The sequence below is a fragment of the Globicephala melas genome, chromosome 4 (genome assembly GCF_963455315.2).
Source record: "Globicephala melas chromosome 4, mGloMel1.2, whole genome shotgun sequence".
Classification (NCBI taxonomy): Eukaryota; Metazoa; Chordata; class Mammalia; order Artiodactyla; family Delphinidae; genus Globicephala; species Globicephala melas.
This window is the reverse complement of record NC_083317.1, coordinates 132,869,596-133,961,228: the sequence shown is the minus strand read 5'-3', so window position 1 is coordinate 133,961,228 and position 1,091,633 is coordinate 132,869,596. Positions and strand designations below refer to the sequence as shown.

Below are 1,091,633 nucleotides of genomic sequence, written 5' to 3'. Positions count from 1 at the left end.
AAAGAGAGGGAAGCAGTTCATGACTCTGAGGGGCAGGGCTGGGAACGTGAGACCTTGAAGTCCTGTAGGGCCGCTGACAAGTGTCAGGAACATCATAGGCACTCAGTGAACATTCTTTGAGTGAATGAATGTGTGGATGAATGACATGTTGTCTCGACCTCTGAGAAGCAGATGCCAAGACGGGACTAGAAGTACAAGGATATTATTAGGGGAAATGTCTGCATAAAAGGAATTAGGAAAGGAGCTAGGAAAGGCTGAGAGAACTGTCAGACCGCAATTCGAGTCTCATTCCAAGTGAAGAGAGAGGTTCGCTGGATGAGCCCTAGTTTGTGAGGCAGTCAGAGGCAGCCAGGACGTCAGGAAGTGCTTCAGGAGACTCAGCTGTCGGAGGCTGCATGTCTCTGCTGCGGTGGGCCTGGGGTGGGGATGGCGGAGGGGTGTGGTAGCCTCACTCTCCTTGTGGATGAATGTCTTGAGGTGCATCCTCATGGCTGGAATTCTCTTTGGCAGCAGCTGAGTTCTCTTTCCAAAGAACGGAGGTAGTGAAACTTGGATTTGGCTGGTCATCTCAGCCTAAATTTGCTTTCGATGTCTTCCTGATGGAGCTGTTAGAGCTCATGCTGCCTTGTTCAGCTGTGAGGAGACTAGGACCTGATGCTCTTCAGGTTGCCATTTGCCAACTTTTGAAATAGTGTTTTGGAAGCCATCTGGTAACGGGTGTTACTGGCAGACAAATATGTGTATCAGATGGATTTGCATTTAGACTCTTTTCAGGTATTTCTTTTATTTATTTATTTATTTGTCTGCATTGGATCTTAGTTGCAGCACGTAGGATCTTAGTTGTGGCATGCAGAACCTTTTCGTTGAGGCACGTGGGCTCTTCATTGCAGGGCGCAGGCTTCTCTCTAGTTGTGGTGCTTGGCCTCTAGAACACACAGGCTCAGTAGTTGTGGTACGTGGGCCCAGTTTCCCCATGGCATGTGGTATCCTAGTTCCCTGACCAGGGATGGAACCTGCATCCCCTGCATTGGAAGGTGGACTCCCAACCACTGGACCACCAGGGAAGTCCCCAGGTATTTCTTTAATACATTATTTGTTATTTTCCAAAGGTAAAATTTGGAAATGTAGAACTGTCCCCTGGGTCTTTCTTTCCAAGGCTATAAAACCAAGGGCTCGGCAGGCCTTTGAGTAGCACCGATATGGACGGCCTGTGCACTGCTGGAGGGCCATCGCCATCTAGAAAGAGGAAGCCCTAGGACAGGGCATTTAGTGGGTGGCCTAGGATCAAGAGGCCTGGGCCCAGCCTCCAGATTTCAGATAGGAAATGGTACTTATTTCACAGATGAGAAGCCAAAGACAGTAGGTAATTTGCTCAAGGACTCCAAAGTTCCTGCTTTCTAGTGCAAGTTACTCCTAAGCTATCTCTGACCACAGAACTGCCGGGATTCTCAGGCTGGCATCCTCCTTACCTTGCCCTTTGTCTTCTGTCAGGAGGTTTTGGTATGACAGACCATGTGTTGAGTTACCAGCCAAACTGGAAGTGGGCCAATCCACTCCTTTGCCCACCTTGTTCACACTGTAAGGAAACTACTTAGACGCCCATTATAAGCTGTGAGAGCCAAAAACACATAGTAGTTTTAGGTGGGCCAAATGCCTTGTAAAATACTTTAAACATTTCCCTTATTTTTTCCTCTCTGTAAATTCATATTTTCTAATTTCTATTCTTTCTTAAATATTAAATTGAAAAGGGAGACTATGAAGAACTATGAAATGTAGCCTTTGGGTTGATGATTGGTTAGATGGTGGGTAATTGCAAGATGGTTAGTGACCTCATAGCTTAATCATGAAACTTTGAGACGGGAAACTTTAATTTGTTGATGAACTCTGAAGTGGTTAATTATTACCCCCATTTGCTTTGCCTTATACAAGATTTGACTCCAAATTTTCAGCACCCAGAGGAGGTTGTAATTTATTTTTTATCTAGCTTGTATATGTAAAATAAAATTACACAATCATTTTTTTTAAGCTCCTGCAGCAAATGTTTAATCAGTTTTAGATGCTGAATTGGGAAATTCCCTCTGGGATTGAGGAGTTAGTTGCAGAGAAACAAGACAGGGTGAGGCATTATTTACATCTACATCTGATATGCATTTAGTTGACAACAGCTGATTTAATCTAGCTGAAGTCATGGATAACCATTATAATCAAATGAGAAAGCATGACTGGAATGTTGAAGAAATTATTCCTATTTAACTCCTTATAGGTAATGTTGATGATTACTTGCACATTAATTTTTGCCAGGAGCTTCATTACACTCTAGCCTTATTTTTAGCAGCTCACAGCTGAGTTTCAGAATAGCATTTCTTGCAAAGCTGGAAGAATAGCCTGGGACTCAGAGGCCCCAGACCCACCCAGAGCATGGCTCTCATAACGCAGAGGTTGCACTGGTGTCGGTCTTGGCTGCCCACCCAGATCCTGGCCAGCTGTCACTTAATTTCCTTTTAAGCCACTCCTTGAGCAAGTCCTGAGCCCCTCACTGTGCTCAGAGAAAGCTTAGACCTCAAGAGGGTCGTAATTTGCTTGCTCGTAGGAAGCCCACATGCCCTTTTTTAGTTGTAGGCTAGCCTATGACTTATGGTGCCATCTCTTCCCTTTAAATGTTAAGGTGATTTGAACTCTGTCAGACAATGATATATTTTTATTGTTTTAATTTAAAAAAAGAAAATGTTTACTTACTGCAATTCCACTTCTAGATAGTCACCAAGAGAAATGAAAACATGTCTACAAGAAGATCTGAACACAAATGTTCTTAGCAGTTGTATTTATAGTACCAAAAAGTATAAACAAGTCGTGTCAATCAGCAGGTGAGCAGATAAACAAACTTGTAGTTTATCCATACAGTGTAATACTGAGCAATGAAAAGAAGCAAACTATCAATACACACAAGTGTGGGTACATATCAAAACACTGTGCTGAGAGACAGAAACCACAAACAAAAGAATTCCTATGGAATATGTTTACATATAAATATCGTACAAGAGAGGATGCATGGGAATATTTTTATATATGTGGATATGTGTTTATCTATGTATTTCTATGAAGTTCTAGAACTAGCAGCACTTATCTCTAGTGATAGAAATGAGGCCAATAGTTGCCTGGGGATCGTGGTGTTGGAAATCGACTCCAAAAGTGCACAAGGAGCCTCTTGTGGTGCTGGTTACCCAGATGTATATATTTGTCAAAACTTATTGAACTCTATACTTTAAATGAGTACATTTTATTTTCCATAAATTATACCTCAGTAAGGTTGATGAATTAAAAAAATATATTGATAAAATATCCAGAAAAAAAAAAAGGAAAAAGGAAGCATGAGTAATGCCTATTAGCCTACATTTTAGCTAATGAATGGCTGAGAGAGACTGGCCTGAAGTTGTGGAGCTAGAAGGCAATCAGGAGGATCTCTAGATGTTATCTGGGACACAGAGTCCTTAGTCCAGAAAATGATCATGGGTTTTCTTCTAATGTCAACCGAGCAGCATTGTCTTCCACAAGGAGTGTTAATAGAGTTTGGGGTCTTCTCTCAGGAAGTGAGAAGATGAGGGGCTGGAATCCCTTGGCTACTCTCTCAGTCTTTTTGGTTGGAGGGCCCATGTTGGTGTGGTTGGAGACCCATACCAATAGGTCTAAGAGGACCTAGGACCCACAAAAGCAGCCTGAGATAACAGAACAAAACATAACAGCCCAGACTCCAAACCCACCCAAGACAGAGACGCTGCTGGGTCTGCTTGCCTTGTCAGCCCTTGGAAAAGACGACCACGTGCTGGAGGCCATGTCCATGTTTCCAGATGTCCCATCACTTCCAGAGCTCTAACCATCTTAGAGACTTGATTGATGAATATAAATTGATGGTGGTTTGTTTCATATTTGTCATGTATTCCACTGAGTTACATTTATGTTTCCTACTGACTCTCACATTTACTCCCAGGAATAGGCCCTTGCAGTCACTCCCTAATTTTCTGAGCTCTAGAGGATAATTAGAATGAAGCTAATATCGAATGAAGGTGTGCTGATTCCCCACCCTGAGGCATATTTAATAATTCAGAGTGCTTCTTCTGCATGATAAGCTGGGTAGGTACCTCTGGTTGAAATTTGAATGATTATATACCAATTGAAAAATTGAAGTGGATGCAGAATAACACCTGCCCAATCAGCTACTTCACTGTTGTGTCCTAAGCAGGCATAACAGAAATAAGAGGAAAATCAGTCCCCACAACATGGACCTCTCAAAAGAACATTCTCAAAATAATGTTCTCACCTGGAAAAGCTGTATGTGGATTCCATGATCCACCCCTTAGCTAAACATAAATTAGACAGTAGTTATTAACCTAAGGGTTCTGCTGGTAGAGCATAGAGCATCTGTTTTTGTTTTTTTTTGCCCTGCCCTATCATGGTTCAGGTTTGGAATGAATCAATTAAGCAGAAAATTAAATAAGCATCCATCATGGCTTTAAGGTAAGATAGGCACAAAATATAATAGGCCAAAATCTCCTATAATATGTGCTTCAGACAGCATTTTGGACATACCATGGTGTGGTTTTCCTTTAGTCATTGAAATTGTTTTTCATGCATGCAATTAACACAGTTGTGCTCAGGGCTCCTGCACATCACCCTGGAGAGTATTGTCATAATGCCCAAGGGAAGCTAAGAGGCCATAGGAAACGAACACAGCAATACTGGACAGTGCCTACTTCCAGTCACATGAGTGTCTTTGACTCATATGCTAAGTTTTTGTTTAAGTGACTGAAATATTCTGCTTTGGTGTTAAGGCCAGACTTTAATTTAGCTATTTGTAATAGGCATTTAAATTTGTCCTCTCCGATCTTTGTAAAGGGGCTTTCTGTTCTGTTTTGTGGCACTGAGGGCCTCCTCACTATCAGCTCTAGATTCGCTTGTCAAACTTTCATTTTTTTCAAATGAAATAACATATATCCAGAAAAAAAAAACAATAACAAAACCTTTCTGGCAAGGAACTACAGCAGTATCTAATTCCTTTTGTCACTCATGACTAGCAGCATTTTCCATTGACTTCTCTTTTTCTCTTGCTTCTAAAAAAGAAATTTCAAAATAGAAAAATAGGAAACCTACAAAAATATCCAAAATGATTGTCATGTTTCAAAGTAGTATGTCTGTGTGTGAGCAGTAATATGAATTTGACTTACTCTTAAAAAACCCATTTTTCCATGTTTGTCTTCAGAATGTTTGTGATGTTGTCAGCATTTAGAGCTCCCCAGCTGGACTCGTTTCGTTTCTGAGGTTGCAGGATGGGGTCTTTGTAAATTCCCCTTGCTGTTCTGTGCATTGGCATCCACGTGTCAGAATGCATGTCATACGAATCATGAATGTGTAGTGTGACCCTACACACCCCACTTCACAGCTGACCTTGACCATCCTTTCCTGCTAACTCTGGACTTGTTTGGGTTACTTTTTCTGGCATGGCTCCTTTTAATTATTAATGGGAGTGTCCTCTTACTATTAAAGATGAGCCGGCTAAGTACAGAGTTGTAGATGAGTTTAAGATGCCTGCTATCTTTCACTACATTTGGCACCTGGACGTTTGGGGTTGTAGAGATCAAAGTGACTTTACTCTTTTTATATCTCAGATTAATTTTCTCTTTTGAATCTAGGAAAAATGAGCAAACCCAGCTCCTCTCCCAGCTTAACTCCATGTGGCCTGTTTTCCTGGCTTCAAACAGCTTGGAATTAAATTAACTCCCCTCTTTCCCTCTACCTTCCACCTTCCCACAACCCCATTTTAAGATATAATTTGACAGTTTGCACAAGCAGTTGCTTATGACATGTGGCCTCTATACATTTGGCCTCCTTTTATTTGTGAGATTACACATTTTGAACAAGGCTAAGCTTTGTGTGTTTATGGTGTCCTGGATGAGAAATTTTAGTGGTGTACTTGAGAGGGCTAGAAAGTGACTACTGGTTAAGAAAAAGCAGGTTTGGGGAAAAAATTTAAATGCTTTAAATTGAGCTTTGTGTTGTTGATGAAGAACATGGGCCAGTGCCCTGGCTGTGCCGTCGTGTTCATAGGCCATGTTCACACCTGCTCCTGGGAATGCCAGTGTTCTTTGGCACCATCCTGATGTCATTCCATACCTTGCCTCCTACTTTTTATTCAGTAAATCATACACCTACATTTTGTTGATCTCAGCTCAAAATTCCACCCAGTAGGCATCCTGGTGAGAATATATGTTTTCTATTGTATTGACAATATTCATTGATTCACATTTGATGATACTCCTGAAAGGCATTCACATACAGGCGTGTGTCACAGCCCCGCAGCTGAGAGCTAGTAAGCCGGTCCCTCGCTACTTAAAGCATGGTCTCTGCACTCATATCACTGCCGTCCTGAGGACCTGTAAGAAATGCAGAATCTTAGACCACATCCTAGACTTGCTGGATCAGAAGATGCAAAATCCCAGTAATTTGTCTGCACATTAAAGTTTGAAGAGCACTGGGCTAGGCTGTAAGTTCAGTGAGCATGTGGACCATGGCTTCTGGTTCATCTTTCAGTTTTTTTTGTATTTCCATGACTTTTAAAAAAATTGTAGTTGATTTACAATGTTTCAGGTATACAGCAAAGTGATGCAGTTACAAATGTGTGTGAGTGTGTGTGTGTGTATGTATACATATATACTCTTTCTCAGATTCATTTCCATTATAGTTTGTTACAAGATATTGAATATAGTTCCCTGTGCTATATGGTTTATCTTTTTATTCTCACTTGCAGACATGCTGACTGGCTCTGAGATGATGCTTGGTAAATATTTGTTGAATGAATGACTAAATCTAGGGGGAAAATCCTATAAGAACACTAATGCTTTTTGTCATAAACAGCATACATTTCTTGCACAGATTAATTCAGTTGGGCAAACAGTAGAATAACAAGTTACCAGAAGAGGCTAATTTGTGTGCATTGGTGTTCACCTATAATTTTTGTCTCCTTCTTCTTAAGGGAGATTGCAGTCTAATTTTCCCAGATGGATACTGGAAAGATGAAAAATAAAGGAGGCGTTTTGGAGACCTGGGAATAGAAATCCTCCATGTCTGCTTTTTAAGTAGCCTAGCCTTTTCCTCTTTCTTTATAGATACTCCTACATTTAAATAATCTCCCACGGAAGCCATCAAAGTGCCAAAAATATGTTTTCTTCTTCTGCAATAATAATAGATCAGTATTTCGTTTAATAAAAGTGGTCACATCACCATAAGGTAATCCTCCCAGACTCCTTAACATATTTGCTGAGTGTATTCCCATTAACGGGCATGACGGGGATTTGGGAAGCATAGTCTGTGTCACAGGGGCACACATCTCGTTTGCATCCACTTAGTCTCTCCATGGAATCCATGGCAAACTTTATGTGTGACAGTGTGAGCAGACATTTGTTGGTGGATTATTCTTTCTTTTTTAATAGCAGGTTTGGTCGGGCCCCCATACGAAAATACTTTTCATGGTTGGTGGGTTGGGTCCTCTGGGAAACAGACCCCAAGACTGAGGTAGAAGTACAAGAGATGTATTGAGGGTAACGTCTGCTGGAAGAAAAATGGAAGGGGATCAGGAGTAGGCAGAGAGAGTCTGTGATGCAGGTCTGACACCTGGGAAAGGTAAGCAGGAAGGAGTGAGAGGGGTAGAAAGAGCTTCAGACTTCATTAAAGTTCTGAGACAGCCTCCATCAGCCAGATGGGGAGCTTCTAGATCAAAGATTTCCCATAGAGGAATCTTGTGTTGGGCAGAAATGTTGTGCCTTACCATTGCCACTAGCTCCAGCACTCAGCAGGACCCCAAGATGCTGCAGGTGGAGTCTGGCAGCCCACTGCATGTGCTGCAGCTAAGCAGCAAGTTTGTGGGAGGAGAACTGAGAGACACTCTCCGTAGATGCCACAGCAGTAGTTCATCTGAGTCATCCATATGCCTGAGATGACAAAAAATAGTATTTGGATAAACAGCCTATAATTCAATACTTTTCTCTAACTTCAAGTAACCTTACCTCCAATATGTTCAAAGTAAGAGTGACTGAAACTTCTGGAATAACCACAGATATTTCACAAAACTCCACTGGACTGGAAGCCATGAGTGTATTGAAAGAGGTTTGGAGCCAGACTTTATCTTTTCCCAGCTTGTGTCATTTACCAGCTGTATGAACTTGGGCAAAAAATTTATATTTCCAAGCCTCAGTTTTCTCATCCATATAATGGGAGTAATAGTAATACCCAATCTTTGGGGGTTAAGTGAGGAATAAATTAGATGATACATAAAGAACTTAGCATAGTACATGAAACATAGAAAGCGCACAACAATCTCTTACTGAAAACATACCACGTCAAAGCACGTTGCAGTATTTTCTCAAGTTCCACATAAAACCTTTGCAATTGGTGATGAGATAATTCAGTTTTTAACCACCCAGGAGACCTTCTGATTATAGTTTATAAGCACCTTCACTCTATGAATTAAGTATGATTTGGAATACAATACTTTTTTTGCTCTAGTTTTTGCATATGGGAAATGTAAAATGACTCAGGCCCATTAGTTCCCCCTGTCAAATTATGGCCTTAATTATGTCCATCTGGACCAGTTAGTTTAGCACCAAGAAAAATTAGCTTCTTTGTCAAGACCATAGGCAGCCCTCAGAGCCAAAGCTGAGTCTCTACAGATATGTATGTTCTTCTGTTCACGGGTCAGGAGTGCCGTTGTTATACCAGGAAAGAGAACCTAGGACAAAGTTACTGCTTTAAAAGATGCTCCTTTACCAGCCATCTTGAGCCTGTAAACTGGCAGCTAAAATTTCTAGCTATTTTCTCTAAAAACATTATAAATGTAAAAATATTTTGTGCTAAGGAGCATAATAAGGACAAGAATATACATTCTTTTTTCCACTGTAGTCTCATTTGGGATTTAGGCCAAACTCAGTAGATCAAAATAAAGAGCTTGGTAGGCATAACTATATGACTTTTACAATGAAATATTCAAGTAACGCATGCAGTTATTTTTTAATTTAATTTTACTTTTTTGTGGTACGCGGGCCTCTCACTGTTGTGGCCTCTCCCGTTGCAGAGCACAGGCTCCAGACGTGCAGGCTCAGCAGCCATGGCTCACGGGCCCAGCCGCTCTGCGGCATGTGGGATCCTCCCGGACCGGGGCACGAACCTGTGTCCCCTGCATCGGCAGGCGGACTCTCAACCACTGCGCCACCGGGGAAGCCCACATGCAGTTATTTTAATGGAACTCTCTGCTCTGGGTTTGTAATGAAATGAGGGAGCTTTTCTGAATCACAGGGATTTGTTCTATACTCTACCACGGAGGTTGTATGTATGAGTGACCTCCTGGTTTTAGACAAGTTGCTCTGAATTCTTTCTATTATTTTCTCCTTTAGTTAGAATATAAAGGAATTTCAGCAGTCTGCTTTTCCATAGCATAGATTGCTAAACTAGGGAAGAGCCTGTGCTCATTTCTAATGAATGTATGATTTTCCCTCCCTAGGGCTGGCTGCACATGGAATTAGAATATTCCAGATATGATTTTATGTGCATAGTTAAATCATTTAATTCTTACCACAAATCTGGTGAGATAGGCAGGCCATATTTATTTTAAAGAAGGGCATGTATGTCCTAGACGTGACATAGTAGCTTGTTCAAAACAGTGTTTTTGGATATTTTATGTCCAAACAACTATAAGGTATCTTCAGATATGTAAACAACTATAAGTTATCTTCAGATATTTTCTGAAATTTGTAAGATATTTTCTTAAAGTAATAATTCTAGATTATCCTAGTAATAATATGATTCTCAATTCTCAATCCTCTTTTTAAGTGGGAGAGTAAAGCAGAAGCTGTGGTTAGAGGCCAGGGTTGCTTACACCTTGGGTCTGCCCCTAGAGTGGGCTATGCCTGTGATGTCGCTCATCATATCAGAAGGTGGGGGGTTTGGAATGGCTGCTTGAAGGGAAGGGAAGGCAGGCTGGCTGTGACCCTCCATGTGAGAGGCCGAGGCTCAGGCTTCTCCACGCTCAGAAGGGAGCAGGTCTTAATAGTCTGTGTCAGGCTGCCTCACGCACAGGAGGCTGAGGAGGCCACCTGGCTCCTTAAGTCAAGTGCCCTTGCTCGTATGTATTCTGAGTCAGGCTTTTCAAACAGGCTGCTCACTGAAATCCCTCATGAAAAATGTAAAACACAAACGCCATGGTCTCTGTCTTCTTAGGCTCTGGTTTACATCAGTGGTTCTCAACCGAACATCAGAACCACCTGGAGAGCTTGCTAAAATGCAGATTGCTAGCTTGGTGGCATGCAGGAGCTAGCCTGCGTGGGCTCTCAGAGCTCATGGGTACCTCTCCAGCCAATCTCGTGTCCAGTGATCGCCTGAAATCTGCTATGCTGAATATTTACACCAGGAGCATTGGCAAATGCTACTAATCAGTGCTTCTCTTTCATTAAACCCTCACCAGCACACCAGGGTGGGACCCCACCCCCGAGCTTCTGATTCAGCAGGTCTGGGACAGGGCCCAAGAGTCTGCATTTCTAACAAGTTCCCTGGTGACACGGCTGCTGCTGGTTTGAGGAGTGCACACTCAGAAGAATTTGTCTAAAACTATGCTGTCCAGTTTGATAACCACTAGCCCATGTGGTTATTTAAATTTTGATAATTAGAAGTAAATAAAAATTTAAAATCTGTTCCTCAATCACATTAGTCACACTTCAACTGCTTAAACTAATATAATATTATATGTCTTTTATATCTCAATAAAACGGGGGGGGGTGGTGCTTTAAGAGTCCCATGAGGTTAGTGGCTCCTGTGCTGGACCACACATTTCTAGACTGTTTCGTCATTACAGAAAGCCCCATTGGACAGCACTGCCAAAGGATAAAAGCTGTGCACCTAAATTGTTTTTAAAGTTCCACAGGTAATTCTGGTGAGAAGCCTGGTTCAGTGATCACTACAGTTATTAAATGTTGATCTTATATTTCAGTTCTCTAAAAATCAAACTCACAAAAAATTCTCTATTGCCCATTTTCTAGTTCTTACTAGGGAGGAAGGATCAGTTTGCTGAAATTCTTAAATACTGACAACACCTATTAATGACCCTTTTTTATAGCTGAGGACACTGAAATGCAAAGAGGTAAAGATAGAAGAAGTTTTGAACTTGAACTGGGATCCAGCCCCAAGCCCATAACTCTTTCACTCCAGAGGTTTCTCCTCTGTGTTGTGACAGCTTTCCACTAAGGAGACAATGTTATTACAGGTGTTTGGTGATGGTATCATCTCCAGATCACATCAGGGCCCAGGTCTGAGAGACTGTTATCTTGCCTCAGATGAAATGTATGGCAATCGAAGGCCCCGGATGTCTTTCAGATTTTATCTAATAATTCCCTCCCAACCAGTGGGTCATATCAATGAATCAGGAGTGTTCCAACAGCAGATTACACAAGACTAAAGAGGAAATAGGATTTAATTAGAGATGAAGGGTCAGGTGAAATCGTTAAGAGTCATTAGTAACATCTGTGGAGCAAGTCACCAAAACCTGAGTTCATGAGGCCTCGATAGGCAGGTAGAGACTTGATGGTGCGGCCAGCAGAGAGCTGGCCTGGGATGCCACCACGGTAGGTGTGTTTCTTATGTGTTGCTCGGTGATGATCTGTTTGTTATTGATACATAGCCTGGAATGTAGAAGTGTGCTTTGTGAGTTACTGTCTCCAAGGTGCTTGTGTGGCCTAAACAATATCCATTTTATTTCAGTTCCTATGTGACTGAGATTTTGTTTTTTACAGTGATCAAAAAACTAGCCAGCAGTGCTTCTTTTCCCCTGAAAGATTTATTATAATAGACTTTATTTTCTTAAGTGGCAGTTTGCTTCCCTGAGCTTCAAAAGCTGTTGCCTTATCTATTCTGAAAAAATAACTTCAAAACTACTTTTCCTCCCTTCTTTCTGGGCTTTCTTTTAGGAATTCTGGAATTCCTCCTTTTAGGAATTTCCTATTGCCATTATCTTTGTACCTTCATAGGTACCATTATATTCTGGCCTTTGTGGAACCTATATGCAATGGGGTGTGTGTGGCATGGACAGTAAATAAGATAAATATGTAAAACAGATAGCACGTGGGAAAGTGATGAGTACTCAAGAGGACAAATGATGCAAGAAGGGGGAAAGGAAGCTTCAGGGAGGGGTTGACATTTTAGATGGGCCACAATGTTGAGTTTTGAATAAAGACTTGAAGAAAGTGGGTGAGTGGGCCATTCGGCGTCTTGGGCATGAGTGTTTCCGGTAGAGGAGGCATCAAGTGCAAAGTCCAAGGCAAGGGTCTGCCAGGCGTCTTCAAGGAGCAGCAGGGCCAGTGGGCTGGAGGGAGGTTGTGAGGAGTGGGGCAGAGGGGGATGAAGTCAGATTATGGGATACACGGTCATACAGGGTTAGACATGCTAAGTAAATGAGCCAGACACAAAAGGACAAAAATTGCATGATTCCACTTATATGAGTGACTTAGAGCAGTCAAATTCATAGAGAAAGTAGATGGTGGTTGCCAAGGGCTGGGGTAGAGGGGGATAGGGAGTTATTGTTTAAAGCATAGAGAGTTTCAGTTTGGGAAGATTAAAAAGCTCTGGAGGTAGATGGTGGTGATGGTTTGCACAACAGCGTGAATGTACTTCATACCATAAAGTTTACCAAATGTAAACTTTATGTTAGTTTACCACAATAAAAAGCTAGTTAAAATTATAAATATAATTTGGAGTCAGGCTATGTCGAATCTTGAGTATGTTAGTCTAAGAAATAGAAACTTTTCTTACAAAAGGATGGAAGTCCACTGAAAGGTTTTGAGCAGAAGAATGAAAATAAATACACAAAAAGCTCATGCAGCTCAATATCAGAAAAACAATCAAAAAATGGGCAGAAGACCTAAATAGACATTTCTCCAAATGTCTCCAAGACATCCAGATGGCCAAAGATCACGTGAAAAAATGCTCAACATTGCTAATTATTAGAGAAATGCAAATCAAAACTACAATGAGGCATCACCTCACTCCAGTCAGAATGGCCACCATCAAAAAGTCTACGAACAATAAATGTTGTGGAGAAAAGGGAACCCTTCTACACTGTTGGTGAGAATGTAAATTGGTGCAGCCACTATGGAGAATAGTGTGGAAGTTCCTTAAAAAACTAAAAGTAGAGCTACCATATGATCCAGCAGTCCCACTCCTGGGCATATATCCAGAGAAAACCATACTTTGAAGAGATATGTGCACCCCAATGTTCATTGCAGCACTCATTATTCACAATAGCCAAGATATGGAAGCAACCTAAATATCTATCAACAGATGAATGGATAAAGAAGATGTGGTACATATATATGATGGAACATTACTCAGCCATGAAAAAGAATGAAATGATGCCATTTGCAGCAACATGGATGGACCTAGAGATTATCATACTAAGTAAAGTAAGTCAGAAAGAGATAGATAAATACCATTTGATATCACTTATATGTGGAATCTAAAAAAATGATACAAATGAACTTATTTACAAAACAGAAACAGACTCACAGACTTAGAAAACAAACTTCTGCTTACCAAAGTGGAAGGGTGGGGGGGGAGGGGTAAATTAGGAGGTTGGGATTAATGTATACACACTACTATATATAAAAGAGATAATCAACAAGGACCTACTGTAGAGCACAGAGAACTCTACTCAATACTCTGTAATAACCTATATGGGAAAAGAATCTGAAAAATAATTGATATGTGCATATGTATAACTAAATCACTTTGCTGTACACCTGAAACTAACACAACATTGTAAATTAACTATACTCAATATAAAATAAAAATTTAAAAAGTAAAGGGGATTAGCTCAAGATGGCAGAGTGGAAGGACTTGAGCTCACCCCTTCTTAGGTAGACACCAAAATCACAACCAACTGCTGGACAGCCTCGACGAAAAAACACTGGAACCTACCAAAAAAGATACCCTACATCCAAAGGCAAGAAGAAGCCACAAGACAGTAGGAGGGTCGCAATCGTGATAAAATCAAATCCCACACCTGCTGGGTGGGTAACCCACAAACTGGAAAACAATTATACCACAAAAGTTCCAACACTTTTCAGGAGTGAAAGTCCTGAGCCCCACGTCAACCTTCCCAGCCTGGGGGTATGGCAATGGGAGGAGGAGCCCCCAGAGAATCTGGCTTTGAAAGCTGGGGGAAGCAGAAGCTCCATTCTTCTAGGGCACACACAAGGTTCCATGCACACCAGGACCCAGGGGATAAAAGCAGTGACCTCATAAGAGACTGGGTCAGACCTACCTGTTAGTATTTGAGGGTCTCCTGCAGAGGCAAGGAGGCAGCTGTGGCTTATGGCAGGAACAGACACTGGCAGCGGCAGGTATGGGGAGTACTCATTGGTGTGAGCCCTCCCAGAGGCTGCCGTTAGCCCCAGCCTATAACCTGTAGGCTACAGTCCTGGGATGCCTCAGGCCAGAAAACCAACAAGGCTGGAACACAGCCCCACCCATTAGCAGACAAGCCGGTAAAAGTCTTCCTGAGCACAGCCCTGCCCATCAGAGGGACAAGACTCAGCTTTACCCACCAGTGGGCAGGAACCAGTCCCTCCCATCAGGAAACTTGCACAAGCCTCTTAGACAGCCTCATCCACTAGAAGTCAGACAGCAGAAGCAAGAAGAACTACAGTCCTGCAGCCTGCAGAATGGAAACCACGATCACAGAAAGTTAGACAAAATGATATGGCAGAGGAATATGTCTCAGATGAAGGAACAAGGTAAAACTCCAGAAGAACAACTAAGTAATGTGGAGATAGGCAACCTACTGGAAAAAGAATTTAGAATAATGACTGTGAAGATGATCCCGAAGATCTCAGAAAAAGTATAGAGGCAAGGATTGAGAAGACACAAGAAATGTTTAACAAAGACCTAGAAGAACTAAAGAACAAACAAACAGAGATGAACAGTACAATAACTGAAATGAAAAATACACTAGAAGGAAGCAGTAGCAGAATAACTGAGGCATATGAACAAATAATTGACCTGGAAGAGAGAAGAGTGGAAATCACTGCCACGGAACAGAATAAAGAAAAAAGAATGAAAAGAAATAAAGGCAGTCTAAGAGATATCTGGGACAACATTGCATTATAGGGGTCCCAGAAGGAGAAGAGAGAGAGAAAGGACCTGAGAAAATATGTGAAGAGGTGATAGCTGAAAACTTCCCTAACATGGGAAAGGAAACAGTCACCCATATCCAGGAAGTGCAGAAAGTCCCAGGCAGGATAAACCCAAAGAAGATCATGCCAAGACACATAGTAATCAAATTGACAAAAATTAAAGATAGGGTTTCCCTGGTGGCACAGTGGTTAAGAATCCACCTGCCAATGCAGGGGACATGGGTTCAAGCCCTGGTCTGGGAAGATACCTGTGCTGCAGAGCAAATAAGCCCATGAGCCACAACTACTGAGCCTGTGCTCTACAGCCTGTGAGCCACAACTATTGAAGCCCGCATGCCTAGAGCCCATGCTCCGCAACGAGAGAAGCCACTGAAATGAGAAGCCCGCGCACCACAACAAAGAGTAGCCCCCACTTGCCGCAGGTAGCGAAAGCCTGTACATGGCAATGAAGACCCAGCACAGCCAAAAAAACAAAAATAAATAAATTAAAAATTATATAAAGGCAAAGAAAAAATATTAAAAGCAGCAAGGGAAAAACAACAAATAACATATAAGGGAACTCCCATAAGGCTATCAGCTGATTTTTCAGCAGAAACTCTGCAGGCTAGAAGGGAGTGGCATGTTATATTAAAAGTGATGAAAGGGAAGAACCTACAACCAAGAATACTCAACCCAGCAAGGCTCTCATTCAGAGTTGACAGAGAAATCAAAAGCTTTACAGACAAGCAAAAGCTAAGAGAATTCAGTACCACCAGACCAGCTTTGCAACAAATGCTAAAAACATAAAATAAAGATGAATTGTCACAGGGGAAAAAAATAAAGCATATCACTACTGAACAAAAAAGAAGAATGAAAATAAAAACCTCCATTTGTAGGCAAGGTGCGGTGGAAAACATTTTACACTGGTTACCTCTAAACCCATACAGTGCTATATGGAAGACATGATTACTTCCGTTTGATTACTTTACTTTTTAACTGTTTATTCTGAAATAATTTTAGACATACAGAAAACTTGCAAAAAATAGTACAGTGAGTTTCTGTATCCCCTTCACTCAGCTCCCCTAAAGTTAACATCTTACTTAGCCAAAGTACAGTAATAAAAACCCGGAAAAGTAACAATACTGTTAACTAAATACTAATCTTATTCCAGTTTTACCAGTCCCCCCCTCCCCAAAGGTATTTATTGTTGTGTCTCCTTCAACTCCCTCAATCTGTGACAGCCCTCAGTTTATCAGCCTCTTTCCTGACCTTGGTACTTTTGATAAGTAATGGTCACTTACTTTGTAGCATATCTCTTACTGTGGGTTTGTCTGACGTTTTCTCAGTTAGATTGAGGTTGCACATTCTGGACAAGACTAACATAGAAGTGACATGTCCTCAGTGTATCATGTCAGGTAGAGTATGTGATGTTGATGTGTCACCCTTGATCACTTGGATGAGGTGGCGTCTTCCTTGCAGAAGGTGGTGTCTCCTGTAAACGTACCTTTTTTTTTTTCTTTTGTAATTGGCAAATTTCTTGTGGGAAATGGTTTGATAATATCACCTCTGTTTTAGATGAAGTGACTATGGTTCAGAGAGGTTAAATGATTCGCATGAAGTCAGCCAGTAATACCAAAACCAGAATTTGACATTAGTTTTACCTGACGCAGAAGCCTAGTTTCTTCCCACCACCTGTTTTGGGAATTTGTTCTCAGTGATGATGAACAAAATAACAGACGCAGCCCAGAGCCAGCTATTTTAATAAATCCTAGGCTAGCAGTTTTCAAAGTTTTTGATCTCAAGACACATTTACACTCTTAAAAATTATTCAGGACACCAAAGAGCTTTTGTTTATGTGGTTATACCTATGAGAATTTAAACAATAGCCATTTAAAAATAGCAATAATAAACCTGTTGCGTGTTAACAAAAATAGTGTATTTATTCTTAAAATTATTTTTGCTTGATAAGTGATTATTTCTCCACATATAATTGAAATATACACCAGTTTTGTACACCAAATTCCTGCTTGTATATTTACATTAATACGGGGCTTGATTCCCTCACTAAAAATCTGTTATGATTGTAGTGTCATGATATGTTTAAATATTTGGTAGGACCTACACTCCTTAATTGCTTTTAGTTATTAATTTGTTTGTTTATTAGTGTTTATTCTATTTTTATCTTAATTATTTAAATTTTATTTTATTATGGGAAGAACAATTAACAGGAGATCTAGCGTCTTAACACAGTTTTCAGTGTACAGTATATGAATGTAGATCATAGATAGTGTCATACAACAGATCTCTAGAACTTATTCATCTTGCTGAACTAAAACTCTGGACGCATTTATTAGTAGCTCCCCATATCCTCCTGTCCCCAGCCTTTGGCAATCACCATTTCTTTCTTTGATTCTATGAATTTGAGTATTTTAGAAACCTCAAATAAGTGGAGTCATATGGTATTCATCCTTCTGTGACTGGCTTATTTCACCTAGCGTAATGTCCTCAAGGTTTATCCATGTTGTCACATATTATGAAAATTAACTATAATTTCCAAAAAGAATTATTGAGAAGGGCAACATTGGTTTACATTTTCATAATTTTAAAAAAGTAACTGGCTTAATAGAAGGCAGCTGGATTCTCATATCTGCTTTGCATTTAGACTATCGTGATATTACATGTCACATAGTGTCTGGAAAACTCCACTGTGTACACCTGAGCGGATGAGTGTGAAAAAGGAAAATAACGTCTTGGTATTGTTATGAAGTTAGCTTTGGAATCCCTTGAAAGGGTGTCAGGGACTCCCAGTGTCGCTGGACCACATTTGTGAGAATTGTTCCTCTGGGCATAAAGGGAGACACTGAAAGAGTGAGCATTAAATATTCCTGGATCTCATGAATAATTTCTCCATTTGTACTGCCCTGTTAAATAAATTTTTAATAAACTAGAAAAAAGACAATGAAGCAGCAGGGGCCCTTTTCATGAATAGGGTGCTCTAAGGTAAAAACCCTACTCTATTTGAATTTCATGGGTGTGAAATCATTAAAAAGCAGAACTAATGTTGCCAGTGTTATTGTAATGGTCATAAAAATCTGCAGTCTTACTGAGATGATGCACCTTTATGCTTTAATCGACATCATTTTATGTGCTAACTGGATGCAAGATCTTGAAACTGTCTGCGGGGCCTCCTGCAGGGTTAATTGTGCGCTGCAGCACACTCACATACTACATATTTCCTCCAAAGAGTCTGGGAGATTCTAAACCAATCACCCAAACTCTGGGCTCCAGCATTTGCTCGGTGAGCAGTTTTTCATTACTGAGGAATCCCAAATACAATGCAAATTGTCTAATAAATTATTTTGTGTTACTCTTCAACTTTCTGGAAAAATTGTCCTTGGAGAGCTGTAGCATCAGCACATGCAATCAATGCTTTAGAACAGGTTGATTTCTAGCTCTCATTGTCATGGAGATAAAACCTTCAGATACTGGGAGTTATGGTGACAGTGAAATGTGCTCTTTCTCTAGTGGCATGGGATTTTACAGCATGTCTTTTGTTGGATTTTTCTATGTCATCATTGGTAAAGTATACATATAGCTATCTCTGTTTTAGTTTATCTAGCTATATTCTTAAATGAATATATTCCTATTTTGTTTTATTTTCTCTCAGGAAGATATAAATTTATTTTTAGTTGAATGGCCTGTGAAAAATTAGGTGCATTTGCCAAAGGTACCTAATGTACTGATGGAATAAATACAATTTTAGTTTTCTAGTTGAATACACAGCAAAATCACTGTTGGGTCCAAATTTGTATTTCCATGTATGCACCTCAACCATTGACAAGATTTATTAGATCCTATAAGTTTCCTTGGGGCTTTTCAGTAGGAAAAGCCCTGTTAATTCATATCTAAGTCAGAAATGTATAACATTTTTTTCACTTTAACACTGATCATTTTCCCCTTCCCCATTGTTTAAAATAATCATTTTCATTTTATTGAGTGAAGCAATATAATACTCATGCTATTTGCATTTGTAAAACTTGTATAAATTGTCTTTTCTAGTTAAAGATTTTGGTAATAATTATCGTACAATTTTAAGTGTGAATTTTGCTTATGATTTAAATGTACCTTTACAACTGATTACATAGGAGAGACCACAATGATTTACAAAATACATTTTCCCTTTTTATTTCTCTAAGAAAATTTCATCCTACCTAGGACCATTCAATTGGATGCACCCTCTCAACTTTGTTTTTATGTGATAAACACAAAGAATAGAATATATGGATTGATTTCTGCCCTGATTTCTGGCACAGAGCTCCTAAAACCCTTGTAATTTCCTAAGTGAAAGAGCACTAGGAGCATCTTTTGTTCTAATATTTGTTCTTTGACTCTAGTTCTTGACACAGAGCTTCTAAATCCCTTGGAATTTCTTGGCAGATAGGAATGTCTTTTGTTCTAATTATGTGACTCTTGGTGGTCTCCTGCATGGGGGCTGATCACAAGAAAGACCAAGCCATGATTAGTAGCTTAGAACTTTCAGCCCCACCCTTCATTGTCCAGAGGGGGAAAGGGGGCTTGAAGTAGAGTTATTCCCCCCTCCACTGAAAGTCCCAAAAGTATGGGGTTCAGAGAGCTTCTGAGTTGGTGAACACACAGAGGTTCTTGGAGAGTGGGGTTCCCAGAGAGGGCATGGAAGCTCCATGTCCCTTCCTATGAGACTGCCCTACAATCTCTTCCATCTGGATGTTCATCTCTGTCATTTTTCATATCCTTTTACAGTAAACTGATAAATGTAAGTAAGTGTTTCCCTGCATGCGTAAAGTGTGCTTAGTAAACATTTTCTTAATGAATGAATGGAAACACATGTTTCATATGGTGACTATTATGTGTGGTAATATATTGAAGGCCCTTTGTAAGTTGAAATTATGTGAATTTAGTATATGAAAATGGCATTGCTTTATTTAGTGAAGAAAAATATATTTAAATAAGTGGTCTTGAAACAATTGCATGTTTGATAACAAAATTAGATTCCTGCCTTATACAACACAAAAATAAATTATAATGGATTAAAATTTTAAAAGTATAAAACATTAATCAAAGAAGAAAATATTGGAGAATAATTTCGTAATATTAGAGTAAGAAATTTCTGATAATTATGAAATAAACCCAGAAAGCATAAAAGACATACAGATTTGCCTATATAAAAACACAAAAACGTCTATATAGCAAAAGCCATAATAAACAAAATTAAAAGACAAATGAGAAATAAATTAAGAAATATTTATAATTCTTATAAAATTTACAATCTATAGTAATAAAATATACATGATATCTATCTATATTTTAATTCATAAATCACTAAGAAAAGGAAAAATAACCCAGTAGAAAAATGAGCAAGGTAGGAGCACCTAATATATAAAAAAATACTAACAGACAAAAAGGGAGTAATTGACAGGAATACAATAATAGTAGGAGACTTTCACACTACACTGACATCAATGGACAGATATTCCAGACAGAAAATCAATAAGGTAACAAAGATCCTAAATGACACATTAAAACAGTTGGACTTAATATCTATAGGACACCATGTCCAAAAAACCAGCATACACGTTCTTTTCAAGCATGCATGGAACATTCTCTAGGATAGACCACATATTAGGACACAAAACAATCCTCAGCAAATTTAAGAGGATACAAATTATTTCAAGCATCTTTTCTGACCATAACAGTATGAAACTAGAAATCAACCACAGAAAGAAAAACGGGAAATAAAAGATCACATGGAGACTAAATAACATGTTACTGAAAAACCAATGGGTCAACAGTGAAATCAAAGAGGAAAGCAGAAAATACTCAGAGACAAATGACAAAGAAAACACAACCTTACAAAATCTATGGAATGCAGCAAAAGCGGTTCTAAGAGGGAAGTTCATAGCAAGACAGGCCCTCCTCAAGAAGCAAGAAAAGATCCTCAAATAAACAACCTAACCTACTACCTAAAAGAATTAGAAAAAGAAGAACAAAGTCAGCAGAAGGAAGGAAATAATAAAGATCAAAGAGAAAATAAATAAAATAGAGATAAAAAATAGAAAGGATCAATAAAACCAAGAGCTGGTTTTTGAAAGGATAAACAAAATCAACAAATCTCTACCAAGGTGCACCAAGAAGAAAAGACAAATAAACAAAATCAGAAATGAAAGAAGAGAAATAACAACTGATACCACAGAAATTTTAAAAATCATAAGAAAATACTCTGAACAGTTATATGCCAACAAATTGGACAATCTAGAAGGAGTGGACAAGTTTCAAGAAACATACAGCCCACCAAAATTGAGTCAAGAAGAAAAAGATCATTTGAATAGACCTATCACTAGAAGTAAAATAGAAACTGTAATAATAATAATAATAAAACTCCCTGCAAGGGAGTTCACTGGTGGCCTAGTAGTTAGGATTCTGAGCTTTCACTACCATGACCCAGGTTCAGCCCCTGGTCAGGGAACTGAGAACCCATCCTGCAAGTAATGTGGCACTGCTGACAAAAAACGAAGCAAAACCCAACTCCCTGCAAAAAAAGTCCAGGACTGGATGGCTTCACTGGGGAATTCTACCAAACATACAAAGAACTTATACCTATCCTTCCCAAACTATTGCAAAAGATTGAAGAGGAAGGAAACACTCCCAAAGTCATTCTATGAAGCCACTATCACCCTGATATCAAATCCAGACAAAGACATTACAAAAAAGAGAACATTACAGGCCAATATATTTGATGGATATAAATGCAAAATCCTCAGTAAAATATTAATAAACCAAATCCAACAATACATAAAAAGGATCATACACCACATCATGATCAAGTTGAATTCATTCCAGGATTGCAAGAATGGCTCAACAGATGCAAATCAATCAATGTGATACACCACATCAACAAAAGAAAAGACAGAAACCACATGATCATCTCAATAGATGCAGAAAAAGCATTTGATAAAATTCAACATCCATTCATGATAAAATCTCTTCACCAAACTGGGCATAGAGAGAACATATCTCAACATAATAAAGGCTATTTATGACAAACCCACAGCCAACATTATACTCAATGGTAAAAAGCTAAAAGCCCTCCCACCAAATTCTGGGACAAGACAAGGATGCCCGCTCTCACCACTTCTATTCAATGTAATACTGGGTATCCTAGTCACAGCAATCAGACAAGAAAAAGAAAAGTTATCTAAATCAGAAGGGAAGAGGTAAAATTGTCATTATATGCAGGTGACATGATCCTCTATATAGAAAACCCTAAAGACTCCACACAAAAACTATTAGAACTAATAAATGAATTCAGCAAGGTAGCAGGATACAAGATTAATATACAGAAATCTGTTACATTTCTTTACATTAACAATGAAAAATCAGAAATAGAAATTAAAAAAAAATTCCCATTTAAAATTGTGTCAAAAAATAACTAGGAATAAACATAACCAAGGAGCTGAAAGAACGATACACTGAAAACTATAAAGTGTTGATAAAGGAAATTGAAAATGATGCAAAGAAATGGAAATATATCCCATGCTCTTGGACTGGAAGAATTAATATTGTTAAAATAGCCATACTACTCAAAGCAATCTGCAAATTTAATGCAATCCCTATCAAATTACCCATGACATTTTTCACAAAACTAGAATAAATAATCCTAAAATATATATGGAACCAGAAAAGACCCAGAATTATCAAAGCAATCCTGAGGAAAAAGAACAAAGCTGGAGGCATAACACTCCCAATTGTAGTATTGTCTGGAGAACAGTATGGAGGTTCCTTAAAAAACTAAAAAGAGCTACTGTATGATCCAGCAATCCCACTCCTAGGCATATATCCAGAAAAGACAAAAACTCTAACTTGAAACAATGCATGCACCCCAATTTTCATAGCAGCACCATTTATAATAGCTAAGACATGGAAACAACCCAAATGCCAATCAACAGATGACTGGTTTAAGAAGATGTGGTGTATATATACAATGGAATCTTAACCCAGCCATAAAAAAGAATGAAATATTGCCATTTGCAGCAACATGGATGGACCTAGAGAATATCATACTAATTGAAGTATGTCAGAGAAAGATAAATATTATATGATATCACTTATATGTGGAATCTAAAATATGATACAAATGAATCTATATACAAAACAGAAACAAACTCATAGACATAGAAAACAAACTTATGATTACCAAAGGGAACAGGAGGGGGTATAAATTAGGGATCTGGAATTAACAAACTGCTGTATATAAAATAGATAAGCAACAAGAATTTACTGTATAACAAAGGGAACAATATTTAGTATCTTGTAATAACCTATAATGGAAAATAATCTGAAAAAATATATATGTAATGTATAACCGAATCACTTTGCTGCACATCTGAAACTAACGCAATATTGTAAATCAACTATACTTCAATAAAAAAAGAAAAATGAGCAAGGGAAATTACCAATTTCATGAAGTCCTTCCACAAATGGCTAATAAGAGGGATTCCACCTCATTAACTATTAAATAAATAAAAATTAAAACAATAATGTCACTGTGAAACAGGCAAAGATTTACAAGACTGAGAATATACAGTGTTAGTAAAAGTGTGAGAAAAAAACAGGATTTTTAAAATACATTGTTAGTAACATAGCATAACAGTTCTGAAGAAATATTATATTATATATATATATATTTTTTTTTTTTTGTGGTACACGGGCCTCTCACTGTTGTGTCCTCTCCCGTTGTGGAGCACAGGCTCTGGACGTGCAGGCTCAGTGGCCATGGCTCGCGGGCCTAGCCGCTCCATGGCATGTGAGATTTTCTCGGACCAGGGCACGAACCCGTGTCCCCTGCATTGGCAGGCGGACTCTCAACCACTGCACCACCAGGGATGCCCTATATAGTATTTTTAAAGAATTAATATTTTTATTTAACAATTTAAAAATTATGTGCAAAGTAATATTCTAGATGTTTAGGATACAGTGGTTTAAAAAATGTAAGTCACAGAATGTAACATTCTAGAACAGAAGTTAGAAAATGAATTTTAAAACACAAATAAAAATAAAATATGAATATAAAACACAATGGAGTTCTGCTACTGATGATGCAGGATTGGTAGTACCAACAAGTGTTCACTAGACTAGACATATATATATATATATATATATATATATATATATATATATATATGATATACCCCAAAAGACTTAAGATACTGGAATTATCTGACATAGTCTATAAAATAATGATGCTTCCTATGTATAAATAACCTTGAACATATTTGCAGGAAATAAGAAACGATAGAGGGGTGGGATAGGGAGGGTGGGAAGGAGGGAGATGCAAGAAGGAAGAGATACGGGAACATATGTATATGTACAACTGATTCACTTTGTTATAAAGCAGAAACTAACACACCATTGTAAAGCAATTATACTCCAAAAAATATGTAAAAAAATAATAATAATAAAAAAGAAACTATAAACACCATATAGCCTTTTGGTAAAGGAACCAAATAGAACTTATAAAAATGAAAACTACAATACACTGAGATTAAGAACTCAATGAATGAGTTTGCAACTAAAGCAATTAGAGAAAGAAGAAAAAGACCCCAAAGTTAGCAGAAGGAGAGAAATCATTAAGATCAGATCAGAAATCAATGAAAAAGAAATGAAGGAAATGATAGCAGAGATCAATAAAACTAAAAGCTGGTGCTTTGAGAAGATAAACAAAATTGACAAACCATTAGCCAGACTCATCAAGAAAAAAAGGGAGAAGACTGAAATCAATAGAATTAGAAATGAAAATGGAGAAGTAACAACTGACACTGCAGAAATACAAAAGTTCATGAGAGATTACTACAAACAACTCTATGCCAATAAAATGGACAGCCTGGAAGAAATGGACAAATTCTTGGAAATGCACAACCTGCCAAGACTGAACCAGGAAGAAATAGAAAATAAGAACAGACAAATCACAAGCACTGAAATTAAAACTGTGATTAAAAATCTTCCAACAAACAAAGCCCAGGACAACATGGCTTCACAGGCGAATTCTATCAAACATTTAGAGAAGAGCTAACACCTGTCCTCAAACTCTTCCAAAATATAGCAGAGGGAGGAACACTCCCAAACTCATTCTACGAGGCCACCATCACCCTGATACCAAAAGCAGACAAAGATATCACAAAGAAAGAAAACTACAGGCCAGTATCACTGAAGAAAATAGATGCAAAATCCTCAACAAAATACTAGCAAACAGAATCCAACAGCACATTAAAAGGATCATACACCATGATCAAGTTGGGTTTATTCCAGGAATTCAAGGATTCTTCAATATATGCAAATCAATCAACGTGATACACCATATTAACAAATTGAAGGAGAAAAACCATATGATCATCTCAAAAGATGCAGAGAAAGCTTTCAACAAAATTCAACACCAATTTATGATAAAAACCCTGCAGAAAGTAGTCATAAAGGGTTATTTCCTCAAAATAATAAAGACCATATATGACAAACCTACAGCCAATATCATCTTCAATGGTGAAAAACTGAAAACATTTCCACTAAGATCAGGAGCAAGAGAAGGTTGCCCACTGTCACCACTCTTATTCAACATAGTTTTGGAAGTTTTAGCCACAGCAATCAGAGAAGAAAAAGAAATAAAAGGAATCCAGATTGGTAAAGAAATAGTAAAGCTGTCACTGTTTGCAGATGACATGATACTATACATAGAGAATCCTAAAGATGCTACCAGAAAACTACGAGAACTAATCAATGAATATGGTAAAGTAGCAGGATACAAAATTAATGCACAGAAATCTCTGGCATACCTATACACTAATGATGAAGAATCTGAAAGTGAAATTAAGAAAACACTCCCATTTACCATTGCAATAAACAGAATAAAATATCTAGGAATAAATGTAACTAAGGAGAAAAAAGACCTGTATGCAGAAAATTATAAGACAATGATGAAAGAAATTAGAGATGATACAAATAGATGGAGAGATATACCATGTTCTTGGATTGGAAGAATCAACATTGTGAAAATGACTCTACTACCCAAAGCAATCTACAAATTCAATGCAATCCCTATCAAACTACCACTGGAAGTTTTCACAGAATTAGAACAAAAAATTTCACAATTTGTATGGAAACAAAAAAGACCCTGAATAGCCAAAGCAATCTTGAGAATGAAAAATGGAGCTGGAGGAATCAGGCTCCCTGACTTCAGACTATACTACAAACCTACAGTAATCAAGGCAATATTGTAGTGGCACAAAAAGAAAAATATAGATCAATGGAATAAGATAGAAAGCCCAGAGATAAACCCAATCACACATGGTCACCTTATCTTTGATAAAGGAGGCAGGAATATACAGTGGAGAAAGGACAGCCTCTTCAATAAATGGTGCTGGGAAAACTGGACAGGTACATGTAAAAGTATGAGATTAGAACAAACCCTAACACCATAGACAAAAATAAGCTCAAAATGGATTAAAGACCCAAATGTAAGGCCAGAAACTATCAAATTCTTAAAGGAAAACGTAGGCAGAACACTCTATAACATAAATCACAGCAAGATCCTTTTTGACCCACCTCCTAGAGAAATGGAAATAAAAACAAAAATAAACAAATGGGACCTAATGAAACTTAAAAGCTTTTACATAGCAAGGGAAACCATAAAGAAGACCAAAAGACAACCCTCAGAATGGGAGAAAATATTTACAAATGAAGCAACTGACAAAGGATTAATCTCCAAAATTTACAAGCAGCACATGCAGCTCAATAACAAAAAACAAACAAACAACCCAGTCCAAAAATGGGCAGAAGACCTAAATAGACATTTCTCCAAAGAAGATATACAGATTGCCAAAAAACACATGAAAGAATGCTCAACATCATTAATCATTAGAGAAATGCAACTCAAAACTACAATGAGATATCCTCTCACACCAGTCAGAATGGCCATCATCAAACAATCTAGAAACAATAAATGCTGGAGAGGGTGTGGAGAAAAGAGAACACTCTTGCTCTGCTTGTGGGAATGTAAATTGATACAGCCACTATGGAAAACAGTATGGAGGTTCCTTAAAAAACTACAAATAGAACTACCATACGACCCAGCAATCCCACTACTGGGCATATATCCTGAGAAAACCATAATTCAAAAAGAGTCATGTACCAAAATGTTTATTGAAGCTCTATTTACAATAGCCAGGATATGGAAGCAACATAAGTGTCCATCATCGGATGAATGGATAAAGAAGATGTGGCACATATATACAATGGAATATTACTCAGCCATAAAAATAAAAATTGAGTTATTTGTAGTGAGGTTGATGGACCTAGAGTCTGTCATACAGAGTGAAGTAAGTCAGCAAGAGAAAAAGAAATAGCATGTGCTAACACATACATATGGAATGTAAGGAAAAAAAGTGTCATGAAGCACCTAGCGGTAAGACGGGAATAAAGACACAGACCTACCAGAGAATGGACTTGTGGATATGGGGAGGGGGAAGGGTAAGCTGTGACAAAGTGAGAGAGTGACATGGGCATATATACACTTCCAAACGTAAAATAGATAGCTAGTGGGAAGCAGCTGTATGGCACAGGGAGATCAGCTCAGTGCTTTGTGACCGCCTGGAGGGGTGGGATAGGGAGGGTGGGAGGGAGGGAGACGCAAGAGGGAAGAGATATGGGAACATATGTATATGTATAACTGATTCACTTTGTTATAAAGCAGAAACTAACACACCTTTGTAAAGCAATTATACTCCAATAAAGGTGTTAAATAAATAGTAGATTAGACACAGCTAAAGCAGAAATTAAAGAATAGAAAGAGAAGTTGGAGACCTTATAACATGGAGAGACAAAACATGGAAATTACAGAAGAAAGGGTGAAAGACATGGAGTATACAGTGAGATCTCAAATCATTTAATTGAAGTTTCAGAAAGAAATGTAAACAAAGATAATAGGTGAGAATTTCCCAGAATTCATGATAGAAATTATTCAATAGATTCAAGAGATCCACTAATGCCAAGTAGGAAAACAAAAAGAAATCTACAGCTTGATACATTATATTAAAATCTCAGACAACTAAAGGTTCAGATATTCAGAGTCCAGAGGGAAATAAAAAGGAATTATCTTCAAGGGAGTGACAGTTAACTAACTGCTGATTTAATAGCAATAAAGGAAAGCATAAGTCATTGGCATCTTCAGTGTACTGAAAGAAAATAATTTCCAACTTACAATTCCATACAGAGTAAATCAGGAAATGAAAACTCAAATCCACTCTGAGATACCACTACATACTGCTCAGATGGACAAAAATTTAAAGTTTGACAATACCAAGTGTTCTCAAGGATGTGAAACTGCAAGGACAAATAACACTTCCATTACTGGAGTGTCAATTGGTGCTTCTTCTTTGAAAAATAGCTCTGCATCATCTAATAAAGATGAAAATGTGCACACTGTATGGCTCAGCAATTTCATTCCTGGGGCTCTTACTTGGAAATCTATATACATTTGTACACTGGGACATTCACAAGAATGCTGTAATAGCCCCAAATTAGAAACAATGCAAATGTTTATTAATAGTATAACAAATAAAATTGTAGTATATTGTGTACAATAGGATCCTATACAACAATAAAAGTAAACGGACTTCAACTGTTTGGAACAACACACATAAATCTTGTAAACATAAAAGGAGCAAAACCCAAGGGAATCCCTGAACTATAATTCTTTTTTCATAACCATCAAAACCAGACACATCAGACTATATCATTTAAGAATTATGTAAAGTTTAGAAACTAAAGGAAATCAAGGAAGTGTTTACCATAAAAGTAAAGATATTTGGTTATTTCTAAGGTAAAGAGCAGTGTTATAACCAGGAAGGGATATGGAATATATGAATGTGAGTGGTATTTCGGGGGCACTGATTAATTCTAAATTTCTTGAGCTAGATAGTATTTTTTTTTGACATCTAATTAAAACATTTATTTAAAAATTCAGTGTAGAAGTAGACACAATTCTTTCTTTTTTTAAAACATCTTTATTGGAGTACAATTGCTTTACAATGTTGTGTTAGTTTCTCCTGTATAACAAAGTGAATCAGCTGTACGTATACATATATCCCCATATCGCCTCCCTCTTGCATCTCCCTCCCACCCTACCTATCCCACCCCTCTAGGTGGTCACAAAGCATGGAGCTGATGCTATGTGGCTGCTTCCCACTAGCTATCTATTTTACATTTGGTAGTGTATATAGGTCAATGCCACTCTCTTACTTTGTGCCAGCTTACGCTTCCCCCTCCCTGTGTCCTGAAGTCCATACTCTATGTCTGCGTCTTTATTCCTGTCCTGCCCCTAGTTTCTTGAGAACGTTCTTTCTTTCTTTCTTTTTTTTTAGATTCCATATATATGTGTTAGAATATGGTATTTGTTTTTCTCTTTCTGACTTACTTCACTCTGTATGACAGACCACCTCACTACAAATAACTCAATTTTGTTTCTTTTTATGGCTGAGTAATATTCCATTGTATATATGTGCCACATCTTCTTTATCCATTCATCTGTAGATGGACGCTTAGGTTGCTTCCATGTCTTGGCTATTGTAAGTAGTTCGGGAATGAAAACTGTGGTACATGACTCTTTTTGAATTATGGTTTTCTCAGGGTATATGCCCAGTAGCGGGATTCCTGGGTTGTATGGTAGTTCTATGTTTAGTTTTTTAAGAAACCTCCATACTGTTCTCCATAGTGGCTGGCTCAATTTACATTCCCACCAACAGTGCAGGAGGGTTCCCTTTTCTCCACGCCCTCTCCAGCATTTACTGTTTGTAGAGTTTTTGATGATGGACATTCATACTGGTGTGAGGTGATACCTCATTGTAGTTTTGATTTGCATTTCTCTAATGATTAGTGATGTTGAGCATCCTTTCATGTTTTTGTTGGCAATCTGTATATCTTCTTTGGAGAAATGTCTGTTTAGGTCTTCTGCCCATTTTTGGATTGGGTTGTTTGTTTTTTTGATATTGAGCTACATGAGCTGCTTGTAAATTTTGGAGACTAATCCTTTGTCAGTTGCTTCGTTTGCAATATTATCTCCCATTTTGAGTGTTGTCCTTTCATCCTGTTTATGCTTTCCTTTGTTGTGCAAAGACTTTTAAGTTTCATTAGGTCCCACTTGATTATTTTTGTTTTTATTTCCATTTCTCTAGGAGGTGGGTCAAAAGGATCTTGCTGTGATTTATGTTATAGAGTGTTCTGCCTATGTTTTTCTCTAAGAGTTTTATAGTGTCTGTCTTCATATTTAGGTCTTTAATCCATTTTGAGTTTATATTTGTGTATGGTGTTAGGCAGTGTCCTAATTTCATTCTTTTACAGGTAGCTGTCCAGTTTTCCCAGCATCAATTGTTGAATAGGCTGTCTTCTCTCCATTGTATATTCTTGCCTCCTTTAGCTAAGATAAGGTGACCATATGTGCATGGGTTGATCTCTGGGCTTTCTAACCTGTTCCATTGGTCTATATTTCTGTTCTTGCGCCAGTATCATACTGTCTTGATTACCATAGCTGTGTAATATAGGCTGAAGTCAGGGAGCCTGTTCCTTCAGCTCCATTTTTCTTTCTCAAAATTGCATTGGCTATTTGTGGTCTTTTGTGTTTCCATACAAATTGTGCAATTTTTTGTTCTAATTCTGTGAAAAATGCCAGAAGTAGTTTGATAGGGATTGTATTGAATCTGTAGATTGCTTTGGATAGTATAGTAATTTTCACAATATTGATTCTTCCAATCCAAGAACGTGGTATACCTCTCCATGTGTATGTATCATCTTTAATTTCTTTCATCAGTGTCTTATAGTTTTCTGCATACAGATCTTTTGTCTCCTTACGTAGGTTTATACCTAAGCATTTTATTCTTTTTATTGCAATGGCAAATGGGAGTGTTTCCTTAATTTCACTTTCAGATTTTTCATCATTAGAGTATAGGAATGCAAGAGATGTCTGTGCATTAATTTTGTATCCTGCTACTTTACCAAATTCATTGATTAGCTCTGTAATTTTATGGTAGCGTATTAGGATTCTCTATGTATAGTACCATGTCATCTGCAAAGAGTGACAGCTTTACCTCTTCTTTTCCAATTTGGATTCCTTTTATTTATTTTTCTTCTCTGATTGCTGTGGCTAAACTTCCAAAACAATGTGAATAATAGTGGTGACAGTGGGCAACCTTGTCTTGTTCCTGATCTTAGTGGAAACGGTTTCAGTTTTTCACCATTGAGGATGGTGTTGGCTGTGGGTTTGTCATATATGGCCTTTATTATGTTTAGCTAAGGTCCCTCTATGCCTACTTTCTGCAGGATTTTTGTCATAAATGGGTGTTGAATTGTGTCAAAAGCTTTTTCTGCATCTATTGAGATGATCATATGGTTTTTATTCTTCAATTTGTTAATATGGTGTATCAGATTGATTGATTTGCATATATTGAAGAATCCTTGCATTCCTGGGATAAACCCCACTTGGTCACGGTGAACGATCCTTTTAATGTGCTTTTGGATTCTGTTTTCTAGTATTTTGTTGAGGATTTTTGCATCTATGTTCATCAGTGATATTGGCCTGTAGTTTTCTTTCTTTGTGATATCTTTGTCTGCTTTTGGTATCAGGGTGATGGTGGCCTCGTAGAATGAGTTTGGGAGTGTTCCTCCCTCTGCTATATTTTGGAAGAGTTTGAGAAGGACAGGTGTTAGCTCTTCTCTAAATGTTTGATAGAATTCGCCTGTGAAGCCATGTGGTCCTGGGCTTTTTTTTGTTGGAAGATTATTATTTTTTTTTTTTGCAGTCCATGGGCCTCTCACTGTCGTGGCCTCTCCCGTTGCGGAGCAACAGGCTCCGGACGTGCAGGCTCAGTGGCCGTGGCTCATGGGTGCAGCCGCTCCGTGGCATGTGGGATCTTCCCGGACTGGGGCACGAACCCGTGTCCCCTGTATCGGCAAGCGGACTCTCAACCACTGCACCACCAGGGAAGCCCTGTTGGAAGATTTTTAATCACAGTTTCAATTTCATTGCTTATAATTGGTCTGTTCATATTTTCTATTTCTTCCTGGTTGAGTCTTGGCAGGTTGTGCATTTCCAAGAATTTGTCCATTTCTTCCTGGTTGTCCATTTTATTGGCACAGAGTTGCTTGTAGTAATCTCTAATGATACTTTGTATTTCCACAGTGTCAGTTGTTACTTCTCCTTTTTCATTCCTAATTCTACTGATTTGAGTCTTCTCCCTTTTTATCTTGATCAGTCTGGCTAATGGTTTATCAACTTTGTTATCTTCTCAACAAATCAGCTTTTAGTTTTATTGATCTTTGCTATTATTTCCTTCATTTCTTTTTCGTTTATTTCTGGTCTGATCTCTATGATTTCTTTCCTTCTGCTAACTTTGGGATATTTTTGTTCTTCTTTCTCTAATTGCTTTAGATGTGAGTTTAGTTTGTTTATTTGAGTTGTTTCTTGTTTCTTAAGGTAGCATTGTGTTGCTATAAACTTCCCTCTTAGAAGTGTTTTTACTGCATCCCATAGGTTTTGGGTTGTCATGTTTTCATTGTCATTTGCTTCTAGGTATTTTTTGATTTCCTCTTTGATTTCTTCAGTGATCTCTTGGTTATTAAGTAGTGTATTGTTTAGCCTCCATGTGTTTGTATTTTTTACAGATTTTTTCCTGTAATTGATATCTAGTCTCATAGCGTTGTGGTCAGAAAAGATACTTGATACGATTTCAATTTTCTAAATTTACCTAGGCTTGATTTGTGACCCAAGGTATGATCTATCCTGGAGAATGTTCCATGAGCACTTGAAAGGAAAGTGTATTCTGTTGTTTTTGGATGGAATGTCCTATAAATATCAATTAAGTCCATCTTGTTTAATGTATCATTTAAAGCTTGTGTTTTCTTAATTATTTTCATTTTGGATGATCTGTCCATTGGTGAAAGTAGGGTGTTAGAGTCCCCTACTATGAATGTGTTACTGTCGATTTCCCCTTTTATGGCTGTTAGTATTTGCCTTATGAATTGAGGTGCTCCTATGTTGGTTCCATAAATATTTATAATTGTTATATCTTCTTGGATTGATCCCTTGATCATTATGTAGTGCCCTTCTTTGTCTCTTGTATAGTCTTTATTTAAAGTCTATTTTGTCTGATATGAGAATTGCCACTCCAGCTTTGTTTGGATTTCCGTTTGCAAGGAATATCTTTTTCCATCCCCTCATTTTCAGTGTGTATGTGTCCCTAGGTCTGAAGTGGGTCTCTTATAGACAGCATATATACAGGGCTTGTTTTTGTATCCATTCAGCCAGTCTGTTTTTGGTTGGAGCATTTAATCCATTTACATTTAAGGTAATTATCGATATGTATGTTCCTATTACCATTTCTTAATTGGTCTGTGTTTGTTATTGTAGGTCTTTTCCTTCTCTTGTGTTTCCTGCCTAGAGAAGTTCCTTTACCATTTGTTTTAAACTGGTTTGGTGGTGCTGAGTTCTCTTAGATTTTGCTTGTCTGTAAGGGTTTTAATTTCTCTGGTGAATCTGAATGAGATCCTTGCTGGGTAGAGTAATCTTGGTTGTAGGTTTTTCCCTCTCATCACTTTAAATATGTCCTGCCACTCCCATCTGGCTTACAGAGTTTCTGCGGTAAGATCAGCTGTTAATCTTAATGGGATTCCCTTGTATGTTATTTGTTGCTTTTCCCTTGCTGCTTTTAATTTTTTTTTTGTATTTAATTTTTGATAGTTTGTTTAATATGTGTCCTGGCATGTTTCTCCTTGGATTTATCCTGTGTGGGATTTTCTGTGCTTCCTGGACTTGATTAACTATTTCCTTTCTCATATTAGGGAAGTTTTCAACTATAATCTCTTCAAATATTTTCTCAGTCCCTTTCTTTTTCTCTTCTTCTTCTGGGACCTCTATAATTCGAATGTTGGTGCATTTAATGTTGTCCCAGAGGTCTCTGAGACTGTCCTCAGTTCTTTTCATTCTTTTTTCTTTATTCTGCTCTGCAGTAGTTATTTCCACTATTTTATCTTCCAGGTCACTTATCCATTCTTCTGCCTCAGTTATTTTGCTACTGATCCCTTCTAAACAATTTTTAATTTCATTTATTGTGTTGTTCATCATTGTTTGTTTCATCTTTAGTTCTTCTACATCCTTGTTAAACGTTTCTTGTATTTTCTCCATTCTATTTCCATGATTTTGGATCATCTTTACTATCATCACTCTGAATTCTTTTTCAGGTAGAGTGCCTATTTCCTCTTCAATTGTTTGGTCTGGTGGGTTTTTACCTTAGTCCTTCATCTGCTGTGTGTTTCTCTGTCTTTTCATTTTGCTTAACTTACTATGTTTGGGGTCTCATTTTTGCAGGCTACTGATTTGTAGTTCCCGTTGGTTTTGATGTCTTCCCCAAGTGGTTAAGGTTGGTTCAGTGGGTTGTGTAGTCTTCCTGATAGAGGGGACTGGTGCCTGTGTTCTGGCGGATGAGGCTGGTTCTTGTCTTTCTGGTGGGCTGGATTGCATCTGGTGGTGTGTTTTGGGGTGTCTGTGACCTTATTATGATTTTAGGCAGCCTCTCTGCTAATGGGCGGGGTTGTGTTCCTGTCTTGCTAGTTGTTTGGCATGGGGTATCCAGCACTGGAGCTTGCTGGTCATTGAGTGGAGCTGAGTCTTAGCATTGAGATGGAGATCTCTGGGAGAGATCTCGCAGATTGATGTAGACACCATTCTTGAGTTAGTTCTTCTCTCCCAGCCACAGCGCTCTCCTGGCCCTGGTCCAGGCATCATGAGCTTTAGCTCTGAAGACTACCTGTGCGCTGCCTCCTCCTATTGCAAGGTGTTCAGAGACAGCTTGCGCCTGTACTTGGGCCTCTCTGGGGCCTCCGGCGTGAGTACCTTCCACTCGCAGTCACTGTCCTGCTGCAATGTGGCCTCCTCAGCTGCATGCTTCTCGGCCTCCTAGCTCTGCCTGGGCCTGGCCTACTGCCCGTCCCCGGCATTCGATGTGCTGGACCTGAGTCAGGTGGTGGTGCACATGTAAGAGTACAGGTTCTTCCACACTAACTAGAAGGAGCAATTGCAGGGCCTCAACAACCTCTCCGCCGTGCAGCAGCTGGAAACGCAGAACTGTGCACTCAAGGTCAAGCTGGCTGCGCTGTGGCAGCGCCAAGCCCAGCAGTCATGCCTCCGTCTAGATAGTAGTTTTATAAGTATTTGCTTTATGTTTATTCCTTATATTGCTTTCTTATTGTTTAGTTTGGGAGGAAGCATTTTATAGAGACTTGAATGAAATGAGAGAGCAAACCATCCACATGTCTGGGAGGATTCTCTCTTACAGGAATGCTCTTGACCCAGCATTTTCATGTGTAATAGTTTATCCTCTAGAAATACCCCTACAAGTTTGCAAAATTATATGTTCATTGCAACATTGTTTGGAACATGCAAGTAATTTTGGATTGAGGGCTTATCTTCAGTGGGGATTTTTCTCCAAGAAAACGCTAAACGTCAGATTGTAGAAATGTCTCTTCAGAGTTGTTTCTTTTTTTTCTGGCAGGCATCTTGTATATTTGCTCCATACCAATTTAGTGTTAATGTCTTAGGAAATCCTACAGCACATGAGGAGTGTGAATTTAGATTCTCATAAGTCTACTTGTTGCCCCCAAAGCCCTGCAAAACTCTCTTGCATTTCCCCAAGCTGCTCAGTGAGAGCCAGAGTGTCTGGGAATCCACATCCCACTCCCACCCCCCAGTTCCCTGGAGGCAGCATTTTTAAAGTGGCTACTGTGTGCAAGCGTATAAACACTCCAGTGCCCCCCGCCAGTTGTCTCAGTTGTCTCTTGAGATCTATGGGATTGAGCCAAGGTCACCTTTCGTGGGACTCTGCTCCATCCTGCCCCTTTGTGTGGCCTCCTGCTCCTCCCTTTCCCCCTCCCCACCCCTGCCAGTTTCTCCTGGGAACCTTTCTAACAAAAATCTTTGATGAAAACTGGCATCTGTTTCTGGGGAATCCAACCTAAGAATTGGATTGACTGGTCCCCAAGTGAGCATTTAGGTGTTCAGATGTCCCTCAGTATTGGAAGTAGCCTGGAATCCTACTCTCTGGGACTTTTGCAGCCTGAGTGGGAGATCTGAGTTCTCTTTGCCAACTTCATTCACCCTCTCTGTCAGATCCAAATTGGAAAAGAATACTCGTATTAGATCCTGTGATGGTTAATTCTATGTACCAGTTTGGCTAAGCTGTTGTGCACAGATGTTTGGTATAACACCTGTCTAGATGTTGGCTGCAACAGTATTTTTCACATGTGATCAATGTTAAATCATCAGTAGACTTTGAGTAAAAGCAGAGCACCCTCAATAGTGTGGGCAAGCCTCATCCAGCCAGTCTAAGGACTTAAGAGAAAAGACTGAGGCCTCCAGAGGAGGAAGGAATTCTATCTCCAGACAGCCTTTAGACTCAAGACTGCAATATTAACTCTTGCCTGGGTCTCCAACCTGCTGACCTGCCCTGCAGATTTTGGATTTGCCAGCCCCTAGAATTGCAAGAGCCAATTACTTAAAATAAATATGTCTCTCTGTCTCTGTCTCTGTGTCTCTCCATCTCTCTGCTTCTCTCTGTGTCTCTCCAATCCCCTCCTCTCTCTCTCTCTACACACACACACACACACACACACACACACACACACACACACACACATCCTATTGGTTCTGTTTCCCTGGAATACTGTGACTAATACAGATCACATTAAATGTCCCTGATCAGCTTCCCTTGTTCTGGACATTTCTCTGTTTAATTAGTCCATATTCACTTTCATGTAGGTTACAGTACATCTTAGTTTGGTGTTATTTTCTCCCCATAATTATGTGAATACTTAGTGTTCTAGCAATATGATATGATGCTGAAAATAATTATATACTTACTCCCCTAAATATGATTTTGACCACTTGGGGAACCATGTGAAATTTCAATAGTATCTGTCTGTTCAAGTCCATATTTGTCCTAATTATGAACCAAATCTTGTTACATATATGTTTTTCTATTTACAGTCTTTTAAAGGTAGAGGTTTCACCAACTTGGATATTGGGAGAAAGTTCTAGTGTAAAGTCTGTCACTGATTCATTATGTAACCTCAATGTAACAACCCAACTATTTATACATGAAGATAAAATGAATATTTTTCTCAAAATAAAAAAGAAAGAAAAGCTAAACTTTTAGGTTATTTTTTGTGGCCAGCTTCTAAGATGGCCGTCAGTGATTCATGCCCCTGTATGGTTCCCCACACACACATTAAATTGGCTGACCCGTGACACCAATAGGATGGTGTAGAAATTTCAGTGTGTCTTCCAAGGCTAAGTGGCAAAGATAGCACAGCTTCTGCCTTGCTCTTTAGGGTCACTCCCTCTGGGGGAAGTCAGCTGCCATGTTGCAAGGACACTCAAGCTGCCCTCGGAGGGGAGTGGGTCTGTGTGCCGGGAACTGAGGTTTCCTGTGAGGAGCCATGTGGGTGAGCTTAGGGTTGGATCTTCCTGTACCCATTAAGCCTGCAGATGACTATCGCCCCAGATGACTTCTTAACCAAAACCTCATGACAATCCCTGAGCCAGGACCTCCTGACCAAGCCACTCCTGGATTCCTGACTCACAGAAAATGTGGAGAAAATAAACATTTTTTATTGTTTTAAGCCATGGTTTGGGGGTAATTTGTTACACAACAATAGATAACTAATGCAAGTAATTTTTATCGAAGGCTCTTTCTAGTGACTTCACATTTTAAAAAGTCACATTTTAACCTCTGGCCAGGGTTCTAGACATTACTTGAAGGTGCTCTGTAGTAGTTAGTGGCGTGTGTGTGGCATGGATAGTGGTTGAGAAGAGGGTAAAGCTGGCATGTGGAAAAGAGGTAGAGGTTGCAATGAATTTTTTTTGTATTTTTGGTATGTGGGTCTCTCGTTGTGGCCTCTCCTGTTGCGGAGCACAGGCTCTGGACGCGCAGGCTCAGCGGCCATGGCTTACGGGCCCAGCCGCTCTGCGGCATGTGGGATCTTCCCGGACCGGGACATGAACCCGTGTCCCCTGCATTGGCAGGCGGACTCTCAACCACTGCGCCACCAGGAAAGCCCGCAATGAATTTTTAATGTCACATTCTGCAGATGTGGTTGCATTTGTGACTATGTGACCAAATTGAGTGGTTACCTTCGGAGAGTAGCCAAGCAGAATTATGTAATCAATATGATTTGATACAAATGAGCACTAGATCTAGAATTTGAAGACATGGTTTGGGGTCTGCCACTTCAAACTAAGTTGAAGAGGTCAAGGAACCCTAACTTTTATGTTCCTTGTGTGGACACAAGGGGATAACACCACCCATCTCACACCATGTAGTAAGGGAGCCTTGGGTGAGAGAATATATTTGAAATCAGTTTGTGAATCATGGAGGGTCATACAAAGGGAAGTAATTATTATTATTACTTACAATACTTGGGGACATGTAAATGGAAGCTTTTCTAGATTTTACAGGCCAGGAAACAGTTCCTTTTAAACTTGAGTTTACCTTGCTCTCCAAGACCATATCACATTCAACAGGAAGTACCCGGTCACACAGGAATGTCCAACGTTGCGATAGAAGCTTTTCCTGAGTAGGACCATGAAGATTTTTCTAAACCGATGTGTATGATATGCACTTTCTTTAATTAAAAACATTTAAATGAAGACACGTCCACTGTATCAATGTAGTAGATTTCCTTTGTGTTTTGTGATCATTGGCCCATGTTGCTGTATTCAGTTTGCCTGTTCACATTGGCAAGCCCAGAGCATCTTAGAACAAGCAGACATCTTCTGGCAGTTTCCTGACTACTTACAGCTGAACAGTTAACAGAGGGATGCTGCCAGTGGGAAACAAATATTTTCCAGGAGAAATGAGGTGGAAAAGAGAAATTATAACTCCAGGATTTCATCACAGGAGAAATTCTATTTGGCTCACAAGGTGTTCTCTCTGTCAATAAACCAATCACTAAATGCATTCTGAGGTACTCAAGCCTCTTGTTAATGAGGAAACACGGCCAAAGGAAAATCAGAGAAAAGGCAAAGGCTTCATTTTGACAGAACTTTAAATTCTTCAGCTTCGTGAAAGTCTTAGTTGTCATCTCACTTCTTGACAAACATTTGGTGGCTCCTCAAAGTGTGGTTTGAGGACCATGTCAGCAATGTGGACTCTCAGGCCCCACACAGACCTGCCAATCAGAATCCACATTTCATCAAGTTCCCCACACAATTCATATACACACTGGTCTGGTCTGTTACTCCATGTCATACTTTTGCAACCCTTAGAGCAGGAAAACAAGCTGGAATCATCTAGTTCGGGCTCCTGCTCTTAGACTGGTGAGTTATTACTATCTGCATATTACAGATGAGACACCTAAGACTCAGGGAACTTAAGCCAGTTGCCTAAAGTCACAGAACTTGATGTCTTCTGCCAAAACCACAGTATCAAGCCATACATACCAGCTTTTTTAGGGTCTGTTCAATCTCCCTATATTTCCCTTTGAAAGAGTGGATCTCCTGGCTTATTCATTTCTGGAGAAAAGACAGACTTTATCTACTTATTTTGGCTTTTGCTCTCCAAACCAGAAAAAATGCTTCAGAGAAATGTTATAGTTTTGCCTAAGGGAGAATCATTTTGGCACATAGAAATTAGAACACTACCTAACACCATACACAAAAATAAACTCCAAATGGATTAAAGACTTAAATATAAGACCAGACACTATAAAACTCTTAGAGGAAAACAGGAAAAAACATCCTTTGACATAAACCACAGCAAGATCTTTTTTGACCCACCTCCTAGAGTAACAGAAATAAAAACAAAAATAAACAAATGGGACTTAATTAAACTTAAAAACTTTTGCATAGCAAAGGAAACCATAAACAAGACAAAAAGAAAACCCTCAGAATGGGAGAAAATATTTGCAAATGAAACAACAGACAAAGGATTAATCTCCAAAATATACAAACAGCTCATGGAGCTCAATATCAAAAAACAAACAATCCAGTTAAAAAATGGGCAGAAGACCTAAATAGACACTTCACCAAGGAAGACATACAGATGGCCAAGAGGCACAAGAAAAGATGCTCAACATCACTAATTATTAGAGAAATGCAAATCAAAACTGTAATGAGGTATCACCTCACGCCAGTCAGAATGGCCGTCATCAAAAAATCTAGAAACAGTAAATGCTGGAAAGGGTGGGATGAAAAGGGAACCATCCTGAACTTTTGGTGGGAATGTAAATTGATACAACCACTATGGAAAACAGTATGGAGGTTCCTTAAAAAACTAAAAATACAACTACCATATGACCCAGCAATTCCACTACTGGGCATATACCCTGAGAAAACTATAGTTCAAAAAGAGACATGTACCACAATGTTCATTGCAGCAATGTTTACAGTAGCCAGGACATGGAACCAACCTAAATGTCCATCGACAGATGAATGGATAAAGAAGACGTGGCACATATATACAGTGGAATATTACTCAGCCATAAAAAGAAACGAAATTGAGTTATTTGTAGTGAGGTGCTTTGTCATACCTAGTGAAGTAAGTCAGAAAGAGAAAAACAAATAATGTACGCTAACGCGTATAATATGGAATATTAAAAAAAGAAAAAAATGGTACTGATGAACTAATTGCGTGTTAGGAATAAAGAGGTAGATATATAGAGAATGGACTTGAGGACATGGAGTGGAAGGGGGAAGCTGGGGTGGAGTGAGAGTAGCATCGACATATATACACTACCGAATGTAAAAGAGTTGGCTGGTAGGAAGCAGCAGCATAGCACAGGGAGATTGGCTCAGTGCTTTGCGATGACCTAGAGGGGTAGGATAGGGAGAGTGGGCGGGAGGCTCAAGAGGGAGGGGATATGGGGACATGTGTATGCATATGGCTGATTCGCTTTGTTGTGCAACAGAAACTAATACAGTATTGTGAAGCAATTACACTCCAATAAAGATCTATTATAAAAAAATAAAAGCATAGACTTGAGAGCTTGAGGGAGACCTGCTTCCAAATGCATCATGGAGCTTCTTTCTGTCATGGTTTGTGTGTGTGTGTGTGTGTGTGTGTGTGTGTGTGTGTGTAGCCCTTTTGGTGCACTTGATCATATAGAGGGGTGTCTCTCAAAGAAAAACTTACAGCAGAACCTGCTGTTGTATATATTTATACATGGCACTGTACTGTATTTAATTTAGCCCTCCATGCAGAAAGGGTCATGAATATGTATTTTGCCTAAGAAAATTATTTATTTTCACAGCCTCATGTGTGATGCTGCAGGCTAAGCTAATGAGCATGGATAATTTTAGCCTTAGTTTTGAGGGTTTATTTTAGAAAAGGTCACGGTACTGGTACTAACCTATAGCTTATTGTGTGAGAGAAGAAAGCATCAAAAAGATATAAAACCAAGCAACTGCTGCACATCTGCCTCCAGGAATATAAATGTATTGTTTGTATTTGAGATTTAGTTCCACTTAGAGTTAGTGATATAATTAGTAAAGTGAACTTAATCCCTGCTGTGCCATGAAAGACAGTGTCTGCTGTGGGGAGCTGGGAGGTCCATGAGCTGCCTTTCTCTGGGGTGAAGGGTGGGGGCTGGACATCTATTAAAGCCCCACTTGTAGACACTGTGTTAAAGAAGATTGGCACAGATGAGAAGGCTCGGTCTGACATGGTTCCAAGGGCAGGCGAAGGAGGCTGAGGCTAGATGGGATGGAGCCACTGCCTGGCCCTGCTGAGCCCAGGACTGTGAGAGCTGGAGGCCCTCACGGGCCTGTGGTTCCACCTTCCCTTTCGCAGGGTGGGGCTGGTAGTGGTAGAGGGCATGCTGGTCAGGGGAGGGATGGAGTGTCTGAGAGGTGAAGGGACCCACATCCTAGGGCTTCAAAGCAATCTGGCCAAATTCCAACTGGAGGCTGCCGCCCAGCAGGGGAGGAACCTCTAGAACAGTGCCGTCCTGCGGATGTCTTACGAGGATAGAAATGTTCTATAATCTTGTCACAGGAGGCATTCAAGCACTTGAGATGTGGCCAGTGTGAATAAGGAACTGATTTGTCATTTTGTTTCCTTTTAATTAATTGTAATTTAAATAGCCACATGTGTCTAATGGGTACCATATTGGACAAGGCAATTCTAGGAGGAGAGAGCGCTCTTAAAAGTACAGAAGTTGGGGGCTTCCCTGGTGGCGCAGTGGTTGAGAGTCTGCCTGCTGATGCAGGGGACACGGGTTCGTGCCCCGGTCCGGGAAGATCCCACATGCCGCGGAGCGGCTAGGCCCATGAGCCATGGCCACTGAGCCTGCGTGTCCGGAGCCTGTGCTCTGCAAAGGGAGAGGCCACAACAGTGAGAGGCCTGCATACCACAAAAAAAAAATACAGAAGTTGGGGGCTTCCCTGGTGGCTCAGTAGTTGAGAATCTGCCTGCCAATGCAGGGGACACGGGTTCGAGCCCTGGTCTGGGAAGATCCCACATGCCGCGTAGCAACTGGGCCTGTGAGCCACAACTAATGAGCCTGCGCATCTGGAGCCTGTGCTCCACAATAAGAGAGGCCACAATAGTGAGAGGCCCGCGCACCACGATGAAGAGTGGCCCCCGCTCGCCGCAACTAGAGAAAGCCCTCGCACAGAAACGAAGACCCAACACAGCTGAAAATAAATAAGTAAATTAATTAATAAAAAAATACAGTCATGGGCCACCTGAGTCAGAATCTCATATAGACACACTGCTTAAAAAAAAAAAAAAAGTACAGAAGTTGGAAAGTAAGAGCAAGTTCAGGGGAAAATGTAGAGTCCAGGTTACAAAAGCCAAGGTCCTGATCTAAAGGTACATATGAGAACCATCTGGAAAGCACCAGAAAAATGAAGTTGCCTAGACTTAGCCCAGGGTCACCCAATCAGAATCCCTTTTGGTTCCCACCTTTAACTGAGAGCTACCACATCCATCAGTAGGAGAAGGCAGGTCTGGGAAAGCAGGTTGCAACCAGATGATAAAAGGCCTTGGCTGCCAAGCTGAAGATTTTGTACTCAATTTTATTGGCAGTGAGGGAGTCCTTGGTGGGGAAGAGTGACGTGGTAAGTGTTTTAGGCAAGATTTGTGACAGACTGGGTGAGACTGGAAGTAGTCACAGAGCTGAGTGTTCATTTCTCCCTTGAACTCTGGAGTGCTCGTTTCACCAGGGGCTGTCTACATGCTTCCCTGGACTGAACATTGGTTCAAAATACTCCCTAGCAAATATGCTGCTGTAAGCCTCCAGCCCCACTAAATAGTGACTGAAAATTACAGTTGCTTCCCATGGACCAAGAAGGGGGCTGTGTAATGAAATAGAGATGCAACAGCCCTTTGGCATATGGAGTAATGGCTTCCCCAGGACCTCCAGCAGGGGCCCCTGGTACCTGCAGAAGGGATGACTCACCGTGAGAAGTAGTGATCACTGGTTTTAGGGTGCGCCCTTCTCCCCTATGACTTCCAAGCTCCCGTGAGCAATCTTAGTGGCTGCCAATGGGAAGGGTATTCTAGGCCCAGCTGATGAGTCACTACATAACCCTGATAAACCATGTCATCATTCACTGTGGGGGGAGAGATGGCTTTTAAAAATTGGAAAGGAAAAATAAAATCCAATGTAAGTTCAAGTTTAGAAATTGACACAATACCTTTTCCAAAACAGCAAAGTTTCAGGGTCAGTTCTTTCCTTCTAATGGTGTAGGGGAAGATATGTCCAGAGGTGAGAGACTGTGGTACCTTTATTAGCTCCCAGGAGGACAGAAGCCTGGGGTTTAGGAATGATCCTTTTCTACATGGTGGAGTTCAACTGCCTCAGCCCAAGGAGTGTTTTCTCTAGCTCTGCAGTTGGCCATTTTTGTATAAATGCTGTTTTTACACACCAATAATGATGTACCCTAGATGTCAGCTTAGATCCCATCCCTGGGAGATTTGGGAAGCTTGGCTCAAACTGAAGCTTGTCTAGAGCTCTCCTCATAATCACTATGCAGGCTTCCCTCTGCTTGTAGCTCATTCATGGAAGCCGGTGGCCTCCACATAGCACTTACGGGTTCAGACAGCAAACCCAGCTTTCTCACCTGTACACGTGTTTGATGAGCTCAACATCTCACAGAGCACATGACCATCCACCGTCTAGCTGGCTCTGAATCTCCCACCCTCCTTCTGCATCCCTTTTCTGGAGTAAGGCCAAAGCTCACCTCTTATTTCTGGTGGAAGGGATCCTATTTTCTCCCCCTGCACTCTTGTCAGCTATAAGAAAACTCACACTTTCTACCTGCTAAGGTAATAATAATGGTCATTTATTAAGCACTTACTAGGTGCAGGACACTATGCTATGTAGAACATTTTAAGAAGACCTTAGGGCTTCCCTGGTGGCGCAGTGGTTGAGAGTCCGCCTGCTGATGCAGGGGACATGCGTTTGTGCCCCAGTCCGCGGAGTGGCTAGGCCCATGAGCCATGGCCGCTGAGCCTGTGTGTCTGGAGCCTGTGCTCCTCAACGGGAGCGGCCACAGCAGTGAGAGGCCTGTGTACCGCAAAAAAAAAAAAAAAAAAAAAAAAAAAGAAGACCTTAAGCAGGTAGACTAGACCTCAAGAGATTAAAAAATTTAGCTGTCAGAGATATAATTGATAGCCGACAAAGGATTCCCTTTAGAAGTATCCATGGGAATGGGCTCTATTGTTTTCTAGAAAGTCTGAGGATTAAATGTGTAATATAAAAGAATATAATCTTGCTGGCATCTGGCTATTTTCCTTTAAGGGGTGTTTACATTACTGTATAGCCTCGTGTAGCTTTTGTAAAATTGTATGTTGTAGCTATGAGTTAAGATATTATTATTATAATACCCCAAGTCTTTGGTTGGGTTGCTTAGAAGCAGAGGCTGAGATGGTCACTCTGTCGTATGTGTCTTTTGGGTGGGGTGGGATGGGTGGGGAGTATGTCTGCACAGGTCAGAGGAATTTGCTGAGCAAGGATGTGGTCCAGCTGCAGACTAGCCTCTGTAGTAGCTCGCGGCATGAATGACACCACAGAGTTGGTTCCACCTTGAGTCAGTCAGTCATTGGCCAGAACTGCACCTGGGGTGGAGGTGAGACAGAACCTCTTTGGTAAGGAAATTCTTTGATCTGAGAGCAGTTGTCTGGAGAAGGGGGCATCTGTACTCCATTAGCAGTTGGTATGGACCAAGCTGTTTTCCCCTAAAATTTATATGTTGAAGTCCTAACCCTCAGGACCTCAGAATGTGACAGTATTTGGAGATAGGGCCTTTAAAGAGGCGATTAAGTTGATTGAAATGAGGCTGTTAGGGCAGGGCCCAAATCCATTCTGACTAGTGTCCTTATAAGAGGGGGCGATTAGGACACAAGAGAGACACCAGTGCACAGAGGGCCAACCACTTGCAAGTCAAGGAGAAACCAAACTTGCCAGCACCTTGATCTTGGACTTCCAGCCTCCAGAACTATGAGATAATACATTTCGGTTGTTTAAGCCACCCAGTCTGTGGCATTCTGTCGTGGCAAACCTAGAAGACTAGCACAGCAGTCGGTGCTCATAGCAGCTGGAGGATGAGCAGGGCAACACTCGTGGATGGAGTGTATTTGGTAAGGAGCTTTGGGTGGGACATCAATAGCATTCACTACACCCACTTATAAATCAGAAAACTGTGACCAGAAAGGTGAAGTACCTTGCCCAAGGTCACACAGTCAATGAGCAACGATTTGAACCTCAGTCTAACTCTATAGTTGACCTTCCTAGTCAGTATTCTGCAGTCTTTCTTAGAAGCTGCAGACATCACCAGTTAATGGGCTCCATTTCTGTCTTTTTACCCTAATTTGTCTGCACCTTACACAAGATGGAGCTCCTTGGGGAAACCAAGCCAGCTCAGCAAAGACAATGTCTGCATCTAAGTGCCTTCTCAAGGCATTGTCTTTTACCCTGTTGTTTGAGAATGTTGTATCATATTAATCACAGGTTTTCCCTGCATGTGAGACGATGTATTTGTTTTAAATGTTTTTATTAAAAAACGAACTAGGTCAATCTTTTTCACATCCACAAATGCCATTTTGGGGAAAATAAGAAATTATGAGATCTGCCTTGTCAGTGTAATAATGACTGTTGTCATTCTGAGAACTGTCACTGAACATGGTCTTTGGAGTGGCCACATCAAGATCTAACGATAAATCAGTTTGTTTTTATTATAACTTTGCTCAGTATTTTCTGGTTCAGTGTAATAAAGCCATTGCCTCCTTCAGAAAACTCGGAAAGAAATAAAAAATAAAGAAGGGCATCTCTGGGCAGCTGCCTGCTACCAAGGTCCCATACTCATCCCCAGCTTGCCTCACCATAGCTCAAATACAGAGCATCCTGTCTTTATGAAGCGATTCTCACCCCCACCCTCGCTGTATAGAGGATATAGTGAGAACCATTTTTAAAAGTATTTTGTGGATATTGTTGACTTCCTCGGAGAAGAGGCAGAAACGTGCAAGTGAGTCTGTTGGATTTCCTAAATCACAAGTCATTTGGTCATGAAACATTAATCAATTCTGACAGTATTGTTAGATATACAGAGACAGGCAGGGTGTTCTTGCAGCTGGAGCAGAGTCTGAGGCACCTGGAGAAAGCCACTGTCCAACTCGAGTGCCGTCACAGGCTGGGCAATCTTAAACTGAGGCCTCAAACTTGGTGGGTCTGTGGGATGTAGCTGGAGATGGTAGTATGAGGAAGACATATTTTACTGTTTGGAGTTATGACTCCATCTGAGATATAAGATCAGAGGATGTGAGAGAGAGGGAGAGAGTAGGGCTCTTGGGAAAAAAAATCCATATCTCCTCCCGATCTTCTCCTCCCCTCTCCTGCACCTCCCAAAAATAAACATTAGGAAATTCTTTCCATGAGATACTATGTGGTAGTTTGAAAGTTCTCTCTCTTAGATATGTAGGCATTCATTTACTCAACAAGAAGTTTGTCTGCTTTGAGCCGTGGGTTGGAGATACCATGATGAACAGGATGATGACTCCTGCCCTCCAGGAGCTTACTATTTACGTTGTGCTAAACTAGTGGTTCTCAAATTTAAGTGTGTATCAGGATCCCCTGGAGGACTTGTTAAAATGTGGATTGTTGGACTCTCAGCCCAGTTTCTGATTCAGTAGGTCTGGGAGGCCCAAGAATTTGCATTTTTAATAAGATCCGGGTGATGCTCTTACTGCCCTTCTGGGGACCACCCTTTTAGAACCATTCTGCTAAGCTTGTTACCTGCATTTGCTCAAGGCATATAGATGGCTAGAATCATTTAGGGTGATGGTGGGCTCACAGGCTGAGAAATTCCTCCCACCTGACTAAGTTCCTTTAAAGGAAATTTGGTTTCGCCTTTAGGCAAAGTTCTTATCTTATTGGCTCTTAAAAAAACTAGTTAATGCATTTCCTGATCATTTTAGAAGTTTAAAGAGCAGGTGCAATAATAGACGAAGTATTGGGGAATTTATCGTTAAACAATTGCACTTGTATGTCATTTTCTCCTTGAAGGTCCAAAAGATAGAGTGGTAGTTCTCAAAATATGTTGCAGCATCATTGAGTAGAATTTCAGGCCCCACCTCAGATTAACTGAATCTGAAACAGTGGACTTTGGGGCCAGGAATCTGTTTTACAAAGGCCTCCAGGTGATCCTGACCCACAGTCCGACCATGGTGTTTGTTCTTGGTAAGATGAAGAGCTGTAGAGGCCCATTTCCCAGCTAATTCTGAAGTTTTTAATACATTTTCACCAAATCCTCCAGTGATTCTGAAATTCTCTCTGCACAGTGAAGCATTAGAAAAAGCAAGAATGACCTTGGAATGGTGCCACAGGGGCAGAGAGATGGGTACAGGCTAAGCAAAGCCTAAGATTCCACTGAGGACTCTTGGACCAGATTGTCACGGAAGTAGGTAACTCTAAGGGCATCTTCTGCTAGTGGAGTCATTCGTTTAATCAAGTCATAATTATTATAACAATAAGAGCTAACATTTCCAGAACCTTCATTCTATGCCCAGTACTTTATGTGCTATGTCAGTTTAGGTCCTATGGGAAGCAGGTGACAAGATGGAACTAGAATTGAGAGAAAAGCCTGCGAGATGGGCAGGAAGAGCCTCAAGCCGTGATGCTGGTCTGCATCTTTGAGGACAAGGGGGAGGGGAGAACAAAGGATGGGGTGAGAGCCTTGGCCTACCATGCAATTGTGAAAAAACCCTTGGCTGCACCGAGAGGGTGCCCCAGGGCAGAGACTGCCCATTAGAGGAGCTCAAAATGGGCAGACATGGCCTGGCTCTGGTGTGTCCGCCGTGCTTGCAGTGGCTGGGAGCTGCCCAGGAAGAGCATGGCCTTGGCATGAACGTGCAATGACTCTGAAGCGGCAGCAGCTGGGGGCTATCAACTCTCTGCACAACCGGTAGCAGGCTTGCCCTCAAAGAGACAGGTCAGGGGCCCTTCCGTGGCTGCAACAGACTCATTGTTTCATTCAGTTCTTTCGACGACCCTTCGATGCAAGTGTATGTGATGATGTGTCTTCTGGTTGAAGTCAATCAAACTAGAATTTCACTGGCTGGAATTCAAATAAGGGAGAACGTGAGGGTGATGAAGAAGCTGAAGTAGGAGGAAGTTAGGGATTCCATGAAATTCTGCCTGACAATTCTGTCAAAAAGCGAATGTCCCGGATTGAGAGCTATAAATCCAGAGTCTCCAGTGCCCCTCAGATGCTGCGTGTCTCTCCGATTGTGAACCTCTTGTTGCTTTGAATTATTACCCAAGACTTATAATATTTAAGGACACATGTTTTTCATACAACGCACTCCCTAAGTGCAAGCTAGCTATTTCACTTGGTGCTCAAAAAAGAAACAGAGTATTTTGTCTATAATTGATTATTGTATGAAGCACTGACTTTAAAACTCAGGTCCCTTGAAAGATGAGACTGTTGTGCTATCCTAACTTTGCGTAAGAGGAAACTGAGGCTTGGTGAGGTCCAGGAGCTTCTCTAAGGTGGCACAGCCAGTATGTAGCAGAGCCGGACTCTCTGCCCCCAGTTGCAGCCTCTCCTTTACACAGCCTTCTCCTGCACAGCAATTACAATCCCTGCTTCTGCATGATGAGAAAATGCACTTTACTCAATCGTCTGAAGGACTAGCTAAGGGACTATTGCATTATCTGGTCCTCTGCTGAGACCTGTTTTACTGAAGAGAATTACTGACCTGTGTAAAAGGCAACGTTGGTGCCAGTTCTAGGAAAAGTGCTGAGTTATGAAAATTAGAAATAAAATGAGCCTGCCTCCCATGTCTGTTATGGGATACAGATTTCATTCCTCCTGCTGGTTTTTGTTTTTTTTTTTAATTTTTATAGAAGGTGCCAGAACTCTTGAGTCCAAATAGTAGGATTGATTTACCTCCTATTTTGCATAATCAGACCTAATTAATTTAGCTTTATGCATGGGAGGAAACACTTTTTGTCTTGAATTACCTCAGTCTTCATCACTTCTAAGAAGCAGCCAGCCCTGCTGCTGAATCATTTCCCCATCAATATCCCCTGGCCTGTGGCCCAGGCAATACAGCAGCCATCCCTGTTGAAGGGTTAGTGAACTCACAGTTTAGGTGTCATTCCTTCCAGGTAACAGGCGTCTGTAGACCCAATGTGTGTTGCTGAAGGAGTGACCCTGATGTGACAGTTTCTGCCCCTGCCCCTATTCCAGCCCTCATATCCATCATGGTCATTCCCCCTTCTCCTTCTACCATTTCTGGTCCAGGCTGAAGCACAGCTCATTGCTTGTCAGAGGGGGCCAGCAAAACCTTGCTCTTGTCTGGGACACAGCACAGGGAGCATGTAGAAGACCGTAGTCCCAACATCTTTTAAATTAGATCCACTGTTGTGCTCAGGATCACACCTACACTTTTCACCCTGACACCAAAGCACAGAGGAAAGGGAGGCGATAGGTGGATAAAGACAAAGCACACTGAGCGGGAGGGCAGGGTCTGTGAGATCCTTCCAGGGTATGGGCCAGAGCTCACCCCCTCTGCCACCTCCTTGTCGATGGGTGACTGAGGCGCACAGGCAGATGGGGAGCGAGGGACAACGGCCTGCACGGTGCTCGGCCGCGCTGCTCCTGGAGCTGGGGTCAGAGGTGCAAAGGTTTGCGCAGGTTTTCTCAGAGACGACTGACTTGCAGTGGCACCTTCGGGGCTTTTCTCTCCAACCTCCCCCTCTCCACATACACAAACCAATTCCTGTCCCTCTCTGTCATCAGAGCTGGGGTGCCCTGACCACACGGGTGTAAGAGAGCCTGCAAAGAATATGAAAATCCTCCTAAACAGCCCTTGCAAACAAAAGGCCCAGCCCACTGTTTTGTGATTCAGTTACACAGAGAAATTTAATTTTATTTTCTGAATATTTTCTACATCTGGAGAGAGAATTTTGGTGTTCAGTCTGGGAGGAAAGGGGTGTGACACACCTGGGACATTGTTGGAGGTGCTGTCCTTCCATTAACCTGCTGATCTGGGAGCACATGGGTCCACATCGTACCAGAGAAAGTGACCGCTGTGGTGAATAAACAGCCACCTTGCAGCGCGCTCGGTGCCGTGATAAGTCCTTTATGTGCCTTGCCCCATGGTGTGCTCACCAGCAGTTTCTGGGAGTAACATCTTTCATCCCATTTTCCAAATGAGGAAACTTGAAGCAGAAAAAATAACCAATTTCCTAGGCCACTCAGTGCATTGCCAGAGCTGGAATTCAAACCAGTAAACACTCCTGTGTCCACTGGTATGAGCTCTGGGTGAGTATAGCACTTACTGGGGAATTTGGTAAAGGAGATGATAAGGAGATGCTTGGGACCTAAGGGACGGCCCCAGGATGTGTGAAAATGGAACATCTGTTGATTTAAAATTATGTTCAAAACACAGGGCCAAGTTCCCGCTTACTCTGTGGGATTTATATGGGAAGAAAGCTAGAACTGGAGTCAGAAATAGGAATCTGCAGTAAGGGAGTGTGTGTCGCGAGGGCTGCCTTTCAGAACATGACCTTCTTTCTCTCTCTGTTGCAGTCAACCTTCCTTCAACTGCAGGACTTTCTCCTTGGGACTGTTGAGCTGTGGTGAGAGAAGCAGTTCATTAAGAGCTTGTGAGCTTTTGGGAGGGAGGGGAGTGATGGAGGCAGGCTCCCCTCCAGCTGCTGGAACTCTAGGAATGGGGCGGGGACAGCAAGGGGAGGACCCTCCTCACCAACTCCTGAAAACCCCGCTGCCCATGGTCTCGGGTAGGTGTCGTGGCGCCACTCCATCAGCCCTGCTTTCTTGTTTCTTCTCTCCATCCTTTACATTCCCGACTGTAACCCAGAATGTCTTGAGAATTCTGTAGTGGATGCCCATGAGTGTCTGTGAAACCCTACAGCAACCCGTGGATGCCGACTTGCCGTGAACCTGGCATTGACAAGCAACACTGCAGTTAGGAGGCTTTGATAATGCGGAGGGAACAGGCATTAGTGGTGAAATATGGACACACTGACAGTCACATCCAGCGGTCCCCAATGCAGTGACAGAGGCATGTTCAGTGTTACAGGAGCTGGGGTGGGACTTGTTTGCACTTTGAGTTTTGCAGATGTGGCTCTGTTCCCATTAATACACACTCTTTAAGGCCTTTCTCCTGGGCAGAAGGTGGTCATTGGCAGTGAGGTAGGAGTTAGGACATCAGCATCCTGATTTCTGGGCAGCCTCCACAAAGTTGCCATCAGCTCTGGCCTATGGCTTTGTGCTGAACGGCATCCACTGTCTTCCTATGTATTACGAATGCAGATGAGCAAGGACTTGGCTTCTAATGAGATCAAACTCAGATGTAAAGGTTCATCTGAGTGTGCAGAAAATGGATAAGGTCACCTTGGTGTTTTGGTTTCTGTAACTTAGTGACATTTTTCAGGGCTGTTTGTGGATATGGTTTGAAGGAGATGGACAATAGCTTAATAAAGCAACATGCAGAAAAGAAAGTGGGTGGGGTTTTGCTCGGATCATTCCTTTATACATCACCTATTTGAGTGTTCTGGGCACTGGATGTATGGTGGTGAACCAAACAGACACAGCTCCACCTTCATGGGCATCTCACGCCCCCTCATTATTTAAGTCCTATCCACAGACTGTCACCTCCCCCTTTTGTATTCTTCTTCAGTTCTGTCTCCCTGGAACCCTAGACTCACATCTCCAGTTTGCCCTGGAGTGGGGTTAGAAGTCATGTGGACTTCTAGTGGACGTCCTGAACTAAGAGTATCCCAAAGTAGAGTAATAAAACCCAGCCTCAGTCCCAATCAGCGCCTCTTGGGCCAGCCATGATTCACACCCTTTCATTCACATTCCACATCCAGTCCACAGGCAGAACCTCTTGGCTGGACCTTTGAGGTGTGTTTAGAATATTATCACTACTTAGCACCTCTACCCCACTGCCAGAGCCACTGTCACCTCCCCAGTGGATCATTGAGGTAAATTCTAACTGGTCTCCCAGAGCTTTCCCCATCTCACTCAGAATAAGAGGCAGAGTCTGGTCAGAGGCCTTCTAGCTCCCCATCCTTCCATTACTATGAAAATTGCCCTTGCTTGCCCCACTCCAGCCATTCTAGCCGTCTTCCTGTTTCTGGAACACACCAGGCATGTTCCTGCCTTTGGAAGCCTGGAATACCCTCCCCTCCAGATACACAAATGATTTGCTGCTTCTATGCCTCCAAGTCCGCTCATGCCATCGTACTGGGGAGGACTCTGACTAATTTATGTAAAATAGCACTTGCTGACCTGAGAATGCCCTTTTCCCTTCCCTGCTTTATTTTTCTCTCAAATCCTTATCCCCATCTGAGTTACCACTGTTGGTTTGCTTATTTATTTATGGTCTGTCTCCCCCACTAGAATGTGAGCTAGTAGGGCAGAGATTCTGGTTGGGTACTCTTTTCACTGCTATATTCCTGGCATCATGAACAGTGTTTAGTTTAGTGCTTAGAAAGCACAGAGCAAATACTCTGTAGATACTGAGGAATAAATGAATGAATGAGTGCCTATTGGTACAGGTAGCTCATAAGCCCGTCCACAAACAGATGAGCGTGACTAGGAAAGGAAGAAATTGAAGTAATAGAGGAACTGGGCACTGGGGGCGTGGGGAGACCTAGAAGGGGGTCAGGAAAGTTTCTAGAAGAGGACTTTTCAGCCATGACCTGAAGGATGGGAAAAGGCAGCCCTCCATGTATGGAAAGGGGGTTGGGAAAGGAGCACCCCAGAGAGGGGAGGAGGACGTGGGAGGGCCCTGGGCGTGAAAGGGCTCAGCAAGTTGGAGGAACTGCAGGGTGAGCAAGAAGGTGGCTGAGATTGGAGATGTCAGGCCAGCCGTAGCTACATCGTGAAGGCCCGATAAGGAGAGTGAAAGGTCAAGCCAGTGAAGGGCAACTGAAATAAAGTCTTAAAGTGAATCTATGGTGATAGAAACCAGAACAACTGTGGTTACAGAGGGTAGGGATTAGCTGGAAAGGGGCAGGAAGGAACTTTCAGGATGAGAGAGGTGTCCTTTATCTTGTTTCGGGTTGTGGCTACCTGGGTATATACAGTTTTTAAATTGTACTCTTAAGATCTGGACATTTTACTGAATGCAGATTTTACTTCAGTAAAAATAACACGTTGCTTCTACATTTTCTTTTGTAGAAGAAAAACTACAAAAGAACTACAATAGATTTGTGATATTCATATACACATAATGAGATGTGTGAGACCTTAGCCTGCATCAAGGCCATTTCTTTGGCTGCTTGTAGCCCAAGAGTGACTTTTCAGCTTGGAGGAGGTCCTGTGTGCCCTCAAATGAGATCTCTCAGGAAGAAAGCGGGTCCAGAATGACTGAGGGTGTGTAGGGAAGAGGGTTCCGTATGGTTTGGTATCACCTTGTGGGATGGCTCTCAGAAGGGAGGTGACCAGGAGGTGAAGGAGATCAGCCCCTTTGCCCCTCACCCCTGCGGACATAGGGACCCTTAAACAAGAAGACATGCCTGGGGGTCTGAGTGAGATGGACTTGGCTGTGCTTTTCTCAATGGCTGAAATGGAGCTGAAATGGAAGGTTACATCCATCTTGTACATATGTTTATACATCTCTGCTGCTTGGGATTGTTCAGCAGACGGAGGCTGTGGTCTCAGGCCTGGCAGCACGTGAAGGCATGTGTTTCCACTAGCTTGGAGCAGCTTTCAGCCTCTGGAAACAGGACACTTTGTATCTGTGAAACTGTCTGTGTCTGTGCTGGTTAGAGCACACCTCCTAGGACACATCTTTGGGAGTCAGCTTGGCTGCCTGCCCAGAGAGCGTGGAGGGCACTGGATGGAGACAGAAGCCTCAAGGTGTGGAAGCAGGAAGCAGAAGCCTCAAGAGGCTCTTGAGAATGTCCGAAAATAGATGTACAATCACTCAGGGGCTATTGGTGCCCAAACTGCTCCCAAACTAAGGTCATATGGCAGCTGGTTGCCTGTCATTCATTCATTCATTCATTCGTTCACAGCTCACTCCTCGAGGGGCAGGTATACTAGTTACCATTTTACTGATATCAGTGCTTTCTCTCTTTATCCATATATTCAGCCTCAAAGAGACCTGTGTAAATTGTTTTCATCCACCCAACTTTATAACTAAAGCCTCTCCCATTGGTTTATTTCCAACTCGTTAAGTTTCAGAGTTGCTCAAAATTTCTCAAACAGATGCTTTGTTTGTTTTTAGCCAACTTACAGTACTTCTTCTCTCATTTAACAAGAGGAATGCATTCATTAGGGCAAGTGGAAGAGTGAGGGATGCAGCATCTGACGTCCCCCGCCTGGCCTCTCTTTGGCTCGTCCCTCGGCCATCTCCTCTTCATCCACACGAAGGCCAACTGTCCTGACACTCAGAACAGACATGCCTCATGGGACTAGACTTCTCTGTGTAGGTTCTCATTGCTTTGTTCCCTAAGGGGATGGCAGAGCCTCTTTTCCGCCCTTGTTTCACCTTTCTCCTCTGAAACTGGGTTTCAGCTTGACCTGCACACCATGACCGGGGTCTCTTGGATACATGACCATCAGCAGCAGCTTGAGAGACAAACCTCTTCAGAAAGAAATGTCTTCAACTGCCGTGATCCATTCCAACAGTTTGAGCAGAAAATTAAACCAGATTCATGCCAAGATGCTGTGCATATTGGTTGTGCACCCAACACACATTCTTGAGCATTTTGTTTCACAAACACATATTACAGTTAATATGTACCAGGCACATATCTATATACTTTAAAGATGCTAACATATTTAATTCTCCCAACAACCCATCACACAGATGGGGAAATAGAGGCACCTATAGGTTAAATAATTTATTCAAGACACATGCTGGCAAGTGGCAGGGCTGGATTTAAACTCAGGCAGTCTTGCTCCAAAGTCCAGGCTCTGAACCACTAGGCTGTGGCCCCTCTCCTTTGGTCCATTCATTCAGAGTCTCAGCTCTGTGCCAGTGGCCACCCTTCCCTCATGATTTAGGTAAATCCTGATCCATTCTAGAAGTCTGGCCATTGGGCTCCATTTGCCAACAATTGGTTTAAGATGAACACGCAATTGATTCTGGCCATAAAGTATGAGGATATACTTTCTTGGGAAAGAGAGGGCTCTGAGAATACTTGAAAAGTAACATACTAGGACTCTTTGTTTAAGCTATTTTATGTAAGTTTTCAGTTACTTGTAGCTGAAACTGTCCTAGGTAATTTAGATGCTAAATACGTTTTTTTTTTCTAGCAAGAATATTGATATAGAACTATGGTTGAATAATTGTTTGATTATATTTTCAAAACAGCATCTTATCAACTTTCAGATCAATGGTTGAAACTTCAAGGAGCAAAACGATGCTTGTGATATGTACAAATGACAGTATTTGGGGCTTGCCTCTAAGAACTAAAGATAAAAATGTAAGATGCTGTGTAGCTCTGATTTGGTATAAACGTTTTAACTATTTACATGTTTACTCTCATGTTCTGTTACAGATCATCCAGATGAGAATTTTTTTTGAGAATTTGGTCCATTGTGTCTATCCAGGTGTCAGATTCCAACAAAAGACTGCTCATAGAAAATCTTCCTGGATTGCTTGTTTACACCACTGAATCTTTATGAGATTTTTATGTTTTCCAGGAATCAGAATCCTCTAATTATATGTACGCATACATATATGGTTGAGGCCAAGGTGGATAAATCTGTGATCCAGACAATGAGGGGTCCAGTTCCTGGGTCTGTAGGGATCTGTAGGATCACAGGATTTATAGAAAAATAACATGGGGTCTACTAGATTGTGGAAGTGGGAAGATTAGTGAACCTGCTCCAGGGAGGATGAGCCATGAAGCCAGGAAAGCCTGGGAGACCAGTGAGCACAAAGCTGAATTGGGCTGAGAACTCTTGAGCCTGCTGTTCGCACACCCCACACGTGGCTCTTACTCCCCAAAATCTGTGCGTCCCACAGTGCCTGAGGGTGTATGCCCTGTGGTGGCCACAGGGGAGGAAAGTTTGTAGCAATGGCTGCAACCCACAGAGGGGCTATCTTCTGAAAGGCAAATTTCCTCATTGGGGACCATTTGGGAGGTTGCAACAGAAAGTTTCCCAGAAGGCTCATGACAAGGATTCCACCAGAGGAAGCTGTAGTTTGTGGGGAGCCTGTGAGGTCATATCTGCCTCTGGGGTCACCTCAGAAGCAGACAGAAAATAGCCTTATAATAGAACAACTGGGAACCAAGAAGAAAGGGCAGATGGAAGCAGAAGATACACAGTCAGCTGGCTTGGAATGAAGCTTTGCAAATAAACGCCTCTGAAAGAATTCAGTGGGAGAAATGTATCCAAAGTTTTCGCAGGGAGTGGAAGATTCAAGATGGTGGAGGAGTAGGTGGACGTGGAGTTCATCTCTTGCCATGGATGCATCAGGAATACAACTATAGATGCAACAATTCTCAGAGAACACCAGCTGAAAACTACCAGAAGACCTTGGACACCGGAAAGGACTACAAAGATCCCTGCATAACTGGGTAGGATGGAAAATAAGAAGGGAGAAGGAGGAGGAGAGGAAGTGAGATGGGACCTGCACCCCAGGGCGGGAGAGCTGAAACAGAGGAGAGATTCCTGAATTCAGAGAGACCCCCTCTCCACTGGGGAAACCCCCTCTCTGATGGGGAAATCGATTGGGACAGAAGGGAAGCATTTGAGGCTGTCAGAAGATGCTGAAGCGGCTGATCTGTGGCAGATGGGGACAGAGTGAGACACAGACGATCTGTACCGGGGCCCTAAGTGTCCCGACTGGGACGTGTGTTCACAGGTGTGCAAGCGAGCTGGGAGCTGGTGCATGGGAACTGGAGAACAGGCCCAGAGTGAGAACTGCTGTTGGCTGTGGGGAGACAGACTGAGGGGACGGGAGGGAGGAAAGCCGCAGCAGGGAATGCCTACAGAGGAAGACAGGACTGCCATGGAAGCAGGCGCTATTGCTGAGTCACACACGGGGGAGGAGCCACTATTGTAGCCTCTCTCTCCCCACACGCAGGCACCTGCCAATGACAATAAAAGAAGCCTGCTCAGGGCTGGCTCTTGCACGCTGGCTGCCGGACAATAAAAAAAAGCTCCCTCAGAGCTGGCCCTCACGTGCTGGCTGCAGGGCAATTAAAAGAATAAGCCCTCTCAGGGCTGGTGCTTGCACGCCTGCTGCTGGGTGCCAGGAAAACCCCAGCTAGGACTGGCCCTCACGGGCCTTATGCTGGGCACCAGAAAAGGCCTCACTTGGGCCACATCTCTTGCGCCCATGGCCACCGACTTCCCTGCGCATTTGGCACTGCCCGGGCTCCCACGATCCAAGCACTCACACCACCTCTGTGCCCTGTCCTCACTGGGACAGGCCCAAGAGCTCCAAGGCAGCCTCTGGACCAGACTCCTGTGGGTGGACCACACGTAGAGGTGGGGATAAACCAAAGCTGAACCCCTGGGACAGGGTGACTGAGGAAGAGAATTGAAAATCTTTTCATCAGCTGTACAACCTGCAGGTTAAATCCCTGCAATCAGCTAGGTAGACCCTGCGTCTATGGAATATCTGAGTAGACAATGGGTGTTCCCATGACAGAAGATGGTCTAGCTCTGACAGCTGTGGACTTCAGGGGCAGCACATGCAGGAACTGGGCCAGATCAGAGTCTGAGAGGTCCCCAGAGGTACCACAGCAGGTCCAGAGACCAACCCAGAGGCAGGACAGCCTCTTGGGGAGACAGAGGTGGGCTGTGACTCACGGCATGTGCAAGGACACTTACAGCGGAGATCCCAGGGAAACATAATTATTATTATAAATTTTATTATGTTTTGATTCATTCTGTTGTTGGGTTGGGCTTTTTTCTTTTTTTGCTTGCTTTTTCTATCTTTTTTTGCTTGTTGTTATTTTAGTTCTTTTATTTTTTTTAGTCTTTTGGGATCTCCGTGTTTTATAACATAATTTTTGTTTTTTACTTTTTTTTTTTATGCAGTTTAACTTTGCTTTTCTGCTGTTCTGTGTTATTTTCCCTAATTAAAGACTATTACAAGTACAAGGAAGGACACTATATTATGTTCAAGGGATCAATCCAAGAAGATATAACAATTGTAAATATCTATGTATCCAACATAGGAGCACCTCAATACATAAAGCAAGTGCTAACAGCCATAAAAGGAGAAATCGACAGTAACATAATAATAGTAGGTGATTTTAACACCCCACTTACACCAATGGACAGATCACCAAACAGAAAATAAATAAGGAAACACAAGCTTTAAATGACACATTAGACCAGATGGACTTAATAGATATTTATAGGACATTCCATCCCAAAACAACAGAATACACTTTATTCTCAAGTACACATGGAACATTCTGCAGGATAGATCACATCCTGAGTCACAAACCAAGCCTCAGTAAATTTAAGGAAGTTGAATTCATATCAAACATCTTTTCCAACCACAATCCTATGACACTAGATATCAATTTCAGGAAAAAATTCAAACACATGGAGGCTAAATAATATGTTATGAAACAACCAAGAGATTACCGAAGAAATCAAAGAGGAAATGAAAAAATACCTAGAAACACATGACAATGAAAACATGATGACCCAAAACTTATGAGATACAGCAAAAGCAGTTCTAAGAGGGAAGTTTATAGCAATATAAAACTACCTCAAGAAACAAGAAAAATCTCAAATAAACCACCTAACCTTACACCTAAATCAATTAGAGAAAGAAGAACAACAAAACCCCCCACAAAGTTAGCAGAAAGAAAGAAATCATAAAGAGTCAGAGTAGAAATAAATGAAACAGAAACAAAGAAAGCAATAGCAAAGATCAATAAAACTAAAGCTGGTTTTTGAGAAGATAAACAAAATTCATAAACCATTAACCAGACTCATCAAGAAAAACAGGGAGAGGACTCAAATCAATAAAATTAGAAATGAAAAAGGAGAAGTTACAACAGACACCACAGAAATACAAAGCATCCTAAGAGACTACTACAAGCAACTTTATGCCAATAAAATGTACAACCTGGAAGAAATGGACAAATTCTTAGAAAGGTATAACCTTCCAATACTGAACCAGGAAGAAATAGAAAATATGAACAGACCAATCACAAGTAATGAAATTGAAACTGTGATTAAAAATCTTCCAACAAACAAAAGTCCAGGACCAGATGGCTTCACAGGTGAATTCTATTAAACCTTTAGAGAATAACTAACATCCATCCTTCTCAAACTCTTCCAAAAAATTGCGGAGCAAGGAACACTCCCAAACTCATTCTATGAGGCCACCATCACCCTCATACCAAAACCAAAAAAGACACTACAAAAAAACAAAATTACAGATGAATATCACTGATGAATATAGATGCAAAAATCCGCAACAAAATACTAGCAAACAGAATCCAGCAACACATTAAAAGGATCATACACCATAATCAAGTGGGATTTAACCCAGGGATGCAAGGATTCTTCAATATATGCAAATGAATCAATGTGATACACCATATTAACAAATTGAGGAATAAAGACCATATGATGATCTCAATAGATGCAGAAAAAGCTTTTGACAAAATTCAACACCATTTATGATAAAAACTCTCCAGAGAGTGGGCACAGAGGGAACGTACCTCAGTATAATAAAGGCCATATACGACAAACCCACAGCAAACATCATTCTCATTGGTGAAAAACTGAAAGCATGGGCTTCCCTGGTGGCACAGAGGTTGAGAGTCCACCTGCCGATGCAGGGGACATGGGTTCATGTCCTGGTCCAGGAGGATCCCACATGCCACGGAGCGGCTGGGCCCATGAGCCATGGCCGCTGAGCCTGCGCATCCGGACCATGTGCTCCACAATGGGAGAGGCCACAACAGTGAGAGCCTTGCGTACCTCAAAAAGAAAAAAACAAAAAAAACAAAAAAACCTGAAAGCATTTCCTCTAAGATCAGGAAAAAGACAAGAATGTCCACTCTCACCACGATTATTCAACATAATTTTGGAAGTCCTAGCCACGGCAATCAGAGAAGAAAAAGAAATAGAAGGAATGCAAATTGGAAAAGAAGAAGTAAAACTGTCACTGTTTGCAGATGACATGATACTATACATAGAGAATCCTAAAGATGCCACCAGAAAACTACTAGAGCTAATCAATGAATTTGGTAAAGAAGCAGGATACAAAATAAATGCACAGAAATATCTTGCATTTCTATACACTAATGATGACAAATCTGAAAGAGAAATTAAGGAAACACTCCCATTTACCATTGCAACAAAATGAATAAAATACCTAGGAATAAACCTACCTAAGGAGCCAAAAGACGTGTATGCAGAAAACGATAAAACACTGATGGAAGAAATTAAAGATGATACAAATAGATGGAGAGATATACCATGTTTTTGGAATGGAAGAATCAATATTGTGAAAATGACTACACTACCCAAAGCAATCTACAGATTCAATGCAATCCCTATCAAATTACCAATGGCATTTTTTACAGAACTAGAGCAAAAAAATCTTAAAATTTGTATGGAGACACAAAAGAACCTGAATAGCCAAAGCAGTTTTGAGGGAAAAAAATGGAGCTGGAGGAATCAGGCTCCCTGACTTCAGAATATACTACAAAGCTACAATAATCAAGGCAATATGGTACTGGCACAAAAACAGAAACATAGATCAATGGAACAAGATAGAAAGCCCAGAGATAAACCCACGCACCTATGTCAACTAATCTATGACAATGGAGGCAAGGTTATACAATGGAGAAAAGACAGTCTCTTCAATAAGTGGTGCTGGGAAAACTGGACAGCTACATGTAAAAGAATGAAATTAGAAAACTCCCTAACACCATACACAAAAATAAACTCAAAATGTATTAGAGACCTAAATGTAAGACTGGACACTGTAAAACTCTTAGAGGAAAACATAGAAAGAACACTCTATGACATAAATCACAGCAAGATCCTTTTTGACCCACCTCCTAGAGAAATGGAAACAAAAATAAACAAATGGGACCTAATGAAACTTCAAAGCTTTTGCACAGCAAAGGAAACCATAAACAATATGAAAAGACAACCCTCGAAATGGGAGAAAATATTTGCAAATGAAGCAACTGACAAAATATTAATCTCTAAAATTTACAAGCAGCTCATGTAGCTTAATATCGAAAAAACAAAAAACCCAATCCAAAACGGGCAGAAGACCTAAACAGACATTTCTCCAAAGAAGATATACAGATTGCCAACAAAAACATGAAAGGATGCTCAAAATCACTAACCATTAGAGAAATGCAAATCAAAACTACAATGAGATATCATCTCACACCATTCAGAATGACCATCATTAAAAAAATTTAAAAACAATAAATGCTAGAGAGGGTGTGGAGGAAAGGGATACCTCTTGCACTGTTGGTGGGAATGTAAATTGATACAGCCACTATGGAGAACAGTATGGAGGTTCCTTAAAAAACTAAAAATAGAACTACCATACAATCCAGCAATCCCACCACTGGGCATATACCCAGAGAAAACCATAATTCAAAAAGAGTCATGTACCAAAATGTTCATTACAGCTCTACTTACAATAGCTAGGACATGGAAGCAACCTAAGTGTCCATCAACAGATGAATGGATAAAGAAGATGTGGCACATATATACAATGGACTATTACTCAGCCATAAAAAGAAACAAAATTGAGTGATTTGTGGTGAGGTGGATGGACCTAGAGTCTGTCATACAGAGTGAACTAAGTCAGAAAGAGATAAACAAATATCCTATATTAACGCATATATGTGGAACCTAGAAAAATGGTACAGATGAACTGGTTTGCAGGGCAGAAATTGAGACACAGATGTAGAGAACAAATGTATGGACACCAAGGGAGGAAAGCAGTGGCGGGGTTGGGGTGGGGGTGTGATGAATTAGGTAATTGGGATTGACATATATACACTGATGTATATAAAATTGTTGACTGATAAGAGCCTACTGTATAAAAAATAAATTAAATAAAATTCAAAAATTAAAAAAAAGAACACTTCCTAACACCATACACAGAAATAAACTCAAAATGGTTTGCAGACCTGAATGTAATGCCAGACACTATAAAACTCTTAGAGGAAAACATAGACAGAACACTCTATGACATAAATCACATCAAGATATTTTTTGACCCACCTCCTAGAGTAATGGAAATAAAATAAAAAATAAACAAGTTTGACATAATGAAACTTAAAAGCTTTTGCACAGCAAAGGAAACCATAAACAAGACAAAAAGACAACCCTCAGAATAGGGAAAATATTTGCAAATGAAGCACCTGATAAAGGATTAATCTCCAAAATATACAAGCAGGACATGCAGCTCAATTTTAAAAAAACAAGGAACCCAATCCAGAAATGGGCAAAAGACCTAAATAGACATGTCTCCAAAGAAGACATACAGGTTGCTAACAAACACATGAAAAGATGTTCAACATCACTAATCATTAGAGAAATGCAAATCAAAACTACAATGAGGTATCACCTCGCACCAGTCAGAATGGCCATCATCAAAAAAATCTACAAACAATAAATGCTGGAGAGTGTGTGGAGAAAAGGGAACCCTCTTGCACTGTTGGTGGAAATGTAAATGATACAGCCATTATGGAGGTTCCTTAAAAAACTAAAAATAGAAATACCATATGACAGAGCAATCCCACTACTGGGCATATACCCTGAGAAAACCATAATTCAAAAAGAGACATGTATCCCACTGTTCACTGCAGCACTGTCTACAATAGCCAGGACATGGAAGCAACCTAAATGTCCATTGGCAGATGAGTGGATAAAGAAGATGTGGCACATATATACAATGGAATATTACTCAATCATAAAAAGGAGTGAAATTGAGTTATTTGTAATGAGGTGGATGGACCTAGAGTCTGTCATACAGAGTGAAGTAAGTCAGAAAGAGAAAAACAAATAGATATATATAAACAAATACATTATATTCTTAACTCACATATTTGGAGTCTAAGAAAATGGTACTGATGAACCTAGGGGCAGGGTAGGAATAAAGACGCAGACGTAGAGAATGGACTTGAGGACATGGTGGGGAAGGGGAAGCTGGGACGAAGTGAGAGAGTAGCACTGACGTATATACACTACCAAATATAAAATGGACAGCTAGTGGGAAGCTGTTGCATAGCACAGGGAGATCAGCTCAACGCTTTGTGACACCAAGAGGGGTGGGATAGGGAGGGTGGGAGGGAGGCTCAAGAGGGAGGGCCTATGGGGATATATGTATACATATAGTTGATTCACTTTGTTGTACAGCAGACACTAACACAATATTGTAAAGAAATTATACTCCAATAAAGATATTAAAAAAGAAGTTTTCACAGGGTTGAGAAGCTATGAATTTAGGTAAAATCTGCTGGTGAGGTAGAAACAGAGGAATATTTTATTTGACTTTGTTGCCCCGATGTTTGCTTTTCTTTCATCAACATATTCAGAAAGGGTTTATTGGTTGTCAGCTCTGAGTTAATAATGACTCAACAGGCATTGTCCCTGCCCTCATGGAGCAAATACTAACAAACAAAACTTTTAAGTATATCTTTGGCTGTGTCTCAAAAGAAAGAAATAAACACTATGATATGTCGGCCAGAGTGGTGGTAGAAACAAACCTAATTCAATAGGGGAACTCTCTGAGCAGGTGACCTACAGTTGAGATCTGAAGGATGAGAAAGACAGTCATGTAACATTGTGAGGCAAGAGCACTGTCAACCAGTGAGAAGGCCCCAAGATGGGAGAGATCTTACTATGTTTGAAGGAAAGAGACCAGCGTGGCTGGAGCACAGTTGGTCAGAGAAGTGGAAATAGATGATGTTGGAAAGATCAGCAGGAGGTAGGGCATGCAAGGTGTGGCCAGCTGTGATGGTACTTTAATCTGTAAGGGAGGGGGTGTCTGGAGTTTATTCTGTACATAGTGACAAAGTCGTGACTATTGTGAAGGAAATGGACTAAAGCGAGGCCACAGAAGAGGCAGAAAGAGAAATAAGGAGGCTGATGTGTGGTCCAGGCAAGAAATGGCCTTGAGTTAGGGTAGCTGTTGGGTTTATATTTGTTTGATTTTAATGGGTTTCTCAACCTGGCTTGTGTAATCCTACCAGCATGGAGGACATGCATCAAAGGAGGATTTGATGGGGTAATTTACTGCCGAAAGAGCAGTGAGTCACTAGGGTACTGGCAGAAATACCCCAGGGATATGGAATGGATTATCTGTCCCGAAATGGTGGGCTGTGGCCATATTGTCTCCCTCAACTTTGTATACATTTGGAGCATAATTGGTATTTAACACACTTTAACTGAATTGAATAAAACTGAGTAATGAAGTGGCTTTGTGTGTGTGTGCATGGTACGCACATGTGTATAAACTAAATCTTTCACCACGACTAGGGTGAAAGCTCTAACGTGAGGAGATAATCTGGATTATTTAGTCAGACAGAACTGGCTGATAACTAAACGGAAAAATGTGATTTTTCCAGCTCTGTGAACACACCACCTGACTTCCTCCTCTGACATGCCTGCTTGCTACTGCCTACACTCCTGCTATTAGAAATTAATTCCTCTGATGTGAGGCTATATCCCTTACTGAAACACAAGTATCCTGAGATAACATATAAGCTTTATCAATCATCTTTGCGATAATGAATCTATCATATATTTTCTTGAAGGAAAGCACATTTTATAAAGGTTGAAAAAAGTATGAAGGCATCGAAGCTCATTGTGGAGAAAATAAGCTACTTGGGATGGGTGGAAATGTGAAGAAAAGGGCCAGAGCAGAGAAAGAGGGTGGCTTCTAAACGTTCACACTCTTTGACTCAATAATTTCATTTCTGAATGGCTAACCTAAAGAAATAACTGTAAACATGGGGCAAAGATTAGGTGCAAAGGTAGTCATTGCAATGTTGTTCACAAAAAACTGAAGCAATCTAGATGTCCAATGACAGGGACACAGATAAATAAATTCATATAGCTTTACAGAACAATGTTGTGTAACTATTAAAATTATGTTTCTAAAGAACTTTTAATAGCATAGGATGGAAATCCAAACAAAAGTGTATATGTCTGTGTATTCTATGTATACCATACATATATAGTATAATCTCAAATATATAAAAGATAGATCTACCTAGAAAAGACTGTGTATGTATTTTTGTGGGTGTATATGTTAATGGTAATGGAATTTGGGGCAATATTTATTTTCTTTTGATAATTTTCTATATTTTCCAGGTTAAAAAATAAATATGAGTTATTAGAGAATTAATTAGCCAAATTACTAATTAATTAGCCAAATTACTGCAACTGTTTCTGAAACAAATCTGGATGTTTGACTGAACTTGAATCTGTGGGACAGTTTTTCAGAGCTGGGTCTTAAAAAGATATTCCTCGAGCCTCTAAGGCACATTCCTGTTAGAGAGGTTGATGGTTAGGAGGGAAGGAAAATTGAAGAACATCTAAGTTCATCAGCCAAGGAACCATTAGGTTATTTTCACAACATTTGAAAATGAGCTTCCTGGCATTTGGCTGGAATGACTGAAGGCTGGCGACACTGTAATGTGGCCCCAAGGGAGACATGGGTGTTCCACAGGCCACTGAGCTCGGGCAGAGGCCAATTTAAACTGTGAAGCAAGGAGAAAATGCAAAAATTCCAATCAGCAGCATAATCCCCGCATTGCACTTGCCTTGATACACTCCCGAAAGGTCTTTTCCATGACTGAACTTCTTGCTAAGCGCAAACATGGTGCAGACCCAGGAAACATCTTTAGAAAGGCATGCAGTTCATTTCCATTTTCCCCCTTTACTCATGGGGGTGAATGTATTTCTATTGAGGTCATTTGTATTCATTAAATGATAATTTCTGGAACACTAGGAATGAGCTGGTTGCCACATTAAGTAGTAACACAGTAAAACAAGCTCCTTAACTCCTTTCCTAAATTGTTATTTAATGTGAAAAGTGTAGAACCTGATCTTTGTTCTAAATTGTCTCTTTGTCAAAATAGACAAAATTTCATTCAAATGTTAAAAAATACAATTGGCATCCTATTTTAATCCTATATTTTGATCCTCAAGCTGTTACAGATTTAACCAGTAGAGAAAATATGTATGTGGAGATAGAGATGTATGTAGATCAGTGGGTCTCAACAAGGGGAGATTTTTTTCCTGATGGGACATTTGGCAGTGTCTGGGGACATTTTTGGTTTTCCAGTTTCAGGGCCAAAGGAAGGGCTGATGGGAGTGTCTGGCATCTGGTTGTTGAGGGGAGGGATGCTGCTAAACATCTTCCAGCACACTAGCCAGAATTATCCGGCCCAAACGTCAGTAGTGCCAGGTTGAGAAACTTTGGTGTGTTTGCATAGATGGGGGATGATAACATAAATATGGCATAGCAATGACATCAGGGAGGAAGGTAAGTGGGAGTTTTCACATTATTTTTGCAAGTTTTCTGTAAGTCTGAAATTATTTCAAAATTTTACAAAGTCTTCAATGGGTGTAGTTGGCAGTTTAAATTGTAATACCCTGTTCTGCAGCCTAGAGATAGAAAATGACTTGTCCCTTGTTGGGAATGAAGATTCAGCTCAGTCATTGCCCATGACCTCTGGGGTTACAGTCTTCAGGGGCAGGAAGGGAAGTCAGCAAAAGTCCCAAATGCCCACATGGATCACAGCTGGATTTGCTTGCTCCACCGTGAGAAGACACACCCCTTGGGTCAAAGCCATATTTAGAGAATCGCTGTTCTGCTTAAACTGCTCTTTTAACATGAAGTCAGAATCTGTTGATGAAGAACCCACCCCTCCCACCTTCCCTTCTTTAGCTGCATCTTGTTTCCAGGCTGCACTCTATTTTATATATATCTCCCAAGGAATTGTTCTTAGGTCTTCTCTTGGGTCTATACCCTAGTTCCTCCAACAATATTGTGGGCTGCTCTGGGTTTGGAGCCCTGATTTCTACTCTGTGTACGTGTAGTGGAGTAGCTAAGAGGTCAGGCCCTGGAGACATTGCCCCTTGCACCTCTAACTAGTTGCGTGAACTTGGTCTATTATGGAAACTGTTTGTGCCTCAGTTTTCTCAACTGTTAAATGGGAAGAAAAATAGCAAACCTGGTAGAGTTTAAATGAATTAATAGATGTAAGCTGGTACAACAATAGCACATATTAAGACCTTAATAAAAGTTAGTATTCATTCATTCATTCTATAGTATTAGAATTATTTCTGCCCTTCCCACACCCATGGACAGTGATCCTAACCTCTGTGTTGGGAAGATGTGATTGATGTATCACAGCCATTTGGGTGCTTCCTTCATCCCTGTCTCTGGTTATTTTGTTTCTGTTGCATTGGTTCAACTCAGTTGCTTCCTGAGACTTTTCATGCTGTGTGGCCAGCACAGTGAGTGGAACCTCTTTATATTTCATGTCTCTGTCCCTTGCCCATCCCATCCTCTTCTATTGAACTCTCTTTTTCCATTGACTGGATATTTCCAGTGAGCCATACACTCTAGTAAAGGCTTTGTATTATTTCATTTGCATCTCATAAGAGCCCTGTGTGAGATGGAGACTTATACTCATCACTTTATAATTAAAGAAACTGAGGCTTAGAGAGGTTAACTGACTTGACCAGGACGCAGAATTAAGAAGCAGTGTGCTTTTTCCTCCACTTTCCCAGGAATAAAGTACAATACTTTGAGTAGGGGAGAACCCAGAGTTCCTGCCATTTTTCTGTTTTCCTTCCTTGCAAATCACAGAAGCTGGAGGAGACCCGAACAGATGAGACTTAGCATTTGTTGCATGGCAGGATCTGTGCTGGTGCTGGGACATAAAAGCAGAAAATACTTGAGTATTTGATTTGAGTGAACTCAAAATCATGCCTCAGTTATCTTTTACTGTACAACAAAACATCCCAAAACTTAGTGGCTTAAAATGACGATTTCTTGTTTTTCATGACTCTGTGCATTGCCAGAGCTCACAAGACAGCTGTTCTGCTCCACATGATACTGTGTAGAGTCTCTCTTGAGGCTGCATTTGGCTGAGAGGTTGGCTTGGGTGTCCACAGTGGCCTCACTCGTGTGTCCGACGGTAGTGCTGGTTGTTGGCTGGGGGTCTCTCTTTTCCTCCCATGGCCTCTCATGCTCCAGGGACTCTCCCCACATGATCTCTCTAGGAGGACAGCCTGGACTTCTTTATGTGGTTGTTGGCTTCCAAGAGAGTAAAACAATGGAAGCTACATGCCTCTTAAGGCCTAGTTATAGAAGTCACAGCATTACTTCTGCATTGTGCTGTGGCCCAAAGCAAGCTACAGGGCCAGCTCCAGGGATGACAGAAGATCGCCACCTCTTGATGTGAGGAATGGCATAAGAGCACGAGGATGGGACTTTGCAAGCAATTTACCACACTCTCTGTGCATCTGGCACTTTAGCCAGAAAAGTAGGGTTTGAGCACTGGAAGCTTCCTTAACCATCATCTGACTTAACCACTAGTTTCACAGATGCAGAAACTAAGACCTGAGAAGTCAAGCCACTTGGCCTTGACCAGTACAGTCAGTGGAGAAGCCAGGTTTAGGTCCACCTTGTCTGGTTGGCATCATCACCTGCATATGCAGATGTGTGCTTAGCTTTTCTTTCTGCCAAGTTCTTGTCTGACTCAAGGCTGCCCCTGTTAAGTTTGGAGACCACAAGAGTATAGAAGAAGGGAGGGACCTGTTTTTCCTTCTTCGGTTTCTATGCTTGGTGCCTGCCCTCTATTCCTGGGCTGGGCACTGGAGTCTCCCATTAGTGCTTTGGCCTAATTGACCAGTACTGACCAGGGATGCCTTCCTCATCACTCCTCTTCTATACGTTGGAAAATGAAGTGATGCTGGGTTTTACCACATGCATAAAAAGTGGCTGCCCAAACCCCACCAGATGTTATAAAGTAAAACCCAACACATTTATGTAACGTTTTAGGGAAGTCTATCATTTTTCTAAAATCCACAGTTACTACAATATGAAATGTGTTGCTTGTTTTGAAATAGAGCAGGTGAGCCATAAATTATTAATTTCTCTCAATATAACCACAAACCTGAAAATAATTAAGAGCTTACATTTCCCCCGATTGTTATGAAGCTGTTTTGGATATTTCCAGCCTCCTGGGAAGAGGACAGATATTTATTTTGCACTAAAGATAATATTTGTTATCAAATACAGTTGTGGGATCACCCCCCTTCAAATCCTCATGTGGGTGCCTGACTTTTATTGAGGGTTAAAGTAAATAAGAAGTATGATTCTTAGATTTATGACTCCTTGAAGACCATAAATTTCCAAAGAAGAGCAGTAGAGATGCTCTCTAAGAAAATATGTTTACTTGATTCCCGTTGTATTGATTATAGATTGAATAGAACATTTTCCTCTTCATTCTAATATTATTTACCATTTTTATAGTTTAAATAAGTAATATTTATTTATTATAAAAATTTACAAAAGACATAAGCACAAAAAGAAGAAAATAAAGATACCCCCTTAATCCCACCTGGCAGTCAAACTGTGGTTAACATTTTTAGTGTATGCTCTTCCCATCAGAGAGATAGAGCAATAGAAATATAGATTGATATGAGGGAAGAGATGTACCAGTAGATATACATATAAATATAGAGTTTTCTTTTAAAAAGTAGGGTCATATTGTACAATGAGTTTGCAACTGGATTTTTTTGTGTTTTGTCTTGCCTACGTGTGGCGAGAACATTTTTCCATGTCTACCACCCACAGAAGTAAATCTCTCTTGTTCTGACAGGACAGTGATATTGAAGCACTGGCCAGATGTTTGGAGTACGTGCTGGGCTGCAGCACTCTAGGTGAGTAAGTCTCTTCAGATTCCAATATATACTGATACCTACTGATTCTAATGGAATATTCAACAAGGAGAAAGCTTGGAAAGAATTTTATACATATTTTAATCCAACCTCATTTGACAGATGAGGAGACTGAGGCCAACAGAGGTTGAATGTCTGACCCATGGGCCAGGAAATGCAAAGAAGAATTGTTTATCCTGGGTCTCCAAGGATGAAACGACCCTGGGTCTCCAAGGATGAAATCATTAAATTCAGTGGTCCACTGTGATCCAATGGTGGCCTGGCAGGGCACAATAATAGGTTTTACAGGTTTCCTGGGAGAGGAATTTTTCTACCTCATTGGTCCTATTGAAACACTATATTCATTCAAGCTGAAAGGACCATCACTTTGAAGGTCAGCCAGTTACTAGAAGAGATTTGGTCTGAAAAACAAAGCCGAAATTTCTTTAGCATTGTTGGTCTCTATAAATGGGATTGCTGTGCTTCAAGGATAAAATGCTATTTTTTATTTTCTTCTTTTTTTAACCCAACAAACCCAACTGTGATAACTTCTAGCATTGGATGATAAATTGTCACCTGACACAGATGGAATAGCAGAGGATACAGTCTGTTATCTGCGGGTTTCACTTCCCCAGATTCAACCAGCCCTGGACAGAAGCTCCTTCAGCTCTGAGGGCCATCTGTATTCACTGTACTAGGCCTCTGTGTACAGGGGACTTGAGCAGCCACAGGTTTTGGTATTCATAAGGGTTCAATGCCTCAGGGATACCAAGGGATAGATGACTCTATTCTTATAGGTCCTGGGTGAAAAGGGGTGAGATTTTTTTTTTCTTTGAAATTTGATGGTGAATTTTTATTTTAATTTTTTATATTATTGGTGTATAGTTGTTTTACAATGTTGTGTTAGTTTCTACTGTACAGCGAAGTGGAGTTCCCTGTGCTGTACAGCAGGTTCTCATTAGTTATCTATTTTATACATATTAGCATATATATGTCAATTCCAAGCTCCCAATTCATCCCACCTCCCCCTTCCCCCATTGGTGTCCATACGTTTGTTCTCTGTGTCCATATCTTTATTTCTGCCTTGCAGACTGGTTCATCTGCACCATATTTCTAGATTCCACATATATGCGTTAATATACGATATTTGTTTTTCTCTTTCTGACTTACTTCAGTCTGTATGACAGTCTCTAGGTCCATCCATGTCTCTACAAATGACCCAGTTTCGTTCCTTTTATTCCTGAGTAACATTCCATTGTATATATGTCCCACAGTCGTGTGACCACAAGCAGTCCCTTCAAAGGGAATGGCAGGTATATTTAAAATGGAAAACCAACAAGGACCTACTGTATAGCAAAGGGAACTCTGCTCAATGTTATATGGCAGCCTGGATAGGAGGGGTGTTTCTGGGAGAATGGATACATGTGTATGTATGGCTGAGTCTCTTTACCATGTACCTGAAACTGTCACAACATTGTTAATCAGCTATATACTCCAATATAAAATAAAAAGTAAAAAAAAAAAAAAAGGGAATGGCAGGAATAAAGATGAAATTTTCAGGAGTGCCAGCATTCACCACTATTTTGTTAGGAGTTTATGCACAATTTATAACCTTTTTCTAGCATATTCCACATCTCTGTGTGAGAAGCCTCACTTATAACACAGCTCCCCAATTTTTTCTCCTGGCCATCACCCTGTGACTTGTTTAATTGTACATCAGTAACACTTATGAGGTACAGTTATCCCAAGTTTGAATTTGCAGACCAGGAGGGCTGTCCTTTGGCCAAGCACTCACTCTCTCTCTGGACCTCAGTTAGACTAGCTCAGTAATTTTCAAACTGGGTTCCTTGGGGACCTCCAGGAGCTAGCAAGTGGGGAGGGGGACCCTGAGCAGCACAGGGACAGAAGCCCTGTCTAACATGGTGCCTGGTGCAGAAGAGGCCCTTAACAAATATTTTTAAATATTTTAAGAGAAATTAGATGCAGACTCTCCTCCTTTCCCAGCTTCAACCAAAATAGTTTCACTCTTACCTGTTTTATAAATTAGACTTCTACATAAGATTGTGTTAAAAAAGATTTCACTGCCAAAAAAAAAAAGTGCTGGATTGAATAGACAATATCTAAATTCCCTTCTAGACTGTATGGTTTTATAAAAATGAGCTTTAGGAACATGGAATAAAAATACACATTCATCCCTGCCTGGAGTGCCACTAAAGTGACAGCAAAGGAATGAAGCTGATATAAACCTGCAGAAACAAAGGGAACAGGAGAGGAGCTGGGAGCCAGGTGAGTGCTGTTAGTGAGTTTGGGAAAGCAGAAACCTGATGGGTGAGTGGTGAGTGATTCAGGGACAGAGAAAGGTAACAGCTAAACTCCTAAGTGTGTGGGGGAAGGCAGAGAGGGAGGGGTGGACTGGCGGACACTGACATGAGGGGCAGCAAGCTTTTGAAACACCTGTCTGGGGAGGTACTCATTACAGATGAGAGTATGATGGCTTTCTGGATTCCAGGTGCTTCTCTGTCTTTGCATAGGAGCTGTGAAGAAATGCCCTCACGTAGTCTCATCGGACATGAGATTGCTCAAGTAGACAGTAGCTGCTTTGCTCTTACATTTGGGGAGATTCACCAGCTGAAATAATAGTTAGAGCTTATTAACCATCATGGCTGTTGACATACATCCAAATGTTAACAGGATCCAAGGGACAATTGAAACTTCAATATGTCAGAGTATAAGCCTTGTCACTTAAGCAGGAACCCTCCACGACTGAGCCATGCTTCACTTACAGGCAGCATCAGCCTATGCATCTTGGAAATATCCAGTTGCCCATTGAGCATGACAGGTTTGTAATTATCTTCCACAAACATTTTCAAGAGCTTCTTCCAACCCTCAACAAGAGAGGAGAGAACAACAGATGCAAATGTCCTTCTGGTTCTTTGAACCAAGAAAGACGTAACTTTGTAGCCCTGAAAATGCTGCTGGTGGCCGGTTTACCCCAGACTCAGTTTTATTTTCATTTGAAACAGGGGCAGTGATGCCTCCCCTTCCTGTGTCACTGGGGAGTGGAGAGGGTGAATGAGGTAGCATTTGTGGAGCTTCAAGAGATCCCGAATTAGAAATGGCTTTTTGAATTACAGGTTCAGTATCTGAGTCTCCTCTGTACATCAAGGTCAGGTTAAAGCCTTTACACCAGTGGTTCTCACACTTGAGCAGGCATCTGGATCACTTAGGGCACTTGGGAAGACGCAGGTGTTCTGTATGCCCCAGAATTTGTTTCTAACAAGTTCCCAACTGATGCTTGTGTTCTGGGTCCAGACCACACTTTGAGAGCCATGGCTTTAATGCCCTTAAGCCCTGAGATTCTTATCATGCACACCCACCCTAATTTATAACTCAAACAAAATGTTGCTAAAGTATAAAATAAAAAAATTATTTCTTAAAATTACAGAGAACTTGCTTATAAGCCAAAATGAAAACAGCTTCTAGAATTTTTTTTCTCTCTTTTTGTGGTGATGTCAGTGTGTGCTGGGCTATCTGGCACTATATACAAGAGTTACTGAGCTTCCTTGGAACCAATATTGTATTTTTTCTTCATCCTCAGCATCTGTGCCAGACATTTAGGTGGGTTCAAGACACTGTATCAAGACTCAGATGTTGAAACTTATTTGGAACATGGTCCCAGCCACCAAGTGGGGTCCTGGACAAATCAGTGCAAAGCTTTGTAACAATATCACCCACTAGGTGCTTCTTTTACACATGGAGGACATAGCCTCCCAAATGGAGGCACCTCATTTCTGAAGCCCTAAATTCCCCTCAACATTTCCTATGGGGTATAAGAAGAAAGGCCAGTCATGAACAGGATGCTAAGGAATCCCAGGTAGAATTAGGAGAGGAAAGGAGAACAAAACATTTTTTTAACAGAACAGGGAAGGCCAGAATGGGGGCTCTGGGGGACAACCAAGAATGCAGGCAGCAGCCATTTCACTGAGGGCAGATACTTCAAAACATGAAATTTCCATGGTTGAAACGTGCAGTCTCTCTTCCCCCCCCTTTCTTCCCTACAAATGTTTATAAAGCACATATCATAAGCCAGATATCACAGAGTGATGGAGAAAACAAGATCCCTGCCTTGATGAGCTTCCAGTCTAGTCAGGGAGGCAGGTAATTACAGGGCACTGTGATGAGGACAATGCATACTGGGAACAAGGGAAGTGGAGGGGAGGGGTCCACTGTGGGTGTGCTGCTGGGGCAAGGCTCCACAGAGGAGGAGGAAGCTTGTGATTGCCTGGGTCCATGAGGGCAGGACAAGGTCTTATTCATGGCAGTGTTCTCAGAGTCTAACACATAGCCTGGCACACAGTAATTTTCAATAATCATTAGATGAATGAATGGAAAGGTGAGTAGAGCGGCCAAGTGGTCAGGAAGAGGGAGTGTCCTCTAGAAAGGATCGAGCAGTGGAGGGTGCAGAAGTATGAAACAACTGGATGTATTCATGGAATTATCAAGAAGACTGGCGCTCCTGGAATGTAAGATGTGAGGAAGGGACCAGAAAATCTGAATACACAGGGCCAGGGCTATGGGGAACCTTGGTGCCAGGTTAAGGAGCTTGAACTTTATCTAGTGGACTAGGATACCACTTGTTCTTAAGCATGATCAGAAAAGATCAGCTTTAACAAACAATAAGGAGGATGCTTTGAAAGAAGTGACTTGAGTTGGGGAACTGGCAATGGGCCTTCATTCTACAGACAACAGATGGTGTTGCTATAGTAACTGTTCAGGTCCATCACTAGCCAGTAGGGGCAGAAGATGACCTTTGTTTTCCCTTAAAAAGGAAAATTCTGTCTCTGTGTTTCTTAGTAATCAGATTATGAACCAAGGCAACATATGAAGTTTAGCACTTTTTAACGATTGGGAAATTAGCTGTACTTCTAGAGAGAAGTCATCAGTAGAATGATACAAGTTGGGTGAACGATTTGTAAAAAGGCTTGTTTTGTACATCCAAGCAGGATGTTGTCACAGAAGTTATTAGAATACAAGAGATTCTTCCAAACCTCTCTGCCCATTATGATTTCTTTAGTGTGTTGACACGTTTGATCAGTTTGGCTTTTTGAAAATTGTTACCCTTCAAATCTTCCATCGAACCTTGGTAATTACTGTTTAATCTCTACTAAACAATGTGACTGATACAGACCAGAGACGACATCAGGGTTTCTGAATCCCTTTGAAACTTCCTTTGCTTAAGCTCTTCAAACTCTAAGCTGTTAAATGTAGGGATGACTGACAGCCATTTAACCGTGCACTATTGTGCTTTTCACCTTGACAGAAAAGAATTTCTCATAATAATTAGAGTGATTTCAACATAGTGTCTTATCTTTGGTTACAGACACATTAAAACCACTGCATTTGGGGGAGAGGGAGGATATTTTGGATCAAAAACCACTTGGATCATTTTGACGTGAATGCACCAAATTTGCCACTATCCCTTCTGTTTATGTCTTACAGAAATTTAATAGTTTCTAGAAGTTCTTTACAACTTGAAAGGCTGCAATAGATTCAGGATTAGTGGCAATTTACAGAGAACCTGCTATGTGTCTGCTACCATGCCAGACACATTCATTTGGCAGATGTGTAGTGATGGGAAGGAGGTAGAGAAAGGCTTTGTAATTTAAATAAATTCCTAAAACAATATTATTAATCATTCTTAGTAGCACACTCTTAGCAAAGAACGTTCTGTATATTCCTATTACCTAGAAGAAAGCTTCAGGAATCAAGTTTACCTAGCTAAGAGGGAAACTCAGCAATCGTGCATTCCTTCCTTACTCACACGTTAGGATTTCATCAAAGTTAATGTACTTTGTAGAGGAATGGTATTAGGTGGCAATGATGTGTTAGGCCTGGATCCTGCTGTTAAAGTTTTATGATTTCAGAATAGAACCAAGACAAGGGCCTAAATAGCCATACAACAAGAGAGTAAGGATTCAGAAAGTGGGGAGATTGTCTTTAGTTGGGGGATGGAAGTCATCAAGGACATTTCAAGGAGAAGGCAGCATCCGAGATCATTCCTGATAGGAGAATAGGTTTGGCCATGAGAAGGTGGGGAGGAAGGCCCTGAAGATGGAATGGACAGGACAGGGAGAAACACAGAGACAGGAACAGGCAGCAGCAACAGGCTGACCGGGAATGGTGAGCAGTTCAAATCCTCACACTGTGAATACAGCATGAAAAATCTTGGTAGCTAATTTTTATTATTTTTCCTAAACAAAGTGTTTTCCTTGTAAAAGGTGTTTATTAGAATCTTTAATATCCCATACCGATTTGTGTGGAAAGAAATAATCACTGCCATTGGACTTGATTTAATGTTCAATGAATTAAGCTGAATTATTATAAAGACATTACTACTCCCTTTTCTATCATATGTGTAGCAAATTTTTTCCCAGTCTGTTTTATGCCTATTAATTTCGTTTATTGTTTCTTTGGGATTTTTGGTGGAGGAAATTTTTTTTTTTTTTTTTTTTGTGGTATGCGGGCTTCTCACTGTTGTGGCCTCTCCCAGACTCCGGACGCACAGGCTCAGCGGCTCTGCGTCATGTGGGATCCTCCCGGACCGGGGCACGAACCCGTGTCCCCTGCATTAGCAGGCGGACTCTCAACCACTGTGCCACCAGGGAAGCCCTGGAGGAAATTTTAAATTTTTTAAGTAGGTAAATGTGACTCAACTTTTATAAATTCCAGCTTTTCTCTTTATTTTTAACAGTTTTTTCAGATTCGTTTTTTCAAATATTATTGGTGTACAACTGACCAAAACAATGTAAGTATAATCTAAATGCTATCAAAATAAAAGTACATTCTTTTTCAGGCACACAACATAGTAATTCGATATTTTTTCTACTTTCTTATTGAAGTATAGTTGATTTACAATCTTGTGTTAGTTTCAGGTGTAAAGCACAGTGATTCAGTTATGTGCGTGTGTGTGTGTGTGTGTGTGTGTGTGTGTGTGTATTTTGTTTCTTTTTCAGATTCTTTTCCATTATAGGTTATTATAAGATACTGAGTATAGTTCCTTGTGATATACAGTAGGTCCTTGTTGGTTATCTATTTTATATATAGTACTGTGTATATGTTAATCCCAAATTCCTAATTTATCCGTCCCCCACTTTTTTTAAAGACTTTTTTTTTATATCAAGTATTTTATTTTATTTTTAACATCTTTATTGGAGTATAATTGCTTTACAATGGTGTGTTAGTTTCTGCTTTATAACAAAGTGAATCAGTTATACATATACATATATTCCCATATCTCTTCCCTCTTGCGTCTCCCTCCCTCCCACCCTCCCTATCCCACCCCTCTAGGTGGTAACAAAGCACCGAGCTGATCTCCCTGTGCTATGTGGCTGCTTCCCACTAGATATCTATTTTACGTTGGGTAGTGTATATATGTCCATGCCACTCTCTCACTTCGTCCCAGCTTACCCTTCCCCCTCCCCATATCCTCAAGTCCATTCTCTAATAGGTCTGTGTCTTTATTGCAGTCTTACCCCTAGGTTCTTCATGACATTTTTTTTCTTAGATTCCATATATATTTGTTAGCATACGGTATTTTTCTTTCTCTTTCTGGCTTACTTCACTCTGTATGAAAGACTGCAGGTCCATCCACTTCAGCACAAATAACTAAATTTCGTTTCTTTTTATGGCTGAGTAATATTCCATTGTATATATGTGCCACATCTTCTTTATCCATTCATCTGATGATGGACACTTAGGTTGTTTCCATCTCCTGGCTATTGTAAATAGAGCTGCAATGAACATTTTGGTACATGACTCTTTTTGAATTTTGGTTTTCGCAGGGTATATGCCCAGTAGTGGGATTGCTGGGTCATATGGTAGTTCTATTTGTAGTTTATAAAGGAACCTCCATACTGTTCTCCATAGTGGCTGTACCAATTCACATTCCCACCAGCAGTGCAAGAGTGTCCCCTTTTCTCCACACCCTCTCCAGCATTTATTGTTTGTAGATTTTTTGAAGATGGCCATTCTGACTGGTGTGACATGATATCTCATTGTAGTTTTCATTTGCATTTCTGTAATGATTAATGTTGTTGAGCATTCCTTCATGAGTTTGTTGGCAATCTGTATATATTCTTGGGAGAAATGTCTGCCCATTTTTGGATTGGGTTGTTTGTTTTTTTGATACTGAGCTGCACGAGCTGCTTGTAAATGTTGGAGATTAATCCTTTGTCAGTTGCTTCATTTGCAAATATTTTCTCCCATTCTGAGGGTTGTCTTTTCGTCTTGTTTATGGTTTCCTTTGCTGTGCAAAAGTTTTGAAGTTTCATTAGGTCCCATTTGTTTATTTTTGTTTTTATTTCCATTTCTCTAGGAGGTGGGTCAAAAAAGATCTTTCTGTGATTTATGTCATAGAGTGTTCTGCCTATGTTTTCCTCTAAGAGTTTAATAGTTTCTGGTCTTACATTTAAGTCTCTAATCCATTTTGAGCTTATTTTTGTGTATGGTGTTGGGGAGTGTTCTAATCTCATACTTTTACATGTACCTGTCCAGTTTACCCAGTACCACTTATTGAAGAGGTGTCCTTTCTCCACTGTACATGCCTGCCTCCTTTATCAAAGATAAGGTGACCATATGTGCGTCGATTTATCTCTGGGCTTTCTATCCTGTTCCATTGATCTATCTTTCTGTTTTTGTGCCAGTACCATACTGTCTTGATTACTGTAGCTTTGTAGTATAGTCTGAAGTCAAGGAGCCTGATTCCTTCAGCTCCGTTTTTTGTTCTCAATATTGCTTTGGGTATTCAGGGTCTTTTGTGTTTCCGTACAAATTGTGAAATTTTTTGTTCTAGTTCTGTGAAAAATGCCAGGGGTAGTTTGGTAGGGATTGCATTGAATCTGCAGATTGTTTTGAGTAGTAGAGTCATTTTCACAATGTTGATTCTTCCAATCCAAGAACATGGTATATCTCTCCATCTATTTGTATCATCCTTAATTTCTTTCATCAGTGTCTTATAATTTTCTGCATACAGGTCTTTTGTCTCCTTAGGGAGGTTTATTCCTAGATATTTTATTCTTTCTGTTGCAATGGGAAATGGGAGTGTTTTCTTAATTTCCCTTTCAGATTTTTCATCATTAGGGTATTGGAATGCCAGAGATTTCTGTGCATTAATTTTGTATCCTACTAGTTTACCAAATTCATTGATTAACTCTATTAGTTTTCTGGTGGCATATTTAGGATTCTCTATGTATAGTATCTTGTCATCTGCAAAGAGTGACAGCTTTTCTTCTTCTTTTGTGATTTGGATTCCTTTTATTTCCTTTACTTCTCTGCTTGTTGTGGCTAAAACTTCCAAAACTATGTTGAATAAGAGTGGTGAGAGTGTTCAACCTTGTCTTGCTCCTGATCTTAGTGGAAATGCTTTCAGTTTTTCACCATAGAGGATGATGTTTGCTGTGGGTTTGTCATATACAGCCTTTATTATGTTGACGAAAGTTCCCTCTAGCCTATTTTCTACATGGTTTTTATCATAAATGGGTGTTGAATTTTGTCAAAACCTTTCTCTGCATCTATTGAGATGATCATATGGTTTTTCTCCTTCAATTTGTTAATATGGTGTATCACGTTGATTGGTTTGCCTATATTGAAGAATCCTTGCATTCCTGGAATAAACCCCACTTGATCATGGTGTATGATCCTTTTAATGTGCTGTTGTATTCTGTTTGCTAGTATTTTGTTGAGGATTTTTGTATCTATGTTCATCAGTGATACTGGCCTGTAATTTTCTTTCCTTGTGACATATTGGTCTGGTTTTGGTATCAGGGTGATGGTGGCCTCATAGAATGAGTTTGGGAGTGTTCCTCCCTCTGCTCTATTTTGGAAGAGTTAGAGAAGGATAGGTATTAGCTCTTCTTTAAATGTTTGATAGGATTCACCTGTGAAGCCATCTGGTCCTGAACTTTTGTTTGTTGGAAGATTTTTAATCATAGTTTCAATTTCAGTGCTTGTGATTGGTCTCTTCATATTTTCTATTCCTTCCTGATTCATTCTTGGCAGGTTGTGCATTTCTAAGAATTTGTCCATTTCTTCCAGGTTGTCCATTTTATTGGCATAGAGTTGCTTGTAATAATCTCTCATGATCTTTTGTATTTCTGCAGTGTCACTTGTTATTTCTCCTTTTTCATTTCTAATTCTATTGATTTGATTCTTCTCCCTTTTTTTCTTGATGAGTCTGGCTAATGGTTTATCAATATTGTTTATCTTCTCAAACAACCAGCTTTTTGTTTTATTGATCTTGGCTATAGTTTCCTTCATTTCTTTTTCATTTATTTCTTATCTGATTTTTATGATTTCTTTCCTTCTACTAACTTTGAGGGTTTTTTGTTCTTCTTTATCTAATTGCTCTAGGTGCAAGGTTAGGTTGTTTATTTGGGATGTTTCCTGTTTCTTAAGGTAGGATTGTATTGCTATAAACTTCCCTCTTAAAACTGCTTTTGCTGCATCCCATAGGTTTTGTGTCATTGTGTCACCATTGTCATTAGTTTCTAGGTATTTTTTGATTTCCTCTTTGATATCTTCAGTGATCACTTCGTTATTAAGTAGTGTATTGTTTAGCCTCCATTCATTTGTTTATTTTACAGATCTTTTCCTGTAATTGATATCTAGCCTCATAGCGTTGTGGTCGGAAAAGATACTTGATACAATTTCAATTTACTTAAATTTACCAAGACTTGATCTCTGTCCCCAGATATGATCTATCCTGGAGAATGTTCCATGAGCACTTGAGAAAATGTGTATTCATTTGTTTTTAGATGGAATGTCCTATAAATATCAATTAAGTCCATCTTATTTAATGTATCATTTAAAGCTTGTGTTTCCTTATTTATTTTCATTTTGGATGATCTGTCCATTGTTGAAAGTGGGGCATTAAAGTCCCCTACTATGATTGTGTTACTGTCAATTTCCCCTTTTATGGCTGTTAGTATTTACCTTATGTATTGAGGTGCATATGGTGCTATGTTGGGTGCATAAATATTTACAATTGTTATATCTTCTTCTTGGATCTATCCCTTGATCATTATGTAGTGTCCTTCTTTGTCTCTTGTAATAGCCTTTATTTTAAAGTCTACTTCATCTGATATGAGAATTGCTACTCCAGCTTTCTTTTGATTTCCATTTGCATGGAATATCTTTTTCCATCCCCTCACTTTCAGTCTGTATGTGTCTCTAGGTCTGAAGTTGGTCTCTTGTAGGCAGAATATATATGGGTCTTGTTTTTGTATCCATTCAGCTAATCTGTGTCTTTTGGTGGTAGCATTTAATCCATTTACATTTAAGGTAATTATCGATATGTATGTTCCAATTACCATTTTCTTAATTGTTTTGGGTTTGTCATTGTAGATCTTTTCCTTCTCTTGTGTTTCCTGCCTATAGAAGTTCCTTTAGCATTTGTTGTAAAGCTGGTTTGGTGGTGATGAACTCTCTCAGCTTTTGCTTGTCTGTAAATGTTTTAATTTCTCCATCAAATTTGAATGAGATCCTTTCTGGGTAGAGTAATCTTAGTTGTAGGTTTTTCTCCTTCATCACTTTAAATATGTTCTGCCACTCCCTCTGGCTTGCAGAGTTGCTGCTGAAACGTCAGCTGTTAACCTTATGGAGATTCCCTTGTGTGTTATTTGTTGTTTTACCCTTGCTGTTTTTAATATTTTTTCTTTGTATTTAATTTTTGGTAGTTTGATTAATATGTGTCTTGGTGTGTTTCTTCTTGGATTTATCCTGTATGGGACTCTCTGTGCTTCCTGGACTTGATTGACTATTTCCTTTCCCATATGAGGGAAGTTTTCAACTATAATCTCTTCAAATATTTTCTCAGTCCTTTTCTTTTTCTCTTCTTCTTCTGGGACCCCTATAATTCGAATGTGGGTACATTTAATGTTGTCCCAGAGGTCTCTGTGACTGTCCTCAGTTCTTTTCATTCTTTTTTCTTTATTCAGCTCTGCAGTAGTTATTTCCACTCTTTTATCTTCCAGGTCACTTATTCGTTCTTCTGCCTCAGTTATTCTGCTATTGATCCCATCTAGAGTATTTTTAATTTCATTTATTGTGTTGTTCATCATTGCTTATTTCCCCTTTAGTTCTTCTAGGACCTTGTTAAATGTTTCTTGCATTTTGTCTGTTCTATTTCCAAGATTTTGGATCATCTTTACTATCATTATTCTGAATTCTTTTTCAGGTAGACTGCCTATTTCCTCTTCATTTGTTAGGTCTGGTGGGTTTTTATCTTGCTCCCTCATCTGCGGTGTGTTTTTCTGTCTTCTCATTTTGCTTATCTTATTGTGTTTGGGGTCACCTTTTTGCAGGCTGCAGGTTCGTAGTTCCTGTTGTTTTTGATGTCTGTCTCCAGTGGCTAAGTTTGGTTCAGTGGGTTGTGTAGGCTTCCTGGTGGAGGGGACTAGTGCCTGTGCTCTGGTGGATGAGGCTGGATCTTGTCTTTCTGGTGGGCAGGTCCACGTCTGGTGGTGTGTTTTGGGGTGTCTGTGGCCTTACTATGATTTTAGGCAGCCTCTCTGCTAATGGGTGGGTTTGTGTTCCTGTCTTGCTAGTTGTTTGGCATAGGGTGTCCTGCACCGTAGCTTGCTGGTTGTTGAATGAAGGTGGGTGTTGGTGTTGAGATGGAGATCTCTGGGAGATTTTCGCTGTTTGATATTATGTGGAGCCAGAAGGTTTCTTGTTGACCAGTGTCCTAAAGTTGGCTCTCCCACCTCAGAGGCACAGCACTGACTCCTGGCTGGAACACCAAGAGCCTGTCCTCCACACGGCTCAGAATGAAAGGGAGAAAAAGTAGAAAGAAAGAAAGAAAGAAAGAAAGAAAGAAAGAAAGAAAGAAAGAAAGAAAGAAAGAAAGAAAGAAAGAAAGAAAGAAAGAAAGAAAGAAAGAAAGAAAGAAAGAAAGAAAGAAAGAAAGAAAGAAAGAAAATAAAATAAAATAAAGATAAAATAAAGTTATTAAAATAAAAAATAATTATTAAGAAAAAAATGATTTTTTAAGTAAAAACAAACAAATGGAAGGACAGAACCCTAGGAAAAATCATGAAAACAAAACTATAGAGACAAAATCTCACACAGAAACATACACATACACACTCACAAAAATAAGAAAAGGGGAAAAAATAATATATCTTGCTCTCAAAGTCCACTTCCTCAATTTGGGATGATTCTTTGTCTCTTCAGGTATTCCACTGATGCAATGTACATCAAGTTGACTGTGGAGATTTAATCTCCTGCTCTTGAGGCTGCTGGGAGAAATTTCCCTTTCTCTTCCTTGTTCACACATCTCCCGGGTTTCAGCTTTGGATTTGGCCCTCCTCTGTGTGTAGGTCACCAGAGGGCGTCTGTTCTTCGTTCAGACAAGACGGGGTTAAAGGAGCAGTTGATTTAGGGGCTCTATCTCACTCAGGCTGGGGGGAGGGGGGCGTACGGAGTGTGGGGCAAGCCTGCTTCGGCAGAGGTCAGAGTAACGTTGCACCAGCCTGAGGCGTGCCATGCGTTCTCCCAGGGAAGTTGTCCCTGGATCCCAGGACCCTGGCAGTGGCGGGTTGCACAGGCTCCCAGGAGGGGCGATGGAGATAGTGACCTGTGCTCGCACACAAGCTTGTTAGTGGCGGCAGCAGCAGCCTTAGCATCTCATGCCCATCTCTGGGGTCCACGTTGATAGCCATGGCTCGCGCCCATCTCTGGAGATCCTTTAAGCAGCGCCCTTAATCCCCCTCTCCTCGCACACCAGGAAACAAAGAGGGAAGAAAAAGTCTCTTGCCTCTTAGGCAGCTCCAGACTTTTTCCCGGACTCCCTTGCAGCTAGCCATGGTGCACTAACCCCTTCACGCTGTGTTCCCGCTGCCAACCCCAGTCCTCTCCCTGTGCTCCGACCAAATCCCAAGCCTCAGCTCCCAGCCCCCGCCCACCCCGGCAGGTGAGCAGACGAGCCTCTTGTGCTGGTGAGTGCCGGTTGGCACCGATCCTCTGTGCGGGAATCTTTCTGCTTTGCCCTCCGCACCCCTGTGGCTGCACTCTCCTCTGCAGGTCCGAAGCTTCCCCCTCCGCCATCCGCAGTCTCTGCCCGTGAAGGGGCTTCCTAGTGTGTGGAAACCTTTCCTGTTCACAGCTCCCTCCCACTGGTGCACGTCCCATCTCTATTCTTTTGTCTCTGTTTATTCTTTTCCCTTTTGCCCTACCCAGGTACGTGGGGAGTTTCTTGCCTTTTGGGAGGTCTGAGGTCTTCTGCCAGTGTTCAGTAGGTGTTCTGTATGAGTTGTTCCACGTGTAGATGTATTTCTGATGTATCTGTGGGGAAGAAGGTGATCTCCACGTCTTACTCTTCCACCATCTTCCCCCTCATCCGTAAAGAGTGTTTTATATATAGCCTCCTAAATTTTCTTCTAGAATTTTTATTGTCTTATTTTTCACACTTGATGTTATTAAACGAGTAAAATCTACTTCTTTCCATTTAATTTAAATTCTTTTTTGTTATATTCTAACTCCTGGATAGTATTTATTCCTGACTCTATTTTTGGCCTACTGATCTAGCTTCTTAATCCTCTGTCAATACCACAGTGTTCTCATTACACTGCCTCTATGAAATGTTTTAATGTCTGATAAGACAGTTATCTTCTAATTTTCTTATTTTTTCAAATATTCTTATCCTCTGTCATTCATTTTCCCACGTGAATTTTAAGATTCTTTATCCATCTTCAAAGGACACCTACTTTTTCCTATTAAGGTCTTTACAAACACTTAGCAACACTGTACTCTTCTACGGTGACCATGAAGCAACACAACAAATAATGATTTCAAAACTGATTCAAAACTGGTGGCGTAGTGGTTAAGAGTCTGCCTGCCAATGCAGGGGATATGGGTTTGAGCCCTGGTCCAGGAGGATCCCACATGCTGTGGAGTGGCTAAGCCTGTGTGTCACAACTACTAAGCCTGCACTCTAGGGCCCGTGAGCCACAACTGCTGAGCCCTCGTGCCACAGCTGCTGAAGCCCACGTACCTAGAGCCTGTGCTCTGCAGCAGGAGAGGCCACCACAGTGAGAAGGCAGCCACACCACAGCAAAGAGTGACCTATACTCGCTGCAACTAGAGAAAGCCCGCACACAGCAACAAAGACCCAATGCAGCCAAAAATAAAAATATTAATTAATTTTAAAAAAAGAAACAAAAAACTTGTTTTAAGGTAAAAGCAGAAACATTTTTCATATATTAGTCTCTTATCCTGACCCTCTGTAAAAGCTTGGTGCCTAAACTATGGCTGCATTAATAACTACTCAGAAACACACTAGCTGAAAACAACAGTAGTCCTCTATTACCTCTCGTGGCTTCTGCAGGTCATGAATCCAGGGGTGGCTTGGCTGTGGGGTGCTGTCTCAGGTTCTCCTGTGAGGTTGTAGTCAGATATTGTCAGGACCGTGATCATGGAAAGACTTGACAGGAGCCGGAGGATGCCTTTCCCAGGCAACTCACTCACTCACACAGCGAGTTGGCTGGAGTCTCAGCTCCCCTCCACATGGAGCTCCTCACAGGGTGGCTTAAGCATCCTCAAGGCCACTAGCGATGGACGTGGGGTGTGGCTACTAGGCTGTCCCTGGCTGGGGCCCCATCCCTGCCTGGACAGCCTCCTCGAGCTCCACTCTTCCTCAATACAAGCTTCTGATAGTAAGTCTGGGGAGGACATCAGAGGCTGGCCGCATGACTGCACCCTGACAACACGGAGGCTGGGAAGTGACTGTCAGGCATCTATAGCTGCTTTAGTGGGAGCTGGCCTCTGCCTCACGAAGGAGAAGATTCTCCTAAACAGGAAAGGGGAATGTGAAGCCCAAAATAATAATGACTATCTACTATGGTAATGAACTTTCTTGTGATAAGGATAGACCTTAAAAATGCCTAGAGATATGGAGAGATGGCCCTGGCAGTGTCCTATGGAAACAGCTCCTCTTTTGGTTTTCACAGGAGTAGATGATCCAGGTAGTTATTCTTCAGTTTATCTTCTGTGCTGCTGACTGCAGAGGGAGCCGTTTGCTTCAGCAGCAGTTGTCAGGATTGACACTCTAAGGAAAGGTGAGAAGCTGTCCTGTGCTCTCACCTGAAAAGAGAACCACAGCAGTGCCAGCTGGCGATGGGTGCTATGGAATGCCTGCCTGCAGAAGCAAAAAGCCTGGTCCTGAATCTGCTTGGCTGAGTCCTCAGCTGAGACTCAAATTCCACACCATCAGCTTAGAAGAGGAGAAAGGGACGAGGTCCTCTGTCATCAATCTCAACTCCAGAAGAGGCTCAGTAATGTTCCTCAGTGTGTCTGATTGCATGCAGCACAGACGGCCATTGGCGTGCCTTCCTGGGTGAGGTGGCTGTTAGTGACCTTAGTAAATGACAAGTCAACCTGATCGTTTGAACTTTAGACAACTCATTCTCCAAGGAGCAACATCAAGCTATTCTATCAGCAGTGATTATACACCAGACCAATTGCTTTTTGAGGCCACTTCTGGTTGGGTCAGTAAAAGTGTTGGGTCAGTAAAAGTCTCACTGGCTGGAGACTGTCCACTCATTTGTTAGGGCAGAGGGTTTCTTATGCAGTTCATTTAAAAGTTCTATTAGGGAGGACGAGGGGAAGATGGCGGAAGAGTAAGACACGGAGATCACCTTCCTCCCCACAGATACATCAGAAATACATCTACACGTGGAACAACTCCTACAGAACACCTACTGAACGCTGACAGAAGACCTCAGACCTCCCAAAAGGCAAGAAACTCCCTACGTACCTGGGTAGGGCAAAAGAAAAAATGAAAAAACAGAGACAAAAGAATAGGGACGGGACCTGCACCAGTGGGAGGGAGCTGTGAAGGAGGAAAGGTTTCCACACACTAGACAGCCCGTTCGTGGGCGGAGACTGCAGGTGGCAGAGTGGGGGAGCTTCGGAGCCACAGAGGAGAGCACAGCAACAGGGGTGCAGAGGGCAAAGCGGGGAGATTGCCGCACAGAGGATCAGTGCCGACCGGCACTCACCAGCCCAAGAAGCTCATCTGCTCACCCGCCGGGGCGGGCGGGGCTGCGAGCTGAGGCTCGGGCTTCGGTCGGAGCGCAGGAAGAGGACTGGTGGTGGTGGTGTGAACACAGCCTGAAGGGGTTAGTGCACCATGGCTAGCCGGGAGGGAGTCCAGGAAAAGGTCTGGAGCTGCCGAAGAGGCAAGAGACGTTTTTCTTCCCTTTTTGTTTCCTGGTGCGCGAAGAGAGGGGATTAAGAGCGCTGCTTAAAGGAGCTCCAGAGACGGGTGCAAGTCCTGGCTAAAAGCACGGAAACCCGGAGACGGGCAGGAGACACTAAGGCTGCTGCTGCCGCCACCAAGAAGCCTGTGTGCGAGCACAGGTCACGCTCCACACCCCCCTTCCGGGGGGCCTGTGCAGCCTGCCACTGCCAGGTTCCCAGGATCCAGGGACAACTTCCCCGGGAGAACGCACGGCACGCCTCAGGCTGGTGCAATGTCACGCCTGCCTCTGCCGCCGCAGGCTCGGCCCGCACACCATGGCCCTCGCTCCCCCCGGCCTCAGTGAGCCAGAGCCCCCAAATCAGCATCTCCTTTAACCCTGTCCTGTCTGAGAGAAAAACAGACGCCCTCCGGCGACATACACGCAGAGGCAGGGCCAAATCCAAACTGAGCCCCTGGGAGCTGTGAGAACAAAGAAGAGAAAGGAAAATCTCTCCCAGCAGCCTAAGAAGCAGCGGATTAAATCTCCACAATCAATTTGATGTACCCTGCATCTGTGGAATACATGAATAGACAACAAATCATCGCAAATTGAGGAGGTGGACTTTGAGAGCAATATTTATGATTTTTCCCCCTTTTTCTCTTTTTGTGAGTGTGTATGTGTATGCTTCTGTGTGAGATATTGTCTGTATAGTTTTGCTTCCACCATTTGTCCTAGGGTTCTATCCATCTGTTGTCTTTTTTTTTTAATTTTTAATCTCAATAATTATTTTTTTAATTTAATAACTTTATTATATTTTACTTTATTTATCTTCTTTCTTTTTTCCTTCCTTCCCTCCTTCCTTCCTTCCTTCCTCTCTCCGTCCCTCCCTTCTTTCTTTCTTTCTTTCCTTCTTTCCTTCATTTCTTTCTTTCTTTCTTTCTTTCTTTCTTTCTTTCTTTCTTTCTTTCTTTCTTTCTTTCTTTCTTTCTTTCTTTCTTTCCTTCTTTCCTTCATTTCTTTCTTTCTTTCTTTCTTTCTTACTTTCTTTCTTTCTGTCTTTCTTTCTTTCTTTCTTTCTTTCTTTCTTTCTTTCTTTCTTTCTTTCTTTCTTTCTTTCTTCCTACTTCTTCTAATTCTTTCCCTCTACTTTTTCTCCCTTTTATTCTGAGCTGTGTGGATGAAAGGCTCTTGGTGCTGCAGCCAAGAGTCATTGCTCTGCCTCTGAGGTGGGAGAGCCAACTTCAGGACACTGATCAACAAGAGACCTTCCAGCTCCACATAATATCAAATGGCGAAGATCTCCCAGAGATCTCCATCTCAACGCCAGCACCTAGCTTCACTTAACGACCAGCAAGCTACAGTGCTGGACACCCTATGCCAAACTACTAGCAAGACAGGAACACAACCCCACCCATTAGCAGAGAGGCTGCCTAAATTCAGAATAAGTCCACAGACACCCCAAAACACACCACCAGACCTGGACCTGCCCATCAGAAAGACAAGATCCAGCCTCATCTACCAGAGCACAGGCACTAGTACCCTCGGCCAGGAAGCCTAGACAACCCACTGAACCAACATTAGCCACTGGGGACAGACACCAGAAACAATGGTAACTATGAACCTGCAGCCTGCAAATAGGAGACCCCAAACACAGTAAGATAAGCAAAATGAGAAGACAGAAAAACACACAGCAGATGAGGGAGCAAGGTAAAAACCCATCAGACCTAACAAATGAAGAGGAAATAGGCAGTCTACCTGAACAAGAATTCAGAATAATGATAGTAAAGATGATCCAAAATCTTGGAAATAGAATAGAAGAAATGCAAGAAACATTTAACAAGGACCTAGAAGAACTAAAGATGAAACAAACAACAATAAACAACGCAATAAATGAAATTAAAAATACTCTAGAAGGGATCAATAGCAGAATAACTGAGGCAGAAGAACGAATAAGTGACCTGGAAGATAAAAGAGTGGAAATAACTACTGCAGAGCTGAATAAAGAAAAAAGAATGAAAAGAACTGAGGACAGTCTCAGAGACTTCTGGGACAACATTAAATGCACCAACATTCGAATTATAGGGGTTCCAGAAGAAGAAGAGAAAAAGAAAGGGACTGAGAAAATATTTGAAGAGATTATAGTTGAAAACTTCCCTAACATGAAAAAGGAAATGTTAATCAAGTTCAGGAAGCACAGAGAGTCCCATACAGGATAAATCCAAGGAGAAGTACGCCAAGACACATATTAATCAAACTGTCAAAAATTAAATACAAAGAAAGCATATTAAAAGCAGCAAGGGAAAAACAACAAATAACACACAAGGGAATCCCCATAAGGTTCACAGCTGATGTATCAGCAGAAACTCTGCAAGCCAGAGGGAGTGGCAGGACATATTTAAAGTGATGAAGGAGAAAAAGCTGCAACCAAAATTACTCTACCCAGCAAGGATCTCATTCAGATTTGATGGAGAAATTAAAAACTTTACAGACAAGCAAAAGCTGAGAGAGTTCAGCACCACCAAACCAGCTTTACAACAAATGCTAAAGGAACTTCTCTAGGCAAGAAACACAAGAGAAGGAAAAGACCTACAATAACGAACCCAAAACAATTAAGAAAATGATAATAGGAACATACATATTGATAATTACCTTAAATGTAAATGGACTAAATGCTACCACCAAAAGACACAGACTGGCTGAATAGATACAAAAACAAGACCCATATGTATTCTGCCTACAAGAGACCAACTTCAGACCTAGAGACACATACAGACTGAAAGTAAGGGGATGGAAAAAGATATTCCATGCAAATGGAAACCAAAAGAAAGCTGGAGTATCAATTCTCATATCAGACAAAATAGACTTTAAAATAAAGGCTATTACAAGAGACAAAGAAGGACACTACATAATGATCAAGGGATCGATCCAAGAAGAAAATATAACAATTGTAAATGTTTATGCACCCAACATAGGAGCACCTCAATACATAAGGCAAATACTAACAGCTACAAAAGGGGAAATGGACAGTAACACTATCATAGTAGGGGACTTTAATACCCCACTTTCACCAATGTACAGATCATCCAAAATGAAAATAAATAAGGAAACACAAGCTTTAAATGATACATTAAATGAGATGGACTTAATTGATATTTATAGGACACTCCATCCAAAACCAACAGAATATACATTTTTCTCAACTTTCATGGAATATTCTCCAGGATAGATCATATCTTAGGTCACAAATCAAGCCTTGGTAAATTTAAGAAATTGAAATTGTATGAAGTGTCTTTTCTGACAACGCTATGAGGCTAGATATCAATTACAGGAAAAGATCTGTAAAAAATACAAACACATGGAGGCTAAACAATACCCTACTTAATAACAAAGTGTTCACTGAAGAAATCAAAGAGTAAATCAAAAAATACCTAGAAACAAATGACAATGGAGACACGACGACCCAAAACCTATGGGATGCAGCAAAAGCAGTTCTAAGACGGAAATTTATAGCAATACAAGCCCACCTTAAGAAACAGAAAACATCCCGAATAAACAACCTAACCTTACACCTAAAGCAATTAGAGACAGAAGAACAAAAAAACTCCAAAGTTAGTAGATGGAAAGAAATCATAAAAATCAGATCAGAAATAAATGAAAAAGAAATGAAGGAAACGATAGCAAAGATCAATAAAACAAAAAGCTGGTTCTTTGAGAAGATAAGCAAAACAGATAAACCATTAGCCAGACTCATCAAGAAAAAAAAAGGAGAAGACTCAAATCAATAGAATTAGAAATGAAAATGGAGAAGTAACAATTGACACTGCAGAAATACAAAAGATCATGAGAGATTACTACAAGCAACTCTATGCCAATAAAATGGACAACCTGGAAGAAATGGACAAATTCTTAGAAATGCACAACCTGCCAAGAATGAATCACGAAGAAACAGAAATTATGAACAGACCAATCACAAGCACTGGAATTGAAACTGTGATTAAAAATCTTCCAACAAACAAAAGCTCAGGACCAGATGGCTTCACAGGTGAATTCTATCAAACATTTAGAGAAGAGCTACCACCTATCCTTCTCAAACTCTTCCAAAATATAGCAGAGGGAAGAACACTCCCAAATTCATTCTACGAGGCCACCATCACCTTGATACCAAAACCAGACAAAGATGTCACAAAGAAAAAAAACTACAGGCCAATATCACTGATGAACATAGATGCAAAAATCCTCAACAAAATACTAGCAAACAGAATCCAACAGCACATTAAAAGGATCATACACCATTATAAAGTGGGGTTTATCCCAGGAATGCAGGGATTCTTCAATATATGCAAATCAATCAATGTGATACACCATATTAACAAATTGAAGGAGAAAAACCATATGATCATCTCAATAGATGCAGAGAAAGCTTTCAACAAAATTCAGCACCCATTTATAATAAAAACCCTCTAGAAATTATGCATAGAGGAAACTTTCCTCAACATAATAAAGGTCATATATGACAAACCCACAGCCAACATCGTCCTCAATGGTGAAAAACTGAAAGCATTTCCACTAACACCAGGAGCAAGACAAGGTTGCCCACTCTCACCACTCTTATTCAACATAGTTTTGGAAATTTTAGCCACAGCAATCAGAGAAGAAAAGGAAATAAAAGGAATCCAAATTGGAAAAGAAGAAGTAAAGCTGTCACTGTTTGCAGAGGACATGATACTATACATAGAGCATCCTAAAGATGCTACCAGAAAACTACTAGAGCTAATCAATGAATTTGGTAAAGTAGCAGGATACAGAATTAATGCACAGAAATCTCTGGCATTCCTATACACTAATGATGAAAAATCTGCGAGTGAAATCAAGAAAACACTCCCATTTACCATTGCAACAAAAAGAATAAAATATCTAGGAATAAACCTACCTAAGGAGACAAAAGACCTGTATGCAGAAAATTATAAGACATGGATGAAAGTAATTAAAGATGATACAAATAGATGGAGAGATATACCATGTTCTTGGATTGGAAGAATCAACATTGTGAAAATGACTCTACTACCCAAAGCAATCTACAGATTCAATGCAATCCCTATCAAACTACCACTGGCATTTTTCACAGAACTAGAACAAAAAATTTCACAATTTGTTTGGAAACACAAAAGACCCCAAATGGCCAAAGCAATCTTGAGAACGAAAAATGGAGCTGGAGGAATCAGGCTCCCTGACTTCAGACTATACTACAAAGCTACAGTAATTTAGACAGTATGGTACTGGCACAAAAACAGAAAGATAGGTCATGGAACATGATAGAAAGCTCAGAGGTAAACCCATGCCCATATGGTCACCTTATCTTTGATAAAGGAGGCAGGAATGTACAGTGGAGAAAGGACAGCCTCTTCAATAAATGGTGCTGGGAAAACTGGACAAGTACATGTAAATGTATGAGATTAGATCACTCCCTAACACCATACACAAAAATAAGCTCAAAATGGATTAAAGACCTAAATGTAAGGCCAGAAACTATCAAACTCTTAGAGGAAAACATAGGCAGAACACTCTATGACATAAATCACAGCAAGATCCTTTTGACCCACCTCCTAGAGAAATGGAAATAAAAACAAAAATAAACAAATGGGACCTAATGAAACTTCAAAGCTTTTGCACAGCAAAGTAAACCATAAACAAGACCAAAAGACAACCCTCAGAATGGGAGAAAATATTTGCAAATGAAACAACTGTCAAAGGATTAGTCTCCTAAATTTACAAGCAGCTCATGCAGCTCAATATCAAAAACCAAACAACCCAATCCAAAAATGGGCAGAAGACCTAAATAGACATTTCTCCAAAGAAATATACAGACTGCCAACAAACACATGAAAGAATGCTCAACAACATTAATCATTAGAGAAATGCAATTCGAAACTACATTAGATATCATGTCACACCTGTCAGAATGACCATCATCAAAAAATCTACAAACAATAAATGCTGGAGTGGGTGTGGAGAAAACGAACACTTTTGCACTGCTGGTGGGAATGTGAATTGGTACAGCCACTATGGAGAACAGTATGGAGGTTCCTTAAAAAACTAAAAATAGAACTACCATATGACCCAGCAATCCCACTCTTGGGCGTATACCCTGAGAAAACCATAATTCAAAAAGAGTCATGTACCAAAATGTTCATTGCAGCTCTATTTACAATAGCCAGGAGATGGAAGCAACCTAAGTGTCCATCATGGGATGAATGGATAAAGAAGATGTGGCACATATATACAATGGAATATTACTCAGCCATAAAAAGAAACGAAATTGAGCTATTTGTAACGAGGTGGATAGACCAAGAGTCTGTCATACAGAGTGAAGTCAGAAAGAGAAAGACAAATACCGCATGCTAACACATATATATGGAATTTAAGAAAAAAAAATGTCATGAAGAACCTAGGGGTAAGACAGGAATAAAGACACAGACCTACTACAGAATGGACTTGAGGATATGGGGATGGAGAAGGGTGAACTGTGACAAAGAGAGAGAGAGGCATGGACATATATACACTACCAAACTTAAGGCAGATACCTAATGGGAAGCAGCCGCATAGCACAGGGAGATCAGCTCGTTGGTTTGTAACCGCCTGGAGGGGTGGGATAGGGAGTGTGGGAGGGTAGGGAGATGCAAGAGGGAAGAGATATGGGAACATATATATATGTATAAATGATTCACTTTGTTATAAAGCAGGAACTAAGACACCATTGTAAAGCAATTATACCCCAATAAAGATGTTAAAAAAAAAGATATGTAAGTACTAGGGATGTAATATACAACATGATTACTGAAATTAACAGCTGTATGTTATATGTTAAAATTGTTAAGAGAGTAAATCTTAAGTGTTCTCATCACAAGAAAAAAAAAGTTTTTAGGTTATTTACGCAAAAGTTGGAAATGTAAGGCTGCATCGCAAACGAGGATACATATATCGAGCGTTTCCTGGCATAAAGCCATCATAGGACTCAGAACAGTATCAGACATAGTTCATGTTTTCGGGGAACTTCCAGGTTATTAGGGGTATCACCATCTCTAGACCAAATGACTAGGACTCCAGGCAAGAAGTGATGAACTCCAGGTCGTGGGGCAGCATAAGAATCACCAGATTGCTGGGCACCACCCCTAGAGATTCTGATTCAATAGATTTGGGTGGGGCACAGAAATCTGCATCTCTAAGAATTTCCCACATGATGCTGATGCTGCTGGTCCAGGGACTTTGAGAACCACTGGGCTCTCACATCCAGCCAAGGCTTTATAAAGACAATGCTTATATTGGACATTTTCATAAATTGAATCAAGTTTTTAATAAAGATGCCTCACATTCCATCTTTAATATATTTATGACCCCATTGAAGAGAGTGTTACTTACAACTTAGAAAAAGGTTTGCTTTCAACATTTAGGTTAAACTAACCTGAAAGAATAAAATATTTTTTGACTCAGCAAGTCTATGTCTAGGAATTTATCTTAAAGAAATAATCAGATTTGTGTGAAAGAAGAAATATATACAAGGATTCTCATGGCAGTGTGGTTTACAATAGTAAAAATTGAGAATCAAAATAAATGTCTAGCAATGGGGACTGGTATATCTTCTAGAACAAAGAAGTTCTTCTCAGTTTATTAAAAATGATGATGTAGTTACATATTCATTGGCATGAAAGGTGTTATAAATAAACTATAGTTGATAGACACACACACACTGGAAATACCAAAGTGATAATAATGGTTCTCAGAGGAGCTTTCCCCTTCCATGTTTTCTAATTTATCTGCAATGACCATGGATGACTTCTGTGATTCTCTTCTACTGAAAGAAGAGGGGAGTGCTGATGTACTTACCTTAAGTATTTGAGTCAGTTTGAAGCCAGCCCAATCTGCTGTTACAGAAAAGCAGGTTTTGTTTCTAAAGCCAAGATTCTCCACCAGTGGCAGCCCAGAATAATGAAACTCCCAAACACTGGCTACAGCGTAAGCACAATTGAAATAGTTAGGGTCTGGCCTCCCCACACCTCTTACCCTGAATGCACATTTAATTGCTGTGCCTCAATCCTAAAATAGACAGCCCCCCCTTTTTTTAATTGATAGGTACTATTCTTAGAGGTGTCTTCTGGTGTATTCAAAAGGAAATGAATATTTGCGAATCCCTGAACTCCTGTTGTTTTTAATTTTCCATGCAATTCACTTGAATATTTGTGGCAACGTGCCGTTGCAATTCAGTTGAATATTTGTTGTGTGAAATAACCATGGAGTAAAAATGGAAAATTTATTTCTTATCTTCTGGTATTTATCGTCTCCCCATGAGCAGCAGGTTTCCTTTTCCGAGCTGACCCACCTTTTTTCCAACTGATTAATTCTGGTAGAGGCAGTGAGTGCTGTTCACTCATTGAAAAGCTACCCTGTGCAGAGCAGTGGGGTGGGTGCCCTGGGGACAAGGGAGACAGTGTCCTCGTACACCTAGGCCTTTACTGACAGCAACATACCTTCACAGAGATCATTGCTTTTAACCTTTGCTAGAGCCCTAAAAAGCAGATTTTGTTTCTGTACAGGTGAGGAAACTGAGTCATAGAAGTTTTGTAACTGACCAAATATCACAGAGTCAGGATTCAGACCACAATCCCCTAAGGCAGCTCACGCACTTATCCTTATGTGCCCTAGCTCCCTTCCTACTGGAAGCATCTGGAGGTTATTCTCTCCTGGGCCGTCTTCTTCCCTTTCCTCCTGTCTGCTTTCTTCTCCAGCCTCCTCCTGGGGTTTGGCTGGGACTCAGCTGCTGCTGCAGGGTTAGCAACAACTTCCTTAGGTAGTGACTTCTGCCCTGTTCCTACAGAAACAATTCTCTGAAAGAGCTGGGGCTGGCGGGGGGTGAGGGGAGGGTAAGGATGGTTACATTGTCATTTTCGTTATCACTCTTATCAAGTACTCAGCTTGTTAAAGGCTCCAAGACAACCATCTCCATGCCCCCGCTCCCCCAAGCCCCAGTCCCCATGTGTCATGGCTTGGGTTCTTCAGGAAGCAGCCTCTGACATGGAGCTGAGTGGGCAGGACATTTATGCAGGATTGGCCCCTGTGGACAGGAGAGGAGGAAAGCAGGATGAGGCAGAGGAGAAGTCACAGAGCAGTGGGGCCTGACAAGCCTTACCTGAAATCATGGGGAGCTCAGGACTCAGGATTGTTTGCACAGGACAAAATGACTAGGGCTTCTACCTCGACTGTGACCAGTTGTTAAGTGTGGGCCACATGGGAAGGGTGTGATCTTGGGCAAGGCAGCTCTGCAGCTGAGGCAGCTTCTGCAGGGACCACAGCTGCAGGCTGTTGTCCCCCACTCCTGGCAGCTGGGCAACATGTCCTTCCTTGAAAGGAGATCTGGGTGGTACAACTCCATCTCTGGGTGTTGGGGTAACACAGTGAAGATGGAGACCAGCCTGCTTCAAAGATTCTTAGCCAATTGTATTGACATCCTGAGGTCCATTATCATCATAGGAGATGCTTGAGGAAAGTCTTCACAAAGACATGGGTCAGCTAAGCCTCTCAGTAAGTAGAACTGCTCTCATAGTGTCCTGCTGGTTCACAGCCTCTCCTATAATAAGCCACGGGGCCATCATCGGAGAGGTGGAGACATGACGTGACAGATGTAATGTTCTCTCCAAATCTGAGCCTTTGGAGGAGGGGTTTTGTCTGCTGATCTCCTGACTTTTCAAAATCAGCACATGAAAATCCTTATCTGGATGTGGCGCTTCTGTGGGGGATTAGAAAGAGCACTCACCTGGGAGTCAGGAAACCACGGCTCTAATCCTGCCTTTGCCCCTCCCCTTACAGCTCTGTGACATTGGCCTCTCTGGGCCTCGGTTTACTCATCCGTAAGATGAGGGAATTTGGTTTGAAGAGGTCTGTGGTCACCTCCAGCTTAGAATCATGATGATTCTCCATTATCTAGACCAGGGGTTGGTAAACTATGGCTCACAGGCCACATCTGCTTCACTACCAGTTTCCGTAAATACAATTTTACTAGAACACAGTCATGCTCATTCATTTACCTGTTGCCAGTGGCTGTCTTCAGTTGAGTCATTGCAAGAGAGATTCTTTGGCCTGCAAATTCTAAAATATTTACTACTTGACCATTTACAGAAAAAGTTTGCCAACCCCTAGGCAAATCTTTGGTCACGCGCCATTCTAACTAGTAGGAGGAGAAAGAATGAGGGCCATGAAGACGTGCTGTTGCAATAATCTGGGCAAATAGGGTTGTCTGTCAAGGAATTGCTATTCCCTGAGTATTCTGTAGGCAATTGAGAGAAAGAGGAGGGTTGAAAGAGATTAGGTGAGAAGCATTCTGAATGTGCTGTGCACCAAGGAAGTGTCTGCAAGGATTCCTGACTAAGCAATGTGCTGGGAGCTTAAGGGAGAGCTCATTTGCCAAAATATCCACCCCTGCACTGCCTGCATCAGCGCTTCATTACCCACATGGTAGGATGTTTAGCAGGGAGGATAAACACAGGTTTTTGTTTTACAATCAAGGTCATTTGTCCAGCATCTGGAATGAGTAAGGGAAATTTTGGAAGAAATGAGAGAAGAATTTCTCTCTGCTGGTGAAATGTCAGGATCATCAAGCTGTCACATCTTCAGGGAAAATAGCTCTGCTGTAAGAGACCACAGAAGTAGGAGGGATCCTGACAATATTACTATCATGAGCTGTACTTTACATTCTTAAGAAACACAGCTTCTATTGCTTAACGTCTCTTTATATCATTTTGTTTTCATCTCATTGTCAAAACACTCCCATGGGTGATATCAAGTGTTATAAGCCTCACCAGCCAATATTTCACAGTTGTTCCTATTTCCACAGGAACAACTTCAGGATGGTGGTGCCTGATGTTCTATAATGCCTGTAACATTTATTGTTGGTCCCAGCCATTTGCCTTTTAACATTTGGTCCCTTTGATAGCTCTTTATCTTTGTTAGTGTAAGTGTTACCTTTGCAAGTAAAGTCTGTGACCCTGGAGGTCCAGGGATATGTCTTATACCAGATCATAGAATGTTTGAAATGAAAGAAGGCCCTTAGTCTAGTGAAACACTTAGATATACAGTGAGGAAACTGAGGCCCAGAGAGGTGACTGGAGGGCCATGCAGCTGGTGATGTTAGAAATAGAATGATAATTGTGGTCCCCTAACCTGAAGGCTGGTGCTTTTTCCATAGATCCTCATTATACCTCTTTGTAGTCCCCGTACCAGGGTACATCTCCTCAGTACTACTTCTGCTGATTATCTAGATAGATATCCTGCCTTCCCCAATTGATTGCAAGCCCTTTACAGGTTAAGGACCACAGCTACTATTTACATTACCTTTGACTTTAATTCCTACCTATTGAACATCTAAAATATATGGTTTACCTTAAGAAACTTGAAAATTTGATCGAATTAAACCTAAAGCTAGCAGAAGGGAGAAAATAATAAAGGCTGAAGTGGAAATAAATGAAATAAACAATAGAGAACATCAATGTGACCACAAATTGTTTCTTTGAAAAGATTTTAAAAATTGATCAATATTTAGCTATACTGACCAAGAAAATAAGAAAGAAGACTCAAATTAAGAAATCAGGAATGAAAGGGGAGACATTGCTACCACCTTTTAAGAAATTAAAAGGATTATAAGGGCCAAAAAATTAGATAATTTAGATGAAAGAACAAATTTCTGGAAAGATACAAATTACTGAAACTGACTCAAGAAGAAAAAAGTCTGAACAGGCCTGTAACAAATAGGTCAAATTAGTAATTTTAAAAGTTCCAACAAAGAAAAGACCAGGCCCAGATTGTTTCACTGGTGAATTCCACTAAACATTCAAAGAGGAATTAATATCAGTTTCACAAACTCTTCCAAAAAATAGAATATGATAGAACATTTCTCAACTCATTCTGTGAGGCTGTTCTTTGATACTAAAACCAAAGACATCACAAGAAAAACTAAAAACAACAAACTATGGACCAATATTCATTGTAGATATATACGCAAAAATCATCAAAAAAATACTAGTAAAGTAAACACAGCAATAGAAAAAGAATTATAAGGATTATATAGAAAGACCAAGTAAGATTTATCAGAAGAATGTGAGGATAGTTTTACATCAGAAAATAAATTAATGTGATACACCATGTTCATAGACTAAAGGACAAAAACTATATGACCATCTCAATAGATGCAGAAAAGCATTTGACAAAATCCAACACCATTTCTTGATAAAAACACTCAACAAACTAGGAATACAAAGGAACTTCCTAAACCTGACAAAGAACCTCTGTGAAAATACGTACAGCAGCAATACCCATAACACTCATTTTGTCTGTCCATTCGTCTGTTGTTGTAGAAATAGCCCAAGTGTCCATCAACAGATGAATGGATAAACAAATAGTGATATATACATACAATGGAATATTATTCATCCATAAAAAGGAGGTCCTGACACAGACTACAATGTGGGTGAACTTGAAAACATGATGCTCAGTGAAATAAGCCAGACACAAAAGGACACATATTGTATGATCCCACTTACATGCGATATCTGGAACAGTAAAACTCACAGACACAGAAGCCTATTAGACATCACCAGGGGGTTGGGGAGGGGAGAATGGTGAGTTATTGTTTAATGGTTACAGAGTTTCCGTTTGGAGTGATGAAAAAGTTTTGGAGATAGACACATCATGAATGTACTAATGCCATTGAATTGTACCCTTAAAAATGGATTAAGTTCAAAAAAAGATGAACAGGACATAATCTCTGTGGTCAAGGAGTTACTAACTAGTTGAAAAAGGTAGGGGAGTGGAGAGGGAGTGAAGAGTATTGGGAAACAAAACCTGGCGAGGAACACCTTGGCTGACACCCAGAGCAGTGGTCGCCATGGAGTGGGTATTCCCTCTAGGACGATTAAACATGGGCGGCCAGCATCTAGGACTGGTGTCAGGTTCCAGGTGCGTAGGCTATCAATTGTGTGAAATGAACATCTCAAAACTCTTTCCTCATTGAAAAATGAACCTACTTCCTAGGAACCTTCCATGAGAGCAGGTAAGATGCTTAGCCCAGGGCCTGGCACTTATTCACCAAAAACTGTTTAGCCGTTATTGTTGTTGATGCTGCTGTTCATGATGATTTGGAATGTATTTGTATAGAAATGACACTTCAAAAAGGCCATAGAAATATGAGTCACACCCCTGGGACAGGAGGGTGGAGGAACCCAGGATGGAAAGGTGGGGGGGACAGTTGACACATGGGACCAAGGAAAGGTCAGAACAGAGGGAGCCGACCATGGTGGTGAACAGATTGGAGTAGAACGTGAAGGGGATGGGCCCCAGGCTGAGGGACACAGGAGAGGAGAGCGGAGTTGGTTTTCGAGAAAACTCATCATGAACCACCAAGTCCTGACATCTGCCTGCAGGTACGTTTTCCTAGAGCAGAAGGTCCTCTTGCTCCAGTGAAGCACGATGGGGAGGGAAAAGGGAGCAAATGCTCAAATCGTCCATGTAACACTTCCTGTCACCGCCTTCTTTTCCGAACATCTGGCCCTCTGTTTTGATGCTGACCTATGGTGAGCTGTGAGCGCAGTGCCCTCCTCTGCTCAGGCAGCGTGATTGGTCACTCTCTGTATTTTAATGGGGTTGTAGTTCCTCCTAAGGAGCCGATAGCCCAGGCAGGGAGTGGGTGGAAGAGGCAGGACGTGGCAGGACTTAGCTGCTGACTGATCCCCTGCTGCCCTCTGGCTGGAGTCACAGCCAGCGAAGACCCGCTGGGTCCCAACCACACAGCATGCACTGCAGGACTTTTCTCAGAGGTGCACAGAGCCAAGTATCTTCAGAACTTCCCACAGGCAGGATAGAGTGGTCAGAGTTTTCTCTAAAATCTACCCCCTGCCGTGCACACATCCACCTTTAAAAATCACCATAGGTATAACCTGTTTGATGACTGGCTGGTGGACATTCTTCAGTCTTAGAAACCCTGAAAGGAGGAGACTGCTGTCTAAACAATGCTTCTTGTCAGGATTCACTGTTCTTAAAAAGAGCTGGAGGTGAAGCAAAGGTGAGGATCAATCAAAGGTAGTCAGAAAGGGACAGACTCAGTAGAGAGGCTGGGTCCCCAGCCTGTGGCTCAGAGAGCCCTGCGAGAGGTGACAGTATAGCGCCATCAGTGCCCCTGACATTGTGTGGGCATCTCACATGTACATGCTGTTTCCAAGTGCATGAAAATGCTGTTGAAATTAACAAAGAGAAAATTAATTGTAAAAAAATCAACATAGGGATTGAGGATTCATTGATTTTTTAAAAACATCTAAGACAGCAGAGCTCTGGAATCAGAGCTTCACGTGTGTGCAACGACTGTAGGGCCCCAGGCTCAGGAGTGGGGCCTGCACTTAGGGTTTACTGAAATTCCTAATAATTTTAATTTTGAATTTGTATTTTATAAATGAAGTCTGATGGGACAGTGGAATACATAGCAGGGCCTTGGAGCCTTGCTCAGGAGCTGACTCCCTGGAGAGAGTCCTCCGACAAGCACCTACTCCCTGATACTACCCTCCCCTCCCCCCTCCCCCCACTGCTGCCCTCTACTCCCTGGGCAGGGGTTGGCTAGGCATGACTTCTGGAAGGATGGGATCAGGGAGGCCCCTGGGTCCTTGTGAGGGTCTCCACTCCTTGAGAGCGTCTAGCCCAGTTCCCGAGGGAAGATGATATGAAGTAAATATCCTGTAAGAAACACCATGGCAGGTTCCAAGATAGATGCAGAAAAAGAAACCAGCTTTTCTCTTGCTTTTTGAACAACGGACCGTGCATTGTCATTTAGCACTGGATCCCGCGGATTACTAGCTAGCCTGTCACATTTGCTACTCAAAATGTGGTCCCAGGTCCAGCAGCACTGGTATCACCTGGGAGCATTTAGAAATTCAGAATCCCAGGCCTGACCCACACCTACTAAGTCAGAATCTGCATTTTAACAGAATCCCTAGCTGATTCATAACACATTTTAGCAGGATCTCTAGCAGTGGCCTAGAATGTACTCTGGGACTCAGTGACCTCCTATTAGATGAAGCCTGTGACTTCATCTTTATTGTGGTTGCTGAATGTGTTGTCCTTTTCTTTGACAATAAAGCAAGTGCTATTCATGTTGTAAGGTGGGATAGAAGGAGAAAGGCTGGTCAGTAAGAAACACTGAAAGAGGAATTGCTCTGAGCACCAAGCTTCGCCAGCCCTGTTGCTTGAAATTCTCTTTGCCCCATCCTCTACCCTTGCTTGGGCTCAAGGCTCAGCATCTTTCCCCATGATGCTGAGAGCCTTACTGAGGGGAAGAGTAGCCAGATTAAAATAAACTGCAGCTCCGGGGAAATTGCTCTGACCTTTATTTGCATAAGCCCTAAGGATTGCCAGCTCTCTCTGGGAGAGATGGGGAAACATCACCTTCCTTTCCTTCTTGGCAGAACTGATTTTTGAGCTTGCATGTTATTTGGCATGGTATGCTTGTTGTTTTAGTAACTTTTCAGGTTCTAGGAAAGATGGTTATAAAAAGCAACCAACATGAATATGAAATGAACCTCTCTGCCTCCCAGTCACCCCCCTCACAAGACCCTTCCCTGGAGAAAAGCAACCATCGGGCCAGAGCTGTTGGAAGAGGACGCTGCCATGGAGCCATCTCTGGTGACAGAGGCTGAGGCAGGTTTCTCTCAGAGTCAGGGGCGGGGGCGGGGGGGGGGTGGTCTCCCGATTGAGAGCAAGGGGAGCTGTCAGGCGCCAGGACCTACCTGTGATATACCAGGAAGGACGTGTTGTTTACGTAGCTAATTGTAACGTGCCCTTTACAAAATTCACACCAGTGATTCTGCATCTAGAGATGGAGCCTGAGGAAAGACCAGAGATTCTGACGAAGTGAAGCAAGACAGTATTCATCTTGAGGGCATCTGTAAGAACAGGAAGTTCAAAGTGGGGTGCATGCCCCCAAGGGGGTGTACAAAGAAGGGCAGTGTAAGAAATAATAGAATTTGCATTTAATCTTTTCAATTTACAAATATAGGGAAAAGGCTTTATTAATAAACAAAATGCGAGTTGGCCCTCACTTCCTCATTTGGTCCCCAAAGCAGACAGTCACATGTTATATGAGGGAAAAGCTGGAGTTTCACAACATGGGTACCTTCTCTGACAAAGCAACTATGTGGATATACAGTAGTTTATAAATGAATCTTAGGGCTCAAAGTTTTCTCCTGATGGGATGAGGCACCTTGTGGGAGGTCTAAGGGATGGAGACACAGGACTCTGCCCACCTCCCTCAGCCCACATGAAGATCCAGCTCTGATGATCCAGCCCCTCACTTGGGGGCAGCCTTAGCTTCTTAGTGGGAAAGGAATGCTGTTTCAGTTGGTGGAGTATTTATTTCCCATCAGTTCCAACATGTTCTGTAAGAGCTTCCAGGGTATCTTGGTAAAAATTGTGGCTCTCTCAGCAGATTTCCTAACTCTGCAGCTTTCATTAACAACTCTACTTTCTGAACTCAGCTTTAGCCTTCTGCTCCATTCTGCTGAAGTTCAAGGCTGCAGATGACCCCCTGGTCAGCATCTTGCCTTCCACTGCAAAAAAGCTAGTGCTCAGCTGTGAGGTTAAGATAAAGGGAAAACTAAGCTTATCAGAAAAAATTCATCAGTCATCAGAACAAACCTGCTGAAAGATACTGGCCAAGGGGTCCCCAAGGATGTTTTCTTTTTTATAGATGCATATTCCCCTGCGTATAAAAAGCCCATCTTTTAAAGAATGGTGTTTGTTTAAATAATACTTTTTGAGAGAGGCTTTGTCCTGGAATTCCTTGTACATATTAAAACTGTAAATCATCTTGTCATTAGGAATAAATCTCTTTATTATGCATGTCATAATTGAATTTATCTCTAATTAATGTGGCATTACCTTGTGGCCAAGGTGGATTAGCTTCTGTCTTTTATTTTTTTCAAACGTCTTTATTGGAGTATAATTGCTTTACAATGGTGTGTTAGTTTCTGCTTTATAACAAAGTGAATCCGTTATACATATACATATGTGCCCATATCTCTTCCCTCTTGCATCTCCCTCCCTCCCACCCTCCCTATCCCATCCCTCTAGGTGGTCACAAACCACCTAGCTGATCTCCCTGTGCTATGGGGCTGCTTCCCACTAGCTATCTATTTTATGTTTGGTAGTGTATATATGTCCATGACACTCTCTCACTTTGTCCCAGCTTACCCTTCCCCTCCCCGTATCCTCAAGTCCATTCTCCAATAGGTCTGTGTCTTTATTCCGATCTTGCCTCTAGGTTCTTCATGACCCTTTTCTTTCTTTTTCTTTTTTTTTTAGATTCCATATATATGTGTTAGCATACAGTATTTGTTTTTCTCTTTCTGGCTTACTTCACTCTGTATGACAGACTCTAGGTCCATCCACCTCACTACAAAAAACTCAATTTCGTTTCTTTTTATGGCTGAGTAATAGTCCATTGTATATATGTGCTACATCTTTTTTATCCATTCATCTGTTGATGGACACTTAGGTTGCTTCCATGTCCTGGCTATTGTAAATAGAGCTGCAATGAACATTGTGGTGCATGACTCTTTTTGAATTATGGTTTTCTCAGGGTATATGCCCAGTAGTGGGATTGCTGGGTCGTATGGTAGTTCTATTTTTAGTTTTTTAAAGAACCTCCATACTGTTCTCCATAATGGCTGTATCAATTTACATTCCACCAACAGGGCAAGAGGGTTCCCTTTTCTCTACACCCTCTCCAGCATTTACTGTTTGTAGATTTTTGGATGTTGGCCATTCTGACTGGTGTGACATGATATTCATTGTAGCTTTGATTTGCATTTTTCTAATGATTAATGACGTTGAGCATTCTTCTCTCTGTTTGTTGGCAATCTGTATATCTTCTTTGGAGAAATGTCTATTTAGGTCTTCTGCACATTTTAGGATTGGGTTGTTTGTTTTCTTTGATATTGAGCTGCATGTAAATTTTGGAGATTAATCCTTTGTCAGTTGCTTCATTTGCAAATATTTTCTCCCATTCTGAGGGTTATCTTTGAGTCTTGTTTATGGTTTCTTTTACTGTGCAAAAGCTTTTAAGTTTCATTAGGTCCCATTTGTTTATTTTTGTTTTTATTTCCATTACTCTAGGAGGTGGGTCAAAAAGGATCTTGCTGTGATTTATGTCATAGAGTGTTCTGCCTATGTTATACTCTAAGAGTTTGATAGTGTCTGGCCTTACATTTAGGTCTTTAATCCATTTTGAGCTTATTTTTGTGTATGGTGTTAGGGAGTGTTCTAATCTCATACTTTTACATGTAGCTGTCCTGTTTTCCCAGCACCACTTATTGAAGAGGCTGTCCTTTCTCCACTGTACATGCCTGCCTCCTTTATCAAAGATAAGGTGACCATATGTGTGTGGGTTTATCTCTGGGCTTTCTATCCTGTTCCATTGATCTATCTTCTGTTTTTCTGCCAGTACCATACTGTCTTGATTACTGTAGCTTTGTAGTATAGTCTGAAGTCAGGGAGCCTGATTCCTCCAGCTCCATTTTTCATTCTCAAAATTGCTTTGGCTATTCGGGGTCTTTTGTGTTTCCATACAAATTGTGAAATTTTTTGTTCTAGTTCTGTGAAAAATGCCAGTGGTAGTTTGATAGGGATTGCATTGAATCTGTAGATTGCTTTGGGTTGTAGAGTCATTTTCACAATGTTAATTCTTCCAATCCAAGAACATGGTATATCTCTCCATCTATTTGTATCATCTTTAATTTCTTTCATCAGTGTCTTATAGTTATCTGTGTACAGGTCTTTTGTCTCCTTAGGTAGGTTTATTCCTAGATATTTTATTCTTTTTGTTGCAATGATAAGTGGGAGTGTTTTCTTAATTTCACTTTCCGATTTTTCATCATTAGTGTATAAGAATGCCAGAGATTTCTGTGCATTAATTTTGTATCCTGCTACTTTACCAAATTCATTGATTAGCTCTAGTAGTTTTCTGGTGGCATCTTTAGGATTCTCTATGTATAGTAGCATGTCATCTGCAAACCGTGACAGCTTTACTTCTTTTCCGATTTGGATTCCTTTCATTTCTTTTTCTTCTCTGATTGCTATAGCTAAAACTTCCAAAACTATGTTGAATAATAGTGGTGAGAGTGGGTAGCCTTGTCTTATTCCTGATCTTAGTGGAAATGGTGTCAGTTTTTCACCATTGAGGACGATGTTGGCTGTAGATTTGTCATACATGGCCTTTATTATGTTGAGGTAAGTTCGCTCTATGCCTACTTTCTGGAGGGTTTTTATCATAAATGGTAGTTGAATTTTGTCAAAAGCTTTCTCTGCATCTATTGAGATGATCATATGGTTTTTCTCCTTCAATTTGTTAATATGGTGTGTCACATTGATTGGTTTGTGTATATTGAAGAATCCTTGCATTCCTGGGATAAACTCCACTTGTTAATGGTGTATGATCCTGTTAATGTGCTGTTGGATTCTGTTTGCTAGTATTTTGCTGAGGATTTTTGCATCTATGTTCATCAGTGATATTGGCCTGTAGTTTTCTTTCTTTGTGACGTCTTTGTCTGGTTTTGGTATCAGGGTGATGGTGGCCTTGTAGAATGAGTTTGGGAGTGCTCCTCCCTCTGCTATATTTTGGAAAAGTTTGAGAAGGATAGGTGTTAGCTCATCTATAGGTGTTTGATAGAATTCGCCTGTGATAGCTTCTGTCTTCTGATTGCCCTTGACTGTTGCCTTGAAGTTGCTGAAGTGCTGATGAAGTCAGTAAGTGCTGTGCATTGATTTTCAGGCACAAGGAGTGTCACCAGCTCAGCTCCAGACACACTAGCAGGACCACCAGTTTTCAACAATTCAGCAGCCAGGGCCAAGGTGAAATGCATGTGAGAGTAAGTAGCCTGTGGCCTAACCCCTTGGAGAGTGCAGCGGTAGAAAGCATGGACCGAATGTGGTCAGTCATGTGGTGCCATTCTGTTTGTTCACCACAAAAATCACAGCTTTGCTTTTCTAGAAACAGCAGTGAATGGGATGTGCACAGCTCAGTTGAAGAGGTCTGAATCTACATGCAAGGTGCTGGCTGTGGTTTAAACATTTTACCCCCAAACTCACATGTTGAAATCCTAACCCCCAAAGAAGATGGTATTAGTAGGTGGGGCCTTTGGGAGATACTTAAATCATGAGGGTGGGGCTCTCAGGAGTGGGATTAGTGCCTTATAAAAGAGGCTTCAGATTGATCCCCGCCCCTTCTGCCATATGACAAGGCCTTAGCCATTACCCAGGAAGAGGGCCTCACTGGAAGGTGGCCATGCTGGTGCCTTGACATAGGACTTCCCAGACTCCAGAACTGTGAGCAAAAAAATGTCTGTTGTTTATAAGCCACCCAGCCTGTGCTGCTTTGCTGTAGCAACCCAAACAGACTGTTATAAATTTCTTGGCAGGGAAGAGACCCCAACCTCCTAGGCTAACTTCTCCATGTCTCCAGATCAGGGGTGGGAAACTCTCTCTGTGAAGAGCTAGATGGTGAATATTTTAGGTTCCATGGGCCATATGATTTCTGTTACCATTACAACTCTGCTCCTATAACACAGAAGCAGCCATGGACAATGTGAATTAATGAGTATAGCTGTGATTTAGTAAAACATAATTTTCAAACTGCAAATGAATTTCATATAATTTTCAGGTGGCACAAAATATTATTCTTTCTTTGATTTTTTTCAATCATTTAAAAATTTCAAGCAATTCTTAATTCACAAGATGTATAGAAACAAATAGCAGGTCAGATTTGGCCTGTGGGCTATATGGTTTGTGGACCTCTCCTGTAGATGTTCCAACTCAGAAGCTTCTCTCTAAAATCTACTTCCTCTGTTGGTGCTGGTTGAATAGTTAGGAAGTTTGGCAAAAAATATTTTTCAGTCGATGTGCATTTATATTGTTCTTGCAATGCAACACATCATCATATAGGCTGATATTTGGAAACAAAGGAGGAAAAAAGTGCTGAAAATTATTTCCAAACCTCAAGCTGATAATGTGTTTAGATGCCAATTGTTTTCAAGTCTTGCCTGTACCTGAGTGGTAACCTAGTAACACAGTTACCATGGCAACAAGAGATTCCCAGGATCTGGAAGTGAGGGAGTTTGAACTAAACTTTCCCACCCCTTCCTCATTCCACTCGTCCTTGATGGGAGGAGATTATGGAGAAGGTTTTTGCTAAGCTCCCAGTCGATAATTTTCAAAGACAAGAAAAGCAAGTCACTTATTTCGCCCTTAAAATTTAATTATGTGGTGTTGTCAGATTTTTGATCTAAGACTTCATTACTTTTGCAAAGTATACAACATCTCACTTCCTAGCACATTACAAAATGCTTTAAATAATTAAAATGAAAGCAGTTTTGCCAAAATAAGTGACCAAGATGCATTCCAGTGAATTTATTGCCCTTTTGCTGTTTTCTTCCTTACTGCTTGACTGAATTTGACGAAATGTTTTCTGGCTCACGGATACAGTTTGGGCTACTCCCCCATGGATGGTACTGCTCCTCTGGCAGAATAACGTGCCATCCCTCCTTATATTCCATGTCATGAAGCCCCGCACCATTCCAGAAAAGGCGAAGAGGAAGCTGAGGTTGCAGGGCTGAGGATCTTCTGAGAATGTTGTGTTTCTTCAGGTTCTAAGACTTAGAGGACAGCCAGAAGAGGTGGAATCTTGCGTTCTTTCCTGACATGGTAATGTACTGACCACAGCCTCAGCATGTGGACAGCAACTGTTGAGATGCAAAGAACAATAAATGACATTTGTCCCCAAGGAGATTATAATGCAGGGCAAGCACCAAACTTCAAACTGAAAAACTAAATAACAACACAGTGGTTATGTAATCTGAGGTGATGGTTAAAAAATGTACCCAAGTGGGACCGTAGCCATGTGCCAAACAGAGCAGATGGTGAGAGCGTCAAGGTGAGAAAAGGAAGTCGAGGATGCCTCTGGGGGAAGAGGGAACTTGGCCTCGGCCTTAACAGAGATGTAGGATTTGAAGGGTAAAGAGAAGGGGGGAACTGGAGGCCAGCACATTGGGAGTCCGAGACTTATTTTCACCAGTAGATGGCTTTCTGAGCTTAGGCAAGTGGTTTTTTCTGAGGTTCAGTTTTCTCATCGGCAAAATGGTCATCATATTATTGCCACAGCTGAGTACCTGGGAAGTGGACTTGGGGTTGGGGATTTCTGTGCAGGAGGTCTGTGAGAGGGTGTCCTTGAGGCCAACATCTGCAGAAAGGAGGGCAAAGTATGCAGACTGGGCACAGGGACACGCCAAGCTGTGATGTGGTCTCAGTGGAGGCCTCTGCTGATTCTGCAGAGAGCTGTAAAGCTGGACCAGCCCTGCAGGGCTCCCCTGAGTTGGGGGTGAGAGGGCCAGGCCTATATGATCCCAGGTCAACCAAGCACTGGATGTGGGCTATCCCAGAAAGGGACGGTGACAAGGAATTACTCAGCCAGGTCAATCCCCACAGGGGCTGACGATGGAGGGCCGACCCCCAGGGGCACCCCCCCAGCAGCTGGGGAGTATGTGCAGGGCCTGTTGAGATGAGTCAGTGACTTAATGCATGTAAAACTGATATATAAGAGAGGCATTCTTAAAGAAGAATCAAATATTTGGTATCCATCTCTAAAGAGTAAAGAAGATAGCTTTTTATTCAAAAGGCTGTAAGGAAGGGAACACAAGGGATGTATTATAGGGATACTAATTGCATCAGGTAAATCAAATTAATTTTTTTTTGAAAAATGTCAAGTCTAAGAAAAGTTGTAAGAATAGCACAATGAACACCTATGTCTGCTTCATCTAGATTCACCGATTATTATTTTGCCACATTTGCATAATCTCTCTATATCTATCTATATAATATATAAAAATTTTTGTAATTATTTTTATAGTGTAATTTGAGAATAAATTTCATTCACCATGATTCTTTACTTCTAAATATTTAAATGTGCAGTTCCTAAGAACAAAGAGATTCATTTATATAATCATAGTAAATGATTAAATTTAAGAAATTTCACATTGATATACTATTTGATATACCAATCCATATCCAAATTTTACCAATTGCCCCAATAATGGCCTTTATAGCAATTGTTTTTTCTGATCCAGGATACAAACCAGGATCACACACTTCGTTTCATTGTTACACCTCTTTGGTGTGGTTTATTCTGGAACAGATCTTCAGTTACTTGCCATCTTTCATGATACTGACATTTTTGAAGAGTACAGGCCAGTTGTGTAGAATGTCCCTCAATTTGGATTTGTCTGGTATTTCCTCATGATCAGATCCAAGTTATACATTTTTTATGGTATCCTGTATGTGATGCTGTGTCCTTCTGAATTTTTAAAAACTTCATTTTTGGGGCTTCCCTGGTGGCGCAGTGGTTGAGAATCTGCCTGCCAGTGCGGGCGACACGGGTTCGAGCCCCGGTCTGGGAAGATCCCATATGCCGCGGAGCAACTGGGCCCATGACCCACAACTACTGAGCCTGCGCGTCTGGAGCCTGTGCTCCGCAACAGGAGAGGCTGCGATAGTGAGAGGCCCGCGCACCGCGATGAAGAGTGGCCCCTGCTTGCTGTAACTGGAGAAAGCCCTCGCACAGAAACGCAGACCCCACACAGCCAAAAATAAATAAATAAATTAATTTAAAAAAAAAAAAAAAAAAAACTTCATTTTTGGAAGTTGCAGCCATATACAGGAGTAGTCAGAGTAGTGTAATCAATCCCAACGGACTCATCAGCCTGTTCAACAATCAACTCATGGCAAACCTTGTTTTGTCTCCACTCCTATCTATTCTCCCATGTTGCTTTTAAGAACGTACCATCCATCACAACTTTTTTTTTTTAACATCTTTATTGGAGTATAATTGCTTTACAATGGTGTGTTAGTTTCTGCTTTATAACAAAGTGAATCAGTTATACATATTCATATGTCCCCATATCTCTTCCCTCTTGCATCTCCCTCCCTCCCATCTTCCCTATCGCACCCCTCTAGTTGGTCACAGAGCACCGAGCTGACCTCCCTGTGCTATGCAGCTGCTTCCCACTAGCTATCTATTTTATGTTTGGTAGTATATATATGTCCATGCCATTCTCTCACTTTGTCCCAGCTTACCCTTCCCCCTCCCCGTATCCTCAAGTCCATTCCCTAGTAGGTCTGCATCTTTATTTCCATCTTGCCCCTAGGATCTTCATGACCATTTTTTTTTTTTAGATTCCATATATATGTGTTAGCATACAGTATTTGTTTTTCTCTTTCTGACTTACTTCACTCTGTATGACAGCACATCTTTTCATCCATTATTCTTTCAGTAATATGTGAATTTTAACCTGCTCTTACTTCCCGTGGATGTTAATGAAGCATTTCGAACTCAGGATGTTCAAAACTGAACTCCTGTTTTCCTGAACCAAGTTTACTTCCTCTACAGCTTTCCCCATCTTTACATAAGAAAGGTAGGACCTAGCTAAGAACAAACCTTCCAGTGTGTGTGGCTTCAGGGTACCAGGCAAATGGCTTCATCCTCCCTTGTGTGAGAGTGAGGCTCTGTAAGGAAGTGGGGAGGAACAGGTGATGATTGTATTGCAGTGTTCCTTCATGATTCCTCAGCTGGGAGCCCCGGGGCTTAGTGAGCATAAATACATGCAGTGTCAGGCAAAGGGTGACCCTAGCAGAGCGATCAGGAGGGAAGGCCAGGGCAGGGGACAGTAGCTGCTGGGATTTATGTCCCTGTTTCTCATTACTAGTTTGTGTCCTTAGACAAGGTACACAACCTCCTCGTGCCTGAGAATTCTCATCTATAAAATGTGTTGGCTCCTACCTCGTGAGGTTGTTCTGAGCGTTAGTTGGCATTATGAATGTATGAAATGCACTTAGGATACTTCACGGCACATAGTAAGTACTCAATAAATGTTAACGACTTAAAATAGACTCTGGATATACATGTGGTTGTTTCCTTTTGAAAAGCCTTAAGCAAATATCTGAAGGTGTTGTAATGTGTTAGCCTGCTAAGTGATGTTTCATACCTTTCATACTCATACAGATGAGCGCATCTGTAGGCAAAGAAGCTGTCTGTGAAGCCATTTATAGAGCATTATTTTTAGCATGCAAAAAGAAGTGCCAGTTTGCTGGGAAAATGTCATGAAGTTGTTGAATATAAAAGCCAGCCATTTACCATCCTCCAACACTTGGCTTCCTGTCAGGGCCACTTCTTACTCCTGCTGAGAGACTGTCCACAAATGGAACGCCCCTGCTGGGGCCCAGGCAGCACTCACTTTGAGCAGTTGTTAGGTGGGGGGCCAATCAAAGTCATTCGAATATCTGCAGAATTGCAAGAAATAAGTATGGACTTCCTTTCTGGCTGAGTAATTTCCATGGACGTTTGAAGAGATGTTGCTATTCATATGTAGATGGATGGATGGATGGATGGATGGGTGGCTGGAAGGATGGGTGGCTGGCTGGCTGAGCCTCTGTACTACAATCTGGGTCTCCCCTTCATGGACCTCCTGAAGCCTCTACCTTCAGGGCAGGAGTTTCTGGATTTCTCTTAAGAAGAGCTTTCTTCACCACTGTCAACTGCATTCAGTTCCAGGCCTGGCCCCAGGCTTCCACTGGAGGCTAAAGAGGAGGACCTATGGAATGACAACAAGTCAGCTTTCAGCAGTGAGTGTGTAAGTGACACACTGTTGTCGAGGGACCAATCCTGTAACTCACACAGGCCAAGGCAGTGAGTCACGCATAAAGGGCTTGTTCAATCTGAGTGAATGATTCTCTTGGCCTTTATATATCAGGTGATCTCACTGGTGTCCTCAGCCTTGCTACTTAAAGTGTGGCCCACAGACCAGCAGCATTGACATCACTGGGAAGCTTGTGAGAAATGCAGAATCAGAATCTGTGTTTTAATAAACTCTCTGGAGATTCATGTACATGTTAAAGTTTGAGAAGCACTGATTCAAGAGGATTTCACCCTGGGAGAGTTTATTACCAGAATATGAGTTGGGCTCAATCTTAACGAAAGCCAAGTATTATATAAAAATATATTTATATATGTATGTTTTTAAGGTCTCAATTTTTTAGACTTTTTTGTTTACTTGTTTTCCATTTATTTTATTAAGGAAGAGATCATTTATATCTAGTAAAACTCACCCTTTTTAGAGTATGGTTCTATGAGGTTTGACAAATTCATCACTCTTTTATTTGCATACAATAAAATTCACTTTTTAAATTATACAGTTCTATCAATTTTGATAAGTATCTATAGTTATATAACCATCAGCACCGTCGAGACTGAAAGATGGTTTTCTCACTGCCAAAACTTCCCTTGTGCTCCCCCTTTGCAGTCCATGTCTCCTGTCATCCCTGCCCCTGGCAACCATGTATCTGTTTTCTGTCCTTATAGTGTTGCCTGTTGCAGAAAATCACATAAGTGGACTCATCACTTACATCATAGGCCTCAAATGTAACTGATAGTAGTTGTGGACATGGATGCAGATCTATGAATAGTCATGTGTTAGACCCTTGTAGTTCTGAATCCCTTTATTCTCCACAGAATTGTCACAAAGAGAGCCAGGTTTGGGGTTAAGTCTCAGGCCCCTCAGAGCAGTTATCCCTAAGGTTTCTGGACCCAAGAAGCCAAATGTCAGAGACTCACTACCCAGGAAATTCTGAGGCTGAACTTTGCTGTGAGGGGCCTCTCAGGCTCTTGCCTTAGTGCCTGGGGACAATGGGGGTAGGAGTGACCTCCACCATCTTACTCAGTGGGACCAAGTTCTAGGGCTAGGACTCACTTCACTAAGACCAGCCTGAGAAGGAAAAACCATGGAGAAGGCCTGAATGTCTCGGGGGGGCTTCTGAGCCCATTTCTCCTGTTGGATGCTGATGCCCTGAAAAATATCTGGGCCCTGGAGAGGTAGGATCCTTTTGCGGGGACCACAACACTGAATCACCTCTACATTGCAAGTTCATGCAGAGAGCACAAGAAAAACAAACTATTGTCTGCATGCATTGTGTGTCCCCAATCTGGGAACTACAATGACACAGATATCAGGCTTCTTGACATTGTCCCACAGCTCACTGATGCTCTGGTCTTTTTTTTTAGGCTTTTTCCCCCAACTGTTTCATTTTGCACCGTTTCTATTGCTATGTATTCAATTTAATGTTTTCTTCTGCAATGTCTAAACTGCTATTAATCCCATCCAGTGTATTTTTTTCTCAGACATTGTAGTTTTCATCTCAGGAAGTTCGATTTGGGTCTTTTTGAAAAATATGTTCTATGTCTCTGATTAACATGTTTAATATTTCCTCTATTTGAACAAGTAGAATACAGTTATAATAATTATTTTATGTCCTTGTCTGCTAATTTTAACATTGGTGTCCTATCTGGGTTGGTTTTGATTAGTTTATTTCTCTCCTTATTATAGATCATATTTTTCTACTTCTCAGTATGCCTGGTAATTTTTATTGAATGTCAGGCATTGTGAATTTTTCCTTGTTGGGTCCTGGATATTTTTGTATTCCAGTAAACAGTCTTGACCTTTGTTTTAGGTTTCAGTTAAGTGACTTAGAAAACAGTTTGATTCAGCTCGGTTATGTGGGACCAGAGCAGCAATTAAACTATCCCTGATTATTGCCCATGACTGAGGAAAGACCCTTCTGTGTATTCCACCCAGTGGCCAGTGAATTATCAGGTTGGCTTGGTGGGTATGAAGACACACTGGCCTGGCTCTGTGTGAGCTCCGAACACTATTCTCTCTAACTCACACTGTTATTTCCTTCCCCTCAGTGATTCCCTCACGCACATGTACTGATCTCTACTGAGCCGAATCATTAGTTTCTGTATGGGTATACAGAGGATTATTTGTTTTAAAGTTTTAGAAACTGCTTTTATTTTATTACTTTTGTTTCTTGATTATGTAAAGTGTTTCCATGAGTCCAAAGTCAAATTCATAATATGGCCTATTTAATGAAGACTAGTCTCTGTCCTTACCCTAATGGCTCCCTTTCCCAAAAAAGTATAATTAAAAAAAACTTTTATGGCTCATTCTTTCATTTTTAAAATATATTCAAATATTTTTATTCTGAAGAAATTGGTAGCACACTTTTGTCGGCTTCCCTTAGGAGTGTATCCTGGAGATTACTTCGTAGTAGTATATAGAAGTATATTTCATTCCTTTTCATAGCTTTCAACGTTTCCTTTGTGCAGATGGACTGCTGTCTATTCACCCTGTCCCCTAGATGGACATATGGGTTTCCCAGTCCTTCGCTGTTACAAATGGTTCTATAGTGAATAATCTTGTGCATTGAGCTTTTTTGTTTTGTTGCCAGTTTCTCTTTGAGAGAGATTTCTGTAAGTGGGATTGCTTGGTCAAAAGAAAAATGCTTAGTATTATTTTGGTAGACATTTCCAAATGTCATTTTGCATTCCTACCAGTAATGTATGAGAATGTCTTCTCTTCAGTTTCCCCACAGAGTACATCAAACTTTTGTATTTTATATTTTATATTATCTTTTGATGTCTGTCTGTCTATCTTTTTTGTAAATGTAGTCTTTCACTGTGGGGTCTATTTTACTTGCTTTTGGTATATTTTTTGGAATTTAGGAAGCTCTACAGTAAGCCCCCTACGTACGAATGAGTTCCCTTCTGAGACGTGTTCGTAAGTCCAATTTGTTCCTAAGTCCAACAATGTTAACCTAGGTACACAACTAACACAATCGGCCATATAGTACTGTACTGTAATAGGCTTATAATACTTTTCACACAAATAATACATAAAAAGCCAACAAACACAAAAAGTAAAGAAAACATTTTTAATCTTACAGTACAGTACCTTGAAAAGTACAGTAGTACAGTACTGGCATACAGGGGCTGGCACCGAGTGAACAGGCAAGAAGAGTTACTGGCTGGAGGAGGGAGAGGAGGTGGGAGATGATAGAGCTGAAGGAATGGTGGGTGTTTGTATTTTGACAGCATCTTATTTCCTGAGCTCAGGCTTCTTGTCAAATAAATGTAGGTATTTAACACAAAGAACTTACTATTTGAGGCTTTCCAAGTGCTTTATGAATAAAGCTCATTCTGTCTGACTGATTGAAATAATCCTTCAGTAGAGAAATAGATGAAGCAATGGTTCTTTTCTCCTCCACTTTTCAAATCTCATTGAAGAGGTGTTATTTATGCCTCCAACATTCCATTTCTTTAATAAAAGGTCGGTGTCAGGCAGCACTTCTGAAGGAACTGCTGATTGAAACCAACATTTCAATTTCAAAACAACAAACAAAAGCTTGTGTGTAAGGAAGGCTTGATGACTGGCAAACAAGGGCTCCTTCCTCAAAGAGCAGCCTTTCCAAATATATATGTAAGGTATAAGAGATCCTGTAAAAAGCCAGCCAAGCTTCCTCCTACTCAGTTGTCCCAAGGTCTGCAATCGATTAATTGTGCTTTTCTTGAGAGTCTGTGAGATGGAACGTTCTAAGTGTCGTGAGGTACATAAGGGGGAAACCTTACACCCTGCCTAGGGAGATTGGACACCCTGAGTGTGATGCACAAGACTAGGGTGAATGCCAAGTGCTGCTCAAGTGGAGCCAACACCCAGGAAGTTCAGAGTAGGGGCCCATCTCCTCCAAAGGGATGGACAGGCCCTCGCACTGCCCAGCTGATGTCTTCTCCCTCAAGTGGACCTGTTGTGCCTGTTGCCTGCCCTAGGAATGACTTTCCCCTTTCTATGAAGGCAAGGTTCAGCCCCATAGTTGTAACCCAGGTGTCAGCCGGCTTGTCTTGCCCATCCAGGGCCTGGGCAGCTTAGGCTCAAGTCCTAAGTCTGTGTCTTGTGGTAGTTCACAGCCCTTCCCGAGACATCTGCAAGTCCTTGGATATCATGAGTATCTTCTCTCTGTTGCCTCCATTCTGTGCCATACTGGCTTAGACTGAAAATCTAGCCTCTTTATTCATTTTCCTTAACATCCTTACTCACCCAAGTCATCCACGAAGGCACTGGACATTTTTTGATGATTTGGAAGCTAGTGGTAAAGGCTTCATGTCACAAGGACTTAAGCAACTTCAAATAATCATTAGGCATCCCTGTTCTTAAGAATGTTCTTTCGCCTCCTGTTACAGGTAGACTCACTGGAAAGCAAGCTCTGAGATGATTTTCCTGCAGAAAGTTTTCCTAGGGGGGCCGGCTCCCTGCATCCACACGTGACGGGGAGGGGAGGAAGCAGGACTGGACAGAGGTATAAGCTGAGCTGGGGTCAGCAAGGCCTTGTCCGTTGTATGGGGTGCACTGAAGCTGGGATGGCCCTGCCTGCAAAGTTGTCCCACATTGGCTTGAGGGGACTCAGCTCAAGAGCCCTGTACACACCAGTCACTGGCTGCAGGAACACAGGGAGGGTGTGAACCCTGACGAGGCAGCTCTTGAGCTCAGCTGAGGGCAATTCCCCAAGAGGGCTGACTGCCGGGGTGCTCCCGGCTACTGGGGAACCAGACTTCCCTCCTGATGAGGGATCTTGAGGTACAGACCAGCGTCCACTGTACCCCCCAGGGGTCTCCAATCCCCATTTTTCTGGCATCTATTGCTTTCCTCCCTTTCTTGGGAGCAAAATGAAATGTTCTCAGGCTAGCACCTTAGCCTTTCCTTCTGCTTTTGGGCTTTTGCTCATTTCTGTGTCCTCAGGATCTCATCTTCCCCAAAAAAGTCTTCTGTACCTGTTTTTTCTAGACACGTGTGTGTGTGTGTGTGTGTGTGTGTGTACCAGTTGAAGTTTAACACACTTGTACCCTAATTCCATCTGTCCTATTTCAGTAACAGGGGGAGTTATCAGAGGTTGCCTCCAAGCCCCAGTTTCTTCACCTGTGAAATGGAAGCATCATTAGCATGGGTATCAAATAGTGCTCTACTGAGTACTCAGTGGACACCCTGCCTCCCTGCTCAAACCTCTTTCCTGACCTTCCAGTTGCCACTCTACAGCCCCGAGTTATGAGCTGGTGTTTGACTTGTGAAAGTGCTTGTTCTGTTAGATTTTTTCACAAATTTTTTTTCACGCATTTGAAATCCTGCTTCCAAGCAAACAATCCTAAAGAGGCCCTGTAGCTGTTGGCAACCTCAGAACAGATATCCAGCATTGGGGGGCGGGGGGGCACAAGTTGAAGGACTTCTGAGGCCATGTTGGTGTTCATGGACCAAGGCTTCTTCAGTCTTCCCGGTGTCTCCTGGTTACCCTCCCTTGTTCAAGTTTTCTTCTTCTTAGGTCCATAAATCAAATATGTTCCATGTCTTTGATTCCCATTAAGACCATGCCTGAATTATAGTTAACTTGTACTTCTCCTAGCTGGAGGCAATAGGCATTATTTTGAAACAACTAAGCATGTTTGTGATAAAATTAGAATGAATTAACACAGCTGTTTCTATATTATTTTGAAATATCTACAGCCTGTTCAGTGCTGAAAACCCTAAACACCACCAGGAACCACAGGTTAAGGAGAAAGTCTCATGTTTATTGCTGTATTTGTTGAGTTTTGACTCTCATCATTTTTTTTTTCATTCAAAAGACCCAGTTTATTTCAGTTGGCTAGATATCAATTTAAAAAATTTGAGTAGACACTGTATTACTAGTTACACTCTTGAGTACCTTCAAAACACTGCACATTTATATAATCAAATTCTTTTAAAAATTGTTTTTCTTCCAGTTTTATTGAGCTATAATTGACATACAGCACTGTATAAGTTTAAGGTGTATAGCATAACAATTTGAATTACATACAATTTGACCACAATGTTTAGTGAACATCCATCACCTCTTACAGATACAAAATAAAAGAAAAAGAAAATTTTTGACTCCTGTGATAACTCTTAACAACTTTCATATACAACATACAGTAGTATTAATCACATTCATCATGTTCTACATTACATCCCAGTACTTATTTATCTTATAACTGAAAGTTTGTACCTTTTGACTGCCTTCATCCAGTTCCCCCTCCCCCCACCTCGGATAATCACAAATCTGAACTCTTTTTCTAGGAGTTTGTTGAAGTATAAATGACCCACAACACTCTGTTAGTTCCAGTGCACAACATAGTGATTCGATATTTCTCTATGTTACAGAATAATCACCATGATAAGTCTAGTTACCATTTGTAGCCATACAAAGATATTACAGAGTTATTGACTACATTCCCAGTGCTGTACATTTCATCCCTGTGACTCATCTATTTTGTAACTGGAAGTTCATACCTCTTAATCTCCCTCACCTATTTCACTCATCCCTCCCACCCCCTCCAATCTGGCAACCATTTGCTTGTGCTCTGTATCTATGAGTCTGTTTCTATTTTGTTTCATTTGTTTTGTTTTTTAGATTCCACATATAAGTAAAATCACATGGTATTTGTCTTTCTTCATCTGATTTATTTCACGTAGCATGACATCCTCAAGGAAGGTCCATCCATGTTTTCGCAAATGGCAAGATTTCATTCTTTTCTATGGCTGAGTAATATTCCATTGTATATGTGTATAAAATGTATATATACAGTGTATATATATAATATTTATATATATATAGTGTGTATATATATATGTGTGTGTGTATATATATATGCATGTGTGTATATATATATGTGTGTGTGTATATATATATATATATATATACACAAACATCTTCTTTATCCATTCATCTATCAATGGACACTTAGGTTGCTTCCATATCTTGGCTGTTGTAAACAATGCTGCAGTAAACATAGGTGCATATATCTATTCAAATTAGTGTTTTGTTTTCTTCAGGTAAATACCCAGTAGTGAAAGTGCTGGATCATATGGTAGTTCTATTTTCAATTTTTTGAGGAACCTTCATACTGTTATCCATAGTGGCTACACCAATTTACATTCCCACCAACAGTGTACGAGGGGTCCCTTTTCTCCACATCCTCACCAACACTTGTTATTTCTTGTCTTTTTTTTTAACAACTTTATTGAATGTAATTGCTTTACAATGGTGTGTTAGTTTCTGCTTTATAACAAAGTGAATCAGCAATACATATACATATATCCCCATATCTCTTCCCTCTTGCGTCTCCCTCCCACCCTCCCTATCCCACCACTCTAGGTGGTCACAAAACACCGAGCTGATCTCCCTGTACTATGCAGCTGTTTCCCACTACCTATTTATTTTATTTTTGGTAGTGTATATATGTCCATGCCACTCTCTCACTTCGTCTCAACTTACCCTTCCCTCTCCCCGTGTCCTAAAGTCCATTCTCTAGTAGGTCTGCATCTTTATTCCCATATTGCCCCTAGGTTCTTCATGACCTTTTTTTTTTTTTTAGATTCCATATATATATGTGTTAGCATATGGTATTTGTTTTTCTCTTTCTGACTTACTTCACTCTGTATGACAGACTCTAGGTCCATCCACCTCACTACAAAAAACTCAGTTTCGTTTCTTTTTATGGGTGAGTAATGTTCCATTGTATATATGGGCCACATCTTCTTTATCCATTCATTTACCGATGGACACTTAGGTTGCTTCCATGTCCTGGCTATTGTAAATAGAGCTGCAAGGAACATTGTGATACATGACTCTTCTTGAATTATGGATTTCTAAGGGTATATGCCCAGTAGTGGTACTGCTAGGTCATATGGTAGTTCTATTTTTAGCTTTTTAAGGAACCTCCATACTGTTCTCCATAGTAGCAGTATCAATTTACTTTCCTACCAACAGTGCAAGAGAGTTCCCTTTTCTACACACCCTCTACAGCATTTATTGTTTCTAGATTTTTTGATGATGTCTATTCTGACTGGTGTGAGTTGATACCTCATTGTAGTTTTGATTTGCATTTCTCTAATGATTAGTGATGTTGAGCATCCTTTCATGTGTTTGTTGGCAATCTGTATATCTTCTTTGGACAAATGTCTGTTTAGGTCTTGTGCCCATTTTTGGACTGGGTGGTCTGTTTATTTGATATTGAGCTGCATGAGCTGCATGTAAATTTTGGAGTTTAATCCTTTGTCAGTTGCTTCATTTGCAAATATTTTCTCCCATTCTGAGGGTTGTCTTTTCATCTTGTTTATGGTTTCCTTTGCTGTGCAAAAGCTTTGAAGTTTCAATAGGTCCCATTTGTTTATTTTTGTTTTTATTTCAGTTTCTCTAGGAGATGGGTCAAAAAGGATCTTGCTGTGATTTATGTCATAGAGTGTTCTGCCTATGTTTTCCTCTAAGAGTTTGATAGTGTCTAGCCTTACATTTGGGTCTTTAATCCATTTTGAGTTTATTTTTGTGTATGCTGTTAGGGAGTGTTCTAATTTCATTCTTTTACATGTACCTGTCCAGTTTTCCCAGCACCATTTATTGAAGAGGCTGTCTTTTCTCCACTGTACATTCTTGCCTCCTTTATCAAAGATAAGGTGACCATATGTGTGTGGGTTTATCTCTGGGCTTTCTATCGTGTTCCCTTGATTTATATTTCTGTTTTTGTGCCATACCATACTGTCTTGATTACTGTAGCTTTGTAGAATAGTCTGAAGTCAGGGAGTCTGATTCCTCCAGCTCCATTTTTCCTTCTCACTATTGCTTTGGCTTCGGGGTCTTTTGTGTTTCCATACAAATTGTGAAATTTTTTGTTCTAGCTCTGTGGGAAATGTCATTGGTAGTTTGATAGAGAGTGCATTGAATCCGTGGATTGCTTTGGGTAGTATAGTCATTTTCACAATGTTGATTCTTCCAATCCAAGAACATGGTATATCTCTCCATCTATTTGTATCATCTTTAATTTTTTTCATCAGTGTTTTATAATTTTCTGCATACAGGTCTTTTGTCTCCTTAGGTAGGTTTATTCCTAGGTATTTTATTCTTTTTGTTGTAGTGGTAAATGGGAGTGTTTCCTTAATTTCACTTTCAGATTTTTCATCATTAGTGTATAGAAATGCAAGAGATTTCTGTGCATTAGTTTTGTGTCCTGCAAATTTACCAAATTCATTGATTAGCTTTAGTAGTTTTCTGGTAACATCTTTAGGATTCTCTATGTGTAGTATCATGTCAACTGCAAACAGTGACAGCTTTACTTCTTCTTTTCTGATTTGGATTCCTTTCATTTCTTTTTCTTCTCTGATTGCTGTAACTAAAACTTCCAAAACTATGTTGAATAATAGAGGTGACAGTGGGCAATCTTGTCTTGTTCCTGATCTTAGTGGAAATGCTTTCACTTTTTCACCATTGAGAACGTTGTTAGCTGTGGGTTTGTCATATATGGCCTTTATTATGTCGAGGTAAGTTCGACTATGCCCACTTTCTGGAGGGTTCTTATCATAAATGGGTGTTAAATTTTGTCTAAAGCTTTCTCTGCATCTATTGAGATGATCATATGGTTTTTCTCCTTCAATTTGTTAATAAGGTGTATCACATTGATTTGCCTATATTGAAGAATCCTTGCATTCCTGGAATAAACCCAACTTGATCATGGTGTATGATCCTTTTAATGCGCTGTTGGATTCTGTTTGCTAGTATTTTGTTGAGGAGTTTTGCATCTATGTTCATCAGTGATATTAGCCTGTAGTGTTCTTTGTGACATCTTTGTCTGGTTTTGGTATCAGGGTGATGGTGGTCTCGTAGAATGAGTTTTGTTCCTCCCTCTTCTATATTTTGGAATAGTTTGAGAAGGAAAGGTTGTAGCTCTTCTCTAAATATTTGATAGAATTCTTCTGTGAAGCCATCTGGTCCTGGGTTTTTTTGTCGGAAGATTTCTAACCACAGTTTCAATTTCAGTGCTTGTGATTGGCCTGTTCATATTTTCTATTTCTTCCTGGTTCAATCTCAGAACGTTGTGCATTTCTAAGAATTTGTCCATTTCTTCCATGTTGTCTGTTTTATTGGCATATAGTTGCTTGTAGTATTCTCTCATGATCCTTTGTATTTCTGCAATGTCAGTTGGTACTTCTTCTTTTTCGTTTCTAATTCTATTTATTTGAGTCTTCTCCCTCTTTTTCTTGTTGAGTCTGGCTAATGGTTTGTAAATTTTGTTTATCTTCTCAAAGAACCAGCTTTTAGTTTTATTGATCTTTGCTATCATTTCCTTCATTTCTTTTTCATTTATTTCTGATCTGATATTTATGATTTCTTCTGCTAAATTCAGGATTTTTTTGTTCTCCTTTCTCTAATTGCTTTAGGTCTAAGGTTAGGTTGTTTATTTGAGATGTTTCTTTTTTCTTAAGGTAGCATTGTGTTGCTATAAACTTCCCTCTTAAAACTGCTTTTGCTGCATCCCATAGGTTTTGCATCATCGTGTTTTCATTGTCATTTGTTTCTAGATATTTTTTGATTTCCTCTTTGATATCTTCAGTGATCTCTTGGTTATTAAGTAGAGTATTGTTTAGCCTCCATGAGTTTGTATCTTTTACAGATCTTTTCCTGTATTGATATCTACTCTCATAGCATTGTGGTCAGAAAAGATACTTGATATGATTTCAATTTTCCTAAATTTACCAAGGCTAGATTTGTGACCCAAGATATGATCTATCCTAGTGAATGTTCCATGAGTACTTGAGCAAAATGTGTATTCTGTTGTTTTGGATGGAATGTCCTATAAATATCAATTAAGTCCATCTTGTTTAATGTATCATTTAAGGCTTGTGTTTCCTTATTTATTTTCATTTTGGATGATCTGTCCATTGTTGAAAGTGGAGTGTTAAAGTCCCCTACTATGATTGTGTTACTGTTGCTTTCTCCTTTTATGGCTGTTAGTATTTGCCTAATGTATTGAAGTGCTCCTATGTTGGGTGCATAAATATTTACAATTATTATATCTTCTTCTTGGATTGATCCCTTGATCATTATGTAATGTCCTTCTTTGTCTCTTTTAACAGTCTTTGTTTGTTTGTTTGTTTGTTTGCATTATGCAGGCCTCTTACTCTGTGGCCTCTCCCGTTGCAGAGCACAGGCTCTGGACGCACAGGCTCAGCGGCCATGGCCCACAGGCCTAGCCGCTCTGTGGCACGTGGGATCTTCTTGGACCAGGGCATGAACCCATGTCCCCTGAATCAGCAGGCGGACCCTCATCCACTGCACCACCAGGGAAGCCCTAGTCTTTGTTTTAAAGTCCCTTTTGGCTGATATGACAATTGCTACTCCAGCTTTCTTTTGATTTCCATTTGCATGGAATACTTTTTCCATCTCCTCATTTCCAGTCTTTATGGGTCCCTAGGTCCGAAGTGGGTCTCTTGTAGACAGCATATATATGGGTCTTGTTTTTGTATCCTTTCAGCCAGTCTATGTCTTTTGGTTGGAACATTTCATCCATTTACATTTAAGGTAATTATCGATATGTATGTTCCTATTACCATTTTCTTAATTGTTTTGGGTTTGTTATTGTAGGTATTTCCTTCTCTTGTGTTCCCTGCCTAGAGAAGTTCCTTTAGCATTTGTTGTAAAGCTGGTTTGGTGGTACTGAATTCTCTTAGCTTTGCTTGTCTTTAAGGTTTTAATTTCTCCATCTAATCTGAATGAGATCCTTGCTGGGTACAGTAATCTTGGTTGTAGCTTTTTCCCTTTCATCACTTTAAATATGTCCTGCCACTCCCTTCTGGCTTGCAGAGTTGCTGCTGAAACATCAGCTCTTAACCTTATGGGGATTACCTTATATGTTATTTGTTGTTTTTCCCTTGCTGTTTTTAATATTTTTTCTTTGTATTTAATTTTTGATAGTTTGATTAATATGTGTCTTGGCATATTTCTCCTTGGATTTATCCTGTATGGGACTCTCTGTGCTTCCTGGACTTGATTAACTATTTCCTTTCCCATATTAGGGAAGTTTTCAACTATAATGTCTTCAAATATTTCCTCAGTCCCTTTCTTTTTCTGTTCTTCTTCTGGAACTCTTATAATTCGAATGTTGGTGTGTTTAATGTTGTCCCAGTGATCTCTGAGACTGTTCTCAATTCTTTTCATTTTTTTTTTTCCTTATTGTGCTCTGCAGTAGTTATTTCCACTATTTTATCTTCCAGGTCACTTATCTGTTCTTCTGCCTCCATTATTCTGCTACTGATTCCTTCTAGAGAATTTTTAATTTCATTTATTGTGTTGTTCATAATTGTTTGTTTGCTCTTTAGTTCTTCTACATCCTTGTTAAACGTTTCTTGTATTTTCTCCATTCTATTTCCAAGATTTTGGATCATGTTTACCATCATTATTCTGAATTCTTTTTCAGGTAGACTGCCTATTTCCTCTTCATTTGTTAGGTCTGGTGGGTTTTTACCTTGGTCCTTCATCTGCTGTGTGTTTCTCTGTTTTCTCATTTTGTTTATCTTACTGTGTTTGGAGTCTCCTTTTTGCAGGCTGCAGTTTCATAGTTCCTGTTGTTTTTGGTGTCTGCCCCCAGTGGCTAAGGTTGATTCAGTGGGCTGTGTAGGCTTCCTGTTGTAGGGCACTAGTGCCTGTGTTCTGGTGGATGAGGCTGGATCTTGTCTTTCTGTTGGGCAGGTCCATGTCTGGTGGTGTGTTTTGGGGTGTCTGTGACATTTTTATGATTTTAGGCAACCTCTCTGCTAATCGGTGGGGTTGTATTCCTGTCTTGCTAGTTGTTTGTCATAGGGTGTCTAGCACTATAGCTTGCTGGTTGTTGAGTGGAGCTGGGCCTTGGTGTTGAGTTGGAGATCTCTGGGAGATTTTCACCATTTGATATTATGTGGAGCTGGGAGGTCTCTGGTGGACCAATGGCCTGAACTTGGCTCTCCCACCTCAGAGGCACAGCCCTAATACCTGGGCAGAGCACTAAGAGCCTGTCATCCACATGGCTCAGAATAAAAGGGAGAGTAAAAGAAAGAAAAAAGGAAAAGATAAAATAAAATAAAATAATTATTAAAAAAAATTTTAAGTAATTAAAAATAAAGAAAGGAAGAAAGAAGAGAGCAACCACCCCAAAAAACAAATCCCCCAATGATAATGAGTGCTAAAAACTCTCCAAAAAAAAGAAAACAAACAAACAAAATGGGCAGACAGAACCCTAGGACAAATGGTGAAAGCAAAGCTATACAAAAAAAATCAGACACAGCAGCATACACATACACACTGAGAAAAAAAAGAAATAGGGAAAATATATATATTTTGTTGCTCTCAAAGTCCACCGCCTCGATTTGGGATGATTCGTTGTCTATTCAGGTATTCCACAGATGCAGGATACATCAAGTTGATTGTGGAGATTTAATCCACTGCTGCTGTGGCTGCTGGGGGAGATTTCCCTTTCTCTTCTTTGTTCGCACAGCTCCTGGGGTTCAGCTTCGGATTTGGCCATGCTGCTGCGTGTAGGTTGCCTGAGGGCGTCTCTTTTTCTCTCAGACAGGACGGGGTTAAAGGAGCACCTGATTTGGGGGCTCTGGCTCACTCAGGCCGGGGGGAAGGAGGGGTACGGAATGCGGGGCCAGCCTGCGGTGGCAGAGGTCAATGTGGCTTTGCAACAGCCTAAGGCATGCCGTGTGTTCTCCCGGGGAAGTTGTCCCTGGATCACGGGACCCTGACAGTGGCGGGCTGCACAGGGTTCCAGGAGAGGAGGTATGGATAGTGACCTGTGCTTGCACACAGGCTTTTTGGTGGCTGCAGCAGCAGCAGCCTTAGTATCTCATGCCCGTCTCTTGGGTCCGTGCTGATAGCCGCAGCTCACGCCCGTCTCTGAAGCGCCTTTAAGTGGTGTACTTAATCCCCTCTCCTCGTGCTCCTCGAAACAAAGAGGCAAGAAAAAAGTCTCTTGCCTCTTCAGCAGCTCCAGAAAATTTTCCAGACTCCCTCCCAGTTAGCTGTGGCGCAGTAGCCACCGCAGGCTGTGTTTACACAGCCAACCCCAGTCCTCTCCCTGGGATCTGACCTTCGAAGCCCGAGCTCAACTCCCAGCCCCCACCAGTCCTGGAGGGTGAGCAGACAAGCCTCTCGGGCTGGTGAGTGCGGGTCAGCACCCATCCTCTGTGTGGGAATCTCTCTGCTTTTCCCTCCACACCCCGGTTGCTGTGCTCTCCCCCATGGCTCCAAAGCTTCCCCCCTCCACCACCCACAGTCTCTGCCCACAAAGGGGCTTCCTAGTGTGTGGAAACGTTTTCTCCTTCACAGCTCCCTCCCACTGGTGCAGGTCCCGTCCCTATTCTTTTGTCTCTGTTTTTTCTGTTTTCTTTTGCCCTAACCAGGTACATGGAGAGTTTCTTGCCTTTTGGGAGGTCTGAGGTCTTCTGTCAGCATTCAGTAGGTGTTCTGTAGGGGTTGATCCACATGTAGATGTATTTCTAATGTATTTGTGGGGAGGAAGGTGATCTCCACGTCTTACTCTTCTGCCATCTTGAAGCTCCTTTCTTCTTTTCTTTTTGATAATAGCCATTCTGACAGATGTGAGGTGATATCTCATTGTGGTTTGGAATTGCACTTCCCTGATGATTAGTGATGTTGAGCATCTTTTCATGTGTCTGTTGGCCATCTGTATGTCTTTTTTAGAAAAAATGTCTATTCAGGTTCTCTGCCTATTTCTTAATTAGGTTATTTGCTTTTTGATATTGAGGTGTATGAATTCTTTGTATATTTTGGGTATTAACCTCTTACTGGATATGTGATTTATACATATCTTCTCCCATTCAGTAGATGGTCTTTTGGTTTTGTCGATGGTTTCCTTCCTTCACTGTGCATTTTAGTTTGATGTAATCCCATTTGTCTATTTGTGCTTTTGCTTCCCTTGCCTGAGAGAAGATCTAAATATATATATATATATATTGCTAAGATCAATGTCAAAGAAAATCTGCCTATGTTTCTTCCAGAAGTTTTATGGTTTCAGGTCTCATGTTTAAGTCTTTAATCCATTTTGAGCTTATTTTTGTATATAGTATGAGAAAGCAGTCCAATTTGACTCTTTTGCATGTAGATGTTCAGTTTTCCCAGAATCATCAACTGAAGATGATGTCTTTTCTCCATTGTGTATTCTTGCCTCTGTTGTAGATTAGTTGACCACATAAGTGTAGGTTCATTTCTAGGCTCTCCGTTCTATTTCATCGATCAATGTGTCTGTTTTCATGCCAGTACCATAGTGTTTTGATTATTGCAGCTTTGTGGTATAGTTTGAAATCACAGAGTATGATGCCTCCAGCTTTGTTCTTTTTTCTCAAGATTGTTTTGGCTATTTGGGATCTTTTGTGTTTCTATACAAGTTTTTAAATTATTTGCTCTAGTTCTTTGAAAAATGCTGTTGGTATTATAATAGGGATTGCATTGAATCTGTAAATTGCCTTGGGTAGTGTGATTATTTTAACAATAGTAATTAATCCATGGGTACAGTTATCTTTTCAACTCATCAACCAGGTCTCTCCACAGACTAATCATGCTAGACACAGGAATAGATTTTCTCAAGCATGTCAGAGGTGTCTCAGCCTCTCTGTTTTGCAGTGCTGATTATGCCATGGCTTTGGAGTCCTGCTCTAGTGCTCGGTTACAGAACCAGCCTGGACAGCAACATGGGCAGGAAGCTGAGCTCATGTGGTCCTGTCTTACTCTTGTCAAACTGCACAGCTTCATCAATGTCAGGGCAGAAATGAGACTGACAAAAGGAATTTCAGACAAGGCAGGGCACCTCCGCCTTTGCATTATCTCACAAGAGGAAAGAAGAAAGGATTATTTTCTAGTGTATTTTTTCAATAGCAGTGTTCCAATCCCAGAAAATTATGATGTACATCATGGAGAAAAGCAGAGAACTGGCTGAGATTTGAGGGGAGCAGGGCAGGTGAGAGAATGCAGCTTACAGAGGTGTAGGCTGCTGCTCAGGCACAGGGCTCTGTCTCTCTTGTCTCTTGCTCTAGTCATTGGTCCTGGATGATTTTCCATTAGAGTTCTGGGCCCAGGGTTGTCCCCTGCTGCTGCAATGCTGCCAAACTCTCTGGAACTCCACCAGGCCCTTGATGCAGAAGCCTCAGGACAGCTTGTAATCATGCACCCAGATTTCCACAAGTCTGCCCAACTCTATGAGATCAGAGGACTCCTCAGAAGGGAAATTAAAATCTTCTCCACTTATCTTCTAATCCTACACCTCCTATTTTGGAATCAAGTTCCAGTCCCAGTCCACATAAAATTCCAAGAAGTATGGACTCAACCCTCAATAAGCAATGTTAGTCCTTACTGCCTTCAGTAGCATTTACTGAGCCCCTGCTCTTTGCAGAGAATGATGGAGTGAAGAGAGAAATAGGAGAAACATGCTTTGCTGCTGAGAGACTGAAATGTTACTTAAAACTTTATTTATTCTCTAACTCTTTGTCAAAAGGATCTGAAAATCGAGTTACCAGTTGATACATGTGAATAGCATGTTTTGCTGATCAGAGCTTACCTCTTGCACCCGAGAGAAGTTTATTTAATTCATTATTACATCAAATGAAATATACAATAAGCCTCTAATAAAATAATATGTATAGAAAATGAAGATCAGAGAGAAGTGAGGGGTAGTCAATGTATGACCATAGTTGCTGTGGCTGAGTGTACGGTATGGCTCTGAGCTTCCGGGAAGCCAAGTGAAAACAGAGAAAGATGATAGAGTTATTAGTTCTCATTATCAAGAATGTGACTGTTACTGGTTCCTCAGGGAAGACAGAGCTTTTGTCTCCATATAGAGCATACTGAGTGAAGACACATCCTCAACAATCCTGCAGGATTATGAAGTTCATAAATGTGGCTTCTTTGGTGATAAAAAGCTGTCCTATGATGAACTAGACCACATAGTCTTCCAGGGGGTCTAATTGTATTAAAAAGTAAGACTAGGAGTACCTAGAGAATTTACAATCTGTCGATTTTAATTAGAATTAAATGTTTCCTTCTTACTTTTTTTATTAAAAATACGTGACCCTTGAAGAAGGGTTAAGAGCAAAACTGAAGGCAGATTTTGATTTGAAGTCTCTGAGGAATAAATGACAGGGATGCCCTTGGCTGATTTGATGGGTATGTTTCCCTACTGCCATGCATTAATTAACTAACTGTGTTTTGACTTTCTATTTTTATGATCAATTCCTAATCAAGGAGTGCTAAAGTACAATCACTATTATAGATGTTCTAAGATAAGCAGGACACAGAATAACATCCATAAGTAACTCAATGTGGAGCCTCATCAGTCTTCAGGAAGGGGTTCTGCTGTGTTGGTTTGCCAATGTTCAGGCCTTATCCACGTAAGACTTAACATACATATACATATACACGTATACATATGTGTATACATATACATACATATAGGTACATATACATATACACGTATATATATATACGTGTATATGTATGTGTATATACATACATATATATATATATATATATATATTATCCATAATAGCCAAGAAAGTCTTGATATATTAAAGCATGGAGGGGTTTCTTAACTCAGAACTGTCTAAAGACATCTCACGTATTTGCGGAACGTGATCAACTTTACCTTTACCTTTGGCATGTGAACAATTTATGAATGCAGAAATCTGATGGCTAAATGAAAGGGTGCAGAGGACAAGATGGAGTGAGCACAGTAATTTCCACCTCCTTCCCTAGGACTTGGCGATTACCCTTTTACAGCATTACTTGTCCAGTCTGGTCTAGATTTTTCTCCTCCTTGTATGGTACATGTTTTGCTGGTGGTCTTCTGCATGTCCCACTCTATTCTGGACTGAGATGATCTATTCTTTGTATTAAGGCCCTTTTGTAATTTGTAAAAGTTTATATTTTCACCTAAGGATTGGTAAGATTCCATTTAAGTGCAGCCACTATTGGCTAGTTTTTGTAACTCTGCCCTCTCTAATGTACTCTGTAAAATGCTAGGTGCTACTTAATTCCTCCAGAATGCTTTCTGCTATTTGCTTGACCTGTATCTCTCCAGAATATCAGGACTCTTGGTCTCTGTGTGAATATTTTGCCTGCCATGGTACTGGGAAAAACATATGAAAATTCACTGGTATACATTCTTTCCCAATTGAGTCTTTGGGAAAACCAAAGCAACACAAAGTTGGTCTCTGAAGCTGTTACTTGGATTACTTTAAAAAGTCATAAATGAGTTATTTCCTAGTTGAGATGCAGGCTAACATTGATCTCCCACAATCATGGACACCATGATGCTGGCTGTGAGATCCCATTAAACAAGGGAGGAAGACCAGGAAAGTGTTCTCATTAAACACACCTCCCAGACAATGAGGTTTCATTACCCCCCCCAAATCATACTAAGATTCTTTTAGACTAGGTTATTTGGGTACAAGACAAGTGCTGTGTAATTTGTGTGTGTGTGTGTGTGTGAGACACAATTATCTGCCTAAGTGGAAGGATAGGTGGTGAGTAAATTAACTTAGGAAGTGAGTCTTTTGCCAGACAGCCTAAAGAGCATTATAAAGAAAACTCCCCTCATGTTCAGAAATGTGAGGGTGAAACAGTATATTTTGAAAGGCAGATATGATTATATGACTTCCTTATTGCATTTTGTCCATGGAAAAAAGATACAGAGATGATTTAGACAGGATTCTTTGGTTCTTCGGCACAAAGATTAGGTATTCGATAAGTAACTAAAGGATGAGTGGATGAATGAATGAAATAAGGAGGCATCAAACAAATGGGTTTCTTCCTTATGGCATCCCCAAGTCTCCAAAAGATTGCTCACTCATCTCTAATAATCCCCTAGATGGACTGTGATTACATGTAAGGAAAATGGGCTTTAAGGGCAGTTTTCAGACAACCAGAGGTTTGTTTTCTCTGGATAATACTTAGGGCTGCAGTAAGGAGCAGGGCTTTCATGTGAGGCTTGATGGGGGGTGTTCACAGGAGAGAGTGGGGCCTCAAAGATGAATTCTCAGGACTAGATGGGGAGAGATTTCATAGACGAATTCACTGATGAACAATTTAGCTATTACTTTCTAAAGATTGTATTGTCTTTATTCTCTTCCATCTCAGTGTTTTTTTTTTTTTAATTTTTAACTTTTACTTTGTACATGACAACTACCTTTTCAAACTTAAGAGTGAAAAGCAATGTCAGAGGCTCTGGCATTTGCACGTTTTGAGTGTCAGCTGCAGAGGGATGTTTCTTGGCTGCTTCTGAACATCAGTAGAAGGAAGTACAGTCTGTATCTGTGCAGAAAAAATTGACAAATACAGAAAATACAGGAGTTGTGTAACAACATAATGGGGCCTCTCAAGCAGTTTATATCTTCCAAACTGTCGGAGAAACCAGAAGTGGATTCACCAGCTGCTGGCGGGGAGCGGCGTCAGCCTGCCATTCACAGGGATGGGAGGTAAGTTCTCCCACTCACCTGTCTCCCTCTGGCACCCCCTGCAGGCGGAGCCTAGTAGGGAGCAGCTGGCAAAGCGAAAATATGGTCAGCAGAGTCGGGCTTAGCATCCTAATGCAGAGTAGGGAGGAGTGGGTTTGGAGCTGAGGCAGTAGCTTTGTAACTGCACAGCTTGCCAGCCCACCACGTCAGAGGCGTCCTTGGAGCAGACCTGGGTTATGTGCTTCTTGGTGCTCCATGAAACCTGAGCAGTTCCTTCAGCATCCTTGGTGGAAAAGAGCCTTGACATTCAGTGGTCCTGGGACAGGCGTTTCTCTAAGCTCCCCCTTCATATTTCTTTTAAGTCATCCATATAAATGTGTAAAGACCTATATGGTTTTCTATGTGTGTATATGTAAAGATAACTCTCAAAAAGCTGTTTGTTTTTCACACTGAGGTAAGAGGTTGCCAGTTTCTCTGGTATTGCTCATGTTCCTTATAGAAATATTTTGCAATAATAATGGTAAAACTTTTTATTTTTTTGGTCAAGAAATGACTAATATGTGTGTACACATGTATATATTTATCACCATTTCTTTCATTTTTTTCTTATATTTAGGGTAGAAAAGGATGTTGAGCACTATAAAAACCTCATTAAGAAAATCATAGTAGGGACTTCTCTGGTGGTCCAGTGGTTAAGACTTCGCCTTCCAATGCAGGGGGTGCTGGTGCAGGGGATCCCTGGTTGGGGAGCTAAGATCCCACATGCCTCATGGCCAAAAAACCAAAACATAAGACAGAAGCAATATTGCAACAAATTCAATAAAGACTTAAAAGTAAAGTGGTCCACATTAAAAAAAAAACAAGAAAATCATAGATCATAGTAAATGTTGAACACATATCAACATTTTAAATGTTGTATTCGGTGTCATGAAATGATAGAAAAATAAGAGTTTCAATTATCTGTAAAATGCGCCTATATTGATATATTTATTTGCATCTGGGTTTTGGCAACATCAGATATGCTACTTCTCTCAGAAGTCTGGAAAATTTACCTTTGGGAATTTGAAACGATAACAGGAATTTAGAGAGAGATTTTCTTATAAATGCTATCTCCCGTGGACTAATACTGTTGATACTGTGGTCTGCTCTGTGAGTGAGGAGCTAAATTAAACTAATGAAATCCTAAGTGTCACACACACACACACACACACACACACACACACACACAAGCTGTTTGTTTTCTTTCTTACACCAGGTAGACAATCGTTTTGTGGTTATTATAAACATAGAATTCAAACATCCTAATTTCTTGAAAAAGGAAGAAACATTATGCCTCTCTGATTTTCTACTCAAATAGAACTTTTTAATGCAAATGAAAGCATGAATCAAGCATAAAACAACCTAACTGCTAACCATCATATATTTTAATGATCCCTAATTAGAGCAAAATTTAAAGTGAATACAAACACATTAGAAATTTTTCTCATGGATCCTTAATTTGTATCTATCACTCAAAAACCTGGCTCTGCATATCCCCAGGGCTTTAGAGGAATACAACACTCACTCACATCAAACCTATTTCTTAAATGCAAACACCTTTCTAGGTATAAACACAGAGGATACATTGAAGAGCTTTATCAGGTGACAGAATTCTTAAGACCTGTGCTTGTCTGAGTCTTGTCATCTTGATTATGTTTTGAAAAGGAGAACAAGCATCAACTAGTTTTCCTAAGGCTTCATTCCGGAGCTCTTGTTTGTATAGTGATTGTGTGTGTGTGTGTGTGTGTGTGTGTGTGTTTGAGTGTGTGTGTGTGTGTGTGTGTGTGTGTGTGTGTGTGTGTATTCTTGGGTATCATCTGGGCTCCCTATCCTTGGGCAGGAGCTGAGAGAGGGAACAGCTAGCCTGCCAGCATCATGCACTTGTCTGGCTTGGATCAGAGAGGTGAAAAATGTTCCTGTCAACTGCAGCTTGTGAATTTTTGTAGCGTTTAAACTTCTCTTGATTTGCAAGGACTGATGGTAGAGAAATGATCACACAGGAAGAATTAAATGTAAAAGCATCCTGGTTCCTAAACATACATTAACAACCTTAGCTTTGCCGGATGTAACGCTTCAGAAAATATCTCGGTGGAACAGGGGGAGGTTGTAGAGGAGCTTTCAAGTGGTTTAATCCCAAGGGAAGTTGCAGTGCTGTAAAGCCCAACTGAAATTACACACGTTAATGCTGGGCCTTCTGACAGTAGCTCAATTTTGTTCTTCTCATCTGGTAAAGAAAGTAATGGGCGGGCCCTCTATATCTCCAACTGCAGGCTATGGGCACCCTGGACTGAACCAAAGGCAGGTAATTGTCACTTAAACCTGGGACAGTGTCAGCGATACCAGGTATTACATGAATCAAGGAAATATTGAAGGACTCTGTGTGTCAGAAGTTATTATTGACTTTTGGAGACGAAGCAAATAAAATATGATCTGATTTAAAAGTAAGGGTTCCTGTAAGAGTGGGGAAAGTAAGCATAGGTTTTAATGCAACATTGTTTGGTCCTTGTGCTGCTGTGGGCCAGGCTGGATCTGGTGGATGAAGCAAGCAGTGACAGGCTGAGCCAGCTTGTTATTTTATCACCTTGTAACATTTGCAGGGGGCGCTCCTGGCTCTAAACAGTAATGCTCACCTGCTCCCCACTGATTGCTGATGCTTCTGCTTGTTGTTTCTGGCAGGGAGCTTTGTCAACTAAGTCCTGTTCCTCAAAGTGTAGGCCCAGACCAGTAGCATCAGTGTCACCTGGAAGCCCATTAGAAATGCAGAATCTCAGGCCCCACTCTAGTACTACGGAATCAGAATCTGCATCTTAAACAAGGATCCTCCACAAATCCTTTCTATGCCCATGAAAATTAGAGACACATCCAAATTGTCCTCACCCATGTCCGACTTGCCCACACTGCATATTTCTGTGCACTGTATTCCCCTCAACAGTCTGCTTCCGACTTTTGCTCCTGCTTTCTCAAGATATATTTGACATGTAACGTTGTGTAAGGTTAAGGTGTACACTAAGAGAATTAAACTAATAGGTCATTAGTCTGTGGTGGCTCTGATGCTGATGCAGCCAACATCAGCAAACCAAAATCTAATCCTATAAATGCCTCGAGGTTACGGAATTGAAACCTAGGGACAACCGAGCACAAACTGCCAATCAGGCTTGAAGCTGCAGCCAGTCAATGATTTCCTCACTGTGCTTCCACCTTTTCTCTGTAAAGGATCTCCCTGAGCTCCTGTCAGTGGAGGCTCCTCACCACTTCTGATTTAACGCCACTCCATTCAAATCTATTTTTGCTCAATAAACTCTTAAATTGTTCAATATGCCTTAGTTTATCTTTTACCATGTACAAGGTGATGATTTGATACATGTACATCATGATTTGATACACTTACCACAATAAGGTTAGTGAGCACACGCTCACCTCACAGTTACCGTAAAATATGGAACACGTCACAGAATTGCACGTCATCCTTAGGCAGGGGCCATGCTGCCCTCCTCTGTGTGGGTCCAGTTTCAGCCTATGTCCTCCCAGAGGGAGCACCCTACCTCCAGCTAAGCCCATTTCCTGTTCTCTTCTAATTCTCTAACTGCCACACGAATTCTTCACTGGCCTTCACTCTAATGTTCCCCGTCTCTCCTCCCATTAGATCAAATAACAAGGTGGGAAGGAAGAAAGGAAGGGAGGGAGGGAAGGGAGGAACGTGGAGGAAAGGAAGGGAAGGAGAAGGAAGGATGGAAGAAAAGAAAAAAGGCAGGAAGGAGGGAAGGAAGACAGAGTGAGAAGCGCTTAGGGAAGGAGGGAGGGAGACCCAGTTTTCATGGCTCCATGTGTTGCAGGAGCTCATGAGCTCTGTTTCAAATACACTCATGCAAATATATCCCATCCCCTATTTCCATTTTAAAATGAAGCAGTGCCTTCATACAGTGTTCATTGGGGCAACAATTTGGAGGACACTTTTCCAAAGTTTATTCAAGTTCTTAAAGTGAACATTCTCTTTGATCCAGCAATTTCAGAATTTATCCCACAAATGTACTTGCATAGATGCACAGAAATGTTTGTCTAAAGTATCTATCACAGGATTGTTTAATAGAAAAAAGCTATAAATAGCTGAAAGTATCAATACAAGTTGTTTTGAAAAATCAATGCATGTCTCTGCAATGGAATAGTATCCCGGCACGAAAATGAACTGAGGAAGGTTTGTGTGTGCTTCTGTGGTGAGCTGTCTAGATTATGTTGTTACCTGAGAAAAAGAAAGTGCCAGACAATATGCATATTACCCCATGCATGTTATTTTTAGTGTGTGTACATGTGTATGTTTATAAAACATAGTTACTAACTTACTGTATTTGTATCCAATAGAATTCTACAGCCATTACAAACACTACTTTGGCAGAATTTTGAATACTTGGGACATCTTTGTGATATGATGCTAAGTTTAAAAAAAAAAAGCAGGACATTAGTGTCATGTTTTTTCTCCCCCTCCTTACTTGAGCATTTTCCAATGTTATTAAATATTCCCCCAAATATCATTTATTTATCTATAATATTATATCCTACTCTTGGGTTTTTAAGTTGTTTTCAGTTTTTCCAACTCATATATAATGTTGACAAACATTTTTTTTTACCTAATGTTGTTTTTGAATTTTAGACTCTCTCCTAAGATAAATGTCTTGTAATTACTGGTTCATAGGGTATGTGATTTTATTATAATTATTTGTTCATAGGATGTGACCCTTGATATTTAATGCCAACTTGGTTTCTGTAATCCACAAAGATTTTTAATGTAATATTTTCAATTTTTGTTAATGTGATTAGTTATTAAAAGTCATCATTTGTTCCACAAATTTTAAAATTTGGCATAAAACAGTTATTGATGCCTACTGTGTGCCAAGCTGCCTTGAAGCCACTGGGCACATCATCACGAATAAGACATGGTCTCCACCTTCAACTCAAAGTGTGATCCCAGGACAGCACACATAATTAGAATGTGATGCAATTTGGCCAATCATAGAATTATGCCCAGTGTGCCATGGAACACAGCAGGCCTATAGTGTAACTGTGACAATTAACCCAGAAAGGGATGAGATTCTTACACTTCACTTTGATGCTTCTTCTCTCACGTTCCAGCTAAAGACTGATGCTAACGTAGAGAGGGGGGAGTTTTCTTTTCATACTCCTGTCAGAGTTCAAGTATTAACTACACCTGACATAAAAAGGAAGTAGAAAATAAACTTACCTTAGTTTGTGTGTCAACTATCTATATTTCTGTGTCATCATTTATATATTTCACAGATGCAGAGGATTATAAGCCTCCTTCTAGGACACATACATTCATCCTGAATCTATAACCAAACTTGACCTTCTCACAGCCCACGTGTCCCTGCCTGCTTAGAATAGAAAGATGGTTGTCTAGTGTTCAAAGCATTTGCCCCAACTTCCAAAAAGTATCTCCAAATAAAAGAGACAACCCAGCCTCCACAAATAGCACTGTCAACCCTCTTAATATTTCTTAGGTCAAGAAATTCTTAACTGAAACATTCTAACTAGGTTGACTAAATGAAATTGCCAATATTGACTTTTTTAACTTGTAAAAGTAGCAGTTTCATGTAGTTCAACTAAAACCTGCAATTTAATTCTTCCTGTTTCTTCCCAAGACTACCCATATATTAGAACTAATTGAAACTTCATTTCACACCAAATGATTTCTGCAGTATCTGCCCCAGATACAAAGAAAAGGTGGGAAAATTATTAACACAGGTTTATGCTTGTTTTTCACTCCTTAGTCAGATGATCAGTAAGATAAAATTAGAATACAATATTTCCTAAATTGAAGGGAAAGAGGTTTCCTGCTTATTTAAGCAGAGAGACTTCTAGCTGATGCAGAATTAGGAGTCAGGGGCAAACATGGGCAAGCAAACCCAGCAAACTGCCAAACAAACTATAATTCATAATCTCCAACCCAAACAAGGCTGGCGTCCTCCTCTTAAGACAAACACAATGCTGAGAGTGTGCTATGAATCCAAGATTATTACTAATGCGAAGCTGTGCATCAGAGATTTAGGGAGAAGGAAAGAGAAGAGAGAGTGAGAGAGAGAGAGAGAGAGAGCACACGCTTCAGCCCAAAATTCATGAAGGCCCCTTTTCTATTGCTCTTATCAGATTTAAATTCATATTGTAAAAATTTAAGTTTAATAATTCTGTAGAGGGTGCTGGTATGGGAAGTGATGCCTTGGAGCTTGGAAAGCTGGCCTGATCCCATAAAAGCATCAGCATTTTCTTCAAAAGCTATTTCATAGCTTGAAATGCTTTTTGGAGTCCTGCTATTCAAAGTGTAATCCACAGCTCCAGCCAGTGTTTCTCAGACTCTAAAGTGCATACGAATCACTTGGAGTCTTGTTAAACGGAGATTCTGATCCAGCGGGTCTGGGTGGGGCCTGAGAGCCTGCATTTCCAACCAGTTCCTGTGAGGGGTGATGCTGTGGGCAGGATCGTACTTTGAGTAGCACGGGTAAAACACCCTTCTGACGGCCTTTGTTCCTCTTTCTAAACTGGCGATCTTGTCCTGCAGGTCACATACTGAACACTGAAGTCAAGAGGCCCCGCGCAGTGACCTTGCTCTCTCCCCACTTAAATCTTCCTGCCTGTAAAATGGGGCGAACAAACCTAGCGGAGGGGAGAATCTTAGACTTTCCTGGTAGGAGGAAATTTGGAGATTACCCTAATCCAATCCTTTCCCCTCCATCCCCCAGCCCATCTGTACCCTAAAGCCAGAGCCTGAGATCTTGCCTACAGGGTTTGCAGCTCTCAGCCCATCCCATCAGACGTGGGAGAGCTCTGCGGGATAAGGGTCTCTTGCAGATATTTTCAAACAAGTGGAAGTAACTAAAAAAAAACATTGCTCAAAATTTCTCACAAACCTCACCTTAATGAGGGGTCTCCTCCTTTGGTGTTAGGAAAGAAGACAAGAAACGCAGCGTTTCCATGTGGGAGGTGGTAGGGGATTCCTTCCTGCCTGGCCCTCTTTCCACAGCAGTAAAAGCACAGCTCAATCTTGATCTGCTCCCACCTGTCAAGAGCAGGTGTCAGCTTCAGTTATTGTTTTGCAAATTCATTTCAGTCCTTTAATGATACTCAGTGGAGAATGAGGTAGTGCTTCCCTTAACTCCACTGTTTTTCCTAAGGCCTGTGCCTCATGGGCTTTCCCAGGCTCTATCTCCTCCCTCCCACCCTCTTACTCTGGAATGCATGTCTCGTAAACTGTACTGTGATAAACCCATCTGCAGTCATCAAGGGAGAGGTATAATAAAGGCAATGGGTGAACATGTTCGAAATACGAAGTGAGGAAAATCATTTTTTATTTATGGAGAAACATTTTAATTTGGGACATAAAATCAAATGTAACTATGCCTAGGGAGTCAGGACTAAAGGAATGTCCTCATTTAAAGAGTCGGCTCTCTTGTGTCCTTTGTAGTTGCTGTAACACCGTTTTTAAGTCCAACAGGTTCTCTTGTCATTAAGGTCCTCAGTGACAGTTTAGCCAGTAAATTTCACATCACATGTGGGTGGCCATAAAATTTATTGTCTAAACCAGGACCCTTTTGACAATGGAACGGGCACCATTGGTGATAGTGCTTCTGTGTCAGGCAGGCACTGAGACCATCTCAGGTTAACCAAGAGGTTCTGGAGGTTGAATTAATCACCAGTGCCTAGGGATTTAATCAACCATGCTGTGTAGTGAAGCCACAATTAAAATCCAAAGGGAGGGGTTTCAGAGAACTTCCAGGTTGGTGAAGCAGAATGCCTCCATGTGCCACCGTGCTGGGCTCCAAACTCCAAGAGGACTGAAGTTTCTTTGTTCTCGATCTCACCCTATGAATCTCTTCATCTGGCTGTTGGTTCCTGTGTTTTAATATCCTTGGTAAAAAACCACTCATCTGCCATGTGGCTGACAGGGTCTTGGTGCTCTGGCCGGGTGTCAGGCCTGAGCCTCTGAGGTGGGAGAGCCGAGTTCAGGACATTCATCCACCAGAGACCTCCTGGCCCCACGTAATGTCAATTGGTGAGAGCTCTCCCAGAGATCTCCGTCTCAACACTAACACCGAGCTCCACTCAACAACCAGTAATCTACAGTGCTGGACACCCTATGCCAAACAACTAGCAAGACAGGAACACAACCCCACACATTAGCAGAGAGGCTGCCTAAGATCATACTAAGTTCACAGACACCCCAAAACACACCACTGGACGCAGCCCTGCCCACCAGAAAGACAAGATCATGCCCCACCCACCAGAACACAGGCACCAGTCCCTTCCACCAGGAAGCCTACACAAGCCACTGAACCAACCTTATCCACTGGGGGCAGACACCAAAAACAACGGGAACTACAAACCTGCAGCCTGCAAGAAGGAGACCCCAAACACAGTAAAGTAAGCAAAATGAGAAGACAGAGAAATATACAGCAGATGAAGGAGAAAGGTAAAAACCCACCAGACCAAACAATTGAAGAGGAAATAGGCAGTCTACTTGAAAAAGAATTCAGAGTAATGATAGTAAAGATGATCCAAAATCTTGGAAACAGAATGGAGAAAAGACAAGAAACGTTTAACAAGGACCTAGAAGAACTAAAGAGCAAACAAACAATGATGAACAGCACAATACATGAAATTAAAAATTCTCTAGAAGGGATCAACAGCAGAATAGCTGAGGCAGAAGAATGGATAAGTGACCTGGAAGATAAAATAGTGGAAATAACTACTGCAGAGCAGAATAAAGAAAAAAGAATGAAAACAATCGAGGACAGTCTCGGAGACCGCTGGGACAACATTAAACACACCAACATTCAAATTATAGGGGTCCCAGAAGAAGAAGAGAAAAAGAAAGGGTCAGAGAAAATGTTTGAAGAGATTATAGTTGAAAACTTCCCTAACATGGGAAAGGAAATAGTTAATCAAGTCCAGGAAGCACAGAGAGTCCCATACAGGATAAATCCAAGGAGCAACATGCCAAGACACATATTAATCAAACTATCAAAAATTAAATACAAAGAAAAAGTATTAAAAGCAGCAAGGGAAAGCAACAAATAACATACAAGGCAATCCCCATAAGGTTAAGAGCTGATCTTTCAGCAGCAACTCTGCAAGCCAGAAGGGAGTGGCAGGACATATTTAAAGTGATGAAAGGGAAAAAGCTACAACCAAGATTACTGTACCCAGCAAGGATCTCATTCAGATTTGACAGAGAAATTAAAATCTTTTCAGGTTAACCAAGACACGGTCCTCCTAATCATGGGCAGTTTGTATTCTGGGACCCAGTGACATTCTGGCATTTAGACATGAATCTGTCCAAGAAAAATTGCAGCAGACAGAAATCAAGCAGGGAAGGAAGAGTTTACTCAAGACTACTGCAATAGGGGAGAGAGATTGACCTCCACGCTGAATACAACAGGGTCAGCTGGGGATGTGTAGCCAGTGGGCAGGGAGGGGTCAGTGGATGGAAGATTACTAAGGGGAATTGGTTAGGTATGAAGGGCATGGGAATACTTGCTGAGCTGGGCTCAGTGGGACAGAGACTGCAACCAAGGATGAGGCCTGTTGAGGAGAGGATGAACTCAGAGGAGCCTGACTAAAGTTTAGTCAAAGAGGGAATTCTTACGGAATCTCATCAAATGACAGGCAGCTTTTAAAATTCATTCTTCTCCAAGGAAACCCATAGTTTCCCAAATGTAATAACTCACTCTTGTTCTGAGAAATTCTTCCAAACATATTTATGTTCTAATTTCTTTTCCTTTATGATTTTATTTCCCTTTGCAAATCCAATTATTCTTGTGTTTGATTAGAAAATCTATTTTATCTTCTGATGTTTGCTTTGACTCCAGCAAAGCTAGGGTGGAATTGACTTTTGAAAAATTAAGAATGTGGTTTGAATTGACCAAGGGAAGCACAGTCATAATTCAGCAAGGGAGGACTTATGAGTGGTCCACGTCTCATGGTGCATTGTTTAGTGGGTCTTAGTGAACAGAAGAAAAAGCAAAGGATTTATTTATATTATATTTATTTCATACATATGTCCATCATGGTGGAGACCAGTATAGGATTCACTCTGAAGCCCAGTGCTCACCACTGGGGAGGTCCCTTCCCCATCCTGGAATCACTTTCCTCGTCTATAAAATGAAGGTGTTCGATTAGATGACTCCTTGGTACTTTGCAGGGCTTTTCAAAAGTTCCATAATTCTGATTTTTAAATCATTCTATCCCTCTGTGGATTGCATCTTTTTATAAAATATCCACCTTGGAGCCATTATAAAGGATCAAATATGAGTGATGGTAAATCACTCTGAAAATAATGACTTTATGTAGGAACAGTGTCTGAAAGGCTTAGTTTTTCATGCATGTGTATATTTTGTAGTTATATAATGGTATAATGAATCCAAGGAGGGTATGCAAGAATGTTCCCAGCAAATGTAAAATAGATAGCTAGTGGGAAGCAGCTGCACAGCACAGAGATCACTTCGGTGCTTTGTGACCACCTAGAGGGGTGGGATAGGGAAGGTGGGTGGGAGATACAAGAGGGAGGAGATATGGGGATATATGTATATGTATAGTTGATTCGCTTTTTGTAAAGCAGAAACTAACACACCATTGTAAAGCAATTATACTCCAATAAAGATGTTAAAAAAAAAAAAAAAAGGATGTTCCCAGCAGATTTGTTAGTAAAAATGATAGTGAGGTGGGGGAGGGGTAGAAACAACGTGAAAGGTACTTCATCAGGAGAACAAATGCAGAATAGTGATGGAATGGGACACAGATAATCAGTGAGCTCCAGCATCAAAGGGGATAAATATCAACAACTTTGAGCAAAAAAGGCAAGAATAAAAACAAGTATTATACCACTTGAAGTGTAAAAACACACTGAAGAGTGCTACTTGTTTTGAGGGTTGCATATTTACATATATAATAAAAGTATTTTTTAAATGCTTGGTGATGATAAAACACCAGATTCAGAATAGTGGGGATTGGGAAGGGGTTATAATTAGGGAGAGAATTCAGAGCTTCAGCTGCATTTGCTAATTCTTGAATCCTTAAACTGGGAGATAGATATGTGACTGTTCATTGTATTATACTTTACACTTTTTTTATATCTTAAAATATTTTATGACATCCTTGTAATAAATTTGGGAGAGTTATGAAAAGCCATGGCATTCATTTGTTTGTAAAGATTAGAAACTGAGTCTCAACAAGTCGCTATAATTTTTTAGTAGCAAAGGGTAACGTGCATTTAAAAGCTCCATGCTACCTGTCCCTCAATTACAATATACCAAACAATCAAAACAAAACAAACAAACAACTTCCAGTGTACACACTGTCAAAAGAACTACTGGTCAGGTATCAGTGTTCTGAGTTGCAACTTCTTATGTTTCTTTTTTAACATCTTTATTGGAGTATAATTGCTTTACAATGGTGTGTTAATTTCTGCTTTATAACAAACTGAATCAGTTATACATACACATATGTTCCCATATCTCTTCCTTCTTGTGTCTCCCTCCCACCCACCCTCCCTATCCCACCACTCTAGGTGGTCATAAACCACCTAGCTGATCTCCCTGTGCTATGGGGCTGCTTCCCACTAGCTATCTAATTTATGTTTGGTAGTGTATATATGTCCATGCCACTCTCTCACTTTGTCACAGCTTACCCTTGCCCTCCCCATACCTCAAGTCCATTCTCTAGTAGGTCTGTGTCTTTATTCTCGTCTTACACCTAGGTGCTTCATGGCCCTTTTTTTTTTTTTCTTATATTCCATATATATGTGTTAGCATACGGTAATTGTTTTTCTCTTTCTGGCTTACTTCACTCTGTATGACAGACTCTAGGTCCATCCACCTCACTACAAATAACTCAATTTTGTTTCATTTGATGGCTGAGTAATATTCCATTGTATATATGTGCCACATTTTCTTTATCCATTCATCTGTTGATGGACACTTAGGTTGCTTCCATGTCCTGGTTATTGTAAATAGAGCTGCAATGAACATTTTGGTACATGACTCTTTTTAAATTATGGTTTTCTCAGGGTATATGCCAACTAGTGGGATTGCTGTGTCCTATGGTAGTTCTAATTTTAGTTTTTTAAGGAACCTCCATACTGTTCTCCATAGTGGCTGTATCAATTTACATTCCCACCAACAGTGCAAGAGAGTTCACTTTTCTCCACACCCTCTCCAGCATTTATTGTTTCTAGATTGTTTGATGATGGCCATTCTGACTGGTGTGAGATGATATCTCACTGTAGTTTTAATTTGCATTTCTCTAGTGATTAATGATGTTGAGCATTCTTTCAACCTGTACATCTTCTTTGGAGAAATGTCTATTTAGGTCTTCTGCCCATTTTTGGATTGGGTTGTTTGTTTTCTGTTATTCAGCTGCATGAGCTGCTTGTAAATTTTGGAGATTAATCCTTTGTCAGTTGCTTCATTTACAAATATTTTCTCCCATTCTGAGGGTTGTCTTTTCGTCTTGTTTATGGTTTCCTTTGCTGTGCAAAAGCTTTGAAGTTTAATAGGTCCCATTTGCTTATTTTTGTTTTTATTTCCATTTCTTTAGGAGGTGGGTCAAAAAGGATCTTGCTGTGATTTATGTCATAGAGTGTTCTGCCTATGTTTTCCTCTAAGAGTTTGATAGTGACTGGCCTTACATTAGGTCTTTAATCAATTTTTAGTTTATTTTTGTGTATGGTGTTAAGGAGTGTTCTAATTTCATACTCTTACATGTACCTGTCCAGTTTTTCCAGCACCATTTATTGAAGAGGCTGTCTTTTCTCCACTGAATATTCTTGCCTCCTTTATCAAAGATAAGGTGACTATATGTGCATGGGTTTATCTCTGGGCTTTCTATCCTGTTCCATTGATCTATCTTTCTGTTTTTGTGCCAGTACCATACTGTCTAAATTACTGTAGCTTTGTAGTATAGTCTGAACTCAGGGAGACTGATTCCTCCAGCTCCATTTTTCATTCTCAAGATTGCTTTGGCTATTCGGGGTCTTTTGTGTTTCCATACAAATTGTGAAATTTTTTGTTCTAATTCTGTGAAAAATGCCAGTGGTAGCTTGATAGGGATTGCATTGACTCTGTAGATTGCTTTGGGTAGTAGAGTCATTTTCACAATGTTGATTCTTCCAATCCAAGAACATGGTGTATCTCTCCATCTATTTGTATCAACTTTAATTTCTTTCATCAGTGTCTTATAATTTTCTGCATACAGGTGTTTTGTCTCCTTGGGTAGGTTTATTCCTAGATATTTTGTTGCAATGGTAAATGGGAGTGTTTTCTTAATTTCACTTTCAGATTTTTCATCATAAGTGTATAAAAATGCTAGAGATTTCTGTGCATTAATTCTGTATCCTGCTACTTTACCAAATTCATTGATTAGCTCTAGTAGTTTTCTGGTAGCATCTTTAGGATGCTCTATGTATAGTATCATGTCATCTGCAAACAGTGACAGCTTTACTTCTTCTTTTCCGACTTGGATTCCTTTTATTTCCTTTTCTTCTCTGATTGCTGTGGCTAAAATTTCCAAAACTATGTTGAATAAGGGTGGTGAGAGTGGGCAACCTTGTCTTGTTCCTGATCTTAGTGGAAATGGTTTCAGTTTTTCACCATCGAGGATGATGTTGGCTGTGGGTTTTTCATATATGGCCTTTATTATGTTGAGGAAAGTTCCCTCTATGCCTACTTTCTGGAGGGTTTTTATCATAAATGGGTGTTGAATTTTGTCAAAAGCTTTCTCTGAATCTATTGGGATGATCATATGGCTTTTCTCCTTCAATTTGTTAGTATGGTGTATCACATTGATTGATTTGCATATATTGCAGAATCCTTGCATTCCTGGAATAATCCCCACTTGATCATGGTGTATGATCCTTTTAATGTGCTGTTGGATTCTGTTTGCTAGTATTTTGTTGAGGATTTTTGCATCTATGTTCATCAGTGATATTGGCGTTTAGTTTTCTTTCTTTGTGACATCTTTGTCTGGTTTTGGTGTCAGGGTGATGGTGGTCTCGTAGAATGAGTTTGGGAGTGTTCCTCCCTCTGCTATATTTTGGAAGAGTTTGAGAAGGATAGGTGTTAGCTCTTCTCTAAATGTTTGATAGAATTCGCCTGTGAAGCCATCTGGTCCTGGGCTTTTGTTTGTTGGAAGATTTTTAACCACAGTGTCAATTTCAGTGCTTGTGATTGGTCTCTTCATATTTTCTATCTCTTCCTGATTCAGTCTTGGCAGGTTGTGCATTTCTAAGAATTTGTCCATTTCTTCCAGGTTGTCTATTTTATTGGCATAGAGCTGCTTGTAGTAATCTCTCATGATGTTTTCTATTTCTGCAGTGTCAGTTGGTCTCCTTTTTCTTTTCTAATTCTATTGATTTGAGTCTTCTCCCTTTTTTTCTTGATGCGTCTGTCTGGCTAATGGTTTATCAATTTTGCTTACCTTCTCAAAGAACCAGCTTTTAGTTTTATTGATCTTTGCTATTGTTTCCTTCATTTCTTCTTCATTTATTTCTGATCTGATCTTTATGATTTCTTTCCTTCTGCTAACTTTGGGGTTTCTTTTTTGTTCTTCTTTCTCTAATTGCTTTAGGTGCAAGGTTAGGTTGTTTATAAGTGATGTTTCCTGATTCTTAAGGTAGGATTGTACTGCTATAAACTTCCCTCTTAGAACTGCTTTTGCTGCATCCCATAGATTTGGGTCGTTGTGTCTCCATTTTCATTTGTTTCTAGGTATTTTTTGATTTCCTCTTTGATTTCTTCAGTGATCACTTTGTTGTTAAGTAGTGTATTGTTTAGCCTCCATGTGTTTGTATCTTTTACAAATCTTTTCCTGTAATTGATATCTAGTCTCATAGTGTTGTGGTCGGAAAAGATACTTGATACGATTTCAATTTTCCTAAATTTACCAAGGCTAGATTTGTAACCCAAGATATGATCTATCCTGGAGAATGTTCCAGGAGCACTTGAGAAAAATGTGTATTCTGTTTTTTCGGATGGAATGTCCTATAAATATCAATTAAGTCCATCTTGTTTAATGTATCATTTAAAGCTTGTGTTTCCTTATTTGTTTTCATTTTGGATGATCTGTCCATTGGTGAAAGTGGGGTGTTAAAGTCCCCTACTATGAATGTGTTACTGTTGATTTCCCTTTTTATGGCTGTTAGTATTTGCCTTATGTATTGAGGTGCTCTTATGTTGGGTGCATAAATATTTACAATTGTTATATCTTCTTCTTGGATTGATCCCTTGATCATTATGTAGTGTCCTTCTTTTTGTCTTGTAATAGTCTTTATTTTAAAGTCTGTTTTGTCTGATATGAGAATTGCTACTCCAGCTTTCTTCTGATTTCCATTTCCCTGGAATATCTTTTTCCATCCCCTCACTTTCAATCTGTATGTGTCCCTGTTTCTGAAGTGGGTCTCTTGTAGACAGCATGTATACGGGTCTTATTTTTGTATCCATTCAGCCAGTCTGTGTCTTTTAATGGGAGCATTTAATCCATTTACATTTAAGGTAATTATCGATATGTATGTTCCTCTTACCATTATCGTAATTGTTTTGGGTTTTTTATTGTAGGTCTTTTCCTTCTCTTGTGTTTCCTGCCTATAGAAGTTCTTTTAGCATTTGTTGTAAAGCTGGTTTGGTGGTGATAAACTCTCTCAGCTTTTGCTTGTCTGTAAAGGTTTTAATTTCTCCATCAAATCTGAATGAGATCCTTGCTGGGTACAGTAATCTTGGTTGTAGGTTTTTCTCCTTCATCACTTTAAATATGTCCTGCCACTCCCTTCTGGCTTGCAGAGTTGCTGCTGAAAGATCAACTGTTAACCTTATGGGGATTTGCTTGTGTGTTATTTGTTGTTTTTCCCTTGCTGCTTTTAATATGTTTTCTTTGTATTTAATTTTTGATAGTTTGATTAGCATGTGTCCAAGCATGTTTCTCATTAGATTTATCCTGTATGGGACTCTCTGTGCTTCCTGGACTTGGTTAACTATTTCCTTTCCCATATTAGAGAAGTTTTCAACTATAATCTTTTCAAATATTTTCTCAGTCCCTTTCTTTTTCTCTTCTTCTTCTGGGACCCCTATAATTCGAATGTTGGTGTGTTTAATGTTGTCCCAGAGGTCTCTGAGACTGTCCTCAGTTCTTTTCATTCTTTTTTCTTTATTCTGCTCTGCAGTAGTTATTTCCACTATTTTATCTTCCAGGTCACTTATCCGTTCTTCTGCCTCAGTTACTCTTCTATTGATCCCTTCTAGAGTATTTTTAATTTCATTTATTGTGTTTTTCATCATTGCTTATTTCCTCTTTAGTTCCTCTAGGTCCTTGTTAAATGGTTCTTGCATTTTCTCTATTCTATTTCCAAGATTTTGGATCATCTTTACTATCATTATTCTGAATTCTTTTTTAGGTAGACTGCCTATTTCCCCCTCATTTGTTAGGTGGTGGGTTTTTGCCTTGCTCTTTCATCTGCTGTGTGTTTCTCTGTCTTCTCATTTTGCTTAACTTACTGTGTTTGAGATCTCCCTTTTGTAGGCTGCAGGTTTGTAATTTCTGTTGTTTTTCGTGTCTGTCCCCAGTGGCTAAGGTTGGATCAGTGGGTTGTGTAATCTTCCTGTTGGAGGGGACTAGTGCCTGTGTTCTGGTGGATGAGGCTGGATCTTGTCTTTCTGTTGGGCAGGTCCAGGTCTGGTGGTGTGTTTTGGGGTGTCTGTGGCCTTATTATAATTTTAGGCAGCCTCTCTGCTAATGGATAGGGCTGTGTTCCTGTCTTGCTAGTTGTTTGGCATAGGGTGTCCTGCACTGTAGCTTGCTGGTCGTTGAGTGAAGCTGGGTGTTGGTGTTGAGATGGAGATCTCTGGGAGATTTTCACCATTTGATATTACGTGGAGCTGGAAGGTCTCTTTTGGACCAGTGTCCTGAAGTTGGCTCTCCCACCTCAGAGGCACAGCACTGACTCCTGGCTGGAGCACCAAGAGCCTATCCTCCACATGGCTCAGAATAAAAGGGAGAAAAAATAGAAAGAAAGAATGAAAAAGGATAAAATAAAATAAGGTAAGATAAAATAAAATAAGGTTATTAAAATAAAAAATAATTATTATGAAAAAAAGTTTTTTAAAGTAAAAAAGAAAAAGAAAAAAAAAAAAAACCAGGCAGACAGGGCTTCTTTGTGGAGCAGTGGTTGAGAGTCCACCCACCGGTGTAGGGGACACTAGTTCGTGCCCGGTCCGGGAAGTTCCCACATGCTGCAGAGCGGTTACGCCCATGAGCCATGGCTGCTGAGCCTGCGCGTCCGGAGCCTGTGCTCCGCAACGGGAGAAGCCACAACAGTGAGAGGCCCGCGTACCGGAAAAAGAAAAAAACACTGACGGACAGAACTGTAGGACAAATGGTGAAAGCAAAGCTATACAGACAAAATCTCCCACAGAAGCATACACATACACACTCACAAAAAGAGGAAAAGGGGAAAAAATACTGTATCTTGCTCCCAAAGTCCACCTCCTCAATTTGGGATGATTCGTTGTCTATTCATGTATTCCACAGATGCAGGGTACATCAAGTTGATTGTGGAGCTTTAATCCGCTGCTTCTGAGGCTGATGGGACAAATTTCCCTTTCTCTTCTTTGTTCGCACAGCTCCCGGGGTTCAGCTTTGCATTTGGTCCTGCCTCTTCGTGTAGGTTGCCTGAGGGCGTGCGTTCTTTGCTCAGACAGGACGGAGTTAAAGGAGCAGCTGACTTGGGGACTCTGGCTCACTCAGACCGGGGGCAGGGAGGGGTCCAGATGCGAGACGAGCCTGCGGCTGCAGAGGCCGGTGTGACGTTGCACCAGCCTGAGGCGCTCCGTGCGTTCTCCCGGGGAAGTTGTCCCTGGATCACGGGACCCTGGCAGTGGCGGGCTGCACAGGCTCCGGGAGAGGAGATGTGGAGAGTGACCTGTGCTCGCACACAGGCTTCTTGGTGGCAGCGGCAGCAGCAGCCTTAGCGTCTCAGGCCCGTCTCTGGGGTCCACGCTGATAGCCGCGGCTCGCGGCTGTCTCTGGAGCTCCTTTAAGCGACGCTCTTAATCCCCTCTCCTCGCGCACCAGGAAACAAAGAGGGAAGAAAAAGTCCCTTGCCTCTTCGTCAGCTCCAGACTTTTTCCTGGACACCCTCCCGGCTAGCCGTGGCGCACTAACCGCCTCAGGCTGTGTTTATGCAGCCAACCCCAGTCCTCTCCCTGGGACCCAACCAAAGCCGAGCCTCAGCTCCCAGCCCCCGCCCGGCAGGTGAGAAGACAAGCCCCTTGGGCTGGTGAGTGCGGGTCGGCACTGATCCTCTGTGCGGGAATCTCTCCACTTTGCCCCCCGCACCCCTGTTGCTGTGCTCTCCTCCGCCGCTCCAAAACTTTCCCCTCCGCCACTCGCAGTCTCTGCCCGCGAAGGGGCTTCTAGTGTGTGGAAACCTTTCCTCCTTCACGGCTCCCTCCCACTCGTGCAGGTCCCGTACCTACTCTTTGTCTCTGTTTTTTCTTTTTTCTTTTGCCCTACCCAGGTACCTGGGGAGTTCCTTGCCTTTTGGGAGGTCTGAGGTCTTCTGCCAGCGTTCAGTAGGTGTTCTGTAGGAGTTGTTCCACGTGTAGATGTATTTCTGACGTATCTGTGTGGAGGAAGGTGATCTCCACGTCTTACTCTTCCGTCGTCTTCTCAAATCTCCCTATGTTTCTAACTACTATTTTTTTTTACTTATAATTTTTGCTGTTCTGAGAAAAGTTTGTGTAAACATGTATACGGGTAGGAGATATAAAATTGAGACTGGATGCCAGATTGATAAATGAACAGTTTACCCTGCAAATAAGCACCAACTTAGCTCTGAGCTTGCAGGCAGCCTAGACAAGAAGAGAAACCCTCTGAGTCAACAGCAGCCAGCTTAGTAGGAGAGTTTTCTTGGTTTGAAAATTTGGGGAAGAATTAATCACAAGGATCCTTACATCAAAGGCACTGAAGCATTTTGCGTGGTGCTCAAATCTGTTGATTTGCCCTTGACAGTGGCTCCTTGTGACTTCATCCACTTCACGCAGCACCAGAGTGATCTGGTTATAACAGGGCTCAGATTGTGTCAGCTCTTCAGAAGCTCCCGTGCACCCAGGTCAAGGCAGGACTCCTTACCTCAGCCTCCAAGGTCGTTGCCCCTGCCTGATCATCTGCCCTCATCTCCTGTCACTCTTCTCTCCTGAGTTAGGCTTCAGCGACCCCAGTCTTCTTCTGTACAGAGCTTCACCTGCCTGGCCACTTCTTTTTCCCTCAGTTGGGAATGCCCTGCTCCCAGATACTGGCCTGGATGACTCATCCTACCTTTCAAGTCTCCATTCAAATGTCGTTCCTACGCCTTCCCCCCAGAGAGGCCTTCCTTAATTACATTGGCAAAGGTAACCTCCCTCCTAGTACCATCCCTAGGCCCTGGGCCTGGCTGTCGAGGGCGCCACTGTGGTCATCCTCCAACCTCATCCCTCCCCATGGAGCAAGGAGCCCATGGGGCCAAGGAGACCTGCATACTCAGGGCCTGTGTCTCCTCTTCTAGACCATGCCCTGGTCACCTGGAACCCTGCAATTCTCTTAGACCAAAATGACCTAAGCTCATTTCCAGACTCCACTAGCCTCTGCCACAGGGCCCTCCTCCCGGGGTGGTCTGTGCTGCCGGTTTGCACACCCCGACGTCTGAGGTGGCTGGCTATCTGCAGAAGACATCAATGGCTCTTGGATGTAGGGGCTGAGGTGTCATATGTGTGTGCAGAGACCCCTCACAGTGGGAGATGGAGCCAGGCTGGGGAGAGATGGGGGCAGGGTCAGGATGTACATCTAGGGATGAGGGTCCGGGGGCTGGCATACCTAGCTCTGTCATATTTCATTGCAGAATTTGGAGGAGTCTGAGAATACTGAAGCTGGCCTTCCAGGTCTCTATGAAGTTAATTTGTCAGGGTAAGAAGGTAGGTCATATTTTATTTAACAGTTTGTTATCTTGGTTCATAACTTGTAAATATTTAGACGTGGGGGCCTCCACTGGTCCTCTTGCTGTATCCCCACAAATGTTCGCAGTGGGCCTTGCCTCCTCTGCATGAGGGTCAGTCAAGAAGATGGGGGAGCTGGTTCAAAATGACAGGGCCTGGCGGTTACCAAGCGGCCTGTACCAGGCCCCCTAGAAGCACCTTTTCTGCCGCCACCTTGCTGGGGGGCTCAAACCCTATTCTAGGCAGCCCTGCTCTCACTCTTCCATTTCCCTGCTTTATTTCCTTTGCAGCAATGACAAAAATCTGAAATTACCTTATTTGTTTGTTTAATATCTGTCATCTTCCCACTAAAATATGAGTTATGTGAGGTCACAGGCTTATGGCTGCTTCTTAGAACTTGGCATGCGCTAGGCACTCATTAAAAATCTGCTGAATGAATAAATAACGTAGGGACAGGTTTGTGCCAGGACCATGCTGGGTACAAGGATGACTAAGAAAGGCCTTCTGTCCCCAGGGGGCCCCAAGCCCAGTGGGGGAGCAGACCAGAAAACAGACAAAAGTACTTTGCTTTCAGTTTTACACTCCTCAAGTGGTTAATTAATCTGGAAACAAAAATGTAAATGTAGCCATTATTGGGAAACTTCTACTGGGCAGAGGAAAGGTTTGCAAAGCAAATAAACCCCAAGGTAAGAGAGAGACTTTCCTGTTAGTCCTTACTAAGGGACAGGGCTAAGGGAGCTTTGATGTTGCTGCGGAATGGGTGGAAACTCATTCCTTCTCCCTGAACAGAAACTGCTTGTGATTTTTCTAGGAGGGGGTATGGTGTCAAACATTTTCTGCTGCAAAGCTAAAATGTCGTTTAGAACAGGAGGCTACAACGCCCTCGGCTGCTGCTCTCTGCCGTATTTTTTTTTTTTTAACATCTTTATTGGGGCATAATTGCTTTACAATGGTGTGTTAGTCTCTGCTCCATAACAAAGCGAATCAGTCACACATAAACATATGTTCCCATATGTCTTCCCTCTTGCGTCTCCCTCCCTCCCACCCTCCCTATCCCACCCCTCCAGGCTGTCACAAAGCACCGAGCCAATCTCCCTGTGCCATGCGGCTGCTTCCCACTAGCTATCTACCTTACTACGTTTGTTAGTGTGTATATTTAACTCTCACCGCAGAGGGTGACGGCTGTAGAAGGGCATCGCCTCGGCTGCTCACTCCCTCCATCCTTCTCCAAGGCCTCATACGTGCGGCAGGGCAGCCAGCTAAGCAGCTCTCCAGATGCCCCAGTGTGCAAGTGTGAAAGAGGACGGCAGGGACACAGCCCTTCCACACAGAATTATTTTAAGAAAACAATGGATAGTTTCTGGCCTTACATTTAGGTCTTTAATCCATTTTGAGCTTATTTTTGTGTATGGTGTTAGGGAGTGATCTAATCTCATACTTTTACATGTACCTGTCCAGTTTTCCCAGCACCACTTATTGAAGAGGCTGTCCTTTCTCCACTGTACATTCCTGCCTCCTTTATCAAAGATAAGGTGACCATAAGTGCGTGGGTTTATTTCTGGGCTTTCTATCCTGTTCCATTGATCTATTTTTCTGTTTTTGTGCCAATACCACACTATCTTGATTACTGTAGCTTTGTAGTATAGTCTGAAGTCAGGGAGCCTGATTCCTCCAGCTCCATTTTTCATTCTCAAGATTGCTTTGGCTATTCGGGGTCTTTTGTGTTTCCATACAAATTGTGAAATTTTTTGCTCTAGTTCTGTGAAAAATGCCAGTGGTAGTTTGATAGGGATTGCATTGAATCTGTAGATTGCTTTGGGTAGTAGAGTCATTTTCACAATGTTAATTCTTCCAATCCAAGAACATAGTATATTTCTCCATCTATTTGTATCATCTTTAATTTCTTTCATCAGTGTCTTATAATTTTTTGCATACAGGTCTTTTGTCTCCTTAGGTAGGTTTATTCCTAGATATTTTATTCTTTTTGTTCCAATGGTAAATGGGAGGGTTTTCTTGATTTCACTTTCAGATTTTTCATCAGAAACTATCAAAATCTTAGAGGAAAACATAGGCAGGACACTCTATGACATAAATCACAGCAAGATCCTTTCTGACCCACCTCCTAGAGAAACGGAAATAAAAACAAAAATAAACAAATGGGACCTAATGAAACTTCAAAGCTTTTGCACAGCAAAGGAAACCATAAACAAGACCAAAAGACAACCCTCAGAATGGGAGAAAATATTTGCAAATGAAGCAACTGACAAAGGATTAATCTCCAAAATTTATAAGCAGCTCATGCAGCTCAATAACAAAAAGCCAAACAACCCAATCCAAAAATGGGCAGAAGATCTAAATAGACATTTCTCCAAAGAAGATATACAGACTGCCAACAAACACATGAAAGAATGCTCAACGTCATTAATCATTAGAAAAATTCAAATCGAAACTACAATGAGATATCATCTCACACCAGTCAGAATGCCATCATCAAAAAATATAGAAACAATAAATGCTGGAGAGGGTGTGGAGAAAAGGGAACACTCTTGCACTGCTGGTGGGAATGTGAATTGGTACAGCCACTATGGAGAACAGTATGGAGGTTCCTTAAAAATCTACAAATAGATCTACCATATGACCCACCAATCCCACTACTGGGCATATACCCTGAGAAAACCATAATTCAGAAAGAGTCATGTATCAAAATGTTCATTGCAGCTCTATTTACAATAGCCAGGAGATGGAAGCAACCTAAGTGTCCATCGACAGATGAATGGATAAAGAAGATGTGGCACATATATACAATGGAATATTACTCAGCCATAAAAAGAAATGAAATTGAGCTATTTGTAGTGAGGTGGATAGACCTAGAGTCTGTCATACAGAGTGAAGTAAGTCAGAAAGAGAAAGACAAATACTGTATGCTAACACATATATATGGAATTTAGGGGAAAAAAATGTCATGAAGAACCTAGGGGTAAGACAGGAATAAAGACACAGTCCTACTAGAGAATGGACTTGAGGATATGGGGAGGGGGAAGGGTAAGCTGTGACAAAGTGAGAGAGAGGCATGGACATATATACACTACCAAACGTAAGGTAGATAGCTAGTGGGAAGTAGCCGCATAGCACAGGGAGATCAGCTTTGTGCTTTGTGACCGCCTGGATGGGTGGGATAGGGAGGGTAGAAGGGAGACGCAAGAGGGAAGAGATATGGGAAGATATGTATATGTATAACTGATTCACTTTGTTATAAAGCAGAAACTAACACACCATTGTAAAGCTATTATACTCCAATAAAGATGTAAAAAAAAAAAAAAGAAAGAAAACAATGGACATATATACACTACCAAATGTAAAATAGAAAGCTAGTGGGAAGCAGCCGCATAGCACAGGGTGATCAGCTCTGTACTGTGTGACCACCTAGAGGAGTGGGATAGGGAGGGAGGGAGGGGGACGCAAGAGGGAGGGGATATGAGGATATATGTATACATATAGCTGATTCACTTTATTATAAAGCAGAAACTAACACAACATTGTAAAGCAATTATACTCCAATAAAGATGTTAAAAATAAGTTAATTAATTAAAAAAATAAATTAAAAAACAAAGCTTGTTCCTTTCCACTCAGGGAAATATGAGGTCATTTTTATCCACAGATGATTGCACAGGCCTCATAAAGCCAATCCACTTGAAATACGATGAAAGTAACATAAGAAATAGTGAAAACTACACTTGATCAGAGTTTTATCTTAAAAAACAATTTGGAAAACAAGTAAAAATCACAGAAGTGATATTACACTTGACAAAATTAGGTTGTAATTTCACTATGTGTTAATTCTTAGAGCAAATACTAGGGATGCATATATTTTTATTTTTATCTTTTATTTTAATGTAGTTGATGTACAATATTATGTTAGTCTCAAGTATAAAACTTAGTGATTCGCCATTTAAATACATTGCAAAATGTTGGCGCCAATAAGTCTAGTAAACATCTGTCCCCAAACAAAGCTATTAGAGCACCATTGATGATATTCACTGTGCTGTACAACACCTCCCTGAGACTTTTTAATTTTATAACTGGAAGTTTGTACCTCTTAATTCCCCTCACCTATTTCACTCCACCCCACCTCTCTGGGAACCACGTGTTTGTTCTCTGTATCTATGAGTCTGTTTTCTTTTTGTTTGTTCATTTGTTTTGTTTTTAGATTCCACACGTAAGTGAAATCATATGGTATTTGTCTTTCTCTGTCTGACTTGTTTCACGTAGCATAATACCCTCTAGATTTATCCAAGTTATCAAAAATGGCAAGATTTCATTCTTTTCAGTGGCTATTCCATCGTGTGTGTATGTGTGTGTGTATATATATATATAAATGGCACATATTCTTCTGTCTCCTCATTTCCCCTACTTCTCTGTGTTTATTTCTACATATCAGGCAGGTCCATTATGTCTTCTGATCTTGGAAAAGTGGAGACGTCCTTACAGGAGACGTCCTGTGAGGCCCAGCAGCACACCCCCCTCGGACCTATGTGCTCTAGGTGTGCTCCTTGCGTCAGCCGCATGTGCACTTCTGATGTGGTGGGACCGACCACTGTGGTCATGCTCATAAGCAGGCTGACCCCCTGCTGTCTGTGCAGCTCAGTGGCTTGTGGCTGCCAGTGGGTCACCGACCAGGGGATATGGCTGGACCCGTTTTTGCCTCTCTTAACCAGCTCATTGTGGTTCCTTCTTTACGTCTTTAATTGTGGGAAATTTTTCCTGCTAATCTTCAGGTTGTTCTCAGTGGTAGTTGCTCTGTGAGTAGCTGTAACTTTGGTGTGTCCACACGAGGAGGGGAGCTCAGAGTCTTCCTACTTCACCACCTTGACCCCCACCTCAGATGCAAATATTTTAAAATAAAACTGTATAACATCACCTTATTCCTTCCTTACTTGGCTTTCAAGGTATATATTCATTCATCGGACAAGTATTTATTGTGTACTTGTTCTGTGCCAGGCACTATTCCAAGCAGTGGGATCAGTGAACAAAAAAGGTGAAAATAATCCCTGCCCTATGGACCTTATTTTCAAATGGGGTGATTGACAAATCATAAAGGGAAAGCAGAGTACAGTAGAAAGTAACAATGTTAAGAAGAACATACAAAGCAGAGAGGGTGGACTGGCAGTGCAGAATGGGGGTAAAGTTTACAGTTTTAAAGAAGGTGGTCAGGGTAGGTCTCTGAAAAGATGACACCAGGGCAAAGACTTGAAGAGGATGAAGAAAAGAGATATGAATATCTGGAGAAAGAGCATTCTGGTCAGAGGGACCAGCAAGTGCAAAGACCCTGGCATGGGATGTGCCCAGTGTGTTCAGGGAAGGTCAAGGGGGTCAGTGTAGCTGGAATGGAGTGAGTGAGGGGAGGGAGGGAGGAGATGTGTTTGCAGAGGTATGGCGGGAAGATCGTTCAGGATCGTTCAGGATCATTCAGGATATTGCAGAGGTATGGCGGGAAGATCGTTCAGGATATATCTCTGGGTGAGATGTGTAGCCCAAAAGAGGGTTTTGAGCAGAGGAGGAAGGCATCAGGGTCACTCTGGCTGCTGAGTTGACAACAGACTATAGGGGAGTGAGGGTAGAATCAGGAGACCAATTGAGAAACTATTGAAGCAGTCAGGTGAGAGAGCATGGCAGCTTGGACCAGGGTGGTAGTGATGGAAATGGTGAGAGCCAATAGGATTTAACTGGTCTGATTATGAGAGACAGTGGACCATTGGAGTGTGACAGAAAGAGACAAATCAAGGGTGACCTAAAGGTTTGTGGCCTGAGAAATTGGAAGGCAGGAACTGACATGAACAGACATGGGGAAGGCTGCAGCACTAGGATGATATGGAGGGAAGATCAGCAATTCAACTGGGCGTGATAACTGTAAGATGCCTACCAGACATTCAAGTGGAGATATCAAGTGGGTAGAATGTTCAGGGCATTCTTTCCTGAATGTCTGGAAACTTACTTCACAAGCTGCTTGCTTTCCCTTAGGAGATCCCTTATTTCTTACAGGACACTGGGAACAAAGCTGTAGGGAAGAATCATGAACTAGGCACCAAGATACTATTACCACCAGGGCATTTTTTGGACTCTAGAGAAGAGAGAACTTTCTTGAAGGGGTGCAGGTGGAGCTCTCAAAGAATGCCCTGAAGTAATAGAGGGCTCTACTCCTGTCTTTCAGGCCAATATGTAAAAGGAGGGATAGCTAGACTTGATAAGTCCCATGGGCAAGGACAACGCGAATTGACGGACAGTCTACAAAACAACTTGCTTCAAACCTTTGAAAGTGTCAAGGTCATTAAAGGAGATTTAAGAGACTTGACAAATAAATGCAACGTAATTATTTTGACCCAGATCCTTTTATTATAAGGGGCATTACTGGACAACTGGGGAAACCTGAATGGATTAGAGAATTAGATGACAGTAATATATCAGTGGTAATTTCGTGATTTTGATGGCTGGTCTGTGATTATGTAAGAGAGTATCTTTATTTGTAAAGAATACACACAAAGTATGGGAGAAAGGGGCATCAGTTCAGCAACTTATTCTCAAAAGGCTTAAGTCAAAAAAGTGTTCCTTGGGGCTTCCCTGGTGGCGCAGTCATTGAGAGTCCGCCTGCCGAGACAGGGGACACGGGTTCGTGCCCCGGTCCAGGAAGATCCCACATGCCGCGGAGCGGCTGGGCCCGTGAGCCATGGCCGCTGAGCCTGCGCGTCCGGAGCCTGTGCTCCGCAACGGGAGAGGCCACAATAGTGAGAGGCCCGCGAACCGCAAAAAAAAAAAAGTGTTCTTTGAACTATACCTGTAACTCTTCTCTAAGTGTGAGATGGCTTCCAAACTAAAATAATATTTAAAATGTGAGGACATTTTTGTTTGCCGTCCTTATAGAACCATACAGACACAGACCTCTTCTTTAGAGCCCCTGAGAGATAGAGGGCACACAGAGCAATCAATAGCTGATGGGAAAATAAATAGATATGATAAATATATTGCTTACAAAGAACAAGTAAACATGAGAAGAGGTCAGTAAAGGAGTTTGGAGGATGAGAGATTGAGTTTGGAGGAGCTAGGCAGAGGAGGGCGGAAGTGCTCCCCTGCGGTTTAATGGAGTTTTTCAGCTGGAGAATCAGCCAAATATATATACTGGGGGTTTCTCCAGGCAGCTGGAACTTCTTTAGAACCGTGGGAGGCTTCCTTCAGCTCCCCTGTGTCTGCCACTGGCCTGGGCAGGGTGGTGATCCAGCCCAAAGAGCACCAGCCTGTAAATGAACCATCTGGACTAAGATGATATTTAGGATCTCTTAAACACTTAAAATACTTTGAACAAGAGGATAAAATTGATCAAGGATATGAAGCCTAGGACAAAATAGGTGAAAAAGGATTAAAATATACTTTTTTTCATTTGAAAATGTAAGTTCTTTTTATTTGAGATATCCACCTAACTAAAGAGTTGGTTCCTGTCCCCCTCCCTTTGAAAAAACAAACCTAGAACCCCCTTTTTCCCCTTAAACAGCACAGGGAACACTCCCCTCTCTTTCCAAATCTTAGATAACAGCAAGAGAGTCCCCTTAAATAGAATTCTCTATTTTATGATTCCTAAAATACTGGAACACATCATTGCAGAAATATTACAGCCTATTTTCCAAGTGTCAAAGTAAATTTACGCTGCAATCTTACAATGCTAGCACACCTGTCACTTTTCTTTTGGCTTAAAATAAGTTTGTTTAATGGCATGCCTAATTTCTTGATTGACCCACAACTTATTTAGAATAAATAAATTTACAAACACAGAACTGTTTACTCCATATTTTTGTTATAGGTTTTGTTATAGGTTTTGTTATAGGTTTCTAACAATTGGTCAGATAACTAGATCTTGTATAAAATCAATTATTTGAAATGTGTGGAGACTTGAATTGTTGTCTAGTATATGGTCAGTTTTTGTAAATGTTACATAAGAGTCTGGGAAGAGTGTAGGTTCTCTAATCATCAGGAGGGAGAGGGTCCTATATATATCTATTAAATTTAGCTTATTAAGTATATCCAGATATTCTATTACTAATTTTTCAAATGCTTTCCATCAATAACTGAGCAAGGTATATTGAAATCCTACATTATGAGGATGTAACTGACAGTTTCTCCCTGTAGTGCTTGATGTGTTTTGATTCTACTTTATTAGATGCATGTGAGTTTAGAATTTTTATTTCTTCCTGGTGAGTTGAATGGTTTTCATTTCTAGTGTCATTCTTTATTCTAATAATGCTTTTTTTCCCTTAAAATCTATTTTGTCTCATATTAATATAGCTACCCCAGATTTCTTTTGGTTATTATTTGCCTGGCATGTCCTTTTTTTTTAGATTTGTTTACTCTCAACCTTTCAATGCCCTATATATTACATGTGTCTCATAAATTATACCTAGATGGATTTTGCTTTTTAGACAGTTTATTCATCTACATTTACTAGCAGATGTTTAGATCACAAATAAAATAACCCTTCCAGGAATGATTAGCTATAGCAGGGTACCCAACAAACAAGAATCTGTGCCCAGGGCACAGAACAGAAGGCAACACCATTTTCACAAAGGGCCTGAAAGTCACACCTCCCATCTGGGGGTGCCACATGTCACCCAAGCATGGAAAATGCAGTCGTCTGTCTCTGTGCAGAGATCTGTCCTGTCTCTGCCCACCAGATTCAGAGACAGCCATTTGAAATACTAGACATGGAGAGAAGGGGTACAAAATCCATCTTTCAAAAAGTTTCCTGGTACTTGTTAGCACCAGTGATCATTAAGATAGAGGTGTTAAAGGGAAAGCTCATGGCGCCATTCTATTCCTGCAGTACCTCATACATATGTGATGTGCAGGAATTTTTTATATTCTGTAAAACCATTTTCAAGTTTCCTTAAACTGTGTCTGAAGAATAATCTGTGTTTCTTAATGCTTTCTGCTAAACTCGGTTTTCATGATTACTTCTACAAAATTACTTCTTTTTTAAACTCCCACTGTGCCACCAGACTTTTTATGTCATTTTTTTCAAATTCAGTTAGAAAAGATAAAAAATATTTAAGATAGTATCTTTTTTTGTTTTAATTTAGTTCGTTGCGCCAGGTCTTGGTTGCAGTAGACGGGCTCCTTAGTTGTGGCAGGTGGGATCCTTAGTTGTGGCACATAGGCTCCTTAGTTGTGGCATGCATGTGGGATCTAGTTCCCTGACCAGGGGTCAAACTCCCACCCCATGCATTGGGAGTGCGGAGGCTTAACCACTGTGCCACCAGGGAAGTTCCCTAAAATAGTGTCTTAACTGGCAGTAGAATTACAAAATTACTTGAAGCTTCCAGTTAAACTGAAATAGGATTACCGTGCAATTCACCATTGGGAAAGCAACAGTAATGTACATGATAGTAAAAACAATGGCTATCGGGTTCCTGGTAGGTGACAGGTACTCTGCTAAAATGTGTGTGTGTTTGTGTGTGTCTGTGTGTGTGTGTGTGTCTGTAACCTCCACTTAAATATGAAAAACCCAAGGCTCAGAGAGGTCAAGTAACTGGCCCAAGATCACACAGCCAGTGAAAGGGAGAGCCAGGATCCAACTGTGTTCTCTCTGAATCCAAAGTCCATAACATAGTGATGAAAAGAATGAGTTCTGGAGTGAAAATACTAGGACTCACATTCCAGCTCCACCACTTCAAAGCTAGGTGGCAGTGGGCAAGTTATTTAATACCCTCCTCTATCCCATCTGTAAAATGGGAATAATGATAATGTCTATCCATACTGTTGTTATGAGGATTTAAAAGGATGATCTGAGACAATGCTCAGAATGGAACCTGGCACACAGAGAAAACTCAAGAACTGTTAGTTATTTTTTATGTTTTCAGGGAACATTTTGGGGCTTCTTTATCATCAATGGTTAATATTAATAATTACATTCTAAGGTTCTTTAATGTTGTGTTCATGTGGTTCTCACCCTCTTCTTCGCGCATCCTCCGTACCTGCCAGGCCGCCTCACTGGTCTCCCGCTGCTCCCACGGTTGGCTCCCACCCACAGTCCTCCAGTTGTTACAGTGCCCCTTTCTCCTCCACTAGGTGTTCCCTGATTTTCCCAACAGTAAACTTTCATGAGACACTATTTGACGATAATTATTGGCTGTCTGGGTTGTTCCTTCATTCCCCAAGTATTTCCTGAACACCTACTGCATGCCTGGTCCTGTTCTAGGTACTGAGTCCCTCCTTTATGGAATCTGTATGCTAATTAGGGGAGTAGGGTAATTAGGGGAGTAACAGTAAACAAATATACGCAAAAAGATAGAAGAAAAATACCAGAGAGTGATAAGTGCTGTGCAAATGGTTCAGGTAATGTGATCCTGTGGAATAACTGGATGGATCCATTAGACTCAGTGGTCAAGGATGGTTTCTCCAAGAAGGAGATATGTAAGCTGAGATCTGAATGGCAGTTATATGAAGATCAAAGGGAAAGGCATTTCAGGGAAGAGGGTACAGCTAGTGCAAAGGCCTGGAGGTGGGAATAAGACTTGGGTTGTATTTAAGGAACAGAAAGGAGGTAGGTGTGATTGGAGCCTAGTGGCTAGGACAGACTGTGGACAAGACAGAGCAGGTTGGTGGAAGAAAGCAGGAGACAGATTATACACGACTTGATAAATGAGAGTAGAGAAGATATCAGACCCTAATGTTATATGAGTCTGTGAGGCAGGGAAGTGGTAGGATCTGACCATGATTTGGTACATGTCAGCAAGGAAAGCTTGGATTTCTGCAAGTGGCTGAGACTAGGGATGTGAGGCATCCTGGGATTGGTTCTGATAATCTCTTGGCAGAGTTAGAAACCTACACAAGCTGGAGGATGTGGGGCCCTAGGGCTGCTTATCTCTCCAGCACTTGTAGTTCCAAGACCTGTGTTTGAGTTCAAGTTCTATCAACCTAGTGGTTGTGTTAGTTTGTGAAAGTCAGCCTACTTATTCTCATCTGTAAAACGGAGATAAATGTTCAATGTATTGTCTAGTTCACAAAGGTCATTTGTGATAATAAATGTAAAGGCATTTTGCAAGTTCTGAAGTACTATAACAATGATAGTTAAGGGCTTCCCTGGTGGCGCAGTAGTTGAGAGTCCGCCTGCTGATGCAGGGGACACGGGTTCGTGCCCCGGTCTGGGAAGATCCCACATGCCATGGAGTGGCTGGGCCTGTGACCCATGGCCGCTGAGCGTGTGCGTCCAGAGCCTGTGCTCCGCAATGGGAGAGGCCACAACAGTGAGAGGCCCGTGTACCGAAAAAAAAAAATGTTAGTTAAAATTTAAGATGCATATATCTTGCATTATAATTACAAACCTCTAAACTAGAGCAGGATCAATTACTTCTTCTTTTTATCTGCCACAATACCTAACCCAGATCCTTGTGTTCTAGGGATTACAAGGTTGAATATTACTGTACAACAAAAGCATAAAAAATGAATGAAACCGTCTGTGATTAATGCCTTCAATGTTATTGTCAACATTACCATCATTACTGTCTAGCAGTAATGCTTTAAAAATTTTGGAAAACAAAAAACAACCTGATTTTTCTTTTCACCAAATCCATTGAAATGAAGCATAAAGAAACATTTATTCACAGTTAAAGTTATAAAAATATTTATACTTGGCCCTCAGTATGCATGGGTTCTGCAACCGTGACTTCAACTGGGGATCAAAAATATTTGAAAAAAAAATTCCAGAAAGTTCCAAAAAGCAAAACTTGAATTTGCTGCAAACCAGCAACAATTTACATAGCATTTACATTGTATTTACATCTATTTACATAGCATTTACATTGTATTAGGTATTGTAACTAATCTAGAGATGATGTGTGGGTAGGTTATATGCAAATACTATGCCATTTTATATAAGGGGCTTGAGCATCCATGGGTTTTGTTATCTGCAGGGAGTCCTGGAACCAATCCCCTGCCAATACTGAGGGATGACTCCATACACATCAACCTAATCTGTTCTCACAAAATATTTTATTTTTTAATCAAACTCAATACATATACAGAAAAAGGCATGAATCATAATTGTATATATGAGTTTTCACAGGGTGGACACACTTATGTAATTAGCTCCACTTCTAGAAGTTTGATGCCAGAAAAGATTCCCCTAAATGAAAAAGCTATGCTCCTAAGGGTGTCCATACGGTGTTATTGTGAAAAGAAACTAAATGAATGGTGGAGGAGTGATTAGGAAAGTGTCGGCACACAGATTTGGTGGAACAGTATGGAGCCATTAACAATTGTGAACTGTAAAACAAAATTCTCGACACTCGAGTGCCCTTGAGTCAGGCAGGTGGATGCAGCCTAGGATAAAATGGTCAGGAGTGAGGGAGGTGAGTGAAGAAGAGGCAGAAAATAGAGAGTGTGGAGGGCAGGCCCAGCCTGAAGACTTTCACATTCAAGTGTAAAAAATACGAATAAAACAGGAGAAAATAGAACATGGTGCTGATGGAAAAAAACATGTCCCGTGCCAAGCTTAGCCCATAAGCCTTTAGTTTGCAACCCTGGCTAGAGATGAGGGGAAACAGAGGCAAAATAAACATTCCAGGTGTGGCAATATGATTATAACACAGATTGTGGCTCCACATGGACCAGGACTGGGGCAAGTATGGAAGTGAGCACTGGTCGCCATGGGAACTTGGCCAAATTACCTTTAAGCCTTTAAGCCTCAGTCTCTTCATCTGTAAAATAGGGATTTTTAAAAATGCCTCCCTTACAGAGCTGTGGTAAAGGGTAAGTGAGTAGAAAAGTGCCTAGCGGGTGGGTAATAGGACTATTCTTCTCCCCTCCTCTGCCTCTCTCTTCTCATTATCATTTGATTGTTCTCATTATCATTATTTCTGATTTCCTATCTCAACCATCCTCTTCCCTTTGTTTGCTTGACTCCGGACACACTCGCCTTCTGGGTATTTCTCCTGCAAGTTTTAGCCTCAAGGTCCCCTCACCTCTTCTCCCCAATACTAGCTCACTTCCTGTGGGTCTCTCTCAACAACCCCTCCTCAGAGGGGACTGCCCTGTCCACCCACCTTCTCCATCTCTCACACTGCTTTCTTCTTCATTGCACTTAGCACCACCTATTTTATTATGTATGCATCTTATTAGTTACCTGTTTATTCTTTACCCTAGAACAGGGGTCCCCAACCCCTGGGCTGCAGCCTGTTAGGAACCGGGCCGCACAGCAGGAGGTGAGCGGCGGGCAGGCGAGCAAGCGAAGCTTCATCTGCCGCTCCCCATCGCTCGCATTACTGCCTGGACCATCCCCACCCACCCCCGTCTGTGGAAAAATTGTCTTCCAAGAAACCGGTGCCTGGTGCCAAAAAGGTTGGGGGCCACTGCCCTAGAAGGTAAGCTCCATGAAGGCCGGAATTTGCCTCACTTGTTGAATGCTGTATTCATAGTTCTTAGAAGGGTAATTGTCATGTAATAAACATTCAAGAAGTATTTGTTGAATATCGTTGAATGTTCAAGGTCTTGTTTTTCTCTAAATCCCAGGGTTACCATGTTATTTGTGTATTAAATGCTTTTAAAATGCAGTTGTTCCTCGGTATCCACAGAGGATTGGTTTCAGGAAACTCTCCTCACCCCCGCCCTCACAGATAACAAAATCCACGGATGCTCAATTCCCTCGTATAAAATGGCAGCGCAGTCGGCCGTCAGTGTCCTCGGGTTCCGCACCCCCAGATTCAACCATCCGCGACACGGAGGGCTGACAATACATTTTCTCTAAAGTGATCTCAATATGTAACACTTCTTACTCTTTCCTAACTTGCTTGGCAGATCAGCTGTGCAGAAGCTGGGGGCAGAGGTGTTTGAGGAGGTCTACAGTTACCTCAAGAGAGCAAGGCAGCAGAGAGCCAGCAAGGCAGAGGTCTGGGCAGCTCTGGAAACAGTCGTGCCTCGAGCCAGTGACTGTTCTGAGGTTGAACAGCGGCTCTACTTTGAGGAGCAGTTTGCTGATCACAAGCGGAGAAGGGGCCACTCTTCTCCAGAACCATCGCAAAGCAAATGTCAGAAACAAGCAACTTCAAGTGGACAAATGCCTGTGAGCATCCGTCAGCACGTATGCTGGAATCTGTTCTGGGAACTGGGTACAGAGCTGGAGCTATTGTCTCTACTCTCAATCCCTTGTCAAATGTAATGACTCCTTTAGGGAGTAGTAAACCTGGGCTAATTAGTGTTGTTGGGTCTATACTGTGAGATGGGTCAAGTTTGGCTTCCTGAAAAGCATTCCCACTTGTGTGCCCTTGAGGTTTCCAGGGGTTGGACCACCCTGACCTTGGCCTGGGAGAAGCATCTGCTCTTCACTGTTTCCACTTGGAGGACAGGCTCAGCGCCCGACTGCTCTTGGTCTCCACGGTCTGTGGGCACCTGCCCCTAAAGGGTGTTGGATCCCAGCCTCGGCCATGCTGGGCTGCTGCCCATGGGTCAGATGTACCTGTCTCAGGTGACCTGCTTTTGACCCACTTTTGCCCTTGAATGCTTAAAAAGCAAGAAGGGCATATGTGTAAGGATAAAGTGATTCCTTTCTGTGAATTATTCCCCAGACTCATCCATGGAGTATTGAAGACTTTTATTCATAATAAATATACTTTCCGTGGTTACAAAACAAATCACCTATTTTACCCTGTCCTTATCCAGAAGTATCCTATCGAATGTAGCACATCCATCTAAGGATAATTATTACTTAAAGCAGCTAAGACTTGGTTTGTTTATTGCCTATTATGGACCAGTGCTGTGCTTACTACTGTAAGGACCTTACTTCATTTGATCTTTTCACCAGAGAGAGAGAGAGGGAGAGAGAAATTGCCCACTCTGCAGCTGACGATGCTCAGGTTAGGTAACCAGTCAGGTCATGCAGTCCCAAGAAGCTGAGCTTAGGTTTCACCCAGGTCTGACTCCAGTGCCCATGCTTGTAACCACAGTGCATGTGGGTTTCTGACCAGGGAGCTATATCAGACCTGCTTGAGCAGCTTCTTACACATGCACACGTTTAAGAAAATGTGTTAGAGGAAAAGTTACTCTGACATTAGTTACACCCATAGGGAAGACATTATTCAGGACCAGGTGCCAAGACTATTGCAGTAGGGAGACAGGTGAGACTCACCTCCTCATGCGGCAAAGACAGCAGGGCATTTACAGCCAAGGAGGGGTGGGGGCACTGGTGGGGATCCAGGGTAGAAGGTTACTAAGAGAAGACATCCAAGGCAGGGGGGATTGTTGCTAAACTGACCTAACAGGGTTCCTGCTGGAGGCAGACCAGGTAATCAGACATCAGGGATGGGGGGTTCTCCCTAAACTGACTTACCAGGCTGAAGACAGGGCCCAAGGTTGAGAAGTAGTCAAAAGAGGGCTCCTAGGGACCTCCCTGGTGGCACACGGGGTAAGACTCTGCGCTCCCAATTCAGGGGGCCTGGGTTCGATCTCTGGTCAGGGAACTAGATCCCACATGCATGCCGCAACTAAGAGTTCGCATGCCACAACTAAGGAGCCCGCCTGCTGCAACCACGTGTTGCAACTAAGGAGCCTACATGCCACAGCTAAGACCCAGCACAACCAAATAAATAAATATTTAAAAAAAAAGAAGAGGGCTTCCAGGATTGGTCAAGGAGAGAATCTTTATCAATACCCAGTCCCAATCTCCTCCCTTTCTCTGGGGAGATAAGGGACCAAAGCCTGTCTTTTGTTACCAAGCTGCCTGGGTGAATCTGGTGCAAGGAAGCACTGAGATTCACTATTCTGCTCCTGCCTCAGATTGAGGACACTGAGACAGAAGGGCTGGTTGCCTTATTGGCCCATTACGGATGGGGCTGTGCCCACAGTTCAATGCACGGTCTTTTAGGCAAGTGTTTCTCAAATCTGAGCATCAGAATCACCTGGAAGGCTTATTAAAAAAGATTACCAGCCCATCCCCAGCAATTCTGATTAAAAAGATCTGGTCAAAGCCCAAGAATTTGCGATTCTAACAAGTGCCTGGTGATGTTGACGCTGCCTGCGTGAGGACCACAATCAGAACCATTGTTCCAGACCCTTCCTTCTGTTGCCCTCTTCCCCACCTCCCTTCACTGGAGCAGTAACTTTGTCTCCTCTTAGTTGGGGCATAATTCATCTGCTTACATCTCTGAAGGTGGTTTGAGGATTGGGAGGAAGAACCCAAAGACTCCAGATGTCTCACTGTGAATACTCTCAAAATGTACTGATCGAGAGGAAAAAGGTGAGTGTGACTAACTTGAGGGAACTTGGTGGGGTCAGTTTAAGGACAAGGGTGCTTAGTGGCTGTGCTCTGAGCCTCATTCCCACCTCTGCCCAGCAACCCAAGGAATCACGGACACCCAAGTGAGCCATGACTTCAATGATCAAGGGCTTGTGAACATCACCGTTCTGTGTTCCCTCCAACTCCAGTGCCCTATGAAGAGGTGTTGGGGCTGAAACCGAGTAGAACCCTGTGGGGCTCCTGGGCATGAAAGCCTTTCTGTGTCCTCGTATCTTGATTACAGGAAATAGGCTTCATTCAGCCTCCCTGGCCTTCCCTGGGTTCCAAAGGGCAGGTTCAAACAGTTGCTAATCAGGGAAGGGAGGGGGTACAGAGACAAGGGAGGGGCAGCCAAGAAACAACAGTGCAACCTTGGGGCAGGGTCCTGGTTCTCCCTCAAGAGATACAAGTAACAATATCTTTGAGCTGTTTTGCAGACACTGAAGCCCCCACCATGTAGGAGAAGTTAACTGTATGCTGCCCATAAGCACACAGACCCCAGACTGGTTGGAACCAGAAGGCTGATGATGCTGACTCCCACTTACCTCCCCACCAACCAATCAGAAAAATGTCCATGAGATGATCACGCCCTCTTTGAACCATTACTGTAAAACTCTTCACTACCCCCTCCAGGTCAGGACACAGAATTTTGAGGGCATTAGCCTGCTGTGGCCCCCTTTGCCTGGCAAAGCAATAAAGCTATTTTTTTCTATTCCACCCAAAACTCCATCTCTGAGATTCAGCCTCTGTACCCCAGGACAAGGGCCACCATAGATCTTCATGCTGCCTCTTCCCAAAGCCAAAGATGCCCGTTCTGCCCTCTTTCCCTGCAGGTGGGATCTGAGACTTAGCAGAATTCTGAACTTGAGCACATTGCTCACCTCAAAATCCAGAAACTGTGGCTGTTGCCAGGGGGGAACACTGAAAGCCAGGTCTGCCCTGGGAAGCCCAGGCTGGATGGAGCACGTGACCACTCTGCTGAGGGGAACAGATGTGGACATGCCCCTTGTGCGAACAAGGAAGAGCCCTCACCACCAGGAGGAGCTCCCTGTAGCTCCCATGCCCTTTTATGATCAAACAGATTCAACTACATCTGGAAGAGGGGTAGCACCCAAGTTAATAAAAGTTTCTGAATCTCCTTGCTGATGGTTTTCATGTTAGAACAGAATATTTGTGTCGGGGCTCAGGGTGGGCAGCCCCAAATTATGCCACCACGACAGATTGATGAATTTGAATTAAAGTTGCTTGAGAAGCAGCTGATGCAAGAAGGAAACTGACCCTCCTGCGTCTCCCTGAAAAGCAGGAAATAAATCTCATATGACAGGTTCCCTCCCTGCATCTGGAAGAAGGACACCTTTATCACCAGAGGTAGGGAACATGGTAGAGAAGCCTGTATAAACAAACCTTACCACTTCTTTTAGTTTACTACACAAGCCCAAGCTCTGTTTAGATTCTTCACTAATTGGGCACCCAAAACGAAGTTTCTTTCTCCTGTCAGTTCCTCACAAATGTATTGTTTCTTTGTCTAAAAAGTATAAAAGCTGCCCCACTCCTTAAGTCCCATTTCTATGGGACCTTCAGGCACATGAATTAAAATGTGTTTCTTTTTCTCCTGTTAATCTGTCTGGTGTTAATTTTATTACTAGTCTAGCCACGAAAACTCAAGAGGGTGGAGGGGAAATTTCTTCCTCCCTGACACTTGGGTGAGTTTCTGGGTCAAAAGAGGAAATAGCTAGATTCTCAAATATTTCACAAACAAATAAACATGTCCAGGGAACAACACCCTTGGTTTAAGAACATGTTGGAGGGAAGAAAAGACTTCCTCTACCCTCTTAGGTGCTGTAGCTGGGGCCTACAAAATAAACTGACGACAGCAGGAGAAAAAGGATACACGTTTTATTTGATCTTAATGTTTTTACATGGCATGTGACAGGGTTGGGGAGGTGAGGGGGATGCTTTCTAGAAAGAAGTGAAAACACCAGAGAAACAAGCCAGACAGCTTATGTACTGTTTTGATGAAAGAGCAGTAATCAATTTGTGGAGATGTGACAAAACAAAGGAAAAGAGATTTGAGCTCTGAGGAGGGGTAAATTGTGGGGCAGTGACTAGGAGACACACAGGGAAGCTAATGGAAGATAAGGGTTGAGTTAGTAGGTCTGTTTGTACAGATTCATCTCAGCATTGGTGCCCCATCTCCAGCGATCAAAACGTTCTCCTCTCCCTGGTCTAGGGAGAGCGCTTTCCTCATGGGAAATGTATGATTTAGGCAGAATGTGGGAAGGCAGAGGGCTCTTCCTGCAACTACTGTTTAACTACTTTCAGCTCAAAATAATCCTCATGCCAAAGTGGCATATTTGGAGGTGGCCTATTCTGGTCCCCTACAATGGCTAGGACGACAGGTGCAGAAGGAAAACACCTTATCCTCCAGGATTTGTGCTGTGCACTGTATCAGGCATCAAAGAAAGGAAAGCTAGGAAGAAACACCATCTTGGATCAGAGCTCCATGTCTTATAAAAGAAACTCACTGTGTTTACCTTCTAGTTGGTTAATGGGAGCAGCAGAACAGGATTTAAGATAACTGGAAAATTCCTTTTTGATTTTACCATTGGGAAAATGCTTTATCCCACAGCCATACTCAGTGTGGGTATTAATCACTGACCAAATTTCTAGATGGTGAGTGGAAACTGGCTGAGGAATTGGAGAGCTAGGAAGTTGCTTGTTATGAATCCGGCACAGGAATGAGGGAATAAAGAAGCACTGCTAGCTTTCGGCTTTGTAAAAAATATACATATATTTCACAAATGGCAACTGACCTTTCTGCTTTCTATTTATGCAGAGGAAATGCCACGAGCTATTTTGGGTGATGCAGAGATAAGGCACACAAAGGACAGTGATGGAGTTAATTATTTAATGTATTTGGGGCTGAGGCCAGAGTGAAAGCTCTAGGTCCCTTATATGGGATCGGGATAAAGAAGGCAGACAAATCAGACAGTAACTCAAGGGGAGGGGGGTGGAAATACCCCGCTCCTCTTTCAAGATGATGGGTAACTCATGTGTGAGTAACTACTGTGTCAGAAGGGAAGGGGGCCAGGCCACCAAGATGATAAAGGAGAAACAATGAAAAATGAGGAAGAGAAGGAAAAGGGGTGAGACAGAGACAGAGAGAGGGGACCGGGAGAGGGGCAGGGGTGGACACACAGCAAAGAGTGTTTTAAAATGACCTTCCATAGGACATTCCATCCAAAAACAACAGAATACGTATTTTTCTCAAGTGTTCATGGAACATTCTCCAGGATAGATCATATCTTGGGTCACAAATCAAGCCTTGGTAAATTTAAAAAAATTGAAATTGTATCAAGTATCTTTTCCGACCACAATGCCATGAAACTAGATATCAATTACAGGAAAAGATTTGTAAAAAATACAAACACATGGAGGCTAAACAATACACTACTTAATAACGAAGTGATCACTGAAGAAATCAAAGAGGAAATTTAAAAATACCTGGAAACAAATGACAATGGAGACATGACAACCCAAAACCTACGGGATGCAGTAAAAGCAGTTCTAAGAGGGAAGTTTATAGCAATACAATCCTACCTTAAGAATCAGGAAACATCACGAAGAAACAACCTAACCTTGCACCTAAAGCAATTAGAGAAGGAAGAACAAAAAAAACCCAAAGTTAGCAGAAGGAAAGAAATCATAAAAATCAGATCAGAAATAAATGAAAAAGAAATAAAGGAAACAATAGCAAAGATCAATAAAAATAAACAGTGATTCTTTGAGAAGATAAACAAAATTGATAAACCATTAGCCAGACTCATCAAGAAAAAAGGGAGAAGACTCAAATCAATAGAATTAGAAAAGAAAAAGGAGAGTACCAACTGACACTGCAGAAATACAAAGGATCATGAGAGATTACTACAAGCAACTCTATGCCAATAAAATGGACAACCTGGAAGAAATGAACAATTCTTAGAAATGCACAACCTGCCAAGACTAAATCAGGAAGAAATAGAAAATATGAAGAGACCAATCACAAGCACTGAAATTGAAACTGTGATTAAAAATCTTCCAACAAACAAAAGCCAAGGACCAGATGGCTTCACAGATGAATTCTATCAAACATTTAGAGAAGAGCTACCACCTTTCCTTCTCAAACTATCCCAAAATATAGCAGAGGGAGGAACAAAACTCATTCTACGAGGTTACCATCACCCTGATACCAAAACCAGACAAAGATGTCACAAAGAACACTACAGGCTAATATCACTGATGAATATAGATGCAAAAATCCTCAACAAAATACTAGCAAACAGAATCCAACAGCACATTAAAAGGATCATACACCATGATCAAGTGGGGTTTATTCCAGGAATGCAAAGATTCTTCAATATATACAAATCAATCAACGTGATACACCATATCAACAAACTGAAGGAGAAAAACCATATGCTCATCTCAATAGATGCAGAGAAAGCTTTCAACAAAATTAAATACCCATTTATGATAAAAACCCTCCAGAAAGTAGGCATAGAGGGAATTTTCCTCAACATAATAAAGGCCATTTATGACAAACCCACAGCCAACATCGTCCTCAATGGTGAAAAACTGAAAGCATTTCCACTAAGATGAGGAACAAGACAAGGTTGCCCACTCTCACCACTCTTATTCAACATAGTTTTGGAAGTTTTAGCCACAGCAATCAGAAAAGAAAAGGAAATAAAAGGAATCCAAATTGGAAAAGAAGAAGTAAAGCTGTCACTGTTTGCAGAGGACATGATACTATACACAGAGAATCCTAAAGATGCTACCAGAAAACTACTAGAGCTAATCAATGAATTTGGTAAAGTAGCAGGATACAGAATTAATGCACAGAAATCTCTGGCATTCCTATACACTAATGATGAAAAATCTGAAAGTGAAATCAAGAAAACACTCCCATTTACCATTGCAACAAAAAGAATAAAATATCTAGGAATAAACCTACCCAAGGAGACAAAAGACTTGTATGCAGAAAATTATAAGACATGGATGAAAGAAATTAAAGATGATACAAATAGATGGAGAGATATACCATGTTCTTGGATTGGAAGAATCAACATTGTGAAAATGACTCTACTACCCAAAGCAATCTACAGATTCAATGCAATCCCTATCAAACTACCACTGGCATTTTTCACAGAACTAGAACAAAAAATTTCACAATTTGTATGGAAACACAAAAGACCCTGAATGGCCAAAGCAATCTTGAGAATGAAAAATGGAGCTGGAGGAATCATGCTCCCTGACTTCAGACTATACTACAAAGCTACAGTAATCAAGACAGTATGGTACTGGCACAAAAACAGATAGATCAATGGAACAGGATAGAAAGCCCAGAGATAAACCCATGCACATATGGTCACCTTATTTTTGATAAAGGAGGCAGGCATGTACAGTGGAGAAAGGACAGCCTCTTCAATAAGTGGTGCTGGGAAAACTGGACAGGTACATATAAAATTATGAGATTAGATCACTCCCTAACACCATACACAAAAATAAGCTCAAAATGGATTAAAGACCTAAATGTAAGACCAGAAACTATCAAACTCTTAGAGGAAAACATAGGCAGAACACTCTATGACATAAATCACAGCAAGATCCTTTCTGACCCACCTCCTAGAGAAATGGAAATAAAAACAAAAATAAACAAATGGGACCTAATGAAACTTCAAAGCTTTTGCACAGCAAAGGAAACCATAAACAAGACCAAAAGACAACCCTCAGAATGGGAGAAAATATTTGCAAATGAAGCAGCTAACAAAGGATTAATCTCCAAAATTTATAAGCAGCTCATGCAGCTGAATAACAAAAAAAACAAACAACCCAATCCAAAAATGGGCAGAAGACCTAAATAGACATTTCTCCAAAGAAGATATACAGACTGCTAACAAACACATGAAAGAATGCTCAACATCGTTAATAATTAGAGAAAGGCAAATCAAAACTACAATGAGATATCATCTCACACCAGTCAGAATGGCCATCATCAAAAAATCTAGAAACAATAAATACTGGAGAGGGTATGGAGAATAGGGAACACTCTTGCACTGCTGGTGGGAATGTGAATTGGTACAGCCACTATGGAGAACAGTATGGAGGTTCCTTAAAAAACTACAAATAGAACTACCATATGACCCAGCAATCCCACTACTGGGCATATACCCTGAGAAAACCATAATTCAAAAAGAGTCATGTACCAAAATGTTCATTGCAGCTCTATTTACAATAGCCCAGAGATGGAAACACCCTAAGTGTCCATCATCGGATGAATGGATAAAGAAGATGTGGCACATATATACAATGGAATATTACTCAGCTATAAAAAGAAATGAAATTGAGCTATTTGTAATGAGGTGGATAGACCTAGAGTCTGTCCTAGAGAGTGAAGTAAGTCACAAAAAGAAAGACAAATCCCGTATGCTAACACATATATATGGAATTTAAGAAAAAAAAATGTCATGAAGAATCTAGGGGTAAGACAGGAATAAAGACACACTCCTACTAGAGAATGGACTTGAGGATATGGGGAGGGGGAAGGGCAAGCTGTGACAAAGCGAGAGAGAGAGGCATGGACATATATACACTACCAAACGTAAGGTAGATAGCTAGTGGGAAGCAGCTGCATAGTAAAGGGAGATCAGCTCGGTGCTTTGTGGCCGCCTGGAGGGGTGGGATAGGGAGGGTGGGAGGGAGGGAGACGCAAGAGGGAAGAGATATGGGAACATGTGTATATGTATAACTGATTCACTTTGTTATAAAGCAGAAACTAAGACATCATTGTAAAGCAATTATACTCCAATAAAGATGTAAAAATAAATAAATAAATAAATAAAATATTAATCATATTACAATTATGAAGGAGATTGTTCAAAAATAAATAAATAAAATGATCTTCCTTCGTGTAAGGAAAACAAACTGAACTTGCTCCCAGATGACTTGGATTCTGGCCCCACTGTTGTCATTTACTGTGTGATCTAGGGCAAGTCATTTCCTCTGAGTCTCAGTTACCTGCCTTTGTCTGAAGATAGCCATAAAAAATAAGCAAATTATCTCATATGTTGAATCTCAGGAAATTTCTCATGGGTTCGGCGTAATGTGTGGGTATGCTTTAAACGCTGTTAAGATGCTCTCAACTTTGGAGGAGGAATTATTTATTGTCAGGCTGCCTGATCTCCCATCAATGGAGATTCATCCCTGAAGACTTCCTTAGGCGGCTAAGATTCTAGTAGTAACATGCAAACACACCCCAAAAGTAAACACTTTTAGCCATTTTCAGCCAGCATCTGATTAAAAATTTGCTCACAGTCGGCTGAGAGGCCATGAAGAAAGCAGCGCTGAAAAGGCAACCGAGCTGTGCTGAGGACCAGCTGCGTCCCCCAACCAGGCCTCAACCCACTTCACATTCATGAACCCACCTGTGTGATCCCGGAGTAAGCAGCATCCCCAGTGCCCTCAGGACGCTCAGTTCTCCCCTAACTCCAGAAGGAAATTCAGTCCAACAAATATACATTATGAAATAATATATTCATAAATACTCATTAGGAGTACCAGAATTGTTAACATTTATGCAGAACCGAGAGCTTGACTCCTACAGAGTATTTGCAAAGTAGATTTGTAAGTTTAGTTGGGAGACAAACTTTCAACAGCTAGAACATTTTTTTCCAAAATATTATGCTTTTTCCTTCTCTGAAAGATTGAATTTTTGGTTCCAATTCACCCCTCCCTGGACACTGACTGCTCCCTTTTAACTTCGTAGCTCTTCCCAATATCATGGGAAGAGAGTATTTCCTTACCCTCAGACTCTGAGTTTGGCCATTGAACTTGTTCTGGCTGAGTGATCACTCAGGAGCAGGAAACTTACAGGGACAGTTGGTTAAAGGGTACAGTGCTTCAATTATATGGAATGAATAAGTTCTGGAGATTTTATGTACATAGTGACTATAGTTAATAATACTGTATTATTGTATACTTGAAATTTGCTAAGAAAGTAAAGCTTAAGTGTTCTCACCACACACATAAAATGTGTGGTGATAGATATGTTAATTAGCTTGATTGTGGTAATTTCACAATGTATATGTATATCAATTAAATATATACAGTTTTTATTTGTCAATTATACCTCAATAATGCTGGGGAAAATATTTCAGGCAAGAAAGAAGGAGACAAAGATCTTACAGACATGAAGAACGCAAAGCCTTGTGGGTTCCAGGAATGTGCCATCTTTTTGTGCTGGTGGTTCAAGTGTAAGGGTGACCACGGCAGGTTTGAGAGGAAGGTGTGTGGCCGGCTTCTGAGATGGCCCCAGTGGTCCTCACCTCTGGTAGGTATCCTGCTCTGTGCAACTCCCTCTCACGTGGCATCAGGGGTGGCCTTATGGCCAGGAGAATCCTGTAGCAGTCATGTATGACTTTTGAAAACTAGGTCATAAAAGACATGGATCCCATCTTGCTTTCCCTTGGGCCCCTCACTCTGAAAGAAGCCGGCCACTGTGTCATGAGGACACTCAAGCAACCCCATGGAGAGATCTATATGGCATGAAACTGAGGCTTCTGCCACCAGCACTAACTTCCTGTCATGACAGTGAGCCACCCGGGAAGCAAATTCTCCAGCCCTAGTCAGGCCTTCATTTGACTGCAGCCCTTGCTGATCCCTGTCCCTGACCCTCAGCCACTGTGAGATATGAAGTGTTTATTAAGTCACTACATTTTACAGTATGTTTCAGCAACAGATCACTAATACAGAAGGTGAAGTTCACATGTGAGCTGTTGAGTTTGCTCTGCAAGAATCCCTTAGAAATGCGAAGCACCTGAAGAGGGCGTGACTTTAAGCTGTAACTTGAGACCTTGTGAAGGGCAGGTTTGAAAAGGGTGAGACAGGCAGGACAGCAAGGCAGTTAGGAGGTTAGTCCAGGTGAGCAAAGATGAAGCCTGACCTTCATCTGATGAGTCAGGGCATGGAGCGTGGAGACGATGAGAGGGAACTGAGGGGCGAGGGCTGCCTGGGGTGGGTAAAGGAGGAGGGTGTTGGTGAGGCTCCTAGGTTTCCAGCCAGGGGCCGCTGGGCAGGCGGTGGGCATACAGAGGTGGGGTTACAGTAGACGCAGGTGGGGGAGAAATACTGAGCTCATTCCTGGGTGTGCTGGACTTGAGGCATTTGTGGGGTATTCAGGGGGAGAGGTCCAGGTATGGACTGGAGGTGTCTGAAAAGTTCTGTCTTCCTAGTGAAATGGATCCACCTGATGAGCTCCAGACAACACAGCCATGGATATTTTTGATGCTGCACCTGCAAATAACCAAGAAGAGGGCTGACTTCTGTAGAATGCCACCTCCTTGAAGGCTGCTGGATGTGATTGCAGGTATGCGAACGCCTGAAAAATAATAGTAACAGCAGCATCTAACACTTTCAGTAGGTCCTTTTGGATAAACACCAACAGGCTCTAGCTGGCAGCTCTCTGAGGGTAGCACCTCCTCTCCCTCCCTCCCTCCCCCATTTCTATACTCTTCAAAATCAGTGGTTCTTAATCTTGGCTCTGCATTTGAAACACCTGGGAAATTTTATGAGCATTAAGTGGGATGATGTAAAATTTCCTGACAGATGGGAGATGCTGGTTGCAGTCCTCTTTTGCCTAAAAAGTGAGACCAGACCTTCACCTCTCTCTCCCTCTCCTGGACCAAAAGGGATCCTATCTATGAAAGGGTTTTGTGAAATGCAAAGCTTTATTCAACTGTAAATTATAACCTTTACCTTTAACTTCATGAGAAGTCAAAGTGCTTTTTATTTTTAACGTTTTACTATGAAAAACATCAAATTATATTAAAGAGAATAATATAATAAACTCTTGTTAGGGAACTGTCACTCAGCTTCAGAAATGATCAGTTCGTAGCCAATTTTATTTATAGTATCACCCATTACCCCCTCACTGGCTAATTTTTTATCATTCATAAATATTTCAGCATGTATCTATAAAACATAAAGACTCTTTTTTGTAAAAAGCCACAATACTACTATCACATTTTAAGCATGATCAATAATTCCTATATATCAAATATCCGCTCAGTATTCACATCTCCCCCACTTTCTTTGTTTCTTCAGATTAGGATACAAGTAATCCCTTCACTAGATGTCTCCTCAATCTCTTTTAATGTATAGATTCTACCCCCATCTCCTTTCCCCATGTAATTCATTTATTGAAGAAACCAGTTCATTTCTTTCGTAAAGTTTCCTTCAGTCTAGACAGCATCGTCCTGATTTTTTTAAAAATAAACTTTATTTTTTAGAAGTATTAGATTTACAGAAAAATTGTGAAGACAGTACAGAGACCCCAGACAGTTCACACAGTCACCCCTATAATTACCATCATAGCACGAGTGCATACCACCCACAGGACTTACCACTGTTGATGCTGCCCTGGATCACCTGGCAGAGGCCCCACCCCTACCCCCTTCCATTATGCCTCCTTTGGAAAGAAGTGGCTGTTCCCAGCAGCCCACGCTGAAGGAGTCGACAGTTACACTTCACCATCTTCAGGGGCAGCTCTCCTATATCAATTATTTCAACTACTTCCGCATGGGAGATCTTCTTTTCCCCCATTTATGTACTTATTCATGATTTAGATCAGTATAGACCCATAGAGATTTATTTCATCCTTTAGGTTATAATCTAATACTGCTTTATTTTCTTGCCCAGACTGTTTCAGTTTTAGCTGTAGGGAGCTCTTTAGCTCTTGAGTTGGTTCCTGTGTCCTTATCCCTTTGACAAACTCCCATCGATATGGGTGGTTTTTTCCATTATTGATTTTTGGATTTTCGGTGCACTTCCTTATTTTCTGGCATCACAAGATGCTCCAGGCTCATCATGTACCCACTGTGTATATTTCCTGCCCCAGTGCCTGAATCAGCACTTCTCCAAGGAGTCTTGGTTCCTTTTATTGGGAAATGGTAACAGAAACCAAGATCTGGGCACTGGGTGTGCTTGTTGCTCCTGGGGAATCGCTGCTTCTAGGCCCTCCCAGATGACAGAGCAATGAAATTTATATGTGTACGAAATAACCCTTGAATATAAACTTATCCAAAAATGTTTCTGTTTGTAACCATCTGTATCTAAACTAAAATTCTTACTGATGTCTCCAACTCTAATCCACTACCACCTGGAACATTCTAGCTTCTTCCTGCTATTTGAAAAAGATGTTCTTTTGTATTTCTTATAATATGGTGGTTAGATTCAAATTCAATTTTTTGGCAAGAATATTTCATAGGTGGTGCATTCTTCCATCATTTTAGTGATGTTAGCAGCCATTGATGATCATTTCCTAGGATCTCTTAATTCTTTAAAGTTTTTTAAAAAAGGAAAGTTTTGATTGGCTCCATCTTTCTTCTCTGAATAACTGGAATTCTCTGTAGAAAGAAAAACCTCCCCTCATCAACTATTTGGTTACCCTGAAGTAGAGCCCATATAAAAAGGATAAATGCTTAAATCCTTGCCTCATTAGCTTATAAATAATATGTTCCCTAGCAACCTCTGAGGCTGAACACTGAGCTATTTTTGATTTTGAACTTGCAGCATCTCTGGAGGCACATGGCTCAGCTCTCTACCTTCAGCCCCGACTGCTAGGCACTCTGTCTCAGGAGGTGGAATAGCAGAGGGTAAGAGGCTGGGCTCCCCCGGCAGAGGCAGAGAGCAGTTTGGAAGGGGAGGCAAGATTGGAGGGTCTTGAGGGCTTCCATATTCATTCATCCTGAAAAAGCTCTGGTCTCCAGTCATTTTCTTGTAGAGCTGTTGCCTTGCTTTCATAGTTTTTCACATTGCCTTAGCTGAATCCATCTTTAAAAGTCTCCTCAAGCAACCATAAAAGAAAAATACAACAGCCAGAAGCTCTGGAAAGTGCATGTTTGACTCTAAATCCTTCAAGGAAACCCTTCTAGGAGAGAAATCAAGAAACCCTTTGGAGTGTTAGGGGTAAGGGTTAGGGCACTGTTCTCAGCCCTGGTTCCTTATTAGAGTCACCTGAAACACATATAAAAACCACTTACAGTTAAGCACCACTGCCAGAGATTCTGATTCGATTGGTCTGGGGTGGAACCCTGGAAGTGGCAGGTCTTTTTTCTTTTATTATTTTTTTATTGAGGTATAGTTGATATATAATATTATATAAATTACAGGTGTACAATGTAGTGATTCATAATTTTTAAAGGTTGTACTCCATTTATAGTTATTATAAAATATTTGCTATATCCCCCGTGTTGTTCAATGTTATCCTTGTAGGTATTTTGTACCTAATATTTTGTACCTCTTAATCCCCTGCCCCTATACTGCCCCTCCCCCGTTCCCTCTCTCCACTGGTAACCACAAGTTTGTTCTCTATACCTGCTTCTTTTTTGTTATATTCACTAGTTTGTTGTATCTTTTAGATTCCACATGTAAGTGATATCATACAGTATTTGTCTTTTGCTGTCTGACTTATTTCACTTAACACAGTATCCTCGAAGTCCATCCAGGTTGCTGCAAATGGCTAAATTTCATTCTTTTTTATGGCTGAATAGTATCGCATTGTATACCACACCCATTTGCCAATGGACATTCAGGTTGCTTCCATGTCTTGGCAATTGTAATGCTGCCACAAACATTAGGGTGCATGTACCTTTTTGAATTAGTGTTTCTGTTTTTTGTTGTTTTATTTTTTGTTTGTTTTTCGGATATATACCCAGGAGTGGAATTGCTGGGTCATATGGCAGCTCTATTTTTAGTTTTTTGAGAAACCTCCATACTGTTTTCCACAGTGGCTGCACCAATTTACATTCTGGAATTGGCAGTTTTTATGAGCTTTTTGCAAGGTTTAATCGTTTAACCAGGGCCATTTCGAGGCCTCCTAGAACTCTAAAAGGGGAATGAGTGTGTCGCACCTACAGGCTCATCACCTCGATCCAGTTGCCTGATGTCAGTAGATACCATCTCTGCCACGTTACTCAGAAGACTAAGCTAGGAAAGATGATGCCAGGAACGTCTCACTCCACCCACCTCCCCTCCCTGCCCCATTCTGAGGCCTGGTGAGTGTGGCTCAGTTCCAGCCAGGGGGCCTTTAACATAAGACTCTACCCCACCCTTGGCTCCACAGATAGCTACATTTGCTGTGCCTGGCACTGTTCTAAGTGCTTTAAATCTCTAACATCCTTAATAGGTTGGAATACTCTGCACTTAACAGATGAGAGACTGGGATCTGAGAGAACTGACTGCCTTGCTAAGGTCGCCAGCCTGTGTCTGGGTGGGTACTTGGGCTCTTTCGCATCACGTGCTGTTACTAACAGGCTGTGACTCCAAGCCCAGCCCCTCTCGAGAAGCTGCCTCCTCCCTTCTTCTGTGTAATAAATACTGACTCTTGAGGAGAGATGCCCTGCACAGAGTGCAGGGCCTGAGAAAAGGTGGGAGGCCTGGGGCGAGGGATTCTGAACCCCTGTTCCTCATTCAGCATCAGGTCCTGAGGAGCCCCCTGCCCTGGGGGTGCGCGGTTCCCCACCTTCCTTCACAGCTCAGTGGTCTGAGCGTATGTGAGAGTAAAGTCTAGAAAGCCTTGGGCACTTGCTCTCCTTCCTGTGCCTACAGGGTTTCACCCACAGCCCTTTCCTCCCTTACTCTTTCCTGGAAAATCTCGTGGGTCTGTCCATCCTATCCACCACCTATTGCCACCCCCAATTTCAGAACTACACTATTGTTGCTCACCCCCCTCCTATAATCCCCATCCCAGAAAGTGACAGCGCCATCCACCCTGATGTCATCCTGGCAAAGTCCCCCCGACACTCAATCAGCTACTGAGTCCCCGCAGTGTCACCCTCAGGATGGCTCTAACACCCATCGCTCCTCTGTCCCCACCACCCAGGGAAGGCTGCGGCTCGGAAGCCAACTCTGCTAACCCTTACCCCACCCCAGGCCCCGGGCTTTGTGTACCATCCAGACCAACTAGGTGTGGCTCCCAGGATGCGTCCCTAATTAGATAATTAAACTCTACTCAGCCTGCAAACCTCTTCGCACGACCCAGCTCTCCCAACCGGCTGGGGAAGTCCCCTGGAGCTAGACTGTGACGTCAGCACTATTAACGGTCTCCCGCCGCGTCCAGGACCTGGCCACGCCTGCAGCCTTGCCCGTGCCAAGGCCCACTTCCCCCGAGTCCCATTTGGCCCTAGGCTTCCCGGGGCCGATTACCCGCCACCGCGCCCCGCTGATTGGCTGCCGCCCGGGACCACGGCCGCGCCCCGCCCCAAGCCCTGCAGGGATTGGTCCTGGCCGCCGGGCCCTGCAGGGATTGGTCCTGGCCGTCCCGCCCGCTACCCACGTCGGCCCCCTGGACAGCCGAGCGGGGAGGTCCGGTTATGGCCGGGATGCGCAGGCTGGAGCTGGCGGAGGCCTTGCAGCTGGGGCCGGGCTGGCGGCACGCGTGCCACGCGCTGCTCTACGCGCCGGACCCGGGGTTGCTCTTCGGCCGCATCCCGCTGCGCTACGCAGTGCTGGTGAGGAAGGGGCGCGCCCGGCCACCGCCCGCCCCCGCCCCGCGGCCACGCCGCCTTGGGCGCCCCCGGCCATCACCGCTTCCCTCTCCCGCAGATGCAGATGCGCTTTGATGGGCGCCTGGGCTTCCCCGGCGGCTTCGTGGACTTGCGGGACTGCAGCCTGGAGGACGGGCTGAACCGCGAGCTAGGCGAGGAACTGGGCGAGGCCGCGGCCGCCTTCCGCGTGGAGCGTGCCGATTACCGCAGCTCGCACGCCGGGTCCCGGCCGCGCGTCGTGGCGCACTTCTACGCCAAGTGCCTGACCCTGGAGCAGCTGACTGCGGTGGAGATGGGCGCGCCGCGCGCCCGGGACCACGGGCTGGAGGTGGGGCCAGCCCAGGTCCCCACCCCGCGTCCTCCAGCTCCCGAAGGCCTGTCCCACAGTTTCCTCGTGTAGTTGGGGTCTGGGTGACTAGTTGCAGCCAACCTGGTCTCCTTGCAAAGATCGAACCCCCTCCCCACTTCACAAGCCTCTACAGTTGTCTTTGTAGAACACACCCATCCAAGTCACTCTTCTAGTCCCCCTTGATAGTGGCAGGCGTTGCACCTTAGGCCCCTGTTTTTCTTGCGTAGAAGTGGCCTGATGTTTTGAGGGAAAACCCTGGCACTTAGGCGAGGGTAGAGGGGGACATTGTGTATGGCGATGGTTCTCAAATTTTGGCGGGTATAGGAATCATCTGGGAGGCTTATTAAAACTGATTACTGGCCCCACTCCCAGAATTGCCGGCTCAGTGGGGGAGGGGTAGAAGGACCTGAGAATTGCGTGTTTCAAAAGTTCCTAAATGGTGCTGATGCGGCATTTTGAGGACTACTGCCGTAGGGCCCAGGGTGCATCCCGGAGGCAGGAGCCACTTCTGTGATGTGGGAAGGGTTAGCTTTTGCGGAGCTGGAAAGCATGACCTGGGTCATTTGTCTGCAAAGACCTGGGCCCTCTAGGGCCACAGAGGTGTGCGTCCTCAGGCCTGGTCCTGCTGGACTGATAAAGGGGTGAGACCTCTGATATAGAAAGATCTGGCTGGGACGAGCTCCCTGCGTTCCCAGAGTCTCATGTCTCCTTCCTTTCCCAGGTTCTGGGCCTGGTACGGGTGCCCCTGTACACCCTGCGGGATGGTGTGGGAGGCCTGCCTGCCTTCCTGGAGAATACGTTTATTGGAAATGCACGGGAACAGCTGCTGGAAGCCCTCCAGAACCTCGGACTGCTGGAACCTGGCTCTTTCGCACGCTTAAAGTTCTCAGCTCGTCCCTAGAGGCTGTCCTCCACAAACCCATGGAACCTGCCTGAGATCAGGGCCTTTGTCCTGGGGAGGGAGGGAGGAAAAAGGGAATGTTTTCTCTTCTGGGCCTGGGCCTGATAGATGATAACAGATTAAAAGGAAAAGGTGTGTAGTGTGTTCTGAGCAGAGGGCCACGTGGCGACTCATGGCGTCAGTGGCAAAAGTCCGCAGCTCATCCTGGGCGCCCTGGCAGATTCACAGAGCCTGCATCTTCCCTGTACATGTGCGCACATACAGCCTAATGGCCCCCAGACACGCACTCACACACAAGCTGATGCCTCCCCCATCCCTTGCCGTGTCCATTTTAAGCAGGAAGTGGCACGTGTGGGGCATAGCTTGTCGCCATACCCATCTCCTTGCTGGGGAGGAGCTTCTGAACCAGAGAGGCTTTCTCCCCACACTCCTACATGGCTGTTCCCAGGGTCTAGCCCAGCCCATGCTTGTTGGGGAGGACAGAGAAGCAGAGGACCCGTTTTCCCCCTGAAAGTAGTTGCATCCTTGCCTGGGGGTTGGCCAGAGCAGTATCCCCCCGAAAGGGTGGTAGAGGGCCCTAACCTACCCCCTGCCCTCTTCTGAAACTGAGCAGAAGGGGTGAGGAAAAGGTTTGGCCTCCTTGGACTGACCTTGGACTCGAGACCCCTGGGTTCTGGTGCATTTCCTCCAGGGCTTTCACTTGGGATCCCTTAGACTCTGGAGACAGTGAAGGGAGCTGGTCCAGCCCTGATCTAGACCTGCCCCAATAAAAAAGAGCCTCCCAGTAAAGAAGGGCTTATAGCCGGGCCTCAAAGCCCTTCAGTTCCTTCAACAAATTAGCTGTATGAGGTATTGGTGATCTAGGGATGAGAGAGCCATAGACCGCTCTCCGTGCAGCCAGGAAACTTCTTAAAGGGCCAAATGGTAAATATTTTAGGCTTGGTGGGGCACATGGTGTTTATAGCAATTGCATAACTCTGCCAAGTCAGAAGTAGTAGTGGACAATACATAAATCAGTGGGTGTGGCTGTGTTCCAATAAAACCATTTAAAAAGGGATGTGGCCAGCCTGTGGGCCACAGTTTGCCAACCACTGCTCTAGAAATGAAGATAAGATTAATTAAATTATGATGCTTATTTACTTCTTTTATTTATGTCTGTGTTAAGAAGGAAATAAAGGATTGCTACGGGTCCCACCTTGGTATCTTTCACTTTAGTTGAGGTGGTCCAGAAGGGCCTCTGTGAAGAGCATTTAGGCTGAAGGATGGAAAGGACAGAGCCAGGGAGGAGTGTGGGGAGAGGATTCTGGGTGTTCCAGGGAGGAGCACGTGTTAAGGCTCTGGGAACGAATCTTGGCAAATTATCCCAGAACAAAGGTAGGGAGTGAGACTCCATTTCTCAGTTGGGGGTGGCAGCCGGGGGGGGGGGGGCGGTGTTAGGGGAAAGCAGAGAATTTGCAGCAAAAGGCCAGTGTGATTAGACTAAAGTAAGCAAGGGGAGGTGAAGCAGGAACCAGATGGTACAGAGCCTTACAGGCCATGGTCGGGGCAAGCTGTGTGGAGCACGGACTGGAAGCGGGTAGGAGGGGAAGTGGAAGGTGGTGCTGATCTGGACCTGGATGGCAGAGGAGGTGGAGAGAAGTGGGGGCTCTTGAGAGATGGTTGTGGCAGCACTGACAGGCCCTCTCATGGGCTGGCTAGAGGGTGGGGTGAGGAGAGAGAAGACTCAAGGGTGACTTTTCAGCTGGTGCCTTAAGGTGTTCAACTTATGGATGAAGGGAAAGCCTGGCGAAGCTGGAAGGGGACCACACAGGTTTTGGAGGGGATGGAATCAAGGTCATTTTGGATGTGTTGCGACCTAAATTTGTGAGTCATCCACATAAAAATGGTGTGGCAATACTTCAGACTGGATGGGGTCATCCAAGGAGAGAAAAAAGAGAAGAAGACTCAGGACGGGGCCCTAAGGGAACCGAGCCTGAAAGTCTGCGGGGAGAAGCAGGACATGTTCAGGAGGACAAGGAATTGAGAGGAAGCTGCTTGAAGAGGGTGGACATGCCAGGCTCTCGGGAGCGTTTTGGTGAAAGGAGGGCAGAACTGTCTCTTGGGTGTCTTAGCGTGGAGTCGTGGATGACCTGGAGGGGAGCCGTTTCAGGAAGGGATGGGAGTTGGTTGAGTGAGTAGGTGGTGGGGTGGACAGTGAGAAGCAGGTCCGGAGGGTGTGAGAAATGGGGTGAGAACTGGAGAGGGCTGTCAGGTCAGGGAGGGTTTGCAGTGGGAGAGCCTGGGTGTCGATGGGAACAGTCAAGGTGGAGAGTGGAGAGAGGGTTCCTGAAGGGGCACAGTCCGTGCAGAAGGAGGCGGGCTGAGCCCTCTGAGAGGAGGACAGCCAGTCCTGCAACACAATGGGCTCAAGAAGAGGAGGGGAAAGTATAGAGGAGGAGGGGCTCAATTAATGGTGGGCTGAAGGAGCTGTAATCTCTTCCTGGTGAAATGAAGTGAGACCATCAGCTGGACGTGGGTGGAGGATGTTCTCAGAAGGCGTGAGGCAGTCCTTCATCTGCACCTGGGAAAGCAAGTCGATTACAGAAACGCAGAAGGGCAGGCGGGGCTGAGCTATGAGACGAGGATCTAGGCGCTTAGATGTACCACATCTGGGGAGGTGGGTGTACACACACGCATGTGTTTCCCCCACAGCTGTGTTCAGGTGGGACAAGGTCACTGAGGCAGAGCTGGGCCTTTCCCAGAGGAGCACAGGGGAGGAGGGGCAAGGCGGCTGAGATTACAGGAGACGTAATGCTGGACTGTGGGGTGTAAGGTTTAATCTGAATAAGACGGGAATTGAAGGCAGGAGGTGACCCCGGCGGGGTTAGTGAACTGGAGGTCTTGATGAGGTAGGTCTCCAGCATGGGCTGTGGTGGGTGGGGAGGGGTACTTGAGCCAGAGAGGGTGTTTCTGAAGCTGAGGTGGAGCCATCATGGGAAAGTCAAGGTCCATGTGATGAAGCCAGAAACTGATGGCTGCTGGAGAAGGTAGTGTGAGCTACTAGCCAAGTCCTCCGCGAGGCTCCAGGAGAGGAAGGAGGGCATTGACAGGGCAGGAGCCCTGGGCGAGAGGGCTGTGAAGAAGGGGTGGGTGGGGACGGGTGGCAGCTCTTGGCCTTTGAAGGGGTGGGGGGTGGGAGCAGCTGCAGAGATCAGGTAGGTGCCTGGAGAGGTGGACGACTCTGTCCTTTGTCTCCTAACCTGGACCTGACCGCCGCCTTCAGCTCCCCAGGTAGGCAGGCCGGGGGAAGGGATGCCTCAGAGCCTCCCAGGGCACAGCCTGCACCCGCTCCATCTGTGCTGTGTGTCCGCAGCCCTCGCTCATCCCTGTGTGGAGGCAAGGTCCCTGCGGCCGAGCGGGATCGGAGTGCTGGCATCGCTTACCTTGCCTGGAGCTGGGCCTGCGCAGACCTGGCCCCGGGCCCAGCCGCACACACTGCTTCACAGCCCTTACAGACTGCATCTTAATGCTGGGCTGTCCCGGCACGTCAGAGCCTCCTGGCAGTGCAGTCGTCAGCTTGCTTTTTTGTTTATACTAAATCTTTTTATTTTTTGGCTCTGGGGATTGTTGAGGGGGACAGCCCGTGGCTTCCCTGTATCATCCCCACACGCACTCTCCCAGTGAGAGGGTGCTGTCTCAGCCAGCCCCCCTAGAGTGTTCGTCTTTCTATGGCTTGAGTTCGTTTCGCCTGCCTCATCTTCCCGTCTGCAGGCAGGCAGGGAGGTGATGGCACACCCACCTCTGGTCTCTCCCCTCTTATCCAGTACCTTCCTGCTGCAGTATGAAGAAACCCCTTGGCCTGGAGAAACCAGTCATCAAGGGGAGAGAGAAGTCAGGCAGCTCCGTGGAATCCTTGACCCCATCAACTGCGGTGGTGACTCAGCCAGCACCTGACCTCTTCCTCATCTGAACCACTGGGTTTGTGGTTCCTGTGGGGAGGGTAAAGCAGGCAGACCGTGCTGGGTCTCCACCTCATGCTGGCCCCTCTCGCATTTTGTTTCATGGGATGTGAGTGGCCCTGGCTGCATCCCCCGCAAACACATATTTCTGCCTTTCTCAGCAGAGCCAGCAAGATGCTCGCGCTTCTCATTTCTCTGCTTTTTCCTTGCGGCTGCAGCGGCTGGTGCTGAATTCACACTTTTGGGCCCCGTGCTGTCCGGAGCCAGAGTCTCCTTGGTTATCGAATTTCTGGCAAAGCTGCTGCTTTGAGCAGAAACATTTGAGGAGAGTGGCTGCCACCTTCACAGTTACTCAGGCCAAAGGCTGCTAAGTAAACCAGACCAGGGCAGACGTGCAGATGAGGGAAGGCGAGGGTCCTATGACTTTTGTTTATTGCACAGAAAACTTTTTTCCTCCAAACCCTCCCCTCCACACAGACAAATGAACATGAGAAAAAAAAACAGAGAAATTTTATCTGATGAAATTAGTGAATGGCGACAGAATCTGAGCCTAGCTAACAAACGCTGTACCTTGGCCCTCCTCAGGGACAGGCAGTGAGCAGGAGGTGGGGGGCTATATTTAAAACAGGGTCACTTCTGAGGAGGAAGGACAGGGCATGGGCAGGGCAGAGGAAAGAGAAACACCCACCGTGGACTTAAGGCCACAGAAAACTCCCAGGAAAAGAAACCACATGGCCTCGCCCCCTAACTCCGCAAGAGGCAGGAACGTGGAAGTTCATGTTCCCTCCAGGTAAAGGCAGCCTAGTAGAGGCCAGAGGCAGAGAGATGAAGCTGCCTTCCGGGGCCTCCTCCCCCATCCCCGCCCCACCCCTGCCAAGCGCTCTGCTCGCATATGAGCGCAGCCCTCTCCTACCCCCCTGGTGCCTGTTACCCTCCACAGGCATTCCCAGGGGATGCAGTTGGCAAGGACCTCTCTCCTTCCACTCAGATGACCCTGGTGGGGTTTTCAGTAATCATGACCAGCCCTTGGAAAAGCCCCGGGAGGGCGGCTGTTACCCACAGCCCCGGCCCCCCAGCCTCTCCTGGCCGCTGAAGAACAGACTGATCCATTCCCACCTTCCTGCGGTCCAGGACTGGTTCCAGGTGGGGATGTAGGCAGAGGCCAGGTAACAGGGAGGGGCGAGCAGGTGAGTGAGCCATGTGCTTGTTGAGGGCAAAGGAGTGGAAGGATTGCCTCCAATTCACTGAAGTAAACAGGAAATAACAACATGGGGTCTGTTCATGAAAGGGACGTGAACGCTGGCTGTAAATGATAAAGAGCATTCTCTAGAAGAGTGATTCCCCAACAGAAGCAGGCTTTGCTCAGGGAATTTAAGGAATACATGGACTGGGGAATAAGAGGAAAGATGGAATAAGACACAAACAGCTGGCAGCCCCGAGGAAAGGGTTTAAGGGGCTAGATCTCTATTAGCTTTCTTTAATTGATCAAGAGTTTATCCACAATGACTGCATGAATTTCAGATTATATACAGGATATCTATGGAAAATGCAAGGAGAAGTCAACACAACAGTATTGGGAGACCACAAACTCAGTCCTTGGCAGATAAAATGTCAACATTTAAGTACAGAATCTAGGATATATAATAATGATGATGATGGCAACAAATATTCTGGCAGTGCTTACTGTGCTGTGGGCACTATTCTAAGTAAGCTCTTCTCATGTGTTAACATATGTAACAACCCAGCTATATCAGACAGAGATACTATTATATTATCTCCAGACTCCAAACAAAAAACTTAGGCACAAACGCCAGCAAAATAAAAGATAAATCCTGAACTATGTTGATTGAAGCAGAGAATCTACCTTTAAGGACCCAGGAAACATCTACCAAATTACTCATCTGTTGGGCCTTAGAAAACCTCAGTAAATCCTCTCCAGTCTTGTACCACCTCTGAAATGACAGAGTACACATCACACTCTCTGAGCATAACGTGATAAAACTGGAAATAAATGACAGGGAGAGACACTCATAAACTTTCTTCTTTATGCTCTTTCATATTGCCTGAACCTTCTACAATGTGTACGTATTTTGTTTTTAAAATGACCAGTTAAAACAATAAAAAGGAAATTGCTTTTTTCTTGTGAATTTACAGAAACCCAACCCAAATGAATCTAAAGAAACAAGGAAAGGATTCAGGGTGGACATGCGACCCGTCCCAGGAAGAATGTTGGGTAGTTTGTTGAGTTGAAGGAGGACTGAAGTTCTTCAGCCCCAAATGAGAAAGTCACGGTGGAGCTTGAGTGGCCAGGTGTGGTAATGTGCTCACCTGGGCCCTCCCTGCCGACACTAGGACTATGCAGTTGACTGACCAGGCCAGGCTCCTCCGCCCTCGTAGTGGCTGGGGGAGCAGAGAGGAGATCTGGGGATGTAGCAGACCCCCGAGGGAGGGGGCAGGAATGCTCGTAGCACAAACAACCCATGCCTACCACAGGTGGAAAAAAAGGCTAGAGACTCAAACTTCCTCTTTGCTCCAATAGGGATCCTGTTCATGAGATTCCATAATTCTTCACGTGGCTGTACTTCACAAAGTGTAGAAACTCATGCCTGCAATTTGCAGCCAAAGTGTTGCTCCATGCTGCTACATAGCCCCCCACAGGATCCCTTTTAATGGCTGCATAATGTTCCACGCAGGCATTTCCCCTGCATTTTGATCACCTCCCCTTTAGTTTCTCACCCTCTGACCCACCAGAGCTGAGGAAGCCACTTTGACCTCAGGCTCATTGCAGGGCAAACCTCATCCCCTTCCCCAGGCCACTGACCCTCGACCCCCACCCCAGCTTCCCCTCCCACATGCACCTTTTGCCTTACTAACTCCCATTCTTTCTTATTTTTAATGTCACTTCCTAAGGGAAGCAGTCTCTGGTCCTGACCTTCTGGAGTAGGTTAATCTACCTCATACTATATAGAAAATGATAGTGTAAAATGGAATAAAAGAGTATGCAACCCCCCAAAGTAGGAAAGAATACCATAAAATCATGTCAGGTAATTAACTCATCATAATTTTATGGGTTTTTTCCCCCTAGATTTTGTCATGTTTGTGGTATTTTTCAGCTTTTGAAAGTTGTAATTGGTTGTGCTTTTACATCCTATATCGATATTCCCTTTGGTTTCCTTTTTCTAAATTTGGTTTCTTTCTTTCCTAAAGAACATTCTCCAAGTTATATGAGATTCATGTCTCACGAAGACTAGTCCGGCTGCATGTGGAGGCCTGGACGCCCTTGCTATCGGTGTGGAGCAAGGCAGGCAAGGCCTGTCACCATCTCACACCCCCTGAAGCCCCCGATGCCACGATGGAGCCCCAAAGCCAAGGCCAGAGTGTAACTAAATAGGGAATTATCTGTCATCCCTTTGACCTTTTTTCCAGCTTCTAGAGCTAGCTCAAGTTGTTCCTTGTTTATGTGATAGATGGTAAGTTATCTAAATTTTCCATCCTAAGACTTCAGGGTGATGAAGAGGAGAAGAGGGCATGGAGAAGGTAATTGAAGCTCTGTGAGCAGGAAGTGGCCAAAACAGTTGTCTCGGAGCTCCAAGCCTTTCCCTGGCGACGCTGTTCTTGGTGGTCATGTGGAGGATTTAATGACTCTAGGCCGGTCATTCCCCATGGGAATGACACCCCATCCACAAAGGGTGGGTTCCATCTGCTATGGTCATGTAACAAATCATCCCCAAATGTAGTGGCTTAGAGTAACAGCAGTTCCTTTATCCTTCATGGCTGGGGTCAGATCCAGGCTGGACTTGAGCGGCTGCAGGCTGGCCAGGCCTGTCTCCTGCCACGCAGTCTCAGGCTTTTTCATGGTGACTGGCTTGGGCGCCTCAGAGTGGTCACCTCAGGGTGTTCAGACTGCTTACCTGGCTGTCAGGGCTCCAGAAAGCAAGATGGAAGTTGCACAGCCTTGTCTGAATCAGCCTCAGAAGTCAACTTCATTTCTGCCATGTTCCATTGGTCACAAACAACAAAACTCACATAGATTTGAGGGGTGGGGAAGCTGGGCTCCATCTCTGGTTAAAGGAGTGACCAAGTTCTAGAAGATCAGGTGGGACAGATATCTTTGCAGCCATCTTTGGTATCTAGAAGTATTGATTATAAAAGAGGGTATTGGGTGTGAGAACCCTCCTTGCAGGCCTACGCTACCTCAGCACACCACTCCAGGAACTCTTCAGAGGGATCCAGGCATGAATTTGACAGGTTTGAATTCAGAGTCCTTGAAAGCAGGTCCTGCTGTGGTGCCGGCTTTGAAGCTCATCCTTCTCCCGCTGGGGTGGGGCTGCCAGGAACGATGCTGCCAGGAACGAAGCCACCAGGAAGAGACAGTCACAGCTTAGACATCTCTGGATATGCACGCAGGGTGGTGCCGTGTCAAAAGGCTGAGGTAGACAAGTTCAGGTCCTGGGCTTTTCCCTGGCGAGTTTTGCAGCGGTGGTTGTGTGTGGGGAACAGCAGGTCTGACGTCCCCTTGTTTCCATTATTCTAAGACAGACATTAAACTCTCTGAAGTCAGGATAGGTCTTACAACTCATGCCAGGTGGTGGTCCTGACATGGTCATCACCTGCTGCACATGGCCTGAAAACCTGTGGAATGAATGTCAGCAGCTTGGGAGGAAATCCCAGAGACTCAGGTGGAGAACTCTTAAGAAATGTTGCTCTTGATGGCACAGAGGTCGATGTTTTGTAGAAAAACACGAACACCTAATGCCTCAGGTTGAAAAATGATTCAAAAGAGTTGAACACTCTGCAGAAGTTTTAGGAATATTTAAATCACTTTACTTAGGGTATATTTCCTGTGTATACACAAGAGTGATCTATGATAAAAACCATGTCTAATGAAGTAAAAAAACTTCAATATATAGAAACTTTTAGAAAATGAAGTGATAAGAAAACATCGTATTATGGCTTAATGGAAGAATTTTTCTTTCTTAGAAGTACATAAAATAATAATGCATGTAGCAGTCAATGATGTCTTACAGTGGGTGAAATGCAGGAGGGGAGAAGCTCATTTCTCAACCTGGAGGCATCTGGAGTCCTAAGTGACTTCTAAGAAATAGGGCACAGAATGCAGTGGGGGCTGAGAGACAGGGGTCAGAAAGGCCAATGACTGGCTGGTCTGGCTCATCCGCCACTGCCCAAAGCACCAGGCAGAGACCAGGACGGGCAGCGCTGAGCGTGGAAGCAAGAGGTGAGGTGCTGGAGACCAGACAATGTGGTCGGAAGTGGCGCGGGGGTGGGTGGGGCAGGATGCTGGTGGAGGCCTCCCCAGTGTGGAACAGAATGGAAGTTCAGCGTGCAAGGCTTGGGAGGGTGAGTGCCTATGCCTGTCGGTGCCATCAATGACCAAGTCTCCTGTGAAAGAGAGGGCCCAGCCAAGCAGGGAGGAGATCGCAGTGGACACGAAACTGTCTCCAGAGACAAGGGCTAACGGTGTAGGACAGGTAGCCTGGAGGAGGCGGGCACACGGGGAAGCAAGGCCTTTATGGATCTGGTGTTAAGGAAGGAGTTAAAACTGCTGGGTCTATGATTGGGACAAATGTTTCAGGCAGAATAACTCAGCCACTGGAACCATTCATAGTGACTCCAGCACCATGTACTTTAAGATCTGTTCAAATATTGGCTTCAATATCCCATTTCTCAAACTAGAATACGATTGGTTGAAATGGCTCCAACTTTGGGGGACAAAATTGTTGACTGTTAAACTGAACACGTGGTCCCCATAGGTATCAGGCACCTTCCCTCAGGCACTGCTGAGAAAATGTCAGTCCTCGCTGTAGTAACATTTTAATTACATCACATGGAGTCCATTCCTGGAAAGGCCTGCTTGCCCCAAGTCTTCTTAATGCCTACTTGTCCTTCAAAGCTCATCACTCCTTTAGGGCAGCTTTCATTCCCCTCATTTGGGCTGCCATGGCAACTTGAGCATGCCTCCACAAGAGAACCATCCCACTGGCCAGAATTCTTCCTTAAAATTTCTTTTGGCCCTACTAGAACATGACTGTGTTTCCCCAGCATCTGGCATGTTACAATAGAGTAGGCCCAGTAAGCACTCAGTAAAATACTTATTGAATGCATGCTTCTTGAAAAGCCTTTTCTCTTATGAAAGATGAGCAAGCCAATAGAAGCTCATTTTGAATATTAATTCATATTAATTTTTGTCCAAGTTTTTTCTTTTTGTTTTGATACAAAAAAATTTAATTTATTTATTTGGCTGTGTCAGGTCTTAGCTGCAGCACACAGGAACTTCATTGCAGCATGCGGGCTCTTCATTGCAGCACCTGACCTCTCTAGTTGTGGTGTGCAGGCTTAGTAGTTGTGGCACATGGGCTTAGTTGCCCTGTGGCATGTGGGATCTTGGTTCCCTGATCAGGGATTGAACCTGCGTCCCCTACCTTGGAAGACAGATTCTTAACCACTGGACCACCAGGGAAGTCCCTCCAACAAGTTTCTTCACGTTGTGGCAAATATCACTGGACTGGGATTCAAGACTCTTGTACAAGTCCAGGGGCCTTGTGTCCATTAGGCAACTTCCTAATCTCTCTGGGTCTTGGTCTCCACATCTCCTGTGCACATCTCAAGGGTGCCCTGTGTCTTCCATTATTTATTCCACTGCCTGGCACATAGTATGTGCTCAATAAATATTTGGATAAATTAATCTGTGAAATGAACAAAAGGTTAGGATAAATTATCTCAAAGGTCCCTATTTGGCTTCCTAAATAATGCAAAGAAACACTTCTCGTCATTCTATCCAATCAAAACACATATTAGTGCTTAATCCTGTGATATCGTTTAACAAAGTCAGCTTACACTGGCTGCTTGGAGGTATCCTAGCAACTTATTACCATGGCAACATCGCACTTCCTAGTCTTCAAATATGGGTACAGTCGAAATGAGCTGACCTAGTATTTACATTGAGGTTTGGAACTCAAGACCAGCCCGGCTGATTGTTATGTAATAAGGTTTTTGTGGTTCCTATGGAACAGACACTCCTCAAATTCTCTTCCACCTATTGGCTGATAACTGAAATACTATGGTTCATCTCCTTAGTGTGAAGGGCTTTATGTCCTTCAAAAAACATAGAACATCCACTTTTTTTAAACAGTGTCCAGTATCAGAACAAATATCTTTGTGTATTGGCTGCATGGAAATTTTAAAGATAACACTGGTGAGTTGAGAGGTCATGTTGCTTCAGTTTCATGATATTATTTTAAGGGAATTAAACTCACAAATCATTGTTTCGGGTCTGCTAGCATGACAGCTGGTGGCAGTTTATCAGACCGCAAGATAGGCCTCCAAGTGCATTCATTATAGCTAATTGTAATTACGCTAAGATATAAGTTATTTATAGTAAGTGTTATTTTCATACATTTTAACAGATAACCCAAATCCATTGGATGAATAATAGATTTTTCTGACATGAAGGAAAATCATTCTGCGTATGTAAGACTGTCCACCTTGATTATGCATGCCACTGCAAGGAATTTGGGTCTGGGATGAAATGCAGGAAGTCAAATATAATTTTGGAAATTTCATTTTCTGATGGGCATATATTATTTATGAAGGTTTGGGTTGTAAGTAACAGAAGATCCAATTTAAACCTTTTTAGCTCATATACCTGGAAATCTGAGAAGCATGTAGATTTCAGGAATAGTTGACCCAAAGGCTCAATGACTTAGTTTTATTCTCTCTCTACACTATACTACTAAATTTTATTCTCTCTCTACACTGTACTACTATAGTGAGGGCTCCATCTCAAGGCTGGTTCCCCTTATTTGTATCCAAAGCAAGGGTCCTTAGCTTTGCTAAGATTGACCAGCCCTGACCAACCCCTATGGTCAAAGGGCAGCTGTGAAGTTTGGCCTGGGAGGCCTAAAGCAGCGACTGTGCCCAAGGGAACAGGATTAAGTGAGGGTCGGTTCTATTCAGATCTCATGGCTGCTATTCTATGAGGGAGGAAAGAAAACCACAATGTCCAAACCACCCCTAATTGTACCATGGAAGACAGAACATTACCTCTGAATAAGTACATAATTACTTTTGTCAATCAAAGTGTAAAGGGAGCACAAAGGAAACTTGTATTGTTCTGCCTGTATTGTATGTATTGTCCCCCTATAGTTGAAGAATTTATGTGAAACCATTGGCTCTCCTTGGCAGCTTTCCCAGTTCCATCCCACATTCAATTAGAGACTGGAGTCAGAAATGGATTTTGTAGCTTATACACCATGGTAACGGGAGGCCATAGCTAATCTTGTGTCCTAGCTTTTGTTGTTTAGAATGTGTGGGCAGAAAGAGTCAAATGGCCTCTCCTCTGTCTGGCACAAGCGTTCTGCTCTAAATCAAAGTGAAATAGGCCTCAGCGGCATTATCTCAAATGGCCGATTTAAAAAAATTACTCACAAATTAGGCTGTTCTCCAAAGTGTGTTTTGAAACATTGATTTGCTTAAGTGACTATAAAATCAGTAATATGGTTAAGACTCAAATTAATGGGCTGGTATAGCCTTTCAGGTTTATTTCACAGGCTCTACTTGGCCAGAACATTTTGCATTGATTCTTTTCATCCTTAAAGCAGACAAGGCACCACACTCCTTCCTCTGGAGAATCCAGAAGTAAAACACTGTCACCCCTCAAGTCCCTGGAGGTTGTGTGAGTGTGTATTTGTGTGTGTACATGTGTACCAAATGTGCTCACTTATGAACAGAGAACTGTGTGTCTACTCTGTACAAGCACTTAATCTAAATCATTTTATTTAATCTTCAGAGTCATCATATTAAATACGAGTCCAATTTCACAGATAAGGAAACAGGTTTGCAGAGGCTAATGATTTGCCAGCTGTCCTAGAGCTGTAAGTTGCAAAGCCTGACTTGAACTCAGGTCTGCCTGCGGTCACAACTCAGGATCTGACCCACCAAGCTTCACCGCCTCACTCTTTGTCTGGGAGTTGCATTAAAGTTTTCATTTTGCTGTTAGCTTTGCCTGCTTCCCTGCCCTGTCAAACTCTATATTCATTGACTTGCTACTGATTGAGCACCTGCCATATGCCAGATGCTGTTTCAGGAGACACAGCAGAGAACAAAGCAGACAGAAATCTCTCCCTTCAGGAGCTTACATTTTATCAAGAATAAGCTCAGTTGTCTGTGTCCTGCTCTCCCAGATTTTCCCCCTAAATATCCTTTTCCTTCTAGTCCTTCAATAAACTCAGAGCCTCTTTCCCAAAGGCTCCTTGCCCTGAAATATGATTCAATATTTCAGATTCCTAAGGGCAATGGGAATTTGCTTTTATTCTTCTGATCCAAGATACTCAGCTGCCCCATTGTTTTGGCTTCAGGGGAGGCATCGGAGCCCTAAATTGACTGCTTGCCCAGTGGTGCATGGGCATATGTGCACGGGGGTGACCAGTGCGTCGAGGGATGGGTGTTTGGACTTAGTGTCGCAGGCCCAGTTTCCAGCGGAGCAGGTCCTGAGATAGAGATTTTCAGGCAAGAAGTTTGTTGGGACGGGCTCTCAGGCACAAACTGATCAGAGGGAAATGAACTGCTGTGCAGCTACTTGACCTTAAACTGGCTTCCTCAGTTTGGTAATACCAGGAACATGTATTTGACTGGCTTCTATTATTATTTAGTTCCTTTTTCTCTTAAGGACTATGATATTATTTTCTTTAGTTATAGTTACATTTGGACCTCAATTTATACAGATTATCTCCTTTAATGCTCAAAACACCCCAATGAAATAGATATCACCATCCCATTTAACAGAGGAGGAGACTGAGGCACAGAGAGGTTTGGGAACATCCATGTGGTTACACTACTACGTGGCAGAGCTGATATCTGAACCCAAGACTACCTAACACTGGGGCCCGATCTCTTACCACTGCGCTACACTGACTCTCCCCCTTTCTCAAGGTTGGCCTCAGTCTCCTCTAAGTTTAGTAGTTAAGATATACTCTTGGACTGTCTATGACCTATTGAAATCATTTATCAAATCATTCAACAAGCATACCATACTCTGGACAGCGTTCAGGGCACCAGAGCTATGATTTATAAGACAGACCCTCAGAAGATCTCACAGGATGGTGAGGGGCTTCAGAGAAGTAAAAAGGCACTTAGGAGACAGAGTAATACGTGCTAAGCTGTGGAAAGCCTTGTGTACAATGGAGTACATAGGAAGGCTCTTAACAGTCATGGGGGTAGGGAGATGCTCCGTGAAAGTGTCAAGGAGGGGACGTATGAGCAGGAGCCTAAAGCAAGTATCCAGGTAAACGTGTGTGTGCGCGCGCAGGAGTGGGCATGGGGAGATGTTCTAAGAAGCAGAAGGTTGCACATGCTTGGAGTGGACCCAGAAATTGGGAGAAATCCAGGATGTCCGGAGCCCCACTTGAGAGGTTGGACATGGTAAGAGCTGCGACCGGGCAGGGGCAGATCAGGAAAGCCTTCCAAACCCCGTTACAGACTGGGTTTTGCCCTGAGAGAATTGGGAAACCACTGCAGTGTGTTAAATAGGGCGACATTATCCAATTTGCTTTTTGTTTTGCCAGTATGTTTTTATTCTGTTTTCTTTTTTAAAGCTTTATTGCGATATAATTGCCATACAATAAACTACACGTATTTAAAGTATACATTTGGTATATGTATAACTGATTCACTTTGTTATAAAGCAGAAACTAACACACCATTGTAAAGCAATTATACTCCAATAAAGATGTATATATATACTTTGAGACAAGAAGAACCTAATACAAAAAAAAAGTATACGTTTGGGTGAGTTTCCACACACATATATCCTGCTGAAACCATAAACACCATCAGGAGAGTGAACATGTCCATCACCCCAAGCATTTTCTCCTGCCCTTTTTTAAATCCTCCCTCCCTGCCTCACTCCTAGCCCCAGACGAATGCTGATCTGTGTTCTGTCAGTAGAGATTAGTTTTTATTTTCCAGAGCTTTGTATAGATGGAATCAAAATTTATATGTATTCTAAAGAGTACACATTTTTGTATTATTTCAGCAAGATTATGGGGACTGCCAAGTCAAGAATGGATAAGAAGACTAGGGGCTTTAGCCAGTGAATTATTAGCTAAAGTAACTAACACCTTCGGAAAGGGGCTCTTTCTGAAGTCACTCTGTTCACTGCATCACAAAGTGGCAAAGCTACCCCCTCTCCTGTCTCCTCTTAGGTCCTTGTTTCCGGAAGACAGAAACCTAATTCAAGCTGTCTGGAGTGTGTGCGCACGCACACGTACACAGGATTTTATTGGCTCTGCCGTGGAAAAGCCCAGCAGTGGTTGCCTTTAGGCATTTCTGCTCAAACGACTTGATAGGACTTGGTTTTTCTTGATCACTTAGTTCTCACCTCTTTCACCTCCTGTAACCACCGTTTCTGTTGCTGTTGTTGTGAGGACATTAAGATCTCAGAGCAACTTTCATTGTATACAACCCCCAGTGTTGTTAACTATAGTCACTGGGCTGCACACTAGCTCCCTGGAACTTATTCATCTTGTAATTGGAAGTTTGTGCCCTTTGGCCACCATCTCGCCTCTTCCCCACCCTCCAGCCCTTTAGAGAATATTTATTGTGTTTATTTAAGCTCTTGCCTGGTGAGTTCCAATCAACGTCTGCTGTTCTGTTTGTCGTCTTTAGGTGCAAGGTCATTTCACCCTGGCAACTCATGTTCCTGTTTGAAGCGATCCTCTCTGGTTTTCAGGAAGAGCCAGATCCCTCCACGGGAGTTTAAGGAGAAGGGAAGGGACGAGCCCCTGGGCAGACCACTTTGGACCCCACAGAACCCCAAAGACTACAACTTTTGGTACCGCGCTGCCAGGCACCTCCTGTGAGCAGGGGTTTCCTAGGTTAGAATCCGTCATCCTGGAGAGCTTGAGCGGGGAGAGGTGAGTGAGCGGATGCTAAGTATCAGCTGCTGGTCCTGTTTTCATCAGCTCCTCACACCAGCAGGGCTTCTGTGGTACTTTTACGAACCCTGACAGCACTGGCCGCCTGCACTGATGCTGGAGGTTTCTGTGGCCAAGAGGCTGCTCTGATCCATCCAAGGCCAGGCCATGGAGAGGGAAGAGAATTTAGAGTTCTTTCTCTGCCCATACCCTCCGTCTGCTCTGCCCTCCTGCTGTCTCCCCCATCACACCTGCCTAGACAGGCTGCCTTCTCCCCAGGGGCATCTCACACTTTGGAGGTGTTGTTGATAGTTTTTCAGATGCACGACTGCACCTGCTTCTACAGCTTTTCTAGGGAGGCTCTGGGTGGAGGGAGTTGGCAAGGTGGTCAGTACGCTACTTTGTCAGAGTTAGGAAAAGGCCTGCGCACACATCTCATTTTACAGAGCAGTCAGTGTGCCTATGAGTACCACTCCTCTCCTAGAAGGAGTGATGGGGAGGGCAGGACCAGGAAACAGGGTCAAGGACCAGTACTTTTTAAGGCAAAAGAAAAATGTCAAATTTGAACCCCCTATTTTCTCTTCAAATTAAACCCAAGTTAGATATTCTTTTAGGCAATGACTCAGAAACTCTGAAAAGGGTTTAATAATAGCTCTTGATGATTCATATGAATATTTTACTCTGAAGTTGCTTGTCTTTGAGGAATGTTGGTGTGAAACTTTTGCTCCCAGGAAGTATGGGTGAAGATCTAAGTACTCACTGCTTTGTGAAGTGGTTATGATAGTAGTAATTAATAATTATATTTCTCTATGCTCTGCCAAAGCAGTTGGGCATTGCAGAAACACTTTATTATAAAGCTATAAATAGATAAGTAGCTAAAAACTTTAATTAAATTGCTTAATTAAATTAACTAAGTGGTAATTAAATTACCATTTCATTCTTTTTTTTAAAGTGTCTACAAACTTTAAAAAATAATGTTTGAACTAATTGCTTCAGGAGATACCAAAGATTACCATTTGCAGAAATACATTATTAGAACTAAAAGTCCAAGATTCTAAAATGCATTCGATAGCAATGCTTCGATTTGAGGCAAAAACCTTTCCTAATGATGGAACCAAGAGGGTTCTCAGCCTGATAGTTTTAGGCCTCACCTGTCACTAGCTAGCTGTGTGACCCAGGGCAAGTCTCTTACTCACTGGGCCTCAGTTTCCTCGTCTGTTAAATGAGGTCACTGGAATAAATCTCTTACATGAAAGGGCTATGGGACCTTTATGCATGAGATGAGGGAGAGGGTCCCAGTGTCTGGGAAATAGACATACCACCAGTTTCTACTACTTCTGCAACCCAAGGATAAGGAAGAAAGGAAGCAGCCCAGAGCAAATTCCAACCTCAACTCCAAGAACCAGGAAAGATTTTCAGCCACCTCACAAATTATTTAAAACATAATTCAGGAGAGACCGGCCAAGATGGCGGAGTGGAAACAACTTGAGCTCACCTCCTCTCATGGGCACACCAAAATCACAATTATCTGCAGAACAACCATGAAACGATGAAAACAACCAGAACTTACCAGAAAAGATCTTCTACAGCAAAACACAAGGAAGGAACCACAAGGACGTGGGTAGGAGGCACAGACTCACAGTACAGTCAAGTCCGGTACCCCCAGGCACCAAATTAGCACCAGCACCTGGCCCCGCCCAGCAGCCTGTGGGCACAGGTGCTGGGACCCCTCAGGCTGAGCAACCCCCAGTCACCAGCAGACAGCCTGCCTACAGACTTCCTGAGCCTACAGCCACCTCTAAGCACGGCGCTGCCCACCCTGGGAAATCTTCAAGTACACTTGGATTTGGACTCATGAGCTCAAAGTAGCTCTGCAGTTTTCAGAGGCAACTGTAGCTCTCTGGACCCTGGTTTTCACATCTGTGAAATAAAAGTGTTGGATGAGGTGATCTGTCTGGACATCGGCAGCTGTGAAATGCCACGTTCCCTGATGATCTCTGTGACCAGTATGCTCTGACAGCAAAGGACATCAAGAAGATCCCATTATTATGCTGAACAAAAAAGATTATTTTGTCTGAAGTTGTCTCTAAATTCTGTTTTGGAAATAGGGCAGGGTGTGCATTTTTATAGGAATTTGTATAAAAAGCACTTGCCAAAGTCACACTCTTGATTATTGGAAGAATTGAGGGGAGGCCCTCAGTCTCCAGACCCCAAAGCCGGAATGCGGGTCTTTTCTACAAGGACGGAAAGAGGTGAAAGGGCAGGCTCTGCTTCTGTAAAATCCTTTGGAGCTTGCTGACTGTTTCAGTTTCAGCCACACTCAGAGGTGCGCTCTTGCTGCTGCTCCCATTTTCCGCATGAAAGTTGCTAGGGCTCTTTCAGACTTTCCTTCTGAATTACTACAACACGGTTTTAGGATTATTCCTATTTCACCTGGAGGCTTTCCTTTGAATGTACAGTGTGTGTGCACACATCTGTTTACAGTTTGCTGAAATCTCAAGTGTGATTCCATAACATCTCAGTTACTTTTTCCATGGGGGATGGATGTCTCCCTCATTTTAAGCCTAAGTCAGGGCTGCCCAAGGCTTTTCGCATCAGGGCACTCATAAAAATGGTATTTGCACAGTGGATGGGGCTACTTCAGATCCTGAGGTGCCTGTCTGGAGACTCCAGCCTTTACGTACCCCGTCCCAGCCCAGCATCCCTGAGGACTGAGGGCATGACAAGGCCACCATCGTGTCCCATGCATGGCTCACCAGTGTGCAAACTGCTCCTGGAGAAACTAAACCCCAGCCCAAGCCAGTGGGCAAACTGGGCTTGATATACCAGAGCACTCTTGTCAGACAGTCTTCCAGGAATGGATGTGCTGGAGCATGAAATGTATCAGAGAGGTAGATATCATGAGAGAGAATGGAAAAGTGGAGCAGCCCAGGGTCCATCAACAGAGGAACAGTTAAACAAACAATGGTGCATTTATGCAGTGCGGTTTACTTGTTAGTAAAAGGGGATTACAGATTCCATGCAACCACATGTATGAATGTCAAAAACACACTGAGTGAAAGCTGGGCTGAGAGAGAACATATTGTATTGTTCCATTTACATGAAGCTCTAGAATATCCAAAACTGACCTGTAGGGGTGAGGTGGGGTGGTGGGCATGGGGATGGACTGGAAAGTGCAGTAGGGAAATTCCTGGGTGATGCAATGCTTTTTATCTTGATAGAGGTTTGGGTTACACGAGTGTATGGGTTTGCCACTTAAGATTAGTGCATTTCATCACAGACACAGAAAACAAATTTATGGTTACCCAGGGGAAAATGGGGACCAGGGGGAAGGATAAATTAGAAGTTTGGGGTTTGCATATACACACTACTATATATAAAATAGATAACAAGGACCTACTACATAGCACAGGGAATATACTCAATATCTTGTAATAATGGAAAAGAATCTGAAAAAGAATATGTATACACACATATATGTATAACTGAATCTCTTTTCTGTATACCTGAAACTAACACAACATTGTAAATTAAGTATAGTTCAATTTTTAAAAAATGGTTAAAAAAATGATTAGTGCATCTCACAGTACATAAGCTTCATCTTAAAAAAATAAATATTGAAGCTCTAGTTACTAGTACTATGTGTGCTGAAAAGTTTAGTGTGAAGGATGCTGGCATCTGCAACTTACATTGCATTACATCACAAAATATGATGGCTGGATAAAGGGTGGATAGATGAATACAAATGTAATAGGGCAAGTAAAGTAAAATCTTAGTGGTAGAATTTAGGTGGTGGGTACATGGGTATCCTCTATATAATTCTCTTAACTTTTATTTATGTCTGAAACTTTTTATAACAAAATGTTAGACAAAACATGTGGGCCTTGTCATGCCCTCAGTCCTCAGGGATGCTGGGCTGGGACGGGGTACGTAAAGGCTGGAGTCTCCAGACAGGCACCTCAGGATCTGAAGTAGCCCCATCCACTGTGCAAATACCATTTTTATGAGTGCCCTGATGCGAAAAGCCTTGGGCAGCCCTGACTTAGGCTTAAAATGAGGGAGACATCCATCCCCCATGGAAAAAGTAACTGAGATGTTATGGAATCACACTTGAGATTTCAGCAAACTGTAAACAGATGTGTGCACACACACTGTACATTCAAAGGAAAGCCTCCAGGTGAAATAGGAATAATCCTAAAACCGTGTTGTAGTAATTCAGAAGGAAAGTCTGAAAGAGCCCTAGCAACTTTCATGCGGAAAATGGGAGCAGCAGCAAGAGCGCACCTCTGAGTGTGGCTGAAACTGAAACAGTCAGCAAGCTCCAAAGGATTTTACAGAAGCAGAGCCTGCCCTTTCACCTCTTTCCGTCCTTGTAGAAAAGACCCGCATTCCGGCTTTGGGGTCTGGAGACTGAGGGCCTCCCCTCAATTCTTCCAATAATCAAGAGTGTGACTTTGGCAAGTGCTTTTTATACAAATTCCTATAAAAATGCACACCCTGCCCTATTTCCAAAACAGAATTTAGAGACAACTTCAGACAAAATAATCTTTTTTGTTCAGCATAATAATGGGATCTTCTTGATGTCCTTTGCTGTCAGAGCATACTGGTCACAGAGATCATCAGGGAACGTGGCATTTCACAGCTGCCGATGTCCAGACAGATCACCTCATCCAACACTTTTATTTCACAGATGTGAAAACCAGGGTCCAGAGAGCTACAGTTGCCTCTGAAAACTGCAGAGCTACTTTGAGCTCATGAGTCCAAATCCAAGTGTACTTGAAGATTTCCCAGGGTGGGCAGCGCCGTGCTTAGAGGTGGCTGTAGGCTCAGGAAGTCTGTAGGCAGGCTGTCTGCTGGTGACTGGGGGTTGCTCAGCCTGAGGGGTCCCAGCACCTGTGCCCACAGGCTGCTGGGCGGGGCCAGGTGCTGGTGCTAATTTGGTGCCTGGGGGTACCGGACTTGACTGTACTGTGAGTCTGTGCCTCCTACCCACGTCCTTGTGGTTCCTTCCTTGTGTTTTGCTGTAGAAGATCTTTTCTGGTAAGTTCTGGTTGTTTTCATCGTTTCATGGTTGTTCTGCAGATAATTGTGATTTTGGTGTGCCCATGAGAGGAGGTGAGCTCAAGTTGTTTCCACTCCGCCATCTTGGCCGGTCTCTCCTGAATTATGTTTTAAATAATTTGTGAGGTGGCTGAAAATCTTTCCTGGTTCTTGGAGTTGAGGTTGGAATTTGCTCTGGGCTGCTTCCTTTCTTCCTTATCCTTGGGTTGCAGAAGTAGTAGAAACTGGTGGTATGTCTATTTCCCAGACACTGGGACCCTCTCCCTCATCTCATGCATAAAGGTCCCATAGCCCTTTTGCCTTCAAATTTTCTTCAGTGCCTGGAAAGGTGTTTGGAACCATGGTGAAGGAAAGGGTCAGGTAGGGCATTAGCCTCTTCCTCCCATCCCCACGTGACAGTGAGGCTCTGTAAGCTGCTGCCAATGCCTGTGGCAACAAGACCCTGACTGTGGGGTGGTGGGGGGGGAGAAACAGCATTTGCACCTAGTGAATGAATGGTATGGGAGTTGGGGCAGGTGACGCGGCACTGCTCCCAGGGAGGAAGTAATCTCTAACATCTCCAGCTGGATGGTGGCTCCTTTTGGAGAAGGCAAGGAAGGAGGACCAGAGCTGAACTTCACTGGGGAAAGGGTTGAGTGCCCTCCAGCGCTCTGCTCCATCAGCCAGCCTCAGGCACCTGCTGCTGCCTTTTGGGGAGCCAGCTCTGTCTCCCAGCTATGATGTGCCATCAGCCCAACCCAGGAGGAGCTTAAAATGCCTGCAGGGTAGGTTTCATCACCCCCATTTTAGAGGTGAAGTAACAGATACCCAAATGATGAAGAGAGTGGCACAAGTTGCACTGCTGGTAGTAAGTGGAAGAGCTAAGGCTCCAATCAGGCTTTTGGCCCCAACTCCAGTGCTCTCAGGTCTGTAACTCAGCATAGTCGTTTGGAAAGTTCTTCCACTTTAGTATTTGTAGGGCCTTGGACAAGACGCTTGAGGTTCTAGTAGAGATGATGTGAAGTCATATATGTGGAAGTGTTTACCACAGTGCTAGCAATAACAGGAGCTCAATAAATGGGCTAGGCATGGCAGGGTGGGAGTCAGGGAGGTATAAACAAGAATAACACTGGGTCTTGGCCCTGAGGAAGTTCATTGTTATGAGCAGTTAGGCTCATGACCTGGTTTTGAACCATGGCTCACTGTAAAGCTGTGTCACTTTGGGAAAGTTTCTTATTCTCTGCATGCCTTGGTTTTCTCATGTGTAAAATGGGTATAATTGCAGTAAATACTTCCAAAGGTTATTGTGGAGATTAAATGAATGAATGCATGTGAATGCTTTGGCCATGCCTGATCACAGAAGGCTTGTGATACACTATTATATAAATATGTAAAAATGTAAATAAAAGATTTAGGGAACAGACAACAAAAACAATGGAAGGAATGACACAAGAGAAAAATGGGAACTTTTCAAGTATGTTCTAAGGAAAAAATTCGCTGCTATGTTTGGAAACACCTGCAAGGTACAACTCATGACCAGATGGCAAATGATCTCGTTCTTAGTTGATCATGAAACAGAGTCCAGAGGATGATGCCAAATCTTTCTTTAAAAAAAAGTGCTGTCTACTTATGCTATGGTTCATTCTAGGCATCTTCTGCAAGGTCAAGTCCTCTAAACTTTCCATGTTCCACCTGGAGAAAGTCTTTGGTATAGAGCATTGTGTTCTTTTCCTTTTGCTACTGTAGCAAATTAGTGCAAAGTTAGTGGCTTTAAGCAAAACAAAATTACTATTTTGTAGTTCTGGAAATCAGAAGTCTAAAATCAAGGCTGCATTTCTTCTGCAGGCTTCAGAGGAGAATCTGTTTCCTTGCATTTAACAGCTTCTAAAGCCTGCCTCCATTCTTTGACTCATGGTCCCTCCCTTCATCTTCAAAGCCAGCCATATGTAGCATCTTTCCTCTCTGACCTCCCACCGGCCTCTTATAAAGATCCTGGTGATTATACAGGGCCCACCAGGATAATCCAGGATAATCTCCATATCTCAATGTCCTTAACTTAATCACACCTGCCATATAAGGTAACATATTCACAGTTCTGGGAATTAATGTGTAGACATCTTTTGGATGCCATTATTCAGGCCTATCACAAGCATCTCCAAACCAAACACATCTTTCCTTTGCTAAAATGGGCAACCTTGTTTAGAATAACTTGCAGGATCTATTATGCAAATTCTTCACCCCACCATGTGTAAGGAGAGGAAAAAATGCCAATGGTGAGGAGAAGTAAGAACCCTGTCCTACTACTCATCCATATAATAATTGCTGTGGGAATTCTGGTGAGATCAGTAAGGGCAGTCTTTTTTTTTTTTAACTATAAGAATGAATTTTACTATTCACCTTTATCTTGCACATCAAAATTCATTGGACATTGCAATCGCTGCACACACATGGGAGAAGCAGTGAATGCCAGACATTTCCTTTGTTCATGTGCCAAGCTCATCGGACATCAATCACAAGACCCAAATTCAAAGATGGGAGTTTCAGGACTTCCCTGGTGGTCCAGTGGTTAAGATTCCACTGGCAGCTTCCACTGCCGTGTGGCATGGCCGAAAAAACAAAACAAAAAAATGATTGAAGTTTCAAGGATGCAAAGGTAGACCTTTCTGGTAGGGGTTACCAGAATTGCTCCTCCTCATGGATGCTGACTAAAACACTTAACCTGCTGAAACCCGGGATTGAACCAGGGACCTTTAGATCTTCAGTCTAATGCTCTCCCAACTGAGCTATTTCAGCACCTTAGGGGTGAGCTGCCCTGACACTCATTTTTCAAAACTGAGATTGTTTTCAATCCATTTTTAGAACATTTCAGACTTCGAAAGTGTTGCTCTCTCATTGTCCAATATACTTATCCACCCAAAAAGTTAGGAATGTCTTCCATGTATGGTGCTTGCATCCAATTCCTGGTGGTGTGGGATGGTAGGAGGAGAGAGACAGAAGAGAAATGATGGGGATTCATTGGAAAGTCTCTCTGCTCCTCTGACACAGCTCAGAAAATGACAGAAAAATTTTTTTTTAATTTCTTAGAGTCCCTTATTTTTTCTCTTCTTTTCATTCGTTCTTGAATAATATTCAAAGATTCTGAGAAATGGATTAATTTTTGTTAATGTGGAATCAGTTTTCTGTTTCCTGGTGATAATTTCAAGTGAGCTGGTTTCTTTGTTTTGTACGCTTCCATCTACTCTGTCATAGTCTTTTGGTCCAGGTGAGAAGGTCTTGGAGAGGACTGACCTGGCTGAGAAGAAACTAAGAGCAGGAATGGTAACAATTTGGGTTTAGAATTTACTATTCTTGAGCATAGCCATCCACCAAAAATAGTCTAATTTAAAAATTGTAGAAATAATGGAGTTAACAGAATAAATTTTCTGACAAAAGGAAGTAGCTTTGCCAAAGAATACAGAAAATAGGTATATTTCCTAACATACCGAAAAAAGAGGCAACTGTCACTTGGGGGTGTAGCTCAGTGGTAGAGCCCATGCTTTGCATGTATGAGGCCCCGGGTTCGATCCCCGGCACCTCCATGAGGATTTTATCTTTTTTCTCATCTCCAAGGTATTTTATACCCATACCTTCCTTCAGTCCTGTGGAATATGCTCTCCTACTTTTCCACTTTTCACTACTTTTTTTTCCCTTGCTTACATGGAAAGCAAACATGATTGGTGCAACTGCAGAAGGAATAAACAAGAGAAGAAGAAGGAAAAAAAAAAGGCTTATTCCACATCCACTAATGTCACCAATTTAACCAGCTTTTTCACCTAGACTACCATTTTATGATACTACTTAAGAGAAGGAAGATCCAAAGTAAGACAGGGAAAAAAATAAAAAGAAAAAAACCTGTGTGCACTTTCTTTAGCCAGAATAACTAATCCTAAAGATACTAGCCATGGGAAAAATTAGGGTGCTGTGAGCAGGATTCCAAGCACCTCTGGAAAAACACTTTGGGATGCAAACTGAATGCCTTAGACACATTCATGAACCTTTATTACATACGTGGAATAGAACACATGAATTTGAACAAGGGCTTCTCTTTCTCTGGTAAGAGCCTGGAAAAAGACAAAATAAGGAAAGCTCCACCACCGACCTACTTTAATTTTGGAGACAAAGTGTTGTTTATCCCCTGCCATAGAGAACACTTGGCTTTCAGATAAATTCAAGTAATGGAGAGGTCTTGGCTCCTAAATAGTCAACCATCTCTTTGTTTTCTTCCCATCCCTTCCACTGAATTCTCAAAAAGTTGAGAAGCAGATGCTCAGCAGCAAGTGGGTGCCGTGGAGGCAGGAGACGTTCCCTTTCAATAAACCAGACCCCGTGGGCAGTATTTCTGCTCAAAGGTTGTCCTTTGGGGACTGGTGGAATTGACGCTGTTTCCTTTTACAGATGGCTTAAGGGATCTGCAGTTTCTGAAGAGATAAACACTTTACCTGGAAGCTGATGGCAGAAAATGAGACTTTTATTGGTCTTCTTCTAAGGAAATTTTAGGATCATAACAATAACAAGTATAAATCAAAAAAGAATGAGATCAGCCTAGGAGCAATCTCATTTCTTTGTTTTTTCACAAATACTAATAATAAACTCCTTATCTACTCGTCTTTTTTTTTTGGCTGTGCCACATGGCATCTTAGTTCCCTGGCCAGGGATCTAAGCCATGCCCCCTGCAGTGGAAGCACAGAGTCTTAACCAGTGGACCACCAGGGAAGTCCCAGTATCTACACATCTTAATGCATAACAGCTCTCACTCTATCTATTCTTCAGAGGCCTTCTACTTCTAGTTGCATAAATGTCCAAACTTGAGATTCAGAGATATCAACAGAATTCCAGATTCAGTTTACAATGTATGTAGGCAGACATCCTCAAGAGGCTATCTTGTAGGCATTTAAAATATGTCATATCCAAATCCAAACTCAACATTTCCCCTTTATTGAAGGTCAGTCTTTTTTATTGGAACTAAAAATTTTTAAATATCTTGAAAAAGGAGTAGGTCCAAAATAAATTTTATTTACCCACCAAAACACTTTTATAGCACGTGATATATGCCAGGCACTGCTCTAAGCACTTCATACATAGTCACGCAATCTGCTAACAACCTCATGAAGTACATTCTATTATCATGGCCCTCATTCTATAGACCAGGAAACTAAGACAGGACCAAGGTGAAGGGATGAGCCCAAAGGTCACACAGCTAGAAGTGTTGGCTCCTAGTGAAGTGGTATCAGATGATCGTGGACAGCAGAACCCCTGGTTCCAGTGACCTTGGGCACTCACCACCCAGGGCTTTATGTATCCTCAAACCCACAATTCTCAGAATGTCCCATCAGGATGGCTTTTTGTATAGATGGTACAGCACAAACATGGGGAGAAGTAGTTTTCACCTACTGGAATATCTTTGTCTCACCTCTGAAAAGAATAAGGGCCCCAGGAGAGAAAGGAGGAGGTACTTTTAGAATCCAAGAGCTGGGACAGATCTTAATGATTAACCTGATTATCAAGGTTACCCAAATTTCTAACCCTGGGGCAAAGCAAAGTAGCTGAGCTAGCCTGGGGGTCCAAGTGTTTTGCTTGGATCTTCTGCCTCAAGCAAGAAAACATCTTTCAAGACTCAAATTCTATGCCAGGGGATAGGGGTGGTGGTGGTGGCATGAACTGGGAGATTGGGCTTGACATGTATACACTAACATGTATAAAATAGATAACTAATAAGAACCTGCTGTATAAAAAATAAATAAAATAAAATTCAAAAAAAACGAAAAGAGAAAAAAAGACTCAAATTCTAGCTTAAAAATTCATGAAATCTTTTTTTTAATTTTCCTATCCTTTTTTTAAAATTGAAGTATAGTTGATTTACGGTGTTGTGTTAGTTTCAGGTGTACAGCAAAGTGATTCAGTTATATATATATTCAGTTTTATATATATATATATATATATATATATATATATATATATATATATATATATATATATATGCTTTTTCAGATTCTTTTCCCTTATAGGTTATTACAAAATATTGAGTACTGTTCCCTGTGCTATACAGTAGGTCCTTGTTGGTTATCTATTTTATATATTGTGGTGTGTATATGTTAATCCCAAACTCCTAATTTATTCCTCCCCCATTCTAAACCTTCAATGTTTCTCTATTAATGAACTGTTTTTCTAAAAATAATTCTTTGAATAAAACTAACAGAACATTGAGGAAAAAACTTTTTTTCTTTCGTTTCCCCCTCTCCCCAGCCTTTCCCTAACTAAAATAACATTTGTAGTATTTTTTTAACTTTATTTTGGTCTTCCCAGCACAGGAAGTGTTTTGAATCTGAGGGGAGCCCTCCCATCGTGGAGCCTCCCCCTCCCCCGACAGAGGCTGAGTTAGCAGGTAAGAGTACTCGCCTGCCCAGACTCCCTCCAGCCAGGGCTTCAGCCTGAACTGGTGATCTAAGCTGTGCCAACCTGATACACTTGACAGGACTTGCACTCGGGAATCGAAGGGAAGCAGTGGCCCCTGACAACATATGTTGGCATTGGAACAGCAGTGAGGCATCACTTGGGGGTCTGCCCTCTGGGCTTGAAACCTGGTCCTCCAGACATCTCAACATTTCTGGGAGCCCACAGGTATCCAATGAGTAAATTCTTTAGCCAGAGTCTCCTATCACTTGCAACTAAACCCTTGGTAATATTTGTATTTGCAAATACTCATCAAACACCACGTGCCACGAACTGGTCTAAGAGTTTCTCATGTACAGACTCACTTCATCCTCACAGTAACCCCATGACACGGATACTATGATTATGCCCCTTTTACTGGTGAGGAGACTGAAGCATAGTAAAGAAAGCAATTTGAGGCTAAGTAATTTTTCCCAAATTATTATTTTTTAAAATATTTATGTATATATGTATGTATGTATTTATTTGGCTGCGCCAGGTCTTAGTTGGGACATGTGGGATCTTTGTTGCAGCATGTGGGATCTAGTTCCCCAACCAGGGATCAAAGCCAGACCCCCCCCGCACCTGCATTGGGAGCATGGAGTCTTAACCACTGGACCACCAGGGAAGTCCCTTTAAAAAAAAAATTATTTATTTGGCATTTGCTCCAAATTATAAGCAATGAAGTAACAAGGCTATGATTTGAACCAGGCTCTCTGGATCTAAATCTGAGCTCTTAATCACCACACATACTGCTTCTCTACATGTTTTAAATTTTATTTATTTATTTATTTTACTGATTACATAATAACTGCTCATCATAGAACCATTCAAACACTATAAAGAGTAGAAAAAAGAAAATAAAGCAACAGTACTGCTTATAGTAAACCATTGTCTATAGCTGTGCTAGCTACTTAAGTTTAATTAAAATTAAATAAATTAAAGATTTGGTTCCTCGGTCACAATAACCACATTTCACGCGCTCAGTAGCCACATGCGTCTCTTGGCTACTGGTTTGGATAGCACAGCATGAATAGAACACGTTTCCATCATCATAGAAAGTTCTGACCGGCAGCCCTGAGTAATTTGGCCTTTTTTTCATAGTTCTCTGGGACAGTGAACAAATACATGTAATTTTATATAACTGGAGTATTTTGCATGCTGTTTTTACTGTGGGACTCTTTAGTTATTTTCTCTTATCTACGGCTTATTTTTTCTTGCTTTGACCCCTCCCCTCTCTTGTCAGGATAAGCCAGGTGGGTAGGAGACCTTCCGGACCTTCCCCTGGGCTCTTACCCTCATGGAAAATTTCATATCACACGTAGAAGGACTTGTAGTTGGTAACCATTTGCTTTTTTCCATTAATAAAACATCGTGGAAATACTTCTGAGTCAGCCAATCCAGTTCTTACTTATTCTTGTTAGTGGCCTTGTGGAATTCCACGGTTCAGATATAACAATATTTTGAGGTACCTTCAGCCTCTTTCCCAGGAGTAGGATGATTAGATTGAAAGGCATGTTTATGTTTAATTTTCATAGATATTACCAGCTTCTAGCCCAAAGGTGAGACTGATCCCCATTTTCTCCTGCAATGAGTGAGTATATTCTGCCTTCTCCCTTCCCCTTCTAACTCACTGCCCCCAGACACTCCACATCTTGGTCCAGCATTAGGTGCTGTCACACGTCTAGATTTTTCCAGAATTATGATTGAAAAGTGGTGTCTCTCTACAGTGGCACACCGACCCTGGTGAGAGCAGGTGCCCAAGGTAAAAGCAATAAAAGATTGCAAACAATGTCAGTTTGCTTTTATCCATCACCACATGTAGGCCATTCTAAAAATGTCAGTGATAACGTACTCCACCCCTCAAAAATCTTTTGTTGCTGTTTGTGGGAATGTAAATTGATACAGTCACTATGGAGAACAGTATGGAGGTTCCTCAAAAAAACTAAAAGTAGAGTTGCCATATGATCCAGCAATCCCACTCCTGGGCATATATCTGGAGAAAACTCTAATTCGAAAATATACATGCAACCCTATGCTCATAGCAGCACTATTTACAATAGCCAACACTTGGAAGCAACCTGAATGTCTATTGACAGATGAATGGATAAAGATGTGGTACATATATACAATGGAATACTACTCAGCCATAAAAAAGAATGAAATAATGCCATTTGCAGCAACATGAATGGAACTAGAGATTATCATACTAAGTGAAGTAAGTCAGAAGGAGAAAGACAAATACCATATGATATCACTTATTTGTGGAATGTAAAGTATGACACAAATGACCATATCTATGAAACAGAAACAGAAACAGACTCACAGACATAGAGAACAGACTTGTGGTTGCCAAAGGGGAGGGGGTGAGGGAGGGTGGATTGGGAGCTTGGGATTAGCAGATGCAAACTATTATATATGGAATGGATAACTAACAAGGTCCTACTGTATAGTACAGGAAACTATATTCAATATCCTGTGATAAACCATAATGGAAAAGAATATGAAAAAGAATATATATATGTATAACTGAGTCACTTTGCTGTACAACAGAAATTAACACAACATTGTAAATCAACTATACTTCAGTAAAATAAATTTTTTAAAAATCTTTTTTTGGCCTACATTCTAAGCTATTGCTGTGGGTACTGTTGAGTTTTAATAATATGTGTAAGCTTCGAGTCCCAGCTATACAACTGGCCTCCAATGCACACAAACTCAGCCACACATATTTGTTTAAAAGTGAATTATAATGTTTTTCAATAATTCTAGCTCACTTCAGGTGTGGCTTGTGTCTCCAGTCCCTATGGTACCACACACTCGTGTTTACACTGGAGATTCATAATAAACCAGGAGAGTTGGATGTAATTTTTCTGTTTGGAGATTAAAGTACACAACAACTTTTTCAAATAGAATCAGGCTTGAATCACGTATTGTGAAGCGCCAAGCTTTATCATTGTTCCTTGAAGGTCAGTGCACAGAAACTGTGGAGAAAGCCAGGAATAATACAACAACTGCAAAAAAGTAAGGAAATAGGCAATTCCGTGGAAAACAGAGTCAAATTTTGAAGAAGAACTCCAGGAAACATGACAAAAGGTGCTGGTCTTCTATTGCCAGAAGAAATCAAAAGGACAGTCTTTGAACACCTGGATAGTTTTCACCAGGAAGAAGACACTCATTCTAAAGCAATGGATCAAATAATTTCAGTGTTCACTATTTAGTCATTTTCTCTAAATTCAGTGTAAGAGGAAAATCTTCAGGGATTTTACTAAATGTAATAGAAATTTATGATGAATCTTCTGGTGAAAACATTTCAGTGGAAATGTTTGAGCTACAGAGACATATGAAGACTGCTGAGAACAATCCTGAAGAAACAAAGATGTGGAAAATGATGCATTTCTGACATTCATTATAAATTGAGGTTTTTATGAATCGGTTAAATTTATCTTTATGTTTAAGACTTTTTTTTTTGAGAACTAGGTGTCTCTCTTTTTATTTATTTACTTATTTGGTTGCGCTGGGTCTCTTAGTTGCGGCAGGCAGGCTCCTTAGGTGCTGGAGGTGGGCTCCTTAGTTGTGGCATACAAACTCTTAGTTGCGGCTTGCATGTGGGATCTACTTCTGTGAGCCGGGATCGAACCCGGGCCCCCTGCATTGGGAGCGCAGAGTCTTACCCACTGTGCAACCAGGGAAGTGGGTAAAAGTCCGTTTAAGACTTTTCTTAATGATTTGAATAACTTACTTCGAGTGAAAGAAAACTTTCAGAATTAAAATTAATAAAAACTGTCTTCGGGCTTCCCTCGTGGCGCAGTGGTTGAGAATCTGCTTGCTAATGCAGGGGACACGGGTTCGAGCCCTGGTGTGGGAGGATCCCACATGCCGCGGAGCAACTAGTCCCGTGAGCCACAACTACTGAGGCTGCGCATCTGGAGCCTGTGCTCCGCATCAAGAGGCCGCGATAGTGAGAGGCCCGCGCACCGCGATGAATAGCAGCCCCCGCATGCCACAACTAGAGAAAGCTCTAGCACAGAAACGAAGACCCAACACAGCAAAAATAAATAAATTAAGTAATAAACTCCTACCCCCAACATCTTCTTAAAAAAAAAACAACAAACAACAAAAAAAACCTGTCTTCCATGAACTGTTAGCGAAGAGATAGGTAGGCAAATCTGGCTATTCTATTTAACATGAATATGCAAATTTGGACCAAATCATTGACATTTGCAAAAGTTAAGGCTCAAACACAAGAACTATAATGTTATTTCATCACTGAGATGGCATAGGTAAGTTTTTCTTTTTCAAAAATTGCATTTATATAATTTTAAAATGTGAATCATCTTTTATCCGTTGTAATGTAATACTTATTTAAAAATTTATTTACTGACATAATTATGCACATGCAATTCAATAATAGAAAAATTTACTGTCTTCATTTCCCTTCTGATCATTGTTATCATCAGTTTCATTTTGTAGTTATTACTGAAAATCCTTTTGCAGTAGAGAGGAGGGTAGGATGTTATAAAATGATTCAAAAGATACAAAATATTTTCAAACAGCCAGAATTGGCCTTGAATAATATCCTGATACACTGAGCTTTATAGTTGTTCCTTGAAGGTTGGTGCACAGAAATTGTGAAGCCATTGGGCACTTGGCATGATTAGCGCAAGAATGACCACAGACATCAAGCAGGACAGGCACGACCACAAAAGGAGCCATAACTGATTGAATGAGCCATTTGCAGCTTCACTGCACCACCTTGGGTCCTTGGATCCTCACGGCTTATCTTTGAAATAAGCCCCTTTCTTTCACATGCATTTCCCTGACTGCAGAGAAGCTGAGCAGTTTTTCATGTTTATTGGACAACTGACAGGCTTCTTCTATAAATTCCTCATCTGTATCCTCTCTGGGATGGTGATACTCAAGCTGTTTGCGTCTGGGACCCCTTTGAGAATATGATGAAGCTTATTATGCATCCTTTTCTGAGAAAAATACACACGTGTTAACTTGTGCAGACCTCCGCACCCAACTTCAGGGCGCTCAGAAACCTCCTCTTCCTCATTTTACAGATATAGAAATTCAGGCCCAAGACCTCAGACTAATTTGCAGCAAGTTCCATGCCCTGTGAGGCTCGGTTTTCTCATCTGCAGAATGGGAACACTCCCACTTAACCTCACAGGATTAATGTAAGAATCGAACGAGTTAACGTCTAAACATACTAGTCTAGAAATTCCAAAATTACTGCAAGGGTTGACCTTATTTTTCTTTTTTCCCCCTCAGAGCCCCCCCCTCCCCAGTATAAATTAGTTCCAATGTTTAAAAATTGAGCATTCTCACACTTTAATAACCTGCAGTCCATGCTCCATCTCAGAAAACTGGAAGCTCCAGCAATACTGTCCCGTGCTAGGGAGGGGCTGGACTGGAGAAGCAGCATGCCTTGGTTAACAAGGCAACAGCAGGGGCTGCAGGTTATCCTCTGAAAGCGGGGCGGCCTCACTCACTCACTTTACCTGCCAGGCCAGGTGGGCCCTTGGGCTGGGGAGTCCTGCCCTGGGCATTTGCTATTCCTCTGCACATGCCTCCGGTCAGGTCTCAGTCAAATTAGTCACATAAAGGTGATAAGGTTTGATACTGATTGAGGTAATGCTATCTTTGTTTGGGAGATTTGCATTCTAATGGGATTTAAGGGAAAGACTGTCCTAATCCTATCACTCCCTGACCACGAAAAATTCCAGTAATTATGTGAGAACTTTTTTGCACTCTTGGCCAGGGACTAATGGTAGAATTGTGTTGCTTTTGCCTCCAAACTATTTCGTATTCAGTCTGTTTCTATCCATCACCACTTTTGAGATGGTCAAGGTTGGATCAAGAGTTCAGTTTTGGAGATACTTATTGGAGTTGAAGGTATAAATTTGAGAGTCATTAGCTAGTAGATGGGGCTCAAAATCATGAGATTAGATGAGACCACACTAGGGAAAGGATGGTTTAGAGCCACATAGAACTGAGCTTGAATCTTTCACCACTTAGGTACTTGGGCCAATTATGTAGCCAGTTCATGCCTCAGTGTCCTCATCTGTAAAATGGGGTAATAATAATACCCATTGCATAGAGTTCTCAGGAAGAATTAATGTGATAAAGGATGTGGACTATAAATAATAAAATGCAGTCACTTATGTCAAAGGGATCTACCCTGGAGCCAGGAAGGCAGTAGGGAGAGGGAACTTAACATACCTCCACCCAGATATAATATAAACTTTTGACCCAGGCATCCACAGGCCACCTAGAACTCATTTTCTTTACTCCCTAGAAACTGCAGCTCAGCAAGCAATCTGCTGCCAAGTTAAGTATCTGAATGTCTGCTGGCACGCGTTGTAGTTCTGTAAAACAACCTATGTAACTTCTCTGAATGTCTCAGTCTGTTGTCTTTACAAACACCTGCTATTCTCTATTTGTAAGGCCAACTGGCCCGAGGCAGGGGAACGCAATCAGACTCACAGGTTGCATCAGACCGAAACTTTCCGAAGCACTCGGTTCCAGAAACTGACCTGGAGACTTTCCGGAGCACCCAATTCCAGGAACTGACCTGGGGACTTTCCACCCCGCCCAGCCTTCCCGCCTTTCGAGGGGCGGGACTAACGGTCCCAAGACTGATGCGACCGGCACCAGATATTGCCATGATACCCGAAAAGACCACCAAATAAGGAATACCCTGCGCCTTCCCGGATTCGCCACACCCCTTTCCCTTCTTCCCCTATAAATTCTGCCCAAACCCTCGCCCAGGCGCGACTTCTTTGGCCCCTTTCTCTCGGACCAGGGGTCCTCTCCCGGGAGCGTTCCCAAATAAAGTTTGTTTAAGCTCTCCTCCGTTTCTTGGTGCCGTTCGTTCCTTACACTATTTCCCTTGGAGCACATTTGAGTTGCTATTGGAATTGGTACACCTCCCAAATTGCAATTCTTTTTTTTTTAAATTTTATTTATTTGTTTGTTTATTTTTGGCTGCGTTGGGTCTTCGTTGCTGCACGCGGGCTTTCTATAGTTGCAGCGAACGGGGGCTACTCTTCATTGCGGTGCGTGGGCTTCTCGTTGTGGTGGCTTCTCTTGTTGCGGATCATGGGCTCTAGGCACGCAGGCTTCAGTAGTTGTGGCATTCGGGCTCAGTAGCTGTGGCTCGCGGGCTCTAGAGTGCAGGATCAGTAGTTGTGGCACTCAGGCTTAGTTGGTCCATGGCATGTGGGATCTTCCCATACCAGGGCTCGAACCCGTGTCCCCTGCATTGGCAGGCAGATTCTTAACCACTGTGCCACCAGGGAGGCCCCCAAACTGCAATTCTTACAACCCTAAAAAAACTCTTGTTTGCAGCCTTCTGTGGGTTCCTTTTTGGTCGACAAGGACTAGCATAGCACCTGGCCCATAGTCCAGCTCTCAGTAAACACAGGCTGTGTTATCACTACAGATGAGGACACTAATTCAGAGAAATCGGTGGCTTATTCTAAGTCATCCAGTGAATAGATGGGAAATCCTCGGCTCAGAGGATGGGCTTACCCCTTCTCACAGCAGCCCTGTCCCTGTGGATCCCAGCTCAATGTCTGTAGCTCAGTTTGGGCACTGGGATTCCAGGACCTGTCCCCAAGTCCTTGTCAAAGCAGCTTCAGGGGACTTGCTGGTGGGCTCTCTGTCTGTGCTGTGGTGCTGGATTAAAGAGCTCTAGTCCCCACCTTTAGGGGCAAGAATCCACTGGTAGCTGTTGAATTTCATACAAAAAAAAAAAAAAGCCAAAAGATGCTGATTTTCATACCAAATGCCAAAATTGGGAGGTAGGGCTCTAGTTCTCACAGGTGCTACTTTCTTTGGATTGTGGGCCAAAGGCTGTCCTTGAAGTCACCAAACGCTGAGGGAACCAGAGTGAAACTTGCATTCAGCCAGGAGACGGACGACCCAAATTCCATTACATTTAGCAGATTCCTATGTTCATGGGATCTTTCCTCTTTTCCCATCTGTAGAACAGTCATATTCACACTGAGTAGATACTTGGCCTTTTAGGAGTGAAAGCTTTAATGAAAAGATTGCATATGGGGTTTTAGGAACAATCCACAAACTTTGTGGAGAAGCAAGAATGTAGATGATTGTGGGTGGGATCATTGTTGAGGACTTTCTGATGCAAATCCTAAAATTCAGAAGCCCAAAAATGGGATGATCTGCTTGTTTCAACATAGAGCTGATCTGGGAGGTATTTGTGGGCCTTTTGAAGGATGTGATGATTTCAATCATTGTGTAAAGACTGGGTAGACTTCTGGGGCTGAAGACCCATGTTCAATTACCTACTATTTCTAGAGCAGTGGTTTTCAAAGTATGTCCTTTGGACCAGCAGTATCAGCATCACCTGGGAACTTCCTGAGAGGCAAATTTACCCCAGAACTATTGAATCAGCAACTCTGGAGTTCAGACCCAGCAATCTGCATTTTAACAAAACTTCCAGGTGATTTTGATGCAGCTCAATTTGAGAACTACTGTTCTTGAGCATAACTAACTGCAAATCTGAATAAGCCTCTAAGAACACTGGAACCCAGGGCGGTAAGGAGTGTGCTGGAAACGGGGTGAGAGGCAGAGGGAAGAGGTGAAGGACTGGCAGCTTGGTGTGTAAATCTGTAAGTAGGTACTGTAGGGGGTCCCCGGGAAAGGAGAACCAGGCATGACTTTCCTGACATAAGAGAAGCCATTTTGGGATCTAAGCCTGGCCACAGTGCTTGCCCTTGAACAGGTCTCAATAATTAATGATATTAAGGGAACAAAAGAACAAAGAAACGAAGGACTGTTATCAGGCAAGAGAGTAACAATAGCAAAGATAACAAATCAGGTAAAAAGGCTCCCAGTTCTACTTCAATGGTAAAGATTAGTCTGAAGCTCAACCGCCAGATCTACTGGAACCTAAGGGATGATGATGCTGACATTTTCTGACTTCAATCAGCTAAAGCTTAGACTCTGTTGACCTTTGCACCAATTCTATGCTGAATTCTCCTCTGCTCAAGCCCTTCATGGATATGCAAACACCACCCAAGCCCCTCATGAATATGCCTGTACCCTTACCTTAAAACTTCCCCAAGTTTGCTGTTTGGGGGAGAAACTGCTTTGGGAAAGATCCCAGGTATTCTCCTTATTTGCTGCAGGGAATAAATCCTTCCTTCTCCTGATCTTTGGCTTGGTTGTGTCTTTTGGCTCAACATCCACCAAGAGACAAACCCAGTTTTTGGGTAAGAAATCCACAGATTATAGCATTTCTTCAAGTATAATTATGCAGTCTGAACTGGGAGTCAGCCTGTTACCAAATACAAGTCCATGTGCCCAATGCACAGTGAGGCCAAACAAACCAAAACGTCAGAGTTTGGAGCAGAAAAAGGTTTATTGCAGGGCCATGCGAAGAGAATGTGTGGCTCATGCCCCCCAAAACCCTAAACTCCCCGAAGGGTTTCAGCAAAGCATTTTGAGGGCCAGGTGATGGAGGGGGGATCATAGGGTGTGTGATCAACTCCTGCATAATTCTCTGATTGGCTGATTTTGAGGTAACAGGGCAGTGTCACAGGGGTTAACATTATCCATCCTTAGGTGCCAGTAGGTCGGGGGGCTCTGTGCTCATGATCATCAAGCAGTTAATTTCTTCCTCTTGGTGGTGGTTTTTAGGATCTGAAAAACTCAGGAAATATAGCAAATACTATTATCTGGGTACTTCAGAGAAGAGCTACAACAGAGGATATGCGAGGAGGGGTCTGTCCAAGGAAAGCCCCACAGTGTCCTGCTTGGTTACAAGCCTTGTTCCACCTGTACTGGAGCACGTTTATGGTTGAATTTTATCACAATTTGAAATTTCTCATGACTCAGTTGGTTCCCAAAGCTACCCACATTCCATCTGGCCCTCCTCCTTTCCAGAGGTGAACAGATAGCTGTCTGTGATTGGTTTTCAAGAACTTCCTGCAGAGAGATATGAGCCTCCCCTTCTTCCTTCCTCATGTGCATGCAGATTATCTTTTAACAAGGATGATTCAGATTCCCAGCATTTGGCCTCCTCCCCTCACCTCTGCTTCCCCACACTGTAACCTGCATGCTAAACAGAGCCCAAAGGGAGCACATTAAAAGTATGGAAAAGAGATGCCATAAAGGCAAGCAGGAGTCCCAAACAATCTCATCTTGCGTGTAATTGACACATTATACAATCTTAATAAAAAAATTGCAGACATCTAATTGCCTTTATGGCCAAACACGATGAGTCCAGACCCCTGAGACCCTCCAAAGCCATAATGCCTAAATCTAGGACTGCAATATAACTCAGTAGTGGTAGAATATAATCGGAAAAAAATTCAGCTTCTGACATAGAGAGTTGTTAGGAGAGAGGAGCCTGTCTTAATCTGTAGGAAACAAGTTGAATTACTTGGCTGGGAATCTCTGCAGGATTGCATCCTGGGCTGTTGGTGCTCTGAAGGCTGCTTACCGGGAAGAAATTTGACTCTCCCTGAGCATTTCTGTCTGGAGGAGGGAGCCAGCTTGGCCCGTGTGCAGAGCAGCTGCAAGTGTCAGGAGACAATGTCCCCAGAAGTAACACTCAACCAATGACAGATGGGGAATCAGTAGATAAATACACACTGTGTCCTCACTGCTTCGTTGGGACAGCTCTGAGGAGCCTCCTGCTCTACCCCCCAGGACACCTCAGTAGAAGCGAGCTCCATTTGTTATGGAATCGGGTCCCACTGCTTGCCCCTTACAAAATCAATACTCACAGATGATGGTAGAGAGGAAAGTTGCCTTTAAACAGAAAGCCAGTAATCTGGGGAGATGGCGGACACAGGGTCCCCCAAAACCACCTCTGAAGATTCTGCTCAGCCATGAAAGCTTCTAAAGGTAAACAGGGATGCAATCTCAGTTACTCATTGAGATAGAGGGTCAGAGTCATCACTAACCCCCACTGTGTGCAGGCTTGTGGTCTTTCTTTAGATACTATCTTCTTCACACAGTTTGTTCATGAGTTTACTGAAGGGGAAGCTGGGGAAGAGATCAGGTCATCTGTTAGTTACTTATTCTTCATTTCGACGTCTTTGTTCTACAGAAAGAACCAACACGTTAGACAAAGTACTGTGTGGTCAAAAGATTTGAAAAGTGTGCTTCAGCCAGAGATGAGTAGATCATGGGGGTGCCTGCTTAAGGTTAGTGTCAAGAGAAAAGGGGCCTCCTGCAGAGAACTCTTTCCTGCAAAGTGGTCTTTCCTGCCAAAAGCTGCTTACAAATCCCCACTTCTCAGAACATCATTTCATTTCTATGGGATCATGGGTTAATGTCCATCTTCTGTAACTTCTTCACGATGACACAAAGTACCATGTTCTTAGAGTGGAAGATGTTGACATGGGTCTGTAGCATCTCTTTGCTGACAGTTGTAGTTGCCCATTTTCATACATGGGCAGAACAAAGTACAATTAGTTGGATGCCCACAAAGATATAGATTATTATGAGCAATAGTGTTAATCCCACTCTCCTAAGGCCAGTTCTTAGAACTGTACTAGCCGTACATTCAGTACTGCTCAAGATGGAGCAGCTTATGTCATGGCTGCAGTCTGTTCATCATGCATTTAGCTTTTTCCCTCTGGTGGCAGTTACAGTATCTGTAAGACAACTCAGGAATATTCATCAGTCACTGAGTCTGTGACTCCATTGTCCTAATCATTAGCTGCTTTAGCCTGCTCTTTGTGACTCAGAGTGGTCTGGGAGACTTCAGCTCTTCTATAAACATGGAGGGGCCTTTTCACTTGTGAGTGTGGGCACGGGTTCTGCTCTGTTTCACAGTCACATACCATGGGAGCTGGCTTCATCACACACCCTCTGTCACATTGTTCTCTTCCCAGGCCACCTTTTTTACATATTTGCTGGAGTTTTCTCAAATCAGCTCTCAAACTACTGATCCTTAAAACCTTGTCTTGGCCTCTGCTCCTGGGGGAAGCCAGATGAAAAATACTTTAGGTGGGATGCCCAATAAGGGAAAGGGACAGCTTTCATTCTTAACAGCAGAAAGCAAGCCATTACGTTCAGGTACATGATATTAATGAGTTCAGTCATCCATTTGTTACCACACATTAATTAGGTACCTACTGTCTACCTGAAGCCAAGGGTAGATCTAGAGAGGTTGGGGCATGATTGTAAGAGGCCTGGGATACCAACCTAATGTATTTGAACCTTCTTGTATCAAGAGGAGGGAGCTATTGAAGAGTTTTGAACAAGAGGGTGATAGAGTCAGAGCTGGACAATGGGAAGCTTAATCTGGCTCCATAGTGTGAACTGGAGCTTAAGACTGGGCTAAGGAGGCATATTATAACTGCTGGAATATTTCTAGTGCATGTTTGATGAGGAAACCCGGCCTCTATGCACCAGCACTGAACTGAGTCTCGGAGACAGAGTTCTGGGTGAGGCAGAAAAGAATAGCTTTATTGCTTTGATAGGCAAAGGGGGCCACAGCAGGCTAATGCCCTCAAAACTGTGTGTCTCAACCTGGGGTGGGGGTGGGGGGTTGTGAGGAGTCTTATAGTCAATGGGCAGAGTTGCTGATAGGGATCAGGGTGTGTGCAGGGTCTGCATTCCTTCAATCTAGAGATCATCTGGCATCAGGTGGTCTCATGATGGGCTTCTGTGGTTCTCAAGGCTATTGAACTGTGACCTTCTCTCTGGAATAAAGAGTGCTCCATTGAGTACTTATCATCTTCCATTTGGTGGGGGTTTTAGTTCTGCGCAAAGATAGTGTGATATGTATCCCTTGAGGAGGAACCAGGACCCTGCCACAAGGTTGAACTATTGTTTCTTGACTGCTCCTCCCTTGTCTCTGCATCCCCTCCCTTCCCTAATTAGCAACTGTTTGAATCTATCCTCTGGAACTCAGAGAAGGTCAAGGAAGCTGAATGAAGCCTATTTCCTACAAATAAGAGACAGGGGACATGGAAAGACTTTTGTGCCCAGGAGCCCCACAGGATCCTGCTTGGTTTCATGTGCTGAAAAATACTTCTTAAAAAGTTGCATACATGACTTCATAAAAATATAAAATGAACATGTCAAAGACTTTATTCCACTCATTAGGGAACCAGTAAAATGTTAAAACTAATTCAAATGAGAATTTGAAGAGCAGAGCTTTACAAGAGTCAGACGAAAGAAAATGTTGAAATGAGTTTGTTCAGAGATGCAGAATTGGTTAATATCCTACGGACAATAAAGAGTAACTTTGAAGGTTATCATTTTTACAGATGGAAATTAATTGTCTTACTACCAGACAAAATCAGCATTTGTCAGGCAGCCACTGTATTGCTTTCGGGCAAAAATTATTTGCACTGCTGTCAATTTTCTGTAAGTTTGCCTCTACCCCTACAGAGCTATAAAATAGCCTGGTCCATAGAAAACCAGTCAGAGGAACACTCCCAACATTACTCTGAAAGAATGCCCAATAATCTTGGCCTATTTTCAAGTTTAGGATAATTTTTCTTGACAGTCTCCTCTACTGGGATCGTAAGTAATCTGCAAAGTTTAAGAGGTGCAGGGAGAGCGTTAAGTAACCCTAAAGGCTTCCTCAAGTTTGCTTTTCAAATCTAGAGCCATATAGTATTGGGCAACTATATGGATTAGGAATCTCAAATTGGACTTTATAAAGTCTCTATTATTTTCTTTCCTAGGCTTGAGGAACAAAACCCAAGACACTATGTCCACCAGATTTAACATAGAGAACCTATCAATTTGGTAAATTCCTCTCTTCTTGTGGTCCTCTCAATTTTCAACTTTCTCAGCTTCATGGCCTTCCAGGAAGTGACCTTCCTTTCTGTCTGTGAGGCTGGGGCCAGGCAGCAAGCCAGTTTTCCTAGGGGAGCTTTGTGGGCCTTGGCTCACATACAAAGTCAAACCCTTAATAGAATGTTCATTGTATGTGACTGGGTCTAGGAATGGCTTTTAGTATACTGATGTGATAATTCTTTAATATTGCTCAGTGCACAGGAAAACCCGACATGCCTTGAAATCTTCTAGTTTCTACATCTGTGAAAGAAACTGGATAATTTTCTATTTTGACAATAGTTCTAAAAGTTTACATAACTTTATTAACAATGAACAGTAAAGATAAAAGAAAATTTAAAAACTATTAATAACAATGATAATAATAATACATTTCAATCAACCATGATAAAGAAGAGAATAAACTAATGGTGGGGTCAGGACACACTACTGCAAAATACGTCACCTTGACACATTGTATATTGTTGTCGAACCCAAGCTCAGTTCGTGTGCCTGACTCACAGTGAGGCCAAACCAACTGAAACGCTGGAGTTTGGAGCAGAGAAAGGTTTATTTCAGGGCCAAGCAAGGACAGTGGGCAGCTAGTCCTCAAAAAGCCCCAAACTCCTTGATGGTTTGTGGGGGAAGAGTTTTTAAAGGGCAATATTTGGCATGAGGACTATAGGGTGTGTGACTTCCTTCTGATTGGTTGGTGGTGAGGTAACAGGGTGGTGCTCCAGGAATCTTGTGCTCAGCCTGGTGTTACCATCCTCCACCTGGGTGGGGGCTTTAGTTCTTGTAGCAGAACTCAAACACATTGTTATGTATATCCCTTGAGGAGGAACAAGGACCCTGCTTTACTCTGCACTGTTTTTTGTTTTGTTTAGTTTTGTTTGTTTTGACTGCTCCTCCTTTGCTTCTGCATCCCCTCCCTTCCCTGTCTGGAACTCAGGGAAGGTCAAGGAGGCTGAATGAAACCTGTTTCCTATGAACAAGAAGTGGGGGACATGGAAAGGATTTGTACCTGGGAGAACCCCACAGGGTCCTGCTTCGTTTCAACATGAGCTACTCTGCTCATTCTAATTATTTAAATAGCCCTATTCTACCTGCCTTTGACTGTGAGTAGATGCATTTATATAAAAATTAAATCATAATATAAATCATATTTTGAGTAGAGAGGAAAGCGCTTCCATGTAGACCTGTGCAGCAGCACCAGCCCCTGCACGTGTGGGACCTTCCACATCTTTGCTACTCACACAGACTAGGGAAACAGCAAGAACCCCAGCAAGTTTTGGAACCGGTCCCACACACTGCATATGCTTCCAGGTGGGAACATAAATAGCAGTGACCAGGGAGTGTTAAAAGGAGAGATCTGGGAACTTGTCATTTGAAGAGACAGAACAAAGGTCCTCAGCCATTTTCTAGCAATTTCACAACCTCTACGGAAGGAAGTCAGCATAATATTTTCAGCCTGGCCTGTGCTCAGGAAAAAGAAGTGACTAACATACCATCAAGAGAATTGTGGTTTGAATTCTCCCTGAACGTACATTTATTTCTTTTATCCCAGCTACATCTGTATGCACCTTGCTGTGAAACAGTGTAATTAACCACTGGGTTTCAGAGAGAGGTGATAATTTTCAGCTTATTCTCAGCTCAATTTCAGTCCAAATTTTAACTTGAAAATGTTTTTTCTTCTCCCTTTGGCAGCAGCTCTCAGAAGTGGATTTTGCTGGAAGGCTTCTATTTTCATCATTCTGATTGCTTTATTTATGTTGCAAATCACTGATTTGGTGTTTGGAAATTGCCATGTTTGGGGCAGCAAAGTTTTTAGTTAATGGATTGATGAGTTTTAAACTTGCTTATAAAATTTTTTTTTTTAAATAAAGACTTAAAGTTCCAACTCATCATGCCTTATGTTCAGGATAGCAATAAACAGTGACGTCTTGCCAGTTACCTCAACCCTTTCTTGCATGAAAAAGAGTGGGGCACGAGAGGATTGTCATGTCATTCTCAGGTGAATCCTTGGGACAGCTGCCAAGTGTGGGTTCTTGGCTTCATGCAGGACAGAATTCAAGAGCGAGCCAAAGTAAAGCGAAAGAAGATTTATTCAGGGAGATACACACTCCATAGACAGGGTGTGGGTCATTTCAGAAGGTGAGAGAGAACCCAGGGTACGGGGTTGTCAATTTTTATAGGGGTGGGTAATTTCATAGGCTAATGAGTGGGAGGAGTATTCCAGCTATTTTGGGGAAGGGGTGGGGATTTCCAGGAATTGGACCACCACCCACTTTTTGACGTTTTATGGTTGACCTTTGAACTGTCATGGCACCTGTGGGTGTGTCAGTTAGCGTGCTGATGTGTTACAATGAGGGTATACTGAGGCTCAAGGTCTAGTGGAAGTTGACTCATCCGCCATCTTGGACCTAGTTGGTTCTAACCAGTTTATGTCATGTCCTTGGGCCATATCATTCTTTAAAATGTTGTTCCCTGACCCCTTCCTGTCTCACCTTGTTATCAGATTAAACCTGAAGGCCAGGCATCTAAGCTTCCCTCAAGAACATCTTGGTAATTGCCTTAACAACCAGGTTGGATAAACCCGTCTTTTCTCTAAACCAAGTTCTGAATACCTTGTTCTCTCAATATCTGATCTTGTTGAATGCTATGGAATGAAGTAGCCATCAAAGTTGTGTGCTGGTTTGGTTTTGCCTTGACTCAGTTATGTCACCATATCTTTATCTTCCTTGGCTCTATTTCTAATTAATGAATTAAGAAGGTTGGATTACATGGATACTAAAGTTTTTTGTTTGCTGTTGTTTTCTTTTACACAACAGAATTCTTCAAATGAAATTTTACTTGTTATTCTGATGTATAAAATCGTGTATTGGTTTCCTATTACTGTTAAACAAATCTCCCCAAAACTTAGTGGCTTAAACAAGTAATAATTTATTATGTCTCACAGTGTTACCTAACACAGGTTCATGTGCCTGATACACTGTGAGGCCAAACAAACTGAAACATCAGAATTTGGAGCAGTGTAAGTTTTATTACAGGGCCATGGGGATGGGTGGCTTGTGCTCAAAAACCCTGAACTCCCTGATGGTTTTTTGGGAAAAAATTTTACAGGCAAAATTTGGGGTGAGGGCCACAGGGTGTGTGACTTTCCTCTGATTGGTCAGTGGTGAGGTAACAGGATGGTGCTCCAGAAATCTTGTGCTCAGCCTGAAGTTAACATCCTCCACCTGGGTGGAGGTTTTAGTTCCTGCAGAAGAACTCAAAGGTATCCTTATGTATATTACTTGAGGAGGAACCAGGACCTGCCCCAAGTCTGTACTACTGTTTCTTGACTGCTTCTCCCTTGTCTCTGCATTCCCTCCCTTCCCTGATTAACAACTGTTTAAATCTGTCCTTTGGAAGTCAGGGAAGGTCAAGGAGGCTAAATGAAGCCTATTTCCTGCACATGAGAAATGGGGGACACAGAAAGGAATTGCAGGGTCCTGCTTGGCTTCAACAGTTTGTGTGTGTGAAGAATTTGGGAGCAAATTGGCTGAATGGTTCTAACTTGGTGTTTATAATGAGGTTGAAGTCAGTTGTCAGCTGAAGACTTGACTGGGGCGGCACTTCTAAGGTGGATTACTCATGCATCTGGAAAGGTGATTCTGGTTCTTGGGACAGGGAGGGGGTGGGGGGGAGGGAGGTGGAGAGGGCTCAGTTATTCTTCATGGGAGCCTCTCCACAGGGCTGCTTGAGTGTTTTCACAGTACAGCAGCTCCCTTCCCACAAGACAGGTTTCTGCCCTAAGCTGGGGTAGAGTTTTTCTTCCATCCTTCCTCCAGGTACATGAGTCTTTGTGCCCTGGAGACAGCAAGCTTTACTGCCTTCTGCAGCTGTGTAAGGCTTTTGTTTTGTAGGAGACTCTGGTTCAAGGAAGAGAGAAGGGCCTTGTGCCTGCCCCCACTCCCAGTTATTGTAGACAGTTGTAGAAGGGAAGAACAGGATCTGACTCCATGTTAGATCTGTTTCTTTTACTTTATCTTTGCTTTTTGTTGCTTTTGTTACTATAATCACTAAAAGGATGCTCTCTATAGCTGTAAGCATACATAATGGCCTGCCCCGGGGAATCCTGCCCCTCTGCTTGCATGTTAAACTAAAGTGCCTTTGTTCAGCTCACAGGGAAACACCTTGACCCTGCCCACCTGTGAATGGCTGCAGAAAAGAAGAAATTAACACATCCCCTCCCTCAGGCTGGCCAAGCCAGGAGACACTTTGGAAGACTTATGGCCTTTTTATTTTACTTCCTCACCCACCCTCCCCCTGACCCCATTTTATGAAAGAAACTGGCATCCAGACCCCAATAAGATGAGACTCTAGGACATTAGTCTGCCATATTCTCAGATGCCCAGCTTTCTGAATAAAGTTGCTATTCTCTGCCACAACACCTTGTCTCTGATTTATTGGCCTGTCGTGTGGCAAGCAGAGTGAGCTTGGACTCAGTAACACAATAAGACCAGCTCACAGAGGTTTGCACCCCATTCCATTCTCTCCCAATTTCCCTCCAGGCTCATCAGAGCCAGAAGGCAACAGCGGTGGAGGGGTGGGGGGGGCGGGCATGGAGATGGGCTCTGTTCCAGGCTCCATACACCACCCTGATCAAACCCTTTGTCATTTTCAGCTCTTTACTCTGAGAAAATCAGGGGCCACAGGTTGGGGTTGGGAGGATGGGCTCCTTGGTCTCATCCCCACACATCTGTTTTGTTTTAAGGCGGCCCACAGCCTGTGCCTGATTGACGGCAGATGCTTGCAGATACTGACCTTCCTTCAGGTCACATGATGAGCCCCCTGTTGCTTTTTCAAGTTGACTTGGGGGAAAAAGTAAATGGTGGGGAGGGCTTTGGGTTTTCCAGAGTAAAAGTAAACTGCCATCTGCTGAGCACTAGCTCTGCTCCAAGTGTGTTGTGTTTGCAATCTCCTTCTTAGAGCCCCGCTGTGAGCACAAGACTGAGTGGGGAGGAAAACTTCCCTTCTTTTTTTCTAGATTCTTTGACTGGTCTACCAGTTAAATTGACATAAAACAGATTAAGAGGGGAAAAACAAATTTAATTTCCTATGTACAGAAGCCCTATAAAAATATGAGACTCAAAGAAGTAACGAAAGCAAGAAGCTTTTGTACATTTTAGACAAAGAAATAATACATTTGTGAAGAATTGACAAGAAAAGGGGTTTGGGCTTGGGGTAGTGAACTGGTGAAGGAGTAACAGGTTTGTTTATACAGGCTTCTGGGCCATGAATTCCCTATTTCTGGTGATGAGGGTGCCTTCTACCCTCCTAGCACTGGGGGGGTACTTTTCACATGGAAGATTCACCTCCTGCTTTCAGAAGATTCAGAGTGTCTTGTACTGGCTGCTTCTCAAGTACCTTTAACTCAAAATAATCAATATGCCCAAATGGCATGTTTTGGGGTGACATATTCTGAATCCCCACAACTACTATCCCAATTCTACTGGCAAGGAAACAGGCATCAAGAGGTTGCTACTTTTGCAAGGACTCTCATCTTGTAGGTGCTGGGGGTAAGTTTGAACCCCAGGTTGCCTAGTCTTCCCGCTCCAGGCTGCTGCCTTCTACTCCAGGGAAGACAGCATTCCAGGGTGGGATGAGCTTCCTGTTTGCTGTGAGAAGTGGAAAGGGCCCCGTTACAGCTGCTTTTCCTCCCTGCCTGCTCCCTGTTATGGTGGGTGGGAAAGAGGCAGGTGAGGAAGGGGTGTCTGTTTTGATGGGGGCGTGGCCAAGAGGGTCAGGCCTCTGTCCCCTTGCCCGCCTACCTCCTGCCACCCAGAAGAACTAAACAGGCTCTCTTCCAGGTGGGTGTGAGGGCTGCCGGTAAGGCCCTTAGGGGAAATGGTCTCGCGGGTGGACAGCTGATAAGTCTCCGTGCTTTTCTCCCCACAGGTGGGCTCCTCTGCGGACAGGTAAGACCTAGTCCGGTAATTCAGGAGCATTTATGTGTACTGTGGTTGGAAGAGGGAAAAAGTTAGGTCCCGGAAGGACCCATTCATAGGCATGATTCCCTTCAGCCCTCAGCAGTCCTCTCTCTGCGTTCCCCTCCTCAGCTCTCAAAGGCTGAGCCCAAGGGGAGGGGAAGGCAGGGGAAGGCAGCTCCAGGTCCAAAGAATGCTCCATGCCCCTACACACACACGTGCACACATGTATATACACACATGCACTCTCTTTCCCAGGTGACTTGCGGTGGGGTAGTGTCTCTCTATCTGATTAGCATTCTTTAAGGGACCTGGTCAGAGGACATCCAGGCTCGGCCATTGCAGAAGCAGTGGACACCGAGGTGGAGGTACCTGGCCATTTTCCAATCAATCTGACCCAGCACCACCTGGATGTGTCAAGTCCTCCAAAATCCTGGCCTCCTTAGTATTTGGGGAAACTCTTGAAGGCACATGTTTCTCCCAGTTATCGTCGCTCTGATTTCCTGTTTCTGCTGATTTCTGTATTCCATTCTGTCTCTTGTGGCCATTCCCTTCTTTTGGATGTGAACCATCCCCCCTGCAAACACCAGCCCCTGCCTCCTTTCCCTGCTGCCCCCAAGCCACTCACACTCCTGTGAAGTCTCCGCTACCGATGATTTGCAGATCACTGTGGGGTTGGGGTATCTGGGCTAGTCCGGCTGGTCTGTAAACACCAGACATCAGGGATCCCTGTTCTTAGAAGTCCCCCAGCCACAGCTGCCGCCTGTGCTTTGCCCCTCACTGTCCTACTGTCCAGCTTGACCTCCACTTGTCTCCTCCTCCCACTTCTCCATGGTTCCAGCCCCTTCACTCCCTCCCTCTGGAGCTCCCAGAGGAGCTTTACATGTACAGCATTGCATTCTTCAGTTGTGCCCTAGTTTGATCCAGGGAGTGTATGGAGGATTATCTTTCCCTAAAATCAACAAACATAAATGTATAGAACCAAATACTGATCTGTGTCTGTATTCTCCCTGAGGCTCCCCCTGCCTAATATTGAACTAGCAATCATCTCTTCAGCCTCTGCTAATTTGGGAAGGGCTGCATGGTGGGGACAGAGCCACGGGCATCATGGCTGTGCAGCAAAGCGCTCAGCCTCTGTGTCTCACTCAGGACGGCACATGCCTGTGTCTCCTGTTACTCCTCACACAGAGCACTTTGCTCTGACGCTTCTGGTCCCCAAATGTCTGGGCATTTCCCTTCACCAAGAGATTCTCTGTGACCAGCTGGGTATCCCACAATTCAGTTCAAGTCTGACTTGGAGTTAGCACAGACCCCGCAGGTTAGGGGCTCAGTTCCACAAGACTGTCCCCTGAATATTAGATGCCGATCACAAGCAGTAGGTTCCCAGGTGACCCAACTTCTGTCCAAACTGCCTACAAATCAGAGGTTCCCACAACCCCTTCCCTGGATTCCATCATTTGCTAGAACAGCTCACAGAACTCAGGGAAAATGCTCATGTTTACTAGTTTCTTATATAATGAAGGATATGATAAAGGATGCAGAGGAATGGCCAGGTGGAGAGATACATAAGACAAGGTCTGGAAGAGCCCCAGGTGCAGGAAATTCAGTCCCCGTGGAGCTGAGGTGTGTTGGGGCCCAAATATGTCTCAATAGTGTATTGATTGTTTTGAATTAAAGTTATTTAAGAAACAGCTGATATGAGAGCGACTTTTACCCTCCTCTCTGCTGAGAGCAGGAAACAAATCTCCCACATGAAAGGCATCCTCCCCATTCCAGGAGGTAGAGAGACATCCAGAGGCAGGGAACCCAGGGCCGAGAAGCTCACATAAACAAACCTTGTTACTTCTTTACTAATTAAGCACCCAAACCTAAGTTTCTTTGTCCTTTCAAATTTACTGTTTCTTTGTCTAAAAAGTATAAAAGCTGCCTGCTTTGGCCACTTCGTAGGTGCCATTTCTATGTGACCTCTGTGCTCACTATTTAAACTGTTTCTTTTCTGCCTTTTAATCTGTCTTGTGTTAATTTCATTATTAGTCCAGCCACAAGAACCCACGAGAGGTAGAGAGAAAATTACCCCCTCCACCACAGGTGTGCCAACCCCCTGGTACCTGGATGTGTTTGCTAACCTAGAAATCCCCTATTGGGATTTTTATGGAACCTTGTCACGTAGCCATGATCGATTAGGAACTCTGTTTCCAGCCCCCTCCCCTCTTTGTAGAATGAGGGGAGGGGCTGAAAGTTCCAAGCTTCTAATCATGGCTTGGTCTTTCCTGTGACCAGCCTTCATCAAAGAGCACACCGAGTCATCTCATTTGAACAGAAGATGTTCTTGTCCCCCAGGAAATTCCAAGGGATTTAGGAACCAGTATTAGGAACCAGGATCAAAGACAATATTAGAACTAAAGGTTCTCCCAGCATCCCTTTTTACAAGGATTTTAGGAGCTCTGTGTTAGAATCTTGGGGCAGAGACCAATACATGTATTTCTTATTATCTCACACTCTGGACACAGAGAGACCCAGATTTGAATCTTAGCTCCACGACTTACTGGTTTTGTGACCTTGGGCAAGTTATTCAATCTCTCTGAACCTCAACTTTCTCATCTGTAAAATGGAGATGTTAATGACAACCACTTTGTAGGGTTCCCAGGAAGATTAAATGGGAAAATACATATAAATCTTAGTGTTTGCTGCTTCACGCACCCTCATTAGGGAATTTTTTTATGTGAATCACTGTGTGAAGTTGAATGGACAAGGAGGTTCTTGCCAAAGGGAGAATTATAATAATGTTATTAGCATATGCCATTCCCTCTGCCAGGCCCTCTACATGCATTGGCTCAATTAATCCACACAATAACTGTCTAAGTGCTACCAAACAAAAGTTCGTGTGCACACTAACACACAGTGAGGCCAAACAATACTGAAATGTCAGAGTTTGGAACAGAGAAAGTTTATTACAGGGCCATGCAAGGAGATGGGTGGCTCATGCCCCCCAAACCCTGAACTCCCTGAAGGGTTTCAACAAACATTTTTAAAGGCAAGGAAAGGGAGAAACATGGTTGGTTGTTACAAACTTCTTGGTGTTGGAATCCTTCGTTCTTGCACCGCATAGGTCAGGTCATAAGGTTCCTGTAAACCTCCAACAGGACAAATGTTATTCTCTGTTCTGCAACTTTTTACCTCTATATGAACGGACTCTTAAATGTCAGAGCCTTGAGAATGTGCTATCCTATATATTTCAGGCAATATTCTTTTACAAAAGGTAAGGAGCCAGCATGATTAAGCACAGGCAACAGAGCACAAAGTTTAAAGTAAAAGGAACAGATCTAAATCCCACTCCTGGGCATATACCCAGAGAAAACTATAATTCAAAAAGATACATGCACCTCTATGTTCTTAGCGACACTATTCACAATAGCCAAGACATGAAAACAACCTAAATGTCCATCAACAAGTGAACGGATAAAGAAGATGTGGTATAGATATACACAGTGGAATACTACTCAGCCATAAAAAAGAATGAAATAATGTCATTTGCAGCAACATGGATGAAGCTAGAGATGATCATGCTAAGTGAAGTAGGTCAGAAAGAGAAAGACAAATACCATATGATATCACTTATATGTGAAATCTAAAATATGACACAAATGAACGTATCTATGAAACAAAAAACAGTCACAAATATAGAGAACAGACCTGTGGTTGCCAAGGGGGAGGGGTGGTGGGGGAGGGATGGACTGGGAGTTTGGGGTTAGTAGATGCATACTAGCATATATAGGATGGGTAAACAACAAGGTCCTACTGTACAGCACAGGGAACTATATTCAATATCCTGTGATAAACCATAATGGAAAAGAATACAAAAAAGAATATATTCAGTTATATATTGATATAACTGAAGTACTTTGCTGTATAGCAGAAATTAAACACAACATTGTAAATCAACTGTATTTCAATAAAATTAAAGAAAAAAATGAACAGATCTAATATGGAGTCAGGTTTGTTCTTCCCTATTACACAAAGGAGAAACTGTTGTCTGTCTTTCATAGATGTGAAAATTTAAGTCCTTTCCTGAAGGCCACATAGCTGGGAAGCATGAAGATTCAAACAGGGTTGACTCTGAAGCCCATGCCCTTACTCTGCTGTATTTCCTCCACTGGTCTTTCCACATAGATGCTTAGAGCCAGGAAGGACTTTGAGAGACTGTGGAGTGTATTGCAGATTGGGTTCTCCAGAAGCAGAGACTGAGATGCAGTTTGGGGCACAGGATGTTTACTACAGATCAACACCCGTAGAAGGTGGGGGAGGAGGCAGATGAGTTGGGGTGCATGTCTGACAGAGTCATGGCCAGCCTGGCCCCTGTAACCCCTGGGGCATTCTGACATCAGAACATCAGAGTGTTTCTTTTGTGTGTGTGTGTTTCCATTCACTTTATTGAATTAAAACCAACTCATCCTCTAGGAAGTAAAAAGTATGAGTTCACTGGCCAAAAGTTGCATGAAAAATTTGGCATTTCATTTTTTTTTTAATTTAATTTATTTTTTTATACAGCAGGTTCTTAATAGCTATCTATTTTATACATATTAGTGTATACATGTCAATCAAAATCTCCCAATTCGTCCCACCACCACCACCAACCCCCGCCACTTTCCCCCCTTGGCGTCTATATGTTTGTTCTCTACATGTGTCTCTATTTCTGCCCTGCAAACTGGTTCATCTGTACCATTTTTCTAGGTTCCACATATATGTGTTAATATACGATATTTGTTTTTCTCTTTCTGACTTCACTCTGTATGACAGTCTCTAGATCCATCCACATCTCTACAAATGACCCAATTTCGTTCCTTTTTATGGCTGAGTAATATTCCATTATATATATGTACCACATCTTCTTTATCCATCGGTCTGTTGATGGGCATTTAGGTTGCTTCCATGACCTGGCTATTGTAAATAGTGCTGCAATGAACATTGGGGTGCATGTGTCTTTCTGAATTATGTTTTTCTCTGGGTATATACCCAGTAGTGGGATTGCTGGGTCACATGGTAAATCTATTTTTAGTTTTTTAAGGAACCTCCATACTGTTCTCCATAGTGGCTGTACCAATTTACATTCCCACCAACGGTGCAAGAGGGTTCCCTTTTCTCCACACCCCCTCCAGCATTTGTTGTTTGTAGATATTCTGATGATGCCCATTCTAACTGGTGTGAGGTGATACCTCGTTGTAGTTTTGATTTGCATTTCTCTAATAATTAATGATGTTGAGCAGCTTTTCATGTGCTTCTTGGCCATCTGTATGTCTTCTTTGGAGAAATGTCTATTTAGGTCTTCTGCCCATTTTTGGATTGGGTTTTGTTTTTTTAATATTGAGCTGCATGAGCTGTTTATATATTTTGGAGATTAATCCTTCATCCATTAATTCGTTTGCAAATATTTTCTCCCATTCTGAGGGTTGTCTTCTCGTCTTGTTTGTAGTTTTCTTTGCTTTGCAAAAGCTTTTAAGTTTCATTAGGTTCCATTTGTTTACTTTGGTTTTTATTTCCATCACTTTAGGAGGTGGATCAAAAAAAAATCTTGCTGTAATTTATGTCAAAGAGTGTTCATCCTATGTTTTCCTCTAAGAATTTTATAGTGTCTGGTCTTACATTTAGGTCTTTAATCCATTTTGAGTTTATTTTTTGTATGGTGTTAGGGAGTGTTCTAATTTCATTCTTGTACATGTAGCTGTCCAGTTTTCCCAGCACCACTTATTGAAGAGACTGTCTTTTCTCCATTGTATAGCCTTGCCTCCTTTGTCATAGATTAGTTGACCATAGGTGTGTTGGTTTACCTCTGGCTTTCTATCCTGTTCTGTTTTTGTGCCAGTACCATATTGTTTTGATTACTGTAGTTTTGTAGTATAGTCTGAAGTCTGGGAGTCTGATTCCTTCTGCTCCGTTTTTTTCCCTCAAGACTGCTTTGGCTATTCAGGGTCTTTTTTGTCTCCATACAAATTTTAAGATTTCTTGTTCTAGTTCTGTAAAACATGCCACTGATAATTTGATAAGGATTGCATTGAATCTGTAGATTGCTTTGGGTAGTATAGTCATTTTTACAATATTGATTCTTCCAATCTAAGAACATGGTATATCTCTCTATCTGTTTGTGTCATCTTTGATTTCTTTCATCAGTGTCTTATAGTTTTCTGAGTACAGGTCTTTTACCTCCTTAGGTAGGTTTATTCCTAGCAGAATTATTTCTGATCCAACCAATGTTGCCCCAGGATGGAGGTCAGTACTAAGGGGGATGTGTCAGTTAGGGCCTGTATTTGCTAAGTATCAGAGACTACTCTGACCCCACAAGACAAATGAGGGACTGGATTTTTCTCTCACAGGAAGGAAACCTGGCCATCTCCATCTCTCTACTATACTTCATGATATGATCAGGGAGACTTTCATCTTTTTTAGTGCCCCATCTTCAAAGTGCCCTCAAGTTCTAAGATGGTTGCTGAAGTTCCAGCTATTACATCCACATTCAGAGAGGAAGTAACGGAACCAGGGAGGGGTAAAAAACTGTGTGTCCCCCACTGAAACCTCCCCCCACCCAACCCAAATTCATATGTAGAACCTAATGCCCAACCTAATAGTATTAGGAGGTTGGGACTTTGGGAGGTGTTTAGTGCCCTTATAAAAGAGACCCCAGAGAGCTAGATTGCTCCTTTCCCACCACGTGAGGGCACAGCACAGAGACACTGTCTATGAACCAGAAAGAGGGTCCTCACCAGACGCAATCTGCTCTGCCTGGGTCTTGGACTTCCCAGCCTCCAGAATTGTGAGAAACAAATTTTGGTTTATAAGCCCCATGGTTTATGGTATTTTGTTATAGCCACCCGAATGGACTAAGACAAAGTAAGGTGGAATACTGTTCAGCTTTAAAGGAATGGAATTCTGATACATGCTACAACATAGATAAAACTTGAAAACATGCTCAGTAAAATAAGCCAGACACAAAAGGACAAATACTATGTAATTCCAGTTATATGAGGTCCCTAGAGTCATCAAATTCAGAGAGTAGGTTGATGGTGGCCTGTGTCTGTGGAGAGAGGGGACCAGGAGTGACTGCTTAATGGGGTCTTATTTGAAAGAGATGCACAGGTTTTGGAACTAGATCGAGGTGGTTGTTGCACAGTATCATGAATGTACTTAATGCCATTGATGTGTTCACTTTAAAATGTTTAATTTTGTCATGTGAATTTCACCGTATTAAGAAAAGATTTTTGAGACAAATAAAAAAACCCACAATGAGATACCACTACGCACTTATTAGAATGGTTCAACATAGAAAGACTGGCCACACCAAGTACTGGTGAGGGCATGGAGGAACTTGAACCTCAGACTAGCTGGTGGGAATACACAAACGCTTTGGAAATCAAGTTGGCAGTTTCTTAAAAAGTTAGACATACATTTACCACATGACTGGTATGTCATATGGTATGACTGGAATGATATGTCATATGGTATGACAGGTATGTCACATGACTGGAGACAGAGAGTAGAATAGTGGTTACCAGGGGGCAGGGGAGGGTGGGGAAGTTGTCTAATGGGGACAGAGTTTCAGTTTGAGATGATGAAAAAGTTCTGGGTTGAATAGTGGTGATGGTAACACTACAATATGAATATACTTAATGCCACTGAATTGTACACTTAAAATGGCGAAAATGGTAACTTTTATGTTCATGTATCCTTTATTGCAATTTAAAAAAGCACCTCACCATCAATGACTGCTGCTTACACTCTTGCGATCACTGTCAGTTGCAAGTGAAGCTGGGAAATGTAGACTTTTGGATTGTATGTTTTTGTACCCCAAATAAAATTAGGGTGCTGTGAGAAAAAAGGGGTGTTGAGGAGGATTCCAGTGGTCTCTGACATGTAGAACAAAAGTTAGAAGCACCTTTGCTGTCCTCACTGACTTGTACACAGATGTGCCCATGAACTTGGTCCATCTGTTTTCATTATACACACGTCAAAATCCTCTAAAGGTATAATTTTTAAAAAAATTTATTTTATTGAGTATTGTTGATTTACAATACTTTGTTAGTTTCTGGTGTACAGCAAAGTGACTCAGTTATACATATACATACATTCTTCTTCATATTTCTTCCATTATGGTTTATCACAGGGTATTGAATATAGTTCCCTGTGCTATACAGTAGGACCTTGCTATTTATCCATCGTATGTATAGCAGGTTGCATCTACTAACCCCAGACTCCCAATTCTTCCTTCCCCCACCCTCTGGTCAACCACACGTCTGTTCTCTATGTCTGTGATTCTGTTTCTCTTTCACAGATAAGTTCATTTGTGTCATATTTTAGATTCCACATATAAGCGATATCATGGTATTTGTCTTGGTCTGACCTACTTCACTTAGTATGATAATCATCTCTAGGTCCATCCATGTTGCTGCAAATGGCATTATTTCATTCTTTTTTTATGACTGAGTAGTATATCATTGTATATATGTACCATATCTTCTTTATCCATTCATCTGTCGATGGACATTTAGGTTTTTTCCATGTTTTGGCTATTGTAAATAGTGATGCAATGAACATTGTGGTGCATGTATCTTTTCAAATTAGAGTTTTCTCTGGATATATGCCCAGGAGTGGGCTTGCAGGATCATACGGTAACTCTATTTTAAGTTTTTTAAGGAAAATATTTTTTTAAATGTGTCTAATCGAATCTTGTTATTTGCAGTCATGATATTCTATAAAGCTGCCATGGACACTAGATTTGTGAACATGGAACCACTGCTCCCAGGGGAAATACAGTGTTAGGGTCCTGGTCTTCTGGTCATGGTGTTTTTGTCAACCGTTGGATACATACCTTGTTTAATGTGTGTTTCTGTTTAAAGACACCTTTTAATATATTTGGTTGATTCATTGATATTGAATTCATGGCCAATAGCACTAGAACTTACGCCTGAATGAAGCTTATTTAACACGTGTATTTTCTCCGTAAGACTCATTACAGCCTTCTGCACTTAGGACCCTAGACAGCACTTCTGTACTAGGCTCGGAAAAGAGCAAAATCACCAACACAAAGCGCAAAAATGTATAAACATAGCACTAAATAAAACTCAGAAAGGACCGTTGTTTACAGGAAGAGCTGAAGCAAGGAGGCTTCAGCCTCCCAGACCTCGGCTTGGCACATGGTGGCAGGATTTCTCCTCCTCTGTGTCTGCAGATGACCCCAGGCCCACAAGTTATTGATTTTCCATTTACAGAGGAAGTTTAGTATGTAGGTGAATTCATAAATCCATGAATAATGAGAATCAACTGTATAAAGTCAGAGTTTTCACTTTTGCCACTTGGATTTAACATCACCAATGAACACTATTTATCCAAATGAGCTTAATTTTGCTTCGGTGGTTGCTACCAATTTTCATTCCCCTCCTCCTCATCCCTTTTCCCTACAATGTCTGGGCCTTGACTGCAGGTGAGTATTGCAGATGATGAGGGTTATGAGGAACATAAAAACAGGGAGAGGTGATTGGTAACCTTCTCAAAGTGGGTGGTCAGGTGCAAGCTCTCAGAACTTAAGAATCTAGTCCTCTGATTGTAGTTTTCTAAAACCAAAGAAAAACAATGTGGAAGAAGGAAATACTCTGAAATCCCAACAGTGGGTGGGTGCATTTAGAGAGATAGGTGTATGATTTTTTTCCCCTTCTATTCTGTTTTACAAATTTTCTGTAAAATGCTTATATATTTTAATTATGAAAAGTAAATATTATGAGAAAGAAGTATTTGTTTAAGAGATCCCAGACTCCCCTTGGGCACAGCATAACTCACACTCACCAAAAGGGATTTGTTTTTTTTGCCATTCACACTAGTCTGGGGAAGGGGTAGGTCTGAGAGGCTAGAAACATTTTTATTCATTGAACGTTTTGGTTCTTCAGCCCCTGTTGGACAACACTGGGGTTAGGTGAACTCAGGAAAGGAAGGGGCTTTCTGCAAATGGTTTCAGCCCCTGGTGCTTCCAGCCCCTTCTAAACCAACAGCCTTCAGTAGCATCAGCTTACCCTGGGCCTTCCTCTCCTGCCAGCCCCAGGCTCCTCTGTTTGCCAAACTGAACACTGGAAGTTTGCACAGGCCATGACATTTCAAGAAAGGTCACCTCCCTGAAGGCTTCCCCTGTAAATTTTTCTATTCCAAAAATGGTTTCCCCCCCGCCCCCAAGAAATGCTGGTTTGTAGCTGAGGGCTTCAGGGTTCATCTGAAGTCATGAACTTTCTGCCTCTTTTTGGGTAGTGACCCTCATTGCCCAAGTGGACAGCTCAAGAGCAGAAACACGGGCAGACAACTTGACTGGAATCCCCTTGCTGCTCCACACATATTTCTTTGTCTTTCTGAGTCTGGTGCCCACTCTGTGCTCCCGGCAGGCTGCTCACCAGCTCGCTGGCAGGAGAGGGAGGTGGGACCTCCTTATACTAGTTTCCTGGGGAGGCTGTGACAAACTATCACAATCTCAATGGCTTAGAGATAAATGTAGTCCTCCAGTTCTCGGGGGTGGGGGCGGGCAGAGGGCTGAATCAAGGTGCTGGCAGGTTGGGCTTCCTCTGGAGGCTCCAGGAGAGAATCCATTCCTGGTCTCTTCCAAGCTCTTGTGGCTGTCGGTGTTCTGGCCATGTGGCTGCATCCTCCGTCGTCACTCTGCTTCTCCTCTTTGCCTGTCTTCTCTTTGCCTCCCTCCAGGGAGGATGCATGAGCTTGCATTTAGGGTTCATTCCCATAATCCAGGACAATCTTCCCATCTCAAAATCCTGAACTTCATCACTTCTGCAGAGTTCTGTTTTGCCACATAAGGTAACTTTCACAGGTTCCAGGGATTAGAACATGTGTATCTTTTGGGGGGCCGTTTTCAGTCTACCACACTCCCCAAGAAAGAATGCTTTCCTACTGCCATGTGGGGGCATTGACACTAGATGCTCTGAGACTGTGGCTTGAGCAGAAATGTTTCCTTTATTAATACTGGAGATGTGTTTTGGGAAAGAGGCAGGAGGTTGCGGAGCTCGAAAGGAGAAGAATGGCCCAAAATAAGAGAAGAGCTGTTCCACATCACAGGAGAGCTGGGAGTAGGGGCGGAAAGCCGGACGAGGCAGAGGGCTTGTGCGTCAGGAGGTGGGGCGAGTTCACACCCGTCTAGCATTGTGGGCGTGACAACAACTGGGGGATATCCTGAGACCCGACCGCTACGGGGTTCTCTGCCCTGCATGCAACGGCAGCACTAGGCTACTTGGTAGTGCTTTTCAATTAAATGAATCTCTTTCCAAAATATTGTAAAAGGGCTTATGAATGCGATGGTCCAGAACTTGGGGGATGAGGAGTAAGAGGTCATGCTCCCAAAAGGAATTTGTTTCTTTCTACCCCAGAGACGTGAAATGCCACTTTCTTCCACTGGAAGCCAGTGCTTCTGAAGATGACCCCTCACTTCTGATCCCCTTTCCTCCATGTTTTCTCCCCCAGGACATCTCAGTTCTGTCTCAAACTCCTCTTCCCTTCCCTATATGTTGCCTGGCTCAAATCGCCCCCAGGGGAATCACCTGCCCGGTCTGTCCCGCAGCCTGAGAGCATGTGTGAGCATCTGCAGTGGCCCTGCTCCTGAGCCTAACATGAGGCAGCTCAGCTGATGCTGTGAGTCTCTTCGGCCTCGTCCAGTGGCTGAGGCCAGGCCTGGGGGAGGTGAAAAGCTTGGCTTTGCATCCGTGAGATCCATGCATCTGAGGTAAGGCTTGTGAGCTAGAAGAATAGGAAATGGTGGTCCGAGAAGAGGGTGTACGGAATCAGAAATTATGAGATCCATTTCACAATTATATCTGGAGTGGCCACTGTGTGCCAGGAGAATTCTGTGATTACCCAAGTAATTACCCTAGTAATCTCACCTAGAAGGAGGAAGGAATAGACCAAGGCTGGTGCTGGGAAAGCAGCAGCGGTCACTCAGCCAAGATAGGGGACTTGGTCACTTTGTGGCTTGGACGATGATCACAATTTGTCTGTGTTCATACGTGATTGTAGGGTGGTCTTTTTTGGTCTCCATCCATTAGCATCACAGAATGGCCACCTCTGATGCTGATGGTCTGTGCAAGTGTTATATTCCACAAGAGGACCACAGCCCAGCAGAGAGCACCAAGCCAGCTCCCAGGTGTCAAGGACAGCTTTTCTTTTTTTCACCCTACACAACTGACCAGGCATGAAGAGCAAGAAAACTCCAGCTTTCAGTAAATTGGCCATGTAGGTATAACATCCAGGAGAAACAAAAAAGGCAGGGTTACCAAATTCCCCATCTCCCAGCAGCAGACATACAATGTCTTTTGAAGACTAATTAAAATTTCATGTCAAAACCATTTAAATGCAAGAGCAATGAAAACATTTGAGCTTCAGTTAGGTACAGTCTAAAGACACATAGTCCCAGAATCTGACCTACTTTAAGCATGAGATAATCTTTGGGGGGATTCTTTCGTGGATGCTAAATAATTTACTATGAAATTCCATTACATTTGCTGTGATTTTTAAAAAATGACAACACAGTTTCTATTTTCATGACCTTGAATATACTGTGTTTTCTCTTCCCCATGTTATAGTTGTTTTAGTAGACAAATGTCTCTGGAATAAATGTATGGTTCCCAAATTCATACTATTCAGGAGAAAATCAAATAATAAAATGTTGATGCTGGAAGGAAGCTACCAGGGTCCCAACCAACACAAGGGCCCCAGCTAGAGGGGAAGCATGATCGCTGACCCTGGGTCAACCGGACAATGAGACAATTCCCCCTCAGTCCTGAGAAAGTCAGCTCTGGGTGGTCAGAGACATTTTCTATCTGGTTTTCTGCTGGATTCCCCAGGGTCCAGCATGGTGCTTAATGAATCGTAGGTGCTCAATAAATGAATAAGTTACTTTTTTGGATAAATAGAGACATAAAACACATTTCTGGAAAGTCAGTGCTATGGAGGTGTAGGAGACACCAGATTCTGTTATTCAAAATATGGTCTGTGGACCAGCAGTGTCAGTGTCACCTGGGATTTTGTTAGAAGTACAGAATCTCAGGCTCCACCCAGACCCACTGAATCAGAATCTGCATTTTTAACAAGATCCCTGGATGACTGACAGGCATGTTGAAGTTTGAGATGTGCCGCCCTAGACATCACCCGGCCAGCGTTTCTCAACCTCAGCTGGCTGGCTACTGCTGGGGGGAGCTCTTAATACATATGGATATTTCGGTCCCATTTCCAGAGAATCTGATGTGTGGTCAAGGTTGAAGATCACTGATGGTAGCCCAGTATCCTGTGTGACCTCAAGTCAGTTACTTAGCTTTTCCAGGCCCAATTTTCTTATCTGGTAAATGTCAACGCCCTCCAGCCAAAGACCATCAGGAGTACATTGTAGTTGAAAGTGGATTTAATGACCTGCGGCAATGCTGGAAATAGCCATCCCATGGAGCCTCGAGGCTTTTCAGAAAGGGGCGGTTAGGAGGGGGCTGTTGCAGGATTTGAACTTGTGTTAGGTGATTTGGGAGATAATTCAAAGGCAGGTGGTTTTGCTCTGACTGGGTGCTGTGAGCAGGAACAATTCTGCTAAACCTTAATAATTTTTATCCCTCAGAGGTGAGAGAAACAAAACAGAATAAAAGCTGTAATTGGTGAAGAAGTCACTTGTATTAGATGGGAGTTGGGGCGTTTGGTCATTTTTATGGTCTGGACTGTGTTCCTGCTCTGTTTGTGCTCAGACACAATTTCAGTGATCATGTTTTTGTCCTGCACCATCACAGAGTAGATTTGTTGGCTGTTGGCATGTATGAGATTGTCTGTGTCCAACATGTAATAGATATAAAAATTATTTATTTATTTAAAAATTTTTGGCTGTGTTGGGTCTTCATTGCTGTGCACGGCTTTCTCTAGCTGTGGTGAACGGGGTGCGTGGGCTTCTCATTGTCATGGCTTCTCTTGTTGTGGACCACGACCTTTAGGCACGCAGGCTTCAGTAGTTCTGGCACATGGGCTCACTAGTTGTGGCTTGTGGGCTCTAGAGCTCAGGCTCAGTAGTTGTGGTGCGTGGTCTTAGTTGCTCTGCGGCATGTGAGATCTTCCCAGGGTGCGAACACAGGGTGCGAACCTGTGGCAGGCAGATTCTTAGCCACTGGGCCACCAGGGAAGCCCCTATAAAAATTATTAATGAAATGTGTTATTCTTTTTTTTTGGTACTGTGTCTTAAAATTCTAGTGTGTGTTTTATGTTTACATTATATCTCAATTTAGACACATTTCAAGTTTTCAAGAGTCACATGTAGCCAGTACTTTGGAAAGTACAACCTTAGAGAACTGTTTTTAAGATTAAATTAGGTAACTGAGTAATTAGCCCTAGGCCTGGCTCAATAAATCTCAGCAATTATTGTCATCACTGATGCAATAATGGCAGAAATGATAGGCACCTTATCTAGGATAAGGCTGGAATGAATCTTTCAGAAACAGCAAAGTATTAATTAATGCCTAGAAGAGTCTGGAGAGACCTTTGTGCTACCAGGGTGTAATGGTTCCATAAATACCCATTAGATTAAACTTGTTAATTGTGTTGCTCAAATCTTCTATGTCCTTGTTGATTTTGGTCTGCTTCTTTTATCAGTTTATTTTAACATACCCGATAAAGATACGTTAACATTTTCTACTCTAATCATTGATTTGTGATTTTTTCCCTTGAAATTTTATTTTTATATGCTTTATATATTTTGAAGTTAAATTGTTAGGAGCATACCATTTCATGATATAGCAATCCATTCTTATTTCCTTTTGGCCTGTTTTTATTTTGTCATTTCCTACCATGTTGAATAAAATTTATAATTTTAGTCATCTCTTTGAGCATCCTAAAGACATTAATTTTAAGATCTTTGTTGAACTGTTTATAACTTTCAAGTGGAGAGAATTCATTCTGATTGTTGGTTGTTTTGGCTCTTTCTTAGCGTTTGATTTCTTTTTATGGTAAAAACAACATTTTGAAAAAGAATTTTGTTTTTGAATGGGAGATATTTTGTTTATTTACCCATAAAAATGTATTTTCTTTTTCTCTTTTTGCCTCATTGCTCATCTATCTTCATCTGATGGTTTTTTAGTTGCTTCTACCTGGCTCCTGGACCCTTAGTCCAGAAGGATTTCAAAAGATCCTGATCTCTGGTAATAACGAAGACTTTGCAAATCCAGTTACTGAGCCAGCAGGAACTTGGTTTATCTCTGGGTAATAACATTTATTAATTGATTGATTGGCTCAGTTTGGATTTTAATCTAAAAACAACAGAAATCATTGCAGGGTTATAAACAGGAAGGGCAATATATATATATATATATATATTTTAAATAGAAATATAGTTGATATATAATGTCATAATAATTTCAGGTGTATAGCCTAGTGTTTCAGTATTTTTACAGATTATAATCCATTAAAGGTTATTATAAGATAATGGCTATATCTATTTATATATTAAAAATAAATAAAATAGCTTATCTATTTTATACCTAGTAGTTTTTATCTCTTAATCCCATACCCCTAAATTGCCCCTCCACACTACCCTCTCCCTTCTGGTAACCACTAGTTTGTTTTCTATAACTGTAAGTCTGTTTCTGTTTTGCATATACATTCATTTGTATTATTTTTTAGATTCGACCATATAAATATCATACAGTATTTGTCTTTCTCTGACTTATTTCACTAAGCATAATATTTTCTATGTCCAACCACATTGCTGAAAATATAATTTTTTATGGCTGAGTAATATTCCATTGTGTGTGTGTGTGTGTGTGTGTGTGTGTGTGTGTGTGTGTGCGCGCTTAGGCCAGTAAGTGACACAGACAAAAGTTTTTTTTTTTCCCCTTGTCTTCATTTGGTGAGGATATTGGGATGGTGTAGCTCTTCCTCTGGCTTTGGTCTCCCCTCTTTAATCAAGCATTTTGGCCCCTTTAACTTCACTGCCACAATTTTTTTTCTCATCCATGTCTTAAGAGGCTTGTGCTTCAGTTTGTTCTCTGCTTTACATAGTTTTCCTTTTCTGGTTTACTTGTTGTGGAGCCTGGCTATGTCTATTTACATATCTTGTCCATCACTGTTAGGTTTTGGAGCAGAGGGGGTGCAAAAAATTGTGATCTCATTTTGCTTTGCGGACGAGAGGTCCCAACTTGCCATTTTTATGACTCTTTGTTATGTATTCCTATGAGTGTGTAAGCTCTTTGGGGCTTTGAGGGACACATCTTGGTCTCCCAAGAATAACATTTTTGTCCAGGACATGGGAGAGGCTCCTCTATAAATGTGGGTTTAAGTAAGTATGTAGACTTGCTAAGTGCCAACCTTCTCTTGCAGCCCCATGTCTCGAGAATCTATCATCATAGTTTTATTTTTTAATACTTCTCCTCAGAGAGGTAATATATGCTCGTTTATTTCTTATCTTACAGATATGACTTTCTTCAGTTCTATACTTGTGCATTAAAAAAAAAGACCAAGCCAGTCTCAAATGAAAGCCTCACCAACCTAAAAGCTTACATAAATGGTTGAAGAAGGGAAATTAGTAAGTAAGCTGTGTAATCCTCTTCCTCTCCAACTCCTATATTTCCTTTCAAGCCTCACCTCAAGTTTCCTGGAGATCTTTCCTAATCAACCTCTCTGCCAATCCTTCTCCGACTTAGCATTTCTTGCACAGCGACTGTATCATTCTGTTGTGTGTAGTCCTATGGTGATTTAGAATAGCTTGTTTCATTTGTGAAAGTTCTGAGGCCAATTTTGAAGTAGTTTTTCTTGGTCCCATTTTATTACAAATGCAATTTCATTGCATTCCTCATTTTCTATTCCTACACTTTCATACATGACTTTCTCTCAACCACAATTAATAAAAAATTTTTTTAATTCAATTTATAATTGAGGCATAGTATGTATATGTACACAAATTTTAAGCAAACAACTCAATAAATGTTTACATATAAACATACAGTCACGTAGCCATTACTGAGATCCAGGTATAAAAATGTCTCCAATACCACACCTGACTCCTGTGAGCCCCACCCACTCAGTACCTCTATGGTAGTTTTGTCTACCTTTTTTATTTTATTTTATTTTCTTAATTATTTATTTGGCTGTGTCAGGTCTTGGTTGTGGCACGCAGGATCTTTGTTGCGGCATGAGGGATCTTTCGTTCCATGCCAAAGTGCACAGGCTCAGTAGTTGCAGCGCATGGGCTCTCTAGTTGTGGCACGCAGGCTCTAGAGCTTGCAGGCTCAGTAGTTGCGGCACGCAGGCTTAGTTGCCCCGCAGAATGTGGGATCTTAATTCCCCGACCAGGGATCAAACCCACATCCCCTGCATTGGAAGGCAGATTCTTAACCACTGGACCACCAGAGAAGTCCCAGTTTTGCCTATTCTTGAACTTTATATAAATGGGACCATAACTGTGTATATTCGTTTTTCTTTTCTTTTAGTATTTTTAAATTGTGGACATATATATATTTTTTTATAAATTTATTTTATTTTATTTTTATTTTTGGCTGCATTGGGTCTTCGTTGCTTCACATGGGCTTTCTCTAGTTGCACTGAGTGGGGGCTACTCTTCATTGCAGTGCACAGGCTTCTCACTATGGTGGCTTCTCTTGTTGTGAAGCATGGGCTCTAGGCACATGGGCTTCAGTAGTGTGGCGTGCAGGCTCAGTAGCTGTGGCTCGTGGGCTCTAGAGCACAGGCTCAGCAGTTGTGGCGCACAGGCTTAGTTGCTCTGTGGCATGTGGGATCTTCCTCGACCAGGGATCGAAACCATGTCCCCTGCATTGGCAGGCAGATTCTTAACCACTGTGCCACCAGGGAAGTCCCAACTGTGTGTATTCTTAAAACAAAAACAAAAACAACAAAAAACCACTTTTTATTTGGAAATAATTTCAAAGTTACAGAGAAGTTGCAATAATAGTTCAAAGAACATCCATGTACCTTTTACCTAGATTCACCTATTGCTAACATTTTGCACCCATTTGCTTTATTATCTATCTACCTATTTTATATAAATATTTTCTCCTGAGTCTTTTCCTGAACTTTTGAGAGTAAGTTGCACTCCCTGTGACTCTTTTCCTCTGGATACTTCAGTGTGCATGTTCTAGAAATAAGAATTTCTCTTACATAACCACAGTAGGGTTGTCAATTTAAGTAAATTTAACATTGATACAATACTTTAATCTAAAGTTCATGTCCCAGGGGAGGGATAAATTAGGAGTTTGGGATTAACATATACATACTACTGTATATAAAATAGACAACCAACAAGGACCTACTGTATAGCATAGGGAACTATACTCAATATTTTGTAATAACCTATGGGGAGAAGAATCTGGAAAAGAATATACATATATATAGATATACAGATATGTATAATTGAATCACTTTGCTGTACACCTGAAACTAACAACATTGTAAATCAACAATACTTCAATAAAAAAATATATAAAGTCCATGTTCCAATTTTAGCAATAATGTACTTCCTAGCATCCCTCCCCACCTCCAATACAGGATCTAGTTTAGGATCAGGTATTACATTTGGTTGTCATGTCTCTTTAATCTCTTTTAATCTGGTATCTATACCCAGTCTTTTTTTTTTGTATGCATTTGACATTTTTTGAAAGCGTTCATTCCCTTTTTCTTTGGGCGGAATTGCCTGACATTCCTTAATGACTAAATTCAGATTATACATTCCAGTTGGGATATGATAGAAGTGATATTTTGTCTCAAAGTATTATATCTGGTTTCATGATATTCATCTGTCCCATATTGGTGCTATTAATTTTGATCACCTGGTAATTACTGTATAGTTAGTGTTTTCCCCTTTTAACTAGTAAGAAATCCATGGGAAGACACTTTATTTTTTTTTCCATTATGATTTGTCACAGGATATGGAATACAGTTCCTGTGCTATACAGTAGGACCTTGTTGTTATCCATTCTATATATAATAGTTTGCATCTGCTAACCCCTAACTCCCAATTCGTCTCCCTGCCCTCCCAGCAACCAAAAGTCTGTTCTCTATGTCTATGAGTCTGTTTCTGTTTCATAGGTAAGTTCATTTGGGTCATACTTTAGATTCCACATATAAGTGATATGATGTTTGTCTTTCTCTGTCTGACTCACTTCGCTTAGTATGATAATCTCCAGGTCCATTCCATGTTGCTGCAAATGGCATTATTTCATTCTTTATATGGCAATATTCCAGTGTGTGTGTGTGTGTGTGTGTGTGTGATGTGTGTGTGTGTGTGTGTATATATATATATATATACCACATCTTTATCCATTCATCTGTTGATGGACATTTAGGTTGCTTCCATGTGTGGGGAGATACTTTAATACCATGCAAATATCCTGCTTACCATCAAAATCTGTCCCTCCCTCCCCCTTGATTTAGTATCCACTGATGATTCTTGTCTGTACCATGATGGCTGCAGAACAATGATTTTCCAACTCTAGCACCCCTTCCACATTTGTCAGCTGGGCAGCCAACATTCCATTGAAAGCCATTGTCCTCCCTTCTCTCCCACTTATTTATATGTATTATTGTATGGAGTTATGGATTCCTGTGTTTCAAATATCTTGAAATTTAAAAACTGACTACTTGTAAAAGCATCTTTCTGTACTTGTTCTATTGTTTTTTTAGATCTACTTATTCGTGTGCCAGTACCACATGGGCTTTGTTCATTCTTTAAGCAGTGTTTATGGTTTAGAGTTTGGAAAGATAAATCTTTCCCCATTTACTTATTATCTTTAGAATTTCTTTTGAGATTTCCTCTATCTTATTATTCTGGATGAATTTGAGAACCATTTTTACAGAATTATACCCTCATGCGTATTTTCTGTTCACTGCCTTCCCTCAACTCTGGAGGGAGTATGATGGAACGGCCCTGGACTTTTAGGTACAATTTAGAAATAACAGGCAATTTTATGAAATGTAGTCTTTTCACCAGGAACAAGTCTGCCCTCCATTTATTCAAGTTTTAATCTGACCATTAACATCTAGAAGCATAGGGTACATAAATGTGTGATTTGCCCTGTGGGCCTCTCAAATGGTTTCAGACCTTTACAAGAATGTCACTATGGTACTTGGAGTCAACCAAGAGAAAGGCAAATAGAATAACCAAGGAAATTGAAAGACAGAAAAAAAAAAAAGAAGATGCTCCAGTACGTTCATTTCATTCACTTACCAAATAAGCCTTCTGGAGGTTCTGCCTGTCACCTGCCGAGCACTATGCTGGTCAGCAGGACGCAGAGGGGAAGCCAGACCAGAGGAAAGAATAAGGTCAAATGAATAGAAGGAAAAACAAAATCATCAATATGCTCATTCCATTCTCTTCTCGTGTGTGCCTCTTGGAGGCCTTCCCATGCCACCTGTGAAACCTGCCCCTGGGAGTTCACAGAAGACTAAAGCTGATGTCTAATGAAGTAAGCAAGGAATGATCGAGAATCTTCCCATCAAATTTCAAAACTTTTGACCACCATGCAGCCTCTTAGAGCTTGAAGAAAGGGGTTTTTAGGATAGCTAATAGGAAGTCCTGCTTAACACAGCAGGTAATAAAGTGCTGGCTGGACAATTACTAGTAGTTTGATAATGAGTTTTGATTAAATGTAATATGATTAATTCATCATGTGTTAACTTACAGCCTAGGGGACTGCACACGCATGGGGCAGAAAGAAGAAAGGAGAGTTTATATGTATATCAGACCTTTGCTTTTTTACATTTTATTGAGAAAAATATAACTTAAAATCTGGAAACTTTTCCTGAGAGCTTCACTCTTTACCTCCTGCACCAGGGGACAGAGCTGCCTAGTGCAGACACTTCCAGTGGTGTCACTTGGCAGCATTTAGATCCCAGTTTTCTGGGCTCCACAATTAAGATCATGGGCTCCACTGTCAATGACAGTGAATGGGTCTAAGAAGTGCTCATCAAGTCTCTTTAGCTTTTATCAGCTTCTCAGCACCGTTTAGGAGACTGTCAGCTCTTGGGATGTGGCCCAAATCACTTGCCATGCTGTCAGGCCACGCCTGAGCCCCCAGAGCAAGCATCGTGCCCCTGCTGGGAGAGCAGCCACTGTCACCACCCTGCAGTGATTCCAGGCCTGGGCCCTCCCTGCGGTTTAGGAGATGCTTTCAGGCCATAGCTCATTTCTCCCTCCTCTTCTCCCTTCGTCCTTCCTTCCATCCCTTCTCTCCATCCCCTCCACAGGTATCTGGGAAACACTTCTTCAAGTGTTCTCCTAACTCCTGAATTTAAGTCTTTAGTAAACAAGAATTTAACAATTATTTATTATGTCCCTCTTGTTCTGGATAAATGGAAGGGAATAAATTCCTTTCCGTATTTAAGTAAATTAAAGTGGAACTCAAGACTCACAGTTAAGTTTCAAATCTGCCACTCAGAAAATCCTCCAGGGGACCTCCTTCCCTTCCTACCTCTCCGCTTTCCTTCCTTCCCTGTGAGAGGTGGTGTGACTTATTATAAAAGCACATACACTGTAGGACCATATATACCTGGAAATACAGACCTAAATATTCCTTGCAGGCAACACAGATAGGAAAGATGGAGTGAGGAGAGATGATTACACCAGAAATGAGACTAAGAATAGTTGGTTCACTTTTACTTTGCTTTCAAGGAGGCAGGTAGGATTAAATACCTTTCTTTATCTGAGTCAATGAATCATACTCTTTTTCAGAGGAAAGACAGCTCTTCCTGACATTACTCCCTGAGAGGATTGAGTTGTGCAGCCCCTGGTATAAGGAACATGGACAGTGTCCTCAGCAGTAAGGGCTGTGACAACACCAGCCCTCTCTTGCCCTCACAGAAATGGTTTACTGGAGACAGACACAGCTATGGTGTCAATGTTAATACCATTCCCCTCCTGCCAGCCGAATCACCACCTCCTACCAGGCAGGCCATGTGGAGTCAGCCTCCTTCCTCCCTTGCCATGTTACAGCTCACTCTTCCCAGGGCTGTGGACTGGTCCTGATGAAGATACTTGAACCCATCCAATACCCACAAGCTAGAGTCATATGTGCTTTTGCATTCCTTCCTGCTTTCCACATAATGGCCTAATAATTTTACCCAGGGCATTAGCTCTTCTCTGAGATCCTGGGAATTCCAAGATGGTATTAAGGGTCTTTGCTTGGCTCACTGGGGTGACAAATCCAGTCCTAGGAGTGGAGACAGAAAAGGGAAATAAGGGAAGGGTGAGCATTGACCCCTCAGGAACTTGTTAAAGGAAAGAAAAACAGCGATATCCTCAGTTGGAAGCAGGGGAGGAATTACTGGTAAGTGGAGGAGGAAGCCTGTGCACACCTCTCAGGGAGAGCCCAGCTACTCTTGTCTTAAATAGAGGAGATTTTGAACACATGTAACTTGGTACAGTCTTTCTGAGGGGCAATTAGGTATTCCATATCCTTTGATCCAGTCATTTCCTTTTCAGTAATTTACTTAAGAATAATTAATGATGTCCACAAAGGTTTAGCTATAAAGATGCCCATCATAGCCTGTTTCCAACTGAAAAACCAACCCCCCTAAACTTTAAGACACTGAAGGATATATTACCAACGGAAAAAGACTATGAAACAGCATGTACAGTATAATCCTATAGAAACATACACATGCATAGGCACAGAAGTTCTAGAAGATGTTAACAGTCTTAGTAACTCTACAAGGTGGGATCATGAAGTGTTTTTCTTTTTTTTCTAAACTTATATAATAAACAAATATTACTTTTATAATACAGTTTATTTTTAAGTTTTAAAAATCAGTTACTCCTTTTCTTTCATGTTCTCTTAAAATCCAACTGGATGATTGACCCATAATGATTTTTCCCTAATTTTTATTTATTCAGTCATTGGGTTCTCTGAATGTCTCTCTAATTTCAGTGAGACTAGGAAACATCCCTGGCTCAATGTAGAATCAACAAACAAACAGTTCAGGAGGTAACAAAGAGGAATCACGCCCTCTCACTGTGGCCAGACCAATAATTAAACACAGAGATGAGCAAATAAGAAATGGTGGGATCTCCATGCCTGGGAGCACCAAGGTCCTAAAAAGCTCAGGCACTTTTCTGACTGATGGTGAAATAGAAGGGTCACTAGACAATGTCTCAAAGTTGGCATGATCGTTGACCTTCTGTGTTTGATAATTAGGTCAGCCTAACTTACCACATAAATAGAAGAAATGACTAATCCACAGACATTCTTCATAGGCCTCCCATCCATGAAGAGGCACAGAGTCCAAGAGTGACTACCTGTCTTGTCCAATGCTCCTTCCCACCTCATTAGATGGAGAGAAAATTGAGACAACGTCCTTAAAAAGATGCAAGAGTTCACTATTCTATTACATTTTGAATCAATGCTTATTTTTAAAGAAGTTGGTTCAGCAGTTTTAGCTGGTATGACTTCTTTGATATTCTGGAAACTGAGGATTTTTTTAAGTCTCCTACTGTTTTACTGCCTAAATCTATTTGCAAGTCTAATCAATATCTACTAGTCATGCTTAAGACCCTTGCTCAGGTTAAAACAATAACTATGGAGTTGTCCAACAGGGTAATATAACTATTTAGACTTGTAACGTGGAGTGAAGGGCAGATGTTTTCATCCTTACTTTCTATTCACCACTATTAGCACCTGACCCCTCAAATACATACTTGGTCCTCTTGCTCTGGATGGGAAGCTGAGTTAGCCCTGCCAATAGAGCAGTTTCACTTGGTTGTAAATACAAGTGACATCAACCAGAGTTCCCCAGTCTGGTGGTAGGTGATCCCACACCCAAGGCCAGCCCTTCCTCTCACACTCACTCCCATCCAGTTCTCATCAGGCCTGGCTCTGGCAAACCAGTCTTCTTTCCACTCCCTTCCCATCTCAGGTGATGGGAGAAGAGGTGAGAAGTGGTGAATTTAAGGGACATGACACCCACCTTTTCTTCTGCAGACTTGGGAGAAACTGCCTCCCAGAAAATTGTCTAAACCACATCTACAGATGTGCCCTGGGGAAGGGGGCTCCTGTTTCCCCACAGCTGAAGAGAGGGCTCTCTACCAGAACAGTTAGGAAGCTGGGGCCCTGCCCAGAATGTGTGACCAGGAGTCTAGAGGGGCACGACCTTCAGTTCTCACCCAGCTTGGCCATTCACTGGATATTTGACTTGGAGATGTCACATAATCTCTGAGTTGCAATTTCCTCATCTGTAGAGATGATAACCAACTGACTCACAGGGTGGTTGAGGATTAAATGAGAGACTGTGGGTAAAACATCTGACAGTTGGGGGGGTTTCAATAACTGTCATGCGGTTATTACCTTTAAGTCCTGAGGGAGAGGGGCCCTGATGAGGCCTGAGAGGGAGACTCAATGATCAGTAAGTCAGCTTCACCCCCACTAGAGACCCTACAGCTCCACAGCAGCTTCTCTAGGTTCTTCTAAAGCATTCAGCCAGGAGAAGAACAGTCTTCATCTATCCCAATTTGCATCCAAAGAAACTAAGTTAATAGATAAAGTTTTCTCCACTTTCCATTTTTCCTCTCAGTAGTTTCCCCTAAACCTCTGATACTTGCTGCACGTGCAGGACAAGTGAAAAAAAATACAATTGCAAATATTACAACAACAATAACAAACTTTGAAAACTTCAGAGGAGCTAAAATTGAGTTTGTTTCACTTGTGATCTTATCATGGAGATACTAAAGCAACATATTTCTAAGGCAACTTAGAGCAATTTTTAATACATGTTTGTACATGAGGCTAAATCACAGTTCATAATAGAGGAAACCAAATATATCAATCTTTTAGGGAGATCTTCAAAGATAATTCTGACTCCCAAGTTGTTGTAGAGAGGACACAGGAAAGTCAGGGACCCAATTTTGGTAAAAGGTCTGCCAGCCACTTGTTTGGTGAGAACTGACCGAGTCCCAGGCCTCTTATTCTGCCCATTTCCTCAGTGATCACACAGGCTGATTACTTCTTCCTTTTTTTTTTTTTTTTTGACCATGCGGCATGAGGGATCTTAATTCCCCAATCAGGGATCAAACCCTTGCCCCCTGCAGTGGAATCACAGAGCCTTACGCACTGGACTGCCAGGGAAGTCCCAGGCTGATTACATCTAACATTTGTGTAGTTTTACAAGATGTGAAGCATTTTCCCAGGGGGCACTCTCACAAGGACATAAAAACACTTTATAATATAAAGTAGTACTATGCACATATACACATTATTATTACAATTTAATAAAATTTTCTCCCATGTGAATTGCTCTAGGGAGGTTCCCAAATAACTGACCCAGGTGCCCTACATGACTTGCCCATCTGTACACCATGCTGTTTCAGGCCAGTGGTTCTGAACCTTCACTGAGCTTTAAGAAACACTGACATCTGGGAACCAGCTCCAGAGATTCTGAGGATACTGGACTTAGGTTTTAAAAGCAACCTGCATGGTTCTAAGTTAACAGCAGCAGGCTGGCTGTTATTGGCAGCTGGTAAAACTCTCTGTTGGAGGAGGGAAGGGGCCCCCTCCTTACAATCACCAGTACTCCTTTGTGAGATAAAGCATCACGTTCATTGTTTCTACAGTTAGCAGAAAAAAAAGGACAGTCAGCCAACAGTTCTTTTGTCATCTTTGCTTCATCATCTCAACATACCATTTTAGATAAGGACATTTATGTTGGATGCCCAACGAATATTATTATTCATTCTGACAGAGTCCCATTAATATCTTTGTTAGGACTTTTGTGATGCAGTTACTTCCTTCTCAAATAAAGCAAATTCAATGCAGTGCCGAACTTGATGGATATCTTATCCTTTCTCTTTAAAAACAACAACAAATTTTTTAAATGCCCTGACACATACTCGATGCTCATAAAAAGTCTGCTTTAAGAGAATCAAGATCACAACTGTCACTTTCACTCTTCCTGTCAAATGTCAGGAAGGAAAAATTAGGTGTCTCCATGCCAAAAAGATTCTTTGGCAAGCAGAGTTAAAGTCACTTATTTGCTTTTATGGTGTTATGGGTTGCATTCATTGAGATTAATTTGGCTCATCTAACTTGAGCAGGTCACCTCATTAATCTAAAAAGAATGAAAAACAATGCATGGCAGGGACTGCTGTAAGTTCTTTGGAAACAACATTTAAAAGCAGAAAAGCAAATAATGGGATGGAGGCTGGCAACCATGCACACGAAGGACTCTGGCTGTTTTCCGGAGGGGACGATGACACTTCAATTGGGTCCTCTCACTTCAGGGAATCCTGGGCAGTCGCTAGAGGCAGGATGTTGATGGCAGCTGTCTTGTACTGCATGCTTTGTTGTTTCTGGGGCTCAGTTCCCACTAGTCCTCAGGAATTACGACTGGAAGCTGGCAGATGTGACTTTATAGCAGATACAGCAATAACACTGGAAACTGAAGGAGAAATGTCTCTGGTTACAATGAAGTCAACTTGATAGAAAATTTCTGAAAGCAGGGGAAACTTCTTCCATCATTAGTCAAGTAACTCTTCTGTGAAGAACCAGTTCCTGTACAGAAGACAGGTAGCCACCAAGTGACATGTGACAAGGAAGCTCCTAAAGACGTTTGCCCAAGGGGGCCTCATAGCACGAGACCTACTTCTGTCTGTCCGTGTTTACATGCTCTGGGGACAACATTTCAGTAACACTGGTATCAGCAATGTGCCCCACATCATCACAAGAACACTCCATTATGAAACAATTTATAGAAGCAAGATAAGCACCACCAGCCCATTCTCCTGCCATACTTCCTGCAAGAGTAGGGGGAACTTCCAAAGCAGTGACCTTCAGCCAATGTGGGCACTAATGGGCATTTTTTTTAAAGTGTATTTTATTGTATAGTTGATTTACAATGTTGTGTTAATTTCTGCTGTACAAAAACATGATTCAGATATATATATATATATATATATATATACTCTTTTCCATTATGGTTTATCACAGGGTAATGAATGTAGTTCCTTGTGCTATACTGTAGGACCTTGTTGTTTAACCATTCTGTATATACTAGTTTGCATCTGCTAATCCCAAACTCCCAATCCAGCCCTCCCATGCAGCTCCTCTCCCTTGGCAACCACAGTCTGTTCTCTATGTCTGTGAGTCTGTTTCTGTTTCGTAGATAAGTTCGTTTGTGTTACATTTTAGATTCCACATATAAGTGATATCATGTGATATTTGTTTTTCTGCCTGACTTACTTCACTTAGTATGATAATCTCTAGGTCCATCCATGTTGCTGCAAATGGCATTATTTCATTCTTTTTTATGGCTGAGTAATATTCCATTGTGTGTGTGTGTGTGTGTGTAAAACATATTCTTTATCCATTCATCTGTTGATGGATATTTAGGTTGTTTCCATATCTTGGCTATTGTGAATAGTGCTAAAGCAGGTATGTCTTGACCAGTTGGCCTTACTGAGGCCTACAGAATTTATATGAGGCCCAATACTTACCTATTTTATAACTAATAGCTAATACCAACTAAGACTGGAAGAAATGTCTAAACTGAATGAAGGTTGTTTACAAAAATTTCCTCATTTCAAGACAAAATCTAAAACAGTGGATCAAGTTCAAGCCCATTTGAACTCCATGCCTTTCCATCTGCCAACACAGCTCAGGAGTCAGCCACTAGTATTGCATGGGCTCCAAACAGAAAGGTGAGTGACCCATGTCCAGACCATGTACTGCTTATCCATTGTAGGCAGAGTTCCATTTTCCTCGAGTTAAATATTTGATGACAAGAGCTGGAGCCAGAAAGTGACCTAAGATTCTTAGCAAATCACAGGTGTTTTGCTTAGTGCCTGTTGGACCAGGCAGACTTTGGCTTTTGTACCCTGTAAGCATAGAGAAGGCATCCTCCTTTCCCACCTGGCTCAGTAGAAGTCAGGTCACTTCTTCTGGGCCACTGAAAAAGTCTGCGGGAACGGGGTCCTGATCCTCTTCAAAAATAGGGAGCTGTACAAGGTGCTGGTGGTGGGGAGCGGGGGTGAAGTGGATTGTCTGCTCCCTGTCTGGCTCTAAGTGACAGGGCTCACACTTGTGATCCTAAAAGGTGATCAGAAAATTTCTCCTTCAAACTCAAATGCAGACACACAGTCCATCTGCAGATGTAATGGGAAAGAACCTTTGTATTGTATTGTAAGTTAATCACTAAAGGGATGTTGCCTATAAGCTTAAATTATACATAATGGCCCATCTTTGGGAACCCTGCCTCCCAGGTAATGAGCATTAAGCTAAAATACCTTTGCTTAGGGTACCCTGTTGGAGAGAGGAAAGACTTGTTGGACTTTTACTCAATTTGTGAACTGGTTTGTTTGCTTCTTTGGATGCTAGCATTTATATGTGCCATTTGTGTTTTGTCTTGAATTTCTGTCTTTAAAAATGGGGAATGTTTTAAATATCCCTTAAAGAAAGTCCTCTGAGGTAGGGTGTGGATAAGTGATCTGATTACAGCCATGAACGCACGAGTGAGAAGAAGATAATATTTTACTGTAAAAATGTGTGGCCACTGTACCTGTCCAGATCTCCACAGGGGGTTTAGTCAGGGTTATCTTGGCACCCTGTGCACCGTGCACTGCTACCCTTGCTGTGTTAATTACATCATTTATGGTCTCTTGTGTCATTGTATATGTAAAATTCCAAGACCAAACTTGAGGGTTTATTTAGGATTTACTCTTTGTCCTCTGAGTTTTTCACTTCATTTTGTTTGGTATTGTTTCTTCATTTACAGTCAAATTTTGTGATATTTAAAACTTTTACTGATGTCAAATGGAGAAAAGGAATGGGGTGGGGAATGGCATGTCTGTGAGACATTCCTAGGGAGAAGAGAAAAAGATTCCACTTGGTTCCTAAAATCGCCAAAACCCTCAGCCCAGAATTCTCCCTGTTTGGTTGATGTCAAGGCAAAAAGTCATCCTTTAAAGGTTAGAGATGATCAATTACTATTTATGGCTATTCTGTGAAGAAGCAGGGAAGAATGATGAAATCCTTTATGAGCAAGCATTTGCGCTATTATATCAAGGAAAATAAGAAAAGGAAGAGAATGAGAGTGAGAATATGTTGCTTCAAATCTTAACTCCTCCATTCTTTTTTAATGGCTGAGTAATATTCTACTGTGTGTGTTTATATATATATATATATATATATATATATATATATATATATAAAACACATCTTTATCCATTCACCTGTCAATGGACGCTTAGGTTGCTTCCATGTCTTGGCTATTGTAAATAGTGCTGCAGTGAACATTGGGGTGCATGTATCTTTTCGAATTAGAGTTTTGTCCAGATATATGCCAAGGAGTGGGATTGCAGCACCATTTGCAGCACCATGGATGGACCTAGAGATTATCATACTAAGTGAAGTAAGTCAGGGAAAGACAAATATCATATGATATCACTTATATGTGGAATCCAAGAAGAAATGATACAAATGAACTTATATTCAAAACAGAAATAGACCCAAAGACATAGAAAACAAACTTATGGTCACCAAAAGGGAAAGGAGGGGGAGGGATAAATTAGGAGTTTGGGATTAACATATACACACTACTATATACAAAATAGATAAACAACAAGGTTCTACTGTATAGCACAGGGAAGTATACTCAATATTTTCTGATAACCTATAAGAGAAAAGAATCTGAAAAAGAATATATATATATATATATGTATATACAGTATAACTGAATCACTTTGCTATACACCTGAAAGTAACAAAACACTGTAAATCAACTATATTTCAGACTTCCCTGGTGGTGCAGTGGTTAAGAATTCACCTGCCAATGCAGGGAACATGGGTTCAAGCCCTGGTCTGGGAAGATCCCACATGCCACGGAGCAACTAAGCCTGTGCGCCACAACTACTGAGCCTGCACTCTAGAGCCCACGAGCCACAACTACTGAGCCCGTGTGCCACAACTACTGAAGCCTGTGCGACTAGACCCTGTGCTCTGCAACAAGAGAAGCCACCGCAATGAGAAGCCCACACACCACCATGAAGAGTTGCCCCTGCTCTCCGCAACTAGAGAAAAGCCTGTGTGCAGCAATGAAGACCCAAAGCGGCCAAATAAATAAATAAATACAATTTTAAAAAATCTATTATACTTCAATTTAAAAGTCTAATTCTGGGGGGAAGATAAAAAACCTTAACTCCTCCAGCTGTTATGCCAATATATCCACCCCTTCCACTACTTTCCCTTCCTATCCAACCCCAATTCCTGACACTGGGGCTCAGAACTGCCCCTCCTTATAGGGATCAATTAGAAAATCCTGTGTTAGTTCCTGGGGCACAGGGATTTGGTCTAGTACCACCATCTAAGACCTGACAGGGCACCCAGTTTGGGCCCCTCCCAGGGCAGGGCAATTTCCCTTACACCTTTATCTCATGTGGGGACTAAATGCAAATGATCAGTCAGCTGTGTTTCTCAGACTTCTTTAACTGGAAAGATTGCAACCCTCCTTCATAAGGAGGGTCCTCTATAACTGAAGCCCACTTGGTATCACCCACAGCTGAACTAAAATGGGACCCCGATGAGGGAGGAATGCCCTTATTTATAATACTACTTATTAGTGCATCTGGGCAGGGCTTTGAAAAGGGGAACCAAAGCAAAATAGTTCAAACCAAATTCAAGAAATTCAGCAAAAAAACAAATCCCTCTTAATTTTTGGAAAAGATGTATCAAGCCTACAGACATTATACTAATGTAGATCCTGAGGCCCCTGAAAATATTAGAAGGATAAATTTGATCTATTTTGGGCAAAGTGTCTCAGATATTGGGAGGAAGTTGTGAAGATTAGATGGTGCATTTGGAATGAATCCTTCTCAATGGGTAGATGTTGTTTTTAAAGTGTTCAACAGGGAACAGCAACAGAAGAATGAAGATGTAAAACAAAATGCCACTTTTTTGGCACTGGATTCCTGAAAGGGGAGTAAATGGAAGAGAGGTAAGCCCCTACTGGGGGAGAAACAATGAGCTTTCACCCTTAAGTTTTTCTTCAGAACAGCTTGACATCAGAGTTCCACGAGAACATCTTTAACCCTACAGATGGTGCTCATGAAAACCCCAGGAGACAGAGTTCTCTTCCCCTGCCCCCCATCCCAGGTCTATGAAAAGGTAAGACCAGAGTGTGTGCTAACAGCACCCCAGGGAAGGCCAAAAACACATGGCCAATAGACATCCCCTTAAAAAGGGACGCTGGGACACGTAACCTAAAGCAATATCCTCTGAGGTAAGAGGATCACTTCTCCCACAGACTGACTTGTCAAAATACCATCCAGTATATTCAGAAAAGGACAAAGAGAGGGTCGAGGAGTAGGGTTTCACTTGGATCGCACCTTGCCTGGCTGGAAATGTAGTGCACAATTGTTTTAATTCCTAAGGTGAGCTTGGACCCTGTGCTGCAGCACATTCATATTAGTACCCATTACAGGAGAGATGCCACCTTACAATGGATTCAAATATATATAATGGGGCATAACCTATAGAAGACCATACAGTGAGTCACTCAGAATTGCATGATTCGTGCTAAAAACAACCCAAAGACTGCTGTTGGACCTTCCCAGATTGGGGCCCAACACAAAGGAATCTGTGCCACCAATGACTGGACACAAATGCCTTGAGCTACAGGAAATTTCAGATACCTGCTAGTGTTTGTGGACACTTTTTTTCAGGATGGGTGGAAGCAATCCCACCTGGACAGAAAAAGTCTCTGAAGAGGATTGCCTGGGTCTTGGACAAACTGAAAGCTGAATATGAGTGTGGTACCACCATCGATATCTCCCTGTGGGAATCCGAGACCATAAGTACTACATGACTATTACTGATGCCTCAGGACACAGAGACTTTATCAAAAACATGCTTCCAGGTACATCCCAGTCTGACCGTGATGTCCTCATTGTTGCTGCTGATGCTGGTGGATTTGAAGCAGGTATCTCCAAGAATGGGCAGACCCATGAGCATGCCCTTCTGGCTTACACTCTTGGTGTGAAACAACTAAGTGTTGCTATTAAATTGATTCCACTGAGCCACCCTACAGCCAGAAGAGGTATGAGTAAATTGTTAAGGAAGTCAGCACTTACATTAAGAAAATTGGCTACAACCCCAACACAGGAGCATTGGTGCCAATTTCTGGCTGGAATGGTGACAACATGCTGGAGCCAAGTGCTAACATGCCTTGGTTCAAGGGATGGAAATTCACCCAAAAGATGGCAATGCCAGTGGAACCATGCTGCTCTGGATTGCATCCTGCCACCAACTCATCCAACTGACTAGTCTTTGAGTCTGCCCCTCCAGGACATCTATAATATTGGTGGTATTGGTACTGTCCCTGTGGGTTGAGTGGAGACTGTTTTCAAACCTATCGTGGTGGTCACCTTTGCTCCAGTCAATGTTACAACTGAAGTAAAGTCTGTTGAAATGTACCATGAAGCTTTTGTGAAGGCCTTTCTGGGGACAGTGTGGGCTTCAATGTCAAGAACATGTCTGTCAAAGATGTTCGTTGTGGCCATGTGGCTGGTGACAGAAAAATTGACCCACCGATGGAAGCAGCTGGCTTCATACCTCAAGTGATTATCTTGAACCATCCAGGCCAAATCAGTGCTAGATATGAACCTGTCCTGGACTGTCACACAGCTCACATTGCTTGCAAGTTTGCTGAGCTGAAGACTGATCATTATTCTGGGAAAAAGCTGGAAGATGGGCCCAAGTTCGTTTTTATTTTATATTTGTTATTTTTTAAATTTTTGGCTGCACTGGGGCTTCGTTGCTGCGTGCAGGCTTTCTCTAGTTGCAGCGAGTGGGGGCTACTCTTCACTGCAGTGCACAGGCTTCTCATTGGGGTGGCTCCTCTTGTTGCAGAGCACGGGCTCTAGGTGTGCAGGCTTCAGTAGTTGCAGTGTATGGGCTCAAGTTGTGGCGTACAGGCTTAGTTGCTCTGTGGCATGTGGGATCTTCCCAGACCAGGGATTGAACCCATGACCCCTGCACTGGCAGGTGGATTCTTAACCACTGTGCCACCAGGGAAGTCCTGGCACCAAATTTTTGATCTGGTGATGCTGCTATTGTTGATACGGTTCCTAGCAAGCCCTCATGTGTTGAGAGTTTCTCTATCCTCCTCTGGGTTGTTTTACTGTTCATGGCATGAGACAGACAGTTGCTGTGTCATTAAAGTGGTGGAAAAGAAGGCAGCTGGAGCTGGCAAGGTCACCAAGTCTGTCCAGAAAACTCAGAGGCTAAATGAATATTATCTCCAATACCTGCCACTCCAGTCTTAATCTGCCCAGGCAGGAGAATCTATAAATCTATAAATGCTCTGAAAGACCTAGCAGTTGCCAGTTATGCTAAAACTTTGGGCATTATACTAAACCCTGTTCTTGAGTTTGACTCCAACAGGTCTGCCTATTGAACTTAAGTAAATGGTAATTTCATTATGGCCGGAGACGGGTCAACCTATTTAATTTTTTCCAAATAAACAGCACAGGAACTTAGTATATGTATTGGGAACTGGAACTGAACCCCAACCCCAAGTTCAATTACAAATTAGACAACAAAGTGCTAAGGAGTTTCATCAGGTTCAAATGGTTGTAGATAAAAAAGGAAAAAGGATTTTACTGCTAAAGATTCTAAAGAATATTCATTGCCCCTGTTCAGCAGGAAGTAGCCAGAGCAGTCTTTGTCCCTTTCCCCACAAGACTGTGGAATGGACATTGGCAATGGGGAATTGTAATAGGGAAGAACCTTTGTATTCTATTACAAGTTAATCACTAAAGGGATGTCGCCTACAAGCTTAAAGTATATGCACTTCCCATCTCTGGGAACCCTGCCTCCCAGGTAATGAGCATTAAGCTAATATACCTTTGTTTAGCTCACAGGAAACATCTGGACCAGGCCCACCTGTGAATTAACACATCCCCTCTGGAGGCTGGCTGGAACCAGGAAATGTTTGACTTTACTCCCTCTGATTTTATTATATAAGAAACTTGAATTCTAACTCAGACAAGATGGTTCTTTGGGATATGAGTCCACCATCTTCTTGGTCTGCTGGCTTTCCTTGCCCCAACAGCTTGTTTCTTGATTTACTGGCCTGTCGTGGGGTGAGCAGCACAAGCTTGGACTTGGTAACACAAACTCTAGAGGAAGATGGTGATGGGTCTGGGGCAGGCTCTCTAGTGGAGAGGACTCCCTGCCTTCTTCAAAACACCATATGTCCTGGCTCCCCTTCTGTCATCTGGCTACTTTCAGATATGATTCCTGCACTGTGTAAAGCATCCTTGCTGCGTAATGATTCCCCCCATCAATGGCTTCTGGGCAATTAAACACAGTTTTTCATGCAGAAGAGGTTGGGGACTCCTGATACAAACCTCTGCAAATACCTTATTCAGAAACAAGAGTTTATGTTCTCCCAGCAATAACTGTTCATTTGTTTTGCAAGGTAATAGCTGCTTCCCATAACTTCAGCAACCTTGACATACCTATAAGTTCACTAAAATCTTTTGGTCAAATGCAGCTAATTAAAGCAGAATTGATGCATACGGTATTCAGAATTTCAAAGTTAAATACACATAAATAGTCCCTAATCATAGTATGGGGCAAACCTAACTAATGGGTACCATTTTAAGTTTTGGTTATTCTTGAATTTACACATTCATATCAATTTTAGAATCAGTTTCAACAGTTCTATGGTAAGTCCTGTTGAGATTTTAAAAATATGATTGCTGAATTCTTTACAATATTGAATCTTTTCATTCACAACTTAAAAAATGGAGAAGACTATCTTGGTTATCTTTTATGTCCTTCAATAACATCTTATCTTCTCCAATAAGACCTTAGAATATTTGTCAGGCTTTTTTTCCTCGGTAACCTTTTAAAAAATTGCTGTTGTGGATGGTATCCACTTTCCTCCCATAGAATTTCCCAATATTGCTATTATATGTTTGTATATTGATGCTGTATTCAGTCACCAGAACCATTAAAGTCACAAGTCTTTAATTAAAAGAGATGAAGTATAAATGAAAACTTTAAAAGAGATGTGGCTACAGTTGGATTTAAAATTAAGAATAAGAAATGCAATGTTGGCCGGAAAATACTGTTAGGTTTTTGTGTGATTTCCTGATAACTAATGGATTTGTTATTAAAAGGTCTAACACTGTGGCTATTAAGTCTCTTGGGTGGCCATGTGAATCAAGTCTCAGAAGATACCTGGAGTTTAAAAAGTTAGACTCTGTGAATCCTCAGGAATCTGGTCCAGAGGAAATCCAGTAGTTAAATGAGGCCTGCTTATACTTAACATTTTTAAGCTTAATTATCCGTTATAAGTAGCCATTAGTAAACATTTTCATTCCATACAATGAAGAGAAACCCAGGAGCTATTAACATTTTGAGTAATAAGTGATTAATAAGTTTGTTGAGGGACTTCCCTGGTGGCACAGTGGTTAAGAATCTGCCTGCCAAGCAAAGGAAACCATAAACAAGACCAAAAGACAACCCTCAGAATGGGAGAAAATATTTGCAAATGAAGCAACGGACAAAGGATTAATCTCCAAAATTTATAAGCAGCTCATGCAGCTCAATAATAAAAAAACAAACAACCCAATCCAAAAATGGGCAGAACACCTAAATAGACATTTCTCCAAAGAAGATATACAGACTGCCAACAAACACATGAAAGAATGCTCAACATCACTAATCATTAGAGAAATGCAAATCAAAAGTACAATGAGATATCATCTCACACCAGTCAGAATGGCCATCATCAAAAAATCTAGAAACAATAAATGCTGGAGAGGGTGTGGAGAAAAGGGAACCCTCTTGCACTGTTGGTGGGAATGTAAATTGATACAGCCACTGTGGAGAACAATATGGAGGTTCCTTAAAAAACTACAAATAGAACTACCATATGACCCAGCAATCCCACTACTGGGCATATACCCTGAGAAAACCATAATTCAAAAAGAGTCATGCACCACAATGTTCATTGAAGCTCTATTTACAATAGCCCCAAGATGGAAACAACCTAAGTGTCCATCATCGGATGAATGGATAAAGAAGATGTGGCACATATATACAATGGAATATTACTCAGCCATAAAAAGAAACGAAATTGAGCTATTTGTAATGAGGTGGATAGACCTAGAGTCCATCATACAGAGTGAAGTTAAGTCAGAAAGAGAGAGACAAATACTGTATGCTAACACATATATATGGAATTTAAGAAAAAAAAATGTCATGAAGAACCTAGGGGTAAAACAGGAATAAAGACACAGACCTACTAGAGAATGGACTTGAGGATATGGGGAGGGGGAAGGGTAAGCTGTGACAAAGTGAGAGAGAGGCATGGACATATATACACTACCAAACGTAAGGTAGATAGCTAGTGGGAAGCAGCCCCATAGTACAGGGAGATCAGCTCAGTGCTTTGTGACCGCCTGGAGGGGTGGGACAGGGAGGGTGGGAGGGAGGGAGACGCAAGAGGGAAGAGATATGGGAACATATGTATATATATATATAACTGATTCATTTTGTTGTAAAGCAGAAACTAACACACCATTGTAAAGCAATTATACTCCAATAAAGATGTTAAAAAAAAAAAAAAAGAATCTGCCGGCCAATGCGGGAGACACGGGTTCAAGCCCTGGTCTGGGAAGATCCCACATGCCGCAGAGCAACTAAGCCCGTGTACCGCAATTACTGAGCCTGCACTCTAGAGCCCGCATGCCAAACTACTGAAGCCTGCGCGCCTAGAGCCCATTCTCCGCAACAAGAGAAGCCACAGCAATGAGAAGCCTGCTCACCACAACAAAGAGTAGCCCCCGCTTGCTGCAACCAGAGAAAGCCCGTGTGCCACAATGGAGACTCAACTCAGACAAAAAAAAAAAAAAAGTTTGTTGAATGTACACCCAGGCCATTTCAAATCCCTTTTGGAAGGCATCAAGGAAAAATAATTACAGGACTTCCCCAGCGCTCCAGTGGTTATGACTCTGAGCTTCCACTGCAGGGGGCAGACTGGATCCCTGGTCAGGGAACTAAGATCCCGCATGCTGCAGGGCATGGCTGAAAAAAAAGGAAAAATAATTACACCTGTCTTATAGTTGAGTGATCTAACTAAAAAATAACTATACCTCCCAAGAGAAGTGTAAATAAGACCCATAATTTATGATCTTATTGTGTCAGGCCTTTAACTATGACATAAACATTTCTATAATCTAGATAAAAATCTCAATTCCTTTTTCTTTTTAGGACTCAGGAAATAGTTTCTTTTACCTAAATAGGTAACACCATAGTCCCCATATGATTTGACACTGTTCCACAACCACCCTTTCACAAAGACAGACAAGTCTTTAGTAAAAGAAGCTAAATTTATAAACATTTAAGATAACTTGAGAAATACATAGTAAAAAAAGGACAAAGCCCACAAATTACAAAGATTTTACTAATATGCAAACTGCCGGTCCATCTAAATTTGGCATATTCAATCTACTTAACGGGTTTGCTTAATGTGGTAATTTTTTAAATGAAATTCAGTTGGAGGATGAATGATAAATTTATGCCCTTGACAAAGATAACCAGTGTGGTATGTTGTTACTAAGAAAAGAAAACATAATTCCTGGTTATATTATTGTTCTGGCTCATCAGAATTCACAGGACATGTGGGAGTCTGTCACGTCCAGGTCAGGCAAACGTAATAGAAGGTGCCCCAGGATGACACAAGTCTTCATCAAACAAATCTTCTGGTAGCTCCTCTTCATCTCCATCAGGGAAGTATGTTGGGAATGGTAGATTTTTACAGAAATCCTTATATGCAGGCAATTTAGAATCTTTGATCTGGGGGGAGGAAGCAAAGGTCTTATTAATAAGTGATACCAATTAAGTTATTTAAAGATATTCTGGTTTACTTATTCATAATCAAAGAACAGCTCTTCCTTTTTCTTTGTTTTTTGTTCTTTAATTTTCTAATGTGAATAAAACAGCTGTTATACACTGAGTTCCTTTTACTTTATATATGTATTTTTATTCCAATAAACTAATTCAATGACAGAAATATAACCTTCCTCAAGTTAATCAGCTATCTCATGAGATTAAAATTACTCTGGTTATATTTTATCCATAAACAGAACTGCCCAACAGAATAAATTATATTCTACAATTACTACATAAATATCAATTATACCCAAATTGATTTTTCAAATATAAATAACTGATATAAACTATATACCTAAAAGGTATTACTATCTACATCTCAATGATTAATTTTATTATCTACTTACATTTTTATTATTCTATATTCTACCATAAATTTTTGAGCTTGGGTTAAAAAATATAAAATTTACCTAGTACTTTTGTTAGCCTTAATTCTAAGAGCACATAACCCAAAATATCAAGTTTTGTTAAGGAAATTAGCTTGTATTTAACAAGTAGTGTTCTCTTTGAGAAGCTAAGGACAGAATAGTATTTAACAGAAACAATAATAAACCCAGAAGTCTTGAAAACAGCTGTATTAGCTCTTTATATTCTAAAAATATTCTAATTACATTTGTAAATTCATTAACTGAGGAATAGTACAGATATTGATATGATCTAAAATGTTGGGTTATATTTTTGGAAAACACTGGGTTCTTTAAAGCTTCTGACTCACTCTACAGCCTTCATTCAGAGAGAAGTAAAAAAACAATTACACGTAATTACACAAACAGATTAAGATAAGGCACACTCATTTTGGCAATAAGAAATGAATAATATGGTTGAAGTAAGTACACAGCTGCTAGGAATAGCTAAGTACAGAAAAACACTTATATTAATTTTTCTCATTAAAATTGTTCCAAGGAATTATCAGTAAGTTGCCCAGAAGAAAATATACTTGTTTAACCTTTTTTTCCAATCCACTAATCTTGAGGTGAACTTTAACTTGGGGGAAAAAAGTCAAATTCTTACCAATTCAATTGTCTCAGAATTTGTAACTGAAAATAAAACCCAAGCAGATAAACAACAAAACGAACAACAAAACTTTCTGTGCAAATTTGATAACTGTGAAAATTTAGTTATAAATTGCCTAAATGGTGAATTCTCAGGTACTTTCAAATTTTTATAGATCTATTATACCCAAGAAACAGCAAGGTGATTCAGTTATACATATATACATATTCTTTTACATATTCTTTCCCATTATAGGTTATCAGAAGATATTGAGTATAGTTCCCTTTGCTATACAGTAGGTCTTTGTTGGTTATCTGTTTTATATATAGTACTTTGTATCTGCTAGTCCCAAACTCCTAATTTATCCCTCCGTCACCCCTTTCCCCTTTGGTAACCATAAGTTTGTTTTCTATGTTTGTGAGTCTATTTCTGTTTTGTAAATAAGTTCATTTGTATCATTTTTTAGATTCCACATATAAGCGATATCATATAATATCTTTTATCTGGCTTTCTTCACTTAATATGATAATCTCTAGTCCATCCATGTTGCTGCAAATGGCATTATTTCCTTTTTTATGGCTGAGTAGTATTTCATTGTATAAATGTACCATGGCTTCTTTATCCATTCCTCTGTTGATGGACATTTAGGTTGTTTCCATCTCTTGGCTACTGTAAATAGTGCTGCGATGAACATTGGGGTGCATGTATCTTTTTAAATTATCGTTTCCTCTAGATATATACCCAGGAGTGGGATCGCTGGACCATATGGTAACTCTGCTTTTAGTTTTAAAAAGTCTCCATACTGTTTTCCATAGTAGCTGCACCAATTCACATTCCCACCAACAGTGTAGGAGGGTTCCCTTTTCTCCACACCTACTCCAGCACTTAGTATTGGTAGACATTTTGATGATGGCCATTCTGACTGGTGTGAGGTGATGCCTCATTATAGTTTTTTCTGATTTGCATTTCCCTACTAATTAGCGACGTTGGGCATTATTTTTCATATGCCTTTTGGCCACATGTATGTCTTCTTCCGAGAAATGTCTACTTAGACATTAAATGTCTTTTGCCCGTTTTTTGATTTGGTTGTTTGGTTTTTTTTGATATTGAGCTGTATGAGCTGTTTGTACATTTGGAAATTAATCTCTTGTTGGTAGCATCGTTTTGCAAATATTTTCTCCCATCCTGCAGGTTGTCTTTCCATTTTATGGTTTCCTTTTCTGTGCAAACGCATTTAAGTTTAATTAGATCCCATTTGTTTATTTTTGTTTTTATTTCCATTACTCTAGGAGATGGATCAAAAAAGATATTGCTGCAATTTATGTCAAAGAGTGTTCTGCCTGTTTATTCCTCTAGGAGTTTTATAGTATCTGGTCTTATATTTAGGTCTTTAATCCAGTTTGAATTTATTTTTGTATTTGGTGCTAGAGAATGTTTTAATCTTGTACACAGAGCTGTCCAGTTTTACCAGCATTACATATTGAAAAGACTGCCTTTTCTCTATTGTATATTCTTGACTCCTTTGATGTAGACTGACCATATGTGTGCACAGCTTTGTTTTTGGGATTTCTATCTAGTTCCATTGATCTACATGTCTGTTTTTGTGCCAGTACCATACTGTTTTGCTTACTGTAGCTCTGTAGTCAGGGAGCCTGATTCCTCTAGCTCCATTCTTCCTTCTTACGATTGCTTTGGCTGTTTGGGGTCCTTTGTGTTTCCATACAAATTTTAAAATTTCTTGTTCTACTTCTGTGAAAAATGCCATTGGAAATTTGATAGGAAATGCATTGAATCTATAGATTGCCTTGGATAGTATGGTCATTTTAACAATATAGATTCTTCCAATCCAAGAACATCATATATCTTTCCATCTGTTTGTGTCTTCTTTAATTTCCTTCATCAGCGTCTCATAATGTTCAGAGTACAGGTTTTTTTGCCTCCTTAGGTAGGTTTGTTCCTAAGTATTTTATTGTTTTTGATGTGATTGTAAATGGGATTGTTTCCTTTACTTTCTGATTTTTGTTGTTAGTGTATAGAAGTGCAACAGACTTCTATGTATTAATTTGTACCCTGCAACTTTACAGAATTCATTGATGAGCTCTAGTAGTTTTCTGATAGCATCTTCATGATTTTCTATGTATAGTATCACGTCATCTACAAAAGTGACAATTTAATTACTTCTTTTCCAATCTGGATTCCTTTTATTTCTTTTTCTTCTCTGATTGCTGTGGCTAGGAATTACAAAACTATGTTGAATAAAAGTGGCAAAAGTGGGCAACTGTCTTGTGCCTGATCTTAGAGGAAATGCTTTCAACTTTTTGCTGTTGATTATGATGTTAGCTGTGGGCTCATCACATATGGCCTTTATTATACTGAGGTAGGTTGCCTCTATGCCCACTTTCTGGAGTTTTTTTAATCATAAATGGATGTTGAATTTTATCAAAAGCTTTTTCTGCATCTATTGAGATGACCATATAATTTTATTCTTCAACTTGTTAATGTGGTGTATCACACAAATTGATTTGCAGATACTGAAAATTCATTATACCCCTGTGATAAATCCCACTTGATCATGGTGTATGATCCTTTTAATGTATTGTTGGATTCGGTTGGCTAGATTTTCTTTTTTATTTGGTTTGATTTTGTTGAGGATTTTTGCATCTATGATCATCAGTGATATTGGCCTGTACTTTTCTTTTTTTGTGATATCTTTGGTTCTGGTATCAAGGTGATGGTGGTCTCATAGAATGAGTTCAGAAGTGTTCCTTCCTCTGCAATTTTTTGAAATCATTTCAGAAGGACAGGTGTTAACTCTTCTCTAAATGTTTGGTAGAATTTGCCTGAAGCCATCTGGTCGTGGACTTTTGTTTGTTGGGAGTTTTAAAATTACTGATTCAATTCCAGTACTGGTAACTCGTCTGTTCATATTTTCTATTTCTTCCTGGTTCAGTCTTGAGAGATCGCACGTTTTTAAGAATTTGTCCATTTCTTCAGGGTTGTCCATTTTATGGCTATATAGTTGCTCATAGCAGCCTCTTATGATCCTTTGTACTTCTGTGGTATTGGCTGTAACTTCTGCTTTTTCGTTTCTGATTTTACTGATTTGGGCCCTCCTTTTTTTTCATAATGAGCCTGGCTAAAGGTTTACCAATTTTATCTTTTCAAAGAATCAGCTTTTATTTCATTGATCTTTTCTATTGATTTTTTTAAAGTGTCTATTTCATTTATTTCTGCTCTGATCTTCATTTCTTTCTTTCTTTCTGCTAACTTTAGGTTTCAACTGTTCTTTCTCTAGTTGCTTTAGGTGTAAGGTTATGTTGTTTATTTGATGTTTTTCTTGTTTCCTGAGGTAAGATTGTACTGCTATAGACTTCCCTCTTAGAACTGCTTTTGCTGTGTCCAATAGGTTTTGGATCATTGTGTTTTCGTTTTCATGATTTTCTAAGTATTTTTTGATTTACTCTTTGATTTTTTCAGTGATCCATTGGTTGTTTAGTGGCATACTGTTTAACTTCCACGTGTTTGTGTTTTTTGCAGTTTTTTTTCTTGTGGCTGTTTTCTTTCTTTCTTTTTCTTGGGCTGCATCGGGTGGCTTGTGGGATATTAGTTCCCTGACAAGGGATTAAACATGCACCCTTGGCAGTGAAAGCACGGAGTCCTAACCACTGGACCACCAGGGAATTCCCTGGTTGTCTTCTAAACTCACAGAGTTGTGGTCTGAAAAGATGCTTGATTCAATTTCAATTTTCTTAAATTTACTACAGCTTGCTTTGTGGCCCAACATATGATCAATCCTGGAGAATGTTCCATGTGCACTTGAAATGTGTATTCTGCTTTCAGATGGAAGGTTCTATACATATCAATTGAGCCCATCTGGTCTAATGTGTCATTTAAGGCTTGTGTTTCCCTTAGTGATTTTCTGTCTGGACGATCTGTCCATTGATTTAAGTGGGGCGTTAAAGTCCCCCATTATTATTACTGTCAATTTCTACTTTTATGTCTATTAACATCTGCCTTATATGTTGAGGTATTCCTATGTTGGGTGCATATATATTTACAATTGTTATATCTCTTCTTGGATTGATCCCTTGATCATTATGTGGTGTCCTTCTCTCTTGTAACCGTCTTTATTTTAAAGTCTATTTTGTCTGATATGAGTATTCCTACTCCAGCTTTCTTTTGATTTGCATTTGCAATGGAATATCTTTTTCCATCCCTACTTTGTGTGTCTCTAGATCTGAAGTGGGTCTCTTGTAGACAGCACGTATACGGGTCTAGTTTTTGTATCTATTTAGCCAGTCTATGCCTTCTGATTGGAGTATTTGATCCGCTTACATTTAAGGTAATTATCAATATACATGTTCTTATTGCCATTTTGTTATTGGATTTCTGTAGGTCTTTTGTCCCTTTCTTCTTAGTTCTCTGCTCTTGTGATTTGATGTCTATCTGTGTTACGTTTGGATTCCTTTTTCTTTATTGTGTGTATATGTATTATAGATTTTTGGTTTGTGGTTACTATGTTTTAGTATAGCAGTGTGTGTGTTTATATATATAAATATATATGATTGTTTTAAGTTGCTGATCTCATTTCAACTGCATTTTAAATACCCCACATTTGTACTCTCCTCCCTTCACGATTACTGTTTTTGATCTATTTCTTTTTTTCCTTTAATTAATTAATTATTTTGGGGGGCTGCGTTGGGTCTTTGTTGCTGTGCACAGCCTTTCTCCAGTTGCAGCGAGTAAGGGCTACTCTTGGTTGCAGTGCATGGGCTTCTCATTGTGGTGGCTTCTCTTGTTGTGGAGCACGGGTTCTAGGCACATGGGCTCTAGAGCGCAGGCTCGGTAGTTGTGGTGCACGGACTTAGTTGCTCCACGGCATGTGGGATCTTCCCGGACCAGGGCTTGAACCCGTGTCCCTTGTACTGACAGGCAGATTCTTAACCACTGTACCACCAGGGAGGTCCCTGATATCATATTTCACATCTAATTGTTTTATGTATCCCTTAACTGTGTATTGTGGATACAGATGATTTTACTACTTTTGTCTTTTAACCTCCCTACTAGTTTGTGTGTGGACAATTTACCTTTATAATGTTTGCCTTTACCAGTGAGCTTTTCCATTTCATAATTTTCTTGTTTCTAGTTGCAGCCTTTTCTTTTCCCCTTAGAAAAGTTCCTTTAGCATTTGTTGTAAAACTGGTTTGGTGGTGAATTCTTTTATCTTTTGCTTGTCTGTAAAGTTTTTGATTTCTCCATCAAATCTGAATGAGGACCTTGCTGGGTATTCATGGCTGTAGATTTTTTCATCACTTTAAATACATCATGCCATTCCCTTCTGGCCTACAGAGTTTCTGCTCAAAAATCAGCTGACCATCTTATGGGAGTTCCCTTGTACATTATTTATACCTTTTCCCTTGCTGCTTTTCATATTTTCTCTATCTTTAAGTATTGTCAATTTGATTACTATGTGTCTTGGTGTGTTTCTCTTTGGGTTAATCCTCTATGGGACTCTGCGCTTCCTGGACTTGGGTGATTGTTTCCTTCCCCAGGTTAGGGAAGTTTTCAGTTATTATCTCTTCAAGCATTTTCTCAGGCCCTTTCTCTCTCCTTTTTCTAGAATCCCTACAATGGGAATGTTAGTGTGCCTGATGTCCCAAAGTTCTCTTAAACTGTCCTAATTTCTTCTCATTCTTTTTTATTCTGTTACACGGCAGTGATTTCTACTACTATGCCTTCCAGTTCACTGCTCTATTCTTCTGCCTCATTTATTCTGCTACTGGTTCTTTCTAGTGTATTTTTCATTTCAGTTATTATATTCATCTCTGTTTGGTTGCTCTTTATATTTTCTGACTTTGTTAAAAACTTCTAATTTCTTGCTCTGTGCATCCATTCTTTTCCCAAATTCCTGGATCATCTTTACAATCATTACTCTGAACTCCTCGAGTACACTGCTTACCTCCACTTCACTTCACTGTTCTTCAGGGATTTTATCTTGTTCCTTCGTCTGAAACATATTCCTCTGCCGCCTCAGTCTGTCTAAATTTCTACTTGTATTTTTATGTGTGTGGTAGGTTAATTACATTTCTCAACCTTGGAGAAGTGGGATGTCCTGTATGTCCCAGCAGTACACTTCCCTCTCATCCCTGAAGGATCAGGGACCAGTCTGTTTGCAGACCCAGTTCCACAGGCTGTGTGATCGTAGTTTTCTTGCTTCTGGTGTCTGCCCCTGGCTGGATGGGGCTGCTCTAGAGGCTTGTGCAGGCTTCCTGACAGGAGGGGCTGGTGCCAGCCCACTGGTTGGTGGAGCTGATTCCTCACCCTCTGGTGGGCAGGGCCGTGTCAAAGGGTGTGTCCAAAGACAGCTGTGGGCTCAGGAAGTCTTTAGGCAGCCTGTCTGCTGACAGATGCAGCTGTGTTCCTGCCCACTTGGTTGTTTGCTTGAGGTGTCCCAGCACTGGAGCCTACAGGCTGTTGGGTGGGGCCAGGTTTTGGTGCTAATGACCCAAGCAAGATGTCAGCCGCCAGCAAGAGTTCATGAAGATGAATACTCCCTAATACATCTGCCACTGGTTTTTATGTCCTAAGGGTGAGCCACAGCTGCCCCCTACCTTCCCAGGAGACCCTCCAAGACCAGCAGGTAGGTCTGGCACAGGCTCCTATGAAATTACTGCTTTTGCCCGGGTTCCAGGTGCATGAGATTCTGCATGTGCCCTTTATGAGTGAGGTCTCTGCTTCCCCCAGTCCTGTGGAGCTCCTGCTATCAAGTCCCACTGGCCTTCAAAGCCAAATGCTCTGGGAGCTCCTCTTCCTGATGCCAGGCCGCCAGCTGGGGAGGCTGACGTCAGGCTCAGAACTCTCACTCCTGTGGGAGAAGTTCTGTGATATAATCATTCTCCAGTTTTTGTGTCGCCAGGTAGTAAAGGATTTGATTACATCACAAGTGCACCCCTCCTATAATCTCATTGTGGTTTCTTTTTTATATCATGTAGAATATCTTTTTTGGTAGTTTCCAGCTTTTTCTTTAATTGATGATTGTTCAGCAGTTAGTTGTGATTTTGGTGTGCTCATAAGAGAAGGTGGGCTCAAGGTCCCTCTTCTCCACCATCTTGTCCCGAATTTGCTGGTACATGTTTTTGTGCACTGAATCTTATCCCTGGCTTTATTATTTCCCTGCCTTCAGGACTCCCTCTCATTCTTTTTATATTTATGTATATCGGCAAACCAGTTCAAACACTTTTTAGGGAAGCTGGAGGTAGGACACACACACACAAAAAACAGGCAAATCTGAAAATAAACTTAAATTATAAATTAGGATATAGGGACAAGCACACACAAATATTACAGTACACTATGCTGTAAATAACAGTTCTTTAGGCTCTCTTAGTACATTAGTGAATCCAAAGAACAAAAAGCTTACATTAATTAAACAGGTTGGTTATCCCTAAGACTATCTTACTAACTTTAGAATGAATGACAGGCAGCCCTGTACTCTGTACTCTGATGGAATCAAAAGCTCCTGTGCAGTGAGTGGGTGCCAGTAAGGCTGCCTGTCCAGCAGGACGAGCCTCAACCTCCAATGGCAAGGGGCTTATTCACCTGCTATGGGATCACTGGGAAGAATGGACAAAGTGGGGTGACTGTTTTCAGAAGATTTACCAAACTTTTGGCATTTAAAACATAAGCCCACAAAAAACTCCCCCAAACCCACACCTTAATGTTTGGGACAGACATTTAAGGTTATAAAAGACCGTTAAAAGGCACTATATTTCAAAGATTTTTTTTTCAAGATGAGTTCTTTTATCAAAATCTGTTTGTTGGAAATATATTCACCTAGTGTGTTAACAGTTCAAAGTGTCTAGACATTTCTCTGATGGTATAGTTTCTCAAAATGTATTTGGACTCCTCTTTTGGAATTGCCTTCAGTGTACCTTCTGAATATCTTCAGTGATAGCAAGCCACCATCCATTAAATGGATTGAGTTTCTGGAGGCAATCTTTATTGAAGTGCGTGGAAAAATCTGAGTAATAAGTGTTGTTGATTATAAACTATTTATAACAGCCAGATCAGAACCCTGCACATATGGTTTTTCAAGGCAGTTCACCTGTTCATCCCTGCTGGAGTCAAGGAAGATGCTGAGGTGAACCTGAGGAGTCACAGCAACAGTGAGGCTCAGCTGGAAGCCAGCCTAGAACTGTATACAGCAAATGGGGAGAAAAGGAGGATTTGACAATGTTTAAAACTTCATCTGCTATCCAGTATAATTTATTATGAAAAATGATCATTTTCCTTTTTTCTTTTTTATTAGGTTGTTATATTTATAACAATGTAATAAATCTGGAGGTAGGAATACACTGAATTATGAGGCCAAAATGTTAGGAAAAGCACAATGACAATGTGCTGGCTTCAAGTACCTGTTACTATGTACATGACTTGGGTCACCAGGGGCCTGAAAACTTACTTAAACCTAAAAAACTGCAAACTTAAAAAAAAAAAAAAAATACCAAAAAATCCTGCAAGAATTAATCAAATGCATTTTTTCTTTAAAAAAAAAAATGAGAATACTCTAGTCAAAAAAGTGAGGAGTTCCAGAAAGGGAATTTTAATTACTGTAAGACTGAAACAAATATTGTACCTTATGCTAGTAACGGAACCTACTTTAAGAGATGAAAAGAAGGGGCTTCCCTGGTGGCGCAATGGTTGAGAGTCCGCCTGCCGATGCAGGGGACACAGGTTCGTGCCCCGGTCCGGGAGGATCCCATATGCCGTGGGGTGGCTGGGCCCGTGGGCCATGGCTGCTGAGCCTGCGCGTCCAGAGCCTGTGCTCCGCAGTGGGAGAGGCCACAGCAGTGAGAAGCCCGCATACCACAAAAAAAAAAAAAAAAAAAAAAGAATACATAGAAAAAGACAGGTTTTTTGAAAAATCTGAGGGTTAAGTTTCAGCCTAATTTTGTTGTTATTGTTGGAAGAGTAATGAAGAATCTATTTTGGGGAACTGCTGGTATCACTTCAACTACAAATTTATTTTCAGAATGGAAAATTCAAAAGTGATGTCTCATTTTGTATTATGTTGACTTAAATCCCACGTCGAATATTTATTTTGTATTTTATTTGATGGAAATAAATCTCTGAGAGCTTAAGAATGTTTTTTCAAGTCTATCTTGTATAACATGTTTTCTTCTCTTCATGTTTTGAACATAAAAATGTATTTTTAAGGAAAACAGAGCAATGCTAGTAATAATAATAATAATAATAAATCTTTCCTTAAAATGTCCACCTCAAACCACCTTTCTTGTTGATTCTCATTTCTCATTTTATTTCCACCACATATACTTCTGGTTCCCATGTCAAAGTACTCTTAAAAAATGAAAAAGTTATTTTTTGGAAGGATAGAGATATATTGATATTTTTGCAAGTAGTTTTGCTAATATCCTTTTGTATTTCTAAAGAACCTCTTACTGGACCTACCCTTTGTGCAGGTTTATGGTTTTAGAGACATAGGCTATAGGTTATTTTGTGCAATTTTCTCACTCAGGTGCTATTAAAAAGCAGAAAAAATAGCAAAGAACATGTCGAGAAACAGCTACTTATTTTCAAGACACATTTATGGGTGAGAGGAGAACTTATGGCACACATCCACATCTCTGAACAAGGGAAAATAAAGAGAGTTATACATACCTTTACTAAGCAATTTTTGTGTCCAGGTACAGAGCCATTTACATAGATTATATTGTGCTTTGTGTTTATTCTCCACACCTGAAGTGGAAATAAAATCAAACCTTAAGAGTTAAAAATATTAGAATATACTTATATCAATACAAACAAAAGCTGAGGCTATAAGTAGCCTGTAAAGAAATAATCATGTTAGCACCTCAAAATATTGAATGAGAATAAAAATTTCAAATCCTATGGATGACTTGTACTGTAATACTACAACAGATATGTCTCATGTAAGTGGTAGAAAACTCTCATTTTAAGTATAAATGTGACTGAACGATCAAGACTACTTCGATATTTCAATATTCTCCTGGCACCATTAAGAATAACACATGAAAATTCAATTTTATTTTATTCTTAGTTAACATGAGCTTGCTGCAACTAGAAACTGGGAAGCCGCAACCTCTCTGGGTCTAATTTTTTTAAAAAGTGTGCTGAGCAGATGGCCTTCAAACAGATCTTCATGTGGGAAAAACATTTACACAAATGAGAGAACAGTCAAGAAATGGTATTGAAAAAGTATTTGGGGGTAAAATCAAGTTTGACCCATAGCTCACGGCTAAACGTTAAATACTAGGGCAACTGAAATCTCTCTCCTGTCACACATATGCATACATGAAAAGAAAATGCACAAAGACAGATACAAATGGTTGTCTATGGCAAGTATAAATGTAACAGAAGAGGGGAAAAAAAACCCTTAGATTTAATTATATAAAATTTTAAAAACTTCTGCTGGTTAAAATTTATAAATAAAATACATCTAGAATACAGAATGAAAGAATATGTACCAAAATGTTACCAGTGGTTGTCTTTGGGGGTTGTTCTTTTGAATGACCTATTTTCTTTTTTGTACTTTCTATACTTTTCACACATATAGACAGATTAGTTGTTTTAATAAAAATATAATTACATGGCACCTATTATGTACAACTCATTTTCACTTAGATATTACATATGTTCCTCAAGTTAGCAGTGAATTTAACTCCCCGCCCCTTTTAAATATATAATTATTTTACAAAAATGGATATATACCACATGCTTTTTTAGTACTCTATTTTCCTATTTTGATTGTCTCCTATTTTGTCTTCCTCTCTCCTATTCCTCACCCACATCCACCCACACATTTGACATTTAATCGAAAGCAATATGATATATAACCATCTACTCTTCTCTGTGCTTACATGGCATGGTGACATATACATGTAGGGAGTTTCTGTTTACTCTTTTGTAAGAGTATTATACGTAATGCTCTGAATCTCTATTTTTTCATGCAACAACACTGTGGAAATCTTCCAGGTCAAATAGTAGACAATTAACTTTTTCTTTTTAATGAGTGCATTTTTCATGGCTTGCATGTTAAATGAACATATATGACAACTCCAACACACACACACACACACACACACACACACACACAGAGTACACGTTTCCCCCACCCCTCAATAATTGTAAAACCTATTAGAACCACCATACGCAGACACACGTTAAATATGTATGCTGGTGCGTTTGCCTTTAGGCACTAATTTAACCACTCCTATAAAAAGCCACTCCAGAAACTTACTTTCAGTCCAAATGCTGTCCTATCTATGTTCCCCAATTGCCCAGGCATTTTGGTTCCAGGCCAGACTCTGGCAACATCCTAAAGGAGAGAAACAAAAGTAGCACTTTTAAGCAGTATTCTCAATTTCGAACAGTACCAATCAAACCAAAATGCAAATAAGATATGTCATTAAAATGTTTTATTTTTTCCTCCATTTTGCTAGCCCCCAGTAAAGAACTAAACATGGATTTAGTCACATTTACCCCTAGAGAATTCCCTTTCTAAATTAGATTAGAACAAAAAAATATAGACTAAGAACATATTTAGGAGAAAAATTCAGTAACAAGAGAGCAGCAACTGAGCCAATAATGGCTGAGAAGGACATAAAAACATGTCACACCACCATTCAAAGAAAAAATGGACTGCCTGGCCTGTTTTCACAAATCTTCTGTATTAACTGACTTGGACTCCATCCAGTCCACAGCTGCTGGAATGGTCCTACTCTCCCACCCTGGCTTTTGATGTTACTATCCTTCTGCAAAGTGACTAAAGGAGAGAGTTAGTTACCACCAATAGTGAGAAACTTAGCTTCCATTATCAATATATTCACTTATCTGGTCAATCCTATAATTCACAGAAAATTATCTCAGAATGGCTAACTAACACTCAACACATGCACATAGTACATTTTAAATTTAGACTCTGGGTATACAGCCAACAACTATGTGTTCACAAGTTACTTGAGTTATTAGTCCACTCTAGTCCCCCACTTCAGTGAGGTTCTGTTACTCATTTGAAATAGTTATGTTCATTTTCTAATTATATTCCATTATGGATTCCCCCCCATTTTTATTTTACTTTGAATTTGTAAAACATTAACATGGTTCCAAAGTAAAAAGTATTAACAAAAAAGTATATCTAGTTAAGTGCCACTCCTGAGCCCTTCCATACTCTTCCCACCCAAGAGTAAGAATCCCCCAGGCTCTTTATGATACACCTCTGGGAGACATATTCAGTAGGACTAAATTAGCAGTACAAATCTCCTTCTCTCCTTCCTATGCTCTTATTGTCTATTTCTCCATTTTTTCTCTATTACTTTCCCCTTCATCATTATATTGTCCTTGACAACTTTTCCCAATGGTCTCTTCTAAGGCAAAAACAAATCTGTGAAGGAAGCAGTGTGGGAAGATGGCAGGGCATTCTGATCCCTGATCACTTACAGCTGACTTCAGAGTGTAGGATGGGAGACAGAGATGGGAAAGAAAGTAGGCAGACAAGTACTGAGAACACTGGCCGTAAGTACGTAGGATATAACCAAATGATTCAAGTCTGGCTCTGGAAAGAAAGGCCAGGACCCATAAATGTGTGACTTTTATTAGGACCCACCTGGAGTAAGATTCAAATAATGTGACTTGATCCCAAGGACAGACTAAAGCACCATATACACAAAAGCTGAATCTTTAGTACTAAAAAGAGGATCACTAAGTTATACTTACACCAGTTGAAATAGCTCCAGGCCTTCTGTGGGTTTTTGTTTGACCGTGAGTAGCTGGCTGGCCTTTAAATCCCCATCTTTTCATGACACCTTGGAAACCTTTACCAATACTGAACAAGATAAACATTAGAATTTACATAATGAACAGAGGATAAAATACCCCCAACTGTATACTTTGATAGTACCTTAGAGTTTTTAGCTAAGTTCCTTATCCAAATAACTAGAAAAGGCCATACAAGCAAAACTACAAATGAACATGCCTTTATCTCTGTCCTGGTTTGCACCCCTTCCTGGAGTCTCATTCTACATAAAATGATTAGTTCAAGATTGTGAGACAACAGCAAGCTAAGCAGTTCTATCATCCTAATCCTATGACACAACACAGTAAAAGTGGGACATTTTATAAGCTCAAAGTACTTGTAAGCAATGCAGCAGGCCACCATTAAGACCCCCACCTTCTGTAAAGCAACTATACTCCAATAAAAATTAAAAACAAAAAAAACCCCTGAAAAAACCCACCTCCTGGTACACATGCCCCTGTGTGATCAATCACCTCCCCTTGAGTCTGTGTGGACCTAGCAACTCACCTCTTAAGGAATAAACTATGGCAGAAGAGATGAGATGTCACCTCTGACTCTTGGTTACAAAGACACTGGCTTCCATCTCTGCACTCTCGGTTCTGAAGGAAGCCAGCTGCTATCCTATGGAGAGTTATGCAGCAAAGACCTCTCTAGCCAGCAACTGTGGACCTGACGCTCACCAGTGGCCATGTTAATGAGTTTGTAGGCACTTCTTCCCAAGTTGAACCCTGAGATGACCACGGCCTTGACTGTTGCCTCGGCTGCAGCTTCGTGAGAGACCCTGAGCCAGAGGCACCCAGCTAAGCTGTACTGGGAGTTACGACCACAGAAACTGTGAGGTAATAAATGTTTGTTGTTTTAGGCTGTTGTATTTTAGGGTAATGTGCTAGGCAGCAATATACAATACAACACAAAATAAAACAGTAATAATGCTCTAAATGCTGAACAAGTTTAGAAGATGGATCTTGGTTTCAAGGTTTGAATCAGAAGCCAATGGAGAAATAAAATCAGAGAAAAAATCTAATATTTCAATTTTTAAACAAAACCATTCTATTTTCAAATTCTGCTAACTAGAGAAACATTATGCAGTGTAGGTAGAAACAACACTAAGGTTCAAGCAGCATTAGAGTTTATCTCTGTCAAATATATCAGGACAAATGATACAAGGAAAGGGCGAGAATGAATTGTAAGACTCTACCAGCCTTAGTTTTATAGACTCTTAAGATGAACACTTTTTCCACCTTTCATTAGATAATATGTCAACATATTTTTCATGCTGTGTTCCCTTAATTTAATAAAGCTAGCTATTATTAAATAAATAGTGCCCAGTTCAGGACATTTACAAAAAGGACCAATAACAAAAGATTTTGAAAACTATGTAATTTCCACAAGGACTTTGCTATGCATTTAACAAAGAATTATCAGAGAGTAATGGATTGAAGTAAGCCCACATGACTAAGATGGTTTGTTTTAGATAACTCAAGAAACCAGCATAAAAATAATATGAATATGTATAGAATATAACAGTCGAATAATATCATATCACATGTCAAAAGTTATTTGTATATGAATAATTTAAATGTAGCTTTTTTCACATTAATCAACTGAACACATCACATGGAGTACACTGACCAGCACACCTTGTTTTATTATGCTCCGCAGATACAGTGGTTTTTACAGTTTGAAAGGTTTGTGGTAACCTTGTGTGATCAGATAATGATTAGCACTTTTTGGCCATGAAGTTGTTTTTTTTTTTAAATTTTTATTGGAGTATAGTTGCTTTACAATGTTGTGTTAGTTTCTGCTGTACAGCAAAGGAAATCAGATATACATATACATATATCCACTCTTTAAAATTTCCTTCCCATTTAGGTCACCACCTACTCAAGAGCATTGAGTAGAGTTCCCTGTGCTATACAGTAGGTTCTTATTAGTTACCTATTATATATATAGTAGTGCATATATGTCAGTCCTAAACTCCCAATTCATCCCACCCTACCCTTCCCCCCTTGGTAACCGCAAGTTTGTTTTCTACATCTGTGACTCTATTTCTGCTTTGCAAACAAGTTCATCTGTACCATTTTTCTAGATTCCACATATAAGTGATATTATACGATATATGTCTTTCTCTTTCTGACTTACTTCACTCTGTATGACAATCTCTAGGTCCATCCATGTCGCTGAAAATGGCATTATATTTCGTTCATTTTTAAGCCATGAAGTATTTTTAAATTAAGGCACATACATTGTTTTTTTAGATATAATGCTATTGTACAGGCTACAGTACAGTGTTAAACATAACTTCTATATGCACTAGGAAACCAAAAGCTTGACTCGCTTTACTGCCGTTGTCTGGAACCAAACTGCAGTATCTCCGAGGCGTGCCTGTACATAATTGATTTTTTGCCTCCAAAATTCAAAATAATGCTTATGCTTGATCAAAGAGCTAAAACAGAAATTTAACATATATTCATTGAAAAGTCACTATAAACTTTGCAAGGTTAACATCTAAGAAGGCAAACTATGATAATCAAATATTTTACTGAAATTTTGCTTCAGAAACTTAACAAATATTTCTACTTAACGCTGAATTTTAGAATATATTGATATTTGAAAAATAAATGCTTTGCAATTTAAAAATAAAAAAGAAGTACCTAAAGAGTCATTTGAACTTATGATATTGTTTGGCAAATAACATTTTAAAAAATGTTTTATAAATTTATTTCATTTATTTTATTTTTGGCTGCACTGGGTCTTCGTTGCTGCACGTGGGCTTTCTCCAGTTGTGGCGAGTGGGGGCTACTCTTCGTAGTGGTGCATAGGCTTCTCATTGTGGTGGCTTCTCTTGTTGCAGAGCAGGGTCTCTAGGTGCGCGGGCTTCAGTTGTTTTACAGCGCAGGCTCAACAGTTGTGGTGCATGGGCTTAGTTGCTCCACAGCATGTGGGATCTTCCCAGATCAGGGCTCGAACCCATGCCCCCTTCATTGGCAGGTGGATTCTTACCCAATGCACCACCAGGGAAGCCCTGGCAAATAACACTTTAAAGAAAACAAGGGAACGGACTGGCAATGCCAAATCTAAAATGAGCATGTTTTCAAAATATGGCATTCTAACACTGGTCATTCTTGGTAGAAAGTTTGTTGGTAACTTGAGTTCTCAAACTGATTCATCTCCTGCTTAAAGAGAGAGCATGCATGTGTGCACCAGTAAAAAACACTCCAGGTAAATTACAGGAAGATAATTCAGCTCATTTTACCAGCAAATGATTACAAAATCAAAGTGGTATCCTGAAACTGCTAATTACTGTCAGCCAATTACAGACTGTTTTTCCATCTAGTTCTAGAACACATCATGTTGTTATACTGTGTACTACAGGAGCCTCTTCAATAAATAACATTTAAACAAAAGGGTAAGACACACATGATGTGACAAATCACTGGCTGAATTGAGACTACGGAGAACAGAGGGCACCTGTTGCTCCACGGAGGGGGCACAGGTGTCTATTCTGTTGTTTCTCTCAGTTGTCGCCCAACTGGAGAACAAAAACAAAACAAAAAGCAAGATATGAATGAATCTACACTTAGCAAACCCACGCAGAGTTCAAACATAAGGTTTTCACAAGTCACATAAAATAATACCTTCACTTTACTAAATAGGATATAAAACACATAACGTACTTCATCTCTCCCACCCCTTTTCTGCTGCAGTTTTTAATGACAGCAGAAAAAAAACAAATAAAGGAAAATTCATATCAGCTAAGAACACAATGTTAGAAGTTCCAGATTTAGTGAAACATATCTGAAAATTAGGAAAACATAAAAAATTTATTTTATTTAGAGCATTCATACTTGCTAAAACCAAAACTTCCTCAAAAAATCTCAGAGATGCGATTTAAATTTAGGCTTTATTGCCCTTGTTTCTGGGTATATTTCCTCACTATACTTTAAGTTCATGAAGTGCAGGGATTGTGCAGCATCTAACCCTAGTGCCCTACCTAGAGAACTCAGACTAATTTTGTTACTGGCTATAACTGTGTCTTAGGAAGAGAGATGATTATTTCCTTTATTTTGTCCTGTAGTTTCCAAATGCTGTATAATGGGCTTGTTTTTTATAAAAGTTTATGAAGATTATATTAAGAAAAGGCAAGGAGGGGCTTAAAGGTTTGACTGTAAGAATCTTGCAGAATAGAATGCATAATTTAGTGTTTCCAACTGCATTCTATAAATCTCTAGAGAATACTATGAATTTCATTTCCCTGTCACATTGACAAATGCCTAAATGTCTACCAGCAGACACAAAGGTTTTAATACAAACCCATCATGTATTTCCCCACTTTGTGGGAAACTGCCTTTGACTGTATGGTTCTGGATACACTTTTATATGCAGATAAAACAAAATGTCCATGAGGTGAGGAGTGCTCTCGAGTCCATCCATTCTAAGTCCTCAAGGAAATTCCTTCAAAATTCTCATCACTGAGTTTTGCCCTTGCCATTGAAGATCCCTGTAAATGCTGGGAGTCAATTTCTACTCAACTCAGTGTTGCTGTCTAAACCTATTCCATCAGTGATATAAAACAGCTACTGAGCACACAGGTAAGTCATGGTGGAATCTTCCAGTTGCTTTGTGTCCCCTCACATACAGTTAAAAGCTGGCATGGAAGATCTGTATGGCTGTTACTCTCCAGGATGAATTTGTGACAGCATGACCTGAACTGCAGGTATTCTGTTTATGTCTAAAAACTATAAAGCTCCCATCAATATCTGGGAACATTTTTACCAACAACTGACTGCTAAGAGTGGACCGCTCACAGCTTTCTGACATCAAATCTAGCTCATTCAATAGTACGAAGAGCCAAATGTGCAGTGATTTCTTTGAGTCCTCTTACAGAGGGAGCATTTTCCAGCTGTTCTAAGTAAACCCAGAACACCACGTTTGCTGTCCTGAGTTCAGTCTGCTCTTCTCAAAGAAGAAAACTCAAAAACTCAAATAATTCTGCAATATCATGGAAAGACACAACAGTTTTATGAGTACTACTTCTTCATTAATATAGAAAACAGTGAGTTATGCCACTTGGAAAACTGAGGGATTATTTTTTGGAAATAGATTTTTAGAATTGAAAGGAAACTTAGAATATGTGGAATCTAAAAAAGAAATGATACAAGTGAACATTTACAAAACAGAAACAGACTCACAGACCTAGAACACAAATTTATGGTTACCAGAGAGGAAAAGGGTGGGGAGGGATAAATTAGCCGTTTGGGATTAGCAGATACAAACTACAAAATATAAAATAAATAACCAACAAGGACCTACTGTATAGCTCAGGGAACTATATTCAATATCCTGTAATAAACCATAATGGAAAAGAACATGATAAAGGATATGTAATGTATAACTCAATCACTTTGCTGTACACCTGAAACTAACACGATATTGTAAATCAACTGTACTTAAGAAAACAAAAACCTACATTAAAAAAAAAAAAAGGAACCTTAGAAACCATTTACTCCCAAACCCTTATGTTAAAGATAATGAAATCCACATCCAGAGAGGTTAAGCCACTTGCCCAAGGTCAAATGCCTGGTAAATGAAAGTATCTGGTCATGCTTTTAACCCAGGTCATACTGCCTCTTGAGAAATAGAGTAAAGCAAAAATAAAGTAGCATATCAGAGACGCATGGAGTTATTTCAAGGGCATCCTCATTACACTGTAAATTCCTGATGTAGCAGGTATTATGTATTCTTAAAATTACCTAGAGTGTTTTTTTTTGTTTTTTTTGTTTTTTTTTTTGGTACGCGGGCCTCTCTCTCACTGTTGTGGCCTCTCCCGTTGGGGAGCACAGGCTCCAGACGTGCAGGCTCAGCGGCTATGGCTCACAGGCCCAGCTGCTCCGTGGCACGTGGGATCTTCCTAGACCGGGGCACGAACCCGTGTCCCCTGCACCGGCAGGCGGACTCTCAACCACTGCGCCACCAGGGAAGCCCACCTAGAGTGTTTTGTAAAGCTACTACTTTGCTATACAAAACAGTCTAAAGTAAGAGGCAACAATTTGATGTATTAGAAAATACCACAATCTAATTCCTAATGACTTAATATTGTTAATTCATTTAAAAAGATATTTCCTATTGAGGAAAACAGATTTTTCCTTTAAAATTTTGAAACAAATGAAAAAACAGTAATATCACCGATAGCAATAGCAGCCAATAGTCCTGAGCATTCACTACGTCCCAGATCTTGAGCTAAGAGCCGTCTGTGCATTATCTCATTCAGTCTTTAAAACATGGCTATGAGGTAGGTGCTGTAATTAGTCTTGTGTTAAACATGAGGCGACTGAGAGGTTAAGAAAGCTGTTTAGGTCACAGAGCTGCTGAGAAGTAGATCCATGCTTTCCCTAGACCACCGCTGATGAGACATTCATTTTGACTTGACTGAAGAGGGATTATTTTTTAGAGACTACTTCCCTCTACAGTTTACTCATTTTGAAAACTGTATGCTTAAAAATTTACTGCTTTGAATAGTAAATAAAGTAACTTATTAAAAATGAATAAAATTGCAAATGTGCAGGGCTGGAGAGCAATTGTTCCCTGAAGGCAGCATCCACCTTCTTTCCCTCCGAGTTCCCAGCAAACACCCACCAGTCAGAATAACAAGCTAGTGGGGAAGGCTTCCGACCATGTGCAGGCAACCTTCTCTGAACAGTGTGCAGGACTGCTCACACAGCCCAGAGTCTTTGCTTTGTTAAGAACCTACCTGGCTTTTTAATCACCTTAAGGCTCTGATGGACAATATTTCTGTACACATTTTGATATTTTAATGAAAGAACCCAAATTAACTCTCCCCAACTCCTTTCAGTTTTACTACCATGGATAACATTATCAAAGTAAGCACCTATTTTTCTATTTTGAGGCCAAAAGGTAATGAGGATTTAAAGCACACTGTTAACTTCAAAAAAAGTAAGATTACGCCAGAAATTGCTATTAAAGTAATATGATTGTGCCTGAAAATATACGGGTTGTTTTCATTAGCCCAGACTCATAGAGTTTTAGATTATCTTTCACTCAGAAAGAAGTAGCTGAATGAGCTGTTTTCTGATTTCAATCTGGGATTCAAGAAATTACTTTAGGCTTGCCACTGTCATGAATTCAAAGTTCAGTAAGACACCTGGCAGGAAAGTGCCCCCATGCCCACCGTTATGGATGCATCACCACCTGTGTCCTTCAAGTCCTTTGAGACAGGGACCTAACATTTTCTCCTAAACACTGCAGAATGCATTTTTACAGTTTTATTTTTATCTTACTTTAATTTTTTTCTGATTTCGTTCCCTAAAAAAGGAAAAATTCTACAAGTTAAAATAAGCACTGCTAGGATTCAACAGAAAACAATGGACTAAACATCCTATGTTGAGGGTAGAATCAACAGTCATACTTTATCTCACCCACTCTTTATATATTATCTAGAGAGGTTTCCTCCTCAAAACTGAGAAAGAAAGGGAAAATGTTAGGCCCCCAAACCCATCATCTATTAGAAGTTATGGTGGAATATAATTACAGAATAAGAATATAATCTTTAAAAGGGTCCTAGTATAGGAAGTGGGTAGTGGTGGTGGTGTGGGGAACGTATCAATATATGTGCTACACTTTAAATTTTATTTAGAATAAATTACATAAAACTGACATATTTCAAAGATTGAGCCTTATTACCTATTTATAGCATAATGAAAACTGTGAAAAATTATTCTGCTAGAATGGTTTTATATATTAGATGTAAAGATCTTTCCCATATAATCTAAATTTGGATACTCAGACCTTTTAGATAAAAAACTATTTCTGGTTTAAAAGTAAAAATTAAAAAGAACTCTAGTAAATATATATTAACCTCACACTCTAATGCAACAATGGTAAATTTACTTATTTATATAGAAAATTATATCCAAATTCAGCACAGGTAAATACAATGTATCTTTCAGTGTAAGCAGATTTCCCAATGCAATCATTGAAAGAGGAACATTTTAAAAATTTAAGGAAGCCTTCAAGAGGGTGCTACTGTTGGTTACTGGTCGCTAAAAAGAAAATGTCTGCAGACAATTTCATTCTTCAAGTAGAAAGATTCTATTAACATTGTATTTTCTTAAATTAGTACTTTTCCATTTTAATTTTTCTTATTTAGTTATTTCTAAAGTATATTTAATCCAGCAATTAAAATTGAAGGTATAAGGTAAAAAACTTGAAATATAAGTATAGATTTAACCATTAAATATCACTATTACAACATGAGAAAAATGAACAATTTCAATTAAGAAAAATGTCTCAAACAAATTCATCTCTAATGGAAAGGAGATGATGAAGCCAGTTACTAAGGAGACCAGTTTTCAGTTTCATGCTAACTAAAATGTGGGTAATACAAAGGCCTGCTTTTACTGGCAATGTTATTTGAAACTGGATTAATTAGACTTGCCTGCTTTAAAACAGATGTTCATGTTATAATTTGAGTAGAGTTGAGAAAAGGCAGGCACTGGGACTCTGTGCTGGGTAAAGGAGCAGCAGGAAAAGAAGGTCCACTGGTGAGTTCCTGACTATTCTCCAGTCCAGTGATTCTCAGAGTGTGGTCCCTGGACTAGCAACATCCACACAACCTGGGAACTTGTTAGAAATGCAAATTCTCAGGTACTACCCCAGATCTAATGAATCTGAAGATTGGTGGGGGAGTGGAGGTAGGGGAGATTGTGAAGCCCACTGAAGTGTGGGAAATGATGCTCCAGGCTGTGAACCCATGTCCCTCATCTGACCTAACCATGTCACTGCACCATTTTTTCTCTAGTGTTTGCACCTGTAACAGGATTAATAATAAAGACAATGGAGCCCAGAAGTTTCAAAATTTTAAAACAGGGGCTGAAAATGGAGGACAAGGTAGAAAATCTCTGGCTGTAAGTGAGCCATACCAAGAGACTGCAAGAACTCAGAGCCTATGTCCAAAAGATAATGGTTCCATTTACAGTTAACAAGGAAAAAAAACATTCTCATTGGCTGTGAGGGCTAAAACACCAAGCCGGGGGAACTGTCCAAAAAATGAGAAGCATCAGGGAAAGGATGTAAAAGAATTTAAAAAGGAAAAAGAAAAGCAAGCAAATTCATGTGTGCGTGCACGTACACATGCACAGGAAAGTCAACAGCAAAGAGACAGCTTCCACCAGGACTGGGTGTAGCTGAGACCTAATAAGCCTGCACCCAGGAGGAATCCAAAACATCTCCACATGAGGACAGAGCTCTGTAAATTCGGAAGCACTTACAAGCATCCTGAGGCCGTAATAACATGCCAGCTCCAAGAGCTGCAGCCATTGGCAACATTTAGTGAAAGGTCAAAGTCTGTTTCATTTTGATCTCAAGTAATACCCCGAAAAGGTACGCACACCAGAGTACAGTGCACATGCTACACAAAGTCAAACAGAAAACGGTACTGCAACCCACACAACAATGAGGGTTTTCTCAAATGCAGGCGCCCCTTTTCCAGAGTTGAATGTCAACTACTCTAAATCCCAGGGTTAGAGACTCTCCCAGCTCTCATCAGCCATCTAGTCCTGAGGCTGGCACATGGCTGTACACACTCTTGTTTTCTAGGTACACGATCTTAAAACACAAAACAAAACCAACACACTCTCCTTCCACTTTACACTCACAAGGAGAAGCCTGAAGTTTTAAAAATAGCTTTTAGGAAGCCAAGGAAACCCAACAGTAGCATATGAAATGAAAGCATCTAGTGAACACAGGCACTGAAAGGGTTAGGCTCCAACCCAAGCTAGTCACAAACACTGCCACAGAGCATCTGCTAACAAAGGAATCCGACTTTGCAGGGCTTCCTGAATATCTCATTTACCCTGTAAAATATGTAACGGAATGCACACCTTATTAACTGTGTGTAAATTAACAAATTACCGTGAGGCATTTTATCATACGTAATAATTCAGGCATTTAAAAAGTAAAACCATCTGATTCACAACACACACGTCTCCCCACTTACTCAAACCAAAGCTTTACAGCTCCAATATTTTGACTTCTTCACAAGGGTAGGCAGGACAAACGTTTCCAAAAGACCAATAATTTCAGACGCCCCAGCAAGTAGGAATGAGTTCGCAACAATCAGGAAGCAGGGAGAAAAAGAGGAAGGTTCACAGTCTCTTTAAAGAGGCCCCACTTTCCTCTACTCCACCGCCAACCTAGCCCACTCCACTTCGAAAGAGCTAATCAAAAGTTAAGGCCCCTGGGCTTCCCTGGTGGCGCAGTGGTTGAGAATCTGCCTGCCAATGCAGGGGACATGGGTTCAAGCCCTGGTCTGGGAAGATCCCACATGCCGTGGAGCAACTAGGCCTGTGAGCCACAACTACTGAGCCTGCGCCCCTGGAGCCTGTGCTCCACAACAAGAGAGGCCGCGATAGTGAGAGGCCCGCACACGGCGATGAAGAGTGGCCCCCGCTTGCCGCAACTAGAGAAAGCCCTCGCACAGAAACGAAGACCCAACACAGCCAAAAATAAATAAATATTAAAAAGTTAAGGTCCCTAGGACCTGTGTGCAATGGCCCGTATTTAAAAGTAGGCAGTAATAATGTGGAAGTGAAGAAATATCTGACCGCATTTAAGAAACCGATGCTGGATTTATCTGGTTTCCTTGGATGTAAGAAGCTGCTCTGTCTCAGTCACTGTGACTCTAAGGTTAACCCAGAGCACCAGTGGGCCACTGTTCATTTTCAAAGAGTTCTCAGTCAGAATATTCCAAAAACAAAACAGACACATAAATCAGTGAAACTACCATCTATGCTGATAGAACACGAAACAAGAATGGACAAGAGCTGGGAAACTGCCTGGTGGTCCAGTGGTTAGGAATGGGCACTTTCACTGCCGTGGGCCGGGGTTTGATCTCTGGTTGGGGAACTAAGATCCTGCCAGCCACATAGACAAGAGCTGATATCTGGAGTTAAGCTTAGCTTAGATCATGTGGATTCTAACAACTGATACTGAACAATTTATTTCTATTTTTTTTAATTTTAATTTTTTTATTTTGGGCTGAGTTGGGTCTTCATTGCTGCGTGCCAGCTTTCTCTAGTTGCAGCTAGTGGGGGCTACTCTTCATCGCGGTGCGTGGGCTTCTCATTGCAGTGCCTTCTCTTGTGGCAGAGCATGGGCTCTAGGTGCGCGGGCTTCAGTAGTTGTGGCACACAGGCTTAGTAGTTGTGGCTCGCGGGCTCTAAAGCACAGGCTCCGTAGTTGCGGCGCACGGGCTTAGTTGCTCCACAGCATGTGGGATCTTCCTAGACCAGGGCTCGAACCCGTATCCCCTGAATTGGCAGGCGGATTCTTAACCATTGAGCCACGAGGGAAGTCCCTGAACAATTTCTTCTTCTTTTTTTTTTTAACTTCTTTATTAGAGTATAATTGCTTTTCAATGGCGTGTTAGTTTCTGCTTTATAACAAAGTGAATCAGTTATACATATACATATGTTCCCATATCTCTTCCCTCTTGTGTCTCCCTCCCTATCCCACCCCTCCAGGTGGTCACAAAGCACCGAGCTGATCTCCCTGTGCTATACGGCTGCTTCCCACTAGCTATCTACCTTACATTTGGTAGTGTATATATGTCCATGCCTCTCTCTCGCTTTGCCACAGCTTACCCTTCCCCCTCCCCATATCCTCAAGTCCTTTCTCTAGTAGGTCTGTGTCTTTATTCCTATCTTACCCCTAGGTTCTTCATGACATTTTTTTTCCTTAAATTCCATATATATGTGTTAGCATACAGTATTTGCCTTTCTCTTTCTGACTTACTTCACTCTGTATGACAGACTCCAGGTCTATCCACCTCATTACAAATAGCTCAATTTCGTTTCTTTTTATGGCTGAGTAATATTCCATTGTATATATGTGCCACATCTTCTTTATCCATTCATCCGATGATGGACACTTAGGTTGTTTCCATCTCTGGGCTATTGTAAATAGAGCTTCAATGAACATTGTGGTGCATGACTCTTTTTGAATTATGGTTTTCTCAGGGTATATGCCCAGTAGTGGGGTTCCTGGGTCATATGGTAGTTCTATTTGTAGTTTTTTAAGGAACCTCCATACTGTTCTCCACAGTGGCTGTATCAATTTACATTCCCACCAACAGTGCAAGAGGGTTCCCTTTTCTCCACACCCTCTCCAGCATTTATTGTTTCTAGATTTTTTGATGATGGCCATTCTGACTGGTGTGAGATGATATCTCATTGTACTTTTGATTTGCATTTCTCTAATGATTAGTGATGTTGAGCATTCTTTCATGTGTTTGTTGGCAGTCTGTGTATCTTCTTTGGAGAAATGTCTATTTAGGTCTTCTGCCCATTTTTGGATTGGGTTGTTTGTTTTTTTGTTATTGAGCTGCATGAGTTGCTTATAAATTTTGGAGATTAATCCTTTGTCAGTTGCTTCATTTGCAAATATTTTCTCCCATTCTGAGGGTTGTCTTTTGGTCTTGTTTATGGTTTCCTTTGCTGTGCAGAAGCTTTGAAGTTTCATTAGGTCCCATTTGTTTATTTTTGTTTTTATTTCCATTTCTCTAGGAGGTGGGTCAAAAAGGATCTTGCTGTGATTTATGTCATAGAGTGTTCTGCCTATGTTTTCCTCTAAGAGTTTGATAGTTTCTGGCCTTACATTTAGGTCTTTAATCCATTTTGAGCTTATTTTTGTGTATGGTGTTAGGGAGTGATCTAATCTCATACTTTTACATGTACCTGTCCAGTTTTCCCAGCACCACTTATTGAAGAGGCTGTCCTTTCTCCACTGTACATTCCTGCCTCCTTTTATCAAAGATAAGGTGACCATATGTGCATGGCCTGAACAATTTCTATATAAACACATTTAAAGGCTTGGTGACTTCATTCCATAGTGAGATAACCTCAACTGATTTTTGAAAAAATACTTCTGTAAGATTTAAAGTTTCCTGGAGATTATCTAGCCAGTACTGGGCTTATCTTAACAGATGGTAAGATATTAAAAAAAAACTACAGTACCCCAAATACCACCACCCAACATAAGTATGATTCAAAGTCAGCATTTCTGTTAGAGTGAAAATTAAGTGTTAATTTCTACCAAATTTGAACCCTTGTTTACACATGACAAAATATTTTGCTTTTATGGAAGAGGTCTCTTCTAGTGCTAAGAGATGATGCCATGCTGTTGAAGACGCCTAAGGTGTAATCCTATTTCTTCTTTCAGCTCATGATAGGATTTTAACACAGTTCCACAAACGCTTTATACAGTTAGTTACCTTAGGGGAACCTTAAGCACAACTATCGCAAATAGTGCAAGATGTTTGTAATTTAACTGCTTCCCTTATCTTTCACCAACAAACCAAATGCCGCCTTTGGTCTTCAAACAGATGTGGGCGCAGCTCACAAGGAACATGAGTTCCTTGTGGGAACTCAGTAATGGACCTTTCTCTTAATCCCATCTCAAGAAGCACACATCTCAGTTTAAAAGATGTAACCCAAAGTGAACTCTTCACATACAGCTAATTCGGTGCAATTTAAAAACCAGTACCATCAGTAACATTAAGGATTAGAGTTATGAATGAGAATAATGGTTACTTATCCTTTATTCACTGACTTTGAAAGGCTGCACTTCTTTCACTCACTCTGCTGTGTTTTAATATACAAAGAAAACAAAAGGAAAAAACCTGTTACGTGGACCTACGTTTTGGCCGTGACATCCACATACTGTCCTGGGCGAAAGTGAGCAGCATAAAGAGGAGTGCCTTTATGAAAAGAAAACAAAAAATCAGTATGAAATCAGCCCAAAAACAACTTCATTAAACATAAACTACATACAGGAAGCCTTCTAGCTATCAGATTTCAAAATGTCAGGAGAGTCTCTTCTGCAATTTTAATTATTAGAAATGTCAACAATAAAATAATAAAACTGCTCAACAAATGTATTTTAATGGACTGTATGTAGGCTGAAGTATGGGGCACATGGTGCTGGAGTGGCCAACAGCCCACGGCCACTGGTGCGCTTGTGCCTTCACAGAGGCCAACGTGATACTGGCTGAAACAGGCAACTCCTGTGACAACACTGTTCCTGCTGGTAAATACATGAGATTCTTGGTTGTTTCTGTGAATAACAATATGTTAAGATGTATTTCCTATTTCAAATAAGGAAAATAAAAATAAGAGAATGACTCAAAAAACACTGGGGCTGGATCAAGTCTTTTTTTTTTTTCCTATTGGAGACAAGTTATCCAAAAATAGGAATCAACATTAACATCATCCAGTAAAAGACTTTTTTTTTAAAGCTGGAACCAATGTAGTAGAGAATGTAATCAAAAGCTATTTTTGTTTGTTTAAAACAGGGAGTAAAGTGCTGTAGGTTTAGTGTCCTTAAGGTAGGACCCAACGTGGATTTATATGGGCAGAGAAAAACCTTCATTTAAGAAAAAATAGGGGAGATTAAAAAGTGACCGAATTTCTACAAGGTTGAATGACCTGAACTGCTGATATTTGACCATTTTTCACCCCCCCACACAAAAAATATCATATGGTTTGTGCTACAGCAAAAGTTAATGTGGACTTAATTTTTATACTTGTTAGTTTAATTCCATGTACTTTACCTCAAAGATGAAAAACTTGGACTTCAAAAAATACCTTCAATTCTAAGTTATATCAAGGCTGACTCTACTGCCCCTATTAATCAGGCCTATTGCAATTGTATTCTACTTCAAGAAATTCAGTTCAGGTATTAAAATATCAAATCTTAAAACATCCTTCTACAGTCTACTTGTTAGAGAAGTCAAGTTCAAGAGATAGGGAGCTTTTCTGAAGTTCAAAGACATCAAAATGCCATTAACTATATGAACCAATATAATCATAGTGCCAAATCTTACTTTTTCAAGGTGCTATGGTCAGTCACTTTCCTGTTTCAGGCTACATTTTCTCAAATTATCCTATCTCAGTGAGGGTCTATTCTTCACTTAATAAAATGCCAGCCTACAAACAGTGAACTTCACATTTTAAAAGTTCGTTTATTTATTTGGAGTGGCTTTTCCAAATGTGAAACTCTCTGTACATTAAAAACAAAAGTGTTCCTCCCTCTTTCATGGAAAACAAAGAATTCTCTACAGTTCTTTCCACTTAAAAAAGAAAAAGACTTGTTTGTCCCTAGTGATTAAATCAGTTACAGTTCTATATTTAAAAATAAATGTTTGGGACTTTGCACTGTGAATTCAGCTTTATTGAAAGGGCTTACATTAAACAAATCACATATTTGGGTATTTTTACCTCCCTCTTCTCCCCGACCTCAGATTACCTGGTTTAATTACAGCATTATCTGTTACATTAAAGATTTTAACTTTCTCTTTTGGTGGCAATCCAAGTTCTCGGTAAAATTCCAATATAGATGTAGATTTCTAGAGGAAAAGCAGCACATATAAGTAACACATTAATTACAAAAAGTGGAATTTAATGCCTAGAGATCTAAACTAAGTTACTAACACTCCAGGAAAACAAATTAAAGAGCACTCTGCTTCCCCAATGAACAAAAGAGTACTCTATAGCCCTTAATTAAGGGAGGTGAGATTTTTATCCATCACACTCAGAATTGGCATAGCGTAGCTCATATAAAGAACTGGCATAGTGTAGCTCAAAGTATACGGGGAAAGACTTTTGTTCCACAGGAAAAGAAATACAGTCATGCTCATATTTAGATTTTTTTTTTTCTTTTGCGGTACGCGGGCCTCTCACTGCCGTGGCCTCTCCTGCTGCGAAGCACAGGCTCCGGACACGCAGGCTCCGGACGCGCAGGCTCAGCAGCCGTGGCCCACGGGCCCAGCTGCTCCGCGGTATGTGGGATCTTCCCGGACCGGGGCACGAACCCGTGTCCATTGCATCGGCAGGTGGGCTCCCAACCACTGCGCCACCAGGGAAGCCCTCATATTTGGATTTTGACTGGAGACCGTCTGTATCAAGAACCCCAATCTTGGGAAATTTGACTCTAATTTCCCTGCTGTGTCCAAGCAGTTGGGAGGAAACATGACAAGTCACATTCAAATGTACAATCAGACTTCACAGTGAGTGCCAGTGTGGCCTGGCCAACCCACATTCCCCTGTTAAATCCCTCTCACACCCACATTCACCTGTTAAATCCCTCTCACTCCCCAAGGCAGCTCCGCCACAACCTCTTAAAACCTCCAGCATTCTCCCCTCCTTCTCCCTGCTTTGAGCTGATAATGTTGCTTCTTATTGCACTGAAAAAAACAGAAGAATCGAGAGCTCTTCCCCAAGGTTTTACCACCAAATCAATCATCACCCTCCCACCCCACTCCAGGTGCACAAGAGGCACATGGGAAGCTTTCAGAGAACACCAAGGCCAAGGCCTCAGCTTGGAGGCTGTAACTTCACCAGTCTAAGGGGGCATCCAGGTGTCAGCATATTTTCAGCACTCCATATGGTTCTGATGTGAATCTGGGGCTGGGAACCACAATAACAGATGAACTGTCCATGTTCTTATTAAAGCCAAATCCTTCACTGTGTGCTGACTCCTACCTCCTCTCACCTACTCAATGGCTTTACTCCTGAAACTGTCCCCACCATCTTCTTAATCAACAATTTCCCCCTTTCCACTCGAACTTTCCTAGCAGCATAAAAGAATCACAATAACTCACATTAAAACCTTTCCTTGGCCACATTATCTCCTCCAGCTAATCTTTCTGTGCCTGCCCACGACAAGGCTTTCATCAGGGGCTTCCAGCCCCTCGTACTCAATGGGACGTGCTGGTCAAAATCACCAAATGCCCTGGTCACCATGAGCACTGCTTGGCACAGGCAGCTGCTCTCTCCTTGGAAGGCCTCCACTCCACTTCCAGCTACTACTCCCTGGTTCTTTCACAGGCTAATGACCCACTTTTCTAACATCCACCCCAAATTCTACTCTGAACTACAAATTTTTCTGCCCAATTGCCAAGTCAACATTTCACTTTGATGTCACACAACTCAAGTTTAACACGTCTAAACTTGAACTCAACACGCTCCTGCCCCGCCAGGCCTGCTCTCCTCGTCTTCCCAATCTCAATAAACAGCAGCTCCATACTTCTGTTTAGACCAAAAATTCTATGGTCACCTACAACTCTTCTCTTTCTCACATCCCATGTCCATCCATCAGCCATTCCTGTAGCCTCTATTTAAACATATAGCCCACATCAGCCACTTCTCACTCCGACCCCAGCCAGCCATATATCGTCTGGATTATTTCAGTAGCCTCCTATCACGTCTCCAACTTCTATACTCCTGACCCCCTGGTATGTTCTCCATTCACAGGCTGGCATGATCCTTCTAAACTCAAGTTACGTTAGTCTCCACAATGGCCTGCATCTTGTGCAAAAGAATCGAGTCCTAAGTCCTCACCATGGTTTCCAAGGTTCTACACCACCTACTCTCCTCCCAGCTTGCCCTGCCTCGGGGACAATGTGCTCCTTACCAGTCTAAGAACTCACTAAACAACAGCCTCAGGTCCTTTGCACATACTGGTCCCCCTGCCTGGAATGCCATTCTGCCAGATTTTTTTCCCTTTACCTTTTCCTCTCCATAGTCTTAAACTGCCTATGCTATTTACAACTGCAGAAAATGTCTGCCTCACTATTATAGGTACACAGAATAATGACCTGACTTACACACATCATGGAAAGATCATCACAATAAGTTTAGTGAGCATCCATCATCTCATATAGATAAAAAATTAAAGGAAACGAAAACAAATTTTTTCTTTGTGATGAAAACTCTTAGGATTTACTCTTAACTTTCACATATAATGTACAGTGTACAGTGTTAATTATATTTATCATGTTGTACATATATCCCTAGTATTTATTTACCTTATAACTGGAAGTTTGTACCTTTTGACTGCCTTCATCCAATTCCCCCTCCTCCATCACCTGCCTCTGGTAACCACAAAACTGAAATCTTTTTCTATGAATTTGTTTGTTGAAGTATAATTGACCTATAACACTGTGAGCTCCTGGTGCAAAACAAAGTGATGCAATATTTCTATTACACAATGATCACTATTATAAGTCTAGTCACCACCTGTCACATACAAAGATATTACGTAGTTACTGACTATATTCCCCACACTGTATATTTCATACCCATGACTCATTTATTTTGCAACTGGAAGTCTGTACCTCTTAACCTCCCTCACTTATGTCTCTCCTCACGCCTTTGCCAGATTTCTGTATAATATGCTCTCTCACTTCATTCAGGTCTTCACCCAAATATCAACTTACCTTTCCTGATTTTCTACCTAAAATAGCACCACTTTCTGTCTCTTGCAATGCCCTTAGCACACTTTATTAATCTTCAAAGCACTTCCCTCCATCTGTCACAATACACATTTTTTAATTGTTTATCTTCTGTGCAATAGCTTCCCTGTCTCACCCCCAAGCCCACCAAAATGTAAGCTTCTAGAGAGCAGAGACTGTAGTGGCTGCTCCATCCCCAGCTCCTCGCAGGTCCTACTGTCTGCTCTTCCCTCCACCCCTGCTTTTTCGTTCTGCTATTGTAAATATCCTTGAATAGAAAATATCCTCGAATAGAAAACTTTATGGACAACTTATTTCCTTACCATAATGTCCTGTTGTCTTTTTTTTCTGTTTTAATTCTTAACTCTTGATATAGATACTGTAAGACTTACCAAAAAAGCTGTACCACTTCCTGATGTGAAGAGCCTCTTTCATGAGAATATAAGCAATAATATTTATCTTCCTGCTGTTCCCTCTCCCTCTGCTTCCCCTCTGCTCCTAAACGAAGCACCTGCAGGACCCCAATGAGCCACAGTACTCTACGTATGCTTACCTGTGCCTGCCCATGCCAGTCTGTTGGCCTATAATCTCCCCCCACTATGTACTTCCAAAGCTCACTGAAAGTCTGTTAAATACATGTCTAGTCCCAGGTCCAGTGATAAGCCACACTTATCTGAAGAACATGTATTTGAATATGCAGCAAACTTCAGGTACTTGCTAATTTCAGTTTGAAATAAGAACTGTGCCCCTTTATAACTTACTGAGTAGGCTGTCCTCAGCTGACATGAAATTGGGTGGCATTGGCCTATAAGCAGAGAACTTTAGTTTCTGGATCAGTCCGCAGCCCCCCAAGAATCTCCCTGGAGCCCCCCAGTGGGACTGTGTAACAAATACTGAACAGCTCTGCTCCGGATGTCCACAGAAGATTGTTCTCTACCTCACAGAGTCCCCTCGGGAAGCTATCCTTTCTTCCAACAGTGATAACATACATTCACTCCAGTCATTCTTTATGGTTTCACTTCCCATATGCTGAAATCTAAGACTGATATTCAACATCGCTTTTACCAAGGCCCCTGCTTTTCATCCTCAGTCATACTCACTTCTTCCACAAAAGCAAACACAAAAGTTCATTTAAAAATGTGGCTCCTTGAAAAAGAAATAAAAAGAAATCCAGACTGAAAGGGAAGAAATAAAACTATCACTGTTTGCAGATGACATGATACTATATATGGAAAATCTTAAAAGATGCCATCAAAAAAACTATTAGAATAAATGAATTCAGTAAAGAGCCAGGATACAAAATTAATATATAGAAACCTGTTGTTTTTCTATGCACTAACAATGAACTATCAGAAAGAGAAATTCAGAAAACAATCCCACTTGCAATCGCAAATTATCAAAAAAATAAAATACCTAGGAATAAATCTAACCAAGGAGGTAAAAGACACTTGGACAACTAAAAGACACTGATGAAAGAAAGTGAAGATGACACAGAGAAATGGAAAGATATACCATGCTAATGGACTGGAAGAATTAATACTGTTAAAATAGTCATACTACTCAAGGCAATGTAAAGATTCAATGCAATCCCTATCAAAATACCAATGACATTGCTCACAGAACCAAAACAAAAAATCCTAAAATTTGTATGGAAACACAAAAGACCCAGAATGGACAAAACAATTTTGAGAAAGAAGAACAGAGCTGGAGGTATCATGCTCCCTGATTTCAAACTATACCACAATGCTACAGTAATCAAAGCAGTATGGTACTGGCACAAAAAGAGACACACAGATCAATAGAACAGAAGAGAGAGCCCAGAAATAAACCCACACTTAAATGGTCAACTAATCTATGACAAAAGAGGCAAGAAAATACAATGGGGAAAAGACAGCCTCTTCAATAAATGTTGTTGGGAAAACTGGAAAGCTACATGCAGAAGAATCAAACTGGACCACTTTCTCATATCATATACAAAAATAAACTCAAAATGGATTAGACTTAAATGTAAGACCTGAAACCATAAAACTCCTAGAAGAAAACATAGGTAGTACAATCTTTGACCTAGATCTTGGCAAAATTTTTTTGGATCTGTCTCCTCATGCAAGGGAAACAAAAGCAAAAATAAATAAATGAAATTACATCAAACTAAAAAGTGAAGGAAACTATTAAGACAAAAAGACCACCTACTGAATGGAAGAAGATATCCACAAAAGATATATCTGATAAGGGGTCAAAATCCAAAATATACAAGGAATTCATACAATTTGACAGCAAAAGAAACCCAACAACCCAATTAACAAGTAAGCAGAAGACAAGAATAGACATTTTTCCAAAGACATACAAATGACCAAGACACTTGAAAAAACATGCTCAACATCACTAATCATCAGGGAAATGCAAATAAAACCACAATGAGATATTGCCTCCCACCTGTCAGAATGGCTATTATCAAAAAGACAAGAAACAACAAGTTTTGGAGAGGATGCGGAGAAAAGGGAACCCTTGCACACGGTTGTTAGATATGTAAATTGGTGCAGCCACTACGGAAAACAGTATGGAGGTTGCTCAAAAATTAAAAATAGAAATACCATATAATTTAGTTACTCTATTTCTGGGTATTCTTCCAAAGAAAACAAAAACACTAATACAAAAACATATATGCACATCTATGTTCATCACAGTGTTATTTACAATAGCTAAGATATGAAAGTGACCTAAGTATCCAATGTTAGATGAATGGATAAAGATGTGTATATACGTACACACACACACACACACACACACACACACACACGCACACACACACACACACACAATGGAATATTACTCAGCCATGAAAAATAGAAATCTTGCCTGCAACAACATGGATGGGTCTAGAGGATATTATGCAAAGTGAAATAAGTCAGATGGAGAAAGACAAACACCATGTGATTTCACTTATATGTGGAATCTAAAAAACAAATGAACAAAGGTAACAAAACAGAAACAGACTCATAGATACAGCGAACAAACAGGTGGTTGTCAGAGGAGGATGGGGTGGACGGGATGAGTGAAATAAGCGAGGGAGGGTAAGAGGTAAACTTCCAGTTACAAAATAAATGAGTCAGGAGGATGAAATGTACAACATGGGGAATATAGTCAATAATATTGTAATAACTTTGTATGGTGACAGAAGGTAACTGTGAGGATCATTTTGTAACGTACAGAAATACTGAATCACTATGTTGTGTATCTGGAACTAACAGTGTTTTAGGTCAATTAAACTTCAATAAAAATTTTAAAAATGTGGATCCTTAAAATTATTTTCCTGATGTACTGGATTCAGATTTATTAAATTTTAGAACAGACTTCAATTTTATTTTTGACCTTCACATATTCCACCTGGTAACTTAAAAACATTATTTTATTAATATTGGTTTTTAAGTATTCCAGGAGGCTTATGAGAAAAATCCTGTACTTTTTTTAGTAATACAAAATGGACAAGATAAACATCTTGACTAAGTAACTATAGACTGAGACATAAAAAGGACAAAGGTAATACATACTTCCTGATTATCTTCCAATTTCACTAAAAGTGAATAATTTTTTCTTTTAAAATCAAAATATCATAAAACTAATTGGGTATCTGCCCTGAGAAAAACCAGATGTTCAAGATGAGTTGAGTCAACAGCAGTGTAACAAAGGGCTTTTTTTCCTCTAACTTCCAAATAAATGATTTCAAAAGGCAATTTAAAAGACTGACAGCAGAGTCACACTTGGATAATCCTATCTATGAGGTTGCATTTTTTTCCTCCCTCTTCAGAGTTCTCTGCAATTATCCTCCTCACAATCAAAATGCTTCTCTGCTCCTAAGATGAATTGATTTAACCAACTTTAAGGCCACTTAGCTTCCTTATTCAAAAACACTATGTACCACATCAGTTTTTATTTATTATAAGGTACACAAATAGCAAAAGCAAAGCAGTCTAGTTTCTTGGAGGCATAAATTCTTTACAGATTAAAAAAAATAACATTCTAGCCCTATTAAAAATAAAACTGATTCAATCAACTCATTTTAGAATGCTTAACTATTTAATATTACCTATTCATAGGTGTCTCTTCTCTCTCTCAAACCCTCTATAATCAATCTACCTGCAGTTTCCCTGAGGGTTACAATGTGCAAGAGAAAGTTTGTATACTTTTAATTTCAAAAATCTTTTTCCTTTCTGAACCAAAATGCTTTACTTTTAAAGAATTCTAGAACTTCATTTTCACATCCTATTCTGATGAAAAGTCATTCAAAGACAAAACTTTTTTCTTAATATTATAATACATGACCTCTGGTCCTAGAAAAATAGTATCTTGAAGAATAAAAGGGCCTCTGTAGCACTTCTATACCAGAGTAGTGAACAGTCTTAAAAGTTTATGTCAGATAAGTGGTTAAAATTCACCACAGTATAAGAATACAGCATCCAAATCACCCTGCTGTGCTATTTATTCATTGGTGAGATAAAGCTTAAGGTATGAAAACCAGAGTCTCAAATATCAAAGTAGAAATAAAAGTACTATCGTTTCTGTAATAGTTTAGTTATTATGTTATTTATTTATTTTTTTGCGGTACGTGGGCCTCTCATTGTTGTGGCCTCTCCCATTGCGGAACACAGGCTCCAGACGTGCAGGCTCAGCGGCCATGGGTCACGGGCCCAGCCACTCCGCGGCATGTGGGATCTTCCCGGACCGGGGCACGAACCCGTATCCCCTGCATCGGCAGGTGGACTCTCAACCACTGCGCCGCAAGGGAAGCCCTAGTTATTATGTTAATAAGACTTCATCAATAAGATTATCTTTATCACTAAGTAAAATAGAATAAATTGAGCTGACAAGTTCATTTTTGGAGGGGAACTTTTGTTTTTTCTTAAAAACTAAAATATTTGAGAACCAATGTGAGACTTAGAACTGGGAGAGAATTCACAGACCATCAAGTCCAATTCCTTGTCTTCATGGGTAAGAAAATGGCTGTTCAAAAAGGTGGAGTGAAGGAGCTACTGGCAGCCATGGAAGAACTCAGCTCTTTTGACCCCAGGTCCACTCATTTCCCACTATCGCACAGTCCCAAGGAAGTAATGTTCACAAATCCGCTGGAGCAGAATGGATTATCCCAACAGGACACCTGACTTACAAATACCAAGGCTGTAGAGTCATAAATTTACAAAATTGGTAATGAAATAAAGATGACAGTCCTAACAAAACACAGAAATACAATCAATTAGAAAACAGAGGTGTCTATCAAACTGAAGAACTGTTCACATGATTCACAGGAAGTTGGGCAGATATTTACACACTTAAAAATTTAAACATTTGGCATTTTTAAAAAATGTTTCCCAAAATATCACATTGTGCTTTTAATTACTGTAGTATTATCTGAACCCTGTAGGCAATACTCTGTCAGGAATAGCAGATATTACTATGAAGGCTTAATGAAAAATAAACTAACTATACTACCATAATATGCAAAAATAGCTAAGTCCTCTAATACTTACGAGATAGGCCTATTAAACCATAGGACTCCAATCAGCGCCAATTTGCTGATCAGTATATACTTATAGGACAATTCCACCTGGATTTTCTAAAACACTTTAAACACGTCTTTCCTCCAAAGCAACCCTTTCCTTGTCCCTGTCCCAAGTCATGGCATGAGCACTGACCTGCTGGGTTCTCTTCCCACACGCCCACACTCACCTGGTCTTTTATAATCCCTGCCTCTTCCAAGCCCAATGCAACTGCTCTGGGGCAAAAGACTTTTATCAACTCTCCCTGAGGGCTTAAAACAACCTCCTAAATGTCCTCCCTGCACCTGGCATCTTCTAATTTAGTTAACCATGATAACAATTTGACCACTGCCCTGGTTAAAGAATTCAGAAAGTTCCTCAAAGTTTACAAGATGAGGTCTAAACTTGTTAGCCCTCCATCCTGACAACCCCGCCTGTCACACCTTTATCACATTCTCCCCGACTGCACACTAAGATCCAGACATATGGCCCTTCTCTTACCAAGCACCAATGCTCTTCCATGCATCTGCTTCTGCAGAGCCCACTCTGCCTGGCATGCCTTTAGCACCCACCCTCCTTTCTGGTCTTCTCCCTGTGAAACCTCCTAGAATTCCCACAAGCAGAATTCGCTAATGTGCTTGTTGCATTTATAGTACTGTGTTGAGATAGTCAATTTATTAGTCCACCTTCCCTATGTATTCCCAAAGGGTGCATGTCAAGACACAATTAACAAAGTAAGGCTTTCAGAGTCTAACTGTCACTCTACCTCTTATTGGTGGGTGTCCCTGAGGGAGTTACTTAACTTCGTTATCTTTAGAGTCTGAAAAAGTAAGTTAATAAACGTAAAAGACTTAATGCCTACATACCCAGCATGTAATAAGTGCTCAAAAGTTAACTATGACAAGGAATAGGAGGCAATCGATAAACACTTGTTAGTTTTGACAGCTGCACAGAACAGGTTGTCTCCTAACTTTCATTCATATTCATTTCATAAATAATTTATAATGGAAAAATGTTAATCTAGAGACAAGCAACATTTTAGTAAACCTAAAGATGTTTTAGCAGCCATTAGTGAAAACCATCACCATTTCTAGAAAGGCATTCTCTGCTTTTAGTCATCCCCAAACCCCCCAAAATACTAATTGTGCAGATTTTTTTCACATTTAAACTACAAACTCAGCATTCTATTAGTATTCTACTTGGGAAATACACTTTATTCAGAAAAATCTGATGTGACTTCATACACAGCTTTCTTCCCAATACTGAAAACTTCTAATATATGAAAAATTAATCCTCACATGCTGTTGGAGTCAAGAGTTGAGACAATTTAGAAAAAAAATGAAAATAAACATAAAACAACCACAAAATAATCAAATAGCTACCATCTTTTGAGTGTCTGTTACATGCCAGGCACATGTGAAAACTCTCACGTAATCCTGGTACCAAACCTCTTATTAGGTAAGTAGTATTTTTATCCACATTTTACATCTGGGCAAATACTGAAGCTTAGAAGGTGAAGTTACTTGTTCCAGACAGTGAAGGGAGGTACTGGAGCAAACGCAAAGTCTCCCAGACTCCTGGGGTCAGTAGCTCTATCAGACTGCCTCCCCCCAAATCCACAGTTCACCTCCTGGACAAGTCTGTGGCTATGGGATATCCTCAAAACTTAAAAGAATTCAGAATCTCAAAGAATTCAGGTCTAAAACTAATGAAAGGCACTATTCTAGGAATGAAAGTGCATCCTTACATGGAAACGTGATACAGTTTTTCCTCCTACAGTCAGGGCTGCCATTTTTCCATTATGATTTTCCTTTGGAGTATATTTTAGGACGTGACAGTCTCGCACCTAAAAAAACAAACATAAAAAAACTAAGTATGTGCCAGGACACATGCTAACATTACATACCAGCCACACTGAGGCCCATCCAATCCATCTTATCTCACCATACCAACCACACTCTTAAAAAAACACTGTCAAATACTGAATATAAGGCAAACAGAAAAGTGCATAAAACATAAATATACAACAAAATGAGTATTTATAAAGAAAATATGCATGTAACCACTACGCATGTCAAAAATCCCCCAAACCTCTGTGTCTCTTCCCAATTCCCCCCTCATACCCATTCCTCCTCCCTACCCTTTTTACCCCTAGAGCAGTGGCTCTCGAAGTGTGGTCCCCAGGCAAGCAGCATCAGTCACCTGGGAACTCTGTGAAAATGCAGGTTCTCAGGCCTCAGCCAAGACCTACTAAATCAGAACCTGTGTTTTATAAGCCCTCCAGGTGATTCTGAGGTAAAGTCTGAGAAGAGCTGTCCTAGAAATAACCACCTCTCTTGACATTTATGGTAATCATTTAACTTTTCATTATAATTACTACCTTTGAAAGTATTGTTTAATCCTATAGTTCAGTGCTGCCTGTTGAACCTTTATGTAAATGGAGTCAGACCACAAATACTCCTCCATATTTTCCTGCTTTCACTCAAGATTCTATAGGTAAGGTTCTCTCATACTGTTGTGTGCGGCTCTGTTCTGTCCATTTTCACTGTCACCCAGCACTCCATCATGTAAATACACCATGATTTATTTACCCATTCTACCATGATGGACATGGGAGTTATTTCTACTTTTGGAGTATTAAGAGTAATGCTGCTATAAATCATCTGTTCACATTTTCTAGTAACACTCAGGAGTGGAACTGGGAGACCACTAGTTCACGTACCTCAACTTTTCCATAATGCTAAACTATTTCCTGAAGCAGCTGTACCAATTTACAATCCCACCCATCATCCCTAAAAGCTCCCAAAGTTCTGTAGAGTTCCAGAAACTATAATCCTTTCCTTGATCATTCAGAGTCAGTAAAAACTTACTAAGGGCTTACAGGCCACCTGTGTCTGTCAGCACTGGAAGCACTTACATGCATGAGGCCTCATTTTACTCCTCATCTCCTCCCTAAACGCTTGTCTAAGGCCTGACTCCAATATGAACTGAGCTGTTCAAAGTGATCTGGGCAATGAAGGTCTCAACTTTATCAGTGATCTTTTTATAATAATGATAAAGACAATAACAGCTAACATTTATTGGACATTTAATATTGTTTTAAATTTTAAGTGCTTGACATTTAGAATCTTGTGCAAGCCTCACAATAACCCTTTGAGGGAGATCATAGTGATTTCTTCTACAGAATAAAATTATTCTTTTACAGATAAGACACAATGCTCCAAGGAACACAGCTAGAAAATGGCAGAACCAACATCTGAGGTATTCTGGTTCCAGGGCCTATATTCTTAAGCATTAGAGCTTAACCTTATCTCAAAGAACAAAATGTTACTTCCCCAGACAAAAGTGTTACATTCTGAGTTAGTAAAGAGATCAAAATTACAATTTTGAATTGAAAGAACTCCATAAATGAAAATAAGATGGGACTGAGATTTTTTCTGATTATGAATTAAACTAGTAGATCTGTAAGAAGCTAGGTTACAATTTTTTTTTAATTAATTGCCCCAGTTATCCCAATGCCAGTATAAAGAAAGCCACCACTCAGGCATGAGTGAGAACATTCACTGACACCATCAGAAGTAAAGCTCTTTTACAGTATCTATGCCCGACTTTACCTCTTCTTCACCACACAGTCAAATGTTTCAGGATACAAATATTGGCCATTTAGGTTTGCACAAATAGATCTCAGCACACACATAGATTTGTTACATCTTCTGTTTCTTACCTGAAGTAATGTGACCACATGCTTCTGACCATCTTTGGTCCACAAGGGCATCATGCCTAACTTCATTGCAATAAGGCCTACTCTAGAGGAACCTGGCAATTAAAAACAAATCAATACTCACACAGACTTTTCAACATTTGTCAACACGATACAATGGTATTTCCTAAATTTTGCTTTCATATAAGGAGCAAGCAGATAAGAAACATGCTGATATATTCATACAGTAAAATACAACTGTTCCTTACAGATATAAATGCCTTCAGCCATACCTGACATAATATACTGGTACTCAATAAATCTCTGTAAAATAAAAAATATAAGAAAACCGTACAAAATAAAGAAAATAGTTAAACTGATATATTCTGGTATTTAAAACAGTGGTATTAATAGAGGGCATAATAAATCCATCATTATGCTTTGCTTTCCTAATATCAATTCATATCCAACCTCATTAATTAGGGAACATCTACTTCTCAAATTCTAAGAAGTTAGCTGGAGTTACTGAGATGACACAAGTGGTCATGTTGCTAAAATATGTCAGCATCCACCATGACACTTAGATTTGTTGCATAAATTGATAAAGTTGCTCCACTAAGAATTCTAGCCATTAAACAATTCAACAGCCACAATAACCCCCAACCAACGACAACTCCATGAACAGGAAAGGCCTTATGCTTTTTGGTCTGGCCACACATGGATTTAGCACTCTACCAGGCACACAGAGCTGATTCTGGGGTTATGCTTGGCAGGCGTGGAGTGGCAGAATACCCCAGCTACAAACGTCTGTGTGATACCTTACAGTTTAGATCACACTCTTCCAGCTTTTCTTCCCTGATTTATTTTATATTATTTTTCATCTGAAGAAAACAAGAAAACGTTTGCAGAACAATTCTCTTTTCACCTACAAAGCAGTTTCTTGAGGAAGTCTTGATGATCATCAGACAGTCACTAACAGTAGACTAGGATGCTGGAAATATACTTGCAAAGCAAACCATAATGAAATAGACACACTTAAGACATGAAAAATAAATTAAAGAGATGATAAATTGATTCAGAAGTCACTACGATTTTAAACGTGCCAGTCAGACAGTAATTAGGCGATGAGAACACAACATATACAAAATAACCACCTGGTTCCCAAGGATGTATAGGCCACGGCTCATCTTTCAGAGGACAGAGTTTACTTGCTAATTGGGCTTTATTTTCATCAGAGACCAACTGCTTAACAAAGGGAATATTTTCTTCAGAAAGATGCTCATCCCACCAAGTACCACTCTTGCCATGGAGACTTCTAACCAAAAGCCAGATGTCTGTTCTGTAAAAATAAAAATTAGAAAACAAAGCACAATTCAAAAGGTTCCCCACTTAATGTACAGAAGGGAGGTCACATGAGTTGGAAAGTGTAGTCAGGGCCTTTGGAAAGGGTTTGGATTCTGTTCTAGTTTTTTCCCTGACATTCCTCATGATAATAATGGGGCTCATATTTCAACTGTTAATAGTTACCCTGGAGGAAAAGTTCTTCCTCTTCTCCTCTGGGATAAACAGATTTCTAACCGAGTAGTCCTATGTAGACAAGAGAAGCCACAGGTCCACTAGAACATGTACGTTAACAGTTTACATCCAGTAGAGGTGACAAAATGTGGGGTTACTGATCCTTCTCTGATAAACCCTTGTAATGACATGGCCTTGGCTCAGAGTGGTGAAGAAATTGGGTGTGCAAATTCTAAAATCCATAAAAGACATGACCTGTGACTAGCTGAACACACCAAGAGAGACCTTACGGGACGGAGGTCAGGAAAGAGATGTGTAATTCTTGCCAGGAGGGTCGGAAAAGAAGTAAATCTTCCTGCGATCTATCTCTTTTGTAGGCATGTAGATACATCCAGGCTAGAGTCCCAATTTTTCACTTATTAGTTAAGTGACTTTGGGCAAATCACTTTTCTCTAAGCTTCCTTTTTACGTGCAAAGCGGAATAATGATAGGACAGGAAAATGATGGTATCTGTAAAACGGACGATAGCAGCTCTAAGGTGAGGCTACATGACGTAAGGAGCCTAATGTTCCTAAAAGAACATTTATTACACAGTAAACGCTCACTAATTGGCAGATAATATTATTGCTGTTGGTAATGCTTGTTTTAATGCTCATCAGCATTAAAAAGCAAAAAACCCCACACCTCCAATCCTTCAAAGGGCACGTCCTTAGAGCAATGATTCTTACTCTCCAGGCCTGGACGGAACCCCCTCCTACCCCACGCCGGGCCAGGCCACAGCCCGAGGCCACAGGTGCAGGCACCACGCCGCACCCTCGTCTGTCCTCCGCATCTACCTGTTCTCCGAGCCCCGGGCAGCGCCCAGGCCGCCCGCGCCGCGGTCCAGCACCCGGGCGCCGGTCCGAGCCAGCAGCCTCCAACCGGGCATGACTAGGCCGGAAGGGCGCAACCCCTTCACCTCCGGGCGCCCCGCCGCTCCGCTTTCAGGGCGTCCCAGCGCCGGCGACCCAGTCCGCAGAGGCCTCCCGAACCGTCCAAGCGGCCGCCCCCCAACTGCCCTTTCGGACGAAGAGCTGGAGGAGCCACTTCCGGTCCGTTCGCAAAGCGCGCCGGGGCCGAGGTGAGCCCCGGGAACTAGAGTTCCGCCTCCTGAATAGTGCTACGTCGGGATCGAGTCGGCTGGGGAGGGTGGGGTCTAACTGACTCGGCTCTCCAGGGGTGGGAAAAAATGGATGCTCGGAGTTTAAACTTTAGGAGAATGAGGCGAACTAGGGACAGGCTTCCTAAGGAAACGAAATCACTTCTAAGTAATGTCTGTTGTGGGGCAGCTCATTGTACTAAGCAGCGCTTGATAATCTTACATTGGCTTACGTTCAAAACAGCCCCGAAGGGAGGCACACAGACTTAGAGTTTTGGTGCTGGTCCAAAATAGCACATCCAGCAGATGGGCAGAGTCAGCACTGAAACAGTGTTGGAATGTACTAGTAGAATATGGCCAAGTTGATGATGTGTGACTTCCAGGGGTGAATCATAAAAGGTATTGCTACTGTGTCTTGGGCTCTTGGACGGCTCCCTATGGGGAAAGCCAGCGGTCATGTTCTGCAGACACTCAAACAGCCCTGTGGAGAGGCCCATGTGAAGAGGAACCAATTTCCAGCTAGGAGTGAACCACCTAGGAAGGGGATCCTCCAGTCCCAGGCAACCTTTCAGATGATTGCAATTCATGAAAAACTTTGAGCCTGAACCACCCAGCCAAGGAACTCATGGGCTCCTGACCAGAAGAAACTGCCACAGAGAATAAATGATTACTCTCATTTTGAGTCACTAAATAGATACCTAATACACCTTAAGTGCAAATAAACCTAATCACCATGGATGTATCTTGGGCATTCATTCTATTACTCCAAAAGTTTGTTTCCTTCTTGGTCAAATCTGTGTTTTTAGAAATTCAGAAATAAAAACTTAAAAGTTTAGCTATTTCAAGACCCTCTTTTATTCAAGATCTGGCTACCCTAGCTTAAAAAGTCCAGGCAATGGTCAATTCCTGGTAACTACTTGGACTGTTCTCTAAAAATAAAAATTAGAAAACAAAGCACAGTCTCTAAATGTTTGCTTTGTTTTCTCATCTTAGCCTGGCTTCCCAGTTATTTGAGAATAGCCCTTTATTGAACAAGCATGTCTTGAGGTGTGCTGTATGCAAGAAGCTGGAAATAAAAAGACTTGCCTATTACTGCCAGTGGCTAGCATTTCTTGTGCATATAGTATGCTATTATATGTGCTGAGTATTGTGGAAGCCCATTCGTCAGAGACCACCAGGGGCACGCCCAAACTCAAACAAGGTTAAGTTTAATTAGCTTGCTGCAGCAAGAGAGAGCATACACCTGAGGATGTCTCTATACAAACGAGTTATAAGATTTAGACTTATGCTGGGTGGCATCAGGAAAACAGGGACTTATTTTGGAATGGATGCTATCAAGGACAATTCAGCATTTGGGTGTCTCAATACTTTTGTTCTGGAGGAACGAAGGAAAAAGTGAGACTGGGGATGATGATGGTGAGGGAGCAGAAATCACTCAGATGAAGGAACTGTTAGTCATTTTGTAGCTGAGGTGTGACCTTGGTTGTGTTCTGTTAGAAGTGTTGTGTTGACATTCCATTATAAATTAAACACCGCAGTCTGATTCCTAACAGGATTCATGTTGACTTTTTCAGTGTATTTCCTCACTTGATCTTTATGATAACCCCATGTGATAATACTATAATTATCTCCATTTTACAATTGAGAAAATAAACACAGAGAGATTACACAAGTTCACTCAACTAGTAAGGGCCAAGATTTAAATCTCAGCAGTGTGCCCACAGAGCCTGTGCTCTCAGCCATTCTGTTTCTTTGATTCTGTAAGACAAATGTGTTACTACTCTTCTGTTGGAATTCCTGTCACTAAGAGGAAAATTGGTAAGTGATCCTATCACACACTGTGGTCTGTGAGGCCTGAGGACTCAGCCATTCAGTCTAACTTTTCCCCTAGTGCCAAAACTCTCCTGGTCCATAATGGCAACCTTGAGTCAATGAAATCCTTAGCAGATGCTACTGCTGAACCGAATCAAAGCAAAACATACTTTGTCTGCTGTCACACAGCACACATCTCCTGATTGCCAGCTGGGTCTGGGAGGTATCATCTTACTTGATTTAGTCACTATGGAGTGCTGCTAATTCACAAGGACCAGTCCAGTTCTCAAGCGACTCAACCAGGTCTCCTTTAGGGAGCTGAGCTCAAGCTTCCCAGCATTTCTAATGTCATCCTTCAGAGACCTCCCTGGACCCTGGGACACTGATATCAGCCTCTCTGGGACTTCCGTTTCTCACTGGAACAAAGATAGCCCCCATTATCTCCCTTTAGTGCTACCATTCTGTAATCCTTGTTCCTCTAATTCAGACCAAAGCTGTTGTAATAAATGTTCACTTCTGAATTTCCAATGCCATGGCCAACAAAAGAGAACCATCTTAGAAGGAGTAAGTTTCAAACCAAGGATTTATTGGAAAGTATATTTTTCATGTGTTCCCGCCTTTAGGCCCTTCAATTAGTTCTTACACTGTTTGTGATATGTCCTGTTTGGTTGGCTGCTTGCAGAATGATACATTTTTCATTGCTGATTAGTTTATATTTTACATTCCTTTATGCTCTCTCTTAGCTCATAACATGCCTTATATTTGAAATTAAAAATTGATTTAAGTTTAGACTTCTAATTAAATTACCCTTGGCTTTCTTCCATTTTTCTAAAGTTGTGAGAACTTAGCATATTTTAAAATTGGTAGAGACTTTATGAAAGTTTGTTGAGCATTAGATGGGGAATAGATAAAATGAACTTTAGGAAATTTTGAACTTTGAGATCCCATTGCTAATTAGAATAGAAAACTTAAATGGCCATATTGCAGAATCAGTAAGAAGACGAATTCTGCCTCAATGTCCTCCAGTAAGACTAAATTACAATGTTCAATTTCAGTATAAAGCTTTTAAAAACATAGTTTTTTATTTATAAATCCTAATTATCCCACAGATTTTAGGGTTCCAAGAGCTGATCAGCATGAAAGCACATTTGTCTTGAAGCCTAAAAAGGAAGAAGAAAAAGAGGAGGAGGAGGAGGGGGAAGAAGCAGCAGCAGCAGCAGCAGTGTGACCATGTGGTGATGTGGGTTACAGTTTCCCAGCAGTCCGTCCTTATACTCAGAATGGTTCTGAAACTTAATGTAATTAAACCCATATACATTTCTTTACAGTTCTCTGATGGCTGAACAAAAATGTTGGCAGCAGACAGTGGAGCATCACACACCCAAGGACAAGATGCTTTCAGTCAAGGGCAGCTCCTTCCCCCTGGTCTTCTCCAGGTGCTGTGTAGTTTTGATGGCTGAAGTGTAGCTCTAGACCAGAGAATACTCTTGTTATCTGGAGCCATGGTCATGGTCCTGTCTGAGCCCAGAATATACAGAGTCTTGAGAAATTCTAGAGAATGAGTTCATTTGGGATTTTGATTATAGTTGGAAAGGGTCCCAGAAGGATGAGACATAACCAACACTTAAATTGTGCTAAGTGGCAAGCACTGTTCTAAGTGCTTTCCAACTCACTCCTCACCTATGAAGTATGTACTATTATTCTCATCCTCATTTACAGATATGGAAATTGAGGCACAGGGAAGATAAGCAGCTCATCCAAGGTCACAAACCATAAGTTTATCAAGTAAGCCATGGAGCCAGGAGTTGAACCCAGGCAGGCTGACTCCAGAGTCCAGTGCTTTACTGCTCTGTTGCACTGCCTCTCACCCAAGAGAAGAAAAATGTGCATCTGAAGGGTAACAGTTGAATTATTCCTTGAGGGGAGAGTAAGAGTCCCCAGGAGCAGAATAGAGAGAGGACAGCCTAGGAAGAAAATGTAGTTCCAGTTACTATTGCTGGGTAATAAATCACTGCAAACTTTTTGGCATAGAACAACCACTATTTAATTTTTTGTATGCCTCCTGTTGGTTGAGAATTCAGAAAGGGCACTGTGGGGACAGCTTGTTTCTGCTTCATGTTCCACTGAGATGACTCAAAGACCAGGGGTGATGTCAGCTGTGGGGCTGAAATCATTTGAAGGCGCCTTCACTTCATGTCTGGTGTTCGATGCTGCCTGTCAGTCAGGACTTCAACTAGGCTGTTCTCTGGAACACCTATGTGGTCCCTCCATGTGGCTGCTTGGGGTTCCTCACAACATGAGGGTTGGATCCCAAGAGCAAGCATCCCAAGAGAACCAGATATAACTGTGTTACCTTTTATGACCTAACCTCATAAATCACATGTCATTACTTCGCTTCAGACACAGCCAGCCCAGGTTCAAGGAATAGAGACCCATGCCTCAATGTGAGCACTGAGTCACATTGTCACATGGGATGGGAGACAGGGTTACCACCATCTTTAGAAAGTCTGCCACAAACACCATGAGTGTGTCCATGTGAAAGGATAGAATTGCATCTATGCAGTTGCAGGGATTGATCAATTGCTGATTGACCAATACTGTGACAGGTCTCCCTTGTGAAAATGTTTCAGATTATGTCTGGCTGGAAAGAAAATAAGATTTATTCCAGATTTTATTCTGCTTCCTAGTGCAACTTTTTGGTAAATATCTAGTATTTCCTCCATTTGGAGAGACAAAGGCCAGGCTTGAAGGACTGTGGGTGTCCAGGAAGACTTGAATATGACCCAGCATGAACAGCACATTCTGGGACAGAAGAGGAGATTGACCATCAAACAGGCTGAGCCACTGACCCTAAATGCCCTTCAATTGGTGCCTGTGCCCCTTAGTTGCAAGGACTGGGTAGCTGAGGTGGGTCCAGGAGGCGTGGCCGGCTGCAGGGGCAGGGAGGGCACTGCCAAGCTGCTCAGGGGTCAGGTAGTGACAGCGGTTCCTCCCTCTGTGGTATTTAGACTCCAACCAGGCCTAGCAGGATTGTCATGGCAACTCGCCTGTCTGCACCGCTGAGCTGAGACAGGATTCCCTTAGTAACTGAGGAGCCCAGAAGATGATGCTTAAAATAATCTTTTATGCCCAGGCAGAAATGCCTTTGCAGTTTTAACCATGAAACATCATGGGGCATGACTTTCACTTCCACTTTATTTCAAAATGGAACAAAATGGCTTTTAAAAGCAGGAATTTCCACCATGGGCCAAACGCTGTCTTTGCTCCACAAAGTATGCATCCCACTGAAACCAATGAGCATCACACCCAAGTTACTGAGAGGAAACACTGGTCACTATTATATAAATTACCTTCAAAGAGGGCAGGCCATCTCTGGCTGAAATCACTGGGCTTCATCTAATCTCTTTTGTATTTCCTATTGAAGTCCCAGCAAGTCTCTCAGTAGGGCAAATAGTTATGCTTGGCAAGAGTTTAACACTTGGGCCGTTTAGCCTGACAGTTTCTTGCGTCTGATGCCCTCCCCACTCACACCACCTCTCCAATTTTTCCTCATCTCCAAGGCCTACCTCCCCACTGAGGACTCCCTCATCATCACTAGACCTGCCTGTTAATTCCTCTCTCTTAGCACTTACTGCATATATTACATTCTTGTACGGTATTATTCTCTTTTATTATAAGTAGTGAGGAGGCTTAAGTTTATGAGCCATGCGTTCTTGACAAGATTGCAAACTCTTTCAAGGCAGGGTAATATTAATGTATTTCCTCAGTTCTCCCAGAAATCCTACATTTATGATAAGAGCTCCAGGGGAATTCCCTGGTGGTCCAGTGGTTAGAACTCCACATTTTCACTGCCAAGGGCGTGGGTTCAATCCTTGGTCAGGGAACTAAGGATCCTGCAAGCCATGTGTTACCCACCCCCACGAAAAAGAAATATTTTATATATATGTATAATATATATGTTATATATATATATATATATATATAATAAGAGCTCCAGAAACACTTGAAAATTTTTTGTTTGTTTGTTTTTGTTTTTTGCGGTACACGGGCCTCTCACTGCTGTAGCCTCTCCCGCCGCGGAGCACAGGCTCCGGACGCGCAGGCCCAGCGGCCATGGCTCACGGGCCGAGCCGCTCCACAGCACGCGGTATCCTCCCGGACCAGGGCACAAACCTGTGTCCCCTGCATCGGCAGGCGGACTCTCAACAACTGCGCCATCAGGGAAGCCCTGGAAACACTTGAAAATTTTAGTGGTGATGGTGGCACAACTTTGTGAATATACTAAAAACCACTGAGATGTACACTTTGAAAGGGAGAATTTGAGGTATGTGAATTATACGTCAGTAAAAAATATATGAATCTGATGTGAAATATCAAGAGTAGTCAGAATTATCTCACCAACAGAAGTCGAGGCAAACCCAGAACCATAGCTTGGGTGAAAGGGCCTGAACTTGGGTTACCAAATGACTAACAAGAGCAAAAGACTCTGTTTTGCTCACCAACATGCTCCTTTTGCCTCATCCACCAACATCAGGAGCAAAGGACTTGATAGCCTCATATAATAGCTAGGAGCAGACTTTTTTTAGAAGTGGGAAAGTCGGGGTTCAGATCCTGTGTCTGCTACTATTTCCATGCACCTGGGGAGAATCACTTAGTTTCTCTGAGCGTCCTCATCTATAAAAAAAAAAAACCCTCTTAAGGAAACAGTACGGAGGAAATGAAATGATGCATGCAAAGTGCTTAACACAGTAGTTGGCACATAGTAAGAACTAAAAAAAGTGTCGACTACTATCACTACTAATAATATTTACATTCACTTTCTGTTAGATATTGTAATAATTGTGAAAAATCTTGACTTATCCTTTCCTAACTTTCTCATTGGTATTTTGTACATGAACAAGTTCATCTTGATGCAGTCATGCAAGTTTCCTAACAGGTGTTAGGACATCTCTTTGTCATTGTTTTGCCTCTAGTGTCCTTTATCTCCATGTTTTCTGATCTCCTTCCAATACCACAGAAATATAGCATATGAAAGAATAGTGTTTTCATTGTTTAAAAACATCACCATTATCACCACCATCATCATCATTGTCACCATCATTTTATCATCACCAGCACCACCACCATCATCATCAGCTTTATCACCATCACCACCACCTTCTTCATCAGCTTTATCATCACCATCACCATCATCATCTTTATCATCCTCATCATCACACTACCATCAAGGAGACTGGGCTCCTTTCTGGACAAGGTATAATATGCTAAGCCTACTCTTCTCTCTTCCTTCTGTTTCTTTCTTTACCCTTGGAATCCACACTCTTCAGTCAAGGAGCAGTGCAGAGAATGCCAGGTGTGGGTAGGCAAACTTTGCCTTAAAGTTTCCTTCAAGTGAATAGTCATTATGGGAACAGTAATTTGTCTGAGAGAATATGAGTTTTCTGGAAAAAGAACCACGGCTATATCACACCAGTAGTAATGGTAGTAATGAAAAGACTCATAATAATTTTTTGAGCCACTTATATAGTGTTGGGTGTAATGGTAAATGTTTTGCAAATATTATTATTTAATCCCCACAACAGTTTATTAGGAAAGTATTGTGGCTGGAGAGGTTAGATAAATTTTGCAAGATGGATACTTAGTAAACATCCATAGGAAAGGCATGTACCTAGTCCAGCCTGCTTTAGAACCCAGGTCTCCTAATTCCCATTCTATTTTTCCACTTTACATGATGCTGAGCCCTTGGGTTTGCTGTTTTGGGTGACTGAAAGCAGAAGTTATTTATAAAACATCTCCTTGCTTAAGTTATGACCAGTAGAAAAGGGGGGAAATGATCTTTAAAGTGAAATATCAGCTAGATTGGAACTGTCTAAATGTAAAATGTCATTCTGAGGCAAGGCCTTCTGCGAAAGGGAGTTTGGGACTTGGTCAGACAACAAAATAAAATATATCAGAAATTGATTCTTGGGGAAATTGACTTTGCCACTGAAATCTGGCTCTTCCTCCCATGAGCACAGGGAAGCATCCCAGGACTGGAAATTGGAGGTCTCAGGCAGCAGAAAGATGCTGGTCCTGATGGATGCTTTCTTGGACTCTAAAGCAGAGTGACTTTTCTTCAGGAGGAAAAAGACACTAGCCCATGGACAAGGAGCCATTCTCCCTGAAACTTTCTCAGTTTTTCCCCTTAAACTTCTAGCAAGTTTAGAGAACACCTTAATTAGAATGTCCTTCCTGCTTCCAAGAATGTGAGAAAGATTTGATTTTAATCTCTCCTTTGTTTCTGAATTATTCCAAATCCTGAAATGAAAAATGTAATGGGTCATCATATGGGAAATAATAAGAACTGGTAGATATAGAATTTTAAGAAGGAACAGGGTGGGTTTCCCTCAGGCAGAAGAGAGGAGGACTTTCCTTTTGCCCTTTACCTGCAATGGCAACTCAGATGATTTGATCCATTCCAGAAACAAATTGCCTGTATCTCCTCTGTCTCTTTTCCATCTCACACAAGGAAAAATTGGTGAATGGGCAACATGTTTGTTTCATTCAATGAATATGCAAGGACTTTCTACGTTCCAAATCCCACCTGCTATCTCTACCCTAAATCCTACTGGGAAATCAAAGATGAGCTTGTTCTCCAAAGTCCTAAGGTGGAAGACTTACAACCAAATATTAGTAGATGAGTAATTTGTATTAATTTAGATAGTTCACAGCCCCACAAGGGTTCAGTGACCAGAAAGAAGTGAGGGGAACGGGTTCCCTTCATAGCTGGTGAGAGAAGGAACAGCCATGCAGCACCACCTCTCTCCATCCCTGCCCTGCCATGTTTCCTCTCTGCCCAAGGTCAAGCTACATTAGTCAAAAATCTCTGGCTGTGAGCAACAGAAGTCCAGCTTCAACTAGATTAAGCAAAAGGATAACTACAGGCTTTGGTGGTGGTGAATTCCAGGGGCGAGGCTGGATCCAGAGCCTGGCTAAGGTTATCAGGATGCTGCCTTCCCTTTTCCCTTTTTACCTCTTCATTCTGCACTGGCCTCATTCCCATGAGGCACCAGCGAAGTCTTCCCCCACCTGCAGGTTCATGTCCTCACAGGGCAGCAACGTCAGGGCACAGTTACTCTCTCCTGGGAGCTCCAGCAAAAGTCCTGAGTTTGGATTTTCTGGCCTGGCTGAGGTCACATGTTTATCCGTGATCTAGCCACTGTGACAATGGTCATCAAATGCTACAGTTTTGTGCATTTTTCATCGTACTTATTATTTTTTTAGCCATCTTTTTGTCTTCCAGGCTATACACCTTGCCCATTATGCTACAAATAATGACTTAGAGACTGCTTATTATATGCCACACAATTGAGCTCAACATTTTAAAGATATTATCTCCTGAAGTCCTCACAAGGACCCCAAGAGGCAGATAGTATCATTTCCATTTTGCAGATGAGAAATCTGAGGGTCAGAGAAGGTAACTAAATTTATGTTCTCTAGGAAACATATTTGTGCCTGACACCAAAACTCTTGCTCATAACCATGTTGAGTCAGCCTTCTCCAAGAGCGTAGGACCAGCTTGTTAACTACTCTTGCTAGAATGGATAAATGCACATTCTAGAATGAACTGAGACCTGCAGGATGGCAGCTCAGCTAAGTTCATTCTGATCCTGAGGCTATTAAATAAAGAGACGTAAACAGAACATGATGGTAATTTCTTGACTGTGGCTATATTTAATGATATTTTTAATCACTTTCAATTCATTTGATTCATATTTAACTCTAAATGAATTTGATTATGAAATTATTTTCTTAGCCTAATCCAGTCCCTGTGGGTGTACATATTTTTCATATCCCACACTCCAGTCCACCTGGGTTTGACATTTGGTGCTCTGATTGCTTTCCATAATGCAGGGATTGTGGTCCCAGTGGATCCCAGCTGGTTGCCAACGATTTACCTGTGGATTGTTAATGAATGCAGGAGGTACTCCTTAGCATTTTATGTCATTTAGAAAAATCATTCAATATGCAAGAGGGAAGAAAAGATCTTTCTTTTGAAATACACCATGCCTTTTAATCACCTGTGAAAGAAATTCCTTTCTTAGAAATCTCACCTGGCCATCAAGATGGGGCAATAATGAGGGAAATCCTGTCTGTTCACCTTAGAGGGAACCCTGCCAACCTTCAGCTCTGTTTTCAATTTTACAAAGTGAAAGCTAATGAATATATGTGCATATATGTACATAGATGTATAAAAGAACAGGGCACTCCATACTATAAGAAACCAATGTATGTTTGAATCTATTTTATTTTTCTTTCAGAAGTTTCTGGGCAAGACTAGAGAAATGATTCATAATGCCTGAACTTGAAGCTGTGTTTACGTTCTGGAGAAAAGTATTCTTTGTTCCATTAGCAAGGCTGCAGTTTTAGGGCCCTTTTATGTTCTCAGGAGCCACAGAAACAGGCAGGAATGGAATGGCTGACTGGTGTTCCTTTGTGAATCCACAATGGGCTTTTAAAATTAGAAACCACTGTAAGTTTCATCAAATTGGAAACACATACAAAACCTCAGTGTTCTTGGGTAAACGTCAGAATTATATTATCTGCCCTAAAAATCCCAAAAGGTCAAGGTCCCAAGCAGTTACAAATCCCAACATTTATTTGTGATGCTCTGCTTATGTGTAAATGGTAGAAACACATTTAAAGTCACAACATGAAGAAGGCTTAGATGCATTTTGACTCTAAAGAAGAAAGAAGAATGGGATTTGGGGGATAAATGTGTGCTGTATTGGCAAATGTGAAATTCTTGTAAATATTTTATGGTGTTTTTTTTTTCTCTTAGGAGTTATGAGATGAATGGTGCATCTTATAATCCACAAGTTCTTAGAGCAAATACGGCATCCCCTTTTAAATGCATCTCCATCACATTAAAAATGTTCTTTGTTCAGTTCAAACATTCAGGAAAGCTTTGTTGAGCGCTACTGTGTGTTCTTGGCTGTACTTTGGGGAATTAAGCATGGGGACTGTGTCCATGGTGGTGGTGGTGATGGGTGGGGGGAGGTGGGGTGGAGTATGATTGAGAGAAGATGCAGCAGCCCAGAAATGTGCTAATGTGGAAGGAGGGTGATTAGCAGAAGAACCTGGAGCCACATCCAAGGTGAGAAGTGAGGGTGGGTCCAGGAGGAAACCTGGTGAATGACTGGACTGTCTGCTCATCAAATAAGCTGGGGTATGTATTGGTTTTTTTTTTTTTCTAAAATTGAGGTGAAATTCATGTAAGATAACATACATAAGATAAAATTAGTCATTTTGAAGTGAGCAATTCAATGACAGTTCATACATTAACAGTGTTGTGAACCTCTATTTCTAGTTCCCAAACATTTTCATCTCTCTATTCTGTTGGTGTTTTTAATGAAAGGCAGGAGAAGTTTTGGAAACATCTGGATTATGTAATTGTATCACATCAACCTTAAGATACTGGTCACATTCTCTTATAAGTTTGTTGTACTTCATCCTGTTGGTCTGGGAATCTTTGTGTTAAACAGTGACTTGTGGTGGAATGGAAGTTAATGCACCAGAATCTGATTTGTGTGTGGCAGCTGCATTTCTCAGAAGATTGTGGGGAGGTCTGTCATTGACCAGAAGGGCACCTGCTCTTACTGGTTTAACCCTGCATGCTCTGATATTGTATCTGTACAATAAAACCGAAGGACTCAGCTTTCTGGGAGAAACTCAGGTCCTAGTTGGAGGGACTTCTGACATAAGTATGCACAGATGAAAAGGGAAATGATAAGAGGAATACCAATACTTGGCCACGTCTTGGTTTGGGGGGGGTGCTTCTGAGAGCAGTTGTCGCCTGAGCTGAGACCTCAAAGATAAGCAGAAACCAACAGAGTGAAGAGGTGGGTTGGGGGAAGCTTCAACAAATGCAGTGTGAAGAGGTTGTCAAATAGCAGCGGGGTGGCCAAGGGGGGCGGTGAAAGTGGGCAAGAATCAGATGGGAAAGTCAGGTATATGTTATGTTCAAGGTCACTTTAAAGTGACCTTTTTTTATTCTGAAGTTTGTGGGGAGCCACTGGTAGATTTTAGGCAGGGCAGTGAGAGGCTTAGATTATAACCATCACTCTGGCAATGGTATGGAGAACAGATCTGAGGAAGACAATGTAGATTAGGAAAACCAGTTAGGAGGCTCTTTCATATCCCAGACAAGAGATGATGAAGACTTAAACTAAGCCAGGGCAGTGGCTATAAAAAGAAGGATAAAAATGATGCTGACAATTATAATACAATGTGTACTTACAATGTGTTAAGTACTTGTCATATGCCAGGTGTCATGGCTGTTGTGCTGTGAAACCCAGATCTCCCCTTCAGGACTGAAGGACTTATTCATTCCAAACCACCCCTCTTCTTTTTTTTTTTTTTTTAACATCTTCATTGGAGTATAATTGCTTTACAATGGTGTGTTAAGTTTCTGCTTTATAACAAAGTGAATTAGTTATACATATACATATGTTCCCAAATCTCTTTCCTCTTGCGTCTCCCTCCCTCCCATCCTCCCTATCCCACCCCTCTAGGTGGTCACGAAGCACCAAGCTGATCTCCCTGTGCTATGCAGCTTCTTCCCACTAGCTATTTTGCATTTGGTAGTGTATATATGTCCATGCCACTCTCTCACTTTGTCACAGCTTACCCTTCCCCCTCCCCATATCCTCAAGTCCATTCTCTAGTAGGTCTGTGTCTTTATTCCCATCTTACCCCTAGGTTATTCATGACCTTTTATTTTTTTCTTAGATTCCATATATATGTGTTAGCATACAGTATTTATTTTTCTCTTTCTGACTTACTTCACTCTGTATGACAGACTCTAGGTCCATCCACCTCACTACAAATAACTCAATTTCATTTCTTTTTATAGCTGAGTAATATTCCATTGTACATGTGTGCCACATCTTCTTTATCCATTCATCCGATGATGGACACTTAGGTTGCTTCCATCTCCTGGCTATTGTAAATAGAGCAATGAACATTTTGGTACATGACTCTTTTTGAATTATGGTTTTCTCAGGGTATATGCCCAGTAGTCACCCCTCTTCTTGAGGCAGCTTACATCACTGGCTGGTCTATGAGGGGGTATAAAGGTGTGGCCACCTTGTCCCAACTCGGGGTAACTTGGAAGGACTATGTTGCAATCCAACATCTCCTCTGCCCAGTAATACCTCCCTGCCCAGTAATACCTCCTTCCCTCTCTTTCCACAGCTCATAATCCCAAGAATATTCCCTTAATAATGTTCTCTTAATAATCTACCTGCACAATAATCTCAGTCTTAGAGTTTGCTTCTTGGGAAACCCAACCTGCAACCCTAGACAGGGTTACACACATTATCTCACATCCTCAAGGAAACCTGTCAAAGTAGAAATTATTCTCCCCATTCCACAGATGGGAAAGTTGAGGATCAGGGATATCATACAACTCTGAAGTAGCAAAGATTGGATTTGTATCCAGGTTGTTCTGGCTGGAAAATACTAGGTATTTCCACTGAACTGTGCTCAGTAGGAGGGCAGAGTGTCTAGATGTATTGAGAAAGTAGAATTTTTTCTGGACTGATTTGAAGGTCAGTCTCATGTAGGGGGCAGGGAGGAGGAGGAGGATGAGAATAGTTGGCAGGCTTGCTGTTTCTTCTCACGTGTCCCCACCTCTTTCCCTGCACCACTCTTCTTTCAACATTTAAGAGCATCTTCATGAGAAAGTCCTTAAATCTTGTGTGTCTTAATGTTAAGGCATGCACGGTATGTCTAACAGGATTCCAAAGTCCTAGAATCAGAGAGCAGCTCTGGGCTGGGAGCTCCTCTGGACGCAGAGACCATGTATCCTCTGCTTCCTTCACTCCTAACTCCCCCCTACATCCTCATCCCCACCCCCAAGCTTAGTGCAGGTTGGTATTTAGCAAGTTCTGGAAAGACTGAAGAAACAAGGTATTCAAACAGATTTAGAGGATACTCTCCTGGGCAGCGATTTGGAATCAGCAGGTATTTTTACCGTCACTCCTTGGCCTTGTCTGTATTCTCCTTCTGTCTCCGTGGGCAACCTTTGTGTGTGTGTATATATATATATATATATATATATATATACATATATATATATATATATATATATATATATTTTTTTTTTTTTTTGCGGTACACGGGCCTCTCATTGTTGTGGTCTCTCCCGTTGCAGAGCACAGGCTCCGGACGCACAGCCTCAGCGGCCATGGCTCACGGGCCCAGCCGCTCCGCGGCACGTGGGATCCTCCCGGACTGGGGCATGAACCCATGTTCCCTGCATCGGCAGGCGGACTCTCAACCACTGCGCCACCAGGGAAGCCCTTTTTACATTTCTTGAACACTCCATGTTTCCTTTTAGAATCATCTGGCAATATCCTGCATTCCCTCTGGGTAGGCAGAATGGCCACTCAAACATGTCCAAGCCCTAATTCCTGGAAGATATAAACATGTTATATTCCATGACATTAGGGATGTTGCATATGTCATTAAGGTTACAGATCTTTGGATAGTAAGTCCTGGATCACCTGGGTGGTTCAATGTGATCACATGAACCTTGAAGGCAGAGAACTTTCTCTTGCTAGAGTCAGAGAGATGCTGCAGAAGAAGTAAGGGAGAGTCAATGTCTGAGAGGTGCTTGACCCATCAGTGCTGGAGGGGCCGTATGGAAAGCCATATGGAGGCCTCTAGGAGTAAAGACCACTCCCACCCAACCTCCCAGCTGACAGCCAATGAGGAAACAGGACCTCAGCCTGAGGGAGCTGGGAAGCAGATTCTTTCCCAGGGCATTCCGCAAGGAATGCAGTCCCGATGACATCTTGATTTCAGCCTTATGAGGCTGAGAGGACCCAGCTGAGTCTCCCTAGACTTCTGACTTAATGTGTTCAGTAATAAATGTGTGCTGTTTTAAGCCACGGAGCCTGTGGTAATTTATTACGGAGAAATAGCGAAACAAACAATAGACCTCTTGTCAGGAGGTCTAGAGCAAGCAGTTCTCAAAGTGTGGTTCCCGAAGGTCCCTGAGATCCTTTCAGGAAGCCTGTGAGGTGAAAACATTTTTTTACAATAACACTAAGATGTTATTTGCCTTTTTCACGTTGTTGACATTTGCACCAATAGTGCAAAAGCATCAGTGGGGAAAACTGCTCGTGTCTTGGCTCACATCAAGGTGGCATCACTTTACCAGTGGTCATTCTATTTTCACCAGCACAACCTTGCAGGAAAGAACATGCAGTTTCTCTTAAGGATGGTCTTAAGAAGCAGAAAAATTATTAGTTTTATTAAATCTCGACCCTTGAGCCCATGTCTTTTTCATATGCTGGGTGATCAAATCAAAGCACCAGAAAGCCCCTCTACCTCGAAGAAAAGCACATGTGCCCTTTCCCCACATGGAACACCATTTTTACTCAACAAAAGGCTGATACAGAAATTGGAGTTATTCACACATGGGTATTCGGGAGATATTTTCTCGAAAATGAATGAAGTGAGCCTGCCACTTCAAGAAAAACAACTGACAGTACATGTTTCCAATGATAGCATTTGAGCTTTCTAGCAAAGAATAGAATTTTGGAAAACCTGAGTCTGCCACTGGAATTTGACAGATTCTCAATACTTAGACTGTCTGATGAGATCAGCTGTGATATTATACAGCAGAAGAATGTGATTTTATTTATGCTGTAAACTGTGGAAGTATTTGGCACATGTGAATAACTGAGTGGGTCATCATTTTCTGAATGACCAATGCATGATGTTGCAGAATCATGCATGGGTAAAGGAACTATGGAAAATGCCAGGAAGCATTTACTGATATGCTTCCATATTCCAAATTGCAACTAACCTTCAAGAAACTACCATTGGTTGAATTTTGTCATGGTAAAAAGAATTAGCACAATTATCTTAAAAATATTCCTCCCCTTACCAACTACATAACCACGTAAGACTAGATTTTCTTCACTGTACTTCAACCAAGACATCATTTCACAACAGGTTGAATGCAGAAGCAGATATAAGAATTCAGCTGGCTTTTGTTAAGCAAGGCACAATGCAGCTTGTCTCACTGACTTTTTTTTGGTTTTGAAAATATAGATTTTTTCTAAAAATATTCTTATGTTAATATATAATTTGACATAAATGAATTAATAAATATATTATAGTTTCAGTTTCAATTTAAAATACAGCAAATATCAATAGATGTAAACCACAGAAATAAAATCTCTTTGGGGTCCTCAGGAATTATCTACTGAGGCCTGTTGGAGGGTAGGCCACACATGCATATAACTCAGTGGTTCCGAATTTGCACTCCAGCGCCAATGGGAACCCAGAGGTATTTTTCATTTGATGCAGACACTTTAGCCCTTTTAGTGTTTAAAATGATTGTTGAATCGTTTTGAATGAGGTTTTTCTATTTACAAATTGGCAGGTTTTATGTGAAATATCACATTTTTCAATGGTCTTGAAAAACTGAACAGTCTGGCTGCACTGGGGCCATGGTCCTGCCTGGCCCCTGGAGCTGGGTGGAACAGTCCTCCTTTGCACACTTGCCTTCCAGTTTTCCTCCATCCTCACCACACCCCTTTCTTTATATCCCTCCCTTTAAACCTGTTCCTCCTCAGTTGTTCATATGGTGTCTCGGCTCCTGGAAGCATCTGTGTTTGAAATGTCTCATCTACGTGGTCTCCTTGGTAGCAAGAAGCTGGGAAGACCTAGGTGTATCTCGAGACTCTTCCACTGCTCCCAGCGGGATGTTAAACATCACAAGATGCCAAAAGCCCACGAAAAGAAGATGAGATCACCAGATGAAACAGAGATTTCTGAAATGGAGGCAAAGGCCATATTTTAAGGCTCATTCCCTCAAATATCTTAATAATCTGCTGCTGAATATGGCAAGTAGATGGGTAAGGTGCCAGGAGGGTAGCTGAAATGGGAATTATAAAATGAGTTTGTGCTCAAGAGCTAGAGTATCTGGTTCAAATCCTGGCTATGTCTTTTGATAGCTGTATGACCTTGGGTTAGTCACCCAAACTCTGTGTGTTTAAGTTCCTTATCTGCAAAATGAGACATAATACTGTCTACTTTCTGGGGCTGTTGGGAGAATTAAATGAGGTAGCCTGTGACAAGCACTTAGAACAGTGGCTGGTACAGTGACTGTTAGTTATTATTTTTATTAGTATTTTGAGCTGGGCTTGAGTCTGGCCATGAAAATGGAAGTCGGCTGCCTTAAGGTTCTGACAGAAAACCTGGACTCTGTCCTTAGCACCCTATCTCCCAGACCCCAGGCATCCTGGCATGGATGTAGTGGATCCCAACAGATATTTGAGAATGACATGGTATCTCATTTTGATTGGCAGCCACAGCCACTCAATCCACACCTGTTAAATCTACAGTGGATTTGGCAGGAGACCTAAATAGACATTTCTCCAAGGAAGACATGAAGATCGCCAACAGGCACATGAAAAAATGCACAACATCACTAATCATTAGAGAAATGCAAATCAAAACTACAATGAGGTATCACCTCATTCTGGTCAGAATGGCCATCATCAAAAAGTCTACAAACAATATATGCTGGAGAGGATGTGGAGAAAAGATGAACCCTCCTACACTGTTGGTGGGAATGGAAATTGGTGCAGCCACTATGGAGAACAGTGTGGAGGTTCCTCAATAAACTACAAATAGAATTACCATATGATCCAACAATCCCACTCCTGGGCATATATCCAGAGAAAACCATTAAAACCGTTAAAAGATACATACACACCAATTTCATTGCAGCACTATTTACGATAGCCAAATCATGGAAGCAACCTAAGTGTCCATCAACAGACGAATGGATAAAGAAGATGTGGTACATATATACACAATGGAATATTACTCAGCCATAGAAAGGAATGAAATAATGCCATTTTCAGCAACACGGATGGACCTAGAGATTATCATACTAAGTAAAGTAAGCCAGACAAAGAGAAATATCATATGATATCGCTTATATGTGGAATCTAAAATATGATACAAATGAACTTATTTACAAAATGCAAACAGACTCACAGACATAGAAAACAAACTTCTGGTCACCAAAGGGGAAAGGGGGGCATGGAGGGATAAATTAGGAGGTTGGGATTAACAGATACACAGTATTATATGTAAAATAACCATGTTCTTGGATTGGAAGAATCAACATTGTGAAAATGACTCTACTACCCAAAGCAATCTACAGATTCAATGCAATCCCTATCAAACTACCAATGGCATTTTTCACAGAACTAGAACAAAAAAATTCACAATTTGTATGGAAACACAAAATACCCCGAATAGCCAAAGCAATCTTGAGAACAAAAAATGGAGCTGGAGGAATCAGGCTCCCTGACTTCAGACTATACTACAAAGCTACAGTAATCAAGACAGTATGGTACTGGCACAAAAACAAAAATATAGATAAATGGAATAAGATAGAAAACCAAGAGATAAACCCATGCACATATGGTCACCTTATCTTTGATAAAGGAGGCAGGAATATACAGTGGAGAAAGGACAGCCTCTTCAATAAGTGGTGCTGGGAAAACTGGACAGGTACATGTAAAAGTATGAGATTAGAACACTCCCTAATACCATACACAAAAATAAGCTCAAAATGGATTAAAGACCCAAATGTAAGGCCAGAAACTATCAAACTCTTAGAGGAAAACATAGGCAGAACATTCTACGACATAAATCACAGCAATATCCTTTTCAACCCACCTCCTAGAGAAATGGAAATAAAAACAAAAATAAACAAATGGGACCTAATGAAACTTAACAGCTTTTGCACAGCAAAGGAAATCATAAACAAGACCAAAAGACAACCCTCAGAATGGGAGAAAATATTTGCAAATGAAGCAACTGACAAAGGATTAATCTCCAAAATCTACAAGCAGTTCATGCAGCTCAATAACAAAAAAACAAACAACCCAATCCAAAAATGGGCAGAACACCTAAATAGACATTTCTCCGAAGACGATAAACAGATTGCCAACAAACACATGAAAGAATGCTCAACATCATTAATCATTAGAGAAATGCAAATCAAAACTACAATGATATGTCATCTCACACTGGTCAGAATGGCCATCATCAAAAAATCTAGAAACAATAAATGCTGGAGAGGGGGTGCAGAAAAGGGAACACTCTTGCTCTGCTTGTGGGAATGTAAATTGATACAGCCACTATGGAAAACAGTATGGAGGTTCCTTAAAAAACTACAAATAGAACTACCATATGACCCAGCAATCCCACTACTGGGCATATACCCTGAGAAAACCATAATTCAAAAAGAGTCATGTACCAAAATGTTCATTGCAGCTCTATTTACAATAGCCAGGACATGGAAGCAACCTAAGTGTCCATCATCGGATGAATGGATAAAGAAGATGTGGCACATATATACAATGGAATATTACTCAGCCATAAAAAGAAACGAAATTGAGTAATTTGTAGTGAGGTGGATGGACCTAGAGTCTGTCATACAGAGTGAAGTAAGTCAGAAAGAGAAAGACAAATACCGTATACTAACACATATATATGGAATCTAAGGAAAAAAAAATGTCATGAAGAACCTATGGGTAAGACGGGAATAAAGACACAGACCTACTAGAGAATGCACTTGAGGATATGGGGAGAGGGAAGGGTAAGCTGTGACAAAGTGAGAGAGTGGCATGTACATATATACACTACCAAACGTAAAATAGATAGCTAGTGGGAAGCAGCCGCATAGCACAGGGATATCAGCTCAGTGCTTTGTGACCACCTAGAGGGGTGGGATAGGGAGGGTGGGAGGGAGGGAGACACAAGAGGGAAGAGATATGGGAACATATGTATATGTATAACTGATTCACTTTGTTATAAAGCAGATACTAATACACCATTGTAAAGCAATTATACTCCAATAAATATGTAAAAAAATAAAATATAATAAAATAGATAACCAACAAGTACCTACTGTACAGCACAGGGGACTATATTCAATTTCCTGTAATAAACCATAATGGAAAAGAACATGAAAAAGGATATGTGTGTGTGTGTATATATATATATATATATATATATATATATATATATATATATATGTAAAACTCAAACACTTTGCTGTACACCTAAAACTACCACAACATTATAAATCAACTATACTTCAATAAAAATGTTAAAAAAATTTTAAAAATCTACAGTGGATTTGATGTTGATCATGAAGCACATTAACAAGTCTATTCATTCGTTCTTTCACGCATTCACTTATTTGAGTAGCATTCCATTTATTCATTAAGCATCTATCTATTGAATAGTTATCTATTCATTACACATATTGCTTACTATGTTCCTGGCACATAGACATTGAAGCTCGTGTCCTTGTTTTGGGTTAGAAACAACCACCAGCTATTTCTGGCGAACAGGGTCTAAGTATTTTAATTCCTTGTCTGTTAAAAACCATGATCCACATGTTTCTATGGGACTGTGAAAGAGCTATTCCTAACCTGAGGCCAAGTCACTTACATGAACACTGTTCAGAAATTGCCTTGAAAAGAGAAACAAGACTATAAGCCTTAGAAAAAATTCCGTTAAGTACCAAATTTATTCATAAAATACATGGCTATTTGCTGTTGACAAGTTTCCACTGTCATGGGTCTATTGAAGACACTTTGAGGTCATTCCTAGGGAGTGACATAAACATGGGGCCTGAACTGGCATCATCTGGGACTCAGAGCTCTAGGATCTTGGGCCCATGCACACCTATTGCATCACGGTCAAAATTTAAACAAGATTCTCTGGTGATTTGTATACACAGGGAAGTCTGAGAGGTGCTGGATTGGGTGCCCCAGACCCACTTCAAGAAGACCACCTCTAGGTGGATAAGCCCCTTTTTCAGTGGAGGGACCATTCTCAGCAGGGAAGAATTATGGCCGACAACTGCAAAAACAGCATGGTTTTTTTTTTTTTTATTTTAAACATGCAAAATACAGTCCATGCATCTGCCATTTTAAAAAGTCTCTCATCCTGTAGCAGATAAAACCAAATATGTTTTGGCTATCAACGTTCAAGAAATGTTTCAAAATGCTTTACAGTGTAAAGATAATAAGAAATTTAGCAAAATTTCAACAAACCTGTATAAAAAACAGATACAGATAACATTTTATATCAAGGCGACATGCTGTAATGTAAAGAGTAAGTTATAATTATCTGTGTTTCTTTGTAAAAAGTCTTTAACAATACAAGGGCTTAGCAGATCCAGGCCTCAGGGCTACACATGCAAAAAAAATTGTTAGTTAGTTAAAAATCACCAAAACGTGCTATTTTTAAATGTGTACCTTTGTGTCTTTTTAAGTACAGGATAATAGAAGTATTAAGTATCAGCAGGAATAGTATTCAAGGACTCTGTAAAAGTGTGTAGACTTCATGGAGCCAGTGTCCGGGAAGAGTCATACATTTCTGATGAACATTTTGGCTTAATCCCTTTGCCATTGTAATAGTCCACGACTTGGTTTGGGACTTCAGCCAACACGCTCTTTGCCAGGGCAGCTGGAGATGCCTGCAGGGAAGAAGAAATCACAGTGACTTTGGCACCTGGCCAAGGGAATCTGATCCAAATCAGCCTAAAAGACTTGAGTCCTACTCTAAGCAGCTGGTCCCATTCATTCATTCATTCATTCATCATTCATTCTGTACTTGTCAGTGCCTACTCCAAGCAAGAGTTGTCAGATTGTTGGAAAATGAACCTTTAATTTCATAATTACATTTTTTCATGTCTGTTTCAAAATATAAAACTATTCATATCTGAGGATGGGTGAACACTGGATGGCAGAAAGAATTGCCTTGCAGTTTTGTGTCTGATTTACATTCAAATCCATACACCTATTTATGTTCCAGGCACTATGCGAGCGTTTATAGGGTCTATGATTCTTGCCATTAGGAAGTTACAGTCATGTGAGGGGAGCGTGGTGGGGCCGAAATTAACCCTCCTATGAGGCAGAACATGATACATCCCACAGACCAGCAGATCACATCAATGGGAGCTTGTTAGAAATGTAAAATCTTAGACCCATCCCAGAACTAATGAATCAGAATCTGCATTTTAACTTGATGCCTAGGTGATTCCTGTGCATATTGAAATTTGAGAAGCACTCCTCTAGGGAGTCACAGACACTGTGTGACCAGAGCACAAAAAACTAAGACTAAGGCATCTTGGAGGAAATCACAGAAGGCTTCCAAGAAGAGATGGCATTTACATTGGGTATATTTTGAAACAGGGAGAAGGAAAGGATTGGCATTTGATCATTCTAGGGACTGTAAGTCATCTGATGGGGCTCTAAAGGAAGTGCATGAGTGTGTGTGTGTGTGTGTGTGTGTGTGTGTGTATGTGTGTGTGTGTTGGGGATGCAGGATTGGTGGGGCATTCAGTTGGAAAATGAGCTTCTGGCCAGGTGATGGAGAGTCTTGAATACTGTGCTAATTTATGTAGCCTTTCTTATATCAGCATTATGGACTCACTGCAGGCCTTGGGGCAGAGAAAGGTAGAGGTTGATATTCTGCATGGACTCTGGACTCATGCAGAGCTGGGCCTGACCTCTGACCCTGGCACTCACTACTAACTCCCCAGCCACTGGGCAAATAAGATTGCCTGAACCTCATTGTTAGCAATTACTGAAGAGGTTGGAAATTTGAAGCAGAGAGAAATGTTTGAGGTCCCTCTGGAAAAGTCCTGAAGGAAAGGGGGCTGGACTAAATGCCAGATGACGAGGTTTCTAGCTCTTTCCTTCCTATGTGGCTTGTCACTCAGCCATTCAACTTTGCTAAGCCCCGATATTCTGAGACAAGAAAGGAAAGAACAGGAATTCATTCTATCTCAGAGTGTTTTTTTTTTTAATTTTTATTTATTTATTTATTTTTGACTGTGTTGGGTCCTCGTTTCTGTGCGTGGGCTTTCTCTAGTTGTGGCGAGTGGGGGGGCCACTCTTCATCGCAGTGCGCAGGCCTCTCACTGTCACGGCCTCTCTTGTTGCGGAGTGCAAGCTCCAGACGCGCAGGCTCAGTAGTCCTGGCTCACGGGCCTAGTTGCTCCACGGCATGTGCGATCTTCCCAGACCTGGGCTTGAACCCGTGTCCCCTGCATTGGCAGGCAGATTCTCAACCACTGCACCACCAGGGAAGCCCCTATCTCAGAGTTTTTAGGAGGCTCAAAATGTAAGAGACACGTACCTTAAAAACAATCTGAAAACACAGTGAGGAGTGTTTCTAAAGCGACTGCTCACATTTTGAAGGTGCCATAGTATGTTGGACATTGGTATCCATGAATGCTCTTTTATTTTATAAATAACTGCTCAGGGTCATGTGTTAGATCATGGCCCACTTTTACACTGGGGAAGACACAATAGTCATTTCCTCCCTTTTCTCTCTGGTCATTGCTCACACAAAGTTTAGAAAGATAAAGACTTGACTTCCCAGTCTCCCTGGCATCTAGGGATGGCCATGTGATCCAATTTCATTGTTTGAGACCCAAGTGGGAGTTTCCTGGGGGGTGTTTCTTGGAGCTCTTTAACAGACATCACTGGCTCTGTTTCTCTTTCTTCTTTCTTTTTTCCTTGAACTAGAATATGATTCCTAGAGCTATGGCAACCATTTTATCATTGTGAGGGAATAACAAAAAGAATCTCTTAAGTGCTGGTCCTGACACTATTGAATCATTGAAAAAAACTAATGTCAGCAGCCACCAGCCCCTAACATCTAGCTACACGAGAAAAGTATATCTGTACTTATATAATCCAGGGTTTCTCAATTTTGGCACTATTGCAATTTTGATATGTTGGATATATTTGATAATTCTTTGTGTGGGGACTGCCCTCTGCATCATAGGATGCTTACTAGCATCCCTGGCCTTTACCCACTGGATGCAAGTAGCCATCAAAAATGTCTCCAGACATTGCCAAATGTCCCCTGGGGAGAAAAATCATCCTTGGTTAAGAACCACTCATGTAATCCACTGTGAGATGGATTTGCTGTTATTTGAAGACAAAAATATTCCTGAACAGTACGTCAAGCAGAACTTGCTCAGATGATAAAAGTATCCTGTAGTTACAGTGCCCAATGTGGTAGTCACCAGACACGTGCTGTCACTGAGCCCTTGCAATGTAGTTAGTGTGACTAAAAACTGATTTTTAAATTTAATTTTAATGAATTTAAATTTAAATAACAACATGTGGCTCTTTGCTACTGTGTTGGACAGCACAGTTCCCAATGATACTCCCGCCCTTTGCATATCTGTGCTGGTGGTTCTGGGGAGCAGAGAGGGCCTGGAGGTCCATTAACTTGGGATAAGGCAGAAAAAATATGAAAGTAGCTGGCAAGAACAGTAATAAAAGTCACATTTATTAACTACCTACAGGCACCAGGCGCTGTGCTGAGCGTTATATAAGCCCCATCTGTAATTTTCCAATGTGTGTGTTATTTGCCCCATTTTACAGATGAAAGTCTGTGACACAGAGAGGTTAAGTAACTTGCCCCAAGCCACACAGCTCAGAGCCTCTGCCCTGTCCGAAGCTCTGAGTTATCATGCAGAGCAGAAAAAGAGAGGCGATTCATGGGTTCCTGGCTATATGAAATGATATCAGTGCCTCACCTTGAGTTTTATTTATGGTTTATTGAATTCAGAATAGATTAGTTTGGATAATGAAATGGTTCTCAGAATCTAATTTGAAATTCAGGAAGCTAAGGCGGGTGTTAAACTCCTGGTACTCTGCTCTAGTGGACCACAGGGAGCTGGGAGCCTGGAGCAGCGGGGCAGTGAGTGAGCCCCCTTCCTCGCCCTGATCAGGCACTTCCTTGTTACGGGTGCCCCTCACCTCCCTGCCCACTCTACAAGGTCTGTCCTCCTTATGTCCCAGCTCCAGCCGCTTCTCCGAAGTTTTGTAGCCACAGGGTGGCCCACCTCAATCGCCCACAGATTGCTTGGTGTGAGTTTTCTGCGGATACCTGTGTCCCAACCGGGCAGTTCTCCAGTAAATTCCTGGAGGCTGGGCCCCATGGCTCCTCCTCTCACTGTGGTGCCAGTGCTAGCACACAGCAGGCACTCTGCAGGTGTGTGAGGGAGAGCAGGGGCGGGGTGGAGGCTGCAACAGTGCATGGCCCCGTGGCATGTGTGTGTGTGTGTGTCTGTAGGGGGCGGAGAGAGGGTGGTTTGGAGAAGCTCTTGGAGCCCTCTTCACTCAGGCAACGCTGTAGGTGGTGGTCAGTCCTGTGGTACTTCTGTCAAGCTGACAAGACGGGGTGGGACATCACAGTCTGGAAGAACACCCTCCCCCCATCTTGGGCACCATGTGAGCAAGTGGTTTCAATGATGAACACAACTGTGGGCGATTCAGCTCCAGCACACCCCAACTTGAAGAGGATGCCCCACCTTGCTGTCCTGTGCAGACAACTTGGGGGCTTGGAAACCTCCCCTTGGGTAAGTTGAAGATGGGCTACGGTAGCAGAGTTGCCCTCTGTGAGTCACCCAGGCTCACTGCCAACACACTTGTGGGAGCTTTCACTGGGGCATGGAACAAAAGAACACAGGGGGCTGTCTGTGACACAGTGGGGGAGGCTCTGCAGGGCTCTTCAGGGCCACGGCCATCCCAGAGGGAAACTGTATGAATCAGAAAACTTTTTTTTTTTAAACCCTGTGGGTCATGAACCAGTTTTGATTCTGCCTTAGCAAACTTATTCCAGCATTTTCCCCTATTGACCACAAACAACTGTTTAATATCATCCTTTAAACTAACTTTATTATCTTGCTGTTTCCCTCATTAATGAATTGAATAAATCTTTGATGCTGCTTACTATACATTTATACAGGATTTATGTTTCTATCATTTTGAAAATATACTTTGCCAAGGCAAACACAGACCTCTGCCAGGGCACATGGCTTGACAAGGAGAACCAAGGCCGAATTTCAGCTCTTTGCTACTTCAGCCAGGCAACCTTGAGCAGGGAACAACCTGCCCAACTGTACATGGCAGTCCTGGGTACACTGGAGACCCTAAATTCTGTGGATGAGGCCAAGCTCCAATGAAATGTTGGCCACATAGTTAGCATGACTGACTCAGGTTATACTTCTTTCTCCAGCAAGCCAAGCTCTACATGTCCTGGGTGGGAATCGGCCTGGCCCAGGCAGGGACAGCTGGCATTGCTTCACTACGAACACTGGTGGAAAAATGGGGGGGGGGGGCTTCTGCTCTCCCAGGGGAAGCCCCTGAGATATACGTACGTGTTTGAAGTTCCTGAAGGGCACGAACTGGACGATGTCGCGAAGGACGGGCTCTCCCTTAGGCGACCTCAGAATCCCGTCGTCACCGTCCAGCATCTGCATGTCACTGAAGTCTGCGTTGCCCACTCCCACGATGATGACCGACATGGGGAGGTGGGAGGCATGGACGATGGCCTCCCTCGTGTCGGCCATGTCTGTGATGACCCCGTCAGTCAGGATCAGCAGGATGAAGTATTGCTGCCATCGGTGGGACACCAGGAGACGATGGGGATGGAGAGGTGGGAGAGACAAGGACAAAGCCAGTTACACACTCCGGCGGCTCCGGTGCATACTGACCACAGCAAATGACAACTGACTTTTCCTGAGTGCCCGTGTTGACAACCCTAAACACTGAAGACTTAGGATGAATGGAGCTTAAAGGCAGGCACAGTAATTGCAGGTTAATTCTAATAATCACCTTAGTGATGGTTACAAAGCACAGGGTGTAGACAGAGCAGCAGAAGAGTCAGGGGGGCTGGCTTCAAAGCCTCTTGCTCTGAGATGCTGGGAATTTTCCCTTAACTCCTCTGGGTCTCAGCCTCTTCATCTCTCAAATGAGGGGTGGGGCTAGATCATTCATACGGTCCTCTTCAGCTTGGAGATTTGCAAGAGTCTAAAGCCGAGCTGCCTAATATTTACAATAGCCACCAGCTCCATGTAACTATGGTGCCCTTGCAATGTGGTGAAAGCAATGGAGAAACAGAAATTTTCATTTTATTTCATTTGAATGAATTTAAATTTAACTTTAAAAAGTGGATACCCGATTGAGTTATTGGAAATCTTTTAAGTACGTTTGTAACAACTATAAATAAGTGAATCCACTTTCTCAATTATCAACTTATAAAATCTATATAAGGATCAAGTATTTTCCATGGTAATTTAGCATCCAAATTGAGATGACGTGAGTATAAAATACACACTGGAGTTTGAAGACTTAGTACAAAAAAAAAGAATGTATAATATTTTATTAATAATTTTTATATGGAATACCTCTTAAGATGATAATGTTTTAGTTATACTGGGTTAAATAAAATATATTATTAAAATTAATTTCCCTGCTTCTATTCACTTTTTAAAATGTGGCTACTGGAGAATTTAAAATCTCTGCATGCCTCTCACTGTATTTCTAGTGGATGGCGCTGTGCTAAAGCCCTGCTAGAAAAGGCAAGGGTCACAGTCTCTCCCTCTGAAGGCTGTGTGCCCTGGGCTAATGAGTGGCCTGCAGGTGGCTGCCCTTCTCCAAGGATGTGGGCAGAAGACTCTTCCTGCTCTAAGTCCTGGTTGGACAGGCTGGTGGGTGACTCATCTGAGATGGAGATTGGAGAGAAGGCTCCATGCTCATCAGCACAGGAAGGGCTTGGGAAGGGTTACGGGGTCTGGAGAGGGAAGGTCCAGTGGAGGACGTCACTGTCCTTAGTCGTTAGAGGCATCATGACAGCCTCTCAGGTGAGAGGGGAGGGAAGGAGGTCACTGAGATGCTGCTCATGCCAAACCCAAAAGAATTTCTAATGTAATCTTTGCAATATGTTCTACATCTACAGGGAATAAATGTGGGATGATGAAACCATTCCAAGTTGCCACATTTCAAAGGTGAAAGGCTAGGTAGAATAGTCACATGTTGAAAACATCTGTTTTTGAGATTCACACTTAGAAAGCTGCATATAGGCTGGCAGTGCTAAAGAGTTCCCATTTTTCTCTGTGAGTCTGAAAAAAATGTTTTTAAACAAAACAACTCAGTCAAAAATGCAATTAGAGAGAAGAGAAATTCACACTATGATGAAGACAATCACATGTCCTGAATGCTTTCCATACAGTTTAATATAAAGACTAATTCTGGGGCTTCCCTGGTGGCGCAGTGGTTAAGAATTTGCCTGCCATTGCAGGGGACACAGATTCGAGCCCTGGCCTGGGAAGATCCCACATGCTGCAGAGCAACTAAGCCCGTGCACCACAACTACTGAGCCTGAGCTCTAGAGCCTGCAAGCCACAACTACTGAGCCCACATGCCACAACTACTGAAGCCTAGAGCCTGTGCTCTGCAACGAGAAACCATGACAATGAGAAGCCTGAGCACCTCAACGAAGAGTAGCCCCCGCTCACCGCAACTAGAGAAAGCCCGTGCACAGCAATGAAGACCCAATGCAGACAAAAACAAACAAACAAACAAACAAATATATATATATATATATGACTAATTCTGTTCCATGTCCACTAACTACCCACCCCTAGTTCTAGTTGATCAATTTTCAAATTCATTCGAATTGTCAATTTTCATCCATACCTATGCTTTTTAAGTCTTATACATTCACAGAGAAGGTGGCCTGGGAATTTGGAGGAAGATTTCAGTTGGGTGAAGTGATTGAGGAGCTAGGGAGTTGCAAGGAGAAGGCACAGAAGGAGGCAGCTTGGTGGCCTGGGGCTGGAGGGAAGCAGTGTAGGAAACCAGAAATGACTCTTCCCAGGGTGTGCCTTAGAGGCCATGGCAGGTGCCACACCTGGATGGAGACTCATCCTGATTCCTGATCAGGTGGGCTTGTGAGTGAATCACACTTCTGTGCCCTCATCGTCCACTCCCCACCCTCCCCTAACTCCTGTCTGATTCGACCTTCATGGTCCAGGGCACGGATCTCCTCTACCTGCCCCCTACAATACCCACAGGAGCAAACAACCTGACAGTCACACGACCACATCAAGAAAGTTTAGAGTTGTTGTGGTCTAGAGCAGATGTTGGCAAAATATTTTCTGTAAAGGGGCTATAATAAATACTTTAGGCTCTGCAGGCCATAATGATGTCTGTGGCAATGACATAACTCTGCCTGTTAGAATGAAAACAGCCATAGACAGTGCTTGATAGGAATGTTCATGGCTGTGTTCCGTTAAAATTTTACTGACGGACACAAGTTTGAATGTCATATAACTTTTGTGTGCCATGAAATATTATTCTCCTTTTGATTTTTTTCAACCATTTAAAAATGTAAAAGCCATTCTTACCTAGCAAGCCACTGAAAAACAGGTTGCAGAATGTGGCTGGCTTTTCATTTAGAGCAGGGGCTCTTAACCTAGACTTGCGGACTGTTGAGTTGAAAGAATTCAGGCAGTCTGTTCAGCTGGGGTAAATTAAAGTTTTATTTTCACTAACCTCTAACTAAAACTTATCATTTTTTTCAATTCTAAATATAATTAACAAATAAAATTAGTTTTAACTGTACTTGTGACTGAGTCACTAACAGAAATCACAGAATACGTTCCTGTTATCTTACAGTGTTTGCAAATATCTCAACGTGTCATTTACATTCAACACTACTTAGAAATTACAGAATTATTAGGCCAGCCACAAATTCTCATAATTTAATTTTATTACTATATTTATGATGCTTCTATGTAACATTTAAAGATATTTTGCTAACTGCATTTCAATATACTTGGTTTATTTTATAACATATGTTTTATTTTGTGCATTTAAAGGCCCTTCTGAGGAGGGGTCCATGGGCTTCATTAGCTGCTAATGGTGTCCATGGAACAAAAACGGTTAAGAAGCTCTGGTCTGAAGAGACTGTCAAGATTCTAGAACCTGATCCTTCCAGGTTTAATCTAGCTAAAGGTAATAGGCTGAAGACTGTTGGATCAAAACCCTGATGGAAATTTCCAATAAAGGTCGCAGTAACATTTGCTTCCAAAGTCAGGCTAGGAAAGTGCTCATGGGTGAAATATTATAGTCTTTGAATGTACTTGAGGTCCTGCTTACATAAGGAGAGGACACTTTTTTCTTTCTAGAAGAGTTCCACAAAACTGAGGAGAAAATCCTACAGCCACAGACTTCCTGGCACCACTTGCCTACAAGGTTCAAGGTTAGGCCCTTAGCAATCAGTGATAACAAGGGGCCCTAGACCACACACTGTTTGAAAGATAATGGAAACCTCTGGGGGAAAGCATCAGTGTTCCTGGCCTATAGGAGTGAGTTATTTGGGGATATGTGGATTAGACGCTTCCAGTACTGTTTCCTGACCTGTCCTTTCAGAGCAGACACATCTGTCCCTGGAGGAGTGAGTAATAGCCAAAACCTCATGCTGGTTTGTATTAGTCCAGAACTCAGACCTATGTCAGATTCTCTTTACTCCTGTGAGTCCTGGTACCCCAGGGAGGCTGAGATGGTTCAAACTGGGCTCCGGGGAGCCCTAGGGATGCCTTGGATGCTCTTGGGTATAAAGGGAGTCAAGGAGAATAGACAAGTTTGGACCCCATCCTTCAGCCCATATTTAGAAAAAATAGTCTGTTTTCTTAAAATCTATTTTATGTATTTGGTTTCTGAGCAAGGTATTATATGAAGTATTTGAATTTGAAGTCCTGGTGATTTAAAAAAAGGTTAAAAATAAAATTAAATACTGATCCTGTCCAACCTTATGCCTAAATCTTGCATCTGAGAGGATTCAGATTTGCTTCAAGGCCTCTGTGGGTTTGGCAAGATGGAGATGCTATTGACTTTGACAAACATGGTCTTCACAGGGGTGTTGGGGAGCAAAGTTTGGGTGGTACAGGTGGAAGGGTCAATGGGAGGAGAGATGGAGGCAGTGAATATGGGCAGTTCTTTCAATGAATTTTGCTGTAAAAGAGAGTAAAATGAGGGACAGTACCTAAAGGGTAAAGTGTTGAGAGAGAGTTTTGAACCGAAACAAGAGATATTGTAACATGCTTTATTTGCTAATAGGAATGAGTCTTCAGTAGAAAGGGAAAAATAGGTGATGAGGTGAGAAAGGGAATATAAGTATGAGGTCAGTGTCCCTAATAGTTGGGAGGTGTGTGCTGCAGTGCATAGAGCAGAGGTCGCCATGAGACGGGAGTGTGGTCCAGCCCATCCTAACAAAAGAGAAGCTGAGAACACAGGCACAGGGCAAGGGGGTCAGATGAGCTCACACAAGAAGGTAAGGGAGCAGCATATCATATTCTTCATGCAAATTCAGTGTCTTGGAACCCAGGATAAAATCACAGAGAAAATTTCAGACATTAGCAATATTCTGCTAAATCTGAGAAAATGCCATACAGCTAAAAAAGGACATAGGGCATAATGACGGTATTGAAAAATGATGCATAGAAAAGCTATTACAGCAATATATTTAAGGCTAATATATTAGGGGAAAAAAACAAACTCTATTTGGCCTTGTAACCTTGGTTTGCATTTTTCTTAAGAAAACCACTAATAGGACCTGAAATAAACCTTCACTGTGATGTTGTGTGTTACTTCACTTGACTACCAGGTGGAAGAATAACCCATTGTTTTACTTCACTTCCATCTGTAGTCTGGGTACACTGGAAAGCATGCTTAGTTTTGGACAGTTTTTTTCCTTCCTAGGAACTGAAGGTGAGTATGAGTTTTATGAGGATGACCTACACTCCAGTGAATATAGTGGCTTTCCCTGTTGAAGGCCTTCTGTGTTCAGGTAACATTGCAGACATTTGAGTTATGTCATCTCTAAGCCTCATGTTAATCCAGCAGAGATAGGCATGATTATCCCTATTTTTCAGGTGAGGAGACTGAGGACAGGGGGAAGGTTAAGTCACTTCTTCAAACTCACACAGGTAGAAATGCAAATTTAATGTCAGATTGGGATGGGTGCTATGGCCAGTATCCAGGTGAGGATGGGTAAATGCCCATTAGCAGGTAGACCACCTCTCTCCTTACCGATGCCTCCTTAGTGTTGGTCTCCTCTGATGCTGACTTGGCAACCTTCTGGATGATGGGAGCGATGTTGGTGGGGCCATAGAGCTGGAGTTTGGGAAGGCAGCTCTGGTAGGCTTCCACAACTCCTTGAATCCCTGAGGTGGAATTGGCAAAGATCAATAGCTAAATAGTCCCCCTAAATATATTTATAATCAAACACACACACACACACACACACACACACAAATGAAGCATTAACTTCCCCCAAATAGTCCTTATCAATAGCACATCTATGTTCTTAAGATAAAAAAGAAAATACCACATCTGGGCTGGTATCTCTGCCTCCACTCCCACTAAAATAATTTTCTTTATTCATTTTACTTATTTTTTTTTTGAAATTGACTTGGGAAGAATTTATTAATGAATGATTGTGTTTGCTACAGAATACAAACAAGCTTTTTATGACAAAGAGAATATTCTAGACCCATTAAAAAATGTCAGTTACAAACCTATGTATTCCCAAATCTTTTTCTATACTTTCAAAAATAAGGGATTCATATTGGGAATATTTTGCAACCCTACAACTTAAAATTCAGAGAGAAATCATTCTGGTCTGAAATCATTCTCTTTAAAGGTTCAAGTCAAGAGCGATCATTTCCACCAATGTCTCCCTTATGTCTCACCTTACACAATAGATTTCATTAGATCCTCCTATTGTAATGAAGCCAACATTGTACCTATTTTACAGGTAAGAAACTGAGGCTCAGAGAGGTTTGCTGCAGACTCAGGATTCACACCCAGTTGTGTCTGGCTCTAAGGGCCATGCTCACAGCTTTAACATCCCTCTCATTTTCACACCATCCTGTTGACTCTAGTATAACCACCCCGGGCCACCTATGTGAGGATGTGTACCCACAACCATCTCTCCAAATGTTAAAGTCCTTGTGGGTAGGAATTGTGACTTTCTTTCTCATGAGCTCGAGGCAGGTCGGGCACATGGCAGCTGCTCCCCAAATGTGTGATGAATGAGCAAGATGACGGTCACAGTCATCTGCTGGGCACTGTAGTACAGGTGAGTGACGTCCATCACCATGGGCACCCCTCATTTAAGGGGGGCTTCCATCCAAGAGATCATGATGGGTGGGCTCTGCTGGAAGAGGCAGCCCTGCTAGTGTAGCTCCTCCCAGTGTAAGTCTTGGCTGCACACTGAATGTTCTAACTGCGATCCCACAGAGACAGTCCCATTATCTATGATTTTTGTTCAAATGGTCCTCTCTGTGTCTGTGCCTGTGTTACCTCTCTCTTCCCCTGTTTCATCTCATCCTCCTGCACCCCTTTCTACCCTGAAACAGCACACTGGTCCTGTTTTAAGCCAGAGAGACCCACAAAGCCCCTCCTGTGATTTTTTTCCCTCCACATCCTGCCAACCAGATTTTGGGCATCTTGGATGAGCAAGTTGTGCTCTGTTCTGCCTTTATACACATGCATGTAACAAAATGTGTATGAAAATGACTGAAAATGCTTCATTCTCTTTGTCCTGCCCCAAAGTCTGCCATTCTAAAGACAGGTGCCAAATCATTACATAGCCTGGTTTTGAAGTTAAGTGATGCTGAACAGAAGCTCTTTATCTGTTTTGGTTTTTGAGGTTTTGCCTAAGATAAGCAAGTCTGAGTTCTCTTCCAAAAATACCAGGCAGGTGAATTCTAAGATGTGAAATGGGTTAACACTGGATATGTCCTTCATTCTGCTTTGATGGAAAACCATTCTTACAGTTGAAGAGAGGGAATGGTTTGAGATGAGGGAAGCCTAAACTGTAATAAACTTGGCGTGAGGGATGATGAGAGGGAATAAGGGCAGAATGGAGATCTGGTCTCATAGGTTGTTGCGTGCAGACCCGGGGATATTGATATCATGTTCTTGGACAGTTAGTGCCAAATATGTGAAAGAAACTGCGGGATGTTCTACACTCCCACAGGATCTGAATTAATCCTGTTCAGCCCCTTCCTCCTCTATAGGAAGGAGGAGAGACACAGACATTTCCACCAGCCCACTGCAAAAATGTCTTACCATTTTCATAGCAACAGGTGTACTTGGCTCTATTTATTATTTAGAAATCAGGAAAAATGATTCTAGGATACAATTTATCATCATAGTCATCATCATTATTTTGTGGAATGTCTTGGGAAATTTCTAGCTGGAAATAACATAATACAGACCAAAACCTTTGAGAAGGCTCTTTCTGGCACAAAACCATGAAGTGACTTGTTTGAAGTTGCTGAGGGCATATCCTTTGCCAACATGAAAGTGTCACATGATCTCCACGCTTCCCCCTTTCCTTATTACTTCACAGAGAGGAAGTTGTGCAAAATAAATACTTGATGACAGCTTGGAAAGCAGAAGGAGGGGTACCTCATCACTGTCCATCACGTGACCCTTCCCTCAATTTTTTTTGTTTTTTGGGTGTTTTTGGCCAGAAGAATCCAGAATTGGAATCAATATTCTTGCTCTAAGCTCAAGACCTCTTCTGCATTCTGTCTTTTCCAGCTCTTACGTCTCTGCTCTGTTATGGCCTTCAGAGTAGCGTGTTTATTTGGGTCCAGGGAGCCTACTTCTCCTCTGTGGACAATCATCACTGACATACTGCATCAGGAGAGAGAAACTAAAATGGGAAAAGTACGAAGGGAAGGGCTGTGAAACACTGACTTCCTTTCACGTTGTGATTTACCTGCACATTCTGGGTTGTCTTCATTAAAGTTGATTGCGAAGTCGTGAGATACCTGGACACCAATTAAAATTTACAAAAGGAAGAAAGGAGAATGACAACATTAATCCAGTAAGGAGGCACTGGGGCTTAGAGTTTGCCAACAGATGCTCATTACATTCATTATGTGTCAAGCAGCGGGAACCATTTTAAGCCTTTACACAACCACTCTGAGATGGAGGGTGGATTCTAAGCTCCCTGTGGAGTTGAGGTGACAGGGAGATTTTCTAGAATCAGATAAATGCTGGCAGGAGGGGGAGAATAAGGCATACGAAAAAAAAAAAATCCAAGAAAATATTTCATAAAAATGTAACTCCAAATAGCTTCCGGATAGAAGTGTCCACAGACCAGAGGCTTAGATTTGGTTGAGTTCTATTTGGAGCCAGTGATTAAAAAATGATAACTCAATAACCTAAGCTGTCTGCTTGACATGGCCATGGTTACAAAGGCTCCAGCAAAGCTGTTGACATTTAAGACTCATTCTAACATAATATACAGAGCTGCCAGGCAGGAGGATTTTCACATACATACAGGTAAAAATAGACTCTTGCTTTTGGAAAAGTAATAAAGAAATAATTCCAACACAAATTCCTCTACCTGGCAGGACATATGTACGAGGTCAAATAATATGTGGTTTACTTTTTTCTTTCTAAAACCTGATAAAATAAGAGGGGTGTCCTGGCATCTATACATTTTTATTGGGTCACTTGGAATTTTACTGAGACTTCTATTTCAAAGGCTATTTCCCACAGGACTGACTCTCTGGGGCCTAGAAAATAGGTCATTGTGTTAAAAGACCCCTCTTTTCTCAGCGGGGGTCAGAGCTGATGCTGTTGGTGCCTCGCTCACACTCCCTTGCCCTTGACTTTTCCAGGCAACTCAGCCGACTGCCAATCATCCCGCCTGCTTTATTTACCTTAAGTTTTTCTTGGGCTTCCAGAGCCTGCTTTGCCTGCCCAAGTGACAGGCTAAAAATGGTGGGGAATTAATGTCCCCTGGGAGTAATGTCCCCAGGGAGTAGCTCTTCATCATGGTCTGATGGGAGGTGGTGTATCAATATCCCAGGTCTCTTACCCCTTGGGGTCTGTGTGCGCTCTGCATTGTCTCCCGGGATTCAGCTCTGGCTGTCCATGCTGGTAATGGCTTGTTAGTAAACCCTATGTTGATTTCTCTCCATTTCCCCACTCTCTACTGAGGTTTCCTCCACCTCTCAAATAAACTACTTGCCTCCAAATCCCTGTCGCAAGGTCCCAGTAGAGCACAAACTAAGGCGGAGGTACTTGTGCCTCAGTTTCAATGCAAACTGAGATTTTATCCTCAAGAAGTAAGTCATGGTAATTTTGTAAACACTCTGGGGGGCACCTGAGTTGCTGAGACCATCAGGGCCTGTCTGGGGCAGAGGGGAGATGAGGCATGGAAAAGGGTATCTGAATGGCTTTGGGGAAGCAGAGTGAGAATACGTAAGGGGTGCCTGTTAGGGCAGCAGGAATAAATTAGCTGCCAGTCAGAGTGGAGCCAGGGGATCAGGACTTTAGCAAACAGCACGAAGAAGTTGCTTCAGGAGGGCGACCAGGCAGATGTCAGGGATGAGGACAGAAAGGCCTGGAGCCAGGTATGCTGCACACCTTTGTCCTCAGCCCCGCTGGGTCAAGCTGAGACCGGAAGGCTGTCTGGGGTGATGTGAGGAGGACACTCAAGCATCTCAGGGCAGCTGGACTGGTGGTTGTCCAGGTGCATTCCAGGCTCGAGGCTCAGCACCTCTGTGAGGAAGGTGGGCACCCACCTGCCCACATTCAGGAACTGATACCCCGTCTGAAGGGGACTGCATCTCCTGAGCTCTGGCTAATACTTTTATGTGTAATCTTTGAATTTTAGTGTTATCAGGCCTTTCAGTTTTTCCAGAGAAGCCAGAAATCTGACATTTTATATGAAATTGTCTAATTCTTAAAAAAAACTGTGTGTCAAATAGAATATGGCCTAATGTCTACAGGCCACCAGTCAACAACTCTTGTTCTATATTCTTCCCCCACCATGTACTGATTTCTGACAAATGCTTCTAGAATTCTGTAGCATGGTCAGCAGGAAGGCCAGTGTGGGCTACAAAGCAAACAAGGAGGAGGACAGGTCAGGGAGACAGGCTACTCTGTCATCTCTCACTCCAACAGGAAAAGGGAGGTGAACTCCCTCTTTCACTGAAGGCCCTTGGTCTGATGGCTCTGGGGTGGAAGCAAAAGTTGGCATCTGCCTCCTGCTGTTCAGCTCAGACAAGGTCAGTAAAAGAGAAATTGATGACTGGGCGGTATTGCTTGCACTTAGCTGGGACCTCAGAGGCTTCCTGAGGCCGCAGTAGGAGCCTTGTTCCTCTCCAAGGTTCTCCCACCTGGGAGGCTGAGTCCCCTGTGGAGAGTATCCCACAGGGCCATCTGGTATACCATAGGAGAATGCCTCAGTTCCACTGCAGCACAAATCTCTCCACGTACAGTCTCTGCCTTCTTTGTGAGAAATTGGCATCGAGACCAAATAGGATTCCAGTGTCTTTACATGAGCCTTTCAACTCCAGAGTCTCTGAGCCCGAGCAGCGCTTTCTTCAGGATTTTTCTGTGTCTCCCACAAAAGACTGGTGCTTAGGGACTTGGGATGAGGGAGTCTGTAGACCTCACTGTCATGGACTTTCACTGTCAACATGGTCAATAGGGTCTTTCTCCAGGGGAGATCTGAATACATGGGTTCTGAGCCACTGGAGATCAACTTCCGAGTGTTTTCACAGTCTCTGACTATGTCTGTAAGAAGCTAAACAATGGAACACTTCATTTGGAAATGACTCTGAGAAGGCCAATCCAGAATACCAGGAGATTGGCTGTCATCAAAACAGAGGCTCTGAGGAGCTAATCTCACTGGTTCTGAAGACCACTTCTGCCTCTTTGGGCCCTTACATAATTATATCAAAGGTCGAAAGAGTGAGACTCCTGTGAGGGAAACCCAACTCATCCTTTGTTTATAGCAAAACACTCACTCACCGTGTACTCTGGGGGTATCCTGGCACCGAACCCAAAGGCTGGGAACATTTTGTCACTGAAATTAAAAAAAAGAAGTTGCTACATTTGTCCATTTAATGAGGAAGAAAAACACGAACTTGCATTACTTTGCGAGAATAGGTCACTATGCCAAATACTGACTACCCATGCTTCTTGATTACCTGTGGTAACAGGGGATAGCAATAGTGTGAGCAACTAAAATCAAGAAATAATCCCCAAAGTTCATCACTTTACTGCTTTCCTTTACTATAGGTGAGACGATGGGCAGGAGAAGAATAAACATTGATTGGCACTACAATATGCCAGATATGATGCTAGGCCATGTACATACATAGTTAATTTTCACACAATGTTTGAAGGTCCACCTACTTATTATTCTTGTTTTACTGATGAATAAACTGAGTCTCAGAAAGGCTAAGAAAATGACCTAAGGTGTTTACCAGTGAGCACTGCGTGATTCCAAAGCCCATGTCTTTTCTATTATACCATCATGACTTACAGATTATGTACAGCATTAAATGCGATTTCCTCTTGCACTTCCCATAACTGGGCCTCCTGACCAGATCACAAATAAGACTCTTCTTAAGCAAAATTTGTGCTGTCAGGGGATTGTTGCAGTGGGGCTCTGGAGTATTGCTCTTGGAAGAAGGCATGCCCCCCTCAGGCTATCTACCTTTTACTTTCTCTCCCATTAAAAACACAACTGAGATTTGTTCTTGGAACAGTTCCTCCATTTCGCAGTTCTTGCAGAGCCAGCCAAGGAGAAAAGGAAATTCAGATAAGGGCTCACTGTCCCAGAATGCCTCTGGATGCAAAAGGGGAGTCCCAAGCTGAGAAGTCAAAGGATCAAAGCCAGACCGTCACCCATCACTATCTAACTGATTTAGAGGTCATCAGTAGCCAATGATGGCTTTGATAGAACTTCACCAAAATATAGCCCATTTGACCAAATTTGGGGCAGGGGTTGGGAGATACAGGGAAACCAGAATTCTCTGAAATCAACCCCTAAATTTGCCAGAAAATAACCAGTTCCTTCTTTCCCTTTCTATTGTGTAGATATGGGCTTCGTGGGGCATTGCACCTATCAGGTATTAGAAAAGGTATTAATGATGATAAATAGAAAATCATAAAATCTTATAAAGGATTAACCACAGCTCTGAGAAAAAAATACTTCTGGTCCTTGGAAATACTGAAATACTTTGTCTCAGAAATTCCTTCTTAGCCAAGACAAGGGTGAGAAGATGTGGGGAGGAATCAGCAAGGGAGATTTTAGAGGTACTTTCTAGTTAAGTCTGGAAGAAAACTGTTCTGGGTGGAGGATGGTCCTGCTTCTTCCAACTCGGATGGCTCAGAAGTCAAAACAGAGAAACCTAGAAGGCTCCACATTTTTTAATTTCTTTGATAAGTTTAGGAGGGGTGAGATTTAATATTCCACCCATTTCTAATCACAAAACCAGTGTTCCAGATGTAATGATATTCCTTTTAACCCTTCAAGCCACCCTTGTGGATTTAAGCTTGCTGAGCATGATGCACTGTTATATAACCGAGTTTCAAGAGTATGGAGGTAGGGAAAATGCCTCACCTACAAGGGGAATAATTAATGAATCAGGATGGTCTCAGTTATCTGAAGTCACAAAGACTCTAATAAACATACTAAAGAAAAAAATTCAAGCCTAAGCACAATAGATTTAAGCATTCATTTTCCCTGATTAGACATAGAACTAGGAAGAGAGGAGTCTTATTATGCAAGAGGCAAGGGAAGGCAAGCTGAGCACACAAGCAAGCATCAGCATGCCAACACATCAGGGAACTTAAGATAGGATTCAGCAGCACTGAGTAAAGGGGTCATTTAGCAATTATTGAGGACTTGATTGGTAGAAACTTCCAACCTGGAAAATTCAGGGCAAATCACCACATTGCTGAAGGCAGTATTTCTTACTATTGGAATAAAATAGTATAAAATACTATCTAAGAGCCCAGGGTCTTCAGTCGCAGTGAGCTTGACGTCTTGAACTTCTTAGGGAAAGAACTTGATCAGATGACCTGCAGACGGAAGATGCATTTTTACCCTCCCTGGTAAGGAAAAGTGGGCTAAAGCAAGAGATTAATAAAAGAAAAGACAAATGACTGTGTCCATAAGGAAATGGAGATGAACTCAGAGCAAAATAGCATTTCAGAACAACTAGACATTTAATGAAGGCTGTTCTCTAAAGCAGTGGTCTTAAAGCTAGGGTACATGGACATGCAAAGCCCTTCGAGGGATATGAGAGCATGGCTTCTTTGTTTTTAAGGGAAGTCAGTATTCAGTTCCTCTACCTCCCCATGTATTCTTTACTGAAATTCATCTTCTGGGAACATCTCTGATGGAAATACCTGCTCCTGATTCACACCTCCCCTCTCCCAATTAACCTCTGCTCACCCACTAGGAATCTCAGCCACCATGGTGAGTTGCTCCCCAGTGTAAAAGCTCCACAGCAGAAAATAAAGAGACACTTCCTGATGTGAACGACTCACTAGCAAACAAATCCTTTTGTAAGTCAGATAGTTTTGCTCATTTTTGCTTTAAAAAAATTGTAGGAAGTGCTGATGTCAGGTGGTAGATCATTAAAAATACCTTTTGATGATAGATATGTAATTTTTTGATATAAAATTTAGAATTGAAAGAATTACATAATACTCGTAGGCAAACTCTTTCCATTACCACGGACTTATAAAAACAAGCTTTCTTAGTATTTACATTGATAAAAACAAAAAATTGGATTAGTATTGATGCTAGATTTTCCCAGTCTGGTGATAGGTAGCAGTCATCCACAGATATGTAAGCTAATTGGGAAAATAACCTACTATCTGTTTCACTAAGATTTTTTCATTTCTATTTTTTATAGGCAATAATCAGGTGTTGAACTTTCACAAATATTTATGATCAATTACACACTAATAAGGATTATAATAAGAACTAAACCAGAAGATATTTTTAAATACTTTGAATCTTTTCATTACAGTAAATTTTAGAGATTGGAAACTTAAAATTTTATATTCATATTTTAGTTAAAGACATGTGATACAGTGATCAATAAAGGAATTTCAAACCAAATTTTTAAAGATACATTGGAATGAAGTTCTATGGGGGAAGGGAATGTAAATATGAGCTCATGAAAAAGAAGAAACAAAATTCTCAGCTCAAACTGATGAAATTGATCGCGCATTTTTTAAATGGACGATGGTAGGTATCAAATAGCTATGGCATTTAGATTCTGCTGGATGCATTTGCAAGAGTTAGGTAAGAGTTTTATTTTTAAATGTCCATATTTACATTACACTAGAATTTTCATTCTTTGTCACTATTTAAACTCTTGATGGAAAATGTTAGATTTCAATGCAAAAGTGTGTGAGGGCTATATGTTTTAACACTCTTTTTACAAGTATGTGAGCCAAAAAATTTTAAAGGTCATTAGTCCAAAATGACTTTTAAGTCTGACACTATAGTCCTTTTCCCTTTTGTGTAAGAGTATTAAAGAAAATAGCCTCTATCAAGTATGTACAAAAGGCAAAACTTTTGTATCTAATCCTTACAACCACTCTGCAGGGGAAGTTAGATAAATCTTTCATTTGCAGTCAAGGAAACAAGGCCCAGTATAACATCAGGAGAATAAAGAGAGCCGAGCTGGGATCTGAACCCAGGCCCCCCTGTCACCAGGACCCTGTTGACTCTGCCCTTCATAGGAGGTTGGTCTGGTCTAATGATTCAGAATAATGTGCTAATATCAACAAATAACAGAATTAGCAGAACTCACCACCCCCAGGAGGCCCTCCTTGACTGTCAATCTCTCTTCTCACAAAGGATAGAGTTAATCCTTCCTTCCTCATGCGTCCCCATCCTTACATAGGCCATGTAGGGCTGTGATTCATTTATGTGCCTTTCTCTCCCATGAGACTGTGACCGACGTGAGGGGAAACCATGCTTATTAATCTCTCTGTGTCTTTACAGCACTGCGTGAGGGGCCTGGCACCCAGTACGTCCTCAGCTGCTCCATCTCACCTATCTCTCCCAATTTAACTCTGGGTCTCAATCCTGGATGCCCATTGGAATTAAAAATCCTGATCCTCAGGATGTGCACCAGACTAATTAAATCAGGGTGTCTGGGGGTAGGGCCCAGGTACCAGCTTGTTTTAAGGCTTCCTGAGTGGTTCCAATGTGGAGCCAAGATTGAGAACAATGGATTAGTGTTGGCAGAGTGGAAAAGGTAGCGCTGTAATGTGACCCTGCCTTCCGACTTCTAACCCAACCTTCTGCACTCAAACATGCCTGTGTCAGTTCTAACCTTGCCTCTGCATAGCTCTGAGCACACCAGAGGAGACGCCTGCCTCAGTGGTTTCCAGTACCCCTGCCTTATTCTGGGGTGGCCAAGCCTATTAAACGTCAGTCTGTATTTGCGAGCAATGTACCGTATTTATACTCTCTTGGTAGCAGCTAGACCAGCCTTTCTATGAGGGACATGGCACGTGGTCAGAGACTCACATCTCTGCTGAGCCCAAGGAGTGGATACCATCTTGGACTTGAGCAGCCTAAAGAGACCAGGTTGTTCGTAGGAGCTGGGGAAGGGCTACAACCAACCGGGAACAGATGAGTTCGTTTGTGAGCACACGCTCTTGGGGAGCTGGAGGGGAGAGAGGGCAGGGGTCTCTCTCTCAGAGGTGCATAGAAAATGGGCTGGCAGGGCTGCCTTCCAGGCTCAGGACCTGAGTCTGGTCTCCCCTCAAGGCCACCCTGAGAACTCTGAGCTTCACGCGTCTCTCAAGCTGTTCAGCTTCACGGATCAGCTCATCATGACCCGTGAACAGTGACTGTACAAGGCAGGAAGAAAACCCTTGGCTGTCAGAGGCTGGGAGGAATTTCCAAGCCTCTTGGGGATTAAAAACCTCCGAGTCGCTGCAGGAGGGGGAACGGCGCCTTCTGTCAGTTTTTATTGAAGTGTTTCTTTTTAAGCAACAACCTCACTGACTTTGATGCAAGAATAAATTAATTCCAAAACCCCAACTTGAAACGTCCTGACTTCCTGTCTATTGTCTTCCCACCCACACAGAGGAGAAGCGGTGGAAACTTGTCAGTTTTCAAGAAGCCATTAGTGTGCCCATTTCAATGCTGAGGTGCCTTTTTTATATGAAAAATATAAAAGCTCCACTGAGCTGAAGAAACCTGTTTTTCTTGGCCAGTTGGGGCTGACAACTTTGGTATTTTATTTTTAAATTTTTAAAAGAATCATTTGCGATGATTCTTCATGTAACCCCAAAAGTGTCATCTCTTACTTTTAGAATGAATCTGTATTTTTGAGGGAATACAAAATCCTCCCCAGGCTTTGTCTGGCTCACGTTATAAAGGGATAACAGCTCTAAAAGATGTGCAGGTCCCTCTGACTGTTGTATCTGCATCTTTCATGCAAGGTAATCAGGAAACAGAAGTTCTGCAGCTTGTCCAGTAAATCTGCTGCAGAACCGCAGCAAGGGCTCTGGGTGTCAGCATCTTAATTTCTGGCCAGCTCACCAAATCTCCTCTTTGGAATTCATTATTACACTGCCTTGTGCCTTGCAGAGTCAACTTTATTACTAAGCAGCTATTGTGTTGTATTAAGTGCTTTTACCTACTTTACCTCTTTTATGAGAATTTCAACATTTAAAAGTTATTAAGAATCCAGAAGATGTTCCCTCTCTTCCTTCTTCTCTCATATGGACACACTTGTGTGTGTATGTGTGTGTGTGTGTGTGTGTGAGTGTATGTGAGAGTGAGAGAGAGAGAAAGGAGAGAATTACTGTTTTGTTGTTTTGGGGATGCAATATGTCCATCTTTTCCCTCCTTGGTAGAAGTCTCCATATGACACGAGCCTTTCTAAGAACCTCCCTGAATTGGGGCCTAAAGAAATCAGAGCTGAGATTGAAGTTGTCTTCACAGACAATATTTCAATGTTAAGTACAAGTATCATTTCAACAAGGTAATTAAAAATGTTATTATTGCCCTCTGTTCCAAATGTGGAAAAGAGGAAGTGTTAGCAGGGGCCTTGTGTTTAGAGTTGTCTGATTTGACTGTACTGTTCATTCATCCCCAACTGGCCACACACCCATCTGAGTTATTGGTGATGAACAGTATGAATCCAGAGACTCGCCAGTGGGAAGTCCACTGCTAGAAGCTTTCCTATTACCTGTCCTTTTGGTTTCTCTGCACTTTCTGGTCACTAGGTTGTGTCACTCCCTGTGGTGCCTGGGTATCAGGTTATCATGGTTTATAACCAATTATGAGACTAGAAAGAACAGAAATCAGGCTATTCCATGAAATCTCCCTGAAACCGGAGGACAGAGTCACTTTCTTTATTTTTCTGGTTTAATAGGTCAATTAGTTGCTGCTCATTACTAACTAGCCCTATATTACAATCATACCAGGCTGTCAACTGAGATTTACCAATATTTATATTTATACTGGTTCTACTTCAAAGAGCCTTCTTGATCAAACATGTGAACAACTTCACCTCAATCTGGAAATACTGGAAAGGCAGAATAAATTCAGTTCAATGTAATTTATGTAAATCACTTCTTACAAGGAATTCTCTTGGTGGGCAAGGTCAATATTCATTATCAAGTAAAAATAAATGTAATACTGATCTGATCTCAAAATCGTGTTTTCTATACAGACTTACAAACACATACACACACTGTCGTGGGCACACACACACCTTCTGTTAAAGTTACCAACAGCTTTTGAGGTCCATGAAACCCCACTATTACGAGCTTACACTGTGGAATGAGCTGGATCTGGGTTTAAATCCTGCCCCTGGGTGTGGAGCAGAGCACAGACCACTTCACCTCCCTGCACAGTTTTCCTCTTCTGTTAAACAACACCCATGACAGAATGTTTAATGTGAGGATCAGATAGAATAGTGTCTAATAAACCAGCGCTTCTCAAACTCCAAAGTGCACGTGAATCATCTGGGAATCTTGTCACAATGCAGATGCTGATTCAAATTCTCAAGTGGGACTTGATGAAGTTCCTAGGTGACGTTATGCTGCTGGTCCATGCACCAAACTTTGAGTAGCAAGGCACATACTGAAACTACAAAAGGGAAACCAAAATCGCTATCCAGTGGTCCTGCCAGCCAAGTAAGAGAAGAAAGCTAAGAAAGTATTGTTTTGGTGGTCAGTGTAGGCTTGGCATGAACTCAGTTTCTCTAGGTGTGGAGAGGATAACACATTTGGGACAAAGCTTTATTCTGTCCTCTCATGAGCCTCAGCATAACTTCATTTCCATTCTTTGGCCCAGGGTCAGGCAAGGGCCACAGGAACCCACAGAGATGGGGAGTCTCATACCTGTCATAGTCTTGGCAAATCTCCCCCACAGCTACCAAGGCCTTCAGGTACTCATTGGGCTGGTAGGGGTGGATGTAGTGCAGGGAACAGCTGTTCCTGGGGTCCCCATTCGAAGCCGTGAAATCTATAGCTACCTGGAAGAGAAGATAGGCAAATGGGTGGATTTGATTTAAAATGAACATATTTCATAGGAATTGTGATTAGCCCTGAGAGAGACACAGCTGGTGTGTGTGTGTGGGGGGAAGCAGTATGTTACACACCTGCCAATAAGCAGAGTTAGAGAAGAAATTCATCAGCTTTAAAAACTAGTTATTCAAATAATGGAGAGGATGTGGAGAAAAGGGAACCCTCCTGCACTGTTGGTGGGAATGTAAATTGGTGCAGCCAGTATGGAAAACAGTATGGAGGTTCCTCAAAAAACTCAAAATTGAATTACCATATGACCTAGCAGTCCCACTCCTGGACATATATCCAGACAAACTCTATTCTAAAAAGATACATGCACCCCTATGTTCATAGCAGCACTATTCACCATAGCCAAGATGTGGAAACAACCTGAATGTCCATCCGCAGATGAATGGATAAAGAAGATGTGGTACATATATACAATGGAATACTATTCAGCCATAAAAACAAATGAAATAATGCCATTTGCAGCAACATGGATGCAACTAGAGATGATCATACTAAGTGAAGTAAGTCAGAAAGAGAAAAACAAATACCATAGGATATCACTTACATGTGGAATCTAAAATATGACACAAATGAACTTATCTATGAAACAGACTCACAGACATAGAGAACAGACCTGTGGTTGCCAAGGGTGAAGGGGTGTCGGGGAGGGATGGAGTGGGAGTTTGGGTTTAGCAGATGTAAACTATTATATATAGGATAGATCAACAACAAGGTCCTACTGTATAGCACAGGGAACTATATTCAATATCTTGTGATAAATCATAATGGAAAAGAATATATAAAAATAATGTATATATATATATGTATAACTGAGTCACTTTGCTGTACAGCAGAAATTACACAACATTGTGAATCAACTATACTTCAGTAAAAAAAACTAGTTATTAATTTGGTTGAGGCCATTTCTATAGTCTTCAACCTCCCTCTCCCCTATGCCCTCTTTTCTCCTTGTCCAAAACAGAACTTGAGATTGACGTCCAGGTTAGAAAACCCAGCATCTGATCCACGACGTCACCAGGCGGCAAGGGTAAGGGTGGAATATTGTAATTCACTAAGAAGAGTCCTTAGTGCTCTCCGGGGAGGACGATTCCATCTCTGAGACCTAGCTAAACTCCCTCAAAACTAAATTCTGTGTTAAAGATGTGGTCTGTATAAAAAAGCCACTATTTTCGTGAGTGACCAGTTGCAGAGAGAGATGCTGAAGTGGTTATAATAAAATTTCTGCCAGAAGCAGCTCTGTGTAAGGCTCATTCATGTAAAAACCCACCCACAACAAAGAAGACACCTGAAGTCTACAGCATTGTCAGTGGCAAGTAGAGAAAAGAAACCTCTGTCTGGCCACCTAGTGGGCATTATCTTTGAACTTAAGTTTTTTCTGACCCCCTACATCATCATCATCTAAATAAAAGTTGACTCACAGGACAATTTTTTTTTTAAATTTTGGCTGTGTTGGGTCTTCGTTGCAGTGCGCAGGCTTCTCTCTAGTTGTGGCGTGTGGGCTCCAGAGCGCATGAGCTAGTAGTTGTGGTGTGCAGGCTTGGTTGCCCCGAGGCATGTGGGATCTTAGTTCCCCATCAGGGATGGAACCTGTATCCCCTGCACTGGAAGGTGGATTCTTAACCACTGGACAACCAGGGAAGTCCCACACAGGACACTTCTTAACAACAACAACAACAACAACAAAATTCTTTAACCTGGGGGTGGTGCTAAAACGGGAAGGTGTATTTCTTCTGATTTCTAATATCATCACCAATTCAATGAAAGTTAACCTAGCAAACACCTCTCCAAAGAAATGCTTAATCTTGGAGGTGGAGAGTGGGGAGAGAGGGATTAAAATGAAAGGAGTTGTAGGGAAAGAAAGGAATGTTCATGGTGCACCCAGCTCAACAGAATCCATTCACTGGCTGACTGATGATAGAAAGGCTCTATTTTCTCTTATGATCTTGTGAATGACAAATGCTATTTGCATAACATTTGACAAAATTCCATTATAACAAACCACTGGAATATCTCATTGGATTTAAGGTGGGATGCTAGTTCTGGAAGGACAGAGGAAAGGGGCTATGTGCTCTGTGTCTGCTTCTGAAAGACCAGACTCAGTAACATTGATGGAAAAAAATGTCACCTCATCTTATATTGTAAGCCTGCAATCAAATCAAAGTAACTGGAAGAGAAAAAGCATTGACTAACAGTAATTCACTAACAACCTCTCTTTTGTTCCTTTGTAAAGTTATTCTTTCATCACTGAATTTTCCCCTTTTCTTCCTCACCCCTCCACAGGACTATGTTGAAAATAAATTTAAGCAGGATTCAAATTCTATTTTCAGAACCTCCAGATGTTTTCAATAAGGGAGTACAAACTGATAAAACGCTAATATAATACTAAGTGTTTCAAAAAAGGTCATATGAGTATTCCCCCAATGCTTAGATGCCCTTACTTTGGACAAAAAAGGGAAGAAGGGAGGGGTAACCTCTGTTGAAACCCTACTATGTGTCAGACACCTGCACTGGCAGCTTTACAGGCATTGTGTTATTTCATTCTCATAAAAACTCTGGGAGGTAGAGATTATTATTCCTTTTTATTGATGAATCTGATGCTCAAAGGTGATGAAGGTCACAAAGTCATAGGGGATGGAGCTGGGTTTAAACCCAAGTCTATATGGTTCCAAAGACTCTGCTCCTTCATCATATCATTATACACCCAAGAGAATGAGTAAGTCTGTGACTGGGATGTCCAGACATCTCGTGGGCATGTTTTATTCTTATGAAGGATGAGGAGATTTGGCCTGGAGGTAGGGATATTAACCAGGAGGCAACTACAGTAATTTAGGAGAGAAGAAATACCTTGAATGAACAACACTTTATGACCAAAGCAACTGCAAAAGGTAGGAAAACAGCAACTAAAGTGTGTGTATATGTGTGTGTGTGCGTGTGTGTGTGTATGAAGAACAGTGGGAGTTAATTTCTTCTGTACAGCAAAGTGACTCAGTTATACATATAAATATTTTTTCATATATTTTCTATTATGGTTTGTCACAGGATATTGAAAATATAGTTCTCTGTGTTATACAGTAGGACCTTGTTATTTATCCATTCTATATATAATAATAGTTTGCCTCTGCTAATCCCAGATTCCCATTCCTCCCCTCCCTTACCCCCCCACCTATGTCTGTGAGTGTTTTTGTTTTGCAGATATGTTGATTTGTATTGTATTTTAGATTCCACATATAAGTGATATCATACAGTATAATCAAGTATACTTCAATAAAATAAAAAAAACAGAATGGATAAACAACAAAGTCCTACTGTAGAGCACAGGGAACTATATTCAATATCCTATGATAAACCATAATGGAAAAAAATGTGAAAAAGAAAGTATGTATATGTATAACTGAATCACTTTGTTATGCAGCAAAAATTAATACAACATTGCAAATCAACTACACTTCACTAAAAACATTAAAAGAAAAAAAAACATTTAAAAAGAAAAAAAACCTGAAACAGTGGGAGAATGGGTTACTGAGGACGACTGGGGGTGACCTAAAAGGACCAGTGAAATCCAGTATCTTCTGAGATAGATTTCATCCTGAAGGTGAAAGCCAAGCCACTGAAGAAAAGAGAGGAAGACAACATGAACTGTGGTGAAAAGCTAGTTAAGGCGGCAGGAGTGGTGTTGGGGAGCCTACGTGCATTTTGTGAACGAGAAGGAGGTGTAAAGCATTCCAGGTCTCACCCATGGGGCCCCAACCAGACAGAGGTCCAGATACATGCAGAGAATCCCTGGAAAACTTCTCCAAGGAGGACACTCGAGAGGTACCTGAGAGACAGTGTTTGGAGAAATCAAACATCTCAGGGACTCTTGGATGTACTAAGCTCCAACACACACCCACCATTCTCTGCCTTTTTGTTCTGATGAGACACACTTAAGAGATCATGGCACCTCACATGTGTACATACTGTTTAGAAGGTAAAAATAGTGCTGGGAAGGCTAGAAGTAAAGCCACCTCTTTCTCTTCCACTGAGGAAAGCACTTTAGAGCTGTAGAAAATTCTAGAGGATGCAAGGATGTTATTATGGAGACAAGCTTGCTTCTGCTCTGATTTATTAATATCATTGCAAGTATTGCAAATCACTGGCAGGTTTAATATTTTATTATTAATAATGAGTACCTGTGGCTCCCCTCACTTGTGTTTATGATTCCCCTCTTCATGGAGCATCCCAATCTACCAGTGTTTCTTAACACTGCAACTGGCAACCTGTACCATGTGTTGATTACCTGATTGTCAAGGGTATCCTGTGATGACAAAAAATATGCTGGTGTCTTGATGTAAAACCAGAGAATGAAATCAGATAGTATAAAGAACAGAGGGAAAAACCTCCATAAAGAAAAATGGCAACTCAAGCAACATAATTGAACATCTTATCTTCCCAGGCATAGGCAAGATACTCCAAGCATGCAGGCACCAAGTGGCAGCATCTGAGCCCAGGTGTATCACCTGGATGAGTACCTGTGGTATGGGGAGAAGTGGATGTAACATCTGGATGAGCTTAACAGATTTTGGCAACAATCTATACTAAAATTTTAAAAAAATCATAGGGCTGGGATTAGGGTAAAGTAAGAGAGGTGACTAGGGCGTAAGCTCAGGAAGGCACTCATCTGAGCTGACCCTACACTTGCCTGATCTGAGAGTGATGCCTCCTTAAATTTTGCATCCTAGGTGCCTCTCTTTCTTCACTCTGGTCCCAGTGCTGGTATATCTTTTCATTTCTATCAACTCTTCATCCTCAGGCTTGGAATAATTCCCTTACGCTTAACAAACTAGGGTGGGGCAGAGATGGTGATGAGAAGAAGATTGTGACTGAAGATATTAAGCATAGAAAACAAATAGGATTCGGTGACTGATTGTGAAGTTGGATGCCAGGTAGGGAAAGGGAGCAGCCAGATCTCCTTGGGGATGGAGGAGATTATGTAGTGGGACAACCTGAAGTTCAAGGTTAGAAGGCGGTATTGTGCTGCCTGTTCCTGGTGGTCCTGTAGGGACATACAAACATGCCCAATGGAAACTGCTTTTTTTCTGCAGGCAGGCCTCTAGGGTTTCCACTCTTCCCATGGGGATGGCCCCCATGTTTGTGACAACCCCAGAGGCTATTCCAGCTCAGAAGATGCTGATGTAACTTTGGGGAAGGGTGTGAACTTAAAAATTACCTGATGAAAAAGGAAATAAACCAATGACCTTTATCACCTACTACTTTCTGTAATTCCCACTGCTCATAAAAATATTTTATCATTTGACTAGACAGTAAATGGACAGTCTCAGGTACAAGGCAGCTAAAAGATTTTTTTTCTTTCCTGGCAACTGATGGTTTCTGGTCTCCTTGATGAGGCTGGAGATAAAATCTCTGTCTTCAGGAGGTGGCTTTCTACCAAGAATTCTCTGCGCTCTTTAAGTTAGCATGAGTGCAAAGAGAACAGAGAGAAAGGTTAGGTTTATTTTAAAAAGCAACAGGGAGGCTGTGAAAGATGGGATTAAGTTGAGAAATAAAAGCAAGAAAATGACCGAAAAATGCCAGTTTGCGGAGGAGGCTCCCGGCTCCTGGCTTCCTTAATGTGGCGGGCTTGCAGAGCTGTCGTTTTCATCTTCTGCTATGAAGCATTCAGGAAAGCCTGCAGTTCTGATGTGCGCTCCCATCTTCCCAGCGGGCAGCCCAGGAACAGGCCTCCTTTGTTTCCCCTTCTGCCCAGGAGGTCTCGCTCTTCATTAAGCAGAGCCATGAGCAGTTTTGCAAAACTTTGTAAAGTAAGAAAGCAAAATGCTTGCTTCCTCCATGCTGCCAAGTCCCTAGTGTGGGGAACTGCTTCCAGAAAAGGCTGGATGCTAAAGATGAGTATCCTTCCTTGGACATTTTTAGCTTCTTACCTGAAACGAGCCCAGGCCTCATATCCCTTCCCTGCCGGTGAAAAAATGCGCCCTTTGAGAACCTCCCAGATGTTTTCTGGGGAAAGCTGCTGTGAGCCCATCTCTGGTTAGCTGCCCAATCTCTCTGCAACCTTTGTGATATCACCTGCTATAGGGCAGCTTTTTTTGTTTGTTTTTTAGATTTGTATACAATTTGGACCTATAAAACAAGACTTATAGGTGGAGATACTCTTTAGTCTGGACTATTTCTTAAATAATAGGTTTAATTATTGTGCTTTTCTGTTTCCTCAAAACCCTATAGCAGGTAAAGAAATAAGAACCTAGGCCAGATGGGAAAAACCCCAGAGGTCGCTTTGTTCATTTCCTGGAAAGTGCAAAGCACTCTCCTCTTCATCCCAGGACTCATCCTCATTTCTCAGGGTTCTACACCAGAATCCGTCAGTGTTTAGTCTGGGATATAAAATCAGGATTTAAAACTTAAACTGAGACACAGCTTGGGCATAGGATGTCTCAAGTGTGTTAGGGTCAGAAAAGATGACATGAGAGGACCTTTAAGAGGTGCTCTTTTCTTAGGCTTCAAGGTTAATCTGGGAGAAGCCACATTCAGCTTATTATATTATATCATATTATATTATTAAAATGTAGACTATACAATCAGAGATAAAGGAAAGCAATACCCTCTTTAATTTTTTTTAAGTTATTTATTTATTTTTGGCTGTGTTTAGTCTTTGTTGCTGCACGTGGGCTTTCTCTAGTTGCCACGAGCAGGGGCTACTCTTCCTTGTGGTGCGCGGGCTTCTCATTGCGGTGGCCTCTCTTGCTGCAGAGCACGGGCTCCAGGCACGCGGGCTTCAGCAGTTGTGGCACCCAGGCTCAGCAGCTGTGACTTGCGGGCTCTAGAGTGTAGACTCAGTAGTTGTGGCGCACGGGCCCAGTTGCTCTGCGGCATGTGGGATTTTCCCAGACCAGGGCTCGAACCCGTGTCCCCTGCATTGGCAGGCGGATTCCCAACCACTGCGCCATCAGGGAAGCCCAATACCCTCTTTAATTTTAAAAAAATTACAAATAATAAAAAGGGCCAACTGAATATAATAAGAAAAAAATGACCACTCAGGATTCTACTAGTCTGGTAAGTCATATTTTTTCTTTTTAGTTATATACAATATATATATCCAAAATATTTTTAAAATTTATATATAAAACATACAATATAATTATATATAAACATTTAACATAGTTGTAATCATAGGGTAGCTTTGCTTTATGTTCTTTTTTTCTTCACTTAACACTATGACATAAACATATTCTCATGTTATTACCAATCATTATAATTACCACTTAAAATGGCTTTATCATAGTCCACCTAAATGAGAAACTGCGATTTATATAGCTATTAACTTATTGTTGGACATTTGTGTTGCTTACAACCTGTTTCTGTGAAAATTCATTTTACAATGAACATTTTTTTGCATCTGGAAAGGCAATAACTGTCAAAAGAAACATTGAATTCTTCTATCATTTTCTCTTCAAATATCTTATGGAGTCGGCCTCATCTATGTTGTCTGTAGTTGTGTATTTTGTATATGAAATTCTGGTATCTGGTTTTCCTTTTAGCTGCCATGTGCCAAACACATAGAACCCAATCTCTCTCCCTCGAGTCTCTGCTTCACCTCTGCTCAGGTCCTCCAAGACCACAACACGACTGTTGCTCCGGAGTCCTTACGACTCAAAGATTCACACAAGGAACAAAGGTTGTCCTCGGGGGTGCCCTTGACATCCTGAAATGGTGTGCAGAATTGGGTGTGTGCACTTTCCAGTGAGAGGATATAGATCTTGTATCAGATTTCAAATGGTCCATGTGACAAAAAAAGAGGAAGAATCATCGACTGGGGATTTTTTTTTAGCATCCTTTATGTCCTTCCCTCCCTGGGGCCTTCTCTGCTTATTTCATAGCCTAAAACTCCCCTCTTCTCATCCTCAGGTTGCCACTCTCCTTTCCACCTCTTGCCTTCCCTTCACTGTCTGCCTTCTTGAACGAGTAGTCACACCCACTGTGTTCACCTCCTCATTGTATGTTACACCCCACCTCCTGGGTCTCCTGTCTCATTCTGCCGAAGTTGCTCTTCTGAAGATGATTTGTGCCTACTCATCACATGGCCCAGTCACCATTTTTCATTCTTCACCTCCTATCTTCTCTTTAGCATATGAGATTATTGCCCCTGATCCTGTAACACTTCCTCCTGATCATCTGAGTAACTGCCTCCTCTGGGACCTCCCCCTCTGGCATCTCTTTACTGTTTGCCCCTCTCTCCCCTGCTGACAAATGCAGATCTTCCACAATATTCTGTCACCAGGCCCCCAGTCTTTCTGTATTTTTCTCTTTAGCCATCTCCTCCAGACGCATGTATGTGCAGTTTCCACCTCTCTCCTGAAACTGAGGTCCATACTTATAAATGCTGTCTCCACTGGGATACATGAAAGTACTTCCACCGCATCCATGAGGAAGTTCATCTTGTTGTCTGGCAGCTCCTCTTGATTTCCATATTTCTGTGAATGGGACTGCCATGCTTTGTCTTCAGGCACAAAAGATTTGAGTCATCCTGGACTCATCATTCTCCTGTGCCTTTTGTCTCCTCCTGTATCATAAGTCAAGGCTAGTAGACTCTCTTTCCACAGTGCCCCTTCCTACTGCTGCCCCTCTAGTTACCTCTTACTACCCATCACCAGGATGGCTACAGTGGGTTTTAATGTCTTCTTTCAGAGTCCCTTTCATGAAGACCTCCCAGATTTACTTCCCTAAAGCATGTGCCTGATTGCTCCTGAGTCCTGCCCAAGAGCCTTCTGAACATTCCCACATCCACCTAATTACCTCAAAATTCAAGGCCCTTCAAATTCTCAATCTAAACCATTTCCCCAACAATCCCTAAATATATCCTGCATATTCACATTAACCCAAGTAAGGTTTCAGTATTTATCATTAGAATATATGGATGCATAAATATTTAAGTTCACAGGGGTGCTTTTTAAAGCAAAAACATAGTATCACATTTATTTATCCAATTTCTTCTTTTCCCTAAACCTTATCTCTTCTTGAAGATTTAGGCTTTGATCCACGACCATTCAACAGAAGTATTCTGAGCAACTTATATCAGCCTACTACCTGAAGGGAAAGGTGCTCTGCTCTTGATATTCTTAAGGTGAAACCAGGAGCTCCAGGCATCAGTGGAAGGTGCAAAAGCTTTCTTCTCACCACTGTTTGTAGTGTGTATTGGGCTGAGTCTTGACAGGAAGCAAATGGTCCACTCAAAAGGGATGATTGAGAAGAATTTAATAAAAGGACAATTCTAAAATGTTAAGGGAGGCTGAGTAGAAAGGGTCAAGAGAGGCAGTTAGTAGAACCGAGTAAGAGTAGTGTTTGCAGGGCAGGACACCTGAAGGGAACTGTGTCCTTCTGTAGAGGAATGTGGTCACTGCCAAACAGCAACCTGGGGGGTAGAGAGTGGGGAAGAAGTGCCCCAACTTCATTCTCCTCCTATTGTTTGACCTCTGGCTGCTGCCTACCATTGGTCAAATCCAACCAAAATCCATGAGCAGGAGAGCCCGGCTGATGCACCCGAAGGGGAAGGCCTCCTGGGCACAGGGGCAGGGCCGAGAAGCATGAGGAGGGGAGGAAACATGCAGAACTGTATTCCACTGCTGGCTCCTGAAGGTCTGTCTCCAGAGAGACGGAGGCTCATCCTGGCTGAAGCTCCGGGCCTGCTTAGGAATCTCGGGCCATCCTCTGCGCCAGTGGGAGATTTCAACTCTGGAGAGCTCAGGGGTGGGGTGACTGCAACAGAACCTCGTTCCTCCCTCCCTCTGCTCTGCCTGTCTCTACGCCAGGAAGCCCTCTTCTCATTTCTCATCCCTCTGCCACATTCCCTTCATTTTTCTAGATGGCCTCAATAAAATGATTGGGTATATAATAAATACCAAATTTATTAAGACATGTTATTTGTTATTAATAGTTTGTATTATAGCTTGCCATTTACATTAGATTGCACTGCTTGAGTGATAAGAAATTAATAATGGGAAAGCTGACTTAATTTTAGAGGAAAATGACAATGAGGTGGCTGCTATGTTTTCTTTAATAGAAAGCTCAAAATAGAACACCTAGCAACCTTCTCCTGCGTCCTCCGCCTGGAGCCCTCCAGGAGGAAGGGCTTTGTTGGAGGCACTGCTTGATGGTCTGGTCTCCTCGGCATTTATCTGCACATGCTCCCCCTGTTCACATGCCTTGCTCCAGACTCACTCCAGATCTCCCGCAGGTCGATCCGTGGACCCTGGATGGCTGAGAAGCCGGGGCTGGGAGGGTGGTAGTGAGAACCACTGAGGTGGTCCCTTCCGGCTGGGAGCATCAGCAAAAGTGAGAAGGAGGGGAAAACAAAGCCAGGAGAGCAATCCTCCTGTCAGGTGGGCCACACGATCTCCCCTCCCCTCCCCTTCATGAGTCAGGGTGTAGAGCTGGAAACATTCTGGAGTCAAACTTCAGTTTTCCCTGGGGCCAATTCTTTGTAGCCCAACTCCAAGGGCAAAGCAAGCCCCTGAAGGTTGAATAAAGAGCTGTTCAAAAGCATGGGATCTATAGAATCTAAAACAGACCCAAATTGATAGAGCTTTCCCTTGAAGAATCTATAAATAGTTTTCTGCATCATTTCTTTGCCTAAGAGCATGGGACACTATCTCCTCTGTGACACTGCTGACTCCTCCACCTCCATTTGCCCAGGACAGCTGGAGGCAGGGGTGTGTGCCCACAATGCACATGTTTGCTACCTTCTAAACATGCCTGTGTGTATATGGTGGGGGGGGGAGGAGGGGGGGAGGAGGGGGGAAGGGGGGGTGCTGTGTGGGTGTGTCTTTAGAGAAACTTAGACTTCAAAGAAATGACCAAAATCTATAATTAACTCCTGTAAGCATTCAGGGGCAAATGAACAATGGCCTGAGCTTAGGCAGGACATAGGTAGACCCCTCTGAGGTTATAGCAGAGGACAAGCCTCTATCTAGGGAGATACCTTATCTCAACCCCTCGGGGAACCCCCTTCTAGTCCTTTGGGCACCACTATCCCTAGTCTTAGGAATACATTGCTCCTGTCTACTTTCTTGGGCTCAAACCAATTTCCTTGCCTTCCTCACATGACTGAGCCTGTCTAGGGAGCTAAACAGGGCTGAGTTTCAAGAGTACACTTTTGTAAGATGAGGAACAAATGCTGCACAAATTGGATTCCTCTTGTTTACATCCACGTTGATTTCCCATAGGTTTTAGCAGATCTATTCCTTGTCATCTGGGTATTCTCTTTCTGCAGGTCATGTCTGCCTAAACTTAGTAGGATTTTGAATATGAAGCCACTGAAAGCAAATTGTTCCAGGGCAGATGGACTCACAATCTTGGCCCACCCAGGCACTTAAAAAAGACCCAGTCCACCCCGACCCTCCAATCTGTATTAGGAGTGTGCAAATCCCATGGGCTCACATATTCCATGTAGGAGGTGATCCTCAATCCACTCACTCATTCTATTTTTCAACCTTGCAAGACTGGTTCCCCAATCTTTTGGAATTCTCTTTCTCATTGACTGATGAACCATTTGGATGGCTTACTCTTGGCACCGACCATTGGACATGACATGGATGCTCGTGGTCTGGCCACACGAACACAACCAAGACGTCTGCAGTTGTCCAGTGGGATGCGCAAGCGCGGCTCACTTCCTTCCCGCCCTTTTCACGCAGTGATGGGACCTGGAAACCCACCCACTGCCTCCTGCCTCATGTAGTCATGGAAAGAACGGAAAGCATTAGGCTGGTTGCCCGAACCACTTGAGGTTGAATGGCAGGAATTTCCTGACATGACGCTGAAAACCATACTCACTGAGGAAAACAGAATTATGACCTCCTTGTAAAAACATGTTACTGTATGATATTTCAGCGGTGAGACGTGAGCAAAGCTGACCCAGGGTCTTAACAGACTTTTGCCTCCTCGTGCCCCACACCCAGCACCACTCCCCAATCTTACTCCTGAATAAGGACAAATATGGAAACAACTCACTGTAAACTGGATTTGGCAGCCACCCATGATGTAGTCCAAGAAAGAATGCATCTTGTGGATCTGCACAGGAGGAGGAGAGGAAACTGTATTAGGAACAGTATGATCTGTATACCTATAGATTAGAGGCCTACATTTTGGGGTTATGCTGATGTAGAGGAAAAAGCAGAGAAAGATCTGTGAGAAAAAGATGGGTCAGCTGATTTTGTTCCATGAAAGGAAAGAAAGAAAGCAATGCTGAATTTAGATGGGTCTGTGAGGGCTGCAGCCATCCATCCCCTGCTACCCTCTCTTCTGGTTTACACATGATTTTAATCAGCCTCTGCCTCTGGGGTGAGACTAATACTGTGTTTTCAAGGGTCACCACTGGTTTGAAATGAATGAAGTCTCACACTTGGCTTCAGTTTCGCTGCCCGTGTCTAAGTCCCAGTTCTGGTAACATTCCTAACACCACAGTAATCAAGATGGGCAGCTTCAAGATCACAATTACCTGAGAAGGTCTTTACTGCCAGCTGCCAGCTAGTGAGATTCCTCCCATGCCATGAGCAACAAGTATTAACATTTATTGAGAACTTACTGTACGCCAAGCACTTGACATACATTACCTCATTTAATTCTTAGAACAAGCCTGTGAAGGTGATGCTATTGTTATTATTGTGCCCATTTTATAGATAGAGGAAACTGAGGCTAAGATGATGGAGGTGGAACTCAAATGATGGCGGTCTTGACAGCACAGTTCAACCTTTCAACCTCTAGGCTGGAAGTCAGCAGGGTCCCTGCTTTTTTCCCAACCCCTGGCATCTGTGTTCTCACACACCTTATTGATTTCTAGTCTTAATTTCTGCTTCATTATGATTCTGATGCTTGAGTCTTGGTGACATTCATCTACTTATTTATTTAACAAGGATTTATTAAGCCCCCACCATGCACTGGATGCTAGGGATACAGGGATGTGAGAAACAGGCATGGTACCTGCAGCCACTGAGCTCACAATCTGGATCCTTTTACCAGGACAACTACTAGCTGATTTTTGACCCTCACTTCTCAGACTCCATCTGACGTTCAGGGCAGCTTCTCAGAGACTGACCCATAGAACCCCATGGTAGTGTTTCCAGGCACCACCTCCAGGTGGCACAAATCTATTGGCAGACTTGTCTCAGGGCTGATATTTACTGGGCTCCCTGAATAGTGCCTGCTCCTGGCTCCCTTATGGCGATGCTTTGCCTGATAGTTGGGATACCCTACTACTGTCTGTACACCAAAAAAAATGAGTTCGATCACCATGGCCTTTGAGTGCCGAACTCTTAGATCAAAACAGATATGTGCACAACCACCTTACAGAGATGGATAGTTGAACTGGCTCATCTGGATCTTCTTTTCTCCTGCTGCTATGGGCACAGGGATGGTCACAGGTCTATTCTGAATGTACCAGGATTTGGTCTGTACAGGTAGGTAAGATGACCAGAGACAACTGCCTTTGAAAGAAGAGTTTATTACTCACAGCTCCCCAAGGGACAGGAGGAATGTCCTGCCACACAAGGGGGCCACACGGGGAAGCACTAGGGTCAGTCAGGAGGCAAGAGGAATGAGGGGAAAGCACAGGCAAAAATCTTTATCATGGTTTTTGTGGGAAGGAATGCATGAAGCAAGGTAAGAAGTTAAGCAGGTTTCGGATTCAATAGTTTGAGTAACTTACGAGGCTCTGGGTGATAGGGATGGTCTCTAATTATCTGAAACATGGCTCTGGGGTGATACAGGGCAGGCGGAATATTGTCTTGGTGTGTGAGAGTTCAGGAAAGGGGGTGGCTGGGGGTATAGGCTCTGGATGGATTGGTCTGCATGTCAAAGACAGGCTCACAGGCAAGTTGATTGCTACCTTTAGGAATTAGGTAACTCTGGGAGGGGCAGTTCCTCCTCAGTATGCAAGGCCCCAAGATGTCAAAGCATCATAAAATACAGAAAAAAAGCCATTATTAAAACAGTGACCCCCAGATGGCCAATCATAAGCATTATCTCCTAGTTCCAGTGATTGGTTCAAGGGGTGGGCATGTGACCTAAGCCAGACCCATCAGTCTTTTCCTTTACTATCTTGTTATGTAAGGATGAGTTCTTGCAGCTCCTGGCAGCCAGGAAAGGCCAACTCTGAGTGAAGGAACCTGATATATATAGAGAGAAACTGGATGGCACGTAAGTCTTATGTCATGGAGTCAGACAGACGGAGACTAAAATCTCAGCTCTTAAACTTACCATGTGTGTGACAAACTGGTTACACAATCTCATTTGAAAGTAGAAATCTCAGGGTTGTGATAAGAGTAAACAGAACGTATTATAGTTATTTTCACATAGTAAGTACTCAACCAGTAGCAAAATTATTCCCAGATGGGATTTTCTGCTAAGTTAGAGCCCTTCTGGGAGGAATTTTTAGGCCCTTTAATCTTCCCCCACTGTCTTATTTTCATGGTACCTTCTCGGCATGGCGGAGGCGTCACATATAAAGCAACGAACGCTGGGATAGGCACAGAATAGGTGCTTTAGAAATGTTGGTGACCCCCTCTGGGGACCTCCCTCTGGTGCTGCCCTGGGAAGACCAGGACTCTCCTATCTTTGGGGGCAGGAATGTCCTTGTGGAGGGTATGGTGGCATTGGCCTACCACAGCTCCAAGACCATCCATGCTTACAATGTATGTCCATTAATACCTTGACTTTCTGATTTTTGTTTAAAAAAGATCGTATCTCTTTGACACTCTCTCCTTCTGTCCACACAACCTTCCTCCCAGACAGCCCTAGCTTCATACCCCTGGAAGACAGGGGCTATGTATATACCTTGCACTGATTCAAAATCACAATGCCCGAGTTCTTATAATTCTTCTTCTTGGCTTTGTACTTGGGATTGATGCACTCCCACTGCACCTGAAACAAGAAAGGTTATAGCATGATTGCCAGCTCAGGAAGAAGTGGAGTCATTCGTGACGAGGCCCCTGGGCACTGTTGCAGATGGACCTGAGGGCTGACCCATGGTCTCTAGCTGATCCCTTCACATCTGGAGGGGCAGTAAGGAGGAGTGGTGCAGAGGGAGACTCCGACACTACTCTGCTTGGTTTGAATCCCAGCTCCTCCATTTTCCAGCTGTGTGATCTTTGGCAAATTACTTGATTCCTCTATGTCTTGCATGTCTCCTCTGTAAAATGGAGCTTGTAATTGTAGGTATCTCATAGGGTTACTGTGAGGATTGAATGATTAACCCTTGTAATACATTTAGAACATTGCCTGACACTTATAAATGCTTGCTATTAATGGGACCAAATTAAGCAGCAGAGGGAAGGAGAGATCTGGGGACACACAGCTGAGTAACCCAAATGCTGAGTCTTAGTGTCTGGGAATTGACTTAAGAGGTAGGAAAACTGAGGGACATTGAATACTGGCTACAGGAAGCTGATGGGGATGATGATAAGTTTGCTTAACTTCACAGAGGACTAAAATAATGGATTGACACAGTCACAACGGTGGTGCATTAGATTGCCGGAGAGGCTTCTGTGAGAGGTAGAATCAGAACTGAGGAGGTAGCTGGGAGCTAAAGGGTGAACAGATCTCAACCCTTTCAGCCTACAGAAGGCTTCAGGGGACAAAGCCAACTGCACCTTGACTACTGACAAAGTCAAACATCCAAGAGTCATGGAATGCTCCTGCCTACTATCCTATGGGAGTAGATCCTTGGATTTCTACTCAGAAGACAAATTTTCACACTCTGACAGTTGGAAGTATCTGAAAATGAAGCAATTTCTGAGGCAGATGTGAGTGGGTAGATTGATACAGCATTGGCGCCAATGACCCATTCCTCCCAGTGCACAATGACTCTGAGCTTAGTCAGGTGACTTGTTTTGACCGATGGGACATTAGCAAGTGATATGAGCAGAGGCTTGACAAGCCCCTGTGCACTGGGGCTTGCCCTCCTCTTGCTGCTGGGACATTTTCACCATGTATTAGCTTAAGCTGGTGTCCTGGAGGATGAAAGAGCACGTGGAGAAACATTTCAGCTACCTCAGATGTGTAGGCACAAGTGCAAGAGTGAGTCCCATTTGGAACAGAGAGAAGTTTCCCAGGGGAACTCAGCCCAGATTGCCGACCTCCTGTCCTGCCTATGGTAGTAGCCTCCTAACAGATCTCCCTGTCTCACTCTCTTGTCTCTCTCTGTAACTGATTATCTACACAGTAGCCAGAGTAATCTTTAAAAAAATTAATCTAATTCTCCAGTCTAGACCCCTTTGCAGCACTGCCCAATAGAACTTTCTACAATGATGGGAATATTCCATGTTTTGCACCGATCAATGTGGAAGACACTAGCCACACGAGCACTTGGAGTGTGTGTGTGTGTGTGTGTGTGTGTGTGTGTGTGTGTGAGAGAGAGAGAGAGAGAGAGAGAAAGATGGAGGAATTGAAATTTTAACTTAATTTAACTTAAACTTACTAAAATTGAAATTGAAATAGGTGTATGTAGCCAGTAGCTATTAAATTGGAGACTGTGGCTTCAGTGTGCTCTCAACACATTTATAGGAAAATTGAAACTCTTTTCTCTGAGCTATCAGAATCTGCTTTTCCTGGCCTTGGCCTCTGTTCTTGACCACATCGCATGCATGGCTCCCTCACCTTCTCTGATCCAGATACACTGGTCTCTTTCCAGATCCTTAATCACACCGAGCTCTTTCCTGACTCAGTACTTTGCAATGTTGTTCCCTTGGCCTGAAATACTGTTCCCTTGCTTGTTACATGGTTGGCTTCACTTCATCTTTAAGGGCCTTCAAGTTAAATGTCACCTTTTCAGTTGATCTCTTCTATGTTATACCTTTATAACTAAACTGGCTCAGTTTTTTATAGCATTTGGCACAATGTATAATTACATATTTTGTTTACTTGATTCATATTTATATTTTACTATGATGCACACTCATGTCACACCTAGAGCCTGACACTTAGCAGGTGCTCCTCAGTAAATATTAGTGGGGTCAATAAATAATAGAACAGTTCCCTGGGTGCAGACATGTCAGAATAGGGACTGAGTGGTTGCACCAAAACCTTTCTGGTGTCTCAGTGATACAGAAAAGTACAGTAGCATATCATCCATTTCCTCAGAGAGACTTCAAGATTCACTTCTGTTTGTTTGAAAGCATCAGACTTCAGCATGCTTCAATTGTGATGTATGCTATAATATCCTCCTAGGATTCTAAAGATGAAGTGTTTCCCATGTTTATTGGTTTGGCTATTTCTATTTGTAAAGCAGAACAAGGCAAAACTTCGTAAAACTCTTTAGAACTCTAGCGGGTGGTATTGATAACTGTCATTGATTTATTAGCTCAACAGAGCCTGGTCTTGTACATTCAAAGAAGCAACAACGTCTCTGGATAAATTCCTAGTTATTTGGGTAGTGACTTAATTTATAGTTTAGTGTTGGTTTTCACTGTACCCCTGAAACTGCAAGCCTGCTCGTGGGTGAAGGTCTCTGTGTGTCTGACAAGTTTCCTGCAATGCTGGGTATGTAACAGCGTGTTAAGCAGGTTGTGGGAGCTATGCAGAAAGCTGCCCTTGACTTTTCAGGCCAAAGGGAGGTATTCAACAAATGGTCTGATTCAGATTAAGCCTCTGATTCTAAAGAATGTTAGTTTATTTCCATCCAGTCTGGTTACATCTTGACTTACATCTGAAAGGAGAAACTTGAACAGTGAGTTGGGACAATCTTCCCCAAGCAGCACTTCTGAGCAGGCCAGGCACAGGGTCTTTAGGGGAAAAAGTCTTTCTCTGCTGTCACTCCTTTTTGTTCTGTGGGGACAGTGGCTCCCAGAGTAAGGATGGCAGGTAGCTTGGTTTGACTTCCTCCAGAAGCTAACGCCGAGGCAAGTATTTAAGTACAAGTAATTCATCTGGGAGGTAATACCAGGAAGGAACAATAAAAGAGTGGGGAATTGAAATAGGGAAGCAGCCAAAAAGGGGTACGTGATCCATTCAGGTAACCCTATGGGCAACCAGGGCTGCTTCCTGCTGGGGAGCTCTGGGCAGCTTCACAGAGCATGCCTCAGAGTTTTGCTGCCTGAAGGGCAAGAGAGCTGGGGTATTTATATTCCATCTCCCACTAGCAATTTATTGAGGGCTGCTCCCTGAAATGTGTACAACTCCCCCAACATGTCCAGCCTGCAGTAGGCATGGGCAGAGCAGGCTCCAGCAGCCACAGAAAGCCCTCAGGCAAAGAGATTCAGGTTCTGCAGCTGACACTGGGCAGGTGAATCCTGAACAGATCAGAGAAGAAGTTACATGGTCAGGGTCCAGACGACAGCAACTGACCAACAGATGTATATATGTATCCATCAGAGTATGGGTGTCTGAGAGATACAAAGAGGAGGTGTAGGCTTCTGTGTGATGCAATGAAATCCCTATGTGCCCCTGTGGTACGTGGTAGTGTTTGGGTTTATGTCTTGGTATCAAGAGTGTAAGAGTGAAATGGTGAGACTAAATGAAAATCTGGTGCCCAAAATAAAAATTTGGAGTAATCAAATAATTTGCCCAAAGCATTAAACGTGTAATTAATGCCATCAGGTCATGGAAATGTAGATCTAGAAAGAATACTGCAACATGATAATAACACCAGCACATATTTTGGAAGTTCCAGACACCCTGCCAAATGCGTATGATGATTTATCTCATTTAATCTTCACTGAATGCTACCGGGTAAGTACCATTATCACCTTCATTTATTTTAGGTGAGAAAGCTGAGGCGCACAGAGATTAAGTCACTTGTCCAAGGCTACACAGCCAAAGGAAATTAGAAACTTTCTCATCTGACTTCTCCATTTTGCCAGTGGAGAAACTGTACCACCTTGGAGCAGGGTCCTGTCCAAGGTCACAACCAATTGCTATGAGCTGGGTTGGCACTAGAACCCAGATTTCAGTTCCCACCATGCTCCCTCCTGGCCATGTTTAATCATGTATTAATGTCTCACCTCTAGCTGCTCGGTGTATAGCTGGGTGCTAAGGAGGCATTGCAAGAGGCGAGTCTGGGGGAAATGCCATGAGGGGCTTACCACGTACCTGTTTTCCTTCCATTACTCCTCTCATCTCCTTGAATGTTGAGGTGAATTCTCCAATGAAGTCATGTTTGCCATTGGAGTCCCAGTCCCATACTATGCACTGCAAGAGAAAATAAGTATTTTTTTTAACTTAAGAATTCATCCACAGCAGCTAAAGGCAATGCAAACTTTATGAGGAAGACCTGATGAAGGACAGTTGGTCTGGATCAAAAGTCTAGGATGACAGCATGTGGGAAGAGGTATCCCTTTGGTTTCCATTCGTTTTACTTAGCCTTTTTGTCATGACTTTCAAGCAGCCCTGTGATGCAGCAGTGACTAATAATTTGCCGATTTTTCAGGTAAGGCCAGTAAGACCAAAAGGAGATAAGTCACTTGCCAAAGGGACTATCCAGTGAATGAGAAACCTGGGATTTGAAGGCAGGTATCCTGACTCTAATTCCAGTGTTGTTTTTCCCACAGAAGAGAGCCTCTGTGGTTTATAGCTGGAATCAGGTGCCTGAGTCCATGCCTGTAGCTTCCACAGTGGCAGCTTATGTTTAATGATTTGATCATATGAATCACATTTTATTATTTTTTTTCTGAAGGCAAAAGAGCGATGCTAAGAAAAACAAGTCAGAGGGCAAAAAGTGAGAGCTTTAATTGTACCCACATGAAAAATAGGTGAAAAACAGTGAGAGGTGAGTTACACTGGTAAAAAGCAGGCGTCCATCACACCTAAGATGCAACCTTCCAACAAGAGGGCTCCATCTAACACCACTAAGGCTAACTTCTGGGCTTGCAAGTAACACTTTGCAGTGTGATGCAGATTAAATCAGTAGCCATCCCTCTGCTTGGTCACACATCTTTAGATGAAGAGGGAGTCCCCATTTTTTCTGGGGTGGAGGTTGGATTAGGGTTTCAAGCACTTCAGATATCGCTTCTACATCTTAAACCAGGGATCTGCAGCCAGGAACCCCAGAAGTCAGATAAGATCGAGGCAGCAAGGAGACATTTACTCAGAGGTTTTCCCTGGAATATTGGTGTTCAAGGGGCAGCCTAGTTCTTTCTTGGGATGAAGACCTCAGTGGCCAGTCCTGCCTGGAAAACCTGGTTTGTAAATCTATTTTCTGACCTGTGGGATACCACACAGACCTAAAATGAAATATGCCCCGAATGAAACATAATCTCCCCCAAACTTATTCCTACTCATTTATTTTCTGTCACAGTGGATTGTATCAACATCCACCCAGTGGGAAACATCACTCAGGATGTGCACTGTGAACATCACACTGTCAAAGACTTGTCTACTGATCTCAGTTACTCACAACAGGGTTTTTTCTCTCTATTTGCCAGCCCCTCCTTACTGACCCTGACACTCACACAGTCATTACCTGGAGCCAGAAGCAAAAGAAAGCTTGACTGGCCTGGGCACAGAAAGAGAAGGAAGTGTGTTTCTGGAACCTTGCCTCTCAGGCTCCTAACTGTGCGCAGTAGTGAACACAGCCCTGGGACATCTGAGTCTGACACTTACTCAGTCTTCTATCTTGGGGGGAAGCAGATAAAAAGGCAAAGGGGCCAAAAGAGTCTTTTCAACACTCCCTTGTGTTTTACTGTGTTTCTTTTAATCTCTCCGTTAGAATATAGGAAAAGCAAGAGGGAATGTACGTAGTACTTTGGTTTGTCACCAGATCTCAAGCAAAACCACCTATCTGCCTTCTCTTAGATTTCCTGTCATGCTTTGGTTAGTTACTGCCCTCCTTCCACCTGCCACCATAACACTCAGGACGTTTGCTCTCTCTGGGGCAGAATTCCCCTGGGCTGGATGATGAGTCAGGCCCAACAGGGTTCCAGGCCTGGCCTCCTGGGGGGCAGGCACCGCTGTTTACATGGGCCCTGCTTCTTCAATTGGTGGCATTCCTCATCATGCCAGTTGCAGAATCCTGTTTCGACCTTTCTCAGAAAGGTCCCAGAGGAAAGAAGACACAGTGAGGCAGAAAAATAAAACCACGGTCTTTCTCTCCCTGCCATGAAGCTGGCTTATGACAGCTCTGATACAGTTGACAGAGGAACATGTCATGGTGAAAAGTAAACAGATCAACTGCCCTGCAGAAAAGCTGAGACAGAGGCAGGTTCTTGGTGTGAATCAATAAGGAAACTTTGACAGATTGGTGACAGAGTGGCAGCTCAAAACTGTCTACAAGTCAGGAGGCCTTCCACATTCCCACAGCTCACAGTATAGTTTAGGTATATCATCTTAAAATGTCTGAGCTCGACAGATGGTCTTGTCAACTCCCTCATTTTACAGAGAAGGAAATTAATGGAAGAGAAAGGAAGCGACTCCTGCAAGTTCACCCAGTGCAGACGAAAGTCCAGGTTTCCTGCCTACCTAATTCCCCCCGCCAACCACAAAACAGCAAATTATAATAATTACAACATATATAGTGCTTACTATGTACCAGAAACTGTTCTGAACACTTTACATATGTAAATTCACTTAATACCCAGAATAATTTTTCATTATGCTCATTTTACAGATGAGGAAACTGAGACACAGAGAGGTGAAGTAAGTTTTCCAACACCACACAGTTAACAATAGGTAATCTTTGAACTAAAAGAAGTTAAACTTTGGAGCTTTTCCTAAATGATCATCTCTTATGAACCCAGGATATTTGTGTTTATGGTCTCTAATCCTGTATGATAACCCTGAAATGACAATATTATTATTGCCATTCACAGGTATCAGTCACAGGCTTAGAGAGGTCAAGTGACTTGACTAGACATCTAGAAAGTGACAAAAATGGATTTTATTTCTTTTTCTTGTCTAATTGCTCTGACTAGGACTTTCAGCACTATGTTGAAAAGAAGTGGCAAGAGAGGGCATTCTTTTCTTATTCCTAATCTTAGAGAAAAAGCTTTAACATTTTCACCATTGAGTAATATATTAGCTGTGGACTTGTCATGTATGGCCTTTATTATGTTGAGGTAATTCCTAGTTTGTTGAGCATTTTTATCATGAAAAAGTGTTGAATTTTGTCAACACAGAATTGCTAAAGCAATCTTGAGAAAAAGAACAAAGCTGAAGATATCACTTCAAAATATATTACAAAGCCACAGGAATTAAAACATCATGGTACTCCCATAAAGACAGATCTATAGGCCAATGGAACAGAATACATAGCCCAGAAATAACCATACATATATGGTCAATTGATATTTGACAAGGGTGCCAAGAATATACAATGGGGAAAAGGGAGTCTCTTCAACAAATGATGTTGGGAAAACTGAATATCCACACGCAAAAAAATGAAATTGGATCCCTACCTTACACCATACACAAAAATCAACTCAAAATGGATAGAAGACTTAAACATAAGACTTGAAACTGTAAAACAGTTAGAAAAAAAACACAGGGGAAAATATTCTTGACATTCATCTTGGCGATGATTTCTTGGATATGATACTAAAAGCACAAGCAACAAACGCAAAAATAGACAAGTGGGACTATATCAAACTCCTACAGGAGCTATAAAAATATGCTGCACAGCAGAGGAAACCATCAATAAAATGAAAAGGCATCCTACAGAATGGGAGAAAATATTTGCAAACTGTATATCTGATAAGGGATTAATTTCCAAAATGTATAAGGAACTCTTACAACTCAATAGCAAAAAAACCCCCAATAACCTGATTAAAAAATGGTCAAAGGACTTGAACAGATGTTTCTCCAAAAAAGATATACAAATGGCTAACAGGTATATGAAAAGATGCTCAACATCATTAATTATCAGGAAATGAAAAATCAAAATGACAATGAGATATCACCTCATATCTATTAGGATGACAATTATTAAAAAAACACAAAAGATAACAATTGTTGGCAAAGATATGGAGAAATTGGAGCCCTTGTAACTGTTGGTGGGAATATAAAACAGTGCAGCAGCTATGGAAAACAGTATAGTGGTTTCTCAAAAAATTAAAAATAGAACTACTATATGATCCAGCAATCTCATTTTTGGGTATACATCCAAAGAACTGAAGTCAGGATATCGAAGAGATATCTTCATTCCCATGTTAACTTCAGCAGCATTATTCACAATAGCCAAGATATGAAAATAACCCAAGTGTATGACTAAAGAAAATGTGGTATATACATACAATAGAATATTATTCAGCCTTAAAGAAGAAAATCTTGCCATTTGTGACTTGGATGGACATTATGCTAACTGAAATAAGCCAGTCACTGATGGACAACTAGTGCCTGATTCCACTTTTATGAGGCATCTATAACAGTCAAACTCATAGAGGCAGAGAATACAATAGAGGTTGCTGAGGGGTGGAGGCATTGGGGTCTTGTTGTTCAATGAGTGTAAGGTTTCAGTCACGCAAGATGAGTAAGTTCTAGAGACCTGCTGTACAACATTGTGCCTATAGTTTGTAATATGGTGTTGTGCACTTCAAAACCTGTTAATAGTGTAGATCTCATGTTATGTGTTTTTATCGCAAAACAAGTCAAAAGGACATAAGGAAATGTTGGAACGTGTGGGATCTGTTACCTTGATTCTGGTGATGGTTTCACAGGTTCAAACTCATATGCATATGAGTTTGCATATGTTTGCATATGTCCAAACTCATCAAATTATATGCATTAAATATGTACAGTTCTTTATGTATCAATTAAATAAAGCTGTTAAGAAATCTAAAAGTAAAGGAGATTTCCTTAATAATCTGGGTAGGTCTGACACAATCCATTGAAAGCCTTAAGAGCAGAATGAGGCTTCCCTGAAGAAGGAGAAATTTTGCCTTTGGGCCATAACTTAACTTCAGTTAGCCTGAGAGTTCCAGCCTGCCTTTCCTGAGGGTATGCTCTAGGGATTTCAGACTTGTCCAGCCAGCCCGCAAAACAGCATAAGCTAATTCCTTGCAATAAATCTCTTAATGTCTATCTTCCACTGGTTCTGTTTCTCCGGTTAACCCTGGCTGACGCACCTTCCCTAATCTTCTCCCTTGGCATTCATACCTTCATATTAAGAAGTGAGTTTTCAGTGACCATCGGTCTTCTCATACTGATATGCCAAAGTTTATTGAGCACTTACTTTGTCCCGGGCATTGTTCTAAGCCCTTGACATGCTCTGATAGTTAATCTTCACAGCAACCCCATCAGTGGGACACTATTATTGTTATCACCACGTTACAGATGAGGAAACTGAGACACAGAGAGGTGAATGATCTCCTGCTATTATGGAATATTTTAGGTTTTAAAGTACAATTGGCTTTAACATCAGAGTTCTCGGGATCTGAATGTGATCCAGGTCCTGGAAGGCCAGGGTGAGCTACCCAAACTGTGGTTATAAAATTCCATAACTGCGGCTCATCACTGCAGAATTCTCATGTTTAAAGGAAATCTATTCTTCCCTTGCCTTTTAAATTTTTATATATGTTTTAACACTGTAACCTGTCATTTGTCCAGGTGAAGTAGGGTTCACTGTCCACTTTCTCTTGGCTCCTTGGTTACACCACCCCCAAAGCTTCCATTGCAATCTGTTTACATCTGCTTTAACGTGTCTCCAGCTATGTGGTCACCACTGGTCTCTATCCAATACTTGCAGGAAACTTGAGTACTCAGCTTTCTATCAGGGTTGAGCACAGTTCTTGGGCACAAGTAAGAACTCAGATAAATCTGTGATGAGTTCATGAAAAAGGTCTTCTTCTTAAGTTGAGTGGATGGCAGTCCTCAGATTGGCCCTGTTTCCACACTGCAAAGGGAGGGTACTGCAATCAACTGGTTAATTTTTATTAAAGGAGATGATCAAACTCGGTAATATGTTTTGTTGGTGGTAGATATAGGCACAGGCAAAGGATTGTCTGCATGGGATTATGGACACGGTTTAATTGTTGTAGACACAGGGGCCAGGGCCTGGGAAGCAGCAGGCCGAGTTCTGTCCTTGCTCTGCAGATAGCACTGTGAGACCTTAGGGTGTCTTCTCAGTATCTCTGTGCTTCAGTTTCCTTCTCTATGAAATGGGTGTCTGGGGAATGGGAGCTGGAGTGAGTGCTCTCTGAGGTCCTTTCAGATCCAGAATTCCCTAGTTACATGGCATTGCATCTTTATTCCTTTTTCAACTTTATGTTCCAAAGTCTGAGATAATTATATTAAAGTCATAAAATTCTTAATTATTTATCAATACCTGATAATGTAACACTACTCCCTTTCTTTTTTTTAAATTAATTTTTATTGGAGCATAGTTGCTTTACAATGTGTTAGTTTCTACTGTACAGCAAAGTGAATCAGCTATACATATACATGTATCTCCTCTTTTTTTGGATTTCCTTCCCATTTAGGTCATCACAGAGCATTGAGTAGAGTTCCCTAAGTATACATAGGCTCTAATTAGTTATTTATTTTATACATAGTATCAATAATGTATATATGTCAATCCTAATATCCCAATTCATCCCACCCACCCCTCCCTCCTTGGTGTCCATACACTATGTCTGTGTCTCTATTTCTGCTTTGCCAATAAGATCACCTATACCATTTTTCTAGATTCCACATATATGTGTTAATATGTGATATTTGTTTTTCTCTTTCTGACTTATTTCACCCTGTATGACAGTCTCTATGTCCATCCACGTCTCTACAAATGACCCAATTTCATTCCTTTTTACAGCTGAGTAATATTCCATTGTGTATATGTACCATATCCTCTTTATCCATTCCTCTGTTGATGGACATTTAGGTTGCTTCTATGTCCTGGCTATTGTAAATAGTGCTGCAATGAACATTGGGATGCCTGTGTCTTTTTGAATTATGGTTCTCTCTGGGTATATGCCCAGTAGTGCAATTGTTGGGTCATATGGTAGTTGTATTTTTAGTTTTTTAAGTAACCTCCATACTGTTCTCCATAGTGGCTGTATCAATTTACATTCCCACCAACAGTGCAAGAGGGTTCCCTTTTCTCTACACCCTCTCCAGCGTTTATTGTTTGTAGATTTTTGAACGATGGCCATTTTGACTGGTGTGAGGTGATACCTCATTGTAGTTTTGATTTGCATTTCTCTAATAATTAATGATGTTGCATTTCTATTCACTACTCTCCCTGTTAAAGGAGATAATAATAGTGATTTGCATTTCTCTAACAATTAGTGATGTTGTTTAATTTTTTCATGTGTTTGTTGGCCATCTGTATGTCTTCTTTGGAGAAATGTCTATTTAGGCCTTCTACCCATTTTTTGATTGGGTTGTTTTTTTTTTTGATATGGAGCTGCATGAGCTGTTTGTATATTTTGGAGATTAATCCTTTGTCAGTTGCTTCATTTGCAAATATTTTCTCCCATTCTGAGCGTTGTCTTTTCTATGGTCACCTAATCTATGACAAAGGAGGCAAGACTATACAATGAAGAAAAGAGCCTCTTAAATAAGTGGTGCTGGGAAACCTGTTCAGCTACATGTAAAAGAATGAAATTAGAACACTCCCTAACACTATACACAAAAAATAAACTCAAAATGGATTAAAGACCTGAATGTTAGGCCAGACACTATAAAACTCTTAGAAGAAATATAGGCAGAACACTCTTTGACATAAAACGTGAGATCTTTTTTGACCCACCTCCTAGAGTAACAAAAATAAAAGCAAAAATAAACAAATGGGACATAATTAAGCTTAAAGGCTTTTTGCACAGCAAAGGAAACCATAAACAAGACAGACAATTTTTTCTTTCACTAGGTATATTTATATCCCTTGGACAACTGAAAGTCAGTTGTTCATCTTCTCATGGTGATTCTCACAAGAGCACCATGAGATGGCAGGTCCATTTTCACAGATGGTGATCCTAAAATTCAATAGGGCAACTGAAGGTGGCTTATTCCCAAGCACAGAGCTAGCAAGAGTTGAATTAGGCTGTGGACCTGGATTTATTTCTCTATACTCAGGACCCTTTTCATTATACCACATAGCTTCATAACATACTCATGCCATGTGCCTTTTCAATGGCAGGCCATTTTTCTTTTTCTTTTTTTTTAACTAACCAACTAAATCATGGATATCTGACCTCTCCCAGGGAAGAATATACTTATATACATCTTTAACGTTCTTTTTGATAATAAGCACTCTAAGATTATCCAGAATGATTAATCTAGGTGGGGCCTTACTGAGCTCATTTAAAGGTAGAATTTTAAATTGAAACCATCAAAATTAAATGCTAACAGAATAAGTAACATAGGAACCAAACTGTGTTCTAACATCACTTAGTCTAGACCAGTCTCCTAACTGCAGCTTTTGGGAAATCAGGCAATCTGATTTCTATCATTTTAAGGAGTTTTAGGCAAATACATAAAATTATATTTCAGGATAGCTATGATTAGGGATTTGGGACAATTTCATTCATAATTTAGTACTTGGAATGGCTTCTTTTTTGTTAAAATTTAATGACAACCCTTAACACAAAATTGGTTTAATGGTTTACACAGGACAGTAAACATCTAAAAAAGAGTATTAAATGTATATTTGCTTATCTGGTGGTTGTGACTTGAGCACAGGCAGACCTTGGTAGAGTGTGTCCATGGGAAGAGGGTCCACGCCCCTTTGATTATTTTCTCATCACTTGATTGCTTTTACTCACTGCAGGCTTGGCAATAACCTTCAGACATCACCGCAGCTAGTTGGATGGGAATTAAAAGTAGCTCCCCCATTTGTAACATGAACACTCTGATTTGGACCTCTGAGATTTGGCAGAGCAGGATGCCACAGGAAGTGAAGACAGAAATCTTCACAGTAGAGCAGGGACGAAGCTGGACCCTGAGAGAGGGGCATATGCAGCATCCAGATGGAGGGGAGAGTTTCTCAAATAAACAAAATGTAAGTACAGCTCCAGAAATGGTGGGCAGGGCTGGGGCCTCAGCCATGTGCATCTCTGGCAGTCATCTTTGCTGTGCTGGTGGGCAGGACTAGCAGACATCTGTCTGTATGAGAGCCTGAGTATCTTCTGGGGACTCAACCTAAGGTGAGGAGAGAGTGGGGCAACAAGATGGGCCCAAGAACAAAGAACCACATCTTAGAGGAGTGGGGCAAGGCTGAGTAGAGTCTGGTGACAAATGCTCAGAATTTTCCACAGGTCTAACCCCTATGGATTCATGTCTGAGTTCTGGGGAGGGAGCTGTAAGTAGAAGAGTAGCTTGAAAGAAAAGTTTTCACAAAATAGCAGGGTCTTATGTAGGTCAGGAGAACAGAGGGGTTAGATGCACTAAGAGGCCCAGATTTAAGCATCCTGAGGGCTCAGGATGCTTAAATCCTGAGGGCTCAGGATGCAGGGGAGGTGTTGCTCAGGGCTGAGGGCAGAAGGGGTGGGTGCTCTGTGCTCATCCTGGGGGTGTACCAGCTTCATCATCAGCACCCTATGTCCAGACTGGTAGGGCTCCTTCTAATCCTGAAACTCAGACCAGGTGCTCAGTGGGAGAAGCATCCCAAAGCACGAGTTCCCCTTGCAGACTTGGGTCAGCGCCATTTACCTCACTCTGCTCCTTACATCTTTTTTTTTTCTAAATGATGAGGACTTTTTATTGTAAAAGGCAAACTGAAGTTTATTGAACGTTTGTTCCTATATGCCTAACAATATATTTTTTTTCATTTAATCACCTTTGTTGAAGTATAAATCATATACACAATAAAATTTCATGATATTACCCACAAGCTTCTGGCTTGGGTGATGCAGTGTACCATTCACCTCGGTAGGAATCACAGGAAGAATAGGCTTGAGGCCCAAGGGATAGTTTAGTATTTGGTCATGTCAAATGTTGAATCCCACATTCTTGACCTCTAATAAACACCGTGAATCTCCCGACTCATGACAGGTAATCATTGTTTCTTCTAGAAAAATTCCTGTGTCTTTATTCCTAAATGAGCCATGCTGCTCGTGGTTTATTGATTGCTGTAATTTGATGCCTGGAGGCAAACTCCATTGGTCCCTGAGGAGGAAAAGGTGCTTGAAGACCGGAAAAGAACAGATGACTCGATTCGTATGGCTTAATCAGTCTGAAAACCACAAAATGGCAACGTGGGTCTCGCAGCAGCCAGGAGGGAGCCCCGGTGCAGCCAGGCAGCTTGATTACAGTGTGTTTCCGACATAAGCTCATTTACTTGCTTCTCTTGTTTAATTATTGCCCATGGAACCATCATAGGTGTTCAAGACTTGGAGGTTTTAAAACAAGGGAACAAAACAGATCGTAAAAGCATAGAGAAATGAGCCATTCCTAACCAATCGCATGAAATAATTTATGGAAAACAGATTTGTTGCTGCCACGCCCAAGCCAATTCTGGGAGTTTAAACTGGACTAATCCTCTATCCACAGACAGTATAAAATAACTGAGGCATTCCAGTCAGAGTCACAAACATTGTTCTGGATCCTCCTGCCTCATCACCACCACTGACTGGTCCCTGCTCCGTTCCCGTGTCTACAATGTTTCTTTGACTTGCTGGGGCATCCAGGTTATCCTTTGGGCACCAGGGGACCTTGCATGCTCATGCTCTTCAGGGCCTGGCTACCCTCTCACTCATGCCTCTTGTGGGCAGACATCACTTCTGACCCTGGTCTGGATCCTGAGTCTTCATCCAGGAACTGGCTTCTGACTGAAGTCTTGTGTAGATTTACCCCAGCCACCCTTGAAACCAAGCTTCCGGTAGTCCAATACTTTTTATTAATTTCATTTAGTTCCTTGTGATGGGGTCCCTCTGTCACTCAGCCTTTCTACATACAACCAGCCCTTTCTGGTCAATCTATACCTCCCTGAGCTATGCTGCCTACTTAGTGAGTGTGAGGAAGAGTCTACAGTTCCTACATGAAACAAGAAAACCAAACAACTGTACTAAGTTGTTAGCCTAAAATTGCTACTGGTGAAACTCTCCTTGTCAGAGAGAATAATTTCTCCTCTTCTAAACAATAATTATTATAGACAGACTTTTGAGTCGAACACTTTCCTGCGAAATAGGAGGGCTTGGTTCTGAGTCATCCAGGAAGATACCCTATTCTTTTCATCTGGATGGAGTCAGACACACATTTTCAAGATGGACAAGCAGAGAGCTGAGATTTTGACAGTATAAAGCAGGGGCACTGACCTAGCTTATCAGACTTATTACCCAAGTAATTGAACCTTTCTTTTCATTCCATTTCTATCACTGTACAGAGCAATAGCTTTATTTGTCTCTGGGGAGATGACACAGACCTTCTTTACCCATGGATGGGTGTAAACCCATCCATTCACTGATAGGAAGGCCCTCCTAGTAACAGGCTCATCAATAACTATTTTAAAAGGCAGCAAAAGTAGCGGAAAATAATTATAATTTTTTTCTGGCTTTCATAATAGTCAATGTATTTTCAATGGTTGTTTATGATAAATGGACCCAAGTTTCCATCTAAATTGCATTCTCCACATCAAGGTTATCATTTTAAAGGGCAGAAATCAAAATCAATATGGTAGCAAAGCATTTTAAAAGTTAATTTCATAGAGCACCAGGTTTATGGGAGGTTAATAGGGTATTAATAAAAAATAAAAAAGGGCTGAATTCTCAAATAAGCTTGGGTTACCCTGAGATAATAGAAGTTAAACAGTTTTCTCTATTGCAGACTTTGAAATGCCAACGTGAGGCCAACCAGCCATCAAGGGCACAAAATTTAATGAGGCATTTGTTCTTAGGGCACCACAAGCACAGGGTTGCCACTTGTGTAAAGCTGAGAGTGACAGCTTCCTTAAATTTTGTGCCAATACTCCTTTTGCCTTCCCCTACTCCAGGTCCTGCTAATGTGTATTGTGAATAATTTCCAAGATTAGGGCATAATACACAGTATATAATACACAGCTTACTTGGTCAAGGAACTTGGCTGTGTATTTGTAGAGTGAGTAGAAAAGAAGGATGCCCTAGGCAGGTGGACAGTACATTCTGGAGAAGTTGTGCTTGGATGCAAATTCTTTCTCCTGAATCCATCTTATTTTTCTGTTTTGGCAAGTTTTATGGTGAGCTCACATTTTCCTTAAGCTCTGTGTCAGCGATACAAAAATCCCTGTTTCCTTATGATCAGCATTTATCAGGGGATTTTTAAAAAAACTACAAAACAAAATATGTTTGTTCCTCCTTTATTGATGGATTCATTGCCTGTATCAGTATGAATGATGCCTTGGCAAAAAATGGGAGCAGAATAGCCCATTATGCTAAGGGATATAAATTATCTTTGATGGAGAAGATCCCTGTTCATCAATACTGATGTAGCTGTGTCATCAATTTAATAGCTGAACACTCAGGACCATTAAACTTAGCACTGTTTGCCATACTATTATTTATAATAGTGCCCAAGAGTAACATGTAATTAACTACATGACTGACTGACAAAGCAAACTGCAGGGTGATCAATCATATTGTATAAACACTTGTCACCAGGCTACATGCGGGATGAGAAGGTTGACTTGTGATGTTTCAGTGCTACGCTGTCTAGACTGTTGCTCTGGGCTGGTGTGAGGCCCACCACTGATGGGGACTTTATTCTCAGATCCAGATTTAAAGTTGGTGGCTGTACCTTGATATTCAGTCTCATCTTGCCATCTAGCTTGATCTTTGGGAGGGTGACCAATATGAAGAATCTGTCAGTTCCTCTTTATCTAGAATGGTTTCCTCTTTTTAGGTCCCCCCAGACTCATGATTTTTTCCTTTGCCTAGTCCCTACTTTCACTAAGTTTTCCTACTGCCACTTGCCTTTAAAGCAATCAATTTCCCCTCTTCTTCAGGTTTCCCCTCACTACAGCTATTTTGTAACTTGTCCTCCTCTTTGAGCTGATCAGGAATGACTTCACCACAAGCAAGGGGAGATGAGGCATGGTCAGATTTTCCCTCTCATGCAGGGACTGTTTTGTAAAGTTTACTGTCAGCCCACAGGGTTAGGCTTCTACCTGTGACAGCTACTTGTAACTTCAGAAACTCCAGGTCCCATGTGGCCAAGAGGAAGACTGAGACTGTTACGGAGATTCATTCCAGAGAGAAAAATTGCTGATAGAAAGATATGCCTCCCCCATCAGCATGAGTTTCTTCTGTGTGAATACTGAGGCTAATATGCAAGAGTCTAACACAGCTGCCTGTAGAAATTGGACCCTGTTCTTAGGTGGGGTCTTCCCTGAAATGGGGAGGCATTATTTCAAGTATCAACACAGAGGAAGAGTAAGGTCCTTAGGGTGGAGAAAGAGAGAATTCTGTACCTCTGTCTTGGTATCTCTTTCTTAGGTCTAGACCAGGATGCCAGATACCTGGCACAGGCATAGTCATTCCCCCACTACTTCCTGTCCATCCTCTTATCTTTGCCCATTGCAGACATCACCAGTCAATCATACTTTCATCACTTAGACTCCTCCTCAATCCAACATCCCAGGCAGTCATTATTTATTGTTCAGAGATGGAATATAAGATTCAAACCTGTTTCCTACTGTCAGTCTCAAGTCTGATGAGTCAGGATGCATGTTTGTAGGGTGAGTGCTAGGAGGAAAAGAACTACGTGAATGTCACTGCCTTACCCATTGGGGCAGGGAAGGGATATAAGCCCTGAAGAGTGAGCATTATCTTATAAACCACATCATTTTCACTTAAGAGTACTCCCTGGGTTTACTTTCTATGTGTTCTTACCTGTCTGTTAGCAACATTTGGTTTGAGTAATTTGGCTTTGTCATAGCTAGACCTCACAGCGCTCAGAGGAGAACCATATGTCCATGGTTGGGTCAGAGTTAAGTGGGAAGCAGGTTACCTTGAGACTGCTAATTAATAAACACTCCTAGGAAGCCTAGGTCCCATAGTTCAGCTGCTTTTTCTTACTCTGAGATTCTTCCTCCTACTGACAACTTTAGTGATCCTGAGTGCTCTATTTTATTTTAAAAGGTAGCTTTCATTTTTGCCACCTTGCCAAGACTGTCAAGAATCATAATGAGCCAGCAAAAAATTATTTCATTCACAGAAATTACCATCCCATCCATTTTCTTCCCACCTCTCCTAGTCACAAAGTCATGTGTTTTCCATGACGAGTCCTTCTAATTTTATGTCACTAAAGCCACATATTCAGGTAGGAAATCTCAAAGTTTCCTGATGACTCAAGCCCCAACATCCCATGGATATAATATTGATGATGATGATTTCCCTGGTATGAGTTTCTAAGAGAGCCACAGGAAACTTGTCTTCTTATCCTTCTGTTCTTACTTAGAAGCTTAAATTTTTTTAACATCTTTATTGGAGTATAATTGCTTTACACTGTTGTGTTAGTTTCTGCTGTATAACAAAGTGGATCAGCTATACATATACATATATATCCCCATATCCCCTCCCTCTTGTGTCTCACTTCCACCCTCCCTATCCCAGCCCTCTAGGTGGCCACAAAACACCTAGCTGATCTCTCTGTGCTATGCAGCTGAGAAGCTTAACCTTTAAGATGCTCTCTGGAGCTTTGATCTATGAAGAGCTGAACAAATTGGCAAACATGGAGTTTGTAATATCTTATTTTTCATAATTCCAACAGTTACCTTGGCAAGCAGGTATGTGCTCTATAAACCTAAGTACTGACTTGACATATGGATCAAAAGAGAGTTTGTTAGCAACCTGCAGGCATCTGCTCTTGGAGGATTCAGCTTGGCATGTAATCTAATTCAGCTGAAAGACGTGGACATATAATAACTACAACACAGACCATAATTCTCCTCTGTGTCTCTCTGGTCATATACAAATCATTCATTTGGCAGGTTCTTTGTAATTCCACTAATTAAGGGAAAACTATTGGTCTTTTTGGCCCTAAGTCAGGATTCTACAAAATTTTTCTTCAAAACGCAAACATCATCCCAACCAAAAGCAGGGGGTAGAATTAAGGTAGAGATTTAATATTTATTTTTAAACTTTTAATTGGCATTTGACCTGGTGGCTGGCCTGGCATTTGTTGGGATTCACCTCAGCCCAGCATGGAGAAACATGAATCCACTTTTGTTCAAGCAAGTTGTCTTTGGGATTTTATTGATTTCATAACCCAGGTAAGTGGGTAAGAGTAACTCAAAGGGCAGAGGAAGAAAAGACAGAGAGGCTTACCGTGAAGGTACTGAATCCATTCTGTGCACATCTATACTACTTTTTCAACCATTACCTCATTCATTCAACCCAACAACATTCTCCCAACACATTCTCTGCAGGCTGCCAGGAAACACGCAATATACAAAATGAGTTTAAAAATGTGGTCACTGCCCTCAAGGAGCTTGCCATCTAGTAGGGAAGATAAACATATATTGGAAGTAACCTAAAACCAGAGCAAAGTTGTCTGGCAATTTATTAGGAACTGTAGAGAAAGGTTTGAGTGAAAGCAAAAAAGGAGCATCATCTGTTGTGTGTCCTCATTGCACGGGAGAACAGGGACAGAGTCTTATTTGTCTTTGTAATTTGTGCCAGGGAAAAAGTAGGTGTTCAATAAATGCTTGATGAATGCAGCTGAGAGAAAACATGGAAAATTCTTAGAAGAAGTCCTTTTTGAAGCAGAACTGGAAGGAAACATGGAGTTTAGGTTAACAAAGAGGAAGGAGGAGGAAATACTATGTAGGAAACTGAAGGAGCTTAGACATGGTGAGGGGCAGCCTGCTGGAGCAGAAGGGAAGGACAGAGAATAGAGAAAGAGAACAAACGTACATTGATGACATTCATCCTTAGTCTGGGCTTCCTCCCAGATCTGACCCCAGTCAGAAGTACTTAGAGAAATAATACACGCTCTTGTTCCTAACCAAGTGATGGGGATACTGCATTATTCTTATGGAAATAGAGTCTTCCTGGGGTCTTCTGAAGCTCACAAAAGTCTTAGTTCAGCCTTCTTAAACTTTAGTATACACAAGAATCTTTTGGAAGGCTTGTTAAAATACAGATTTCTGGGCCCCATCAGCAAACTTTCTGATTCAGGAGATTTGGGGTAAGGCGTGAGGATTTGTACTTCTAACAAGTCCTCTGGTGATGCTAGTTCTGTGACCACAGTTTGAGAACCACTGTCTTAGATAAATATACAGTTACCTTCCCTCATATTTACACCATTTCCCAAGACATGGAGAGAATCAAATGCCATAAGATGGCTGTGATGATCAGAGATTTTAAAAATGTCTGCTGAAGGTGGCTGTTTCAAAGATGCTTGGTTTCAGGTGATATAAGATTTCTGCATTAATTTCCAATTTATAAATGACTATAACTCTGGAAGTTCTTACTGTTAACTGGATGTTGAGAACTCAGAACAACAAAGTTGTAAATAGTGTTTAGGTCTCCAGCTCACCACAAAAGCCCAGGTCACCTTAAATATATCTAATGCACTCAGTTGTGCAATAGATAATCACAGAAAATAACACCACGGCCATACCACTAGTTAAATCAAACACAACCTTGAACATGTGTGCTTCACTCTGTCCAACAGATGATACTTAGAAGTTATATGGCAACTATATTTTGATAAGTTTATTTTAGTACATTAGGAACTTCACTAATTGGATGATCTTTAACCAAAGAGGAGCATGGAATAAAAATAATGAAATGGTGCATAAAGGAGTTCTTAAAACCTTTGTGCTTTTAAGTTGGATTTTCTTTTAATATATCACAGTTACTTGTAGGAAAGAAGATTTGGTTCAGATAGGCATCTCAGCCCATTACGGCACTGACTTTGAATGTGTTACTGGAGGCTGGGCTTCAGAACATCTGCTCCTCGCACATCCCTCTTCTGAGGGTTTCTGTCCACACAAGCTGCCACCATGGTGACTCTTGCCTGTGCTCCCCTAAAGTGGGCACTTTGTCTAAGGACAGCCCACCTGTAGGTTGGCCAGGAGTCTATGAGATGACCTGGTGTGGAAGTTTTGTTCATCATGGACAACGGGAACTAATTAGACCAATCAGAACTTGAGACAGAGAGAAAGAATGAAGCAGCTGGTTTTGGGAATAGTAGCTGAAGGACACAGGGAGACTAGTCAAGTTGCCACAATGGTAGAGCATGAGAATAGATATTTGTTAACTCCTGTTGCTTAGGAGGTTGACCAAATGACCCAGTCACTTGTGCTGCTCTGAATTCTGAATGATTTATTGAGTCGAACTACTTAGTAAGCTCTGTGAGACCTGGTGGTTTAGCAGTTCCCAGAATCCTGAGGCCGTAGCAAAACCCCCATATCTTCTTCCTTTTTTTCAGGTGAGTTCTTATATAACTCACCCAAACTAAAGGCCATCAAAATTCCTTTTAACAAAAATAGCCTAACCAACATAAACTCCTATGGAAATCCCCTAGTGACAGATTAGCTGAAGAATTGGGATAGTATTTCTCTCCTTTCCCTCCTGATCACTCCCAACTGATGGATTAGGAAGTTAAAATCCTCATACCTTTGAATTCATCAGAACTGAAGGCACATCAAAATGCAAGGAATTAAGGAACAGACAGTACATAAAAGAGAAAGGAAGAATGGGAGTCAGCAGATCAGCCCTTCATTTGTGTTGACAAACGAAGGTTAAAAGTCTCTGATGAGCTGCATCTATAAATAATTAGCTCTTCCAGTCTCCGTGAGGCTTTGGCCAATTGGTACAGGCCCACTAGGGCTAATAAGGGCTAGAAATGCTGCCAACAAGCTCAGCTATAACACGAGCCAGAGGACAATGTGCTTCAGATACTCACGCTGCACTCATGTGATGTAGATTTATAGGGTCTAAGCACTGTTCTGAGGAGTGTTGGTATTCTTAGATTCATTAAATGGGAACTTATTCACCATGCCTTGTCTCAAGCATGTCACTAACATCTTAGTATCTTAGTTCAATAGTAATTTGGGGATCATTTCAGTAGGACTCTCTAATTTTAAGGATAAGAAAACTGAGGGTGAACTTCACAAAATTTATTCATGATATTATTGATTTTAAAGTCTTGCTCTTAGCTCAGAGGCAGTAAAAACTTCATCTTACTGACCTATTCAGTCACTTATTTTGTGGAGCCATTTATAATAGCTCCCCAGACTCACTTTCCCACACCAGCAGCTATGCCTGTAAGTTTTAAAATAGCCATCACATATCTTGTCTCATTTGATCCTCTCAACAGCTCTTTGAGATGGGCATATATGTATCATTTCCATTTTACAGGTGAAGAGGCTAAAGCTCAGAAAGGCTAGGCCACTTTTTGGAAACCCAGATTCTCTGATGTCTAATCCAGATGTCTTTCCAATGAATAACATGTTTGAAAACAATTTGTAAACTAAAATTTGAAATAGAAGCACTAGTCTTCATCATAACCCTCACCTTAATTTCCATGCCATATTCCCTGGAATATAGCAAAGGTCCATCCTTAAGGACAGTGTCTTATTCATACCTTTGGTTCTCTGAACACTTTGCAATTACAACGATTTTCCACAAATTAACTCAGAATCTCCACTGGATTATAAACAGAATCCTTTAGAATTCTGGTAACTTTAAAAAATTCCCACCCCCAAAACATTCTGACCATTTTCTTCAGAGGCTTCTGTTTGACACCAACATTAACCTACCACCACCCAAACCATTAATTCATTCATTCACCATTTCTTGGGCAACTACTATGTGTAAGACATTGTGTTAAAGGCTAAAGATATACAGATGAAAAGGTGGGTACCTGTTTTCCCATGAGCATATAATTTAGTGTGTGTAGGGAGGTGAGGTACTAGGCAGAGAAGGGGGAAATAGGAAAGACAGGCAAACACACCAACAAATGACATATCTTTACTATATTAGAGATGAGGACAGGATATTGTAAAACCACAGAAGAAGGTTCTAAGTCAGAAGGAGGGGTCAAGGAAGGCATTTTGGAGGAGATGATATGCATCTCAGGAACTTTCCTTCTGTAATGACCACCTGCCCTTCTGAATCTACAGGAGAGCTCTTGGTGCCAGTCAAAATGGCTACAGATGGAGATTGGTTCAAGATGGTAGAGTGGAAGGACGTGATCTCACTCCCTCTTGCAAGAACACCAGAATCACAACTAACTGCTGAACAATATTGGCAGGAAGACACTGGAATTCACCAAAAAAGATACCCCACATCCAAAGACAAAGGAGAAGCCACAATGAGACGGTAGGAGGGGTGTCATCACAATAAAATCAAATCGTATAACTGCTGGGTGGGTGACTCACAAACTGGAGAACACTTATACCACAGAAGTCCACCCACTGGAGTGAAGGTTCTGAGCCCAACATCAGGCTTTCCAATATGGGGACCCGGCAATGGGAGGAAGAATTCCTAGAGAATCAGACTTTGAAGTCTAGCGAGATTTGATTGCAGGACTTCAACACGACTGGGGGAAACAGAGATTCCTCTTGGAGGGCACACACAAAGTAGTGTGTGCATTGGGATCCACGGGAAGGAGAAGTGACCCCATAGGAGACTGAAGCAGACGTACCTGCTAGTGTTGGAGGGTCTCCTGCAGAGACAGGAGGTGGCTGTGTCTCACCGTGAGGACAGAAAAACTGGCAGCAGAAGTTCTGAGAAGTACTCCTTGGTGTGAGGCCTCCCAGAGTCCACCATTAGCCCCAACAAAGAGCCAGGTAGGCTCCAGTGCTGGGTCGCCTCAGGCCAAACAAACAACAAGGAGGGAATCCAACTCCACCCATCAGCAGTCAAGCAGATTAAAGTTTCACTGAGCTCTGCCCACCAGAGCAACAGTCAGCTCTACACACCACCAGTCCCTCCCATCAGGAAACTTGCACAAGTCTCTTAGATAGCCTCATCCACCAGAGGACAGAAAAGAGAAGCAAGAAGAACTACAGTCCTGCAGCCTGTGGAACAAAAACCACATTCACAGAAAGTAAGACAAAATGAAAAGGCAGAGGGCTAAGCACCAGATGAAAGAACAAGATAAAACCCCAGAAAAACAACTAAATGAAGTGTAGATAGGCAACTTTCCAGAAAAAGAATTCAGAATAATGATAGTGAAGATGATCAAGGACCTCAGAAAAAGAATGAAGGCAAAAATGGAGAAGATGTAAGAAATGTTTAACAAAGACCTAGAAGAATTAAAGAAAAAATACCTAAAAGTATTAAAAAACAAACAAACAGAGATGAACAATACAATAACTGAAATGAAAAAGACACTAGAAGGAATCAATAGCAAAATATGGATAAGTGTATTCTGAGGCAGAAGAATGGATAACTGACCTGAAAGACAGAATGGTGGAATTCACTGCCATGGAACAAATAAAGAGAAAAGAATGAAAAGAAATGAAGACAGCCTAAGAGACTTCTGGGACAACATTAAATGCAAAAACATTCGCATTATAGGGGTCCCCAAAGGAGAAGAGAGAGAGAAAAGACCCAAAACTATTTGAAGAGATTATAGTCAAAAAATTCCCTAACATGGGAACGGAAATAGCCACCCAAGTCCAGGAAGCGCAGAGAGTCCCAGGCAGGATAAACCCAAGGAGAAACACGCCAAGACACATAGTAATCAAATTGATAAAAATGAAAGACAAAGAAAAATTATTGAAAGCAACAAGGGAAAAATGACAAATAACATAAAAGGGAACTCCCATAAGGTTAACAGCTGATTTCTCAGTGGAAATTCTACAAGCCAGAAGGGAGTGGCATGATATATTTAAAGTGATAAAAGAGAAGAACCTACAACCAAGATTACTCTACCAAACAAGGATCTCTTTCAGATTCAATGGAGAAATCAAAAGCTTAACAGACAAGCAAAAGCTAAGAGAATTCAGCACCACCAAACCAGTTCTACAACAAATGCTAAAGGAACTTCCCTAAGTGGGAAACACAAGAGAAGAAAAAGACCTACAAAAACAAACCCAAAACAATTAAGAAAATGGTAATAGGAACATTCATATTGATAATTACCTTAAATGTGAATGGATTAAATGCTCTAACCAAAAGACACAGGCTTACTGAATGGATACAAAAACAAAACACATATATATGCTTTCTACAAGAGACCCACTTCAGACCTAGGGACACATACAGACTGGAAGTGAGGGGATGGAAAAAGATATTCCATGCAAATGGAAATCAAAAGAAAGCTGGAGTAGCAATACTCATAACAGATAAAATAGACGTTAAAATAAAGAATGTTACAAGAGACAAGGAAGGAAACTAAATAATGATGAAGGGATCAATCCAAGAAGAAGATTTAACAATTATAAATATATATGTACCTAACATAGGAACACCTCAATACATAAGGCAACTGCTAACAGCTATAAAACAGGAAATAGACAATAACACAATAATAGTGGGGGAATTTAACACTTCACTTACAACAATGGACTGATCACTGAAACAGAAACTTAATAAGGAAACAGAAGCTTTAAACGACACAATAGACCAGATAGATTTAATTGATATTTATAGGACGTTCCATCCAAAAACAGCAGATTATACTTCTCAAGTGTGCATGGAACATTCTCCAGGATAGATCACATTTTGGGTCACAAAACAAGCCTCAGGAAATTTAAGAAAATTGAAATCATATCAAGCATGTTTTCTGAAGACAACACTATAAGATTAGAAATCAATTACAGGGGAAAACAAAACGTAAAAAACACAAACACATGAAAGCTAAACAATACATTACTAAATAACCAAGTGATCACTTAAGAAATCAAAGACAAAATAAAAAAATACCTAGGGCTTCCCAGGTGGCGCAGTGGTTGAGAGTCTGCCTGCCAATGCAGGGGACACGGGTTCATGCCCCGGTCCGGGAAGATCCCACATGCCACAGAGTGGCTAGGCCCGTGAGCCATGGCCACTGAGCCTGTGCGTCTGGAGCCTGTGCTCTGCAACGGGAGAGGCCACAACAGTGAGAGGCCCGTGTAACCGCAAAAAACAAACAAACAAACAAAAAACCTAGAGACAAATGACAATGAAAACACCATGACACAAAAGCTATGGCATGCATCAAAAGCAGTTCTAAGAGGGAAGTTTATCGCAATACAAGCCTACCTCAAGAAACAAGAAAAATCTCAAATAAACAATCTAACCTTACACCTAAAGGAACTAGAGACAGAAGGACAAACAAAACCCAAAGTTGGTAGAAGGAAAGAAATCATAAAGATCGGAGCAGAAATAAATGAAATACAAACAAAGAAAACAATAGCAAAAATCAATAAAATTAAAAGCTGGTTCTTTGAGAAGACAAACGAAATTGATAAACAATTAGCCAGCCTCATCAAGAAAAAGGAGGAGAGGACTCAAATCAATAAAATTAGAAATGAAAAAGGAGAAGTTACAAAGGATACCTCAGAAATACAAAGCATCCTAAGAGACTACTATAAGCAACTGTACACCAAAAAAATGGTCAAACTGGAAGAAATGGACAAATTCTTAGAAAGGTATAACCTTCCAAGACTGAACCAGGAAGAAATAGAAAATATGAACAGACCAATCACAGGTAATGAATTTGAAACTGTGATTAAAAATCTTCCAACAGACAAAATCCCAGGACCAGATGGTTTCCAGGTGAATTCTATCAAACTTTTAGAGAAGAGCTAACACCCATCCTTCTGAAATTCTTCCAAAAACTTGCAGAAGAAGGAACACTCCCAAACACATTCTATGAGGCCACCATCACCCTGATGCTAAAACCAGACAAAGATACTACAAAAAAAGAAAATTACAGACAAATATCACTGATGAACACAGATGCATAAATCCTCAACAAAATACTAGCAAACGGAATCCAACAACAAATTAAAAGGATCATACACCATGATCAAGTGGGATTTACCCCAGGGATGCAATGATTCTTCAATATATGCAAATCAATCAATGTGATACACCATATTCACAAATTGAAGAATAAAAACCATAAGATCATCTCAATAGATGCAGAAAAAGCCTTTGACAAAATTCAACACCCATTTATGATAAAAACTCTCCAGAAAGTGGGCATAGAGGGAACCTACCTGAACATAATAAAGGCCATATATGCCAAACCCACAGCAAACATCATTCTCGATGGTGAAAAACTGAAAGCATTTCCTCTAAGATCAGGAACAAGACAAGGATATCCACCCTCGGCACTACTTTTCTATGTAGTTTTGGAAGTCCTAGTCATGGCAATCAGAGAAGAGAAAGAAATAAAAGGAATACAAATCGGAAAAGAAGAAGTAAAACTGTCACTGTTTGCAGATGACATGATACTCTACATAGAGAATCCTGAAGATGCTGCCAGAAAACTACTAGAGCTAATCAATGAATTTGGTAAAGTTGCAGGATACAAAATTAATGCACAGAAGTCTCTTGCATTCCTATACACTAATCATGAAAAATCTGAAAGAGAAATTAAGGAAACACTCCCATTTACCACTGCAACAAAAAGAATAAAATACCTAGGAATAAACCTACCTAGGGAGAAAAAAGACATGTATGCAAAAAACTATAAGACACTGATGAAAAGAATTAAATATGATACCAACAGATGGAGAGATGTACCATGTTCTTGGACTGGAAGAAACAATATTGTGAAAATGACTATACTGCCCAAAGCAATCTACAGATTCAATGCAATCCCTATCAAATTACTAATGGCATTTTTTATGGAACTAGAACAAAAAATCTTAAAATTTGTATGGAGACACTAAAGACCCCGAATAGCCAATGCAGACTTGAGGGAAAAAAAACGGAGATGGAGGAATCAGGCTCCCTGACTTCAGACTATACTACAAAGCTACAGTAATTAAGACAGTATGATAGTGGCACAAAAGCAGATATATACATCAATGGATCAGGATAGAAAGCCCAGAGATAAAGCCATGCACCTGTGGTCAACTAATCTATGACAAAGGAGGCAAGGATATACAATGGAGAAAAGACAGTCTCTTCAATAAGTGGTGCTGGGAAAACTGGATAGCTACATGTAAAAGAATGAAATTAGAACACTCCCTTACACCATACACAAAAATAAACTCAAAATGGATTAAAGACCTAAATGTAAGACCAGGCAATATAAAACTCTTAGAGGAAAACATAGGAAGAAAACTCTTTGACATAAATCACAGCATGATTTTTACTGATCCACCTCCTAGAGAAATGGAAATGAAAACAAAAATAAACAAATAAGACATAATGAAACTTAAAAGCTTTTGCGAAGCAAAGAAAACTACAAACAAGATGAGAAGACCACCCTCAGAATGGGAGAAAATATTTGCAAATGAATCAAAGGACAAAGGATTAAACCCCAAAATATATAAACAGCTCATGCAGCTCAATATTAAAAAAAAAACAACCCAATCCAAAAATGGGCAGAAGACCTAAATAGACATTTCTCCAAAGAAGACATAGAGATGGCTAAGACATGAAAAGCTGCTCAACGTCACTAATTATTAGAGAAATGAAAATCAAAACTACAATGAGGTATCACCTCACACCAGTGAGAATGGGCATCATCAGAAAATCTACAAACAACAAATGCTGGAGGGGGTGTGGAGAAAAGGGAACCCTCTTGCACTTTTGGTGGGAATGTAAATTGATACAGCCACTATGGAGAACAGTACGAAGGTTCCTTAAAAAACTAAAAATAGAATTACCAGATCACCTAGCAATCCCACTACTAGGCATATACCCAGAGAAAACCATAATTCAAAAAGACACATGCAGGGAGGAGCTTCAAGATGTCGGAGGAGTAAGATGTGGAGATCACCTTCTTCCCCACAAATACCTCAGAAATACATCTACATGTGGAATAACCCCTACAGAACACCTACTGAACACTGGCAGAAGACCTCAGACCTCTCAAAAGGCAAGAAACACCCCACGTACCTGGGTAGGGCAAAAGAAAAAACAGAGAAGAATAGGGACGGGACCTGCACCAGTGGGAGGGAGCTTTGAGGAAGGAAAGGTTTCCATACACTAGGAAGGCCCTTCATGGGTGGAGACTGTGGGTGGCGGAGGGGGGAAGCTTCAGAGCCATGGAGGAGAGCGCAGCAACAGGGATACGGAGGGCAAAGTGGAGAGATTCCCGCAAAGAGGATTGGTGCCTACCAGCACTCACCAACCCGAGAGGCTTCTCTGCTCACCCGCCGTGACGGGTGGGGGCTGGGAGTGAGGCCCGGGCTTCGGTCGGATTCCAGGGAGAGGACTGTGGTTGGTTGCGTGAACACAGCCTGAAGGGAATAGTGCGCTACAGCTAGCCGGGAGGGAGTCCGGGAAAGTCTGGAGCTGCCGAAGAGGCAAGAGATGTTTTCTTACCTCTTTGTTTCCTGGTGCGCGAGGAGAGGTGATTAAGAGCGCCACTTAAAGGAGCTCCAGAGATGGGTGCGAGCCGGGGCTATCAGCGTGGACCCCAGAGACGGGCATGAGATGCTAAGGCTGCTGCTGTAGCCACCAAGTAGCCTGTGTGCAAGCACAGGTGACTATCCACACCACCCCTCCTGGGAGCCTGTGCAGCCCACTACCGCCAGGGTCCGGTTTCCAGGGACAACTTCCCCGAGAGAACGCACGGCGTGCCTCAGGCTGGTGCAACGTCATGCCAGCCTCTGCGGCCGCAGGTTCGACCCGCATCAGTATCCCTTCCTTCCCCCGGCCTGAAAGAGCCAGAGCACCTGAATCAGTTGCTCCTTTAACACTATCTTGTCTGAGCGAAGAACAGACACCCTCAGGCGACCTACACGCAGAGGTGGGTCCAAATCCAAAGCTGAACCCCGGGAGCTGTGCAAACAAAGAAAGGAAAAGGAAATTTCTCCAAGCAGCCTCAGGGGCAGCGGATTAAATCTCCACAATCAACTTGATGTACCCTGCATCTGTGGAATACCTGAATAGACCGCCAATCATCGCAAACTGAGGAGGTAGATTTTGGTAGCAACAATATATATATATTTTTTCCACTTTTTCTTTTTTTGTGAGTGTATGTGTATGCCTCTGTGTGTGATTTTGTCTGTATAACTTTGCTTTTACCATTTGTCCTAGGGTTCTGTCTGTCCGTTGTTGTTGTTTTCTTTTTTTACTTAAAAATTTTTTTCCTTCATAATTATTTTTTATTTTTTGTTTTTATAACTTTATTTTATATTATTTTATTTTACTTTATTATATTTTATTTTATCTTCTATCATTCTTTCTTTTTTTCCCTCCCTTTTTTCTGAGCCATGTGGTGGACAGGTTCTTGGTGCTCCAGCGAGGCATCAGGGCTCTGCCACTGAGGTGGGAGAGCCAAGTTTAGGACACTTGTCCACAAGAGACCTCCCAACTCCATGTAATATCAAATGGCGAAAATCTCCCAGAGATCTGCATCTCAATGCCAAAACTCAGCTCCACTCAATGACCTGCAAGCTACAGTGCAGGACACCCTATGCCAAACAACTAGCAGACAGGGACAAAACCCCATCCATTAGCACAGAGGCTGCCTAAAACCATAATAAGGCCACAGACACCTCAAAACACACCACCAGACGTGGACCTTCCCAACAGAAAGACAAGATCCAGCCTCATCCACCAGAACACAGGCACTAGTCCCCTCCACCAGGAAGCCTGCACAACCCACTGAACAAACCTTAGCCACTGGGGACAGACACCAAAAACAATGGAAACTGTGAACCTGCAGCCTGCAAAAATGAGACCCCAAACACAGTAAGTTAAGCAAAATGAGAAGACAGAGAAACACACAGCAGATGAAGGAGAAAAATAAAAACTCACCAGACCTAAAAAATGAGGAGGAAATAGGCAGTCTACCAGAAAAAGAATTCAGAATAATTATAGTAAAGATGATTCAAAAACTTGGAAATAGAATGGAAAAAATAAAAGAAATGTTTAACAAGGACCTAGAAGATCTAAAGAGCAAACAAACTATGATGAACAACACAATAAATGAAATTAAAAATTCTCTAGAAGGGATCAATAGCAAAATAACTGAGGCAGAAGAACAGATAAGTGACCTGGAAGATAAAATAGTGGAATAATTACTGCAGAGCAGAATAAAGAAAAAAGAATGAAAAGAATTGAGGACAGTCTCAGAGACCTCTGGGACAACATTAAACAAACCAACATTCGAAATACAGGGGTCCCAGAAGAAGAGAAAAATAAAAGGACTGAGAAAATATTTGAAGAGATTATAATAGAAAGTTTCCTTAATATGGGAAAGGAAATAGTTAATCAAGTCCAGGAAGCACAGAGAGTCCCATACAGGATAAATCCAAGGAGAAACATGCCAAGACATATTAATCAAACTATCAAAAATTAAATACAAAGAACAAATATTAAAAGCAGCAAGGGAAAAACAACAAATAATACATAAGCAAATACCCATAAGGTTAACAGCTGATGTCTCAGCAGCAACTCTGCAAGCCAGAAGGGAGTGGCAGGACATATTTAAAGTGATGAAGGAGAAAAACCTACAGCCGAGATTACTCTACCCAGCAAGGATTTCATTCAGATTTGATGGAGAAATTAAAAGCTTTAGAGACAAGCAAAAGCTAACAGAATTCAGCACCAGCAAACCAGCTTTACAACAAATGCTAAAGGAACTTCTATAGGCAGGAAACACAAGAGAAGGAAAAGACCTACAATAATAAACCCAAAACAATTAAGAAAATGGGAATAGGAGCATACATATCTATAATTACCTTAAACGTGAATGGATTAAATGCTCCAACCAAGAGACATAGACTGACTGAATATATACAAAAACAAGACCAGTATATAGGCTGTCTACAGGAGACCCACTTCAGACCTAGGGACACATACAGACTGAAAGTGAGGGGATAGAAAAAGATATTCCATGCAAATGGAAATCAAAAGAAAGCTGGAGTAGCAATTCTCATATCAGACAAAACAGACTTTAAAACAAAGACTATTACAAGAGACAAAGAAGGACACTACATAATGATCAATGGATCAATCCAAGAAGAAGATATAACAATTGTAAATATTTATGCACCCAACATAGGAGCACCTCAATACATAAGGCAAATACTAACAGCCATAAAAGGGGAAATCGACAGTAACACAATCATAGTAGGTGACTAAACACCCACTTTTACCAATGGACAGATCATCCAAAATGAAAATAAATAAGGAAACACAAGCTTTAAATGATACATTAAACAAGATGGACTTAATTGCTACGTATAGGACATTCCATCTGAAAACAACAGAATACACATTCTCCTCAAGTGCTCATGGAACAGTCTCCAGGATAGATCATATCTTGGGTCACAAATCAAGCCTTGGTAAATTTAAGAAAATTGAAATCATATCAAGTATCTTTTCCGACCACAACGTTATGAGACTAGATATCAATTACAGGAAAAAATCTGTAGGAAATACAAACACATGGAGGCTAAACAACACAGTACTTAATAACAAGGAGACCACTGAAGGAATCAAAGAGGAAATCAAAAAATACCTAGAAACAAATGACAATGAAAACACGATGCAAAACCTATGGGATTCAGGAAAAGCAGTTCTAAAAGGGAAGTTTATAGCTATACAAGCCTACCTTAAGAAACAAGAAACATCTCAAATAAACCACCTAACCTTACACCAAAAGCAAGTAGAGAAAGAAGAACAAAAAAAAAAAAAAAAAAAAACAACCTAAAATTAGCAGAAGGAAAGAAATCATAAAGATCAGATCCAAAAGAAATGAAAAAGAAATGAAGGCAACGATAGCCAAGTCCAATAAAACAAAAAGCTGGTTCTTTGAGAAGATAAACAAAACTGATAAACCATTAGCCAGACTTATCAAGAAAAAAAGGAAGAAGACTCAAATCAATAGAATTAGAAATGAAAAACGAGAAGTAACAACGGACAATGCAGAAATACAAAAGATCATGAGAGATTACTACAAGCAACTGTATGGCAATAAAATGGACAACCTGGAAGAAATGGACAAATTCTTAGAATGCACAACTTTCTGAAACTGAACCAGGAAGAAATAGAAAATATGAAGAGACCAATCACAAGCCCTGAAATTGAAAGTGTGATTTAAAATCTTCCAACAAACAAAAGCACAGGACCAGATGGCTTCACAGGAGAATTCTATCAAACATTTAGAGAAGAGCTAACACCTATCCTTCTCAAACTCTTCCAAAATATAGCAGAGGGAGGAACACTCCCAAACTCATTCTACAAGGCCACCATCACTCTGACACCAAAACCAAAGATGTCACAAAGAAAGAAAACTACAGGCCAATATCACTGACAAACATAGATGGAAAAATCCTCAACAAAATACTAGCAAACAGAATCCAACAACACATTAAAAGGTTCATACACTATGATCAAGTGGGGTTTATCCAGGAATGCAAGGATTCTTCAATATATGCAAAACAATCAATGTGATACACCATATTAACAAACTGAAGGAGAAAAACCATATGATCATTTCAATAGATGCAGAGAAAGCTTTTGACAAAATTCAGCACTCATTTACGATAAAAATACTCCAGAAAGTAGGCATAGAGGGAACTTTCCTCCACATAATAAAGGCCATATATGACAAACCCACAGCCAACATTGTCCTCAATGGTGAAAAACTGAAAATATTTCCACTAAGATCAGGAACAAGACAAGGTTGCCCACTCTCACCACTCTTATTCAACATAGTTTTGGAAGTTTTAGCCATAGCAATCAGAGAAGAAAAATAAATAAAAGGAATCCAAATTGGAAAAGAAGAAGTAAAGCTGTCACTGTTTGCAGATGACATGATACTATACATAGAGAATCCTAAAGATGCTACCAGAAAACTACTAGAGCTAATCAATGAATTTGGTAAAGTTGCAGGATACAAAATTAATGCACAGAAATCTCTTGTGTTCCTATACACTAATGATGATAAATCTGAAAGTGAAATTAAGAAAACACTCCCATTTACCATTGCAACAAAAAGAATGAAATATCTAGGAATAAACCTACCTAAGGAGACAAAAGACCTGTATGCAGAAAATTATAAGACACTGATGAAAGAAATTAAAGATGATACACATAGATGGAGAGATAGACCATGTTCTTAGATTGGAAGTATCAACATTGTGAAAATGTCTCTATTACCCAAAGCAATCTACAGATTCAATGCAATCTCTATCAAACTATCACTGGCATTTTCCACAGAACTAGAACAAAAAATTTCACAATTTGTATGGAAACACAAAAGATCCCAAATAGCCAAAGCAATCTTGAGAAAGACAAACGGAGCTGGAGGAATCAGGCTCCCTGACTTCAGAGTATACTACAAAGCTACAGTAATCAAGACAGTATGGTACTGGCACAAAAACAGAAATATTGATCAATGGAACAGGATAGAAAGCCCAGAGGTAAACCCACGCACATACAATCAGCTTATCTTTGAAAAAGGATAAAGGATAAAGAATATACAGTGGAGAAAAGACAGCCTCTTTAATACATGGTGCTGGGAAAACTTGACAGCTACATGTAAAAGAATGAAATTAGAACACTCCCTAACACCATACACAAAAATAAACTCAAAACGAATTAAAGACCTAAATGTAAGGCCAGACACCATCAAACTCTTAGAGTAAAACATAGGCCCAACACTGTATGACATATATCACACCAAGATCCTTTTTGACCCACCTCCTAGAGAAATGGACATAAAAACAAAAATAAACAAATGGGACTTAATGAAACTTAAAAGCTTTTGCACAGCAAAGGAAACCATAAACAAGACAAAAAGACAACCCTCAGAATGGGAGAAAATATTTGCAAATGAAGCAACTGACAAAGGATTAATCTCCAAACCATACAAGCAACTCATGCCAATCAATATCCAAAAGGCAACAACCCAATCCAAAAATGGGCAGAAGACCTAAATAGACAGTTCTCCAAAAAAGATACACCGATTGCCAACAAACACATGAAATAATGCCCAACATCATTAATCATTAGAGAAATGCAAATCAAAACTACAATGAGATATCATCTAACACCGGTCAGAATGCCCATCATCAAAAAGTCTACAAACATTAAATGCTGGAGAAGGTGTGGAGAAAAGGGAACCCTGTTGCACTGTTTGCGGGAATGTAAATTGATACAGCCACTATGGAGAATAGTATGGAGTTTCCTTAAAAAAACTAAAAATATAACTACCATAAGACCCAGCAATCCCACTACTTGGCATATACCCTGAGAAAACCATAATTCAAAAAGAGTTATGTACCAAAATGTTCGTTGCATTTCTATTTTCAATAGCCAGGACATGGAAGCAACCTAAGTGTCCATCAACAGATGAATGGCTTAAGAAGATGTGGCACGTATATACAATGGAATATTATTGAGTCAGAAAAAGGAACGAAACTGAGTTATTTGCAGTAAGGTGGATGGACCTAGAGACTGTCATATAGAGTGAAGTAAGTCAGAAAGAGAAAAACAAATACCGTATGCTAACACATATATATGGAATCTAAAAACAGAAAAAAAAAAGGTCAGAGGAACCTGGGGCAAGACGGGAATAAAGATTGAGACCTTCTAGAGATTGGACTTGAGGATACAGGGAGGGGGAAGGGTAAGCTGCGACAAAGTGAGAGAGTGGCATGGACATATATGCAGTACCAAATGTAAAATAGATACCTAGTTGGAATCAGCTGCATAGCACAGGGAGATTAGCTTGGTGCTTTGTGACCACCCAGAGGGGTGGATAGGGAGGGTGGGAGGGAGGGAGATGCAAGAGGGAAGAGATATGGGGACATATGTATATGTATAACTGATTCACTTTTTTATAAAGCAGAAACTAACACACCATTGTAAAGCATTATACTCTAATAAATATGTTAAAAAAAATAAGACACATGCCCCCCAATGTTCATTGCAGCACTATTTACAATAGCCAGTCATGCAAGCAACTTAAATGCCCATCGACATACCAATGGATAAAGAAGGTGTGGTACATATATATAATGGAATATTACTCAGCCATAAAAAGGAATGAAATTGGGTTATTTGTAGAAACGTGGATGGATCTAGAGACTGTCATACAGAGTGAAGTAAGTCAGAAAGAGGAAAACAAATATCGTATATTAACACATATATGTGAAACCTAGAGAAATAGTACAGATGAACTGGTTTGCAGGGCAGAATTAGACACAGATGTAGAGAACAAATGTATGGACACCAAGGGGGGAAAGTGGCATGGTGGTGGTGGTGGTGTGATGAACGGGGAGGTTGGGATTGACATATATACACTAACGTATAAAATGGATAACTAATAAGAACCTGCAGTATAAAAAATAAATAAAATAAAATTCCAAAATTCAAAAAAAAAAAAAAAACAGATGGCTACAGATTGCAGAGAATGCTTCTTTCTTTTTCTATATTCTGCTATCCCAAATCAGTGGAACTTCTATGGGAAAATGGAAATATCAAGAAGGAATAATGAAACCTTGCTGACATCTAAGCCTCAAGTTATATTAAGCTAGGGCACAGACTTTCTAAAAAGTGTCTTATCCAAGGATCCACTTTACAAATAAGCAGAGACTCAGTGAAATTAAGTGAGTATTCCAAAGACAGGCAGTCATTGCTTGGGATAACTGAAACCCAAGTCTCCTGAGCACAGCTGCCCCCTCCCTCAATATGTTTCCCTTTAAATTAGAAATAGGCTCTTTTGTCTTTGTTTTCTGTGTGCACTGAGAGGCCAAAAGGAATAAGGCTGGGCTTCGTACAGTCGTGAGCGGTTTAGTTTCACAGTAATTTGAGAGGATAAGGATATTTATTGTCTTGCATAAATATAGAGAAGGCCTGTCTAATAGGATTTGAAGGAGCATGCCCCAAAGATCCCTCTGCCCCTAAAATATTTATCTCTCAGGGGCCAGAGTGTCCATCATAAGTGGGGCAAAGCTGGATGTCAGAGACTTCTGGGAAGAAAGCACAGTCTATCATTGCAACCTTAGAGTTCATTACTTTATCAACTATGAGCAGCTTTGTCACCACCAAAACTGTAAGGGAACTGAGACATCACTTTGGAGTTGGGTATAGTCCCAAGTCCCTGCAATGGCATACAGGACCCTACACAACGTGTCCCAACATCAATTCCTTAGTTAAATCTCCCAGCACCTTCCCCCTTGCTCATTCTGCCCCATATATGGTGTCCTCCTATCCCTCCTCAAATTTGTCTGGAATGTGCTTGTCTCATGGACTTAGTGCTCATGTTTGCTCGCCCTAACACACATGTCTCACAGATTGTGACATGGTGTGCTCCCTTCCCTCCTGGTTTGTGCTAACCTGTCACCTCTTTTGAGGCCTTCTCTGACCATCCTAATGACAACTGTTTTCTTCTCTGCTACTCATATTTCTCTTGCCTATTTAATTTTTCTCCATAAGACTTATCACCATCTGACCTGCCATATATTCTGCCATATATTATTTGTTTTCTGTCTATCTTCCTTACTAGAATTCAAAGACCATGAGGGCAGGATTTTTTGGGTCTGTTAACTGCTGTATCCTCAGAGCTTATAAAAATGCCTGGATTTAGTATGTGCCCAACAAAAATATGTTGATGGAAGGAAGCAAGAAGGAGAGAAAGAAGGAAAGAAAAGGAAGAAAGGCATGTTCACTTTCATGTGGTAAGTTTGATGAGGGAGACCTGCAGCACATTTTATGGAGCAATTGGTTTCCACCTGCCCTCTCTCCAAGACTCCTCAGTAAAAAGGAGCTCAGTTTGTTGATTTTTCCCCAATCTCCCATTTCCTTTACTCATTTGTGGTAGTCATGTTAATGATGAGCAGAAAGTCTACAAGGGTGATGGAGAGCCAAGAGAAGGAGAAATGTAGAAAAGGAGGGAGAGCAAAGGGAAAGAACATGAGTCTTGTGAGAAGAGTATTGAATATAATTCATGGTTTCAAGAGGCATCTCCACCACTCACTAGCTGTGTGACTTTACACAAGTCATTTCCTTTCCCCAGGCCTCATGGTAAAACTTGTGCAGGGCACTTTGCTGCTACTTTCCATTTCAGCGCCTGTCAGCTTTTACTCATTGAACTTGAACATGACCTCAGAATACCACTCAACATGACAGTCCAGGTCTCACAACTGAAATAACACCACTACCACATTTGGCTTAGACTATCTCTCAGGTGATTTCCAGTTTAGCTTATTATGCTTTAAATTTTGGAAAGGGGGGTGTGGAGAATGAGATAGTGGCTCCATGTTCATGGAGTGGGGTAAGAAAATCTGAGGGAAAAAAGAATTAAAATGAGGTCAGTTGGGATGGTGGGGAGGATTCCTAAGCATTCTATGGACAGCTTGGTGGTATTCCAAGCTACTAACAATTAAATGTATTGTGAGTGTGCTTTCAGGAGATGGCTGATAGACAGGAAGTTGCTACAGCGCGATGAACCTCAAAATAGAGTACATCTGAATCACCTAAGGCTTTTAAAGCACAGATCTCTGGACCTCATTCTCAGAATTTCTCACTCAGCAGATCTGGGGTGGAGCCCAAGAATTTCCATTTCTTACAAGTGCTCAGGTGATGCTGCTGGTCTAGAGGCCACACTTTGACACTTTGCTATAGTGTCAGGAGTGGGAAGTATAGAGAGAAAGAGATGTAAATGGTTTGGGCAAAAATTCCTCAAAAAACTAAAAACAGAACTACCATATGACCCAGCGATTCCACTCGTGGGTATATATTGAGAAAAAACAAAAACACTAATTCAAAAACATACATGCACCTCAATGTACAATAGCCAAGGTACGGAAGCAACCTAAGTGTCCATCAATGGATGAATGGATAAAGAAGATATGGTATATATATATATATATATACAATGGAATCCTACTCAACCATAAAAAAGAATTAAATTTTGCCATTTGCAACAACATGGATGGACTTGGAGTGTATTATGTTAAATGAAATAAGTCAGACAGAGAAAGACAAATACTGTATGATATCACTTATATGTGGAATGTAAAAAATACAACAAACTAGTGAATATAACAAAAAAGAAGCAGACTCACAATTATGGAGAACAAACTAGTGGTTACCAGTGGGGAGAATGGAGGGGCAACATAGGGGTAGGGAATTAATAGGTATAAACTACTATAAGAGCATGATCATCACTCTGCACCCACTGCCATCACCTTAAGAAGAAAAAGAGGATTGAGACTTGAGACAAGTGGTAAAGAGAGAGAATAAAATAGGGTATCAGTCATAATATACTCCCAAGATTCTTTGGAAGACTAAAATATCAAGCCTAAAATTGCCAAAAATAAAATGGGGATGGTAATTAAAATCGAGCTGATTCCACAGCACGTGCTAAACGTGTATATCACAATAGCATGTAGCCTGTGGCATGTGACACATATTCCTGCTGCAGGGAGACATGAGACTTTGAGACTGGTGAAGAAACTCTCTAGCCAGCAGGGGCCCCTGTCTAGGGTAGTAAAACTGTCATGATTCTTTCTCTTCTATAATAAAAGTCAAGCACTTCCTGGAGGCACTTCCTAGAACTGTGAAGTTGGTTGACACAGCTGTGGGGGAAGATTAGCTTTCTTTGGGTGCTGTGAAGAAAGGAGGACCTTTGTGGACATTTCCTTGTGGACGAGAGGAAGCTGTGTGGCAGGGAGGCCTCTGAAAGCCCATGTAATTAAACAATAAAGTTGATGAGTGCGTAGGTAGGGAAGGTCCTGGCAGAAAGATTAACCAAGTGTTGCTGGTTGTCATTTTATGGCATGTGCAGTCAGTCAACACCCACCAGGTATGAAAACCACAATATGGCAGGTACTATGGGGAGAGGCATGAAGGGCAGGGAGAGAAGATAATTCACAATCTGTGTACAGTGAAAAGTGCAGACAATCCTATTAAATTCTCCAAACAACCTATAAACTCTTCATTGTACAGGTTCCGGGAATCTAAGTAACTTGTCCAAGTTCACCAGCTTGAAAAATATTAAAGAAGTGTGAAAAAGTGTGCATGATTTCTCGGCCCGGCTTAGAAATGTGTCTTGCCCATCCTTGCCAGATAATAGAATTGCTTGGCCCCTTCAAATTCCAAGGCCCCTGCAAGACTTAGAATCAGAATTTCTAAGTGGGGTGCCTGGGATGTTTTATACACAACCTAGGCGGTTCGTAGGATCAGGTCATTTTGGGGAATCTTGCAATGTAAATATCACACTGTCTTGACGAGTAGCATGAGATTGGAGAGGAGGGGGGTGGCGTAGAGAGAGATTAAGGAGGTAGAATTAAGTCACTTGACAGTGACTACAGGAAACTAAAGTCTCCAGTCCCTGATCAGCACTTTCTGTCCAGAGTTCTGTGGGCTTTAAACCCCTGCCTCACAATCACATCCTCCTCTAACCACGACAAAAGCAGCAATTGGCCCTGCGGCCACATTCCCTTGGGTGTGAGCCCCCAAAGAGAGCTTCAGCCAGAGCATATCAGCATATCTACTCATCTGGAGATGATTTTCATAATACTCATATGTGGAAAGAAATGTAAAAGCGTTTCTGGGAGAGCAGCCAACTATCATGTCTCTGTTTTCAGAACACAAAAATTACTGTAATTGGTTGATTTAAAAAATAATGATGATGATGTATTGTAATGAGATGACTTAAAGAGAGAGTTTCTTGGAGCAAGAAATTATGTTAGCTTTAAAAGGTTTTTAAATTGACCAAATTGTACCAGGATAAATCCTTTTCCTTTTAGCACAGCAGGCCATTTTCCCTGAGCCCTTGGGTTCAGAGTTACCGGCTACCTGAAGGTCAGATTAACATTTGCTAATTTTTTGGCCTTCAGTGAAGATACCACCTATGATAGGCAAAATAAAGGTTCTTCAAAGATGTCCACATCCTAATCTCTAGAACCTGTGAATATGTTACTTTATAAGGCAATAGGGACTTTGCAGATGTGATTAAATTAAGAATCTTGAGATAGGAAGATCACCCTGGATTATCAAGGTGGGACCAATGTAACCTAAAGGGTCCTTATAAAAGGAAGGCAAGAAGGTCAGAACCAAAGAAGTGGTGATAGAAGCAGAGGTCAGAGTGATTGATTGCTGGAAAGAGGTCATGAGCCAAGGAATGCAGGCAGCCTCCAGAAGCTTGAAAATGCAAGGAAGTTGCTTCTCCCCTTGAGCATTCGTAAGGAATGCAGCTCTCCTGACACTTATTTTAGCCTATAGAGAGACTCATTTTGGATTTCAGATCCCCAGAACTGTAAGATAATAAATTTGTGTTGTGTTAAGCCACCAAGTTTGTAGTAATTTGTTACAGAAGAAATAGGAAATTAATACACCATCACTGAGTGACTTTTGTCTGTTATTTCCATGTTGACTAGGAAGGCTCTTGAAGCCAAGAGGGACCCTTAGGGAAAGCCAGCATAGGGGTCAAATTAAGACCTAAGTTCAAAGTCTATGGTGTTGACTCTGACTTGGAACCACCATTGGGCAAAAAGCCCTGATTTCCTCCCTTGACTACAAGATCCATGGAGTATTTATTCATTATGAATACTAGTAACAGTGCCCCATCTCAATGTTTTTCCTATGGCCATCTGCTCTTACTTCTCCTGATGCTGCCACTTCAGGTGTCCCCTAGGCCATTATCCCTTAGAATTGTAGTGCTCATGGCCAGCTTCAGAGAATCTTCCCCTTTGACCATTTCAGCCTGCAAATCTCATTCTGAGGAAATTAAAATAAATGTTTGCTAGAAACGAGGCCATTTGTGTCTGGGTATCTCATTCCAATGTGTCCTTTCCTAATTATAATCAACTGGCTCCCTTGGCTGAGACCTATGTTTCATGACTCTGTAACTCAGAGAAAGTTTCTTATCTGTAGTCATCAGCCCTGATTTTGGTTTTTGTCTTCAGCCTGGTTTCACCCCTCTCAGGAACCTTCTTTAACTTCACTTCCTTACTACAATTTTGGTCTTAGGTGTGCAGTTAATCCCCTACTGCAAAGGGGATGTCATATGCTATACTATACTAGGAAGAGTGGCAGCTTGATTTTGTTCAGTTTGTCAATAACTTAGAATATCTGAGCACCCCACACATGACCTTAAGATTGTTGTGCTATGACATGTATCATTAATTCTTGTCATAAAGTGTGCCTCATGTAAAAGTTTTGAAGATCACCTCCTACTCCAATGTGCATGAGGAGATGTCATCTGACAGCCCATAGCTGAGAGAGACACACCAAAGCAGAGTAGAAAATCAGTATGAAACAGTCTAGGAGCTAACAATGCATCCTGGAGAACTTGTTTGATATATGGGTGCCTAGTTCCAGTAATTAAAATGGCAAAGCCTGCCCATGGGAAAAGGAGTATGTCATCCTGTATGCATAAGCACAGCATGAAACAGTCCTGTAATATAAAGGATGGGGGCATAATTGGCAGGAAAGGTGGGCACTTGATAGGGCACATCACAAATGACTGTCCTCTGCACAGTGGTGAGAGGGGGGGAGATGCCCAGCAAGGCTCATACTGAAACCAGAGTTGTGTGTCCACAGGGATTTACCTCTGTCCCCAGTGCTGAAGGTGCTGATCTCAGAACACAATGTCATTACAGTAAAGGTGGAGTTGATTCTGCACCACTGCTTGGGACTGTTGCTTGGTAGCCATATCTAGGGTCATCTATAAGAGATGAAGGTATTTTCCAAGTTTCCAAGTTTCCAAGTTCTCTTTAAACCTGGACCACATGCTATAGTTCATAGAGGACAACAGGTACAAGGTAAAGGAGGGGTCAGTTAATGGGAGACTACAAAGGGTTCATGTGATAATTCTCTGTCTGCAATGTCTACAGTTTCCTATTTCTACCCTTTTGTGACACACAATTCTATTTTTATATCAGCTTTCTATGTCACTAAGCTCCATTGTAGTGATATACTCAAACTAAAAAAATAAACCTAAAGTTTTATTTTTATTCAATAAGATAGATGGGGCATGCTGAAATGAAGTCCATCATTGGATGAGTTTTGTTCAGGTTATGAAAAATTGTAATGGCTCCGGTGGATAAACCATTTTACAAATGTTGCTCTCCCCCAGTTCTGCATGTATAATTCTGGGCCACTGTGGTCTCCTCTTTCTGGGCACAGGGATGTTGGCAGCCACTGTCCCAGGAAAGTTCCCCAAATCATTCTTCTCAAGAACTGTCATTCTTGCCCAAGCTTGACTTCCTTACTCCTGGAAGATACTTTCCTTATTTCCACTCACAGTCCTTCTTCTTGTAATAGATTTCTGCCTTAACAAAAAGCTAATACAAGATGCTGAGTTGAGTCAAGGCCCTTATTACTCAAATTATGGGGTGAATCAGTGTATCTGTGGTAGTCACAGGCACATTAGAAATGCATACTCTCAGGTCCCATCCCAGACCTACAGAACTAAAACCTGCATTTAAAAAAGATTCACGAGTGATTTGTATGCACATTAAAGTTTGAGAAGCACTGGTTTAGGGTATCAGTTGGCTGAATTAGAAGAGTCAGTTTTCAATATCCTAAATCTGTTTGCTGGGTTTATGTATTCATTCAATAGTTACTCTATATTAGGCATGTCCCTAGGTTCTGTGGATAAAAGGTAAAGAGGATACAGTTCCTTTTCTTTCTATTTGTCATGGCATTTGTTCACCACGTTGCCATGCCATTTAGCTCTGACAGGTCTTCCCCTTTCTCACCACTCTTCTTAATTTTGAATGCCTGACTTGGCTCTATTCTCTGTTACATGTGTTTTTCTAAACTTTTCCTGATAATTTGGCTGTTTTCTTTTGTGCTGCCATGAATCCATCCGGATTTTCTGATTATAATTTGAGACATCTTTCTGACCATCAATTTCTGGCTTATTTACCAAGTTTCCTGAGACTCTTTTCCCTGTGGCCATGTCCCCTTGTTACATATGCCTTTGGAACATAGCTTTCTCATTTTAACTATGGAATGCATATTACCCTAGCTGCTGCTGAGATCTGTGTACAGGTTCTAGGAATTTTGGCTGTCCCTAGAGACTTCCAGCAACATACCATAGGGAGAAGTAACCTGCCCTTGACAGGAAAACAAAAGGCCTTATTTTCCAACTACACAAGGTAGATCCTTCCTCTAGAAGCTTCTTTTTGTCCCTTCCCCAATTTAAGTGTTTCTTTTCAATATCAGAGTAATGAGCCACAGTTGGAATAGCAAATGGGTCTAGTTTTTAGACAGCCTGTTAACTTTCCGTATTCTTTTCATTCCCTATTATTGCTGACAGAACTTACTATACATTCAATTCAACCCCAAATACAAGTAGATTCAATTAAGTTGAGAGAGCTGGACTGGTACCTACAGATCTTAATTTGGAGTAATTCTTTTAGGTGAGCATCATTTGTGCTTTTTACGCTCTTCAACGGAATGACATTTCACTGTAGATTGGCCCTACTTAAACATGCTCTTTCCCCCTACATTCATATAGCACTTTACTGGGTTTCTATTATCTCATTTGATGATACAAAAACCCTGTGCGGTCTCATGGGGGTGTATCGTATCCTATTTTCAGATAAGGACCTCATAGTTAGCAGGTTAAGTGAATTCACTGTACCTTTGGCAGAATTGACTCAAACACAAGTCGACCCAAGGCTGGTGCTCTCTGTCTACAGTGCCTGGTGCTCCCCTAGTGGGGACAGAGGATGGCTATTTTGATGCCCAACAACCCAGAGGCCAAAAGTGGACTCTGCACAAATCCCAGCCTTATGTCTTGGGCCCAATAGGCTTACGACCTTCCAGAAATCCTCAAACGGGTTTCCCAGTTTTTGCATCTTCTGGATAAAATCTGAATGGATCAGACAGAAAGGAATATAAAAAATATTTCCTCTGCAATTTCAGTTTCAGCCTCAGGAATAACTAACTACACTTCTTCCTTTATTTTTCTTCTTCTCTCATGATCTCACTATCCCAATTCTCACCCTGTCCTCAACTGAAGTAAGGTCCCAGAAATGTTATTAATTAAAATCTTTCTAGCAATAAGCCACACGTGTTCAAGCAGAAATGATGGTCATTTGCAGAGTTTCATAGTCACCCTCTCACCCCAAGTATCTTAAGCAATCTCCAGTTAAACCCAGAAACCAACCTGTCTAGCTGCATCCCCATGGGGCATGGTCATGTTTCTTCTTTTCCTGCTCAGTCTCTTCCTTAGCCTCTTAAGGTTGCTTTATGACTGCAGCTGCCATTGGCATCCAGAATGATGCCTCCATCAAGGAAAGTGGCCCTCAAAATTCTCAAAGCTCCAAGATGTGGGAGGCCCAGCACCCAGAGGGCTGGGTTTTACAGAAGTGAAGAGAGAGACCCTCTGCTTGCACCCTGCATCATTACCTGGACCCTAAACCTGCACTTCTTGTACACGGAAGCTCATAAAGATGCTCATGAAACAGTGTCTTTAGCTTTCAGTCTCCCCCTGTGCAAACAGGGCTACATCCTAGCCATAAAAAGAAATGAAATTGAGTTATTTGTAGTGAAGTGGATGGACCTAGAGTCTTTCATACAGAGTGAAGTAAGTCAGAAAGAGAAAAGCAAATACCATATGCTAACACATATATATGGAATCTAAAAAAAAAAAAAAAAGGTTCTGAAGAACCTAGGGGCAAGACAGGAATAAAGACACAGACGTAGAGAATGGACTTGAGGACACAGGGAGGGGGAAGGGTAAGCTGGGACGAAGTGAGAGAGTGGCATGGCCTTATATATACTACCAAATGTAAAATAGATAGCTAGTGGGAAGCAGCCACATAGCATAGGGAGATCAGCAAGAGGGAGGAAATATGGGGATATATGTATATGTATATCTGATTCACTTTGTTATAAAGCAGAAACTAACACACCATTGTAAAGCAATTATACTCCAATAAAGATGTTAAAAAAAAAAAAAAAAAGAAGAAGCCAGACCAGGGTGATGCTGTCCCATCCATCTTAGTTTTTACTGGTTGAAGGAAGCATCATTATTTTTGGTTTCAATATGAAACTAAAAAACATCCACGAAGAGGAGTTTAATAGGAAATTATTTCTGCATGTTGGAACTCAAGGGTCACCCTCTGAGAGTAAGAGCAGGTGAGGAAAAAAAAAAGTCTACCCTGCAGGAAGAGATGGCAGGAAAATTTACATATCTCAATATTGACACTGGTTAAAAGGAGGAAAAGAAAAATCTCTTCTGAGAATTTGAGCCAAAGCTGGTATTCATTCAGGGCCATGATCTGAAATCACACTACCGGAGCAGTGCAAAAAAGTCTCAAACAGAGAATTTAATTTAAAGGAGCCTCAAGTTGATCATTCCTCAAATGTGTGGAAGGAACAAATGAAAATACTTTCTAAAAGAATTCAACTGGTACTTGTGTTGTCCAATATGGTGGTCACTAGTCACATGTGGCTATTTAAATTTAAAACAATGAAAATTAGATAAAATTAAAAATTCAGTTATTCTATTGCATGAGCTGCACTTCAAGTGTTCAAAAGCCATAGTTGGCTAGTGGAGACCATATTGGACAAAACAGACCAACAGCATTTCAACATTTCCAACATAACAAAGTGTTCTTTTGAACGGCACTGACCAACAGAAATAGTAACAAGCCATTGATTGTATGATGTGGTCTGATTCCTGAGACAAGAATTTGAGAAAAATGTGTGTCTTAAGACTCAGTGAAATACAGTAGATGCAGAAGTAGAGAGATGAATGAAAGCTTTGCTTTGAGGAATTGGCAGATGTGAAAATCAGGTTGCCTCAGAATCACTTGGAACTGAGTCATGACATGAAGTTCCAAATCATGGAGAATTCCTCTTCAGCCTTCTGAGTTTCTAGAGCAGTCAGGAGCCGCTTGGGCTGAGAGCTCATAGTGTGTGACTGATGGGAATTAGCACAAAATCTCATTACTTGGATGACCTTCCAGGGCCCTTAGTTCTGTGAAAATTAGAATTGAATGCCAAATGACATATTTTCAGGTAGCTTTTCCCCCACAATATAGCTACCTTTGACCTTTTGAAACTCAATTAATTTTATAAAGTTACTGTGCAATCATTATAGTAATATAATCATTTTATGAGTCCCAAGAGAAGACATCAGTGGGAGACTCCAGAGTAAAAGGTTTTAAGGAGTGAATGTCCACCTCTCTAGATTTCTCCCAATCTCCATCCTTTGACATCTCTTTGAGGATTTTTGATTTTGATTGAGAGGTTGAAATAGAGGAGTTTTATGTGAAGAAAATATGTGGAGCTACAGTAGATCTAGTACCTGGGACCACTGTTTCAGGCTTGCACAATTCCAAAACTGTAGAAAGACTTCATACATAATGCAGCTTAACAAGAGAATACTTAAATTAATGAGAAATTTCTTTGTGATTCTGTATATTTTTAAATTGCTACCTGGTTCTTTCCCAGTACACTTTATCACCTCATACAGAAAAACTCAAGTTATTAACACATTTCTTTTTCTTCAGTTCATAATAAGGGATAATTGAAATATGGTTCCCATCTTAAAGTGTGTTTAAATGAAAGAACTGCCTCATCTGATAGTAAATAGTACCTGGAGTGTGATAAGGCACTGAAGCAGCAGGTTTGTATGTGAGTGTAGGGTGTGCAGGAGGAGAGAAGTTCGAAATGATGGAATAGTTGTGGAAGGAGATCTTACATTTATTGAGTGCCTACTACGTGCCAGTTCTGAGCTGGTGCTCTACATACCTTGTTTACATTATCTCATGCAACTCTGTGATATAGGTTATTATCTTCATCTTATGAGTGAGGAAACTAAAACCCAGAGAGGCTAAATAGCTTGCTCAAGGTCACTCAATGACCTTTTGCCAACACCACTCTGCTAAAACTGCTCTTGTCAAAGTGGGGGTCTTTTCAATGACCCCACGATGAAAAATCCAATGGTCAATTTTCAGTCCTCACCTTTCTTGACCTATCATCAGTATTTGACATAGCTGATCACTTCTGCTCCTTAATTGACTTTCTAGACATGGCTTCTAGTGTATGATACTCTCTTGGTTTCCTTCCAGTGTCACTGGACATACACCCTCCAATTCCTTTGATTGTTTATTATCTCCTTGAACTCCTAGGAAGGAGTGCCCAGAGCTGAGTCTCTGAGTAGCTTCTCTTCTCCAGCTACTCTTACGCCCTCATGTCCCAGGGTCAGGTTTTATCAACCTTGGCACTGTTGACATCTGGGCCAGATAATTCCTTGTTATGATGGGACAATCCTCTGCATTATGGGATGTTTAGCAGCATCCCTGACCTCTAATAATTACATGCCAGTAGCAACCACCCCAGTCACTCCCAGTTGAGAACCATTACCCTAGGTATTCTCATCTACTTTTATGGTTTTAAAAACCACCAGCAAGCCAAAAATACCCAAGTTTATATCCCAAGTTTGTATCTTCAGTTCAGACTTTTCCTCTGCCTCCTTGACCTCTCCATTTGGGTGTCTAACACAAACTCTCCATTTGAGTCTTTGCCTCCAAGTGTGCTCCACCTATAGTCCCACCCATCTCAGCTGCTTAGGCAAGACTTCTCTCTCTCCTACATTCAATCCTTTAGGAAATCCTGTTGGTTTTACTTTGAAAATACATCCATGATCCAATTGTATCTCATCACTTTCACTAATACCTTCCTGATCCCAGGCATCATCTCTTGCCTAAATGGTCACAATAGCTTCCAAATTGGTCGTTTGCTCCCACACTTCCCCTTTCTAATTCCATTCACCTCCCCACCCTCATTCCCACCATGCCATAGGAGTCCCTTCCATGTAGAGGAAACATACTCTTCTCAAGCATACATGAAATCTTTATGAAATTGACCTCTGGCTCAAAAAAGTCAAAGAATCAGTATAAGACAGACCATGTTCTGTGATTACTACTAAGTTAAAAATCGATTTTAAAACACAACTATGTCTCCATATATCTAATTTAAAAAAAAACACAATGGAATATTACTCAGCCATAAAAGGGGTGAAATTGGGTCATTTGTAGAGACATGGAGGGAACTAGAGACTGTCAAAAAGAGTGAAGTAAGTCAGAAAGAGAAAAACAAATATTGTATATTAACGTATATATGTGGAATCTGAAAAAATTGGTATAGACGATCTCATTTACAAAGCAGAAACAGAGACACAGACATAGAGAACAAATGTATGGATACTAAGGGAGAAAGGGGTGGGTGGGATGAATTGGGAGATTGGGATTGACATATATACACTATTGATACTATGTATAAAATAATAACTAATGAGAACCCACTGTATAGCACAGGGAACTCTACTCAGTGCTCTGTGGTGCCCTAAATGAGAAGGAAATCAAAAAAGGAGGGGATATATGTATATGTATAGCTGATTCACTTTGCTGTACAGTATAAACAAACACAATATTGTAAAGCAGCTGTACTCCAATAAAAAAATAATGCATGAAAAAAGAAATAATAATGGAAACTGAAAATAACTTGAAACTAGATAACAGTGACGATACTAAATATCAGGATTTGTATAATGTGCTTAAAGTGAACCTTCAATTAAAATTTAAAGCCTTATATATTTATATTAGTGATGAAGAAAGGTTAAATATTGATAAGACAAATGTTCAACTTAAATAAATTTTAAAAATAACAGAATAAACCAAAAGAAAGTAGAAAGGACAAAAATTTGCAGATGATTTTAGCTCAAACTCTACCCCACCACATGTCATATTTCTTTGGTAACATTATTTTTAAAAGATGCAGAAAATTCTGTTATGCAGATTGTTCTATTGTAAATATTACCTTTCATCTTATGATGAGCATTTCATTTTAAAATATAAAACCCATAATGATTTCCATAGAATAGTCTTTTAAAAATAGAACTGTGAGGTTAAAAAATGTGTACATGCTTAACATCCTAGATATATTTGGAGATTGTTATGGTTAGCCATATTCATCTCAATTAATGTTGGAGATTATACCACAATCTTGGTACATTGAATAACAACCTACTTCCCCTGTTATTAATCTTGCACATTGTGTGATGTAACAATGCATCCCCAGAGGGCAGACAGCAGAAGCAAGAAGGACTACAATCTTGCAGCCTGTGGAACAAAAATCACATTCATAGAAAGATAGACAAGATGAAAAGGCAGATGGCTATGACCAAATGAAGGAACAAGATAAAACCCCAGAAAAACAACTAAATGAAGTGGAGATAGGCAACCTTCAGGAAAAAGAATTCAGAATAATGGTAGTGAAGACGATCCAAGACCTTGGATAAAGAATGGAGGCAGGGCTTCCCTGGTGGCACAGTGGTTGAGAGTCCGCCTGCTGATGGGGGGGACATGGGTTCGTGTCCCAGTCCGGGAAGATCCCACATGCCACGGAGTGGCTGGGCCCATGAGCCATGGCTGCTGAGCCTGCTCATCTGGAGCCTGTGCTCTGCAACAGGAGAGGCCACAAGAGTGAGAGGCCCATGTACCGCAAAAAAAAAAAAAAAGAAAGAAAGAAAGAAAAAGGATGGAGGCAAAGATCAGGAAGATGCAAGAAATGTTTAACAAAGATCTAGAAGAATTAAAGAACAAACAAACAGAGATGAACAATAAAATAACTGAAATGAAAAGTACACTAGAAGGAATCAATAGCAGAATAACTGAGGCAGAAAAATGGATAAGTGACCTGGAAGACAGAATGGTGGGATTCACTGCTGTAGAACAGAATAAAGAGAAAAGAATGAAAAGAAATCAAGACAGCCTAAGAGACCTCTGGGACAATATTAAAGGCAACAACATTTGCATTATATGGGTCCCAGAAGGAGTAGAGAGAGAGAAAGGACTCAAGAAAATATTTGAAGAGAATATAGTTGAAAACATCCCTAACATGGGAAAGGAAATAGCCAACCAAGTATAGGAAGTGCAAAGAGTCCCATACAGGATAAACCCAAGGAGAAACATGCTGAGACACACAGTAATCAAATGGGCAAAAATTGAAGACAAAGAAAAATTATTGAAAGCAGCAAGGTAAAAACAACAAATAAATACAAGGGAACTCCAATAAGGTTAACTGCTGATTTCTTAGCAGAAACTCTACAAGCCAGAAGGGAGTGGCATGATATACTTAAAGTGATGAAAGGGAAGAGCCAAGATTACTCTACTTGGCAAGGATCTCATTCAGATTCGATGGAGAAATCAAAAGCTTTACAGACAAGCAAAAGCTAAGAGAATTCAGCACCATCAAACCAGCTCTACAACAAACGCTAAAGGAACGTCCCTAAGTGGGAAACACAAGAGAAGAAAAGGACCTACAAAACAAACCCAAAACACTTAAGAAAATGGTAATAGGAACATTCTTATCAATAATTCCCTTAAATGTGAATGGATTAAATGCTCTAACCAAAAGACACAGGCTTGCTGAATGGATACAAAAACAAGACCCATATATACTCTCCCTACAAGAGACCCACGTCAGACGTAGGGACACATACAGACTGAAAGTGAGGGGATGGAAAAAGATATTCCATGCAAATGGAAATCAAAAGAAAGCTGGAGTAGCAATACTGATATCAGATAAAATGGACGTTAAAATAAAGAATGTTACAAGAGACAAGGAAGGACACTACATAATGATCAAGGGATCAATCCAAGAAGAAGATTTAACAATTATAAATATATATGCACCCAACATAGGAGCACCTCAATAGATAAGGCAACTGCTAACAGCTATAAAAGGGGAAATTGACAACAACACAATAATAGTGGGAGACATTAACACCTCACTTACGCCAATGGACAGATCATTGAAACAGACACTTAATAAGGAAACACAAGCTTCAAATGACACAATAGACCAGATAGATTTAATTGATATTTATAGGACATTCCATCCAAAAATAGCAGATTACATTTTCTTCTCAAGGGCACACAGAACATTCTCCAGGATACATCACATCTTGGTTAACAAATCAAGCCTCAGGAAATTTAAGAAAATTGAAATCATATCAAGCATCTTTTATGACCACAACACTATGAGATTAGAAATGAATTACAGGGGAAAAAAAGTAAAAAAAAAAAAAACACATGGAGGTTAAACAATACGTTACTAACTAAGCAAGAGATCACTGAAGAAATCAAAGAAGAAATTAAAAACTACCTAGAGACAAATGACAATGAAAACACGATGATCCAAAACCTATGGGATGCAGCAAAAGGAGTTCTAAGAGGGAAGTTTATAGCTATACAAGCCTACGTCAAGAAACAAGAAAAATCTCAAATAAACAATTTAACCTTATACTTAATGAAACTAGAGAAAGAAGAACAAACAAAACCCAAAGTTAGCAGAAGGAAATCAATCATAAAGATCAGAGCAGAAATAAATGAAATAGAAACAAGGAAAACAATAGCAAAGGTCAATAAAACTAAAAGCTGGTTCTTTGAGAAGATAAACAAAATTGATAAACCATCAGGCAGACTCATCAACAAAAAGAGGGAGAGGACTCAAATCAATAAAATTAGAAATGAAAAAGGAGAAGTTACAAAGGACACCTCAGAAATACAAAGCATCCTAAGAGACTACTACAAGCAATTGTATGCCAAAAAAATGTCAAACTGGAAGAAATGGACAAATTCTTAGAAAGGTATAACCTTGCAAGACTGAACCAGGAAGAAATAGAAAATATGAACAGACTAATCACAAGTAATGAAATTGAAACTGTGATTAAATATCTTCCAACAAACAAAAGTCCAGGACCAGATGGCTTCACAGGTGAATCCTATCAAACATTTAGAGAAGAACTAACACCCATCCTTCTCAAAATCTTCCAGAAAACGGCAGAGGAAGGAATACTCCCAAACTCATTCTATGAGGTTACCATCACCCTGATGCCAAAACCAGACAAAGATACTATAAAAAAAGAAAATTACAAACCAATATCACTGATGAATATAGATGCAAAAATCCTCAACAAAATACTAGCAAACAGAATCCAACAACAAATTAAAAGGATCATACACCATGATCAAGTGGGATTTATCCTTGGGATGCAAGGATTCTTCAATATATGCAAATCAATCAATGTGATACACCATTTTAACAAACTGAAGAATAAAAACCATATGATTATCTCAATAGATGCAGAAAAAGCTTTTCACAAAATTCAACAGCATTTATGATAAAAGCTCTCCAGAAAGTGGGCCTAGAGGGAAACTACCTCAGCACAATAAAGGTCATATATGACAAAACCACAGCAAACGTCATTCTCGATGGTGAAAAACTGAAAGCATTTCCCCTAAGATCAGAAACAAGACAAGGATATCCACTCTCACCACTATTATTCAATGTAGTTTTGGAAATCCTAGCCATGGCAATCAGAGAAGAAAAAGAAATAAAAGGAATACAAATTGGAAAAGAAGTAAAACTGTCACTGTTTGCAGATGACATGATACTCTACACAAAGAATCCTGAAGATGCTGTCAGAAAACTACTAGAGCTAATCAATGAATTTGGTAAAGTTGCAGGATACTAAATTAATGCACAGAAATCTCTTGCATTCCTATACACTAATCATGAAAAATCTGAAAGAGAAATTAAGGAAATACTCCCATTTATGACTGCAACAAAAAGAATAAAATACCTAGGAATAAACTTACCTAAGGAGACAAAAGACCTGTATGCAGAAAACTATAATAAGACACTGATGAAAGAAATTAAAGATGATACCAACAGATGAAGAGATATACCATGTTCTTGGATTGGAAGAATCAATATTGTGAAAATGACTGTACTACCCAAAGCAATCTACAGATTCAATACAATCCCTATCAAATTACCAATGGCATTTTTTACGGAACTAGAACAAAAAATATTAAAATTTGTATAGAAACACAAAACACACCGAATAGCCAAAGCTGTCTTGAGGGAAAAAAGCAGAGTTGGAGAAATCAGACTCCCTGATTTCAGACTATACTACAAAGCCACAGTAATCAAGACAATACAGTACTGGAACAAAAACAGAAATATAGATCAATGGAGCAAGATAGAAAGCCCAGAGATAAACCCATGCACCTATAATCAACTAATCTATGACAAAGGAGGCAAGGATATTCAATGGAGAAAAGACAGTCTCTTCAACAAGAAGTGCTGGGAAGACTGGACAGCTACATGTAAAAGAATGAAATTAGAACACTCCCTAACACCATACACAAAAATAAACTCAAAATGGAATAGAGACCGAAATATAAGACCAGACACTATAAAGCTCTTAGAGGAAAACATAGGAAGAACACACTTTGACATAAATTACAGCAACATCTTTTTTGATCCACCTCCTAGAGTAATGGAAATAAAAATAAACAAATGGCACCTAATGAAACTTAAAAGCTTTTGCACAGCAAAGGAAACCATAAACAAGAGGAAAAGACAACCTTCAAAATGGGAGAAAATATTTGCAAACAAATCAACGGACAAAGGATTAAACTCCAAAATATATAAACAGCTCATGCAACTCAATATTAAAAGAACAAACAACCCAATCCAAAAATGGGAAGAAGAACTAAATAGACATTTCTCCAAAGAAGACATACAGATGTCCATGAAACACATGAAAAGCTGCTCAACATCACTAATTATTAGAGAAATTCAAATCAAAACTACATTGAGATATCACCTCACACCAGTTAGAATTGGCATCATCAAAATCTACAAACAACAAGTGCTGGAGGGGGTGTGGAGAAAAGGGAATCCTCTTGCACTTTTGGTGGGAATGTAAATTGATACAGCCCCTATGGAGAACAGTATGGAGGTTCCTTCAAAAACTAAAAATAGAATTACCATATGACCCAGCAGTCCCACTACTGGACATATACCCAGAGAAAACCATAATTCAAAAAGACACATGCACCCCAATGTTCATTGCAGCACTATTTACAATAGCCAGGTCATGGAAACAACCTAAATGCTTATCGACAGATGATTGGATAAAGAAGTTGTGTTACATATATACAATGGAATATTACTCAGCCATAAAAAGGAACGAGGGGCTTCCCTGGTGGCGCAGTGGTTGAGAGTCCGCCTGCCGATGTGGGGGACATGGGTTCGTGCCCCGGTCCGGGAAGATCCCGCATGCCATGGATTGGCTGGGCCCGTGAGCCATGGCCGCTGAGCCTGTGCATCCAGAGCCTGTGCTCCACAACGGGAGAGGCCACAACAGTGAAGAGGCCCGCGTACCACAAAAAAAAAAAAAGAACGAAATTGGGTCATTTGTAGAGACGTGGATGGCTCTAGAGACTGTCATACAGAGTGAAGTAAGTCAGAAAGAGAAAAAGAAATATCGTATATTAATGCATAAATGTGGAACCTAGAAAAATGGTACAGATGAATCTGTTTGCAGGGCAGAAATTGAGACACAGATGTAGAGAACAAACGTATGGAAACCAAGGGGGGAAAGTGGCGGGGGTTGGGAGTGGTAACAAAAAAGGAAAAAAACAACAAAAAAACAACAATGCATCCTCCCTACCAACAGGTATGTTTATCCCTCAGATACTGGAAACACATCCAATAGTCTCCTGAACTTTCCATACTCCGAACATCCACTAACTCAATAAGTTTAGAAGACACGAATGCCAAGGTTAGCAAATGTTTTGCCAAAGCCTTATCCATAGGAAATGTAGATTAGAAAGAGTGATTCACTTTGGATAATTTCCCCAGGTAGAGCTGTCAGAATCAATGAAGAAAGTAAATAATCAAACTCACCTATTATCACAATCCAATTTGTCTGAACTTCAGCCAGCAAAGCAATTCTAGGGACAATTAAACCTGGGTCTCCAATGAAGGGGCCAGGTCAATAATTATAGTCAATTATTTCACAGTCAGTCTTTTTCTGCTCATCTCCATTCTTGAGGTGAATGTTTCAGATTGGGTAAATATGATTACTTCTACCTGAAACCTACTCTGACCTCCAGGATTGTTGTTCTTGAGCCTGACAATATCTTATAACTGGAAGGGAGATGAGAGGATAGGAAGATTATGTGGATGCAACGTCCTTTCTGAACAGATGTGAGAAACTTAAGTTTAAAGAATATCTAGCTATGTTTTAAGAGAGACTATTCCTTGTTTTTTTAATCATTATTTTGTAAACTGAAATCGTCCTAAGTGTAAAATGAAGGGAGCGGGCATTGTTCCTCTTGGCCAAGAAAATTACTGGACACTTAAAAACATCTGGCACCATCAACTTGACAATACATCAAATATTACTCAGATTCAGTCACATATGAACTTCTAAACTTCAAATTCTTTTATTGAGAGTTTATTCTTTTGCAAAACCTGATAATCACAACTTTTTAATGGGTGACATCACTCAGGATCAAAAGTGAATTCAAATTTTTGGAACAATTTTTGTATGGTTTCTGTTGAAGAACTGTTATTGCACATTCTATGATTTCTTTCAAAGTTGGATCCAGCAACCTTTTGCCATTTAAAATAGACATCAAAGAAGTGAAGTTATAAAAAGTCTCAGAAACCCATTGGTCCTAGAATTATTCAACCCCATCATGAATGGAAGGCTCCTAACTTTGTCTAACTATATTAATAAACGATTAGACATAATCACTTTTGGATTGACCCTAAAAGCTGTCCACTTACTTAAGAAAAGACTGTCTTAGATTATCAATTTGTCAATTTTCTAAATAATCTAATTATACATGTCTACTCACTACCCTACTGGACAACACTGACACTGAACACAGAATAGAACAGCCCAGAAAGTCCTACTGGACAGTGCTAGCTGAGACACATTTATCTGATATCCTGCATAAAGAGTAAATAGGAAAACCATAATTCGAAAAGATACATGTATTCCAATGTTCATTGCAGCACTATTTACAACAGCCAAGACATGGAAGCAACCTAAATGTCCATTGACAGATGAATGGATAAAGAAGATATAATATAATGGAATATTACTCAGCCATAAAAAGAATGAAACAATGCCATTTGCAGCAACATGGATGGACCTAGAGATTATCATAATAAGTGAAGTAAGCCAGACAGAGAAAGATAAATATCACATGATATTGCTTATATGTGGAATCTAAAAAAAATGATACAATGAACTTATTTCCAAAACAGAAAAAGATGCACAGACATGAAAACAAACTTATCAGTTACCAAGGGGAAAAGGGGGTGGTGGGAGGGAAAAATTAGGAGATTGGGATTAACATATACACACTACTATATATAAAATAGACAACCAACAAGGACCTACAGTGTAGCACAGTGAACTATACTCGATATTTTGTAATAACCTATAAGGGAAAGGAATCTGAAGAATATATACATGTGTGTATGTAAAACTGAATCGCTGTGTTGTACATCTGAAACTAACAAGATATTTTAAATCAACTATACTTCAATTTTTAAAAAAAAGAGTAAATAGCACTTAGGCTGAGTAGTAAACTCAAATGTCTTCAGAGACCAGGAAGGTAAAATAGGTGGGTAGAGCAACACAGTGTAACACTAGAGAGCGATTTAATATCTCTGTTGAATTGGACAGTGCAGAGGACATGTTCTATTCAGAGAAATAACTGCTTGCATCTAGCAGTGTCTACCCTGGATCCTGATTTTTTTCAGCCATGTTTGTGATCCCACAGGGCCCTGAAAACACTTCTGCTAATTTCAGTAAAACTTTGGACCTTGAAATGTATTAGTTTATCTTGTCTTTCAGGTAAAATAACAGACTTGAAATTCAAACATACCTCTGAAATCCAAACACAATTTCATGCATCAGTGGCCATTTAATGGCCTTATGTGATCAAAGTATACGATTTTAACACAGCCTGTACCATAGGTTCTCAAACTTTAGCATGCATCAGAATCACCTGCAGGGCCTGAATTTCTGCTTCTGTAGGTCTTGGGTGGAGCCTGGGATTCTGAATTTCTAACAAGTTCCCCCAGTGATGCTGGTGCTACTGGTTAGAGGATCACACTTTGAGAAATACTAGTTTAAGTATTTGCTAATCATTCTTTTCAGCTTAGGCCATTTTCCACATCCAGTTTGTAGCTCTGAGTCACATTTATGTTTATGGGAGAAGAGCTCATCCATATAGAAAGTAAAACGATTCTAGAATGAAGAGTTAGGAGACTTTGCTTCTTGTCTCAGCCTGTGGATTGAATCTGCAACTTCAAGCAAGTCATACAACCCTCTGGGCCTTAGGAGAATGGGAAAGGTCTAAGGATGATATGGACTCCAGATAAAATTAGCAGGAATATAAGAGGGGCATAATCAAGGAAAGTCAAGAAAAGTTGGGCACAATTTAAAGTTTAAATGGCTTTCTAGTAGTAGACAGAAGCAAAAAAACAGCAAACAATTTATTCTAGCTTTAGATAATCCAACAGCAGCTCAATAAAAAAACAGGTTTCAGATAAGGAGGGAAGAGATGGAAAGTGATATTGCACTAACAATTCGCCTCTGATGAACCAGGCCTGGGAATCTATTGCCAAGAGAGATGCTCGAGATACCAAACCATAATCACTGCCCGGAAGAGGAAACAGGTAAAAGCTGGAAGGCTGAAATCACCTTGGGGAAAAGTTCTCCAAACCGAAAGGACACAGATGTCTTAAATCACACTGCTGTGTTGCTATCCATCCACTGTCCATCTGTGATGTCCAAACTAATACTGCACATACCTTGAGATGAAACGAGGCCTTCACCACTAAGAGCTGGAGTTATCTATGCAGACACCCTCTTGGTTACCAATTACAGATAGTATCTCCACATCTTTCCGGTTTAGCCATTTTTTCCTGGAAATCCTGACACTGTATATCGTGATGGCTGGTGCCTCAGGGAACACATGTACATTTGATTTCATTTGGTCCCTGGCCAATAAAACATCTTAATGAATGATCTATTATAACCTCTAATACAGGTAACATAGCCCATGCTTTCTGAGCACTTATTATATGCTGAACGAGTTGTTTGCACTTCTTTCTTTAATCCTGACAACAGCTCTATAAAGTAAGTACTATTTATGCCCATGATGGAGGTCGAGCGAAGTATCTCACTTAATCATAAATTAAAACAAGTCCAAAGTTTCAAGTATAGAGTCTGGATAAAGTGAACTATGAGCTGGGTTTTCATTCTTTGAAGTCTCAGCATTCAAAGCCTTTGTGGCATCTGTCTGGCTACTCTGCTAAGAAGGCATTTCTAAAATAACAGGTCCTGTAGAGCAATCCAAGTGCTTTTCAGACATTCTCATTGACTCAAAAAATGTCACTGGGAAGTGGGTGGGGGCAGACATTACCATCTTTATTTTGTAGGTGATGCAATTTAAGAACAAGAAGGTTATTTATCTGAAGTCAGTAAGGAGAGTTTCAGAATCATGAGTGGAACTCAGACCTTGACCTTGGAGAGGACTCAGGAAGCTGAAGAACCAGCCCATAAAAGACCTCTCTTTTCAACAGCTGCAGAATATCCAATTTCTAACGTAGGAGGTTACTTTGTGCAGAAAGCAATCAGAATCTCACTCTTTGTGATTGCTTAAGAACACAAACTCTGCTGCAAAAAGGTGACAAAGTATACACAGATAGAAGGAAAATAACAGAAAATCGTTCATTGTATATCAGGCTAAGATACTGAAGAGTTCAGGTTATATTTCTCTTAAAACATACGATGCCCCAAGAATTGAGTCAGGTCAAAGTGTTTTTCCCCCATCCACAGCAACATATTTCTTATTATAAAATGGAATGAAATTATCTAAATGCTTTAGATAATTTTATTGATAACTTTCACTGAAACCACCTATTCTGTGAAACAAGGAAAATTCTTCCCCTACATATTATGATAGCAGAACTCACGAGGCAGAATTCTGTGTTCAGGAAATCTCATAAAACCTCTCCCAGGTCTCCAAGGCCCAACAAATGTCACAGGGTAAATTCGGAGAGTGAGTCCTGCTGAGGACAGCTACAGTGTGTAGTATTAGGAAACCATCTCAACTCTGGGCTATTAGCATTCTTTGACATTTTCTTTGGCAATCTGGAGCAGCAGTAAATAGTCAAGTTGAAGAAGAAGAGAAATGCAAGCACGTCAGGATGAGGAAAAGGGCTGGGCAGCCAGTGATGACAGTTATCATCTCTGGGCTCCGCTGCTGCTAGGTAACATCTTTGCTACCTTGGAGATCATTGATGATACAGAACTTTGGTCCACAGATGGCACCATTCTGTCATCGGAACCCCTAACCTCCAGTCTTTGGGAGCAGAGCCTCAAGGAAAAGATGGGGGAAGAGGGGCTTTCTACTCTACCCCCAGCTGTCTTAAGACTGCTGTGCAGATCCAGAGGAAACTCTGAATGGCAAAATAGCTCCCACCTACTGTCAAGATACTGCTTTGGCCAGAAAGAAAGTTCTGCCTTGCAAATGACAGCTGGAGTGAGGATGCAGCCTGAGAATGCTGGTAAGCAAACAGCAAATTAGAGTTTCCTGATTCTCATCTCTTAAACGATTCTCTTTGGAGCACATTAGATATGTCCCCAAACCTGGAGATGCTGTGAGAAATCCCAGCAAATCTGACTGCCAGGAGCCACAGCAGAGACTGCCTGTGCTAATTCCTATAGAGAGGACCAGGTTATGAGGAGGGCCCTGAGCCCCTAGAACCATGCACCTGCTGGTGGAGAAGAGAGGTGGGGAAGGGATGCAGATGATGGAAGAGAGAGAAGACTAGTTAGCAGACTCACCCTTTTCCTGCCCTCCATCATCTCCAATCCTGCTGTACCTTTTCTTTTCCCTTTTCCCATGTAATGGTCCAGGAAGCAGATTTTTGAATCTAAGAAGAGGGGTTTAGGACTTTCTGGTGGCACAGTGGTTAAGAATCCGCCTGCCAATGCAGGGGACACGGGTTCAATCCCTGGTCCACAAAGATCACACATGTTACGGAGCAACTAAGTCCCTGCACCACAACTACTGAGCCTGCACTGTACAGGCCATGTGCCACAACTACTGAGCCCGTGTGCCACAACCAGTGAAGCCCGTGTTCCCTAGAGCCCGTGCACCACAACTACTAAGCCCATGGGCCACAACTATTGAAGCCTGCGTGGTCTAGGTCCCGTGTTATGTAACTACTGAGCCCGCAGGCTGCAACTACTGAAGCCCGTGCACCTAGAGCCCATGCTCTGCAACAAGAGAAGCCACCACAGTGAGAAGCCCGTGCACTGCAACGAAGAGTAGCCCCCGCTCACGGCAACTAGAGAAAGCCCGCGTGCAGCAGCAAAGACCTAATGCAGCCAAGAAGAAAAAAAAGAAAAAAAAAAGAAGAGGGATCCATAGAAAGACTAATATGAAGATCCTGGAGGGGGCTGGGTTTGTAGTAGAAAAGCATGGGCTTCGGAATCAGGCTGTGGGTGTGAATCTTGGCCTTGACCTTACTAGCTACTTGATCTTGAGGCTCTGAGTAAAATGTCAATAATACCTACCCCGCAGGGCTGACTAGGGGAATTAAGATTACTTAAGTGAGAAATTGGAGAGGAATATTAATCCCCCGTTCCTTTCTCCTCTTCTCCACCTGATATCTAGGCCATCACTATTTCCTGTAAAATGTACTGCCTAAATAGTCTCCAAACGACTCCTTTGCTCTCTTACACTCAACGTCCCTGCACTTCAGGACGTCATTATCTCTTGTCTGGACCACAGAAGCATCTTAACTGCCTTTTTTCTTGTTCAAGTTCAGGGAGTCAGATTAACTATCAGAAATGCAAGTCTGACCATAGCTTTCATGTCACATAGCCCAGGATGGGTGTCCTATAGATTTTTCTTTCCCTGGTATTCCTGCACTTTAAAAAATATCTGTCTGCTTATACATTGAGATCAGGTTTCCTCATCACACTTTGAATGTCCTGATGGTGGAGACATTCATCTCTGTACCTCCAGAAACTAGCATGGTGCTTCACAGAGAGTAGGCCTTGTTTTTTTAATTGAAGTATAATTAATTTGCAATGTTGTGTTAGTTTCAGGTTTACAGCAAAGTGATTCAGTTATAGTACATATATATATTCTTTTTCAGATTATTTTCCTTTATAGGTTATTACAAAATATTGAGTATATTTCCCTGTGCTATACAGTTAGTCCTTTTTGGTTATCTATTTTATATATAGTAGCGTGTATATGTTAATCCCAAACCCCTAATTTATCCCTCCCTCCACCCTTTCCCTTTGGTAACCATAAATTTGTTTTCTGTGTCTCTGGGTCTATTTCTGTTTTGTATATAAGTTCATTTGTATCATTTTTTTTAAGATTCCACATATGAGTAATATCACATGATATTTGTCTTTATTTGGTTTATTTCACTTATGATAATCTCTAGGTCCATCCATGTTACTGAAAATGGCAATATTTCACTCTTTTTATGGCTGAGTAATATTCCAGTGTGTGTGTGTGTGTGTGTGTGTGTGTGTGTGTGTATGTGGTGTATATATACACCACATCTTCTTTATAGGTCTTGAATGGAGATTTATATATAATTGAGTGAATGATTACATATTTAATGTAATAAGGAAGCTGGCACTTAAAAGATATTCAGCAAATGATTATCAGTTTCAAGGAATAAATGGTTGAAATATTTGAAATTGAGACGGTTCTGAAAATTCTGGTTTTGCTCCTTGATGACATTTCTTGGTGTGGATTGTTAAGGCTGTCTTGGTATATAGTAGGTGATCCAAGATTTGTTGACCAAATGAATGAATGGATGAATGAATGACTCCTATAGAATAAGGGCAGGTACTATTATCTCCATTTGACTAAGGAAGAAAATAAGGCTTAGAGAAGTTGCTACTAAGCTCTGGGACATGCCAAAGGAGGTCAATCACCTGGAAGTAGGTGGCAGGGCCAGAAGTAAGTGCTGGTGGTTTGCCTGCCATATCAGTTCTGCAAAAGTCCTTCCTCACCAGAACACAATGCAACCAGCTGGGAAACCAAGTGTGGAAACCAAGAATTTTTCCTACTTTGCTCTATTTTCTTAGGGTTGATTAGTGATGGATTTGCAAGGCCGGGAACATGGAAATGCAGGAAGAGCAGCTGCTAGAATAGCTGTTGCCAGGTGAAAAACTGATTTGCAAAAAGCAGCAGTTGGGGGCACATTGTTCAACTTTATTAGCACATCACAGTAGAATGAAAGGGAGGTCATATCAAATTGCTTCCAAGACCTCCAAGCTCCACTGATACCGAATCATTCAACAGTTTGAACTGTCCAGCCTAATACACAATATATTTTTTGGCCCTGATAGATGGTTCTCACATAGACTACTTCTTATGTATAACTACAGAACCCACTGTTGTCACTTAAGAGATATAGGCCATAAGATGCATCATCGCTAAAGTAAATGCATTCAGGACAGTGTGAATAGCATAAATGGAAACCCAGTAGAAAGGCTAGTTAAGGGCTGACTTCCTTCCTATTATAGGAAGCACCAGCAGGAGAGGGGAGCATCAGGTTATCTACCTCTGCTCCCTCCCTGCCATGCTGAGGTTCTGGCAGTACCTGTGTTCCTTTGTCAACACAGCTCCTGGGGGAAAGAGATGGGTTCTACAGCTTTACTCTCTGGTAACATAACTCCTTGTCTTGTCCCTTTCGACCTGGGTGGTAAAAGCTTCCTGCTATTGTTATTCCTGGGCACTTAACCATTTCTCATTTTACATCTGTAAAACAGTCCTTCATTAAATGCCCTGTCAGGATCCTGATTGGTATAGAGGAGAAAATAATTTCTCAACTTTCTCCTTAAGACAGCAGGTTGTTAGCTGTCCTAGAAAAATGTGGGAAGAAAACACACTGCCAGAGACTTAGTATTAAAACATAGTGTGGACTAGATTCCCTTAAGTAGAGGATATTTGTTGTCATTCTCTTAGCCAAATTGTTTGCAAGAGTAGGGCATCCTGATATGTGTTACTTTTTAAAACTTATCAGAGTACCTTGTACACAGTCAGTAAGCATTTCACGAGTAGAAAAAGGCATGAGGAATGTTTCCTGTTGTCTTCTGTAAGGTCATCTGGATCCAACAGAGGAAGTGAAGAGAGTAACTGGCTTTATTCTCAGCTCCAAGCTGAGGGTCAAGACCCTTGCCTTTCATTTCTGACTGTGGGGCCTGTGGAAAGTTGCTTAATCTTGATGATCTCAGTTTTATTACCTCCAAATAGGTAGAAAAATACCAACACCATAAGGTAGGGATGACTAAATGACATCTTACAGGTAAAGTGCTGAGCAGAGTGCCTAGTGCTTGGTGCTCAGATTTTTGACTAGAAAATAAGGTCTGCAAAACCAAAGGGGTGCAGAGACCACCCTCTGGTGTATTCATTTTATTTTATTTTATTTATTTATAAATTTATTTATTTATTTTTGGCTGCATTGGGTCTTCTTTGCTGCATGAGGGCTTTCTCTAGTTGCGGTGAGTGGGGGCTACTCTTCATTGTGGTGTACAGGCTTACTGTGATGGCTTCTCTTGTTGCAGAGCATGGGTTCTAGGCATGCAGGCTTCAATAGTTGTGGCACGTGGGCTCAGTAGTTGTGGCTCGTGAGCTCTAGAGCACAGGTTCAGTAGTTGTGGTGCATGGGCTTAGTTGCTCCACAGCCTGTGGGATCTTCCAGGACCAGGGTTTAAACCCATGTCCCCTGCATTTGGCAGGTGGGTTCTTAACCACTGTGCCACCAGGGAAATCCCTGCTATATTCATTTTATGTTGTTGTGTAACAAGTTACTACAACACAGTGGCTTAGAAGAACACACACTTGTTATCTCACGATTTCCATGGGTCAGGAATCCAGACACACCTTACCTGCATCCTTGCTCAGGCTCTCACAGGCTGAGATCTAAGTGTGGGCTGGGCTGCATTATCATCTGGATGCTGGATTAAGGAAGGATCTGCTTCCAACCTCCCTCAGGTCGTTGGCAGAATTTGTGGCTGTAGAATTCATGGCAGCTTTTTCTTGAAAGCCAGAAACAGAGAGACAGGGTCTCTGCTCCTTGAAGTCTCTGACTTCAGGGAAGGCATAGGTACTCTCTTAAAGGGCCTATAGTTATGTCAGGTCCACCAGGATAATCTCCCTTTGAGCAATTAAATGTCAACTGATTAGGGCTCTTAATGACATCTTCACCTTTGCCATATAATGTAACATAACCACAAGAATATGTGCCACCACGTTTCATGTATCTACTGGTTAAAAGGTCACAGGTCCTGCCCACACTAAAGGGGAGGAAAATACACAAAGACATGGATACTAGGGGGTGGGAATCACCACACCATGGGTGCGTGAACAACTGGAGTGAAAGGGGAATATTAGCACTTGCATTTATATTCATTTTTATCACAGCCCTTACAATTTTATTGTTGTATAAAATTTAAAATATACATACTGTATTAGTATAAGATTAAAGGTGTATAATTAATAAAATATGTATATGTTCAAAGTGCTTTTATTGATAGAAATGCATCATAAAAAACTGTGATTTCAAGCAACAGCTCTTTCCCCTACTTTCTCTTCTCACTTTTGCTAATTATCTGTGATATCCTGTGCAAATGATTTATTCTATGACTCAGCTTTTTTATCTGCAAAAATGGGAATAATAATTCCTGCCCTGTCTACCTCCTAGATGAGGTTCTAAAGAGAAAATGTTGGGGAGCATTTGGAAATAGACACAATACATACAAAGTAGGCAGAAAATCAAAGGAGAGTTTATCATCTCTGATTTTACACTAAGAAAAGTGAGAAAGAATTGTTCAAGATGCCATCTCCTTTCTGCCTATACTTGATTTCTCCAACATATATGCAAGATCCTCCCAAGAGATTTAAAATACTATAGGGCTCTCTGGGATTTTACAAGCTTACAATAACCCTTGAGGTTCTTGTTTCCTGGCTGTTCACTGCAAGGGCACTTCACCTGAAATGTGATGGGTGATATTAAGTTTCAGGAAAGTCCTTGGTATTTCTCCTCTTCCCTCATCCTTAAATCATTGACAATGATGGATAAACAAACCTGCTATTTTGTTTTTTCCTCCTACCTTGGAGACAGCAATTGAACCCATTTTCCCATTTCCCCCAGGCAACAGAATTCGAGACATAGAGAAGGGTCTCCAGAAACCTTCAGGAGGTATCAATGGACTTTGGAGTCAACCAGACCTCGGCTCAGGTTCTGTCCTTAAGAGGTCTTGAAATTTTAGGGGTTTATTCAATTCTCTAAGCTTCAGTTTCCTTCTTTGTTAGCCCTGCAATTTTGTTGCATGGATTAGAGGGGACAGAAGGTGGGAAAGTACCTGGCATACAGTAGGTGAACAGTAGGGGCTTAATGCTTTTTTCCCTTCTGTAAGTCCAGGTTCAAGTCATGATTTGGTTTCTAATGAGCCATGTGGTCCAGGTCCATGAGTCCTTTCTCCTCTCTGGGCCTCTATTCCACAATTCTAAGGACCCCTAGGTTCAAACCCCAACACTGCTGCACAAGACCCCATGGGACCTGGGACAAGTCATAGAAATGTCCTCCATGTTGTACTCCTCATTCCAGTGTCATCAATCTCAGTGCATTGATTTTAAAGAACAGTTGATTATTTCTGTGCTCACACATTTTGTAAAGAAGTTAGATGCTGCAGCTACAGTCTCAAATAATACACTCAGCTCTGTGTATAATAGGTTGTGATAAAGAATGAACAATGCATCTACAAGAGACCCATTTCAGACCTAGAGACACATACAGACTGAAAGTAAGGGGATGGAGAAAGATATTCCATGAAAATGGAAATCAAAAGAAAGCTGGAGTAGCAATTCTCATATCAGACAAAATGGACTTTAAAATAAAGACTATTAGAAGAGACAAAGAAGGACACTACATAATGATCAAGGGATCGAACAAAGAAGAAGATATAACAATTGTAAATATTTATGCACCCAATATGGGAGCACCTCAATACATAAGGCAAATACTAACAGCCATAAAAGGGGAAATCAACAGTAACACAATCATAGTAGGGGACTTTAACACCCCACTTTCACCAATGGACAGATCATCCAAAACGAAAATAAATAAGGAAACACAAGCTTTAAATGATACATTAAACAAGATAGACTTAATTGATATTTATAGGACACTCCATCCAAAAACAACAGAATACACATTCTTCTCAAGTGCTCATGGAACATTCTCCAGGATAGATTATATCTTGGGTCATAAATCAAGCTTTGGTAAATTTAAGAAAATTGAAATTGTATCAAGTATCTTTTCTGACCACAATGCCATGAAACTAGATATCAATTACAGGAAAAGATCTGTAAAAAATACAAACACATGGAGGCTAAACAATACACTACTTAATAACGAAGTGATCACTGAAGAAATCAAACAGGAAATAAAAAAATACTTAGAAACAAATCACAATGGAGACACGACGACCCAAAACCTATGGGATGCAGGAAAACAAGTTCTAACAGGGAAGTTTATAGCAATACAAGCCCACCTTAAGAAACAGGAAACATCTCGAAAAAACAACCTAACCTTGTACCTCAAGCAATTAGAGAAAGAAGAACAAAAAAAACCCCAAAGTTAGCAGAAGGAAAGTAATCATAAAGATCAGACAAGAAATAAATGAAAAAGAAATGAAGGAAACAATAGCAAAGATCAATAAAACTAAAAACTGGTTCTTTGAGAAGATAAACAAAACTGATAAACCATTAGCCAGACTCATCAAGAAAAAAAGGGAGAAGACTCAAATCCATAGAATTAGAAATGAAAAAGGAGAAGTAACAACTGACACTGCAGAAATACAAAAGATCATGAGAGATTACTACAAGCAACTCTATGCCAATAAAATGGACAACCTGGAAGAAATGGACAAATTCTTAGAAATGCACAACTTGCCAAGACTGAATCAGGAAGAAATAGAAAATATGAAGAGACCAATCACAAGCACTGAAATTGAAACTGTGATTTAAAATCTTCCAACAAACAAAAGCACAGGACCAGATGGCTTCACAGGCGAATTCTATCAAATATTTAGAGAAGAGCTAACACCTATCCTTCTCAAACTCTACCAAAATATAGCAGAGGGAGGAACACTCCCAAATTCATTCTACGAGGCCACCATCACCTTGATACCAAAACCTGACAAGGATGTCACATAGAAAGAAAACTACAGGCCAATATCACTGATGAACATAGATGTAAAATTCCTCAACAAAATACTAGCAAACAGAATCCAACAGCACATTAAAAGGATCATACACCATGATCAAGTGGGGATTATTCCAGAAATGCAAGGATTCTGCAATATACACAAATCTATCAGTGTGATAAACCATATTAACAAATTGAAGGAGAAAAACCATATGATCATTTCAATAGATGCAGAGAAAGCTTTTGACAAAATTCAACACCCATTTATGATAAAAACCCTGCAGAAAGTAGGCATAGAGGGAACTTTCCTCAACATAATGAAGGCCATAAATGACAAACCCACAGCCAACATCATCCTCAATGGTGAAAAACTGAAATCATTTCCACTAAGATCAGGAACAAGACAAGGTTGCCCACTCTCACCACTCTTATTCAATACAGTTTTGGAAGCTTTAGCCACAGCAATCAGAGAAGAAAAGGAAATAAAAGGAATCCAAATTGGAAAAGAAGAAGTAAAGCTGTCACTATTTGCAGAGGACATGACACTATACATAAAGAATCCTAAAGATGCTACCAGAAAACTATTAGAGGTAATCAATGAATTTGGTAAAGTTGCAGGATACAAAATTAATGCACAGAAATCTCTGGCATTCCTATACACTAATGATGAAAAATCTGAAAGTGAAATCAAGATAACACTCCCATTTACCATTGGAACAAAAAGAATAAAATATCTAGGAATAAACCTACCTAAAGAGACAAAAGACCTGTATGCAGAAAATTATAAGACACTGATGAAAGAAATTAAAGATGATACAAATAGATGGAGAGATATACCATGTTCTTGGATTGGAAGAATCAACATTGTGAAAATGACTCTACTACCCAGAGCAATCTACAGATTCAATGCAATCCCTATGAAACTACCACTGGCATTTTTCACAGAATTAGAACAAAAAGCTTCATAATTTGTATGGAAACACAAAAGACCCCGAATATTCAAAGCAATCTTGAGAGCGAAAAACGGAGCTGGAGGAATCAGGCTCCCTGACTTCAGACTATAATACAAAGCTACAGTAATCAACAGGGGTGGTACTGGCACAAAAACAGAAAGATGGATCAATGGAACAGGATAGAAAGCCCAGAGATAAACCCACGCACGTATGGTCACCTTATCTTTGATAAAGGAGGCAGGAATGTACAGTGGAGAAAGGACAGCCTCTTCAATAAGTGGTGCTGGGAAAACTGGACAGATACATGTAAAAGTATGAGATTAGATCACTCCCTGACACCATACAAAAAAAATAAGCTCAAAATGGATTAAAGACCTAAATGTAAGGCCAGAAACTATCAAACTCTTAGAGGAAAACATAGGCAGAACACTCTATGACATAAATCACAGCAAGATCCTTTCTGACCCACCTCCTAGAGAAATGGAAATAAAAACAAAAATAAACAAATGGGACTTACTGAAACTTCTAAGCTTTTGCACAGCAAAGGAAACCATAAACAAGACGAAAAGACAACCCTCAGAATGGGAGAAAATATTTGCAAATGAAGCAACTGACAAAGGATTAATTTCCAAAATTTACAAGCATCTCATGCAGCTCAATAACAACAACAAAAAAAAAACCCAATCCATAAATGGGCAGATGACCTAAATAGACATTTCTCAAAAGAAGATATACAGACTGCCAACAAACACATGAAAGAATGCTCAACATCATTAATCATTAGGGAAATGCAAATCAAAACTACAATGAGATATCATGTCACACCAGTCAGAATGGCCATCATCAAAAAATCTAGAAACAATAAATGCTGGAGAGGATGTGGAGAAAAGGGAACACTCTTGCACTGCTGGTGGGAATGTGAATTGGTTCAGCCACTATGGAGAACAGTATGGAGGTTCCTTAAAAAACTACAAATAGAACTACCATATGACCCAGCAATCCCACTATTTGGCATATACCCTGAGAAAACCAAAATTCAAAAAGAGTCATGTACCAAAATGTCCACTGCAGCTCTATTTACAATAGCCCAGAAATGGAAACAACGTAAGCGCCCATCATTGGATGAATGGATAAAGATGTGGCACATATATACAATGGAATATTACTCAGCCATAAAAATAAATGAAATTGAGCTATTTGTAGTGAGGTGGATAGACCTAGAGTCTGTCATACAGAGTGAAGTAAGTCAGAAAGAGAAAGAAAAATACCGTATGCTAACACATATATATGGAATTTAAGAAAAAAAAATGTCATGAAGAACCTAGGGGTAAGACAGGAATAAAGACACAGACCTACTGGAGAACGGACTTGAGGATGTGGGGAGGGGGAAGGGGGAGCTGTGACGGAGCGGGGTAGAGGCATGGACATGTATACACTACCAAGCATGAGGTGGATAGCTGGTGGGAAGCAGCCGCATAGCACAGGGATATCAGCTAGGTGCTTTGTGACCGCCTGAGGGGTGGAATGGGGAGGGTGGGAGGGAGGGAGACGCAAGAGGGAGGAGATGTGGCAACATGTGTATATGTATGGCTGATTCACTTTGTTGTAAAGCAGAAACTAACACACCATTGTAAAGCAATTATACCCCAATAAAGATGTTAAAAAAAATAAATAAGGAAAAAAAAAGAATGAACAATGCAGAAATGGGGTAAAAGACAAACCCATTTCAGAAAACTAACACAAGTATAGAAGGACAGTATTTCTACTTGTGTAAGTTTGTTATCACCAATCACTCTATTGCCAGGTTACTTTAAGCCTAAAATTACTTTAAGCCTTTAAGACACTGGAATTTAAGAGGAGGTAAGCCAAATTGATCTATAGTCTATTTCCTAATTTTGTATAAGGTATTCCAAATTTTACCAAAATAAGGTATGTATCCAAAAATAATTTCTGTATACAAAACATTTTTTGGATACAAAAATAAGGTATGTTTGCCTATCACCAGGAAAACACACAGGGACTTTTAAAAATAATTACTTCAATTTTTTACTTTTTCAATAGGAACTAAAAAGGTGAGCTGTGACAGGGCGAGAGAGAGTCATGGGCATATACACACTAACAAACGCAGTAAGGTAGATAGCTAGTGGGAAGCAGCCGCATGGCACAGGGATATTGGCTCCGTGCTTTGTGACAGCCTGGAGGGGTGGGATGGGGAGGGTGGGAGGGAGGGAGACGCAACAGGGAAGACATATGGGAACATATGTTTATGTATGACTGATTCACTTTGTTATAAAGCAGAAACTAACACACCATTGTAAAGCAATTATACCCCAATAAAGATGTTAAAAAAAAAAAAAAAAAAAAAAAAAAGGACTAAGCAAATAGAGAACATTGGCATGGATACTAAAAATTGTATGTGTATTTTAAATTGGTCTTTTTCCTTGTTGCAAAAGTAACACATTCTTAAGGTAGAAATTTTTTTAAAATTCTTTAAAAATAGTTTTATTGCTTAGCCACTGAGAAATGTGTACTGTTAACATCATTTTGGTGTGTTTTCTTCTAATCTCATGCACATATGCACTTGCACACATGTTCAAACACACACACACACATGCCATATATTCATTGACAACACTTACATTTATGCTGCAGCAAAGCTCTCTCTTCTGAGGGTCAGACTATTGTCCTGGTTTGCCCAAGACTGATGGTTTCCTGGGATGCAGGACTTTCTGTGCTAAAACTGAGACAACCCTGGGCCAACTGCCACTGGATGACCCATACACCTTCAACTTAGCAGGTAAAAAACTGAACTCATCATTCTCGCCCCAAAACTCCTGCCCCTTTGATGGTCTGGTCTTAAGGAATGGTACCATTTTCCACCCATGGGACCAAGTCAGGAGTTAGGGACTGATGCTTGAGGCATTCCTCTTCCTGTCTCTCCATCCAACAGCCAATCTGGTAACAAGTCTCATCATCCCTGTCTGGTAAGTAACCCTTACCTGGATGACTGCCCTGACTTCTAATCAGATCTCCCACTTCAAGCCTTGCTCTCCTTCAATCCAACTTCCACAAAGAGGCAGAGTATTGATCCCAAGAATTCAAGTATGACCATGTCACTCTCCTGCATAGAAACTCCAGTGCCTCCCATTGTTCTCAGGATAAAAATCCAAATTCCTTAAAGTAGCCCACAGGGTTCTGTTTACCCACCTCTAATCCATCCCTGGGGCCTCTTCCCCAACACATTAAAAGCCTGCAGCACTGGGCCTATTAATCATGAACTTCTGGGTCTTTTTACATATCTCCAAGGTCCTGACTTAGATGCTCTATTTTCACAGGAAGCCTGCTCTGAAGGCTGTAAATATTTTATGTTCTTTATAATAAATTTAAGTTACATGTCAGCATAATTTTGAAGACTAGTTGACTGAAAAAGACTTACAAAACTTCCTGAGAGATCTTGTATCAGAATGTTGTCTCCTCAGTACCCTTAAGAAATATCCAACCAGCGACTATTTCCTTTGACTATTTGGTTAAAGTAGAGGTTCTCCACCTTGGGTGCACATTAGAAACACTTCGGCAACTTTTCAAAATTTCTGATGTTTTGGGCTCATACCCAGAAATTATTTAATTGGTCTGAAGTGGGATCAATACTTTTTAAAGGTCTCCAGGTGATTCCAGTATGTATCCAAGGTTGAGAACCACTGCCTTAGTCATGCCACTGCAGTGTCCCCTGGTGTTGCTACACAATTATTTTCTGCTCATCCTGAGTTTAACTATGGGCTTCCTTGCCTATTGTTACTTACAAACCTCTCTAGCAGGAGTCAGTTTTAGCAGCAATGAAGTGATATTTTGATCTCCATGCTTCTGAAATCTGTCCTGATTTCTCAATTGGAACAAACTCAGGAAGGGATGCAATGCATTTTCACCCTTAAACCCCAACAGTGAGGAAGATAGTAAAGATACAATTGACTAGAGGAGTGGTTCTCAACCGGGATAATTTTGTCCCGCAGGGTACATTTGGCAATGTTTGGAGATGGTTTTGGTTGTCACAATGGGGAGTATATTACTGGCATCTAGTTGATACAGGCTAGGGATGCTGCTAAATATACAATGCACAGGTCAGCCCCCTACAGTGAAGATTTATTTGGCTCCAAATGTCAGTAGTGTTAAAGTTGAGAATCCCTGATTATAGATGAGATGACTCCGAAGCTTCTTTCTAGCTTTCAAATACTTGTATCAAATTGGTGAAGCCACTATATAAAACCATATGCAGGTCCCTCAAAAAACTGAAAATAGAGTTTCCATATGATCCAGTAATCTCATTACTGGGCATATATCTAGACAAAACTATAATTCAAAAAGATCAGCTCTGTGCTTTGTGACAACATAGAGGAGTGGGATGGGGAGGGTGGAAGGGAGACACAAGAGGGAGGAGATATGGGGATTTATGTATATGTATAGCTGAATCACTTTCTTATAAAGCAGAAACTAACACACCATTGTAAAGCAATTATACTCCAATAAAGATGTTAAAAAAAATACATGCATCCCTATGTTCATAGCAGAACTATTTAATATAGCCAAGACATGGAATCAACCTAAATGTCCATCAACAGATGAATGGATGAAAAAGATGTTATATATATATATATATTAGAATATTACTCAGCCATAAAAAAGAATGAAATAATGCCATTTGCAGCAACACAAATGGACCTAGAGATTATCATACTAAGTGAAGTCAGACAGAGAAAGACCACATGATATCACTTATATGTGAATCTAAAATATGATACAAATGGACTGATCTATGAAACAGAAACAGATTCACAGACATAGAGAACAGACTTGTGGTTGCCAAAGGGGAGGGGGGTGGCAGAGGGGTGGATTGGGAGCTTGGGGTTAGCATATGCAAACTACTGTATATAGAATGGATGAACAACAAGGTCCTACTGTAGATCACAGGGAATTATATTCAATATCCTGTGATAAACCATAATGGAAAAGAATATGAAAAAGAATGTATATATTTGTATAACTGAATCACTTCGCTGTACAGCAGAAATTAACAGAACATTGTAAATCAACTGTACTTCAATAAAATAAATTTAAAAAGTATTTGTGGAGGAGCTTCAAGTTGGTGGGAAACTGAGAAGTGGAGATCACCTTCCTCCCCACAAATACATCAGAAATACATCTACATGTGGAACAACCCCTACAGAACTCCTACTGAAGGCTGGCAGAAGATGTCAGACCTCCCAAAAGGCAAGAAACTCCCCACCTACATGGATGCCTTCAGGAGACCTACACTCAGAGGTGGGACCAAATCCAAAGCTGAATGCTGGGAGCTGTGCAAACAGAGTAGAGAAACAGAAATCTCTCCCAGCAGCCTCAGGGACAGCGGACTAAATCTCCACAATCAACTTGATGTATCCTGCATCTGTGGAATACCTGAATAGACAATGAATCATCCCAAATTGAGGCAGTGGACTTTGGGATCAACAATACACATATATTTTTCCCTTTTTATCTTTTTGTGAGTGTGTATGTGCAAGATTCAGTGTGTGATTTTGTCTGTATAGCTTTGCTTTTACCATTTGTTCTAGGGTTCTGTCTGTCCGTATTTTTTTTTTTAGGATAGTGTTTAGTGGTTGTTATAATTGGTGGATTTGTTTTTTGGTTTGGTTGCTCTCTTCTTTCTTTCTTTCCTTCTTTCTTTTTTTTATTACTTTTTAAATGTTTTACTTTACTTTTAATAATTATTTTTTATTTTAATATGTTTATTATGTTTTATTTATTTATTTATTGTCTTTCTTTCTTTCTTTTTATCTCCCTTTTATTCTGAGCTGTGCAGATGACAGGGTCTTGGTGCTCCAGCTGGGCATCAGGGCTGTGCTGCTGATGTGGGAGAGCCAAGTTCAGGATATTGGTCCACTGGAGACCTCCCAGTTCCATGTAATATCAAGTGGTGAAAATCTCCCAGCTATCTCCATGTCAATGCCAAGACCCAGCTCCACTCAACGACCAGCAAGGTACAGTGCTGGACACCCTATGCCAAAGAAATAGAAAGACAGGAACACAACCCCATCCATTACCAGAGAGGCTGCCTCAAATCATAATAAGGTCACAGAAACCCCAAAACACAACACCAGATGTAGATCTGCCCACCAGAAAGACTAGATCCAGCCTCATCCACCAGAACACAAGCACTACTCCCCTCCACCAGGAAGCCTACACAACCCACTGAACCAACCTTAGTCACTGGGGGCAGACACCAAAAACAACGGGAACTATGAACATGCAGCCTATGAAAAGGAGACCCCAAACACAGTAAGTTAAGCAAAATGAGAAGACAGAGAAACATTCAACAGACGAAGGAGCAAGGTAAAAACCCACCAGACCTAACTGATGAAGAGGAAATAGGCAGTCTACCTAAAAAGAATTCAGGATAATGATAGTAAAGATGATCCAAAATCTTGGAACTAGAATAGAGAATATAAAAGAAACGTTTAACAAAGACCTAGAAGAACTAAAGAGGAAACAAACAGTGATGGAAAACACAATAAATGAAATTAAAAATTCTCTAGAAGGAATCAATAGCAGAATAACTGAGGCAGAAGAACGGATAAGTGATCTGGAAGACACAACATTGGAAATAACTACTGCAGAGCAGAATAAAGAAACAAGAATAAAAACAAATGAGGACAGTCTCAGAGACCTCTGGGAGAACATTAAACACACCAACATTCAAATTATTGGGGTCCCAGAAGAAGAAGAGAAAAAGAAAGGGACTGAGAAAATATGTGCAGAGATTATAGTTGAAAATTCCCTACGTAGTTAATCAAGTCCAGGAAGTGCAGACAGTTCCATACAGGATAAATCCAAGAAGAAATATGCCAAGCCACATATTAATCAAATTGTCAAAAATTAAATACAAAGAAAAAATGTAAAAAGCAGCAAGGGAAAAAAAAACATACAGGAAAATACCCACAGGGTTAAGACCTGATTTTTCAGAAGAAACACTGCAAACCAGAAGGGTGTGGCAGGACATATCTAAAGTGATGAAAGGAAAAAAACCTACAACCAAGATTACTCTACCCAGCAAAGAACTCGTTCAGATTTCATGGAGAAATTAAAACCTTTACAGACAAGCAAAAGCTAAAAGAATTCAGCACCACCGAACCAGCTTTACAGCAAAACCTAAAGGAACTTCTCTCGCAGGAAATACAAGAGAAGGAAAAGACCTACAATAACAAACCCAAAACAATTAAGAAAATGGTAATAGGAACATACATATCGATAATTATGTTAAATGTAAATGGATTAAATGCTCCCACCAAAAGACACAGACTGGCTGGATGGATACAAAAATAAGACCCGTATATATGCTGGCTACAAGAGACCCACTTCAGACTTAGGGACACATACAGACTGAAAGTGAGGGGATGGAAAAAGATATTCCATGCAAATGGAAATCAAAAGAAAGCTGAAGTAGCAATTCTCATATCACACAAAATAGACTGTAAAACAAAGACTATTACAAGAGACAAAGAAGGACACTACATAATGATTAAGGTATCAGTCCAAGAAGAAGATATAACAATTGTAAATATTTATGCACCCAACATGGGAGCACCTCAATACATAAGGCAAATACTAACAGCCATAAAAGGGGAAGTTGATAGTAACACAACCATAGTAGGGGACTTTAATACCCCACATTCACCAATGGACAGATGATCCAAACTAAAAATAAATAAGAAAACACGAGCTTTAAATGATACATTAAACAAGATAGACTTAATTGATATTTATAGGACATTCCATCCAAAAATAACAGAATACAATTTCTTCTCAAGTGCTCATGGAACATTCTCCTGGATAGATCATATCTTGGGTCACATATCAAGCCTTGGTAAATTTAAGAAAATTGAAATCGTATCAAGTATCTTTTCCAACCACAACGTTATCAGACTAGATATCAATTACAGGAAAAAATCTGCAAGAAATACAAACACATGGAGGCTAAACAATACACTACTTAATAACCAAGAGATAACTGAGGAAATCAAATAGGAGATCAAAAAATACCTAGAAACAAATGACAATGAAAAGAAGATGACCTGAAACCTATGGGATGCAGCAAAAGCAGTTCTAAGAGGGAACTTTATAGCAATACAATCCTACCTTAAGAAACAAGAAACATCTCAAATAAACAGCCTAACCTTACACCTAAAGCAATTAGAGAAAGAAAAACAAAAAACCCCTCAAATTTAGCAGACAGAAAGAAATCATAAAGATCATATCAGAAACAAATGAAAAAGAAATGAAGGAAGCAAGAGCAAAGATCAATAAAACTAAAAGCTGATTCTTTGAGAAGATAAACAAAATTGATAAACCATTAGGCAGACTTACCATGAAAAAAAGGGAGAAGACTCAAATCAATAAAATTAGAAATGAAAAAGGGGAAGTAACAACTGACACTGCAGAAATACAAAGGATCATGAAAGATTACTACATGTAACTATATGCCAATAAGATGGACAACCTGGAAGAAATCAACACATTCTTAGAAAAGTGCAACCTTCTGGGACTGAACCAGGAAGAAACAGAAAATATAAACAGACGAATCATAAGTACTGAAATTGAAACTGTGATTAAAAATCTTCCAACAAACAAAAGCTCAGGACCAGATATCTTCATAGGCGAATTATATCAAACATTTAGAGAAGAGCTAACACCTATCCTTCTCAAACTATTCCAAAATATAGTAGAGGGAGGAAAATCCCAAACTCATTCTACGAGGTCACCATCACCCTGATACCAAAATCAGACAAAGATGTCTCAAAGAAAGAAAACTACAGGTCAATATCACTGATGAACATAGATGCAAAAATCCTCAACAAAATATTAGTAAACAGAATCCAACAACACATTGAAAGGATCATACATTATGATCAAGTGGCGTTTATCCCAGGAATGCAAGGATTCTTCAATATACACAAATCAATCAGTGTGATACACCATACTAGCAAATTGAAGAATAAAAACCATATGATCATTTCAATAGATGCAAAAAAGCTTTTGAGAAAATTCAACAGCTATTTATGATAAAAACCCTCCAGAAACTAGGTATAGAGGGAACTTACCTCAGAATAATAAAGGCCATATACGACAAACCCACAGCCAACATTGTCCTCAATGGTGAAAAACTGAAACCATTTCCACTAAGATCAGGAAGAAGACAAGGTAGCCCACTCTCACCACTATTATTCAACATTGTCTTGGAAGTTTTAGCCACAGCAATCAGAGAAGAAAAGGAAACGAAAGGAATACAAATCAGAAAAAAAGAAGTAAAGCTGTCACTGTTTGCAGATGACATGATGTTATACATAGAGAATCCTAAAGATGCTACCAGAATACTACTAGAGCTATTCAATGCATTTGGTAAAGTAGCGGGATACAAAATTAATGCACAGAAATCTCTTGCATTCCTATACACTCATGTAAAAAAATCTGAAAGTGAAATTAAAGAAACACTCCTATTTACCATTGCAACAAAAAGAATAAAATACCTAGGAATAAAGCTACCTAAGGAGACAAAAGACCTGTATGCAGAAAACTATAAGACACTGATGAAAGACACTGATGAAAGAAATTAAAGATGATACAAATAGATGGAGAGATATACCATGTTTTTGGATTGGAAGAATCAACATTGTGAAAATGACTCTACTACCCAAAGCCATCTACAGATTCAATGCAATCCCTATCAAATTACCAGTGGCATTTTTCACAGAACTAGAATAAAATATTTCACAATTTGTTAGAAACACAAAAGACCCCAAATAGCCAAATCAATCTTTTTTATTTTTTTGCTGTACGCGGGCCTCTCACTGTTGTGGCCTCTCCCATTGCAGAGCACAGGCTCCGGATGCGCAGGCTCAGCGGCCATGGCTCATGGGCCTAGCCGCTCTGCGGCATGTGGGATCTTCCCGGACCGGGGCACGAACCCGTGTCCCCTGCATCAGCAGGCGGACTCTCAACCACTGCGCCACCAGGGAAGCCCCAAAGCAATCTTGAGAAAGAAAAATGGAGCTGGATGAATCAGGCTCCCTGACTTCAGATTATACTACAAAGCTACAGTAATCAAGACAGTATGGTACTGTTACAAACACAGAAATATAGATCAATGGAACAGGATGGAAAGCTCAGAGATAAACCCACGCACATATGGTCACCTTATATTTGATAAAGGAGACATGAATATACAATGGAGAAAAGCAGCCTCTTCAATAAGTGGTGCTGGGAAAACTGGACAGCTACCTGTAAAAGAATGAAATTAGAACACTCCCTCACATCCTACACATAAATAAACTCAAAATGGATTTAAAACCTAAATGTAAGGCCAGACAATATAAAACTCTTAGAGGAAAACATAGGCAGAACACTCTATGACATAAATCACAGCAAGGTCTTTTTTGATCCACCTCCTAGAGTAATGTAAATAAAAACAAAAATAAAAAAATGTGACCTAATGAAACTTCGAAGCTTTTGCACTGCAAAGGAAACCATAAACAAGACGAAAAGATTACCCTAAGAATGGGAGAAATCATTCGCAAATGAAGCAACTGACAAAGGATTAATCACCAAAACATAAAAGCAACTAATGCAGCTCAATATCAAAAAAACAAGGAACCCAATCTAAAAATGGGAAGAAACCCTAAACAGACATTTCTCCAAGAAGATATACAGTTTGCCAACAAAGACATGAAAGAATGCTCAACATCACTAATCATTAGAGAAATGCAAATCAAAACTACAATGAGATATCATCTCACACCAGTCAGAATGGCCGTCATTAAAAAATCTACAAACAATAAATGCTGGAGAGGGTGTGGAGAAAAGGGAACTCTCTTGCACTGTTGGTGGGAATATAAATTGATACAGCCACTATGGAGAACAGTATGGACATTCCTTAAAAAACTAAAAATAGAACTACCATACCACCCAGCAATCCCACCACTGGGCATATACCCTGAGAAAACCATAATTCAAAAAGAATCACGTACCACAATGTTCAGTGCAGCTCTATTTTCAATAGCCAGGACGTGGAAGCAACCTAAGTGTCCATTGACAGATGAATGGAGGAAGAAGATGTGGCACATATATACAATGGAATATTACTTAGCCATAAAAAAATGAAATTGAGTTATTTTTATTGAGGTGGATGGACCTAGAGTCTGTCATACAGAGTGATGTAAGTCAGAAAGAGAAAAACAAATACCGTATGCTAACACATATGTGGAATCTAAAAAAAAAAAATGGTCATGAAGAACCTATGAGCAAGATGGAAATAAAGACACAGACCTGCCATAGAATCGACTTGAGGACACAGGAAGGGAGAAGGGTAAGCTGGGACGAAGTGAGAGAGTGGCATGGACATATATACACTACCAAACGTAAAATAGCTAGTGAGAAGCAGCCGCATAGCATAGGGAGATCAGCTCGGTGCTTTGTGACCAACTAGAGGGGTGGGATAGGGAGGGTGGGAGGGAGGGAGACACAGGAGGGAAGAGATATGGGGATATATGTATATGTATAGCTGATTCACTTTGTTATAAAGCAGAAACTAACACACAATTGTAAAGCAATTATACTCCAATAAAGATGTTAAAAAAAAAAGTAATTGTGTCAGTGACTAGCCACGGAAGAGTCTGAGTATTATGAGGAACTGGAGTGAATGAATAAATAACTTAGTTTTGGCAAGAGGGAAACAATAGATGCAGATACTGAGAAACTTTAAGGTGGAGATGGGTGAATTGAAGGAAAGATGTTGTTGAGGTTGTCTCTTGAGAGCTTCTTCAGTATCAGTGATTCTCTGCATGTGAACTCTGGACCAGCAGCATCAGCATCCCGTGGGAACTGTGAGAAATGGAAATTCTCCAGCTCTACCCTGTACTGACTGAATCAGAAACTCTGGGGTTAGAGCCCATATATGTGTGTTTTAACCAGCCCTCCAGGAGATTCTGATGCATGCTCAAGTTTGACAACATTGTTCTAGATATGTTGACCTGTGAAAAGGTCTGTTGAGGTTTGGTACGTTGTACACCTCCAAGAGTTGGTTTCATTATTGGGAGCAGCAGGGATGAGTGAATTTTAAGAGAGTGTATGAAGAGGGCCAGCTGGTTTCCAGGGGAGATGAGCTGGAGGTAACACTTCCTGGCAAGTCCATTTAGTGATTTTACTCTTTCGTGAGATAGCTGTCATAACATATTTTAAATGAGAGTGCAACCAGCCATGCTGGATGGTCAACAACAATAAAATTTGGGTAGATGTTTAATTGCCAAGGGAAAGACAAGAACAAAAAGACAAGGAAATTATAGAAAACATTCTGAGGATCAGAATATAGAAGACAGTCCTTCCTTTTTTCACCCACTCTGGGACTTAATTGAATCCTGCTTGTCTTACTCACCCTACCTCCGTCTCCTGATTTTTTCCATTGAAAATCTCGCAGCTTACAGATGAGCTAGAATTTATCATTCTTAGTCCTAGACTTGGTTCTAGCTATTTCAGAGATTGTCTAAAGGAGGTAAATACCTGAGCAGGAAATATGCTGTGAAATGAGATCCTTGACATTTGGAAAATCCTTAAGGCTGCTTTCCTTCCCTTTCCTTTTCTGAGAGGAATTTAGGTCCCTTTGGCCTCCAAAAGGTATGCTGTGAGATCCAGGTGAGGCCAAGATCTTGTTTATCATCTTTGTGGCTTTCATTCCAGGCCCTCATTCTGAAGAAGTGTCTTTCCCTATTGGTTTCTCCCTCATCCAGACTCCTCCCTTCCTTTCTTTCCTTCTTGCAACCCTACAGGGCTGGTGCAAGGAAAGATGTGCTTTAATTTGAGGGAGAAAACTATTAGGAGAGAGTATGATTGTAAATGTGCTGTAGTGGGGTGTTCTCCAAGACACTGACAATGAGGAAGGGACATTTCTATAATGCATTTACTTTTGCCTTACATAAAGGTGGTACCCTAGGTCAAAAGTGATGAGGTGGCAATAATCAGTTAATCAGCAGTGTCAATATATGTGAGGGTAAGAATAAGTAGATGAGAGGAGTGTTTTTCTTGGAGGCTTTAAAAGGGCAGACCAAATAGCAAAAACTTGGCAGGAAGTCTTCCAAAAGATGTCGCTAATGTAACTAGGCATGCACACACACCATGCATGCATGCATGCATGCATGCATCCATCCATCCATGTACCCATGCATGCATGCATGCACCCATCCATTAGGCATTCACTATATGCCCAGTTTTAGAAGCTGAGGATATAGAGGTGAATTAGATAGGCCAATTCCTTTCCCTTGGACTTTGGTACTTGCATTTCAGTAGTGCAGACAGACAATAAACATGTAAAGAAATAAACATGATGATGACAGATGATGGTAAGTGCCATCAGAGAGATTAATGGGGTGATGAGATGGAGAGTACTTGGAGGAAGGTATGTATGAACCATGAGCTCTGGGAAGACATCTCTGAGCAGTTGGGTTCTGAGCTGACATCTGAAATTTAACAATGTGCCAGCCATTCAGAGATGGAGAGGGAGCAAAGGAGGACAGACAGGAATTTCAGGCATGTATCACTTTCTAGAAATATGAACTAGGGGGCCAATGAGTTTAAGAAAAAATATCCATAACCTGGAAACAAGTCAAGCGTGTGACTGCAAGTCCTTTCAATGGCATACTGAAGCTTTGCTTAACAGGCCCAAGGATGATTGATTTTCCTACAAGAATGTACCATTGCATGATTTTGCTCTTTATTATTTATTAATTAAGAGCTCAGACTCTGTGAAGTTATATATGTTAAACTTACATATGATGCAATGATTTCTATCTAGTAGCAAAGATAACCCTGAAGTTTATGATTTATTGCTGTGAAGGACACTGATCAATTTTGTGTTTAGAAATCTTAGTCATGCTTAAAGAAAAAGACCGTGTAAAACCTATCCATCTTAGAAAATAGCTTATCATCGTATTGGTTTCCTCATTCATGAATGAGTTGATTAAAATCTTTGACACATGATCATTGATAGTTGGATGGGTTATGCTTTTAACTTTTTGGAAATTATATTTTGACAAGACTCACCATGGCTGATCCCAGGGCTCTGAAGTCCAGAGATCAGCCTTAATGAGTTCATGTATTCTGCCTTTTAAAAGGTAAATATCCTATTAACTTAATCAAACTCTCCAAAGGGTCTTTGTGTCCAACTGCTGACCACAGTACAATCTCTGAAGACTCCTCATATGCCCTGGCCTTGATTTTTCCATGCTCACCAAGCAATGTTCTGATGGCTAACTCTGCTTCACAAAAGTTTAGACATCAGGGAAGGAGTATGGTGGAGCATGCTTATAGTTTTTATTAAATAAATAATAAATTATATTAAAATTTTTATAAATTCATATATTGGCCTCCTGATGTATACATCTGACTCTTACATGAGTCACTTTTTCCAGGACCCATCAAGTGTGAGTGGCTGTCTAATCAAAGAAGCTGGAGACCACAGCTGGTGGACAGGACCTGGGCTGGAGCTGTCTAGCTGAGTGGCCACGCTAGGTAACACAAGGAGGCATCTCACTTGTTTCTAACTCATTGGGTAGAGACCAGGGTAATGATCATTCTAGCTTTCTTCTCCTTATTGGGATGGCTCAAAGGCATCTGCATCCTCTGCCGTGAGTTTAAGGTCACAGGAAGGAAGGTCCTCACATGCTCCCAGGGGACAAATACTTTATTTCTTATAATGTCAGTCAGTCTGTTCTCCCCTGACAGTGGTTTCATGTGGTCCCCAGAGACAAAATCTTGGCCTTTCCGAACACTTTTTGGAAGTCTGAGCACCTTATAGCAGCTGGGGTTTCATGAGCACCGTGGTCATGAAAATATGCTGACACCTCCCCCAGCTCCTGAGGAGGAGGGCCTGTGGGACTGTTCTGCCCAGCACCTAAGAAAGGGTCATTTCTCTTGGCCTCAAGAACTCTATAAAAGCTGTCCTTCTTCCTATGAGAGAGCTCTCTTAACGTTTTATTTGAAAATTCTATTGAAAAGACTTTCCACAAGAAATGTCCAGGATGGCTGCAGATTGCAATACTTTTTCCAAAAAACCTACATTCCTCTTTAATGTTTAAAATGTGGGAGAGTAGTTGAATTCCCTACAGAAACGGACTCAGTACAACGGCCTCTCGGGATGTCAACCCAATTTGTGAAAACCTTCCTATTGACAAGGCTACATTTCAAAACATTTCCAAAAGTGTAAAAATGAAAATTGAGATCTTGAGGCAACATTTTCAGCTTCAACGTTAACAAAGTGGTGCAATGAACGATGAAAAGTGGCATAAATAAACCCAAACACACAAGCAAATAAGAGCAACCGGCATAAGAGAATGTCCATGTTGCCCACACACAGCATTATTCAGATGGGACAGGGAGCCCCATCGGGTTGAATTATGCCTCAATGATGCACAGAGCATCCTCTTACTTTCCTTAGAACATTCCCTCCCCATCATCATTCAGCAACTTGGTCCAGCTGCCTAGTTCTCCCCAAGCATCTTCCCAGGAGCTGGTTAGCTATCTTAATTTTCAGTGCAGATGCAGGCATAGAAGGGTTAAATAATGTGAGGAAATTGCTTCTCCTCACAACAATAAATCACGATTTATTGGAATAGATGTTCTCTCTAGCAGGAAAATGTCCACCTTGGAAGACAACACGGCTCCCTCTTCACTTTACACGAGAGATCTCACCAGGGCACTGATTAGTGTTTATTTGGTTCTTTTAGTTCAGAATTTCAAAGTATTTTCCAAAGGTAATTTCCTCAAAAATCTTTTTTGAGTTAATCAGACAGAGCTTGACCAGACAGAGATTGACCATTTTCCCCAAAAAACAGTTGTACCAGATCATGCCAACTCTTCTATGCTTTTCACTCATAACGGTGCAATGAAGGACCTCCCCTGTACCCCACAAGGGTTTCTGAGAGGGAACGGGAGGAGTCTGGGCATCTGCAGAGCTGCCACACCCTCATCCCAGGCTGCAGTGAGAGCAAGAGCCATCCTAGGTGAGGTTTGCCAGGTATGGGCAGCACTCAAACGCTCGTTAGTACAGTAACGCCAAGCAGGTGTTCCACGAGGGGCAAGTTCAAAGTCACATCAAACAGGAAGGAGATTCTTTTTTCACACACTTTTTTTTTTTTGTGGAAAAAGATACATAACATAAAGTCTACTTTTAACCATTTTAAGTGCACAGCTCTGTGGTATTAAGTACATTCACATTGCTGTGCACCCATCACCACCATCCACATCTGGAACTTTCCCATCTTCCCCACTGAAAATGTATACCCATCAAGCACTAACTTGCAAAGTTCTTTTTTTATGTAAGACCAGATTATATAGTTTCCTGGGGAGAAAAAACATAGCACTTGCTTTGACAAGGTGTTCTCTCTTCTTAGATATTGAGGAAATTAGACTTGATTCTCACTGATGAAAAGATTATCTCTGCATGGCAGTACCTACTTTTGACCTCATTTTCAGGACACCCATTCCTCCCCCTTTGGAACTTGGCAGAGGAGGACTCCCATGAGCAGTGGAGGCTTGACACATGAAGGGGTGAAATTTTCTCCTGGGATGGTGTTTATTGGAGAAGAAGGAATGTGTTCCCAGCATGGGATGAATGAAAATAGGAAGGCTTCCTGAAGAGAAAGAGAGGAGAGTGTGGGCAAGGATGACTTTGGCCACATATGGGCAGTGGGTTACTCTCTTGAACATCACAGGTACAGAATATTCCACCATCACAGAGAGTTTTACTGGATAGAGTCAGACAGACATGACTCTGGTTATGTCACTTGCAAGTTCCATGGATTTAGTCAAGTGATTTCAGTTTTCTCATCTGCAAAATGGAATATTAACAGTGTCTCCCCATGGAAGAGCCAGCTCGATAGTCACCAAAACCGACCTAAAATCCAACTAGACCACATTTCTCAGCCGCTCTTGCAATTCAGTGTGGCTGTATGACTGAGTTCTAGTCATTGAAATATAGGGAGCAATGTCAAGTGCTGTTTTCAGCTGAAACTTCTAGAGAGAACATTCTTCACATTTTTTTTTTTTTTTGCGGTAGGTGGGCCTCTCACTCTTGTGACCTCTTCTGCTGCGGAGCACAGGCTCTGGACGCACAGGCTTAATGGCCATGGCTCATGGGCCTAGCCGCCTCGCGGCATGTGGGATCCTCCAGGACCAGGGCACAAACCCGCGTCTCCTGCATCGGCAGGTGGACTCTCAACCACTGCGCCACCAGGGAAGCTCTCTTCACATTTTTTTTAACGTCTTTATTGGAGTATAATTATTTTACATTGTTGTGTTACTTGCCGTTGTATAACAAAGTGAATCAGCTATTCGTATACATATATCCCCATATCCCCTCCCTCTTGTGTCTCCCTCCCACTCTCCCTATCTCATTCCTCTCGGTGGTCACAAAGCACCGAGCTGACCTACATGTGCTATGCAGCTGCTTCCCACTAGCTATCTATTTTATATTTGGTAGTGTATATAGGTCAATGCCACTCTCTCACTTCGTCTCCGCTTACTCTTTCCCCTCACTGTGTCCTCAAGTCTATTCTCTACATCTGTGTCTTTATTCTTCCCCTGCCCCAAGATTCTTCAGAACCATTTTCTTTTAGATCACATATACATGTGTTAGCATATGGTATTTATTTTTCTCTTTCTGACTTACTTCACTCTGTATGACAGACTCTAAGTCCATCCACCTAACTACAAAAACCTCAATTTTGTTTCCTTTTATGGCTGAGTAATAATCCATCGTATATATGTGTCACATCTCCTTTATCCATTCATCTGTTGATGGACATTTAGGTTGTTCCATGTTCTAGCTATTGTAAATAGTGCTTCAAAGAACATTGTGGTACATGACTCTTTTTGAATTATGGTTTTCTCAGTGTATATGCCCAGTGGTGGGATTACTGGGTTGTATAGTAGTTCTATTTTTAGTTTTTTAGGAACGTCCATACTACTCTCCATAGTGGCTGTATCAATTTATAATCCCAACAACAGTGCAAGAAGGTTTCCTTTTCTCCACACCTTCTCCAGCATTTATTGTTTGTAGATTTTTGGATGATGGACATTCTGACCAGTGTGAGGTGATACCATATTGTAGTTTTGATTTGCATTTCTCTAATGATTAATGATGTTGAGCATCCTTTGTGTTTGTTGACAATCTGTATATCTTCTTTGGAGAAATGTCTATTTAGATCTTCTGCCCATTTTTGGATTGGGTTGTTTGTTTTTTTGATATGGAGATGCTTGAGCTCCTTGTATATTTTGGAGATTAATCCTTCGTCCGTTGATTCATTTGCAAATATTTTATCCCATTCTGAGGGTTGTCTTTTTGTCTTGTTTATGGTTTCCTTTGCTGTGCAAAAGCTTTTAAGTTTCATTAGGTCCCAGTTGTTTATTTTTGTTTTTATTTCCATTTCTCTAGGAGGTGGGTCAAAAAGGATCTTGCTCTGATTTATGTCATAGAGTGTGTTCTGCCTATGTTTTCCTCTAAGAGTTTTATAGTGTCTGACCTTACATTTAAGTCTTTAATGCATTTTGAGTTTATTTTGTGTATGGTGTTAGGGAGTGTTCTAATTTCATTCTTTTACAGGTAGCTGTCCAGTTTTCCCAGCACCACTTATTGAAGAGGCTGTCTTTTCTCCATTGTATATTCATGCCTCCTTTATCAAAGATAAGCTGACAATATGTGTGTGGGTTTATCTCTGGGCTTTCTATCCTACTCCATTGATCAATATTTGTGTTTTTGTGCCAGTACCATACTGTCTTGATTACTGTAGCTTTGTAGTATAGTCTGAAGTCCAGGAACCTGATTCCTCCAGCTCCGTTTTTCTTTGTCAAGATTGTTTTGGCTATTCAGAGTCTTTGGTGTTTCCATACAAATTGTGAAATTTTTTGTTCTAGTTCTGTGAAAAATGCCATTGGTATTTTGATAGGGATTGCATTGAATCTGTAGATTGCTTTGGGTAGTATAGTCATTTTCACAATATTGTTTCTTCCAGTCCAAGAACATGGTACATCTCTCCATCTGTTGGTATCATCTTTAATTTCTTTCATTAATGTCTTATAGTTTTCTGCATAGAAGTATTTTGTCTCCCTAGGTAGGTTTATTCCTAGGTATTTTATTCTTTTTGTTGCAATGGTAAATGGGAGTGTTTCCATAATTTCTCTTTCAGATTTTTCATCATTAGTGTATAGGAATGCAAGAGATTTCTGTGCATTAATTTTGTATCCTCCAACTTTACCAGATTCATTGATTAGCTCTCATAGTTGTCTGGTGGCATTTTTAGGATCTTTATGTATAGTATCATGTCATCTGCAAACAGTGACAGTTTTACTGCTTCTTTTCCAAATTCTATTCCTTTTATTTCTTTTTCTTCTCTGACTGCTGTGGCTATGACTTCCAAAACTATGTTGAATAATAGTGAGAGTGGACATCCTTGTCTCATTCCTGATCTTAGAGGAAATGCTTTCAGTTTTTCACCTTTGAGAATGATGTTTGCTGTGTCTTTGTCTTATATGGCCTTATTATGTTGAGGTAGGTTCCCTCTATGCCCACTTTCTGGAGTGTTTTTATCATAAATGGGTGTTGAATTTTGTCAAAAGCTTTTTTCTGCATCTATTGATATGATCATACTGTTTTATTCTTCAATTTGTTAATATAGTGTATCACATTGATTGATTTGTGTATATTGAAGAATCCTTGCATCTCTGGGAAAATTCCCACATGATCGTGGTGTATGATCCTTTTAATGTGTTGTTGGATTCTGTTTGCTAGTATTTTGTTAAGGATTTTTGCACCCATATTCATCAGTGATATTGGTTTGTAATTTTCTATTTTTGTTGTATCGTTGTCTGGTTTTGGTATCAGGGAGATTGTGGCCTCATAGAATGAGTTTGGGAGTGTTCCTTCCTCTGCAATTTTTGGTAGAGTTTGAGTACGATGGGGGTTAGCTCTTCTCTAAATGTTTGATAGAATTCACCTGTGAAACCATTTGGTCCTGGACTTTCGTTTGTTGGAAGATTTTAAATCACAGTTTCTATTTCATTACTTGTGATTGGTTTATTCATATTTTCTGTTTCTTCTTGGTTCAGTCTTGCAAGGTTATACCTTTCTAAGAATTTGTCCATTTCTTCCATGTTGTCCATTTTATTGGCCTAGAGTTGCTTGTAGTAGCCTCTTAGGATGCTTTGTATTTCTGCGGTGTCTGTTGTAACTTCTCCTTTTTCATTTCTTATTTTATTGATTTGAGTCCTCTCCCTCTTTTTCTAGATGAGTCTGGCTAATGGTTTATCAATTTTGTTTATCTTCTCAAAGAACAAGCTTTTAGTTTTATTGATCTTTGCTATTGTTTTCTTTGTTTCTATTTCATTTATTTCTGCTCTGATCTTTATGATTTCTTTCCTTCTGCTAACTTTGGGTTTTGTTTGTTCTTCTTTCTCTAGTTCCTTTAGGTGTAAGGTTAGATTGTTTACTTGAGATTTTTCTTGTTTCTTGAGGTAGGCTTGTATAGCTATAAACTTCCCTCTTAGAACTGCTTTTGCCATATCCCATAGTTTTTGGATCACCGTGTTTTCATTGTCATTTGTCTCTAGGTGTTTTTTGATTTCCTCTTTGATTTCTTCAGTGATCTCTTGCTTATTTAGTAACGTATTGTTTAGCTTCCATGTGTCTGTGTTTTTTACATTTTTTTCCCTGTAATTCATTTCTAATCTCATAGCGGTGTGGTCAGAGAAGATGCTTGACATGATTTCAATTTTCTTAAATTTACTGAGGCTTGATTTGTGACCCAAGATGTGATCTATTATGGAGAATGTTCCATGTGCACTTAAGAAGAAAGTGTAATCTGCTGTTTTTGGATGGAATGTCCTATAAATATCAATTAAATCTATCTGGTCTATTGTGTCATTTAAAGCTTCTGTTTCCTTCTTTATTTTCATTTTGGATGATCTGTCCATTGGTGTAAGTGAGTTGTTAAAATCCCCCACTATTATTGTGTTACTGTCGATTTCCTCTTTTATAGCTGTTAGCACTTGCCTTATGTATTGAGGTGCTCCTATGTTGGGTGCATATATACTTATAATTGTTATATCTTCTTCTTGGATTGATCCCTTGGTCATCATGTAATTTACTTCCTTGTCTCTTGTAATATTCTTTACTTTAAAGTCTATTTTATCTGATATGAGTATAGCTACTCCAGCTTTCTTTTGATTTCTATTTGCATGGAATATCTTTTTCCATCTCCTCACTTTCAGTCTGTACGTGTCCCTACGTCTGAAGTGGGTCTCTTGTAGACAGCATATACATGGGTCTTGTTTTTGTATCCATTCAGCAACCCTGTGTCTTTTAGTTGGAGCATTTAATCCATTCACGTTTAATGTAATTATCGATATGTATGTTCCTATGACCATTTTCTTAATTGTTTTGCGTTTGTTTTTGTAGGTTCTTTTCTTTCTCTAAGTGTTTCCTACTTAGAGAAGTTCCTTTAGCATTGTAGAGCTGGTTGGTGGTGCTGAATTCTCTTAGCTTTTGCTTGTCTGTAAAGCTTTTGAGTTTTCCATTGAATCTGAATGAGATCCTTGCTGGGTAGAGTAATCTTCATTGTAGGTTGTTCCCTTTCATCACTTTATCATGCCACTCCCTTCTGGCCTGTTTCTCAGTTTCTGCTGAGAAATCGGCTGTTAACCTTATGGGAGTTCCCTTGTATGTTGTCTGTCATTTTTCCCTTCCTGCTTTCAATAATTTTTCTTTGTCTTTAATTTTTGCCAATTTGATTACTATGTGTCTTGGTGTGTTTCTCCTTGGGTTTACCCTATATGAGACTCGCTGCGCTTCCTGGACTTGGGTGGCTATTTCCTTTCCCATGTTAGGGAAGTTTTCGACTATAATCTCTTCAAATATTTTCTATGGTCCTTTCTCTCTCTGTACTCCTTCTGGGACCCCTAAAATGCGAATGTTGTTGCATTTAATGTTGTCCCGTAGGTCTGTTTGGCTGTCTTCATTTCTTTTCATTCTTTTTTCTTTAGTCTGTTCCGCAGCAGTGAATTCCACCATTCTGTCTTCCAGGTCACTTATCCATTCTTCTGCCTCAGTTATTCTGCTATTAATTCCTTCTAGTGTAGTTTTCATTTCAGTTATTGTATTGTTCACCTCTTTTCAATTGTTCTTTAATTCTTCTAGGTCTTTGTTAAACATTTCTTGCATCTTCTCAATCTTTGCCTCCATTCTTTTTCTGAGGTCCTGGATCATCTTCACTATCATTATTCTGAATTCTTTTTCTGGGAGGTTGCCTATCTCCACTTCATTTAGTTGTTTTTCTGGGGTTTTATCTTATTCCTTCATCTGGTATATAGCCCTCTGCCTTTTCATCTTGTCTATCTTTCTGTGAATATGGTTTTTGTTCCACAGGATGCAGGATTGTAGTTCTTCTTGCTTCTGCTGTCTGCCCTCTGGTGCATGAGGGTATCTCTGTATTTAATTTTTGATAGTTTGACTAATATGTGTTTTGGCATGTTTCTCCTTGGATTTATCCTGTATGAGACTCTCTGCACTTCTTGGAGTTGATCGACTATTTCCTTTCCCATATTAGGGATGTTTTCAACTATAATCTCTTCAAATATTTTCTCAGTCCCTTTGTTTTTCTCTTCTTCTTCTGGGACCCCTATAATTCAAATGTTGGTGAGTTTAATGTTGTCCCAGACGTCTCTGAGACTGTCCTCATTTTCATTCTTTTTTCTTTATTCTGCTCTGTGGTAGTTATTTTCAGTGTTTTATCTTCCAGGTCTCTTATCGTTTCTTCTATCTCAGTTATTCTGCTATTGATTCCTTCTAGAGAATTTTTAATTTCATTTATTTTTTTTCATCATTTTTTGTTTGCTCTTTAGTTCTTCTAGGTCCTTGCTAAACTTTTCTTGTATTTTTTCCATTCTATTTTCAAGATTTTTGATCATCTTTATTATCATTACTCTGAATTATTTTCCAGGTAGACTGCCTATTTCCTCTTCATTTGTTTGGTCTGGTGGGTTTTTACTGTGCTCCTTCATCTGCTGCATATTTCTGTCTTCTCATTTTGCTTAACTTACTGTGTTTGATGTCTCCTTTTTGCAGGCTGCAGGTTCATAGTTCCCATTGTTTTTGTGTCTACCCCCAGTGGGTAAGGTTAGTTTAGGGGATTGTGTAGGCTTCCTGGTGGAGGGGACTGGTGCCTGTGTTCTGGTGGCTGAGGCTGGATCTTGTCTTTGTGGGGGGCAGGACCACATCTGGTGGTGTGTTTTGGGGTTTCTGTGAATTTAGTATGATTTTAGGCAGCCTCTCTGCTAATGGATGGGGTTGTTTTCCTGTCTTGCTAGTTATTTGGCATGGGGTTTCTAGCACTGGAGCTTCCTGGTCGTTGAGTGGAGCTGGGTCTTAGTGTTGAGATGGAGATATCTGGGAAAGCTCTCGCCAACTGATACCATGTGGGGACAGGAGGTCTCTGGTGATCCAATGTCCCGAGCTCGGCTCTCCCACCTTAGAGACTCAGGTCTGACACCCGGCTGGAGCAGTAAGACCCTGTTAGCCATATGGCTGCTAGTGTTGGAGGGTCTCCTGCAAAAGTGGGGGGTGGCTGTGACTCACTGCAGGGATAAGGACACTGGCAGTGGAAGTCTGGGAAGTACTCCTTGGCATGAGCCTTCCCAGAGTCTGCCATTAGCCTCACTCAAACTTCTATGTAATATTGGATGTCAGACAACATTGAAGAAAAGTCTACTGTTAAATCCATTGCCTTTTACCTGTAGAGCCTTCAGTAGATTTTCTTTGATTATACAGGGCTTCAGCAAATACACCTCCTATGTACCCTAGGTCAAGGCATCAAACGAGCCTTCTTAGGGAGGTAAGAACCAGGTGGAATCTTGAAGGACAAGCCGTGATTGGCCAGGGTGCAGCAAGCCAGAACCTGCGATGCCAAAGTTTGCATCAGAGAAAGGCTTTATTCATGAGGCAGCCAAGTGAGGAGATGGGTGAACAAATCTCAAATCCCTGTTGGCAAAGTTGACGAGCTCGAGATGTTTTTGGGATAAAGCTTGGTTGTGGGGAAAGTGGGGAAAAGTGATTGGAGATAAGAAAAAGCTGAGGCACTCCTAGTTCTATACAGGCACAACTAAGCTACCGGCTTCTTCATGGGCCGCGCATCCCTCTCCACATTTTTTACCCTTTTACCTGTGGATACAAATAACAGTGAGGCTCTAAGGTATGGAGGAGCCACAAGATAGAAGCAACTTGGGTTCTGAATCACTGCACACAGGAGAGGCAGACACTGATTAGAAATCTTTAGTTCTGATTGTTATGTGAGTGAGAAACTATTTGTGGTTATGTTTATAGAAAGATTCCTTGTCCTTTAGAGATACATATTGCAGTATTTTCAGATGAAATGGTATGGTGTTTGGGAGAGGACCCCATAGGGATTTACATTGGCCCCAGGCCCTTTTGCCTTCATGGACCCCCTCTCACCATAACAGATTTTGGGGATCCTAAAAATGTTATTGTTTTCTGATGTGAGAAAAAAATGGAAACATTTTATTCAACCTTACAATTTCATTTTTCCTTCTGACTTTAAAAGAAATTAAAACGTTCTTGTAGGTTCTTAAAAGTTTCATGTGTTCTGGCACTACGCTTGCTTTACCTAATGAATGAGTGAGCCCTGGTCTGAGATTGGCTTCAAAACGATCTAGTGGTAGTTGGGGGGGGGGGCGGGGTGACAGAAAATGGGTATTGGGAGTACAGATGAAATAAAATTGGCCACAAGTTAATAATGGTTGAGGCTGTGTGATGGGTGTGGGGAGGGGGGTGGGTTATCATAACCCACTACTTTTATGGATGTTTAAAATTTTTCATAATAAATAAATTAAAGCATCAATTTCTGAAAAGTACTTATTTGAATGCTTTTAAAAAAATTTTCCCATAAAGGAGGAAAAAAATAAATAAAACCAGAAGAAAAACCTGGTTTTATTTAAACTTGGTGCTAGTGTGGACCCTTGAATAAAAGAGATTTAAAGATATCAAGTCTCGGGGCTTCCCTGGTGGCGCAGTGGTTGAGACTCTGCCTGCTAATGCAGGGGACACGGGTTCGAGCCCTGGTCTGGGAGGATCCCACATGCTGCGGAGTAACTAGGCCCGTGAGCCACAACTACTGAGCCTGCACGTCTGGAGCCTGTGCTCCGCAACAATAGAGGCCGCGACAGTGAGAGGCCTGCACACCGCGATGAAGAGTGGCCCCCGCTTGCCACAACTAGAGATAGCCCTCGCACAGAAACGAAGACCCAACACACAGCAAAAATGAATTAATTAATTAATAAACTCCTACCCTCAACATCTTCTTAAAATATATATATATATATATATATATATATATATATATATATATATCAAGTCTCATTTGGGACAAAGACCTCATTATTAGAGTTTTGCCAAGACTGAGAATCTAAATGGACAGAGGGTTTTAAAATGTTTTCTTTTCTGGTCTTTTTTTTTTTTTTTTTTTTTTTTTGATGTGGACCATTTTTAAAGTCTTTATTGAATTTGTTACAATATTGCTTTTGTTTTATGTTTTGTTTTTTTGGCCGTGAGCCATGTGGGATCTTAGCTCCCTGACCAGGGATAAAACCCACACCCCTTGCATTGGAAGGCAGATCCTTAACCACTGGACCACCTGGGAAGTCCCCAAATTTTTTAATTTAAAAGTTCACTTTCTGGGTTTTTTTGGTGGTGAGGAGTTGCTGCCTGCCAATATGGTACCATTTTATTTCAAAGAAAGCTGAATGGGAACAACATTATGAGCATTTCTCAGTGGCCTTTGTGATGAAATAATCAATACAAATAAAGGGCAATACAGGAAGTCTCTCCAGCTTTTCAGAAAAGCTGCTTTTGGTGATTGTGAGCAGGTGAGTGATGATATTGGGTTTGTCACCTAGTGAGCTCAGCACACCTGTGTGGGGGGATTCCCCCTTCCCCCCCACTGCACCCGCCAGTGACGCGCTGCTGACCTCTTAGCACCTCCCTGCTCCTCTGTCCATTCACTCCAGAAACAGTTACTGAGTATCTGCTCTGTGCCGAGTGCTGGGCTGGATGCCTGGATACACAGGGGAAAAAACATGGTTCTCACCCTGAAGGGGCAAACTGGGAAGAAAGAGTCACCTGCTGGGGAAAGAGATGGAAACGGAAATGTTCCAAACAAGTGAAGTATCTCTATGAGGTGGGTACAGAGGGCTAGAGGGCACCCATAGAAGCTAAAGAGATCAGGGAAGGTTTCTGGAAGTGGAGGGATATTGGAGAGACCTGAAGGAAAGTAGCAGATGATGATAATCCAAGAAAAGCAGAAGAATGAAGAAGGCATCAGGCAGAGAGAGGCATGTGCCAAGCCCTGAAGGCTTGGAGAGGGCAGGGTGGGTATGAGTGCTGGGCAGAGAAAAGGTGGTGGAGGGGAGGCTGGGTGGTGGAAAGTGGTGGGGGGCACTGAGCCACGGAAGGACTGTAATGAAGGAGCAAATATCTGTACCAGGAGTTCTCAGTGTGGACTGGGACCAGCAGCATTAGCGTCACTCAGGAATTGTAGAATGCAAATTCTCAGGCTCACTCCAGACCCACCTAATCAGAAACCCTGGGGATAACACCTAACAATCTGCATTTTAACAAGCCTTCTAAGTGATTCTGATGCATTGGTCTAAATGATTTTACCCTCCAGGGGACATTTCATAATGTCTGAATACACTTTTGGCTGTAAGACTGATGGGGGTGAAGTATTACTACAAGTGTTTAGTAGCCTGGGATGCTGCTAAACATCCTACAATGCACAGGACAGGTCCCCACAACAAAGTCCAAATGTCAATGGTACAGCTGTTGAGAAATCCTGATCCTCCCTTTCTCTGTCTCTCTCTCCTTCCTTCCTTCATTCCTTTCCTTTTCCTTCCTCCCTCTCTCCCTCTCTCTCTTTCTCTCTCTCTCCTTTATTCCCACTTGTCCTCTACAGACAGCAGAGCACTCAAAAGGCCACAAAATGCTCCTTTTCTGCATTTTAATTTATTCAGTTACAGATAACCCTCCCCTTTTATCTGATAACTCACCATGACTAAGTTGACCTATGGCTAATGCAGGCATTATCTTATTTCTGCCCCAAAGGGTCCATTTATCTCCCTGGGACTGGGATGGGGTGGCTCAGAGTAGAGGTGACAATCCCCAACCCAGGCCTGAAGCCGTAGGTCTTGGCAACTGTGAATATGAGCTTATACACGAGGCCCAAACAGCCAGGAGTCCTGATTTTGTCATGAAAGACAATTCCAGTGGGAGTGGAGGCTCCCACAGGAGATATTAGGGACAACTCTGAGCAGCTCCTCCAGACCACAGAAGTAAGCATGTCCACAGATAGTACAAAGTCCAAACAAAATGGTTTTAAACAAAGATGTAAAGTCACATTAAGAGTTTGGGACTAACCAATGGATAGGATTCTAAACTGATGGATGACATTGACAAATGCAAATAATTATATCCATTAGAAGAAGGTTTACAGGGCAAAAAGAGTGAGGAAAGTGTAAAGTTACAAAGACAAACATTGGCAGTGCCCATCTAACACTTTCCAGGGGAGTCGGTGCCCCCAACATGAATGTTTAGTCTGCCTAACAGACATATAATCCCATTGGGGTGGTAGGTGTCCCAGGCTTTTAAGGTCTCAAGCCATTAACCACCTCCATTATCCAGATTCCCTGGCTCTGCTTTTAGGCTGTCACACAACCTTCTGAAAACTGTCTTCCCCATGGTTTGCCCACATGGAGAAAATGCTCTGGTAAAGCTGATATGAATGTTGAGTCTGCTTGAGGGTCATGTTTCTCACTGAACATGAACCTGTTGGCCTTTTGATTTATAGCTCTGGCCTCTATTGAATTTACTCAGTCGTCCTGAGTTGGTAGAGTCACCTCTGGGACACTGACAACATGGAGCTTCTGGACTTCCAAGGTAGAGAGAGGGCCAGACAAGGGACCATAAGGAATGACTCTGGGAGTCTGCTTCAGGCACTTAGCCTATTGTCCTCCTTTGATCGTCCTGACTTTTATAATGAGTCTTTTCTTCCAACTTCTACATTCCCATGATACTCAAAAAGCCTGTGTGGTAGACTGAAAAAAGTGGCCACCATACTCTGCAGCTCCTCCCGCCAAGAGGTAGAGTCCATGTTCTATTTCCTCATCCCTGAATCTGGGATGGCTGTGTGACTGGCCAATAGAACGCAGAGGAAGTGACCTCATGTGAGTCTGAGACTGGGCCTCGAGACGTGCATGTTTTGTCCTGGCTCTTTTGGACCCTAAGGTTGCTGAGTGTGTAAGTCAAGCTAGTCTGCTGATCGATGAGAGACAAATGGCCCCGCCACCCTGATCATTCCAGATGACAGCCAGACAAACTCCAGAAGCAGAGGTGTCCTGCTCAGGTACAGCTGACTGCAAATACATGAGGAAGTCCATGCAAGACCAAGAAAAGAGCCTCCTAGATGAACTCAACTTGACAATGTACAGAATCATAAGCTAAATAAATGGCTATTGTTTTAAGCATTAAATTTTGGAGTAGTCTGTCATGCAGCGGTAGATAACTGATAACAACAGTATTTGTGTTTTTAATAACTCCCAAATATACCCTGAACTTATTGCCACAGTTTCTCTCCTAGAGGCCATGGGATTTGCCACTTAATGTAACATGATTGAGATTTATCTCATGTTATCTCAGGAGCTTCGATGGCTCCAGCAGAAAGGAGAGCCCTTGTTTCTTCCATCAAGATGCTAAGAGATTTGGGTAAATGATACAGAAGATTTTGGGTTTGCCAACATTCACCTGAAGAGAAAGAGGAGGGGTAAATATGTAAAATTACATTTCTCAGACAGACAGATTTCTGACCTTCAGCCGGCGGTCGGGATCTCCACTGCATAGAGAATTTACTGATACTTTGAATGATTTCCAGGCTGGGCTTAAGTTATTCATCACAACCTGAGGAAAAAAAGAGAGGAGTGGTGGGTGGGAGAGTAAGTGCTTGACATTTTCACATTTCAACATAAAAACTGCTTGAGAAACACTGTGGTGCTTATGATAAGGACAATTGTCTGGAAAAGGTGCCTTAATGAAAACTTGGAGTAGTAAACCTTTCAAGGGTGCCCACTAGGTGGATTGTTATGGGCAGAACTCTTGCGGTCACTGGCCTGGCTGTTATCTCATGAATAATGACAATAATATTGTCCAGTATGTGGATGCTGGAGATGACCCCTTCTATATCAAAAGGGGTTGGGATTAAGGAGATGGGCTGCCTCTGCCTCTGATAAAGTATCGCCAGTTCTGTAGGACTGTCAGTCCTATGGCATAAATTCTCTTCTAATGAGGTCAGCATACGTAAAGCCTATTGGTGTGTGTGGGGGGTGTGTGGCAGGACAATTCTGCTGCTGAAGAACTGACCAGTCTTTGGTGACCTGTGACCTTGGTTAGATCAGATTGCAAGTCAGAAGAAAAGTTTCTAGAAGAAAAATCCCAGGAATACATTTATACTAGGTATGCTCGGAAGGCATAACAGGACAGATCTTCAGGATCACAAACTAAGACTGCAACATCGTGAAACACTTTTAAAAGCAGCTTACTAATCATGAACTTGGCTAAATCCTGCCTGAGAGTCTATTCGAGTCAAGTCTTATTCTGCCATCAGATGATTCAGTAATTCAATTTGGTTTAGCGTATGAGTATTTGCTCTGTGCCTAAGATTGTACTGTGTACTCTAGGGCAGGGGCTACCAAAGTGTGGTTCCTGGACCAGCAGGAACTTGTTAAAAATGCAAATGTCTAGATTCCACCGAGACCTACTGACAGAAACTCTCGAGGTGGGCCGTTAGGTGATTCTGATGCATGATATTTGAGAACCACTGCTCTAGGGGACATACAAACGAAGTTAAATGGAGTTCTGTCATATTGACTTTTCTTCCTATGAAGTTTTGAGTTAGCAGAGCCTTAGAATTGTAAAAAAATTAATTCTCTATCTACATAACATAATTATTTTATAAGTGATTCCCTCTTCTCCTGAATTCCTTAATATAATGATGAATTATTGCTTATACTGTAGGCTCATTATTACATTTCCTTTAATGCATTAAAAAGTAGAAAAATAATGTTCCTATGTGACTGCTTTTTGCTCTCATTCGCTGAATGAGCAAAGTGATAGTGAGAAGAAAAGTTAGATAAAATTGTTTTGGTTAATTTAAATTTCTCACCCTTGTATAGAAATACTAAAAAGTGAAGATGTTTCATTACAACAGTTTCATAAAACTCAATAGCAGATCAAAATTTCAACTAGAAATTTCTGCTGAAATTAAAATCTCTGTGTGTGTGTGTATGCACACACACACATGTGCTTACCCAGAAAGAAAGGTATTGCCTGGTATTTTTTTTGTATCTATTGAGTAAGAAAGAGGAAAAATCAATGTTATGTTGATTGACTCATTGGAAAACTTCACAATCACAATTCTTATGAGATTCCAGGAGCCCCTCACAATGGGGTATGGGGAAGAGTTAGAGGGGAACAGGGGAATTTACCTCTTCTTGGAGGGATGCCGTCAGGAGTGAAGAACAAGTCTAACAATATGCCACCCCTCTTCTTTCTCCCTGCACATTCAAGTCCCCGTGCACTGGCTCGAGAAAAGTCATGAATGGGTATGACTTCTGATTCTTCCCAACATTTAGTTACTTCTCCTGAGAGAACTTTGTCCCACCAAAGGAATCTTTATGTGGGAAAAAGTTCTATTTGGTGATGGTGATGGGGTGCCACTCAGGGAAACCATCCCAGTTGCATTTGAAACTATTCCCCAGGGAATAGTTTGTGACTGTCCAAAGAATCACATTATACTATCACAGGGAGTGGACATAACTATCAATATTCAACTCCATTCATGTATTCATTCTTTACTAGACACACTTTATTAAATGCTAACCATGTACCAGATGACATCCACAGAACTAGCCCGTCCAAGACTATTTGATTCTTGTTTACCTTAAATATGACATGAAAAGTTCCCCTAATGCTACCTGCAACTCTGCTACTTCAGGAAAAAGGAAATGGATTTCCAGTGTAGGGTATGGGAACACAGCACCCCACTATCATCCTGAGAGAGTCATAAGAGTTCCTTCTTCCTTTACCCCACACTGGAAGCACATTTTTCTCTCAGCTCCAAGCCATTCCTCCTTATCAATGCACTTCTCACCCCCCCACAGTCTCTCTTGAACTGGCTTGTATATAAAATAAAATAAAAAGTGGAGACTAGGGTTGGTTGTTAAGTGGGTGTGTGGTGGTGGGTAGTGGGGGTGGGATAGTGAAGGATAAGATTCAGTCACGTGGAGAGAATGTAGGAGGGTGAGAGGGAGATGCAGCCAGACCAAATGCCTGCTGATACAGGACAGCCATTCGTACGACAGATCTGACATCAGTCCCGTGTATGGACTTTCCCTGGGGAGGCACATTGGCTTCTCAAATTGCAGCAAAGCTCAGGGTCAAACTCAATTCAAACCTCAGCTCTACCCCTTGCTCACTGGGAAGGTGACTTGACCTCCTCAAAGTTCAGTTTCTTCAACTGTAAAATGGGGTAATAATAATCATGTCAATGCATAGTTGTGAGAAGTAAATAAAATGATGCATATGAGATCAGTCAGTCAAATGCTTGGTACCTAGTCATGTTTATTAAATATTAGCTAGTATTCATCTTTTTATTATTAGTAAGTTGCTGGCTTTCTGCATTAAAGGTCAATAATGGAAAATCTGGGTGAGAAAGGGTCTCCTCTTATAACACCCACATTGAGAATAAAGAGCCCTCTTAAGGACTGGGAAGACTTCAGGTCTTGAGGTTTAACTACAGACATTAAGAAAGGGAAGGGGTTTCTCAAAACAGGTCAGTGTTTCAACTTAAAGAGACGAGATGGCACAGCTGAAGACGGCTCTTCTCACCTCAGTTCGGTGCACAAGCTGCTGAGTTGCATCATCATTCATTCGAAAAATTTCCAGAAATGGGTCAGACTTACTGAAGAAATCCTACAATAAATAAGCAGAAATGAGTTGCTTCCCTACCCCCTGCACAAACACATTTGATCCAGCCCTGGATAAAATACCCCTGAATTTGACCCTTCCTTGCTTTATTCTTCCTCCCTGAGACCCACCTTTGGCTAGAATGAGCTGTATCTTAACGCCGAGTCCTTTGAGAAGTAAGGATTGGTTGACTGAAATCCCAGGTAGTCTTCAAAGATCCACCCAAATGCTGGTTCTCTAAGAAGCAGTGTATCTGCTGTCTTAAACTTGTTAATTCTAGTTATTGTAAAGTCTATGTCTGATGACTACAGTATCTGGATCACTGTGGGTCTGTTTTTTTTTTTTTTAAATGTATCAAATTTATTTCAATATCTAGTTTCATTTTTAAGTTAAAGCTTTTAGACAATTTTTTTGTAATTTAAGATTCATTATCAGGGGTGAGGAAAACATTAATAAGCTATTAATTACTGACAACAAAATTATTAACCATGCATTTATAAAAGCCATGTTAAAGAGTAAAAAGTTCCAGTTATACTACTTAACTGAAGGAAATATCCTTCAACCCTTTATTTCTAACTATAACACATTCTAATTTTGACATGATTTACACCTTTTTCACCCAACTAATACTATGCTAAACAAACTTTTTCCAACTGTTAAGCCTTTCTTTACCATTTATGAAATATGACTTAACTGTTACTCTTTAAAAGTTCCTTAAAAGAGATTTGAATTTTAATTTTCACCATGAACCTGTTTGATCAAAAAAGTAAAGGACATCACTACCACATGAATTAAAAGAATGGAATGAAAAACAAAAGTGGTATTATATAATCAGCAAATTATTTGATAAGACATTTTAACTACTTCACATTTCTACTTATAGCACAAGTGAGAATTAACTGGTTCCAAGGTACTACAAGGTTTGGCATTTTTACTCCAAGCTTTAAATCATAGTGTTGATCTACTCAAGTCATCTCTAAGAAAATGGCAGTGTTCATAAGTACAAAAATTGTTTTATCCAGTAAGTGGTATTCTACATGGTCAAGATAACAAGAGAATTCTTTATAAAATTAGATTTTTAAAAATGCAGAATGTCTGGTAATTACCAGTATCTCAAAAGCTAAAATGAGAAAAATACAGAAAATAGAAGTACTCGTTGAATAATACTTTGCTTTGAGGAAGCCAGAAATGATTCTATTTCAAGAAATAAGTAATAATGATAAAAGATGTGATTAACACACTGTATCTCTTTTAAGCCAAAGCATGCTTTTCACCTCAGGACAATTCTGATTTTTACATTCTTAATCTCCTTTGTCCAGAACAGGACCCCATTTTAAGCCATTATTTGAATAGAGTCCATAATCTAAAGCCATTTTTCTCCACAGGATGTTTTCACTTTAGTACATATGCTGCAAAAAGGCAAATGACTAAGTCAGTTATAAAGAATCTGTAGCATAATAAATGCCAATTTACAGTAACTGTCAACAGACTTCTACACCGAAGCCTAAAAGTTGCTATAATACAGGTGAGAACTAACATGATTCTTTCACATGCTCAGACTTCGTTTACTAAATCATACTGTCACAAGATCTGAAAAGAAACCTTAATGGGTCCTTCCAAAGCTGCATAATTTTCCAGATGATTTTCCTCTGGTTGCAGAGCCTGTTCATTCCTTCAATCCTTTTTTAGTCGTTTAGCTTTTGCAATATTTTCTTGACGTTTTTGTTTCTTCTTTTGCTCCTTTTCCCTGGCCTCGATCATCTTGGCCAATTTCCAAGACAGTACAGCACTTGCTAGAAACAATGGAGTTAGGGCCAGAATAACTGTTGTAAGGAAGCCATATGGGTCCTTTGCAGTCCATTCCACAACATACTCAGCCCAAGCCTTTATATCAAACACCTTTGTAGAGGCCTTATGCTTTGAGTAGTGATCTCTAACTCTGTCCTGGGATTATTAGCCAATCACAATTTCAGATGACCCTTGGTTGGCTGTCTTCTTTAGCTCTACCATACACTTCTGAGAGAATGCTTAAATTCTATATACTCCAGGCCGGAAGCAGGAAGGCGGAAAGTGTGGGTCTGTTTTTATTATGTTTCTCCATTCTGCCTCTTGTTATGCTTGTTAATTGTTGATTAAATACTAGACACTGTGTAAAAAAATTATAAAGGCTATAGATGAGTCTTCAGCTTCTGGCAAGCAATTAGAATGGGGGCAGTCACCTGAATCCAATTAGGATTGAGTGCTTTAGAGCCTGGTTTCTTCAAAAGTCTTTAAAGGCCCGACCTATTTCTGATTCCTTTATTCCTTGGGTATAATCCTTAAATGGCTCTCACTCAAAAACTCACTGTTCATGAGGGCTGTTTCTTCTTGACAAGCCCTCAAGGCTCATTTCTGTTTGTGAGACTCTGAAAGACTCTGTTTACTTCCACAATCTCTTGGTTCTATAGTTATTGGTTCAGTTTCTGTCTATGCTGCTATTTGTTAATTAGTGAATGCCTTGAGGGGATAAGTCACTCCAAGGGTTGGGCTGCTTCCCTTCTCTACAACTAACCCAAGCTCTCCCTGAAGTCCTGAACTCCAGTTTTACTTCCCCAACTCTATGATACTAATAAAAGCACTGCTCAGTTTCTCTGTTTCTTAGTAGCTATTTTCTGCTAGGCTTCCCAGCTTCTCTATCCCTGGGTTTTATGAATCAGCCTTATGGAATTGCCTTAAGTGGAAAAATCTGCATAGAATGTCTGACTCACCTCAATGGATTTCTCTTCTCTCCAACTTCTCTGACCCTGAATCTTGACTGCCTTAAGACCCTCAAACAGATGTCTCTTGTATCTTGTCCAGTGTTTATCGTTGTTTTCAGTGGTAGAGTAATGTAAAACAAACAGGCACTTTAATACTGGAAGCAGACCTGTCCATATCCTTCTTTTAAACTTGGCTTTTTACACTGATAGATTATAAACTCTCAGACAGGAGTAATTATATCTTATTTTCCTTTATATTTCTACCATAGCACATCTTCCACAGCATCTAGCTTTTAGTGGCACACAGTGTTTACTGAATGTATGAATAAACACATAAATGGATGAGCGAATGACAAGAAAACCAGGTACAGAATAGGAGGCTATCTCAGCAACAGCTTTGGTCATCACACTCTTACTATGTATTTCACTAGGTAATTCCCTGCCCCAGAAATCTAGACAGCAGCAAAGCAGAATAAAGTCTATAGCCATCCTAGTCTTTAGCTCGACAAAATACTCTCAGGGGATATGCTGATCATGGAGCCCTTATGCTTGATATTAAGATACAAGGAAGGATAAAACCTTTTCTCATCCCTCCAAAGGGCCATAAACATAACAAAGGGTTAAGTATTAATGAATGAATGAATGAATGAATGAATAACAGAGAAGAGGGAAATCAATGGATTTTGACTGCATAATATGGTTGTGAGGAGGATGTTTCTAGGGAGGGAATGGAGTGAGTGAAGGTGTAAAAGAGTAAACATGGAAAGGACACACCAAGTAGCTGAATTACCCTGCAGCCTCAGGATGTGTAGGGGAGGAATCTGAGGCAGTACTGGTGGAGGTGGCTCCATGAGGTGAAGGGCCTTAAATGCACATCTGGTGTTTGCACTTACCTGAGAGGCAGTGGGGAGCCACTGAAGGATTTTGACCAGGAAAAAATAACATGGTTGGCTCTGTAGTGAAAACTTTGTAGAATACCTTAGAAGGAGGAGGGAGATGGGGATATCTGTCTTCCCTTTGGCTGTCCTCCCTACCCAACCAGGATCAAACACCCAGAGTCTGAAAAATACCCCTCTGCCCTATTTCTGAAGGTGCCTGATTGACAACACAGAGTTTGTCAGTAAGTCTGCCCTGCAAAACTTGTCTCTCCACAAAAATGGCCCCTGCTTTCCTCCCAGACACACTTCTATCTGATTGTTACTACTATGTGTAACTGAGCGGAACTTTATGGGGCCTCCCCAGGACAGGCACTTCACCCATATCCTCTGCTTTAGCTTCTCTCTGAAGTACCCAGATAACAGTATTTGAGGCACATTTCCTGAGTTGTTTTACAGATGTGAAAACCTCCCACTAAATGGAAGATGTTAACTACTTGATGACCTGGAGCCTCCTGGAGCCTAAGGACTCATAATGTTAACCCCTGTGACACCACCCTGTTACCTCTCCATCAGCCAGTCAGAGAATTGTGCATGAGCTGATTACATACCCTGCAACCCCTTCCCTCCCCGGGCATTTAAAAAATGCTTTGTGGAGGGAATTCCCTGGCGTTGCAGTGGTTAGGGTTCTGAACTTTCACCACCTTTCACTGGAGAGGGTGCGGGTTCAATCCCTGGTCAGGAAACTAAGATCCTGAAAGTCAAGTGGTGTGGCCAAAAAAAAAAGCTTTGCTGAATTTTAGAGCATAAGCCACCCGTCTCCTTGCATGACGCTGCAATAAATCTTTCTCTGCTCCAAACTCCGATGTTTCAGTTTGTTTGGACTCACTGTTCATCGGGCACACGTACTTGCACTAACGTACGTATCTGCTCAAGACATTTGCCCCTCGAACCTATTTCTGTTTCAATACTCATGTTAGAGAACCAGAGCCTCCCTCCCCAATTCCTAGTGTGGGCACTTTAGCTTGTTCTGTGTGCCCTTGGGGCCCTTCTCCAGGATCCGCAGGCTTTGACCCCTGAGACAGATTGTTGGTCCTTCAGGAAATGTATATATCAATTGTACTTAAGAATTGCTCAACACACTGGAGGAATGCTATCAGTTATTTTTCTTCTTCCTTTTATTGATAATTTTAAATGTTTGCTATCGTTTTTTCAAAAAATAGAAAATATAGAAAGAAGAAAAATGTAGCCCATAATCCCACCCATAATACCACAACTATCAATAACATTTTGATAAATTTTTTTCTAGAATCTAGACATAATTTTCTTTCTTTCTTTTAAAAAATATTTGTGGGTCTTCCCTGGTGGCTCAGTGGTTGAGAGTCTGCCTGCCGATGCAGGGGACACAGGTTCGTGCCCCGGTCCAGGAAGATCCCACATGCCATGGAGCAGCTAGGCCCGTGAGCCATGGTCGCTGAGCCTGCACATCCGGAGCCTGTGCTCTGCAACGGGAGAGGCCACAACAGTGAGAGGCCCGTGTACCGCAAAAAAATTAAAAAAATAAAATAAATTAAAAAAATAAAAAATATTTGTAATCGTACACTATATACACTTTGGTACCCTATTTTTTCCTCTTGGAAGTATATTGCAATGTTTTTTCTGCTTTATTTCACATGATTTTTAGGATTGGCATGGAGTTGTCAGGAGGATGTACTGTAACAGGGAAGAGCAAAATCTGACTCCATGTTGGATCTGTTTCTTTGACTTTAACCTTTGCTTTTCATTGCTTTTGTTACTATAATCATACATAATGGTCTGCCTCAGGGAACCCTGCCCCTCTGCCTGAATGTTAAAATAATGGGCCTTTGTTCAGCTCACAGGGAGACAATCTGACCCTGCCCACCTATGAATGGCTGTAGAAAGGAAGAAATTCTCACATACCCTCCCCAATGCTGGCCAAGCCAGGCAAAACTAATGGCCCTTTTACTTTACTTCCTCACCTCCTCCCCATCTCTGTTCTATAAAAGAAGCTGGCATCCAGAGCCCGGTAAGATGGTTTGGGGGACACTAGTCTGCCATCTTCTTGGTCTTCCAGCTTTCCGAATAAAGTCGCTATTCCTTGCCTCAACATCTCATCTCCCGATTTATTGGTCTGTTGTGTGGCGAGCAGAGTGAGCTTGGACTTGGTAACAGTACTATAAATCAAGAAAAGAAAGATCAGGATATAATCTTTGTCTTCAAGTAAATAAAAAATCTAACATGTAGCACACTGGCTTTCAAATCCTGATTCCACCATGTACAGTCTGGGTGAGCTGGGACAGGATGTTTAATTTTTCCACGTCTCAGTTTCTTTATCCATAAATGGAGAGGGTATCACCTTTTCCTCATAACAATGCAGAAGGATTATAGTTGCTGATACACCTAAGTGTTGAGTCCAGTGCCTGGCACGTGGTCAGCACTCAGAAAGCACTACTGCTATTAATTATTACCAATAAAAGAGAGAATGCTTGAGGACACTTAGTAAAGCACTATACAAATATCAGGGATGATTACTATTTTTTTAAAATGTTAGTAAGAGCTCTTTTTTTAATATAAATTTATTTATTTTTGGCTGCATTGCGTCTTCGTTGCTGCACATGGGCTTTCTCTGGGGCTACTCAGAGAAAGCAGGGGCTACTCTTCGTTGTGGTGCACAGGCTTTTCATTGCGGTGGCTTCTCTTGTTGTGGAGCACAGGCTCTAGGCACGTGGGTTTCAGTAGTTGTGGCATGCTGGCTCAGTAGTTATGGCTCATGGGCTCTAGAGCACAAGCTCAGGAGTTGTTGTACACAGGCTTATTTGGTCCACGGCATGTGGGATCCTCCTGGACCAGGGCTTGAACCTGTGTCCCCTGCATTGGCAAGTGGATTCTTAACCCCTGTGCCACCAGGGAAGCCCCAGGGATGATTAATATTAAGAAGGCATTTGATTTCTGAAAATAAAACAACTCATAAGCAGCTCAAATACATCTAAAATGTACACTCAGAGATTCATAGTTAAAAACAACAAATCTGTGTCTAATTGTTTGGTTACTTGACCACAATCTGGAATTCTCAGCTTCCTTTGCTTGATCATCAGCATTAAGATGGCCCTTGGGACAGTTCAGTACAATGAAAATTAATGATATAGGCATTTTACTGAAGTTTTGCTATGGTAAAATGTTTTAATAACTTGGAGGCTATGTCCCTGCTCTTTTAGTCCAATATGAAAGAAGTTTAGTCAGGTGAGAGGTCAGTAAGCAATCAGCAGAGGTTTGAAAGAGAAAAGGAAGCAATGCATAGCCATGACAGTGATCATGAAAACAGAATATTGGAACTAGAAAAGATTGTTTGAATGATATGGGGTCATATCCAGATTCTATAGCTTCCTTGCCTTGCGACTTTGGGCAAATTCTTTGACCTCACTATGCATCATCTGTAGACTGGAAATAATAAGACCCATTTTTAAGAATATGGTGAGTTTGGGAGGTAATGTAGTTAGACACCTGACACCTGGTACATTGTAGATGCTCATGAATGATAATTTGCTTTCATTAATGCAGGCTGTTTTAGTTTTAAGGCAGGCATACCTGAACATAGTAAAATCACAGCACAGCACGAGAGAGTTAATGTTGCTATAGAACAGGGGTCAGCAAAGTATGGTAGGTGGCCCAAATTCAGCCCACTGCCTGTTCGTTTGGGGTTTTTTTTAGTTTTTTAAAAATTTATTTATTTACTTTTTGGCTGTGTTGAGTCTTTGTTGCTGCATGTGGGCTTTCTCTAGTTGCAGGGAGTGGGGGTTACTCTTTATTGCAGTGCATGGACTTCTCATTGTGGTGGCTTCTCTTGTTGCAAATCATGGGCCCTAGAGCACACAGAGTTCAGTAGTTGTGGTGTGTGGGCTCAGTAGTTGTGGCTTGCAGGCTCTAGAGCACAGACTTGGTAGTTGTAGTGCACGGGCTTAGTTGCTCTGTGGCATGTGGGATCTTCCTGGACAAAGACTTGAACCCGTGTCCCCTGCATTAGCAGGCAGATTCTTAACCACTGCGCCAGCAGGGAAGTCCCATACTGCCTGTTTTTGTGAATAAAGTTTTATTAGAACATTGCCATGCTCATTCATTTACGTATTGTCTATGGCTGTTTTCATGCTGCAAAGGCAAAGATGCACATAGTTGGGACAGAGACCATACAACCTGCAAGTCTAAACTATTCACCATCTGACCTTTATAGGAAATGTTTCCCAACCTCTCCTTCAGAGACAGATTCAACTGCTTATACAGCACCCCATCGAACTAACATCATGGCAATATTAAAAAATACAGCTTATAATGATCATGATTACATATATGAAGAGTACCAAGTGAGAATCAGTTCCAACACGCTGTCGTGAATACTTTCTTAGGAAAGGGAGGAGAAAGAACACTTTGTCAGCTTGAATGTTCCCAAGGGATTACATTCATATCTCTACTTGTTAGATTAATCACCAACTAGCTGCTAATGTAATAAATGTGATTTAGGAGTTAAAAAGCCTATCTCTCCACAAAGTGAATTGCATTAACAGTAGACAAATAAGTTATTTCTTGCAAGCCTCGTCTATTTTATATGTGGCTCTCATGAAGCCTACTTCTCAGATTTCAAGGACTCTGGGTTTCCGTCCTGAATAGATAGCTGCTGGTTTCCTGGACAGCATTGGAAAGAGGAGTTTAAAATGACAGAAAATGACAAAAAAGGGACATTATCTGTCATTGTGGTTTGCAAAAGTACTATTATACTCCACAATAGCAGTTCTCAAACTTTTTGGTCTCAGGACCCTTTTACACTTAAAAATTACTGAGGACACCAAGGAGCTTTTGTTTATGTGGATTATATCTGTCAATATTTTACCATATTATAAATTAAAACTGAGAAGTTTAAAAAATATTCATTTGTTATATCATTTTAAAAGTAGTAAAGATAAACCTATGACATCATAATAAAAAATAACATTTTAATGGAAAATAATTATATTTTCAAAATGTATAAAACTGTCAGGAGAATGATATCATTTTACATCTTTGTAAATCAATTTAATGACTGAATCAATAGAAAGCAGCCGGATTCTCATATCTGTTGTTGCATTCAATCTGTTGTGATACTAGGCATCATGTAGCTTCTGGAAAACCACTGTACACATGTGACAGAATGAGAGTGAAGAAAGAAAATAATGTCCTAGTATTACTATGAAAATGGTTTTGACCTCATGCATTCTTCTGAAAGGGTCTTGGGACCTGGGACCACACCTTGAGGACTGCTGCCTTGTAGTATATGTACCCTCACCTTCCTCTTCTCTGGCTCCCCACTTCCCCAAAATACACGGGAACATAACCAAGTTCTCCACAGCCCAAGACCAGTCCAACTTGTATTCATTAACCCTCTTCCCTGAAGAAGATTTAGATTGTAGTTAGGCAACCTGATTGAGTCCCTCTCTGTTACTGATTATCTGTGAGTGTGTGTGTGTGTGTGGCCTTTGGTAAGTCATTTCACATTTCTGAACCTCGATGTTCTCATACGTAAAAGAGAGCAATTGTATTAGGCAGAGTTTTCTACCAGAGGTATGTGGATACCTGGAGGTTACCAGAGTTACTGCAAGGGGAGTGGGGTTCCAGATCTCCATAACTATTTTCTGAATTGGATATAGTGTATTTTTCCCACATATTCATACTGCAATTTTTCAAATGTATATAGAAATTAGTTGCTCTCATGATACTAATTGGAAAATGTTTTAAATTAAGAGATTTGTTTATTTCAGTGGCTTTTAGTCATGGTCTATTTTCTCAATTAATATAAGATTAACTGTTAACATGCAGGTAGCTACACCCTCATTTAGTGCTAAAGGCTAGAAGGAGGTCCTCCTTGGGAACCTCTGGGAACGTTTTTACCAGCTGTGACATGAAATAATTGAAAGCAGCCGGATTCTCATATATGTTGTATTCTCATATCTCATATCTTTGTATTCTCATATCTCTCATATCTATTCTGATTCTATCACAAAAATACTGTGGCAGGTTGATTTTCTACTACAACGTCCACTGTCCACACGCTTTTCTACATTATGACTCCCCCATCAAGGCATGGAGTCGCTCTCCTCCCCTCGACTCTGGGCTGCCTTATGACTCACTTGCATGACTTTGAAGCCTAGGTCAGAAAAGGCCACACAGCTTTTCCTTGCTTCTCTTGGGATGTTCTCTTTGGGAAAAGCCAGCCACAATGTAGAAAGTGTGACAAACCTAAGACCACCGTGAAGACAGTCTAGCTGACCGAGCTGGTGGAGCCAAGCCTTCCAGCCATCCCATGTGCCAGGCATGTGAGTAAAGCTCCTCCACCAGCTGAGTATAACTGAAGAATTGCCCAGTTGAAACCTGCCTGAATTTCTAACCTCAAAATTATGACATATAATAAAGTAGTTGTTAGTATAATTTGCCCGGTTTTGAGGTGGTTTGTGATGCAGCAATACATAACCAGGCAGCAGTGTCTTTGTGTAAGTAATCCGGCCTTGCTGAGCCTCTGTTTCCTGAAGAGGTTGTGTGAGATGATCTTCATGGTACCATCTTGCTCCTCAACTCTACAACTTTGCCCTCTCTCCACCTGAGACCATTCACCCCCCAGTCCACTGGAGCAGTGGCCTCTGTTTTGGTCTGAACAGGGTCCGCTCCCCTCTGGGTGACTGAGTCTGGGAAAGATACCACCATATTATGGAAGACCTGGGGTCTCCAGCTCCATGATATTGGGGTCTCAGCAATGAGCAATTGAGGGCCCTGGACAATCAGCACAGCTGAGGGTGGGAACGGCCATCGAGAACCACAGTAAGTGCTGCATGGGGCTCTTTCAGTTCTGTGAGCAAGCAAGCACTCATTTGAATGAAGGGAAACTGCTCAAACACCTTAGAGCCAATGTACCCACTAACAAACCCCCATAGCCCCTTGCATTATAACATAAGTCAGCTAGAGGACATGACTAAGTGGAAAGAAGCCATTATAAGCCATTAAGTGAGTAGCTTAAAACGGCAACACACTGACCCAATGGCTTATAATTGTCACCAGGAAAGATGCTACAAAGCAGTCTGGTGAGTTATTCTGAAACTTGAAGATGACGGGAGAGAAAGAGCACGGTGATCACAGGAAGTGAGGGATAAGAGCTTACACCCCACAGACATCAACGCACTCTACAGTTCCCAGCACCTCGCTCAACTAATGTCAAAAGGTAGCAGTTTGTGAAAGTGTCACACAATCCCCTCAGGACAAAAAAAATCCAAATATAATTCTTTCTTAAGAACAAAGTCTCTCTTAATGTCCCCAGGCAGAATGGATTAACCTTTTCAGGATTCTCTGATTGTGTATCATCCTCTTATGGCTCTAGTATCATTATATCACTTGTTGTTTAAATTGATGTGTCACTTAGATGGTGAATTCCAGGTTGTGCGTGTAAGAGTAGTTCAAAGTGTGCCCTTTTCCTGCCAACTGATGCATAACAAGCATACAACAAAGGTTTGGTAAATGAATGATGAACGAGTGGATAAATGAACAAATAAGAGAGTGAATTAATGAATGCATAAATGGACTGAGTACTTTTTGTATGTGAAAATGAACTATGCCAGGATATAAACTGCTGCTTAAGGCTATGGGGAATTGATTGAGTGCTTTACCTTTTTTCAGCCTAATGCCTGTAAGCAATTGTTTGAAAAAGCAGTCCCACATCCCCCTATCGCCTCTTCCTTAGTTGTATGCTTGGAAAATGGAGTCCTTTGTGAATACATTTATGGATATGATGTGCTTTTTGACTCAAGGATATGGTTGGAGGGAAATAATAAATATATGGTGAGGTTGGAGAGGAAACTTTTTTTTAAAGGGGTGGAGACTGTAGAACTTTTTCTGTATATACAAGATTAATACGGCCTGTGATAGGGTGGAAGTTGTGAGATACAACAGAAAGAGTACAGATGGGAGTCAGACTGACATGGGACTCAGTCCTCAGTTTTACCACCAACTAGCAGGGTATGGTGGCCATGAGCACGTGCTTTGCAGACCTCCTACTCCAGGGAGTGTAACCTACCATGGACCCCAGCTGCTGTGCTCCGAAATCCAGCCCTGCCCTCAGTCCGAGGCCAGGCTGCCTGTGGGCTGCTCCCAGCCAGTGCTGTGTGTGTAGGGGATATAAAGGCACTCATGGGAGACAAAAGACTCTCTTGCTGGCTAATTTTTGCTCTAGGACTCCTTGATGGCCTTGTGGAACCTTCCTTAGACTACATGGCATTGCAGGAGCTGCCACTTCTCTCCTGCTCTCCTTTACTTATATTCAGACTTACATTGTGGTCTGTCAGCTCTCCCAGATTTCCTCCCAATGTTCCCTACACACGCATTTCTTCTAATAAAATCCTTGCATTGTTAACCCTGTCTTGTTTTCTCTTTCTTGGACTATCTGGATAACACATGGTGTGACCTTAGACAATTACTTCATCTTTGAATCTGTTTCTTCATTAATGTCTAAACAGGGTTAATAATACCTGTTACATGGGTGTTATAAGAATGACTAACTGTGATCATACTTGAAAGGCTCTTAACCAGGTACCTGGCAAATATAGATGCTTAATAAATGTCACTTTTCTTCCCTTTCACATCTCCTCTTTTCCTTTGAAAAGTTCCTGGCACTGGGGTTAAATTGCATTTACTTATGCACATATGACCTGTGGCATTTGGAAAGAAATGAAGTCTTAGTGTAATAAAGTGGTCCTGTTTTAATTATAGTCCTTCCCACTTCTCATTAACTGCTTCTCAATTTGGGGGAAGCTTAACTTTGCAGACCTCTCTGAAATGTTTGATGTGTTTAATAATGGGAGTTGAAAGGGAAAAAATAGCTGTGAGGGAGAACCTTATTAACTTTGCGTGCTAGTTTTATTACTACCTTCGATAAAGCTGATGCCAAACACTTTACCTTGTCATCCAGTTTCCGTGCGTTGAAGGCAAGTTCAACGTAGTCATCATTGCCAGATAATTCCTCAGCAATCACCTAAAGGAAAAAGGACACATCAGGTGCAGTGGCAGTTGGACAACTAAGCCCAGGAATTCATGAACAATTTAGCTCATGTTTGATCCAAAAATCAACAAAGACTGACATTTGGCATGGAGTTTCCCACAACACAGTAAAGATGGTACAGCATCAACAGGTGTACAGGGAACTCCCTAGAACAGACCACAGAAGATAACTAGATCTCATCTGTGCTGAGCATGAGAACATGAGATATGGGGTATAAGCTAAGGGAAGAGGTTTTGGAGGAGCAATTAGGAAGAGCTTCTTCCTTCAAAGGTCACACAGCACTGAATGGCACGTCCATATAATTATATACATTTTCTTCTTTGGGAAGTGACAAAAAAGGAGGAGCAGGCAGCAATATTTCTTCACTGTTTTGAATCACACCAACAAGGGATGGGGAATAAACTGGTCTCTACATCCTTTCCAGACCAACGATCATAAGGTCACCAAAGAAATATTCTAATTCCACTGTTTCAAAAAGACTGTCCTTGGGCTTTGAGTGAGAGAGAGAGAGAGAGGGAGAGAGAGAGAGAATAAGGAACTATACCCTTAACTCTCAAGAACAGAGAATTTCTGACAAAGACTTTGACATAAGTGAAGAGATAATAACCTATCATCTTTTTTCATAAAATATCACTTCCCAATATTGAATAGTGACTCTCAAAACCTTGGAACAGAAACTGGTGGAAAAGAAGTGAGGAGACAGGCCTGAGGAGCAGGGGCGGGAGGTTCGAGACTAAGGTGGTGTGAGAGCCATGTGGAGGACAGAATCTTGGGGCTCTAGCCAGGTGTCAGGGCTATGCCACTGAGGTGGAAGAGCCAAGTTCAGGACACTGGCCCACAAGAGACCTACCAGCTCCACGTAATATCAAATGGCAAAAATCTCCCAGAGATCTCCATCTCAATGCCAAGACCCAGCTCCACTCAATGAACAGTAAGCTGCAGTGCAGGACACCCTATGCCAAACAACTAGCAAGACAGGAACACAACCCCATCCATTAGCACAGAGGCTGCTTAAAATCATAATAAGGCCACAGATACCCCAAAACACACTACCACACGTGGACTTGACCACCAGAAAGACAAGAACCAGCCTCATCCACCAGAACATAGACACTAGTCCCCTCCACCAGGAAGCCTACACAACCCAATGAACCAACCTTAGCCACTGGGGACAGACACCAAAAACAATGGAAACTACGAACCTGCAGCCTGCGAAAAGGAGATCCAAAAAACAGAAGGTTAAGCAAAATGAGAAGACAGAGAAACACACAGCAGATGAAGAAGCAAGGCAAAAACCCACCAGACTTAACAAATGAAGAGGAAATAGGCAGTCTACCTGAAAAAGAATTCAGAATAATGATAGCAAAGATGATCCAAAATCTTGGAAATAGAATAGAGAATATACAAGAAACCTTTAACAAGGACCTAGAAGAACTAAAGAGTAAACAAACAGTGATGAACAACACAATAAATGAAATTTAAAATTCTCTCGAAGGGATCAATAGCAGAATAACTGAGGCAGAAGAACAGAAAAGTGACCTGGAAGATAGAATAGTGGAAATAATTACTGCAGAACAGAATAAAGAAAAAAGAATGAAAGGAATTAAGGACAGCCTCAGAGACCACTAGGACAACATTAAACAAACCAACATTTGAATTATAGGGGTCCCAGAAGAAGAAGAGAAAAACAAAGGGACTGAGAAAATATTTGAAAAGATTATAGTTGAAAACTTCCCTAATATGGGAAAGGAAATAGTTAATCAAGTCCAGGAAGCACAAAAAGTCCCATACAGGATAAATCCAAGGAGAAACACACCAAGACACATATTAATCAAACTATCAAAAATTAAATACAAAGAACAAATATTAAAAGCAGCAAGGAAAAAACAACAAGTAACACATAAGGGAATCCCCATAAGGTTAACAGCTGATATTTCAGCAGAAACTCTGCAATCCAGAAGGGACTGGCAGGACATATTTAAAGTGATGAAGGAGAAAAACCTACAACCAAGATTATTCTACCCAGCAAGGATCTCATTCAGATTTGATGGAGAAACTAAAACATTTACAGACAAGCAAAAGCTAAGAGAACTCAGCACCACCAAACCAGCTTTACAAGAAATGCTAAAGGAACTTCTATAGGCAGGAAACACAAGAGAAGGAAAAGACCTACAATAATAAACCCAAAACAGTTAAGAAAACGGTAATAGGAACATACATATCGATAATTACCTTAAATGTAAATGGATTAAATACTCCAACAAAAAGACACAGACTGGCTGAATGAATACAAAAACAAGACCCATATATATGCTGTCTACATGAGACCTAGGGACACATACAGACTGCAAGTGAGGGGATGGAAAAAGATATTCCATGCAAATCGAAATCAAAAGAAAGCTGGAGTAGCAATTCTCATATCAGACAAAATAGACTGTAAAACAAAGACTAGTACAAGAGACAAAGAAGGACACTACATAATGATCAAGGGATCAATCCAAGAAGATATAGCAAATGTAAATATTTATGCACCCAACATAGGAGCACCTCAATATATAAGGCAAATACCAACAGCCATAAAAGGGGAAATCGACAGTAACACACTCATTGTAGGGGACATTAACACCCCACTTTCACCAAGGGACAGATGATCCAAAATGAAAATAAATAAGAAAACACAAGCTTTAAATGATACGTTAAACAAGATGGACTTAATTGATATTTGTAGGGCACTGATCCTAAAACAAAAGAATACACATTCTTCACAAGTGCCCATGGAACATTCTCCAGGATAGATCATATCTTGGGTAAAAAATCAAACCTTGGTAAATTTAAGAAAACTGAAATCATATCAAGTATCTTTTATGACCGCAATGTGATGAGACTAGATATCAATTATAGGAAAAAATCTGTCAAAAATTCAAAAACATGGAGGCTAAACAATATGCTTAAATAACCAAGTGATAACTGAAGAAATCAAAAAGGAAATCAAAAAATACCTAGAAACAAATGACAATGAAAACACGATGACCCAAAACCTATGGGATGCAGCAAAAGCAGTTCTAACAGGGAAGTTTAGAGCAATACAATCCTACCTTAAGAAACAAGAAACAACTGAAATAAACAACCTAACTTTATACCTAAAGCCATTAGAGAAAGAAGAACAAAAATACTCCAAAGTTAGCAGAAGAAAAGAAATCATATAGATCAGATCAGAAGTAAATGAAAAGGAAATGATGGAAATGATAGCAAAGATCAATAAAACAAAAAGCTGGTTCTTTAAGAAGATAAACAAAATTGATAAACCATTAGCCAGACTTATCAAGAAAAAAAGGAAGACGACTCAAATCAATAGAATTAGAAATGAAAAAGGAGAAGTAACAACTGACACTGCAGAAATACAAAGGATCATGAGAGATTACTACAAGCAACTCTAGGCCAATAAAATGGACAACCTGGAAGAAATGGACAAATTCTTAGAAATGCACAACCTTCTGAGACAGAACCAGGGAGAAATAGAAAATATAAACAGACCAAACACAAGCAGTGAAATTGAAACTGTGATTTAAAATCTTCCAACAAACAAAAGCCCAGGACCAGATGGCTTCACAGGCGAATTCTATCAAACATTTAGAGAAGAGCTAACACCTATCTTTTCTCAAACTCTTCCAAAATAGAGCAGAGAGAGGGACATTCCCAAACTCATTCTACGAGGCCACCATCACTCTGATACCAATACCAGACAAAGATATCACAAAGAAAGAAAACTACAGGCTAATGTCACTCATGAACTTAGATGCAAAAATCCTCAACAAAATAGTAGCAAACAGAATCCAACAGCACATTAAAAGGATCATACACTATGATCAAGTGGGGTTTATCCTAGGAATGCAAGCATTCTTCAATATACGCAAATCGAGAGAAGGCGGAAGATGGCGGAAGAGTAAGACGCGGAGATCACCTTCCTCCCACAGATACACCAGAAATACATCTACACGTGGAACAACTCCTACAGAACACCTACTGAAGGCTGGCAGAAGACCTCAGACCTCCCAAAAGGCAAGAAACTCCCCACGTACCTGGGTAGGGCAAAAGAAAAAACAGAGACAAAAGAATAGGGACGGCACCTGCACCAGTGGGAGGGAGCTGTGAAGGAGGAAAAGTTTCCACACTCTAGGAAGCCCCTTCGCGGGCGGAGACTGCGGGAGGCGGAGGGGGGAGCTTCGAGGCTGCGGAGGAGAGCACAGCAACGGGTGCGGAGGGCAAAGCGGGGAGATTCCCGCACAGAGGATCGGTGCCTACCGGCACTCACCAGCCCGAGAGGCTTGTCTGCTCACCCGCCGGGGCGGGCGGGGCTGCGAGCTGAGGCCGGAGCGCAGGGAGAGGACTGGGGCTGGCGGCTTGAACATAGCCTGAAGGGGTTAGTGCACCACAGCTAGCCGGGAGGGAGTCCGGGGAAAAGCCTGCACCTGCAGAAGAGGCAGGAGACTTTTCCTTCCCTCTTTGTTTCCTGGGGCGTGAGGAGAGGGGTTTAAGAACGCTGCTTAAAGGAACTCCAGAGACGGGCGCGAGCCGCGGCTGAAAGCACGGACCCCAGAGACGGGCGCGAGCCGCGGCTGAAAGCGCGGAATCCAGAGACGGGCGCGAGCCGCGGCTGAAAGCGCGGACCCCAGAGGCGGGCGCAAGCCGCGGCTAAAAGCGCGGACCCCAGAGGCGGGCGCAAGCCGCGGCTAAAAGCGCGGACCCCAGAGGCGGGCGGGAGACGTTAAGGCTGCTGCTGCCGCCACCGAGGGGCCTGTGTGCGAGCACAGGTCACTCTCCACACCCCTCTTCCGCGGAGCCTGTGCAGCCCGCCACTGCCGGGTTCCCGGGATCCAGGGACAACTTCCCCGGGAGAGCGCACAGCGCGCCTCAGGCTGGTGCAAAGTCACGCCGGCTGCCACCGCAGGCCCGCCCCGCACTCTGTGCCCCTCCGTCCCCGCCGGCCTGAGTGCGCCAGAGCCCCCAATCAGCGGCTCTTTTAACCCCATCCTGTCTGAGCAAAAAACAGACGCCCTCCAGCGATCTACACGCAGTGGCAGGGCCAAATCCAAAGCTTAGCCCTGGGAGCTGTGAGAACAAAGAAGAGAAAGGGAAATCTCTCCCAGCAGCCTCAGAAGCAGCGGATTAAAGCTCCACAATCAACTTGATGTACCCTGCATCTGTGGAATACCTGAATAGACAACCAATCATCCCAAATTAAGGAAGTGGACTTTAGGAGCAAGATCTATGATTTTTTCCCCTTTCCTCTTTTTGTGAATGTGTATGTTTCTGTGTGAGATCTTGTCTGTATAGTCTTGCTTCCACCATTTGTCCTAGGGTTCTATCCGTCCATGTTTTTTTTTAAATTTTTTTCTTAATAATTAATTTTAATAACCTTATTATACTTTACCTTCGTTCTTTCTTTCTTTCTTTCCGTCCTTCCTTCCCTCCTTTAGACAACGAATCATCCCAAATTGAGGAGGTGGTCTCTGACAGCAAGATTTAGGATTTTTCCCCATTTACCTCTTTTAGTGAGGGTGTATGTGTATGCTTCTGTGTAAGATTTTGTCGGTATAGCTTTGCTTCCAACATTTGTCCTAAGGTTCTTTCCGTCCCTTTTTTTTTTTTTTTTCTAAATAAGAAGTTTTTAATTCAATAACTTTATTATACTTTATTTTATTTTTACTGTATCTTCTTTCTTTCTGTCTTTTTTCCTTCTTTCCCTCCTTCCTTCCTTCCTCCCTCCCTCCCTCCCTCCTTTCTTTCCTTCTTGCCTTCTTTCCTTCTTTGCTTCTTTCTTTCTTTCTTCCTTCCTTCCTACCCTCCTTTCATTCTTTCTTTCCTCATACTTCTACTAATTCCCTCTACTTTTTCTCCCTTTTATCCTGAGCCTGTGGATGAAAAGCTTTTGGTGCTCCAGCCAGGAGGCAGGGCTCTGCCTCTGAGGTAGGACAGCCAACTTCAGGACACTGATCAACAAGAGACCTCCCAGCTCCACATAATATCAAACGGCGAAAATCTCCCAGAGACCTCCATCTTAACACCAGCACCCAGCTTCACTCAACGACCAGCAAGCCACAGTGCTGGAAAACCTATGCCAAACAACTAGCAAAACAGGAACACAACCCCACCCATTAGCAGAGAGGCTGCCTAAAATCATAATAAGGCCACAGACACCCCCAAACACACCACCAGACGTGAACCTGCCCACTAGAGAGACAAGATCCAGCCTCATCCACCACAACACAGGCACTAGCCCCCTCCACCAGGAAGCCTACACAACCCACTGAACCAACCTTAGCCACTGGAGACAGACATCAAAAACAGGAGGAACTACAAACCTGCAGCCTGCAAAAAGGAGACCCCAAACACAGTAAGATAAGCAAAATGAGAAGACAGAAAAACACACAGCAGATAAAGGAGCAAGATAAAAATGCACCAGACCTAACAAATGAAGAGGAAATAGGCAGTCTACCTGAAAGAGAATTCAGAATAATGATAGTAACGTTGATCCGAAATCTTGGAGATAGAATGGACAATAGATTGGACAAAATGCAAGAATCAGTTAACAAGGACCTAGAAGAACTAAAGATGAAACAAGCAACGATGAACAACACAATAAATGAAATTAAAAGTACTCTAGATGGGATCAATAGCAGAATAACTGAGGCAGAAGAACGGATAAGTGACCTGGAAGATAAAATAGTGGAAATAACTACTGCAGAGCAGAATAAAGAAAAAAGAATGAAAAGAACTGAGGACAGTCTCAGAGACCTCTGGGACAACATTAAACGCACCAACATTCGAATTATAGGGGTTCCAGAAGAAGAAGAGAAAAAGAAAGGGACTGAGAAAATATTTGAAGAGATTATAGTTGAAAACTTCCCTAATATGGGAAAGGAAATAGTTAATCAAGTCCAGGAAGCACAGAGAGTCCCATACAAGATAAATACAAGGAGAAATACGCCAAGACACATATTAATCAAACTGTCAAAAATTAAATACAAAGAAAGCATATTAAAAGCAGCAAGGGAAAAACAACAAATAACACATAAGGGAATCCCCATAAGGTTAACAGCTGATCTCTCAGCAGAAACCCTACAAGCCAGAAGGGAGTGGCAGGACATACTGAAAGTGATGAAGGAGAAAAACATGCAGCCAAGACTACTCTACCCAGCAAGGATCTCATTCAGATTTGATGGAGAAATTAAAACCTTTACAGACAAGCAAAAGCTGAGAGAGTTCAGCACCACCAAACCAGCTTTACAACAAATGCTAAAGGATCTTCTCTAGGCAAGAAACACAAGAGAAGGAAAAGACCTACAATAACGAACCCAAAACAATTTAGAAAATGGGAATAGGAACATACATATCGATAATTACCTTAAATGTAAATGGACTAAATGCTCCCACCAAAAGACACAGATTAGCTGAATGGATACAAAAACAAGACCCTTATATATGCTGTATACAAGAGACCCACTTCAGACCTAGAGACACATACAGACTGAAAGTAAGGGGATGGAAAAAGATATTCCATGCAAATGGAAGCCAAAAGAAAGCTGGAGTAGCAATTCTCATATCAGACAAAATAGACTTTAAAATAAGGACTATTAAAAGAGACAAAGAAGGACACTACATAATGATCAAGGGATCAATCCAAGAAGAAGATATAACAATTGTAAATATTTATGCACCCAACATAGGAGCACCTCAATACATAAGGCAAATACTAACAGCCATAAAAGGGGAAATCGACAGTAACACATTCATAGTAGGGGACTTAAACACCCCACTTTCACCCATGGACAGATCATCCAAAATGAAAATAAATAAGGAAACACAAGCTTTAAATGATACATTAAACAAGATGGACTTAATTGATATTTATAGGACACTCCATCCCAAAACAACAGAATACACATTTTTCTCAAGTGCTCATGGAACATTCTCCAGGATAGATCATATCTTAGGTCACAAATCAAGCCTTGGTAAATTTAAGAAAATTGAAATTGTATCAAGTATCTTTTCTGACCACAACGCCATGAGACTAGATATCAATTACAGGAAAAGATCTGTAAAAAATACAAACACATGGAGGCTAAACAATACACTACTTAATAATGAAGAGATCACTGAAGAAATCAAAGAGGAAATCAAAAAATACCTAGAAACAAATGACAATGGAGACACAACGACCCAAAACCTGTGGGATGCAGCAAAAGCAGTTCTAAGGGGGAAGTTTATAGCAATACAAGCCCACCTTAAGAAGCAGGAAACATCTCGAATAAACAACCTAACCTTGCACCTCAAGCAATTAGAGAAAGAAGAACAAAAAAACCCCAAAGCTAGCAGAATGAAAGAAATCATAAAAATCAGATCAGAAATAAATGAAAAAGAAATGAAGGAAACAATAGCAAAGATCAATAAAACTAAAAGCTGGTTCTTTGAGAAGATAAACAAAATAGATAAACCACTAGCCAGACTCATCAAGAAAAAAAGGGAGAAGACTCAAATCAATAGAATTAGAAATGCAAAAGGAGAGGTAACAACTGACACTGCAGAGATAAAAGAGATCATGATAGATTACTACAAGCAACTCTATGCCAATAAAATGGACAATCTGGAAGAAATGGACAAATTCTTAGAAATGCACAACCTGCCAAGACTGAATCAGGAAGAAATAGAAAATATGAACAGACCAATTACAAGCACTGAAATTGAAACTGTGATTAAAAATCTTCCAACAAAGAAAAGCCCAGGACCAGATGGCTTTTCAGGCGAATTCTATCAAACATTTAGAGAAGAGCTAACACCTATTCTTCTCAAACTCTTCCAAAATATAGCAGTGGGAGGACCACTCCCTAACTCCTTCTACGAGGCCACCATCACCTTGATACCAAAACCAGACAAGGATGTCACAAAGAAAGAAAACTACAGGCCAATATCACTGATGAACATAGATGCAAAAATCCTCAACAAAATACTAGCAAACAGAATCCAACAGCACATTAAAAGGATCATACACCATGATCAAGTGGGGTTTATTCCAGGAATGCAAGGATTCTTCAATATACGCAAATCTATCAACGTGATAAACCATATTAACAAATTGAAGGAGAAAAACCATATGATCATCTCAATAGATGCAGAGAAAGCTTTTGACAAAATTCAACACCCATTTACGATAAAAACCCTGCAGAAAGTAGGCATAGAGGGAACTTTCCTCAACATAATAAAGGCCATATATGACAAGCCCACAGCAAACATCATCCTCAATGGTGAAAAACTGAAAGCATTTCCACTAAGATCAGGAACAAGACAAGGTTGCCCACTCTCACCACTCTTATTCAACATTGTTTTGGAAGTTTTAGCCACAGCAATCAGAGAAGAAAAGGAAATAAAAGGAATCCAAATCGGAAAAGAAGAAGTAAAGCTGTCACTGTTTGCAGATGACATGATCCTATACATAGAGAACCCTAAAGATGCTACCAGAAAACTACTAGAGCTAATCAATGAATTTGGTAAAGTGGCAGGATACAAAATTAATGCACAGAAATCTCTGGCATTCCTATATACTAATGATGAAAAATCTGAAAGTGAAATCAAGAAAACACTCCCATTTACCATTGCAACAAAAAGAATAAAATATCTAGGAATAAACCTACCTAAGGAGACAAAAGACCTGTATGCAGAAAATTATAAGACACTGATGAAAGAAATTAAAGATGATATAAATAGATGGAGAGATATACCATGTTCTTGGATTGGAAGAATCAGCCTTGTGAAATGACTCTATTACCCAAAGCAATCTACAGATTCAATTCAATCCCTATCAAACTACCACTGGCATTTTTCACAGAACTAGAACCAAAAATTTCACAATTTGTATGGAAACACAAAAGACCCCAAATAGCCAAAGCAATCCTGAGAAAGAAAAACAGGGCTGGAGGAATCAATCTCCCTGACTTCAGATTATACTACAAAGCCACAGTAATCAAGACAGTATGATACTGGCACAAAAACAGAAACATAGATCAATGGAACAGGATAGAAAGCCCACAGATAAACCCATGCACATATGGTCAACTTATCTTTGATAAAGGAGGAAAGAATATACAGTGGAGAAAAGACAGTCTCTTCAATAAGTGGTGCTGGGAAAACTGGACAGCTACATGTAAAAGAATGAAATTAGAACACTCCCTAACACCATACACAAATATAAACTCAAAATGGATTAAAAACCTAAATGTAAGGACAGACACTATCAAACTCATAGAGGAAAATATAGGCAGAACACTCTATGACATAAATCACAGCAAGACCCTTTTTGACCCACCTCCTAGAGAAATGGAAATAAAAACAAAAATAAACAAATGGGACCTAATGAAACTTAAAAGCTTTTGCACAGCAAAGGAAACCATAAACAAGACCAAAAGACAACCCTCAGAATGGGAGAAAATATTTGCAAATGAAGCAACTGACAAAGGATTAATCACCAAAACATACAAGCAACCCATGCAGCTCAATATCAAAAAAACAAACAACCCAATCCAAAAATGGGCAGAACACCTAAATAGACATTTCTCCAAAGAAGGTATACAGATTGCCAACAAACACATGAAAGAATGCTCAACATAATTAATCATTAGAGAAATGCAAATCAAAACTACAATGAGATATCATCTCACACCAGTCAGAATGGCCATCTTCAAAAACTCTACAAAATAAATGCTGGAGTGGGTGTGGAGAAAAGGCAACCCTCTTGTACTGTTGGTGGGAAAGAAAATTGATACAGCCACTATGGAGAACAGTATGGATATTCCTTAAAAAACTAAAAATAGAACTACCATATGACCCAGCAATCCCACTACTGGGCATATACCCTGAGAAAACTATAATTCAAAAAGATTCATGTACCAAAATGTTCACTGCAGCTCTATTTACAATAGCCAGGACACGGAAGCCACCTAAGTGTCCATCAACAGATGAATGGATAAAGAAGATGTGGCACATATATACAATGGAGTATTACTCATCCTTAAAATGGAACAAAACTGAGTTATTTGTAGTGAGGTGGATGGACCTGGAGACTGTCATACAGAGCGAAGTAAGTCAGAAAGAGAAAAGCAAATACCGTATGCTAACACATATATATGGAATCTAAAAAGAAAATGAAGAAAAACGGTCAGAAGAACCTAGGGCCCAGACGGGAATAAAGATGCAGACCTACTAGAGGATGGACTTGAGGATATGGGGAGGGGGAGGGGGAAGTTGGGAAGGAGTGGGAGAGTGGCATGGACATATGTGCATTACCAAGCGAAGATCAATGGCTGGTGGGAGGCAGCCGCATAGCACAGGGAGATCAGCTCGGTGCTTTGTGACCACCTAGAGGGGTAGGATAGGGAGGGTGGGAGGAGAGATATGCAAGGGGGAGTATATATGGGGACGTATGTGTATGTATAGCTGATTCACTTTGTTATAGAGCAGAAACTGGCACACCATTGTAAAGCAATTATACTCCAATAAAGATGTTAAAAAAAAAGAAGTCAGTAGAAAAACAACAACAACAACAAAAATATAAGGCCCAATGTAGCTGCATATAGGTTAAACCACTGCTAAATCATGTTAGGACTTCACCATGCATTCAGAGGCCGTAATGTGTGGACACCCTTATCAAATTTGTTATGTGGAGACACTGAGCTTTAATTCAATTTTATCTCCATTCTATCTGAGATCAACTTTTCCATTATGAGTTGGGTTCATCTGTTCTGAGTACACATTGGTAGGCTCTGGAAATTTTTATTTTATGCATAATATTAAAGCTAAAAGAGTTGTCTAAAGAGGGAAGGATCCTTCCAAACGTGTGAGCACCTGAAGAGTAGGGAACATGGGTCCAGATACATAGTGAAAACTGAAGAACTACTTGATAAACCAGAAATCATCATATTTACATTTTTCATTCAATTCTCTTTTGTCCCATATCATCTTAATGCCTCTTACACTCCACTTGAGCTGAGGTCTTTAACTATTTTGTGGTTACAGACACCTTTGGAAAGATGATGAAAGTTATGACCTCCATTTGCAAAGCCTAGAAAATTTTGCACATACTTTTAAGTGTTTTCCAGAAGTTATGGAAGCCATTGTTCTGATCCAAGGACACAGGATACAGAGGAGTATTTAAATATTTAAAATTAGGAAGGAGATTAAGTTTTTCTGGGCTTTGTAGAGAAAGGAAATTCCCAAGAAGTCTTAGAGAAAAGTGACAAAATGAGCTTTTGTTCACCTGCGAAAGAACCGTGGCAGATCTCACACCTGGGTTCACCATCCCAAGTCTTATCTACGATTGTGGGCTTTGGTAGTGAGCCCGTGGGTCCATGGATTTTTAGAGCACCAATGGCATCTTTAAAGACCGTTTGAACCATTTGTTCATGATTGAACATGGCAGTCAAGAATAAGCTCTGACATGACTGTGTCATTTTAAAATTTAATATTCAAGCCAACAAACTCAGCTAAGTGCTTGTGAGAATGGTCCTAAACTTTCACCAGTGGAAATAAAATATTTTTGAATTTTTCCTTTAAAAAATGGCTTAAATTTTTAAAAAATGAATCAGTCACTTTCTAGTTAAAAAGGAATGTTCAGAGGAACTTAGGAGGTTTTCCTCCCGAGACAATCTGCCTTGCAATCAATTCAGATTCTCCTGGTACTTTTTTCTACCTATTACTATTATTTTTTGTCCACACAGCTAAATGGTTAGACTATCTTTCTTAAGGGTGCTAATACAAGATGCCAAAGTTTCAAATACTGGAGTTCTACTTGAACATTTAATATTTTATTTATAAATACTTCCAGTATTACCTTATAGAACATTCTGCAATGACAGAAATGTTCTGTAATCTGTACTGTTCAATATAGCAGTGGCCAGCCACATGGAACTACTGAGCACTTGATACATGGATAGTGGAAGGAATGACTATTTGCTTTTATTTAATTTTAAGTTCAAATAATCACATTGCTACCAAATAGAACAGTGCAGTTCCAAACTATTATATTAGAGAGGAGAGTTAAATGCTGGGCTCTCTCATCCTTAGGCAACAGACCAAACCTTGGACTAAATGATATTAGAGCATTTTTTTTTCTCAAGAAACTGAGAAACAGGGACAGGTAGCTTTTTTTGGCAGGGGGCTGGGGGGGATAGGTAGCTCTGATGATTTGAAAACTCCAGGCAATTCTGTATTCTTACTGTGCTCAATAACTCCATCTTTGTCCCCTGCTAAAACCTACATTTAATTACAGAAGTGCTTAGTTGAAGTGAATGGCCTCACTTTCAAATCTTTTTTCGTACAATGGAAAGGTCAAAATTGTATTGTCAGGAAGGAGAAAGATGGAAAAAAGAAAGGGCAACTGGGACAGTTGAGCAGTTGTGGGTTCAACTCCCAACATCCAGAGGGTCAGCTTCCCACGTGGCTGGGTCGGACCAGCCAGTTCCATTTTGGGCGCCTGGGCAGGTGGCTGCTTAGGGAGGGCTCACCGTGATGGAGGATTTCCCTGCCGTGTTCCCGTGCTTCAACAAGGATTTGGACAGCTTTCTCTGGGAAACAATCTGTACAAAAGGAAACACAAGGTGGAGATACTAGTCATATACTTGCAGGTATACTCTTTAGTATTTCCCTTACAAAATTTTGCACTTACAGCTCTCCTTGAAATTATGACATCAATGTTCATTTATTTTCCAAGGTTCTTTGACAAACCTCTCCTAAATACAGGTCATTCCCTTCTTTCCTCTTATGGCTTGTGCTGTGAGTGTGTAAGGGATTACAGATAATTCAGTACTAATGGAGGTGGCTTAATCATTGCTGAGACATTTATATTAAAATTAGACAAAACATATTGGATATGTACATTAACATAAAGGAGATGAAGTTTCAGAATGATCTCAAATTAGCACTAAAACCTCTGCACTAAAATGTGCAGAGTGGAGGATGGAGTGAAGGGAGGAAGGAAACTCAAGGTCTAAATATACACTTCCTGTATCGATAACGTCTAGAGTTCTATTTTTACTATATTCAATAGGAAGCAATAAAGTAAGTCATGAGGAGACTGATGCTCAGACAAGCCAAAAGGAGTAACTGGGGTCCTCTCCACTGGGAGCTATTCTCAGCAGAACCTGCCCCATCCCCTCTTGTTTTCTTTTCTGAGAGGGAAAGGTGGCAAGGCAGTGAGGCTCTGATGGGCCTGCACCCCATGATTCCCCATGATTCCCAAAGGAGACAAGGCTTAAAAGACTAAAGTGAAAGCCGTGCTCTGCTCTCAGCAGAGGGAGAGCATAGTCCTCTGCTGTGGGCGGCAGCTTCTATCTGGATGGCCCCAGTGATCCCCACTTCCTGGTGTTCTTGCCATTGTGTAATTCCCTCCCCTTGAGTGTTGGGTGGATCCAGTGATTTGCTTTCAATGAACAGAATACTACAAAAGTGATGGGATATCACTTCAGGGATTAGGTTCCAAAATCACTGACTTCCTTCTTGCTCATCATCTCTCATTCTCTCTCTTAGAGCCTTTGCTCTGGGGGAAGCAGGCTGCTAGGTTGTGAACAGCCCTGTAGGAGCAGCCCACATGGCCAGGAATTGATGTCGCCACTCAACAGCCAGTGAGAACCAGAGGCTAGCCAGCAGCCGCACAACAGCCTGGAGCAGGTTCTCCCACAAGGTGAGTCTTGAGATAACTGCACCTCGACAGCAGCCTTGTGAGAGACCCTGGTCCAGAGGACCCAGCCACGCTGCCCCAACCCCTGACACACAGAAGTTGTGAGATAATAAGTGTTTGTTTTTAAGCTTTCAACTTTTGCAGTAATTTTTAATGCAGCAATCGGTAAAAGTACACATAAGAAAGGGAAGGAGATCACTGTGAAGAGTGGGGACATAAACCCATTCTCTGAAATCCTTATATATTTTGTCTCTGTGTTAGAGCAATAAAAATATTAGGAGTGTGCTAATATCAAATGCAAAAAGTTCAGAGACCTTCCCTAGGCCAAGCAGATTAAAGATCCTAATGTTCAGTCGGCTGTCATCTGAAGAAGGAGTGCTTCTATAAAGAATCACCAGGTGATGATGATGATGTTGATGACATCAATGAGAGCAATGGGAACTCCCATGTAAGTATACAGATCATGTGGGAGATGCCTTATTCATTCCAAAAATAATTATCTAGTCCCCAAAATATAACAAACTTGGTGCTAGGCACTAAGAATAGAGTGGTAAGCATAGTCAGATGCAATAGCTGACCTCATGGAGCTTACATTTTAGTGGGGGAGATAGTAATAAACCAAATGGTCAAACAAATATAACTTGTCACAAAGGAGACATGCACTGGCCATGGTGGGGACGATGAATGGGGTGACTGAGAGTGGACCACTTATGAATCTCTGGCAGCAGTACAGGTGAGAGGTAATAGTGGCTATGGAGATGGAGAGAAAAGACTGGATTTATGAGATAGGTGTAAAATAGTCAGAATTTGGAAATGGATTGAATACAGAGAGAGTGGGAGGCATCCTAAAGTATCACTGGACCAGAGAGTTATGCTCTTCAGTGAGTTAAGAGTCACAAGAAGGGGACATTAAATTGGAAGGCAAAGAACAAAGTCTGGGGCAGAAAACAGACTGGAGTAGGTTGAAGAGGAGAGAAAGAGGAAGAAAATGGACAAGAAGAAAATTCTTTCAATGAGTTTGGCTATATAGTGGGGGAGAGAGAATAGACCCTGAGAGGAAGGAGAAATTCAGTAAGTTTTTTGTCTTAGTGGTTATTTTGTTGCTAACTTTACAGCCCCACAAATTTGGTATTATTAATTTCCTTTTATAGAGAAGCAAAGTTAGACACAGGGAGTTTAAGTAACATTCCTAAGGCCATAGAGCTAGGAGGGAGTGTGCCTGGGATTTGAACATAGGTCTGACTCCAGAAACTGATCTCCAGTTACATTATGACTGGTAAGCGAACTCCTAAAACAGGTTCAGAAAATGTGCACAGCTGGATTTGTACTACATGTGTTTGCTTTTAAGACCTAGATCTCATGTTAGTGCTTAAGCCTCAATGTGTAATCATGGAGAAGATGGTAAAGAAATAATCAAGTTAAAGCTTAAGAATGAACTAATCTGGAGACACTGGCTTTGATTAAGTGCAGTGTAGCATAATGATTAAGAACATAGGTTTTTTATTTATAGTTGACTATCAATAAAATGACATGAAAAAATTCAGATGATAAAGGAATTGGCTTTCCTTTCCATAGTTAATTCTGAATTCTGAACTCACCTTTCCCATCCTACTCATTAAGAATGTTCCAGTGCTTTTAGTCCTATTGGCAAAATCATTATCCCACCCCCCCAATTCTCAGATTGTCACTTGTTCTAGAAAAGCTACCATTTCCTAGAATAATGTAGACATTACTTTTTAACTTGAGATAAACCAAAACACAGGAAACACAGAAGACAAACAGCAAAAGGACATTAGAAGACTTTGTGGTTTCTCTCCAGGGGTTTTTCAGTGGGGAGTGGAAGGGAAGACACATGAATAGATGACAAAACAAGGGTCACTGATAAGCAGTAGCCAGGTCAATATCTCTCTAAAGAAAGGTAACAGATTTATTTGGGAACATTATACCCTGTTCCCAAATAAATCTGGTCTCAGAAATACTTTGGTCCACTGTTGCTGCGTTTCATCCACATTGGTTACCTACCCCAATAACTCCAAGTGACCCCAACAACCTTGTCAGCCCTGAGATGATCCATGCATTGGGTTACCAGGTATTGGTAGACTGTCATTACAGACTGTGTCTTCCAAGATCCACATTCTCTTTCTTCAAGGAAGACCAAGGATGGTACCAGGTCTTTCTCACTCTTTTTTAGAAATGCCAACGTTTCCATTTGTAGGGTCTGAAGAGAATGCTACCACGTACCACCTCCTGCCTTTTACAAATGCTAGGAAGACAAGCAATTTCCCAGGAAATATTCCTTCTTAAGAAATGGTCATATGGGTAAATAAGTGGCTAATCAAGCAGGCATTCAAACAAACATTCTACAGCCCCAGGCCTCCAACTCAGCTCCAAAGAATGAGTAATAATCAAGGTTTCAAACCTTTCATTGTAATAATGATTGATAATGAGTTGCCATTGGCATTGCCATTCTTAGGACTTCGAGCAAAAATAGTAGGATGCCCAACTGAAGCAGCGATCTATAGAGAAAAGTCTATTTGTTGCCAATTCCCTTCTCACACAGGCTTTGTTGCACCTGAAGCAACTGCATCATACTCAAAAACAGCCTTAGGTCATGTCAGAGGATGAGGGGTTTAGAGTGACAAGAACTTACACTTGTCCCAGCTGATACTGAGGCCAACAAATAGGCAGCATTTAACACTGGGCTAAAGGGGATGCACTTGTCAGAAGTCCTCTAATTTGATTCTTCTCACCCTATAGTGGGGTCACAGTTGCAACCCTTAGACTTCAACGGAAGGATGAAATATAGGGGGAGGAAACACTCTTATTAGCAAAGTCCAATCAGAGGGACATTAGCACCATCAAGTCCCTGATCTGCATTCACACATGGATCTGGGGAGGAAGTGCTTCTCCCCCTGTGAAGTGGGCGGTATTCTAACAGTAGGGATCCTCATTTTCAGGGAAGTCCACTGTTTCATTTAGATAAATGGGAACAAAACCAGGAGAATAAAAAATATTTTGGTCAATATTTCAACAAGTGTTTGTTCATCTGGACTTGCTTACAAAGACTTTCAAAACAGTCATTTTGGGAACTAGACATTCGTCCTTCATGAGATCTCTTTTACTGAAAATATCTTCAGATTATTTCTGGAAATTGCTTTAAGACTCTATTGCAAAAACAAACATTTATTGAACATCTTTTCTGTGCCAGGCACTGTTCTGAGATAACAGTGGTGGACAGGTGAAAACATAATTACAATACTTGACATTCATACCTCTGTTAGCCAGAATTGATAATGCCCAAAGCATGTGTCAGAGAACTTTCGTTTATTAAAAGGTAAGTAAATATTGTATGAAAAAGTCTTTGTGTAGATAAGTCTGGAAATCACACGATTAGAAAAAGTTTGACATCTTTAACTGCAGGATATTAACAGAGCTTTAGTTGTGAATCACCCTGAGCACAGCCATGGAAGGAGCATTCTTTATACTTTTTTGACCCCAGAACCTTTTGTCAAGGAGAATCCCTGGTGTTCTGAAAACTAGCAATTACTACTCCCATCACTACAGGGTACAACCAAGGGCTCCTGATGACTCCTGTAGCAACAGAGGGGGACAGGTCCAGGTCCTCTCAGGCCTGACTCTTGTGGGCTCCCAACAGCCAGCATTGGCATCTCTTTGCCTACAGGTTCTTCTGGAGTTTGTGCCCACTGTCCACAGGAACAGTAAGCTGAAAGTGGGGGGGATTAACACCCTTGGGAGTGGAGTCAACCAACCGATGGGCTTTGGCACAGAAATCTCCCAGCTCCTTTAGCCCAGGGTTGGGGGTAACTCTGCGGTGTTTGTTCTGCACAGAAGCTGAGTTTTCCCAGTGGATGGAGCTCCAGTTACTCCCAGTGGTGAATCCTTAGACATCAGAGCCTTTGTTTTATTGGCCACTCCCCCTTTCCTGCCACTTCTCCACTCCCTTTCTAGTGTTTCCTTCACTTTCCAAATAATCTACTTTCCAATCCTTGTCTGCTTCTGGGCGACACTACCAAAATTCAACTCTGTGTCAGATAATGTATTGAGCATTTCACATATATTATCTCATTTACTGTCATTTAATGAGCAAAACTCTCTCTTGCCCCAAGCAACTGGGATGAGGGAAGCAAGGCTTTGAGAAATTGAGTTTATCTAAGGTCACATAGCATTATGGACTGAATTGTGAACCTTCCCACCCCTCCTCCCCTTCATATCTTGAAGCTCTGACCCACAATGTGACTGTATTTGGAGACAGGGTCTATAATGGAGATAACTGAGGTTAAATGAAGTCATAAGGGTGGGACCCTAATCCAACAGGACTAGTATTCTTATAAAAAAAGGAAGATCCATCAGAAGTCTCTCTCTCTCTCTCTCTCTCTGCAATATGTACACCAAGGAAAGGGTATGTGAGGACACCATGAGAAGGTAGCTGTCTACAAGCCAGCAGGAGAGGTCTCACCACAAACTAACCCTGCTGTCACCTTGATCTTGGAATTCCAGTTTCCAGAACTATGATAAAATTGCCATTGTTTAAGACACTAGTGTGTGATATTTTGCTATGGCAGCCCTAACAGGTTAATGCACATAGCTTATAAGAGTTGAAGCCAGGATTCATTCCTTCACTGAGTATCATATTTATTGAGCATCTATTATGCGCTGGGTATTGAGAATAAAATGATGGCACAAAGACAGGCACAAAATTGCCCTTCCAGATGTAGTCACACAAAACCCATGTCAAATTCCAACTCTGCAAGGAGAAGTAATGTCATGCCGTGAGAGGGGGGCTCACCAGATCCAGGAGGTCAGGTAAGGCATTTCTGAAGAAACTGCCCCTGACCTGAAGGCTCATGGATGATAACTGAGTAGTCAAAGAGGAGAAGGAATAGTAGGTACAAGGGTATATATGAGTATGAGGAGCAGGCTGAATATGAGGGACAGAAAAGAAGACTTTTAATTTATCCCCGGAGACCAGGTTCTTGGCCATGTTGTCCTCTGATTCACACTAGGTACTTTAGCAACGTTGGCTATGGTAGGTAAAAAATGACTCCCTAAATATATCCATACCCTAAATCGCTGAAATCTGTGTGTATTACCTTATATGGTGAAAAAAAACAGTCTTCACAGTATAATTAAGTTAAGGATCTTAAAATAGGTAATTTATCCTGGATTATTTGGGTAGACCCTAAATGTAATCTCAAGTGTCCTTATAAGAGGGAATCAGAGGGAGATATAATTTATGACATACACTCAGAAAGGATGAAAATATGAAGACAGAGCAGAGAAATACTTGAAGATATTTGACATGACAAGGAATGGATTCTCCCCTAGAGCCTCCAGAGGGAGCACGGCCCTGCTGACACCTTGATTTCAGACTTCTGCCCCCAGAACTATGAGAGAATAAATCTGTGTTGTTTCAAGCCACCAAGTTTGTGATAATTTGTAACAGTAAACACAGGAAACTAATAGACTGACTTAGCCCAGGTTCAAAGTTCCAGGAAAAGATGTCATGATGGCTTCAGTGATGACTGATTTTAGGGAAATCCCTACCTTCCCATTTCCCTCCCAAGACTGCTGGGCAATATTACTTCACCTGATAGAAGTCAGACCCTCTCAAGATAAATATACCTGAAGACCCTGGCCTTGACACTCTTCCTCTTTCTCCTGGTCATATCTTGCTTCCACCACTGACCGAAAGGAGCCACAATCCTATCTGAGCACAGGATAACCGCTGAGAACCTCGGCATCTTGTGTGCACTACCAATAAAGGGAAGCCTTAAAATGGTTTTAAACATCATTAAAAAATAGCCTTTAAGAGCTATGCTTTTTCTTATGCTGTTCCCTTTGCCTAGGATGACTCATACCTTCTCCCCTCAATTGGCAAATTTATTCATTTTTAAGATCTTCATTAGAAGTTTGGAATGGTTGCTGTGGTAGGAGGGATGTGAAGTCACCTGTGGGATGGAGAACTATTCCTTCTGCCCTCACGCGTGTCCTCCCCTCCTCATCCTAGCTGGTTCCCTGCAGCAGCAGCAGCAGCAGCAGCAGCATGGCCTGGGTTGCTAGAAATGCAGGCTTTCAGGGCCCACCGCAGACCTGCTGAATCAGAATCTGCATTTTGATGAGGTTCCCAGGTGACCTGCATGTACATTAAAAGTGAGAAGCACTGAGCTAAAAAGTAAGAATTGCACTTTGACAATTTCAGTACAGTATGATCAGATTTAAAGGATTTCTAGAAAAGGGCTTTAAGATGAATCTGTTCTGCTAATTTAGACTTTCATTAAAGGTAAAGCTAAGAAAAAGCTAAGAAGCTTTTTCAGCCATTCGGGGGAGAGAATGGTGACACACGTGTGTACGTATGTTTTATGTAAACTCAGTCTGGTCCTCAGCTTCCCAGTGGAGACCTACAGAAGGACCAGCCTAGAGAGAATGATTCCAACTGACAGGAGTGATGGGTAATCTGCTTCCTTGGGCTTCCTGTCTTGAGATTTCTATTAAGCAGGGTTCTAATTACTTCAAGTGTAATTACAGACTTTTACCCTTTCTCTGACTTCATTAGTAAGGGACGGAAAGAGTTTCGGAGAGAGATTTACGGACTGCCTGTGTATTAATTATGCACCTTTGCCTCCTCATCACAAATGACCTGGTCCAAAGGCCACCTCCCCACACTCAGTTAAGCTGTACCACATGGCGATCAGGAGAAAGAGAAAGAGCTGCGTCTCCAAGCAGCTGCTGCCTAGGGTAGGGCACTGTGTCAGGTCAAGGGCACAAGGCAGCTTTTCAACCATTGCCTTGGCAGGCTGTGACTCGTCTTCAGTGAGGCTGGCAACCAAACACTAATAGTCCACAGGATAGAGGAGGATGGGAGAAAGCCCCTGACTATTTTTAAGCGAAGTATGCAAATTCCAGCTTTCAGGTTGTTAGATTAGGTTAACTAGGTTGTTAACAGGTGAAGAGACCAGAAGCTCAAAGATAACTAAGGTAATAAAGCTACTGAAGAGTCATGATACTACTGCAGGAAGAGCACTTACTGTGTGCCAGCTACTGCTCTGAAGTGCCTTGTGTGTACTAATTAATTTAATTCTCATGACAGCCCTATGGAGTAAGTATTATGCCCATTTACAGATAAGAAAATGAAGTATAGAGAGTGTATTGGTTTGCTAGGGCTGCCATAACAAATTACCACAAATTTACATAAAACAACAGAACCATATTCTTTCACGGCTGCAGAGGGCAGAGTTTGAAATCAAGGCATCTGTGGGGGTCGTGCTCCCTCTGGAGGCTCTAAGGGTGATTTCCATATCTAGTCTCTTCAGTGTCTGGTGCCTGCCACTGTCCCCTGGCCTGTGGCCGCATCACTCCACCTCCTTCACGAGACCCTCTCCTGTCTGCGTCCCTCCTCTGTGGTTCCTTTATAAGGACAGTTGTCGCTGGATTTACCCCACCTGGATAATCCAGGATGAGCTCTTCATCTTGAGATCCTTAATTAGATCTGCAGAGACTTTTTGTCCAAATAAGGTCACATTCACAGATTGTGGGGCTGAGGATGTAGACATATTTTGGGGGGCCACCATTAGGTCCACTACAGAGAAGCTAGGTGACTTTCTCAAGGTTCTACAGCCAGGAAGTAGCAGAGTTGAGATTTGAACCCAGTCAGTCCAGCCCAGAATCCATCCCCTCTCTGCTGCCTCCCATAAATGACAGAGGCTGGACTTGATCCTGTGCTAAACTCTGCCAGATGTATGCAGTGATTCACACTCACTCCTCGCCCTGGGGGAGCTGACCTCAGAGGGTCATTCCCTCTCCCTCAGACCACTGCAGGGGCCACTTAACTCGTCCCCTAGATTCACTCTTGCTACATAATGTAAAGTAAGAGCCACACATGATGATAAAGAAGATGTGTGTGTGTGTGTGTGTGTGTGTGTGTGTGTGTGTATAATGGAATATCACTCAGTCATGAAAAAAATGAAATAATGTAATTTGCAGCAACATGGAGGGACCTAGAGATTATCATACTAACTGAAGCAAGTCAGACAGAGAAAGACAAATACCATATGACATCACTTATATGTGGAATCTAAAAAACTGGTACAAATGAACTTATTTACAAAACAGAAATAGACTTACAGACATAAAAAACAAACTTATGGGAGACTTCCCTGGTGGTCCAGTGGTTAAGAATCTGCCTTCCAATGTAGGGGATGCAGATTTGACCCCTGGTTTGGGAACTAAGATCCCATGTGCCACGGGGCAACTAAGCCCATGTGCTCTGGAACCTGCATGCCACAACTAGAGAGAAGCCCACACACTGCAACGAAGAGCCCGCTCGCCTCAATGAAAGATCCCACATGCCGCAATGAAGATCCTGTGTGCCACAACTAAGACCTGACACAGCCAAATAAATTTTTTTTAAAAACTTATGGTTACCGAAGGGGAAAGGGAGGGGAGGGATAAATTAGGAGTTTGAGATTAACATATACACACTACTATATATAAAATAGATAACCAACAAAGTCCTACTGTATAGCACAGGGAACTATATTCAATATCTTGCAATAATCTATAAGGGAAAAGAATCTGAAAAAGAATAGATACATAATGAATCACTTTGCTGTATAACTGAAGCTAATACAACAGTCTTAATCAACTATGTTTCAATTAAAAAATTAAAATAAATAAATTAATAAAAAGAAAAAGGTCACACATGAGGGTCCAAATGCTGAGCATGGTGTAGGACCAGGCAGGGTAACCTCTCCAAGCCTCAGTTTTGTCTTCTCTGAAATGGTGATGATACTATCCACCCCACTGGTTTATCATGTGCATAATGAGTAGCAACAAAATCCCAGCATCAGGCCCACAGAGATGCTTATGAAATGCTCCTTCCTCTTCTCTTCTCTCCTATCTAATCAATTCCCACAAAGAGATGATTATAGTCATTGATTGGCTTGGACTGGGGTTCTGGCAGTGGAGGGGAAAGAGAGGTAGAGAGTAAAGATATTTAAGACACTGAGTTGATGGGGCTTTGGGAAAGGCTGATGGGTGGGCTGTGGAGCAGAGGGAGTGAGTGAGTGGTGCACGGGAAGGCTCCTCGGTTTTGGGTCTCTGCATCTGGGAGGACAGAGCTGTCATTCCCTGAATGGGGCAGATGGAGGCTGTGGGCAGGGAGAGCAAGAAGACATGGTGAGTTTGATGTGGGGTTGTTGAGTCTGAGGTGCCTGTGGTCATCCGAGTGGAGTCAGTATCTAGATACTGTTGGATACATGAATCTGGGGCATGGAAGAGAGGCCTGAGCTGGGAGTTTCCAACATGTGGATGATAAATGGAAGGGCAGGAGCTGAGGAGGAAATATATGAAGGAAAGAAAGGAGTGGTCTGAGAGTGAGGCAACCTTCCCCGGCTGAGAACCACAGCAATGTCTTCTCACTACCTGCAGCCTCTGAACACACCCTGTGGGGACCCAGCCTCCTCCATCCCATGGGTGAGGGCCTGAGGGATCACAGGCTGTGTCCTCCATGCTCAGCCTGGGGCTATGCTCTGTGGGGGACAGCCAATTCAGGGCAGGGGCTGTCTTCTTTTCTGTGTGCTGATGGAGGCATCAAAAGGAAGAATATTAAAAGTACAAGGCATACACTAACAATGAAATATCAGAAAGAGAAATTAAGGAAACAATCCCATTTACCATTGCATAAAAAGAAGAAAATATTTAGGAATAAACTTATCTAAGGGGGCAAAAGACCTGTACTCTGGAAATTATAAGACACTGATGAAAGAAATTGAACATGACACAGTTGGAAAGATATACCATGTTCTTGGATTGGAAGAATCAATATTGTTAAAATGACTATACTACCCAAGGTAATCTACATTCAATGCATTTCCTATCAAATTACCAATCACATTTTTTCCCAGAACTGGAAAAAAATTTAAATATTTATGGAAACACAAAATACACTGAATAGCCAAAACAATCTTGAGAAAAAAGAATGGAGCTTGAGAAATCACTCTCCTTGACTTCAGACTATACTACAAAGTTACAGTAATCAAAACACTATGGTACTGGCATGGAAACAGACACATAGATCAATAGAATAGGATAGAAAGCCCAGAGGTAAACCCATGCACTTATGGTCAATTAATCTACAATAAGGGAGGTGAAAATATACAGTGGAGAAAAGATAGTTTCTTCAATAAGTGGTGCTGGGAAAACTGGACAGCTTCATGTAAAAGAATGAAATTAGAACATTCTTTAACACCATATACAAAAATAAGCTCAAAGTGGACTAAAGATCTAAATGTAAGACAGGATACAACACAACTCCTAGAGGAAAACATAGGCAGGACACTTGTTGACATAACTCGCAGCAATACTTTTTGAATCCATCTCCCAGAGTAATGGAAACAAAAGTAAAAATAAACAAATGGGACCTAATTAAACTTAAAAACTTTTGCACAGCAAAATAAACCATAAACAAGTGAAGTAAGTCAGAAAAAGAAATACTGTATGCTAACACATATATATGGAATCTTAAAAAAAGAAAAAAAAGGTTCTGAAGAACCTAGGGGCAGGACAGGAATAAAGACACAGACGTAGAGAATGGACTTGAGTACACGGGGAGGGGAAAGGGTAAGCTGGGATGAAGTGAGAGAGTGACATGGACATATATACACTACCAAATGTAAAATAGATAGCTGGTGGGAAGCAGCTGCATAGCACAGGGAGATCAGCTTGGTGCTTTGTGACCACCTAGAGGGGTGGGATAGGTAGGATGGGAGGGAGATGCAAGAGGGAGGGGATATGGGGATATATGTATACGTATAGCTGATTCACCTTGTTATAAAGCAGAAACTAACACACCATTGTAAAGCAATTATGCTCCAATATAAAGAAGTTTAAAAATAAAAAGAAACCATAAACAAAACAAAAAGACAACCTATGGAATGGAAGAGAATATTTACAAATGATGCAAGCAACAAGGGATTAATTTCCAAAATATACAAACAGCTCATACTGCTCAATATCAAAAAACAAAACAAAACTCTAAACAACCCAATAGAATAAATGGGTAGAAGACCTAAACAAATAGATATTTCTCCAAAGAAGACATATAGATGGCTAACAGGTACATGAAAAGATGCTCAACATCGCTAATTACTAGAGAAATGCAAATCAAAACTACAATGAGGTATCACTCACACCAGTCAGAATGGCAATCATTAAAAAGTCTACAAATACACATTGGAGAGGGTTGCATTAACATGGGAAGATATATTTTTTATGTGAAAAAAGCAAGTTACAAAAAGCATGTATAAGTCACCAGATGGTTGTTTTTTAAAAAAGAACTGGATGTATATGCATACATAAAAAAAAATCTAGAATAACATGCACCAGAATATTTAAAAGCTATCTGTCAATGTTGGGATGTGGGCCTCATGGTCCTCCAGCAGAGTAGAGGGAGGGTCTGGGGGTCAAAGACCTCCAGCAGTTGTCAGAGCCCAATATCCGCTGAGTGGTCCCATTTCCACTGGGGCTGTTGTCTTGTTCTGCACCTGTACTGTCTTAGAACCCACTCACCTGACTGTGGTGTGCTCCTTCCTATCCCACTTACTCCAGGCCTGGGCCCAGATCAAGGATCCCTGCTTGCCTGTGGCTTGATTAGTGAACTCTGGGACACAGAGATTTAAACTTCCCATCCTCATGGGCCCATGAGGGTTCTTAACTTATTGATTATTAGCACTCCAAGCCCTCTCAGGTCTCTTCTGTAATCAAAAATAATATTACAAAATGTCAGAACCACATGCAGAATAGGATGGGTGAGGCAGGCTTTATAGAGGTCATTTCCTAGTTGTCCTCTAAATCTTGTGTTGAAAGTGCTGGTGCTTGTTACCCACAGGCCAAGGCAAAGAAGTGTCCAGGAGCTGCAGTGGGGACATCATCTGGGAGTCGGGAGGCCTGGGTTTAACTCCCCGACTTGAAAATGGCTTGCACTTAAGCAAGTCACTTCAAGGTTCAGGTGCTTAGCAGGAAATGTGGAAATATGGTACTTTCCCCTCAGGGGTTCTGTGAGAATGAAATGAGATGTTTGGTGCAGTTTTCAGCATAAGGTCTGGCAGTATATAAGAGCAGTCACTCTGCCCTCTGCCTAGACTGCTTTCCTGGATTTCTCTGCATGGCTCATGCCCACACTTTTTTCTGGTCTCTGCTCATAAAGGGCCTCCCAGACACTCCTATCTAAATGAGCACCTACCCCCTTCCCATCACTCTCTATCCCTTACCCCATTGGGATTTTCCTTCACAGGACTATCACTGTCATTATTTTATGTAGGAACAGGTAAGTTCCATGATAACAGGGCTTTGTCCCCTTTTTTCACAGCTGACGCCCCAGGGTCTAGAAGAGTGTCTGGCTTACAGTAAGTGCTCAATAAATGAATGAGTACGTACATATTTATTTGAATGAGTGAATAAATGTATATTAGCTTTTTATTATCATTGTTGGCATTGATGTGTTTATTCACTGAATGAATGAATAAATGAATGAGTACATGTCAGTTATTTTTATCTGATTGTTATCCTTAACTGGTACATAATGTGCCCATGGAAGGGTGAGGCCTGAATACTGTAAGCTGTTCAGACTCTGTGGTCCAGGAGTATTGCAGATAAACACTCACAAATGAGGTGTCTATTTGCAGATGGCTGTCACAGGTCTTCCTGAGCTGGGAGAAAGATACAGGAGTCAATTTATCAACGTGTGGAAAAGGTCACTTCCTTCTTGACCTCATTGAGCAGTTTACAGTGATAGCACTTAGGGAGAATTACTCTCCAATTTTTCCAATCTGCAAAGGGTTGTAGAAGTGGGGGTGATACTGGCCTCAGGTAACTCAGTACCTGGGATACAACAAGGTCCCCAGATATCAGTCTCCTCCCTTCAACTGAGCACTTATAAGAAAGTCAGTAGGGGGACATTTGTAAAGGGATATGGATCTTTTTCTTATTAGGTATATGAAACAGAATCCCAGAGATAGTGCAGCCTGGGGGTGAGGGAGGAAGAGCTTAGTGCTCTGACTCTGAATCCAAATGCCTGTTGTTGCATCTTGGCTCTGCCACTTAGGAGGTGTGGATCTTGGTCTGGTGTTGATGATGATGATAATTGTGATGATGATATTGATAGCACCAAGCTCACAAATGTCTGGCATATGATCAGCACTTGGTAAATGTCAGCTGTGAAAATGATTTATTATCATGAAGGGACTGTAAAAAATATTGTCCTAATTGGGACACTTGAAAATGAAAGGGAACAGTGTTAATAATTAAACCATGACAACACGTGTGAACTGGGGCAAATGGAGTCTAGGTTACGGTATCTTTATGGGGGTACCTCACATGCAAAGATGAATTCTCCCTCCTTGGAAGTATTTAAGCAGAGGTTGGGAGCTGACTCCTGCACTGTGCTGGCTGAACTCAGCTGGACTTTTGTCTTTCTCCCCATTTCAAGCTTTTCATATTCCACTGGAACCCTGTCTGCAAGTTCACTGTAATATTAGTTTTCCTGGTTCGAGTCTCATTGTGGGGAGAGAGGTCTGGAGGATTTCCATTCCTTTGTTGCTGATAACTGCATTGGGAGTGTGTGCTGACCTCAGCCCCCTGGTGGGCAGACACCAGGGAAGAGTGGGTGAGCACTATAATCAGCTCACTCTGGGCCTTGCCCGACCTGCCCAGGTGGACAGAGGAGCCTCAAAGGCTCACCTTCCATCCAAAACAAAGTTAATGAATTCACACTCGTCCTCATTTTGCCCTTGAATCTGAAACCAAGACTCTTGGGAATGATTTTGTAACCCAAGTAGTTATTGTTTTTTCTCCTTTTAAACTTCATTAGTTTAATTCAAAATAAAAATATTCTCTTTCTCAAATTAGGCTTGAACTGGAGATTCTGGACTTTGGGGGAATGTCAGAACCTCTTTGCAGTTCCAGTGAAGTTTCCTTAACTTATTCGTTATTAGTGCTCCAAGCTCTCCGGGGTATCTTCTGTAATCAAAACAGTATAACAAAGGATCAGAATCGGATTACCCAAGGAAAACTTCCTCCCTGTGGGCAGTGAGGTGGGAATCAAGGCTTTACCTGCAGCATCTGCAAAGTTCTTTCTCAAAAACCTAACAGAAAGCACAGCCTCATCATCAAAAAGTTCACAAATAATAAATGCTGGAGAGGGTGTGGAGAAAAAGGAACCCTCTTACACTGTTGGTGGGAATATAAATTGGTGCAGTCACTATGGAGAACTGTATGGAGGTCCCCTAAAAATAGAATTACCATATGATCCTGCAATCACACTCCTGGGTATATATCTGGAGAAAACTCTAATTTGAAAAGATACATGCACCTAAATGTTCATAGCAGCACTATTTACAATAGCCAACATGGAAGCAACCTAAATGTCCATTGAGAGATGGATGGATAAAGAAGATGTGGTACATATATACAAATGGAATACTACTCAGCTGTAAGAAAGAATGAAATAATGCCATTTGCAGCAACATGGGTGGACCTAAAGATTATCATACTAAGTGAAGTAAACCAGAGAAAGACAAATATCATATGATATTGCTTATATGTGGAATCTAAATAAAAAAAGGTACAAATGAACTTATTTGCAAAACAGAAATAGAGGGCTTCCCTGGTGGTGCAGTGGTTAAGAATCCACCTGCCAATGCAGGGGACACAGGTTCGAGCCCTGGTCTGGGAAGATCTCACATGCCGTGAAGCAACTAAGCTCGTGTGCCACAACTATTGAGCCTGCGCTCTAGAGTCCGCGAGCCACAACTAGTGAAGCCCGCGCACCTAGAGCCTGTGCTCCACAAGAAGAGAAGCCACCACGATGAGAAGCCCATGCACCACAACAAAGAGTAGCTCCCGCTCACTGTAACTAGAGAAAGCCCGCGGGCAGCAGTGAAGACCCAACACAGCCAAAAATAAAAATAAACAAAATAAATAAATTTATATATATATATATATAAAAGACAGAAATAGACCCTAAGACATAGAAAACAAACGTATGGTTACCAAAGGGGAAAGGGGTGAGGGAAGGATAAATTAGGAGATTGGGATTAACATATACACACTACTATATATAAAATAGATAACCAACAAGGACCTATGCATAGCACAGGGCACTATACTCAATATTTTATAATAACTTATAAGGGAAAAGAATCTGAAAAAGATTATATATATATGTGTGTGTGTGTGTGTGTGTGTGTATACACTGAATCGTGCTATATACCTGAAGTTAACACAACATTGTAAACCAACTATACTTCAATAAAAAATATATTATCTGTATATATCTATATATAGATATATATATAAAGAAAGCACAGCCACAGCAGATACCTCACTCAAAATCATTTCTCACTAATTCCCCAAATTAGACATCTTTACATGTTTTAAAGTTCTTCAAAAGTTTAAGATCTGTACAATACTAGGTATCATATTCTTCTATGTGAATATGACTTCTTCTAAGTCAGGATACAGGCCTGATTTTTTTTAAAAATTATGATGTTTTTACTAACATTCATAGTAACTTTTTCCTGATTATAGAGGTGATATATATTCCTTTTAGAAAATATAGAAAAACATGGAGGCGACACGAAAAATCACCCATAACCCCACACTCTACATGTCTTCATTCTTGTCATTTAAAAATATTTCCTCCTAGTCCTTTGGTCTACTAAGAAATGAGTACTTGAAGCGCTAGTAATATTTTTTCCCCACCTTTGGGAGAGAAGACCAAGAAGAGGTTAGTTTCTGATGGCTACATGTGATGTTCAGAAAATTGTATGGTAATTGGTAACTAAATTTCATAAGTTGCCAAGCTAAAAAAATGCAGTAATCTTCTCAGGTTTTAAAATAATGGCAGTAAAACATAAATATGTTTAAAAAAATATTTTTGGTAAATAAAAATATTTGGTAGAGAATTAATTTGGGGCTACTATATTATTTGGTGAATTGACTTTCTGATCATTTGACTTCAGCAAATTGGTCATTTGACATATTGAGGATTTGGTTCACAGTGTTGTAGTGTCTCATGCTTAAGGGCTGAGACAAGCCTAGGACATTTTTGTTTAAGGCACTCAGAATGCTGATAATTGAGAAGGTATAACCAGATGAGGCTGGGAATAGGCCAGGACCAGATGGTGGAGAGAGCCTGTGTTAACCCCAAGAAGACAGGATTAGGGTGGGTTTTTACAGCCAGTAGTTCTTTGCTGGGTGGAAGAGTGATTGGAATGAAGGCTGGCTGACAACAAGCAAAAGTGGTAGATCTGGTAGAGGTACCAGTAGCTGCCTTCAAACCCAGCTGGCACATGTGTCTCTCCATATGGGTAGACAGGTCCAGGGTGCCCTGGCCAGGCAGGCTGAAGGCTGAGTGCCTGCACCAGCCTGCCTTAAAGAGTTGATCAGGTCAAACACCTAGAGCTGCTTTTCAGTAGTAACATGTCAGTCCTTGCAAATTCTCACCCAGTTTCAGGTCACTTGCCCTCCTCCCTTGTACACATATGGAGCTAGGAGAGGTACCATATTCCTGTGAATGTATGTGGAACAGGGCCTGTAAACACAGGCCCATTTTAATTGCCACTAAATAGATCTTTTGAAAACTATCTTTGAAATTAAGTAGACACGAGGAGCTGCTTTCCCAGGGGGCACCTCAGTCGGGAGGTACAATCTGTGGCTGAATGACATCTATGACTGGCAGGCTCAGTCCTGGATGAGAAGAGAAGGGGTGGGGTGGGGGAGTTGAGGGGAGGTGGGCAGAGAACATCCTGCAAAGGGATGAGGATGCAGGGAGGGATGCTTTACTTTCAGAGACAAGGGGAAGGAAAGAGATGAGTGAGAATCATTAACAATTAGAATTGGAAGGAACTTGGAGGTTAATCAATACATAAACCTTCCCTCTACAGATGAGGTCACTACATCACCAAGATCCCACAGGGACTTGGTGGCAGATCCAGGCCCCAGGGCTCTTGATGCCAGTCTAGGACACCATAGAGGAGATTTAAAGGTACAAAAGGAGACTCTAGAGGAAGTAGAGGGGTTTCCCTAGTACCCAAATGCAAGAAGATTATTTGCTGGACAAAGATAGCAAAGAAAAAGGCAATAACTAATTTTCTTCTCCTTGGAGAGTTGAGGTGTGCTCACCCACAATTGCCCTGTGTGAATCCCACCTGCCTATGAGCAGAACAGTCAACATGGAAACAGCACTGCCTCCCAGGATTTCTCAGCCTGTCCATGGCAGCTGAGATGATGACATTTATTGATGACATCATTCATTACTCATGTGGTTTCTGCCTGCAGTAATTCTGCAAAGTTAGGGAAAGCTTTTCATGTGAGCAGCAGAAGGAAAATGAGTTGCCTGCTGTAATGTGTAAATTTGACTCCCCTGGGCCATCAATTTTATGCCATGAGGATACTGATGTTATGCAACAAAAAACCAACCTTGGGAATCTCACTGTGGGCTTTATATTGAGTTTGGATAGCACCCTTTGCACCATCAAAGCCCCAGTCCCCACTGATTGGGTCCATCCCAGCCTGAGACCAAATGCACGTAGGTCACTGAAAGCTTGTGGTCAGCCATCCTTTCAGGGGTCACTGTGGCTTATCTAATGCTAACATTCACCTGTGTCAGGAGAAGAACCAACAGTCTAGGTAATAGGTCCATTCAACTATATTGAGTGGATAGGAGAAACAAACTTTGGAAGTCAAGATGCTTACCAAGAATATAAACTCAAAGCCATGTGCATGGTCCTTTGTGGGACTGTAAATTTTATGAAGCAATTTTTTTTTCCTGCTCTCCAGATGTTTTTGTTGTCCTCCTTAGTTTCTCTAGATAATTACCCCAAACATTTGTTCTTTTGTTATTAAAACTAGTGATACACTGTCCAAGATTCATTGGCATTCCTCCCCCAAGACTCTGTGACAGTGGTCTGACAGTGGTTCTCACAGTGTGGCCAGCAGCATCTCCATCACCTGGGAACTCAGAGAGGCAAATTATCTGTGTTCTCACTAAATCTTCTGAATCAGAAACTCTGGGGGTGGGGTCTGTACTACATGTTTTAATAAGCCTCCACCTGGCTTTGTTAAGTTCAAGTTTGAGAACCTCTGCTCTGTGGGAAGATGGCACATGATTCTTCTCTCATGAATGAGAGTCAGAGCCCCCCAGAGAGCCTTGACATCCTTTGAGGTGTTAAAGATTTCCCTGATCACTTATGATAACAGGAAGCAGGAGTTCTTGGTTATAACAGGTATCTTCTGACCTTTGGGGGAAGAAATACACTGAAGAGCAGCCACATGACAGAGAGGAGAGGACTTCACACAGTGTAACAGTGGATAATGGGTTTATGCAGCATGGTTTAGGGTGAAAAGACCAGGAGGGAACACCTTCTGGATGGTGAATTTGTAAGGTTCTTGTTTTGGGAGGTTAACACACTATTTAAGAAGCTGTGTTATATTTAAAGTGAATTCAGTGTGCAAACCTTGAGGAGAGATAACCAAAGCTATTTTTTTCCCCAAGAGAATTCCTATGTTGCCTCTATCAGCTTTGTACAAGACAAACTTAAAAAAACACAAACTAGCAAGGTAAACTCCAACCCAGATTTGCATTAATAGCTGCTACATCATAATTTACACTAGTTAGTGATAAACTATTAGAGCAAAAGGAAAAGAGCATGAGAGGCTTAGGAGCCAAAGAGCTCTGTACTCAAGATCCAGCTCAACCCCTCACCAGCTATGTGACCTTGAGGAAGCTACCTACCTGAGCCTTATTCAGTCTCAGTATTCTCAAAAGGAAGTAGAGATAATGGTAGTGCTTAGCCTCCAGGGATGCTGTGCTGATTAAATGAGTTGAGGTCTAGTGAGTGCCCAGCCCAGTGGCTGGTAAATAAAAGTGCCTAGAGAAAAGTAGCTGCTATATTTATTATTTTTATTATTTCAGACCCACTGTCCACTGGATTGGTGCATGATGGAGTAGAAAAATATGGGGATGAATGAATGAGTTAATAAGCAGTGACAGAAAATGAAGGCATCACATTAAAGAAGGTCTGCTTGCTGTTCGAGATAGTAAGGGGTCGCATTTCTCCCTGGCATGCCCTCTGTTGGGTGCAGCAGGAACGGGGTTTAGTTCCTGGCCTTCTTTCAGCCAACAGAAACCCAAGGATGGTCTCCACAGTCACCGAAAAGGCTTACACAGCTTTCCGAGCACACTGCATCTCTGTGATTTGCCCCCCTCATCCATCTGCTGAGAACACACAGTTTTGCCTTGAGTGCTCTTGGAGGATGTGAACCTTCATCTGGCATCACCGCTCAGTGGTAAGTCACATGCTGTGCTGGTACCCAACGTAATGGGCAATGCCAGTTTCTAGCATGCTGAGGGCTGCTATTTTCCCTTCCAAAAGGCCATGAGTCCTGCTGGTTCACATGGCAGAATGAGAATGTGACAAACTCAGACAGGTAGAGCAAGTACCTGTAGACAGCCTTGAGGAGAGAGGCTCTGAATGTGTGACTTTCTGGATGGGTTTTGGGAAGTCATTTTATACTTCCCTTTGGGCTTCAGTTGTGGAAGATAAGAATCGGAACATCTGTCCCAAATTATTTCAGAGATCTTACTTTAAACTATTTTTACTAAAAATTGCCCCATAAGAGTAAATATTATACACAAACTGAATCTTTGTATAAAGCATGCAACAAACTTAAGGCAAAATTATAAGTTCAGTTATACTAATTGCCCGGGACATGGGTTCTATCATAAGGTTTTCACCCATTTTCCTTCCACATTCACTTCTGAAACAATGTTGGTCCCTACAGGTGTCTGTAGTGGTATCTCCTTAATAACAGGTTCTAGATCCTGAGTGCTCTTTCTGTGCCAGGGACCTGCTAAGCACCTTGTAAGTATTTTCTCACTTGATCGTCACACTATTTCTTTCTTTTTTTTTTTTTTAACAAACATCTTTATTGGAGTATAATTGCTTTACAATGGTGTGTTAGTTTCTGCTTTATGACAAAGTGAATCAGTTATACACATGTCCTCATATCTCTTCCCTCTTGCGTCTCCCTCTCTCCCACCGTCCCTATTCTACCCCTCTAGTTGGCCAAAAAGCACCAAGCTAATCTCCCTGTGCTATGCGGCTGCTTCCCACTAGCTTTCTATTTTACGTTTAGTAGTGAATATATGTCCATGCCACTCTCTCACTTTGTCACAGCTTACCCTTCCCCCTCCCAGTATCCTCAAGACCATTCCCTAGTAGGCCGGCATCTTTATTCCCATCTTGCCCCTGGGTTCTTCTGACCAATTTTTTTTTCTTTTTCTTTTTTTTTAGATTCCATATATTTGCGTTAGCATATGGTATTTGATTTTCACTTTCTGACTTACTTCACTCTGTATGACAGTCTCCAGGTCCATTCACCTCGCTACAAATAACTCAATTTTGTTCCTTTTTATGGCTAATATTCCACTGAATATATGTGCCACATCTTCTTTATCTATTCATCTGTTGATGGACACTTAGGTTGCTTCCATGTCCTGGCTATGGTAAATAGAGCTGCAGTGAACATTTTGGTACATGAATCTTTTTGAATTATGGTTTTCTCAGGGTATATGCCAAATAGTGGGATTGCTGGATCATATGGTAGTTCTATTTTTAGTTTTTTAAGGAACATCCATACTGTTCTCTATAGTGGCTGTATCAACTTACATTCCCACCAATAGTGCAAGAGGGTTGCCTTTTCTCCACACCCACTCCAGCATTTATTGTTTGTAGATTTTTTGATGAGGGCCATTCTGACCAGTGTGAGATGATATCTCATTGTAGTTTTGATTTGCATTTCTCTAATGATTAATGATGTTGAGCATTCTTTCATGTGTTTGTTGGCAATCTGTATACCTTCTTTGGAGGAATGTCTGTTTAGTTGTTCTGCCCATTTTTGGATTGGGTTGTTTGTTTTTATGATATTGAGCTGCATGTGTGGCTTGTATGATTTGGAGATGAATCCTTTGTCAGTTGCTTCATTTGCAAATATTTTCTCCCATTCTGAGGGTTGTCTTTTTGTCTTATTTATGGTTTCCTTTGCTGTGCAAAAGCTTCGAAGTTTCATTAGGTCCCATTTGTTTATTTTTGTTTTTATTTCAGTTTCTCTAGGAGGTGGGTCAGAAAGGATCTTGCTGTGATTTATGTCATAGAGTGCTCTGCCTATGTTTTCCTCTAAAAGTTTGATGGTGTCTGGCCTTACAGTTAGGTCGTTAATCCATTTTGAGCTTACTTTCATGTATGGTGTTAGGGAGTGACCTAAATTCATTCTTCTACATGTAGCTTTCCAGTTTTCTCAGCACCACTTATTGAGGAGGCTGTCTTTTCTCCATTGTATATTCTTGCCTCCTTTATCAAAGATAAGGTTACCATATGTGCATGGGTTTATCTCTGGGCTTTCTATCCTGTTCCATTGATCTATATTTCTGTGTTTGTGCTAGTACCACACTGTCTTGATTACTGTAGCTTTGTAGTATAATCTGAAGTCAGAGAGCCTGATTCCTCCAGCTCCGTTTTTCGTCCTCAAGATTGCTTTGGCTAGTCGGGATCTTTTGTGTTTCCATACAAATTGTGAAATTTTTTTTCTAGTTCTGTGAAAACTGCCAGTGGTAGTTTGATAGGGATTGCATTGATTCTGTAGATTCCTTTGGGTAGTAGAGTCATTTTCACAATGTTGATTCTTCCAATCCAAGAACATGGTATATCTCTCCATCTATTTGTATCATCTTTAATTTCTTTCATCAGTGTCTTATAATTTTCTGCATACAGGTCCTTTGTCTCCTTAGGTAGCTTTATTCCTAGGTATTTTATTCTTTTAGTTGCAATGGTAAATGGGAGTGTTTTCTTACTTTCACTTTCAGATTTTACATCATTAGTGTATAGCAATGCAAGAGATTTCTGTGCATTAATTTTCTATCCTGGTACTATATCAAATTCATTGATTAGCTCTAGTAGTTTTCTGGTAGCATCTTCAGGATTCTCTATGTATAGTATCATGTCATCTGCCAACAGTGACAGCTTTACTTCTTCTTTTCCAATTTGGATTCCTTTTCTTTCTTTTTCTTCTCTGATTGCTGTGGCTAAAACTTGCAAAACTATGTTGAACAATAGTGGTTAGAATGTGCAATCTTGTATTGTTCCTGATCTTAGTGAAAATGCTTTCAGTGTTACACCACTGAGGATGATGTTGGCTGTGGGTTTGTCATATATGGCCTTTATTATGTTGAGGAAAGTTCCACCTATGCCTACGTTCTGGAGGGTTTTTATCATAAGCGGGAGTTGAATTTTGTCAAACGCTTTCTCTGCATCTACTGAGATGATCATATGGTTTCTCCTTCAATTTGTTAATATGGTGTATCATGTTGATTGATTTGCATATGCTGAAGAATCCTTGCATTCCTGGGATAAACCCCACTTGATCATAGTGTATGATCCTTTTAATGTGCTGTTGGATTCTGTTTGCTACTGGTTTGTTGAGGATTTTTGCACCTATGTTCATGAGTGATATTGGCCTGTAGTTTTCTTTCTTTGTGACATCTTTGTCTGAGTGATGGTTGCCTTGTAGAATGAGTTAGGGAGTGTTCCTCCCTCTGCTCTGTTTTGGAAGAGTTTGAGAAAGATAGGTGTTAGCTCTTCTCTAAATGTTTGATAGAATTCGCCTGTGAAGCCCTCTGATCCTGGGCTTTTGTTTGTTGGAAGATTTTTAATCACAGTTCCAATTTCAGTGCTTGTGATTGGTCTGTTTACTTTTTCTGTTTCTTCCTGGATCTGTCTCGGAAGGTTGTGCATTTTTAAGGTTTTGTCCATTTCTTCCAGGTTGTCCATTTTATTGGCATAGAATTGCTGGTAGTAATCTCTCATGATCCTTTGTATATCTGCAGTATCACTTGTTACTTTTCCTTTTTCATTTCTAATTCTATTTATTTGAGTCTTCTACTTTTATTTCTTGATAAGTCTGGCTAATGGTTTATCAATTTTGTTTATCTTCTCAAGAACCAGCTTTAAGTTTTATTGATCTTTGCTATTGTTTCCTTCATTTCTTTCATTTATTTCTGATCTGATCTTTATGATTTCTTTCCTTCTGCTAACTTTGCGTTTTTCTTTGTTCTTCTTTCTCTAGTTGCTCTAGGTGTAAGATTAGGTTGTTTATTTGAGATCTTTCTTGCTTCTTCTTTTTTTTTTAATAAATTTATTTTTGGCTGTGTTGGGTCTTTGATTCTGTGTGAGGGCTTTCTCCAGTTGTGCGAATGGGGGTCCAGTCTTCATTGCAGTGCACGGGCCTCTCACTATCACAGCCTCTCCCGTTGTGGATAACAGGCTCTAGATGTGCAGGCTCAGTAGTTGTGGCTCATGGGCCTAGCCACTCCGCGGCATGTGGGATCTTCCTGGACCAGGGCCAGAACCGGGTCCCTTGCATTGGCAGGCAGATTCCACTGCACTACCAGGGAAGCCCCTCTTGTTTCCTGAGGTAGGATTGTACTGCTATAAATTTTCCTCTTAGAACTGCTTTTGCTGCATCTCATAGGTTTTGGGTCATTGTGTTTTCATTGTCATTTGTTTCTAGGTATTTTTTGACTTCCTCTTTGATTTCTTCAGTCATCTCTTGGTTATTAAGTACTGTGTTGTTTAGCCTCACTGTGTTTGTATTTCCTACAGATTTTTTCCTGTAATTGATATGTAGTCTCATAGAGTTGTGGTCAGAAAAGATACTTGATACAATTTCAATTTTCTTAAATTTACCAAGGCTTGATTTGTGACCCGAGATATGATCTATCCTGGAGAATGTTCCATGAGCACTTGAGAAGAATGTGTATTCTGTTGTTTTCAGATGGAATGTCCTAAACATAGCAATTAAGTCCATCTTGTTTAATGTATCATTTAAAGCTTGTGTTTCCTTATTTATTTTCATTTTGGATGATCTGTCCATTGTTGAAAGTGGGGTGTTTAGTCACCTACTGTGATTGTGTTACTGTCGATTTCCCCTTTTATGGCTGTTAGTATTTGCCTTATGTATTGAGGTGCTCCACTGTTGGGTGCATAAATATTTACAATTGTTATATCTTCTTCTTGGATTGATCCCTTGATCATTATGTAGTGTCCTTCTTTGTCTCTTGTAATAGTCTTTGTTCTAATGTCTATTTTGTCTGATATGAGAATTGCTACTCCAGTTTTCTTTTGATTTCCATTTGCATGGAATATCTTTTTCTATCCCCTCACTTTCAGGCTGTATGTGTTGCTAGGTCTGAAGTGGGTCTCTTGTAGACAGCATATATATGGGTCTTGTTTTTGTATCCATTCAGCCAGTCTATGTCTTTTGGTTGGAGCATTTAATCCATTTACATTTAAGGTAACTATCGATATGTATGTTCCTATTACCATTTTCTTAATTGTTTGGGGTTTATTATTGTAGGTCTTTTCCTTCTCTTGTGTTTCCTGCCTATAGAAGTTCCTTTAGCATTTGTTGCAAAGCTGGTTTGATGGTGCTGAATTCTCTTAGCTTTTGCTTGCCTCTAAAGCTTTTAATTTCTCTGTGAAATCTGAATGAGATCCTTGCTGGGTAGAGTAATCTTGGTTGTAGGTTTTTATCCTTCATCACTTTAAATATGTCCTGCCACTCCCTTCTGCTTGCAGAGTTTCTGCTGAAACATCAGCTATTAACCTTATGGGGATTCCCTTATGTGTTACTTGTTGTTTTTGCCTTGCTGCTTTTAATATTTGTTCTTTGTATTTAACTTTTTATAGGTTGATTAATATGTGTCTCTGTGTGTTTCTACTTGGATTTATCCTGTATGGGACTCTCTATGCTTCCTGGACTTGATTTACCATTTCCTTTCCCATATTAGGGAAGTTTTCAACTATAATCTTTTCAAATATTCTCAGTCCCTTTGTTTTTCTCTTCTGCTTCTGGGACCCCTATAATTCGAATGTTGGTATGTTTAATGTTGTCCCAGGGGTCTCTGAGACTGTCCTCAATTCTTTACATTCTTTTTTCTTTATTCTGCTCTGCAGTAGTTATTTCCACTATTGTATCTTCCAGGTTACTTTCCGTTATTCTGCTTCAGTTATTCTGCTATTGATCCCTTCGAGAGAATTTTAAATTTCATTTATTGTGTTGTTCATCACTGTTTGTTTCCTCTTTAGTTCTTCTAGGTCCTTGTTAAACATTTCTTATATTTTCTCCATTCTATTTCCAAGTTTTGGGATCATCTTTACTATCATTATTCTGAATTCTTTTTCTAGTAGACTGCCTATTTCCTCCTCATTTTTTAGGTCTGGTGAGGTTTTATCTTGCTCCTTCATCTGCTGTGTGTTTCTCTGTCTTCTCATTTTGCTTAACTTACTGTTAAGTGTCTCCTGTTTTGGGTCTCCTTTCCGCAGGCTGCAGCTTCATAGTTTCCATTGTTTTTGGTGTCTGTTCCAAATGGCTAAGGTTGGTTCAGTGGGTTGTGTAGGCTTCCTGGTGGAGGGGACTAGTCTCAGTGTTCTGGTGGATGAGGCTGGATCTTGTCTTTCTGGTGGGCAGGTCCACGTCTGCTGGTGTGTTTTGAGGTGTCTGTGGCCTTATTATGATTTTAGGCCACCTCTGTGCTAATGGATGGCATTGTGTTCCTGTCTTGCTAGTTGTTTGGCATAAGGTGTCCTACACTGTAGCTACCTGGTCATTTATTGGAGCTGGGTCTTGGCATTGAGATGGAGATCTCTGGGAGATTTTCTCTGTTTGATATTATGTGGAGCTGGGAGGTCTCTTGCAGACCAGTGTCCTGAACTTGGCTCTCCCACCTTAGTGGCACCATCCTGACACCTGGCTGGAGCACCAAGAGCCTGTCCTCCACATGGCTCACAATAAAAGGGAGAAAATAAAGAAAGAAAGAGAGAAGATAAAATAAAATAAAGTAAAATAAAATAAAGTTATTAAAATAAAAGATAATTATTAAGAAAAAATATTTTTTAAGTAATAAAAAAATGGAGAGGCAGAACCCTAGGACAAATGGTAAAAGCAAAGCTATACAGACAAAATCACACACAGAAGCATATGCATACACACTCACAAAAAGAGAAAAAGGGGAAAAAATCATAAATGTTGCTCTCAAAGTCCACCTCCTCAATTTGGGATGATTCGTTGTCTATTCATGTATTCCACAGATGCAGGGTACATCAAGTTGATTGTGGAGATTTAATCTGCTGCTCTGGAGGCTGCTGGGAGAAATTTCGCTTTCTCTTTTTTCTTCGTACAGCTCCCAGGGTTCAGCTTTGGATTTGGACTCACTCTGCGTATAGGTCGCCGGAGGGCGTCTGTTCTTCGCTCAGACAGGACGGGGTTAAAGGAGCAGCTGATTCGGTGGCTCTGGCTCACTCAGGCTGGGGCGGAGGGAGGGTTATGGATGCGGGGCGAGCCTGTGGTGGCAGAGGCCGGCATGACCTTGCACCAGCCTGAGGCATGCCGTTCATTCTCCTGGGGAAGTTGTCCCTGGATCTTGGGACCCTGGCAGTGGTGGGCTGCACAGGCTCCCAAGAGAGGAGGTGTGAACAGTGACCTGTGCTTGCTCACAGGCTTCTTGGTGGCGGCAGCAGCAGCCTTAGCTTCTCATGCCCATCTCTGGGGTCCACACTGATCGCCGCGGCTCGCACCCATCTCTGGAGCTCCTTTAAGTGGCGCTCTTAATCCCCTCTCCTCGCGCACCAGGAAACAAAGAGGCAAGAAAAAGTCTCTTGTCTCTTCGGCAGCTCCAGACATTTTCCTGGACTCCCTCCCGGCTAGCTGTGGTGCACTAACCCCTTCAGGCTGTGTTCACGCTGCCAACACCAGTCCTCTACCTGCGATCCGACCAAAGCCGGAGCCTCAGCTCCCAGCCCCGCCCGCCCTGGCGGGTGAGCAGACCAGCCTGTCGAGCTGGTGAGTGCCGGTCGGCACCGATCCTCTGTGTGGGAATCTCTTCGCTTTGTCCTCCGCACCCCTGTTGGTTTGCTCTCCTCCGTGGCTCCGGAGCTCCCCGCCTCCACCACCCGCAGTCTCTGCCCGCGAAAGCCCTTCCTAGTGTGTGGAAAGCTTTCCTTCACAGCTCCCTCCCACTGGTGCAGGTCCCGTCCCTATCCTTTTGTCTCTGTTTATTCTTTTTTCATTTGCCCTACCCAGGTATGTGGGGAGTTTCTTGCCTTTTAGGAGGTCTGAGGTCTTCTGTCAGTGTTCAGTAGGTGTTCTGTAGGAGTTGTTCCAGGTGTAGATGTATTTCTGATGTATTTGTGGGGAAGAAGGTGATCTCCGCGTCTTACTCTTCCGCCACCTTGAAGCTCCTCCCCTGTCACACTATTTCTTGAGGGCAGCATTATTATATCCATTTTTCAAATGAAGAGACTGAGGTTTAAGTAGCTGCAGGAATTTGCCTCCGGACATACACCTGAGCACAGCTGAGCTGGGATATGACCCTAGTCCACCCAGCTTCATGATGTAGCATCATGAAACAGCACCTCGGACCCGATCATGCCATTCCTACAGCTCCCACGTCCACCATCCCCTGCCCAACTGAACAGTGCAAGGAAAAGGAATCTTCTTTCATTTCTGAAGTTAGAAAATGCTGAAGAAGAAAAATGATTTTTTTTTTTTGCTTGATCATAGTAGAGAGATAAATTTGAAAAAAACAAGAAAAACTTCCATCATTGCCAAAGGGTCACAACTTGTCAAACTATGGAGTGAAGAAGTCTGCTCCCCTTCACAGAGCTCTCATGACAACTGCATTTGTCTGTGTGTTACTCTACACATAGTAAAGGATTTTGATTTCAATACATCAAGTTCACACTTTCACCTAAGAAAATGAAATGTTTTTACATACTCAACGATTTTTAAAAAAACCCTTTATGAGTTGTTCATACGTGGTGTGTTCAATGAATTTTCTTCCAAAAGTAAAAATAAAACAGCCTCTTTGAAAGATCTAATCACTTTCCTGCTACCAACTACCATCTATAGGGAGTCAGCTCCCGAATCTGTGTCATCTTCAGATCCACGTGGTCAAGCCACCAAGTGGCAATCTCCTCTGGGCTCTTCCCAGACATCCTGAGCTTAAGGCATCAGCATTACATCCTACTCTCCATCCCACACCTCAGTCCAATTACCCTCAAGACAGCCAAGTCACTCCTCCAGTAACCTAAGCCAGATGCCAGTGGACCTCTCATCCCACACCCAGTCTCTAAGACTTGCTGGTTGTGCTCTTGAACAAACTCCCCTCTGCATCTCCTCTTCTCAACTTTCATCACCACTGCCCTCCTCAGCTGTTTTCTATTATTTTAACAGCCTCCTAACTGGTTTCCCTGCCTCCACATCCGTCCTCACCCATCCACCATTTACAGGAATGCCCAAGTGATCTTTCTAATACACACATCCAGTCTTGGCCCTGCCTTTGTTAAAGCCCCTCAGGGCCTTCAGTGCGTCAAGTCCAAGCTCTCCAAACTTTAGTGAAAGGCTCATAAAAGCACATGGTCAGCTCCCCCTCTCCTGCCTAGTCTCTTTTATCCCTTTCCCAACTCACTTGCCCATCCCTCCATGCTGGGTTACTTAGAGTTCTCTAACGTTCTCATGCTGCTGTGCCTTGGTGTGTACCAGTCATTTTGCTTGGAGAGTCATTTCTTTTCTCTGCTTGTGAATCCCTACCCACTCTTTGAGATTCAGGTCCAGAGTGAGACACTTTTCTTATGAGACCTCCTCAATGCTTAACTTTAGGCAGAGGCAAGTCTTTCCACCATAGCCCTTGGAACACAACTCATTATAGCACTTAGTAATATGCATTTTGATGATTTATTTACTGGTCTGTGTCTCTCAGCTAATTATAAGCTCTTCTGGTGCAGGGCCCCTTTCTTTTTCATCTTTGTGCCTCTAGCACCTAGCACAGTATTTGGTGTACCCGGGGCACTCGCTAAATGCTTGTTGAAAAAACGAATAAATGAAAGAATGAAACTTATCATGTCAAAATAAAAGTTCATACTGATCTGAAATTTTCAATAAATTTGAGTTGAGCACATGTGATATATAAAGCATGACGTTGCCTTAGACACAAAGAAGTGCTGAATGTGGCCTCTGGTTTCAGAAACTTGTAATCTGGGAACCAGATAAATATAAAAATAGGTGCTAATTATAGAGAGAATTTATTTTAATGAACTGATAAAAAGGAACTTCTCAAGGCAATGTAGAATAAGCTGCATGAATGAAATGGAGATGGGTTACAGGAGCTTGGAATTTAAAGAAGTCTCTATGGTCTGGGAAAGGGGTTCTAAGGAGTATGATTCAATCAGTTAGACTTCACGTTACAAGTACCAAAAAGAATTAGCCTAGGGCTTCCCTGGTGGCGCAGTGGTTGAGAGTCCGCCTGCCGATGCAGGGGACACGGGTTTGTGCCCCGGTCTGGGAAGATCCCACATGCCGCGGAGTGGCTGGTCCCGTAAGCCATGGCCACTGAGCCTGGGCGTCCGGAGCCTGTGCTCCACAACGGGAGAGGCCACAGCAGTGAGAGGCCCACGTAACGCAAAAAAAAAAAAAAAAAAAAAAGAATTAGCCTATAGCGGTTTAAACAGCAAAGGGAAGCTATTTTTTAAAATTAATTAATTAATTAATTTTTGGCTGTGTCATGTCTTAGTTGCGGCATGCAGGCTCAGTAGTTGCGGCACACAGGCTTAGTTGCCCCAAGGCATGTGGGATCTTAGTTCCCTGACCAGGGATCAAACTGGCATCCCCTGTATTGCAAGACAGATTCTTAACCACTGGACCACCAGGGAAGTCCAAAGAGAAGCTATTGGCTGAAATTCCCAGGACAGGCTGGCTTCAGACAAGACTCTATCTAGAGTGTAAAGAACATCACTCAATTTCTCTCTTTTTCCCCAGTAGCTCCACATTCTTCTCTTGCAGGATCCGTTTCCACCTCACAACCCTACCCTTTCTTTCCCAGAAGGCTCCAGCAAATATATATTTACATCTCATTATACCCAATTAGTTACATACCTTCCTTGAACCAATCACTGTTGCCACAAAATTAAGACATCCTGATTGATTTAAGCCAATGAGTGGCTCTCCAAAGTGTGGGAAAGGTCAACGGCACCAGTCACATGGCCTATACTATGAGAGGGTGGTTGTCTAAGTATACGCAGGATACCCAGTAAGGCCAGCAAGTCACCTGGGGGTGAAGTAGTGTGGCTCAGGAAGCATTGCTGACTTGCTTCTCATGTCTTTTTCCCTCCCTAAGCCACAATGTCAAAAAAATTTCTCACAACAGGGGGCCTCCCCACATTATCTTTTCCTAAATAATGGCAGAAGAAAGAGCTCTGAATTAAAGATCAAGAACTCTTGACTTCTGTCTTGGCTCTGTCAAGGCACTGAATCTTTCTGGTTCTCAGTTTTTTTACTATGAAATGTGGATAATGACACCTGTCCTCCCAGTGTCATCAGGAAAGTCAAGTGAAATGGGAGTTTGAAATTAACAGATGCAAACTAGCATGTGTGAGATGGATAAACAACAAGGTCCTACTGTATATCACAGGTAACTATATTCAATATCCTGTGATAAACTATAATGGAAAAGAATATGAAAAAAATGTATATATGTATAACTGAGTCACTTTGCTGTACAGCAGAAATTAACACAACATTATAAATCAACTATACTTCAAAAAAATAAATTAAAAAAAAAGCCAGGTGAAATGATCAGTTTGAAAGTCCTTTCAAAAGCATCAAAATATACTAAGGAGGACTATTGGTAATTCACCCTCAGTGCTCACGTCTACATATTCCTCATCTTGAGAGATTAAGACGATTATGCCAATGCACCCCTCAGTTTCTCTGTTCCCTCCACTCCAGGCCATCTGGCCATCTCCCAGTTCCTCATTACTCCATATCAACCCTGATGCTTTATACTTGAGTAAAGGGAAACCTCACCCCAAAGGGCTTTGACGGCAGGACACCTTACTCCCTCCTAATGAGGAGTCCACAGGTAGGTGGGCTCCAGGTACGGGGTATCAGGACTGTCCTGCCATATCTCTTGGCTCTGAACTCCCCAAGGGCTGCTCTCATCCACAGTCTCCTGCAAGACAACTGCAGTGGTTCCAGGAATCTTCATGTGTGTCTCTTTTTCTAAGGCTAGGAAACCTTTCCAAGAAAATTTCTTATGTCTTATTGGTTAGAACTGATCACAAGCCCACCCCTAAACCAATGTCTGGCAGAGGGGGATGGGATTCATATGACTGGTGGAGATTCCTCAGGATTCACTTTTTGAGCTAAGGATAGAGCTATTTTCTACATGGCCGAATGGTGGAAAATGGTCTGAAAATGATCAGGGTCTGACAGCTGAAAGAATGAGGAGAGGGAGGAGATTGGCTACTGGGTGGGAGACAACCAGAGTCTATATAGCAGATGCTCTCAGTGACCTGCTTTTATCCCCAGGCCCTATGACCTGAGTGCACAGCACTGACTTCTGACCACTAGCACTTGTGTTTCTTTGCTTGAAAACTTCTTCTGGTCTTTCCCACCCATGCAATAAGCCAAAAATACTAGGGGATTACTATTTCCATGCTGGGAACAGCCCTCAATGACTGTTGAGGGTATATACACTCCCACATGTATAAAAGCTCCAGTTCCCTCATCCCGAGGGTGGGATCACTCTGTGGTGTTTGCTCTGCACTGGTCTCCAGAATGTCGTAGCCCAGTTACATTCCAGCTACCCATGTCCAGTAGCTGGCTGGACAACACACCCTCCCAGGCTGCCCTCCTCTTCCTGCCTCACCTCTCCACTCCACCGTGGTGCTTCCTACACCTTCTTTGACTTCCTATCTCAGAGTTGGCTTCTTGGGAAGTCCAAATGAAGATACCATATGCCAAATTCCTTCCTGAATTCAGAGACTCTGCACACAGCGTTCCCATCTGCTCAGAATGTGTTTCCTCTCCCTGCTCATGCTCACGCTCCCTTCCAGTTACAGTGGAAATATCACTTCCCTCTGGAAGCCTTGTTTGAGCCCTTGTCCACCTGAGGCCATCCTCTCATTGTTTGCTCTCCTCTTCTGTATTTCTCCTTAAGAATGGTTGTGATTTAATTAGTTGTTTGTTTAATTATTTTTTTTTACATCTTTATCCCCAACTAGATTGTGAGCTGCTTGAGGGCAAAAACAATGCTTCTGGCCTCCCACTCTATCGTTGGCTCCTGGCACACTGCCTGGCACAAAGTAGAGGGTCAAGGACTGGCTGGATATGGGAAGATGAACCTTATGAAAGATGTAAGTTTGAGAGTCATTCACAGAGAAAAAATTATGAAAGCTTTAGATAAAAGATATTTTATTTACATGACTCTTAATGGATCTACATTTATTTCTTGGGACAGAATATAACTTTTATACATAGAAGGGATGCCCATTGTCTAAGGGAGAATCTTAGAATGGTTCCTTTATATCTATAAAACTGCCATTTTAGTCACCTTTTAATTTTATTTATACATTGCTGAATTCCATCTCAAATCCACTATTCTTTCGTTCATTCATTCATTCAATGCCTACTTATAGGACACTGTACCTGGCAAGACTCTAGAACTATCTGCTCTCGACTCTTTCCAAAAGCCATGAGAGAGACATACAATAACCATCATATAATATGTGAGGAAGAACATCCCAGGTTTTCTGTCTGTCCCCCCTCAGCTCTACTTCCGCAGTAGGCTTTTGGCTTTTACTGAAGGAGCAAGAAACAATCTTATGAAATCAATCACTATATTTGCTGGAAAAGGGTACCTGAGGGCTTGTCTATTTTGTCAGTGCTCACATGGGAGGAATTTCCTTTAGTGACAAGTGGCATGAGGCAGGGTGAAAATAGCAAACAAACATGCATGCTTGCCATCTCTCTGCCAGGCAGACTCTTTCTTACTAATCCCTAAACAAGACCCTTACCTCTGCATGGGATTAATTCAGGTTTTGTGAGGTTTATATAATTTGGAATCCTTCTTCGTGAAAAAAGTACAAAACTACAAATAAAAACGTGACACAGAGCTTTGGAAGGGTCCAGACAAGTGAGGGGCTCTGAATTTTAAGCTGCACTGGTTTCCTAGTAAATCAGCATCTGACCATGATTAAGACTGGCTGGTCCTCCCGCCCCTTAGCCCTGCATGGTTACTCTGACCTCTATGCTTTTTGTTGTTTTTTTGCCTGAAAGACTTCCCTCCTCCTTCTCCTTCAATCCCCGGACCATATTTTTTCAAAGTTTGGCCCCACAATGCTTTCTCTGATTCTCCCCAGCAGAAAGCTCTCCCTTCCCTGCAGGCCCACAACCCTATGTACAGAGCCCAGGATATGCTGTCTCATGGTGGCTTAGAGGGCATCATGAATGGCTCTATCTGAGGGGCATATACTGTGCCTTCTCCAATTAGTCTTGGGCACAGGGACTATTTCTTCATTTAGATTTCTCCTCAGCACCTACTCAAGTTCTGGGTACAGCAGTAAGGGAAGGGAAAAAGGAAAGGTGTAATAAAGGCAAGATGATGGGGTGTGGAGTGAGGCTCACCTGGTTGTAACTCTGCCCTCATTAGTGCAGGACCTCAGGCAAGTCGCTTACCTCTCTAAGTCTTCATTTCTCACTGACAAATGGATATAATAATGATGTTTATTTCCCATGATTGTTGTGAGGATTAAGTAAAGCATTTATTCATTCACCAAATACCTATTTAGCCCTCTCTTGGGCTATTTTTGGCACCAGAGGCTTGGAATACACATGACTCAGGGATACTCCCTGTGTGGCTGTTCCCATAGTTGAGTTGGGAGATGGAAGGTTATGATGTATCAGGATAAGGCTATAGCAGACACTCAACCGGAGCGAAGCAGGTGTTCCATAAATAGTTGTTAAATAAATGACTGACAGAATGAATGAATTCAGAAAGCAAAAATGATTAACTTTGCAAGATAAGTAACACAATATATTTGCAGCATCATCCAGATGTAAGTATAATGTTGAATATAATGGACATGGCAGTGCATGGAACATCACGAAATGCTGCATGTTTAAAGAAAATAAAATCAACAGCAGAAAGAAAGCAAGGGTTGAATGAGAGGAGAGAGGACAAAAGGAGGGAGAAAGGCCCTCAGAAGGCAAAAAGGGAGGAAGGACACCATGGACTCACCTGGCCAAGTGTGCACTCCATGCCACCCAAGAAGTCAGCCTCCTTCAGCTCATCGTGGTTGCTGCTGATGTCGTGGACCTCAAACCGCAGGCGCTGCACCTCCTCAAAATAAAAGTCCACGGTAAACAGTTTTGAATACACTGGGTTGATGCAGGTGCGAATCACCTCTGTTCTGTCAACCTGCAGAAGACAGAAAGAGAAAACCCATCAGGGATCAGGGCTTCGTATCATTATCCTTCATGAGGATTCATCTTACGGTGCTCTGTCTCCTTCCAAACTGTCAATGCCCTCCACCAAGTCAACAGGGTGAGCAGTTTGGATGTCTTCGAGGATGCATCTTCAGAGAATAAGCCACGTTTCAAGGAGGCAAATCATAGAATAATCTGAGCTTTGTATTTAAGGGTTTAGAGCACCTTGTATTGTTAAGTAACAGGGCAACAAGATGGATTGATTATTAGGGGCTGCCTGGAGCCTCAGGATAAGAAAGAGTCTGAGGGCACATTTGGGTTCAGGAGAAAAGAAATCTGTATTCAATTCCTGAAGTCTGAGGGGCACAGTCAGGGCAAATGACCATGTAGAAGCCCCATTTTAGCCAACACTACTCTAGTATGAGTGTCATAGTTCATGAATCCCAGCATATTGAAGGGGAAAGGCATGAGAAGGGATATGAAGATAACTGCCTGTGGTCTCAAGTGTGCCTTTTGTTGGGTTTACACATGTTGACTCAGTCATTTCAGTCCCCCAGGCCTCAGTTTCCTCATCAACCAGTGAGGGTTAGAGGATGAAAAGTCCCTTTGTGCTCTAATGTTCCAGGAGCGAAGATTTCCCAGGCCTTCTGTGGTAGTAACTCTCCATTTCTCTCTCACTTTCTGCCACACTCTGTGCCCCTGGAGGCTGACTTTTATGGACTGACTTTCCTGGGCGCCCTTGACCTCTGGGCTCTGGGCTCTGGGTGGAGGCAGCCAGAGGGGAGACTTGGCAGGAGATCAGAAGGACATGGGCAGTGTCTCCGCCCCTCTACACACACAAGTCTGCTAGGGACTCCCATCCAAGAGGGAGCTGCCGCCAGGATCTGGTGACACAGTCCTGACCCTCAGACAGAGGGGTGGTAATGGCTTTCTGCTGCTGCCTCACCATCCTTTGTCAGCTCCCTTACGCCTGCCCAGGCACATGCAAAGAGTCCTTGTGTGAAGAGTTTAGCTCTTTGAGTGAAACTCTGGGTATGCCATCTGCTTTCTGCTCGTACTCCCACCACTAAAGTTCTTCTCTTCCACGTCTGTCCCAAGTAAGAATACTCAACACCATTTATATTCTGTGAAGCCTTAGAGGACCAAGTTACAGATAACCCAAGATCCTACAGTATCTCTCAATGGGAGATATCCATCACTCATATTTTATAGGTCAATTGGAGCCTACATGAACTGTCAGCTTTCAAATAGATACATCATTTTGTGAATGAAAAATATTGCCTGCTGTATCAGTAAACAAAGGATGCTGCAGCCACCAAGCCATCACATTATAGTCACCCTGATGGTGAGCTCTGAGGGAACTCAGGATGGAGACAAATGGGCTGCCGGCTGTCAAGCCCTCAGCCACTGCAGCCACCCCGATGGGGCACCCTGAGGGGACTCAGAATGGAGAGAAGCAGGATACTGGCCCCAGGTAGCTGAGGTGCATATCAAAGGAATGATTTCAGTGAGCCCAGACTCTTGCATCTTCCCATACATAGAAAAGCACTAAATTTCATTAACTTGAGATATATGGTTTTCTTTAATTAAGAATAATCTTTTGATGTTCCACTACCTGGTCTTTGTTGCAAAAACTCCTATATATCCTGGCTCCCCACCTTGCTTCTTGGGAGCAGTCTCTCAGGGTTATTTGAGATGCTGTCTCCCAGGCTTGAAGTGCTCAGAATGTCCTCTGAATAAAACATAATTCTCAACTTTTAGGCTGTGCAATTTTTTTCAGTCGACAGTTTATTGGATACTTACCAAGAGTCATTCATTAGCACAAACTGAAAAACATCTCCCCACTTTCATTAGAGTACAAGGAAAATTTCTCAGTAAAATGAGGGAAACCATTTTTGACCATATCATGTGTGTACATGTTATCCAGCAAAGAAAATTGGATACACTCTTGAGTTCAGGGCTTGGTCCATGTCCCTGTCCCTTCCTAAGCAGGGCCCTGTGTGAGAGAGGGTTACCCTGTAAGGAACACCATCTGCTATTCCTGGCGGGATGAATGATCCAGGTTGTGAGGAGGAGAATATGGTCCTTTTATGTCCCTGTGCAAGAGACAGAAAAACCAAACCCCAACCCACTGCTGATTAGCAGTTGACAACAAGCTACTGTACAGACCAATAGTTATTTGACTGTTCAAGTGAAGACTCAGCTTCTATTTGAGCTGAGTTTTATATCCTTTAAAATGTTCATTCTGGTGGGGAAGGATTGCATATGTTATTGGTTAACTGTGTGGGTACAAGGATTTACTGTATTGGCATAGTTTTTTTTCAGTTTATTAAGAGATTATGCTTTTGAGTAATAGTAAAAATCAGAGGTCACAAACTGGTAGTCTGCAGTTCATACTGACCTAGAGGTGTTTTATTCATCCTACTTAAATGTAGTTTTCTCTTAATTTGCCAACAGAAAAGAGATGCTATTTCTATTGCCCTCCCTTTGGAAAAAAATCAGATTATCTGGCAACCTGGGGCTACATTCATACATGGCAACCATTGGGGGCTGCCCCATTCAGATGGGCATTCATTCTCCATTCTCCAAGCTCTTCACCCTCAATGAATTCCCCCGCCTGACTTCTAGAGGCATTTTTGCAACACTTGGTCCAAATTCATAGCATCATGAGCCATATGATAAGAGATTTAATTATATTCATGTGGTGCCTTTTGGTAGAAGATTTTGAAATAATCCCCAAGAAGTAACTTATAGGTGGATTCTCAAGAAACAGAAAAGGTTCTTTCCTCAGGTCTAGAAGAACAGAGTCCTAGCCAGGTTTAGATGATAAGAGACAGAAGATGGAAACTCTAGTCTTTGTTTCTCTGCTTTAACCACCCCAAAGGGCGCAAATGGCTGATATGCATCAATCCTGCTGACTTTCTTCTCACTTCTTGATTTTCAAATGCTCATCCCACATAGACATCACACCACAACTCAGGTGGACCATCCAAGGCAACACTGAATGACTTTGTTTTGTGAGGGAGAGGATTGGCTTGGAAAGAAGTTAAGTAACAAACATTTGCATTACCAAGATAGATAATTCCAAGGATAATCTCAGGGCCATTGAGACCCTTGAGTATGGATGCTCAGGACTAGGAGGAGAATGGTGATGGGGAAATGCTCGTAACACTCGCAGATGTTTCAAAACGTTCTGCATTCCCAGTCAGTATGGGAGATGCCTTCTTTTCTGGAGACTGAAAACAGGTTTAACCTGAGCAATAGTGCCTAGGACGGCTGGTGTTTCTCACTGAAAGGTGTCAAGGTCAAGGCAGTTGTTTCCAAAGAACCAGCCATTGACTGGTGCTGCTGGTTGCATCAGAATCATGGGGCAACAGTAATATTCCACTGTATATATGTACCACATCTTCTTTATCCATTCATCTGTTGATGGACATTTAGGTTGCTTCCATGACTTGGCTACTGTAAATAGTGCTGCTATGAAGATTGGGGTGCATGTGTTTTTTAAATTATGGTTTTCTCTGGGTATATGTCCAGTAGTGGGATTGCTGGCTCACAGCCATAAAAAGGAATGAAATTGGGTCATTTGTAGAGACGTGGATGGACCTAGAGAGTGTCATACAGAGTGAAGTAAGTCAGAAAGAGAAAAGCAAATATCGTATAATAATGCATATATGTGGAATCTAGAAAATGGTATAGGTGATCTTATTTGCAAAGCAGAAATAGAGACACAGATGTAGACAGCAAATGTATGGATACCAAGGCGGAAAGGGGTGGGGTGTGAAGAACTGGGAGACTAGGATTGACACATGTACATTATTTCTTTCTTTCTTTATTTGTGTAGCCATTTAAAAATTTTTTTTCTTTTGTATTTTTTAAAAACATGTTTATTGGAGTATAATTGCTTTACAATGGTGTGTTAGTTGCTGCTTTATAGCAAAGTGAATCAGTTATACATATACATATGTTCCCATATCTCTTCCCTCTTGCATGTCCCTCCCTCCCACCCTCCCTATTCCATCCCTCTAGGTGGTCACAAAGCACCAAGCTGATCTCCCTGTGCTATGCGGCTGCTTCTCACTAGCTATCTATTTTACATTTGGTTGTGTATATAAGTCCATGCCACTCTCTCACTTCGTCCCAGCTTACCCTCCCCTCTCCCCATGTCCTCAAGCCCATTCTCTATGTCTGCGTCTTTATTCCTGTCCTGCCCCTAGGTTCTTCAGAACCTTTTTTTTTGAAAATTCTATATATATATATATGTGTTAGCATACGGTATTTGTTTTTCTCTTTCTGACTGACTTCACTCTGTATGACAGACTGTAGGTCCATCCACCTCACTACAAATAACTCAATTTCATTTCTTTTTATGGCTCAGTAATATTCCATTGACACATATACATTATTGATACTATGTATAAAATAGACAACTGATGGGAACATACTGCATAGCACAGGGAACTCTATTTAATGCACTGTGGTAACCTAAATGGGAGGGAAGTCTAAAAGGGAGGGGATTATCTGTATGTGTATGGCTGATTCATTTTGTTGTGCAGTGGAGGCTAACACAACATTGTAAAGCAACCATACTCCAATAAAAATTAATAATAATAAAAAAGAATCAACGGGGCAGCTTTCCTTAACACTGAGATTCCTGATCCCTATACTCCAGGTTCTGATTCAATAGGAGTAAGGGAATCCCCAAAATCTGTATTTTTAAAGGTGTTCTAGGCAATTCGAATATGGGAATATCAGAGTAAAGGAACTGAAGAGATGGAGGGTCTAGCTCTTGCTCTTGTGTGAGGTTTTTTTTTGTTAAGGTTTTAAAAAATCTTGCTTTCTTTCTGTTACCCAGTCTGCAAAACTGTCAACACTTCTCTCCTCTGCAGTTGTAATGATTGATACGCCAGTGTTGCTTATGGTTTGCAGAACATACTCACACACATTTTTTTATTTGGTTCTTATAGCAATCATGTGATGCAGCTTTATACTATTTTATATATGAGTAAAATCAAGGTCAGATGTCAGTACAAAGTACTGGATGACAGAGTGGGCAGTGAGCTCAGGCTTTTTGACCTCAAAGTCTGGACTATTTTTCTTTCTTTTTTTTTTTTACATTCCCAGGAACACATTTTTATTTATTTATTTTAACATCTTTATTGGGGTATAATTGCTTTACAATGGTGTGTTAGTTTCTGCTTTATAACAAAGTGAATCAGTTATACATATACATATGTTCCCATATCTCTTCCCTCTTGCATCTCCCTGCCTCCCACGCTCCCTATCCCACCCCTCCAGGCGGTCACAAAGCACCGAGCCGATATCCCTGTGCCATGCGGCTGCTTCCCACTAGCTATCTACCTTACGTTTGTTAGTGTATATATGTCCATGACTCTCTCTCACCCTGTCACAGCTCACCCTTCCCCCTCCCCATATCCTCATGGACTATTTTTCTTAATTCACGTTTCTTCATGAGCATCCCTAGACAGAAAGAAAAAAATTTAGCTGGGTTATGATATGATGATAGAATCAATCATTGAATATTGCTTTGGATGAGATGCTCTTTTAAAGAATTTCATCTAAAACATTTTTCAGTAGAACAGTAAAGTTTATAATACTTAATGCTTATGGAAGGCCTGGTGTGTCACAGGCACTCACTTTTAAAAATGCATTATTGAAGTATAATTTACATAAAATAAACCACATCTATTTAAAGTGCACCATTCAGTAAGTTTTGGTATGTGTATAGACTTGTGAAACCATCCCCACAATCAAGTAAAGGCACCCATTACCCCCTACAGTTTCTTTATGCCCCCTTGTAATTCTTCCTCTCACCCCTTCCTGCCCTTGTTCCCAAGCAACTACCAGCCTGTTCTCTGTCACCGTAATCAGTTTGTATCCTCTATAATGACATATAATTAATTGTACACACTATGTAGTCTTTCTGTCTTTATTCTTTCATTCAGTGTAATTATTTTGAGATTTATTCATTGTTTGTGCATTAACAGTTCATCTTTTTTATTTCTGAGTAATATTTCATTGATGGACTGTTTCCAGTTTGGCTGTTACACATAAAGCTTCCATGAATATTCATGTACAAGCAATTGTATGGACATATATTTCTTCTCTCCAGGAGTGAAATAGGTATATGTTTAACTTTTAAAATTCTAATAGGTGTGTAGTGGTATCTCATTGTGGTTTTAATTTGTGTTTTCCTAATAACTAATGATGTGGAGCATCTTTTCACGTGCTTATTTGCCATCTGTCTTCTTTGGTGAAGTGTATGGTCAAATCTTCTGACAGGCACTCTCTTTTCATCCTTATGACAACACTGTGAGGTAGGTACTATTATTACTCCCTTTACTGGGAGGTAGAGAGACCCTATAACTTTCCCAATATCATACAGCTTGCAAGAGGTAGGATTTTTCATCTTTATGCTATATAGTCATGCAAATTTGAAGCTTTTTCACCTAAATCCTCTTGCTCAAAGTAATGCACAAACCAGACAACAGGCATAAGATATGGAACTGTTGGGGAAAGTCAGTGAATGAGGCTGTAGTTGTGTCTCTGGAGATCTGGTTTGTCCACTGGGCATACTGGAGATACAATGGGGGCCTTGAACACTGCCCATGGAGATTGAACTGTGTAGGGGACAAGGTCACTGTGTCATCAAAAAGAGTTCAAGACTATGCACAGAATGGCCATCTGTTCCCAGAGGCTCCCAAGGGCTGGGACTGACATAGGCAAAGGAGGTGAGGTGATTGGGAGGTGAGTGTTAAACAATGTGATGGAGAAGTGGGGAGAAGGTAAAGTCAGGAGCCAAAACTGATGTCAGTCACTGAATGGTCTAAGGTTTCCTAGAGAAGTACAGGCCCCATCCCGAGGATAACAGGGCTGGAGAAGAGTGACATCATGTGTCAGAGAGAGACGTGAAGGCCCCCAGGGCAGGCGTATAATTAGATATTATTTCAAACTGATATTCTTTAAATATTTGCTCAATATTTATTTAGTGAGGGTGAGGAGAAACTAATTTTCTCTGAATAAATAATGGATAACGTTATGATAAAAAATAAAGGATTGATTACAGACAATTTTTCAAACCATGTAACTTCCAAAGGGACATATTAAACCACATAAAATTTACATAATAAGTCACTGAGTCACCAGAATTAGCATTATTCAATTTCAGCTGCTTGTGGCTGCTGATTTCAAGTGCCTGGCTATGGGGTTGGCAGGATTGCCCTACAGCTGCAACAAACAAGTCGCTGGCCTTAAAATCACTCAACAGGGGGAGAGAGGTTGGTGCTAGTGAAATATGGCTTTTATTTTCATTGTAAGTGGATTCTCTACTTGAATAGGACTAACACTGTAACATTTTGCTGGTTATGTAAAAAGAAGTCACCTGTGGGAACCTGAGATTCCTGATGCCATTTTTGTGCTATGTCTTCATGCTTGCATCATTTCTGGCTGCCTGACTGGTGTGCCTCACAGTCGATTCCTGCTCACCAGGTCCTAAGAGTGAAACTATGCCTGAGTATTCAGCAACCTTTGCTTCTCCTTCTCTTATTATAACATCCTGGGCTGAAGCTGATCTCTCACCTGGACACATGTGATCCTCAATGGGGGCAATACTCACTTTCCCAGGGGACATGTGGAAATGTGTAGGGGCGTCTGGGTTGTCACAACGATGGGGTGACATCCCTTGATGCTAAATACCCTACAATGTGGAGGTTAGTCCTAATCAACACAGAACTGAACACTCTTCAAAGCTAGTGGTGTCTCCTATTTGTCTAATCCACATTCAATCCCAGCTAAACAAATAGAGAAACTTCTCCAAGGGTCTTTGGGTCTTAGACCATGCTAGTGGACTTACTAGCCAAGATATGAATAAAGAGTGGGATCCTTAAGAGAGAAGCTCCAGAAGACATCCCTACTTGAAGCAATCATAATAGTTGTATTATGAATAACACACTTCACAGAAGTCACCTCCTTAGGAATTTTTACCCTTGCCTAGTAAATTATTTAAATTTCTCCTGGAAAGGGGTGAGAGGAAAAATGATGTACCTTTATCATTCACCTTCTTACGTTCCTGTAGAAGGTATTTTACATGTTATTTTCAGTCCTTATCTTCATTAACTTTAAAACAAACTTTCTTTCACAATGTAACATTTTAAAAATTGGGATGCATGTTATAATCAATGACATGCCATTGTTTAACTGAAAGTATATTTTTGTTAACTGGTGATACATAAAATAGTACTTCAGTTTACCAATGACTTATCATTTTACCAATAAGTCTATTAAATATATCATCCTTATTTTGTAAATGATAAAATAAAACTGCATCAGAAAAGCAGTGGCAAAAGAAAGGATCAAACTCAGTCTCTCCAATTTCAAAATATATGCTCTTTCTACTTTATGATTTATTACGGGTTGAATTATGTCCCTCAAAGTTCATATGTTGAGTATATAAGAATGTGATATTATTTGGAGATACAGCTGTTACAGAAGTTAGAAGTAAGGATGAAGTCATACTAGAGTGAGGTGGATCCCTGATCTGATATGACCAGTGTCCTATGAATAGGGGATATTGGACACAGACATGCACACAGGGAGTTGCCATTTGACATGAAGGAAGAGATTGGAGTGATGCACTTACAACCCATGAGACACCAAAGATGACCAGAAAACCAACAGAAGCCAGAAGAAAGGTGTGGAACAGATTCTCCCTAGTGCCCTCAGAAGGAGCAAAACCTGGCAACACCTTGATCTTGGACTTCTAGCCTCCAGAACTGTGAGACAATAAATTTCTGTCATCTAAGCCACCAGTCTGTGGTAGTTTCTTACGGCAGTCCTAGTAAACTACACATCATTCTACCTCTCTCAAGAAGCATCCAGTTTCACCTCTGAAAAGGCACTCCTCACCCACCCCATGGCAAAATCTTCAAATGCTCTATAGATTAAATTGAACGAGTGATCCAGGGTTACAAAAGTCAATCCATTGACCACCCCCAAACACCCCTGCCTTATCTTTCTGCTATGCACTTCACTTGGCTGTCAAGGAACAGGGCCTCTTGTGCGAGCTGGGCTCTGTTTACGGAGCCCTGGGGATTAACCTACTGGAGGACCTGGAGTGAGACAGTCCTTTAACCACTGGACTCAGCCCTGGCTTGTGCTGTTCAGAGTAAACAGCAGAGCCACATCACCTCGCCCAAGAGTGGGGCTCAGAAGCGAATGAAATGAGCATCACCTAGAGGTACCTTCAGAGTTCTCAAGGGCCACAGGGATGGGTCCTGGGTCTTCTTCTTCCTTTGTTGCCCTCCTCAGCCCCTGTTGGCAGGGGTCTCAAGTATGAACCTCTGCATCCTCCTTAGGTGTTCCTCTTCCCCAACATGAGTGTCTATGTGTGGCTTAATTCCCATGGTCCAAAATTCCTATGCTGAAACCTAAGCCCCAGTGTGATGGTATTAGGAGGTGGGGCTTTGGGAAGGTGATTAAGTCATGAGGGTGGAGTGCTTACGAATGGGATTAGTGCCCTTATAAAAGAGACCCCAGAGAGCCCTCTTGCCCCTTCTGCCATGTGAGGACACAGCAAGAAGACGGCTAAGTGTTTATTAACCAGAAAGCAGGCTCTCACCAGACACTGAATCTGCCAATGCCTTGATCTTGGACTTCCAGCCTCTGGAACTGTGAGGAATACATTTCTTCTGTTTATAAACCACCCAGTCTATAGTATTTTGTTATAGCAGCCTTAACAGACTAAGATTTTTAAACTACGTGGTTTAGAAATCTTAACGAATGCACAGTTCAGTTTGAGGACCAGTAATATTATATTACCAGCTGCTATGGCTCAGCCCCAAGGTGCATGGCGACCAGAAGGACCATGTGATCTACTCTGAGCACCCCCACCTCCTGGTCAGACTGTGTGTTGGAAAGTTTCTTCTTCCTTGGGAGCTGCCATTTTGACTGCTGCTCATCTTGTTACAGGATAGGAAGACTAAAGGAAATAACGAAGTTGTGAGCTGATTTACTAGATGGATTATCCAACTGAGCACTCCATTAACTGCCACATTCTCAAAATGTGAAATGAGAGTTAGTGAACGTGGTGATTAGTCTACTTTGCATCTGCAGATCTTTCTGTTCTGCTCGGTTCCCCAGGAGACTGGTTGCATGAATTGCTTTATTAGGGTTTCTTTGCCAACTTGCCTCTTCAGCCAATAGGAGGCATCAGTAGGAGATCAGAAAGTGGGAAGAAAGAGAGCTCAGTGTGTTTTGCTTGCCCCCTTCCTGCCCCATGCTGCAGTTTTAGGCAGTGACTATGTCCCCTCACCCCCACAGTCCTCTCCTAGTAACCCTTCCTGCAAGCCTCCAGCTCTCACTGGATTCCAGTAACACTGCCATTTCCACCTGCCCATCAAGTCCAGTGGTACCTTCCCACTGTTGCTACTCCCAGAGCATCTCATCATCCCTTGCTGATCCCTTGAATTTTGCCCACACAACTCTACCTGTGTCATTAACATTTCTTCTGGAAGAGACTTCAGAATCCCAAGGGCAGGCAAAATTGTGTCCAGTCTGGTGGCTCATGATGAATGAATTATATGGTCTTTTAAGAGTCTGAAAACTGGTTACCATATTCATGTGGTAACTTCCTCCTAGCCTCAACATCTATTCATCAACTGTGTTCAGTAATAGATCATAAGGAACATTTACTGAACACTTAAAATGCCCCAGGCATTATTCTAACCACTTCACATGTACTGTGCCACTCAATCATCCCAGTAAACCGTCCCATTATCACTATTTTATACATGAGAAAACATAGGGTCAAAGGGGTTAATGTGCCCAAGGTCACTCAGCTGTAGTGATGGGGCCACTTGGGATTCCCATTAAAGCTCTTGCCTGAGACATGACCATCTCTCTTGAAGAGGACACATCTCTTCAGGTACCTTCTGCATATAATGGTTTCAAGCAGAGCCCTTCTCAACACTCAAGACTCCAAATGTTCTTTGACAGGAAAACAATCTTTAATGTCTTCAGCTGGGTGACACACCCTGAAAAGGCTTTTTGATGTGACTGTGAGGGTTCAGCATGCCTCTTTCTGTCTTCACACCTTCTTTCCCCCCTTCTTTATATTTTTGTCTTCAAGTTTCTTCCAGTTAGCTCGTTCCCTTTTGGGATAGATCAGGAGAAATATGGATGCTCTAAGCAGAGAGGACATAAGAAGAGTCTAAAACATAAATGGTGTTTTCAATCCTAAATCAACTTCCTTCTACCAGACTCCAGCTGTAACCTGGCACATGAACATCAAATGATCAGAAACTGCCTGAAAAAACTCATGCCTATCTGCTGAAGGAAGTCAGAGCCTGCCAACGTGGGGGTGGGAAGGGACTGCATGACAGGTCACTCTGAGTTATAGCTCCTGTCAGATCCTCCTCATGAGGGAGCTTGGAGGCTAATCCCACACAACTGTAAAGCAGTTTGCACTTCACTCAGATGCTGGTTATTAACAGGATGGTCCCACCACCTCCTCTCTCTGTCACAGCTGTAGAGTGCTCGGGAAAGGTCGTCCAAGACTTGAGAGCCTTGACAATTTCACTCCCTCTCGTGAGAGCACTGGAATCACAACTAACTGCTGAATAATCATCGACAGGAAGACACTGGAACTCACCAAAAAAGACACCACACATTCAAAGACAAAGGAGAAGCTGCAATGAGACAGTAGGATGGGCACAAACACAATAAAATCAAATCCCATAAAGCCTGGGTGAGTGACTCACAAACTGGAGAACACTTATACCACAGAAGACCACCCACTGGAGTGAAGGTTCTGAGCCCCACGTCAGTCTTCCCAACCAGGGGGTCTGGCAACAGGAGGACAAATTCCTAAAGAATCAGATTTTGCAGGCTATCAGGATTTGATTGCAGGAATTTGACAGGACTGGGGGAAACAGAGACTCCACTCTTGGAGGGCACACACAAAGCAGTGTGTGCATAGGACTCAGGGGGAAGGAGCAGTAACCCCATAGGAGACTGAACCAGACCTACCAGCTAGTGTTGGAGGGTGTCCCACAAAGGCAAGGGTGGCCGTGGCTCATGGCAGGGGCAAGGACACTGGCAGCAGAAGTTCTGGGAAGTACTCCTTGGCATGAGCCCTCCGGAAGTCCACCATTAGCCCCACCAAAGAGCCTGTAACCTCCAGTGTTGGGTTGCCTCAGGCCAAACAACCAACAGGGAGGGAACACAGCCCCACCCATCAGCAGACAAGCAGATTAAAGTTTAATTGGGCTCTGCCCACCAGGAACACCACGCTCTACCCACCACCAGTCCCTCCCATCAGGAAGCTTGCACAAGCCTCTTAGATAGCCTCATCCACCAGAGGACAGAAAACAGAAGAAAGAAGAACTCCAATCCTGCAGCCTGTGGAACAAAAACCACATTCACAGAAAGATAGACAAAATGAAAAGGCAGAGGATTATGTACCAGATGAAGGAACAGGATAAAACCCCAGAAAAACAATTAAATGAAGTGGAGATAGGCAATCATTCAGAAAAATAATTTGGAATAATGATAGTGAAGATGATCCAGAACCATGGAAAAAGAATGGAGGCAAAGATCAAGAAGATGCAATAAATGTTTAACAAAGACATAGAAGAATTAAAGAACAAACACCTAGACGAATTAAAGAACAAACAAACAGAGATGAATACAATAATGGAAATGAAAAATACACTAGAAGGAATCAATACCAGAAAACTGAGGCAGAAGAATGGATAAGTGACCTGGAAGACAGAATGGTGGAATTCACTGCCGCAGAACAGAATAAAGAGAAAAGAATGAAAAGAAATGAAGACAGCCTAAGAGACCTCTGGGACAACATTAAGCACACCACATTCGCATTATAGGGCTTCCAGAGGAGAAGAGAGAGAGAAAGGACCCCAGAAAATATTTGAAGAGATTATAGTTGGAAACTTCCTTAATATGGGAAAGGAAATAGCCACCCAAGTCTAGGAAGCACAGAGAGTTCCAGGCAGGATAAACCCAAGGAGAAACATGCCAAGACATGGAATAATCAAATTGAAAAAAATTAAAGACAAAGAAAATTTATTAAAAGCAACAAGGGTATAATGACAAATAACATACAAGAGAATTCCCATAAGGTTAACAGCTGATTTCTTAGCAGAAACTCTACAAGCCAGAAGGGAGTGGCACAATATATCTAAAGTGATGAAAGGGAAGAACCTACAACCAAGATTACTCTACCCAGCAAGGATCTCATTCAGACTCGACTGAGAAGTCAAAAGCTTTACAGACAAGCAAAAGCTAAGAGAATCCAGCACCATCAAAGCAGCTCTACAACAAATGCTAAAGGCACTTCACTAAGTGGGAAATACAAGATGACCTATAAAAACAAACCCAAAACAATTAAGAAAATGGTAGGGCTTCCCTGGTGGTGCAGTGGTTGAGAGTCTGCCTGCCAATGCAGGGGACACGGGTTCGTGCCCCGGTCCAGGAAGATCCCACATGCCATGGAGCAGCTGGGTCCATGAGCCATGGCCACTGAGCCTGTGCATCTGGAGCCTGTGCTCCGCAACGGGAGAGGCTACAACAGTGAGAGGCCCGTGTACCGCAAAAAACAAAAAAAAAAGAAAGAAGATAGTAATAGGAACATACATATCAATAATTACCTTAAACGTGAATGGATTAAATGCTCCAACCAAAAGACACAGGCTCGCTGAATGGATACAGAAACAAGAACAATATACATGCTGTCTACAAGAGACCCACTTCAGACCTACGGACACATACAGACTGAGAGTGCTGGGATGGAAAAAGATATTTCATGCAAATGGAAATCAAAGCTGGAGCAGCAATACACATATAAGATAAAATAGACTTTAAAATAAAGAATGTTACAAGAGAAAAGACACTACATAATGATCAAGGGATCAATCCAAGAAGAAGATATAACAATTACAAATATATATGCACCCAACATAGGAGCACCTCAATACATAAGGCAAATGCTAACAGCTATAAAAGAGGAAGATGACAGTAACACAGTAATAGTGGGGGACTTTAACACCTAACTTATACCAATGGACAGATCATCCAGACAGAAAATTAATAAGGAAACACAAGCTTTAAATGACACAATAGACCAGATATATTTAATTGATATTTATATTCCATCCAAAAACAGCAGATTATACTTTCTTCTAAGTGTACATGGAACATTCTTCAGGGTAGATCACATCTTGGGTCACAAATCAAGCCTCAGTAAATTTAAGAAAATTGAAATCGTATCAAGCATCTTATCTGACCACAATGCTATGAGATTAGAAATCAATTACAGGGGAAGAAATGTAAAAAACACAAACACATGGAGGCTAAACAATACATTACTAAATAACCAAGAGATCACTGAAGAAACCAAAGAGGAAATCAAAAAATACATGGAGAAAATTGACAACAAAAACACCACAATCCAAAAGCTATGGGATTCAGCAAAAGCAGTTCTAAGAGGAAAGTTTATAGCAATACAATCGTACCTCAAGAAACAAGAAAAATCTCAATCTCAAATAAACAATTTAACCTTACATCTAAAAGAAATAGAGAAAGAAGAACAAACAAAACCCAAAGTTAGTAGAATGGAAGACATCATAAAGATCAGAGCAGAAATAAATGAAATAGAAACAAAGAAAATAATAGCAGAGATCAATAAAACTAAAAGCTGTTTCTTTGAGAAGATAAACAAAATTGATAAACCGATAGCCAGACTCACCAAGAAAAAGAGGGAGAGGACTGAAATCAATAAAATTAGAAGTGAAAAAGGAGAAGTTACAACGGACACCACAGAAATATAAAGAGACGACTACAAGGAACTCTATGCCAGTAAAATGGACAACGTGGAAGAAATGGACAAATTCTTAGAAAGGTATAAACTTCCAAGACTAAACTAGGAAGAAATAGAAATTATGGACAGACCAATCACAAGTAATGAAATTGAAACTGTGATAAAAATCTTCCAACAAATAAAAGTCCAGGATCAGATGGCTTCACAGGTGAATTCTATCAAATATTTAGAGAAGAGCTGACACTCATCCTTCTCAAACTCTTCCAAAAATTTTCAGAGGAAGGAACACTCCCAAAGTAATTCTACGAGGCCACCATCACCCTGATACAAAAACCAGACAAAGATACTACAAAAAAAGAAAATTACAGACCAATATCACTGATGAATATAGATGCAAAAATCCACAACAAAATACTAGCAATCCGAATCCAACAATACATTAAAAGGATCATGCACCATGATCAAGTGGGATTTATTCCAGGGATGCAAGGATTCTTCAATATACACAAATCAATCAATGTGATACACCCTATTAACAAATTGAAGAATAAAAAACATGATCAACTCAATAGATGCAGAAAAAGCTTTTGACAAAATTCAACACTCATTGATGATAAAAACTCTCCAGAAACTGGGCATAGAGGGAATCTACTTCAACATAATAAAGGCCATATCAGACAAACCCACAGCAAATATCATTCTCAATAGTGAAAAACTGAAAACATTTCCTCTAAGATCAGGAACAAGACAAGGTTGCCCACTCTCACCACTATTATTCAACATAGTTTTGGAAGTCCTAGCCACGGCAATCAGAGAAGAAAAAGAAATAAAAGGAATCCAAATTGGAAAAGAAGAAGTAAAACTGTTACTGTTTGCAGATGACATAGATAATGCTAAAGATGCCACCAGAAAACTACTAGAGCTAATTAATGAATTTGGTAAAGTTGCAGGATACAAAATTAATGCACAGAAATTTCTGGCATTCCCATACACTAACAACAAAAGATCAGAAAGAGAAATTAAGGAAACAATCTCATTCACCATTGAAACAAAAAGAATGAAACACCTAGGAATAAACCTACCTAAGGACGTAAAAGACCTGTACTCAGAAAACTATGACAATGATGAAAGAAATCAAAGATGACACAAACAGATGGAGAGATATAGCATGTTCTTGGATTGGAAGAATCAATATTGTAAAATGACTATTCTACCCAAAGCAATCTACAGATTCAATGTAATCCCTATCAAATTACCAATGGCATTTTTTACAGTACTAGAACAAAAAATTTCACAATTTGTATGGAAGCACAATAGACCCCAAACAGCAAAAGCAATCTTGAGGGGAAAAAAATGGAGATAGAGACTGACTTCAGACTATACTACAAAGCTACAGTAATCAAGACAATATGGTACTGGTACAAAAACAGAAATATAGATCAATGGAGCAGGATAGAAAGCCCAGAGGTAAACCCAAGCACCTATTGTCAACTAATTTATGACAAAGGAGGCAAGGATATACAATGGAGAAAAGCCAGTCTCTTCAATAAGTGGTGCTGGGAAAACTGGACAGCTCCATGTAAAAGAATGAAATTAGAACACTCCCTAGCACTATACACAAAAATAAACTCAAAATGGATTAAAGACGCAAATGTAAGACCAGAGAGTATAAAAGTATTAGAGGAAAGCATAGGAAGAAAACTCTTTGACATAAATCACAGCAAGACCTTCTTTGACCCACCTCCTAGAGTAATGGGTATAAAAACAAAAATGAACAAACGGGACCTAATGAAACTTAAAAGCTTTTACACAACAAAGGAAACTATAAAGACGAAAAGAGAACCCTCAGAATGGGAGAAAATATTTGCAAATGAATCAATGGACAAAGGATTAATCTCCACAATACATAAACAGCTCATGCAGCTCAATATTAAAAAAAAAATCAAAAAATAGGCAGAAGATCTAAATAGACATTCTCCAAAGAAGACATACAGGTGGCCATCAGGCACATGAAAAGCTGCTCAATATCACTAATAATTAGAGAAATGCAAATCAAAACTACAATGAGGTATCACCTCACACTGGTTAGAATGAGCATCATCAGAAAATCTACAAACATAAATGCTGGAGAGGGTGTGGAGAAAAGGGAACTCTCTTGCACTGTTGGTGGGAATGTAAATTGATACAGCTACTATGGAGAACAGTATGGATATTACTTAGAAGACTAAAAATACAACTACCATATGACCCAGCAATCCCACTACTGGGCATATACTGAGAGAAAAACATAATTCAAAAAGACACATGTACCCCAATATCCATTGCAACACTATTTACAATAGCTATGTCGTGGAAGCAACTTAAATGCCCATCGACAGACGAATGGATAAAGATGTGGTACATATATACAATGGAATATTACTCAGCCATAAAAAGGAACGAAATTGGGTCATTTGTAGAGATGTGGATGGACCCAGAGACTGTCATACAGAATGAAGTAAGCCAGAAAGAGAAAAACAAATATTTTACATTAATGCATATATGTGGAATCTAGAAAAATGGTACAGACGAACCGGTTTGCAAGGCAGAAATAGAGACACAGATGTAGAGAACAAAAGTATGGACACCAAGGGGGGAAAGTGGTGGTTGGGGGGTGGTGGGATGAATTCAGAGATTGGGATTGACATATATATATTAATATGTTTAAAAGAGATAACTAATAAGAACCTGCTGTATAGAAAAAAATAAGTAAAATAAAATTTTTTAAAAAAGACTGGAAAATCTTAGTTTTCTTATTAGTTGACGTTTGAAATAGTGAAAAGAAACTCATCTGCAGGATGCTCCATACACATCCCAAGTCCAACCCAGCACACCAGCTGGCTGAGTGTGAAGGTGGGCTCGTGAGGCTGCCTCACCCTCCTCACAACAGGTGCCCACGTGCATGGATGAAGCCATGGGGATGGTCCCGTAGCTTGGGGTCAACCTCCCAGCTTCCAGTTCCCCTTCCCCTGACTCCTTTAGAATAACCAACATCCAGTCTGCTTATAAGTCAATTCACAACTGCCCAGATTGTGAATTAGTCACATGATCCAAGTGGATCTTCTCCAAATGTCATTGGACAGGGAGGAGCACAGCAGCCTATGCCTGGGGCTCTTCCCCACAATGCTCCCTCATTCAGTGGGGGTGCTCACCTCTCCTTGACACTTGGCTTTTCCCAGAAAGTAGATGTTGTTTGTGGTGATAAGCTCAGATCTTAGCGTTCATCCAGTCTGGGAATGGCGGCAGCCTCCATGCTGCCTCTCGGTTAAGAGTGGTTGGTGGGAACAGGTGCCTGACGCCACCTCTGTATTTATGGGGAAAATGATCACTTAGCAATGTCTGCCCCGGGTGTAGGAGGGGCAGGATTGGCTCAGATGTCACTTGTGTGTCTTTCTTCTTCTACTCTGGTGATTCAACTTGTAACAGAGGAAACTGAGACCCACAGGTATTAAGATAACATTCTCGAACTCCTGAAGCTATAGACTGACAGTAGAGATGTGGATAAGCTAGGTTCTCTGCCTTCTGGCTTAGTGCACGGACTCCCCACACCAAACTGCTTATTCCACAATCGCCTACACAGCTACACAGGTGCTTACAGGACCCAGGGCCCAGCGTTTCAGCTTCAAAGTTCAAATCAAGCATCCACATATTCAGCCTTTTTTTGTGTGGTTTTGTTAATGAGAGCTAATCCCCCACAACACTGGAAACGAAATTCTAAAAACAAAGTTCCCTAAAGGGGGCAATACTATGGAATCAGGCCATGCCAGGAAATGGGATCTTAGGAAATGGGCTAGCCCATGTGCCTCCCAACACAAGCATCAGTCAGAGGGGACCTCACAGCCAGGCAGATCAGGATGCTCGGCTAACAGAGCAGTGCACAGTCAGACATCCTGCCTGTCCCCCGAAAGGGATGATTAGTGCTTTACAGCAGCATCCCTGAAGCATGCTCTGCAACATTCTAGCTCAACAAGCAGCTCCTGGAAATAAAGCATATGCAGTCAAAGGAGTTTTGGAAGCCCTGCCCACTGTACCCTTTTCTTAGAAAGCTGTCCTGCATAGTATAGTACATTACAGACCCCTGAGGGGTTCTGCAGCAATAAGTGTGTTAGCTTGTCTAAAATTTTCCAAATGTATTTAAGTCTCCTTTTCCCCCCTCACAAAATACATATATTAATATCCATCAAAACACACTTGAAGGAGTTTGCACTAAAGTGTTAAGAAAATAGATATCTTTTATTTTCTCTAAGAGCAAAGAAGTTAAAACACAAGTGGGATGCGTTGATTTACGTACTCCACACCTGGCACAGTGCCAAACACAAACTGCTCGTTCAGTGTTTATTTACTAAATTAATGACACATGATAAGCCTCTGAGTGTGTTCAATGTTTTGCACAATTTCTATGGGCCCTCCCTCTCATCTTCCCTGACTTTTCTCTTGACCATCTTTTCTCCCTGATCTCCTCATTAAAATGTTGAGCTTCTACCTGAAGCCAAACCCAAGTTACCATAAATTCTTATCACCATGAAACTCTAGCTCAGAAGCTAGAAGACAGTGGGAGAGAGAGAGAGAGAGCTGAGTTTCTTCTCAGCCTGGGGTGGATCCAGACATGTGCCACAGGACCCCTGCTTTCTTGCCATAGTCAATTTAGACCAAACAGCTTTGTTTAGCCACAGACCACAGTCCTCGCCTGGTGACAAGTCTGGGGAATGCCCATCTGTCAGTCCAGCCACACACCTGGGTTCTCCTTCCACTGGGGGCCAACAACCAGCACCCCTTACTTTTGCCTCATGTCCACATATTTCACTTTTCATTTTACCACTCCCTGAAAGACTTCCTTTAGAAACCAAGGAATTGAAAACTTTTCACTATATTTTCTAATTAAAAAGTTGAAGCTGCTTACACAGGGCTGAGAGAGAACACGGTAGATGGACACTCCGAGTGTAGGAGGCCCATTCTCCTCACCGGGCCCTGATTGTCTGGGCCCAATTCTAGCAGGCTGGGGTGGCAGGCTGAGCTCTGGAATGTTCTAGGCTACTGTAGATGATGGCAACTCTGGCATCACCCCGAAAGTTTCCAGTTACTCCACATACCAAAAAGCTCTCCAAATGTATATATATTTTTCCTCCTATTCCTCTTTATTTTCTTGTGAGAAGGACTGGTAATCAAAAAAGTAATCTCAACGGATTTTTCAATTTACTTCCAACCACTTGGGAAGACGGATTCTTTATGGCAATTACCCGAAGACTGTCACAAGATAACGTTTTTATTAGAAGAGGTAAAAATCCTTCTGTGTCTTTCTTTTTATCTTTCCCGTTCTCAAACTTCTACTTCCTCTGTCTTTTAAATTTTTTTTAATAGGGATTTTTTTTACATCTTTATTGGAGTATAATTGCTTTACAATGGTCTGTTAGTTTCTGCTTTATAACACAGTGAATCAGCTATACATATACATATGTCCCCATATCTCTTCCCTCTTGCATCTCCCTCACTCCCACCCTCCCTATCCCACCCCTCTAGGTGGTCACAAAGCACCAAGGTGATCTCCCTGTGTTATGCAGCTGCTTCCCACTAGCTATCTATTTTACATTTGGTAGTGTATATATGTCCATGCCACTCTCTCCCTTTGTCCCAGCTTACCCTTCCCCCTTCCCGTATCCTCACTTCCTCTGTCTTTAAATAAGCATGTACATACAGCACACAAGGCTTCTTTACGAAGCATATGTCTCTTTTAGAGGCATCTCCCACTGATGCTGTGACGCTCCTCTTACTCATTTGTCAGTAATTCTGTTGACACTGAAGAGCTTACATTGCTGGGTCCTTCATTAGGTACAAGCATTATTAGGACTGGGGCCATATTTCTAAGTGGTGAAATTTCCCATCACACTCTCATCATCATCAGCATCATTCAAATGATCATCAGTGATTACAATTTGAAGGCCTACTTATAAGCATAGGGTTAGATACTCTCATGATTAGAGTTGGCCCTTGAACAACACAGGTTTGAACTGAATGGGTCCACTTATATGTGGATTTTTTCAACAAATATATTGGAAAATGTCTTGGAGATCTGTGACAATTTTAAAAACTTGCAAACTGTATAGCCTAGAAATATTGACAAATATAAGTAAAAGTTAGGTATGTCATTAATGCATAAAATATATGTAGATTCTAGTCTATTTTATCATTTATCACCATAAAACATACACAAATCTAGTCTAAAAAGTTAAAATTTATCAAAACAAGCACACAAACACAGACCATACATGGTGCCATTTGCAGTTGAGAGAAATGTAAATAACTGTAAAGATGCAGTATTAAATCACACCTGCAGAAAATTAACTGTAGTACATACTGTGCTACTGTAATAATTTGTAGTCGTCTCCTGTTGCTATTGTGATGAGCTCAAGTGTTGTGAGTATCCACTTAAGATGCCATGTTATGCTAACCATCTCTAAGTGAGCAGTTTGTTTCAAGTAAATAGGATATGGCAGTAAAAAGTGATCTCTTGCAGTTCTTGAGTATTTTTCATCATGTTTAAGTTTAATGCCATAAACCTTGGCACCTATGGGACCCACATGAAGTGCTACTGGTGATGCTTGCAGTGCTCCCAAGAAGCAGAGAAAGTCATGACATTACAAGAAAAAGTTGAGTTGCTTGATATGTACCCTAGATTGAGGTCTGCAGCTGTGGTTACCACCACTTCAAGGTGAAAGAATCCAGCGTAAGGACCATTGTAAAAAAAGAAAAGGAAATTTGTGAAGCCATCGCTTCAGCTATACCAGCAGCTGCAAAAACCTTGCACTTTTTGTGAAATGCCTTTTATTTTGACTTGGAAAAGCAGCTTTTGTGTTGGTGCAGGACTGCTTTAAGAAAGGCATATCTATACACTCTAATATGATTCGAGATAAAGCAAAATCATTATATGACAACTTAAAGCAAAAGGAAGGTGAAGGATCTACAGCTGGAGAATTTAAAGCCAGCAAACGATGGTTTGATAATTTTAGAAAGAGCCTTGGCTTAAAACATGTCAACATGACAGGAGGAGATTCTGCCGACCAAGAAGCAGCAGATAAGTTCCCAGACACCATTAAGAAAATCACTGAGGAGAAAGATATCTGAAGATGTCATCATTGTTATTAAAAAGCCATCAGGCCCAAAACAGTAAATTCCTTCTGGAGAAAACCGTGTCCAGATGTTGTGCATGACTTCAAAAGATTTATGACAGAGCCAATCAAAGGAAATCATGAAAGAGAATGTGGATATGGCAAAAAAAGAGGGGGGGGTGAAGGGTTTCAAGTTACAGATCTTCAAGGGCTGATGGACACCACACCAGAGGGATCAACAGAAGACAACTTGTTGGAGATGAGTGCTTCCAAGCCAGGGCCAGAGGATGAGGAAGACATAGAAGAAACAGTGCCAGGAAACAAGCTGACATCAGACTATCCAGCAGAAGGGTTCCAATCATTCAAGACTGCTTTTGATTACTTTTACAACATGGATCCTTCTATAATATGGGTGCTGAAACTAAAGCAAATGATGGAAGTATTATGGTATACAAACATTTTCAGAGAAATGAAAAAGTAGAAAAGTCAGAAACTATGATGTATTTCCATAAGTTTACACTCAGTGTGACTGCTTCTCCTGCCTCCCCTCCACCTCCTCCATCTCTGCCACCCAAGACAGAAAGACCAATCCTCCTCCTCTTCCTCAGTTCACTCAGTGTGGAGACATGAGTTGAAGAGCTTTATGATGACTCACTTCCACTTAATGAATACTAAATAATCATCATGCCATACGGTTAATAAACTTATCTTCTGGGAGTATGTATGTGTCTTCGTGTGAAAATCTAATAACTGTACAGCAAGAACTGTGTAAACATTTTTGTATCATCATCATTTCCTAAGTGTTTACTGTGTAGAACATTGTGTGCAAGACTTGTATTGAAGTGGATAGCCTATCCTTACGTAGGCATAAGGTGAGTAATATGGAATATAAAGTTAATAATGTATTAGTTTTCTTACTGTTTTATAACTTTGCTTTCAAAGAATTACATTACTGTGCAGTATGCCTGTCCCTCTCTCTCTTCCTCTCTCATAGTTGGAGAAACTGCATATCAGCCTATCAACACAGGTAGGCAATTTTTTAAAAAAGCAATAATGTTTCCAGTACTGTATTATGAATATGACTGCAATACTTTATGCCACAGACATTTTACAACAATTCATTCCTTAGTGTATAGGCTAGGTTACCATGAAGCAATCATACTGCTGCTTCTCTGTTATCAATGAATGATTTGTTATACCTGTAAAAAAATATGAATTTCTTTTTCACATTATCTTTTCATTTTTGATGTCTAGTGTTAGTAATACATACAACAGCTACAGTCTTTTATATTGTATAAGACTATATAGATATAAGTACTGACAGATGATTCGTCTTGTAAACAGATGACATAAGCTTACAGTATTGATAAATACAGTACTTTAAATGTATTTTCTCTTCTTTATAATTTTCTTAATAACATTTTCTTTTCTCTAGCTTGCTTTATTATAACAATACAGTATATAATACAATATAAACAGTGTTAATTGACTGTTTATGTTATTGGTAAGGCTTTTGGTCAACAGTAGGCTATTAGCAGTTAAGTTTTGGTCAAAAGTTATATGTGAATTTTTGACTGCATGAGGGGGTCGGCACACCTAACCCCCAAGTTGTTCAAGGGTCAACTGTATAAAGAAGCAGCAAATCAACAATAGCTGGAGTGCTTTGACTGCTCATCATGGGTTCTGTGCTAAGTTCCTAATGCTCATTCTCTCTTTAAACCTACACAACACCCTTCTATGTCGGCCCCTTGCTCAACAGGTGAGAAAACCTAATTCAGAATATATTGCTTTCTTGTAACAGCATCAGTGATTTCAGTGCCTAACTTTGGTTCCTGGAGGACTGCTTTTTTCTTCTACTAGCAACCAAAACCTTCTTTTCTTGTGTCTTACTTATTTGCAGACCCTTCCAATTAGCACTTTGTATTCATTTCCATGCATCCTCTCATTCACTCAGTGAAGATTTAATGAGTGCCTGTGATTTTTTCAGCACGGAGCTAGGCCCTAGGGATTCAGCATTAAACGAGTTACATACCATACCTCCCAAAGTCAAGACTTCAATTTATAATACAGATGTCCTACTCATAGCCCCATCCATTCTGTGGAAAGGACATTTTGTGTGGCAGTGGCTATTGGCAACACTCTGGGGTGCCCTGAAGTGGAGGCTTTCCTAACCCAGCTCAGAGAAAGAGACAGAAAACAAATTCTCATAAGTGACATCTTTAAATGTGCAATAGGTGTGACAAATACAAGTGTCTCTTTGTCAGCTCTGTAGGCCCATTTTACATAGTTTATCTGATCTGGCAGTTATGCTGGGAGCTTGGCTGAGTGTTTTTTGTATTTGTACATTAAGACAGCAGGCTTTCAGGAATTAACAGACCAAGGACAAAATGAAGCAGATCTTGGCTCCATAAAGAGAGGACCTTTACTTACAATCAGAAAAACCTGAAGGAGGAGTAAGACGCCACCTTAGCAGGAATAAGGAAGAGATTTAAGCAACAGATGTGAGGGGTTGCGGGGGGAGGAATAGACTAATTCTGAAGGTTTCTTCCAGCTCTGGAATCCTTTTTTTTTTTTTAAATAAATTTATTTATTTATGGCTGCATTGGGACTTTGTCGCTGTGCATGGGCTTTCTCTAGTTGTGGTGAGCGGGGGCTACTCTTCGTTGCAGTGCGTGGGCTACTCATTGCTGTGGTTTCTCTTGTTGCAGAGCACGGGCTCTAGGTGTGTGGGCTTCCGTATTTGTGGCACGCAGGCTCAGTAATTGTGGCTCGTGGGCTCTGGAGCGCAGGCTCAGTAGCTGTGGCGCATGGGCTTAGTTGCTCCACGGCACGTGGGATCTTCCCGGACCAGGGCTTGAACCTGTGTCCTCTGCCTTGGCAGATGGATTCTCAACTACTGTGCCACCATGGAAGCCCCCAGTTCTGGAATTCTAAGTCTATCCCTGAATCCAAATATGGATTTTTTAAAAACTGGCTTTGATAGCCAGAGAATGGATAGTTTTAATTACCTAGTGGATAATTTAGTGGTTATGGGTTCTCTATGGCTCATTTCCAGCTCCCTGATTTTGCTTGATCCAATGTGAGCCCTCTTTTTCTTGGTCTAGCAAATATGCACAAACATAAAACAGAATGTGTGTATTAATGATGACATTTTGTTTTCTATATATTTTATGCTTTGACATCTTGGTCCTTGCTGACCCTGGAGGGACCATCCCTGTCAGGGCTGGCCAATTCTGAGAGAGTAAGAAATCTGGAGGGCGCCCTTTCATATGCAAACCAACCAAGCCAGAGCCTAACCCCTACCCCCATCACCTCCTTTATCCAGCTCTTTCACTCTCTACCATGACTCTCCTGCCCTGATCATCCCAGAGCCAGGTATCAGGCAACTAGGGACATCCCTTACACTGAAGCTCACTGAAATTATTCAAACCAGCCAATCCTAAACCTGCTTACCCTGCCTAGCCCATTATTTCCCATGAAAACCACAATAAAGGCTGCTGCCTGTGTTTCCTTTGCTCCCTCTGCCTCCTGACTGACCCCTATGCTGCCCCGTGTGCCCTGTGTGTCACAAGGTATCTCCCATTTCTAGAAAAATGTGAGTACAGACTCTCTCCTTTATAGCAATCATTTTGTATCTGCATGTCTTACCATGCATGATTGAAATAATGCTTAAAGTATCCTTCAGGTACCCTTAAAACAACATAGCTATAGGAAGGTAGACAGTTTGATAAAGAAGGAACAACTAAAATGGAAATTTAGAGATGACTTCATGGATTTAAGTAGCTTTGCTCTAGCCTCTGTGGTCAATAAAGGAAACAAGCTGACATTTATTGAGCACCTACTGCATGTTACTGTACTTACATTATATGACTTAGGTCTATCTGTAGAGCCAGTTGGATTCTTGAGACAACAACATATGCTAGACTTGGTGGATGGAAAATCATGTTTATAACCAAGTGATATGGGTACAGGATGAGACATACAAGGTATGAAACTCAGTCTGTCCCCTGTGGCTTGAGATGGAGCTGGCCTGTGACTGATGGACCAAGTGTTTCCGGGCCCTGGTCTCAGGCAGAAACTCCTCATCTATTCATAGCTAAATGCCTTAGCTCAGCCCTACAAGTGGCTTAAGTCTTTGATTGCTTTTATTTTCCCTCTACATAGGTCTCTAGATCATCTAATCTAACCTCATCGTTTTAAATAAAATTGGTAAACTGATGACTCCCAAATTGGTATCTCAAGCCTAGATGTCCTTCTTCCCTGACCATCACACATCGAATTGCGTTGTCCCCAGTCCGCCTCAGCACAGTGGCACAGAGGTTCTGCCCAAGTGAGGAGGCAAGCCTTAAGGAAGAGAGCTCCGCCTGAGGGGGCTGACTTTACTGGAAACAAAGCCTGGAGAAGTTCTGTCTAAATGCCTTGATGTCAAAAACCATGGAGATCTTGGTAGAGAGCAATTACGAGAGGGCTAGTAGTCACAATAGTAGCAACAAGCTACCTGGCAGAACAGCCATAAATTTAACAGCGAGAACCAGGGAAAAGGACAGACAAGAAAAATCCTTCTGGGGGTCAGGAAGGCTATGGGCATTCCCTAGGTTGCACCTACTCAGGAACAGTCAGAGCAGAACACGGGGCAAACTCTAAAGCATCTTCCCAGCCACACCTAATCCATCAGCAAAACACAGGGGCCTTAGTAGCTCCAGGGGATTAAGCACAAATTTAGACAAAGCTAGCTGAATGTTAAGCTCCTCTGACCCAGGATGACTCTGAGGAAGCCAGGCTTTCAAAATAAAATCACATTTACCCCTGATGGTCTGAGAAACTGTGCATACCCAAGGCTGAGCACTCTCAAGACACACTGGAGAGATGGCCTCAGAGCAACTGCCCTGTGGTTGAATAGGAGGCAAAACTGAAGCTTCTTGAACTCTATAGACAGTCTCTAAGCCCCACTTAACATTTTGCAGGCTTCTCAAACTTTGCGTGTCAAAACTGAGTTCCTGATAACTACTCCTGATTTTTCTAAGAAAAATAAGAAAACAATTTTACCAAATTGATGAGGGGAAAAGAATGGCAACCTTATCATAAAATGTGAGCAAAAATAAGGAACGTGAACAAAAGGAAATAAAAATGTAAAACAAATAATAAACAAAATAAGATGGAAGAAACCAAATACCGCACAATAGTCAATGAATAAATGTAAATAGACTGATTTCTCCCATTAAAATACAAAGACCATCTTACTGGCTTAAAAAGAAACCCAGTTGAATGCAGTTTACAAGAAGCACAGCTAGAGAAAATAATAAAGATTAAACACAAGGAATGAATTCAGTAAAATAAAAATCTAAAGAAAGCAGGATTGGTGCTATTAATAGCAAATAAGATGGACAGGGTAAACAGGTGCCGTGTAATTATAAGTTGCACAATTTGTGAAAAATCTATGTGTCATAAACCTGAATGCACACACACACATAAAGATCATCTATATATGAAACAAAACCTATGCAAGAGAATGCTGCAGAAATGCAATTACCATTGGACATTTCAATATACATATCTCAGAAAGGACTGACTTATTAGATAAACAATAAAAAAGGCCATAGAAGTATTGGCTGGTACAAAAAACCAGACACTTGGTACTCATCTTAAGAAACTAGAAGAACAATAAAATAAATCAGAAGAAACTAGGAGAAGGAATTAATAAAGATAGGAGCTTATAACAACAAAATAAAAGATAAGGAAATACAGATATTAGAAAGGATAAACAAATTTGGGAGGTGCTTCTTTGAAAAATAATGTAAAATAAAACAGACCAACACCTAGCAGTCTGATTATAGATAAAAAAGAAAGAACAATCACAGATTCAAGAAGGACTAAAAGAATATTTAATATTAAATATTTCCAAGGGGAAATTATTTTACAGCAAAATATAAATTACCCAAACCTATCCAAGAAGATATGGAAAACTTGAATAGACCAACAACTGTAGACAAGCTCATGAGGGTGATTAGAGATCTGACATTGAAAAGGGCGCTAGGACCAGATGGGTTCACAGCTGAGATTTAGCTAATTTTACAAAATAATTACGATGTTACTTCAATTTTTCCAGGCCATAGAAAAAGCTAGACAGCTCCCCAATTAATTTCGTGGAACAAGCATAAATTTCATACCAAAACCTGGTAAGGAATAGTAGGAAAATGGAAAAGTATATACCAACCTCATTTGGAATATAGATATGAAAATTCTAAATAAAACATTGGCAAAAGAATCCAGCAGTGTATACAAAAATACATTATGACCATATAGTTTATTCCTGTGATGCAAATGAAGTATCGAGAATTTTATCAATATAATTAATTATATCAATACATCAAAGGGGGAAACCATGTTATCAGATCTATAGACGCTGAAAACAATGCTACTAAGTGAAACAGGAATGGCTGGAAACTACTTAAAAAACCAGAAGCAAATCAAATCTAGATAGAATAAATAAATAATAAAAGCTATTTAGCAACATCTATTTAAAAAATTAATTTGAATATGCCCTTCAGCACAGCAATTCTATACCTGAGAATGTAACCCTTAGAAATAAAACCACTGGGTATGTGAGAAAATATGAACAAAATTGTGGATTGTAGAGCTGTTTTGGGGCCGGTTAAACTGGAAACATGATGAATGCCCATTAACAAGAGCATGGGTGGATAAACTGTGGTTCATCCACACCATGGGATATCATGCAGTCATTTGAAAGAATGAATTGTCAACTGACTTGGTACTTTTTATTTAAAAATGCAAGACACAAGAAACAATATATAATGTGTCTCCATCATGTAAATCGATGACTAGTATCCATATCAGTGTGTTTATCAATATGGTGTTTAAGATTACATGAACAAAGAGAAAAATCTAAAAGGTTATATTCTAAGTTGTTTATATTAGCGTGAGAATATACATTGAAAGACTGAGGAAGATGATGGTGAAATCAAGCAAAAAAGTACAAGAAAAAGAGAGACTGCTCTTAAAAGGTGAAGATAGGCTCATGTATTTATATAAAATTATATATACATTTTTGTGTATGAGTATTCTGTATTTGAAAAAAGTTTATAAATTTTAAAAATACCTAAATCACCTGCAAAATACAGATGTAATATCTTTCAGTATGTCCAAAACAATTAACTTTTCTGCCTATGTTGGAATAGATTCTGATTCTTTGTATGAGGGTAAGTCGTATTAGCTGACTTACATTTGCAGGCCATGTTGCGTTAAAAATATGGAACTTTGGGACTTCCCTGGTGGTGCACTGGTTGGGACTCCGTGCTCCCAGTGCAGGGGGCCCGGGTTCAATCCCTGGTCAGGGTACTGGATCCCACATGCATGCCGCAACTGAGAATTTGCATGCCACAACTAAGGAGCTGGCGAGATGCAACTGAGGAGACTGCCGGCCACATCTAAGACCCGGCACAACCAAATAAATAATAAAATAAATAAAATTTTTAAAATATGGAACTTTGAACACAAGAATAGCTTTTAGCAGCAAAAGACTGTACAGTAGTCCCCTCTTACATGTGGCTTTGCTTTCCACAATTTCAGTTACCCACTGTCAATTGTGGTCCAAAAATATTAAATGGAAAATTCCAGAAATAAACAATTCATCAGTTTTAAGTTGCATGCTTTATGCCATTCTGAGCAGGGTGATGAAATCTCATGCCATCCTGCTCCATCCCACTTGGGATCCCCAAACATTGACATCATCTGCTCCTGACATTCAGCCATCAACTCATGGCTCCATAATGTAGGATCACCCTAAGCTTGTGATCCTCTTTGTGACATACTGGCAGAATTTCAGTAGTAGTCTAAAGCTATGTCACAATGCCTATGCCATTCACCTTACTTCAGCTCATGAAGTAGACATTTTATCATCGCACATCATCACAAGAGGAGGGGTGAGTACAGTACAGTAAGATATTTTGAGAAAGAGAAAGACCACATTCACATAACTGATTATACTATATTGTTATAACTTCTATTTTATTATCAGTTACTGTTGTTAATCTTTTAAATCTCTATAAACCTCTAATTTATAAGTTAAATTTTATCATAGGTATGTATGTATAGGAAAAAACATAGTATGTATTGGGTTCAGTACTATCTGTAGTTTCAGGCATCCACTGGGGGTCCTGGAACATAGGCCCCACGGATGAGAGGGGGCTACTATAGTTGAATTTGTATAAGCTAGGCACTCCTGTGACATGAAGCTATGAGCTCTGGCTATAAACTGTGTACACCACGTCACCCAGGGCATGACAGTGAGCTCATGGGCAACACTGGATATTTTCAAGAGAAGGACAGGGATATTTGATATCTTGCACACCTGAAGTAGTTTACATTTTCAACATTAGATCGTGATGTCCTTGTGAAACCAGGTTTTTGGCAGTTGCCAAAATGTGGAAGAGGAAATGAGAGTGGCGTGGTCCAATAGCATTTCAAGTTCTGAAAATATGTGCAGTGCGCAACAGGCACACATATTCCGTTATCGAGTAACTATGATTACTAAAGGGTACAATTTTGAATATTTTTTCTTTCGATTCATGTGTATTATTTTTTCAAATGCCTTGTTCTGTTGTTTGGACCTAACTACTTAATAAATGGAACTGGTAAGTATTTCTTTCAGCCTAGATACTCTGTAAGAAAATTACTGAGCCACTAAAAGAGCTGTTGAGAGCATCACCTGCTACAGGATGATACAGATGAAGCTACGGCAACTCAAACCTCTACAGGGAGGGGATAATGGTTGCAACTACTACGGAAATCACTCTATGGGCCTGGGATGGATGACCATTACATGAATGCAATAAAGCCTTTCCTCCTTTTGTAAGTTTGCAAAAAAATTTTTTTAATGCTAAATGTGCTGCCATTGACTTTACTCATATTTACCCCAAAGAGTTAATTGTTATTCCATCCACTGCCTCCATTACAACCTGCAGGGAGGAAAGAATACAAAACAATTACAAATTGATTACTGTTACATTGGGTTTTCACAGCCATAAATCTGAGCACTGCCTTTCCAGGAGACACAGTAAGTTTGACAAGTTTCTTAATATTCAGAAACCAGATGTCAGATCTCTCCTGAGTTTGCACATTCTAGTGTTTGATTACTTCCTTTGTGTGTTTTGTAATGGGATTTGTTAAATACATAGGCTGCATGTCTACCTTATTATATATCATTATTAAATAAATCATATTGGGATCATCTGTCCCCTTACATTAGGCATTCTTACTCTGGAGATTGTCAGCTTGTTAGTATTGTGAAGCGTTTTCTGGGAGACTCCACAAACCAATTTTGAAAAGCAAAACTTCCCTGGTACGGCCCAAAGGAATCTTGACAGTGTGCTTCCATAAATTCTCTATTCCCTCCTGAGAGAAGGTGAGTAAACTCATCTAGGTCCTCCTGATCCAATAATCATCCTACCACCAAGAACACATCCAAGGACCAAGTATGTGCCAAGTGTCATGCTAGGGTTTTCTGTCATGATAAGGCTTTCTCTCTTTATAGGGACAGGGGGCAAAAAATTCCAAAAAGCTTTGGTGTCCGAAACATTTTGATATCTCTTTGGCCAAACACAAGAAGTGTTGACACATATTGGTAATTAGACCTGCAAATATTCATTAGTGCTAAAGTAAAAATGACCTCATAAAATTAACAGCTGTATATTTCCCCTGCTCAGTCTTCCCTTATCAGATGCTGACAAAAAGCTAGGTTTTTCTCAAGGGTATTTCTTCTTAGCTAAGTCTTCAATTTTCACCTCATAAATTCTAAAACTTCATGTCCACCAGACCCACACAGGAACCCAGGAGGAAGATTTCACTATCCAGAGCCAAACACTGGGAGTACCATTATAGGGTAGAGCTTATGCTACTGTGCTGCTACCCTGTTATCCCAAAGGGCCTTCACATAGAAGGTTAAATTCCATTATCATCCATCCATGCTGTGCCTTGGGGTGGAAATGATGAGTGGAGGATGACAGCTGGCCGGCTCACCTTTGACCAGGAGATGGCAGGAGTGGGTCATCTTAGGGAAAAGGCAGATCCTTAAGGGACCCCTTGTGGGACTGGGCCATCAGTTACAGTTCTTTGGGATTTAGCAAAGGGCTTAAGTAGGAGACCCAGAATTGAGGGCTGAAGTGTGTCTAACTCAGAGAGAGAACCAAGCAGGTTGGGACACCAATGGGATTGTAGTCAGATGACAGGAACAGCAGAAGGTGGACGGAGCCAAACAAGAAGGAAGCAACAAGTCAGGAAACAGAGTCAGCGCAGGTCACTGGGCGGTAAGCAACAGCTCAGATGGATGCTAAAAACCGCTGAGCTTGGCAGGGCATGGAGCAACAAGTTGGCTTTGGAGCCACAGGCTGGGGCTCCCATTTCTAGATCAGGGAAGGTGTGACATCCCATGTTCCTCTGTCAGGGTGGGCTGTCACCAGAATCCTCACTAGAAAGACAGCTGACTTAAGGGAGCTAGTCACCAAAAGCCAAGAGATCTGAGTTCTTGAAAACTTCTTCCATTATCTTATTTACTGTGGCCAAGCCAAGGTTTACCAATTCCTTCTCTGTCCCCAAAGCTCAACCTCTAATTTATAAAGTGAGGGTCCTAATATTTATCTAATGGTAGCACCAACCTGCCATTCAAACTAGTGATTGGACAGAGGGCTACTGGCCCAAGCGAGAAAGAAACTGGATTCGAATGCGAAGAAGTCATCTTACAAGAAAAAAATAAGAGAGGTGGGGGAGAAAAATACAGAGCTACGATCAGGTACTGACAAGCTATGTTAGCTGCTTCATCATTGCTAAAATAATGGATAGAAGATTGCATAAGGGCTTAAGGAATGTTTATAGGTTTCTAAAGACATCTGCAGGCTTTTCTTTAAGGAATGATTAGCATTAATGAGAAAACTTCAGCACCATCCCTCCTACAAATGGGAATAAATCTATAAGGCACCTTGCTAGGTATTCTGAAGGCTGCACTCTAACGTACCTTAGGTGCTGTGGCTTGCAGATAGTTGTCAATATTATGGCTTTGTCAGGTGTCCATTTTACAGGAACGACCTCAAGCAGCTTTGCCACTTCTGAAATAGTACTTCCTTCATTACAAAGAACACGCCCTGGTCACTGTGACCTGCTACAATACCCATGAATGAAATGTATGACAATGAAGCCCATCTAAGTTATGACTATAGGATTTTGTCTGACTTAAGGGAGGAAATTATGAGCCTGACATTTTTTCAGACCTTTTTGTGTGTTTATAGAACTTAATCCTCATAACTTCCCTGTAAAGTGGGAATCCTCTCCATTATTGTACAGATGAGGGAAAAGAGGCTCAGAGAGGGTTTATAACTGGCTCAAGGATGCCTAGCTGTTAAGTTGCAGATTTGAATCTAACCCTTTTCTTAAAGTGAATTGTTTGTTAACAAACACAAAGAAAAACCAAAAAACTGTTGTCTGTTCGTTTTCACTAATCAAACCCAGGTTCCCATGTGATATGTGTCTAAATTTCACTTCAGGTGGCCTAAATCTCGCCCCAAATGTAGCAGAAAGCCCGCACTTTTCCCCATTTCCATCCCCCAAATCACTGAGTCACCCTCGAGGTGCAGGGTGCATGTCCATTTTCATATTTCATGGGATGGGACAAATCCTTTTACCCTTGAGGATGATTTACCAACCAAAGCTTTGGAAGCTCACATTTATACTCCATGAGATACTTCATTCCCAGGGAACTTTAACTCTGTGAGAATTTTTATTTTAAAAAGGACAATTTGGAAACGTGGTTAACAGTAGCCCTTCTTCATCAAATGAGGCTACCAGTCCTATCCATTCTCATGTTTTTGGGTGGTGACTGGGCCAAAGGGACAGCAAATCATATGGGGGTACAAGCTTGGTCAAAGCAAAAGAAGGAGTTTCAGGGTGACTACTTCATTTTCTTGGAAGTTAGCCAAGACTCCCTGTGGGAAGAGACACACTTTCCTTGTTGAGTAGATGCCCAGGTAAGTCCATTTTGGGGTAGAATCTGAGCCTTCAGGACCAGAATGAGGATAAAACTGTTTAGCCTGAGACTTGGGGTAGGATTTGCTTTTTCCTCCAAAGAGGGAGGAGCCAGTAAAGGAGAGGGAGACAGGGAAAAGGGTGTAGGGCCAAGAAAACGAGGCAAGGGCTCATTTTCCACATTTCCCAGCCTCATTTCTAATCAGGTTACCAAAGTCACAAAACACTTGAAAAAAGGAACAAAAAATCATGAAATGCCCGGGCATATTGTCTCTAGTGACAGATTGGTGCTACAGGAAAAACCTGGTGGTCATGGAGGCAGAGTCCACAAAGAAGTAGGGTTCTGAGAGGATTATCTACTGGTGGGGTCAGCAGGTGGCTTCCACAGGCCATGAAAATCTCGGGTCAAGTTCAACCAGATGCCCAAGGCAGCTAACAGGTGCATTAGCACCTGTACAACTCTGTGTTCTTGCTTTCTCATTCCATTTGCCTCTCTGAGGACCCTGGGACTCTCACCACCCCACAATGATGTCTTGAGTTAAATTTCATCACTCTGAAGAAGAGGAAGCAAAAAGAGATGTAGAAATGGAAGCAGGTAGGATGTCTGGACATTTCTCAAAAAACAAAACAAAGCAAAAAAAAAAAAAAAAACAAACGAAAAAAACAAAGCCCACCAAACCATGATTCTCCAGCTGAGAGGAGATGAAACTCTGCATTAGCATTGCTTTCATGCTCAAATGAACAAATTAGGAGACCTTTTTTAAGTGGAAATAAATGACTGAATTACTATTTATAGACAATCAATTAGGGAGAAAATGATAGCACTCAAATGAGGTTTCTCTCCTCAGTGAAATATACATAGTGACCCATACTGATGCCAATTTTGTTAAGGGTCTTTCTAGCAACTTTGATGTTCGCTTCAAAAGGAACCCCATTTAAAAAATAAATGACTCCTGTCCCTTCCATTAAATCCTCACTTTCCCTCTGTGGTTAAGCTCAATTATCAGAGCGAAGCTTTTAGTTGGCTTGAAGTTGCCTGTTTCTTCCATATGTCAGAAGATTAAGTGGTGCCCAAGAAGACAGTGTCTAAATCTATTTTATGGTCTTTCTGAAATCCATTTAAGTGTACCCGGTGGTCACTCAGATTAATATCTACTAATTATTCACCAGGCTCTCTACTAAATACTTTATATACCTGAACTCATTTAATCCTTAAAAGAACTCCAGAATGAAGGTAGTGTTATTCCCATTTTGTAGATGAGGAAACTTAGGATCACAGTAGTTAACCTACCTCAGGTTTATCCCCTTCCCTTCCCCCACCTCTTTCCTTCTTCCTTCCCTCATTCCTTTCTTCCTTCCTTCCTTCCTCCTTCCCTCCCTCCCTCCCTTCCTTCCTTTCTATAACTATTTATAGAGTCCCTACTATATGTCACACACTATTCTAGTTGATGAAGATACAACAGGAAGCACAACAGAAAAAGTCCTTGGACACTGGAATTTATACCCAAGTGAGGGTTACAGACAACAAGCTAAATACATAAGATATAAAATATATTAAGTGATTATGCTGTCATAGAGAAAAATAAAGCAAGAATGGGTGTAGAAAGCATTGGGGGATTGCAGTTTTAAATAAGATAGACTTAGAAGAACTTACTGAGATGTGGTGGTTAAAGAGGGTATGGATTCTTTGCTGCTCCTCTTATTAAAAGAAGGAAGCTATGCTATTTACAACCTTTCTCTAGAATCTGGGCTGTTCAGTGTCTACTTTAACAGCATTTGGTAGAAGTTATGCTGTGCCTAGTTGCTAGATCAGCTTCCAGAGGACTGGCAGCCTCCACTTTGGTCCCTTTTTTGCTCTGAGCTGCTATGCAAGATCTGCTACTACTTTAAGGGTGCCATGCTGTGAGGAAGCCCAAGCTATGCACAGCAAGCAACATGTCCTGGGAGAGAGACAGTGAGAGAGAGGGAGAGCCAACCATCCCCAAGCTGTTCCTATCTTCTCCTGTACAAATCATCCCACCTGAGGCCTCAGACTCTGGGGTTCAGAAACAAGTTTCCTCTCTGTGTTCTGTCTTGTTTCCTGACCCACAGAATCGTAATATGTAACAGTAATTAATCATTGTTATTTAAACCACTAATTTGGGGGGCTGTTTCTTACATAGTAATTGATAACCAGAACAAAGGTGACTTTTGGGTAATGACACAAAGAGGGTTAGGGAGCAAGCTCTTTTAGAAAGAGTATTCTAGGCAGAGGAAACAGACTTTCAAAGGACCTGAATGGACCTGGAGGGCTCAACAAATGGCAAGGAGGCCACTGTGGCTGCAGCAGACTGAGTGAAGGGGAGAGTAAAATTACATCAAGTTAGAGAGATGTATGACTCTGCAGGCCAGTCACTGTAAACACTTTGACTCTGAGTGAGATGGGCAGAGACATTGGAGTGCTGGAATGGGGGAAAGATATATATATATATATATATATATATATATATATATATATATATATATATATATATATATGCTTAATTATTATTCTTTAATAGTTTGTAAGCCAAAAGTGGGTATACACTATTGAGCAAAACCAACATAGACACTGCCCTCGTTGACTTAAAAATCCCAGCAGTCAAGTGACAGAGCCAGATACGATCAGGGCTGCACGTCTCAACCAAAGGCTGTGTCTTTCATCACTGCACCATGTCTGGTCAAATCAAAGACTGATAAGCTTCTCCACCACATTTCATTCTCAGCTAAGGTTCAGTACCTTAAGATTTTTTTGCTTAGGACAAACAAGGAATGACTTACTTTTGTTACTCAAGTTGAGAATTAATACTGAATAATATTAATATGTAGGAAAAAAAGAAACCAGAGGAGAAACTATTTATCAGCTAGAGTTCAACCAGTTTTTACCACCATGTGAGGCATCATTGTTAAAGCTACGACTGCTCAAGGTTAAGATTTGTAATGGCTGGATCTGAGTGCCAATTCTACCTCAAAATCTCTGTGTGAGCTTGAGAGAGTTGCTTAGCTACTCTGGGTCTCTCATATCTCACCAGTACAATGAGGAGTATTTTCCAAATGTGCTTTATGAAACATTAGCTGAAAAGATATTTTTTAAAAGAAATTATTCTGTTTGTGTGTTATCTGTGTGTATGTGTGTGTGGGTGGGAGGGCGTGCCAAGTCAGCTGGAAAATTCTGTATATTATATCCCCTTCTTGAAGATCCATAATACTAACCAGCAAATTGAAGACCCTAATAAGGTCTACAGTATAGCTGGGGACTGACTGCAATTAACTAAATCACCTGTGGCCTTTATGGACCTGGATGATGCATTTCACATCTGCCAGGCTAGGATATGTACCTACCTTATCTCACTGCTGTGGGCTGAGGTTAAATCATTTGTCATGAATTAGCATGTCTAGTCTGTAATTGACGTTCGATGTATGTCAGTTACAGTCTTGTCTCATCCCTTCTCTTTCTGATCTTATTTAAAACACACAATTTTCTAGGTCTTTGCTTCTTGAATAACAAACAAGAGTGAATAATGTACGCTCTGAACATTGTAAATGACAGGCACTCATTAACAGTCACTCTATCTGTGTGGTGTGTCAGGTATGGAGATTAGTCAATCACCTCATATGCCCAAGAGCTTCAACCCCCCTCTTCAAACTTCTTTCCAGAGCAACTTAAGAAGGACAGTATGATGACATGCATGTTCTAACTTTTTATCCCATGGATTAAATTAATAGTCAGGCATGTGACCTGAAATGGGTAAGCAGAAATGAAGAGAGCTGACATCCAAACAATCTTAAACAAGAACTAGGTAACCACTCCTTGGAATACAAAATGTGATAAACATAGTTTAATTCCTTTTGGTGGGAAAACTCAGGTAATAACAAAAAAAATATCAACTGTTTTCCCCCTATTTTAGGTATACATTATTATTTTCCTTGATCAAGTTACAGTGGGAAAAAGCTTATGGTCTTTTTGATATTACAATTCAACTTGTACATGTCAAGGCAGGAAAAAAAGTCACACACAGAAGTGACTGAACAAGTCTCATTGAAATTCCAATGGAGAAGGAGGTAAGGCAGGAAAGAATGAATATACCACAAAATGTTTTTTTTCTTTTCAGAAAATAAAACTACCTTTTCTACCCAGGACATGAGCATCTAGAATCTCCTTAAATTCAATAATGTATGTTCCCTAAAGAAATTCTCAGTTGTGCATGTGTCCTTAATTATGATAAAGCAGCCAGTGTTTGATTCTCTTGCACAATGAGTTTTTCCTCTTTAATCTGGACAAGTAATAAAGTATCATGGTAAACTTGATTTAACAACTGACTTAATACCTGAGATAACACAAACCACAGCTATCACATCAAGCAGGCTTTGTCAGACTCGGCTGATCTGAAGCCCACCCTCTGAAGTCCCCATTGTGATAAGCCTCCCCAGTGCTCACTGTGGGCATACGAAGATGTAATAAATTGGGTTGTTATTCCTCCAATTCTTCCACTTATTTCTGGAGCTGTCTCTTTGTAATTTAGCTCAAGTTAATGATAACCCTAAATGTAATATTACCAGTTATAATTTCTCACTTTAAAATAGCACGTAAATGGTGAATGTTCTCTGCTTTAGATAAGAGTCCTAGGCCAGCTAATGAGGAGATTATGATGAGAAGAACAGAGAGGCCACAGGAGACTGTGCCCCTGGCTCTCTGGTCAGTTCATGTTTACCTTCCAGATTTCACCTGTCTCAGGCAGGCAAAGAATCTAAAGGACATTTGTTGCTAGCATCAGGGAAGAAATCACACTCTCCTATACTGCTCATGGAATATACTTTTTGGAGGAAAAGTTAGCAATACATAACAAAAGCCTTAACTAGGTATGTGTTCTTCGATCAAGCAATGTAATATTCAGGAGTTTATCTTAAGAAATGTTCATCACAGCGTTTTCTGTATCAGAAGAAAAAAGAAAACAACTGAAATGTCCAATGATATAGTTTGGTGAATTAATTATGGCACACCCAACATTGTTTCCAGCAAACAAACACATAGTGTGCCAGGCTCTTTAAGTATTACAAGTTTTAATTTATTTAATTTCTAAAACAACCCTATAAGGCAGTAGTATTATGATCTCTTTTTCACAAGTGAGTAAACGGACTCACAAGGATGTAAATAACCTACTCAAGGTTACATGGATCCTAAGTGGCTAACCTGGCACTTGAACCCAGCATTTGGGCACCATGGTCTACATACTTAATCTCCATTTACACTGCCTCACAACAATAAGATAATATTCCATCATCACAACTGGTGTTAGGGAGACGTTATTTCATGGAAAAGTGTTAGAATATGTGAGTGAGTGAAAAAAAAAAAACAGGTTACAAAATATGTTGAACAGTGTGACCCAGTTTTCACAGAAAAAAAAGAAGAGTATATTTATAGAAAGAAAGAAACCTAAAGGTCTTTTATTGACAGTGGTTACTTTGGGGTAGCATCTTTATATGCTTCTGAAATTTTCTTTTTGCCTATCTCTTCGTTCTAATCATTGTTACACAGACCATGTATTTAAATGTTAAGCCTCCTTAGAAATTGAAATTTAAGTACAAGAAATAATAGTATAATTAAGTTATAGTATATAAATTTTGAATCATAAAACAATGTTAGCCATATTGTGGTGAAAACAGTACAGTCATATTGCTGCTCGCAATATAAATCGTTACAACCCTCTATAGAAAGTAAGCTGGCAATGAAAATCAAGAGCATGAAAATGTTCATTTCCTGTTAACCCTGTGGTCCCACTTGTGGAAATTATCTTATGATCACAATTCAGAAGAAGAAAACTGCCATATGCACATAGTAAGAAATACAAAACTGAAATATTTGATTTATAAGTCCACTGATAGAACCCTGCGAGGCTGGCAGGCTACCAGGGTTCCTATTTGCACATCTTCCCAGTGGGCTTATGAGGGAGGACATTGACCAGACATATTGAAGGGCTCTATGTGGTTGAACAAAATCTCCTGTCAAAAAGTCCCGGTGGGGGGGCTTCCCTGGTGGCGCAGTGGTTGAGAATCTGCCTGCCAATGCAGGGAACACGGGTTCGAGCCCTGGTCTGGGAGGATCCCACATGCCGCGGAGCAACTGGGCCCATGAGCCACAACTACTGAGCCTGCACATCTGGAGCCTGTGCTCCACAACAGGAGAGGCTGCGACAGTGAGAGGCCCGCACACCCTGATGAAGAGTGGCCCCTGGTCGCCGCAACCAGAGAAAGCCCTCGCACAGAAACGAAGACCCAACGCAGCCAAATAAATAAATAAAACGAATTTATTAAAAAAAAAAAAAAAAGTCCTGGTGGGGCTTCCCTGGTGGCGCAGTGGTTGAGAGTCCGCCTGCCGATGCAGGGGACACGGGTTCGTGCCCCGGTAAGGGAGGATCCCACGTGCCGCGGAGCGGCTGGGCCCATGAGCCATGGCCGCTGAGCCTGTGCGTCCGGAGCCTGTGCTCTGCAACGGGAGAGGCCCCAACAGTGAGAGGCCTGCGTACAGCCAAAAAAAAAAAAAAAATTCCTGGTGTCACTAAAGCCAGGAAACCCACCTGGAAAAAGCACAGACTAGACTTAAATCCAGGAATGCCACTGGGTTGTGGGAGAGATGGCCTTTGGAGTATGGTGCCCTGTGCTATCACCAGTCTGGATTTCAGGGACATGGTCAGGCTTCTGCCAGGAGGGCCCATTTGGGATCCCAAAAGCACTGATGCATAAAGGGCCTCTTCTGCTTGAGAACTAAGATATCACACTTTTCTCTGTCTGATAAATAATACTGGGAGCAAGTGTTTTTCCTTTTTCTGTGCTAAACACAGTACTGGGAACCCACACAAGTGACTTGATTAATTGCTCTGGGAAGTACTTGCATTGGGAAGATGACAACACGAACAATACGAGAGCTTGTTGATGAAGATTAGCAGCTGGCTTATTCGGAGTTGTTTTAGGTGATCCCCTGACTGTGCCCACCAACCAGACGCCCATAACGTCTCTCCAACCATGACCAGTTCCCTGTCTTTCAGGACCTGCCTTGAATCAGGGAGCTGAGACCCTAAAACCTTTTAAACATCCTCCCCTCCCCTCCCCCCACCTAAGAAACTCCTAAGACTATCCAGGTGGCCTTGTCCTTCACTGCAGGAAGTCTAACAAACTCCGCTTTCCTGACCAGCAGGTTTTCAGGGTCTTTTGCAGACTCCTCTCAGGTCCACTCAGGTCAAGGAACAGGAGGAGAAACTGGAAGCAAGAGGGATGTATGAGATGGGGGCAAACCCTGGAGCCCTGAGAAGGATGAACTACAGCACCAGGAAGGCAGAAAAAGAAGAGGAACTACAAGGAAAAGCATTGAAGACCCTAGGATGGAGAGACTGCATCAACTCACAGACTGCTGGAACCAAGTGATGCAAGGAAGAGAGAAGAGAATGGAGCAGACCCGGCACCAGTAGCTTCGGGGCAGCCACAGACAGTGTGAACCCTTGTGTGGGCTTGTGACACAAGGGGAGGGAGGGACCTGGCAGGCTTGGGCTTCAGAGTTGGTTTGTTGGGGATCAGAATTAGACTCCCAGGAATGCTACTGATCTCACTGTGGTTTGGGGGTGACCTCTGGCTCCAGACTGCCTGCATCCGGACACTGGCCCTGCCACTTGCTAGTTGTGTGATGTTGGGTTAGTTGCTTGATGTCATCCAATTGTTCTAAGCCTCAATCTTCTCATCTGTAAAGTGAAATGACAAATAATACCTAACTTGATGGGGTTGCTTTGAGGATAAGTAAGGGGGCTGGCACAGTATCTTATTTGGTAAGCACTGGAGAAGTGTTAGCATTTACTTATTAGTACTTCATTATCATTATCCCCTTAGTGGAATTCTTCCAAATTCGGAATAAGAAAAAATTGGGACACTTAGTGAATCGTTAAGGTATTATATATAATAGGAACAATTTTCGAAATAAGTAGTGGGGTGCTTGTAAATTGGCCATATATGCCAATTTTCATGGTGTTAAGATTCCCACCATGGCCAATTCCAAGCCACCAATTTGAAGTCTCTGAACCCAGGGTAGAGATGAGATATGCAGGATGGGCCCCCAAGGGCTGGCTCAAGCACACCTCACCACTGGAGAGAGGCTTAAATATCTGCCAAAGAAAAATGGTCAGAAGGATGTCCCTTGATAACATAATATAATGCTGTAAAAATTAGAATTATGATGCCTAGATACAGCCCTACAAAATGCTTATTATAATAAAAAGTCTAGATTCAAAATCATATCCATAATGAAATGGTACCTCACAGGCTTCCTTGATTCTAAGATGCACAGTTTTCAAAGCTTTGCTGATTTTCTGTACTCATGACACAGCTTACAATCCCCATTTAATGTTGTTTCATTTATTTGGTGTTGTTCTGAAATGTAGTTAATACATCAATGATGCACTTCATAAGCTATGTTGCTCTAGAATCAACAGTAAATGGCAGATAAATTGATGCCAACATTGGGATGGGGACAGGAAAAGAGTAAAGCAAAGTGAACACGGTTTGATTTGTTGTTGAAGCAATGCTGTAAGGGAATTTTTCCTTTCATTTGGATGAGTGTTAATATTGTATACATAATAAATCATAACAAAATTTTAAAATAGAGTCTGAACCTGGGCATAAACACATGTGTGCAAGAAAGGGGAAAAGCCCATCCTCCCTCCCTCCCTCCCTCCCTCCCTCCCTCCCTCCCTTCCTTCCTTCCTTCCTTCCTTCCTTCCTTCCTTCCTTCCTTCCTTCCATCTTTGGTCTGTAGCTTATCTAAGACATCTGATTATGGGATAATAAAGGCACAAAGTGTGGAAAGTGCTAGGGGTGTGTGTGTGTGTGTGTGTGTGTGTGTGTGTGTGGTGTGCATGTGTATTGTATTTAGATATTTATTAAAAAACCTCCATCACTTCTCAGCATGGTTTACCCTCTACCCAGGAGTGATAAACCACATTGAGACATATATTTAGAGCTGGCTCTTTAAAGAAAGTTGAAGAAAACCGGTTCAGATTGCTCAAAAAAATAAAAAGGACTCAGTAATGAAGGGCTGGACCCATCTGAGTCCAGTGAGTGGCATTTTTTTTTTTTACAAAGAGCCCAGTTGGCTCTCTTCAGCTTGGCTGGGGCTCTAATGGGGGCTGGGGAGTAGTCGTGACCCCTTTCTCCTTTAGGCAAGAAGAGACTACTGTTCATACTCTGCCGGACTTGAGAGGAAAAAAAAATCACAGCTACAATTTTTCCCTCTGCTACTTCAGTGAATATTTCTTCAGAACAAGAGCTTCAGATCCAATCTGCCTATCAAAAGGATAACTTTGAGCTAGAAGGATTTTTTTTCAATTCCCCAAATCCCCTCTCCCAAACACCCACACTCAGATTTCACAGGTTTTAGGAGAAACATGTTTTGAGTGTTTGTATCCAGAAAGTCATGTACCCTTATCAAACCGAGCCTACACCCTATTATTTTATTTGGAAACCAAGTCTCCAGTTTGTGGATGTTTTGGATCTTAGGCTTTTCTGTTCTCTTGCTTTATTTGTCCTACCAGGTCTGGTTAAGGGAAAGACAGGGAAAGAAAGGTAGTTCACTGCAGCTATTGGCCAGGATATCTGGAATTCCAAAGCTCGGTGGAAGAGGAGACTATGACTTGTGATTGTCATCAAGCTTAAGCCAGTTTGCATGTATTGGAAATTTCAGTGTTTCTGTAGAAAACCAAAGGCTGGCTTTGAGGATGTTTGTACCCACTTATTCTAGAACCCAATCCTGACTTCTGGTGGCTTGTACAGGTCACTAAGGATGCCCAGAAAGAGAGATTCCGTAAGAACCCAGGAGTTTCAATTCCTAGTTTTGCAAGGAGAGATGGAAATGAAAACAGACCACTAGATAGGCTAAGCTGGATTCAGGAGAGACTTGAAAAAAAAAATACTACCACAAATGTAATATCCTGAGCCCAGAATGAGTCCATCCATCGGGATAGAAATTGAATCAGAAATCTTCCTTTGTGTAAATGCCCTTCGTGGTGATCTGTACTTTCCACTCAGTGCTGTGGAATCTCTCAATAGAATCTCTCAATTTTAAGAAATTGAAGCACTTTTAGGACCTTGAACTGGCTGAGACTCAGCTAACATTATGTGCAAAACCCACTTTAATCAGAAGGGTCCAGAGGGAAGTTAGCTGAACAACTTCGTCTTATGCAGAGTGGGGAATAGCTCTCTCTGATCAGCTGTTGAAAGGCCTGGGAAAAACAGAATTGCTTTCCTTCTGCTGTCGAGGATGATTTTGCCTTGCTTTTTATCTTATCCTCTGCATCATGAATTCAATGTCACACTTCCCTGTAGTGTAGCCATATTGGACATGAATACTGAATGAATCTCCTGGAAAGAAACTAGAGCCCCAAACTAGACCAGTAAGAAAAAAAGGCTACCTGTACCCATCTCAAAGCAATTTGCTTATTCGAGGGAAATTCTAAGTTCCCTATAGCTTGAATATGCTACCAAAAGACATTCTGAATATTTCATAGTCCAGAGGACTGGCACAGCAAATCGTTATTATATTTAGGTATATGCTGGTGTGAGTGTGTGGATTTTCATCAAATACCAACAAATCTTGACCTCACCCAATCTGCGTTCACCCATTGGTGTTGGTAGAGATTCCCACATTCTGTTGCCCATGGAATTTTCCAGTGCCCATGGAATCCCTAGAGCTAGATGAGGTGAAGTTTGGCTTAGTGACCCTCTTCTGGAAGGTGGCAAACTGAGGGATAGGTTTCGGGGTGCTCTACAATCAATTTGCTACACAGTGAAAACAGAGAAACAGGACTGGTGGGTGTCTCCCTCAGGGTTGTGGGAAGATGTGAAGAAAACTCAAGTGCCAGGTTCTCTTTGTCTGACAAACCACAAGACGTGGGTGTCTGTAAATGAGGATGCACACTTGTATGAAGAATATATACATATTAAATCTAACATTTACTTTTGTAGATGATATAGCTGACAGTTGATTGGTCTGTGCTGAAAAAGAAACATTCAAGTTTTTCTTACAATAAATTAGTAAGAAGCTTAGATGTGAATTATGTCCAGAAAGGAATGGTTACCTGAGACACCCTCCCCCCTCTCCAAGCCACAATGATGATGACACCTGTTTGGGAGTGGGGGATAGTAGCCTGCTGTCAACAAGTGGTTATGAGACAGCTGTCAGGAAACACAGGGCAGACAAGTCTGTTTAAGAAGCCTGTTTCTTCATTCTTATCTGCTCCCTTCCTCCTGCTGTTCCTTCCTGAATGACCAGTTTGGCTGGTCTAGGATTTAGAGTCAGCAGGGGCCATCGATTGGCCACAAATAATGGGAGGAAGGGAGTTCTCCCCCTTCTCTAGTAATTGAACTACGAATAATGATTTTTGTTCCTTATCTTTTAAACAGAACTCTGTAAAAGATGAATAATTAAAACTGAATTATGATGTGAGCTTTGCTTATTTCCCCTTATCCACATTTTCTTTTCCAAATAGGGCCAAAGATAACCTTCAATTTATTCTCTGAGGTTAATTATTCTTGGTCTGGGCCCCAAAACAATCAGTTTGCATAGTTCATGATGCATTTACTCTTAACAACAAAGCATGAACCTCAAGCCTTTGAATGATTTCAAGATACTCATTTCTAAAGATGTTTAAAAAAAAAAGATACTCCGTTTCTAAATGTATGTGGGTTTTTTTGTTTATTTATTTTCATAGCATAAAACATGTTCTGAGCACTGATCTAGGTACCATGTGGATTCACAAGCTGTTGTTGGGTTTTAGGTTTGTGTTAGTGTATTACACATGTGAAGGGATTTTAAATGGGGCTTCTGTTACCCTGGAATTACTTCCATCTAAGGACACAAATGTCAAATACCTCATATTTTAAAGTGAGGAATAAATTGAAAGCCAAACACCCCTCTGAGATGACCAAACCTATAACCATCAGTGCCTCCAATCGAAGCTTATGATTAGAGAGGAAGGGAGGGAGAGCCAAGAAGGGCTGGATTTGTTCTGATTGGCTGATGGTGTGTGTGATGACTGCCCTCTTCCCCCTCAAGAGGAGGTAAAGCTTCATTCTGCAAATTCAGGGGAGTCCTTGCAGGAGAACTCTCCTCAGAGACTGGTAGGGCTGGCAAGAAGGGGATCCTTGGTTGGGCACCTGCTTACGCAGTGGGCTTGCTAATATTTCCTTGGTGTCTACCTGAGCAGTAAAAGAAGAGAGTTGGCGAGGAAAGCAAGAGCATTAATGAATCTACCACTTGGTGTGGCAAAGATGGGTGATCTTTCTGTTGGTCAAGTGACCGTCCTGGAAGGCAGGCTGCATTGAGCTGTCTTGCATGTATCCCACTCTTGAGGGCCAACACTTGGAGGAGGCTCCAGGAGTCCCAGGAAACTATGGCATAACACTCTAGATACAAGAGTGAAGAGAGATGGGGTCCTCTGCCCAGTGCTGTGATCACCTGCTGGTATTTAAACCTAGAAGAGCAATTTATGAAGCTGATATCCTGAGATTTCTGCCACCTTGGAACCAGCTTAGGCTGTGTCCCTTTTACCAAAGTTCTCACTTTGGAAAACCTCCCTGACCTACTTATCTGAGTTATATGTCATGATTGGACCCCTGAATCTAAACTGCTGAAGACTTCACAACACTCACAAGCCATTTATTGGAGTTGTATGCCCGCAAAATATGGAGAAATCACATATTTTTTCAGAAATTGGATATTTCATTTTATTCACCAAATCGGAACACATGAAAATCTATTTATGAAGGTAATGGCTAACCCACACACCTATGGTCAATTAATCTTCAACAAAAGAGGCAAGAATGGGAAAAAGACAGTCTCTTCAGCAAGTGCTGCTGGGAAAGTTGGACAGCTTCATGTACATCAGTGAAGTTAGAACACACCCTCACACCATGCACAAAAATAAACTCAAAATGGCTTAAAGACTTAAACATCAGACATGACACCGTGAAACTCCTAGAAGATAGCATAGGCAAAACATTCTCTGACATAAATCGTACCAATGTTTTCTTAGGTAAGTCTCCTAAGGCAATAGAAATAAAAACAAAAATAAACAAATGGGACCTAATCAAACTTACAAGCTTTTGCACAGCAAAGGAAACCATAAAAAAAATGAAAAAACCTACGGAATGGGAGAAAATATTTGCAAATGATGTGACAGACAAAGGCTTAATCTCTGAAATATACAAACAGCTCATTCAACTCAACAACAAAAAAACAAACAACCCAATCAAATAAATGGACAGAAGACCTTAATAGACATTTCTCCAAAGAAGACATACAGATGGCCAGTAGGCACATGAAAAGATGTTCAACATCACTAATTATTAGAGAAATGCAAATCAAAACTAAAATGAGGTATTACCTCATACTGGTCAGAATGTCCATCATTAAAAAGTCTACAAATAAAAATCCTGGAGAGGGTGTGGAGAAAAGGGAGCCCTCCTACACTGTTGGTAGGAATGTAAGTTAGTAGAGCCACTGTGAAAAACAGTACGCAGGTTCCTCAGAAAACTAAAAATAGAATTACCATATGATCCAGCAATCCCATTCCTGAGCATATACGCAGACAAAATTATAATTCAAAAAGATACATGCACCCCTATGTTCAGAGCAGCAGTGTTCAAAATAGCCAAAACTTGGAAACAACTGAAATGTCCAATGATAGATGAATGGATAAAGAAGATATAGTATATATATACAATGGAATACTCCTCAGCCATAATAAAGAATGAAATGATGCTATTTGCAGCAACATGGATGCAACTAGAGATTATCATACTAAGTGAAGTAAGTTCGAAAGAGAAAGACAAATACCATATGATATCACTTACATGTGGAATCTAAAATATGACACAAATGAACTATCTACAAAATAGAAATAGACATAGAGAACAGACTTGTGGTCATCACAGGAGAGGGATGGACTGGGAGTTTGGTGTTGGTAGATGCAAACTATTGCATTTAAAATGGATAAACAACAAGGTCCTAATGTAGAGCGCAGGGAACTATACTCAATATCCTGTGATAAACCATAACAGAAAAGAATATAAAAAAGAATGTCTGTCTGTGTATAACTGAGTCACTTTGCTATACAGCAGGGATTGGCACAACATTGTAAATCAATTCAAAAAAAAAAAAAGGTGAAAATAATGCCTAAATGTAATGTCTGGTGACCATCATAGTCTTCATCTTGACTACAATTCCTTATTTCTATATGTTTATTTGTTAAAGTTTTGCCCCTACCAAGTTGTAAGCCCCATGAAAACAAGAAGTATTTCTGATCCTTTAATGCTACGTCCTCAGTGTCTAGTGCAGAATCTGCCACATAATAGATGTTCAATAAATATTTGTTGAAGAAACAATAGACTTTTAAAATGTCACAAATGAACATATCCAAGTTATAAGGCATTTATTTATTTATTTATACCATAAAGACATCTGGGTTTGGAATTCATACTGATTTTTCAAAATTCCCATTCTGAAGAGCTTGATGCTATCTGAAGATGGTTTCATGTGCTCCTGAATCCATCTCAGATGACTGCTGCACAGTTCGGGGTTAGCGTCAGGTTTAACTTTCTTTCCAGCTCACACATTTCCAGATACAATCATTCCTGCCCCTGAGTCTACATTTAGTTCAACTAGTTTTGTTGCTGTTGTTGTTGCTTGTGGTATGCGGGCCTCTCACCGATGTGGCCTCTCCCGCCGCGGAGCACAGGCTCCAGATGCACGGGCTTAGCAGCCATGGCTCACGGGCCCAGCCGCTCCGCGGCACGTGGGATCCTCCCGGACAGGGGCACAAACCCGCGTCCCCTGCATCGGCAGGCAGACTCTCAACCACTGCGCCACCAGGGAAGCCCTAGTTCAACTAGTTTTAAGAGTGTTATGATCCTTTCCTGAACTGTCACCAGCATCCTTCACAATCAATAAGCAAATGACCAAAAATCAGATGGAGCGAGACCACAAGGAAGCTCCTGAAAGGAGGTGTCCCAGGAGTTTAGCACATTTCTTGTCCCAGAGCAGGCTCCTCATTCTACCACAGGAGTTGGGCCACGAGGGGTGGCAACATTACAGGACTGGTGAAACCATCTTCACTGTAATGTAGAGGAAGGGATTGATGGAGCAAACAAGGCTGAGTGGCCCGTACCTACATCACACTAAGAACAGTGCCCGGTGCAGAGCAGGTCCCCAACAAAGGTATGTTACATGAACAGATGGGATAAGTGCTAATTGGCATTTACAAGGAACTACAGAATGAGACCTCAAGAGTTTTGCCACACTCCCACTGCTAGGTATATATCCTGACAAAACTCTACATGCACCCCTATGTTCATAGAAGCACTATTCACAATAGCCAAGACATGGAAGCAACCTAAATGTCCATTGATAGATGCATGGATAAAGAAGATGTGGCACATATATACAATGGAATACTACTCAGCCATAAAAAGATTGGCATAATGCCATTTGCAGCAACATGGATGGACCTAGAGATGATCATACTAAGTGGAGTAAGTCAGAAAGAGAAAGACAAGTATCATATGATATCACTTATATGTAGAATCTAAAATATGACACAAATGAACTTATTTACAAAACAGAAACAGATTCACAGACATAGAAAACAGACTTATGGTTACCAATGGGGAAAGGGGAGGAGGAATAAATTAGGAGTTTGGGATTAGCAGATATAAACTATTATATATAGAATGGATAAACAACAAAGTCCTATTGTATAGCACAGAGAACTATATTCAACATCTTGTAGTAATGGAAAAGAATCTGAAAAATAATATATATATATGCATAACTGAATCACTTTGCTGTACAGCAGAAACTAACTTGCAGAAACTAACTAACTTAACATTGTAAATCAACTATACTTCAATTAAAACAAAATTTCTTAAAAAAAAAAAAAGAGTCTTGCCACTAAGTGTGGTTACAGAAGCTCTGTTGGGGAGTGTCCATGGGGTGTGTGAGCTATGAGGTGGCATCACCATGCTAGTCACGTGCAAGGGAATTCCCTGACAGCATCAGAATCACTACATGCATCTCCTCCCCTAGCAGGCTTATCAGACAGTCGCAGATGCAAGAAGCCATAAGTTTTCCCTTGAAACAAATTATTGATGTGAAGTCACCTAGTCTTTCTATTCAGATTTGTGAAACAGATGGCTTGGTAACGCCCTGTCAGTGGAAAGGAATGAGCTCAGTGGGAAGGGATGCTGAACAACCCTAGACCTTACTACGTGTGATTCAATATCAGCATAGTTCTTCCACTGTATTCCTGTGGAATTTTGTTCCTTTTGAGAACATGTGATTTGTAGGCTCATTGTGAATATATTTGGGGGCACCAGTGAGCTCTGTCTACTGAAGGCCGGCCGCCCCTCGCCTGTGCTATCTTATACGCCACTAACAGACACACCTGGGAGACAGAAGGCCACCCTGAGGTGGAACATGATTGGTCAAAACCCCAAATGGTAACTTCATTTTCTTTGATCAGTGATTAATCTAGAGGTGAGTCTCTATCTAGTTTCAGCCAAAAATACAGCAAGAGAAGTCTGCTGAGTAGCCTCTGCTCTATGCTTTTACCCTTAAAAAAAGAGAAAGAAGCAGAGACAAAGAACCTCTTTTCTTCTTGTGGACACAGAAGAGTGAGGGCATAATGTCTGAGCTATGGCCACCATCTTACCATCATGCAGAACCAGCCTGAATGTGAAGCCAACATGTTCTGCATGGAGCAGAAAAAGAAGGAAAGATCCTGGGTTTGTAGGACATTAATTATTAATAATAATTAATAAATAGCTGAGTATTCTGTTGTAGTCAAAGAGTATTCTAGCTGGAAGAGTGACAGAGATGAGATTTTAACTCAGGCCGGACTGAGCACAAACCTCAAAATCACTGAGGAGTGGGATCTGGAGGCCCCTGGGAAGGCTTCTCCTTGTGCCTCAGGGGCTGCTGGCAAGAACGAGGGGGGCTACACTAGAGAGACCCCCCACTGCCCCTCCTTCCACCTCACCCTTTAACACCTATAGGTTCAGAGTTAGACATTGTTCTTAGAAGTTTCCCCTGATTAAAAATAATGGAAAACCATGGCACCACCCTATGCTGCCTCTTTGAAGATGGATTTTTTCTTCAAGCCAACTCTAAACTGGTGGTTTTCTTTTGCTTAAGAGGACTACTCTTAAAATCACAGTCTAAAGTTTGCTTCAGTGATTTTGGCTGAGAAGGGATGGGGCAGAAAGGAAGGAAAGATGAAATCCAAAGGCAATTCAGAAATCATCCCTTAACTGAATTGGTCTAACTTCTTCTTTCTTATCTAGATCTCTCTTCCGCTGGGCTATTTAATAGCTAAAGTTAGCTTGTTTTCTATTCTAGCTGTCCCCCCTTTTTCTTTTCCCATTTTTATTTTTCACCTGTTAGGGAATGCCCTGATGAGGAGTGAAAAGGCCATGGGTCCTACAGGAGAGAGAAGAGAGAGGGGAAGATACTCAGGGTCGTGAGGCAGTAAATTCTTTCTGTACTGTGGAAACAGCTCAGAACACAAGTTCTTTAAAACCTCTGATTGCTCCTGAGACAGATTTTAGTGATCATTTTCTTTTGTTCCGAAGGTTAACCATCTTTAGTGGGGGAGAATTTTAGTTCATACACAATAAATATCTAAAGAATGCTAGAGAAAGAGATGGGTGGGGGGGAGGGGCAAAGTAAGGCAGTGTTCCAATCACCTCTTCCATCAGTTTAAATGCCACTGGATACACACCTTTGGAAGGCTCGAACCTGAATTCTCTAGGTTCGGGCCTAGATGCAGGTATAAGTGAGAGATGGGCATGATGTCTAAAGCCCTGACTCTCCAGGTTCTGTTTTCTCTGGATCAGGGCTCCTGATGGCAACTTGCACAGGGCCAGAGAGCAATTTGGAAAAATATCTAAAAATGTTCGAGGTGGAAAACAATGAGAGTTCAGGGCTCTCCATTTTCTTTTTCTTCTTTATTTGTCTCAATCCATAATCTCAGATTTCAGAACGATAATGTAAGGGAAACAGTGCAAATGTTATGGCTTCACTGTGCTTGGGAGAAGGTCAGACTGTGCTGATGAGGGGTCTTTGTGGGCAACCTGCATCATGAAAGTAAGTGTGTAATAAATGCAGCAGCCCGGACCGGCTGCGGGGCTCCCTCGGCCTCCACGCACAACGTGACCCAGGAGTAGATAACTGTGAGGCAGCAGACAAATGCTGGCCACACTTCTCGGCTCTGGTCCCAGCAGCCTCCTACAGGGTGGAGTATCCTTCTTCCTGCTTGACTTTTCTCTCCTCCTTAGCTTACTCCGGAGCATCTTTCTGACCTGGTCACTGCCTCAGTCCCAACCCAACTTCTCACTAGCTTTGCAATAAGCTTCCCAAACCAACCAAGCATCTTAGGTGATCAGATGTCAGCCTCTTCATGTATTTGTCATGGCCTGATACCAATATAGGTGATTCCACCTCCTCCAATAAAACTGTTTCCCTTCTCATAAGTCAGGAACGCAAGCCTCAGAGATTTTAAGACATTTTCCTATTTTCACTTATAGCAAGTGGCAGGCCAGTATTCCAACTGGGGGACTCAATTCTTTTCACTGCCTCAGGACCTTCCAAAGCCCTGGTCAGAGGATTCCAGAAAGCAGAGCCTGCAAAAGGAGAGGGAGGAGGCTGATAGCTCATGGCCGAACATTTTTCAACTTAGCATCCTGCTGCCTCCCACCAGAGATGAGGAGAGAATGTAATGCTGGGAACTTTCAGACAAAACCATTCCAGTCAGCTTCAAATTGAGGCACTGAAGCCAAGCAAGGGAGATAGCCCCAGAGATAAAGCAGATGCCAATTTAGGGAAAGCGCTGCACAAAAGCACTCAGACTGGAAGCAATCAGCATCTCCAAAAGCCAACTCAGTTTACACAAAACACTGAAAATGGGGCCACCTCGCCTAACACACTGCTTTATGGCATCTTGCCGGACAATGGCCTTTCATTTATTAGGAGCTGACAGCTGATTAAAGGACTATCTTTAGGGAGAAAGGAACTTCTCTCCTCATCCTCCACCTGCTACACACAGATTTAAGGAGAAGTACATTGTACTTAATAAATAGAAGTACATTGAAGTAAGTGCATAGATTGAATTAAAGAGTGATAGGGTAATTCTTTGAGTTTTATATCAGTTACTTATACACCTGGCATGTTGGTCAGAGGCTGCTGAGTTTTTATACTTTCTAGCTGGAAAGGTCATGTTCCCCCATCCTCAGAGCACAGCCATTGGACCACACCTTGCCAGCAGACTTGCCTCGTCCAACATGCGTTCTAAAATATATACACTAATCTTCCTGAAAGAGGGACTCATCTTACAATAAACGTGTCTCTTTAATGAGGAAGTGCTTCTTTTTATTCCCTGGGAGGTTGTGTGGTTAGGTGTTTTCCCTTGCAAGAACTTGAGCCTGACCTCTCTCAGTACTCACAAAGCAGGAGGCGCTTTCAGCATACCCTGCTCTAGGGGAACACCCAGAACTGTAGAAACGAAGACAGAAAAAAATATGAGGTGTGTTTACCTTTGAGTTTTTAACCACAGTTTGGACCAGAGATGACAGCACTTCAAGATTTTTTTTGTTTTTAGTTTCAAGAGCCCAATAATTTCAAATAACAAAAGCAAATCTCATTATAAATAGTAGAATTGGAAGAAACAGCTGAAGAGCAGGAAGACCTCCCTAGAGGGTAGATGAGGACTATTTCATGGGAGGATGGATCACACTGGAGACAGAGGTCGAGAGGGACGCAGGAGCAGACTACTGGGCTCACTGCTCATCAGAAGGCACGGGGACTGCCCTACCTGGCTGTCTTATTGATAGCAGCCATCGAGACTCAATATGCATCCCAGGACTTTATGCAATCCCATTGGTCCCACCCTTTATGGGCAATACTCTTCCACATTCCGAGAGAATCTTAAGCTCCCCCAAGACCAAGAGTGGTGGATGGGCATGTAGAGAGGAGGTGAGGGTATAGAATGGAAAGCATCTGGCATCCATCCTTGGGCAAGATTGAAGGAACCATGCAGAGACCTTATCCTGAGCAGGCCTGGAGGCAAAATGCACCCCTTTATTAAGGCTGCTATGTAATGAGGATGTGTTGGGGGAATTTCATGGCTCTGCCTTCAGGAAGGGGACTCACACTGGTTCTGTATGACTCTGGCCCAGTGTCAAAACCAAGTCTCCCAGCAGGACTGGGTTTTGCTCTCCAGTGACTGCGTTCCTTCATGCACAGGGTCCTGCCTTGCCCTCCGGATTAGAGTGTGGCTGACCTCCAACATCAGGCTTATCCTGGGGACCAAAGACAGAACTCACAAGGCTCCCTCTACTCCTACATCCTTCCTTTAGGGAATATTCACTGCTTTGTGCTAGAGCTCCCTGGGGACAGCGGCTTGCCTGATGCACTGCCTGAACACCCACTGCCCCACTCCCCAACATACCCCTCCCAGAGGTGTATGTCTAGTTCAGATCTTGTGAGATGCAGCCTGTTCTATACAGAGTGTGGGTTTGGAGTAAGGCTCAGATCCTGTCACTTACAACAATGTGATATTGGGCAAGTCATATAACCTCCTTGAAACTCAGTTTCCTTACCTGGAAAGTGGGGATTATAATCACTGCCACCAGGAAGTACATGTAAAGTGCAGTTTGCGGGCGTAATAGAGAATACAGAATAGAGGATACATAAATGGCAGATATACCTTCTCCCTCCACAGTCAGCCTCCCTGTTCCAATTCCAAGTGTGGTGGATCAGAAGGCACCTGTGACACAGCATGCTGGGAAAATCCTCAGCATGGCCAGACCCTACGGATAGCAACTACAGATAGTTTCCCTACCTGTCTTACCTCCCCTCTTGGGAGTTGGGGAGGATGGGCTGGCAGCTTATTGACCTGGAGGGGCATACAAAACCAGGGCCCAGGGATGAGCACCAAGGAGAGAAGATAAGCCTGCCATCAGGTCCAAGGGCGTGTGTGTGAACCAGGATTGAGAGGCACAACCTGAGGTCAAACAGATGAACGGAAGCTGGGAGAGTGGGAGAGGAGAGGCCATGGCTTTTGCCATGGTGAGAACCAGTTTGCTCAGGGACCCCCTAACAGTTGCATGAGTGAGACCAACTGAATGTTTCTCTGAGGTAGGGGACAGGAGGGAACAAATTTCCCTCTGAATCAATCTGTCCCTGCCTGTCGGTAAACTCAGGGATAAAATGAAATTGGGTCTAACTTTGGCCCCACTCCTACCAAGAAGTCAAACAAAGTTCCTGAGTAAGCAGCAAAGACAAGGAACATTTCCCCCAGTTGTTACATCAATTGCCTGGATAAAGCTGGAAGCAGGCAATTTTCAGGAACAAATAGGCTAAAAGAGCAGAAAACCTGTTGGAAGAGACATTTCTGTCCTACCTTCCATAAAGATGAGGACATCATAAATCTGGACCCCATCTTTTGTTTATTGGAGTTAAAGCTTCCAGCTATATCCTAGTCATTTGAATATCTAAAATGAAGAAAGCAATGCATAATAAATATGCAGGGACCATTCAGAATCTTAATGGCAGAGCAAAGTACAGTGTCCTTCTAAATAAAAGACTGAAAAATTAAATTTAAAATGTATATAGCTAAGATATGCAGAGGAGTCCAAAGTCAAGTTGAAGTCAAAGAAGAACACTTCCTGAAGTGAGGATACACAAGTAGAAATTCATGCACGTTCTCTTCTAATATTTCCCTACTGGGTCACAACTGGCTCAAAAATCAACTTTCTATGTCTATATGCCAAATGAAACTGTTAGTAAATGCACCATCTTAAAAAAATGTCCAGGCTTCCTACTTAAGCCAGGAGACCTGGTTAAAAATTTAGCCCTTTCAAACATTAACAACCTGTTCCATTGGGTAAAGGCTTCATCTTTTTAATCTCATTCCCTCATCACACAGAAGGACCTGACCATGCATGCCAGAACACAGTTCCCAGAGTTTTGTGAAGCAGAGATAGGTTTTTCTTTTTTTTTTAATTAATTTTTATTGGAGTATAGTTGCTTTACAACGTTGTGTTAGTTTCTACTGTACAGCAAAATGAATCAGCTATACATATATTCCAACATTTTTGTATTTCCTTCCCATTTAGGTTACCACAGAGCATTGAGTAGAGTTCCCTGTGCTATACAGTATGTTCTAATTTGTTTTCTATTTTATACATAGTGTCAATAGTGTATGTGTCAATCCCAATATCCCAATTCCCCCCTCCCCCAGCTTAGTATCCATATGTTTGTTCTCTACATCTGTGTCTCTATTTCTGCTTTGCAAAGAAGATCATCTATACCATTTTCTAGATTCCACGTATATGCGTTAATATACGATATTTGTTTTTCTCTTTCTGACTTACTTAATTCTGTATGACAAACTCTAGGTTCATCCACCTCACTAAAAATAACTCAATTTCGTTTCTTTCTATGGCTGAGTAATATTCCATTGTATATATGTGCCACATCTTCTTTATCCATTCATCTGTCAATGGACATTTAGGTTGCTTCCATGACCTGGCTATTGTAAATAGTGCTGCAATGAACATTGGGGAACATGTGTCCTTTGGAATTATGGTTTTCTCAGGGTATATGCCCAGTAGTGGAATTGCAGGGTCATAGGGTTGTTCTATTTTTTAATTTTTAAGGACCCTCCATACTGTTCTCCGTAGTGGCTGTATCAATTTACATCCCCACCAACAGTGCAGGAGGGTTCCTTTCTCACCACACCCTCTCCAGCATTTATTGTTTCTAGATTTTTTGACAATGGCCATTCTGACCAGTGTGAGGTAATACCTCATCGTATTTTTTTTTTGGCTCTTAACTATGTTTATTTTAAGCCAAGTAACAACAACAGCAGCATGAATAAAAACAGCTAAAGCTTACTAAGTGCCAGGCCATTTAATTAATTTATTTTATTTATTTTATTTTTGGCTGCATTGGGTTTTCATTGCTGAGTGTGGCCTTTCTCTAGTTGCAGCAAGCAGGGGCTACTCTTCGTTGTGGTGCGTGGGCTTCTCACTGCGGTGGCTTCTCTTATTGCAGAGCATGGGATCTAGGTGCGTGGGCTTCAGTAGTTGTGGCACGTGGGCTCAGTAGTTATGGCTTGTGAGCTCTACTCATCGTACTTTTGATTTGCAGTTCTCTAATAATTAGTGATGTTGAGCATCTGTTCATGTGCCTGTTGGCCATATATATGTCTTCTTTGGAGAAATGTCTATTTAGGTCTTCCGTCCATTTTGTTGATTGGTTTCTCTTTTGATATTGAGCTGCATGAGCTGCTTGTATATTTTGGAGATTGATTCTTTGTCAGTTGCTTCATTTGCAAATATTTTCTCCCATTCTGAGGGTTGTCTTTTTGTCTTCTTTATGGTTTCCTCGGCTGTGAAAAAGCTTTTAAGTCCCATTTGTTTATTTTTGTTTTTATTTTGATTAGGAGGTGTGTCAAAGAAGGTCTTGCTGCAATTTATGTCAAAGAGTGTTCTGCCTATGTTTTCCTCTAAGAGTGTTATAGTGTCTGGCCTGACATTCAGGTCTTTAATCCATTTTCACTTTATTTTTGTGTGTGGTTCTAGGGAGTGTTCTTAGTTTCATTCTTTTACAGGTAGCTGTCCAGTTTTCCCAACACCACTTATTGAAGAGACTGTTTTTCCTCCATTGTATTGATATATTCTTGCCTCCTTTGTCAAAGATTAGGTGACCATAGGCATATGGGTTTATCTCTGGGCTTTCCATCCTATTCCATTGATCTATATTTGTATTTTTGAGCCAGGGCCATACTGTCAATTACTGTAGCTTTGTAGTATAGTGTGAAGTCAGGGAGTCTGATTCCTCCAGCTCCATTTTTCTTTCTCAAGATTGCTTTGGCTATTCAGGGTCTTTTGTATTTCCATACAAATTGTAAATTTTTTTGTTCTAATTCTGTGAAAAAATGCCATTGGTAATTTGATAGGGATTGCACTGAATCTGTAGATTGCTTTGGGTAGTATAGTCATTTTCACAATGTTGATTCTTCCAATCCAAGAACATGGTACATCTTTCCATCTGTTTGTATTGTCTTTGATGTCTTTCATCAGTATCTTATATGTTTCTGCATACAGGTCTTTTGCCTCCTTAGGCAGGTTTATTCCTAGGCATTTTATGTTTTCTCTTGCAATGATAAATAGGATTGTATCCTTAATTTCTCTTTCTGAACTTTAGTTGTTAGCATATAGGAATGTAAGAGATTTCTGTGTATTAATTTTGTATCCTGCAACTATACTAAATTCATTGATTCACTCTAGTAGTTTTCTGGTAGCATCGTTAGGGCTTTCTATGTATAGTATCATGTCATCTGCAAACAGTGACAGTTTTACTTCTTCTTTTCCGATTTGGATTCCTTTTATTTCTTTTTCTTCTCTGACTGCCGTGGCTAGGACTCCAAAACTATGTTTAATAGTAGTGGTGAGAGTGGGCAACCTTGTCTTACTCCTGATCTTAGAGGAAATGCTTTCAGTTTTTCACCATTGAGAATAATGTTTGCTGTGGATTTGTCATATATGGTCTTTATTATGTTGAAGTAGGTTCTCTCTATGCCCACTTTCTGAAGAGTGTTGAATAAATGGGTGTTGAATTTTGTTGAAAGCTTTTTCTGCATCTATTTTGTCGAAAGCTTTTTCTGCACCTATTGAGATGATTGTATGATTTTTATTCTTCAATTTTTTAATATGGTATATCATATTGATTTGTGGATATTGAAGAATCCTTGCATCCCTGGGATAAATCCCACTTAATCATGGTGTATGATCCTTTTAATGTGTTGTTGGATTCGGTTTGTTAGTATTTTGTTGAGGATTTTTGCATCTATGTTCATCAGTGATATTGGCCTGTAATTTTCTTTTTTGTGATGTCTTTGTCTGGTTTTGGTGTCAGGATGATGGTGGCCTCATAGAATGAGTTTGGAAGTGTTCCATCCTCTGCAATATTTTGGAAGAGTTTGAGAAGGATAGGTGTTAGTGCTTCTCTAAATGTTTGATAGAATTAGCCTGTGAAGCCATCTGGTCCTGGACTTTTGCTGGTTGTAAGATATTTAATCACAGTTTCAATTTCATTATTTGTGATTGGCCTGTTCATATTTTCCATTTCTTCCTGGTTCAGTCTTGGAAAGTTGTACTTTTCTAAGATATTGTCCGTTTTATCGTGGTTGTCCATTTTATTGGCATACAGTTGCTTGTAGTCTCCTATGATCCTTTGTATTTCTGTGGTGTCAGTTGTAACTTCTCCTCTTTCATTTCTAATTTTATTGAGTCCTCTTCCTTTTTTTTCTTGATGAGTCTGGCTAAAGGTTTATCAATTTTATTTACCTTCTCAGAGAACCAGATTTTAGTTTCATTGATCTTTGCTATTGTTCTCTTCATTTCTATTTCATTTATTCCTGCTCTGATCTTTATGATTTCTTTCCTTCTACTAAATTTGAGTTTTGTTTATTCTTCTTTCTCTAGTTACTTTAGGTATTAGGTTAGGTTGTTTATTTGAGATTTTTCTTGTTTCTTGAGGTAGGATTGTATTGCTGTAAAACTCCCTCTTAGAACTGCTTTTGCTGAATCCTAAAGATTTGTGTCATCGTATTTTTGTTGTCATTTGTTTCTATGTATTTTTTGATTTCCTCTTTAATTTCTTCAGTGATCTCATGGCTATTTAGTAGCATATTGTTTAGCCTTCATGTGTTTGTATTTTTTACAGTTTTTTTCCTGTAATTGATTTCTAATCTCATAGTGTTGTGGTTGGAAAAAATGCTTGATACGATTTTAATTTTCTTAAATTTACCCAGGCTTGATTTGTGATACAAGATGTGATCCTTCCTGGAGAATGTTCTGTGAGCACTGGAGAAAAAAATGTATTCTGCCACTTTTGGGTGGAATGTCCTATAAATATCAAATAAGTCTATTTGGTCTATGGTGTCATTTTAAGCTTGTGTTTCCTTATTTATTTTCTGTCTGGATGATCTGTTCATTGGTGAAAGTGGGTTGTTAAAAGTCCCCCACTATTCAGCAACAAGAGAGGCCATGATAGTGAGAGGCCCCTGCACCATGATGAAGAGTGGCCCCCACTTGCCACAACTAGAGAAAGCCCACACACAGAAACGAAGACCCAACACAGCAAAAATAAATTAATTAATTAATAAACTCCTACCACCAACATCTTCTTAAAAACAAAAAGTCCCCCACTATTATAATTTTACTGTCGATTTCCCCTTTTATGGCTGTTAGCATTTGCCTTATGTATTGAGGTGCTCCTATGTTGGGTGCATAAATATTTATAATTGTTATATCTTCTTCTTGGATTGATCCCTTGATCATTATGTAGTGTCCTTCCTTTCTCTTGTAATAGTCTTTATTTTAAAGTCTATCTTGTCTGATATGAGTATTGCTACTCCAGCTTTCTTTTGATTTCCATTTGCATGGAATATCTTTTTCCATCCTCTCAATTTCAGTCTGTATATGTCCCTAGGTCTGAAGTGGGTCTCTTGTAGACAGCATATATATGGGTCTTCTTTTTGTATCCATTCAGCTAGTCTGTGTCTTTTGATTGGAGCATTTAATCCATTTATATTTAAGGTAATTATCAATATGTATGTTCCTATTCCCATTTTCTTAATTGTTTTGGGTTTGTTCTTGTAGGTCTTTTCCTCCTCTTGTGTTTCCTGCATAGAGAAGTAGCTTTATTTGTTGTAAAGCTGTTTTGGTGGTGCTGAATTCTCTTAGCTTTTGCTTGTCTGTAAAGTTTTCAATTTCTCCATTGATTCTGAATGAGATCCTTGCTGGGTACAGTAATCTTGGTTGTACGGTTTTCCCTTTCATCACTTCAAATATGTCCTGCCACTCCCTTCTGGCCTCAGAGTTTCTGCTGAAGAATCAGCTGATAACCTTATGAGAGTTCCCTTGTACGTTATTTGTTGCTTTTCCCTTGTTGCTTTTAATATTTTTTCTATGTGTTTACTTTTTGTTAGTTTGATTAATATGTGTCTTGGTGTGTTTCTCCTGGGGTTTATCCTGTATGGGACTCTCTGTTCTTCCTGGACTTGATTGATTGACTATTTCCTTTCCCATGTTAGGGAAGCTTTCAACTATAATCTATTCAAATATTTTCTCAGGCCCTTTCCCTTTCTCTTCTTCTTCTGGGACCCCTATAATTTGAAAGTTGGTGCATTTAATGTTGTCCCAGAGGTCTCTGAGACTGTCCTCATTTCTTTTCATTCTTTTTTCCTTATGTCCAACAGTCTATCTTCCAGGTCACTTATCCATTCTTCTGCCTCAGTTTTTCTGCTATTGATTCCTTCTAGTGTATTTTTCATTTTGGTTATTGTGTTGATTATTTGTTCTTTCGTTCTTCTAGGTCTTTGTTAAATATTTCTTGTATCTTCTCAATCCCTGCCTCCATTCTATTTCTGAGATCTTGGATCATCTTTATTATCATTATTCTGAATTCTTTGTGAGGTAGCTTGTTTATTTCCTCTTCATGTATTTGGTCTTGTGGCATTTTACTTTTTTCTGCAACATATTTCTCTGTTGTCTCATTTTGTCTATTCTACTGTGTTTATGGTCTCCTTTCCACAGGCTGCAGGGTCGTAGTTCCTCTTGCTTCCATTGTCTGCCCCCTGGTGAATGAGGTTGGTCCAGGGGCTTGTGCAGGCTTCCTAGTGGGAGGGACTGGTGCCTGCACTCTGGTGGGTGAAGTTGAGTCTTTTCCCTCTGAAGGGCAGGGCCACGTCAGGTGGTGTGTTTTGGGGTCTCTTTGAACTTAGTATGACTCTAGGCAGCCTGTCTGCTGATGGGTGGGGCTGTGTTCCTGTCTTGCTGCTAGTTTGCCATGAGGTGTCCAGCACCGGGGCCTGCAGGCAGTTGTGTGGGGCCTGGTCTTGGTGATATGGATACTTCCGGGAACATGCATGCCAATTAATATTCCCTGGGCCAGGGAATTCTCTGGTGGTCCAGCATCCTGGACTTGGCACACCCACCCCAGAGGCCCAGGCCTGACCCCTGGCCAGGGAATCAAGTGCCCGCAAGATACACAGTGTACCAGAGAATAAAGAAAAGAAACAGACAAACAAAACCCAAGACAAATAGTAAAAGCCATAACAAATAAACAGCAGCAACAACAACACAACACACACACACACACAAAGAAAAAAAAATAAAACAAGAGAACAAATAAATAAAATAATTTAAAAAATAAGAACAGTCAATAAGGACTAAACTAACAGAAACAAAAATATGAAAAATAAAACAAAAACAGAAAACAAACAACAAAAATGCAAAGAAAACATAAAATATACACAAAAACAGTCACAAAAAAGAAAATAAAGAACAAAAACAAGAAAAAAACCACAACAAAAACATAAAGTAAAAAGATTAAAATATATATTTAAAAAATTAAAATTAAAAATAAAAGATAAAAAAATAAAAGCAAGAACACCAACAACTGAACAAAATGAAACAAAGAAAGAACAACAGTAATAAGAATATTTTCCTGTGGTCTCCTCTGTCACAGTTTCCTTGCCCCCACAGTGAGCCAGAGCCAATCCCTGACTCCCCAGGAAGCCCTCCAATACCTCTAGTTAGGCCTCTGGACCTGCTGTGGGCACTGTGGGAGAAGCTCAGACTCTGACCTGGCCCAACTCCTGTACACTCTTGCCCCCAAAATCCACTGCTGCAAAGTCTAGACTGGTCTCAATTGTGGGAACATTTATTACCTATTTAGGTATTCCACAGATGCAGGGTTTACCAGGCTGATCTTGGGGATTTAATCCACAGCTTATGCAGCTGCAAGGAAAGATTTCCATTCCCCTTCCATAGTCGCACTGTCCCTGGGGCTCAGCTTTGGTTTCGACCCCATCTGTGTGTGTGCATCGCCCTCAGGCGTCTGTTCCTTGCCCAGGCAAGAGGGAGTGAAAGCAGCAGCTGCTTGGGGCACACTTACTCATACAGGCTGGGGGGTGGTAGGGCGGCCACAACTGGGGTGTGTGCAAGTTGCCTGTGGTGGCGGGACCAGCGGGTAGTTGGAATGGACTGTGATGCGCTTGCTCTGGAGGGCATCCCTCCAAGTGCCCACAGAGGCAGGAGCTGGCATGTGGGGGCAGTGGCGGCCCCACCCCCTGTGTGCCTCTCAACAATGGTGCCTCGCTTTCTAGGCAGACCACAATTCCTCTAGGGGCATTCCTGGCCATGCATCCCCTCCCTCCCATCCCCTCTGCTGTATCCGCACAGCCAACAGTCCTTGTCTCCCCTGATCTGTTCTCCGAACGCCACGTTTTAGCCTCAGACCCTGCCAGCATTGGTGAGCTCTTGTCCCAGTCAGGGGCACCCAGGGGTGATTCTCAAGGAGGCTTTGGGATGGGTGGTGCCCTGGAGCCCATGTGGGCAGAGGAGACCCCAGCCCAAGGGGCGGGTGGGCCCACTCAGATGGGAGCCCCTCCCAGTGCCTGCAGAAGCTGAAGAAGCTGGAGGTTGGGGAAAGGGGTTCTAATGGCAGCTCCACCCCTTGCACACCATTCAACGACACCTTGCTTCTTATGGTGTCCTGGGCTTTTTCTGTAGACCTTCCTGGTTGTGGAGCTCCTTACTCCTGTCCCTTCAGGTTGTCTTTTCACAGCCAACAGTTGTCCCTTCCCTGGGTCCGTGTTCCAAACCCCACTTTCCAGCACCCAAACCCCCTTTGCAACAGGCGACTCACAACTCAGGCTGGAATGCACAGGGCTGTGATGTAGACCATGCAAACAGTTCTTACATTGTCTTGCCTTCCACAGACCACATGCTGCATTCTCCTTTGATTCTCCAAAGGTCCTTTTCTGTCCCAGTTGATTTCCCCCTTGCGAGGGAGTTTTTCTGTGTGCAGGGACCTCCCCTCACCTTCAGCTTCCTGCCAGCTTTGCTGGTCTCTTTTTTGACTCCTCTTTTCTTTTTTTCTCCTTTCTTTTGTCCTACCCGGTTGTGAGGGGATTTTTCTTGTCCTTTTAGGTGTCCGAAGTCTTCTGCTAATGTTCAGCAGGTGCTCTAGGAGAACTATTCCATTTGTAGATGTATTCTTGATGTACTTGTGAGGAGTGACGAATTCTGTGTCCTCCTATTCCGCCATCTTGACTCCTCCCACAAGCAATTTCAGAGAAGGTTTTTCGAATCTTTACCTCCAAGTGCCTGCCACTGATCCTGGCACAGAGAGGGTGTCAGTAGTTACTGTCTGTTAAATGACTGAGTAAATGAATAAATGAGGATATGAGATAATTGATATGGAAATACTTCGAAATAGTTAAATGACTTAAAAATACCCTGTTTCTCTCCAGGATAGGGACAGTGGGAGGGAGATGCAAGAGGGAGGGGATATGGGGACATAAGTATGCATATAGCTGATTCACTTTGTTATACAGCAGAAACTAACACACCATTTTAAAGCAATTATACTCCAATAAAGATGTTTTAAAAAAGACACTGTTTCTGCAGTTCTTCATTTCTCCCCTTCAGTAATCAGGCCTCCTCTGATTACTCTATTTATTATTCTCTTAAGCATCTTCAAAATTGTTAATAGATGAGTACATCAAACCAAGGAGATCAAACTTTGTAGTACGTAAAGGGAAGTATCAATTTGGCCAATTCTGATAAATAACAGTTTCTAAAATTCATAATAAATATATAATATCTTAGTGAAAAGAGACATCCAACACAAAAGAGTTTCATACACTATTACTGTCTCCTCTCTTTTCAAACAGATTTAATGTTCCCTAACATGTCATATCTTGCAAATACTTTATAATTATATTGAAATATTTAATAATTTAGTCTACACCCTCCCGATATTTGATGCACTTTGAACACATCTGAATAATTTCAGTTTCATTTATCTCATTTAGTTAAAATACACACATATACGCACACACATAGTTCATGGTTCCTAGTTATTTTGAAAAGATTAATTTTATTCCAAAAAGGCCCTACATGGTTTTTGAAATTAGGCAATTAGATTGTGAAAGAGCTGGCAGCTGGGGAACCAGAGATTCTAGGTCTCCTTGGTAGGGAATGATGAGTAGAAATGTAGATCTCTTAGTATTTCATGCACTGCTGACATTTTCTCTAGAAAGAAAGAGTATAGCCTCTAGAATTTATCTGAAGCCGTGTGGGCCCACCTGAAGGAAGTCTGGAGATGTGGTGAGTTATCACTCACCAGGGTGGCCTTAACCAGCCTCCCACCCTTTGGAGGGACAATTCTGAGATGCATGCTACACAATTCCTCATAAAATCCTTAGTATGAGTGGGCCCCAGCTGCCCATCCTAGAAGCACCTTTATTGTCTTTTCTTTCTTCCCTGTCTCCTTCTCCCCATTCCTTCATGCCTGCTTCCTGGCATCTCTTTCCAAATAAAATACCTATGTTCGAATCTCTGTCTTAGGCTTTATTTTGTGGGGGAACCCAAACTAAGACGGAATTAATTACTGATGTATCTGGTCCAGGGTAATAAAAACATGAAACTTAGTTACTAATCACCTACTCTATACCCATCAGTGCATTTGGCCATTCCACATGAAGATTACGTAAAGAGCTTGGGCTTTGGAGACAAAATGACCTGTGTGTAAATCCTGGTTGTATCTCTCACATCTTTGTGCTTTCTTGCAGTCTTAGTGCTTGCATGTGTAAAATGGAGATAATAAGAGGCTTCTTTGAGGATTAAATAGCGGATATAAAGGATCTAAAGTGGCCTTGTTCCATAAACCCGGCTCCTTTGCTTAAGTTATTTAAACTTTCTAACTCTGGGAAGTAGATATTCCTCATTTTACAGTAGAGTAAACTGAGGCTCAGGTAGATTAACTAACTTAACTCTCCCCCTCAGACACTCCCTTCCAGGTCTACCCACCTCTTTGCTGGCCTTAGACATACCAGCTGCAGTTCTGTCTCCAAGGCTTTCTTTGTTCTCACAACCTAGAACTTCTTCTCTCTGATACTGCTTGGCTAACTCCCTCACCTCCTTCATGTCTCTGATTACTTTTCACCATCCCCATCCCCAGGTCTCCCTAGTTACTCTATTTATCACAGTCCTCCTGCCCATAGCTCCTTCAGTCTCCAGGGCTTTTGTTTCCACTCTTATTTTTGCCTTATTGCTTCTCCCTTTTAGCTCCCTGCATATTTTAAAACTACTTTTAAAGTTTATGTCAGACTGCGCTATCATCTCCAGTTCTTTGAGTACAGAATTGACAGTTTGTTACATCTGCCAACTCTCTCTCATGGTGGTTTATTTCCTTGCACGTGATTTGTAATTTTTATTGTGAGCTCATCTTCCCAGGAGTTGTGTTCCTTGAGAGTCTGGGTTCTCTGTGCTTAGAGTTGTCCTTAAGGGTTGGATTTTATGCTTGCATCTGCCAAGACCCTAAGAGAGCCACAAGGTATAGACTCCTTGTGCACTGATGGAATTTTACATATTCAGAACTGTGGTAATACTCCCAGGTGATTCTATTTCTATCTGTGACTTAAGGTAAAAGACCATCTTTCTTGATGCTTCTCCAGGTTTCTTTTGTCCATTCTCCAATCTGAGTAATTCCCATGTCTATACAGGGGCTTAGGTGCAAGGCCCCAGGACACATATGGGAGATTAAACACCAGCTCTCCAGGACTTAGGGCTGATGGTCAGGTCTTACAGCTTTATGAGCAGGTCATCAGCAATTGTGCCAAATGCTCTGGTTTTGTTCCCTTTCCTTTCTGCCACCTGGGATTGCCTTGTCTTACTTCCAAGCTTAGATGTGTTTATTTTAAACTTCTGTAATTTCACCTAGTATTTCTTTGTGTTTCTATGTCAGGTCAGTTTGCCAGGGTGACCAGAAGTCTTCCCATATGTAGTCCCTTATCAAAAATAAAACATCCTTCAGACAATGTGGAAATTCATGTCAGAAACCTAGAAGATAACAACACTGATAGTAACAACTGACGTGTAAAGTTTTTACTTTGTGACATACAATGCCTGGGACTTTATAGTGCATTACCTCATTGAGTCATCCAAACAACTCTATGAGATAAACACCATTATGCCCATTTTAGGGAAGGAGAAACTGAGGTTAGAGTAACTTTCCAAGAATATCACACAGCTCATTAGTGGCTGACATGCCTGCAACAAAGTAGTGCTTAGGCTGCTCAGGTTCCTGCACTGAGTCCACCGCTTAAAATGTGCATGACTTTGGGCAGGTACTTACACTTTCTAAGGAAAATGAGGGTGATAATAATGTTTGATGTGAAGATTAAGTGAGGCTATCCTTAGAAATTGCCTATTGCACTGCCTGGCACATGGGATACTCTGTAAATGTTAGTGCTATCACACAGTGCCCATTTAGAAATCATATTTGTTTTGTGCAGGGAAAGTGAATATCCTCTCTGTGGATATGAGGTGATGATGCTATGCTTCTTTCATCAGATCCTAAGAAGTTAGCACCAGCACACGCTTCTGATTGCCAGGTGGTTCCCTGTACACCTTCTGTGAACACATCAGTTATTACCAGCTCGAACTTCTACCTGTCTCTTTGTATCTTCACACATTTTAAATTTATATTACTTGCTAACTGATGCACTCATTTCCTGGCACACTGAATTCATTTGTAAGGTTTCTCCTGCATCTCCAGAACTAAGTTTCTGTGGGTGCCTTGGAAGGTTTGATTAGCCCCCCTTGGTCCAGGACAATACTCGAGGGAAGGAGGGGGCATCTCAGGTTAGGTTCTCCAGAAGCAGATGTTGAAGTGGATTTGGGGGTACAAGAGGTTTATTAGGGATTAATACCTGTGAGAGGAAAGGGAGAAAGCAGGATTTGGCAGAGGGAGAAGATGAATGGCAATGCAGGGCTGATAAAGTCTTGACCAACTCGTGGGGAGCCTTGGAGCAAATACTCCTTGTCAGCATCTCCCTGCATTAGGCCCACATGGTGAGGCATTTACACCCGGCCTGACTTAGGCACCAGATGCCTTGGAAAGGGCATGTCCTTGGATGAGGTGTTCTTCTGCACCCAGGCGACCCTGAAGGCTTTGACAGTTGGAGGTTCTCTGATGACCAACCGTCCCCAGCACTGGGCATGAATCTTCCTTGAAGGGGGTGTGGGTGGTGAATCTCTGCATCTTCCACAGGGGATATTGAAACTAGACCTAAGATTTCACCAATATCCTAAAGAAAACCTTGAAGCCTTGACCAAAATGGTCACCCATATTCTTCCTTCTGTCTTGTGCAGGAGTTAATTCAACAGCTTGAACTTCCCCACTTAGTTACAAGTTCCTGGAGAGCAGAAGCTGGGAATTATGCATTTGAAGACCCCACAGCACATAGCCTCCCCCTTTTATATAATGAGGGGGGAGCAGATGTTCTTAAATAAAAAACTAGGGGAGGATTGTACCAAGGACCACCAGAAAGAAAAGGACTGCTCAGTAGATCACTTTTGAACAATTGTTTAATTGAGAAAAAGAAAAGATTAATTAACACCTACATCATACCATGTACCCAAATTAATGGCAAATGTATTAAAGTTTTAACTATAAAAACTGAAACCATAAGTGTAAGAAAACATAGGTAAATATGATTCTGATTTTGAGGTATTCAAATTTTAGAACCAAAGAAACCACAAAGTAAATTCAGAGTTTGCTTATATAATTTTAAACTTCCATATGTAAAAAGAAGAAAAACATTTTAAAGACAAATTAACAGGACTTCCCTGGTGGTGCAGTGGTTAAGAATCCATCTGCCAATGCAGGGGACACGGGTTCGAGCACTGGTCCGGGAAGATCCCACATGCCACAGAGCAACTAAGCCCGTGTGCCACAACTACTGAAGCCCGCACGCCTAGAGCCTGTGCTTGGTAACAAGAGAAGCCACCGCAATGAGAAGCCCGCACACCACAACGAAGAGTAACCCCTGCTCTCTGCAACTAGAGAAAGCCTGCACACAGCAACGAAGACCCAACACAGCCAAAAATTAATTAATTAATTAAAAAACCCACAAGTTAACAATTTGGAAAATATCTGTAACAGATTAAGTCTTCTTTTTAATAAGTAAATAGTTCAGACAAGTTGATTAGAATATTAAATATATCCTAATGGAAAAAGCAAATGATATGAAAGTACTTTTCCAAAAAGAAGAAAAACAAATGACGAAGAAATATATAGAAAACATCTAGCCACTTTAACAATCAAACGATTGCAATTTTAAAACTGAAGGGAAAGTTTTTCATCTATCCAACTGACAAATTTTGAAAAGATAATACTGTAGACAAAGATTGGGGAGATGAGATTTACATATAGATTTGGGGGAAGAATAAATTTATACCACCTTTGTTGAGGACATTTTCTCCATGTGCATAAAAATCTGTGATCCAACCATTCTATTTTTAAGAATTTTCTGTAAAATTATCTAAGATGTAAACACTGATAAATATCCAACAATAGAGGAATCAGGATTAAATAAATTATGGTTTATCCACTTACTGTGAAATTATTAAAAAGCACATAATTGAATAATATTTAATGAAATCAGAAAGTGCTTAATGTTAAGCTGAAAAAAGTCACAGACAACAATGTGAGTCTAAATTCACTTATAAATATATTTATTTATACACATACACATACATACTAGATGCACAGAAATTAGCACTGATTATGTCAGGAAGGCAGAATGATGATGATTTCTTATTCATTTATTCCTGTTTTCAAATTTTTTACACTGCATATTTCAAAGAACTCAACCAAATGCACACACGCACACACATATACTTTTAAATAAGAAGCTAATAACAGAGGAAGTTCGGTCTGCTTCTGCCCTTTCACCAGCCACCCATCTTCAGCTACTCACCCTACATTCTTAAAGAAATGATACCTTAATTCTCTCAGCATCCTCAATCAAAACACTTGAGATGATTGTCCAGTTCTGAGAGTGTGCAAATTGCTGTGGAGTGTAATAGACATGAGCTTTGGAGTTGCACATGTTTGAATCTGAATCTCAGACCAGCCAATTACCAGCTGTGTGTCTTGGGCAACTCCCTTATACTCTCTGAGACTTACTTACCTTCTTTGCAAAACTGGGTTACATGGTTATAAATATCCACCCAATATTAATGTGGCAAGAACAGGATGGGAATAATGGTTCAAAGTGCAAACTCAGGAGTCAGACTGCCTTGCTTCAAATCCCAGCTCTGTTACCTGCTAGCTGTGGGACCAGGCCAAGTTATTTAACCTTTATGACATGTGGTGGCTGCCTATTTAATGGGAGATAATGAGTGTCCACTTTACAGGGTTTTAGGAGAAGAATATGGGTTAGCGCCTTCCCGGTACACGGCACATACTAAGCCAGTGCTTTCCACAATTATTCAATGAGGCATCGAACATAAAACGCCATTAAAGAGATGCAATTCACTTAATTCAGAAACTGAGTATCTACTATGTGCCAAGTCCTTCTAAGGAATCTATGATATCAGAATATATAACCTTTGCTTTTGGGAAAATCATGATTTTGAGAAGGAGGCATGTACAGAAAGAAAAAAAAAATCCCCAATAGAATAAAGTAAATTGGTCTGTCATATAGAGTGAAGTTAAGTCAGAAAGAGAAAAATAAATACTGTATATTAACACATATATATGGAATCTAGAAAAATGGTACTGATGAACCTAGTGGCAGGGCAGGAATAGAGACGCAGATGTAGAGAATGGACTTGTGGACATGGGGAGAAGGGGAGGCTGGGATAAACTGAGGGAGTAGCACTGACATATATACACTACCATGTGTACAATAGATAGCTAGTGGGAAGCTGCTGTATAGCACAGGGAGAACAGCTCGGTGCTTTGTGATGACCTGGGCTGGGGAGGGTGGGAGGGACGTTCAAGAGGGAGGGGATATGGGGATATATGTATACATATAGCTGATTCACTTTGTTGTACAGCATAAACTAACACATTGTAAAACAATTATAATCCAACAAAAATGTAAAAAAAAAAAACAAAGTAAATCAGGTTGGAGCTCTGAATAGGGCACCCTAGGAGCACAAAAAGAGGTCTTTCATCTCTCTAGTCCAGGAGTTCAGAGAAGGAGGTGATACTGAGCTGAAGCTTGATGCACACAGTAGACATCCAACCCATGTCCATTTCTTCCTCTATTCCATTCTCCTTCTAATCACCTCCCCTTGTCAAATCCTTAAGGGGAGACTGGGTGACAAGAAACAGGAGAGGGGATAAGGGAGGGCCATGCTTACTTTTCTTCCAGCTTAGTTTCCTATGCCCACGCCCACTGCAGGCAGCCAGCAGTACACTATGAACTTGCACTCATGTCTGACATGCTTTTGCCATTTCCAGGTCCTTTCTCCTACTCTTACCAGATGTGGGAGTTCTGTATTTCCCCTCCACGGGTTGGTTTGACCTTCAATGAAAGGCTATGCTAACCCCTCTGCTCACAAAACAGTAAATACCCATGTCTTACTGTCACAGAGTTTTAAGAACACAGGACATCTGAAAATTAACTAAGCCCCTTAGCCAACACCCAGCCTCCCCAGGGGTACTTCTTTGTTCTGCAGGCCAAATGGTACCTGTCTGGATACCCCCTACCCCAACACAGCCGATTTTGTTTGCCAGTCACTCCATGATTTCTTCTAATTGGCACCTTCCTTAGGAATCTAATTTAGAAGTTCAAATCTCTCCAATGCAGGTCAAGAATGGGCCATGTCTGGGGAGAGCTAGTTGGAAAGACCAGCTGCTATATCTGGCTAGAAATTCTGTCGTTCTTCTCTCCACCTTGCTGATTCCTGCTTGTCTTCTGGGGCTCAGCTATGGCATCACCCCTTCTGAACCCTACTCTCTGACTCTGCTTCCTGGCTCAGTTAGGTGCCGTCAGCAACAGCATCAACCCCACTGGTAATATTTAGAATAATTCTCTTTCCCACTTTAAACCATGTATTGTTCTGAGGGTGGTTACTATACATTTTACCTATAGCCCAGTGCCAGCATGGTGGTGACTGGCATTTAATAGGTGTCCAATCAATGTTTGATGAGTGAATAATGAATGAGTGAATGAAAAAATGAACTTCCCAGACAAATCAGGTATATAACTTAATGTAAAGATAATAGAGCAAATCCTGGGCAGAAATACATCCTTTCAGACCCCCTCTTGGACTGTGTCTCCCAGGGCTTCACAGAGGACCACCTTAGTCATGTAGACCTGAGCATACAGCTCACTGCCCTCAGTAAAAGACCTCCAAACTCTCTTCTTGTTTCATATTTCTACCACATAAGGAATACATAATTGTCACAGGTTTTTAAATGCAGATAAATAAAGAGCCCAGCCACTGACAATATTTTTAAAATGAAATTCTTTCCAAGACCAGAATGCTAGGAGGTATTTCTCGTGGGACTTATATGGCAGCACAGAGGAAACAAAATTCTCAATCAGAATTATACAGAAAATAAGGTACAATGGTTCACATGCCTAGTTCTCTCTCAGCAAACACCAATAAAATACAACTCACTGATGGTAAATATTTGAGGTGCTAGAGGTTTTTTAAAATATATATTTTCATGGTAGTGATGGACACACAAGTGTGAATGTACTTAATGTCACAGAATCGTACACTTGAAGACAGTTGAAATGGTAAATTTTATGTTATGTACATCTATCTATCTAATCTATCTATCTATCATCTATCTATCTATCTATCTATCTATCTATCTATCTACCTACCTACCTACCTATCTATCTATATCCTCTCAATGGTCACTTTGAAATTATCCTGAGCTAAGACTGCAACACCAGGGCTCAATGGCCAGAGAGTGGCCATTTAGAATGAGGATTTGTGTCCTTGGCCTAAGAGGAACCTAAACAGCCCATAAGAAGATCCATCACACGCTCTAAAAGTCATCTTCTAGCTTTGTGCTTAGATGCTCCCTGAAAGAATTTTGAAAAGCTGTGAATCCATTTAAACACTTCTAAGCTGGCATCTGAAATATTTCATTCCTGGCTTTAATAGCATATAACATTCAGCATATTTTAATTCTGCCATCTTAAAACTGCTTGAACTCTAAAGAGCGGAAATTTGATGCCATAGTGATTTAATGCTATTATCTATCGAAAAAATACTTAGACAAACTCTTCATTAATAAATTTTATAAACTTCCTTTTCTCCCTTCAAACTGCATTTCCATTTTATTTTCCTCACAGAATTTTATCCCAAAGAAATATAATTTTATACTTTAAAATGTTTTATTCATTGGTCTCTCATACCTCTTTGTGACAAAAATATGTCTATAAATGTAAATCTTTTTAAAAAGTTTTCTGTAATGCTGTAAAAGATTTTAATTTGGATTGAGTTATCATTACAGTTATGAGTATAGGATTGATCAAAACAATGAAATATTCTCTAAATTTTGATAATTATTAGAGTTAAAATTATAATTCAAAATGCATCTCTAATGAGATGAATGGCTATTTCTCCTATAATTACTTCATGTATTAATGAATTAATATAACCAATCTCTAGAATAACTCAGATTCATCTTCCATTGCATTCCTATTTTTCATTTTTATAAATGCTTAGAACTGAGAGACTTTTTCTTGTAAATAAATGGACATGAATGGAAGTTTTGTAATAGAGGTGCCATTCAATTTTTGTACCCCTTCCAAGTTGTATGTCAAAATCGTAGTGATTTATCATCAAAGTTATTTTTAATTATCTAGCAACTGACATGTCAATTAGTCCACCTTCAATTTTGTAGAAAGCAAAGAATCGGAAAACCTGACTTGCAGAAAGACTTGTTGATTACCCAGTCAGGACGGTCATCCGTTTTCTCAATACCTACACTAATATTCAAATGACCCCTTGTTTAGAACTTAGGAGGCTTTTGTAAACCACAGGGCAATGTACCATAGAAAGAGCCCAGCAGCAAGTTTCTTTATTTGATAGAGTAGGAGAAGGGTGAGTTCCTAGGCAGTTCAATTCTTAAGAAACAGTACAGATGGAACTGGAAGATCTGTAATTAAGCCCTTATACTCTTTGGAAAATCTTCATGTTTACCTAAGGGGGTGTGCCTCTCCAGGTATGAAGAATGCTGCTCTAAGTCAACCAATCAACAGACCATACAAGATCGGGAAAGGAGGCGAGTTACTGATGTGCTTGTGGAATGGAGAAATTCATCAAGAGTGTCTGGGAAGGTACCATGCCCCATCCCCCATGGCCACTGGGTGCTCTGGAACCATGATGGAGGCAGGTTTCACCCCTCCAGAGCTGCCTGCCATCACCAAGCCAAGTTTCTCCAGTGATTTCGTTGTTTTCTCTAACAAAAGGACTGATTGTCACCATTAAGTGAACAACTTCACTGGTGTTAAAGTTGTCAGAAGGCATCATTAAGTTATTTAAGATATTGCACTATAGTCACAAAATTGGCAGCTTTCTCCTTGAATCAGAATTAAAGGGAACTAGGAACTGAAAGTATCCCCCTCTCTCTTGGCAGGAGAACCAGCCTGGGATGAGGGGCAGGATAGGAACAGGACACAGTGATTCATCTTCAGAGTTGCCTCTGGACCAAGGTTGTCGTCACTGAAAAGTTTATTCCTGCCCACACCCGCATACCATCTCATATGAGATGGGAAACACCATTGATATACCATACAAACTCATAATTTTCTATGCATAGTCTGTATCTCACCCCTAAATTCCTGTTGTGAATAAACGGCTGCTAACCAGACATCTACATTTGGAAATCAACATGTAGCCTCAACACAACTCGCCAGGATGGAAGTTTTCATTCCATTCCCTCACCCTCAAAAAAAAAAAAAAGCTTCTCCTCAGGGTGCCCTATTTCTATAAATGACACCACAATACACTGAATTCCTCAAATAAAAAATCTGTCGGTCATTCATCTTTTCCCATACCCCCAAATCCAATCCATCAGAAAATAAATACTTTAGGAAATGTGAAGGACTACAGCTCCATGCTTCCCCTCTCCATCCACTTTTCCCTCCAGTAGACCAAGGCTCCACGGATATTGGCCATGGACTTCCAAGAGTTTCCCTCATACTTATCCCTTTTAATTCATTCTCTACACAGGAGCAAGAATGACATTTAAACATGGAAATCATATCATGTCATTTCCCTGCTTAAAATCCTTTGTGGTTTTTTACTGTTCTTAAAATAAAATCCAAATTTCTAGAAGACCCTATAAGGCTCCACAGTAGAGACTTTTCACCTCTGACTGGAACCACCCGGAGACCTAAAATAACCACAGGAGCAGCAACAGCCACAACAACGACAACAAAAATCAAACGCCAATGCCCCACCCTAGACTAACTGAATACGAATTGCTGCAGGTAGAGCGCCTGCATTTTTGATATGTGGTGGGAGTTGACAACAATTGCCCAACATGATATGACTTCTGTCTACTGCTCTGACCATTTCTTCCATTGTGATCTCCCTCACTCACAAAAATCCGAACATACTGATCTAGTTCTCTTTTTGAACACACCAAATTTGTGCCTGCCCCAGGATCTTTGCACTTGCTGTTTCCTCTCTCTGGAAGGCTTTACTCCAAGATTTTCACATTGGCTGGCTCCCTCTCACCATTCAGAAATCTGCTCAAATATCACCTCTTCAAAAGGAGAGAGTCACAGAGAACTGGGCAACAGATTGTAAACCTCCGTGTCTGTGTACCTGAGATCAAAGTCTTCATATCAGGAGTTACCACCGTGCATTCCTCCATCACTCCCATACCGTGTGCCCTGTTTCTATGAGCTCATTGCCACTGGCTGCCCTCCTGTTTCCTTGCCTGTGGTGCACAGCCACCCTGAGATGGCTGTCAACATGCCAAGGATTATCAGGCTCTCAACATGCCAAGCAAGCAGGGGCCACCTCTGATTGCCTCTGAGGAATGACACTTCTCACTGGGGATGTATCCTGACACACAGACACTTACAATCATCCTTTAGTGACCTTTCCCAAGAAAATACTTATGGAAAATCCAGTTCAATTTCGGAAACTACTTTTTCAGAGATGCAGCTGACTTGGGTGTAAAACTCTCAGGAGTAGAATGAGTTTCAACTTAGATGCCCAAGCACAATTTGGCCATAAAGGGATCTCCCTGTAGTCCACCAATTTCAGTATCTTAATAGGACTTACACTGACAAAGAGCACGACATCTTTCAAAGAACTTGTACAGATGTTCTTCCTTATGGTATCACAAAAACCTGAGAGTAAGTCTGGTACCAGAGTTCCTGCATCCAAATGTGTAGTCTGCACTCTGCTAAGGTGTGCCTGGTCAAGGGGGTGAATAGGGAATGAAATCCAGCCCCTCTCCAAGCCCATCCTGGAAAGTCAGTGCAGGGGAAAGGGTGTTTTTCTCAAATTCAACCACCGGGGGCAGGGGGCATCTTTCTCATATCTGCAAAGGTACCATATGTGGCAGAAGTAGACCTGGCAGTGCTATTATTTTTGCTTGCTGCTTATTGTTTTATTTTGCATATGGCAACTCTATTATTCAGCGGTGAAGTACCCTGTCCCAGCGGAAATTCAGTGAATCAAAAATCTGCTAGTGAGTTGCCAAAAAGTCTAGAGCTCTTTCCAGGATCACTTGGAAATATGTTTACTATTACTTTGGGATGGTCCCTGGTTTGTAGCCAATGCCTAAAGGGAAGCAGCATGTTCCAAGATTCCAGAGTGAGAGGCATAATCATCAAAGCTCAGAGCAGTACACTGATGATAGCCTCCAATTCCACGGGAATCATTTAAATTCTCAGGGCTCCTCCTCCTCCCTAGGAGATTGAGGGGGTGAACTCAGTACCAAATTAAGTTCCTTTGGGCTCTCACAACTTTGGCTTGAGGAAGCAGCAGAGCTTTTTCTATCTAGAGAACTTTCTTTATTCTTGCACCACAGCTGTCCAAGCTTACTTGAATCAAAGCTATTTTGTGAGAAAATTTCTGCCACATTAAGCCATTTTGGAATCATCTTCAGCCTCATTAACTATTTAAGGGGGTTAGTTTGGTCACCACCAATCTCCCTGTTTATCAAACTTGTTTAATTGAATCCCTAACTTGGATGAAGTCAGGTGTCCCATCCCTGACTATTCAGACACATTCATCTATTCTGGATCTGCTCCCTCAGGTCAAGAGCACAAACCACCCTATAGCTTTCTGCTGAGACACATGTTTCCCAAGCTTCGTCCCTGCAGTCTTTGAAGGAAGGATGCAAAATACATTTTCTCTAAGTCAGTTCAAACTAGAGTAACTCATTGCCACACATCTATCCACCTCTTCCTCCCCCGCTCCCCCACCCTTCTCTCCAGACACTCCATCAGTACATGGATTTAACCTCATTTGCTGCTCTTTAGGGAGAATGCATTCACCCACAAGCTTCTCAAGGTGCTTCCTGGCACAAAAAGCTGAAAATGTCATCGCATTTGCAAATGAACAGAAACCTCCCACTCAAAGAGCATCAGTGCCACTGCAGTTCACAGAAGCAGACCACAGGAGCCTTCCTCTCCATGCCACTGCTTTGTTGTTAGAATAATACACATATATTCTTTTCCTCTAATGGTGTTGGGCAAGTTTTACTTTCTTTGTGAACGTAACAGCTCTGTTCTTCCAACCAGAAGACTGACCAGTCTTTCTTTGGAACGGGGCCGAATGGTTCCTATTCACTCCAGATGGCACTGGTCAGCTTTAGCCTCTGACAGGTATTTACTTAAGCTTCATTCACTCCACACTGTATGACTACACTCTGCAGGTCACAGTGGCTCTGGTTTTCTTAAGCTACAGAAATCTGAATTCTGGATTGAAACGCTGGCCACATCAACGCCATCTTCTCGTCATTCTCATTTGTCAAGGAGAGTTGGGCTGAAAGTAGGATACTTTGTAGCCCTTATGTGCAATGACCTGTTTTCTTGGATTTAGTATTTCCTGAGCAAGTATCCCCAAACTGGCAAGGGGAGGGTTCTGAGGAAGACAGCGCAGAACACATCCAACTCACTGGGGATCTATCTGCCCATGATTTCGCGAGCATGAATGAATCATGATGTGGCTGGCTTCATGCCGGTGGCTAATCAAGACTACTGGTTTATTCCGTCACAGAGATTCCTCCCAAAGTGCAGCCAAAGGTTAGACTGTATGACAAACTTGGCAAACGATCACCCTAGAAGGGTCCAACTCTCAGGACAACTATTATATGTTTTTGTTCTATTCTGTAGGAACCAGGAACATGGAAATGAGTGGGATCTATTACAAACCTTATTAATACCTCAGAGTCAATGGCTATAGAAAGTGGGGTAAGTATTTTACTTGCATTAGGAATGGCAATATTTGTGTCAGTGATGTTCTGAGATAGACTGACTGCCCTGTTCAGATACAGCACATCAGTGCCTCTTACATCAAAACTCCCTGAATGAGCCATGTCAAGGCTTACCCAGAAGTGCACTGGTTGAGCAAAACTGTCCAGTGAATGGACATGAGACCTCAGATGTTCTGCCATTGAACCAATGACATAATTATGAGAACCACGCTCCTCAAAGGCCTCAGTCACAGGCTTCTGACAACTAAGATGGATCTATGGACATGTACACAATAATTCACTGAATCACCACCAAAGACCTACTCTGTTTCATGAATTGTGTAATATAATGGAACGATAACTAGGGTACAGTTTCCACCCTCAGGAACATCACAATGTAAGGGAGTTAGACACATAAACAGATACTTAATAAATACAGTAAACAAATACAGATTAAATAGTCTAAGTATGAAGTTAAGGATATCCACAGAGTGATATAAAAATTCACACCTAATAGCATCATCTAACCTGACTCATGAAGGGTGGTAGGAAGATCCCTCCTAGAAGAGATGACCCTTGAGCTGAGTGTGAGGTGGGAGTTTTGTGAGGTAGTTGGGAGTCCAAGGAAGAAGTTTTTCAACCTTCCAATATTCTTTCAACTAGGCAAGAGTTTAGAAGAAAGAAAGCAGTTACCTCTAACTCTCTTCTCAGCCTGATCAAATAATTAGCTGAATTGGGACATTTATTTACTTTTTATTTTTTTAAAGATTTATTTATTTATGCATGCTGTGCTGGGTCTTAGTTGTGGCATGTGGGATCTTCGTTGCAGCTTGCAGGATCTTTTAGTTGTGGCCTGTGGACTTCTTAGTTGTTGCATGCAGGCTTCCTGGTTGTGGCATGCAAACTCATAGTTGCAGTGTGCATGTGGGATCTAGTTCCCTGAGCAGAGATCAAACCTGGGTCCCCTGCATTGGGAGCACGTAGTCCTACCCACTGGACCACCAGGGAAGTCCCAGAATTGGGACATGTAAATATGCATTAGGTGGTAGAAAATTGGTAATACTTTGTTAATATGGCATTAATACTACTGACATCATAGCTTGACTTTCACAAAAGAAAAGTGATTGCTTGGAAGTTTTTATTTCTTCTTCTTCTTTTTTAACCAAAAACCCAGAAGAAAATCAATAAGATAAAATTTTGCAAAGTTTAACTCCGTCACACTTTGGAATTTATTTATATTTATTTTTATAAACTTATTAATTAATTAATTAATTTATTTATTTATGGCTGTGTTGGGTCTTCATTGCTGCGTGTGGGCTTTCTCTAGTTGCGGCGAGCAGAGGCTACTCTTCGTTGAGGTGCACAGGCTCCTCATTGCAGTGGCTTCTCTTGTTGTGGAGCACGGCCTCTAGGCATGATGGCTTCAGTAGTTGTGGCACACAGGCTCAGTATTTGTGGCTCACGGGTTCTAGAGTGCAGGCTCAGTAGTTGTGGCACACGGACTTAGTTTCTCCACAGCATGTGGGATCTTCCCAGACCAGGGTTCAAACCCATGTCCCCTGCATTGGCAGGCAGATTCTTAACCATTGCGCCACCAGGGAAGCCCACACTTTGGAATTTAAATTGAACTTGTATGCCCCATAGTCAGTTAAAAACACTTTTCTCCAAACTCTCCTGACAAGACATTTCCAAAGAGCTTAAGATGTATTTATTCACTTTGTGGAGTTTTGAAAACTGGCTCTGAAAGAGAAAAAATACTATGAACGCTACTGTGGATATGTTTCTAACTTTTAGAGCTATCCTATGAGAGACAGAGACTGGGCATAACTGAGTTAGAAAAGACACAGACAGCTGGGCCAGGACTTGCTCCTGAGGTAAACATAAACTCATTAAAGGTTAAACTCTGTGCAGTGTGTTTAAGACCAAGGCATGAAGCGGAGCTGCAATACCGAATGGGACCATCATAATAATCTCATCTGAGGTGCAGAGCTGGGCTCAGAACTCTCCCACAAGAGCCTTCAGGGGTATATTCAGACCCCCCATCTCACTGAATCCACTCTACAGGCAAGAGTGAGTCACAGAATTGTTATGTATCCTGAAAATAGATCATTATTTTCTACCTGATCTAGGGTTTTGTTTTGGTTTTGTCTTTATTTTCTGATATTTTGCTGTGACTCCTCAGTCTCCAAATTGAGTTACGAAAAAAATACTGGAATAATCTTCTTCCACGATCCCCTCCCTTTTTCCGATCTCTCAGCTCCCACGAATGATGCTCCAGCACTGACACAAGGGCCACATAAAATCACCATTTTCAGTGGCAGCCTAAACCCCCTTTCCCTAATGTTACCACTGGTGAAACACACCAGAATAATAATTCAGTGGCCTGCAGATCATCCTAGGGTCAGTGAAAAAGTGGTCAGTGCTAGCAGCTGGGGTTACTGCCTTCTCTCTATTCTTGAAGAACAAATGTAAAGTCTAGGAATGGAGCAGGCTTTGATCTCCAGGAGCCTTAGACATCAGGTCTCAGTCTTCATATGGATTGTTCATTTTGTGTGTGTGTGTCTGTGTGTGTGTGTGTATTTCAAACATCTCCTTCCAGAAGCCTTTCCTAACCTTCCCAGGAATTTGTGCTCCCTCTGTAATCATTAAGAGTGCTTTTGCAGCTCTCATAACACCTAATAATACAGCTCTGCTTATAGGTCTCTACCACTATTACATGGCAAACTGCTTGAAGACAGGGTCCATTTATCTTAAAAATTTATATATTCTCTTGGGCTTCCCTGGTGGTGCAGTGGTTGAGAGTCTGCCTGCCGTTGCAGGGGACACGGGTTCGTGCCCCATTCCAGGAAGATCCCACATGCCGCAGAGCGGCTAGGCCCATGAGCCATGGCCACCGAGCCTGAGCATCCGGAGCCTGTGCTCCGCAACAGGAGAGGCCACAGCAGTGAGAGGCCCGCGTACCACAAAAAAAAAAAAATACAATTTATATATTCTCATCTCCTGGCAAGTGCCGAGCACCTAGTGGTTACTATATGGGTAGATAAATGGTAGAATGGCTTTGGGGTTGTAGGCTCATGAAAAAAATGACAGAAGAAATGGTTTTGCACAAATCTTGCTAGTTTTGTCACATTCCATCAATCCATTACTGGCAAAAAAGGAAAAAATATTTAGGATTTTGATCCTAAACGTACCAATATTTTAATTTTATGGACACTTAAAATGTCAGGGTTAGAATGGATGAGACGTTATTTGCTGAAATATTTGATGGGTAAGAAAAGGAGGGCTTCTTTCAATTCTGTTGAGGCCCTCCCACCATATACCTCTCACTAGTGTGGCCCATGTGTGAGTTGGGAAGGCCTGGGTGAAGATAATCCAAAAAAGAAATACTGGCGTTACAGTTGGTGAGACTTTGGATGTTAGCCTAAGGGCGTGGCCTTAATTTCATGATAATTAAGAAGAGAAGAAATGAGAGGCATGATTGGATGTATGTTTGGAATAAGTGACACAATTCATATATATTAGGGAAACCACTCTGGCAACAGGAGAAGGCCAAGCACAACGATTGACATACCTAACAGGCAGCTGGTCCATCTTCTATGAGAGAAGTGAGGAAGGCCTCCGTGAGGGTGGAAGAAAAGGAGTGTGGGATTGAGAGCTACTTTAGGGGTGAACTCACAATATCACTACAGAAAGGGATCATCTAGAAAGATTTCCAAGGGGTTCACACTGATTATAAAGAAGGAAGTAGAGATAAGAAAAAGGACAGAGAGGCTTATATATCAAGTGGAGTCAGTATCTAAACATCACAGTGTGGTGCATGGACATGTGTTTCCCCAGTGGCACCTGCAGGCAGCCTCCATCATTTGTCCTGGGGGCCTGAGAAGAGTGACCTGCTTCTATCAGCAATGCCCACAGCAGGCCAGTCAGTATGCAGGTGGTGCCTGGAGTTTTCTAAAGAGCTCATGCTGCTTTCCTGATTGAAATGGGGTCAGGTTTATTTTTGTACTTTACTGCATTTCACAATAACTTCCTGTCCAATCACTCCAAACCATGTATACCACTGCAAAAGAGATAAATCTATACAATTCAGGCAAAAAAAGTTGCCTTGTGACCCTAAACAGAGACAGAAGTGGAATAAAACCCAGATGCTCCATCTGCTCAGGTGCCTGCCAAAGTTATATGTCAACAGAGGACAAACGAGGGAGACTGGGCTATTACTTCCTACCAAAGACAGGACTCAACCATGGGCTCTGTCTTCAAATAGAGGGCATCACTGCACAAAAAAATTCTGGGATATAAAACGTAGTATACTTCATGAGTGTTTTCTCAGGCTTGGGAGGGCTGATAGGTGCTTAGTAAATGTTCAGTGTCAGGACCTAGTCTGGGTACATTGACTAGTGGCCCCAAGCTCAAGCCATGCTAGGATTTAAAAGAAACCAAGCCAAAAGCCAACAGGACTGCAGAGAAAGTGAAAGAGCCCCATTGCTAGGATCCCCAGATGAGACAGCAATAGTCAGATGGGCCTACCCGCCAGGTCAAGGAATAGGAAGGGGAAGTTCCAGGAAAACATAGAAGTAGGATCACTTTCATGCCAAATCAGACTATGCATCCAAACTGAGAAAGGAAAAGAGTAATATAAAAAATGTCCCAGAAGGACTTGGGTGAGAATCAGATTCCACCCACCCAGTCTAAGTAGAGTGCAAGTCTTCCTTTCCAACAGGTAACGGAGACTCAGGGCCATGGAAACATCAAGTCCCAGGGCAGAGAACAACCAAGAATATTAAGTAATATTATTCAAGTGCCTCAGACCTCTAGTCTCAGTTGTAGAACAGGAGACTATTACAAACTCTTCTGGTGTGCACAGCAAAAAATCTTGACAAATTGCCCAGCTGCTCCTTCTGGGTTCCAGAATTGAAATCGGGTGAGGCAGTGAGTAGATGCACTGAATGTAGCTGGGATGTGTCCAGGACAGTGCTGGCAGCACTAGTAAACAGAGACACCTAAGTCACACTGCACTGATCTCACAGCAAGCCTGCAAATGATGTCAAAGGATAGACATTTCAGCAGAGCCTCATAGCAGGGTCTCCAAAGATCAGTGTTCACAGAGGGAAACCCTGGAATCTCCCCCAAACCTGCTAACGTATCTGAAATGTCAGAACTAAACCAACAGTCAAGAGAGAATATTCGGCTTTATAGACACTGCAAAAGATGTTCCTGCTTTGCCCCTGATGATCTGCAAAGAGACCAGGTTATGATAACACAGACCCACAGCAGAACAGGTCAGCAGACCACAGAGAAAACCATCCCTGAAAGAGTACTTCAAGCCTTGAGTCTTAGCATCCTGGCCTCAGCCTGAAAACTTCAATGAACACAAGACTGGAATTAGAAGTTTCCGAGATTGACTTGGAGTATTTTCTACCTTATATGTCAAACTTGGTTTCCAGAGGGGTAGTGAAAGGTAAAATTTGACAGTACTTTTAAGTCAGACAAATTTGAATTCAAATCCTGGTTCTGCTGTTAGCCAACTGGGTGGCCTTGGAATTTGGCAAGTTGCATAATCTCCTAGAGGTTTGGATACCGGTATGACTTTACCCATGTCTTGGGTGTCATGAAGATAACATGAGATGATGCAGCACCATGCTTAGCACAGTGCCTGGCATGTGGCAGGTGACAGGAAACATAAATTCTCTCCCCCTGTCTCTGTCCACTCAGCCCCACTCAAATTTAGCCCCCTTTTTCCAGAAAACAAAAGTACAAGGAGGTTTGGCTGATAATTGCTTCTATAAAGATTTTCAGCAAAAGAAAAACTGTGCATGTGATTTGTTCTCCTTAAAGGAAATATTTGGATAAGAACACTTTGAAAGCACAGGCATCTGATAATCTTTCCCAAATAAAGAATTTAAAATGTGAGGAAAGATATTTTAAAAATATATTGTTAGGTACCTACTTTGTGCCAGGCACTGTTCTAGCCACTGGAGATACAAAGATGAACACCTCTCAGCCCTCCTGACACATACACAAGTTGGGGAGAACATACTCTGCTCAGAAATGTTTATTGCAGCACTATTTGTAATGATAAGAAACTAGACGGAATATAAATGTTTAACAACAGGGAAATGGCTAAGTAAATTATGTACTTCTAATTGCTGGAGCATTATGCAGTGATTAAATGATAGTTGTGAAAAGAATGGACAACTATGAATAAGAACCAGCTTCTTACTGAATAAGAAATTCAGGTTCTTCAAACGTATGGACACCAAGGGGGGAAAGTGGCGGCAGGGGTGGTGATGGGATGAACTGGGATATTGGGATTGACATGTATACACTAATATGTATAAAACGGATAACTAATAAGAACCTGCTGTATAAAAAAATAAATTAATTAAAATTCAAAAAATCAAAAAAAAAATCAAAAAAAAGAAATTCAGGTTCTGATTAAGGTTGGACTCCATCTCTGAGCATCTGAGTTTGTAAGATAGACTTCCTGACACAATACACCTTAGTTCTTTTTTCTTACCTTGTTTTATCTTTTGCAGTACCTAGAGTCAATGTCTATCTTTGTCTCTCTGTCTGTCTCTCTCTGTCTCTCTGTCTCTCTCTCTCTCTCACACACACACACCATTATTAATTAATCTACCCAAACAGGGTTGAAGAGGTTGGTTGAAATTTCCTCCTAGCTCTGACGGTTTGAGACTCTTGTGATTCAACCATTGGGTAGAAATTCTGAGAGTTGTTATTACTTCTGCTTTCCCTATCCATTCACATTTTACATCATCAGTATTTACACCTCTGTAGAACCCAGTTGTTAGCCCTAAGAAGAATCCACATGATTTAGCCAAATGCAATCAAGCAAATGTTAATGTCAGGGAGTGGGCAAGTATTACCAAAACACAAATTGTAAATATCTGTTGAATATGTGATTTGAAAACTCCTTTCAAAGAGGGAGGTATATCTTTCCTGAGTATGACTGCAGCCTTGGAAATAAGTGGCTAGCAACTGGCCCTTTTTAATCTTTAGACTTCCCTCCATACCCTGATCCATAGAACTAGCACAAAGGTTTGTACTACTGGTCAACCAAGGCCAGGACTAGGTGATCGTGAAATGGATTTTTTTTTACCCCTCCCTGTGTCCCACATCCTTTACAATGTGACTTTTCAACTCATCTCTCAAAATATACAGTGTATTTCCCCACCTGCTGCATCTGGCCTGGCCTTGTGACTTGCACTTGCTTTAGAAATGTGGCAGAAGTGGCTGTGTGCCAATTCTAAGCCAAGACTATAAGAAGCTTTCATGCTTCTGCTCTTTCTCTTGGGGCTATACACTGCCATGTGACTGATCCCAGGCTATGCTGCAGAAGAACAAGGGAACAAGTGGCCCAACCACCCCCATTACCCTTGCCATTAGCCAGATCTTACTGCGGTTGAAGACAGACATATGAGAAAGTTCATCTGAGACCAGAAGAATGCTCAGCTAAGCACAGCACAAACTGCTGCCCACAAACTGAGTTAAATAAATGGTGGTTGTTTTAAACCACTATATTTTGGATGGTTTATTACTTAAGGAAAATAGAAGCAAACTAGATTCCAAAATGAGCAGAATTCTGAGCACTTCCCATATTCATGTGCCTTGAGTCCAGCCAGAATTCTAGTTGCCCATTTGTGGGCAACTCTCTCCTCGTTCCCATCTCATCAGCCCATGAATGAATCACACAGTACCTGCTGCAAAACTGAGAGATATGCATTCTCTTACTATCCTTGTGCCTTGGGGAGATACATTATTCTGGATACATGACCTGAAGAATAATTTTTCAGAGATGTATATGACAGGGCACGCTCATGCTTTCCAAGTATTTATGGTAAGATAAAGAGCTGAACGGAAAATTAGCATCTAGAACTACAGTGAAACCACAAGCAGGTGATTCCAGCAACTTCGACACCTTTCATTCAGGCTGTCTTTGTCCCTGGGCCAGTGTGCTGTTCTAGTTCCCTGTGACTATCTGGAAAAAAAAACCAACCTAAATTTAATAGTATAGGGGAAAAAAATCATCATGTATTATTGTTATCTCTCACAGTTCTGGGTTCAACTATGTGATTCTAACTCAGGATCTCTCATGAAGCTGCAGCCCAATTATGAGTGGAGATGAAGTCACCTTGAAGATTCTTTATTCACCTGGCTGGTGGTTGGTGCCAGCTGTCAGCTGGACCACTTACAACTGTTCTCTTTACATGGCTTGAAATTCTTCACAGCAGGATGACTGGGTACCAAGAACAAGTGTCCTGAAAGAGAGTTAGGCAGGAGTTGCAGCTCCTTTAATGCCTAAGGAGTCACAGAGAGTCACTTCCACTGTAAAATTGACTCTATGATCTGTTCCACTGTACTCAGTCAAAAAATGTGTGCTGGAGGAGACCTTCAAGCTGGCGGAGGAGTAAGAAGTGGAGATCACCTTCCTCCTCACAAATATATCAGAAATACATCTACATGTGGAACAACTCCTACAGAACACCTACTGAACGCTGGCAGAAGACCTCAGACTTCCTTCCCAAAAGGCAAGAAACTCCCCACGTACCTGGGTAGGGCAACAGAAAACAGAAAAAAACAGAGACAAAAGAACAAGGATGGGACCTGCTCCTTGGGGAGGGAGCGTAACAGAGGAAAAGTTTCGAAACAGTACAAAGCCCCTTCACTGGCGGAGATGGAGGGTGGGTCGGGGGGAAGATTCAGAGCCATGGAGGAGAGCACAGCAACAGGGGTGCAGAGGGCAAAGTGGAGAGATTCCCACACAGAGGATCGGTGCTGACCAGCACTCACCAGCCAGAGAGGCTTGTCTGCTCACCTGCTGGGGTAGGTGGGCACTGGGAGCTGAGGCTTGGGCTTTGGAGGTCAGATCCCAGGGAGAGGATGGGGGTTGTCTGCATGAACACAGCCTGAAGGGGGCTAGTGTACCACAACTAGCCAGGAGGGAGTCCAGGAAATAGTCTGGACATGCCTAAGAGTCAAGAGACCATTGTTTCAGGTGCACGAGGACAGGGGCTTCAGAGCACCACCTAAATGAGTTCCAGAGACGGACGTGAGCCGCGGCCATCAGGGCAGACCCCAGAGAAGGACATGAAACTTTAAGGCTGCTGCTGCAGCCACCAAGAAGCCTGTGTGAAAGCACAGGTCACTATCCACACCTCCCCTCCCGGGAGGCTGTGCAGCCCTCCACTGCCAGGGTCCCGTGATCCAGGGACAACTTCCCCGGAAGAACACACAGCGCGCCTCAGGCTGATGCAACATCACGCTGGTCTCTGCCGCTGCAGGTTTACCCCACATTCCGTACCCCTCCCTCCCCCTAGTCTGAGTGAGCCAGAGACCCCTAATAAGATGCTACTTTAACCCCGCCCTGTCTGAGCAAAGAACAGACACCCACAGGAGACCTACACACAAAGGCGAGGCCAAATCCAAAGCTGAGCCCCTGGGAGCTGTGAGAACAAAGAAGAGAAAGGGAAATCTCTCCCACCAGCCTCAGGAGCAGCGGATTAAATCTCCACAATCAACTTGATGTACCCTGAATCTGTGGAAAACCTGAATAGACAACGAATCATCCCACACTGAGGCAGTGGATTTTGGGAGCAATGATATATATATATTTTTTCCTTTCTTCTCTTTTTGTGAGTGTGTATGTGTATGCTTCTCTGTGTGATTTTTGTCTGTATAGCTTTGCTTTTAACATTTGTCCTAGGGTTCTGTCTGTCCTTTCTTTTTTTTTAAGTATAGTTTTTAGCACTTGTTATCATTGGTAGATTTGTTTTTTGGTTTGGTTGCTCTCTTCTTTCTTTCTTTGTTTATTACTTTTTAATTTTATTAAATTAATTATTTTTTATTTAATAACTTTATTTTATTTATTTATTTCTCTTTTTCTCCATTTTTTTCTGAGCTGTGTGGCTAACAGGGTCTTGGCACTCTGACCAGGTGTCAGGCCTGTGCCTCTGAGGTGGGAGAGCTGAGTGCAGGACATTGGTCCACCAGAGACCTCCCAGCTCCATGTAATATCAAACAGCGAAAGCTCTGTCAGAGATCTCCATCTCAATGCTAATTCTCAGCTCCACTCAACGACCAGCAAGCTACAGTGCTGGACACCCTATGTAAAACAACTAGCAAGACAGGAACACAACCACACCTATTAGCAGAGAGGCTACCTAAAATCATACTAAGTTCGCAGACACACCAAAACACACCACCATACGTGGTGTGTTTCTGCCCACCAGAAAGACCAGATCCAGTCTCATCCACCAGAACACAGGCACAAGTCTCCTCCACCAGGAAGCCTACACAACCTACTGAACCAACCTTAGCCACTGGGGACAGACACCAAAAACAATGGGAACTACGAACCTGCAGCCTGCAAAAAGGAGACATCAGACACAGTAAGTCAAGCAAAATGAGAAGACAGAGAATCACACAGCAGATGAAGGAGCAAAATAAAAACCCATCAGACCAAACGAATGAAGAGGAAATAGGCAGTCTACCTGATAAAGAATTCAGAGTAATGATAGTAAAGATGATCCAAAATCTTGGAAATAAAATGGAGAAAATACAGGAAACATTTAACAAGAACCCAGAAGAACTAAAGAGGAAAGAAGCAGTGATGGAAAACACAATATATGAAATTAAAAATTCTCTAGAAGGGATCAATAGCTGAATAACTGAGGCAGAAGAATGGATAAGTGACCAGGAAGATAAAATAGTGGAAATAACTACTGCAGAGCAGAATAAAAAGAAAAAAGAATGTAAAGAATTGAGGACAGTCTCAGAGACCTCTGGGACAACATTAAACGAACCAACACTTCAATTATAGATATCCCAGATGAAGAAGACAAATAGAAAGGGACTGAGAAAATATTTTAAGAGATTATAGTTGAAAAATTCCCTAATATGGGAAGTGAAATAGTTAAGGCCAGGAAGCATGCACAGAGTCCCATAGAGGATAAATCCAAGGAGAAACACACCAAAACACGTATTAATTAAACCACCAAAAATTCAATACAAAGAAAAAATATTAAAAGCAGCAGGGGGAAAACAACAAATAACAAACAAGGGAATCCCCATAAGGTTAACAGCTGATCTTTCAGCAGAAACTCTGCAAGCGAGAAGGGAGAGGCAGGACTTATTCAAAGTGATGAAAGGGAAAAAGCTACAACCAAGATTACTCTTTCCAGCAAGGACCTCAATCAGATCTGACAGAGAAATTAAAACCTTTACAGACAAGCAAAAACTAAGAATTCAGCACCACCAAACCAGCTCTACAACAAATGCTAAAGGAACTTCTCTAGGCAGGAAACACAAGAGAAGGAAAACACCTACAATAACAAACCCAAAACAATAAGAAAATCGTAATAGGAATATATGTATTGATAATTATCATAACTGTAAATGGATTAAATGCTCCAACCAGAAGACAAAGACTGGCTGAATGGATACAAAAACAAGACCTATATATATGCTGTCTACAAGAGACCCACTTCAGACCTAGGGACACATACAGACAGAAAGTGAGGTGTTGGAAAAAGATATTCCATGCAAATGGGAATCAAAAAAAGCTGAAGTAGCAATTCACATATCAGACAAAATACACTTTAAAATAAAGACTTTTAGAAGAGACAAAGAGGGACACTACGTAATGATCAAGGGATCAATCCAAGAAGGAGATACAACAATTGTAAATATTTATGCACCGAACAGAGGAGCACCTCAATACATAAGGAAAATGCTAACAGCCATAAAAGGGGAAATTGACAGTAACACAATCATAGTGGGGACTTTAACACCCTACTTTCACCAATGGACAGATCATCCAAAATGAAAGTACATAAGGAAACACAAGCTTTAAATGATACATTAATCAAGATGGACTTAACTGATATTTATAGGACATTGCATCCAAAAACAACAGAATACACTTTCTTCTCAAGTGCTCATGCAACATCCTTCAGGATAGATCATATCTTGGGTCACAAATCAAGCCTTGGTTAATTTAAGAAAATTGAAATCATATCAAGTATCTTTACTGACCACAATGCTATGAGACTAGATATCAATTACAGGAAAAAAATCTGTAAAAAATAAAACACATTGAGGCTAAACAATACACAACTTAATAACCAAGAGATCACTGAAGAAATGAAAGAGGAAATCAAAAAATACAATAACAAATAACAATGAAAACATGATGACCCAAAACCCATGGGATGCAGCAAAAGCAGTTCTAAGAGGGAAGTTTATAGCAATACAATCCTACCACAAGAAACAGAAACATCTCAAATAAACAACCTAACCTGAAAGAAATCATAAAGATCAGATCAGAAATAAATGAAAAAGAAATGAAGGAAACAGTAGCAAAGATCAGTAAAACTAAAAGCTGGTTCTTTGAGAAGATAAACAAAATTGATAAACCATGAGCCAGACTCATCAAGTAAAAAAGGGAGAAGACTCAAATCAATAAATTAGGAATGAAAAAGGAGAAGTAACAACTGACACCACGGAAATACAAAGGATCATGAGAGATTACTACAAGAAACTATATGCCAATAAAATGGAAAACCTGGAAGAAACGGTCAAATTATTAGAAAAGTACAACCTTCCAAGACGGAAACAGGAAGAAATAGAAAATATAAACAGACGAATCACAAGCACTGAAATTGAGATTGTGGTTAAAAATCTTCCAACAAACAAAAGCCCAGGACTAGATGGCTTCTCAGGCGAATTCTATCAAACATTTAGAGAAGAGCTGACACCTATCCTTCTCAAACTCTTCCAAAATATAGCAGAGGGAGGAACACTCCCAAATTCATTCTTTGAGACCACCATCACCCTGATACCAAAAGCAGACAAAGATGTCACAAAGAAAGAAAACTATCAGCCAATATCACTGATGAACATTGATGCAAAAATCCTCAACAAAATACTAGCAAGCAGATTTCAACACACCTTAAATGGATCATACACCATGATCAAGTGGGATTTACCCCAGGAATGCAAGGATTCTTCAATATACACAAATCAATAAATGTGATACATCATATTAGCAAATTGAAAGATAAAAACAATATGATCATCTCGAGCTTCCCTGGTGGTGCAGTGGTTGGGAGTCCACCTGCCGATGCAGGGGGCACGGGTTCATGCCCTGGTCCAGGAGGATCCTGTGTACCGCGGAGCGGCTGGGCCCGTGGGACGTGGCTGCTGGGCCTGCGCATCTGGAGCCTGTGCTCCATGGCAGGAGGGGTCGCAGTGATGAGAGGCCCACATACCGCAAAAAAAAAAAAAAAAAAAGATCATCTCAATAGATGCAGAAAAAATATTCAACAAAAATCAACAGCAATTTATGATAAAAACCCTCCAGAAAGTATGCATAGAAGGAATTTACCTCAACATAATAAAGGCCATATATGAGAAACCCACAGCCAACACCGTTCTCAATGGTGAAAAACTGAAAACATTTCCCCTAAGATCAGGAACAAGCCAAGGTTGTTCACTCTCAACACTATTATTCAACATAGTTTTGGAAGTTTTAGCCACAGCAATCAGAGAAGAAAAAGAAATAAAAGGAATCAAAATTGGAAAAGTAGTAAAGCTGTCACTGTTTGCAGATGACATGATACTATACATAGAGAATCCAAAAGACTCTACCAGAAAACTACTAGAGCTAATCAATGAATTTGGTAAAGTAGCAAGATACAAAATTAATGCACAGAAATCTCTTGCATTCCTATACACTAATGATGAAAAATCTGAAAGAGAAATTAAGGAAACACTCCCATTTACTACTGCAACAAAAAGAATAAAATGCCTAGGAATAAACCTACCTAACAAGACAAAATACCTGTATGCAGAAAAGTATAAGACACTGATGAAAGTAATTAAAGGGGATACAAACAGATGAAGAGATATACCATGTTCTTGGATTGAAAGAATCAACATTGTGCAAATGACTATTCTACCCAATGCAATCTACAGATTTAACGCAATCCCTATCAAACTACCAATGGCATTTTTAACAGAATTAAAACAAAAACTTTCACAATTTGTATGGAAACACGAAAGACCCCAAATAGCCAAAGCAATCTTGAGAAAGAAAAATGGAGCTGGAGGAATCAGGCTACCTGACTTCAAACTATACTACAAAGCTACAGTAATCAAGACAGTATGGTACTGGCACAAAAACAGAAATATAGATCAATGGAACAGAATAGAAAGCCCAGAGATAAACCCACACACTTATGGTCACCTTATTTTTGATAAAGGAAGGAAGAATATACAATGGGGAAAGACAGCCTCTTCAGTAAGTGGCGCTGAGAAACCTGGACAGCTACATGTAAAAGAATGAAATTAGAACACTCCCTAACACCATGCACAAAAATAAACTCAAAGTGGATTAAAGACCTAAATGTAAGGCCGGACACTATAAAATTCTTACAGGAAAACATAGGCAGAACACTCTATGGTATAAATTACAGCAAGATCCTTTAGACCCACCTCCTAGAGTAGTGGAAGTAAAAACAAAAATAAACAACTGGGACCTAATGAAACTTCAAAGCTTTTGCACAGCAAAGGAAACCATAAACAAGACAAAAAGACAACCATCAGAATGGGGGAAAATATTTGCAAATGAAGCAACTGACAAGGGATTAATGTCCAAAATTTGCAAGCAGCTCATGCAGCTCCATATCAAAAAACCAAAAAACCCAATCTAAAAATGGGCAGAAGACCTAAATAGACATTTCTCCAAAGAAGATATACAGATTGCTAACAAACACATGAAAGAATGCTCAACATCACTAATCATTAGAGAAATGCCAATCAAAACTACAATGAGGTATCACCTCACACCAGTCAGACTGGCCATCATCAAAAAATCTACAAACAATAAATGCTGGAGAGGGTGTGGAGAAAAGGGAACCCTCTTGCACTGTTGGTGGGAATGCAAATTGATACAGCCATTACGTAGAACAGTATGGAAGTTCCTTAAAAAACTAAAAATAGTACTACCATACGACCCAGCAATCCCACTACTGGATATATACCCTGAAAAATGGTATGCTTAGATGCAAGAAAAAGTGACATATATTCTACCTCTAATACCCATGGATTTGGAAAGGTCACATTTAAAGAAAAGCATGTAGGGTGGAAGATATTATTACAGCCTTTGATGGAAAATAAAACTTCCCAGATATGTGGATAAATAATAGGAAATCAGGAAATTCCTGAGTCACTTTTCTTTGCCCCAAGCCAGACATTTTATTAACAGGCAGTTAGAATCATACTAATGACTTAGATATTAAATACTATGTGGCCATATTCAGCCAGGTCTTGATTAGAACTTGAAACTTTCCCTATCTGAGTCTTCCTAAAAGTATCTTGAAAGTTAATGAGAACCTTTCTGTTGGCTGGGTACTATCCTTCCACGTACAACTAAACAATATTTAACTTAAAATATGAACTTCGCTTTAAAGTATTAATTTCAGAACACAGTAATTTTACAGTTGTCAGCCTCTGTCTGGAGCAAAACAAAAACAAACACAAAAACAAAAAACCCTAGAAACCAAACCACAGCCAACTTTGTCAGGTGATGTTAAGTCCCAGGTGCTGGGAAAAGGTGAAAATTCAAAAAAAATCTCAGACACTTTATGAAGCTACAAACTACAACAGTTATTCCTGCATTTTCTTGCTCTGGTTTTTTGTAGGTGGTCTACTCCAGGCCCCCTACCTCTGAAGGAGGATGCGGTCAGGGTAAAGGAGCGTGAATGATTTTTCAAGTCTTCCTGGATTTGTTTTCAAAACATAATGTCCATCCAGGGGAATGGATAAGGAGGGAGGAAGTTTGCAGTTTTCACAAAAATACTTAAATGAAGCAGGAGGTGAAGGGGCTCTCCTTACAATCACAGATTTCCCAAGGTTAGGAGGAAGAGAGAAGAGAAAAAGAAAGTTATGCATAAGAGGAGAGCATATGAACAAGCATCCTGGCAGGGCTATGGACTGTCAGCAAATTCAGAGAGGTGTGGGGAAGCTTAGAGATCAGGAATATGTCATCTAAGCTGCCAGAGCTTTTGGGGTGCTGGAGGGAGAGGGGCACACAAATACATAGAGGAGAAATGGCTATGGTGGGCATAGGTAGGGGGAGGTGCCATTTGAACAAAAGTTCCCTTTCCCCACACCAGACATGGAAGACTCATACAATCAGAAGACCTCAAGGACATGAGGCAAAGGACATCTCAGGGACCTTTGTGGGTCATATGGTCCCTGTTCCTTGCCCAACTCTGACACCATATGGAAAGGGAATAAGGAGGGTTCAGGAGCCACAGAAAAGATAGATATTAAAGCTTCCTATTAGCTTCCTATGGTCATAAACATTAACTTGTATTACAGAAAATAAAGTAAGTTATATTTCTTACTCAGCAATTTGTAGACTTAGCTTCATAACCATTGCATTGCTTTCAGAGAAATAAATATTTTTGAGTCATATTTTCTTAAGTTCAAGAAAATTAATTTCACATTAGTGGATCGAAAATTAGAGAAATAAGGAGGAAATACTTTTCAGCCCAGTTTAGTGGAAAGAATACCTGGAGACAGGTAGTCTGAGGTTTAAATCCTGATGATACTACTGACTGGGTGTGTAATTATGAGCATTTCATTTATCCTCAATTTTGTCATCCACGATATGAAACAAATTATACTTATGTACAGGATTCTTGAATAGCTTAAATATGACAAACATGTGCAAAGCCTGCTGTGAAGTAGCGGACATGATTCCAGATTTGTTAGTCTTCACCTCCTATCTCTGCATATTATAGGCAATCATGAAATAGTTGATGATTTGAATATAATTAACTTGAAGTAAAAATAATGGAAAAAATCCCATTCTTATTTACTGAACATGTCATTAAAAAGTGATGGAATTAGAAATCATTTTCATTGTCTGGACTAGTCTGCCCATCACTTGCTTTAGAAATGTGGTTAAAAAGCACTGGGTTGGAACATAACCCTGTGACAGTCGACATCCAAGATAGTTTCCAGTGATTCCCAGCTCCTGTAGAGCTCCCTCCCACACTGAAGAGGGCCAAACTGCACAATCAATAGGAAGTGTGGCTTCTGAGGCTAGGTCATAAAGGATGTTGCAGATTCCACCTTCCTCTCCTTGCTCTAGAGGAAACCACCTGCTAAGCATGAGGTAACCAGATATTCCTATGGGAAGGTCCCTGTGGTGAGAAACTGAGGTCTCCTGCCTACAACAAGCACCGACTCATCATCCACATAAATGGACCATCTTAGAAGCAATTGCTTCAAACCTGGTCAAGCTTCCAGAAGGCTGCAGCTCTGGCCAATATCTGACTGTAATCCCATGAGGGACCTTGAGCCAGAACCACCTAGCAACACCACTCTCAAATTCCTGACCTACTGAAACAGTACGAGACCAAAAACCCTTATTGTTTTATGCCACTAAGTTTCGGGATAAGCTGCTAAAATAAAGCTCCATGAAACAATTTGTCCACCTCACAGCCCATATTATATTTTTCTCAGTCATTTCCCTTCAGCCATAACATTTCCTGCTAGAGCTTAAGTTGTACTCATGTATCGGGGCTCCGTGGCACATTTGCTTACTTGAGTATTAAGGTTAGAAATACAAGTTCAAGTTTGCTTTCACTTTTGTCTTTTAATAGGCTTGTATAACTCCAGATCTGGAAAAGAACTTCAAGTTATGTGGTATAATTATCTATCTGCTCAATTTAGGAATTCACGTGGATATCCAGTTTCTTAGTGAATATCTGAATAGTGGGTTTATGAGGAACTCCTCCTCCTCCCAGCATTATTAAAATTTATCTGTTATGTCTCTAAGTAGTTATTTCAACTATTCATCACTCAACATCATTTAACAAGCTTGGGTTTTTAAAAATTGTTCCTTAAAAGGTATATTACATATATCATTTCATACCTTTAAAAAAATATTTTGTCTGGGAGATACTTAGGTCACTACCTATAGATCTACCCTATTGTATCTGTTTCCATATTATTTCATGGTATGGACACAAAAGAGAATGCATTCTCCTATTGACAGATATTTATTTTTTTCCCCAATTTTTCTCTAAAACAATGTGGCAGTGAATGCCCTTATGACAATGTCTTTGTGAACAAGTTCATGTATCTCCCTAGGGTAGATAAAAAGAAATCCTTGGGTCATAGGGGATGCATTTTTTTTTAAGGTATATAATTTAAGTCTTGACTACTTATCTTCTAAAGTGGATATGGTAATTTATATCTTAATCTTCAAAATATGAAATGACTTGTTTCCCCACATTTTCACTTATATATATTATTTTACAAATATTTTTAAATTTATGATGAATTTTAACAGCAAAAGAAATAGTAGAAAATGTCCAAATGTATCCTCCATGAAAGCAGGAACACTGCCTGTCTTTAATTTTATATATGTAGAAATTAGAACATGATAGAAGACATGGGGATTTCTGCCTACAATGTTGAAAGCTGGAAAGAGCATTACTTCTATTCTAACAATCAGAAAAAGCCAAATAATCTGAATATTCACAACTTTTCTTAAACCAATCAGAGAATTCAGGTCACAGGGTACAAGCCAGCCTGAAATCTAAGGAAAGTGTCTGTGAGGGGAAATGGTGTACAGAGCACGGGAGGAAGACAAGGCCACCATAAATGTGGGTAAGAAGAATTCAGCTAGCATGGTATGGGTGTAAAAAACAGATCAATGGAACAGAATCAAGAGCACAGAAATAAATTGACACATATATGGTTAATTGATTTACAACAAAGAAGCCAAGAACGTACAATGGGGAAAGGACCATCTCATCAATAAATGGTTCTGGAAAATTGGACAGTCACATGCAAAAGAATGAGATTAGACCACTATCTTACACTATACACAAAAATTAACTGAAAATGAATTAAGGACTTAAATGTAAGACCTGAAACCATAAAATTCTTAGAAGAAAACATAAGTGATAAGCTCCTTGACATCAGTCTTGGCAATAATTTTTTGGATCTGACTCCAAAAGCAAAGGCAGCAAAAGCAAAAATAAACAAATGGAACTAAATCAAACTAAAAAGTTTCTGCACAGCTAAGGAAATCAGCAACAAAATGAAAAGGCAAGCTACCGAACGGAAGAAAATATTTTCAAATCATATATCTGAAAAGGGGCTAATATCCAAAATATATAAAGAACCCATGCAATGGATAGCAAAAAACCAAACAGGCCAATTAAGAAATGGGCAGACAATCTGAACAGCCATTTTTCCAAAAGAAGACACATACATGGCCAACAGGTACATGAAAAGTTGCTCAAAATCATTAATCATCAGGAAAATTCAAATTAAAACAATGAGATATCACGTCATACATGTTAGAAAGGCTGTTAACAAAATAAAAACAAAAAATAACAAGTGTTGGTGAGTATGTGGAGACAAAAAAATAGACAGATTACCCTGGAGTATTCTGGTGGGCCCAATGTAATCACAAGGGTCTTTAAAAGCAGAAGAGGGAGGCCAAACAGCAGGTCAGAGTGATGCAATATGAGAATGATTCAACCTGTCATTACCGGTTTGAAGATGGAGGAAGGGGCCACAAGTCATGAAATGTAGGTGGCCTCTAGAAGCCGAAGAAGAAAGGAAATGGAATCTCCTTTAAGGCCTCCAGAAGGGAACACAGCTCTTCCCTCATCTTGGTTTTAATCATTAAGATTCATGTCAGACTTATATAGACTGTAAGATAATAAATTTGTGTTGTTTCAAGCCACAAAGTTTGTGGTAATTTGTTACACTAGCAAATGAATATTCACACTCCCCTCATCCACAAAGCTTCAATAAATACCTAGGAAAATGTGCAGGGTCAGCCCACAACTGTGTGGTAATAAAAGTCGGATAAGATTGACAATAAATATGCCAAGGTTAATGAGAAACCAGTGGAACGTGTGCAAACAAGTAACCAAATGTGGACAAACGCATCATAAGCTACAACGTTCACTTATAAGAGCATGAATAGGTCATAATTATCTGATAGATTTTTGTGGAAATTTGCAAATTTAATACAAAGAGGGAGTAAATATCTTCAAGTAGACTATAAAATGTAAACAGTGCTTCTTAAGAGTCATCGAATATCTTTGGCTGGTTCAAGTAAGCAGGTAACATCCCTGCATGGGGATAAGTGAGAGGAAAAAATTGAAAAAGAGTCAAAGGAAGAGGAGGAAAAGGGCAAGGAGGAGAAGAAAGAAGTAGAAGAGACATAAAAGTATAAAGACGTTAATCCTGGAAATAACCTAAATATGATGTGTTGGAACTGGGGCCTGGAGAGAGAAATGATGGAAAGACAGTTCAGTGACTGGCTTTTAGATCCAGGAGGACAGTTGCTTGGTACGAAGTGGAGTCTCTGATGTACATTCAAAGCTCCCTCATTAGAGCCCACCCCTCCATGTTTCTTTTCTGCCTCAACCTTGCCTCTAATTCTTTATCTGAGAATGTTATTCAAATTAACCCTTATATAAAAGTTCTTAGTCTGCTGAGTGTCCCAGACTGTAACATGCTGCTTGGTGTGACACAGACCCCTGTATACGTGGAGCATCTCAGGGCATCTATTAGAGTTGTATTAGTCAGCAGAGGCTGGGTTATTCTACAGTGACAAATAGCCCTCCCACCTCAGAGACTTAAAACAACAAAAGTGTACTCTTTGTTCTCGTTGCATGGACAGCGTAGCTTGGCGGGGGGGCGGTGGGTCTCAGCTCATTGTAGTAACTCAAGGGATCAGGCTAACAGAGCAGCCACTATTTTTTTTTTTAATCGAAGCATAGTTGATTTACAATGTTGTGTTAATTGCTGCTGTACAGTAAATTGATTCATTTATACACAATATACATGCTTTTTCATATTCGTTTCCATTATGGTTTATCACAGGATATTGAATATAGTTTGCTGTGCTACACAGTAGGACCTTATTGTTTATCCAGTCTATATATAATGGTTTGCATTGAACAGCCACTATCCTGAACATTGGCAGCCACTGTTCCTGAGAGAAAAAAAGCACTCAAGGGTCTCACTGGTCTGGAAGTGTTTCATTACTCATAATTCACTTGCAGAATTGGTCACAAGTTTCTACCAATGACAAGGGCCCAGGAAGTGCAATCCTACTTTGCGTTCAGAAGGCAGAGAACTGGACAAACGTTGATAATGACTGCCACAAGAATCCTCCTTTCTCCACTGTTTATTTATTATTATTATTATTTATTTTTTTTAGAGAAATAAGTATTTATTACTTGCAGCAAGTAAGGAGAACACCTGCTTTCCCAAAGCAGTGTCTTCACTGTTTATTTTTCACAGAGGCGGGAGACGCTGAGATATGCCATTACGCGCCGTGTCTGAGAGAAAGTCTGTGGGGTCACAGGGCAGCTACAATCAGGAAGTGGTCTCAAAACGAACAAAACAATTTAAGAGACTGGTGGGTCTGGTGGATAAAGGAATATTAGAAGAATTAAATATGTATAGTTTGGCTGAACAGCCTCAGTGGGGAGCAACAGTGGGTGGTAGAGGTGGACGGGTAACAATCTAAAAATATCCACCAGATGTAAAGGACCAGAGGGAGAATTACTGAGCATGGAAATCAGAAAGTATCACTAGACATTCCAGAGAGAGATATAAGGAAATAGGCTCTGGGATCATGAAAGTGGACAATGCTAACAGTATAAATAAAGTGAAAGAGACAGAAGCATCTTGAATACTTTTTCCTTGAGAAGACAGGAAAAAGAAAATCCAATGGATAAGAACTGAAGAGGGTTAGAGCCATCCAGGATGAAGATGGAGGGCCCCTGGGGTAAGCTGACCTCCCCAATTCATGTGAGAGGTTCCTGACTGCTAGCCAGATTCCAGCTTGAGGGGGCGGGAGGGAAGCAGATATATCCTCTTGGTAACACTTCTGAGAGTTCACTGAGGTTTAAGTAAACTACGATGCACAAAGAGCCCTCCCTCTACTCCAGTATGTGAAGATTCCAGAACCTGCCTATATATAATACTTGGAGCATGTTTGGAAAAAAGTCCTAATATCCACTTTAATTATAGTTACTTAAGATGAATCTATAAGTATTTTAATACTTTTCCAAGTCTAGAAGCATAGTTTTTAATATGCCCAGGACTAACATCAATACTCAGGTTCTGATAGTTTTTTTCAAACCTTCCATGCTGTAATGGCAGGTGTTTCAGAAGTGGCAGAATTTAGATTTATATCTTCCTTTTACTTCCTTGCATCCTCACATCAGAGATTTGTCTGATTCATTTTGAAAAGTTGAAAACTGAAATTGGGCTGAGGAGGAGGAGTGGACACTTCTAGACATCTGAGTGTGTACATTCTAGGAGTTTGCTAGCTGTTTTCCTGTAAGTTGTTTCCTGTATTAACATGAGAAGAGTTCAAGGAAAGATGAGGGGGTTTGTTTGCTTCTGGTTTTGTTTATCCAAATGAAAACTATGTTTTCAGAGTGAAGAGATTCTAATCCACACACCTTTATAGGATTGAAATAGGGATCAACTCACTTTAGGAAACCATAAAACTAAACCAACCCGAAATTTTCTAATCTTTGGGTTTCTGAGAGTCATTCTGCAAATGAAAGAAGAGCCAGCCAGGAAAATGTAAATCATTAACACCGAATATTTGCTCTCATCGTTCAAAGCCAGAGGGAGTGACTCCCAGGATACCAATTTGTACTGATTTCTTTATCCACATTATTTCCGAGGAAGAAATTTACCTTCCTAAATGTCAACTACCTCACCCTATAATATCAGCCCACCCCACACCCACCCCATGCACCCAGAGGAACAGTTACATCCTCTTTTATTTAAATCAATTTTATTGAGGTATGATTCAGTTTCAGTAAGCTATATCCATTTAAACTGTACAGTTGGATGAGCTTTGACAAATGTGTACACCTGTGTAGCCACCACAAAAATCAAGATACATAACAGCCTGAACTTTTCCTTAGGAAAAATTATTTCTGCTGTTTCTGAAGACTTAGATTTGCCTTCTGTGGGAGGAAAGGAATTTTCAATCCAAATCAGTAATATTGGGAGGAGGAGAGGCAGTGAGGAATGCTTTCTACTGGAACTGTAGTTCACTGCATAGGATCAGAAGGTTATAAGGCCTATGGAAAAAGAAAAAAGTAGGGCAGGGTGAGGGGGATCAGGAATGGTGGAGTGGGGGTGGTCTGGATTTGCAGTTTGTAATTTAAAGGAGTAGTGGGGCAAGGCTTCATTGAGAAGGTAAGCCTTGAAGGAGGGGAGAGAGTTAACTGGGCTACTCTCAGGGGGAAAAGAGTTCTGGGCAAAGGGGGCAGCTATGGCACAGGGCCTAATGTTGGAATATACCTCGTACAGTCAGAGAACACCAAGGAGGCCGACGTGGCTGGAGTGTGAGAAATGAGGAGTGATTAGGAGGACAGACTGTCAGAGAGGTTGTGGAGGAATCAAAACACATTGGCTCCAGGTGGCCACTGGAGGACTCTAGTTATTACTGTCATTTTAGCATGTGGTATGGTGGTGTGGAAGGGCAGCCTGGGGCCAGCAGGGTCATCAGCCAAGGGAATAGTGGTACATATATTTTAGTCTTGGTCCAAGATCCAAAAGGATGGAGCAACAAAGTCCAGCAAGGTATGCGTGATTCAAAAGGGCAGGCCAGAAAGACACAGAAATTCTAGGAAGTAAGTCAGAAAGCACACAGAAAAGTCCTTTCCCAATCTTCTCAAAGAAGAAGCATTTTACCACCTCCCCTAAATGAAGAGTATAAATAAAAGAAATGCCGCCTACCCACATATGAAAGGTTGCCAACTCCTGTTTTGTAAGAATCCAAGGATCTTTTCAGCAAGGGGCTGCCTTCAAATCTTAATAGGCTTGGTGCTGTGTTGCACAATCTCAACCACTTAGGTCCCCTAAGCCTTTGAGCCACAATCCCATTTTCAAATGAACACCCCAAATCCAATTTAAAAAACTACTTATCTGATGAGCCAATTGAAAGGAGTAAATTTCTAAACATCTTACTGTCAGTGTCAAGAAACTGGTTTCTTTTCAGCAAAATACAAAATTGCTTTATTAGCTGAGTACATAAGAACGCCACAGGATTTATGTTCTTTCCTCCACACATGCCTGGGTAACTCCCATTAGTAGCAGTAGGAGTTGCAACAGCCAGCACAAGGGAAAAATAGAAGCTTTGCAGGGAAAGGCAACATGGCAGAGACACCCCATGGCGTCCTCTTGGTGACAGTGCATGATCTTCTTGCCCGTGCCTCTGTTTCTCCATCTGGCCAGTGGGTGTGAATTTTGTGCTTTTCTATCCAAAATGTGTAGGGTAACAAATTAAGGGTTTGTACTAATAGCTACAAATGCACTGACTTCATGTACGTTCTTACTACTCACAGCGTGGTCCATGGACCAGCAACATTGGCATCAAATGGGAGCTAGTTAGAAACGCAGAAGCTCAGGCCCCAAGCCTAACCAGCTGAATCAGAATCTGCATTTTAACAAGAGCTCCATCTTGCACATTAAAGTTTGAGAAGTATGGTGCTGTTTGTTTAAAACTTAATTTAATCTTTGCAACAGCTCCAAGTGGTAGATAAAATCATTTCCATTTTATCAATTAAGGAGTTGAAGTTTACTCCTGACATGACTTGGCTCCAAGTTAATTAAGTTACAAAACCAGGATTCAGACTCATGTATATCTGATCCTAACAGATAGCATGCTGTCTCCAGTGATACTTCACCACCTCATGATACATGTGTCCAAGAGAACAAAACTGGGGGAGGAAATGAGAGGAAATCTTCATGCTTTCCCTCACCATGATGTTTAAAATAAAAGAAAAAGCCCACCATTTGCATGTAGGAAAATCCATTCAGGTGTGTAAGAGAGAAATATGATCTCAATATAGGTCAGATCTAGTAGGAAAAACTGTAATTAAGAAGGAAAGAGAAGTCTTCTAGAAGACCACAAACCAAGACCCTTCCCCCATGTACCTTGTAGGGCAAAAGGACACACAAACACACACACACACACCCCACACCATACCACAGTTTCCTTAAGAAAACCAAATCTTGGTTGGCATGAATATGTATAATTAGATGTTCCCTGCGAGTGAGAAGTAGTAATTAATTCAGTGTTAAACATCACAATCTATTACTTGAACTCCATAGCAACTGTGGTTGCCAACAGAAAGAAAACAAAATTTCAGAGCCTATTTTTAAATGATGACATTGAAATTTTTGAAAATGTGTAGAAGCTGACACTTGCTAGTTTTAGGCTAAAACAATAACCATCAACTCAGGGAATAAAGAAGGATGCAAGTGGATAAAGGCAAAAGGAAAGGGAATCTCATCAGAACCAACCTAGACAGTTATGTGGACAGAATGATTGTGACCAAGCACTGAGCCCAGCTGCTCACTCCGGGAGAGAATGTTGTTCTTTCAGTCCAAGAAAAGATATGTTAATAATTTCTCGAAACACAGTTCTTGGAATCAAACTGAACTAGATTTGAATACCAGCTTTGTCACGTAACGTGTTTCCTGAGACAAGCTGCTGAGTTCACTGAGCTTCAATTCCTTCATCTGTTACAGTGGGAAAATTAGAGATGTTTCATAAGGTTTCTTGCAAGAATTCAGTGTAAAATGCCCAACACAGGATGTTGTACATTGAGTTCCTTCAGAAGCAGGTTCTGAGTTTAGCTTCCAGTCTGTGTGTTAGGGAATGCCCTTGGGGCCATAACGTCTGTGGAAGGAAAGGGAAGGGAGCAGAATGGGCAGAAGGAGATGCTGCAATGAACCCCAATAACAGACTTGGCTCATGAGAGCTCTGGAGCTTACATGGCCTGACAGAGCTGTCTGACAGTCGGCTGAAATGGCCAGACATTTTTCCCACACCCATCAGTCAGTCAATAGAGCTGGGCAGCTCAGGGAAGGACATGACCTTGGGTGAGGGGGTTCTTTGCAGCTGAGTCAGTCCCTGAAGGGGCAGACAGCATTTTCAGCAGCTGGCAACAAATCCTTTAATGGGGGATCTGGGTGCTACATCTCTGCATCCAACACATACTATGCAAGTCATGTTTGCTTCACTTCCTTTGCTTATGTAATCCTTATAAACATCTCTTACGAATAGAAATTCTGGTGTCCAGAAAGACCCTATTATGATTAACATCCTATCAATTTCTGTTTTCTGTTTTAAAAATAGCTTTTAGTACTTTGTTAGGTCCTGGGATTTGGCGCTCTGAAGCCCACACTCATCTCATTTAAACTTCTCAATAACTCTATGAGATAAATGTTTATCTCCATCATACAGTTGAAGAAACAAGTGCAGACATGAGTAGAAATAATTCTGACGAGTGGCTCAGAGTGAAATGACATGATATTGGACAGGTTTTTAATGGCACTTCTTGCTACACCACTGACGTGCCTGCCCAACATCAACTCAACCCATCAACAACTGAACAACAGAGATGTCAAGGAGCTGTGTTCCCTTTCTTCCCATTTGTTGAGAAATGTGACTCACGTACCTTGCGAACTCACTTAATCTTTATGCCATAATGTTCCCTTATTGTAAAGGGTAATCAGCCTATGTCTCAGCTCCCCACCGCCCCTGAGAACTGCAGAAGACGGTGGTTGGATTATAGGACCTCTAGAGCCCCTTTCAGCTTGAGAATTCTCCACTGATAATCCAGCATATTAATTGGTGGAGTGTAATGTACTTTGAGACAAGCTTAGAATACAGGTCTAGATCAGTTATGGTTCCTTGGTTGCACGCTATAAAAACTAGATTTGGCTAATTTACCCAGAAGAACATTGTTTGGAGAATACTAGGAGTTTAGGGAGTCAGTGGAACTGGCAGGACTACACAGCCCTTGGGGGGATAACAACTAGGAAGCCAGCTGTCTCCTCATTGCAAGAAGACTGGACAGATGCTGTCCATGGTGCTGATGTAGCCACTGTGATGAATGACTCCCAAGCACTCCTTCTACCCTTTATCACTCACCCAAGATGGAAGGTCTGGAGAGAACCATCTGCTTGGCTGCCCCATGGCTATATCAGGAGAGGACAGAGAGGGCGCAAGCCCTTTGGTTTCCATTGTAGGTGAGGACACATGGAATTTTTCTCCCACCAAGGCTTTATGAACTGGGGGGGATTTCACTTCACAAAAGGAAATCGGGGTATATTTGGAAGGTGGAATGTAGCTGTGCACTGCAATACAAATCCCCACACTTAGTGCAAGTTTGCTCACCCAGCCTTATGTCCAGGAAGCAAATCAACTTTCTCTTTGTATTCTGATGCTGTCCAAATCCTTTCAGGATCCTGCCCCCCAGGCCCCTAGGTCTCTCCAGGGGTTCTTATGCCTTCCATTTATATCTGATAGACTCTTTTGGAAAATAAGAAAACTTGACAAATCAACCCTGAGTAGTTCTTCAAGGGATTGCTTATTCTCTCATTACCAAGATAAATGTAATGTTAAATAACATTTCCAGAAGTAAGAAGGACTTGGTAAACATACCAATTATCTGGGGAAATTGCTATTTTATATATACTCCTGATAACTGAGGTAGAATGAAGCCATTTAATTCCCAAATTCTGTAAATTCAGTGAAATTGGATTTACAAAAAAAAGTAAAAGCCAATGGAGCTCACAAACCAGCTGATTACATGAATAGAACTTTTTTCTTTTTCCAGGTTGTAAGGGAACTACTTAAAATTTTAACCTCCAGTCAGCCTACAACAAAACATATTTGGTCATACCTCTGTAGGAAGATGTGGAATTCGGTTCTTTGTCATGAAATCTCAAAGAGGGATTTTTATGTGTTCCATATACTGGCTGCCCTGATCCTTAGACCAGCACAGACCAATAACGGTAATTCCAGCCTTAGCACAAATGGACCATTTGCCAAAAGAATGAACTAACAAGGGTTAGAAAATAATCAATGTATTCTTTTTCTCCTTAAATACCCACCATACTCCTATATCCCCATGTAATTCAGGATTCACTAATTTAACATGTGGCGAGAATTTGGCCATGAGTTTGTTGTTCAGCCATCAAAGTTGATGCCCTTGTCTGCCTTGGGGAGTGAACTGGCTTTTCTATCTGCACCGGGAACAAAACGCCTGCCCAGACATAGTCTTACAGAGTCAGGAAGTACCTTGTTCATATAAATATAACACATATCCAGGTCATTGCCTCACTCCTGCAGCCTCAGAACAATCTATCCACCTAAACGACCATTTGCGAAGTATTCCTGTTTCATATGCTTCAACTTGTTATTTTTATCCAGTATTGGATCTCTAAAATAATTTCCCCACTTCTCAGCAAGGAGGCAGAAATAAGTGGCAACTCACACATCATCGCGAGTCTTGTGTGTATGTGTGTGCATGTGTGTGCGTGCACACCTGTGCACAGGAAAAAAAGGAAAGGAAACTAACATTTATTGAAAACTTTCTACATGCCAGGTATTGTTAGATGCCTCTCATATCACTCCATCCTCACCAGAACCCTGCAGGATGCTGGGTTACATTCACCAAATGGACATTTGGAAATGTTAGCAACTTGTTCGAGGTCCCACAAGCCCGTAACTGGCAGGTCTGCATTTGACTCTAATACCAGCGCTTGTGAGCTTTCCACTATGGCACTGCCAGCAAGACATAAGTGTGATGGTGCCACAGTTCAGAAACCATCCTCTTGGAGACTGTCACATCAGTACAGACACCACCACGGTGAGTTGTTGGAATTGAAAGGTACCACGTGCTCTGAATATAGGGTCTAGACTTTCATTTTCACTGAGCACATGGCAGTTAAATACCTTCCTGAAAGCAAATGGAGGGTGAGCTTTGAAGCACCACTGAAGCACTTTCTAGTGAATGCAAAAATAACCAGAGTTGCAAAATCATGTTGCAATCACACCCTCCTTAAAGGTTAGGCATGAAGGCCAAGTTACTTTCATCAGCCACGTTGCATATTATGTAAAGATAAGCACATGTTGTGGGATTTAAATAAAACCATACATCAAATCTATATTTTGTTTCCAGTCTGATATCAAAGGTAGCAAGCCAGATATTTCTTCTCTTCAATAATTTAAATGACAAAAGAAATAGAGGCACTGGTGTACATACTGGAACTTAGAACGAGATTGTAAGATATATAGGAAGTGTTTCATGATTCTTAGGAACCCTTTTATTACTAGCACAGAGAGGATCTACAACAAAGTCTTTTTGAATGAATGAATGAATAAATGAATGAGAGTCTGGTTCCTTATTCTTAAGACTAAGAATCTTTAATATGCTGAACTCTCAGAGAATTAAAAACACTAGTCTGGAAGACAGAAAACCTGACTTCTACAGCTAACTATTTGGGTAAGTCATTTAAACTTTCTTTAGTACTTTGTCAAATGAGACACTTGAAAGGCCGCAGCTAACACTGTGACTCTATGATTCTATAAATCAAAACCCAGTTATTCAGATCATACGTACTCTGATATCTTTCTCGTTATCCAGTAACATAGGAATTTGACATAAATGTGGCTTAGAAAGAAATGTAGAACTCAGAGTTTAGAAAAAGACCTACCCATCTCTCAGGAGGCAGCTTACTCTGAGGGTTCCTGAGTATGCTGTCAAAAGATATTGGATGCCAGCGACCTTTGTAAATGCAATGTGACCTAGTGCCCAGCCTTATCCTTTAGTTGGGATGGTGGGGAAGAGGGCAGAACTGCTGAAGTTTATAATACCAGTCAGGGGTCTGCTCAGGTCTTTCAATGTCCCTGGGTCCCAGTTTTATCAGCACTTAAATAGGTAAGCCTGTGTAAACTTCTTCCACTGGAAAAAACAACAGCTTGTTTGAGTGAAAGCAGATTAAGCATAGGGACCTCCTCAGAAGGAAAACATTCCCCAGTTTTTTGGTGTGTCTGCCTCCTTCTCCTCTGGAGTGGAACAAGAGAAGAGATAACTAGAGATGGAGACAACATGTCCTTGCTCTCATTTCTAGGGCACCTTGGATTTGAAGAACATCTTTGGTGAGGGGCCTGGAGAGGACAGCACATTAGGGAGCAGGAAGTAGGACAGGCTGATATTCCTGAAAATTCTTCATAGCAGCACAGAACCTTGAAGACTTAGAGGGACCACACAAGTGGACCCTTAGTCTTCTTGTCATGGGATGTGACCTGAACTTCCACTGTCAATGGAATAGTTGAAGCAGTACCCTGTGAGGGACCCAAGAGTTTCAGGAACCACAGGGATCTGTCATGAGACTCCTTGGCAGCTTTTGGTGTCATAGTAATGATTTATTTCAAATGTAATTTCTACTGAGAAATAGGAACCATGTGAGTGGTTCTTGTAGCATATACTTAAAAGTAATCCTCAGAAATGGCAGTTAAAATTTGGCAAAACAATTTTCACTGTTTGAGGCCCAATCAACAAATAAAAATGTGGTAATTTTTCTGAGTAGTCATTTCTAAGATAGTGCTGTGTCCTAAGAAGGATGTCAGAATGAAGAAACATACAAGAAGTCATTCTTTTCCTATCAGTGTCAGCTGCTTCTTGGTCATGTCCTGATGAGCCCTGAATATAGTAAATTGGGTATTTGCACAAAGTTCAGGTAGGCAAGAATACATCTACTCTGTGTAGGTTTACATTGAGAGTGGTCATAAAATCCTTCCCCAGGCTGATGACTGTGATTGAGGTCACTAGAAAGAGGTCCAACCAAGGTCCCTAGGCTTCATAAAGCCTAGAACACATGATGAACTCTTGGTCATCTCATTCAGCATTGCTGTCTCCAATGGCAGACCCAATGGCACAGGTCATCTGTTCCTAGCATGGCAGTCGATAACCAAAGCATGACCCAGAGTCTATGCCCTGGTCTTAGATGGTCATTGTGTGAAGCCAGAAATAAAATAAAAGAGAAAAGGGCACAGAAAAGCTTGTGATAAAAACAGAGAACTCTAGAAACGTTTTGGTGGAATCTATGTTGGAATGTTTTCACTCCTGAAGGAAAAAAAATGCCTGAATTAATATTTTTGTAGACACTAGGGGCATCTCAAATCCCAGTATAGAGACAAACATATAGTAAGCATTCAATAAAGTTCTGGATTTGCATGAATAAGTTAGTGAAATTAGTGAGTATTTTCAGGAGTTGGAGCAAGATAGAGGGGAGATTATGCATCCTGGAGTTCAGTCCTGATTTACATAAGCTAAATCTTGGGTAAATTATTTAATTGCTGTACATTTCCATTCCCTCACCCACCCAAAAATGGGGTAAATAATGCCTATTTAACAGAGTTGTGTGTGAGGAAAAGGTAAAATTGTGTGTATGTGTGTGTGTGCATGTGTGTGTACATGTGTGTGCACACACATGTGCCTGGTAGAGTGGCCCAGAGTAAGTACACAGTCAAAAAGTATATTCAGGCTCTTCACGGTCTAAGGGTATTCTTGTGGATCTGGGAATCTTCTGGTTAAGAGCAACACAAATGGTTAAAGAATGCAAACTAAACCACATGAGGACAGTTGGGTAGATTGGAAAAGAGAAGGTTTAAGGATCATTTCATATCTGAGAAAGGTTTGAGCCAGAGTCACAGAAAGTCAGAGTGGACTAAAAGGAAATTTAGAGAATCCTTATTTTTTTTCTATTACAGATAAGGGCTTGGGGACTAAGACGTACTTGCCTAAGACCCTGTGAGACTGAGTCCAATTCTTCTGACTCTGTTCTGTGACTTTTCTCACCTTAAGTGGCCTCCCCACTGAAGAGCTTTACAAAGGCCACTCTTTATTGAATCTCTTACACCATAAAGGTAAGAACAAAAGGAAAACAGCAAGATGGACCTGGGAGGAGAAAAATAATTTCTCAGGGAAAATTCCCATCCAGGTTTTGGGTTCAATGTATCTTGGTTCTTCTAGCTCACCTGTGGGATGGGCTCCCTTGTACCCGGTCACTCAGACTGAGGGAGACAAAGTAAATGAACAAATTTATATCACTCAGTCTTTAAGCTAACATTCTTCCCTAAACCTCATCCTAAACAGTGCTTTTATTCAACAGGGCCATCTACTGAGGCCCTCACAGCCACCCTATCCTGTGAATGTAAACACACAGATGTACTATACACTCTATCACATCAGGTGTCTTTTTCTTAGTCACCAAAATCCAATGAGTTCTGTGTCTCCATAGAGACATTTGAAGTTACAAAGTACATTATACCTCACTTTCAAAGGGAAGAATTTGAATTATCTTGAGGAATTCTTATGGGGTTCAAAAAAGATGGATCTAAAACTTTAGCATCAAAGATATATACTTGGGAGGAAAAGGAAAATGTCTCAGGATGACCACTTAAGAAGAAAATACCATCAAGCCTGGTCAACCCAGTTCCCAATTGCTTCTATGCCCAACCACAGATACTGAATTACTTAAAATGTGTTCTAGGAAGAAATCAAACTTTGCGTTGTGAAAATGATCTATTTATTCCAAGGTTTCTTAGCTTTGCCAGTAATGGAAACCTGCTTTACTACACACATGACTTTAATGTGCATATACTCAAGGGTGAAGCAAGACACAGTAATTTGTGACTGCTGTGACAGTCTTATGGGCTTATCACAGCAGCAGCCTCTAGCCTTATTATATTTGTAGGAAACAGCAGCAATGGACAAATAGGATACAACTGATAGCATAGCAAGACATAAAACATTTTATGATTTAAACAAAATAGCCATAAATTTTAAAATGCAAAATAAAGAAGAGTGAATCAAATCTACTAGTGTATTCCACATTTTTGCCACAATAAATGTCATGTTTTAGAGTATTTAATTTCAGTTTTTACCCTTATTTCATTATATCATAAGGAAGAGTGGTGAGTTGGGACTGAAGTGTAGGAAAATGGTAGCTCTTTAGGTTGTATTTGTAGTAGAAACAAACAGGAAGTTAATGAGATAAAATGAGAGGATTAAACATGAGCTGATCTGGATGAGGCAAAGCACAAGTACATAGTAGTTTTACCAGAACAAACCCTGGTATCTTGTATGGTTTTCCTTGGCTGAGGACATGAAAGATTCCAAGAAAATACTTTGTCATGTGCATCATGCTCTCTATCACAATAAATTAGAGACTAATGACCTCATATTTCAATGACGGAGAAAGAAGTAGAAGCCACAGTTAAAAATAGCCCAGTATAGTAAGTCATACGTATGGTGACAGTATCCCTGTAAGTCTAGGACAAGCCAATATAACACTGTATTGCTCAGATTCTAAATTTGCTTGATATAATTTTTTAATTGTTTCATGCTCAAATTTTATCCCCCCCAGTCTTTTTTTTTTTATTGAGGTATAATTTGCCAGCATTAAAACGCAAAGATTTTAAGAGCACAGCTCAATGAGCTTTGGCAACTGTGTATACTAATGTAACCAGTACCATAATCAAGATATTTCCATAATCCAAGCAAGTTTCTTCCTATACTGATTTCTATCATCCTAGCTAATATTTGCTTATTTTCAGTTCATATATGTGGAATCATACAGTATGTACTCTTTTACATTTGGTTGCCTTCAGTATAAAAAAAAGTCTGAGATTTATCCATGTTATCATAGGCATTGCAGTTTTTTCTTTTTATTGTTGAGTAGTGTTCCATTGTATGGCTATATCACAATTTATTTATTCATTCTCAGATTGAAGGAAATTTGACTATTACAAATAAAGCTGCTATGAACGTTCTTTTTTTTTTTTTTTTTTTTTTTGCGGTACGCGGGCCTCTCACTGTTGTGGCCTCTCCCGTTGCAGAGCACAGGTTCTGGACGCGCAGGCTCAGCGGCCATGGCTCGCGGGCCCAGCTGCTCCGCGGCATGTGGGATCTTCCCGGACCGGGGCACGAACCTGTGTCCACTGCATCGGCAGGCGGACTTTCAACCACTGTGCCACCAGGGAAGCCCCTGAACAATCTTATATAAGTCTTTGCATGTATATACCTTTCTTCTTGGGTGAATACGAAGGTGGTAGTGGGGATCACTGAATTCACACATTTTATTCTTGAACTTTTGTTTTGATTAATCTCTTTGTAATCTGGATCACATATTTGAATGCTTTTTGCTTAAAAGTTTGGTAAGCATTATGTTTCTTAAGAAACGGTGTATTTCTTGAGAACTTATATAAAATATCTTTGTTTTTTTATGTACATAGATGACACACTTCTGAAATCCATCTCCTCTCTCATCTACTATCAATGTCATTGCTCTAAACCAGGCCTTATCATCATCCACCTGAGGTAGGGACAGTACTTTTCATCATTATTGTCCCAGTGCCTGGCACATTGCCAGAAGTTAGTATTTTTCAAATGAAATGCATGCTTCTTTTGAGTCACTCAAACTTAATTTCACTGGTGCAGTTTAGTTATGCCCTCTTCTCCACAACCCAACCTCATCAGCACAAGGTGAAAAGTTACAAGAGTAAGAAATTAACATTCAAATCCCAGATGGAGCTGATGATGCAGTATATTCAAAAAGGGTGCCCAGAACATTAACCAAATGATCCTATAAAACAATACTGTAACTACACTATAAAAAGTAACAAATTAAGGAGTAAAGAGCCCAAATGAAACATTGCTTGACAAATGTTGAAGATGCTAAGCTTGACTAAATCAGAAGTGACACCCTTTCACAAGAGGATAGGGAGAAATTGGTTGGATTTATATGTCATCTGTTGCTGAAATAAATATACACATTACTGCCACCAGGACTGTTCACCAGTAGAACGTGATGTTGCATTTCAGTCAAGCCACTAGGTGATAGTTTTTAGGTGGAAATTAGCAAGATCTTATGTGCATTCAAACACATCTCTAAAAGTCAACACTGGAAGATTCTGGCAAGAAATGGTGGTCATCATTTAGAGTTACATAGCTATACAGGCAAAAACCAAGTATTTTATGGATCTCTTCTCTTAAATTAACTAAAGGTTTGGAGCTTATAAAATTCCATTACAATCTGGCTGCTCAAAGACCATATTCTCCTCCAAATATATGCCTTTTCTACAGAGATTCCTTCCCAGATATTCCATCCCGTGCTGCCCTGTTGTTGACAAGTTCTTTCACACTCTACATTTGACTCCATCTACCTTCAACATATATCCAGAATATGACTAGTTTTCTCCACCTCTGCCCTGGTCCAAGTTACCATAATCTCTCACGTGCATGACTACAATACTCTTCTGTCTGGGTCCCTGATTTCATTCTTGTTCTTCAACAGATTATTCTCAACCCAGCTGACAGCATGACTCTTCTAAAAGATAAACTAGGTGATTGTTACTCTGTTTCCCTCCATACTGTTCACCTCCTTCCATTCCACTTCTTTACATCCCCCACTATTGTTACTCAGGCATCCTTAATATTCCTTAAACATTCCTGGGATGTACTTGTTCTGTATAACTGTGATGGTATTTCCTCCTCCTTACTCTTATTTACCACCTTCAAGTCTTTGCTCAAATGTTCAATAAAGCCTGCTCAGATCCCTCTAAACAAATTCCAACACTCTGCTGCCTTCCCAATCCTTACACCATAGCACTTACCACATTCTTTTTATATACTCACTTCTATATGTTATCTATTGTCTCTCTTCCCTATCTTCACAAAGGCAGGATCCACAAATTCTTACCTATTTTATTCACTGATATATCCCAGGTATATGCTTAGTGTACAGTAGGTATTCAATAAACATTTGTTGAACAAATGAAAAACTTTGCATTAGATGCCTCTGGTAATGAAGGTCTCCCTTGAAGTTGACTTCACTATGGAAAATTTAGAAAATATATTGAAAGATACTGTTAGAATCGTTGTTGTAGGTCAAAAAAAATTTTTTTTATAAATTTATTTATTTTTGGCTGCGTTGGGTCTTCATTGCTGCATGTGGGCTTCTCATTGTCGTGGTTTCTCTTGTTGCAGAGCATGGGCTCTAGGCACACAGGCTTCAGTAGTTGTGTCACATGGGCTCAGTAGTTGTGGCTGGCAGGCTCTAGAGCTCAGGTTCAGTAGTTGTGGCACACGGGCTTAGTTACTCTGCGGCATGTGGGATCTTCCCAGACCAGGGCTTGAACCCATGTCCCTTGCATTGGCAAGCGGATTCTTAACCACTGCGCCACCAAGGAAGACCTGTTGTAGGTCAAATTTTACATTATATGTAGAATCTCAGGTAAAAGTTATTCTAACCAGAACTACAGGGTAGAATCTATAGGAAGAAAAATCTATAGTTTTCTATGCAGTTCATCTAGTATATAACAGTCTTAGAAATTTCTCAAAGTTGAGAATAAGTTCTTATTTACCCTGCAAGAAAAATGCTGTCATGTTCTGATACTGATATATCTCATATCCAGTGGTCCATGGCACATGGGATAATTGTGGCCCCTAGGGGAAGGGAGCATACATCATATTGTTCAAGCATTGAAATTGTTCTAAGAATTTATAGCATCATATCTAAAACAAAATATGTGCTTCTCACACATGTCTTTCATATACTACTAATACCTGCATTTAGATACTAAGTTTTCTTTAAATCGACACATTAAAAAGTTAAGTATATCTAGCTAAACAACTGAAGCTTTACATCACTACCATAAATGGAAAATTAGTATAACTTGCCATAAATAAGAGACATAAAAATATACATAATGAAAACAAATAAATAAATAAATTCTAGGTAGATACTTCTGCTGGCCCAATACTTTGAGTCTGAGATCTTTGTCCTCTTTATTGAAAACAGAGGACATAAAATGTTAAAAAAATATGAAAGTATACAACACCAAAACAAAACTTTCTTTTTGCCATCATCAGAAGAATAGAAAGAGAATTTAGAAAGTCTAACTGCCTCACTGTGTGATTCAGGATTACTTAACTCTGTGTCCAGATTTCCCCTAAAATCATCTCTGTGTCCCTAGAGCCTTAGAGTGATTAGCATGGACTCTGGAGTCCAAAATCCAGATTTAAATGCCAACTCCATCACTTACCAAGTCTGAAACCTTGAGCTACAGACATAATCTCTCCAAGTTTCATTTTCGCTCATCTGTGAAATGGGGCCAATAGTGCCTGTTTTGCAGACTGAGGTGACAATTAGATGGGAGAATATGTGAAACCACCGAGCAGGTGCTTTTACTTTTTTTTCCCATTCTTATCAGTTACTATTTATTTTCAGTCACTGTTTCAGGCACAGCACTTCACATATATCTCCCTTAATCCACCAACAATCCTGAGGGGGAGGTATTATTAACCCCATTTATAAATGAGGAAACTGAGGCTTACTGAAATTAAACTATTTAAATTAGTTAGGAAGTAATAGATCAGGACTTGAACTCAAGCCTGTTTTCAAACCTAAACTCTCTTAACCACTGGATTTGCTGCCTCAGTATCAAGTGTGAAGAGAGTTACAGGGAAACCAGACTATATCCAAAATATGAGCAGGTGCTTTTAAATATTAGTTCTCTTCTGGTCAAAAAAAGATTCTGGGCCTTTAATTTCAGTGACTAAAATTCTTTCTGTTCAGGCCACCCTGAGTCCTCACTGCCAAGGGCTCAAGATTCTATTTTATCGGTATATTTTATATTGTATAATTGACATTTATATCAATATGTTGGTGGTTTGAGTGGAGAGTGACAGTAAATTCTAGGTCAAGTGAGGCTGCTTTGGGAACAAAGATGACCTCTCAGTTCCTACAGTTAAAAATTCTATCTGTGCCAGAAGGGTATCAAGATATAAAACTTGGCTGGGCTGACTTGCTCAAGAATAATTCATTGAAATTGGGAAAATTTGCAAAGGTTACCACTGACTCATCAAGAACATCCACCATTTCCTCTCCTTTACCCTACATTTCATCATGATTCCTCCCTCTACTGAGTCACGTACATACCAGCAAGAGGAAACTGGCATTTAGGGTATATTTTCCCCATCTGTATGAAAGTGGAGGCAATTGAGGTCTGTGGTATATCTTTAAATCCATATAGCTATTAAAATGGCCAATTAAAATTATTTGAATAATTCAAAGAATTAAGCATTAAGCAGGAAAAGCATAAATGTCTGCGAACTAAGATACAATTATTTTACTTCTCTATGAAACACTAATTTTAATTTCACATTTTGAAAAGATAAGATGACAATAAATATTCATATGTTTTTCATTTTTTAAAAGACAAAAGCTAGGGGAAAAAATGCAGACTACAGTGAAAGCCTGTGGCTTAAATTCCCTTTTTAGATTTTATAATAACCTTTATCTTCTGCATTTTCTCCCTTTATTAGTTTCATAGGACAGCCAAATTTAATTATCTCCTTTTAAATTTCTCTTATTTCTTTGTTTGGCTCATTTACTTGTTTATCCCTTTAGATGTGGATTGACAAGTGGGGAGTAGAAAAGTGAAGACAAGGAGATTTTTTGTCACCTTTTATGATAGAAGTCAGATTTTTTTTCTTATTTTGATTCAAAGAGAGTGTTTGTTGGGCTTGAAGGTGTGGGTGGCAAAGAAATTCTTCTCTGAAGGAAAAAGGGCTTATTCATTCAATAATTATATCTGTTAGTAGAGAAAGAAAGGATCACTACATAAACAAAGATGCTGAGACAATTAACTATTTGGAAGAAAAAAGATCAAGTTACATCACTTCTCACAAAAGAATAAAAATAAATTCCTTGGTGATCAAGATGGTGGAGTAGCAAAACGTGAAGCTCACCTCCACCCACAAATACATCAAAAATACATCTACATGTGGAACGATTCTCAGAGAATATCTACTGAACACTGGCAGAAGACCTCAGACTTCTGAAAAGGCAACAAAATTTCCATGTAACTGGTAGGACAAAAGAAAAAAAAGAAGGAAGTGAGAAGGTAATCAGGACTAGACCTGTGCCCCTGGGAAGGAGCTGTGAAGGAGGAAAGGTTCCCAAACCCTGGGAAGTCCCCTCATCAGTGGGGAGATCAGCCGGGACAGAGAGGAGCTTCAGAACCTCAGAGGAGAAAACAGCAACTGGTTTGTGGCAGCCAGAATGGAAAGTGACCTGCACAGATGGTTACTGCCACCACCCCACACTCTCCAGCCTGAGATGTGCATCCACTGGGGCAGGTAGGGGCTGGGGGCACTCAGGCTTCAGAGATCAGACCTGGGAGAGAGGACTGGGATTGGCTGTGCAGAAAGAGACTGAAGGGGCTGGAGTGTGGTGTGATAGCAACTGAGGGTATATGTGGAGGAAGCCTGGGCCTACTTAAAGACCAGGCGCCATTGTCTGGCAGGTGTGTCAGGGGAGATCTGGGACCTGCCACTGCAGCCTTTTTCCTGATGTGTGCTCTCAGGTGGCAGGACACCACCTATAGAAGCTCCAGGATTGGTCACAAGCTGCTGCCGCCATCCTCCTGGAATTCAGAAGTGGTCAAGATCTGCTTCTGCTCCCATTGTGTGCTTCAGGGGTGTGTCTGAGCTGCCACCACCACTGAGAACTCCAGGACCAGGTACAAGACACCACATCTGCACATCCCCTATCAAGGGGATAATGGCCAGTACACGCTGAGGAAAGAGGAAACAGACAACCATACTAAAAACGGCCCTTCCACCAAAAATATTAAAACCAAAGAAGCTACACAGGGATATTCTCACATATAAATAGCCCTCCAAGACCACAGTAGATAATTGTTTCTCCTAAACTCTCAGAGTAAGGAAAATATAAGTAAAATGAAGAAGCAGAGGAACTACTCCCAGTTAAAAGACCAAAAGAATTCCCCTGAAAGAATAAACAATGAAACAGATCTCTTCAGTCTAATGACACCAATTTGAAAAAGGAGATAATGAAAATACTGAAGGAATTAAGAAAGGCTATTGACAGAAATGCAGAATATTGTAAAAAGGAACTAGAAACTATAAAGGGGAACCAAGAAAAATGAGAAAACTCAGTTGCTGAGACAAAAGCTGAGCTAAAGGCAATGAATAGCAGAATGAATAATGCAGAAGAATGAATAAGTGACCTGGTAGATAGAATAATGTAATCACCCAATCAGAACAGCAGACAGAAAGCCAAATTAAAAAATGAAAGCAATATAAGAGACCTATGGGATAATATAAAGTGTGCCAATCTACACATAATGGGGATTCTAGAAGGGGAAGAAAGAGAAAAAGGGATTCAAAATGTATTTGAAGAAATTATGCAGAAAACTTCCCAAACCTAAAGAAAAAAACAGATATCCAGGTACAGGAAGCATAGAGGGTCCCAAACAAGATAAACACAAACAGACCTACACCAAGACAAATTATAGTAAAAATAGCAAAACTTAAAGATAAACAGAGGATACTAAAGGCAGCAAGAGAAAAACAAGGAGTTAATTACAAGGGAACCCCCATAAGGCTATCAGCTGATTTCTCTACCTAAGCACTGCAGGCCAGAAGGGAGTGGCAAAATAAATTCAAAGTCCTGAAAGGGAAAAATCTGCAACCTAGGATACTCTACACAGCAAGAGTATCCTTTAGATACCATATGACCCAGAAATCTCACTACTGGGCATATATCCTGAGAAAAACCATAATTCAAAAAGAGTCACGTACCACAATGTTCATTGCAGCTCTATTCACAATAGCAAGGACATGGAAGCAACCTAAGTGTCCATCGACAGATAAATGGATAAACAAGATGTGGCACATATATACAATGGAATATTACTTAGCCACAAAAAGAAACAAAATCGAGTTATTTGTAGTGATGTGGATGGACCTAGAGTCTGTCATACAGAGTGAAGTAAGTCAGAAAGAGAAAAACAAACACAGTATGCTAACACATATATATGGAATCTAAAAAAAAAAAAATGGTTCTGAAGAACCTATGGGCAGAATAGGAATAAAGATGCAGACATAGAGAATGGACTTGAGGACACTGGGAGGTGGAAGGGTAAGCTGGGACGAAGTAAGAGAGTGACATGTACTTATAAATACTACCAAATGTAAAATAGATAGCTAGTGGGAAGCAGCCGCATAGCACAGGGAGATCAGCTTGGTGCTTTGTGACCACCTAGTGGGGTGGGATAGGGAGGGTGGGAGGGAGACACAAGAGGGAGGAGATATGGAGATATATGTATATATGTAGCCGCTTCACTTTGTTATAAAACAGAAACTCATACACCATTGTAAAGCAATTATACTCCAATAAAGATGTTAGAAAAAAAAATGAGTGATGTTTTAAGATGTTAATGTTGCGGTAATATGTAAAACAAACAAACAAAAGATTATCCTTTAAAATAGAAGAAGAAAGAATTTCTCAGACAAGCAAAAACTAAAAGAATACAGCAATACTAAACCTATCCTAAAGGAAATCTTGAAAGGTCTTCTCTAAATAGAAAAGAAGTAAGAATCTGTAGGAAAGAGAAAATCACAGTTGGAAAGTTAATCACTTAAATAAGCCAGTACATAGATTAAAAAAATAATAATAATAAAGAATATCTGTGAAAGTGATGATAACCAGAATGAACAGCAAAAGGATGAACATGAAGACATAAAAGAGGACATAAAAATCATGAAATGTGGGGGAGGAGAGTAGTAAGAAAATGTAGATTTTTTTCCCTAGAACGTGTTTGGGCCTATATGATTACCTGTCTAAGGCAATTAGATATAATTAGGGGTTAACATACTGGAAAAACAGGGTAAGTGTAAATCAAAAACATACAATAGAACCACAAAAGCCAAAAAAGAAGAGAACATAAGTATAATACAAAAGAAAATCATCAAACCACAAAAGGAAAAAGAAAAAGAAAGGGACAAAGAAGAAATATAAAATCAATGGGAAAACAAGGTTTAAAATGCCAACAAATATTGGGCTTCCCTGGTGGTGCAGTGGTTGAGAGTCTGCCTGCCAATGCAGGGGACACGGGTTCGTGCCCCGGTCCGGGAAGATCCCACATGCCGCGGAGCGGCTGGGCCCGTGAGTCATAGCCGCTGAGCCTGCGTGTCCGGAGCCTGTGCTCCGCAACAGGAGAGGCCACAACAGTGAGAGGCCCACGCGTACCGCAAAAGAAAAAAAAAAAAATGCCAACAAATACATATCTATCAATAATTACCTTACATGTCAATGGGGTAAATGCTCCAATCAAAAGACACAGAGTGGCAGATTGGATTAAAAAAAAAAACAAGAACCTACAATATGCTGCCTCCAAGAGACAAAGGATACACATAGATTGAGGGCAAAGGATACACATAGATTGAAAATGAGGGGATGGAAAAAGATATCTCATTCAAACAGAAATGACACGAAAGCAGGGGTCAAAATACTCATATCACAGTATGACTTCAAAACAGAGGCCATAAAGAAAGATATAAAAGGACACTATATAATGATAATAGGATCGATACAAGAAGAGGATTTTATACTCATCAACATATATGCACCTAATATAGGAGCACCCAAATACATAAAACAAATACTAACAGACATAAAGGGAGGAATTCACAGAAATACAATAATAGTAGGACATTTAAAAACACCCCACTCACATCAATGGACAGATCTTTGAGACAGAAAATCAATAAGCAACAGAGATCCTAAATGATACAATTGAGCAGTTAGATCTAATTCATATTTTCAGTCCCCTACACACAAACCTTCAAGTTGTGAACTTTCAAAGATGCGAATGTGCATTCGCATGTCCAATTATGTAAGTTAGTTCACGTGTCTCGCATACATTGTCATGTGCATGCATTCTCTACAAGTGGTTGTGCTTTTGTGTACTTTACTGTACAGTACTGTATACAGTACAGTAGTACAGTATCTTTATTTCAAGCCCAGGATTCCCGGAAACAAGAGAAAGGACAAAGAGAGACAAGAGGTTGAAGAAGAAACTGAAGAACCAAAGAGATTTATGATGCAGGAAATGGCAAGGGGATTTTCTTTATTTGAGGAGGCACTATTAGTTTTTGAGGCACAGGACCCAAATGTAGAATGGTACTTGAAGGTTGCAGCAGCCATTCAGAATGCAATACAGTGCTACCGTGTCATCTATGATGAGAAAAAAAGATCTATTACCCCAACACCACTGGATTGTTTTTTCAAGAGGGTAGATAGAATTGAATCCAGCAAGGAACCAGAACCTGTACCATCAACAACAGGTGTGAGTGAAATTACAGCTTGCCATCCATCTCCTATTGCTGACGATCCTTCAGCTCTACCATCTCCCACCTCCTCTCCCTCCTCCAGTCAGTAACTCTTCTTGCTTGTTCACGCGATGCCAGCCCCTGTATGCCAGCTGTTGTACTGTACTACTGTACTTTTCAAGGTACTGCACTGTAAGATTAAAAATGTTTTCTTTATTTTTTGTGTTTGTTTATATGTATTATTTGTGTGAAAAGTATTATAAACCTATTACAGTACAGTACTATATAGTTGATTGTGTTAGTTGGATACCTAGGCTAACTTTGTTGGACTTATGAACAAACTGGACTTACAAATGCACTCTTGAAACACAACTCATTTGTATGTAAGGGACTTACTGTACATCCAAAACAAAACCCCCAGAATACACATTCTTTTCAAGTGCACATCACGGAACATTCTCTAGGCTTGACCACATACTAGGGCACAAAACAAGCCTCAACAAATTTAAAAGTATAGAAATTATCTCAAGCATCTTTTCTGACCACAATGGCATGAAACTAGAAATCAACCACAGAAAAAGAAATGAGGAAAAAACAATTACATGGAGACTAAACAACATGCTACTAAGAAACAAATTGGTCAACAATGAAATCAAAGAGAAAATTTTTAAAATACCTGGAGGCAAATGACAATGAAAACACAACCATATAAAAGCTATGGGATGCAGCAAAAGCAGTTCTTAGAGGGAAGTTCATAGCGATACAGGCCTTTCTCAAAAAACAAGAAAAATCTCAAATAAACAACCTAACCTACCACTTATAAGAATTAGAAAAAGAATAACAAACAAAACTTAAAATCAGCATAAGGAAGGAAATAAAGATCAGAGAGGAAATAAATAAAATAGAGATTTAAGAAACAATAGAAAAAATCAATAAAACCAAGAGCTGGTTCTTTGACAAACCTCTGGCCAGTTTCCCCAAGAAGAAAAGAGAGAACCCAAATAAACAAAATAAGAAATGAAAAAGGAGACATAACAATCGATACCACAGAAATACAAAAAAATCATAAGGGAATACTATGAACAACTGTATGCCAACAAATTCAAATACCTAGAAGAAATGGACAAGATTCTAGAAACATACAGCCCAGCAAAATTCAATCAAAAAGATATAGATAATTTGAACAGATCAATCACTTGAAGTGAAATAGAATCTGTGATTTAATAACTCCCTACAAAAAAAGTCCAGGACCAGCTGGCTTCACAGGTGAATTCTACCAAATATACAAAGAGGAACTTAAACTGATCCTTCTAAAACTCTTCCAAAAAATTGAAGAAAAGGGTACAGTCCTAAAGAGATTCTATGAAGCCAACGTCACCCTGATGCCAAAATCAGACAAATACACCCCCAGAAAAGAAAATTATAGGTCAATATCTTTGATGAATACAGATGCAAAAATTATCAACCAAGTATTATCAAACCAAATCCAACAACCCATAAAAAAGATCATACACCACGACCAAGTGAGATTCATCTCAAGTTCACAGGGATGGTTCAACATATGCAAATCGATCAATGCGACATACCACATAAACAAAAGAAGAGACAAAACTACATGCAGAAAAAGCATTTGACAAAGTTCAACATCCATTCATGATAAAAACTCTTACCAAAATGGGTATAGAGGGAACATATCTCAACATGATAAAAGCTATTTATGACAAACCCACAGCCAATATAATACTCAATGGTGAAGAGTTGGAAGACTTCCTGCTAAAATCTGGAACAAGAAAAGGATGACCACTCTCAACTCTTCTACTCAACATAGTACTGGAAGTCCCAGCCACAGCAATCAGACCAAATTGGAAAGGAAGAGGTAAAATTGTCATTATATGCAGATGACATAATGCTATATATAGAAAATCCTAAAGACTCCACACAAAATCTACTAGAACTGATAAACAAATTCAGCAAGGTAGCAGGATATAAGACTAACATACAGAAGTAAGTTGCATTTCTTTACGCTAACAATGAAATATCATAAGGGAATGTAAAAAAAAAAATGCCTTTTAAAATCACATCCCCCAAAATAAAACGCTTAGGAATAAACCTGACCAAAGAGGTGAAAGGCTTTTACACTGAGAACTATAAAACATTAATAAAGGAAATTAAAGATGATTCAAAGAAATGGAAAGATATCCCAGGGTCTTGGGTTGGAAGAATTAATATTGTTAAAATGTCCATACTAACCAAAGCAATCTACAGATTGTGATCCCTATCAAATTACCAATGGCATTTTTCACAGAACTAGAATAAACAGTCCTAAAATTTATATGAAACCATAGAAGACCCAGAATTGCCAAAGCAATCCTGAAGAAAAAGAACAAAGTAGAAGGCATAACCCTCTCAGACTTCAGTCAATACTACAAAGCAACAGTAATCAAAACAGTGTGGTATTGGTACAAAAACTGACATACGGATCAATGGAACAGAATAGAGAGCCCAGAAATAAACCCATACACCTACTGTCTGTTTATTTTCAACAAAGGAGGCAAGCATATACAATGGGGAAAAGACAGTTTTTTTAGCAAGTGGTGTTGGGAAAGTTGGACAGCCTCATATAAATCAATGAAGTTAGAACACACCCTCTCACCATACACACACATAAAAACCTCAAACTGGCTTAAAGACTTAAACATAAAACATGACACCATAAAACTCCTAGAAGAGGTCACAGGAAAAACATTCTTTGACATAAATCATAGCAATATTTTCTTGGATCTGTCTCCCAAGGCAAGAGAAATAAAAACAAAAATAAGCAAATGTGATCTAATCAAACTTACAAGCTTTTGCACAGCAAAAGAAGCCATAAACAAAACAAAAAGACAACCTAAAGACTGGGAGAAAATATTTGCAAAATGATGTGATGAACAAAGGCTTAACTTCCAAAATATACAAACAGTTCATACAACTCAACAACAAAAAAACAAATAACCCATACTACTCAGCCATGAAAGAATGGAATAAGGTTATTTGCAGCAACATGGATGCAACTAGAGATTATCATACTAAGTGAAATCAGAAAGAAAAAGACAAATATCATATGATATCACATATGTAGAATTTAAAATATAGGTTCACAAATGAACCTATCTATGAAACAGAAAAACAGGGACATAGAGAATAGACTTATGGTTGCCAAAGGGGAGAGGGTTGGAGAAGGGATGGAGTGGGAGGTTGGGGTTAGCAGATGTAAGCTATTATATAGAATGGATAAACAACAAGGTCCTACTATATAGCACAGAGAACTATATTCAATATTGTATGATAAACTATGATGGAAAAGAATATTAAAAAAGAATGTATATATGTATAACTGAATCACTTTGTTGTACAGCAGAAATTAACACATTGTAAATCAACTATACTTAAATTAAAAATTTTAAATAAAAAGGCTTAAAAGACAAAAAAATAAAGATGGACTATTTAAATGTGAAAATAAATGAAACAAGAAAATATTACTGCTGTTTATCTGATCTTAGAATGTAAAAAGAAGAAATCACAATGGAAAAAAACTATAGATTTGTCAAAACTAATACATATAAAAAGACAAAAAAATTGGAGAAATTTTATAGCAAATAAAATTATTATAAAGTAATACATATAAAGTGTTCATATTAATTAGAAAAACATTTAAATCTCATTTGAAATTGACCAAGTAATGAACAAGTAATTCAAAGAAGGATAAATAAAAATTAATAATAAATCTAGAAAACAAATTCAATCTCACTACTAATGAAAATAAAATGATAGCTTCTGGTTCTGGTCAAGATGGAATAAATACATTTCACCCTACTTCTGTTAATTATAACTAAAACCCTGGGCCTGCACAAAGCAAGTATCAGAAGATTTTAAAGGGTGAAATTAAGAGGATGGTCAGGCTAAGAAAGAAGGAAGACTTGGCAGTGAGTTCCCTGGGCTTTATTTATTTATTTTTCATATATATCTTAGTCTGGGTGCCAGAGCTGCCTGCAACTCAGAACCACCACAGGGCACAATAAAAATAAATTATTCCCAGGAAAAGCCTGCTTCTTCTATCCAGAGGACTGAAAGGAGGAAGCCCTTTAGACTGCATCCCTGTTACCCCACCCTGCCCTACTAACACCACAGAAGTGGCAGCTCTGGGCAGAGTCCCTTTCTTGGCCTCTCCTTGGAATGGAGAAAAAGTCTTGTAGTGGAGCCCCATCAACTCACTCCTTCCTACACTGAGCAAATGACAGCAAAGAGGTGGTGACATGCACCCTTTCCCCGCCCCCCGCCCCCGCCTGGCATTACTGCTGCATATACAGTGGAGTGGAGCTCTAAAGGGCTACCCACACCTTTCACTAAGCAAATGCAGGAGAGGCAGCATTCCCCCTAACTAGAGAGTGGGGATCACTGAGAAGACAAGCCAGAGAAAGGGATCCTTTACATCTGTGTCTGCAGTCCCAGGCTCACCCTGAAGAGGCCCATGCATAAAATTAACCAAGAATGAACACAGCAAATGCTTTGAGAACTGAATTACGATATAAAATATCACCCAGGTTTCAGGTTGGCTTCTGGGTAGTACACAACAAGTGGGGCAGACCAGAATAGCACTTCAAAGGCTTTAAAATATAAATGGCATTTGAACCACAGCTCTCCTGTTCATAGATACAAAAAATTTTAACAAAATATTAGTAAATATATAAAAGGAATAATACATCATGGCCAAGTGGATGCAAAGTTGGTTCAAAACTCAAAAATGAATTAATGCAACCTTCCATGTTTACAGTCTAAAGGAGAAAACCCACATGATCATATTGATTGGAGCATAAAAGTCTTTTGATAAAATTTAACAACACTCATGCTAAAAACTCTCAGCCAAGTAGGAATAGAAGGAAACTTTAACATGATAAAAAGCATCTACAAAACAACCAATAGCTCACATTCAACAGCTCATATTCAATGTAGCAGACTGAATGCTTTTCCATAAGATTAAGGCAAGTGTGTCTACTTTCACCAGTCTTATCCAACACAAGGTGTTCCAGTTTGTACAATTGGGCAAGCAAAAGAAATAGAGTTTGGAAAAGAAAATACATAATTTCCCTTCATGGCCAGGGGTTAGGCAAAGAGTTTTTAGATATGACTTCAAAAGCATAATCCATTATAGAGCTGACCAATTAGACTTTATAAAAACAAACCATAAAAAACAAAACAAAACAAAACCACTCTTGCTAGGCTAAAGGCACTGTTAAGAGAATGAAAAGATATGCTATAAACTGGAAGACAAATTTATATATCACTTTTCTAACAAAGGACTGGTATCTGGTATATATAAAGAACTCTCTAAACTCAACAGTAAGAAATTAAGCAATCCAGTTTAAAAGTGGATAATATTTTTGAATATACAACTTCACCACAGATATAATGATGGCAAGCAAGTAAATGAAAAGATGTTCAGCATCACTAGGCATTAGGAATACGCAAATTAAAGCCATAATGAGATACCACTACACACCTACTAGAATGGCTAAAATAACAAAATGCTGGAAGTAACAGGTGTTTACTGGAGGACAGAGCAACTGGATCATTCATACATTGCTGGTGGGAATGTAAAATCGTGCCACCATTCTAGGAAACAGTTTGGTAGTTTCCTGAGTGTTTACCCTACAGAACGAAAACTTAAATTTACACAAACACTTGTACAAAATGTTCATAGCCTAAAATTGGAAACAACCCAAATGTCCTGTATGAGGTGAATGGATAAACAAACTGTTGGTTATTCATACCATGAAATACTACACAGCACTAAAGAAGGACACACTATAGGTACACACAACAACTTGGATGGCTTTCAAGAGCATTATCCTGAGGGAAAAAGGTAAATCTTAAGTGATTATATAGTGTGTGATTTAACTTTATATAAAATTGCCAAATGACAAGATCATAGTGATGGCAAACAGATTAGTAATTGCCATTGAGGTTATGGATGAGGAGGGAGTGACTTGAAGGGACAGCACAATGCAGTGTTTGTGGGAGGTGATGGAACAGCTCTGTATTCTAACTGCAGCAGTGGTGACACAAATCTACACATGTAATAAAATTAATAGAACTCTCTGCAACCCCAAAAAAAATAATAAAGCGAAAGTGCATAAAAAAACTGATGAAACCCATATAATACCTGTCATTTAGGTAATACTGTTGTATCAATGTAAAACCTCTGGTCTTGACAATTGCACTAAGGTTATTTATACATTATGTTATCTTTGAAGGAAGTTGGGTAAAGGGTACATGGGAACACTGTACTATATTTTTAAGAGGGTCTTTTTAAAGAAATGTAATTATATATATTTTTTTATTGAGTTATAATTGATATATAACATTATATTAGTTTCAGGTGTATAATGTGATGATTTGATATTTAAGAATTTTTTGAGGTATCATATACACACCATAAAATTCACTCATTTTAAGTATACAATTGAATGGTTTTTAGTAAATCTGTGGAGTTGTAAAACCATCACCACTAACTATTTTTAGAACATTTTCATCACCCTAAATTAAACCTCACGCTTATCTCCACTCACTCCCTACCCCGGCTCCAGGCTACTTTCTATCTCCATGGACATGACTTTTCTGGTCTACATGCTAGTTTTGTAACACATGTGTTAGTCTAAAATTATTTCAAAATAAAATGTTAAAAATAATTTGAAAACTCTATGACCTTCAGATTTGTTTTCTTAAAATTCTGGCAAAATTATCAGATTTTCATATTAAATCTCTCTAGGCACATGGATTTTTAATGATTTCATATACACTAAGTCCCTTACATACGAACGAGTTCCATTCTGAGAGTGCGTTCATAAGTCCAATTTGTTCATAAGTCCAACAAAGTGAGCCTAGGTATCCAACTAACACAATCGGCCATATAGTATTGTATTGCAATAGGTTTATAATACTTTTCACACAAATAATACATTAAAAACAAACACAAAAAATAAAGAAAACATTTTTAATCTTACAGTACAGTACCTTGAAAAGTACCATAGTACAGTACAGTACAACAGCTGGCATACAGGGACTGGCATCAAGCGAACAGGCAAGAAGAGTTACTGGCTAGAGGAGGGAGAGGAAGTGGGAGATGGTAGAGCTGAAGGATCGTCAGCAATAGGAGATACCAGCTACATCAGCACTGTTACATCTTAAGCAGTACCAGCTACATATTTGCTGCTTTTACGTTTGCTTCCAGACATCTGGTCTTGAAATAAAGACACTGTACTACTGTACCTCTATACAGTACTGTACAGTAAAGTACACAAAAGCACAACCACTTGTAAAGGATGCACACACGTGACAATGTACGCCAGACACATGAACTTACATGATTGGACATGTGAATACACGTTCGCAGCTTTAAAAGTTCGCATCTCGAAGGTTCATATGTAGGGGACTTACTGTAGTATAATGTAAGTCAGAAAAAATACAAATGACAACATTATGGTGTAGTTCTGTTATCCATGTTTAGAAGCAGTAGTCTCATTAGCATACCCAAGATAATTCCACATAGGACAGGGAAAATTCAGCTATTATTGGTGACAAACTCATTCCACAGGGACCAGTAAAAAGTAAACAAGGCTTGTAAGGCATTTAACAAACTTATTTCTGTAGGTGACATAATATGATATTTAAAAATACCTCCTATGAGTTTTGAAAAGTCAATGGTGAATTAAAGAAACATTACAATTTTAGATTAAAATTATGAGAATAAGCATATTGATGAATATTAAAGTATTTCTTAAAGTCTTTTACCAAAATAACATTTTCATCAGAGAAAAAAACAATATAAGAATTTCATAGAACAGAAAAAATAAACTCAAGTGACAAGATATTACTATGAAAGTATATTTCAAAATTTTCTGTAAATTCTAAAATTATATATGTTTAAATGCATACATATGTGTACATATAAGTATAATATACATACACATATGTCTTTGTACATATTTAGTAAATATATATGATTTGCAGTGACAATGAATGTGATTCAAAATATCAAAATTCTGAGTTATTATTTTACTCAGACCAAATAAGCACAATATATTCTTAGTTTTCAGGTAATAAAAATAATGCCTTTCAAAATAAAGCAATTTTAACTTAATACCTTAATCAGGAAAGTCAAATAATGATACACCACTATGTATTGGTATAATTTTTTTAGAAAACAGTCTAGTAATATTTATCATAAGCCTTAAAATAGTTCATTACTTAGTTTCAGAAATTACCCTTGTGAAGAAATGTGAGGTGTGGACAGGAATAATGTGCAGACATGACCTCCATATCTTTGCATTTTAAAGGCCAAAGAGCTTTTGAAAGAAAATATTTGCATTGTAATGGTGAAAATTTTGAAAAATTTCTATATCTACATTATAGAAGATGAGTTAAATAATAATGGGATTTTAAAGGTAGTCTTTAAAGAACATATTTATGGAGACAATATAATACCATGGGAAGATGCTTATAAAATAATGTAAAATTGATTTAAAAATCAGGGTAACATAATAAACGCCATATATGACAAACCCACAGCCAACATCATTCTCAATGGTGAAAAACTGAAGACATTTCCACTAAGATCAGGAACAAGACAAGGTTGCCCACTCTCACCACTATTATTCAACATAGTTTTGGAAGTATTAGTCCCAGCAATCAGAGAAGAAAAAGGAATAAAAGGAATCCAGATCGGAAAAGAAGTAAAGCTGTCACTGTCTGCAGATGACATGATATTGTACATAGATAATCCTAAAGAGGCTACCAGAAAACTGCTAGAGCTAATCAATGAATTTGGTAAAGTAGCAGGATACAAAATTAATGCACAGAAATCTCTTTCATTTGTATGCACTAATGATGAAAAATCTGAAAGTGAAATTAAGAAAACACTCTCATTTACCATTGCAACAAAAAGAATAAAATATCTAGGAATAAATCTACCAAAGGAGACAAAAGACCTGTATGCAGAAAATCATAAGACACTGATGAAAGAAATTAAAGATGATACAAATAGATGGAGAGCTATACCATGTTCTTGGATTGGAAGAATCAACATTGTGAAAATGACTATACTACCCAAAGTGCAATTCTTATCAAACTACCAATGGCATTTTTCACAGAATTAGAACAAAAAAATTCACAATTTGTATGGAAACACAAAAGACCCTGAGTAGCCAAAGCAATCTTGAGAATGAAAAATGGAGCTGGAAGAATCAGGCTCCCTGACATCAGACTATACTACAAAGCTACAGTAATCAAGACAGTATGGTACTGGCACAAAAACAGAAATATAGATCAATGGAACAGGATAGAAAGCCCAGAGATAAACCCACGCCCATATGGTCACCTTATCTTTGATAAAGGAGGCAAGAATATACAGTGGAAAAAAGACAGCCTCTTCAATAAGTGGTGCTGGGAAAACTGAACAGCTACATGTAAAAGAATGAAATTAGAACACTCCCTAACACCATGCACAAAAATAAACTCAAAGTGGATTAAAGACCTAAATGTAAGGCCAGACACTATCAAACTCTTAGAGGAAAACATAGGCAGAACACTCTATGACATAAATCACAGCAAGATCCTTTTGACCCACCTCCTAGAGAAATGGAAATAAAAACAAAAATAAACAAATGGGACCTAATGAAACTTAACAGCTTTTGCACAGCAAAGGAAATCATAAACAAGACCAAAAGACAACCCTCAGAATGGGAGAAAATATTTGCAAATGAAGCAAGCAACTAACAAAGGATTTATCTCCAAAACATACAAGCAACTCATGCAGCTCAATATCAAAAGGCAAACAACCCAATCCAAAAATGGGGAGAAGACCTAAATAGACATTTCTCCAAAGAAGATATACAGATTGCCAACAAACACATGAAAGAATGCTCAACATCATTAATCATTACAGAAATGCAAATCAAAACTACAACGAGATATCATCTCACAGCAGTCAGAATGGCCATCATCAAAAAATCTAGAAACAATAAATGCTGGAGAGGGTGTGGAGAAAGGGAACACTTTTGCACTGCTGGTGGGAATGTGAATTGGTACAGCCACTATGGAGAACAGTATGGAGGTTCTTTAAAAAACTACAAATAGAACTACCATATGACCCAGCAATCCCACTACTGGGCATATACCCTGAGAAAACCATAATTCAAAGAGTCATGTACGAAAATATTCATTGCACCTCTGTTTACAATAGCCAGGACATGGAAGCAACATAAGTGTCCATCAACAGATGAATGGATAAAGAAGATGTGTACATATATACAATGGAATATTACTCAGCCATGAAAAGAAACGAAATTGAGTTAATTGTAGTGAGGTGGATGGACCTAGAGTCTGTCATACAGAGTGAAGTACGTCAGAAAGAGAAAAACAACTACCGTATGCTAACACATATATATGGAATCTAAAAAAAAAAAAAAAATCATGAAGAACCTAGGGGCAAGACGGGAATAAAGACGCAGACCTCCTAGAGAATGGACTTGAGGAGACGGGGAAGGGGAAGGGGAAGCTGGGACGAAGTGAGAGAGTGGCATGGACATATATACACTACCAAATGTAAAGTAGATAGCTAGTGGGAAGCAGCCGCATAGCACAGGGAGATCAGCTCGGTGCTTTGTGACCACCTAGCGGGGTGGGATAGGGAGGGTGGGAGGAAGGGAGACACAAGAGGGAAGAGGTATGGGGACATATGTATATGTATAATGGATTCACTTTGTTATAAAGCAGAAACTAACACACCATTGTAAAGCAATTATACTCCAATAAAGATGTTAAAAAATTTTTTTAATAAAATTAAATAGAAATCAAGGTATAAAATTATATATATTTATATAAATGCATAGATATATTCATATTTTAATTTGCTATTTAATATATATTTTAAAAAGTTGATAAACATACATTTACTCAATTCACATATAGATTATATATTATCTTATACATTTTATTTTGTCAATATATTGTCTATTTTATACATTTATATATTTATTTATACATATATTTAATATGATATCTATAGTGATTATTGTGAGTGGTGGTGTTTATTTTCTACTTTATATTTTTCTCACATATGGAAATGGAAGCATGCTTATGTGTCTCATATGTAAACATGTAATAATATTATAATCAGAAAAATACATGCCTTGAGGGTGAGGAGACCTGGTGTCGAGTTGCTGTGTTGCCACTAACCAGGTAACCACAGGCAGGTTGTTAAAACATCCCAGTCCTGTTAAAGGAGGAGTGAGTATGTCATCTCAGAGTTCCTGGTAGCTCTATTATTTTACAGCTCAATTACCTAGAATATATGAGGCACTACACAAGGCAATGCAAGATGGAAAAGGTGAATGGAACCTCAAAGACCTTAATATCTAGTTAGGGGAAACGATCATGTACACGTATAAATCCATCCATCACGAGGGAGAATTTGCTGGGAGCCATGAGGGGTTAGCAGAGGAGAAGCCACATCTGGCAGGGTGAGCAGAAATATTTTCATGAAGGAGTTCTCAAAATCAGCCTTATCTCTTCCTCTCCCAAATCAGCTGATGTTCGCCTCTATAATTTTCTCATTTGGCTTCCAATTTTATTCCATTAGTTTTTATTTCAATTTCCTCTGCAGTGAACACCAAAGAGCCAAGGAGTGACACAAAACTAGTGAATTGGATTCCAAAACAACAAATCAAAGCTCAGTTAACAAATATGTTGGCCAAATGCCGGGCTCTCTGGGAAACAGTCAGCCAAAATACTTATCAACAGGATTTTAATTCTAGACTTTGATTTAAATTTCTGCTCAGCTGAGTGTGTGGTATATCTAGCTGGTTCACTCTAGAATTCTAATCAAAGGACTTTCAAAGCAGCAAGACAAATATTTGTGTAAGCATTTCGTTGCCAACCTCAGATGGCATGGCTTTTAACACATTCAGACACCACTCTGAGTCCTAGGCAACCTTTTAAGAAGTCCTTTAGGGTGTTCATTATCTGGCTTTTTACGTCATGCCAGCTGAATGTCCCCGCATCACCAGAGTGGGCTTGTAGAACACAGATTCTGGCTTGTCAATGACCTGACCTTGGTAGGAAATGCTTTTGGAGTAGTTTTTCCAGTAGTAAGGATACAAACAGGCATTCACACCATAGCGGGTGAGAGCCTGGGTATGACCATTCATCTGAGTGAGGCCACCTACTGTGTTATCCCCTTGGGGGAACTTCTCCAGGAGTGAGGTAGCTTCCTTTCAACCTTTCTGCCGTCTCCCTCCTGCCTGCACTCACACTCTGCTTCTGAACAGAGTTCTTTCCCAACCCATTACCACCTCCAAAGGAGGAGAAATGCCGTCCTTCCAGTTCCCAAAACGAGTGCAGCACCTCCAACACATTAAGCCTGGAATGGCTGAAAAGGAACCATTGAGCTTCTGCAGCCAGAGGAGAAATTAAATGGTGTTACATAAGGAAGTACAAGGGGAGAAGAGAGTACAGGAAATCAATTTTTGGTTCATATTCCCATTAGAAAGTGACTAGGCCTCCCAAAGGTGCATAAACTGCTCTTCCTTTCACTGCCATGAGGCAAAGATATTCCTACATGAGAAAAGAACTTAAGGTATTCAGATAAGCACAGAAAGAAAGGTGACATTACATCACTTAGTAAGCAGAGAAGTCACCATCAGTGTGATGGACGTGGAGATGCACCACCCAGATCCTCCTCCATGGGAGGAGTTGCTGCCCCAGCCTCAGTACCAGTTTCCTTGGGGATCACCTCAGCTGCGCAGCCAGCTATCATGGAGTACAGGACATCATGATATAAACTTGAAGGTGGTTTCCTGCTACACTGGGAGGAAATAAAAACTCTCCCTGTGTTATAGAAACCTAGAGGTAGAAATAGAGAAAGAGATAGAGTTGTGGGTAGTAAGCAATGGAGATTGAGAGGGTATGGGGGAAGAGAGATAGAGGAGCCTGCTCCCTGCCCCTCCCTTCAGGAATAGATAGGATGAAATCCTAGATGGTCTTGGGTCACCAATGGTGACCCTGTGTCCTGGTTTCTCCAGCCCTGTACTGTTCAGTAAGACTGGGAGGAAGTTTTGCCATGGAGCCTTTACAATAGCATGGGCTCTCTTTCCCTGACCTGGTCTGAGTATGGCCTTAACACACACACAGATAAATGTCCCTTGAACAGAGCAGTGGGAAGACATGCAAAGTAAGGAGAAGGGAGCAGTAAGGATGCAATATAGAAATGTAGGCAGAAAATTAATTAAAATTAAGTTTATCTTTGGTTACCATCTCTGCACACATACACCAATCTTCACCCCATATCTTGGCTCCGGGCTGTGTTCTAGTTACAACATATACAAATGTCTGCTCACACCCTAAGATCTCTGTTTTTAACTTGAGTCTCTTAGATAAAAGCAGCCCTTTCATCAATAAATGATCCCAAGAATTTCTGTATGTTCCGTATATGCTATGTTTTCATTATTTATTTTAAATCCATTGTAGCCACAAAATTGTTGCTCCTTGAAGTTGTTATTCTAACAAAAATAATTATTAACATGCTATTATTGTTTATTCTATGCCAGGCAAATAATTTTAATAGATATGATCTCATGAAATATTCACAACAGTCATTGGTTTAGGTACTAACAATTATTATCCTCTTTTTTACCAATAACTCAGTAGAGGCTCAAGGAGGATAGTGGATTGAAGGTCAGAGATCCATGAAACAACATAATGGGTATTTGCATCCAGGCTGTCAGCTTAGGAGGCAAGCTCTTGGGAACTAAGCTGTGATGTCCACACCTCACGGCTCTTCTACACCAGAATCCCTCATGACGCCTGGCATAGAGGAGATACTCAATTCATGTTTGTGGTCTGATTTCAACCTTGGGATTGTGGAACAAGATAGAATGTGGAAAATACATCACTTCCTCTCCCATTTTCAAGTTTTTGATTGAAGAACTTATATAAATAACAATGTTGCATTTTCTCTAGCCACAAACCTGCTCTTTCTCTTTTAAAGTTCTTCAGAATGGCTCCCACATGACACTAATGCATATTCTGTACACTATACAAGCCACCACACTTGGCAAAGTGAAATTACTATGAGCTATAAGTTTTATTGCATCTGCTACTCCCAGTTTATACCTTCATTATTTAGGAAAAATCACTTTCCTTATTAGTTCTTTCATACTACATTTCAACATAAAGTGAGATAAAAAGATGATTTGGGGTAACAGCTAACAGAAAAAGAGACTCATTCAATGTTTTGATTCCAGTTATGTATTTTTACTGGATTTGAGACTTGCTGCTGGGACTTCCCTGGTGGCACAGTGGTTAAGAATCCGCCTGCCAGGGCTTCCCTGGTGGCACAGTGGTTGAGAGTCCGCCTGCCAATGCAGGGGACGAGGGTTCGTGCTCTGGTCCGGGAAGATCCCACATGCCGTGGAGCTGCTGCACCTGTGGGCCATGGCCGCTGAGCCTGCGCGTCCGAAGCCTGTGCTCCACAACGGGAGAGGCCACAACAGTGAGAGGCCCGTGTACTGCAAAAAAAAAAAAAAAAAGAATCCGCCTGCCAACGCAGGGGACATGGGTTGGATTCCTGGTCTGGGAAGATCCCACATGCCGCGAAGCAACTAAGCCCATGCGCCACAACTACTGAGCCTACACTCTAGAGTCCATGAAGAACAACTACTGAGCCCGTGTGCCACAACTACTGAAGCCTATGTGCCTAGAGCCCACGCTCTGCAACAAGAGAAGACACCTCAATGGGAAGCCTGCACAATGCAACGAAGAGTAGCCCCTGCTTGATGTAACTAGAGAAAGCCCACGTGCAGCAACGAAGACCCAATGCAGACAAAAATAAATAAATAAATAAATAAAATTGGGGGAAAATGCTGCCTGTTTACAATAGCTAAGGCATGGAAGCAACCTAAGTGTCCATTGACAGATAAATGGATAAAGAAGATGTGGTATGTATGTATGTGTATGTGTGTGTGTGTGTGTATATGACGCATATATATATATGCATCATGTATATATATATATGCATATATGTATGCATATATATATGCATCACTTTGTTGTACACCTGAAACTAATACAACATTGTAACTCAACTATATTTCAATAAAAAAAAATCTCGAAAAAAGACTTGCTGAAAAGCTTTAGCAGATTGACTTAAATACTGACTCCTCACTGTATACAAATATGACATCCTCATAACCATCACCATCATCATTAACTTATATTCAATATTAATTCTACGCCAGGTACCAGGCTCAACCATTTGAATATATTACCCCACTTAATTTTCACAACAACCCTATGACATATTAACTCCATTTCACAATGAGGAAACTGAGGTTTAAAAGAGATAATTATCTTACTTGAGGTCACATCCAAGTAGCAGACACAGCACTCAAACCCAGCATTCTCTGACATCAATGTTTTTGCTGTTTACCATGCAATCTGCCTTCCAAGGTTATACTGCCTACTCACTTAACTGTAGTTAAGTCTTCTGAAAGCTAAAGTTAACTGTAACACAATTCCATTAATCTACCTAACTTTGTCACAAGAAACATGCTATACCTTTAAGAATCCATGCAACAAGAGGTACAAAGATGGAACATAGGTCATGTATAGTTAAAATATGTCTAAGAATATTTTTCTGCTACTTTCATGTCATCCCTTTAATATAATAGATGCTGAATAAGTATGTTGATTGAATGAATAAATGAATGAAGAATGATTGATGAAATAGTAACTAGGCATGAAATTGTTGGTCCATATCTTTCCTGCTCAATGACTATGTAGATATTATTGGGGTTTTCTTCTGGTATTTAATACAGCAGAAATTGGAAACTAGATTGATTTGGGTTCCCTTTGGGATATTTAAAAAATTCCTGGGTGTTTATAGGCTTTGTATTTTTGCTTTGTGAGAAAAATTTAGCCACAGTGAGTTGAGGGCTGAGTCTTTTTTTTTAATTTTTATTTTATATTGGGCTATAGTTGATTTACAATGTTGTATTAGTTTCAGGTGTACAGCAAAGTGATTCAGTTATACATATATATATATATTCTTTTTCAAATTATTTTCCCATTTAGGTTATTACAGAATATTGAGCACATGACTGAGTCTTCCTCCATTATTTTTTATTGAAATGGGATAAACCTTTTCAGTTTGCATCCTTGATTCTATTCTCAGTTCTGGAAAGTTAACTGGGATTAAATCAAGCATTTGAAGCCTGATGGCACAGAGGTCAACAGCACAGGGATTAGAGCCAGACTGCCTAAATTTTCATTTTCACAAGCCATGCAATTTTGGACAAGGCACTTAACCTTTTTGTGCCCATTTCCTACATGTAAAATAGGGTAAATAATATACTTAACTAATAGAGTTATTATGAGTTAACACATGTAAATCACTTAGAAGTGCTTGCAATTAAGCAAGTATATATTCTTCAAGAACATGTAGTATAATTTCCAGCATCCAAGGGGCATTTGTTTAGCACAGATCCTCTGGAATGAGCTGATGTCTTCCCTCCTTACTGCCTAGACTTCCAACTCTCTTGATGGAATAAAATAACAAAAATCCACTCCCCATGTCCAGCTACCTGAGTTCTTCTTTCACCTTCTAGTTACTATGTTTTATTGTCAGAACTCTACCTCTAAAAGTCCTTTGTGTCACTCTCCAGTTTCCCCAGCACAGCCCACTTTCCCTTACCTGCATTCTTTGTTGACAGGGAAAACCTAAGAATAGATGTAGTAAAAGAGGTCTAAGGGCTTGGCCTTATTCAGGAGGTGTGTAAAAGTAATGAATCAGATTGGAATTTACTAGGTACATCTATAGAAGGTGTGGCAAGGATAGAATAAACTAGCTGCTTCCTGAACTTACCCACACAGTAAAAAGTTGTTCAGTTTTCTGCCTGGTTCAGACTCTGGTAAGGAAGTGAGAAAGTATTATGTTTCCTTGCTTCTTTCACACAGGGGAATGGCTTCAGATGGTGGGCTGCCTATTGAGATTCTCAGTTCGGCTCCAAGAGATTTCAAGTGTGTGAAAACTCCAGCAGCGATATTCCTCCTCCATATTTGGAGGTGCTGTAGATTTTCTTCTGTGTTTTTAGTGACACTGCAGCATAGAGTTACTATAAGCTAAATGTCTTTTTATTTTAGATGACTTACTTTGCTTTTACCCTTCTTTAGCAACTTGCTTCTAGGCTTTGGGGTCCAGCCTTACCTCTGTACCAAATCCCAAGATTGTGACCCATTTATGTTCACATCTCCCCTATTCTAGTTACTATGCTGTGTAACAAACAAACATCCCAAACCCAGTGGTGTAGAGCAACCATTTCAACATGCTCATGGATTGTGTGAGTTCCTCACAGCATGGCAGCTAGGTTTCAAGAGCAAGTGTTGCCCCAAACCAGGCAGAAGTTGTATTTCCTCCTATGATCCAGCCTCAGAGTTACACCAAATTCGCAGTAGTCACAAGTCTACCCAGATCTCACACTTCGAAGGGAGGATGCCAAAGTCTTATTAGGAAGAGCATGAGGAAGGGTCCTATTTTTGTGGCCACCTTTGGAAGACACAATCTGCTAACCAGCCCTCCCTCCCCGCCCACCAAGACTCTAGCCAATTTGGTATAATGTTCTCTCTCAGGCATGATGTCATCTCATTACTGGCCTCTCACAGGTGTGTTCCTGCCACTCCTCTTCTGGACACTGGTACTTCCCCTCATGGCTGTGGCCTAGGTCCAGGTGCCCACCTGGGCTTGGTTTTGCTCATCACCACTATATCCACTCAGGGTCAGTTTTGTCTGATGTAAACTTTATGTATATGCCCTTCACCTCTATGTCTCTCTTCTAACAAAGAAGCAAATTCCATTTATTTCATCATTAGTCATAACTAGTATTACTAGTTCCAGAAACCAATGTTCTTAATGATTAATTTTCGCACAATCCTGAGTATATAGGATTAAGTACAACTGAATGCATTGCTGACCTTGTATATTCAGAGAGAAAATCTGGCTATTTTCTGACTTGGGGCAGAACTGGAATAGAATCATAGATGAGCAGAGATTGAATTCAGGTCCACTGTTAATTGTGTTAAAATGCCAAAGCAATAGGATTTCACTCAAATCCCACATACTGGGGTTTGTCCAGGGGAGTACAATGAGTGTTAAGAGCCAGCACAGAAATATGGAGATTACACATCCACTTTCAGGACCCAATTGTTTAAAAAATCCACTATTTCAATTGTGTACCAAAAATTCAAATGGAGAAAACAGAAGTTAACTGCAGCAGATGGCCTATCAGATAAGTGGTAAGGGAGAAAATGATAACTATGATTTTAAATGTTTTTACTTGATTATTGAAGACTATTTGGAATAGAGAATAGAGAAAAAAAATTAAAACCTCCTATTTGTTCATAACTCAGAGATAAAAGTATGTACATTTTGGTGAATTTTTTTCCTGGTTATTTTGTATATATGATAACACATATTCTTTCATAATTTTAACAGATATGGGATAATATTACCCATACATATAATTATCCTTCTTTTTAAACAGTGTTATTTCATTACCTACATCATTAGATATTGCTTCAAAATCTCATTGTTAATAGCGGAACACTACTGACTTGTATTAATACAATATATGTAATCACTTTCCTATTGTTGCACATATAAGCTGTTTTCATGTTTCCACTATTATAACCACCACTGTGAGGAGAAACCTTCTCTATACATAAGGTTTACATATTTATTAGATTCTATTTCCACCGGCAATCATAGGGGGTTTAGAATACCTCCCCCCATACCCTCAACAATGTTGGATATTATCATTTTTAAAAACCTAAGGAATTATAATAATTGAAAAATTGTATCTTATTTTATATTCACACTTATTTGATTATTAACAGATTCATAGGAAGGATATATACATAAATATTCATATGTACATGCTATGTATTATTGTGCATTCATTTATTTTCCATACGATAAGTTAAAGCTCGTATTAATTATCATTAATTTTACATATTACATAATATGTATACTCTTACATATTATATATCCTCTAACAATTTTATTTCCATTATATTCTATGGTTGCTCCATTAGATCACGAGCTTAATCACCATGCCGCGTGAAACCAGCAACCCGCTTGGCAGGGATCCCTCTTCTCGCACCGGGCCCATACCTCGTGGGGGTAGCTAATAATGATCTTTATAAGACATCTGGTTCTTACTTCAGGACCATTCCAACTTAAAATCGCCCACTCGTTCCTCTTAAATAAGACATCTCGATGGACTTATGACTAATCAGCCCATGCCTAACATAACTGAGGTTTCATACATTTGGTATTTTTTAATTTTTGGGGGGGGCCTGCACCGACTCAGCTATGGCCTTAGAAAGGCCCTGTCACAGTCAGATAAATTGTAGCTGGACCTGTGTGTATTTTTGATTGGACTAGCACAACCAACAGGTGTTATTTAATTAATGGTTACAGGACATAGTACTCTATTATTCCCCCCGGGCTCAAAAAACCCTATTTCATAGAGGTTTAAACCCCCCTTCCCCCTTACAAAACTAATCGTCTGCTTTGATATTCACCACCCCCCTACAGTGCTTCGTCCCTAGATCCACGCACACTTTTTTTAATAAATCAATACTAAATCTGACACAAGCCCCATAATGAAATTATACAAATAATTTTCTACTCCACAAGTTAATGTAGCTTAAACTTTTATAAAGCAAGACACTGAAAATGTCTAGATGGGCATTATTGCCCCATCAACATAAAGGTTTGGTCCTGGCCTTTCTATTAGTTCTTAGCAGACTTACACATGCAAGCATCCGCATCCCAGTGAGAATGCCCTCCAAATCATTAAAGACTAAAAGGAGCGGGCATCAAGCACACTACACTAGTAGCTCACAACGCCTTGCTTAGCCACACCCCCACGGGATACAGCAGTGACAAAAATTAGGCTATGAACGAAAGTTTGACCTAGCCATGCTAATTAGGGTTGGTAAATTTCGTGCCAGCCACCGCGGTCATACGATTGACCCAAATTAATAGACACCCGGCGTAAAGAGTGTCAAGGAACGATATAAAAATAAAGTCAAACCTTAATTAAGCTGTAAAAAGCCATAATTAAAATTAAGTTAAACTACGAAAGTAACTTTACCATAAACCGAGTACACGATAACTAAGACCCAAACTGGGATTAGATACCCCACTATGCTTAGTCGTAAACTTAAATAGTCCTAAAACAAGACTATTCGCCAGAGTACTATCGGCAACAGCCCAAAACTCAAAGGACTTGGCGGTGCTTCATATCCTTCTAGAGGAGCCTGTTCTGTAAACGATAAACCACGATTAACCTCACCAATCCTTGCTACTTCAGTCTATATACCGCCATCTTCAGCAAACCCTAAAAAAGGAATGAAAGTAAGCACAACTATTGCACGTAAAAACGTTAGGTCAAGGTGTAACCTATGGATTGGGAAGAAATGGGCTACATTTTCTATAATAAGAACACCCCTTAAACTTACACGAAAGTTTTTATGAAATCTAAAAACTAAAGGAGGATTTAGCAGTAAATTAAGAATAGAATGCTTAATTGAATAAGGCCATGAAGCACGCACACACCGCCCGTCACCCTCCTCAAGTGCCATAGCAAAGCCCCAGATCGCTAACCCATGCTAAGCAAGCGTACAAGAGGAGACAAGTCGTAACAAGGTAAGCATACCGGAAGGTGTGCTTGGATAAACAAGATGTAGCTTAAACAAAGCATCTAGTTTACACCTAGAAGATTTCACAACTCGTGCACATCTTGAACTACATCTAGCCCATACTCCTCCTCATCACTACTATTATAAATTAATCAAATAAAACATTTACCATACATCTAAAGTATAGGAGATAGAAATTTAATTATCAATGGCGCTATAGAGAAAGTACCGTAAGGGAAAGATGAAAGAATTATTAAAAGTAGAAAAAAGCAAAGTTTACCCCTTGTACCTTTTGCATAATGATTTAACTAGTAATAATTTAGCAAAGAGACCTTAAGTTAAATTACCCGAAACCAGACGAGCTACTTATGAGCAGTAACTAGAACAAACTCATCTATGTGGCAAAATAGTGAGAAGACTTGTAGGTAGAGGTGAAAAGCCTAACGAGCCTGGTGATAGCTGGTTGTCCAAGAAAGGAATTTCAGTTCAACATTAAACAATACTAAAAGCCATATTAAGCTTCAACGTATGTTTAACTGTTAGTCTAAAAAGGTACAGCTTTTTAGAAATGGATACAACCTTTACTAGAGAGTAATATAAAACTTAAACCATAGTTGGCCTAAAAGCAGCCACCAATTAAGAAAGCGTTCAAGCTCAACAACAAAAACAAGTTTTAATCCCAACAATAAATAAAATAACTCCTAGCCTGACTATTGGACTAATCTATTTAACTATAGAAGAAATACTGTTAATATGAGTAACAAGAAAAATTTTCTCCTTGCATAAGCTTATATCAGTAACTGATAATATGCTGATAGTTAACAGCTAATAAATATAACCTAACACTAAACTATTTATTAACCATACTGTTAATCCAACACAGGTGTGCACTAAGGAAAGATTAAAAAGAGTAAAAGGAACTCGGCAAACACAAACCCCCCCTGTTTACCAAAAACATCACCTCTAGCATAACTAGTATTAGAGGCACTGCCTGCCCAGTGACAATCGTTAAACGGCCGCGGTATCTTGACCGTGCAAAGGTAGCATAATCACTTGTTCTCTAAATAAGGACTTGTATGAATGGCCACACGAGGGTTTTACTGTCTCTTACTCCTAATCAGTGAAATTGACCTCCCCGTGAAGAGGCGGGGATAACACAATAAGACGAGAAGACCCTATGGAGCTTTAATTAATCAACTCAAAAAGCATAAAATAATACCACCAAGGGATAACAAAGCTTTATATGAGCTGACAATTTCGGTTGGGGTGACCTCGGAGTATAAAAAACCCTCCGAGTGATTAAAACTTAGGCCTACTAGCCAAAGTATAGTATCACATATTGATCCAAAATCTTGATCAACGGAACAAGTTACCCTAGGGATAACAGCGCAATCCTATTCTAGAGTCCATATCGACAATAGGGTTTACGACCTCGATGTTGGATCAGGACATCCTAATGGTGCAGCAGCTATTAAGGGTTCGTTTGTTCAACGATTAAAGTCCTACGTGATCTGAGTTCAGACCGGAGTAATCCAGGTCGGTTTCTATCTATTACGCATTTCTCCCAGTACGAAAGGACAAGAGAAATAAGGCCAACTTTAAAAAAGCGCCTTCAAACAATTAGTGACCCAGTCTCAACCTAATAATCTAGCGCAAACATACCCTGCCCAAGACCAGGGCTTTGTTGAAGTGGCAGAGTACGGCAATTGCATAAAATTTAAGCTTTTATACTCAGAGGTTCAAATCCTCTCTTCAACAAATGTTTATAATTAACATTCTAACACTCATTCTTCCCATTCTTTTAGCTGTGGCATTTCTAACACTAGTAGAACGCAAAATCCTAGGTTACATACAATTCCGAAAAGGACCAAATATCGTAGGCCCATATGGCTTACTACAACCCTTCGCTGATGCAATCAAACTATTCACTAAAGAACCCTTACGACCAGCCACATCTTCCACCACCATATTTATAATTGCACCCGTACTTGCACTAACCTTGGCTCTCACAATATGAGCTCCCCTACCCATACCACACCCACTCATCAACATAAATCTAGGAGTACTCTTCATTCTAGCAATATCAAGCCTAGCTGTCTACTCTATCCTATGATCCGGATGAGCTTCCAATTCAAAATACGCTCTAATCGGAGCTCTACGAGCAGTAGCACAAACAATCTCATATGAAGTAACACTAGCTATTATTCTATTATCCGTACTTCTAATAAACGGCTCCTTCACTCTATCTACACTAAACACCACACAAGAAAAACTATGGCTACTCTTCCCTTCATGACCACTAGCTATAATATGATTTATCTCCACCTTAGCAGAAACTAACCGAGCCCCTTTCGACCTTACAGAAGGAGAATCAGAACTTGTATCCGGCTTTAACGTAGAATATGCTGCTGGCCCTTTCGCCCTATTCTTCCTAGCAGAATATGCCAACATTATCATAATAAATATATTCACAACCATCTTATTTCTAGGAGCATTCCACGATCCCCACACACCAGAATTATGCACAACAAACCTAATCGTCAAGTCACTACTACTAACAATATCCTTCCTATGAATCTAGAGTACTAGATTCACAGAGATTAACAGAGTAGAATATTTTTATGTGTTCATTAGCCATTTAAGAGTCTGCTTTAGGAATTCTGCCCATAGTCTATGCGCATGTCTATTGGGAGAGAGAGAGATAGAAGAAGGAGAGGAAGGAAAGAAAGAACGAAGGCAGGCAGGTAGGAAGGAAAGAAGAAAAAAGGCTATGTTAAAAGGGTTTGAGGTAGTTCATAGTGTCTTTAGGAAAGCTTGAAAACTAACCTTACGGCTAAGCAGCCAGGAAATATGACTAACACCTCCCTTTTCAACAGATTTTGGAGAAGAAACTACTGCCCCTATGCAAAGGCCACCAGAGAGAGAGAACTCCTTGTCCCTTGTGTCTCATTTCACTAGCTTTTGAGTCGAAGTATGGCAAAAGGCATGGCCAATTTACTGAGCCTGAGACTCCACAGGAGGGAGAAGGTTTGCATGCCCTACCCACACTCCTGAGATGGAGATTTCCCAAATGTAGAAAGAGGTGGTAGGTGGGCAGCTGAAAGAAATGTGAAGCATCTGTTATACGTTATAGTGTGGGTCTCTTCTCTCTTTGTCCTTGGTCTGACCTGCAGTGTTAAGACGAAGCAGAAAACAGTGATGACATGAGCACACCCAGGGATCACCCTAAGATAAAATCACTTCTCAATGACATCTGCAAGGAGGATGTCAGTTATGCCTCCTTATAGCTCATTAACTGATGAGAAGCTCTTTGTGGGCAGCCCTCCCTGCCTGTGTTCCCCACAGTGCCTAGGATGGTGCCATGTGTGAAGACTCCCAAGTCCAAAGGAAGACACGACATCTGAACATTTCCTTTAGAAAGGGTATTAACTTTTTTGGCCATGCAGCCAGCAGGCCTGGCTAAGTGAGTCAGCAGGAGGGCAGATGTGCAAGGCTGGGAGCGTCTAGTGAGGCAGGAGACCCACTGGAAACAAAAGACTATAGCGTGATCAATCAACCACATGGTTTTCTTGCCCTTTCCTTCCCTCACAGTTGCCTCTACCACCCAAAAGCCTTTCTGCTACTATACTGATGGGTTTTCCAGGATCTCATCACCTTAAATTAAGCTTTTCTCAACTCTGATATTAATTTAACTGACATTTCCTGGACACCTACAATGTATGTATCCACTTGAGCTACACCAAGGATTTTAAAATCCAGGTTATTGCTGAACGTGCTATGTTCTACCTAGAATTTATGTCACTTAGATAGTCCTCTCCTGATCCACTCTCTACCTTTCTCCACCTTGCTCTCTGCTCCGAAGGCTAACCTTGCCCTCTGGCTTCTGGCTGGGTTTGGGTAATGGGAGCACCAGCAGGAGACTAAAGGGAGAGAGGAGGGTGGCTATTCTCCCAGGCCTCCACCCCCTGCATTTCTCCTGTTAGGCAGCCCCCTCCACACAGCTCTGTCCCTAGTTCTAGTGAGTGCCCTCTTTACCTGCCCCTCCAGGCCCCAGGGGGGCATTGGTGCCCCACTGCCCCAGGATGGCACCATTCCCATCTTTGTGAACAGTCCTCAAATTGCCCAATTTGACATGCCATCTCTTTCCTGCCATGAACCTCAGATATGTCAACTAATAATACTAAGACTATTACACTGCTCAAAGAGATTAAAACTTTTTTTTCATTTTAAAATCCTATCACTATGTCTGCAATGTACTTTGGAGTTCATTAAAAAAAGATGCAGTGATGGACAGAAATGTGATAAAGCAAATATAGTAAAATGTTAGTGGTAGAATCTTGGTGGTGAGTGTATGAGTGCTCATTGCATACTCTTTCCAACATTTCTGAATGTTTGAAAAGTTTTACAATAAAATGTTGAGGGAAATCCTATCACCACACACATGGAGAAGACAAGAAACTATAAAGGAACATGATAAGTTTGATGAAATGGACTATTGGTGAGAAAATCTGAACTACCAAGATCGACACAAGAAAAAACAATTGGAATTGTCTAATAACTATAAAAGAAATTGGAAAAGTTCTTGAAGTATTTCCACCTAAAGCATGCTAGGTCATTATGGTCTTACAGGTAAGTTCTATAAAGTATTCAAGAAATTAATAAATCCCATACTATCTAATCAGTGCAGTTTTTGTCTGCATTTTTCATTATTTCTTTTCTTTTTGGTGGTACGCGGGCCTCTCACTGCTGTGGCCTCTCCCATTGCGGAGCACAGGCTCCGGACGTGCAGGCTCAGCAGCCATGGCTCACAGGCCCAGCCGCTCCGCGGCATGTGGGATCTTCCCGGACCGGGGCACGAACCCGTGTCCCCCGCATCGGCAGGCAGACTCTCAACCACTGCTCCACCAGGGAAGCCCCTCATTACTTCTTTAGGAAAGATTCCCAAAAATGGAATGACTAGTTCAAAAAGTATGAAAATGTTTATGCATCTTAGCTCTCTTGACTGATTTATAGTGAGGATAACTAGCACTGTATTTTCATTTGCACAGCTCATCCCTGTCCTGTGGCCAATCTGTTTTTATGTCTTACATAGCCTCTTGGTTCACAGGCAGTGCCATGCCATCCCCTCTCAATGTCCTTTTGCAAAGCAAGACAATCACATATATTTTGACATCTGTTGTGACATCCATTGCTAATCTGAGAGAAAAGTGGAAAGTGGACAGTAAAAAAGGATAACTCATGAAGAATCAGAATGCAGGTAGCAGTATGACCTTACAAAACAGTGGTACAGGACTTCTTTGTAGACCAGCTTCCTAAAATAAAGAGATTTTGAGAGAAACAACAACAAAGCTGCCTCTTGATTTGTCTGTTCTTCTTTAAAACTTCTGATTTTACAGCTGGAGTAAGCAGCATTTTCAAATTATCCCAGGTCTCATCACTCTAGGAGGGCTTCATAATAACTGTACACAATATTTTACTGAATCCCTGAATCCTTAGATTTTATTTAATTTTAATTCTGTGTGAGATTCTGGGAAAGAAGTGGGGCAGGGAAAGGTATGTTCAGGGATTAAGTGACCCAGTGAGAGGGGAAGTTCTACAGCTTTCATGTAATAGCAGAACCTGCCAGACCACTGCTGTCATAAAGAACAGCAACAACAGTCCAGCAGGGATTTGGATCTCCTGGAGCTTAGAGAGAACACGCCTTACCAAAGTTAATATCAGCTAACACGAGGGTGGCTCCCTGGCTGAGGCACCATGGCCATTTTCCAGAATGTAAACGGGAGGCCATGGTGCAGGAACCATGACAGATGTTGGGCCACACTGTGTGTGTCCAGGGTGATCTGCATGGACACTGGGATACATGCGTCTCTCCTCTTCATGGCTGAGGACCACTAAGAAAGGTCCAGGCAGACCACAGGACTCAGCCCAGGGGAGTACATGTGACAGCAAATGCTAGTGCTCATGCTAATGCCCAGAGAGAAATAGTCACAATGCAACTACAAAAGGAGCAAGCAAAGGGAGGGAAAATACAAATGCAGAACCTAGAAGGAGGGTGGAATAGGGAAGAGTCTTATGATGCAACCAGACATTTGGGAGAGTATCAAATATAGAATGTGAGATCACATAAACTCTGGATTTAAGTCTGGGGTGGGGTCCCAATGTGGTCACTTATTGGCCATGTTACACTGGGCAAGTTACCTATAAGCCAGCCTTTCTGAGCCTCTGGTTTCCCGTCTGTAAACTGGAATACCACCACCTAAATCACAGGCTTTTCTGTAAAAGTTATTTTAAATAGCATATTAAGTAGCAAGACAATGCCTGGCACATAAAAGATGCTCATATACTTGACGCTTGCTGTCACTCGGATATCAGCTGGGGGTCTCAGTGCCCATGAAGACTGAAGGCTCCAACTTCATATACTGTGGAACAATTAAAGACCCCTCCATACCTTTAAAAAAAACTCTCAGGAATGTGCATGCTACACTTGTGTGTGTGTTTTCGTATGTGTGTTTGTGTGTCTGTGTTTTGGGGTAAATGGGCAGGGAGGAGATTTAACTCAACATGTCAGATTACAAAAATGTAGCTTCCTCTATTTTCTATTAATTCATCTCATCTTTTTCTCAATTTTGGAAGAAAACATGCACATACGAATTAAAAGTAACACTCCACATTAAAATATATTTCTAGTTATTTCCACTTCTTTGGGTAAATACTCTGTCACTTTAAGTGTCAAATTCCCCATCATCAACGGTGCTCCTCTCTTTTCTTAAAGGATCTCCCCACCCCTCCCACCTTTATATAAGTCTATCTGGGAGCAGGGGGGAAGCTCATATCTTCCTGGCAGCAGGGGAGGGGGTGTCTGGTCCTGTGTTGTCCTTCCTTGTAGCCCCTGATAAACTCAAGGCTGAGGACAACTCACCTCCACCCAGCATTTAGGCAGCGGCCTCTGTCCTCAGTGTAACCACTGCTCTCTATAGCTGGGTTCTCCTCCCACCCTCAGCAGCTCTTGCAGGCTCAGCAAATCTTCTAAGCTCTGACCATGACTCCAATTTAATTGCCAGCTTGGCCAGCCCTCCTTGAAGCCCTTGGCCACAATGTCACTTTGTCCAGAGCTTGCCAGAGTGCCCTTCAAATATATACCATATTTTCACTGGGCATGGAGGTACAGTCTGGTCCTTTCCTTGTTATCCACAGTCTATGAGAACAGTGTGGTGGGTGTTAGGGAGAAATAGTGTCAAGTCCTCACTCTATGTTTTACAGTGCCATGTCAATCCTGCTGTGGTTACCATATGTCACCATGAGGCACTGCAGCCACATCTCTTCCCAGAGTCGTAAAGAGGAAGAAGGTAGAAGCCCTCTCACTTTTGGCTTTTTCTTCAACCTAACTAGAGTTTCTTACATCTCAGCTCCCTTGAGCAAAGCCAATGCAATGGAGAAACTGTATTCCTGCAGAGGCCAGAGTCCTGACCTGAGATGCATTTCCTAAACCCTTTCTTTCCTCATCCTGCAGAAGACTTTCCATGTCCACTTCTTGTCACATGGTCCCTTCAGGATCATAGTCTGGATCTTCTCTACACCAGAGTTTAGAATAAAATGCTATGATTAGAGTCAGATAAGTCTGAGTCTTGATATATAATGGGGAGTATCTGTAATTTAGGAAATTCTTGGAGCCTTTAAGACACCCAGAAGTTGCACACTGACACTCTCTGATTGCCCTGCAGCTTTAATAATCTCAACATTCCTTGAGGCAAAGGTTTCCTTTAGTTGAATGTGGAGGCCACAGGCAAATGCAAAAGGGGAAGATTCTAAAACATTCTTATCATATCAACATCACCTTCGTGGTCTCTTATTCCAGACTCCCAATTCCAATAGATCCGCTCAGGTCCTGAGTCACTCTGCCTCATTGCACCTGCTGGCTCTAGTCCTTCCCACCTAGACTCAGGTAGAAACTCAGATAGTCCTGAGATTTATATACACGCAGAAGCAGAAAGCAGACACTGCCACAAGCTGTTAGGATACACAGAACAGAATTATTAAAGGATAGGAAGGATACAGATGAAGGATTTATATTTCAGAAAAGCAAACTACTAAAATTGGACAATTTTGTTCTTAAAAGTCCATTGGCCTGTCCAGCACTGGTGATTTTTCACTGGCAGCTTCTTACTCCTTAGCCCAAACCATCTCCTTCCTACCTCCCTTTTCTCCTTCTGTCTTTCCTCTTAACCTGTTCCACCCTTGCTGTTCTAAGGCAGTGCTCCAGCTCCAATACAAAACACCTGGGGATCTTAGTGCAATGTAGATTCTGATCCAATAGGTTGGTTGGGCCCAAGATTCTCCATTTCTAACAAGCTCCTGGGTGTGGTCCATCATGGTCCCAGGACTACACTTTGAGTAGAAGGCTTTGGGGAATTCCACATTTTTCTTTATACAAATCAGTTCTACTCTTCCAGGCTCCCATTGCCATGCTACATTTCCACACCCACCATTTTGCCTTTCCAAACCCAATGTTTTGCACAACAAATGGAACTAGTATTTGGTACAGCCCACCCTCTTTGGAAGACAGCTTCATTTTAAAAACTCAGATGTTGTTGTTTCCTCTGCATCATAGCCATAATCTCTAGGTTATCTGTCTATCATTAAGCAGATATCACCAGTGGCTAATCTTTTTTGTGGCTCCCACCTCATTCACACTCCCACTCTTCTTCTCTGCCTACTTCATCTCACCCCACTAGTCCCTATCCCAGAATAATCTCATTTAAGAGAGCAATACTTTTAAGCTGACTTCCTTCAAGCCTGCACCATGTGGGCAAAACTGATAAACACAGAGAGAGGCAAGGACTTCTTGTTGATAAAAATAAAAAAGGAAAGGGGAGAAAATACCAAGCCAATGAGGTAGAGTTTGCCAGGAAGGCTTCTAAATTTGTTCTGTTGTGAATTCAAACTGGAACACTGGGAACTTCATATCTTCACTACTTTATTAGGTGATAAGTAATTAAAAGTGTCTCAAAAAAATGGCACTGAAGAAGATTTGCATCCAACATGTATTTGGCTCATCTGAACACAGAAGCATTTGAGAAATGTAAAATCTTTAATCGCTCTAAATTACCCAAGCATGAACCAGGCCAAGAGCGTCAATTGCTTCTAAAATAAGATACAGGTGTTCTGAAAAATCTAAAGCAGTCTGTTCATTTTAAATTACTCTTCACTCCATGTGCCCACAGGGGAGGGAGGATTGAAGAAGGCATTTTCCATCACTAGTGGAATGACAGCGGTGATTCAAAAAAAAAAAAAAAAGAAGAAGAAGAAGAAAGAAAAGAAACAAACCTCTTCTTTCTGTCTTAGCTGCCCAACAAAAGCAGGGGCAAATATATAGCCTCAAGTGGACTTTTTGACTAATCCTCATGGTAAATTGCATCACCGGTCTCAATTTTTCACTCTGCCTGAATCCATGCCCTTTGCCAAATGATTTTGAAGTTCCTCCCCCTAAAGGTACAGAGTATGTTTCTCCACACCTCGACTTTGGTTTGTCCATGTTACTTTCTCTGGCCATAGAATGAAGCAGCAGGAACAGTGTGTTAGCTCTGAGCCCAGGACTTAAGAGGCCTTGTGTGATGCTTCTTGCTCTTTGGGACTTTTGCCTTCACCACAATAGAACATTCCCTGTCTAGCCCTCTGGTCCCAGGAGGAGGATGAAAAATTCATGGAACAGAGATGTTCCAACCAAAAAGAATGTGAAGGAGCCAAGCCCAAATCATCTGGCTCTCAGCCAACCCACAGACACACCTAAGTCATTTCTGTGCCACTGAGTTTCTGTGGTTATTTGTTCCACGGTACGATCATAGCAATAGCAGACTACTATAGTACTATCAGGTAGCATTGAGAGCTAGGAGTACCCTATTCTTGGTCTGGTGCTGTAAATCTATCTTTCAGTATGAGCACAATATTCATGACTGGCATCTCCTTAATATTGAGAGTATCTCTTTTGGTTGCAACAGTATGCACAATTCATCACTTCCATTTTTCTGAATTTTAAAACACTTTTTAGGTTTTGGCTAAGGTCCAGAACTCCTCTGGAGCTTAATGTTAACTATATCTTAAAACATATCTTTTGAAAAAACTGCTTTCTAAGGGTTCTTGGTATAGGGTTATAACACCTCCAGGAAAAGTGTACCTTACCCCAATGGGACTGTGCCTGTAGGAACTGAAGGCATCCCACTGTTTGTCCTGGAAGGATACTCATTAGATAAGGAAGCAGACAATAGTGAATGTGAATTCAAAATTGTTGGCTGTGTGGCCTTGAACAAGTTACTTAATCTCTCTGAGCCTCAATTATTTGATCTATAAAATGAAATCTCATGGGGCATTAAATTAGGTAAGAAATGTAGAACACCCAGCCTGACACCTGACATATGCCAGTAGCAGAATAAGTATTCACTTCTTTCTCACTCTGACTCCCCTCTCATCTTATGCAAGGAGCTACTATGGCTACATGAAAAAAACAGCTATTTTGGTGTTGAACTACGATTGTTCAATAGGATTTCCTGAGTTCCTAATATGTGCCAAATACAGAGCTTTACTGAGGATACCACATGAGTAAGACAGGGTCCCCAGCTTTAGTGAACTAGAGTGTAGCTGACGACACTCTGGGGTGGGTACTATTTTCTCTATTATCTCATTTAATTGCCTTAACAATCCTGTGAGATCTTATCCCCATTTTGCAGAGCAGCCTCAAATCATACAGCTAGGAAGCAGCAGAGCAGGGATTCAAACCTGGGTAGTCTGGGTCCCTGCCCATGCTCTTAACCCCTCTGCTATGATGGTATCAATTAAAGTTAAATATGCACAAGCTCCATGACACAGAAGTCCTTCTTCCTGCCAGCTCTCCCTGCCAGCTCTCCCTGCACCTGTGTGCAAGACAACGTATATAAGAACCTTCACTGCCGAACCATTTACAATATTGATAAACTGAAACAACACAATGAGGGAAGGTACTGGAAAATGGGCATTGCATGATGCCATTTATGTTACAATTTTAGATTTTTTTAGGTATATGTACGTATGCATGTAAATATATGAGAAAAGTCACCACATGGATAACCTCTTGGGAAGTGACCAGGAAAGAAAGTGGGTGGTTTTAAAATGAGACTGTATCTGTATATTACTGATTCAATTAAAAATTAATATTTTTTTTTTTTTAACATCTTTATTGGGGTATAATTGCTTTACAATGGTGTGTTAGTTTCTGCTTTATAACAAAGTGAATCAGTCATACATAAACATATGTTCTATTTTTAATCCCTCCTTAACAAAAAACTCATTGTGAAACTACAAAGGCTGACTGGAAGAGTATTCTATGAGCTTAGCACCAGCTGTGTAACAGTTGGATGGAGGAAATATAACAAGCTGAAAAAATTAGAACTAGAAAATCATAAAACGTAGATAGGACCATTATTCCCAGATGAATCACACATACAGAAAGGCTCCAAGGTACTGAGGGATTAACATGGCAGTAAGTAAGGGTTTGAGGACTCTTTAAATATCTTATAATTTTATTTGCCAGTTATATCTCAATAAAGCTGAAAAAAATAAGGGTTTGACTACTGCCCTCATATTAATAGAGAGTGAGCATAAAAAAATTTTACACAGTCATTTCCTGGGAATCGGTGATGGAAGAGAGAAGAGTAACCATTCCCTGCGCTGAAAATTTTTAGTATAAGCCTTCAAACAAACAGCATGAAACAGTAAGTATTAGAAGAGGAAGATAGAACATTCCAGTGGAGAAGACAGCTGGCTCGGCCTGAGAAGACCTGGATCCTATTCCTGGTCTTCTTGTAATTCACTTGCCATCTCCAGACACAGGACATTTTACACCCAGAGGAGGTCTTAGAGACCTTAGATCCTCCTCACTTTACAGATGAGGAACTGAAAACAAAGGCAGGAGGTGGGTTGCTCAAACTCTCCTGGTAGCAGTGGAGCCCAGGCTGGAAACCCAGCAGAACCCTCCCCTAACACCACACACTCATGGTTGAGCCTCCATTCACAGGTGAGAACAGAGCCACTGTGATACCTGTCTGCACCGTGGACAGCTACAGCGTTCAATTATGTATGAGGCACTCGGACCTGTGCAAAGGGGAAGGTGTTAAGCATGAGATTTCTTTTTTCCTTAGCATTTTATTGAGATATAATTGATGTACAGCACTGTGTAAGTTTAAGGTGTACAGCATAATGATTTGACTGACATATATCAACAAATGATGACCACAGTGCATTTAGTGAACAACTTACATAGGTATAATATGAAAGAAATAGAAAAAAATTTTTCCTTTTGATGAGAACTCTTAGCATTTACTCTCATATACAACAGTGTTAATTATATTTATCATGTTGCACACTACAGGGATGTTACATGTCTCAAGTTTTTTATTAAGTAAAGCCTACTCTTGAAAGAGACATGGGAGAACCAAGGCATATACATTTATTTGTTTATTCATGAATTCATTTATTTCTAAAATAAAATATTTTCTATGCACTTATTGGGCATTATGAGTATGATACAGTAAGGGACACTTTCATAGATTAGAAATAAATTCCCTTCTCAATAATTAAATCTAGTAGGAGATTATGATGACTGTGTGTTCCCTGTAATATTAGCAATATATAAACAATATATAAAATCCAGCAATGTATAAGAAGGGTAATAGATCATGTGGTATTCATCCCAGGAATATAAGGTTGGTTTAACATTTGAAAGTGAATCATTATAATTCACCACACTAACAGAATAAAAGAGAAAAAAACATATCATAACAAGAGATGCAGAAAAAATATTTGACAAAATTCAAAAGCCTATTGATGTTAAAACCTCTCAGAAAACTAGAAATAGAACGGCGTTTTCCTGAGTGTGATAAAGGGAACCTACAAAAAACCTACAGCTAACATATTTAATGGTGAAATACTAAACATTTTTACCCAAGATTAGGAATAAGGTAAAGATTTCCACTTTCCCTACATGTATTCAACAGTGTACTAGAAGTTCTAGATAGTTCAGACAAGAAGAAAAAAGATTAAAAAGGAGAATGATCATTACTCACAGACAATATTATTGTGTACTCAGAAAGTATGGAATCTAAAAAATAAACTAATAAAACTAATAAACAAATTAGGAAAGTCACAGGATACAAAGTCATGTACAAAAATCAACTGTAGTTCCATTTACTAATAATAAGTAATTAGAAAATAAGATAATATAATTTAAAATAGCATGAAAATAAAGTACATAGAAATAAAATGAACAAAAAATGTACAGACCTATACAGTAAAAATTATTACAGTTTTTTGAGAAATTTTTTAAAAAATTTAAAGAGACATATCATGTTAAGATATACATGTTGAGATGTCAATTATCCCCAAATTAATGTAAAATTCAAAGCAATCTCAACCAAATATAAGCAAAATCTTTTGAATAAATTGTCAAGCTGATCTTAAATTTTTCTGAAAATGTACATGATCTAGAATAGCCAAAACAATCTTGAAAACTAAGAATGTTAGAGGACTCTCAGTATCTGAATTCAAGATATACTATAAAGATATACTAACCAAGAAAGTTTGATACTGTTGTAAGGATAGAAAAGTGGTAAACAGAACAGAGTCTAGAAATGAACCTACACAAACACTTTCAACTGATTTTCTTTCTTTTTTTCAACAAAGGTAATTCAGCGTGGAACAAAAAATTTTAAAAACTCTTAACAAGTGGCACAGAAACAACTGGATATCTGTATAAAAAATAGTTTCAAATCCTCTGACAGTCTATAAACAAAACTTAACCTGAGATGGGTGCATAAATATTTACAATTGTTATATCTTCTTCTTGGATTGATCCCTTGATCATTATGTAGTGTCCTTCCTTTCTCTTGTAATAGTCTTTATTTTAAAGTCTATCTTGTCTGATATAAGAATTGCTACTCCAGCTTTCTTTTGATTCCCATTTGCATGGAATATCTTTTTCCATCCCCTCACTTTCAGTCTGTATATGCCCCTAGGTCTGAGGTGGGTCTCTTGTAGACAGCATATATACAGGTCTTGTTTTTGTATCCATTCAGCCAGTCTGTGTCTTTTGGTTGGAGCATTTAATCCATTACATTTAAGGTAGTTACCGATATGTATGTTCCTATTACCATATTCTTAATTGTTTTGGGTTTGCTTTTGTAGGTCGTTTCCTTCTCTTGTGTTTCCTGCCTAGAGAACTTCCTTTAGCATTTGTTGTAAAGCTCGTTTGGTGGTGCTGAATTCTCTTAACTTTTGCTTGTCTGTAAAGGGGATGTCAAAAGCCATGACTATAAAGCTTCTAGAAGAAAATACAGCGGGATATTTCTGTGGCCTTGAAAAAGCCAAATATTACTTAGTTAAGACACAAAATGCAATAAGTATAAAAGAAAAAAAGGACTGGATTTTATTAAATTTTTAAAAAATACACTAGTAGAAAATGAAAAGTCTGGTCATTGAGGATGATATTTGCAATATGACTATTCAGAGTATACAAAGAAGTCCTACAAATCAACAATAAAAATAGAAACTTATAAAAATATGGGTGGGGCTTCCCTGGTGGCGCAGTGGTTGGGAGTCCGCCTGCCGATGCAGGGGACGCGGGTTTGTGTCCCAGTCCGGAAGGATCCCACGTGCCGCGGAGTGGCTGGGCCCGTAGGCCATGGCCGCTGGGCCTGCGCGTCCGGAGCCTGTGCTCCACGGCGGGAGAGGCCGCAGCAGTGAGAGGCCCGCGTACCGCAAAAAAAAAAAAAAAAAAAAAAAAATATGGGTAAAGATATGTACAGACACTTCACAAAATAAAATACACAATGGCCAATATGCACATGAAAAGAGGCCCCACATAATTTAGTCATTACGGAATACAACTTAAACCACAGTAAGATAATATTTCATGATCACTGGAATGGCTAAAATAACAAAGACCTACAATATCAAATGTTGCCATGGATGTGGAGTGATTGGAACTTTCATCAGTCCCCTCTAGGAGTGTAAAATGGTGTGACCACTTTGAAGGACAGTTCAGAGTACCGTATAAAGTTAAACAAAAATATATGCCCACTAAAACACTGTATAATAATCTTCATAGAAGTTTTATTCATAATAGCTGAAAACTGAAACTAGTCCAAATGTCCATAAAAAGGGGAATGAATAAAAAAATATTTTGATATATTTAAATAATGGATAAACTACTGATACATAAAACAACACAGATGAATCTCCAAAACATTATGTTGAAACAGAAAAGCCAGACACAAAAGAGTACATTTATACAGACTAAAACAAATCTATGGGAATAGAAATCTGAATAGTGGCTGTCTTCTTGGGAGGCAAGAGCTTGGGAGGGGAGGGGCATGAGATGACTTTCTACATTCCACACATTGTGTGGAATATGGTTGGTTGTTACATAAGTGTATTTGATCGTCAAAATGATATGCACTTAAATGGAACCGAATAGACCTGGGAATTTTATATGTAATTTTATACTTCAATTTTAAGATAAAGCGCAAAGAAATGGTTCCCCAAATCCCACTGGGGAAAGATATTTGTGTATTCCATTTCAGGATGAAGAACTAACCTCTACACTCCAATCCAAGCTAAAACATCAATATTTTCCATTCCAATACCAAAATAAGAAATATTCAACACCATTAAAGAGAGACTCTGTGTGTTTCTCTCTTTTATTCTTCTCTCTCTATTCCTCTCTCCCTCCTACCCTCCCTCCCTCTCTTGCTCCTTCTGGCTCTCCTCCTCCCGCTCTTGGTTTTCTTCTTCTTCTTTTGAGGGTCCCTAGAAAACTCGGAAAAGATTTATACGCAGAATATAATTTTACTCAACCCAAAAATTTAAATTATGTGAGCCCAAAGCCTGACCAACATACAAAAATGATGTCTCTCAATCTTTCTTCACAGGTCTGGACAAGCCAACTACAAGGGCCAGGTATTCCTACAGTTCCCTTAGATCAGGAATCCAAGGAAAGGGCAGGTTCAAGAGATTTTGTTTTAGGTCAGTGTATTTCTTATGAACCTCTTTCGGAGTTGAATTTCCAATGTTCTAGAGGGGTCTTTTGTGGGCCTGACCTCACCTTGATTTTTTTGCAGTGGTGCCTTTTTCGTCCCTGGTCCCTAAGATACAAACTCCTGTGTTTTTGGACAAGGTCTCACGGTTTCCTAGCTGGGCAGAGATTGGTCTCTGTGAAGACAAGGATACATGGTCCTGGAACTGGTCCTTTACCTCCACAGCAGTAATGGGTTTGTGTCCACTGAGGCTGGACCCAATGAGCTGACATAAAGAGGACAAACACCAAAGAATCCCCATCTGCAGCTTCTAGGCACAAGCAGATATTTTTGGCTCTTGACTTGCCAGTAATTGCATCATCTTTCATAGCTCTCTGATTGTAAAGTTGACTCTGCCTCCATTTCTGGAAGGTTTTTCAGGTCTGTGAAAAGTATCTTCTCCCTCCTGCAGCTCTATATCCTTTTTCAAGACTTAGATTGGTTTCAAAATCATCAGTTTCACTGTCCATCTTACACTTGTTAGTAGCACAATTAGGTAAAGCATTAGTTCCTGAGTATCTGTTTTGATCTCAGTAGTCATTTGTTTTCCCATTTGTGCCGAGAGAGTGAGAGAAAAAGGGAGCGAATGTGTGTGACAAATATTGCACCCATTTAGTTTTGAAGAATTTCTTTGGGATTCTGTTTATAAAGCTCTCCACTTCCAGACTCTGCTTAGTTGAATCTATCATCATATATCTAGCAATATTTGTCATCATTATCCCTGCAGCCAAGCCTGATCCTTTCGAGTACACAGATATTGAGTTCATATAAAATAAAATTGGAGAGAGGGGGAAGATGGCTGAAGAGTAAGACGCGGAGATCACCTTCCTCCCCACAGATACACCAGAAATACATCTACACGTAGAACAACTCCTACAGAACACCTACTGAATGATGGCAGAAGACCTCAGACCTCCCAAAAGGCAAGAAACTCCACACGTACCTGGGTAGGGCAAAAGAAAAAACAATAAACAGAGAAAAAAGGATAGGGATGGGACCTGCACCAGTAGGAGGGAGCCGTGAAGGAGGAAAGGTTTCCACACACTAGAAGCCCCTTCACGGGCAGAGACTGCGGGTGGTGGAGGCAGGGGAGCTTCGGGGCCGTGGAGGAGAGCGTGGCAACGGAGGTGCGGAGGGCAAAGCAGAGAGATTCCCGCACAGAGGATTGGTGCGAACCAGAACTAAGGAGCCCAAGAAGCTTGTCTGCTCACCCGCCAGGGTGGGCGGGGCTGGGAGCTGAGGCTCGGGTTTCGTTCAGAGTGCAGGGAGAGGACTGGCAACGTGAACACAGCCTGAAGGGGATAATGCACCACGGCAGGCCGGGAGGGAGTCCGGGAAAAAGTCTGGACCTGCCGAAGAGGCAAGAGACTTTTTCGTCCCTCTTTGTTCCCTGGTGCACGAGGAGAGGGGATTAAGAGCGCTGCTTAAAGGAGCTCCAGAGAAGTGGGGGAACCACGGCGATCAACGCGGAACCCAGAGACGGGCATGAGATGCTAAGGCTGCTGCTACCGCCACCAAGAAGCCTGTGTGCGAGCACAGGTCACTCTCCACACCTCCCTTCCAGGGAGCCTGTGAAGGCCGCCACTGCCGGGATCCCGGGATCCAGGAACAACTTCCCCGGGAGAATGCAGGGCACACCTCAGGCTAGTGCAACGTAACGCTGGTCTCTGCCACCGAAGGCTCACCCTGCACTCCTTACCCCTCCCTCCCCCCAGAATGAGTGAGTCAGAGCCCGTAAATCAGCAGCTCCGTTAACCCCGTCCTGTCTGAGCAAAGAACAGATGCCCTCCAGTGACCTACACGCAGAGGCAGGGCCAAATCCAAAGCTGAACCCCGGGAGCTGTGCGAACAAAGAAGAGAAAGGGAAATCTCTCCCAACAGCCTCAGGAGCAGCTAATTAAATCTCCACAATCAACTTGATGTACCTGCATCTGTGGAATACCTGAAGAGACAACGAATCATACCAAATTGAGGAGGTGGACATTGAGAGCAAGATTTATTATTTTTTCCCCTTTTCCTCTTTTTGTGTGTATGTGTATGCCTCAGTGTGAGATTTTGTCTGTATAGCTTTGCTTTCACCATTTGTCCTAGGGCTCTATCCATCTGTTTCGTTTTTTATACTTAAAATTTTTTCTTCTTAATAATTATTTTTTTATTTTAATAACTTTATTTTATTTTACCTTATTTATTTTATTTTCTTTTATCCTATTTCTTCCTTTCTACTTTTTCTTCCTTTTATTCTGAGCTGTGTTGATGAAAGGCTCTTGGTGCTGCAGCCAGAAGTCAGTGCTGTGCCTCTGAGGTGGGAGAGTCAACTTCAGGACACTAGTGCACAAGAGACCTCCCAGCTCCATGTAATATCAAATGGCGAAAATCTCCCAGAGATCTCCACCTCAACACCAACTCCCAGCTTCACCCAACGACCAGCAAGCTACACTGCTGGACATCCTATGCTAAACAACTAGCAAGACAGGAACACAAACCCACTCATTAGCAGAGAGGCTGCCTAAAATCATAATAAGTCCACAGGCACCCCAAAACACACCACCAGACGTGAAGCTGCCCACCAGAAAGACAAGATCCAGCCTCATCCACCAGAACACAGCCACTAGTCCCCTCAACCAGGAAGCCTACACAACCCACTGAACCAAATTAGGCCAGTGGGGAGAGACACCAAAAACAATGGGAACTATGAACCTGCAGCCCGCAAAAAGGGGACCCCAAAAACAGTAAGATAAGCAAAATGAGAAGACAGAAAAGCACACAGCAGATGAAGGAGCAAGATAAAAACCCACCAGACCTAACAAATGAAGAGGAAATAGGCAGTCTACCTGAAAAAGAATTCAGAATAATGATAGTAAAGATGATCCAAAACCTTGGAAAAAGAATAGACAAAATGCAAGAAACATTTAACAAGGACCTAGAACAACTAAATGTGAAACAATCAACGATGAACAACACAATAAGTGATATTAAAAATACTCTAGAAGGGATCAAGAGCAGAATAACTGAGGCAGAAGAACGGATAAGTGACCTGGAAGACAAAATAGTGGAAATAACTACTGCAGAGCAGAATAAAGAAAAAAGAATTAAAACAACTGAGGACAGTCTCAGAGACCTCTGGGACAACATTAAACACACCAACATTCAAATTGTAGGGCTTATAGAAGAAGAAGAGAAAAAAAAGAGACAGAGAAAATATTTGAAGAGATTATAGTTGAGAACTTCCCTAATATGGGAAAGGAAAGTTAATCAAGTCCAGGAAGCACAGAGAGTCCCATACAGGATAAACCCAAGGAGAAACACGCCAAAACACATATTAATCAAACTGTCAAAAATTAAATACAAAGAAAATATATTAAAAACAGCAAGGGAAAAACAACAAATAACACACAAGGGAATCCCCATAAGGTTAACAGCTGATCTTTCAGAAGAAACTCTGCAAGCCAGAAGGGAGTGGCAGGACATATTTAAAGTGATGAAGGAGAAAAACCTACAACCAAGATTACTCTACACAGCAAGGATCTCATTCAGATTTGATGGAAAAATTAAAAGCCTTACAGACAAGCAAAAGGTGAGAGACTTCAGCACCACCAAACCAGCTTTACAACAAGTGCTAAAGGATCTTCTCTAGGAAAGAAACACAAGAGAAGGAAAAGACATATAATAACAAACTCAAAACAATTAAGAAAATGGGAATAGGTACATACATATTGACAATTACCTTGAATGTATATGGATTAAATGCTCCCACCAAAAGACACAGACTGGCTGAACAGACACAAAATGAAGACCCATATATATACTGTCTAGAAAAGACCCACTTCAGACCTAGAGACACATACAGACTGAAAGTAAGGGGATGGAAAAAGATATTCCATGCAAATGGAAGCCAAAAGAAAGCTGGAGTAGCAATTCTCATATCAGACAAAATAGACTTTAAAATAAAGACTATTAGAAGAGACAAAGAAGGACACTACATAATGATCAAAGTATCGATCCAAGAAAAAGATATAACAATTGTAAATATTTATGCACCCAACATAGGAGCATCTAAATACATAAGGCAAATATTAAGAGCCATAAAAGGGGAAATCTACAGTAACACATTAATAGTAGGGGCCTTTAACACCCCACTTTCACCAATGGACAGATCATCCAAAATTAAGATAAATAAAGAAACACAAGCTTTAAATGATACGTTAAACAAGATGGACTTAATTGATATTTATAGGACACTCTATCCAAAAACAACAGAATCCAACTTTTTCTCAAGTGCTCATGGAACATTCTCCAGGATAGATCATATCTTGGGTCACAAATCAAGCCTTGGTAAATTTAAGAAAATTGAAATTGTATCAAGTATCTTTTCCGACCATAATGCTATGAGACTAGATATCAATTACAGGAAAAGATCTGTAAAACAATATAAACATATGGAGGCTAAAAAATACACTACTTAATAACGAAGTGATCACTGAAGAAATCAAAGAGGAAATTTAAAAATACCTAGAAAGAAGTGACAATGGAGACACGACGACCCAAAACCTATGAGATGCAGCAAAATCAGTTCTAAGAGGGAACGTTAGAGTAATACAATCCTACCTTAAGAAACAGGAAACAACTCGAAAAAATAACCTAACCTTGCTCCTAAAGCAATTAGAGAAAGAAGAACAAAAAAAACCCAAAGTTAGCAGAAGGAAAGAAATCATAAAAATCAGATCAGAAATAAATGAAAAGAGATGAAGAAAATGACAGCAAAGATAAATAAAACTAAAAGTTGCTTCTTTGAGAAGATAAAATATGTTGATAAACCATTAGCCAGACTCATCAAGAAGAAAAGGGAGAAGACTCAAATCAATAGAATTAGAAATGAAAAAGGAGAAATAATAACTGACACCGCAGAAATACAAAAGATCATGAGAGATTACTAAAAGCAACTCTATGCCAATAACATGGACAACCCGGAAGAAACTGACAAATTCTTAGAAATGCACAACCTGCCAAGCCTGAATAAGGAAGAATTAGAAAATATGAAGAGACCAATCACAAGCACTGAAATTGAAACTGTGATTAAAAATCTTCCAACAGACAAAAGCCCAGGACCAGATGGCTTCACAGGCGAATTCTATCAAACATTTAGAGAAGACCTTACACCTGTCCTTCTCAAAGTCTTCCAAAATAGAGCAGAGGGAGGAACACTCCCAAACTCATTCTAGTAGGCCACTATCACTCTGGTTCCAAAACCACACAAAGATGTCACGAAGAAAGAAAACTACAGGCCAATATCACTAATGAACATAGATGCAAAAATCCTCAACAAAATACTAGCAAACAGAATCCAACAGCACATTAAAAGGATCATACACCATGATCGAGTGGGGTTTATTCTAGGAATGCAAGGATTTTTCAATATACGCAAATCAATCAATGTGATACACCATATTAACAAATTGAAGGAGAAAAACCATATGATCATCTCAATAGATGCAGAGAAATCTTTCGACAAAATTCAACACCCATTTATGATTAAAACCCTGCAGGAAGTAGGCATAGAGGGAACTTTCCTCCACATAATAAAGGCCATATATGACAAGCCCACAGCCAACATCGTCTTGAATGGTGAAAAACTGAAAGCTTTTCCACTAAGATCAGGAACAAGACAAGGTTGCCCACTCTCACCACTCTTATTCAACACAGTTTTGGAAGTTTTACCCACAGCAATCAGAGAAGAAATCGAAATAAAAGAATCCAAATCGGAAAAGAAGTAAAGCTGTCACTGTTTGCAGATGACATGATACTATACATAGAGAATCCTAAAGATGCTACCAGAAAACTACTAGAGCTAATCAATGAATTTGGTAAAGTAGGAGGATACAAAATTACTGCACAGAAATCTCTGGCATTCCTATACACTAATGATGAAAAATCTGAAAATGAAATCATGAAAACACACCCATTTACCATTGCAACAAAAGGAATAAAATATCTAAGAATAAACCTACCGAAGGAGACAAAAGACCTGTATGCAGAAAATTATAAGACACTGATGAAAGAAATTAAAGATGATACAAATAGATGGAGAGCTATACCATGTTCTTGGATTGGAAGAATCAACATTGTGAAAATGACTCTACTACCCAAAGCAATCTACAGATTCAATGCAATCCCTATCAGACTGCCACTGGCATTTTTCACAGAACTAGAACCAAAAGTTTCACAATTTGTATGGAAACACAAAAGACCCCGAATAGCAAAAGCAATCTTTAAAATGCAAAAGGAAGCTGGAGGAATCAGGCTCCCTGACTTCAGACTATAGTACAAAGCTACAGTATTCAAGACAGTATGGTACCGGCACAAAAACAGAAATATAGATCAATGGAACAGGATAGAAAGCCCAGAGATATACCCACGCACATATGGTCACCTTATCTTTGATAAAGGAGGCAGGAATATACAGTGGAGAAAGGACAGCCTCTTCAATAAGTGGTGCTGGGAAAACTGGACAGTAAAAGTATGAGATTAGATCACTCCCTAACACATACACAAAAGTAAGCTCAAACTGGATTAAAGACCTAAATGTAAGGCCAGAAACTATCAAACTCTTAGAGGAAAACATAGGCAGAACACTCTATGACATAAATCACAGCAAGATCCTTTTTGACCCACCTCCTAGAGAAATGCAAATAAAAACAAAAATAAACAAATGGGACCTAATGAAACTTCAAAGCTTCTGCACAGCAAAGGAAACCACAAACAAGACCAAAAGACAACCCTCAGAATGGGAGAAAATATTTGCAAATGAAGCAACTGACAAAGGATTAATCTCCAAAATTTATAAGCAGCTCATGCAGCTCAATAACAAAAAAACAAACAACCCAATCCAAAAATGGGCAGAAGGGCTTCCCTGGTGGCGCAGTGGTTGGGAGTCTGCCTGCCAATGCGGGGGACACGGGTTTGTGCCCCAGTCCGGGAAGATCCCACATGCTGCAGAGTGGCTGGGCCCGTGAGCCATGGCCACTGGGCCTGCGCGTCCAGAACCTGTGCTCCGCAGCTGGAGGGGCCGAGCAGTGAGAGGCCTGTGTACCGCAAAAAAAAAAAAGAAAAAAAAAATGGGCAGAAGACCTACATAGACATTTCTCCAAAGAAGATATACAGACTGCCAGCAAACACATGAAAGAATGCTCAACATCATTAATCATTAAAGTAATGCAAATCAAAACTACAACGAGATATCATCTCACACCACTCAGAATGGCATCATCAAAAAATATAGAAACAATAAATGGTGGAGAGGGTGTGGAGAAAAGGGAACACTCCTGCACTGCTGGTGGGAATGTGAATTGGTTCAGCCAGTATGGAGAACAGTATGGAGGTTCCTTAAAAAACTACAAATAGAACTACCATATGACCCAGTAATCCCACTACTGGGCTTATGCCCTGAGAAAACCATAATTCAAAAAGAGTCATGTACAAAAATGTTCATTGCAGCTCTATTTACAATAGCCTGGAGATGGAAACAACCTAAGTGTCCATCATCAGATGAATGGATAAAGAAGATGTGGCACATATATACAATGGAATATTACTCAGCCATACAAAGAAACGAATTTGAGCCATTTGTAATGAGGTGCATGGACCTAGAGTCTGTCATACAGAGTGAAGTAAGTCAGAAAGAGAAAGACAAATACCGTATACTAACACATATATATGGAATTTAAGAAAAAAAATGTCATGAAGAACCTAGAGGTAAGACAGGTATAAAGATACAGATCTACTAGAGAATTGACTTGAGGATATGGGGAGGGGGAAGGGTAAGCTGTGACAAAGCGAGAGAGTGGCATGGACATATATACACTACGACACGTAAAATAGACAGCTACTTGTAAGCAGCCGCCTAGCATAGGGAGATCAGCTCGGTGCTTTGTGACCACCTAGAGGGGTGAGATGGGGAGGGTGGGAGGGAGGGAGGGAGAAACAAGAGGGAAGAGATATGGGAACATATGTATATGTATAACTGATTCACTTTGTTATAAAGCAGAAACTAAGACACGGTTGTAAAGCAATTATACTCCAATAAGGTGTAAAAAATATATAAAATAAAATATAATTTATCGTATGTTTCTTCCTGCCGTTGATCTCATATATCCGCCCTTCTCTGAGTTTTCCTCTGGTTGAAAAGCCACTGAAACCAGAAATATGTTTGAGATTCAAGCCAAGAGATAATTTGTTGAGACTAGTCCTTCTATTTGCCAACACAGTGTGCTTTCCTCCAACATAGGCCAGGGAACTTGGATAACATAATCTGACATAGAGAAAAGGAAAATGACCAACCATGTGGTTCTATCTATAAAGTGTATTCAAGTCAGTAAATATCTCTGGGGCACTCACTATATGCAGAATCTTGGAAGACATAAATAGTACCCTTTACACTGTTTCCATATAATTTTCTCTCTCATGATGATCATGAACTCACTCTAACCAGGTTAAGATGTTTTACGAAAGGCAAACTGTTCCAAAATGCTATTAAAATGAGCCAGGAAATCAAAGGCTTTATACATTCTAAACATTCTACAGAGTTTTAACAGCTCTATCACTCTATAGTTGTAGAGAATATGACAAATCCAGGCGATAGCAAGATGGGATGTTCATATGTAGTTTCTGCACTAAGGTATTGGAAGAGGAAAATAACACAGATGTGAATGAGAAACATGGGGGGGGGGTGGAAATGAAAACCTACTGAGAAATGATGGAACCTTGGAGAAGTTGTCCACAAAAGAATTTCCTGGCATTATTTTTCTTGGATAATAACAACATTTTTAATATTAATTGTTAATAATTCATAACAACAATGCTTATATGTGCCAGGTACTGTTCTAAAGCTTTACATGCCTTAAAACATTTCACCTTCCCATGAGGTAGATGTTATTGTCCCCATTTTAGTGATGAGCAAAATAAAGCACAGAAAACTTCCACAATTTCACACAGCTAATAAATGGTAAAGTTGGGATTTAAACAGTCAGGTTCCAGAGCCCATGCTCTCCCTCACGATGGTACCTGATTTCATTCACTCAGTGGAATAAGAGGGTATGCTTTTTGTCAATTATTTCAAGACATGGTGGCTTCCCCTGACTTAGGTCATGTGTACATTCTACCTGGAAGCATATGTCAATCCTTTGCCTCAAGGATTATGTAATGAAAGAAACAAAGTTCACAGTCATTTTCCCTCATTTTTGTGTTCCTTACATACTCTTTATTTTGTTTTTTCGTTTGTTTTTACTTTTTTAAAAAAATGAAGTATAGCTGATTTACAATGTTGTGATAGTTTCAAGTATACTGAAAAGTGATTCACTTATACATATGTATATAAAATATTCTTTTTCAAATTCTTTTCCATTATAGGTTATTACAAGATGTTGAATATAGTTCCCTGTGCTATACAATCAGAACTTGCTGTTTATCTATTTTATATATAGTAGTTTGAATCTGCTAATCCCAAACTTCTGAGTTATCGCTCCCCACACTTTCCCCTTTGGTAACCATAAAATTTTTTTCTATGTCTCTGAGTCTATTTCTGCTTTGTAAATAAATTCATTTGTATCATATTTTATATTCCACACATAAGTGATATCATATGGTATTTGTCTTTCTCTGTCGGACTTACTTCACTTAATATGATCATCTCTAGGTCCATTCATGTTGCTGCAAATGGCATTATTTCATTCTTTTTTTGGATTAGTAATATTCCATTGTATACAGATAGATAGATAGATAGATATATTCTTTGTCCATTCTGTTGATGGACATTTAGGTTGCTTCCATGTCCTGGCTATTGTAAATAGTGCTGCTATGAACACTAGAGTGCATGTATCTTTTCAAGTTACAGTATTCTCCGTATATATGCCCTGGAATGGAATCGCTGCATCATATGGTAATTCTTTTTTAGTTTTTTAAAGGAAACTCCATACTGTTAATCCATAGCGGCTGCACCAATTTACATTCCCACCGATAGTGTAGGAGAGTTCCCTTTTCACCACACCTTCTCAGCATTTATCATTTGTAGACCTTTTTATGATGGCCATTCTGACCTGTGTGAGATGACACCTCATTGTATTGTAGTTCCGATTTGCATTTCTCTAATAATTGGTGATGTTGAACATCTTTTCATGTGTCTGTTGGTCATCTGTATATCTTCTTCCTTCCATACTCTTTCAACAAGAAGTTACTAAGAAATATTTTGTTTCAATCTCAGTGCCAGATTACAGTGTTTCAAAATTGTATTCAAAGAACCTACCCTTTAAGCCCATGGGTATTTTATATCTATAGTAGCAAAACTGACTGGTTTCTTTTCCTCCCCTAAAAATCTGACATAAAACTTGCAACACAAATCAGGTTAAAGTGAGGAGCGGGTCTTCCAGCTGCAGTCAATCACTCCCTGTTTGACAGGAAATGTTCCCTTGTTTGCAGAGTTCCCAAAACAAGTAGGGAAGCTCTAGAGTTGGTGAACAGCTGGCTGGACTTTTCACTGGATGCAGTGAAAAGAACAGTGAACTAGGAACTAGAAAAGTAAATTAGCTTGACTTTTGGAACATTTCTGTTTCCCTGAACCTTACTTTCTTCATTTTTCATAAAAGAGTTGAGTGAGTAGAAATTCTCTAAGGCCTTTAGATACAACATTCTACAGTTGTATAGATTTGGGGCTGTTTGGCTTTAGGGCAGAATGTTCTTTCTGGTCCCTACTTTCTGGGGAAAGGGTAAGTGGAAAAAATCCTCTCTGGGCTGGAAGAGGGAAACCCTGTTGCAGCCCTCGCTGCCTCTCCATCTCCCAACCTCTCTGCTGCTCAATCAGTTACACTCCTGCACTAATTACGTTGCAGAATCCACTGAGGAATCTAATACAGCCTTCATTTCTCCTAACAACACAGCAATTTCAAGCAGGTTCTAGGTGGTTAAATAAAAGGAAGGGTGAAAAAACTCACACCAGATGTAGTCCATATAAATACTACCACGCAGGTGTTTGGAGGGGAATAAGTTCTCCAAATTATGTAAATAAGTCCCTTTTCTTGACAACTCTTTTTAAAACAGCTATACACATTTCTTCAGGGATTTTTAAATTAATTTTAAAATATCAATTGTTCAGATTTGTGAGTTAATTCACACAATTATTGATATATCTTCAAATTTAATTTCTTAAAGCCAAGAGAATTAAACGTTTAACCATGATTTTTCCTCCAAGAACAAAAGGAGTGAAAAATCATGAATTAATTTCATCACACAGACAGTGTAAGAGCAACATTTCAACCCCAGCTTCAGATTCTTCTCATTCAATCCTACCACCAGATCCATTAATGACAATAACAGGTGAGTCTGGTTTCTCCTTCTTTATGATGTTCTCACCTTTGATTGACTCTAATGAGCTACTGATCAAAAAATGAGCAGCCCAAGGGTAAGAGATAAGAGAAGAGAAAAGCACTGATTGTCTACACAGAGCCTTAGATAGAAGAGTTGGCTATGTTCACAAAGAGGCAGTATTTGATATTTGCTGAAAACACAATGAGAGATGGTTTTATTCCCTTTACTTGTCATCCACGGAGACCTTTTTACAAGTGGGCATCCTAGGGTAATATGATATTCTAAAAGTTTTATGAAAGGAATTTTAGACATATTCTCCTTTGAATGCCATCACAACAGTGAAACATTTGGAAAAAAATCACTGCCAAAGTCTTCACAAGCCCACAGCAACTTGAAGACCACGAGTCCCAAAACCACCACATAATGGTCTCATAATTTCAAAAGCAAATGAGACAAAGCACATCTAGGAGGGGTAGCTATAGAGCAACAAGACTCATTACACAAACCACCACAATCAAGCTTTATAACAGTGCCAGTTGTCATCAGCCAGCCCTCCACAAAGGAATGCAAATGCTTCGAGGTTGAGAAGCCCGTTCTTTTTAAGCAGTGCTTCTCAACCACAGCAACAAATTAGAATCACTTAGAAAGCTTTAAAAGAATAATAGTAATTTCTGGACTCTACCCACCAAAATATGAATTCCTTAAGGATGGGGAACAGGTATTAGCATTTGTTTTCTGAAGTCATAGGTGACTCTAATGTGCAGCTCAGGTTGAAAACCACTGTTTAAAGAAGCTGGTGGAGCTGTGAGGATGATATCATCAAAGATCAAAAGCATTAACCACTTTCAATTGTACTTATAAAGGAGAAGTTTATACTGCTCACATGATCTTAGCATCAGAAGTCACGAATGAGATGCACGCTAGGTGTGACCATACATCCCAATTTGCCCAAGATAACCTTGTTGGTTTATGCCTGTTGTTTCAGTATAATAATTAATGCCACTCCTTTTCATTTTCAAAAATGTGTGGTTTGGATGATAATTTATCTGTTAACGTATCCCTGAAGAACCCCAAGAAAACCAGTCACAAATCTCAGCTTGGCTCCTTACCTTGCCTGCCCCTCACTGGATGGCATCTCAGTGGTCTTCAAGACACTCTTCTCTACCTAACACCCATAACTGGAAACCAGTTGCAGTTGACCTCTTTTTGGCTAATTTTGCAACTCAAGCAAATCTTTGCTTTTGACCCTCTTCCATACTATTTTCCCCAAAATTTAGCATTGATCTTAGTGGTTCTCAACCTCTATCTGAGTGGGTCTCAAGCTGCATTTAGATTAAATTTTCAAACACCCAGGCCATATCCCAGGCATATAAAAGTAGAATCTCTGAGGGTTAAACTCAGGCATCAGTATTTTTAAAAGGTGATTTGAATGTATAGTCAAGATTAAATTTTCAAACACCCAGGCTATAACCCAGGCATATAAAAGTAGAATCTCTGAGGGTTAAACTCAGGTATCAGTATTTTTTAAAGGTGATTTGAATGTGTAGCCAAGATTGAGATCCAGTACTGTCTAAGTGATTACAATAAGGAGGTGGTGTTGCCAACTAGTGAACTCTGTGCAATTCAGATTACTCTCTGTGATTCTGCTGATGCCCAAACTTCTTTTGTTTCTAAAGAGCCTTGTATAGAATGGCAAAACTTGTGTCAGATGGGAAAACATGCACAGAGAAGCACTGGTACTGCTAAAAGAAATTATAATGATTCTGATCCAACAGAATCTAGGCTATAAACTAACTGAAATAGAAAACATCAATGCAAATCCATCCACAGAATGACCCACCATTTCATACTTTCTCACTCAGCAATTATTTCCTCATTCCTTTCCTTTATCTCAAACAAATCACCTTTTCCTGGGTTCCAACTCTCACATACACAAAATTATAACAACCCCAAAGTTATTATTTAGACAAGCTAAGGTACTTGGGTCTTTAACTGTTTGTTATCAGTCATCCCTTTGTCTATATAGTTATGTTGTCACATCATACAAAAAAGCATGACAACAAATGCCTCAGAAGTTATATTTGGGAGATAAAGATAGCCATAATAAAGACCCAGTCCACCAGAGTTAGATGTTTCTAAGATTAAAGACTTACAAAAGTAAAAATGTTATGAAGTTACAATGATAACATTTGAAAGCAGATTAGATATTAACTGAGGATTACTGGTTGTACAGAACATAAGGAGAGGCGGGCTAAGATATAAAAAAGTCAAAAATGGACTGAGTTCATTTAAATGACTGCTATAAAACACTATAATAAATGGCAGACTATATAATGGGAAACAGTCGAGACAAAGTCTGCACATTCCCCAGCAGTTCCTGTCCCTGGGATGGATGATACACTAAGGTAATAAAGACATCTGAAAATCGTGTTTACTTCCCTTTATTGAGGCTCTGCATACATTTTTAATGAAGGATTTAATGGAAACAGTGTGGACATGTTTTAAAGAGTATAGGAATTTGAGTCAGTTAGACCTAAGTGTGAATCTGAGATCTAGATTGTAATGACTAATTCAGTCAAACTCAGAGTCTTGGTTCCCTCATTTGTAAATGGAGGTTATATTGCTTATGTCACAGAAGATGTTGAAAGGATAAAATAAGGTAACCACAGTGCTTAGCACACAGAATATACTCACAAGTGACAGGTGAGTCTGTCTTTGAATGAATAACACCTGTTTCATGAGTATGTCTTTAATAACTGAGGAAAAAGAACCCTGTATGATTTCTGGACATCAGTGCAAATGTTACTTTCCTAAGCAGTTAGTTTCAGTATATGAATCCCATGTCCAGTATGTCGGGCTGCCTCTGTCATCACTGACTTAGAATTTCTACTTATCTGCTATTAACTGAATGTTTGTGTCCGCCCCCCACACACCCTGCCCCCGCCAACTCCTTATATTGAAACCTAATCCCCAGTGTGATGGTACTAGGACGTGAGGGCTTTCAGACGTGATTAGGTCATGAGGGTGGAGGCCTCATGAATGGGATTAGTGCCTTTATCAAGGAGACCCCAAAGAACTACTATGTCCCTTCTGCTGTGTAAGGACACAGAGAGAAGACAGCTGTCTATGAACTGGGAAGCGAACCCTCACCAGACACCAAATCGGCTGGTGCCTTAACCTTGGACTTCCCAGCCTCCAGGACTGTGAGAAACACATTTATGTTGTTTGTAATGCATCCAGTCTATGATATTGTTATGGCAGCCCAAAGAGACTCAGACACCATCTCTATAAAAGTGTGTTTGGGTGTCATTGTTGAGTACAATCATAAATATATTGACACTGGTGTGGTCAAGATGGTAGAGTAGGAGAACACTGAGCTTACCTCCTCCCACAGACACACCAAAACTACAACTATTTACAGAGCAGCTATCTATGGGAATGACCTGGAGACCAGCAGAAAAGATTTTCTACAACTAAAGATATAAGGAAGGAGCTGCAGTGAGATGATTAGGAGGGGCAGAGACACAGTACAGTCAGAACTCACAATTCTGGGTGGGCATCCTACAAACAGAAAGATAATCAGAGAGGTTCTTCCCAAGCAGTGAGGGGTCCGAGCCCCACATCAGACTCTGCAGCCCAAAGGTCCTTCACCAGAAAGATGAGTCCCCAGAACATTTAGCTTTGAAGGGCAGCAGGACACCCCTATGGGAGAGCCAGAGGGCTGAAGGAAACAGAGACTCTGCTCTTAAAGGACACACAAAAAATCTTACACACTCCCAGTCTCAACACAGAGGCAGTAGTTTGAAAGGACCCTGGGTCAGATCACCTGCTGATCTTGGAAAGCCTCACAGAAAGGCAAGAGGCAACTGGGACTCCCCCGGGGACATACATACTGGTGGTGGACATTTGGGGGAGTTCATTCTACCATGAGGACACTATGCTGGCATGTACCATTTTGGAGTCCTTCCCCCAGCCTATTATAGCCAGGGGCTTATCTGCCCACCAGTTGGCAAGTATCAGCACCAGGCCCCAGGGCTGCACAGCCAGCAGTTCAGTGACCCAGCCCCACCCAACAGTGGGCTGGCAGCAACCTGGGACTCCAGAGCTAAGCAGCCAGCCATGTGAAGACCCAGCCATACCCAAAAGCAGGCTGACAGCTACCACATGAGGCAGGGCCTGGCAACCAACCAGGCTAGGGGCCAGCCCTGCTTACCAACACACCCACAGTAATCAGTCCCATCACAAGAGAAGGGCCTGGGCAGCCTACATAGGGGGCACCACTAGAGCATATAGCTCACGTGACCAGAGGTGAGTGTGTTGCTGGGCCCCAGAGGATGTCTCCTACATAAGACCACTTCTCCAGATTGGGAAACATAACAGACCTATCTAATACATAGGAGAAAAAAAAAAACACACACACACAGAGAAATTAGGTAAAATGAGGAGACAGAGGAATATGTTCCAAATGAAGAAACAAGCAAAACCCCAGGAGAAGAACTTAGTGAAGGGGAGATAAGCAATCTACTCAATAGAGTTCAAGGAAATGGTCATAAAGATGCTCAACAAACTCAGGAAAAGAATGGATAAACACAGTGAGGAGCTTAAAAAAGAGTTAAGAAAATATAAAGAAGAAACAGCAAAATAATACAATAATGGAAATTAAAAATACACTACAAGGAATCAATACTAGGTTAGATGATACAGATGAATGACTCAGTGAAGTAGAAGACAAAGGAGTGGAAATCACCCCAGCCGAAAAGAAAAAGGAATTTTTAAGAATGAGGATAGTTTTCTTAAACTATTGACCTCTGGGACAATGCCAAGCATACTAGCAACTGCATTACAGGGATCCAAGAAGAAGAATAAAGAAAGGGGAAGAGAATTTATTTGAAGAAATAATAGCTGAAAAGTTCCCTAAACTGGGGAAGAAAACAGAAATCTAGGTCCAGGAATCACAGACAGTCCCAAAAAAGATGAACCCAAAGAGGTCCACACCAAGACATATTGCAATTAAAATAGCAAAAATTAAAGATAGAAGATCTTAAAAGCAGCGAGAAAAAAGCAAGCAGTTACATACAAGGAAACTCCCATAAGATTATCACCTGAATTTTCAGCAGAAATTTTGCAGGCCAGAAGAGAATGGCATGATATATTCAAAGTGATGAAAGGAAAAAAGCCTACAACTGAGAATGCTCTACCTAGCAAGGTTATTATTCAAATCTGAAGGAGAGATCAAGAGTTTTACAAACAAGTAAAACATAAAAGAATTCAGTACCATTAAATAGGTCTTGCAAGAAATGTTAAAGGAATTTCTCTAAGCAGAAAGGTCACAAGTAGAAATATGAAAATTATGAAAGAAAAAATCTCACTGGTAAAGGCAAACACTTTATAAGTTGTGGATCAATTACTTATAAAGCTAGTAAGAAAGACTAAAAGATAACAGTAGTAAAATCATCTATATCCACAGTAAGTAGTTAAGGGATACACAAAACAAAAAGGTATATAATACAAAATCAAAAACATTAAACGTGGGTGAGGGGAGTAAACATATAGGGTTGTTAGAATGCATTTGAACTAAAGAGATTATCAATTTTAAATAATCATATATACATGCAAATAAACAGTGTTATATATAAACCCCATGATAACTACAAACCAAAAACCCATAATAGATACACACAAAAAAAGAGAAAGAAATCCAAACACAGCACTAAAGACAGGCATCAAATCACAAGGGAAGAGAGGAAAACAAGGAGAAAGAAACAAAAAAGAACCACAAAAACAACCAGAAAACAACAAAAATGGAAATAAGTATATATGCATCAATAATTACTTTAAATGTTAATGGACTAAATGCTCCAATCAAAAAACAGAATGGTGAATGCATTAAATAAAATCCATATATATGCTGTCAACAAGAGACCCACTTCAGATCTAGGGACACATAAAGACTGAAAATGAGGGGCTGGAAAAAGGTATTCAATTCAAATTGAAATGAAAAGAAAGCTGGGGTAATAATACTTATATCAGACAGAAAGCTGGGGCAGCAATACTTATATCAGACAAAATAGACTTTAAAAGAAAGACAAAGAAGGACATTACATAATGAGATCAATCCAATAAGAAAATATAGCAATTGTAAATATATATGCAGCCTAAATATGATTGGGTGTATAAATACATAAAGCAAATATTAACAAACATAAAGGAAGAAATTGACAGTAACACAATAATACTAGACAACTTTAATACCCCACTTATATCAATGGACAGATATCCAAACATAAAATAAAAAAGAAAACACTTGCCTTAAAAGACAGTTTTTTATTAAGTACATTTATTAAGATGTACTTAATAAATATATAGAGAAACAGCCATCTAAAAACAGCAGAATACACATTCTTTTCAAGTGCATATAGAACATTCTCCAGGATGCTGGGCCACAAAACAAGTCTCAATAAAATTAAGAAGACTGAAATCATATCAAGCATCTTTTCTGACTGCGATGTTATGGTACTAGAAGTAAAGTATAAGAAAAAAAAGCAAAAAATACAAATATATGAAGGCTAAACAATATATTACTAAATAACAAATGGCCACTGAAGATATCAAAGAGCAAATCAAAAAATACCTTGAAACAAATGAAAATGGAAATACAATGATCCAAAATCTCTGAGATGCAGTAAAACAAGTTCTAAGAGGAAAGTGACACAAGCCTACACCAGGAAATAAGTAAAATCTCAATCTAACCTTACACCTAGAGGAACTAGAAAAAAGAAAAACAAAGAAAACCCAAAGTTAGTAGAAAGAAAGAAATCATAAATATCAGACCAGAAATAAATGAAATAGAGACTAAAATATAAATAAATAAAAAGATCAATGAAACTAAGCTGGCTCTTTGAAAACATAAACAAAATTGTTAAACCTTTAGCCAGACTCATCAGGAAAAAGGGGAAAGGGACCAAATAAATAGAATCAGAAATGAAAGAGAAGTTACATCTGACACCAAAGAAATACAAAGGATCGTAAGAGATTACTATGAACAATTTTACACCAATAAAATGTATAACCTAGAAGAAATGGATAAATCCCTAGAAATATACAATCTGCCAAGACTGAATCAGAAAGAAATAGAAAGTATGAACAGACTGATTACCAGTATGAAATTGAATCAGTAATTAAACAAAACAAAACAACAACAACAAAAAATTCCACCAAAAAAAAGTCCAGGACCAGACAGATTCACAGGTGAATTCTACCAAACAATCAAGGTAGAGTTAATACCTATCCTTCTCAAACTATGCCAAAAAATTTAAGAGGAAGGGGTACTTCTGAACTCATTCTACAAGGCCAGCATCACCCTGACACCACAAAACCAGACACCATAAAAAAGGAAAGTTACAAGCCAATATTACTGATGAACATAGATAAAAAAAATCCTCAACAAAATATTAGCAAACTGAATTCAACAATACACTAAAAGGATAATACACCATGATTTATCCCAGGGATGAAAGAATGGTTCAATATCAGCAAATTAATCAATGTGATGGACCACATTAACAACTGAAGAATCAAAATTATATAATCATCTCAACAGATGCAGAAAAAGCTTTTGACAAAATTCAGCATCCATTTATGATAAAAACCTCTTCAGAAAGTGGGTATAGAAGAAACATAACTCAACAAAGTAAAGGCCACATATGACAAATCTGGAGCCAACATCATAGTCAACAGTGAAAAGCTGAAAGCATTTCTTCTAAGATCAGGAACAAGATATGGATGCACAGGAGAGGACCTTCAAGATGGCGGAGGAGTAAGATGTGGAGATCACCTTCCTCCCCACAAATACATCAAAATTACATCTACATGTGGAACAACTCCTACAGAACATTTACTTAATGCTGGCAGAAGACCTCAAACTTCCCAAAAGGCAAGAAACTCCCCATGTACCTGGGTAGGGCAAAGGAAAAAAGAAAAAACAGAGACAAAAGAATAGGGACGGGACCTGCACCTCTGAGAAGGAGCTGTGAAGGAGGAAAAGTTTCCACACACTAGGAAACCCCTTCACTGGCGGAGACGGGGGTCGGGGTGGGGGAAGCTTCAGAGTCATGGAGGACAGTGCAGCAACAGGGGTGCAGAGGGCAAAGAGGAGAAATTCCTGCACAGAAGATCGCTGCTAACCAGCACTCACCAGCCTGAGAGGCTTGTCTGCTCAGCTCCTGTGGCGGGTGGGGGCTGGGAGCTCAGGTTTTGGAGGTCAGACCCCAAGGAGAGGATTGGGGTTGGCTGCGTGAAGACAGCCTGAAGGGGGCTAGTTTTCCCCAACTGGCTGGGAGGGAACCCGGGAAAGTCTGGACATGCCTAAGAGTTAAGAGACCATTGTTTGGGGGTGCACAAACAGAGGAGATTCAGAGCACTGCCTAAACAAGCTCCAGAGATGGGTACGAGCCGCAGCTATTAGAGCGGACCCCAGAGATGGGCATGAAACGTTAAGGCTGCTGCTGCAGCCAACAAGAATCCTCTGTGCAAGCACAGGTCACTATTCACACCTTCTCTACCGGGATCCTGTGCAGCCTGCCACTGCAAGGGTCCCATGATCCAGGGACAACTTCCCCAGGAGAACACATGGCATACCTCAGGCTGTTGCAATGTCACGCCAGTCTTTGCCGCCGCAGGCTCACACCACATTCTGTACCCCTTCCTCCCCACAGCCTGAGTGAACCAGAGCCACCTAATCAGCCGCTTCTTTAATCCCTTCCTGTCTGGGCGAAGAACAACGCCAGAGGGCGATCTACATGTAGAGGCGGGGCCAAAACCAAAGCTGAACCCCAGGAGCTGTGCAGACAAAGAAGGAAAAGGGAAACTTCTCCATACAGCCTCAGAAGCCATGGATTAAATCTCCATAATCAACTTGATGCACCTGGCATCCATGGAATGCCTGAATAGACAATGAATCATCCCAAAATTGAGGTGGTGGATTTTGGGAGCAACTGCAGACTTGGGGTTTGCTGTAATTGACTGACTAGATTCAGATTTATATGTTTGTCTTAGTTTAGTTTTTAGCACTTGCTATTATTGGTGGATTTGGTTATTGGTTTGGTTGCTCTTTTCTTTTTTTTATTACTTTAATTTTTTTTTATTTAAATAACTTTATATTATTTTCTTTCTTTCTTTCTTTTTTCTCCTGCCCTTTCTTCTCAGCCATGTGGCTGACAAGGGTCTTGGTGCTCCGGCCGGATGTCAGGTCTGAGCCTCTGAGGTGGGAGAGCCGAGTTCAGGACATTGGACTACAAGAGACCTCCTGGCCCAATGTAATATCTATCGGCAAGAGCTCTCCCAGAGATCTCCATCTCAATGCTAAGACCCAGCTCCACACAAGGACCAGAAAGCTACAGTGCTGGACACCCCATCCCAAACAACTAGCAAGACAGGAACATACCCCACCCATTAGCAGAGGGGCTGCCCAAAATCACAATAAGTTCACAGATACCCCAAAACACATGACTGGACACGGTCCTGCTCACTAGGAAGAAAAGATCCAGCCTCATCCACCAGAACACAGGCACCAGTCCCCTTCACTGGGAAGCCTATAAAACCCACTGAACCAACCTTACCCACTGGGGGCAGACACCAAAATCAATGGGAACTATGAACTTGCAGCCTGCGAAAAGGAGACCCCAAACACAGTAAGTTAAGCAAAATGAGAAGACAGAGCAATACTCAGCAGTTGAAGGAGCAAGGTAAAAACCCACCAGACCAAACAAATGAAGAGGAAATAGGCAGCCTACCTGAAAAAGAATTCAATGATAGTAAAGATGATCCAAAATCTTGGAAACAGAATGGAGAAAATACAAGAAATGCTTAACAAAGACCTAGAGGAACTAAAATTAAAGATGATACAAACAGATAGAGAGATATACCATGTTCTTGGATTGGAAGAATCAACATTGTGAAAATGAATATACTACTGAAAGCAATCTACAGATTCAATGCAATCCCAGGCAAACTACCAATGGCATTTTTCACAGAACTAGAACAAAAAATTTCACAATTTGTATGGAAACCCAAAAGACCCCGAATAGCCAAAGCAATCTTGAGAAAGAAAAATGGAGCTGGAGGAATCAGGCTCCCTGACTTCAGACTATATTACAAAGCTACAGTAATCAAGACAGTATGGTTCTGGCAGAAAAACAGAGACATAGATCAATGGAACAGGATAGAAAGCCCAGAGATAAATGCATGCACATATGGTCACCTTATCTTTGATAAAGGAGGCAAGAGTATACAATGGAGCAAAGACAGCCTCTTCAATAAGTGGTGTTGGGAAAATTGGACAGCTACATGTAAAAGAATGAAATTAGAACACTCCCTAACACCATACACAAAAATAAAATCAAAGTGGATTAAAGACCTAAATATAAGGCCAGACACTATCAAACTCTTAGAGGAAAACATAGGCAGAAAACTCTATGACATGAGTCACAGCAAGATCCTTTTCGACCCACTTCCTAGGGAAATGGAAATAAAAACAAAAATAAACAAATGGGACTTAAGGAAACTTAAAAGCTTTCGTACAGCAAAGGAAAACATAAACAAGATGAAAAGACAACCCTCAGAATGGGAGAAAATACTTGCAAATGAAGCAATTCACAGAGGATTAATCTCCAAAATTTACAAGCAACTCATGCAGCTCAATATCAAAAAAACAAACAACCCAATCCAAAAATGGGCAGAAGACCTAAATAGACATTTCTCCAAAGAAGATATACAGATTGCCTACAAACACATGAAAGGATGCTCAACATCACTAATCATTAGAGAAATGAAAATCAGAACTACAATGAGGTATCACCTCACACCAGTGAGACTGGCCATCATGAAAAAATCTACAAACAGTAAATGCTGGAGAAGGTGTGGAGAAAAGGGAACACTCTTGAACTGTTGTCGGCAATGTAAATTGATACAACCCCTATGGAAAATAGTATGGAGGTTCTTTAAAAAACTAAAAATAGAACTACCATACTTCCCAGCAATCTCACTACTGGGCATATACCCTGAGGAAACCATAATTCAAAAAGAGTCATGTACCAAAATGTTCGTTGCAGCTCTATTTACAATAGCCAGGACATGGAAGCAACCTAAGTGCCCATTAAAAGATGAATGGATAAAGAAGATGTGGCACATATACACAATGGAATATTACTCAGCCATAAAAAAGAAACGAAATTGAGTTATTTGTAGTGAGGAGGATGGAAATAGAGTCTGTCTTACAGAGTGAATTAAGTGAGAAAGAGAAAAACAAATACCATATGCTAACACATATGTATGGAATCTAAAAAAAAAAAACAAAACAAAAACAAAAAAAAACGTTCTGAAGAACGTAGGGGCAGGACAGGAATAAAGACATAGAGAATGGACTTGAGGACAAGGGGAGGAGAAATTGTAAGCTGGGACGAAGTGAGAGAGTGGCATTGACATATATACGCTACCAAATGTAAAATAGATAGCTAGTGGGAATCAGCCACATAGCATAGGGAAATCAGCTTGGTGCTTTGTGACCAGCTAGAGGGGTGGGATAGGGAGGGTAGGAGGGAGACACAAGAGGGAGTGGATATGGGGATATATGTATACGTATAGCTGATTCATTTTGTTATACAGCAGCAACTAACATAACAATGTAAAGCAATTATTCTCCCAATAAAGATGTCAAAAAAAAAAAAGACACGGATGCCCAGTCTCACCACTTTTTATTCATTATAGTATTGGAAGTCCTAGCCATAGCCACAGCAATCAGACAAGAAAAAAATAAATAAATACAAGGAATTCAAACTGTAAAGGAAAACATAAAAGTGTCATTGTTTGCAGATGACATAATACTACATATAGAAAATCTTAAGGACACTATGATAAAATTGTTAGAACTAATAAATGAATTCAGTATGTTGCAGGATACAAAATTAACATACAGAAATCTGTTGTGTTTCTATACACTAACAATAAACTACCAGAAAAGAAATTAAGAAAACAACCCATTTACAACTGTATCAAAAAGAATAAAATACCTAAGAATAAATCTAAGTAAGGAGATAAAAGCTCTGTTCTAGGAAAACTATAAGACACTGATAAAAGAAAGTGAAGACAACAGAAACAAATGGAAAGACATATGATGCTCATGGATTGCAAGAATTAATATTCTTAAAATGACTGTATTCCTCAAGGCAATCTATAGAAATTCAGTGCAACCCCTATGAAATTACCAGTAGCATTTTAAACATAACTAGATCAAATAAATCAAAATTTGTATGGAAACACAAAAGATCCCACATAGCCAAAACAGTCTTGAGAAAGAATAACAAAGAGTGAAGTATCATGTTCCCTGATTTCAAACTATACTACAAAACTATAGTAATCAAACCAGATTGGTTCTAACACAAAAACCAACACATAAATCTATGGAATGGAATAGAGAGCCCAGGAATAAACCCATGTTTATATGGTCAATTAATCTACAACAAGGATACAAGAATTCACAAAGAGAGCCTCTTCAATAAGTAGTGCTGGGAAAACTGGACAGCTACACATAAAGGAATCAAACTGGACTACTTTCTCACACTGTATATGAAAATAAGCTCCAAATGTATTAAAGACTTAAATATACAACCTGAAACTATAAAACTTCTAGAAGAAAACATACACAGTATGCTCTTTCACATCAGTCTTAGCAAATTTTTTTTGGATATGTCTCCTTAGGGAGGAGAAACAATAGCAAAGACAAACTGGTAGTACTACATCAAACTTAAAAGTGTTTGCACAACAAAGGAAACTATCAACAAAATGAAAACGCAGCCTATTGAATGGGAGAAGATATTTGCAAATGATATATCTGATAAGGGGTTACTAGATAAAATATACAAAGAACTCATACAACTCAACATCAAAAAAACAACCCAATTAAAAGATAGGCAGGGGACATGAATAGACATTTTTCAAAGAAGACATACAGATGGCCAACAGACACATGAAAAGGTGCTTAACATCACTAAGCATCAAGGAAATGCAAGTCAAAACCACAATGAGACATTACCTCAGATCTGTCAGAATGGCTATTATCAAAAAGACACCAAATAACAAGTGTTGATGAGGGTGTGGAGAAAAGAACCCTTATGCACTATTGGTGGGAATATAAATTGGTGCAGCCACTATGGGAAATAGTATGAAGGTTCTCCCCAAAATTAGACAGAACTACCATACGATCCAGAAATTTCACTTCTGGGTATTTTTCCAAAGAAAACAAAAACACTAATTTGGAAAGATATAAGCACCCCTACATTCACTGTAGCATTATTCACAGTAGCCAAGATATTACTCAGCTTTAAAAAAGAGTGAAATCTTGCCATTTGTGACAACATAGATGATCCTCGAGGTATTATGCTAAGTGAAATAAGTCATAGAAAGACATATACCCTATGATTTCACTTAAATGTGATCTTTAAAGTGCAAAACAAATGAACAAACAGAACAAAACAGAAAGGCTCATAGATACAAGGAAAAAAACTGGTGGTTGCCAGAGGAAGGGTAGGGAGGGGTATAAGTGTAAAAAGCTGAGGGAGATTAAATGGTATAAACTTCCAGTTATAAAACAAGCCATGAGGATGTAATGTATAGCATAGGGAACATAGTCTATAATAATGTAATATCAATAATTTTATATGTTAGATGGGAACTAGACTCATCATGGTGATCACTTTGTACATTTACCTCTATTTTAGTCTTTCTGAAACCAGACATGTATTTCCATCTTTGCAGAAAACTTTTCATTTGGAGTCAGGTAATGACTGTAAAATATCACTTATTGGAACGATTCTGAAAGGCGTGGCTCAGTTCCATTTGACTCAGTTCAACACAGAGTTAACGTTTATTCCCCACCAAGCCTTTCAAAGACAAACAAGACTGTTCTTGTTTTCGAAGACTTTAGAATAAGTGCTCAGGACTGAGTTTGATTTCATTGCAGAACACTCTCCTGATTGAATGATGCAATATTTCACACTGCAAGATTCTCCCTGCTTTCTGTGAAAGCCAGTCATCTTATAATTCTGAGTTTGGGATATCCCATCTTGTTAAAAGGGATGTAAGAAGATGTTAGAACCGAGAAGAATGATACTTTCCCTTCAGAATGATAAAGAGGGACTTCCCTGGTGGTCCAGTGGTTAAGACTCTCCGCTTCCAATGCAGGGAGCGTGGGTTCGATCCCTCGTCAGGGAACTAAGATCCTACATGCCACATGGTGTGGCCAAAAATTTTTTTTAAAAAATAGTATGTCAACAGAATGATAAAGAGAGTTCAAGGGCATTGAAAATGGGCAAGATTTGGCCAATGAGTACACAAAGGGATAAAAAGCCTTAGCAGTAGCCTAGAGTTTTCTAGAACAGTGAAAGGAGTTATACTGAACATTAATGAGGGGAAGTGGGGACACAAATGTTTAGTCATCATCACTCTGCTCAGGATTCAGCAGTACTTATTCAGGTCCTACTAGACAAAACAGCTGTTTCCCAGGGGCTCTGTTCTTTGCCATTTTTTCTTTTTTTCTACATCCTCTTTTTGAACAATATCACTCAAATGTATGGCTTCAAGTAACACAAATATTTTGGTGTATTAGAAACCTATATTTGCTGCCCAGGGAAGGTTCTTTGTGCTAGAAATCTATTTCAGGTTGTTTTTCTAGATATCTTCGAGAGCTCAAGTCTCTTATAATTTCTCTTCTGGCTCTTGAGAGTACCATGACTACATCTCATTAGCCAAAATTCTCAGTCATCTTTGACTTGCTTACTACCTCCATCAATTTAGACTCCAAGCCTCTTAATTCCTCCACCAAAATTTCCCAAATCTATCGCACCCTCTCTGTACCCACAGTCCCTGTCTTAGTTCAGTCTCCCATCATCTGTTGCCTGGATACCCTACCAAAGAGCACTTACTGGTTTGCTTACCTCTCATCTCTTCCTACTTAATCTGCCTTTCACATGGCCAACGTGGTCTTTTGTTAACCCTCAGATTTTCATATAACTTTGACTCTGATACAAACAACTACCAATAAATTCTCAAAGACTTATATAATGTCTTCCACTACCTGGCTTCAATTCATCTGTCTCCCCACCTACCAGAAAATCATTTGTCTTTTTCAATCACATCATGCCTTTTCAAGCTCTTGCATTTTTAATGGATACTCTTCGCTTTTTGATGCCCTTTACCTCCACTTTATGTGATAACACCTCCATATCCTTCAAGTCTCCTCTCAAACCTCACATTCTCTGTGAGGCCTTCTCTGGCTTTCAGGCAGTTGTTCAATCTGTCCCATATATTCCCATATAATCATCCTATAATTGGACTCATTGCCCCAAATGAAAAGCATTCGTTTACCTATCTGACTCCTTTACTAGACTAGGGCTATTTCTGAATAAGGACTGTATCTTACTCATCTTTGTGTTCCTGACCCACCACCCCCACCCCTCACCACCAAGTAAGGCATAGCACAGAGCGTGGTACTGGGTAGGATGTCAATACACATCTGTAGACTGAAAATCAATTGTAGGTATCACAGGTTGGGTCCTCCCAGTGGTCCCCAACATTTTTGGCACCAGGGACCAGTTTCGTGGAAGACAGTTTTTCCACAGACGGTGGGGTGTGGCGGATGGTTCAGGTGGTAATGCGAGTGATGGGGAGTGGCAGATGAAGCTTCACTTTCTCGCCCACCACTCACCTTCTGCTGTGCAGCCCGGTTCCTAACAGACTGCTACTGGTCCACGGGCTGGGAGTTGGGGACCCTCGCTCTAAACAACAGACCCGGAGACAGAGCCTAGCACCGAGGTCTGCATTAGGAGCACTCTTGGGACCAGTACCCGTGAAAGGAAGGGAAGGAAAACAGGGGTGAACAGAGGGAGAAGTCAAACTCATGTGGACTCAATGACAGCTACTGACACCCCTACAGGAGCTCTAAATGGCCCTGTGGAATTGTCCCAAGTTGGATCAAATGACCAGGACTTTATGTGCCCAACTGATCATTTATTGAATGTGAGCCACTCCAGAAAGGGAGTAACCTTGGATGTAGAGGTTGCCTGAAACTGAATAATTGCCCAAAAGGGCTGACAGCACTGACAGTGACCAGGCGACAAGTTCTTCCTTGCATGGGATCTGGGTGGCACATCACAGTGTTCACCAGAGACTCAATCTATTGATTATAAATGGATCACTTAGAAACTGCATTTAGCGGAGAGTAAAAGAGTCCCCCACAACAGTGATATCAACCCACCAGAGGCTTTATTTTTCTTTTAACAAGAACTCTGGAGGTAGGAACTACTGACTTTTGTTTAGTGGTGCAGAGTACTAGAGCTGAGGTCGCCTCAACCCTCTGGGCCTGTCTCTCACAGTCGAGGGAATGGCTGTGGCAGCCATGTACATACAGGAAGCAGGAATGAAAACAGACAAAGAAGAGGTGGCATCGATGGGGAGCCAAGCTTTCTCAGAATCTCCAGCTAGACTTCTATTAATATTTTATTTGTGGGAACACTATCATATGGCCCCTCTTGGATGAAAGGGAGGCTGGAAATTGTATTTTTTCATCATACTTATATTTATTAATCTTTTCCAATTTTTACTACCATATTGGTCACTACACAATGAACACTGCATGTAAGATATTACACTTAAGAGTATAATGAGATTTATAAGTAAGGGACATACTTCCTGGGTTTAGTCTTGGTGAGGAAGCAAAACACAGACACATAAATATAATTTCAGAACAAAAGAAATGTGAGCTAATGTAAGTTGTATCTTTTACTGAGGTAAAAAATGTGTAACACGGAAATCATAATTTTTATACTTGGGAGAAATTGCCCCTTTCTCACACACCCCCAAAGCAGAGTTCTTTGAGTGAAAAAGGAATCATGGATATTAGGCAAATAAGAATTTCTGCCATATAGACTCAGGTTTAAAAACCCAGGTTCAAAGGAGAAACAAGTGACATGTAATAAGATTGAATAACATGGAGAGAGGGTAGATTCATAAGGTAATTGTTGGTTTGTAAAGTGATTGTTTCCCACTTAGCATACAAAATTATATGAATTAATTAAGCCTGCCAGAGGAGATTAGGGGAAGAGTGGCATCCAGCTCCCGACACAGCAGAAAACAGATTGCTGGGACAGAGAATCAAAGTCATCTTCAATGAGAGAGGGCAAAGAAGAGAATGCAAACAAAAGGGCAAAACAGGAAAAAGACACCACCAAGCATTAAAACAAAACAGGAAGCATAAAACACAAAGCACAGACATCTCAGCAACTAGTCAGCAACACTCCTTAGAAAGTCAGGTGATAATCCAGAGAGGCAGCTGGTGCTGCTGGGGGAGTGGTAAGAGTTTGTTGCCAGTGTTCATACAAGAAGCTAAAGGTCACCCTTTGAGATAGAAATAGGTTTCCCCGATGCGAGGGAAGAGATGGAAAAAGGGCTGTGATGCTCAGGAGGAACTGACACCCTCCGCCCCCCACAGCCCTTGGGGAATGGCTGCTGGAGGACTGGGTAAGAAAAGCTGTAAGGACAAAAAGCATCAGGAGCTCATAAACTGAGAATCCTTGAATTCAGAATGTAGGAATGAAAGGACCAGCAAAACATTAAACGAATTTCAAGAAGGAGAAAAGAATGGACCCCATAGTGTAGCCATAGGGGGGCCAAAATCAACTCTGCAACTAAGAAACAAAAGGACACAGAGACAATGTTGAATGAGCTACTCTGAATTTTAACTCCAATTACAAGGAAAGCCTGGGGCTGAGGTCACCTGATGAGGTCCCCTCAGCCAGCCTCTGTGCAAATGCAGGTCCCTGCCAGTCTCAGAAAATTCTAGCAACTACTCACAACTTCCCTTGACAGCTTAATCAACGCTCATTTTACAGTTGATTGTCAATTTGGGAAGGTAGGAACGTTTAGTGGATAAGATATTAAATATTCTTCCAGGGATCTTGGGTTTTAATTCTGGCTCTACCACTAACTTCTAGCTTTGTAACCTTGGAAAAATAACATCTCCTCTCTGGACGTCGTTTCTTCATCTGTAAAATGAAAGAGATACACCATCTAGCTTCCAGTTCCCTCTATCATCTATGTAGCTGGGTAATGAATGATAAGTGTTTTCCTTATAATAATCCTTCAAAAACAGATCTCAATAATCACTGTCCAGAATAAAATTTTACCTAGCAATTGCCCATTTAAGAACTTCCTTTAACTTCTCTTTAGTTTTCTGAATTCCTACCCATAAGAATAGTACTAATAATATCTTAAAAATAAAATCTGTCAAGGATACAGTATTTAACAGTTTATGAAATGCATTTGTATCACTTGATCTTCACAATATTCAGGTGAGGAGGAGGTGGCAAAGGCTTGTAATTGTCCCCTTATATCCATTCTTCTTGTCTTCAGAGGAATCAGCTCCTCATTTCTGTTGTAAACCATGACCACATGGAACAAAGAATTCCTTTCCCAGCCTCCCCACAAAGCTAGGCATGATACCCTTCTAAGTTCTGGCAGAAGCAGCATTATAATTTCCAGAAAACATCCTTAAAAAGAGGTGCCCATGTTCTTCTTTCCCCCTGTCTCCTTCTAGTCGGCTGAGATGCAGACTGATGGGTAGAATTCAAGCAACATCTTGGACCACAAGGTAGAAGCTCCAGGTGGAGGATGGCAAAGCGACAGGATAAAATGCCATGATTCTTAATGACCCCATGAATTTGCTTTAGCAGGCTCTGTATGTCTTTAATGCATGAGCAAAATAAACTTGTGTTTTATGTAAATAACTATACCTCTATTTACTTCACTTGCAGCCCAAATAATTCCTAACTGATACAAGTACAGGAATTATTAGTTTTATTTTACAGATTTAATAAGTTACTGAAAATTTCAATAGGGCTAACATTTGAATACAGGACAATTTTGACACCTAAGCCCAGTGAACTTCCTACTTCTCTCTTAATAGATACAAGCAACCATTAGTAGATGTAAGCTGAAATACACTCTTTAAAATGGAATTCATCCAAGACCAGAACATCTTAGAAGAAACTCATGTTGCCCTCGACGTGGAAAACTTTCCCATGAGAAGTTAATGGGGACACTCACCTCTCTAAAATTGAGGAGATGTTGGATACCCCCTCTATGAAGGACTCTTACTCTTGTCAAAGTATCATAGTGAGGAATAGGATATCATTCCAGAGCAGATTATGACTATTAATTTTTGTCATTTTTTAGATAAAATCCACAATGTTTCTTGCAGTAATCATATTTTCCTCTAAGAAGTAGATGGATGACACCTCTGATGCTCACATCAGCTGGAGCATCCTGTTCACAAGGAGCAGAAGAGATGCCAAAGCTCACTGTGAGCTCAGCTTTTCAATTTAAGGAAAACTTGTGGGCCATGTATCCTCCACTTCTGCATATTTTACAGTAATGGAATATGTTTAGACAAAAGCATAAATAAAAGACGTTGCTGTTTCTTTGTACAAGGCATTGTATATATCTTATTGTGGTTTTATTTTTTCCATAGCACAATTTTAGCTATATAGATGGTACAGTTCTATGTTGGGAGAAGGAAAGGGGAGAGAACATTATTCCAAGACCCCCAAAAGGGTCCTGATTCTATTAATCATTCCTACATACTTGTATTCTTATTCATCAAGAGCCTGCAGTATGCCTGACACTCTCTTTGGTGTCAGGAATATGATGAATAAAAAATACATGTGGACCTTTGTCTTGTGGGGCACACAGTTTGAAGGTGAATGTAGATAATTAATAGGCAAACAGTAAAATATGCATTTCCTATAACATGAAAAGTATAAGGAAGAGCATATAGGAATCCCTCACTTGGTAAGGAAGGAAGGGAGAGTGAAGTTTGGCAGGAGGGTGTTAGGGAAGGTTTCGCAAGGAAATGACAGCTAAGCTAAGAACTACCCACAATGAGTAGGAGATGACCTGTACGACGAGAAGAGTGTCCTCAGCAGAATGAACAGCATGGGCAACTGTCCAGGAGCATCTCAGTGGGATCAGGACAAGATACTATCCTAGGTCCCATTTGGCTGTCTTACCCAAAGTGGGCAAAATAACACTTCTTACTAGTAATTTGTTCATTTAGTCATTAAATATTCAACTATGTGTCACACACTGTGCTATAATTACAGAGTTTAGAGGGACACATAAGACATGGTCACTACCCTTGGGGAGAAACCAACTTTGTCAACAGAGGCAGTCTGGGCTTAAATTGATGGTATGAGGGCTACAGCTGCTAATAATCAATCAGACATGAACAGGACACAGTGTGATCTTTAAAAGACAAGTAGTCATAATTCTGAGGGGAGAGGACAAGAAGGCAGTGTGTGAGAGGATCAAGGGACAAAAAAGGGAAAGCAAGAAGAGGGACGTTTGATAAACTCTGCATAAGCAGTTAACCAGCAAGGGCTGCACTTACTTATTTATTTTTTAACGTAGCCAATTTCCAAGTTTCATTAATTTTGTTGGGAGCACATTGTTCTCCCAACTAATTTCTTTTAAATGTTCTGAGAATGGATGCTAATTAATGATGGTGCCAGAAACCAGAAGGTTTCTATTTAGAAATCATTTGACTCAGCAGCCGACATCACACTGAGCCATGTTAGAGATGCACAGTGGGGCATCTCTGGGTACATGGAGTCATCCAGCCTGGAGGAGAGAAGGTGGAGGGGCAATTCAATAAATGCCACCTAGGAAAAACCAACCAAGCTTAACGACCTCTGTGATGCTAAGTGTGGTTGGGAGTGGGAAAAGACAAGAAGTTGGGAGACCAATTATTAAACCACTTTAATAGTCCAGGAAGAAAATTCTAAATGTCTAGAGTGAGGGCAAAGGAGATGTAAAGGAACGAAAGGAGAAAGAAATATTGCAGAGATTGAAACTGGTCCCTGGATAAAGTAGGGAGGATAAGGGGGAAAGAACCAGCAACATAAAGATATTTGTAAGGGGCACTTTCAAGCTGATGGTGGCTAACTGCTGTACAACTTTGCCGAGTTAGGATAGAACAGGAGGGTGTGCTCCCAGGAGGTGATCTTGGTTAGAAAATAAGGATAAGTTGGGATATTTCCTAATCAGAAGAGTTGAGGGGATTGCAATAAGATATACTAATAAGGACTGAAGAGATCTTCAGAAGAGGACTGTATTCTTGGTTGTCAGCATCAAGAACATTCTTCAGAATGCTGCAAAGCGCCAGGTGAGCAGGTCTGGAGCAGGGCTGCTGATGTACTGACATTTCCTTCCCTACCATTTCACTCTCAGACCCTGGAAACATGTGCGGTCCTGTGGCAATAGGAAACTGACTACCCAGAGCATCTTAAAAATTTCTGTGGGTCCAGACAGGGAAAAAGTGAGGAGGAGAATTGGGAGACTAGCCTCACAATGCCAGACTCCATTCCCCTCAGGAGTAACATCATCAGCCTGACAGTTGAAACCACATCTTTCTTCTGAGAGAGAAAGACTTGGTAAGCTCAGGCCCTACCATTCAAAGAAAACTAAACATAATGAACTACAGGCAATTTTCTAGCCATAAATCTACCTCATACCTCTGGGACTTGACTTTTCCTTTTATCTGAAATAACCATCCTCTCTTCTTCATTGGCCAAATCCTTCTGGGCCTTCAGAATCCAGCAGGAATGCCATCACCTCTAAGAATGTTTTCTGACTACCTTGTACCCTAACCATGGGCTGAGTTAGATCTTGTGGGAGATGACATTTTCCAAAGATGACTGCACTGATATATATCCTGCCCCACATGCCCTTCGTTATATCATGACATTGACATTTCTCCATAGAGAGGTGAGAAATTGGTTCCCTTACCTTGACCTGGGTAGACCTTTTTAATACCTCAGAAAAAACATTGTGATGGAAGTGCATGGTATGTGAGACTAGGTCATAAAAGGCAATGTAGTGTCCGCCGGCTCTCTCTTGGGATAATTACCTTGGGAACCCAGACACCATGTTTTGAGGAAGCTCAGACCATATGAAGAGTCCATATGTAGATGTTCTGAGCAACAGCCCTAGATAGGTCCCCAACCAACACATGTGAGTGAAAGAGGTTTCAAATGATTTCAGCCCTTAGCCTTCAAATTTTCTAGCAAAGACTCCAAACATTGTGGAGTAGGGACAAACTACCCCTGAGGTGCCCTGCCTTAATCCTTTACCCACAGAAAATGTGAGAGATAATAAATGATTTTTGTTGCTTTAAGCCACTAAGGCTTAGGGTAAAGTCTTGCACAGTAATAAAAAATTAATAGAGATGCCATCTTTCATGACTCTACAGTACTCATTTTAATGAAATCATTGCTCTTATCACACTATGGTATAATCCGTTTACTTTATCTTTCACAAGATTGGGAACTCTCAGATGTCTGGAAACACGTCTTTTCACTTGTATGTCTCTAATACCTAGAGCAGGGCAATAAATAAATATTTGTTGGGCAGATGAATTTTCAGAAGACCCATCTCATTTTGCTCTATCCATCCCTGAAAACTACCTAGGACCACTAGGATGAAACTTGATTAAGTATTAGCAGTGGCCAGTGTAGGAACTTAGCTGTCTTGTGGAATAATTGCAGACACTCATACTCTGTGACTGACAGCTTGGGGAAGGTAGGCGGGTTTGCCGATTATTAAACTCTTGCCTCCCAGTTTCAAACCCACCCTTCTACATGACTTTGTGATGTCAAAGCTGGGAACTCTGAAAACCACTGTTTGCTTTGGCAGCTGGATCCCTGTTAATCTCTGCCAAACGGGGTCCCTAGAGGTAACAAGGAGTCTGGAGGAGGAAGAGGAAGGGACTGTCTCCCACAACCCAGGAGCATCAGCAATCTTCCCCCATCAACACTTCTCACTCCAACAAAGGCACTTCTTCCTGGGAGCTGCTGAATCTGCTTTGCAGTTTTTCCAACACACACAGAACCAGCTTGTCACACCCTTCAGGGACATGACACCATCTCCTCAGAGATCTGGGTTTTAGTCAATTTTTCCTCTCCATTATCCCAACCCTAAGGGCAAAGTCTGCTTCCTTCAGTTGCTATCGTTTTGATGCCATAGTGTCTCCTATTTGCCCTTTCATATCTTCAATTCCTACTAAACCATTCCTTATATTAAATTCTATCTCTTAAAATAACATGTAGTTTCTTTATTCTGACTGGACCCTGATTGACACAATGGGGGATGAAAATAATGACTCTGGCAAAGCTGAGTTCTGAGATTCGGCCAGAGAAACCTGCCTTTACAACATGCTAATACTTCTACCCCTCTTCTTGATATCCTGATCTTTTAGATCAAGCTCTACTTCCCTGACTATGTAACTAGACCTTTAGACCACTCTGAGGCACCTGGTAGTCATGGAACTTCACTTACACAGGATAAATTTTTTTTGCATGAGAAACGTTTCTTTTAGTACATTGGTGTGCCTCATTTGTGTTCACAAATATCTATGAAACACTGATTTTTAAAACATCATGTTGTAAAACCTAAATATATACAGTTCTTATTTGTTAATCAGACCTTAATAAAGCTGGGGGCGAAAAGCAACACTGACTTTTGCAGCAGTGCTGGGAATTCAGTAATGGCAAATGCCTAATCTCTGTCCCTGAGGAGCTCACACTCTAGAAGGGGGACTACCCCTAAATGGACCTCTCAATTCAGCAAGTGAGAGCTATGGGTAAGGTATGTATTGGACACTGGGGGCAGGTGGAAGATAGGGGGAGAGCTCTGTACCTTCTCTCTGACTCCTCAGCTTCCTTGTTTGCTGCTTGTCTCTCGCTTCCCCGTCCTCTCCCCCACCAAGGCCACCTTGAGGAAATAGCTGGCCCATAAGACTATGGAAAGAGTGGGGGATGATGCCCATCACCACAATCTCTGTCTGGCTAGGCCTTGACCTCCATAGGACAGTAGCTGTCCAGTGTAGAATACACCATTTGACCACTTCACCTTAATTTTAAAACTACTTTAGTTTTAAAACCATTTATTCATTCCATTGTTCATTTGATGAATGTTTGTTGAGCACCTACAGCATTCCAGGCACTGGCCCAAACACTGAGGAATGGGAGTGGACAGAGTCCCAGGCCTCAAGATATTATGGTACATTTATAAATGGATTATTTTGAGAAATTCCACTTCCTTTCCTCTCCTAAATTCTTAAAGTGCTCAGAGGCTGCTGCAGAGTTGGACGTAAGAAGACCCCTTTTGTTGGCTGTGTGACCTTGGCAAAATCACAAGGTCTCTGAGCTCTAATTTCTTCAGTTACAAATTAACATAACACCACTGATTTGACAGAGTTGCTGTAGAAATTAAATGTACTGATATATATGAAAGTACTATACATATTGGATTTAATCTAAAAGAAAATGATACTACTTCCTTTTCTTGTTATATTTAATATGTTCATTTCATTTGCAAAGATGTTTCATTGAAAACAGTTAACTACAACTTTATGGTAAAGAATTAAACTTAAAAATTCACATCTGTATTTCCTTGTAAAAATGGGAAAAGTTGGAAAGATTCTGGCTTAAACCAAATCAAGCAAAACAGGGAAATTACATATATACTATTGATGAATATTTCCCACATACCTATCTCTACTGTCAGACGCAAACTCTCTACAGAATATAAGATCTTGTATTTCTATATGCTAACAACAAACTATCCAAAAAGGAAATTAAGAAAAAAAAATCCCATTTACAATAGCATCAAAATGAAAAAAATACTTAGGAAAAATTTAACCCCGGAGGTGAAAGACCAGTAAACTAAAAACTATAAGACATTTAAGAAAGAAATTGAGGAAGACACAAATAAACAGAAAAAGATCTCATGTTAATGGATTGGAAGAATTAATATTGTTACAATGCCCATACTATCCAAAGCAATCTACAGATTCAATGTAATGCCTAACAAAATTCCAATGGCATTTTTTACAAAAACATAAAACAATTCTAAATTTTGCGTGTAACCACAGAAGACACCAAGTAGCTAAAGCAATCTTGAGGAGGAAGAACAAAGCTGGAGACATACTTCCTGATTTCAAATTGATACAAAGCTATAATAGTGAAAACAGTATGGTACTGCCATCAAAACGGACACATAACTCAATGGAACAGAATAGAGATCCCAGATTTTAAAAAAACACATGTAAAAGGTTAACTATTTTTTGACAAGGGTGCCAAGAATACACAATGGAAAAAGGATAGTCTCTTCAATAAGTGATGATGAGAAAACTGCACACCCACATGCAAGAAAATGATATTGGACCTTTGTCTCCCACCATACACAAAAATTAATTTTGAATGGATTAAAGATTTAAATATAAGACCTGAAACCATAAAGCTTCTAGAAGAGAACATAGGGGGTGAGCTCCTTGACCCTGGTCTTGACAATGATTTTTTTGGATTTGACATCAAAAGTGAAGGCAACAAAAGTAAAAACTAAACAAGTGAGACTATATCAAACTCAAAAGCTCTGTACAGCAAAGAAAGTAATACACAAAATGAAAAGTCAACCTATGGAATGGGATAAAATATTTGCAAACCATATATCTGATAAGAGGTTAGTATCCAAAATACATGTAATTCATACAACTCAATAGCAAACAAAACAAATAACCTAATTTTAAAAATGAGAAAAGGACCTGAACAGACATTTTTTCAAAGAAGACATACAAATGTCCAACAGGTTTATAAAAAAGTTCTCAACATAATTAATCATCAGAAAAATGCAAATCAAAAACCACAGTGAGATATCACCTCACACCTGTTAGAATGGCTATTATCAAAAAGACAGGAAATAGTAAGTGTTGGCAAGGAAGTGGAGAAAAAGGAACCCTGATGCATATTGGTAGGAATGTAAATTGGTACAGCCACTATGGAAAACAGTATGGAGGTTTCTCAAAAAATTAAAAATAGAACTACTATATACGATCATGCGAGCCCACTTCTGGGTATACATCCAGAAGAAATGAAATCAGTATCTTGAAGAGATATCTGCACTTCTATGTTTACTGCAGCATTATTCACAGTATCCAAGATATGGAAGCAACCTAAGTCTCTATAAATGAATGAATGAATAAAGAAGATTGATATATATGTCACTGTGTGTATGTATGTATGTGTATATATACATATATATGAACATTTATATACACATATATATGTGGACTCACACACACGAGTCATAGAAAAGAAGGAAATCTTGCTATTATGAAAACAGGGATAAACTCAGAGGACATTATGCTAAGTGAAATAAGCCAGACACAGAAAAATAAATACTGTGTGATCTCACTTATATGTGGAATCTAAAAGAGTCAAACTCATAGAACCAGAGAGTAGACCAACAGTGGACATATTGGTCAATGGGTGCAAACTTACAGTTATAAGATGAATAATTTCTGGGGATCTAATGTACAGCATGGTGATCATAGTTAATAATACTTTATTGTATACTTGAAATTTGCTAAAAGAATATATCTTAAGTGTTCTCACCAAACACACGCATTAAAGTAACTACATGAGGTGATGGATGTGTTAATTGACTTGATTGTGGCATCGTTTCACAATGTATACATGTATTAAATCATCACATCGTACACCTTAAAAAATTACGTTGTACAATATAAATATATATAACTTTTATTTTTCAATCATACCTCAATAAAGGTAGAAAATAATTTTAAAATAGTAACCATTTTGCCTCATCATGAGAAATTTCACTGTGCTTTTAAAAACTTTAAACAGCTTGTTGGATTTTTGTTGGTTGGTATTTTCATTTTATTTTCTCACTAGTACAGTTTAAAAAAAATGATCTACTTTTCCAGAGACAAACAAGGTCCCATATTTACCAGTAAAAGGCAAAAGCAAATAATATCTAATTTATACAAAATTCCAACTACAACCAAGTGGAAGGCAAGACTTTCATTTTCTTGTGAGAGCTGTTTATTGCTATGAGGTGTTCTTTTCCCCCTTTTCATAGAAAGTGTGTGTCTGTGTTCTATCATCAATTTTATTAATGGTTAATCTGTGTGGTAACTAACAGAAGGTGGCAGAGTCTAATGAACCATGTGTGGGACATCACTAATCAGAAGGAACAGCTAGGTACAACAGGGCAACTGCTCCCTAAATCAAGCTCTGAGCACCAGGTATAAAGTGCACGAGCATCAGCAAAGGACATTATCTACCTTGTTAAAAGACATTCTAGTGATATTTTCTTCAAGGCTAAAGAGGAGTTGATTGTATCAACTCCTTTTTAGCCTCTGTTTGTGCCTTCTTTTTTCTAACAGTCTACATCAGACACTGTATTTTGTTTCCTTGACACCAAACCAACACCCTTCTCTCTTGCCTTCTGCTTTACGGGCTACAAAGCCAACCACTAATCTCCCAGCTTCCCTTGCATCTAGTAATAACCAATGACATCGTTACCATCAAGTGATCCCTAAAATGTATGCAGATCAGGATTCTGGGGACAAAACTCTGCCCACTAGAAAAGGGTTTTAGACATGGATGGCATAGCCTTCTGTCCACCCCCATTTTTCCTGTCTAGAATGTAGGCATCATATTTGGCAATTCAACAACTGTCTTGTGTGCAGGAGGCAACAACTACAGGAAAGAAAACCCAATAAACTTACTAAGAGTGGCACAAAGAAAATGCAGAAAAATCTCAACCCCTGACAGTGATGTGGAGTAGCTGACCCAACACCAAAAACTTCTTATTATATGAGAAAAATGAACCCCTATCTGTTCAAAACCCTCTAGCCTCCCATTCTCACAGCTGAAAGCATTCTTAGCTGGTACAGAGATGTAATGTGGTTTACTATAAAGCCTAATGATGTAATATGGATGACGATTACAACAATTAAGAGTCAGGAATAGCATTTTGAATAGAAAGATATATCAATAATACAAATAGTAATCAATAATATATAAGCAATAATATTAAGAGTGTGAAGTTCCACAATAAGAGTGATGGCAAAAATGACTGTGATAGCTAAGAATTACTCTGTTTATTATTGTAACAACTACTGTAGGAGTGAATTAAAAATAGGTTGAAAAGAGAGTGACTCTTGGGTCTGGGAATGTATTTGCACAATAGAGATACAACTAAAAAAACCAAACCTTTAAATAAAATGTGTATGCCCAACAAATATATGAAAGTGCTCATCTTCTTATTCATTTAATCTTATTCAATTAAAATCCCAGTGATGTAGGACTACACACTACCTGAATAGCTAAGAGGAAAAAGATAGGAAATAATATCAAATGCTGAAGAAGATGTGGAGCAATTAGAACTCTCATGCACTAATGATGGGAGTGTACTTTTGTACAATCATTTTGCAAAACTGTTTGGAAATATCTACTAAAGCTAATCCTTTACTCACCTTATGACCCAGTAATCATACTCCTAGGTATTTATCCAAAAGCAACACATCAATATACTCATCAAAAATCATCCCTAAGAATGTTCACAGCAGCATTATTCATAAGAGCCCTAAACTGGAAATAACCCAAATGTCTATCAGCAGCTGAATGGATAAATCGATTGGGGTATATCCATACAACAGAATGGTATACAGCAATGAGAATGAACCAGACTACATGCAGTATCAAGAATCTCACCAATATAATGCTCAATGGAAGAAGCTTGACACTAAAAAATATACACTGCACGCTCTATTTGTATAAAACTTGAAGATTGGCAAAAGCTATCAGTGCTGTTAGAAGTTAGCATAGTGGTTACTCCTGACACAGGTGGAGGTATAGTATATAGAAGAAGGCACAAGAGGGGTTCTGCTGACGTTCTGTTTATTAATCTAAGTGCTGGTTCTACAGTTGGATTCATTTTCTGAAAATATCTTGATCTGTACACTTATGACTTGTAAAATTAAAAGTTTACCTAAAAAAATTATCAGAGGCTGTTTCCCCAAAGACAGACTGAAACAAATTTTCACACCCGCTAGATGATTCAAACAACTCAACCCATATGCTATCAAGAAATAAGATATTCCCATTAAGAACAAACATGCCACAACTAGATAGGGTACACTGATCTCTACAGAAGAACTTCTAAATGATCAAATTCAGCAGTGATGAAACACCAACAGTCTCTACAAACAAGAGGAAACCTCATTCAACTATACATTCAAACATCCATTTAGTTCCTACTAAGTACCAGACATTATTTTAGGAGTTGGAAATTCAGTGATGAGTAAGATAGATCAAAGTCTCGTCCTTATGGATCTTACCTTGCCTCATTCTAGGTTCCAGAATAAAGAACACCTAGAAAATTCATTTGTTTATTCTGGAAGATTCCGTGAAAAGTATGACCGAGACTGTCTCCTACTGTTTGACTTTTTGGCTCAGTTTCATTTGGTAATAAGCTCACTAACAAGAGTTAACTATGAATTGGGTCTAAAAGTGTGTAAGGGTATGTGTGTGTGTTTGTAAAAAACACAGACAGACTCAGAGAGTTTGAGTTTGTCAGTGAGTGCAAACCACACAAAGTATGTGAGATTGTCTAAGAGACAAAAATATGATTAAGTGAAGTGAAGGAAGGGAGTGTGGAACACTATAGAATACATGGGTAAGAGTGCGTGTAACTCAGGCTGAAATCTTGTGACTAACAGAAATCTACTTCCATTAATGAGTTTTTTCCTTAAGCTCTCTCATCATTCCCCAGGATCTCATGATGTAAAAGAAGTTAGCTGTTTCATCTGACATTACCATATCCAGTTTCCTGTGTTATAATCACGGGAAAATCCTGGCACATAAGCAATCTAAACTCCAGCTCACCGCTGCATCAGGGTTATTCTCTGTTCAAAGTATTAAACCCTCAAAACTAGCCCCTGACCCCTCCTGGAACATCCCTTCCTCCCCCTACTGAGAGCTGTTGAACACCATCTGTGCTAATAAGGTTCTGTGACTCAAAGCCATGGACATCCCAGGATGACTGTGGACTCCCTTCTCAAAAGGTGTTTAAAAATAGAAGAGATATTCTCTTCTTGGAGTATGGATTAGAAAGAGCTCTAGCCAAGAAGATGATGGTCCTTTCATAAAGTCCTATCAAGAACGATTTATCAGAATTATCCAGGCTTCGTGATTGGTAGGGGTTGCCTGATTCTCTTGAAGTCAGTCTTTTGCACATAGCATAGTTTTTCCCTTTTTAAGTAATGTTATTCCTTATTTTATCTACCTGGCAGACTCATCACCTAACATCTAGTTAAGTCACATCTCCTTTATAAAACCCTCCCTGGCTCCTTTTCCCAATCTAGAGTCTAATATACTTTCCTCTGACTCTTCTAAGCTTTGCAAGAATATTTTGGCTCACACATTTTCCTGTCCTTTGAGAAATATGAGTTTTATGAAGACAGGGACCATAATTGTTAATTCTGCTATCCAGTGGCAAGGAGGGTGCATGGCACATGACAGATATTCATTAGCCATTTGTTGAATGAATGTCAGTGACCAGGTGATGTTTATAAAATGGAGCTTTTGGAAAATAACTTTCCCCCTAGAGCTGGCTTAATAAATGGGATAGAAATTAAGCCATCTATCTCATGTTCAAAAAAAAAGAATTATCCTGCCCAGATCTCTTGTGAAAATGCATGCCTTGTGTGATGGACTTAGGATATTTCTTAAAGAGATTTCTATAGAAAGGATGAGCAGAAACTTCAATGTTTTCAAAAGAGCTCCTGGGAATTTTACCTCTAATCAGGGAAATAGAGAAAATATATATATAAGGGAGATTTGGGGTTAAATTGAAGAAGTAAAATTAACTTATAGAATCTACATACATTGGACATCATTCTTTGGATAATAATCATTATCATTCTTAAGTATCATTTAAGAATTATAAATACCCTAATTATCATTCTTTGAATAATAAGGACAGCTGAGAAATAGAAGGTCGTTTTGTTTGGATTCAAGACGTCTTATGATTGATACTTTGCTTAGTCAACAAGTTGGTCCATTGTTAAGAATATATTTTTTTAAATAGAACAGCTTAACTCCTGGGTTTCACTCTGAGCCAGAGGAAAGCATCCCCTGACATCTGGGAGCTGGCTTGGTGAGCAGACTTGGTGCTATCAGCTTGACCTTGGTGTTGCTAGGAGCTGGCCTGGCACGTACAGATAGATTTTAGTATCCTGTGGAACAAAACACTTTCACAGAACACCAATATAACACAAGGCCATGATGGAGCAAGACAAAAACTAGACTGCTCCATAATCATACTGGAGCAAGACAAAAACATAAACAATGTCCAAACCACAAAAATGACCAAACATCTCCCATCCTGGTTAAATGATCGACTGATGCTTCTTTATCAATTATAGCTTCAGCCTTGGTCTATTCTTCCCTCCCAGATAAGATCTATTAGGGTACTCAATTACAGAATTGTCCTGGCTTCCATCCAATCCAGAGTAAAGTTGTCCTTCCTTAAATTCTCCCCAAATCACCTAATGATAGCCCAAATTCAATAAGTCCTTTCTTAAACTCTCTTACTAAGAGGCCTCTGAGTTCCCCAAGGAGAGTGTTCTACCTTGTGACAAAGAGCAACAAACCCAACTTATTCAACTATAGGTGTCTTCCTGGTAGCTGGAAGGTATTATTCCCTCACATATATCTGTTCACTAACATACAAACTGACTTCTCCCAAATGCCAGCGTTTACACTAAGATATTAAATTCCCTTAATTAAATTTTACAATTTTATCCTATTGTTATCATAATTTGTTGTTATTCTGTCCCACCTCAGTTAAACAGAATATTTTAGAAACCCCAGAGGAAATGATGATGGAACAAATTATTTTAAGGAATTAGAAAAAGAGAAGGAACAATCGAAGTTTCTATTTTCTTATTCTCCTTACATAAGAGAGGGGAATAGTCTTCTATAATGTAAAGCTCTGTGGTGTACTGGTCACATTTACTCCATGGAAGCAGTATATTTTCCTAAGATCCTCAATTCACCACCATAATTTCTACCAGTTTTCTCTGTACAAAGATTCCTCCATGGAGCTGTCACAATATTTTTCTTCCCACTAAGAATACCAGAGTGCTTTTTCTTCCCTAGTTTTCTTCTTGTGTTGTATAATGTGACAGGTTATTAAATCAATTTCTCTCTCTCTCTTTAAATAAAGCACAGCATCAAGCACAGTGATCGTTCAGAATTAGAGATGACAACCTAGAGATGTTTGGATTCAGTCTCCAGTCCTAACACACACACACAACCCACATCTCCCTTGTTCAAGCTCTCACTCTCACAAACCCCCCACACACACACTGTATACTAGTAAAAATGTATTAACAGTTATGTTTTAATTTATTAGTATTTTATTATTATATCAGGCATATTATATTAATAATACATATATTAATATAAAGATAATTTTGGGAGAAGAAGGACAGAAGTGTGAATAGAATCCCTTAAGTGACTTCAAGTCACGTCAAACCAAAGAAAGCCTCCCTCTGTGACTGGGGCAGGAGGCGACAACAAAGGTCTGGGGAATCTATATATTAAATGCTAAATATCTAAAACATTTTTGTTAAAAAATTGCCTCCTTTTCATTTCACAGTTTGCTGGTAGGAACATATGTATGATCATTCCTGATAGGGAATTAGGTAATTTAAAAAGCTTAACACGTGTGTATATCATTTGATCCAACACTTCCCCTAAGAAAACAATCTAAGTGTTAACAGAATTATGTTTATAATGACACTGATGGCTGGCAGTTAAGTGCTAGGTACTGCTGTGTATTAAATCCTCCAAACAACCCTACAATGTAGGTAATTTTATCATCTCCATTATACAGGTAAGAAAATGGAAGTAACTGACTTGGGTAAGACCTTACAGCTGATAAATAATAGAGCTGGGATTCGAACATAGATGGTCCTTAGCCACACTGTCCCTGCCTCTCACTGCTAGAAGCATGTTCACTATAGAATTATTATCACGCCCGCTCTTCCCCGAGTATTGTCATCATTGACTTAGATGTTTAGACCTCTGGAATCAGTCTTGATTCCTCCCTTTATCTCATACCCTACATCCTGTCCATCAGCAAATTTAATAGGCTATTTTTTAAATACAGCTCATTTCCAACCACTTCTCCTCTTCTCCATGGTTAGCACCTGCTCCAAACTATCATATCTCTCCCTTGGACAAACGTAGTCTCTGTACACTGTCTGGCACAACAACAAACAGTGTTATCTCTTAAAATGCCATTCACTTCCCTACTCCAAGAATTCCATTGCCCTCCACGTTTGGAATAAAATCTAGAAGCCCCCAGGATCTCTACTGTGGCCTGTAAGTCCCTACACAACCTGGCCCCTAGCTGCCTCCCCACATCATTTCCTCTCACACATACCTTTCAACTCCACTGTTTTCTATCCATCCTGCTTCCCTGCTATTCCTTAAATAGGCCAGCAAACCTGTGTCATTGTGTCATGGCCTCTGCTCATCCTTCTTTAGAACACTCTTTCCCTGTAACCAGATGGCTCACTCCGTTACTGGCTCAATTTCCTGTGCAAATGTTGATACCTCAGAGAAGCCTTCCCTAACCATAATTTTTAAACTGGTGCCCTCAGCATTCTCCACCCTCTTCCCTGCTTAATTCTTCTTCAAATCACTCACCACTCCCTGACAATAGATTATACGTTCATTGTTTATTTTCTATTCTGTTCACTTGCACAAAAGCACAAAAGTAACCATGTGTTACTCCCTGCCATTCTCTCAGCCCATGGAAGGCACAGTGCCTTGCACATAGTAGGAACTCAGTAAGTGTTTGCTAAATGAACCACTTACATGTGCACCATTAGTGGGCTGGTAGGTGAATCATGGCTCACCCATGGAATAAACTCACCTATGGGTCTCTTGCCAGCAAATTACTGTGGAAAATACTTATGAGGATTGGAAAAAGTGGTTGGGCAAATTTCAAGGCAGGAGGTAGGGAGTGGGCAAGAAAGGGATCAAGTAAGCAAAGGGATGGAGAGAGTTGTGTGTGGGCTCAAGTGGTTCCCACAGCCATGGGTGTACTGGTTTCTCAGAAAGGGGCAGGGTTAGAATCATGAACATCAGTGGGAGAGGATTCATGATGCAACCAAAGGATCCCAAACTTGGAAGTCTGAGGATTTTAGAGCGCAGGTACCACATATATTGACTATATGACCTTGGAAACGTTATTATGACATCTCTGAATCTCAGGTTCTCATCTGCAGATTGGCAGTAAAAATAATAGTACTGACTTTCATAAGTTGTGAGGAAGCTATGAAAAGAATTGTGGAAGGGCTATGCAGATACAAGTTGTTCTTATTTATTCCTTTTCTTCTTCTTATCTAGTCGTGGTAGAATTTATGCATTATTCTTAAAACGGTGTCTAGAACCAGAAGAGAGACTTCAACTTTTATTGTCCATGGCTTAACTGGATGGCAAAGATTCGACACTCTTCTTATTGTCCTGAGACCACCATGCATGGAAGGCCACATGAAGATGCTCTAGTCGGAAGTCCCAGCCTGACATGAGAGTGAAGGACCTTCAGATGATTTGAACCCCAGCCTCAAATCCTGCCAGCCCTCTAGTCTTCCCAGCTGAGGCCCTGGACCCTCTGAATCAGGGGTAAGCCAGACCCACTGTGCCCTGTCTGAGGTCACAGAGTACATGAGATTAATAAAATGGTTGTTTTAAGCTGCTAAATTTTAGGGTGATTGTTATGCAATGGTAGTAACTGGAGCTGGAAAAGCAAATCTTCAAGTCGGACAGGCTTACATAGGCTATCCTACCAAAAATCCCAGTTCCTCAGAAGTTGTTTTGAAAAGGTTGGAATTCAAAGGGGGTGTTTAAAAGGTAACAAATTTTCTTGCTTCCACACACAGTTCCCAAACTGTAATCTTTTAACAAGAAGAACTAGTCTTCACACTCAAGAAGAAAACATCTAAGACTGAATTCTCAGATGGGAAGAGGTTCTTGAAATATCAAGTATTTGAAAACAGACTAGCCAAGATAGGCAGTTGAACTTTCCTGAGCTTGAATCAAGATAAAATATTTAATTAGCCTGTAAACTGACCCCAAGAACATCTGGAGTTTCCAGAAGAAAGAATTTTCTTGTCACTTCTCTTAAGACTGCCAAACAGTGCTGGCTGATGTTGGTACAGAAGCAAAGATGGAAAAGCAAGGTTATCAGCACGGCCTCTCTAATTCCCATCCACAGATTAGAGAACATGGACAAGTGAAGTGAAATTGCTCCAAGCCTATTCGTCTTCTTCAAAATGCAGGGAGTGCAGGGGAGGAAGAGGCTTGGATAATTCCCTACCAGGAGAGCCAAAACAGATCAATCAAAGTAGCTAGTCAGAGGCTTGGGGGAAACTTAGAGACCTGCCAAAATTTTTGACTGAAAGTTCTCTTATTTTAACACAGCAAATGGAACCAAGAATACTTGGGTTGGGCAGCAGACCAAAAGCTTGTTGCTGGCATTAAACAAACCTCATGAAGGTATTACCTGATAACATCTTCTGCATACGGGGTCCTAGATAATGTGCTAACCACATTAGTTTTGCACACATTATATCTTTTAAGCATAACATTTAATGTCTATTAAGCACTCACTATGCCCCAGGTACTCTGTTAAGGAATTCTTAGGTATCGTCTCATTTTATCCTTATAGTAAATCCATGGAGCAGGTTTCATTGATACCTCCATATAGCAGATGGAGAGAACGCAGGGCCAGGGAAGGTGAGGCTTCTGTGTAAGGTCATAGATGACCCAAGTGGTCCAATTCCAGAGTCTATAGAAACAGCATGCTCACTATCCTGCCAGCCAATCATTCAATCCTAACAACAACCGTTTAGAAAGGAGGTGGTGTGAGAGGCTTGGAGGGGTTAGGAGGCTTTCCAAGGTCACACCATTGATGTGTGGTGCACCTCATGACTGTCCTAACCACTCTACCTGAGCTGAATCATTTAATTTCATAATCATCCCCATATGAAAGGTACCAATATGATACCCATCTTATAGATGAGGAAACTGAGGCACAGAAAGGGCTGCGTAATTTGCCTATTAGCACAGCTAATAATGACTGGGTTAGGACTTAAATCTGGGCAGTCTGGCTCCACAGTCTGAGATCTGAACCACTCTGCCATGCACCATCATGAACCACTAGGAGGTCAGGCTGAAACCATATAAACTGGGGTTGAGGTGGATGTTTTAAGTATTACCCCCCAAACAAATTTAATTTCTATTAAAAATAAATGCAATCAGTTTTAAATGAATTCTTGCCTTTTCTAAGGAGGAAAAACATGTTCATTTTAAAGACTAGTGGCATTGTGGGTGTTACTTTACCTCCATGGGCACTGGAAACATGAAGATCTGAGTTCAAGTCCCAATACCACTTCTTACTAGTCTTGTGAGCTTTGACATGTACATTTCCTATGTGAGTGCCAGTTTTCTCACCTATAAAATGGATAATCACAGTTCCTATCTGCTAACACTGTCATGAGAATTCTATGAATATGCATGTAAAAACTCAGCACACGGCACACAGCACTCAGGGACTGGGATGCATTATTCTCAGAGACGGGCAGTGATGGAGTCAGACAGACTGGGTTCAATTTGTCACAGCTCCTTCACTTACGACTGACTTGTGTGATCCTTGAGCAAGTTGCTTAATTCTTCTGTGCCTCTTTATAAAATATCTACATAGGACAATTTTTAGGGCTGTTTTGATAATTACATATGATAACACATGTAAAGTGCTTAAGGAGTGCCTGATACACTGCATGCCTACTCTCAATATATTTAAGGTATCATTATTAATAAACCACAACTACACTTAATAAAAAAAGATAAAATTGATTGAAATTACAAAGGAAAGGTAATTTTAAGATGATTATTATCAATAGTGACTAGAAAAACATTAAAAAGCGGGACCCAGGAAAGGTGTTGAAAATATCTCCTCTGAAATGTTGCAGGTGGATTGAGCTAGAGGCAGAGGGCTCTAAATCATAGATGCCTCCTCACGTTCTTTCTCTGGCCTGTATTCCATCTTCCAAACACTCAACATGGGACTCAAGACACATTACAAAAACCCATGGCAACCACTGTTGAGTCTGAGTGTCCAGAGTGTGCCTTGCCAGTTCTTCAAGCTAAGGAGGCAGTGAAGCCCACATCACAGTGAAGCTCCTCTTTGTAGGAGGCCTGACAGTATCCTTCCAGCTGATAAATCATCTTCCAGGCCCCCAAGAGAATAAGCAGTGAAAACAGGATTTCAGTTCAAATTGTTTCTTTTTCTCATTTGTAGCCCCAAATTTCCTATCTTGTGTGATTCTGCTCTCAGACATTATAACATTGACAACTTGGAGATTTCAATGATAAGAAAGCTACTTAGTCACATATTACACAATCCAGTAATCTTCCCTTTCATCCAAGTGCATCATTTTTGGAGTGAGCATCATAGCACCACAGTCTCTGGTCACAGGGAATTAAATTCCAGCAGCAGGAAGGAAACATTTTCTCGTTCTAATATTTCATTTTGTTTTCTTTTCTATTCAGTGCTCAGGGTAAGATTTCTAATATCACCAAAATCAACTTCCTTTTTTTTTTAAGAATAGAAATTATTCTCATTAGGACATGTTAAGGGGGAGGTGGAAAGCAACATCAAAGTTTTCCCAAATGGGAGTTTGATGTGAAACCACAGTGGAAACTTTGTGAACAACTGAAGAAAACTGTTGTTTTTTTATCATCCATCATGCTTGGTGTTAGCCACTCAAACACTGCCAATCAACAAAGTGTGAACAGAAAATCTTTTGAGAAAGGAGCTTGTTTGTGATATCCAGAGGGAACGCTTTAATTGACTTAATTTTTCAGCTCTTGTCTGAGTCCACAACTGAGAGGTTAGCTATGTTTCAGAGGCCCAGCCCAGGGACTGCAGGAGCGTGGTCTGAACTCAAACACCTCCAGGGGCCATTGGAGCCATCCCAGTGAGTGAAGGAGGTTGCCTAGGAGTGAGCACAAGGACACCCTTGGATTCTGGGTAGGGGCAGCTGCTGACCATCACTGTACAAGAACTAAAGGCTCCATGTTGCCAGATTTCCTGGCAAAAGAAAAAATCTGGAGTTTTATGAAAAATCCCCTGATCTTTAAGTTTTGTCAACCAGTACAAAACTTGTTTAAACACATGAAGGCCAGATAAACTATATCTGGAAATTAGATAGAGGCCTTTAGCTTTAAATTCATGACCTCTGGTAAAATAGAGATAATATGGGTTTTAGAATCAAACAGATTCCAGCTTTACTATTGACTAGTTGTATGACCTGGTGATTTATTAATTCTGCCCAAGCCTCAGTTTCCTTACCTGGTTAATAAAGTCTGCATTGCAGGGTAGTTGTGAGGATTAGAAGGAAAATATGTAAAATGACAAATACATAGCTGGTATCAACAATTAGAGATGGCTACTTTATTTTGTTATCACCTAAATGTTCATATTGTCTGACTCATTTTCATAAAATTCTAGCATTTTGGAGCAATAGGAAATTGAAAATCTCAGGTATAGGTGAAACTGCTATTTTGGACTCTATCCTCCTGGCTCCATACACAAAAGGATGCTGCCTCACTATTTACCCAAGCATGTTCCAAGAAACGTGTTCCACAGAACTCCTCCATGAGCCCTCTAGCCAACAAAGAATTGCTGAAAAAAGTTCATAGCCCACTTATTTGGGAGTGGGCAAGGTCACCACCATGGACCCATATTTCTCCTGTGTACTGCCAGTAGGGATGCTGGATCAGATGGTATCCAGACACTACATCTGTGTAGATGGGGAGTGGGGAGAGAAGATGGGGAATAGTGGAGGGATGGAGGAATGATTGATTTTTAGTTTCACCCCATATATAGGTAGCCAAGGCACACTTGAAACAGTCTATCCACCACACATTGAAGGAAAGGAAAAGGTTTAAGTTAGAACGTTGTTTTGAGCCCCCTTTCTCAAGTTCACATGACCATCTACGGCTCCAGGCCTCTGGCTCTGAGATGGGCTGCATTCTACTAAACTCTGAGGTCTTTGAGGACACAAAAGATGTCTTTTACATAGTACTCAGTACGTGCTAGGGTTAATTTCAATGTCTGTACCACCTTTTTACAGGGCTATTATGAGAAGTAAATGAAATAATTTAAGTAGATGGGCTTTGTGAATGTAAAGTATTATATGGATACATTATTATTATAAACAATAATAATCTTGCATTAACATCCACTGATAATTAATGTGTTAGATATAACCACACTAATTATTACTAACAATTATTATTACCAACAATCCACCAAAGCATGTGATTCATCATAACATGTTTTCATCTGGAATTGATCCAAAGATAATTCATCCTGAGAATTACTTAGAGCTTCCTATGGAGGAACTCAATAACTATGTATTAAGATTAAATGGAAAACTGGAATTAAAGGTGATTGGCAACATCCTAGTAGTGTGGGCAATCATTTGGCTTTTTCCAATGAGAACAATTACTCTGCCATCTACAAGATCTCTGCCAAGGGCCACAGTATCAGGAGTGTAGCTCTGCTTCATGGAGAGCATCCAGGTGCCCAGGGAACTGAATAAAAGGCTCCAGTTCATAAGGACTCTTGCCTTGTGAATCCCTGAGAAGTGTTAATTTATTCCACTTGCATATGAAGTTTAGTGCCTGGGAGTTAGTGAATATCAGCACTCACTAGAAGCCAGAGGGAAATATTTCCATCCTTCACTGGAAGACAAAATGTGTTTTAAATTATCAGTACACTGAACTGTACCACATACTGTCACCATTAAATGACCAGGAGCAGGTACAGGGGGATTTTAAAAATGGGTATGAATTAAATTAGGGAAATTAAATGATAGGTCTGAAAATCTCTACTGGGAATGCATTTCCAAGCTCCAAGTTTTCCTTTCCTTCCTTTTTGACGGTTACAATCATGGTCATTAAAGATTTACCAGATGGTTTACCATCTCATCTTTATACTCTGAAAGGAAACAAAAAGCATCCTCTCCATCTCCTCAGCCCTCAAACATACACTCCAAACCCTGCTGGTCTGCAAAGAGCAATAATCTGTTTTACATTTCAGAACAATTGATTCCCAGTATTTCAGAGACACAGATTTATCCTCATCAACTCCTTTTTTGAAGTACAGTTGATTTACAATATTAGATTAGTTTCAGGGTTATAGCAAAGGGATTGAGTATTTTGATAGGTTATACTCCATTTAAAGTTACTAAAAAATAATAACTACAACTCCCTGTGCTGTACGTATATCCTTAATGGATAAAAAGGATGTGGTGTATATATATACAAAGAAATACTACCCTACCATAAAAAAACAATGAAATTCTGCCATTTACAATAACATGGATGGACCTAGAGAGAATTATGCTTAGTGAAATAAGTCAGAGAAAGACAAATACTGTATGTTATCACTTACTGTATGTTACTCCACTTACATGTGGAGTCTAAAAAATAAAACAAAGGAATGTATATAGCAAAACAAAAACAGACTCACAGATACAGAGAACAAGCTAGTGGTTACCAGTGGGGAGATGGAAGCAGGGAGGGGAAACATCAGGGAAAGGGATTAAGAGACACAAACTACTATGTATTCTTACTGACTCTTAATATCATTAACAGCACAGAAGGTCAGATTGTAGGTCCTTTTGAGTCTAACTTTCAGCCTTACATTTTTATGATACACTTTAGGAATCAACTGTTCTCTTCCACTGCAAATAGGCTACAGCCCATTTAAAAAGCAAGCAGTGCCCCTGCATATGAGCTGGGCATCAGAAGGTAGTTATAATTATTGCAGTAGTAACCTGAGCTGTAAACTAGGGCATAACAGGGGCATAACGCTATTACAAAAAGCACAGGGGGACCTTCAACATGGCAGAAGTAAGACGTGGAGATCAACTTCCCCCTCAAAACTACATCAGAAATACATCTACATATGGAACAACTCCTACAGAACACATAGTGAATGCTGGCAGAAGACCTCAGACTTCCCAAAAGGGCTGTGCTGGAACTTCTCTGCTGGGCTCCTGGACTTCCACAAAGATTGCTTTGGCAGGGACCTTCAAGATGGTGGAGGAGTAAGATGTGGAGATCACCTTCCTTCCCACAAATACATCAAAAATACATCTAAAGGTGGAACAACTCCTACAGAACACCTACTGAACGCTACCAGAAGGCCTCAGACTTCCCAAAAGAGGCTTGGTGCTCCGGCCGGGTGTCAGGCCTGAGCCTCTGAGATGGGAGAGTTGAGTTCAGGACATTGGTCCATGAGAGACCCCCTGGCCCCACGTAATATCAAACAGCGAGAGTTCTCACAGAGATCTCCATTTCAACACTAAGACCTAGCTCCACTCAACAACCAGCAAGTACAGTGCTGGACACCCTTTGCCAACAACTACCAAGACAGGAACACAAGCCCACCCATTAGCAGAGAGGCTGCCTAAAATCATAATAAGTTCACAGACACCCCAAAACACACCACCGAACGCGATCCTGCCCAACAGAAAGACAAGATCCAGTTTCAACCACCAGAACACAGGCACCAGTCCCCTCCACCAGGAAGCCTACAAACACACTAAACCAACCTTAGCCACTCAGTGCAGACCAAAAACAATGGGAATTATGAACCTGCAGCCTGCGAAAAGGAGATTAAACAAAATGAGGAGACAGAGAAATACACAGCAGATGAAGGAGCAAGGTAAAAACACACCAGACCAAACAAATGAAGAGGAAATTCAGAGTAATCATAGTAAAGATGATCCAAAATCTTGGAAACAGAATGGAGAAAATACAAGATATGTTTAACAAGGACCTAGAAGAACTAAAGAGCAAACAAGCAATGATGAACAATACAATAAATAAAATTAAAAATTCCCTAGAAGGAGTCAATAGCAGAATAACTGAGGCAGAAGAACGGCTAAGTGACCTGGAAGACAAAATAGTAGAAATGACTACCACAGAGCAGAATAAAGAAAAAAGAATGAAAAGAATTGAGGACAGTCTCAGAGACCTCTGGGACAACATTAAACATACCAACATTTGAATTATAAGGGTCCCAGAAGAAGAAGAGAAAAAAAAAAAGGGACTGAGAAAATATTTGAAGGGATTATAGTTGAAAACTTCCCTAACATGGGAAAGTAAATAGCCACACAAGTCCAGGAAGTACAGAGTCCCATACAGGATAAATCCAAAGAAACACGCCAACACACATGTTAAAAAACTATCAAAAATTAAATAAAAAGGAAAAATATTAAAAGCAGCAAGGGAAAAGCAACAAATAACATACAAGGGAATACCTATAAGGTTAATAGCTGATCTTTCAGCAGAAACTCTGCAAACCAGAAGGGAGTCGCAGGACATATTTAAAGTGATGAAAAGGAAAAACCTACAACCAAGATTACTCTACCCAGCAAGGATCTCATTCAGATTCGATGGAGAAATTAAAAACTTTACAGAAAAGCAAAAGTTAAGAGAATTCAGCACCAACAAACCAGCTCTACAACAAATGCTAAAGGAACTTCTCTAGGCAGGAAACTCAAGAGAAGGAAAAGACATACAATAACAAACCCAAAACAATTAAGAAAATGGTAATAGGAACATACATATCAATAACTACCTTAAATGTAAAGGGATTAAATGGTCCAACCAAAAGACATAGACTGGTTGAATGGATACTAAAACAAGACCCATATATATGCTGTGTACAAGAGACCCACTTCAGACCTAGGGACACATAGAGACTGAAAGTGAGGGGATGGAAAAAGATATTCCATGCAAATGGAAACCAAAAGAAAGCTGGAGTAGCAATTCTCATCAGACAAAATAGACTTTAAAATAAAGACCATTACAACAGACAAAGAAGGACACTACTTAATGATCAATGGATAAATCCAAGAAGAAAATATAATAATTGTAAATATTTATGCACCCAACATAGGACTACCTCAATACATAAGGCAAAAGCTAACGACCATAATAGGGGAAATCGACAGTAACACAATAATAGTAGGGGACTTTAACACCTAGCTTTCACCAATGAACAGATCATCCAAAATGAAAATAAACAAGGAAACACAAGCTTTAAATGATACATTAAACATGATGGACTTAATTGGTATTTATAGGACATTCCATCCAAAAACAACAGAATACAGATTCTTCTCAAGTGCTCATGGAACATTCTCCAGGAGAGATCATATCTTCGGTCACAAATCAAGGCTTGGTAAATTTAAGAAAATTGAAATCATATCAAGTATCTTTTCTGATCACAATGCTATCAGACTAGATATCAATTATGGGAAAAAATCTGTAAAAAATACAAACACATGGAGGCTATAAACTACACTACTTAATAGCCAACCAAGAGATCACTGAAGAAATCAAAGAGGAAACCAAAAATTACCTAGAAACAAATGATAATGAAAACACGATGACCCAAAACCTATGGGATGCAGCAAAGCAGTTCTATAAGGGAAGTTTATAGCAATGAAATCCTACCTCAAGAAACAACAAATATCTTGAATAAACAGCCTAACTTTAAACCTAAGGCAATTAGAGAAAATAGAACAAAAAAACACCCCAACGTTAGCAGAAGCAAAGAAATCATAAAGATCAGATCAGAAATAAATGAAAAAGCAATGAAGGAAATGATAACACAGATCAATAAAACTAAAACCTGGTTCTTTGAGAAGATAAGCAAAATGGATAAAACATTAGCCCAATCCATCAAGAAAAAAAGGGAGAAGACTCAAACCAAAAGAATTAGAAACGAAAAAGGAGAAGTAACAACTGACACTGCAGAAATACAAAGGACTATGAGAGATTACTACAAGCAACTATATGTCAATAAAATGGACAACCTGGAAGAAATGGACAAATTCTTAGAAAAGCACAACCTTCCAAGACTGTACCAGGGAGAAATAAAAAATATAAACAGACAAATTACAAGCAATGAAATTGAAACTGTGATTAAAAACCTTCCAATGAACAAAAGTCCAGGACCAGACAGCTTCACAGGCGAATTCTATCAAACATTTAGAGAAGAGCTAACACCTACCTTTCCCACTCTTCCAAAATATGGCAGAGGGAGGAACATACCCAAACTCATTCTATGAGGCCACCATCACCCTGATACCAAAACCAGACCAAAATGTCACAAGAAAAGCAAACTACAGGCCAATATCACTGATGAACATGGATGCAAAAATCCTCAACTAAATACTAGCAAACAGAATCCAACAGCACATTAAAGGGTTCATACACCAGTATCAAGTGGGGCTTACCCCAGGAATGCAAGGATTCTTCAATATATGCAAATCAATCAATGTACTACACCATATTAACAACCTGAAGGATAAAAACCATATGATTACCTCAAAAGATGCAGAAAAAGATTTGACAAAATTCAACACCCATTTATGATAAAAACCCTCCAGAAAGTAGACACAGAGGGAACTTACCCCACATAATAAAGGTCAGATATGACAAACCCACAGCCAGCATCATTCTCAATGGTGAAAAACTGAAACCATTTCCACTAAGATCAGGAACAAGACAAGCTTACCCACTCTCACCACTATTATTCAACATAGTTTTGGAAGTTTTAGCCACAGTAATCAGAGAAGGAAAAGAAATAAAAGGAATCTAAATTGGAAAAGAAGATGTAAAACTGCATCACTGCTTGCAGATGACATGATACAATGCATAGAGAATCCTAAAGATGCTACCAGAAAACTACTAGAGTTAACCAATGAATTTGGTAAAGTAGCAGGATACAAAATTAATGCACAGAAATCTCTTGCATTCCTATACACTAATGATGAAAAATCTAAAGGAGAAATTAAGGGAACACTCCCATTCACCACTGCAACAAAAAGAATAAAATACCTACGAATAAACCTACCTAAGGAGACAAAAGACCTGTATGCAGAAAAGTATAAGACATTGATGAAAGAAATTAAAGAAGATACAAACAGATGGAGATATATACCATGTTCATACGTTAGAAGAATCAACAATGTGCAAATGACTATACTATCCAGAGCAATCTACAGATTCAATGCAATCCCTATCAAACTACCAATAGCATTTTCTACAGACCTAGAACAAAAATGTTCACAATTTGTATGGAAACACAAAAGACCCCAAATAGCCAAAGCAATCTTAAGAAAGAAAAACAGAGCTGGAGGAATCAGGCTCCCTGACTTCAGACTATACTACAAAGCTACAGTAATGAAGACAGTATGGTAATGGCACAAAAACAGATCAATGCAAGAGGATAGAAAGCCCAGAAATAAACCCATGCACATATGGTCACCTTATCTTTGATGAAGGAGGGAAAAATATACAATGGAGAAAATGACAGCCTCTTCAATAAGTGGTGCTGGGAAAACTGACAGCTACATGTAAAAGAATGAAATTAGAACACTCCCTAATACCATACACAAAAATAAACTCAAAATGGATTAAAGACCTAAATGTAAGGCCACACACTATAAAACTCATAGAGGAAAACACAGGCAGAACATTCTAGGACATAAATCACAGCAAGATCCTTTTTGACCCACCTCCTAGAGGAATGGAAATAAAAACAAAAATAAACAAATGGGACCTAATGAAACTTAAAAGCTTTTGCACAGCAAAAGAAACTATAAACAAGACGAAAAGACAACCCTCAGAATAGGAGAAAATATTTGCAAATGAAGCAACTGACAGAGGATTAATCTCCAAAATATACAAGCAGCTCATGAAGCTCAATATCAAAAAAACAAACAACCCAATCCAAAAATGGGCAGAAGACCTAAATAGACATTGCTCCAAAGAAGATATACAGATTGCCAACAAACACATGAAAGGATGCTTGGTATCACTAATCATTAGAGAAATGCAAATCAAAATTACAATGAGGTATCACTTCACACCAGTCAGATTGGCCATCATGAAAAAATCTACAAACAATAAATGCTGGAGACGGTGTGGAGAAAAGGGAACCCTCTTGCACTGTTGGTGGGAATGTAAATTGATACAGCGCCTATAGAGAACAGTATGGAGGTTCTTTAGAAAACTAAAAATAGAACTACATATGACCCAGTAATCCCACTACTGGGCATATACCCTGAGAAAACCATAATTCAAAAAGTGTCATGTACCACAATGTTCATTGCAGCTCTATTTACAATAGCCAGGACATGGAAGCAACCTAAGTGTCCATCAACAGATGAATGGATAAAGGAGAGGTGGCTTATATATACAATGGAATATTACTCAGCCGTAAAAGAAAATGAAATTGAGTTATTTGCAGTGAGGTGGATGGACCTAGAGACTGTCATACAGAGTGAAGATAATCAGAAAGAGTAAAACAAATACCGTATGCTAACACATGTATATGGAATCTAAAAAAAAAAAAAAAAACTTTCTGAAGAACCTAGGGCCAGGACAGGAATAAAGACTCCGACGTAGAGAATGGACTTGAGGACATGGGGTGGAGGAAGGGTAAGCTGGGACGAAGTGAGAGAGTAGCATTGACATATATACACTACCAAATGTATAGCTAGCTAGTGGGAAGCAGCTGCATAGCACAGGGAGATTAGCTCAATGCTTTGTGACCACTTACAGGGGTGGGATAGGGAAGGTGGGAGGGAGACGCAAGAGGGAGGGGATATGGGGACACAGGTATACATATAGCTGATTCACTTTGTTATACAGCAGAAGGTAACACACCATTGTAAAGCTATTATATGCCAATAAAGATGTTAAAAAAAAGATGAAACAGATAAAAACAAACAAACAAAAAAACAAACAACAAGAACAAAAACAAAATGCACAGGCCAGAAATCACAAGTAATAACAAAGAAATATCAATCTCTAGGTATGTCTTCCCCAAAAGAGGTTCAGCTATAAAAGCCTATGGTAGTAATGTGTTAACAAACTCCCTTTCCTCTTTTCCCCACCCAGCCAAATTCTGTACCACCCATGGAGACTCCTAAATCACACCAGCTACTTATTTACCCTCTAATTAATTAAAATTCAATAATTAAACTTTTCCATTCCTTAGTTATACAGTCCACCTTTCAACTGCTCAGTGGCCACCTCTGGTTGTCGACTACCTACTGGCCAGCACAGGCAGAGAACATGCCCATCACTGTAGGGAGTTCTAGTGGACAGTGCTGATCTCCAGAGAGGCTCTTTTGCCAAACTTCAAAACTCTGAAAAAGAAGCTCACCTTGTTTTTCTCTCTCTCATCCTTACACCCCCAACAATCTCTTTATTATGCAAATCAGTTTAGCCTCTCAGGTTTTTCTTTTTTCTTCACTTAGTCATTTACCAGATTTCACATAACAAAGACACTCAGGAACTGACACAGCTGGCATGAATCCTCTTCTGCATTGCTTTCTCTGAATTCTGTAATTCTGCACATAGAAATCTCTCTGTAATTCCAGACATGTTCTAAGGGACAGATACAGGAAAATGTTCATCAGTTATGTCCCAGGGCAATGGCCATGTTTGCCAGCTTTCACTAAACATAGAAGATAGTAGGTGTGTGGTTTAAATAGACTGTCAGGTGCTTCTCACTTTGAGCACAGGACCACGCACTGAACTTGCACCAAAAAGTAGGTGTTAGCACTAAATAAATATGCACTACTTCACGACTGAGTACATGATTCTCCCAGTTACTGTGAGTTGTAGGAAGGTCTATGTGCTTGTCAGTTACCTCTGTGCTTTCAAGTGTGTTCTGGACTCTTCCCTGGAACCTTGCCAACTGGCTTCCACCAGGGGTGTGGTCACTGGAAGGCATGGATGGGAGACCTGAGATGACAACCCCTTCCTCATCTCCCTTTCAGGCAACGTTTCCAGCATTACCTGCATCTCCTCTACCTTGCTGGCTACCATTAGATAGGCCCTCCTTCCACAGATCCAGCTTCTGCTCGATGGTCCAGCTGGTACTAACACCTTCTTTTGTCCCTCTCTCCCAGTGGTGTGCTGGTAAATGCTTAGCAACCGGTTCTCTTGGTGGGGAGAAAGTTCTGATTTGAAATGTTTGCCAATGTCTGTGGTGTAAATACTTATACCCAGGCTAGCAAAATTCCTGAAGATTTAACAATTGACTCTCTCAGGCCTCTACAAGCTAGCTTCAGTATATCACTGCTCTACCCTAAGTCAAGTAGCAGCTTCCCGTTGTTAATCTCTGGGTTTCCTCACAGTTCCTACTTAGTTTCTCAAGATTCCCAACTCCTTTGTTATTAGTTATTGAATAAAATCTTTTCTATTAGCTACCTGGTGTGGGCTCTGTTTTCCAAACTATATCCTAAATGTATAGTCTTAAGGTTAAAATTTATTAGAGAAGTGCTTCTCAAAGTTCCACAGTATAAATCAGTCATATCACTAAGGATGCTGGAAGTTCAGCTGACACTACTTTTAAAGAGTAAGACTTTCTAGATGAAGGAAGCAGTGAATCAGTTTACAATGTGGCACAGGCTTCTTATCTCATTGTGCACTGGTAACAAAATGTTTGCAGGCTGGTAGCTGTGGGCAAACACACTTTAAGTAACTCTGTAGAAAAGCACTTTGGAAAAGCAATTTGGCAAATGTATCAAAAGCCCCCGAAGTGTCCTATCCTTTGTTCCACTAGTTCCACTTTGACAGACTATCTCCTAGGAACTCATCCAAAAAGAAGGGAAAAGCCTTATGCTCAAAGATGTTTACTGCAGCATTATTTAAAATAGGGTAGTTTTTTTTGTGTGTGTTTTTTTTGCGGTACACGGGCCTCTCACTGTTGTGGCCTCTCCTGTTGCGGAGCACGGGCTCCGGACACGTAGGCTTAGTGTCCATGGCTCACGGGCCCAGCCGCTCCATGGCATGTGAGATCTTTCTGGACCGGGACACGAACCCGTGTCCCCTGCATCAGCAGGCAGACTCTCAACCACTGCACCACCAGGGAAGCCCAAAATAGGGTAGTTTTGAAAGCAACTTCAAAGTGAAAAAAATAGGAAAATGATCAAATAAATCTGCTTGATGGGATATTATGCAGTCTTAAAAATTATAATTATGAATATTATAACAATATGGAAAAAAACATATACTACTAAGTAATAAAATCAGGAAAGAAAATTTTATGTGCATGATAAGTATCATGTAAGAATATGAATGCCAGAAGGAAAAGACTGAAAAGAAATATATACAAATAATAAATAAATTATGTAAGGGGGGGTCTCAGGAGATGAAGTCTTTTCCTCTAATTATCCAAGACGGTCCAATTACCCTAATGTAGATATTCCATTTAGTTTTGTTAAACAAAAAATAAAAGATAGTAAAGCCCACCAACAAAGTCATGGAGAATATTTAGAAGGGAAAAAAAAGACATTACACATTAAGATGTCTGTGAATGCTGTTTTATATTTATAATATAAGACCTGGATGAGCTGGAAGTTAAATGAAGATCCCCTATCTGCCATCTGTCACTCATCCCCTCATACGTGTTATGTTGCCTTCTCACCTGAATTTCATCTGCTTACCAACTTCTATCAAACCACCCTTTCAGAGAAGTGGCTTTTATCACATATGTACAGGTAAGTAAACATGCTACCTGTGAGGTCTTCTGAGCCTTCTTCCTGCTGTGGAGTGAAGACGTTGGCCCCTAGAGGAGCACCTGTCAGCTCCTTGCAAACAGATGGAAGAAGGACTCAAGTCTATACTCAGGGATCCAAACAAGGTATTTGTCTACATTTGATCTACTCAGTATGGATTCAAACCCCTCACCCAAATTCCACTGGGCATCTGGTTCCCTTAGAGACAATAACAACTGCTTCCTTGGCTGCACCCCCTGTCCCTCCCTCTCCTGCCTTCCACCTGAGACCAGATATTCAAAAATATTGCTAACTTAGACCACGTACCAAGAACAAAAATTAAAAACAACAACAACACAACAACAAAACAACCCAAAACTTAAAAACAGTCCTCATCCAATTTGTTTCAACTTTTAAATAAACAAACAGAACCCAACTTCAGAATTCAACATGCAATATTGCCACACAAACCACCAAAGACCACACCAATGGCCACCATAAGTATAAAATAGCAATAAAGAGCTCAGGCCCTGGAGCTTGACTAGGAAATATTAGATTTTCCACTTACCTAATCTTTGTTTCCTCACCTGTCTGTTTCCCCATAGGATTGTTGTATGGACAAAATTAGCTATTTTACATAAAGCACTTAGAACAATAAAGTTTAGCTAACATTAAGTTTTCACTCCAAAAAATAAATGTGCGATGTGGCCCCTGTAAGGCAGTCCCTGTTGCCCATCCCCAGGGCCTACTATGTCTAAAATGAGCACACAAATTAAGGGTAAATGTCAAAATATCCACAGTATTAAAACATCACGATATGGATGTTGATGTCCATCGACAGATGAATAGATAAAGAAGATGTGGTACATATATACAATGGAATATTACTCAGCCATTAAAAATAATTAATTAATGCCATTTGCAGCAATATGGATGGACCTGGAGATTATTATACTAAGTGAAGTAAGTCAGACAGAGAAAGAGAAATATCACGTGATATCACTCATATGTGGAATCAAAAAAAATTATATAAGTGAACTTATTTACAAACAGAAACAGACTCACAGACTTAGAGAATAAACTTATGATTAGCACGGAAAAGGGTATGGGGGCAGGATAGACTGGTAGTTTGAGATTGATATGTACACACTGCTATATTTAAAACAGATAACCAACAAGGACCTACTGTATAGCACAGGGACCTCTGCTCAATATTCTGTAATAACATAAGTGGGAAAAGAATTTGGAAAAGAATAGATACATGTATATGTATAACTGAATCACTTTGCTGTGCATCTGAAACTATCACAACATTGTTAATCAATTATACTCCAATATAAAAATTTTTTAAATAAATAAAAATCATGATATAAACAGAAATGTGATCATATTCATTTCTAGAATTTTCCATCTCACCGAAATAAACGACCTGAAGACAGGAAATGCCAAAATATTTTCAAATCACTCCTCCCGCCATGCTTCTGTCCATTTCACTGGACATGCCTACCTCGAACCACTGCCCGTGGGACTGCATCTTGAGGATGACACAGGGGTCTGGTTTGGAAAGGGCATCTCTGTCGGAAATGCCTTTGCATGCCACACGCAGCTCAACTTTGGTCAGGCAGGGGCTGTTAAAGATTCCCAGTGTATTGGCAGCTGACTCATAAATGTTGCTCATCTTCTTCATTCTGTTTTAGGCAAGAAAAAGAGGAAAAAATAGATGCCAATCACCACAGTATTTTTCAAAGGAAAAAGCTTCCCAGTCACCCTTCAGGAAAATGTTCAACACACAGTATTGAGTACTGAATATATTAATTATCTGGCTTTCCACAGCAGGGTCAGGGTTCCAGTGAAACAAACAAACAAACAAAACCAAAAGAAAAAACAACCAAAATACCCAATAGGTGCTAATGCACTTGGCTAAGAACACTATTTTCTTATATGATTTGCATACATTTGCATAGTAAAATTTTTAGTCTATGAAATAATATTAACGAATTAGTGCAACAGACTGCAAACTGTAATCCAGTTCTATATTAAGTGCATGGCTTGTGTGAAATTTTACAGAGTTGTTGGTTAATCAGTTTAGTCACATTCCAAGTTGTTCAGATTCCTCCCAAATCCAGCTCTTCTTTTCCTTCTGTGTGATGGCACAGAGAAGGACATTGTCTGACCTGAAGAAACAGTCCAAATTTCCCTTCCCCAAACCCTGGCTCCATTTCTCAAGATGCCTTCAGCAAACCAAGTCCAAGAGAGACCCAGCATCTGATCTCCTGCCTCAAGTGCATTAGTCCATTCTCTCCTTTCCCTTCCCTGCTCCTGCTACCACGTCAGAAATGTGACTGTGACCATTTGAAGGACAGCACAAAGCCTAAACCATGGAAACAGCAGCCACAAGTAAGTACTGCTGGCCTCCTTCCTGTCCTCACATGGTCACCTTTCAATGACACTTTGCATCACCAAGGCCCAGGGCTACAAGGAACCCCCAGAACCCTCCAACACTCTCCTTCTCAGAGGAGGGCTGGGCCTGTAAGGACATCGACAGAGCCTCTCAGGGGTGAAATCAATATCCTTCTCATGAAATTCTGTTTCCCTGTAGATTCCCTATGAGAAACGGCATTGGTGTCCCACAGTGGAATTTCTTCATCTATAAAATGAGGATAATCCATCCTTCTCCCTTCCCTTCTTCCACAAATATTCAGTGAGTCCCCTTGGTATCTGGCACCATGCTAGGTTTGCGTACACCATAACCTCTTAAACACACACACACACACACACACACACACACACACACACACACACACACACACACACACACACACACACACACACACACACACACACACACACACACACACACACACACACACACACACCAGCTGGTCTCTCCAAACTTAGCAGCTAGCTCCATGCCAAAGGCAACCTTTTCCAACCTGACAATGCCCCTCCCTCATGGCAGATGTCACTGGAATTTTCTCTCCCAATGCTCCATCACAAGGCTTTCTGCCCTCCCTCCCTTCCACATTCCAACTCTCTAGTTCCCTATTTATCTAGTTATTATGAACACATGTTTTTCCCTATATATGCTGAAGGGAAGTTGCACTGAATACCAGAAATTTATCTCCTAGAACAGAAGTGGACAAACTATGGCCTGTGTGCCCAATCTGGCTTGCCACCTGCTTTGATACATAAAGTTTTGTTGGAACACAGCCCTGGTCGTGCATTTACATATTGTGTGTGGTTGCCTTAATAGATTGCAGCCCAGAGTATTTGCAACAGAGGCTGCATGGCCTGCAAAGCCTGAAATACCTACTCTCTGGCCTCTTCAGAAAATGTTTCCCAGTCTCTGCTCTAAAATATCAGGTAAGGGGAGTTTGCAGTTGGAAGGAGTTGGGATTCTCTTTCAATATGTGCTGTGGGATTAGTCTGAGGGTGAGAGTTGCTCTATCCTCTATCATACTGAATATTAATAGAGATTTTGGGACATTTGTTTTTTTACATACAAGAAAATCCAAGCTGAGAGGGGATTGGAACCTTGCCCGTGTCACACAGTTATTCTAATGGAAGAGCTAATACCGAAATGCCAGTTTTCTATCTTTTAGCCCATGCTATTTTTTACCATATGTAAAACGTTGGCTGGAGAATTGTTTGAATCTACAAAGTAACAGCGGATATAACAATATCCTTGATTTATTTCAACCTCCATGCAGAATCATTCTTTCTATTTTTAAACAAATTTTATTCATATACAGAAAATGCACAAATCATAAGTGTACAGTTTAATAAATGATGGTTCCTCTATTTTTACATATTGTGAGCAGACCAATCATTAGAGCAAAATAGAAGGCAGAGCATATGTGAACTTCAGTTTATAAAAAAGTGCACAGAGAAGGAATAGACTAGTAGGAGGATGGTTTTGTATCAGGCAGTGTTGGAAAAAATGTTGTGAACTCTCTATCAACTTTTTGATAAGAACAGCTTATCCTTCCTGAGTTCTGCTTTCCCAAAGCATTAGTTGGCTCCTTGGATCCACACTGCTCTTCTGAGTTCTGAGTGGCCTTTCCTATCTCTGGGAGGCATTGCTACCCCTTCTAACTCGCCCTATCCTTACAGGCTCATGGTCATGTCCATCCCCTTTCTCTCTCTCTCTTTTTCTTAAGGACTATCTTCTATTTTAGGTTCATAGCAAATTTCAGAGGAATGTTCAGAGATATCCCATATGCCACCTTCCTCCTCCATTACCTTCGTTACAATCAGTGAACCTCCACTGACTCATCATAATCACCCAAAGTCCATAGTTCACATCAGGGTCCACTCTTGGGGTTGCACATTCCATGAGTTTGGACAAATGTATAATAACGTGTACCCCCCATTACAGTACCATACAGAGTAGTTTCACCATCCTAACAATCCTCTATGCTCCACTTATTCATCTCTCCCTAACTCCTGGCAACCACTGATCTTTTTACTGTCTGCATAGCCTTTTCCAGAATGTCACAGAGATGGGAAGCTTTTCAGGCTGGCTCCTTTCATCCAGGACCCACTGACTCCTTTCTGTATAACACAAGCTTGCCTATAGAATGGAACACCTGCTCTAATGCCAAGTATTAATTGTGGTATGTAATGGAAAAAAGACTGTCAAGGAGACATACAGTTCCTTCCAGGGTCAAATCCTGGCTCCTTCACTCACTATGTAACCTTGAACAGGGTTCTTAACCTCTCTTGTAGTAATACCTACCTTGAAGAGTTGCTATGAAGGGCAGATGAAATAATACATGTAAAGTGCTTAGCACAATGCCAGGTATACAGTAGATGCTTCAAAAGTAGAGCTATTATTATTGTAATCTGACTGCTCTCAAGATTAAATCACTCATTCTCCCACTGCCAACTGGAACTCTCTTCGATTTTCTTGCTATTACTCCAGGATTAAGATTCTACTTGACCCCTTAAATACATTCTCTTTGCAGCCCACACAGTCTGGGCATAACACTCTCCACCTAAGAGCACAAAACCACCTCTCAAATCAGTAGTTTGTCTGAGGATTCATACACATTAGCTGATCAGAAGGCAGATAGTAAAATATAAGTGACAATCTGATCACATAGGCCAAAAGCTGTCTAAAATAATTTAAAACTATTAGGAAAGCTTCTCAAAATATGGATTTATGCCATAACCATGAATGATATATCCTAAACTGTAAGTGTACATAGTACTCTGAGATATTAGCTGGTAGTAAATTTAAATCGTTTATAAATGAATAAACAAATGAAATTGGGGCACATGTTCAGAGACTTTTTTAAAACCAGTGGGATATATGATCTAAAATTTTTTATGAACCATTCTTTTAGGCAAACACTTGGAGGATTTAGAGCTGGGAAAATAGCCATGATGAAATAATCATTTGATAAAAATTAATCAGTGGTTGGACTAGAGGAGAGAAGAAAGTTTATGATTGTCAAAGGGTGGTCATTATTTATTCCTCCTTTTTTCATCGATTTCACCACCACCCCTTCTTCTTCTGCTCAAGGACCTAAGAGGCTGACCTCCACTGAATGACAGCTCACTGTTGGCTAGCCTCCTGTGCTATGGTCTGAATGTCTGTGTCCCCCCACAAAATTCATATGCTGAAATCCTAACCCCTGAAGGTGGTGAGATTAGGAGGTGGAGACTTAGAGAAGCGAATAGGTCTGAGGGTGGAACCCTCATGAATGGCATTAGTGCTCTTACAAGAGAGACCACAGAGCTCCCCGGGCTCTTCTGCCATGTGAGAACACAGTGAGAAGAGAGCCCTCACCCAACCACGCTGTAACTCTGATTGGGATGTCCAGCCTCCAGAACTGTGAGCCAAACCCCTATATGACCCAGGTCCTGAAAGGCAACTCCATCTCCAAGATTCTCACTTCACTTTGGGAGTACTGTTTCTTCCTTTGGCTCCTTCAGGCTTACACTCATTCTAGGGTTGGGCCGGCATAAGTCCTTAGGTTTGGTCCCTGCCACCCACTGGCTGAGAACAATCAGTCAAGTCTCCAGAAAAAGCGCAGCTGTGAAACATTCACAGCCAACACTCATATCCACTGGGCACTGGGGGATGGTTACACTAACTTGATAAAGGGGAATTGGGCAGAGCATCAACAGGGTCTATTTCACCACAGTGGTTAGTCTCCTTTAGATCAGGGACTACTTCTTATACTTTACCCCAATAGTGTTCGCCTTGATAATATTTGTAGACTGGTGATGAAACCACTACACATCCTGACTTTTGGGGGGACAGGATATAGGCTATGTCCATGCACAAATGAAAGCCACACCTAGATGGACATATTGGAGATCATGAGTTCCTCTGGCTGTCCAGAGGTAGCAGCAGTCCTGACCTTGATTTTGGAGATGGTATATAGGCCAGTGAATTCAGACTGTTTGGCCTTGGCCCAGCTGAAGCTCACTGCTGAAAGGTGATCACAAACTACGGTTCTGTCAACCAGTGATCAGCTACAACCGGCTCCAGATAAGTGGAGTAAACAAGTAATTTCACACTCTGTTAAAAGACAGGATTAATGTGGCCAGATTATCAATACATTTTCCATGGCCTATTTAAATCCTTTTGTTGCCTTTCATACAATAGCCTGGTTTTACAGAGACTAATGTCTGCTGAGAATTATTTTGATGAAAGCTGACTTTTGGCCAATTTTAGAAGCAAATTATAATTGTCCTTTCACTTGGATAATTTAAGTTATAAAAAACCACTCCTTTAGCATATCAACACTCTCTAACAGGACAAATTGATCTTGAAACTTAATTAGTTTCTGAATGAGCTGAAAACAACGCCAAGACAATAGAGAGCTCAAGAGGAAAGAGAATCAGCTCGGGTTCACAGGGGACCAGCTTGCCTTAAAGCTATGTTAAGAATAAGCGCATACAGGGAGATCAGCTCGGTACCTTGTGACCACCTAGGAGGGTGGGAGAGGGAGGGGATGTGGGAATATGTGTGTGCATAAGGCTGATTCGCTTTGTTGTGCAGCAGAAGCTGGCATGGCAGTGTGAAGCAATTGTACTTCAATAAAGATGTAAAAAAAGAATAACTGCACAATCTCTGTTCTGCTTGCTCCGGCATTATTTGGCCTTTTTAAACGTCACTGCACATCCAGGAAGGCTGCTATGCTGGATGTCTCTATCACACATTTCCATATCAATGCAAGAAATATGACAGGGCGTCTGCTATGTGCCTGGTGCTGCAGTGGATCCAGAGGCCCCAAGCATCATTCACTCAGCTGAGGAGAAACCAGGTATTGTTCCCTCAACTTCTGAATTTATTTCCTATTCAACGTTTCCTGATCTACTGTTAGATCAAAAGTAAATTTATTCTTAGGCGGCAAGCATGGCGCTGGACACTAATGAGACAGCCCATCTCCTACATGTTCACATCCTGGAGCAGCTTCTCAGGCTGTGCACGATCATGGATCACGCGGGGAGCTTGTTAAGACATAGTTCCTGTTACAAGAGCCTGGAGTGGAGCCTGAGACTCTGCTCCCAGGTGTCACTGATCCTGCTGCCTATGGACCACACTTTGAGAGGCAAGGTTGTTGAGTACAAACCAAGCATTTATAAAACAAGGCAAACTGCCCTAGAAGTTGTTCATCTGAAGACCAGATGCTCACATATGGGATGTAGATGGTATGGATCCAGCATCAGAATATTTGATGCTAACCCAAACTCTGCTACTCCCTGTGTATGAGTTTGGGCAAGTTACTTGACTCTTCTGTGCCTCAGTTTTATCACATGTGAAATGGGAATAATAATAGCTCCTGACTTGTAGAGTTTTCCTGAGAATTAAATGAATTAAGCCTCATAATGTCTTCAGAAGAATAATGAAAACGATTATTGTCCTTTTTAAAAAGGATACCACTGAGTTCATGTAACATTTATCAAGCTCATATATCTGCCAAGCACTCAATATGAAGTCATGAGATCCCAGGAGAATCGTTTCACAGGAAGGAAACTGCAGCTTAGAGAAGTAAAACAACTATTCAGCCAAGTGTGATGAATAAGGATTTGAACCTAGAACTCCAGGTCCAGAATTTAGGCTCTTAACCACTCTGCTCCACTCTCCTCCCTGTGGGATAGCTACTTAAGAAGACTCTCAATAGAAAAAGGAACCCTTCTACATTGTTGGTGGGAATGTAAATTGGTGCAGCCACTATGGAGAACAGTATGGAGGTCCAATGTTCATAGCAGCACTATTCACAGTAGCCAAGATGTGGAAATCCATCAGTAGATGAATGGATAAAGAAGATGTGATGTGTGTGTGTGTGTGTGTGTGTGTGTTCACACACACACAATGGAATACTACTCAGCCATAAAAAAGAATGAAATAATGCCATTTGTAGCAAAATGGATGGACCTAGAGATTATCATACTAAGTGAAGTAAGTCAGAATGTGAAAGACAAATACCATATGATATCACTTATATGTAGAATCTAAAGTATAACACAAATGAACTTACCTACAAAAGAGAAACAGACTCACAGACACAGAGAACCGACTTGTGGTTGCCAAGGGGGAGGGGGTGGGGGAGAGATGGATTGGGAGTTTGGGATTAGCAGATGCAAACTCTTATATATAGGATGGTTAGACAACAAGGTCCTACTATATATAGCACAAGGAACTGTATTAAATATCCTGTGATAAACCATTATGGAAAAGGATATAAAAAAGTATACATGTATAACTGAATCATTCTGCTGTATAGTAGAAATTAAGACAACATTGTAAATCAACTATACTTCAATTTTAAAACTTTTTTTAAAAAAGAAGACTCTCAATAAAAGGGGCAACTGGGGACTTACACCACACAACACTTGCCCAAATGTTCCTGACTTCCCTGGTTCCCCTGAGTGTCACACTGTACTGCCCCTCCCTCTTTCTGTCCATCCCCCAAAAATTCCAGCACCCTTCTATCTCAGTCCTTGAAACTTTTAGATTCCTTATTATTTTTTCCTTCATAGAGAACCCTTTATTTTAGAAATTAACCTGCTCTCTGGTTCCCTTCCTCTCACAGCTTTAATCATGATGCATCCTGCTCAGGCCCCCTCGGCTCCCGGTTTGGCAGCACAAACACTGAATCTTCCCACAAGGGCCAAAAAGGGAGAAAAGCCTATAATGCTCTATAAATCTCTTTTAAAAATAGCTTGTTTTCTGAGCCACTAATACTAACGACACCAATAACAAACTACACAGACAGTGTTTCACTGAATTCTTGAGACAGTCTCTTGAGATAGGTATTGCCAGCCCCACTTCATAGATGTACAAGTAAGACTCATGGTGGTTAAATCGCAGCTGCCAAGTGACAGTCAGGAATCAAGCCTGGGTCTAATGGACTCCACAATCTGTGTTTTTGACCATTTCTTATAAAATGATTTACACTCAATTAGATTAAAAATTATTTTGCTTCTAGATCATGCAAAGGCAAACTTAAAACCCGTTCCAATCTTAATAAAATCTCTAAGGTGTACTATGTACATTAATGAGATTGTGCTCTAGCAGCCTTTAAAAATTCACTTTTCTTTCTTCCCCTTACTCTCAAAGCAGCCCAAGTCACTTTTGGAACTCTTTGTAACGGCAGCCTCACCAACAAGTTGAGGGGTCTGGGAACTCAGTGCCCCTACCCAGATGATTTCATCAGAGAGCATTGATGACTTATCATTGGTGGGGCTACACCACCAGAAAACCCAGAAATAAAACCACATGAACCACAAAAGGCCATGGTGCTAATGAATAAGATTCAAAATTGACAATATGTGGACTTGAATGTTTTTCTTGAAATATACTATGCCAAATCACTCAAGTGCAGTAAATTATTATTTCAGTCATTTCCTGACTTTCTAATTTGAGACAACCAAGAGGCCGAAAGAAAAATATCCAGCAGAGATCCTATTTACTGAAAAAGAGCTTTCTTGGGAAAATGTACATAAGGAATCAGATATATCGATGTTCTAGGAACTTCCGGGCTCACATTTGTATCTCTGACAATGAGTCATAAACATGAGATTTTTCTAGAAAGCAATTATGTCCATTGCATCACATTCCTATTAATTTTATAGCACTCAAATGTCACCCATTTTTAGGAGAAGAACTGGATATACAAATTTAACTGGACGACTACAAAGGCTGACAAAATTTTAAAAGTGAAACATGAACAAAATGTCAAAGGAAATTGTATGAATAACTGTCTCCTCCCTGTTACAGCCACTCCTTTTCCTACCACACCAAAGGCAACTAAAGATCCTGAATGAGAGAGAAAAAGCAAATTCAGATGATGTTTTATTATTTTGGCACTGAAATAATTTCCTCCTGTTTCTCAGGCAACTAAATTTACCCAGTAAAAAGATCAAATCCCAGTCTTCTTTTGTTCAGTTATTTTCCCTTTTTAATATAATCACAGGGTGGATTCTTCCATTAATGTCATGCTAACAGGAAGCTGGGGGCTCACAAAGTGGATTTTGTGCTTCTGGTCTCATATATGTGGCTAAATTTAAAAGCAAAAAGGAGCAACATTATTTTTATGTTCAACAGGAGAAACTATAGACAGTATATGAAGCCAGAAGCCAATTTCCTTGAAAAAGCATGGTAATGGATCTACTGATGGGTCTTGTTCTGCTCCTGCACCTCGTTTAAGACTTGCTTCTGCTTTGAACAACATCCTAGCATTAACAGGCTTTTGTTTAGTTGGCATAGGACAGAATCGTGTGTTTTGGGGATACAGAACACAACGTTTAGTTCAGTGCTGCCAAGTAGAAATATGTGTGTTGATGGACATTTTCTTTACCTACGCTGTCCAGTACAGTGGCCAAAAGCACTTGAGCTGGGGCTAGTGCAATTGAGGAAATGAATGTTTAACTTTATTTAGTTTTAACTTAAATTTAAATAGCCACCTGTGGCTGGTGGCTACCATAACTGACATGTGCTGGACATATTGTATTAAACTTCTGTTCATAGCGTTCTTTTATTTTCCTTTGTTTCTCCTGAAGACTAAAACTGAATGCTATTGCTCAAAAGAACCTTCCAACATGAATGTGATGTCAAGGACCTCACCTCAAAGCAAGTCATGGAAACAGGACTCTTTTATTTTTATTTATTCACTTTTTAAAATAAATTTACTTATTTATTTATTTTTGGCTCTGTTAGGTCTTCGTTGCTGTGTGCAGGCTTTCTCTAGTTGCGGTGAGCGGGGGCTACTCTTTGTTGAGCGAAGTGAGCGGGCTTCTCATTGTCGTGGCTTCTCTTGTTGTGGAGCACAGGCTCTAGGCGTGCGGGCCTCAGTAGCTGTGGCACGTGGGCTCAGTAGTTGTGGCTTGCGGGCTCTAGAGCTCAGGCTGAGTAGTTGTGGAGCACGAGCTTAGTTGCTCCACGGCATGTGGGATCTTCCCCGGCCAGGGCTCGATCCTGTGTCCCCTGCATTGGCAGGCAGATTCCTAACCACTGCACCACCAGGGAAGCCCAGGACTCTTTTATAAGAGAAATCTATTTCCCACTCTTTAGTGGAGACTGAACACAGAGGTGCTAAAAGGACTTAGCAAGCCCAGGTTTGGCCCATAGTCTTTTCCTCGTTTGCCAGGGCCAGTTGCTCAGGGGTGAATGCTTGCAGTACTGCACAGAGACAGACTGCACAAGAAAGCGAGTGATTAATTAACAATGTCTGCCATCCACACATTGGGGTGGGGGAACGTGGCAGCCTAAGGAAGATAATGGAGTGAGGCTCTCCTTAGAACATTTTTTTTAACTTTTTATTTTATATTGGAGTACAGTTGATTAACAATGTTGTGTTAGCTTCAGGTGTACAACAAAGTGATTCAGTTATACATATACATGTATTTATTCTTTTTCAAATCCTTTTCCTAGTTAGGTTGTCACATAATGTTAAGCAGAGTTCCCTGTGCTATACAGTAGGTCCTCGTTGGTTATTTTAAATATAGCAGTGTGTACATGTCAATCCTAAACTCCCTAATGATCCCTCCCCCCACCCTTCCCCCCATAACCATAACTTCATTCTCTAAGTCTGTGAGTCTGTTTCTGTTTTGTAAATAAGTTCATTTCTATCATTTTTTTTTAGATCCCACATATAAGCGATATCATACCATATTTCTCTTTCTCTGTCTGATTTACTTCACTCAGTATGACAATATCTAGGTCCATCCATGTTGCTGTAAATGGCATTATTTCATTCTTTTTAATGGCTGAGTAATATTCCATTGTATTTATGTACCACATCTCCTTTACCCATTCTTCTGTTGATGGACATTTAGGTTGCATCCATGTCTTGGCTACTGTAAACAGCACTGCAATGAATAGTGAGGTGCATATATCCTTTTGGACCTTGTTTTTCTCTGGGGGTATATGCACAGGAGTGGGATTGCAGGATCACATGGATTAGTCTCCAAAATTTACAAATAGCTCATGTGGCTTAATATCATCAAAACAAACAACCCAATCAAAAAATGGGCAGGAGACCTAAATAGACATTTCTCCAAAGAAGACATACAGATGGCAAAGAGGCACATGAAAAGATGCTCAAAATCGCTAATTATTAGAGAAATGCAAGTCAAAACTACAATGAGATATCACCTCACACCAGTCAGAATGGCCATCATCAAAAAAATCCACAAACAAATGCTGGAGTGTGGAGAGAAGGGAACCCTCCTACAGTGTTGGTGGGAATGTAAATTGGTGCAGTCACTATGGAGAACAGTATGGAGGTTCCTTAAGAAACTAGAACTTCTTTCTAATGTGACATTGCCTTTATGTCTGATGTGTAATAATGTTTCTACAGAAAGTTTCAAAATGGCAAAACATAAGCTTTGTGGCAAATGGCCTTGCTGAGGTAGCAATGAATGAAAACAAATGAGAGATGAGAATTGAGGTAGAAGTACTATGTAAAGTGGGTGTGATTTGGGGAGTGGAGAGAGGACTGCTGGAAAGGGAGGCTGTTCTAGAGGATAACAACATATCCATCTCAGATATCAGTCATCATGATGCTTCAGTGAAGAGGAAAGCCACAGTCTATGTGGAAGTTATGGTATCTGCATGTCAGTATTCACACATGGACACAAACACACATTCATTCTCTCCCTCTCTCTCTTCCTCCCTCTCCTGTTGAATTTCCATAGTACCAGAGTACAAGGTGGGACTGCTGTTGTGTAACAATGTGAGAAATTTATATTCAGTGGAGGAGTCTGGAAAGGAAAGAAAGAGTCTCCCCATGAACACTGAGAAACTTCAGGGGTCCTCTGACAGCATGAAGACATACTGACTGAATGGCTCATGTTTAGGCACCTGGGCAAAGTATGTATAAGACATGATTAGATGAGGAGGAAACCTGACAGATGCCATGTGTGTGGGGGCTGGGAGTTCTGTAGATGTCCATCCTCACTGCCTGTGAAGAGAATATGAACACAGGAAAAAACCTGCAGGTTCCAGTGCAGGCAGAGACCAGAGAAATAAGTGCCACAGGAAAACCATAACAGCAACAATAAAACCAACCACAACTGTTTTTGCATACTTGGGTGACCAGCACTGTGCTCAGTGCTGCCAGCTACACCATCACATTCAATCCTTTCAATAGTTATTAAGGGTAACTCAGTATTATTTCAGTTCTACAGATGAGAAAACTGAGATTCAGAAAATCTAAGTAAATTCCTAGATCACATAACCAAAAAAACCGAAGGGGGCAGGATTCAATTGTATTCTTTTTAACTCCAAAGTTACAGGATTCTGTCTGTAATATTATTCAGCCTCCTCTGTATACCTTAACATCTCAGTTCAGTTTCTAGTTCTATTTGAGTTCCTTCACGCTAACAGTCCCAGAGGGTTATACCTCTTTCATTCATTCATTCATAAAATATTTATTTAACACTTCAGATGTGTGCTGGGAACCATGCTGGGTACTGGGAAATACAAAGAGGAAAAGGGTCACTAACTCCAAGGAGCTTGCAGGCAAATGGGAAATAAACAGATTAAGGTTTTTTTTTTTTTTAATTTTTACTGGAGTATAGTTGATTTACAATGTTGTGTTAGTTTCTTGAGTTACAGAAAGATGAATCAGTTATACATATAAATCCACTCTTTTCTAAGTTCTTTTCTCATATAAGTCATTACAAAGTATTGAGTAGAGTTCCCTGTGCTACATGTTAGGTCTTTATTAGTTATTTAATTTATATATAGTAGTGTATATATGTCAATCCCAATCTCCCATTTTATCCCTCCCCCGCTTTCCCCCTTGGTAACCATAAGTTTATTTTCTACATCTGTGACTCTATTTCTATTTTGTAAATAAGTTCATTTGTACCATTTTTTTAAGATTCCACATGTAAGCAAATGATATTTGTCTATCTCTTACTTAACTCAGTATGACAATCTCTAGGTCCATCCATGTTGCTGCAAAGAGCATTCATTATTTTTTATTCTTTTTTATGGCTGAGTAATATTCCATTGTATGTATGTATGTATATATATATATATATATATATATATTCACCACATCTTCTTTATCCATTCCTCTGTCATGGTCATTTAGGTTACTTCCATGTCCTGGCTATTGTAAACAGTGCTGCAATGAACACTGGGGTGCATGTATCTTTTCGAATTAAGGTTTTCTCCAGATATAAGCCCAGGAGTGGGATTGCTGGATCATATGGTAGTTCTACTTTTAGTTTTTTAAGGAACCTCCATACTCTTTCAGGAGTGGCTGTACCAATTTACATTCCCACCAACAGTATAGGAGGGTTTCCTTTTCTCCACACCTGCTCTAGCATTTATTGTTTCTAGATTTTTTGATGATGGCCATTCTGACTGGTGTTGAGGTGGATACTGCATTGTAGTTTTGATTTGCATTTATCTAATAATTAGTGATGTTGAGCATATTTCCATGTACTTTTTAGCCATCTGTGTGTATTCTTTGGAGAAATGTCTATTTAGGTCTTCTGCCCATTTTTCGATTGGGTTCTTTGGTTTTTTGATATTGAGCTGCATGAGCTGTTCATATATTTTGGAGATTAATCCCTTGTCTGTCACTTCATTTGCAAATATTTTCTCCATACCGTGGGTAGTCTTTTTGTTTTGTTTATGGTTTCCTTTGCTATGCAAATGCTTTAAAGTTTAATTAGGTTCTTTCTTCTTGTTTTTATTTTCATTACTCTAGGAGTTGAGGGCCAAAAAAGATCTTGCTGTGATTTATGACAGAGAGTATTCTGCCAATGTTTTCCTCTAAGAGTTTTAAAGTATCCAGTCTTACATTTAGGTCTTTAATACATTTTGAGTTTATTTTTGTGTATGGTGTTAGGGAGTGTTCTAATTTCATTTTTTTACATGTAGCTGTCCAGTTTTCCCAGCACCACTTATTGAAGAGGCTGCCTTTTCTCCATTGTATATTCTTACCTCTCTTGTCATAGATTAGGTGACCATAGGTGTATGGCACTATGGAGTTCCTATCCTGTTCCATTCATCTATTTCTGTTTTTGTGCCAGTACCATACTGTTTTGATTACCGTAGCTTTGTAGTATAATCTGAAGCCAGGGAACCTGATTCCTCCAGACCATTTGTCTTTCTCAAGATTTCTTTGGCTATTTGGGGTCTTCTGTGTTTCCATACAAATTGTAAAATGTTTTGCTCTAATTCTGTGAAAAATGCTATTGGTAATTTGATAGGGGATTGTATTGAATTTGTAGATTGCTTTGGGTAGTATAGTCATTTTGACAATATTTATTCTTCCAAACCAAGAAACATGGTATATCTCTCCATCTGTTTGTGTCACCTTTGATTTGTTTCATCAGTATCTTATAGTTTTCTAAGTAGAGGTCTTTTGCCTTCTTAGGTAGGTTAATTCCTAAGTATTTTACTCTTTTTGATGTGATGGTAAATGGAATTGTTTCCTTAATTTCTCTTTCTGATCTTTCATTCTTTCTTATCATCACTGGAATAAAGCCCACTTGATCACGGTGTATGATCCTTTCAATGTGATGTTGGATTTTCTTTGCTAGTAACTTGTTGACTTTTGCGTCTATGGCCATCAGTGATATTGGCCTGTAATTTTCATTTATTGTGGTATCTTTGTCTGGTTTTGGAATCAATGTGATGGTAGCCTTATAGAATGAGCTTGGCAGTATTCCTTCCTCTGCAATTTTTTGGAATAGTTTGAGAAGCATAAGTGTTAACTCTTCCCTAAATGTTTGATAGAATTCACTCATGAAGCTATCTGGTCAGACTTTTGTTTGTTTTGGAAGTTTTAAAATCACAGTTTCAATTTTAGTACTTATGATTCATCTGTTCATATTTTCTATTTCTTCCTGGTTCAGTCTTGGAAGGTTGTAGCTTTAGAAGAATTTGTCCATTTCTTTTAGGTTGTCCATTTTATTGGCATACAGTTGCTTTTAGTAGTCTCTTATGATCTGTGGTGTCAGCTGTAACTTCTTTTCCATTTCTAATTTTATTGATTTGAGTAATCACCCTCTTTTTCTTGATGAGTCTGGCTAAAGGTTTATCAATTTTGTTATGTTCTCAAAGAACCAGCTCTTAGTTTAATTGATCCTTGCTATTCATTTCTATTTCATTTACCTCTGCTCTGATTTTTATGATTTCTTTCCTTCTACTAACTTTGGGTTTTTTTGGTACTTCTTTCTCTAGTTGCTTTAGGTGTAAGGTTAGACTGTTTGAGATTTTTCTTGTTTCCTGAGTTAAGATTGAATTGCTATAAACTTCCCTCTTAGAACTGTTTTTGCTGCATCCCACAGGTTTTCGATTGTCGTGTTTTCGTTGTCATTTGTCTCTGGGTATTTTTTGATTTCTTCAGTGATCCATTGGTTGTTTAGTAACATATTGTTTAGCCTCCATGTGTTTGTATTTTTTACAGTTTTTTTTCCTGTAATTGATTTATAATCTTATAGCATTGTGGTTGGAAAAGATGCTTGATATGATTTCAATTTTCCTAGATTTACTGAGGCTTGATTTGTGGCCCAAGATGTGACCTGTCCTGGAGAATGTTCCATGTGCACTTGAGAAGAAAGTGTATTCTGCTGCTTTTGGATAGAATGTCCTATAGATATCATTTAAGTCTATCTGGTCTAATATTTCATTTATTAATTTTCTGTCTGGATGATCTGTCCATTGTAATTGGGGTGTTAAAGTCTCCCACTATTATTGTGTTACTGTCACTTTCCCCTTTTATGGCTATGAGTATTCGCCTTATATATTGAGGTGCTCCTATGTTGGGTGCACATATATTTACAATTGTTATATCTTTTTCTTGGATTGATCCCTTGATCATTACGTGGTGTCCTTCTTTGTACCTTGTAACAGTCTTTATTTTAAAGTCTATTTTGTCTGATATGAGTATTGCTACTTCAGCTTTCTTTTGATTTCCATTTGCATGGAATATCTTTTTCCATCCCCTCACTTTCCATCTCTATGTTTCCCTAGGTCCGAAGTGGGTCTCTTGTAGACAGCATGTATACAGGTCTTGTTTTTGTATCCATTCAGCCACTCTATGTCTTTTGGTTGCAGCATTTAATACATTTGCATTTAAGGTAATTTACAATATGTATGTTTCTATTGCCATTTTCTCAATTGTTTGGGGTTTGTTTTTGTAGGTATTTTTTCTTCCCTTACTCTTTTCTTCTCTTCTCTTGTGGTTTGATGACCATCTTTAGTGTTGTTTTTGGTTGCTTTTTCTTTTTTTGTGTGTGTATCTATTGTAGATTTTTGGCTTGTGGTTACCATTAGGTTTCAATATAGCAGGCTTTATATGTACAAGGTTGCTTTAAGTTGCTGGTCTGTTTCCCACCTACAGAAGCTCCATTTGTTGTAAAGCTGGTTTGGTTGTGATGAATTCTCTTAGCTTTTGCTTGTCTGTAAAGCTTTTGATTTCTCTGTTGAATCTGAATGAGAGCTTTGCTGGGTAGAGTATTCTTGGTTGTAGGTTTTTCCCTTTCATCACTTTAAACATGTCATGCCACTCCCTTCTGACCTGCAGAGTTTCTGCTGAAAAATCAGCTGATAACCTCATGGGGATTCTCTTGTATGTTATTTGTTGCTTTACCATTGTTGCTTTTAATGATTTTTCTTTGTCTTCAATTTTTGTCAGTTTGATTAATATGTGTCTTGGTATGTTCCTCCTTGGTACATGGGACTCTGCACCTCCTGGACTTGAGTAAGTGTTTCCTTTCTTATGTTAGCAAGTTTTTTGCTATAATATCTTCAAATATTTTCTCAGGCCCTTTCTATTTCTCTTCTCCTTCTGGGACCAATATAATGTGAATGTTGGTACGTTTAATATTGTCCAAGAGGTCCCTGAGACTGTCCTAATTTCTTTTCATTCTTTTTTCTTTATGCTGTTCTGTGGCAGCAATATCCACCACTCTGTCTTCTAGCTCACTTATTCGTCCTTCTTCCTCAGTTATTCTGCTCTTGAGTCCTCTTAGTGTTTTTTTTTATTTCAGTTATTGCATTGTTCACCTCTGTTTGTTCTTTAAATCATCTAGTTCCTTGTTAAACACTTCTTGTATCTTCTCAATCTGTGCCTCCATTCTTTTTCAAGATTTTGGATCATCTTTACTATCATTACTCGGAATTATTTTTTCAAAAGATTACCTATCTCTTCTTCATTTAGTTGTTCTTGTAGGTTTTTATCTCATTGCTTCATCTCTAACATATTTCTCTGTTGTCTCATTTTGTTCTGGTTTTGTGGTCTCCTTTCTGCAGCCTGCAGGACGGTAGTTCCTGCATGTGAGACCTTGTGTGCACCCTCCAAGAGTGGAGTCTCTGTTTCCCCCAGCTCTGTGGAGCTCCTGCACTCAAGCCCCACTGACCTTCAAGGCTAAATGCTCTGGGGGTTCTTCCTCCAGATACCAGACCCTCAGACTGTCTTGAAGGGCTATTTTTACATGGGAACATCCCTGTGTAACCTGCATGGGTTTAATAATTTTTGGTGTGAGCGTTGTTTTTAATATAGATGTCTGCCACCTCTTTCTTCAGTGTATGCTGCTCATTATCCCCTTCATAAGAGGTGTGACTGACGTTGTGGTGACCAGAGTCTGCACTGGATACTGAATGTGGCTTTCCCTTTGCTCTGTGGTTGTCACTGCCCTGTCAGAGTTGGGGTCTGCTCCCTAGTTGTTGGAGTAGAGGTCCCCAGAGCTGTTTCTTAGTTGTGTTTCTGATTTGTGGTGAAAGGTAGGTTGGATTGGAGCACTCCCACTGGGAGAGAAGCCACTGAGTATTACTCCTCTGGAGCTGTTCACCTGTGGGTGTGTTCTGTTGTGTCACCTTTCATCTGTTGTGCGAGCTCTCAGATTACAACATTGTTGGCACTGCTCTTGGCCCCATCTTAACTGTAGGTATGCTGGCAATTGGCCCTGGTGGCTCTCTGAAATTGTTTTCACCAGGCCACCAGCATAGATCCACTGAAGTCAGGTCCCAAGATTGCAGTAATTATGGATCTGGACTCACTGTGGGCACTTTGGGGGCAGCTCAGACACTGGCCTGGTCCAACGCCCACACGTGTGTGCCCACAGAGTCTACAGCTGCTAAAGATAGACCCATCTTGGCTGCAGGAGGACTTGCTGTCTGTTTAGATGTTCTGCAGGAGCTGAGTTTACAAAGCTGGTCATAGCGGTGTCAATCCACAGTCTGCACAGCTGGAAGGAGAGATTTCAGCTTTTCTTCCTTAGTTGCATAGCCCCTGGGGTTCAGCTGTGGTTTCAGCCCCACTCCTGAGTGTGGGCTACCCACAGTTGTCTGCTCCTGAGATTGCTCTGGAGCACACAAGAGTGCCCCAGCAAAGAGGGGGCATAGAGGTAGCAGTGGCCAGGGTCACAAGAGTGCCCGTCGCAGTAGGGATGGGGTGCAGAGGAAGAGGTGGCAGCCTCTGGGGTTGCAGGAGTCCTGGCCCTGGTGTGAGCCCTTCTTACTTTCCAGGGAGGCAGGAGCCAGCATGTGAGGAGAGAGGCCACAGTGGTGGCCCCACCCCTTGTGCATCACTCAACAATGCCACTTCGCTTCAACGGCAGTCCAGTTTTCTGCCACAAGCATTATGGTTGCGGATTTCCTCATTTACATCACCTCAGGCTGTCTCCTCACAGCAATAGCAGTCCTCTCCCCAGATCTGCTCTCTAAACCCCACATTCCAGCACCCAGCCCCTGTCCACACTGGCAGACACACATCTCAGGCTGGGGCATACAGCTTTGTGGTATGGACCATCTGTGTAAGTCTCACCCTGTCCTGCCTGCCACACCAGTTGCTGCACTCTCCTCCGATAAGCTGCACTCTCCTCCGATAAACCCTAAAGCCCCCTTTCTCTACCAACTGATCTTCCCACTGGTGAGGGGGCTTCCCTGGATGCAGGAACCCCTCCTCTCCTTCAGCTCCCCTCGAGGGGCACAGATCTCTCCCACTTCCTTTCCTCTTCCTTTTCCCTTCTTTCTTTCATCCTGCTTGGTTAGGCAAGGATATTTCTTGTCATTTTAGGTGTCCAAGGTCCTCTGCTAGTGTTCAGCATGTGCTCTGTGAGAATCGTTCCATTTGTAGATTTGTGGGGAGAGATGAACTCCACATCCTTCTACTCCTCCACCACCTTGATTCTCACAGATAAGTATTTATAATAGATTAATTTTGCCTGTTATTCCTTCTGCCACATTTCCATTAAAATAGCCATGGAGAACCTCAGAAACTAGCAATAGCACTAAAAGGAAAAAACATCCAAGTGGAAATCCCACTGTTTTCTACATAGCACTGTGCTATGGAACCATTGTTCTATTTTGTGAGGTACTAACAGATACTCTCAAAAGTAGAAAATGGTAGATTTTATAACATAAAGCAGGTTCCTTTACAGTAGAGAGTTTCTGCTGTATGTGAATATTCTCAGTAAACCAAAAAGGAGGTATGGCGTATAATGTTTTCTAAACTTATTTACTCACAGAAAAAATTTCATGGCTGCACCAACTTACATTCCCACCAACAGAGTAGGAGGGTTCCCTTTTCTTCACACCCTCTCCAGAATTTATTATTTGTAGGTTTTTTGATGATAGCCATTCTGACTATGTGAGATTTTTTGATGATAGCGATATCTGACTATGTGAGGTGATACCTCATTGTAGTTTTGATTTGCATTTCTCTAACAGTTAGCGATGTTGAATATCTTTCCATATGCATGTTGGCCATCTGTATGTTGGTGTAGCCACTATGGAAAACAGTATTGTTATTCCTTAAAAAACTAAAAATATGGTACCATATGACCCAGGAATCCACTTCTGGGCATATATCTGGAAAAGATGAAAACTCTAATTTGAAAAAATACATGCACTCCTATGTTCAATGCAGCACTATTTATAATAGCCAAGACATGGAAACAACCCAAGTGCCCATGAACAGACATTTGGTTTAAGAAGATGTGAAAAAAGTCAGACAAAGTAAGATAAATATTATATGATATCACTTATATGTGGAATCTAAAAAATAATACAAATGAATCTATATGTAAAACAGAAACAGATTTATAGACATAGAAAACAAACTTGTGGTTACCAAAGAAGAAAGTGTGTGTGTGGCGCGGGGGGGACAGGCGTATGGGATTAACAGATACAAACTACTATACATAAAATAAATAAACAACAAGGATTTACTATATAGCACAAAAAACTATATTCAATACCTTACAATAACCTATACTGGAAAAGAATCTGAAGAAATATATATGTATATATAATTGAATCACTTTGCTGTACACCTGAAATTATCACAATATCGTAAATCGACTATACTTCAATAAAAAAAATGTCATGGGACACAACAGAAGATAAATGATTAGGAAAAAGGAAAAGCAAAAACAAACTCTGGAAAAATGGCAGAGTTTGGCACCAAGCAGAAGCATACTACAGTTGGGAATATTTTGTTTTCCATTGAAAATATTGTAATTGGGGGCTGAGACATGACTACACCAGGAAGCAGTGCAGTGTGGGAAGAACTGTCTCTCAGGTATCACACGGCATAGAGGAATGTGTTCAGAGCTTCTGACTGAGTCGGAGCTCCAGTCACAGTTTGGCCAAACTACTCTAGATGAACACCTGTGGGCCTTACCAGTTTGGGCCAGGTACTAGATGCCTTGGTGACCCTCAAACACTCAGCTGAGAGGCAGGAGAAGCTAGCATCCAGCGGATAGTGGGGAAGATGAATGACACTCCACTTAGCCTGTACACTGGTAAATGCCAGGCTGAACAGAGTCTTCCCATCCTCGAATGAGTAAATAGAAAATAACAACAGGAGCTGTAACACGTGACCTAAGAAATGGATGGGGATAACGACAGTGTTGTCTAGTCACATGATAGATGCCATACAGCAATGAGCATAAAGGGCCTCCTGATACATACACAAGCATGAATGAACCTCCTAGACATGGAGGTTCTTTTATATCTGAACCATGCCAGATATAAAAGAGTATTTTCCATGTGATCCCAATTATATCAAGTTCAAAAACAAGCCAAAATTAATTATAATGATGTAAGTCAGAATAATGATAACCTTTTGTGGAGGCAATGATGGGAAGGATACAAAAGAGGTTTTGGAGTGCAGGAATATTCTATATCTTGACTTGGAGTGTTTGTTTCATAAAAATTTGTGAAGCTATACACTTATGATGTATGTTTCTGTATGTTTGTTGTACTTGGATAAAATTTTACTTAAAAAATAAATAATAGATGGCATAAATAACACCAACATATCTAATTTATTAGTAATCATAAAAATGTTAAAATTCCCCAAAGGACCAAGAACCTTAGGTCTTTAAAATCTAACTATGGGATACTTACAAAGCAAACTGTAATAAGTAAATAAATGGATGAGCCAATGAATGAGTGAATATCTGGATAAATAAAAAGAGACTCCAATTAAAAGAAAGTAGAGATGATAACAGTAATATGAGGCAAAGTAGAATCTCAGGAAACAAACCTTAAATGAGACAAAGAGAATCATTTCTCTTGTTTCCCCCAACTTGGATCCATTATAAATTATTCCTCATTGCAATCATAAGGTACAAGGTGCTCAAGGGGAGTTTGCCAAATTTTTCAACTCAAATTTTATCAGGTCACTCCTGCCCCACGTCCTTCTGTGGTACCTAAATTCTACAGGCCAAAGTCCACACTTCCCAGGCTAGAATCACTAGCTGACTTTTCCGACCTTGTCCACTGGGCATACTAGTCTCCAGTCATTTACTTTATTTATTTATTTATTTAGCTAGTAGTTACTTAGTTAAACTGAAGTATAATTGATTCACAATGTTGTGTTAGTTTTAGGTGTACAGCAATGTGATTCAATTATACATACATATCTATCTTTTTTTTCAGATTCTTTTCCCTCATTAGTTATTACAAAATATTGAGCATATTTCTCTCTGCTTTATGGTAGGTCCAGCCACTTTAAACTGCTTCATTTGTATTACTCTTTTTCTCACTTTCAAGTCTTTCTTGTCCCTCCACTGGAATTCCCATGGAATTATTTTTTTTTTCACATGAAAAATTCCTCCTCATTTATGCCTCCTTCATGGCTCCATTTTAATATACTGAACAAGTTTCCACGACCACCCCATACCCATTAGTCACTCCTTAGTTTGTGTTCCTATGGTCCCCTGACGTCAATGATCATACACATGTTATAAATATCAGCTTCTATGTCTACAAAATCCTGGTGGGTAGGGACCAGGGACTGTTCAACAAAGGTTCAAAGCAGGACAGACTGGGCATGGAGCCTCCTAAACTGCAGGATGACAGGTCAGAACCCCATGGTGTGGGGTCCTGGAAAAATCTGTGGCTCTAGCTGCTGATACAAAATAGATCTCCCGAACTGGAAACAGGGACTGGGGTGGACAGCCAGACCCTCAAAATGCCAGGTGACCTAGAAATATGACAATTATGATCTATGCCATCACCTTAGAACCAAACATTACATCACTGTGAGACTCCAAGCATTCTATCCCAGAGAGCATTTCTCTCCAGTCTTCTTCCTTCCCTCTCCCTGCATTAAGCTTCTCACTGATACTGCCTCAAACACAGATTATTTCCATGGTAAATGGCTAAAGGAAAAGAACAGAGTCTGGAATTCTCACTGTGGGGATGGGTAACCAGGAGTTAACACAGCAGTCAGAACACAGGCTTCCTGCTCACTCCTGTTGGGCTGACAGCACTGCTCCCACCCACTTGGCACTGACTGGCTGCAACAAAGGGCAATGATTTGCCTCTGTGTCTCAGAAATCCAATTCTCCCAGAAGAAATGATGTCACTTATGGGTATAGAGCACCAATTCATTCCTATCTCTGCCACCAGCTGGTCTAGAACATTTGGACATATTCCTTAACCCTCAAGTCCCTCTGACTCTGTGTTTGTCTATTTCACTGGAGGCTAAAATTCTAGGAAGCAAACATGGCTAATTCTCATAATCACAGACCACTGGCAAGAGATGCTCATGATCAAGGATACTTTCCTTTCACGCCTAAGATCCCTAAAATTCAACTTGACAAATGATTATTGAGCAACTACCCAGCACCTAATACTCTATCACATGCTAGGAGGGGCACCAAAATATTAAGTTGTGGTCACTGCCTTTCAAGGACTTTCAGTGGGATGAAGTAGATGAAATATTTTATTCATAGAAGGCAATATAGCATTATAGTTAAATGTATAAGCTTTTGAGTCAGATAGCCAGGTTCACACCCTGGATCCATAATTTACTATTATAACTGTAGGCAAGATGTACTTTGGTTTCCTCACCTGCAAAAGGGAACTAACAGTAGGATCTAACTTAGCATTGTTATGAGGATTCAGGGAGTAACAAGGCAGATATAGAGCATAGAGTAAGTGCTAAACAATCGTTATGTTAACCAGTGCTCATATGAAAAAGATTTCTGTAAGAAGGTACACGATGAATTGCTAAAGTAATTAGCAAAGACAAGCTAAGTAATGATAAAGCCCAGAAAAGATAAAGATACTTTGGTCCAAAGTGAAGGGAAAAGATGAATTGGAAGCATTAACATTGTTAAAATGTACATACTCCCCAAAGCAGATTCAATGCAATCTCTTTCAAAATACTAGTGACATTCTTCACAGACTAGAAAAACAATGCTAAAATTTGTATGGAAACACAAAAGACCCCACATAGCAAAAGCAATCTTGATAAAAAGAACAAATCTGGAGGGATCATGCAGCCTGATTTCAAACTATACTACAAAGCTACAGTAATAAAAACAGTATGGTACAAAAACAAAGAGATCAATGGAACAGAATAGAGAGCCAAGAAATAAACCCACACTCTAAGATCAACTAATCTATGACAAAGGAGTAAAGAATAAACAATGGGGAAAAGACAGCCTCTTCAATAAATGGTGTTGGAAAAACTGGACAGATACATGAAAAGAATCAAACTGAACAACTTTCTCATACCATATACAAAAATAAACTCCAAATGGATTCAGAACTTAAATGTAAAACCTGAAACAATAAAAGTTCTAGGAGAAAACATAGGCAGTACATTCTTTTTTTTTTTTTTTTTTTTTTGCGGTACGCGGGCCTCTCACTGCTGTGGCCTCACCCCCTGCAGAGCACAGGCTCCAGACGCTCAGGCTCAGCGGCCATGGCTCACGGGCCCAGCCGCTCCGCGGCATGTGGGATCCTCCCGGGCCAGGGCACGAACCCGCGTCCCCTGCACTGGCAGGCGGACTCTCAACCACTGCGCCACCAGGGAAGCCCGGCAGTACATTCTTTAACATCAGTCTTAGCAATATCATTTTGGGTATGTCTCCTCAGGCAAGGGCAACTAAAGCAAAAATAAACAAATGGAACTACATCAAATTAAAAAGCTTTTTCACAGTGGAAAAAAAAATCCCAAAATGAAAAGTCAACCTATTGTAGGGGAAAATATACTTGCAAATTATATGTCTGATAAGAGGTTGATATCCAACATATACAAAGAATTCCTACAACCCCATATTCAAAAAATAAGCAATCCAATTTAAAAATGGGCAGAGACATTTTTCCGAAGAAGACATACAGATGACAACATACATATGAAAAGATGCTCAACATCACTAATTATTAAGGAAATGCAAATCAAAAGCACATAGAGATACCATCTCACACACATCAGAATGGCTGCTATCAAAAAGGTAACTGGGCTTCCCTGGTGGCGCAGTGGTTGAGAGTCCGCCTGCCAATGCAGGGGACGTGGGTTCGTGCCCCGGTCCGGGAGGAACCCACATGCCGCGGAGCGGCTAGGCCCGTGAGCCATGGCCACCGAGCCTGCGCGTCCAGAGCCTGTGCTCCGCAGCGGGAGAGGCCACAACAGTGAGAGGCCCATGTACTGCAAAAAAAAACAAAAAGGTAACCAATAACAAATGTTGGTGAGGTTGTGGAGGAAAAGGAACACTTGTGCACTGTTCTTCGGAGTGTAAATCGGTGCAGTCACTATGGAAAACATAAAATTAATAATAAAACTACCATATGCTCCAGCAATTCCACTTTTGGATATCTATCTGAAGAAAACTAAAACACTAATTCAAAGAAAGTGTGCACCCCTATGTTCATTGCAGCACTATTTACAATAGCTAAGATGTGGAAGCAAGCTAAGTGTCCATTAATAGATTAATGGAATATATATATATATATATATATATATATATTAGAATATTAGCCATAAAAAAGAATACAATCTTCCCAGTTGTGACAGCATGGATGAATCTAGAGCAAATTATGCTAAGTGAAGTAAGTCAGACAGAGAAAGACAAATACTATATGATTTCATTTATATGTGTAATTTAAGAAAAAAAACAAATGAACAAACAAGACAGAAACAGACTCATAGATATAGAGAACAAACTGGTGGCTGCCAGAGGGGAGGGGAGTGGGGAAATGGATGAAATAGGTGAAGGGGATTAAGAGATACAAACTTCCAGTCATAAAATAAGTGGTTCATGGGGATGTAATGTACAGCATAGGGAATACTAGACTTATCATGGTGATCATTTTGTAATATTATATAACTTTCAAACCACTATGTTGTACAACTGAAACTAATATAATATTGTTTGTCAACTATACTTCAATATAAAATAACTAATTTTTTAAAGAAATTTCAAATTTAGTATCATGAATTTTAAAAATGAAAGCAATCATAATTTTTGGAGAAAAAAACTGAAGTGTAGTGAAAACAGAAGAAAGGCAATATTTGTTACAAAGACTTCTTTATGCTAGAATTGGTATTAGGTGCTTTAAAATGAACCATTACTCTGTTTTTTGTAAAATGGAAGAGAAAGGTTTTAAGCTAAGCTCACAACACTGGTCTGAATGGAAGAGACTAGGAAAAGAAGAAAAGATATGCCAATCTGTATGTCCCATCATCAAAAAAAGGCAAAAACACAGAGGCAGCATTCTGTTTCTGGAGGTCATGAGATGCTTGGATGGATGAGAGTATCACCCAGGTGGTGCATGACAGAGTCAAAAGTGTGTTGGAGACACAAGGACTTGAATTTGTGTCCTGGCTCTGACATTTCCTAGTTGTGACATAATTTAGAGAAGTTAGAGAACACAGAGAGCCTTAGTGGTCTCATTCTGAGAGAATATTATAGAATATTATAGATCTAGCCTGTATTAGTCAGGGTCCTTACAGGGAAAAAAAGGGCACACTCAAATTAGGGTAAATGTGATGCAGGGGAAATTCAAGGGATAATGCAATAAGGAGACAACAATAGGATCTAAAACCCAGGGGGAGAGAGTTAGGTAGGAAAAAACTGTCTTGAGAAGATCAGGGACACAGCCAGCACATAGTGACCTTGCAAGGAAGGAGCCAGGGGAATACATGCCCTGACCTCATCCTTTCTTCTGATCTCATACTAGGGGTCCCAATAAGAAAACAAAATGGAAGCCAAAGGACTTTTTTTGGTGTGGTTATATATGGGCAGTTGTAGTAACTGATAATAGATGTAAAGATAACTCATTGCACAACTTTCGATGGTCCATTTCACATGGACTACAATGTGAATGCTGCTCCCTGAGTCATGCAATGTGGCAGCCATACTAAGCCCCTGGTACAGTGCCTGGCAGATAATAGGAGCTTAGTGAATATTAACTCCCTTACCTCCTTCAGTTGGGACAGAGCAAGTTAAAAGTTTCCCATTGTATGTAGGTCTCTTTGGGTCCTCACATATAGAAACCTAAGGAACAAAGCTGCCACTCTTCCAATGATTTCTTTCCCTCAGGTAGTGAAGAACTTACTGAATGGTGAGAAGCTCTCAAACCTGACTCCTGTAATCACAGAATGTTCAGAAACAGATGTTTTCAAAATTCCTGCTTCCCATCTTGTGTCTCTGCCTCTCTCACAAGGTTAGGTGAGGCAGATGAACGGTTGGGAGGTGAGAAAGAATGAGCTCACACACAGGAAACTGAAAGTGTTGATTAGAAATATTTCCAATGAATGCACATGCCAATACTTCATATAGGAAACATCACTACCTGATACTTTAACAAAGGCAACTTACCCTTACTCATTTCCCATAAATTTCAGGGCAGTTTCAATCATGGTAGGAAGTGCAGCCAATGAAAACACTCTACCAGTTGGACTGGTGACAGCTTTTGCAATATGCTCCTGAAACGTAACTACCACTGAACAAAATCCAACCTTCAGCATAAGAACAGTGAAAAATGCTTCAGGAAAGCAAACGAAGAGAATTTCTGTGAAGAAGAAATTGGTGAACCCGTTTAATAAAATGGTTAGGGAGAAACTGAAGTCTCCTTAAGTAGGAGAAGAGAACCTTACCTTGACCAACAACAGTCTTTTGCAAAGGGAACTATCATTCATCAGAGAGTAAGCTATCCCTAATTGTCTCAATATTGAGCTTCATACCTATGGGTTTGTAGGACCTGCCTCACTACTTTGGTTTATATGACTTCTGAGGTCCCCTTCAACACTGAAAGATGAAGAACTTGAGTCTTTCCCTCTAATAACAAAGATTGTTTATGACCCCGTCCCCATTTCATCTCCATCTTCATTTTGCTCTAAGCTTTTTACAACTCAAAAAGAAAAATTCCCATGAAAAATTGATCTAAAGCTGGCATGCACATTTTTGGTTACTAAGATAAATGAAGGGTATAGTGGACAAAGGGGTCACATAACTGTGTGACCTTGGTGAAATCACTTCTCTGGGCTTCAAATTTCTTATCTGTACAATTGGGGGTTAGGTTAGAGCTGTAAGGTACTTCCCAATTCTGGTATTCTATAAAACTAGGAGAGAGGAAACAATCCCTTCTGTTCCTATGTGTCATAGTTAATTGTCTTTCAAAATACTACTTCTCTTCTCTGCCTCTAGTTTGACATCATGATACAAGTGAGTACTAATCAGGTAAGGCTACAGCTACCACAGTGAAAAGGCAATGTTCCCAATGCCCACAGCAGTCAGAGGACTGGAAGGTTCAAGAAACTTCCTGAAGAATGTGGCTATGGATATCAGAGAGATCTCACATGTCAGCTAATGGATTTGGACAGGAGAACAGAAACTCTTGTAACCAAAGGTCAACAGTTTAAACAGAAGTATACATGTGCTGGCATTTTGAAAGGCCTTATTACCATAAAATTGCTGGTTCAGTTACCAGGTCACTGTATAGAACCCTGACAGAAACCTGGCTATCTTATATATGACAGATCAGACCGTCAAATACCTCTGTCTCAAAGCAAAGCCTAGCCTAGATTCCCGTTCAATCATTGGGTAAATAAATATTTATTGAGCTCCTGCTTTGTTTCATGGTCGGTGCTGGGTGCTAGTGATTAAATGGAGAATGAGATTGATGTGGACCCCACCCCCATGGAAGAGACAGACATTAAACAAATAAGTGTACAAATATATACATACACAATTGGATAAAGGCCATGAAGAAAGAGAAAACAGTGTGATGAAAATGAGATATGAAAGTGGTACCTTTTGGGGTCAGAGAAGGATTTTCTGAGGAAGGGACATTTAATTTGTGCCTGGTGGATGAGTAAGACTCGGCCAAGTAAAGAGTTGATGGAAGAACATTCCAGCATATGCAAAGTCTCCGAGTTTGCCCAAATTTAGTCAGTCCTGTGGCTGAGACATTGAGGGTAGGAGGAAACTGAGGGTTGAGATGCAGTTAAGGGTTAGCTCATGCTTTGTAGATGACACTGAAGATTTCAGATTTTAAATGCAGTGGCGAGTGACATGACACTTGTAAGTTCCTTAAGGACCACTCTGGATCAGTGTGAAGAATGGATTGGGGGAGACCAAGAACAAAAGGCAGTAGAGTAGTGAGATGGTCATTATGGCCATGAAGTCAGGAAAGGATGGAGGCTCGGACTGAAGCAGTAATAGAGGAGACGGAAAGAAACAGGTAGATTTGAGGAGGATCTTGGGAGAAAAAGTGACAGGCCCTATGCAAAGTGAATATGTAAATGGAAGATGAAGGGAATGACAAAATGACAGCTGCCCATATTCATGGTGTGACCAACTGATATATAGAGGTCATACCATTTCCTGAGAAGAGAGACACCAGAAAGGAAGAAATATAGGGGCCAGAGATGGAAATTGAGTCATGTTTTCATAGCACTATGTTAAATGCTGTTTTAAATGTAAAGTCACTGAAGATAAGAACTTAAAGTGATCCTTTGGATTTAGGAAGACCATTTTTGGCTTTAACAGAGAGAGAATCCAGATGGGGATGAGTCAAAAAATGAATGAAAGAAAAGGAAGAGAAAGCAGCATGTGTACAAAGGTTTTTCAAGAAGTTTGTTGTAAAATGTCATAGAGAGAGATGCAATATCTAGGGAAAGTGTTTTAAAGATGAACTATGTACCATGACATAGATGCAGGCTGCTGGGGAAAATCCAGTTAGAGAGCAGAGAGTAAGGTTGTAGCCACTAGAGGGGATACCCAGTAATGTAAGTCCTGTGAGAAAGTGAGAAGGGATGCGGTCTGGAATATCTGTGCTTCTTCTATTGAACAGAAAAGAAGGAAATGCAGGTAAGTCTGTAGGGATGGTGGGGGGACAAGAAAGAGTTCCCATTTCATGGCTTCTATATTTTTTCTATGAACAGAAATATGTCATTTGATTAAGATTGGGGGAAAGGACTTTAGAGCTACAAGAGGTATGGAGGAGATATAAAATGAGTTTAATGATGAAGAAAAAACTCAATAAGGAAATGTAAATAAGCTATATTGGCATTACTGAGGGCCCAGTTGGAGGTTGATGGTCATGGATTTCCAATGATACCAGCCTTTCCTAATGTGTGATATTCTCAAGAGGACTTGAGCTAGCTCTTTGGGTGTTGGCACATAGTTTGGTTTACCTGGGCTGAGATCAAGCAGTTATAATGATGGAGAGGTCAAGGAAGTTGAGAGTATTTGCAAAAGAGACATTAAAATGAAAGCCAATAAAATATAATCTGGATAGGATGGAAATGAAACAGGAAGAAGTCAACAGAAAAATTGGAGACATCAATAGACTGGACATCTTGATGAGGTCATAAAATCATTGTGCAGAGATAATTGAATAAATAAGCTGGAAAGTGGGATGGTTGAATTAGCAATATTGGAGGTGGGGCACTGTGAATTAATGTCCAAAGTCAACAGCATAAAGGACAGATGGGATAAATGGAGTAGAGGAGAGCAAAGGATCATTGGAGATAGAAAGAAATCAAGGAAATGAGAGGTCTGAGTCCTTTGGGGGATGTTCAGGCAGATGTCAATTTTCTAGGATGATAGCAGAAGGCAGGCAGCTCAGGAAGATTGAGCTAAGCCTTCAGTGATAGAACGGGCATGACAAGGTAAGAGGAGATGACAGCATGGCTTTGAAGAATAGACTTTGCTTGAAAAAACCACAGAAAAAGTGGTGTCCTAGGGTTCAAACATACATGAACCTAGGCAAAGTAGAGGATGGAGGGTCTGCATTAAAAGTATAAAATTTAGAGAACTTCATTATTTGGAGAATTCTAGGAAACACCAACTAGAAGCAGGTTTGGGAGAGGAGGGGTAGTGTTTGGGGTCTGTATGGATTGGTGGAGGGTTATGAATTTCCTTTTATACATTAAGAAAACCCAGGATAAATTAAAGGCTGGGACAGCCAACATACAGTCCAGGATTATGAGCCTCCTACTGTGTTTTATATTTGTTTTGTTTTGGCAGAAACATTATTCAGGACTTCTGGTATGATAATAGCTATTAAGTCAACACTCTTTTCCTCACGAAAATCATATAAAAGTGATAAACAGAATAAAAATAAAACTTTCAAACTCCATTTTTAGTGAGATCAAAAGATAGACTTAATCCACAGAGACTTAAAACACATTAAAGGGCTGCGAGAAGCATCTGAGAAGAAGCAGAAACATTCTGGGAGGTGAAAAATGAATAAACAGAAGAGAGAACTCGGCTTTGAAAGGATAAGCAACATTCACTTGAAGGTGAGGGCTTCACCTGGAGTGTACAAGGTGTGTCTCGGTTCTGCAATAATCAATGTGGGTTGGGTGAGTAGGGCTGGTAGTAGAAGCCCTGCTGTACTAAGTCTGGTTCAGAGAAAATAAGAGGGTATTACACAAGAAACACTAGGATGAGTCTGTGTAGCAGCAGAAAAGGAGAGAATCTTTGGGCTGGGATGCTTATAAATTTACCCTGGACCCTTACTACCTCAAAGAGAAACTTCCTACATATAAATGGTTCATAAAAATCCAACCTGCTCACTGAAGAGCAATGAAAGGTTAACTGGGCCAAAGCACTCTTGAGAAAAAAGAACAGAGCTGGAGGTATTATGCTCTCTGACTTCAGATTATACTACAAACCTACAGTAATCAAAACAGCATGGTACTGGCAAAAAAACAGACACATAGATCAATGTAACAGAGTAGAGAGCCCAGAAATAAATTCACTCATTTATGGTCAAATAATCTATGACAAAGGAGGCAAGAATATACAAATGGAGAAATGACAGTCCCTTCAGTAAGTAGTGCTGGGAAAACTGGACAGTTACATGTAAAGAATGAAATTAGAACAGTTCCCAACACCATATACAAAAATAAACTCAAAATGAATTAAAGACTTAATGTAAGACTAGAAGCCATAAAACTCCTAGAAGAGGACACAGGCAGAACACTCTTTGACATAAATCACAGCAATATTTTTTTTGGATCTGTCTCCTAAGACAAAAGAAGTAAAAGCAAAAATAGACAAATGGGACCTAATTAAATTTAAAAGGTTTTAGACAGCAAAAGAAACCATAAACAAAATGAAAAGAAAACCTACAGAATGGGAGAAAATATTTGCAAATGTGACTAACAAGGGGTTAATATCCAAAATATATAAATAGTTCATACAATTCAATATCAATAAACAAACACATTTAAAAAATGGGCAGAAGACCTAAATACATATTTTTCCAAAGAAGATATACAGATGGCCAACAGGCATATGAAAAAAAAAATGCTTATCACTAATTATCAGAGAAAAACAAATCAAAAACACAATGAGATATCACCTCACATCTCCCAAAATGGCTATCGTCAAAAAGACCACAACAAACAAACGTTGGTAAAGATGTGGAGAAAAGGAAACCCTAGTACACTGTTGGTGGGAATGTAAATAGGTGCAGCCACCATGGAGAACGGTATGGAGGTTCCTCAAAAAAATTAAAAATACAACTACCAGATGATCCAGTAATTCCATTGCTGGGTATATCCAGAGAAAATGAAAACACAAATGTGAAAAGATTACATGTACTCCAATGTTCATAGGAGCATTATTTACAATAGCCAAGAAAGGGAAGCGACCTAAGTGTCCATCAACAGATGAATGGATAAAGATTGCCTAAATATACAATGGAATACTACTCAGCCATAAAAAGAATGAAATTTTGCCATTTGCAACAACATGGATGAACCTAGAGCTTAATGAAATAAGTCACACAGAGAAACAAATACTGTATATTATTACTTATATGTGGAATCTAAAAAATAAAACAAAAGAATGTATATAGCAAAACAGAAACAGACTCCAAAGATATAGAGAATAAACTAGTGATTACCAGAGGGGGAAAGTAAGGAGGGAGGGGCAAGATATGGGTAGAGGATTAAGAGACACAAACTACTATGTATAAAATAAATGAAAAACGAGGATATATTGTAGAGCGCAGGGAAATATAGTCATCATTCTGCAATAACTTTAAATGGAGTATAATCTATAAAAATACTGAATCACTATGTTGTACATCTGAAACTAACAAAATATTGTAAATCAACTATACGTCAATTTTTTAAAAGTGAATTGACACAGACATGATGCAAAGAAAATATAAGAAAGTGTGGAGAAGAGTAGAAAAAACTTACTCTTAGAGAACAGACATTAGAAAATGTCAAGAGCACATGAAAATTGTGATAAAAATATTTTACAACAAATTATAAAAATTTAATGAAATAATCCCCTCTATGAAGGAATAGCACAGAATAGAGATATAAGAACTCAGAAAAGAGATGGAAAAACAAGAAGAGAAGGAATGAGTTGGCAGAACCTAGGAAATAAGCAGAAGAAAAAATAGTCACAGACATAAAGATGAAATCTGAAAGGACATGAGCAAAGCAGACATCGCAGATAGCACATTAAGGGAACAGATACCAGAAACAAGAAAACAAGGATCAAAAAAGGAAAAAAGAAAAAGTCAGAGAAATGAATTAGGGATTAGACAGACAATGAAAGTTATGTGAAAAGCAAAGAAGAAGCAACTGTGAATATTCAGTTCCCCATTTATAAAAATAAATGAAAACTAAACAAAACAATGAAACAGAAAAACTAATTAAAATATGATCAAGAAAACTTACCTGAAGTAAAAGGTTTGAATATATTATTAAAAGGGTATTACATGCACCAGGAAATTTATACAAAAATAGATAATACTAAGACATATCCCAGTAAATTTATCACACTTTGAATAACTATTTGGACAACTATGCAAAACCATGGAGGATAAATCAAACTGGCATAAGATTTCTCTACGAAGAAATTCTACACCAAACACAATGCAGTAGCACTTACAAGATTTTCAAAGAATGAAATGTTAAGCCAAGGATTTCAAATACAGACAAACTATACTTCAGATATAAAGGTCATTGAGTAGCATTTTTGAACTTATAGGTTTTAAGGGTATGCTGTACTTATGAGACTTTCTTGAGAAAATACTAGAAGACAAACTTAAAGCAATTACAAAATGACTAAGGAAACTATGACAAAGAAATAGTGCATTGAATGTATTTAACTCTACAACTAAGACAAAAGCAATGTGAAAATTAAGATGCCAACACAAAATGTATATATTAACATCTTGACCATATAGATGTAGGCAAATAACAGAAATATGGGGGAGAAAAGAGGAAAGAAATTGGGAGATAAAGAAAAAGTGGTGTTGACTCTATGGAGCATCTGACAGAAATAAACATATCGTTTAAAACCAATATAACAAATAATAAAAATAAGTGCAGATTTAATAGTAAAAAGTTAATCAATAAGAAAGATAATATTATTGATTAAAATTAAGGGATAAAATAGAGAAGCCAGAAAGAGGGAAAAGAGTCAATATGTTTACTCATCACTACTAGGAAGGAAATGAAGGACTGACCAAGATGGTGACCTAGGAGCCTCCTGACTTACCCTCCTCCCACAGATGCACTAAACATACAGCTATGCATGGATCAATTCCCTCTGAGAAAAATCCAGAAATTAGTTGAGTGACTCCTGTGCATCAGGCTACTAAGAAAATGCCCATATCAAAATGAATAGGAAAGGCTGAGACACATTCTCACCATGATCCCTGCCCTAAGCACAGCACCTTACACTTCAGAGGGAACCCCTAGCTGCCAGCTTCTCCCTGAGGAGCAAAGGGTTTGGGCCATACATGTAGTGTCCTAACTTTTAAAGCTGTCACTTGAGGGATGGACCACCAAATCACCTAGTTCTGAAAGCCAGTGAGGTTTGAATTCAAAAGTCTCACAGGACTATAGTGAACAAAGAAGCAGCTCTTAAATGGGTTCACAAGCACTCCCTGTGGAAATCGCCTCCAGACTCAGTGCAGAAGGAGCAAACAAAAACACCCATCTCCCGGTTTTTTTCTTGGAAGGGATTTGATGGCAATACTCTCTCAGCTGCTCTCTGAAGGTTCAGCTTCTAATCAGCCTGAATTTTAGGGCTGACTTGGATTCTCCTGGGAGCCTGAAAGAGTTAGTGAGCACTTCCTCCACCTTCTACCTCCACCTAGTTTCAACAGCAGAGCCAAATGTCCAAGGAGCTTGTCTATACTTTTGCAGCTGCCACACAAGAGATGGACCTTCAAATCACCTGGCTCTGATAACCAATGAGCTCAGCATTCATGAGTCCCATAGAAACATATTAAACAGAGAAATCAGCCACCTAGTTTTCAAACAGCTACACGAGCACTTCCTGAAGCTATCCCCTCCAGGTTCACTGCAGAGGGAGAAAGCAAAAATACCCATCTCCCAGTCTCTCCCTGCAATGGATTTACTGCATGCTTTTCCAGCTGCTGCCAGAGGTTCTGGCTTCTAATAAGTCTGAATGTGGGAACAGACTGGATCCTCCCAGGAGCCTGAAAGAGCTCCTGGGCACATCCCCCACTAACTCACCTGGTTCATGGCAACTAAAATCATCTTGAGCTTCTCCCTGGAAGGAGCCTGTCCATACTTCTAGCACCCCAACTGTTATGGTTGCCTCTGAGGGACTGGCTCCCAAATCACCTAGCTCTGGGAGCTGATAGGCCTCAGAATTCATGAGCTACCCACCACATAAAACAAGGAGGGAATTCTGTTGGGGTACACAAGCACTCTCAGTGACTGTTTTCCCTGGCTCAACACAGAGAGAGTAGGCAAAACACTCAGCTTTCAGTTTCTCCCTGAAAGGGGCTAGACTGCATATATAACATCCTGGCTTTCCCAGCTGCTGCCTGAAGGTCAGGCTTTCGATTAACCTGAATCAGGGGCTCAAGAGGCAGGTAATTAATAGTTCTCCAGGAGCCTAAAGAGGGGTATGGACATTTCCTACACCTTTAGGACACTGATAGGTCTTGCCACACCATCATTTATTCGGAGCCACTAAGTAAGAAAAAAAAAAAAAGTCCACAGCTTAAACAATCACAAGGTTTAAGAGGAAGCCAGGAGCTCAGACTGGGCTGATTGACAAAGTTCATCTCCTGCACAAGGGCAGGTTGTTGAGATTGGAAAAGGTGGCTGTTTTATCTAATGAACAGAAACCAACTCAGAGTGTTAAGAAAAAGGAAGAAACAGGGAATATGTCCCAAACAAAAGAACAAGATAAATCTCCAGAAACCAATCTTAATGAAGTGGAAATAAGTGATTTACCTGATAGAGAGGTCAAATTAACTGTCATAAAGATGCTCACCAAGTTTAGGAGAGCAATTCATGAACAAAGTAAAAACATCAACAAAGAGGTAGAAAATATTTAAAAGTACCAAACAGAAATCACAGAGCTGAAGAATACAATAACTGAACTGAAAATCCAATGGAGGGTTTCAACATCAGATGAAATCAAGAAGAAAGGATCAGTGAACTCGAAAACAGGGCAGTGGAAATCACCCAATCACAGGAGCAAAAAGAAAAAAGGAATGAAAGAGTGAAAATAGCTTAAGGGATTTATGGGACATCATCAGAAGAACCAGTACATGCATTATAGTAGTCCCAGAAGAAGAAGAGAGAAAGAGAGAGAAAGGGGCAGGAAGCTTATTTGAAATCCTAGCTGGAAATTCCCTAACCTGGGGAAAGAAACAGACATACAGATCCAGGAAGTGTAAAGAAAATATCAAATAATACGAATCCAGAAAGACCCCCAGGGAGACACATCATAATCAAATCATCAAAAGTTAAGGACAAAGAGTGACTCTTAAAAGCAACAAGAGAAAAGCAACTTGTTACATACAAGGGAACCCCTGTAAACCTGTAAGCAGATTTTTCAGCAGAAATCTTGCATGACAGAAGGGATTGGGGTGATACATTCAAAGGGCTGAAAGGAAAAAAACTACTATCAACAAAGAATACTGTACGCAGCAAAGCTGTCCTTCAGAATTGAAGGAGAGATAGAGTTTCCAAGACAAACAAAAGCCAAAGAAGTTAATCATTACTACTAGACTGGCCTTACAAGAAATAAAATGGGAGTTCTTCAAGATGAAATAAAAGTACATAATCAGTAATAGAAAAACATATGAAAGTATAAAGTTGCTGGCAAAATACTCAATATTGTAATAGTCATGGGTAAATCACTTATAACTCTAGTATTAAGGTTAAAAGGTAAACATAATAAAAAATAATGGTAACTACAATAATTTGTCAATGGCTACACAATATAAAAAGATGTAAACTGTGACATCAAAAATATAAAAGGAGGGGGCTTCCCTGGTGGTGCAGTGGTTGAGAGTCTCCCTGTCGATGCAGGGGACACGGGTTCATGCCCTGGTCCAGGAAGATCCCACATGCCGCAGAGCGGCTGAGTTCATGAGCCATGGCCGCTGAGCCTGTACGTCCGGAGCCTGTGCTCCGCAACGGGAGAGGCCACAACAGTGAGAGGCCCGCATACCGCAAAAGAAAAAAAAAAAAAATATATATATATATATAAAAGGAGGGAGTGTAAAAATGTAGAGCTTTTGTATGTATCTGAAGTTGTTATCAGCTTAAAATAGACTGTTATTACTAAAAGATGTTAATGTAAGTTTCATGGTAACTAAAAAACAAAAACCTATAGTATACACAAAAGATAAAGACAAAGGAATCAAAGTATACAACTACAGAAAATCATCAAGAAACCAAAAGAGGAAGAAAGGAACTACAAAACAGCCAGAAAACAATGAACAAAATGGCAATAGTACGGCCATACCTATCAATAATTACTTTAAATGTAAATGGACTAAGTTCTCCAATCAAAGGACACAGAGTGGCTGAATGGATGAAGAAAAAACCAAACTCTATGTTGCCTACAAGAGACTTCCTTCAGCTTTAATGATACATATAGACTGAATGTAAAGAGATGGAAAAAGATATTCCATGCAAGTGGAAACCAAAAGAAAGCTGGGATAGATATACTTATTTCAGACAAAATAGACTTTAAGCCAAAAACTCTAATAAGAGACAAAGATGGCTATTATATAATGATAAAGAGGTCAACTCATCAAGAGAATCTAACTCTAAATACGTATGCACCCAACAGTGGAGTACTTAAGTATATAAAGCAGATACTAACAGATCTGAAGAGAGAAATAGACAGCAATACAATAACAGTAAGGGACTTTAATACCCTACTTTGAACAACAGGTAGATTATCCAGACAGAAACCAGTAAAGAACCATTGGGTTTAACTACATGTTATAACAAATGGACCTAACAGATATTTATAGACCATTCCATCCAACAGCAGAAGAATACACATTCTTCTCAAAAGCACATATTCTCAAGGATAGATCATATGTCAGACCACAAATCTTAACTAAATTTAGAAGGATAAAATCATGACAAGTATCTTTTCAGACCACAGTGATATGAAACTAGAAATCAATTACAAGAAGAAAACTCAAAAAATTCAAAAATATGTGGTATTTAAATAACATGCTTGTGAACAAGCAATGGATCAAAGAAGAAATCAAAAACAAAATGAAAAACTCTCGAGACAATGAAAATGGAAACACAATATACCAAAACTTATGTGATGCAACAAAAGCAGTACTAAGACAGAAGTTTACAATGATAAATGCCTACATTATGAAAAAAGAAAGATCTCAAATAAACAACCTAATTTTACACTCAAGAAACTAGAGAAAGAAGAAAAAACTAAACTTAAAGTTACTAAAATAAAGAAAATAACAGAAATCAGAATGAAAATAAATGAAACAGGTTAGAAAGACAGAAGAAAAGGTCAATAAAACTAAGAACTGGTTTTTTAAAAGATAAACAAAATTGACAAACCTTTAGCTAGACTGACTAAGAAAAGTAGAAGACTCAAAGATTCAAATAAATATAATCAGAAATGAAAGAGAAGACATTACCATTGATAACACAGAAATACTAAGGAACACAAGAAACCACTATGAAAAACTAAACACCAATAAATTAGATAACCTAGAAGAAATGGATTTCCAGAAACATACAACTTACCAAGACTGAATCATGAAATAGAAAATCTCAATATATTAATTACTAGTAAGGAGATATCATCAGTAGTAACAAACTTCCCAATAAACAAAAGTCTAGGACCAGATGGCTTCATTGTTGAATTCTACCAAACATTTAAAGAAGAATTAATACAAACCCTTCTCCAAATTTTCCCCAAAAGTGAAGAGGAAACACTTCCAAACTCATTTTACAAGGCCATTATCCTACTACCAAAGCCAAACCAGGGCACTACAAGAAAAAAAAAAAAAAAAATAAAGGCCAATATCCCTGAGGAACATAGAGGCAAAAATCCTCAACAAAATATTAGTAAAGTGAGTTCAACAGTACATTAAAAGAATCATACGTCATGATCAAGCAGGATCTATTCCTGGGATGTAAGGATGGGTCAACAACAGCAAATAAATGTGATACACCGCATTAACAAAGTGAAGGATAGAATCATATGATCATCTCAAATTTGATGAAATCTGACATCCTTTTATTAAAAAAAAAAAAAAAAACCTCTCAACAATAGAAATAGGAGGAATGTACCACAACATAATAAAGGCCATATATGAAAAGCCCACAGCTAGCATCATACTCAACAATGAAAAGCTAAAAGCTTTTCCTCTAGGACCAGGAATAAGACAAGGCTGTCTACTCTCAGAACTTTTATTCCACATACTACTAGAATTCCTAGCCAGAGCAATTAGTCCAGAAAAACAAATAAAAGCCATCTAAGACAGAAAGGAATAAGGAAAACTGTCTATTTGCAGATGACATAATCTTATATATAAAAGTCCCTAGAGACTCCACAAAAAAAAACTGTTAGAACTAATAAACAAATTCAGTAAAGTTGCAAAATGAAAAATCAATATACAAAACTCAGTTGTGTTTCTAGACACTAACAATGAACTGTCAGAAAGAAATTAAGAAAATAATCCATCTACAATAGGATCAAAAAAGAAATAAAATAAATTGTTAGGAATTTATAAATAAATAAATTTTAGGAATAAATTTAACCAAGGAGGCGAAAGACCTGTATACTGAAAAACTGTAAGACACCGATGAAAGAAATTGAAGAAGACAGAAATAAAAGGAAAGATATTCAGTGTTCATTGAATGGAAAAATCATTATTGTTTACATGACCACACTACCCAACACACTCTACAGATTCAATGCAATCCCTATCAATATTCCAATGACATTTTTTCACAGAAGTAGAAAAAACAATCCTGAAATTAGCATGGAACTGCAAAAGACCCCAGAGAGAAAAAGCAATCTTGAGAATGAAGAGCAAAGCTAGAAGCATCACACTTACTGATTTTGAACTATTTTACAAAGCTATGGTAATCAAAACAGTATGGTATTGTCATAAAGACACACATAAATCAATGGACAAAAATAGAGATCCCAGCTATAAACCCATGCATTTACAGTCAATTAATTTTCGACAAAGATGTCAAGAATACAAGGATAGTCTCTTCAATAAATTATGTTGAGAACACTGGATTTCCACATGTGAAGATTAAAACTGGACTATCTTATACCATACACAAAAAACAACTCAAAATGGATTAAACACTTGAACAGCATAAACTCCTAAAAGAAAACATAGGAGGTAAGCTCCTTGACATTGGTCTTTGCAATGTTTTTTCAGAATTAACACCAGAAGTACAGGCAATGAAAGCAAAAATAAACATGTGGAACTACATCAAACTGAAAAACTTCTGCACAGCAAGGAAACCATCAACAAAATTAAAAGGCCCTATGGGTCAGGAGAAAATATTTGCAAGCCACACATCTGATGAGGGGTTAATATTAAAAATATATATAAGAAACTCATACAATAGAAAAAATAATAATCTAGTTTTAAAATGGGCAAAGGACCTGGATAGACAGTTTTCCAAAGAAGACATACAAATGGCCTACAGTTACATGAAAGTGTGTTCAACATCAGGGAAATGCAAATCAAAACCACAGGGAGATATCACCTCATACCTGCTAGGATATCTATTATCAAAAAGACAAGAGATAACAAATGCTGGCAAGGATGTGAAGAAAAGGGAACACTTTTACACTGTTGGTGGGAATGGAAGCTGGGAAACCACTATGGAAAACGATTTGGAGGTTCCTCCACACTAAAAATTGAAAATAGAATATATGATCCAGCAATCCTACTTCTTGGTATATATCCAAGGGAAATAAAATAACTATCTTGAAGAGATATCTGTACTCCCATGTTCATTGCAGAATAATTCACAAGAGCCAAGGTATAGAAACAACCTAAGAGTGTGTTGACAGATGAGTGTTGATGGAATGATATATTTATATCACCATATCATTCATATATATATATATATATATATATATATAATGGATCATTATTCAACTTTTAAAAAGATGGAAATCCTGCCATTTGCAACAGCATGAATAAACTTGGAAGGCGTTATGCTAAGTGGAGTAAGCCGTATAGAAAAAGGTAAATACTGCATGATTTCACTTATATGTGGAATCCCCCCCCAAAAAAAAGGAAAGGAAAGGAAAAGAAGAAATGAAGGACTGACCATACTACATATATTTATAATTACCAAGGTAATATTAGAATAGAAACACAGATCTTCCTAAATACAAAACTATAAGAAAAGAAAGGAAAATGTGACATTGTAAAAGATTTTTAAAACTTGATAGAGCATGATACAAGTATGTGGATACTTAACATTAAAAAAATTCAACTCAAAAGACAGAATTAGGTTTAATGGGCAAGCTCAAAAAGCATCTCACTAAAGTCTGGAATAAGATAGGGATATTCATTATCATGACTACTGCTCAGCATATTACTAAATTCAACCTACACTAAAATACCTTTCAAATTGCCAAAGGCAAAAATAAAAGGTTACCACTGGGTGGTATGGGTGCTTTCATACACCAGTAATGCAAACTGGTACACAGCTTATCCTGGGAGACTTAACAATACTGTTCAAAATTATAAAATCATGGGGCTTCCCTGGTGGCGCAGTGGTTGAGAGTCCGCATGCCGAGGCAGGGGACACGGGTTCGTGCCCTGGTCTGGGAAGATCCCACGTGCCGTGGAGCGGCTGGGCCCGTAAGCCATGGCCGCTGAGCCTGTGCGTCCGGAGCCTGTGCTCCGCAATGGGAGAGGCCACAACAGTGAGAGGCCCGCGTACAGCAAAAAAAAAAAAAATTATAAAGTCATACGCCCTTTGACCCAGCCACTCCACTTTTCCATAATTATATACAAAGTTATTTATTGCAGCATTATTTGAAATAGCTAAATATTGTAAACAATCTAAAAGTTCAACAACAGAGAATTGGTTAAATAAGTTGTTGGTATATCCAAACAATGGAATACCATATAGCTGTTAAAAAAAATAGGAATGGCTGTTTTTGTGGATACAGAGTGATCTCAGGATATATTATTGTTAGGTGAAAAATGAAGCTGCAAACAGCATGTAGAAAATGCTGTCTTTTGTGTAAAAAGGAGGAAAACAAGAAAAATTATATACGTACATTTGCTTATATTATAAAGAAACTCTGGAAGAATTTTAGAGAAACTATTAACAGTGTATAAGTTTGGGATTTGGGAGAGCTGGGTGGATATGACTTTGTTTGCCTAAGATTGTCCCAATTTGCCTCAGACAGCCCTGGTTTACACCTATTGTTCCAGTCTAATTATTACTAATGCACCCTTTCACTCTCAAAACTGTCTCAACCTATATGGTAAGCTATAGGTTAATCATTAATGCACACTGGCAGTAAACATTCATGTGGCACTTCCTGTGTCAGGCACAGGTCTAAGCACTTTATATACTTAATCCCACAGCCTATCCTCTGCCCACTGCTACCATAGTCAGTGGCTCATTCTATCCTAGTCTCAAGCTGGCAGGGCTGGGCCACTCAGTAATGACAGTAACAGTAGCTGTCTTTCATAGACTTATGAATCCTAAGTAAGCACTTTATATGGACCACCTCATCATCAAATCTGGTTAACAGTCCTTCTAGGTAGGTATTAACATTGCTCCAATTTTTCATGGGAAGAAACTGAGTAATCTGCCCAAAGTCACACAGCAAGACAGTAACACGGCTGGAGTTTGCACCCAGGTTTGCCTGTTCCCTAAGACATGTATGTGTGTGTTATATTTGTGTGCCTGTGTGTGTGTGTTTGTGGGTATGTGTTCAACCCCATCCTTGAAGTTTAACATAAGTAATCATATTGTTTTGATTGGCAAGCTTAATTCCTCATAACTGAATCATGAAATTAAGGCATTATGATGGTTTACAGATAAAAGGAAAACAGGTATGTTTATGTTTTTAATGAAACTGTTTCCAACAATGCTCATACATAATGTATGAATCTTCTAGATTCATACATCAAAAAGTATCCATGCTAAATACTAAACTTCATATACTGTATGATCCCAATTATGTAACTTACACAAACAAAAAAATAAGGACAAAATAAGAAATCCACTAAAAGATAATAGCGGCTCTCTCTGAGTTGTAGAATTATGAGTAATTTTGTTTTCATCTTTTTATATTTCTCAGTATTATTTCATGGTTTTTACACTGAGCATTGTTAATCTTTATATTTTGAAAGCACAATAAAATTTATATTTCCTTTATAAGGAAAATATACGGGCTCAGATACACATGGATTTCTAATCATGTGACTTAGTTGATAATAAATAAGACAAAAAATGACTATATCAGAATCAGTGGGGTGTATATTTTTCCAATATACAGTGGAAACATCTCCCAGAACTCTCATTTGAAGCTGAACAAAGCCACAGATTTGATTCTCTAATGAGAACATGCTCTCTTCTTGGTCAGCTCTAGGATAAGAAAGCATGAGGAACTACTGATCCAGGGAAAAGGGGCAGTGAATTCCAGACGTGCAGAACAAGTGTTTGCAAGGAGAGATGAAGACACCAAGGCCCTTTTTCCTCATATTCAAGCTGACCCTTCTCACAAGACTGAGAGAAAGTGAATCGTGCTCATCAAGTTTTCCTGAATATTCTGAATAATTCATCAAGCTAATTTGTCTTTGGAGATGGTATTAAAACTAGAGATGTTGTCATGGACTCTGAGGAGGAGGATGGGGCTTAATAAAACACAAGAGAACAGAGAAGAAAATGGAGATTTATAGAGGAACTATTAGGCAGTTTTAAAATTTATGATTTCCTTTTAATCTTCATAACACCTAGTGAGTGGTATGCTGGAGCTGGCTTGCACTGGCTTCAAGAGTCAACTGTTGGGGTTTCCCTGGTGGCGTAGTGGTTGAGAGTCTGCCTGCTGATGCAGGGGACGCAGGTTCACGCCCCGGTCCGGGGAGATCCCACATGCTGCGGAGCGGCTGGGTCCGTGAGCCATGCCCGCTGAGCCTGCGCATCCGGAGCCTGTGCTCCGCAACAGGAGAGGCCAAAACAGTGAGAGGCCCGCGTACCGCAAAAAAAAAAAAAAAAAAGAGTCAACTGTTAAATTTTCAGGAATTTTTGCAAGCTGGCTGTCAAACATAGCCATTTTAGACATTAAATTATATAAACTTTAAATTATATTTAAAACAAAGGTAATAAATACTCAAAACTCATCACTTCCTAATTATTTTTACCACATTTTCTATGCTCTTAAGGTGGTTTACACCTATCACCTATGTAGTAGTAAGGAAGGAAATACTGTATAATGGTGCTTTGATGTTACCATGGTGGCCTGAAATCAGATGTGATGGGAATATTTACACCACAGAAATTAGGAAACATGACAAATCAGAGATTTATACCCCTTTTCTTTCTTCTTTTTGAAGGCTGTTTGTTAAACATTTATTAGCACACCACTAACCACACCTCTATGAAACAGATCTTGTTTATCCCCAGTGACAGATGAGAAAACTAAGGCCCAAAGAGAGGTTATTTTTGAAAAGAATCATGCAATATATCTGATGCTATTTACTGTTCCTTTATGGCAAAATATTATAAAGGCAATTTGACAAAAGGTTAAAGAAAGTTAAAACTCCTGGTTCAGGGCTTCCCTGGTGGCGCAGTGGTTGAGAGTCCGCCTACCGATGCAGGGGACGCAGGTTCGTGCCCCGGTCCGGGAAGATCCCACATGCCGCGGAGAGGCTGGGCCCGTGAGGCATGGCCGCTGAGCCTGCGTGTCCGGAGCCTGTGCTCCGCAACGGGAGAGGCCACAACAGTGAGAGGCCCCTGTACCACAAAAAAAAAACAAAAAAACACAAAAAAAAACTCCTGCTTCAGAAGATACACATTTTAAAACACAAGATGGGGACTACCTTTCTTAGACTCTCCTGATCATCTTGGCATAAATCAGGTGCTCAATAAAAAACGGCCTCCTGTGGTTTACCAACATTTTATTGTTTATTCCTAATACGTATAAAATGTCGTAATACCTTGTTTGACAAGGAAAGACTGTCCTCTTATTACAACTTAATATTAGTAAAATTAAGTTTTATTAAGCTTCAAAAGACTGCCTAAATTCTCTAATGTTACTGGAATGTTTATCACATTAGGTATTGCTTTATTTTTTTACCAAACTATTCATTATGACCTCAAAATCTTTTTATTCCTTTAAAAATTTGTTATTGTAATTAAGTGGACTTGGACAGCTTTTTTTAAAAAAATTGAGAAACATCACTTATATGTGGACACTAAAAAATACAACAAGCTAGTGAATATAACAAAAAAGAAGTAGATTCATAGATACAGAGAACAAACTAATGGTTACCAGTGGGGAGAGGGGAGGGGGGAGAGGCAATATAGGGGCAGGGGATAAAGAGGTACAAAATATTAGGTATAAAATAAGCTACAAGGTTATACTGTACAACACGGGGAATATAGCTAATATTTTATAACAACTATAAATGGAGAATAACCTTGAAAAATTGTGAATCACTATATCGTACACCTGTAACATATAATATTGTACAGCAATACATTAGTTCAATTTGAGAAAGAAAAACATTTTGTAAAACATGAATAATAATTAATAAAATTTCTACTTTAAACTTTTCAGTATTCGTGGTCAGTTAGCAAGTGGGATAAGAAAGTAATCTGTTGAGTGAACATATCAGCAAATAGTTAATGAATGCCTCTTGTTTATAAGGCACTTATTGCTTTAACTCTCCCCAAAATAAGTCATTTGTCACAAACAAATTAAAAGCCAATTTTCTAACTATAAAAGTAAATTGTGACAGTTGTGAAAAACTTGGAAAGCTTTAAGAATCGAAACCAAAATCATCTATAATCTTGCCAAAGATTCACCACTGTTTTCCTTCAATCTGGAGACCATGACATTAAGTAGCTATTATCTTTCACCTCCACCTGATGAATCTTCCCAAACTGGCAACGAGTCCCCATCCCCAGAAACCTCCTTCATCACCCTGGAGTCCTTTTTTCTGTCCAAAAGATTCATTTGAGTAACCTTGGTAAGGAAATGCTTCCATTCTTCTAAGACCTGGAAAGCAAGATATTACCATTCACAGAAGCTAGTTGAAAAGAAACATAGGTTGCCTCATCTGTAAAATGATCTTTTCCTGCCAACCTAAGCAGACAGTGCAGCAACAGGTTTCAGAGTGCAGACTCTGGAGTCCAGAGAAACTGGATTCCCATCCCAGCTCTGCCACCACCTAGTTGCATACTTCTGGGCAAATTACTTAACCTCCCTGTGCCTCTGTTTCCACAGCTAAAATATAGGTAGGCCCACAGTGCCTTATCTGAAACCCTTGAGGAAAGGTTAAAAGGTATAAAGTGGATGTGAAATATAATTTGTAACACAGGCAGAGGGCATTACATCATCTATAGTCTATTTGGTAATGTCCCCAGAAGGGTCTGGGGCCCATGCTCCATAATCAAACACATTTATATTCCACAGCAAAACGTGTGGGTGTCCACACTAAATAAATAAAACCTGTAAGTAGCCTTCCATCATTTCCAGTCAAATTTTTCCACCAAGCGAGTTCAAAAGTCTACTGAAGTTTTACTGCAAATGAATCTGGAAAAACTTTTTGATTGAAGGATTTTAGAATTTTAGAACCCCGGATAAGGGATGATAGCCTTTTAATATCTCATACGGTTGTTGTAAATGAAGAGAGTGCTTATCTATCATAGGGCCTGGTGCAGAGATGAATATTTAATAAGTGTTATTACAGCAACAACTAATTGTTATTACTACTATTGTTACTGCTTTTACCTTTATTATTTCTTATTCAGAATAAGAATATTCTCTCACGTCCACCCCCTTCTCTCCATTGCCTCTGCCATTTGCATAAATTCTGATCTTCAACCTTTCTCACCTGGACTCCTCTATCAGCCTCCTAACTGATCTCCCAGACTCCAGTCTCTCCCAGTACATCCATCGTCCCCTGTACACACCAATGTGACCTCGTATCTCCCCGATTTACTCTCCTCGCTGGCTTCCTGTCACTGACTCCATTAGGTCTAATTGTTTAGAAGGATCTATAAGACGTAGTCTTGTTCTGACACACATCCCTGGTTCCTGCTTCACCTCTCACCACACCCCCGGTTTCTGCTTTGACTATCTTTTTCAACTCCAAATTTCTAGTACCTAGCCATGGTGAGCACTAAAAATGTCCACAGAACTGAATCCTGGATCTGACACTGTATTATAAGGTTAACCGGGCATCAAATATTTCTCTCTTAAACAGCAAAGCCAAACCTCTCTCTCTCTTTTTGCCTGCAAATAATCTGTGCAGGGAAAGCCCAGAAGAGACCATTTGGTGTCATCCCTTCTGCAATGAAAGCTGACAAATGACTTTACGATGGGGGCAATTTGAGGTGGGGAGGGGCTGCTATGCTCTTGAATAATATCCATAAAAGTATGTGAAGTGAGAGACGGCAGGGCTGCGTGTGTCTGCCCTGCCCACAGGCTGCTTCTGGCTGTTAGTGTTGTCAATATTCCACTTTTCACAGCAGCAGTAGCAGCAGGGGAAATGCAACGGGGCTCACCTCAGGCCCTCAGCTGGCCACCTCCCATGACTCCAGAGCCCCAGAGGAGGAGCCTCTGCTATCATCCACTTCTCAACAGATGACAGGAGAAGGCACAGCCAGGCCAGTCTGACTGTGCCAACTTGGTGTTGTGTGGTAGAAGTGGTGAGATTTAAATGAAACCAATTTACATCTTAATATTTTTCTCCTAAGATAGCATTTATCAAAGATGAATATTTCAGTGCTGGAAATGTTATCATCTTTCCAAAAGCTCCAAATGTCAATACACAACTAATGATAAGAGAAGAAGATGCTTGGCACTTCTCTGTGATGTGCCAATGGAAAATAAGGCACAAGGAAATTAAGTAAAAGTACATATTGCACACGCAGAGCTGGCAGATGTGTCTCCACAGACAAATTTACAGAACACGCAGAGTGTTCATGAAGCCCCCAGTTCCAGATACTGGCAAGAAAATCTCAGATAAGTATGTAATTAAATGGAATACATGTAGGACATGAAGTTAGGCTGGGTTTTAATCTTGCATCTGCTACTTACTAGCTATGTGGCCTTCAGGAAGGTCGTTTTCTCACTCTAAGCCACAGTTTGCTCACATGTATGCTGGGAAAAAGAATAATGGTCAATCACTTAAATTCATTCCAGATACCATGCCTGGTACTTTTACTTATCTAATTTTGTCTTCCTATAACCACTTGATGGAGATGACATGAACTCCATTTTGCAAATAATGTTCAGACAGATTACAGGACTTGCCCAGTATCACACTGTTGGTGGCGGTTGAGATGTTGTGCTCAGATCTTTCAAGAGAACCTGCTGCAAGAAGGCTGGTTGGTGGACATCCTCCACGTGCCATATACTCAAATCCTCAGCAGCATCCATCCCTGAGGCCACACCCTTCCAGGGCTGTTCCTGGCCAATGAGAGGGAATGATTCAGGTATAAGAGATGGGCCATTCCAGCCCAAAGGAGGACTCCTCTGATGGGCAATCTGCTCTGGGGATCTCATTGCCTGGATAAACTTTTCTCAGGGCTGCACTGAAGTCTGAGGCTTTTCCTCCCCAAGCCTCCTTCCTTCTCGTTCCCCTTTCACAGGTATCAGACTTGCATCACACTCTGAAAACCTTTCCCACCAAATGTTTTATTCCCCCTTTATTCTTTGCAGTTATTTTCCACAAAGAAGTCTCTTCCATACCTAATCCATCTTGGCATCTTCTTATTAGAGGACCAAAACTGACACACATATAGTGAATATGACCCACAGAGTCAGGACCTAGGATGGTTAAATGAGGACAGGAATGGGATAATGAGATAATGTTGTGAAAGTTCCCAGGACACTGATGGCATGAAGGCCAACAGTTCACAACCCTTGGTACACATCTGAACCACTAGTGTTATCTTTTCAAAACAGACAGAGTTGGTACTCATCTAAGACCTACTGGGGTCTCCAAGATTGGTCATAATATTTTTAAAGTAATTTATTGGGGTGAAATTCACATTCAATGAAATTAACCATTTTAAAGAGAATAATTCAGTGTCATTTAGTATCTTCAGAGTTTTGTTGAAATCACCTTCTCTGTCTAGTTCCAAAATATTTCCATCACTTGTAAGTAAAACCTCTTACCCATTAAATGGATTCTCCCTACCCCCAACTCTCCCCAGCCCCTGGCAACCACCAATCTGCATTCTATCTCTATGGATTTCTCAATTCTAAATATTTCATATTAATGGAATCATACAATATTTGTCATTTTGTGTCTGCTTTCTTGCACTCAGCTTGATGTTTTGGGAGGGTCATCCATTTTGTAGCATGTTTCAGTACTTCATTCCTTTTTTTGACTGAATATATTCCACTGCATGAATATACCATAATTTGGTTATCCATTCATCTGTTGATAGACATTTGAGCTCTTTCCACCTTTTGGCTATTGTAAATAGTGCAGCTGTGAAAATGTGTGTACACATACTTGTTTGAGTGACTGTTTTCAATTATTCTGGATATATACCTAGAAATAGAATTGAAGGGTCATATGGTAATTCAATGTTTAACTTTTTGAGGAACTGCCAAACTTCTTCCATGGTGGCTGAACCATTTTACATTCCCACCAGCAATGTACAAACTCTCTAATTTCTCCATAGTCTCATCAAAACCTATTTTCCATTTTTTTAATTATAGCCATCCTACTGGGTGTGAAGTGGTACCTCATTGTGGCTTTGATTTGCATTTTCTTAATGACTAATGATGTTGAGCACCTTTTTGTGTGCTTGTTGACTCTTTGTATATAATCTTTGGAGAAATACATATTCAAGTCCTTTGTACATTTTAAAATTTGGTGATTTATCTTTTTGTTGTTGAGTTGTAAGTGTTCTTTACATATTCTGACCTTTACCAGATAAATGATTTACAAATATTTTCTTCCATTCTGTAGGTTCTTTTTCACTTTCTTGATAATGTCCTATGATAAACAAAAGTTTTTAATTTTGATAAAGCCTAATTTTTTTTAAGTTGGTCAGCTTTTGGTATCATGTCTAAGAATCAATGGCCAAAGTCATGAAGACTTACCCTTATGTTCTCTCCTAAGAGTGTTAAGGCTTTAGCTCTTATAATTAGGTCTTTGATCCATTTTGAGTTAATGTTTGTATATGATGTGAGGTAGGGGTCCAACTTCACTGTTTTGCATATAGATATCCAGTTGTCTCAGTACCATTTGTTGAAAAGACTATTCTTTCCCCTGTTGAAAGGTCTTGGCATCCTTATCAAAAATCAACTGGCCATAGGTGTATATATGTATATATCTGAACTCTCAATTCTATTCCACTGGTCTACAAGTTTATCTTTGTGCCAGTACCACACCATTTTAATTACTGAAGCTTTGTAGTAAATTTTGAAATTAAGAAGTTGTTCATCTTTTTCAAGGTTTTGGGGGCTATTTGAGGGACATTACAATTCCATGTGAATTTGAGGATCAGCTTTTCCATTTCTGCAAAAAATGACCATTGGAGTTTTGATAGGGACTACACTGAATCTGTAGATTACTGTGAATAGTATTGACATCTTAATAAGTCTTCCAATCCATAAACATAGGATGTCTTTCCATTTATATAGATTTTCTTTAATTACATTCAGCAATGTTTTGTAGTGCACAAGTCCTTAACATTTTTGGTTAAATTTATTCCTGGGTATTTTACTCTTTTGGGTGAAATTTAAATGAAGTTGTTTTCTTAATTTCCTTTTCAGATTGTTCGTTGTTAGTATTTAAAAATGCCACTGATTCTTGTGTGTTGATCTTATATACTGCAACTTTGCTGAATTTGTTTATTAGCTATAATAGCTTTTTTATAGATTCTTTGAGATTTTCCATATACAGATCATGGCATCTACAAATGGAGATAATTTTACTTCTTCCTTTCCAATTTCAATGCCTTTTATTTTTATTTTTCTTGCCTAATTTTCCTGGCTAGAACTTCCAGTACAATGTTAGATATCAGTGGAAAAAGTAGACCTACTTGTCTTTTCTTGACCTTAAGGGGAAAATTTTCTAGCTGTGGGTTTTTCATAAATGCCTTTTATCATGTTGAGAAGGTCATATTTTCTGTAAAGTACTGAAAATAACCAATGTAGGAACCTAATAAGTGTTTATTAAATTGAAAACCAGAAGTGATTTTTCCCTATGTGCTGATATGCTTTGGCATGATTATGTTGAGTATAAAATGCAATGGAAACAAAAATACATAGACAGAACACACTGATTATGATTCTGGGAACTAGCACCAGTATGTGAAGAAAAGAGCACAGGTTTTGGTGTCAGACCAACTAGGTTGGAATGCCAGCTGTGCTATGATTCAGGTTGTAGGACATTGAGAAATTTGCATAACCTCTTTGAAACTATTTTCTTTTCTGTAAAGTAGAAATAATATTAGCCTTGCTGGGTTTGGTAATGATTACATGCAAAGGACTGAACTCTTCACTCTGTACCTAGAACATAATCATTGCTGAACAAACACTAGTTCCCTTGGCTAAGTCCACCCCTACCATTTGCAGGGCAAATGGCAAAAGAAGTAAAAGAGGACTCCTTACCAAATATATGATTATTTGAAAATTACAAATCAAGGTAAACATTGTATTTCCTTCCCCCTCTCAGTTTCTTCATTAATTCACTTAAAAAACATTGATTGAGTGATAATTCATGCCAGGGTCAGTGCTTCACCTATATTAAAATGTCAATCATGGAACTCCAGCTCACAATGGAGGAAGGCCAGGAAAATCTAAAACACTTCTTCCAATCTTCCAAATGAAATAATAAAACACAAAAAATATGCAAAGTTCCTAGAGCACTGAAATGTGGATGTATTGGACATTAGCCAAAATCATATTTAAAGGTGAAACATCAGAGGCATTCATTATGTAAACATTTATTCATCCCCCACTATTTGCTAGATTCTGAGTCAGGAATTTTAAAAAATCTCCTATTACAATTATTATTTAATAAATTCTAGAAGTTCTACCTTATGAAATAAGAAGAGAATATCAAATTTTAATTATTTACACCTTTGCAGGGAGGCATTCCTTGGCCACATTATTTAAAATTTCAAAGCACCCTACAGGGCAGAGTCAAGATGACAGAGTAGGAAGACGTAGAGTTCGCATCTCCTCACAACTAGGGCACCTACCAGGTGCTGATGGGGGACCTCAGACACCTAAAGGGATGGGAGGAATCCCCAAATGACTGTGTAGGACGAGGGTGGGAAGGACACTGGGGGGGGAAGGATGAGGGGAGGAAAAGAGGAGGTGGGATGGGACTGGCACCCCTGATGTGTGGCTGGGGGAGGGAGGGGGTTTGCATGATCAGAGGGGCTCATCCACTGAGCAAGGATGGGGAGAGACCTTGGAGGGATCAGGGGGATCAGAGGGGAATGTGGCTAGGATCTCCCCCAACAACTCGGGCCCCAGGGAGCCTGCTGGGGTCCTGGGCCTAAAGCTCAGCCCTTCAGGGACCCCTTTGGCTGAGCAGGAACTGGGAGCATGGGAAAGAGGGAGGGGGAAGGAAAAGTGGAGGTGGGAGGGCACTGTCACCTGTCTGGGGCAAGGGGGCGTAGGAAAGAGGTTCCCACACTTGGAGGGGCCCACCCACAGAGCAGGGATCAGCAGCAATGGGGAGCGGCTTCCAGGTATCATGGGATTGGAGGGAAACAAGGCTAGTGTCTTCCCTGCCCACTCAAGCTCCAGTGAGTCTGCTGGGGTCCTGGGCCTCCAGGGCCCCCAGCATCTGTGCTGAGTCTAAGCCCCACCCCCCATAGCCCTACCATGCCTCCCCCAGGGCCTTTTCTGGCCAAGAGGGTCCTAATACAAGGCCCAGCACCCAACTAATCCCCACCCCGCCTAAGCCCACACTCCCAAGGCCTTTTCCACCCTTTATTTTTCTGTTGTGTTTCTGTTTTACCTTGTTGTTGTTTCATTTATATTTTTATTTTTTCTAAAATACTTTTTATTTTTCTAATTTTATTTTATTTTTTATTCTTTGTTATTGTTCTGCTTTTTTTTTTTAACCACACTGCTCAGCTTGCAGGATCTTGATTCCCAGGTCACGAGCTGGGTCTGAGCTCCCGTGGTGGGAGTACTAAGTGCAAACCACTGGACTAACAGAGAACCTTAGACCCCAGGAAATATTAATTGGTGTGAGGTCTACTGGAGGTCCTCTTCTCGGCACCAAGATGGCTCTGCCCAACTGCCTGCAAACTCCAGTACTTGACACCTCAGGCCAAACGACCAGTAAGACAGGACAACAGCTCCATCCATCAAAAATAAAAACGAGATGACAAAAAAGTATGGTACAAATGAAGGAGCAAGTTAAAAACATACAAGACCAAAAAAATGGAGAGGAAATAGGCAACAAACTTGTAAAAGAATTCAGAATAATGATAGTAAAGATGACCCAAAATTGCAGAAATAGAATGGAGGCTGGGATCAAAAAATTAAAGAAATGTTTAACAAGGAACTAGAAGAACTAAAGAACAAACAGTGATGGATAACACAATAAATGAAATGAAAAATACACTAGGAGGAATCATCAATAGCAGAATAATTGAACCAAAAGAACAAATAATTGAACTGGAAGACAGAACGGTGGAAATAACTGCCAAGGGGCAGAATAAAGAAAAATGAAGGAAAAGAAAAGAGGACAGCCTCAGAGACCTCTGGGACAACATTAAATGCACCAACATTCACATTATAGAGGTCCCAGAAAAAGAAGAGAAAGAGAAAGTGTCTGGGAATATATTTGAAGAGATCATAGTTGAAAACGTGGGAAAGGAAATAGCCACCTAAGTCCAAGAAATGCAGAGAGTCCCATACAGGATAAATTCAAGGAGAAACACGCCAAGACACATATTAATCAAACTAAAAACAATTAAATTCAAGGAGAAAATATGAAAAGCAGCAAGGGAAAAGCAACAAGTAACATACAAATGAATCCCCAAAAGGTTATCAACTGATTTTTCAGAAACTCTGCAGGCTAGAAGGGAGTGACAGGATATATTTAAAGTGATAAAAGGGAAAAACCTACAACCAACATTACTCTACCCAGCAAGGATCTCATTCAGATTCGATGGAGAAATCAAAAGCTTTACAGACAAGCAAAAGCTAAGAGAATTCAGCACCAGGAGACCAGCTTTACAGCAAATTGTAAAACAACTTCTCTAGGAGGGAAACACAGGAGAAGACAAAGTCCCACAAAAACAAACCCAAAACAATTAAGAAAATGGTAATAGGTACATACATATCAATCATTACCTTGAATGTAAATGGATTAAACGCTCCAACCAAAAGACACAGACTAGCTGAATGGAAAAAAAAACAAGACCCATATATATGCTGTCTACAAGAGACCCACTTGAGACCTAGGGACACATACAGATTGAAAGTGAAGGAATGGAAAAAGATATTCCATGCAAATGGAAATCGAAAGAAAGCTAGGGTAGCAATACTCATATCAGATAAAGTAGACTTTAAAATAAAGACTGTTATAAGAGATACGGAATGATCAAGTGATCAATCCAAGAAGAAGATATAACAATTTATAAATATTTATGCACTCAACATAGGAGGACCTCAATACATAAGACAAATGCTAACAGCCATAAAAGGGGAAATCGATATCACACAATAATAGTGGGGGACTTTAACACCCCACTTACACCAATGGACAGATCATCCAGACAGAAAATAAAAAATGAAACACAAGCTTTAAATGACACAACAGAACAGATAGGTTTAATTCATATTTATAGGACATTCCATCCAAAAGCAGTGGAATACACTTTCTTCTCAAGTGCACATAGAACATTCTCCAAGATAGATCACATCTTGGGTCACAAATCAAGCCTTGAAAAATTTAAGAAAATTGAAATCGCTTCAAGCATCTTTTCCGACAACAATGCTATGAGATTAGAAATCAATTACAAGAAAAAAAGTGTAAAAAACACAAACACATGGAAGCTAAACATATGCTACTAAATAACCAAGAAATCACTGAAGAAATCAAAGAGGAAATAAAAAAATATATAGAAAAAAATGACAATGAAAACATGACAACCCAAAACCTATGGGATGCAGCAAAAGCAGTTCCAAGAGGGAAGTTTATAGCAATTCAATCTCACCTCAGGAAACAAGAAAAAATCTCAAATAAACAATGTAACCTTACACCTCAAGCAACTAGAGAAAGAAGGAGAAGAACAACAACAACAAAAACCCAAGAGTTACTAGAAAGAAATCATAAAGATCAGAGCAGAAATAAATGAAACAGAAACGAAGAAAACAATATCAAAGATCAATAAAACTAAAAGTTGGTTCTTCGTGAAGACAAACAAAATTGATAATCCTTTAGCCAGACTCAAGGAAGAAGATTAAAATCAATAAAATTAGAAATGAAAAAGATGAAGTTACAAGTGACACCACACAAATACAAAGGATCATAAGAACTACTTAACTACTACTATAGTTACTATGGTTACTATAACTACTAAAAGAAACTATATGCCAATAAAATGGACAATCTGGAAGAAATGGACAAATTCTTGGAAAGGTACAGCTTCTCAAGACTGAAACAGGAAGAATTAGAAAATATAAACAGATCAATCAGAAGTAATGAAATTGAAACTGTAATTAAAACTCTACCAGCAAGTAAAGGTCCATAATCAGATGGCTTCACAGGCGAATTCTATCAAACATTTAGAAAACAGCTAACACCTATCCTTCTCAAACTCTATCAAAATATTGCAGATGGAGGAACACTCCCGAACATGTTCTATGGGGTCACCATTACCCTGATACCAAAATCAGACAAAGATATCACAAGAAAAAAATTACAGGCCAATATCACTTATGAATATAGATGCAAAAATCCTCAACAAAATTCTAGCAAACAGAATCCAACAACACATTAAAAGGATCATACACCATAATCAAGTAGGATTTATCCCAGGGATGCAAGGATTCTTCAACATATGCAAATCAATCAATGTGATACGCCCTGAACCAAGATGGCAGAATAGAAGGACATGCTCTCACTCCCTCTTGTGAGAACACCAAAATCACAACTAGCTTCCGGATAATCATCGACAGGAAGACACTGGAACTCACCAATAAAGATACTCCACATCCAAAGACAGAGGAGAAGCCACAATGAGACAGTAGGAGGGACGCAATGACAGTAAACTCAAATCCCATAACTGATGGGTGGGTGACTCACAGACTGGAGAACACTTATACCACAGAAGTCCACCCACTGGAGTGAAGGTTCTGAGCCCCATGTCAGGCTTCCCAACCTGGGAGTCTGGCAATGGGAGAAGGAATTCACAGATAATCAGATTTTGAACTCTAGTGGGATTTGATGGCAGGACTTCGACAGGATTGGGGGAAACAGAGACTCCACTCTTGGAGGGCACACACAAAGTAGAGTGCGTATCAGGATCCAGGGGAAGGGGCAGTGACCCCAGGGGAGACTGAGCCACACCTACCTGCTAGTGTAGTAGGGTCTCCTGCAGAGGTGGGGGGTGGTTGTGGCTCACCGTGGGGACAAGGACACTGGCAGCAGAAGTTCTGGGAAGTACTCCTTGGGATGAGTCCTCCCAGAGTCTGCCATTAGCTCCATCAAAGAGCCCAGGTAGGCTTCAGTGTTGGGTTGCCTCAGGCCAAACAACCAACATGGAGGGAACCCAGCCTCACCCATCAGCAGTCAAGTGGATTAAAGTTTCACTGAGCTCTGCCCACCAGAGCAACAGTCCCCCCCATCAGGAAACTTGCACAGGCCTCTTAGATAGCCTCATCCACCAGAGGGAAGACAGCAGAAGCAAGAAGAACTACAATCCTGCAACCTGTGGAACAAAAACCACATCCACAGAAAGATAGACAAGATGAAAAGACAGAGCACTATGTATCAGATGAAGGAACAAGATAAAACCATAGAAAAACAACTAAATGAAGTGGATAGACAACCTTCCAGAAAAGGAATTGAGAATAATGATAGTGAAGATGATACAGGACCTCGGAAAATGAATGGAGGCAAAGATCGAGAAGATGCAAGAAATGTTTAACAAAGACCTAAAAGAATTAAAGGACAAAAAAACAGAGATGAACAATAAAGTAACTGAAATGAAAAATACCCTAGAAGGAATCAATAGCAGAATAACTGAGGCAGAAAACCGGATAAGTGACCTGGAAGACAGAATGGTGGAATTCACTGCTACAGAACAGAATAAAGAAAAAAGAATGAAAACAAATGAAAACAGCCTAAAGGACCTCTGGGACAACATTAAATGCAACAACATTCACATTATAGGGGTCCAAGAAGGAGGAGAGAGACAGAAATGACAGGAGAAAATATTTGAAGAGATTATAGTTGAAAACCCCCCTAACATGGGAAAGGAAATAGCCACCCAAGTCCAGGAAGTGAAGAGAGTCCCATGCAGGATAAACCCAAGGAGAAACAAACTGAGACACATAGTAATCAAATTAGCAAAAATTAAAGACAAAGAAAAATTATTGAATGTAGCAAGGGAAAAATGACAAATAACATACAAGGGAACTCCCATAACAGCTGATTTCTTAGCAGAAACTCTACAAGCCAGAAGGGAGTAGCATGATACATTTAAAGTGATGAAACATAAGAACCGACAACCAAGATTCCTCTAGCTGGCAAGGATCTCATTCAGATTCGATGGAGAAATCAAAAGCTTTATGGACAAGCAAAAGCTAAGAAAATTCAGCAACACCAAACCAGCTCTACAACAAATGCTAAAGGAACTTCTCTAAGTGGGAAACACAAGAGAAGAAAAGGTCCTACAAAAACAAATCCAAAACCCTTAAGAAAATGGTCATAGGAATATATATATCAATAATTACCTTAAACGTGAATGGATTAAATGCTCCAACCAAGAGACACAGGTTGCTGCATGGATACAAACACAAGACTCATATATATGCTGTCTACAAGAGACCCACTTCAGACCTATGGAAACAAACAGACTGAAAGTGAGGGGATGGAAAAAGATATTCCATACAAATGGATATCAAAAGAAAGCTGGAGTGGCAATACTCATATCAGATAAAATAGACTTTAAAATAAAGAATGTTACAGGAGACAAGGAAGGACACTACATAATGATCAAGGGATCAATCCAAGAAGATATAACAATTATAAATATATATGCACCCAACATAGGAACACCACAATACATAAGAACACTGCTAACAGCTATAAAAGAGGAAATCGACAGTAACACAATAATAGTGGGGGACTTTAACACCTCACATACACCAATGGACAGATCATCCAAAATGAAAATAAATAAGGAAACAGAAGCTTTAAATGACACAATAGACCAGATATATTTAATTGATTTTTATCGGACATTCCATCCACAAACAGCAGATTACACTTTCTCCTCAAGTGCGAATGGAACGTTTGGCAGGATAGATCACATCTTGGGTCACAAATCAAGCCTCAGTAAATTTAAGAAAATTGAAATCATATCAAGCATCTTTTCTGACCACAGTGCCATGAGATTAGAAATGAATTATAGGGGAAAAAAAGTAAAAAACACAAACAAATGGAGGTTAAACAATATGTTACTAAATAAACAAGAGATCACTGAAGAAATCAAAGAAGAAATCAAAAAACACCTACAGACAAATGACAATGAAAACACGATGATCCAAAACCTATGGGACGCAGCAAAAGGAGTTCTAAGAGGGAACTTTACAGCTATACAAGCCTACGTCAAGAAACGAGAAAAATCTCAAATAAACAATCTAACTTTACACCTAAAGGAACTAGAGAAAGAAGAACAAACAAAACCCAAAGTTAGCAGAAGGAAAGAAATCATAACGATCAGAGCAGAAATAAATGAAATAGAAACAAAGAAAACAATAGCAAAGGTCAATAAAACTAAAAGCTGGTTCTTTGAGAAGATAAACAAAATTGATAAACCATCAGGCAGATTCATCAACCAAAAGAGGGAGAGGACTCAAATCAATAAACTTAGAAATGAAAAAGGAGAAGTTACAACAGACACCGCAGAAACACCAAGCATACTAGGAGACTACTACAAGCAAGTCTATGCCAATAAAATGGACAACCTGGAAGAAATGGACAAATTCGTAGAAAGGTATAAACTTCCAAGACTGAACCAGGAAGAAATAGAAAATATGAACAGACCAATCACAAGTAATGAAATTGAAACTGTGATTTAAAATCTTCCAACAAACAAGTCCAGGACCAGATGGCTTCACAGGTGAATTCTCTCAAACATTTAGAGAAGAGCTAACACCCATCCTTCACAAAATCTTCCAAAAAATTCCAGAGGAAGGAACACTCTCAAACTCATTCTATGAGGCCACCATCACCCTGATACCAAAACCAGACAAAGACACTACAAAAAAAGAAAATTACAGACCAAATATCACTGATGAATATAGATGCAAAAATCCTCAACAAAATACTAGCAAACAGAATACAAAAAACACATTAAAAGGATCATACACCATGATCAAGTGGGATCTATCTGCGGGATGCAAGGATTCTTCAATATACGTAAATCAATGAATGCGATACACCATATAAACAAACTGAAGAATAAAGACCATATGATCATCTCAATAGATGCAGAAAAAACTTTTCACAAAATTCAACACCGATTTATGATAAAAGCAGTACAGAAAGTGGTCATAGAGGGAACCTACCTCAACATAATAAAGGCCATATACGACAAGCCCACAGCAAACATCATTCTCAATGGTGAAAACCTGAAAGCATTTCCTCTAAGATTAGGAACACGACAAGGATGTCCACTCTCAACACTATTATTCAACATAGTTTTGGAAGTCCTAGCCATGGCAATAAGAGAAGAAAAAGAAATAAAAGGAATACAAATTGGAAAAGAAGTAAAACTGTCACTGTTTGCAGATGACGTGATACTATACATACAGAATTCTAAAGATGCCACCAGAAAACTACTAGAGCTAATCAATGAATTTGGTAAAGTTGCAGGATACAAAATTAATGCACAGACATCTCTTGCATTCCCATACACTAATGATGAAAAATCTGAGAGAGAAATTAAGGAAACACTCCCATTTATGATTACAACAAAAAGAAAAAAATACCTAGGAATAAACCTACTAAGGGAGACAAAAGACCTGTATGCAGAAAACTATAAGACTGATGAAAGAAATTAGAGATGATACCAACAGATGGAGATATATACCATGTTCTTGGATTGGAAGAATCACTATTGTGAAAATGACTATACTACCCAAAGCAATCTACTGATTGAATGGAATCCCTATCAAATTACCAATGGAATTTTTTAATGGAACTACAACAAAAAATCTTAAAATTTATATGGAGACACAAAAGACCCCAAATAGCCAAATCAGTCTTGATGGAAAAAAACGGAGCTGCAGTAATCAGACTCCCTGACTTCAAACTATACTACAAAGCTACAGAAATCAAGACAATATGGTACTGGCACAAAAACAGAAACATAGATCAATGGAACAAGATAGAAAGCCCAGAGATAAACCCACACACCTCTGGTCAACTAGTCTATGACAATGGAGACAAGGATATACAATGAAGGAAAGACAGCCTCTTCAATAAGTGGTGCTGGGAAAACTGGACAGCTACATGTAAAAGAATGAAATTAGAACACTCCCTAACACCATACACAAAAGTAAACTCAAAATGGATTAGAGACCTAAATGTAAGACCAGACACTATAAGACTCATAGTGGAAAACATAGGAAGAACACTCTTTTACATAAATCACAGCAAGATCTTTTTTGATCCACCTCCTAGAGTAATGGAAATAAAAACGAAAATAAACAAATGGGACTTAATGAAACTTAAAAGCTTTTGCACAGCAAAGGAAACCATAAACAAAATGAAAAGACAACCCTCCTAATGGGAGAAAATATTTGCAAATGAATCAATGGACAAAGGATTAATCTCCAAATATACAAACAGCTCACGCAGCTCAATATTTAAAAAAAAAAAAACCCAATCCAAAAATGGGCAGAACACCTAAATAAACATTTCTCCAAAGAAGACATATAGATGGCCAAGAAGCACATGAAAAGCTGCTCAATATCACTAATTATTAGAGAAATGCAAATCAAAACTACAATGAGGTATCACCTCACACCAGTTAGAATGGGCATCATCAGAAAATCTACAAATAACAAATGCTGGAGAGGGTGTTGAGAAAAGGGAACCCTCTTGCACTGTTGGTGGGAATGTAAATTGATAGAGCCACTATGGAGAACAGTATGCAGGTTCCTTAAAAAACTAAAAATAGAATTACCATATGATCCAGCAATCCCACTACTGGGCATACCCAGAGAAAACCATAAGTCAAAAAGACACATGCACCCCAATGTTCATTACAGCACTGTTTACCATAGCCAGGTCATGGAAGCAACCTAAATGCCCATCGACATATGAATGGATAAAGACGATGTGGTACATGTATGCAATGGAATATTACTCAGCCATTAAAAGGAACGAAACTGGGTCATTTGTTGAGATGTGGAAGGATCTAGAGACTGTCATACAAAGTGAAGTAAGTCAGAAAGAGAAAAACAAATATCGTATATTAACACATATACGTGGAACTTAGAAAAATGGTACAGATGAACTGGTTTGCAGGGTAGAAATTGAGACACAGTTGTAGAGAACAAACGTATGGACACCAAGCGGGGAAAGCTGTGGGGGGTGGGGGTGTGATGAATTGGGCGATTGGGGTTGACATGTATACACTGACGTGTATAAAACTGATGACAAATAAGAAACTGTTGTTTAAAAAAATACATTAAATTAAAATATTAAAAAAAACCAAAATCAATGTGATACACCATATCAACAAATTAAAGAGTAAAGACCATATGATCATCTCAATAGATGCAGAATAAAGCTTTTGACAAAATTCAACACCATTTATGATAAAAAACTCTCCAGAAAGTGAGCACAAAGGGAACTGACCTCAATATAATAAAGGCCATATATGACAAACCCACAGCAAACATCATTCTCAATGGTGAAAAACTGAAAGTATTTCCTCTAAGATCAGGAACAAAACAAGGATGTCCACTCTTGCCACTATTATTCAACATAGTTTTGGAAGTCCTAGCCATGGTAATCAGGGAAGAAAAGAAATAAAAGTCATCCAAATTAGAAAAGAAGAAGTAAAATTGTCACTGTTTAGATGACTTGATACTATACATAGAGAATCCTAAAGATGCCACCAGAAAACTACTAGATCTAATCAATGAATTTGGTAAAGTTGCAGGATACAAAATTAATGAACAGAAATCATTTGCATTTACATACGCTAACAACAAAAGCTCAGAAAGACAAATTAAGGAAACAATCCCATTTACCATTGCCACATAAAGAATAAAATACCTAGGAATAAACCTACCTGAGGAGGCAAAACCCTGTACTCAGAAAACTACAAAACACTGATGAAAGAAATCAAAGGTGATACAAACAGATGGAGAGATATACCATGTTCTTGGACTGGAAGAATCAATATTCTGAAAATGACCATACTCCCCAAAGCAATTTACAGATTCAATGCAATCTCTATCAAATTACCAGTGGCATTCTTCACAGAATTAGAGCAAACTATTTTACAATTTGTATGGAAACACAAAAGACCCTGAATAGCCAAAGCAATGTTGAGAAAGAAAAACAGAGCTGCAGGAAACAGGCTCCCTAACTTCAGACTGCACTACAAAGCTACAGCAATCAAGACAGTATGGTACTGGCATAAAAACTGAAATATAGATCAATGGTACAGCATAGAAAGCCTAGAGATAAACCCACACAACTATGGTCATTTAGTCTATGATGAAGGAAGCAAGAATATACCATGGAGAAAAGACAGCCTCTTCAATAAGTGGTGCTGGGAAAACTGGACAGCTATATGTAAAAGAATGAAATTAGAACACTCCCTAACACCATACACAAAAATAAACTCAAAATGGATCAAAGACCTAAATGCAAGACTGGACACTATAAAACTCTTAGAGGAAAGATTAGGAAAAACATGTTTGACATAAACCACAGAAAGGTCTTCTCTGACCCACCTCCTAGAGTAATGAAAATAAGAACAATAATAAACAAATGGGACTTAATGAAACTTAAAAGGTTTTGCATAGCAAAGGAAACCATAAACAAGATGAAAAGACAACCCTCAGAATGGGAGAAAATATTTGCAAATGAAGCAATGGACAAATGATTAATCTCCAAAATATATGAGCTCATGCCGTTCAATATCAAAAAAAATAAAAAAATGGGCAGAAAACCTAAATAGACATTTCTCCAAAGAAGACATATGGTTGGCCAAGAGGCATATGAAATCTGCTCAACAGCACTAATTATTAGAGAAATGCAAATCAAAACTACAAAGATATCACCTCACACTAGTCAGCATGGCCATCATCAAAAAAACTAGAAACAATAAATGTTGGAGAGGGTGTGGAGAAAAGGAAACACTCTTGCATTGTTGGTGGGTATGTAAATTGATACAGCCACTATGGAAAACATTATGGACGTTCATTAAAAAACTAAAAGCAAAACTACCATACGACCCAGCAATCCCACTACTAGGCATATACCCAGAGAAAACCATAATTCTAAAAGACACCTGCACCCAAATATTCATTGCCACACTATTTACAATAGCTAGGACATGGAAACAACCTAAATGTCCATCAACAGATGAATGGATAAAGACAATGTGGTACATATATACAATGGAATATTACTCAGCTATAAAAAGGAATGAAATTGGGTAATTTGTAGAGATTTGGATGGACCCAGAGTCTGTCATACAGAATGAAGTAAGTCAGAAAGAGAAAAACAAATATATTAATGCATATATGTGGTATCTAGAAAAATGGTACAGATGAACCTATTTGCAGGGCAGGAATAGAGACACAGGCATAGAGAATGGATATGTGGACACGGGGTGGGGAAGCGGAGGGTGGGATGAAATGGGAGATTAGGATTGACATATATACACTACCATGTGTAAAAGAGATATCTAGTGGAAATCTGCTGTATAGCACAGGGAGCTCACCTTGGTGCTCTGTGATGACCTAGATGGGTGGGATGGTGGGTGGGAGTGGAAGGGAGGCCCAGGAGGAAGGGGATATATGCATACATATAGCTGATTCACTTCATTGTGCAGCAGAAAATAACACAACATTGTAAAGCAGCTGTACTCCAATAATACAAAAACACCCCCCACCCCAGGACTTGATATTACCCTTCTCTACTTAATTTTCCTCCACAGCACTCACTACCTTTTTACATATTATATACTTTATGTAGTTATTTTGCTTATTGTATGAGTCTCAACCAAAATGCTAGCACTATGAAAGTGTTCCCTTGTATGGATATAACACAATGTATTCATCCATTCTCTGCATGAAATACATTAGGGTTGTATCTACATTTTCACCATTACAAAAAATGAACACTCTTTATGTCTTTTTGTGAACATGTGCAAGTTTCTCTATGGTTTATAGTTGATTTTTGTTATTTGCAGTAGTTGTGTTTTATAAAGTCACTGTGAACACTGAATTAGCAGATAGTGTACCATTGTTCCTAGAGGAAACACAGGGTTAGGTCCCTGCAAGCCTCTGGTCACAATATTTTTGTCAACCAATCAATTAATAACCTTGTTTTATGTGTGTTTCTGCTTAAAGACACCTTATTTAATATACATGTTGTTGATTCACTAACATTGAACTCACAGTCAACAGTACTATGACTCATGCCTGAACAAAGTGTATCTAACATACGCTTTTTCCATAAGGCACATCACAGCCTTCTTGAATTTAGGAACAGAAGACAGCACTTCAGCATATACTTGGGGGCCATTTTAAACAATTAAATCAGCAACAAAAAGCACAAAATGCAAATTGAAACACATGGCACTAAATCGACCATGAAAAGGATGCTTGTTTGCAAACAAAACAAGAAGGCAGTGTTGCCTTGTTTGACCTCAGCTGGGACTGTGTACATCAAGGGATGCAAACTTTTGCCACTCTCTGTCTACAAGTGACTGTGAAAGCACTGTGGATACTGATTTGAGGATTACAAATAAATTTTAGCAAGTAGGCAAATTTGAAAATATGGGATCTGTGAGTAATGAGGATCAACTACACTTAAAAGTAGTAATCCTCGATATTAACTTATAGCCATCTTCAGATTTATTAGGTGTTGGCATATTATTGCTCAAAATGGTTGTACCTATTTCACTTCATTCCTAAATTTCACTCCATCAAATGTCCCCACATCATTTCCAACCCTTGGTATTGTTACTATTTTTAACTTCTGTCAATCCAAGGCACATAAAAGGGCAATTTGTGGTTGGTTACTTCAATTTGGATTTATCAGATTACTAGTGAGACTGAGAACCCCTTTATATGTTTTGTCCTTTATGAACTGCCCAGATGCTCTTTTCCCATTTTCCTATTGTTTGCCAATTGGTTGGTTTTGGCTATCCTTGGGTACCAATCTCAACATATAAATTTTAGAATAAGTTTGCCCAGTTTTATAAAAAATTCTGTTGGAAAATTTATTAGAATTGCATCGATTTTTTAGGTCAATTTGAGAAGAATTAGCATGGTTGAAAGATTTATTACTATCTTCTTTTATGTGTTTCAGGGATGTTTTGTGATTTTTCTCTGTTAGAATATTGTACATTTGGGGATTAAATTTATTTCTACCCATTATGTAGTTTTTGTTATTATAATTTATATATCTATCCATACCATTTTCTAATTGATTACTGTTGCTATAGGGCTCATTACTGAAAAACATTCCAGTTTTATTGAGATATAATTGACATATTATATTCATTTAAAGTGTACAACATAATGATTTGATATATGTATATACTGCCAAATGATTACCACAATAAGTTTAGTTAATATTCATCACTTCACATAGTTATAATTTTTTCTTGTGATGAAAACTTTTAAGATCTACTCTCTTAGCAACTTTCAAATATACTATTAGTATTGTTAACTATAGTTACCATACTGTACATTACATCCCAGAACTTATTTATCTTATAACTGGAAGTCTGTAACTTTTGACCACTTTCACTGATTCCCCCACCCCACCCCCAACCCCCACCTCTGGAAATCTGTTCTCTGTTTCTAGGAGTTTGTTTTTTTAAGACTCCACATATAACTGAGATTATACAGTATCTTTCTCTGTTCACTTGGCGTAATGCCTTCAGGGTACATCCATATTATCATACATGCAGGATCTCCTTCTTTTTTTTGTGGCTGAATAATAGTCCATTTTATATATATATTATATATATAATATATATATTAAATATATATTTTATATATTTTTATATATATATATAATATATATATCACATTTTCTTTATCCAATCATCTGCTGATGGACACAGACCATGGTTTGTTTTCCATGTCTTAGCTACTGTAAATAATTCTACAATGAACATGGGGGTGCAGATATCTCAAGATAATGATTTTGTTTCCTTTGGATATGTAATGTACCCAGAAGTGGAACTGCTGGACTATATAGTAGCTTTAACTTTAATTTATTGAGGAACCTCCATACATTTTTTCATGACTGCACCAATTTACATTCCCATACTACTAAAGTTTTTATGTTAATGTTTTATCTGGAAACACTGAGCTCTCTTTTTTATTTTTGATTATTGTCTGTAGATACTGTTGGGTTTTTTCCCACATAGATGTGGCAGAAATGACTAATTATGGTCCCAGCACCCATTCACCATATTTTCATTATGGTAAAAGACCTTTCCCCAGTACACACACCTGTTTTAGCTAAGCACATGCCCAGCAGCTAGAAATTAAATATTTTAGTCTCCCTTGCAAGTATGTGATTAAGTTCTGGGTTTTCTGTTTTTGTTTTTGATTTTGGTTTTTTAAGTGGTAAGCCTAGAATATCCAGTAAAAAGTGGAATAGTAGCAGAAAAGTGGGCATCCTTGTTTTGTATCTGACTTAATGGAGCTATCTCTGAACTTTAAAAATATGAAATTTACCAGAGCTTTTGGATAGATATATTGACCGTCTTGATTATGAGATTTTCCTTTTGTTTTATTTATTTTTATCATAAGTGTTACATCACATCCAGTGCCTTTTCTGAATTGTATTACATCTAAATTTTTTGTGTGCCTCCTGTTTCCCTCAGCTACCTCCTTCTTTTCTCTCCTGGTTGGTGCTCCAAACAACTGAATCTCCTCTCTGCTTCTGGACTTGGATGAAATGCCACATGACAGGGCTTAGAATTGGCTTCTTTAGCAGTCACCATCTTACCAGGTGTACAAAAGTATCAGGTCTCTGTGGGATAGACCATGACCAATACGAAACAAAAGTGAAGAGGGAAACAGGCAGATAAACTTACCCTCCTTTTGCCCCTCTATAGAACTGCTCAACGGGGCACTTTCCTCTTGTAAACTTTTTGTGTAAATCCCCATAAGCTAAGGTAACATGCTTGAATGTCTTTGCAATGTATTTGGAAGTTGTGGCTAATATGACAACACAACTGCTTCACATCTTTCCTTGCCTGATATTACCTATTTTCCTCACTCTCCCTGCTGATATCTGTACCCCTCAAAGTGTCACCTTTGTAATAAGCACCCCAGGCTCTGCTTTCTAGCAGATCCAGCCTAGGGTACTCAGGCTAAAAGCTATCACATTTACTAAGACAATGGTAACATTTTTCTCTTTTAATCTCTGGTATTAATATAGTGATATATACGGATATACAGACTGATGTTGACCCATCCTTCACCCTCAGGATAAATTCTTCTTGGACATGATATATTTCTAAAATACTGCATTTCATATGTTAGTATTTCATTTAAGGATTATTCATTTATGATTCTAGGTGAGATTAGTCTATAGTAGCCTTTTCTTTAAACTCTGAGTATTGGTTGTGGTATCAAGGTAATATAGCTAAAAACAGTCTATAGCTTTTCTTTCTTTTTGTGTTCTCTGAAATATGCATAAGACAGGGATTACCAGTTCATTGATGTTTGATGAAACTTGTGTTCAAATTTTATTGGCCTGATGAATTTCTTATACTTGAGAATTACAGAATTGATGGAGGCATATTTTTAACTACCAAGTCTATTTCTTTAATGGATATTGGCTCACTGTGGTTTACTATGTCATGTTCAGCCAATAAAATCTTAAGTATTAAAATGCCTTACATAAAAAATGCAGTTTGAAATCTATGGGACAGCAAAACAGATTCATGACCTATGATCCAGTAAAATTCCACTTCAATGTAGTTTTTTGACTGAAATTATCATAAATATACACAAAATTTATACATAGTGATGGAAGTTCAATAGAGCATTTATTATAATACCAATAATTTTGGAAACAATATAAAGATTAAAAAACAGATTGTTTTTAGCAAGGTATTATATCCACTCAGTTGAACACCATATAGCCAAGAAAAGTTATATTCTTGAAGAATATTTAGAGAGTGTAAGAAAACTGTGGGTTGGAAGGTGAGAAAAGATTATATATTCTATCACTTAATTTTGTTTGCAAATGGTAAGAGAGAGGGAGGGAGGAAGGAAGGGGGAGAGAGAGAGAATAAAAGACTCATAGTATGTATACCAAAGTTTTAACCTTGCTATATTTTTCATTAAAATTTTACACATATATTTTATCATGAACATGATGATACTTTTGTCATCAGGAGAAAACATATTATAAAATATTTTTAAAAGCAGCTGCATAGCAGAGGGAGATCAGCTCAGTGCTTTGTGACCACCTGGAGGGGTGGGATAGGGACGGTGGGAAGGAGGGAGACGCTAAAGGGAAGAGGTATGGGAACATATGTATATGTATAACTGACTCACTTTGTTATAAAGCAAAAACTAACACACTATTGTAAAGCAATTATACTCCAATAAAGATGTAAAAAAAAAAAAAAAAGTTCATTCCTGGGAGGCTTCCAGGATGATGGCGGAAGAGTAAGACCCGGAGATCAACTTCCTCCCGACAGATACACCAGAAATACATCTTACACGTGGGACAACTCCTACAGAACACCTACTGAACGCTGGCAGAAGACCTCAGACCTCCCAAAAGGCAAGAACACCCCCACATACCTGGGTAGCGCAAAAGAAAAAAGAATAAACAGAGACAAAAGGATAGGGATGGGACCGGCACCAGTGGGAGGGAGCTGTGAAGGAGGAAAGGTTTCCACACACTAGGAAGCCCCTTCGCAGGCAGAGACTGCAGGTGGCAGATGGGGAAAGCTTCGGAGGCGCGGAGGAGAGCGCAGCAACAGGGGTACGGGGGGCAAAGCGGGGAGAGATTCCCACACAGAGGATCGGTGCCGACCAGCACTCACCAGCCCGAGAGGCTTGTCTGCTCACCCGCCGGGGCGGGCGGGGTTGGGAGTTGAGGCTCGGGCTTCGGTCGGAGCGCCGGGAGAGGACTGGGGTTGGCGATGTGAACACAGCCTGTGGGGGGTTAGTGCCCCACGGCCAGCCAGGAGGGAGTCCGGGGAAAAAGTCTGGACCTGCCTAAGAGGCAAGAGACATTTTCTTCCCTCCTTGTTTCCTGGTGCGCGAGGAGAGGGGATTAAGAGCGCTGCTTAAAGGAGCTCCAGAGACGGGCGCGCGCTGTGGCTAACAGCGCAGACCACACAGACGGGCATGAGACGCTAATGCTGCTGCCACCGCCACCAAGAAGCCTGTGTGCGAGCACAGGTCACTATCCACACCCTCCTTCCAGGGAGCCTGTGCAGCCAGCCACTGCCAGGGTCCCGGGATCCAGGGACAACTCCCCCGGGAGAACGCACGGCGGGCCTCAGGCTGGTGCAACGTCACGCCGGCCTCTGCTGTGCCCCTCCCTCCCCCCGGCCTGAGTGAGCCAGAGTCCCCCAAGCAGTTGCTCCTTTAACCCCGTCCTGTCTGAGCGAAGAACAGACGCCCTCTGGCGACCTACACACAGAGGCGGGGCCAAATCCAAAGCTGAGCCCCTGGGAGCTATGAGAACAAAGAAGAGAAAGGGAAATCTCTCCCAGCAGCCTCAGAAGCAGCGGATTAAAGCTCCACAATCAACTTGATGTACTCTTTATCTGTGGAATACATGAATAGACAACGAATCATCCCAAATTGAGGAGGTGAACGTTCAGAGCAAGATTTATGATATTTTCCCTTTTTCCTCTTTTTGTGAGTGTGTATGTGTATGCTTCTGTGTGAGATTTTGTCTGTATAGCTTTGCTTCCACCATTTTTCCTAGGATTCTATCCGGCCGTTTTTTTTAATTCTTTTTTCTTAATAATTATTTTTTATTTTAATAACTTTATTTTATTTTACTTTATCTTCTTTCCTTCCTTCCTTCCTGCCTTCCTTCCTTCCTTCCTTCCTTCCTTCCCTCCTTTAGACAACGAATCATCCCAAATTGAGGAGGTGGACTTTGAGAGCAAGATTTATGATTTTTTCCGCTTTTCCTCTTTTTGTGAGTGTGTATGTGTATGCTTCTGTGTGACATTTTGTCTGTATATCTCTGCTTCCACCACTTGTCCTAGGGTTGTATCCGTCCACTTTTTTTGTTTTTCTAACTTTTTTTCTTAATAATTTTTTTATTTTAATAAATTTATTATATTTTATTTTACTTTATCTTCTTTCCTTCTTTTTTTCTTCCTTCCCTCCTTCCTTCCTCCCTCCCTCCATCCCTTCTTTATTTCTTTCCTTCTTTCATTCTTTCTTTCTTTCTTTCTCTCTTCTTCTACTAATTATTTCTATCTACTTTTTCTCCCTTTTATTCTGAGCCGTGTGGATGAAAGGCTCTTGGTGCTGCAGCCAGGAGTCAGTGCTGTGCCTCTGAGGTGGGAGAGCCAACTCACAGGACACTGGTCCACGAGAGACCTCCCAGCTCCACATAATATCAAATGGCGAAAATGTCCCAGAGATCTCCATCTCAACAACAGCACCCAGCTTCACTCAACGACCAGCAACCTACAATGTTGGACATCCTATGCCTTAACAACTAGCAAGACAGGAACACAACCCCACCCATTAGCAGAGAGGCTGCCTAAAATCATAATAAGTCCACAGACACCACAAAACACACCACCAAACGTGGACCTGCCCACCAGAAAGACAAGGTCCATCCACATCCACCAGAACACAGACACAAGTCCCCTCCACCAGGAAGCCTACACAACCCACTGAACCAACCTTAGCCACTGGGGACAGACACCAAAAACAATGGGAACTATGAACGTGCAGCCTGCAAATAGGAGGCCCCAAACACAGTAAGATAAGCAAAATGAGAAGACAGAAAAACACACAGCAGATGAAGGAGCAAGATAAAAACCCACCAGACCTAACAAATGAAGAGGAAATAGGCAGTCTACCTGAAAAATAATTCAGAATAATGATGGTAAAAATGATCCAAAATCTTGGAAATAGAATAGACAAAATGCAAGAAACATTTAACAAGGACCTAGAAGAACTAAAGATGAAACAAACCACGATGTAAAACACAATAAAAGAAATTAAAAATACTCTAGATGGGATCAATAGCAGAATGACTGAGGCAGAAAAACGGATAAGTGATCTGGAAGATAAAATAGTGGAAATAACTACTGCAGAGCAGAATAAAGAAAAAAGAATGAAAGAACTGGGGACAGTCTCAGAGACTTCTGGGACAACATTAAACACACCAACATTCGAATTATATGTGTTCCAGAAGAAGAAGTGAAAAAGAAAAGGACCGAGAAAATATTTGGAGAGATTATAGTTGAAAACTTCCCTAATATGGGAAAGGAAACAGTTAATCAAGTCCAGGAAGCACAGAGAGCCCCATACAGGAGAAATACGCCAAGACACATATTAATCAAACTGTTAAAAATTAAATACAAAGAAAACATAGTAAAAGCAGCAAGGGAAAAACAACAAATAACACACAAGGGAATCCCCATAAGGTTAACAGCTGATCTCTCAGCAGAAACTCTGCAAGCCAAAAGGGACTGGCAGGACATATTTAAAGTGATGAAGGAGAAAAACCTGAAACCAAGATTACTCTACCAAGCAAGGATCTCATTCAGAGTTGATGGAGAAATTAAAATCTTTACAGACAAGCAAAAGCTGAGAGAGTTCAGCACCACCAAACCAGCTTTACAACAAATACTAAAGGATCTTCTCTAGGCAAGAAACACAAGAGAAGGAAAAGACCTATAATAACAAACCCAAAACAATTTAGAAAATGGGAATAGGAACATACATATCGATAATTACCTTAAATGTAAATGGACTAAATGCTCCCACCAAAACACACAGATTAGCTGAATGGATACAAAAACAAGACCCTTATATATGCTGTCTACAAGAGACCCACTTCAGACCTAGAGACACATACAGACTGAAAGTAAGGGGATCGAAAAAGATATTTCATGCAAATGGAAACCAAAAGAAAGCTGGAGTAGTAATTCTCATATCAGACAAAATAGACTTTAAAATAAAGACTATTAGAAGAGACAAAGAAGGACACCACATAATGATCAAGGGATCGATCCTAGAAGATATAACAATTGTAAATATTTATGCACCCAACATAGGAGCACCTCAATACATAAGGCAAATACTAACAGCCAGAAAAGGGGAAATCGACACTAACACATTCATAGTAGGGGACTATAACACCCCACTTTCACCAATGGACAGATCATCCAAAATGAAAAGAAATAAGGAAACACAAGCTTTAAATATTACACTAACAAGATGGACTTAATTGATATTTACAGGACATTCCATCCAAAAACAACAGAATACACATTTTTCTCAAGTGCTCATGGAACATTCTCCAGGATAGATCATATCTTGGGTCACAAATCAAACCTTGGTAAATTTAAGAAAATTGAAATTGCATCAAGTATCTTTTCCAACCACAATGCTATCAGACTAGATATCAATTACATGAAAAGATCTGTAAAAAATAATACAAACACATGGAGGGTAAACAATACACTACTTAATAACGAAGTGATCACTGAAGAAATCACAGAGGAAATTAAAAAATAGCTAGAAACAAATGACAATGGAGACAAAACGACCCAAAATCTGTGGGATGCAGCAAAAGCAGTTCTAAGAGGGAAGTTTAGAGCAATACAATCATACCTTAAGGTAACATCTCGAATAAACAACCTAACCTTGCACCTCAAGCAATTAGAGAAAGAAGAACAAAAAAAACCCGAAGTTAGCAAAAGGAAAGAAATCATAGAAATCAGATAAGAAATAAATGAAAAAGAAATGAAGGAAACAATAGCAAAGATCAATAAAACTAAAAGCTCGTTCTTTGAGAAGATAAACAAAATTGATAAACGATTAGCCAGGCTCATCAAGAAAAAAAGGGAGAAGACTCAAATCAATAGAATCAGAAATGAAAAAGGAGAAATAACAACTAACACTGTAGAAATACAAAACATCATGAGAGATTACTACAAGCAACTCTATGCCAATAAAATGGACAACCTGGAAGAAATGGACAAATTCTTAGAAATGCACAACCTGCCAAGACTGAATCAGGAAGAAATAGAAAATTGAAGAGACCAATCACAAACACTGAAATTGAAACTGTGATTAAAAATCTTCCAACAAACAAAAGCTCAGGACCAGATGGCTTCACAGGCAAATTCTTTCAAACATTTAGAGAAGGGCTAACACCTATCCTTCTCAAACTCTTCCAAAATATAGCAGAGGGAGGAACACTCCCAAACTCATTCTACAAGGCCACCATCACCTTGATACCAACACCAGACAAGGATGTCACACAGAAAGACAACTACAGGCCAATATCACTGATGAACATAGATGCAAAAATCCTCAACCAAATACTAGCAAACAGAATCCAACAGCACATTAAAAGGATCATACAACATGATCAAGTGGGGTTTATTCCAGGAATGTAAGGATTCTTTAATACATGCAAATCAATCAACGTGATACACCATATTAACAAATTGAAGGAGAAAAACCATATGATCATCTCAATAGATGCAGAGAAATCTTTCGACAAAATTCAACACCCATTTATGATTAAAACCCTGCAGAAAGTAGGCATAGAGGGAACTTTCCTCCACATAATAAAGGCCATATATGACAAGCCCGCAGCCAACATCGTCTTGAATGGTGAAAAACTGAAAGCATTTCCACTAAGATCAGGAACAAGACAAGGTTGCCCACTCTCATCACTCTTATTCAACATAGTTTTGGAAGTTTTAGCCACAGAAATCAGAGAAGACAAGGAATCCAAATCGGAAAAGAAGTAAAGCTGTCACTGTTTGCAGATGACATGATACTATACATAGAGAATCCTAAAGATGCTACCAGAAAACTACTAGAGCTAATCAATGAATTTGGTAAAGTAGCAGGATACAAAATTACTGCACAGAAATCTCTGGCATTCCTCTACACTAATGATGAAAAATCTGAAAGTGAAATCAAGAAAACACTCCCATTTACCATTGCAACAAAAATAATAAAATATCTAGGAATAAACCTACCTAAGGAGAAAAAAGACCTGTATGCAGAAAATTATAAGACACTGATGAAAGAAATTAAAGATGATATAAATAGATGGAGAGCTATACCATGTTCTTGGATTGGAAGAATCAACATTGTGAAAATGACTCTACTACCCAAAGCAATCTACAGATTCAATGCAATCTCTATCAAACTACCATTGGTATTTTTCACAGAACTAGAACAAAAAATTTCACAATTTGTATGGAAACACAAAAGACCCCAAATAGCCAAAGCAATCTTGAGAACGAAAAACGGAGCTGGAGGAATCAGGCTCCCTGACTTCAGACTATACTACAAAGCTACAGTAATCAAGACAGTATGGTACCGGCACAAAAACAGAAAGATAGATCAATGGAACAGGGTAAAAAGCCCAGAGATAAACACATGCACATATGGTCACCTTATCTTTGATAAAGGAGGCAGGTATGTACAGTGGAGAAAGGACAGCCTCTTCAATAAGTGGTGCTGGGAAAACTGGACAGGTACATGTAAAAGTATGAGATTAGATCACTCCTTAACACCATACACAAAAATAAACTCAAAATGGATTGAAGACCTAAATGTAATGCCAGAAACTATCAAATTCTTAGAGGAAAACATAGGCAGAACACTCTATGACATAAATCACAGCAAGATCCTTTTTGACCCACCTCCTAGAGAAATGCAAATAAAAACAAAAATAAACAAAAATGGATCTAATGAAACTTCAAAGCTTTTGCACAGCAAAGGAAACCATAAACAAGACCAAAAGACAACCCTCAGAATGGGAGAAAATATTTGCAAATGAAGCAACCGACAAAGGATTAATCTCCAAAATTTGCAAGCAGCTCATGCAGCTCAATAACAAGAAAACAAACAACCCAATCCAAAAATGGGCAGAAGATCTAAATAGACATTTCTCCAAAGAAGATATACAGACTGCCAACAAACACATGAAAGAATGCTCAACATCATTAATCATTAGAGAAATGCAAATCAAAATTACAATGAGATATCATCTCACACCAGTCAGAATGGCCATCATCAAAAAATCTAGAAACAATAAATGCTGGAGAGTGTGTGGAGAAAAGGGAACACTCTTGCACTGCTGGTGGGAATGTGAATTGGTTCAGCCACTATGGAGAACAGTATGGAGGTTCCTTAAAAAACTACAAATAGAACTACCATACGACCCAGCAATCCCACTACTGGGCATATACCCTGAGAAAACCAAAATTCAAAAAGAGTCATGTACCAAAATGTTCATTGCAGCTCTATTTACAATAGCCCGGAGATGGAAGCAACCTAAGTGCCCATCATCGGATGAATGGATAAAGAAGATGTGGCACATATATACAACGGAATATTACCCAGCCATAAAAAGAAACGAAATTGAGCTATTTGTAATGAGGTGGATAGACCTAGAGTCTGTCATACAGAGTGAAGTAAGTCAGAAAGAAAAAGACAAATACCATACGCTAACACATATATATGGAATTTAAGGAAAAAAATGTCATGAAGAACCTAGGGGTAAAGCAGGAATAAAGTCGCAGACCTCCTAGAGAACGGACTTGAGGTTATGGGGGGGGGGGAAGGGTGAGCTGTGATAGGGCGAGAGAGAGTCATGGGCATATACACACTAACAAACGTAGTAAGGTAGATAGCTAGTGGGAAGCAGCCGCATGGCCCAGGGATATTGGCTCGGTGCTTTGTGACAGCCTGGAGGGGTGGGATAGGGAGGGTGGGAGGGAGGGAGACGCAAGAGGGAAGACATATGGGAACATATGTTTATGTATGACTGATTCACTTTGTTATAAAGCAGAAAGTAACACACCATTGTAAAGCAATTATACCCCAATAAAGATGTTAAAAAAAAAATAGCTACTGGGAAGCAGCTGCATAGCATAGGAAGATCAGCTCAGTGCTTTGTGACCACCTAGAGGGGTAGGATAGGGAGGTTGGGAGGGAGATGCAAGAGGGAGGAGATATGGGGATATTTGTATATGTATAGCTTATTCACTTTGTTATAAAGCAGAAACTAACACAGCAATGTAAAGCAATTATACTCCAATAAAGATGTTAAAAAAAAAAAAAGACTTTCATTGAGGAAAGCAAAACCTATAATGGGAAAATAATCCACCCCAGGTAGCAAAGCTCTTTTTGACTTCGTGCCTTCCAACTCCGTCACTTAGTTATTCACTCACCAGATATTTGTTAGGGTCCTGCTAATGGTGGGAGACATTGCAGAGGATCAAAGATTTGTTGCACACAACCCCTGTTCTCCAGAAGCTTATTCTAGCATAAGAGTTCTGAAATCAAGTGATTCTACTGCGTATTCTGTGTCCCCTCCCCAGACCCGCTGATTAAGAACTGGGGCTACAGTCCAGAATGCTATTTTTAGCAAGCCCTTCAGGGGTTCTGACACATGTGATGCTTAAGAACCACTGCTCTATCCTAAACTCTTTGAAGTTAGATATTTGGAATGAAATTCTAGCTCTCCTATGTGCCAGCTATGTGACCTTTGACAATCGACGTACCTTCCTAAGCTTCAATTCTTCTGTATTAAAAATAGAGTTAATAATAAGTATTCCTGCATTCCCCAATCTGGTGGGTTTTATAATGAATGAAATGAAATAAATGCAAGTATCTAGAGCAGTGAGGCTCCATAAATGATACCTGGATGCAAACTGGCCATAAGCTGTTAATCAGGCAACAGTTCTCTGACCAAAACCAATGAGTTAGCAAAGAAGACTGGAGAGACTGGGGTTAACACATCCAGAGGTCCATAGGAGCCAGTCATCCCTGGGCACCAAAGATCAAAAACATCAAACAATAGGGAAATGACTCAGTGCAATATTTCAACATCTAGGCAGCAGGGGTACCAGAAGGGTGAGAGAGAAAAGGCAGGCTGTTTCTAATCAAAACTCATGAAAGAAAAATCACAAACTCAAACATTGCCCTTTCAGAACAGACTACCAGTCACAGCCACCAGCTTCCTAAACATTTCCAACTACAAACTGGCACTTGCCATCTACCTCATCTGCAGCTCATTATTTCAACACCCCCTGAAAGGAGTTCAAGGTGGAGATCAGAAATGAGGCACTCTGTGCTCTAGGAAAAACTGGCAGAACTGGTCTTCAGATAGTTAGATATTTTCAGGAGAAGATTTTATGAGCCCAATTCTTGCATCTCCTCATATCTAGAAAAGCACTGAAATAATTAACAGTGACACCTGCTCCTCGTGACTAGCAGCAGGGCTCTGCCAAAATGTGTGCTCCACTGCACGTCCCCCCTTCACTAAAATCATATATAACACTGATCTTCCCCCCATCTCTCTGGAGCAGTTTCTCAGAGATATCTGAAATGCTGTCTCCCACGCTATAGTCCTCATTTTGCCCCAGATAAAACTTAACTCACAATTCTCATGTTGTGCCTTTTTTTTTCGGTCGACAACATTCTCATCCAAGGACCACTATAAAAGGGGGAAAGTGAAATTCCCAATTAAAAAAAGTCTCTCTTCCACCCAGTCTAACTTGCTTGTGTAACATCGAAGTGTGATGGCGCCTCTCAAAAACAGTAGAAGACACAAAGAATGTTTTCCACTCTCAGATGCAATTTAGGGCAAAATCCTTTTGCACCCCTTCATCGCCCCACCTACTCTCGTATAACACCACCTAAATTAAAATGTCATACAGTGCCCTGAATTACAGTGACAGTGAGCTATGAATACAAATGCCTAAAAGAAACTTCTTCTTTTGAATGACTAACCCCATTATTTTAAGAAATATATCTTCTGAATACTAAAACCCAATGGCAAATTCAAGTAATATGTCAAACTATGTGGTGCTTCTAAAGATTCAGGTCATTCATATGATTCAGCCTTGAAAAGAAAATAATTGTGAGTCTGACAATATACTATGTGAGAAGAGAAAGAGAGAGATGGAGAGAGAGAACACACTATTGTTAGGGGAAACACTGACTGAAACCGCCCACCCTGGCCAGGCAAGATAGTAGCCACTTGCACGGGTTATCTTACAACAGGAGGTCCTGGTAAAGAACTCAGAACTAATAAGCTACCACCACCTGGGAGAATTCTGGAAAGGTCAAACGGAGAGAGGAGACTCCAGTCCATATGTCCTACCGTCCTCCCAGAATCTTTTTTGCTGGAATCCATCTCGGCTGAGTGATGCTCGCGCCATCAGGAATGACCCTGAGTCAGAATGATTGGCCAGAGACAACCTGGAAACTAACCCCACTACCGTAAAACCCAAGACTGTGAGCCACATGGCAGAGCAGTTCTCCTGGGTTCCCTTACCCTGCTGCTCTCCACCCACGTGCCCCTTCCCAATAATGTCTCTTGCTTTGTTTGCACGTTTGTCTCCTCAGACAATTCATTTCCGAGTGTTAGACAAGAGCCTACTCTCGGGTCCTGGAAGGGGTCCCCCTTACTGCAACACTCACTGTCAATGCTGAATACCACAATATATAATCATATTCGTTTAGAAAACTATGCTGATAATTTTTAATTATAATTAAAATTATAATTTTAATTTTTAGAAAAAACTGCTGATAATATCTTCTGACAATGTTTTCATGTGATATTGGGTTTACCTTGAAATCAACTCTGTGTATTGGAAATATCCATTACCATAACTTTTATCAGAACAAGAAATGTTGATTATAGCTGGTCAAAACTTTAGAGATGAACAAGGCAAACTCAGGATCTCACAAGACACAGAGGCCCAGAAATGTTCAATGGCTGCTCTAAGGCCACAGGGGTGGGTGGTTAGAAGCAGAGCTAGGACTAATATCTTGATCACCTGGATCTTCATCAGGGACACTTTGTTCCATGTGAACATGATTTTGCAAAGAGAGAGAACTACAAAAAACCCTCTTTAGAGTAATTATGACTCATAGAATGATTTTTTTTCCTTAAGGAATCATTTCACAGTACTGTATTATAATCTGAACATACTTATATCCTAAAGGATTGAGTTTCAGTAGCTCCTCTGTGACTCTAGGCAGGTAACTTCATCACTCTGAGCCTTAGTTTCAACACTGGTGAAAAATCTGTAATTCTGGTTAACTCCCAGCGTTGCTGCGAGGAACAAACATGTGTGATATTGCCTGACCCAGGAATCCATCCAAAGTAGCACTCAGTCAATATGCATTATCATAAGGCCAAAAGAAATGGAGTTGGGCCACTTACACACTGAGTGGGCTAAGTTATAGCCTTTCCAATGACCTGAGTGGTCAGCTAGGACCTCTGGCTGAAAGGAAACAGTCATTAGAATATGCATTCACTGCATTACCCCATTACAAGCAAGCACGTCATGCTTCTCCAAAAGTATCCTCCTCTCCCTTCTCTGTTGTCTATTCCTGACTCTCAAGATCCAAACCTAGTAGACTGAAGGAAGATAATGAAGGGAGCTTATGGTCCCTAATCACAATCCACAAAACATGGCCTTAAAGAAAGACCAAAAAACAAAGAAAAGAAAAAGAATATGTATGTGTGTATAACTGAATCACTTTGCTGTACACCAGAAACTGTAACTGAGCAGGACCCTATGGAGTCTTCCTGGGATTGGCCTCTCCCTCATATCCTCTGCTTTAACTCCTCTCTTAAGTACCTAGATAATGGTATCTGATGCATATTTCCTGAGTTTTTCAGATGCTGAAAACTACCAACAAATGGAAGAAATTAACTACTAGATGATCATGAGCACATAGCCCCCAGAACTTCTGGTGTCTTAAGGATTGATCACCATCAGCCAATCTGAGAATTTTGCACGAGCTGATCCCATATCCCTGGGCACCCCTCCCTCACCTGGCCCTTAAAAATGTTTTGCAGAAACCATTTGGGGAGCTCAGTTTGGGGGACATGAGCCTTCTATCTACTTGCTAGCCCCTGCAATAAACCCTTCTCTGCTCCAAACTCCGACGTTTTGGTAGTGTTTGGCCTCACTGTGCTTCCGGCATACGAACTTGCATTAAGTAGCAAAACTAACACAGCATTGTAAATCAACTATACTTCAATTAAAAAAAAAAAGAAAGAAAGAAAAACCAGGAGGTGAAGGAGTAGCATCACCAAGAGTCACACAAACTAAATATCTCAAAACAATTTTCCATTTCTCTCTCTCCCTTCTCCCTTTTCCCTTCCCAAACCCAGGTCTGCCATAGCACACACCTCTCCAAGCACACACCTCACCAAGTCCTGCTACACATTTTACTTCCAAAATATTTCTTACTCCATTAACCTATCTCATCCAACTGGCCAAATCTAGATTCTCATTCATTAGTTATTCATTCATTTGCCCAGCAAATACACCTCTTACATGCTAAGCATGGTAGGGAGTATTAACCTGGGGGGAGATAGTTCATTAAAGAATGTCCTCAACCCCTGGGGACAACCTCACTTTGATCACCACCACCTAACAGGTCTCCTGGCTTCCCTTCTCACCACTGTAAACCATCTTCTATGAAAGATTATTATCTTCCTACTCAAATAATAATGTAAAAAAGCACTGGACTTCTTGAAGTTCTCAGAATCCATGCATATGCAAATATCCATGCCTTTGCTGTTCTCCCTTGATTAGACTCCCCTTCTAACCTGGAAAACTTGAGATTTAAAAAATAGATAGATAGATAGATTTGGTCATTCAGATGACCAAAGTATATTTCTCATATATGTTTGGTCTTCCTCCAAGTTTTCTGTGTCACAGCTCCCCAAACCCTTGGAACACCCTCAGTGTTAAGAGTGATAAAGGTATCTTTTTTTTATGTTAATGAGGTGAATTTTGGAAAGCACCTAAGGGTGGGGGCTGGTTGCTAGTAGAGTCAACCCTGTGATTAGAGGTTTGGAATTCTCAGTTCCACCTGGGATTTCCAGGGAGGGGAGAGGGGCTGGAGGGGAGAGGGGCTGGAGTGGAGTTTAGTCACCAATGGTCAATGGTTTAATCAATCATGCCTATGTAATGAAGTCTCCATAAAACCCCAAAAGGACAGGGTTTGGAGAGTTTCTGGGCTGGCGAACATGGGGATATCTATGGGAGAGTGGCCTCGAGCACTTTCGCTATACCTTGCCCAATGCATCTCTTCCATGTGGCTGTTCCCAAGTTATATCCTTTCATAATAAACTGGCGATCCAGTAAGTAACATTTTTCTCTGAGTTCTGTGAGCTGCTCTAGCAAATTAATGAAACTCAAGGAAGGAGGGGGTCATGGAAACCTCTAATTTACAGCCAGGCAATTAAAAGTACAGGTAAACAACCTGGACTTGTACCTGGCATCTGAAGTCCTAGGAGGGGGTTGTTGGAACCTACAGTCTATAGTTAGTTGGTGAGAAGCACAGGTGATAACCTGGGCTTGCGAGTGGTATCTGAAGTGGGGAGAGGGGGCAGTCTTGTGGAATTGAACCCTCAACCTCTGGAATTTGATGCCATCTCCAGGCAGACAGTGTCAAAATTGAGTTGAATTATCAGACACCAGCCAGGTGTCCTTGTGGGTATGGGGAAGGCCCCTGCCCCACCACACACACCCCCACCTCCACACACACACATGGGAACTGGACCCAGGAACACCATTTACTTCAAGTCACTCCTCAAGGCCCTGCCTTAGTCTTAGCTCCCATAGCAAGTTGTTCACGCTTCCACTATGACTGTTCTCACAATGCATTGTGGGTAGTTGTTTCCTTCTGTTTCATCCATTAGACTAAGGGCCTCTCAAGATCAGAATCTGACCTTTAATTTTATTTCCCCAGTGCCCACCCAACAAGTGCTTGGTGCTTAACAGATGCTCAGTCAAGGGTAGATGATGATATATATTTCCCTTTCCCTCAGAATTTGTTACATGTTTCAACAACTACTCTAACAGCCAACTAACTCTCTGAGGGTTACAATCAATCCATTGCTTTATTTTCCATTCAGTATTTGATCTTCGCTCAGTTCTTCGGGGCCCAATTCTCATGCTATGAACAACAACAACAAAAATGTGCTAAGATGCTCCAGAGCAAAATACCATTCTTCTGAATGACAGCCACATAAGGATGAACATATATTAGCACTACATCCCAAATAGTCCCTCCTTCTCTTTCCATTCATTCACTTTGCTGTATACCTGAAACACTGTAAATCAATTATACTTCAATTTAAAAAAACAATATTTATTGAGCATGTAATATGGGGAAGGTATAGTTCTAGTGTGTAAATACATTTTCCTAGGAGAGAGAATAGCTTTCAGTAGATTCAAAAAATTTAAGAACCACTGTTCTAAAATCTGCTTGGAACAATATATATTTATATCTGAACAAATTCCAAGACTTTGCTATTTGTATGTAAAAAGAACCTTATTCTTTTAAAGATGTTTCCTTTTACTAGAGTATAATAAACTCTACAAAGATACTGTGTTCTGATTTTTTTCTTTCTCCCACAGACCAAGAACAGTGCCCTGAACACGGTGAGCCCTCCGTAACTTTCTATTCATATCAATGCACTTCAGAGCACAGGTCAAAAGAGAAGCAAAGTACCTTATTAAGATGAAAGTTGCTGCAAAATACAAATAGTTATCAAATTCTCCTCACTCCCTTTTGTCTGTTCTTGTTCCTCAATGATATGAATATGCTTGGTAAGCACCGTGTCAAAAAGAGTCTGCCCTTTGGAATCTGACCCAAGGACCTGGGTCCCAGGCCCTCCTCTACAAGTATCAGCTGTGACCATGGGCAACTTGCTTCACCTCCATATGCCTGTTTTCAACCTATAAAATGGATTTTTGTTAGATTCTTCCTTCTCCCAGGAGAACTCCCTGCCCTCTTCAAACTGGGTGTGGCCATATAACTTGCTTTGGCTAGTGAAGTGGGAATGGAAAGCCTCTCTTTCACACTGAATGAAGCTTTAAGAACCAGATGTGAGCTGCCATTTCTCTTTCCTGAAGCTCTGGAGATGGTGGGAGCACAAGCTGTGTAAAACGCCAGCTACTGTGTGTCTCTGAGTAACTTCAGTGAGTGGAGACACCCCACACACACATAGAATAGCAGGAAAAAAAGCTTTTGCTATGTGAAGTCACTGAGATTTGGGGTTTGCTACAGCAGCATAATCCAGTGTATTCTGACCAGTACTATGTTTACTAATATTTGTTCCTTTTCTGATTGTCTCATTACCTGCATATTTCCTTGCTGCATTTTTTTCATTAGAAATTAGTGTAATCACTCTGACATGAATAAAATGTTTATGTTTGTTTTCCTAATGGAACATCTGGGCAAGGAGCATATAATTTATTATAGTTTCTTAAAATTAAACTTTTATTTAAAAACAACTTGAGGTGATGAAGATGCTCATGTTTCCCCAGGCTGAACCTTCCCCAGGCTGCACCTTCCCCCAGGCTGCATCTTTCCCCAGGCTGTACCTTTCCAGGCTGTACAGTCCTCAGGCTGTACCTTCTCTAGGCTGCATCTTTCCCCAGGCTACACTGTCCCCAGGCTGCACCTTTCCCCAGACTGCATCTTTCCCCAGGCTGCACAGGTTAACTGGTGATGCTGCTCTCTACTGCTTTCTCCATTTCCAGAATTCAAAATTCATCCAGAATCAACAGTTTCACATTAGACTCAATTATCTGGCTAGATCACTGAGAACAGAACTGTAAAGTTAAAGTGGTATGTGTTAGTATATGTGTGTATGGGGTTTGATGGAGGGTTGTTGCTACCTTCCGTTATTAATGTGGACACAGAGGGTAAGGCCATTTCCTAAATATCTATTCCAGCTTAACAAACTGCCTCAGAACTCAGTGGGTTAAAACAATAACCATTTCATTGTATACCACTGGTTTTGTGAGCTGGAAATTTGGGAAGAGCTCTGCTTGGTGATTCTTCTGTTCCACGTGGCATAGATGAGGCCACTCACTGGTGTTTATCTGGTGAAGAGGCTGGTCTAGAGAGTCCAAGGTGACTTCCCTTACATATCTGGCACCTTGGTGGGGATGGCTGGAAGAGGGAGGCTCATCTGGATATGTTAAATGCAGGGCGTAGTCCAATATGGTCATATCAAGGTAGCTGGACTTCTTAGGCGGTGAATCAAAGTTCTCAGAGCATTCCAAGGCAGAATCTGCAAGGCTTCTTAGGACCTAGGCTTAGAAGTCCCAGAACTTCACTTCTGCTGAGATTTACTGGTGAAAAAAGACCATGCCCAGCTGATATGGAATTAGATTCTGTGACTCAGTGGAAGGACAAAGCATTTGTAATTATACTTATTATACCATGAAACAGCAACCTCTTGACTGTTTCTCTGATTTCCTAAGATATCATTAGATTCAAAACCCCCAGTAACGACATTAAGCTTTGATGAGCAAATAGTAATTTCCTTATATGAGTTTAAATGCTTTCCTTTTGGCCCCAGAGGGTCATCTGGATTCACTTACAAAAGTCCTACTATGCTAGATTTGTCCTTGCCCCTGAAGATGTATCTCCACACTTTACACGCTGCCATTTTTCCTGGGAGTCTGACCTGTGTGGGCTACATGAGCAGCTCCCTGGCCCTCTGGTTTCACATCAGATGCAGTCAACAGGTGAGACTGACAGGGGAGAGGAAGCAAGGGTGTTATTCCCAGCTTCCTCCCTTCTGGAGCATTGTGGTTGGTCCTGTTCTCTAGCTGAGCTAAAGTCATAGCTCCTAGAAGCGTCCCCTCTAGAATGACAGGTGGTTTCTCTAGTCCCAATACCTATACCCCCCCCCCAATTCCTCATCCCTTTAGGCCTCAGAGTGACAACAGCTTCAAGATCAATAAAAATAAATGCAACTCAAAACTAAGTCTATTTGAGGTCTCTTTGGGGTAGTATGAGTAAAAAGTATATTCTTAGGTTAATCTTTTTAATTGAATGTTAAAATATTTCTAATGAAATATCAATGAGAAAATTACTGTTGAATTTGCTTCTTGAATTGACCCTATGTCCCAAAGCAACAGCAACAGAAAGTTGAACAATAGACTAGAAGATTGGAAATATTTTCTCACTTGGACTAGATGATATGAAATATTCCCTTAGATGACAGACCTGAAATATCTTGCCAAGTAATCCCAAATTTCAGTTTTGACTGTTGGAATCAATTTAACTTACCAAATATTTATGAAGCAGTATCTGCTGAGCACACAATGGAATCACTTACTTGCCTGTCTCCCACTAGCCTGTGGACTCCTCATGGCCCAGGATGGGCTCTTGTTTGCCTTAGTGCCCCCTTCATTCAGCTCCATTCCTGCCACTCTGTAGATGTTTAATGAATATTGTGGAGTGAATGGACAGACGTTTGTAGAGTGAAAGGGACGAGAGGCCAGCAAAGCACATTTACTTAAGAGAAGAAAATGCACATGACAACCAAAGTCAGAATTGGGAGTAATGAAATTTCTTATTTTTTTATCCTAGGGAAATAAAAAATGAAAGTACAAAAAGAAATGCCTATCCTATCAGAGGACAGTAAACACTGTTCTCAGAGACTCTGAAGTCAATAAAAAGACTAAGGGCCATACATCAATGCTCCCTTGGCAAACAAATGTCTTGCTGCCACTAACAAGTACACACTCTAGTAGGACAGAAAAGTCTACAGCTCTCTGCCTGGTGAATCCCCCAAGTTCAGCTAGTCCACTCAGAACCTGGCATTCAGAACAACAGTTTCTTTGTCTGAGGTCAAGTAAGTGCACAGAGCTAGAATAGACACCAGTCCCCAGTGACATCTGATTCCCTTTTAAATAAATAGATGGCATTACTGGGGACAAAGAAGACTAGCCTTCCCTGTGGGAATTCCACAAGACAAGCACTGCACCCCACAGGAGGCTGCTGCTGTCATGGAACAAAGGATGTCCCAGGCCTCTGAGAAGAATCCTCTAACAGTGTCAAAGGACCAGGACGTAGAAGAGACGACAGTGGGGAGGAGTCCAGATGGTACTGAGGACTCAAACCATAAACAGTCCTACTTCTGAAGGTAGCTCTGGATTCATCCAGTGGTGCTCTGGGTTCTCGCCCTGTCTTTGTCCCTCCCTGCCCAGGCCATCATTTCTAGGGTTCCACTTCCTCCTCCATAAAGGGGAGTGTGGAAGCAAATATTCCCAATGGACTCGTTCCAGCTCTGCCATTACTAGATCACAGGTTCCAAAGAAAGCCTGGCAAAAAGTACTAATACAATGAATTGTACTCTTAATCTTTCCCTGAACTCAGCTTTCTAATATACTTTATTTTTTTCTCATATACTTTTTAAAAAAAGGGAATTAGAAAATAACAAATGTCCACAACTCAACTCATGTTTGGTCCCATCTTCTCTCTCTCACATGTACATACCCTCCCTGACTCATCTCCTGGCTCCAAAACTCCAGCTGGTTGTAGTAGCAGAGTGTGGCTGAGCATAAACTCTCAGCACATCCAGTGGCTTGGAGAAAAGCCACTTCATGTAACTGATTAGTGGTATGATGGCCACTTCAAAAGCTACCAAAACCTGAATTTAGGAGAAGGAAGAAAGGCTGGAAGTTCTCAAATGTGTTCAGAAAGATTTTCAGGTTATCTCAAAGAATTCCTGTGACTTCAAGCTTCCACTCAGACTCTGTTTTATGGACTTTATTATCTTTTTTCTTCTCCCCAGAGCCCATATAAATGTAGGATGGAAAAAAATGTCAATTCTTCCCAATAAGAATTAAATGTAATAACAGAAATATGATGATGATGATGATGATGGTGGTGGTGGTGGTGGTGATGTGGTGGCGATGATATCTGACATTTATGTAGCCCTTAGTATGGACCAGGCACAATTCTAAGTGCTGTACATATATCAATAAATCTCTTCTTCAGTACAACACTAAATGGTAGAGACTATTATCATCCTGAATGGCAGATAAGAAAGCTGAGGATCAAAAAGTTTAAGCAGTTTTCTCAAGGTCTCCCAGCCAGTAAGTGGCAGAGCTAGGATTCAAACCCAAGTAATTGGACACCAGAGTCAATGCTTGCAACCCAACGAACTACTTCTCCCCACATGGGAACTAGTCTAGAGAAATCTGGAAGGTGTGTTTTGAACAGTTATCACCATGGAGGAATGAGTGTGACTGTTTATTTCTAAGGTCAATTTAATCTGCAGATCTATTTAACAATTACCTGGGAAGAGCAGACATGTCACAAGTACTTATCTTGTCAAAAGAAATTGGTTCACAGAGCACAGCATTGATTATTTTCTTTTTACCCTAAGAATTCAGCACAGTTTAGCAAGGTGCCAGGCCACAAATGTGCATTCTCTGGGCCCTTTACCCTGCCTATTTGAAATATATTATCCTAAACTACAGGGCCAGACCAGTTGCTTTGAATTACCATGGCAACCAGTGTCAGTGGAGATGCCCCCATGTAAACAGACAGAAGAAGGATAAATACTGCTTGTGATAGAAAGTGGGTAGTTGGAGATAATTTGTCCTGTGGGAGATCTTCACTTTAGGAAGAAAAACATCCTTGCTTTTGTCAGAACTTTCTGTTCTCAAATCTTCTTAATATAGTTGTTTCTTTTTTTCCTGCATGGAAGAGGTTTGAGAGAGTCCTTATCTTCTGCTTCCCTTCACAGCCATACATTGTAAAATCTATGCGTGTGCATATATAGGTGTGTATATGCCCCCATTTGTACACACATATACATATATGTACATGGTGTACATAACATATATAGTAAATGCATATGTATATACATTCATAACATGCACATTCAAGTGCAGACACATATATCATGACTTCCCACCTTCCTTTCACCACAGCACTCTCAGCTCATGATTCTGACAGATGCCTGTCCACCTGGAGGCATACTCAGCCAAGAAAGGACACCAAGCAGCATTTTCTCTTCCCTGATCACCATGAGAGAAGGACCACATGGATGTGATCTGATTCATTAAGGTCACCACTGGCTTTTCCCCTCCCCCACACTATGTCAATAGGACAAGGCCTGGCTGCCCACTATTCCCCTATCACCTAAGCATCTTCAAAAGCAATACAGGAGAGAGAGAAAGACAGAGAACCATCGTTTTTCCCCCAAAGTTATATCATTATTTTTTAGCAATGATTTTGAAATCATCATCAAATTGAGATGGGGGCCTCAGAGAAATTGGCAAAAATCTCTCCTGCAAGACAGAACTGCCTGTCAAATTTTAACTAGGTTCCAGAGGTTGAGTGGGATGGTGTTTAAATGCCCCTTTCAACTGGGTCAAGAGAACCCAGTCAAGGTCATGAAGAGAAATAATAAACAGTAGGAGAGTCAGCCTACAAGAAACAGAGAGACAAACATGGGTGTTTCCATGGGGTAGTAGAAAAAGCCCTGGGTGGTGAGCTGGGAGGTTCTGCCCCTAACTGGTTAAGTGACTCAGGCATGAGACTGACTTTGCCTGGATGTCCAGTCCCTCCACACAGAGAATGAGGGCTTGGGCTCCATTGCCCCATCGTCTCTCCCACGGCCAAAAGCCCAGGCTTCTGAACTATAACAAGGCTGCCTGCCACTGGCTCCAACCTCTTCAGCCCATTTGTCTCACATCCAGGGGCATCTACTCACACTATTTCTGCGGGCCCTGAATGTCTTCACTGTAGAAATAACACCCTGACATCTACATCTATGAAGGGAAAGGCAAGGAAACCTGAAGAATGAGATGGCTCTGTACCTGTCGCCATCCCAAAGTACTTTGTAAAGTGAGGAAATCAGGGTGGTAGAGAACTGTTATTTCTTAATGATTCTGAGTATACAAATAGTTATACACATATCTGCATGCAAAGACATTTATGTCTAGCATGCATAGAATTTTATCTGACAAGTATATACATGGTTACGAGGCATACAAATAGGGACAATCACTACAGCATGACTTTAACAGTCAAAATGAATGAATGAATGAAATAACTGAAATGGCCACTGACAAAGGACAGGCAAAATAAATTACGGGGACTTCCCTAGTGGTCCAGTGGCTAAGACTCTGTGCTCCCAATGCAGGGGGCCCAGGTTCGATCCCTGGTCAGGGAACTAGATCCTACAGGCCACAACCAAAAGATCCCGCAGGTGACAACAAAGATACTGCATGCCAAAACTAAGACCCGACGCAGACAAATTAATTAATTAATTAATTAAAAAAATAAAAAATAGATTATAACTTATCCATACTATGCATCTGTGACAAAGGATAAAGTAGACTTATGGATGTTGATATAGAAAGACCTCTAAAATATATTGTTGGGTGAAAAAAAACTTAATAAGCTGTCACTATTAGTCTTTTTTAAAAAGAGAATTCTCTCTCTTCCTTTCACTCTTCCCTTTCCCTTTACTATGTAACATTCAATCTTTGAAGTATTGGTAGAAGGATCACAAGTAATCCTAATGGGGGGGGCGGGGAAGCTCTTAAAAGTTCGAAATATGCAGTAAATTCTTGCTAAGTCTACCACCTAAATATTTACCTAGTTACAATTTGTTCAGTAAGTGAAAAACAATACCTTGTATACGTGTAGAATTTAATTCATAAAGTGGTGGACATGTTGAGGGCAAAGAAGCTTCCATCCAAATCCAACATGATCATTCCTCGGATTTGAAAACAAGGAAGAAAAAAGTTATTTAAGTATTTGCCCTGGATTCTTCTCCTTCATGTCTGATGGGCCAAGGAAATATTCCAGTACGTCCGAGAGACTGATATCAACACTGTCTTCCAGGAGGAAACTGAACAAAGTAGTTGCAGCCACACTCTCCACTGAAGCCAAGAGCTGCACAGAATCATCGGAACCAACTGATTTACATCAACATGTCTTACGTGTCACCTGAGAGTAACCATGTATTCCGGACACAAATCACTGAATTTGGAAAATCACTGATTTGGAAGATAAAACCAATGAGGCAGTTAAAGATATTACAAAATAACTGTCTCATCTTTCTGTCCTTGTTTGTTGAAATCAGCATATCTATCACTTTAACAGAAGCATCTGGGGTCAGGAGTCTGGGTTGGAAGGGAGATTTACTGTTATAGGGTTTTAATTTTTTTATACTATGACTATGGTTTACTTTTCCAATTAAAAAATGGTTCATATAAAAACAATCAAACAAATGAAAACCCAACATTGACAACAAAAACTTTGATAAAGTTCACCTAAGCTATTTTCGCTTTTAGAGATCAGCCTATGTGTGGCCATTGGGGTCTGAGACACTCTAAGAAAAAGAATTTTTTTGGTTGTTTTGTTTTGTTTTAAAGAAAGTGCAGGAGGAGAGTAGGAGAAGAAAACAGAAAAAAGAAATCTGTCCCCCTGAAGTAGTCTCCTGAAATGAATGTCACAATTGTATCCAGCATCCCAGGCTGCACAATATCCAAGAGGAAGATTAATTAAGGGAAGCTTAAGGGGGGAAAAGGTCATATAAATGATCAAGGAAATTACTTCTGAGTTAGAGCCAAAGGAAATGACCTGGTTGTGTAATGGCTGGTGAAGGATTTGGCAATTGGCTTCAAATGTCTGAAAGGAATAAACATCCAACACTAAAAAATTAATAGGTAATAAAGGAAAAACATTATAATTTCTGATAAACCTACTTTAGGTGAAACTTACTTCGTTCTTTTCCACAAAAGTATTCGTAAAGTTAAAAATCAGCTATGATGGGGAGGAGGAAGGGTGAGCTGTGACAGGGCGAGAGAGAGTCATGGACATATACACACTAACAAACGTAGTAAGGTAGATAGCTAGTGGGAAGCAGCTGCATGGCACAGGGATATTGGCTCGGTGCTTTGTGACAGCCTGGAGGGGTGGGATAGGGAGGGTGGGAGGGAGGGAGACGCAAGAGGGAAGACATATGGGAACATATGTTTATGTATGACTGATTCACTTTGTTATAAAGCAGAAACTAACACACCATTGTAAAGCAATTATACACCAATAAAGATGTTAAAAAAAAATCAGCTATGAACTAATTCTATCCAGTATTCAAGGATTCTGGACTTCAAGCGAAGGAACCACAGTGAGAGGAGTATAGAGACAACAGTCTCCTGTTACTTACAAGAGCATGACAGCAGCAGAGACTCCACTGATAAACTCCACTGTCCCCAGAATTTCAGTTTAATTGTTTAATAAGTTGATAAGTCCTGGGAAGTAATCTTCACCACATGGGCTGATGATTAATTCAAGCAAGATACCATTTTGTTGTAACAGCAATAACTAGACAGAGGTAATAATTAGCTACCACAACACCTTCCCCTTTCAGGGCTGTGAAAAGTAGCACAAGAGAAGCTCACACCTCAGTGAGGACCTGCAATTAAGGTGACATCCTGTGCTGAATAGCCAGTCAATCCATATCTGACAATAAATCACCCAAGGAAGAAAACACCTCCTCCCTGATCTGCCACACAGAAACCACAGCGATGCCATTTAGTTTCAGGTATCTCCTCTAGGTGGTTCTTTAAAATTTCCATCGTTTGATCACTGAAAGCTCTAGAAACTTTCTACGTAAACATCCCTATGCTTCATTTACCAATGGAACCTATGAGATAAATTCTCTTATCACTAAGACTTATCCATTCAGATCTCTTAACAATTAGCCATTTTAAATGAGTGAAAAGTCTTACATATATAATGTGATTTAATAAAAACACTTGCAAAGATATAAATAAAGTGTCACAGAGATAAGTGAGTGAAAATACCAGAATTCAAAAGGGTCCAATCAGAAAAGGGAACCTTCCTACATTGTTGGTGGGAATGTAAATTGGTGCAGCCACAATGGAAAACATTATGGAGGTTCCTTAAAAAACTAAAACTACCGTTGCCATATGGTCCAACAATCCCACTCCTGGGCATGTACCCAGAGAAAACTCTAATTCAAAAAGATACATGCACTTCATATTCATAGCAGCACTATTTACAATAGCCAAGACACGGAAGCAACCTAAACGTCCATATATAAAGAAGATGTGGTATATATTTTCAAACACACACACACACACACACATACATACACACACACACCCTGGAATATTACTCAGCCATAAAAAAGAATGAAATAATGTCATTTGCAGCAACATGGATGGACCTAGAGATTATCATACTAAGTGAAGTCAGACAGAGTAAGACAAATATCATATGATATCACTTGTAACTGGAATCTGAAAAAAATGATACAAATGAACTTATATACAAAACAGAAACAGACTGACAGACACAGAAAACAAATTTATAGTTACCAAAGGGGAAAGCGGGGGTAGGGATAAATTAGGAGTTGGGGATTAGCAAATACAAACTACTATACATAAAACAGATAAACAACAAGGTCCTACTGTATAGCACAGGGAACTATATTTAATATCTTATAATAACATAATGGAAAATTATCTGAAAAAGAATATATATATGTAAAGCAATTATACTCCAATAAAGACGTTAAAAAAAAAAGAATATATATGTCTAAGTCACCGTGCTGTACACCAAAGCCTAACACAACAGTGTAAATCAGCTATACTTCAATATTTTAAAAATGCTAAAAAAGTCAAAGGAGTCCAATCAATCTGCAGTTATTCACTGCACATATTCTATGTACTGGATGCAAACATACGCAGGTCCTTCTACTCACAAAAATGAAGTGTCAGGTTTAGAAAGTGAAGTCACATAAAAGGAGTAATTAGTTTATCAAATATAATTATTAAAAACAATTATTATAAATAACTTTTTATCCCCTTTGCCATGATTAGACTTTATGGTTAAAGGAAGATTGTAACTTCCACTTTGTGTACTTTGTTGCCAGGATCATTGGTGGTCTATTATTAGTATTTGCTCATGTGAGTTGTCTGTTTTGTTTATGTATAAAAAATTCTATTGATAGAAAAAAGAGGAAAGACCCAGATTTATTTTCATATATATATGCAATGTTCAATAAGCTTCAAATTGGCTTATAATAAAACTATTATATATGTACTATATATGAAACTATCTAGAAATATTCTGCATACATTATCTTTATGGCTACTCTGAAATTTATGCTTATGCTGAAGTTACAGATTATGCTGATTTGAGCAAACTGTCTTAAAAAAGAAAAAGATGATATAATTATTTCCTAGTATCTTTAATTTGTGTCATCATTTTTGCTTTCTAAAGAATCTCACCAAATTTTTTTTAAATTGAAACTAAAAATATTGTAACCACATTAATATTGAATAATATTTTTGGTGAGCATTAGATTTTCTAATTAAAAACCACTAACCTATAAATATCTAAATTTTCAGGTACTTAAGTTTAGAGTCTTGGGAATTAACTCTAGTTAACTCTAGCTTACTCCATATTTGTCTAAATTTATTTTTTAAAAAATAAAGAGATATAGTATTTTTTTCTCTAAAAGTAAGTCCATCCTTAAAATGTATATAGTTTTGCACTGCAATTCAAAACCCAGAATCTGATGTGAGTACATTTGTATCATACTGAGATTGTTTAATTGCTAGAATGCCACACTGCATCTTATTATATATACTTATAAGTTCCTTGCTCCCATGTGGAGCTGCAAGAAAAAATTTACATTGGACAACCCAATTTATAGAAAAGGAGCTCTTTAAAGTTCAAAGCATGTAGTAAATTCTTGTAATTCCAAAGTCTTCCATCTAAATATTTACCTGGTTAAAATTTGTTCAGTAATTGAAAACCAATACCTTATATACCTGTAGAACTTAATTCATAAAGTGATGGACATGTTGAGGGCAAAGAAGATTCCATCCAAATCCAAAATGATCATTCCTTGGATTTGAGAACAAGGGGGAATAAATTTATATAAGCATTTGCCCTGGTTTCTTCTCCTTCATGTTTGAGGAGCCAAGGAAATATTCCAGGATGTCAAAGAAACTGATATCAACACTGTTTTCTAGGAGAAACTGAACAAAGCAGTTGCAGCCACATTTTTCACTGAAGACAAGAGCTGCACAGAATCCTTGGAACCAGCTGATTTACATCAATGTGTCTAACGTGCCTCCAGAGAGTCACTATGTCTTCAGGTCACAAACTACTACAATGCTGTGGATACATGAAAAATACAAGGTAACTCCAAAGCCCTACAGGGAATTCAGGAATCCTGCCAAAAGAAACCAGAAGCACCTTGCTCTGGTGGTTGATGGAAACATGGCCCCTCCGATACAGACCTCAGCATCCGAGACAACCCCTTTTCAAAGCATTATTCCCTGTGTTCCTCACCACAAAGAATTAACTATGCAGGTAATTCTTCCCCATCAGCAGGGATTCAGGGAAATTTTGCTCCTTTCAAGGCTACAAAAATAGTTTAAGTGACTGAGTCAAGACTCCACAAAAGTCTCCTAACTCCTCATCCTATGGTCTTTCTACTGAGCCACGCTGCCCCTAGACAAATCTATGCTTCAGCATATTAGAGCTGAACGGCTATATAGTACTGTTTCCCATCACTACAGGATGAAAAGTAAAACTGTACAAGGGTTTTCTGTGTGTGTGTGTATGTGAGTGTGATTTTAATTCACACCAGCAGTAGTGTTTGTGCCTACAAAAAGAAATTAAGCCATGAGACTATTTGTGACTAATACAGCTAAAACAAACCTTAGGAGATGAAATAATGCTTCTCTGACTATACTATCCTGCCTTTCTCAGAGTAATGGATCAGAAAAACAACCTTCTGGTATAGAAAGCTTTCCCATACATGGCTACTACTATTGGGTTGATGGATTAATACCACAGCTTCCTACCTTCTAATGGGACAAACCTGAGTTATATCTTCTACATTGTTTCTCAGATTCCCCAGTAAAATTAAGTTCCAATTGCTAACATGTAAATTTGCTTGACAATTGCACCCTTTATTGGTTTCCAGCTCTTTCCTGTCTCCCTTTCCCACTCCTCACCCACCAATATTTCCTAAGATCACCTCTCAAACTACTTCCACCCAAATCCTTGTCTCAGGGTCTGTTCCTGGGGACCCAGCCTATGACAATGAGTAAAGTTTGACTATGTGTCAGGTTTGAAGCCTAGTGCATTGCCTGTTTTTCCTTAATTAATCCTCACAACAATTCCACGAAGGATTTTTCATTCATTTTACAGATGAGGAACATGAAACTTAGAGATGTTATAACTGGCCCATAGTCACCCAGTTAGGAGTAGAAGAGCCATGATTAAAGCACATATCTATCTGACTTAAAAAGTCTTGTTTTTAACCACTAAGAATCATAAATCCTTTATCAGTGTTACCCCATATGTTTACTTAGAAAATGTCTGCAAAATATCTTGAATCACTTTGTAATCAGTGGCATTCAATGATCAATAGAAATCAGATAAGTCAAATGCTGGACAACCCCAAGAGAATACTAGATGCAACGAAAAACCTTAAGTGAGGTACAGTAGTGAATGTTCTCACTGATCTCTGCTCTGTTATTCATGTACTGATGGCCTAAATAAGACCAGACAGTAGTGACCCTGGAAGCATTCGTCTAAGGATTTCAAACTAAGCTGGATGGAAGAAACACGATAATCATGCCCATCTTCTTATACTCCCAAAGCAGTGGATGCGCTGCCAATATTACTTAAACATATGATTAATTGCCAAATGGTAAGTTAGGTGTTGGCAGAAGTGAAAGCTTGAGTGGATGATGGGAACCGCTTTCTAACTACTTTGCCTATATTAAAGGAATATGTGATGCAAACCAACTCTCCAAGAGGAGACTGGGGAGGAAACAGAACCTGACTGGTAGTGTTTGCCCATTTCTGTGGTGTAAAGACTCAAATCATGGCCAATTTCAAATTACCAACATGTCGTCCTTGAGTGCATAATTGGAAAGAGAAGCACAAAGTCTGCCTTCACAAGCCAGTATGAGCCAGCTCCAGCATACCACTGCTCCCATGGGATGATGAAAACACAAGCCAAAGGCTTAAGTGTGTCTTCTCTAGGTTCTAGAGAAGGTGGGAGATGAGAAAAGCAGTTAACTGAGAAAGCAGACAAAATATGCTCTGGGTGAGATCTGCTTCATTCTGAGAGGTAATGACTGTTCTTTCCCAGCATGGATTAAAGAGGCAGGGAGCTCTGGTTGATATAGGATTTAAGGACATACAGAGCGGTGTTCAATTTTGGCTGCAAGTTAGAATCCCTTGAGGGTTTTTAAAAAATTCTGCTGCCTAGGCCTCACCCAAAGCCAATTAAATCAGCATCCGTGGGGGTGGTACCCAGGCACCAGTGGACATCAATATGCCATCAGGGGTGAGAACAAAGTCTCCCTAGAAATGCTTCTCAAACTTGAACATGCAAGTTTTGTGGGTGGGTGTTTTGTGAAAATGCAGATTTGAAAATGTTCAGTGAAAAAGAGTGGTACTTTATAAGTCCAAGAATGTGAAAAGCTAATAAGCTAATTAATAGAAAGAAGTAAGACTAGTGGTTACTTCTGAGAGTACTGACTGAAAACAGGAAGAAAGAAACGCTCTTGGGTGCTGGGAATGTTCTACCTCTGATCAGAAGTGGTAATACAGTTAATACATTAGGATGTGCAGTTAAGTTTAGTACACTTTACGTATTTTACTGTATATATGCTATACCTCAACAATTAAACAGTGGGCCTGGTGGGGGGGGAAATGCAGAACCTGATTTAGTAAGTCTGGGTGAGTCTTGAGATTCTGGATCTAATAAGCTCCCAAGCAATGTTGATGCTACTTGTCTGACTCTCAAGGCTCTCAGCTAGAGTCAGAGTGATTTAAAGTCAATGTGCTACAAATGTTTACCCAGTGCCCATGTGTGCCAGGCACAGGGCTGGGCCCAGTTGGTATGAACGACAGGCCCATGGATGTGTCTCCGGCATATGCTGTCCTTGAAGACGTCACAGTCTACTGAGGTCCAACAATTCATACAAAAAAATCACTCACTGAAAAAAATATCTCAGTGAGTCTCTGCCATGTGCTATAAGCAGGTACCTGTTCCCCCTCCCCAGAGTTTATAGATATTAGACCAGAAAATGCTCATCCTAAATATTTACTCATCCTAACTGGCAAAAGTGTTATAAGACCAGGGTGAAACTGAGTTGCAGAAAGAAGGCCAGTGTGGTTGTAGAGTGAGGAGTGATGGTCAGCAGTAAGCAATGGGTTTGCTGACACAAGCAGAGGCCAGAGAAAAAAGGGCTTGTGAGCCACAAGGATTCTGGTCTTTATCTAAAGAGCAATGGCAAGCCTTTGAAAGGTTTTAAGCTGGGGGATGGCATAATCAGATTTGCATTTTTAAAAAGATCACTCTAACTCCAGTGTGGAGAACCATTAGAGGGGAGCCAGAGAGAAGGCTAGTCTAGTAGACCAAAGGAGAGGTGATTTTAACTTGGACAAGGGTGACAGCTGTTGAAACAGAGATGGTTCACAGATATTTATGTTGGAACATGAGTAGGTCTTCATGATAGATTGCTACAAGGGTGTCAAAGATGAGTCTGAGTCTTCTCATTTGCACAACTCTAAAAATTGGGGTGTCATTTGAAAAGGTGGGGAAAACTGTCCCTATTATTTTCATATTTTCAAGGCTTTCCAGGATAATCCCAATTTCATGCAAATTTATTCTTTTCCAGTAAACATAGTTTACCAATATAAGACTTTTCCTAGAAATAAGTCCACAAAATTAAAAAAGAGCTTGAAAACAATGGCATCTCTTTTCCATTGGTCAGCATAGATCTTTCCCTATGTGACTGGCCTCACACAATCATGGATCACTGTAATGTCAGGTCCACTTATGTTTCATTGTGAATATAAAGCCCCCCAAACTCAAAAACTGGATCAAAATGATCCTTCTCTTTGTGTCTCCCTTCCTTCTTCTCGTTAGCACTCATAAACCAATAGCTGACTACTGTATATGGAGACACACGCTTAGGAAATTGTTTATAATTGTGTGCTCTGCTGGCTTGCAATGTGTTGAATTTACTTCCCAGAGTAATGTATTTTCTTACATGTAAAACAGTGCAGTTTTTCTCCAGCTTCATTGAGGTACACTTGACAAATAAAAATTGTACACATTTAAAGCATACAACATGCTTTCTTTTTTTTTTTTTTTTTGCAGTACACGGGCCTCTCACTGTTGTGTCCTCTCCCATTGTGGAGCACAGGCTTCGGACGTGCAGGCTCAGCAGCCATGGCTCACAGGCCTAGCTGCTCCGCGGCATGTGGGATCTTCCCGGACCAGGGCACAAACCCATGTCCCCTGCATCAGCAGGCGGACTCTCAACCACTGCGCCACCAGGGAAGCCCCAGCATGCATTTTTAAAGTACATTCGGAGCCCACTTCCTGGATGACAGCAGGTACCTTGCAAAGGTGATAATGACCATGACTTCTAGGAGACAAGCTACAGACCTGAGAACATTACTGTGCATCCACTTTTGGTGGCTATTGAGATCAGATTCAACACAAAAACATGGGAGTTTAGAGTTGACTGGGGTCTCTATAGGTCAACTAAATGGCCCTAAAAGCACACAGGCTTGTTTAAGGCACAAAATACTGCTCTGGAATATAAAATGTGGTTTCCATCAATCATTGTGGGTGCAGCATCAGAGGCTTTGGCTACAAATACACCTATCTTAAAAATACTTCTTGAGCACCAACAATGACCAAAACACAGTGCAAATTTGGAGACCCATAAAACCAAGAGTCCTATCCTCATTGGAAATGCAATTTGCCAGGTAGACAGACATGGTAAGAAGAACAGATAATCCAAACAGAATGAAATTAGTGCTAAGAAGAGAGGGAGGCAATTTTTGTGAAAGGCAGAGGAATGATACATTTTCTCTTATAGAAAAAGTATTATAAAGACAATGATGACCGCCTGGAGGGGTGGGATAGGGAGGGTGGGAGGGAGGGAGATGCAAGAGGGAAGAGATATGGGAACATATGTATATGTATAACTGATTCACTTTGTTATAAAGCAGAAACTAACACACCATTGTAAAGCAATTATACCCCAATAAAGATGTTTAAAAAGAAAAAAAAGACAATGAAATTTGATGTAGTGGTGGCTGAGAAATAAAACTTCAACAGGCAGAGAAAGTCTGTCCAGCCTAAGATAATACCATGTCAAAAGCATCGGGAAGCAAACCTGCACTTAGATTTTGGGAAACAGGTGGTAGTCTGTTGTGAAGTTCGGTTGCTCTGGAGTGGGTAGGATTAGACTAAGCATGGAAGTTGCAGAATCCTGGGCAAAAGAGGCTGACATGTAATGCATGGGGCTCTAGGAAGACATTGAAGGTTCTGGAGTACAAGGGCTGTTGGATAATGGGAAAAACATAAATATTGAGTTATTGTGAATTTTTAGCCAAAGTCCATATTCTCTCCAGTTGAACTGTGATGCTTATGGTTTCACTGATAACTTTGTATACGAAAGAGACATTTAAAAATCACACATCTTCATTTATCATTTTCTGCTTATCATACAAGCCTCTAGAGACAGATGACTACATCTCCAAGAGAAAATTTTTATCTATATTCAGGTTTCTTAAAGAAAAGACAAGCATCCATAGGTTTTATTTTGTAAAAGAAGAATTTCAATATCTAAATTGTGATTGTACATGCCATAGAAAGGGCTTTTTTTTGTTTTTGTTTTTTTTCCCTAAATACTTCTCAGTTTGAGGGCTGAGGTGAGTTTTGAGTTTTACCCAATTTTTTAGTGACTAAGTCCAAATAGCCATTATTGAACAGAGGGAGAATAAATGTTATACATGTGCAGCAAATGTTGTTTTAAGTTCTTTTTCCATTTAAAATCCCCCAGCAAATACAATAACAATTATTCAAAGCTTTTCAAGGACATATCCAATGAAATATGTAACAGAAATGTTACTTGACTTTATAACATGATGCCAACACAGAATGAAATATGCAAAGAGTTGAGCTTCTTATTTTCTTTGATCTCTTATAATAAATATCTGATTTGGAAACTTATATTTCAAAAATGGATTCAAAAAATCATTAATGACCCTTTCTCTTTTGCTCCCAGTGTAATTTATTTGTCTGGGATATTCATTGATGAAAGATAGAAAAAGAGTATATGGGAGGCTGAAAACCTGATGGAGGATAAAGCACATGGCAGGGCTGGAAAAATTTCCCGACAATGGCTCTGCAGAGCTGTAAGGGACTGCATGGCCGTGTATTAAGAGGTGGTGGGTCCACACAAAAATGTCTGCTCTCTTCCACCTCAGTGATGTGAAAGTATCACAGGTGGTGCTACAGTTCTGAAGGGGGGATACATTTGCTGTTTCCTTTGTTATGTGAAGCTAAGTAGATTGACACAAGACACCCAGGTTCAGCACCTTTTTAAAATTAGGGCCCAGGAAACCTGTGATTTTTATTTCATGTTCAGCAACCTTTTGAAAAGGCAAAAGACAGTCACAAGAAATGCTGTTAATTAGAGCTATTCAAGCGTGGGTTGCCTGGGCAGAAGACACCCCTGTTTTGTGGCAGGAATGGTAAGAGACAGCATAGTTCAGAGAGTGGTGAGCCAGAGGTCTGGCCATCACTGGCATGACTTTGTCTGAAGTGGGGGTGCCTGGGTAAATGCTGACATCTCAAGTACCTCAGAAGCAGAAACAAAACCCTTGGGTAGAGGATGAGCCCTAGAAAGTTTCTAATCCACAGAGGAGAGTCTCTTTTTGCAGTAACTGAAAAAAAATCACCTGAAGATATGTTAATAGGCAATGGGCCCTCAATTTAAGACACCACTCTTAGATCTGCTTTAATTATTGCTTGAAATAACATTCCTAGCTTTAAAAGAACCAGTAAGGCACTCTTATTCAACAATCATACTAGCGATACTTGCTAGTGCAAAAATTCCAGAAAGGAGAAATAAAAGGCATACAGATTAGAAAGAAAGAAATAATGCTGTCTCTATCCTTGGAAAAAATGACTATCTATGCAGGAAATCCCAAATGTCTACAAAAAAGCTATTGGTACTAATAGTGAGCTTAGCAAATTGCCGATACAAAGACAATATACAAAAAACAATAGCATGTCTATGTACTAGCCATGGAATGGAAAATTAACATTTTTTTAAAAGTACTATTTACAGTGGCACCAAAAACATGACATTTAAATCTAACTCCTTGCTTCTCAAAGTGTGGTTTCAGACCAGCAGCAATGGCACTATCCGGTAGCCCTGTCCAACCAGAACCTGCATTAACAACATGCGCTGGCAATTCAATCCATGTACACACTAAAGTTTAAGAAGCACTGCGTTCGTGTGACTTTCACCTTCAGCGCTTCCCCAAACAAATCACCCTTATCCAAAGTCTTTCCCCTTATTTAGCAGCAAAGTGCATGCAAAGGAAACAATTAAATTATTTCAAAGATGTGTTTATTTCTCTGGGAGAGCCCTGTGTAATGGGCCCTAAAGCCATCTCTAAGGTCTGAATAAACTAAAGTAAGTAATTAGCTTAATTAACACCTACTTCTCCCAAAGGACCTAAACTTTGAGAGCGTAGCATATGGGAGCGGGGAGATAAAGAGATGAAAACATTTTTTCTATAATGAAACTCATTTTAGAGAAAAGCAGCTAATCAATGTTAAAAGAGAAGAAGGGATTTAACCAAAACACATGCTGCCAAATGATTTTTTTAATAAAAATGTAAGTCTACTGCCCTCCTTACTGTTCAGCTTTTAAGATGCCACTCACCCTTCCCTCCTACCTCACTGAGTAATTTCCTCTAAGGTAGTTTTTAATTTATTTTATCTGTTCTCAAAGCAGAATTTACACACACACACACACACACACACACACACACACACACACACACAGCTGTTCTTTTGAGGGAGTTCCAACACATGACTATTTCCTGGGTTGAGCCAGGTCTGAGATATTTCTGTAAAATTACCAATAGCTTCCTTAGGTTTGTGTGTGTGTTTTATTTGTAAATCCAGTACCCAGGCCTTTTCTCCTCACGGGTCTCTTAACGATACCTCTCCCTTCAAGGTTCTGCAGAGGCCCTTGGCCTCCCATAAAAGGCTCTGTAGACTTCATCCAGGTTGAAAATGCTCCTTGACTTTCCTTCATAAAGTCTATTTACAAAGCAGCAGAGCAGAGTGTGGCATAATGGATCCTGATGCCCACACTTCCTTGACGACATCAGCAAGATGTTTCAGGGTAAGAGAAGGTACCATAAAATTAGACCATTCTGGAAGGAACCCAGTCTCTGGAAAGCTGAAGAAGAACTTGTACAGTGAGGGGAGTCAGTGAGAACCATTCAGCTCAGCGACTGCCAACCTCCTTTGTGGACCCATTCCTGAGACATCACCTGAGCTTTCTGAGCACTTACTATTAAATAGTCCCAAAAGCCATCACCTCAACAATATCTCTAAGAGAATCGCAATTCCCCACTTCACCATATTTAATAAGCAAGGACTCAAAATTTGTGATATTTGATAATGTAAAGGAAATATTACAGAGAAACATTCTACGAACCACTGGTCAGTAAACTCTGTCACTTCCACATGTGTTATAGTTGGGACTCCAGGGCTCATGCCACTGAATGTGGGAGAAGTGTCGCTCCCGTCCAACATCTGACATTCATTAGCATGCTCCATTTTTTAATACAGTGTTGACCAAATCAAACAGCTTTCTCCCCTCTGAAAGAAATTGACTGTGACTCATCCATTTGTACAGGACACCACAAAATGCTCTCTGTGTTTTGAAGGAATTAAGTGCCTGATTTAATCCACATGTCTTCCTCTGGAGTTTTAATTATTCATTTCTCCATGAGAGCAAAAGGTTGGACGCCTCAGGTTATTTATAGCTGGGCGACTGTGGAAGAACACAGAGTAGGAGGAGAGAGAAGAGAACCAGAGGAGAAATTCCATTAAAAATAAAGTGAACTCAGGCAGGAAGGCAGGAGAGCTCGAGACGAGAAAGTCAACAAGCAGGAGGGAAAGGAATTGGTGCACGAGGTGAAGGCAGAAGAAGATGAACTAGAAGGAGAAGCCCAATGACATCATTGTGAAATGGGGAGGGTAATAAGGAGAGGAGGGGAGCAAGCCCCACAAAAGGCACACAAGCAGACCTCATACCAGCAAGGGGAGTGTTTAATGCCCCCTGCACTTCAGTCATCACCTCTCAGCTCAGCCAGCATCTGCCTGCAGAGCCCAGGTGTGATCTGATCAGATCTGTCAGGTGGGTTATGTATGAAAGAAAATCTCATCAGTTCATAATGACTGGGGCATCCCCAGCCTCCTGGGAGTGCACTCTCACAGCTGTACAAGGCATGATCTGGTTTCTGAGTTAGGAGGTGGGATAATGAAGCCAAGGCCACATCTCTTCGGAAAAGCGTCTTCCTGTCCAGAAATGGAACAACCTGAATTTCAGGAGACCTGGAGAGTGTGCACTAGCATTCTTGAACTATTCTAAAATGTACAAAGCACCTGCTTGAAGAATGATGGAGACCTACATGTCGGTGATGAGATTGACTGGGTTACACCAAGAACTCTTAAATGGAAATAATACAGGGAGAACTCTGGGGTGAGGAGTGTCATCATCAGTGTAGACACTGGCATTATGACCGGAAACACCTACAACTCAAGTATGGTTAAGAGTCCCTCTCTCCACTGTGGTTCCAATGTAACCTATTTTCACATCAAGGTCTCTGGATTCTAGCATGCCTCCAACTATCTAATTTGCCTGCCTGAAAAAAATTTCCCTGGATACTAAGTCTGTTTTTAACCAACAGTGGAAAGGGCAGGACACTCAGGAATAAAATTTTCAGACATTCTAACAGCTACTGTTAGCCTAAAGACTGAAACAAATTTTACAGATCAGATTCTGCCCAAACATTTCCCCTCCCCGACCCAGTCCCCAATGCACAGAGGAGTCTTCACATCTGAATATGTTTAAGGCTACAAGCAGGAGCCAGCAGGGGACTCATGAGAAACAGTCCACTTGAGGATGTAGCGTCTCACATTCATTTAGTTTTCCTTTATCTGGAAGCGATGTGACCTTGATAAAGTCCCTAAAATTCTCTGGGCCGTATTTTTCTTTATTTATATGAATACAAATGAAAGATCTGGCCTAGAAGAGAGAAAATGTGCATATTTATAGATAAAAATAACCAAAGCTTCAAGGACCCATAGCCAGGATTAGTAGAACTAACATACAGCCCAATATCTTTGATTTTAAGCACAGAGCCAGAGCTTATTTTTTTAATTGAAGTATAGTTGCTGTACAATATTAGCCAGAGATTCTTTTATTACATGCAGTATGGAGAACATTTCTACAGGTATGGAAGTCCTTTCTAGGTGGAATGTCCAGTATGGTCACAGGTATGAATATTAAAAAATTAGGTTAATGACAATAAAGTGGTGAGATTTGACAGGAAATTGAATGCTAAGCCAGGGTGTTAACATACATGATCTTGCAAGCAGCAGAGAAGGGCAGAAGTTTCTGAGGAAGAGAGTGACTTAATGAGAATGTGTTTCATGAAAAGCAATTTAAATTTCTAGAGTAACGGTGATATCAGTGACAGAAGTAGGAACATTAAGAAAACAGCCATTTTTGAAATGACATTTTGAGTTTCATTTGTTGCCTTTTGAATCTAAAAAATGAGTAAGTCCTACAGAGGGAAACTTCTTTTCAGAAATTTGAGATATTGAAAATAGAGGAAAAGGTCACGCCTAGAAATATCAATTTAGTAATCACATGAGTATATGTCATTATTGAAAATGAGAGAATAGCTAGACTTTTCATCAGTTCGGGAACTTCAGCTGCAAGCAACAGGAACCCATTCAAGGCTATTTAAGAAAGAAATGTATTAGAAGGATATGAAATAGATCACAGAAGTAAAGGACTTCCTCTCCTCAACTAAACTGGAAGGATGATTAGACTGGAAATAAGACCTGTGTTCTTGTCCTGACTTTTGCACTCATTCCCTATGAAGCCTTGGTCAACTTTCTTGATACTCCTTAGTTTCCTGGTCTCTGTAAAGTAGTAGGTAGGACTGGATGATACAGACGAGCCATTTTCAGTATGGAATTCTCAAATATTTCTATTTTCAAGAATTGTCTTCAGTGATACTGGGAAAGAATTTCCCAGGAAGGAATGGTAAGGTTTGGGAGAAAATGCAATCAAAAGACTTTTTCTATAGTGAGAATATCAGTGGGAGTGCCCACTAGTCTTCTAAGTTCTGACTCAATAGATCAGTTAGCATTTCTATATTATGTAGTCTCAAGCTAGGAATAATCTCTTTTCAGAGAGTTCAACATCAGATATAAAAATCCAGATTTTTCCATAGATGTTATTTCTACCATGTTCTAGATTCTAGAGTTGCAGATGACAAGTCTGACGCTAGTCTTGCTGTTTGGAACGTTTTGATTTTAGAAATCCAGATATGTCTCTTTTTTAATTAATCCTGCTCAGAACTCAGTGAAGACCTTCAATTTATAGACTCAAGTTTTTTTTCAAAGTAAGGAAATTTTCTTTAATCATTTTTAAAAATAGCTGCCTCTCTACCACCTGTTCTTTTGTGGACCTTCTGGAATACCTAGTGAGGATTTCAGACTGTCCTCTGGGTCTTTTGGCATCCCTCCTTTTTTTCATATTGTATATCCTTACCCTCTACTTTGAAATATTTCTTCTCAATCATCTTCCAAGCCACTCTTTTAGTTCTTAACAGCAATTATTCACTCTTTCAGTTGAACTACTACATTTTTAATTAAAAAACATAATTTTAAACCCAGTAACTTTTTTATGCAGTAAGAAAATCTTCCTAACTACTCTTATTATTATCATTGTCATTGGTCAGCCTGTATCTCTAGTGGCTCAGTTTCACTAGGCAACATCTGCTGTCCTCCTCCCTATGGTTGCACTACTCTGGCAAATCATGACTTACAATCTTTCCACACTCCTTCCACCTTCCAGCAATCAAGTAAGCATCACCCTAGGTGGTAAGAAACTTGCAACTAGTGGGAAGTGCAGCAGTCACTGGGGGCCAGTGAAACACTGGTCCATTTTCTATTCCTTCTCCCTGAGGAAGCCTCTGCATACAGACCTCCTGAGTTGCAAGACTTGGTTGTCTCCTCGACTTGAGGATTTGAGGATTTCATCCCAACCAATTAACTCCCTAGCAGTTACTCAGGGTCCAGGAAGATCCATCAGGCCCATCATCAAAGACCACACTTGGACTCCTTCCTTAAGTAGATCCTTTCATCTCTCCTATGTCCATCCCTAACCACTCTTTTCCCCTGGCCTCTCAGCCTCTGTATTTCCTAGAACCTATCTGGCCCAAAGGGGAATAAGGTCCAGATCTTTCTCTCTTATCCAGAAATCCCAGGAAAAGTGGCCTCAATAATACCTCCAGTGTCAATCCCATCTGCAACTTGGTGCAGCAGAAGTAGATAATTTGGACTCAAGAGGGATTGACATGAAGGATACACCTTCAGGCAGCATCTTCCCAGAATCCCTTACCTCAAAGTGTCCCTTGAACTCAAATGCTGTGTAAGTGTAACTAAAAAGATCAAAGTCCAAGTTTCTAAAGCATATAACATAGGGTGATTATTCATATTACAGAAAAACTCTGTTTTGCAAAATGTTACATTACAGAGTAGCTAGCACCTCCTTAGAATTACAATAGCCTGATGTTTTAAAAAAAATAACCTGATGAATGCTTGGTCTTTCGTGCTTATGCCTAGTGCAGAAAGAGAAGCCCACATATGATTCCCCTCATCCTTCATCAAGCTGCTCTAGATTGTCTTGATGCTATCATTTTCCTTTCCCTCAAACCAAGGAATTTACCAGACATGGTTAGGTTCAACTTGGGCACTGAGCAAGGCCTTAATACATGGATCCAGTTCTTTCGGAGACGAGTAAACAGTGAAAGGCACAGTGGAAGCTGGTTGCTTGAGTTTGGTCTCCAAATAAGCAGATTCTTTGCTGAGCACTGTGATAGGCCCAAGGCTGAGGGGGTAGCATTGTTGTGTGGACTATACACAACTTCAACCATAACTTCTGCCTCGCCTCTTTTCATACCTCTGCCTATACTACTCAGGACACAAGCACACCAGTGGCCAAGGCAGAGAGAAGCCGATCCTGGGAGGATTCTCCTCCAATGTCCGCACTGGTTGTCCATTTCTTTTGTAGACTATTGGAAGATACGAGGACCCCTTCTCAACTCACAGGATGGGCAGGTCCAGTTCTTTGCTCCCAGATAGTACAAGGTCAGCTGGCCTGAGAAAGGAAGAACCTGGAGGTAGATGTCACCAGGAATTCTTCCTTTCTTGTCCCTCTCTACCACTCCAGGACTCTAAGAGCATAAAACGCTGACTTTTCCTTCCCTTGAACTTCAAAGATCTCCTATTTCTGTGGCTGCAGGTATCCAAGATGACAATTCCTGAACAAGACAAGAAATCCATGTCCAGTTGCCAACCCCACCCGACTAACTGCCCTGTAAAGTAAGTGCTTCCTCTTTCACCCTTACCCCCTGAATCAGGATAACTGCTAGTAACTAAATTTGGAGAAATACATTTTAGCACCATTAAACACCAGGTTAATGAGCCAATCTTTTCACAACAGCTTACAAGTGTGTTTTCCATTTTGCCACCAGCAACTTCCCCCTGGATATCAAGGCAGAGGGCAGATGTCTCACATCTGCAGCTGTGACACATTTTTACCCAGGTTTTGAACATGTTTAAGGAATTGAATTAACTGCCTTCATATGACAAGGCAGAAAAGAAGACATTTTCCAGAGTGGCATTTTCTTAAGAGTTGATGATCTACCAAGGAACTGTTATCATCTGCTCATCCCTCAAATAGATAGTGTGCACTTGTTATATGTTGAGTACTGAGGATAAAACAATGAGTAAGGTGGATGGGCCTAGAAATTAGGAATTTAATGTATTAATTCCTGTATTCACTTCTTCATCAAATGTTTATTGACTATCTACTACATACAATGCCATTTTTGACTGCAGAATTATCTAAAACTATTAAAGCTTAAACTGTCATTAAGCACTTTATAGAATGAGAAAAGTAAAGCAGAGAGACCCTATCTCTAGCTTACATTAGGCGAAAACAAAATTATCAGGACGAGAAATTCTATGCAGATTATTACGAAAGAGTCATGTGCTGAAGAGGGACTAGGTGATTACTTTAGAACAGGCGGTCAGGGAAGGCTATGATTTGAGTGATACAAAAGAAGCAGTTACATATAATAAGGGGCAAAAGTATTTCATACACAGAGAACAGCATTCCAAACACAGGAAAGAGCTGGTGCCAGGCTATAAGGCAGGGAAAAGCTTAGTATGTCTGAGGACGAAAAAGGATTTCTATGACCCAGAAATCTCATCTGAGGTGTCTGTCCAAGGTGAAGAAGATAGCTTTGTACACAAACATACGTGGATAGCAGCAACGTATGTCACAACATCCAGCAGCTAAGGCAAGACAAAGTGTGGAATTCTACTCAGCAATGAAAAGGAATGAGTTTGTAAGAACATGGATAAACCTTAGGAACACTGTGTTTAGTGAGCAAGCCTTATGCAAAAGACAGTACATGCAGCATTCCATTTATATGATGAACTCTAGTTCAATATATTTTGAGTAATTAGGTAGAAATGTACTGATGACTTCATTTTACTTTTTTTTTTTTTTTTTTGGCTGCTGCACAGCTTGTGGGATCTTAGTTCCCTGGGCCCTTGGCAGCGAAAGCATGGAGTTCTAACCATTGGACAACCACGGAGTTCCCTATCACTGTTTTATTTATTTACTTATTTATTTAGCCATGCTGCGTGACATGCAGGATCTTAGTTCCCCAACCAGGGATCAAACCCATGCCCCTGCAGTGGAAGCGCGGAGTCTTAACCACTGGACCACCAGGGAAGTCCCTTCATTTTACTTTTAAATGCACCAAAATATAAGATGGATTAATAGACAGAAGAGTGAACAAATGAATAGATTATGTGATAATGCAATTAAACTAAAATTTTTAACAGTAGAACCAAATTGGTGGGTACACAGGTATTTACTGTAAAATTCTTTCAACTTTGCTGATATTTAAAAGTTTTCATAATAAAAGCTTGGGAAAGAAAAGAAGGCCAGTGCAGCTAGAGTACCCTAATGCGATGGAGACAAGTATTGATCAAATAATTCACACAAATAAATGTATTTCACTAATGTGATTTTTGCTTGAAAATGATACTTCTCTCCCTCCATTCAATTGGTTTCATGGTTTCTAGTTAGTAAACAATAAATTCTGTAGTCATATATCATTTGCAGATTGATACAGAAACAATATACAGTGAACACTCACTACATCTTAGGCACTATGCTGAAGGAAATAGGGCAGAAGTATGAGTTATTTATTCCCAACAAGAAATCTGTAGAGGTAGTTGGGATGGTTGGACCAACTCATATGAAATAATCAGAGAACAAGATAGGGCAGATAAAAAGATAATGCTACCATAAAAAAATGGGATTTAAAGAAGAAGGCAGCTGACAAGAGTGGGTAGCTGAGTAGACCCAGAAAGAAAGATGATGAAATTTGGTTCAGCTGTAGAATCTAGATAATCAGTGGAGAGAAGGCAGTATGAGGTGTCCCGGTCACAATGTGATGTTTATTAGGTACCCACTATGCTGTAAGCATAGTACATTACATTAATTTAACAAATATTTACTTTATCCTCAAGTGACAGAAGTAAAACAGGGCACAATTTTTTCTTTACTTAATAGATCTTACATTCTAATGGGTTGGGAAAGAGGGAGTGACAGTCAATAAACAAGATAAATAAATGTCCAGCTTAATGGCAGTGATAAGAGCTAAGACAAAGAATAAACAGGGAAGAAAGGATGCAAAGTGTTAAGGGGAGCAGTAACATTTTAGATATGGTAAACTCATTGAGGAGGGAATTCTTAAGTAAAAACATAAAAGAAATAGAGAGCTGATGATTAGGGTTTGGGGAGGAAAACAAGTCCAGGCAGACAGAACACACAAGGGCAAAAGTCCTAAGGTAGGAGCATTTCAAATATCTTATACAAATGTCAGAAAAAGGAGAAGACATTATTATCTCACTTAGTCCCACAGCCATTAACCTTATGAGCTAGTTGTGTTCTATAATCATCCACATTTGATAGATGAGAAAACTAAGGCACAGAAATGTTAAAATAGTCTCAATCCACTCAAAACAAACCCTCAGTAGAATTAGTCATGACCATGTCAGAACAAAGTTGCCTTACACAACTAACTGAGGAACAACCATTGATAGGAAGGTGCTGGAACCCACCAAAAAAATACTCCACATCCAAAGACAAAGGAGAAGGCACAATGAGATGGTAACAGGGATGCAATCACAATAAAATCAAATCCCATACCCACTGGGTGGGTGACCCACAAACTGGAGAACAATTATACCACAGAAGTTTTCTCACTGTAGTAAAGGCTCTGAGCCCCACGTCAGGCTTCCCAGCCTGGGGGTCTGGCAACAGGACTAGGAATCTCCAGGGAATCTGAATTTGAAGGCCAGTGGGGTTTGATTGCAGGACTTCCACAGGACTGGGGGACACAGAGATTCCATTCTTGGAGGGCACACACAAAGTATTGTCTGCACCAGGACTGGAGGAAAGGAGCAGTGACCTCATAGAAGACTGAACCAAACCTACTTGTTAGTGTAGTGAGTCTCCTGCAGAGGTGGGGGGGTAGTGGCTGTGGCTCACTGCAGGGACAAGGGCACTGGCAGCAGCAGTTCTGGGCAGTACCCATTGGAGTGAGCCCTCCTGGAGGCCACCACTAAGCCCCACCCATATAGACTGTAGACTCCAGTGCTGGGTCACCTCAGGCCAAACAACTAACAGGGAGGGAACACAACCCCACCCATCAGCAGACAGGCATATTAAAGTTTTACTGAGCACAGTCCTGCAATCAGAGCAATATCTAGTTCTACCCACCACCAGTCCCTCCCATCAGGAAGCTTGCACAAGCCTCTTGGACAGTCTCATCCACCAGAGGGCGGACAGCAGAAGCAAGAAGAACTAAAATCCTACAGCCTGCAGAAAGAAAACCACAATCACAGAAAGTTAGATAAAATGAAAAGGTAAAGGATTATGTCCCAGATGAAGGAACAAGATAAAACCCCAGTAAAACAACTAAATGAAGTGGAGATAGTCAACCTTCCGGAAAAAGAATTCAGAATAATGATAATGAAGATGATCTAGGACCTCAGAAAAAGAATAGAGGCAAAGATTGAGAAGATGTAAGAAATGTTACCAAAGACCCAGAAGAACTAAAGAACAAGCAAACAGAGATGAATGATACAATAACTGAAATGAAAAATACACTAGAAGGAATCAATAACAGAATAATGAGGCAGAAGAATGGAAAAGTGACCTGGAAGACAGAATGGTGGAAATCACTGCCATGGAACAGAATAAAGAAAAAAGAATGAAGAGAAATGAAGACAGCCTAAGAGACCTTTGGGACAACATTAAATGCACCAACATTTGCATTATAGGGGTCCCAGAAAGAGAGGAGAAAGTGAAAGGACCTGGGAAAATATTTGAAGAGACAATAGATGAAAAATTCCCTAACATGGGAAAGGAAACAGTCAGCTGAGTCCAGGAAATGCAGAGAGTCCCAGGCAGGATAAACCCAAGGAGGAACACACCAAGACACATAGTAATCAAACTGACAAAAATTAAAGACAAAGAAAAAATATTAAAAGCAACAAGAGAAAAATGACAACACACAAGGGAACTCCAATAAGGTTATCAGCTGATTTCTCAGCAGTAACTCTGCAAGTCAGAAGGAAGTGGCACGATATACTTAAAGTGATGAAAGGGAAGAACCTACAAACAAGAATACTCTAACCAGCAAAGATCTCATTCAGATTTGATGGAGAAATCAAAAGCTTTATAGACAAGCAAAAGCTAAGAGAATTCAGCACCACCAGTGCAGCTTTGCACCAAATGCTAAAGGAACTCCTCTAGGCAGGAAAGAGACTAGCAACTTAAACACACACACACACACACAAACAGAACTTGCACATATATAGACTGTTATATCAAAACCTCATGGGAACAGCAAACCCAAAAACTACAATAGATACACACACAAAAAGAAAAAGCAACCCAAACACAAAACTAAAGATGTTCATCAAACCACAAGAGAAGAAAACAAAAGAGGAAGGGAAGAAAAAAGACCTACAAAACAAACCCAAAACAATTAAGAAAATGGCAATAGGAATACACATATTGATAATTACCTTAAATGTAAATGGAATAAATGTGCCAACCAAAATACGCAGACTGGCTGAGTGGATACAAAAACGAGACTGGTATATATGCTGTCTGCAAGATACCCATCTCAGACCTAGGGACACACACACACTGAAAGTGAGGGGAAGGAAGAAGGTATTCCATGGAAATGGGAATCAAAAGAAAGCTGGAGTAGCAGTACACACATCAGAGAAAATAGACTTTAAAATAAAGACTGTTGCAAGATACAAAGAAAGGCACTACACAATGAGCAAGGGATCAATCCAAGAAGAAGATATAACAATTGTAAATATATATGCACCAACACAGGATCACCTCAATATATAAGGCAAGTACTATCAGCCATAAAGGGAGAAATTGACAGTAATGCAATAATACCGGCGAATTTTAACACCCCACTTTCATCAATGGACAGATCATCCAGACAGAAAATCAATAAGGAAACACAGGCCTTAAATAACACATTAGATCAGATAGAATTAATTGATATTTATAGAACATTCCATCCAAAAGCAGGAGAATACACGTTCTTCTCAGGGGCACACGGAACATTCTCCAGGATTGATACATGCTGGGACACAAGGCAAGCCTCAGTAAATTTAAGAAAACTAAAATCATATCAAGGAACTTTCCAATCATAATGCTATGATACTGGAAATAAACTAGAAGAAAAAAACACAAACATGTGGAGGTTAAATGATAGCCTACTAAACATCCAATGGATCGCTGAAGAAATTAAAGAGGAAATCAAAAAATACCTAGAGACAAATGAAAATGAAAGCAAAATGACCCCAAACCTGTGGGAAGCAGCAAAACCAGTTCTAAGAGAGAAGTTTATAGCAATACAATCTTACCTCAGGACAAAAGAAAAATCTCAAATAAACAACCTAACCTTACACCTAAATCAACTAGAGAAAGAAGAACAAACAAAACCTAAAGTTAGTAGAAGGAAAGAAATCATAAAGATTGGAGCAGAAATAAATTAAATAGAGACAAAGAAAACAATAGCAAAGGTCAATGAAACTAAAAGCTGGTTCTTTGAAGAGGTAAACAAAATTGATAAACCTTTATCCAGAATCATCAAGAAAAAGAGGGAAGGTCTCATATCACTAAAATTAGAAATGAAAAAGGAGAAGTTACAACTGACACTACAGAAATACAAAGGATCATAAGAGACTACTACAAGCAACCCTATGCCAATAAAATGGACAAACTGGAAGAAATGGACAAAGGTACAGGTACTGTACCTTAGAAAGGTACAGTCTCCCAAGACTGAACCAGGAAGAAATAGAAAATATGAACAGACCAATCACAAGCACTGAAATTGAAAGTGTGATTAAAAAACTCCCAACAAACAAAAGTCCAGGACCTGATGGATTCACACATTGATTGTGATTCACACAGTTGATTGATTCACATCAAACATTTAAAGAAGAGCTAACACCTGTCCTTCTGAAACTGTTCCTAAAAATTGCAGAGGAAGGAAAACTCCCAAACTCATTTTATGAGGTCACTATCACCCTGATACAAAAACCAGACAAAGATACCACACAAAAAAGGAAAATTATAGGTCAATATCACTGACGAACATAGATGCAAAAATCCTCAACAAAATACTAGGAATCCGAATCCAACAATACATTAAAAGGATCATACACCATGATCAAGTGGGATTTATTCCAGGGATGCAAGGATTTTTCAGTATCTGCAAATCAATCAGTGTGATACACCACATCAACAAATTGAAGGATAAAACTAATATGATCATCCAATAGATGCCAAAAATTTTTTTGACAAAATTCAGCATCCATTTATGGTAAAAACTCTCCAGAAAGTGGCATTGAGGGAACATACCTCAACATAATAAATGCCATATACAACAAACCTACGGCTAACATCATACTCAATGATGAAAAGCTGCAAGCATTTCTTCTAAGATCAGGAACAAGACAGGGATGTCCACTCTCACCAGTTTTATTCAACATAGTTTTGGAAGTCCTAGCTATGGCAATCAGAGAAGAAAAAGAAATAAAAGGAATACAAATTGGAAATGAAGAAGTTAAACTGTCACTCTTTGTAGATGACATGATACTATACATAGAAGATCCTAAAGATGTTACCAGAAAACTACTAGAGCTCATCAATGAATTTGGTAATGTCGCATGTTACAAAATTAATACACAGAAATCTGTTGCATTTCTATACACTAACAATGAAAGATCAGAAAGAGAAATTTGAGGAAAAATTCCATTTACCATTGCATCAAAAAGAATAAAATACCTAGGAATAAACCTACCTAAGGAGACAAAAGACCTATACTCTGAAAACTATAAGATGCTGATGAAAGAAATCAAAGAAGACACTAACAGAAGGAAAGATATACCATGTTCATGGATTGGAAGAATGAATATTTTCAAAATGACTATACTACCTAAGGCAATCTACAGATTGAATGCAATCCCCATCAAATTACCAATGGCATTTTTCACAGAACTGGAACAAAAAAATCTTAAAATTTGTATGGAGACACAAAAGACCCCAAATAGCCAAAGCAATCTTGAGAAAGAAAAATGGTGCTGGAGGAATCAGACTCCCTGACTTCAGACTATACTACAAAGCTACAGTTATCAAAACAGTATGGTACTGGCACAAAAAATAAATATAGATCAATGCAACAGGACAGAAAGCCCAGAAATAAAACCAGGCACCTATGGTCAATTAATCTACAACAAAAGAGGCAAGACTACATAATGGTGGAGGTAGTCTCTTCAACAAATAGTGCTGGGAAAACTGGACAGCTACATGTGAGAAAATGAAATTAGATCATTCTTTAGCACCATACACAAAAATAAGCTCAAAATGGATTAGAGACCTAAATGTAAGACTGGACACTATAAAACTCCTAGAGGAAAACATAGGCAGAATGCTCTCTGATATAAATTGCAGCAATATCTTTTTCAATGCATCTCCGAGAATAAATGGAAATAAAAACAAAAATAAACAAATGGGACCTAATTAAACTCAAAAGCTTTTGTGCAGCAAAGGAAACCATAAACAAAACAAAAAGACAACCCACAGATTGGGAGAAAATATTTGCAAATGATGTGATCAACAAGGGATTAGTCTCCAAAATTTACAAACAGCTCATGAGGTTTAATATCATCAAAACAAACAACCCAATCAAAAAAGGGCAGAAGACCAAAGTAGACATTTCTCAAAGAAGACATACAGATGACCAAGAGGCACCTGAAAAGATGTTTAACATCGCTAATTATTAGATAAATGCAAATCAAAAGTACAATGAGATATTACCTCCAGTCAGAATGGCCATCATCAAAAAATCCACAAGCAATAAATGCTGGAGTGGGTGTGGAGAGAAGGGAACCCTCCAACACTGTTGATGGGAATGTAAATTAGTGCAGCCACTATGAAGAACAGTATGGAGGTCCCTTTAAAAAACTAAAAATAGAGCTACACTAGGACCCTGCAGTCTCACTCCTGGGCATATATCTGGAGAAAAACATGATCCCAAAGGATACATGCACCCCAATGTTCACTGCAGCACTGTTTACAATAGCCAAGACATAGAAGCAACCTAAAGGTCCATTGACAGAAAAATGGATAAAGAAGATGTGGTACATATATACAATGGAATATTAGCCATTTAAAAGAATGAAATAATGTCATTTGCAGCAACATGGATGGACCTAGAGATTGTCATACTGAGTGAAGTCAGTCAGGGAGAGAAAGAGAAATTTCATATGATATCCCTTATATGCCGACTCTAAAAAGAAATGATACAAATGATCTTATTTACAAAACAGAAACAGACTTAGAGAAGGAACTTATGGTTACCGGGGGGAAGGATGGGGGGAAGGGAGAGTTTGGGATCGACATGTACACACTGGTATATGTTAAATGGATAACCAAAAAGGACCTACTATAAAGCACAGAAAACTCTGCTCAATGTTATGTGGCAGGCTGGATGGGATGGGAGTTTGGGGGAGAATTGATATATGTACATGTAGGGCTGAGTCCCTTTGCCGTGCACCTGAAACTAGCACAACATTGTTAATCAGCTATACTCCAATATAAAATAAAAAGTTTAAAGAAAAAAAGAACAAAGTTGCTTTCATGTACAATTATAGTATCTGTTCTTCACTTTGTAGATGCAAGTGTTACAGGGAGAAAAAAGTCTAAGCTTCCAAATATTAAAACCTGATCAAGAAAGTAAAGCAAATTCAACTAAATACTGACACCAAATGATTTGTTTTTCTGGCTAGAGAACAAGACAGTTAACTAAGTCGACCAAAAGATGACTCAATTTGACCAGATGAAGATCTTGATTGATCTTGATTCAGAAAATGCAGCATAAGACACTTCCATGAAGGGGCAGTGGGGGAATCGCACCCAAGTACTGTGAGTAGATAATGTCAGCAATGCGGTTGGTTGCGTTAATCAACAGACCACAGATGACATGATAAAGGGAACCTGTCTGCAAATAAAAACTATAAATACATCACAAATACAATGGAGCAACTGTTAACAAACAGAAATTCCAAGCCTGCTGGCCTGGACCATATGAAATACCTGGTGCCCTGTAGTTCTCAGCATTTAGAAAAAATTCCATCCATACTGAGTATGGACACAAAGCAACAATTCCTAAAAACAGTTCCACACCTGGATGAAGTGGATGGAAGGCCAGTTCACACCTTCCTCCTTCCATGCACTCCACAAATGAGGCAGACATCTAGAGACTTGGGGACTACATCAAGGCTAAAACCCATATCCATCAGTCACACCACTGCCCTCCAAGTCACAGACATTGTTTAAGGCTTGCCCAGTGCAAGAAATTATTGTATGTTAACTCTGGTAACCCATGTGCAACTGAATTCATTTTTCTAACTTCCCTAGGTCAGCCTCTGCTGAATAGTTTTTCCCATGTGTGATCCATTCCAAACACTTTTATTTTCCTTAAACAGGTTATGTTTTTCCCAGTGAGTCCTGGGCTCCTTTCCAAAGGAATGATATCACTGCAGACATGGCAGCACCAGCTAATAAAACCCATTAGGCTGCCAATCTCATCATCACCTCTGCCACGCCCACGTGGCAACAGCCTCCCAGAGCTGCTTTCTCAACTTCCTTTATTTGCCCCATTCGTCATCTCAATAACACACCATGGCGTTCAGAACAGAATCTGAACGGGCCAAAGACCAATTGCTGTAGAGATGGGGATATTAAATTAAACCCATACCTCAGCAGAAAACCTCAGAGGGCCGCAGGAAGGAGAGGTTAGTGACAGGGACCAAAGCTCTCATTAATAGGTAGCTGACTTGTCACTTTCATGGGGGGGTCTTGCAAGGAGTTGGACTCTGATTTAAGCAGGAAGATAAGGCATGACATTCCAGAGAAACTGCTTCAATTTTTCTTGCCACATTTAACTCAAATGCCTAAGCCTTTTTTATTCTTTTTATTTTTTGCCAAGTTAGATCACATCATAAACTGTATGTAGACTATGACAAGAAAATCATTATTAAGCACCAGTCTACATGAAGTATTGGCCTTTGTCCTGCAGAAGCTTACAACTTAGGAAATTAGGGCTGCAGCATTTAGGTGAGGATGTGTGTTTCTGATAAGCCTGCAGAAAATGAGCCCACAGTGCCCATTTGGGCACTTCTGTCCCTGACTTAAACAAAGAAACAGAAAGAAACTCAACCATGAATCAATCTCTTTGTTATTTGTACATCAAAGGCTATATTAAAAAAATCATCCTTTGCAATAGATAAAAATTTAAATATCAATAGAAGAATGTATGAAGAAGCCAAGCTTTGTCAATATCCTTCTTTTTTTTTTTTCAATATCCTTTTGATAGCCTGATGACCCCAGTGAAGACAACTCAAAAGTGAGGTCTATAATTAGCAGTCTCAGCATCTACTGAAAACTTGCTGAAATGCAGACTCTCAGGCCTCACTCCAGACCTACCAAGACAGAATCTGCATTTTTTCAAGATTCCCAGGTGATCTGTATGCACTTTGGGGCTCAAGAAACTCTGAGTTCAATGAGAGAGTTCTTGGGTTTTGAATGGAACTCATCATCACGAACTCACCCTGCTGGTCTGCCCAGCACTGGTAAACACGCACACCTTGCTGTAAGCCACACAGCCACACAGGCTGTGCAGATGACATCACAGGTGCCCTTTGAGGGACTCCATGCAGTTAAGGAGATAAGTAAAGGAGGACAGGGGAGTGGGGGCATCTGTCACAGAGAGCAACTCTTCAGTCTACTTGTGATGACTGTCTCTGGTCGGAAGGCTTTGAGCTGTCAGTCTGATCAGCCTCTTCAGTAAGCCCTCATCAGTCAGCTCATCTTCTGCTGACCCTGCACCTTGCCTAGGTCATTTGTTCCTAGGGATCAAGCAAGTGCAGCCCAGATCTCCTTCCTCTCATGACTCAGACAGCTGGGATTATGATGACCTTGACAGACATGGGCTCCCTTTCTCTCCTGCTTCCAAGGGAAGCCATCCTCACCTCCTGCTCCCAGGTGGCAGACCTTCTGCTCACCCTCAGCACTCTGTACCCAGGTGATGCGTCAGTAGGAATCAGACCCCAGCAGGTGCGTTATCCTGTCCTTGTTTGAACCATCCTTTTTAGCACATTTCCCAAGAGGCAAGTGATTAAATTAAAATTCAACTAATATCTCTCTTTTCTATCCAAATTCATTGGGATCTGGGAAAGTAAAAAGTTACTTGAATAAAAAGAGTCGTAGAGGTCCTGATTAAAAAGACAAGCCTGCTGACAGCTAGGGGCCATGGCAGCTGAGATGCTGAAACTCGCCAGCACCAGCATTTTAACTGCAAGATGACATTCATCAGAAGATACCAAATTAACTATCCAGGAAGAGCAGACGGGGACAGTGATACAGGGACTAGCTGACCCTAATTTAACTGGATTTCACGGTGGAAATGATGGTTCCCTCATCTCTGGATGGCATCTCTCTCCCTTCCTGCTCTCTATACCCTTTTCTCAACATTGCCTCCAAGTTCTAAATGACTTGAAAAAGGAAACAGAGGGAATAATCTATAATAAGCACCATTTAATTCTGTGCTGTGAGACAGAATTACAAGAAACACATAAGCACTTTTAAATATCCATCCTATATTTATATCTATATCTAAAATGTATTTTTTCTGATTATAATATATCTGAGCAAAAAATTATGTTAATCTTTAAAAAGATATTTTGGTAAAAAAATGTTTGTAAAATTCAAAAAAGTATAGAGAAGAAAACAAAATAATCATTAGGCTCAGAGACTATGGCTGTCAAGATTTTGATTTGCAGTATGGAGTGTGTGTCTGTGTATGTGTGTAGAACAGAGACAGGGTGACACAGACAGCAATTATCAGAGAGACAGAGAAATCTGGAATCATAATATATATAGTTTTATATTTTGTTAGGTTCACTTAGCATTGTTTTGTGAAGGATTTTAACAATCTGTTGGAAAATATTTTTACACTGACGTTTAAAAAAATTGAGAACTCCAGTTAAGGCATCCTTTGAGACAGTATCAAGAAAATAGAACAATTTCCTGAGCTAAAACATCCTTGATGGTTTAGAAGAAATACTTTATCCTTTAAAAAAAATTGCAGTTACTGGTATAGCCAACATATAGAAACTTAAAATAGCCAGAGTTGGACATGAGTCACTGTGGTTAAACATATGGAATTGAAATTAGTATAATTTGCCAAATGGAACTGCAAGTCCATGAAAGTGTTCTGAAGAAATATCATAGTATTATAACTGTTACCTTTAACCTTTTCTGTAACTCAGTAGATGAAATAAAACAAAGGACCACCAGTGGACTAGAGTCTTCAAGATCAATTACATCTAAATTTCCTCTTCTGTGCACAGGGCAGAATTCCTCTTCTCCACCTTCTTTGCTGTCTGGGAGCATATGACTAATTCCAGCTGGTAGGGTGTGACCAGTACGATGTGTGTCTCTTCAATGACCAGGGCAGGACAGTCCCAGCACCCAGATGCCCCCACTGTGGTGACTATTAAAGGATCTTGCATTGAAATGGCAGAGCCAAAGGTCAAGGCATTTCTTGCACCACTGGTGATGGGGGGCAGCTGCTTGGATGTTCAAAGCCATTGGGTTATTTGTCAAGTTAGCACAACCTGTATTATCCTGACTAATACAGTCACCAAAACAAAACAAAACAATAAAATGAATGAATGTTCCATTCCTATCATATGTACATAAGAGCTTTAGGCCTCTATGCTTCACAGAAGGAAGGAAACACTCTGCTAACACACCCTTTCCCCCATCTGCCCACTTGATAAAACAGTCAGAATGTGTGATGAGATCAGAGAGGACAGACTCCAGGATCAGTTACATTCTCTGATATTCGAATATCTAGTAGGCACTTGCTAAGGGAAACCACTTTGCAGGGGCTTCTAGGAAGAAAGAAATTGATTAGGGACAGTCTTTGCCTTCTAGAAGTTTAAAGCCTAACAGAGAAGAAAGCCATGAGTACAAAGATAGAGCACTTCTAACAGCTGTGTGACTCTGGAGAGTCATTTGCCTCTAAGCCTCAGCTCCATCATCTGTCAAATGGGCAGAAGACAGTGCCTTTCTCACCAGAGCGCTAAGAGAACAGAACACCTAGCACAGCACCCAACACAGTAATCACTCATTAAATACTTATTGTTGTTTTTATTTACCTGTAGGGGATATTATTCAACACAGAATTGTTCCTCCTTCTATTTAAGAAAAGTAGTCCCTCCCTGAGTGTCAAAATATATGTTATTAAACAAAGAGTGTGGGCTACACAGCAGACAGTCCAGAGATGAAAAGATTGAACAAATACCCTGGGTCCTGGGACTTCTGAAGACCTCAGTTTCATCAACAATAAAATTAAGATAATAATATCTCATTTTCAGGACCTTTGGAAGGAATTAAGGAAAACAAGCACATAACTCAGAAATATAATTCTCTTCCTCACCCCTCCCCTTCTTTCTTTAAGATAACCAGAACAAAAGATGTAAAGCCTGTTTACAACTGTAAGTAGATAATCTCTAAGACTCCTACAGGCTCTGGAATTCAGAGAGAAGTACAGCATAAGAAGCGGGATGTTTCCAAAGCAGGAAGACTGCATTCCCCTTCCAAAGCCATACAACTCGTAATCCTTCCAAAGCATACAATTCGTAATGCTCCGTTTCCTGAAACTTTAAAATTGTATTCACTGTTAGCCACAATTCTTTTTAACCTGACATAAAGTTTTCTTTCACCTTTTGTAGTTCTCTAGATTGAACTGTTATATTAAAAACTTGATTGAGAAATAAACTGCCTTTAAGAGCAACCAGCAATCAGGAGCAGTCAGTCGACCCCCTCTCCTGCTGATTTCCTGGATCACACAGGAGTGTGAAGTGCCAAGACTTCAGGGGGCAGTGTGGGGAAGGCCCTGTTAGTTCACAGTCATGACATGACACCAACATGGCATTGCATTATCCAGCTAATTGCTGGGTCAGGAATGGAGAGAGATTAAACTTAGTTATTTAATAACTAAGAAAGAGCACATCTGAGCTGGATGTCATCTCCTGGCCAAGAGGCTGACTGCTACAATAACAGTTCCTCACTCCAGTGCCGTTATCTTTTCTTGTTATTAATTTTGTAAATAATACATATGGTGTATTCACCACCTCTACCAGATGGGTTTTTCTGGTATCTTGGATCCAAGCTTCTCTTGAGGAGAGGAGAATGGAGAGCTAAGATGTGAGATGTGAGACGGGGCAAGGGTCTCACCGAGCATGTGACTTGAAGCTCAAAATCTGGAAAAGCAATCATTTCAGCGTCTCCACTTCTCCTTTTGACCCCAGAGACTCAAGCATTTGGTTCAAAGAAAAGACAAGACCTAAACCATCAAGTTTCATTTCTAGCTACTGTTTTCTTCTATTCTCCAAGCAGGAACTCTGGAGTCAGAGGGCTCTGCATTCCAATTGCGAGTCCCCTCCACTTCTACTGACTCCCTCTGTGAACCTGGGCAGGTAACAACCTCACTGAATCCCCAAGTCCATGTCTGCATAATGGAGAAAACATCACTTAAATAGTGGAGTGTTGGGAGGATTGAATGAGGTTACATGTGAAATTCTTGGCACATGAGCACAGAGGCTGTGCCACAGTTTGAATGGCATACCTTGGAGTGCAGTATGAAACCTGCACAACTGTACATGGCAGACCCTCCATTCATGCAACAATTCATCCATTCAAACATTCATATACTATGTATGTTCCAGGCACTATGCTCTCAACTTCCCTTAATAAGCCTTAATGAATTATTCATCCATAAATTTATTCTAAATCAATTCTTGGATTTCCATGACACTTGTCATGGTTTTGTATTTTCTGTCTCAGTCAATTGCTCATGTGTCAGTTACCCAACAAACCCATCATGTTGCCATATTTCACTGTTTCTTTTCATCACTACATGCTGCTCCCCTAATCACCCAACACAGAGCATGACACGACGTCAGTTCACAGTGGGTATCTCTGCCACAGGATGGAACATCTTTCCCGGAGGCAAGGCTGCAGCAGACTTGGCATGTAGACAATCAGCAAGCAGCTTCGTCTGTTTTCATTGCTGGATCCCCAGCCCTTGGATCTGTGTCTGGCACACAGTACATACTTCCTAAATGTTTACAGGAGTGAATGGAAAACAGGAGCCCTTATGTGAAAATAATTAGATTCCTGAAAGATCACATATTATTCCTTATTGAATGAGGATTAAGAGAGAGTATTTCAAAATGGAAAACAGCCACATCCAGTCCCAAGAGTAAACTGGAGGAAGTATGAGGTATAACAACATAATTATTGAAGAGTAATCTAAGAAAATCAGCTCTATCTCAGATTTGGTATCTTTTTTGTAACTATTCACAAGAGAACATTGTGATAATAACAACAACATCACTTATCAAGTGTATTCTATTCTTTGTAACTTCAAACACATTATCTCTGACCTTCACAACAATGCCATGGATGTCAGTATGATTATTCCTATTTTAAGGATAAGGAAACAGGCTCAGAGATCCATGCTGTACAGTCATCCATGCTGTACATGCAGGAAGTGACTTGACCTGGAATTTGAAACAGGCTCATCTGGCTTTAAGCCCCTCATCCTTCACGTGGAGACAAGAGTATGCCTGCATGTGTGCACATGGGCATAATGGTATAGGCATGTCTACACCCTACACTGTCAGCCATGGTTCAGGATATACCCATATACCCTGTGGACTAAACTTCTAAAGATTTTTCCTGATGATTTTATTTAGCTCCAAAAATGTATGTTCTGAAAAAAGGAGACTATTTTAAAACCCACTGTCAGATCCCATAATGACATCACCCAGGAGGCAGGATGATGAAAACTCACAGGCATCATTTTCCAGCATACTAAGCCCCTGACCTCGTTAAGCTTTTACACCTGGCGATATTAAACTGGGTGACTGAGTAGCTCAGACCCCCTGCTCTCTGAGACCAATACTCCAGGCTGTTTATTGGCCTAGAAGTCTCCAAGTGATGTCCTGCCCTCGGGAGGCTGTGGGCAGAAAGCAGTGGGTCCCTGCTGAGATGCCCAGACCTAATAGACGCCTCCCTGGAACCAGAAGTGAGGGCTGGCGCTGGGCCACTGGGCTGCTCTAGGCCTTTCTCTGTGGCAGATGTCAAGGTCTGCAGGGTGTTTAATTAAAGGAGAAAAATGCAATGGCTTCAAGGCCTGCAAAGCCTTGGCCTGTGTGGAGTTTCAAGATCCCCGAGGAACCCCAGCCCAGCTGCTCCCAGGGGAGGGGAGGTCCCGTCCAAAAACTTCTGGAGCTCATACAGCCTGTCCCCTTCCCTCCATGCTTGCTGGATGCCCTGCGTGGTTTTTAGAGGCCCTGTTGATGCCATATGCTCACACCACTGAAGCATTTTACTGCCAGAGCAGAGGCACTTAGCACAAGGAAGAACACATTGTTTTCATAGTTGGTTGGTTCTTAATACTTCCCCCAGGAGGCTCCAGGCTCAAAGAGAGAGTGTCTGGGACGTGTGGGAAGATGCCAGCAAGGTAAAGCGTTCCCAGTGACACAGTTCAGGATGTCAGCCAGGCAGAAAGAAGGGCTCAAGGCTTTAATAGCAGAATTTTGGTGCAAAAGAAAGAAAAGTAGACAATAAAGAAATTACATGTGCATAGATTTTTTTTCTTTATTGGCAAATTAACACTAGTTCATGTCAGTGATTCTCACTCAACCAAAGTCAATTTTGTCTCCCAGGGGATATTTAGCAAAGTCTGGAGATATTTTGGTTGTCACAACTGGGCAGATAAAGAACTTACTGGCACCGAGTGGGTAGAGACCAGGGATGCTGCTAAACATCCTACAATGCACAGGAAGTTCCCCCCAACAAAGAATACTCTGGCTCCAATGTCAGTAGTGCCAAGGCTGAGAAACCCTGAGTTGTGTTGTCTGCACAGGTAAGAAAGCTCCCCCTGCCCCTGCAACCTCATTGCACTAGCAACACTATTAGCCACGTTTGAGGCATCGTAGACAGGCCCTGGGACATAACATGTAAAGGCAGTATCATCTGGGTGTAGGGTCTGGGTTAGAATTTTAGCTGAAGAACTTTCTGGCTCTGTGTCTTTGAGCAGGTGATCTAACTCCAGCGAGCCTCGGTTTTCTCTTCTGCCAAATGTAGAGAGAACTGACCACAGCTAGCCTTGTGACGTTTAAATTACATGAGGTGATACGAAAGCATTTAGCACCATGTCCACACCAAGCATTATCAATGCCCAACAAAGTGGGGGCAAAACAGAACAAAACAGGGTTTTTAAGAGAAATACACCAAGAACTTTAGTAACCTGAGGGAACTGGAGTGTGGGTTTGACAAGATCTCAAGGAAGCTCACAAGGTGTCTCTTCCCTAGAGGGTCCATGGCCCCAGCAAGCCTCACCTCTGTGTACTCACACCCACAGTGTTCATTGTCCTCCCTATTACTATCCCTTGGCTCAGCCCAGGCATCTGGTCACTATGGTGTCCAGGTCTCTACTGTAAGAGGCCAAGCATGACCCCAGCGATAGTCTGGTCAGGGAGAGAAGATACATGGGTGCATGTCGCTGTTCTCCCTTTGCATGGAGCCAGAGGGACTCTGGCTTCTCTCCACTGCTCTGATGCTGAGAAAATCAGGCCAGACTTGGCGACACCTGCCGTTAGTCTGACACCCCCGCTCCCCCACCATGGTCTCTCAGAATCGATACTTGCCTCGACACTGTCAAGTCCAGTCTTCAGAGCCCTGTCCTCAGAGCAACCCAGGAGCCCTTCTCTTCTCAAGCTCTTGGATTTCCTGGCACACAGCTTTCCCCGCTGGCTTCAAAGGCACTCCAGGCAGGGAAGCAGCACAGAGCACGAAGGGGACTTAGCCAGCCACGCAGATTGCCTCAAAAGGCCTTCAAATCAAAGAGCTAAAAGATGCCTTGGAAACCATCTAGCTCAGTTTCCTCGAGCAGGCAAGACTGAAGCTCAGAGAGAGGAAGGGACGGGACTGCTGCCAGCCCACAGGGCACCTTTGTGCAAGTTAGAAATGGTGTCCTTCTGGATGGAGGCAGTGCTGGGCCAGGGTGAACAGCCAGTAAGCAGCCAGATCTCAGGCCAGCAGACAGCCCTGTGCGGAAGCTCTGGGAAGGGGTTGTCACAGAGCAGAGATCAGACTGACGACCTCTTAGAGACGGAGTCATTTATACATGGAAAATACTGGCTCCTGAGCTCTTTGCTATCCTTGCAAAGCAAGATATGTTGGATTTCACACTCTGTCTTCCTTGTGTCCCCTTTAATGACAGAAAGGGGAAAGGCAGACACCTGGAGTGGTGTGGGTACCTCGGGGATACTTCACACATAGCTAGTGGCCCAGAAAAACTCAATAATTTCAAAGGAGTGAGGGGGCTATGGTGGCTGAAAAATGGGAACCTCGTTACCCAGCTCAGGGTCAACACAGAAATGTAAGGTCAAACCTCAAAGTATAAAAAGCAATCAAACTTATTGTTTTGTTTGGAAGCTGTAACAGGCCATCACGGCAGAGCTGTGGGAGGACAGTGTATCATTTCACAGAATCCATGACATTTTCCATCACTGGAGGATTTCACATGACTCCTTTGATGAGGAAAACACGGCATATGATTAGGGGCAACTTCCATTGGAATTAGACAAGTTGTTATACACTACAGCCTAGGCAACAGCAGGAGCCTGTATCCAAACAGTTCAGCTACTACTTCATCCCCTTGGTTCTACAGGCAACTTTCTTACTCTCATCTTATCCTTTCTTGTCCTGAATTTCCCTACCTGTAGAACAGTTGTGATCTCTGGCTCCCTATGTGGCCTTGGGAGGACTCCCTCTCTCTACGTCTAATCTTTAGGTCAAGGATCAGCAGACTTTTTCTATTATGGGCTGGACAGGGCATTTTCTAGGTTTTGTGGGCCATATGGTCTCTCACAAATACTAAACTCTGCATCTGCAGCACAAAAGCAGCCATAGGCAATATGTCAATTCATGGGTGTGGATGTGTCCCAATAAAGTTTTATTTATAAAGACTGGTGGCAGGCTAGATTGGGCTCCTTGTCTACAGTTTGCTGACCTCTGCTTGAGGTGGTGCTGGGCATGAAGTGGGCAGAACCTGAGCCCCAGCTCATTGACATGAGCCATGAAAGCCAACAAGAGTTGACGCTTTTAGACAAATAGAAGTTAGTAGCCAAGATGGCAATGGTGCAAAATCCTTCCTTCCATCCTACCCTTGATTGTCATCAGGTTGGGGAGAGGGTTAAACTGAGAAGACTGGCATCACACAGTAAGAGGAGGGACTTACTCAGAGCATGGAGGCTTCATTCTAAGAGATGCATCTTTCTGGGCATGATGAGATTGATAAATTCATATAAGATTCCGAAAATCAGACTGGTCTCTCCTCTGCATTTTCCCAGGATACCAAATGGACACAACCAAAAAGTTAGCCTCAAGAGTAGTTGCATATTTAAGAATTCATGTGTATTCTATTTCTTTATACAATTACATGTAGTTATGCCTATGTAAACAGAAGCTTTTTTTTTTTTTTAAAGAGTGAATGAAACCCAGACAGGACTTCTCAGAAGCCTAAGATCTGGAAAAACTAACATTACTAGAGGGCTTAGCTCTTCTTGGTAAACAAGGAGGCTCTGCTCCATCCACGCTAGATGGCAGGGGGAGGGATGGCGATCCATCTTCAGACATAACAACTGATCCTTTGCTAGATGCACAAGATCACAAGACCAACTTCCAACGCACCAATATTCAAATTATAGGGGTCCCAGAATAAGAAGAGAAAGAGAAAGCAACTGAGAAAATATTTGAAGAGATTATAGTCCAAAAATTCCCTAACATGGGAAAGGAAATAATCACCCACATCCAGGAAGCACAAAGAGTTCCATACAGGAGAAACCCAAGGAGAAACACACTGAGACACATACTAACCAGACTAACAGAAATTAAATACAAAGAAAAAATATTAAAAGCAGCAAGAGAAAATCAACAAATACCCTACAAGGGAATCCCCATAAGGTTATCAGCTGATTTTTCAGCAGAAACTCTGCAGGCCAGAAGGGAGTGTCAAGATATATTTAAAGTGGTGAAAGGGAAAAACCTACAACCAAGAATACTCTACCTAGCAAGGGTCTCATTCAGATTCGATGGAGAAATCAAAAGTTTTACAGTCAAGCAAAAGCTCAGAGAATTCAGAACCACCAAACCAGCTTTACAAAACCAACTTCCTTCTTCATGACTGAAAAACGTTCAGCTTCCCAGATTACAGCATAATCCCTCTGGGACAGGTACGGTAATTTTACACCCTTACCCAGTGTCCCTACAGGTTAAAGTAACAATCATTGCTAACATTTGAGGAGTCATTATTCTGTGCCAGGAACTATCAAAGTGTTTTAAGGCCCTTCTCATGTAACAACCTCACAACCCATGCCTTGGGACCCATTATCATTATTATTCCATTGACAGACAATGGAATTGGGGCACAAAGAGATCGAATAACTTGCCCAAAATCATGCAGCTACAAGTGTGGAGTCCTGATTTGGACCCAGGTATCCCAGCTCCAGAGCCAGTTCTCTTCACTTCTATTTATACCATACCTTCTAATAATGCAACCAATACAGGTGATCAGTAAATGTTTGGGGTGGATGACAGTAGTGACGCTGAGAGGTGGAGGGCAAAGGCGGAGATTTGGGTTGAAGCTAAGCCAAACTGTGTATGACTGCCAGTGAGCTCACTCTGCACATTCTCCTGAGTGGGGAACACAGGACCTTCTTGAGGGCTCTGCACTGGAGCTCAGCTCTAAGAGGGTGGCTGCTACTGGAGGAGCTGCAAGAAGGCACATCTGCAGCTCATAAAGAAGGTCCTTCTCCAACCGCCTCCCTGCTCTGGAAATGTGCCTACAGCTGGGAACAATGTTCTCTCTGATCCTCCCAGAGCCTTCCCTAAGTGGACAGGGTAGAGAAAGTGGCCCCAGGGCAGCCCCTGACCCCTCTCCACATCTCCCCAAGATCCTGACTCTGGGGAGTGCAGGGGCCAGGCATTCCAAATTTCTCAGTGACTGGGGTAAGGACGAGCGGCATCCTCCTGAGAAGAAGGAGGAAGAGGAGGCACTATCAAGCTGGGGCTAGAAATGTTAACTTTGTTCATTAGACCACTTGGTTTTTCCTTCCTCGATGACACCCAGATTATTTTGATTTTTCTTTCCTTTTCCTTTCTTATTTTTCTTAAAATGTTTTTGATTCAGAAACTATTTTAATCTTTTTTATTCCTGTCTAACACTGGCATTTGGGAGTAGGAAATGTAGTCTAATTACAGTTTTGATTGCATCCCATGGTATATGGAGAAGACTGCCCTTCCATTGTCTTTTAATATATTGTGTACTTGGCTTCTGTCTTTCACAAAACAGTTATTTAATGGTTTTCAAGCAACAGAGTAGCTTTTAATTAGCTTAGTATTCTACACCTCCAAAGTCATTATACTGTGTTATGAGAATGTCGTGGCCAATAAGTCTGACTGCTTTTGATACTGAGAATATTTTTCGAACAGACCCTATATATCTTTGTAAAAGATCTCTGTATTCCTGAAATATATTTTATCCTCCATTTAAAATTTTTTCTTAAAAATTCTGTCAAACCACTCCTAATGAAATGTGGAACAAAGCTGTTTCCTTTATTCTGCTGATCAAATATTTATTTTTCATTGCTTTCTTTGTCTAACATATTTTGATAACAGGGTGCAAAGATTCCATACATGTAATTATTTCCCAGAGTCGGAGAACCTGTACTCAGATCCTGGGTATTTTTTGTATTTTTTTTTTTGCGGTACGTGGGCCTCTCACTGTTGTGGCCTCTCCCATTGCGGAGCACAGGCTCCGGACGCACAGGCCCAGTGGCCATGGCTCACGGGCCCAGCCGCTCCACGGCATGTGGGATCTTCCCGGACCGGGGCACAAACCCATGTCCCCTGCATCGGCAGGCGGACTCTCAACCACTGCGCCACCAGGGAAGCCCCCTGGTATATCTTTAATCTATTGCATCACTTTAGCCCAAATCACTTCACATCTCTGGACCTAGATTTCCCTTTTTTATAACATGGGAAGCTGAATTAAAACTTTCAGAATTGTCCTTTGACAATATCATTTTAGGACAGCTTTCAGTGAGGCTTACACTTACCACCAGGGCCATCATCCCCCTTCCTTTCTGCTCCAAGGTAACCTTTTTAACCCGATTTCATCTGATGAAAGAAGGGAAGATCAACTAGATCCTGAGAATCATCACAATGTCCTTGGAAGGAAAAGGAATTATTTTTACATACATATACACCACACACACAACATATACAATGCCTGAATGTGAACTTTTCAATAATCAAGTGTAATGTACCAGTGAGAAAATTTCTATTCTGAGCAACCAGCAAGTATTCAGTAAAGAGATTACTTCTTTTACTTAAGGGCAAATATCAAAAGTCCACAAGCCTAGGGGGACCCCAGCAACCCTGTATCTCCCTAGCAATGTTGCCGAAGAGGCTAAGCCTTGGAAAGGATCCTATGTAACAATCGCAGAGAAATGCCAGCCTCAGAGGGACAAAAGTTAGAATCTTCAACTTCCATAGCCCAGCTGTCACCACAGTATATTGGTCATATTTGACTCAAGTCACTGCCAGGAAAGACCCAGACACCTGGCTAGGATCAAGGCTCATCAGGTATCTGAAAATCAACTATTTCTTCATGGACTGAGGATACTGGAATCAAATAATATGGATTGGCTTCAGCTTATAACACCCATCTACTATGAAAACATCCAAGAACAATAGCTAAATGTACATATAATGTGCAAGAAAAATGGGAGTGTTTCCTGAATTGGACTCAGTCACACTGAACCAGCCACACCAGGAATTCCAGCCCAAAACCTTGACTTCAGGCACTCTGAGACCTCCAGCATCTCAGACCATGAGCCCTAAAAGCAATGCTCTGGCTCACCCAAGGGCTGACAAAAATTACTGTTGGAATTTCAGCCACGAAGCTGGAAATGACATTTCAAAGCCCTCTCTTCAGTTTAAACGTCCCCTCTGAGGAGTTCTTTATGTGCAACAGAAAGTGACCAGTCTACTGATCGTGGCAGGGGCTGAGAGAAACTGGGTGTTTCCCTTGAGCCCATCAACAGCTGAATTTAAAATGTGGGGAAAGATAAAGAACTGGAGACGAGATGGCCATGACCAGGAGAGGAAGAGAGGTTCCCTGGACTGGAACTTTCCCCTGGAAAATGTAGGCGACAAAAGAAAAAGACCAACACTACTGAGCTTTTACCCACATCATTCCCCTTTCCTGTACTGAAATTTTCTCTCTTTTCCAAATATGAAAATCCTATTTGGAACCCCAGTTTATGCTCCTTCTCTGTAAGACTCTCCCAAACCCATCCACCCCACAAAAACTGCTCCATTCTCTAAACTCAAACATGTCTCAATTCACTCATCTAACAGTAATGTTCAGGCTGTCTTCTGGCATCTCACTTTCTTGTTTCAAGACATCATGTAATTATTCCACTATTATTTGGCTTTTCACATACTTGTACCTTGATTCCTAAATTTGATTTTAACCTTCCTTCCTGAAAGTGAAGTCCGTATCATTTTAGCTTTTTCTCTAAGGCAGCTGTTTGATATATGCTAGCTGATGAAGGAAGGAAGGAGCAGGGGAAGTTAACAAAGTACAAAAATGTTCCCTGGTAGCACGAGGGTGGACCCGTCATGACAGAAAGGGGACCAAAATCCCACACCAGCTAAGAACCAACAGCACCCGGCAGACACTTGAATACGTCTGTTGAATGGAAGGAAGGAGGTAAGGAAAGGAAGAAAAGATTAAAGGAAATGATAAAGGGAAGAAAGTGAGGAGTGGAGAGAAAAATAGGGAAGGATGAAGGAAAAAAGGAGGGAAGGAGGAGAGAAGAATGGAAGAAAGGAAGGAAAGAAAGATGGATAGAAGGATGGAGGAAGGAGCAGGAGGAAGGGAAGGGAGGGTGAAAAAAGGGGGAAAGAAAGGGATAGAGGACAAGTCTAACCCCTGACCTTCCGGTCTTCCATGTTTATTCTTGTTACCTCTCTATTTCCAAAATATCTCTTGGGACCTTAGAGAGCATCAAGCACCGAGTTCCAGGCTGCCTGATGCACCTGCATAAAGGTGTGTGTGAACCACTTCCAAGGCCAATTTGCTTTACTGGTCAGCACCCACCATCTCCTGTGAGCACAGCATCCCTAGTCCAGAGAAGCCAACCCCAGAAAGGCTGTGTCTCATGGCCCAGAGCTTGGAGCTCTGGAGGACTTCTGGGCAAAAACCTGGGCACTACTGGCCCTCCACCAGGAGTGCGACAGGAGGCCTTCTCCTCTGATTTGTGCCAAGGCATCACATGAGACACCCCGCCCAGCAGCTTCCTAGGAAGCCCATCAGGGATTCGGGGCTCCTGGGCTCCACAGGGTGGGGGTGGGAAGTGCCCCTGAGGACAATCACTGGCATGCAGCCATGCCTCCCTCACTGCCAACCCCCAGGCACTGCCCTCGCCCCTCCTGCACTCCCTTCCTCCAAGCACCCCCGAGGAGCCAGACACTCAATTCAGAGCATCCCCCAGACAGCACAATGCACAGCTCCTTATGGTAACAAAATATCCCCAGCTCTACTGCTCCCTTTCCCTCTAATAGAAATGCTACCATGTCATGAGTTTAATGTACATATTTTTAAAAAGAAATTTACCATCGAGAACACATCCATTGAAGAAACAATGAAGGGGTTCTTGATGGGAAAAGGAGAAGGTCTCTGCTTCAGGCAGGTCCATAAACCCCTGAAGCTGGTTGCAGACTTCTGTGTACAAATTGGTGTGTTCAGTTTTCAGGTGAGAGAATCCATAGCTTTCAGTACATTCTCCAAGGGAACTGATCCAAACAAGAGGAAAACTACCACCTATACAAGGCAAGTGATCAGGGGCTTCTCAATCAGAGAAAATGGACTTGGTTACTTGTCAAAGACAGCTGAATTTCATGAAGATGCACTTCCTAGAATTAATCGATCTTGCTAAGATGACAACTCAATTTTGAAACAGGAGCTTTCTTCCCCTTCCACCCCCTCATCTCAGAGGCAATCAGTCTTTGGGCCTGTCTGTCTGTCCGTCCCCACCAGGCCTGCAGCGGATCTGCTGGGGATGGCGGGGGAAGACCATCGAAACGTGTGATACTTCATTAAGCGCATGCCCGCTCTCATCATTGCTCTACATTAAACCAATTCCAAATGAGCAAGCCTCGGAAATACTCTGCCCTCTGTCCATCCAACTGCACTCTCCAGAAATAAGAAGTGTAGGTTACGGTTTTAATATACCATATCATTGTCTTGAAACTTAAAATGTCACTGGAAGAATAACCAGGGAGCTATGTGAAATAGTTAAGTAAGCCCTAACACAGCACTGCTGGGGCATGAACAGTGATTCAATTTCTACAGAATAAAATGAAGCCTAGAAAAATCAGGGCATGCACTTGAGCAAGCACCAAAACACAAAATATCAATAATAGGAAAATCTGCTTTATCACTTTGTTTTTAAAAAGCCGTTAGCAGACTCTGCAGCTCTTAATCACTGCTCACATATGGCATAGCTTTCACCTTTATGAATCATGTTTTATCTTGAAAATATTGTCCTTTATTACCTTTCCTTTTGCACATGCCTTAGGAGTTGTGAAATAAGAAAATAGGAAAAGCTCTGAGATTCTCAGTGCCAGGATCAACATTTACAAATAAAGCAAGCAGAAAAGTGTGTCACAGTTTTAAATTATGTCCAATTCTGTGAAGCCAAGTATTAGCATCTTCATTTCTAAGATTGCAGAAAGGGTGCCCTCTCTTACTGAAAGGAACTTCTACTGTAAGACTTTGCCTTGATTGCACATGAAATCTTCTAAGCCCTAGGTAGTGAGTAGCAGAAATACTCAGATAGCTGCTGTTTTAGATGAAGGACTTAAATAAATACTTGATTTAAAGTAATAGGCATGGCATTGCATCAGTCTGTAATACAATACATCTGAAAAATAAGTTTGATGAATAAAGGTAAATATACATTCAATGGGACATATGAAGATACACATATAAAGGAATAAGGAAAGTTTGTGATCAGATGCATATGATTTACCCACTTATTTTAAAAAACGAACGATAGAGGCAACCAATATAAGATGTCCAGGAAAATGTGCTTTAATGCCCTCACTTGACATAATGATGCACTTTACTGAACTGCAACATTAGCCACGCTTCAGCAGATCAAAAAGCATCCCTCTACCTCCAGTCTTAAGACTAACGCCTTCAGAAGTTCTAAGAACTAGGAGCTCTCAGAAACAAAATGTCTAGAAAGGAACAAATTCTGCTTCTCCAGCAGGACAGGCAGTCTGTCCCCGCAACATGCCTTCTAGCCATGGAGCTTAAAGGTACAAGAGTCAGAACGTGGCACAAACTGCATCATGCCACTCAGCCCCATCCTGGTCCTGTCCTTTCTACCCTCCTCTTCCCAAAGGGGAGAGGGTGGTCTGAATCCTGCACATAGAAGCCAAGAGTTAGTGAGCAGGCCTCCCCTTCCTTAGTCCCGGGCTGCTCACATCCTGCTTGGCCTTAGCCTTCCGACCTGCCACGGTCAGTCATTTACCAAGATGTGAGGAGGCAGGGCTGCTCAGCTGAACCCCAGCACTCTGGGGGCTGGAATTCCTGAAAGGAAGCCTGGGTGCAGCCTGGGATGCAAATGCAGAGGCTGAGGCTCTGCTTACATCTCAGCAGAGGCAGTGTATCACCCTCCCAAATGAATGAACAACTGATAACCCCATGTCAAATCTGTGGAGCTGAGCAGATGGAAACCCTGGCTATCTCCTCGGGAAAAGTGACCATGGGAACTCCAGGTCCTAAAGGGAGGTACAGCATAAGCTATGAATCAGTAGTCGGCTACCAAATCACACCACAGAGCACGAGTCTTCCTTCACAATGGCACAGTTCATATTTCTTCCTGGGTGGAAGACAGTAATGCAATCACCTCTCCTTCCTTCAGTCCCCCACCACATCATCCATGGACTGTGATTTGGGACCTCAGGCACATCTAGCCTTGGTGTGTCCAAGATAACACCACGAACAACAAACGTCCCACAAAGCAACTAAGAACAGGCATTAAGCATAATTTAGATGCTCTCAACTCTTAACCCTCCTTGTTTCTCTCCATGTAAGACACTCAATACATAGTAGCAGTGGATAGTCATGCTTTTTGACTCTGCCTAATAACTCCAGCTGATGCTAAATGAATATGAATATGGGAACTCAAGAGGCTTGGCAGACTGGGGTATAAGGCATGAACGTTCAGTCGTGCAAGAAGGATTCTCAGAGATCACACCAGATACTTTGATTTTATACATGGGGGAATGTAACCCAGGCCATAAATCACTCATCTAGAAATACACAATGATTCAACCCACAAGCAGCTACTATGTACAAGATCCTCACAATGCATGGCAAAAAAATTCTATCATTTATGGCTCAGAGTCCATATATCAGAATAATATTCCCTTGGATTTTTCTGAAATCTATGTGTTTCCTATCAAGAGATGGCCAAAGAGAAATATGTCCCCAAGTGTAGGAGTCGGCAAACTTCTTCCACAAAGAGCAAGACAGCAGACTTTGAGGGCCACAGCTACCCATCCCTGCCATTGTTATGTGAGAACAGCATAGGTAACAACAGGTGTGACTGGGTTCCAACTAAGCTTCATTTACAAAAAATATGCATGCTGGATTTGGCCCATGGGCTCTATTTGGCTGACCCCTGCCTTAGCGTATCTCAATTTCACAAGGACCTTTTTAACCTGCAGATCTCAAGTTGGCCTTAATCATGTCTTATTTCACCTCAAACCTCCCTTAAATGTTAAAATACATACCTATAAAAGGAAAATCACAGAACAAGATGCTTAGAGAGTAAACTTATATAAGCACTCATAAAACACAGGGAAGGAATGGGAATCTTAAATAGAACATTTCCTGCCCACCCAAGCAAAGAGGGACAGGGTTTCCACCTAAGTAACCACATTGTACCTCCCTAATTGAATGTTGTCTTTTCTCCCCAGCTTAGGGAAGACGATGTCCCCATGACGTCATGCAGATTCCTATCATCCCATCCCTGTGGAAAATAATTCCCATCCCTTTCTTCCAGAGGCAAGTCTAAGCTGGGCTAAAGCTGAGGTTGACTGTTGGCAAGGCAGACACAGGGCAGACACGAAGGGTCAGTGAGCAGGTCTGGTCTTCCCCGAGCCCCATCCCTGGGCAGGGAAGGTGAGTGAGGAGCAGGGGCCTAGCTACCTTCCATGTTTGTGCCTGCTTTATTTTTATTTTTTATATTTTTTTTTGTCGCATGTCTTGCAGGATCTTAGTTCCCCAACCAGGGATCGAACCCGTGCCCTCAGCAGTGAAAGTGGGGAGTCCTAACCACTGGACTGCCAGGGCATTCCCTGTGCCTGCTTTAGAAAAACAGGTTCTTGAAAGCAGCCGTAGCAATCTACAAAACCAACAGGATTCATCACTGAGAGTTGCTCATATGAGCCCATGGAATCAGAAAATGAGAATTCTGGGCAAGAAGCTCACGACATGACGTACAAACAGCACAAGAAACTTGGCTAAAAGGATTCCCAGGAGATGGCCCCTCAAGGCATGTATCACAGTTTCCCGTTTGATGTGACAGTGATAAGGAGATTCAACTTGCCAATATAATTCCTTATGCCTTAGACCTTCATACAAGTGCTTATTTCCAGAAAAAAACATTTCCTCTAAAATGTTATAATCACCTGGCAAAATGTGCCCTGTGCAGAGATGCTGTGTGAAGGACTCCATGCTGCCTCAGGTCAACCAACAGAGCTTGGTTTCAAAATTCAGCTTTTAAGGAAGATGACAAATGATCATCTCTCATCACACATTTCTGATTTGTTTGTTTTGGCTACGGGATATGCATATGTGAATGAAACATCTGGATAAACATTTTAAAAGTTTCCCCATGGAGATCAGCTCGGTGCTTTGTGACCACCTAGAGGAGTGGGATAAGGAGGGTGGGAGGGAGACGCACGAGGGAGGGGATATGGGATATAAGTATACGTATAGCTGATTCACTTTGTTATAGAGCAGAAACTAACACAACACTGTAAAGCAATTATACTCCAATAAAGATGTTAAAAAAAAAGTTTCCCCATGAACCAGTGACCCAGATGTTTGGTGTCAAGAAGACCACACAGTCAAATGACTGGAGGCTTCTCTCTTTCCTACTTCTCATCCAAAGGTCTGCTACATCTAAATAACTGCTCAAACCTTACTGCAGCACACCCCCCCCCCCAGTTCACTGGTCTCCATAAAAATAAAAGGAGATCTGATCTATTGATCATCCACTGAGAATCACATTAAGTTATGGAAACTCCCATTTGGTGACTTTACTCAGTAAAACTTAACGAGGCCATAAAGCATTCAGAGTCAGCCAGAGCGTCCATGTCTGAACAACAATGGACCATTACACACCAGGAAAGTATCTACTGGGCTGTCTCATGTTCATTAGGTAATGAATACACATGATAGGAAAGGGCAGTATTTCGGTCGTTAGCCCACGATTAAGCATGATTCAGCTGCCAACGTTACATAAAAACCGCCTGACTTGAGTCCTGTCATCCATCTACTTCCCTACTGTTAATGAGACAGCAAGAGGGATACCTCGGCTTCCCTAGCCATGGCGTTTGCCCTGAGGAGCCCTGAAGACAATGCACATCACTAACTTTTGTGAACTGTATCTTTTTAAATGCCTTCGGCTGGGATAGAGACCCTTCAGTGAAGTTACCACATCTTACTTTGTTCTGCAATTGGCCGTTTAATTGGCTTTTCCTTATCATAAACACACACACACACACACACATATTTAAAAGGGTGATTCCAAAGCAGGTCAGCCTTGTCTTTAGGAAGCCATCAGCACTAGAAATATAGACTGAGGATCAAAAGAGGCCCTCATGTTTAAAAAAATATATAGTTTAGGAGAAGTTTCTCATCTTTGATGGCTTACAGAAGTCATTAAAACAAGTCAGGGGGGCTTCCCTGGTGGTGCAGTGGTTAAGAATCTGCTTGCCAATGCAGGGGACACAGGTTCAAGCCCTGGTCCGGAAAGATCCCATATGCTGTGGAGCAACCAAGCCCGTGTGCCACAACTACTGCCTGTGCTCTAAAGCTTGCATGCCACAACTACTGAGCCTACGTGCCACAACTACTGAGCCCACATGCCACAACAACTGAGCCCCCGTGCCGCAACTACTGAAGCCCATGCGCCTAAAGCCTGTGCTCTGCAAGAAGAGAAGCCACCGCAATGAGAAGCCCAAGCACCGCAACTAAGAGTAGGCCATGCTCGCTGCGACTAGAGAAAGCCTGCTCGCAGCAACGAAGACCCAACACAGCCAAAAATGAAATAAATAAAAAATTAATTAATTAAAAAAAAACAAGTCAGGGTTCAGAACCTAAGAAAGATGGTACTATTTGCAGCCTGGTTTAGTGCAGTGGTTCTCAAACTGTGAACCACTTTGTTTTATTTTCTAATACAGTAAATGTTGATAGATTTAACCCAAATAAACAAAAGATCTTTGAGGTCTTTAATAATTTTTGAGAGTGTAAAGACACCCTGAGCCCAAAAATCTAAGAACCTCTGCTTTAGTGGAAGACGGTATATTTTGGAGTAGAATGGTTTTTAAGTTTGTTTTGTCCCCTTTGTCTCCCACTAGCTGTGTAACCTTAGCCCAGTTACTTAACCTCTTTGGTCTTCTATCTTCTATGGATCACACTAATCGCCCTTATAATTATCTTCTCAAGCATGTTTCCCTGATTATGTCTGTGGTGTTGGTCCCACATCCCCAGAACCTAGCGCAGCACATGGCATGATACACGACAGGGTCTCCATAAATAATTATGAATTGATTGGTGGGGTAGTTGTGAGGATTAAATAGGATAATATGTGTAAAGTGCTGCTGAGGTACCTGGCACACGGCAAATGTCACAGGTGCTCAGTAAATGTCAGGTCCCTTTCCTCACCACCAATGCTGTTCTCAGTCATACCCCACAGTAGAGAAAGTGCAATTTGTCTAAATAAAGTGAGTATCTAAGGCATTAGTTCTCAAAGTGTGGTTCCCAAACCAGCAGCATCAACATCACCTGGGAAGCTGTCAGAGATACAAATTATTTGACTCTAACACTAGACCCACCGAATCAGAAACTCTGGTTGTGAGGCCCATTGAACTGTGTTGTAACAAAAAATCTCCAGGAGATTTCTGATTCGTGTTCCAGTGTGAGAACCATGGCTTTACAATATGAATGGGGGCCTCCCTGAAAAAAAAAAGAATATTTTGGGGCTTCCCTGGTGGCACAGTGGTTGAGAGTCCGCCTGCCGATGCAGGGGACATGGGTTCGTGCCCCGGTCCGGGAAGAGCCCACATGCCGCGGAACGGCTGGGCCCGTGAGCCATGGCCGCTGAGCCTGCGCGTCCAGAGCCTGTGCTCCGCAACGGGAGAGGCCACAGCAGTGAGAGGCCCGTGTACCACAAATAAATAAATAAGAATATTTTGTGCTAGTAGCATTTTGGACTTTGATAGTAGAATGTACCCAATATGTTGTCTATTGCTGGCTACCAGAATCTTTTTCGGACAAAGATAGGAGATATATAAATACAATAAATGTCTGTTGCTCCACTTGCAGAGCAGAGTGATTGATTTTGTATTCTGGCTGTGTATCTGGGGGCCAGTGCTAAACATACTTTGCATCTGAAATAAATCTGGAATCAGCAGGAACAGAGGAAATTTTATCTTAGAGAAACCCCAGCATAACCCTTGAGTTATCTTTGCAACCAGGAATAAAATTTGTGGGTGGGAACAGGGGAGACAGGGAAGGACGGTAAATGATTTATTGCTAGTCTTTATCACACCTTCATAAACACACTCCTTCTAGTTTTCACAACTCGCTTGCAACACAGCAAACTACTACCATTAGGGTAATTACTCCTAAGTGCTAACCTTTGAGGGATGCCACCAGCCAACAACAGTGACAACCTGAGGACTTTCCATGTGCCCACAATACGATGGGTACTTAGGGTGCATGTATATTCTGAGGCTCACAGCCATCCCCGGGCACAGGCTCTCAAGTTATTTTCATTTTACATCTGTGGAAATTGAGCTTCAAGAGATTAAGCAGAGCTGAAATTCAGACCCAGGGACGCCTGACTCAAAATGTATGCCTCTCACTAATAATTCTACCTAACCACACACAACACAAAGCATGGTCTTACAATTATAATGTAGCACATTGTAGGTAAGGGCTATGATTCAAAGTTAATGCGTAGAGTAAAACTCACACATAGTCAAAATGATCTTTGAAAAAAATCCCATAAATTGTTCGCCAAGTACAATACATATTACATTACATATACAACATCATACAGTAATATATCTGTATAACGTCACACATTAATTTAGATTATATTATAGAAAGCAAACCATCCAAATGTAACATAAGTATTTTTAACAAGTGATTGAGGGTGTAGAGTTGATTTTGAGGAAGTTAAATGTACACTGTAGTCACCCACAAACCTGACTCAGATGCAGGATGTAAGATAAGGGGACGGGTACACACACGGGGGACAGAGAGAGCACCTTATGTACCAGAAAGTTCTAATCACTCTGGGGTTACAGCAAGCAGCGTATGATACAGCCACTACCTGGCAAAACTTGTGATCCACTGGGGAATCAGGAACACCCATGCACACCAATGTTACACAGCAGGAGCTAAAGCACAGTCAGCCAGGAGGGTGTGAAAACGGAGGATCTGAGCCTTCTTGAGAGAGGCAGACACGGAAGGATGGATGAGAAATAAAGACCATATGAAACACGGATTTGAAAAAAACGCCCAGGCTGAACCCTCCTACACTGTTGGTGGGAATGTAAATTGGTGCAGCCTCTACGGAGAGCAGTATAGAGGTTCCTGAAAAAACTAAAAATAGAGTTGACATATGATCCAGCAATCCCACTCCTGGGTATATATCCAGAGAAAACTCCAATTCGAAAAGATACATGCACCCCAATGTTCATAGCAGCACTATTCACAATAGTCAAGACATGGAAACAACCTAAATGTCCATCGACAGATGAATGGATAAAGAAGATGTGAAAAGGATGGAAATAATGCCATTTGCAGCAACATGAATGGACCTAGGGATTATCATATGAAGTGAAGTAAGACAAAGAAAGACAAATATCATATGATATCACTTATATGTGGAATCTGAAATACGATACAAGTGAACTTATCTATGAGACAGAAACAGACTCACAAACATAGAGAACAGACTTGTGGTTGCCAAGGGTGAGGGGGTGTGGAGGGATAGATTGAGAGTTTGGGATTAGCAGATGGAAACGATTATATATAGGATGGATAGACAACAAGGTCCTACTGTATAGCACAGGGTAATATATTCAATATCCTATGAATATCCTAAACCATAATGAAAAAGAATATAAACAAAAGAAAAAAATTCTGTGGTCTTGAAACTGGGGGGTGGGGCACCCTAGGTTTGAGTCCTCTTCCTATCCAGTTACCAGTACTTTGGCATGCTCAATTATTTATAAAGTAGAACTAATAATATCTAACCCATAAAATACGTATTTGTAGTGATTTCATGTGCTTACATTTCTATAGTGGAATAATCTTTTCTGAAGGATGTGTATTATCCGAAATAAATTAAACCCCCTATTTAAAAAGTACTATACCCCCTTTAACATCTTCTCTAGGAAGAATGGAGAGCAGAAGTGGAAGAGTGAGAAAGACCAACACTTAATACAGGTCCTCTGCGGTCTTATACAGTTTTTTTTTCCCAACATCTTTACTGGAGTATAATTGCTTTACAATGGTGTGTTGGTTTCTGCTTTAAACAAAACAAATCAGCTATACATACACATATATCCCAATATCTCCTCCCTCTTGCATCTCCCTCCCACCCTCCCTATCCCATCCTTCTAGGTGGTCACAAAGCACAGAGATGATCTCCCTGTGCTATGTGGCTGCTGCCCAATAGCTATTTTAAATTTGGTAGTGTATATATGTAGATGCCACTCTCTCACTTCATCCCAGCTTACCCTTCCTCCTCCCTGGGTCCTCAAGTCCATTCTCTACGTCTGCATCTTTATTCCTGTCCTGCCCCTAGGTTTTTCAGAACTTTTTTTTTTTAGATTCCATATATATGTGTTAGCATATGGTATTTGTTTTTCTCTTTCTGTTTTTCTCTTCACTCTGTATGACAGATTCTAGGTCCATCAACCTCACTACAAATAATTCAATTTAGTTTCTTTTTATAGCTGAGTAATATTCCATCGTATATATGTGCCACATCTTCTTTATCCATTCATCTGTCAATGGACACTTAGGTTGATTCCATGTCCTGGCTGTTGTAAATAGAGCTGCAATGACATTGTGGTACATGACTCTTTTTGAATTACGGCTTTCTCCAGGTATGCCGAGCAGTGGGGTTGCGGGGTTGTATGGTAGTTTTATTTTTAGTTTTTTAAGGAACCTCCATATTGTTCTCCATAGTGGCTGTATCAATTTACATTCCCACTAACAGTGCAAGAGGGTTCCCTTTTCTCCATACCCATTCCACCATCTATTGTTTGTAGATTTTTTGATGACAGCCATTCTGACTGGTGTGAGGTGATACATCATTGTAGATTTGATTTGCATTTCTCTAATGATTAGTGATGTTGAGCATTCTTTCATGTGTTTGTTGTCTACCTGTATATCTTTTTTGGAGAAGTGTCTCTTTAGTTCTTCAGCCCATTTTGGGATTGGGTTTTTTTTTTTTTTTGATATTGAGCTGCTTATAAATTTTGGAGATTAATCCTTTGTCAGTTGCTTCATTTGCAAATACCTTATCCCATTCTGAGGGTTGTCTTTTCTTCTTATGTTTTCCTTTGCTGTGCAAACTTCTAAGTTTCCTTAAGTCCCATTTGTTTATTTTTCTTTTTATTTCCATTTCCCTAGGAAGTGGGTCAAAAAGGATCTTGCTGTGATTTATGTCACAGAGTGTTCTGCCTATGTTTTCCTCTAAGAATTTTATAGTACCTGGCCTTACATTTAGGTCTTTAATCCATTTTGAGTTTATTTTTGTGTATGACACTAGTGAGTGTTCTAATTTCATTCTTTTACATGTAGCTGTCCAGTTTTCCCAGCACCACTTATTGAAGAGCCTGTCCTTTCTCCATTGTATATTCTTGCCTCTTTTATCAAAAATAAGGTGACCATAGGTGCATGGGTTTATCTCTCTCTGGGCTTTCCATCCTGTTCCATTGACCTATATTTCTGTTTTTGTACCAGTACCATACCATCTTGTTTACTGTAGCTTTGTAGTATAGTCTGAAGTCTGGGAGGCTGATTTCTCCAGCGCAGTTTTTCTTTCTCAATATTGCTTGGCTATATGGGGTCCTTTGTGTTTCAATAAAAATTTTTTGTTCTAGTTCTGTGAAAAATGCCAGTGATAGTTTGATAGGGACTGCACTGAATCTGTAGATTGCTTTGGGTAGTATAGTCATTTTCACAATGTTGATTCTTCCAATCCAAGAACATGGTCTATCTCTCCATCTGTTTGCATCATCTTCAATTTCTTTCATCAGTGTCTTATAGTTTTCTGCATACAGGTCTTTTGTCTACTTAGGTAGTTTATTTCTAGGTGTTTTATTCCTTTTGTTGCAGTGGTAAATAGGAGTGTTTCCATAATTTCTCTTTCAGATTTTTCATAATTAGTGTATAAGAATGCAAGAGATATCTGTGCATTAAATTTTTATCCTGCTACTTTACCAAATTCATTGATTAGCTCTAGTAGTTTTCTGGTAGCATCTTTAGGATTCTCTATGCATAGTATCATGTCATCTGCAAACAGTGACAGTTTTACTTCTTCTTTTCCAATTTCTATTCCTTTTATTTCCTTTTATTCTGTGATTGCTGTGGCTAAAGCTTCCAAAACTATGTTGAATAACAGTGGTGAGACTGGGCAAACTTCCCTTCTTCCTGATTGTACAGGAAATGATTTCAGTTTTTCACCATTGAGAATGATGTTGGCCGTGGGCTTGTCATATATGGCCTTTATTATGTTGAGGTAAGTTTCCTCTATACCTACTTTCTGGAGGATTTTTATCAAAAATCTGTGTTGAAGTTTGTTGAAAGCTTTTTCTGCATCTATTTATCTACTGAGATGATCATATGGTTTTTCTCCTTCAATTTGTTAATATGGTTTCTCACATTAATTGATTTGCATATATTGAAGAATCCTTGCATTCCTGGAATAAACCCCACTTGATCATGGTGTATGATCCTTTTAATGTGCTGTTGGATTCTGTTTGCTAGTATTTTGTTGAGGATTTTTGCATCTATGTTCATCAGTGATATTGGCCGGTAGTTTTCTTTCTTTGTGACATTTTTGTCTGGTTTTGGTATCAGGGTAATTGTGACCTCATAGAATGAGTTTGGGAGTGTGCCTCCCTCTGCTATATTTTGGAAGAGTTTGAGAAGGACAGATGTTAGCTCTTCTCTAAATGTTTGATAGAATTCACCTGTGAAGCCATCGGGTCCTGGGCTTTTGTTTGTTGGAAGAGTTTTAATCACAGTTTCAATTTCAGTGCCTGTGATTGGTCTGCTTATATTTTCTATTTCTTCCTTGTTCAGTCTCAGAAAGTTGTGCTTTTCTAAGAATTTGTCCATTTCTTCCAGGTTGTCCATTTTATTGGCATAGAGTTGCTTGCAGTAATCTCTCATGATCTTTTGTATTTCTGCAGTGTCAGCTGTTACTTCTCGTTTTTCATTTCTAATTCTACTGATTTGAGTCTTCTCTCTTTTTTTGTTGATGAGTCTGGCTAATGGTTTATCAATTTTGTTTATCTTCTTAAAGAACCAGTTTTTAGTTTTATTGATCTTTGCTATCATTTCCTTCATTTCTTTTTCATTCATTTCTTGTCTGATCTTTATGATTACTTTCCTTCTGCTAACTTTGGGGTTTTTTTTTTCTTTCTCTAACTGTTTTAAGTGTAAGGTTAGGTTGTTTATTTGAGATGTTTCTTGTTTCTTGAGGTAGAATTGCATTGCTATAACTTTCCTCTTAGAACTGCTTTTGCTGCATCCCATGGGATTTGGGTTGTCATGTTTTCATTGTCATTTGTTTTTAGGTATTTGTGATTTCCTCTTTGATTTCTTCAGTGATCTCTTGGTTATTTAGTAGTGTATTGTTTAGCCTCCATGTGTTTGTACTTTTTACAGATTTTTTTCTGTAATTGATATCTAGTCTCATAGCACTGTGTTCAGAAAAGATGCTTGATATGATTTCAATTTTCTTAAATTTACCAAGGCTTGATTTGTGGCCCAAGATAGGATCTATCCTGGAGAATGTTCCATGAGCACTTGAGAAGAAAGTGTATTCTGTTGTTTCTGGATGGAATGTCCTATAAATATCAATTAAGTCTATCTTGTTTAATGTATTATTTAAAGCCTGTGTTTCCTTATTTATTTTCATTTTGGATGATCTGTCCATTGGTGAAAGCTAGGTGTTAAAGTCCCCTACTATGATTGTGTTACTGTCGATTTCCCCTTTTATGGCTGTTAGCATTTGCCTTATGTATTGAGGTGTTCCTATGTTGGGTGCATAAATATTTACAATTGTTATATCTTCTTGGATTGATCCCATGATCATTATGTACTGTCCTTGTCTCTTGTAATAGTCTTCATTTTAAAGTCTATTTTGTATGATATGAGAATTGCTACTTCAGCTTTCTTTTGATTTCCATTTGCATGGAATATCTTTTTCCATCCCCTTGCTTTCAGTCTGTATGTGTCCCTAGGTCTGAAGTGGATCTCTTGTAGACAGTATATACAGGGCTTGTTTTTGTATCCATTCAGCCAGTCTATGTCTTTTGGTTGGAGCATTTAATCCATTTACACTCAAGGTAGTTATTGATATGCATGTTCCTATTACCATTTTCTTAATTTGGGGGGGTTTGTTATTGTAGGTCTTTTCCTCTCTTGTGTTTCCTGCCTAGAGAAGTTCCTTTAGCATTTGTTGTAAAGCTGGTTTGGTGGTGCTGAATTATTTTGGCTTCTGCCTGTCTGTAAAGATTTTAATTTCTCCGTCAAATCTGAATGAGATCCTTGCTGGGTAGAGTAATCTTGGTTGTAGGTTTTTCCCTTTTAATATTTAAATCTCTTTAAATATAACCTGCTACTCCCTTCTGGCTTGCAGAGTTTCTGCTAAAAGATCAGATGTTAACCTTATGGGATTCCCTTACATGTTATTTGTTGTTTTGCCCTTGCTGCTTTTAATAATTTTCTTTGTATTTAATTTTTGATAGTTTGATTAATATGTGTCTTGGCATGTTTCTCCTTTGATTTATCCTGTATGGGACTGTCTGCACTTCCTGGACTTGACTGACTTTTTCCTTTCCCATATTAAGGAAATTTTCCACTATAGTTTTCAACTATAATCTCTTCAAATATTTTCTCAGTCTCTTTCTTTTACTCTTCTTCTTCTGGGACCCCTATATTGGAATATTGCTGCATTTGGTGTTGCCCCAGAGGTCTCTGAGACTGTCCTCAATCCTTTTCATTCTTTTCTCTTTATTCTGCTCCGCAGTAGTTATTTCTACTATTTTATCTTCCATGTCACTTATCCGTTCTTCTGCCTGTTATTCTGCTATTGACTCCTTCTAGAGAATTTTTAACTTCATTTATTGTGTTGTTCATCATTGTTTGTTTACTCTTTAGTTCTTCTAGGTCCTTGTTAAGTGTTTCTTGTATTTTCTCCATTCTATTTCCAAGATTTTGGATCATGTTTACAATCATTACTCTGAATTGTTTTTCAGGTAGACTGCCTATTTCCTCTTCATTTGTTTGGTCTTGTGGGTTTTTGCCTTGCTCCATCACCTGCTGTGTGTTCCTCTGTCTTCTGAGTTTGCTTAATTTACTGTGTTTGGGCCTCCTTTTTTGCAAGCTGCAGGTTTGTAGTACCAGTTGTTTTTGGTGTCTGCCCACAGGCTAAGGTTGTGAAGGCTTCCTGGTGGAGGAGACTGGTGCCTGTGTCCTGGTGGATGAGGCTGGATCTTGTCTTTCTGGTGGGCAGGACTGTGTCCAGTGGTGTGTTTTGGAGTGTCTTTTAACTCAGTATGATTTTAGGCAGCCTCTCTGGTAATGGCTGGGGTTGTGTTCCTGTCTTGCTAGTTGTTTGGCATAGGGTGTCCAGCACTCCAGCTTGCTGGTCAGTGAGTGGAGCTGGGTATTCACGTTGAGATGGAGATCTCTGTGAGAGCTTTCCCTGTTTGATATTACATGGAGTTGGGAGGTCTCTGGCGGACCAATGTCCTGAACTCGGCTCTCCCACCTTAGAGGCACAGGCCTGACACCCGGCCAGAGCACCAAAACCCTGTCAGCCACACAGCTCAGAAGAAACGAGAGGGAAAAAAAGAAAGAATAAGATAAAATTATTAAAATAAAAAAAAATTATTAAAAATAAAAAAGAATTAAAAAGTAATAAAAAAGAAAGAAAGAGAGCAACCAAACCAAAAAACAAATCCACCAATGATAACAAACGCTAAAAGCTATACTAAAAACAAACAAAATAAAGGACAGACTGAACCACAGGACAAATGGTGAAAGCAAAGCTATACAGACAAAATCACACAAAGAAACATACACATACACACTCACAAAAAGTGAAAAAGGAAAAAATAATATATCTATCTATATATATAAAAGGAAGAGAGTAATCAAATCAATAAACAAATCTACCAATGATAATAAACTCTAAATACTAAACTAAGATAAACACAGAACTAGAAACAAATTAGATGCAGAAAGCAAACCCCAAGTCTGCACTTGCTCCCAAAGTCCACCGCCTCAATTTTGCAATGATTCATTGTCTATTCAGGTATTCCACAGATGCAGGGTACATCAAGTTGGTTGTGGACATTTAATCCACTGCTCCTGAGGCTGCTGGAAGAAATTTCCCTTTCTCTTCTTTGTTCGCACAGCTCCTAGGGTTCAGCTTTGGATTTGGCCTTGCCTCTGCGTGTAGGTCACCTGAGGTCATCTCCTTTGTTCAGACAGGACGGGGTTAAAGAAGCAGCTGATTAGGGGGCTCTGTCTCACTCAGGCAGTGGGCATGGAGGGGTACGGAATGCAAGGTTAGTCTTTGGCGGCAGAGGCCAGCGTGATGTTGCAACAGCCTGAGGCATGTCGTGTGTTCTCCCAGGGAAGTTGTCCCTGGATCACGGGACCCTGGCAGTGGTGGGCTGCATAGGCTCCTTGGAGGGGAGAGTGACCTGTGCTTAACAACAGGCTTCTTGGTGGCTGCAGCAGCAGCCTTAGCATTTCATGCACGTCTCTGGTGTCTGTGCTGATAGCCACGTCTCACACCCATCTCTGGAGCTCGTTTAGGTGGTGCTCTGAATCCATTCTCCTCCTGCACCCCGAAACAATGGTCTCTTGCCTCTTAGGCAGTTCCAGACTTTTTCCCAGACTCCCTCCTGGTTAGCTGTGGTGCACTAGCCCCCTTCAGGCTGTGTTCATGCAGCCAACCCCAGTCCTCTCCCTGGGATCTGACCTCTGAAGCCAGAGCCCAGCTCACAGCCCCCACCAACCCCAGTGGGTGGGCAGACAAGCCTCTCGGGCTGGTGAGTGCTGGTCAGCACCGATCCTCTGTGCGGGAATCTCTCCACTTTTCCCTCTGCACCCCTGTTGCTGCACTTTCCTCCGTGGCTCCGAAGCTTCCCCCCCATCCACCCCCAGTATCTGCTAGTGAAGAGGCTTCCTAGTGTGGCAACTTTTCCTCCTTCACAGCTCCCTCCCAGAGGTGCAGGTCCTGTCCCTATTCTTTAGTCTCTGTTTTTTCTTTTTTCTTTTTCCCTACCCAGGTACGTGGGGAGTTTCTTTCCTTTTGGGAAGTCTGAGGTCATCTTCTGCCACTGCTCAGTAGGTGTTCTGTAGGAGTTGTTCCACATGTAGATATATTTCTGATGTATTTGAGGGGAGGAAGGTAATCTCCACGTCTTACTCCTCCACCCTCTTGAAGGTCTCTGCCTTATACAGTTTTATCCCCATTTTTACAAACGAGGAAATAAAACTCAGAGAGTTTCAGTAATTTTCCCAAAGCCAAACAGCTATTGAGTGGCAGAATCAGGATGTAATCCTAGTCTGTTTACCTTCAAAGGCTAAGCCCTTATCATAACAAAACTCAATAAATACTTACCTTTATCAAATTATATTACAGCCTAGTGGTTTATTGGCACAATCCTAAATAAGAGTGAGAAAGAAAGAAATAGCATTGTTCATGGAGTCAACCAAAATTTCTAGAGCAGATGCCAGATGCCTGGCCCTGTTTGGGATTCAGCAGTGAAAAAGACAGGAAGAGTCCTGCTCTTGTAAAGCACGTAGTGGGGAGTGGAGATGGGTGCAGCTTGGGTGAGGGATTTCAGCTTGCTGGGCCTCTGTTTCCTCATCTGGAAAATGGGAAGGGGTGTTCCTAATTCTATGAGATTGTTCAGCCCTCACATTCTCTGATTCCATAGGAAGTATTTGTTTTCCAGTCTCTTTAAAATTCAGTCAGGCCATGAGCTGTGATGAATGTTGTTAGCTCCTCCCCAAATCAACTGTTTCCACCCTTTTCCTCTGTTCAGGCCTTTCCTCAACATGATTCACAATCAATCAAGTCACAGAACCTAAGGGGGTACCCAGCAGAAGAATAACAACACTGGCTTCTCAGGAGCTCTGCGGTCTACCTGGCCAGGTAAACTTAACTCACCTGGCCCAGGGTGGCCACCTCAGGCACAAACCGCATTTTTCCACTTTGTCTTTAAGTTACTTGTTGAAATAACTGCACAAATATAACAAAGACATCAAATTAGGCATCCTCTGCCCCCAGTGCCTATTAATAAATTAAGCACTTTTCTGCCACTTTAATGATAAAGATAATGCATTTCTTTTAACCATTCTGCTGTCCTTATTATTTTTAATTTTTGTTGATATTTGTATTGACTACATCTTTCAATATTTTAAAAACAGACTCTTGATTTAGGTTCTTCCAGACCCAACCTTTAGAGGTAAGGGTTTTGTTGTTATATTTCTATTATGTTTCCTTTAAAAATCATTTTCCTATTAAAATGGAATTAAGTCAACTATATAGGCATTTATCTTATTATATTGATGAAATTAACACATAGAGGGCAGTAGTACAAGTTGATTGGACTTGAGAACCTCTAATAGCACAGTTAAATATACATATAAACCAAAGTACATGCTGAGTGAGACCCCTCCCCTTTTTCCTCCCTCCATAGACCCGATTCCTTGAAATATAGGGAGATGAAAAAACATGAGTGTAAAGAACTTGAGAGACCATTTCCCAGGGTCTCTGAGACAAAGCCAGTATCTCGGTATCTCTCAGCCCACATGGTTTGTTCATCTCTCTCTCATATTCTCCATCTGCCCCTCAAGCTGCAGCTTCAAAACATGGGAACTCCACATTAATTGATCCCACTGCCTAACTCAGCTTTGGGCATAAAGGCTGTGATCAGTGATTGTTCAACAAATGGATAAGTGAGGCCCCTCTGCTGAGGGGAGGGGTGTGGGGCCAGGAGGAAGAGGCTCAAATGGAAAGGGAAGAAGGAAGTTTAGGTAGAACTCTTGAGAGAAAGGGCACAGGGATGAGCACAGCCTGTCCACCAAAATACCACTTTTACACTTCACCCATTCACCACCACAAACCTCGTCTTCCAGAGGCCAACACTCACACAGGCCTGCACCTTTCAAACTGAAAGCCCAAGATTCAAGCCAGGTATTTCTGGGTCCAGAGTCCTGCCTCCGGAGAAACAAAGGGCTGTGAGACTGCAGACAGCATGTCAGGTGTCCAGCCACGGGGCCACCCGACCAGGTTGGAAGTGCCCCATCCGATGCTGAAGGCGGATCTCTGTCCCCTCTCTGAAGCATGGCAATTTGAGTCAGAGGCGCTCGGCAACCAACCCCTCCTCTCTGGGCACCCTCCTTGGGGTTCTGCCAACCCCATCTCCAAGCCTGGAGGTCTGGCCTGGGAGCTGCACGACGGCTCCGCTGGTGCTCCGGCGCCCTCTAGCGGCTGTCCTCTCTAACGCCAACTCTCAGCCTTTCCTGCCTGCCTCCCTACCCAGTTGGGGGAGGGGCGGGGGGCTGCACTTGCCTTGGGCACCCGCCAGCCTGATTTCGTTCCTCCTTTAAGTGCCCTGCAGAGGTTTAGGTTCTCTTGCATAAGGAACGTCTTTTAGTCAATACACCTTAAACCTGATAAGGTTGCTTCTAGAATTAACCTGAAATACTGTATTTCTCTCCTGATGCTTCCAAGGGGAAGCAGTTGTAGTTTTCAAAGTCAGAAGAAAGTTATCAATATGATATTCTGAGCCAGATGGAAAAGAAACATTTTAGAAAGTTTGTGCTTTTTGAATGGACCTTTAATTTAAGACAGAATAAAGGAATTCCCCTGTGGATTCCTTAACTGGATACACATAAAATCTGTTTACTTTATTGACTCAATTGTGACATTTAAAATAGAAAGCTAGGACTGTGCATGAGAAGTTCTTCTTCACAAAACATTCACATTAACAGGGATGGCTGCAGACAGTGACTCTGTACAAATTTAATCACATCTATCGGGTAAATATTGCACTGGCTCCGAGAGAGCAAAATAATAAGACTCAAGCCTGCTCCTCCCAGTGAAGGTGGGAGCCCCCCTCCCCACCATCATCCCCAACTCAGTCAAGGTCATCAGTGCCCATGGTGCCACCACAGTAATTATCTCCAGGGAACCTGAGTTTCTTAGTGAGAGGAGTAATCAAGAGGGCTATGGTTCTGAGCATCTAAGAGTCAAAGTGATAAAATTGTTGTTCACAGTTTAGAGATGAGCCCACCACAGGCTAGCTTATATGGGTCCCCCGACACCTAGGAGTGCACCAAAATCATAGGACAAGGATAAACCTTCCCAAATAAGTCATCCTTATCACCTTCCACTTTCCAAGACTTGCCTTCAGGCCTTCAATGTTTACTGAGTTAAAAGCTACTGGTTCTCAAGATGCTTTCCCAAGAATACAGCAGCCAAAGAAAGGACTTCCCAGCATTTCCTAACTTAGGGAAAACATATACTATATGTCATATATATTGAATATTTAGTAGTTCATAGACTAAACAGAAAGCTCCCACATAAATGAGATTTCTAGTACAGAAAAGACTGAAAGTATACATAGGCATTGCTATGTTTTTACTCTGCAGTCACAAGTTTTAGCAGATTGGCTGAATTTAATGCTGATTGAGGTTCTACTCTATATTGTCCATTTCAAATAGTGTAGAAAACCAGCACATCTTGACTGACGCATTGATTGAGCTTGATTTTGGACTTATCCCAACCTCCACAAGAACACCTCACTCAAAGAAAGGATGTGTCACTCCAACCCCCTTAATTTTAATAACATGCTTCCCTCAAAAGAAAAACCATTCTAGAATTTTTAGGACATCCTAAAACTAAAGTTCTGTAATCTGTCTTTACCATCTACATTCAATCAAGAGAAAGGCAAAGTTAAAGGGAACTTTATTATCATATGCTGGCAGGTCACTTCTAATACACTATAGGATGGTCTTCAACCATTTGACATTTTATTTTAAGTGCATTTAAAATTTTCTGGCTTGATATTTTGTGATTCCAGGGTACTAGCTCCTGTTGCCAAGGAAATATGACTTTCAGTTACTGCAGGGATCCAAAGGGGCTTTTGTTTGTTTTTTAAAATATTAACATGACCAAAAAAAGTAAATATAGAGAATAAATTCAGCCCCTTTCTTCTTCAAAATGCATGAAAGACAGATCCTCTGGTCACATCTCTGATGAAAAAATACAAAGATTCATGAAGTGACTTTCCCAACTGGTATAGAGACTTTCTCCCAATCAGTGGGTCTGGTACCATCAGAGTCCTTTTCTCCTTCTTTGTTCTGGGTTGAGACCTCTCTGACAGTGGGGGCCGTTGATTATACACAATACTAACTACTCATCTCCAACATGTTTACCTCCATGGAAAAATCCTTTCTTTACATGAATAAAGGTGGCCATAAAGGTCCAGGCCTTTATTATATTTCAGAAAATTTGTAAAGAGAAGACAGATAAATGCATGGTACAAACCATATAAATACATTCAGCTGGGTTCCAAAAGATTCAAATGCAGATGAGAATAAAGATTCCACCATTAACCCATTTTTTCCCTCTGTGATTATTCCTTCTGATTGGTATAATCTAAAGGTTTTCAGTCATGATGGTAGACTCAAATCATCTGATGATGGGAAGAATCAAAGCCTCTATTTTTTGGAATACTACATAAAACTTCTCTGGAAACATAACATCTTTGCTTCCTACTAACTGAAATGCAGTATTTTAAAATCAGAAGTCCACGTGCAGATCAAGAAACCCTGTAGTACAAGGCACTTTTTAATCAAAACCTCCAAAAGCAGGGTCTCCTTAAGACAAACCATGGATTCAAGCAAAACGCCATGTTTCTACCAGAGACCTGAAGATAAACAGAAGTCTTTTAAGTACAATTAAAAAAACAACGCACAAATCTCAGAGCAACTATTTTTAAAGAAATATTCAGAAGCTGTAACAAAGTGCTTGTCTCATGCTGGGAAGGTCACTGCTCCCAATAAATTATGCTGGGATGAGCACTCACAGGAATGGTATAGGTTTGATGTCCATGAGCATTTTCACACGGTAATACGTTAGGAGACCTTTGGTTCTATCATAGGCAAGCTCTTCTCACTGAACCATTAAAAACAGCCCAGGATTCAACAGCCAATCCTACTATGGAGGGATACTTCCTTTTATGTAACACTCAGGGGAAATCACCTAGTTTTGATGTGGTTTGAGTTTCATCCTGTGAAACCATCAGAACTTCCCACCAGAGATAAATGAGAAGATTCTGGCCTTTATTAGTATGCAGGATTAACACAGGTGTCCTGGCTGTACTCGCCAACCCTTCTATTTTTATCCACCTCCCTACATGTGAGTACTTTTGACCTACTCTGAGCTCAGACCCCTGATCTATTAGAGTGACTTTGTCAGTCTTTCTTTAAAAATGGACCGGCAATAAAATGAATTTAACCTAGAAGCAGGAGCTCAGTAAGGGAAATGAAAACATCAGAAGTTATCTAATCACAGCCACAGCCATCCAGAGCTCTGTCTTATCTGCTGGGTAATAAAAATGGGACCTTCCTAAACTTGAAGGGCATCAAATGAAGTAAGTGAAGTTGTTGCTTGTCTCTGGCTTTTGGGGGGATTGCTATGCAGCTTAACCAGTGTATACTAACTACAAAACATTGGCATGGATTTGAAACACCTGTGTACTAGGAAAGTTTTTTGGGGGAGGGGGGAATGCGTTTTGACATAAAGTAAAAAATAAAACACAAACGTCTTTGAGAACAGGGATTGTTAAGCGGGCAGTAGAAGGAAGGAATGGAGAGAAAAGAATATCTCCTCTAAGTGAAAGCAGCTTTTCCAAAAGAGTAGCGTTCAGTATCAGTTTAAGGAGAGCACTTTAAAATACTTGGACAGCTCAAAACTGCTGTTGAGGGAACCTAAAACCAAGTGAGCCAAGAACAACCACAGTAGTGCTGTTAAAATCCTGGCAAAGCAGCCAGAGGATGAAGAGTTGGTTTTGCATAGTTTTGAACACAGGAGTAATAGAAGCAGAGGCAGCTCCTCCCAAAGGCATTGAAATCCTATGGCATCAGTGGGTCAGTTGCAGGGGGCAGGGGGTGGGGATGGAGGGTGTTTGTCTCTCAAAATCTCCCTACCCCACCCCACTACTCCGTTCACCCTTCCTCCGTCCACCTCCGGAACCCCAGGGGCAGCACTTCTTAAGCTCGAGCCCCCAGGGACCATCTCTGCAGCCAGGATTCTTCCCAGAGCCTGGCAAGTTCTGGGAATGGAAGCCAGGATTGCAAGGCCGCCTGAGGCGTGGTGGGACCTGCGGGGGGGGGGGGGGGGGCAGGGGGGGCAGGGGGGACCGGAGCCTTAAAGCCCACCCACGGCCTTCAAGGCGAAGGATAAACGGATCTTCCTAACAGTACCTCTCAGGGGTCAGCTTGCTCCCCACCCGACGGTGGTCAATACTCACTTGACGCCGCAAGGACCACCTCCTAACTGTCCCGCTCAATTCCACCCTAAGGGTCCTTGGGCATCTGTGATAGCGCGGTCCTGACCACTTTAGTCGGCTGTGGCCAGCGCTTCAGGGGTCCCTCCAGTCCCATCCCTGTCCCCTCCCCGTGGTACTTTATCAAATAGAGGAAGGAGCGCAGAGGGAGTTGGCTGAATCAAGGAACCTGCGAACCTATGGATGAGTTTTAAGCTAGACAGCCCGAGATGCGGTTCAATAGTATTGGAACCTATGGGGTGGGGAGGGAGATAGGGAGGTTAGGAAGCTGAGAGATTGAGTCTCACCGCGGCGGTCCAGCCCCGGGACCCCGCACAGCCCCCGCTCCCTCCTCGCTTCCCCGCCGTCAGGAGGAGGGATGCTGCGACCCCAGCCGGGACTCTGCCTCTCCCCTCCTCATTCAGCTCAGGACTGGCAGGTCGGCCCCCTCTCCACCCCCGCCAGGCCGAGCTAGCCGGGCGGAGGGCAGGGGCGAGAGGAGGGACCAAAGTTCCCCTGGACTAAGACGCTGCGCGCAGCTCTTCCTAAACAGCAGCGCCGGGTCGGAGCGAGCCCCTGCACCTCAAAAGTTGGTCTTCGGCCGCAGCCTCGGTACGCGGTGCAGGGTCCCGACCAACTTACCTGGCGCGGGGACCCGAGGGCGGACTGGGCTTCGGCTGTCGGGGTCCAACCAGAGCGCAGCTGCGGTGCGGCCGTGGGCGGGGCCGCGGTCGGCCTAGGGGGTCGTGCCGCCCTCCGCTCGGGCGCCGGGGCAGCTCAGCGACCGTGGAGGGAAGAGATGCCGAGCGGGAAGTGAGGGCTGCGCGGGGACCCGAACTCCATGCCGGGTGGTGAGGACGGGGCCGTTCGTCCCTCAGTCACTCGGGGAGAGGAGTGGGGGCGCCGGAGAGAGGGGCGGAGCGGGAGGGAGGAAACGGGGCGCGACCGGGCAGCTGGGGACCGCGGCTCCGCCGAAAGCCTCCACCTTCTGACGAAACCCGCGCGCCCCGCCGCCCGCGCGCTGCCGGCTCCGAGGCCTGGGCGCGAGCGCCCCCTGGGGACCCCGGCGGAGGAGGCAGCGGGGAGCGGAGCGCGCCGCCCCGCCCCGCCCCGCCGGGAGGGCGTCCTGGACAGGGGTGAGTCCCGGATGAGGGGTCCCGCTGGCGGCGGCCGCAGCCCAGGCTCCCCGCCCGGCCCGGTCGCTCACCCCGGGTTCCTGGGGATACGTCACCTGGGGACCTCCTCTTCAGGGGAAAGCGAGACTATCTGGAAAGGAGTGAGAGTGATGCTACTTTTTGCACACATTCCAGAAAACTTATTGGATCTGTGCTCAACTGCCACCAAAAACGGTGACGAGATTGCTCATCTTTGCATCTTCTGTGTCTACAAAAGAGCCTGTCATAAGGAGCCTGGTAATTATTTTTTAGTAAATAAGTGCATGAATAAATGAATGGACATTGTGGCTTTTTTCATCCCATAATGTCTTCCCGAATACATCCACTTCACAAATAGATATAAGATAAAGAAATGCTTGGGGAGCACCAATGTTTAAAAATAAATACAAACACACTGTCCTATGTAAGGGGTAACCACGGCCCCATGTTATGAAGCACTTTAGAAAGGAAGTGTGGCTTTACTCTTCCAAACTTATTAAAAGTTGAATTCAAACAAATGAGTGCTGTAGGTGTATACTGTGAATTGCTCCTGATTGTTTCTCCAGCAGTAGATAAACTAGACAGCTGCATTCTCTCAGCATAGAACCACACATTTGTCAGAACCACAAATTGGACTTCAGAATCCATAAGGTTCAAAAAAGGCAGTCTCTGACATTGGAATGACATGGAGGATATTACCTACAGTGTGGACAGGGAGACAGGGACATAGGCGGGTCTTCCTCCCCATCTTCTTAAGGCACATCTAACAAGACCTCTCTTCATGTAAAGAGGTTATCAGCCAAGGGCTTTTCTCCAACCAGAGTTCTCAATTTCAAAGGCCAGAGAAGAAGTAATAGGATGAGGAACAGGTACACCACTAATGGTTCTGTAGAGGCAATTAGGAAGATCTTTGAGAGACAGAGGAAGAGACTTCAGAAAGAAACAAATACTTACTAACACTTTTCTTCCCCCAGCTTTCCTCTCAAGACCTTCTGAAGTAGGATAACATGAAATGTGGACCCTAGAAAGAATCTTAGGCAGCTTAGGCCGTGAAGCTCCTTTGATTCACTTTGATTGGAGAAATTTGGGTCACGTGGTTAAGCACAAGCCAGTCATTGTGGCCTTAGGATACAGGATTCCCCTAATGCTCCAGGCCTTCCACAGAGTTTGGGAGCGTTCACTGTGCTCTGCAGCACTTCTGGAGCCCAAGTGGAGCCCCACCTGATCCAGCGCAACTGAGCATGAGACACAGGATGTTCCCCCAAAGGAAATTCAGTGTCTTCCTACAAGAAAAGAGGAGATAGATTCTGGGCAGGCAAAGTCAGCATATGTTTACTGAATATGGACATATTAAGTCAGAAAATGTTCCTTTCCAGTTTAATTAAGAAGTAGCCTTGGAGATGAACCTGAAGTTTGAGCTGGATTAAACTTGCAAAGATGAAGGGAAAAAAAAGGAAAATGATCGTGAATTTCTTTGCATGTTGATTGTGTCCTCTGAAATGTAGGTCCCATGAAGGCAGGTGGTAGTCTGTTTTGTTCTCTTGTGATTTTAACCCTTATGCCATTGCAGTGTCACTTAGCAGGTAGTCAATAAACATTTATTAAATTTTTAAAAATACCTTAGAGCTTATTGAACGCAAGCCTCTTATTTTATGGGTAAGAGAAAAAGAATTAAGGTGTGCTGATCATGTACTATTTCCAGACAATCTGTAAGCTACTCTATTGACCACCACCAACTGCCAACATAGGTTTTATTATCTCTACAAAAAGCCCAGGGTTTGGGTCGTCAGAATACCCAGACCAGGGAACATAGTTAGTTAATGGGAGGACAGGAGTGTTGATGGAAGCAGGCTCTGAAAGCACAATTAAAATGACATAACCAGGAACCACAGAGCAGATAATGGAGTCAGAACCACAGGGAGAGTCCAATACAACCATCGTTAGCTCCCTGTGTTAAAGACACAAACACACAAACTGAAGACAGCACCACAACTTGTGACAAATATGGTTTCCTCTGCCAGCAGGCTTCCGCTCCCTAATTAGAAACAAACAGTCGCCTGCAAGCCAGTGTGCAGAACACACATGCAGCCTTATGCCAGAAACTTGGAATTTTTTCCTCAAGGTATGACACTGAAGGTAAATTCAAAGATGCTCTCCGCCAGGCACAGAAAGAATTTCCTCCCACCTCTCCCATGGAACCAACAGCCCACCTCTACAAATGAAGATCTATAACCAGCTCATGAACTCGGGTAGCAGACGCTGCCCCCACAGCAAGTTGCTCACCAGCCAGAGTCCCTTTAACAACTGTGACCTCAGAACCCCCTGATCTGTATCACTTACCTCCTTCCAACTCTCCTCTTCATGGATTCTGAGCCGCTGGGCTCTACAGCCATGGTCAAAATGATCTAAAGTCAAGCTACAGGGTCACGGCGCCACTGGCATTCCCAAGCCGCAAAGGAGCCTCCAGCTCTGGGCAGATCCACTTGCCGGGTGTCTGTTTGATAACATAAGGGGAGGCATCCGCTCACTGTCCTATGCCAGTATGAAAGGCACCCCTCCCATCAGTGTGACAAGTGCAATACTGGAATGGAGCCAGGGAATGAAAGGGAAGAAATGTGGATTCTTACCAATGCAGTTGATACCATTTTTTAAGGGTGACAGATGATGAAGGGGAAAAACAGGCAGAGAATCAGTGCCCTGCATTGAAAACCTTGGATCCTTCCCTGAATGAGTCAGGGTGAGCATTTTGTTTTGAAATTCAATTTCTGTTTACCTTATTTTTTTTCCTTTGGGGTTTTTTTTTTTATTTTCCTTTTGGGCTGTAGGATGGTTACATCCTCAACTATTCGATGGGAATGCTGTAAATAACAGAACTTATTTTTGAGGCTTCGGATGTAAAAAGAACCTTGCATTTCCCTCCCCCCCAACACATTTATTTATAGATTAAAATGTGTTCTTTTTTTTTCTGTTTCATGTGATTTTGAGAATTGACTGATACGTCTCCTCTGCTGTTTCCATATATGCCTGAGATGAGTTGTATTACTGGAAAGCAGAGAGGAATGCTCTGAGAAAGCCCTTCTAAGATGCTAAGAGTCAAGAGAGAACAGATACACACATTCCAACCTGATGTAGGGATGTCATCTTCTACTGTCTGTCATTCTATGTGAAGACCCTGTGTGACCTCTGGCACCTCTAACATCACAAGCCAGCCATGAAGGAGTGCCCTATTCTTTTGTCTACCAATAGGTGGCATCAAAATCTCTTTAGCTCTTCATCGCATTTTAAAAACCATTGGCAGAGAGCATTTTCTTTCTGAGATTTTGTATTTTACCATGGGTGATGCTTTAAAAAACACTAGATCATCTCTCTATTATTTCAGAACAGATTATCCCATTTACCTCTTTTTTAAAAATTTACTTTATTGAAATTTAGTTGATTTACAATGTTGTGTTAGTTTCTGCTGTACAGCAAAGTGATTCATATATATATGTTCTTTTTCATATTCTTTTCCATTATGGTTTATCACAGGATATTGACTTTAGTTCCCTGTGCTATACAGTAGGACCTTGTTGTTTATCCATTCTATATGTGATACTTTGCATTTGCCATTTACCTCTTAATTAGGCCTCTCAGTCACCCCTCAGTTTCCTCATTGTGAAAAGAAGATATTTGAATTGAACTTCAGCTCTGGGATTCTGCTTTTCAGGTACATAATGTCTGCTCTGCTACAACATTCCTCATGTTTGTGATGAACCAATCAAGATTCCATTCCTTTGGGTTTAAGGAGTGTCAGCATGCAACTATCACTCTGTTGTAGAGACAGCTATTTGCCTAGCCTGTAATTGTTTTTGTTTGTTTTTCCTTATTAAGAAAAGCACAATTTGATGGAGGTGGCCATGTGTCAGCCCCAAACTCACATTTCCCAGCCTTTCTTACAGACGGAATAGTCATGTGTCAAAGGTCTAGCCCTGCACTGTCAAATATGATAGCCAGTAGCACATGTAGCTGCTTAAATTCAAATTTATTAAAATTAAGTAAAATTAAAAATTCAGGGGCTTCCCTGGTGGCACAGTGGTTGAGAGTCCGCCTGCCAATGCAGGGGACACGGGTTCGTGCCCCGGTCCGGGAAGATCCCACATGCCGCGGAGCGGCTGGGCCCGTAAGCCATGGCCGCTGAGCCTGCGCGTCCAGAGCCTGTGCTCCACAATGGGAGAGGCCACAACAGTGAGAGGCCCGCTTACCGCAAAAAAAAAAAAAAAAAAAAAAATATTCATTTCCTCAGTTACAGGAGCCTCATTTTAAATGCTAATAGTCACAAGTAGCTAGTAGCTACCATCTTGGGCAGTTCAGATACAGAACATTTCCATCATTGCAGATAGTTCTGCTTTGCAACACTGGTCTAACTGTTGAGATGTCAGTGGAAGTTACAGATCAGTTTCTGAGATAGTCTTAAAAAGGAGCGAGATACCTTTGGGTACTGGCCTGTACCTTTATCTTCTAACCCCTATAGCCATCCCTTTTTTCTACCTGAAGTTGAAGGTGGATCAGCCATCATGTGACTAGAAAGAAGCAAGCATTTGCCAAGGCAGGCTCAGCAGAAAGATAAAAGGAACCTGGGTCTTTGATATCATGAAGACAACCACATTGCCACCAATTTTATTATGAGAAAAATAAAACCACTAGTTGATACAAGTCACTATTTTCAGCTTTTTATTACTAACAACCAAATAGTATTTCTAACTGATATACCCTCAGAAAGTTATCTGGACAATTTTCTATTAATAGCTTTGGATAAGTAAGCTTCTTTCCAGTTTTCTTTACTTCAGTCAGAGTTGAGAACAAGATCCTGGCTAAAAGAAACAAAACAATGTATATACCCACAAAGAGATAATTATTAATCATTCCTTTCAATATGCCAAATGGGCCAAAATGGGGGAGATGGGGCATTAATGGTGCCCCAAATAATTATCCCTTATTTTATAATTTGGCTGAAGAGTACCTTTGCACTATCCTAGAGGAAACGTTGGTGTGTAGCGAGAGAAAAGGAAAATAATATTTGAGCCTATTCTATCTGCTAGAAACTTGGCTGAATGATTTTACAACATAATCGTAATTAAGGCTCATGACAATCCAATAAGGTAATATGTATGGCTCTCCTTTTTTTTTTTTTGCGGTACGCGGGCCTCTCACTGTTGTGGCCTCTCCCGTTGCAGAGCACAGGCTCTGGACGCACAGGCCCAGTGGCCATGGCTCACGGGCCCAGCTGCTCCACGGCATGTGGGATCTTCCCGGACCGGGGCACAAACCCATGTCCCCTGCATCGGCAGGCAGACTCTCAACCACTGCGCCACCAGGGAAGCCCAGCTCTCCATTTTTCGTAGATAACAAATTGAGGCTGAGAGATACTAAGTATCTTGTCAAAATCTACATAGCCAGTTAATTATAGAGATGAGTTTTGAATCCAGGTCTGCTTGGCTTGACACAACTGCATAATGAAATTCCCCTAGTGAGTGAGTGCCATCAGATTCTTCTCCATACATGCTTACTTCAAGACTCTCATTCCATCCTCTGGACCACTTTTTTGATGGCCTTGATTCTTTTCTACCATAGAAAAGACCGATAACATTTATCTTCATCTTCATAAGCTGTAGAAATTGACCAGGCAGTTTAGAGCAAAAAGCTTTCCAAACAAGAAAACAACATGAACAAAGGCTCCAAGTCGAGAGCAGGCATGGCCAACAAGGCCTCTCTAGGGAAGAAGCTTATGAGCTGAGGACTGAAGGTCAGAAGGAGCTGGCATGCAGCGACCAGGGGGAAGAACATTCCAGGCATGGGGAACAGCAAGTATGAAGGCCCAGAGGTGGGAAAAGTTCTTCGAGTTCCTAATGGTCAGTTTTAAGAGTTTCAACAAGAGAGGATGAGGCAGTTAGATCACACTAAAGTTCCTAAAGGGGAAAAGAAGAAAGAAGGTGAAAAAGATGTGAGGAGGCTTCAATATTACAGAAGACTTGTCTTGCTAGTTTTACTAATTAAACACATTTTGAGCATCTAGTCTGTACCAAACACCATCTTAGACACTGGGGTTGACAAAACATTGCCCTTGTTCTTCAGAACTGTATAGTAAAGTGCAAACCATAGAACAGAAAAGGAACCCCAGAAGGGTCATCCACAGGACCCCCTGGTCGGGAGTTTACTTCCACTTCCTGGACTAATGACACCATCAGCCCCCATTGACACCCGTGGAAAGGAAGGCCTCTGGGCTGTGGGCTCAGGCAACCAACATGCAGAGGGTTATTTCTGAAAAAATGAGTCCATGTGTCCACATTTAAAGGAAGAACAGGAATTGCCTTGGCAGAATTCCCTCCCCCATATGACCCACTCTTCCCATGGCCAACATCCATAATTACCTTTTGGGTCAAATACTTTCATACATGTTACCTTGTTTACTCTTTGCAATAAATCTAGGAGACATCATTAGCCCCATCATGTAGTTCATACCTTTGAAAAACACCCATTCCTTCTGGTGGAAGGTGTCTTTCTGCTTCCCAGGTCACAAGATCAACTGCCGTGTGGCCATGGACACTGGCTCCTGGGGAGGAAAGTACACTGCTATTATAGTCATGGGCAGACCTCAGGGCCCTCAAGGGCATATTCTGGTTTGACAGTGTCTTCCCTGTAGGGTTGTTGTGAGGCAGTGTGCAGAGTTTTTAAAACACATATACATAAAGATATTTTTTAATTACTAAATGAAATCTTACTGTATCTCCTGGTTTGCAACCTGCTTTTTATGTCTAAAAATATTAACCTACATCATAATGTATAAGGACTATGAGATATCCTTATATATGGACATGACAAAAGATAATAAATGAATTCCCTGTTTTGAGCATTTTTTTTTCCAGTTCCTCACTCTTGTACACTATGCTTCCACAGCATGCTTTTATATCATGTACCCTTGAGATGATGTGACAGGAATACCAAGATGGTCACCTCTGTGGTATTCTTTCCAAAAATTCATAACCCCAGTCTAATCATGAGAAAAACATTAAACCAAAACAATGGAGGGAAGTTCTATAAAATATTTCACCAGTACAGCTCAAAACTATCAATATCATTAAAAAAGGAAAAAAGAAGGAAAGACTGAGAAACTGTCACAGACCAGAAGATATTGAGACAACAATAGGTGCAATGTGGCCTCCTAGACTGGATCCTGGGACAGAAAGATGACACTAATGGAAAAGCTGGTGAAATCCAAATAAACCTGGAGTCTACTTAATAGTAATACACCAATGTTGATTGCTTAGTTATGACAAAAGTCCCATGGGAATATACATAATCTCTTAACATTAGGGGAAAACGGATGAGAAGTATATGGAAATTCTCTGAAATCTCTTTATAAATTTTCCATAAATCTAAAATTAAACCCCATTAAAGTCTATTTTTAAAAAACATACAACTCAGAATCCAACAGCACATTAAAAGGACCATACACAATGATCAAGTGGGGTTTATCCCAGGAATACAAGGATTCTTCAATATACGTAAATCAATCAATGTGATACACCATATTAACAACTGAAGGAGAAAAACCATATGATCATCTCAATAGATGCAGAGAAAGCTTTTCACAAAATTCTACACCCATTCATGATAAAAACCCTCCACAGAGTAGGCATAGAGGGAACTTACCTCAACATAATAAAGGCCATATATGACAAACACACAGCCAACATCATCCTCAATGGTGAAAAATTGAAACCATTTCCACCAAGACCAGGAACAAGACAAGGTTGCCCACTCTCACCAGTATTATTCAACAAAGTTTTGGAAGTTTTAACCACAGCAATCAGAGAAGAAAAAGAAATAAAAGGAATCCAAATCGGAAAAGAAGAAATAAAGCTGTCACTGTTTGCAGATGACATGATGCTATACATACAGAATCCTAAAGATGCTACCAGAAAACTACTAGAGCTAATCAGTGAATTTGGTAAAGTAGTAGGATACAAAATTAATGCACAGAAATCTCTGGCATTCCTATACACTAATGATGAATAATCTGAAAGTGAAATTAAGAAAACACTCCCATTTGCCACTGCAACAAAGAATAAAATATCTAGGAATAAACCTACCTAAGGAGACAAAAGACCTGTATGCAGAAAATTATAAGATACTGATGAAAGAAAGTAAAGATGATACAAACAGATGGAGAGATATACCATGTTCTTGGATTGGAAGAATCAACATTGTGAAAATGACTCTACTACCCAAAGCAATCTACAGATTCAATGAAATCGCTATCAAACTACCACTGGCATTTTTCACAGAACTAGAAAAAATATTTCACAATTTGTATGGAAACACAAAAGACCCCGAATAGCCAAAGCAATCTTAGAAAGAAAAACGGAGCTGGAAGAACTAGGTTCCCAGACTTCAGATTGTAGTACAAAGCTACAGAAATCAAGACAGTATGGTACTGGCACAAAAACAAAAATATAGATCAATGGAACAGAATAGAAAGCCCAGAGATAAACCCATGCACATATGGTCAACTTATTTTTGATAAAGGAGGCAAGAATATACAATAGAGAAATGACAGCCTCATCAATAAGTGGTACTAGGAAAACTGGACAGCTACTTGTATAAGAATGAAATTAGAACACTCCCTAACACCATACACAAAAATAAGCTCAAAACGGATTAAAGACCTAAATGTAAGGCCAGGCACTATAAAACTCTTAGAGGAAAACATAGGAAGAACACTCTATGACATAAATCACAGCAAGATCCTTTTTGACCCACCTCCTAGAGAAATGGAAATAAAAACAAAAATGAACAAATGGGACCTAATGAAACTTCAAAGCTTTTGCACAGCAAAGGAAACCATAAACAAGACCAAAAGACAACCCTCAGAATGGGACAAAGTATTTGCAAATGAAGCAACTGACAAAGGATAAATCTCCAAAATTTACAAGGAGCTCATGCAACTCAATATCATAAAAACAAACAACCCAATCCAAAAATGGGCAGAAGACCTAAATAGACATTTCTCCAAAGCAGATATACAGATTGCCAAGAAACACATGAAAGAATGCTCAACATCATTAATCATTAAAGAAATGCATATCAAAACTACAATGAGATATCATCTCACACCAGTCAGAATGGCCATCATCAAAAAATCTACAAACAATAAATGCTGGAGGGGGTGTGGAGAAAATGGAACCCTCTTGTACTGTTGGCAGGGTTGCAAGTTGATACAGCCACTATGGAGAACAGTATGGAGTTTCCTTTAAAAACTAAAATAGAACTACCATACGACCCAGCAATCCCACTACTGGGCGTATACCCTGTGAAAACCATAATTTTAAGAGTCATGCACCACAATGTTCATTGCAGCTCTATTTATAATAGCCATGACTGGAAGCAACCTAAGTGTCCATCAACAGATGAATGGATAAAGAAGATGTGGCACATATATACAAGGGAATATTACTCAGCCATAAAGAAACAAAATTGAGTTATTTGTAGTGAGGTAGATGGACCTAGAGACTGTCATACAGAGTGAAGTAAGTCAGAAAGAGTAAAACAAATACTGTATGCTGACACATATATATGGAATCTAAAACAAAACAAAACAAAAAATCTTTAAGAACCTAGGGGCAAGACGGGAATAAAGACACAGACCTACAAGAGAATGGACTTGAGGATATGAGGGGGAAGGGTAAGGTGGCACAAAGTGAGAGAGTGGCATGGACATATATACACTACCAAATGCAAAAGAGCTAGTGGGAAGCAGCCGCATAGCACAGGGAGATCAGCTCGGTGCTTTGTGACCACCTAGAGCAATGGGATGGAGAGTGTGGGAGGGAGGGAGATGCAAGAGGGAAGAGATATGGGGATATATGTATATGTATAACTGATTCACTTTGTTGTAAAGCAGAAACTAACACACCATTGTAAAGCAATTATACTCCAATAAAGATGCTTAAAAAATAATAAAATAAATAAATAACACACAACTTTTCCACTTGTTTCCTTAAGATAAAGTTATACTAGTTGAAGTGAAGCCTCTGCAAAATTTTCAGGCTCTGGGTACATTTTGTGAAATTAATGGTAATTTAACTTAACGCATCATTTTTGCCTACTTTGTCAGCAAAAGCCTCATTTTATGTGCTTGACATCTTTAAGTCAAATGTCTCCTGGGCAAATTCCACAGGAAGACATTCCCCAGTTAACTCCACAGAACTCAGAGACAATATTGATGTGAACAGCCAAAGAATTAGGACGCAGCCCACATTTCCCAGACTGGTTGGTTCTCATAGGGCAAAGGAATTAAGAAAAAACCAAAAAACTCCTGGGAAACAAGGACAGAAATTCAGAGGATGCCGTTTGTACTTAGTCATTTTTCTGATTGCAAGTCTGCTTTCTGCATTTTTCCAGCAGCACCGCATTTAAAGTGAATCACCGGTGATCAAAGGCAGACCAAAATAACACATTGTTCCTCCAGAGAAGAGAATGTAAAGTCCTATCATTCTGAGGGTATTCTTGGGGAGAAAAGGAAAGATGAGCCAGAGAAAGACCACATTGCCTCCTTTTTCTAAAAGTAAGGCCTGTAATTTTGCTCTTTTGAAAATCTTTTTTAAAAACACTTGCCTATTGGCAAAGGCATAAGTAATGCTGAGGCATGTATAAAAAGTTTATCTGTTTTGCTTCTGTCACCTCCTCCTGCAGCACTGTGCAGGGGGTGATCTCCATTGTGTCTGATCTTGCTGTTGGTATTTATAGGAAGGGAGACATTAACAGGTACTGAGCATCTGTGTACCAGGCGCTGTACTAGGCCTCTTCAGGTGTGTTCTCATTGATTTTTCCCAACAGTGCAGGGTAAGAGTGTGGGAGATTCCCAAAAATTGATACTATTCTTCTCCTTCATATATATATGAAAATATATATATGGATATATGTGGATGTATCCCTTGCCGTGTGCCTCTACAACTCCTCCCATGGAGTAGAGGAATCTGTTTGTCCACTCTCTTAAATCTAGGCCAGCCTTGTGGCTTGCTTTGGCCAATAGAAAGCAGAAAAAGTTTGGTGCCAGCTCTGAGTCTAGACTTCTAAGAGGACTGGCACATTTTCACCCTGTCACCAGGAGAAGTCCAGGCCATCCTGTTGGAAGGTGAGTTAGAGATGAGAGGAGATGAGCCGCTACAGTTGAAACCCAGATATGTGAGACAACCTGGGCAAGATTAGCATACCAGCCTCCAGCCAGCCCTCGATTGGTCATAGACACGTGAATGAGCTATGCCCAAAACAGCCAAGCCTGCACAAAAGTATGAGCTCATAAATACTTCACACTTTAAGCCACTGAGTTTTGGAGGTGGTTTGTTATATATCAAAAGTGAATTGATACAAGGAGATGGTCATATTTCTTTTTAAGATATAAGAAAACTGAGGCATAGAGAGATTGAATAAGGTCCCAAGATCACACAGTAAGTGGAGAGAGTCAGGAGTCAACCAAAAATTAAATAAATCCAAGGCCTCTACTGCTTCCACTGAACCCCTGCCCATAGAATGAAAACAAAAACAAAACCAACACAACTGAGTGTCACAGTTACTTAAATGTGGTAAAACTAGAGTTCCTTTCCTAGCTGTCTCCCAGGTAGTGAGCAGTGTGGGTGCACGTATGTACCTTTGTAGAAAATGATCTATTCAATGGAGAGAATGGTGAGAGACAGCTATTTTTTAACTTCAATAACAGTCTAAAACAAATGTATTCACCTTGGTGTAAATGTGTAATCACCTCAGGTTGACAAATGACTTGCTTTTGACAAACTGATTTGTTTCTCCCTTAAAAGCAAGGCCACTCTGGCATAACCAATCAGCACTCCTTTTCTCCCTCCCTGTGGGGCTCTGCCCACTCTTCCATCCCTCCTTGTGCTGAAACCATGTACAAGCCCCTGTGTCCTTGTGTTTTTTTTTTTTTTTAAATCTTTATTGGGGTATAATTGCTTTACAATGGTGTGTTACTTTCTGCTTTATAACAAAGTGAATCAGTCATACATAAACATATGTTCCCATATGTCTTCCCTCTTGCATCTCCCTCCCTCCCACCTTCCCTATCCCACCCCTCCAGGCTGTCACAAAGCACCGAGCCAATATCCCTGGGCCATGCGGCTGCTTCCTACTAGCTATCTACCTTACTACGTTTGTTAGTGTGTATATGCCCATGACTCTCTCTCGCCCTGTCACAGCTCACCCTTCCCCCTCCCCATAACCTCAAGTCCATTTTCTAGGAGGTCTGCATCTTTATTCCTGCCTTACCCCTAGGTTCTTCATGACATTTTTTTTTTCTTAAATTCCATATATATGTGTTAGCATACGGTATTTGTCTTTTTCTTTCTGACTTACTTCACTCTGTATGACAGACTCTAGGTTTATCCACCTCATTACAAATAGCTCAATTTCGTTTCTTTTTATGGCTGAGTAATATTCCATTGTATATATGTCCCACATCTTCTTTATCCATTCATCCGATGATGGGCACTTAGGTTGTTTCCATCTCTGGGCTATTGTAAATAGAGCTGCAATGAACATTTTGGTACATGACTCTTTTTGAATTTTGGTTTTCTCAGGGTATATGCCCAGTAGTGGGATTGCTGGGTCATATGTTAGTTCTATTTGTACTTTTTTAAGGAACCTCCATACTGTTCTCCATAGTGGCTGAACCAATTCACATTCCCACCAGCAGTGCAAGAGTGTTCCCTTTTCTCCACACCCTCTCCAGCATTTGTTGTTTCTAGATTTTTTGATGATGGCCATTCTGACTGGTGTGAGATGATATCTCATTGTAGTTTTGATTTGCATTTCTCTAATGATTAACAATGTTGAGCATTCTTTCATGTGTTTGTTGGCAGTCTGTATATCTTCTTTGGAGAAATGTCTATTTAGGTCTTCTGCCCATTTTTGGATTGGGTTGTTTGTTTTTTTGTTATTGAGCTGCATGAGCTGCTTGTAAATTTTGGAGATTAATCCTTTGTCGGTTGCGTCATTTGCAAATACTTTCTCCCATTCTGAGGGTTGTCTTTTGGTCTTGTTTATGGTTTCCTTTGCTGTGCAAAAGCTTTGAAATTTCATTAGGTCTCATTTGTTTATTTTTGTTTTTATTTCCATTACTCTAGGAGGTGGGTCAGAAAGAATCTTGCTGTGATTTATGTCATAGAGTGTTCTGCCTATGTTTTCCTCTAAGAGTTTGATAGTTTCTGGCCTTACATTTAGGTCTTTAATCCATTTTGAGCTTATTTTTGTGTATGGTGTTAGGGAGTGATCTAATCTCATACTTTACATGTACCTATCCAGTTTTCCCAGCACCACTTATTGAAGAGGCTGTCCTTTCTCCACTGTACATTCCTGCCACCTTTATCAAAGATAAGGTGTCCATATGTGCGTGGGTTTATCTCTGGGCTTTCTATCCTGTTCCATTGATCTATCTTTCTGTTTTTGTGCCAGTACCATACTGTCTTGATTACCGTAGCCTTGTAGTATTGTCTGAAGTCTGGGAGCCTGATTCCTCCAGCTCCGTTTTTCGTTCTCAAGATTGCTTTGGCTATTCGGGCTCTTTTGTGTTTCCATACAAATTGCAAAATTTTTTGTTCTAGTTCTGTGAAAAATGCCAGTGGTAGTTTGATAGGGATTGCACTGAATCTATAGATTGCTTTGGGTAGTAGAGTCATTTTCACAATGTTGATTCTTCCAATCCAAGAACATGGTATATCTCTCCATCTATTTGTATCATCTTTAATTTCTTTCATCAGTATCTTATAATTTTCTGCATACAGGTCTTTTGTCTCCTTAGGTAGGTTTATTCCTAGATATTTTATTCTTTTTGTTGCAATGGTAAATGGGAGTGTTTTCTTGATTTCACTTTCAGATTTTTCATCATTAGTATATAGGAATGCCAGAGATTTCTGTGCATTAATTTTGTATCCTGCAACTTTACCAAATTCATTGATTAGCTCTAGTAGTTTTCTGGTAGCATCTTTAGGATTCTCTATGTATAGGATCTTGTCATCTGCAAACAGTGACAGCTTTACTTCTTCTTTTCCGATTTGGATTCCTTTTATTTCCTTTTCTTCTCTGATTGCTGTGGCTAAAACTTCCAAGACTATGTTGAATAAGAGTGGTGAGAGTGGGCAACCTTGTCTTGTTCCTGATCTTAGTGGAAATGCTTTCAGTTTTTCACCATTGAGGATGATGTTGGCTGTGGGCTTGTCATATATGGCCTTTATTATGTTGAGGAAAGTTCCCTCTATGCCTACTTTCTGCAGGGATTTTATCATAAATGGGTGTTGAATTTTGTCAAAAGCTTTCTCTGCATATATTGAGATGATCATATGGTTTTTTTCCTTCAATTTGTTAATATGGTTTATCACATTGATAGATTTGCGTATATTGAAGAATCCTTGCATTCCTGGAATAAACCCCACTTGATCATGGTGTATGATCCTTTTAATGAGCTGTTGGATTCTGTTTGCTAGTATTTTGTTGAGGATTTTTGCATCTATGTTCATCAGTGATATTGGCCTGTAGTTTTCTTTCTTTGTGACATCCTTGCCTGGTTTTGGTATCAAGGTGATGGTGGCCTCGTAGAAGGAGTTTGGAAGTGTTCCTCCCTCTGCTATATTTTGGAAGAGTTTGAGAAGGATAGGTGTTAGCTCTTCTCTAAATGTTTGATAGAATTCACCTGTGAAGCCATCTGGTCCTGGGCTTTTGTTTGTTGGAAGATTTTTAATCACAGTTTCAATTTCAGTGGTTGTGATCGGTCTGTTCATATTTTCTATTTCTTCCTGATTCAGTCTTGGCAGGTTGTGCATTTCTAAGAATTTGTCCATTTCTTCCAAATTGTCCATTTTATTGGCATAGAGTTGCTTGTAGTAATCTCTCATGATCTTTTGTATTTCTGCAGTGTCAGTTGTTACCTCTCCTTTTTCATTTCTAATTCTATTGATTTGAGTCTTCTCCCTTTTTTTCTTGATGAGTCTGGCTAGTGGTTTATCTATTTTGTTTATCTTCTCAAAGAACCAGCTTTTAGTTTTATTGATCTTTGCTATTGTTTCCTTCATTTCTTTTTCATTTATTTCTGATCTGATTTTTATGATTTCTTTCCTTCTGCTAGCTTTGGGGTTTTTTTGTTCTTCTTTCTCTAATTGCTTGAGGTGCAAGGTTAGGTTGTTTATTCGAGATGTTTCCTGCTTCTTAAGGTGGGCTTGTATTGCTATAAACTTCCCCCTTAGAACTGCTTTTGCTGCATCCCACAGGTTTTGGGTCATTGTGTCTCCATTGTCATTTGTTTCTAGGTATTTTTTGATTTCCTCTTTGATTTCTTCAGTGATCACTTCATTATTAAGTAGTGTATTGTTTAGCCTCCATGTGTTTGTATTTTTTACAGATCTTTTCCTGTAATTGATATCTAGTCTCATGGCCTTGTGGTCAGAAAAGATACTTGATACAATTTCAATTTTCTTAAATTTACCAAGGCTTGATTTGTGACCTAAGATATGATCTATCCTGGAGAATGTTCCATGAAAGTTGAGAAAAATGTGTATTCTGTTGTTTTTGGATGGAGTGTCCTATAAATATCAATTAAGTCCATCTTGTTTAATGTATCATTTAAAGCTTGTGTTTCCTTATTTCTTTTCATTTTGGATGATCTGTCCATGGGTGAAAGTGGGGTGTTTAAGTCCCCTACTATGAATGTGTTACTGTCGATTTCCCCTTTTATGGCTGTTAGTATTTGCCTTACGTATTGAGGTGCTCCTATGTTGGGTGCATAAATATTTACAATTGTTATATCTTCTTCTTGGATCGATCCCTTGATCATTATGTAGTGTCCTTCTTTGTCTCTTTTAATAGTCCTTATTTTAAAGTCTATTTTGTCTGATATGAGAATTGCTACTCCAGCTTTCTTTTGGTTTCCATTTGCATGGAATATCTTTTTCCATCCCCTTACTTTCAGTCTGTATGTGTCTCTAGGTCTGAAGTGGGTCTCTTGTAGACAGCATATATAAGGGTCTTGTTTTTGTATCCATTCAGCTAATCTGTGTCTTTTGGTGGGAGCATTTAGTCCATTTACATTTAAGGTAATTATCGATATGTATGTTCCTATTCCCATTTTCTAAATTGTTTTGGGTTTGTTATTATAGGTCTTTTCCTTCTCTTGTGTTTCTTGCCTAGAGAAGATCCTTTAGTATTTGTTGTAAAGCTGGTTTGGTGGTGCTGAACTCTCTCAGCTTTTGCTTGTCTGTAAAGCTTTTAATTTATCCATCAAATCTGAATGAGATCCTTGCTGGGTAGAGTAGTCTTGGCTGCAGGTTTTTCTCCTTCATCACTTTCAGTATGTCCTGCCACTCCCTTCTGGCTTGTAGGGTTTCTGCTGAGAGATCAGCTGTTAACCTTATTGGGATTCCCTTATGTGTTATTTGTTGTTTTTCCCTTGCTGCTTTTAATATGCTTTCTTTGTATTTAATTTTTGACAGTTTGATTAATATGTGTCTTGGCGTATTTCTCCTTGGATTTATCCTGTATGGGACTCTCTGTGCTTCCTGGACTTGATTAACTATTTCCTTTCCCATATTAGGGAAGTTTTCAACTATAATCTCTTCAAATATTTTCTCAGTCCCTTTCTTTTTCTCTTCTTCTTCTGGAACCCCTATAATTCGAATGTTGGTGTGTTTAGTGTTGTCCCAGAGGTCTCTGAGACTGTCCTCAGTTCTTTTCATTCTTTTTTCTTTATTCTGCTCTGCAGTAGTTATTTCCACTATTTTATCTTCCAGGTCACTTATCCGTTCTTCTGCCTCAGTTATTCTGCTATTGATCCCATCTAGAGTACTTTTAATTTCATTTATTGTGTTGTTCATTGTTGCTTGTTTCATTTTTATTTCTTCTAGGTCCTTGTTAACTGATTCTTGCATTTTGTCCATTCTATTTCCAAGATTTCGATCATCCTTACCATCATTATTCTGAATTCTTTTTCAGGTAGACTGCCTATTTCCTCTTCATTTGTTAGGTCTGGTGCATTTTTATCTTGCTCCTTCATCTGCTGTGTGTTTTTCTGTCTTCTCATTTTGCTTATCTTACTGTGTTTGGGGTCTCCTTTTTGCAGACTGCAGGTTCGTAGTTCTCGCTGTTTTTGATGTCTGTCTCCAGTGGCTAAGGTTGGTTCAGTGGGTTGTGTAGGCTTCCTGGTGGAGGGGACTAGTGCCTGTGTTGTGGTGGATGAGGCCAGATCTTGTCTCTCTAGTGGGCAGGTTCACATCTGGTGGTGTGTTTTGGGGTGTTGTCCTTGTGTTTTGAAGTAAAATGCTGACTCAAGAATTAATGCTTGGGAAACGTGAAGGTGGAGAAACAGAATAGCTGTTTGGTTGGGAAACTAGTAACAATTTAGACTGTAATTCTGCCACATCACAGAATCACTGAACTTTCCCTGAAAGATACAGATAAATGCCCAACACACATTTCTAAGTTGTTTTTTCAAGAAGCAGACCCCCACCAGATGAAAACTGCTGACCACAAGAACATAGACCCTAGACTGATTGAAACCAGAAGGTTAATTATGCTTAAAATTTCACCTTAATGCCAACCAATCCAAGAATTGTCCACAAGCTGATCATACCCTGCTCCTTGAGCACTATAAAACTCCTCACTACCCCCTCAAGGGTGGGCACAGTTTCTGAGGCACTACTAGCCTGCTGAGTTCCCTCTTTGTCTGGCAAAGAAATAAAGTTACTCTTTCTCTTTCCTCCAAAACTCTGTCTCTGTATTTCTTTTTGACATCATTGCACAGAGGGCCAATACTCTGGCAACAGTGCCATGTCTCTCTCCAAACATTTCCCCTTTTGTCTCCTATGCATATCCTCTAACTTTCTTTGTCACAACCTGTATAAAAGTGGTTTAATTAATCCTTAATAGCCCCATTCCCCTAACTCCTGCATTTTTGACAACTTCCTTGTCTGGCCTTGAATTTGTCCCTCCTCTAGTTCATTATTTCTTTCTTTGGATCCACAAGACAGTGAATTAGATCATGACATTCCTCTGTTTAACACCCTGCAGCCCTTTTCTATTGCTCTCAGGAGAGTCTGAACTCCTTAACATGGACAAGTAGTTCCTGCATGGCCGTTTTTCTACTTTTCTGGCTTGTCTCACACTATGACCCTGTCCAGCTCCTGACATCTGTGCTTTAGCCAAACTGAATTTCTTTCACTTTTTGCTTCTATTTCTGAGCCCACCCACATGCTATTTTCTCTGCTGGGAATTCCCTTTAAGTGCATGAGCACATATGCATGCGTGCATGCACAAACACACACACACACACAAGTTTTAGAAAAAAAATTTCCCTCCTCCTGAGAATCCTGCCCTGAATATCCTAAACCACATAACATGGTCTTATTATGGGCCCACAAGTAGCCTGTACTTACCCTACTATAACATTTACCACTCAATACTGTATTTGCTCATTTAACTACCTGTATCCCTTAACATACTGTCTATTTCATCTGCCATTGTATACCCAAGACTGTCATGGAGCTTTTTACATAGTAGACTCTCAGTAAACATTAATTGAATACACGAATCATATGTTGTTATTCTTTCTTATGTATGGTTTAGCCTCAAAAGAATTTTCATAGTTTTTAAGACTCAGTATACAAGGAAACAAAGTTGTAATATTTTTGGTAATAAGTAACAGAAAAATGAACATAAACTAAGGTAAATAATCATGAATTGATTGACTTATGTATTTGGAAGACTCCAGAAGCAGAATAATAATCAGGTGGGTTTTATCCAGAAATGCTGGCTATGTCTTACTGCTGTAAGACAGAGTAAGGTAGTTGGAACTGCTCAGACTACACATTCACAGATCCGGAGGATGAGAGAAAACACTTTTGTCCAGAAACCCTAAGCAAAATTTACAAGGTTTGTTCTGATTGGATCACTTAGGCCATATGGCCATCAAAGAGTCAATACTGGGGCCAGGATAATGTGACGTGATGATGGCTTAAGCTTCCCACTCCCCAAATAAGTGGGTTGTGTAGGGAAGTAGTGGCCAATTAAATGAACATCGGGGTACCATTGAGAAGAGAGTCATCTGCTCACAGACATAGAGAACAGACTTGTGGTAAAAAGGGGGGGGTGTTGGGGACAGATGGATTGGGAATCGGAGATCTGCAGATACAAACTATTATATATAGAATGGATAAATAACAAGGTCCTACTGTATAGCGCAAGGAACTGTATTCAATATCCTGTGATAACATGATGGAAAAGAATATGAAAATAAATTTATATACATGTATAACTGAATCACTTTGCTGTACAGCAGAAATTAACACAAAACTGTAAATCAAGTATACTCAATAAAATAATTTCTTTAAAAAAGAAAGTCTTTCCTCAGAACAAGTCTTAAAAAAAAGAGAGTCATGGGTACCAGCCACAGCTAACAACGACTCTACATTTGTCACCACATCATTTTCCATGACTGAATTCATGATGATTCACAGGAGGACATACGTTCTCTGTGTGGTCTTCTCTCAATATGTAGTCTTCTCACATTATACAGATTCTGATGAGCCTCTTCTCAACATCATTCTGTGATGGAACAGCCCTCAGAGTAGGGCTACTTTAACATGACTGACAGAAACTTTGCAGCCTTTTGATGAATTATCACTCAAAGTTAACATTTTAAATGCAGAGCCTTCATCAACTATTTCTAAAGAGCAGTTCGTCAAACGTGTTCTACCAGTTCCAGCTGTTGGTTGCTCCTGGCCTTGGGAATGGCTTCTCTCTCTTTGATCTTGTTTTTCATTTCTGTATTATTCTCACTGGAAGCCTCTGTATTTCACTTATTCTGCATCAGTGGAAAAGCATTTGACATTTTGCTCTTTGGGGACAAAAAGAGTAGCTTTCAGATGAGGCCCAAACTGAAACCCTCAAGCAGAAACATCATTCTTTCTGTACTGAAACAAAACATTCTTTCTGGATTTAGCATGTCAGAGATTTTACTATTCAGCTCTGTCCTGCCAATATTAACCAGTTTTACAATGAAAATCAGTGCAAGTAGGATAAAGAAAGATGTCAGTCAGATCATTTAAGGGGGTGATTCAGGCCATCAAATTTGTAGAAAGTGATTCAACACATCATAATATCTCTGCTTTTTATAGATATCAACTCAACTAGACTTCAAACCCACCTTTATTTTGTAAATATTTTTCCATCCATCAGAAATGAGAACAAGGATGGCACAGACACTACGTTTCACAGCCTCTTATTAGAGTCGCCACAAGAGCATGGCGATCTATTCATGATTCACTTTTTTTCCTGAATCCTTCCTTCAGGGAATACAGAAGCACATAATCAAAGGCAAGTGTTAATCGTCAATCATTCATTCAATATTTGCTGAGCACTTGCTATATGCCAGGTACTCTTCCTTTCACTGGAGAGATAAGGGGGGAAGAAAATAGACTTGATATTGTAAGGGTGTGATGGTCATGGTCAGATTGCTCTAATAAAGCATGGTGTGATTATGATAGAGAATTTGCAGTGTTGTATGGAAGCATCAGGCTGGGGGAGTTAACATGGTCTAAAGAAACAGAAATGGAAAAGTTTCCTGAAGAGGTAATATTTAGGCTCAGACTTGAAGGGTCAGTACACGTTGGCCAGGAAAATGGAATTGAGGGAGGAGGAAAAGGCAGAGAAATTGTTGTATCAGGAGATAAAAGTGACTGGGGAGAGAGTTGGAAGAGGGAGACAGAGGGCAGGGTGAGGGAGGGGCAAGAGATGGAAAAAAGAGATGGCATAGGGTTCAATGAGAATCAAGAGGGGGAAGGGGCTGATAATGGAAGATTTTATAAGGCCATTGAAGAGTGGACTTTAAGGAATAATTGAAAAAATTTTAAAAGGGGACTAGCATGATTTTATTTCTATCTAAGAAAGCTCCTTCTAGGAGTTGGGTCGAGAACTGATTAAAGGTGAGGAGACAGGAAGTAGGGAGAATATTTACTTACGATGGTGGCAGTGATCTTGGTGAAAGATGATGGTGGTCTAAACACAGGTGGTGACAGTGAGGATGGAAGGGCTGTGTGATTCCAGAGATATCCATAAGACAAAAATTCATGTGACTTGGGTCCATTTAGTGTGGAGCCACAATACTTCTGCTCACATCTGAGATAATCTGCAGACAGTTCATACACACAGAGGGCTGCCTGCATTTGTGTCTGGGATACTCCGGCCACTGGCATGGGGTGGCTAGAATATAAGTAAGTCAATGTTTCAAGAGTGACTCTCTACCAAAGAGAGATAGAAATTTGTAGATAAATATCCCAGTTTTTGAAAGCATTTCCACTAAGATCAGGAACAAGACAAGGTTGCCCACTCTCACCACTCTTATTCAACATAGTTTTGGAAGTTTTAGCCACAGCAATCAGAGAAGAAAAGGAAATAAAAGGAATCCAAATCGGAAAAGAAGAAGTAAAGCTGTCACTGTTTGCAGATGACATGATACTATACATAGAGAATCCTAAAGATGTTACCAGAAAACTACTAGAGCTAATCAATGAACTTGGTAAAGTAGCAGGATACAAAATTAATGCACAGAAATCTCTGGCATTCCTATATACTAATGATGAAAAATCTGAAAGTGAAATCAAGAAAACACTCCCATTTACCATTGCAACAAAAAGAAAAAAATATCTAGGAATAAACCTACCTAAGGAGACAAAAGACCTGTATGCAGAAAATTATAAGACACTGATGAAAGAAATTAAAGATGATACAAATAGATGGAGAGATATACCATGCTCTTGGATTGGAAGAATCAACATTGTGAAAATGACTCTACTACCCAAAGCAATCTATAGATTCAATGCAATCCCTATCAAACTACCACTGGCATTTTTCACAGAACTAGAGAAAAAAATTTTGCAATTTGTATGGAAACACAAAAGAGCCCGAATAGCCAAAGCAATCTTGAGAACGAAAAACGGAGCTGGAGGAATCAGGCTCCCAGACTTCAGACAATACTACAAGGCTACGGTAATCAAGACAGTATGGTACTGGCACAAAAACAGAAAGATAGATCAATGGAACAGGATAGAAAGCCCAGAGATAAACCCACGCACATATGGACACCTTATCTTTGATAAAGGTGGCAGGAATGTACAGTGGAGAAAGGACAGCCTCTTCAATAAGTGGTGCTGGGAAAACTGGACAGGTACATGTAAAAGTATGAGGTTAGATCACTCCCTAACACCATACACAAAAATAAGCTCAAAATGGATTAAAGACCTAAATGTAAGGCCAGAAACTATCAAACTCTTAGAGGAAAACATAGGCAGAACACTCTATGACATAAATCACAGCAAGATTCTTTCTGACCCACCTCCTAGAGTAATGGAAATAAAAACAAAAATAAACAAATGGGACCTAATGAAACTTCAAAGCTTTTGCACAGCAAAGGAAACCATAAACAAGACCAAAAGACAACCCTCAGAATGGGAGAAAGTATTTGCAAATGAAGCAACTGACAAAAGATTAATCTCCAAAATTTATAAGCAGCTCATGCAGCTCAATAACAAAAAAACAAACAACCCAATCCAAAAACGGGCAGAAGACCTAAACAGACATTTCTCCAAAGAAGATATACAGACTGCCAACAAACACATGAAAGAATGCTCAACATCATTTATCATTAGAGAAATGCAAATCAAAACTACAATGAGATATCATCTCACACCAGTCAGAATGGCCATCATCAAAAAATCTAGAAAAAATAAATGCTGGAGAGGGTGTGGAGGAAAGGGAACACTCTTGCACTGCTGGTGGGAATGTGAATTGGTTCAGTCACTATGGAGAACAGTATGGACGTTCCTTAAGAAACTATAAATAGAACTAACATATGACCCAGCAATCCCACTACTGGGCATATACCCAAACCAAAATTCAAAAAGAGTCATGTACCAAAATGTTCATTGCAGCTCTATTTACAATAGCCCAGAGATGGAAACAACCTAAGTGCCCATCATCGGATGAATGGATAAAGAAGATGTGGCACATATATACAATGGAATATTACTCAGCCATAAAAAGAAACGAAATTGAGCTATTTGTAATGAGGTAGATAGACCTAGAGTCTGTCATACAGAGTGAAGTAAGTCAGAAAGAAAAAGACAAATACCGTATGCTAACACATATATATGGAATTTAAGGGAAAAAAATGTCATGAAGAACCTAGGGGTAAGACAGGAATAAAGATGTAGACCTATTGGAGAACAGACTTGAGGATACGGGGAGGGGGAAGGGTGAGCTGTGACGGTGAGAGAGAGTCATGGACATATACACAGTAACAAACATAGTAAGGTAGATAGCTAGTGTGAAGCAGCCGCATGGCCCAGGGATATTGGCTCGGTGCTTTGTGACAGCCTTGATGGGTGGGATAGGGAGGGTGGGAGGGAGGGAGACGCAAGGGGGAAGACATATGGGAACATATGTATATGTATAACTGATTCACTTTGTTATAAAGCAGAAAGTAACACACCATTGTAAAGCAATTATACCCCAATAAAGATGTTAAAAAATAAAAAAAATATATCCCAGTTTTCTTGTCTTTGTGTAAGATGATTCTTGGTATCTTCTCCATAGTCTCTTAGGGGCCCTCACTGAAACCGAACCCCAGTGGCCCACAGTGGTGACCCTTCATAAATGCAGCTTTACCGGCTTTCTGACCCTCTAAATCTACTGCCCTCACTTCTGCTTCCTAGGATCACTTCCCAAATAAACTACCTGCACCAAAATCCTTGTCTCAGGGCTAGCTCTTGGAGAAACTCAAATTAAGCGTTACATTCCTGTTAGATTTATTAACTGAAAGAGACTTTTATAAAGCTCATCTATACTTCTTCGAGCCTTTCAAATCATACTTCTCACTCAACAGAGGAAAATGGCCAGATCCCACTCAGGACTATTCCTCTGGAGGGCAGATGAGTAGAATATTAGATTCTAATAAAATCACATTCCTGCCTTCCTTGCCAGGGCCTCTATCAGCCAGTTCTCTGCCTGAGATTCCATTTTCTAAACCAGTGACTAGGGGCAAGCAGAGAGGATTATGCCCACTGCAAATCATCTAAAATCAAATACCTCGGCCTTTTGCACCTATGTTTTATTAATATGTATTAAACATTGTTGCAGCCTTGTCAAGAGCTGGGAGAACAAGTAGTTTAGTATATAATCACTTTTTTTATGGCTTTCTGGATTTTACACAAATTGAATTTTAAAGGAAAATATACACACTATCTAGGGATAGATCAGAAGACAAATACCTTCCCACCTGCCCACAACTTGATCTCACCTCATACTCTTTATGTTAAACGAGATCATGATATAAGGCAAGAAAATCATCTCCCTGTCAGGCTCCCTGTCTTCCTTCCTCATTTCCTGTTGGCCATGTCTGCAGATCAGAAAGAATAGAGGAGGGCAGCAAGGACAGGGGAGAAGCAGGAACCACATTTCCCAGCACCAGGGTTGTGTCGGGTGCAGACCCAATGCTGTGAAAGTGCCGTCCCATTGAATCCTCCTCATAAGTCTACACAACAAGGGACATTATTCCCATTTAAAAATGAGGAATCTGAAGTTAAAGTAGTTAAGTGCCACATACATGTGTGTGGTAAAGGCTGGATTTAACCTAAGCCTGTTTGGCTTCGGAGCTCATATTTCTTCACTACACCATTTGACTTCAAGCCATTTTTACTGTTTCATGTGGATATTCCCCAAAGGCAGAGAAAGTTTTCCTGGTGGAACCTTCAGTAAGAGTATTTCCTAACATCTGGGCAATGCCACATGGGACTATTTCAAGTGTACTAGTGTTAATCCCTCGACTTTCTCCAACCTCAGACTTATGAAACGTATCAATAAATGATCACTGTTTCTGTAAACAGCCAGCGAGGGGCACCTTTAAGTTTAATAAAAACCTAATACTCCAGAATAAAAAAAAGTGTTCTAGCAGATAAAGACAGCAGGTAATAGAATCTCCCTCCCCCCAATACATAACAATAATTATAACAACAATGACACATTATTCAAAAAGTAAAAAGAACAACCACAACAAACATTATGATATGAACTTATAAAAATGGCAGCTGAGCCAGGGGTATTGGGGAGAAGATTCTTGTGCAGCTTGGCAGAACCAGAGCTGGATAAAGAAAATGAATCAGTGGATCTGGGAATAATCACTAACAAATTGGTACAGTCAGCAGTTGGGGGAGGTTGTAAAAACTCTCCCAACCCTTATGCTTGTCACCACAGGAATTCCCAGGGATGGAGGAATTCCTAGCAATCCATTTGGACATCTCCTGGCTGAGAGAAATAAGAAGGAAGGGAAAATGGTAAGGACTACCCAGATGTAACCATCTCCACCAATAACAGAGACTTAGCAGAACAAGACAAAAAGTGTGTTGTTAGGATGCAGAAAGGGTGCTCTGAGAGCCCCTGATGAAGATTCAATTCTCTGCTCAGAACTATGAAGGAGGACCCAAATCTCAAGAAGATTTGTTTTTTATTTTAAATTTATTTTATTGATGTATAGTTGATTTACAATGTTGTGTTAATTTCTGCTGTACAGCAAAGTGATTCAGTTACATATATACATACATTCTTTTTCATATTCTTTCCATTATGGTTTATCATAAGATATTGAATATAGTTCCCTGTGCTATATATGTAGTAGGACCTTGTTGTTTATCCATCCTATATATACTAGTTTCCATCTGCCAATCTCAAACTCCCAATCCTTTCCTTCCCCACCCCTCCTGTCCCTTGGCAACCACAGGTCTGTTCTTTATGTCTGTTATTCTCTTGCTGCTTTGTACATAAGTTCACTTGTATCATATTTCAGATTCCACATAGAAGTGATATCATCTGGTATTCATCAAGAGACTTGACGTTTTGTATTTCTTCTTCTATTGGCGGGAATGGAAATAAATATTGAGAAAAGAAGGTGAGTGGAAATAGAGATATGAAACAACCAGGATGATCTCTCTGATGTAAGCAGTGGTCCAAATAGACTTGGAGGAAAGACCAAAGAAAAATGCCATACCTGTCGTCTCTCCCCTCCACACAAATAGACACTAGCCCCAACCAGATGCAAGGAGTCCTGAAACAGGACAATTGACGAAGTTTTGGAAGGAAGAAAAGTCCCAAATCCTCTGAAGGCTGCACACAAGCTTCTCTCTCCAATATCCGTCTCACTGCTCCAGATTATTTTTGAAAATGGGGAACACTCACAAGGTGCAGACTTCAAAGCAGCTCAGAAGAGGAAGACAAACAAGTCACTGATAGAGAGAGAAAAGGGTCAAGGAGAATATATCCACATTATTAGAACCAATAGAAAGTCAAGGTAAGGTTGTCAACATCAAGGACTGAAGGGGAAAAGAAATGGTGTGCCCTTAAAAGACTGCACTACAGGCAAATGAGAGAGCAAGGCAGGGTGGGGGGGAGGGAGACAGAGAGTGAGAGAGAGAGAGGAGACAGAATATGCCAAAACTGTTTCCAAAGCTAACATGGGAGAAATTCTCTAGCAGTACTTCATGCTACTACACTCTTTCTATGGGTTTTATAGACAATGAAATCAATAAAATAAGACCACAAACCAAAGATAATAAAACAACAGGATGAGATGAAAATTGAGACTGTAAGGACAAGGAAACAAGGCAAAACCAAAACAAAACATTATGGAACAAGGAATATAATAGACACAGCTGAAAACAATTATTAACATGTAAGGAAGATTTAATCACAGTGAACATAGAGAGGAAAAAACAATAACAACAGAAAACAAAACAAAGTGGCAAGCCTCATAGATAGACCCATCCACTAGAGGGCAGACAGCAGAAGCTAGAAGAACTACAATCCTGCAGTCTGTGGAATAAAAACCACATTCACAGAAAGATAGACAAGATGAAAAGGCAGAGGGCTGTGTACCAGATGAAGGAACAAAATAAAACCCCAGAAAAACAACTAAATGAAATGGAGATAGGCAACATTCCAGAAAAAGATTTCAGAATAATAATAGTGAACATGATCCAGGACCTCGGAAAAACAATGGAGGCAAAGATCAAGAAGATGCAAGAAATGTTTAACAAAGACCTAGAAGAATTAAAGAACAAACAAACAGAGATGAACAATAAAATAACTGAAATGAAAACTAACTAGAATGAATCAATAGCAGAATAAATGAGGCAGAAGAACGGATAAGTGACATGGAAGACAGAATGGTGGAATTCACTGTTGCAGAACAGAATAAAGAAAAAAGAATGAAAAGAAATGAAGACAGCCTAAGAGAACTCTGGGACAACATTAAACACAAAAACATTCGCATTATAGGGGTCCCAGAAGGAGAAGAGAGAGAGAAAGGGCCTGAGAAAATATTTAAAGAGATTACAGTCGAAAACTTCCCTAACATGGGAAAGGAAATAGCCACCCAAGTCCAGGAAGTGCAGAGAGTCCCATACAGGATAAACCCAAGGAGAAACAAGCCAAGATACATAGTAATCAAACTAGCAAAAGTTAAAGACAAAGAAAAATTATTGAAAGCAGCAAAAGAAAAATGACAAATAACATACAAGGGAACTCCCATAAGGAAAACAGCTGATTTCTCAGCAGAAACTCTACAAGGTAGAAGGGAGTGGCATGATATACCTAAAGTGATGAAAGGGAAGATCCTACAACCAGGATTACTCTACCCAGCAAGGATCTCATTCAGATTCAAAGGAGAAATCAAAAGCTTTACAGACAAGCAACAGCTAAAACAATTCAGCACCACCAAACCAGCTCTACAACAAATGCTAAAGGAACTTCTTTAAGTGGGAAACACAAGAGAAGAAAAGAACCTACAAAAACAAACCCAAAACAATTAAGAAAATGGTCATAGGAACATAAGTATTGTTAATTACCTTAAACGTGAATAGATTAAATGCTCCAACCAAAAGACACAGGCTTGCTGAATGGATACAAAAACTAGACCCATCTATATGCTGTCTATAAGAGACCCACATCAGACCTAGGGACACATACAGACTGAAAGTGGGGGATGGAAAAAGATATTCCATGCCAATGGAAATCAAAAGAAAGCTGGAGAAGCAATACTCATATAAGATAAAATAGATGTTAAAATAAAGAATGTTACAAGAGACAAGGAAAGACACTGCATAATGATCAAGGGATTAATTCAAGAAGATATAACAATTATAAATATATATGCAGCCAACATAGGAGCATCTCAACAAATAAGGCAACTGCTAACAGCTATAAAATAGGAAATCGACAGTAACACAAAAATTGTGGGGGACATTAACACCTCACTTACACCAATGGACAGATAATCCAAAATGAAAATAAATAAGGAAAAAGAAGCTATAAATGACACAATAGACCAGACAGATTTACCTGACATTTATGGGACATTCCATATAGAAACAGCAGATTACACTTTTTTCTCAAGTGTGCACAGAACATTCTCCAGGATAGATCATACCTTGGGTCACAAATCAAGCCTTGGTAAATTTAAGAAAATTGAAATCATATCAAGCGTCTTTTCTGACCACAATGCTATGAGATTAGAAATGAATTACAGGGAAAAAAATGTAAAAAACACAAACCCATGAAGGCTATACAATACGCTACTAAATGACCAAGAGATCACTGAAGAAATGAAAGAGGAAATCAAACAATACCTAGAGACAAGTGACAATGAAAACATGACGATCCAAAACCTCTGGGATGCAGCAAAAGGAGTTCTAAGAGGGAAGTTTATAGCTATACAAGCCTACGACAAGAAACAAGAAAAGTCACAAGTAAACCATCTAACCTTACACCTAAAGGAACTAGAGAAAGGAGAATAAACAGAACCCAAAGTTAGCAGAAGGAAAGAAATCATAAAGATCAGAGCAGAAATAAATGAAATAGAGAAAAGGAAAACAATAGCAAGGATCAATAAAACTAAAAGCTTGTTCTTTGAGAAGATAAACAAAAGTGATAATCCATTAACCAGACTCATCAAGAAAATGAGGGAGAAGACTCAAATCAATAAAATTAGAAATGAAAAATAAGTTACAACAGACACTGCAGAAAAACAAAGCATCCTAAGAGACTACTACAAGCAACTCTATACCAATAAAATGGACGACCTGGAAGAAATGGACAAATTCCTAGAAAGGTATAACCTTCTAAGACTGAACCATGAAGAAATAAAAAGTATGAACAGACCAATCACAAGTAATGAAATTGGAACTGTCATTAAAAATCTTCCAACAAACAAAAGTCCAAGACCTGATGGCTTCACAGGTGAATTCTATCAAACATTTAGAGAAGAGCTAACACCCATCCTTCTCAAACTCTTCCAAACAATTGCAGAAGAAAGAACACTCACAAACTCATTCTATGAGGCCATCATCACCCTGATACCAAAACCAGACAAAGATACTACAAAAAAAGAAAATTACAGACCAATACCACTGATGAATATAAATGCAAAAATCCTCAACAAAATACTGGCAAACAGAATCCAACAACACATTAGAAGGATCATACACCATGATAAAGTTGGATTTATCCTAGGGATGCAAGGATTCTTCAATATATGCAAATCAATCAATGTGATACACCATATTAACAAATTGAAGAATAAAAACCATATGATCATCTCAATAGATGCAGAAAAAGCTTTTGACAAAATTCAACACTGATTTATGATAAAAACTCTCCAGAAAGTGGGCATAGAGGGAACCTAATGCAAAATAATAAACGTCATATATGACAAACCCACAGCAAACATCATTCTCAATGGTGAAAATCTGAAAGCATTTCTGCTAAATCAGGAACAAGACAAGGATGTCCACTCTCACCACTATTATTCAGCATAGTTTTGGAAGTCTTAGCCATGGCAATCAGAGAAGAAAAAGAAATAAAAGGAATCCAAATTGGAAAAGAAGAAGTAAAACTGTCACTGTTTGCAGATGACATGATACTATACGTAGAGAATCCTAAAGATGCAACCAGAAAATTACTAGGGCTAATCAATGAATTTGGTAAAGTTGCAGGATACAAAATTAATGCACAGAAATCTCTTGCGTTCCTATACACTAATGATGAAAAATCTGAAAGAGAAATCAAGATAACACTCCCATTTATTGCAACAAAAAGAATAAAATACCTAGGAATAAACTTACCTAAGGAGACAAAAGACCTGTATGCACAAAAGTATAAGACACTAAGGAAAGAAATTAAAGATGATACCAACAGATGGAGAGATATACCATGTTCTTGGATTGGAAGAATCAGTATTGTGAAAATGACTATACTACCCAAAGCAATCTACAGATTCAGTGCAATCCTTATCAAATTACCATGGCATTTTTTGAGGAGCTAGAATAAAAATTCTTAAAATTTGTATGGAGACACAAAAGACCCTGAATAGCCAAAGCAGTCTTGAGGGAAAAAAAATTGGAGCTGGAGGAATCAGACTCCCTGGCTTCAGACTATATTACAAAGCTACAGTAGTCAAGACAATATGGTACTGGCACAAAAACAGAAGAATAGATCAATGGAACAAGATAAAAAGCCCAGATATAAACCCATGCACCTATGGTCAACTAATCCATGACAAACGAGGCAAGGATATGCAATGGAGAAAAGACAGTCTCTTCAATAAGTGATGCTGGGAAAAATGGAGAGCTACATGTACAAGAATGAAATTAGAATGCTCCCTAATACCATACACAAAAATAAACTCAAAATGGATTAGAGACCTAAATGTAAGACCGAACGTTATGAATCTCTTACAGGAAAACATAGGAAGAACACTCTTTGACATGAATCACAGCAAGACCTTTTTTTGATCCACCTCCTAGAGTAATGGAAATAAAAACGAAAATAAACAAATGGGACCTAATGGAACTTAAAAGCTTTTGCACAGCAAAGGAAACCATAAACAAGTTGAAAAAACAACCCTCAGAATGGGAGAAAATATTTGCAAATGAAGCAACTGACAAAGGATTAATCTCCAAAATAAAGAAACAGCTCATGCAGCTCAATATTCAAAAAACATAAAACCCAATCCAAAAATGGGCAGAAGACCTAAATAGACATCTCTCCAAAGAAGATATACAGATTGCCAACAAAAACATGAAAGGATGCTCAAAATCACTAACCATTAGGGAAGTGCAAATCAAAACTACAATGAGGTATCACCTCACACAAGTTAGAGTAAACATCATCAGAAAATCTACAAACAACAAATGCTGGAGAGAGTGTAGAGAAAAGGGAACCCTCCTGCACTACTGGTGGGAATGTAAACTGATACAGCCACTATGGAGAACAGCATGGAGGTTCCTTAAAAAACTAAAAATTGAATTACCATATGATCCAGCAATCCCACTACTGGGCATCTACCCAGAGAAAGCCATAATTCAAAAAGACACATGTACCCCAATGTTCATTGCAGCACTATTTACAATAGCCAGGTCATGGAAGCAACCTACATGCCCATCAACAGACAAATGGATAAAGAAGATGTACATATATACAATGGAATATTACTCAGCCATAAAAAGGAATGGAATTGGGTCATTTCTTGAGATGTAGATGGATCCAGGCTCTGTCATACAGAGGGAAGTCGGAAAGAGAAAAATAAATATCGTATATTAACGCATATATGTGGAACCTAGAGAAATGGTACAGATGAACCTGTTTGCAGGACAGAAATTGAGACACAGATATAGAGAACAAATGTATGGACACCAAGGCAGGAAAGCAATGTGGGGTGTGGGGGTTGATGAACTGGGCGATTGGGATTGACATGCATACAATGATGTGTATAAAATTGATGACTAATAAGGACCTGCTGTATAAAAAAATAAATAAAATAAAATAAAAGAAATCAAAAAACCCAAGAACCTAAGAAAATAAGAAAAAAGATAATAGATGCAGAAAATAGAAAGAGCAGGAAAAAAAAAAAACCTTGCCTCCCAAAAGACATATTACTATTCCAGAAATAGAAAATTCAAATAAATGGGACAAAAATGTATCTAAAAGTTATTGAACAGATTTTCCTTAAAATTAGGTTAAAATAATCTACAGACTGAAAGGACACAAAATGTTCCAGGAAAAATTAATGATTGTGAGAGGACTACTGAAATCATCATTAAGTTATTGAACTGTAAGTCTAAAAGAAAATTCTTCAGGTGTTTAGTAGACAAAAAAAAAAGCAAGTCACAAGGAGAAAAAGTAGAGTCTGACATTAGAATCTCCACAGCAAAATTTAATGACAGAAGTCAATGACCAACGGCTACAAAGCTCTGAGTTCAAGAAATTATGACCCAACACTATCTTGCAAAATCAAGATGTCTTTCTAATATATAGGAAACAAAAATTTCTTTCACCATGAAAGAGTTAAGGGATTAAAATGCCTGAGAAACCTTGGAGAAAAAAAGAAAACTCCCAGATGGTTAAATCAAGCCAACAAAGAGTTAAATTGAAATACAAAATCCAAGAATACAGAAACTGTGTAAAAGGGACTAATTTTTTTCAATAAAATAGGATTAAACAATTATGGGAATTGTACAAAGTAGAAATAAATGTTATAGATCTTGACAACTTAAAAGTAAAATATAGTTAAAGGAAATTAGGATATAAGGGAAAGGAAAATGGGATAAAATGTAAACATGCAAATTTTTCATTCTTCATAATAGAGAAACAATCAGTATTTCACAAACATGGAACAAAGTTAAAAACCACATGGGGAGGGGAGACCTTCAAGATGACAGAAGAGAAAGACGTTGAGATCACCTTCCTCCCCACAAATACATCAGAAATATGTCTACATGTGGAACAACTCCTACAGAACACTTGCTGAATGATGACTAAATACCCCAGACTTCCCCAAAGGGTCTTGGTACTCTGGCCAGGGGTCAGGCCTGTGCCTCTGATGTGGGAGAGCCAAGTTCAGGATATTGGTCCACCAGAGACCTCCCATCTCCAAGTATTATCAAATGACAAAAATCTCCCAGAGATCTCCATCTCAATGCCAAGACGTAGCTCCATTCAACGACCAGCAAGCTACATTTCTGGACACCCCAAACCAAACAGCTAGCAAGACAGGAACACAAGCCCACCCACTGGCAGAAGGGCTGCCTGAAATCATAAAAAGTTCACAGACACCCCAAAACACACCACTGGATGCGGACCTGCCCACCAGAAAGACAAGATACAGCCTCATCCACCAGAAAACAGACACTACTCCCCTCCACCAGGAAGCCTACACAACCAAATAAACCAACGTTAGCCAAGGGGGCATGCATCGTAAAGATGATCAAAAACCTTGGAAATAGAATGGAGCAAATACAAGAAAAGTTTAACAGGGACCTAGAAGAACTAAAGAGCAAAGAAACAATGATGAGCAACAGAATAAATGAAGTTAAAAATTCTGTATACATATAACTGATTTATTTTGTTGTAAAGCAGAAACTAACACACCATTGTAAAGCAATTATACTCCAATAAAGACGTTAAAAAAAAAAAGTAGATTTCTGTTTTGAAACTAGAATTACAAATAAAGCAATTGCACAGAAAAAAAAATTCTCTAGAAGGAATCAATAGCAGAATAACTGAGACTGAAAAACGGAGAAGTGACCTGGAAAATAAAATAGTGGAAATAACGACTTCAGAGCAGAATAGGGAAAAAAGAATGAAGAGAATTGAGGACAGCCTCAGAGACACCTGGGACAACATTAAATGTACCAACATTCGAATGATAGGGGTCCCAGAAGAGGAAGCGAAAAAGAAAGGGACTGAGAAAATATTTGAGGTGATTATAGTTGAAAACTTCCTTACTGTGGGAAAGAAAATAGTCAATCAAGTCCAGGAAGTGCAGAGAGTCCCATACAGGATAAATCCAAGGAGACACACACCAAGACACATAATCAAACTATCAAAATTAAATACAAAGAAAAAATATTAAAAGCAGGTAAAGGGAAAAAAAAGGGAAAAAACAACAAATAACATACAAGCAAATCCCCATAAGGTTAACAGCTGATCTCTCAGCAGAAACTCTGCAAGCCAGAAGGGAGTGGCAGGACATATTTAAAGTGATGAAAGGGAAAAACCTGCAACCGAGATTACTCTACCCACCAAAGATCACATTCATATTCAACAGAGAAATTAAAACCTTTACAGAAAAGCAAAAGCTAAGAGAATTCAGCACCACCAAACCAGCATTACAACAAAAGCTAAAGGAACTTCTCTAGGCACAAAACACAAGAAAAGGAACAGACTTACCATAACAAACTCAGAACAATTAAGAAAATGGTAATAGGAACATACATATCGATAATTACCTTAAATGTAAATGGATTAAATGCTTCAACCAAAAGACATAGACAGGCTGAATGGATACAGAAACAAGACCTATGTATACACTGTCTACAACAGACGCACTTCAGACCTAGGGACACCTACAGACTAAAAGTGAGGAGATGGAAAAAGATAGTCCATGCAAAAGGAAATCAAAAGAAAGTTGGAATAGCAATTATCATATCAGACAAAATAGACTTTAAAGTAAACTATTACAAGTGATAAAGAAGGACACTACATAATGATCAAGGGATCAATCCAAGAACAACATATAGCAATTGTAAATATTTATGCACCCGACATAGGAGCACCTCAATACATAAGACAAATACTAACAGCCATAAAAGGGGAAATCGACAGTAACACAGAGTAGTGGATTTTAACACTCCACTTTCACCAATGGACAGATCATCCAAAATGAAAATAAATAAGGAAACACAAGCTTCAAATGATACAATAAGTAAGATGGACTTAACTGACATTTATAGAACATTCCATCCAAAAACAAAAGAATACACTTTCTTCTAAAATGCTCATGGAACATTTGCCATGATAGATCTTATCTTGGGTCACAAATCAAGCCTTGGTAAATTTAAGAAAATTGAAATCTTATCAAGTATCCTTTCTGACCACTATGCTGTGAGACTAGATGTAAATTACAGGAAAAAAATCTGTAAAAAATACAAGACATAGAGGCTAAACAATACACTACTTAATAACCAAGAGATCACTGAAGAAATCAAAAAGGATATCAAAAAATACCTAGAAACAAATGACAGCACAATGACCCAAAACCTATGGCATGCAGCAAAAGCAGTTCTAAGAAAGAAGTTTATAGCAATACAATCCTACCTTAAGAAACAACAAACATCTGAAACATCAACATAATCTCACACCTAAAGCAATTAGAGAAAGAACCAAAAACCCCAAGTTCACTGAAGGAAAGAAATCATATACATCAGATCAGAAATAAATGAAAAACAAATGAAGGAAACAATAGCAAAGATCAATAAAACTAAAAGCTGGTTCTCTGAGCAGATAAACAAAACTGATAAACCATTAGCCAGACTTGTCAGAAAAAATGAAGATTCCAAACAATAGAATTAGAAATAAAAAAGGAGAATTAACAACTGACACTACAGAAAAACAAGGATCATGAGAGATTACTACAAGAAACCGTATGCCAATAAAATGGACAAACTGGAAGAAATGGACAAATTCTTAGAAAGGCACAACCTTGTGAGAGTGAACAAGTGAAATAGAAAACATAAACAGACCGATCACAACCACTGAAATTGAAACTGTGATTAAAACTCTTCCAACAAACAAAAGCCCAGGACCAGATGGCTTCACAGGCGAATTCTATCAAACATTTAGAGAAAAGCTAACACCTATCCTTCTGAAACTCTTCCAAAATGTAGCAGAGAGAGGAACACTCCCAAACTCATTCTAAGAGACCCCCATCACCCTGATAGCAAAACCAGACAAAGATGTCACAAAAAAAGAAAACTACAGGCCAATAACACTGATGAACATAGATGCAAAAATCCTCAACAAAATACTTGCAAACAGAATGCAACAGCACATTGAAAGAATCATACACCATGATTAAGTGGGGTTTATCCCAGGAATGCAAGGATTCTTCAATATACGGAAATCAATCAATGTGATACACCATATATTAACAATTTGAAGGAGATAAAGCATATGATCATCTCAAAAGATGCAGAAAAATCTTTCAACAAAATTCAACACCTATTTATGATAAAAACCCTCCAGAAAGTAGGCACAGAGGGAACTTACCTCAACATAATTAAGGCCATAAATGACAAGTCCACAGCCAATATCATACTCAATGGTGAAAAACTGAAACCATTTCCACTAAAATCAAGAACAAGACAAGGTTGCCCACTCTCACCATTATTATTCAACATAGTTTTGGAAATTTAGCCACATCAATTAGAAAAGAAAAAGAAATAAAAGGAATCCAAATGGGAAAGGAGAATTAAAGCTGTCACTGTTTGCAGATGACATGATACTATACATAGAGAGTCCTAAAGATGTTACCAGAAAACTACTAGAGCTAATCAATTAATTTGCTAAAGTAGTAGGACACAAAATCAACGCACAGAAATCTCTTACATTCCCCTACACTAATGATGAAAAATCTGAAAGAGAATTTAAGGAAACAGTCCCATTTACCACTGCAACAAAAAGAATAAACTACCTAGGAATAAACTTACCTAAGGAGACAAAGACCTATATGCAGAAAACTCTAAGACACTGATGCAAGAAATTAATGATGATACAAACAGATGGAGAGATATACCATGCTCTTGGATTGGAAGAATCAACATTGTGAAAATGACTCTGCTACCCAAAGCAATATACAGATTCAGTGCAATCCCTATGAAATTACTAATGCCATTTTTTACAGAACTACAACAAAAATTTCATAATTTGTATGGAAACACAAAGGACCCCAAATAGCCAAAGCAATCTTGAGAAAGAAAAACGGAGCTGGAAGAATCAGACTCCCTGACTTCAGACTATACTACAAAGCTACAGTAATCAAGACAGAATAGTACTGGCACAAAAACAAAAATATAGATCAATGGAAGAGGTTAGAAAGCCCAGAGATAAGCCCACGTACGTATGGTCAACTTATTTTTGATAAAGGAGGCAAGAATATACAATAGAGAAAATTACAACCTCATCAATAAGTGATGCTGGGAAAACTGGACAGCTACATGTAAAAACAATGAAATTAGAACACTCCCTAACACCACACACAAAAATAAACTCAAAATGGATTAAGGATCTAAATATAAGGCTAGTCACTCTAAAAATCTTAGAGGAAAACATAGGCAGAACACACTATGACATAAATCACAGCAAGATCCTTTTTGACCCACCTCCTAGAGGAATGGAAATAAAAACAAAAATGAACAAATGGGACTTAATGAAACTTAAAAGCTTTTGCAAAGGAAACCATAAACAAGACGAAAATACAATGCTCAGAATGGGAGAAAATATTTGCAAATGAAGCAACTGACAAAGTATTAATCTCCAAAATTTACATGCAACTTAATATCTAAAAAATCAAACAACCCAATCCAAAAATGAGCAGAAGACCTAAATAGACATTTCTCCAAAGAAGATATACAGATTGCCAACAAACACATGAAAGGATGCTCAACATCACTGATCATTAGAGAAGTGCAAATCAAAACTACAATGAGGTATCACAACCCACTGGTCAGAATGGGCATCATCAAAAAATCTACAAACAGTAAATACTGGACAGGTGTAGAGAAAAAAGAACCCTCTTGGCCTGTTGGTGGAATGTAATTTGCTAAAGCCACTATGGAGAACAGTATGGAGGTTCCTTAAAAAACTAAAAATAGAACTACCATACGACCCAGCAATCCCACTACTGGGCATATACCCTAAGAAAACGATAATTTAAAAAGAGTCATGTACCACAAGGTTCACTGCAGCTCTGTTTGCAATAGAAATCTAAGTGTCCATTGACAGATGAATGGATAAAGAAGATGTGGCACATATATACAATGGAATATTACTCAATATAAAAAGGAATGAATTTGAGTTATTTGTAATGAGGTGGATGGACCTAGAGTCTTTCATACAGAGGGAAATCATTCAGAAAGTGGAAAGAAAATACATATGCTAACACATATATACATAGAATCTAAAAAAAAAAAAAGTTATGAAGAACCTAGGGGCAGGACGGGAATAAAGACGCAGACCTACTAGAGAATGTACTTGAGGATATGGGGACGGGGAAGGGTAAGTTAGGATGAAGTGAGAGAGTTCCATGGACATATATACACTACGAAATGTAAAATAGCTAGCTAGTGGGAAGAAGCTGCATAGCACAGGGAGATCAGCTCGGTGCTTTGTGACCACCTAGAGCAATGGGATGGAGAGTGTGGGAGGGAGGGAGATGCAAGAGGGAAGAGATATGGGGTTATATGTATATGTATAGCTGATTCACTTTGTTAAAAAGCAGAAACTAACACACCCTTGTAAAGCAATTATACTCCAATAAAGATGTTAAATATATATATAGGACTTGTGCCTGTCAATGTTTCTACCAACTGTTTTCTCATCAGTAGAACAGTGGGTCTCAAATCTTACCATGCACAAAATCACCTGGAGGATTTGTTACAATACAGCTTGCTGGGCCCACACACATGATTTTCCGGTTCAGCAGGTGTCGGCTGAAGCCTAAGAAGCTGCATTTCTAGCAAGTTCTCAGGGGATTGCTGATGCTGCTGGTCCAGACACAACTGCCTTCAGTAGGAGACTTTAGGAACTAGATTCTCTTGGGAAATCATTATTTTAGTTTAAATTTAAGGGTATTTAATAATTTTATTTAAACTGACATATATATAGTGTGATCTCTTAATGTAATCATTATTTCCATCTAAACCACCCACTTTTCTTTTTTTTAATTTTTATTTTTTAACATCTTTATTGGAGGATAATTGCTTTACAATGATGTGTTAGTTTCTGCTTTATAAAAAAGTGAATCAGCTATACATATACATAGATTCCCTTATCTCCTCCCTCTTGTGTCTCCCTCCCATCCTTCCTATCCCACCCCTCTAGATGGTCACAAATCACCAAGCTGATCTCCCTGTGCTATGCGGCTGCTTCCCACTAGCTAGCTATTTTACATTTGGTAGTGTATATATGTCCATGTCACTCTCTCACTTTGTCCCAGCTTACCCTTCCCTCTCCTAGTGTCCTCAAGTCCATTTTCTACATCTGAGCCTTTATTCCTGTTCACTCTTCTATTTTTGTATATATCTGGAGAGAAAGAGGGAAGAAGAGGGAGAGATATGTTCAGAATAATGTTCACTTGATGTTAATGGTAGTTATTTGTACTTTTTATATTCTTTCAATCTCTTCAGTTAAGCCTATGAAACATTTTTACAACATAGTAAGGTCATTAATAATGACAATAAACTTCCAGTTTAGAAGCACAATTCATTTGATCTAGAATTCAGTTTCTCAGAGTGACCCCAAGAAATGTGTTTTGAAGGTCATGATGGTCTCCAATGGTATCAGCCGTATGAGGTTAGCGAATCAGCTCAAACACACACCTCTCATTTCCACTAATTACTTTGAATGGAGATTTCACCCATGCATATATCTATATCCTTGCAGAGAAACAGCATTTTCAGCTCTGCTACGTTTTGTTACAAATCTTAGATGTCTGATGTCTGCAACATGAAATCATGCCTTTCTTTAGGGATCCTAGAACTGGCTCTTCCAATTTCTTAGGGATTTTGTTGAACAAACTAAGACTTTCCATAACCTTTGATATTTTACAACTCCCTTCTCATCCTGATCCAGTGTCACAAAAGATGTTTCATGGTTTTTTTCACTCCTTGTCCTGAGACCACAAATTCTCCCTGACCCATTTTAACTTGCCTTCTCTAGATATGTTTTACAAACACCTAACTTATATTGTTAGGCACACGTAGCTGTTAAATAGAGAGAAGTCTTTTCCCACTTGGTTGATGAGTTCCAGAGTTGGAAATGAGAAAGAAACAAAAATATTACCAAATATGAGCTGCCAAATTATATCTCAACTTCAGGACAACTTCCCATCAGTGAAGGAAACACAGGTGATATAACCACCACTGAAGTGAGAGTAAGGGAAAGCACCTACTGCAGTGAGTCCAGCCTGAGTGGTTAGAGCTTACAATAGAGTCTAAGGACTGGGATGGAACTCCTTTGAGTATGTGTGAGGGAAAAAAAGAGAGAGAAATGGGTAAGTGAATGGATGAGCCACTGGCGTTATTAAGTAAGGATTAATAAAGCCAATGCCCCATTAGAGAAGCTAAAAAAAATGACTTATACTTTGATCATGAGATGGTTTCCAGTTTGACCCCTCAGGTGTGAATCAGAATTGGCTGTGACCCCATCATCAATATCCATGATACCAATCCATATTTTGTGGATCTTCCCAACTCCGATGTTTTCTGAGTGCTTGATTCTACAAACACTCCCTCTCTCTCCCTGGAAAACAGGATGTCAGAGAACATTCTGTACCAGGAGCTGCAACTAGTCTGCTTGGCCACATCCATCACCCAGCCTCCTCACTTCAAGCTTCTCTCTCCTGGGCACAAGTTCCAGCCAAGGAACGGGAAGAGGAGACAACTATATCTGAGAATGAAGAATGCTTTTGTAGTAAGTTTTACTGAAGGGTGATATGGTGTTTCTTATATTCAGTTTTCTCCCAGCCCTGGACTTTCTGAACTTCACAAGGCAGCCAATCTTCCAAAATCATCTTTAACTTTTCCAACTCTGAGCAGGAAGAGTCGACTCTGTCTTTGTATGTACCTCCAGCATCTCAGCCTCACCCATTGACTCTTCCTCCTATTCTTGTTTGATTCTGGAAGCTTCACCATGGCTTTTCCTATCTGATCTGTTTATCTGATACCTGGGTCAAGTCCGGTCTGCTATCCTAGGACAAGTTACAAATGGAGGCCTGAGTAAATGCAGCCTGTAATTCCCAACTCTCTTCTTTGAAATCTTGGTAATGTCACCATTTTGTAGTTTTCCTTTCTAAGTTCATTTTCTACAAAATCTGCCAAGCTTGATGAATGAAAGGATGTATAAAGAGTGTTTCTATATGGTATACCCAGATGTTCTAAGTCAAAGCGGCAAGATACACGCTGGGTTTGTAACTGGAAGACCTGGATCCCAGTACTGTTTTCCATCTCTAACTAGTTGTATAACCTTAGGAATACAGGTACAGCCTAGTTACAGCCTGAGCTGAGCACTAGGCTCTGTGTCTTAAATCTAGGCTGGCAAAGCATCATCCAAGTGGGTAAACACTAGCAGCAATGCTCAGTGGACATCCAAATTAGCATCCAGTGAGTCACCTAAAATGTAGGCAGCCCAGGAGCAAGCCATAAACTCCAAATGCATAAAGATGAAAAGACAAGGAAGGTTCTGAAGGATGTAAGCTTGTCTGAAGGATGTTATGATGTGGAGGGAGAGAAGCAAGAATGAAGCCTTCACTGTCAGGCTGACTCCACATGGCTCAGGGCTATGCTTGGGGATGTCAAGAAGCAGAAAGAAAAAGTTTGTTTATAAAGTCTGTTTGCATGGATGATAACATGAATACCCAGAGGAAGATGAACAAAACCCACAGGAGCCTAAGTTGAAGACACAGCATTATAGAGTGTAAGTACAGTTAAATTATCAAATGTTAAGGATAGAAGGGATTTAAAAAATGCATTCATGTTGTCCAACTCTGTATTTTATAGATGAGAAAACAAAATATACATCTGAAGTGACCTGTCCAATAGAGAACAGACTTATGGTTACCAAGGGAGAGGAGGTTGGGGGAGGGATGGAATGAGAGTTTGGGGTTAGCAGGTTTAAGCTATTATATATAGAATGAATAAACAACAAGGTCCTACTGTATAGCACAGGATATTCAGTATCCTATTATTGCTCGGTGCTTTGTGACCACATAGAGGGGTGGGATAGGGAGGGTGGGAGAGAGATGTAAGAGAGAGGGGATATGGGGATATATGTATACATATAGCTGATTCACTTTTTTATACAGCAGAAACTAACACAACATTGTAAAGAAACTATGCTCCAATAAAGATGTTTTTAAAAAATAGAAATAAATTTTAAAGAAATATATATATATATATATCTCCTATGATAAACCCTAATGGAAAAGAATGTAAAAAAATGTATATTTATGTATAACTGAATCACTTTGCTGTACAGCAGAAACTAACACAACATTGGAGATCAACTGTAATTCAATGAAATAATTTACAAAAAAATATGAAGTGACCTGTCCAGAGTCTCACATTTAGTTAGTAGCAGAGTTGGAACCATCAACAAATAAAGCCACCATTTTTATTGAGTGTCTGGTCTGTGTCAGACTCCTTATTTCTGATTCCCACAAGTCATCCCATCCTAACTGAGAATCCATAGCTCAGAGAAATTAATTTACCTTGACTCACAGAGCCAGTAGTCAGAGATTTCAGTATTGGTTCCGCTTTCCCCAAATATCTGTATTTATTTTGCTGCACTCTGCTGTTTTATGTCTCTCCAAAGGTTAGAAGATGCAAAAGTTCACAGGGCCCCAAATTGTCCAACTCAGTATTTGAAACAGCCCACACCTTTTCAGATGCTGAATTTACTTACATGGGCTATTTTTTACCCTAGTCTCAGTCATACTTTATTCTCTAGAACACGTCATCAAACCAGGTTAAAACTCCTCACCATTTTCCACAGTAACAGTAGTTGAGACACAACTCCATTTGACTCAAATTCCTGTCGAAGGACAGGAAAACATAACTTCTGATGAGCAAAGCTTCCTCCACTGGCATACTACAATTACATATTGAAATGGAAATAATCTCTTTTTGGATATTTTCTTTTCTGTACATATGGAAATTTGATTAATTAAAATAATAAAAACACTCCATCATTTGCATGATGCCACGAGTGCACATCAGTTTTATCAAGGCAATGGGAAAATAAATTTTAGAAGCAGCAATGAAGAAGAAATATTGGCAACTTAATATATTCCTACGACTTTGGCTCAGGAGAGAACGTAAAGGTTCCTGGTTTGATGGACACTAGTGAGTCAGCAAACATAGAGCTGAAGTCACTCTGAGCACTGGAAGAGGAGGCAGAAGAATTACAGACAGGGACTGTGGACTCCTGAATATGAGCACCTGTAGCGTGAGGGAGACAGGGCAACAGTTAACTACAGGACACAGCAATAGACTAGTGGGTGAAAAAAATGTGGCACAGTGTGGAGAAAGTTAGGTAAGTTTCTAAGTTGATATTAACATTCATTCATTTATCAGATACTTTCAGCTCACTGGGTCTGGCATTGCTGTGACTGGGGAAAATCATGAAGTAAAAGACAATCAAAACCAAAAATCTTAAAAATTGCCTCATTGGAAGTCATGTTCTAGTTATTGGAAACAGGGTGAATGTATATACACATACTCACACATATATATGTCAGGTGGTGGTGAATGATATGCAGGGGAGATGGGGGGGAGTTGGAGATTAAACAGGGTGTCAGAGAAGGTGCCATTTGAACAAACGTCTGAAGTTTTTATGCAATCCAGACATGTCATAGCCTAGGGTTGGAGCATTCCCAACAGAGGGTAAAATGTGTTTGAGGGCCCTGAGGCACAGATGTTTGAGACAGCTAGGAGAGCTTGTGTCTGGGATGGAGCAGGCAGCAGGGAAAGCAGTGAGAGACAAGAAGGGAGCAGATCCCAGTGCCATTCAACAGAAATTTCTGTGATGATAGAAGTGTTCCATATCTGTGCTGTCCAGTATGGTAGCTACCAGTCATGTGTGGCTACTGAGCACTTGAAATGGGGCTAGTGTGACTGAAAAACTCAATTCTTAATTTTATTTAATTATCATAAATTTAAAGAGCCACGTGTGGCTGCCATATTGGACAGTGAGGGTTAGCCTTTGTCAAGATTTTGGATTTTACTCTGAATAAGAGGGGAAGAAACTGGGTCAGAGCAGATTAGTGACTTGATGTGACTTGGGTTTTAAAGGATTGCTCTAGATAACCCAGTGAAAACAGACATAGAGTCAAGAGTAGGCTTGGAGAAAGCTGACTTAATCCAGGTGAGAGGTGACAGTGGACTCTGCATGAGACTTCAGATTAGGGGGTGAGGGAGTAGGCAGTAGTGGAGATGATGAGAAGTGGTCAAATTTTAGATATAATTTGAAGGTGGAACCCATGGTATTTGCTGACAGTTGGATGTGGGATGATATGAAGGCCTCATAGGTTGTCAGAGGGTTTACAGGAAAAGATTCTGAGCACTGCTGTCCTTAGCAGCATTTCTTCTGTCCTTGGCAACCTGGAAAATTCTAGGTTCATTGGAGATTATGCCTGTATTGCAACGCCGTCTGAGATTAACTGAGATCACATACACGAAATGTGTAGCATGAGGCTCAGCACATAGTAGGTCCTGATACGTTCATTTTCTTCTTCAAGAAGCCAGAGCATAGACCCTTCTGGCAACAAAGGCTCTATTGACTAGCAAGGGTCAGCACTTCTCCTGTAAAGAGCCAGATATGTAGTAAATATTTTTGGCTTTGTAGGCCATATGGTCTATGTCATGACTACTAAACTCTGTCATAGCAAAAGCAGCCAGAGACACAAAACATAAAGACATAGGCACTGCTATGTTCCAATAAAACTTTATTTACAAAGACATATGGCTGGTTGTATTTGGCCTGTGGGTCATAGGTTGCTAATCCTTGGATTAGAGGAAATATTCGTCTATCCTACAGGGTTATTTATAGATATATATAGGGTGACCCATATGTCTTGTTTATCAGCAGCAATCCCAATATACATCCACTGTCCCAGCATAATTATTAATACTAATTATTTCACTGTCAAGAGTGCACCAGTTTGACAGACTCACAGATATACAGAACATACTTCTGATTGCCAAGGGGGTGGGGGTGGAGAAGAGATGGATTCGGAGTTTGGGATTAGCAGATGCAAACTATTATACATAGAATGGATAAACAAGATCCTACTGTATAGCATGGGGAACTATATTCAATAAATATCCTGTGATAAACCATGAAGGAAAAGAATTTTAAAAAAAAAATTTTTTAAAGGCAACTTTCAAGATGACAGAGGAGTAAGATGTAGAGATCAACTTCCTTCCCACAAACACATCAAAAATACATCTACATGTGGAACAACTCCTGCAGAACACCTATGAATGCTGGCAGAAGACCTCAGACTTCCCAAAAAGCAAGAAAATCCCCATGTACCTGGGTAGGGCAAAAGAAAAAAGAAAAAACAGAGACAAAAGAATAGGGATGGGATCTGCCCCTCTGGGAGGGAGCTGTGAAGGAGGAAAAGTTTCCACACACTAGGAAGCCCCTCACAGACGGGGACAGGGGGCTGGGGGGGGGGGAAGTTTCAGAGGCAAGGAGGAGAGCACAACAACAGGGGTGCAGAGGGCAAAGTGGAGAGATTCAGACACAGAGGATTGGTGCTGACCAGCATTAACCAGCCTGAGAGGCTTGTCTTCTCACATGCTGGGGTGGGTGGGGGCTGGGACCTGAGGCTTGGGCTTCAGAGGTCAGACCCCAGGGAGAGGACTGGGGTTTGCTGCATGAACACAGCCTGTGGGGGCTAGTGTGCCACAACTAGCGAGGAGGGAGTCTGGGAAAATGACTAGACCTGCCGAGGAGGCAAGAGTCCATTGTTTTGTGGTGTGCCAGGAGAGAGGATTCCTTCCCTATCTGCCCACAGAAGGCAGAGGGCTACTGAAACGAGCTCCAGAGATGGGAACGAGGCACGGCTATCAGCTCAGATCACAGAGACAGGCATGAAACACTAACGCTGTGGCTGCAGCTACCAAAAATACTGTGAGCAAGTGCAGGTCACTATCCACAAAACCCCTGCCCTGGGAACCATTGTCAGGGTCCCATGATCCAGGGACAACAAAGGCCTAGACGGACTAAAGAGCAAAGAAACAATGATGAACAATACAATAAATGAACCTTAAAATTCTCTAGAAGGAATCAATAGCAGAATAACTGAGGCAGAAGAATGGATAAGAGACCTGGAAGATGAAATAGAGAAAATAAGTACCACAGAACACAATAAAGAAAAAAAAATGAAAACAACTGAGGACAGTCTCAGGGACGTCTGGGACAACATTAAATGCACCAACATGCAAATTCTAGATGTCCCAGAAGAAGAAAAAAAGAAAGGGACTGAGAAAATATTTGAAACGATTATAGTTGAAAACTTCCCTATATGGGAAAGGAAATAGTCAATCAAGTCCAGGAACTGCACAGAGTCCCATACAGGATAAATCCAAGGAGAAATATGCCAAGACACATATTAATCAAACTAATAAAAATTAAATACAAAGAAAAATTATTAAAAGCAGCAAGGGAAAAGCAACAAATAATGTACAAGGGAATCCCCATAAGGTTAACAGCTGATCTTTCATCAGGAACTCTGCAAGCCAGAAGGGAGCGGCAGGGCATATTTAAAGTGATGAAAAGGAAAAACCTACAACCAGAGTTACTCTACCCAGCAAGAATCTCATTCAGATTCTACAGAGAAAATAAAAACTTCAAAGCAAAAAGTTAAGAGAATTCAGCACCATCAAACCAGCTTTACAACAAATTCTAAAGGAACTTCTCTATGCAGGAAACACAAGAGAACGAAAAGACCTACAATAAAAAAAAAAACCAAAATTAAGAAAATGGTAATAGGAACATAAATATCAATAATTGCCTTAAATGTAAATAGATTAAATGCTCCAACCAAAAGACACAGACTGGCTGAGAGGATACAAAAACGAGACCCGTATATATGCTGAATACAAGAGACCCACTTCAGATCTAGGGACACATACAGACTGAAAGTGAGGGGATGGAAAAAGATATTCCATGCAAATGGAAATCAAAAGAAAGCTGGAGTAGCAATAATCATATCAGATAAAATAGACTTTAAAATAAAGACTCTTACAAGATATAAAGAAGGACACTACATAATGATCAAGGGATCAATCCAAGAAGAAGATATAATCATTGTAAATATTTATGCACCAAACATAGGAGCACCTCAATATATAAGGCAAATGTTAACAGCCAAAAAAGGGGAAACTGACAGTAACACAAAAATAGTAGGGACTTTAACACCCCACTTTCACCAATGGACAAATCATCCAAGATGAAAATAAATGAGGACCCACAAGCTTCAAATGACACATCAAAAAAGATGAACTGATATATATAGGTCATTCCATCCAAAAACAATAGAATACAATTTCTTCTCAAATGCTATGAAACATTATCCAGGATGGATCATATCTTGGGTCACAAATCAAGCCTTGGTAAATTTAAGAAAATTGAAATAGTAACAAGTATCTTTTCTGACCACAACACTATGAGACTAGATATCAATTAGAGGAAAAATTATGTAAAAGATACAAGCACATGGAGGTTAAAAAATACACTACTAAATAACCAAGAGATCACTGAATACATCAAAGAGGAAATTAAAAAATAGCTAGAAAATAAAGGCAATGGAAACACGATGACCCAAAACCTATGGGATGCAGCAAAAGCAGTTCTAAGAGGGAAGTTTATAGCAATAGAATACTACTTCAAGAAACAGGAAAAATCTCAAATAAACAACCTAATCTTACACCTAAAGCAATTAGAGAAAGAAGAACAAAAACACCCCAGAGGTGCTGTGGGCTAAAGGCTGGAAGCATAAGATACACCAGAAATGCATCTACACGTGGAACAACTCCTACAGAACACCTACTGAATGCTGGCAGAAGACCTCAGACCTCCCAAAAGGCAAGAAACCCCCCCCCCACGTACCTGGGTAGGGCAAAAGAAAAAAGAATAAACAGAGACAAAAGGACAGGGAAGGGACCTGCAACAGTGGGAAGGAGCTGCGAAGGAGGAAAGGTTTCCACACACTAGGAAGCCTCTTCGGAGGCAGAGACTGTGGGTGGCGGAGGGGGAAAGCTTCGGAGCCGCGGAGGAGAGTGCAGCAACAGGGGTATGGGGGGCAAAATGGAGAGATTCCCGCACAGAGGATCGGTGCCGACTGGCACTCACCAGACGGAGAGGCTTGTCTGCTCGCCCGCCGGGGCAGGTGGGGCTGGGAGCTGAGGCTGGTATGGAGCACAGGGAGAGGACTGGGGTTGGCGCCGTGAACACAGCCTGCAGGGGGTTAGTGCGCCACGGCTGGCCGGGAGGGAGTCCGGGGAAAATTCTGGACCTGCTGAAGAGGCAAGAGACTTTTTCTTCCCTCTTTGTTTCCTGGTGCGCGAGGAGAGGGGATTAAGAACGCTGCTTAAAGGAGCTCCAGAGACGGGCGCGAGCCGCGGCTAAAATCACAGACCCAAGAGACAGGCAAGAGACGCTAAGGCTGCTGCTGCCGCCACCAAGAAGCCTGTGTGTGAGCACAAGTCACTATCCACACCCCCCTTCCAGGGAACCTGTGCAGCCTGCCACTGCCAGGGTCCCGGGATCCAGGGACAACTTCCCCAGGAGAACGCACAGCGTGCCTCAGGCTGGTACAACATCACACCGGCCTCTGCCGCCGCAGCTCACCCCGCACTCCGTGCCTCTCCCTCCCGCCGGCCTGAGTGAGCCAGAGCCCCCGAATCAGCGGCTCCTTTAACCCCGTCCTGTCTGAGCGAAGAACAGACGACCTCAGGCGACCTACACGCAGAGGCGGTGCCGAATCCAAAGCTGAGCCCCTGGGAGCTGTGAGAACAAAGAAGAGAAAGGGAAATCTCTCCCAGCAGCCTCAGAAGCAGCGGATTAAAGCTCTGCAATCAACTTGATGTACCCTGCATCTGTGGAATACATGAATAGACAACGAATCATCCCAAATTAAGGAGGTGGATTTTGAGAGCAAGATTTATGATTTTTTCCCCTTTTCCTCTTTTTGTTAGTGTGTATGAGTATGCTTCTGTGAGAGATTTTGTCTGTATAGCGAATTCCACCATTTGTCCTAGGGTTCTATCCATCTGCTTTTGTTTTTTTTTTAATTTTTTTCTTAATAATTACATTTTATTTTATTTTACTTTATCTTCATTCTTTCTTTCCTTCCTTCCCTCCTTTAGACAACAAATCATCCCAAATTGAGGAGGTGGACTTTGAGAGCAAGATTTATGATTTTTTCCCCTTTTCCTCTTTTTGTGAGTGTGTATGTGTATGTTTCTGTGAGAGATTTTGTCTGTATAGCAAATTCCACCGTTTGTCCTAGGGTTCTATCTGTCCGTTTTTTTGTTTTTTGGTTTTTTCTCTTAATAATTATTTTTTTATTTTAATAACTTTATTTTATCTTTATTTTATTTTAATTTGTATTCTTTCTTTCTTTTTTCCTTCTTTCTCTCCTTCCTTCCTTCCTTCCTCCCTCCATCCCTCCCTCCTTTCTTTCTTTCTTTCTACTTCTACTAATTCTTTCTTTCTACTTTTTCTCCCTTTTATTCTGAGCCATGTGGATGAAAGGCTCTTGGTTTTGCAGCCAGGAGTCAGTGCTGTGCCTCTGACATGGGAGAGCCAACTTCAGGACACTGGTCAACAAGAGACCTCCCATCTCCACATAATATCAAATGGCGAAAATCTCCCAGAGATCTCCATCTCAACACCAGCACCCAGCTTCACTCAATGATGAGCAAGCTACAGTGCTGGACATCCTATGCCAAACAACTAGCAAGACAGGAACACAACCCCACCCATTAGCAGACAGGCTGCCTAAACTCATAGTAAGTCCACAGACACCCCAAAACACACCACCAGATATGGACCTACCAGGCAGAAAGACAAGATCCAGCCTCATCCACCAGAACACAGGCAATAGTTCGCTTCACCAGGAAGCCTACACAACCCACTGATACATCCGGAGCCACTGGGGACAGACACCAAAAATAACAGGAACTACAAACCTGCAGCCTGCAAAAAGGAGACCCCAAACACAGTAAGATAAGCAAAATGAGAAGACAGAAAAACACACAGCAGATGAAGGAGCAAGATAAAAACCCACCAGACCTAACAAATGAAGAGGAAATAGGCAGTCTACCTGAAAAATAATTCAGAATAATGATAGTAAAGATGATCCAAAATCTTGGAAATAGAATAGACAAAATGCAAGAAACATTTAACAAGAACCTAGAAGAAATAAAGATGAAAAAAACAACAATGAACAACAAAGTAAATGAAATGAAAAATACTCTAGATGGGATCAATAGCAGAAAAACTGAGGCAGAAGAACGGATAAGTGACCTGGAAGATAAAATAGTGGAAATAATTACTGCAGAGCAGAATAAAGAAAAAAGAATGAAAAGAACTGAGGACAGTCTCAGAGACCTCTGGGACAACATTAAACGCACCAACATTCGAATTATAGGGGCTCCAGAAGAAGAAGAGAAAAAGAAAGGGACTGAGAAAATATTTTTAGTGATTATAGTTGAAAACGTCCTTAATATGGGAAAGGAAATAGTTAATCAAGTCCAGGAAGCACAGAGAGTCCCATAAAGGATAAATCCAAGGAGAAATATGCCAAGACATATATTAATCAGACTGTCAAAAATTAAATACAAAGAAAACATATTAAAAGCAGCAAGGGAAAAACAACAAATAACACACAACAGAATCCCCACAAGGTTAACAGCTGACCTTTCAGCAGAAACTCTGCAAGCCAGAAGGGACTGGCAGGACACATTTAAAGTGCTGAAGGGGAAAAACCTGCAACCAAGATTACTCTACCTCGCAAGGAGATCTTTCAGATTTGATGGAGAAATTAAAACCTTTACAGACAAGCAGAAGCTGAGAGAGTTCAACCCCACGAAAGTAGCTCTACAACAACTGGTAAAGGAACTTCTCTAGGCAAGAAACACTAGTGGAGGAAAATACCTACAATAACGAACCCAAAACAATTAAGAAAATGGGAATAGGAACATACATATCGATAATTACCTTAAATGTAAATGGACTAAATGCTCCCACCAAAAGACACAGATTGGCTGAATGGATACAAAAACAAGACTCATATATTTGCTGTCTACAAGAGACCCACTTAAGACCTAGAGACACATACAGACTGAAAGTAAGGGGATAGAAAAAGATATTTCATGCAAATGGAAACCAAAAGAAAGCTGAAGTAGCAATTCTCAAATCAGACAAAATAGACTTTAAAATAAAGACTATTAGAAGAGACAAAGAAGGACACTACTTAATGATCAAGGGATCAATGTAAGAAGAAGATAAAACAATTTTAAACATTTATGCACCCAAAATAGGAGCACCTCAATACATAAGACAAATACTAACAGCCATAAAAGGGGAAATTGACAGTAACACATTCATAGTAGGGGACTTTAACACCCTACTTTCAACAATGGACAGATCATCCAAAATGAAAATAAATAAGGAAACACAAGCTTTAAATGATACATTAAACAAGATGGACTTAATTGATATTTATAGGACATTCCATCCAAAAACAACAGAATACACATTTTTCTCAAGTGCTCAGGGAACATTCTCCAGGAGAGATCATATCTTGGGTCACAAATCAAGCCTTGGTAAATTTAAGAAAATTGAAATTGCATCAAGTATCTTTTCCAACCACAACAGTGTGAGACGAGATATCAATTACAGGAAAAGATCTGTAAAAAATACAAACAAATGGAGGCTAAACAATACACTACTTAATCACGAAGTGATCACTGAAGAAATCAAAGAGGAAATCGAAAAATACCTAGAAACAAATGATAATGGAGACATGACAACCCAAAATCTATGCATGCAGCAAAAGCAGTTCATAAGGGAATTATATAGCAATACAATCCTACCTTAAGAAACAGGAAACATCTCGAATAAACAACCTAAGCTTGCACCTCAAGCAATTAGAGAAAGAAGGACAAAAAAACCCCAAAGTTAGCAGAAGGAAAGAAATCATAAAAATCAGATCAGAAATAAATGAAAAAGAAATGAAGGAAACGATAGCAAAGATCAATAAAACTAAAAGCTGGTTCTTTGAGAGGATAAACAAAATTGATAAACCATTAGCCAGACTCATCAAGAAAAAAAGGGAGAAGACTCAAACAATAGAATTAGAAATGAAAAAGGAGAAGTAACAACTGACACTGTAGAAATACAAAAGATCATGAGAGATTACTACAAACAACTTTATGCCAATAAAATGGACAACCTGGAAGAAATGGACAAATTCTTAGAAATGCACAACCTGCCAAGACTGAATCAGGAAGAAATAGAAAATATGAACAGACCAATCACAAGCACTGAAATTGAAACTGTGATTAAAAATCTTCCAACAAACAAAAGCCCAGGACCAGATGGCTTCACAGGCGAATTCTATCAAACATTTAGAGGAGAGCTAACACCTATCCTTCTCAAACTCTTCCGAAGTATATCAGAGGGAGGAACACTCCCAAACTCATTCTACGAGGCCACCATCACGCTGATACCAAAACCAGGCAAGGATGTCACAAAGAAAGAAAACTACAGGCTAATATCACTGATGAACATAGATGCAAAAATCCTCAACAAAATACTAGCAAACAGAATCCAACAGCACATTAAAAGGATCATACCTCATGATCAAGGTGGGTTTATTCCAGGAATGCAAGGATTCTTCAATATATGCAAATCAATCAACGTGATACACCATATTAACAAATTGAAGGAGAAAAAGCATATGATCATCTCAATAGATGCAGAGAAAGCTTTCAACAAAATTCAACACCCATTTATGATTAAAAACTCTGCAGAAAGTAGGCATACAGGGAACTTTCCTCAACATAATAAAGGCTATATATGACAAACTCACAGCCAACATCATCCTCAATGGTGAAAAACTGAAAGCATTTCCACTAAGAGCAGGAACAAGACAAGGTTGCCCACTCTCACCACTCTTATTCAACATAGTTTTTGAAGTTTTAGCCACAGCAATCAGAGAAGAAAAGGAAATAAAAGGAATCCAAATCAGAAAAGAAGAAATAAAGCTGTCACTGTTTGCAGATGGCATGATACTATACATAGGGAATCCTAAAGATGCTACCAGAAAACTACTAGAGCTAATCAATGAATTTGGTAAAATATCAGGATACAAAATTAATGCACTGAAATCTCTGGCATTCCTATACACTAAGGATGAAAAATGTGAAGTGAAATCAAGAAAACACTCCCATTTACCATTGCAACAAAAATAATAAAATATCTAGGAATAAACCTACCTAAGGAGACAAAAGAGCTGTGCGCAGAAAATTATAAGACACTAATGAAAGAAATTAAAGATGATACAAATAGATGGAGAGATATACCATGTTCTTGGATTGGAAGAATCAACATTGTGAAAATGACTCTACTACACAAAGCAATCTACAAATCCCTTGCAATCCCTATCAAACTATCACTGGCATTTTTCACAGAACTAGAACAAAAAATTTCACAATTTGTATGGAAACACAAAAGACCCTGAATAGCCAAATCAATCTTGAGAACTAAAAACGGAGCTGGAGGAATCAGGCTCCCTGACTTCAGACTATACTAAAAAGCTACGGTAATCAAGACAGTATAGTACTGGCACAAAAACAGAAAGATCGATCAATGGAACAGGATAGAAAGCCCAGAGATAAACCCACGCAAATATGGTCACCTTATCTTTGATAAAGGATGCAGGAATGTACAGTGGAGAAAGGACAACCTCTTCAATAAGTGGTGCCAGGAAAACTGGACAGGTACATATAAAAGTATGAGATTAGATCACTCCCTAACACCATACACTAAAATAAGCTCAAAATGGATTAAAGACCTAAATGTACGGCCAGAAACGATCAAACTCTTAGAGGAAAATATAGGCAGGACACTCTATGACATAAATCACAGCAAGATCCTTTTTGACCCACCTCCTAGAGAAATGGAAATTAAAAGAAAAATAAACAAATAGGACCTAATGAAACTTAAAAAGTTTTGCACAGCAAAGGAAACCATAAACAAGATGAGAAAACAGCCCTCAGAATGAGAGAAAATATTTGCAAATGGAGCAACTGACAAAGGATTAATCTCCAAAATTTACATGCAGCTCATGCAGCTCAATATCAAAAAATGCAAACAACCTAATCCAAAAATGGGCAGAACACCTAAATAGACATTTCTATAAAGAAGGTATACAGATTGCCAACAAACCCGTGAGAGGATGCTCAACATCACTAATCATTAGAGAAATGCAAAACAAAACTACAATGAGGTATCACCTCACAGCAGTGAAAATGGCCATCATCAAAAAATCTACAAGTTTTCCCTGGTGCTGCAGTGGTTAAGAATCCTCCTGCCAATGCAGGGACACGGGTTCAAGCCTGGTCCTGGAGATCCCAACTAAACCTGTCCACCACAACCACTGAGCCTGTGCTCTAGATCTCGTGAGCCACAACTACTGAAGCCCTCTTGCCTAGAGCCCATGCTCTGCACAAGAGAAGCCACCACTATGAGAGGCCCACACACTTCAATGAAGAGTAGCTCCTGCTTGCTGCAACTAGAGAAAACCTGCACATAGCAACAAAGACCCAATGCAGCCAAAAATTTTTTTAATAAATAAAGTAAAATAACAAATAAATCTACAAACAGTAAATGCTGCAGAGGGTGTGGAGAAAAGGGAACCCTCTTGCACTGCTGGTGGGAATGTAAATTGATACCGCCATTATGGAGAACAGTATGATGGTTCCTTAAAAAACTAAAAATAGAACTACCATATGACCAAACAATCCTACTACTGGGCATATACCCTGAGAAAACTATAATTCAAAAAACGTCATGTGCCATAATGTTAATTGCAGCACTATTTACAATAGCCAGGACATGGAAGCAACCTAAGTGCCCATCGACAGATGAATGGGTAAAGAAGAAGTGGCACATATATGCAATGGACTATTACTCAGCCATAAAAAGAAATGAAATTGAGTTATTTGTAGTGAGGTGGATGGACCTAGAGTCTGTCTTACAGAGGGAAGTAAGTCAGAAAGATAAAAACAAATACCATATGCTAACATGTATATATGGAATCTAAAAAAATAAAATTAAAAAACGGTTCTGAAGAACCTAGGGTCAGGACAGGAATAAAAATGCAGATGTAGAAATGGACTTGAGGACACAGGGACGGGGAAAGGTAAGCTGGGTCGAAGTGAGAGAGTGGCATAGACATATATACACTACCAAACGTAAAACAGATAACTAGTGGGAAGCAGCCACACAGGGAGATCAGTTCGGTGCTTTGTGACCACCTAGAGGGGTGGGACAGGGAGGGTGGGAGGGAGACGCACGAGGGAGGAGATATGGGAATATATGTATATGTATATGTATATGTATAGATGATTCACTTTGTTATAAAGCAGAAACTAACATTCCATTGTAAAGCAATTATACTTCAATAAAGATGTTAAAAGAAAATTTTTATGAGTGTACCCATTTGAATAATGAACAATATGGTTGTGGGTATACACCTTCTTGTCTTATACAGAGAGAAGTGTGAGAATTCCAGCATTCCTTTCATAGTAATACATTTTGTTTTAATTTATGAAACAAAGCAAAGTTTTATTGAGTACCTATTCTGTTCAATGTTATAAAAAGGATCTAGAGCCTCACTCTTTCATATCCACAGCATCACCACTAATGGCTTGTAGCTGTCCCATCCTGAACCATCTTGAATACAGCCCCATCATCTTTTCAACACACTGCTCAAGGCAGTTACTACCAATCATACCAAAATGCAATCTCCTTGTTATCCCAACCTTAGAGTGCAAGCATGGTTTCTTTCCACCAAAACTCATACCCCACCTGGGAAGTTCAAGTTGCAATATATAAAATTCTAACGTCTGACTATGATAAGCTGTACAAGCCATAGATATGATGAGCCCTTATTGGAAATTTTCATTTTCTATGTCTCCCATGAAATAATAGTTTTATTTCTCTTAAGAAAACACAAGAATTTGCCAAGTGGATACATTGTGTAATATTTCATGGTCTCTTTCTTTAGAAGTTGAGAAGATTGAAACATGTCACCTCAGAGAGGACAAAATGATTGAGTTTAAAAGTTTGGCCCATCAATAAGAATATTCTTAAGGCACTTTGTATAAAGAACTATTGAACTAAGAATTACAGAAAGACACAAAACACAAAAAATAAAAAGAATGATGACAATGAGCTCATGTTTCTTACCTTCAAGCCTCTGGGCCCCACTAGCTGACAGACACACAACTCAAGTTGAGTGAAGGCTGGTGTTAGCTTCCCACTCCCACTTAGGCCAGATGCCTTTTTGTCATACACAAAAAGCATCTGTCTACACAGCAGCCCTGCCAAGGAAGCTATAGCACAGTTGTAGGATGAAAAAGCATGATGTAATTTGCCCTCTTTTATAAAAGGATACTGAGTTTATCTATAAAATGAGTTTACCCCTGACCTGACCTATCTGTGTAGCTCACCTATGTCGCCTGCCGTGCGCCAAGGTGGGATAGTTTGCTGCCAAGAACAAGAACCACATATCAAGGCTTTCAGGCCCCTTTTTTTAGCCCCATGATTTACACAAAGTAGCTTTCTCAGGTACAAAGTGATGTCTGTAAAAGGTATCAGCATTTGTTAATTGCCTCACCCAAGAATTTCTCCACCCCCACCACATACACACAAATCAGCTGCCTCTGGGGGACCCCCATCTTCAAGGTTTCAGGGAATCACCTGCCATTTAATTTTCCAAGAGAACTGCTAGAGTGCCTCTGCTACCTTTAGAAAGTCCAGCACCCACACTCTTCCCTTCTCACCGCCCCCATCCCCTTCAAAGTTTCTGTGGATTCCCATAGGGCTTAACTTGTCCCTTGGTCATCTCATCTTATAACCAGTGTCTTGCCTCTGCATTCCTCCTCCAGCAACTGCTCTGTCCTTCCTGTACATCATAAGCCTCTTGGGAATCCATGCTGGTCCTTCATTCCACACAAAGCACTGAAGACCTAGTGCAGGTCGGTATAACCAAGCATCACTCAAGATCTAAAGTAACGGAATGGGGACTACAATAATTTAAGACATTGTCTTAAAATTGAAAAGTACGGCATTTTACTCCAAAATGCATCCTTCCCTCTCACAATCTCTTCCTGGCTGTGTTTCTTCCTTTAGGCTTCCTGCCAACTTAGGGACCTCTGGCTGCCTGAACGTTCTTTTGCTTGCCCCCCTCCCCTAGTTCCTTTGCCTCTCACATACCTTATCCCTTCCTGGGTGGCCCTTACAAATCCAAAATCCCCCACTCCAGATTTATTAGGTTTGTGGTGCAGAGAAATCCTGCTATCCCCCTCTCCCTTAAGTTGATGCCTTGAGAGGAAGTGCTCTCAAGTGTCGCCCTCAAAGAAACAATCAAGGTAGATTCTTAATTCTCCATCTTAATTCTCCACCTCTTTTGATGTAAAATAAAACCCTCCTCAGCAGAAGTGGCTACTTTCAATTTTTCTGCTGTTTAAAATGGTAATTTTTCTTTTTGTTTCGTGGTTAATAGGGTACCTGCCATTCTCTACACATTGAGATTCAGAGAAGCATTTTTTTAAAATCCTGTAGTCCAATGGACCAGTTCTATACACACCTGAAAATAGCTGCAAATATGCATTTCTAGGTAGGAATCTTTTTATACCTTTCTTTATCAGTGTTATTATGTATTCTATTAAGATTAGAAAAAACTGAGTCCCAATAATGTCAGTATCTAAAGAAAGCAGGGTTTTTGAGAAATTGGCACCCAGAAGCTATAATTTGGAACTAAGTGCCATCCCTAGATTGTTGTAGGTATGTTGTGGGAGGTGGATTTGTCTTTGAATGGTGATCTGAAGCTAGAACCAGAAAAGGATAAAATTAAGAAGTGTTTCCTCCATTGTAAAATGGAGGATTTCCAGACCCTGCCATCTCACCCTCATTCTGCAAGCCTGGCAAAACAGAAAAAAGCCCTGCACAGAATTTTTGGGAACATTTCATTGTCCACTCTTTGGGAATGGTATCAACAACTCCAATTGCAATAACCAAACAATGAAGGTGTACAGGAAAAATAGAACAGAAACAAGGCTCTAGTTAATTTGAGAATTTTCTTTACTGTCAGGTCACTGGGAATAGGTATAATATTTTGAGGACTTCCCAGTTCAAACTCAGGATTACTGACGTGTGGAGATGTCACTAAGGGAATAATTAAAGATGGGGTTGACTGGGGGCTCAAGGACTGTCTTTTCCCCTCTTCCTCCCTCATCAGAAGGATAATACATTTTGCTAATCTGTATCCACCTACTATTTGCCAAGCTCAGTGCTTTTATTTGTAATATATCATTTATCCTTTAAACGGACCTATGAGATAGGTACCCTTAGGTCCTTTTATTATCTCTATTAGCTTGAAAACAATTGGACAAATAACCAAATGAGTTTTCAACAATCTAAATCTAAAGAGCTGTTGTGGTTGGAGGGAGTTGTCCACGGGAAACCCAACAAGGGGTCCTGAAGTAGGAAGGGGGTCCTGGAGGAGGACTAACATTTAGTGAGTATCTACTCCAAATCTGGCAACAGTTGTGTGATTTTATTATTATCCACATTTTACAAAACTGCCTGCAGAGAGCTTAACCTTCTTCCCATGGTCTCAAAACTAGTTAGTGGGATTTGAACCCAAGTCTGTTTAATTCCATTGTACCAAATAACTAGGAAAAGCCAAAGGGCAACCATAATTCAACAACTAGCTTTTCAAACTCCTATTTTGGACAAAGAAGGAAGATTTGTCTGATGAATATTGAAAAAATTATACAGCTACTCCAGATGCACATACCTGGTTTAAACCACAAAGATCTAGGATAATGAATAAATATCCTAGTCATGACCTTGTAACTCAGAGTAAGCTGACTCCAATGTCCTTGATCACCAGAGGTCATGCTGAGCCCGTCCTGCTCTCTGGTTCCATCCTTAGATCTCAGTGGATGGGGCAAGCCTCACTCTCTTCCCAACCATCCCCATGAGATAACAGCAGGAGGTCCCAGAGGTGCAGATGGAGCTAAGGGCCAAGTTCCTAGAAAGTCTATGCCAGGATGACAACAGAGCCTTGGCATTTTGAGTTATAACGCTGGTTTCTGATCCCAAAGTGACCCTTCCTGTGGGGGGTGTCCTGTTTCTCCCCCACTTCAGACCTCACAGTCACCATGAATTCCCAACCCGGCATGGAGGCTCCAGCTCAAAACGCACCGATGCTGCTTTCCCTGCTGGCATTCCCATAGCTGTGGGAGAAACAATCAGATTTTTTTTCATCACATGATTTAAAGAAATTATAGCTCTGAGATTCGGGGGGAATCTCAGAGCTATATGTGTATGTGTATGTGTGTGTGTGTGTGGGTGGGTGTGCCTGCTCATCTATGTGTATGTGTACTTTAGTCCCTTGAATTTCTGCTCCCTTTTGAACAGATCTCTGGATTCATTTAGCAGATGGTCTGCCAAGAGGCTGATAGAGCCTAACATCCCACGTTAAATGTTTATGGAACTGCCGATCAGGGGTGGGAGAAAGGGTAATAAAGATAACTCAGGAAGCCCCAGAAAACAATCAAGCCCTTTTATTTAAAATACCAAATCAGAAAATTTCTTTGTAGCTTACAAAATGCCTTCACACTCACCATCACATTTGACCTTATCAACCACCCTTTGATGTATATGTTGATTTCAATTTTATACATAAGGCAAATGAGACTCAGAAAGGAGAAAGGATGGGTCCGAGGCCACACAGTAACTTCACAGGTTCACTTCACAACCTGGTGGCTTTATGCTTCCTGTCCTTTTACCATCTCACTACACTGACTAGCCCCATCCTCCAAGAGGCACAAGGAGAATGATGAAAAGGACACAGAGTCATCCCAGATAGGACTCCTAATCCTCCAAAGCTTTCAATACACACTTTAAAAAATTAGAATCAGATGGTGTTCTTCCCATGTAGCAACATTTTTTTCCCCTCTCAAACTGTTTTTTAAATACAAAGGACTCCTAGTCTAATAGGACGAATCCATAGAGGCAGAAAAGTACAGAACATTTGTCAAAGATTCTAGGAAAGCCATCTCTCCCCAATCAGGGTACAGCAGGAAGTTAATTATTTGTGGGTGAGAAGCTCTAAGGCAGTTCTTCTACCAATGCATGAAACTTTACTTTTTTAACATTTTTATTGGAATATAATTGCTTTACAATGGTGTGTTACTTTCTACTGTATAACAAAGTGAATCAGCTATACATATACATATACCCCATATCTCCTCCCTCTTGCTTCTCCCTCCCACCCTCCCTATCCCACCCCTCTAGGTGGACACAAAGCACCAAGCTGCTCTCGCTGTACTATGTGGCTGCTTCCCACTAGCTAACTATTTTACATTACGTAGTGTATATATGTCCATGCCACTCTCTCACTTCGTGCCAGCTTACCTTACCCCTTCCCGTGTCCTCAAGTTCATTCTCTACGTCTGTGTCTTTATCCCTATCCTACCCCTAGGTTCTTCAGAACCATATTTTCTTTTTTTTAGATTCTATATATATGTGCTAGCATACGGTATTTATTTTTCTCTTTCTGCCTTACTTCACTCTGTATGATAGTCTCTAAGTCCATCCACCTCACTACAAATAATTAAATTTTGTTTCTTTTTATGGCTGAGTAATATTCCGTTGTATATATGTGCCACATCTTCTTTATCCATTCATCTGTCGATGGGCACTTAGGTTGCTTCTATGTCCTGGCTATTATAAATAGAGCTGCAATGAACATTGTGATACATGACTCTTTTTGAATTACAGTTTTCTCAGGGTATATGCCCAGCAGTGGGGTTGCGGAGTCATATGGTAATTCTATTTTTGTTTATTAAGGAACCTCCATACTGTTCTCCATAGTGACTGTATCAATTTACATTCTCACCAACAGTACAAGAGGGTTCCTTTTTCGCCTCACTCTCTCCAGCATTTATTGTTTGTAGATTTTTAGATGATGGCCATTCTGAATGGTGTGATGTGATACCTCCTTGTAGTTTTGATTTGCATTTCTCTAATGATTAATGATGTTGAGCATTCTTTCATGTGTTTGTTGGCAGTCTGTATATCTTCTTTTTTTTTTTTGTATATCTTCTTTGGAGAAATGTCTATTTAGGTCTTCTGCCCATTTTTGGATTGGGTTGTTTGGTTTTTTGTTATTGAGCTGCATGAGCTGCTTATAAATTTTAGAAATTAATCCTTTGTCAGTTACTTCATTTGCAAATACTTTCTTCCATTCTGAGGGTTGTCTTTTGGTCTTATTTATGGTTTCCTTTGCTGTGCAAAAGCTTTGAAGTTTCATTAGGTCCCATTTGTTTATTTTTGTTTTTATTTCCATTACTCTAGGAGGTGGGTCAGAAAGAATCTTGCTGTGATTTATGTCATAGAGTGTTCTGCCTATGTTTTCCTCTAAGAGTTTGATAGTGTCTGTCCTTACATTTAGGTCTTTAATCCATTTTGAGCTTATTTTTGTGTATGGTGTTAGGGAGTGATCTAACCTCATACTTTTACATGTACCTGTCCAGTTTTCCCAGCACCACTTATTGAAGAGGCTGTCCTTTCTCCAGTGTACATTCCTGCCACCTTTATCAAAGATAAGGTGTCCATATGTGCGTGGGTTTATCTCTGGGCTTTCTATTCTGTTCCATTGATCTATCTTTCTGTTTTTGTGCCAGTACCATACTGTCTTGATTACTGTAGCTTTGTAATATAGTCTGATTCCTCCAGCTCTGTTTTTCTTTCTCAAAATTGCTTTGGCTATTCGGGGTCCTTTGTGTTTCCATACAAATTGTGAAATTTTTGCTCTACTTCTGTGAAAAATGCCATTGGTAGTTGTGATATGGATTGCATTGAATCTGTAGATTGCTTTGGGTAGTATAATCGTTTTCACAATATTGATTCTTCCAATCCAATAACATCGTATATCTCTCCGTCTGTTTGTATTATTTAATTTCTTTTATCAGTGTCTTATTGTTTTCTGCATACAGGTTTTTGTCTACTTAGGTAGGTTTATCCCTGGGTATTTTTTTTGTTGCAACGGTAATGGGAGTGTTTCCTTAATTTCTCTTTCAGATTTTTCATCATTAGTGTATAGGAATGCAAAAGATTTCTGTGCATTAATTTTGTATCCTGCTACTTTACCAAATTCATTGATTAGGTCTAGTAGTTTTCTGGCAACATCTTTAGGAACTCTATGTATAGTATCCTGTAATCAGCAAACAGTGACAGTTTTACTTCTTTTCCAATTTGCATTCCTTTTATTTCTTTTTCTTCTCTGATTGCTCTGGCTAAAACTTCCAAAACAATGTTGAATAATAGTGGTGAGAGTAGGCAACCTTGTCTTCTTCCTGATCTTAGAGGAAATGTTTTCAGTTTTTCACCATTGAGAAAGATGTTGGCTGTGGGTATGTCATATACGACCTTTATTATGTTGAGGTAGGTTTCCTCTATGCCTACTTTCTGGAGAGTTTTTATGATAAATCAGTGTTGAATTTGTCAAAAGCTTTCTCTGCGACTATTGAGATGATCATATGGTTTTTATCCTTCAGTTTGCTAATGTGGTGTATCACATGGATTGATTTGCGTATAATGAAGAACCTTTGCATTCCTGGGATAAACCCCACTTGATCATGGTGTATGGTCCTTTTAATGTGCTATTGGATTCTGTTTGCTAGCATTATGTTGAGGATTTTTGCATCTATGTTCATCAGTGATATTGGCCTGAAGTTTCTTTTTTTGTGACATCTTTGTCTGCTTTTGGTGTCAGGGTGATGGTGGCCTGATAGAATTAGTTTGGGAATGTGCTTCTGTCTGCTATATTTTGGAAGAGTTTGAGAAAGATAGGTGTTAGCTCTTCTCTAAATACTTGTTAGAATTCACCTGTGAAGCCATCTGGTCCTGGGTTTTTGTTTTTTGCAAGATTTTTAATCACAGTCTTAATTTCAGTGCTTGTTTTGGTTAGTTTATATTTTCTGTTTTTCCTGGTTCAGACTCGTAAGGTTGTGCTTTTCTAAGAATTTGTCCATTTCTTCCAGGTTGTCCATTTTATTGGCATATAATTGTGTGTAGTAATCCCTCATAATCCTTTGTATTTCTACAGTGTCAGTTCTTACTTCTCCTCTTTCATTTCTAATTCTGTTGATTTGAGTCTTCTCCCTTTTTTTCTTGATGAGTCTGGCTAATGATTTATCAATTTTGTTTATCTTCTCAAAGAAAAAGCTTTTAGTTTTATTGATCTTGCTATTGTTTCCTTCATTTCTTTTTCATTTATTTCTTATCTTTATGATTTCTTTCCTCCTGATAACTTTGGGTTTTTCTTATTTCTCTAATTGCTTTAGGTGTAAGATTAGGTTGTTTATTTGAGATTTTTCTTGTTTTTGAGGGAGTATTATATTGCTATAAACTTCCCTCTTAGAACTGCTTTTGCTGCATTCCATAGGTTTTGGGTCATGTGTTTTCATTGTCATTTTTTTCTAGGTATTTTTTGATTTCCTCTTTGATTTCTTCAGTGATCTCTTGGTTATTTAGTAGTGTGTTGTTTAGCCTCCATGTGTTTGTGTTTTCTACAGCTTTTTTCCTGTAATTGATATCTAGTCAAATAGTGTTGTGGTCAGAAAAGATACTTGATATGATTTCAATTTTCTTAAATTTACCAAGGCTTGATTAGTGACCCATGATCGGATCTATCCTGGAGGATGTTCCATTAGCACTTGAGAAGAAAATGTATTCTGTTGTTTTTGAATGGAATGTCTTATAAATATCAATTAAGTCCATCTTGTTTTATGTATCATTTAATGCTTGCATTTCCTTATTTATTTTCTTTTTGCATGATCTGTCCATTGGTGAAAGTGGGATGTTAAAGTCCCCTACTATTATTTTATTACTGTTGAATTCCCCTTTTTTAGCTGTTAGGATTTGCCTTATGGTTGAGTTGCTAATCTGTTGGGTGCATAAATATTTACAATTGTTATATCTTCTTCTTGGATTGATCCTTTGATCATTATGTGGTGTCATTCTTTGTCTCTTGTGATAGTCTTTATTTTAAAGTCTATTTTCTCTGATATGGGAATTGCTACTCCAGCTTTCTTTTGATTTCCATTTGCATGGAATATCTTTTTTTATCCCCTCACTTTCAGGTGTGAAGTTGGTCTCTTGTAGACAACATATATACGGGTCTTGTTTTTGTATCCATTCAGTCATCTATGTTTTTGGTTGGAGCATTTAATACATTTACATTTAAGGTAGTAATCGATCTGTATGTTCCTATTACCATTTCTTAATTGCTTTGTGTTTGTTATTGTAAGTCTTTTCCTTCTCTTGTGTTTCCTGCCTAGAGGCGTTCTTTTAACATTCGTTGTAAAGCTGGTTTGGTGGTGCTGGATTCTCTTAGCTTTTGCTTGTCTGTAAAGGTTTTAAGTTCTCTGGTGAATCTGAATTATATCCTTGCTGGGTAGAGTAATCTTGGTTGTAAGTTTTTGCTTTTCATCACTTTAAATATGTCTTGCCACTCCCTTCAGGCTGGCAGAATTTCTGCTGAAAGATCAGCTGTTAACCTTATGGGGATTCCCTTGTATGTTATTTGTTGCTTTTCCCTTGCTGCTTTTAATATTTTTTCTTTGTATTTAATTTTTTGATAGTTTGATTAATATGAGTCTTGGCCCGTTTCTCTTTGGATTTATCCTGTATGGGACTCTCTGTTCTCCCTGGACTTGCTTGAGTATTTCCTTTCCCATATTAGGGAAGTTTTCAACTATAATCTCTTCAAATATTTTCTCAGTCCCTTTCTTTTCCTCTTCTTCTTCTGGAACCCCTATAATTTGAATGTTGGTGCATTTAATGTTGTCCCAAAGGTCTCTGAGAATGTCTTCAATTCTTTTCATCTTTTTTCTTTATTCTGCTCTGCAGTAGTCATTTCCATTATTTTATCTTCCATGTCTCTTATCTGTTCTTCTGCCTCAGTTATTCTGTTATTGATTCCTCCTAGAGAATTTTTAATTTAATTTATTGTTTTGTTCATCATTGTTTGTTTGCTCTTTAATTCTTCTATGTCCTTGTAAAACATTTCTTGTATTTTCTATTTCTGAGATTTTGGATCATCTTTACTATCATTTGTTGAATTCTTTTTCAAGTCAACTGCCTACTTCCTCTTTATTTGTTTTGTCTGGTGGGTTTTTACTTTGCTCCTTCATCTGCTGTGTATTTCTCTGTCTTGTCACTTTGGTTAACTTACTGTGTTTGGGGTCTCCTTTTTACAGGCTGCAGGTTCCTATTTCCCATAGTTCTATTGGGTAAGGTTGGTTCAGTGTGTTGTGTAGGCTTCATGGTGGAGGGGACTGTTGCCTGTGTTATGGTGGATGAGCTTGGATCTTTTCTTTCTGGCTGCAGGACCACGTCCAGTGATATGTTTTAGTGTGTCTGTGGCCTTAATATGATTTTAGGCAGCCTCTCTGCTAATGGGTCAGGTTGTGTTCCTGTCTTGCTAGTTGTTTGGCATTGGGTGTGCAGCACTGTACCTTGCTGGTCATTGAGTGGAGCTGGGTATTAGCATTGAGATGGAGATCTCTGGGAGACATTTCACCATTTGATATTATGTGGAGCCGGGAGGTCTCTGGTGGACCAATGTCCTGAACTTGGCTCTCCATCTGAGATGTTCCGGTCTGACACCCGGCTGGATCACCAAGACCCTGTCAGCCACACAGTAGTTCTCTGATCTTGGACCAGGTAGTTAACTTTTCTGTGCCTCAGATTTACTTTTGTGCAGCACCTCCTCACCCTAGAGACCTAGTCAGGTGCAAGGGAAGTGCTGTTGCTCACAGGTTGTGCATGGAGGAAGCCCACGAGGCTAGAGCAGGATGCTGGCTGAAACTTCATTCTGAGGCTTGCATGTGAGCAATGAAGTTCGGGAAACAGTGTGGATGTGCAGAGTGTATTATTGGGTCTATAGTGTCTGTGAATGAACTTCAGCTGTATGGTTCTCAACCCATGTAGTGAAAGGAGGGAGAGACAGGAACCTCAGAATTCCTGTGGCCTTTGAGCGGCCATTCCCGGAAGAGAATGAAGAATCTACATGAGGGTCACATATTCAATAGACCCAGATGGAAACTCCAATATGGTTGATTAGACAGTGCCTCAAGTCTCTCTTGGAATAGCTAGAGGACCCTAATAATCTCAATGCTAATGAGGCCCATAGAAGTAATAATAAACTGTGACAGATCAGGACCTGAGAGTTGTGTTTCTGGGAGGAAGACGTTGGGGAGGAGACAAAGGCAGAGAAAGGCCAAGGGAAAAAGGAATCAGCATGACCAAATTGATTGATATCAGTTTTGTTAGACACAAAATTCCCTATTGGATCACGGAGTCATGAACAGGTTACACCTATCTTTGTGTCCATGAAAACAAACACTCTGAATGGAATAACAAGCAGATAATTCCTGTTGGAGGGCTTCAGCTCATTTTTATGGAAGGTATTTGGGATAACACAAAAGGTCAGATTGTCAACAAAAGCACCTTCAGTGTCATGCAGTGGATAGAGCATGAACTTAGGGGTCAAATAGACCTTAAATCACCAGCTTTTAGCTGAAACTGATCCTCAGTTTCCTCATTTATAAACCATTCTCTTCTTTTCCTGCCCTCTAGGATTTTTTGGCATTTCAGTGCAAAACAATCAAACTTTTCTAATAATTTCAAACATACAGGTAACCACAAGGCACAGACAAAGCAAGGAGAGGCCTGGGGACTTCTAACACTCACCTCCCATCCACCTCACTCTTGGCACAGACTAACCTATGAGTCTCTGAGCGACGTGTACAATTTACATCACTTAGAACAGTGAGGAACACAGCTTACCTCCCATTTCCCCATGAACCATGACCTATAAACACATAGATTCAGGTTGGTTTAAGATAAGATCCTCGAATCCCTCCAAAAGCATTCTATAGACAAGGACTGAGATTATTTTCTAAGAAGTCTGTCACTAGCTTGTTGATTGGAAAATTTGACTGCATCTCTTGCTTTCTTTCCTTTCCAAGAATATCACCCCCAATAAAGAGAGAGTGGACAGCAGGCCTCCTCCTGCTTGCCCTTCCCTTCCTGGGATAGGACTGTGTGTAGGATGGCCCTGTGTGGTCTTGCAGGCTGACCTTAACTCTGCTGATTTGGAAGCTGAAAACATTGCCCTACTTGTCTCCAGGTTCTGGCCAGGGTTAGAATGGGAGGTGAAGAGAACTTGGAGGACAGATGATTCATTATTTCAATTGTTCTTTTCACTTAGTAACTGTAATTTTTATTTGTATAGCACTTTTCACTATGCAGAGCATTTCTTCCAACTGAAATGCAAAATAATCCTAGAAGGCAGACAAAGAAGAGAATGGTTTATAAATGAGGAAACTGAGGATCAGTTTCAGCTAATAAGTGGTGCTTTAAGGTTTATTTGACCTCTAAGTTCATGCTCTATCCACCGCATGACACTGAAGGTGCTTTAAAGAGTAGACAGATGGTTTGACTAAGGTGGGGAGAAAAATAACAGTATCCATGTTCCCCTTAAATTCAGAGCATTTTCCCCCAAATTCTACTTACACAAAACTTTTAACTTTGTCACGGTCATGGTAAGGACTAAGTGTCCTATGATGGAGGACTGCTCTGGCCCCATGAATCACTATTTTAAGAACACTCCAGTGAGAGAAGATGGATGTGCTATCCCCGCAGCCCTCATCTACCTTCTGACAGGTGCAACACTGGCAAGGGGCATTTGATGAACTTTCTTCTCAGGCCTCTCTTTTCATCCTCTTCAACAGGACATTGATGATTGGATTCTGGCAGATAAATGAGAAAAGGGAAGATAAGAGGGATGGATGTAAAATTGTCTTCATAATCCATCTATACATTCAAAAGAGAGGACGCTGTGCAGATGCCAAGCAGGGGTGTTTGGCATGAAATGCATTATCTGTGCTGTCTTCCTGGTCTAGAGTCAGGCCTGCCTGGCTCTCAATCCCAGCACAACTGCTTCACCCTGGCAACAGGGCCCCCATCATCCTCCATTGCCAGCCTGTACTAAGACCAAGCCAGTTTCAGGCTGAGAGGTTATCGAAAGCTCTTGCCCAACACTCCACCATCCAGCTTTGCACCTGGATTGTGAAGTAGCTCTGGCCTTAAACTCAGTTCAGGGTTTAGAACTCCTTTTTTCTAAATCAAGTTGATAACATTATGCCCTAGTCTGGTTACCTGGCCTTCTGCCTGGGGTCCCAATCTCTGCAGGCCCTTCAACCATCTTACTCTTCCTGGTAGATGGGGACTAGTGTCCAGGCCCTATATTCATAATGTCCAGACCAGACAATCTTCTGAAAGTCTTCCTGGAAATGTTGACCAAAGTGGCTGAATCAACAGCCATCTATTTTCACACTGTGCTGCACCCACCTCTTGGGACATTCTCATTATTTCCTGTTGAAACCCACCTCTTGTATCACCCATTACCATATTATCTAGTGTTTGTTACCATATTATTTAGATACTATTTTATATACCTAGGCTACATTTTTTTTCCAGCTTCCACAGTTAGCTCTGTTCCCTAAACTGTTAGTTGATCCCAGTAAGCTGGTAATCACAGCTCTGGTCACATCCCAGTCAACCTTACCTCACTGTTTTCAGGAAAAAAACAACAATGACAAAAAAAAAAAAAACCAATAACAAACAAAAAACACCACATGCCTTCCTGTGTAAAAATATATCAAACAGAAGAAGGTCCTTTGCTGTTAAGGAAGTGTTTGCCAATCTTCAGGGAGCTGAGATACCCTACGTTATTGGTTTGGTTTTACTATATTTTCTTTTCCTCCTAAAAAGTTTTTTTTTAATTAATTTTCAAATTTAATATATTTAATTACCTTTGGGAAAAAGAGATCTTGGGGCAATCCTGGGTAAAACTGAAAACATCTGGAGGTATTACAAAACCAAAACTAGGACTGTGTCCTCGAAGTAAAATTTGAAGTCAAGGTCAAAATGCTGAGTGGGTACAAAGGTCTTAATAACCTTTCCTTTCCGAGATCCCAATCAGCAGCTCCAAGTTATATCATACCCCAAGTACATTCTGGCTGATAAAGAAGCCAGAATGAGAGGAGAGACATCATCATATCATTGAGACAAATTTTCTGAGTGGGAGGGAGTGAAGAAGAACATGAACCATTTACAATGTCTCTTGGCAGCAGGATGAAGGCACATCAGAGAACGCAGAAAGTAATGATGACTTTCTGGACACCTGTTCACTTTCTTCATCCTTCTCAGGGAAAGAATCAGAAAAGGGTAATAAACACTGAATATAGCAACAGACCCTTTTTAGCCTTCAACAGATAATTCAACAACTAATTCAATCATAGAAGAATTTTTAAAATAATACACAATATTGGAGAGAGTGTAGTGTTTCAATCACTCATACATTGCTGATGGGATGCAAATGGAGACTTCCAGTCTGAAGAAAAGAAAGCCTTACTTTTTGTAGTATGGCTCAAAAACCTTTAGAAGTTAAAATCCCTAAACTAAGTACTTCTAAGAATCTATCTAAAAGAAAAATCCGAGATGCAGACAAAAAACATTCATAAAAACACTATTTATAATAAAGAAAAATCAATAATATGGTTAAATAAATTAAAACACTCAAATAATGGATGTATATAGCCATTATATCCTAATGTAAATTATGGCAGCCACTATGGAGAACAGTATGGAGGTTCCTTTAAAAACTAAAAATAGAACCACCATATGATCCTGCAATCCCACCCATAGGCACATACCTGGACAAAACCATAATTCAAAAAGATATGTGCATTCCAATGTTCACAGCAGCACTATTTAATAGCCAAGACATGGAAGCAACCTAAATGTCCATAGACAGATGAATGGATAAAGAAGATGTGGTACATATAGACAATGGAATATTACTCAGGGAAGTGAGTATTACTCAGCCATAAAAAAGAATGAAATAATGCCATTTGCAGCAAAATGGATGGACCTAGAAATTATCATACTAAGGGAAGTTAGTCAGAAAGAGAAAGACAAATACCATATGATATCACTTATATGTGGAATCTAAAATAGGACACAAATGAACTTATCTACAAAACAAAAACAGACTCACAGACATAGAGAACAGACTTGTGGTTGCCCAGGGAGAGGGGCTGAGGGAGTGGTGAATTGGGAGTTTGGGATTAGCAAATGAAAACTACTACATATAGAATGGATAAACAACATGGTCCTAATGTATAGCACAGGGAACTATATTCAATATCCTGTAATAAACTATAATGAAAAAGAATATAAAGAAGAATGTATATATATATTTGCAATTGAAGCACTTTTTTGTACAGTAGAAATTAACACAACATTGTATATGTTCGATACTTCAATACTACAATACAACAATACTTCAATAAAATAAATTTAAAAAATTATATCCTAAAAATATTTAATGATGTGGGAAATTTTTCAAGACATAATGTTAGTGGGAAAAGCCTGATATAAGCAGCATATATCTTGTAATCTTATTTGTACACAAGATTGCGTCTGGAAGGTTAAGGTTATAGACAATAAAAATTCTTATGTAGACTTTTCTGTGTTTTCTGTATCCAGAGAGCAACTCATGCACTGGCCAAGTTCAGGGTTAGAGTCCATGCTCCGTAACTGTCTTGTCCATTCAGCAGGGCACTCCTTCCACACGGACTCTACAGCAAAGGGTTTTTGCTCCTTTCATAGGAGCTCAGATTGCACCATGCAGCTGGCTGTTGTGAAAAGAAAGCAAATGCAATTGTCCTGGTAATTTCCTAGTCACAGCACAGCTTGAAAATGGAGCCCTCCTGTTCACACCCTTGGTCTCACATCTGGCCAAGTTTACAATGCCTATTTTTGGAAATCCAGTGGCCAAAGTATTTCATGGAAGCAGAAGAGATTTGTTGTTAGGCTGGGTTCCGGGTACATAACAGATACTTAATAAATGTGTGATAAACAAGAGAATGAATGGCCAAACCAAGCTATCAATCAATTTATCAACAATGCTGGATTATTGCCATATACTTCAGTTATTCAGGGCACCAGGATAAACCTCACACTTGCCAGATTCCTCTCCTGTATCCTGTTGAAGTCTCCAGTGACAGACAGGAATTCATCAGCCATCAAGAACCTCAGGATCCTGACTTCATCTCATTTCTGCCCCCTGCCTTCCATCCCAGCCCTTTCAGTCATGGACTAACATACAGACTACTCAGTGGGTGACTAAATCCCACCAGAGCAGATGTTGAAAAATGTACTTTGGGAGGATGCCTGAATGCTCCCACTTTGTCTTGCGAGGGACAATGAATGGCCCAGATGCTAGCCAGGGACCTTCAGCCAGCATGATGAACACTAGGGGTATTACAACAAATTCTGAAGGGGAAAGTTAAGGTTTAAACACTAGATAGCCCTGCTATGGAGCCCTAGATCTGAAGACCAGAAATGAGGACAAGTTCATGGTTAGAGATGAACTGGGAGATCAGAGGATGAGGCTCAGAGATTAGACAAGAACAGGAATAGGCAAATGGTCAGGAGAAGGGGTGAGAAGAAGTTCCAGGTGGTGACTACAAGCACACACAGTTGTTTTATTTTGCTTTTTAAGTATTTGGGGAAACTGGCCTGGTGTAAAAGGCAAGAGGCAGAGAGAACCATACACAATGGGGGAGGAGTTGATCAGGTCCTAATGACTCCCTGCTGTGGTCCTGGATACAGTGTATAGTTCCATGTGATTAGGAACCCCATTCATTCACTCATTCTCATTGCCCAGGCAAAGCCCTGAAGTGAAGAGCCAGCTGTGAAGAGGTGAGAAAATATGCAGATGGAAACTCTGAAGAAAGACCCAAGTTTATCTCTGTGGCCACGATGGCTTCCTTGGTCTGTGTGCACAATGCCTGGCTCATAGGCAACACTCAGGAGAGGCTTGCTGGGGATTTTGTGTGTTTTCATGATATTATGATGTTAACTAGGAACTCGGAGAACAGCCCAAATGATTCATCTTTGAATGAGTGTACACAAGGTTGAGGTTTAGGTGAAGATACATTTGACTTGAAACTGCAGGATTGACAGAACTTTGGCAGCTATGGAGACTGGGTACGTACCCTCCAATTCTCATGAGCTGTATTCTCCCTCCCTCCCTCTCCCCCTCTCACTTTCTCTCTCTCCCTCTCTCTCTGCTCCCTCCCTTTCTCTCCCTATTTCACTTTCCCTCTCCCTCTCTGTTTCCTGATTCCTAGGAACAAGGATGGGTCCAGCTCACCTTTGAAGTCAAGGCCATATTACATACAGGTCTCTGGCAAGCCTATGGTTCAGTTGAAAAATGAACAAACTAATATCTACTTTATATGGTAATTGTAAGGATTTAAACAAGGTGAAAATGAATAAATGTACCTAGCATATATATATATATATATATGTATGTATATATATATACACACACACACACACACACACGTGGGGTATATAGACACTCAAAAAGATGCTATATATTCCCTTTTCTTATTTCTATAGTCAGCCTAATTAAATTTTAAGACTTTAAATTTTCCTCAGAACATAATTCCTAGTCCCTATCTATTTAGTGATGTTTATAATTGCCTGTATAATTTCTTCCACACCACTTTTTAAAACTGCCCATCTAAAAGCCCATGACATCCCCCTCCCCATTTTCATAGCTGTTCAGAATATTAGTATCTGTTCCTTTTACAGATGAGGAAATTTAGACACAGAGAGGTTAGATGAATGTTTCCATGCAGTCAGTAAGTGGCAAAAGTGGGATCCAACTAAGCCAAGATCTTTGCTATTTTAATTGTACCATGAAAAATTGTCTCGAACTGTGGTGAAAGGCTAATATTAGAGAGAAATTTCATTTATCCTGGCACAAAAGAGCCAAACCAAAATAACCAGAATCCCTTGTTAATAGGTGTTTAAACTTTGTATGCAGGGATAGCTTCAGACAGGATTACTGCAGATCCTGAAGCACACAAGGAGAAAATATAAAATCACGGGTGTGATATCAGAAACTGGCCCAAACTGTTGGTGAGGCTTGTTAAATCATATCTAGTGCAGCTTGTGGAATTCCTAAGCTTACAAAGCATTAGTTTTTGAGGGGCAGAGTGGTTTAGAGAAGGGATGAAATAATTTATAAGAAAAGTATTTGACTTACTAAGGCTCAAATGTACTATTTTACTTATTATTATGAAGGTAGATAAAACCTTAGAGAACAATCAAATTAATCATTGCCTCACAAGTGTTCCATCAAATCAATATAGATAATTATCAATTCAGCTTCTTTCTTCCCTTTTTGAGGTTTTTCCTATAACAGGAAGAACATTGCCATGCTAATTTTGGATTATCTGTAATCTTCTGTAAGTGAGTTTTTAAAAATTATTACAATTTAAGATTATCTTGATCTAATAATCTGATCATTGTGGCTAGAAAAAGCCAGCTACTGTGGCCCAATAGATCTTTAGATCTATTGAAAGAAAGGTGTCCAGAGAAAGAAATGCTCAGTGTGCCAATGGCCTTTGAGTTGTACCCATTGGCCCAAGTCTCTGGGGCTTAAGCAAAGATTATGTAAGTACATCCACGGACCCTCTGCCACTACTGCCTCAGAAGTCAGGCCTGCAATGATTCAGACTGAATTTACAAGAAAAAGGCTTCAACAAAACAAAAGATGACCCTTGTCATTCAGAAGAAAAGACAGATGTAGCATAAGCCTAGTAAATCTGATGACTCTCAGGAGTGCAGAGTTTATTGCTAGCAAACAGGACATTATCCTAGCTAAGTGATGTAAGAGGAAATCCTGACCATTCCATTATTTTCATCTATTTAGTGTTTACCCAATGTTTGACCTTGAAGGAATCAGAAGCCATGCATTGTTATCATATTGAAACGGTGATGTAATTGACAAGAAAGCTGTAAACAGATATAAGTAAAGAAAATAATTTGTGGTGGGGGAGGTGATGACCATTAATTGAGGCCTTCTGGATAATGCATATCACATGAGAGGCTTTACAACAGAGTTTCTCAATCTCAGCATCATTATTATTTTTTTAAAACATCTTTATTGGAGTATAATTGCTTTACAATGGTCTGTTAGTTTCTGCTGTAAAACAAAGTGAATCAGCTATACGTATACATATATCCCCATATCTCCTCCCTCTTCTGTCTCCCTCCCACCCTCCCTATCCCACCCCTCAAGGTGGACACAAAGCACTGAACTGATCTCCCTTTGCTATGTGGCTACTTCCCACTAGCTATCTATTTTACACTTGGTAGTGTATATATGTCTATTCCACTCTCTCACTTGGTCCCAGCTTACCCTCCCCCTCCCGGTGTCCTCAAGTCCATCCTCTATGTCTGCATCTTTATTCTTGTCCTGCCCCTAGGTTCTTCAGAACCTTTTTTTTTTTTTTTAGATTCCATATATATATATATATATATATATATATATATATGTTAGCATACGGTATTTGTTTTTCTCTTTCTGCCTTACTTCGCTCTGTATGACAGACTCAGGTCCACCCACCTCATTACAAATAACTCAATTTTGTTTCTTTTTATGGAATCTCAGCATTATTTATTGACATTTTGGGCCAGATAATTCTTTGCTATAGGGAGCTGTCCTGTACACTGTAGGATGTTAACAGGATCCCTGGCTTCGACCCAATAGATGCAGTAGCACCATTCCTCTTTCCCAGCTGAAACAACCAAAAATGTCTCTAGACATTGCCAAATGTCCCCTGAGTAGGGAAGTTTCCACTAGTTGAAAACTGCTGATTTAACAGTAATACTAATGGCTAACATTTACTGAAGGTGTACTGCAGATTAAGTATTGGTTTAAACTCTTATTTTCATACTTTTTATGGTCAAATATATTATCCACACATAGTAGTGCACAAAACAAAAATGTATAGTTTAATAGCTTAACAAATAGTAAACATCCAGCCAGGTTAGGAAAAAAAGAAGAACATTACCATATTTAGAAGCTTTCATTGGACCTCTTCTCAATCTCAACCACTGCTTTCCCCCCAAGGTAACAATTATTCTAAACTTTCTTGTTCTACTTTATAGTTTTACTACCTAAACATGTATCTCTAAAGTTATAGTTGAGTTTTTATGCAACATTTCTCAGTATTTTCTGGTGGATATGTGCTATTTTTTAAAAAAAAGTAAACCAAAAAGAAAAAGATTTAGGTTCAGGAAACAGGGAAAACAACACCGGGATCCCCAAGGTGATGGGGAAGGGTAATCTCAGAAAAGCAGCTGCTGCCCAGGTTAGAAAGCAATTGGTCCATATTGGAGAAAGTAAGACTGTTCCAGAATGAATTTCTTCAAGAAAATGAAATCAATACAATGCCTGATGTATATGAATATATATTGAGAGGTGAATTGGATAGCCTGCAAAACTTTGAACTGAATTTAGGGAAAGGTACATAGAAAGCAAGCAAGCAAAGGACAATTTCACATTGGAAAAAAAAAGCAGTGCAAAATAGTTACTCTAGTACACTACCATTATTCATATGTAAACACTTTATACTGCCATAGTGTAAACCCTGAGTATTGATCTAATTTATATTATGATATAACTATAGTATGACAGGAGAATGGGAAGTGTAAAGGTGGGGTTTACAGAGATTGAGAGAGAGTTAAATCCTCGTTCAGAAGTCAATAGATAATACCTAATAGAAAAATGTTATTTTAAAATATGGCGGTAAATATCAAAAGAATTCACTAAAGAAATGAAATGGCTCCCTCTTAAGAGGGAGAAATGGGGGTAGATAAATGTTACTGTTTTTCATACCAAACCTTATAACCCAGTTTGACTCATTAAATCATGTGCATGTAAACCTTTGATGAAAATGAATACTTTAAAAACTGATCTAAAAAGAGTTACTTATGATGGAGATGAATCTGTAAGCAGTGCTTGAAGGAAAATGAATAGGAAATAGGTTGGCATGTTCATAAACCCAGATAGAATGCAAATTTTCCTGAATGACCACTTGCAAATAAGTAATGAGTGCTCTGAGATGCTCCAGGGATGAAATGAAATGGCAGTCAACTCGTCATTCCATTTAAGTAAATATTTTATAAGGGATGTGTCTTCAAGATCCAGAGCACCGAAGTACAGGGAAATTAAAGTGCTTGAGAAGAAAGTTCCTCCCAGTGAGATATTCACTCACTTTCTGTATTTTAATATAACCCTTGCTTTCTAGGTCAGGCCAGTCAGAAGGAGAACCATCAAGAACTTGGTAATTATTTCATTTATCTCAACCCTGAGAATCACTGACACTCCAAACCCAGAAATCCTTTATTTTCTCAAGGAGGGGTCTGAGATTCCCCAGTGGCCACTGAAAGTTTCCTAAGAAGGACACAGGTTGCAGCAGAGTGAGCACAGACTTTTGGATCAGCTCTACTTTGGTTTGAATCCCAGTTCTGCTCTTAATAAGGGTGTGTTCTTGGTACAATTACTTCATCTTGCTTAATCACAGCTTTGACATCTAAAAATATAAGAATAATAGTGCCTACTTTGCTCGATGGTTTTCAAGATCACAGAGATTATTTTTCTAAAACCCTTGACACAGATGGTTCTCTAGTAAATTTAGCTAATGTATAATTATTGTCACTGTTATAATTATAACAATAATAAACATTATTATTACTGCTGCTGTTGCCAATGGTGTTATATCCAATCCATTGTACAGTGGTTTTACATAGCAGCTGCTGCTTCCTTTGGCTCCTTTTCCATGGACTCTGACCTTGCTGAGGCCATCAGGGTTATGCATGTCATTTCTGCCAGCTGCAGTCAGGGTCTATAACCACAGTCACCAGCAGCTTTATAATGCTTCTTGTAAAGTCACATGCTCCTTCATTTTCTTGGTCCCCTCTCTTCATGAACTTGGAACAACTGTTCTTGAGGGTTGGGTCAGATGGAATTTAAATGACACCATTCTTTTATACAATAAATATTTATTGAGCAACTAATATGAATCCAACACTCTTCTCTGTGCAAAACATCCAAAAACAGATAGCCGTGATCTATGATGTTCAGAGGCTCAGCTCTGGTGGAGGTTAGTCATGACCTACACCAGCATTCAGAAGCATCCCTTTCTAACATTGCCCATGGTTTTTAATTTCCAAGTGGGGCAGATTATTTTTGCCAAGATGACCACAAGAAGCTCTCTCATCCTACAAGCTCTTCTTACAACACAACATTGACATTCCTGCCATAGGAGTTTGGGTCTGTGTTCCCTTCTCAGGTGGGTCTGTAACTTTAGTGAAAGTGTTTCTGTATGACTTCCAAAGCCAGGTTGTAAAGGTGACACACCTTCTATATGTAAACACACACACAAACCTCACTAATTTAAAACAAAAATAATCATTTTGCACATGCATCTACAATGTGAACAGGGTTCAACGGAACAACACACCTTGACTCCAAGAGGAATGGCATCAGATGGGGAGGCGAGGCTGGGCTGGAGGATCCACTTCCAAGCCGGCTCACTCACATGGCTGTCAGTTGGATACTGGCTGCCAGTTCCTCTCCACATTGGCCTCTTAATGGGGAAAATAGGCTTCCTCACAGCACGCTGGGCTCAGAGGTTTTACAGGGCTATTCAAGACTCCAAAGGCAATCTCACAAGAGAACAAGGCAGAATATGCATGGTCTTTCCTTCTCAGCTAGCCTTCCCAGCATTATTCTTGCTGCATTTTACCTGCAGCGGCAGTAGCAGGGATGTGTGCATGTTCAAGGGAAAGAACTGTAGTCTCATCTCTCAATGGGAACAGTGTCACAATTATATTGTGAAGAGAGCGTGTGGAATAGAAGAGAGTGTTGTGCCATTTCTGGAAAATTCAATCTGGCACACTCACAAGATCTCATACATTCGTCCACTTGTCAGAGAGCTCCCCTCAGGCTGCAGGAAAAAATTTCGCCTATGTTCCTGGAGAGACCTCCCAGTGCCTGGAAACTGACATTCCCCCATAGCCCTTAACCAATTACTGACAGGTGCAGGGGCACATATATTCCACCTTGCTTGCCTCCCAATTGGGGGAACTTTGAACTCCACTGTCTCTGGATTTCCTCTATGGGTAAAGCCAAAGATCTCTTTGGGGGACTCTCCTCAACACAAACCTCTTTCTTGGACACTTCTTACCTAATCCCAATTCCCCACTACTCCAATGACTCTTCCTCAAAATACTTCCACATAAATTCTCATCCCAGAATCTCCTTCTTGGAAGACCCTAGGAAAAGCCTGCTTAAGACACATACCACTCCATCTTAAGATATTTTGGAGGTTTTTCAAAAGAAGCCTTTAAGGAAATTTCACACCATAATAGTGGTCATTATTTTCTTCAAGTGTAAAGAGAAGTTACACATACAGATGTTAACAAAAATATACATGGCACAATGATTGGCACATTATTTTACTTTTGTCTCTGAATTTTTACCTCCTCTCCTATTTCTATTTCAAGAAAGTAGCCAAGCTCTTTGTAATTCCTTGTAAATGGTGGGGGGAAGGGGGTTTATAGGGCAGAAAGCTGAAGTTTCTGGTGATGCGTATTATGACCCATATTCCTGTCACTGTGAAAGCCCAAACTCCTTGAAGTTAAATTATATGTCTCAGAGGAGAAGGAAGAAAGAAGAGAGAGAATTCCCTTGAAGGCCCTGAAAGAAAGAGGTTGTCTCAGCTGAGAAGGGGATGAAGGTTGTCAAGACCCCAAAATGCAGGACACTAGAACTATTCTCAGGGAAGGCCTTGAGGGATCAGCTGTGCCAGGGAGAGGCAAGCATCTGCCAGAGTTGGATCAGTAACAAGAGGTGGCTCTGCCAGAGAACCCCTAGAAAGATCTGATTCTCCTGTGTTTTTCCCTTGAACATTGCCAAAAGTCAAATTTAACCTACAGTTTAACATTCCCTCTTTGAAAAGGGAACCTTCCTACACTGTGGGTAGGAATGTAAATTGGTGCAGCCACTATGGAAAATAGTATGAAGTTTCTTTAAAAAACAAAAATAGAGCTACCATATGATCCTGCAATTCTAATCCTGGGCATATATCTGGACAAAACTCTAATTGCTCACCTACAGATGAAAAAGATGTGGTATATATATATATATATATATATATATATATATATATATACACACACACACACACACACAATAGAATATTACTCAGCTGTAAAAAAGAATGAAATAATGCCATTTGCAGCAACATGGATGGACCTAGAGATTATCATACTAAGTGAAGTAAGTCAGAAAGAGAAAGACAAATACCATATGACATCACTTATATGTAGAATCTAAAATAGGACACAAATGAGATTATCTACAAAATAAAAACAGACTCACAGACATAGAGGACAGACTTGTGGTTGCCCAGTGGGAGGGGCTGAGGGAGGGGTGGATTGGAAGTTTAGGATTAGTAAATGCAAACTACTATATACAGAATGGATAAACAGCAAGGTCCTACTGTATAGCACAGGGAACTATATTCAATATCCTATGATAAACCATAATGGAAAAGAATATGAAAAAGAAAGTATACATATATATGTGTATATATATATGTATAACTGAATCACTTTGCTGTACAGCAGAAATTAACACAACTTTGTAAATCAACTATACTTCAATAAAATAAAATTTTAAAAATCTCCCTCTCTGAACTCTTCAGTAAAGAGCAGCATCCTCATGCCACTTGGAGTAGAATATGTTGTGGGTAACATAATTGGGAGTGGGCAGGAATGATATGTTGCCTGTTCCACATCCACCCTTTGGATGGACCCACAGTGAGGAATCCTTGTCCCTCCAAGAGGACTGTCCCAGGGAGTTCTACAAGTGACCAACAGCAAAGCAAGAGAGGACCCACCAGTTAATCATGATGCTGTGTCAGATGGGTGGCTAGTATGTGGAGGAACCCAGACTTGAAATCAGTACAGATTTAACAGTGAACACAGCCACAAGCTGCTCTACGATTTGCTGTCAAATGGGATGATGATGCCATGGCATCATCTCTATTGTAGATATGATCTTAGCTCATTAAAATAAAAAATTATCTCCCCTAGAAATACAAGTACTTCCCAGACAATATGGAGAAAATTATGGAGGTTCCTTGAAAAACTAAAAGTAGAGCTACCATATGATCCAAAAATCCCACTTCTGGGTATACATCTGGAGAAAATTCTAATTCAAAATATACGTGCACCTCAATGTTCATAGCAGCAATATTCACAATAGCCAAGACATGGAAGCAACCTAAATGTCCATTGACAGATGAATGGATAAAGAAGATGTGGTAAATCTATAACATGGAAGAGTACTCAGCCATAAAAAAAGAATGAAATAATGCCATTTGCGGTAAAATGGATGGACCTAGAGATGATCCTACTAAGTGAAGTAAGCCAGACAAAGAAAGACCAATATCATATACTGCTTACAAGTGAAATCTAAAAAAAAATGATACAAGTGAACTTACACACAAAACAGAAATAGACCCACAGACATAGTAAACAAACTTATGGTTATCAAAGGGGAAAGGGAGGGACAGATAAATTAGGATTTGGGGGATTAACATATACACACTACTATATATAAAATAGATAACCAACAAGGACCTACTATACTCAATATTCTGTAATAACCTATAAGGGAAAATAATCTGAAAAAGAATTACATATATTCTTATATAAGAATATATATATATTATATATATATAACTGAATCACTTTTCTGTACACCTGAAATTAACACAACATTGTAAATCAACTATACTTCAATTTTAAAAAACACATTTTAATTGAAATGTGGGGGAACAAAGAAAGAAATACAATCACTTCCTAATAGAACCTCTAAAATGCATTTCTAGTTAGAACAATGGATGTAGTTTCAGTCAAACTTAACTATCCTGACCAACTTCAGGCCACTCAGTCATTGGAAGTATGTTAACACACTAACAGAAGATACAAGGCAGAGGCCAACAGAATGAAAATAAGTCAAAATGATGTGGGAAAGATTAAAAACAACCAAGCTCGTATTGTCGGAAATAACTTTCACAATTTTGAGAAAGGAGAAAAGATATTTAGAATGGAATGCCTAGCCATTCTGTTTTCCTATGAAGGCTTTAAATTCTCACTTGAAATACAAACAATCTATAAATACTATATTGTTCTGTCATAGGTCCTTATGAATAAAGACAATGTCCAATCCCTTACAGGCTCCAAGCACCCATCAGATGTTGAGAATCTTGATGGTCCTTGAAAAAGAAATATTGACCAATAATCTTTAGCTGATTCAAATGATGGATTTCCTTGGTTTGGATATATTCTGAAAACACTACATTATAACAAAATATTTTTCATCTAGCTCTGAGAAATAACCCAAATCAAATTTCTAGTCAACTGACTTATGAGAACCGCCTCCTTCAAAAATGAAATTTGAAAACCTGTGTGTGGGAGGGAGGCAAACTTAGTTTCACTGCTGGAGTTTGGATTTCCACTCTCTTGTAAAACTCAGCTGGCATTTTGACGGCCCATTTCTAACCATCCATTGTTGCCTGCCAGGAACAGCTCTGAAGACTGTGGGATGGGCCTGACACCTGGCTATTTCATTTACGATACTGACTTGGAACAGGGCTGCCTCTCCGTCTAGAATTCACTGAGGAAAATGTTTGTCCCTCCACTTACAAATATCCAAAATATCCAGTGTTTGGTGTGTTATAGACACAAAACAGAAAACTGGCTTAAAGGAAGGAAGGAAGGGAAGGAGGAAGGAGAGAAAGCAGGAAGGGGGAGAAAGGAGGGAAGGAGAAAGAGATTGTGTTCTACTTTTCTAGTCCATTCACTTCCTACTCTTTGAAAGGACTTTTTCACACCTCCTCTCCTCAAACCCCCAAGACCCCTCCCACATTCTTACTCTTAGCCAATTCTCACTTGCTTCTTCCTGGAGAAATTTGAAAAAATAGAATAGAAGTTGGGCAAACTCTGCCACCACTTCTACCCATCTACCATCTCCAAGGCCACATTACCCATCTTCTCACCTGCTAACATGTGAACTAACCACACTCCTGTCTAAAAACCCTCCTCGGGACTTCCCTGGTGGTGCAGTGGTTGGGAATCCACCTGCCAGTGCAGGGGACGCGGGTTCAATCCTTGGTCCGGAAAGATGCCACATGCCACGGAACAACTAAGCCCGTGTACCACAACTACTGAGCCTGCACTCTAGAGTCCACATGTCACAACTACTGAGCCTGCATGCCACAGCTACTGATGCCCGTGTGCCTAGAGCCCATGTTCCGCAACAAGAGAAGCCACCGCAACGAGAAGCCCATGCACCAAAACGAAGAGTAGCTCCTGCTCTCCGCAACTAGAGAAATCCTGTGAGCAGCGATGAAGACCCAACACAGCCAAAAATAAATAAATAAAGTTATTTATTTATTTATTTATATATATAAAAAAAAACCCGTCCTCTCTGCACTTGGTCACAACCCCTCTTATACTGAAAGATATTTTCCTAGCAATTCTCCATTGTCTCTCCTACATCAGCAAATTTTCACCTTCTATGAAATCATCTATGTCAGTTTACAAACATTTTATTTCTTCCATCTTACGAAATGCTCTCTGGATAGACCTAGAGATTATCATAAGTGAAGTAAGTCAGAAAGAGAAAGACAAATACCATATGATATCACTTATATGTGGAATCTAAAATATGACACGAATGAACTTATCTACAAAAGAGAAACAGACTCACAGACACAGAGAACAGACTTGTGGTTGCCAAAGGGTAGGGGATGGATTGGGAGTTTGGAATTAGCAGGTGCAAACAATTATATATAGAATGGATAGACAATAAGATCCTACTGTATAGCACTGAGAACTATATTCAATATCCTGTGATAAAACATGATGGAAAAGTATATGAAAAAGAATATATATATATGAATCACTTTGCTGTACAGCAGAAAGAAGAAATTAACACAACACTGTAAATCAACTATACTTCAATAAAAAAAATCCTGTCCGCTAGTTCCCACTTTCTCTCTAGCTGCCTTTCCTTGTACCAAAACCCTTTGAAAGTGTTGTTCATACACAGTATCCAAAATTCTTCTATTTTCACCTAAATCCACTCCAACTTCACTTTTTCTATGGGTGCTCCACCAGGACTGTTCTCATGGAGGTGTCCTCTGTGTCCAAGTCCAACTGGCAGTGTTCAGTCCTCATCTTTCTTGATCTATCCACAGCATTTAACATGGTTCCTCGCTCCCTCCTTCTTAATTACATTTTCTTAACTAGGATCCCAGGACACAACATGATCATGGTTTTCCTTCTACCTCCCTGGCTGCACCTTCTTAGTCTCCTGGTTTCTCTTTTCTGTGCTTCTTAATGTTGAGGTGCCTCGAGGTTGAGTCCTTCGTCATCTCTTCTTCTCTATATATACACACTATCCTGACAATTTCATCTAATTTTTTAATACCACAAATACAATGGCTACTTCCAAATGCTCACCTTCAATCCAGAGCTTTCATCTAAATTCTAATGTCTAGCCACCATCTAACAACAACACTTGGATTCTAACAGGCATTTCAGATTCAACATGTCCAAAATTAAACTCCTGATTTTCCCTCTCAAACTTGTTCCACCTGAGACTTAATCATCTCAATTGATGGCTTCTGTATCTTTCTCATCATTCAGGTCAAAACTCTGGAGTTAACCATGACTTTCTTTCTCTCACACCACTATTCAATCCAACAGCAAACACTGCTAGCTCTACCTGAAAAATATACCCATAATATCTCATCATCTCTTTGTCTGAACAAAGAGCCCTAACTGGGTTCCCTGCTTCTCCCCTGGCCTTCTTCCAGTCTATACTAAACAACAGACAGAATTATCCTTTGTAAATAGAAATCAAATCATGTTACTTCTCTGCTTTAAATTCTTCCAATGATTTCTTCTCCTATTCAGAATTAAAAGCCAAAGTCCTTTATAATCATTTACAAAATAATTATAAACCTGCCAGCTCTTCTGATCTCATTTCCTACTATCCAGTCTTCATTTACTCCACTCCAGTCTCTCTGGACCCTGTGTCATTCCTTGAGCACACCAGACATAGTCCTGCATCGGGGATTTGCAGGTAGAGAATATTCTAGAGGATACTCTAGAATACTCGCCCGCCCCCCAATATCCACACAGCAGACTCTCACTGCCTTTAAGCCTTTGCTCAAATGTCACCTTCTCAACAAATTCTGTTCTGACCACTCTATTTGAAACTGCATTTTCCCTCTTCCCACCCCCAGTAATCCTGCCATAGTTTTTTTTTCATTGTTCTTTTCATATTGTGTAACTTACTTATTATGTACGTCATTGAATGTCTGTCTCCTCAATAGCAAGTAGGACCTATGCAAACGGAGATTCTTTACTGTTTTGTTCACTGACATGTCAAAACTGCCTAGAAGAGGACCTGGAAACATAGTGTGTGTTTAATACGTATTCAAGAAAGGAAGGAAGGGAGGAAGAAAGGAAGGTAGAAAGGGAGGAAGGGAAGGAGGGAGGGAGAGAGCAGGATTTGGGCCTTTCTTGGACAATTCAGTTCAGCTGCCCTCTATAGGCTTCAGTTTTCATCTTGAAATAAAACAAAGGAGCTGAAGCAGGTGAACTATAAGACACCTTCCATTTCTATATCCAACTAGCCAATAATTCTAAGAACTCTGTGAATCCAAAGGTTTTCACAAAAGATATAAAGAGCATTTAGACCTTGTTATGATGCAGAATCTCAGGACAAGCAGGAGGACTGGGCTGAGCCTCCTTTCCTCTTATTTCCAGCCTGCCACGAGGCTTCCCTAGCTGAGTCACTTCAGCCTTCCTCCAGATGACACTGATTATGGAGAAGCTGGGATGTCTAACCCACGCCACCCCAGGCTACACAACCAAAGCCTTCTTCATGAGATCCCAACATGTCTCTGTCAAATTTAAGTCACTAGAAATTATCGGTTGATATTAGATTAGACATCAAGATTGTGAAAGCTACACTTCTGCCTTTGACTGGTCCCTGTTACCCCTTGGTTTGCAGCAACACGTCAGAGTTGCTGTGAGCAAAGCCCCTGCCCTCTCCATGGACCATAGACTGATCCAGGACCTCCATCAGCAAAGGGCCCTATGAATCCTCCTGCTCCTGAGCACAGAGCTCCTGGAATAGAAGCTGCCACACTTACTTTTCACCCACAGGATAAATGTTGTTTCCTAACAGAACGGTAAAACCTGAGCTGTAGGAAACGTGGGATCCTGACCCTGTGGGACACTGGCTGATTCAGAAAGACAAGATCATCAACTGCTGTCTGATTCTATTCCCACTGCAGGGGACAGTGGAGAACTGGCAGGGAGAGCCCACCCCAAGGAGAAGTCAGCAAGATACTGGGTCATGGTGTGAGGGGTGGATGGATTAAGGAGGCTTCTTAGTGTCACTCCAGAGTCACCCTGAGAAAGAAATCTTTCACCAACAGTAAGGCTGGGGTTTGTGTCTCAGCTCTCTTCTCAAACCTGAAACCCCAGAGTCCATGTGGTTTGCCAAGCCAGGCCAGAGCATCAAGAACTCAGGGATTCTCTACCCAAAGACAAGGAAGCATCTTTTTCCTGAGAACAAGTGGCTTATTCAAAAAAGACCCATGAAGCCAACCCAGAAAATGGCCTGTTCCTAAAGGCTTGTCAATGGTCAAACTTGCAGTGGACAATGAAGATGCGATAATGCATCTTCTTATAAAGTCACCACCACTAACTCCTATAAGAGGTGGGCTGATCCTTCTCCCTGAAATGTCTTCCACCTGCTTCTCCACCTAGAAAACGCCTACTCATCCTTCCAGATGCAAATGATATGTCCTCCTGAAAACTTTGCCAATTCTTCCCCATCCCAAATACACACACACACACACACACACACACACACACACACACAAAATAAACCACTGTCTTCTCTGTAATATCTCAACACTTTGTTTATAATTTGGTTAGCCAATCCACAAACACCTTGAAGAAATAGGTCTATACCAAAAATGCTTAATTGTGACACCCTCTCATTTCATTAATTGGATATATATTATATATTTTAATGCTATTATCCAATGATGAACTATAGTAATAAGAGTAATAAAAACATATTTCAGAGCAAGCAATAGCTAATATACATACACATGGCCATTTCTCTTTGATTCTCAAAATTAGCAATTCTCTTTTGCTTTCATGTAAGAATTTTTGGTCCCTTCCACAAGAAACAACCAAGAAAAAAATGCCAGTGTAACGTAAAGTGACACAGCCTCACAATCTTCTTTCTATTTTACCTGATGACGATTACTTTCCTGCTTAACCTCAAACAGAAGCTGCCCACACTTGCTAGGAATGTAGATATCAGAGATAGAGATGACAGTTCCATCAATGGTGAATTCTTATTCAAAGTCAGTTTTCCAGCTTGCAATTCCATCTTATGTCACTGCCATTTTGAAGATTGGAGAGAAGAAAAGTGCAGGAAGATTCATCCCAGCTGGTTGGCGGATAATGAGACAGCTAGTTCCTGTAGCAAATTGACATTTTGTGGAGATCTATCAATAGACCTTCATTAGACACTATGGGTTCAGCCTATGATTAAGTGAATTTTCTCTAGCCTGGTCCTCACAGAATGTGGAACAGGCTCCTCTTGAAACTGAGCAGGACCCTTTGGGGCTCCTGGGTACAAATCCTTTCTGTGTCCCCCATTTCTCGTTTGCAGGACATAGGCTTCATTCAGCCTCCTTGACCTTCTCTGAATTCCAAAGGGCAGATTCAAACACTTGCTAACCAGGGAAGGGAGGGGGATGCAGAAACAAGGCAAGAGCAGTCAACAAACAATAGTGCAGCCTTGGGTCAGGGTCCTGGTTCCCCCTCGAGGAATATACATAACAATAACTTTGAATTCTTCTGCAGGAAATAAGACCCCCACCCAGGTGGAGGATGGCAACTTCAGGCTGAACACAAGATCCCTGGAAAACCACCCTGTTACCTCACCACCAACCAATCAGAAGAAAGTGAGACACCCTGCAACCTTCACCCCAAATTTTACCTATGAAAAGCTTTCCCCAAAACCATCAGGGAGTTCAGAGTGTTTTAGCATGAGCCACCCATTCTCCTATCTTGGCCCTTCAGTAAATCTTTCTTTGCTCCAAACTCTGACCTTACAATTTATTTGGCCTCATTGTGCATTGGACACACAACTTTGGTAACACTGTCATGAAAGATACATCTACAGATAAGAGAATTGGATTATGATTGGGACCCAGGGCAACCATGGGAATGGGCAAAACCCAACTGGGGAGTGTTCTTCTCAGCCAAGGGCTAGCAAACTCTTCTGCCAAGAGCCATATACTAAATATTTTCAGTTTTTCAAGACATGTGTTCTCTGTAGCAAGTACTCAACTCTGCCATTGTAGCACAACAGCTGCCATAGAAAATACAAAACTGTGTTCCAATAAAACTTTATTTTCACAAGCAGGCAACTAGCCAAAGGTTTTTGACCCCTGCCCTAGGCCAGTATTTCCCAAAGTATTGTATACATACCACTGTGGAACATGGGTATACTGAGTGATTTTAGGTAGTTCTCAAAGAGATATTTTAAATTTTACATTATGTTTGTGATTTAAGGTTTACTAGAAACAAATACATAATTATCAAACTCTCAATTTCAAGGATATTATTGCTTAGGATAAGGCTAAATTTATTTTTAAGTTTAAAAAACCAGTTAATTAGTGACAAGTCCCACGACCACTTTTCATGGGAGCAGTTCAAGCTGGACGTCAAGTGCATAAGCAGAAGCACCATGGTGCTGCTGGCCTGCGTGCTCAAGGTGAAGGTGGCAGGTGCCCAGTGAGCACTCTTCAGTGGGCCCTTAGTATAAGAGGTCAGCATCCTGGTGGGTTTTGCCACTGAGCCGCAGTTCCTGGGTCGTGCAGCGGCTGTGAGCACCGAGGGCAAGGAGGTTCAGACTGCCATCCTGGGCAGTGTCATGAGTGTGGTATTGGCCTGCATACTCCTAACCCAGTGCCTCAGGGATCTGGCTCAGCACCCTGCTGAGGACTCCAAGATGTGGGACCACAGGGAGAGGCTGAGGAACTCGGGCTGTGCCATGTCTGAAGCCTGCACCCTGCTATATCAGACCTTAAGGGAGAGGTCCTCACCTAGGACCTTACTACCATTGAATTCCAATTCTGTGAATTAGCATTCCCCACCTCCCCCTCCATCTCCTTCTTCCACTCCCAGGCTAAAGGAAGATACTTATTCTCTTTTCCTCTCCATTTATACCAAAGAAATCAAAGGTGAAATTCCGCCCCCACCCCCCAACCCATGTTACGTGCTCGAGAGAAATCTTCCAGAAGGCAGGACAATGCATACCATTTACACACACACTCAGAGGGCCCCCGGGGCCCACCAGCCCATACACAGTAGGGACAGGAGATGGAAGATGTGTTATCTGCTGGTTGTAGTATTACCCCTCATCCCCTACCCCAGCTCCTTTTTTGGAATTCCTCAACTGAATTTTATTATTACTTGGGCAGGAAGGAGGTCATGGGTTCATTTCTATTTTGGTCTTTATTTTTCCCTAATTAAAAGAAAGGTTACCTCACTTTTCACTCCTTAGACATGGATGTGAGGCAGAAGGTAGATGGGACCCAGGCTGAACAGCTGAAGTTTCTTCCCTGTGGACAGAAACTCCATAACAACAGGAGAGAGGAGGCTGGGCCCTGCCCACATAAGAGATAAAAAACCACATATTCCTCACACTCGAAGTCAAGGAGACCTTCCCGACTACATAGAAAGGCTCCTTGGAGGTCAAAAAGGGAGGGGGCACCACCCCACAGAAAGTGATGTCAACTACCCCTAGGCCTCTTTGCTAGAACCCATCTTGGCTAAGAGATGCACACGCACACAGGGGAGGACCCTTAGATATACCAGATATAACAAATACGGACTCAGAACCAGGCAAAGCAAGATGATTGGTCAAAAGAAAACTGGAAGAAATGCCCCATAAAAGTGATTCAAACTACCAAAAGGGCACGACTCTCTCTCTCTCTGAGCTGGCCTGTGTGTCTACCCACAAGTACTTTTTCCCTCCTAATAAACACTTTACTTGCTTCACTACTTTCTGTCTCTATGTGGAAATTCATTTCTACACAGCTCATGGGCCAAGGCCTTGTCACTGGCCACTGGTCCCTGATGGTCTAGTGGCTAGGATTCAGCACTCTCACTGCTGCGGCCTGACCTCAGTCTCTGGCCGGGTACCGAAATTCTGCTTCAAGCCACTGCAGGCTTAGGTCACCCAAAATCAGATGTAGCTACCTTTTTTGTATGTTGTCATTTTTTTAAGCAGTCATGATAGTTTAGGTATATACTTGGTGTGGAAAGAGTATGACTTTGCCATGTGATTTGCAAATAGGGGGAAAAGCTACTGTGAGGGTGTGTTTTATTTTTTAATTTACACTATAGAGTGATTCCGCCCCACCCTCCAATGTAAAGTTTTTACCTTGCATGTACTGGAAGATTTATTTCATCTATTAAAATGTTATGCTTCTCAAAAAAAAAGTTAATTAAAAAAATAATACATTAATAAAAGGAGGATATTGAAATTGAAAATATCTTGGAGGTGATCTATGAATGGCCAAAGCCTTCAAACACTGTTTTAAGCTTCACTTTCATCCTCCCCACTGAGACACTATGATCTCACTTCATCTGTATGATCACTATTATTATTATAATCGGTCCATGGAAGGGCCCTGAAGAGGCCACTTCAGACTTCTGGACTGGATTTCCCCTCTGGGAAATGAATACTACTCACAGATTTGTTCACAGAAGTGAATTATGGTTTGTCTTAAAGTCTTTCAACTATTATATGACCATACCTATAATTTTCTTTGGAATAAATTTTTGATGTTTTTAAAGTTAAAGAAAAATAGACATTCATTCTTTTCTGTAATTTGAAAAGAAAAAAATATTCACTTTATTAAATAAAAGAACCTTTGCTCAAAGGGAAATCAGAGATTATTATGTAATCTACTGAGGGATTTGTGGGGATGGGGTAGGGATACAGGAATAGCTTTTTGTTTATATTTTTAGCCCCTATGAAAATCATGTTTCAGAACATTATATGTCTCAAACTATAGAGAATAAAAATTAAAAGGGCAAAGAATGTAAGATTTTTCTCACTTCTCTTCTGATAGTGAAGCCTTTTTACACAATTTACTCACAAGTCCCCTTTGACTTCTGAATAGAGACTTAATTCCCAGGTGAGATGAGTCACCTTCTTCCTAGGAGAGAAAATCAGCGAAGCATAGGTATCAGTCACACTGTGTATTTTCATCAGCCTTTATTATGTGGAACAGGAATAAGCAGAAGTCCAGACACAGGAAAAAGACACAGATGAATTCAAGCCCAGCTTGGCCATTTTTTGTCCTACTTTGTAGAATTGTGATAAATATTCAAGATAACTATGTAAAGTCTTTAAAATCGTTTCTGACTAGGCTTGCTAGATTTAGCAAATAAATATAGAGGCCATCTGTATTTTATCTGGCGAGTCTAATCTGGCACAGCATACACTTGCAATACATTCTAGAAATTATCTTTATTGAAAACATGTGACCTCCTGTCTCTTCATGGTGTCAGTTTAGGAAAAATAAGAACATGTTTTGCAGTGGGCATGTAATTAACTTATTTCTTTTCTCAGAAACAGAAACTTTGTTTTAGATACAGAAAGAGGAGGGAAAGGCCAACTCTGTGTTAAACAAAATGGATTTTGGAAAAGAACAAGTAAACTGAGAAGAAAAAGTCTTTTTAGAAAAGTAGCCTCAGGGAAGGAAATATAGCTATATCTCCTGATTGCAATTTCCTTGAAATTTTGCATTAAGTCCACACTTGAATCCAGTTCTTGATAGCCTTCTGTGGCTTATTTAAGATGAGGCAGAGTTATTTTAGTATAAGAGGGATGAGATTAAAGTCTGGGAGGCATATGAAATATCCCATCCATTTTCAGGCTGACACCCATGCTCATCTCTTAGTGAAGCTATGACCACGGACTTCATAAGTGCTTCTAACTATGGGAAAGGATGGGTCAGTGAAGTTGGTGCTTTACAGCGTGTTTTTCTTTTTCTCAAAATGACTGAGTAAAAATTATTGTTCTCCATCCCAAGGGAGTCTAAAGAACCAGTGATACTCTGAATTGGCTTGCTTTCTAAGATGTTTCTCTTACAGGTTTTCTGAAGATGAATGGCTAAATGTGTGTCTACACTCAGTTGTCAAAACAAGATGGCTTGAAAAGCAGGGGGGAAAGGCTGCTCTAGAACCTACTTGGACTGTGATCCTGAAATAGTGAGTTTCTTGTCTTAACCATAACAAAAATATTCAGAGTGGTTTATGTGACCATTTTCAGGCACAGTATTAAAAAATAATAGAATAAATAGATCCATGCCTCCTGGAATATGGATAATAAATATTCTGAAAAGTACACTCATTAACATATAACTAGATTCCGCATGAATTACAAAATCAATCTTTTCAAAGTAGTGCTGAGCTTGCAAGAAAGTAAGAAATAAGTCATGTTAGCTGGAGGGAGGTTGGGAAAAGAGACAATAATTATAATAAAAAAACATGAACAATGAGGAAGTGCAAAACCCAGAGCTTCCTTGAATGCAAACACTAAAACCGGCATTAGAAAAAGGATACTAGACGTAGGGCAAAGTGGGGACCTAAGCTAAATCCTCTGTATGTGGCTTAAATTCCTTTGGAGGAAGTTAAAGTGGTCCCAGACTAGTAGCCCAACAGGCTCCCAGTAGAAACAAACAAATCTTCTTTGGTGACAGCAACTACAACTTAGGCTCTTAGTAATCTCATAGAATAAGAGCAATTAAATATGATCTCACAAACAAAATTATCAATACCCAGGGAAACAAATCACCATGAATAAAAGTTACAGAAAAATACACTGCATTATCAGATGTAGAATATAAAACATGAATGAAATGTTTAAAAGAAAGTTAAAACTAAAAATGAGTTTTTAAAAAAGAGCATATCAAAACGACCTAGCGGAATTTAAAATAAGCAAATAGAAGTTTTAGGAATGAAAAATATAATAGCTGAAAATGGAAACTCAATGAAGATGTTAAAGAGAAAATTCCTTACTATAACTGAAGAGATATTAGTGAACTGAACAATAGATGATGTTAGAACAATTGGATATTCATATTAAAAAAAAAGAACCTTGACCCATATCTCACATATCATACAAAAATTAACTCAAAATGGATAATACCTAAAGGTAAAACCTAACCTTACAAAACTTCTAGAAAAAAATATAAAAGAAACAAATTTGTGGCATTGAGTTAGGCAAAGGTTTCTTAAATACAACACCAAAAGATAAGAGAAAAAAATGACAAATTGGACTTCATCAAAATTTATAGCTTCTGCTCTATCTTTTGAAAGACTCTGTTAAGAGAATGAAAAGATAAACCATACATTTGGAAAAAATATTTGCAATTTACATTTCTGATGTAAGAATTGTATTCCAAATACATAAATAATTCTCAAGGCACAATAATAAGAACAAAAACAACCTTCTCCCCCCAAAATGGACAAAAGACCTGAACATACTTCACCAAAGAAGATATAGATAGTCATTAGAAATCATTAGTCTAAGTTATTAGCCATTAGAAAATAGACAAAATTACAATGAAATACTACTTTACACACAGTAAAATGGATAAAATAAAAAATATTAGCAATACCAGGTGCCGGTGATAATGCAGAGCAATTAGAAGTATCAGACATTGCTTATGGGAATTCAACACGATACAACCATTTTGGGAAACTGTTTAGCAGTCTCTTACAAAGCTAAACATACACTTACCACATGATCCAACAACCCCACTCCTATGTATTTACCTAAAGAAATGAAAATTTACATTTACACAAAAACCAAAACATAACTGCTTATACAGCTCTATTCATTACCATCAAAAACAACCCAGATGTCCTTCAGCTGATAACTGAATAAATAAAATGTGGTACATCCAGTCAATGGAATAATAGTCAAAAATAAAAAAGAAAGAGCTAGTGAATACACAACAGTGTGGATGGATTCCAAATGCATTATGCACCATTTATTTAAAAGACTATACTTTCTCCATTGAAATTTTCTCACACCTTTGTCAAAAATAAATTGGCCCAGCATCCAGACAGAAAGCCATATGGAAACGTCAAACTTTACTTGATAAACCAGATGAACTTTAGCAGACTTACAGACCATCCCTTTCAAACAGCATCAGAATACACATTTTTCTGAAGCACACATGGAACATTCTCCAGGATAGGTCATATGTTGGGACATAAAACAAGCCTTAATAAATTTAAGAGGATTAAAATCATATCAGGCATCTTTTCTGATCACAATGTTATGAAACTAGAAATGAATTACAAGAAGAAAAATGGAAAATTCACAAATATGTGGAGATTAACAAACATGCTACTGAAAAACCAATGAGTCAAAGAAGAAACATTTTTGAGACAAAAGAAAATGGAAATACAACATATCAAAACTGATGGGTTGCAACAAAAGCAATTCTGAAGTGGAAGTTTATGTGATAAATGCCTACATTAAGAAACAAGAAAGATCTCAAATAAACAGCCTAATTTTCCACCTCAAGGAACTAGAAAGCAAGAACAAACTAAGCCCAAGTTAACAGAAGGAAATAAATAACAAAGATCACAGGGGAAATAAATGAAATAGAGATTAAAAAGATAATAGTAAAGATCAATGAAACTAAAAGCTGTGTTTTTGAAAACAAACAAGACAAACCTCTAGCTAGACTTACTGAGAGAGAGAGAGAGAGAAGGAGGAGTCAAATAAAATTACAAGTGAAAGAAGAGACATTACAACTGATACCACACAAATACAAAGGATCATAAGAGACTTCTATGAACAATTATACACTGACAAATTGGACAACCTAAAAGAAACTGATAAATTTCTAGTAACACAACATACCAAGATTGAATCATGAAGAAATAAACAATAGACCAATTACTAGTAAGGAGACTGAATCAAAAACTTCCCAAAACACAAAAGTCAGGGACCAGATGGCTTCACTGGTGAATTCTACCAAACATTTAAAGAAGAATTAATACAAATCCTCAAACCTTCCAAAACACTGAAGCAGACAGAGCAATTCCAAATTCATTTTATGAGGCCAGCACTATCCTGATACCAAAACCAAACAAGGATACTATCAAAAAAGAAAATTGCAGGCCAGTATCACTGAAGAACATAGATGCAAAAATCCTCAATGAAATATTAGCCAAAAAATTCAACAGTACATAGAAATAATCATAAACCATGATCAAGTGGTATTTATTCCAGGGGTGCAAGAGTGGTTCAACATCTGCAAATCAATCAATGTGACACACCACATTAACAAAATGAAGAATAAAAGTTATATAATCATGGCATTAGATGCAGAAAAAGCATTTGACTGAATTCAATGTCTTTTAATTATAAAATCTCTCCACAAACTGCAACTAGAGGAAATTTACCTCAACATAATAAAGGTCACATATGACAAACCCACAGGTAATATCATACTTAACAGTGAAAAGCTGAAAGCTTTTCCTCTAACATCAGGAAAGACAAGAATGTCCACTCTCACAGCTTTTATTCAACAGAGTACTGGAAGTCCTAGCCAGAGCTATTAAGCAAGAAAAACAAATTTTCTGAAAAGAAGAAGAAAACTTCTATTTGCAGATGACATATATATATATATATATATATATAAAACTCTAAAGACTCCACTAAAAATTGTTAGAACTAATAAATTCAGTAAAGTTGCAGGATACAAAATCTATATACAAAAATTAGTTACACTTCTCTACATTAATAACAAACTATCAGAAAGAACAATTAAGAAAATAATCACATTTACAATTACATCAAAAAGAATAAAATATCTAGGAATAATTTTAACCAAGAAGGTGAATGTACACTGTAAACTTTAAGACTGATGAAAGCAGTTGAAGAAGACACAGATAAATGGAAAGATATTCCATACTCATGGATTGGAAGAATTAATAGTTAAAATGACCATACAATCCAAAGCAATCTGCAGATTTAATGCAATCTCTTTCAAAATTCCAATGACATCTTTCACAGAAACTGAACAAACAATCCTAAAATTTGTATGGAATCACAAAGACCCTGAATAGCCAAACCAATCTTGAGAAAGAAGAACTAAGCTGGAGGCAACACACTTCCTGATTTCAAATTATATATCAAAGCTATAGTGATCAAAACAATATGGTATTGGCAGCAAAACACAAAAAATCAAAGAAACAGAATAGAGAACCTAGAAATAAATCAATGCATATAGATTAATTTACCACAAAAGAGACAAGAATACACAGTAGGGAATGGATAGTCTCTTTGATAAATGGTGTTGGGAAAATTGGATAGCCACATGTAAAAGAATGAAACTGGACCCCTGTCTTACACCATACACAAAAATCAACTCAAAATGACTAAAGACCTAAATGTAAGAACTGAAACCATAAAATTCACAGAAGAAAACATAAGGAGTAAGCAACTTGAAATTGGTTTTGGGAATGATATTTTGGATTTAACACCAAAAGCAAAGGCAACAAAGACAAAAATAAACAAGAGGGACTACACCAAACTAAAAAGCATCTGCATAGCAAAGGAAATCATCAACAAAATGAAAAGGCCACCTATGTAATCAGAGAAAGTATTTGCAAATCATATATTGATAAACAGTTAATGTAAAAAATATACAAGGAACACATAGAACCCAACAGCAAAAAAGCAAACAATCCAATTTAAAAATAAGCAGAGGAACTGAATGGACAGTTTTACAAAGAAGGCATACAAATGGCCATCAGGTACATAAAAAGGAGCTCAACATCACTAATCATCAGGGAAATGAAAATCAAAACCACAATGAGATATCACCTCACACCTATTAGAATGGCTATCATCAAAAAGGCAAGAGGCAAGAAGTATTGGTGGGGATGAGGAGAGAAAGGAATCCTCTGTAGATGAGAATGTAAACTGGTACAGCCACTAAGGAAAACAGTATGGAGGTTCCTCAAAAAATTAAAAATAGTGTTACCATATGATCCTGCAATCCCACTTCTGGATATTTATCCAAAGGAAATGGAAATAGGATCTTGAAGAGATATCTGCACTGCCATGTTTATTATTGCCAAGATATAGAAACAACCTAATGTCCATCAATTAATGGATAAAGAATATATATATAATGTAATTATTATTCAGCCATAAAAAAGAAGGAAATTCTACCATCTGCAATAACATGAATGAAACTTGAGGGAATTACGCTAAGTGAAATAAGTCAGACAAAGACAAATGTTGTATGATCTCAATTGTATGTGAAATCTAAAATATTAAGCTCATAGAAACAGAACAAATTGGTCATTACCAGAGATGGGGCAAGTGGGAATGGGAAAAACGGGTAAATTGTTCAAAAGTTACAAACTTTCAGTTATAAGTTGTGAGGATGTAGTATACAGCATGGTGATTATAGTTAACAATATTTTATCATATATATGAAAGTTGCTAAAAGAGTAACTTAATAGTTCTCATGACACAAAAAACTGTAAACATTTTAGGTGATGGGTGTCAACTAAACATTGGGATAATCATTTCACAATATATACAAATATTAAATCATGATGCTGTACACCTTAAACTAATACAATTATATGTCAATTATATCTCAATAACAATGGTGGGGAAGCAATTCAATGGAGGAAGAATAGCTTTCAAACTAATGGTCCTGGAGCAATTGGACATGCGTAAGCGAAAAATGAACCTTGACCTAAACCACACTTCCTACAAAAAATTAACTCAAATGGATCATGGACTGAACTGTGAAATGTAAAACTATATAACTTTTGTAGAAATAGGGGAAAATATTCAGGTCTAAGGGCTAAGTGAAGTGTTTTAGACATGACATCACAAGCATGGTCCATGAAATGGAAATTTGATAAACTGTAACTCATCAATATTAAAAACTTTGGCTTTGTGAAATACTGTGAAGATGAAAATACAAGCTCTAGGTTGGGAGAAGATATTTGTAAACCATTTGTATACAACATTGTTGAAATGACAAAGTTATAGACCTAGGAAACAGATTAGTGGTAACTGGGGGTGGGGTGAGGGGAAGGCAAGAAGGAAGGTAGTTATGGTCATAAAAGCGTAGCTTTGATGGAATCTTAGCTTCATTGTGGTGGTAACATGAACTAAATATCCCCCCCACAACACATACACATACACAACACACACACACACACACACACACACACACATACATACAAGGGCTTGTGAAATTTGTACAATTAAGGTCAGCGGGTTATATTAATGCCAATATCCTGCTGTGATATACTCTACCTTTGCATGATCACCATTGGGAGAATGTCGCTAAGGGAATGTGGTGGGATCTTGCTGTATTATTGTTTACAACTGCATATAAATCTACAATTATCTCAAAAGAAAAAGGTTTTAAAATATATTTTAAAACATTTTTACTCCTGGGCCATACAAAAATGGGCTGGGGGCCAGATTTGACCCATAAGCTATAATTACATTTAATGTAATTATTGTTATGTTAGGATTTGTCTGACATTTTGTTGTTTTCTGTTTGTCTCTGTTTACCATTAATGTTTCCCCTTTCCTGTCTTCCTGTGGCAGGAGGAACATTTTTAATATTCCACTTTTAATGTATTTTAGTAATTTTGGGTGTATGTATGTGTGTCTGGTCTATTAAATTTACTGATTTCTATAGGGATTACAATGTCGTTTTTTTTTCCTGGTAGATTTGCATTACATTTTTTAAAAATTTAGTTTATTCAAGTATAGTGGATTTACATTGTTGTGTTAATTTCTGCTGTACAACAAAGTGATTCGGGTATATATATATGTACTTTTTCATATTCTTTACCATTATGGTTTATCACAGGATATTGAATATAATTCCTTGTGCTATATAGTAGGACCTTGTTGTTTATCCATTCTGTATGTAATAGTTTGCATCTGCTAATCCCAAACTCCCAGTCCTTCCCTCCCTCTTGGCAACTACAAGCCCATTCTCTATGTTTGTGAGTCTGTTTCTGTTTGGTAAATAAGTTCATTTGTGTCATACTTTAGATTCCACATATATGTGATGTCATATGGTATTTGTCTTTCATGTTCTGACTTAGTATGATAATCTCTAGGTCCATCCATGTTGCTGCAAATGGCATTATTTCATTCTTTTTTATGGCTGAATAGTATCCCATTGTATATATGTACCATATCTTCTTTCATTCATCTGTCAATGGACATTTAGGTTGTTTCCATGTCTTGGCTATTGTATATAGTGCTGCCATGAACATAGGGTGCATGTACCTTTTTGACTTAAAGTTTTGTCTAGATATATGCCCAGGAGTGGGATTGCTGGATCATATGGCAGCTCTATTTTTAATTTTTTGAGAAACTTCTATACTGTTCTTCATAGTGGCTGCACCAATTTACATTCCTAACAACAGTGTAGGACGGCTCCTTTTTTTCTGCATCCTCTCCAGCATTTATTATTTGTAGACTTTTTAATCATGGCCATTCTGACCAGTGTTAGGTGGTCAGAATGATTAGATTTGCATTTGCATTTCTCTATACAATATCTATTCTTAATTTATCAGTCTACTAATAACATTTTATCACTCCCTGTGGAATCTAGAAACTTTACACCTTTATGTCCCTTTATCCTCCTTCCATTATGATGCAGCTGCCTTAAGTATTACTTCTATATACATTGAAAACTGCTTCAGAAAATGTTTTCATTTTACTTTCAGCCATCAAACATTGTTTTTATAAGTCAGGAGGAGAAGAATAATCCATTATATTCACCCTTTACATTGCTCTTACTTCATCCTGATGTTCCAGGTTTCCTTCTGTTAGCACTACTTTCTACCTGAAGAACTCCCTTTAGCAATTCTTTCAGAGCAGTTCTGCTACAGACAGATTCCCTTAATCTCATCAATTACCTTCATTCCTGGAGGATACTTAACACTGGATAAAGTATTCTGGGTTTACATTTCTTTTCTTTCAGTTCTTGAAAAATGCTGGTTCGCTTTTGACTGGCCTCAGTTTCTGAAGAGAAATCTATTATCAGTTAAATCATTGATCCCTTATAACTGTTGTGTCTTTCTCTCCGACTGCTTTTAAGAATTTTTTCCTTGTATTTAGTTTTGAGAAATTTGATTATGATGTGTCTGGACATGGATTTCTTTAGGTTCATTTTGTTTGGAGGTTGCTTACCTTTTTTAATCTCTGGGTTTACATCTTCTGCAAAATTTTGGAAGATTTCAGCATTATTTCTTCAAATAACTTTTCAGCCCTGAACTCTTTCACCTTTCCCTTTGGAACACCTATGACAAAAATGGAGCATCTTCTGTTATTGTCTCAGAGGTCCTCAAGGTTCTGTTTAATTTTTTTCAATTCAATTTCTATCTGATGTCCATATTTGATCCTTTATGTTGATCTTTCTTTTAAAAAATCTTTTAATTTTATATTAGAGTATAGATGATTAACAAAGCTGTGTTAATTTCATGTGTACAGAAAAGTGATTCACTTATACATATACATGTATCTGTTCTTTCACAAATTCTTTTCCCATTTAGGTTGTTACATAATACTGAGCAGAGTTCCCTGTGCTATACAGTAGTTCCTTGTTGGTTATCCATTTTAAATATAGCAGTGTGTACAAGTCAATGCCAGACTCTTTAACTATCCCTTCCCCCACCTCCTGTCTTGGGAACCATGAGTTCATTCCGTAAGTCTGTGAGTCTGTTTCTGTTTTGTAAATAAGTTCATTTGTATGTTTTCTTAAGATTCTGCATATAAGCAATGACATACGATATTTATCTTTCTCTGTCTGACTTAGGTCACTAAGTATGATAATTTCTAGGTCCATCCATTTGCTGCAAATGGCATTATTTCATTCTTTTTAATGGCCGAGTAATATTCCATTGTATATATGTACCATCCTCATCCATTCCTCTGTTGATGGAATGCTTCTCTGTCTTGGCTATTGTAAACAGTGCTGCAATGAACATTGGGGTGCATGTATGCTTTCAGACCATGTTTTTCTCCTGATATATGCATAGCAGTGGGGCTGCTGGATCATATGGTAGCTCTTTTTTAAAGTTTTTTAACGAACCTCCAAACTGTTCTCCATAGTGGCTGTACCATTTTACCTTCCCACTAACAGTGTAAGAGAGTTCCCTTCTCCGCACAGCCTCTCCAGCATTTATTTTTCGTGGATTTTTTTAAAGATAGCCATTCTGACTGGTGTGAGGTGATATCACATTGTAGTTTTGATTTGCATTTCTCTAATAATTAGTGATGTTGAACATCTTTTCATGTGTCTCTTGGCCATCCGTATGTCTTCTTTAGAAAAATGCCTATTTAGTCTTCTGCCCATTTTTTGGTTTGGTTGTTTGTTTTAATGATATTAAGCTGTGTGAGTTGTTTGTAAATTTTGGAGACTAATCCCTTGTTGGTCACATCATTTGCAAATATTTTCTCCCATTCTGTGGGTTGTCTTTTCGTTTTGTTTATGGTTTCCTTTGCTGTGCAAAACTTTTGAGTTTAGTTAGGTCCCATTGTTTATTTTTGTTTTTATTTCCATTACTGTGGGAGATAGATTGAAAAAGATATTTCTGCGATTTATGTCAGAGAGTGTTCTGCCTAAGTTTTCCTCTAAGAGTTTTATAGTGCCTGGCTTTACATTCAGGTCTTTAATCCATTTTGAGTTTATTTTTGTTTATGGTGTTAGGGAGTGTTCTAATTTCATTCTTTTAAATGTAGCTGTACTGTTTTCCCAGCACCATTTACTGAAGACACTGTCTTCCCTCCATTGTATAGTCTTACCTCCTTTGTCATAAATTAATTGACCATGGTGCATGAGTTTATTTCTGGGCTTTCTATCCTGTTCCATTGATCAATATTTTTATGCAAGTACCACGCTGTCTTGATTACTGTAGATTTGCAGTATAGATTGAAGTCAAGAAGCCTGATTCCTCCAGCTCTGTTTTTCTTTCTCAAGATTGCTTTGGCTATTCAGGATCTTTTTTTTAACATCCTTATTGGAGTATAATTGCTTTACAATGGTGTGTTAGTTTCTGCTTTATAACAAACTGAATCAGTTATATATATACATATGTTCCCATATCCCTTCCCTCTTGCATCTCCTTCCCTCCCACCCTCCCTATCCCACCCCGTTAGGCGGTCACAAAGCACCGAGCTGATCTCCCTGTGCTCTGCGTCTGCTTCCCACTAGCTACCTATTTTACGTTTGGTAGTGTATACATGTCCATAACACTCTCTCACTTTGTCACAGCTTATTCAGGGTCTTTTGTTGTTTCCATTCAAACTGTAAAATTTTTTCTTCTAATTCTGTGAAAAATGCTATTGGTAATTTGATAGGGATTGCACTGAAACTGTAGCTTGCCTTGGGCACTATAGTCATTTTGAAGATGTTGATTCTTCCAATCCAAGAACATGGTATGTCTTTCCATCTGTTTGTGTCATCTTTGATTTTTTTCATCAGGGCCTTATAGTTTGCAGAGTACAAGTTTTTGTCTCCTTACGTAAGTGTACTCCTAGATATTTTATTCTTTTTGATGTGATGGTAAATGGGATTGTTTCTTGAATTTCTTTTTCTGATCTTCCATTGTTAGTGTACAGGAATGAAACAGATTTCTGTGTATTAATTTTGTAACCTGCAACTTTACCAAATTCATTGATGAGCTGTAGTAGTTTTGTGGTAGTGTCTTTAAGGCTTTCTATGTATATTCTCATGTCACCTGCAAAGAGTGACAGTTTATCTTCTTTTCCAATTTGGATTGCTTTTGTTTCTCTTTCTTCTCTGATTGCCGTAGCTAGGACTTCCAAAACTATGTTGAATAAAAGTGGTGAGAGTGGACAACCTTGTCTTGTTCCTGATCTTAAGGGAAATGCTTTCAGCTTTTCACCATTCAGTATAGTGTTAGCTGTAGGTTTGTCATATATGGCTTTTATTATGTTGAGGTAGGTTCCCTCTATGCCCACTTTCTGGACAGTTTTTATCATAAATGGGTGTTGAATTTTGTCAAAAGCATTTCTGCATCTATTGAAATGATCATATGGTTTTTATTCTTCAGTTTGTTGATGTGGTGTATCACACTGACTGATTTGCAGATATTGAAATATCCTTGCATCCCTGGGATAAATCCCACTTGATCATCGTGTATGGTCCTTTTGATGTACTGTTGGATTCAGATTGCTAGTATTTTGTTGAGTATTTTTGCGTCTATGTTTATCAGTGATACTGGCCTATAATTTGCTTTTTTGTGGTATTTTTGTCTGTTTTTGGTATTAGGGTGACTGTGGCCTCATGGAATGAGATTAGGAGTTTTCCTTCCTCTGCAATATTTTGGAACAGTTTCAGAAGGATAGGTGTTAGCTCTTCTCTAAATGTTTGATAGAATTTTCCTGTGAAACCATCTGGTCCTGGACTTTTGCTTCTTGGGTGTTTTATAATCACAGTTTCAATTTCAGTACTTATGATTGGTGTGTTCATCTTTTCTATTTCTTCCTTGTTCAGTCTTGGGATATTGTACATTTCTAAGAATTTGTCCACTTCTTCTTGGGTGTTTTATAATCACAGTTTCAATTTCAGTACTTATGATTGGTGTGTTCATCTTTTCTATTTCTTCCTTGTTCAGTCTTGGGATATTGTACATTTCTAAGAATTTGTCCACTTCTTCCAGGTTGTCCATTTTATTGGCATACAGTTGCTTGTAGTTGCTCTTATGATCCTTTGTATTTCTGTGGTGTATGTTGTAACTTCTCCTTTTTCACTTCTAATTTTATTGATTTGTGTCCTCTCCCTTTTTTTCCCGATAAGTCTGGCTAAATGTTTATCAATTTTGTTTATCTTTTCAAAGAACCAGCTTTTAGTGTCATTGATCTTTGCTATTTTTTTTCAGCTCTATTTCATTTATTTCTGCTCTGATCTTTATGATTTCTTTCCTTCTACTAACTTTAGCTTTTGTTTGTTCTTGTTTCTCTAGTTGCTTTAGGTGTAAGGTTAGGTTGTTTATTTGGGACTTTTCTTGTTTCCTGAGGTGGCATTGTATTGCTATAAATTTCCCTCTTAGATCTGCTTTTGCTGCATTCCATGGTTTTTTCATCATTGTGCTTTCATTTTCATTTGTCTCTAGGTATTTTTTTTTCCTTTTAGTAGTTCATGATTTTATTGCCAAAGTAATTTTGTAAATTTTATGCTTAAAGTAAGGTCAGTGTATTGCACAGTATAAATTATTCTAAGTAATTGATCAGTTATTTTATAGCTTAGTCTAGTCACATGATTTTTTCATTATTTTTTGGTAGTTCAATCAATATTTTAAAATTTTTTAAATTGGTTTTTATTGGAGTTTAGTTGCTTTACAATGTTGTGGTAGTTTCTGCTATATAGCAATGTGAATCAACTATATGTGTACATATAATCCCCTTGTTTTTGGATTTCCTTTTCATTTAGGTCACCACAGAGCATTGAGGAGAGTTCCCTCTGCTATACAGTAGGTTCCCATTATAAGTAGTATATATATATATATATATATATATATATATATATATATATATATATATATGTCAATCCCAATCTCCCAATTCATCCCACTCTCCCTTCCCTCCTTGGTATCCATACATTTCTTCTCTATGTCTGTGTCTCTCTTTCTGGTTTGCAAATAAGTTCATCTGTATCATTTTTCTAGATTCTACATATAAGTGATATTCTATGATATTTGTTTTTCTCTTTCTGACTTACTTCACTCTGTATGACAGTCTCTAGGTTTATCCACGTCTCTGAAAATGGCACAGTTTCATTCTTTTTAAAGGCTGAGTAATATTCCATTGTATATATGTACCACATCTTCTTTATCCATTCCTCTGTTGGTGGACATTTAAGTTGCTTCCATATCCTGGATATTATAAATAGTGCTGCAATAAACATAATGATGCATATATCTTTTTGAATTATGGTTTTCTCTGGGTATATGCTCAGCGTGGGACTGCTGGGTCATATGGTAGTTTTATTTTTAGTATTTTTAAGGAACTTCCATACTGTTCTCCATAGTGGCTATACCATTTTACCTTCCCACTAACAGTGTAAGAGAGTTCCCTTTTCTCCACAGCCCCTCCAGCATTTATTGTTGGTGGATTTTTTTAAAGATAGCCATTCTGACTGGTGTGAGGTGATATCTCATTGTAGTTTTGATTTGCATTTCTCTAATAATTAGCTATGTTGAACATCTTTTCATCTGTTTGTTACCCATCTGCATGTCTTCTTTTGTGAAATGCCTATTTAGGTCTTCTTCCCCTTTTTTTTTAAAACATCTTTATTAGAGTATAATTGCCTTACAATGGTGTTTTAGTTTATGCTTTATAACAAAGTGAATTAGCTATACATATACATATATCCCCATATCTCCTCCCTCCTGCGTCTCCCTCCCAGCCTCCCTATCCCACCCCCCTAAGTGGTCACAAAGCACCGAGCTGATCTCTCTGTGCTATGTGGCTGCTTCCCACTAGCTACCTATTTTACACTTGGTAGTATATATTAGTCCATGCCACTCTCTCACTTGGTCCCAGCTTACCCTTCCCCCTCCCTGTGTCCTCAAGTCCATTCTCTATGTCTGCATCTTTATTCCTGTCCTGCCCATAGATTCTTCAGAACCTTTTTTTTTTTTAGATTCCATATATATGTGTTACCATATGATATTTGTTTTTTTCTCTTTTTGATTTATTTCACTCGGTTGACAGACTCTAGGTGCATCCACCTCACTACAAATAACTCAATTTCATTTCTTTTTATGGCTGAATAATATTCTATTGTATATATGTGCCACATCTTCTTTATCTATTGGACACTTAGGTTGCTTCCATGTCCTGGTTATTGTAAATAGAGCTGCAATGAACATTGTGGTACATGACTCTTTTTGAATTATGGTTTTTTCAGGGTTTTTTCAGGGTATATATCCTTAGTATAATTTAATTGTTCCCAAGATAAAGGGGTGCCTTAAAACTTAAATGACCACAGCCTGGTGTGGGAGGTTTTATTGCTATTTTGCTTGTTGCTCTGATTAAGCTTGAGTAACTTTATTATCTTTTTTAATGTTTATATGTCATTTCATTCTTATGCCAGAGATATGAGATATTCCATGAGATAGTTATTATGTAACACTTATGCAATAGCATTTCGTTGAATAGATGAGGAAACTGAGAGGTTGTGTACCTTGCTTAAGGTCATTTGGACAGAAAATGGTGGAACCAGAACTGGAACACAGACCTTCTGCCTAGATTCTGTGTTTGTTCCAGTGTACCCTCAACTGGCTTTCCAGGAGCCTGCTCCACTTTAGAGGAAAATTCATTTTTTATGGCTAGGGTCAGAGCAGGTATTAATAATTGGCTAGGTGAGGGAATAACCTGAACAGGACTATAATTTCTTCCTTCTAAACTAAATTTCTTAAGGGCCATCTAACTAAAGCCTTGGAGTGGAGAAATCCACCAAGGTAATCCAGAAGTACTAGACACAGGTAATTGGCCACAAACCCAAAAAATGGATAAATTTCTTTTTAATCTTTATTGGAGTATAATTGCTTTACAATGGTATGTTAGTTTCTGCTTTATAACAAAGTCAATCCGTTATACATATACATATGTTCCCATATCTCTTCCCTCTTGCTTCTCCCTCCTTCCCACCGTCCCTATCCCACCCCTCTAGGTGGTCACAAAGCACCGAAACAAACTCCTTGTTCTATGCGGCTGCTTCCCACTAGATATCTATTTTACATTTGGTAGTGTATATATGTCCATGCCACTCTCTCACTTTGTCACAGCTTACATTTCCCCATCCCCATATCCTCAAGTCCATTCCGTAGTAGGTCTGTGTCTTTATTCTTGCCTTACCACTAGGTCCTACATGACATTTTTTTTCCTTAAATTCCATATATATATGTTAGCATATGGAATTTGTCTTTCTCTTTCTGACTTACTTCACTCTGTATGACAGACTCTAAGTCCATCCACCTCATTACAAGTAGCTCAATTTTGTTTCTTTTTATGGCTGAGTAATATTCCATTGTATATATGTGCCACATCTTCTTTATCCATTCATCCAATGATGGACACTTAGGTTGTTTCTATCTCCTGGCTACTGTAAATAGAGCTGCAATGAACACTTTGGTACATGACTCTTTTTGAATTATGGTTTTCTCAGGGTATATGCTGAGTAGAGGAATTGCTGGGTTATATGGTAGTTCTATTTGTAGTTTTTTAAGAAACCTCCATACTGTTCTCCATAGTGGCTGAACCAATTCACATTCCCACCAGCAGTGCAAGAGTGTTCCTTTTTCTCCACACCCTCTCCAGCATTTATTGTTTCTAGATTATTTTTTTTTTGTGGTACGCGGGCCTCTCACTGTTGTGGCCTCGCCCGTTGTGGAACACAGTCTCGGGACGCACAGGCTCAGCAGCCATGACTCACAGGCCCAGCCTCTCCATGGCATGTGGGATCTTCAGGGACTGGGGCATGAACCCGTGTCCCCTGCATCTGCAGGCGGAGTGTCAACCACTGCGCCACCACGGAAGCTCTAAATTTTTTGATGATGGCCATTCTGACCAGTGTGAGATGAAATCTTATTGCGGTTTTGATTTGGATTTCTCTAATGATTAATGATATTGAGCATTCTTTCATGTGTTTGTTGGCAGTCTGCATATCTTCTTTGGAGAAGTGTCTATTTAGGTCTTCTGCCCATTTATGGATTGGATTGTTCGTTTTTTTGTTATTGAGCTGCATGATCTGCTTGTAAATTTTGGAGATTAATCCTTTGTCAGTTGCTTCATTTGCAAATATTTTCTCCCATTCTGAGGGTTGTCTTTTGGTCTTGTTTACGGTTTCCTTTGCTGTGCAAAGCTTTGAAATTTCATTAGGTCCCATTTGTTTATTTTTGCTTTTATTTCCATTTCTCTAGGAGGTGGGTCAAAAAAGGATCTTGCTGTGATTTATGTCATAGAGTGTTCTGCTTGTTTTCCTCTAAGAGTTTGATAATTTCTCGCCTTACATTTAGGTTTTTAATCCATTTTGAGCTTATTTTTAAGTATGGTGTTAGGGAGTGATCTAATCTCATACATTTACCTGTACCTGTCCACTTTTTTTTTTAACATCTTTAATGGGGTATAATTGCTTTACAATGGTGTGTTAGTTTCTGCTTTATAACAAAGTGAATCAGTTATACATATACATATGTTCCCATATCCCTTCCCTCTTGCATCTCCTTCCTTCCCACCCTCCCTATCCCACCCCTCCAGGCAGTCACAAAGCACCGAGCCGATATACCTGTGCCATGCGGCTGCTTCCCACTAGCTATCTACCTTACGTTTGTTAGTGTATATATGTCCATGACTCTCTCTCGCCCTGTCACAGCTCACCCTTCCCCATCCCCATATCCTCAAGTCTGTTCTCCAGTAGGTCTGTGTCTTTATTCCTGTCTTACCCCTAGTTTCTTCATGACATTTTTTTTCTTAAATTCCAAATATCTGTGATAGCATACGGTATTTGTCTTTTTCTTTCTGACTTACTTCACTCTGTATGACAGACTCTAGGTCTATCCACCTCATTACAAATAGCTCAATTTCATTTCTTTTTATAGCTGAGCAATATTCCATTGTATATATGTGCCACATCTTCTTTATCCATTCATCCGATGATAGGCACTTAGGTTGTTTCCATCTCTGGGCTATTGTAAATAGAGCTGCAATGAACATTTTGGTACATGACTCTTTTTGAATTTTGGTTTTCTCAGGGTATATGCCCAGTAGTGGGATTGCTGGGTCATATGGTAGTTCTATTTGTAGTTTTTTAAGGAACCTCCATACTGTTCTCCATAGTGGCTGAACCAATTCACATTCCCACCAGCAGTGCAAGAGTGTTCCCTTTTCTCCACACCCTCTCCAGCATTTATTGTTTCTAGATTTTTTGATGATGGCCATTCTGACTGGTGTGAGATGATATCTCATTGTAGTTTTGATTTGCATTTCTCTAATGATTAATGATGTTGAGCATTCTTTCATGTGTTTGTTGGCAGTCTGTATATCTTCTTTGGAGAAATGTCTATTTAGGTCTTCTGCCCATTTTTGGATTCGGTTGTTTGTTTTTTTGTTATTGAGCTGCATGAGCTGCTTGTAAATTTTGGAGATTAATCCTTTGTCAGTTGCTTCATTTGTAAATATTTTCTCCCATACTGAGGGTTGTCTTTTGGTCTTGTTTATGGTTTCCTTTGCTGTGCAAAAGCTTTAAAGTTTCATTAGGTCCCATTTGTTTATTTTTGTTTTTATTTGCATTACTCTAGGAGGTGGGTCAGAAAAGATCTTGCTGTGATTTATGCCATAGAGTTTTCTGCCTATGTTTTTCTCTAAGAGTTTGATAGTTTCTGGCCTTACATTTAGGTCTTTAATCCATTTTGAGCTTATTTCTGTGTATGGTGTTAGGGAGTGATCTAATCTCATACTTTTACATGTATCTGTCCAGTTTTCCCAGCACCACTTATTGAAGAGGCTGTCCTTTCTCCAGTGTACATTCCTGCCACCTTTATCAAAGATAAGGTGTCCATATGTGCGTGGGTTTATCTCTGGGCTTTCTATCCTGTTCCATTGATCTATCTTTCTGTTTTTGCACCAGTACCATACTGTCTTGATTACTGTAGCTTTGTAGTATAGTCTGAAGTTAGGGAGCCTGATTCCTCCAGCTCCGTTTTCCGTTCTCAAGATTGCTTTGGCTATTCAGGGTCTTTTGTGTTTCCATACAAATTGTGAAATTTTTTGTTCTAGTTCTGTGAAAAATGCCAGTGATAGTTTGATAGGGATTGCATTGAATCTGTAGATTGCTTTGGGTAGTAGAGTCATTTTCACAATGTTGATTCTTCCAATCCAAGAACATGGTATATCTCTCCATCTATCTGTATTATCTTTAATTTCTTTCATCAGTATCATAATTTTCTGCATACAGGTCTTTTGTCTTCTTAGGTAGGTTATTCCTAGATATTTTATTCTTTTTGTTGCAATGGTAAATGGGAGTGTTTTCTTAATTTCACTTTCAGATTTTTCATCATTAGTGTATAGGAATGCCAGAGATTTCTGTGCATTAATTTTGTAACCTGCTACTTTTCCAAATTCATTGATTAGCTCTAGTAGTTTTCTGGTAACATCTTTAGGATTCTCTATGTATAGTATCATGTCATCTGCAAACAGTGACAGCTTTACTTCTTCTTTTCCCATTTGGATTCTTTTTATTACTTTTTCTTCTCTGATTTCTGTGGTTAAAACTTCCAAAACTATGTTGAATAAGAGTGGTGAGAGTGGGCAACCTTGTCTTGTTCCTGATCTTAGTGGAAATGCTTTTAGTTTTTTACCATTGAGGACAATGTTGGCTGTGTGTTTGTCATATATGGCCTTCATTATGTTGAGGTAAGTTCCCTCTATGCCTACTTTCTGCAGGGTTTTTATCATAAATGGGTGTTGAATTTTGTTGACAGCTTTCTCTGCATCTATTGAGATGATCATATGGTTTTTCTTCTTCAATTTGTTAATATAGTGTATCACTTAGTTTGATTTGCGTGTATTGAAGAATCCTTGCATTCCTGGGATAAATGCCACTTGATCATGGTGTATGATCCTTTTAATGTGGTGCTGGATTCTGTTTACTAGTATTTTGTTGAGAATTTTTGCATCTATGCTCATCAGAGCTATTAGCCGGTAGATTACTTTCTTTGTGACATCCTTGTCTGGTTTTGGTATCAGTGTGATGGGGGCCTGGTAGAATGAGTTTGGGAGTGTTCCTCCCTCTGCTATATTTTGGAAGAGTTTGAGAAGGAGAGGTGTTAGCTCTTCTCTAAATGTTTGATAGAATTTGCCTGTGAAACCATCTGGTCCTGGGCCTTTGTTTCTTGGAAGACTTGTAATCACAGTTTCAATCTCAGTGCTTGTGATTGGTCTGTTCATATTTTCTATCTCCCTGATTCAGCCTTGGCAGGTTGTGCATTTCTAAGAGTTTGTCCTTTTCTTCCAGGTTGTCCACTTTATTGGCATAGAGTTACTTGTAGTAATCTCTCATGACCTTTTGTATTTCTGCAGTGTCAGTTGTTACTTCTCCTTTTTTATTTCTAATTCTATTGAGTCTTCTCACTTTTTTTCTTGATGAGTCTGGCTAATGGTTTATCAATTTTGTTTATCTTCTCAAAGAACCAGCTTTGAGTTTTATTGATCTTTCCTATCGTTTCCTTCATTTCTTTTTCATTTATTTCTGATCTGATTTTTATGATTTCTTTCCTTCTGCTAAATTTGGGTCCTTCTTTCTCTAATTGTTTTAGGTGCAAGGTTTGGTTGTTTATTCGAGATGTTTCCTGTTTCTTAAGGTAGGGTTGTATTGCTCTAAACTTCCCTCTTAGAACTGATTTTGCTGCATCCCATAGGTTTTGGGTCATCTTATCTCCATTGTCATTTGTATCTAGGTATTTTTTGATTTCCTCTTTGTTTTCTTCAGTGATCACTTCGCTATTAAGTAGTGTATTGCTTAGTCTCCATGTGTTTGTATTTTTTACAGATCTTTTCCTGTAATTGATATCTAATTTCATAGCATTGTGGTCGGAAAAGAAACTTGATAAATTTTCAATTTTCTAAAATTTCCCAAGGCTTGATTTGTGGCCCAAGATAGGATCTATCCTGGAGAATATTCCATGAGCACTTGAGAAAAATGTGTATTCTGTTGTTTTTGGATGGAATATCCTATAAATATCAATTAAGTCCATCTTGTTAAATGTATCATTTAAAGCTTGTGTTTCCTTATTTCTTTTCATTTTGGATGATCTGTCCATGGGTGAAAGTGGGGTGTTTAAGTCCCCTACTATGAATGTGTTACTGTCAATTTCCCCTTTTATGACTGTTAGTATTTGTCTTATGTATTGAGGTGCTCCTATGTAGGGTGCATAAATATTTACAACTGTTATATCTTCTTCTTGGATCGATCCCTTGATCATTATGTAGTGTCCTTCTTTGTCTCTTCTAATAGTCTTTATTTTAAAGTCTATTTTGTCTGATATGAGAATTGTTACTCCAGCTTTCTTTTGGTTTCCATTTGCATGGAATATCTTTTTCCATCCCCTCACTTTCAGTCTGTATGTGTCTCTAGGTCTGAAGTGGGTCTCTTGTAGACATCATATATATTGGTCTTGTTTTTGCGTCCATTCAGCCAGTCTGTGTCTTTTGGTGGGAGCATTTAATCCATTAACATTTAAGGTAATTATCAATATGTAGGTACCTATTCCCATTTTCTTAATTGTTTTGGGTTTATTATTATAGGTCTTTTCCTTCTCTTGTGTTTCCTGCCTAGAGAAGGCCCTTTAGCATTTGTTTTAAAGCTCCTTTGATGGTGGTGAACTCTATCAGCTTTTGCTTGTCTGTAAAGGTTTTAATTTCTCCAACAAATCTGAATGAGATCCTTGCTGGATAGAGTAATCTTTGTTGTAGGTTTTTGTCCTTCATCACTTTAAATATGTCCTGCCAGTCCGTTTTGGCTTGCAGAGTTTCTGCTGAAAGATCAGCTTTTAACCTTATGGGGATTCCCTTTTGTGTTATTTGTTGTTTTCCGTTGCTGCTTTTAATATGCTTTTTGTATTTAATTTTTGACAGTTTGATTAATATGTGTCCTGGCGTGTTTCTCCTTGGATTTATGCTGTATGGGACTCTCTGTGCTTCCTGGACTTGATTAACTATTTCCCTTTCCCATATTAGGGAAGTTTTCAACTATAATCTCTTCAAATATTTTCTCAGTCCCTTTCTTTTTCTCTTCTTCTTCTGGAACCCCTATAATTCGAATGTTGGTGCATTCAATGTTGTCCCAGAGGTCTCTGAGACTGTCCTCAGTTCTTTTCATTCTTTTTTCTTTATTCTGCTCTGCAGTAGTTATTTCCACTATTATATCTTCCAGGTCACTCATCCATTCTTCTGCCTCAGTTATTCTGCTATTGATCTGCTACAGTATTTTTAATTTCATTTATTGTGTTGTTCATCATTGTTTGTTTCATCTTTAGTTCTTCTAGGTCCATGTTAAATGTTTCTTCCATTTTCTCTATTCTATTTCCAAGATTTTGGATCATCTTTACTATCATTTTTCTGAATTCTTTTTCAGGTAGACTGCCTATTTCCTCTTCATTTGTTAGGTCTGGTGGGTTTTTTTCTTGCTCCTTTATCTGCTGTGTGTTTTTCTGTCTTCTCATTTTGCTTATCTTACTGTGTTTGGGGTCTCCTTTTTGAAGGCTGCATGTTCATAGTTCCTGTTGTTTTTGGTGTCTGGTCCCAGTGGCTAAAGTTGGTTCCGTTTGTTGTGTAGGGTTCCTGGTGGAGGGGACTAGTGGCTGTGTTCTGGTGGGTGAGTCTGGATTTTGCCTTTCTGGTGGGCAGGTCCACGTCTAGTGGTGTGTTTTGGGGTGTCTGTGGCCTTATTATTATTTTAGGCAGCCTCTCTTCTAATGAGCGGGGCTGTGTTCCTGTCTTGGTAATTGTTTGGCATAGGGAGTCCAGCATTGTAGGTTGCTGGTCGTTGAGTTAAGCTGGGTGTTGGTGTTGAGATGGAGATCTCTGGGAGATTTTTGCCGTTTGATATTACATGGAGCTGGGAGGTCTCTTGTCGACCAGTGTCCTGAAGTTGGTTCTCCCACCTCAGAGGCACAGCACTGACTCCTGGCTGCAGCACCAAGAGCCTTTCATCCACACAGCTCAGAATAAAAGGTAGAAAAAGTGGAAAGAAAGAAAGAAGGAAAGAAAGAAAGAAAGAAAGATTATAAAAGAAAATAAAATAAAGTAAGGTGAGATAAAATAAATTTATTAAAATAAAAAAATTTTATTAAGAAAAAATATTTTTAAGTTAAAAAAAAAACCCGACCAATAGAACCCTAGGACAAATGGTGAAAGCAAAGCTCTACAGACAAAATCTCACACAGAAGCATACACATACACACTCACAAAAAGAGGGAAAGGGGAAAAAAATCATAAATCTTGCTCTCAAAGTCCACCTCCTCAATTTGGGGTGATTCGTTGTTTATTCAGCTATTCCACAGATGCAGGGTACATCAAGTTGATTGTGGAGATTTAATCCGCTGCTCCTGAGGCTGCTGGGAGAGATTTCCCTTTCTCTTCTTTGTTCGAACACTTTCCGTGGTTCGGCTTTGGATTTGGTCCCGCCTCTGCGTGTAGGTCGCTGGAGGGCATCTGTTCTTTGCTCAGACAGGATGGGGTTAAAGGAGCTGCTGATTCGGGGGCTCTGGCTCACTTATTCCAGGGGGAGGGAGGGGTACGGCGTGTGGGGCGAGCATACGGCAGCAGAGGCCAGTGTGACGTTGCACCAGCCTGAGGCCCACCGTGCGTTCTCCCGGGGAAGTTGTCCCTGGATCCCGGGACCCTGGCAGTGGCAGGCTGCACAGGCTCCCCAGAAAGGAGGTGTGGAGAGTGACCTGTGCTCACATACAGGCTTTTTGGTAGCGGCAGCAGCAGCATTAGCGTCTCATGCCCGTCTCTGGGGTCCACGCTGTTAGCGGTGGTCATGCCCGTTTCTGGAGCTCCTTTAAGCAGCGCCCTTAATCCCCTCTCCTCGCGCGCCAGGAAACAAAGAGGGAAGAAAAAGTCTCTTGCCTCTTCGGCAGGTCCAAACTTTTTCCCGGACTCCCTCCCAGCTAGCCGTGGTGCACTAACCCCTTCAGGCTGTGTTCACTCCACCAGTCCTCTCCCTGCGCTCCGATTGAAGCCGGAGCCTCAGCTCCCAGCCCCGCCCGCCCTGGCGGGTGAGCCGACAAGCCTCTCGTGCTGATGCGTGCTGGTTGGCACCAATCCTCTGCAGAAATCTCACCGCTTTGCCCTCCGCACCCCTGTTGCTGCGCTCTCCTCTGCGGCCCCGAAACTCCCCCCCTCCGCCACTCGCAGTCTCCGCCCGCGAAGGGGCTTCTCTTGTGTGGAAACCTTTCCTCCTTCACGGCTCCCTCTCACTGGTTCAGGTCCCTTCCCTATTCTTTTTCTCTGTTTATTCTTTTTTCTTTTGCCCTACCCAGGTACGTGGGGAGTTTCTTGCCTTTTGGGAGGTCTGAGGTCCTCTGCCAGCGTTCAGTAGGTGTTCTGTAGGAGTTGTTCCACGTGTAGATGTATTTCTGATGTGTCTGTGGGGAGGAAGGTGATCTCTGCGTCTTACTCTTCTGCCATCTTCCCCCTCCTCCTGGATTGATTTCTAAAACTAGCATAGGATCGTGTCCATAATAGGAAAACATTTGACTGATATGCAAAGGTCCAAGAAGTCAAGAAAACATTATAAAAGATCATGCGAGTCAGGTCCAGCATCTTGGGTCAGCTGTCTACTTGAGATGTCATCTTCTTCTCATCCTGGTGTGAGTGTAGCTTCCTCTGTTTGAGTGTCATTTTAAGGTGAGTTTGAGCTCAGCAGTCCTCTCTATAGACCAGTATGGTGCAGGGGCCCTTTTTAATTGGAAAATATGAATCCAAGGGTGAATTCACTTTAGTTTTGCTAGTTAGGAGAACCTGCTGCGGGCCTTCCCATCTGGATTGTAGTGAATCCTTTAAATGATGTCTTTTCCAATATATATAGTTCCCTGGTTACAGGTCGTGGGGCATCTGATCTTCATCCAAAGACAGATTACTGAGATAAGCTTCGAGAACAAACTTAGAGTGTCCTTTTAATAATTCAATTTAACTTTACATTAATATAATGTAACAGCAAGGAACTACCTAGGAAATTAGTAAATACAGACCTCCATTAACAAAACATTCATTGAAGCATCTTTTTCTCTCTAAATTTACCCTAATTTCTAACAAATATAACCAAATTAAGACTAATTTATTTGCAAAATAAGTCTGGCCTCAATAAACTTGGCCTGATTATTTATGTAACTATAATTGATCATATAAGCGTCTTGCTTGCTGAAACGTTTATAAGGAGCCTCAGACTGGACTTTTCAAAGACCTCTCAGGGCTAGGAAAGTCACACAAAGGGCTTATCACAGATTTCACCTAACAGATCTAGGTGAATTCTTCCCTTTTCAAGGTTCCCAAAATACCTTGAGATTTCTGTACCTGTTAGTGAGTGGCCTTCCTAATTTATCTGATAAAGCTGTTGGGAACCAAAGAGTTTCCAGTCTCTGGGAGGAGCAGATAGAGAGAAAAGATAAATGTTTCAATCCTGCTTACAAAGGTATAATTTACCAAATTACTGTAAGTCATAATTAGTTTGAGGGGAAGGTTTTCCTTACACCTGGAAAACACAGATTTAAACCAGTAATTTTTCAGGTAGAAACCATAAAAAGTATAACCATATTCACCAGTTCACTCAGTCTTATGTAACTAACTCTTTTTGTTAACAGTTTATGAAGCCATCAGTTTTCTCATTAGGATTCTTTAATTTCTTACCCAATTCAGCATTATGGTCTGAAAGTCAGAAACTTGCATTTATCCAAAAATGCTTTTTATAAATCTTCTTGAAGAGGAAGCATTTTTGCAAAGGCATTAGAATGAAACCGTGTCTATAATGACAAAAACTTAAGAAGGCACATTCAAAGTCTGATTACAGGGCAATCAACAAAGAAGTTTGGTTACTGCTGTGACATACAACACTTTAAGATAATAACTAGAATTATGACTGATAACATTTTACCAGGACATATCAGAATTTTAGGAACTCCATATAATTTCTAGAATATTTATACTAATAACATTTACCATACACTAAAACCTAAGAAGATTTATTACTCATTTGACAATACTTCCCATGTAACTTAATGTACCAAATGAACCTAGTTTATATCTCTCTTTGGGATATTTCAGGGGCCCTTTGAAACATGAAACATCCCAAAGTTAGCTAGAGGTCAAAAGGACTTCATTAGAATTTGATTTAGGAAGTTTTGTCCAAAAATATCAAAAGGGTTTAGAACAGTCAGTCAGATAGTATCACAGGTTACTGTGAAAAAACAGTTATTCACTTAGCCAAAGTAACAATAAAAATTTCAAAGATGAATACAGAACAGATCACTTAAAAGGTAAAGAAACTTGATGGGGCTTCCCTGGTGGCGCAGTGGTTGAGAGTCCGCCTGCCGATGCAGGGGACACAGGTTCGTGCCCCGGTCCAGGAAGCTCCCACATGCCGCGGAGCGGCTGGGCCCGTGAGCCATGGCTGCTGAGCCTGCGCGTCCGGAGCCTGTGCTCCGCAATGGGAGAGGCCACAGCAGTGAGAGACCCACGCACCGTAAAAAAAAAAAGGTAAAGAAACTTGAAATCTGCTATCAAAGGCAATTCAACATTTTAAGAAATCTTGTCCTCTTGAGAGAGAGAAGCCAAATTCAAATTTTGCACCAGCTTACTTTTGAAATTCATTTACTCAACTAAATTTATTCTAAACATAGTCAATCCTAACCATGCACAAAACTCTTTTCTCAGGGTCCACTTTCCGCAAAGCTTTTTATCATTTTCTTTATCCATTACTTTATTTCCCATCCAGAAGCAGCCAGCTGTAAGTCAGACCTATTTCCTTTTCTCTTAATAAAATGTAATTCCATTCCTCATGCTTTCTTTACTGAAAACATACATCCTACTTTCCTACTGTATACTGAAATGTTTCCTTTACTATTTCTATTAGCTTTAGTTACGTGTTTAAGTTAGAATCTTCAGCTCTTAAAACCTTAATTTTTTTTTTGTGAAAACTAAGAAATAAGCAATTATGAACTGTCCTTCACATTAGCATTCTGTAGATTGGTGATCATAAATACCAGAGATATTTTTTTAAAAACATTTGCCTTGGCAGGAGGCAGAGGGGGGAGCTTCGAAGCCGCGGAGGAGTGCACAGCAACGGGTGCGGAGGGCAAAGCGGGGAGATTCCCGCACAGAGGATCGGTGCCGACCAGCACTCACCAGCCCGAGAGGCTTGTCTGCTCACCCGCCGGGGTGGGCGGGGCTGCGAGCTGAGGCTCTGAGGCTCGGGTTTCGGTTTCGGTCGGAGCACAGGGAGAGGACTGGGGTTGGCGGCATGAACATAGCCTGAAGGGGTTAGTGCACCACGGCTAGCCGGGAGGGAGTCCTGGGAAAAGTCTGCACCTGCCGAAGAGGCAAGAGACTTTTTCTTCCCTCTGTTTCCTGGTGCGTGAGGAGAGAGGTTTAAGAACGCTGCTTAAAGGAACTCCAGAGACGGGCGCGAGCCGCGGATAAAAGCGCGAACCCCAGAGACGGGCGCGAGCCGCGGCTAAAAGCGCGGACCCCAGAGAGGGGCACGAGCCGCGGCTAAAAGCGCGGACCCCAGAGACGGGCGGGAGACGCCAAGGCTGCTGCTGCCGCCACCAAGGGGCCTGTGTGCGAGCACAGGTCACTATCCACACCCCTCTTCTGTGGAGCCTGTGCAGCCCGCCAATGCCAGGTTCCCGGGATCCAGGGACAACTTCCCCCGGAGAATGCAGGGCGGGCCTCAGGCTGGTGCAAAGTCACGCTGGACTTTGCCGCCGCAGGCCCGCCCCGCACTCTGTGCCCCTCCCTCCCCGCTGGCCTGAGTGCGCCAAAGCCCCCGAATCAGCGGCTCCTTTAACCCCGTCCTGTCTGAGCAAAAAACAGACGCCCTCCAGCGACCTACACGCAGAGGCGGGGCCAAATCCAAAGCTGAGCCCCTGGGAGCTGTGAGAACGAAGAAGACAAAGGGAAATCTCTCCCAGAAGCCTCAGGAGCAGCGGATTAAATCTCCACAATCAACTTGATATACCCTGCATCTGTGGAATACCTGAACAGACAACCAATCATCCCAAATTAAGGAAGTGGACTTTAGGAGCAAGATCGATGATTTTTTCCCTTTTCCTCTTTTTGTGAATGTGTATGTGTATGCTTCTGTGTGAGATCTTGTCTGTATAGTCTTGCTTCCACCATTTGTCCTAGGGTTCTATCCGTCCATGGTTTTTTTTTAAATTTTTTCTTAATAATTTTAATTTTAATAACGTTATTATACTTTACCTTCGTTCTTTCTTTCTTACTTTCCTTCCTTCCTTCCCTCCTTTAGACAACGAATCATCCCAAATTGAGGAGGTGGTCTCTGACAGCAAGATTTATGATTTTTCCCCCTTTACCTCTTTTAGTGAGGGTGTATGTGTATGCTTCTGTGTAAGATTTTGTCTGTATAGCTTTGCTTCCAACATTTGTCCTAAGGTTCTATCCGTCCCTTTTTTATTTTTCTAAATAAGAATTTTTTAATTCAATAACTTTATTTTATTTTTACTGTATCTTCTTTCTTTCTTTTTTCCTTCTTTCCCTCCTTCCTTCCTCCCTCCCTCCCTCCCTCCCTCCTTTCTTTCCTTCTTGCCTTCTTTCCTTCTTTGCTTCTTTCTTCCTTCCTTCCTTCCCTCCTTTCCTTCTTTCTTTCCTCATACTTCTACTAATTCCCTCTACTTTTTCTCCCTTTTATTCTGAGCCGTGTGGATGAAAGGCTCTTGGTGCTCCAGCCAGGAGTCAGGGCTCTGCCTCTGAGGTAGGAGAGCCAACTTCAGGACACTGGTCCACAAGAGACCTCCCAGCTCCACATAATATCAAATGGCGAAAATCTCCTAGAGACCTCCATCTTAACACCGGCACCCAGCTTCACTCAATGACCAGCAAGCCACAGTGCTGGACAACATATGCCAAACAACTAGCAAAACAGGAACACAACCCCACCCATTAGCAGAGAGGCTGCCTAAAATCATAATAAGGCCACAGACAGCCCAAAACACACCACCAGACGTGAACCTGCCCACTAGACAGACAAGATCCAGCCTCATCCACCAGAACACAGGCACTAGTCCCCTCCACCAGGAAGCCTACACAACCCACTGAACCAACCTTAGCCACTGGAGACAGACATCAAAAACAGCGGGAACTACGAATCTGCAGTCTGCAAAAAGGAGACCCCAAACACAGTAAGATAAGCAAAATGAGAAGACAGAAAAACACACAGCAGATAAAGGAGCAAGACAAAAATGCACCAGACCTAACAAATGAAGAGGAAATAGCCAGTCTACCTGAAAAAGAATTCAGAATAATGATAGTAAGGATGATCCGAAATCTTGGAAATAGAATGGACAAAATGCAAGAAACAGTTAACAAGGACTTAGAAGAAATAAAGATGAAACAAGCAATGCTGGACAACACAATAAATGAAATTAAAAGTACTCTAGATGGGATCAATAGCAGAATAACTGAGGCAGAAGAACGGATGAGTGACCTGGAAGATAAAATAATGGAAATAACTACTGCAGAGCAGAATAAAGAAAAAAGAATGAAAAGAACTGAGGACAGTCTCAGAGACCTCTGGGACAACATTAAATGCACCAACATTCGAATTATAGGGGTTCCAGAAGAAGAAGAGAAAAAGAAAGGGACTGAGAAAATATTTGAAGAGATTATAGTTGAAAACTTCCCTAATATGGGAAAGGAAATAGTTAATCAAGTCCAGGAAGCACAGAGAGTCCCATACAGGATAAATCCAAGGAGAAATACGCCAAGACACATATTAATCAAACTGTCAAAAATTAAATACAAAGAAAGCATATTAAAAGCAGCAAGGGAAAAACAACAAATAACACATAAGGGAATCCCCATAAGGTTAACAGCTTATCTCTCAGCAGAAACCCTACAAGCCAGAAGGGAGTGGCAGGACATACTGAACGTGATGAAGGAGAAAAACCTGCAGCCAAGACTACTCTACCCAGCAAGGGTCTCATTCAGATTTGATGGAGAAATTAAAACCTTTATGGACAAGCAAAAACTGAGAGAGTTCAGCGCCACCAAACCAGCTTTACAACAAATGCTAAAGGATCTTCTCTAGGCAAGAAACACAAGAGAAGGAAAAGACCTATAATAACAAACCCAAAACAATTTAGAAAATGGGAATAGGAACATACATATCAATAATTACCTTAAATGTAAATGGACTAAATGCTCCCACCAAAAGACACAGATTAGCTGAATGGATACAAAAACAAGACCCTCATATATGCTGTCTACAAGAGACCCACTTCAGACCTAGAGACACATACAGACTGAAAGTAAGAGGATAGAAAAAGATATTCCATGCAAATGGAAACCAAAAGAAAGCTGGAGTAGCAATTCTCATATCAGACAAAATAGACTTTAAGATAAGGACTATTAAAAGAGACAAAGAAGGACACTACATAATGATCAAGGGATCGATCCAAGAAGAAGATATAACAATTGTAAATATTTATGCACCCAACATAGGAGCACCTCAATACATAAGGCAAATACTAACAGCCATAAAAGGGGAAATCGACAGTAACACATTCATAGTAGGGGACTTAAACACCCCACTTTCACCCATGGACAGATCATCCAAAATGAAAAGAAATAAGGAAACACAAGCTTTAAATGATACATTAAACAAGATGGACTTAATTGATATTTATAGGACACTCCATCCAAAAACAACAGAATACACATTTTTCTCAAGTGCTCATGGAACATTCTCCAGGAGAGATCATATCTTGGGTCACAAATCAAGCCTTGGTAAATTTAAGAAAATTGAAATTGTATCAAGTACCTTTTCTGACCACAATGCCATGAGACTAGATATCAATTACAGGAAAAGATCTGTAAAAAATACAAACACATGGAGGGTAAACAATGCACTATTTAATAATGAAGTGATCACTGAAGAAATCAAAGAGGAAATCAAAAAATACCTAGAAACAAATGACAATGGAGACACAACGACCCAAAACCTATGAGATGCAGAAAAAGCAGTTCTAAGGGGGAAGTTTATAGCAATACAAGCCCACCTTAAGAAGCAGGAAACATCTCGAATAAACAACCTAACCTTGCACCTCAAGCAATTAGAGAAAGAAGAACAAAAAAACCCCAAAGCTAGCAGAAGGAAAGAAATCATAAAAATCAGATCAGAAATAAATGAAAAAGAAATGAAGGAAACAATAGCAAAGATCAATAAAACTAAAAGCTGGTTCTTTGAGAAGATAAACAAAATAGATAAACCACTAGCCAGACTCATCAAGAAAAAAAGGGAGAAGACTCAAATCAATAGAATTAGAAATGAAAAAGGAGAGGTAACCACTGACACTGCAGAAATACAAAAGATCATGAGAGATTACTACAAGCAACTCTATGCCAATAATATGGACAATCTGGAAGAAATGGACAAATTCTTAGAAATGCACAACCTGCCAAGACTGAATAAGGAAGAAATAGAAAATATGAACAGACCAATCACAAGCACTGAAATTGAAACTGTGATTAAAAATCTTCCAACAAACAAAAGCCCAGGACCAGATGGCTTCACAGGTGAATTCTATCAAACATTTAGAGAAGAGCTAACACCTCTCCTTCTCAAACTCTTCCAAAATATAGCAGAGGGAGGAACACTCCCAAACTCCTTCTACGAGGCCACCATCACCTTGATACCAAAACCAGGCAAGGATGTCACAAAGAAAGAAAACTACAGGCCAATATCACTGATGAACATAGATGCAAAAATCCTCAACCAAATACTAGCAAACAGAATCAAACAGCTCATTAAAAGGATCATACACCATGATCAAGTGGGGTTTATTCCAGGAATGCAAAGATTCTTCAATATACGCAAATCTATCAATGTGATAAACCATATTAACAAATTGAAGGAGAAAAACCATATGATCATCTCAATAGAGGCAGAGAAAGCTTTTGACAAAATTCAACACCCATTTATGATAAAAACCCTGCAGAAAGTAGGCATAGAGGGAACTTTCCTCAACATAATAAAGGCCATATATGTCAAGTCCACAGCAAACATCATCCTCAATGGTGAAAAACTGAAAGCATTTTCACTAAGATCAGGAACAAGACAAGGTTGCCCACTCTCACCACTCTTATTCAACATAGTTTTGGAAGTTTTAGCCACAGCAATCAGAGAAGAAAAGGAAATAAAAGGAATCCAAATCAGAAAAGAAAAAGTAAAGCTGTCACTGTTTGCAGATGACATGATACTATACATAGAGAATCCTAAAGATGCTACCAGAAAACTACTAGAGCTAATCAATGAATTTGGTAAAGTGGCAGGATACAAAATTAATGCACAGAAATCTCTGGCATTCCTATATACTAATGCTGAAAAATCTGAAAGTGAAATCAAGAAAACACTCCCATTTACCATTGCAACAAAAAGAATAAAATATCTAGGAATAAACCTACCTAAGAAGACAAAAGACCTGTATGCAGAAAATTATAAGACACTGATGAAAGAAATTAAAGATGATACAAATAGATGGAGAGATATACCATGTTCTTGGATTGGAAGAATCAACATTGTGAAAATGACTCTACTACCCAAAGCAATCTATAGATTCAATGCAATCCCTATCAAACTACCACTGGCATTTTTCACAGAACTAGAACAAAAAATTTTGCAATTTGTATGGAAACACAAAAGACCCCGAATAGCCAAAGCAATCTTGAGAACGAAAAAAGGAACTGGAGGAATCAGGCTCCCTGACTTCAGACTATACTACAAAGCTACAGTTATCAAGACAGTATGGTACTGGCACAAAAACAGAAAGATAGATCAATGGAACAGCATAGAAAGCCCAGAGATAAACCCACGCACATATGGACACCTTATCTTTGATAAAGGTGGCAGGAATGTACACTGGAGAAAGGACAGCCTCTTCAATAAGTGGTGCTGGGAAAACTGGACAGGTACATGTAAAAGTATGAGATTAGATCACTCCCTAACACCATACACAGAAATAAGCTCAAAATGGATTAAAGACCTAAATGTAAGGCCAGAAACTATCAAACTCTTAGAGGAAAACATAGTCAGAAAACTCTATGACATAAATCACAGCAAGATCCTTTCTGACCCACCTCCTAGAGTAATGCAAATAAAAACAAAAATAAACAAATGGGACCTAATGAAACTTCAAAGCTTTTGCACAGCAAAGGAAACCATAAACAAGACCAAAAACAACCCTCAGAATGGGAGAATATATTTGCAAATGAAGCAACTGACAAAGCATTAATCTCCAAAATTTACAAGCAGCTCATGCAGCTCAATAACAAAAAAACAAACAACCCAATCCAAAAATGGGCAGAAGACCTAAATAGACATTTCTCCAAAGAAGATATACAGACTGCCAACAAACACATGAAAGAATGCTCAACATCATTAATCATTAGAGAAATGCAAATCAAAACTACAATGAGATATCATCTCACACCAGTCAGAATGGCCATCATCAAAAAATCTAGAAACAATAAATGCTGGAGAGTGTGTGGAGAAAAGGGAACACTCTTGCACTGCTGGTGGAAATGTGAATTGGTTCAGCCACTATGGAGAACAGTATGGAGGTTCCTTAAAAAACTACAAATAGAACTACCATATGACCCAGCAATCCCACTACTGGGCATATACCCTAAGAAAACCAAAATTCAAAAAGAGTCATGTACCAAAATGTTCATTGCAGCTCTATTTACAATAGCCCAGAGATGGAAACAACCTACGTGCCCATCATTGGATGAATGGATAAAGAAGATGTGGCACATATATACAATGGAATATTACTCAGCCATAAAAAGAAACAAAATTGAGCTATTTGTAATGAGGTGGATAGACCTAGAGTCTGTCATACAGAGTGAAGTAAGTCAGAAAGAAAAAGACAAATACCGTATGCTAACACATATATATGGAATTTAAGAAAAAAAAATGTCATGAAGAACCTAGGGGTACGGCAGGAATAAAGATGCAGACCTCCTAGAGAACAGACTTGAGGTTATGGGGAGGGGGAAGGGTGAGCTGTGACAGGGCGAGAGAGAGTCATGGACATATACACACTAACAAATGTAGTAAGGTAGATAGCTAGTGGGAAGCAGCCGCATGGCACAGGGATATTGGCTTGGTGCTTTGTGACAGCCTGGAGGGGTGGGATAGGGAGGGTGGGAGGGAGGGAGACACAAGAGGGAAGACATATGGGAACATATGTTTATGTATGACTGATTCACTTTGTTATAAAGCAGAAACTAACACACCATTGTAAAGCAATTATACCCCAATAAAGATGTTAAAAAAAAAAAATTGCCTTGTTTAGAGAATGTGGCACCAAAAATATTCATTAGTAGCCTAAATACCTTTGTTTCTCTGTAAAAGGAAGCCGATGTTCAGTAATTAATGTTTCAGTATCTTATTTTATTTGGGAATGACTTAGCTATTCAACAAGCTTCCATTACTTAACTTAATTTAGCACCGCTCTAGAATCTCAAGTTACCAGAATCTGGAGAGACTATTTTAGATAGACATTCCTAGAGCATAAATTTTCTTAACAGAATTTATCTGAAAGCTCTTATCTCATTTACATTTTCTCTCCTTAAATGTTTCTTCACATCAAGTTACTTTCCTTGTTGACAAATTTGTAGCAGATATAAAAAGATTTTATGTAGCTTATATTAAACCTAGGAACAATAAAGTATTATACTTAATGTTGATGACTCTAAAGACATGTCTATATTAATAAGATCAACAAACTTAAACATTAATACCAGATATTAATTTAATACTGAATATTTCCCAGTTCACATGAACTTGAAATTTATTTAGCTTAATTTCTCTTGTATTTAGAATTGTTTAATTTGTAAGTGCTTACTTTTCTTTAAGCTAATTACATAGAGCTCATTTATAAATTAACCACAGCAATATTATCCAAAGACAAAGACACATACTGATACATACATATATCCAGAGACACAACAAGAGATCTATCTGCATTTTCTAAACTTTGTCATGAATCAGATATCATAATATAAACTCACTAGTTTATAAATAACAGTTGGAATAAGAAACAATTTTAAAAGTCTTTTTCCAGTTTTTTTAATTCTCAATCTCAGGAATTAGATGTGGTCTAGATAAGATAAGTGTTACTGAGAGCTCTGATCTCAAGCTCTTTTCTCAAGGAGAGAAAAATCAGGTTCTCCTAGTAGGACTTATTCCTTTAGGGTCAGAATTCTGAAGAGAATTTTTTTTCCTTCAAGCTAGGTTTCTCTACTGGTTGGGAATTGAATGGCGGTTGGTTAACCTTCGACTGGCATTGTGTACTTAATTGGTGCAATTGAAGGTTTATAATTTTCATAGATACCCCCTTTTCTTTCTTTTTAATTGTTTTGAAAAGTTGGTCTGACAGAGTTTCAAGTAGTTAATTGTTGGTTTCCTGCAAATAAGTTACTCTATCATTTCTTCTTTTAGAAGCTTCTAAATACCAATCAAAGTAAGCATTCCATTCAGACTGTCTTTTTTCTAACTGTGCTTGCAAAAATATTAATTTTGGAATATCAAAAGGACCCAATCTGGTCATTTTAGGTTGAGATCTCCTTTAGTATGAGTTCCCCAATTAAGTAGATAGTTGCAAGTATGAGTTTTTGTACATACATATACCTGGCTGGAGTATTAGTCAGAGGTTGGCTTTCTGACGCCCCTTGTTTCTGTGTTTGAGAGGCTCTATTTCCCATTTTGAAGTTGAATTTGTCAGGGATATAGAACACTAATGAAATTGTATGGTGGCCAGTGTGCTGCTTGTGAGCTTAACTCCTCTAGACATCACCCTGGAGTACTTTCAGCCCTCTTACTTGTCTCATTTTCTCCCTTCGGTGGTCTAAGGCCACCGCCAGTGCTTGGATCTCTGAATGGCCAATTCTTATCCGCAACCCCTGGATGAGGAAGTGTTTTAATTAATGAGTGGGCTTCCCTATGGGACCACTGCACAGTATGAGGACTCTGCCTCCACCACTCCTGTAAACTTCTCAGTCGCCTGAGAAAGCTGTTAACCAGCCAGGAGCAGTCTTGTCCCTTTTCTTCAGGGCAAAGCTCTCATGTAATATCTTCACTTTTATGCTGACAAATTCTACTAATGCAGCTGAATTGAGGAAAAGCGTCCGATCAGGCTCTTACCTAACCACTCAATGCAGACCACTCAGTCTCCTCAACTGAGCAAACCCTGGTATCTTTCAACCGAGCCCCATCCAGTGTCTTTCCACTGGGTGGGTATTTCCCTGGTATCTTTCAACCAGGTGCTCCCCCCACCCCCAGTATCTTTCAACTGGAAGGAGGCAGGTACCTGCTACACCACGAAATAAAACTCAGGATCATCAACCAATATGGGAGATCTGAGGACCAGGAGAGACTTATCCAAATTCGTCTGGACTCTCCAAGGAGATGGATGGGTGCAAGGGGCCTCTGCTGGTACCAAAGCCCCAGTTCCTCATGGAGTTTGGAAGAAAGACAGAAGTCCACTCTGGGTCCCTTATTCGTGGTCGCCATAACTGTCAACTTTTTAAAAATGCACAATGTGAGAGTTGCAAGTTAAATTTTATTTGGGGGCAAAATGAGGACTGCAGCCCAGCATTTCAGATAGCTCTGAGAAACTGCTCCAAAGAGGCAGGGGGGAAGGTCAGTATATATGTGATTTTGGTGATGGGGGAATACATGCAATCAGGCACATATATTTTACAGAAGGTTTCTGCTAGTCTTGTGCAGGTTACTGCTAGTCACGGGGAGCAGACGTCACCATGAAGGATTTTAGTGCTTTTCTAGATATGAGGCGATCTAAGAATTGGGCTCATAAAATTGGTTCTTGAAAATATATAGCTATTTGAAGACTTGTTCTGCCAGTTTTTCCCAGAGCACAGAGTACCTCATTTCAACTCTCCACCCTGAACTCCTTTCAGGGGGTGTTGAAAGTCAGCAGCTGCAGCAGCACATGATTTAATCCTTGTAGAGGTAGATGGCAAGTGCCAATGGAAAGTGCCAATTTGTAGCTGACAAAAGCAAAACAAGGGACAGACAATTACATATAGCATAGTCCTACATTTAACATATACAATAAATATTTACATTTATATAGTTAACAGAGAAAGGCATAGAGGAAGTTTGGAGGGACCTATTAAGGATCTATTACTCTGAAGCTATTAGTATTCAGAGTAGCTAAGTTTAGGGAGTGGGACCAGGTGGAGGTCAACTCTCCTTAATAATTTTATGTACCACTTTATTTTTAGTTTTGTAATTATATGTTAATGTTTTTATTTAACTTTTTTAAAGGGAAGGAGGGGTATGTCACGTCATCCCCTGCCACAAAAGACTCTTTGTTACATCATGTGAACTCAAGATGTTAAAAGGTGACATCAATTCATTTCATCCACATGGTTTTCCTTTCATTGGAAATATTTCAACATTACTTCCCAGCCTGGGAATAGCTGCAGGAAGTCTAACTACTAAAGCCAAGACTGAAACGCATATCCTCTCAGCCTAGGCCCGCTTCTAGCCTCCTGAACTATGGTGGTCCTGGAGGATCACTTGCCTTTTCAGAGGACCGTCAGGTGGGTTAAGCAGAGGGTGATACCTGGCAGCATGCAGCAGAGCCAGCCCGCAGATTCTGTTTCATAAACAGTAAGAACATGCATGGTATTTTTCTCTTAATTTGTTATTAACATTAAAAATTAATCATCAGGCTTCCCTGGTGGCGCAGTGATTGAGAGTCCGCCTGCCGATGCAGGGGACGCGGGTTCGTGTCCCGGTCTGGGAAGATCCCACATGCCGCGGAGGGGCTGGGCCCGTGAGCCATGGCCACTGAGCCTGCGCGTCCGGAGCCTGCGCGTCCGGAGCCTGTGCTCCGCAATGGGAGAGGCCACAACAGTTAGAGGCCCGCGTACCACAAAACAAACAAACAAACAAACAAACAAAAAATTAATCATCTTCACATAAAAACCTTCATTTCCTACATCTCTTTAAAAATATCAAAATATGACAACACCGGGCCTACCTTCTCACCTGGCAGAGATCTACTCTGGGCATGTAGCAGCTGCCCCTAAAGGCAGGGCATGAGGTTTTAGTTACTCACCATCCCTCCCCTTCCCTTTCTTCTCCTTTACCCTGAGCCTGAGCAATGGTTTCCATTTATCACCTTACTTGTGCTGCTACTTTTATTAAAGAAGTTAAATGTAAGATCAAATTTGTCTTCACATGTCTAAAATAAGTTGGAAGAGAAAAAAACAAAACAAAACAAAAAAATCTAGAAGGCCATGCCTTTTGAGATTAAGAGAAAACTTATTTCTGTGTTAGAGTCATTTCTCTCCCTCTGGGTTCAATATTTTAAAAATAATAAAAGTGAATCTGAGTTAAATAAATGTAAGTTAAGGTGGTCTAATGAAACAAATCATAGCAAGGATTCATATCTGAACAACTTCAGATATTTGAGTTTGTGACTCTGGATTAAAGAAATATTTGAACACTTTCCCCTATTATTATATCTATAATAGTTTTCAACTCTCTTTACTAGTGATTTCTGTATTTGCCTAATCCAGAAATCCCTACCTCATCCCTACTATGACTCATTGTATGACTGGGGTAAGAGAACAGGTAATTTATCTAATAAGTACCAAACGTTCTTAGTCTTCCACTCAGATACATAAGTCCCACATGTTTAGGTTAAGAAAAAATGAATGAATGACAATTACCTATTTCCTCAAGATTTTAGTCCTGGTCTGGTTCTCTTAAGACTCTGGATGGATAACAAAGGCTAATGTATTGGTCGTATATGCTGTAACTGAAAAATATTACAGAGTTTTAGATGGGAAGATTCCCGTGAAATACTTTGAGTGTTCAAAAAGTTTTTTTTATTAAACTCACTAAAATTATGTTCTTTCAGAAGGCTTTTAGAATAGAAGTTTATTTCCCTTAATTCTGCTTGTGAAATTATGGTCACTACAAAAATAATCCATGATTTGATTATTTCCCTAGAAGATTTCAAATGGAGGGGAAAAAGAACACGGGAATAGGAAATGAATTTTGGAAAAATACCAGACACTAGTATACAGTAACAGTTAACTCTTACAGCAACCTAGAAAATATTTTTTGTCCTACTTATGGGTGAGGAAACCAAGGCTTAGACAAATGAAATAACTTGCCCAAAGTCACACAAACAGTAAATGACAGAGTCAACATTTGAACTCCTATCTGTGTGCAAAACCTCGGCTCACTCCAGTGTCAAGTTCTGGAATTGTGAGCCTCACACCATCAGTATCAGCATTACCTGGGAACTTGTCACAAATGCAAATTTGGAGGCCTCATCCCAGACCTTCTGTAAAGCAACTCTGGGAGTCGGACATACAATTTATATTTTAATAGGTTTCTGGGTAAATCTGATGCATACTCAAATTTGAGAACCCCTGCCCTGTGCCAGACTGATTCACAACAAGGGAGGACACAGGCCTACTGTGTAAAATGAAAAAGGTGTTGAGTGGGGCAGACTCTTCATAAAAAGAGTGCAGATCCTGGATGGCCTCTAGCTCAGACCCCGGTTCCTACTTCTATTGATATATACATTTTGATCATGAAACTTAGAGGAATAAGCAGGAATAGCTAATGCCATAAAGGGAGATAAACTCATTTCACTCTTCCTTTGTTAGCATTTTAAAGCTGTAAACATACTGATAAGTAGTCCATTTATAAGGCTCAGAAAGGTGAACCTATTTGTTCCAAGTCACACAACTAGTTGGTTAGCACAGGGGCTGCAATAAACAGGTTCACCAATATCTACTTGTACTCATTCTATTGGCCTCCAATTCCTTTGCTGCACTTCACATGAACCATTAGATATAGAACTGCTGTCTTTTCCTCTTCCAAGCCAAGATGAGGAATCTGAGATGATTTTAACTTCCAGATTCTGAAAAGAATTTCAATTTTTTATTCAACCCTTCTACTTCCTGGCTCTGGGCCAAGGAAGCTGGCCACCAGTTCTTAATCCATTTTTATCAGCTGGAGAATAACTGAGGGAGAAATGCCAGCAGTAACTTCATCCCGAAATGGGGCACAGGGCCCCCTGCTAAGGAAGCTGCAGTTGGCAAGGAAATTGTGGGGACAGCTGGCAGGCAGATATGTTATCAAGAATGAAGACAGAGCAAATGCCTGCTGTCATCTAGAACTTTTTTCCTTCCTAGGTTTCCCACTGCACTGTAAGTGCACTTTGTTGGAAGATACATGATGGGGAAATTGAAAATTAGATATGAAGCACCAGGAACATTGTTGCCAGTGACAAGAAAATAGAGGTCAGGGGTAGAAAATAGGTTCAACGTAGCAGGAAAGAATTTACTAAAACCCTGGTTGGGTAGGCCCCTGGCAGAGGAGGGTGGGAGAACAGAATTCAAATTGCTACACAGGTTTTCCAGATAAGAAAGATATGGAGAACAGGGAACAGAATCCATGCAAATCCTGAGAACTACAAGGTAGATGTGAAAATGGGAGAAAACTGTTTGGGCCACTGCCAAGAAAAAGCAAGAGAATGATTAGACTTCCTGATCTGGGGTTGGGAGAGGTGCTGCAGGGGGACCAGTGATAAGCAGAACGTAAAATGCAATGCCAGTCTGGGGCTCCCCTGGTGGCGCAGTGGTTGAGAATCCGCCTGCCAATGCAGGCGACACGGGTTCGAGCCCAGGTCCAGGAGGATCCCACATGCCACGGAGCAACTAAGCCCATGCACCACAACTACTGAGCCTGTGCTATAGACCCCGTGAGACACAACTACTGAAGCCCACACACCTAGAGCCCATGCTCCACAACAAGAGAAGCCACTGCAGTGAGAAGCCCTCGCACAGCAATGAAGACCCAATGCAGCCATAAATAAGTAAATAATAAAGAAAACTTTAATAAAAAAAAACAATGCAATGCCAGTCTGAAAAGCTAGTGTTTGTTATAGATAATTAAAAGTTTGAAGAGCAGTATTATTCTGGTTATGGTTTTATTCCACACAACTGCATTGTGACTTGTAAGATGGTATAAAGATGAGGACGCAAGTTGATACAAAGGACCCAGCATAGTTTGCTCCCCCATAAGTGGTGGCCCAAGGAGGCCTTGACTCACTAAGACAAGGACTGGGGGCACATCAAACCAGCAACTCTGTTGGAACCCAGGTTCAACATCAAGAAGAGAATTGAAGATGTACAGAAATCAAGTTAGGAAGATGTACAGAGTCAAAAATAGAGATTCAGGGAGAAAAGATAATAAAGCAGAAGGTGAGCATCAAATCATCAAAAATGTCAGCTAGCATTTTTGGCTTTTTAAATTAAGCAAGAGCTGGTTCCATAAGTGAGCTCCTGGTTCAGTGGGGTGAGGGTCAGAAGTTGGGCAAGTACCAGTTAGGTGGATTTAACTAAGTTCTCTTTCAGCCTCAGTCTGCTTATCTACAAAGAGAATGATTGAGAGTTTTTTCTTTCCTACTACCATACCCCAACTCCTACCAAGTGATTGTGAAAATCTAATTAAAAGTGATGTATACAGAAAAGGCTATGAAATGCAAGGGGCTCTTTAAATGCAAATTATGTCATCATTTCTCTAATGTGACTCTGGCTTCTTGGTTCAGTGAGAGGGGTGGTCTGTTTGTGAGCTGTTAGGCTGCAGGGAGAAAAACTCGAGAATGATACTCTTAAGACAGAAGGTAAGTCCAAGCAAACAGTGCAGTGGAAGTTCCTTTATCTGGTGGGGATTTATACTCCCATTTTTAAAGCCCCCCAGCTGTTAGACTAGTGCTTCTCTTTATTGTTTCCCACTGCAACAACAGGAGGGTTGGTTTTTTCACTTGCCAAATGTAGTGTGCACCCCAATTACTGTCTCTGAAACTTACTACAAAATGAGCGACTCTCTCATACTCAGGGGCTCTGTTATTCTTTAAAAAATATAAAATTAAAACAGAGAGACTAGCTTACTTCCAGGACCCTCTGCTGAACCTACCCACTGCCTTACCCATGTCTGTATGAGCATAAAGCAGGGCAGTCTCCAGGGTGTGCGTAAGCCAGAATAGAGAACGTATTGCCAAAACCATGTGACAGGTGAATTATTGGCATAGACACTGCTAATTATCTATCCAATGGCCATTCCCCCCTCACATCACCCACTACTTACATCTTCCCCCTCAACTCACACACATGCTTCCTCCTCACTAACCTGATTTGTTCAGGGTAGCAATGTGGCCATCTAAAATTTGTAACTTTCCAGCCTTCTTTGTAGATAATAGTAGTCCCATGGCATGTGTCTGACCAATGAAATATAGGCAAACATCCCTGGATAAAATAGCTAAGCCTTGCTAAAAAGACAACCCTCCACCATTCACTTTACTTCCTTCAGTCGTAAGGCCTGGAGACATAGCTGCCTCACCACCTTCAACCAGAAGGTGACAAGCAGGAGGATGAAGGCTGACCCAGGAAGGGTGGAGACACAGCCTGAATCCCCAGGGCCATCTCTGGGACTGGGCAGCTGTACCACTGCCTTGGTGCTTTTTATTAAGTGAGAAAAACAAATCCTTTGTTTAAACTTCTCTCAGCTGGTCTTTCATTTATTTTCAGATGAACATATTCCTAATTAAAAAGAGAAACTTTCTAAGGGATATTGGGACTATGTGCCACATCAGTTCATCTGAGCCATTTAATGGGAAGATAATGAAGGCAAGTAAGAATTATAAGGAAATTCTGGAGAGATGACTCACAGGGACCGGGGTTTACTGATACATCATCATTTTGACATAAGTAGAAAAACATAACGGCATTTTAAAGGCAGCAAACTCTGGACATGGCTCTTGCAGGGTTACTCAATCTATTAACCTATGAAAATTTACTGAGCTCTGTTCTGCACACAACATCTTATTCACAAGAATCCTATCAACCCATGCTCCCCTCTATGCTCACGTCAAAGTTACTGCCAATAAAATGGACAACCTGGAAGAAACGGACAAATTCTTAGAAATGCACAACCTGCCAAGACTGAATCAGGAAGAAATAGAAACTATGAACAGACCAATCACAAGCACTGAAATTGAAACTGTGATTAAAAATCTTCCAACAGGGCGGAGGGGAAGATGGCGGAAGAGTAAGACGCGGAGATCACCTTCCTCCCCACAGATACAACAAAAATACATCTACACGTGGAACAACTCCTACAGAACACCTACTGAATGCTGGCAGAAGACCTCAGACCTCCCAAAAGGCGAGAAACTCCCCCACGTACCTGGGTAGGGCAAAAGAAAAAAAGAAAAAACAGAGACAAAAGAATAGGGACGGGACCTGCACCAGTGGGAGGGAAATGTGAAGGAGGAAAGGTTTCCATACACTAGGAAGCCCCTTCGCAGGCGGAGACTGCGGGAGGCAGAGGGGGGAGCTTCGGAGCCGCGGAGGAGAGCACAGCAACAGGGGTGCGGAGGGCAAAGCGGTGAGATTCCCGCACAGAGGATGGGTGCTGACCGGCACTCACCAGCCCGAGAGGCTTGTCTGCTCACCCGCCGGGGAGGGCGGGGCTGCGAGCTGAGGCTCGGGCTTCGGTTGGAGCGCAGGGAAAGGACTGGGGTTGGCTGCGTGAACACAGCCTGAAGGGGTTAGTGCACCACGGCTAGCCGGGAGGGAGTCCGGGGAAAGGTCTGGAGCTGCCGAAGAGGCAAGAGACTTTTTCTTCCCTCTTTGTTTCCTGGTGCGCGAGGAGAGGGGTTTAAGAGTGCTGCTTAAAGGAACTCCAGAGACGGGCGCGAGCCGCGGCTAAAAGCACGGACCCCAGAGACGGGCGGGAGACGCTAAGGCTGCTGCTGCCGCCACCAAGGGGCCTGTGTGCGAGCACAGGTCACTATCCACACCCCTCTTCCGGGGAGCCTGTGCAGCCCGCCACTGCCAGGTTCCCGGGATCCAGGGACAACTTCCCCGGGAGAACGCACGGCGGGCCTCAGGCTGGTGCAACGTCACGTTGGCCTCTGCCGCCGCAGGCACGCCCCGCACTCCGCGCCCCTCCCTCCCCGCACCCCCCGCCCCGGCCTGAGTGAGCCAGAGCCCCCGAATCAGCGGCTCCTTTAACCCCGTCCTGTCTGAGCAAAAAACAGACGCCCTCCAGCGACTTACACGCAGAGGCGGGGCCAAATCCAAAGCTGAGACCCTGTGAGCTGTGAGAACAAAGAAAAGAAAGGGAAATCTCTCCCAGCAGCCTCAGAAGCAGCGGATTAAAGCTCCACAATCAACTTGATGTACCCTGCATCTGTAGAATACATGAATAGTTGGCGGATCATCCCAAGTTGAGGAGGTGGACTTCGAGAGCAAGATTTATAATTTTTTCCCCTTTTCCTCTTTTTGTGAGTGTGTATGTGTATGCTTCTGTGTGAGATTTTGTCTGTAGAGCTTTGCTTCCACCATTTGTCCTAGGGTTCTATCCGTCCGAAGTTTTTTTTGTTTGTTTTTTAAATTTTTTTCTTAATTAATTTTAATTTTAATAACTTTATTATACTTTACCTTCTTTCTTTCCCTTTCTTTCTTTCTTTCTTTCTTTCTCTCTCTCTTTCTTTCTTTCTTTCCTTCCTTCTTTCCTTCCTTCCTTCCCTCCTTTAGACAACGAATCATCCCAAATTGAGGAGGTGGACTTTGAGAGCAAGATTTATGATTTTTTACCCTTTACCCCTTTTGGTGAAGGTGTATGTGTACGCTTCTGTGTAAGATTTTGTCTGTATAGCTTTGCTTCCACCATTTGTCCTAAGGTTCTATCTGTCCCTATTTTTTTTCTAAATAATTATTTTTTAATTTAATAACTTTATTATACTTTATTTTATTTTACTGTATCTTCTTTCTTTCTTTCTTTATTCTTCCTTTCCTCCTTCCTTTCTTCCTTCCTCCCTCCTTCCCTCCCTCCCTCCTTTCTTTCCTTCTTTCCTTCTCTTCTTCTTCCTTTCTTTCTTCCTTCCTTCCTTCCTTCCCTCCTTTCTTTCTTTCTTTCTTTCTTCCTACTTCTACTAATTCTTTCTCTCTACTTTTTCTACCTTTTATTCTGAGCCTTTTGGATGAAAGGATGTTGGTGCTGCAGTCAGGAGACAGTGCTGTGCCTCTGAGGTGGGAGAGCCAACTTCAGGACACTGGTCAACAAGAGACCTCCCAGCTCCACATAACATCAAATGGCAAAAATCTCCCAGAGATCCCCATCTCAACACCAGCACTCAGCTTCACTCAATGATCAGCAAGCAACAGTGCTCGACAAACTATGTCAAACAACTAGCAAAACAGGAACACAACCCCACCCATTAGCAGAGAGGCTGCCTAAAATCATAATAAGGCCACAGACACCTCAAAACACACCACCAGATGTGGACCTGCCCACTAGACAGACAAGATCCAGCCTCATCCACCAGAACACAGGCAATAGTCCCCTCCACCAGGAAGCCTACACAACCCACTGAACCAACCTTAGCCACTGGGGACAGACATCAAAAACAACGGGAACTACGAATCTGCAGTCTGCAAAAAGGGGACACCAAACACAGTAAGATAAGCAAAATGAGAAGACAGAAAAACACACAACAGGTGAAGGAGCAAGATAAAAACGCACCAGACCTAACGAATGAAGAGGAAATAGGCAGTCTACCTGAAAAAGAATTCAGAATAATGATAGTAAAGATGATCCAAAGTCTTGGAAATATAATGGAAAAAAATGCAAGAAACATTTAACAAGGACATAGAAGAACTAAAAATGAAACAAACAATGATGAACAACACAATAAAGGAAATGAAAAAGACTCTAGATGGGAGCAATAGCAGAATAACCGAGGCAGAAGAACAGATAAGTGATCTGGAAGATAAAATAGTGGAAATAACTACAGCAGAGCAGAATAAAGAAAAAAGAATGAAAAGAACTGAGGACAGTCTCAGAGACCTCTGGGACAACATTAAATGCACCAACATTCGAATTATAGGGGTTCCAGAAGAAGAAGAGAAAAAGAAAGGGACTGAGAAAATATTTGAAGAGATTATAGTTGAAAACTTCCCTAATATGGGAAAGGAAATAGTTAATCAAGTCCAGGAAGCACAGAGAGTCCCATACAGGATAAATCCAAGGAGAAATACACCAAGACACATATTAATCAAACTGTCAAAAATTAAATACAAAGAAAGCATATTAAAAGCAGCAAGGGAAAAACAACAAATAACACATAAGGGAATCCCCATAAGGTTAACAGCTGATCTCTCAGCAGAAACTCTGCAAGCCAGAAGGGAGTGGCAGGACATACTGAAAGTAATGAAGGAGAAAAACCTGCAACGAAGATTACTCTACCCAGCAAGGATCTCATTCAGATTTGATGGAGAAATTAAAACCTTTATGGACAAGCAAAAACTGAGAGAGTTCAGCACCACCAAACTGGCTTTACAACAAATGCTAAAGGAACTTCTCTAGGCAGGAAACACAAGAGAAGGAAAAGACCTACAATAACAAACCCAAAACAATTTAGAAAATGGGAATAGGAACATACATATCAATAATTACCTTAAATGTAAATGGACTAAATGCTCCCACCAAAAGACACAGATTAGCTGAATGGATACAAAAACAAGACCAATATGCTGTCTACAAGAGACTCACTTCAGACCTAGAGACACATACAGACTGAAAGTAAGAGGATGGAAAAAGATATTTCATGCAATTGGAAACCAAAAGAAAGCTGGAGTAGCAATTCTCATATCAGACAAAATAGACTTTAAAATAAAGACTATTAGAAGAGACAAAGAAGGACACTACATAATGATCAAGGGATCGATCCAAGAAGAAGATATAACAATTGTAAATATTTATGCACCCTACATAGGAGCACCTCAGTACATATGGCAAATACTAACAGCCAGAAAAGGGGAAATCGACAGTAACACAATCATAGTAGGGGACTTTAACACCCCACTTTCAACAATGGACAGATCATCCAAAATGAAAGTACATAAGGAAACACAAGCTTTAAATGATACATTAAACAAGATGGACTTAATTGATATTTATAGGACACTCCATCCAAAAACAAGAGAATACACATTTTTCTCAAGTGCTCATGGAACATTCTCCAGGAGAGATCATATCTTGGGTCACAAATCAAGCCTTGGGAAATTTAAGAAATTTGAAATTGTATCAAGTATCTTTTCCAACCACAATGCCATGAGACTAGATATCAATTACAGGAAAAGATCTGTAAAAAACACAAACACGTGGAGGATAAACAATACACTACTTAATAACGAAGTGATAACTTAAGAAATCAAAGAGAAAATAAAAAAATACCTAGAAACAATTGACAATGGAGACACAGCGACCCAAAACCTATGGGATGCAGCAAAAGCAGTTCTAAGAGGGAAGTTTATAGCAATACAAGCCCACCTTAAGAAGCAGGAAACATCTCGAATACACAACCTAACCTTGCACCTCAAGCAATTAGAGAAAGAAGAACAAAAAAACCCCAAAGCTAGCAGAAGGAAAGAAATCATAAAAATCAGATCAGAAATAAATGAAAAAGAAATGATGGAAACAATAGCAAAGATCAGTAAAACTCAAAGCTGGCTCTTTGAGAAGATAAATAAAATAGATAAACCATTAGCCAGACTCATCAAGAAGAAAAGGGAGAAGACTCAAATCAATAGAATTATAAATGAAAAGGGAGAAGTAACAACTGCAGAAACTGCAGAAATAAAAAAGATCATGAGAGATTACTACAAGCAATTCTATACCAATAAAACGGACAAACTGGAAGAAAAGGACAAATTCTTAGAAATGCACAACCTGCCAAGACTGAATCAGGAAGAAATAGAAAATATGAACAGACCAATCACAAGCACTGAAATTGAAACTGTGATTAAAAATCTTCCAACAAACAAAAGCCCAGGACCAGATGGCTTCACAGGCGAATTCTATCAAAAATTTAGAGAAGAACTAACACCTATCCTTCTCAAACTCTTCCAAAATATAGCAGAGGGGGGAACACTCCCAAATTCCTTCTACGAGGCCACCATCACCTTGATACCAAAAACAGACAAGGATGTCACAAAGAAAGAGAACTACAGGCCAATTTCACTGATGAACATAGATGCAAAAATCCTCAACCAAATACTAGCAAACAGAATCCAACAACACATTAAAAGGATCATACACCATGGCCAAGTGCGGTTTATTCCAGGAATGCAAGGATTCTTCAATATAGGCAAATCTATCAATGTGATAAACCATATTAACAAATTGAAGGAGAAAAACCATATGATCATCTCAATAGATGCAGAGAAACCTTTTGACAAAATTCAACACCCATTTATGATAAAAACCCTGCAGAAAGTAGGCATAGAGGGAACTTTCCTCAACATATTAAAGGCCATATATGGCAAGCCCACAGCCAACATCATTCTCAATGGTGAAAAACTGAAAGCATTTCCACTAAGATCAGGAACAAGACAAGGTTGCCCACTTTCACCACTCTTATTCAACATAGTTTTGGAAGTTTTAGCCACAGCAATCAGAGAAGAAAAGGAAATAAAAGGAATCCAAATCGGAAAAGAAGAAGTAAAGCTGTCACTGTTTGCAGATGACATGATACTATACATAGAGAATCCTAAAGATGCTACCAGAAAACTACTAGAGCTAATCAATGAATTTGGTAAAGTGGCAGGATACAAAATTAATGCACAGAAATCTCTGGCATTCCTATATACTAATGATGAAAAATCTGAAAGTGAAATCAAGAAAACACTCCCATTTACCATTGCAACAAAAAGAATAAAATATCTAGGAATAAACCCACCTAAGGAGATAAAAAACCGGTATGCAGAAAATTATAAGACATTGATGAATGAAATTAAAGATGATACAAATAGATGGAGAGATATACCATGTTCTTGGATTTAAAGAATCAACATTTTGAAAATGACTCTACTACCCAAAGCAATCTATAGATTCAATGCAATCCCTATCAAACTATCACTGGCCTTTTTGCACAGAACTAGAATAAAAAATTTCACAATTTGTATGGAAACACAATAGCCCCCGAATAGCCAAAGCAATCTTCAGAACGAAAAACGGAGCTGGAGGAATCAGGCTCCCTGACTTCAGACTATAGCACAAAGCTACAGTAATCAAGAGAGTATGGTACTCACACAAAAACAGAAAGATAGATCAATGGAACAGGATAGAAAGCCCAGAGATAAACCCACGCACATATGGTCACCTTATCTTTGGTAAAGGAGGCAGGAATGTACACTGGAGAAAGGACAGCCTCTTCAATAAGTGGTGCTGGGAAAACTGGACAGGTACATGTAAAAGTATGAGATTAAATCACTCCCTAACACCATTCACAGAAATAAGCTCCAGATGGATTAAAGACCTAAATGTAAGGCCAGAAACTATCAAACTCTTAGAGGAAAACATAGGCAGAACACTCTATGACATAAATCACAGCAAGATCCCTTTTGACCCACCTCTTAGAGAAATGCAAATAAAAACAAAAATAAACAAATGAGACCTAATGAAACTTCAAAGCTTTTACACAGCAGAGGAAACCATAAACAAGACCAAAAGACAACCCTCAGAATGGAAGAAAATATTTGCAAATGAAGCAACTGACAAAAGATTAATTTCCAAGATTTACAAGCAGCTCATGCAGCTCAATAACAAAAGAACAAACAGCCCAATCCAAAAATGGGCAGAAGACCTAAATAGACATTTCTCCATAGAAGATATACAGACTGCAAACAAACACATGAAAGAATGCTCAACATCATTAATCATTAGAGAAATGCAAAACAACCTAAGTGCCCGTCATCGGATGAATGGATAAAGAAGATGTGGCACATATATACAATGGAATATTACTCAGCCATAAAAAGAAACGAAATTGAGCTATTTGTAATGAGGTGGATAGACCTAGAGTCTGTCATACAGAGTGAAGTAAGTCAGAAAGAAAAAGACAAATACCGTATGCTAACACATATATATGGAATTTAAGAAAAAAATGTCATGAAGAACCTAGGGGTAAAGCATGAATAAAGACGCAAACCTCTTAGAGAACGGATTTGAGGTTATGGGGAGGGGGAAGGGTGAGCTGTGACAGGGCGAGAGAGAGTCATGGGCATATACACACTAACAAACGCAGTAAGGTAGATAGCTAGTGGGAAGCAGCCGCATGGCACAGGGATATTGGCTCGGTGCTTTGTGACAGCCTGGAGGGGTGGGATGGGGAGGGTGGGAGGGAGGGAGACACAACAGGGAAGACATATGGGAACATATGTTTATGTATGACTGATTCACTTTGTTATAAAGCAGAAACTAACACACCATTGTAAAGCAATTATACCCCAATAAAGATGTTAAAAAAAAAAAAACTACAATGAGATATCATCTCACACCAGTCAGAATGGCCATCATCAAAAAATCTAGAAGCAATAAATGCTGGAGAGGGTGTGGAGAAAAGGGAACACTGCTGGTGGGAATGTGAATTGGTTCAGCCACTATGGAGAACAGTATGGACGTTCCTTAAGAAACTACAAATAGAACTACCATATGACCCAGAAATCCCACTACTGGTCATATACCCTGAGAAAACCAACATTCAAAAAGAGTCATGTACCAAAATGTTCATTGCAGCTCTATTTACAATAGCCCAGAGATGGAAACAACTTAAGTGCCCATCATCAGATGAATGGATAAAGAAGATGTGGCACATATATACAATGGAATATTACTCAGCCATAAAAAGAAACGAAATTGAGCTATTTGTAATGAGGTGGATAGACCTAGAGTCTGTCATACAGACTGAAGTAAGTCAGAAAGAGAAAGATAAATACCGTATGCTAACACATATATATGGATTTAAGAAAAAATTAAAACTGTCATGAAGAACCTAGGGGTAAGACAGGAATAAAGACACAGACCTACTGGAGAACGGACTTGAGGATATTGGGAGGGGGAAGGGTGAGCTGTGACAGGGCGCGAGAGAGGCATGGACATATATACACTAACAAACGTAAGGTAGATAGCTAGTGGGAAGCAGTCGCATGGCACAGGGATATTGGCTCAGTGCTTTGTGACCGTCTGGAGGGGTGGGATAGGGAGGGTGGGAGGGAGGGAGACCCAAGAGGGAAGAGATATGGGAACATATGTATATGTATAACTGATTCACTTTGTTATAAAGCAGAAACTAACACATCATTGTAAAGCAATTATACCCCAATAAAGATGTTAAAAAAAAAAAACTCATGGAACTGTACATTTAAAATGAGTGAGTTAATTTTGGAAAATCACACCTTTATTACTCAAATTTTTTAGACTCAAATAATATCAAAAGACTTTCTAGAATCCAAATGATTGGTATAATAATCCCAGAGCCTGTCATGCTACTCATGATTAGATTAAACATGGTATACAATTAAACATAAGACCTGGTACTCAATAATTCCTATTAGTACAGGCCTTTAGAAGTCTGTTTTCATCCTTATACTAAAACCAATAAATTATTTTAGTTAAGATCACTTTACTCTTTGAAGAGAACTTTCACTTACATTTTATCTGACCTGAGCAATAGTTCAATAAAGCATATATTTTTATTCATCTTTTACAGTTGAGGAACTAAGGTTTGAGTCACAGAGCTAGTAAATGGACTAAAATCCACTTGTATCTGAATGTATTGTCTTCCCATTACATCACAGATGGCTTTAAGAGCATGAGTAATGGGCTCTTGACTTTTGGTTTTAATTTCCTTTTTAGCAAGCCCTAGAAGACATATTTGGTACAAGTTATTTGCTTTCAAAAAATAAAGTTTAGTTCTGTTGATATCACTCCAACCCACAGATCTATACTTTATGAGTTCTATAAGATCAAATGGAAGTCACCTTTTAAGAGCTTTAAAAAAAGATGTCCTTTCCTAAATACTTCCATTTTTCTTCCTCCAAAGAGTTGAATGCTTTTTCCTCAACAGATTTGGCTAGTCAATAAAAAAGAAGATACCAAAGAGGGAAATCTATGACCTCTTTGTCAAGGGAAATCAGATTATTCAATGCCAAGAAAGGCTATTTTTATTTTCATCTGATGGTGTGCAGGATTTTTAAAGGTCAGCACTATGGAAGTTAAAGGAGAAACTGTTTTGGAAGAGCTCTCACAAATCTCTCTCCTCCTAATAGCCTCAAGCCTGACCTTGTCTTATCAGTAGCCAGTTACCTTGGTAGTTAGAGTGTGGTGATGTAAAGAGGATGAGGTACTAGTTCCATCCCTGAGGAGGCCACCTAAACCACTGTTGACACCAGTAGTCACAGTAAAGTCCAGAAAGGTAGAGCTCTCTTCACCCCTGCTGCTTCTGGAAACACATGTCAGTAGCATCTTTTGAGCAGCTAAAAGAAGGTAGGGCATTGATTGTTCACCCAGTTCTTAGAGCAGGACTATGAGAGCCAGGTCTCAGGAGATAAGAAAGTTGGCATGCATTTAGTTCACATAACACAATCCCTACAAGCTGCAGCAAAAGAAATCTTGCAAAAGCCACTCATTAACTCTGTGATCATAGGCAAACCATTTTGTTTCTCTGAGCTTCAGTTTCTTCATCTAGAAAATGAGAACAATCACTCCTTACCTCACCAAGTTGAATTGAAGTTTAAATGAGACAAATGTGAAAGAGCTGTGGAAATTGGGAAACGCAGTATAGATGTTCAGTCCTTCTCTCCTAGCTATATACTCCTTATTAGAGGAAATTATTTTTTGCTCAAGATCTTTGTTGATTCATTTAATAAATATTTTTTAAGTGCCTGATATGTGCCAGACAATGGGCTCTGTGTTGGAAATACAGAAGAAATAGAAGGAGATCCTGATTCTCAAAGACTATATAGTCTGTGGGGTGGGGTGGGGAGCGTGGGGGTGAGGAGACAACAGGAAAAGGAGGTTAAGCATAATAGATGTTATGATGTGGCACCCAGATCCCCCTTTGGTGTCAAAAGACTTATCCCCCAGCTGCCAGAAGTACGGGGAGTCCCTTAGAGGGAACGCCAAGACCAAAGAGAATCCCCTCGCCCAATGTCATGCCCTCTTCTTGAGAGTTAGCAACAAATATGATCAGCTTAAGTATCTAAAGGCACAGCCCCCTTGCTCCAAACTGTGTCACTTCCGAAGGGTCCCTCCTCTTTGGATTTTCCCATGGGTTGGCTGACATTGGGACTGTATTACAGCTCACCTCCTTCCTCTGACCAATCCTGCTTCCTTCCTTTCCTTTCCACAAGTATTGATCCCAGAGAGTTCCTTAATAAAACCTCCTGCACTCTGATTGATACCGTTCTCAGGCTCTACTTCTGTGGCAATTGGTTGTCTGTGTCAACTTGACTAGGTTAATGGCACCAGCTTTTGCTCAAACACAGATGAAATGTTGCTATGAAGGTATTTTTGAGATGTGCTTAAAAAAATCTACTTAGACTTTGAGTCTTCCATAATATGGGTTGGCCTCATCTAATCAGTTGAAGGCCTTAAGACTGACGTCTCCCAAGGAAGAAGGAATTCTGCTTCCAGACTGCCTTAAGACTGAGTTGCAACATCAACTCTTCCTGGGTCCCTAGCAGATAGATAGACAGATAGGTAGGTAGGTAGATTATAGATACATAGATAGATAGATAGATAGATAGATAGATAGATAGATAGATAGATTAGATAGATAGATAGATAGATATAGATAGATAGATAGATAAATTCTGTTTCTCTGGAGAACCCTTCCTGGAACTCTACTACAATATCAGGCATTTATGACACAATGATTAATGATCATTAGCACGAGAGCTGTCTTCACAGGCAGATGACCTGTACAGCCACACAGGGCCTCACGCTCAGAACTAAGCTCTACTAACACCATCTTGAAAATCTTGGTAGCTTTATCTTCAAATTTGTATTTTGTAAGTGAAATTTTATGGAACAATAGAGCATGTATAAGCAAAAGGAGACATGTGTAATATGCATGTTTACTGCTCCTTGCCACCTCATTCACATACAGCATCCACTCTGTATATGTATTCATTCATATACAGCATATACTCTGACCCACTAATCCCAGTGGACTCATAATGCATGGGAGCTCAGTGAGACTCAGAATGAGTGTAGGATAAGGTTATTACATCTTTGATTACATGAGTAGGTGAGGAAGGACAGCTGACAGCTCCAAGAGACCACACTTACACTTCTAACCAAAAGTCACAGCAAACAACAGAAAGAAGGCAATGGCATTCTAACAAACATGTATGGCTAAGAAACACTATTATATTCTTTTTTATCCATATTACTTCTGTATATCAGCCAACAATTTATCCCTAGTCCTTTCTTATTCATCAGTAGCTGAAAGTAGAGAGTGCTTATAAATGTGTGTTTTCGATAAATGTGTGTTTATCAATAAATGAAATTTAAAGTGTTGAGTTAGTTTTGTGCATATTTTCCACTGTCTGATAGGAACAAAATACGTATGCATGTACATGCTGAAACATGTATTCTGTGATTTTGGTGATCCTACATATGAGGTAAACGTTCTTATATAAAACTGGCATTGCACACTATAGAGATGAATGATAAAATTCATGTTAATTAACACTGTAAAATTTAAATTTCCTTTACTTAGAATGACATTAAATAGCACATAAATAGCAAATAGCAAACAAATAGAAAGAGACTATGAAAGAAAAGAAAAGGCTTTATATTGTCATCCTTTTAATGGCCTCTGCTTTTTTAACAAGGGACCCCACATTTTTGTTTTCTACTAGGCTCTGCAAATCATGTAACCAGCACTGATTAGCAACATCACTTATAGGTGCATAGAGTTGCGGTTTGAGGAAAGCTCAAAAGCTGAATCCTCAAAGACTATTGGAAATAGTTGGGGAAAGAGAGTCGAGGAGGAAGAGGTTCCAGGCAGAAGGAACAGGATGTACTAAGTCCTATAGTTTAGAGAGAGCTTGGCTTCTGCAGAAAACTGGAAACCATTTGTTTTATCTGAATCTTAAGTTGGGACAGTAGGGTTGCAGGATCTGGCAAGAGATGAATCAGGCCAGATCATGAGGGTGCTGGTATGTAGGTGATGGGAAGCCAATGAAGGGTTCTTAAACAGTGTTACAAGAGGAGATTCATTTAGAAAGATCTTTAGGGCCACGTTTGATTCTAAGGGTCTGATGCACAGAGCACTGTGCTGCTGTTCCCCTGTGAGTTTCACACTGTGTAACCTCCAGGCATTGACTTTCGTTTCACCCAAACATTACAGTCCTAGTTGTCAAGCAGAGTACCGTGTACCAGTTCTCAATCCCAAGAGAGCAGAATGCCAGGCACTAGTTACCAATCCCAGGGGAGGACTCTAAGCTATGGCATTTTGGTATCAGAGTTGCCAAGGAAAACACAACACAGTCAAGCACTGGGTGGAACAACACCCTCCTTACATAGATAAGAGACAAAGCAAGATCAGCCTCAATAGTGGGTGTCATTCCTTCATGGCCAATGGGTCTCTCCTAGCAGCCAGTACAGGACAGTTTGCCCCTCTTGTGCTGCAGTGGAAGGAAACCTATCCTTCCTCATGGAGGACAGATATAACAGTAGGTCTGGCCAGGTGTCATATGACTCACATTTTAGGCAGAGACAAGACTACTCATTGCACCTGAAACCAGGAAAGATAAGGGGATAAGCCCAGCACAGGCTGTGTGGGCTCTTTTAACTCTTGCAGAGGCCCAAGGCCCATTCTTATGGGTCTGAGTGGGAGCTGAAAGGACTGTCTTCCTCAAAGCTATCTATCCTTCAAAATCCAGATCAAATGCCATCTCCTCCTTGACTCTTCCAGGATCATTTTAACAAGTGCAAAGGCAATTTACTGGAGAAATGATAGCCTTGCCAAAAAATGGTACCAGAATTATTGGATATGCAAAGAAAATAAACTTTGATCCAATCTTGCATCATACATAAAAATTAATTAAAATGGATCACAGACTTAAATATAAAACTTGAAGCTAAAAATTCTAAAAGAAGACATAGGAGAAAATCTTTGTGATCTTGAATTAGGCAAAAATGTCTTAGGATACTGAAAGCATGATCCATAAAAGAAACAATGATAAATTAGATTTTACTCAAATTAAAAATATTTGCTCTTCTAAAACCACTGTTAAGAGAATGAAAAGACAAACCACAGATTGGGAGAAATATTTGCAAAGTATATATGTGATAAAGAACATAAATCCAAGTATATAAAGACCTACAAAAATTAAATACCAAGAAGACAAACCACCCAGCTTGAGGGTGAGGTTTGAATATACAACTCATCAAGGAAGATATGTAGATGTCAAATAAACATATAAAAATATGCTCAACATAATTAAATTTCAATTAGAAAATTAAAAAATAAAATCTCAATCGGATACCACTAATATCTATTAGAGTGGCTGAAACTTTTAAAACTGACCATAGTAAATGTTGGAAAGGACATAGAGGAATACTTTTGTAGTGCAGGTGGGAATGCAAAATGCTACAAATATTTTGGAAGATAGTTTGGCAATTTCTTAACAGGTTAAACATGCACCTAAGATATGATCTAATCATTTTTCTCCAGGATTTACTCAAAAGAAAAGAAAACATATGTCCCCACAGAGGTTTGTACACAAATGTTCACCATTATTTGTAATAGCCAAAAGGTAGAAATAATGCAAATGTTCATCAACAGGTGAATAGATAAACAACTTTGGTGTATCTGTTACAGCAGGCAGGTAGCTAGGTACAAGCAGAGAAATGGGGCAGGGGCCAGGTGGCAAGAAATCATGCATCTTCTAAACAGTGGGGGTCCGTGGGCAGACAAAGAAAAGCAGGAACATCCAGACTGACAGGAAACCACACATTTTGGGTGATAAGTGTCCTGGAAGCAGACAAAGAAATGTGGGGAAAGGTGGGAATCTCCTGCGTCCAAATGTAACCTATTGCTCATTATGCTCTCATTACAATAAAATTAGCCTTACAGATAAAGAGTTCCCATCATGCACTGATGCCATGACTCTTCTGATTTAAGCTAAATAAGGACAAAAATACCTCCTCCCCTTGGGAAGATGGAGCTGGGATGAAAATCAGAGAATACGACCCCCAAACTCCTCCTTACCCAGTGAATATTCTGCCCCTTCATTTATACGCCCCTCATATATTTGGCTTGCCAAAGAAACCCAGGGCAGCAGCTCCTCACCTGTCTGTCTGCTCTCCCTCTGAGAGCATATTCTTGCTTAAATTCTTACTTTATTTTCTTAGCTTCCCTGCTTCATCTCCGAATTCTTTCGTGATGAAGAAAGAACCTTAAATTCACCAGCAACATAGTCATACAGGGAATACTACTCATCAATAAAAAAAGGAATGAACCATTGAGACACACAGCATAGATTAAACTCAAAATAATTATGCTAAGTCAAAGAAATTAGACGCTAAAAAGAGTACATAATGAATGTATTTATATAAACCTCTAGAAAACGTAAGCAAATTTATAGTGATGGAAAGCAGATAGTGGCTGCCTGTGGACAGGGTAAAGAGATAGGGAAGAAATCGTAGGGAGTTGCCACAGGGAGAGATTATAAACAGACTTGAGAAAATTTGGGGGGGAGTGTAAAAAATATGTTCATTACCTTGGATTGTGTTGATGGGTTCACAACTCTATTATATCAAAACTTTTCAAATTGTACACCTAAAATATATGCAAGTTATTTTATGCTAATTACATCAATAAAGCTTTTAAAAAGATCTTTGTTGTCTGGAGATGCATTTCACTATTTGTATATGTTTAAAAGAGTCCAGAATAAAAATTTTAAAAGAAGCACCTTTGTCTTTTTGGTACAACATAATGAGAGTCACAGAACTAGAAGTGGCCTTGAAATGACAGCATATCGATTCCCCTCCCCCACTGGGAGGTCAACAAGCGCTTTCAATGCTTATGCATGTTATAGCCTCAGTTATGTGGCTAGAGTTTTCAGAAACATGATGGGCTTGCACAAATTTAGTTTGACCCCTAGATGAGCCTCATTTATTCCTCCCTACCCTCACTGCCCCTGCATCAGGGTAATAACGAAACATCTGTCATTTCGAGCAGTAAAGATTTCCCTACAGAGCCTGACTCCCAGGAAACAGAGGAGCAGAGAAAACCGATGCAGAATATGTGTTTGATTGTTCAGTCTGCGGCTGTCTCTCTCCTAGGTAGCTCTGGCTGATTTAAAGTCAGGTGCTGAAATAACAATCAGATGTGGTTTTTCATGCCACCTCCACTGATAATAATCCACAACCTTGGGCAAGTCACTTCCCCTCTCTGCACTCGGTTCCCTCCAATGTGAGAGGTTTGGTGTCTAGAGTCTGTGGACACTTGTTCCATCCCCTGCTGCAGTAACTGATTAGTGCCGGGTACCTGTCGGTTTGTGATAAGACAGGATTCCCTCATGACCCACAGAAGCAGTCCAAAGTTAGTCTTGATTTCCTGTACTTCATTCCACTCTTAGAATATTTTCTTTTCCATTATTACTGACTGTTCCCCCCCAGCTGTGGCAAAGCTGATGTTTCCTTCTCTTGGGCCATGAAAGAAGCTTCGGTACTTGTTCTAACAACTCCAGGGGGCTTTAGTGTCCAATTCCATTGGGTGGAGAGAGCTGGACTCCAGTAGATTCCCTCCTCACTCAGGCCTGACCCCCTGCTGCAGCCGTGGACTCCTGGCTCTGGCTTTCATTTCTATTTTCCCATGGTCCTCACCATGCCTCACATTCATGTCTGTTCCCCAGCACTTCAATTGTGCTCTGACCATTACACATCAACAGAGCCCTCATGCTATTATTTGCAGAACAATACATGATTATACCTCTAGGAACTGTGTTGAGCAGTGGGATACGAAGGTGAAGTTGATGCAGGGCAGGTCTTCAAGAAGCTCACAATCATCACCACAGAGCTTGGCAACTCCTCCCTGACCAGTGCCTGCAAAACTCTGTTGCCAACCCCATGCTATTCCTCACCCTTCAGTAAATAAACAACAGCAGAGTTGCCACTAACTAACTGTGAGACCTGGGCATATTTCTTAATAATCCTGAGTCTCCATTTCATCTGCAAAATAGGGGTGATACTACATGGTACACGGGTTGTGGGAAAGGTGAAATACATCAGCAGATCTAGAGTTCAAAGTCTAGCATATCAGAAGAACTTAATAAATGCTGTTTTTCTCTTCTGCTCTCTCTAACTCTATGCTACTATTTCACAAATCTATTTTGTTTTACAATTTGAGTGTCTTTTAGACCCCATTCCTCTGACTGCCCCCTCTCTTATTTGGGGGGAATCTGTGAAAAGGGAAAATGGTAGAGTGAATCAATATGGGCCATTCTGGCAGCGAGTGAAGAGTCATCCAGCCATACCCCCTCATTTTGCAAAGAAAACTTCATCTCCTTTTCCATTTCATTGATATATCTAAGAGTCCTCCTCCCACTCACAGTAAATCCAGCATCTGTGTTGCTTTTTTAGTCAAGTAGAGAATTTCTCTTCTCTGAAATCTCTCCAACTTCTGAGCCCTTCTCATCTGGGATGTATAGATGGATGATGCTTCAAGGGAGGGAGGGTAGTAGGAGGTGAAGCAGTTATAAATAAAGGGAGAATGCAGGTATAGTGTAATTTTTAAATTTTATAATAAAAGACCATATTTTGGAAAAAAAATAAGGTGTGTTTAGTTGTTTTTTTTTTAATTCCTGTGGTACATTTCTTGCAAAATTGGCCATAATACTTCATGTTTCCCTGCATCTGCATCTTTTGCAATGTGGCTTTGAAGATCCTTCCATCAAGAGGTGGAGTTTATTTTCTCACTCCTTGAATCTGGACTGTTTTGATGTTTTTCCAGTTCCAGGTCCAGGTCAAGAGGCTTTGCACACTTCTTTCCATTCTCTTGGAATGCTGTCACCACCATATGAATGAGCCTGGGCTACCCTGCTGGAGGACAAGAGCCCACCCAGAGGAGCAGGACTCAGCTGTCTCAGATGAGGCCAACTTAGACCAGCCCATAACTAGCCACCACCCAGACATGTGAGCAAACCCAGTCTTGATCAAAGTGGCCACCCACCCCATAGGTGAACACAGATGCATGTGTCAGTCCTGCTGAAACAGCAACCAGCCCATAGACCTGTGAGCAAAAATAAATGCTGTTACTTGAAGCCACTGAGTTTTGAGGTGTTTGTTTTGCTACAATGCCCCTGATACAAAAACTACAGAAAAATAAAACTGAACAAATCTAAGATGTGGAGTTTCTCAAAGCAGTGGATGAGGTAAGAGTGTCTGCATCTCTTCTGGCTGGAAGAATGAAGTTTTGACATTCTATTTTCTTTCCAAGGGGACACCAACTAAAACAGGCTGAGAAGCACTGATCTCAAGTTATGAAGCCTCAAGCGGCCTAAAAGCTGTTCAAAGAGCCTGATTAACACTAAGCATTCATCCACCTTTAAGCTGACTGTCTGTTGGAAATAATTAGAAAATGAAGCTGGGACTAAGGAAAAGTGTGTGGAGGGGTTAATGTAGGCAACAATTTGCATCACCTTCCCAACCCCATTCCTACTTCTAGGATGTGCTCCTTTGGATCAGGTAGTTGTCAGCTTTCTACCTTGCCTCCTTGGCATCACTGGTTGATCCAGAAATAGGCACACAACCCCAGCAGGCCCCATAGAATACTTTCTTGAGATTTTTAAAAATTATTTGTTTGTTTATTTATTTATTTATTTTGACTGTTGTGGTCTTAGTTGTGGCCTATGGGATCTTTAGTTGCGGCATGCAGACTTCTCAGTTGTGGCATGCAAACTTCTTAGTTGCGGCATGTGGGCTCTTAGTTGTGGCATGCAGACTCTCAGTTGCGACATGCATGCGGGATCTAGTTCCCTGACCAGGGAGCAAACCTGGGCCTCCTGCATTGGGAACACAGAGTCTTACCCACCGGACCACAGGGAAGTCCCCTTTCTTGAGATTTTTAAAACTAGAACCAAGAGGAATAGACCCTTCCTCTCTGTTGACAGGAATGAGAACGGAGAATGCCAGGCAGATATATTTTCTAGCACTTTCAAAGAAAAATCCACTATACTAGGAGAAGTTGAGATAAGAGGCAGTGACCACCTTGGGAGCATCTGAGTTTCTGGTTTCAGGCGTTTCTGGCTTTGCCATGGTTTGATGACATGAGCAATAAACTCCCCTTTTCACCTATGCAAGTTCAAGTTGCTCTTAAACACTTGCAACCAAGAGTCTGATGATAAAATCAACAGCAGAGAACATCTTGATTTTGCAACACTGCTTTGAAGAATTTTTTTTTAATAGAGAAAGATAAGTTACTTGTGTCAGAGAAGCACTACTCAGATCCTCCTTCAAGATAGAACTCACGGCCCATCTGGAAGGATTATGATTGGCTGACACCTTCCAGCTGTAAGCACTCTCATGGGCTACCTACACTTTCAAGCCAAGGGCATACTATTCTGGGGACAGTCCCCAGCCAATGACTGACTAAAGCAATGGTAGTGGAGGTCTTGCTATCCTGGGGGTAGCCCCCAGCTAATAACTAAGCAAGACACGTGGTGTAAGAACTAGCCATTTCCAACCAATGCAGGACTTCTCTAGTGGACAATTTCCACCACACCCCGAACTCTCCATTGGGCTAGCAGACACTTTGCCAATTCAGCATCACAATCTAAACTCTCTTTGCCTAATCCCACTTTCTCCTTTTCCCTTTCAAAGATGTTACTCCTTAATAAACTCTGTATTTCTAAACTCAGTGTCCCAACATTTTAGGAAGCCATCAATTTGGTGCTTAACGGCCTTCCTCCAGCAAATTTAAGGTAATACAACCAAGACATGAATATTTTCATAGACATCTTCTCTATAATAGGCAGAAAGAAAGGGACTTTTCTCAGAACCATAAGCAGATGGAGATGATAAATACCTCCTTCTTCTCCCTTTAGCCCAAACTCTGATTCCTTGATTCTGGTTCCTATTTCTTCCCATGCTTCCAGGGACCACACTGCAATGGTGGAGCTAAATCAAGACCACAAGTCAGGAAAGCCTTTCTGATCCATGTGTTATACTTGGGGCATCAGTGGACTTGCCTCTGAGCCTCTGTGCCACCCTACCGCCACAACCCCTTCATCTGCCTCACCTCCTAACCCATCTCTGGAGCAGGAGATTAATTAATGAGCTGTCACTCTGAATGATGTAGACTTGCACACATCTGAATCATTTATTTTGAATTCTTTCCATCATATCTAACCTTGAAGCTCCCAAATACATGATAAATAGCTGGAAAAGAGCCTGAACCTGTGTCTTCATTTTATTTTCTACTGGTATATTTAGACAGTGTTAGAAGATGAAGAAATTACGGCTTGTTCACACTTTGACTTACAGAGTCACTGGTCAGGTGACTGACATTCAAGCTGAGAGAATTCCTAGCAAAACTACGTATTTCTCCAGCTTGATCAGCACAAAGCACATTCACTTCATAATCAAGAATCCAACATTTTAAGTTCCACTAGTTTATTGGAAGTTTTGCAGATACCATTTCTTCAACTTTGTTCAAGCTCAAAGAAACAAATATTGTTTTGATAGTACAATAACTATGTAAATAGCCTCTAAAGATGGCCACCAAAAATTTCTGAGTTCTTTTGCCCTTGAACCTGGGCTGGCCCATGTGTGCTTTGACCGATATGAGGGAAATGATGCTCGGGACTTCAGAGCCCAGACCTTAAGAGAACTGGCAGCTTCTGCTTCCTTTCCAGAAATCCAGCTGCTTTTCTATGAGATGTCCAAGCCACATGGAGAAGACAAAAAACAGCAGCCATACGAATGAGCCATCTCAGATATTCTAGGGCAGCTGAGTCCCCAGATAACTGCAGCCCCTGCCTGTGACATAGGCAGCAGCAGAACTGCCCAAAGGAATCCAGTAAAGCTACAGAGTCATGAGAAATAATAAAATGGCTGTTGTTTCAAGCTACTAAATTTGGGGGTGGTTTGTTACATAGCAATAGATAAATTGAACAATGATTTTTAGATATTCTTACTTAAGAAGTAATAGGAAGATATGGGGAATGGACACTCTCACATAACTGCTGGTGGGAATATGAATTCAGTTTATACTGAATGCAAAAGCAAAAAAAGTACACAAATACTTTATACAAAAACAGTTAATTTGGAGGGCAATTTGGCAGTATTTATTAACACAGGCACTATAACTCAGGATCTATTCTAAAATATCACCCACATGTACACCAAGGAACAAATATAGTTATTTCAATATTGTTTGAGAAAAAAAATGAGTGAAAAATGGAATATCCATCAATGTAGGAAAGGCTACATGTCTAATACAAATATTTTGTATCTGCTGAAAGAATAAGGTAGAACATTATGAAACAACTTAAAACATATCTCCAATATATTATTGAGTGAAAATAAGTTGCACTACAATATATTCAGTAAGACAACATTTATGGCAAAAACACACAAGGTAAATACTATATATTTGTAATTGTCTATATATCAAAATGCATAGAAAGCCTGAAGGAGTTAACTGTACTCTTAGGATAAGATAGGCTATTCTGTGATAATAAATAACTCCAAGATTAAGGTGGCCCTCCTATGTGGTTCTCCTCCAAATGGTGACTTGGAAATCAGGGCTGCTTCCATCATGTAGTTACATAATCTTGTACATGTGGCCTTCAGGGTGTCTGCACCAGGGGAAGGGAGGGAGCAGGGAAGCACATTGGCTCTTAACCACCATGGCCTAGAACTGACAACTAGTTCCATTGGCTGGAAGTAGTCATATGGCCTTAACCTTACTGCAGTCCCACTTTTGAGACATTTGAATTTATATTATTTTTATCATTATGGATAGATAACAGCATCTTGCATGTGCATGTGATAAGCTGAAAATTCCTTTCCACTTAAACATCACTTTACAGTTTCAAACACATTTCACATCCATTATCTCAGTCTAACCTACATGAAAACCCCACATGATAAGAGAGTGAGGTACAATGCCCCTCATTTTCCAAGAGGAAAATTGAGGCCTCGAGAATGTTGACCAAGGTCTCATGGTTGACCAAGATCTCATGGCTGTAGTGAAAGGATGAACTCACAGAGTTTCATTAGAGACATGACAATCAGCATCTGCCCTACATCATCTCTTTTAAGATGGCCTCAGGATGGATGAATAAAGAAACTTAGCCAGAGAATAAATAAGGATTTTAAGGAAATGAAAGAAATAGCTGTTTCAGGAATCTGGGTCAGAGTGATTCTGAAAAATCTTTGTTTGCACATTTATCTCCTTGACTAGAGTGTGACTTTCTAAATGGGATTGGGCCACATCCACCTCTACAATCACAATGTCTGGCACAGATCTTGATGCATGATGAGCACCAGACAACATATTTATTGAAGGAATGAATGAATGGTGACAAATATACACCTTCTATATACCCTACCATAAAATCATAGCATTTTCAACCTTGAAGAAATCTAGACCCTGGTTCCTCAAATGCAGTCCCTGAAACAGGAACATCAGGATGCTTGGAACTTGTTAGAAACAAGGAATCTGAGACCCCATTCCAGATGTACTGAAACAGAACTTTCATTTTAACAAGATCTCAAGATGAATCATAAATAGTTTAAAGTTTGAGTTAACTCAAACTTGTTCTTGCCAAGTGGGAGGACTGGTGGGGGAGGGAAAGCTTGGGAGTTTGTGGTTAGCAGATGCAAACTATTATATATAGAATGGATAAACAACAAGCTCCTACTGTAAAGCACAGGGAACTATATTCAATATCCTGGGATAAGCCATAATGGGAAAGAATATGAAAAACAATGTATATATATGTATAACTGAATCATTTTGCTGTACAGCAGAAATTGACACAACATGGTCAATCAACTCTACTTCAATAAAATAAATTGAAACAAAAAACAAACAAACAAAGTTTGAGTTAACTCAAATGCACTGGACTTGAGTAAGCATTTCTGTTGTTCAGATAGAGAAATTCTGCAGGTTCCCATACCTCAGGCATAAGCCAAGCTGGAAGTACAGTCTCACCCCTCTGACCTCACTGATTTGATGCTTTTTACACTATACCCTCTTCTCAAAATAAATCACGATAAACGGAGTTTGTTTAAATTCAATACATTTAGTGCCTAGGCGGGGTTGGCGGAGGTAAGGTGATCTTTAATAATATGATTCTTTTTTTCTTATACATCTTTATTGGAGTATAATTGCTTCACAGTGCTGTGTTAGTTTCTGTTGTACAACAAAGTGAATCAGCCATATGCATAAATATATCCCCTCCCTCTTGAGACTCCCTTCCTCCCTCCCTATCCCACCCCTCTAGATCATTGCAAAGCACTGAGATAATCTCCCTGTGCTATGCAGCTTCTTCCCACTGGCTATCTATTTTACATATGTAAGTGCTACTCTCACTTCATCCCAGTTTACCCTTCCCCCTACCCCCACTCCCTGTGTCCTCAAGTCCATTTTCTATGTTTGTGTCTTTACTCCTGTCCTGCCCCTAGGTTCTTCAGAACTATCTTTTTTTTTAGATTTGTTGTGGAGCACAGGCTCCAGACGCACAGGCTCAGTAGTTGTGGTTCACGGGCCTAGTTCCTCCACGATATGTGGGATCTTCCCAGACCAGGGCTTGAACCCGTGTGCCCTGCATTGGCAGGCAGACTCTCAACCACTGAGCCACCAGGGAAGCCCTGTTGGAAGATTTTTAATTACAGTTTCAATTTCATTACTTGTGATTGGTCTGTTTATACTTTCTATTTCTTCTTGGCTCAATCTTAGAAAATTGTACCTTTCCAAGAACTTGTCCATTTTTTCGTGGTTGTCCATTTTATTGGCATAGAGTTGTTTTTAGTAGTCTCTTTTAATCCTTTGTATTTCCGCAGTGTCAGTTGTGATTTCTCCTTTTTCATTTCTAATTTTATTGATTTGTGTCCTCTACCTTTTTTTCTTGGTGAGTCTGGCTAACAGTTTTTAAATTTTGTTTATCATCTCAAAGAGCCAACTTTTAGTTTTATTGATCTTTGCTATTGTTTTCTTCATTTCTATTTCATTTATTTCTGCTCTGATTTTTATGATCTCTTTCCTTCTACTGACTTTGGGTTTTCTTTGTTCTTCTTTCTTTAGTTGCTTTAGGTGTAAGGTTAGATTGTTTCAGATTTTTCTTGTTTCTTGAGGTGAGATTGAATTGCTATAAACTTCCCTCTTAGAACTGCTTTTGTTATATCCCATAGGTTTTGGGTCATCGTGTTTTCATTGCCATTTGTTTCTATGTATTTTTTAATTTCTTCTTTGATTTCTTCAGTGATCTCCTGGTTACTTAGTAGCACACTGCTTAACCTCCGTGTTTTTTTTTCCCCTGTAATTGATTTCCAATCTCATAGCATTGTGGTCAGAAAAGATGCTTGATACTATTTCAATTTTCTTAAATTTCCCAAGGCTTGATTTGTGACACAAGATGTGATCTATCCTGGAGAATGTTCGATGTGCACTTGAGAAGAAAATGTATTCTGCCACTTTTGTGTGGAATGTTCTATAAATATCAATTAAATCTATCTGGTCTATTGTGTCATTTAAAGCTTGTGTTTCCTTTTTTATTTTCTGTTTGGATGATCTGTCCATTGGTGTAAGTGGGGTGTTAAAGTCCCCTACTATTATTGTATTATTTTCAATTTCCCCTTTCACAGTTGTCAGAATTTGCCTTATGTATTGAGGTGCTCCTATGTTAGGTGCATAAACATTTATAATTGTTATATCTTCTTCTTGGATTGATCCTTTGATTATTATGTAGTGTCATCCCTTATCTCATCTAACAGTCTTTATTTTAAAGTCTATTTTATCTGATATGAGTATTGCTACTCCAGCTTTCTTTTGATTTCCATTTGCATGGAATATCATTTTCCATCCCCTCACTTTCTGTCTGTATGTGTCCCTAGGTCTGAAGTGGGTCTCTTGTAGACAGCATACATATGGGTCTTGTTTATGTATCCATTCAGCAAGGCTGTGTCTTTTGTTTGGAGCATTTAATCTGTTTATATTCAAGATTATTATGGATATGTATGTTCCTATTACCATTTTCTTAATTGTTTTGGGTTTGTTATTGTAGGTCTTTTCCTTCTCTTGTGTTTCCTGCCTAGAGAAGTTCCTTTAGCATTTGTTGTAAAGCTGGTTTGGTGGTACTGATTTCTCTTAACTTTTGCTTGTCTGTAAAGTTTTTAATTTCTCCATCAAATCTGAATGAGATCCTTGATGGGTAGAGTAATCTTAGTTGTAGGTTTTTCTCTTTCATCACCTGAGTATATCCTGCCACTCCCTTCTGGCCTGCAGAGTTTCTGCTAAAAAATCAGCTGAAAACCTTATGGAGATTCCTTTGTATGTTAATTTTTGCTTTTACCTTGCTGCTTTTATTTTTTTTCTTTGTATTTAATTTTTCATAGTTTGATTAATATATGTCTTGGTGTGTTTCTCCTTGGGTTTATCCTGTTTAGGACTCTCTGCTCTTCCTAGACTTCAGTGACTACTTCCTTTCCCATGTTAGGGAAGTTTTCCACTATAATTTCTTCAAATATTTTCTCAGACCCTTTTTTTTTAACTTCTTCTTCTTCTGGGACCCCATAATTCAAATGTTGGTGCATTTAGTGTCCCAGAGGTCTGTGAGACTGTCTTCAATTCTTTTCGTTCTTTTTCTTTATTCTGCTCCTCAGCAGTTATTTCCATGATTCTGTCTTCCAGCTCACTTATTTGTTCTTCTGTGTCAGTTATTCTGTTATTGATTCCTTCTAGTGTATTTTTCATTTCAGTTGTTGTGTTGTTATCTCTGTTTGTTCTTTAGTTCTTCTAGATCTTTGTTAAGCATTTCTTATATTTTCTCAATCCATGCCTCCATTCTATTTCCAAGAGTCTGGATCATATTTACTATCATTACTCTGAATTCCTTTTCAGGTAGATTTCCTGTTTCCTCTTCGTTTATTTGGTCTTGTAGGTTTTTTGCTTTGCTCCTTTGTCTGTGACATATTTTTTTGCCATCGCTTTTTTTTTTTTTTTTTTTTTTTTTTTGATGAATGGGATTGTGTTCTTGTCTTACTGGTTGTTTGGCCTGAGGCTTCCAGCACTGGAGTTTGTAGGCTGTGGGGTAGAGCTGTGTTTTGGTGCAGAGATGAAGACCTCTGGGAGACCTCACTCTGATGAATATTCCCAGGGGTCTGAGGTTCTCTGTTAGTCCAGTGGTTCAGACTCAGAGCTCCCACCACAGGAGCTTCAGCTTGACCCCCAGCTTGTGAACCAAAAACCCACAAGCCATGCAGGTTGGCAAAAAAAAAGAAAAGAAAAGAAAGGAGAACATTTACAAAGATTAAAAATTAAGATTAGACTAGGAAACTAAGAGATATGTTAGAAAGAATATAAAAAAATATATATAGATGAAACTACAACCCGAAGGTAAAACAGAACCACAATTACTAAAAAGAGGTGGAAAAAAAAAGGTGGTAAAGGCCTTGACTGTGGGGGCAGCACTTAGGCAGAGCTTAGGCTGTGAGTGGGGCCTATGCTTAGGGCTGGAAAAACCCCTGGGGGGTTGGGGGGCGGTACTTAGGCTCAACATAACAAAAAGGGCCCGGGCATGCCTCTGGTCTCGGAGGGTGGGGGACCTGGCCTGGGAGCTCAGCAGGCTTTCTGGGCCCAAGTGGGTTGGGAAAATGCCCTCTGCTCCTCTCCTGCTCCTCTGGTCCTGGAGGGACCCTGCCTCCTGCCTCTCCTGTTCTCCCCCAACCTCCCTCCTATGCCCCTAGGACCCACACAGCCCAGAGGGGGACCCTGAGGGCGTAGGACCTGGTCTTAGAGTGGGGCAGGCTTTCCAAGCTGATTAGGCAGGGGAAACACTAGGCATGCTCGCTCTCTCCCTGAGGGTCCCTCCAAGCATGGGAACCCCTCCCCCTCTCCCCTCCCAGCCACCCCTCAGGTCCTTTCTGGCCTCCACTTCTCCACCTCCCTCAGTACCCCCATGTCCTACCCCATCACTTGGGGGTTCCTGTTGTCTCCTTGGGCATTGAGGTCCCCTACCAGCGTCCGGCAGGCACCCTAGTTGTGGGGAGACATGAACTCTGCATCTTCCCACACCACCATCTTGACTCCACCCCCTAATAATATGATTCTAACTCCAGTTCCAATATGTGGATTTTTTTCCCCCCTCACCAAGCAATTCTCCAACGCTGGCTGGGTGTCCTACAATCCAACTCAATTCTGGAAGCATCTACCCAGAGATGCATCAGGTATCACAGGTAAGGTCTCAGTCCCACAAGACTGCCCCCACTTCAGATGCCAATCTCAAGTCCAGGTTGTTACCTGTGCTTCTGACTGACTGGTTACAAATCAGAGGTTCCCATGACCCGCTCCTTGGGTTTGGTTAATTGCTAGAGCAGCTCATAGTACTTGGGAAACTAGTTTACTCACTAGATTGCCAGTTTATTACAAAGGATATTAAAGGACACCAAACAACAGCCAGATGAAGAGATACATGGGGCAAGATCCTGAACAAAGGAGTTTTATACCCATGGAGTTTGGGGCCCAGCACAGCAGCACGTGGATGAGTTCTGGTTCACCAACCTGGAAGCTCTCCACACCCCCACTTGAGTTTTTACAGGGGCTTCATTACATAGTCATGATTGATCAAATCATTGGCCATTGGTGGCTGAACTCAGTCTCCAGCCCTCTCTCCTTCTGGAGGTTGGGGAGGGGCAGGGACTGAAAGTTTCAACCCTCTAATACGGGTTTGGTTCCCAAGGCAACAAGTCCCCCTCTTCAGATGTCTTCCAAATGCAACTTCATTAACATAATAAAAGACACATTTATTGCCCTCCTCACAGGAAAAATTGCAAGGGTTTTAGGAGTTCTGTGAAAGGAATGGACAAAACCAAAATATATATTTATTATAAATCACAATATATCACAAATGATCCAACCACAGTTGACCCTTGAACAGCACGGGTTTGAACTACATGGCTTCACTTATACAAGGATTCTTTTCACTAAATACAGTATACAATCCTTGGCTGGTTGAATTTGTGGGTGTGGAACCATGTTTACTGAGGGCCGACTGTAAAGTTATATGCAGACTTTCAACTGTTCGGGGATTGGCAGCCCAACCCCTGTGTTGCTCAAGGTCAACTGTAGTACCTTATACTTGTAGAAAATTTAGAAAATAGAGGAGATTGAGTGGCATGCAGGAAGCAGTGCTGCAGTGTTCAGGTGAATCTTCCTTTCTCCCAGCTTTAGTGTCCCCTTTCATCCTCCGAGATGTCCATCCCAAGTCTGGCCCTAGTTCTCACATCTCACCATCACTGCATGAAATTATCAGGGCAGAGCATGCTAAGGACAGCCCAGGAGTGTACTCCACAGGAGAAGAAAATCAACACTGACTCTCCTAGAATTCTCACAGAGGTGACCTCTATTAACCTAAATTTTACCCAGTAAAGCTGATATTACATGCATTTCACAGAGAGTGGAAACTAAGCTCAAAGAAGGTAAGTAACTTGCTTCAGTGACTCTATAAACACAGAACCTTTGGTCACAGAGTCTAAGGTGACCTGAGATCAACCTGAGGCAGGAGATAGATGGGCTCCAGGTTAGGCATTTACAAACTCATGTTTGCACTTTGAAATAGAAATAACAACAAAGCAGGGTAAATAACCAGGCTTTGTTTCCTGAGGGCACTTTGAGATAACAGTCACAGCAGGAACAGAGAGGGGCTAAACCCTCTTGGAGTAAAGGATCAAGAGGTCACATAGAGAGACACTGCACATGTGCAGAAAGTCTCCATGGCGGTCAAAAAGGAGGGGGCACCACCCCAGAATAAGTGATGCCAAGCACCCCCAGGCCTCTGGGCTGGAATCCATCTTGGAAAAAAGTTGCCCACGCATGTTGTGTAGGGTCCTAAGGCAGGTCGCCTGCAGAAAAAGAAAACAGATAATTGGCCAAAGGTAAACAAAGACCCGGAGAATAGCCCTATATAAATGATTCAACTGCCTCTTTACTGTGCTCCTCCTTATTAAGCAGGATGCCCCCACCCTTTCTCTCTCCGGATGTGTATTTCTGCCTTGCTTCTATCTTAGTTTCTCTGTGTGCTCTCCCGCTTGTTGTGCTGTGTCTCTAATAATAAACTTTGTACCTGTTTTTACAGTTTTTGCCTCCTGAGAAATTCATTTTTCAACAGGGGCAAGGGCCAGGGGAATTTTACTTCTAACCTCTAGACCCTGGTGGACTAGCAGCTAGGATTCCTGGTTTTTATTCAGGCTAACCTGGTTCAATTCCTGAGCAGGGAACTAAGATCTCACTTCAAGCCACCGCTCGATGCTGTCTTTCCAAGATCAAACCCTCCTTGGCTGGCTCGGTTGGGGAATAGTCAGTGAGACCAACAATGTCCATTTCTGCAGTTTAGGATAATGGTGTTGGGACAGAGATCCATTGTCTGAGCCTCTTTAAAAACGCTGGCAGGAGTTACTGGAGAACTACCAAGTTCTAAGCCTCCTGGACAGACTTCAGCCAAGTTCAGAGTCCTGGGGTCTTGAAAGTCTGGACTCAAGGCTGCAGATAGCTTTCCCCTGCATGGAGATATGGCTGCCCTCACAACATCAACTCAGATGACTATACAAAGTGGGTTTTATTGCTGTTTCAACATGGTCAGCACAAGGTGGGGAGGGTGTGAGGAAGTTAGAGCCCTAACAGAGCTCTGTGATCATATCTGATCAAGCGAGAGTTTCCAAACATTGGATCCCCAACATTTTTGCTCCTTAATACACCAATCAGGGAAAAGATTTCAAGTGAGAACCCATGAAGATCAAGGAACTTTGTTCCTCTGAGTAAAACTGACTCATGATTTGATAAGAAGCATGATTTGGCAAGTGATCATCATTTAAATCAGAAACTAAAAGTCATAGATTTAAAAAATTTAACACAAGAAAACTGAGGACCAAAGATGTAAAAGGGCCAAGGGTACATGGCTGGTAAGGGGCTGAGAAGAATTAGAATCCGGATCTAATTCATATGTTTCCCATTCTGTGAGCATATCTTTGCAATGTTTATACCTAATTGGTAGCCATCTCTTTTCTATCAGTATTATACCCCTAGGAGATCTCTTTCATTCCCATGGCTATGGCAAGTATCCATATGACACAACTCTAAAATTCTTATTTCCAATTCTGATATCACTGAAATTTTGATAGCACGTCAAGAGTATACATCCAATAGCTGATCTGACATCTCCATTTGGATACCTAACAGGCATCTTAATTTTCCCAAAACAAAACTTTTCATCCACATCTCTACCCAAATTTGTTCCACCTTTTTAGTCCTCTCCAGGTAGATAAAAATACCACCCTTCCCTTAGTTAGTCTATCCAAACACTTAACTTACCTCGAATTCTCATTTTTCCTCATACCCACGTCCAATCATCTATTAGCGTGTCCCACTTGCCATAATTCCAGAAGGTGTCCCAGATCAATCCACTTCTCATCACTATTGCCTCCATCCTCTCTCGCTTAGATTTCTCCTAGTCAGTCTCCTGGCTTCTACTCTTGTCCCCTCCAATCCATTTCCTAACACCCAGAATGATCTCTGAACACACATGTCAGTTCACGTCCCCACACTGATTCAAAGCATCCAAAGATACCCCAGGTTTTTGAACAAATTCAATGACTAAGCACAGCCTAGGAGGCCCCACTAACCCAGCCCCTGACTGCTATTTGACTTCATCTCCTATTACTCCTTTTTACTGCATCTTGAACATGCCAACCTAGTTCCAGATGAGGCCTTTTTGCTTGTGCCCTTCCCTCACTCAGGACTCTTCCCCAGATCTCCTTATTCCCTCTCCATCACTCAGATCTGATCATGTGGATCCCCCTCAGGAAGGCCTCCCCTGCCTGTTCTCCAACACTTCTCTCTACTTTATCTGCTTGGTAACAGCAGTATATTTTTTTATCTTTTCACTTGCTTAGGGTCTCTTTCCAGCACCATGCTCCTCCCCACAATGTTAACTCTTTAAGTTCATGAGCCCTGTATCATCATTGAGAACAGGCCCTCTTCCTTCAAAAGGCTTTGCGGGTCAAAGAGTCTCTGTTGCAACTACTCAGATCTGCCACAGTAGCGTAAAAGCAGCCAGAGATTATATGTTAACAGACAAGCATGGCTGTGTTCCAGTAAAACTTCATTTACAAAAACTGGTGGTGGACTGGATTCGCCCAAGGACCATAGTGTGCCGACTTCTTAAGTAGATGAGCACTTGGCATGTAGATGATGCTCAGTCAATATTTATCAGATACATAAATGAATGAGAGATCTAAACAGAACACTCTCTTGGAGGAAACGCTAAACAAAGAGAAAATGACACTAAGCAGGATGATTCTGTATACATCTGGCAATAGCATATTAGGTACTATTTTTTTTTAAATTTTATTGAAGTATAGTTGATTTACACTGTTGTGTTAGTTTCAGGTGTACAGCACAGTGATTTAGTTATACATATATGTTCTTTTTCAGATATTTTTTCCCTTATAGGTTATTATAAAATATTGAGTGGGGGCTTCCCTGGTGGCGCAGTGGTTGAGGGTCCGCCTGCCGATGCAGGGGACATGGGTTTGTGCCCCGGTCCGGGAGGATCCCACATGCCGTGGAACGGCTGGTCCCGTGAGCCATGGCCACTGGGCCTGCGTGTCCTGAGCCTGTGCTCTGCAACGGGAGAGGCCACAACAGTGGGAGGCCCGCGTACCACAAAAATATATATATAAACATATTGAGTGTATCTCCCTGTGTTATATATTAGGTCCTTATTGATTATCTCTTTTACATATAGTAGTGTGTATATGTCAATCCCAAACTTCTAATTCCCCCCTGCTTCCCCTTTGGTAAACATAAATTTGTTTTCTATGCTTATGGGTCTATTTCTGTTTTGTATATACGTTCATTTGTACTTTTTTTTTTCTTTTAGATTCCACATACAGTAAGTCTCCTACATACGAATGAGTTCAGTTCCAAGAGCACCTTCATAAGTCCAATTTGTTCATAACTCCAAGAAAATTAGCTTAGGTACCCAACTAACAGAATTGGCTATATAGTACTGTACTGTAATAGGTTTATAATACTTTTCACACAAATAATACATTAAAAAACACAAAAAAATGAAGAAAACATTTTAAATCTTACAGTACAGTACTTTGAAAAGTACAGTAGTACAGTACAACAGCTGGCATACAGGGGCTGACATTGAGTGAAGAGGCAAGAATAGTTACTGACTGGAGGAGGGAGAGGAGGTAGGAGGTGGTAGAGCTGAAGGGTCATCAGCAATAGGAGACAGAGGGCAAGGTGCAATTTCACTCACACCTGATGTTGATGGAACACACCTTCACATCTTTGAAAATTTGCAACTTGAAGGTTTGTATGTGGAGGACTTACTTTATAAGCCATACCATGTGATATTTGTCTTTGTCTGGCCTACTTCACTTAGTATGATAATCTCTAGGTCCATCCATGTTACTGCAAATAGCATTATTTCATTTTTTTATGGCTAATATTCCACTGTATATATGTACCATATCTTCCTTATCCATTCATCTGTTGATGGACAGTTAGGTTGCTTTCATGTCTTGGCTATTGTAAATAGTGCTGCGATGAACACTGGGGTGCATGTCTCTTTTTGAATTATAGTTTTGTCCCAGGAGTGGGATTGTTGAATAATATGGTGGCTCTATGTTTAGTTTTTTGAGGAACCTTCACACTGTTCTCCATAGTGGCTGCACCAATTTACATTCCTACCAACACTGCAGGAGTGTTCCCTTTTCTCCACACCCTCTCTAGCATTTATTATTTGTAGACTTTTTGATGACGGCCATTCTGACCGGAATGAGATGATACCTCATTGTAGTTTTGATTTGCATTTCTCTAATAATTAACAATGTTGAGCATACAATAGCATATTATTAACAGAGCCTTATTGTCTCATGTACTTAACACTAAAATTTAATATTTCTGGCCCTCTGAGACTTAGCAAAGAGCTGAGAATATACTTTGTATTAAGATCAGACTGATCAGCTGGACCGTAAAATCTTGAGAAACACTTAAGACTCAACCTATGGACCTCATCTCTTTTTAGACCAGACAGGGCCTGAATATAGAAGGAAGTGGTGTCCCATTAGCAATGATAAAGTGACCACAGTTTCTAAAAGGAGGTTTTTAGTGACTTACTCACCATCAAAATTTTCCTTTGATTCTGCTACACCCTGAACTGCATTTTAAGCATTTTCTACTTCAATTTTTTCCTCAGCTATCCTTTATAATGGATTAATGTATTGTGGGGAAGTACCTGCCAAAGACAGAATTACTCAGTTACTGAAAACAATTGGAGACTTGATTTTGAGGGAAAAGCATCTTCTGGTTGGAAGAATAATAGATTCCCACAGCCCCGGATGCTGAGGAAGATCAGGTCTGCCCCTAGAAGGGGAACTGACCATCTTTGCCCATTTAAGATTAACAGAACAATGTAAGAGCTCCTGAGGTTCCCCTCTGTAATCCCAGATAAAGAATCAGCAAACTACTGGTGCCAGAAGAACTCTTTCAGCCCCTGAGGCTCCACTGAATGGAAAGTATTTCAGAATCCATTTTCAAAAACAATGGTGCACACACTGACTAGATTTTATTGAAATCATACTGAGACTCTGACCTCCAGGCCCAAGAAAGTTGAGAAGGCATTTATAAGCACCTCACCACCTTTTCTAAAAATACCTGTTTCAAGAAGAGCACTTTGAGTTGTAAGCAAATGATCTCTAAATAAAAACCTCTGGGGTGAGTTCCCTGGCAGTCCAGTGATTAGGACTTGGTGCTTTCATTGCTGTGGCCTGGGGTTCAACCCCTGTTTGGGGAACTAAGATCCCACATACTGCATGGTGGTACCAAAAAACAAACAAAACAAACAAAAAATGCTCTGGGGCTGGATCTTGAGATTATCATACTAAGAAAGAGAAAGACAAATACCATATGATACCACTTATATGTGGAACCTAAAGTATGACACAAATGAACTTATCTACAAAATAGAAACAGACTCACAGGCATAGAGAACAAACTTGTGGTTGCCAAGGGGGAGGGGAGGGGTGGGGGTGGGATAGATAGGGAGTTTGGGGTTAGCAGATGCAAACTAGTATATATAGGATAGATAAACAACAAGGTCCTATTGTGTAGCACAGGGAACTATATTCAACATCCTGTGATAAAACGTAATGGAAAAGAATATATATATACATATATATATACATATATATATGTATATATATATATATAAAATTGAGTCGCTTTGCTGTACAGCCTAAATTAACACAACACTGTAAATCAACTATACTTCAATAAAATAAATTTTAAAAACACAAAACCCAATCTCTGGGGCACAGTGTGTTCAGAGAGGGGAGCAGGAACTTTCAGATCCTCTAAGCGGGAAAGAAGACAAAATGGGAATAGATGGAGAAGTATCATTCTCTAATAGTTTTTATTTTTATTTTTTCCTCTGAGCCATGGAAGATATTTAAGTTAACAAAAATTTTGTAAACTAAAGAAATTAACTTAATAAACTAAGGGCAACATTCCCTACTGCCCTTTGAATTCTGATATCTGAAAGAATGGACTGTGAATCAGGAAACGAGGAAAAATGTAACTTTTACAAAGCTCTAGTACTGCAAAAATTCTAAACTTAGATAAAACCTTTTTGCAGTACCTTTGTAAAAAGTTCAGTGTGCCTTTGCTGGAAAGTTGCTGATGAACGCAATCTACTGGGAATTTCCCAAACTGTTGTGAAAAAATTTCAATGCACTTTCAGGACTCATTTTGCACAAGACCCTCTTGGCATATAAAAGAAAACTGGGAACCCAGACGGCCTTCTGGGTTCACTTGGAAATCTTGTCTTGGACCTTTGCCTATGCTGTGGTATAGAGTTAGGGGTTAATTTCCAGGGGGGGAGATGCAAAATGAGCCCTTAGGAAATAAAGGCCCCAGAACATCTCTATAAGAGGGCTAGGGCTTAGGGCTAGAATCTAACGGGGAGGGGAAACTGGCCAAGCAGCCCACCCGTGCCTCTCACTGCCTTCAGGTGTCTAGAAAGAAAGATTCAGTCCTCTGAATATCAGATTGTCCTTGAAATTCTTTTCTTCTCTGTTGACAATACAGGATCAGAATATGAAGTCTGAATTAGGTCCTCCACTTGCCAATGACTATCACTGTCTGGCTAATAAAATAATATACACATGTGTATGGGAAACCACAAATGGCTGAACTCTCAAATTCTTAATAAATGACATTCTGTTTGGATCTGCTGACTAAACATTCCACAGTCCTGTGAAGTAAACAAAATTCCATCTCTGGGTTTCCAGAGCAAGAGCATCTTCTGTCTGTGTGGTACCTAAGAGTTTGCACTATCACTTCTGTTTTCCTCATAAAACCTTTATAATGTGATTGATCCCTGGGGTGTTCTTCTGTAGTAAGTAGAAAATTTGGCTCCAATAAAAAAGTTTTCATATAAAAGGGCAGCAATAGAGTCACCCTAGCAAGGACAGTAGACGGTGGAGGATGAGTTTCAATAAGAATAATTGTACAGTAATACAGTAGAAGGAACTTGGATTTGAATTCCTTGTTTACCAGCTGGATGACTTGGATTAAATCTCAACCTCAATCTCGGCTTTGCTATAAAATGGGGCTATACTGCTTCATAAAACTGCAATAAAAATTAAAATGAGATCATGATTTCTAAGTCACCTGACATATATTATCAAATGTTTTTTCTTTCTTATTTTCTTCTTTATAGGGCCTTTGTAGATTGTAGATGTGAGAGCTCTTTCCAGGATGTCTCATCAGAATTCAGAGCAGCTACCTTTCCTTTTCATTCCAAGAAGACCTGCAGTGGATTCTTGCAGAGTCAGCTCATAAAGTATGCATGAACTCTCTCCAAATGGGTGTTTTTAACCAAGAAATAAACTGCTTCATGATAGGTGCCCATAAATTAAAAGGGAAGCTTTCTAATCACATTTTTGCATGTGTCAAAGGTAAATATCTGCATTTCTCTAGGGAATTGCTGAAGAAATATTTAGAGAAAAACTCACCTATGCAGTTAAGTCAAAAATCCCCAAATGCCCCCATAACTCAATCAATTTATATGAAACTGACAAAAGTTTAAAAGAAAGATTTTTGTCCTACCACACCATTCCTTTCCTTGATTCATGAATTGCAGCCCCAAAGAAATTTATCTCAAACCAGCAAATACACAAAAAGTGCTGTTGCCATATAGATTGGTAGTTTGGTTAGATAAACTTTTGCCAGTAATCTTAGCTTTTAATATCAAAATGTTGAAATTACAATAGCAATGAAATACCTTCCATTGTTCCTTCACTTATTAATTTGTAAAATACTTCTCAAATACCTAACGTGAGCCAGGCAATGTTGCAGATGCTGGGGATGAAACACTAAGTTATACAAAGGTCTTATATCCCTTGGTATTTTCCTCCCACCCAACACAAATCTGGTATTTGGTAGATGTCCTATAAAATGCCTGTGTTAAATGATAAGGCTGATTATCTTGACCTGGCTTTTTACCTGGTGCTAGAAAGAGTAACAAAAATAATGTTGGAATGGGTGAAACAATGATAGTGAATAGAAAAATTATAAATGGACTTGGAATTGTATATTTATGGGTTCAAATCCTACACTAACAGCTGAAAGATCTTGGGAAAAATGCTCAACTTCTCTGAGCCTAGATTTTCTCATTTGTAAACTAGGAATAATATCCATTTCACTGGGGAGACATGAAATTTACAAGCAATAGTAAATTGGAAATGCCTTGTGATAGTACATGCTCAATACACATTCACTCTCTTCTCCTTCCCCAACTCCACTTGAAAGTCAATACCATGGTATTTGTATCAAAGCATCATAATCTGAAAATTTTGTAGAGCAAAGCTGATTTACAAATTTAGTACTCAAGGCCCACACCCACGTAAAGTAACTGATTATGGTCCCATAACATTTGCTTATTGCTGCTTTGAAAAGAATCAGGTGTTCATTCTATTACTAACTTACCTGATGATCTTTGGGAAATCCCTTGACCATCCGTGGGCCTCTGTGAAATGAAAGACTGAAGTAGATGTTCCCCCTACTCTGTCATATTCTGACCAATTACCCTGGTGAAAGTTCTGAGGGAGTGACCTTGCCTCCCAAGGCATGTTTGGCCGAAGCCTTGGAGCTGAGATGTTTGGGTGATGAGATCCAAATTAATCAAAAAGACAAGTGAAACCCTTGTTTATTAGCCTTGACCAACAAAGAACCTCACTCCTTTTTCTCCAATCCCATTATTCCAGGAACTAAAATGCCAGAAGTTTTATCTCATCTTCATTATATCTTTAGTATTTTTGAAAGCAACTGATATCACAGGGAAAACTCTAGAACTAGAGTTAATGAAGTCATATGTATGCACTTCTCTGCTTTTGGGTTGTTTTTTCTTGTCACACAGTAATGTTATAACACTTTATTTCTAAAAATATCTTTGAGATGAAAAGAAATCTATAAAAGTACTAGTATTTGAAACACTTAAAAAATGTAAGGAAGATGCTTAAAGATTTCTATCTATTGTGGTATTCACTACCTCCACGCCTTCTTCACCCGAGTTTGATATTTTTATTGGCTTTTAAAATCTCTCTGCTTGTTCTTTTTTGTTTTTACAATTAGGCATGATAAAAATTAAAACTCCAGCAGGAAATCCCTCTGACACAAGAGAATTACAACTGCTGTGAAAGACTTAGGCTGAAAAAGGAACGTATGCATCTCCTCCAAAGGTGTATCTTTCAGGGAAATGGTTTTTCAACGCAGGCTTTGAAATGAGCAGAGATTATTTCTTTTTTTTTTTTTTCCTTTTTTTTGTGGTACGCGGGCTCTCACTGTTGTGGCCTCTCCCGTTGCGGAGCACAGGCTCCGGACGTGCAGGCTCAGCAGCCATGGCTCACGGGGCCAGCTGCTCCGCGGCATGTGGGATCTTCCCAGACCGGGGCACGAACCCGTGTCTCCTGCATTGGCTGGTGGACTCTCAACCACTGTGCCACCAGGGAAGCCCAGAGATTATTTCTTAAAAGGTCAGATGCTTTATCCCAACAGAATGTTTTCCCATGTCTTTCAGAGGAGACCAGTTACTTATAAATATGTCAACAAAAGTGCTCCTTCCCTCAGACTCAGGCAAAATGAAGAATTTCTTTTTAGCCTTATTTACCCTGTGCTTTAGCCGGTTTCACTGTTTACACCCTTAACCTGAAGTTTTAAGGACTCTGAATGCTGAGAAAATAGAGCAAAGACCTAAGAACCAGGTAATGGTGACACAGGGTGTAATTTCAGAGAGCTCATGGCAGCTACAGATCATAACATGTTGAATAGATTGAATTACATGTACCAAAGGTACTAAATCCTACACATTACACGTGTTTCCCATGGATCTATGGAGCAGACAAAGGAGCAGTTGCTGTTACCCTCAACGTTGGACCCTTAGTATCATCTTTGCTCTTTCCTGGCCAAGGGCACCCATAATTACCTCCATAAGCTGAACTGGCAACCCAATCACCCTCCACACACCCCCACTGTAGAAAATTGTATTGGCAATTAATTTGTCAGGAAAATGCAAGGGAATGTGAACACTGGTAATTTTATACCATAGATATTCAAATTAAACCTTGAGCCTGAGTGTTTTTAGTGTCAAATTGTAGAATAGTTACAGAGGGATAGAGAAACACAAGCTTCTTCCTGTTATCTCCTGAGGAGGGGCAGAAAAGGAGGTTCCAAGTGGATGTAATTACCTTGGCTCCATCTGTAGGCTTGACTTGGGAACATTAAGACAAAAACACACTAATTATGGGTGATGCTTCTGTGTTCCTCTCCAAATGAAAGGAGATGGGGTAGTTGTTTGTTCTGTATCATTCCTCCAGTGGCGAGAATCTTTTTAATGAAGAGCAATAGTGTCAGATACGCGTAACTTACAGGAGCCCACTTCAATTCTGCTCTTTATTTTCCCAGGATTACTGTGGTTTATAGACTTGTGGTCAACTGACACGCACAAAATAAGCACAGGACAATACAGCATCAGTATAGCACCAAGTGGAAAGTCCCTTAAACTATCTCCTGTAGAGAAGGACAGCTTCTGGGTCATTCAAGCTGAATCTACGGGAAAAGCATAAATCCTCAGATTCTCCTGTGGCTATATCCTAAAGAGTCACTTCATTAATTCTTATGAAGAGAGAAAGAAAACCAATGTTAATTGTCCATTTCAGGCCAAGAAGTGTACATACATTACTTAGTTCAATCTTTACATTAAACGCATTAGGAATATGTTAACTATCATTATTTTACAGATGAGGAAACTAAGGCTTATGGGTAAAGTCTCTACATAACTAAGGCAGTGTGTGTCCTTTGTGGAGTTCAAACTCAAGTACCCTGGTCTTTTCCATATCCCAAATGACGCAAGCTTCTGTGTCAAGGAACACAGAATGGGGAACATATGGGTTAGCTTGATGGAATTCTTTCACAGGTTTCCTAATCTGTTGTACGTAGATTAAATAAACAGTATCTTCATGCACCCCAATTTTCATAGGAGCACTACTCACAGTAGCCAAGACATGGAAGCAACCTAAATAACCATCTACAGATGAAATGGATAAAGAAGATCTGGTGTGTGTGTATATATATAGATATATATATATATGAAATGTATATATACATATATGGTGGAATATTACTCAGCCATAAAAAAATGAAATAATGCCATTTGCAGAAATATGGGCAAAGCTAGAGATGATCATACTAAGTGAAGTAAAGCAGACAGAAAAAGACAAATACCATATGATATCACTTATATGTGGAAGCTAAAGTATGACACAAATGAACATGTCCACAAAAGAGACAGATTCACAGACATAGAGAACAGACACGTGGTTGCCAAGGGGGAGGGGAGTGGGGAGAGATGGACTGTGAGTTTGGGATTAGCAAATGCAAACTACTATATACAGAATGGATAAACAACAGGGTCCTACTGTATAGCACAGGGAACTATATTCAATATCCTGTGATAAACCATAATGGAAAATAATATGAAAAAGTATATATATGTATATATATATATATATATGTATAACTGAATCACGTTGCTGTACAGAAGAAATTATCACAATACAATAAAGCAACTATACTTCAATAAAATAAAAAATAAATAAACCATATCTTTCACACATATATGCAAATGATACTTTTTTTTAGAAGATAAACTCTAAAATATATTTTATTGCTTGGATGTGTGAAATAAATTAAAGAGGCAGAAGAATAAATACTGGCTCTCAAATTTCTTTGTTAGTGATACACAGAATACAAAAGGAATAGTTTGACAAGTTACAATCAGTTCAGTTTGGGATACATTGTTTGAGTATGAGTCTGAAACTCCAAGAAGAGTCCCAGATATAGAATTAAGTTGACTTTTTTCGTACAAAATTATCTAGCACAATATATTGATTAATCAATATAATGCCAATTTATAATAACATCAAGTTCTCATTATATGTGGGTCATTTCTTGAGCACTCTGAACTGTTACATTGAAATACAGTGCTTGCACACTCCCATGCCAACATTACACTAGTTTTATTTTTAAAGTCTTGTTATTGCATAAATAAGTCTCCACACCTTATCACTACCACATCTTCTTCTTCCTCTTCAAAATTTTCTTGACTGTTTTGGTTCTTTTTTTATATATATATACAGCAGGTTCTTATTAGTCATCAATTTTATATATATCAGTGTATACATGTCAATCCCAATCGCCCAATTCATCGCACCACCACCACCACCACCCCTGGCTTTTCCCCTTTGGTGTCAATACGTTTGTTCTCTACATCTGTGTACCATTTTTCTAGGTTCCACATATATGCATTAATATACGATATTTTTCTCTTTCTGACTTACTTCACTCTGTATGACAGTCTCTAGATCCATCCATGTCTCAATAAATGACCCAATTTTGTTCCTTTTTATGGCTGAGTAATATTCCATTGTATATATGCACCACAACTTCTTTATCCATTCATCTGTCGATGGGCATGTAGGTTGCTTCCATGACCTGGCTATTGTAAATAGTACTGCAATGAACATTGGGATGCATGTGTCTTTTTGAATTATGGTTTTCTCTGGGTACATACCCAGTAGTGGGATTGCTGGATCATATAGTAATTCAATTTTTAGTTTTTTAACGAACCTCCATACTGTTCTCCATAGTGGCTGTATCAATTTACATTCCAACCAACAATGCAAGAGGGTTCCCTTTTATCCACACCCTCTCCAGCATTTGTTGTTTGTAGATTTTCTGAGGAGGCCCATTCTAACTGGTATGAGGTGATACCTCATTGTAGTTTTGATTTGCATTTCTCTAATAATCAGTGATTTTGAGCAGATTTTCATGTGCTTCTTGGCCATCTGTATGTCTTCTTTGGAGAGATGTCTATTTAGGTCTTCTGCCCATTTTTGGATTGGGTTGTTTGTTTTTTTAATATTGAGCTGCATGAGCTGTTTATATATTTTAGAGATTAATCCTTTGTCCATTGATTCATTTGCAAATATTTTCTCTCCTTCTGATGGTTGTCTTTTCGTCTTGTTTATGGTTTCCTTTGCTGTGCAAAAGCTTTTAAGTTTCATTAGGTCCCATTTGTTTATTTTTGTTTTTATTTCCATTACTCTACGAGGTGGATCAAAAAGATCTTGCTGTGATTTGTGTCAAAGGGTGTTCTTCCTATGTTTTCCTCTAAGAGTTTTATAGTGTCTGGTCTTACATTTAGGTCTCTAATCCATTTTGAGTTTATTTTTGTGTATGGTGTTAGGGAGTGTTCTAATTTTATTCTTTTACATGTACCTGTCCAGTTTTCCCAGCACCACTTATTGAAGAGGCTGTCTTTCCTTCATTGTATATACTTGCCTCCTTTGTCATAGATTAGTTGATCATAGGTGTGTGGGTTTATCTCTGGGCTTTCTATCTTGTTCCATTGATCTATGTTTCAATTTCTGTGCAAGTACCATATTGTTTTGATTACTGTAGCTTTGTAGTATAGTCTGAAGTCAGGGAGCCTGATTCCTCCAGCTCCATTTTTTTTCCCTCAAGACCACTTTGGCTATTCGGGGTCTTTTGTGTCTCCATACAAATTTTAAGATTTTTTTGTTCTAGTCCATAAAACATGCCATTGGATGTGCATAGATGCAGGTGATGAAATATAAATGCCATTCAAAATGTTAATGAGCTCATAGCATCTTCTTATTATTGCATATGTTTTCCATCAGTAGATATTAAAAGTACGATATTATCACATGGATATATGAGTATTTTTGTCATTCAGGGTTTTCATATTTAAGAACTACTCTGTTCTCCATATAGCTTCTGGAATTTATTCTTCAAGATATGATGCAAACTGGGCACCATAGACTTAAATGATGGTACCATGTGGCTCATTGACATGAAAAATGGGAAACATCAATATCCAGTTTTAAACTCAGGAAAGAACTCCTTCACTATAAAATAGACAACTTTTTAGCAAACTGTGATCTAAGGACTATCTGGGACTTGATAAAAACCATACTCCTCAGACCTGTTAAGCCAGACTCTGGAGATGGGGCCCAAGAAATTACATTGTGTGCAAACTCCCTATGAAATTCTGTTAACCATAAAGTCTGAGAACCACTAGTAAAAACTGATATCATGAAATAAATTCTGTTCCAGCTGTACAATACTGCATCTAAATGAGATGCAAAGGATTAACATTAAAGAACAGAGGATGTAAGGCCTTGTATGTGGTGGTTCTTGTCCCTGGAGAACATACACAATATACTTTACTAAGGCAAAGAAAAAGCCTTCAGTGTTCAAGTCAGCAGCACAGAATTGTTAAATATCATCAGCCAAAGGGATTTTCCCCCTATTTGGAGATGTGAGGATACTTTGCCAAACCAGATTTAGAATCTTTTTTTTAAATTCTCTATTGCTCCTACTTAATATAGCACAAATCAAATGTTATTCACTTATATTGATATATATAGCCTCTGTCTTTACTGTTGCTGTTCATTTCATTTATTTTCACATTCAGACATTCTTTCCTTGATGTATGCCAAAGACTGGGAATGTGAGTTTATCTTGGTGAGTCAGCTGAGACCCTTGTTGTCATGAGCAACTAACCAGCTTTAGGAGCTGTTAGGAAAATGGAAATTCCAGCGTGATGAGAGAGGCAGAACCTTGAACTCTCACAGTCTGGGATGGCAAGAAGATTCTATCTTGAAAGCCAACTTCAGTTAATTGGTAGTGGTCTCCTGGGCACTGTGTTGCGAGAGATTCTGAGACCACACTCTGGCTCAAGAGGAAAGGATAGTGCAATTGATTTGGGGCAATGTGGCAGCCATGCCAGGCACTTGCCATTCTTGCTCTTAATGATTCAGTATTTCCACTGGAAATGCCTGCCACGTTTACAATACCCAAAGTCAGAGAATTCTGGAAACTTCTCCTCTTTCAAATTTGCATTTAATGTGAGAGAAGCAGTATTCAGAAAGGATGAATTTCCTGAAGCTAAATATCTACTTGAGACAGGACCAAAGTTAGACCTCAGTTTTCTTTTCTGCCCATCCAATTCTCTTTATTACCCTCAGTGATGTTTCACAATGAAACATCTTTAATCTTAGCCATATCTGTTACATAGCTTCTAGAAAGAAAGCTGAGAAAATCTCCACTATGTCAGGTCAGTGGGCAGTTGTCCCAAGCAGTGGGTGTTGGCCTTTTTTCACCAATATCAAATTGGCCTACAAACCACAAAGAAATAATCAGGAATAGTCCAACCCTAGAAGAACAAAACCAGATAATAACTGGTTCTACTCTCCTAAGCAGGAATA

The 1,091,633-nt window shown here is 40.4% G+C and overlaps 3 protein-coding genes, 3 non-coding genes and 1 pseudogene across 8 annotated transcripts; 3 read left to right on the top strand and 4 right to left on the bottom strand.

Moving 5' to 3' along the window:
- Positions 1-136,685: 136,685 nt before the first annotated feature.
- Positions 136,686-136,792, bottom strand: LOC115863539 (U6 spliceosomal RNA). Its single transcript, XR_004043576.1, has one exon. It is a non-coding gene; the product is annotated as a U6 spliceosomal RNA (small nuclear RNA).
- A 47,161-nt stretch (positions 136,793-183,953) lies between these two features.
- On the top strand, positions 183,954-186,605 carry NUDT16 (nudix hydrolase 16). The gene is made up of 3 exons (XM_030876421.2): positions 183,954-184,125; positions 184,220-184,489; positions 185,232-186,605. Exons 1-3 carry the CDS (start codon positions 183,988-183,990, stop codon positions 185,409-185,411), a joined length of 588 nt encoding a protein of 195 aa, XP_030732281.1. The 5' UTR covers positions 183,954-183,987; the 3' UTR covers positions 185,412-186,605.
- Positions 186,606-209,039: 22,434 nt separating this feature from the next.
- Positions 209,040-209,112, bottom strand: TRNAF-GAA (transfer RNA phenylalanine (anticodon GAA)). The gene has a single exon. It is a non-coding gene; the product is annotated as a tRNA-Phe (tRNA).
- Positions 209,113-209,825: 713 nt separating this feature from the next.
- TRNAA-UGC (transfer RNA alanine (anticodon UGC)) lies at positions 209,826-209,897 on the top strand. Its single transcript has one exon. It is a non-coding gene; the product is annotated as a tRNA-Ala (tRNA).
- Positions 209,898-260,198: 50,301 nt separating this feature from the next.
- LOC115863519 (elongation factor 1-alpha 1 pseudogene) lies at positions 260,199-265,836 on the top strand (annotated as a pseudogene).
- A 4,061-nt stretch (positions 265,837-269,897) lies between these two features.
- Positions 269,898-314,444, bottom strand: MRPL3 (mitochondrial ribosomal protein L3). The gene is made up of 10 exons (XM_030876423.2): positions 314,193-314,444; positions 312,996-313,180; positions 311,866-311,957; positions 309,889-309,987; positions 299,625-299,724; positions 298,017-298,077; positions 284,225-284,333; positions 282,750-282,827; positions 281,150-281,227; positions 269,898-270,382 (listed from the first exon to the last, which is right to left on the bottom strand). The coding sequence occupies exons 1-10, from the start codon at positions 314,282-314,284 to the stop codon at positions 270,230-270,232; spliced, it is 1,047 nt and encodes a 348-aa protein (XP_030732283.1). The 5' UTR covers positions 314,285-314,444; the 3' UTR covers positions 269,898-270,229.
- A 20,473-nt stretch (positions 314,445-334,917) lies between these two features.
- On the bottom strand, positions 334,918-918,153 carry CPNE4 (copine 4). Of its 3 annotated transcripts, XM_060298612.1 has the most exons (17): positions 918,138-918,153; positions 917,851-918,004; positions 758,506-758,686; positions 537,388-537,567; positions 502,009-502,080; positions 488,354-488,428; positions 475,680-475,763; positions 472,605-472,694; positions 378,697-378,795; positions 374,446-374,532; positions 371,626-371,685; positions 359,434-359,567; positions 352,063-352,117; positions 349,010-349,061; positions 346,306-346,439; positions 340,590-340,826; positions 334,918-335,879 (listed from the first exon to the last, which is right to left on the bottom strand). In XM_060298612.1, exons 2-17 carry the CDS (start codon positions 917,901-917,903, stop codon positions 335,745-335,747), a joined length of 1,728 nt encoding a protein of 575 aa, XP_060154595.1. In that variant the 5' UTR covers positions 917,904-918,004; positions 918,138-918,153; the 3' UTR covers positions 334,918-335,744. The 3 variants fall into 3 exon arrangements, with proteins under 3 accessions (XP_060154595.1, XP_060154594.1, XP_030732284.1); XM_060298611.1 differs by lacking the exon at positions 918,138-918,153 and having other exon boundaries at positions 917,851-918,071; XM_030876424.2 differs by lacking the exons at positions 917,851-918,004; positions 918,138-918,153 and adding an exon at positions 914,999-915,361.
- Between the last annotated feature and the right edge of the window lie 173,480 nt (positions 918,154-1,091,633).

Excerpts from the sequence above, each read along its gene's own strand:
- NUDT16 (XM_030876421.2), top strand. The coding sequence starts at position 183,988 with ATGGCCGGGATGCGCAGGCTGGAGCTGGCGGAGGCCTTGCAGCTGGGG. Across the intron at positions 184,126-184,219 it reads CGCTGCGCTACGCAGTGCTG|ATGCAGATGCGCTTTGATGG; the intron begins GTGAGGAAGGGG and ends CCTCTCCCGCAG. Across the intron at positions 184,490-185,231 it reads CCCGGGACCACGGGCTGGAG|GTTCTGGGCCTGGTACGGGT; the intron begins GTGGGGCCAGCC and ends TTCCTTTCCCAG.
- MRPL3 (XM_030876423.2), bottom strand. The coding sequence starts at position 314,284 with ATGCCCGGTTGGAGGCTGCTGGCTCGGACCGGCGCCCGGGTGCTGGAC. Across the intron at positions 311,958-312,995 it reads TATACATCCTTGGGAACCAG|GTTCCTCTAGAGTAGGCCTT; the intron begins GTGGTTATTTTG and ends TTTAATTGCCAG. Across the intron at positions 282,828-284,224 it reads CTGGAGCTATTTCAACTGGT|GATGTTGCCAGAGTCTGGCC; the intron begins GTAAGTATAACT and ends TCTCTCCTTTAG.
- CPNE4 (XM_060298612.1), bottom strand. The coding sequence starts at position 917,903 with ATGGCTGTAGAGCCCAGCGGCTCAGAATCCATGAAGAGGAGAGTTGGA. Across the intron at positions 475,764-488,353 it reads CACGGAAACTGGATGACAAG|GATTTCTTCAGTAAGTCTGA; the intron begins GTAAAGTGTTTG and ends TATTTATTGTAG. Across the intron at positions 359,568-371,625 it reads GCTGCCAAATCCAGTTTACA|GTAGCTATAGATTTCACGGC; the intron begins GTGAGTTGTTTC and ends CTTCTCTTCCAG.